Source organism: Typopeltis vanoorti, chromosome 19 (assembly GCF_054136105.1).
Source record: "Typopeltis vanoorti isolate ZY-2024b chromosome 19, IOZ_Tvanoo_1.0, whole genome shotgun sequence".
Classification (NCBI taxonomy): Eukaryota; Metazoa; Arthropoda; class Arachnida; order Uropygi; family Thelyphonidae; genus Typopeltis; species Typopeltis vanoorti.
This window is the reverse complement of record NC_143567.1, coordinates 33098862-34197309: the sequence shown is the minus strand read 5'-3', so window position 1 is coordinate 34197309 and position 1098448 is coordinate 33098862. Positions and strand designations below refer to the sequence as shown.

The 1098448-nt window shown below is 36.2% G+C and overlaps 5 protein-coding genes across 10 annotated transcripts; 3 read left to right on the top strand and 2 right to left on the bottom strand.

The window, feature by feature from the left end:
* Positions 1-1087: 1087 nt before the first annotated feature.
* noi (splicing factor 3a subunit 3 noi) lies at positions 1088-252764 on the top strand. The gene is made up of 17 exons (XM_090408813.1): positions 1088-1342; positions 16423-16470; positions 39336-39388; positions 65270-65375; positions 84988-85060; positions 103593-103684; positions 124098-124180; positions 134933-135005; positions 156428-156493; positions 196764-196832; positions 202633-202700; positions 219913-220090; positions 227761-227925; positions 241894-242004; positions 242551-242641; positions 249255-249310; positions 252626-252764. The coding sequence occupies exons 1-17, from the start codon at positions 1247-1249 to the stop codon at positions 252701-252703; spliced, it is 1506 nt and encodes a 501-aa protein (XP_090264939.1). The 5' UTR covers positions 1088-1246; the 3' UTR covers positions 252704-252764.
* An 80172-nt stretch (positions 252765-332936) lies between these two features.
* Positions 332937-673653, bottom strand: LOC150095987 (uncharacterized). Its single transcript, XM_090409460.1, has 11 exons — positions 673601-673653; positions 626647-626844; positions 588558-589295; positions 553764-553803; positions 527829-528058; positions 524940-525026; positions 495508-495662; positions 434042-434193; positions 399658-399785; positions 370100-370186; positions 332937-333058 (listed from the first exon to the last, which is right to left on the bottom strand). Exons 1-11 carry the CDS (start codon positions 673613-673615, stop codon positions 332996-332998), a joined length of 1893 nt encoding a protein of 630 aa, XP_090265586.1. The 5' UTR covers positions 673616-673653; the 3' UTR covers positions 332937-332995.
* Positions 673654-673934: 281 nt separating this feature from the next.
* On the top strand, positions 673935-829245 carry TrpRS-m (Tryptophanyl-tRNA synthetase, mitochondrial). Its single transcript, XM_090409148.1, has 7 exons — positions 673935-674069; positions 702728-702912; positions 732565-732646; positions 739160-739240; positions 766188-766270; positions 821493-821611; positions 827244-829245. Exons 1-7 carry the CDS (start codon positions 673935-673937, stop codon positions 827705-827707), a joined length of 1149 nt encoding a protein of 382 aa, XP_090265274.1. The 3' UTR covers positions 827708-829245.
* Positions 829246-890387: 61142 nt separating this feature from the next.
* LOC150095985 (dehydrodolichyl diphosphate synthase complex subunit Dhdds-like) lies at positions 890388-931781 on the bottom strand. The gene is made up of 6 exons (XM_090409581.1): positions 931607-931781; positions 911071-911252; positions 910035-910177; positions 902788-902889; positions 897164-897386; positions 890388-890573 (listed from the first exon to the last, which is right to left on the bottom strand). The coding sequence occupies exons 1-6, from the start codon at positions 931779-931781 to the stop codon at positions 890388-890390; spliced, it is 1011 nt and encodes a 336-aa protein (XP_090265707.1).
* Positions 931782-953674: 21893 nt separating this feature from the next.
* Atg5 (autophagy protein 5) lies at positions 953675-1065684 on the top strand. Of its 6 annotated transcripts, none has more exons than XM_090408775.1 (8): positions 953675-953758; positions 966622-966751; positions 968551-968681; positions 983307-983385; positions 988898-989057; positions 1026441-1026532; positions 1041437-1041545; positions 1065318-1065684. In XM_090408775.1, exons 2-8 carry the CDS (start codon positions 966641-966643, stop codon positions 1065440-1065442), a joined length of 807 nt encoding a protein of 268 aa, XP_090264901.1. In that variant the 5' UTR covers positions 953675-953758; positions 966622-966640; the 3' UTR covers positions 1065443-1065684. The 6 variants fall into 6 exon arrangements, with proteins under 6 accessions (XP_090264901.1, XP_090264899.1, XP_090264898.1 ...); XM_090408773.1 differs by lacking the exon at positions 953675-953758 and adding an exon at positions 953946-954132; XM_090408772.1 differs by lacking the exon at positions 953675-953758 and adding an exon at positions 953947-954196.
* The last annotated feature ends 32764 nt before the right edge of the window (positions 1065685-1098448 follow it).

The following is a 1098448-nucleotide window of genomic DNA, read 5'->3' as shown; positions in this document are numbered from 1 at the left end:
TATTGCAGTAAGCAGAAAATGGTTTGAAGCTCCATCAGCTTCAAACCATTCTTCAAATCTTCAACTTGTTCTCATAGGGTTCATTCCATAGACCTGCTATCATCGTGGTCACTCGCCTCTGGATCCTCTCCACCTCCTTCCCATCAAGAAGAAACCCTGGCGCCCAAATCTGGGCACACTAGTCGAAGATTCTTCAAATCTTCGACTAGTGTGCCCAGATTTGGGCGCCAGGGTTTCGACTAGTGGAGTCTTATCAAGACTCTATACAGATGACAATAACTTGCTTGTTTCTGCTCGTCAAAGTATTCTTTAGTAACCAAGTGATTTGATGAGCTGATTTAGCCACTTTTGCAATGTGCCTCCTAAACTTCAACTCCCTATCCACCAACACTCCCAAATCCCTGGCCTCGTCAATCTCCTGGAGTGCAGTTCTACCAATGTGGTATACTGCTGCTAATCTTTTCACCCCAAAATACATAACCTTACATTTTGCCACATTAAATTGACATCCATTCTCCTTAGCCCAGTAATAATAATCTATCGCTGAAAAGTATTATTTTTTCTGCAATTTGCGTGTGCTCTTCGGCCGATTTGCCTGTATGCGAGATATAAAACCTGAGATGAAATGCTTTATCGTAGGTGGAAAACAACCTTATTATTTTTAAGCGACACCTCCAGGGAGTCCAAAGACTCATCGAGGGAGGGCACCTACTTTACAACTCTCTGTCACCATCACTTATCCACCAAGTACGACTCTACACCAACGCCGTCTACCGCCCACCACTAGTATTTCCACATACAGCCATGCCAGCAGCGGGATTCGAACCCGCATCCTTTTGGCTGGAGAGCGGATACGCTAACTGCTCGGCCAACTAGGCCGCACCGCATGTGTTCTGCTAACTCATCTTCAAATGAAAAAGCCCAGATTTGTTTCGGCATGACGATATTCGAACTTTGATCTATTCCAATCGATGGATGCAATGTTTCGTCATTGTTACGACTGTGCTAAGGTAGCTCGCTATTTTATTTATTTATTGCTGTTTTCTGACACTAGTTGTATATTGCAAATACAGTGGCGTGCGTGACAACGGAATTACCCTCAAATTGCAGAATACGCACAGCGTTTATTTACGTGTGGTGGATAAAACCTACTAATGTTAAGTCGATGTACGAAGTTATCATTTATAATATAATTGTGAAATGTGTAGTCTCTGCAGGATTTTATAATTTGTGATTAGGAGGCAACATGGAAACTATTCTCGAACAGCAGCGTAGGTACCATGAGGAAAGAGAAAGACTTGTTGATGCCATGGTTAAGGAAATGCTCCATAGGAAGAATACGGTAATTATATATCATATAATTGTACAATCTGTAACGAATTATTAATCACTTTAATATAGTCTTATTTTAAAGAAAAATCTAGTATTTTAACTAAATGATGTGTAAAACAGTTTTTATTTAGATCATATAATTTCTCATTTGTTGATTTCTTTTTATAGTTCACGTTTATATTTGTAAATAAATAGTAATAAGTTTGCAACCACACAGAATTTCAGAATATCAGAGAATACCAGATGAATCTTATACTAGCACACTTTGTACATATGTGTTAATGAATGCCATAGAGGAAGACCATGCAAACAATTTTGGCAATACATCTGTGCAACCATCAATAGGCTGAACTGTAAAACTCCATCTGACATCTACCAGTTAGCTCAAAATAGAGAGCCTTGGAAGACCATAATTTGCAGTCTTTAATTTTTAATGTAAATCTCTTTTCCCTTTTCACGTTGTATCATATTGTGAATAAACTATGATGACATGTGTTACCACAATTAATTTCAATATTGCACTGATCTTATTTCTATTATATATACGAAACTGGCTTGTGAAATAAAACAATATTTCTGATCTACCCAAGTGTGTCAGATTGAACATTCAAGTTGAACTCCCTATTTGATCACAAAAGAAATGAAGAAATTATGAAAGAATTAAACCAAGAACCAGTGATATAAAAAATTACAAAATATAAACATAAATGGATGGAACACATTCAAAGAATGAAAACAGAAAGATTACCAAAACAAGCCCTAAAGTACAAGCCATTAGGAAAAAGAAAACCAGGACATCCTCTTAAACGATGACTTCTAAGGCTGGAACAGGCCATGCTAGGCCTAAATCCTTGATACGCATGATGATGATGATGATGGAGAACTGGAACAGCTGGATGCAGTCTTCAGATTTTGAGGTTATGCCATCAGGAAGAAGGAAGAGGCCTAGCATTTTGCAAGTTTGTGAGTGGCTCAAAGCTTCATGGGATGCTGTGAAAACTGAAACAGTGGTTAAATCATTTAAGAAGTGTGGCATTAGTAATGCACTAGATGGTATAGAGGACAATTTGTTGTATGAGGACTCAGATTCTGATTTAGAAGAGGTTTCATTTAGCTCTGGAGATGAATTTCTGGGTTTTGACGAAGAAGATTAAAAGGTGGGCACTCTTACCTAGTTAGATTAGGTATTTGTTGAAAGTAGACCTATTTGTTACTTTATATTTGAAATACTGTAAATTCATTATAATATTCAGCGATAAAGTTTTTTTCCTAAATAATGTGTACAAAAAAAAAGGGGGGGTGCGTCTTATATGCCGGCAAATACGATATTTACTTTCTACAGTATTTTTTTAAATAAGTACAAAATTGATTAACACACTGATGCATGTCATAGTTGCAGCAGTGACTTACTACTAACTCAGTTACAAAGTTGGCAAGACTAGAAAAGCATTTGGCAAATGATAGGCAGGGAGATGAAACATGTTTTTCAACATCCAAGTAATTAATAATGGATCTCAGGTACTCAAACTTGCTGACTTCCTCAATTCTTTCTCCATTAAGGCATACTTGTTTCTCAAGAGCTACTCTGTTTGTATTTCCTTTGAGACCCATCCTCTGTTATTACTGATCTTGTTAACTTTGTCAAGAATTAATCCTAGTTCTTCCATGTCATTACAAAGGAGTACTGTATCATCAGCATATCTCAGATGCCGGCAAAGGTTGGTCGATTGGTAGAGCCTCTGCTACTAATGGCTCAGTTAAGTAAGTTTGAGCGCGGTTAGTAGTTGGAAGGGGACAATCGTTCGATGCTGTTGGCACACTCTCCCTCGATGAGTCTTTGGACTCCCTGGAGGTGTCAAATAATAATAATAATAATAATATTAATTACTGATAAATCTACCTCCTGTCCTGAGCTCATCCAATGCTTCATGCATGATGTCTTCCACACATATATATTAAACAAGTGAGGAGAAAGTAAACATCCTTGCCTAACTCCTTTTCCAACTTGAAGCCAGTCAGTCAATCCAACACCTGTTCTTACCGTGGCTTCTTGCTCCTTATACAAGTTGGCTATCAACCTGATAGTGTGTTGAGGAAAACCCATTCTTTTCATTACTTCCCACAGTTTCACATGCTGAACACAGTCAAAAGCTTTAGTAGTCTAAGAAACACATTACCAGAGGGAGTCTGAATTCTTTATATTTTTCTATGATCTGTCTAAGGCAAAGGATCTGATCTCTGGTGCCCTTACCTTTCCTAAAACCTGCTTGCTCCTTGGGCATCTCTGTCTCAACTTTGGCCTCAATCCTATTTAGCATGATCTTCAATAAAATTTTGCTTGCATGAGATATCAAACTAATAGTTCTATAATTCTTGCACGCCTTCATATCACCTTTCTTATGAAGTGGTATGAAAACTGACTTCTTCCAGTCTCTAGGCCATGATCCCGTCTCCCATATTCTTGTAATCAATCTATGAAACACTCCTATCCCTCCGTCCCCTGTGGCCTTAATTAACTCTTCTGGGATTTCATCTGCACCTGGGGCCTTATTGCTGTTAAGCTATTTAGCTGCTCTTTCAACTTCATGCCTAAGTGGAGGAGGTTCCAAATCAAAATTTTCCTGGTGAGAGGGCTCCACATTTTCTTTATCTGCTCTGCTGTACAGTTCCTCACAGTATTCTTTCCATCTATAATAAATTTAATTTAATCCTTTATCCAAGTGTGAGCAAACAAAATTTGCGCCTGAAAATATCTTCAGGACTGGAGTAAGATAGTACAACACCAGGCATCTCGCTGCGAGTTGCCTGGTGTTGTACTACCTTACCCCAGTCCTGAAGACATTTTCAGGCACAAACTTTGTTTGCTCACACTTGGATAAAGGATTAAACTAAATTTATTATAGTCTAACCAAGTGAAAAATAATCTTTCAACATCTTTCCATCTGTTTTTGATTTCTATCTCTTCTGTTAGTAATGATTCATTTCTGTCTTTGATGACATTCAATTTAGGCTTAAACTTGTGCTTTAAGTCATGAACTAAATAAAACATCCTTTTATAATTGAGCCTCCTCATCTGGAACTCTATTTCTTCACATTTATTAGTATAGAACTTTTCCTTGTCTTGCTTGATGGCTCTTATGACTTCTCTATGTAATCTTTTGTATTCTTCAGTCCCTGTGTCTCTTTATTTTTCCAGCCACCTTCTTTTGATTAGTTCACATGTTGAATCTGATATCCATGGGTCTCTTAGTCTTCTTATTGGGCCGAGATACTTCTTCGCTGTATCCTATATTATTACCTTGACTCCTTCCCAAAGCATTTCTGGTGAGTTCACCTCATTTGGTCTCCAAAAAGTCATCTAACCGTGTTGGTGTTTCTTCTGTGAATCCACTAGGAATTACCATCCAATCTAGTGGAATGTGCCTGACCTGGAAGTTTTCAGAGTCTTAGTCTTACTTTGGCTCTTACTAGTTGATGGTCTGTACCACAATCTGCTCCAGGACAAGTATGCACATCAGAGATGCTTGTCTTTCACCCCCTGGAGAGCCAGGATGTAATCAACTTGGTGCCTTGACCTACCGATGTTAGATGTCCAAGTATTGGTCCGTCATGGATGTTTCTGGAAACAGGTATTGGTAATAACTAATCTGTTAGCATGGGCAAATTCCAACAGTCTTTCACTACGGGTGTTACGTTCATCCAGACCAAACATGCCACACTCTGGCCTGACTCTCATTCTCTTTCCCACTTTTGCATTTAAATCCCCTAAGATGTATAGTATTGCTCTCCTTGGTGGGCAGTCCAAAACAGTTTGTAAGTTTTCATAGAATTCTTCACTCTCTTCTTCAGGCCTATCCATGTGGAGTGCATAAACTACCACATTTGATACATTGGTAGGCTGAGCCTTAAGTCTAATAAAGAGCATCCTATCATTAATAGGGTTATAACCAAGAAGGCTTCTTGCCTGAGCTGTCTTCAGTATCACAGCTACCCCATGATGTTATCCTTTTCCCATAATGCCAATTTATTTAAATCATCCTGCTGGATATCTACATTGCCTTTATTAACTATTGCTCTGCTTTGTTTTTCTTCAGCAGCAAACATCTGGGTATCCCCTCTTAAAACTTTCCCTATATCATTGATATACAGATTAGATAGTGACTCTAGTACAGAACCCTGAGGCACTTTACTAGTCAGCCCATTCTCTTAAATTCCACCCCACCATATACTACTCTCTGATGTCTGTCTGTCTGTTAGCCCCTCCCCCATCTGTGCTACCAGTTTCCATTCCCATTTCCTCCAACTTTTGTAATTGTTTTTCATGTGGTATTCTGTCAGATGCCTTTGCAAAGTCCAGTAGTATCATGGTATAACCATTTCCCCTTATCTAATCCTGCTGTCACTCTTTTATAGAATGTAAGTAAATTACTAAGTTAGGACCTACATTTTACAAAGATATGTTGCTCACTATAGAGTATCATATTCCTATCCATCCAGTCCTGGAGTTTACCTTTAATCAACTTTTCACATACTTTGACCACCACTCCTGACGTAATAATTGGTCCATAATTTGCTACATCTGTCATGGAACCACCTTTATGTAATGGGTTATCTTACCCTCTTTCCACTACTGTGAACTCTTCCAGAGCTGATACTTGGATTGAATAATTTCATCAGAGGCACTGCAAATTCTCTTGCATATTCATGTAGTACACGGGCCGACATGCTGTCCAGTCCTACTCTGTATTCACATTGACATTTCTCAATATGCTGAGCACTTCCTGTTCATCTACCTCAATTTTGACAGGAGACTGTCACATTCTGCAACTGCAAAATGTTCACCTGGATGATACACCTTTGCAAAATGTGATCACTTAGCAACTCAGCTGTTTCTTTTGCTCCTGATATTTTCCTGCCATCAGCATTGATTAAAACTATCCTTCCATAGTCATTCTTCCTCTTACTTGCTATATAATGAAAATCCTCCATTTTTAATTCATTCTGGCTACTTAACTAATTTTCTCTCATAATCTGATATGGCCTTTCTTACCACTAGTCACCTTTGGTATTTGCACTTTATACTTTTCATGAGTATTCTGATTACATTCTTCTTTATATTCCCTCCACCCATGTTTTATTTTTTTGAAGTTCTTGCTTTATATATTTATTATTATTATCCTAAAGACCCCAGTGGAGTCAAAGACTGATCTAAGAGGTCCTTTTGTCATACACACAGCTCATCTTACTGCACCTTAAACACTCAAAATTCTCTGCAGACACCACCCTCTCAGGCACGGCATTCCAATCATTCACAACTCTGCATGCAAAAAACCTGCTTCTCATTCCCCTGCTCACACTTTCCTTATACAACTTCCAGGGCTGACTGCTGGTTTTTAACTGATCTCCAACCATTTTCTGTAAAACCTCTTCAACATAGATCCTGTAACAATCCCTTACTAACTATCGTATCACCACTCTTCCTGCTATCCATTGTAAATTGCATCTTCTCAACCTTTATTCATATTCGACATTCCAGAGGTCAAAAACTACCTTAGTTAGTTGCCTCTGGATCCTTTCCAACATCTCTTCGTCCTTTTGAAAACCAGGCGACCAAATCTGTGCATAGCAGTCTATGTGTGACTTAATACAATGGAACAAGAATTTCCCTACTTCCACAAGTCAGTGTCCTTCGCATCATTCCCAGAATTCGTTGTGTTGTCTTCACAATTTTGACAATGTATCCCCTAAATTTCAGATTCTTATCCACTATCACCCCGAGATCTCTTATTTCCTCCACCTCTGACAATATATCCTCACGAATCATAAATTCTACATCCCATCTTTGTTTCCCAAATTTTAAAACCTTACATTTTGCAACATTGAACTGGCATCCCCATTCCGTGCCATTCACTCAATCTATTTAAGTCTTCTTGTAAGGCCACAACATCTTTTCTACTCTTCATAGTTAGTCCCAACTTTGCATCATTTGAATAAACAACTGAATATCCCCATTCAAATCTAACCCAATATCATTAACATAAGGATTAAACAGCAATGGCCCTAAAACAGATGCCTGAGGCACACCACCAGTGACTTTTCTCTTCTGGGATATTGTTTCCCATACACAATTTGCTGATACCTATCAGATAGCCAGTCTCCGATCCAACGTACTAATCTAATATCCAATCCTATCTACTGTTGTTTGACTATCAACTTATCATGTGGTAATGTTTCAAAAACCTTTGCAAAATCTAAGTATACTACTGTGCATCCATTTCCTCTGCCCAATGAAGCTGTCACCTTATTGCAATAAGTAAGTAGATTACTAAAAGATGACCTCCCTTTAGAAATTTCATGCTGTCCATCAAAGATAATATCATTGTTGTCAACCCAATTCTGGATCCTGGTTCTCACCAGCTTCTCCAACACCTTAATCACAACATCTGACACACAAATAGGCCTATAATTTGATGCTTGAGTCTATCACTTCCCTTATGAAGCGACACGATCTTGCCCTCCTTTCACTCCTTTGGAACTCAACCCAGTGAAAGACTCGTATTAAAAATAATATGTCAAGGCAGATGCTAACTCTTTGGCACATTCCTTCAAATTACGTGGTGATATATTATCAAGTTGCACAGCCTTATTAACATCAGGTTTGCTCAATTCCCCATGTACCTCTTGCTCGCTTACAGTCCATCTCTCTTCCTCATCATTAACTGCTCTCAAACTCTCCATGATGATGATGATGATGATAATGAACTGCTCATTAAGTATCTCCATTATATTTTCCACAGCAGTTGTTCTTATACCATTTTCTCCAATCCTTCCATAATCTTTTTTCTTTTCTTTTCTTTTTTTTTTTTTTTTTTTTTTGCTGGCTATGTATAGAAAGAACTCCTAGGATTCTTTTTGGTTTCATTAGCTAACTGCTGCTCATACTTCACTTTTGCTACCCTTACTAACCAAGTCACCCTCCTTGCCTGTTCTTTGTAATCCTCATGGAATTGAGGATTCCATGAGGAATCCTGAATTCCATCACTCCATAATGCCTTTTTCCTCTGTATAGCATGCTTAATCTCTTCATTCATCCATTTCACACATACCTTATTTAACCGTCTGACCCTTGGAATACATTTAGACATTGCTTCTATTAGACAGTTCTTGAATATCCCCCAAGCTGCTTTCCAGATAACTCCTATTCCATGCTACACCTGCAAACTATCTCCTGAGCTCCTCATAATCACCTGCCTTGTAGTTCCACATATACCCTTTCATCACAGAGGTCCTCACACTGCTGTCATTTATAATTACATCCTCCGATGAGATGATGAAATCCGTGACCCTCAATCCTTGTGTGCCCTCTATTACATACTGTATGAGGTAGTTGTCCCTCAAAAAATTAATAAACTCATTTTCTTTACTTTCAGTTGCTATCTCATCATCTCAGTTATATTGCCATAATTAAGATCACCATTTCGTTATTTGCTTGGCTAATTTGATTATACATTTTATAGTCACTACCACCCACATTACCAGGTCTATAACAACATACAACTAAGTATTTCATTCTATTCACATCTATCTCACACCATTCTACCTCCAAGCCATCTTTTGCATCTCTGCCTTTTATGGACATAACTTTCTCTGTCATCAATGGCATCCCCCCCCCTTTTTTTTTTTACCCTTTTCTTCTTCGCGAAACACATCATACCCTTCCATCTCTATTCCTGTCCGGATGTCATCCTCATCCAACCATGTCTCACTTATTCCAACAATTCTTGAGCGAACAGACTTGCAACCATTTCATTTGTATACAAACATAGTTGCTCATTTCTGGATCTGTAGCTAGTTCCACTGATAGCACTTATTTGATATGACTTCTCCATGCTTAACTTGGGCTATTTCTTTTTCTCCTTATTCATCTTAGAGCCTTTTTCAAATCCAACTGTTTTCCCTTGATCCTAGGTCATTCCCTTCCCTGTTTGTCTGCACACACATTCACATCCTCTAGGAGCACCACCCTTTCTCATGCTTTGTTCCCCTGTCCACCCTGAGCTTCCCCATTTTCCTGTCTGTCTTGCACACCTGTTCTCTCATTCTCTATACTCATGCCACTCACTTCATTCATAACCACCTCTTCAATCTCTCCTGTTCTTTTGCATCGCTTCCCACTTGATCAGATTCATTCTCTGCACTCACTTCTTTACCTCCCAGCTGCAATCTCTCTTTCTCTCCAAGTGACACACACCAAAACCATTCATATGCAGTCCATCACTCTTATACAGTTCACTTTGTTCTTCAAATTCATTCCACACATTAACAAACAGCGCTCCTTTCTCCCCACACATTTCTGTTAACATATCATTATCATTCATAATCTTTGCTCTCTGCCTCATCTCACCACTGTCATACCTGGGCAACACAATTACTACCTTTCCTATCACACTATTATCTTTCATCCATCTCAACAACCTCCTGATATCCAGTTTGATGTGTTCTTTGTTGCCAGTCAAGTCATTTGTCCCTATTACAACTACCAACTCTTTTGCTCGCTTACTTCTCATATCCAATGTCTCAATCACTCTACTCATTCTACCTCCAGGAAAACAAACCTTGTGCATCCTCTTGTCCAGCACACCTCTAATAATTTAATCGCCATACAACTCCACTCACAGGGCTTTTGTTACTGCTTTTATACCATTATTATTCATTTTCATCATTTTCACTCTTCCATACATATCTCGAATTCTCTTAACTTCATTCCACATCCATTTCATCTCTTGCCTCATTCTAACCAACTCAACTTTCAAATCTTGTATCACATTTTTGCTCTTATTCACTCTCTCAATTTTGTTGCCAGAAATACATGCTTGTTCATAGTCAATGCCACTTGGCACCTTACCTTTAACTGCACTTGGTTTTTTAACTTCTGCTATAATTTGTATTGCTTTCGTCCTTCTTGTCATCGATTGTTAAGTTTATCAGATTGCTCGTTCTCTTTTTCAGAACTTTTTTACGATTTTTTTGGTGTTCTTTTACACTGTCCCTCTTTTCTATCAGATGAGAACTCATCCTCCTTTCAGCATTCTAGCTACTATCACTCAGTTATCAACACATTAACATTCATCAAGTCCTCGTTCAGCTCATACTTTGCACACACCATCCTTCCATCTGACTTAAATATCCATAATTTATCTATATAATTGAATGAATACATATAGCACACCTCACATTTCACAAAATGACTAAAATAAACATTAAATTCCTGCATAGACAAGCTGCCAGCATCTTTCCTTCACCGGTTACTGTACTAAGCTCTAATTTTAACAAATCCATAAACAAACTTTAACAAACAAGCCCACACACTAAAAACACTACAAGCGCACGACTTTTACAGCAACTCTTACTCATAAATACACACTTATTTACAATCAGTTATTCCAAAACACTTATCTGAAACAGGACCTTTATTTACATGCTGCCACTTCTCTTGCGACACTAGTGACCTCTCCTATTCATCCACTTGAACCCCACTTGGTTTAACCTCCTACTGTGGATATGCAGTGTAATACTGTCTCTGAAATACTCCCTGCCCTCTTTCTCATGTACTACTGACATTCTTCCCTTATGGCTTCTCAAGCCATGTCACTGTTCCAAAATGCGTCCTAAATCTGTCATAATTATCATCTTTATAGTTCAATACAAATACTTGGTTGACAGAGAATTCCACATTTTGCAACTTCCAAGAACAAGACTGCATGGTCACTTTCAAACCCTTGACCCCATGGTCTCATCCATAACATGCTCTTTCATGTACTTATCCCTTAGTAACTATATAATATCCACTTCCTTTCTTTGCTCACTTTTCTCCTTCAATACTTCAATACTCTTTACATTCTTTCCCTTTAGCTGTATCATTTTCTGTCTATGAGGTCTCACTGATGCCTATAATTTTTTGCCAAGTCTAGCTGACCAATGTCAACTCCTCTCCAATATTTATAATACTTCTGGCATTCATGTTCATTAATTTCAAGGACCCGCCTTGTCTTTCCCTAATACTTCATTTCCATGATTTTGAACTTCCAACTATCTAACTCTAACCATTTAAATACAGTCTATCAGGTATATACAGTTCCTTTCTTCCATCAAATTCTCTCCATATAGCTATAAATTGTACACCATCCACCTTCACAATCATTTCATTGACTCATTCACTATCATTGCCCTTCTCAATTCATTCCTGTCATATTATTATTATTATTATTATTACCCAAGACCCCATGGAGTCAGAGACACATCTAGGAGGTCCTTTTATCAAAATTGCCCTTCTCAATTCATTCCTGTCATTATTATTATTACCCAAGACCCCATGGAAACAAAGACACATCTAGGAGGTCCTTTTATCAAACACACAGCTCATCATACCATGCTTTAAACACGCTCAAATTCTCTGCAGGCACCACACTCTCAGGCAAGGCATTCCAATCATTCACAAATCTTCATGAAAAAACCTGCTTCTCACTCCCCTACTCACACCCTCCTTATACAGCTTCCAGGGATGACCTCTGGTTCTCCCCTGATCTCCCACTATTTTCTGCAGAACCTCTCCAGCATTGATCCTATAACAACCCCTTAATAAGTATCATATCTCCCCTCCTCCTCCTGTCCATCAGATTCTGCAAGTTGCATCTTCTCAATCTTTCCTCATACTTGGCATTCCAGAGGTTAGAAACTACCTTAGTCAGTTGTCTCTGGACCCTCTCCAACATCTCTTCTTCCTTCTGAAAGCCAGGTGACCAAATCTGTGCATAGTAGTCCATGTGTGGCTTAATCAAAGCCTTATACAATGGAACAAGAATCTCTCTACTTCTTCAAGCCAGTGTCCTCCACATCATTCCCAGAAGCCTTTGTGTTGTGTTCACAATTTTGGCTATGTGTCCCCTAAATTTCATATCCTTATCCACTATGACCCCAAGATCTCTTATTTCCTCCACCTCTGACAATATATCCTCACCAAGCATAAATTCTGCATCCCATTTTTGTTTTAAAAATTTTAAAACCTTACATTTTGCAACATTGAACTCATATCCCCATTCCCAATCATTCAATTTATTCAAGAGTCTTCTTGTAAGGCCACAACATCTTCTCTACTCTTCATGGTTCTTCCCAACTTTGCATCATCTGCAAACAACTAATATCCAACCCCCATCCACACCAGTGACTATCAACTTATCATGCAGTAATCTATCAAAAACCTTTATATCAAAGTAGTAGATTCATAATTCTTTACTTTCTCACTCTTCTTTTCACTTCTATCAGTAATTCTTTCATATTATATGTATATTTCAGATGAAATATGCATCTTATTGCATATTTCTCACCTTTCAAATCATTTGTCCCAGTCAAAACAGTTACTTCTTTCACTTCTCTCTACAAACTAATCTTTGTTTAATCTTTGCATCTGGGAGACATGCTTTCATCACTCTTTCATTAATTATGTCTTATATTATTGAATCTCCATTTAATTTCTTCAATCTATCTAGCTTACGTTTTGTCATCTGAAAATGCTGCATAAGCTTGCTATTCCATTCCTTACTGTCACCTCATCATCCATATTACTTTCAGCCACTTCTTACATGCTCATTCATATTTTGCTCATTATCTGTCTCTTCTTCCACAATCTCTGCAATACTTTTGCTCTCTTGCAGTATATCATTAATGTTAGTTACTTCATTCTTCCACTTTCCACATGATATAATAATAGGCATACTGGATGAACGAACAAAAAATGCTTGTTTCCCTGGATGAAGAAATCTCTGACATTACTAAAGCAATACATAGGGAAGTAGAATGAGTTAATGGTATGATATGATTGTGTTGGTCATAACAAACAATTTGAAAAGAAAAAAATGCATTATGAGTAAAGATATGAAAGAGTTGTTGAGTAAGATGAAAAAAGAATAGTAAACATTGTGAGTCTGTTGCCATAGCATGATAGGTGTAAGTTGAGGAAGGTGTGCTGAAATTTCAAATGAATCTGTAAGTAGATTGTGTAGGAGAAATAGCATGCAGTATGTAGATGTATGTGATGACTTTGATGGTCAAAAGGATTTATACTTGCAAGATGGATTGCAATTGATGGTTTTGGTGTCAAGTGCTCAAAGTAATTAAAGAATAAATGTGAATTGTCAGGGAAACTAGATGTGTCTAGGTGGTTGTATGGATGCATGCATTAGATTAAGTGGTAGAAATTATGAATGTAATGACAAGCAGAGAGAGAGAATAATAGCCTGTTTGGGATGATCCCAGAAAATACAAGACTAGTTTTGTCAAGAGATAAAAGTTAGGGGTATTTGGTTAATGAATGAACTCTGTCAGCCTGGTAGTTGGCTATCATGTATACATAAACAGGACTTGGAAAAATTTTGCATTCTGACAATCAGGTAAATCTCACTAGTTGGGCATCAGCCTGAGTGAAGTTGAGTGATTGATTCTGGAGCTGATCATTTGTAAGCTTTTTTTTAATGCTACGACTGATTTTTACTCTGTGTAACTTTAATAACTTTGTTACTTAATTTTTACCTTGTGTTAAAGCAAATATGTTAACAACTTACATGCTAGAGTATTTATAAGTCTCTAATGGAGGAAAAAAACTGATGCATGTTATCAGTGATACATGATTTAACCACATGGCTAGATCATATTATTGTTTTCAGGTATTTTAGAAAATTGAGAACCTGAATTTTAAAAACAAAATTTGACAAATGTTTGTTGTTATTATTTTATTTATTTACTGATAAATTTAATATGGAAAATCCAGAAATTTCCTTAGAATGAAGCAAATCGCTAATTGTACCAATATGCTACAAAATAAATTTTGTACTAGAAAATATCTTCATTTATTGAAGAAAAGAGAGTTAAATCAAGTAGGATCCTATTGACCAGATATTTATATTAAGACACATTTTTGTAAAAAAATGGGAATATATCAGCTTGTCTATAATCCATCCAGTAGATTTTAAAAAAGCATTTGATTTGATAGTATTTTTATGTGAAGTATTAAATGAACTTGGAATACTTAATACAACTTAATCTAATCAAATGAAAACTCTATTTACTCAATAAAAATATGCAACAAGCTGAACGTGATTGTCTAAATGGAATGAGGCCTGATACTCCTTCTTAAGGTTAGATTCACCCATCCTATTTAGTTTAACTTTAGAGAAATATTAAACTGTAAAAGATTGCATAGGTAGAACATTTATTAGGATATTTACTTAGATGAAGAAAATGCTGACACACAGGAATAACATTTGCAGAAATTAAAACTATGTGAAAAACTAGGATTACAAATCAACCAAGGTAAGATTGAATATTTAAAAAGCAGTTAGAAATAACAGCCAAATGGAAAAGTTACTTTACTTATTGTTAACGAAATTTATAACTGCTCATTCACTGCATCATTTATTATCTTCTAAAATTCTCTCAGACAGAACTAATGTAGAAATATACAAAACAATAATTAAACTTGCTGTTTTATTTGGATTGGAAACTAGAGCATAATAGACTGAGATGGGTACCTTACAAATCTTCAAAAGAAAAAATTCTTTTAGAAATTTTGGTGAGTGGAATGTATTTGCTTGAGAGTATGCTGATTGCAAAAAAACTGAATTTGTTTAAAGCATGGTTTGATGATTTTTTTTGCATGAGTGTAGACTTTCCATGATAGTCTTTTGTAGACTTTCCATGATGGACTCCTTGTAGGCCTGATGTTAATAGTAATCTGAGGATCCATAAGAGATAGCAGAATTGGAACAATGATGATAGATTGCACCCTTTTATTGGAAAGGACACGATTTCATTCTTGTCACGAAAGGAATCTTTATATGGGCTTTTACAGTTGAAGGTGAGTTAGCCACTCTCATAGGGAGGTAGCAGGATTTTTTTTCTCCCAGAAACTCAGGTTTTTCATCATGCTTACAGGCAAGTTGGCCAGGAGAACATATGCAATTTACAGACAAAAAATACTATTGTTGGTGGGTGGTAGATGGCAATATGTGTTTTTTGTGGATTAAGTAAGTAGTGGAGATGCATGGTGTGTGTGTATAGTAGAGTGGAATGCCCTCCCTCATTGAGTCCATGGGTTCCTGATGTGATGGAATGACAACAGAATGGAAAAGATGACATAATCAAGGGTTATATTTGTATTGATTATCACTACTGACTGATGAAATCAGAGCTTATTGACTAAAGTGGTTAAACATATTAATGAGATCTGATGGTGACCTCAAGGAAGACCACAGAGAAGCTTAGAATATAACATCTGAAAAAAATTGGCTGTGATAAGATTAGAGAGGAATAGTGCACGATGAGAAATTGAACTAAACATCATTCATTTGTTCAGTGAATTTTACTGAATAGAATGCTTTAAAAAAAAACACTTTGATCGAGATGTTAATTTAATGTCATTAGCAACTGGATTATCAATTCATAGATCATTAAATTGTCCACATTAAGATTTTGGAATCGTCTTTCTGCACATTAAAATTTTCTTTCTCTTTCAGATGAGATTTTAAGCAATGAAAAGCTCATGCATGTAACATTACTAATTTTTTTTTTTTAACTCCCTCCCTCACTGCCAGAAAAAGTGATAAATTAGAACTCTTACTTATGCACATAGTTCTTTATTCTTTTGAAATTGCTTTTTATTTTGCATTAAATCTCTGAAGCCATTAAGTACTATGAAAAGGTTAAAAAATGTGTACAGTTTCAATAGTCACTTTGTATTTTGGATAATAATACAATTTTAATATATAAAAAGTTATTTAATAATTCTTTATTGATAAGTATTATGATGTTTCAGCGACTCTTCCACAATTTATGAACTGAAAAGATGTTTTACCATAAGGTGGATCTTTCTCACTCAGCAGGACATATCAAAGAATAATCAATTAGAACTAGCTTCTACAAAAATCTGTTATATAAAACCACTATTTTATTATTTATTTATATAGTGCTGTAAATGCTCAGCATAATTAGAATTTGCTGGTGATGATCTATTTTTTTTCTTTCTCTCCCTTCTTTCAGCATAGAGAACAAATCAATTCTGACCATAGGCTTAAGATCTTGCTGGATGTAAGTAGATAAATTTTAATTTATTTTCATTTAATTATATAAGAGTTGGCTGCCATTTGCTGAATTATAATTCAATCAGTTAATCACTTGGAGTCAGCCATATATGGCTAACTCCAAGTGACTCCATTTTCAAAGCAATAACATATACAGAAGAAACATATGCACAGGATATGGCACTATCATTAGTGGCAACACCAAATTGTCATGTTGGAGATTTAATGAAATGTCTACAGGACTAGGAAAGGATTAAAATGCATCCAATATTTCGTCTCAGTCACTGAGAATCTTCATGGATTACAAATAACTTTTGTAACACACACTCAAATACAACACAATACTAAGTGAAACACGTGGGCGATTCTAAAGTCCTATCTAGGTGGCACGCCCTCTATGGGCTTTTGTAGGTGGCCTAGGATGTAAAGTGGGATCTCTGATAATTAATGTTTCCCAAATTTTGGGAAGTTTTATGCAGCCGTATTTATTTAAATTCAGTTGGTTTCTGAGTGCCACTGCAGATTCTAAAAAGTCTTTCTTTTTTGAATTTACTATGGCGGAGCATGGTGGTTTTTTTCCAGGAGATCCTGTGGGTTGTACCCAAAACATGGTCTGCAAGGGCAGATTGACCATAATCGTGATTGCAGATGTATGATTTGTGTTCTTCTAAATGGATGGTTGCTGATCTACCTGTTCTGTCCGAAGTAAGTCAGCTTGCAGGAACAGGGTACGTTATATATTCCAGGCACTGAGAGAGGAGGGAGCTGATCTTTAGTAGAACGGATAAGGGTAGCTAGTTTATGGTGGGGCTTAAAAGCTATGTGGAGATTGTACTTTTTTAAGGACCTGACTATTTTTTATGCTGTGTCACGGATGTAGGGTATGGTGATGGCATTTCTGAAATCCTTCTGACAGTTTTTATTTAAATAAAATGTTAAATAAATAAAAATAAAATAAATTTAAATAAATACAGTTTTTATTAAACCAACATTAATCATCCAACATGATGTCACAGCACTTAAGCCTCAACACACGAATACCAAATTGTATAACAGAACATATTATTATATTTTATTGTACGGGCACCTGCATGGAGCTGGAAGACTCGCAGGAGATCCAAACTACTCTCACAGTATCTATCATATCTCTCCATGAACACATTAACAGACAGTACTCACAACTGTTTCTGGCAACCCATTCATCACTCAAAGCAAAAAATCTAGTCTCACACCCCTAACTATACTCTAGCTCAACTTCTAGGAGTGACCTCTTGTTCTCTCCCCCGTAGCCAAGTGCCAAAACACTTCCCCTTCATCAATCCTTTAAGTAACTTAAATGTTTCTATAATATCTCCTCTTTTTCAGCTGTCAGCCAACTATTGCAACCCACAATACAGTTATAGTTGAAAAAAACTTTCAACAACTAGCTGTAATCCAGAGTATTTTAATAATAAGGTATGACACCTTTTGACTCCTTGTATATGAGAACTATATGACTTCTGCATTACTTCAACCTTCTTCTGGGTCTGGCTCCCACTGATGAGACTGCAATAAAGGTTGAAACCTGTCTGGGTAGTGGCCCTTTCCATGATGCATATCATTATTACATGTCTGTAAGGATATGTGCCTTGCATTATGTGATACGGCAATTGATGTGAAGTCATTAGCCTCTGTGTACAAGTAGCCCAGTTATGAAGTTATTTCACATGTAAATTTTGTTTGCTTACACTTGGATAAAGGATTAAACCAAGAACATAATGTAATACTTGAAGAAAACAGTTGTTTTTTTAAGGCATACCAAGAGAGAAGCTATTCAATATGCTACAGTTATATGATGTCAATAGGCAATATATCAAGCAATACTTAGTCTGTATTTGAGTTGTAGGTTGGCTGTTAGAATTGAAGGAAGTACAGGAAGATGTTTAATGTTAAATCTGGGGTGAGACAAGGTTGTACATTATCTATATGGATCACATTATGAAGGAAAGTGGTATTAAACATGATATCAAAATTGGAGATGTTAATGTCAGCTCTTTTCTTTATGCAGACGATGTTATACTTCTAAATAAATCTGCTACAAGTCTGCAAGATTCCTTGACTAAATTGAATAACTGTAGATATGGTATGAAGGTCAGCAATAAAAAGACAAAGGCAATGAAAATAGGCAAAATCATTGAAAATGTCAACTGCATTGTGAATGGAGAACCTGTGGAACAAATAAAACATTTCAGCTACTTAGGCACAATTTTTACTGAAGATGGTAAACTAAATATAGAAATAGACAACAGAATCAGCAAAGCTGGTATCGTGGGAAGTCAATTGGATAAATTCATATGGAATAAGAAAGAAATTAGTCGGAACACTAAATTAGCTGTATACAAGACTGTGTTCAAACCAATTTTAACTTATGGATCTGAGAGCTGGGTCAGAAGTAAAACACTTGACCAAAGACTAGAGACAGCAGATATGAGAGTCCTGAGAAAGATTAGAGCCGTGAACAGATGGCATCAATGGCAATATCATATTAAAAACGAGGATATTAGGAAAGAACTTGACATTGTCAGCATCCAGGAATGCGTTAGCAGAGCTAATGTCAGGTGGTATGGTCACTAAAACAGAATGGGCGAGGAAAGATTAGCAAAACAAGTGTTCTCTGCCAGGTTGGCAGTAAAACGGCTCAGAGGAAGACCAAGATATAGGTGCATTGATATGGTACGAAGTGCCTTAGACGATAGAAATATAGATCTGATAATGTTGGAGTCTTGACAAGTAACAGACTGATTTGGAGGAAAATTGTAGATAGGAAGCTAGTAATGATGTAAATTTTTCATGTAGTACTATCATATCCTGTACATCCCTTGAGGATACATGGCAGGAATTTGATTATGATGATAAGGCAGAACTGTGTTTTGCTAACATTGAAATGACAATGTTATCCAGATTCCCTGAAGATTCCATCCAGATTCCTATATTGGAAATCAGAATTAAGGGTAGGGAAGGTTGATGTTCTATAAGTTGTGGTGATTTGTGTAGTGAAAGGTATGTAAAGTGAGGAATAACATGTACTGTCATCAGTGAAACAACTTTGTATTGTAGTTGTTTCACTGATAAACACATCACTGTAGTAATCCTTTGAAGTGAAGCACATATTTCCCATTCCACGATAATTTCACATCCCTTGAGTAATCCTTGATTCTCCAAAAGATGCACCAAGGCTGTACAAATGAAGAACCGAGCATACTGTTGGCTATCATCAAGAACTCTACCTTCTCTCACTGATTACACCAAAGCTTGAAACAGCTGCAAGAAAATTGTCAATGCATCAAGAACCAATTCCAAAGATCCAAAAGCAGGAAACTTTTGTTGTGCCCAAATTGCAGCTGCACATTTTGGTTTCTGGCCAAAGCCGTTGGTACCACAGTTTTTGGCCAAGCACTGTCCCAGATAGGTCAATTGCATCGTCACCTAAAAACAAAGCCAATTACCTGGCATTGCAATTTTTCTCAAATGCCTACATAGATGACTTTGGTAAATGTTGACCAACTGTTCTAGACATCCAACACTCAATGCTTCCACTTTTACCAAAAAGGGATCAGAAAAATCCTTTTTAATATCTAAATTAGATATTAAAAAGTTCCCCTCTCCCTGATGGCATTCCTACAATTGTCCTGAAGATTTATGATCTAGAGTTGACTCATATTCTGCATCATCACCTCTTTATGTTCTCTTACTCCACCAGCATCTACCCTATATCCTGGAAATTAGCTCACGTCCAACCTATTCCCAAGAAGGGTGACCAATCCTTACCATCAAACTATCACCCAATCTTTTTTCACCTCAGTCCTTTTCAAAGTAATGGTGAGAACCATCAACACCCAACTCCTCTGCTACTTTGAAAGTACTCAACTAATAAACTGCCACCAGTATGGATTCAATTCTGCCAATGCTGTTGTTCAACAGAGAATCATTATTGAACACCTAAGCTTTATCTTATGCAGGTTAAAAATTTTCAGGATAGTGTATTGACAGAATCTGTCCAATGTGTTGTTCACAAACCATTTAATTAAATCAAAAAGGGATATTTGCAGAGTTTGATTCACATTAACATACATATACAATTGCATTACAATTCTTGGTTATGTTCTATTCTCCCTAATTCAAACTTAGTTCTAATTTTCTTCCTTTAAAGCTAAATCACAATCTAGAATAAGAATATTCTGCAAATCATATATACACAAACTGACAATGAAGCATACCTTGAGTGAGCTTAATTCAATATCAATTTACATTATCTTGTTGTACTCAAAAACGGGCCTACTTGATGTGCATTCTTGTTCGGAATTATCACATATATAAGTGCTTACAGTTCTCATTCAGCACTGCCTTTAAGATGAATCTTTTGTTTATACGAAAGTGCTCCCTTTTGTCCTTCTTTCCTTCTGCTGGCTGGCTTCTTAATTTCCCACCAAATTTCTTCATTATCCGAGTCATCAGTTACTTTATTCCCTTTTGGACCTTTAACATAGCAGCAATATGCAGCTCTTTCTATACTTTCCTATGCTATACTTTCCATAGTGGTGGACCCAGGTAAGTGAAGATTGAGAATCCTAAGACTTGCAATGCTCCTCCTTTCATTACCGACAATGGACCTCACGTGGCGGCAGACCCAGGTAGAAGATTCAGACTTTTCTTATTCCTAGCCTCTTCTCTCCATGTGAATTTGTGCACATTTTTATGTTGGAACATGGTGTTAGTAATAACCAGTCCATGTCCTGAGCAGAAATCCAACAGATATTTGCCATTATTATTAGCTTTGCTCTTTTCTCCAAATTTTCCCAAAATATTTTTGTATGTCTCACAATCATTTCCTACTCTACTATTTAGATCCCCAACAAGGACCAACTTTTCCTTTTTCATTGTGTCAGTTGCTTTTTCTAAAGCCTCAAAAAATTCCTCCACTTCTACCTTAGTAGAACCTTCTGTGGGACCATAGGCACAAATAAGTCTCATTGTCCAGTTCCCCATTCTCATATTTGCCCACATTACTCTACTTGAGACTGACTGCCATTCAAGAAGATTAGCCTCGTATTTTGTGTTGAATACTATGGCTACTCCTTCTTTTCCTTGATTGTTATTGCCTGAATATAACATTTTGTATTTATTGCTCAGAAAGATCTCACCAGTTTTGGTCTTTTTTGTTTCAGTCACCCCTATTATGTCGATCTGGTACTTATCTAATTCCTCAGCTAGCTCCATTTCTTTGCCATTCAGGCTTCTTACGTTGATAGTACCGATCTTTAACTCTGGTGATGTTGAGTTGGGGTTTGTTTTCAGATTTGTTCCAGTAGCTGACTTTTCGCTGTTCGCCCTGGTTCCCTGGCGAAAACAACGGGGGCCTTGTTTAACCGGGCGACGCCCCAGCCGGCATGAAATTTTGTCATGTTGTACCATCATTTTTATTTTGGTTTAACCAATAAGAATACAATTTGGTCGGCTAAATCCCAAATTGCCAGCCCATCCTCGTTCGTTCAGTATCAAAGTAGATACCCAACAGGGTGCACCACGAGAAGGTGAGGATTGGACATTAGGTCAGAAGCCCTGGTCGGTTCTCCACATTCCTTTAAAGGCTATGTGGAGGTCTCCTCTCAGTTATACAGCTTTGACCCTTAAACACCCCATGAAAACAAATTTAAAATGTTTTAAGACTAAGTAGATTTTATTTTAATCTTAAAAGAAATGTATTTAATTTTTATTATTTCTTTTTTGTTCTTTTTTATATTTTAATGGAAAAAATCACACATTGGTGTTGGTTCACAAATTTTGCTTGCGTATTTCGGCGATTAATGAATATTTAGTAAATATATGCTTATTCATAAGTTCTTATTCATTTCAAAGGTATTGATAAGAAACACAAAAAAGATTACAAATGCAAATTCTTGAATATAAATACAATAAATATTATAATAATATATGTCTATATTATGATTTTTTTTAGGTGGGGGATGTGAAATATTTTAATTTTTTCAAAGGGGGTCTTGGCATCCACAAGTTTGGAAGCACTGGTATAAGATAGCCCCCCAATTTCTTCTTTCTTGTGTTAATGCAAAGTTAGGTATTGTTGTTATATCCATTATTTTTATATCTATGCATATCTGTTATTTTTTTGCATAGCATAGGTTTAGTATTTATGTGAATTGTCCTAATTAAAAGTAGAGACTGTAATAAAATCATTTAAAAAGTGTGGTATCTCTAATCTTATGGATGGTACGGAAGACAATCTGTTGTGGGACACTGATGACGATGAAAACGAAATCAATTCACCAGATTCGAACTGGGATCCATATGACGATCATTTAAACAATGAATCTGAAGAACTATTTTTTCAACAGATGATGACGAAAATTAACGTGAAAATTGAGGTTAATAATTATTATTTGTGTTTTAAGACTTGCATATATTGTAATATTTTAAATAAATTTATGTCACAAAAATTAATCTGATTTGTTTATAAACACTGCCTATTTTTTTATATAACGATGTATTGTAACTACCTAAATGTTCATCCAAGAAATTAAGCTTCCCTTTTTATATTTGCTGTATAAGGCTACCCATGATTTTGAGGGGTTTTCTGTAGTATTTGAGAGTTGTCTTATATGCCGACATATACGGTAATTCACCACTGTTATAACTGTTGTTAACACAATGTTTAGACCAGGACTCATTTGCTTTGCAGCAGGAACTTCTCTATGAATTATGTAATGTGTCCAAATATATTTTTGGGATTTTTCCCTCACAAGGGCTTGTAAACTTTTAAACTTCCAGACAAAACTTGAGCACCATCAGAGCAAATTCCAACACAATTTTTCCACTGTATGTTTGCCTGGCATATAAAATTGTCCAATATTTTGAACAATTCAGGTGTTGTGGCTCTTCTTTCTATTGGTTTACAAAACAATAACTCTTCAACTGCTGATAATCCATTGCAAAATTGAACATAAACAATTAAATGACACTTGTTGCTGTCTGTTGCCTCGTCAAGCCTAATTGAGAATAACTGGTCACAAAGCTTTGACAAAAGTTGAAGCTGCATATCTTTACTTATATCACTAATTCACCGAGCAACAGTATCATTTGATAGAGGTATGCAGTTGTTGTTTAGTAAAACTTTCTCCAAGCAGAGTTTCCACAATATCAATTGCAGCTGGCAGAATTAGATCTTCTCCGATAATGTTGGGCTTTTTGCACCCAGCATATTTTATATGCAACTTTGTAAGAAGCTAGTAAAGCTTTTTCATTTACAGACAAAGCTTTTTTAATGCTAGATTTTTTGCTTTTCAAAACATTTCAGTTTGACAGCAAAGACCTCTCGAGGTTTGTTAACATACTCCTTATGAAGTGTTTCCAAATATCTTTTAAGTTTATTTGGTTTCATGCTATCAGCTGCCAAAATTTTCGATCATATAACACACAGTGGTCTTTCTTCATCATTTACTTCAGTCTTTATAAAACTAAAATCTAAATATTCTGCTTACCTTCTTGATTTTACTTTCAGAGTGATATTCTGTGAACCTGAATTTGTTGACATCGACTCTCCACAGTCATTAGATGCCTACTTGCATCCAGTTAAAAATTTATCCATTTTTCTACACTAGAAAAGATTGTTTTTATACCATATATCACAGTCGTTGCGAATAGGGGTAAAATAATGCTGATCATCGACTTCTCACTGTTGCAGTGTACTACTGCCATCTTGCCATTATAAGCATTATTTATACTCGCAGGAATTTCTAGAACATTCAAGACTTCCTGTGATGAAATTGCAAATGTTTCCAAAAGGCCAATACAATTCATTGGTCTGTGCAGTGATGCCAGATCTATACAATTTTCTAAAGATTTGTATGAATATTTAAAAATTTTAATTAATTCCTATTTTTTATTTTATTTTTTTAAAAATTTTTTATTTATTTATTTTTTTTGCTAACTTTTATGGGTTTTGTCAGTGTCTCAACACAAGAATTGCAAGGGGGAGGAAGGCACCACGAAAACTTCTTCTTCTTCTTCGCGTTATTCCCGCTTCCTATGCAGGGTCCGCGTGTTACTTTTAGATGCGACTTCTTGTTAGTACCACTCCCAACCGACCCGTCGCCTGGTCTGCCGCTGGAGGTGGGGGGGGATATATTTTTGACTCTAGAGGCGTATGTTCATGGGGCCGGTTTGCCTGTTTGCGGGATGAAAAACGCCAGATAAACTGGCGGAAAAAACCCTACTGACCGCACCCAAGACCGGCTAACTTGGCTATGCCTGAGGAAGATCCTCAAATTCCTCACGTCTACAATGGGAATCGAACCTGGGACACTCCTTCCCCAGGCATATGGTTGCGAAGCGCAAAGCCACTAGGCTAACCGCGCGGTAAGGCACCACGAAAACTAATATTAAAAAATGGGGCACACATGAAAGAAAGTTGAGAAACTGGTTTATACACACAAAAAAATCATACCTCCTTAAATTTCATTCACTGTTAGAGTAGTCACAACTAATTATGGCAATCCATACCACTTATTTACCACTCTCCATACAAAAGATCTAGTCTGCACATCCTTACTAACCACACTGTTACATTACCTCTAGTGCTCTGACTATTTGTCATATATTAAAAGAATTTCCTTTGCATCAGTTTTACAAAATCTCTTTAAAGTTTCTATCATGTTCTCTATTTTTTGCCTAGCAACTGAACTTTATAACTCACATGCCTTCAACCTATCCTCATAGAGAGCTTTCCACAGACTTCTCACCATCTTAGTAACCCATCTCAGAATCTTCTCCACCGCCTCCTGATCCCCAAGAAATCCAGGTGACCAAATTTGTGCACAGTAAAGATGCAGGCAAATCATAGACTTATAAAGGGGAATAATAACTTCCCTGTCTTTACTTGTTAGTGATCCAAGTAATCCTTTTAGCTATTTTATCAACTTTGAACTTCAACTCTCTCTGTCTGCCATCAACCCCAGATCCCTAGCCTCATAAATTTCCTGTAATCTAGTATCATCAATATGATACAGGGTGTGTAATCTTTCACCCCAAAGTGCATATATCTACATAACCTTATATTTTGCAACATTAAATTGACAATCATCCTTTGCCTTCAATGCTAATTTATTTAAATCATCCTGCAGGATATTTACATCGCCCTTATCAACTGCTGCCCTCTTTCATTTTTCATTATCAGCAAACAACTGAATATTCTTCCTCTTAAATCTTTCTGTATATCACTGATATATAAATTAAAGAGTAGTGGCCTTAGTACAGAATCCTGAGGTGCTCCACTAGTCACTGTAATTCTCCTCCATTCCACTTCACCATATACTACTCTGTGGTGTCTGTCTATCAGCCTCCCTTCCTATCCATGCTACTAGCCTCATATCCGTTCCCATTTGCTCCAACGTTTGCAATAGTTTTCCATGTGGTATTTTGTCAAATGCATTTGCAAAGTCCAGCAATATCATGGTGTAGCCATTTCCTTTATCTAGTTCCACTGTCACTTTATTATAAAATGTGAATAAATTACTAAGATGGGACCTACCCTTTACAAAGCTATAGAATATTGTATTCCTATTTACCCACTGTTGAATTTTACCATTAACCAACTTTTTCATTTGTCTTTTCCTCTGTACGCACACACACACACACTCATTTATCCCAGGGGGTGACTAGACACATGCTCAATTGCATCTCCCCCAATATCTCTAGTTTCCCTGTTTTTTTACTTCCAGCCTCTCACTAACCCATACGTCTTCCAACTATCTAACTCCAAAACTATTCGAATGTAATCCATCAGGGAAACATTTGAAAGTCCTTTTGATGTACAAAAGGACTTTCGAATATAAGTCCTTTTGTACATCAAATTCACTCTATACATTTATTAACTATACACCATTCCTTCTGCACAATCTTCTCATCGATTCATTAGCAATTATTGCCTTTCTCAATACTGAGGGAGCAGACTCACAATTTTTACTTCCTTACTCTTCATTTTCACTTCTATCAACAACTTTTTCATATCCTTTTTCATTGTATATTTCTCTCCTTTCAAATCATTTGTTCCTGCCAAAACAATCAAATCTTTCACTTCTCTCTTCTGCTAACTAACAGCTTCACTAACCTCCTTGATCTTCACACCTAGACAACATGCTTTTGTCACTTTCTCATTAAGTATACTTCTTATCATCGAATCTCCATACAATACCTTCTTATTTCCAGTTTCTCATACTTTCATACTTTCCTCATTCACTTTTTTCTTTCATTCTTCTGCATGTTGTACCACATGACAATGTTCTGTTGTGTGCAGATGATGTGAATCTTGGCAGGATTATTAGTAATAGTGCTGATATTTTGGCTCTTTAGGAGGATGCTAGAAAGGTTAACAATGTCAGTTTAATGCATCTAAATGTAAGGTTTTGAAATTTGGTGTCTTGGGGTAATTGTAGAATAGAAATTTGAAATTCAGAGGAAAGAGAAATACAAAGGTTGTGATGACATCTCATTGAATTGCTGCAGGATTATGGAGAAATTGACCATGAGAGATAAAAAGATGGTGGTCCCTTTCTATAAAGTTTTGATCAGACCACATCTGGATTTCAGTACTCAGATCTTGTCCCCAGAATAATTTGAAGGGGATTAAGTAAACTTGGAGGGGCTACAGAGACAGATAACAAAAGTGATATCAGAACTGCACAGTGTTGATTATGAGGATAGATTGAGGACATGCAGACTGCAGAGTCTGGTGGACAGAAGACTAAGAGGGGGGGCGGGGAAGGATATGATTGTGCATTTATGCTGTTGAGTGGTTATTATCGGATTAACTTGGTAAATTTTTTTTTTCGTATGGTAGAATGAGGAGAAGAAACAAGGACAAGGGCCATCCTTGGAAGTTTAAAAAGGAAGTAGTGAATAAAACAGTAAGAAGCAAGTTTTTTGCATGGAGAGTGGTAGAAGCATGGATGAATTGCCTGAGAGGGTGATGAAAGTGCAAATGATAGATGAGTTTAAGGAGTGGTACGATAGACTTTGTATTGACTAGCACCAACCTCCCATGATGAGTCTTGTAACCCCATGGATGCCAAGAAAATAATAATAATATCATCATCTATTCCTACTGCATATCCATTTTTTATTTCTATTTCTTTTTCTCAGATGAATTGGATTCTGGGATGAAATGCATTTAATTTGGACAGAAGCTGCTATAACTTAGAGGAAGAGCCATTCCAAATTGCAAAAATATCACCAACATATCTGTATCAATGTGGAGGAAGATCTAGGTGAAATGCTATCAAAGGTATGTTGTTGTGTGTTCCATGAAGAAGTTGAAGAGCCTTTTTAGATCTAATTCTTCATCAACCAGATGGAAGCGTACAGTTTTTCACTTTTTAGGAAGAAGACTCACACAGGCCATTACATCCATGCTGAATCTCACCACCATATATATAATTTGCTATGATAATTCACTATATATTCTCAAAATTCAATCTTGACTTCAACAATAATTAAATAAATTGAGTCTTTTCACTTCAATATACAAAAACAAAAAATAGTTTAATAATATTAAGATGCATTTTAAAAAAGTATATACAATATTCTGAACTTTATTTGGACAATAGAAACTTGTCTTAAATTCTAAAAAGACAAACAAATTATAACTTATCTGGTTTTGGACCCAAAAATAAACCAACTGAAAAGAACATATCTGTTAACTATGTCTGGACCTCTTTTGAAAGAAACAGTTCTCCTGAAAACCACTTTATCTTAGAAATAACTTGATTTCCTGTTCCTTGTCAGAGAGAGAGAGAGAGAGATACAAAAAATGTTCAGACTTTGACAGTAAAATCTTCAAATTCGAACGCTGTCTAGTGTTCCTCCTAAAATGGCCTCTAAAAAAAATTCCACATAAGTGTTGCTTCTTTTCACTTTATTCTTCAAGATTCACAATCTTTTCTCTCTTCCTGTACAAAGGATTCCCAAGGGAAAATGATTGAACATTGAAAAATCAATTCCCTGTATTCTCCAAAATAGCCTTCTGAATCATTTCTACACCTATATGAGAAATTTCATTTATCAAGTTCCAAAGTTCCTATAACTTTCTTCCACAACTATTATTCCAGTTACTTTTGTAACATAACAGCTAAATAACTTTTAAAACATATTTTTATCTGGAAGACCGCTACTGACGGAACTTTTTTCTCACTTGTTCCAAAAACTCTTTCATATCACTACCATCTGTATCTCCCTCTCTCTCTCCCACGCACACGCGCACACACACGCACACACACACACACACACACACACACACACACACACACACACACACACACACACACACACACACACACACACACACACACACACACACACACACACACACACAGAGAGAGAGCTTTATCCAGCTGTTTACTAGTTACTCTGTTCTTTACACTTGCACATCCTCCAGTGTGTACAATGCTTCCGGTTCTGCCTATCTTGAAGAGGGAAACTGCTGCCATTACACATTTTCTTCAGTGCTTTGCTTGGAAGGGGTAAACACTCATGTTTTTAGTCATCTAAGTAAATCTTTTTAACTTATGTATTTTAAACATAACTAAACAGTAAACTATAACACTAATTTGGGATACAGTAAACTACAAGGAAATCTTACTACGAAATAATGAATGGGCTGTAGGGTGGTTATGTGACAGAGTTTCCCAATGATTATAACGCAACTACTTATGAGTGGTGTGTGCAGAGTACCATTGTCATACACGAAAATCATGCCACTTGTCAGGAATTCTGGTCATTTGCATTGAATGTTGGCTTTTAGTTTGTCCAACATTGTACAGCATTGATTGTTCCTTCCTTCAGCAAGAAATCCACCAACAGAATTCTATGGCAATTCCAGAACACTGTGGTCATGACTTTTCAGACACTGGGAACAGTTTTGAATTTTTTTTTTTTTTTGGACCTGAAAACATCCACAGGAGATTGTGGATGTTTTCAGGTCATGGAGTATTGTTTGCTCTTCAGGGTAAAGGATGAACCCACATGTTTCCTCTCTTGTGAATAGGTGAGTTAGAAAATCGCCACCTTTATCGCTTTATTGCACCGAATTCTCCAGGCACATCCCTATGCATGCTACCTTGCACTCCTCTGGCAATTGTCAGGGCAGCCAGCAGGAGTACACCTTTCGAAAACCAAGGACATCCTGAACAATTTTGTAAACAGTGGACTTACTTCAGTTCACCACTTGTGCAATTTCATGCAGTTTCACTTGTTGGTCTTCAATAACAATGCCCTTGTTGGATCTTGAATGAAAAGATTTCCTTAAAGAAATTATTTATTCAGGATTCAACAAGTTTTAGCTAAACAACAATGAAAATGCTTGTACATAGGTAAAGATACAAATTTTTTAATGAATCATATACTAGTACTATTTTATGTAATATTACTTAAAGGTAAATGATGTCAATTTTTTGTAAGAATTTGTAATGGAAAAAGTATTCTTTGTAAGATATATGTTAAGGCATGTAACAGAAGTTCAAAGTCCACTAACGAAAACCTCGGGTGAATTGCGTAGCCTACGGCAAATTGTCTACGTGTGGAGCGGCACGTGCTCGGTGTTTTCCAGGAAGACGTGGCTTGTGCACGGAATAGAAAAAATGACGTGCACAGAAAGAGGATGCCGGGCAGAAAGGTATGGGAGTGAAGAGGGCGCCAAAGGTAGTGGATATAAACGGGGTTTGTTCCCTTTCAAGACGGCTTTTAGTCCTTTTGCCTTTTGTCTGTTTTGCTTTGGATTTTCTTGTCAAATCGGGGCGAGTTCGAGTTCGGGATCTTATCTATTGCGTGTGTTATTCATGGCCATCGTTTCGAGATGTCGTATGGAAGGAATCGATGAGGAGATTATTGGCAGCATTCCAAGCAAGCCTGAATAACTGACTGCCATATGCATCCACGTGGATCGGTCCGAGCCATGCTGTTACTAGTCAACGATGGGAAAGAAAGGCAGAACAAAGAAGTCCAAGCCTAGCCTGTGAGACAATTGTCTAGAAGAAGACTAGACATTCCGTGGGACGAAGTAAGGATAAGATGACAGAATGAATATACTTTCAGAAATATGGTAATGTTAAAGCCTTTTGTAATTCTTTGTTAAGAAAGAGAGGAATATTGTAATATAGAAGAAAAGAGATGTTATGTTTCAGAACTCTATACTTGTAGGAAAAGGACTAACGAATATTGGATAGCAGTGTTTTAAGTCTTAGTGCATATTTCTCAAGTAATTAATTGAATGAATTGTTGTGAATAATGATCTATAAAGTTATCGATGTGATTGAATTAATTTGAGAGAATGTGTAGACTAGTAAGGATATTTGGAGGATGCTAACAAATTTGTGCTATGGAATTGACCTATGCTTAAATTTTTGTATAAAATACATTTGCGATGCTTAACATTTTTCTTAGGATACCTATATTCCAATTGAGTTTATTCTTGTAAATGTGTAACCTGAGGAATTTAATAAATGTGTCTTGAATATCTTAACCTGGTTTGTGCCTTGAATTGAATCCAATGCACTGCTTGCTAATATCTGAATCTGAGCGGGATAGAATTATTTGACAGAGACCACGACTGCAAACTAAAGTAAATTAATTGACATAGATAAACTGAGATAAGAAGCAATTAGTAAATTGATTAGCTTAGTATATTTTCTGAGGGTTACTCCTTGGTTAAGAGGAATTTCTAACCTAGGGATCTGGCTGGCGCAGCTTGATCACATAAATATTGCCAGAACCTGATTTAGGAAGTGACTCCAGACCATTATTACTGAGGATAGGGCTCCTTTCAGAGGTCTACCCTTTGTTAATTATTTAATATACTTAATCATTCTAAGAATTGGCCAATTGTCTGGATAGATTTTACAGTGAATGCGAGAGTGCAGTGTTAGATTAGTTTCATGAGTATAGACCATAAAAGTACATAGTTAAAGTGATAACACTACACAGTGATAATTTAAGACTAATAAAATAGGAAGGAGAACACAATAAAATTATAAAATTAAGAAAATGTCACGACATAACACCCTTAATGAGCAGTATGTCTTCTGTCTTGCTCGATGAAGGCCTGACTGCCTGCCCAATGTCAATCTGCAATGTCACTCCTGCAGACTTTAAATTCATTTCACCAAAAAAACACACCTGCTTCTTTGAGATCACCTTTTCGCCATACACAGCAACCAGTTCATGGTGAACGTTCTTAGTGAAGCCCCTTTTTCTTGCAAAAAATGAATAACTCCACAGAACTGTTGTAATAGGTTTCACGGTATAAAAAGAACACAGATGGTTAAGAAAATAACTATTTATTAACTTAAAAGCTAATACAGCAGAATACAGTTCGTACAGCAGAATTCCTCGCAAATCTGCAGGAACAGGTGTTGAAGAACCCTGGCATTGGAATTCGGGCTTTGTTCATGGAGTTGCTAACTGTAGTCAAGCCCTGGATAACAAGGGTAGCCAATGGTAGGCCGTATGTATGGCAGCAGGATTCGGCCCCTTGCCACACCTCTGGGAAAAGTCAAAAATGGTTGTCTGAAAATTTCTACGACTTCACCAGTCCAAATGTTTGGCCTCCAAACTCCCCAGACCTTAACCCCATGGATTATTTTGTATGGGGCGCAGTTGAAAAAGACACCAATCGCACTTCCAGTAATACAAAAGCCCAGTTAATGGATAAAATTAAAACAGTTTTTGCGGCCCTTCCCAGGGAGACTGTAGCATCAGCTTGTTCGAGGTTCCGAAGCAGAATTGAAGCTGTGATCGATGCTAATGGTGGTTATTTTGAGTAAATCTTGTTGATAGTATTGTAATTAACTCTGCCTGTAATATTTTTTTGTCAATTCATTAAATTTAATAGATACAAAGAAGATTTTCTTTTTCCTTACGAAACTGTCAAATTTATCCCGAACACCCTGTATTTCGCTGGTATTATATCCAGCATCTTCAGAGTACACAACGCAAAGTTTGTTACAAAGGCAAGACAACCACAATCCAGTGTAACAGTGGGGACAGTATAAGTGATTGCAGCATGCAACACAAGACTAAAGTCCTAATATGGCGCCATCTAGGTTAAAAAAAAAAAAAATTCAAAGTTTTGAAATAGTAGTCCAAATGATAAAAAATAAAAGTAATAAATATTAATTTGGTCTTAGGATGACTGTCTCCCAAATCTTTGGTAGATTTATACAGCCATACTTGTTAAGGTTTGGAGTATGTTTCAAGGCTTCTGTTGATTCCAGGAACAACCTCTCTGACTTGTAGAAGCTTCTGTGCATTACTTTTGTTTCTTTCCAATTGATCCTGTGTGCAGGGGTATCCAAAGCATGGTCTGCCAGACCCGACTTACTATAGCGAAAGTGTCGGATATATTTTTTGTGTTCACTGAGGCGGATGTCCACATTTCACCTAAGGACAAATGCACTCCTTTATCACATCCAGGTGTCTATGAAGTGCCCTGTTCTTGCCATGAAGCCTACTACGGACAGACAGGAAGAAATGTGGACATCCGCCTCAGTGAACACAAAAAATATATCCGACACTTTCGCTATGGTAAGGCGGGTCTGGCAGACTATGCTTTGGATACCCCTGCACACAAGATCAGTTGGAAAGAAACAAAAGTAATGCACAGAAGCTTCTACAAGTCAGAGAGGTTGGAATCAACAGAAGCCTTGAAACATACTCCAAACCTTAACAAGTATGGTGTATAAATCTACCAAAGATTTGGGAGACAGTCATCCTAAGACCACATTAATATTTATTACTTTTATTTTTTATCATTTGGACTACTATTTCAAAACTTTGAATTTTTTTTTATTTTTTATTTTTTAACCTAGATGGCGCCATATTAGGACTTTAGTCTTGTGTTGCACGCTGCAATCACTTATACTGTCCCCATTGTTACACCGGATTGTGGTTGTCTTGCCTTTGAAACAAACTTTGTGTTGTGTGCTCTGAAGATGCTGGATATAATACCAGCGAAATATTAGCTTTTAAGTTAATAAATAGTTATTTTCTTAACCATCTGTGTTCTTTTTATACCGTGAAACCTATTACAACATGTCTGACGAACACATAAGCCTATCCACACGTATAAACTCCACAGAACACCGGTTTTGGCCCATACTCACATGGTAGCCACCATTTTGCAACTGGAATTAGCTGTGTGGCAACAGTAATGCCACACTGCAATAGAGGTCTTTTTGAATGTTATTATTGAATCTATCTGTCTTCTGTGCTTTATCTCATTACCTTTCACCATTATTAAGAAAAAAAATGTGTTACCTTACTTTTCGGAAACTCCTCCTCGTATAAACAATGAATCAGTTTTGTTTTTCTATACAATTAAAATGCACTAACAATGGAAGCTGGTAATGTGAAAACAGAATATTTAAATTTACACAAACAAAATTCTGTAGAATATCTGTATGTATATTTGTTCTTGTGGCTTATCTTATTTTGGGCCAACCAAAAGAGCTGTCTTTATTTGTCTAAAAGAACATAAGTCTTATATTAAATATCATGAGCCTGAACAGTCTGATTTGCTGAGCATGCTATCTGTACTAAACATAGAGTTCATTGGAACAAGACAAGTGTTTTCTTCATAAAAGTCATTCCCTAATAGAATTTTTTTATAAAGACATTCTATGAGGAAATTACTATGAAACTAACATTTATGAAACTTTACTCTATTGTCTTAACTTAAACAGATTCAATAGTCTGTGTTTATTCCCTTTATGGGAAATAGTACTTTTTAAATCTGCTAACGTTTCCTAACTTTTTTTTATTTTTATTTTTATTTATTTATTTTAAGTTAGGAAATTATTGCCCATTTTAGTTATCTTAGATTAGATTACTATAAGGGAGACCGGAAAGTAATCAATTATTTTAAATTAATTTTTAGGTCATTTTTAGCCGATTGTTTTTTTTAAATAACACATAAATTATTAAATTTGATTTATATTTAAATATTAGTATTACTTTTCTATTTAAAAAATCTTTTTTTTTTTTTTTAAATTTTAGATTATTTTTTTCATTGTATGCTGTTTTTGTTTCACCAAGGAAAGAATGCTACCAGGGCTACCAAAATCATTTGCTCAACTTATGGAGACGTATTGAAGGTTAACAAATGTCAGCGATGGTTTAGGAAATTTGCAGAAAAAAATTTTGATCTCTCTGATCGTCCTTGATCTGGAAGACCTCTTACTCTAGAATGATGATGCTCTTAAGACTCTCATTGAATCAGATCCAAAACAAACCATACAAGAATTAGCAGAGAAACTTAATTCATCATGGTCAACTATTTAAGAGCATTTACATAAGAGTGGCAAGGTTCTTAAACAGGATGTATGGGTACCACATGAACTGTCAGAAAACAATAAAGCACAGAGACGGGCGATTTGCAATTCATTGTTGACTAGACAACAAAATGATCCCTTTTTGGAGCGAGTCGTAACTGGTGATGAAAAATGGGTGCTGTATAAGAATAATAAACTCCAATTCCAACACCTAAAGATGGCCTGCATCCACAAAAGGTTCTGTTGTGCGTTTGGTGGGATATTCATGGAATTATTCATTACGAACTCATGGAACAAGGTAAGACTATCACAGCAGCCATCTACTGTGAACAATTAGAGCGACTACATCAAGCATTGTTAATCAAACGTCCTGTGCTTGTCAATCGCAAAGGGTTAATTTTGCAGCACGATAATGTAAAACCACATTCTGCAAGAATGACTCGAGAAAAAATTAGGCAGTTAGGATGGGAACTTCTACCACATCCTCCATAATCGCCGGATATTGCCCCTAGTGACTATCACTTATTCAGGTCCTTAGAACACAGCATAAGAAATAAAACCTTCCGCTCGCAAGATGATGTCCAAAGGAGTTTGATATCATTTTTTGCCTCCAAAGAAAAAACATTTTTCAAAAAAGGAATTCTAAACTTAGTAGATTGTTGGAATAAGGTTATAATAAACGATGTTGATTATAGAATTGAATAATGTTAATTTGTTCTTTAATAAAATTTATATTAAAAATGTAGTTCAAAAACTTTATTACTTTCCGGTCCCCCTTATACTAAAGTGGCGCATTTTAGAATTGTCTTTTTCCGAATAAGTAGAAAACATAAATAGTCATTTATGAATGTTGTTGTGATGCACCTTGCTAATTATTGTGAAATGTTATTGAATAAATTGCTTAATTGCTGTTCTACAATCCTGTACTGAAATTGCCTATGATGCTTAGGTGAAAATTCTACAATAAATGTTTTAACATGATTTTTCCTCCATTTTTATAGTTATATTATTAAGCCAACTGATAGTATTCCAATATTGAAACAAATTGCTTTTTCTTGGACTGCCCTGGCACACTTCTTGGAGAACTGTGGTTTAGGTATGGCAGGAGCTGGTGGCCTGGTTGGCCAAGGTTAGCGTATCCGCTCTCCAGCCAAAAGGCTGCGGGTTCCAATCCCGCCATAGCATGGATGTTTGTGATTGTCTATGAAAATACTAGTGGTGGTGGTGGTTGGTGCAGTTGCGGTTTGTTGTAGTTAGTGAATTGAGTGATGGAGACAGAGTTGTAGAGTAGGTGCCCTCCCTTGATAAATCTGTGGACTCCCTGTAGGTGTCACGTAATAAAAAGATATTGCCGGCATGGTTGGCTGAGCAGTTAGCATATCCACTCTCCAGTCAAAAGGTTGCTGGTTCGAATCCTGCAGTGGGCATGGATGGTTGTGATTGTCTGTGGAAATACTAGTGGTGGTGGTGGTGACTGGCTGTAGATGGCATCAGTGTAGTTGGTGTAGACAGAGCTGTAGAGTAGGTTCCCTCCTGTAGAGACAGCTCCACACGTAGACAATTTGCCGTAGGCTACGCAATTCACCCGAGGTTTTCGTTAGTGGACTTTGAACTTCTGTTACATGCCTTAACATATATCTTACAAAGAATACTTTTTCCATTACAAATTCTTACAAAAAATTGACATCATTTACCTTTAAGTAATATTACATAAAATAGTACTAGTATATGATTCATTAAACAATTTGTATCTTTACCTATGTACAAGCATTTTCATTGTTGTTTAGCTAAAACTTGTTGAATCCTGAATAAATAATTTCTTTAAGGAAATCTTTTCATTTAAGATCCAACAAGGGCATTGTTATTGAAGACCAACTTCCTTTAGGTGTCACATAATAATAATAATAATTTTTCTGGAAGATAGGATTGTAGGAAGTATCAAGTTATTAAGAGATAAGTAAAAAATATTATATGTAAGTATAAAAGAATGCTAGAGCAGAGTTTATTCTGAGATTAACCACTTGGAGTGTAATAGGTCAGCTCAGACATGCAAGGACATCAAATTGTAGATCACATCCAGTGATATTAGTGTCAGTGGCAGCCTGGATGAAACACTTTAAGGATCTTCTGACAGAGGATATGAAGGAATGCATGGTAGGTGGCACAGGTGTAATCTGAAAATACAGGAGCTGGTGAATCCTTTTTTTTTTATGGAAGAGGAGGTGTGAAATGTCTTGGCAGAGTCACAGAATGGGAAAGCAGCTAGCTCAGCAGGAGTAATACCCATGGAATTATGGAGGTGAACAATTGCTGAAGATGATAAGAATGTAAATCAAGTTCTAGAAGGAGGTGTGATTAGTATTTATCATATATAACTCTATCTATAAGAAGGTAATAAAAATGATCCTTCATATTACTGAAGTATTAGTGTGATGGCTTTCATGAGTAGATTATTAAGTAAAATTATGAGGTTAGAGTAGAGGAAAGTCTTCTGTGTGTCTGTTGGAAAGTCCTGTATTGACAACATTTTCATCTTATGATAGATAGTAGAAAAAAGAATTGTCAAAAGATAGAAAACATTTGACTTTTGCAGACCCTTGAAAAGACCTATAATTCATTGCCCATTATTATTATTATTATTATTATTATTTGACACCTCCAGGGAGTCCAAGGACTCATCGAGGAAGGGCACCTGCTCTGCAACTACACCAACTGCATCTCCTGCCGACCACCACTGGTATTTCCACAGACAATCACAAACATCCATGCCCACGTCAGGATTCGAACCCACAGCCTTTTGGCTGGACAGCAGATATGCTATCCACTCAGCCAACCAAGCTGGCAACCAGGCCATTAGCAGATGCTGAATATCATGGAGGATGAATGTAAGTGAGTTGATCCTCAATTTCATTAGGAAAATATGTAGAAGTTGCAGAGCAGTTGCGTAAGTGTGGGGCAACTAGTGTTGGTTGAGTTTACAACATCCAAAAACCTGAGACAGGGATTTGGGATGTCATCGACCCTATTTAACATCTACTTGATGCAGTACTAGCACATTCAGATACTTCATGTAGAGCTATGGGAGTTGAAATTTGGAAGAATGTCGTTCATTCACTACTCTTTTGCTGACGATAAGTGTTAATTGCTCAGAGTCAGGATTGAATTAGTGATTCATCTAGGCATTCCTTCTATCCCTAGATGAATCATATGATTAACATTATTACTTCATTAAATAAGTTCCTCCCTGTAGCTGTTAAATAAGCTACTTATGTATACAGCCACTAATATTATCGGTTAGTATTTATATTTTACAAACATGAATATCTAGATGTTATAGGATCACATGCAATTCATTCCATCCAAGAAACTTATTGGATATGCACAGGTAATACCAGATCTGTAAATTGTAATTCATTTGCCTCTAATGAATGTATTTTTATTTACACCTGTTTTTTTTCTCCTTTTTATTTGGTAATGGTTTTCATATGGCTCAGGTTTCGTTAATGTCAATTCACAATCTACACCTTTTAGTAATTTACATATACTAACCAGATATAGGAGTCTCTTTAATTATTAGTTTCTAATATGTCCTGAAACATACACATTCCCTTGCACATATTTGGTTATAATTGTTATAATCAAATAATTTCTCACAATATGTAATGCATATGCTGATACACAAACAGAAATTACAAAAAACTTGTCACAAGAACATTCTAAGAAGTTTCTTTGCACTTCTCATGAATGTGTTAAGCAACTGAATGGTGTGTTGCGGAGTCGACATTCAACAATAAACCAAGATAATTCTCCAATGTTAGTAGTGTTCTGACAAATGGGGGGAGGTGGGATGGACTTTGAATGTGAGCTGTCATATAAGAGGATACTGATGGTCATATAAGAGTGGATACTGATGCTCTGCAACTGAGTATATCTTGCCTTCAAAGAGTTTGGAATGAGGCCATCATGGAGACACTGCATTTGTGAAAAAATTTGGTGAATTGCTTGGCACATCAATCTTTATAGTAGTAGTATGGATATATTCATTAGATACTCCAACAGAAATAGCCTGAGAATTCATCACTACCAGGAAATAGGATGAAGGGATAACCTGAGCTATAGAGCAGTAGGAGTTGTAGAGGTGAAGACACATAAAAAAAAAAAGGTAAAGTAATGAAGATATTCTGCGTAAATGTTAGGTATATGATTATTAAGTGGGCTGATTATTTAGATGAATAATAGCTCTGTTCTAGCAATTGATTGATTTGAGTTAGAATCAAAATATTGTTATTTAATCTTTCAAACATATCACTGGGATTGGGAAGGGAGAATAACTACTTATTTGCATTATTTATGGCAGTTTAATTCAAAATCATGTAAAGGTGGGGAGATCCTTTGCTTAGGTAAATTAAGTTACATAAATTCTAATTTCATTTTTGTTAATGAACAACTGCATTTAGTAAGTTTTCACATTCTCGGAAGTCTTAATTATTTTTTTTTTCTCTAGAGACATATGGAATGTACTGGCAATTTGAAGGAACTGTATGAAGACAAAGATGGGTATGTTTATTTTTGTTGTTTATTTATATTTTACTTGCTATTTTAATGCGATTCCATCCAAAGTTCAACAGATTCCTAATTTTCTATCTTGTGGAGTGGTGCATCCTGTCTTGAAAAATGATATAAAGAATTCTGGGGAAATGACTGACCTCTATTTTGGGAGAAAGGATTTTCTCCCATAATAGAGGTCCCTAGAATGATGCTTTCCGGCAATATACAAGTGTGTTAAAGTGGCACGTTGTGTGTCAGATATGTGAATTTCATTATTACAATACTAATGTCCATGGTCACATCATGAATTTTATAAAAAAACATTCATTTATAATGTATATAGAAAATATAAATTATAATATATATACTAGTGGCCAAAATTGTGGAAACCTTTTGGAAAAAGTGTATTTTTGAGGTTTGATGGCGCATAACACTATAAAATTATATTTCAATGGAAAGATAATTTAATCAAGAATGTAATGTAATAAAGTTTGTTCAATTATCTGTATTCTATGAAAAGTTATAGCCAAATAACCAGAAAAAAGAAGCGCAACTTGCTTAGGTTGATATGAAGTAGCTTTCCCTCATTTGAATGTAGCCAATGAGCACGAGTGTTTAGAGAGGGAATCAGGTGTCATCTTGTTTTGGCAATGAGCCAATAAGGTCACAGTAGGATTCAGCTATTGATATCATGTATTGGAGCTGAGAGGAGGACATTTGTCAGTGTGTTATGTGATTGCTATCAAGTTTTTTTTTTTTTTTTTTTTTTTTTTTTTTTTTTTTTTTTTGTTCCTTCATTTAGTGAGCTTGTAAAAGGTAATAAAATTAAAGAAATGGCGAATTGACTGGTCACCTAGAAAGCGATGTAAAATAGTACTATTAAGTAAACAAGGCTACAGTTATGAAGAAATTAGAAGAAAAATTGGTGGAAACTTAACCAAAGGTGGCATTTCTAAATTTTTGAAGAGGTATAAGGAGAATTAGTCACTACTAAACCAGACTGGTAAAGGCAGGAAAAGGTGCACAACAGCAAGTGATGATAGAAGAATTGAGAGACTGTGCCTACGTGACAGAAGAAAATCATCTGGGTGTATACAAGATGAAATGCCACAATACAATGTGAAGTTGAGTGCAAGGACTTCATCTCTCAAACAAAGGTTGAAAAGATCAATTTTTTTGAAAGTTTATTTTTCACTTGGTTAGAGTATAATAAATTTAGTTTAATCCTTTATCCAAGTGTGAGCAAACAAAGTTTGTGCCTGAAAGTATCTTCAGGACTGGGGTAGGGTGGTACAACACCAGGACAACTCCTTGCAAAGGTGGAGCAAGCTACCAACATGTGTTGGTATGTGTTTTGCATTATAGGAGATACTGAGATAGGAGTGTTGATAGCTTGCTCCACCTTTGCAAGGAGTTGCCCTGGTGTTGTACCACCTTACCCCAGTCCTGAAGATACTTTCAGGTGCAAACTTTGTTTGCTCACACTTGGATAAAGGATTAAACTAAATTTATTATACTCTAACCAAGTGAAAAATAAACTTTCAACATCTTTCTCTAAATCCAGAGTAATTTATTAAACAAGGGTGGCACACCATTTGGCAACTCCTATAGGTAGAGATGACCTTCTAATGCTTCTGCCTGGTATCTCCACTTGGGCCTGGCTCCCACTGAAGAGACCTCAATAAAGGTCGAATCTAGTCTGGGTAGTGGCCCTTCCCGTATCTCCGCTTGGGCCTGGCTCCCACTGAAGAGACCTCAATAAAGGTCGAAACTAGTCTGGGTAGTGGCCCTTCCCTTAATGCATAACATTAGACATATCCGCAAGGAGATGTGTTTTGCATTATAGGAGTGTTGGTAGCTTTCTCCACCTTTGCAAGGAGTTGGCCTGGTGTTGTACCACCTTACCCCAGTCCTGAAGATACTTTCAGGTGCAAACTTTGTTTGCTCACACTTGGATAAAGGATTAAACTAAATTTATTATGAAAAGATTAAACTGGGCTACTGGACAGTGGAACAATGGGACAGTGTTATTTGGAGTGATGAGACCAAAATCTCCCTGTTTGGTAGTGATGGCATAAAATACGTAAGGAGAAGAATCGGAGAAGATTTGCATCCTAATTGCATTACACCTACCGTGAAACACCCACTTAGTGTTATGATCTGGATTGTATGACATCAAACGGTGTGAGCAGAATTTGCGTGATTAATGGGAATATAAATGCCCAAAAATACATAAATGAAATACTTGAGCCCAAACTGAAGCCTTCCGCACGTGATCTTTTCCAAGATAATGAAGCATTTATATTTCAACAGGATTCAGCTCCATGTCATGCTGTTGCTGTGTGAAAAAAGTGGTTTCAAGATGATCATATTTCACTGCTGGAATGGCCTGGGAATAGCCCAGACCTTAACCCAATCGAAAATCTGTGGAGCCGACTAAAGAAACTTTTTAGTCAGAAGCAACCCACCAATAAAACCCAATTAATACAAGCAATAATTCAATCTTGGTTTCACATTATAACAGCTGCAGAACTAAAAAACTTGGTTCACTCCATAAGAAGGCGCTATAAGGCTGTAATTAACGCTAAAGATTACCCAACTAAGTATTAACTTGCATTAACTCATATTTTTGTATATCTCATTTTTTCTGTTTCACTTTTCTTCTTTATAACTGCTGTTCTAATACAAAATCCTTAATAAAAGTTATTGCATTACATTCTTGATTAAATTATCTTTCCATTGATATATAATTTTATGGTATTACTCCAAAAACAAGTGGTGTTATAAGCCATCAAACCTCAAAAATACACTTTTTTCCAAAAGGTTTCCACAATTTTGGCCACTAATATAATAAATTTATTATAATAAATTATAATATATAAATTATAATGTATATGGGGTGCTTAAGGATCAAAGCTGTATAACTGAGAGGAGACCTCCACATAGCTTTAAAAGGAATGCAGAGAACCGACCAGGGCTTCTGACCTAATTTCCAATCCGCACCTTCTCGTGGAGCACCCTGTTGGGTATCTACCTGGATACTGAACGAACGAGGATGCGCTGGCAATTTGGAATTTAGCCGACCAAATTGTATTCTTATTGGCCTAAACCAATATTCAACATGATGGTACAACATGACAAAATTTCATGCCGGCTGGGGGGGGGGGGGGCGTCGTTCAGTTATCAAGCCCCCCCCCTGTTGTTTTTGTCAGGGAGCCAGGGTGAACAGCGAAAAGTCAGCTACAGGAACAAATCTGAAAACACACCCCAACTCAACATCAGAGTTAAAGATCGGTACTATCAACATAACAAGCCTGAATGGCAAAGAAATGGAGCTAGCTGAGGAATTAGATAAGTACCAGATCGACATAATAGGGGTGACTGAAATAAAAAAGACAAAAACTGGTGAGATCTTTCTAAGCAATAAATACAAAATGTTATATTCAGACAATGACAATCAAGGAAAAGAAGGAGTAGCCATAGTATTCAACACAAAATACGAGGCTAATCTTCTTGAATGGCAGGCAGTCTCAACTAGAGTGATGTGGGCAAATATCAGAATGGGGAATTGGACAATGAGACTTATTTGTGCCTGTGGTCCCACAGAAGGTTCTACTAAGGTAGAAGTGAAGGAATTTTTTGATGCTTTAGAGAAAGCATGTGATAGAATGAAAAAGGAAAAGTTGGTCCTTGTTGGGGATCTAAATAGCAGAGTAGGAAATGATTGTCAGACATAAAAATATTTCGGGAAAATTTGGAGAAAAGAGTAAAGCTAATAATAATGGCAAATGCCTGTTGGATTTCTGCTCAGGACATGACTGGTTATTACTAACTCCATGTTCCAACATAAAAATGTGCACAAATTCACATGGAGAGAAGAGGCAAGGAATAAGAAAAGTCTCATTGACTATGTTATTGTTGATAGTGACGTTTTCTCCCTGGTGCAGGACACCAGAGTGTACAGAGGATTTGAAATTGGAAGCGATCACTATTTAGTCTTGAGCAGGATAAAATTGAATTTCATATTGAAAAGAATGACATGTAAGAAAGTTTTAAAGCAAATAAAAATTAAGCAGCTCTCAAATGTGAACTATAGACTAAAATACTCAAAGATTATTGACGAAAAAATGAAAGAGGTTGAGAATAGGAACCAAACCTTGGAGATTCAGTGGCAAGCCTTGAATAAAACCCTGATTGACTAAGCCAGAGAGAGGCATTTGGTGAGGTTGTCTGCAAGGATAGAAAAATCAGAACTCCATGGTGGACACAGGAAGTTAAAGAGGCAGTGAAGGAAAAGAAGAAAGCATATCAAAAGTTCCTGGCAAATAAGTCCGCTTCTGCTCTTAGAGAATACAGAGACAAATATAAGAAAGATTGGGCAATGAAATGTTCTTTTTTTTGAAATGACTGAATAGTTGTATCCATTTTTCTTCGCAACTTGTATTTTTCAAAATGTCATACTTTGCCGACGAAAAAGCTTTTGCAATCACCACTTCATCAAACAGTTCATCCATGTTTGCATTATTTGCAAGTTTAATTAATTTTTTTTTCACCCTGAAGCTTTAATTTCCAACCAAGTTAATATCCTTATCTTCAGTTTTCATATCACCTTTTATGGTACTCTTTCCTTCAATAGCCTCCAAAACATTTCGCCACCTTCCTGATATTTATTTTCTATATTTTTATCAAAATCTTCCAATGACTTTTGTTTTTAGCTACTTTTATAGAGTTCTTATTTTTCTATCCTTGCAGTCAACTTTACAACATACCTTCCTAGCTGAATCAATCAATGTCTTTTTCAGAGTTTGCCACTGAGACTCCAGTATTCATAATAAAAAGAAAGCAGGTTGTGTTCATTTGTTTCACTAAAACCAAAAAGCGTTTAATAATCTCAGTTTACAAAACTTGCATTAACAAAATAACAACTTACAGAATATCAATACTTATAACTCTAAATTGATATTTCTCACCGGTTTTCTGATAATTTTATTACTTTGAAAGTTCGCAGAACTTAGTCGTGTTTCCTGGTCCTTCTTATTTCTCGCAAAAGAAGGGCCATTTTCTTTCACTCTTACTTTAGACAACGCCCAAATATCCGAGTAAGATGAGCATTATCTTCCTGGAAACAACTCTAACTTCCAGTCTTTCTTTTTGGCATAAATATATTACAAATACTGCCTTTTCAGCATCCATGAAATTAAATGTTCTCTTTCAAGCTGAACACTGTGTAAAACTAGCTAAACAAAAGTCATGGGAGGATTTTGGCAAGAACATAGAAAATAAATATCAAGAAGGTGGTACGATATTCTGGAGGTTGTTGAAGAAGCTTAGAAATGGAGAAAAGAGTGCTGTTAAAGTCAGACATACAAAAATATATAAAACTGAGTTAGAGATGATAAAGGTGACATGAAAACTGGAGAAAAAGATATCCTTGAAGTATGGAGTAATTACTTCGAAAAATTGCTAAAAGAAACAAGCAGTTATGATAGCACAGTGGTAAAAAACACTTACTATGCATGCAGTCAGGAATACATATCCATACTTGAAGTAGAAAAAGCCATCAAAGGCTTGAAACGTGGAAAGGCAGCAGGAGTAGATGATATTCGACCAGAAGCTGAAGTATGGTGGTATAAACATTTTACAGTGGCTGCACTGCATAGTTCAGAAAGCCTGGACAGAGGGATGAATTCCCGATGATTGGAGTAGAGGTCTCATAGTACCCATATATAAAAAGGGAAATAAAACTGAATTGAGAATTACAGAGGTATTTCCTTACTGAGTGTTTCTGGCAAGATTTATGCAAGCATACTTGAGAAACGGTTGAGAACAATTGTGGAAGAAAAGCTTGGTGAAGAACAAGCTGGATTCAGGCCAAATAGAGGCTGTCAGGATCAGATCTTCACTTTACAACATATAGTTGAGAAAGTATGGGAATATAACAAAGATCTGTATTTAAGTTTTGTCGATCTAGAAAAAGCATATGACAAGGTGCCATGACAGAAGCTATTCAATACACTACAGTTATATGGCATTAATGGGGCATTATATTAAGCAATACTTATTCTTTATTTGAGTTGTAAGTCAGCAGTTAGAATTGAAGGAAGTACAGGAAGATGGTTTAATTTTAAATCTGGTGTGCGACAAGGATATACATTATCTCCTCTGTTATTCATTATCTGTATGGATCACATTATGAAGGAAAGTGGTATTAAACATAATATCAGAATTGGAGACGTTAATGTTAGCTCTTTGCTTTATGCAGACGATGTTACACTTCTAAATAAATCTGCTACAAGTTTGCAAGATTCCCTGACTAAATTGAATAACTGTTGTAATAGATATGGAATGAAGGTCAGCAATAAAAAGACAAAGATAATGAAAATAGGTAGAATCATCGAAAATGTCAAATGCGTTGTGAACGTAGAACCTTCGGAACAAGTAAAACATTTTAGCTACTTAGGCACAAATTTTAGTGAAGATGGTAAATTAAATATGGAAATAGACATCAGAATCAACAAAGCTGGTATGGTAGGAAGGCAACTGAATAAATTTATATGGAATAAGAGAGAAATTAGTCAGAACACTAAATTAGCTGTATACAAGACATTGTTCAAACCCGTCTTGGATCTGAGAGCTGGGTCAGAAGTAAAACACTTGACCAAAGGATGGAGACCGCAGATATGAGAGTCCTGAGAAAGATTAGGGCATGAACAGATGGCATCAATGGCAATATCATATTAAAAACGAGGATATTAGGAAATTACTTGACATTGTCAGCATCCAGGAATGTGTCAGCAGAGCTAATCTCAGGTGGTATGGTCACTTAAACAGAATGGGCATGGAAAGATTAGTAAAACAAGTGTTCTGTGCCAGGTTTTCAGGAAAACGACCCAGAGAAATACCAAGATATAGGTGCATTGATATGGTACAAAGTGACTTAGACAATAGAAATATAAGATTTGATAATATTGGAGTCTTGACAAGTAACAGACTGATTTGGAGGAAAATTGTAGATAGGAAGTTAGTAATGATGTAAATTTTTCATATAGTACTATCATATCCTGTACCCCCCCCCCCCCTTGAGGGTACATACCAGGAATTTGATGATGATGATGATGTATAGAGAAAAAGAAAATTATTGATGGAAAAAAAGAAAAAATAGAAACCTGAATTGCATTTATGTGTGGAATATGAAATGTTAGTTTTTCAAAATTAATGCAGAATGCTTACACAAACATGCACATAAAATGGAATCTGAGATGCAAAAAACACATCACTTCTATCTTGCATTTGGTGAAGTAGCAGCAAACCAAAGTTTGTATTGTGAACTGGGAAGGTTAATAATTAGGCATTTTAAAGAAATGTATATTAAGCCTATTATTATATATTTATGGTGGTTAAGACATCGAAAAATAGAATTTATTGAAACTCCATATATTTCTTTCAGTGTTACATGGAGATCACCATAAAGAAAAGTTCCATTAACTACATTCAAAACATGAATGACAAGTTATGAGTCATGTAGCATTATGCATTCTCTTAACTCAGCTGTGACCACAAGTTAATAAGCACATGTTATGTGACTCATATCTTGTGATTCATGTTTTGAATATAGTTAACAGAACTTCTCTTGTCTTCATTACAGCATTCATATAATGTTGATGAAATATATTGGAGCTTTAATGTTTTATTTTATTTTTTCTGTATGTGTGTTAATCATTGTAATCGTATGTTACGCTTTCGCACAGGTCTACACATTTTACCGCGTAAGCTTTCGTAACCAATAATCCCGCGGAATAGGTTGGATGCTCCTTATTCCTGGTAGTATCCCATGTCTGTCGAAGTGTGTGTTCACGTGGCCAGTGTGCCTACTTTGCGGGAGGAGAAACCCCATCATAAGCGCGTGGAAAACCCCTGCTGTCCATGCCTTAGACCAGTTAACTTGGCTATGGCTGAGGAAGATCCTTAAGTTTCTCATGTCGGTGTTAACCATAAAAAAGATAATAATACAAGAGGGAAGTTTTACTGCACAGTCCGCAAATGACAATCATCACTGGCAATTTACTCTATTTGTCAACTTAATTTATTTTGATTAAATGCAATTTAAATTGTGCAAAAGTTTAAAAAAACAATAAGTATATTTCTTAACCAGATATGAGAGAACGAAGGAAAATAAAATTGAATTACAGAGAAATTTCCTTACTGAGTGTTCCTTGTAAGATATGTAAGTATACTTGAGAAAAGGCTAAGAAAAATTGTGGAATGGAAGTTGGAGAAAATCTGGATTCAGGCCAAATAGAAGTTGTTGTTGTTCTTCTTTGCTTTGTGTGTTAGGCATTTGTATGCTTGTAATATTTTCAAGGGTTTAAAAAGTCTTCTGCCCATCTCCTCCTGGGTCTTCCTCTTGATCGGTGTCCCTTTGGCTTATATTTCCCAGCAATATTTGGCCATCTGTCTTCATTCGTTCTTTCTAAGTTATTTTTCCAGTTCCTTCTGTGATGACTTCTGTTATGTTAATTATGGATAATTGTTTTCTTACTTCGTCATTTCTTATTTTGTCTATTCTTTTATAGCCTGCGAGCGGTCTTAGGAACTTCATTTCTGCAGCTTCCACTTGTCTTTTATATAGAAGTTGTTAGGATCAGATTTTCACTTTAAGACAAATAGCTGAAAATTTTTTGGAATATAACAAAGATCAGTATTTAATTTTAGTAGAAAAATTAAATACCGCTCTTAGTACCTTGTTATATGGCCTTTTATTAGATCGGTATTTAATTTTTCTACTAAAATTAAATACTGATCCTTGTTATATTCCAAAAAATTTTCAGCTATTATGTAGTTCAGACAAATAGTTTAGAAATTTGAGAAGTTAAAATTGAAGGAGGTACAGGAAGTTGGTTTCATGTTAAATCAGATGTGAGACAAGAGTACACATTATTTCCACCTTTATTCATCATCTATATGGATGGATCACATGATAAAGGAAGTTGTATTAAACCTGATATCCAAATTGAAGATATTAATGACAACTGTTTACTATATGCAGATAATGTTATTTTTCTAAATAAATCTAGTACAATTACTAAATCACTTAAGGAATTGACAACGTAGATAAGAATATAAATTAAATTACACTTTAATAAATATTTCCGATATTTCGGCAACGTCACATTGCCATCTTCAAAAGGAACTTACAAAAAAGGCAAGTGCATGTAGGCACTACAACACAGTAACTGAGAATAAAGTGATGAAGCTATTGTTCTCCTAAAAGTCCTGATGGTGCCTCCTAGCGGGCTAAGTAGGTGTTCTTGGCCGTTGGGCTGAAGGTCTGCTGATGTAAGCCTCCAAAATTTGGGGCAGTCTTATACAACCAAATTTGTTGAGGTTTGGAGAGTTTCTTGGGGCTGAGGCTGATTCTATGAATAGTCTTTCGAATTTGTATTTGCTACGGTGTATTACTGTAGCTTTCTTTCACCGTATTCTGTGGCTTGTATCCAGAGCATGGTCTGCAAGACCAGAGTGGCTGTACTTATGAAAACGGATGTATTCCTTGTGTTCCGAAATTCTGATATTCGCTGTCCTGCCTGTTTGGCCAAAGTAAGACAGTTTACAGCTGCAAGGGACCTGGTATACACCAGGTAGGTCTAGAGGAAGTGGTTGGTCACTAGTGGAGCGGATAAGGAATGCCAATTTTCTGTATGGTCTGTAACAGGAGGTCAAGTCATGTTTTTTTAAGATTTTGGTAATTTTTTTCAAGGTGCCTCGGATGTAGGGAAGGATTTAAAGTAATCCTTGTTGTGGTTTGTTGGTTTCAATATTTTTTGGATTTTTGGGGGGGTAGGGGATAGCCATTGGCTGAGAAAGTATTGAGGATGTGATTTAGTTCAGTGTTTAAGGCCTTGTCGTTAGAACAGATTAGTTTAGCCCTGTTGTATAGTGTTTTCACCACTCCATATTGTTGTGAAGGGGGTGGTGGGATTGTTGGTGAATGTACCTGCCTGCATGGGTGGGTTTTCTATAAACTGAGAAAACCAAGGTTCCATCAGGCTTGCGGGTGACTAGTGTGTCTAGGAAAGGGAGGCTGTTGTTTTCCTCTTTTTCCAGGGTGAACTTGATTCTGGGGTGTTGGTTGTTTAAGTGTGTTAAGAAGGAGAGGAGTGTATCAGAGCCATGTGGCCAAATAGCAAATACATCATCAACGTAGCGAAGCCATATGGTTGGTTTTTGTGAGGCTTTTTCTTCACAGGTCTCCATAAAGAAATTGGCCAAGGGTGGGGAGAGTGGTGAACTCATGGCTGTCACCTCTATTTGTTTGTAGAATTTTCCCTGCCAGACGAAATAGCCTGAGTTCATTGTGAACTGAAATAGGGCTGAGATATCGGGAGAAAATTTAGCTTGGATTAGCTCTAAAGTTTCCTTGAGTGGGACATTTGCGAATAAGGAGGAGACGTCAAAGCTGACCATTATGTCAGTATGTTGGAATGTAAGGTTTCTATGCTTGCTTTGAAGTGGGCTGAGTTTTTTTATGTGCGATGGCGTGTTGCTAGTATAGTATATGAGCACCTTGGCCAAATGTTTAGCTAATTTGTATGTGGGGGAATCAGTGCCATCCACTATGGGACGTAATGGCACATTTTCTTTATGTATTTTTGGGAGTCCATAAATACGGTGGGGGGGGGGGTATAGAGTTAAACGGCTTTAATCTGTTGGTAACTCTTCTACAGGCTAAGGAGTGACTTTCTTAAGTCACTCCTTGGCCTGTAGAAGGAGCCTGTTAAGTTTTCTGATTTGTGAGTTGGTGAGATTGTATTTGATAGGGAGGTAAGTAGCCCGATCTAATAGAAGAGCATTAAGCTTACCTGTGTAGTCCTTTTGGTTAAGTACTACAGTTGCATTTCCCTTATCCGCTTTGGTGATAACTATTTTTTTATTATTCCTCATTTCCTGCAGAGCTTTATATTCCTTGATATGTTGGTTTTTGTTGTCTTGCTTTGGAGAGGAGAGAGTGTAAGACTGGATGTAGTACACAGTTGGCGATTCGATTCGGAAGGTGGCGGATTCCGTATTCGATCTGGATCATAATATCCTAACTAGGTATTTTTCTGGGAGCAATGGCGAAGTTGTGGCCACGTGAAAGTGCGTTGAGTGCTTCAGGCTGACTGAAGAAAGTTTGATTACGGTGTTGGTAGGAAGTTTTGGATTGACGGTAGAGTTCTTTTTTAATTTTTTTAATTTTTTGATTTGTCGACTCGTTTTTTTTTTCAAATTTTTTTATACACGAGACGTCATGTATAATTGACCAAAGCTCGTGATTTAAAGTGCACGAAAGCTCTTCTTTAAAAAGCATGAATAGCTTTGTTAATGTCCGCTAAGAGAAACCGCCTGGCGGCAATTTGTTCCCGAAGTAAAGCGTAGCTGGTGTAGTTGTAGATACGGAGAGCTTTTTGTGAAACAAAACAGTGCTTGAATTTTATACAATTTGGGATTACCTCGTTATTCCGGCAGCATTTTAGGAAAGTTAGACGATTTAATTGTCTAGATAACTTTAACTTCATTTTACCATGTTGGCGGGCCTTCCGTGGATGATGTTAATTCTCGTAGACAGGCTTATACTTTGGTTATACATTACTAAATCACTTAAACCCTTAACATACAAAGACGTCCGTGCCATGTCTTTTGTTTATTGAACCAAAATTGATTTTGAATTTTGGTTTCACGTATAATTACAACCGAATATAGACGCTAGACAATCTTGTGCCTATTTCCTTTCAGCCGAGAAAAGTTGCCAACGGCGTGTATCGACTATTTCGTTTGTGTTTGCACAAATTCATTATTATTTTTCAAATAATGATGAATTTGATCCAGCAAATTACCCTCACCCAAAAAATTGGCTGAAAAACGACCGCTTTCTGATTTTTAATTGGTACGTTAAGGGGTTAAGGAATTGACAACGTAGATAAGATTATAAATTAAATTACAGTTTAATAAATATTTTTGATATTTCGCCAACGTTACGTTGCCATCTTCAAAAGGAACTTACATCCTTAGGCGCAAAGGAACTTTGCGCCTGAGTATGTTTCAGGCGCAAACTTTGTTTGCTTACACTTGAATAAAGGATTAAACAAAATTTATTATGGTCTAACCAAGTGGGGAAAAACTTCCCCACTGAGAATGAAGTGATGAAGCTATTGTTTCCCTAAAAGTCCTGATGATGCCCCCCTAGTGGGCTAAGTAGATGTTCTTGGCTGTTGGGCCTTTTTTTGTAAGTTCCTTTTGAAGATGGCAACGTTGAATATTTCTTTATATACATTTCTTTAAAATGTCTAATTATTAACCTTCCCAGTTCACAATACAAACTTTGGTTTGCTGTTACTTCACCAAATGCAAGATGGAAGTGATGTGTTTTTTGCACCTCAGTTTCCATTTTATGTGCATGTTTGTATAATGTTGTAAGCATTCTGTATTAATTTTGCAAAACTAACATTTCATATTCCACACATAAATGCAATTCAGGTTTCTATTTTTTCTTTTTTTCCATCAATAATTTTGTTTTTCTCTATACATCATCATCATCAAATTCCTGACATGTACCCTCAAGGGGGGGGGGGTGTACAGGATATGATAGTACTACATAAAAAATTTACATCATTACTAACTTCCTATCTACAATTTTCCTCCAAATCAGTCTGTTACTTGTCAAGACTCCAATATTATCAGATCTATATTTCTATCGTCTAAGGCACTTCGTACCATATCAATGCACCTATATCTTGGTCTTCCTCTTGGTCGTTTTGTGGTCAGTGGGACCCAGACCCAGAGTAATTTAATAATAAGGTGAGACACCTTTTGGCAACTTGTATAGGTAAATATGACTTCTCCATTGCTTCCACCTTGGTATTACCACCTCTGTGTGTGGCTCACACTGACGAGACCTCAATAAAGTTCGAAACCGCTCTGGGTAGTGACCCTTCCCTTAATCCATAGCATTATGCATGTCTGCAAGATGTGCTTTGCATTATGAGAGATACTAAGAAAAGGAGTGATGAGAGCTTAAACCACCTTTGCCATGAGTTGCCTCTGTCCTGAGGATGCTTCAGGCACAAACTTTGTTTGCTTACAGTTGTATAGAGGATTAAACTAAATTTATTATAGTCTAACCAAATGGAAAAAAACTTCCAACATCTTTGTATAACTTCTGTTAACTTTCCCAATACTGAATTATGGAGTAGTAGTGTAGTTACTATAAACTATGAAAAGTACTTCAGGATGATCCTTTATTTTGAAATACTTCATCTGCTAATGACCTAAGAATGCATGTAGTAGCATTAGTAAAAATTGCTACTACAGACCTAGCAAATCTTATCATTACAATTGCCTTTCTCATATTGCTTTGATGAATTATGACTATATTCCTAATCATTATAAGGAAAATAGTAAAAACTCATTTCACATTTGTTCAAAAAGCCATGTGTTGAGGCTTAAGTGCTGTGAAGACATCATGTTGGAGATTTAATGGAATGTTTTCAGCCCTAGGAAAGGATTAAAACTAATTTTAATCCTTCCAGTATTTTGCCTCAGTCACAGAGACATCTTCAGGGATTACAAATAACTTTTGTTACAACATACTCAAATACAATACAATACTAAGTGAAACATGTGAGTGACTCTAAAGTCCTATTTAGGTGATATGGCCTTTTGCAGGTGGCCTAGTATGTAACATGGGATCTCTGGTAATTAATGTTTCCCAAATTTTGGGAAGTTTTATGCAACCATATTTATTTAGATTCGGTTAATTTCTGTGTGCCACTGCAGATTCTAAAAACAGTCTTTCTTTTTTGAATTTACTATGTTGGAGCATGCTGGTTTTTCTCTAGGAGATCCTGTGGGTTGTATCCAAAACATGGTCTGCAGGGCCAGATTGACCATAGTCATGATTGCAGATGTATGATTTGTGTTCCTCTCTACAGATGGTTGCTGATCTGCCTGCCTGTCTGAAGTAAGCCAGCTTATAGGAACAGGGTATTCTACATACTCCAGGCACTGAGAGAGGAGGGAGCTGATCTTTGGTGGAATGGATAAGGGTAGTAAGTTTACAGTGTGGTTTAAAAGCTGTGTGTAGGTTGTTCTTTTTTTAAGGATCTGGCTATTTTTTCTAATGTGCTAGGGATGTAGAGTATGGTGATGGCATTTCTGAAGTTCTTCTGAAGAGATGACCAGGAAATGGGGGAAGGAACTGATTATTTTTTTAATTTTGTAATCGCTGTAGCATTGGAAAGGAAGGTGGTGTGTACGTGGTTGAGTTTGCTTGAAAGGGACAAAGCTTGTGGGCTCTATTGGTTAGAATTTTAATAATGCCATATTGTTGAGAAGGGTGGTGGTGGGTGAAGGAAAGGTTACCGTTAGGAAGGCATATTAATAAGGTGTCTAGGAAGGGTAAACTATTGTTATTTTCCTTTTCCATTGTAAACTGGATTCTTGAATGTAGGCTATTGAGGTGACTGAGGAAGGAGTCTCTATTTGACCTCATGGCCAAATAGAGAACAGATCATCTGTATATCTTAGCCAGATAGAAGGTTTGAGAGAGGGGGGGGGGAACGAGTCTATGGCTCGTTTTTCAAAATGAGTCTTGTCCATGTAAAAATGAACAAGGGAGTGAGCCATAGCGGTTCTTCTATCCGTTTGTACGTTTTGTTCTTCGAAGAAAAATAACCAGAATTGATGGCAAAGGAAAAGAGCTCTAAGATATCAGGAAGAAAAACATTTTTTAAGAGTGTTAAGGTGTCGTTTAGGAATATTGGTAAACAATGAGGCCATGTCAAAGCTTACCAACATTTCTGTATTATTTAAAATTAGATTTTCAATTAAAGTTTTAAAGTGGGATAGAGTTTTTTACGTAGGATGTGGTAAGACCGGTGACAGGGATCAGAGAGTTAGCCAGCTGCTTTGACAGTTGTAACAAGGTGCATCAGTGGCATCTGTCTTAGGGGGAATTAGGTTTGTGGATTTTTGGTAAACTGTATATCTGGGGGTGAGGGTGAGAACTGAAAGGTGTGAGTTTTTCTGTAATGTCCAGCGGTCAAGAGGATACTTTTTTAAGTACATGTAAGTTTTTTAATTTTTTTAACTTGATTTTTGTGTAATCGTGTTCTAGTGGGATGTAGATAGCACTATTTCGGAGAATAATCTCCATTTTTTTTATTATATTCTGTGACATTACCCTTATCTGCTCTGGTGTGACAATATTTTTTTCTTTCTGTAATATTCTGAGGGCAGTGAGTCTGGAAGATAAATTACTTTTTAGATGTGACGACGTCAAGTCTGATGTTATTGGCCATTTCCAGCCCTAAGTGACAGATTCTGTGTTTGATGTTGTACATTATATCTAGCACCTGCACTTCTTTCATTATGCTGGCAATGTTGTGGCCGAGGCTTAGGGCACTGGCGGCATCTTCGTTGCGTCTTTTTGATGATAGATTGACTACTGTTGGAGTAGTTGAACTTGCGATAGTAGTTCGATTTACACAGGTTGTTAAACTTTTTGATGTGCTTATTTTTTATTTTTTGGAATTCTTTCTGCAGGGAAGCCTCTGAGATATCCAAGAGAATGGACCAAGGCTGGCATGTTTATATATATATATATATATATATATATACGGACTTTAGAGTCACCCACGTGTTTCACTTAGTATTGTATTGTATTTGAGTGTGTTATAACAAAAGTTATTTGTAATCCCTGAAGATGTCTCTGTGACTGAGACGAAATATTGGAATCATTAAAATTAGTTTTAATCCTTTCCCAGTGCTGAAAATATTCCATTAAACCTCCAGCATGATGTTCTCACAGCACTTAAGCCTCAACACACGGATTCTAATCATTCTTGGTGAAGAAATGGTATGCAAATCAAGACAATACGGTAAGTTAAAACTACACTTATCTAGGCAATTAAATTGGCTAGCCTTTTTAAAAAGATGTTGGGTCACGAGTGATACCTAAAACTGTCTTAAACTAAAAATCAAATTTCATTAAAAAAAAACCCTCCATATATAAGGATGAAACCAAAGTCAAAAGATCAGAAGACTATAAAATTCTTACATTCTAAATTATATTAGAAATATTACTACAGTAGCTGGCGTTTATTGTGATCACTTTGGGACAGTCGCTTTTCGATGACAATAACTGGCTGATAACATTAAGCAAAGGATATAAAAAAATTGCCTCATTTATTTCATTTTATTGTTATGAACATAATTTAATTTATTGTTATAAACAACTTTTTAATAAGCAACAACAAAAAATTTATTTCAAAAACTTATGTAGTGTTGTCTGTCGTGTATTTGAATATAGTAGTTCATGGATAAATTGCTCATACTCATAATGCCTTTCAAAGTTTGTTGCTGTATGTTGCACATTGCGACAAAGCATTCGTAGAGCTTCTTGCATCTGGGCATTGGTTGGAGGAGCTTCTAAAATTTATTCTTCTCTACTTGTATTAGGTTCACTTTCTTCTACTAATTTAAAGTTCTCATGGGAAACAGCTTGACATATTTCTGACAGTGTCGTTGTAGCGACCACTTCAACGTTGTTATCAATATCCAAAACCAATTTTCAAATTCTTCTTTTGACATACCATCTGGGGTTTTATCAAAAATTTCATTTGATGGAGTTTCAGAGTTCATTTTAAAAAAAATTCATGTTTTTGGAAGCAGTTTTCAATAGTCTTCTCTGAGACTTGCTTCCATGACATTGCTACCAAATGCAATGCATCAAGAAGAAAAATCTTTTTTGCAATTACGCATCAGAGTGGTCTTTTATATCAAGTTCAGCAATAATTCTTGCATGAACTTCCCTTCGATAATAAGCTTTAAAAGCTCGTATGATGTCTTGGTTATATGAATTAATGATGTAGTATTTGAAGGCAAGAGGATTACTTGGATGTTCTTTAATGATAAATTGTTTGTGTGTGCAGTGCAGTTGTCTACTAACAAGACAATTTTTCACTTTAATTTAAGATCCCACTTAACTAATCAATTTTTGAAAATGGCATTATTCATCCAAACATTTGCACTAGAACAGTAGTCAACATGCAAACTTTTGACACCTTTAAAGCACCAAGGATTTTTACTTTTTCCAATTACTAGGAGCTCTCATTTCATATTAGCACAAGAAAGAACTGTTCACTCACTCTTTTGAAGATTTAATTCCTTTAGTACTTTTATTTTTAAATGAATAAGTATGCTTAGGCATTGCACAAAAATACAGTTCTGTTTCGTCTGCATTGTAAATATCCTCAGGAGAATATTCAGCAGTAATTTTTGGCCGCTTGATCTTAATCCATGCATCAGATGATAAAAAATCAGCAGTTTTTTCTTCACCATGAATACGCTTGTACACAATATTCTCTCACTTTTTCCACCTGTTAAACCATCCATTAGTTGCAGTGAAATTTTCTTTGCCCATTGTTTTTGCAAGTTCTGCTTTTTGATGCATCAAAGGCCCATTAATCAAAACATTCTTTTTATTAACATTACTAAACCAAATTTTAATTCTGATTCAACTTGAGTATCCTTACCCATCAGGCTCTCTTCTGATCCATGTTATCATTAGTAAGAGCTGAAGTTTCATTGTTTGATCTATTTTTTAAGATCTTACACAAGAGGTTGTGAAATTTTTAAATGTACAGCCACATTACTACGCCAACTCATTTTGGGCATCTTATCATAGCACTCCAAAAATTCTTTGCTTTTCTTGAAACGATAAATCTTTACCTTTTTTACTTGCTTCTGCCATAATGCTAAGTGCTGTTTTAACGAGCAGTCAGTCAAATTCACTTACTGAAGGAGAGCACGAAAATAAACTCGAAAAATCACAATTAGACTGCATTTATACCCACCTGCAAAATATTTGCCTGGAAGATCTTAAGATAAGAAGATAACCCACTTGCATTTGCCTAGAAGATAAAATATTAGAAGAAGGTTAATACAAAAGTCAGATTTCGAAAAATGTTCTTTGTCAAATTTTCTCCTGATTGACCCTTAAAGTTTTTAATTCTTAGATGCAAAAGGCTAAACATTCAAGGATTTTGATAACAATAACTGCAACTTTGATTATAATAGACGGAATTCATTTTAAATGGTGTGTTTTGGGACTGACTGATTTTGAGAACAATAGCTGATTAATAATATTATCCGCAATCACAATAAGTGAATTCTACTGTATTTTTTATTTTTAACCATCTAATATTATTAACAATTACATTTATAATATTGTTGTAATAACATTCTTCTTCTTCTACTGTTTGGTTCTCTCCACTGCTGGACGAAGGTCTCTCCCATGGTTTTCCAGACCACTTGGTTTTCTGCCTCTCCCATCCATCTCACTCCTGCAACTTGTTCCAGTTCATCCCTCCACCTTCTTCTCAGTCTTCCTCTTTGTCTTGCTTCATCCATTGGTCTCTACTCTGTTGTTTTTCTAGTGCATCTCCCATCATTACATCTGGCAATATGGCCAGCCCATCTCCACTTAGTCTGATATTGTATTTTGTATATGGATATTGTAAAATACAATATCTGTAACACTGTTTGAGAACTTATTCTTATCTCTTAATGTTATTTTTAGCATATTTCTCTCCATGCGATGTTGTGTTATTCTCAGTTTTTTGTTTAGGGCTTCTGTTAAAGTCCATGTTTCTCCCCCGTATGTTAGGACAGGAAGTATGCACTGGTTGAAAGCTTTCCTTTTTAGACTCATAGGGATGTCACTTCTGAATACATCTCTCATTTTCCATAAGCCATCCATCCAATGTGAATTCTTCATTCAATCTCTTTTCTTTGGCAATCCTCAAAGGATAACAATTGGCCAAAATATACATATGAGGTAACTTGTTCTATTTCATGGTTTTCAACTTTGACAGGTCTTTGGTTTATGTATTTATTCATAATTTTTTTGTTTTTTCTCTATTTATTTTTAATCCAGTTATTCTGGAGACTTCATTTAGCTGATTTAGCTGATTTGAGATCTTCCAGATCTTCAAGATTATCTGGTATTAGGACAACATTATCTGCAAATTTCAAATGATGCAGCCTTTCTCCATTTATGTTTATTCCTTTTATTTCCCAATCAAGGCTTCTTAAAGACTTCTTCTAATGCAGCTGTAAATAGTTTGGGAGATATAGTATCACCTTGCCAGATGCCTTTTTGTACTGGAAACTTTTCACTGTTTTTATATAATTTAATTACAGAAGTTGCATTATTGTAAATATGTTTTAGTATTTCAATATATGTTTTCTCCGTTCCCTGGGTTTCAAGAGCTTTTAGTGTTGCAGATGTTTTAACTGAATCAAATGCTTTTTCATAGTCCATATAGGCCAGACATAAGGGTTTATTGTATTCAATTGATTTTTCAATGAGCTGTCTTAATGTGTGAATAAGTATTGTAATTCTTCCTAAATCCAGCTTGTTCACAGGATTACATTCCCTCAAGTTTAGATTTTATTCTATTATTTATAATTTTTATAAATTATAAATGAAGACTTTATATATGGTGGGAGTAGGTTTATAGGTCTGTAGTTTTTAATTTCTTCCATATTGCCCTTTTTAAAAATTAATATTATGAATTATTCCAATTTTTTGGAATTTTTCTCTATTTTAGGCATTTATTAAAGAGTTTAGTCAGCTGTTTAATGACATGGCTTCCTCCCAGTTTTAAGAAGTCTACCATAATTCCATCTTCTCCTGGGGCCTTTCCATTCTTCATTTCCCAAAGTGCCATTTCCACTTCACCTTGTAAGATCTCAGGGGCGTTGTATTCTTCCTCACTCGAGTTATCCATAGTTGATTCTTGGATGTCTCGGTCCTTGTCTTCATAGAGTTCAGTATAAAATTCCTAAATTCCTTGGATTATTGCATCTCTATTTCTTATAAGTTCACCATTTTTTCCTCTTACAGCAGCTATTTCCTTTGTTTCAACTGATAATGTTTGTCTTAGGGCCTTCATATTACTATTGTTTTCTATTGTTTCTTTAATTTTCCTAGTATTATACGATCTAATCTAATTTCATTTTTCATCCTTTTGTGTATAGTTTTACAAATTTCCAAATATTCTATTTTATTGGTCTCATTCAAATCTCTTTTCATATCTCTTCTTTTCTTCATCAGATCTAAGGTTTCTTCTTAGTTTTTCCTCTATTTGGTGCATTTTTACACCTATTTCTAGTGCACAATTCAAGAGAGATTTTGTTAAGATTTCATTAGCATCATCTATGGTAGTAGCTGTGTTTAACTTTTTTTAGTTCATTTTTGAGTGATTCTGTATAACAGCTTTTATTGTGGTAGAAGTTTTGTAGATTCACTAAATTGGACTTTTTTCTTGAGCTTATTCTGTTCCCATTTTTTTTGTTAATCCATACTTTTGCCCTTACTAGTCTGTGATCACTTCCTGTATTGAAACTATTAAGCACTTCAGTATTATTTATTATATATCTTTTGTTGGAAAGGATGAAGTTTATTTCATTCCATTTGGTCTTCTCCGAGTCCATTTTTGGTTGATTTTCTTCTTGAAAAAGCTGTTCATAATAAAAAGGTTATTTTCTTCTGCGAATTCAATAAGTCTTTCTCCTCTTTCATTTCGCTGTCCAAATCCAAATTTGCCGATGGAGTTCAGACGGTCATCTCTGCTTCCAATCCTGGCATTAAAGTCGCCCATCATAATTATGTAGAATTATTTAATGTGGATTCTAATGTTTGATAGAAATCTTCTATCTCTTCATTTGGGTGGTCCATAGTTGGGGCATATATTTATATAATTTTCAGTTGGTATCTTTTATTTATGAAGAGACTTAGTTCAGCTATTCTTGGTGTTATTTTATAACACCAAGAATTTTATAACACTTAAGGACAAACAGGATATTGTCCTTAAGTGTTTTATTTATTAGGAATCCTACCCCACCAGTTGAGTTTCTTTCACATTCACAGTGGTAGAGTATATGTCCATCTTTTAATTGCGTGAGAGTTTCTTCTTTCCTTCTTATCTCTGATTGCCCACAACGTCCCATTTTATATGGTCCAATTCCTTCATCAGTTCTTCCAATTTATCATCATCCCGTTGAGGTGTGCAGTTATATGTTCCTGCTAATATCCTTATATAATAAGGATATAATATAATAATATCCTTATATTATAATAATAATATAATATAATAATATACTAATAATATTAGTATATTATTATAACAATATTAGAATTGTTGTGTCATGATACATCCAAAGATTTGTTTTCTAACCGTAAACAAAACTTAATTTAGAACAAACAGGAAAGTTTAAAAAAAATTCGACACATGCAATTAATGTCATCATCATCATCAAATTCCTGATAATGTACCCTTAGGAGGTGTACAGAATAATTATGGTAGACACTATGTCACAAAAAGAAACAGTACTGAACTTCGACATCCCCCTCAGTACATAGTATGAGATATGCTGTTCAACTTCATTCACATTAATAGCAGAGCACATGTAGAGTCTACACTGTTACATTTAGCTGCAGCAATAGTGTTGATTGAAAGAAAAGACACTTATTGTTGAGCATTATTTTCTTTCATGTGGAGCTGGTAGAGCAAATCATCCAAACCTACAACATGTTTGTGAGCAGTTTGTTCATCGTTTCGTAAGCGTGCCCCAAGCATCATTGCCTTAATTGAGAGGTTCCTACATACTGGGAGTGTTCTGCAACAATGCAAAGGGCATTCAGGGAGATCATGAACTGTTAACAAATGAGAATCATGGGCATGTGCTGGAGCAAGTGTTACAGTCTCCAAAACGCAGTCAATGCCGAACATCGGTAAAACTTGGGATACTCGGGCAGTCACTTAAGGAACTGGGTGCTTTTTCATACGTCATTCAGGTGGGTCAGTGTTTTAGCAGCAATGGATTGCACTACATAGCAGGAATACTGTGCATGCATGCATGCATGCATGCTGGCCAGTGTCTATGAAGATCCAACTTTCTTCCATAATGTCTTGTTCTCGGACGAAGTGCGTTTCCATCTAAGCGGTCGTGTAAATAGACAAACCTATAGATTTCTTGGTTTCTCGAGTCCTGAATTTGCCCACGAGAAACCTCTTCACATTGAAAAGGTCACAGGTGTGTAGTTTCATGATTACACCACTCTCTTCAACGAAGAGAGTGGTGTAATCATGACCCTGAATAGCGAATGCTACATCGAGAATATATTTAACAAAAAACATTTCATTTTGTGCACAGGTATTCCAGCAGGACAGAGCAACCTCCCACATATCACGTGATTCTGGAGCCTATTTATCAGAACACTTCCCCAGGAGGCTCATTTCGAAGTTCACATTCCCCTCACATTTTCTCATACCCTTGCATGCCATACCCTTCACATTTCCTGATCTCTTGCTTGATACCTTTGTTTGGGGTATGTTGAAGGAATGGGTATTCCACCATGACTCATCTTTATACCTTGATGAACTAAGGGATAAAATTATACGATATATCCAGCAGATGTCCCAACCCTTGTTCTCCAAGATGGCAGAGAACCTTCACATATGCTACGAAACCTGTCTTAAAAGACAAGGTATCTGTGCTTTGCAGATGACATTGTTTTACTTGAAGAAGACGAAATGAAACTTGAGCAAATGATACATAACATAAATAGAGAAAGTAAAAGATACTGATTGAGGATGAATATAGAAAAGACAAAAATAATGGTTTTTGGTGAAAGGGATATTGGAAAAAAGATCATTGTAGAGGGAAAGGAACTTGAGAATGTGGAACAGAAGAGTAGAGATATCAGCTTAAAAAAAACCAAACTAAACATTCTTTAGACGTATTGTACCTCTGTACCGAAGCCTTGATAAGACCTCATCTCGACTACTATGCCCAGGTTTGGTCACCTCGGTTCCTTCTTGATGGGGAGGAGGTGGAGAGGATCCAGAGGCGTGTGACTAAGATGATAGCAGGTCTATGGAATGAACCATATGAGAACAGGTTGAAGATTTGTGGGTTGCAGAAACTAGTTGATAGGCGGAAAAGGGGAGATATGATTGAGACATTCAAATTGCTAAAGGGATTCTATAGGATTAATTCAGAGGATATTTTTGATATCAGGACTGGTGGTGGGAGAACTAGGGGACACCTATGGAAGCTGGGCAAGAGTGTGGTTAGCAGTGGTGTTAGAGCTGGGTTCTTTACTTTTAGAGTGGTAAATGAATGGAATAAGCTGCCAGAGTCTGTTGTGGGCGCTATGACGGTGAGCGAGTTCAAGGCAAGGTATGATAGATACTGTGAGAATGTCGTATAGTTGTGTGGACATGATGTTTAGGGCCTCCCTCGATGAGTCTAAGGACACCGTGGAATCGCCCGAAATAATAATAATAGACATGCATCTTTAGCATATGTTATACACCCTTTGTCCAAAAAGAAACCAAACTTTTCAAAAATAGAAGAAACTAGTGGCACCACCTGTTGTATCTTTTTTGTTGTCGAAAGTGGCAACCTTCATTAGTGTTGTGTCAACTGTTTATGACATTTGTTTCATTAGAAGCTGAGTTATAGTGCCAAGAGTGACAGTGTGTTTTGATGAACAGTCAGAAAATGAGTTTCAAACAGAAAGGTGTGATTGACTTTTGTGTTAAACTTGGTAAAAGTTTTACCGAAATGCATCAAATGCTTCGAAAAGCATACAGTGATGAATGCTTATCTTGTGCTCAAGTTTATGATTGGTTTAAGCAATTTCAAAGTGGTCGTGAGATGCTTGAGGATGATGAAAATCCTGGCCGTCCAAAAACTGGACTGAGAGAAGTTAACATCCAAAAAGTGCATGATTTCATCAAAGAAAACCCGAAATCGGCCATGAGATTGATTGAAGATGAATTGGCCTAATGAGCAGAAGAAGTGTAAGTGGTTGTCCTCATCATGAATGGGCCGACAATTTTAAAGACTGGTGTGGCTGAACTCTTCAAGAATTAAGTCATTCTGCAATGACAAGATGCCACTGGGACAATATAGTCAACGTGGCATCAGACACCTACAGGCGCTGTACCAATGGTTCATGATGACGACGACGACTTATTTTTTAGTATGATCTCACCAGTTTTTGTCATTTTTGTCTCAGCAATGCCAATTATTTCCACATGGTGCCTTTCCAGTTCTTCTGTAAGTTCAATTTCCTTTCCATTAATACTCCTTATATTGATGATTCTTGTCTTCAATTCTGACTTTGGGATTCTTCTTCATTTAGAAGACTAAATGTATAGTGCATTATTGCTATGAGCATATTAAGGGTTCAATAATTCTGAAACTGTGCATGAGAAATAAATAAGGTCTGGTTTAGATGTCTACAAGTGGTGATGCCGATTGTTTGTGTTAAGGCTACGAATACTGGTGAAGTGAATATGGAAGTTTCATTTTTGTTGGTTGATATTTTTGTTCTTTATGATATGATGGGTTTTATTCTCTTCCCCTTCCCATTTGCTTGAGTTTATTTTATTTATTTATTTTTTTTTATCCTCAGTGTTACTCTACTTACTTTTGATATCTTTCAGTAGACAGTGAAAGATGTAAATTTCATTAAATAACTAAGCTTATTTATATACTAGGTAAATGTATAAGAAATTATTGAATAAATAATTAAATGTACCACGTCCATATGGCACATGTCACTGTTAATTGAGGTTCCAGTATGCCATACCATTGCATCCCATAAAAAAAAAAAAGTGCTACCTGTAACTATTTTAAGCTTTATCATAAAGAGAACAGACAGATGTAGAGTTCAGTGAAAGCCAAAAGGTGCTACCCAAAAGTTCGACTAATTTGACCAGAAAAAATATGTATTACTTAACCTAGCTTCTTGTTTCCCCTGTCTACTTTGAAGTAGTCTCTTGTGTATGTAGACAGTAATTCCATTTTTTTTTCTCCCATGATTCCATGCATCCCTGGCAGTCCTCAAGTGTGATGTTGAGCATTCTCCTGTGATTCTACTTGGATCTCCTCAATCATGTTAATGCTCTCTCAGCTGGAATTTTATCTTGGCAACAGGAAAAAGTTTCTGGTGAATAGGGAGGGATGGGGAATGACTGTTGTTGTGTTTAGAAACCATCAACTGTCAAACAATGAGTGATATGTATTCAGGTGTGTTGTCATGGTGGAAAACCCCTCATTGTTCTGTTTGTCCGAATGCCAGCACCAAATGTTCTCCTTCACTGCTTCAAAACCTTACAGTAAAACTTGCAGCTGACAGTTTGAACAGGGGAGGAAAATTCTAAACTAAGAATATAATTTCTTGGCAACTTTCATTTAAAATGCAGTGATGTAATTTAAGTGATAAAGCTTAATTATTTTTAGCAGTCCCAAATATGAAATCTCAGTAGTTGATGTATAGACTAATATGATTGGTATGTGTCGATGCCTAAAAATGCAGCTAAAATACCAGTATATAAAAAATTTATTGAAAATTATTCAGTCACTATTCAGAAAAGCATAACACTGCATTATTTGATGGAACTAAATTGCACTCAGCTGTGACTTTTATTTTTATGAAATGAAAGTATTTCTCTTTCTGACACAAGTTAAAAAAACTTTTTTTTTTTTTTTTCATGTTTTTTTTTTTTTTTTGGAAAAACCTGCTGAGGTAGTTTTCAAACATTGTTAGAAACATGGCTACAGAAAACATTAGGATATTTATTGAGTTTTATGTTAAAAGAAAGTAATTCTAGTTCATCTATTTTCCAAATAGTTACTCTTATTAGCATTTCAAACCTTGGATTCACATTACAGAGTGTTATTGAAAAAGTTATAAAATAGCATAAAGTGTCATTCTCCTCCAAGAATATGAAAATACACTGAATTTAATTAATGAATGTTTATGTTGTGCAGGTTAAGGAAACAAGAAATTGCAGCCTTGTCAGGACCCAATGAATTTGCGGAGTTCTATTCTAGATTAAGAGAGATTCGAGAATTTTATAGGAAACACCCACATGAGGTATGTTATGACATTCATTTTTTTTTTTTTTTTTTTGTCACTCCTACTCATGAAAGGTTGTAAAAGTACAGCATATATTTGTACCACAGGTATGCTGAATGTTAAATAATACAGAAACCATGATCTAGAGACCAAATATACATAACTGTGTCAATCAGTCTATAACTTGGTTTACTCTGTCTTTTCCAACTTTTTTTTTTTTTCTATTTAAATATAAAGATGAACTCTGTTTCAGAATATTAATTATGTCAATTATTATTTTTATGTCAATTTTACCTGCTTCTGTTAAGGAGTGCCCCTTTTTTAATGTCATTGGCTTTTTACTCAAGAATTCTTAGGACATTGCAGATGTATTTTTAGAGACAAATATATGTAGCATAATAGAAGAAAATTCGCACATACTTTTTTTTGGATGTTGTTGCCTGTTTTCTTTCTGCAGTGTGCATACTTCTGCTGTTATGGTGTTGAAAGGGGAGTGGGAGGTTGGCAATGTGGGAGAATTAATTTGAAAAAACCCATTTTTTTTATATATATAATATATACATGTATTATAAATTGAAAGCCAAACAGCTATTTTTCTGGCATCCTTAATAATAATTAAAGGAATACAAATCCCTTGTTGTTCAACTGCCAGTAAGCAAAACTCTGAGATCGAGAACTACGAATCTATGAGTCATATATACTGAAAAACTATTGGTGAATCCAAGTGTAAATGACCACTTGGTAGTACAACACCAAGGCAACTCGAAGCAAAGGTGGAGCAAGATCCCTCACTATCCTTGATATTTTCTCATAATGTAAAAACAGCCCCTAGGGGATGTAATACTGTAATTACATTATGAGGAGAGGTCACCACCCAGACTGGTTTCAACCTTTTTTGAGGTCTCATCAGTGAGTAGGTAGACCTGGAAGATAACAAGGCTTAAGTGAAAAGAACTTGCATACCTTTACTATACGACTGTCAATACGATGCCAGAAAAATATCCGTTTGGCTTTCAATTTATGTTATAATATACAAACACACCTTTATGGCATTCGTATAGTAAAGGTATGTAAGTTCTTTTCACTTAAACCTTGTTATCTTCCAGGTCTACCTACTCACTGATGAGACCTCAAAAATGGTTGAAACTGGTCTGGGTAGTGAGATCTCCTCATAATGTAATTACAGTATCACATCCCCTAGGGGCTGTGTTTTTACATTATGAGAAAATATCAAGGATAGTGAGGGAACTTGCTCCACCTTTGCTTCGAGTTGCCTTGTTGTTGTACTACCAAGTGGTCATTTACACTTGGATTCGCCGATAGTTTTTTGGTATATATGAAACTCATAGATTTGTAGTTCTTGATCTTAGAGTTTTGCTTACTGGCAGTTGAACAACAAGGGATTTGTATCCCCTTAATTATTATACATGTATTATATTTAAGGGTGGGAAAAGATGAAAAAGGGGACTGAAATTAGAAACTTTTTTAGAGGAAGGGGAAGGATTTATGGGAAAAGGGGGCCAGGGATAGGGTTGACAGGGTGTGAGCCATTTCGACATCGTGGGTCGTCATCTGAACTCATGGAGGAAGTGGAAAAGGGGATCAGGGATAGGGTTGACGGGGTGCGAGCCGTTTCAACTGCGTGGGTCATCATCTGAACTCATGGAGGAAGTATCCCTCCATGAGTTCAGACAACAACCCATGCTGTCGAAATGGCTCGCACCCCCATCAACCCTATCCCCGGTGTTGTGTTGTTATATATGCAAATTTACTTATGTCGCACCTTTCAAATGCACCAATCAGTTACTCTAAGTACAAACCTGGATTCTTGGCTCTATCTCCTTTTCAAGCATAAACACATTTAATTGATTTAAAGACTGCGCCAGTTTATGCTCTATAATAACAAATTATACTCTTCAGGGAGATACTTCCAATAACCAGAATATATAACTAACCGTCAACTCCCTCAGTCAGTCGTGGCCAAAATATTTCACTTTAACTTTACCCTCCCGCGACAAGTACGTATTTTTAGAGAGTGAGTTGACACTATTAATCAGGTAAGACTCAGTTTGGAAAAAGAATAAATATTTATTCTACAACCTCAATATACTCGTAGATAGGCTTATACGTTGGTTAAGCATTTCTAAATAACTTAGGGAATTGAAACAACGTAGATCCGAATATAAATTAAATAATACTTTAATAGATATCTCCGATATTTCGGCAATGTCTCATTGCCATTTTCTATAGGAACTTACAAAAGGCAGGAGCACAACAAGCTCTAACAATATAGTAACTGGAAATGAAGATATGAAGCTATCTTTCTCCTAGAAGTCCTGATGGTGCCCTCTGGTGGGCTAAGTAGGCATTCTTGGCCGTTGGGCTGAAGGTCTGCTGATGTATGCCTCCCAAATCTGGGGCAGTCGCATACAACCAAATTTGTTGAGGTTTGGAGAGTTTCTTAGGGCAGAGGCTGATTCCACAAATAATCTTTCGAATTTATATTTGCTCCGGTGTATTATTTTTGCTTTCTTCCACCGTATTCTGTGGCGAGTATCCAGAGCATGGTCTGCAAGACCAGAATGGCTATATTTGTAAAACCGGATGTAGTCCTTGTGTTCAAGGACTACATCCGGTTACAGTTTTACAGGCCTTACAGAAAATTGGCATCCCTTATCCGCTCTACCAAAGACCAACCACTTCCCCTAGACCTACCTGGTGTATACCAGGTCCCTTGCAGTTGTAAACTGTCGTACTTTGGCCAAACAGGCAGGACAGCGAATATCAGAATTTCTGAACACAAGGACTACATCCGGTTTTACAAATATAGCCATTCTGGTCTTGCAGACCATGCTCTGGATACTCGCCACAGAATACGGTGGAAGAAAGCAAAAATAATACACCGGAGCAAATATAAATTCGAAAGATTATTTGTGGAATCAGCCTCTGCCCTAAGAAACTCTCCAAACCTCAACAAATTTGGTTGTATGCGACTGCCCCAGATTTGGGAGGCATACATCAGCAGACCTTCAGCCCAACGGCCAAGAATGCCTACTTAGCCCACCAGAGGGCACCATCAGGACTTCTAGGAGAAAGATAGCTTCATATCTTCATTTCCAGTTACTATATTGTTAGAGCTTGTTGTGCTCCTGCCTTTTGTAAGTTCCTATAGAAAATGGCAATGAGACATTGCCGAAATATCGGAGATATCTATTAAAGTATTATTTAATTTATATTCGGATCTACGTTGTTTCAATTCCCTAAGTTATTTAGAAATGCTTAACCAACGTATAAGCCTATCTACGAGAATCAACATCATCCACGGAGATACTATCGCACGGAAGGCTCGCCAATATGGTAAAATGAAGATGAAGCTGTCAAGACAATTAAATCGTCTGACTTTCCTGAAACTCTGCCGGGATAACAAGGTAATCCCGAACTGTGTGAAATTGAAGCACCGTTTTGTTTCGCAAAAAGCGCTCCGTATATACAACCGCGCCAGCTACGCGTTACTACGCGAACAAATCACCGCCACGCGGTTAGGCTTAGCCAAAATTAACGAAGCTATTCGTACCCTCGGAGAGGAACTGTCGTGCACTTTGAATCAAGAATTGTGGACAATTTTACATGACGTCTCGTGTACCTCCGCAGACAAAGAGTTTGAAAAAATACGAAGCCGACAGATGAAGAAATTCGATAAATTAATAATAAAAAAGAATTCCACCGTCAATCCAGAACTTGCTACCAACACCGTAATCAACCTTTCTTCAGTCACCCTGAAGCCTGAAGCTCTCAACGTGCTTTCACCTGGCCACAACTTCGCCATTGCTCCCAAAAAAATACCAAGTGAGGATATAATGATCCAGATTGAAAGAGGAATCCGCCACCTTCCACATCAAATCGCCAACAGTGTAAGACTGGATGTAGCTTGTGTCCTTTCCATAGCAAAACCACCCAAAACCAATATATCCAACAAGGAATTTGAAGCCCTACAGGAATTGAGAAATAATAAAGAAATAGTTATCACCAAAGCGGATAAAGGAAATGCAACTGTAGTACTTAACCATAAGGACTACAAAGGTAAGCTGAATGCTCTCCTATTAGATCGGGCTACTTACCTCCCTATCAATTACAATCCCACCAACTCACAAATTAGAAAACTTCACAGCCTCCTTAAGAAAGTCACTTCTTGGCCTGTAGAAGTTACCAACAGATTAAAACCGTTTAACTCTATACCCCCCCGTATTTACGGACTCCCAAAAATACATAAAGAAAATGTGCCATTACGTCCCATAGTGGATGGCATTGATTCCCCCACATACAAACTAGCTAAATATTTAGCCAAAGAGTTCACACACTATACTGGCAACACACCATCACACATAAAAAACTCAGCCCACTTCAAAGCCAGCATAGAAAACCTTACACTCCAACATAATGACATAATGGTCAGCTTCGACGTCTCCTCCTTATTCACCAATGTCCCACTCAAGGAAACTTTAGAGCTAATCCAAGCTAAATTTTCTCCCGATATCTCAGCCCTATTTCAGTTCACAATGAACTCAGGCTATTTCGTTTGGCAGGGAAAATTCTACAAACAAATAGAGGGGACAGCCATGGGCTCACCACTCTCCCCACCCTTAGCCAATTTCTTTATGGAGACCTTTGAGGAAAAAGCCTTAGCCTCTGCCCCACAAAAACCAACCATATGGCTTCACTACGTTGATGATGTGTTCGCTATTTGGCCACATGGCTCTGAAACACTCCTCTCCTTCCTCACACACTTAAACAACCAACACGCCAGAATCAAGTTCACCCTGGAAAAAGAGGAAAACAACTGCCTCCCCTTCCTAGACACACTAGTCACCCACCAGCCTGATGGAACTTTGGTTTTCTCAGTTTACAGAAAACCCACCCATACAGGCAGATACATTCACCAACAATCACACCCCCCCCCCCCCTCACAACAATATGGAGTGGTAAAAACACTATACAACAGGGCTAAACTAATCTGTTCTAACGACATAGCCCTTAACACTGAACTAAATCACATCTTAAACACTTTCTCAGCCAATGGCTACCCCCCCCCCCCCAAAAAAAAAATCCAAAAAATATTAAAACCTACAAACCACAGCCCCCCCCCCTCCTCCCCCCCTCCACAAAAAAGATTACTCTAAATCCATCATCATTCCCTACATCCGAGGCACCTCTGAAAAAATTACCAAAATTCTAAAAAAACATGACCTCACCTCCTGTTACAGGCCTTACAGAAAATTGGCATCCCTTATCCGCTCTACCAAAGACCAACCACTTCCCCTAGACCTACCTGGTGTATACCAGGTCCCTTGCAGTTGTAAACTGTCGTACTTTGGCCAAACAGGCAGGACAGCGAATATCAGAATTTCTGAACACAAGGACTACATCCGGTTTTACAAATATAGCCATTCTGGTCTTGCAGACCATGCTCTGGATACTCGCCACAGAATACGGTGGAAGAAAGCAAAAATAATACACCGGAGCTAATATAAATTCGAAAGATTATTTGTGGAATCAGCCTCTGCCCTAAGAAACTCTCCAAACCTCAACAAATTTGGTTGTATGCGACTGCCCCAGATTTGGGAGGCATACATCAGCAGACCTTCAGCCCAATGGCCAAGAATGCCTACTTAGCCCACCAGAGGGCACCATCAGGACTTCTAGGAGAAAGATAGCTTCATATCTTCATTTCCAGTTACTATATTATTAGAGCTTGTTGTGCTCCTGCCTTTTGTAAGTTCCTATAGAAAATGGCAATGAGACATTGCCGAAATATCGGAGATATCTATTAAAGTATTATTTAATTTATATTCGGATCTACGTTGTTTCAATTCCCTAAGTTATTTAGAGAAAACCTCAATATACACTAAATAATTACATAAATTCACACTAGTTAAGATTGGAATCTTATACAAAATATTAAGTTAGGAAAGCTAGTTTCTTTCAGGGTTGTCCCAAAATCTTATTTCTGGCAAACTGCCTATACTTAATCGTCATTTAACACATTTCACTCATAACAATTCCTATCTCTGCAACTTTATCAAACTCCTCTTAACAATCTCGATGTCAGGCTCAAGCCTAATTGAACAATTACTTAAAAGTCACCAGTTGATATTGTTCGGTTTATCAAGTTTCTTGCATCTAAATTTCTTCACTTACTCACAGGCTTCCAAAACACAAATAATAAAATGTCTACATTACCTTTACATGGTTTCAGAATGGGTCTGCTGGCTGATACTGTCATGAAAGAACCTGAGACTCGGTTCTTTGTTTGGACAATGTGCGGCATTATATATCTGCTATGTGGCTATCCTCGATACGCACTACGGCCACCTTCGATATCTAAGGCCTACATGGGTACATCGACAACTCAGCGCCGCTTGTGATGAAACTGTTAGCTGCGTTGCGTTGGAACTCCGTCCGTAATTTCAGGGACTGCTCAATTCAAACTTCCCGCTGCCACACATCCTCGCCCGCCGTTCAGCCTGGAACCAGCTACCTCGACCTTCTCTTTATGACCACGAGATCCCGGGAAAGCCTTCTTCCTCCTCATGCAATTCCTTATATTACGCATCACATAGCGCCCCCCATCCTCTCCTGAAACACCTTGGGCGGCGCTATATTAGTCTCGAACTCCGGATGATGTCAGCACTTTTTTTTGCAGCAGGAAATCACATGACTGTTGTTATGCACACCTGCTCTTAGTATCACACAGCCTCAGGCGCTTACACTAACACGTACCATACCTTTGGACCCACTCTTACATTTAGCTCAGTAGAATATTTAAGTTAATTTTAGTTACACCGTACAATACTGAATCCTGATTTATAATTCATAAAAAAAACTTCTAAATAATATAATATAATTCCAAATCTGTTATGCATCTTTACAATTTTATAAGCTACAGTTTATTATCTTTATATTTCACACTTTAAACACAATATTATCTGAATTTTACCAAATGCAAGTATTTCCTACTATGAACAATTCAATATGCTAAGTTGTACTTGTTGGAATTTGAATGGTCTACTGAAACGAAGTCACAAGACCATTCAGAGTTCAACACCGGCCCCCTTTTCCCATAAATCCTTCCTCTAAAAAACAGTTTCTAATATCAGCCCCCCTTTTTCATCTTTTCCCACCCTACAAAAAAGTGCTCTGCCCACTCTTAAATATATGTATATATTATATATAAAAAAATCTGGGTTTTTCATATTAATTCTCTTTCATTGCCCCCACTCCCCTTTCAACACCATAACAGCAGAAGTATGCACAACTAGTTTCTAAGAAAGAAGACAGGCAACAACATCCAAGAAAAGGTATGTGCGAATTTTCTTCTATTATGCTACATATTTTTGTCTCTAAAAATACATCTACAATGCTCTAAGAATTCTTGAGTAAAAAGCCAATGACATTAAAAAAGGGACACTGCTTAACAGAAGCAGGCAAAATAGCCATAAAAATAATATTTTTTAAGAGGAGTAACATGGGAGTTTTCCTGAAAAAAAAACCTTAATTACACTAACTTCTTTTCTAATATCCTGATTTCTGGTATGCTTCTATCATTGATGCCATATGTTCACTTTCCTAATTTTCCTTAGAATTCTTATATCTGCAATCCATGTTCTGTTAATTTTTTAAGATCGTTTATTTTTAAAAAATTATTACTTTTAATACAGGTGAACTTTTAAAAGCAAAAAAAAATAATAATCCTAAACAAATAAATAAACAAATAAATAATCATAAAAATGTGCTATTCATAATTACACTGATTGGTTAGTCATAGTATTTATTATTAATATTCAGATCTAGGGCCATTTTTGGTTTATCTACTTTGGACATAATTTTGTTTTGGGCTAATTTTACCATTAAACTGGTTCTAAATTGAAACAAGTTCATAAATTTTTATAGTGATTCTAAAATAACCTGAATCAAGTCACGGAGAGAGAAATTATCATATTGAATCATTTTGCCAATTAAACAAAAAAAAGGAAAATAAAAAAACATTCTAACAACAGCAAAAAATTTCACCGCTGCTTGAGCTCGAATAGTTTAATAGTGGAGATTACTGCTGAAATATACTGAATAATCATAATTTAAAATATGTTTATGAAAGAAATGGCTATCTGTAAAAGGACTTTGGTTTTAATATCAATAATAACATATGCTACCATCATCATCATCATCAAATTCCTGCCGTGTACCCTCAAGGGGTGTACAGGATATGATAGTACTACATGAAAAAATATTACATCATTACTAACTTCCTATCTACAATTTTCCTCCAGATTGGTCTGTTACTTGTCAAACCTCCAACATTATCAGATCTTATATTTCTATCGTCTAAGGCACTTTGTACCGCATAAATCCACCTATATCTTGGTCTTCCTCTGGGAGACCTCTGGGTCGTTTTGCTGCCAACCTAGCAGCGAACACTTGTTTTGCTAATCTTTCCTCGCCCATTCTGTTTAAGTGACCATACCACCTGAGATTAGCTCTGCTAACGCATTCCTGGATGCTGACAATGTCAAGTTCTTTCCTAATATCCTCGTTTTTAATATGATATTGCCATTGATGCCATCTTTTCACGCCTATAATCTTTCTCAGGACTCTCATATCTGCGGTCTCTAGTCTTTGGTCAAGTGTTTTATTTCTGACCCAGCTCTCAGATCAATAAGTTAAAACTGGTTTGAACACTGTCTTGTATACAGCTAATTTAGTGTTCCGACTAATTTCCCTTATTCCATATGAGTTTATTCAATTGACTTCCCACCATACCAGCTTTGCTGATTCTGTTGTCTATTTCTATATTTAATTTACCATGTTCACTAAAAATCGTGCCTAAATAGCTGAAATGTTTTACTTGTTCCACAGGTTCTCCATTCATAACACAGTTGACATTTTCAATGATTCTTCCTATTTTCATTGTCTTTGTCTTTTTATTGCAGACCTTCATACCATATCTATTACAACAGCTATTCAATTTAGTCAGAGAATCTTGCAGACTTGTAGCAGATTTATTTAGAAGTATAACAACATCTGCATAAAGCAAAGAGCTGACATTAACATCTCCAATTTTGATATCATATTTAATACCACTTTCCTTCATAATGTGATCCATATAGATAATGAATAACAGAGGGGATAATGTCCATCCTTGTCTCACACCAGATTTAACATTAAACCATCTTCCTGTACTTCCTTCAATTCTAACTGCTGACTTACAACTCAAATAAAGACTAAGTATTGCTTGATATAATGCCCCATTGACACCATATAACTGCAGCGTATTGAATAACTTCTCTCTTGGCACCTTGTCATATGCCTTTTCCAAATTGACAAACCTTAAATACAGATCTTTGTTATATTCCCATGCTTTCTCAACTATTTGTCGTAAAGTGAAGATCTGATTCTGACAGCCTCTATTTGGCCTGAATCCAGCTTGTTCTTCGCCAAGCTTTTCTTCCACAATTCTTCTCAACCATTTCTAAAGTATAATTGCATAGAACTTGCCAGAAACACTCAATAGGGAAATACCTCTGTAATTCTCACATTCAGTTTTATTTCCCTTTTTATATATTGGTACTTTGAGAGCTCTACTCCAATCTTCGGGAATTCGTCCCTCTGTCCAGGCTTTCTGAACTATGCAGTGCAGCCACTGTAAGACTCTTATACCACCATACTTCAGCGTTTCTGGTCGAAATGGAAATGCTGAAATATGGTGATGCCTTTCCACCTTTCAAGCCTTTGATGGCTTTTTCTACTTCAAGTATGGATATGTATTCCTGACTGCATGCCTGGTCAGTATTTTTTACCACTGTGCTATCATCACTGCTTGTTTAATTTAGCAGTTTTTCAAAGTAATTACTCCATACTTCAAGGATATCTTTTTCTCCCGTTTTCATGTCACCTTTATCATCTCTAACTACTTTTACAGCACTCTTTCCTCCATTCCTAAGCTTCTTCAACAACCTCCAGAATATTTTGCCACCTTCTTGATATTTATTTTCTATATTCTTGCCAAAGTCCTCCCATGACTTTTGTTTAGCTAGTTTTACACAGTGTTTAGCATTCTTGCATTTGTCTCTGTATTCTGTAAATGCACAAGCTGACTTATTTGCCAGGAACTTTTGATATGCTTTCTTCTTTTCCTTCACTGCCTCTTTTACTTCCTGTGTCCATCAGGGAGTTCTGATTTTTTTTATCCTTGCACACAACCTCACCACATGCCTCTCTGGCTGAATCAATCAATGTTTTCTTCAGAGTTTGCCACTGAATCTCCAAGGTTTGATTCCTGTTCTCAAACTCTTTCATTTTTTCTTCAATAATCTTTGTGTATATTAGTCTACAGTTCACATCTGAGAGCTGCTCAACTTTTATTTGCTTTAAAACTTTCTTACATGTCATTCTTTTCAATATGAAATTCAATTTTATTCTGCTCAAGACTAAATAGTGATCGCTTCCAATTTCAAATCCTCTGTACACTCTGGTGTCCTGCACCAGGGACAAAACATCACTATCAACAATAACATAGTCTATGAGATTTTTCTTTCCTTTCCTCTTCTCTCCATGTGAATTTGTGCACATTTTTATGTTGGAACATGGTGTTAGTAATAACCAGTCTATGTCCTGAGGAGAAATCCAACAGATATTTGCCATTATTATTAGCTTTGCTCTTTTCTCCAAATTATCCCAAAATATTTTTGTATGTCTCACAATCATTTCCTACTCTGCTATTTAGATCCCCAACAAGGACCAACTTTTTCTTTTTCATTGTGTCAGTTGCTTTTTCTAAAGCGTAAAAAAAATTCCTCCACTTCTACCTTAGTAGAACTTTCTGTGGGATCATAGGCACAAATAAGTCTCATTGTCCAGTTCCCGATTCTCATATTTGCCCACATTACTCTACTTGAGACTGAGTGCCATTTAAGAAGATTAGCCTCATATTTTGGGTTGAGTACTATGGCTACTCCTTCTTTTCCTTGATTGTCATTGCCTGAATATAACATTTTGTATTTATTGCTCAGAAAGATCTCAAGTGTTTTGGTCTTTTTTGTTTCAGTCACCCCTATTATGTCGATCTGGTACTTATCTAATTCCTCAGCTAGCTCCATTTCTTTGCCATTTACGCTTCTTACGTTGATAGTACCAATCTTTAACTCTGGTGATGTTGAGTTGGGGTTTGTTTTCAGATTTGTTCCAGTAGCTGACTTTTCGCTGTTCGCCCTGGTTGCCTGGCAAAAACAACAGGGGCCTTGTTTAACCTGTTTAACCGGGCGATGCCCCAGCCGGCATGAAATTTTGTCATGTTGTACCATCATTTTTTTATTTTTTTTTATTTTGGTTTAACCAATAAGAATACAATTTGGTCGGCTAAATCCCAAATTGCCAGCCCATCCTCGTTCGTTCAGTATCAAAGTAGATACCCAATAGGGTGCACCACGAGAAGGTGAGGACTGGACATTAGGTCAGAAGCCCTGGTCGGTTCTCCGCATTCCTTTAAAGGCTATGTGGAGGTCTCCTCTCAGTTATACAGCTTTGACCCCTTAAGCACCCATTTAGACTATGTGAAGAAGCTAAATAAGCAAAAGCAATCAGGACTTGCAGAGCATGTTATCACCACCAGACACTGAGTTCTTTGGAAGAAAATTAAAATTTTCCTTAATTAAAAGGTTCCTCATGTCATGGATGGGAATCGAACCCAGGTCTTTCCGACCAAAGGGCTTCGTCTCTACTAGCTGAGCTATGGAGGCTCTAGAACATAAGACATAATAATTAAGATTTACCTTAGGTATATAATTTAATTAGAATAAAAGTTTTGCCCTGTTGTCAAGGACATCTTCAGTATGGCTTTCAAATTAAACAACAAGAACAGAAACCAGTGTATTCAACAATGCCACTGTAGATTGTATTGTTGATTGTTGAATATACATATGTGATGTAGAGTATCGTGGTCTAATTATGTTAAGGTTCTAGTAAAAATAACTAACAAGATTTAAATAAAAATAAAATATATAGATATACGAGGTGAGACAATTTAATTCCCAGAATGCACCTGTAAAAAAACCTACGTTAGGAACTATACATTAGTGGCTACTGTCACCTTTGAAGTAGTCCCCCTCATGTATTTATATACTGGTTTAGACGGTGTTCCCATTTTTGGAAACAGGCATGGAACTCTATTTTTTTTCCGGAATATGTTTGAGGTCTTTTATCACATTAATGCTGGATATCAGCGATTTCAAAAAATCTTCTTCCTTTTGGTGCAGTCTTTAATTTTGGAAACAGCCAGAATCACATGGAGCTAAGTCGGGTGAATAAGCAGGATGACCTAATTTGATAATCGATTTTTTGGTCAGAAACTCTTACGATGAGTGCACTATGGCTTGGTGCATTGTCGTGATGGATGATCCATTTGTCAGGCCACAATTCTGATCTTTTCTCTGAACAGAATCTTATAATCTTTTCAACACCCTCTAAATAGCATTGTTGGTTGATCGTTTGTTCCTGTTTAATGAATTCATAATGGACTATTCCCTTGTGATCAAAGAAACACGCCAGCAGGGTCTTGAACATGCATGTTTGTTTCTGATTTGGTGAACTTGGGGTTTTCCACAGTGTGTGCTGGTGTTTTGTTTCGAGATCATACTGGAAACACCAGGTTTCGTCACTTGTAATTACACTTGGAAACGTGTTTAATTGCAGAAAGATCAGTTGCAACTTGAACCCACCGCTGCTTCTGTTCGTCTATGAAGATCCGAGGCACAAACTTCGCAGAAATCTTTCGCATTCTCAATTCTTCAGTTCAAATTACCCTGACTGTTTCTCGATTCATTTGCAATTCATCAGCCATCAATCGCACACTTAATCATGTCAGACTGTACCAAATATCACACTCTGTTCACATTTGCTTCTGTCATTTTTTTTTTTTTTTTGCCCACTTCTGGGGTCGTCATTTACATTTTCTCATCCACCTTTGAATCTCTTATACTACTCAAAGACATATTTCTCTTTTTCAGAGCATCCACATCATATGCAACTTTCAACAGCTCCAGCGTTTCAGTAGCAGTTTATCTGATTTTCACATAAAATTTGATATTAACATGCTGCTCCAAATTTTGATCACACATTTTTATGCCAAAGTTTACATGCAGATCGCTATTGTTTTTGCAATAGCCAACTAGCAAATGGCTCTATCGGCTTGAGGTTTATGCACACATTAGTTAAAACAGTAATTTTAACTCCAACCAAATCACCACATGGGCGACACCATATGTGGCCATTCTGCGAATTAAGTTGTTACACCTTGTAGATAGATGTATAATTAAATTTAAGTTAATTCTGGAATTTATGAAGAAGTCCTTCCCATAACAGGGATAAGATAAGTCCATCATTTCTATTTAGATTTGGTTGACATAGCAAGGTCACACAATGCACTTTGTATAAACGTTCCAAGAGATTATTACTTTTATAGAGAATTTTAATTTTCTTCCAAAGAACTCAGTGTCTGGTGGTGATAACATGCTCTGCAAGTCCTGATTGCTTTTGCTTATTTAGCTTCTTCACATAGTCTAAATGGGTGCTTAAGGGGTCAAAGCTGTATAACTGAGAGGAGACCTCCACATAGCCTTTAAAGGAATGCGGAGAACCGACCAGGGCTTCTGACCTAATGTCCAGTCCTCACCTTCTCGTGGTGCACCCTATTGGGTATCTACTTTGATACTGAACGAACGAGGATGGGCTGGCAATTTGGGATTTAGCCGACCAAATTGTATTCTTATTGGTTAAACCAAAATAAAAAAAAATAAACAAATGATGGTACAACATGACAAAATTTCATGCCGGCTGGGGCATCGCCCGGTTAAACAGGTTAAACAAGGCCCCCGTTGTTTTCGCCAGGCAACCAGGGCGAACAGCGAAAAGTCAGCTACTGGAACAAATCTGAAAACAAACCCCAACTCAACATCACCAGAGTTAAAGATCGGTACTATCAATGTAAGAAGCCTGAATGGCAAAGAAATGGAGCTAGCTGAGGAATTAGATAAGTACCAGATCGACATAATAGGGGTAACTGAAACAAAAAAGACCCAAACTGGTGAGATCTTTCTGAGCAATAAATACAAAATGTTATATTCAGGCAATGACAATCAAGGAAAAGAAGGAGTAGCCATAGTATTCAACACAGAATACGAGGCTAATCTTCTTGAATGGCAGTCAGTCTCAAGTAGAGTAATGTGGGCAAATATGAGAATGGGGAACTGGACAATGAGACTTATTTGTGCCTATGATCCCACAGAAGGTTCTATTAAGGTAGAAGTGGAGGAATTTTTTGAGGCTTTAGAAAAATCAACTGACACAATGAAAACGGAAAAGTTGGTCCTTGTTGGGGATCTAAATAGCAGAGTAGGAAATGATTGTGAGACATACAAAAATATTTTGGGAAAATTTGGAGAAAAGAGCAAAGCTAATAATAATGGCAAATATCTGTTGGATTTCTGCTCAGGACATGGACTGGTTATTACTAACACCATGTTCCAGCATAAAAATGTGCACAAATTCACATGGAGAGAAGAGGAAAGGAAAGAAAAGTCTCATTGACTATGTTATTGTTGATTGTGATGTTTCTCCCTGGTGCAGGACACCAGAGTGTACAGAGGATTTGAAATTGGAAGTGATCACTATTTAGTCTTGAGCAGGATAAAATTGAATTTCATATTGAAAAGAATAACATGTAAGAAAGTTTTTAAAGCGAATAAAAGTTGAGCAGTTCTCAGATGTGAACTGTAGACTAAAATACAGAAAGATTATTGAAAAGAAAATGAAAGAGTTTGATACAGGAATCTAACCTTGGTGATTCAGTGGCAAACTCTGAAGAAAACATTGATTGATTCTGCCAGAGAGGCATGTGGTGAGGTTGTGTGCAAGGATAAAAAAAATCAGAACTCCCTGGTGGACACAGGAAGTTAAAGAGGCAGTGAAGGAAAAGAAGAAAGCATATCAAAAGTGCCTGGCAAATAAGTTCACATTTACTCTTACAGAATACAGAGACAAATGTAAGAAAGCTAAACAGTGTGTAAAACTAGCTAAACAAAAGTCATGGGAGGACTTTGGCAAGAATATAGAAAATAAATATCAAGAGGGTGGCAAAATATTCTGGAGGTTGTTGAAGAATCTTAGGAATGGAGGAAAGAGTGCCGTAAAAGGAGTTAGAGATGATAAAAGTGACATGAAAACAGGAGAAAAAGATATCCTTGAACTATGGAGTAATTACTTTGAAAAACTGCTAAATGAAACAAGCAGTGATGACAGCACAGTGATAAAAAAACACTGACCAGGCATGCAGTTCAGGAATACATATCCATACTTGAAGTAGAAAAAGCCATCAAAGGCTTGAAATGTGGACAGCAGGAGTAGATGATATTCGACCAGAAATGCTGAAGTATGGTGGTATAAAAGTCTTACAGTGGCTGCACTGCATAGTTCAGAAAGCCTGGATAGAGGGACAAATTCCCGATGATTGGAGTAGAGCTCTCATAGTACCCATATATAAAAAGGGAAATAAAACTGAATGTGAGAATTACAGAGGTATTTCCCTACTGAGTGTTCCTGGCAAGATCTATGCAAGTATACTTGAGAAACGGTTAAGAAGAATTGTGGAAGAAAAGCTTGGTTAAGAACAAGCTGGATTCATGCCAAATAGAGGCTGTCAGGATCAGATCTTCACTTTACAACAAATAGTCGAGAAAGCATGGGAATATAACAAAGATCTGTATTTAAGTTTTGTCGATTTGGAAAAGGCATATGACAAGGTCCCAAGAGAGAAGCTATTCAATACGCTGTAGTTATATGGTGTCAGTGGTTCATTATATCAAGCAATACTTAGTCTTTATTTGAGTTGTAAGTCAGCAGTTAGAATTGAAGGAAGTACAGGAAGATGGTTTAATGTTAAATGTGGTGTGAGACAAGGATGTACATTATCCCCTCTGTTATTCATTATCTATATGGATCACATTATGAAGGAAAGTGGTATTAAACCTGATATCAAAATTGGAGATGTTAATGTCAGCTCGTTGCTTTATGCGGATGATATTATACTTCTAAATAAATCCGCTACAAGTCTGCAAGATTCTCTGACTAAATTGAATAGATGTTGTAATAGATATGGTATGAAGGTCAGCAATAAAAAGACAAAGACAATGAAAATAGGAAGAATCATTGAAAATGTCAACTGTGTTGTGAATGGAGAACCTGTGGAACAAGTAAAACATTTTAGCTACTTAGGCACGATTTTTACTGAAGATGGTAAATTAAATATAGAAATAGACAATAGAATCAGCAAAGCTGGTATGGTGGGAAGTCAATTGAATAAATTCATGTGGAATAAGAGAGAAATTAGTCGGAACACTAAATTAGCTGTATACAAGACAGTGGTCAAACCAGTTTTAACTTATGGATCTGAGAGCTGGGTCAGAAGTAAAACACTTGACCAAAGACTAGAGACCGCAGATATGAGAGTCCTGAGAAAGATTAGAGCCGTGAACAGATGGCATCAATGGTAATATCATATTAAAAATGAGGATATTAGGAAAGAACTTGACATTGTCAGCATCCAGGAATGCGTTAGCAGAGCTAATATCAGGTGGTATGGTCACTTAAATAGAATGGGCGAGGAAAGATTAGCAAAACAAGTGTTCTCTGCCAGGTTGGCAGGAAAACGACCCAGAGGAAGACCAAGATATAGGTGGATTGATACGGTACAAAGTGCCTTAGACATAGAAATATAAGAATTGATAATGTTGGAGTCTTGACAAGTAACAGACTGATTTGGAGGAAAATTGTAGATAGGAAGTTAGTAACGATGTAATTTTTTCATGTAGTACTGTCATATCCTGTACACCCCTTGAGGGTACATGGCAGGAATTTGATGAAGATGATGACATAGTCTAAATGTTCATGTGCTGTAGATCTACCTGTTTGACCAAAATACTATAAGGAAAAATGCCTTCATGAATTGCTAATTTAATATCTCAACTATATCCTACACAGTTATCATTCTGCCATTTTTACCAGCTATTATCCTTCCCTAATCATTCTTCCTTTTGCTTGCCATGTATCAAAAAAGATATTCTGGAAAACCTTTTTTGCCTTTATTAGTTGACTGCTGTGCATTCTGTATTTTTGCTACCTTTATCAAGCAAAGCACTTTCCTTCCCTGCTCTTTCTACTTCTCATGCAGCTGATTATTACCACTCATCTTTCTGCTCTTCGTTCATCCATTTCACACCAACTTTATTTAACCTCTTGACCCTTGGAATATATTCAGACATTGTGTCTACTAAATAATACTTTACCAGGGCTCAAGCAGCCCTGTTATCCTTTTTATACAGTTTCTCATTCCATGATAGAGCTGCAAGCTGTCTCAGCTTTTCATAATTACCAGCCTTATTGTTCCACATGTATCCCTTTCTCGCAGAAGTCCTCATAGATTTCAAGAAAATCTATGAGGACTTCTGTGGCTTCTATGGCTGACAACCACCTAGGGGATAATTTTGTGGTCTCTCACCAACTGGAGGAATATCTGACAATTTTTTTTTTTTTTTATATAATCTCCTCTAATGAAGTGATCAAATCCAAATCACTTAAGCCTCATGTGCCCTCTCTTACATATCTGCCAAGGTAGTTGTTTCTTAAAATCTCAACACATTCATTCCATATGGCTTCAGATGCCATCTCTTCATTCCAGTTTACAATTATCATAATTAAGACTTTCCATAATGACCACTCTTGCTATTTGTTAGGCTAATTTTCATTTTCTTCTCACTGCCACCCATTACCAGGTCTATAGCAAAGGTAGCAACATACAACTAAACATTGTATCCATTTTATCCAGCCTGATGGATCCTTGGTTTTCTCTATTTACAGAAAACCCACCCATACAGGCCCCCTCACAACAGTATGGGGTTATAAAAACACTATATAATAGGGCAAAATTAATCTGTTCAGATGACAGTGGCCTAACCACTGAACTAAACCACATCCTTAACACTCTCTTAGCCAATGGCTACAACCTCCAAAAAATATGAAAACCAGTTACCCCCCCCCCCCCCCCCTTCATAACAAAGATTATACTAAACCATCACCATTCCCTATATCTGGGACACCTCTGAAAAGTTAACCAAAATCTTAAAAAAAAAAAAAAAATGATCTGACTTCTTGTTACAAACTATATAAAAAATTGGCATCCCTTTTCTGCTCCACCAAAGACCAGCCACTTCCCCTAGACCCTACCTGGGGAATACCAGGTCCCTTGCAGCTGTAAACTGTCCTACTTTGGCCAAACAGGCAGGACATCGAATGTAAGGATTTTGGAACACAAAGACTACATCCGGTTTCACCAGTACAGCCACTCTGGGCTTGCAGACCATGTTCTGGATATCCGCCACAGAATACGTTGGAAGAAAGCTACGATAATACACTGCAGCAAATTTAAATATGAAAGATTGTTCATCGAATCAGCCTCAGCTCTAAAAAACTTTCCAAACCTCAACAAATTTGGGTGCATGAGACTGCCCCAAATTTGGGAAGCTTGCATCTTGAGAACTTCAGCCCAACAGCCAAGACAACCCAGTATTGCCTGTTGGGTTGGGGGGGGAGCACCTTTAGGACTCTAGGAACAACAGTAATTTTCTCTCTTCTGCTTCATTTACTTTTTGTAGTGCCTGCGTGCACGTGTCATAGTTGTATGTTCCCATGAAGATGGCAATATGATTGCTGAAATATAGGAGGTATTTATTAAAGTTTCTTTTAATTAATATTCCAGGATACATTATAAATTCCTTAAATAATTTAACAAGTCCTACTAACAATGCTTCTCAGATATGATTCCTACCCCCCCCCCCCCAATCATTCCTCTATCATCACTGATCTTGCAATCCTCCCCCCATACTCATATATGTGCTTCTTCCCTCCCACATTCCAGACCATTTTATATCTACTCACATATTCACTTTTTATCCAGTCTGCTTGAACTCCCCCCCCCCCACTTCCCTATCTATTATGAGTTCCTACTCTCTTATTTCCTTCACTCATGCTATTCACCTCTCCATTCATTAGCTCTCTCCTTCATTTTTTCCTACCCTACTTTCCTGTTCTTCCACATCACCTTTTACTTCTTCAAATCTGTACACTGCATTCATTACTGTTTCCTTTCTAGCAACAGTCTCTACAGTTGACTTACACCAAAATGTAGCCAATCTCTCTCTCTCTCTCTCTTATACAGTTTCATTTATCCCTCAAATTCATTCAGTGTATTCACAAAATGCACTCCTTTCTCCTTATGCAGCTCTGCTAACATACCATTCATGATCTTTGCTCACTGTCATATCCAAGCAACACACTGGCTACTTTTCTTACTACACTATATTTTACTCTCAGCTACTTCTGATAGCTATTCTCATTCATACCGAAGGTGCCTTTAACAATCCACAGAGACAAAAATTTTATTCTAAATATTTATTCCTTCATATATAATTTAGCTGTTTTAAAAATGTCTGCTTGAGTATCTGTTCACAACAAATTAGTTGTTTCATTTTAGATAAGTATACCAATGTCTGTGGAATTTGAAGAACTTAATCAGTCAAGAGAAGCACCATCAGAAGAATTGCAGAGTAAGATTTTTCTAATGTATAAATTACTAATCAAGTGTACTTGAAATTAGTAGCCAATATGGATATATTAAAGGATTACTTTTCTTTCATTCAGAAAGATCCTGCTCAAATGAAAGAAAACAGATTCTACTATACTAGAATTCAGAACTGCTGTTTGCTACCACTGTATTAAATGTTCATTTTTAATTTGTATCGTGTGATGCATATTTTATTACCTAAAATTTTTACATTTTTTCTTACTGCATAATGATTTCTGGTATTTCAAAATTTCATTTAAAAATACACCCTCTGTCCAAAAAGAAACCGAACTTTTCGAAAATAGAAGAAACTACTGGCGCCACTTGTTGTATCTTTTTGTTGTCGAAAGCTGCAACCTTCATTAGTGTTGTGTCAACTGTTTATGACATTTGTTTCATTAGAAGCTGAGTTATAGTGCCAAGAGTGACAGTGTGTTTGACGAACGGTCGGAAAATGAGTTTTAAACTTGATAAACATTTTACTGAAATGCATCAAATTCTTCAAAAAGCATATGGTGATGAATGCTTATCCTGTACTCAAGTTTATGAGTGGTTTAAGTGATTTCAAAGTGGTTGTAAGAGGCTTGAGGACGACGAAAAGCAGGGCCATCCAAAACTGGACCGAGCGAAGTTAACATCCACAAAGTGCATGATTTCATCAAAGGAAGGCCGAAATCATCCGTGAGATTGATTGAAGATGAATTGGGGATTCCAAAATCAACTGTGCACAACATTTTGACTGAGAGTTTGGGACTTTGTAAATTGAATTCGCAATTTGTTCCCCACAAGTTGACTGACGACCAAAAAATGTATCGAATTGAATACTGCAAGGATCTCATTAAAACCGCTCGTAAGGACTCAAACTTCCTTGACATGATCATTACTGGTGACGAAACGTGGTGTTTTGAGTATGAGCCCGAAACAGAGTGCTGAGTGGAGACCACCAGAAGAGGGGCATCTGAAAAAAAGTCGCTTGGAGAAGTCAAAAGTAAAGACAATCCTGATTTGTTTCTACGATTCCAAAGGCATTATCCACAAAGAATTCGTTCTGCCTCGCCAAACAGTCAATGGTGAGTTTTCTTTTGAAGTGATTGATAGCGAGAATTCGTCGCATACGGCATGAATATCGTGATGCAAGCATCTGGTCACTTTTGCACGATAATGCACCATCTCATCGTTTTAACATTGTGAGACAGTTTATGAGCAAAAACCAAGTTTGTTTTTTTGGATCGCTCGCAGTATTCACCTCACTTCCCCTTCATTTGCCGATGAAAGGCAAGCGATATGACACCATTGAAAACGTTCAAGCGGCATTAACCACGACCTTCAACAGTATCCCAAAAACTGATATAAAAAACTCATGTAACAAATTAATTGACCGTGCCAAATGCTGTATCGAAGCTGAGGGAGAGTATATTGATTGAAATAAATGATTTGAATAATTATAATTGGCCTGTGTTTTATTTTCTATCAAAAGATCGGTTTCTTTTTGGTCAGAGGGTGTATAAGGTATTTTTTTGATGTGACTGTTGCCTTGTTGCACTTCAGGAGTTATGAATCATTTTTTGGATTAGTTTTATAACTAACTAACTATAAACAGATGCACAAAGCACATTCCTTTGTTTATCTCTCTCTCTCTCTCTCTCTCTCTGCATATACTAGTTTGTCTGAATACAGGTTTGAATCAGTCTAACTGTGTCAAGTTTGCAAATATTTTTAGGTGGTGGTAGTGATTTTTGTTACTTGGTGCAATACCAGGTTGCTATTTGTAGTCAATCCTAAATTAGCTTGAAAAAGTTGTGTTTTGTCTCTAGAGCAGATTCACAGATTATCTAACTCTCGGCATGCTGCCATTATACTAAAAATGTGCTATAGGTTTTGGATTTTTTGCGAGCAGGATTTGACCAAAAAAAAAAAAAAAAAAGATTACTGGTCAGCTAATCTTAATTTTATATTTATAACTAAAAATAAGGGTCTATTGCACATAAAATATTACACACATTTTTCATTCTTTTGGCATTTGGCTGAAGCACTGAATATTCAGCCGAAGCATACTAAATTAAATTTCAAACATTCTGAATTAAATTTTATGAAAAAAGGTTGTGAACAAAAACAAAAAACAAATACTCATTAAAATTTATGAATTTTTAATTAATATTTAAAAAAAAACATTTTTTTAAAAACTTATGTGTAATATGTAAAACGTGTAATAATACTTTACCTAGCCATTCATTCACATGAAAATGCAAAGATAAAAAGAATATTTCATAGCCAAATATGTACAGGATATATGTATGTATATATACAGGCTTCAGAAATCCACTCACCACTGGCAAGTTTTCAGAGACAAGTGGCGAGTGAATTTTTGGCCTCGTTTTAAATTATTTTTTTCCTTCGCATTATTTACATTTTTTTCCCTTTTCATTTTAAAACATTATCTTATTCACAGTCCAGTTATATGATCACGAGTAGCCACTAAATAATTTATTAAAGACGTTACTAATTATATGAAGAGCCAAAGGCTTCAATTCGGCGACATGAACTTATTTAAGTTAAGGAATATTACATCCCATATTGTTTCTTAGCCGAATAAGAAACTCAAAGAGTTTCATGCCGAATTGGCAATTCTCATATAAGGGACGCAAGTTCTGTTCACTGCAAACTTGGTATTAACTAGGTCTATCTACTCACTGATGAGACCTCAATAAAGGTTGAAACCGGTCTGGGTAGTGACCTTCTCTCATAATGTAGAACAGTAATACAGCTCCTAGGAGCCAAGTTCACATTATGGGTAAATACCAAGAATAGTGATCGGAGCTTGCTCCACCATTACTATGAGGTATGCATCAGTTTGCACTACCAAATGGGTCAGGTGCTGCACTATCCAGGTATTTGCTTACGCTTGGAATCGCCGAACTTTATATAGTTTCTATATTCGGCATGAAACTCTTTGAGTTTCTTATTCGGAATCACAACAGCACTTACAATTTTAGTGGCTGGTTTTCTCTAAAAGTCATAACATAAACCAATCATCTTCACTTTCTTCCATCTTTTTTAAGGTTCAGAACTGTATTTTTTCTTTCTATATGAAAGACTGCAAAAAATTTAACAATTATTAAAAACTCAATCTGTCATATCTTCTTTTTCCAACAGTTGTTCTGTCATCATCGTACGTAACAATTGATAACTTTAAAAAATTTTTCTTTCTATATGAAAGACTTCATAAATGTTCATTATCGAATTCCAAAAATCCCCCATTTTTTTCTCCCCAGCAGAATTCTAGCGTTCTTTTCACTCCATGCATGCTCACTACACATCACATGTCAGTTTTCATTTCAGTCATGACGTGAGAAAATGAGCCACCATTACATACTTTTTATTTCGTAATGGTGGCTCATTATGAAATAAATACTCTTTACTTTGAGTAAAGCACCTTACGTGCCTTACTCGAAAACAGTAATGCTTGTGCATTCATTTTAGAAATTATGGAAATTACAACCGTGTTATAAATAACTATTTTTAATTTCCCGACGTTTCGATCTTCATATTAAGATCATCATCTGGTGTATATACAAATATACAAGGAGACAAGCAGAGTAACATTACACACAATAAGCTAAAGAGACAATGATTTGATCACGGGTTATTCTACTGGCATGACCTCTAGTGAAAAAAATTTTTTTTTTTTTACAGTTTAATTAAAGCTAAATTCTATTTACCATAACATGAAAAAACATTCTTTTTTATATAGATAGTCTTCTTTCAGTAACAATGATGTCCTATTTTTATCATCATCAAATTCCTGACATGTACCCTCAAGGGGTGTACAGGATATGATAGTACTACATGAAAAATTTACATCATTACTAACTTCCTATCTACAATTTTCCTCCAAATCAGTCTGTTACTTGTCAAGACTTCAACATTATCAGATCTTATATTTCTATCATCTAAGGCACATTGTACTGTATCAATCCACCTATATCTTGGTCTTCCTCTGAATCATTTTCCTGCCAACCTGGCAGAGAACACTTGTTTTGCTAATCTTTCCTCGTCCATTCTTTAAGTGACCATACCACCAGAGATTAGCTCTGCTAATGCATTCCTGGATGCTGACAATATCAAATTCTTTCCTAATATCCTCGTTTTTAATATGATATTGCCATTGATGCGATCTGTTCACGCCTATAATCTTTCTCAGGACTCTCATATCTGCCGTCTCTAGTCTTTGGTCAAGTGTTTTACTTCTGACCCAGCTCTCAGATCTATAAGTTAAAACTGGTTTGAACACTGTCTTGTATACACAATTTAGTGTTCCGACTAATTTCTCTCTTATTCCATATGAATTTATTCAATTGACTTCCCACCATACCAGCTTTGTTGACTCTGTTGTCTATTTCCATATTTAATTTACCATCTTCACTAAAAATCGTGCCTAAGTAGCTGAAATGTTTTGCTTGTTCCACAGGTTCTCCGTTCAAAACACAGTTGACATTATCAACAACTCTATCTATTTTCATTGTCTTTGTCTTTTTAATGCTGACCGTCATGCCATATCTATTACAACAGTTATTCAATTTAGTCAGGGAATCTTGCAACCTTGTAGCAGATTTATTTAGAAGTATAACATCGTCTGCATAAAGCAGGCTGACATTAGCATCTCCAATTCTGATATCATGATTAATACCAATTTCCTTCATAATGTGATCCATGTAGATAACGAATAACAGAGGAGATAATGTACATCCTTGTACATTATCTATTTTTTTCACTAGAGGTCATCATCTATTCCAATCATCAGGAATTCGTCCAACTGTCCAGGCTTTCTGAACGATGCAGTGCAGCCACTGTAAGACTTTTATAGCACCATACTTTAGCATTTCTGGTCGAATATCATCTACTCCTGCTGCCTTTCCACATTTCAAGCCTTTGATGGCTTTTTCTACTTCAAGTATGGATATATATTCCTGACTGTATGCCTGTTGAATGTTTTTTACCACTGTGCTATCACTGCTTGTTTCATTTAGCAATTTTTCAAAGCAATTACTCCATACTTCAAGGATAACTTTTTCTCCTGTTTTCATGTCACCCTTAACATCTCCAACTCCTTTTACATTTTCTATTTATTATTTATTTTCTAGGTTCTTGCCAAAGTCCTCCCATGACTTTTGTTTAGCTAGTTTTACACCGTGTTTTGCTTTCTTACATTTGTCTCTGTATTCTCTAAGAGCACAAGCTAACTTATTTGCCAGGAACTTTTGATATGCTTTCTTCTTTTCCTTCACTGCCTCTTTAACTTCCTGTGTCCACCAGGGGGTTCTAATTTTTCTATCCTTGCAGACAACCTCACCACATGCCTCTCTGGCTGAATCAATCAGGGTTTTCTTCAAGGCTTGCCACTGAATCTCCAAGGTTTGCTTCCTGTTCTCAAACTCTTTCTTTTTTGTTCAATAATCTTTGTGTATTTAATCTACAGTTCACATCTGAGAGCTGCTTAACTTTTATTTGCTTTAAAACTTTCTTACATGTTATTCTTTTCAATATGAAATTCAATTTTATCCTGCTCAAGATGAAATAGTGATCACTTCCAATTTCAAATCCTTTGTAACTCTGGTGTCCTGCACCAGGGAGAAAACATCACTGTCAACAATAACATAGTCATTGAGACTTTTCTTTTTTCTTCTCTCTTCTCTCCATTTGAATTTGTGCATATTTTTATGTTGGAACATGGTGTTAGTAATAACCAATCCGTGTCCTGACCAGAAATACAACTGGTATTTGTCATTATTATTAGCTTTGCTCTTTTCTCCAAATTTTCCCAAAATATTTTTGTATGTCTGATAATCATTTCCTACTCTGCTGTTTAGATCCCCAACAAGGACCAACTTTTCCTTTTTCATTGTGTCAGTTGCTTTTTCTAAAGCATCAAAAAATTCCTCTACTTCAACCTTAGTAGAACCTTCTGTGGGACCACAAGTCTCATTGTCCAATTCCCCATTCTGATATTTGCCCACATCACTCTAGTTGAGACTGCCTGCCATTCAAGAAGATTAGCCTGGTATTTTGTGTTGAATACTATGGCTACTCCTTCTTTTCCTTGATTGTCATTTCTGAATGACATTTTGTATTTATTCCTCAAAAAGATCTCACCAGTTTTTGTCTTTTTCGTTTCAGTCACCCCTGTTATGTTGATCTGGTACTTATCTAATTCCTCAGCTAGCTCCATTTCTTTGCCATTCAGGCTTCTTACGTTGATAGTACCAATCTTTATCTCTGGTGATGTTGAGTTGGGGTGTGCTTTCAGATTTGTTTCAGTTGCTGAATTTTTGCTTTTCTCCCTGGCGAAAACAATGGGGGCTTTGTTTAACCGGGCTACGCCCTAGCTGGCATGAATTTTTGTCATTCTGTACCATAATTTTGTATATTGGTTTAAGCCAATAAGAATACAATTTGGTCGGCTAAATCCCAAATTGCCAGCCCGTCATCGCTCGTTCAGTTTCCAGGTACATACCCCAAAGGGTGCACCACGAGAAGGTGAGGAGTGGACATTAGGTCAGAAACCCGTCGGTTTTCCGCATTCCTTTAAAGGTTATTTGGAGGTCTCCTCTCATTTATACAGCTTTGACCATTAAGCAGCCCTATTTTTATCATTACAATAGTCCTATTTTTATCATTACAATAATACAGGAGTGACCAGGTTTTGGGAGTGAAGTCTTCTGCTAGAGTAAGTGATAGGGTCGCAGATGCCCTTTCCACACAGAATAAGTATAACAATCACAAAGATCCATGATCTTGGCAGGATTCGAGCCCGCAGCCTCTTGGCTGGAGAGGCAGATACACTAACCACTTGGCCAACCAGGCTGGCAATATAATAAATTTTTAATTTTAATCATTTAGTTCAGTATTAACCTTACAATATATACAGTACCCACAACATAATAGGCAATCTGTTATTTTCTAGGGGTGCTTAAGGGTCAAAGCTGTATAACTGAGAGGAGACCTCCACATAGCCTTTAAAGGAATGCGGAGAACCGACCAGGGCTTCTGACCTAATGTCCAATCCTCACCTTCTCGTGGTGCACCCTGTTGGGTATCTACTTGGATACTGAACGAACGAGGATGGGCTGGCAATTTTGGATTTAGCCGACCAAATTGTATTCTTATTGGTTAAACCAAAATAAAAAATGATGGTACAACATGACAAAATTTCATGCCGGCTGGGGCGTCGCCCGGTTAAACAAGGCCCCCGTTGTTTTTGCCAGGGAACCAGGGCGAACAGCGAAAAGTCAGCTACTGGAAGAAATCTGAAAACCAACCCCAACTCAACATCACCAGAGTTAAAGATCGGTATTATCAACGTAAGAAGCCTGAATGGCAAAGAAATGGAGCTAGCTGAGGAATTAGATAAGTACCAGATCGACATAATAGGGGTGACTGAAACAAAAAAGACCAAAACTGGTGAGATCTTTCTGAGCAATAAATACAAATTGTTATATTCAGGCAATGACAATCAAGGAAAAGAAGGAGTAGCCATAGTATTCAACACAAAATACGAGGCTAATCTTCTTGAATGGCAGTCAGTCTCAAGTAGAGTAATGTGGGCAAATATGAGAATGGGGAACTGGACAATGATACTTATTTGTGCCAATGGTCCCACAGAAGGTTCTACTAAGGTAGAAGTGGAGGAATTTTTTGACGCTTTAGAAAAAGCAACTGACACAATGAAAAACGAAAAGTTGGTCCTTGTTGGGGATCTAAATAGCAGAGTAGGAAATGATTATGAGACATACAAAAATATTTTGGGAAAATTTGGAGAAAAGAGCAAAGCTAATAATAACGGCAAATATCTGTTGGATTTCTGCTCAGGACATGGACTGGTTATTACTAACACCATGTTCCAACATAAAAATGTGCACAAATTCACATGGAGAGAAGAGGCTAGGAATAAGAAAAGTCTCATTGACTATGTTATTGTTGATAGTGATGTTTTCTCCCTGGTGCAGGACACCAGAGTGTACGGAGGATTGGAAATTGGAAGTGATCACTATTTAGTCTTGAGCAGGATAAAATTGAATTTCATATTCAAAAGAATAACATGTAAGAAAGTTTTAAAGCGAATAAAAGTTGAGCAGCTCTCAGATGTGAACTGTAGACTAAAATACACAAAGATTATTGAAGAAAAAATGAAAGAGTTTGAGAACAGGAATCAAACATTGGAGATTCAGTGGCAAACTCTGAAGAAAACATTGATTGATTCTACCAGAGAGGCATGTGGTGAGGTTGTGTGCAAGGATAAAAAAATCAGAACTCCCTGGTGGACACAGGAAATTAAAGAGGCAGTGAAGGAAAAGAAGAAAGCATATCAAAAGTTCCTGTCAAATAAGTCAGCTTGTGCTCTTAGAGAATATAGAGACAAATGCAAGAATGCTAAACACTGTGTAAAACTAGCTAAACAAAAGTCATGGGAGGACTTTGGCAAGAATATAGAAAATAAATATCAAGAAGGTGGCAAAATATTCTGGAGGTTGTTGAAGAATCTTAGGAATGGAGGAAAGAGTGCTGTAAAAGGAGTTAGAGATGATAAAGGTGACATGAAAACGGGAGAAAAAGATATCCTTGAAGTATGGAGTAATTACTTTGAAAAACTGCTAAATTAAACAAGCAGTGATGATAGCACAGTGGTAAAAAACACTAACCAGGCATGCAGTCAGGAATACATATCCATACTTGAAGTAGAAAAAGCCATCAAAGGCTTGAAATGTGGAAAGGCAGCTGGAGTAGATGCTGTTCGACCAGAAATGCTGAAGTATGGTGGTATAAGAGTCTTACAGTGGCTGCACTGCATAGTTCAGAAAGCCTGGACAGAGGGACGAATTCCTGATGATTGGAGTAAAGCTCTCATAGTACCCATATATAAAAAGGAAAATAAAACTGAATGAGAGAATTACAGAGGTATTTCCCTACTAAGTGTTCCTGCAAGATCTATGCAAGTATACTTGAGAAACGGTTGAGAAGAATTGTGGAAGAAAAACTTGGTGAAGAACATGCTGGATTCAGGCCCAACAGAGGCTGTCAGGATCAGATCTTCACTTTACGACGAATAGTCGAGAAAGCATGGGAATATAACAAAGATCTGTATTTAAGTTTTGTCGATTTGGAAAAGGCATATGATAAGGTGCCAAGAGAGAAGCTATTCAATACGTTGCAATTATATGGTGTTAATGGGGCATTATATCAAGCAATACTTAGTCTTTATTTGAGTTGTAAGTCAGCAGTTAGAATTGAAGAGGTATAGGAAGATGGTTTAATATTAAATCTGGTGTGAGACAAGGATGTACGTTATCCCCTCTGTTATTCATTATCTATATGGATCACATTATGAAGGAAAGTGGTATTAAACATGATATCAGTATTGGAGATGTTAATGTCAGCTCTTTGCTTTATGTGGATGATGTTATACTTCTAAATTTATCTGCTACAAGTCTGCAAGATTCTCTGACTAAATTGAATAGTTGTTGTAATAGATGTGGTATGAAGGTCAGCAATAAAAAGACAAAGACAATGAAAATAGGTAGATTCATTGAAAATGTCAACTGTGTTGTGAATGGAGAATCTGTGGAACAAGTAAAACATTTCAGCTACTTAGGCACGATTTTTACTGAAGATGGTAAATTAAATATAGAAATAGACAACAGAATCAGCAATGCTGGTATGGTGGGAAGTCAATTGAATAAATTCATATGGAATAAGAGAAAATTAGTCGGAACACTAAATTAGCTGTATACAAGACAGTGTTCAAACCAGTTTTAACTTATGGATCTGAGAGCTGGGTCAGAAGTAAAACACTTGACCAAAGACTAGAGACTGCAGATATGAGAGTCCTGAGAAAGATTGTAGGCGTGAACAGATGGCATCAGTGGCAATATCATATTAAAAACGAGGATATTAGGAAAGAACTTGATATTGTCAGCATCCAGGAATGTGTTAGCAGAGCTAATCTCAGGTGGTATGGTCACCTAAACAGAATGGGCGAGGAAAGATTAGCAAAACAAGTGTTCTCTGCCAGGTTGGCAGCAAAACGACCCAGAGGAAGACCAAGATATAGGTGGATTGATACGGTACAAAGTGCCTTAGACGATAGAAATATAAGATCTGATAATGTTGGAGTCTTGACAAGTAACAGACTGATTTGGAGGAAAATTGTAGATAGGAAGTTAGTAATGATATAATTTTTTCATGTAGTACTATCATATCCTGTACACCCCTTGTGGGTACGTGGCAGGAATTTGATGATGATGATGATGATGTTATTTTCTATTATTTGAAAAAAATTTTTTGTTTACTTTTTCACAATATAACTTTATTAACACAATAAACCAGTATTTATAAAAACTAAACGTGGCATAATCTAATTAAATACTGTAGTGCATCTATACATCTTATTCTTCCAGCACACCCTTACAGACAAAATCAGCTGTGAAAACACATGCAATTTATAGACACAAAATACTGTTGATGATGGTAGTGGGTGTTAGGTATTGATGGTAGTAGTGGCATTGTGGTAGTAGAAGTTGGAAAATTAAGTAGAGGGCTTGGTAAATTGTGTACTATGGATTAGAGTGCCCTCCAGCAATAAGTCCTTGGAGGTGTCACATAATGATAGTAATAAATGCTTGAAAATTTTACATAATGAAAATTGCAATGATAAGTCAAAGACTGGATCATTTGACTAAATGTGCTGTGAATAGTTAGTCTGGCTTTAACCCTTTATTATGAACAATAAATGAAAGAAAACACAAACTGAGTTGTGATGTTGCATCCATAGCACAATTTGAAGAATGAAGGTACCTTGCTCCCCTTAGGTTAGAAAAGATCTGAGTTCAATTCCATGATAACAAAAGAAATCTTTACATTGGCTTTTTCAATATTGGCTGGGATAACAGATGCAATTTACAGATTATATATCCTTTCTTTTAGTGTTATACAGTGATCAGCATTCATTTTTGAAATTATGGATTCTACAACCGTGGTTAAAATAACTCTTTTTATTATCCCGACGTTTCGATCTTCATATCAAGATCATCATCTGGAGCATACATAAATATACAAGACTAGCTGCATTACATTTCAAACCGTAAGCTAGAGAAACAATGATTTGATCACATGCCACTCACTTTTTTTTTTCATTAGAGGTCATGCCAGTGAGTAGCATGTGATCAAATCATTGTTTCTCTAGCTTACGGTTTGAAATGTAATGCAGCTTGTCTTGTATATTAATGTATGCTCCAGATGATGATCTTGATATGAAGATCAAAACGTCTGGATAACAAAAAGAGTTATTTTAACACGGTTGTAGAATCCATAATTTCAAAAATGAATACAGATTATATATATATATATATATATATATATATATTAGTGGCGGTGGGCAGTAGATGGCATTGTGTGCAAGTGATAGTAGAGATCTTCTGTCTAGTTGGTAGATTAACTGGGAGAGATGGCTCGAGTAGATTACCCTCCCTAATGAGTCCTTGGACTCCTTGCGGATGTCATATAATAATGATAACATTTTAGACCCACATTAAAGGAAATTTATTCCTGTATAATTATGTAATGTATAGTGAGAAGTAAAGAATGTATTACTTTGTCTTGTCATCTTAACATTTAGTTCTTTTAACCAGTAGCATGGGTGAGTAAAACATTTTGTGGCTAGTACATTAATGTTGTTTTTCTGGAGCCCTGTATATGTGTATGTATATATACGAGGTAGGCTCCAAAAGTTTCTGGCCTGACATACAAAATTTGCCAATTTTAAAACGCCATATGTGACAGATAGCACCATCAACCCTCTACTTTCATCATTCAGTTGGAGGCACTCGTTTGACTAACACATGGCATGCTAAGTGACTGTAATATTAAAAAAACTGAGTACTACTGCACTGTGATAAAGTTTTTCACCAAAGAAATGCTTTCTCCAAGTCCTATCAAACAGTGATTGGATGGTATTTATGGGAAATTCTGTCTTGGAAGAGAGAGAGAGAGAGCATCGAAGATGATCCTCATGAAGGTTGGCCTGTGAAAGTGACTATATATTTTCCTTCACTGAGGAAAATGTCTCTTTTGTTGAGGAGGAACTGCCCAGTGACATACAGCTGAAGCTCAAAGAAATCTCAGCAAGATTGGGGCTTTCTATAACAACCATCTTTCGCATCATTCACGAGAAGCTTCACATGACAAAAGTAAGTGCAAGGTGGGTGCCCCAACCTCTCTCTTCAATTCAGAAGGAACATCATGTGACCTGTTCCCACAAGTTTTTAGAACTTAGTGAAGGGAATTGGAGAGAAGTGCTGAATACATTGTTACCGGGGATGAAACCATTATGATCATCTTTTCAAAAGGAAACGTAAGGAGTGGTGTGAACCAAGTGAAGCACTACTGAGAAAAGCCAAGGTCACTCAGTCCACCAAGAAGATCGTAGCAACAATCTTTTGGAATTGCCAGGGAATTTTGTCGATTGACATCAAGGAAATGAATACCACCGTGAATGCATAATATTATGCTTCACTCCTGCACAAATTACATGAAGCCATAAAGGAGAAGAGATGAGCAATGCTGAGTCAAGTTGTTTGCCTGCTTCACGACAATGCTCCAGTCCATATGGCTATTGAAAGTTTATTTTTCACTTGGTTAGAGTATAATAAATTTAGTTTAATCCTTTATCCAAGTGTGAGCAAACAAAGTTTGCGCCTGAAAGTATCTTCAGGACTGAGGTAAGGTGGTACACACCAGGGCAACTCGTTGCAAAGGTGGAGCAAGCTACCAATACTCCTGTCTCAGTATCTCCTATAATGCAAAACACATCTCCTTGGGGATATGTCTAATGTTCTGCATTAAGGGAAGGGCCACTACCCAGACTAGTTTCGACCTTTATTGAGGTCTCTTCAGTGGGAGCCAGGCCCAAGCTGAGATACTAGGCAGAAGCATTCGCAGGTCATCTCTACCTATAGGAGTTGCCAAATGGTGTGCCACCCATTTTTAATAAATTACTCTGGATTTAGAGAAAGATGTTGAAAGTTTATTTTTCACTTGGTTAGAGTATAATAAATTTAGTTTAATCCTTTATCCAAGTGTGAGCAAACAAAGTTTGCGCCTGAAAGTATCTTCAGGACTGAGGTAAGGTGGTACACACCAGGGCAACTCGTTGCAAAGGTGGAGCAAGCTACCAATACTCCTGTCTCAGTATCTCCTATAATGCAAAACACATCTCCTTGCGGATATATCTAATGTTCTGCATTAAGGGAAGGGCCACTACCCACTGAAGAGACCTCAATAAAGGTCGAAACTAGTCTGGGTAGTGGCCCTTCCCTTAATGCAGAACATTAGACATATCCGCAAGGAGATGTGTTTTGCATTATAGGAGATACTGAGACAGGAGTATTGGTAGCTTGCTCCACCTTTGCAACGAGTTGCCCTGGTGTGTACCACCTTACCTCAGTCCTGAAGATACTTTCAGGCGCAAACTTTGTTTGCTCACACTTGGATAAAGGATTAAACTAAATTTATTATACTCTAACCAAGTGAAAAATAAACTTTCAACATCTTTCTCTAAATCCAGAGTAATTTATTAAAAATGGGTGGCACACCATTTGGCAACTCCTATAGGTAGAGATGACCTGCGAATGCTTCTGCCTAGTATCTCAGCTTGGGCCTGGCTCCCACTGAAGAGACCTCAATAAAGGTCGAAACTAGTCTGGGTAGTGGCCCTTCCCTTAATGCAGAACATTAGACATATCCGCAAGGAGATGTGTTTTGCATTATAGGAGATACTGAGACAGGAGTATTGGTAGCTTGCTCCACCTTTGCAACGAGTTGCCCTGGTGTGTACCACCTTACCTCAGTCCTGAAGATACTTTCAGGCGCAAACTTTGTTTGCTCACACTTGGATAAAGGATTAAACTAAATTTATTATACCATATGGCTATTGTTTCAAAGGCTGCAGTGAAGGGCTGTGGCTTTAATGAGATTGAACGTCCACCCTACAGCCCAGATCTAGTACCGCACCCAGTGACTACTACCGCTTCTTGAAACTGAAGAAAGACCTTCAAGGAAGAAAATTTGCAGATGACAGTGAAGTGAAAAATGCAGTTTTAAGTTATTTTGCAGACAAAAGTACAGACTATTTTTTCAAGGCATAGAAATATTTATTCAAAGATGTGAAAAGTGTGTTGAAGTAAAGGGAGATTATGTTGAGAAGTGACACAGTTGTTTTCTTTCTATCACCTCTAAAAGTTAGTCAGGCTGGAAACTTATGGAACCACCCTCATATATGCATATATAAAAGTTTAGAAAATTGACAGTAGAGCTTATGAGAATGCAATCATCAGCATTGCACTTGCCATAGCTTGTGCTACATAAAAGACATGAGTACTGCTCAGGCATCTGTTTGTTATATTTGCTTTTGATTAAGATTTCACTGCCTGACAGCCAGAGCCTTGTTGTCCAAATTGACTCCTGTGTTCCAACAACTAAAGATTCTTCAAAAGACTGCAGGATTCCAATCCCTTATGTTTCTGGTGTCTCTGAACCTATTGGTAGAATTTTGAAGTTTCTCCTTAATGTTGCATATTTTCCTATCAATAAAATTTCTCATCTGTAACCATGTACAAAAGACAAACTATCACCTCTGTCTTTCTTTAGCTAGAGTTTACCACATTCCCTGCGAATGTAATTTGACATACAGTACTTTGGACAGACAGGCCATTCTGGGTGAGGGGAAAAAAGAATTCATGAACATCAGTACTTCATTAAGTACCTAAACCTAAAAAGTCTGATCTGGCATAGTATGGTATGGACACTAATCATGGTATCCTGTGAAATGAAAGCTCATCTTCTCTACAGAAACAGTTTTTAAATATGAATGCCTTTTCAGAGAAATCTGTGAAGACCTTATACATTTGTTTAACCCGAGTTTGAATGATTGTTTTCCCCCCCCCCCATCCCAATTTGGAAAATTCTTATCTTATGTTCTGTCCTATTGTAATTTACGCTGACGTGTAGACCTATACCTTTTACCCTGCAGGCATTCGGAACCGAAATCCTACAGAATAGGTTGGTTACTTCTTATTACTGGAGGTGTCCTATGTCTGTAGAGGCATGTGTTCACAGGGCTGGTTTGCCTGTCCTGGGGAACAAAAAACCAGCGTTTCCAGATGAAAAAACCCACTACCTCCATATGAGACTGGCTAACTCACCTTTAATCGAAAGAGACCAGATAAAGTCTACCTCATGTCACTGACGAGAATCGAACCCAGCTCTTTCCGACCAAAGGACTTCGTCTATACTGACTGAGCAACGGAAGCTTATCTTCTGTAAATATCAAAAATAATTTTAATAGTACTTATTTTAATACTAATCTCTAGCATGCAGCAATTGTTTTTAATTGGTAAACCAATTTGTTGTATTTGTCTTGAATTCTGTTCTTTGATTTGCTTGTTGTTTTCACACTGATGTACTGTTATTTTCACTATGCAGTATTTGTACTTTCATTAAAGTTTATTATTGTGGTTGTCATGGATATTTGTTGTTTTTCAGTTATGCCACAGGTATACCTTTAAAGATTAGCAACAATTAAGTAATAGTGGGAAGTTTAAAATTGTAACGGACAGCACAAAGGACTAAAATCCTAATTGGTGCTATCTAATGTTGGATAAAAAGATAGTTAACACATATTAATTTGATCTTAAAAGACTATCTTCCAGATTTTTGGTAAATTGATACTTGTTGTGGTTCAGGAAATGTGTTTAAAGCTGCTGCTATTTCAAAAAACAGTTTCTCTCTCTCTCTCTCTGACTTATAATGGCTTCTATATAGCACTTTTTATCCATCTAATCCTTTATGATGTGATATCCAACTCATGATCCACTAGTCTCAACTTTCCAAATGTATTTTTTTATGTTCTCTGAGGCAAATGTCAACAGATCTTCCTTTCTGTCCATAATAAGCCACGCAACATCAACAGTTCACTTTGTATATTCCTGAATGTAATATAGTATCCAGTAGTATAGTTCTTTGTGAGATACCCTGTACTCCAAATTAGCAGGATGTTGGTTGCATGCAGGGCAAATGAAAATCATCTATCACCTAAAAACTCTCAAATATACATGAGCAATTATGAGGTATGGTGTGAAATTAATGCCTCCTATTTTTTGCTCAGAAACTTTAATTTAACAATGGCTTTTACATTGGATTAATCCTCCATCTTTCACAAGCATTCTGTCATTTTTCATTAAGGTCTCCATCATTCTCTATATACTTTAATCATCACAGAGCAATACTCTCTGCCAACCCTGTGAAACTCCTTTTTCTAATATCAGAGCTCTTCACAGACAACTTCATTCAAGTTCTTATGCTGCAAAATGACACCCTTGAAGTCCATTGTTCAGAGAGCCAAATGGGTGGTGGTGGTAGTCAGAGGATGCATCCAGGCTGTGGGTGGGATTGGAAAGATCAGTCCTGCATAAATTGGTGTGAAGTTGGATGTTGGCATGGAGGAGGAGGAGGGGGATCTGAGTATCTGTGCTTGCATCAACAGTATTGTCTCATATACATTTTTCAGACAGGTATGAATTGAATTTCCATTGGACTTAAATCTTCTGCAGCATGGAATTTCATCACCACTCTTTCATATATGTGCATCTATAACAGCCACCATTTTGAACTGCTTGTGTGTGTGTTGTGCTCATGTGACCAGTCACATCATCACTAACTGTCGTGGAACTAGACAGTTACTGTCAACTCAGTGACATGTAATGCTTTCTGTTGCATTTGAATTGAAAGGGGAAAAAAAAGTATGATGCATTTCTTTTGTATTGTCCCCATTTTTCATTAATTTCTGGTGTTTGATGATTTTGATAAATTGTTTCTTACTCTATTTCACAAAGAGAGACTGCTACCTTTTCATGCTTTCATAGATTACTATCCACCATTATTATTATTTTTTAATTCTAATGGTTACTGTAAATTTTAGTGATCATTTGAAATGTGAATCTACTATAATGCTACTTATTTGGAAATAACTGAAAGTAATTACTAATATAATGCTTTATTATACACCCTCTGTCCAAAAAGAAACCGAACTTTTCGAAAATAGAAGAAACTACTGGCGCCATTTGTTGTATCTTTTTGTTGTCGAAAGCTGCAACCTTCATTAGTGTTGTGTCAACTGTTTATGACATTTGTTTCATTAGAAGCTGAGTTATAGTGCCAAGAGTGACAGTGTGTTTTGATGAACGGTCAGAAAATGAGTTTCAAACAGAGAGCTGCGATTGACTTTTGTGTTAAACTGGTAAAAGTTTTATCGAAAAGCATACAGTGATGAATGCTTATCCTGTGCTCAAGTTTACAAATGGTTTAAGCGATTTCAAAGTGGTCGTGAGATGCTTGAGGATGACGAAAAGCCTGGCCGTCCAAAAACTGGACTGAGCGATGTTAACATCCAAAAAGCGTGATTTCATCAAAGGAAGGCCGAAATCGTCCATGAGATTGATTGAAGGTGAATTGAGGATTCCAAAATTAACTGTGCACAACATTTTGAGAGTTTGGGACTTTGTAAATTGAATTCGCAATTTGTTCCTCACAAGTTGACTGACGACCAAAAAATGTATGGAATTGAACACTGCAAGGACCTCATTAAAACTCATTAAGGACTCAGATTTCCTTGAAATGATCGTTACTGGCGACGAAACTTGGTGTTTTGAGTATGAGCCCGAAACAAAGTGCCAGAGTGCTGAGTGGAGACCACCAGAAGAGGGGCATCCGAAAAAAAAGTAGCTTGGAGAAGTCAAAAGTAAAGACAATGCTGATTTGTTTCTACAATTCCAAGGGCATTATCCACAAAGAATTTGTTCCACCTGGCCAAACAAACAGTCAATGGTGAGTTTTATTTTGAAGTTTTGAAGCGATTGATAGTGAGAATTCATCGCTTACAGCACGATAATGCACCATCTCATCGTTCGAACATTGTGAGACAGTTTTTGAGTAAAAACCAAGTTTGTGTGTAGGATCACTCACCGTATTCACCTGATTTAGCATCCTGTGACTTCTTTCTCTTCCCTCAACTTCATTTGCCGATGAAAGGAAAGCGATACGACACCATTGAAAACCTTCAAGTGGCAGTAACCACGATCCTCAACGGTATCCCAAAAACTGATATAAAAAAACTCATATAATGAATTAATTGACAAACAGTGTATCGAAGCTGAGGGAGGGTATATTGATTGAAATAAATGATTTGAATAATTATAATTGGACTGTGTTTTATTTTCTATCAAAAGTTTGGTTTCTTTTTAGACAGAAGGTGTATTTGTCTGCTCTTGTTTATTGTTTAAGACAAAATGTTGCTAACAGAATCTCATTTAGAATCTTGAAGTTAATAATGATTAAAATATGTAGTTTACTATATTTAAGGTCTTCATTTTAAAATCCATATAATTTTATACGTATGTATATATACACAGATATGGTTGAATTTACTGATGAAGAGGGATATGGAAAGTTTTTAGATATGAATGAATGCTATGAAAAGTATCTCAACTTAAGAGGAATAGAGGTAAGCCAAATTAAAAAAATTAAGTTATTTTATTTATTTTGATTTAAAAAAACAGTCTTAAGGTAGAAATTTTTAATAGTTCTTAAATTTGATTGATTAGAATTTATGGTTCACAGAAAATGAACAGTGAACAGTGCTTTAATTTCCTGTGAACAACTATAGAGGTTTATATTTATTTTATTTATGTATTTATTTTTTAATTCCTGAACAGTGATAATATCATCAGATTTAGTATAATCTTATTATTTTTTTTTTTTAATCTCGAATTTAAAACAACATAAGGAATTCCAAGCCAAACTCTTTACAGATTTGATCCAAATAAAAGTAGCTAAGGTTACCATATATAGTACATAGATTCCACTTAGTGTAGCTAGCTTAATCACATCATAAGGGTTGGTTAGTTGCTTTTCCTACACCCTGACTACCAAATTTGGCATTCAGCTTACTCTTATCATAATTCAAACAGAATGAAGGTTTATTGGGCAACCTACTCATAGGGATCTCTGAACTGTTCCAAATTATAACTTCAGCCTGAGAGGCATCTTAGGCTCTGGATAAAATTTGCCAGACTTATAACTTTTAGAACGTGAAATATCAAATTTTCATCTGGGATGCCCTTCCAATGTAGGGAAATGGATTATTTTATCTTCTTTTTTTTTTTTTTTTTTTTTATACATATATATTTCAATCCCACACACACAAGAGGTTATAAAACCTATTATAACAGCACTCTGTGTGTGTGTGGGGGGGGGGGGGGCAGTGATCAGGGAGAAAGAAGAAATCCATTAATGTGTTTCTTGAGTAGTTGGAGATTGTATTCATTGGGGGAAGGCTTTTCCAGAGAACAGAGTTAGAATAGATTGAATGAAAGAAGTGGATAAGTTAATGTGATAATCTTGGAGCTAAACTATATGTGAATGTTGACCAGTAGCTGCTCAACATTCATGATTAGTAGAAAGTGGAGGAATGGTGTTGAGCAGTTCAGTGGAGCAGCATCCATTAAAACACCATAAAAAAAAGATATAATTTAAAAGCAAAGCAGCTGTGAGAAAGCATTTGGAGAGAGTATGAGAAAGAGAGAGAGGCAGAGGATCTAAGCAGAATGCCCTCTTCTGGATAGCATCAACAATTCTTAGGAAGTTTTTTTTTTGTGTTCCATCTCAGATGTGAGAACAGTATTTTAAGTCAGGCAGATTAGGAATCTATAAATTGTTTAGAATATAGACATAAAATTGTACTTTGAAAAAAAGAGAATACCAAGTTTTTTGCAGGGGGTTTTGGATGTAATGTATTTGTGCCAGGATAAGATTTGAAGTTAGTGAGAGAAGATTTTTTAATGTATATGGAAGGAAGAGTGTGTGAAAGCACCCTGGGTAGCCGGGCAAAGATAGATAAATGTGATGAGAGAAAATCATCCATCATGACATGCAGTGAATAACCAGAAAGGAAACTGGAGACCCAGTCACAAAAAGCAGAAGAAAGCCCATAAGATGATAGCATGATTGTCCTGTATACCTTGGCTTGTATCGAAGGTTAAGTAAGGTTGGATAGGATATCTATTGTGGCATGAGTGATTGAATCCATATTGAATCATCTTCTCCATTACTTTTTAAATGTATTGAGGTGAAAGTAATGGTATGATAGATTATTCACTGTAATTGTGAATTAATACCATTAAATAAGCTGTCATTTACTGCCAACACATAAGCCTTTCTACTTGATGCAAGTTTTTAGCTCAGTTGGAGATATACCATCTGGAGCAGCAGACTTATAGTATCTAGATTATTGAGGATTTTTCTAATATCTTTATGGTGAAAGATAGACATTGAGTTGTTAGTTGTAAAGCAGTAAGTAATTTTCTTTACCATCTGGATGTGATAAAGGCAGAGGCATTGGACAACAGCTGCACCTGATAGCCTTGGTAAGGGACCAGAGGACTTGACTTCTATTTAAGCAGACTTGCATTTAGTTATTACAGTCTTTTTTTAATGAATGAGTTTTTGACTTCTTCCATATACATTATCTTGGCAATCATGGCTTGGATAGTAGTGGTCAGAAGTTTTGTGTAGAGTAGGAAATGAAGGCCTGGGGTAGCCTGACATTGACAGAGAAATGCGATGAGGGGAAATCATCCACTATGAGATGCATTGAATAACCAGAAAGGAAACTGGTGATCCAATCACACAAGGCAGAAGAGAGTTCATAAAATGTTAGCTTGATGGTCCTATATGCCATATTTGATCAAATTCTTGTATCCAAGGTGCCAGATTCCAAGTGTTTGTTTTTTATTTGTGCATGGTATTTTGGTTTTTAGGGTAAATTGAAGAAAGGAGATGTTTTTGTGACCTTTTTCTTTTACATGCATTGGAGTGAACGCCTTGTAGACATGTTTCTCCCACACATACACACACGAATGCCTAGACTCCAGTCCATATATGGCCTTGACATATCCTACTATACTCAGACTGCTTCCAGGTGTGATCTGGTAGAGTAGTAGCAGCTGCACTAGTCAGGAATCTTTTTGATGCATTACTGTCAGGTTCAGTTCCATGTACTATCCACAAGTCTGCCTGCAGAACTGCTTCACTGCTGTTACCTTTGAGATTCATTCTTCCTTACTTATATTCTTCATCAAAGCATTCATCTCTATTTTTCCTGTACCATCCTATTTCTTCTTCAGCTGCATTTATAATTGTTTATTGGATTAAGTCCCATTTTTCTTCTATATTCTTTCCTTTTTCTATTGCTTTAATATTATCTTTTATTTTTTTCTGATATTTATCAATTATTTCTCTATTTTGGAATGTTTTAGTGTTCCATTTCTTTATCTTTTCAGTTTCCTGTTGGCCTATATTTGATATTCTGTATATAAATTTAATTTTAACTAACATATGATCAGAGTCGCAATTTGCTCCTCTATATACTCATCTTTTAAAAATCAGGACATGATCTATTTGATTACGTTCTTTGATTGTTGGAATAATCCAGGTTCCCAAGTGTATCGTCTTATGTTGAAAACATGTACTCATTATTCTAAGTTTATTTGATATTGCTAATTGTATAAGTCTATTTCAGTTTTCACTGGTTTATTCATGTAAACTGTACTTTCCAATTACTTCATGAAATATGTCCTCTTTCCCTATTTTTGCATTAAAATCCCCTAATATTATCATGGCATCATTTTTATTTATTTTTTCACGTTTCTTGTAAATCCTTGTAAAATTGATCTATCACAATCTTGTCAGCATTCTCAGTCGGGGCATATACGTTAATAAAAGTGATATTATGGAATTTTCCTTTAATTCGTAACTTGCAAATTCTTTCATTTATTGGTGTGAATCCTAAAATTGATTTTATTATCTTCTTTCTAATAATAAATCCTACTCCATAATTTCCTTATTCTTAAGCACCACTATAATACATAATATAATGTTTTTTTTTTTTTTGTTTATTCTTTCTTTTCCTCTCCATCTTATCTCCTGTAATGCTGTAACATCCAATTCATATTTCTTTAACTCTTCTGCTATACTTTACATTTTCCCTACCTGTAACATTGTTCTAACATTCCATGTTCCAAAATTCATTAACCTTTTCCTTTTCATGTGTTGTTTCCTTGAAGTCAGTCCGGCTTTCAATTGTTTAGCTTTCTTAATAAGAGATTTTTTTTCAGGAATGTGTTGTTAGCCCATTGCCAAACCCCCAACCTGGAGGACCAGGCCTCCATATTTTTGTCCCCTGGAGGCATGGTGGCCCAGCTTTACCCCAGGCACTGGGTACCCATTTTAGTTGCCACTTATGACATGCATGGGCTATTCTTTAACTCCGGTCACCACACAGGGGGCTTGTCAGACTTGATCCTTAAAAAATGCTGACATCAGCAGTTTTGACAGCCTCCCTATTCACAAATGTACCCTTAAAAGAAATGTCAGAACTAATTAATGTCTGACTCTCTTTACTTCTGATAGTAGCCTTATTCAGTTTTATCATGAGCACAGGCTATTTTACATGGCGAGAAAAAACCTATAAGCAGTTTGAAAGCATAGCTATTTGCACCCCCTCCCCCTCTTGCCAATCGTTCCATGAAACATTTTGAATTCAGGCCCTAAATTTCATCCCTTTGAGATCTACAATATGACTATGCTATGTCGATGATGTGTTCTCCATTTGGCCACATGGCAGGAATAAGTTAGAAATGTTTTTAGCACACATCAACAGCCAACACCCAAGGATCCATTTCACCATTGAAAAGAAAAACAATAGTTGCCCATCCTTGATACTCTGGTCACCTGACTGTCCAGCAGATCCTTATCCTTTTCTGTCTACAGAAAACCTACCCATACGGGAAAGTACATACATCACTTGCCACATCACCATGACTTCCAGCAGTACTGGTGCTATCAAAACCTTAGCTAATTAAGCTAGAACCATTTGCTTGGATCACATTAGTCTATCCACAATCACATCTGTGACACTTTTTGCCTTCACAAAATCAGCAGAACACTATCCACCTCCCACCTCTCTTCCAAATCCAGAACAAAAAATCAATTCATTCCCTACATCTGGGACACCTCAGAAAAATTCTCACAAACCATACCAAAAATTAGCTACTCTTTTCTGCTCTTTGAATGATTGTTTCCATCATCTAGACCAGGGGGTGGGGAACCCTTGGCATACCTGCCAAAAGTGGCACACCAATGACTTTTTTACGTCATTGGTTTGCCAGAATCCTGAGGAGACTGTGGCCTAAAGGAACTTCAAGAAGTGATGCAAACAGCAACCAAGGTTGTTAATTCCATTTCTGCATGTGCTTTGAATAAAATATAATTTCAGAATCAGTTGAATGAGATGGATGCGGTGTACAAAGGACTAATAACGTACAACAATGTTCGTTGGCTTAGTTGGGATCTTGTTCTCAAATGATTTGTTGAATGCCTGGATGAGATAAATCTCTTTTTGACTAATAAACAAATGTCTTATAAAGAAATGTATGACATCGTGTGGGTACATAAACTGATGTTTTTTTACAGATTTTTGTGAACATTTAAATGACTTGAACCTTGAACTACAGGATTCTGGTAAGACTCTTGATGTTATGTTTGATGGCATAAAGGCATTTGAAATGAAACTTGGAGTTTTTAAGAGAGATGTAGACAGTGAGAGATTTAGATATTTTCCAAACCTAAAGAAATACATCAGTGATCTTTAAAAGGATGACAAAACAGATTGCCAGCGTAATGTCTTCAAAAGCTATTTTTAAATGTCACTGTGTCAACTGTTGAGTAGTTCTCTCTAAGATTTGTTAAGTTCAGAGAATTAGAAGAGACTGCAAAATTCATTAAGTTTCCAGACACTATAAAACTGGATAAGTTAAACTTTTAGATGTTTTCATGGATACATATGGATGAGTTTGAAATGCAGTGCAGTTGATTGATTTTCAAAGTAGCTCAATTTGGAGACAGAAATTTGTTGACATTAGAGTTAACTTGGAAAATATTGAAAAGGAGCGATTAAAGCGGGAGTTACAGAGAAAAGTGCGAAAAATGAGGTACTAAGGACTTGGAATTGGAATTCCTGAAACTTTTTAATGTTTAAAAACTCTTGCAACAGCATTACTATTCATTTTTGTATCTACATATTTTTGTGTGAATCATAGTTCTCACTGATGAACTTTGTTAATTCTCATTAATGAAACTAGTAGCACATGCATATCTCTAAAGGTTACAAAATATATACCTGATATAAATTTTCTGTTATCAGTGATGCAGCAGCAGAAGTCTCATTGATGCTAAATAAATAAAACGTCCACCATTTTTCTTTCTCTAGTTTTTATTTGATGTTTTCTATTAAAAAATGGTAAAGATTAACTTCTGTTTAATATATTATATGGGTAAAATAACATTTTATTTTATCTGCAATTTGATGTATTACTTATAAGGGATTAAGAATTAATAAAATAATATCTTTAATTTTATTTTCTTTTATTGTGCTTTAGTGAAGTAAAATGATTATGAGATTGTGCACTGTAACATATTGGAAAATTTGAAAAAAACTTATGTCTGATTGATCCTTATAAAGAAAAAGAAAAAAATTCAGAATTATTGTTTACTCTTTTGCTGATGTTAAAAATTGCATCTTTAAATTGTATGGCTTTATATAGCAGCTAGAATTCCACTTAAAGGCAAATAAAAAATATCCACACTATCAACAATCTAGAAGGACTTGTAAGTAAAAATTCTGTCACTATTTTTTACATTCTTTCAGTCTTACATGACTTACAATAATCACTCTTACGATATTCTTTGATTTTACCATTCTAGTGCGATTTTTGATTGTTTGAAAAAGTTCTCCTAATACTTAAAAGACACCAAATAATAACGTGTTCCCAAAAATTTTGGTTGGCACTTGAAAATTTTGCATCAAAGATTTGGCAATTTTGGCATGCACACTTAAAAAGGTTACCCACCCTATTTAGATGAAACTAGTAGTGCTAGACCAAGCTGGGAGGAGGGGGTCTACAACATCTCTTGCTCCTGTTTACTTTTTATTTTGGACAAACAAGAGCGATAAATATCAATCTGGAGAAAACATAGAACCTACGTTTGTTACCTGCACTACATCTGTTCTGAAATAGCAGACCATGCCATTAATGCAAATGAGAGAGAATATTTCTAGAATCTGTCACAGCATTACAACATTCACCAAATCTGCAAATTTGGCATCATTGCTTTACCTAAAATATGAGAGATCATTGTATTGAGATAGTCAGTGAGTGACCATCACTGCACTCATGTACGAAGATGCTTTGGTGACCAATGTAAAATATCGGCATAGTAATTTATTAGTTAAATAAATATAGTTAGTAATTTTATGTTTTATCCTACTTCTTTATTTCTGTGAAGTATTTTTTTTATAATTTGATAAGTGTCAGATTTAAAATAGTCAGAAATAGTTTTGTTTGAAGTTTGTTTGTAGCCTTATACAGGGTGGCAATAAAATAATTTTCCCTCTTTGGAGGCATCTCTATCTAAAACCAATAAATGGAATGAGACCAAATTTTGTATTGAGACTTTTGAAGGCATGGGGAGGTGATTTCTGCAAAAAAAATTTAGTACCAAAAGTCGACGATAGGGGAAATTTTGGCACTGGCGGAGCCAAAAACAAGCGTATAATTACATTAAAGGCAGATAAAATAGAATGATAACATTTCGACGGTGTAAACGACAGCTGCGTCACTCATTCCAGCTGGATATGTGGCACTTCCAATGATAATAAGAATAATAATAATAATAATTAAACTAAAACAACAACTTGCGAGAGACACAGAAATTAATGTGGTGATTGAACTCACAGGAAATAATGTTTTATTCATCAATCTCTTCTTGCACTGCTTTCCGTCCTCTGCCAGGTCTAACTCCTAGTGATCCAGTTTCTTCAAACTTCTTAATCATAGCTATCAGTGCTACAGCTGACATGGGACCTGTACACAGGTTATGAAGCCTTGTAAATTCCCGAAGGGCCGCTACGGCATCACACTGTTTAAGGTAAAACAACTTTACAAAGTGAAGCACGCTGAGGCAAGGTAGGACGCACATTAAGCACAATTTGTCAGTCATTTGAATAACTGCCTAAACATTCTCAATCCCTTTTTAAGTGGAATTGGTGGTGCTGCTGTCACGTATGCATAGTAAAATTTGCATAATCCTTTTTATCTACGTTCACTGTAAATATTTGACTGCTGACTGCCCTGCCAGCGCCAAAATTTCACCTATTGGCGACTTTTGGTATGAAATCTTTTTTTCGTGGAAATCATCTCCCCATGCTTTCAAAAGTCTCATTATAAAATTTGGTCTCATTCCGTTTATTGGTTTTAGCTACAGAGAGGGAAAGTTATTTTATGGCCACCCTGTATATTATATAAGGTTGTACATGCCATGTACATTATTTGAGTATTCAAAGAAATTTAAAATTTTCAAACTCTGTTTAAAAACATGACTATGGAAGTGCACCGTTGAATAAGCTGTTAAGACAAGCAATATTTCATTAATATATATACATCTAGCAAAAATTTTCAAACTTCTTTGAATACTCAAATAATGTACATGGCATGTATAGCCTTATATAATATAATTAGCAGCTTATTGATAAGATATAATAAAATACTGGTTGTTACTGTGTTCAACCTACAGGCTTGTTTCAAGACTCTACTCAGCATATGTCATCGTCATCAGTTTCCTGAATGTATCCCCCAAGGGGTGTTCAGGTAACAATGACAGCACTGAATTAAGCTTATATTATTATTTATCTCCTTTCAACAAATTTCCTCCAATATTGTCGTATCTAACATTTCATGCTTCTAAGGCATTTCTGACTAAATCAGTCCATCTAGACCTTGGTCTTCCTTTGGGTCTCTTTCCTGCCATCTTGGTATCAAACACCTGTTTTGCTGAAACCATATTCCTGTATTTCCTCCAATTCTAAGTGCTGACTGATAACTTAAATATAGACTATGTATTGCTCTGTATAATGTTCCATTAAACCCATATAATTGTAGTGTTTTGGAAAGCTTTTCTCTGGGTAACTTGGCATATGTCTTTTCCAGATCTAACTTAAGTTTTAACTATGTGTTAAAACAAAACTCAACTCAGCATATTCTGGTCTATTAATTTAAATTTATTACTTTAGAAATAAAGGGCTTGGTATTATCAGTTAACTATTTATATATAAATTGCACATTTACATGGACTTCACAGGACAAAACGTGAGCTTGAGTGACAGAAACGATTGGCATGTAGTATGGAAGGACGGAGAATGAAAGAAAGAAAGAAAGAGTGAATGGGAAAAGTATAAAAGTGCAAGAAACTGGGAGAACAGAGAAGTATTATATGGTGATTTGATGATAAGAGGTATACTTAATGGGAAAGTGAAGCAAGCATATTTTCCTGCTCCAGCTTGGAAAATAAAGGACGTTAGTGAAGTTATAAGTAGGCAGAAGAAAGAAGCAAACAAGTTACTTATTTTGGCTGGCACAAATGATTTGAAAGGTGAGAAATATGCAATAAGAGAAGATATGAAACAATTGTTAGTAGAAACAAAAATTAAGAGTAAGAAAGTTAAGATTATGAGTCTGATGCCTTAATATGATAGGACAGAACTGAGAAAAGAAGGACAATGATTGTCAATGAGAAGATTGTGCAAGAGAAATGGTGTGCAGTTTATTGAGGTATGGAGTGAATTTGATGGACAAAAGGACTTATATATGCTGAACATACTACATTTAAATGGTTTTGGAGTTAGATGTTTGGAGAAAGTGAATGTGGTAGTGCAAAACCAGGGAAACTAGGGAGGATGAAATCAAGCATGTGTCTGGCCACTCCTGTGATAAATGAGCATGTGTACAGTAATAATGATTATCTGATGCCAAATGGGATTTCACAGGTTTCCGATTTGAATGGGTTGGTAATGACATTACACAAGGGTAACTATGGGTACAAAGGGATGTTGAAATGCATGCTCACAAATGCAAGAAGTATCAGAAATAGGGATGAGGAGTTTTTGGTATTGGTTAGCTTGACTTGGCCAAAAATTATAGGCATCAGTGAGACCTGGTTGACTGAAAATGATATAGTTACATGGATAGAATGTAAAGAGTATTGTATTTTCAGGGAGGATAGAGGAAACAAGACAGGAGGTGAGGTATTACTGATGATAGCTGAAGAATTACAACCAACAAAATTAGAAGTTAAAAGAGGATTTTAGGCCTGAGGGAGATTGTTCATTTGATACTGTCTGGTGTGAGATAGAGACAAATAGGAAAAAATACGTTATTGGGTGCAGCTGTAGACCAGGGGTCCACAGAAAGATGTAGATGCTTATCACAATGAATGAAGGCTGAACAATTATTATGCAAGGCTTTAACTACGGGGACATCGATTGGAGGGAGGAAAGGGGACATGACAAGATGAAAATGAAAATCTCCAAGGTTTGATTCCTGTTCTCAAACTCTTTCATTTTTTCTTCAATAATCTTTGTGTATTTTAGTCTACAGTTCACATCTGAGAGCTGCTCAACTTTTATTCGCTTTAAAAATTTTCTTACGTTATTCTTTTCAATATGAAATTCAATTTTATCCTGCTCGAGACTAAATGATTGCTTCCAATTTCAAATTCTCTGTACACTCTGGTGTCCTGCACCAGTGAGAAAACATCACTATCAACAATAACATAGTCAATGAGACTTTTCTTATTCCTTGCCTCTTCTCTCCATGTGAATTTGTGCACATTTTTGTGTTGGAACATGGTGTTAGTAATAACCAGTCCATGTCCTGAGCAGAAATCCAACAGGTATTTGCCATTATTATTAGCTTTGCTCTTTTGTCCAAATTTTCCCAAAATATTTTTGTATGTCTGACAATCATTTCCTACTCTGCTATTTAGATCCGACAAGGACCAACTTTTTCTTTTTTATTCTATCACATGCTTTCTCTAAAGCATCAAAAAATTCATCCATTTCTACCTTAGTAGAACCTTCTGTTGGACCATAGGCACAAATAGTCTCATTGTCCAGTTCCCCATTCTCATATTTGCCCACATCAAGCAGTCTCAAGTAGAGTTTTGAGACTGCCTGCCATTCAAGAAGATTAGCCTCGTATTTTGTGTTGAATACTATGGCTACTCCTTCTTTTCCTTGATTGTCATTGCCTGAGTATAACATTTTGTATTTAATGCTTAGAAAGATCTCACCAGTTTTTGTCTTTTTTGTTTCAGTCACCCTTATTATGTCGATCTGGTACTTATCTGTACTTATCTAATTCCTCAGCTCGCTCCATTTCTTTGCCATTCAGGCTTCTTATGTTGATAGTACCGATCTTTAACTCTGATGATGTTCAGTTGTGGTGTGTTTTGAGATTTGTTCCAGTAGCTGACTTTTCGCTGTTCGCCCTGGTTCCCTGGCAAAAACAACAGGGGGCCTTGTTTAACCGGGCGATTCCCCAGCCCGGCATTAAATTTTGTCATGTTGTATCATCATTTTTTTTTCATTTTGGTTTAACCAATAAGAATACAATTTGGTCGGCTATATCCCAAATTGCCAGCCCATCCTTGTTTGTTCAGTATCCAGGTAGATACCCAACAGGGTGCACCACGAGAAGGTGAGGATTGGACAATAAGTCAGAAGCCCTGGTTGGCTCTCTGCATTCCTTTAAAGGCTATGTGGAGGTCTCCTCTCATTTATACAGCTTTGACTCTTAAGCACCATGGACTTGGCATTGCCTCTGACAAAATTGTTCAATCTAAGTCACAGCTCTGGCATTGTTCCAAGGAAGTGGAAAGAGGGTAAGATATAGTTGTAGATATAGTACCATTGCATAAAGATGGCTCTAAGACAGAGGCAGCAAACTACAGACCAATTAATATATCAGGAGTGGTTGTTAAAGTATTAGAAAATTGGTGAAAGGTAAAATACAACAGTGGGTGATGGATAGGGATTCAATACTCTATAGTGGGCAGCATGGCTTTGTAAAGGGTAGGTCCTGTCATAGTAAGTTGTTCATGTTTTATAATTGACAACCGAATTGGATAATGGTAATGGCCACACCATGATACTGCTTGACTTTGCTAAGGCATTTGTCAGACTACCACATGGAAAACTGTTACAAAAGCCGGAGCAAATGGGAATGGATATGACACTAGTAGCCTGGATAGGAGTGGCTGACAGTCAGATACCAGAGAGTAGTATATTGTGAAGTGGAATCTTGGAGAATGATGATGATTAATGGAGTACCTTAGGGTTTGGTACTAGGGCCACTACTCTTTAATTTGTATATCAATGAAATAGGGAAAGGTTTAAGAGGGGATATTCAGTTGTTTGCTGATGATGAAAAACTGGGGAGCGCAATAGTTGATAAAGGTGATGTAGATATCCTGCAGGATGATTTAAATAAATTGGCATTGTGGACAAAGGATAATGATTGTTAATTATGATGGTACTGGATTGCAAGAAATTGATCAGTCTAGGGACTTGGAGATAATGATGGACAAATAGTTGAAGTTCAGAGGGCATATTGCCAGCAAAGGTTGGTTGATTGGTAGAGCCTCTGCTACTAATGGCGCATGCAAAAAGTTAAGCAAGTTTGAGCATGGTTAGTAGTTGGAAGGGATTCAATCATTCGATGCTGTTGGCACACTCTCTCTCGATGAGTCCTTGGACTCCCTGGAGGTGTCACATAATAATAATAATATTGCAAAAGTTAAAATTGCTCAAAGGATTACTTTGATGTTGAAAAACATGCTAACAAGTAAATATAGGAAAGTTATTTTCCCTCTTTATAAGGCTATGATTCAGCCACATCTTGACTACTGTGCACATGTTTGATCACCTGGGTTTCCCCCAAAGAAACCAATGGAGGTGGTAGAGAGGATTCAGAGATGAGTGACCAAGATGTTGATAAGTCTGTGGAATACTCCCTACAAGGATAGGTTGAAGGTTTGTGGGTTGCAAAGTTTAGTTAATAGGTGGAAAAGAGGGGACATGATAGAAACTTATAAGATTTAAAGGGGTTTTATAAAATTAATGCAAGTGAAAATTTTTAGTATAGTTCAGATAGAGAACTACGGGCCATCTGTGGAAGTTGTGTAAGAGTGTGATTTGTAGGGAGTGTGTGGACTAGATTTTTTGCCTGGAGAGTGTGGAGTGAGTGTAATGGATTGCCAGAATTGGACATGAGTTCCCTAACAGTGAATCGATTCAAGGAGAGGTATGATAGGATTTGTGTGTATAATGGTTAATTTGGGTCTCCCACAATGAGTCTCTGGACTCCATGGAGATGCTGTAAAATAATAATAATATATCAGGTGTTTTTATTGTTTTCTAATGGAAAAGGGAAGGTTGAATTGTTGAAATAAACCACCAAAAAATACCAAAAAAAAAATTAATTGAAAATACTAATAGTGTTTTTATTTGGAATAGTTATTTTATAAAATTGCATGATTCATTTTCTTTGTTATGAATCTTTTTCATTGAAACAACCAAGACCTTAAGCTTAAGCTTGGTATTCAGAATTGTATACATATTTGTAAGCAAGATTTAAAAAAAATTTTTTGTGTATTTATTTATTGACATTGGATGATATTTTTGTTATTTTCTATCAGTGCACTTTTTTTTTTTTTTATGTAATACTTAGAACTACCTAGAAAGGTAGTTAGTCAGTTACATTGTGAAATAATTAACATAAATGGTTTTGTCTTCTTTTTTTTCAACAAAAGTAAGTCGAGTTTAATGGTTACTAAACTCAGTTTATTATTAGTTAATATTATTATTTGACACCCCAAGGACTCATTGCAGGAGAGCTCTTTATACCCTTCACACTAAAATCAACGCTACTCCATGCCATCTACTAATACACTATAAAATGTAACATCACAATGTACTACTTTTTTTTTTTTTTTAAATTGTATGTGTTCTCTGGAAATTTGCCTGTGTGCAGGATGAAAAGAATTTAGTTTTCAGGGTGAAAAACTATACTACTTCCATGTGCGATTGGCTAAACTTAAATTCAATTAAAAATAGTCCATAAGTTCATATAAAGATTCCTCTTGTCTCAATGAGAATCAGATCCAAGTCTTTTCGAGTTGAAGGGTGCATTATCCTATTGTTCCATTTGTGCTACAGAAGCCCACTTGGAAATACACTTGGAAAACCATGGCTTGGATATTAGCTGAAATTTTGAATAGTGTGTGGGAAACAGTAGTCTGACCACAAAAAGCAGAAGCCAAGTCTTCCCATTTGGTGGTGGTGGGTGTTGTAATGCCAAAGGACAAGGTGGAGGATGGCTTTGCTTAGGTTTCAAGTGGAAACCTAAAACTAGAGGTCATAGACAGGAGATTCAAGATTTGGCATCCTCTGGCAAGGAATGTTAGACCGCACAAAAGCACATGTGCCACACTGTGGGGAGGGAATCATCATACAGACAGTGATTTGGACAGTTTCGATGGACTGTTATAACTGTAATTTGTTGATTTGGTCAAAAACAGGTCAGCTTAGATTTTTTGTAGGTGGTGGTGGTGGTGCATGTTGTTTAAGTTGGTATTTATGTGCAAATGTTGGTAAAGTGGATTCAGAAGAGTTATTCTGTAAGTTTTTTGAATTTTTAAATTTTGGGAGGAGATTTTTTGAGAGAGATTTCATTCCCATTTTAATGCCAGTGATTATTTTATTTGAATTTACTCTCATGGTGGTGTTTCACCATGACATTTATAGACTCTTAGACATGTGGCCTTGATTCCACTGAATACTACCACACAGTTTACTAACATAATAATTAAAAGCAATCATAAGTGCAACAAAAATTCAAAGATCATAAAAAGACAAACATTGTAATAGAATAATATAATAAATTCTTTGTTCATAATTACATATTAAAAATTCCATTACATTTTCTATATCATTTACTTTACCAGTGTTGCCCTTCTATAATTATATTTCTCCTCTTCACTACATTACAGATTTTCCTTAGATTTTATTTGGACTAACTGGCCATTTTATGCTGATACTGAACTTTTTCCTTCCTTACTATGCTTATCCCTTTTTTTTAAACATACATCTTTGTGTGTGTGTGGCCATTGGTCACTCATTATCTTATTACACCTCAATTATATATTTGGTTTAATCCTTTATCCAAGTGTAAGCCAACAAAGTTTGTGCCTGAAGTATTTTCAGGACAGGGACAACTCGTGGTAAAGGTGGTATAAGTTCTGATCACTTGCCTTAGTATCCCATAATGCAAAGCACATATCCTTATGAGTATGTATAATGCTATGCATTATGGAAAGGGTCACTACCCAGACTGGTTTCGACCTTTATTGAGGTGCTGTTTAAGTAAAGAACTCTCTAAAAATCAGGCAGTCCCCCAGACCACTCCCTACGAGTGACCGAAGAACCTTCCAACTCAGCATTGTTCCACTCAGTGACAGGCTCACCCCATCACCGAGAAGAACTCAGCATTGGCTCTACCCACTGGCAGGCTCACTCCACCACCAGACAGAGCCATAATCTCAGTGGTGGCCCCACTCAGAGACAGGCAAAAACCTCCCCAAGCAGAGCCTCTCATACCTCAAGGAAAGGGAACCACTTCTGCACAAAAGCACATCAGTGGGAGCCAGACCCAGAGGTGGTGATACTAAGGTGGAAGTAATGCAGAAGTCATATCACAATATACCAGTTGCCAAAAGGTATCAACACCTTATTATTAAAAATTCTCTGGATTAGAGATAGTTGATGGAAGTTTTTTAACTTGGCTATGATACCAATTATATATTTGGTTTAATCCTTTATCCAAGTGTAAGCAAACAAAGTTTGCGCCTGAAGTATTTTCAGGACTGGGGCAACTCGTGGTAAAGGTGGTATAAGTTCTGATCACTTGCCTTAGTATCCCATAATGCAAAGCACATATCCTTATGGGTATGTATAAAGGAATGCATTATGGAAAGGAGCACTACCCAGAGCGGTTTCACTTTTATTGAGGTCTTGTCAGTGGGAGCCAAACCCAGAGGTGGTGATACTAAGGTGGAATTAATGCACAAGTCATATCACCATATACCAGTTGCCAAAAGGTGTCAACACCTTATTATTAAAATTCTCTGGATTAGAGATAGTTGATGGAACATTTTTCACTTGGCTTTGCTACCAATTATATATTTGGTTTAATCCTTTATCCAAGTATAAGCAATCAAGTGATCAGAACTTATACCACCTTTATCATGAGTTGATCCGGTCCTGAAAATACTTCAGGCACAAACTTTGTTTGCTTACACTTGGATAAAGGATTAAACCAAATATATAATTGGTAGTATAGCCAAGTGAAAAAACTTCCATCAACTTTTTCCACCTCCATAAGAACATTTTCTCTCACTGTTTGCCTAATTTCATTTCAATGTTCTGTTTCATTCCTGTCTGACTTTTTTATAATTGTATATTACTTGTATGAGATGTATTTTAACCATTTCCTGAAATTTATCACTCTTTCCTTCTCATCATTTCACATCTCACAATATAAGTGCAACCTTCCTGCCTTAATGAACACTCAACATCCACTGGTAGCATTGATGCTTACCTCATTCACAATTATATGGATATTTCATCTTTCAAAACAGGCCAACCAGTCAAAAGAGCACATGCAATTTATAGATGTTTACAGATGTAACACACTAGGCCCATAGCCTTAGTTGCTTTTGGCTGGAAATGAAACCAGTAACAAACAGTTGCTGGTTGTGAACAGTATATGAATTAGGTATCAATGTTGCTGCTACTAAATATTGAGTTTTCATGAAGTACTCCAGAACAGACAAACTGACCCTGTGAACATACGCAGATTACAGTCAGGAATATTTAAGAAACGGTCCCTCCCAGCCATAGGCCTGATTTGTCAGCTATGGTGGTCCGAGCCCAGATAAAATAGGGGGGGGGAATGAGATGTGCCATACCTCCCCATGAGGGCCTCACGGCCACTGTATCATCACACAAAATAATATAATAATAATAATGAAGTACTCATGTTTTTATGGTTTTCATAGGTTTGAGGCTGGCACCAAAACTGCCATCATCAAATTTTATATTGTTATGTACTCTTAAGGAATGTTCAGGATACTGTAATGCTTTTCAACAATTTTCTTCCAAATTAGTTGGTTATTTTTCAGGACTTCAGCATTATGAGATTTTATATTTCACTTTTCTTCTAGGTCTTTTTCTTACCATTCAAATACCTGTTTCTCTAATATCTTTTCTCTCATCCTACTCAAGTTGTCATACCACCTTCGATTAGCTCCACTCACACATTCCTGAACCCTAATAATGTGAGCACCTTTCTAATATCTTTTTTTAATATGTTCCTGCTTGATGTTATTTGATCACTCCCTTAATTTTTCTCATATTTGTGGTATGAGATCTATCATCAGCTAATTTTTTTCTAATCCATCTCTCAGATCCATAAGTTAAAATTGGTTTGAACACTTTCTTGTATAGCAAGTTTAGTGTTTTGACTAGTTTCTCTCTTATTGTAAATAGATTTATTCTACTGACTCCTCACCATTGCCACAGTGCTTATTGTATTGTCTGTTGTCTGTAGTGCTTATATATATATTGCACATATTTAATTAATTTACTATCTTTATAAAAATTGTGCCAAAATAGCTGAACTATTTTATAGTTTCTGTATTTGGCTTTGAAATGATGTTGGATTTAATATCCACTTAATTTATATAATTTTGCATCGCCAAAGTGAAGCATTTTGGCTCTTTATTTTAGTAAATACTTTACACACTGACCGAGCGTTTGCTTACAGAAAATACCTCTGTGACACTTCGAGTTCCTTAGTATTGAGAGTTTTTGCTCTCTTAGGTTTCTGCCTGGTCTCTGATGAAAACCATTGAGTTTGAAACAGCTGTCAGACCAGTGAAACCTTATAAAAATGGACCAATAGGAGGTGAATAAATGGGCGCTTTAAGCATCGCCTAAAAGGTTCGGCTAGGAAAACTCTTAGTATGGCAATGAGTGTATTCCCACAAGCTCTCTGGTCAATTTTCACATGCAACTTTTATAGTTTCTGTATTCGGCTTTGAAATGATGTTGGATTTAATATCCACTTAATCATTTTGCATTGCCGAAGTGAAGCCTTTTGGCTCTTTATTTTAGCAAATATTTCACTTGTTATTCTATTTAGGCAAAGAATCCTAGGGACTTGGATTTATTTAGAAGTATAACATCTATATCAAAAAAATTGAGGTGAATTATGAATATTTCCAATTTTTAATACCTTCATAATTTGATTCATATTGATGATGAATAAGAATGGAGATAGTACTGATTTTATATTAGAATATCTCCTTCAATTTAACTGCTGACTTACAACTTCAATATACACTGTATTAAATTCTATTTTCAGTGTAGCATTTGCCTCTTGAACCTTATTATATTCTCTTTCCTTTCCAAATCTATAAAATTTAAATACAGATCCTTTCTTGACAGATAGTCAAGAAATCCCGTGATTGCTCAGCTATTTGTCTTGAATTGAAAATCAGATCTTGATGCCTCCTGTTTGGTATGAATCCAGTTGGTGGTGCTCCTAGTTATTTATTCACAGTTTTTCTTATTCTCTACTCAAGTATGCTTGCATAAATCTTATTAGAACATTTGGTAGGGAAATTTCTCTGTAATTCTCCCATTGGATTTTTTTCCCTTTTTTTGTGAGAATTGCAGAGGGAAATTCTTCTGTAATTCACATATATTTTTCTTTCTTTCTTTCCTTTCTTTTTTTTTTTTCTTACTGTGATTGCTCTTTCCCCATTCAAAATTTTATTCTTCTGAACAGGACTTCTTAATTACGCAAAGTAGCCACTGTAGACCTTTTATCCTCTATTGAACATTCTTCATTATCATTCACTCCACTTGCCATTCCAAATTACAAGTTTTTGATGGCTTTTTCTCTCTCAAGTATTGATATCTACTCCTTTGCATTTATCATGAATATTTTCTGTCACTGTCCATTTCGTTTACTAATATTGCAAAGTAATTATTCCAGACAGTTACTTAATTCAGTTTTTATGTCATCTATATTATCTTTGATTCCTTTTACAGTACTCTTCTTCTATGAATTATTTGCATGTAAACACAAGGTAAAGGTAATAATTTATTATTATTATTTGACACCTCCAGGGAGTCCAAAGACTCATCGAGGGACGACACCTATTCCACAACTATCTCCACCAGTCAATCCGCCAACCAACCGCAATTACACAAAGCCATCTACCACCGACCACCACTAGTATTTCCACAGACAATCACAAGCATCCATGCCCACAGTGGGATTCGAACCCGCAGCCTTTTGGCTGGAGAGCAAATATGCTAACCACTCAGCCAACCAGGCTGGGTGGTTATTAATAATAATAACAATAATAATAATAATTATTATTATTATTATTATTATTATTATTATTATTATTATTACGTAACACCTCCAGGGAGTCCAAAGGCTCATCAAGGGAAGTCACCTATTCTACAACTGTCCATCTCCACCACTCATTTCACCAACTGCAATGATCTTCATCATCTACACCAACGCCATCTACTGCCGGCCACCACTACTAGTATTTTCAGAGACAATCACAAACATCCATGCCTACGGCGGGATTCAAACCTGCAGCCTTTTTGGTTGGAGAGTGGATACGCTAACCACTCTACATTATAAGGCCATATATTTCAGTCTGAAAATTACAGACCATCTTCAGTGGCAAAAAACAGTTAATACAAGGTAGAATACAAAGAATGGATTTATTTGAAATAGAGCTGCATGATGTTATGTATCCAGTAACGTCATGTTCTAACTGAGGAAAAGGTTAATCATAACAGTATTAAAAGGGGAAAAATAATTAATGATGCATTATTCTAATCAGACTTTCCCATATTTTTGATAACAATAGGCAGTCATTTCTATTCAAGTTCGGGTGGTAAGGCAAGGCTTCAGCGCTCTCCTTAAATAAATGTTCAAATTTGTATCATCAGCGATGTAATAGGTGTGTTTCAGACCAAAGAATGTTGTGGTCTGTGTCTACTGTGTGTTGAGTCAATCCAGATTTACTGGATTTCACGTGGAAAATGTATGATTGATGTTCTTGTTCCAGTTTGTCCAAAGTAGTATAGATGGCAATCACAAGGCTTTTTCAATAGCCTCATTTTGCCACATATGACTACCTTCATTGATATTTATCTTCAGTTTCTTTCTAGAATCTTCCTGTGACTTTTATTTAGCTACTTTTAAGTAAACTGTCTTACATTTTTATGTATTCTCTTTCTCTCAATATTTGCTATGAATTACTTGGTAGGAATATTTGTATGCACTTGTCTTTTTGGAACTGCCTCTTTAACTTCACTTCTTTAATTCACTATGGAGTTTGGATTTTCTATCATTTCAGATAACTTCAATACATTTTTTCTTGGCTGAATCATTGTTATATGCAAAGTTTGCCAAAAGCTTGCTTTTTCTGCAATAATAGTATATTTGAGTTTACAATTTACTTCTGAAAGCCTCTGAACTTTGATATAAAAACTTTTCTACGTATCTTTCTTTTCAGTATGATATTTATTTTGGTCTTGCATGCCCTTATGTGCAGGGAAAAAATTATTGTTTTGGAACTATGTTCATTATAATATATGCCCATTTTTCCCTGAATCAGGAGGAATGATAATTTCTTTATGAAGTAAAAACATTTTATCCAGTTTAAGAAAATAAATTTTATAATGTGCAGTTATGATCCTTCACATTTAGGAATTGGATTTCTCGACTGAATCATCTAATAATTAGAATAATTATTACTTCAATAATCCTAAGAATTGTACATAACTCTCATCTGAACATTGTGTTTTTCAGAAAATAGATTACTTGGCTTATTTATCAACATTTGATCAGCTATTCGATATACCTAAAGAAAGAAAAAATTCAGAATATAAAAAGTGAGTATGAGTCATAAACGTATCATAGTTCTATGTATATATATCCATGTACATAGAGTACATATATCTATGTATCATAGAAGTAGGTCCTAGCTGCATTACCTAAACTAGTTACAAGGTTATTTTATTTCTGCCATAAGTTATGTGTTTTGTTTGAAAGTTATGTGAATGAAAAGAATAATCATCTGTCACTATTGACTTTTCTTGTTCTTGAAGGAGGAGGGACCTGAGAGATAAAAGGTACAAAAAAAAAAAAAAAGAAGATAAAGTGCAATAGCTGGCATAGGAAAGAAAGAAAAAAAATATTATCAACAGTATTTTCTTTATTTTCAGTCTAAAGACATTGATGAAAAATATATCTACTCCAAATGAATTTCTTCATTACTACCCACCCCTTTCTTCTTTTTCCTGAACTTTTTGACTTCACATTATTTTTTTTTCTCCATTTCTCAATCCTTCAGGCTGACGTTCTACTAACAGTGACTTCTGAAAAGAGGTCCCTTCTTTTGCATCAAGAAAGACAACAGCAATAGGTAACTACTCTTCTATTCATATAATTTCAAACAAAATTTTGCGTGTTGTTTCAAGGATACTTGTGACATAAAACTGAAATGATATAATCACGTAATTACAAGAAAGATATTTATTTAACCAAATATTTCGGTCTGGAAATAGCAGACCATCGTCAGTGGTATTACAAGAACAGTTTAAAAAATACAAGCTAGAATACTAACAATAGATCGTTAAAATTAGAACACGGTGCGTGATGTTATATCACCAAGTATGAAACGGAATATTTTGAAGTAAAAACATGATTGAATTTGCTATTAAAAAAAAAAAAATTAATTAATGAGTAATCTTGATTAGACTTTCCCAGATTTTTGATATAGATATACAGTCATTATGATTCAGGTTGGAGCGATGGAGCAAGGCCTCCATGCTTTCCTTGAACAAACGTTCGAACCTTTAACGGGATCTACGTAAGAGGCGAGTCCTGGACCAAAGGATGCTGTGGTCAGTCTCAATCCCGTGTTGAGCCAATCCAGACTTTTCGGGTTTGTTGTGAAGAATGGATGATTGATGTTCTTGGATTCTTTTTTCAAGAGAACGTCCAGTTTGTCCAAAATAAGAGAGATCACAGTTGCACGGAATTTAATAAACTCCAGAAAGAGATAAAGTTGAGCGTTTGTCTTTAGGAGAAGGAAAATGAGAAGACAATTTGTTAATAGGTGAATACGTAGATGTTAAATCATATTTCTTTAAAATTCTTGCGATAGGTTCTGAAATACCGGAGATATAAGGAATAGGCACTTGACGTATTGAAACTTTGTTGTTTTGTGGAGGATTATAAGAATTGAGAAGACGTTGAGTACTTTTTTCAGAAAAGCCATTGAGTTTCATGTGTGATCTCTCTTATTTTGGACAAACTGGACGTTCTCTTGAAAAAAGAATCCATCAATCATCCATTCTTCACAACAAACCTGAAAAGTCTGGATTGGCTCAACACGGGATTGAGACTGACCACAGCATCCTTTGGTCCAGGACTCGCCTCTTACATAGATCCCGTTATAGGTTCGAATGTTTGTTCAAGGAAGGCGTGGAGGCCTTGCTCCATCGCCCCAACCTGAATCGTAATGACTGTATATCTATATCAAAAATCTGGGAAAGTCTAATCAAGATTACTCATTAATTAATTAATTATTATTTTTTTTTAATAGCAAATTCAATCATGTTTCTACTTCAAAATATTCCGTTTCATACTTAGTGATATAACATCACACAGCGTGTTCTAATTTTAAAGATCTATTGTTAGTATTCTAGCTTGTATTTTTTAAACTGTTCTTGTAATACCACTGACGATGGTCTGCTATTTCCAGACCGAAATATTTGGTTAAATAAATATCTTTCTTGTGATTACATGATTATATCATTCAAAATTTTGTGTTTTGGCAAATTCATCCAAAACAAAATAACCTTACTGCTCATATTATACGTGCATTTATAAATTATAACATACATTTTATGTTGCTACTGACCATAGCACAGTCAGTGGCAACAACATCTTTTGGTTGGAAAAATCTGGATTCAAATTCAATCAAGGATGTGATGAGTATTTGAAACTTCAACAGAGAATACATATATTGACAGACAACAGTCTATGAAAATAGGGTTAACTGATTTAATAGTACTTAATTGGATTTGTAAGAAACCAAGTTATTTGGGCTTCAACAAATCATACTGCAAATATATTTTGTAGCATTTTCCTTTTGTGTTTATTTTGTAGCATTTTCCTTTTGTAACCAGGAAAATGTGTTAGTTATATCTGAATCTACAGATATAACTAACATAGGTTATATTTCTGTATAATCAGGTTTACAGGAACTGGTACCAAAAAAAAAAATAAATAAATAAAATAAATTAAATTAAATTAAATTAACAAATGGCAACCAAGACTGATATAATTATCTTGGGATCTTTAGAACTTCTCCATGGAACCCAGATGATCATATCAGTGCACAGTAGTCATTTTCTTATCAAAACTGAGTAAAATGGGAGAACAACTTCCTTTTACTTGCAAGTTCGTGTTCTCTTCAACATTACAGTTATCCACTGTGATGCCTTTAACCAGATTAGTAATGTGGCTTCAACACTTCAATTTTTTTTTTTTTTTCCTAGGTTCAATTACTATTTTGAGAAAATTTTTATTAATATAATATTGTTCTTACAACATACTCAATCCAAAATACATAACCTTGCACTTAGAAATGCTAAACTCGCACTCATTACCATTTCTGCATAAAATTAGCCTGTTCAAGTCAGCCTACAGCATCATCATCATCAGATAACTTCATAACACCTGCTAGACCAGCATTTCCCAAAGTGCAGTCTTGTATTGATCGTCAAAAAAATAAATAAATAAAATTCCATTTGTGCATATATCTGGTCTGCAAAAAATATAAAAATTCAAATATGTACACTGTTGATAGAGAAAACCAAGCTTTATTAAAAGATTTTAAAAAAATGTAAAATTAAATGATAGAAATGTGTCATGATTGTTTATTCAAGTTTAATAACACATGCATGCACATACACAGAAAATACACTTAATCTAGGCTCATTGCTTTTTAGTTACCAGTAAAAAGGTTATATATTTTTACTTGTATTCTAAAGCTGATATTTCATAATATGTCTGGATTTTGCCTTAGCAAAATCCAGACATATCATGAAATATCCATTTCTATTGTCACTGAAGCTCTCAGCTATCACACATATTAAGATCCATTAAAAGAACTACTAATGATATAAACTATAGAAAATTCAGGTATTATGTCACAAAACATTGTGTGTTATTGACTTTTTCACATTGCTTATTAATGATTGTTAGAATAAATGAGGTCTGGAGTATTACATCTGATAAGTGACTGTATCAAGCAAAATAAAGCCAGATCTCTCTCTTTCTCTCTGATTCCATGTGAAAAAATAACTTCACTAGATTCTTTAAACAATGTAATAAGAAATTTTCTTCCAAACATGGCATAGTAGGTGTGTCCTGGTCTATGACATGGTTTACAGATGAGACATGATTAAACCCGACTTCTCTTATGTGTGTTATTGACTTTTTCACATTGCTTATTAATGATTGTTAGAATAAATGAGGTCTAGAGTATTACATCTGATAAGTGACTGTATCAAGCAAAATAAAGGCGGATCTCTCTCTCTCTCTCTTTCTCTCTGATTTCATGTGAAAAAATAACTTCACTAGATTCTTTAAACAATGTAATAAGAAATTTTCTTCCAAACATGGCATAGTAGGTGTGTCCTGGTCTATGACATGGTTTACAGATGAGACATGATTAAACCCGACTTCTCTTATGTTATGAGCTGTATTGCTATGATGTTTACTTCACCTAATCTCATAATTTCTCCAAGTCTGATTATTGTAAACTAGTGTTCTTCATGAATAGAAAATTTTATAGATACCTAGATATTCAAAAGGATTGCTGCCTTTAGGAAACCTCAAGAAGCTGCATAATTTTTGAATTAGCTCTTTATAAGCAACCATTTAAATGCTTTAAAAATAGCAGTGAGTTGAGAAATTCTATTAGGGTAGTGGAATTTCACCCTGTATCTGACATTTGTATTCCAAAGCTGATAATTAATTGTGTAATAATTTAGAAAGAGCAGTCTTGGAATAATAATCATGGATAACTCGATACATATTTCTTTCTTTTTATTATGGCATTTTGCATCTTAAAAGAGACACATCTTAAGATAATTGTGCTCTATTTTAAATAATATCAAATTTTTCTGTAAGATGGTACAGAGATTTAACATGAAGATAGCAACATATATATTGGTGGATTTGTGATAGACTTCTAGGAATATATCATCTGAATTTGTTGATCAAAACATCTAAAAATGCTAATTTCTTATTTCTTTCCACTTCCATTCTAAATTTTATTTTATTTTTATGTTTTAAGAAGTGAAAAAAAATTTTAATTCAAGTTCAGTATGTTTTTAAATAATAAATACATAATCAATATATTTTCTTCCACCTAGAAGGTTTTAAGTGGATTTGAGCAAGTTTCTTCTTCTGATCTTAATACAGTTCCATTATGCCTGAGATAAGTTTGTCAGCCTGGTTGGCTGAGTGAAATATAACTGCTCTCTAACAAGCAAGCTGTGGGTTTGAATCACACTGTGAGCAAAGGTTTGTGAGTGTCTTTAAGTGGTAGATGAATTTCATCACCCACAGTGAGATCACTACCCTGAAGTAATTTGAAAAAGTTCTAAATTTAATATAATGCTATGCATTATGGGAAAGGCCACTGCACAGACCACTTTTGGCCTTTATTGAAGTCTATTCAGTGGGAGCCAGACTCAGAAGTGATACCATGATTGAAGTAATGCAGAAGTCATATATATCCCATATACAAGTAGTGAAAACATGTAACACTTTATTATGAAAATACTCTGGATTAGAGCTAGTTGTATAAAATTTTTCACTTGGTTGTAAATTAAATTTAAAATACCAAGAAATTATATTCTTGTTTGAAGCAATTAATGTGAAGTCATTAGCTTCTACATATAAGTCACCGTTATGAAGAAACTTCACATGCAAACTTTCTTCTTTTTTATAGTTTCTTCATGCAGAACAGTGCTTCTTAACTCTAGAATTGATTGTCTCTAAAACAGAAAAATCATCTGAAATTTTGAAGGATTAAATGAGAATATAATTCTTGACATTTTTAAATTTAATTTATCGCCAAGTGAAAAACTTTCTACAACTAGTTCTAATCCAGAGTATTTTAATAATAATGTATAATATGTTTTCACTATTTGTATGTGGGGGATATATGACTTCTGCATTACTTCAACCTTAGTATCTCTTCTGGGTCTGGCTCCCACTGATGAGACCTCCATAAAGGCCAAAACCAGTCTGAGTTGTGGCCATTCCCATAATGCATAGCATTATACACACCCAAAAGGATGTGTGCTTTGCATTATAAGATACTAAGGCAATTAAAGTGAAGTCATTAGCCTTTGTATACAAGTTGCCTAGTCATGAAGAAATGTCACGTGAAACTTTATTTGCTTGCATTTGGATAATGAATTAAACAAGAATATAATTTCTTGACATTTTTAATTTAAACTGCTTGCATTTTCTTTTCATTTGAGTAAATTCTTTTGATAGGAAAAGAATTAGACTGTCAGTGAAATAGGCTTGTCATGTGTGCCCCTGATACTCTTATTATTATTAGTATTTATATGGGCACTCCATTGAGTTAAATGAATCATTGCAGGAGACCCCACTCTATCCATTAACATAATACCTATCATGCATCTCCTTAAAATTATTCACTGTTGGAGCACTCACAACCACCTATGGTAATGCATTCCACTCATTTACCACTCTCCAAGAAAAGAGCCTAGTCTGCACACCCTTACTAACCACACTCTTAGACTACTTCCTAGTGTGATCTCTTGTTTTTTCCTGCTCCTCATGTATTAAAAAATTTCCTCTGTATCAATCTTATAGAATCCCTTTAGTAACTTATAAGTTTCTATCATATCCCCCTCTCCTCTGTAGGGAAGTATGGCTCTGAGTAGTATTAAAGATACTGCTAGTCAAAATTTATTAGTGTGATCACTTGAGAAGGTGGTTAGGTTCCTCTCAATGTTATGCAGTAAATCAAGGTATGGAATTTTTTAGGCTTAAAATCATTCAGTTATTTATCTAACTTTTGTTAATTTTTGATGTCAAATCATTTTAATTGTAGCTTTAATTGCAATCTCATTTTATTTTGTAACCTCCCATATGGTGGCATGGCATTCCAGCACGTAGCTCAACACTGTAAATAGGATTAATGTGCTTTGTTCTAGCTTCTTGTGATTATGCTGATGCACTGATGGGCAGTTAGTTTCTGGTTGAAATATTTGTTATCACTCATAAAATAGTGCTTGCAGCATGTAGTCCATTTTTTTCAAACTTGATTTCTGGAAAATCCATGTATGCATCCTATTGCAGTTATGAAAGATATAGGATATGCATATTTAAAAGTGGTTGTAGAGCTATTCTTGTGAATGTGTGTGTCTAATAATCTTTATTATGTCACAAATGCCATTAAAAATTGTGATTGGACTTTGTCTGGAAACTATTCTTTGTTCTGATGAACTTGGGCCATAATCTGCATATTTTCTAAGCAGGCTTAAAATATGCAGAGATTGGTATTATACCTAAGCTGTTTAGAATAAAAAAAACATTTTCATACAAATCATTGCAATCTGATTTACAAACAAATATTGTTTACACAGCTATGGAAAAGAATGACTAATATTAGGCTAGAATTATCTGAGATAGACAAAAGTCTGTACTCTTATCATTTGTAATTTCCTAACAAACTAGTTTTTATTTATTTATTTTGTTATTTTTAATTCTTTGCATTATAGTACTCCAATGATAGATAGTTCACTCAAAGCACACAAAATTTGACTTAAACACATCTGCTCCTTGAAAAAGGGGTTCACAAATGCAATGGATGAAAAAAACCTCTCTCTCTTACTTAGCGTTTTCTCATTCATACCAGAAATAATAATACAAACACTACACACAATATTTTTGATGTAAATATCAAATATAAGAGTACGTTCAAATCTGTGGTATGCTAGCGCTGTGAATAACTAGTTTTTTCTTAATTTTTTGAAGAAATGCATGTTGACTATGGTAGTTCTGGGACAGTGATATAGGAAATGAATGAAGAAAAAGAAAAGTTTGTTCTGTGCTTTTAGTTCAACTGTGAATGAGTTGTAGTTAGCCTGCATTTGTCTTAACAGGTTTAGAAGAGCATGAGGAAATTATTAATTCCATTGTTGATTAAAGTAGCCATGGAAATAACTATAGAAAAATGAGCATCTGTATGAATATGAGTAGATTAAATTACGAGAGATGGATCATTTATAAACCTGATTGCTTTCTTCTGTATGGAGTTGCAAATCATTAGGGAGCTCATTGTTTCAAATATGAAACAGAATTCCATAATTGAGTGGATTATTGATTTCAATGATTAATAGTTGTTCATAGGTAAAGTAATGCTTAGAGCAGAATAAAGCTTGTTTTTATAGATGGTGAGGAGACTGTTTTTATGTCATGAAAGGCTGAATTAATATCTATTTTAAAAAAAATTGTCTTATATGGAGATGTGAAGGAAATAGTATGGGGAAATATATTAAAAAAAAAAGAAGAAAGAAAGAAATACGACCATTGAGTTTTTGTTTATTTTCATACCCCTCTTATAGAATACTTTAGAGATTGGTATTTAATATTGTAGAAATAGATGTTCTGTAATATGCTCATTTGTGTAATGCAAGATTTCTCAAATATAGTAGTATTTGAAAAACCATGACTGAAAATTGGTAGACTGAAAGTTACACTAATAAGTAGTAACAATGGGAAAAACTCTTATTTTAATAACTACAAAGGTTTGCAATGTGACTTTATGAGTAAAACGAAAATAAAAATTTAGAAAGTATGTTACAGTGATGCTAAGCCAAAAAAAAAAAAAATAGTGATGAGATGTATTTAATAAGACTACTTCCCAGAACTGACAAAGTTTTGAAACAGTTATTCTTATTTAAACTTGCCTGATGAATAAAAGCTTCATAATGCTCTTTAAACAATCTTTCTATCAAAAAGTGGGATTTCTTTAACACCTGTCTTTTTCCTGAGGACTCTGTACCTTGAATGTGCAGTGTGATTTGTAAGACCAAATTTTTCAAATTCAATGAAACAAATGTAATCTTGTGCTCTTCTAATCTTATCTTAGCTGATCTACCAGTCTGTTCATAATATGAAAGAACACATGAACATGAATTTGATATTCTCATGGATGGGACCAAAGAAAGAGTGCTCTTTAGCACAGAGCACAAACATCACCAACTTACAAACATCAAAAGTGCTTGCAGGTTAATGTGTGCAGAAAGTGGATTTAACATATGGCAGTTCAGGTGCTTCTGTAGCCTTATAGTAATTGTGTTTGCTTCTATTTTGCTAGACTGTTAAAAGAAAGACCATGATAGATTTGATTCTAGTCAGCAACCAGAGGAACTTTAGACCTCTCTTCAGCTAATTCTCAAGTTAGTCCATCTTTGCAAGGTAAGTCTTTTTTGCCTAGAAACTTGGGCTTTTAACTGTGCATCTCAAAAAATTGACCATAGAACTTGAATACGAGTGTTAGGGTTAAGGACCATGAGATGACGTCACTTATCTGGCATAATCTTAGCCTCCACAAAAAAAAAAAAAAAAAAAAAAAAAAAAAAAAAAAAAAAAAAATCCTTGATTCATTGATATCTTGAACTTTCTATATCAATCAAGGTATGAAGGATAGAGACAGGTTTCCTACCTGTATTCAAAAGTTAGAGATCAAAGAACTCTGGGTAATGAAAGGCATTTATTTATACTGATTTAGTTTATTTTTATTATCATTTTTTTTTTTATGTGGTAGTTCTGTTGTAAAAGAGCTTCCATGGTAAATAAACTAGGTGCATTATGAACCAAACTTTTCATATAGTGCCAGACTTCTGGAAGAATGATGATGATGATGATGATGATAAGAATGGCATAAGAAATATCTCTTCTTGTGTTAGTCTACAGACTGCAAACTGCAGACCTTCATTAGGCTTTCTTAGGATAGGGACATCCGGAATAAGAGGTCTGGCTACTGTTGTTATTGTTACCTGGCATTCCCTTGAATAGCTCCTATGTGAAAAAGAAGAAATAAGATGGGGTTGTGGGAGCTCAACAGGAAGAACAAGGGCCATCCATGGAAATTATTTACAGATGTGGTTCTTCTTCTCTTCTGTCTAAGATGGGTTGAGTCTTCTCTTGAGCAGGATCTTCCAGTCTTCTCTATTCCTTGCTGTTCGAAAAAGTTCCTTGTATGTTCTGCATCCCGAGATGTTCTTTATTAATTTCAGCCAGGTAATTCTTGGTCTTCCGGGTCTTCTTTTTTCAGTTGGAAAAGTATTGATTAGGATGTTAGGAAGTCTGTCTGTATCCATGCGTACAGTGTGTCCAAACCATCTCAGTTGTTGTTTTCTAATTTTTTCTATTATTGTCTTTTTATACAATAGTTCTTGTCTGACTGTGATGTTTGTTTTCTTTTCTATCCAACTTGTTCTATTTATTTTTCTTAAGCATTTCATTTCAAATGCCAGTAGTTTTTTCTCCTCTCTTTTTTTAACTGTCCACGCTTCTGCTCCATACATGACTGTTGGTATAATTATTGATTCATATAATTTGATTTTTGCTTGCTTAGATATCTTTTTTTTTTCCACAGATGTGGTTAGGGTTTACTATATATTTGCTTGGAGACTGGTAAATGAGCTGGTACCAGAGGCATTCATACATGCTTTGTTGTGAATGACTTTCTGAATCAGTATAAGAGACATTGTGTCAGTGCCTCCCTTAACGAGTTTTTGGACTCCATGGAGATACTTGTGTAGCAATAATGAATGAACACAGGTGATTACACTTTAAAATATCAGCCTAAATCAGTCTGATGTAGTATCTGAGGCATCATCAGAAACAAAAAAGGTAGATGAATGGATCTTCATGACTGCCATAGAATTTTTTTAAGAGGCTTGAGTTTTCTTGTATAGTTGTTCAAGTGAACATAATAGGGCTAGAATACTAGAAAATTTATTTTCAATAGATACTGCAGCTGCTTATAGTGGAGGCAGAGCTAGAAGATTGGGGAACTCAAGATTTTCCAAGATCCTCGAGATCTACAAAGCATTCATCCTTCTTCATTTAATCTTGGTATTGAGACTCGAATCTCTCATTATGAATCTCAAGTCTCTTTACAGGATAATTTTCGCATAATAAAAAAAAACCTTTTCAAGTTAGGTTGCAGACATCTTAGCAACCATTTTTTTATCATTATTATTATTTGTAATGAGACTCTTTACAAAACTAACTGTTGTGCGATTTATGCGAGCTTATTGGCATTTTGTTTACAGAAAAAAAATCCCATATTCATCCAATCTTTGAATATGGACCATGGTGTCTCTCCCAGACAAGTGAGGTGCAAATCAGTCAGCAATAGATACTTTGTGTTAATATTCTCAAAAAATTGTTCATATATGTATACTAACATTTATTTAACAGGATTTTTGTTAGATAAAACTTTGCATCATTTTGTAATGTAAATTTACAGAACATTATTCACATTTTTTTTTTATTATTATTATTAGATATTTGGAAACCTTGTTGGATTACTTGGAAGGATATGCCTGTAGAGTAAAACCTCTTCTTGATCTGAATGAGGTAAGTTTCATTTGAATGAAATCATTTTACTAATATGTTTTCAATAGAATAATTTACAAAGGATTACATTAACTGCTGTTTAAATGATCATCAGTTAGTTTTATTTAATTTTAATATAGTAAATATGTTCGCAAGTTCTGTAGTCATGCTTTTAGCTATTTGTCACATCTACTTGTGGATATTATTGGTTTTCATCATGACTTAAGTCCATCTAGGATGACATTGGCACAAACTCTGTGAATTAGCCATATTTGTATTTATACATGGACACCATGTGTTACAGCTCCCAAATCGATGCCAAGAAGCATGTTAAAGATGACATCAGGACTGTGGACAGATTGAGAATTTGTGGACTGCATATGCTAGCAGACAGGAGAAAGAGCATGAAGGTGGGTAGTGATCTTGGAGATTTAACAGATAAGAAGTTGAAAGTTAGGGACCATATTACAAAGAATGTGAATACATTACAGAGGATACTTGCAATGCTGAAATTGAACATTGACTTAAAAATAAGGAAGTCATTGTGCCTCTATACAGGGCTTTGATATGACGTCCTCTAGACTACTGTGTACAGATCTGCTTTCCAGGGTGTTGCAGTTACAGTGGAGAGTGTTAAAGATGCTATCAGGCCTGTAGAATTTAGATTATAAGGAGAGTTGAGCATTTGTGGTAGACAGGAGAACGATGCGTGATATGATAGCGACCTACAAACTTCTGAAAGAGTCATACAGGATACCAGTAGATGGAATTTTTCATTTATAGAGGGTGGGGAAAGGATGAGAGCACCACCATGGAAGTCAAGAATGAATGCAATCAAGAAAGGAGTGAGAGTGAGGTTTTTCTCTCATAGAGCAGTGTGTAACTGGAATGGTTTGCCTTTGGAGGTTGTGAGTACAAATAGTGTGAATGAATTCAAGAGAAAGAATGATGTGGTGTGAATGATACATGACCTCCCTCAATGGGTCCTTGACTCTGCAGTAGCAAACAAATTAATCCAAACAAGCTGAATTTTTGTTGACTTTTTTGGTTTTGGTTTGGTTTGGTTTTTGTTTCAGTTTACAATATTTTGATTTTGGTTTCATTTTGGATTTAGTTCACTATTTTGGTTGAGTGCTGCATGTTTTGACTGTCTCTAACAAGTTGACATTCATAGTGTTTTATTCATTTTGTGTAGTTATAAAATAGATACGTCTCCAAGAAAGCGTTCAAAAATATGTACTCTTTCTCAGCACACATCCATGACTGAAAAACAAATTGCCAACGAGTGTGGTGTTGGTTTGGGTACTGTTAATGTGATTTTAAAGAGGTTTAGGGAGACAGGATCCTTTCTCCTGACAGAAAAGGAAAATGTGGGTGATAAAAGGAAAACTGTACTTACTCAAGATCTTTTACTAGTTGGGAAAAGCAAAATGAATCCGAGATTGTCTGCTGCTCTAGACTTAAATAGAGACTTGGCATCAGGTGCAATTAATGTTTCTGACATGACAGTCCAACAAAGATTGTTGGAAGCAGGGAGGACTGCCCCACAGACCAAAAATATATATAACTGTTGACGAAGGCTATGCAGTAAAAGGGACTCTAGTGGGCAAAAGTGTACAAAGATTGGGCTGTTGAGAAGTGGAAGAAGGGCATATTCTCAGATGAGAGCCATTTCTATGTCCAAGGAGAGTGAGTACCCTATGTTCGCAAATCAACAGATGAGAAGACTTCTCCTGCCCACCCTTAACAAGCTCCTAAACAACTAGCTAAAAAGATGTTCTAGGATTATTTTACAAATGATGGTCCAGGATCGCTTGTGCCTATTGATGGTATGATGAAAAGTGACATTCATAAAAATATTGGATAAAAGAGTGGTCCCAGAGATCCAAAAAGACAAAGAACCCATCTTCAAACAGGATCTCGCTCCATGCTACACTTCAAAAAAAGTAAAGGAGTTCCACAAAAATTACAAAATCCAATTGCTTCAGTGGCCAGGTAACTCTCCTGACATTAACCCAATAGAAAATTTGTACTATAGAAAACTTTGGACTATAGTGAAAAAAAGACTGAAAATTAAATTGTGATATAAAGGATAACTTAATACAGTCCATTATAAAAGTATGATTTCGAGATGCAGAAATAAGAAAAATGTGTTCTGTGTTGGTAGGGTCCAAGCTTAAGCAAATTAATGAACTTATAAGGAACAGAGGAGCACATATAAATTATTAGGTAAAGTCAGAGTTTAATTTTTTTACTTATTTTCTTGCATATTTAAAATTTTTCTTTAAAATGTAAATGTTCGGATTAATTTGTTCACTGCTGTAACAGCACATGAAAGACAATGAATTAAGAGAAAGCATGACATGGTATGAATGCTGCGTGATTTTCCTCAGTGAGACCTTGACTCCCCGAAGGTCTCTTGTGATAATAATAATAAAATCATATCAAAACCCTGTATAGCTGTGAAACAAGCTATGACAAATGTTGCACAGTACATAGCAGCAATATGTAGTTTAAGCTCATTCGGTATAACACATTTGTTAATTTAGAAATCTCCCTGTTAATACAAGCTTTTTTATGATTTAATCTGAGGATGTGTGTGATAAGACATATGAAACTAATCATTAAACAGTTTCTTTCTGAATGTATTATTTGTGGTTTTTTTACTGGTTAAGGAATAATGGACAGTTCACACATAATTGAAACCTGAATTCATCATCATCAAATTCCTGACATGTACCCTCAAGGGATGTACACGTCAGGAAATTTCTACATGAAAAATTTACATCATTACTAACTTCCTATCTACAAATTTCCTCCAAATCAGTCTGTTACTTGTCAAGACTCCAACATTATCAGATCTTATATTTCTATCATCTAAGGCACTTTGTACCGTATCAATCCACCTATATCTTGGTCTTCCTCTGGTTCGTTTTCTTGCCAACCTGGCAGAGAACACTTGTTTTGCTAATCTTTCCTCGCCCATTCTGTTTAAATGACCACACCACCTGAGATTAGCTCTGTTAATGCATTCCTGGATGCTAACAATGTCAAGTTCTTTCCTAATATCCTTGTTTTTAATATGATATTGCCATTGATGCCATCTGTTCATGCCTCTAATCTTTCTCAGGACTCTCATATCTGCGGTGTCTAGTCTTTGGTCAAGTGTTTTACTTCTGACCCAGCTCTCAGATCCATAAGTTAAAACTGGTTTGAACACTGTCTTGTATACGGCTAATTTAGTGTTCCGACTAATTTCTCTCTTATTCCATATGAATTTATTCATTTGACTGCCTACCATACCAGCTTTGTTGATTCTGTTGTCTGTTTCCATATTTAATTGACCATCTTCAGTAAAAATCGTGCCTAAGTAGCTGAAATGTTTTACTTGTTCCACGGGTTCTCCATTCACAACACAGTTGACATTTTCAATGATTCTGCCTATTTTCATTGTCTTTGTCTTTTTATTGCTGACCTTCATACCATATCTATTACAACAGTTATTCAATTTAGTCAGGGAATCTTGCAGACTTGTAGCAGATTTATTTAGAGGTATAACATCGTCCACATAAAGCAAAGAGCTGACATTAACATCTCCAATTCTAATATCATGTTTAATACCACTTTCCTTCATAATGTGATCCATATAGATAATGAATAACAGAGGGGGATAATGTACATCCTTGTCTCACACCAGATTTAACATTAAACCATATTCCTGTACTTCCTTCAATTCTAACTGCTGACTTACAACTCAGATAAAGACTAAGTATTGCTTGATATAATGCCCCATTGACACCTTATAACTGTTGTGTATTGAATAGCTTCTCTCTTGGTACCTTGTCGTATGCCTTAAATACTTAAATACAGATCTTTGTTATACTCCCATGCTTTCTCAACTATTTGTCATAAACTGAAGATCTGATCCTGACAGCCTCTATTTGGCCTGAATCCAGCTTGTTCTTCACCAAGCTTTTCTTCCACAATTCTTCTCAATCGTTTCTCAAGTATACTTGCATAGATCTTGCCAGGAACACTCAGTAGGGAAATACCTCTGTAATTCTCACATTCAGTTTTATTTCCCTTTTTATATATGGGTACTATTAGAGCTCTACTCCAATCATTGGGAATTCGTCCCTCTGTCTAGGCTTTCTGTACTATTCAGTGTAGCCACTGTAAGACTTTTATACCATCATACTTCTGCATTTCTGGTCGAATATCATCTACTCCTGCTGCCTTTCCACATTTCAAGCCTTTGATGGCTTTTTCTACTTAAAGTATGGATATGTATTCCTGACTACATGCATTGTCAGTGTTTTTTTACCTCTGTGCTATCATCACTGTTTCTTTCTTTTAGCAGTTTTTCAAAGTAATTACTCCATACTTCAAGGATATCTTTTTCTCCTGTTTTCATGTCACCTTTATCATCTCTAACTCCTTTTACAGCACTCTTTCCTCCATTTCTAAGCTTCTTCAACAACCTCCAGAATATCTTACCACCTTCTTGATATTTATTTTCTGTGTTTTTGCCAAAGTCCTCCCATGACTTTTGTTTAGCTAGTTTTACACAGTGTTTTGCTTTCTTACATTTATCTCTGTATTCTCTAAGAGCAAAAGCTGACTTATTTGCCAGGAACTTTTGATATGCATTCTTCTTTTCCTTCACTGCCTCTTTAACTTCCTGTGTCCACCATGAAGTTCTGATTTTTCTATCCTTGCAGACAACCTCACCACATGCCTCTCTGGCTGAATCAATCAGGGTTTTCTTCAATGCTTGCCACTGAATCTCCAAGGTTTGGTTCCTGTTCTCAAACTCTTTCATTTTTTCTTCAATAATCTTTGTGTATTTTAGTCTACAGTTCACATCTGAGAGCTGCTCAACTTTTATTCGCTTTAAAAACTTTCTTACATGTTATTCTTTTCAATATGAAATTCAATTTCATCCTGCTCGAGACTAAATAGTGATTGCTTCCAATTTCAAATCCTCTGTACACTCTGGTGTCCTGCACCAGAGAGAAAACATCACTATCAGCAATAACATAGTCAATGAGACTTTTCTTATTCCTTGCCTCTTCTCTTCATGTGAATTTGTGCACAGTTTTATGTTGGAACATGGTGTTAGTAATAACCAGTCCATGTCCTGAGTAGAAATCCAACAGGTATTTGCCATTATTATTAGCTTTGCTCTTTTCTCCAAATTTTCCCAAAATATTTTTGTATGTCTGACAATCATTTTCTACTCTGCTATTTAGATCCCCAACTTTTCCTTTTTCATTGTATCAGTTGCTTTTTCTAAAGCCTCAAAAAATTCCTCCACTTCTACCTTAGTAGAACCTTCTGTGGGGCATAGGCACAAATAAGTCTCATTGTCCAATTCCCCACTCTGATATTTACCCACATCACTGTACTTGAGACTGCCTGCCATTCAAGAAGATTAGCCTCACATTTTGTGTTGAATACTATGGCTACTCCTTCTTTTCCTTGATTGTCATTTCCTGAATATAACATTTTGTATTTATTGCTCAGAAAGATCTCACCAGTTTTTGTCTTTTTTGTTTCAGTCCCCCCTATTATGTCGATCTGGTACTTATCTAATTCTTCAGCTAGCTCCATTTCTTTGCCATTCAGGCTTCTTATTTTGATAGTACTGATCACTCTGATGATGATGTTGAGTTGGGGTGTGCATTCAGATTTGTTCCAGTTGCTGACTTTTCGATGTTTGCCCTGGCGAAAACAACAGGGCCTTGTGTAACGGGGCGATGCCCCAGCCGGCATGAAATTTTGTTATGTTGTACCATCATTTTCTATATTGGTTTAAGCCAATAAGAATACAATTTGGCAGCTAAATCCCAAATTGCCAGCCCATGTCATTCGTTCAGTATCCAGGTAGATACCCAACAGGGTGCACCACGAGAAGGTTAGGATTTGACATTAGGTCAGAAGCCCTGGTTGGTTTTCCTCATTCCTTTAAAGGCTATGTGGAGGTCTCCTCTCAGTTATACAGCTTTGACCCTTAAGCACCCAACCTGATTTCAAAGAAATCATATTCTTATTTTAATCCTTTACCCAAGCATAAGCAAACAAAATTAGCCTGCATACTTGTATATTGAGGCTGTTGACTATAATATACTTTGTAACAAGTGAAAAAACTTCCTGAACTATCTCTGATCCAGAATATTTTAATAATATGGTGGCACACTATATTATTGGTCATATTGATTTAACTTTAGTATCTTCCTTGATGTTCCCACTGATCAGATCTCAATAATGCTTGAAACCACTGTGGATAGTGACCCTTCCCATAATGTTTTATGCATTATGGGATATTGAGGCAATTGATGCAAAGTTAACAGCTTCTATATACAAGCAGACTAGCAATGAAGATATTTCGTGTGTAAACTTTATGTATGCTCCAGTAATGAATTAAGGCAAAAATGGGATTTGTCAAGTATAATATACTTTGTCCAAGCAAAAAAAAAAAAAAAAAAAAAAAAAAACTTTCTACAATCGTTGCATCTTATACTCCAACCCCTTACTTCCTACTACATCATTTCATTCACCTCCTTACTTGTCTCACATTGCTCATGCAACCTCTCTCTATTCACGCTCCCACCTTCCACAATCTTCCCTTTATCTGCAATTCCTGTTTGACTCCCCATAATTCACCCCACTTAAAATCTCTTAAAATAAACTTTATTATGTATGATTGATTCATGTAATTTGCCATTTGTCAACAACTTTGCTACCTGCAGTTTTGATCACATTGTGCACTTAGACAGTTGGTAGTATTATGTTTTAGTTTGTTTACAGTTCTGACACCAGTGGTGGTCTCTTGTTGAACCAAGTCAGGTCTGCACCTGTGAATAAATGATAAATAAATGATATATTGCAGTTAGAACCTTATAACTTACAAAAGATACTTTCTTCGATGCAACAATGGAAAACGAGTATTCTCAATAACAAGTGAACATATCCGCATTTCTTTTTGCATACATGGTAGATATCTGGATCTAAGTAAATTAAGGCATATCCTGATTGGAAGCCTTTCTTGCAGCAGAACGGGAACTGATACTGTGACCACGCATTTAGCACCTGTCAACTTCCCTTTGATACCTCAAGTTCTTCAAAATTTTAGATTTTGGAGTGAAAATCAAATTACATATTCATTATCATCACAGCTATAGCTAATTAAAATAAGTTATATGGAATTTTACATCAATTCTAGTAATCAATAAATATTAACAGCTGAAACTGTTGAAATTATGAATTCAAAAGAGACTGTTTTTCATTTCATTCCATCTTGAATGGAATAAAATGAAACAAAGATGGCATGGAAGTGCTATCAATTCAGAATAAAACACCAAATACCATTAAAATAAATATAGCATTCAGCTAAAAGTGCTGTAGTTTTACTCAACTATATGGTAACTTCCTTTGCAGCATTTATTTCATTAGTCCTCTTTATCTTCCTTTATTTTATTTATTTATTTATTTTTGTATCTGCTCATTCTTTCTGTCTTATTTTTCAAATTTCTAAATCACAGTATAAGAAGTTAAGATCACACTTGATTATTATATTTGCATATATCTTTTTCTAGTAAACAAGATTCATTAACATTTTTCTTTCATTTTTTGCTGAAGTGGAATGAAGAATAATCGATCTGGGAATAAGAATCTGTTTAGTTGAGCAGTTCCAAAGGCACTTCCAAGAAGAAAAAAATCTTGACTGTAAATCCCATCTTGCTTCCTATTAAGTGCTTGATATTCTCACTAATATACAAAGGCTTGATACATTATACTGTCCTTCAGTATTAATTTCACAGTTCCTGATTAGAGAATAGATAAAGACACATATAAAAACATTTCTGGGATCACAGAATTTATCTCAATAGTTTATTCCTCCCTTTCTTCTCTCTTGCTTTACATGCTTGCTATCGAAGCTTCACTAGTCATATATGAACAGAAAATGCTGTGATTCCCTACTTGGAGCCTGTGACAATGCATTTTTAACAGCTGAAGGTGAGTAGCACATCAACTGGTGCATATGCAGTGACTGAAATTTGCAATGGAATTAAAGGTGTACAGGCTCTCAACCACACAAGCTGCTTAATTCTGCTCAGTAGATTATTTAAAGCCAATAAGGAAAGTGCAGTTAGTTTTTCCTTGTGGTTTTCTGTTAGATAACTGTGTATTTTTTTAAAAAAACTGACATTTATTTTTATCCTTTTCAACAGCTCAAAACAGTTGTGAATATATTTTGTGTATGCCTTTTTTAAACTGAGAATATGAGGTGAAGTTAAAAATAGATAAAGATGGCAAAAAAAAAAAAACATCTGCATTTTCCAAATTTATGTAATGTTTATAGCTTAGAAACAAAGTAAAGTGATTGAAGTGATGTGTAAGCTAATTAATGCTATGATAAGGCGGTTAAATCTATCTGCATAGTTTGCTGTATGCAAATTGCATGATGAAAGACTACACAAGACCAGCTAATCCTCCTTCCATTTAATCACCCTTGTGATCATCACTAACCTGATTGAGCTGCAAAAAGTCTGTCTGTGATGTGTGTATTAAAAGCTTTAAAATGATTGAAGGCCTGACAAATGGCAACATTTGTCAGGCCTTCAATTGCTGTCACTGATGACAGCAATTCCATTAGTGGAATTGCTGTCATCAGTGACGTCCAAGATTCTGCTTCTTTCAATAAGTTTTCTCGGTTTCAACAAGTCTCCTGACTTGGTGAAACTGAGTATTTTCTGATCTTCATTAAGTAAAGCACAAGGGATGGATCTAATTTAGTATTCATGTAATATTATTTTGCACCATTTGTAATATTATGATGATGTTATTAATTACGATTATTATTTCGAACTGCTGAACTGCACTGTTAGTTATATTCTAAGATTTTATTTATTTTATCTTGTTCTCTTTCCTATATCTACCTTACTTCTACTTGTTTAAATCTTTCTGTTAAGTTCCCTTTACCTTTTTCTAACTTAAACCGATTAACTTAGTACCCGCTTGTAATCCTTTATACTACCTACACGTGTTAGCACTGTTAGTAAAGGACCTCTAGAATAGGCAATTCACGGATACGGTGTTAACTATTTCCCACGCAATATAATTCAGGGAAAATTTATTTGTTTTTTCGACTATGCCACCCTGAATTAAAGTTATGGCACAGGAAGAATAGTTATAACACTTATAGAATACATCACTTTCAAAAATAATACCTTAAATAGTCAGTCATGGCAGTTTCTCTAATTTAAGCACACAGGTTCGGTTATTTTTGTGAGACAGTGCATTGGTCAAAAATCAGGTGATAGTTTTAAACAAACAAAACATGTTTATTTTACCTTAAGCACAATACATTAGACATACATAAGAGATACATTAAACGTTCTCTCTAATTCCTACTTTAAACTTAAAATCATAACCTTACAATTTAGACCTGTAATTCACAATACTAAGAAAAAGTTGCTTTACCAACTCTAGACAATTTCTGGTTGTTACAATCAATATTACTGGCTAACATTCTTCTCGATAAATATATGAGCTAACTTTCAGCCTCAATTACTTCCTATAGCGACTTGACAACTAATTTTAACAAAGCTACGTTCAGCAGACATACAATTCTTGATCACAATCTCAGCATTAACATATTAACATCTACTCACAAATTCGTAGAAACAAACACAGTCCTACCAGTCTGGATGACTTTTGGCTGTTCTGCTGACTGCTTTTCTCGGTCCTGTATCCTAGCCTTTGCTGAACAGCTTTTGGCGGTCATCCTGGGGTAGTCCTCATCCGAGATCTGTAGCATAGCCCACCGTCAGTTTTTGGATCTACTGTCGACGTTGCATATCTGGTCGCACTTTACACATTTTGCTACTGGAAATACATCTCTGTAGAATGAACTTCTTCTCCTGGGCTTTTTACTTCTGCAAGATGAACAAACTCCTCGATCTCTTAGAACAGCCTCCAACCTAAATTTCTGAACAGCCAGCATCTTCTCTAGGTTCTCAAGGCCTCTTTTATATTATTCAGAAGATCCTTGTTTTTAGTGTCGGAGATCCCCAAATCTTCTGTAAATAACTTACGTCACTGTTGTTTTGACCTTCAGAGTTGGCAGCAACAATCTACATCTGAATGACCTTCAATATTTTTGTTTACTTTTAAGTTGCCAACATAATCCAGTCTAATCTCCTTAACTTAAAGAATTACTTTTAACATTCTGTTACATCAAACCAACATATTGCACAATTTTGTGTATTCTGAAGGGCTGATTTGTCTATATGCGGGATGAAAAACTGAGTTTCCGGGAGAAAAAAAACCCTGCTACCTCTGTATAAGATCGGCTAACTCACCTTTGATTGAATTCGTCCAGATAAAGATTCCTCCCGTCACGATGAGAATCAAACTTAGGCCTATTCCAATCGAAGGGTGCAGTGTACCGTTGTTCTTCCAGTTGCGCTACGGAGGCGCTTTCACCCCATCGAATTTTATATTCACTACCTTGTGGGCAAATCAACCCATTCCAATGACCCAATTAATATGACCATAGAGGCAGTTGCTGTCCATGACACAATAGGGCTTCTTATATGTTCTAGCTATCAAATTTACTTCAAAGTAAAGATATGAAGTTAATCTACCAGTTAGGGCTGATATCTCCTTTATATAACTTTGATGGTCACATTCCACAATTGCTACTCTTATTCTCATTATGCTTCATTTAAATTGCCATGAAGTCAGAAAGTGCAGATCCTAACAGCATGATCAAAATTGTTGAATATTTACTTTACAAAAGTAACCTTTTCCTCTTAAACATTGGAAACAGCACTATCTCCATAGTTATGTAGATATGCTCTTAACAAAATCATATGCTATCTATTCTTCTTCACCATTTGAATGGGAAGTAGAGAAATAACCCATATAGGAGACATCATTTTCCCATGATATCCTCTCTTATATAGGAGGCTTTTTAATGGACATCACGAAGCACTGAGCAGTGAATGATATTATAGAGTGTATAATTCAAATAGTTGCATATGCATTTCCAAAACCATCTTAGAATTCCCAGCATACACCAGTAAGATGCCCAAAATAAAGCTGGTGTTACTTTCAAACACACTCATTCTCAAGAATGGTGCATCAGATGTCAGGACCAAAAAGAATCTTGGATTAAATTTATACCTTCCATAACTAGATTAATCAACATCAAAGTAGTGTGATAACTATATGGAAAATGAAGGAGGATACTTCTTATCCATTCTCAATATGCAAATTCACTTTGGGTGAGTTTTGCTAGAATATTAGCAACAACTTATTTTCACGTTTCTGGTCCTTAAAAGAAAGAAAGAAAGAAAGAAAGCAGTTTTCCTTTTGAGATGCTGGAACCCTACAACAGAGTACTTATTCCCAATGAACTTAAGCATTGCTGTGCCTTTGTCCAGGCAAGTGCTGTAGGAACAGATGATATCTGTTATGAGATAATAAAACATCTGGTGCCATCTTACATGGGAAAAGTGTTTTTGCAGTTTTCATGTTTATCATCATCATCATCAGTTTCCTGATATGTACCCCAAGGGGTGTTCAGGTTACTATGACAGCACTACATAATTAGGTTTACATTATTATTAATTTCCTATCAAGACACTGTTACTATCATATCTAATATTTCATTTTTCTAAGGCACGTCTGATTAAATCAGTCCACCTAGACCTCAGTCTTCCTCCAGGTCTCTTTCCTGCCATCTTGGCATTGAACCCTGTTTTGCTAACTTTTCTTTCTCCCATTCTATTTAAGTAGTGGCCATACCACCTTAGATTAGATCTGCTGACACATTCTTGAATGCTAATAATGTCAAGTTCCTTTCTAATATATTAATTTTTAATATGATTCTGTCATTGATTCCATCTGTGTCCCCCCCCCCCCCCAATTTTTCTCAGAACCTCATATCTGTAGTCTCTAGTAACATAAAACTGGTTTGAACAGAGTCTTGTATACTGCTACTTTGGTATTTTGGCTAATTTCTCTCTTATTCCTTATAAATTTATTCAGCTGACTATTCACTATACCATCTTTGCTTGTTGTGTTGTCTATATTTAGATTTAACCTGCCATCTTCACTAAAAATGTGTCTAAATAGCTGAAATACTTTATTTGTTCTATAGGATCTCCATCTAGAATGTAGCTGAAGTTTTCTATGCTCCTTCCTATTTTCACAGTTTTTGTCTTTTTATTGCTGATTTTTATTCCAAATTTGTTACCGCTGTCATTCAATTTAGTTAACACGTTCGCTGCCAACTACAAGTATACTCATAGTTGGTAAACCAGCCACACAAGCCAGCTACGAGTATACTCGTATGACGGTTACCGCCGGCAATGAGATTACTGTACTGACCTTGAAGAAGTGAAAATGCTTGGCTTGTGGAGCTAGCATCAAAACTGTGTATTCTCATAGATGGTATATGCTCTGCACAAGCCAACTACAAGTATACTCGTATGACGCTTACCGCCGGCAACGAGATTACCGTGCTGACCTTGAAGTGAAATTACTCGGCATACGGGAACAGAATATGCCGAAGTAGCGTGGCAGTGAACGTGTTAATGAATCCCAGAGACTTGCACTACATGTGCTTAGAAGTACAACATCATCTGCATAAAACAAAGGAGCTAATTCTAATATCAGGCCTGATGCAATTTTCTTTCATAATGTGATCCATATAGATGATGAATAAGAATAGAGATAATGTGCATCCTTGTCTTATCCTTGATTTTATATCAAACCATCTTCATGTATTTGCTTCAATTCTAACTTCTGACTGATGACTTAAATATAGACAATGTATTGCTCTGTATAATGTTCCATTCACCCCATATAATTGTAGTGTTTTGAAAAATGTTTCTGGGCACCTTGTCATATGTCTTTTCCATATCTGTAAAATTCAACTACAGATCCTTGTCATATTCCCATGATTTCTCAATTATATGTCTTAAAGAGATCATCTTGACAACCTCTATTTGGTCCTGAATCGAGCTTATTATTCTCCAAGTTTCTTTTCCACAATCTTTCTCAACCTCTTTTCAAGTATGCTTGCATAAATCTTACCTGGAACACTTAGTAGAGAAATTCCACTTTAATTATCACATTCAGTTTTATTCCCTTTTTTATAGACTATGGGTACTATGAGAGCTATCCTCCAATCTTTGGGAATTTGACCTTCTGACCAGGCCCTCGCAAAACTTTTATACTTCCATACTTAAGCATTTCTGGTTGAATATCATCTGTTCCAGCTGCCTTTCCACATTTCAACTTTTTTTGATAGCTTTTTCTACCTCAAATATTGATATATACTCCTCTTTGCATTCCTCTTCAAAATTTTCTAGTACGGTTCTATCACTGTTTGGTTCATTTAACAGTCTTTCAAAGTAATTACTCCAGACATCAAGGATATCCTTATTTTTATTTTCGTGTCACCTTTATCATCTTTTTTTACAGTATTCTTTTCTCCATTTATAGGCTTCTTCAATAGCCTGCAGAACATTTTGCCACCTTCCTGATATTTATTTTCCATACTGTTTAGCTACTTTTACACATAGCTCTCTTGCATTTTTCTCTGTATTCTTTTAGAGAATCTGACAACGTATTTGCTTGCAACTTTTGGTATACTTTCTTCTTTTCCAGGCCTTCTTCTTTAACTTCTTGTGTCCCCTATGGTGTTCTTATTTTTCTATCCTTGCAGACAACTTCACCACATACCTCCCTATCTGAATCAGGGAATCTCATCTTCAGAGATTGCCACTGAGATTCCAAGGTTTGGTTCTTGTTTTCAATTTATTTCATTTTTTCTTTAATAATGTTTGTATAGTCGAGAGTATACAGTTTACTTGTAAAAGCTGCTCAACTTTAATTCTTTATGAAACTTTCTTACCTACTGTTCTTTTCAATGTGATATCCATTTTTATCCTGCTTAATATTAAGTAATGGTCACTTCCAATTTCAAATCCTCTGTACACTCTTGTATCCTGAATGAGCATGATGATATCACTATCAACAATGATGTAGTCAATGAAGCTTTTCTTATTCCCCCCCCCCTTATTTTATTTCTTTCTCTTTCTCCTTCTTATTTTCTTATTTTTTCATATTTGTAGAGGAGAAAATTCTGGCATCCAGGAAAGGATGTAAAGATTCTAACAAAATATGATTTTTGTTGCTTCAACCACCTCTGTGTGTGTGTGTGTGTGTGTGTGTTAGAAAGCATTTTCTGTTTTGGTTTATTAAAGCTTTTATGTGCATTCATCCATCCTTTTTTTGGAACATTTGCAGTGGTTTAAGTTTTATACATCATTACATGCTTATGCTGCAAGAGTAATCTAATCTTGAGCCAGAACTAAGATAAACAGTCATACCTGTTGCAACAGAAGTAAAGATCTTCTTAAGTTATGTTTGATATTTAGCAATAGAGTATATTGGGTATTCTTCTCCTGTACTGTGGTAAGGTACCATTATTAAAAATCATTAAATTTGTATAAAAACTTACTTTATGAAGAAAAAAAAGCTGCTCTTTTTATATGCTACTATGATTACTTTGTTTCGAGATTTAAATGTTACATAAATTTGGAATCTGAAACAAATCTGAAAACAAACCCCAACTCAACATCACCAGAGTTAAAGATCGGTACTATCAACGTAAGAAGCCTGAATGGCAAAGAAATGGAGCTAGCTGAGGAATTAGATAAGTACCAGATCGACATAATAGGGGTGACTGAAACAAAAAAGACCAAAACACTTGAGATCTTTCTGAGCAATAAATACAAAATGTTATATTCAGGCAATAACAATCAAGGAAAAGAAGGAGTAGCCATAGTATTCAACACAAAATACGAGGCTAATCTTCTTGAATGGCAGTCAGTCTCAAGTAGAGTAATGTGGGCAAATATGAGAATGGGGAACTGGACAATGAGACTTATGTGTGCCTATGGTCCCACAGAAGGTTCTACTAAGGTAGAAGTGGAGGAATTTTTTGAGGCTTTAGAAAAAGCAACTGACACAATGAAAAAGGAAAAGTTGGTCCTTGTTGGGGATCTAAATAGTAGAGTAGGAAATGATTGTGAGACATACAAAAATATTTTGGGAAAATTTGGAGAAAAGAGCAAAGCTAATAATAATGGCAAATATCTGTTGGATTTCTGCTCAGGACATGGACTGGTTATTACTAACACCATGTTCCAACATAAAAATGTGCATAAATTCACATGGAGAGAAGAGGCTAGGAATAAGAAAAGTCTCATTGACTATGTTATTGTTGATAGTGATGTTTTCTCCCTGGTGCAGGACACCAGAGTGTACAAACGATTTGAAATTGGAAGTGATCACTATTTAGTCTTGAGCAGGATAAAATTGAATTTCATATTGAAAAGAATAACATGTAAGAAAGTTTTAAAGCGAATAAAAGTTGAGCAGCTCTCAGATGTAAACTGTAGACTAAAATACAGAAATATTATTGAAAAGAAAATGAAAGAGTTTGAAAACAGGAATCAAACCTTGGAGATTCAGTGGCAAACTCTGAAGGAAACATTGATTGATTCTGCCAGAGAGGCATGTGGTGAGGTTGTGTGCAAAGATAAAAAAATCAGAACTCCCTGGTGGACACAGGAAGTTAAAGAGGCAGTGAAGGAAAAGAAGAAAGCATATTAAAAGTTCTTGGCAAATAAGTCAGCTTTTACTCTTACAGAATACAGAGACAAATGTAAGAAAGCTAAACAGTGTGTAAAACTAGCTAAACAAAAGTCATGGGAGGACTTTGGCAAGAATATAGAAAATAAATATCAAGAAGGTGGCAAAATATTCTGGAGGTTGTTGAAGAAGCTTAGGAATGGAGGAAAGAGTGCTGTAAAAGGAATTAGAGATGATAAAGGTGAAATGAAAATAGGAGAAAAAGATATCCTTGAAGTATGGAGTAATTACTTTGAAAAACTGCTAAATGAAACAAGCAGTGATGACAGCACAGTGATAAAAAACACTGACCAGGCATGCAGTCAGGAATACATATCCATACTTGAAGTAGAAAAAGCCATCAAAGGCTTGAAATGTGGAAAGGCAGCAGGAGTAGATGATATTCGACCAGAAATGCTGAAGTATGGTGGTATAAAAGTCTTACAGTGGCTACACTGCATAGTTCAGAAAGCCTGGACAGAGGGACGAATTCCCGATGATTGGAACAGAGCTCTCATAGTACCCTTATATAAAAAGGGAAATAAAACTGAATGTGAGAATTACAGAGGTATTTCCCTACTGAGTGTTCCTGGCAAGATCTATGCAAGTATACTTGAGAAACGATTGAGAAGAATTGTGGAAGAAAAGCTTGGTGAAGAACAACCTGGATTCAGGCCAAATAGAGGCTGTCAGGATCAGATCTTCACTTTACGACAAATAGTCGAGAAAGCATGGGAATATAACAAAGATCTGTATTTAAGTTTTGTCGATTTGGAAAAGGCATATGACAAGGTGCCAAGAGAGAAGCTATTCAATACGCTGCAGTTATATGGTGTCAATGGGGCACTATATCAAGCAATACTTAGTCTTTATTTGAGTTGTGAGTCAGCAGTTAGAATTGAAGGAAGTACAGGAATATGGTTTAATGTTAAATCTGGTGTGAGACAAGGATGTAAATTATCCCCTCTGTTATTCATTATCTATATGGATCATATTATGAAGGAAAGTAATATTAAACATGATATCAAAATTGGAGATGTTAATGTCAGCTCTTTGCTTTATGCGGATGATGTTATACTTCTAAATAAATCCGCTACAAGTCTGCAAGATTCTCTGACTAAATTGAATAGCTGTTGTAATAGATATGGTATGTAGGTCAGCAATAAAAAGACAAAGACAATGAAAATAGGCAGAATCATTGAAAATGTCACTGTGTTGTGAATGGAGAACCTGTGGAACAAGTAAAACATTTCAGCTACTTAGGCACAATTTTTACTGAAGATGGTAAACTAAATATAGAAATAGACAACAGAATCAGCAAAGCTGGTATCGTGGGAAGTCAATTGAATAAATTCATATGGAATAAGAAAGAAATTAGTCGGAACACTAAATTAGCTGTATACAAGACTGTGTTCAAACCAATTTTAACTTATGGATCTGAGAGCTGGGTCAGAAGTAAAACACTTGACCAAAGACTAGAGACCGCAGATATGAGAGTCCTGAGAAAGATTAGAGGCGTGAACAGATGGCATCAATGGCAATATCATATTAAAAATGAGGATATTAGGAAAGAACTTGACATTGTCAGCATCCAGGAATGCGTTAGCAGAGCTAATCTCAGATGGTATGGTCACTTAAATAGAATGGGAGAGGAAAGATTAGCAAAACAAGTGTTCTCTGCCAAGTTGGCAGGAAAACGACCCAGAGGAAGACCAAGATATAGTTGGATTGATACGGTACAAAGTGCCTTAGACGATAGAAATATAAGATCTGATGATGTTGGAGTCTTGACAAGTAACAGACTGATTTGGAGGAAAATTGTACACAACACAGTGAAGTTAGTAATGATGTAATTTTTTCATGTAGTACTGTCATATCCTGTACACCCCTTGAGGGTACATGGCAGGAATTTGATGATGATGATAAATTTGGAAGACACAGATGTCTTTGTTCCATCTTTATCTATTTTTAACTTCACTTCATATTCTCAGTTTAAAAAAAAAACATACACAAAATATATTCACCACTGTTTTGAGTTGTCAAGAAGGATAAAAATGAATGTTAGTATTAAAAAAATGAGCTTCCGTAGCTCAGTTGGTATAGACATGAGGAACCTTTATCTGGTCTCTTTCGACTAAAGGGGAGTTAGCCGGTCTCATACAGAGGTAGAGGATTTTCGTCCCTCAGAACAGGCAAATTGGCCCTTAAACACACAGATTGCAGTTATGAATACTTAAGACAATATGTGGAAGAGGTAGGTTCTCACAACATGTTGTTACACCCGTAGTTAACCATGAGTCACATCATGGTAGTCAACCTCCTAGATAGGAGATGGCACATGAATGGAATGGGTTAAAAAAATACACAGTTATCTTACAGAAATCTCTTCTTGGCCTGAGGTAAATTTGTTGAGTAGAACTATTCTACCTCTGCTGTTGAGAGTCTGTATGTCCTTAATTGTAGCACAAATTTTAGTCAGTGCAAATGCACCAGCAAGCGTGCTGCTTAGTCTCTGCCACTGGTGGCTCGTAAGAATTTGTAGTGGTGGGGCTGCAATGCTACCAATCCAAACTGTGTGTAAATCACTCGTAACTCCCACTAGGTAGCTGTTTGGTGCAGTCTGCATTGAATGCAGCTCTAATGTTGAAAATTCTGTATCAGTAGGGCTAGTATCAGTACTAGCCAGTACTGATACTAGCCGTAACCTGCACAGCACATTGACTATTGCAAAATCCAAGTATTGCTAGAAAATGAATTATATAAAATACTATTGAGCAGTATGGTATTACAAACAAGAAAATAACAGTTTTTAGATAAATATATAAAAATTTAAGAATGGTGATACTAAAACAGGAACGATCGTTTTATACTGGAGGGACTGCAGCCCTTATGGATGAGCCAAAAAAGAAGTGAATATACCAGTGGCAAGTTGGTAGCAGTGAAGCGGGCCAGGTACCTGCCTAATCCTTGAAGAGAATATATCAACTAACACATTCTGAACATCATTACTAATGCATTTCAATTTTCACTTTGATGACTGCAGTTTGTCAACAGTGTATTTTGAAAATAAAATACATTGTCGACCTGCCAGACCATCCTATATGGACAATTCTATTCTCCCATCCATCTTCTCTCTGATGTGCTCACCAAGAAACTTAGTGCTCTAGATATTACTTTAAACAATGTGTCTTGCATGGCCAATCAATGCCCTTCACCTTAATATTAGTAAGTTCAGTAAATTATATTTTTTTTCTCAGTTTTGTTTATATCATGAAGCACTGTTTTGAATACCAAAATGTAATAATAATAATTAATCTGTATATGTTATCTGTTTATTAATTGTATTTGTCTTTCCCACAAATTTCTCTTAAGTCATTCATGATTGTGATATGTTTAGATTCATGCTTTGACTCCCCAGAGTGGTTTCTTGATAATACTGGAGCTGAGTATTGTGACTTGTTCTATACATTACTTGATGTTTTGGTCATTGTATGGAACATACGTCACACCATGGTTAATGTGCGTATTTCCTGGATATTCTAAATGTATATCCAGGAAATATGCACTGATTTGGTTAAATGTATAGGGAGGTGTACTAGTCCTGGGTGTTTGGGTTCATTGCCCTAGACATTTTAGACACTTTCCTATCTCACATTTCTATTTATAATCCTTAATTCAGGATCTACCAGGCAATCGCTAGCATCTAGATCTCCTTTTCCTTAGACTACTTCTAGCTAATGACCTGCATTCAAATCACTTGTTTCATAGCCTATTATACACCTGGATGTTTTTTTTTTCTGACTTCGTTGTATCTTCTCAAGTAAGTTTTATCTCTTTGTGGTAGGGAAACTCTTCTATTTCTGTTTGAGATTGGCTAAGATACTGTCAATTGGAAAAGTCCTTTTGTTCTGAAGAAGCAAGTTTCTCATGGCATTTCTCAGTGACAAGAATCAGATCTTTTCCAACTGAAGCACATGTCATGTCATCTATCTATCTATCTATCTAACGTTCCGCGCTCGATTTCTCATAAATGCCCTACAACAGGAAATATCACACAAGTGCACCACTGAGTATATTTTCACTTCTGCCACTAGAGGTCTCTCTCTCTCCACCACCTTAAGAATGACCACAGCTCAAGTGCCTGTAAATTTAACAAACTTCTACAAAGACGCCCTTCGACGATGGAAGAAGCTAAACCTCCAGCACACAGTGAAGACAGCATCCCTACCTGAAATCCTCATGGAACCCATCTTTCACAACACGATGGTAAGAAGCCCGATCACTCAGAAAGAATTTTTCTTTCCTCCATGGAGCTGGCGAAACGTGAGGATCTTGGGTGACATTCTTTCTCCAAGCCTCACCTGGCGCTTTCCAAATTCGCTCGAAAACCTGGAATATGGGAATGAGTCTGAGCAGATAGACACCGTAAAGGCCGCTTTTCAAGCCGCTATGCCTGATAGCATAACAGAAGTGGGGCTTATTCCTCCAAACTCAGAAGTTTTGGCGCCTATCTTTCTGATAAAAACCAATAACTCATGGGAGAAACTTACACCCAGCAACACCAACAAGATCTACAGCACCCTAACACAACAGTCAAACCAAAGCACTTTGATGGAAAATCCTGCATCATCTGATCAAACACTATTTCAATGGGATCTACCATATCGCACAAGAGCCATCAAACCTGACGCAGATATTCAGTGGAGAATGTGGCATAATATATTACCTACTCCTACTAAATTACGAAAATTTAACTCAAACGTCTCAGATAACTGCCTCTTCTGCTACCAATTAGGAATGGTCCGGCATGTCTACTTGGAATGCCCAGTCAACACTAAATTAATCAGTTTGACTCGGAAAACGGCAGCTCTTACCTGTGGTAATCTTCATACAGAAGAGGAATATTTCAATCTCGTCCATGTGGAGCCAAATAACCATTCATTCTGCAATTACCTTTTCATCACCGCAAAAGCGGTAATATACAACTTCTACCTCAGACATACAAGACCAGACAGCACAGCAACTTCACAGAGAGAGGCAACTCACCAACTCACTGCAGCCTTCCAACAAAAGGTGAGATGTCGGATCCTACACGAACATCACCACCATAGGCAAAACAACACATTAGATCTTTTCCACCAAGAATGGAATCCACGGAATCAACTCCTGGCTGAGCAGGGCGACTGCATTATAATCCACTTTCCAGCATAGAAGTGACACCTTTACCCCCCCCCCCCCCAAAAAAAAAAAGAAAGGGGGAAGAAAGAAGGATTGTTGTGCTTAACAGTGCGAAAATTAATCAGCTGGCACTCTCATGTTAATAGATAATATTGTGCAATAGTAACTTCTATGTTCTTCCACATTTATGTTCTTATGTTAAAACAAGATCTTATGTTATCATGTTAAAATAACTCTTAATGGCTTTAATTTATTTAAAAAAAAAAAAATGTAATTAGCCTTATAAGTGACTTCGATGTAACATACCTCAACAAGAGTATGAGCATGTAACCTCTCTGTCTGACTGCAGAGAAAACCAAAAACCGGTTAATCCTGTATATAAGATTGTTATGTTTACAATAAAAAAAAAAAAAAAAAAAAAAAAATATCTATCTATCTGTTCTGCAGAGGTAACTTGTTTATTGTCATTATTTTTTTAATATTACTTTCTAGCAATTTTTTTGGCATTTGAAATATTTTTATATTGACTATGCATATTGCAATTTTAGGAGATGGAAACCATTTTGTCAGAATTTGAGAAGATGTGGGAAGTAGGAAGCTTTCCAGGATGGCCAGTAAGTTTAATACTTTTTATTTATAGAGTACTTTTGCATTGTACTTAGTGCCTGTTAGCTCTGATTTGTATACTTATACATCTAATTTCTACATAAGTAAATGGCATTGCTTTAACTGAAAGTAATAGCAAAACATGAGTTTTTTCTTCAGCAAAAAAAGTTTGATAATTGAATTTTCTTTTTCCCTCCTATTCATGATGAAGGGAATAAAGATCTAAAGTAACATTTTAAAATGGTTTCATATGTAAATGAAATCAAAAATAACATTAATAATAAATTTAAATAAATAAAAATCTGATCATTCAAAATTCACAACGTTGTACATATAGTTCCATTTGTTTCTTGAATGGATTAGATAGGAATTAATTCTCACATAATGTGAATAAGAAACAAAGACACGTTGCAAGTTCAAACAGGAACACTAGAACCTAAGAAATTAAGGAAACAAACTTAACATGTTCACTTCGGGAAGTTTTTCACACATTTATCATACCGATAGGATTTCTTATTACTGTTATGTGCTGCTTTCTGCATCGTGCATGTGGGATGAAATGCCACAAAGTTTATATGGCATGTTAGTTGCAACTGTTTTGGTAAAATTTTATTGCCACTTGTTTGTGTGCTGCTTCTGCATCAGACTAATGGATGGCCTCACTGACACAGAGTTTATGCGGCACGTTAGTTGCAACTCTTTCGGTAGAATTTTATTTGAAGTTAGAATTTGTGATCTGTCTTAATGACATCGAAAATTTCAAATGCAATTGAACAAACCTTTATTTCATGTAATTGAAAATTTGAATAAATGTTAGGACAATTGTTTTTAGTTAGATGCTGTGTTTGACAGTAGAGCAAACAGTTTTGCTTGAGTCTATGCAGCATAGTTTCTGTGGGAGGAGACATGTTTCATTGGGTAGTACTGCTTTTATCCCAGTTGTCTCTAATTGTGCTATTTGTTGAAATATATTACAGACTGCAAATGTCTCTGTACCTTATTCGGTGATATAATAAAACTACTTGTTTTTCTTGCATCTGTAGTATAGTGGCTGTTAGTGATTTATATTTCACAAACAAATCCCTTTCCATCTATTCATGAGTTGTTGTTTTTTTTTAATTATGCCCATAATAAATGCAAATATGGAAGTCTAGAGTTTATAGGATCACGTATTCTTCACTCCACTCCCAGATACTTATAACACAAGTGCATATATAATATCATAGATGTAAATTATTCATAATCCATTTTACAGTACTGAAAGTATTTTTATGTATGCCTATTCTTTCTCTTCCTTATATTTGCTATTCTTTATATCTTTTAGTAAATCAATTGTAGTAACTAATTCATTCTCTTTAATTATTGTTTTTTAATATATTCTGAAAAGTACATTCCTTTTCACCTATCCTCCTCTCAATGCGAGATTAGTTGCAATCGAACAAACTGTTATGAAAAGTGGCACATCCAGTGACACGCAGTAATTTCATTACTGCGTGTCATTGGATGGTAATTTTACTCGCTCATGGCAAACGAACTACTATCGCTCCAATGTGAACATGTTAAGAAATAACAATCAAAAAACAGAAACCAAAGGACAACTAGGGTTTTATAGCATGTCTGTTTTCACAAGTGATTGGTTTGTGATAGACCTTTTGGTGTCCTCTTAATCATACCAATCTAAGAATCATGAGAACATATTGAAAGGTCTGTCATTACCTAACCAGTTGTAACAATCTAAACCATGGCCATACTTTGCTTCCTGGTTTCCTTTTGATTATTTTTTCTGTTCATAATTTCCTACTTGTAATTTCTTGTGTATATGTTTCAACTCATTTCTCCTTGTTTGTTGTTATCCCATGTAATGAGAGATCTGATTCCTGTCCCCCCCCTCCCATTCAGGAAACAAAGGAACTGGAGATAAGATGCATGTATTAGGAATTTTGAATTTATTTCTTAGTTTTATATTTATTTATTTTAATTTTCCTTTCTTTCTTTCTCCTTTCCTCCTGTTTTGATAAATTGTAACAAAATTATCAAGTGGATTCTTCAGTGAAAACATTCAAACATCAGTATTGTTCATTTCTTAAATTTTCATGTATATACATCAAAAGTATCTGAAAAAGCCATACAGTTAATTTAATGAAATTTGGCATTTTGGGTATTTACTAATGTGGTATTTAGTGTGCTTGCCTGGTTGGCCAAGTGGTTAGCATATCTGCTCTCCAGCCAAGAAGCTGCAAGTTGAAATCCTGCTTAGGGCATGGATGTTTGTGATTGCCTTTCGCTTTCATACATTCATTCAGACAAATATGTATACACTCTACCAAGATGGAGTAGGTCACCGTGGGAAAAGCAGATCCAACCCTCCTGCAATGGAAGGGCTATGAAAGATAATATGCAAAACTGCCATTTGTCTGTTGAGACTTTGAATGCAGAGATCTAGCATCGACTAGACACAAATCTGCACAAAAACATTTAGAGGCTCACAACGTGGGTTTCCATGGTAGGACTGCAAAATGCAAGCCCTACATTACCTAAACCAACATGCAGCATCATCTTCGTTGGTGCAAAGAGCATGTACAGTAGGACATGGAAGCTTGGAAAACTGTGTTATGAGTAATGAATCATGCTACACCCTCTACCAAGCAGATGGATGGGTGTGGTGGTTGCCTGGTGAACAGCTCTTGCCTGAGTGCATAACCCCAGTTATGAAATTTGGAGGTTTCAGTGTGATGGTATGGTCCTGTTTGGCCTCATACTCAGATCTGTTTGTGGTGCCACGAATATTGAACTTTGAGAGGTATTTGAATATTCTGGACAGTGCATTGCTTCCTACTTTGTGGTGTTTCTATGGAACTGACCGTTGTCTCTTTCAGCAAGACAATGCACCATACCATAAAGCTGCTACTATAACTGCCTGGTTTGTGGACATGAATATCACCATACTTGACGTCTCCACAGCGCCCTAATCTCAATCCTATTGAACATCTATGGGATGAATTGGAGGTGTCAGGTGAGGTCAAGTATCATCTGCCCCACAACAGTCCAGGACCTCATTATATGCCTGCAGGAAGAATGGTCCAAAATTCCCATTGAGCACTATTGTCACTTGTGGAAAGTATATCCTGTAGGATTGCTGCAGTCATTGCAGCACATGGAGGTCCTGCATCTTTAAGGTGGACACCATGGCTGTTTGTTCCTTACACTATAGTGGCTATTAACTTCTTTCCAGGTAGTCTGTTGTTCTGCTTTCTGCTGTAAGAACTTTTTCAGTTTACTGTGGAAGATTTTCTGCTAATTTGTCAGCATAGTAGTATTGTTCTCCTCTCCTACTCCAAAGCATATGTGCCTACATGGCACAGTTCACAATGTATCCTTGATTATAAAAGAGCTAATCAAGGGTACTAGGTAAAAGACCTAGTTGAATCAATTTTTATCATGATGAGAACAATCTTCATATGGACCATTTCACTTGAAGGTGAGTTAGCTCATCTTCCAGAAACTAGAGTTTTTGGGTGTAGTTTGAATCCCTTATGGATTCAAATCATCCAAAGAAAATTTAAAACAAAAATACTATTAGTGAGTTGGTAAATGGTGGAATCTGTACAAAGATAATCTTATGTAGCACTTAGATTGTGCACTTAGATTAAGTAACAGACATTTAGGTCATGTGGTAGAGTGCCTCTAGTGCCTTCCTTGGACTCCTGTCTCATAAATAATAATAATAATAAATGGGATGTAGTTGGAACTAATATTTGCTGTGAGTGGCTGTTGAAAGCCAGCTGCTCAGAATACTATTGTTTCCATGCTTTGAGTTCTGTTAAAAGAAAGAAAAGGAGAATGAGTTCTGTTACAATGATACCATCTGGTTGTGAAAGAGATAAATGTGGTAGAGTGCCCCTGGTGCCTTCCTTGGACTCCTTAGAAGTGTCTCATAAATAATAATAATAAATGAGATGTTGTTGGAACTAATATTTGCTGTGAGTGGCTGTTGAAAGCCAGCTGCTCAGAATACAATTGATTCCATGCTTTGAGTTCTGTTACAATGATACCATCTGGTTGTGAAAGAGATAAAAGTATGGTGGAGCACAAGATCTAAAAAAACTGTTGTTTTGTTTAGCAAGAAACAAATGGCACAACCGCTGTTGTTGAGTAGGAGGTGAATCAACTTGGTCCTTTTGGAGTTAGGTTTGCATTTCTTGGTAGTGTTTTTGCAGCTGCTGTGAGGTGCAATATAGGCTGAGTGTGTGTGTATGATGTCAGAGTTTTTATCTTAGAGAATGGACAGGTTTGAGTGGAATAGATGATCTCCATTCCAGCAGAAATTATTTCAGTTATTTGGTTGGTAGATGTTTGAGTCAGGAATGCAGAAACGGTAATCAGACCATAGAAAAGAACTTTGGTATAGCAGTTGCAAAGATCATGTTATTTGACATCACTAATACCGAAGGACATAAAACCACTTAGAGTGGCTGGAAACTTACATGAGGTTATGGTTATGGTCTTAGTTACCAAATTGAGTAGTTTCATCCATTGTATGTATTTGGAAGAACATGTTAGAAAAAAGATCACAGTTGTTACAGTATGGTGAAGATTATTTGGTATTCTGGTGGTTAGGTGAGCTAGTTACATTAGGTCATTCTAATAGCACATATCTCTGTGTGTTTCTTTTCCTGCTTGATTGGTGGAATTTGAAAAAGGAAGCCAGTTTGAATTGCACATATTAAAATTTTCACAGAATACCTTACTGTTTGAAAATTTATGTTACAGAAAATCAAGTTACAGAGACAAATATTCAGAGAAATTGGAGTGATCATCAAAATTGAGAGACTGATTGCAAATGACTGCAGTTGAGGTAAGGAGGTTTTGAGGCAGAAGAGATTGAAAAGAGGGAATTCCAGATTTATCATTCTCTCATATATTAAGTCATCATAACTGACATATTGAGTACTACCCTAGTAAACAATCATGTAAGGTGTAGTTAGACTAATTAAAGTGGACAGTGGTGGTTTTGCTGTCAGTTTAAGATCCCTTAGAAACATTATGTTGAGTGTACATTTCTGTAAACCAAAATATAAAATGATGGTACAATATGAGAGAATTCCATGCTGGCTGCGGCATCGCCCGGTTATACAAGGTCCCTGTTGCTTTCACCAGGGAACTAGAGCGAACAGCAAAATGTCACCTACTGGAACAAATCCTAAAACACACCTCAACTCAACATCACCACAGTTCAAGATCAGTACTATCAACATAAGAAGCCTGAATGGCAAAGAAATGGAGCTAGCTGAGGAATTGGATAAGTACCATATCGACATAATAGGGGTGACTGAAAAAAAACAAGACAAAAACTGGTGAGATCTTTCTGAGCAATAAATACAAAATGTTATATTCAGGCAATGACTATCATGGAAAAGGAGTAGCCATAGTATTCAACATTAAATACAAGGTTAATCTTCTTGAATGGCAGGCAGTCTCAAGTAGAGTAATGGAGCACAATGAGAATGGGGAACTGGACAATGAGACTTATTTGTGCCTATGGTCCCACAGAAGGTTCTACTAAGGTAGAAGTGGAGGAATTTTTTGAGGCTTTAGAAAAAGCAACTGACACAATGAAAAAGGAAAAGTTGGTCCTTGTTGGGGATCTAAATAGCAGAGTAGGAAATGATTCTCAGACATACAAAAATATTTTGGGAAAATTTGGAGAAAAGAACAAAGCTAATAATAATCGCAAATATCTGTTGGATTTCTGCTCAGGACGTGGACTGGTTATTACTAACACAATGTTCCAACATAAAAATGTGCACAAATTCACATGGAGAGAAGAGGCAAGGAATAAGAATAGTCTTATTGAATATGTTATTGTCAATAGTGATGTTTTCTCCCTAGTGCAGGACACCAGAGTGTACAGAGGATTTGAAATTGGAAGTGATCACCATTTAGTCTTGAGGAGAATAAAATTGAATTTCATGTTGAAAAGAAGAGCACGTAAGAAAGTTTTAAAGTGAATAAGAGTTGAGCAGCTCTCAGATGTGAAAATACACAAACATTATTCAAGAAGAAACAAAAGAGTTTGAGAACAGGAATCAAATCTTGGAGATTCATTTGCAAGCCCTGAAGAAAACACTGATTGATTCAGCCGAAGTGGCGTGTGGTGAGGTTGTGTGTAACGATAGCAAAATCAGAACTTGATGGCGGACACAGGAAGTTAAAGAGGCAGTGAAGGAAAAGAAGAAAGCATATCAAAAGTTCCTGGCAAATAAGTCAGCTTGTGCTCTTGGAGAATACAGAGATAAATGTAAGAAAGCTAAACACTGTGTAAAACTAGCTAAACAAAAGACATGGGTAAGAATATAGAACATAAATATGAAGAAGGTGGAAGATATTCTGCAGGTTATTGAAGAAGTTCAGAATGAGGAAAGAGTGCTCTAAAAGGAATTACAGATGATAAATGTGACATGAAAACTGGAGTAAAAGATATCCTTGAAGTATGGAGTAATTACTTTGAAAAATTGCTAAATGAAACAAGCAGTGATATCACAGTGGTAAAAAATTACTCGACAGGGATGCAGTCAGGAATACATATCCACATTGAAGCCATGAAAGTTAATGACGCCATCAAAGGCCTGAAATGTGGAAAGGTAGTAGGAGTAGATGATATTCGACCAGAAATGCTGAAGTATGGAGGTATAAAAGTCTTACAGTCATAATTCAGAAGGCCTGGACAGAGGGACGAATTCCTGATGATTGGAGTAGAGCTCTCATAGTACCCATATACAAAAAGGGAAATAAAACTGAATGCGAGAATTACATTACTCTACTGAGTATTCCTGATAACAAATACTTAGTAGAGTAATATCTTTCAACCATTTCTCAATTACACTTGAGAAACGGTTGAGAATGATTGTTGTAAAAAGCTTGGTGAATAACAAGCTGGATTCAGACGTAGTAGAGGCTGTCAGGATTAGATCTTCACTTTATGACAGATAGTTGAGAATCATGGGAATATAACAGAGATCTGTATTTAAGTTTTGTATCTGGAAAAGGCATATGACAAGGTGCCAAGAGAGAAGCTATTCAAAGCACTACAGTTATATGCAGTGGTGAGCTATGGAAATTTTAAAAAGGGCTTGCATCGTCAAACAAAAAAAAAAAAAAAAAAAGGCTAAACTTAGCCCTTATAATACTTATATTGTGACTTTGTAGAGCTTCTGACAGATATATAATTCCTGTAGGATATCAATCATTAATGCTAGATCTTTTAAAAATTCCAAATTGAGAAGTCGGTTTAAAAACACCCATATATTTATCGTTCGATTCAAAATGCTTGCATAAAGCTGGGTAATTTCTCCACAAAGCGAGAGCCGTTTGTAAACTGCAAGCTGCCCATTGTGGTCCAAATGCATGGCCGATCTTTAAAATTTCGATACCAAGGTCTTTCGCAATCATATTTAATTCTTGTTGATGATAAAAAGCATATAATTTATCCATAAATATTTCAAAACAATTTACTAAGGGGTGCTTAAGGGTCAAAGCTGTATAACTGAGAGGTGACCTCCACATAGCCTTTAAAGGAATGCCGAGAACCGACCAGGGCTTCTGACCCAATGTCCAATCCTCACCTTCTCGTGGTGCACCCTGTTGGGTATCTACCTGGATACTGAACGAACGAGGATGGGCTGGCAATTTGAGATTTAGCCGACCAAATTGTATTCTTATTGGCTTAAACCAATATAGAAAATGATGGTATAACATGACAAAATTTCATGCTGGCTGGGGCGTCGCCTGGTTAAACAAGGCCTCCATTGTTTTCGGCAGGGAACCAGGGCGAACAGCGAAAAGTCAGCTACAGGAACAAATCTGAAAACATACCCCAACTCAACATCACCAGAGTTAAAGATCGGTACTATCAACATAAGAAGCCTGAATGGCAAAGAAATGGAGCTAGCTGAAGAATTAGATAAGTACCAGATCGACATAATAGGGGGGACTGAAACAAAAAGACAAAAACTGGTGAGATCTTTCTGAGCAATAAATACAAAATGTTATACTCAGGAAATGACAATCATGGTAAAGAAGGAGTTGCCACAGTATTCAACACAAAATACGAGGCTAATCTTGAATGGCAGGCAGTCTCAAGCAGAGTGATGTGGGTAAATATCAGAATGGGGAATTGAACAATGAGACTTATTTGTGCCTATGGTCCCGCAGAAGGTTCTACTAAAGTAGAAGTGGAGGAATTTTTCGATGCTTTAGAAAAAGCAACTGACACAACGAAAAGGGAAAAGTTGGTCCTTGTTGGGGATCTAAATAGCAGAGAAGGAAATGTTGTCAGACATAGAGAAATATTTTGGGAAAATTTGGAAAAAAGAGCAACGCTAATAATAATGACAAATACCAGTTGGATTTCTGCTCAGGACATGGACTGGTTATTATTAACACCATGTTCCAACATAAAAATGTGCACAAATTCACATGGAGAGAAGAGGCAAGGAAAAAGAATAGTTTCATTGACTATGTTATTGTTGACAGTGATGTTTTCTTCCTGGTGCAGGACACAGAGTGTACAGAGGATTTGAAATTGGAAGTGATCACTATTTATTCTTGAGCAGGATAAAATTGAATTTCATATTGAAAAGAATAACATTTAAGAAAGTTTTAAAGCGAATGAAAGTTGAGCAGCTCTCAGATGTGAACTGTAGACTAACATACACAAGTATTATTGAAGAAAAAATTAAAGAGTTTGAGAACAGGAATCAAACCTTGGAGATTCATTGGCAAGCCTTGAAGAAAGCCCTGATTGATTCAGCTAGAGAGGCATCTGGTGAAGTTGTCTGCAAGGATAGAAAAATCAGAACTCCATGGTGGACACAGGAAGTTAAAGAGGCAGTGAAGGAAAAGAAGAAATCATATCAAAAGTTCCTTGCAAATAATTCAGCTTTTGCTCTTAGAGAATACAGAGATAAATGTAAGAAAGCGAAACACTGTGTAAAACTAGCTAAACAAAAGTCATGGGAGGACTTTGGCAAGAACCTAGAAAATAAATAATAAATAGAAAATGTAAAAGGAGTTAGAGATGATAAAGGTGACATGAAAACAGGAGAAAAAGATATCCTTGAAGCAATTACTTCTAAAAATTGCTAAATGAAAGAAGCAGTAATAGCACAGTGGTAAAAAAACATTCAACAGGCATACAGTCAGGAATACATATCCATACTCTGTATCGAGCCTTGATAAGACCCCATCTGGACTTCAGTGCCCAGTTATGGGCACCAGGGTTTCTTCGTGATGGGGAGGAAGTGGAGAGGGTCCAGAGACGAGTGACCAAGATGATAGCAGGTCTGTGGAATGAACCTTATGAGAATAGGTTGAAGATTTGTGGGTTGCAGAAATTGGACGATAGGCGAAGGAGGGGTGATATGATTGAGACATTCAAATTACTGAAGGGTTTTTATAAGATTGATCCAGAAGATATTTTTGAAAATATGACTGGTGGTGGGAGGACTAGAGGCCATGCATGGAAGCTGGGCAAGAGCGTGGTTGACAAGGGTGTTAGAGCTAGGTTCTTTACTTGGAGAGTGGTAAATGAGTGGAATAAGCTTCCAGAGTGTGTTGTGGGTGCCACGACCGTGAATGAGTTCAAGGCAAGGCAAGGTATGATACATACTGTGTGAAGGTTGAATAGTTGTTCTTGACATGATGTTAGGGCCTCCCTCGATGAGTCTGTCGACTCCTTGGAGTTTCCCGGAACAATAATAATAATAATAATAATAATAATAATAATAATATAATAATACTTGAAGTAGAAAAAGCCATCAAAGGCTTGAAAAAGTGGAAAGGCAGCAAGAGTAGATGATATTCGACCAGAAATGCTGAAGTATAGTGGTATAAAAGTCTTACAGTGGCTGCACTGCATCGTTCAGAAAGCCTGGACAAAGGGATGAATTCCCAACGATTGGAGTAGAGCTCTAATAGTGCCCATATATAAAAAGGGAAATAAAACTGAATGTGAGAATTACAGAGGAATTTCCCTAATGAGTGTTCTTGGCAAGATCTATAAAAGTATACTTGAGAAACGGTTGAGAAGAATTGTGGAAGAAAAGCTTGGTGAAGAAGAAGCTGAATTCAGGCCAAATAGAGGCTGTCAGGATCAGATCTTCACTTTATGACAAATAGTTGAGAAAGCATGGGGAGTATAACAAAGAACTGTATTTAAGTTTTGTCGATTTGGAAAATGCATATGACAAGGTGTCAACAGAAAAGTTCAATATATATGGTTTCAATGGGACATTATATCAAACAATACTTAGTCTTTATTTGAGTTGTAAGTCAGCAGTTAGAATTGAAGGAAGTACAGGAAGATGGTTTAATGTTAAATTTGGTGTGAGACAAGGATGGACATTATCCCCACTGTTATTCATTATCTATATGGATCACATTATGAAGGAGAGTGGTATTAAACATGATATCAGAATTGGAGATCTTATTGTCAGCTCTTTGCTTTATGCGGACATTGTTATACTTCTAAATAAATCCGCTACAAGTCTGCAAGATTCTCTGACTAAATTGAATAGCTGTTGTAATAGATATGGTATGAAGGTCAGCAATAAAAAGACAAAGACAATGAAAATAGGCAGGATCATTGAAAATGTCATCTGTGTTGTGAATGGAGAACCTGTGGAACAAGTAAAACATTTCAGCTACTTAGACACGATTTTTAGTGAAGATGGTAAATTAAATATGGAAATAGGCAACAGAATCAACAAAGCTGGTATGATAGGCAGTCAATTGAATAAATTCATATGTAATAAAAGAGAAATTAGTCGGAACACTAAATTAGCGGTATATAAGACAGTGTTCAAACCAGTTTTAACTTATGGATCTGAGAGCTGGGTCAGAAGTAAAACACTTGACCAAAAACTGGAGACAGCAGATATGAGAGTCCTGAGAAAGATTAGAGCCGTGAACAGATGGCATCAATGGCAATATCATATTAAAAACGAGGATATTAGGAAAGAACTTGACATTGTCAGCATCCAGGAATGCGTTAGCAGAGCTAATGTCAGGTGGTATGGTCACTAAAACAGAATGGGCGAGGAAAGATTAGCAAAACAAGTGTTCTCTGCCAGGTTGGCAGTAAAACGGCTCAGAGGAAGATCAAGATATAGGTGGATTGTTACAGTACAAAGTGCCTTAGATGATAGAAATATAAGATCAGATAATGTTGGAGTCTTGACAAGTATCAGAGTGATTTGGAGGAATATTGTAGATAGGAAGTCAGTAATGACGTAAATTTTTCATGTAGTACTATCAGATATGATATCATATCTGTACACCCTTTGAAGGTACATGTCAGGAATTTGATGATGATGATGAACGATTTATTTCTTTTATGTTTTTTATCGAATCGTCTAATGCTAAGTGTAAACGATGAGCACAATGCCAAATCACAACGTTGGGAAATTTTTGTAGGAGTTTGATTGCAACACCTGATTTGTTTCCTAACATTACACTAGCTCGATCAGAACAAAATGCAGTGAAATGATTTTTTATATAGTTATCAGAAAATCCACATGAATTTAAAGTAGCAATTATAGTAGCATGTATACATTCAATGGTGGTATTTATTTTCTAGTTCTACAAGATTATTAAACAAGAACAAGGGGGCTCGGAAATTTGAGAAACATTTAACAAAGGGCTCGTGCGAGCCCCTTATAGCTCACCACTGGTTATGTGGTGTCAGTGGGGCATTATAGCAAACAATACTTAGTTTTTATTTGAGTTATAAGTCAGCAGTTAGAATTAAATGAAGTACAGGAAGAAGGTTTAGTGTTAAATCTGGTGTCAGACAAGGATGTACATTATGCCCTTTGTTATTCTTTATCTATATGGATCACTTTATGAACAAAAGTAGTATTAAACCTGATATTAAAATTGGAGATGTTAATGTCAGCTCTTTGCTTTATGTGGACGATGTTATCATACTTCTACATAAATAAATTAGAAGTCTATAAGATTCCTGGATTAAATTGAATAACTTTTGTAATAGATAAGGTATGAAGGTCAGCAATAACAAGAAAAAGACAATGAAAATAGTCAGAATTGAAAATATCAACTGCATTGTGAATGGAGAATCTATAGAACAAGTAAAACATTTCGACTACTTAGGCACGATTTTTAGTGAAGATGGTAAATTAAATATGGAAATAGACAACAGAATCAATAATGCTGGTATGGTAGGAAGTCAACTGAATAAATTTATATGGAATAAGAGAGAAATTAGTCATAACACTAAATTAGCTGTATATAAGACAGTGTTCAAACCAATTTTAACTTATGGATCTTAGAGCTAGGTCAGAAGTAAATCACTTCAGCAAAGTCTAGAGACTGCAGATATGAGAGTCCTGAGAAAGATTAGGTGCATGAACAGATGGCATCAGTGGCAATATCATATTAAAAATGAGGATATTAGGAAAGAACTTGACAATGTTAGCAATCAGGAATGTATTAGCAGAGCTAATCTTGAAGTGGTATGGTTACTTAAACAGAATGGGAGAGGAAAGATTAGTAAAACAAGTGTTTTCTGTCAGGTTGGCAGGAAAAAGACCCAGAGGAAGACCAAGATATAGGTGGATTGATACAGCAAAAAGTGCCTTAGAAGATAGAAATATAAGATCTGATAATGTTGGAATCTTTACAGGGAACAGACTGATTTGGAGGAAAATTGTAGATAGGAAGTATACACCTCTTGAGGGTACATGGCAGGAATTTGATGATGATGATTTTTTTTTTTTTTTTTTTGTATAGATTTTATTTTTTAGGATTTTTTTGTTTGAGGTTTTTTTGGGAAGTTTTGTTGTTTTATATTTTTCTGTATTGTTTTTTTATGGACCATTTTATTTATGATTTACAGGATATTCTTTGTGATACTGTTCACGATGATGAATTGTTAAATGGTAGGTACATGCAGTGCAAGGACAAGAGACTCACCAGCATATCCTCCATATACAGGTATCCCTTGCTTAACACAGGATTTGATTAATGCGCAAAATTAATTGTGGCAATCCCTTGATATACTCGACAAGAGTTTTGATTAACGTGCCTTTAACCCTGTGGAGCTCGCAGCTGATTTGACAGATACATGCAAAATGTTTAATATAAATATTTTTACACAATTCAGTGTATAGTTTGGAGGTCATGAGTAGTGCATTCATATGTTACGAGTGATATTCCGCACTCTTTTTTTGCTGTCAGTTTGGTTTAACACATATTTTGTAAAGGTTTGTGATATTTGACAATAAATTGTATCTTCGAGATACCGCGACCTCTGATGTCAGTATGTGGTTTAGTTTTTTTTAATTTTTTTATTCTTTGTTCAATAATTTCTAGATTGAAACTGAAAATAAATAAACCATCATGTATTACTGAAATATAGAGTGAAGGCTTATTTATCATACATGTCCTCTAGGAGATGTGCTTTACATTATGGAAAATATTAAGGAAAGTGATCTGGAGCTTACTCCACCTTTACTACGAGTTGCCCATAAGGTTGCTTATGCTTGCATCCGCTGAAACTTTTAGTTTCTATATATTCGGCACGAAACTCTTGTAGTTTCTATATTTGGCTATGAAATAATGTTGGATTCAATATCCACTTAATCTGTACCATCATGTGTTATATTTGGAGTATTTTTCTTTATGTTTTATTGCATTTTAGCACATACTAGTAATGAATGTATCTCTCAGATATACCGTGACCTAGCTGCAATTTCTGCTGCCACGAGCTCTGCAGGGTTATGTTTACCACGCAAAAACATGCAAGCCGTGTGGCGTGAGCACGATGAGGCTGCGTAGGAGGAATGACATCATTCTTCCTACGCAACCTCCTATGAATTATTAATACAGTAATTGATCATGGATGAATTGTAATTTTTACTATTGATTATTAGATTTGATTAACCCGATTTTGATATACGCAGTAACATCGAGGGATTAATTAACCGCATTAATCGAGGATACCTGTATAGACAAACTCAGTTTCCATGCTATAGCATGACTTTGGCACTCCTCCCATTGCATACCACAAACTTGGACTCCTTCTAGACATAAACTTTCAAAGTGTCAGCAGAATGAATTAGTTTCGTCAGGAAGCTTATTTCTGCATTCTTGTCAGATTTGATGTACTGTCCATATACTATCTAGCAGCCAGCCTGCAGAAAACCACTTTACTGCTGTACTCTTAAATAAGGAAGTTCTGGTTCCACATTGTGTTTCGCATGCACCTTCTAAGGTGCACAACAAACACAATGGACTTTTGCCTGGAGCAAAAACCTGCCAACATCCACTCAGACTCCCAATAAGCAGGGCAGTGTTTTATTGTCTTTATTCATTCAGAGCTTTCGCTCATTGATCATCATCATATTCCTGATATACCAAATGGGATACCCCAGCTTGGTTGGCCGAGTGGTTAACATACTTGCTGCATCCAGCTAGCAGGCTGTAGGTTTGAATCCCATCATGGAACATGAATATCTGTGATTATCTTTAGGTGGTAAATGAATTTCATTGCCTCATGTGAGACCACTGTCCTGCTTATTTTGAGGCCTGGAGTGGCCTGAAAAGTTTGATGTTTGGTTTCTAGAGCAATGTTTCTGAACTGCATTAAAAAAAAAAAAAAGAAATACAAAAAAGTAAATAATAAAAAAAATATACAAAATCCTTAACAAGACTAAATATTCCAAAGGTTTATAACCTTTCTTGGGTAGATGGGTAAAATGTGTGTGTATTATTTAACACCTCCAGGGAGTCCAAAAATTCATCAAGGGAGGGCACCTACTCTGCAGCTCTCTGTCTCCACCACTCAATCTACCCACTACAACAAACCATTATCATCTACACCAATGCCATCTACCGCCTATCACTAGTATTTTTGCAATCACAAACGTCCATGCCCACGGCAGGATTCGAACCCACAGTCTTTTGGCTGGAGCGCAGATATGCTAACCACTCAGCCAAACAGTCCGGCTGTAGAAGAAGAAATTTAAGTTTTTTGATGTGTAGGATAAGTTTAATGGTAGAAAAATGTGTATAAGAGTGCTGGCCTGCACTTGAATAGATGTGGCTTCAGGAAACTAGAGATATTGCTTATTTAGGTGAGACCTAATGCAGTCATATGATGATCTAGTCAGGAAAACTAGATCATCATATGAAAAATTGTGTGTGTGTGTCTGATTTCAACTATGATATATATACAGATGTGATGATCATATGAATCATAAATATTAAGCTTCATTATGTATCTGGTGAAGGAGTGGAAACGTGCACTTTAAGTTCGAACTTTCTTGAGTTTATCTGAAGAGGGAAAAGAGAAAGTGGCCCAACTTTCCTATACTTACATTTACAAGCAAGTTGTAGATGTAAGTATAGGAAAAACCTGTGGTAATATGTTGTGTCTATACAGAAATGCCAGAGCTCAGGAACAAAGAGATTAAGTGAATATGTTGTGGCCATTAGTTAAAACTGGCTATCAGAGTCAGATGTTGTAACTGAGATCAAGTGTAAGCGGTAACATAATTTTAGGAAGGACAGAACAGACAAGAAGTGGGGAGTATTGCTAATGATATCTAATGATTTGTGTCAAATTGGATTAGAAATGCATGAAAGCAAAGCAATAATAGTAATAATATTCCATGTAACAGTAAGTTACATGGAATATTAAGCTATATGATGTGAGATAGAGGTTAACAGGATGAGATATATGGTTTGGTTTTGCTGGGAACGATGAAAGTCATCACGAAATTACTCTGATTGTACTAAGTGAGTAATCATTATGGGGATCTTAAATTATCTAACCACTAGTTGGGCAGCATAGAAAACTCGTGATATGAACGATATGAAGAATTTATTGAGGTGTTGTGAGACAACTTCCTCAAGCAACATGTGAAAGAAGGAAACCAAGGTCAAAGACTGTTAGATATGATCATAGTGTTCAGATAGGGTCTCAATTAAGAATGTGACTGTTTTGTCACCTGTAGGTGACAGTGATCATGCTGTACTGACCTGAGAAGTAGCCAGCTATATGGAGAATATTTTTACAGAGAATACTATCTTTCGTCTCATGATACTAAATGGGAAAGATATCCACAGTGCATGGAAAGTTTGAAAAGGTACTTATATGAGGCAATATCTGAATATCACCAGAGTTTAAAAAATGAATAGGGTGGAAGTGAAATGGATGTTCAACCTTATTAAGCAAGAGATCCATAATAAGAAGAATATAATCTGAGAGGAATATCAAAAGAATAAGAGTGAGAGCAGTTATGAAATATATAAAGCACAGGCCAGAAAAGTTCCGAGTATTGTATGGGAAAAAAATTTACTTGGAGTACGAAAAGAAATTCACTGTGCAGGCTAAAGTTAATCTAAAAGAATTTTATCGTTATGCCAAGAGTAAAAGGAAGAATAACTTTACTGAATGCAGATGGTACACTTATGTCAGAAGCTGGTAAGCTTATATAAATGATGAGAATGCTCATTTTGCTAAGATTTATCGACCAGGTGTATGTAACCTGGCACTTATAGTTACTGCTACATTGGATGAAGAACTAGAGATACACAGGAATGAGATCAAGATCTATTGCGTTACCTGGATAAGAATTCAGCAATTGGTGTAGATGGATGGGATCCTAAGTTAAAGAAATGTTCAGCCAAATTGGCTAGGCCCTTTATATGTTTGTATAACTTGAATCTTCTCAGTTCAGGAATGATACTATAGGAATGGAAAGAATGTTTTATAGTTCCATTGTACAAGGTGGTGAAAAAAATGATATATATAACTGCCAGCCTGCCACTATCTCTGGATTGGTGGCAAAGATTTTAGAGAAGTTAGTAAGAACTCATATACAGAAATTAGTTGACAAAAAATCTATACTCCATAAGGAGCAGCATGAGTTTACTAAAGGGAGATCATATCTTATAATGACATTATAACTGAGTTGGATAATGGGAATGGATATAAGATGATACCAGTGGGCTTTGTTAAGGGATTTGATAGCACTTAAGGATTTGAAGGACTATTGCATAAACTGGAGAATGTGGGATTGGAATATAAATTATTGACTTATGGGTAATCTGACAGATTTAAGATGATCAGTGGTGTACCACGGGGATCAGTCCCCGGACCATTGTTTGGTCTATACATTAATAATATTGGGAAGGATCTGATGAGGAATATTCAGTTGTTTGCTGATGATACAAAGATAGGCAGGACAATCAAGGATGCTGCTGGTATCTAGCACTTGCAGAATGATTTGAATAGGCTGGAAATGTGGACAAATGATTAAGGTCTTCACTTGTGTTGTTAAGTGTAAAGTTGTGCACTTTAGCATGATGAGATTTCCAGTGGCATATTTTATGGATGGAATCATGCTAGAAACTGATGTGGCTAGGGATCTTGGATTTATGGTGGATAGGAATTGGAAGCTCAAAAGTCACATTGCAAATGCAATCCAGAGAATGATTATGATATTGAAATGAACATTGACATGTAAGGATAAGGAAGTCATTTTGCTTCTTTACAAGGCTACATCTATGATATGACCACATCTGAACTACATATTTTGTCTCCTGGATTTGGAGGATATAAAGAAGTTGCGGAAAGTTTGCAAAGAAGAGTTACAAAGATGATATCAGGATTATTCAGTGTAAATTATTATCATTAGACTTCCAGGAGTCAAGGATTCATCGAGGTATGCCATGCATCACTTACACCAGCTGCCATACCTTGTCTTAAACTCATTCACAATAGATGCACTCACTACTTCAACAGGCAAATTGTTTTACTTTCTCACAGTCCTATGAGAGAAAAATCTAGCTTTTACCCCTTTCTTAACTGCACACAAACTTACCTTCCATAGATGCTTCTTTGTCTGCTCCCCCACCTTCCATATAATGAAACATTTTATCAACTAATATCCTATAATGCCCTCTCAAAGTTTATAGACCTCTATAATATCACATCACTCCTCTTTCTTCTGTCTGCCAATGTCTGCAGTCTACATACTCTCAATCTATCCTTGTAATATACATTCCATAATCCAGTATCATCTTTGTAACAAGGATCTCTTTAGTACGGAGGCAGAATGATTTCTGTATTAAGCCTTACGTGCCATTGTACTTTTCAATATCTGAATTGTAATGGGACCTTTGAACTTCATCTTTCTATCCAACATAACTCCAAGTTCTCTAGCCTCATCGTTTCTTCTTAGCATAATCCCTCCAATGTAATAAGCAGTTAGATATCGCATTACACCAAAGTGCATAACTTTATGCTTATTAACATTGAATTCATAGCCATTATCATTTGCCCACACTTCCAGCCTATTCAGATTGCCCTGTAAATGTTGTATATATCACAGTAGCATCTCTGATAGCCCTTCCAATTCCAACCTTTGCACCATTAGCAAACAGCTGAAGATTTCCTGTCATTCCCTTTCCATTATCATTAATGTATAGATTAAACTGCAATTGTACAAAGACTGATCCCTGGGGGACACACACACACACCACTGGTCACCTTAAATTTGGCAGATTTACATTCCCCATATACCACTTTATGATGCCATCAGCAACCAAATTATCCAAGCCAATAGTTTATATTCCAATCCCATATCCTGTAGTTTATTCAACAGCCTTTCATGCGGTATCCTATCAAATGCTTTAGCTTAGTCCAACAGTATCATAGTGTGTCCATTCCTTTTATCCAATTCAGCCGTAACATTATTATAGAATATGAGCAGATTGCTCAGACATGACTTCTAGTAAACCCATGCTGTTCTTTGTAAAATATAGCTTGTTTGTTGATTCATTTCTGTATGCAAGTTCTTACCAACTTCTCTAAAATCTTTGCACCACCTTTGTGCAATATGATTATCATGCAGTCTTTCTATTCCTATGGGAGCTTTCCTAAGCTAAGACTCCAATTATACAAACACAGCATGTGTCTGGTCAGTTTAGCTGAACATTCCTTTAGCACACGTGCTGATATTCCATCTGTCCAAAATGCCGAATTCATATCCAGGTTATGCAACACCTCTGTCTCGTCATCCAGTGTAGTAGTAGCACTGTATACTATACTTTATACACCAGGTTTTGATAGATCTTGGTGAAGTGCGCACTCATTATTTGAACTATATCATCTGCTTCTTATATTAGGATACTATCTGCATTCAGTAAAGTTATTCTTCCATAGACTTTCTTTCTTTTACTTGCAACATATTGATAAAATTCTTTTGGGTTGCTTTCAGCCTGCACAGCCAATTTCTTTTAATACTCCAACTTAGCTTTTACAATTGCTTACAGCTTTTCCATCTTGTGCTTTATATATATCATAACCCTTCTCACAATATTCTTTCCACATCATCTTCTTCTTATGGATCTCTTGTTTAATGAGATTGCACATCCATTTCACTCCCATTCTATATGTTCTTTGAACTCTAGGAATACATTCAGATACCACATCATTTATTTATTTATTTATTCTTATGGCAAAAGGAATACAAAGCAGCTACAGGTCAATGTCCAGTCCTGGAGGCCAACACCATGAAATTGGCACCTTGGGCAGTCACTCACAATATGAGTGATTGTCTGGGCCAGGGGAACAGTTACAATAAGGGTGGTATGTAGTACCATCCTTATTGTGCAGTACACCATTTATGTAGTTTGTAGCCACATCTGCCCTGGTTAGTTCTGAACCTGTTGATAGATGACCAAATCTTCCTAGGAAGAGCAAAACCAGGCTGCGGAGCACAGGAATTTTCAACCAGAAAGGCATTTGTTGGAAGATTGTTGGACCAGTGTTCTCTCCACACATCAGGTGTTGATTGTAAGGCAGCTGAAGAGAGTTTTTCCATGGACCAGAAATGGTTTCTTGATTTTAGGCAAAGACTAGATGGGTTTATGAGAATCTGTGTGTTGAGGCTTAAGTGCTGTGAAGAATTCATGTAGGAGGTTTAATGGAATATTATCAGCACCGAGAAAGGATTAAAAATAATTTTAATACTTCCAATATTACATCTCTGTCACAGTGACATCTTCAGGGATTACAAAAAAACCTTTTGTAACAACACACACAAATATAATACAATAGTAAGTGAAACTAAAGTCCTATCTAGGTGGTGTGCCCTCTATGGGCATTAGCAGGTGGTCTAGGATGTAAAGAGGGATCTCTGATAATAATTGTTTCCCAAATTTTGGGAAGTTTAATGCAACTGTATTTGTTTAAATTCGGTTGATTTCTGAGTGCAGATGCAGATTCAAAGAATAGTCTTTCTTTTTTGAATTACTATGGTGGAGCATGGTGGTTTTTTCCCAGGAGATCCTGTGGGTTGTATCCAAAACATGGTCTGCAAGGCCAGATTGACCATAATCATGATTGCAGATGTATGACTTGTATTCGTCTAACTGGATTACACCAAATTGCAGATCTGTCCATCTGTCCGAAGTAAGCCAGTTTACAGGCACAAGGTACTGTATATACTCCAGGCACTGAGAGAGGAGAGAGCTGGTCTTTGGTGGAATGGATAAGGGTAGCAAGTTTACGGTGGGGCTTAAAAGCTGTATGGAGGTTGTACTTTTTTAATGATCTGGCAATTTTTTCTGAAGTATCACAGATGTAAGGTATGGTGATGGCATTTCTGAAGTCCTTCTGAAGAGATGGTTGGGGAATGGGAAGGAATTGAATTATTTTTTTTAATTCTGTAGTCACTGTAGCCATTGGAAAGGAAGGTGTTGTGTATGTGTTTGAGTTCGGTTGAAAGGGCAGTTTTACTGGAACAAAGATTGTGGGCTCTATTGGTGAGAGTTTTAATAATGCCATATTGCTGAGAGGGGTGGTGGTGGGAGAGTTTATGAATGTATCTGCCTGTATGAGTAGGTTTTCTATATACAGAGAAAGAAAGGTTACCATTAGGAAGGCGTGTTACTAAGGTGTCTAGGAAGGGTAAACAATTGTTATTTTCCTTTTCTATCGTAAACTGGATTCTTGGATGCAGAGACTATTGAGGTGACCAAGGAAGGAATCTAATGTGTCCGGGCCATGAGGCCAAATAGAGAACACATCATCTACATATCTTAGCCAGATAGAAGGTTTTAGTGGGGGAAGAGTCTAAGGCTTGTTTTTCAAAATTCTCCATGTAAAAATTGGCAAGGGGGGGGACCCATGGCAATTCCCTCTATCTGTTTGTAGATTTTGTTCTTCCAAGAAAAATAACCAGAGTAGATTACAAAGAAAAAGATTTCTAAGATATCAGAAGGAAAAACGTTTTTTAAGAGTGTTAAGGTGTCAATTAGAGGAATATTTGTAAACAAAGAGATGATGTCAAAGCTGACCAATATGTCTGTATTATTTCAAGTCAGATTTTCAGTTAAGTTTTTAAAGTGGGTATAGTTTTTTACATGACATGTGGTAAGACCAGTGAGGGGGTTTAAAGAATTAGCTAGCTGCTTTGACAATTTGTAGCAAGGAGCATTGGTGGCATCTACTATAGGTCTTAGGGGAGAATTAAGATTTTTGGTAAACCATATATACGGGGGGGGGGGACACGAACCGAATGGTGTGAGTTTTTTTGTAATGTCAGGAGGCCAAGAGGACACTTTTTTTAAAGTAGGTTTTTTAATTTTTTAACTTGAGTTTTTGTGGGAATGTGTTCAAGTGGTATGTAGGTAGCGCGATCATGGAGAATAATATTCATTTTCCGATTATATTCTGAGGCGTTAAGAACGACTGTGGCCATTACCCTTATCAGCTCTGGTGATGACAATACTCTTTTTCTTTCCGTAATTTTCTGAGGGCAGAGAGTTGTCTGGAAGATAAATTAATTTTTGGAGGTGACGACCGGGAGAGGATGTTAGCTATGTCAAGTCTGATGTTATTGGCTGTTTCTGGAGCTAAGTGACAAATTCTGCGTTCGATGTTGTACATAATATCCAATACTAGAACTTCTTTAGGTTCGACGGAAAAATTGTTTCCAAGGCTTAGGGCACTAATGACATCTTCATTGAGTCTTTTTGATGATAGATTGACTACTGTCCGGAGTAGTTGAACTTGCGATAGTGGTTTCGATTTATACAGGTTGTTAAATTTTTTGATGTGCTTATTTTTTATTTTTCGGAATTCTTTCTGAGAGCAAGCTTCTGAGATGTCAAAGAGAATGGACCAAAGTTCAGGCTTGAGTATAGCAGAGAGCTCTGACTGTAACGAGCCAATGGCGGCATTTGTCGTAGCGAGGCTGGGACGAGTTGCAGTAATTTGCTCTTGTAGTAATGCCAAACTAGCACGTTTGTATATCCGGAGGGCTTTATTTGACTTAAATTTGGTTTTAAGCCTAACACAGTTAGGAATGACTTTTAAAAAGATGGCGGGACTCAAAAGTTATTCCTGACTGTGTTAGGCTTAAAACCAAATTTAAAGTCAAATAAAGCCCTCCGGATATACAAACGTGCTAGTTTGGTTACTACGAGAGCAAATTACTGCAACTCGCACCAGCCTTGCTACAACAAACGCCACCATTGGCTCGTTGACTCTCTGCATTAGTTCTCATTCCAATAAATAATTTCTCTTCTGCATTACTTCAACCTTGGTCTCTTCTGGATCTGACTCTCACTGATGAGACCTCAGACTGGTCTGGATAGTGGCCCCTCCCTTAATGCATAGTATTATACATGTCCATAAGGATATGTGTCTTGCATTATGGGATACTAAGGCAATTGATGTGAAGTCATTGGCCTCTGTATACAAGTAGCCCAGTCATGAAGTTATTTCATGTGCAAACTTTGTTTGCTTACACTTAAATAAAGAATGAAACCAATTTTTAATTTATTTTAAATTAATTTCTCTAGTCACCTGATGCCAAATCTGTTTAATGATAACAAATTTCAGAGAACAAGTGGCAGGGTATGTTGACTGCAGACAGGTGTAAATGCGGAAAGAAGGGGTGATATGATAGACCTATAAATTTCTGAAGGGGTAGCATAGGTTATTGATTGGTGAAATTTTTCATTAAATGGAAGGTGGGGAAAGGACAAGGTAGCATTTGTGGAAGTTTCATTTTTCTGTAGTTAAGTGAGAAATAAGAGCTAGATTTTTTTTTTTTCTCATAGAATAGTGAGTGAATCGAACAGTTGGCCTGGTGAAGTGATGAGTGTGAATATCTAATGTGAATAAGTTTAAGAGAAGATATGGTGTGGGTGATGCGTGGCCTCATTCTGTAAGTCCTTGACTACATGGAGATCATAGATTAACTTCACTTATTACTTGTTTCCCATCACATTAACTTTCACCTTTTCACATTCATAAATTGACACTGGAAAAATAAAATAAAATAAATGATGCTGCATCAATCCTCAGTTTACATTGCTAGGGCAATGGATCCTTCCAGACTTCAGCTAAGTCTCAGACCGTTTTGGTGCTCTAGTCTTCCAATGTCTTCTGGATTTATCAAGGATGTATAAATACTGAGATATTCTGATCCTGTCTATGATTTATTCTAACTCATCTCTGTCTTTATAAAGGCATATCATCAGCATATCTCAGACTGCTGACAATCTGCCACCTATCTTAATTTCTCTTTCCAGAATTCATCCAGTGCTGCATACTTAGCATAGATATTGCACAAATAAGCAGAGATTAGGCATTCCTGCTTATTCTAAACCAGTCATTCAGTTAGCCCTACACGTATTACTTAAAGTTGCTTCTTGCTCCCTTTATAAGTTATCAACTTCATAATGCATTCGGGCACCTGTTCCTTTCATCACTTCACATGTACATATTAAACACAACCACAGTCAAAGGCCAAAGGCCTTTTTTTTTTTTTTTTGTAAGGCGCATCTCCAAAGGAATCCCAAACTATCATTACTTCTTGATTTCCCTGAATGCAAGCGACCTGATCTTTGGTCTTTTTTGAACCCTCCTCTTCCTCGTGCATTTTACCCTTGACTTTGGTGCCTTTTCTTCAGTATTTAAATATTTCTGATAACAGTTGTTGAAATCCGCTCATGGCTTTACAATGATTGTTAATTCACCATTTAGTAATCCATGATTACACTAAAATGTTAATTACTATTCCTCTATCAGAAATATTTCTGGTAAAAAAAAAAACGAAAATAAAATCTATTTTCTCCCTTTTTAATCATACAGACTTAATCTTCAGTTGTTGTTGTTGGTGTTTCACTATACACATACTTATGCTTAGGCATTTAAATGAATAAGACAGAGATATGTCTTTAGTATTTTATTATCAAAGCATGTGTGTGTGATTATTTAGGGACCTATCAGTTGTCAAACAGAAGCACCAAAAAGTTTTAAATTAATTGTATTCTACTTGTTCATCATTAGGCAGTTAAAGTTTGTAATAATAGTCATTAATGATTTGATTCCTGCTTCAACCAAGACTTAAAGTACGATGCTTTTTTGTGCATGTTTGATTCATGGATTGAATATGCAATTTTTTTTGCTACAGACAATTTTGAAATAATATAAAATCTTGTAGAAAGGCTTATATGCTGGTTAAACATGATTATTAAATACTTAAGGAATGACAGCGTATACTAGAAATATAAATTAAATCAAACTTTAATATATACTTTCCAATATTTTGGCAACGTCACATTGCCATCTTCATGGGAACTTAAGATAAAGACACATGCATGCAATTACTACACAACAGCAAATGAGAAACGAAGCGAGGAAGCTACAGTTTTCCTAAAGTTGCCCCCTAGGGCTATATTAGGTGTTCTTGGCCTTTGGGCTGAAGTTCTCCTGATGTATGTTTCCAAATTTGGGACAGTCTCATGCATCCAAATTTGTTGAGGTTTGGCATGTTCCTAAGGGCTGAGGCTGATTTCATGAATAGTCTTTCACATTTGAACTTGCTGTGGTGTATTACTGTGGCTTTCTTCCACCTTATTCTATGGCGAGTATCCAGAGCATGGTCTGCAAGCCCAGAGCGGCTATACTGGTGAAATCGGATGTAGTCCTTGTGTTCTGAGATTCTGATATTTGCTGTCCTGCCTGTTTGGCCAAAATAGGACAATTTACAGCTGCAAGGGACCTGGTATACACCAGGTAGGTTTAGGGGAAGTGGTTGGTCTTTAGTGAAGCGGATAAGGGATGCCAATTTTCTATATGGTCTGTCACAAGAGGTCAAGTCATGTTTTTTTAGGATTTTGTTGATTTTTTCCGAGGTGCCTCGGATGTAGGGAATGATGATGGATTTAGAGTAATCTTTTTTTTGTGAAGGGGGAGGTGGGTTGTGGATAACTGGTTTTAGTATTTTTTTTGGGGGGGGGGGTGTAGCCATTGGCTGAGAAAGTGTTAAGGATGTGATTTAGTTTAGTGGTTAGGGCTTTGTCATTCGAACAGATTAGTTTAGCCCTATTGAATAGTGTCTTAATAACTCCATATTGTTGTGGGGGATTGTTGGTGAATGTATCTGCCTGTATGGGTGGGTTATCTCTAAACTGAGAAAACCAAGGTTCCATCAGGTTGGCAGGTGTGTCTAGGAAGGGGAGGCTATTTTTTTCCCTATTTTTTCAGGATGAACTTGATTCTGGTGTGTTGGTTGTTTAAGTGTGTTAAGAAGGAGAGGAGTGTATGCAAGCCATGTGGCCAAATAGCAAACACATCATCAACATAGCAAAGCCATATGGTAGGTTTTTGTGGGGCACTGTTTAAGGCTTTCTCTTCAAAAGTTTCCATAAAGAAGTTGACTAAGGGTGGGGAAAATGGTGAACCCATGGCTGTCCTCTCTATCTGTTTGTAGAATTTTTCTGCCAAACGAAATAGCCTGAGTTCATTGTAAACTGAAATAGGGCTGAGATATCGGGAGGAAATTTAACTTGGATTAGCTCTAAGGTTTCAATGAGTGGGACATTTGTGAATAAGGAGGAGATGTCAAAACTGACCATTATGTCATTATGTTGGAGTGTAAGGTTTTCTACACTGGCTTTGAAGTGGGCTGAGTTTTTTTTTTTTATGATGGTGTGTTTTGCAGTATAGTGTGAGAGCAATTTGGCTAAATATTTAGGTAGTTTGTACATGGGGGAATCAATGCCATCCACTATGGGATGTAATGGCACATTTTCTTTATGTATTTTTGGGGGCCCATATATATGGGGGGGGATCTAGAGTTATATGGTTTTTAGTTTGTTAGTAATCTCCATAGGCCAAGAAGTGACCTTCTTAAGAAGTCTATGGAGTTTTCTAATTTGTGGGTTGGTGGGATTGTATTCAATGCGGAGGTAAGTAGTCCAGTCTAATAGTAAAGCATTAAGCTTACCTGTGTAGTCAGTATGATTGAGTACCACAGTGGCATTCCCCTTATCCACTTTGGTGATAACTATTTCTTTGTTTTTCTTCATTTCCTGTAGACTTGTATTCACTATTGGATATGTTGGTTTTTGGTGGTCTTGCTTTTGTGAGAACACAGGTTGTATCCAATCTAATATCGTTGACAATGTGGTTTGGAAGATGGTAAATCCTGCGTTCAATCTGTATCGTTAATTTCTCGGCCGGTATTTTCCTAGGAGCAATGCCGAAGTTGTGACCACGTCACAGAGCGTTGAGTGCTTCAGGCTTCAAAATAACTGAAGAAAGGTTAACTGCAGTGTTGGTTTGTAGTTTTGGTTTGGACGTCGAGTTGTTTTTTAATTTATCAAACTTGTTGATATGGCAATTCCATTTTTTTCGAATTCTTTATTTGCCGCAGTGCAGGAGACCTCATGTAGAATTGATCAAAGTTCATGATTTAGCATATCAGAAAGCTCTTCCTCTAGCGCTAAAATAGCTCTGTTTGCCTCAGCTAGGGAACTGCGTGTAGCGTTAATTTGTTCCCGTAGCAAAGCATGGCTCGCTCGGTTATAGATTCGGAGAGCTTTCTGTGAAAAGAAACGGTGCTTAAATTTTACGCAATTTGGGATTACCTGATTATCCTGGCAGTGTTTTAGGAATGTAAGACGATTCAGTTGTCTCGATAACTTCAGCTTTATTTTGCTGTAATGGCGGGCCTTGCGTGCGATGGAATCTCCGTGGATGATAGTAATTCTTGTAGAAAGGCTTATACGCTGGTTATGCATTACTAAATTACTTAAGGAATTGACAGCATATACTAGAAATATAAATTAAATCAAACTTTAATATATACTTTCCAATATTTCGTTGCCATCTTCATGGGAATTTAAGATAAAGACACGTGCATGCAAGTACTGCACAGCAGCAAATGAGAAACGAAACGAGGAAGCTACAGTTTTCCTAAAGTCCTGATGGACTTTAGGACACAATCCAGAGCTTGCAGACCATGCTCTGGATACTCGCCACAGAATAAGGTGGAAGAAAGCCACAGTAATACACCACAGCAAGTTTAAATGTGAAAGACTATTCATGAAATCAACCTCAGCCCTTAGGAACATGCCAAACCTCAACAAATTTGGATGCATGAGACTGCCCCAAATTTGGAAACATACTTCAGGAGAACTTTAGCCCAAAGGCCAAGAACACCTAATATCGCCTGCTAAGGGGCACCATCAGGACTTTAGGAAAACTGTAGCTTCCTCGCTTCGTTTCTCATTTGCTGTTGTGTAGTAATTGCGTGCACGTGTCTTTATCTTAAGTTCCCATGAAGATGGCAACGTGACGTTGCCGAAATATTGGAAAGTATATATTAAAGTTTGATTTAATTTATTCTTCTAGTATACGCTGTCATTCCTTAAGTATTTAATAATCATGTTTAACCAGCGTATAAGCCTTTCTACAAGAATTTTTCTGATATTATTTCAAAATTGTCTGTAGCAACAAAAATTAGCATATTCAATCCATGAATGAAACATGCACAAAAAGCATCAGTACTTTAAGTCTTACGCTGTCAATTCCTTAAGTATTTAATAATAAATATCAGAAAAAGCTTGACCTGTGATTTTTAATGTATGTGTGTGTGTGCACGTGCATGTTTGAAATGCAGTAATCTACTGTTTATCTGGGAAATGCAGTAATCTGTTCTGATAATTGAAGGATTACATAGAATTACATGGTGCTATACTATAAGTCATTTGACATACACTAGTTGATTAATTGAAGAATCATTGTTTGTTGAAGGTTGGGTAAACAGATTACTGTGTGTGTGTGTGTGTGTGTGTGTTCAAAAAACTTTAATGACTCTTACCGAGAGATAAAAAGATGACATGGTATATTTAAAAAGATACTACTAGTTAAGGTTTCGTTGAATAGATCAACATCTTCAGGTATCACAATCAAAGAAATATATAAAGAATTACAGAGACTTAAAATTGTAATAACAGAACAAGTACAAAAAGAGCGTTGCGTGTTTGAAAACAAAATGCGAGCTTGAGTTCCAAACAAATGTATACTACGCGCTGTCGCGAGTTAGCCAATACTTAACAGAGGCAACGTGTGCATCAGAGAGATTGAAACTTATGCTGTTGTTGATGTGAGAAGAATCTAGAGAAATTTCTCTATAAAATAAATATACCATTTAATCTTTTTATCTCTCGGTAACAGTCATTAAAGTTTTTTGAATAATATTTCAACCGAGTAAAAATGAATTCTGAAAAAAAAAAAAAAAAAAAAATATATATATATATATATATATATAATTAAATATATTTAATGACTAGAATCTGAGAGATACCAAAATAGAAAAAATACTATTTATTATTTGAGCACTTTTTTTCTATTTTGTTATCGCTTGGCTTTTAGTTCATTAAATTTATTAATTATGCCATATAGTTCAGTAAATCCAGTGCATGATATTCTTATTATTATTCTTATTATTCCTTTTCTCCTCTTTTGCCTTGCAGTATCGAGGATTTTTCTACATTTCACCACTACCATATCGAGGATAAGGTGGTTAGCTATATGCCTCTAGCTACTGTTTGCCTGTTCTTGGGGATAAAAAAAAAAAAACTGAGTTTCCAGGTGAAAAATCTTCTACCTTTATATCGTAAAATCTCGATGTCGCTTAAAAATACCAAAGCGCTTTACATCGATTTTTTACATAGGTCAAGTCCCATGAGAACTGTAAATAACCTTGTTTGTTTCTATGCATATTTTTCAAAAATATTAATGTAGTTAACCCTGTGGGAGGCGAATGTATTTACTGTTTTAACGTCAAAAACAAAGGCAATGCTTTCCCATCGGAACTTTGTATATAGTATGTGTAAGAGCGCAGGAAAATTTGTTTACTAGTTTTGTATATAAGAGTTGCCTACAAGCCCTGTGCTAACACCTTTAAAGATAGTATCTAAGAGTGCCTCCAGATTTAGAGAAGTTTCCGGGCCCGAAAGAGAAGCAAAGGGTCCACTCAGCGCCTGGCAAAATACAATCAAAAGAATGCACGGAGGAGAACAAAGAGTGGGTCAAACTTAAAAGAAGATGAAAGAATCATGTCGAATTCTTTGGGGGGTTGGTGCAAGGCCCTGAGATCGCAAAATGAAAAGGGACTGAGCCAAGCACAAGGGGCTTCCTGGTTCCAGTCGTTGCCAGAAAGAGGAGCTTCTAGGTGAGAGAGAGAGAGGACTTCCAGACATTGCCGAAGAAGGAAAGGCTTCCAGATGCCAGAGAGAGGGATCCCGGTTGAGAGTTGGCGGCAGTTTCAGTTTTTTGGAGGTGGCAGTTTGAGCTTTTGGAGACGGCAGTCATCCAGGCATTTTCGGCAGACCAAAGCAGAGGAGAAAAGGCGATGTAAATTACCTGAGTCAGCTTCGCTCAGAAGTTTTTCTTTTCGCCATGGGAGAACAACCTTTTGCCAGAGCTGTATGAGTACTGCAGGTCGCAGTCTGCTATTTTTCTGATGAGATATTGCTGAAGCCAGACATTCCTGAGGATGCTCAAGATCTGAGATGAAAGAATTGCCTTAGAAATTTTTTTTGTGCAAGACTTTTGACTGAATGTGTGATACAGAGCCGTTGTAAGTTCCATACTTTTGTACAATTCCTCTTATAGTATGTTATAGAAAGACTTTTAAGAATTTGGTTAATAGCAGTAAGAAGTGTCATTAAGAGAATCGATTGGCATATTGGAAGTTGATATAAAAATTGTAATGATAACTTAACAGAGAGTTAGCTAACCTCTTTGCAAGTAAACTAGACGTTTAATAAGTTGAATTTGTAACTGTAAATATGTGAGAGTAAATAAGATTGTGAGTTAAAGACGTTAATTAGTGTTAAAGTAAAAAGATTCTAATTTATGCTAAAGATTTTATAAATGGATAGAGAAAGCAATCTCCCTATTGTTTAATTCATGTATAATTTGTAAATAAATGTGTTTTAATTATTGGTTAAAAGAGTGCTGCCTGATCTTTTATTTTACAACTGCACTGTTCTTAAATAAATCGGACTTGTAAGCGGGAAATAATTTAAGGCAATAAAAACGCAGTTCAATTATTTATGAACCACGACTGTTAAAGTAAACATTGATAAAAGAAACTTCGCTCGTGAGAGAGCAGGCAATCTATTGGAAGTTTTATTTAGTCTGATGCCAATTAAATGATATGTTGGTGGTGCAGTCTGACAAATAAATTTCCAGTATTCATGGGCATTCGACCTAGTAAATATGGAAGGTGGATAATCATAGTACTCAGCAGAGTAAATGAGAAAGTATAAGAGGGAAAAAGCACAATAGAGTAAAGCTATAAAGAATTAGGAATAGAATAAAGATAGAAGAGTAAATATAAAGATATTACATATAAGAAAGATAACATACGTTTACAATATGAGATCAGCTAACTCACCTTTAGTCGAAAGAGACCAGGGATTCGAATCCAGGTCTTTCTGACCAAAGAGCTTTGTCTATATTGACTGAGCTATGGAAGCTCATGATATATATATATATATATTCAGGGTGTCTGGTGCACATCCACAGAATAGCAATTTCAGAGATATCATATTTTTGCATTTATTCCTGTTAAAGACTTTATTTATTCCTGTTAAAGACTTTATATTCATTCCCGTAATTGTTTGCTCGCTTCTTGTGATTCCTAAAATTAAACATAATATGCTAATACTCATGAAGAGGAGATGTTTCTATGCATAAACATTATCACATTTGTGTTAATAGCCTAGGTGTGTGGTCACGAATATGGACACCTTTGAGCCCTTTAAACAGACATGCAGATGGCACAGCATGTCAAATTCTTACCATTCCAGTGGTTTTAAAAGGTCAGTAAGTGAGGCAGGGTGTGCTCTGAGACAGTAGCACTGAAGTCGTTAGTGGCTGTGATTGGTTATTGTTTGAAGCAATCCAATTGAACGTTGTCATTTGTCTTGAGCTGTTTTTGTTTTCTGAGTTTCATCTGTTTTGCTTGCGTGAAGTGTGAACTAACGTGTTTATGACACCGATACAGACAAATTTTTAATATATATTTATAATTTTCTATAAATAATTTATAACTTTTTTGCCTATATTTATAATGGGAGACAGTGTTGACGATGTACTGAATGTCCCTTTTTCTGCCAGACTTTTCATGGATTGTATGATTATAGTCGAAGGAGGTACTTAATGTGTATAAATAAGTAGATAGAGTTATTTAAATTATACATATTTGTTCATAAAATACTTAAAAATGAGATTTTTTGTGGTTACGAGGCCATCAGTACTTTATTAATTTAATCCTGCCTACTAGTTTCGCTAGCGACTGTCTAGCTTTGTCAAGGCTGAACGGTACACACAAAAAAATATGAGTGAATACAGAAACGTTGCTGACTGTTAGGCAGTTAAGTTTGAAACAATGCGTGACAATGCGTGCATGTATTGAGAAGCTTCAGTCAGTATCATGGATATGTGTTGTATGCACATGTGTTACATGATTTTTCGCATATTGTAGTTCCATTAAACTGAGTGAGTTGATTAAGTTTTTCCATATATCTTTCAGTATGGCACCCTGATTTCTGTTAAGGTTGTCACTGGTTCTTAATACCACTGCTGCTTCCTTGAAAATTCAAGGAAGCGGCAGTAATCATCATCCAAATACGGCATAGAGCTATTTTCCCAGTCAATTGCATGTTTGGAAGTTGCAAAGTGATGTGCTAAGCCTGAGGAGACTGTCCTGTTGTGATTGACATCCCCAACATGCTCCTTCTGTCTGATTTCCAAGCTTCTTGAAGTTTGCCCAATATATGAAAGGCCACACGTACATGGAATTCTATAAACACCTGTATATTTGAAAAATGGTACACTGTCTTTAAGAGATCTTAATACTTGTCTCATGGTAGTGGTAGGCTTAAATACCACTCTGATGTTATGAAATGTTAACATTCTCGCTAATCTTGAAGAGACTGAATCTACATAAGGGATGACTACTGTTGAAGCGTAGTGGGTGACTGTTCCTTGTTGTGGAGGTTGTCTTTATACAGGAACTTGTTGATGATGTTTGTAGGAAAACCATTCTGTGATAGTGTTATAGCAAGTTGAGAAAGTTCTGTCTGTACCTCTTCTTCGTCTGAAATAAACTTTTTTTTTTGGCTCTGTTACATAACATGTGAATGATGCTATGTTTTTGTGATCTATGATGGTTGGAAGAATAATGTCAATAACGTCCAGTATCTGTAGGTTTTCTGTATATAGAAAGTTTAAAATTATTCTCCTGCCTTTACACCAGTGTCTAGGAAGGGGAGTTGTCTGTTTTTTTCAACTTCTAGAGTAAATTTAATCTTGTTGTGAAGAGAGTTTATTATCTCTAAAAACACCTGTAGGTTTTCTATGTTTTCATTCCAAACGATGAAAATATCATCAACATATCTCCACCATATCGATGGTTTAGGTGTAATTTTGGTAAAAATTTCATTTTCCAACTTTTCCATGAATAGGTCTGCAAAAGGTGATGACAGTGGGCTACCCATTGCTAGGCTTTCCAATTGTTGGTAAACTGTGTTGTTTACTATGAAGAAATTTGATTTAAGACAGTGATTGAACAACTGTGTAATGTATGTACAGGGTGTTCAGGATAAATTTGACAGTTTCGTAAGGAAAAAGAAAATCTTCTTTGTATCTATTAAATTTAATGAATTGACAAAAAACATTACAGGCAGAGTTAATTACAATACTATCAACAAGATTTACTCAAAATAACCACCATTAGCATCGATCACAGCTTCAATCCTGCTTCGGAACCTCGAACAAGCTGATGCTACAGTCTCCCTGGGAAGAGCCGCAAAAACTGTTTTAATTTTATCCATTAACTGGGCTTTTGTATTACTGGAAGTGCGATTGGTGTCTTTTTCAACTGCGCCCCATACAAAATAATCCATGGGGTTAAGGTCTGGGGAGTTTGGAGGCCAAACATTTGGACTGGTGAAGTCGTAGAAATTTTCAGACAACCATTTTTGACTTTTCCCAGAGGTGTGGCAAGGGGCCGAATCCTGCTGCCATACATACGGCCTACCATTGGCTACCCTTGTTATCCAGGGCTTGACTACAGTGTTTAGCAACTCCACGTAGCCATCTGAAGTCAACCTGAGGCCCTCTTGGAAAAAATGCGGAGGCATCACATTGCCTTCAGAGGATACACATCCGAAAACCATCACAGTTTGGGGAAATTTAGTCTGCATTACACGAGGAATGTCCTTTGTACTGTATGCAAGCCATCTGTTATTCTGCGTGTTGTGTTTTTGATCCTGGCAAAAGTTTTTCTCATCGGAAAAGAACCAGATTGTTTGTGGTTCCGCAGGATGTTTCACTTTGCTTAGAAGTTTCTTCGCGTTTATCAAACGTTTTTCACGGGCCTTTTCTGTAAGCAGCTGACCTTTGCGGCGCTTGTATGAGTAGTAGCGGAGGTCTTCATTGAGTGCAAGCTTCATAGTAGAGGCTGCAACATTCATTTCACGTGACAAAGCCCGAATTCCAATGCCAGGGATCTTCAACACCTGTTCCTGCAGATTTGCGAGGAATTCTGCTGTACGAACGCAATCAGATCGTCTGCTAGGGATCTTTCTTCTTGCTACATCCTCGTAGTCACCATTGCAAGTCTCTAGTTCATGCCTGATTGTTTTTACTGTATTCAGGGAGCATTGGGCAGCAGTCGAAATATCCTTATTTTGATGGCCGGCACGAATCATCATGATACAAGTTATTCTCTTCCATGATTCAGGTGGGTTCCAGCTATCCATCCTTTCTGACATCTTGTATATGAATGAAGAAGGGTCCAACCTTTTAAATGAAGAGAAGTGTGTGTTAATACATGTAACTTACGGAAAAATATAATTAATTATAAATATGTCAAATTTATCCCGAACACCCTGTATGTAGGGAATAGATCTTTAATAATGTTAATGACCTCCTCCATTGGAACATTCGTAAATAAAGATACTACATCCAGGCTGGCCATTATGTCCATTTGTGATGTCTTGACTTACTTCAGTTTCTCTACAAATTGTTGAGAGTTCTTAATATAGGACTCTGTTTGTCTAATTTTTCCTTTCTCAAATTCAAATCCAGAACTTTCTCAAATTGCTATAACACTATCACAGAATGGTTTTCCTACAAACATCATCAACAAGTTCCTGTGTAAAGACAACCTCCAACAACAAGGAACAGTCACCCACTACGCTTCAACAGTAGTCATCCCTTTTGTAGATTCAGTCTCTTCAAGATTAGCGAGAATGTTAACATTTCATAACATCAGAGTGGTATTTAAGCCTACCACTACCATGAGACAAGTATTAAGATCTCTTAAAGACAGTGTACCATTTTTCAAATATACAGGTGTTTATAGAATTCCATGTACGTGTGGCCTTTCATATATTGGGCAAACTTCAAGAAGCTTGGAAATCAGACAGAAGGAGCATGTTGGGGATGTCAATCACAACAGGACAGTCTCCTCAGGCTTATCACATCACTTTGCAACTTCCAACCATGCAATTGGTTACAGAATTTTCAAGGAAGCGGCAGTGGTATTAAGAACCGGTAACAACCTCAACAGAAATCAGGATACCATACTGAAAGATATATGGAAAAACTTAATCAACTCACTCAGTTTAACGGAACTACAATACGCGAAAAATCATATAACACATGTGCATACAACATGTATCCATGATACTGACTTAAGCTTCTCAACACATGCACGTATTGTCATGCATAGTTTCAAACTTAACTGTCTAACAGTTAGCAACGTTTCTGTATTCACTCATATTTTTTTGTGTGTACCGTTCAGCCTTGACAAAGTTAGACAGTCGCTAGCGAAACTAGTAGGCAGGATTATATTAATAAAGTACCGATGATCTCATAACCACAAATAGTCTCCACAAACTCTATCTAAATTTTTAGATAGAGTTATTTCAGCCGTTCTTTGGTTCAGTCTGGAAAGATAATAATTTCCCAACTGATTACTATTTCCAATTTCTGTGCATATTATATGGCTGTATTTAAAATTGTATCAAAATTCAAATTATACGTCTCACTTTAGTATTTGCCAATGATAATGTAATCTCACTGCGAAGCGTAACCCTCTGTGTTTCTCACATAAACGCCATGTGTGAAGCATAGCTATTGTTCATTTGCCCTTCATGCTTTCGATATTTAAAATTATATTAATTGATAAATTAAAGTGCTCAAAGTTATCCTACAATTAATCGCATTGGACCAATTAAGATAAGCGCTGACGTGCTCTTAAAACTTTCAAACATCAGTAAAAACACAATCATACGGTCAAATTCATATGGAATTTGACTGTATGATTCAGTTTCATAGTGTGGGTTGCATAAGCCGCACGACAGCACACCCAACCTAAATGGGCACACGATGCCACTGATATATATATATATATTTATCAGGGGCATATGTTCCAGGTGTGCTAGGTGTTTACTAAATAACTTAAGTAAATTACAACATACAATAGAATATGCATTAAATCAAACTTTAATGTATTTCCAATATTTCGGCAACGTCATGTTGCCATCTTCAAAAGGAACTTACAATAAAGACACGTGCATGCAGGCACTAAACACAGTAAATGAGAATGAAGCGAGGTAGCTATGGTTTTCCTAAAAGTCTTGATGGTACCCCTAGTGGGTATGTAGGTATTCTTGGCCATTGGGCTGAAGGTCTCCTGATGTAAGCCTCCCAAAGTCCTTGTCCTTGTGTTCTGAAATTTTGCAAAATTTTAGCAAATTACCAAAATCTTAAAAATACATGACTTGACCTCTTGTTACAGACCATATAGAAAATTGGCATTCCTTATCCGCTCCACTAAAGATCAACCACTCCCCCTAGACCTACCTGGTGTATACCAGGTCCCTTGCAGCTGTAAGTTGTCCTACTTTGGCCAAACAGGCTGGACAGCGAATATCAGAATTTCAGAACACAAGGACTACATCCGGTTTCACCAGTACAGCCACTCTGGTCTTGCAGGCCATGCTCTGGATACACGCCACAGAATATGATGGAAGAAAGCCACAATAATGCGCCGTAGCAAGTTTAAATATGAAAGACTATTCATGGAATTAGCCTCAGCCCTTAGAAACATGCCAAACCTCAACAAGTTTGGTTGCATGAGACTGCCCCAAATTTGGGAGGCTTACATCAGGAGACCTTCAGCCCAATGGCCAAGAATACCTACATATCCCGCTAGGGGGCACCATCAGGACTTTTAGGAAAACTATAGCTAACTCGCTTCGTTCTCATTTACTGTGTTTAGTGCCTGCGTGCATATGTCTTTATTGTAAGTTCCTTTTGAAGATGGCAACGTGACGTTGCCAAAATATTGGAAATATATTAAAGTTTAATTTAATGTATATTCTATTGTACATTGTAATTTCTTTAAGTTATTTAGTAAGCATGTATAACCAATGTTGAAGCCTTTCTACGAGAATGTGCTAGGTGTGTGGTGCACCCTCACCGGATAGCAATATCACCGATATTATATTCTATTTTTGCCTTTATCCCTGCTAAAGACTCCCCTAATTGTTTCCTGGCTTTGCATGATTGATAAAATTAAACACAATATAGTACTGATTCATGAAGAGGACACTTTTGAACATGTAAACATTGATTTACATTCGCGTTAATAGCTCAGTATGCGGTCACAAATATGGACATTTTTGAGTGTTTTGAACAGACGTACAGATGGCACGGCAGGTCAAATTCTTATCAGTCCAATGGTTTTAAACCACCTAGAAGGTGAGGCAGGGTGTCACCAAGACAGTAGCACTCAGAAATCAGTGGCTGTGATTGGTTATTGTGTCAACCAATCCAATTGGACATTGTGATTTGTCATGAGTTGCTGTTTTTGTTTTCTGAGTGTCATCTATTTTGCATGTGTGAATTGTGAACTGACATGTTTAGGATATAATTTTTAGTATACAGTTTTTAATACTTAATTTTCTATAAATATTTTACAACTTTTTTGCCAATTTTTATAATGGGGAAACAGTGTTGACGATCTACTGAATGTCCTGTTTTCTGCCAGAGATTGCACGATTGTAGTTGAAGGAAGTAAGTCTTGTCCTCCTCTTCCAAATTTACTGTTATATTGATTAATTCAAATATACCATCTAAATATAGCATTCTCCTTCATTATTGTTTTCTAATATATCTTAAAACAAAACACATTGTCCCCCACTCTACGCAGATTTGGTCACAATTAATTGATAAAGTATTCAAAGTTATCCTACGATTAATTCCATTGGACCAATTAAGATGAGCACTGATGTGCTTAGCACTCTTGAAACTTTTATACGTCGATAAAAATGCAATCATATATATAATAAATTTAGTTTAATCCTTTATCCAAGTGTAAGCAAACAAAGTTTGGGCCTGAAAATATCTTCAGGATTGAGGTAAGGTGGTATATCCCCTGGCAACTCGTAGCAAAGGTCGACCAAGCTCTCATCACTTCTTGTCTCAGTATCTCCTATAATGCATAAACTTCCATAAACTTCCAACAACAGATGGAAGATGCAATGATATGGTTAAATTGACGTGAATTTTGTAGTGCTGGTTGCATAAGCCACATGACAGTACACCCAACCGAAATGGGCATGCATTGCCACTGATATTTATAGTTTTAATTTTCTTTTTTTATGCTGAATTTTTATATATGAGTTCTCATATACAGGTGAACACCAAGTTACAAACATAATGTGTTCTTGAAAATGTTTGACCATTCGAGGTCGTAAGTGAAATTTTTATTTTTTTTTCATAAGATGTATCGTTAAATTTCTTAATGCATTTCTGAAATAAATTACCTTAATACAAAGATATTAAAAATGAATAATTCAAAAATAACTAATTTATTCAATTAAATGAATTAATTAATCAGACAATTTCCTTGTTGGTTCCTTCATCTAAAGAAATATAGTATATAATAATAACTGTTAGTACATGGCCAGTATAAAGTTATTTTCATATTAATTAAGACAAAAGTTAATTATCTATTTTTACAATAAAAGTTTATTTTAAAAATTACATAAATTGAAAATAATTAAATTTTCAATTTATTTATTTATTTGTTAGCAGACCAACTCTTCCTCGATGCCTTAATGTAGAAAAAACAAGCATATTTAACGTTCCATCTTTTAATAATGGTCTTTCCTTTTTTATGTATAACCAAGGACTGCACGAGCTTGCACTGCAAGTATAATCAGTTTTATCTTATTATTATTTTATTTTAGTCTTTTAAAATTGCTTCATCTGCTAAAACAGCCAGCATTATATACACGACCAATTGCAGCAAGCAATTACCATTTTCAAATAGCTTAATTATGCCCAGTTTTAGTTTCATTTGAAATCAGTTGATTTCACCACTTTTAGCACTTTTGCAATTATTATGTTTCCATTTGTTTTCCATATTTCAAAGGTAATAAAAAAATAAAATTGTATATTTAAGTATTCTATTTTTTTATTACCTGCAACACATTATTAACAGATGAAATATGTTCAACAGTTGAAGAATATTCAATATGACAGAAAGGGAAGGGGGATTACTGGCTAAACACTTTCCATTGCACATTGTAAAATATCAATGAACTCCATGCATCATAAAGTGTTTGTGTGCATGGGGTTCTACGGTTGTTAAATGAATTTGGAGTCAATTTATTAGTCCATGTTCATAAATGTGAATTGTTCATATCTTGTAAGTTTAAGTAGATGTTCACCTGTATATGAATTCTCATGTGAGAATTTTATATAGGACCATATAAAATTAGCTCCTTTGAAGTATCTCTTCAACAGGAATTTGAAACTATCAAATAAATGGCCCTGTACAACGGTTATATCCAAAATCCACACGTAAAACATTGACAATTTCTCTTAGCATCCTTTAAGGGAAGAAGAGAGAGAGAGAAGCCTACATTACCTTTTTTTTCTTATATTAAAGACTTTTCTGGTAGCAAAGATTTTTGAAGAAATTTTAACTCATTTCACCTTCGAACTCATCAACCAAATTAAATCTCTTACCCTCTCCAAAAGACAAACTGTCACTTTTGTGTGCTACCTGGCTTACGAAATTTCATGTTCTTGCAACTGGGCTTGTTTTGGTCAAATGGGAAGATCATTCAATAAACATATTTCATAATGCCAGAACCATATTTAGCTTATCAAAGCTTATAAATTTGGCCTAGCTCAATATGGAAAGGACACTAGCTATGTAATCCAGGTGAGATAATACCTAACTTGTGCTGCAGAAGTCTTATTCCATTAGCCTTAAATTGTAATGACTACCTTTTTATTCCAAAAGTTTGGGAACTGTTTTATACAATATGTTGAAATGAAATATTTGTGATTAATAAAATATTTTTCTCTGGCATCCATATTTTATATTTCATGAATGTATGAATTTTGTGAAGTTTAAAAGGAATTTAAAATTTTATGAATTTTAAATTCTTTTTAACTTTAAATATTTATTTCTACAGTTAAGTGAATATTCATTGAAGTATAAGGATGCATGTTATAAAAGAGAAACACAGTTGCTTAAATTCCATGTTTAGTAAATAATCACATAAACATTATAGAAAAAGGTTATAGTGCATATTCTTTCTGTTTTGTATAATATTTGTCTTTGATTTAATGAAATTGAGTTTGCAGTGCGAAAAAAATTTTAAACATGAATAAATTGACTAGAGAATTATTGGTCAATTGATTCATATTTCTTGTTTGGGAAACTGATGACAAATCCAATGCTTAACATGCAGTTTTAGATTTAGCAATATCACTAAGGAATAATATGTCAAAATGTTTTATATTCTTCTCTAATAATATTTCATGTGTTTATTTACTAGAAAGAAACTGGTAGTGCTCTAACTCATGCTGGTGCCCATTTAGACCTTTCTGCCTTTTCATCGTGGGAGGTAAGTTTTTTTTTTGTTATTACCAATAAAGAGGATTACTGGTCTTTCCACAAGTAGAGATGTGTATGGAATGGACTCTGGAAATGTTTTAGAACATGTTCAAGAGGAATGCGATCCATAGTGCATATGAATAATTGAAGTAGAAAAAGTCTGCTCAAGGCCCAAAATGCTTAAGTACTGCAGTATAAAAATTTTACATTGGCTGCACTGTGTAATTCAGGGGATCAAATTCCTGTTGATCGCAGTAAAGTTCTCCTGGTACTTATCTTTAAAAAGGAGAAATAAAATTAAGTGGAAGAATTACAGATGTATTTACTACTGGGTATTCCAAATAAGATTTATGCAAACATACATGAAGGTAAGAAAAATTGTAGAAGAACAGCTGGGTTTGGGCCAAATAGTAGTTGTCAGAATCAGATTTTCACTTAGACAGTTAGTAGAGAAAGCATAGGAAACACAGTGCAGCCCATAAGTTTAAGGACTTGATTTGTGCATGTACAGTACTGGAGCGATCTATTGGAAAACATAAGTAATACTAATGTCTATCCCCCCCCCAAGAGTAGGGGTAGGGTTAGTTTACATTTAGTAGTGTGCGAGTTATGATGTGTAATGTAAAGTGCTTTTTCTTTGTACGTCATGAATATGAAAAGTGAACAGAAAATTGCAATTAATTTTTGTTTTGTGTTTAAAACGGATCTTTCTGTTATGTAAACCCTAGAAATGGTACAAAAGGCATATAGAAATGAGGCTATGAACCGATCTAATGTCTTCAGGTGGTATTTGCAATTTTGTGACAGAAGGGAGTCATAAGTTCATGAGAGAAGTGACTGTCCCAGATCAACTCAAACTGGAAAACATTGTTGCTGAGCTGGTGAAGAACAATTGTCGAATCACATTGTGGATAATAGCAGAGGCTTCAAACATCCCTGCAAGCATCATTGTTCATGTTTTAAGTAAAGATTTGGGAAGAGAAAGTTGTGTGTGTGTGCGCGCGCATTTTGTTCCACACGCTTTGTATGTTTGCATAAATCTTATTTGGAATACTCAGTAGTAAATACATTGTCAGGACATTATCACAATGCAGATGAAAATTTCTTTGATGATATCGTCACAGATGAGATTTGGTATTTCGCTTATGATCCTGAAACAAAGCAACAGAGTTGTGAATGGATTAGTGAGACATCTTCCACACCAAAAAAAAATTGAGATTCAAAAAGTCAAGCATCAAAACAATGTTGATAATTTTTTTTTACTCTCGATGCATGATGCTCAAAGAATTTGTACTGTAGGGGAGAACAGTGAATTCAGAATTTTAAAAAGAAGTTATGGATTGTCTCCTGAAAATGCATTCAATGTGTCTGTCCCACTGCATTCCAGTCAGGAAATTTTTTACTGTTGCATGATAATGTGCCTGCCCACAAAGATGCAAACGGGTGTTGCTTTTTGACACACAAAAGTATCCCCACCCTCCTTACTCACCATATTTATCCCATCCAAACTAATTCTTTCCCCAAGTTGAAAATGAAAGGACACCAATTTGCGGGTGTTCTGACAATCCAAAAATCTATAACCAATTAATTAAGACAGTTGAACAAGTGGCGTATTCTGCAGCTTTCCAAAAACTGTATGACCATGCTAAAGCTTGTATAGATAATAATGAATCATATTTCAAGTAACAAATATATTTTATCTTTCTCTCATCTATTTTCAATTTTTTATAATTTTGTACTAAAACTTATGGACTATGTATAACATGGATATACACGTATGATGAAAACTGGGCATTATATAGAACAGTCCATACTCCATAGTCTATGTTTAAGTGATAAGCTTAGAAGCCAGGATTGATAGTGGTACAGGGAGATGGTTTGATGCAAAATCAGGCATAAGATAAAGGAAGACACTATTTCCACTGTTATTCATCGTCTATATGGATCTGATCCTTAACAAAACTGAATGACTGCTGTGCCAAATCTTGCATGAAAATCAAAATAAAAAGAAAAAAACTAAAATAGGCAATAATCAGGAAAATATAAACAGCAATCCTGAATGGAGAACCTAAAGGACAAGAAATACTACAATTTTTAGTGAAGATCAGAACTCCATGGTGGACACAGGAAGTTAAAGAGGCAGTGAAGGGAAAGAAGAAAGCATATCAAAAGTTCCTGGCAAATAAGTCAGCTTGTGCTCTTAGAGAATACGGAGACAAATGTAAGAAAGCTAAACAGTGTGTAAAACTAGCTAAACAAAAGTCATGGGAGGACTTTGGCAAGAACATAGAAAATAAATATCAAGAAGTTGGCAAAATATTCTGGAGGTTGTTAAAGAAGCTTAGGAATGGGAAGAAAGAGTGCTGTAAAAGGAGTTAGAGATGATAAAGGTGACATGAAAACGGGAGAAAAAGATATCCTTGAAGTATGGAGTAATTACTTTGAAAAACTGCTAAATGAAACAAGCAGTGATGACAGCACAGTGATACAAAATACTGACCAGACATGCAGTCAGGAATACATATCCATACATGAAGTAGAAAAAGACTAGAGACTGTAGATATGAGAGTCCTGAGAAAGATTAGGGGCGTGAGCCTTGACAAGTAACAGGCTGATTTGGAGGAAAATTGTAGATAGGAAGTTAGTAATGATGCAAATTTTTCATGTAGTACTATCATATCCTGTACAACCCTTGAGAGTACATGTCAAGAATTTGATTATGATGATGATGATAAATTAAATGTAATAGATAATAGAATAAACTAGTAGAAATAGATTAGAATAGTAACTGGTCAAAGACTAGACTGGAGAGAGTTAAGAAAAAATTAGGAAGTGGATAGATGGAATCAGTAGCAGAATCTCACAAATGATGATATTAGGAAGGAATCGGACATTATTACCTTTCAAGAATGTGTGAATAGAGCTAATTTTGGTGATATGGCCACTTAAATAGAATGGAAGAGGAATGGAACAAAACAAATGGTGATGTCAGGAAGTTATGACAGAAAAAAAGACTTAAAGGAAGATCAAGGTCTGGGGATGGATTAATGTAATACCCTGCACGTGTGCACACACACACAACAACAATAACTTGATCTTCAGCCAAAAGACTGAGAAATGAGATCCCAAAGGTAGTGAGGTAGTATAATACCATTCAACTTGTAGTTAAGGTGGAACAATCTCCAAATACTTTGCCACCTTTCAAAAAAACTTTTTAATATCCAGGTTCCTAGTGCGCTATATCAGATATTAATATGAAATATATGATAAGAAAATCTGTTCTATCTTCTTGAAATCTGATATTGGCCAAAAATATTAAACTGATTTTATAAAGGTGCAAAGTGTTTGGATCTTGATCCACCTTTTCCACAACTTGCCCTGGTATTGCACTACCTCTCGAGTTCACTTCTTGGGGCAAAAAGAAACACACACACACACACACTAAACTGAAGCAAAAGTTTCACAAAACACTACATTATCTTATAACATGTAAAAAAAAAATAACAAAGTTAATATCAAACATGATTTTATTAACATTTAAACACAACATGTAGGGAAAAAACTAAAAATAAATAATACAAAAAGAGAAATTATGAAATATTTTATTTAATATGATGAGTGCTTCCATAAAACAAAGAAGGATTCATTTTTATTCACAGGAATAAAAAGATTTTGCTCACACCCTATTCTTTCCAAAGACTGGAATGAAATTATCCTTGTATAGTGTTAAACATCCCTTTCACAACTGCAAATACATGAAAAACAAATAGCTTTATTGTATCACTAAATACGGTGTGAAGACAATTAGAGTCTGTGTACTAACAGACTGGGTAGTGACAATTAGTGCAAATTGGAGACAGAAAATAAAAAACCCTGCTTAATGAAAAACATCTCCCCTTCCACATTACATTGCATACAGGCAATAAATTTTATATATAATATAAAACTTAAAATCAGAATCGTATGATTAAGACATTTCATCAATAAATAATAATTTGCAAATAAAATTTAATTGAAAATATTCAAACTAGAATGCTGTATATATTTAAAACTTTGTAAAAATTTGCTGGCTTGACACAGAAGGGACAGAATATACTGTCAAATGAGTTCCCTCTTGAAGGGGAAATGTGGGATGTGACACAATCTGACATGAACATGTTAAAACTACAAAATCTGCAAGATGCACTCTGATATTTTATGTTCAATTTCATTAAAAAAAAAAAAATCTGGTTGCAACTCACTAAACAGATTTCATGACCCACTAATGGTCATGAAATCACATCCCACGGCTTGAAAAATACTGCCTTTGAAGACCGAGAAATAAGACCTGACAATATTGGACTGGCATATAACAGACTACTTGAAAGGAATATTGTAAATAGGTAGCTAATAATAATACAAAGCTTTTCATGAAGCACTGTCATAATGTCCTGTTCACCCCTTAAGGATATAATATCAGGAATTTCATAAAGATGTTTTCCTATTTATTATCACATGAGCATTTTCTGTGAGGTACAAAATTTCATCATGCGAGATCCATACTTACTATTCACACAATGTCTATCAAATTTTTTACAATGATTCTTTGAAATGGAAATGCTTGTAAAACAATAATAAACATAATTTGGAATGCAGGGACTTTTAAAGTCTTTGATGCCAAAAGGAAATGTGTTTGGACAGTGTTCAGCAACTCTGGATATGAGACGAGTTCATTCATCAGTCAGTGATTCTTTCTTTCATTTCATATTTTAAACTAAAGTAGTAGTACTGTCAATTTATATTCATTTAATGGAAATGGAATGCTTACAGTGTCCATCTTTAAAGATATTAAAGTTGTTGTTTTTTAATTTAATTTATAAGCTCACCACCACAGTTCTATATCTGTTGCATGTCTTTTTCTTATTTGTTTGTTTTTTCCTTTATTCAGAAATTGATGCATTAAACTGAATGTCACCATATTGTTTTATATGTGAAAATGGCTATTAGTTCAATGCTAATAAATGTAAGGTCATTTATTAACATTAAATATTACATTTATTAACAATGTTACTAAATGTAATGTATAATCACTTCAGTCGGATTATATATCCAATGTCATATTGTATTGGTGGGATTATGCAAAAGAAACTGATGAGGCTAGTAATCTTGGAGTTTAGGGGTCATATCACAAAGATTGTAAATATTGCAGAGGATAATTGCAATGCTGAAATTAATCTTGACATGTAAAGATAAGGAAGTCATTTTGCCTCTTTACAAGGCCTTGACAAAACCTTGCTTGGACTATTATTTACAAGTCGGGTCTCCTGGTTTCCATGGTGATTCTGATACAGCAGAGAGAAAGTGTCAAAAATGATATCAGAATTCTGGAATACTGATTATGATTATGAAGATAGATTGAGAATTTGTAGTCTGTAGATACCAGCAATCAGGAGAAAGAGAGAGAGGTGATATGATTGAGAGTTATGAACTTCTGAAAGGGTTATATATTTCAGAATTTTCAGTGTAGGGAAAGGATATGAGGGCATCCTTGGAAGTTGTGAATGAATGCTGTCAAGAAGGAGGTGTGGGCTAGATTTTTCTCTCATAGAGTGGTGCGTGATTGGAATGGATTGCCATTTGATGTTGTGTGTGTAAGTAGAGTGAATGAATTCAAAAACAGGTATGATAGCTGGTGCAAATAGTATGGCCTCCCTCGATGAGTTTCTGACTCCCTGGAGGGTCTCTCTTAATAATATTAATAATATAGAATTTTGCTGAAAGTAATTGTTCTTATTTTATTTTATTCATTTTATTTATTTATTTATTTGTAGGAACTTGCATCTCTTGGATTAGATCGGCTCAAGTCTGCACTGATGGCTTTAGGACTCAAATGTGGAGGGTAATGAATTTAACTTGGTCATTGATTGTGTATTCAACAAATAGTACACCGTATTGATAAAACAGATTTTCTCCTGATATTAGGTGATTGGAATGCAAAAGTGGAAGAAAAAGAGGAATGAGGCATCACTGGAAAATTTGGTTTAGGACTGAGGCATGAATCAAAAAAGAATGTTGGAATTTTGTGTTGCTTTATTGTAAGCACCTGCTTTCAACAACATAAAAGAAGATTGCATACATGAACTTCACCAAATGGAGAATATAGAAATCAGATAGATTATGTTGTTGCCAGCAGAAGTTGGAGAAGTGCTATCCAATCAGCAGAAACACTACCTGGTGTTGGACAGATCATGAATTATTGATGGCTGATGTTAAATTGAAATTAATAGCTAAGAAGAAAGGAATGGACAGTTTAAATCATATTAATGAAGCATTTAAAGTAGAAGAGTCAGAAATAAATTAAAACATTTGGAGAAGACAGGAAGAGAATTAGAAGAACTGTGGGAAGAAACAAAATGTACAGTCTTGGAAGACTAAGTAAAGGAACAAGAAAGAAAGATTGTAAATGGTTGTCAGAAGAAACTATTTAAATAGCAGAGGAAAGAAGAAAAATGAAACTTGAAAGGGTTAGACAACTGAGTGCAGATTTCCAGAGACAAGCTAGGAAAGATGAGGGAAAAAAACATCTAAACAAAAGGTGCAAGGAAATCGACGAAAGCAATATTACAGGTAGAACAAGAGATCTGTTTAGAAAAATCAGTGATGTTACAGGGAAGTTTATCCCTACATTAGGAGTTGTAAGAAGTAATTTGGGAAAATGTATGATGGAAGAAGAAGAAGCAGTGAAAAGAAGATGGAAAGATTATGCACAAGAAAGATAATAATATTGAAGGAGAATTTGAAAGGAGAGAATTTGTTGAGGAACCCATGATAATGAAAAGTAAAGTGATATCTACAATGGAACAGCTGCCAAAAGGAAAAGCTCCTGGGGCTGACGGAGTGTCAGTGGAATTATTGAGAACAGTTGGGGATGAAGTAGTGAATATATTATCTGAAATTTGTCAACAGGTTTGGAAGAAAATATACTGGCTTAGAGTTTGGAAAATATCAGTATTTATCCCAATTCCAAAAAAATCAAATCCCAGGGATTGTGAAAATTATAGAAACATCACTTTAATTTCACATGCAAGTAAAGTGATGCTGAAAGTAATCCAAAAAAGGCTGGGGCCATATGTGAATAGAGAAATGCCACAAGAACAGGCAGGCTTTAGGAGAGATAGAGGAACTAGAGACCAAATAGCAAACATGAGATGGATTATGGAAAGAACAAGAGAATTTCAGAAGGAAGTATTCATCTGTTTTATTGATTATAAAAAAGCTTTTGATTGCATGGATCACAACAGACTGTGGATTGTAATGCAATCATTGGGAATACCTAAGCATCTGATCCTCTTGATAAGAGAGCTGTATGACCAAGAAGCTTCAGTAAAAACAGTTCTTTGGAGAAATAGACAGTGTTAAAGTGGAAAAAGGGGTGTGGCTGAGTTGTATATTGTTATAGTAAATATATTATGAGAATGGCTAACTTAGACAAAGATCCAGATGAAATTAAAATTGGTGACAGAAAAATAAATAATTTAAGATATTCAGATAATACTGGAGAGGTTGATTCTATTGGTTAAGAGGGAAAATAACAAAGCTGGACTTAATTTAAACATCAGAAAAACAAAAGTGATGGTGTCTGGCAATTTAAATGAATTTATAATAGAGGGAGATAAAATAGAAATTGTTGAAAGTTATGATCAATCATTCATGATCTGTCCCACAGTATGCACCAAATAGTGTTTTTGCTGATTGGATAGCATCTCCACTTTCTGCTGATAACAATATACTCTGTCTGATTTCTATATTCTCCATTTGGAAGGAAGTCCATGTGTACATGGACTTCCTTGTACACATGGACTGAAGTCCATGTGTACAATCTTCTTTTATGTTTTTGAAAACAAGTGTTTGCAATAAAACAACTGTTTTCAACACAAAACTCCAACATTCTTTATCCTGCTTTATTCCTCTCATAATACCCATCTATAAAAAAGGAAAATAAAGCTAAATGTGAGAATTACAGAGGTATTTCTTACTGAGTGTTTTTAGTAAGATTTATGCAAGTATACTTGAGAAATGGCTAAGACAAATTATGGAAGGAAAGCTTGGTGAAGAACAAGCTGGATTCATACCAAATAGAGGTTGTCAAGATCGGATTTTCACTATTAAAACAAATAGTTGAAAAATCTTGGGAATCTCTATTTAAGTTTCATAGATCTAGAAAGGGCATGTGACAAGGTGCCAAGGCGAAAGCTCTGCTAACTAAACAATACAGTGTAAATGGGACGTTATATCAAGCAATACATTGTCTCTATTTGAGCTGTAAGTCATCAGTTAGAAGTGAAGAAGTTACAGGAAAATTTTGAGGTTAAATCAGGTGTACAACAAGGCTGTATGTTATCTCCACTGTTAATCTTCATCTATATGGATCACATTAGGAAGGAAAGTGGTATAAATCTAGTACAAGTCTGCAAAATTCCCTAACTAAATTGAGTATCTATTATAATAAATTTCGTATGAAACTCAGCAGTAAAAAAGACAAAGACAGTGAAAATAGGTAGAAACATTGAAAACATCAACAGTGTCCTGAATGGAGAACTTATATTACAAGTAAAACATTTCAGCTGTTTAGGCACATTTTTTAGTGAAGATGCCAAATTAAATATGGGAATACACAATACACAACAGAATTTGTAAAACTAGTATGGTAGGAAGTTCAGCTGAATTCTATATAAATTTATTTAGCTGAATAAATTTATATAGAATAAGTGCAAAATTAGTCTAAAACAGTAACCTATCTGTGTACAAGACAGTATTCAAACCAATTTTAACTTATGGATATGAGAGCTGAGTTAAAAATAAAACACTTGATCAAAGACTGGAGACCACAGAAATTAGACTTCTGAGAAAAATTAGTGGAGCTAACAGATGGCATCAATAGCAGTATCATAGTAAAAATGAGGATATTAGGAAAGAACTTGCTATTGTTAGTATTTAGTAATTTGCTTACAGAACTAATCTCACACGGTATTGTTATTTAAAAAAGAATAAGAGAGGAAAGATTAGCAAAACAAGTATTCTTTGTCAAGTTGGCAGGAAAAAGATCCAGAGGAAGACTAAGATGTACGTTGATTGATACAGTATAAAGTGGCTTAAGAGACAGAAATATAAGATCCGATGACTTATGTTGGAGTTTTGACAGATAATAGATTAATTTGGAGAAAATTGTTGATTGGAAGTTAATAATGATGTAACTTTTTCATGAAGTACTATCATAATATCCTGTGCATTCCCTGAGAGTATATGTCAGTAATTTGGTTAACGTGTTAAAGAATGAATTTAATATGACAATGGGGAAGAATATTAATGTTACTTTATGGGGTTTTGAGTATCTGTTTAGAATAATAATAAAATTTGAGAATTGGCTGTCTTCAGAATATAGAAAGACCTAATATTGCCCTACATAATGTGCATCAGTGAGTCTCTACTTTTCTGATTAGCATATAAACTTACCATATGGGATCCCCTACCACTATACAGGTGGTATGGGATACTGGTTGATGATATTTTTCATTATATGGAAGGTGGAAAGGACAAAGGAACATATATTGAAGTTGCATTTTTCTACAGTTTAAGAAAGGGATAGGAGCTAGATATTTTGCTCAAGGAGTAGTGAGTGAATAGTACAGTTTGCCTATTGAAGTGGTGAATACATCTAGCATGAATGAGTTTCAGAGAAGGTGTGGCACCTATTGTGGGTGAAGTGATCACTATTTAGTCTTGACCAGGATAAAATTGAATTTCATATTGAAAAGAATAACATGTAAGAAAGTTTTAAAGCAAATAAAAGTTGAGCAGCTCTCAGATGTAAACTGTAGACTAAAATACAGAAATATTATTGAAAAGAAAATGAAAGAGTTTGAGAACAGGAATCAAACCTTGGAGATTCAGTGGCAAACTCTGAAGGAAACATTGATTGATTCTGCCAGAGAGGCATGTGGTGAGGTTGTGTGCAAAGATAAAAAAATCAGAACTCCCTGGTGGACACAGGAAGTTAAAGAGGCAGTGAAGGAAAAGAAGAAAGCATATCAAAAGTTCCTGGCAAATAAGTCAGCTTTTACTCTTACAGAATACAGAGACAAATGTAAGAAAGCTAAACAGTGTGTAAAACTAGCTAAACAAAAGTCATGGGAGGACTTTGGCAAGAATATAGAAAATAAATATCAAGAAGGTGGCAAAATATTCTGGAGGTTGTTGAAGAAGCTTAGGAATGGAGGAAAGAGTGCTGTAAAAGGAATTAGAGATGATAAAGGTGAAATGAAAACAGGAGAAAAAGATATCCTTGAAGTATGGAGTAATTACTTTGAAAAACTGTTAAATGAAACAAGCAGTGATGACAGCACAGTGATAAAAAACACTGACCAGGCATGCAGTCAGGAATACATATCTATACTTGAAGTAGAAAAAGCCATCAAAGGCTTGAATTGTGGAAAGGCAGCAGGAGTAGATGATATTCGACCAGAAATGCTGAAGTATGGTGGTATAAGAGTCTTACAGTGGTTGCACTGCATAGTTCAGAAAGCCTGGACAGAGGGACGAATTCCCGATGATTGGAGTAGAGCTCTCATAGTACCCATATATAAAAAGGGAAATAAAACTGAATGTGAGAATTACAGAGATATTTCCCTACTGAGTGTTCCTGGCAAGATCTATGCAAGTATACTTGAGAAACGGTTGAGAAGAATTGTGGAAGAAAAGCTTGGTGAAGAACAAGCTGGATTCAGGCCAAATAGAGGCTGTCAGGATCAGATCTTCACTTTACGACAAATAGTCGAGAAAGCATGGGAATATAACAAAGATCTGTATTTAAGTTTTGTCGATTTGGAAAAGGCATATGACAAGGTGCCAAGAGAGAATCTATTCAATACGCTGCAGTTATATGGTGTCAATGGGGCATTATATCAAGCAATACTTAGTCTTTATTTGAGTTGTAAGTCAGCAGTTAGAATTGAAGGAAGTACAGGAAGATGGTTTAATGTTAAATCTGGTGTGAGACAAGGATGTACATTATCCCCTCTGTTATTCATTATCTATATGGATCACATTATGAAGGAATGTGGTATTAAACCTGATATCAAAATTGGAGATGTTAATGTCAGCTCTTTGCTTTATGCGGATGATGTTATACTTCTAAATAAATCCGCTACAAGTCTGCAAGATTCTCTGACTAAATTGAATAGCTGTTGTAATAGATATGGTATGAAGGTCAGCAATAAAAAGACAAAGACAATGAAAATAGGCAGAATCATTGAAAATGTCAACTGTGTTGTGAATGGAGAACCTGTGGAACAAGTAAAACATTTCAGCTACTTAGGCACAATTTTTACTGAAGATGGTAAACTAAATATAGAAATAGACAACAGAATCAGCAAAGCTGGTATCGTGGGAAGTCAATTGAATAAATTCATATGGAATAAGAAAGAAATTAGTCGGAACACTAAATTAGCTGTATACAAGACTGTGTTCAAACCAATTTTAACTTATGGATCTGAGAGCTGGGTCAGAAGTAAAACACTTGACCAAAGACTAGAGACCGCAGATATGAGAGTCCTGAGAACGATTAGAGGCGTGAACAGATGGCATCAATGGCAATATCATATTAAAAATGAGGATATTAGGAAAGAACTTGACATTGTCAGCATCCAGGAATGCGTTAGCAGAGCTAATCTCAGATGGTATGGTCACTTAAATAGAATGGGAGAGGAAAGATTAGCAAAACAAGTGTTCTCTGCCAGGTTGGCAGGAAAACGACCCAGAGGAAGACCAAGATATAGGTGGATTGATACGGTACAAAGTGCCTTAGACGATAGAAATATAAGATCTGATAATGTTGGAGTCTTGACAAGTAACAGACTGATTTGGAGGAAAATTGTAGATAGGAAGTTAGTAATGATGTAATTTTTTCATGTAGTACTGTCATATCCTGTACACCCCTTGAGGGTACATGGCAGGAATTTGATGATGATGATGATGATGTGTTGGTCTCCTTTGACGAGTCATTGACTTCCCAGAGATTATCTGTTTATAATAATAATAAAATTTGAGAATTTCTGGTATAATATCATGTGCATCATCCTTCTTACCACATTTTAGGTTTCTCTTGACTTTTCTATCTGAAGTATTGATATTTACTCCTGATTGCATTGTTCTTGAGAATTTTTCACCCCTGTTGTATTTCTCACTGTTTGTTTTTCATTTAATATCCTTGCAAAGGTATTGCAGATATCTGGAATATCTTTATCCTCAGTTTTTATGTCACCTTTTTCATCTCTGATTCCTTTCTCCATTTTAAGCTTTTTCAATCTCCAGAACAAAAGCCACCTATGTGATATATATTTGCTATATTCTTTCTTTTCTTTCCATGATTGTCATTTAGGTACTTTTATACATTTCACTTTCTTACAATTTACTGAACTCTTATTTTTTCCTTGAGTAATATTTATATATTTCAGTCTACAGTTTATCTCTGAAAGTTGCTTGACTTTGATTTTTTTGAAAATTTTCTTAGTAGGATCATATTGAATTTCATATTTTCCTTTTCAGTATGAAATTTGATTCTGCTCAAAACTAAATAGTGGTCACTTCCTATTTCAAATGTCCTGTATCCTGAATAATAATGACAAAGATATCAAAACAATCATAACATAAAGACTTTTTGTTGTCTTTTCAGGCATAAGCTTGGAGGCCTGATTTTAATTGTTTTTAAAGTGTAACAAAGAGACATCAGAACTGGCATTATGTTTTTCCTTATGGTGAGAATTTCTGTATTAGATTTAAAGTGGGCCAAGTTTTTAATTGGCTGTAGGATGTTGCTGCTGATATGAGAATGTGCTTTGCTTTGGCACTCCTTCATATTTCAATCATCCACTGATGTTCACACTCCATTCAGGTCATTTCCTGTAGTTCTTTGTCTTTCCTACTTACAGTGCATGTTTATTTTATACCTGCCAGGAACTGAGATTTTGTCTGTTCATAGCACATGTTCATAAACTAATTTTATATGAAATATAAAATTAGTTTAATACTAATTACAAAGGCAGAAATTTTGGAATGAAGAATATGCAATTCTCAGTGTGAACTTATAGGTTTCATTTCCAGAAGATAATTCAGCAGATTATTAGACAATGCAGGAATTACATTACCCCAAGCAGCGTTTAAATGAACATACGGAGGATAAGAAAGTTAAGCAGCAAAATAGGAAATAACAAAGCAAATGGATCGGGTAAGTTAGTGTGTAATGAAAATTAGGTAAGTAACTTGGATAGTAAAAAGAAGGACATTATTTGGTATGGTAACTCTATCATAAAACATGCTATTGGTGAATGGGTTATAACTTCAATTTTTCCCACAGCAAAAATTAAAAATATAGCATGTGCTATTGAAAAACAGAAAAGCAATGCAAAAGATATTGTAATTCTAGCATTACCAATTACTTAGCTAGCAATAAGTTCAGTATGAGAGAGCATATGAAATGATTGTTGGAAACCATGAGAGTGAACAGTGAGAAAGTGAAATATTAAGTGTATTACCTAGATATGATAGAAATATTAAGAAGAAGGGCTTTGATGGCAAACTGATTAAATGCATAAGTTGTGTAGAAGGAATTGATACAGGTTTTTGGATATGTGGAGTTAGTTTGGGGGAAGAATGGATTTGTATATAAGGGACAGCCCACACTTGAATGTGTTTGTTATCAGAAATCTTAAAAATTGTTAATTGGTATGAGACCTAACACAGAGATTTGGGGAAAATAAATTATATTGAGAGAATCTGTGTGTAAGAGTGACAATGTTATGTAACTCTGTTAATGATGAGACTGGTCATTATCATGGAAATGATTATTAGTAAAGAACAATTTTGTGTTCGTCTAATTTTAGACCTATCAAGCATTTACAAAGATGTCTGCATAAATAAGACATTAATTAGAAGGAGATCTGCAAGTTGTCGAACTGTGCCATACAGACTACATACACAAGTATATAAAAATGCATGCAGGTAGGTTATGTCTGTACACAAATGCTAGGAGTATCAGAAACAAAGGGGAAAAATTTGTTGCCGTGGTCAATATATTGGGACCTCAGATTGTAGGCAATAGTGAGAACTGGTTTTCGGTTGTTGATTGGGAAGAATAGCAACAGTGCATGGAAATTTAAAAATATCTAAATGATGCATATCAGAATGTGTCTCTAGAGTACAAAGAATAAATAGGGTAGGAGTGAAATGGATGTGCAATCTTATTAAGTAAGAGATTCATAAGAAAAGGATGATGTGGAAGGAATGCCATGTGCATAAGGATGATGTCAGTTATGAAAATTATAAGGAGCAGGCTAGAAGAATCACAGCTGTTGTACAGAAATCTGAGTATGAAAAGAAACTGGCTCTGCAAGCTAAAGACAACTCCAAAGAATTATATCGATATACTGCATATCCACATGGTGTAAGGGTGACATATGTAGAAGAGGTTGTTCAACTAATGAGTGCCCATTATGCTAAAAGCTCTCAACCTGATGTATTCCACATTGAGTTCATTGCTACCCCTTCACTGCATGAAGAAACTCAGGTGTATGAGGAGGAGGTATTAGAGCTCTTACACAAACTGAATAAGAATTCAGTAATGGAGGCTGATGGGATATCAGCATGAGTGCTAAAAGAGTGTTCACCTGAACTGGCTATTCCTTTGACTAGGCTATATAATTTGAGTCTCAGAACAGAGAAGATTCCACAGGAGTGGAAAGAATGTAAGGTAATCACATTGCATAAGGGTGGTGCAATGACCGATGTCCCCAACTATCAACCAAACAGCATCTCAGATGTGGTGGTGAAGATTTTGGAAAAGTTGGTTAGGGCTCACATTCAGAAATGGGTTGATAGAGAATCTCTACTTTACAATGAATAGCATGGATTTAATAAGGGAAGGTCATGGTTCAGCAACTTGCTCACATTCCATAATAATGTTACCATTGAGTTAGACAAGGAGAATGGATAATTGATATTCTTGGATTTTGCTAAAGCTTTTGAATACAGTGAAAGGTTGTTACATAAATTGGAGCATATGGGATTGGATTATAAAATATTAGCATAGATAAGAGGATGGTTGACTGGCAGACATTAAAAAGTGGTATATGGGGGTGGGGGGGGGATGTGAGTCAGCAAGATTTAAGGTAACTAGTAGTGCACCACAAGGATCAGTCCTTAGTCCATTCTTATTCGGTCTGTACATTAATGACATTGGAAAGGATTTGATAGGCAACATGCAGTTATTTCCTGATGATGATGTAGAGATAGGCAGGATGATTATAATAGGCTTGAATTGCAGCCACGTGAAAATAACTGTCATTTCAATGTTAGCAAATGTAAAGTCATGCACTTCAGTGTGATTAGATATCCAATGGCATATTATATTGGTGGGATTATGTTAGAAGAAACTGATCAAGCTAGGAATCTTGTTTTAGCAGACAGGAAGTTGATGGGTCATATAGCAAAAATATTTCAGAGGATAATTGCAATGCTGATAACACATCTTGACGTGTAAAGATAAGGAAGTCATTTTCCTCTTTACAAGGCCTTGATAAGACCTCGCTTGGACTATTGTGCAAAGGTCTGGTCTCCTGGTTTCCTTGGTGGTTGTGAAACATTGGAGAAACTGAAAGGGTTATACAGGATTTCAGTAGATGGAATTTTTCATTTTGATGGGGAAAGGATGTGAGGGTATCCTTGAAAGTTGTGAATGAATGCTGTCAAGAAGGGGGTGAGGGCTTGATTTTTCTCTCATAGAGTGGTGTGTGTGATTGGAATGGATTGCCGTTTGATGTATGTGCAAGTATTGTGAATGAGTTCAAGATATGTATGACAGCTAGTGAGAGTAGTATGTGACCTTCCTTGATGAGTCCCTGAATCTCTCTTAATACTATATATTAAGAGAGATGTCTCCTTGGACATCTCTCTTAATAATAATAATAAGTTATTTGTCCACAATTAATTATCAAGTCCTGAGAAATTCGGAATTCCCAAAATAATGTGGTATCACATTATTAAATTATTATTAAAATAGGATTGAATTTTGTAATAATTGAAAATTACATCATCATCAATTTCCTGGTATGTACCCCTAAGGGATGTTGACATTATTATGGCAGCACTACATGATTAAGTTTACGTTATTCTTAATCTCCTATCAACAATTTTTCTCCAAATCCATCTGTTACTTGTGACAACTACAATATTGTCATATCTAACATTTCGTGCTTCTAAGACACTTCTGACTGAATCAATCCACCTATACCTTCACCTTCCTCTGGTTCTCTTTCCAACCATCTTGGCATGAAACACCTGTTTTGCTAACTTTTCCTCACCAATTCTATTTATGTGGTTGCACCACCTTAAATTAGCTCTGCTGACATTTTCTTAAATGCTAATAATGTCAAATTCCTCTCTAATATCTACATTTTTAATATGATTTTGCCATTGGTTTACTCCTCAAATTTTTTTCAGAATCCTCATATCTGTGACTAATTTCTCGCATATTCCATATAAATTTATTCAGCTGGCTACCCACCATACCAGTTTTGCTTATTCTGTTGTCTATTTCCAAATTTAAACTGCCATCTTCACTAAAAACCGTGCCTAAATAACTGTAATATATTACTTGTTCTATAGGATGATTTTCATGCCAAATTTGTTACATCTGTCATTCAATTTAGTTGACCAGTGTTTCTCAACATGGGGCAATTTGAATATTTTGGGGGGCAATTAGAAAATGTACATGCATATATTTATACATATTTATATTATACTTTTTCAGAACTTGGCTGACTATTATACTGGGGGGGGGGCATCAAAATCTTTGAGACGTTGAGGTGGGGCATGATCCAAAAAACATTGAGAAACACTGTTGTAACTGTTGTAGACTTTCACTAGATGAGAAAAGGAGTACATCATCTGTATAAAGTGAAGAGCTAAGTTTGGCATCTCCAATTTTAATATCAGGCTTGATGCCACTTTCTTTCATAATGTGATCCATATAGATGATGAAGAAGAGGGGAGATAATGTGCATGTTTGTCTTACCATCTTATTTTTCATCAAATCATCTTCTTTTGTTTCCTTCAATTCTAACTTCTGACTGTCAACTTAAATGTAGACTATGTATTGCTTTGTATAATGTTCCATTCACCCCATATAATTGTAGTGTTTGTTTTGGAAAGCTTTTCTCTGGGCACCTTGTCATATGTTTCCAGATCTGCAAAATCCAAGTACAGATCCTTGTCATATTCCCACAAATTCTCAACTATTTGTCTTAAAGTGAAAATCTCATTTTGACAACCTCAGTTTGGCTTGAATCCAGCTTGCTTTTTTCCAAGTTTCTTTTCCTCAATCTTTCTCAACCTCTTTTCAAGTATACTTGCATAAATCTAATTATCTAAAATAAAGCTCTACTCCAATCATTGGGAATTTGATCCTTCTCAGAAAAGGCCCTCTGAATTATGCAGTGCAGCTATTGCAAAACTTTTATATACCTCCATACTTAAGCATTTCTGGTCAAATATCATCTACTCCAGTTGCCTTTTCACATTTCAAGTTTTTGACACATTTCAAGCCTTCTCCACCCCAAATAATGATATGTAACACTTTTTGCATTCCTCTTGAAAATTTTGTAGTATGTTGTCACTGCTTAGTTTGTTCAACAGTCTTTGAAAGTAATTACTCCAGACATCTAGGATATCATTATCTTCAGTTTTCATGTCACCTTTATCGTCTTTGATTCCTTTTACAACACTTCAATAGCATTCAGATCATTTTGCCACCTTCCTGATATTTATTTTCTATACTCTTACCAAAGTCTTTTCATGAATTTTGTTTAGCTACTTTTACATATAGCTTAGCTGTCTTACAGTTTTCTGTATTCTTTTTGCATAAATCTGCCAACTTATTTGCTAGGAACTTTTGGTATGCTTTCTTCTTTTCCTGGAGACTGCTTCTTTAACTTCTTGTGTCCACCATGGGGGGGGGGAGGGGGTTCTTATTTTTCTACCCTTACAGCAACTTCACTACATACCTCCCTAACTGAATCAATCAGTGTTTGCTTCAGAGTTTGCTACTGATACTCCAAGGTTTGATTCTTGTTTTCAATTTGTCTAATTTTTTCTTCAATAATGTTTGTATAGTCGAATCTGTAATTTACTTTTAAAAGTTGCCCAACTTTAATTCATTTTAAAACTTTCTTACATACTATTCTTTTCAATGTGATATCCATTTTTATTCTGCTCCTGAACCAGCATGATGATATCACTGTTAATAATGACGTAATCAATGAGCCTTTTCTTATTTCTTGTGTATTCTCTCCATGTCAGCTTTATGTTCAATGCCTCAATGCTTATACTGAAGCCTGAAATAGATGAAGAAAACTATTGAAGCTTCCTAAACAGAATTTGAACATGCAAAAAGCAGAAAACGCGCAGGCTGCCGAAATGACAGCTGTGCCTTTTGGTCTCTTGCCAAACAATTGGTCTTAACTTTTGCCCTACACCATTTCCACTTCTATCATACCCAGATGGCTTTGTTGCATTATCACCCATAGAAAAAGCTAATCTCCTGGCTTCACACTTTACCATTGTCATTTATGCATGCATTTTAGGCAAAGGGTGAAGCCAGGAGATTAGCTTTTTCTGTGGTTGATGATGCAATAGAGCTATCTGGGTATGATAGAAGTGGAAATGGTGTAGGGCAAAAGTTATGACCAATTGCTTTGGCCCCCCCCCCCCCATATCCTTTTGCTAGAAAGAGATCAGAAACCTATTGTCTAAATTAGACACAAAAAAGTTTCCTTTTTTAACAGCTCTCTTATACTTTCTACATACTCTCGTAGTCCACTGGTATCTATCCCAAAGCCTGGGAATTGGCCTATATTCAACCCAGTCCTAAGAAGGGTGACAAATCACTGCCATCTAACTACCACCCTGTCTCACGCACCTCAGTTCTATCTTAAGTGATGGATTCTCAACTCTCAACTCCTACACGATCTTGAAGGCACTCACAGCTATTAAGCGACCACCAGTATGGATTCCATCACTGCCAATCAACAGGAGGTCTATTCTCATATATCACTCATCTCTGGACAAATGCCATGGAGAAATTTGGTGAATCTCAAGTGGTTGCACTTGATATCTCTAAAGCTTTTGATCCGATCTGGCACAAAGGCTTACTAAGCAAATTCCTATCATTTGGACTATCTCAAGACTTCTGCAGTTGGATTGCCAGCTTTCTGTCTGGATGCATGCTATGTGTGATGGTAGATGGTTCCTTATCCTCTCACAATCCAACTAATGCTGGGGTTCCACAAGGTTTTGTTCTTTCACTAATCCTCTTCCTTCTGTATATCAGTGACCTACTTCAGTTTTCCTCCAACCCAATACACAGTTTTGTAGACGACAGCATATTGTCCTCCACCCTTTCATTTGACAAACCTCACTTCAACCTACAGAACATCAACCACCACTGCCCTCAATTCTGACCTTCAGTGGGATACAGATAATCTCGTCAATTTCAATGCTAATAAAATACAGTTCTGTCTTATTTCTCACCCCCCCCCCCCCAGTATTATTTTTGATAACACTCAAATTTCCAGACAAGATGAGATTTCTCTTCTTGGAATTACCCTGACATCAGGCCTCTCCTGGTATAAACACATCACAACCATTGCATCCATGGCTTCCAAAAAAAACTAGAATTTCTCTTTTAATCAAGACGTTACGTCACCCCTGTATCGAATACTGCTCTCACATTTGGAGTGGAGTTCCTAAAAGCTCCCTCAAAATGCTTGAATCAATACAGAGGAGAGCAATTAGATTGATAAATAACCCATCTCTTATATAACTTACATAACTCACTCCCCTCACTTTCGCACAGACATTTGGTCTCTGCAGTTTGTAAATTCTACAAATATTTCCATGGCAAATTTTCATCTGAAATAGCATCAATAATGCTCATTGGAACACATACATCTGCTGCCCAACATCCCTTCACAATACACCTTGAAACCCACAGAACAAGTTTCTTTTCTTCCTCCTTCATCCCTGCTACTGCTGTACTGTGGAACAGTCTTCCCCCTGATGTATTTCCCAAGGAATATGATATACAGGCTTTTAAATCAAATGTAAACAAGTTTCTCCTTTCCCAACCCACTACCTATATAAGCTGCTGACGTACTATAGGTTGATTAACCGACCTCTCGTGTATGGGCCAAACATAAAAAAAAAAAAGTTGAAACATGGTGTTAGTAATGACTAGTCTGTGTGCTGAGCAACAATCCAGCAAATACTTACCATTATTATTAGCTTTGTCCTTTTCTCCAAATTTTCCCAAAACATTCCTATATGCCTGGTGGTATTAATTTCCTACTCTACTGTACAGATCTCTAACAAGAACCACTTTTTCCATTTATGTTAGCTAATGACACAAAAAATTCTTCCACTTCTTCTGTGGGACCATAGGACCATTTCTCCATAGGGGCACAAATAAGGTTCCTTGTCTGTTTCTCCATTTTGAAGTATGTCCACATCACCACTTGAAACTGCCTTCCAATCAAGAAGTTTATTTTCATGTTTGGTGTTGAATGCTATAGTTGCTCCTTCCTTTCCTTAATCATTATTGCCTGAATATAATATTGTGTACTTATTTTTTTAGTATGATCTCACCTGTTTTTGTGTTTTTTTTTGTCTCACTGATGCCAATTATGTCCACATGGTGCCTTTCCATTTCTTCTGTAAGTTCAATTTCTTTTTTATTAATACTCTTTATATTGAGTTCCCATCTTCAGTTTTTTAGCTGTCACATTTATTCTTCTTCTTCTAGATATTGAGTTGGAACTTGTTCCAGTAGCTGACTTTTCACTGTTTGCCGTGATTTATTGAGGAAAACAGCAGGGGGAGCCTTGTTTAATCTAGCAATCCCCCCAGCCAGCATGAAATCTCATCAAGCTGTACCATGATATGCATTTGTCAGCTAAGTCCCAAAGTGCCAGCCCATCCATGTGCATTCAGTATCCAGTAGATACCTAATAAAAGGGTGCACCATGTAAAGGTGAGGATTGAAATTAGGTCAGAAGCCTGAGTCGGTTCTCTGCATTCCTGAAAGGTGATGTTTAGGTCTTCAAAGCCAAATAACTCCCAGTTATTTGGCTTTGACCCTTAAGCAACCCCTAGGATATCCTTATCTTTAGTTCTCATATCACCTTTATCATTGATTCCTTTCTTTTACAGCACTCTTTTCTGCATTTCTAAGAGTCTTCAGTATTTTATTCTCAGATTCTTTAATTGAAAATTATTCCCATTGAAAAATGGTTTGGAGATTAGAATTTCTTGGTGAGTTATGTAACACAAAGAAGTTTGTCAAATGTACAACTGCTCTGAGAATGTCCAGTGGTTTTCATTGATTTCATTTCATGAGATCACCATCCTGTTTATTGGAAACCTGAAGTGGCTTAAAAAAAAGTTCCATGTTTGGTCTCTAGAGCAGAACTCTGGGTATTACTAACCTTGATTCCATTCACTAGGTTTATGACTTTTCATGAGTGGAATTTATATTAAAAAAAAAAAAAAACAGCTGGGTGTACTCTCCTCAGTTTAACTCTTCACTATTAAGTGAAAGAAAGTTGTCCTGCAATGCTCCAGCATTAGTTGCAAAGTTTGAGATAAAGATTTTGTGTTTATTATACATAATGTGTCTGTTGCAGAAGATAGACCATAAGAAAGGAGCATTTTTAAACTTTTGTGCCAAGCCTGATCAAATTCTTTAGAGGTATCTTGGAGAATTTTTAAAATTTTCCATGGCATTTCTTTCTATGGTGGGTATGCAATATAAGCAAGATCTCTATTGAATAATAATAGTTGTATCTATACCAGCAGCAGCAGTAATTTATTAGCTGAAGTTTCCAGGTATCGGGGGAAGTTAGCTGTTAATAGATTCCTGCATTATGTTAGAAGAAATCAAAAGAAGTTATTTGATGAGAATGACTTGTCATTCTTCTGAGATATAGGTTGAATATGGACTTATTTTTAAGCTGCCAGGACAAATAGTACCAATGGAATAGAAGAGTATAAAAAGGAGTCAATTCTGGAGCACACCTTCAGAACCATGGGTGAAATGTCATCAGGTCTGGAGACTTTTTGCTATGCTGTTTTTACAACCTTATTCTGATATCTTCCTATCAAAAAGAGATATTTGGATGTTGATAGATGAACTGGTATGAGGACATTTACTGAGATAATGAGAATATGGGATAGAGAATGTTATTTATTTACAAGAAGTAGGTGTGTGAGAGAGAGAGAGTGAGTGAGTGAAGGTAAAGATTACATTGGTGTGGAAATCTGTGGAGAGGAAAGCCTTCAACCATAATATGTAGCGAATGGGCAGAGAGAAACTGGTGACACAGTTGCAAAAGGCATCAGTGTACTGAACAGGTCTCTGTGCCAGATCCATTCAAATTCTCCATGCAAATGTCAGGAGACTGACCATGTGAGTTTCTCCAAATCTTTCCATGGCTTGACTTCAAAGGTGGGTAGTGATAGCTAGAAGAACATCTATATATAAAGAATGATAAATCCATGTTACTGGTCACTGATTGGCTGCTGATCTCTAGGGAGTGAAGGAATTTCTCTCTGCCCATTCGCTACATATCATGTTAGTGACATCTTATCATTAGTGAAATCTATTTAGTAAAGAAAAAAATTATTTCCCCTCCTTCAGCACTCTCTCTCTCTCTCCACCACAGATCTTTCAGGTAAGATTTCACTATGAGTGTGAAATTTTAATAAATTTTAATATATAGCTAATATGCTATAAACAAATTGGTCTGTTTTTTCCAGGTCATTATGGTGTCTAAATTAAATGTTGTTTATTTTATAATAAATTTTCTCTCTCTCTCTCTCTGATTTACCAGCAATAAAAAATTGTTCATTATTTTATATTTGTTGTTATACTGGTATTTTATATATTTTTATAAATTTTGTTATATTAAACTTATTCTGTTATATATGTATATTTTTTAAATGTGAAGAACCCTGGAAGAACGTTCACAGAGACTGTTTGCCACTAAAGGAAAAAAATTAAGTGAATTAGATCCTGCAATGTTCACAAAATCAAAACCAGGAAAAGCAGGTAAAAAGGATGTTGAGAAGCAAAAAGAAATTGCCATACTAGAGGCACAAGTTTATCGTTTAGTGGAAGTGCTTTCAGTAAGTTTTTCATTTCAGTAATGTTTTTAGCATAATCATTTTAGGTAAAGATATATTGCCTATCTCCTGTCTCTGAGTGTGGAAGAAAAAAACAAACAAACTTAAAATGAGAATGCGCTGAAACTGAAAACAAGTTTTAGTTGATGGTATAATTACTCAGAGCTGGCGATGTGCCACATAAACATCTTCCTGATCTTTCCCACAGTGTGGTTATTTCCACAAATAGGGCATGCCAAACACACTCTAGGGACAGAGAAACTAAACTTCTGTATTCAGAGTATTACAGTAAATTGATTCCACAGACCAGACATATAGAACAGAACCTGCCAGCAATGCATTAGCAGAGACATTTTGACCAGGTAGCATATAATCTTATTGACATTTACTCTGCGCCATATCATGCTCAGAGTGGACTCAAGTGCAACAGTATGTAGGATTGTGAGAGGAGCACCATTGACATTGCTCCTCAGATCAGAAACAATTCTCACAAAAAATGATGTGAAAATTATAAATAAAAGAAAAATCCATATGATTGTTTTGGATGTTTCTTGTTTTTTAAATAATTTTTTGCAGTTTTCCCCCTCCAACCAAGAAAACAACAAAAACCCATGTGAAACAATAAATGATATACGAGGTGTGACAATTTAATTCCTGGAATGGCTATGTAGTGTCACCCGTGTGGTGATTTGGTAGGAGTCATGTGAGTAGGAGTCGTTTTTGTTCATGTTTTGGCTAATGCATGCATAAACCTCAAGCAATAGAGCAATTTGCTAGTTGGCTATTACAAAAACAATAGAGAGATCTGCGTGTAAACTTTGCCGTAAAAATGCGTGATCGAAATTTAGAGCAGCATGTTAACATCAAATTTTGTGTGAAAATCAGCAAAACTGCTACTACTGAAATGATGGAGCTGTTGAAAGGGGCATATGATGTGGATGCTCTGAAAAAGAGAAATGTGTCTTTAAGTATCATAAGAGATTCAAAGGTGGATGAGAAGATATGAATGGCGACCCCCCCAGAAGTGGGCAGCCAAAAATAAAAATTACAGATGCAAATGTGAACAGAGTGCAAGATTTGGTATGGTCTGACATACAATTAGGTGTGTGATTAATGGCTGATGAATTGCAAATGAATTGAGAAACAATCAGGATAATTTTAACTGAAGAATTGAGAATGCAAAAGATTTCTGCGAAATTTGTGCCTCAGATCTTGACAGACGAATAGAAGGAGTGGCGGCTTCAAGTTGCGACTGATCTTTCTGCAAATTAGTACATGTTTCTGAGAGTAATTACGGGCGACGAAACCAGGTGCTTCCAGTACCCGAAACAAAACACCAGAGCATTCAGTGGAAAACCTCAAGTTTGGCATGTCTGAAAAAAGCACTCAAGACCATGCTGGTGTGTTTCTTTGATCACAAGGGGATAGTTCACTATGAATTCGTTGAACAGAGACAAATGGCCAACCAACAATTCTATTTAGAGGTGCTGAAAAGATTATGAGATTCTCTTGGGAGAAAAAGACCTGAATTGCGGTCTGACAAGTGGATTATCCATCATGACAATGCACCAAGCCATAGTGTGCTCATCATGAGAGAGTTTCTGGCCAAAAAATTGATTACCTAATTAGGTCATCCTGCTTATTCACCCGATTTAGCTCCCTGTGATTTCTGGCTGTTTCTAAAATTAAACTGACTTAGACTGCACTAAAAGGACGAAGATTTTCTGACATCATTGATATTCAGCATAATGTGATAAAAGACCTCAAGAGTATTCCGGAAAAAGAGTTCCAGGCCTGTTTTCAAAAATGGGAACACCGTCTAAACCAGTGTATAAATGCACGAGGGGACTACTTGAAAGGCGACAGTAGCCACTAATGTATAATTCTGAACGTAGGTTTTTTACAGGTACATTCTGGGAATTAAATTGTCACACCTTGCATACTGCCACTTTCAGGCTTTTGAAACACAACCTGTAATTTCTAACAGGATTTCACCACTTTGGTTATTTGAACTATTCTTCATGACTTCTATCATAGGGATATGATGCTTTTGCATTGTTAGATCTGACATCCTTTGTTAGAGAATGTCATTCCTAGAATCAACTATTCTTGATTTGTCATGGTTGAAAATGTATTATTATTATCTGAGACCTCCAGGGAGTCAAGGACTCATCAAGAGAGGCTATAAATCTCCCAAACCAGCTGTCATATCCTTCCTTAAATTCATTCACACTAGATGCACTCACTACCCCTGACGTCAGAATATTCCAAACTATTTCTCTTACTCACTGCTCTGTGAAAGAATAAACTCTAGCTCTTGCCCCTTTTAATTTAATTGACTGTGAACAGACTTAACTTCCATAGATGCCCCATGTTCTCTACCCACCTTCCATATAATAAAAAATTTCATCAGACAATATCCTGTAACATTTATTCAGAAGTTTATAGACTTCTATCATATCACTCCTTTTTCTCCTGTTCACCAGAATCCGTAATCCACATACTCGCAATCTGACCTCATAATCTAAATCCCATAATCCAGATATAATCTTTGTAACTCTTTTTTGCACAGCTTTTTATCCCCTTGGAGACAAAATCTGCGCACAATAATCCAGGTGCGGCCTTATAAAGAGACAAAATGACTTCCTATCCTTACATGTCAAGGTTTGCTTCAACATCACATTAACTTCTGAGTTGTATTTGCAACTTTTGCTCTGTGACCTTTGAACTTCCAATTTCTATTTACCATTATGCCAAGATCCCTAGCTCATCAGATTCTTGTAGCATAGCCTTACTAATATAATATGCCACTAGAAATCTCATTTCTCAGGTTCAGGCCCAAGGACTGAACTTGAGGCACACCACTGGTCACCTTAAATCTGATAGATTTAAATCCACTGCTTACCACTTTTTGATATCTGTCTGTTAACCATCCACTGATTCAAGTCAAGAGTTTATATTTCAATCCCATATTCTCCTGTTTATGCAACAGCCTTTTGTGTGGTATCCTATCAAATGCTTTAGCAAAATCCAACATTATCATAGTGTATCCATTCCTTTTATCCAAACTCAGCCCTAACATTGTTATAAAATATGAGCAAATTGCTAAAACATGACCTTCCTTTAGTAAACCCCTTGCAGAGTATAGCTTGTTTGTCTACCTATTTCTGTATGTGGAAGTTCTTACCAACTTCTCTAAAATCTTCACTACCACACCAGAGATACTGATAGGTCGGTAGTCAGACACAACAGTTTTTGCACCACTCTTGTACAATAGAACTATACATTTCTTCCATCCTGTGGTATCATTCTTGAGCTGAGACCATGTGAAAGGTATAGCCAATTCGGTTTAAACATTTCTCTATCAAATGTGCTGATATTCCATCTATCCCTCCCTATTTGACAAATTCTTATCCAGGATGCAACAGCACTTCAACTTCACTTTCGTACACCTCTAACTCTTCATCCAATGTATCAGTAACACTGTGCACCATGTTATATACACATGGTTGATATATCTTAGCAAAGTGAGTACTCATAATCTCAGTAGCTTCTGACACTAGAGTACCATCTGCATTCAGTAAAATTATTCTTACACATTCATTCTGTCTTTTGCTTGTTGTTTGTTTTTGTGTTCCATCAAGTCGTTTTCGACTCCTGGTGACTCCATGAACATGCATTCTCCATTCAGATCTGTTTCTGGCCCTATCTTTCAGAATTTTCAAGCGCATTCCAGTTGCTTCTTTAACTCCATCCACCCATCTAATTCTTGGACTTCCTCTTCTCCTGCTTCCATCAACTTTAGCAAGCATCATCATCTTCTCCAGACTGTCATTTCCTCATATATGTCCAAAGTATGACAATTTTTGCTTGATGATCATAGCTTCAAGGGAGCAATCTGGCTTTATTCTGTCTATCGCTGATTTATTGGTTTGCTTTGCAGTGCATGGTATTCTTAGTAAGCATCTCCAAACCTATAATTCAAATGCATCTATCTTCCTTCTTTCACTCTTTCTCAGAAGGATCCAACTTTCACATCCATACAGTACCACAGGGAATACCATTGCTTTCACGATTCTGATTTTTGTTGCAATTCTAATATCTTTATCTTTAAAGATCTTGCTTAAATTTGTCATTGCTTTCTTTCTGAGTAATAATCTTCTAACTTCTTCAGTACAATAACCATCATGTTCAATTCGAGATAAAATACATCCTTGTCCTCCAAGATCTGTTTGGACAGTAGCTGCTTGTTCATAATAAAGATTCCTCAGAAGGATAATGAAATGCTCTGGTACTCCCATTGTTCGTAACACGTTTCACATGATCTACAGAGTCAAAAGCCTTACTATAGTCAAGAAACAAAGGTAGACATTCTTTTGATATTCCTGTGCTCTTTCTATTATCCATCTCACATTGGGGATTTGATCTCTTGTTCCTCTGCCTTTTCGAAATCCTGCCTGTTTATCTGGCATTTCTCTCTTCATGAATGGTTCCAGTCTTTTCTGAATGACCTTAAGTATGACTCTACTTGCATGAGAAATCAGTGCTATAGTTCTGTAATTTTCGCACTCTCTTGCATCGCCTTTCTTCAATAAAGGTATATAAACAGATTTTTTCCATTCCCTAGGCCATTTAGTTGTGATCCAAATTCGCTGACATATGTTAAAATTTTAACTGCCTCTTCTCTCAGGGCTTTGAGCAGTTCAATAGTTATTCCATCTCCTCCTGGTGCCTTCTTACTGGATAGCTGTTGCAGTGCCCACCTCACTTCACTCTCCAGTGGTACTGGCTCCTGTGTATAATCCTGCTCTTCAAATTTCTCAGTAATTTTGGAGTCCTTTCTGTAAAGGGCTTCTGTATACCCTTTCCATCTTTCTTTGATGTCTGCAGCTTCTGTAAGATATCCTTTGTGTTTACTTTTCAATATTGTCACCTTGGCACTAAACTTCCCTGTTAGTTCTCTGATCTTTTTGAAAATATCTCTCGTTTTTCCTTTCTTGTTTTGGTCTTCTATTTGTTGGCATTCCTGGTTAATGTAATTTTCCTTGTCTCTTCTGGCTTATCGTTGAAACTCTGCATTCAAATGCCATACTTCCTGCAAATTTCCTGTGGCCTCCATTTTTCTCCTTTCCTGAGCAGTTTTGATGGCATCTTCTGACAGCCATTTAAACTTCTTACAAACTGTTGGAATATTCTTCTTTGCTTCTGTTTTAATTATATCTTTGATCTCTTCTCATAGCTCATCTGGTTCTCCTTCACACAAATTGAGTGTGTTGAATGTGTTCTGTATACTAATATTGTATTCAACTGGTATGTTTCCAATATCATATCTGATTGACATTTGTGTTGTTTTCAGTTTCCGTAATTTCACATGTATCGTAGCCACTAATAACTCATGGTCTGTTCTACAGTCTGCACCTGGAAAAGTCTTGACAGACTGAATTGCACTTCTCCATCTTCTTTGTCCAAGTATATAGTCAGTTTGATTTCTGTATTGTCCATCAGGTGATATCCATGTGTACAATCTTCTTTTGTACTGTTTAAAGCAGGTGTTAGCAACAAACAAAGAATTCTCTGCACAAAACTCAACTAGTCTCTTCCCTGCAGTGTTACGAATACCTAAACCAAAACGACCTGTTTATTCTTTGTACCTCAGTCTCTCTCACTTTTGCATTCCAATCTCCGATAAGTAGCCATAAATCGCCCTTTGGTGTTGCATCTATCATTTCTTATAACTTGTCATTAAATTCTTCAATGTCTTCTTCTGGTGCCTCTGTAGGGTGCATAAATCTGAATGATAGTCATATTCATTGGATCCACTGACTCTGAGAGAAATGATTCTGTCACTCACTGGATTATAACCTAATATATACTTAGCCATTTTTTTCCTGAGTAAGTAAGATACTCCATTTTTACAACTTGTCTCATGCCCTGAGTAATACACCATATAGTCCCCTGACTGAAAATGGCCCATTCCTGTCCATCTAAGTTCACTTATTCCCAATATATCCAGCTTCTTGTGCTCCATTTACATCTTTATTATTTCCAGCTTACCTCTGTTCATACTTCTAACATTCCAAGTTCCAATCCTGTGGTTTCTTGTGAAACAGGGAGCCTCCCTTTTCCAACCAGCAATATCCGTGACCCAAGCTTCTCTCCGGATTTGACCCGGACACATCATAAAAACTAGTTCTACTTGTGGAAGCTCTCTGTTCTTCCCCAGTTGCATGTTGGATGCCTTCAGGCCCAGGGGTCTTACCATCCAGCACCATATCGTACTTTCTCATTTTTGGCATGTTCATAGAATGTTCTTGGCAAGGTACAGAGGTGGTTTGCCATTGCCTTCCTCTGGAATATTTTTTGACTTTTCAGTCTAGATCCGCACTGTTCTGTGAAAACTGGGGCGCCTCTGCTCCCGTTTTCACTCTTCGCCATGCAGTACAGGCTTGGTAAAGAAGAGGCTAAGTCTCTGTATTAGAGATGTATTGCACATATCTTTATCCTGGATTAATTCCCAGCAAAGAAATTATCCCTTACCCCCAGCTAAGGATAAAATTCTATTTATATATATATTATCCCATGGTATTATTACACAGGATCATAGAGGTAAAATTCACATATTTTATAAAGCACCTTTTCTGGCTTGTTATAAAGTTCACATTTAGAAATGATCATACAGTTTAGTAAATGTAGTGGTGATGCTTCTTCAGTATTACAGATTTTGCAGATGGGGAAGACTTTTATGCTATTACTAAATTTGATTGGTCTTGTGTGTCTGGCCTTGAGGCGAGAGATTATGGTAGCGGCACAGCGATTAAACTTGGAGTTCATGGTAGCTCCTTGATTTTCTGCTGAATATACCAGTGATGAGTTATGTCCTGGAGAATCATTCTTTTTTACATTTTCTTTTTGAGTAGTTTTAAAAAGATCAAAATCTGTGATATCAGTTGATGTTACACCCATTTTTGCTTTTCATATACAGTTTCATTTCCCTTTAATCATCCACATGAAATGGAATCTATTGAAAAATTATTTTGGAATCCTTATTCCAAAATATAAATGTAGTTTGTTTATGTTTTTTAATGTCTCAAGGTATTTCTTGGTGGCTAGTGCAGCAGTTCTTAATAGCTTGAAGGGCTGCTAAGGAATCTATGAAAATTATAAATTCCTTTGGATTTTGTTTATCCAAATGCTGCAGTGCTGTGTTAATGGTTATTAACACAGCACTGCAGCATTTTGTAAATTGTAAAAAAAAACATCTTTTTTTACAGTTTAGTTGGTTTGGTTTTGTAATACCATGAAAATAAGGTATGAATAATGTTCAGCACCTAAATTTGTGTATTAGATATCTTAATAGGTTCAGATCATAATCCCTAAAATAAGCAGCATTGTTGTGTAGTAGCATACTTAACAAGGCTGTTTTCATACAATAATTTAATAATTAGTTATATTTATATTTACTAATTATTCTGCTGCATTCCTGCTATATTTTGTTAGTAGGATTTTTAGTTTGTATATTTTTAGCTACTTAGTATGGCCTGAATAGATAATTAAAATAACTTTTATTTATATAATATTTAGTGCTGAAAATGAAATTTGTTGTTTTAAGTATAATGATGCTTGTCGTTTTATTTAAATTATCTTCAGACTTTTATTTTTAATATGTGGAATAGGAACAGCGTCAATCCACCAAAGAAAATGTTCAAAGAAAACAAGCAAGAACTGTGGGTGAAAGAGAAGAATCAGATGATGAAGTTTCAGAATCGGAATCTGAAGATGAAGAAGATAATGATGTTATCTATAATCCTAAGAATCTTCCTTTAGGCTGGGATGGAAAGGTATGTTGTGTGTTATTAAAATTTTAGGAGCCTGATAAGGAATATCTTTAAGCTTTATAAGGGATTTTTTTCTACACTTCCTAGTGTTAATTTTATAGAGAACTTTGTACTTTTTAACTTTTTTTTTTAAATTTTTATCTTTAATAATAAGATAATTAAAAGATTTTTGTTTTGTTTTAATATCACCACAAGGAAAAAAAAATACAATAATCTATTGTTTATCAGGAAGGCGCACATCATTGTGTGCACACCAGCAGTCAGGTGATATGCAAGGGTTATTGTTTTGAAGGTTGGATAAGCAGTAAATTACTGCATGTATAAGTAGGTATATATAAGTATGGGGATCTGAGGGAATTGCAAAAAAAAAAAGTGCATTTTTTGTTTAATTATATTCCTCTTTTGTGTCACTTAAGAAGTATGTTGTGATCTACTAATCACTATCAACCAGTTTATTGTAGTTATGCAATTTGGGAGTAATCTGGAATCATCAATTTATTGGATAGAAATGTTGCGTCATGCCTTCAAATATAGGTCTTATCAGCGACTAATCTGTTTATAACTTATTACAGTTATGAAACTTGAGACTAATCTGGCATCAGCTAAATTGGATAAAAACGTTTCTCGTATCGTTGCACTGTGCATACATGCAAATTCAGGTCCTGCTAAATATTTAAAATCATGATACAAAAGCTGGGATGAGTAAATACCAACTTTGGTTTAAGATTTGCTATGAGATTAGATGGTAATCATTGATAACTCAAGTTTTCTGAGAAGGTGCTAGGAATTACCAATGCCTTTGACTGTGTTTTTTTAATTTAAGTCTCAGTTCTGGGTTGTTCCCGAGGAGTTAGAAAGAAGGTGGGAAATGGTTCTATTGCATAAAGAAGGCTCCAAGATTGAGATGGAAAATTACTGACCACTCATCATCTCGGGACTCATGGTCAAGGTACTGGAGAAGTTACTTTAGAGCAAAATACATGAAATGTTATATTATATGGGGGCAACATGGTGTTGTGAAGGGTAGGTCATGTCTCAGTAACTTGCTCACCTTTTCTAATACAGTGACAGTTGGTAATGGGTTTACGGTGATACTACAAGACTTTACAAAAGTTCTTGACAGGATACTGAAGAATTCTATTCAATAAACTGCAGCACATAGAGATGGATATAAAGTTGGTGAATTTGATAAGTGGATGATGGAGAGATACCTGACAGTAGTTTATTCAGGAGCAGAGTCCATTAAAAGGCCTGCGACTAGTGGCATGTTTCAGGGCTCTATTCTTGGGCCACTACTATTTAATTTGTATGTGAACAACCAGCGAGGAAGAGATAGAAGTCAGAGGGAGCCAAATCTGGGGAATAGGGTGCAGATCCCTTAATTTTCCCATTGCCAAAACACCTTTGTGGGAAGGTGCATTGTCCTGATGAAAGATGATTTCTTTTCTTCTGCAAACCGGGACTTCAAGTTTTTTTTTTTTTTTTAATTGATGTTTTCTTCAAGATTCAAGTTTCTGCACTGTACAGCAGCCCAGACCATACATAGCATTTAACCATGCATACTCTAAGCTCTAAATTGAACGAATGAGGATGGGCTGGCAATTTGGGATTTAGCCGACTGAATTGTATTCCTATTGGTTAAACAAAAATACAAAATGATGGTACAACATGACAAAATTTCATGCCGGCTGGGGCGTCGTCCGGTTAAACAAGGCCCCCGTTGTTTTTGTCAGGGAACGAGGGTGAACAACAACAAGTCAGCTACTGGAACAAATCTGAAAACATACCAAAACACAACATCACCAGAGTTAAAGATCGGTACTATCAAAGTAAGAAGCCTGAATGGCAAAGAAATGGAGCTAGCGGAGGAATTAGATAAGTACCAGGTTGACATAATAGGGGTGACTGAAACAAAAAAGACAAAAACTGGTGAGATCTTTCTGAGCAATAAATACAAAATGTTATATTCAGGCAATGACAATCAAGGAAAAGAATAAGTAGCCATAGTATTCAACACAAAATATGAGGCTCATCTTCTTGCATGGCAGGCAGTGTCAAGTAGAGTGATTTGGGCAAATATGAGAATGGGGAACTGGACAATGAGACTTATTTGTGCCTATGGTTCCACAGAAGGTTCTACTAAGGTAAAAGTGGAGGAATGTTTTGAGGCTCTAGAGAAAGCTACTGACACAATGAAAAAGGAAAAGTTGGTCCTTGTTGGGGATCTAAATAGCAGAGTAGGAAGTGATTGTCAGACATACAAAAATGTTTTCGGAAAATTTGGAGAAAAGAGCAAAGCTAATAATAATGGCAAATATCTGTTGGATTTCTGCTCAGGACATGGACTGGTTATTACTAACACCATGTTCCAACATAAAAATGTGCACAAATTCACATGGAGAGAAGAGGCAAGGAATAAGAAAAGTCTCATTGACTATGTTATTGTTGATATTGATGTTTTCTCCTTGGTGCTGGACAGCAGAGTGTACAGAGGATTTAAAATTGGAAGTGATCACTATTTAGTCTTGAGCAGGATAAAATTGAATTTCATATTGAAAAGAATAACATGTAAGAAAGTTTTAAAGCAAATAAAAGTTGAGCAGTTCTCAGATGTGAACTGTAGACTAAAATACACAAAGATTATTGAAGTAAAAATGAAAGAGTTTTAGAACAGGAATGAAACCTTGGAGATTCAGTGGCAAGCCTTGAAGAAAGCCCTGATTGATTCAGCTAGAGAGGCATCTGGTGAAGTTGTCTGCAAGGATAGAAAAATCAGAACTCCCTGGTGGACACAAGAAGTTAAAGAGGCAGTGAAGGAAATGAAGAAAGCATATCAAAAGTTCCTGGCAAATAAGTCAGCTTGTGCACTTAGAGAATACAGAGACAAATGCAAGAATGCTAAACACTGTGTAAAACTAGCTAAATAAAAGTCAAGGGAGGACTTTGGCAAGAACATAGAAAATAAATATCAAGAAGGTGGTACGATATTCTGGAGGTTGTTGAAGAAGCTTAGAAATGGAGGAAAGAGTGCTGTAAAAGGAGTTAGAGATGATAAAGGTGACATGAAAATGGGAGAAAAAGATATCCTTGAAGTATGGAGTAATTACTTTGAAAAACTGCTAAATGAAACAAGCAGTGATGACAGCACACTGGTAAAAAAACACTCAACAGGCATACAGTCAGGAATACATACTTGAAGTAGAAAAAGCCATCAAAGGCTTGAAATGTGGAAAGGCAGCAGGAGTAGATGATATTCGACCAGAAATGCTGAAGTATGGTGCTATAAAAGTCTTACAGTGGCTGCACTGCATAGTTCAGAAAGCCTGGACAGAGGGACGAATTCCCGATGATTGGAGTAGAGCTCTCATAGTACCCATATATAAAAAAGTGAAATAAAACTGAATGTGAGAATTACAGAGGTATTTCCCTACTGACTGTTCCTGGCAAGATCTATGTAAGTATACTTGAGAAACGGTTGAGAAGAGTTGTGGAAGAAAAGCTTGGTGAAGAACAAGCTGGATTCAAGCCAAATAGAGGCTGTCAGGATCAGATCTTCACTTTACGACAAATAGTCGAGAAAGCAATGGAATATAGCAAAGATCTGTATTTAAGTTTTGTCGATTTGGAAAAGACATATGACAAGGTGTCAAGAGAGAAGCTATTCAATACGCTACAGTTATATGGTGTCAATGGGGCATTATATCAAGCAATACTTAGTCTTTATTAGAATTGAAGGAAGTACAGGAAGATGGTTTAATGTTAAATCTGGTGTGATACAAGGATGTACATTATTCCCTCTGTTATTCATTATCTATATGGATCACATTATGAAGGAAAGTGGTATTAAACATGATATTAAAATTGGAGATGTTAATGTCAGCTCTTTGCTTTATGCGGATTATGTTATACTTCTAAATAAATCTGCTACAAGTCTGCAAGATTCTCTGACAAAATTGAATAACTGTTGTAATAGATATGGTATGAAGGTCAGCAATAAAAAGACAAAGACAATGAAAATAGGCAGAATCATTGAAAATGTCAACTGTGTTGTGAATGGAGAACCCGTGGAACAAGTAAAATATTTCAGCTACTTGGGCACGATTTTTAGTGAAGATTGTAAATTAAATATAGAAATAGGCAACAGAATCAGCAAAGCTGGTATGGTGGGAAGTCAATTGAATAAATTCATATGGAATAAGAGAGAAATTAGTCAGAACACTTAATTAGCTGTATACAGGACCGTGTTCAAACCAGTTTTAAGTTATGGATCAGAGAGCTGGGTCATATCTGTAGTCTCTAGTCTTTTCCAAAGACTAGAGACTACAGATATGAGAGTCCTGAGAAAGATTATAGGCGTGAACAAATGGCATCAATGGCAATATCACATTAAAAATGAGGATATTAGGAAAGAACTTGACATTGTCAGCATCCAGGAATGTGTTAGCAGAGCTAATCTCATGTGGTATGGTCACTTAAACAGAATGGGTGAAGAAAGATTAGCAGAACAAGTGTTCTCTGCCAGGTTGGCAGCAAAATGACCCAGAGGAAGACCAAGATGTAGGTGGATTGATACGGTACAAAGTGCCTTAGACGATAGAAATATAAGATCTGATAATGTTGGAGTCTTAACAAGTAACAGAGTGATTTGGAGGAAAATTGTAGATAGGAAGTTAATAATGATGTAATTTTTTCATGTAGTACTATCGTATCCTGTATACCACTTGAGGGTACATGGCAGGAATTTGATGATGATGATGTGAACAGTATAAGAAAAGATCTGAGAGGAACTAGTCAGTTATTTGCTGGTGATGCAAAATTGGGTAAAGCAATAATCAATAAAAATGATGTTAAAATTTTCCAGAATGATTTTAAATAGACTGGCAAAATGGGCAGAGGAAGATGTCATTTTAATGTGGCAAAGCATAAGGTTAATGCAATTTGGGGCAAAAAGATTACCAGTTGTGTACCATATTGATGAAGCAGAGATTTGGGGGTATTAGTGGATAGGAGTTAAAGCTTAGAGGGTATATTATAAAAGTGGCAAAAACAGCTTATCCGATTACTTGGTTACTGAATAGCAATGATAAGCAAGTTATTATACCTCTTTATGGGATCTTAGTAAGACTCCCCCATCTTAACAACTGGGCACAGATCTGGTCACCTGGGTTTCTTGAGAAAGAGAAGAACCAGAGGCAAGGATAATATGGTGGCATTTGTATGGAATGCACCTTATGAAAATAGGTTGAAGATTTGTAAGTTATAGAAATTGTTTGGGAAGCAGAAAAGGAGTTTATGTTGTATGGGGGGGGTTCTCCTCCCCCATCCATCTTTTGGGAAAAGTTTAGCCCTCCTAATGAGGAATTAAGTATGTTTTTTATGACTGTAGATTGTGTGTGTGTGTGTGTGTGTGTGTGTGTGTGTGTGTGTGTGTGTGTGTGTGTGTGTGTGTGTGTGTGTGTGTGTTCACAGGGCCAGTTTGCCTGTTCTGAGAAATAAAAAACCTGAGTTTCCTGGCAAAAAACCTCTCGACTTCCATATGAGACTGGCTAACTCACCTTAAGTCTAAAGAGGCCAGATAAAGGTTCCTCACATCATGAATGGGAATCAAACTCAGGTCTTTCCAACAAAAGGGCTTCGCCTATACTGACTGAACTATGTAGGCTCTAGAAAAGGAGTGATATGATTGAGACATAACAAATTAATCAAGGGTTTTTACCAGATTAATACATAAGAAATTCTTTCCAAACAGGTGTGGAGGGGTGGGAGAAGTAGAGGTCATTTTTAGAAATTGAGGAAGGGTGTGAGGACTAGATTTTTTGCTTTGAGAGTGGTGAATGAGTGGAATAGGTTGCTAGAGTGTTGTGGGTGTGTTGACTGTGAATGAGTTCAAAGCAAAGTATGATAGATATTGCACACATTTTGGACAGTGCTTGGCATAATGTTTGGACCTCCCTTGACAAAACAAACTGTTTTAACACAATTTCAGCAATGCCCTTTAATTGGACCCAGGTTTAAATCCTCTCTAAGATTTGAAGACCCTTTATCTGGACTTTTCGTCTGAAGGTAAGTTAGCCAGCTTCATACATTGCTGGAAGAGTTTTTTCTCCCTGAGACTCAGGTTTTCAATTCCTACAATACAGGCAAATCAGCCAGAAGAATACGCAAAGTGTATAGGCCATGGGAATAAGGATTCATCACTGTAATCTGTGTAGAAAGGTGTTGTAGGTCTGTGCATAAGCATAAAATGGAACAGATGTCATACACATTCTCAAAAACTTGCAAACACTTCCATAGTATCAGAAGAGCTATGCTACATGTGCTCTTAGAAATGGATTTTAATCCTGTTTCAGTCAAGAACTTTTAAAGCATTTCAGTATGAAGTATTAGTCTCATACGGAATAGCATGGTTTCTCTGCTCCTGAAAACTTCAGTTTTTTTTGGGGAATCCATTTCATGTTTGAGACTGTTGTTATAGTTTCTCATACATGAATTACTAATTGGTAAGTCATGCTAAAAGTATTCTTTTTATTAAAAAGAAGCACTGTACAAACCAAACTTAGAGTTTATTTGATATAAAAATGAAAGGATTTCTTTAGTAGTATTTACAGTAGTCCCCCCCCCCCCCCCTTATCTGCAGGTTTGCTTTCTGCAGCTTCAGTTACCCATAGTCAATCCCAGTCTGAAAATATTAAATGGAAAATTCTAGAAATAAACAATTAATAAGTTTTGAATTGCACGACGTTCTGAGTAGTGTGATGAAATCTCACGTCATCCTGCCTGGAACGTGAATCATCCCTTTGCCCAACGTATCTACACTGTACTGCATATGCTACCAGCACATTAGTCACTTAGTAGATGTCTCAGTTATCAGATCGACTGTCGTGGTATCGCAGTGCATGTGTTCGAGTAACCCTTATTTTACTTAAAATGGTCGCAAAGCATCAGAAGATGCTTTGCGGCCATTTTAAGTTGAAAGGTGAAAGTTCTCGACTTCATAAGGAAAGAAAGAAAAAAAACTATGCTGAGGTTTCTAAGATTCCATTCACATTCAGATAACTTTTATTACAGTAGACTGTTATAATTGTTCTATTTTATTATCAGTTCTTGTTTTAATCCTTACTGTGCCTAATGTATAAATTAATGTATAGGAAATACATATCGGAATTACACGTATAGAAAAAACATAGTACAGTCATACCCCTACTTACGTGAATCTGGAGTTACGTGGTTTCTTATATGTACTTATTCCCATCCCGCTTTATGCCTCACCACCAGTCGTATCTTTCAGGCGCCGGCTGCATTCGCCATTGTCGCACATACTGTGAACAAGCACTGATGTGTTTCGTGCAGTCTCCATTCATACATGACTTTTAGTCTACAAACCTTGTGACTGTTTAATGTTACGTTCTTGATAAAAATTTTATCACATAAAAAATAATAATGTCGTCCAAAAGAAGCAAGTCCGATTCTTCTACAGCTAGCGAAAAAAGAAAAACATTGACTTTGGAAACAAAACTCAACATCATTAAGGATTTTGAAGGCGGAATGAAAATTTGTGAGCTATCAAAGAAGTTCGATCTACAGGAATCCACAGTAAGAACAATCATGAAAGATAAAGAAAGAATTCTTGCTGCTGTGAAAAATGCCCAATCATTGAATTCAAGCATAATTCGTAAACATCATGGGATTATTGGTGAGATGGAAACGATGCTTAAATTATGGTGTGATAAACAAGTGAGAGTAAAATATTGTCCAGTTGATCAAACGAGCTGATTTTTGAGAGGCTAAAAGTAGAAGCTGGAGAAGCTTCCAAAGAAGAAAATTTCGTGGCCAGTAATGGTTGGTTCAACCAATTTAAAAATCGCTGTAACTGGCACAGCATCGCGGAGAGGTGGCAAGCACTGATAAAGAGTCTTCATCTGCTTTTCCTGAGACACTTAAGGCTATCATCGAGGAAGGTAGCTATAGCAGTCAAACCATATTTAATGTAGACGAGACCGGCGTGTTCTGGGAAAAGATGCCTTAAGAGAACTTTCATCGCACGTGAAGAAAAAACGTTTCCTGGCTTTAAGGCTTCCAAAGACCAGTTGACAGTAATGCTTGGTGGAAAGGCAGCTGGTGTTTGCAAGTTAAAACCTCTCTTAATTTATCGCTCTGAAAAAAAAAAATCTAAAGCTGGCTTGGCAGTGATTTGGAAGTCAAATTCTAAAGCTTCGGTGACAGCTTCTATTTTTGAAGACTGGTTTGGTCACCACTTCATACCTGAAGTTGAACGTTATTGCCAGTTTAAAAAAATTATGTTTAAAGTTATGTTCATTATTGATAATGCACCTGGTCACCCTTCTGCAACTTTAATTGATTTTGATCCACGTGTAAAAGTTGTTTTATTGTCCCCAAATACAACCAGCTTACCTCAACCGATGGACCAAGGAGTTATCAAAACATTCAAAGCGTACTACACACGACGTTCATTTGCAAGTCTGAATGAAGCTATGAGGCAAAATGAGCACCTGTCTGTTAAAGAGTTTTGGAAACAGTTTAATGTTTTAGATGCTGTAAGGATTATCAGAGATTCTTGGGGTGAAATTTCCCCAAAAAACCTTGAATGGTGTCTGGAAAAAACTTTGTCCATCCTTTTTTAAATGCAAAACGGAAATGTTGCCAGAAACTGATCAAGTTGCTGAGGCAATAGAAGTTGCCAACATTGCCAGGCAATTAGATTTAGAAGTCGACAGTGAAGATGTCAGCGAGCTGTTAGACTCACATAACAAGGAGCTTACAATCGACGAGCTCATAGAAATGCGTGAGCAAAGCACTACTGAAGAGACCGAAACCTCAGATCCAGTTCTACCAGAAAAGCACATGACAATTGCAAAATTAACAGGTCTCAGCTTAATTAATAAAGGTTTACAGATTTTGAAGGACATAGATTCTAACGAGGAACGAATTGTAGCCACAAGGCAAGGAATAAAAAAAATCATTGGCTTACTATGAAGAAATTTTGCGTGACAAGAAAAAGACATTATGCCGTAAGACGAATCTATTAGATTTTATGAAACCATTGACATCGAAATAACTTTTTTATGTATGAAAAACTACAATTATGTTTATATTTCTTAAAAAATATAGGTGTTTTTGTAAACCTTTGGTTCCAATTAACCAATATTTTGTATGTTTGTATATATAAATTACATGCAAAATTATACCCCGAGTTATGCGAATTCGACTTACGCGCTTTTTGTTTGTCCCACGTACCGCGTAACTTCGGGGTATCACTCTCTCTCTCTATATATATATAGGGTTCGGACAATCTGCACTTTCAGGTATCAACGAGGGGTTTTGGAACATATCCCCCGTGGATAAGGGGAGGGGACTACTGTATTTCATTTCCATGTTTATTTTTATTAAACATAAAAATAAACATGGCTGGTAGGCAATTTCAAGTATTGATATGAGCCAATTTCAAAAACAGCAATTGAACTATGAGACATTTTAACAGATTACTTTTTAAATTACCATAAAAATCATTTAAGTATAAAGAGCTAATAAGCTTCATTTCGGCAATGAAAACATTACTTAAATTAAGGGGATATTAAATCCCACATAGTTTTAAAACCGAATAAGAAACTCAAAGATCGGAATCAGAGAGTTTCTTGCCGAATGTAGTATAGTAAACTATAAAGTATTGGCGACACTAGCGTTAGCCAATGCAAGTGATCCTAGTATGTAGTACAATACCGGGCAACTCGTTGCAAAGGTGGGGGAAGTTCAGATCGCTATTCTTAGGTATTTTCCATAATGTAAAAACACATTTCTTAGGATTCTCGTAGACAGGCTTATACGTTGGTTATGCATTTCTAAATAACTTAGGGAATTGAAACAACGTAGATCCGAATATAAATTAAATTATACTTTAATAGATATTTCCGATATTTCGGCAATGTCATCCAACAAGGAATTTAAAGCCCTACAGGAATTGAGAAATAATAAAGAATTAGTTATCACCAAAGCGGATAAAGGAAATGCAACTGTAGTACTTAATCAAAAGGACTACAAAGGTAAGCTGAATGCTCTTCTATTAGATCGGGCTACTTACCTCCCTATCAATTACAATCCCACCAACTCACAAATTAGAAAACTTCACAGGCTCCTTAAGAAAGTCACTTCTTGGCCTGTAGAAGTTACCAACAGATTAAAACCGTTTAACTCTATACCCCCCCGTATTTACGGACTCCCAAAAATACATAAAGAAAATGTGCCATTACGTCCCATAGTGGATGGCATTGATTCCCCCACATACAAATTAGCTAAACATTTGGCCAAAGAGCTCACACAATATACTGGCAACACACCATCACACATAAAAAACTCAGCCCACTTCAAAGCCAGCATAGAAAACCTTACACTCCAACATACTGACATAATGGTCAGCTTCGACGTCTCCTCCTATTCGTATTCGTATTCAATGTCTCCTCTTATTCGTCCCACTCAAGGAAACTTTAGAGCTAATCCAAGCTAAATTTTCCCCCGATATCTCAGCCCTATTTCTGTTCACAATGAACTCAGGCTATTTCGTTTGGCAGGGAAAATTCTACAAACAAATAGAGGGGACAGCCATGGGCTCACCACTCTCCCCACCCTTGGCCAATTTCTTTATGGAGACCTTTGAGGAAAAAGCCTTAGCCTCTGCCCCACAAAAACCAACCATATGGCTTCGCTACGTTGATGATGTGTTCGCTATTTGGCCACATGGCTCTGAAACACTCCTCTCCTTCCTTACACACTTAAACAACCAACACACCAGAATCAAGTTCACCCTGGAAAAAGAAGAAAACAACTGCCTCCCTTTCCTAGACACACTAGTCACCCGCCAGCCTGATGGAACTTTGGTTTTCTCAGTTTAGAGAAAACCCACTCATACAGGCAGATACATCCACCAACAATCCCACCACCCCTCCTCACAACAATATGGAGTGGTAAAAACACTATACAACAGGGCTAAACAAATCTGTTCTAACGACATAGCCCTTAACACTGAACTAAATCACATCCTCAACACTTTCTCAGCCAATGGCTACCCCCCCCCCCCCCCCAAAAAAAATCCAAAAATATTAAAACATACAAACCACAGCCCCCCCCCCCCCCACACACACACACACAAAAAAGATTACTCTAAATCCATCACCATTCCCTACATCTGAGGCACATCATAAAAAATCACCAAAATTCTAAAAAAACATGACCTCACCTCCTGTTACAGGCCTTACAGAAAATTGGCATCCCTTATCCGCTCTACCAAAGACCAACCACTTCCCCTAGACCTACCTGGTGTATACCAGGTCCCTTGCAGTTGTAAACTGTTGCACTTTGGCCAAACAGGGTAGGACAGCGAATATCAGAATTTCTGAACACAAGGACTACATCTGGTTTTACAAGTATAGCCATTCTGGTCTTGCAGACCATGCTCTGGATACTCGCCACAGAATACGGTGGAAGAAAGCAACAATAATACACCGGAGCAAATATAAATTCGAAAGATTATTTATGGAATTAGCCTCTGCCATAAGAAACTCTCCAAACCTCAACAAATTTGGTTGTATGCGACTGCCCCAAATTTGGGAGGCATACATCAGCAGACCTTCAGCCCAACGGCCAAGAACGCCTACTTAGCCCGCCAGAGGGCACCATCAGGACTTCTAGGAGAACGATAGCTTCATATCTTCATTCTCAGTTACTGTATTGTTATTGCCTGTGTGCACCTGCCTTTTTGTAAGTTCCTTTAGAAAATGGCAATGTGACATTGCCGAAATATCGGAAATATCTATTAAAGTATAATTTAATTTATATTCGGATCTACGTTGTTTCAATTCCCTAAGTTATTTAGAAATACATTTCTTAGGAAAGGTATGCTGTTATTACATTATGGAGGGAGGTCACTACCCAGACCGGTTTCAGCCTTTTTTGAGGCTTCATCAGTGAGTAGCTAGACCTAATACCAAAGTGTATAGCGAAAAGAACTTATGTACTCTGCGAACGAGTTTTCCAAACAGGTGCAACCATTAAGTTAAGTATAAAGAGCTAATACTTAATGGTTGCACCTGTTTAAAGAGCTAATAAGCTTCATTTCGGCAATGAAAGCTACTCACTGATGAAGCCTCAAAAAAGGCTGAAACCTGTCTGGGTAGTGACCTCCCTCCATAATGTAATAACAGCATACATTTACTAGGAAATATGTTTTTACATTATGGAAAATACCTCAGAATAGCGTTCTGAACTTCCCCCACCTTTGCAACGAGTTGCCCGGTATTGTACTACGTACTAGGATCACTTGCATTGGCTAACGCTAGTGTCACCGATACTTTATAGTTTACTATACTATATTCGGCAAGAAACTCTCTGATTCCGATCTTTGAGTTTCTTATTCGGTTTTAAAACTATGTGGGATTTAATATCCCCTTAATTTAAGTAATAAAAATCATACTACTTATTAAATCTTATAGTAGACTGTCACTACAGCAAACTCTGCGGTTGAAAGAAACTTCCATTACTATCATGTTCAGTATTTATTTTCTACTCTGCTTCCCCTTATGTCAGCTGCCTTTGTTAATGACTCAAAACATTCCTCCTCTTTTTATTTAGTAGAATCTTCTCTGGGACTATAGGCACAATGTCTCATAGTTCAATTCCTGTTTTTGAAATTGGCTCATATCAATACTTGAAATTGCCTACCAGCCATGTTTATTTTTATGTTTAATATTAAATATATAATATCTACTAGTTTCTATAACCACTATTTCTCAAATATAGAATCTCTCCTGTTTTTATCTTGGTTGTTACCAGTTATGTCAAAATGGTATTTTTTGGTATTAATGGAAAAGAGGCAGATCTGCCTCTTACCCTGCAAAAGCATCATGCCTCTGCTCTGTTCCCTGCAGCATTTTTCCTTCAGAGCTGTTGAATAAACTGCTGCTGTAAGAGTTTATCTTTTTTGAGATACTTGGTAAGGATTACACCATCCATATTCCAAAAAGAATGGCAAGAATCTTTCCTGCTGACGTTTGGATTTAGAACTTCTTTGGCTGTGGAGAGAACCTTTGTGTTTCCACTCCACTGATTGTTGTTTGGTCTCTGCATCATTAGTGATGAAGCTGTGTTTCATTAATAGTCACAATATGGGCCAAAAAAATTTGCACCTGATCTCAAAATGACCCAAAATCCCTTGAGATGGCCACACGTTTTCTCTCTTTCTGTTGGTTCAAACATTTGGATCTACTTTGCTGAGAGCTTCTGCATGTTCAGATGTTGGTGGATAATGACCCCAACTCGTTCCCTGAATATCCCCAGAGTCTTTGCAATGTTTTTGGCTGGTATTTGTATATCATCAAGGATCATGGCATGCACTGCATCAATATTTTCAGGTGTGATCGCTGTGGAAGGTCTTCCTGACCTGGGGCATCTGTTGTCTCAGGATGCCCAGTTTTAAACTTGCCCACCCATCTGGCAACTGTTGTATATGCTGGGACAAAGTCCGTCAGAAGCTGGGACAAAGACATGTCAGAAGTTCAAAACTTCTGACATGTCTTTTTATATATCCTAAAAGATCTACTTTCTATTTTTATATATCCTAAAAGATATTCTAAAAAGAACAATTATTATAATTTGATGAAACATGGGGGTTAAAGGGTTTTAAGATATGTGCTTTCTTATGGTTGTTTCTTATCAGTTGCCTTAATATCATTTCTGCATATTCTTGAACATCAAACACATATCTAATATTGAAAAAAGCCATTATTTCAATATGCATTATTTGCAGTTTCATTTATTCATGCAAATATTTAATACCCCTAAACTGAGAGATTTGAAGTCATGGTATACCATAGTGAGATGCATTTTGGTGGCTACTATTTAAATAGATGTAGTTGATAAAATAGTATTATAACTTCACACTTAATATTATGTTCTTTTTTGCAGCCTATCCCATACTGGCTATATAAGTTACATGGCCTGAATATTACGTACAGTTGTGAAATCTGTGGAAATTTTACCTACAAGGGACCTAAAGCATTTCAGAGACATTTTGCTGTAAGTTATTTATTGCACTTTACAATATCCTAAATGCTGCAGGTGTGTTGATATTATTTTTCATGTATGCTGAAATAACACTTTAGTGATTTATTAAGCTATTGGAGATTAACACAAGAGCGCAGTTTGTTCGCCAAGATGGTCGCTGACCTTCGATAGAAGATAGCACAATAAGAAGAAGAAGCTATTGGAATAGATCACTAAGATATTTTTCAGTGTGCAACTTTGTTAATATTGTTGGGATTTATTCAAAAACTGAATAATGATAATAATAGATTTTGACTTAATTTACTACTGTTCCTTAATCTTTCCTTGATATTGCTCTTAAGAATAGCTGTGAACTTCTTAGGGTTTGATTTGTTTTATGCAGTATCATGCACAATGAGATATTTTATGCCTTTGTTGTTTGTTTCCTCCTTTCTCAAAGCTTTACTAATTTTAGGTTCTATCAGGATCGAATACTGAATTTCAGGACTAAGCTGTTCACTTACAATAAATTTTGTTACTTTTAAAAATAACTCATTGTATCTGAAACTTTTTTTTTAGGAGTGGCGTCACGCACATGGCATGAGATGCCTTGGAATTCCAAATACTGCACATTTTGCTAATGTTACCCAGATTGAGGATGCCTTAGCATGTAAGTGATCTAAATTATATCCACGTATATATATTGTAAATCTTTCATGAAATAGATTGCCTGTTTATATGACAAACTGTGCACACATAAATTATATAATATATTTAGGAGTCAGTCTTTTTCATAATGGATCCAGAAGTTTGTTATTCTATATGGCATAGTAGATGAGGGACAAAATCTGTAAATTTTATCATGTGGATCACACCGTGAAAAGTTAACTTGTGGTACATTAATCAGTGAGTGGAGTCGGTTGATTATCTGGAAACTCTGCTCTAGAGATGATACTTTTATCACTTCAGGCTTCCAGCAAGCAGATTGGTGGGCTCACCCTTCTTATCCATAATTTCATTAGACATCAGCCATGTGATCATATGATTAGTCATAACTTTGGTGATGTGTTCACATGAATTTTTACCAGGCGGCCCTATGCTAGGCTTTTCTAAATTGAAGCCTCAATTCTCTGGCAACAGTAATAATAGTAGAAGGAGAGTATCTACAATGGGAAGGTGGCAAACCCTCAGAGAAATGGTTGGTCAGCCATATCTCTTTCCCAGGTACTTTTTCCTCTTTTACTATTTTGAGAATTTCTATTCTTCTCCCCCCCCCCCCCCCCATAGAATTTCATCTGTATTTAACCTCTCTACTGGCCAAGGTAGATGAAATAGTGAGACCAACTTGCCTTCTTATCCATGTTATTCAATAGGTGTTACGGAATCGTATCCAGATTTATCTGGACGTATATATATGTCCTGGCTGTTTGGGGTGTTAATCTTTCTTTTGTTACTGCTATTAAGTCTTAAAAATCCTTTCTAGGATCCATGTGTTTATCTGCCTTTCAGTATATGAGATTTTACTCTCAGAAGTCTCCTGTAAACCCATCTCACAAACAGCTGTCATTTTCCTGTCAAACTTCTTTAGGTTCCATGTTTCACATTCATAAGTTTCAACTGAAAAAAAAAAAAAAAAAAACCAGCAGGATACAAAAATCATCAGTTTTGTTCCTTTAGTGATAATTATATCTTTCCTGACTAACTAGGTCTCTGACTGTTGTCCTAGTAATTCCTAATCTTATTCTGGTGTCTTCTGAATAGCATTTCTTTACATTGTGATGAATCTCAGATTTTCAGATTTGCTGACCACCTCAATTATTCCTTGATTAAGGTTTGCCTCCTGTCTTCAGCTCATCCAGTGCTAAAAGCATGTTGTCCTCATTGTAGATGCTGACTAGGTAAGAAGTAGGCATCTTTGCATAATTCCCATGTCCACTTGATCCATTCAGTTGAACCTACACCTATCCTTGCTGTGGCCTCTTGCTCACTGTACAAGTTAGCTGTCAATCTGATTATGTGTTGAAGAAAGCCCATTACTTTCATTTCCCTACAATTTTATTGTCTTACAATTTCACAAGTTGAACATGGTCAAAAGCTTTTGAGCAGACTAAATTCTATGCTTCTTGATGGTCTGATTTCTTGTACCCTTTATTTTCCTGAAACCTGTCTTTTCCTCAGGCATCCTATTCTTGATTTGGACTCAATCATCTTTAGAATCATTTTTAGTATAATCTTGCTTGCATGAAAGATTAAGCTAGTAGTTCTATAATTCTTGCAATCCTTCATATCTTCCTTGTGCAGTAGTATGATCTCTTTCAGTCTTTAGTCTCTTGCTCCCATATTCTTAAAATCAATCTATGAAACACTCTTATCTCCTGTGGCCTTAATTACCTCTGCCTGGATTCTATCTGCACTTGGTGGCTTGTTGTTATCATTCTTAACTGCTCCTTGAACTTAATAAATGGTTCCTTCTCAAAATCTACCTGAAGAAGTCTCTTTCAAATTTCCCTTACCATTTGTACAGTAATTTTTTCTTCCATTAGTACTTTCCCATTCTTGTCCTGATAATATTCAAATTGGACGTAAACTTGTGCTTAAGCTCACAAACTAGCCCAGACATTGTTTTGTAATTATGCCCCCTCATCTGGTACTCTATATCTTAATACTTCTTACAAATGCTAGAAGTAAGTATTAATAATAACCAACCTGTTAGTCTGGAAAAATTCCAACATCACACCTTTTTTCATAGGTGTGATGTTTCCCTAAAAACATCACACCTGTGACAAAACCTGCAACATCCAATTCTGTCATACTCTTTCTCACCTTTGTATTGAAGTCTCCTAGAATGAAGAGAATATCTCTCCTTGGCAGGCTATCTATGACAGTCTAGATTTTCATAGAACTCCTCACTTTCTCCATCAGATGCAGGGTGTATATAAACCACCACAATTAACATTGGTAGAATGAACCATGAATCTAATAAAAGTATCCTGTCATCATTTGTTGGCTTCTAATGTAGAAGGGGGTGACTTTTCCTCAATACCACAGCTATTCCATGGTGCCTTGAACCGCCCTCTCCCCCCATCCCAAATAAGCAACTAGCTTACCATCGTGCCTTTGAAAATGTCCTTCTCTGTTCCAGGGTTTCTAAAATTCCAAGATACCACCAGTTACTCTCTCTCTCTCCCCCCCTCCATATATAGACATACATGTAAAAGATTGATAAATGAAGAACATGATTGGAATAAATAAGTGAAAAATGTAAAAATATGTAAATCTTATAGTAAAAATGCATTAAGATGCAGAGACTCCTGTTCATTATATATATAAAACTAAGCTCCTGTATTCATGCATGCATGGAAGATGTCATTTGGGAGATTTTAAATCTCACCTTAGAAATAATTGAGAATGAAGAGCAAAGTGCATTTATGCAAATGAACACAAAACATAAGATGTAAATTGGTTATAACCTCTCCTTAAACCATCAAGATAGATTTACCAGGACATTTATACTGTGTTTCACAGACCATGACAACATCCTTCTTATTACTCAACACATTCCTACTGGATCTAAACTTGTGAACTAATCTGTTCATTGCAGGCCTACTGGGAGTGTGCTCATATTTCTCTTGAAATTCACACTAACTTATATATATCATTGATATCTACACATGAAAGGCTATAAGATCTAAAGCACATTGGTGCCTGTGTGGGCAAGAGGAATAGAAGAAAGAAGGAATCTGTTCACATTTTGCTTGAACAGCTGAAGGTTGTAATCTTTGGGGAAGGTAGAGTGGGAGAGACTGTTCCAAAGGACAGAAGTAGATGGAATGAAAGAGGAGGCAGTGAAGTTGGTTCGGTGAGTTTCAAGATGGACTGTAAAAGGGTGTTTGTTAGAAGTGGCTCTTGTTTTAATGATTTTGGAGGAGAGTGGAGGAATAATAGTGACCAATTCAGCAGAGCACCATCCATGAAAGTATCTCTAGAATAGGCACAAGGCAAAAACTGAATGTCTGTGAAGGAATTGAAGTGGGTATGTGTGAGAAAGAGGGATCATTAATTAGCTGGATTGCCCTCTTCTGGATAGAATCAAGCAATCTTGGAGAGGATTTTGGTGTGCACCACTCCAAACATGGGAGCAATATTCCATGGCTGGATGGATTTGGGATTTGTATAGAGTTAGCAGCTGCGAAGGTATGTGAAAAAGTACACCAATATTTTTGGCTGCTGCAGAAGCTATATTTGAGATGTGGTTGTGCCAAAAAAGATCGGAGGTACAGCTCAGTCCAGAAAGAGAAATCTGATCATGTTTGGATATCTCAGTATTAGTGAAGATGTGAGCTCTTTCTTGCAAGAGATCAGACTGGACTGAGTTTTTGTGGCATTGAAGTTTACAGTGTTGTCCCAGTGGGATATAGCCAGGAGATCTGAGTTCATGGTAGATCTTGAGGATTCTAATACTTAAGCACTACAAAGTTTGTTGAACAAAGAGAAGGAATGGAGTGTACTGCCATCGGCAAAACTATGAATAGGATTGGAAGTCTGTGGGAGGAGGAAGATATACAAGAGGAAGAGAGTGGATGAAAGAATAGAACCCTGGTGTATTCCTGCATTGGTGGGGAAATCTGAGGAGTGTAAACCTTCCACCATGACAGGTAGTGAGTGACAAGTGAGAAGGTTGCAATCCAGATTCAGATTGAGGAAGGTAGACCATAGAATGGCAGTTTGTTAAGTAGGCCTCTGTGCCAAATCTGATCAAGTGTTCGATTTGAATGGGTTTGTCATCAAATGTTGAGAGCAACCACGTGAGTTTCTCTAAATTTCTCCATGGCCTGAGTTTAGAGGGGGGGGGTGAAAGCATGATCACCTGTAAATTGCAAGTGGCGAAATCCATACTGCTGGTCACTAATTCTCCATAATTTTAGAGAGAACAGAAGTGAGAGCATTTGGATGGTAGTTTGTTGGTTGACTTTTATACCTTTCTTTTGGATGGGCTGGATGTGGACCTGTTTCCATGTTGTAGGGTAGATGCCAGTTGAATAGGATAGATTGAAGAGGCGATACAGGATATGTATTAATTCTGGGGCACAATTTTTTAACACAATAGTGGGATACATCAGGACCCGATGCCTTGTTTGTGTTCAGGTTATTGAGAATTCTTTGGATTTCTTTTTGTCAGAAGACTATGGGTGACATGAGGTGGGGGGGGGGGGGGAGAACTTTGCCAAGGACATCAATGCATGAATTTGAAGAGAAGACTGATTCCAGTAAGTTGGACTTGTCTTTGGGTGAGGTAACTACAGTATCATCCAGATGTGAGAGTGGTGTGAAACCTGGGTGGGTAGACGTTGCACTCAATGGCCTTGGAAAGGGACAAGAAGGAGTGACTGCCATTTGGGCAGGAGGTGAGTTTGCCTCATTTGGCTCTTTTCAAAGTCTGATATGGACTTGGTGATGATTCTTTTACAACGGCTGTGAGCTTTAGTATAGGCAGAGTAGGCAGCTGGAGTTTTGGTCTTGACCCATCTGTGGTAAGCAGAGATTTTTTTCTTTTACACCATTGGCACACTTTTTTGAGAACCAAGGCTTTGGATGGTGGCTGAGAATTTGGAGTGGAATAAGGGATGAAAGCCTTCATTCTGGTGAGGATGATTTCTATTATTCAGTCTGAGCAGGTGTTTTGATCAGAAGAACTGAAGCAGTAGTCAGACCATTGGAAGCAGGAATAGAAGTCGCAGAGGTCCTCCCATTGGCACCCTTGTAGTGCCAAATGACACAAGACTGTGAATTGGTGAATGAGAGTTGTTCTGTGGCAAAAGAGACTTGTATGAGGATCTGAGTTATCAAGAGGAGAACCAATAACTACAGTATACCTGCGAGGGGAGCTTGATGGAAGAGGTCAAGTGTGTGTTGGCTAATTGGAAGGGATTGTCAGGTATTCTGGTTGGAAGATTGATGATCTGAGATAGGTCATTGCTGATGGCAAACAGTTTGGCATCCATGCCTGCTTGATCAGTGAAAAGAAGGGGAGCTGGTATGAGTTGTGGACATTGAAGTCCCCAAGAAGGATGACCTCACTATTGGGGTATTTCGACTGCAGAAAGTCAAGCTTTAGTGAGAGGTAGTTATAGAGGTCAGAGTGGTTGACTTTGGAGAGCTATAGAGAGAGCATATGAAAAGGGCAAGTTGATTTTGTAGAGAAATTTTGAGTCAAAGCAGATATAACAGTCGGAATTCAAGGATTTGCAGTCTCTGGCATGGTATGTTGGTTCTGGTGAATGCACAATTACCACCTTTTTGCCAGAAAGAGCTGTGTAATGTATAGTTTGGGTAGTCAGTGAGGTGGACAGTCACTGTTGAGATTGCCAGTTGGGATTCTGATAAAGAATAGTATTTCTGGTTAGATGATTGTAGGTGGTGTGCACATTGTTTCTTGCTGTTTAGGCCACTGATGTTGGTGAAGTGCATGTGGAAACTTTTTTTTTTTGGTAAGAATTAATGTTGGTGAGTTGTTTGGTTGAGTTTCTGTTGTTTTTTTAAACTATTTTTTTGTTGGAGAATATTTGGTGAGGAAGAGATAAAGAGGAAGCGGGGTATGCAGTGATAGGTAAAAGACTTGCAAATATACCACACAGGAATAGAAGTCTGAATAGAAAATTTTTTCACTACTACAAATTCTTGATGTTCTGTTGATATTGATATGCCATTTGTTTAGTATTTATTTCATAAGCTGTTGTTTAAGGTAGCACATTCTTATATGGCATGTGCTAGATTTAATACATGTTGAACATAGTTTTATATTGTGCATTTGGTAAATAATTTTTTTTTATGTGGCTCTCACCCATGAAATATTTTAATAAACCTAAAGTACATTAGTGCCATGTGTGGACAAATGATTTCTTTTTCTATTTTATTAATTTCACCTTTTTTTATATGGTTTGGAAACTTCTCCAGAGACGAAACATGGAAAATTTTCAAGCCACTTCAGGTCTCCAATAAAATAAAAAGAATGGTCTCTCACTGGGTCATGAATTTCAGTATGAGTTTCCCACCTAAAGCAATCACAAACATCCATACCCACAACAGGATTCGAACTTGTGGCCTGTTGGTTGGAGAGCAGATATGCTGCTCAGTCAAGCAGGCTGGCAAGTTATAGCAGTATATAATATAAAATCAAGTAATTTTTTATATTAATATGAATAAAGGTGTAACTGCAAAGTTTGGAATTTAAACTTATAATTATGTTTGTAATGGATTTAATTTTCTCCCCTCCCCAATTTCAGTATGGCAAAAGCTCAAAGAACAGAAGCAGAAGGAGCGATTTCTTTCTAATAATGAAGTAAGTAATTTTAATAGATTTACTATAAATAAACTGAAAAATTCTAATAACATTAGAGTGGATTTTAATTACCAATAAAATATATATTATTAGCAATAACAGCATTCTCTTACTTGTCAAAATATTTATTCCTTTCTTGTATATACTTGCACAAAATTTATACAAGTGCAATTCATAATTTTTGGTATTGACTTTTTGGAGGGCTGCTACATCTTTTACATGGTGATATTATCTCAATGGTTGTGATTGGCAGAAAGGGGAGGGAGCTCACAGGATTCTACAGTCAGCAGTTAGTGTAAATTATTAAGTTTCTTTTTTGACAGGTTCACATTGAGTTATCATAGAACAGAGTTTGCATGAATTATTAATTATAAGCACAAACACATGATCCTGAAAAGAAATAGGAAATTATATATTGGAAGAGCAAATCTTGGCTACTGCTGGAGAGGAGGACCAATGGTCATCATACTCTTCCCTTACCCCTCCTCACCTTCACGTAGTGCAGCCCATTAGCAGGTATCTACTGAGTACTGAATGAACAAGGATGGGCTGGCAATTTGGGACTTGCCAACCAAATTATACTTTTTATGCATAAATTTTTATGTACTTTTTATGCACAAATGCATATGATGGTAATATGAGATTTCATGCTGGCTGGGGGCATCGCCTGGTTAAACAAGATCCCCCCACTGTTTGCATCAGGGAACCAGAGCGAACAGTGAAAAGTCAGGTACTGGAACAAACTCCAACTCAACATCTAGAAGAAGAATAAACTCAGCACTGGAAGAACTGAAGATGGGAACCATCAACACACAGGGTGTCCCAGAATTAGCTATCTATTTCAGTGAAACAGGACGAATTTTTTAAAAACTCATGTTTAATATGTGTTATAAATGTAAAAATTTCTAAATTATTTCATAATTTTATTTTCATCTCCTTTCAGAACCCTAATAACATATCGAAGACAACAGTTCATAGAATCTTGCATTCGACACTGATGAAAAAGGCTTATCACATTCAGGTACTGCAAGGTGTAAGGTGTGTGCAGAATTTCTGGATCAGACTGAAAACGGAGGTTTATTGGATAACATCTTATTCAGTGATAAGGTGATTTTCCACATGAGTGGTAAAGTCAATCGACACAATTGTCATATCTGGTCTAATGAAAAACCATCTGAAGTCATAGAATGGCAAAGAGACTCTCCAAAAGTTGTGGTTTGGAATGACTAAATCCAAAATTTATGGTCCATTCTTCTTTCGAGAAGCATCTATTACAGGTACTGTCTACTTTGAAATGCTTCAGCAGTTTCTTGAACCACAGCTTCTTGATAATATTGTGTTTCAACAATATGGAGCACCATGTCATTGTGCACTAATTGTCCGAGAATACCGCAACAGATGCTTTCCAAATCGGTGGATTGGACTTGTTGACCTTGGCCTCCGCATTCTCTGGATTTATCACCCCTAGATTTCTCTTTGTATGGGGCTTCATAAAAACAAAGGTTTATTGCCAAAAGATCAATAGCTTAGCTGAACTTAAAGAATGCATTCAGTTGGCAGTGCAGGACATAACTCCTGAAATGCTTCAAAATGTGTTTCACAATGGATAGATAGATTTGAAATTTTCTGGGATACAGACAGAGCATATGTTGAAATTTCTCAATAAAGCTTTGACTTAGATTTATAAATCATATCTGTTTTTGTATCATAATTAGGTAATAAATATAAAATTACGTCGGTTTTTAATAGATTTGTCTGATTTCATAGAAATAGATAGCTAATTCTGGGACACCCTGTATAAGGAGTATTAATGGAAAGGAAAATGGGGTGCTTAAAGGTCAAAGCTGTATAACTGAGAGGAGAACTCCACATAGCCTTTAAAGGAATGTGGAGAACCAGGGATTCTGACCTAATGTCCAATCCTCACCCTCTCGTGGTGTACCCTGTTAAGTGTCTACTTGTACGGATATCTGTATGGATCACATTATGAAGTAAAGTGGTATTAAACATGATATCAAAATTAGAGATGGTAATGTCAGCTCTTCTTTACAAACGAGGATGTGTTGGCAGTTTGGGATTTAGCCAACCAAATTGTATTCTTATTGGCTTAAACAACAATGTAAAATGATGGTACAACATGATAGAATTTCATGCTTGCTGGGTTGGCAGTTACTGGAACAAACCCTGAAACACATCCCAACTCAACATCACCAGAGTTCAAGATCGGTACTGTCGACTAAGAAGCCTGAATGGCAAAAAAAATGGAACTGGATAAGTATCAGCTCAACATAATAGAGGTAACTGAAACAAGAAACACAAAAACTTCTTTGATTCCTTTTACAGTACTTTTCTCTATTTCTAAGATTTTTCAGTAGCCTCCATAACATTTTGCCATGTTGATATTTATCTTCAATATTCTTGCTGAAGTCTTCCCATGACTTTTTAAGCTACTTTTTACACATAACTTAGCTCTCATACATTTTTCTCTGAATTCTTTTAGTGTATCTGCTGATGTATTTGTTAGGAACTTTTGGTTCCTAACAAATACGTGGATTTGTTAGGAATCAAATCTATCCTTGCAGATAACTTGCCAAATACCTCTTTAGCTGAATCAAAGAATGTCTTTTTCAGAGTTTGCCACTGAGACTTCAAGGTTTGGTTCTTGTACTGTTTCCTTTTTTCTTCAATAATATTTGTATAGTTTAGTCTGTGGTTTACCTTGAAAAGCTGCTCAGCTTGAATACTTTTTTCAAAAACTTTCTTTTACATACTGTCCTTTCCAATGTGATATCCTTTTTTATCCTGCTTAAAACTAAGTGATGGTCACTTCCAATTTCAAATCCTCTGTTGACTCTTGTATCCTGAACCAGCATGAAGATAAATTAGTTATAAAAAAAATAGTTAATGCTTCTAATCGAAAAATTAGTGCTCTATAAAACCAGGTTTAATGAGAAAGGGCTATTTAAGATGTCAACGGCTTTAAAAATTTGTTCCGTCCTAAATTGTCAGCCTGTATCAAAAGTTTGTAAATCTTTATTTCAGATTCATAAGCAAAAGCCAAATATGCTCATGTTCCAGAAATGACTGTATAACATAGTTCTGTATTTGTTTTTCTTGCCATCATTTTTATTATATAGTATTATATAGTCTGTTAATCCTTGAAGATGTACATTATGCTATGTACATCTTCATTGTTAAAAACTAGTTATCTATTTTTTTTTTACTAAAAAGTTTTAAGATGTATGATATATATCATATAAGTTGTCTGTTATTCTGGGTTATCTTCAAGGTTTATTTAGTTTCTGTTTATTTTAGGAAGAGTATGAAGATAGCCAGGGCAATGTGGTGAATAAAAAAACATTTGAGGATTTAAAAAGACAAGGATTGCTGTGAAGATTTTTTTGCACCATTTCTGTTTTGTGTAATCTGTAAAAAATAAAGTGTTTGTTTATTATGGGCTGCTTATTTTTATACATAACTGTAAAGAATTTGCAGTTTTGATTATATATAGTGCCACCTAAGGCAAATTTTTTTTTTTTTTTTCCGGGATGTGTGGGAGAAATGAGGCTTAAATGGGTGTTGTCAGAGCTCATGACTAATGCCAGTTACTAGATGATTTAGTCCTTTAGACTCTTAAATTTTTCAGTGTTGCCAGTATTTTGAAATTATTACATTGTGATACATTCTGCATAAATTGCTCAATCAAATTTGTATGCCATAAAATGTGCAGAACTCTTTATCGAACTGCTCTTCCCACCTGCTGACAGAAATGGAATGGACATAGATGAACATACTCTTCTAGTAGTGATCTAAAGTAACCATGAAAAGTTTGGTTGAATGCATTTAAAATTCCTACACTTAACATAAGAGAATACATACTGATGAATATAAGTACTGTTTCTGTGTATTAAAGTAGGATAATATTTTTCCTTGGGCAGGTTATGGTGAACATGAAAGACTAAGCATTGGTCTAAGTGAGAAATTGCTGATCTCTTGAAATTTTATATAGTCAGTCCTTAAGAGTTTATGTTGAGAGTTGACAATATATATAAAATTCCATGAGAATAGTTTGTTATTCGTCCTTTAGCATAATATGGATGCTAAGAAACTTGAGTCTAGGAGACTTTTCTGTTGTGTGTTAAAGTGGTTGAATTTACTATAGGTGTTTAGTATGGTAAGAGTTGACTGTATAAGATTTGTATCATATCACCACAGTCTAGTTAAAAAACCTACCCAAAGTATATCCCCATTTCATGCTGTATACTGTACTCTGTAAACCAGGGATTCTCAACCTATGGTACGCGTACCACTGGTGGTACGTGAGCCACTGCCGGGTGGTATGAAAACATATTTGCTTACTGGTACATCTAATTTCTTGAATTCAATATAGTGGTACACCACTGGAAAAGGTTGAGAATCCCTGCTCTAAACCATTCTTAGTTTTTTATGGTGCAAATGTATCATTATAGGCATGTACATGATCAGACAGAGCCACAGTTATGCTTGTGAGATTACATGACCAAGACATGCAGCACATGGCTCTTTACACAAAGGATTTCCCAGATTGTGAAACAAGTCTGCTGCCAGTTTGAACCACAGAGATAGAGACATTATCAATTAGCAAGAATTTTATCAGACCATATAACTTTCATAAGATCAGTGATCATCATACTCATTTTTACTAACATACTAAAAGTGCTATTGCTGCCTTCAGCAGTCCCACAAATGTTACTCTCTAGAAGTCACTAAAATCACTTATGATGTTTATGGCAGTACAGAGTACAAAAGAATTCATTTTCTCATGTTCCCCTTATGTGTTAGGTTGAACGGCTTGTTATAATCAAGTAATGTGGCTTCATGGAAACCACATTACCTGAATATGATACTGCCTCACTTGTAGTTGAAAAGCACTTCACATAATGAATGGAATTTTAATCCAAGTAAAAAAAAAAAAAAAAAACATTCATTATTGTAGACGTGGAGGCTGTGTAATACCCACATACTTCCACATATATATGGAGATATGTATTTCAAATGTAAAAATTTCTTTAAAAGCCTCCATAGCAAACAGTGCACTTTGGTTGGAAAAGACTCCAATCCCATTTGAGTCTTTTCTTCTTACAAAACAGAAAACAGATAGACATACTTGACTATTAGATAGGATTAATCCATATCAGACCATCAATTAGGTTTCTATAAAGCCAAGAGTTTCTTGACCAAGATAGGCCATTAAGCCTAATATGTAAAGGAAGAAAGTTTTAATTGCGATGGGGGGGGGGGCAAATATAGCAGCAAATGAATATTGTGAAAAACATCTTGGACTGGAAAGTTATTTTTATTTGGAAATGAGTGTAGCTCAACTTACATTCAGCCTGAAGCCACATTGGTTTTAATTCTAACTTTTCTAAGAAAGTCACTTTTAATGCAAGGGATAGACAGAAACTGACAGTTTTCTACCCAGCCACCTGTTCAGGAAATGAGTTTCTGAAGTTTATCATATAATGTTTCCAAAATGTGGGAAAGCCTCATCTAATTGAATAACAGTACAACATGACAAAATTTCATGCCAGCTGGGGCGTTTCCTGGTTAAACAAGGCCCCCGTTGTTTTCGTCAGGGAACCAGGGCGAACAACGAAAAGTCAGCTACTGGAACAAATCTGAAAACAAACCCCAACTCAACATCACCAGAGTTAAAGATCGGTACTATCAACGTAAGAAGCCTGAATGGCAAAGAAATGGAGCTAGCTGAGGAATTAGATAAGTACCAGATCGACATAATAGGGGTGACTGAAACAAAAAAGACCAAAACTGGTGAGATCTTTCTGAGCAATAAATACAAATTGTTATATTCAGGCAATGACAATCAAGGAAAAGAAGGAGTAGCCATAGTATTCAACACAAAATACGAGGCTAATCTTCTTGAATGGCAGTCAGTCTCAAGTAGAGTAATGTGGGCAAATATGAGAATGGGGAACTGGACAATGAGACTTATTTGTGCCTATAGTCCCACAGAAGGTTCTACTAAGGTAGAAGTGGAGGAATTTTTTGAGGCTTTAGAAAAAGCAACTGACACATTGAAAAACGAAAAGTTGGTCCTTGTTGGGGATCTAAATAGCAGAGTAGGAAATGATTGTGAGACATACAAAAATATTTTGGGAAAATTTGGAGAAAAGAGCAAAGCTAATAATAATGGCAAATATCTGTTGGATTTCTGCTCAGGACATGGACTGGTTATTACTAACACCATGTTTCAACATAAAACTGTGCACAAATTCACATGGAAAGAAGAGGCAAGGAATAAGAAAAGTCTCATTGACTATGTTATTGTTGATAATGATGTTTTCTTCCTGATGCAGGACAACAGAGTGTACAGAGGATTTGAAATTGGAAGTGATCACTATTTCGTCTTGAGCAGGATAAAATTGAATTCCATATTGAAAAGAATAACATGTAAAAAAGTTTTAAAATGAATAAAAGTTGAGCAGCTCTCAGATGTGAACTGTAGACTGAATGAAATACACAAAGATTATTGAAGAAAAAATGAAAGAGTTTGAGAATAGGAATCAAACCTTGGAGATTCAGTGGCAAGCCTTGAAGAAAGCTCTGATTGATTCAGCTAGAGAGGCATGTGGTGAAGTTGTCTGCAAGGATAGAAAAATTAGAGCTCCATGGTGGACACAGGAAGTTAAAGAGGCAGTGAAGGAAAAGAAGAAAGCATATCAAAAGTTCCTGGCAAATAGTCAGCTTGTGCTCTTAGAGAATACAGAGACAAATGCAAGAATGCTAAACACTGTGTAAAACTAGCTAAACAAAAGTCATGGGAGGACTTTGGCAAGAATATAGAAAATAAATATCAAGAAGGTGGCAAAATATTCTGGAGGTTGTTGAAGAAGTTTAGGAATGTAGGAAAGAGTGCTGTAAAAGGAGGTAGAGATGATAAAGGTGACATGAAAACATGAGAAAAAGATATCCTTGAAGTATGGAGTAATTACTTTGAAAAACTGCTAAATGAAACAAGCAGTGAATTCCCAATGATTGGAGTAGAGCTGTCATAGTACCCATATATAAAAAGGGAAATAAAACTGAATGTGAGAATTACAGCGGTATTTCCCTACTGACTGTTCCTGGCAAGGTCTATGCAAGTATACTTGAGAAACGGTTGAGAAGAGTTATGGAAGAAAAGCTTGGTGAAGAACAAGCTGGATTCAGGCCAAATAGAGGCTGTCAGGATCAGATCTTCACTTTATGACAAATAGTCAAGAAAGCAATGGAATATAACAAAGATCTGTATTTAAGTTTTCTCGATCTGGAAAAGGCATATGCCAAGGTGCCAAGAGAGAGCTATTCAATATGCTACAGTTATATGGTGTCAATGGGGCATTATATCAAGCAATACTTAGTCTTTATTTGAGTTGTGAGTCAGCAGTTAAAATTGAAGGAAGTACAGGAAGATGGTTTAATGTTAAATGTGGTGTGAGACAAGGATGTACATTATCCCCTCTGTTATTCATTATCTGTATGGATCACATTATGAAGTAAAGTGGTGTTAAACATGATATCAAAATTAGAGATGGTAATGTCAGCTCTTTGCTTTATGCGGACTATGTTATACTTCTAAATAAATCTGCTACAAGTCTGCTAGATTCCTTGACTAAATTGAATAACTGTTGTAATAGATATGGTATGAAGGTCAGCAATAAAAAGACAGACAATGAAAATAGGCAGAATAATTGAAAATGTCAACTGTGTTGTGAATGGAGAACCTGTGGAACAAGTAAAATATTTCAGCTACTTAGGCACGATTTTTAGTGAAGATGGTAAATTAAATATGGAAATAGAAAACAGAATCAACAAAGCTGGTATGTGATAGGCAGTCAATTGAATAAATTCATATGGAATAAGAGAGAAATTAGTTGGAATGCTAAATTAGCTTTCATATACAGGACAATGTTCAAACCAGTTTTAACTTATGGATCTGAGAGCTGGGTCAGAGGTAAAACACTTGACCAAAGACTAGAGACCGCAGATATGAGAGGTCCTGAGAAAGATTATATGATGAACAGATGGCATAAAATGGCAATATCATATTAAAAACGAAGATATTAGAAAAGAACTTGACATTGTTAGCATCCAGGAATGCGTTAGCAGAGCTAATCTCATGTGGTATAGTCACTTAAACAGAATGGGCGAAGAAAGATTAGCAAAACAAGTGTTCTCTGCCAGGTTGCAGGAAAACGACCCAGAGGAAGACCAAGATATAGGTGGATTGATACGGTAAAAAGTGGCTTAGACAATAGAAATATAAGATCTGATAATGTTGGAGTCTTGACAAGTAACAGACTGATTTGGAGGAAAATTGTAGATAGGAAGTTAGTAATGATGTAATTTTTTTCATGTAGTACTATCATATCCTGTATACCCCTCGAGGGTACATGGCAGGAATTTGATGATGATGATATAATTTTTGACATTAAATAAATAATAAAATCATCTCTCACTATTAGACTCATAGGGACCACAGAAATAATTTGTTATGATGGATTGCTTGCTATAATTATACCAAAATATTTCTAAAATGGGCCAGCACCCATCATGTATGTTGCTGGTTTATTATATATACCTAGACTAGCCATAAAAACTTTATAACTTGAATAGTGCATAAACCTTTAATCTATCAGTAAATCATTTACAGCTTTCAGCACATACCACCAAGATTAGGCAGTATGTGTATAATATGTACAGCAGCACTCAATGTTTGAAATGTCCTCTTGCCTTTACATGTGCTTGAAGTCTGTGAGGCAACATATCAATGATGGCATGCACAGCTTCCAAAGGAAAAGCTGCCACTGCTTGCTCCAAATCCACCTTCAGCCAGGCGATGCTAGGGGTGTCATTTCTTGCAGGTTACTTCTCTCAAGCTCTGACCACAATTTGAAGTCCAACAGTTTCAGATTGGGACTTCCAGCTGGTCAATCAGATGGTAATATGTGGTCAGGCACATTCGCCTCGAACCACTGTTGTGTGGTCCTCACCTTGTGTGCAAGGGCAGAGTCCTATTGGAAAGTCTCAACTCCCTACCACAAAACAAGGTGTTGTTCACGGGATGTACCACAAGTTACAGCACAGTGCCTTCATAAACTTTGGTGAAGGTTTTGACTGCCTTTCTCACAAAAATGCAACTTGGGTATCCCCTGATATGTCACCCCCACCAAACCACCACTGATGCAGGATGATGACCTCTTTGAATCTTGGGTGATATGCAACCATTCGGGGCATCTACCCGATTGTTTTGGCATTTAAATGGCTCTTCAGTGGTGAAAATCTTCTCATCTGCAAAGAGGGTATCTCTATGTCTGTTGTTCATATAAAAGTGCCTTTGATTTTATCACCCTCTCGCATAAGTTGCGGTGTTAGGAAGTGTCCAGTAGAACAACAATAGGCTCTCGCCTTAGGTTATCAGTTAGTATATGTGATTATCATACTTTGTGAAATGTTCATCTCTCACAACATCACTTTCTGTGTTCTCACCGGATTACAGCAGAGGCATACCTTCATAGTCTTCACAAGCTGTTGTGTCCTAACTAGCATAGTTGACCTGTTCTTTTTGGCAGTCAGATATGTCTTCTCTATTGTTATAACAGTTAATAGTCCAATATGCAAACATCCTTCTCATCCTGGGGGTTTTTGGTCTATAGTTGGCTGCATTCCAACCTCGTGAAGTGTTGTTACATCTACACGTATCTCATAATCTGTTAACTCATATAGCTAGACAACTCTCTCTACTGATAAACACTCAAATCTTGACTGCACACAGTGCCACGAATGAAACTGAACTCATGTAATTTTGTGGGCAGTGTGTCTTTGTAAATTTACTAATTTGCAGAAATTGTGACAGTAAATGTTGTGAATGTTGCTACATCTGAAAATATAACTGTGTTGAAGAAATTCTCTTTTGCCATCATTTTTTCAAGAGGATGTCCTCTTGACTTCCATTTCTAAACATTTCCAGCTTCTTTAAATTAATTACACTTGATGAATCTCTCTGGCTAATTTTTTCATTGCACAAGATAAAACTCACTGTTTTTCCCTATTAAATTGTCACCATGTACTGTAATCAGTACATGTGTATGAGCATGAATCTCTGAGTAAGGAACAACAAACTTATGTTGGGTAACTATCAACAATTGAGCTTTAAAAAATTGCATTTAAAATACTTTCCCTGGTTGAAAACCTGTATATTTCATTTATACATGTACTTTTATATGCAAGAGTAGCTTGCTTTGTAAATTTACTAAGAATCAAGACCAGCAGTAGATGAAATAAAAAAGAAAAAGAAGTAGATTTGAAGGTAGAATATGAATGAATCTTGATCAACAGCTGCTTATTAGTCATTTATGGCACACTGAGAGGATTGCAGTTCAACTATTTTTTGTTTAGATTATTTTCTCATTAACTCAGTACAAAAAGAATATGGAGGTCTTCCAGAGCCATAGAAGTAGAAGGAATAAAAGAGGACAAGAAGTTGGTTTAGTAGGTTTGAAGCAGGACTGTGAATGAATGTTAACTAACAGCTTCTTATAATTTTAAAGAAAAATTATGGAAGCTATTTCAGCAAAAAAGAAAAGCAGCATCAGTTAAATGTCTGTGAGAAAGATTGCCCTATTCTTAATAACACTAAACAATTTTTATAAAGTTGTTGATGCACTACCACAAATCAGTATTCTTAGGGTCAGGAAGATTTGGGATTTTTATAGGTTGTCATCTATGAAGGTGAGATATAATATCCTAATGGAGGAGGGGGGAGAAGAAAAAAAATCAGAGCAGAAGAAGCTACAGAAGATTATTATGATTATTACTATGTGACATCTCCAAGGAGTCCATGGACTCATTGCAGGACTTGCTAAGATTGCTTATTAAGAGAGAGATGTGATCTTGAAAGGAGGGCTAGGTATAATCAGATTTAAGAGGAGATGAAGTGAAATCTTGTAACAAGGAGAGAGGACTATTTTGTAGCATTGAATTCCAAGGTTATTCTTGCTTCAGTGGAAAATGGCAAAGATATCAGTGTTTACATTTGTTGTGAATGTCTTGAAGCTTGAACACTACAAGGTTTGTCAAATGGAGAGGTGTAATGAGCTGTCATCAGCAGAGCTATAAATAGAATTTGAGATAAGGTAATTTATGTGCAGGATAAGCATGGAAATATATGTATAAGAGGAAGAAAGTAGATTACTAGTTTCATCTCTTGTTCCCATAGTAAACAAGGGAAGAAACTAACAGTCCAACTGCAAATGGTGGAAGCAAATTATAAAATAATAATTTGGTAAGTAGTTTGATAACCCTGAAAATGAGTGACCATGCACAATGTGCCATTAAGTAATGATTTTTTACAGGACAGTCCTTTGAATAAAAGTAACAAACATGTTTATAGTTTTGTCCACTAGAGTGTGTTATAATTGCAGGTGCAACTTTCAAGTCGGCTGATGTAGCAGTTTTCGTGTGGCAACCATTTAAGTACTCAAGCAGTTCAAGCTTCAAGACCTTTCAAAACAAATGTCTTTAACTCTGATATCTTTGCCATTCTCCACTGAAGCAGAGTATGTCAGAAGTTGCATCATGGAGCAAAGGTGATAAAATTTTACTCTAAATTAGGAAAAATTACAACAGAAGTATACCAAGACCTAAAAAAAGTTTATGCCAGATGACTGTCTGAGCCACGCACAGATGTTCCACTGATTTTCAATGTTTAGAGAAGGAAGGGATTCCCTGGAGGATGAACCACACTGTGGAAGGCCAGTTTCTGCATGGACAAAAAAATGTGGTGAAAGCTAGGGAAATTGTTGCCTATGGCAGGCGAATAACCACTAGGCTACTCGCTGTGCAGCTGTGTTTTTTCCCCTCACCTTTTTTGTATATAGCCATGTTATTGCAAAAATCAGTGCAATAATACAGCATAGCAAGTGCACAGTCCATACTTTGAAAAAGCATTGCATCAATCAGCATAGTTACCTGGCAAGTTGGTTTAATGATATTATATTATATTATACTGTTTAGTGTTACTAACACATTTTGTGGTGAATCTGCAACCTTGCTAGTACAACTTTTTATTAAATCCTGACATTAATCCTTAAACATGAGTGGGAATAAGAGAAGAGAAATGTGCATTGAAAACTGCACGTTGTCAATTTTGATGATGGAGTTGAATGCATGCCTGTTTTTGACAGTGAAAAACCACTTTGTTTGATGTAACTGCAGATTGCCACAGTTTGTGAGTCTTCACACGCAAAATATATTTGGTTTAAAAAAATTTAAAGTGCCATTATCTTTCTATGCACAAAAACAAGGTTGTTTCTTTTTTTTTTTGTATACAGGGGAAACCAGGATTCCATTGATAATGATCTTGAAAAACTAAGTAGGTAAACTGCTTTATTTATTAGTATCAGTATTACAAAAAGCAGCCAAATCTGCTTCAGACTAATAGCATAAACAAAACAAACCAAAAAAAAAAAAACTTTTTTGCAAAGAACAAATAGCCAAACATTTTGAAACAGTTTTGCTCCTACATCAGATGGTAAGTCACCAAGCTGAGTTGAGTGAAATGTTTGAGTGAAATGATCAGTGAACATTTGAGTGAAAAATTATTAACCAAAAATCAAAAACTGTTATTTATAAAACTCTTATTTATATTGATGAAAGCATCAACATATCTAGTACTATCCAACTGCTTATCTTTACTAAAATAGTTAATAACTTCGGTTATTCTCAAGAACTTTTTAAAATCATCCTCACTAGGTATGGATATTTGTAAGGATAAAATAAGATATTTGCAGAGTATTAAAACATACACTATCATTTCACGTTTGTAATAAATATCGAGAAGGTGGCAATGTTCAGGAGGCTATTAAAAAACTTAGAAATGGAGGAAAGAGTACTGTAAAAAGGATTGAGATGATAAAAGTAACCTGAAAACTCAAGATAAAGATATTCTAGATGTAATTTGATAGATTGTTAAATAAAATAAGTATGACAGTGCAGTAGTAGAAAATATTCAAGAATAATGCAACCATAATTATATATATCAATGTTGAGGTAGAAGAAAAAAAAGATATGTGATATTTGAACAGAAATGCTCAAATATAGAAGTATAAAAGTTATTGTTTGGGGCTGAACTTCATATTTCAGATAGTCAATTTCCAGATGATTGGTGTAGAGCTCTGATACTGTTCTAATTTTCACTTTTAACATGAATAGTTGTATTTTGTATTGTATTAAAAGTGAAAATCATGAAATCTTGGGAATATAACAGGGATCTGTATCTGAGCTGTGGATCTGGAAAAAGCACATGACAAGGTGCCAGGAGAAAATCTGTTCAAAACTTACAATTTTGTGGTGTAAATGGTGCATTATATTGAGCAATGTAGTCTGTATTTGAGTAGAACATCATAAATTAGAATTGAAGGAGGAACAGGAAGATAATTCAGTATAAAATCAGGGTATGACAAGGATGCTCACTATCTCCACTGTTATTCATCTATGCCTGTGTTTATCACATTATGAAGTAAAGTGGCATAAGTCTTGTCAGAATTGGAGGTGTTAATCTTAGCTCTTTACTTTATGCAGAGGATGTTATGAAGGTTGTTTGAAAAGTTTGGTAAAAAATAAGTTAAACACATTTTTTTGGAAAAAATCACCTTTATTTCTCAAGTCTCCATCGAGGTCTACACATTTGGTCCAGTGAGTTAATTTTTCATCCCATCTAAAAAGTAGGATTTGTCAAATTGTGCAAAATAGTCATTGACAGCCTTGATGACATCCTCGTTCAAATAAAATTTTTTCCCACCGAGCCAAATTTTTAAGTTTGGGAACAAGAAGTCACACAGGGCCAAGTCCGGAGACTATGATGGATGTGAAACCAATTCAAACCTCAATTCGTGCAATTTTGCCATTGTGACAGCCGAGTGCGGGATGGTGCATTGTCTTGATGAAAGAGCACTTTTTTGTGTGCCAGTCTTGGCCGTTTTTTCTTCAGTTCTTCTTTTAAACGGTCCAATAATGATCCATAATAGACTCCTGTTATTGTCTTACCCTTTTCCAAATAGTCTATCATGATAATTCCTTGGGAATCCCAAGAAACAGTGGCCATCACCTTCTCAGCTGACAAAACAGTCTTTGCTTTTTTTGGTGCTCTTTCACCGGGTATTGTCCACTGGTTTGACTGCTGCTTGGACTCAGGTGTATAGTGGTGGATCCAAGTTTCGTCTGCAGTCATGAATCTATGCAAAAAATCCTGCGAATTGCGATTAAACATTGCCAAACACCGCATTGAAAGTCTTTTCGTGCGTGTTTTAGATCGATAGTCAACAATCACGGCACCCATCAAGCAGACAGCTTTTTTCGTGTGCAATTTTTCAGGTAAGGATATTATACACCTGTTCATTTGAGATGCCTACAATCACAGCAATCTCACGCACTGTCACTCAGTGGTCTTCCATAAAGATACTATGGATTTTGTCAATCATTTCCTCTGTAGTGACCTCAGTCAGGCATCTGGAGCACGTTTCATCTTTGATAGACTTATGACCACATTTACACTCATTTATCCAAAAATAAATGGTCTAATGCTGGTGCAGAGTCCTGATGAACTGCATCTACTCGTCTTTGATCTGTGCGGCTGGCCACTTCTTCAAATAAAAGTGTTTATTTATCCAGGTGTTTACAAACTTTCTTGTTTCTGCATCTTATCTATATTATGGTCAAACTGAGAGATCTTCTAAACATCCACCTAGAAGAACATAAAAAAATACGTCTGTTGCCATAACTATGGTCACTCAGGGCTTGCTGACCATGCCTCAGACACTTTACACAGAATCAAACAGAAAAAAATTACTATGCTTCAGCAGAAAAAACCGAACTAATCTTAATAAACATCGTTGTATTAAACTTATTCAGGAATTTAATTTTAAAAAAATGAAATACCTGGAAAAATTTAAAGTTTAATTTTTAAACTTTAATTCTTAGGCCTCCTGCTCACAACAGCTAAAATTAGCCGACAACACCCATAGAGGGCACCCCTCATAAAACTATAGGCTTTCAGTCTAATCTTTTTCACTTAATATTTGTGCAAATTTATTTAAGTATAAAGAGCTAATAAGCTTCATTTCAGCAATGAAAACATTACTTAAATTAAGGGGATATTAAATCCCACATAGTTTTAAAACCGAATAAGAAACTCAAAGATTGAAATCAGAGAGTTTCTTGCCGAATATAGTAAACTATAAAGTATCGGCGACACTAGCGTTAGCCAATGCAAGTGATCCTAGTACGTAGTACAATACCAGGGCAACTCCTAGGAAATGTAAAAACACATTTCCTAGGAAATGTGTTTTTACATTATGGAAAATACCTAAGAATAGCGATCTGAACTTTCCCCACCTTTGCAACGAGTTGCCCTGGTATTGTACTACGTACTAGGATCACTTGCATTGGCTATTGCAAATTTATGTTTTCGCAATTTTAATACTGATTCCCTAATGATGTCTCTCTCAGTGACAGATGAAATATAGGAGTGATTAAACATGTTTAATTACTTATGTGCTGTATTTTTTCCATTAAACCCCATAATGAGTTCAAACCAGCACATAACTCTAAATAATCAGATGGCTGACCATTGGTTACTATATGGGACTGAACCAGTTAACAATGAAACTGGAGGCTTTCCAATCAGCTAGCATTCATGGCAAGAAGACAGAGTTTCCTCTGTGTGGGTGGTATCTTTGCGAGTCTGTCGCCTCTCACTGCATACCCCACTTCCTTTTTATTTCTTCCTCACCAAATACAATGGACCACAACCCAAAGAAATGCAATTTTCCTGCAATTATAAAAATCCTCCCACAAAAAGTAGTTTTAAAAAAATCCAACTAAAAACATCCATACAAAAGATCAAAAATCCAACCAAAAAAATCATAAAAAACAAGACATCCAACCAAACAGCCCACCAACATTAATTCTTACCAAAAAAAAAAAAAAAGTTTCCAAATCCACTTCACCAACATCTGTGGCTTAAACAGCAATATAAACAATGTGCACCACTACGTACCTAAACCAAAATTCCTATTCCTATCAGAACCCCAACCCGGCAACAAAAACAATCACTGTCCACCTTAACTGCCCAAACTACACATTACACAGTTCTTTCCACCAAGAGGACAGTACTTTTGCATTCATCAGAACTGACATGCAATGGCAGAGATTGCAAATCTGGAATTGCCACTGTTTGATGTGCTTTGTCTCTAAATTTCCCTACCAAATCAATGTCCTTTTCATATGCTCTCCATCACTCTCCACACTCCATTAACCACACTGGCCTCTTCAACTATCTCTCTCTCTCTCTCTCTAAAGCTCAACTTTTTGCAGTCAAAATACCCCAACAGCAAAGTCATCCTTGTTGAGGACTTCAATGTCCACAACTCAGATTGGTTCCCTTCTCCAGTTTCACTGATCAAGTAGGGATGCTCAGGTGTTTGCCATCAGCATTAACCTATCACAGATCATCAGTCTGAATACCTGACAACCCCCCTCATATTTGCCAACACACCTGACCTCTTCCTAACAAGCTCCCCTTCAAAGTATACTGTGGTTGTCAGTTATCCTCCTGGTAATGCAGATCACAACCTAATACAAGTCCCTTCTGCCATAGGATAACCTTCACCCACCAGTATACATTCTCATGTCCTTTGGCACTAAAGGATGCCAAATGGGATGACCTCTGCGACTCCAATTTCTGCTTCCAATAGTCTGACTACTGCATCAGTTCTTTTGATCCAAACAGCTGCTCAGAACGAATAATAGAAATTATTCTCACAGGAATGAAGGCTTTCATCCATTATTCCACTCCAAATTCAAAGCCACCATCCTTTTCTCAAAATAGTATGCCAACACAGTAAAAGAAAAAATCTCTGCATACTACAAATGGCTCAAGACCAAAATGCCAGCTGCCCACTCTGCTCACAACAGTTGTAAAAGAATCGTCACCAAATCCATGTCAGACTTTGAAAAAACCAAATGCTGCAAACTCGTCTCCTGCCCAAATGGCTATCACTCCTGGTCCCTTGCCAAGGCCATTGGGCACAACTTCCCACCTAGGCTTCCACCACTCTCACATCTGGATGATACTGTAGTTACCTCGCCTAAAGACAAGTCAGACTTGCTGGCACCACTCTTCCAATTCCTGCATGGATGACTGGGCAAAGTTCCCTCCACTTTGCCAAGAATGGCTTATTCCATGTTACTCATAGTCTTCTGCCAAAAAGAAATCTGAAGAATCCTTAATAACCTGGACACACAACAGAGCATCTGGTCCTGATGGTGTCCCACCTATTGTGTTAAAAAAATTGTGCTCCAGAACTACACCTATCCTGTATTGACTCTTCAATCTATCCTATTCAACTAGCATCTACCCTATAACATGGAAACAGGTCCACATTCAGCCATCCCAAAGAAAAGTAATAAAAGTCAACCAATGAACTACCGTCCAATTGCTCTCACTCTTGTTCTCTCTAAAATTATACAGAATGTCATCAACAGGCAACTCTTTAACCATCTAGCGACGTACCAACTAACCAGTGATTCTGGCATTTTCAATCTACAGCTGATTTTCCTGCTTTCACCACCCACTTCAGGAATCAAGCGATGGAAACATTTGGAGAAAGTCACATGCATGCCCTTGACATTTCAAAGGTATGACAGAGGCCTACTTAACAAACTTTCCATCCTATGGTCTGCCTTCTGCACTCTGCAATTGGATTACCAACTTTCTCACTATATGGCATAGTGAACAGTTTCCTCTCCTCAGATTTCTCTGCCAATGCAAGACCCCAGAGTTCTGTTCTTTCACCCACTCTCTTCCTCATGTATATTAATGATCTGCTCTCACAAGATTCCAATATTATCTCTAGATTTGCCAACGACAGTTCCATTCTTCCCTTTCATTTGAAAAACCTTGTAATGTTCAAGTATTAGAATCTTCAAGATCCACAACAACCAGTACCTGCACTCTTGATCTCCTAGCCATATACTAATGGGACAAGGACAACCTTATAAACTTTAATACTACCAAAACTCAGTCTCCTGTCTAATCTCTTGCAAGAAAGAGCTCTTATCCCTTTCTCTTACCTTCAGTAATACTGAGATATTCAAATATGATCAAATTTCTTTTCATGGACTGACCTGCATCTCATTCTTTCCTCACACAACCACATTTCAACTATAACTTCTGAAGCCCACAAAAAACTTCTCCTTTTTCACACAAGCCACTACTTCACAGCTAACTTTATACAAATCCAAATCTACCCAGCCATGGAATATTGCTCCCATATTTGGGGTTGTGCACCAAATTCTTAATACTGCTTGATTCTGTTCAGAAGAGGACAATCTGGCTAATTAATGATCCCTCTCTAACAAACATTCAGTTTCTACCTTGTGCCTCTTCTACAGATATTTTCGTGGGCAGTGCTCTGTTGAACTGGCTACAATTATTCCTCCACTCTACTTCGAAATGATTAGAACAAGAGCCATTTCTAACACTCTTTTACATCTTGAACTAACATCACTGAACCAACTTTAGTGCCTCCTCTTTCATTCCATCTACTTCTGTCCTTTGGAACAGTCTCCCCACTCTGCCTTCCCCAAAGATTACAACCTTCAGCTGTTCAAGCAGTATGAATAGATTCCACCTTTCTTATATTCATCTTGCCCCCCCACACACACACAGCACTAATGTGCTATAGGTCTATAAATTAAAGATACCAAGAAATTATATTCTTGGTTTATAGTATAACCAAGTTTTTCTACTTGGTTATACTATATTTCAATGTGCTATGAGTCTTCTGGCTTTTCATGTGGATCATATTATTATTATTATTATTATTATTACAGGCAACTCCAGGGAGTCATTAGACTCATCGAGGGAGGTCCCAAATCATATTCATCACAACTATTCGACATTCATACAGTATCTATCATACCTCGCCTTAAACTCATTCACTGTCACAGCATCCACCACAGACTCTGGGAGCGCATTCCACTCATTCACCACTCTAAAAGTAAAGAACCCAGCTCTAACACCTTTACTAACCACACTTTTGCCCAGTTTCCATGGATGTCCCCTAGTCCTCCCACAACCAGCCCTGTTCTCAAAAATATCTTCTGAATTAATTTTATAGAAACCCTTCAGTAATTTGAATGTCTCAATCATATCTCCCCTCCTCTGCCTATCAACCAATTTTTGCAACCCACAAATCCTCAACCTGTTCTCATAAGGTTCATTCCACAGACCTGCTATCATCTTGGTCACTCGCCTCTGGATCCTCTCCACCTCCTGCTTGTCTCTACTTGTCAACGTATTCTTCAGCAACCAAGTGATTTGATGAGCTGATTTGGCCACTTTTGCAATGTGCCCCCTAAACTTCAACTCCTTATCCACCAACACTCCTAAATCTCGTGCCTCATCAATTTCCTGGAGTACAGTTCCACCAATGTAGTAAACTGCTGCTAATCTTTTCATCCCAAAATGTATAACCTTACATTTTGTCACATTAAATTGACATCCATTCTCCTTAGCCCAGACCTCCAATTTATCCAAATCATCTTGCAAAATTTTAACGTCATCTGCATTCACTATTGCCCTACCCAACTTTGCATCATCTGCAAACAAATGAACTGTTCTTCTCAGATCCTTTCCCATATCATTAATGAACAAATTAAACAGCAGTGGTCCAAGAACAAATCCTTGTGGCACACCACTAGTCACAGGCCGTCTTGTGGACTCTACTCCTGAATAAACCACTCTCTGATATCTCTCTGTCAACCACCCTCCTATCCATCTCACCAACCCTATATCAATCCCCATATGCTGCAATTTACTGATTAGAATTCCATGTGGTATCCTGTCAAAGGCCTTAGCAAGGTCCAGTAGAATCACTGTAAACCCATTACCCTTATCCAGTTCAGCGTCACTGTGTTATAATACGTGAGCAAGTTATCAATATACAGGGTGGCCATAAATTAACTTTCTCTCTTTGGAAGTATCTAGCTAAAACTAATACATGGAATAAGACATTTTATATTGAGACTTTTGAAGGCATGGGAAGATGAATTCCACAAAAAAAAATTTAGTACCAAAAGTCGCCGACAGGAAAATTTTGGTGCTGGTGGAGCCGAAAGCAGTCAAATATTTGTAGTCAACGCAGGTAAAAAGGTTTATGCAAATTTTACTGTGCGTACATGACAGTAGCGCCACCAATTCCACTTAAAAAGGGATTGGGAACGTTTTTAGAATAACTGACAAATTGTGCTCAATATGCGTCTTACCTTGCCTCAGCATGCTTTATTTGTTAAGCTGTTTTACCTTAAGCAGTGCAATGCTAGCAGCCCTTCAGGAATTTAGAAAGCTTCATAATCTGTGTACAGGTTCTATGTCAGCTGTAGCACTGAGACTTATGATTAAGAAGTTTGAAGAAACTGGATTGCTAGGAGTTAGACCTGGCAGAGGACGGAAAGCAGTGCAAGACAAGACAATAACAGACATTGCTACTGCAGTGTTCGACGACACAGGGACCAGTACTGGTCCAAGTGCTTGTGCCATAGCTCGCAAACTTGATATGGCTTATGGTACAGTCTGGAAAATGTGCCACTTCTATCTGTATAAGTTCAGTTGTGTGCAAGCACTAACTACTGCAGATTATGATAAGCACATGACCTTTGCACTAATGTTTCTTGCCTGAATGGAGGTTGACAACAACTGGCCTTGGAGAATATTGTGGGGTGGTGAGGCTCATTTTTATCTGAATGGGTCGTCAACACTCACAACTGCAGAATTTGGGCTTCTGAACATCCCCAAGCGATCCAGCAAGTACCACTGCATTCTCCAAAAGTAACAATGTAGTGTGGCTTCACAGCCGATTTCATAATAGGACCATACTTTTTTGAGTGTATTATTCCTACAGGTCCTGTAACCTGCTCCATTACTGGAGAGCTTTATCGACTAATGCTGGAAAATTTTGTCATTCCTGCATTGCAGCAAAGACAATGTTTGGACTCCATAATTTTTATGCAGGATGGAGCATGGCCACACATTGAACATTCAGTACAGCACCTTTTACGCCAGCATTTCAGTAATGAGAGGGTCATCAGTCAGTTTTTACTGACAGCATGTCTGCCTCGATCCCTGGACATCACTCCATGTGACTTTTGGCTGTGGTGATATTTGAAATCCATTGTGTATGTTGGTGGCATTCCCAACTTGCATGTCTTGAAAGAGAACATAAAACGGCTGTTATGAACATTCATCCAATGTTCATAACAGCTCATAAGTTCATAACAATGTTCATCCAATGTCGGATTGGATGAACATTGCCAGCACATTGAAAATCGTGTATGTCGTCCAGGGGATCCTGTTTCTGATGTGATGAATAAAACATTATTCCCTGTGAATTCAATCACTACATTAATTTCTGTGTCACTCGCAAGTTGTTTTAGTTTAATTATTATTACTCTTATCATTGTAATGCACCACATATCCAGCCGGAATGAGTGATGTGACTGTTGCTTACACTATCAAAATGTTATTCCATTTTATCTGCCTTTAATGTAATTATCCGCTTGTTTTCTGCTCCACCAGCGCCAAAATTTCCCCTACCAGCGAATTTTGGTACTAAATCTTTTTTTCGCAAAAATAATCTCCCCATGCCTTCAAAAGTCGCAATATAAAATTTGGTCTCGTTCCATTTATTGGTTTTAGCTACAAATGCCTCCAAAGTGGAAAAGTTATTTTATGGCCACCCTGTATATATAAATAGTCGATTGATCATGAAATGATCATCTGGTTTGAAAATATTGAAAAAAAAAAAAGAAGATATATATATATATATATATATGGAACTACAAGGGTGGTGATTATGACGAAAAGTTTAGGACACAACTAGGAGCTTAAGTGTTGTAAGGGGGAGTTGAGTGGGGACATGCTCTGCATGGGCATTGGTCAAGAGATGATTAACAGCAGCAATGTCCAAGTGTACTCCAAAGGTTAAAAAGACAAAACAAGTAGGAATAAAATGAATGAATGAAGAGAACATGAAATCTGGTAGAAGGCACTGGGGATGCTTTTCCTGAAAGGAAGGGACGCTGCTAGTGCATGAAGACAGATGCAATGAATGATGTGAGATGTTAAAAAAAAGATACGTATTAGTACTAAGAAAAGATATTTTGTTTATTTCATGACGACATTAGTATTTAAGTTTGTGCTATTCAAATCGAGGATTTTGTTTTTGTATAATTGTGTGGTATTTAGTTAGGATTTTATGATTTCAGTATTGTCTCCACATGCAGCAAATATATTCAATATGGCAGCACCAGCCCCCCACCCCCCATTTAAAGACTTCTTTGTAACCTAGTTGAAGATTTTGATGCCTGCTACACATGCAATATGCAAGTGTCCCATTTGAGAATGACAGGTACAAGATGGGAGCATGTATGTGTGCATGAAATGCAGGCTTCAATAATCAGTTTATTGATGTGTTTCATCCTCGTGAAGGTAGCATTATGAGAAGTTGGAGTATAGAGGATATGGTGGAGAGTGACTGATGCTGAATGGGCAGGAAGTATATGAGAAAATAAATAAACTTGATGTGAATAAGGCAATAGGATTTAGCAGTATATTCCCACGTGTCTTGAAGTAATGCTATACGGAAATAATGGCACACTTGTTTAACATGAGATGTGCAACAGGATGAATCCCAAAGGAATGGAAAGTGGGAAAAATTGTTCCACCTCACAAAGAGGAAGGGGATAGCAATGAGACTATGAATTATAGGCCACTCTGTGTGTGTGTGAGAGTGCATGGATTGTTAAGGTGTTATAGAAGTTGGAGATGACTAGGATTCAGAAGTGGGTTGATAGTAGTATTCTTTGATATTCAGCATGGTATTTGTTGGGGAAAAGGGAGGGGGTCATGCTTTAGCAATCTTCTTACGTTACAAGGTGAAAAATTCACTCAATAAAGGAGATGAATATATTATTATTATTACGTGATGACATCTCCAAGGACTAATCTATGACTGTCTCCACCACTCAATCCACCAACCGCAACTAAACCAATGGCATCTACTGCACATCACCACCACCACTAGTATTTCCAAAGACAATCACAAACATCCATGCCCACAGCATGGATGTTTGTGATTGATCAACCAGGCCAGCAAAAAGAGGGCTGTACTTGGATTTTTCAGAGTTCTTTGAAATGTGGTGGTATGCCATCTACTGCACACCACCACCACTAGTATTTCCAAAGAGAATCACAAACATCCATGCCCACAGCGGGATTCAAACCCGCAGAGCGGATATGCTAACCACTCGGCCAACCAGGCCGGCAAAAAGAGGACTGTACTTGGATTTTTCAGAGTTCTTTGGCAGACTGCCACATCACAAGCTAGTAGCTAAACAAACAGATGGGATAAGATAACAGACAAGTGAAGATAGCTGGCTGGCTCTCAGAGGTAGTATCTCAAACGAGGAAAGTCACTATTGGAATAAGGGATCTGTTTTGGGACCATTATTGTTTAACTTGTACATTAAAGACAATCAGACTGGCATAAACTGAAGATGTGCAACTGTTTGCACATCTTCAGTTATGCCAATGATACAAAGTTGGGAAGAACTATGAGAAGTAGAGCAGTTGTTTTGATGGCATTGAAGGAGGATCTGAATTGACTACATGAGTGGGTAAATGAATGGGACTTTCAGTTTAATGTTGCAAAGTCTTGAAATTTAGGAGGTGAGAGAGAGAGACGAGAGATCTAGTGGACAAAGACTAAGTTTAGGGTCACATTGTTAAAATTGCAACATACCAATAGATTATGGTAATAATGAGGAGACAATGACATGCAGAAGCAAAGAAGTTGGTTCCCTTGTATAAGGCTTTGATCAGGTCACATGTGGACTATTGTGCACAGATTTGGTTACCTGGTTTCCAGGGAGGGAGGGAGATGATGTATTGAAGAAGATCCAGAGGTTTACTAAATTAGTGTCAGATATGAGGAAAGATTGAGGGAATACAACTTACAGTGCCATGTGAATAGAAGAGAGGATATGACTAAAACTTATAAGTTGGTGAGGTTGTACCAGTTGAATGTGGAGGATATTTTTCATAGAGTAGAGGGAGACAAGGATAAAACTAGAGGCCATCCCTGGAAGCTGTATAAGGAGAGTATGAGCAGGGAAGTGAGAAGCAGGTTCTTTGCATGGAGAGTGATTAGAGAGTGGAATGTAACGCTTACGTCTCTGGACTCTCTCAGAAACTGTGCATGGATTTAAAGCATGGTTCAATAATTTTTTTGCATGAGAGAAAATAAACTTCAGGTGATGAGTCCTATTACTTTGTGGAGGTCAGATTTTAATAATAACATGTGGACAGCTTAAAAGCAAAATGCATTGTGATCAACAATGAATACCGCAGATGTATTCATTCTTTGCATGGATGTTGGTTACATGCTAACTAGTTGAAAAGGAAGTGTAACAGGTATACTGTTTTTTCTCTTTCCAGTGGTAACTTAGATTTTTATAATTATTATTATTATACCCTTCAAGGAATCAGCAGACTCATAGGAGGGTCATTCAACTTACAATATATTTATATTGAATCTTAAAGTCCATATCACTCCCTGCATTAACATTCTGGTAATGCATTCCACTCATTGACAATTCTCCATGTACAAAATCTACTATTCACATCCATCTTCACCACACTCTTTCAGGGATGGACTCTGGTTCTTTCCCTCTCCTGCTTTTTTTTTTTTTTTATAATCCTCTCTGGATTAATCAGATAAAATCATCTCACTAACTTATGTCTCTCTAACATATCACCTCTTTTCCTCCTATCTACCAAACTCTGCAGCCCACTTTATTGCCTTAGTCACTCATCTTTGGACCCTCTCCAATGTTTTCACATCACATTGAAAACCAGGTGACCAAATCTGAGCACAATAGTCTAAGTGCTTTATACAGTGGCACTTCCACATCCCTATATGTTAGTGTACTTCTTATCACAGCAGCACCATGATGTGTAGTCTCTGTAACACTTGCAATATGTCCTCTAAACTTCAGTCTACTATCAACCATCACTCCTAAATCTTGAATCTCATCCACTTTCTACTGCACCATCAATATATGACATGGCACAAAAAACAGTACTGAACTTTGACACGTCAGTAGTAGTTTTTTTTTCTTTTCTGCACTATATACTATAGTACATAACCTTACATTTCTGCATTCCAAAATGCAATGCTTTGCACTTATTAATATTAAAACTACAATCCCATTGTTTTGTCCAATTCAAATGTCTATTCACATCTTCCTGAAGGGAATTAACATCAGCAGTGCTATTTATAATTCTCCCCAACTTTGAATCATCAGCAAACAACTGAAGATCCCCAGTCAGTCCACATGATATATCATTTACAAACAAAATAAAACCTTAGGGTATGCCACTGGTTACCTTCCTTTTTTGAGACACTGCTCCATCATACACGTGTTGCTATCATTCAGAGAGGCAATCACCAATCCATCTAACCAATATACTATCTATTCCATCCTCTGCAGTTTGTATACCAACTTATCATGTGGTAATCTATCAAATGCTTTGAAAGTCCAAGAATTCACTGTATATGATTCTCTCTTATCTAATTTATCATCACCTTGTCATAATATGCAAGTAAATTGCTAAAACAAGACCTACCCTTTTACAAATCCATGCTAACCATCATAAAGAATGTTATGTCCATCAACCCAATCCTGTATTCTATTCCTAACCAATCTCTCAACATCATGACTACAACTGCAGTTATACCAACTAGTCTATAATTGGAAACTTCTGTGCTAGAACCATGCTTGTGGAGTGGTACTATTTTGCCTTCTTTCCACTCAGGTACCCTACCCACTGCAAGACTTTCATTCAATAACCAGTGCATAGCTAACTGTTGTGCACATTCCTTAAGAATCTGTGGTGACCATTCCCATCATCTACCCAACTTCTGGTACACCTCAAATTCTTTCATTTCCAATTCTCCTCATACTTACCTCCCTTCTATATATTGCACTGCATTGTTTACACCAGTATGATATAAACTGATAATGTGCTTGTTCAGCAATTCCACTATATCCTATGCAACTATTATTCTGCTGCCATTACTATCTAGCAGTGTCAACCCACCATAATTATGGCTACACTTAACTTTAATATACCATATTTCTGGAGAAATGGAACCAGCAGACTAGTTTTAAATTCACATAAATACATACCATTTCTCTTATAACCTCAATTCAATATAATTTTCTACTGATTGGGAAGTAAGGCAAATATGATTTTATGAATAATATGAATCTAATACGATTCTTCTACTTTTATGTGTTTAAGAATTCTCAATGGAATACCTCTCCCCACTTTTAATTTCATTAAAAAAATTATATATGTGATCATTAGTTACATTGACTCAGTACATTAATGGTGTGCTCCATTAAATTAACTTATCTATTTTCTCGGTTTCAGTCAGTCGAAAAAAGATGAATATATATATATTACTCTTGCAAATTTACAGTGAAATGGTTAATTTAATTTAATTTATTCAAGAGGTGACTCAAAGCATCATAGGGATAGCTGTGATACTGGACAGTTCAGGCAAGAACCCTTCTTGGTTATAACCCCATTAATTATGCACATGGTAGAGTCAATGGGGTTATAACCCCATTAACTCTACCATGTGCATAATTAATGGGACACTGAGAAGCACCCCTCTCCCCTGGCTGCCTGTCCTATCTAACATTGTTCCACCAAATATACAGAGAAGACAGCCTCGATTAAAGAATTTAATAAAGTAATGAGCAATCCGCTCCTGCCCCTGCACCAGACTCTCGTAAATCTACCTAGTCTTCGCCTAAAATCAAGAAGCTCTTTCTGGTCCATGGACAAACTCTCTTCAGCTGCCTTACCATCAACACCTGGCATGGGAAGAGAACAATGGTCCAACAATCTTCCAACAAATGGCTTCTTGGTTGAAGATCCCTGTGCTCTGCAGCCTGGTTTTGCTCTTCCTAGGAAGATTTGTTTGTCTATCAACAGGATCAGAACTAACCAGGGCAGATGTGGCTACCTACTACATAAATGGAGACTGTCAGGCCAGCATTATTGTGATTGTTCTCCTATGGCCCAGACAATCACTCATGTTGTGAATGACTGCCCAAGGTGCCAATTTCATGGTGTTGGCCTCCAGGACATCCATGAGGTGATGAATGAGGCCCTGGATTGGCTTTCTGGACTGGACATTGACCTGTAGCTGCTTTGCCATACGAATAGATAAATAAATGACAGATTACTTTGTTAGACTTAAGACTCATCCTACCAATGTGTCAATTGTGGTAGTTTATGCATGCCAACACAGACAGAATTCCTCAGGGAATTTGTGTTATTATAAAAATTGAACAGCAATGGTCCCAGGACTGAACCCCATGGAACTCCACTTGTAACCTCCCTGCTACTGCTCCCCAATATACAACTCTGATATCTATCAGACAGCCAATCACCACTCCAAACCACTAACATAGTATCCAAAACCCATATCATGCAACTTAAAAATCAACTTGTCATGTGGCATCCTGTCAAATGCCTTGGGAAAAAAAAGATACCATATGCCTTACTTTCATCCAATGCTCTTATTACTCTATTGTAAGAGGTAACCAGATTACTAAAACAAGGGTGCCCTTTAAAAATCCATTCTGGCCTGCATCTTCTTTCTCGGTTATTTTCGATCCACTGCTGAATGAAGGCCTCCTCCATGATCTTCCCATTTTCTCAGTTTTCTGCTTCTGTCATCCATTTCTTTCCAGCTAGTTTTTCTATTTTGATCTGCCCATCTTGTTTTTGAATGTCTCTGTCTTCTCTTTCCAGTTGGCATTGATTCTGCTACTTTCCTGTTCCATCTACTGTCCGTTCCTCGAGCCAGATGTTCTGCCCATCTCCATTTGAATGCTTTTACAATTTGTATTCCATCCAAGAGTTTTGTCTGTGATCTGATCCATTCCTTCCTCTTTTTATCCGTTAGTGTTATTCCTAGGATGATTCTCTTCATTTGTCTTTCTGTCACCAGTATTTGTTTTTCCATTTGTTTAGTTAGCGTCCAGATTTCTGAGCCATAAGTGAGTACTGGTAATATGCATTGGTCGAATATTTTACTTTTCATGTAGATGGTATAGTTCAATTTCCCAAATGAATTAATTTAATTTGCTCTGTAATCCATTTGCAATGTCAAAAAGTTTCCCAAAGTACATATAAGATTTGACTATTTCTATTGGCTCATCAAGTTTTGATTTTGCTTCTAAGTACCTATTGAACATAAAATGAATAGAGAAAAAACAAAAGTTAAAAGACCTATCCTCTTGCTGTGTTCAGTATATCATTTCCTGTAGGTTTTGTAGTGATTCTGAAATTAATACAACACCATCTGCATATCTCAAATTGGTTATTTTTTCACTTTTTATTGTCATGCTATTGGAACTCCAGTTAATTTTTTGAATCATCTCCTGAAATGCTGCTATAAAAATTTTAGGAGATATAGAATCTCCCTGTCTTAGCCCCTTTTGTATAGGGATCTTGTTGCTTTCTGTTTGTTGTCTTATAGTTATTCCTTTTTTGTATATTTCTTTTAACAGTTCCACATTGCATAAACATCATCCTCATCTGCCCAATTCTGTATATGAGTTCCAAAATCATAACTACAGAAGAAATACAAACAGGATATAGTTTGATATCTCCATTCTACTACTTATGCAATGGTACTATCTTACCCTCCTTCCACTCTCCAGGAACCATTAAACAGCCAAGTTAATGGCACAGTCAGTTCCTTAGCACATTCCCTTAAAACATATAGTGGAATTCCATCTCGTAGTCACCCCCCCCCTTTCCTTATTGACATTCAGTGTACTCAGTATTCAGAATACATCCTCTTTGTTCATGTCTAATTCTATACCACTCATTATCTTTCTAGGAATAAAGTCTGTAATACAACGATGGAATACTCTAATAAAGTGATCATTAAACAGATTAAACAACGGATTCTCCTTGGATTGCAGTGCCAGTCTCCTCTCATGTTCTAATATTTTTCTCTCCATACAATATTAGTCACTTTCCAAGCCTGAGTCTTATATTTCTCATGCAATGGTTCTCCACCTCTCTTTATATGCCTTCCATTATCTCTTCTTCTTCTGCAATTCCCCTTTTATTCCTTTTGTCACCCATTAGACGACAAATTGCTTTATCTTCTTCTCTCAAGATACACAATTTGTCATTGCTGTCAACAATTTTTTCTTAAGTATCTCCCATGCACTACCGACCCCCTCTTCCTTTAAATTCTTTCATCCATTGCATTGCTGCAAGCTGATTTCTAAGTCTATGATAGTCACCTGCCTTATAATTCCACATAACTTCCTTCTGTTTTGATAGCTCCCCATGCTTATTCATCCTGCAAGTCAGGACTACAATGGGGGGCAAGTATGCCATCTCGGTCACAATCAGATCCTCTGATGCTGTAACCAAATCCAGAACTATTGATCCTTGTGTTAACTCCACTATGTGGTGCCTAAGATAGTTGTCCCTCAAGAAATCCAAAAATTCAGTTCCCTTATTACTGCATGATGTCTTCTTTGCCCAGTTTATATCACATTATAGTCAAAGTCCCCTATAATGATTGCCTGCTTTGCAATTGCCAAACTAATTTGCTTAAACATTAACTACTCATCACCATCTATATTCCCTAGCCTGTAGCAACATTCCACAAAAAATCTTGTCCATAAACATCCATCTCACACCATATACTCTCAAAGCCATTAGTGGCTTTGAGAGTATATGGTGTGACAGGCCCGTTTCTACATTTTGTGGGACCCTGTGCGAAATGGAAAAGCGAGGCCCATGAAAGTTAGTAACATTTATGGAAATTTTAAATGGAAGAATATCTTGTTAATTAATTAATTAAATCAAATATGAAAAATATTTATGTGCATAAATAAACAGGTATGCTCTTTAGCATCAATTTAAGTAAAGGGAAAAAATTAGTTAAAAAATAAATGTGTTTGTATGTACATGATATATTATTTTATTATGTTAGTGCACATTATCATATAAATATGCCAGAACAATGATTTATTTAATAATATAAAAATATGAAAAAAATATCAATTTTTACTATTAAAGAATGAAATATATGTATAACAATTTATAAGATTTAAAAGAAATCTTAATATATTAAATTTTATTTAACCTAATGCGTTTATTAATAAAATCATTTATAACGCTATCAAAATTCAAATTTTTTGCAATTTCATGCTCTATAAACATTATTGCCAGGGATGACAAATGTTCTTGAGACATAGAAGATCGCAAATAGGTTTTTATTAATTTTAATTTTGAAAATGACCTTTGTGCTGATGCAACTGTAACTGGACTGGGCAATATTTTAAATGTCGTAGTACTATTTGGATAAATATCCGACAAATTATTTGCAATTATGAATTTTAAAATATTAATGGGTGCATATTAATGGCTGCTATAGACCAGGTGATGGAATAGATGGTGGAGATAGTATGCATAAACAAATTGATGAAATGAGTAGAAGGAGGGTAATTATTATGAGGGATTCCAACTATGGTAACATTGATTGGAAGGAGGAGAGGACACATGTGAGGAACTGGATTTTATTCAATTATTAAGGGATAACTATCTGAGACAGCATGTAATAGAAAATACTAGGGGTTTGAGAGTGCTTGTCCTGGTAATAGCATCTGAGAATTTGACTGTAATGAATATGAAGATGTTGCCACTATTGGTGAGAGTGATCATAAGGTGGCTAAAGGTGTTGAATTTTTGATTAAGACAGGGTATATGTGGAATTACCCTGCTGGCAAGTATGACAAGCTTAGGAGATTGCTTGGTTCAGTGCCATGGCATGTAAAACTGCAGGGGCTGGATGTCGATAGTGCATGGGAGGTGGTTCAGGAGGTAATGGCTGACTGTATATACCTAGAATCTGAATAGTAAATCAAGTAGGGGTTAAATGGATGAATAACACTATTAAGCTTGAGCTGCAAAAAAAAAAAGAAACAACTGTGGAGGGAATTTAAGGAGAAAGGTGACCTGCAGGCACACGAACAGTATAAAGCACAGGCCAGAAGGGTAACTAGTGTGGTAAGAAAAGCAAAAGCGGAATATGAAAGGGAATTAGTCATGCAAGGTAAAGAGAATCCCAAACAGTTCTTTAAATATGCTGCAAGCAAAAAAAAAAAAAAAAAACTGTACATGGCAGAATGATTTTAAGGAATGCCGATGGTAAGGAGGTCACTGAATCAGTCGATATAGTGGAATTACTGAGCGAGCACTTTGCAAGAGTATATCATCCAGGTGGTGACATTGAAAGAATGAAGGAACCATTAGTTTATACAGGAATTGTGATGAATGAAGTGGAGGTGAATAGTCTATTACAGAACCTTAATGTGAATACATCTATGGGATTGGATGGTATACCGGCACGGGTCTTACGTGAAGTGGCTAAAGAATTATCAGTGCCCTTGACCATGTTGTTTAATCTGAGTCTCGGGTCTGGTTTAGTCCTGAAGGTGTGGAAAGAGGGGAAAATAGTTCCACTGCATAAAGGAGGATCCAAGACTACTGTTGCAAATTACCAACCGATCAGCATATCAGGAGTCGTTGTCAAGGTCTTGGAGGAAGTAGTCAAGGGAAAAATACAGGAATGGATTGATGAAAATGAGACACTGTACGGGTGGGGGGGACAGCATGGCTTTGTGAAGGGTAGATCATGCCTCAGTAACTTGCTCAAGTTTTATAACACAGTGACAGCTGAACTGGATAAGGGAAATGGGTTTACAGTAATACTGCTGGACCTGGCTAAGGCCTTTGACAGGATACCACATGGAATTCTAATCCGTAAACTGCAACACATGGGAATGGATATAGGGTTGGTGAGATGGATAGGTAGGTGGTTGATGGAGAGATATCAGAGAATAGTTTATTCAGGAGTAGAATCCAAAAGACGACCTGTGACTAGTGGTGTACCGCAGGGTTCTGTTCTTGGACCACTACTGTTTAATTTGTTCATTAAAGATACAAGGAAGGATCTAAGAGGAACGGTTCATTTGTTCGCTGATGATGCAAAGTTGGATAGGGCAATAGTGAATGCAGAAGATGTCAAAATCTTGCAGGATGATTTGGATAGATTGGAGTTCTGGGCTAAGGAGAATGGATGTCAATTTAATGTGACAAATGTAAGGTTATGCATTTTGGGGTGAAAAGATTAGCAGCAGTATATCACATTGGTGGAACTGTACTCCAGGAGATTGATGAGGCCATGGACTTGGGAGTGTTGGTGGATAGGGAGATGAAGTTTAGGGGACACATTGCAAAAGTGGCTAAATCAGCTCATCAAATCACTTGGTTGCTGAAAAATACTTTGATGAGCAGAGACAAGCAAGTTATTGTTCCACTGTACCAAGCCTTGAAGACCCCATCTTGACTACTGTGCCCAGATTTGGTTCCCTGGGTTTCTTCTTGATGGGGAGGAGGTGGAGAGGATCCAGAGGCGAGTGACCAAGATGATAGCAGATCTATGGAATGAATCTTATGAGAACAGGTTGAAGATTTGTGGGTTGCAGAAATTGGTTGATAGGCAGAAAAGGGGAGATGTGATCGAGACATTCAAATTGCTAAAGGGTTTGTATAGGATTAATTCAGATGATATTTTTGAGATTAGGACTGGTGGTGGGAGAACTAGGGGACATCTATGGAAGCTGGGAAAGAGTGTGGTTAGCAAGGGTGTTAGAGCTGGGTTCTTTACTTTTAGAGTGGTAAATGAGTGGAATAAGCTACCAGAGGCTGTTGTGGGTGCTATGACAGTGAAAGAGTTCAAGGCAAGGTATGATATACTGTGAGAATGTAGAATAGTTGTGTGGACATGATGTTTAGGGCCTCCTTCGATGAGTCTAAGGACTCCCTGGAGTCGCCCATAATAATAATAATTTTCTGGAACAATATTTCTAAAAATAATTAATTCATTGTAAAATTCAGATTCATCACTATCTCTATTTAATTTTTGATACAGCTGTTTGCAGCAAAATTTTAATTCATTTTCTGGCATTTTTCTTATTAATTTCATATCATAAAGAAATCCAAATGATTTTTCGTGAATTTCATACAATTCAAATCTTTTTTTGACAGATTGTAGAGCAGTATCTAAAATTACAAAAAAGAAATTTATCCAAAAATTATCTTTGTTATCACCTATGTGTGATTCATCAGGTGTTTCATAATCAAAAAATACTTTTCTTCAACGTACTAGACTTTCTTTAAATTTAATTTCTATTTCTAATAGATTTGACAGTTCTTTGGCAATCTCAAAACAGCTATCAAATCCTGCTCTTCAAAGTACTGAACTAACTCTGTAATATGCTTAGTTGCTATGTCTATGGGAATTTTTGCATTTTGAATACTTTACTTACTAAATTAACTTTGGACAAAAGCTCATTCCAAATTACAAGGTTTAGTATAAACTCAAATGAATCCATTTGTTCATAAATATGAAACCACTTCTACTTTGATAGTATTATCTGATGCAGTTTTAAATAATTCTTTTAATGCATTTAAAAATTCTGGAATATGAAAATGTACAGCTCTGACTGATTCTATTCTACATTCCCATCTTGTATCACATAACGGTTTTGGAGTTAATTGAGGCAGCAAATAATGTATATATTTTTTGTATAACATTAAAAAAATTTATTGCTATAATTGATAATTTTGCGACATCCCCTAAAATCAAATTTAAATTATGACAGACACAAGGAGTATAAAATGCTTTTTCATTTTCATTTAAAATGTAAGCACAGACTCCCTTATATACTCCTTTCATATTCGCTCCATTATCATGCCCTTGCCCTCCACAATCTGACAATTTAAGATTTAATTTATTCAAAAGTAATTTTATATTTTCATATATACCTTTACCAGTAGTGTCATAATTTAATTTGTTAAAAACGTCAAAAAGTGTTCACAAATTTCAATATCTGCTTCAAATATATGTAAAAATCTAAAAATTACTGAAATTTGCTCCTGATGACTAACATCAGGAATACAATAGAGAATTATTGAATAGTACTTTGCCTGTCGTATCATATTTAGAATATTTTTTTGAATTTTGGTTCCCATATCAACAATTAATTCATTTTGTACAATGGGTGATAGATACGAATTTTGTTTCTTACCTATAATTTTTTTTTCCAAACATCGCATTAAATGATCTTTTAAAAGTGGATCAAATTCTGCAATTAATTCTATGATTCCAAAAAAAATTACCATTTTTTTTGGGCTGTGTACAAAGTATCAAAATTACCTCTAAAAGCTAAATTATGTTCAGATAAATAAAGAATTGCTGCTGTCTTAAAACATATCTTAACCGTTCTGCTTCAAATTTTATGACCTTTTGATTTGCCTGATCAATTGTATTGTGATTTTTTAAATTACATTCCATTTGTGTCCATAAATACATGTATTTCATGTGCACTGGATTTCGTTCGTGCAACTTGAATCTTTCACTTACATGTCACCAGTCAGAAAAGCCATTATTAGATAAAAAAATTATCATCAGAAGAAAATAATTTGCAACAAAAACAAAAAATAGAGTTGGAAGAGTTTGAATATACAAGCCATCTTCTGTTTTGCTTCTCTCCATTTGCAATTGTCCTAACATAGTGAGCTGTGGAAAAACGCCTCTTGTTGTCATCTTTTGGAAAATCATTTTCAGTTGGAGGAGATGGTGGACTACGTTGTACAATTTGTGTTAGTGTTGTGTTGTTCAAAATTTTGGGCCATGTTTTCTGGATCATCAATAGTAAACAGTTCACTGTGTCTGAGTGTCTTTCTGGTTCTCTGCTTCCTTTGAGTATTTCAGAACTCTCATTATTAATTAATGTTGAAGCTGAAGAACTGTTTGTAGTTATTTCAGAACTCCCGTTATCAACTTATATATCTGAACAAATATATGAGTTCAACCTCGTAAATTTAAACAGTGAATTTCTTTGATGTTCCTCAGCCGCTTCTTTTTCTTGTTTTCGCTTTTGTTTTTCATGCCCAGTTGGGTATTTTCTTCCATAATAATCTCTCTCAGACTAGTCATACTCTAGAATTAAATACGATAGATTTAATTATAAAACAAGTTAATAAATTAAAACAAAATGACTTACCTGATAAATAAAATATATCTAAAATAGATAATATTAGAAAATAAATAAATTTAATATAGATTGAAAACTGCTATTGAAGAAAAATTCTGATGTCGGATAACCTAAAGCCAGTTTACAAAATATATTTTTTTAAGATGTTTTGCAAGTAATGTCACATAAAATAATTGCTATGACAGTACGTGTATATACTTACTTGTTCATAAAATCATAAACTAAAATAAAAAAAAAACTCCTTAAAATTATTAAAAACACCTTTAAAATGCACTTTTCCCTATTTAACACTATGTTGTAAGATATTGTTATATATCTTAGAGTAGTTTCAAATACTACCGCTACGATCTTATGTCGCTTACTATAACAACAATAGTTGGTATTTTTTAATATAACATATATAACAATAATGATATTTTTTTTATATAATAATTACAATATTAATTTACATAATTAAAAAAATTGATTTTCTTTTTTTTGCGCTTTGCGTGGCCCTGTGCCACCTCACAGTTCACACACCCATGAATATGGCATTGGTTATTTCCACTGAGATCCTCCACCCTGAAAATGCATGATTCATCTCTTATCATGAGTTAAATTCCACCACGTTTACTTTCCCTATCCTACTGAAATATGCTATACCCTTTAATTTTTATGCCTGTTAAAACATCCTCCCCAGTTAAGCAAGGTTCACTGATACCAACAACCTCTGGAGTGCCACAAACTCATTCCCTTTATTCATAATGCTCCTAGCATTTGTATACAGAAAAAGGCCAGTGTATTGCCAGCCTTCTTATAGTCATTATTACTATAAGAAGTTAAGAAGTCATTATTACTATAATATTATTACATTCATAACACTACACCTGGCTCTATAATATAGTATACAAAAACCCTTATTTCTCAAGTCACTATTCCCACGAGGCCATCCTGCAACATCCCACCTGTACAATTCTAGTTTCCCTGATGACACACTCACTTGCCCAGAAAACAGCACTCTCCAAATGCCTGCACCCTTCTGCATTCAAATGCAATCTGTCTCTTGCATAGAGCTCTCTTCTAACCTCAAACATACTCCATGCATCAACATATTCTAGACCCCCTTTCCTGCACATTCTCGCTACATCTCATTCGTCAACACTGCTTTTCTCCTCCACTCCACATTATCATACAGGAACAACATGCTCACTATCTTTCCTTGGACAGATTTCTACTGCACTATGTCTAACATCAACCTCAAATCTCGTGCTATACAATTCATGCTATTTCTCATGTCATTCGTCCCCACAATTACTATTATTATTTCTCAAGTCACTATTCCCACGAGACCTTCATCCTCTTCACTGGCATTGCCACACTATCATTCTACCAGGTAAGCACTCCTCTGGCACTTTACTCTGCACACCCCGAATCATTGAATCTGCATATATGACACTGAATAGATTCATCTTTCTCTCACTGTCACTCCTGACTATTATGGCTTTCAATCTCTCTCTCTAACCTTTCTCTCTCACTGTTCCCCTCACCTCTCTATCCCTTGTTTCCACACTCTCTCCTATTTTCTCACCTTCCTCTCTTCCTTGCTGTTCTCTTACATCTACTCTCATTCCTCTCACACTAGCTAATCTCTCTATCCTCCCAAGATCTTCATTCATCCTCCTTAACTCAGTCTTCATTCCTCCCATCTCCTTTCTCAGCAAGTTCTATTTCTCTCTCCACACATTCTGCTTTCAACTGTCATTCACACACACAAACATGGCCATCAGAGAAATCATCTCCATCTGCTAAACTATCCAAGGCTAAATCTGCATGTAGGTCTTTAACATTGTCCATCCTCTAACACACTACTGTCATCCACAAACTGAAAATCAACCGTTTCTTAAGCACTATCTCCACTGCCGCTAAATCCCCAGATTGAGACACTCATATCTCTCAGTGCTTCCCACTGCTTGCACACGCATACATTCCCTTCTTGCACCTGTCACATTCCTAAACAATGGGACATACATTGCGCATGCATAGCAAGCTATAAAATCTTCAAGTAGGTTATGAATAATGTAGTCTGTAAATGGGGGGAGAGCTAGGGCTGGTACTGAAACTGGTGGTTGCCATGCTTAATAATCCTAAAAATCCTAACTAAATACACTACTGTCATCCACAAACTGAAAATCAACCGTTTCTTAAGCACTATCTCCACTGCCGCTAAATCCCCAGAAACAACTACCATGCAATTATACAAAAAAAAAAAAAATTATCAATTTGAATAGCGCAAACTTAAATACCAGTATTGTCATGAAATAAACACAAGTATCCTTCCTTACTACTAATACTTCTCTTTACTAGCTCACATCACTCATTGCATCAGTTTTCATGCATTAACAGCACCGTTTCCTTTCAGGAAAAGCATACTTCCTTTTGGACATGTATATTGCAATGCATTAAGGGAAGGATCACTACCCAGTCCAGTTTTTAAACCTTCATTGAGATCTCATCAAGATAGACTCCGGGGAAGATACTGATCTTAAATTAATACAGAAGTAATATTTCTCACATATAGAAATAGTAACTTTATTTTCTTACAACTGGATAAAGGGTTAAAAATAATATAATTTTTTGGCAAATTTAATTTAGTTTGTAACCAAGTGAAAAAAAAAAAAACTTTCTATAAGGAGACATCTTTACTGCTTTTCATTGTGTTGATGAATAATATTCTAGATACAGTTAACAAGCAGAAAATGAGAAACAACTGTTTCTCATTTTAGTTAGGGCAATTCAGAAGAAGAGCTATAGAAGAAACTGGGCAAATGGAACAGTGTGATAAAGAACTATAGGTTACATATTAATAGCAAGAAGAGATCATGGTTTTAAATCTTAGAGAAAATGAAACAATGGCATCAGGCTCAATGAACAAGTCTTGAAGAGTAGTAAAAACTTCAATATTTGGGAAGTGTTCTTTCTAGTGATGGAAATTCAAGGAGATGCTGAGGATGATTTCACTGAGCTAAACCTTTTTAAGTCTTAAGAAGTCTAAGGGACAAAGTTGGCAAAAACAAGAAAAGACAGAATAAGAAATGTGGACATTAGGTTTTAGGGCTGGAAAGTGATGAAATGTTTGTCAACTCTCACTTGAAGCAGTTTGGACATGAGAATGAATTTAGGAAGAATATCAAGAAGAATGATGTAAGAAATGAAGATTGAAAGGAAGAGAAACTGTTCTCAGTCCCCCCCCCCCCTAAATATTCTTTCATCTGGTTTCTCTATGAAAATGAAGAGACCAGAAAACAGAAACCTGAGTAGGAACAGTATTTGCACAAAGAAAGAATTTGTGAGGAGAGAAATCAAGAGCTTTGGTAACATATATTAGACAGAAGAAATAACATATGGTAAAGCAGATGAGTGAGAAGCAGTTTTTCTACATGGAGGGTAGTGAATGATTAGAATGCAATGCCTGAGAGTGTGGTATTTAAGGCACAGTAAGATGAGTTGTATGACAGAAAGACCTTCCACAATGAGTGCCTCTGTGGAGGTCTGAGGACAATAATAAGACAACTCATCTCTGGAGTTTTTGATCGAGAGAATTATCTTTGCTAGCATGAAGATTTAGTGTTTTGAATTTGGTCCCAGTGTGATAGGATTTAAATACAAGTGAAATCTACTTCTCATTTTACATTAGCAAGTGTTCACATGGTCTGAGTGGGATGGATATGTGTATGTGCAGGGAGTTAGGCATGCTGCAATCTTGAGGAGAAAGCAATTTATGTGAATTACAAGACAGCTGATAAGACTTAGCAACCAGCTTGAAATATGGATTTTAAAAAAATCTTAGAGATCAGTAATATGCATGGGATCTAATTAAGAAATATGTCAACAGCAATTTTATATTGTATACTCTGAATGAGAGATATAGATGTGGGGTCAGACAGATTGTGAAATGAGAAAAGTTGTAAGGGTGCTGATATGGTTTTTCAGAAGTTGAATAAGTTTGCAGGTGGGCAATGAGTGAAGGATGAAATTTAATGCAGTTAGCAAGATTTTTGAATTTTGGGATCCATAGATGAAAAAACTGAGTTAGATGAAAGGCTTGTAATGGAATAGCTGTTGTATTTACTGGATTGACAAAGTATCATCCCTAACAATTAATGGGTGGGGGGAATGACTACTTTAATCAACAAGAGGTGTGAGAGAGAATGAAAGCAGTGGTAGTTTTTTTTTTTTTTTCTTAACATGGAATATAGGATAGCATTGTCTGGAAAGACAGCAAGTGTGGACAATGAATGAGTAAGCAGTGGTATGATACTGGGGAGCCAAAAACAGAATTCCCACAGCGAATCTCATAAATCCATAGAGGTTCTAATAAACAAACAAGTACTAATAAATAATACAAATAAAAATGAAATAAATAAATCCACTAATGATTTTTTGTGTGAAAGGACAGAACTCCCCTATCCCAAATTAATTTTATTTAGAAACTGGGTGGCAGCTAGTCTCTGTCCTTAGTCAATGATAGCAATGATTTGCTGTCCTTGAAACAGTACTGCAAAGAAACAGTACAGTAAACAAGTACCACCATCATGACTAAACCCTAACGTTTGTATTGTCTGAAACAGTGCAAGTTGATTTCTTGAGGTAAAAGATTAAAATTTTTTAACACTGTTTTTTTTTAAAACCAGTGTTAAAAAAAAAACTACATGCCTACAAAGATAAACTAATTCATGAATATGTAGACAGACTTATGTGTTCGTCGAACATGTTGTTTATTATTTTAACGGTATAATAGAACACAGAAACTAAGTAAATAATTAATTTATTAACTTGATGCTGATATTTCGCTGGTATTATAACCAGCATCTTCAGAGCACAAAAACACTGTTTGTCACAATATGCGAGACTAAAACAACATGGTGTACTTAAACAAAATTGTAGCAGCAACACAAAGACTGAAGTCCTGATTTTGGCACCCTCTATCTGAAAAAACTATATTACTAGAGTCCTAGAAAAGTGCTAGTTTTTTCTTAATATGACTGTCTCCCAGATCTTTGGCAAGTTAATACAGCCATATTTGTTGAGATTTGGAGTGTGTTTTGGGCTTCTGTCGCCTCTAAGAACAATCTCTCTGATTTATACGGGTTTCTGTGTAGTACTTTTGTGTTTTTCCAGTTGATCCTGTGTGCAGGGGTATCCAGAGCATGGTCTGCTAGGCCCGACTTCCCATAATGATAATTCCGGACGTATCGTTTACGTTCGCTGATGCGGATATTCACAGTTCTTCCTGTTTGACCGTAGTAGGCTTGATTGCATGAGCAGGGTACTTGGTAGACTCCTGGATGTGATAAAGGAGGAATGCTGTCCTTGGGTGAGCGGATGAGGGTGGCTAATTTGCTACATGGTCTGAATGTAGTGCGTAGTTTATGTTTATTGAGAATTCTTGAGATCCTTTCAGATGTGCCTTTAATGTAAGGGATGGTGACTGTTTTGTTGTAGTTCTCTGTGGTGGATGGTGGGAGGGGTTTCTTAGGAGTGTTTAGTATTTTGTTTATTTTATGTGGATTGTAGCCATTGGCCAAGAAGGTGTGGCGTAAGTGAGTCAGTTCAGCAGTAAGAGCCTTGTCATTGGAACAGATTGCTCTCGCTCTATAGGTTAGCATTTTTAATATGCCATATTGTTGAGAAGGATGATGGTGTGATTGTTTGTGTAAGTATCTGCCTGTATGTGTGGGTTTTCTAAAAACTGAAAATGATAAGGAACCATCTGGGAGACGTGTGATGAGTGTATCCAGGAAGGGCAGACAGTTGTTGGCTTCCAGTTCCATAGTAAAGTGGATTTTTGGATGTTGGCTATTTAAATGTGCTAAGAATGTTTTTAATGTCTCAGGGCCATGTGGCCAAATAGGAAGCACATCATCAACATAGCGTAGCCAAAGTGTTGGTTTGAGAGTGGCTGTATTGATTGCTTGTTTTTCCAGGTGTTCTATGTAAAAGTTGGCTGGGGGGGGGAGCCCATGGCTGTCCCATCAATTTGTTTGTATATTTTCCCTTTCCATGTGAAATATCCTGCATGTATTGTGAATTTGAATAGTTAAAATATATCAGGGGGGAAGTGTGACTTCAGTAGATTGAGGGTTTCTGTTAGTGGTACATTTGTGAATAGTGAAGTGATGTCAAAGCTTACTATTAAGTCTGAGCTTTTTAGGGTAAGGTGTTGTAAGATGCTTTTTAGGTGTGATGAATTTTTGACAAAGGAGGGAGAATTGTTAGTGAGAGTGGCTAGTAGCTTCGCTAAATGTCTAGCCAGTTTGTATGTGGGACTATTTATACTGTCCACAATTGGGCGTAGGGGTGTGCCTGGTTTGTGAATTTTTGGTGATCCATAGATCCTCAGTGTTTTAACATGGAAGGGTTTGAGTTTGTTAATTCCTGGCCCAAAGACACAGTTAACAAACTCAAACCCTTCCATGTTAAAACACCGAGGATCTATGGATCACCAAAAATTCACAAACCAGGCACACCCGTACGCCCAATTGTGGACAGTATAAATAGTCCCACATACAAACTGGCTAGACATTTAGCGAAGCTACTAGCCACTCTCACTAACAATTCTCCCTCCTTTGTCAAAAATTCATCACACCTAAAAAGCATCTTACAACACCTTACCCTAAAAAGCTCAGACTTAATAGTAAGCTTTGACATCACTTCACTATTCACAAATGTACCACTAACAGAAACCCTCAATCTACTGAAGTCACACTTCCCCCCTGATATATTTTAACTATTCAAATTCACAATACATGCAGGATATTTCACATGGAAAGGGAAAATATACAAACAAATTGATGGGACAGCCATGGGCTCCCCCCCCCCAGCCAACTTTTACATAGAACACCTGGAAAAACAAGCAATCAATACAGCCACTCTCAAACCAACACTTTGGCTACGCTATGTTGATGATGTGCTTCCTATTTGGCCACATGGCCCTGAGACATTAAAAACATTCTTAGCACATTTAAATAGCCAACATCCAAAAATCCACTTTACTATGGAACTGGAAGCCAACAACTGTCTGCCCTTCCTGGATACACTCATCACACGTCTCCCAGATGGTTCCTTATCATTTTCAGTTTTTAGAAAACCCACACATACAGGCAGATACTTACACAAACAATCACACCATCATCCTTCTCAACAATATGGCATATTAAAAACGCTATCCCATAGAGTGGGAGCAATCTGTTCCAATGACAAGGCTCTTACTGCTGAACTGACTCACTTACGCCACACCTTCTTGGCCAACGGCTACAATCCACATAAAATAAACAAAATACTAAACACTCCTAAGATACCCCTCCCACCATCCACCACAGAGAACTACAACAAAACAGTCACCATCCCTTACATTAAAGGCACATCCGAAAGGATCTCAAGAATTCTCAATAAATATAAACTACGCACTACATTCAGACCATGTAGCAAATTAGCCACCCTCATCTGTTCACCCAAGGACAGCATTCCTCCTTTAACACATCCAGGAGTCTACCAAGTACCCTGCTCATGCAATCAAGCCTACTACGGTCAAACAGGAAGAACTGTGAATATCCGCATCAGCGAACGTAAACGATACGTCCGGAATTATCATTATGGGAAGTCGGGCCTAGCAGACCATGCTCTGGATACCCCTGCACACAGGATCAACTGGAAAAACACAAAAGTACTACACAGAAACCCGTATAAATCAGAGAGATTGTTCTTAGAGGCGACAGAAGCCCAAAACACACTCCAAATCTCAACAAATATGGCTGTATTAACTTGCCGAAGATCTGAGAGACAGTCATATTAAGAAAAAACTAGCACTTTTCTAGGACTCTAGTAATATATGATAGTTTTTTTTTTTTTTTTTCAGATAGAGGGCACCAAAATCATGACTTTAGTCTTTGTGTTGCTGCTACAATTTTGTTTAAGTACACCATGTTGTTTTAGTCTCGCATATTGTGACAAACAGTGTTTTTGTGCTCTGAAGATGCTGGTTATAATACCAGCGAAATATCAGCACAAGTTAATAAATTAATTATTTACTTAGTTTCTGTGTTCTATTATACCGTTAATTCATGAATGGCTGAAGAAAAATGACTTAGTGAAAGTTCCTCTAGTCAATGACTAGAACTGACCCCATAGCATTTTTTTTGCAGAGTTTAGTATTATGGAACAAGCAACGTTTCTACAAGGATACAAAGACCTCCTATAATAAAACTAAGAAATTAAGCACCTCTATAGTGCAATTGGAAAAGAATGGTATGTTGCACCATTTGATTGGAAAAGGCTTAAGTTTGATTCTTGTCATGATGGGAGGAATCTTTATATGTTTTTTTTTTTTTTTTTCAATTGAAGGTGAGTTAGCAAATCTCATATAGAGGTAGCAGGGCTTTTTTTTTTCTCCTGGAAACTTGGGTTTTTCAACCTGCATATAGACAAATTGGCCTTCAGAACACATGCAATTTATAGACAAAAAATAATAGTAGTGTAGTTGATGATGGTAATAGCAGTTGGTGTAGTTGGTGGAGATGGAGATTTGTAGAGTAGGTGCCCCTCCCTTGATGAGTCTTTGTACTCCTTGGAGGTGTTACGAAATAATAATCAACTCCAATTAAAATAGGACCTCCAAGCCTGCTAAAAAATAATTAAATACTGAATATATTCTTGTTAAAGCACTATGATAAATGGCATGGTATATGTCTGCATTTCATTTAATAAAGTAGACTACAACTCAAATTAACAATTTATTACAAACAAATAATATACCATAAAGACAGGTAAACTCTAAAATCACCACAGATTAAAGATGAAGAATACACTGTTTCACACACCTACTGTACAGTTTTATCTCACCGGGATTACTGTAGGTGGAATGAATTCATTTATTAAGAATGAAAATCAACCATGATTTTTTACAGGTGATAAGGCTGCAGAAAAATGTCTTAATTATATTAACAATGATAATGAAACAAAAAAACTTGGCTGCTTTATAATACATACAAAGTTGCAGAATAAAGGTAACTTATCAAAGCTGCTAATGTAAAAAGCAAAATCAAATGGAAAGTATTTCTGAAATTCTATCTAGATCAACAATAAAAGAAAACAGTCATATATTCACTTCATATCTTTCAAGTACATGAATCTCAATCTCTTCAAACAGGACTTTAAACTTTAAAATTTATATTCAACATTTTAGGGGGTATAAATTACAGGAATAAGTTACTTCAATCGCAGTTAATATTTCACTTGTTCAAAAGAAAAGCAAGCACACTATTACTAGTTCATATTAAAAATATATATTATCTAAACTCAATTCATGTTATCCATTTTTGCTTAATTACAAAGTGCTGAAATTCTAATTTATCATCTACAAGAATCAAAGTGTTATTTTGTTTTAGATTAGTAAAAAACTGATGCCATAAGATTATCAAGCAAGAGAAAAAAAAATAATCCATCAAAGCAATTCTGACAAAGCATAACTTCAAAAATTTTATCTCACTGCGACATGGGATTTTTCATGTTGGTTAAGATTAACCATGTTATAGAAAGACTTCTCTCTATATAACATGGTTTTTAGGTGACAAAAACTACATTCAAAGAAGTAAGATCATAGCAAGATATTTTCACAGAGTTAAAAACAGTATCTGTAACAAAAGTCTAAGATCACTCACAGAATAATTAAATAATGAAGGAACCTATGATAAAATTACACTAAAGTCAACTATGAAGAAAAGTTTAAATCTAAGACAAAGACAATATAACATACATAATCATATATACAGACCGAGTTCATAAATATTACTTGCAAACGAAGAACACAGGAACTGCCAAATTTGATTTATTTTAATGATGCATATGAAGCTTAGAATATTAATTACAGCACAAAGAGTGGTTAAAGTGCAAAACTGTTCAACAACATCAGAGTGATTTGATTACATAATATCAATTTTTCAACTTTAAAAATTAATGCAAAATTTCTGTGTATTAACATCAATATTTTTATTAGCACTTTTTTTTTTTTCAATTTTAAAACCGCAACTAGAATTAACTGCTTTGTGATAGCATTAACTAATTTCATCACAAATTTATAAACAGTAAATATTTGATTATTTTGTAATTGTGGCATTGATAACACATTAGTTACTTCTTTACCCTCAAAAGTATGGTTATGAAAATAACCTTATAAAACAACGTGCAAAAATTTAAGACAATGAACTCACAACAGAGATCTGCAGTTAGCTAACAGCTAGAGTTGAAGCAAATTATTCTCTACAGGAAAAAATCTACATAAATCAACAGGAAGTTGGGTAACTATACATGAATAAAATTCTCAAAGTTTCACAATATCCTAATGACAACATCAACAACATGGTTTTATCGTGCCAAAAGCAGACTGACCTAAGTGCAACAGGTTTCAAGGGACAGCTATTTATAAACTCTGCAAATTAACAGCAGAGCCACATTCTTATGCTAGCCACTACTTACTTAACACAGAGGAAAGTAGATTTACTTCACTTATAAACTCTTATGTTAAGTTTGCCAGTGACATTGAACAGTCTTTTTCTCTCTCTCCTATTAAAAGTGTATATACAAGAAAGCTAGATAACATATTTCTAACATACTGCACTGAAAGAACAAACTTCTGCTGTTATTCTACAATACATATATATATATATATAGATATATATATATATATATATATATAAATCAAGTACATTAAATAAAAACAAAATCTTTGTTATATATTGGATTTCAGAAAAATATGGACTTCAGTATGTCTATAAAGTTACTAATTTCCCACCCCATTTTTCTTTTCTTTGTAATCTGGAAGACATTTTAACAAAATACATTAAACTGAACAGCAACACCATAACCATATAGCTAATTAATTTCTTACTAATGTGGGAGGAAAAACTGTCAGGCTGAATGACTTAGATCCCAGTGTAGCTAACAATAATTAAATGATTCTGTTTCACTTTTCATATACTACAAGAAAAAATGCTTCGCTATAATTTATATAGTATAATGCAAAATTACAAAAATTCAGTTATGCATACATTCACCATCATTTCAAAATGACAACACACTTAGTAAAAATATGGAAATATGTAACTTTACACTACATTAAACTTATATACATCTGAAAGTAATTTTCAAGCCATCAACAAATAATTCATACAATTGTATTATAAAATAATACTTAACCTTGAAATTACTATATGAAATTCCCTCACTTTTCAAAGGACCAAAGTTCTTGTATTTTACAATATAGTGGGAATATCTTTCCTTATGATTAAGTACCACAAACCAAGGCTCAAAGGACTAAATGTGAATAATTCTTCAGTTCTGTATGGTTTAATTACATTTAGATTAGAATACTTTGTGAATTTTACACAAAAACTCAATCACAAGAGGAATAAATTTTAATTACTTATGAGTTCGAATAAAAAACAATTTGGCCCTGATGTAGATAAATTTATCCTAAAATTAAATTTATAATGACAATCATAATAAAATAAAGGGTGGAAGGGAAGCATGAAAATGTTACCAAATGAAATGGAATCAATAGCTACCCAAATTAAATACTTTCTCTATTTACATTTTTTATATTTTTTTATTGGTCTTGTTACATACACATACTACCAGCCACTGAATTAGAAACCTTTATGCAGATGTAGGTAAACATCACCTTACACAGCATATATGCAAATTACTTGGTCACATGTATCACCACAAGTTCTAGGCAACTATTTAAGACTGCTACTGATCAATAATTATCAACAGTATTGATCAAAATGGGAAAAACAAAGGATCTCTCAGAGTTCAAATAAGGGCTGATGGGTCTGGCTGGAGCCATGATTTTGAAAACAGCAGAGCTGACTGGTTTCTCAAAAGGTGAGATATCCCAGGTATTTAGTCAGTGGAAAAACAACCACATTGCTTGTCTAAGAGGCATTACTGTGTAGGATCACAGTAATGCCTCTTAGAGAAGCAATGTGGTTGTTTTTCCACTGATTGTCCAAGGAATATTTGAAAATCCTAAGAGAGTATCAGGAATGAGATTGCTGTTGTCTGAGATGGCTTGTATGAACAAACAGAACTTCCTGTGTGTGCAGCAATTGACCAAAGAATTTAATGAATGCAGTTCCCAACCCATATCTCACTGAACTATGTGCAGGGAATGGAAGAGGATCGGTACTGGAAGTTGCATGCCTACCAGTGATTTTTGCAAAGAACCAGAAAGTTCGTCTACAGTGGTGTTAGGTACACCATGACTGGACACTGGAAAAAGTCATGTAGTCCAATGAATCACAGTAAACCTTGTTCTGTACCAATAGTAGGCAAAGAGTTTGGCAGGAGCCCCATGAAACAATTAACTGAGATTGCCTTGTAAACAACTCAGGGTTCTGGAGGTGGTGTCATGGTGTGGAGCATGTTCTGTAGGTATGGAACAGGTACCCTTATATTGTTGAAAGGTTGGGTATTGTCCAAGGAATATTTGAACATTGTTATCGATCAATGTTGACTTTTTTTTATTCAGCAGTGGTTCAACCAAGCATGACAGCGACTTCCTCCATCTTCCTTGGCCACTGCAAAGCCCAGATCTGAAGCCCATTGACAATATATGGGACATGTTAGAAAAACAGATCCAGGAGCAAAGTTCTCTTCTGTCAAATCTGAGCCAGTTAAATGACTATCTAGTGAACACCTGGTAAGTTATAAACAAATGCAATCCAACACCTTGTGGAATTTATGCTAAAATGCTTATGTGTTGTAATTCAGGCTAAAGGAGGTCCAATTAAATAAAAGCTTTTATTTTAATTCAGTGGTTAGCGTGTGTGTGTGTGTGTGTGTGTGTGTGTGTTATTTTCAACAGACATTCCTTAATAGTTTAAAAATGTAAGCTATTATTGAATTTCAAGCTACTGAATACCACATTAGATTAATTATCCTTGTCTGACATAACAGTCATACTAATAAAGTGATTAAAGGCTGTTTATAGGTATCTCTCATTCTCTCTTAATCAACAGTCAACTCAACCAACTTAGCCAATAATAGCCATAAATACAAACTGTATGTGTTCTGCCACAATGTCAATATTTCTCAGAATATGTAATAACTGTAGTTCAAGTAACCATTGCACATATGCTTTCATTTATGTAATGCAAAACTAATGCTAGAATTTACTCAAGATGTTAAGGATATTAAACAGAAAGAAAATGCACAAGGAAAAGTGAAAAAGGAGGTTTGGAAAGGCATAATTATTACATTATGATTTTGAAATTAATGATTAGGGAAAGGTAGAAGGAATAAAAACCTATCAATAAGATTGACTAACCAACAATAGTTGTCTGGAAAATCTATTTAATATTCATGTATGGGACACGATTACTAATTCTTACTGCAAGTTTCAAATTTATTCATTATTTATGCCAGATTCTGCCAAAAAAGCTATAACTATTTTCCTAAAGGATCAGTTCAGGTCAAGATGTAAACAAATAGATTTTAAAAAAAAAAAAAAAAGAAAAAAAAAGAGGGATGCTATCAATGTGTTTATGTTTATAATATCTTAACATATTACAGTTTGACTTTGGTTAAAGATTATCAGTGTAAAGTGCTACCATAAACTCCAGAGCCAATCTCAAGAACACACACACTGTAGCTCAGTCAGCATAGACAAAACCCTTTGGTAAGACCTGGGTTTGATTCCTGTCAGTGACGTGAGGAACCTTTATCTGGTCTCTTTCGATGAAAGGTAGGCTAGCCAGTCTCATACAGAGGTAGGGTTTTTTTCCCCACCCAGAAACTCAAGTTTTTCATCCCCCAGAACAGGCAAACCAGCCCTGTGAACACATGGTTTATAGTCATGAATATGTCCCAGCCATATGCTACTCCCGAGCCCGAATAAAATGAGGGGGGGGGGAAACGGTGAACTACCCTATAAAAATCTCACCAAGAACACATTGTGGGCAATGCCTACAAGTCACCTAGGGTCAGAAACGACTGAAGGGAAACACCACCACTATCCACACACACACATGCATGGTCAAATTTATAAAGTAGATGAATTACGCTGCCATATGCAAGTCTGCTACCTTGCTTAATGTTAGTAAAGTGGCCTAGAGAAGAAAAAAAAACATGTACAGAAGAGTTCCTTGATTACCTGTCTCCTAATCCATCCACCAGTAATAAATGTGCTATAGGTTTCTAGTGTTTTGTGGGTGGGATTGGTTATCAATAACTTTAAAAAAAAATGAAATTAAAAAATAGCAGAAATCTAATTCCTGATTAGAGCTACTACACAACTATCAGACCATTAGTTCATGGATTTAAAACATCAGATGCTTCAGGATTAAATCACAGAAAGAGAAAGATTTCAAAATTCAAAGAATTATATGGAGATGTAAATAAACAAAATAAGCTAATTGTACAAATGAATTTTTGTATATATTCATCATCAAATTCCTGCCATGTACCCTCAAGGGGTGTACAGGATATGATAGTACTACATGAAAAAAATTACATCATTACTAACTTCCTATCTACAATTTTCCTCCAAATCAGTCTGTTACTTGTCAAGACTCCAATCTTATCAGATCTTATATTTCTATTGTCTAAGGCACTTTGTACCATATCAATCCACCTATATCTTAGTCTTCCTCTGGGTCGTGGCTGCCAATCTGGCAGAGAACACTTGTTTTGCTTAATCTTTCTTCGCCCATTCTGTTTAAGTGACCATACCACCTGAGATTAGCTCTGCTAATGCATTCCTGGATGGAATGATAGCAAATAAAAAATGATGGTACAACAATTTATATATATTCAATTTTATATAATTGTATATATACATATATGATAATTATATTTTTAGAGTTAAATGAACTTCCCGTGATGAGTCTGCCGACTCCACGGAGAGTGTAATAATAATAACTCATAATTGCTAGTGGAAGAATGAGAGGTCATCCCTGAAAGCCAAGTTTCATGAATAGGAGAAAGAGCAGAATGCATTGCTGAGGTAAAGTTGAGTGCACTACTGACACTGGGTTAAAATTTTTTTTCAGTGAGTTGGAAATTTAATTTTCTTTGAGAAGAAATAATCTTATTTCATCCTATTTTTCTTGTCAAGTATAATATACTTTGCAGCATAGAAAAAAAAAAAAAACTTTCTAAAACCATATAAAATTGAGAGTACATTAATAATATGCAATATACTATTTTGCTTTGTATGTTAGAAACATAATTCCACCACTGAGACTTTTTGTTATCGCTATGGGATTAGCTTAAGACTTGAATTCTAAGTGGTGACTTGCATAAACACAAATGGCACTATTTATGCTTTGAAAATGCAGTATGCTGTGTGTTACATTTCCTTAAGTGGCTTAGGAATAATAAAAGAAAACCAGAATTCACTGATTAGAATAATTTATAATAGTAATGGAAGAACGAAAGGGTTATCTTAGTCCTAAGATACTTCATGCAAATTTTTGTTTGCTTATGCTTGGGTAAAATATGGATGAAAACTAATATAATTTCTTTTTAAGTATAATAAGAATATATTCATGATACAATAAATATTTCAGTCTATAAAGCATTCTTTAGAGTTTACAATGACCTTTGTGCCCAAAGAAACCTGGAACAATACTGATTGTGCAGTACTATTAAATGGAGAAAACTTATTCTAATCAGCAATTATTATTCCCTCATAAGCATCAATTTTGGAATTTGTGATCAATAGATCATTTTTTTTTATACAAGCCTAAACAATTATATTTATGTATTCCAAATCTTAATAAGGATATATAGCAATGGGAAGTAATGAACATTAACTTGAGTATTATCATCTCCATGGAGTCAAAAAGACTCATTGTGGGAGGTCTAACCATCTCGCAAACATGTACAGCTCATTATAACATGCCTTCAATGCATTCTCCACACAGAAAACATACTCCTCACCCCCCCCCTCCACTCCCACTCCTTATGCAGCTTCAGGGATAGTCTCTTGTTCTTTTTACCTATCTCTTCCCCCCCCCCCCAATTCTATGAAAAATTTCATATACATTAACCTAGCAATAACTCCTTACCAACTTATGTCTCAAACCTATCCTGTCCCTCCTATCCATTAGACTCCACAAATTGCATTTCCTCATCAGGCTTCATACTTAACATTCAAGAGACCAGAAACTTCCTTAGTCAATCGTTGCAGGACTCTTTCTAATATCTATTCAGCCTTCAGAAAACCAAGTGTCCAAATCTGTACACAGTAATCCATATATGGCCTGCTCAAAGCCTTATACAGTGCAACCATAACATTCTTATTTCTGCACGTCAGTGTCCTCCGCATCATTACCATAGTCTGCTGTGCTGTTCTCAACTTGAACAACATGTCCCCTGAAATCAGGTTCATGCTCTACATCCCATCTTTGCTTCCTCAATTTTAAAATCTTATGCTTGCAATGATGAATTGGTAACTCCACTCACTTGCCAATTGACCTAGTCTATTCAAGTCCTGCACAAAGCTAGAAGTCTATGGGAGGTCTAACCATCTCTCTCTCTCTCTCTCACACACACACACCATATCATGCCTTCATGTAGAGCAGATGTTCTACTCTTCACACTATGAAGAGTAGAACATCTCCTCTATTCTTCACAGTTCTTCTAAACTTTGCATTATTTGTGCACAACTACATATCACCACTCAAAACCTATTCCCAATATCACTAACATACAAGTTAAACAGCAACTGCTCCAAAAAAGATGCTTGTGGCACGCTACTAATCACTTTCCTTTTCTGGGATATCACTGCCCAAACACAACTTATTGATAATACCTATCAACACTTGCCAATTGACCCAGTCTATTCAAGTCCTGCACAAAGCTAGAAGTCTGTGGGAGGTCTAACCATCTCTCTCTCTCTCTCTCTCTCTCTCACACACACACACACCATATCATGCCTTCATGTAGAGCAGATGTTCTACTCTTCACACTATGAAGAGTAGAACATCTCCTCTATTCTTCACAGTTCTTCCAAATTGCATTATTTGTGCACAACTACATATCACCACTCAAAACCTATTCCCAATATCACACTAACATACAAGTTAAACAGCAACTGCTCCAAAAAAGATGCTTGTGGCACACTACTAATCACTTTCCTATTCTGGGATATCACTGCCCAAACACAACTTGTTGATAATACCTATCAGACAACTAATCTCCACTCCAAAGCAATAATGTACCATTCAACCACATCTATTCCAATTTAATTACCAGCTTGTCATGTGGCAATCTACTTAAGGCCTTTGCAAAATCTAAATATATCAGTATACATGCATTTCCCCTGTCCAATGCATTTGTCATCTTGTTATAAGTAAGCATATTGCTAAAACACAATCTTCCTTTTTTAGCAAACATGCTGTCCATCAAAGAGTATGCTGCTGTAAACAACTCAATTCTGAATCTTGATCCTCACTAACCTCTCTAACATTTTAACCACAACTCCAGACACACAGATTGGCCTATAATTCAAAGCCTTAGCCTTATTATCTCCGTTATGAAGTGGAACAATTTTACTTTCTTTCCGCTTGTAACCTGTACCAATCTAAGTTTAAAAGGTGAGTCAAAGCTGTTAACTTCCTGGAACATTCTCTCAAAACTCATCGTGATATCAAGCCCTACAGCCTTATTAACATCAAGTTTATCCAACTCCACATATACTTCTGGCTCACTCACCATCAGCACCTCCCTTCCCACTGCAATCAGGTTCTGAAGTTCTACATGCTGCATTTGCAGGTATGATATACCTTTATGAATTGCTCATTTAATATATCAACTATATTGTCTGCAGTGGTTGTCATTCTACCATTTTTATCTGAACCTACACACCTCACCATATCCAAACACTTGCATAACCAGCATCCTAGGTCATCTCAATCTTTTGTCTATTCACACACTGACTTTTGCATCTACCCTTCTCATGCAGTGTCTTCCTATCCACCCTGACTTTCCTTCTCCCCACGTGAAACATTTACTAGATATGTAAACATGATAAGCTGTAATACTTTCCATACCTTTTTGTCCTTTCAGTATGTGATTATAAACTCATTTTATACTAAAGTTATAAAGTAGGGATTATTAAAATAAGAAATTAGCACATGTAGATAATTTTTTATATTTATTACATGTTAATATTTCTTACAATGTTTTCACCATTTCTTTGTAAAAATATTCTGCTTATGTTATAAATAAAAAAAAAAAATTTTTTTTAAATTTATTTACTGAAATAGCTATCTTCCACAAAACATATCTGAAATGCAATTAAATGTAAGCTTAAGCTGAAAAAAACTTTATAGACTTATTAAATTCTAGCATATCCAAAAAGAAATTGGGTATAGACATTTTGTTGCTTAAAATTGTTAAATGTTAATTCTGAACATTTCATACCTTCTAGCTTCCATTTTTATGATTCTATATATTGTGCTTAATTGCTTTGGCCACAGTATGTAGAAGCTGACACTATCTATATCAAAACCACCATTCCACTATTTAAGCATCAAAATCTAGGTGTCCTGTATAGTCACCCCCCCCTTCCACACAACCCTGAAATATTAATCACTTTCTCCAATTTTAGAAGGCTATTCTATAAATTAAAACAAATGGTCATATAAAGTCTTTATTTCATAGCAACTCAGCCATTTCTGGAGACTTAATGGCAGTACATGAATGGAATGGATTGCCAAAGATGGTTGTGAGTGCTATGACAGTGAATGAGTTGGGGAGATTTTTTTTTTTTTTTTTTGCCTAGTTTTCTTTAAATCACTTAAAATGTCATGATACTGTATACAAATGCAAGCCACCTTTGCTGGCCATGAATCAGATTTTCTACTGATCCAAGAGCACCCACAATGCAATTGCGAAATTGTGCAACATTTTCCCTTTGTTGGAATGACTAGGTTCAAATTCTATATAGGATGCAAGGAACCTCTATTAAGAGCCTTTTAAATGAAGGTGTGGTAGCTAGTCTCAGAGAAGTGGAAGGGTTTTACCTTTCAGAAGTTCAGGATTTTCATTCCCTAAAATAGGCAACCTACTGAGTGGCTACAAGCACTTAACAAAATACACTGGCCACAACTGGTTACTTTGGCCCAACTGCTCTTCTCGATTAATTTTTCAAATGTTTTTGTGTCCTGCACAATGTTTATTACAAAATGCATAAGTTTGTGGCACATTTCTGGTATTAGTCCAGTCAGTTCTGGATATACGATTTCTATATCTCTTCTTTAATGAACCACACAGCAAGCAGAATTTCACATCTGGATTAGCATACCATAAAACAAATAAATTATAAACATAATCAATGTTTTGTCATCAAAAGAGCATCATCAATTACAATTATCCATGATGAGTCTTGACACCATGGAGGTCTCATGTTAATAAAAATTGACTGCTGAATTACTTGAAATGCTGGCAAAATCTGGCCCTAGAACAAATACTTAAAATTTCAAAAATAGTTATATTAGCCACTATGTTTAAAAGGTAAAGCATCATAAAAGGAAAAACAGAGACAGTGAAATATTTTCCCATATATTAGAAAATGTTCATGATCAATACTAAAAAATTAGCAGACATTGAAATTTAACAAGCTAAAGGCATATGTTATAAAATTATATACATTGTATATAACATACAAAACTTACAAAAATACAAATACTAAATAAAAGATGACAACATAATTCAAAAAATTAAAAAACTCATGCATTCTTTTATCATTAAACCACTGAATTTTTCCCTCCAATTATCTCAATTCTAAAAAAGCAGTAAGGATACCAGAAATATTCACATTTTAATAATTTAATTAAGATTAATTAAGATTTTATTAAGATTCAGAGCAGAGCAAATTTACATACATGACACATTAACACATTTGTCATGATGCAGTTCACTGTTTTTATTATTATTGCAGTTCTATGGAGTTCAAAGACTCATCATGGGAGACCCACACTATCCAAACATTCATCTTATTTTTCCACGAATGCACTGACTAACAAAGCATGTGACTCTGATCACCCATCATGCTCATTCACATTCCAAGTGAAGAACCTAGTCCTCACACCCTTGCTAAATGCACTCTTATGCTATTTCTAATAGTGAACCCTTGTTCTACCTTCCTCCCTCTGTCCTATAAAATCCTTTTAGTAATGTAACTTCCATCATATCCCCTCTTTTCCATCAATCAACCAACTTCTGTAACAAACCCTCAATCTATTGTTATAGGGAACATTCCCCAGAACATTCACTAATTCACCTCTGGATCTTCTGTATGCCACTTCTTCATTCTCAAGAAACCCAAGTGACTAGACCTAAGCATGGTAATCCAAATATAGCTATATCAAAGCCTTGGAGAGGAGTGATAACTTAGTTATCTCTGCTTGTTAGCATGTTCTTCAATAACCAAATAATCTTATTAACTACCTTGGCTACCTTTGTAGTATGCCTTCTGAATTTCAACTTCCTATCCACCAAACACCTCCAAATCTCTAGCATCAATTTCCTGGAGTACCTCTTCATCAATGCAGTACACAGTGCTAGTATGTTTTTCATCGCAAAATGCGCAACTTTACAATTTTCCACATGAAACTGGTGTGTGTTATCTTTCGGCCATACTATCAGCAAACAAGTGATTCCGTTCTTTAAAATTTCTTTATATCATTTATGTATAGTTAAAAAGCAGTGGTCTAAGCATAGAGTCTTGAAGCACACCACTAATCACCTGCTTTCTCCTGAATTCTGCTCCTCCATATTTGACTTGGTATCTGTCGATTAGCACCTCCATATCCTCAAGTTCATATCGATCCATTATGTTCCAATTTGTATAAGTGTTTCACGTAGTATCTTATTAAAGACCTTCACAACATCCAGAAGTACTATCATGTACTCGTTATCCCACTCAGTCATCACTATTATAAAGGGGTAGTAAATTACTAAGGCACGACCTTAAAGCTATGCTTCTTATCTGCCTATTCCTGAATTCTTTCTTTAACCAACTTCTCCAGTACCTTTACCACCACTCCAAAGATACTGATTGGTCTATAATTTGCTATTGCAGTCTTGGAGCCTTCTTTATGCAATAGAACTATTCTTTCACTTCCTTGGGACTTTATTTGAGAGACTTAAGATAAACAGCATTTGCAAATTCTCATAATGTAATAAGTGGTATTCCATCTAATTCCATGGCTGTATCTGCATTAAGATTCTGCAATATAGTAAGTACTTCCATTAATCAACCTTTATTCTCACATCAATTTCTGTCACTGCAGTATCCTCACTTGAATAACAGTCCATTACAAAGTGGTCACTCAGTGACTTAACTATTTTGTCTTTTTTTTTTTTTATCACCTTGCTACCATCAGCATTTATTAAAGTTAAACTCCCATTGTCACTTTTTTTTTTATCTAACACATAGCGAAACAGCTCTTTGGGATGGACTGTTTGGCTAATTTCTTCTCATAATAGGATTTTGGCTTCCTTAACCATGCATCTTAATAGCAGTGCAGTCAGTCGGTTCTTTTTGTTGGGTCTCTATTGGGTTTATTAATGGAATATCACATGAAAATTGGACAATTCAGTGGAATTCCCAAGGACTCGAATTATGGTATTTTGCAAACATCTCGAGACATTGTTTTATCTGGCAACAATGATAAGCCCAAGCGTTGTGCTTTAAATGATGGAGCAACAAACTTAATGGTTTCAACCATTAAGTTAATGGAAGAAGTTCACACTGCAAGTATGAGGGTGAAATTCCTAAGAGACCAGGAAGCTCTTACTGGTAATTGTGTGAGTCATGCTATAACTGGTGTTCTCAGAGGGCATTTATTTTCTGACTTTTTTTTTACCGTCGCATAGAACTTTTAGAGACCGAGCCATCTGCAAAAAAGTCTCCAAGGTCGAGCTTTATGTTCATCCTGAGGGAATAAAGAATATCCTTTTGGCCAATAAAGTTTCTGAGATCTTATCTAAGGACTACCTGCTATATTTATCCACTGTTACTGATGTTGTAATACATGAAATACTCTTATGACTTTTGAGATTAAGAGTGCCATTAACATTGTTGAAGTTAGCGCAGTACTTAGATCTTAGATGATGATGATTCTGATGAAGATTCTGATTAAGGTGATTATAACGATGAAGATTATATAGCATTTTTCCCCTTATTCAGTTTCTGCAAACCAGCAGAATGGCAGTCTTTAGTTGTAATTTCAGTAGACTTTTTATTTTCATATTTTTGTAATTAGTATGAGAGCTCCATGTCAATCATTTTGATATCAGTCTTCTGACTAAACCCTCTGAATTATGCAATGTTGTATCCAGTGTATTTAAGCAATTAGGTGTAATAGCATCTGCTGTAACTGCCTTTTTCACATAAGGATTTTAATGCCTTTTAGTTTCAGTGTTGAAATATGCTTACGACTCCATTTCTTTTGTATTTTCTACGATTGTTCTTTACAAGTTACCTCATAATAATTCTTCAAAGTTGTTTTATCGTATACCCAGAATGGTTCACTATGATCATTTTGATTTCATTTTGTGCTGCTCCTTCCTCCATTATTAAATTTTTTAGTGACTTCCAGTCATGATATTCATTTTCTATGTTCTTAAGAGCCTGTTTATCCTCTGTAGTTGTTGGTTTGTGTCAGACATTATGAACACAGTAACTGGAAACTATTTTGCAGTCCCAAGGAATTGTAATTCTGCTGTTTTCATTTCTCTTTTCTTGAGGAACAAATGTCTTAGGCAACATGTAACAGAGGGAACAAGAGGTTCAAGAGTTTTGGATTTGGTTATAGCATCGGAAGAGTTGATAATAACTGAGATGACATCTCTCCCACTAGCTGGAGAGAGTGACCATATGGTTTTGACTTGGAAAATGAATAGACATGCAGGAGATCAAAGAGACGGGAACTTATGTGGAATTATAAAGCAGGTGATTATAATAGTCTTAAACGTCAACTTAGGGAAGTTTCATGGAGGGAGGAATTGGAAGGCCGGGATATCATTAGTGCATGGGAAATTGTGAAAGAATATTCGTTAGCAGCAGTGGTAAGTTGTATACCACGAGTGAAGAAGAGGACACAATTTGAAGTAAAGTGGATGACAAACAATATTAAACAGGAATTGCATGCGAAAAAGAGGCTATGGAAGAGATATAAGGAGACAGGTGAAGAGAAGATGCATGAAGAATATAAGACACAGGCCCGAAGAGTGACTAGTGTGGTAAGGAAAGTGAAACTGGAATATGAGAGGAGATTGGCCCTAAGATCCAAAGAAAATCCTAGGGAATTTTTTAGCTATGTGGCCAGTAAGAGGAGAAATGACTCTAGAAGAATGATATTGTGGGATAAAAATGGGAATAGAGTGACTGATGCAGAGGACATAGTGGAATTGTTCAATGAACACTTTATTGGAATATTTCATCCTAGAGGAGTCAGTTTTAATGCTAGAGGGATAGGGCAGGTTCGAGGTTTAGAGGTACAGGAGGAGAGTGTGTTTCAGATATTGAGTACTCTGGATGTCAGTAAAGCTGTGGGACTGGATGGTATTTCACCACGCGTTTCGAGAGAATGTGCTAGGGAATTGACAGTGCCTTTAACGTGGCTTTTCAATGAAAGTCTGGCTTTGGCAAAGGTGCCCAGGGAATGGAAGGAAGGTAAGATAGTGCCATTGCAAAAGGGTGGTAACAGACTAGAAGTGTCTAATTATAGGCCAGTCTGTGTGTCATCAGTAGTTGTTAAGATCTTGGAGAAAGTAGTGAGAGACCGTATACAGCATTGGGCAGATGAGGGTAATGTTATCTGTGAGAATCAACATGAATCCAAACAACAGTGAAATGTGCAGAAGAATCTTCAGAGGAGCAGACCTCTATAAACAACCCGGGCTCAGCTGGCTCCGGCTGTCAGTACCCGGTTAGGGCCCCTACCTAGGGTTACAAGGAAAAATAAAGGATTCAATCCTCTGGCAAAGGGAAGCAGCTTTGTCAGTACTGACACAAGGTTGAAGTCTCATGATGATGGTAAAGCTTGCGATTAGAAAATTGCAGATGGGAATATAGTTTATTGTGTATGTCTGTAATACTGAGGAGCAGAAAGCAAATGGAGAAACTACTGCTCTATTCTCTCTCTCTCTCTCTCTCTCCAGACTAACCACCATGGTGAGCAAATCGACACAAATGGCCCTGAGTTCCTGGCATCCCTTAAATGGAACAGGGGTGAGAGAATCATCATCATCATCATCAAATTCCTGCCATGTACCTACAAGGGGTGTACAGGATGTGATAGTATTACATGAAAAAATTATATCATTACTAACTTCCTATCTACAATTTTCCTCCAAATCAGTCTGTTACTTGTCAAGACTCCAACATTATCAGATCTTATATTTCTATCGTCTAAGGCACTTTGTACCATATCAATCCACCTATATCTTGGTCTTCCTCTGGGTCGTTTTCCTGCCAACCTGGCAGAGAACACCTGTTTTGCTAATCTTTCCTCGCCCATTCTGTTTAAATGACCATACCACCTGAGATTAGCTCTGCTAACGCATTCCTGGATGCAGACAATGTCAAGTTCTTTCCTAATATCCTCATTTTTAATGTGATATTGCCATTGATGCCATCTGTTCACGCCTATAATCTTTCTCAGGACTCTCATATCTGCGGTCTCTAGTCTTTGGTCAAGTGTTTTACTTCTGACCCAGCTCTCAGATCCATAAGTTAAAACTGGTTTGAACACTGTCTTGTATACAGCTAATTTAGTGTTCCGACTAATTTCTCTCTTATTCCATATGAATCTCTGGGCTAAAAATGGTGTGTTCATTAAAACCAGGAACCTGGAATGTCAGAACCCTGTATGAAGCAGGTAAGCTAAGAAATGCTATCCAAGAAATGAAAAGACTTGAAATTGGGATTTTAGGAATAAGTGAAGTTAGGTGGTTAGGATCAGGCAAAACTCAAGTTAATGGCAAGACAATGTATCACTCTAGAAGTAGTGAAAACAACCATCAAAGCGGAGTTGGAATAATATTAAAGAAAGATGTCAATAAGTCACTGTTGAGCTTTATCCCCTACTCAGATAGGATGATGTTATTAAAACTGAAAGGTCAACCACTAGATGTTAATCTTATAGGTCTGTGTCCTTACTGCTGACAAGAGTGATACTGAGATCGAAGTATTTTATAATCAATTAAAAAACTAATGAAAAACACAAAAAAGCATGATATTAACATCGTCATGGGTGATTTCAATGCTACAGTTGGGAAAGGTAGAAGTGGAGATGTAGTCGGCAAACATGGACTGGGAACAAGAAATGAGAGAGAGGCAACAGTCTTATTCAATTCTGCCATGAAGAGGAGCTAATAATCACAAACACATGGTTTAAGCTACCATCCCGAAGGCTGTATACTTGGCGATCACCACAGGATAATAATGGGAAAATAGTCAGAAACCAAATTGATTACTTGCTAATTAATCAACGATTTCGAAGTTCTATAAAGAGTACAACTCTGCCATGGAATCCTTAGTGGTCTCATGCCAGTCCCAAGCCTGGATAAAGGAGTAGGGTCAGTCAGATGAGTGTCGATGCTCTGACTGTAAAGAAAAAACACGATTGTTATCTGATGCCTATAGGATCAACAAGTAAAACGTGCCAGCTAGGATGTCGCCTGGATTAACAAGGCCTGCAATACAAATCAAGCAATCGGGGTTGGATCGAAAAGTGGACCGAAAGGAAACAGAAACTAACAGAACTGTTATCAGTAGTAATGTAAAATGTGCAGACACTCTGGATGTCAAGAAAATTAGAATTACTTCATGAGGAAATGAAGAGATATCGGTGTGATATACTGAGGATTGAGGGAGATGCGATGAACATCATCTGGAGAGATCAATGGATGTGAAGTAATATGGTCAGGACATGGCACGAAGCAGGAGTTGGCTTTCTTCTTAACAAAAGAGCTCGAGAGGCACTGTTAAGCTACAAACCAATCAATGAATGAATCGCAGTAGCAAGATTTCAGGCAAAACCATTTAGCATATCAATAGTCCAGATATATGCACCCACATCTGAGCACAGATGAGGATACTGACTTATTTTACAAAGATCTGACAGAGACAATAGAAACAATACCAAAGCAAGATGCGCTAATTATTGAAGAAGATTGGAATGCCAGAGTTGGAATAGATAATGGGGGTTGGGAAAGAGTCGTGGGAAAATATGGTTTCGGAGAAAAATGAATGAGGTGAAAAATTGTTAGAATTTGCTGTGGACCACAAGACAATGATCTGTAACACAAGATTCCAACAAAAGGAGTGTAGAAAATGGACTTGGCAATCAAATGATGGGAAAACCAAGAACGTGATTGATATGATTACGATTAAAAGAAGATGAATAACATCAGTGTCAAACTTTTCAAGGAGTGGATATAGACTCGTACCATAGTTTAGCGATTGCAAACATCAAGTTGAAATTAAAAAAGAAATATAAACCCCAACATCAGAATAGAAGAGATACATTAAGAATAAGTGAAGCAGAAATAGGAAGAAGGTACAGAACTATGTTAGAAGAGAAACTTAAAAGTGTGGAGAAAGAAAAAAACTCTTAATCTAAGAGTGAAAAGAGTAATAAAGGCGATAGAAGATGCAGTTGAAGAAACAGTACCAGAAGAAGAGAAGATCAAGAAGAAATGGATTAGACAAAAAACACTGAAGTTAGTACAGGAGAAAAGAATGTTGAAGATAAGAAGGGATACATCAGAACAAATAGAGGAGAAATATAGAAGAAAGTGCAATGAGGTGAAAAAAGCAGTCAGAATGGATAAGATGAAATGGGTAGAAGCCCAATGTAACAATATAGAATAGTATTATGGAGAGCATAAAACAAGGGAGGTATACAAAATGATCAGAACTATTAATAGAAAGTGGCAACCAAAACAGACCACAATTAAAGATGAAAAAGGCAAAGTATTGATGAATAAAGAAAAAATTGTACAGTGGTAGACAAGATACTGTAGTGAGTTATATGAAGAAAAACGAGATTTAGATAATGTTGGGAAACTGACTGAAGAATTGAAGCAGATATCACCACCAGGTAATGAGCATGATATGGACATTTTAAGAGAAGAGATAGAAAAAGCAATAGGACGGCTAAAACACAACAAGAGTCCTGGTAACGATAACATCACTGGAGAAATGATTAAATATGGTGGTGAAAGTATGGTTACAGAAATGCACCAACTATGTAATATGGTATGGAAAGAAGGGAAAATGCCAGAGGAGTGGGTGAAATCAATATTATTGACATTATACAAGAAAGGAAATAAGCTAGAATGTAAAAATTATAGAACAATTGCTTTGACAAGTCACCTTGGTAAAGTGATGATGATGATATTGACAGAAAGATGGAGAACACAATTGGAAGCACACCAAACAGATGAGCAAGCAGGATTTAGGAAGGATAGAACTACAATTCAACAGATTTTGACAATAAGGTTAATAGCAGAGAAAGCTAGGAGAAAAAACAAAAACATATATACTTGCTTTGTTGATTTTCAGAAAGCATTTGACAGTATTGACCAGAAAGTGACATTAGCAGTTCTGGAATCCTATGGAATTGATAAAAAAACTAATAGCTATATTAAAAGATGTTTATCAAAATGCAGTTGCAGCAGTTAGAATAGGTGATGATTTGGGGAAATGGTTTAGAACAAGCAGAGGTACTAGACAGGGGAGATCCAATATCACCAAGCATTTTCATCGCACATTTAGAAAGAGCAATGGACAAACTGAAGGAAGATGTAACAGGAATATCTGTACACAGAATGAGAATTAACAATCTGAGATTTGCAGATGAAAGAGAACTACAAAAAATACTGAAACTGTTAAATGACGAAGGGAAGAGATTGGACTTGTTATGAACTTGGAAAAAACAAAGACCATGGTATTTGGTGAGAAGAACATGAAACAAAAGATACAAGTGGATGGAACTGATATAAAAAATGCAGAACAATTCACATATTTGGGAAGTAAAATGACATATGATTTGGACTGTAAAAAAAGAAATAAAGATCAGGATTGCAAAGGGAAGAACAAATCTGAAGGCCATGGATAACATCTGGCAAAGTAAAGTGATCAGCCTGCAAACAAAACTAAAAGTACTGGAAACATGAATCTTTAGCAGTGTATTGTAAGGATCTGAAACATGGGTAATAAATAAGGAATCAAGAAAAAGAATTCTGGTATTTGAAAGAACTTGTTACAGAAAGATTCTAAGAATAGGATAGGTACAGAAAATCACAAATGAAGAGCTCTATTGGAAGATACAACCAAAAGAGAATCTAATGCAGAAGATTATAAGATGGAGGCTGCAATTATTTGGACACATCTGTAGAATGAGTGAGGACCGGAAGATAAAGACATTTATGTTTGGTATTTTAGATGATTTAAACAGAAGAGGTAGACCATACAGAGAATGGATAGACGATATAAAGGACAGGTGTGGAATGGGTGTACAGAAACTGCAACACTGTGCACTGGACAAAGAAAGGTGGAAGAAGATAGTGAATGAGGCATCGGACACCAATGGATAGTGAGCCCATGGTTTGTGATGATGATGATAAAGAGTACAAAAACCTATCCTATTGCAGATATTACTTCTGATCATAACCTTCTGGTGGCAGAGTTAAAACTTAGACTGAAAGCTATACTTAAGAAGAACATCAACAAAAAAGGTTTGATTTGGGAAAATTAAAAACACAGAGATAAGAAACAAATTGAGTCAAGATCTGAATCAAGAGCTAGCACTTATCAAGAATGATGGCATCATGGGACAAATTAAAATCTGTCTTCATACAGAAATGTACCAATACCTTGTGTCCTAATAGAGCAGTAAAAAAGAAAGATTGAATAACTGATGAAATTCTTTCTCTCATGGATCAACGCAGATCATATAAAAATCATAGCCCAACAAAATATAAGGAGGTTCAGAAAATTATTAAATGCAAGATCAAAGAAGCAAAAAAAATTTGGATGAATGAAAAACGTAAAGAAATAGAATTCTACAGGAAAAGCATGAAAATTTTAATCTACACAAAAAGTTGAAAGAGACCTCAGGTATATTTAAGAAAAAATAATTCTGTATCCTTCGAAAAAAAAGGGAGAAATAATATCCGAAAAGGATGGCAAAATGCAAGAATGGGTAAAATATATAGATCTCTTTACTGATAGCACACAGAACCCAGAAAATACTTATGAACATATGGAAGGTCCATGCATTGTAATATCAGAGGTAGAATGTGCACTAAACTCATTGTTAAAAATTGTAACGCCTTAGGACCGGATAGAATACCAGCAGAAATAGTTTAGTTTATATTTGGTCATTCAAACATATAATTAAAATGAAATATACATTGATCTTTAATTGACCATGATTATAAACATCTAATACAACAAGTTTCGCTGACAGGGCTGTCTGGCTTCTTTAAGGCTTATAACAGTAAGAGAAAAAAACTCAAAGTGGCTAGTACAGAGAAAATGGAGTAACACTATCGTATAAATTAAACATTAAAACAGAACGTGTAACATTACATGCATGGAGCGTGTTGTGTTAGTCACTGTTATGAGAGTGCGTTCTGTAGTTTTGAGCGAAATTAAATTCTGGCAGACTGAGTGATCTTATTAAGGTTTTCCATGTCAGCTATTATTATTCCCTGGTTTCTGTTAAGAACGTGCTCTCATAACAGTGACTAACACAACACACTCCATACATGTTGTGTTAGTCACTGCTTGTGGTCTAAACTATTTCAGACAGACATCGAGAAGCCTCGAAATCTGAAAAAAAATAACATATAGGAGATGTTAATAACGACAGAACAGACAACTCAGGTCTAGCCCATCATTTTGCAATTACTAACCATACCATTGATTGGGATAGCAGCTCCATGCCTTACCTAGAAGAAGATTTCTGTTACAGAAATTTCAAAGAAGTTTCATTACAAGTTTTCACATTTGCTTTTTTAGGTAGCATGATGAAGGTCAACTGTAACCAAATAGAGTGGCAAAGTTTAAATATCTCAGATTCATGCTGGTTAAATGAAGATCGCAATCCAGAAATGGAAATAAAAGTTAGAATTGAAATGGAAGAAAAAATTTTCTCTTGATGAAATCAACACTGTGTAACTGCAGTTTAAATTTAGAGCGTAGAGTATGCATGGTTAAATGCTATGCATGGTCTGTACTGCTGTATGGTGCAGAAACTTGAACCTTGAAGACAACATCAATAAAAAGACTTGAAGCCTTTGAGTGGTTATACAGACAAATGTTAAAAATCCCACGGACAGCAAAAACATCCAATCAGGAAGTACTGGAACAAATGGGGAAATCATGTGAACTTTTAGATACCATAAAAAGAAGGAAAACTGCATATCTCGGTCACCTACTTCGTAAAGAAAAAAAAAAGATAAATGGAAGAGGAGGACAAGGAAGATGCAGAAAATCTTGGCTGGCAGACAGACATTGGACTGGCATGAACTCTGAGAGACCACTCAGCGTGGCTGAGAATCACTCAAAATTTGCCAAGGTGGTCACCGACCTCTGATAGGAGATGGCACTCGAAGAAGATCTATAGTATTTCTATAGCATGGTTTACACAATTCAGAGCGGAAAAGATATAAAATGCAGGATTCTTTACAAAATTCTTTTTCAGGGACTTGATGTGCTGGTTTCATACAAGATGTTTCATTGAATGAAACATCTTGTAAGATGTTTCACTGAATGAAACCTGCACATCTGTGCAGGTTTCATTCAGTGTCACATTTAAACCAGTTCAGATGCTTCAAAGTCTTCTATAGTATAATGTTCTAGAAATATCCTGTAGTCAATAAAATTTACTGTTTCTGGGTAATGCTTACTTATGTCTGACTGGGGTAATCCACAAAGGAAAAAGTCAGGCCTTGCTGCTCATGTCTTAATGGAAGATCATGAAATGGTCAGATCTGCTTTGATGTGTTAAGTCAAAAAATAACCTCCTGTGGCATCTTTTTAAAGGAGTATAGTGAGGCTTTGTACTCACATGACAATCTGAATATTGAAGCAAGATCCCATTCTGCATGATGTTTAGAAATTACTGATCTAATCTCACAATGCATCACATCTTAACTATGCCAAATACGAGTTACGTGTACTTGCACAAATAACAGATGTGGTTAGACACATTACATGTATGACTTTGCTTCCTGGCTCTGAAATGTGTTGTAAAACTATTTTCAGTTTTTAAAGTTTTTCAGTTTTACAAGATTTTTTACTTGTATTATATAGTTATTCATCCTAATGATGTTGAAAAATAACTAACAAAACATATCAATGTGTTTTTAATCTAAGTAAAAATATTTTAACAAATATTCTGGGTATTTTACTGTTTTATGATTATCCTTATAATTTGTTTCAGAATTAGTTGCCCTTTTATTAAGTGGCTCACATGGAAGGCTTATTAAATTAAGGTTCAATACATATTTATGGCAGCACAAAATCACAGACTTGTATGATTAATGAAGCTAAAATTTTTGATGGCAGAAGTAAGAGCTTATGTTACTAGATACAGTTTAGTTAGATATTACTAATAATAATGATTTTAAAAAAAAACTTCATAAAATTGATTAATCAATTTTATAAAGTTTATGCTACTGATTATTATTACAGTAATCTGTACATGTAAGAAAAAATTATATAAGAACAAGCTTAACAGTATTAAAGAAATCAATAATAAACAAGATGAATGCTTATTAATGCAAAAAAATAAAAAAATAATAAAAATGCATACCAAGCATTTGGGAAATTAAAAAAAAAAAAAATAGTGACTTGGAATTAATGTTTCAATAATGAAAATCCCAATCTTTTGATCAGTAAATAAACAATTTTCATAACACATTAACAGAACCATAAGTGAACAGTCGGTTGTTTCCAAAAACTGCTTTGAATAAAAATATATTGTTCACTATATTTAAATATACATTCTAGTTTATCTTAAAGAAAGTCTGTTTCTAGTTCTAAAAGGGTGAGAATTGAAATTTGTAAGTCTGTTGCCTAGCTATGATAGAGGCAACCGAGATGGAGAGGAATGATAGCTAATGAATCAATATGCACATTGCGCAGAAGGCATGATGTAGAGTTTGTGGACCTATGGCCTGAGTTTGACGGACGTAAAGATTTGTTCAATGCTGATGAACTGCATTTAAATGGAAGCTCAAAGTCAAGAAAGCTAAAGAAATTAGGGCAGATGCAGATAACGGTGTCTGAAGGCACCCATGAAGCAAATGAGTGCATGAATGAACAAGTGCAGAATCTAGTCTCTCAAGCAAAAATACTGAATTGGGTAGTCAAATTAATGAAGTAAAGGTTGGGGCAGGGCTACAGTTTCTATATACTAATGCCAGAAATATCAGAAACAAGAGGGAGGAGTTTTGGCATTGGTCAGTGCAACCTTGCCAAACATTATAGGTATTAGTGAGGCATGGCTAACAGCAGATGTAGTTACAGGAATAGAATGTGATGGATTTAGTACTTTCAGGGAGGTTGGAGTAGGGTACTACTGATGATAGCACATGAATTATGACCAACAAGAATAGGGGTCTGTCATGCAGATGGCAGTTCTTTTGACTCAATGGTGTGAGACTGAGGCCAACAGGACAAATTAGTTGCTGCTATAGGCCAGGTGGTGCCAGGGATGAGTGGAAGACATGCATCAGCAGATCACTACAACAATGAGTGCAAGTCAAATAATTATTATGGGGTACTTCAAGTTTGGAGACATAGATTGGAAGGAGGAAAGATCACATGGTGGGAAGGATATGGAATTTATTCACTTACTAAGAGATAATTACTTGAAGCAGAATGTGACAGAGGGAACTGGGGATATGAGTGTTGGATCTTGTTATAGGATCAGATGACCTGTCCATAACTAAGGTAGCTATTTTTCTTCTGATTGGGGAAAGTGATCATGTGGTTTTGACTTGGAAGGTAGCAAAACATGTGGAATTATAGTTAAGAAAATGTATATATGGGACTACATGGCAGATGATTATGATGCACTTAGGAGGCAGCTTGAAGCAGTACCATGGCATAAAGACCTGAAAGGGAAGGATATTCACAGTGCATGGGGAATAGTCAAAGTGTATCGGAAGGAAGTAATATCACACTGTATACCCATGATCAAGGGGAGAATTTTGGTGGGAGTTAGATTAGATGGATGAGCAGTATCTTTAAGCAGGAGCTGCAAACAAAGAAAATGTTGTAGAGGCAGACGCACGCAGCTACTTAACAATAGAACTTCAACACGGACTGTAGCTACAGTTCAAAGCTGATTTTATAATAGTCATTTTATAGTGATGCGATGCTTCTTATAGTGTTTATTTGCTTTCTATGTTCCCATGCCTGAAGAAGTCGGACAATCCGATGAAACATGTTGTGTTTTGAATAAATTTAATTGTTATTCTAGTCTCGGTTATAGTCAGTATATATAAATGACCTGTCCCAGTACCGAGTTAATAATACAAATGGTGACAAGAAAAGTAAAGAAAGAATGACTATGGAAGGATAACTTTAATGGCAGATGATGGAGAGGCAGATGAAATTGTTGAGCTATGAGTGATCAGTAGCTCAACAATTTCATCTTTTTGCAAGGGTATATTATCCAAGTGAAAATATTGTTATGACAAAGGTGACAGGAACTGATGTGAGAACAGAAGTACTTAGTATATTGCAGAATCTGAATTCAAATACAGTACTGGAAAAGTTGGTCAAAAAGAGAATTCAGAAATGGATGGATAAGAATATGATACTCAAGAGGGACAAGCATGGCTTTGTGAAGGGTTCTTAATATCTTAATAATCTACTAACTTTTTATAATAGAGTGACAACTGAGTTGGATAGAGGAAGATGATACTGCTGGATTTGGCAAAGGTGTTTGACAGGATACCACATGTAACTCTGTTATGCAAACTGCAACAAATAGGAATGGATATGAAACTAGTGATATGGATAAAAGAGTGGCTGATGGACAAAAAAAAGTAGTATATGAAGGAGCAGAATCCAGGAGAAGGAAGGTGACTAGTGGTATACCACAGCTGTATAATTTGTACATAAATAATCAGGAAATAATTTGAAGGGAGATATTCAGTTGTTTGCTGATGATGCAAAGCTGAGTACAGTAATAGTTAATCAAGGTGACAGAGCTTGCAGGATAATTTAAATAGGTTGACAATATGGGCAAAACATAATGGATGTCAATTTAATGTGGAAAATTATGCATTTTGGGATACAAAGATTACCCAGCTATGTATCACATTGAGGGAAATATACTCCAGAAAATTGATGAAGCCAGGGATTGGAGGTAGTAGTAGATAGAGAGCTGACGGTAAGAGGGCATGCTGATAAAGTGTTACTTTAGCAGCATGATTTACAGAATATCTTGACTATTGAAGACTAACAAGCAGAGATAAGGGAGTTATCATTACTCTTTAAAAAGCTTTGATATGGCCACATCTGGATTATTATGCTCAGGTCTGGTCACCTGGGTTTCTTGGGGATGAGGAAGTGGTGGAGAGGATCCAGAAGCAAGTGACCAAGATGGTGAGTTGTCTGTGGAATGCTCCCTATGAGGATAGACTGAGGGTTTGTGGATTGCCAAGGTTGTTTGGTAGGCAAAAAAAAAAAAAAAAGAGGGGATATGACAGAAACATTTAAGTTACCTAAAGGCTTTTATAAGACCAATACAGGGGAAATATTTCAGCACTTGTCTAGATGGCACAGAACAAGAGGTCATTCCTGAAAATTAGGTAAGAGTGTGGTTAAACAAAGGCATGAGGACTAGATTTTTTTTTTTTTTTTGCTTGGAGAGTGGGGAATTGAATGGAATGGGTTGCCTGAGTCAGAGTTAGCTGTGAGTGCTTTGTCTCACAGCTAATGGCTTCAAGGAGAGGTATGATAGATATTGCATTGATAGTTTAGATCTCCCATGATGAGTATTAGGACTCCATGGAAGTGTCCATGTGATGGTAGTAGTAATAATGCAAACAAGAAGGTACATATTAATAATTAAAATTTCATCAGTATTCCAAGTTAAATACTGAGCTATGAATAGCTTCAGTATTTAATGTATCTTAAAATCTATAAAGCTCTAAACAAAACAAACAGAACAAAACAGAAAGCTGCCATATAATTTAATAAGATCAATATCAATAAATAAGTAAATACCCTTTGAGTATTCTAATTTTCTGAAATAAGATAATTAAAATTGTAGATATTATTCAGAATTGCTTAAAATGAAAGTAATAATTAGCTGCATGTGTGTGAATGTCATACATTACATATATAGTATATGAAGATTAAAGAGATGATGTATTGTGTGCACATGCTTGCATACATTAACAAGTTATAGTGGCTGCAAGTGTTCTTCCGAAAGTCTGCAGTTTAAAATTTCTGTTAACAAGATTTCTGTAGTCATGCAAGGATATTTTAATGCAAAAAATTTAAAACAAACAAAAAAAACTTTAAACATAATAATCATGAAGTACATATTGATTATATAGGAAAACAAGTAGAGTGCCTGTAAAAAATTTATATATTATATGGTCCCTAATGCTTTTATCATTATAATGTTGAATGCTCTAATGCAGGAGAAACAATGAAGGGTCCAAAACTACCCAAATGACAAAATAATATCTGCCTTTTCTTAACACTTTAAAGCTTTCATCAAATGTAAAATTAGACTTTGCAGTAAAATAATTCTTATTTAAAATAAAATAATGGAGTCATATGAAAGTATTTTTATAGTACGTTTATGCAAAAATGTTTCGTAATTTAAACCATATACATTTTGACTATTTAAATATTTTTTGTATATTTTATGGGTATATTTCATCTAGTGTATTTTATCTAATTATATTTTAATATAAAATTTTACATAAAATTTCCTTTAGTTTTCAAAGAATTATTCAAAAAACGAATTATGATATATCTCTATTTTCCTCCACCTTATTAGTAAAAACAAACAAAAACAATTGCATATCATCAACTTGTCCTATACAATTATTCTCCTCGCTCTCTCTCTTTTTTTTTAAAGAGAGAGAGTTTGGAGGGGGGGGGAGAACAAATCTTCAAAATTGAAGTTCATTTATGTGAAAAGAAAATGATGCAAGCTAAAATAAAAGTATACAGAATTATAAAAACATGTTAAATGAGAGTCACATTAAGTAGTTTTATCTTTATTTAATGTAATTATTTAATTACATTAAATAATTTTTATTATGAGTGTTAATTTAATTGATTAAAATGTCACCCTGCTTAACATTATTATATAAGTTAAGAAAGGAAGAAAAAAAATACAATTTTTATGGTTTAAAAATACCAAACGTGCAATGTTTAATCTTTAGGATTCTAAGTAGATATGTTAAATATATAATGCAACCTTGATATAGTGAATATTTATAACATTAGAAAAATTTGTTCATTATAACAGTATTTATTTTAAAAATAAAATACCAAACAAAACAAAACTAATAATGCCTTTGTTTTCTCTTCCTATATATAAGGTTTGATAGACCATAGTTATAACATGTTTTTCACTGTATATTATTCATATAAAAAACTCCACATTTTCCAACCAGAACCAAATACATGTATAAAGTGCTATACTTAGACAGTATAGCATATATATATATATATATATATATATATATATATATATATATATATATATATATATCTATTAAGAACTTGTAGTTGTAGTTTTCTGTTGTGGAGAATTAATGAGAAATATTTTAAAGCTTATTGACCTTTCACTGAAGGAACCAGAAAATGATGCAAAACTGTATACTGAAATCAAAAACTGTGATATTTTATGAGCACAACAGGAGGCAGAATTTTTTCATTGCTTCTTTTGCAAACTTCTTGAGAAAGTGCATTGTCTTTGGGTTGTTACCTATAAGATTTCCTATACAGATTCTCAGTTTTCTGACACTAAATGATATAATGGATAAAAAGTCAAATATACAAAGATGAAAGTCACTGACAACAAATAACACATGCCAAAAGAAGACAAACAACTGTAAAACATTAAAGATGAGCAATTCTTCCATTATCAAGACAGTCAAAATACACTTGTCTACCTGTCTTAGCAAATGATAAAATTTAGTGCTTTATATTTATAGTAAACAAAGTATATTCTTATTAGAAATATTTTACCTTAAAAAGTATAATAAAATCTCAAATAAAACAAAATGTTCAAATTTTTCACATACATCAAAACACACAAAAATATTTACAACAGAATGTATATTACTTTACAAAAGAATGTCTTATAAAACAATGTTATACAAGATCTGAAAAGCACCATACTCCTAAAAATTCTGAGAGGACTGATGGCAGTGATTGAATCAACATGGAATATACAATGACTAGATCCATTTGATGATGGCACATGCTAGTTTGAATAAAAATTGCAAGGATAAATTCAAAGGTTCACATTTCTTGGCATCAAAATTTATAATGGAAAAATTAAATTGTAATCAACAACTATATAAAATTATTTCAACTCAATAAGAGCATTTATAAAAAAAACAAGATTTGTATACAGATGTAGAATAAGGAATATGATCCATCACAGAGACTATGACAAATGTAGTTAACATATTTAAGTATAGTTACAGATTACATATTAGACATACAAAAATTAACTTCATTTAATTATTCAAGAAACAAGTGAATAATTTTGATAATATAGCACATAAATTATTTTAAAAAACGATAAAAATACATTTTCAAAATATGTACCGAGGTAGTAAACTTGGTATAAAAAATTCCATGTGGCTAATGGACAGAAATGCGATCGAAACTAAAGCATTCTTAGTTGATAATACACACATCAACCATGAGAAAATGTACATTTCTATTACTCATTCATTAACTTGTCACAGAATATGCAAAAAATCCATAATTTATTATTTTTTATATCATCATTACTTTCAAGTTAAAATTCATTTAACAAATAAACTTTCATTTGTTAAATAAAACTATTCTAAACTTCTCTCACCCTCTAGATTTATGAATTATTGTCTAAAGTTACTATATGCATTATGCATAACATAACTGCAGCCAAGATGCACATTTTATTTTCAAACATGAATGGTAAAATCTCCTTTCAGAAATATAAAACAAAACTTTGCATTGTGTTTCAAAGATATTTTTCAGCTCCCCACCCCCACCCCAGATTAAAAAAAAAAAAAAAGAATGCTCATAGGTAAACTACCCATAACCTAACCAAAGAAATAAATAAATGTAATAATAATTAAACAGATACCTTGAATAACACATATTCTAAGTGCTTATGCAGAAATATAGATTTATGAATGAAAATAATCAAATAAAATGTGTTTAAGATAAAAATTATTTTAATCAATATGTTGAGTTATATAGATACTACAGTAGCACACAAATTAATCCAAACAAAGTGAATTTTCATCAAATTCTTGATTTTGGTTTTAGTTAACTATTTTCGGTTTTGGTTTTAGTCCACTATTTTGGTTGGGCATTGTGTGTTTTAACTGCCTTTATGATGTTTATTAATAATGCGTATTTTTAATAGTGTAAACAAGTTGACATTTGTAGTGTTTTATTCATTTTGTGTGGCTAAAAAATGAATTAATCTCTATGAAAGCATTCAAACATATGTACTCTTTCTCAGCATATATCCATGATTCAAAGGCAAATTACCAATGCATGTGGTGTTGGTTTGGGTACTGTTAATGAGATTTTAAAGAGATTTAGAGAGACAGATACCTTTTCTCCTGACAGAAAAGGAAAATGTGGCCAAAAAAGGAAAACTACACTTATTCAAGACTGTTTACTAGTTAGGAAAAGCAAAATGAATCCAAGGTTGTATGCTGTAGACTTAAATAGAGACCTGGCAGATAGTGGGATTAATGTTTCTAACATTAATTTCTAACAGTCTGCTGAAGATTGTTGGAAGTAGGGAGGACTGCCCACAGACCAAAAAAAAAAGAAACAAGATGAAGGCTGTACAGAAAAAGAGGCTCAAGTGGGCAAAGATTGAACTGCTGAGAAGTGGTAGAAGATAATATTCTCAGATGACCATTTTTTTTCTGTCCAAGGAGAGTGAGTATCCTATGTTTGCAAATCAGCAGCCGAGAAGACTTCTCCTGCCCACCTTCAAACATGCTCTTAAACACCTAGCTAAAATGATGGATCATTTGTTCCTGTTCATGATATGATGAAAAGCGACCAATACATAAAAATATTGGAGAAAAGAGTGGTCCCACAGATCCAGAAAGACAGAGAACTCATCTACCAACAGGATCTCGCTCCATGCCACATTTCAAGAAAAGTGAAGGAGTCCTCAAAGATCACTACATCCAATTGCTTCAGTGGCCAGATAACTCTCCTGATTTTAACTCAATATAAAATTTTGGGGTCATAGTGAAAAGGAGAGTTGAAAAATTAAATTATGAAATTAAAATTTTTCTTTAAAAATATGAGTGTTCAGATTAATTTGTTTGCTACAATGATTCCAAACAATGATTACTAATTATAACTGTTTACAAATTCTGAGTTTCAAAAAAAGTTCTAATTAAGACTTCAGATTGCAAGACACTTGAAATCTGAATTTGCTATCATCTCCTCAACATTATTTTTTGCCATGATTATTCATAGCTTCAAATATTTTTTTGCCAATAATGACTATCAGTTTAATGTTAGTAAGCATAGAGCAATGCACTTTGGTGTAATGTGATAAATGCATATTACAATGGGATTATGCTTGGAGTAACTGACAAGGCTAGAGATATTGGCATTATAGTGTATAGAAAGTTGAAGTTTAAAGATCACATAACAAACATTGTAAATACAACTAAGACGATAATTGTGATGTAGAAATGAACACTGACATGCAAGGATATGGAGGCCATTTTGCCTCTTTACAAGGCTTTCATACAATAGCACCTGGAATACTGTATGCAGATTTGGACTACTTGATTCCAAAGGGATAAAGAAGCTGGGGAGAGGCTGCAAAGAAGGGTTACAAAGATATCTGGATTATGGAATGTAGATTATGAGGATAGATTGAGAATACGTGGACTGCAGACACTGGTAGATAGAAGAAAGAGGGATGATATGATAGAGGTCTATAAACTTTTGAGGGGGTTACAGAATATCAGCTGATAAAATTTTACATGGAAGGTGGGGTGGGCATCCACAGACGTTAGGTTTGTTTACAGTTAAGAAAGGGGTAAGAGCTACATTTTTCTCTCACAGAACTATGAGTGGGTTAAACAGTTTGCCTGTTGAAGTACTGTGTGCTAGTGCAAATAAGTTCAAGAGAAGATATGACAGATGGTGTTGGTGATATATGTCCTCCCTTGATAAGTCCTTGACTTCCTGGAGGTCTAATAATAATAATAATGAGCTATTTTCTGCTATATCTATGATCATCTCTTTATTCCTGTCTGAAAGAGACAGGAATGAGGTTGGATCTTTAATATTTCATATTTCCATTTTTCCAGTGTTGGATTCTAAATGAAGAGAAATGAAAATTGTTAATACTTCTTTCAGAATCCAACATAATCCTCCATGTCAAAGGCAAGACTTGTAAATATTATTTATTGTTTGTCTCTTGCTTATAGTGTATTATTCATATAATTGCCTTGAATTTTGTTTATTTTTATTTAATAATATAATCTTAAGTAATGCAATAGTAATAAAAAGGCTCTGTATAAAAATATTATTCTTTTAATTTACTTTATTATATAATAATATTTTAAGAAGCTGTGCATGTATGTTATAGAATTTGTGTTTATTATGATTGAATGTGATTTATATGAACTATGGATTATTTCTTTATTTGTATTTCTGAAAGAGAATGTATATATGTAAGTTTAATGTACCCTATGTGAACTATGATATTTTTTTATTTATCATTACTGAAAGAGAAAGTAATTTTATGTAATTCTTCTGATCGGATTTGATTGGCTGTTGACAAGGAAACAGAGTTAATTTTGGATAGCGTGTGTGTGGAGCGTGAGCTACAGTATTCGAAGGGAGAAGAAGTTGATATAAGCTGAACTAGCTAGAACTAGATTTTGGCGGGAAGAATGAACATATTTAATTGGAGAATGAAGGTAAACAAAAGAGAAAGCTTATGGACAGCAAGGAGTGAAGTAAGGGGTGGCAGTAATGGGGATTTGGAAATGCCGTAAATAGATTATGAAAGGATCGGTAAATTAATAGGCAATTCGGAATATTTCTACGGAATTCTAAAATTACGATGAATTCCAGTTGTTTTGAAGAAGAACAGTGCAAGGCTGAATTTAATGCATAGTAATAAATAAGGAATAAGCAGATTACCTAATACGAGTGTGTCATGACTAATGAAGCTCTATGTTTAACATTGCAGTTATTATAGTGAAGATTTCTTTTGAATAGTGTTGCTTCAGAGTGATAGTTAACTACAGTTTTAAGTGTGCCTATAGTGAATCCAATGTGTAAAAGATGTAACCCGGCAAGAGCAGTCCATTTTTTTTTTTTATATTTCAGTGTGAAGATATAAGAGTTAGTCTGCCTGATATATCTTGACATTAACTGTGGCGTTCTACTAAAAATAGCCCAAGTATGGAGCTTTAAAGTGTTCCCCCTTGAAGTGATAACTGCCTCATAATTAAATTAAGTGTTAGTTGACTAAGAGAGAATTAGAGAATTCTACTTTAAGAATAATTACTGTGAGATTCCATAACATTGAACTGTGTGAACCATCTTCAATTATTTGGATGAATATAGTATTGACAGCTGAATGTGCGATGCCTAAAGTTTTATGTTTGTTATGAGTATTTGGACTAAGCTGATTTGCATTATCTTGTTTTTAAAGTTTTACTTAAATGTACATGTTCTATAACCCTGTATTAAATGTTTATTTTATTGGATTCAATTTGTTGTTTACCTGATTTTTCTTCATTGTACTGCTCATAAAGTTTATTGGACCTTGTGGAAGCCTTAAATATTAATTTTAAACTCAGTCTGTAGAAAAGTGAGATTGCTGAAGTTAGTTGATGATTGATTCCACTACATTATACAGACTAATCTGAATATAGAGTGGCGCAGGATAATATAAATTTCTCTATATTTGGATTAGTAATCAACCAACAATTAATTAAGATAATAAAAAACAGATAATTTAAATAAGAACTACGTTCTAACAAGATGGCGGATTCAGAGCCAGGATGTACAATCCAACACCAGTTATTTAATAAAACCAAAAAACAATTCAGAATGTTTCACGTCCAAAGTTGAATATGTAACGTCTAACACATTGGCTACATGCAGTCTACTGTTTTATATGGCTCTTAGGGGGGGGGGATGTTAGTGATTAATAAAAGTTTTTAGAAAATGCACAACTAGTGAGAGACTTCCACATGTCATGTAAAATGAGGCGCCTTGGCAGGAATGTGCCGGCAATATGTGTGATGCACACAGGCACCAGGATAGTAAAGGCACAAAAGATTTCAGGTGAGGAGGAAATACTTAAAAAAATATTATTCATTAGTTATATCAAAATAAATTACATTATTTTAAAATTTAAATTACATTTTATAGATTTGTCTTAAACAAATTATTTATAATCACTTATTTGTTATTATTCCTTAAGATCTTATTTTATTCTGATCCTACTTCTAACAGGTAATTTAGCATAAAAACAAGTAAAAACTTGAACTAGTGTGAGTTTACTGTTTCCAGGATGACACGCATTTGAATTTGCTTAATCTTGTTCAAACTTGCAAAAAAAAAAAAAGGAGTAGTAGAAATCTGATTCCACCACCTAAATGTTTAGAGTGAAAAATTTTTCTTTAAGGAAAAATTTTTCAAAGGAAGAGTAAGCCTTTGTTGGATTCTAATTATGTAGAAAATAGAATAAACGTTGTTTGATTCAGAATCCAACATGACTTTCCGTCACAAGAACTATATTTGTAAATATTATTTGATGTAAATAACATAAATTGTAATTGATATCATATAACTACCTTAATTATGTCAAATATTTAATTGCTTAATCAAAGAAATGTTTTAATGGTAAATAGATTCTGTATTAAATATTATTAAGCTGTTTTATTTATTATTATGTCAATATTATAAGAACTTGTATTTGTAATTTAACTATGCACTTATTGAAATGCAAATATTCTATTTATTCTTTTTTGTGAAAGTTAACGTTATGTAATAACTGAATGTAGTTATATAACCTAATGTAACATTCGCGAGAATGTTTACGTCTATCGGTTGTCATAGAGACGCGTGGAAATAAACGAGCGCGTGTGAAGGGAGCGTTTGTAGAGGAGAAGAGAAAATATATACGTAGTAGGGGAGTCGGAACGGAACTTTGGAACTATAAGGTAGCAAGGAAGTAAACTAAAGAAGTAGAAGTAATTAAAAGATTCCTAAGGATAGGAGTTGAGTAGATATTTTTTTTATAAGTGAATCTTATAGTTGGCTGAAAGCAAAATCAGCCGTAGTAATAAAAGGAAATTATTGCTGTAATTGGATAATTAGAGAACTGGACATTCAACGAAGAATTCTGAATAAATCCAGTCGGTCTACAATTATGACTTATTTCTATACTACGAAAAAAGGAATTGTACGGAGTTAAACTAGTTGATGAATGAAAAATAAGAATAATTAATGTACCTTATAGTTGTTATCTGGAGTTTTTAAAGCGCGATTAGTAATGTTTTAGTTATTTAGTGTTTCGCAAGTGTGATAAATACAATTTGAAAGTGTGCTCACAAAATATTGGAAGTACTGAAGATTATTTCTGGTAAGGACAGTCATATTAGTTTATTTCAGTGTATGAAGATTTAAGTATTAGTTCCGTTGCGCTGTTTCTAACATTAACTGTAGCATACCATCGAGGCTGAGAGTTGAAAATATAGACATTGAAATGATATCTGCCATGGTTAGTGCCTGTTATGAGTCAATCGTAGAGTGTAGTTGAGAGATACAAGGAAACTGATTAATTAAGAATTTCTATTGTAATAAGTTGGGTATAGGAACTTTGTGATTCTGAAACTGTGAATTTATATGTGAAAGTTTGGAAGATTGGATTAATATGAATGACTTGACTTGATATGCTAACTTGACTGGTTTGTCATATTTAGAAGTGGAATTTATGTAATTGTTATATAACCATATATTAAATGTTTTGTTTGTTAATTTAAATATTGTGTTTGCCTGAATTTCTTTTTACTGCACCGTTCACAAAAATTCGGATCTAGCGGGAATCCCAGAAGGAAAGAAAATAAATACCATCGGCCTGAATGAGTGAAAAGACTACTAACTAATTTTGAATTAATCCTACTAATTCATATAGACTTATCTAAGGATAGAGTGGCGCAGTATAATAGAAATTTCTCTACCCTTAGATCAGTGATTAATTTGCAATTAGTTTTCCTTATTTGATGAAAGTGACTTTTAGCAAGATGGCAGATTCGAACGTCAAGAGAACACGTCACGACAGTAGCTAATGATCCTGACTTTAAAAATATGCCCTCCTATTTAGGAGATAAAATTCAAAATGAAATACTCACTTTATTGGCATCAAATATTAAAAATAACGTTTTTATAAAGTTTTTTTTTATTGGGGGGGGGAGGGATATAGGGGCGCCAACTAAAGTTTTGCACACAGGCATCGGACACTATTGGCGTGCGCCCTGGGTCTTGGTTTTGTTTAGACTGAGATGGAAGCGTATTACATCACTAGATTCACTGTAGATATGGGTCAGTTCTTTGAAATAAAGCAGCAAAGCCAATACTAATGCATTTCATGGTGTTCCACAAAGAAAGCAATCCTTGAACTTGTGGTCATCATTCCTGGATTTTTTTTTAATGTAAATTGTTTAGATAATTCTTACATTAACTCTGCAGTGTTTTTATGCAGATAATGCTTAGGCAATCTGACAGCAAAACATGCAGATGGAATTCTTTATAGATCTTAAAGATATTTTGAAGGGTGTATTCTCAATATCTTACTCTACAGGGAAGAGTGATTATAGTAACAATTACTAACACCAGACCTTCACAAAGTCAAAACACTCACCACAGGAGCCACTCCATGCAAAGAAGCTCCTTCTCACTCCTTATATAGTTTACAAGGATAGCTATTGTTATCTTCAATTAAATATATTTCAATATCATTAATATACAATTTAAACAATAACTTTCCCAAAACAGATCTCAGTGTCACCTTAGTAATTCTAGCAGTTAAAGTAACAGCTGAAGGAAATGATACATGATATTATTCCTAAAATATGTCAAAATACTGGAAAGTTAATTTCAAGTGGACCATTTTCTTTTTAATACTTCTAAACAAATATTCTGCTTTCTGTTTTTTATTGGTTACTTAAATAAAGCTATGCTAACCTGGTTCTGGAAATTTTGTGGCTGATCCTTTCCATTATTTTCTGACATCCCTCTATTGGGAGGGAAGAGGAATTTGATTTACATTCTAATTTATGAAACTGTTACAAAAGTGCTTAACATTAATATAAGTGAATTTAAATATTCACTGTGTTTATGTGCTTTTCATTCCATTATTTATAAACGATTATACACTGTGTGTTAAAATGACCTAATTTCTTATTTAGGATGTCATGATGAATGGTTGAATTCTCCAGGAGTAACTTAGGCTCTGTCCTGTATATCTTTCTTTCTCTTACACATAAATGACTTTTTTTTGCATTGCCGAGTAATTCTATACACAATTTTGCTTACCGAACACTACACTATTTTTTCCACTCATCTGACAAATCCTGCAATGTTCAGACATCCCAAGCTTGAAAGTACCGGGGATGTAGAAAATGATGAAAACTGATTTCCATACCAATCTTCAATGAAGAGGGGGAGGGGGAGTTGAGAATAACCTAGTAACTAGGTTACCTTCAATGATACCAAAATGATACTAAAATGAGCTTATTTTTTCTCTCTTCTTGAAAAAAAAAAAAAGATCTCAGTTCACCTTTCCTTAACTTCAATAATACACAAATCCTCAAAAGGATCAAATTTGACTTATACTTCTACATCTTTATGTTTTTAATTTTTTTTTCATTTTTTTAATTTTAATTCAGTCTAAAAAAACAAAACAAAACAAAACTAGACATCCTCTTCTGATTAAAGTACTATTTTTTACCCATCTAGCTACTAACTCTGTACATATCAGCCCATACTCTTCACATTCAATTCTTGACACTGTCCAGAGGAGAGAAGAGCCGAAAGATGATCTCTCTTACTGATTCTGTCTCACTTCACCCTATCTTAATGTGTTTCAGCTATCTTTTCTATAGGAACTTTCATGGATACACTGCTCTGCTGAATGGAGTCATTCCTCCATCTTTTACTGAGACTGCTAAAACAAGAGCAGAAGCTGGTCACACATCCTTTTACAGTCTGACTGGATCAAACTTGCTTCTCTTCTTTCACTTTCCATCTCATGACTTATTTTTCACGGTATTAACAACATCACACAATTTTATCAAAGAGATGTTTTATTAACTTATATTTTGCTGATTTTCAACTCAGCATCATCAGAACACAACACACTGGTACACACGACAGTGAGTGAGCGAAACAATATAATTGCAAAGGACAAAAGATCTAAAGTCCCATTTTTGGCACCCTCTAACAGGGAAAAAAAAAAAAAACTATGCAGGACCCTTACAATCTCTCAAATTTCCCAAGGCTACTATTACTATGACAAGTCAGGACTGGTAGACCATGCTTTCGACACTCCTTCACACAGGATTACATGGAGGAAAACGAATGCGCTGCACTATTTAGAAGTTGTTATAGATCTGAAAGATTATTTTTTTTTTGAGTCAGCAATGGCTTTGAAGAATTCTCCCAACCTTAACAAATATGGTTGCATTAATTTGCCAAAAATTTGGGAGACTGTTATCCTAAGAGAAACTCTTGCATAGCTGTTTTTTTTTTTTTTTTTTTTTTTTTTACGTTAGAGGACGCCAAAAATAGGACTTTAGATCTTTTGTCCTTTGCAATTATATTGTTTCACTCACTCACTGTCATGTGTACCAGTGTGTTGTGTTCTGATGATGCTGAGTTGAAAATCAGCAAAATATAAGTTAATAAAACATCTCTTTGATAAAATTGTGTGATGTTGTTAATACCGTGAAAAATAAGTCATGAATAATCGTCAACACCTCAGCTTATCTGTTAGATTTCATTCCATCTGTTCTGTTTTATGGAACAGTGCGCCGATGACTATAATCTGCAGCATCTTTTTCAAGAAAAATGTTAACAGGTCCTTCTTTCCCAACTCTCACCTACACTTGACTCATGTGTAGTGCAATTGATATTAAAAAAAAAATTAAAAAACAAAAAAGACAACTTATTTATAATAGAAGTAAATCTTAGAGTAAGCAGATCTTTACAGTATTTGAAAAATACAATAAAATCACTACTTTTACAAAGATAGCTATAAAAGCAAAGGTTAAAACTACTTGCTTTGTTCTAAAAGATTTTGAGTTGGTAGAATATCAATTCCAAAATTTATTACCTGAAATGTGAACCTTTGTTTATCTAAACTTATACAACAAATTAAATAAAATGAGCTACTGAAGCAATGAGTATAATTTAAATGCAACCAATTGGTAAATGTAATGTAAAAAATCAAATGGGATTTAAAAGCACAAAACCACACTTTAGTCTCTGCATGTCAGAATAAAACAAATCACAGAGTAATTAAATAGAAAAGCAAACTTTCAATCTCGTGCTTCAATAACACAATCTTCATTCTGAGCCTACCAAATCTAAAATTATAAAATATCATGTAATTCTAATACTAAAACATGCAGATGAGTTCACTGAAACTTACAACAGCTATAAAACTTCTAGTTGTAGAGCAAGTAAATGAATAGCAATAATGGTTATGACAATAGTTTAAGAATTCATTGACACAATTTAACAACATGAAATTTGTGTATCACAGTTAGGAAGTCAAGTGGTGATGATGGAATCAATTTTTTTTTTTTTTTCTTTTTCTTTTCATGCTCTTAGAGAACATGACAATATGGCAGTGAGTTAAAATGCACAGAGAAGTATGATTCCAATTTTTTTTTTTTTTTTTTTACCAAAAATAATGAGAATGTCATGCAACCAGTACTACAGATCTAAGATGAAACCATTGATGGACAACAAAGTCATCAGAACAAATATTTGGTATATCATCCATTAAACGGTGGGTTGGCAGCAAGTTGAGCTTTATATGCACAGACTACAAGCTTGGCCTGTAAGAAAAATAGTTTTATTAGCACCTTATGAATTTTTGCTGAACTAATATTAGCATTTATTATCATTAAATAAGCATCTTCATGAAATGTGAAGATTCACTGAGAAGGCCTACACCAACCATGATTCACATAGTGATTTATTATACCGTTCCTTAAACTCATTTGGCAGCGATACATTTATCAATAACCACTGGCAACCCATTCTACTTATTACTCATTTATTACTATCAAAGCAACAAAAAAAAGGTCTATGCACATTCTTGCTAATTACACTTTTATACAGAATGGTCTATAAGTCATGGAACATTCCACAGAAAGTGTCTATCTTCATGAAGCCAGAAATGGAAGGCATTTATTGATATTATTATCACAATTATTATCCCAAGACTTCATGGAGTCGGACTTATCTAGGAGGTCCTTTTTGTCACACAGCTCATCATACCACTCCCTAAACAGATCTAAATTCCCTGCAGACACCATGATCTCAGGCAATGCATTCCAATCATTCACAACTCTCCATGCAAAAAACCTGATTCTAACACCCACCTAACATAGCTTACAGGGATGGCCTCTTGTTCTTGTGAAGTCTCCCACCATTTTATGAAAACTGTATTCAACATTAATCCTATAACAACCACTTACTAATTTGTAAGTCTCTATCATATTACTCCTCATCCTCCTATCCACTAGCCTCTGCAAATTGCATTGTCTCAACCTTTCTCCATATTCAAACATTCCAGAGATCCAAAATTATTTTGATCAATTGCCTCTGGACCCTCTGCAACATCTCTTCATCCTTTTGAAAACCAGGTGACCAAATCTGTGCACAGTAGTCCATATGTAGCCTAATCAGCTGTGTACAATGGAACCAGAATCTCCTTATTTCAACAAATCAGTGTTCTCTGCATTATTCCCAGAATTCATTCTATTGTCCTCACAATTTTGGGAACATGTCCTCTAAATTTCACCATCACCCTACTATTTCTTATTTCCTCCACCTCCAACAATATATACCCACCAAGAGTAAATTCTACTTCCCATCTTTGTTTTCCAAATTTTAAAATCTTACATTTTGCAACATTGAACTAGCATCCTCACTCCCGTGCCAATTCACTCAGTCTATTCAAGTCTTCTTGTAAGGCCACAACATCTGACCTACTCCTCATAGTTTGTCCCAACTTTGCATCATTTACAAACAACTGCATATCTGAATTCAAATCTTATCCAATATCATTAACATACAGGATAAATAGCAATGGGCCTAAAACAGACCCCTGAGGCACACCACTAGTGACTTTCCTCTTCTGGGATATACTGCTCAACCATACACAATTTGCTAACATCTATCAGATAGCCAACCTCCAATCCAATGAACTAGTGTAATATCCAACACCATCCACTCTAGTTTAACTATCAACTTGTTATATGGTAATCTATCAAAAGCCTTTACAAAGCCTTAAAGTATACTGCTGTGTGTCCATCTTCTGCATCCAATGCTGCTGATGCTGCCACATTACTGTAATAAGCAAAGTAAATCCATGCTGTCCATCAAACATAATACCATTGTTGTCTGCCCAATTTTGGATCCTGATTCTCACCAGTTGTTTCAACACTTTCAACTGCAACACCTGCCAAACAGACTGACCTATAATTTGACACTTGAATTCTGTAACGTCCTTTATGAAGCAATACAATCGTGCCTTACTTCCACTCCTTTGGAACTTGACTCAATGTAAGACTCACATTAAACAAATATATCAAGGTAGATGTCAACTCCCTTGCACATTCCTTTGAAATACATGGTGATATATCATCAAGTCTAACATTGATATCAAGTTTGCTTAATTTCCCATATACTTCTTCCTCATTCACAGTCAGTCTTTCCTCCTCATTATCCACTGCTCTGAAACTCTCCATGATGTCAATTCACAAGGATGAAAGATCTTTATGACCTGCCCATTAAATATCTCAATTACATCCTCCACAGCAGTTGTCCTTAAATCATTTTCTCAAATCAATGCCATCCTACCATAATCATTCTTATTTTTGTTGGATACATATCAAAAGAACTCCCTAGGATTTTTTTTTTTTTTTTTGGATTCATTAGCTAACTGCTACTCATATTGAACTTTTGTTAACTTTACCAGCTGAGTCACCCTCCTTGCCTCTTCTTTGTATTCTGCATGGAATTGATTATTACCATTCCTCTTATGTTGCCTCCATGATGCCTTTTTTCTCTGTATTACATGTTTGATCTCTTCATTCAAGGAGATCGATGCTATCACCCAAGCAGCAGTGATCTCTTTTCCACTCAGTTCCAAACTGTCTCCTCAGCTTCTCATAATTCGATGGATTATGAGAAGCTGAGGAGACATTTCCTCACAGAGGTCCTCAAATGGTTGGCAACCACCCAGGTAATCACTTCATGGTCAACTCTCCCCAACTGGAGGAAGATTTCACACCTCATTTATACTAGCATCTTCTGATGAAATGATCAAGACCCTAAATTGTCATGTGCCCTCTTACATGCTTCCTCAGGTAGTTGTCCCTCAAAAATTCAGGAAACTCATTTTCTTTACCTCCAGTTGCTATCTCATCATCTTAATCTATATTGCTGTAATTAAAATCACCCATAATGATCACCCTTTTCCCATCTGCTTGGCTAATTTGCTTATACATTTCCTGGTCAATATCCTCCACATTACCAGGTCTATAGCAACATTCGACAAAATATTTTATTCTATTCATCAATATCTCACACCATACTGCCTCAAAACCATTACCACTATTTCCTCTTTGCCTTTCATTGATATAACTTTTTTCTATCATCAACAGCACTCCACCTCTTCATGAAATACATCATACACTTCTATTTCTATTCTTGTCAGGATGTCATCCTCATCCAACCATGTTTCACTTATGCCAACAATTTTTAGGTGAACATACTCAATCAATACCATTATTTCATTTTTTCTGATACTTCTGGAATTCATATACAAATATAACAGATCACTCCTGGATCTATAGCAAATTTCACTGATACCACTTATTAGATGTGACATCTCCATACTTTCCTTGAACCATTTTGTTTTCTCCTCACTCCTCCACAAATCCAACTATTTTCCCTATATTCCAGGTCATCCCTGTCCCTTTTTGTCTAAACACACATTCTCATCCTCTTGGAGCATCAACCTTTCTCATGCTGTGTTCCCATTTCCCTGTTGTTCTTGCATTCTCTGCACTCATGCTATCAACTTCTTCATTCATAAGCACCACTTCAATCTCTCCTTCCTTACTCTCCTGCTCTTTCACATTGCTTCTTACTTGCTCAGATTCATTCTTGGCATTCATTACTCTCTCTTCCAGCAGCAGTCTCTCCAAATGACTCGCATCAAAAACCATACAATAAAACCAATCACCATAAATTGCCACTCGCAGGTCTTTCAAAACCATTTTCATACAGACAATTTGTTTTTGCCTTCTTCACTCTTCCATACATATTTACAATTTTCTTCATTTCATTCTACATTTGCCTTATCACCAATTCAGATTCCAAATCTTGCCTACTTTTTACACTATTATTCACTCTTGCTATTTTATCGCTAGTCACACAGACTTGTTCACCATCTATCCCTGCCTGTCACCTTACCATTAACTGCACTTTATTTTTTGATATCATTACTTCCCACTTTATTATTAACTTCACTCTGTTTTTTAATGCCATATGAATTATCACCTGCTTTATCATCAATTGAATTTTTTGTGCTATTATTTCCACACACACACACACACACACTGAACATTCGCACAACCTTCAACTGCCAATGTCAGTTACGACGGCATGTTCCCTACTCATCTTCAAACTCCTATTTAAGCAAGCCTCATGGCCCATCAGAATATATCACACTTCCTACATACTGACACTTGTCTTTTCTCTTATTCAGCCTTTTCACATAAATATCCACAACATCTCATGCATACATACCACATTTACAATACCGCACTATTTTTGAGAAATCTACGCTGTCTACCTTATTTGCCTTTTGCAGAGACCTATGAAATGACTTCCCCTTTATTGCCATGTATTAGTGTGCTAAGTTTAATGATTTTGTATATAAACAAGCTCACACATTATAAGCACTGCAAGCACACAACTTTTACTGCAACTCTTACACATAAACACACATTTATTAGAATTAACATTTACACAAACCTTCCAGCCACGTGATGTGGCTTTTCATAACTAATAAAAAAAAAAACCTGCCAATATTAAAAAACTCATACAGTTCTTTCACAAAGATGAGCCCTTTCTACAGCTTGTTCCATGACTTATGGGTCACCTTGTATAACATCTAGAGGTGACATCCCCCCCACTTGTTCTCATCTGTGCAGTCATGTATTGAAATATTTATTAGCATTTCACATTCTCAAGAAAGCTAGACATACGACTGTGTACAGTACTCCATATGCTGACATATTAGAGCCTTATAGAGAGGGATAATAGTTTGCTAATTCTTGCTTGACAGTGTGTTTCTCAATTCGAAGTAATCCTTTGAGCTATTTTCTACTTTTGCTATAAGTCCATCATTATCCTTGAATTCTTAGTCTCAAATTTCTTGAAGTTCCATTCCAGATGTATAATTAATACAGACAATAGTTTTTTTTCATCCTACAGTGCATAACTTTTACACTTTGATATATTGAATTTGCATATCCTTTTCCCACTATAGGGGGGTCCTCGAACTGCGTCGTCCTCGACATGCATCATTTCAACTTTACGGCAGTAATCCCATAAATAATTTAAAAAATAAATTTCGACTTGAAGCAGCACGACATAAAATTCAAACATCGTGGGTGAGAGCATGGCAGAAGAATACGCCGTTATGCGGCATTTGTTTGGGAGAGGTGGCATCGCTCGAGTCCCAGCATACACTCTTTGGGTACCACGTGCTTTGTTTACATCCGCTCTCTCACTTTTGTGTTTTTTTGTGACTTTTTATCTTTTGATATGGCTCCCAAACGTAATGCAGACTGGCAGTGTGTCGAAGAAAAGGAAAGCCATTACATTAGAAGTGAAATTAGACATTATTAAAAGGGCAAAAAAAAAGGGAGAAATGCCAACGAACATCGGCCGCGTGTTGAACTTAAGTCGTACTACAGTCGGGACTAATATCAAGGATAAAGTTCACATCCTTGAACACATGAAAGGCTTGGTGCCCGTGAAATTGACTGTGATTACGAAAAAACGTAGTAGGCTCATGATTGAGATGGAAAGGCTTCTTGTTCTTTGGCTGGAAGACCAGCATCAATGCCGTATCCCAATTAGCCTGATGTTAATTCAAGAAAAGGCGAAAAGATTGTTTGAGGCATTAAAAAGTGAAAGGGGGGAAACGAGTGCAGGTGAAGAGTTTAATGCTGGTAAAGGTTGGTTTATGCGGTTTAAGGCTCGGGGCAATTTACATAACCTTAAGGTGCATGGTGATGATAAAGCAGCTTTAAGGTGAGGTTTCTGAGGGGTTGGCTGAGATAATAAGGGAGGGAGGGGCTACAGTGCTCAACAAGTGTTTAATGTGGATGAGACAGGCCTATTTTGGAAACGTATGCCTAATCGTACCTATATTGCCAATGAGGAGAAGGCAGCACCAGGCCATAAAGCTGGTAAGGAGAGACTGACTTTGCTTCTTGGGGCTGATTCTGCTGGCAACTTAAATCTGAAGTCCTTGTTGGTCTATTATTATTATTTATTATTAAACAAGACCTCATGGAGTCAAAGACTCATCTAGGAGGTCCTTTTATCTCACACACATCTCATCATACCGGGTCTTAAACACATTCAAACTCCTTGCAGACACCACACTCTCAGGTAAGGCATTCCAATCATTCACAACTCTGCACGAAAAAAACCTGCCTCTCACTCCCCTACTCACACCCTCTTTATACAGTTTCCAGGTATGACCTCTGGTTCTCCCCTGATCTCCCACTATTCTCTGTAGAACTTCTCCACCACTGATCCTATAACAACCCCTTACCAACTTGTAGGTCTCTATCATATCTCCCCTCTTCCTTCTCTCCACTAGACTCTGCGAATTACATCTTTTCAATCTTTCCTCATACTTGACATTCTAGAGGTCAGAAACTACCTTAGTCAGTCGCCTTTGGACCCTTTCCAACATCTCTTCATCCTTCTGAAAACCAGGTGACCAAATCTGGGCACAATAGTCCATGTGTGGCCTAATCAAAGCCTTATACAATGGAACAAGAATCTCCCTACTTCTACACGTCAGTGTCCTCCTCATCATTCCCAGAAGTCTTTGTGTTGTCTTCACGATTTTGGCGATGTGTCCCCTAAATTTTAGATCCTTATCCACTATCACTCCCAGATCTCTTATTTCCTCTACTTCCAACAATATATTCTCACCAAGCATAAATTCTGCATCCCATCTTTGTTTTCCAAATTTTAAAACCTTACATTTTGCAACATTGAACTCGCATCCCCATTTGCTTGCCCAATCACTCAATTTATTCAAGTCTTCTTGCAAGGCCACAACATCTTCACTATCAAGCTGAAAATCCAAGGGCACTAAAGGGCATTTGGAAGGGTCAACTGTCTGTCATCTGGAGGTCCAATAAGAAGGCATGGGTGACACCACAAATCCTCGAGGAATGGTTTACCAACCATTTTGTGCCAGAAGTTCAGAGGTACTGTACAGCCAAGGGTCTGCCCTTTAAGGTATTGTTAGTGCTAGACAATGCTCCTGGTCACCCTGCCCACTTGGATGACTTTCACCCTAATGTTAAGGTGGTTTACCTTCCACCAAACACCACAGCCCTTTTGCAGCCTATGGACCAGGGTGTTATTGCTTCCTTTAAGGCCAACTACCTCTGCAGGACATTTGCTATGGCTTTCAGGGCAACTGAAAAGCCAGGAACTTAACCCTCAAAGACTTTTGGAAATTGCACAGAATTTATAATGCCATACAAAACATTGAGCACGCTTGGAATGAAGTGAAGCAAACAAATTTGAATGGTGTGTGGAAAAACCATGTCCCCAGTTTGTGAATGATTTTTATGGCTATGAGGAGACAGTTTAGGCTGTCACAGAGAGGTTGTTGCCCTGGGGAAGCAGATGAATTTGGAAGTGGAGGCTGAAGATGTCACAGAGCTTCTGGCATCTCATGGGGGGGGGGGAGTTGTTAGCAGAAGACCTCATTCAGTTAGAGAAGCAGCTGATTGAGGAAGAGGAAACAGTTCCAACCCCTGAACCCAGGAGATTCACCACCAAGAAGTTGGCAGAAGGTTTTGCCCTCACTGAGGATGGACTGGACAAATTTGAGGCTGAGGATCCCAACACTGCTAGGTACACAAAGGTCTTCCGAGGGGTTATGGAGTGCCTGCAGTGTTATTGGGAGATATACGAGGAGAAGAGGATGGTATCATTCCAGACTAGCCTGGAACGTTTTTTCACAAAGATAGAGAGGCCTGAAGCAGGTGCTGGTACCTCAACTGTCTCTTCAGTTCCTCTTCCAGCCTCCTCCTTCCATTAAGTCAGTCTCTCCCTCCTTGCAATGCCCCTTCCAGTGTGCAAGCCAACCACAGGATAAAAGGTAAAGAATTGTTTTTATTATTATTATTTTTTTTAATCACCTGTACAGTTTTCATTTGTCATTTTGGGGACTGTTCTCATTTTTATGTTTGTTTTTTTATTACAGTTTCATTTTTGTCATTTTTCTGTACCATACAGTAATTATGTTCTCCCTTTCATTTTCCTATGGCCTAGTTCTGTTTCTTGATATATATGTATGACTTTAGGGTATTTTAGGTTAGGTTAGGTAAGTAACTTAGGTGATGGTAATTCCAACTTGCATCGAAAATCGCCTTACATTGGTAAGTAGGAATGGATCTCCGACGTAACTCAAGGACCCCGCTGTATATTTAAAACATCCAGCAGGATCTCTACATCTTTGTTAACTACTGCTCTCCCCAGTTTCTCATCAAACCACTAGATCTCACTGATGTGTACATTAAACTGCTACAGATTAAGTATACTGGTGACACATCACTGGTCACTTGCCTTCCCTTTAATACAACTCCACCATAAACTACCTCCTGATTCTGCCCATCACAGCTCCTCTCTTATGTCACCATCTCCATTCACTCCAACTTATAGAATAGGGTTCTATATGGGTATCCAGCCAAATGATTGCAAAATAGTCCCATGGTGCAACTATTTCTCTTATTTGGCTCAAATGCCACTTCAGTGAATCATAATGACAAGACTTCCCCTTCATAAAGCCATGTGACCTCTATATTCCTATCTACTCATTCCTGAATTGTACTTTTCACACTTTCTCAATATCTCATTCACCATGTTGATTGGTCTAGGGCAGGGGTGTTCAACCTGTCGATGGCAGAGCAATTTTTGGTCAATCTCTTGTGTATTCCTCCTTACTTACAAATTTAATTAAAACTGAAAACATAATATTTTATTTATCATTATTATTATTATTATTTTTAATTCGCTTTAAGTGTATTGCTATTGTTTATTTATTTTTCGTTACAATTGTCAAATCAGTAATTTTCTTACAAGTCCGGGTAAATGAATTAATTTGGATCAGTGGAAGTCAAACAGTGAGCCGAAGTGAATACGATTATAAGCAAAGTGTAAAAACTCGATTGTAGCTTAAATATTAAATATTCCAAAGCACATTACATCGATTTTTTACTTAGGTTAAGTCCCATGTGAATATTGTAAAAAAATAAACTTTGTTTGTCTCGGTATAGTTTGTATTAGATGTTTTTGTAAATAACTCTTTTGAAGCTAACTGTATATACTGCTTTAATAAGAATATGTTAGAGTGTTAAAAATAAAGGCAATGTTTTTGTCGCCGAAGCTGTACATGGTGGCATTAGAAAGATTGTTATTGAAACTTGTATGTATGAGAAAGGCTTGCAGGTTCTAAGTGTAAACATCTCCAAAGTCAGTCAGAAAGAGTTCAAGCAACTTTTCGATGGTCAGCAACTAACAATCAAAAGAAAGCGGAGGAGAACAAAAGGCGTGCCGTACTCGAAACTTAAGATGAAGGACTCATACCGATTCTTTGGGGGGGGGGGGGGGGGGGGGGGTTGCCAAACTTTCTCAGAGGAGGCCTAATAAAAAGGGACTGAAGCAAGTAGAAGGGGTCCCGGTTCCAGAATTGCTGTCAGAGAGGAGGCTGCCCAGTCCAGAGTGGTCGTCAGAGAGACTGCCCTGATCCACGTTGCTTGAGAGAGGAGTTTCCCGCTTCCAGAAAGGAGCTTCTCGTTTCGAGATGTCACTAGAGAGGGACTACTTCTAGGCCGCAGACAAGGTTTCAAATTGCTGAAAGGAAGAGTTCCAATTGCCGGAGAAAAGTTTCCAGGCCACGTTAATGTCAGACATTCACCAATGTGTTGCGTTTTCATTACAATTTGATGAATCAAACGACTTCACTGATATTGCTCAGTTAATGGTATTTATTCACATGGTATTTCAAGATTATTCAAAGAAGAACTTTTGAAAATTATACCATTATTGGAATAATTTTCAAAATTATTTCGGCATTTGATGAATTTGTGAAACAACACAAACTTCTGCTTTTTAAACGTGTCTATTACTACTCATGGTGCTCCTGCAATGATAGGTAATAAATCAGGCTTCATTTCATTATGTAAAAACGATGACAAATATCCAGATTTTTTAACGTACCACTGTATTATTCACCAACAAGTACTGTGTAGTAAAAGATTAAACACAGAAGATGTTTTGGATATTACATTTAGAATTGTAAATTTGGTTCGAGGAAAAGCCCTGCAATGGCGGTTATTTAAATTACAGGCAGATGATGATAGGGAACGTCTGTTGTACAATAATGTTCGCTGGCTCAGCAGAAATCAATTTTTAGAAAGATTTCTTGTATTAATTAACAATATAAAAATTTTTCTTGATGAAAAAGGAGATATTTATCCACAATTGAGTGATAAAAGATGGTGTTACACTTATCATTTTTAGTAGATTTCTGTACGAAATTAAGCAATTTAAATTTAGAGTTACGAGGTAGAGATTTAAATTTAAATTTAAATTTAAAGAAAAAAAATTAAAATTTTTTGAACAAAATCAAGAAATGCTTCGCTATGATTTAAAAGAATTTATTTGTGAAATAGAATTAGTTGAGGAAGAAATAAATTCAAGATTTAAAGATTTTAATAAAACTTAAATGATTGTATCTTTTATCAATAATCCATTTCAAGAAAACTTGAACATCACAGAAATTTCAAATAAAATTAGTGGGCTGTTTGATATAAACCAGGCTGAAGTAGAACTTGAGATAATAAACATTCAGAATAGTTTACATTTAAAATCAATAAACAATGAAGTCGTTTGGAAGTATGCACATGAAAAATTCCCAATATTAATGATATTGTGGGAAAAATTCTGTCGTGTTTCGGATCGAATCCGCTTTTTCAGAATCCGCTTTTTCAAATATGACCGTCATAAAAAATCAATTAAGAAACCAAATCACAAAAGATCATTTGGATGATTGTCTGTGATTGGCCACTTCTTCATATCAACTTGACTATGAAAATATTGCAAGGTCCAAACAATGCCAAATTTCACATTAACTTTTTTTTTTTTTTTAAATCAACCAGCATTTCCTGTAACTTGTGAGTTTGTAATCAATCTGTTGTTTTTTCTAACTTTGTTTTTCCAAAATAGAGAAATAAATATTTTATTCCAATATATTTGTTTTGTTTTTTTATTGTATTAAAATAATTAAAAGTGATAAATAAATTTTTAAATACACAAATAAAATTTTTAGTTGTGTATTTTTTTTAGTTGTTTATTTATGCGTAATCAGATATCAGGTTGGGGGAACGTGATCTATATAAGAGAGTAGATCGCCGAATAATTTATATATAAGAGAGTAGATCGCTGAATAACGTTTAATAGAAAAGTAGCTCACGTAGTAAAAAAGGTTGAACACCACTGGTCTAGGGGCTTCCTTTAAGTAATGGGATACCTTGCAATCTTTAAATTCCCTCAGGAATCTCTCAATGCTGAGACTAAAATAAACAGTCTAGTTAGAGGCATTGCCAATTCTCTTGCACTTTTCCATAACATAAGCTGATCTCTCATCCAATCCCATTTCACACAGATTTAACATTCTTAAGACTTCCATAGTACATCTATTTCTATTCTCTTATCAATTGCTTTGTCAGTCACTGCATTATCTCCACCTCAATCACTCACTCACACACACAGTGGGGGGGGGGGGTGGGGGGGGGGGGGGGTGGGGGGGGGGGGGGGTGGGGGGGGGGGGGGGTGGGGGGGGGGGGGGGTGGGGGGGGGGGGGGGTGGGGGGGGGGGGGGGTGGGGGGGGGGGGGGGTGGGGGGGGGGGGGGGTGGGGGGGGGGGGGGGTGGGGGGGGGGGGGGGTGGGGGGGGGGGGGGGTGGGGGGGGGGGGGGGTGGGGGGGGGGGGGGGTGGGGGGGGGGGGGGGTGGGGGGGGGGGGGGGTGGGGGGGGGGGGGGGTGGGGGGGGGGGGGGGTGGGGGGGGGGGGGGGTGGGGGGGGGGGGGGGTGGGGGGGGGGGGGGGTGGGGGGGGGGGGGGGTGGGGGGGGGGGGGGGTGGGGGGGGGGGGGGGTGGGGGGGGGGGGGGGTGGGGGGGGGGGGGGGTGGGGGGGGGGGGGGGTGGGGGGGGGGGGGGGTGGGGGGGGGGGGGGGTGGGGGGGGGGGGGGGTGGGGGGGGGGGGGGGTGGGGGGGTATTACTTCTTTTTCTTTTAGATGCAGTTCCTGTTTTTAATTTTTTTTTTCCTCATCAGTGGGAGACAGACTCAGAAGTGATACCAAGGTTGAAGTAATGCAGAAGTCATATTTCCATATACAAGTAGTCAAAAAAAGATGTCACACCTTATTACTAAAATACTCTGGATTAGAGATAGATGTTGCAAGTTTTTTCAGTAGGTTATACTATAAATTAAATATGCCAAGAAATTATATTGTTTCATCCTTTATCCAAGTGCAAGCAAACAAAATTTGCACACGAAGTAACTTTGTAAAATCTCGATGTAGCTTAAAAATACCAAAGCACTTTACATCGATTTTTACAGAGGTCAAGTCCCATGAGAATGTTATAAAAATAACCGTGTTTGTCTCTGTATATTTTGTGCTAGATATTATTGTAAATAACTCTTTGGAAATTAACTGTATTTACTCCTTTGACAAGAATATTTTAGAATGTCAAAAACAAAGGCAATGTTTTGCCACTGGAACGTTGTGTAATAGCTCTTTATAAGGGCATAAGAAAGGTTGTTTACGAATTTTGTGTGTAAGAGAAAGTACTTACAAGCTCTGTGCATAAACACCTCCAAAGTAAGTCTGAAAGGTTCAAACGACTTTCCGCTGACCGGCAACTTACGATTAAAAGAGTGCACGGAAGAGAACAAAGAGTGGGCTGAACTTAAAAGAAGACAAAAGAGTCATGTCGAATTCTTAAAGGATTACAACCCTTCATGCGAGGTCTCAGAGAAAGCGTAATAAAAAGGGACAAAGCCGAGCAATAGGGGCTTCCAGTCGCTGCCAGAGAGGGCTTCCAGTCGCTGCCAGAGAGAGCTTCCAGGTCACCAGAGGGAAGGCTTCCAGTCACCGAGAAGAGAGAGGGCACCCATTTGGCAGTCAAAAGAGAGCGTTGACGGTAGTTTGAGCTATTGGAGATGGCAAGATTGAGGAGCCAGTCGTCCAGGCATTACCGCGAGCCCAAGCCAAAGGAAATAAACCGATGTAAATGTAAATACCCGAAGCAGCTTCACTCGGCAGTTTTTCTTTTGGCCATGGGAGAACAACCTTTTGCAGGAGCTGTACGAGTACCGCAGGTAGCAGTCCACAGCCCGCTATTTTCCGAACAAGATACTGCCGATAAGGTTACAAGAGAGAAAGCGCACACTGCTAATTAGAATAACGGTATATAAATAGAAACAAACACCATTTTTTTTACAACTTCATGACTGAGATACTTGTATATAGATTTCTATATACAAGTAGCCCAGTAATTTCTTGGCATCTTTAATTTATAGTATAACCAAGTGAAAAAACTTTAGTCAAGTAACATTCTTGTTAGAGAAGACAATTTAAATAAATTGTCTTCTTCAGCTCCATCTGAACTAGGCTCTGCAACAGGGCATGATAAAAAAAAATATCAAGGGCTTTTTCAGAACTATTCGTGTAGAATGGGCAAGGAATGGCAAGAACTCATAGCAGTACTGCTCTTTCATAGCCTCGTTTAAACTTTCTTGCTGGTTAAAACATACTGATGATTTTCAATTTGGCTACATGATACAAGCATGTTAGATAAATCCCTCCTTCGCCTTTACATTCAAGGATCCAATTCATATTATAGAAGTAGTTTGGCATTTCTAGACACTCAAATAACATCTTTCTAATGACAATTTTTAATTTCTAATTTTCTTCAGTTTACAGAAAGCCTACACACAGGCAGATACATTCACAAACTTATCACCCCCCCCCCCCCAGCAATGATAACAGCTCCATCAATCTGTTAACCAAACATGCCTCACAGCATAATCACATATGCCACACATTATTTCAATAATTTATTAAAATATTTAATCTTATACTCCCATCTGTGATCCTCTACACACACAGATTACATTACTGCCATTACTATTAATCATATCCAAGTACATCTAGAGAAGAATCAAAAAACCAGAACTTCAGAAAAATCTTTGTATTGTTTTCAAATAAACTTGAAACTGGCTTCCCATATCAGCTCCCTTGAAGACCAATTATTTTCACTCTATCTGATGTATAAAAGTTCCTTGTCTCCATAATAGATTAACTGGAAGTTAACATATTATGATTCTGACTGAAATGACAAGAAATATAGAGCCTGGTGGATATATATTATCTACAGAATCAAAGAGATTAAAAAAAAACAAAAAAAAACAGGCTGTGCTTGATTGCAACAGGTTTATTGTTACTACGTGACACCTCTAGAGAGTCTAAAGGCTCATTGAGACGCTCTTTTTTTTTATTATTCTGCAGCTGCTCTTAACAACCAATCTGTAACTTAATGGCTATATAAAAAGCTCCCAAGATATAAAAAAACAAAAAAAAACTCCTAGATATAGAAAACTAACTAATTCTTAGAGACATGCTGCATAATAACCAAAGTATCCTACTACTGTACTCAGAGAGTACACTTTTTTAGCTAGGACTAGACTAAGCCAATTTCTCATTCTAATTTATTTTCAGTTGCTTGTGTGTGTGCATGGTCGTGCATTACAGTTTATATTGTACACTTCAAGATGTGGTTGCGACAGAGGTAGTGCATTAGATAAATTAAACATAATTCATTCATTTGTTGTTTTGTTTTCTTTAAACGATTAACATGAACCAAACTGTTTTCTGCACTGAATTGAGAATTTTTTGGGAGAATAGTATTAATGTTTGGCTAAATCGTAATTTTTGTAGATTTTTTTCCTTTCTTTCTCTTTCTCTGTCTCCTTCTCTAAAGGAATGAGATAGGATCAATTTTACTAATACTGATGTTTATAAGATTATCAGATGCCCAATAAGCATGGTTTAGAGAACAGCATTTCATTTCTACAGTCATATAGATAGACACATTTTGCTCAACATTTTGTTCTTTTGTTTTGTGCAACAAGGATTGATAAGTAAGAAACAGGGGCAATGTGCCATCATCAGAAAACTGACCAACAATTTTCAATGAATTGGAGAAAGGTGATACATATAGAAGGCAGAAAGTAGGTCAGCTCCAGACCCGATGAACCAACTTCTCATCCTCTCCCTTTATTCCACATACCTATGGAACAGTCTTCTCCACACTGTTTTTCCTTCCAATATATACAACCTCTAAATCTTAAAGAAACACATTAGTAGTTTCCTTTCTTCTCTCTAATTGCTTGCCCATATATGGCAATGTTGTATTATAGGTCTTCACACTTCTCAAGTGTGCGAGATTAATATATACCTAGTCTAACCATAAATACTGTTACAACTTGAACAGCATATAAACCGCTAATCTATCAGCAAATCATTTACAACTTTTAGCACATGCAAACCACATGTACAACGTGAATATAGCAGCACTCAATTTTTGAAATGTCCCCTTTTTGCCTTCATGCATGTCTGAAGTCTGCGAGGCCGTATATTGATGGCAGCATGCACAACATCTAGTTCTAAATCCACCTTCAGACTGTCAATGCTGGAGTGCTGTTTCTTACAGGCTACTCTCAAGCTTTGATCACAATCTGAAGTTAATGGATTCAGATTGGGACTTCCAGACGGTCAATCAGATGGTGATATGTGGTCAGGCACATTTACCTCCAAACCAATGTTGTGTGATCTTCATCTTGTGTACAGAGACTGAGTCCTGTTGGAAGGTCCACTGCCTACCATGAAACAAGGTGTTGTTCAGAGGTCATACCACAGGTTCCATCCCGGAATCATTTTGGTCCGGGTTTTGATCCCTTACCCCCTGATATGTCACTCTTCCTCACCAAACCATCAATGTTCATCCTTCATCATCCTCTCTGAATCCTGGGTGTTATGGCATGTGCTGTATGACCATCTGAGACATATCTCGATCATTTTGGTGGTTAAACAACTATTCAATGGTGAAAATCTTATCTGTGAAAGGATATCTCTGTATCTGTTTGTTCTCATAACCCCAGAGAAGTGCTTTTGATTTCATCACCCTCTGCCACATAAGTCGTGGTGTTAGGAAGTGTCCAGTAGAACGATGATAGGCTCTATAATCATGATATCACATGTATAACTGACCCCTAGGTCAGTTATATATATAACTGACCCCTAGGTCAGTTATACGTGACATCATTCTCTGCAAAACATTCATCTCTTGTAACATCATTTAATATCCTAATGCAGTGTCATTGACATGTTCTTTAGTGGTCAGATATGTCTTCTGTATCGTTATACCTGTTAATAGTCCTATACGTAAACATCCTACTTTTCCTGAGTGTTTTTAGCGTGATGAAAATAACAGGTGGCTGAATTCCAACATTGTGAAGTGCTATTACAACTACATGATTCTCATAATCTTCCCACTGCATGTTAACCTGTAAAGCTAGACAACTCTCTCTCTCTCTCTACTGATGAATGTGTGAATGTTAGCTGTGCTCAGCACCTCTAACAGAACTGAGCTCACGCAATTCTGTGGGCAGCCAGTGGACATGTCAAAGTTGTAACAGTATTTATGGCAAAAGTTCATTCAATTAATTGAAGAATTTCCTTCAAGGAATTGAAGGAAATTCTTCTTCAATTCAATTTCCTTCAATTCAAGGAATTGAAGGAAATTCTTCAGCTATATGGCAAGCAAGTTGAAGATTAATTATGGCAGGGTTACATTGGTGGATAGTTATGGTAGCAAAGGAGGTACTTGAGTTATTATTATATGAACATTTTATCAGTGTATATCACACTGGTGTAAATAATGCTATGCAAACATGTAGAAGAAGGTAAATATGAGAATATTATGAGAAGCAGAGGTAAAAAAAAAAAAATTCAGAAGTGTGTTACTGTGATTGCTTATGTCAGATGATAATAAATTTAGGAAGTGATATATCACCTCATATTAAGGAATGAGGCAAAAGAGTTAGTCATATCCTTGACCTATGCTCTATTCCACTTTTAGATTGCAGCCCACTCGCCGCAAGGTGCATATTCTTCCATGCTCAAAGGTATTGAGATTGGCAAGGCAATTACATCCTCTCATTCTATGAAGACCTGATAACTAAATACTTAAGAAATTGACAACGTACACTAGAAATATAAATTAAATTAACTTTAATATATACTTTCTTATATTTCGGCAATGTCACGTTGCCATCTTCATGGGAACTTAAGATAAAGACACGTGCACGCAAGTACTACATAACAGCAAATGAGAAATCAAGTGAGGAAGTTACCGTTTTCCTAAAGTCCTGATGGTGCCCCCTGGCGGGCTATATTAGGTGTTATTGAACGTGGGATTCGCCACCTTCCAAACCACATCGCCAACGATATTAGATTGGATGTAGCCTGTGTTCTCACAAAAGCAAAACCAACATATCCATTAGTGAATACAAGTCTCTACAGGAATTGAAGAAAAACAAAGAAATATCACCAAAGCGGATAAGGGGAACACCACTGTGGTACTCAATCATAATGACTACACAGGTAAGCTTAAGGCTTTACTATTAGATTGAGCTACTTACCTCCCCATTGAATACAATCCCACTAACTCACAAATTAGAAAACTCCATAGGCTCCTTAAGAAGGTCACTTCTTGGCCTGTGGAGATTACTAACAGACTAAAACCATATAACTGTAGATCTCCCCCCCCCCCCGTATATATGGGCTTCCAAAAATACATAAAGAAATTGTGCCACTACTTCCCATAGTGGATGGCATTGATTCCCCCACTTACAAACTAGCTAAATATTTAGCCAAAGCACTCTCACACTATACTGGCAACACACCATCACACATAAAAAACTCAGCCCACTTCAAAGCCAGAATAGAAAACCTTACACTCCAACATAATGACATAATGGTCAGTTTTGACATCTCCTCCATATTCACAAATGTCTCCCTCAAAGAAACATTAGAGCTAATCAAGCTAAATTTCCTCCTGATATCTCAGCCCTATTTCAGTCCACAATGAACTCAGGCTATTTCGTTTGGCAGGAAAAATTCTACAAACAGATAGAGGGGACAGCCATGGGTTCACCACTTTCCCCACCCTTGGTCAACTTCTTTATGGAGACTTTTGAAGAGAAAGCCGTAAACTCTGCCCCACAAAAACCTACCACACGGCTTCGCTACGTTGATGATGTGTTCGCTATTTGGCCACATGGCTCGGATACACTCCTCTCCTTCTTAACACACTTAAACAACCGACACCGCAGAATCAAGTTCACCCTGGAAAAAGAGAAAAACAATAGCCTCCCCTTCCTAGACACACTAGTCACCTGCCAACCTGATGGAACCTTGGTTTTCTCAGTTTATAGAAAACTCACCCATACAGGCAGATACATTCACCAACAATCCCCCCCCCCTTCACAACAATATGGAGTTATTAAGACACTATTCAACCGGGCAAAACTAATCTGTTCAAATGACTAAGCCCTAACTACTGAACTAAATCACATCATTAACACTTTCTCAGCCAATGGCTATCCCCCCAAAAAATACTAAAACCAGTTATCCCTCCCCCCTCACAAAAACGATTACTCTAAATCCATTACCATTCCCTACATCCGAGGCACTTCAGAAAAAATCAACAAAATCCTAAAAAACATGACTTGACCTCTTGTTACAGACCATATAGAAAATTGGCATCCCTTATCTGCTCCACTAAAGCCCAACCACTTCCCCTAGACCTACCTGGTGTATACCAGGTCCCTTGCAGCTGTAAATTGTCCTACTTTCCTACTTTGGCCAAACAGACAGGACAGCAAATATCAGAATCTCAGAACACAAGGACTACATCCGATTTCACCAGTACAACCACTCTGGGCTTGCAGACCATGCTCTGGATACTCGCCACAGAATAAGGTGGAAGAAAGCCACAGTGATTCACTGCAGCAAGTTTGAATATGAAAGACTATTCATGGAATCAGCCCCAGCCCTTAGGAACATGCCAAACCTCAACAAATTTGGATGAATGAGACTGCCCCAAATTTGGGAAACATATATCAGAAAAATTTCAGCCAAAAGGCCAAGAACACCTAATATAGGCACTATCAGGACTTAAGGAAAATGGTAACTTCCTCGCTTCTCATTTGCTGTTATGTAGTACTTGCATGCACGTGTCTTTATCTTAAGTTCCCATGAAGATGGCAACGTGACGTTGCTGAAATATCGGAAAGCATATATTAAAGTTGATTTAATTTATATTTCTAGTGTATGGTGTCAATTCCTTAAGTATTTAGTTATCATGTTTAACCAGCGTATAAGTCTTTCTACAAGAAATTCTATGAAGACCAATGCACATTGCTGTTTTATGTACCTGAAACTGAAATCTTTCAAATATCTGATAGAGCATCATTCTTGATATTTGTGGCAGCAGGATCACTGTTGACTTCAATAATCAGCTTGTTCACTGTGGGCTGCTCATTCCTGAAGAAAAATGCATGAATATTTTGGCAAATGCACACCAAACAAAGTCGTCAAATCTTGGTGTTGAGTGCTTTGCAATGGATTGGCCGAGTCCAATCCTCATCGTGCCCACTTTTTGGGTGTTTTCTTCGGCAAATGTGACCCCCCCCCCTTTTTTTTTAAGATAGCTCTCTCCAAATCAATGGTCAGCTCACTCACCATCATCACACTCTTCCTTGGTCTTGCCATAGTTTGAACATGTTATTTGTTCTGATTTTGAAATTGTGGCCTAACCACAGAACAATGTGATTGGTCAATATAATTAACCAGTTTATTAGTTGTTTTTTTTTTTGGTTTTTAAACAAGTACTAATGTTTTAAATGTTTTGTCTAATTTAAAAAAGGCTAAACGTGCTCATAATTCTATGTCAATATTTCACTGATATTTTAATGGCATCCTAAGAAGGAAGTATTTTCTGTTGGTGGAACTGATCGTTTTCTGTGAGGAAGTGATTTTCTGCAAAGATAAAGTGGAATACAGTAGTTATTTAATCGAGAGTCTTGCAATGGGAGAAGGTTCCTAAGAAGTAGAAGTAAGTGATAGTGTAGCACTCCACATACATAGTTCCAGGAGAGAAGTTTACACTTATATCTGCAATTGTGTCAAGGTATTGGAGAGGTTGGTTAGGAATAGAATAAAGGAGTGGGTTCATGGGGAAAGGATTCTTTATGATGGCCAACATGGGTTTGTAAAGAGTAAGTTTTATTATAGCAATCTACTTGCATTTTATAAGGTGACAAACCTGCTGAATAAAGGAGATTTATATAAAGTGATATACCTGTACTTTGCAAAAGCATTTGAAAGATTATCTCATGACAGGTCAGTGTTCAAACTGCAGAGAATAAGAATGGATGATAGATTGGCTAGGTGGATTGAAGATCAACTCAACAATACCAGCAAGTTAGGCCTCAACTTGGAGCAGTGTCTCAAAAAATAAAAAATAAATAAATAAAAATAAAGGAAGGAAACCAGTGGTGTGCCCTGCTATTTAACTTACGAGGGTGGTCTGAAAAGTTCTTGGCCTAACAATGAAAAGGTGAATTTATAATTTCTAAATTATTTTTCAACATAATCTCCCTTAAGACTAATACATTTATTCCAGCAATGCTCCAGAACCATTATCCCGTCCCTGTAGTGGTTCTCAATAAGATCTGCAAAATACCCCTCTACAGCTGCAATCACCTCTTGATTCAAAGAAAATGCTGACCAGCGAGGAATAGTTTTAGTTTTGGGAAGAGATAGACAAATCTGGGGAATAGGGTGGATGTTCCAACAATTCATAGTGCAGATCCCTTAATTTTCCCGTTACCAAAACACTTTTGTGGGCAAGTGCATTGTCCTGATGAAAGATGATTTTTTCCTTCTGCAAACCGGGTCTTTTCTCACAAATTTTTCCGTCTAGTCTGGTTAAAAGATCAGAATAATATTCCCAGATTATTTCTTTACCCTTATCAAGATAATTAATAAACAAAATGCCTTTAGTCCCAAAACACTGATGTCATGAACTTTCCTGCTGATGGAACCAAATATGTCTTCTTTGGCGCTGAACAACCGCTTCTGTCCACTGTTTGACTGCTGTTTGGATTCTGATGTTTAATGGTGAATCCAGGTCTCATCCACAGTAATAAATTGATGCACAAAATCAGTTTAATTCTTGTTAAAATGCTCCAAGCACTGTTCAGAGATTTTTATGCGAGTGTGTTTTTGATCTGCTGTGAGCAAGTGCGGCACCCATCTTGCGAAAGCTTTTTCATATGCAATTCTTCATGCAAAATATATCCTGCACGTTCTTTTGATATGCCTATAGTCTCAGCAATTTCACACACTTTGACTCGGCAGTCATCCAATACCACATCGTGCACTTGATCAATGATTTCTGGTGTTGTTACACTTTTTGGATGTCCTTCATGTGGATCATCTTCAAGGCTGGTACGGCCATGTTTAATCTCGGCAACCCATTTCTTAATTGGCGAAAACGAAGGAGAAGAGTGCCCATAAACTTTTATGAACTTTGAATGAATTTCTTTTGGTGATAAACCTTCTTGTACAAAGAATTTTATAACCACATGATACTCAATTTTATCCATTTCAAGGGACACAGACAGCACTTTTGCTTCAGACAGCTGTATAAAAAAAACTACTCAATAGAATGACTTGCAATTTCACATGGATGCTTATGGCAGATGTACCAACTTAGAAAAAAAAAAAAAAAATCTTTCCGATAGTGTTGCCATCTATGGTTGAGGCCGAGAACTTTTAAGACCATCCTCATATATATATATATATATATGGCATAATGGATTTACTTGGATGAGAGACATTTTTTTTTTTTTTAAAAAAAAAAAAAGATGAAATGACTGAAAGCCAAGAGATAAAAGTAAAAAATACTATTTAATTAGGTAGATTGCATGACTAGTCTCATCTTCATAGAAGACTTCTTCGGGTGCATAAGAGGGAACAACCAACAAAAAATTGCTAAATAACAAAAAATCTATACATTAATGCGTTAAGGAGAAGAGTGCCCATAAACTTTTATGAACTCAGAATGAATTTCTTTTGGAGTTAATTAAACCTTCTTTTACAAAGAATTTTATAACTGCATGATACTCAATTTTATCCATTTCAAGGGATACAGACAACACTTTTGCTTCAGACGCTCTTCAGAGTACAATCTAGAGCAGCAAATATTATCATAGGTGCAGTCTCATCCACAAATAATTTAAAAGCTGAACAAGAGCGTGGGCTTCATATACTAGAAGACAGAAGAAAACTTCCCACAGTTAAATTCACTAACAGAATCAAGAGCCACCAACAGGATCCCATCTCACCCAGGACTTTCGATGCCTGGACAAGAAAATCTAAAGACTAAAGAGATCATTTACATTACAATATGATCATGAAAAAAGATTGACTTAGAGCACCTATTCATTGAAGTATGCAAAGAGCCATTCTTTTCCACTATTCTACCAAAAAACACAATGATAAACTTAAATATCCTCGAAGCTTGTTCAAAAAAGGATTCTCAGCAAGAAAATAAAAGAAAAGGACTTGACACTATACATCACTTAAACAATCCAAACCATGCCATTGCCTACACTGATGGATCATCTGATGAAGCACTCACTCAACCAAAGAGGTTCAGGGTTTTTCTAACTCTGCCTGGAGGAGGAAATGTGAATAAAAACCACAGCTGGCAAAAAGCTTCAAACTTCACTTGTGAATTAACAGCCATACAAACAGCTCTCAACTGAAGCATCAAAAACTACACTTGAAGCATTAAAAAATGGAAAAATAAATCTCACACAGGAAATTCATGAACTACTAACAACCTTAAATTTGAAAAATAAGAATTGTACACTGCAATGGATACCATTCCATGTAAATATTGAAGGCAATGAAAGAGCAGACAGACTAGCCAAAGAAGCGAGACACTTACCTCCAAAATTACACCCACTATCTGATGCTAACGCTGTCGCCAAAATAAGACTGGTAAAACAAACTATCAAGGAGAATATTTAAATCAGTGAAAAATTAATGAAAATAGAGAAATAACCACAGTCATCACCAGCCTAAGGCGGAACATTTTAAAGGCATGAAAATTCAGCTAGACGGTAGTAGGAGCTATGAAACATGCAAAAACTGTCCAAGAGTTGAACTAACACCTGTCCATATTTATTCTTGTCCAGCAATTGCTGCTGCTCTACAGAAAATTGACAATAATCCTAGAGAAAAGCTCTACTCCATCAGAGTTCAATAGATTGCTAAAGCAGTTCTACAGAACCATGGTTATATCTAGAAGCTCTTCAATGGACTCGACAACAACAACTGTATAAAATAAACTACCTGATAGAATGACTTGCAATTTCACATGGAGGCTCATGACAGATATACGAACTTAGAAAAAAAAATCATGCCAATAGTGTTGCCATCTATGGCCGAGGCCGAGAACTTTTCATACCACCCTCGTATTTGTTAATATTTCATGAGGATAGACGGAGGATCTTCAGTTTTTTGCTGATGATGCAAAGAAGTAGAGAATTATAAGGAGCACTGCTGATGTAATTTCTCTTCAGAAAGATTTGCATAGACTTTTAGCATGGACAAATGAGTGGAGTTGAAGTTTTACTATTAGTAAGTACAAGGCGTGAGCCTCCGTAACTCAGTCGGTATAGACGAAGAAGCCCTTTGGTCAGAAAGACCTGGGTTTGATTCCCATCAGTGACATGAGGAACCTTTATCTGTTCTCTTTCAACAAAAGGTGAGTTAGCTGGTCTCATACAGAGGTAGGAGGTTTTTTCACCCAGAAACTCATGTTTCCCATCCCTCAGAAGAGGAAAATTGGCCCCTTGAAGACACGCATCTACAAACATAGGACACACCAGGAGGCATATGTCATAGGGCTAACCACCTCATCCTTGAGTATGACTGCGGTTACAAGAATACATACCTCAACGCCATAATAGGGGTAGAGGAGGAGAAGATTAAGAAAGAAAGAAAGTATGAACTGTTGCATTTTGGAGTGCAGAGATATAAGGCCATGTACTGTATTGATGGAACTGTGCTTCAGGAAGTGGATAAGATTTGAGATATGGGGTAATGGTTGACAGTGGACTGAAGTTTAGAGGCCGTATTGCAAGTGTTACAAAGATTGCACAATATATTGCTGCTATGATAAGTAGTATTTTTAGAGCTACTGATATGTAGGGATAAGGATGTGGTTGTTCCACTGTATCAAGCACTGGTTGGAGCATATTTGGACTACTATGCTTAGATTTATTCACCTGGTTCTCACTGTGATGTGGAAATATTGGAGAAAGTTCAAAGACAAGTGACTAAGACAATATCGGGACACTGGAATATTGGTTATGTAGAGAGAGAGAAAGAGAGAGAGAGAGGTTAAAGGAATATAAAGTTTGGTGCATAAGAGAAAAAGAAGTGATATGTTAAAGATGTCTAAGTTAGCGAGAGAATTTTATCAGGTTAATACAGAGGGGATTATAAAAAGAGAAGGTGAGCAGAGAACAAGAGGTCACTCCCCTGTAAATTGTGTGAGGACATTGTGAAGAAGAATGTCAGGAGTAGATTTTTTATATGGGGAACCATAAATGAATGGAACACATTACCAGAATGCATTGTGAATGCAGGGAGTGTTGAGGATTTTAAGATTCAACATGATAATTATGTTGTTTGTTGAGTGAACCTCCCACAATAAGACACTGCTGACTCCATGGAGGTTGATGTGATAAGACTTGACAATATTGTAGTCCTGACAAACAGATTAATATAGGAGAAAACTGTCATAATATTCTTAGCATACCAGGAGTTGGATGATGGTAAATGCTCCAGGTTAGAAGCTCTGAACCTCAGAAAGCTTTCATTTTCACATTTAATGTTGAGTTCATACATGAGAGGCTGGTTGGTCAATGTTATAGTACATTAGTATCATGCATGGGAAGAGATTTGGGAAAGGAGGAACTCATTCACATATATTCCTTGGGAGACACATAGGAGGGGAGGCAGTTTAAGAGTACAGCAGTAGGAATGAAGGAAGAGAAAATTGTTCTATGGGTAAAGAGATGAACTGAAGGAATGTTTGGTGGTAGCTGCATGTTTCAATGGATTTACCATGGAAACATTTATAGTAGATGTGCAGTAGTTACTAAACTGCCTGTGAGAGAGTGGTTGGAGTGAGTTGTTAATCAGTATGACTGCACTATTCTATAGTGTCGAGTACGGTGGGTAAGAGGACAGACCCTAGTAGGACCTCAGCATTAGCTGCATAGTTAGGCATATCCATTATTACATGTAATGTGCATCTAGTAAGATGCACATTATGATAGGAGATAACTTAATAGGCCTGTGCACTAGACCGAAACCTTGGAAACAACTAGTGCAACCAGTTGGGATTTGCCAAACTTTTCCATGATACTTATCCACAAGTGGGTGACATAGGTTAGCAGATCCCTGTTGAATAGCATTGGTGGAATTCATACTGGTGGTCATTTATTATTCTAGTACTTTCAAGATACAGTAAGAGTTGGGTGTGACGGTTCTCTCTTCATTACTCTGGAGAGGGACTGAGGTGAGAGATTAGGTGATAGTCTGATGGTAAGTATCTGTCACCCATTATGGGAATAGGTTGGACAGGCTAATTTCCAGGATGTAGGGCAGATGACAGTGATGTGTATGAGCATAAAGAGGCAACACAGAATAGGAGTCAACTGTGATGTGCAAATCTTCAGGACAACTAGAGGAATACTATCAGGGTTAGGAGACTTTTTGGTATCTAACCTGGACAGGAATTTTCTGATCACTTCCTGGTGAAAGGTCAGCAGAAGCATTGAATGTTGGATGCTTGGAATGGTTGGGTATATTTACCAAAATCATGGCCTTTTCTGTGGGTGACGATGTAGTACACCCTTCGGTGTGCAGTAGCGGTGGGAGCAGTGTTGGACAGAAGTTGCAGCCAATTGATTTTCCAAGAGACCAAAATGTGTGCAGTTACCATTTGGGCACGATGCAAGTTTCCTGCTTTTGCGCCTTTGGAAATCAGTTTTGATGCATTGAGGATTTTCTTGCAGCTATTTTGGACTGTGAGTAAAGGCAGAGTTCTTGATGTAGCCAGTTGCAGTATGCTTGGTTCATTTGTACCAAGCATACCACAAAACATATTTTGGAGAACCAAGGCTTACTTAAGGAATGGGAATTCAGCTTGAATGAGGAACATATGCTTCCATTCTGGAGAGGATTGCTTCAATGATGCATTCTGTACATATGCTTTGGTTGGAAGGTCAAAAGCAATAATCCAAACATTTCTCTGCCTCATTGGTGGTGTTATTATATTGTCAGATTACTCATGGTTGAGAATGGCTGCATGGGTATTCCTCAGCGGGGAAAAGAGATAAGTACAAGGCTGTGCTTATATCTGAATTACCTAAAGGAGTACAGTACAACCTTCACAGTATATTTGGAGTGATCACTAGTGAGGAAAAATTCCAGAGTGTTTGGGATTATCTGATACTCTGGTGGGCATGTAAACAATTTGCATAAGGTCACTTGTGAGGGCAAATGCTCTAAGCATCTACTTACCTTTTCTGTGCAGTTAGATAAGGAAAGCCAATTGATATTGTGAACATTAAAATTGCTGAGGAAGATAACTTCACTGCTAAGAAAGTTGAGCTGAAGGACATCGAATTTCAAGGAGAAGAAGTCAATGAGTTCGGAGTGGTTGGTGGCATTTGGAGTATACAGAGTATACGAATTTGACAGAGTGGGACAGAGATTTTTGAAAATAGATCAAGATTAGGAATTTTAAGTTGAATGCTCTTTGGCATGGTATGTCAGAGCAAACATATGCACAAACGCCATCCTTGAACTAAAAGGAATCAAAGAGTGCGTATTTGGGGAAGTTGAAATGAGTAGTGCTTGGAGAAGCTGAAGTTTGGATTTCTGTCAGAAAAAAAAGGTGTGGTTTTGCAGAATAGAGGTGGAAGAGTGTACTGTTGAGGTTGGAGTTGAGACCACATATATTTGTAAAGTGGATCTGGAAGTCTGTGGGATTTGTTGTTGACTGAATTGGTCATACACATTCCCCATGCGACACTTGATAAAAACTTGGTTTTCAAGTTGGCCATTAACAGTGCTCAATTTCTATATCTATTCCTCTTTTGTAGTCTATATGTCATGTTTCATTGTCATTTTGTTGTTTATCTTCCAACTATTAGCAAAGTCATTGTCCTTGTTCATGCTGCCTGCAGGCAAGGAAGGTCAGGCTGGGCTTGTATATGCTAATGAGGAGAACTGGCTTGAAGATTGTTCACAGCCACCATTAGTTCCGATACACTTACCAGTGTGTTACAGGTTACTTTCACTAGTCGTGGGGAGGTCATCCCATCCGTTTTCTTTGTAGGACTGAAGTGGTGGCATCTGGTGATATTTCTGCAATAGAAACCAGATTTTTCGATTGGTTTGGTAATGTCTTCAGCATGCTGTTACTTTTGGTGTGGAAGTTGAGGATAAAATAAAGCCATTATATTTTTTGTTTTCTGCCTTGATCAAGTTGTGCACTATTGACACACACTGAGGCTACAGAGCTAGTTGGTATTGGTAGTGGGTGATTTTTTGTGGAAGTGCTGATCATGAATCGGTTCTAGCTTGGCTTCAATGAATTTGATTTTGCAGAAGAATGTTTTATCAATAGCAGCAAGGTGCTACACCAAGCTTTCTTTGCATTTTTCTATGTCCAGAACCTTTTCACCAAAGGGAGGCACAACTCGAGCAGAAAGCTGGTTCAAATTCATGAGAAGTTTATATGCTGAGTTGTCGATTTTTATGCACTGAGTATGCGACTTGGCAACATAGAATTGTATAGAATACTTTTTTTGTGTGTCTGTAACATGTAGTCTACAACTTCGACACTTGACAGCATAGTTGGATTTGTGGGTACTGGTGGGTTGCACTGTCTTGGCTATGCTCCAATCACTATTGTTGTTGGGGTTTGTTCCCACCGTCTTTGCTTTTTTGGAATAGACATTAGTGAGTACTTGCACATGGCTGACATTATATGAGAGAATAAGAGTTATAGGATGATTGAATACTTACGGATTTCTCCATAATATTGATCCTTTTGAGAATCGCTACTGCAGTTTCACTTGGTGAAATTTATGTAGGAAATCACTTTTAAAATGACATAAACAAGGGAGCACACATAGGTCGAATGATTCCCAAGTGCAATTCCTCAAGACCTTTCAATGTCACAAGAGATCTTGAAGCTAAGAAAACTATTAGTTCCTTTACAATCTCACACAATTTTATTGCTATTTTAACATCAAGGTATTATATATAACATGCTGAACACCAAATCTCAAATATTCACATCCACTTCTACTTAATTCTAGTTCATTTTCACTAATAAACACTTGACAAAATATCCACAGAGCACTTTATTTCTCCTATTAATCCTACCTTATATATTCTCTAAACTGTTCTCTGTTTTGGATGATTTGTTTTCTGTTTTCTAAACGAAAGTAGGCTATATTAACCATTAAAATAATAGAGACAGAAAACAACATCCAAAAAAAGGTATGTCTGAAATTTCCTCCTATATTATTCTTCATATATTAGTTTCATAACACTTCAGTAATGCCCTAAGATTTGAGTAAAGAGCCAATGACAAAAAAAGGGGCACGCCTAAACAAAAGTAGGCTATATTAGCCATTAAAATAATAGTTTATTTTAGAGGAGTAACATGGGAATTTTCCCAGAAATAACACCTAAAAAATATTGTTTTTATAACGTATTACTATTAACTTACATGCAAGTAATGCTCATCAAGTCATGTAGAATGAAGAACTGCTAAATCACAAAAACGTAACAATGGTAAATATAATAACTAATAATTAAGGAATTGACAGCGTACACCAGAAATATAAATTAAATAAACTTTAATCTATACTTTCCGATATTTCGGCAAATGTCACGTTGCCATCTTCTTGGGAACTTAATACAAAGACAAGTGCACGAGCTAATCCAAGCTAAATTTCCTCCCGATATCTCAGCCTTATTTCAGTTTACAATGAACTCAGGCTATTTCGTTTGGCAGGAAAAATTCTATAAACAGATAGAAGGGACAGCCATGGGTTCACCACTTTCCCCACCCTTGGCCAACTTCTTTATGGAGACTTTTGAATAGAAAGCCTTAAACTCAGCCCCACAAAAACCTACCATATGGCTTCGCTATTTGGCCACATGGCTTGGATACACTCCTCTCCTTCTTAACACACTTAAACAACCAACACTGCAGAATCAAGTTCACCCTGGAAAAAGAGAAAAACAATAGCCTCCCCTTCCTAGACACACTAGTCACCTGCCAGCCTGATGGAACCTTGGTTTTCTCAGTTTATAGAAAACTCACCCATACAGGCAGATACATTCACCAATAATTCCCCCCCCCCCCCCTTCACAACAATATGGATTTATTAAGACACTATTCAACAGGGCAAAAATAATCTGTTCAAATGATCAAGCCCTAACCACTGAACTAAATCACATCCGTGACACTTTCTCAGCCAATGGCTACCCCCCCACGCCAAAAGAATCCAAAAAATACTTAAACCAGTTATCCACAACCCCCCCCCCCCCTTTCACAAAAAAGATTACTCTAAATCCATCACCATTCCCTACGTCCGAGGCACCTCAGAAAAAATCAACAAAATCTTAAAAAAACATGAATTGATCACTTGTTACAGACCACACAGAAAATTGGCATCCCTTATCCGCTCCACTAAAGACCAACCACTTCCCCTAGACCTACCTGGTGTATACCAGGTCCCTTGCAGCTGTAAATTGTCCTACTTTGGCCAAACAGGCAGGACAGCAAATATCAGAATCTCAGAACACAAGGATTACATCCGATTTCATCAGTACAGCCACTCTAGGCTTGCAGACCATGCTCTGGATACTCGCCACAGAATAAGATGGAAGAAAGCCACAGTAATACACCGCAGCAAGTTCAAATATAAAAGACTATTCATGGAATTAGCCTCAGCCCTTAGGAACATGCCAAACCTCAACAAATTTGGATGCATGAGACTGCCCCAAATTTGGGAAACATTTATCAGAAGAACTTCAGCCCAAAGGCCAAGAACTACCAATATAGCCCGCCAGGGGACACCATCAGGACTTTAGGAAAACGTTAGCTTCCTAGCTTCGGTTCTCATTTGCTGTTATGTAGTACTTGTGTGCACTGTCTTTGTATTAAGTTCCCAAGAAGATGGCAACGTGACGTTTGCCGAAATATCGGAAAGTATATATTAAAGTTTATTTAATTTATATTTCTAGTGTATGCTGTCAATTCCTTAATTATTAGTTATCATGTTTAACCAGCGTATAAGCCTCTGTACAAGAATTATGGTAAATATAATTTTTTAGGTTTGAGAACACGTGCCACATCACATTGAAAAATTACATTTACATTTAATTTACATTTTCACTGTTAAAATGTAAACCTACTGTTTAAAACGAAACTTTTCTTGCTTTCTTATTCGCAAAATCACAAATAAGGCCAGTGTAGTCAAATAATGTAGCCATTGTAGAACATAAATAAGTTTTAATAAACTTTAGTTTTGAAAGACTACGCTTGCCAATTGCAACTGTTACCAGTAATGACAGTAATATTCTTAAGGCTACTGCAACATTAGGAGCAAAGTTATTTTCAACTATATGATGTAGCACTTCAATTGGAGTCGTATTTTCTGGAACTAAGTGAGAAACTACTCTCGATTCATCAAATAGCTAAATGGCATCAATGTCTCTATTTTCTTGATGTGTTAGAATACTTTCTAGATTTTCATATTTGTTTAAAAGCTCATTTGTCACCTCAGATTTCAATTTAGGGATATTATATACATACATACATACATACATCTTCAAGGCCCACTCTTCCTAATTGGGTTGTGGGGGCAAAAGCTGCAAGAGGAACTTCCAATGGTCACAATCCTCTGCCACCAAGCTCAGGTGTTCTGGTGGGATTCCCAAACGTGTCCACCCAAGGTTTTGGATATAATCTATCCAGCGAGTCCTTGGCCTTCCATGTGGACTCCCACCCTCTGGCTTGGCAAAGAGGGCCTGCTGAGGGAGCCTCTCTTGTGGCATTCTGATCAGGTGCCCGTACCAGCGTAACTGTGATCTCTCAACACGGAGAAGCAGCGGTTGAGTATTGAGGGTTTCCTGAATTGCAGAGCTTCTGACTCTGTCGAGTTTTGTCAGCCCCTGCAACCCCTCGAAGGAACCTCATTTCAGTCGCTTGGATTCGTGTCCGCATTCTTTCGGTCATTACCCAACTCTCATGACCAGAGGTGAGGATGGGGACATAGACTGTATTGAAGACAGCCAGCTTTGCCTTCTGGCTTAACTCCCGCTTCAATACCACCGAACGGCCAAGCTCCCGCACCCGCAATATTGAGCTTGCTAAGCTAATTCGAGTAATTGCCAATTGCTAAGCCTCTACGTCCCATTTTCCATCATTCGTGAATATGGACCCAAGGTATTTAAACTTCTCCACCTGTCTCATTGGGACTCCACTTACATTTAGAGTGCACTGGGATGGTTGTCTTGAGATCACAAATGTTTCAGTTTTGGCCACACTGATCTTCATTCCGGCATCTGCACAAACAGCTACAAACCTATCCAGGGTCCACTGGAGGTCATCTGTGGAAGAGCTAAGCAGAACTAGGTCATCTGCAAAAAGCAGACGTCCAATGCTACATTTTCCAATTCTGACACACTCACTGCCTCGGCTGTGCCTATCAATCCAGTCCATAAATATTATGAAAAGGAGGGGTGACAGAACACACCCTTGGCGGAGGCCAACGGAGACTGTGAAAGGTTCAGACTTTGTGCTGTTTACCCTGACACAAAACTCTGGGCATTCATACAGGGACTTGATGGTAGCTAATAGTTGACCATCCACTCCATACTCCTGTACTACTTGCCAAAGCTTATCCCAAGGAACCTGGTCATACGCCTTCTCCAAGTCCACAAAACATGTGTAGACATTCTTGGCATATTCCCAGGATTTCTCAAAGACCTGCCTTAAAGTGAAGTTTTGGTCAGTTGTGCTTCTACCAGGACGAAAGCCACATTGTTCTTCCTGGAACTTTGACTCAACTATGCTCCTGCACTGTCTTTCCAAGCACTTAGCATACACTTTCCCAGGCAGGCTGAGCAGAGAGATGCCACGATAGTTACTGCAATCCTTCTTAAATGCCTGTCTGCCATTGCTTTGGTGCTCGCCCAGATATCCAAGCAGCCTGACACACTCGAGTCAGCCAGAGAACACCGTCTCGATTTAAAGCTTTTAGCATTTCGGGCCGAATTTCATTATCGCCAGCAGCCTTGCCCGATTTTAGCGATTTTATTGCTAAATGGACCTCTTCTGCTGTGAGACTAGTCATTGCCCCGATCTGCACCTCTTGGATGTCCACAACTGCTGGGCTACCCGGGTTAAGAAGGCTCTCAAAGTATTCCCGCCATCTGTGGAGGATATCCTTCTCGGTTGTTAAAAGTGCACCATCAGAGGCTTTAATTATCCTTGCTGTGCACGATTTCCTCCCTCGAAGGCGGCAGATGGTCTGCCAGAATACTTTGTTTGCATTTGCATAGGATGAATCTAATCTTTCTCCAAAGGATTCCCAAGCCTTCTGCTTTGCTGTCTTTACTGCCTTAGCAGCAGCTTTTCGTGCCTCAGCATACCGCAAATGCATCTCAGGTGACCCGACTCTAAGCCATGTTAGGTAGGAGTCCTTTTTTGCCCGGACAGTTTTTTGGACTTCTTGGTTCCACCAAGGTGTCCTTTTCTCACTGCCCGTTGCCACACCGAGCCGCTTTCTGCCACACCATGAGAGTGCAGAGGCAGTGACAGCTGTTCTGAACAGCTTCCATTCCTCCTTAACATCTGCAGTATGCTTGGGAATCTCTTTGAACCTGGAGGAAATGTCATCTGCAAAATTCTTCCTCACGGCCTCATTTTCCAATGCCTCCCATTTCACGCGGTATAGCTGCTTAGGCCTACCAGCGTTGATGGTAGGCCTAAGATATTATATAAAAATGAAAAATGTAAACTGTGGTATTCCAATTGCCCAAATATTTCATTGATAGAACTCGTTGCTATATCAATAATAACAAAGAAAAACTCAATTTTAAATTTAGTTTTTGGATCAGAAATAGGCTCATCGTTTGCTTCATAATCATGTTTTTCTGCCTCCACACTCTAGTACTTACAAAAGTTGGCTTCAAATTAGGATCAGTTTCAACTTTTTCAGTTAATGTTGTAGTATCTACAAGAAACTTTTGAAATGATTCATCATTTCTGATATTCTCAAAGCCAGTGTAGTCCAATTGCCCAAATTTTTCATGGATAGAACTCGTTGCTATATCAATAATAAGAAAGAAAAACGTAATTTTAAATTTAGTTTAAATTCAGTTTGTAATATGAACATTTCTTAAAGTAGATATGGTAGTAGACAATCCCATTTTTATGCTTTGCAATAATTTACTAGCAACATTAATTTCATTTAAAACATAGTGCCATATATAATATAATAAATTTAGTTTAATCCTTTATCCAAGTGTGAGCAAACAAAGTTTGCGCCTGAAAGTATCTTCAGGACTGGGGTAAGGTGGTACAACACCAGGGCAACTCGTTGTAAAGGTGGAGCAAGCTACCAACACTCCTATCTCAGTATCTCCTATAATGCAAAACACATCTCCTTGCAGATATGTCTCATGTTATGCATTAAGGGAAGGGCCACTACCCAGACTAGTTTCGACCTTTATTAAGGTCTCTTCTGAAGATACTTTCAGGCGCAAACTTTGTTTGCTCACACTTGGATAAAGGATTAAACTAAATTTATTATACTCTAACCAAGTGAAAAATAAACTTTCAACATCTTTCTCTAAATCCAGAGTAATTTATTAAAAAAAAGGGTGGCACACCATTTGGCAACTCCTATAGGTAGAGATGACCTGCTAATGCTTCTGCCTGGTATCTCAACTTGGGCCTGGCTCCCACTGAAGAGACCTCAATAAAGGTCGAAACTAGTCTGGGTAGTGGCCCTTCCCTTAATGCATAACATGAGACATATCTGCAAGGAGATGTGTTTTGCATTATAGGAGATACTGAGATAGGAGTGTTGGTAGCTTGCTCCACCTTTGCAACGAGTTGCCCTAGTGTTGTACCACCTTACCCCAGTCCTGAAGATACTTTCAGGTGCAAACTTTGTTTGCTCACACTTGGATAAAGGATTAAACTAAATTTATTATACTCTAACCAAGTGAAAAATAAACTTTCAACATAGTGCCATATAACCAAACAACATAAAAATTTAAAATCTCCAAGCTTAAAGGCAAGAGTTTCAGCTTTGTGTCTCACCATTTTGTCCACTGACTTGTGATTAGCAATTTCTATCAAAGCATCATAAAATTCATCGATATAATATCTTAGAGGAGGAACAGCTTCAATTCTAGATTCTCAACAGGTGGCACTTATGGTTTGGAAGTTAGAGTTGTAATATGTTTTTTAAGGATTCCCCAACGCAATGTTGATGCCGAGAAAAACATATACAATTACGTAACTGTTTCAAAGAATGAAATCCTTTCACTAGATTACATAGAAGCATCATTGACAACTAAGTTCAGAGAATGAGAAGAGCAAGGTATAAAAAAAGCTCTCGAGTTGAAATCCCTAATGCATTGTTGAACTTCTGAATGTTTTCCTTTCATGCATGATCCATTGTCATAACTCTGGTAGGAATATTCATATCTGAAAATTTTTTAAGAATACATTCACAGTTAAAACTGAGCCTGTAGTGGCTTCTACAGGAATGAAACAAATAAAGTGTTCACGGATACTGATATCACGTGGATAAATATGATCAAATCTTATTAGTGTTAATTGTTCAATATGACTTATATCAGGAGTACAGTCTGCAACTATGCTGTAATATTTAGCATTCTGTAACATAGAAATTATTTTCCTTTTTATGGCCCCAGAGAGGAGAGAAATCAATTCATTTTGATGTTTTTCCCAAGATAATGTTTGGCCGATCCATGAGATACTCTAATGTAAATGTTCAGACATAGCATTATCGAATCTGGAAATTAATTCAACAAGCTTCAAAAAATTTATCAGGATGTTCCCCAAAAGGGCAAACATTGTTAAGCTAAAAATTGAACAATGGCAATTAGGTATTCTATTATGCTCCTCCAGTGCCAAGCCTCTGCATTTAACAAAGTTTTGTTGCATTGAGTCAATCATCTGTCCTAATTTAAGCCTAGACGACAACTCAATCCACTTCTTATGGGACTCACACGTGTTCATTAAGATACAGATATAAATGCCCCAATTGTTATATCCGTCAGCAGTGAGTGAAATTTTATTATTGGAAAACAACTTGCAACAGAAACAAATACAGAATCTTTTTCTTTAGACTATACTAACCATGACCGATTAATATGTTCTCCATTGCTTAGTTCCCTAGTGTAATGATTTAATGAAAATTTCCGACCATTAGAGTTGAGCAGAAAAATGAAATCGCTTTTTGGTCTCGCCAGCGGACATTTCATTACGATTTCCAGTCTTTCTGATTTAATTTTTTTGAGGAGGAAGATGTTAAATCAGTTATGTTTTTGCCCTCATTGTTACTAATATTGACATTACTGGTATCACAATTTTTGGTTTCGGTCCTTTTGCTTATTTTCTCTTGTACTACATTAGCTGTTTCAGTTTTTAGATATTTATGCAAAGCCTCGCTTGGTTTCTGAATATCACGTACTTTTTTCGATTTTCATTTGCGATATTCTGTGTACCCCTTTCCACATCGCGTAGCGGGCGGGCTGAACTCACACAAAGTTTCAACCATGTGGTTTCATTTTATTGCTGGTTGTTTGCATGCCGCTTCTGCTTTTGTCATCTGTCTTAATGACATCAAAAATTTCAAATGCAATCAAACAAACACTTATTTCACTTAACTGAAAAATTGGACAATAGTACACTGTGCTTGCCAGTGCAACATATGGTTTTACTTAAGTCTATACAGCATAGTTTCTGTGGGAGGGGACATACAATTCATTTGTTAGTGCTGTTTTATCCCGGTTGTCTCTAATTGCACTATTTGTTGAAAAATATATTACACAGACTGCAAGTGTTTCTGTACCTTATTCAGTAATACAATAAAATTACTTGTTTTTCTTGTGTCTGCAGTACAGTGGCTGTTGGGAAGGGAGTGTTGTTTATGGGGAGCGACTTACTATTGCCCCAACATGAATGTGTTTAAACTATTTTTCATGTGCGAGGTATATGTGAAACTTTTTAATTTCTTTTTTCAGAAAGTAAAATCAGGAGTGCGAGTTATATTCGAGTAAATATGGCATTGGAATGTTAAAATTATTCGAAAAGCCAAATCCGAATAACTGTATCAAAAAAGTATTATTAACAATCAACTGTATTTAGGTATTTTGATTCTATTTCTTAATTGGTTTACTCTTAACCAATTATCTCAATGATCGTTTGGTCTTATTGGTTAAATGCGATTTAACCTCAGGTAAAGGTCAACTCACGGCCAACAATGGAATCAGAAATAAATGCAAGATAGGAGGTGTTTTTCTATTGTCACATCATCTAATATTAACACTGACAGTGCGATATTAAACGCAACATAATACTACATTATTTTAAATGATTATGATTTTTAAAAAATATACAGTACACTGAAGTTTTATTATGTAAAAATTTAACTCACAACATCCTGAAGCATGGTTTCAACAGAAGGAATAAATGACTTTTTATGATTTATTTTTCGTATAGCTTAAGTCAATTTTGTCATCTATTTATGACATACAGTGACTAATCAGAGAGAGAGAGAAAAAAAACTGGTTGTGGAACTAGAGGGTGGAAGGCAGGCAGTTTGCTAAGCAGACATTGATACCAAACACAATCAAAGCTCTGGATCTTATCTGTACCAAAGCTGGCTATATTACAAAAAAAAAAAAAAAAAAAAAAAAAAACTCAAAGAAATTTCATCCATTATGGTGATTTTTGTCATTTAAATAAAAAATATATTCATTTCATTAAATTAGAGATGATCTTAAATTAGAAATTTAAGATCATCTCTAATTTAATTAAATCAACGACAAAATTAAACTGGAACTTGGTAAAGTTTCAGCTTTTTCTATTGAAAATATCAAATACCAGATATCTTCAATACAAATAATTCTACTGCATATTTCAATTTTAACAATCAAAACTCAAATCAATAGCAGCTTACATTTGCAGAAGGGGCACGTACAGTCTGGATAGTTACTTCATTTTTGCCATCTTGTAACGGCCAAAACGGAAACACAAAATTTGCACCCTAAGGAAAAGAAGAGATATCATTATATACACTGAAAGCATTCCAAAATGAGGGGAGGGAGGTGTTTCTTTAGATTATTTATTGGGTTACTAATGCACTTTCTCATAGATTGTTTCTTGAATGGATAGGTTGCTACTGACATGAACAAATTTTGAATTTATTGACAATACTTGCATTTATCACCTCCAATCCATTTCGGTCATCATCCACTACGCAATGATAGAAAAATCTAGCACTCATCCTGTTCTCGAATGCATTCATTCTCAACTTACACGAATGCCTTCTCATGCCCTACCCACTGTTCACAAATTAAAAATTTCATCCACGGGTATACTATATGGCCCTTTCAGAAGTTTGTAGGTCTAACATATCACCCTACTTTCTTCTGTTTGCTAGTGTCTGCAGTCCACCAATTCTCGATCTGCCCTCATTATCTACATTCCACAGTCCTGATATTATCTTTAACACTCTCCTTTGCACTCTCTCTACACTGTATCCGCATCACATTGGAAACCAGCAGATCTGCAACCAGTCAAGATAAAATCATATCTTCTTCTTCAAGTGTCATAATCTAGAAGGAGGTTGGCAACCATGTCATGGAACTTTTTTCTTTCTTATGCTGTTCTGGAACATTTATGGCAATTCAAGCCAGTCCAGTCCTTAATGTCTTCAAATCACGTTCTCCTGGGTCTACCTCTCCCTCTTTTTCCATCCAGTTTCTCTTCTAATATTAATTTCTGAATGCCTTCTTGTCTAGTTTGATGTCCAAAATATTTAAGTTTTCGTTCTTTAATTATTTTCATTAATATTCTTTCCATTTTTGCTTTCTTTAAAACATCTTCATTTTTCATTTTCTATGTCCATGGTATTTTCAACATTCTTCTGATGTCCACATTTCGATTCCTCTGATTCCACATCTTCTGATGTCCACATAATTTTTTCTCTGCTTCTTTATTTAGAGTTCAAGTTTCACTGCTGTAGAGAAGGCTTGACCAGATATAACATTTTATTAATATTTTTCTTGTGTCTATATTAATGTCTCTGGATGTTAGAACAGTTTTTGTATCAATAAAGCCTTTTCTTGCTATCTCTATTCTTCTTTTTCTTTCTTTAAAGGAATTTCTTCTGTCTGTAAACATTTGTCACAAATATATAAAAGACTGAACCTGTTCAATTTTCTTTTTGTTAACAGTTATGTTTAGTTTCTTATTTATTGGTTCCTTTGATATAATCACGCACTTTGTTTTCTTTAGTTATGCCATCATTCCATGTCTAAGCTTCTGTTGTAAATTTTTGTGACTAAGATTTGAAGATCATCTTCAGATTCAGCTATAAGGCTATGTCATCTGCATACCTGAACTTGTTTTAGTTCCTACCGCTGACTTTTACACCCTTCAGTTCTGAAATATTTTTAAAAACTTGCTCACTATATATATTGTACAGTAAGGTTTCCGGACAGGAAGGAATTCCTGCCCGTTCTCAGGAAATTTTTTTTGTTTTCTCATTCCCGAATCCCAAGAAAATTTGGTCGGGAAATTGGGAAAATTTTTACTAAATTATTTTTTATTAAATCATAAATCATATTTTAATATTTTTTTTATAGATTGCCGTGGCAATGAGTAAAGAGTATAAAGAATGTTGGGAATAGTTTAGAAAAGATAAAGATGACAAATCAGTTCGTTGCCAGATATGCTCTATGCTCCAAAACTTTGCAATGCAAAGCATCATCAACCAGCGGTCTACACAGACACCTAGTATACATTCATGGAATGAAAAAGAAAAAAACAGTCAGAATTGAATAATGATGAGCCAATGCCATCATCTTCTAAGAGACAAACGACAATTTTACATTATGTCAAGGGACTAGATTTAGAAGAAACTGTACACAAATTAGCAGCCTTGGATGGGATATCGGTCAACACCATCACAAAAAGTGAGTTTATTATGGAAAGTTTCACAAGCAAAGGAATGCAGTTGCCAAGAAGTCCATCTTCAGCTATGACACTAATACATCCAGAAATTGGAAGTATTCAAATGTGATAATAAAAAACTGAGTATTTCAATAGACGAGTGGACCAGTTGTAAGAATCACAGATACATGAATGTTCATGTATACTGCAATGAGACCTCTATGAACCTTGGTTTAATAAGAATACGTGGGAACTGTCCTGCAGAAAAAGTGTTATCTTGCTTCAGGAAAGATTAGAAAACTTTCAGTTAAAACTTGAAAGTGATGTGGTTGCAATTACAAGTGACGGTGCAACTGTTATGGAAAAATTCGGAAAATTATCACCAACTATTCCATGACTACATCTAGCTGTACCAAAAGTATTTTATGTTAAAAAGTTGAAAGATGAAGCATCAGTGACTTGTAGCAGCGATAGTGAATTCAATACAAATTCTGAATATGATAAAGATGATAACAGTGATTCTGAGTTAGATGGTGTGGCCCGAGCTGATCAGTATGATTTCTAGATGATCTATCTTCGGCAATTAGCAGCGTACGAAGAATTATGAAAATATTTAAATATTCTCCAGTAAAAAATTATCTTTTGCAGCAAGAAATAACCAAGAGTGAAAAGAGGGAACTAGAAGTCATTTTGCACTGCAAAACATGCTGGAAGACATTGGAGAGAATTTTTAAAGATCGTAAATCCGATTAAGAATGTTTTACGAGAGCTGAAACTCGATTACTTATGGAAAGAAGAGTATTATGAAATATTGAGAGATATGTTGAATTGCTTACAACCTGTAGGATTAGAAGTTGAAGAATTAAGCAATAGAGAAGCTAATATTCTCACAAGTGAAGGAATTTTTAAGTTCCTGTTCAGTAATTTAGAAAAACCAAATTCTTCAATGAGCCAAATGCTTTTAAAGGAAATAAAATTTGAATTGGTTAAACGTAGATATAGATATTTTGTCTCTCTCACAAAGTACTTGAGTAGGGATCCCATTTTTTGAAAACAAAAAACCGGGACACAATAAATTTTGTAGAATTAAGGGTTAAGAGAAATAAATTTTATTCGTTAACATTATGTATTTTAAAATAAAAAAATTAAATATTTATTTGAATTTGGTTTATTAATGTAGATAACATAAATGTTTATACATATGTCAAATAAATAGAATTCTAATAACAACACTTAAACGCAGATGACAATACTAAAACACGTAACACTTAAATCAAACATTAATAAGTATATGAAATATAAAGACATAGAATAAAGATCTAAAATGTTAATATGTCAATAAAATGGGAACTACAATGTAAATACAATAAAATATAAATAACACAAGCTTTATGCATAGTGTAAATGCATAATATCTGAAATTATATGAAAAATAAATTAATTTAATTAATTTAAAAGTTTAAAAAAATAAAACATTTATAATTAATTTTTAATATATACCTCCTCTCTTCCTTATTCTGCCTCTTCTGGTACATTACAGCTGGTCATTGCCTGTCCCATTATTATAGAATAATTATTATATTTGGTTGAAAAATGGATTTTGTGCAAGAGTTGTTGATTCTTAGATACTATATCGAAAAACTCTGAACATGACATGTTTCTGTAATGGGTTTTAACAAGCATGATAGATTTAACTGTGTCCAGTTGCAAGTGATTCCTTTCATTTGCCCATAACAAATTCATCAATGAAAAAATTTGTTCAATAGAACGAATTTTTTCATTGATGAATTTCATTTGATCCTGGTAAGGTCAAACAAAAACTTATAATTGAAGCTATTTCACTGTAAGTAATTTGTTCCTTTTTAAAATGACCAAAGATTTCTTTCCACCTATCCTCAAGTTTACAACTGGCATTATTCCATTCATTAATTTTATACTCAGTTGCATACATTTTAACATGGCTGTACTTATCAAATAAGTTCTCTTCATTTAAGTTGAAATTTGGTAAGATGGTCTTAATTTCTTTGACACATTCCATTAAATTTTCTCAAGAAATGTGTTCAAGCAAGCCCATTCCATTTTAGTAAATACACTAAACTGATTTTGAGTCCATTCTTGAATATATTGAATTGCAGTGAAGTAGAAATGGGAGATGTCGTCTCTAAATGAAGATTCAGTCATTAAACCTTCTTCACAAAGATTTTTCATTTCGATTTTCACTTCACTGGGTAAATACTTCACATTTTCACGCAATAAAATTTTTATAATAAGAATGTCTATCTCTTTTCTTTACCTCACAACCCGTAGCATATTCTCTTTCGATTCGCTGGATTGCCTCAGAAAACATTTTCATCTGATTTTTTAAAAATAGAAGATAACTGAAAGACACTGAAAAACGTATTCAAAATAGTTGGACATTTATCTTGAGACAAGAAATAGGATTTAAGCCCATTGTACATTTCAATAAAACAATTTAAACATGGCTGCAGTGAAAGCCATTGTGTTTTTCTATGACCTAAAATAGTCTTGTATTCAGTTTCGACAAAATCACAAAAAGATTTCAGACTTTCGACTCTGACAGTGAAATGGTGAAAATGCTGGAAAACTTGACCCAAAATTGTTTGAATATCTATTGGTAAGATATCAGTAGCAGTTTGTACAGCATTATGTATAATGTGAGCTGCACAACCTACACCTATTAATTTTCTGTTTAATTTGTTTTGCTTTAGTAAAAACATTAATTTTACCTTTCCTTTTTAATCCACCAAAATTTGTGTTGGTATTATCTGCTGAAATGCCTATTATTTTATCAGTAATGTTATATTTTTTGGGCAGCATTTAAAATGTGATCACAAATTAGATCAGAAGTTTCTCCAGGAAGGCAAGAAAATTCTAATATTTCTGTTGAAATCCCTTTATCAACAGAGAAATACCTCACATTGCTAGGTGCAATCTTAAGATCAATATGATTAGATGCATCTATGGATATGCAACAATATTTTACATTCCTCAGATCTTCCAATATTTCACTTTTTACATGTAGTGATAACACATTGGTAATAATAGCCTTGCACTTTGTTTGTGCACATGAAAATTTCTTATTCAAGAATTTTTTTTAAAATAGAGGACATACAATCCGTAGATTGGAAACTGTGATTGTGTTTAACTGCATGAAAACTTGTTCATGCAACCAACTCCATTTCTTGGCTACCTAACTTTTGATACCCAAAAAATGTCAATGATTGACTTGAACTTTTTGCAGACACAGCAGACTTGTGCTTTTTTGTATTGACATGGTCAGTTATATCTGCCTTACCTCCGTGGCCAATGTTAAATTCTGCATGGTACACGCTACATTTCACTCTTGAGCTATCATCACAATCACTGCTTTTTGTTATGAAAATGAAAGGAAAAAGATGCTTCCATTTTTTATTGAAATTACACTTTCTTTTGGGCATTTTGTAACAAATGGCATAACTTTATTAATTTAAAAAATACAATTTTAACAATTAATATGAGAATGCAAGAATACGAAATGAACGGTTCAAAACTAGGTTATATCACATACCCTGTAGCGATATAAAAACAATTTAGCACCTGACACGAGTAGTATCGGATGCACTAGTGACTAAATCAAGATAAGATAAGAAATCGTGACATGATTGGTTGTTCATTTGATGATGTCATGAGTTTGTAATGTTTAGAATTTCCCTGGGGGCATATGTGTCAGTAACGTCAGTTCTTGTGATTTGGTTCGTGTATGGAATTATGGGTGATGGTAGAGATAAGGATTCGTGTTGTGATTGGTGTGGCACTTCTGACCAGATCAAGATTAAGATAAGATAAGGAATCGTGTCGTGGGTGTGTGTTGTTATCAGATGTAGATAAGTGACGTCATTTGTTATTTGTAAATAAGTGACGTCATTTGTTAGTTGTCAATAAGTGACGTTATTGTTTTGAATGGAAAGGAAGATATATTAGTGGATAAGGAATTGTGTCGTGATGCGCTACCTGAGTCTGTGGTGGATGTGTGACAGTGAATGAGTTTAAGGCGAGGTATGATAGATACTGTATGAATGTCAAATAGTTGTGATGAATATGATTTGGGGCATCCCTCGATGAGTCTAATGACTCCCTGGAGTTGCCCGTAGTAATAGTAATAGTGATTGGTGGGACACTTTTAACCAGATCAAGATCAAGATAAGATAAGGAATCGTGTCATGGGTGTGTGTATTGTTATCAGATGTAGATAAGTGATGTCATTTGTTATTTGTAAATAAGTGATGTCATTTGTTGGTTGTCAATAAGTGACGTTATTGTTTTGAATGGAAAGGAAGATATATTAGTGGATAAGGAATCGTGTTGTGATTGGTGGGACACTTCTGACCAGATCAAGATCAAGATAAGATAAGGAATTGTGACGTGAATGTTTGTTGTTATCAGATGTAGATAAGTGACGTCATTTGTTAGTTGTAAATAAGTGACGTCATTTATTAGTTGTAAATAACTGACTTTATTGTTTTGAATGGAAAGGAAGATATGTTAGTGGATAAGGAATCGTGTCGTAATTGGTGGGACACTTTTAACCAGATCAAGATCAAGATGAGATAAGGAATTGTGACATGGATGTGTGTTATTATAGTATGGAATTTCGCTGGGATCCTCATCTGTCAGGGACATCACGTGGTGTGCGTTTGGTTCGCTTATTGCATTGTGGTTAACATTTAGAGATAAGAATCGTGACGTTATGTGTTTGGAAATTTCATGGGAACATATGTGTCTCTGTGATATCACATAATGTTTTGGTTTGCCTATGGAATTGTGGGCGATGTTTTTGAGATAAGATATCTTGGAATTTTCCCAGGGTGACACACATCCACCATTGTCATGATGTTTTATGTTTGGTTGTCTATAGATGGCTGTACTAATTTTCCAATACATTTTGGGGTATTTCTTTCCTGTTAAAGGTTGGGAATTCTTAGAGTAGAGTCTTGATGGCAGCAGTGATTAGGCTTTTCTGGATAATTTAATTATATGATGGTGTCCCTCAAACACACACACGCATTAGACATGAAAAATCGCTAATGTATCCATGTTGATACTCTAATATGTATACTATGATTATTCTTATGAAAAAAAAAACTATTCAGTATTAGAATTACGCTTACCAAAACATATGATCAGTGATTATTGAAATTACAATTATCATGTTTAAGTCTAAAAAAAAAATTAACTTACATTTCTTTCCAGAATGGGAACATCTTGGTACTATCTAGGTTTTCTGAATATTCCAAATTGTTGATTTTTAACATATGTTCACAGCACAGAACACAAACACAATTCTGAAAGTGCAGTTGACTTTTTCATTATGGGGCTAACATATATTCACAGCACCTGTATTTTACTGACTAATATATCCAGCGAAGGTTATTGTTGTGTCTACTTATGAACTTTTCTGACTGGGGGGGGGATTGGAATTCTCCTGGTCTTACTTGAGGGTTTCATAATACTTCCCACACAACAATCCGAACGTCATCTTTTTCATGACTCGTATTCTCCCTTTGATGTTTTGCATGGTATTATCAGTTCGGGGAAGTACGACTGTTTTTCTAGTGTAAAATTCTTATGACACATATCCTAAAATTATTCATTCCTGATTAAGGATTTTATAAACTTATTGTTTTCAAGTAGATGGCTTGTTTGTTTGATTACATTTTGTGTAGCTAGGAAACTGGAATTTATTTCAAATGAATATTAGCTCTGTAATATATATACTTTGTTAATTTCTATGTTACCTTTTATTTGACCGCAATATTATTAACAATTTGTATTTACTGAATCTAACATACAGAAATTAAATAAAGTGAAAAAGGCAGTATTTTTTTTTTCTTATTCTTCTGATTTCACATTTGCGCTGATGTTCATAGTGTATGATTTCCCACTGGTGCTTATGTATAATTCACGTGATTTTACTCCATGTGACATTTCAAAAACAAGTTGAACTATGGTTTTTACATAGTTCAATTATGTAAAACTCACATTTGTTAGTTCGTATTGACTGTTGTCCTCTCAGCCTGTATTTAGTTCACAGTAGGGATATTTATATATATATTTTAACACAATTATTATATTAGATATTCTTTCCAATACAAATGACTGTTCCTTCCAAAATGAAACTTTCGTGTAGATGATTCACAGACATGTTTCTACATGCTGTTAGATATGATGCTGATGTAAGGTTATCTTACTTTGAGACATCATAGGGCAAATCTTATCTCTGTGGCTTGAAGGGTATTCTATATTATTTGTCCTTATTAAGTTAAGTATTTTATCCTCAAAAAGTGTTTTTGATGTTAGACCATGTGACTATTTCTCTCACTCATATGTATTGGTTTCAAAAAAATAAATATGCAACCCTTAATTTAACTACAGTAATAAATTCCCAACGATCACCAAATGAAAATTAACTTTCAGATGAGAGTCACATTGTCAAAAACCACATGATGGCAATTCCACAATCATAGGAAGAACCTTTGAAGAGCAGCGCAAATTTAACAATAAGATTAAGGAACAAAAAAAAAAATATATATATATATATTGTATTTTTCACTTTATTTATTTTCTTATGTTAGATTCAGTAAATACAATTTGTAAATAATATTTCATTCAAATAAAATGTGTAAATTTAAATGAACAAATTGGGTGTCGTTGATGTGTTATACAAATTTAAGTAAGACCATAAAATTTTTTTTTTCTCATAAAATTTCATGCCACAAACTAACCAGACTTTTTTTTTTAAATCCACTCAATGAAACTGTGTCAACTCTTGGAAGTGAAAGGAAATGGGTATTAAATTAATAGGCAGAATTTTAGTGGATAATATTTCACCTGAAAAGTGACAATTTATTTATTATATACAGTATGCAGACACCTCTAAAAGACTAGAAAAAACAAAAAACTTAAAGTACGACTGTTAGAATTTGGTTATTTACAAAGGGACATTAGATATTTTAACCCATCAAGTTACTAAACTCTTAAAAAGTTTGTTGTATAAATAAAAAGGTATCGTAGCATGCAGATAACTAGTGAATCAACATGCATATATCAAAAAATACTCGCCAATGGAAAAGAAAAATCAAAAAACATTAATGAACTTAATACCCGTTCTTCATTTAAATGATACCAAATGATGAAAACAGTATATGCGTGAATTTCAAAACTTTGAAAGGGTGATGAATTTCTTGTTTGTTGTGATCATAAATATTTGTATTGGAAAGAATATCTAATATAATAATTGTGTTAAAATATATATATAAATATTCCTACTGTGAAATAAATGTCGGGCTGAGAGGACAACAGTCAATAGGAATATGAGTTTTACATAATTGAACTATGTAATAACCATAGTTCAACTTATTTTGAAATGTCACATGGAGAAAAATCACGTGAATTATTGAATTATACGTAAGCACCAGTGGGAAATCATACATTATGAACATCAGCGCAAATATGAAATCAGAAGAATAAGAAAAAAAAAATACTGTCTTTTTCACTTTGTTTAATTTCTGTATGTTAGATTCAGTAAATACAATTTGTTAATAATATTGCAGTCAAATAAAAGATAACATAGAAATTAACAAAGTATATACATTACAGAGCTAATATTCATTTGAAATAAATTCCAGTTTCCTAGCTACACAAAATGTAATCAAACAAACAAGCCATCTACTTGAAAACAACAAGTTTATAAAATCCTTAATCAGGAATGAATAATTTTAGGATATGTGTTATAAGAATTTTACACTAGAAAAACAGTCGTACCTCCCCGCACTGATAATACCACGCAAAACATCAAAGGGAGAATACGAGTCATGAAAAAGATGACGTTCGGATTGTTGTGTGGAAAGTATTATCAAACCCTCAAGTAAGACCAGGAGAATTCCAATCACTCCAGTAGACACAACAATAACCGTTCGCTGGTGGATATATTAGTCAGCAAAATACAGGTGCTGTAAATATATGTTAGCCCCAGTAACCTATAATGAAAAAGTCAACTGCACTTTCAGAATTGTGTTTGTGTTCTGTGCTATGCTGTGAATATATGTTAAAAATCAACAATTTGGAATATTCAGAAAACCTAGATAGTACCAAGATGTTCCCATTCTGGAAAGAAATGTACGTTAATTTTTTTTTTTTTTAAACTTAAATATAACAATTGATAATTGTAATTTCAATAATCACTGATCGTATGTTTTGGTAAGTGTAATTCTAATACTGAATAGTTATTTTTTTTTTTCATAAGAATACACACATTTAACCATCTCCCAAACTACTTAATCCCAAACTAATAATTCCACTAACATATCTTCCTTTCCATTCAAAACAATAAAGTCACTTATTTACAACTAATAAATGACATCACTTATTTATAACTCACAAATGACGTCACTTATTTACAACTAACATCACTTATCTACATCTGATAACAACAAACATTCACGTCACGATTCCTTATCTTATCTTGATCTGGTCAGAAGTGTCCCACCAATTACAACACCAATCCTTATCCACTAATATATCTCCCTTTTCCATTCAAAATAATAATGTCACTTATTTGAAACTAACAAATGACGTCACTTATCTACATCTGATAATAACACACCCACGACACGATTTCTTATCTTATCTTAATCTTGATCTGGTCAGAAGTGCTACACCAATCACAACAGGAATCCTTATCTCTACCATCACCCATAATTCCATATGAAAACCAAAACACAAGAACTGACGTCACTGACAAATATGACCCCAGGGAAATTCCAAACATTACAAACTCATGACATCATCAAATGAACAACCAATCACATCGTGATTCCTTATCTTATCTTGATCTGGTCACTAGTGCATCCCATACTACTGACGCGTGAAGATTAGTTCACATAGCGTACGATATCAGATGGTCTGAAATGTTTTTCATTGGTTGAAAGAAAATGAACTATCATGGCACATTAATATTCAAAAACATGTCAACCAATGAGAAACATTTCGGACCATCTGATATTGTACGCTATGCGAACTAAGCTTGAGACAAAAGATTGCTAAAATTTTACGGATGACCAGACGAACGAAATAGATACCGTGGTTGTGATTAGTTAAACATATAGTTGGGCAATTGTCTCTCTCATTCTGACATTCTTTTTTCCAGCTGAATGAAGTGTATGGAATTAAATCGTTTTCCCAAAATTCTAACATTCTGGTAATTCACCAAACTACAAAATAAACATGTCTCTGCTTTTTATTTTGTAAACATACATTTTTAAAAGTACCCAAAAATATTACAACTTGTACTTATTCTTATTAGAAATGTTAATATTTTTATATTCTAAAAAATCTGGGACATTTAGCATCCCGAACTAAACATATTGGGACGCTGGGAGAGAAGTAATAAAACCGGGACTGTCCAGGCAAACCGGGATGTATGGGATCCCTATACTTGAGCCGTGAGATGGAAGAGAATGAATTTTTTGCCCTGTCAAGTAAGAATGAAATTGCATGATTGGCGAAGTCATTAAAGACTTTTTAAAGGAACATTTACAGCAGAAGTTTCAATAAAAGAAATAAATAATGTCCTTACAGAGAGTTCTGACATTAAATCAGAATCTGATCTGAAGAGTGAATTGACTAAAGAAATATCAATTTCGACATCAAAACCTAGTCCTATGCATGCAGACAAAATATTTGCTTCTCTAAGGAAGGAATTGAGCTTATATGAAGGCATTCTCTCACTCCCAACTTGAAAATGTTTTTAGGTGCACTTTTAACAATTCGACCAACATCTACAGAAAATGAAAGAAATTTTTCCATATCAAGTATATTTATTACAAAGAGAAGATCACGACTGTCTGATCGGGCAAGTAATGCTCTATGTTTCTTCAAGTTTCATTTTAAAATGACAAATAAAAACTATTTGAAGTATTTTTTAATTTTCAAACGAATAATATTTGCATTTGTTTTCTATTAATGTTTAATTTAATAAATAAAATATTTAAATGAGATTGGGAATGTTAATACATTTTGTGATATATGTAAAAACTCACTGTATACTATAAGGTATGGTTAAATAAAGTTTGCATTAATTACATTGTTTATATTTTGAGAAAACCTGAAATATAACAGAAACCTAGCCAAAATGATACCGTAGTGACCCCTGTTTAGCGCTCAGGGCAAGAGATGCACTACACATGAAATTCCGGTCGACCTCCATTTAGGAAATTTTATCTACTCATTTTTTGCTTCGACCTTTTACATATAGGAGTGTCTCTCGAAATCTCTGAAAGATTGCACCAGGGCCACGAACCTCGGTTGCCCCACCTTCTCTACATCTTTTCTGTTTATTAACATTTACTGTTATAGCCATTATTACAGATGATCAACGAAATTTAAAAAAAAAAAAGATTATTTCGGGAATTCTTGGGAAATACGATTTCCTGTTCTCGATTCCCGAAGGTTCCAAAATGTCGGGAATTTGGAAACACTATTGTACAGTAAGGGTGATAAGACACATCCTTGTTTTACTCCTTTTTTGATTTCAAAGTTGCCAGAATATGCATTTTTATATCTTATAGAGGCCATTTGATTCCAGTATATATTTGTAATTATACGTAGATCTTTTCCTTTTAACCTGTTATTCTGTAGGATATGTATTAATTTCTTATGATCTATTGGTGTAATCAATAAAACAAAGATATATGCTTTTCTGGTTATTATTATTATTGGACACCTCCAGGGAGTCTAAAGACTCATTGAGGGAGGGCACCTGCTCTACAACTCTATCTCCATCACTCAATCCACCAACTGACAACTACACCAACATCATCTACTGCAAACCACCAGCACTAATATTTCCACAGATAATCACAAACGTCCATGCCCATGGTGGGATTCGAACCCGCAGCCATATGGCTGGAGAGCGGATATGCTAACCACTTGGCCAGCCAGGCTGGCAAGGCTTCTTTCACATGTTTTCAAATTGAAAATTCCTTCTCTTGTACCTTTGTCTTTTTTGAAAACCTGATTGAGTGTCTTCTATTTCTACTGCCAGTGTGCCTTTTATTCTTTCTAGGATTATTCTCAGTAGTAATTTTGTAACATGGCTTGTTAAACTTATTAGTCTATATTCTGAACATTCAAAAGTTCTTGGAATTTAGGGAAAAGTGACAAAGATGGATTTCCTTAGATCATCAAGGATATATCCTGTATCATAGATGTTATTAAAAACCTTTAGGTCATTAAGTGCTTTTCATTTACTTTCTTTAACAATTCGATAGGGATCTGATAAGGGCCTTGTGTTTTACCTGTTTTCATTTGACTCAGAGCGTATTCTATTTCTTCATATGTAATTTGTTCACCATCAATATTTTGTATATCTGGTGCATCTGTGCGATCAGAGTCAAACAGTTCTTTTCCATATTCTTTCCATCTTTTTATATCTTGTGTCTCTAGTAACATTTTTCCATTTTGATCTTTTATACAAGGATTATGGTTGAAATTTTTCTCTTTTTATTTGCCAGAGCTTGGATTGACTTATGCATTTCTTTACTATTGGGTTTCTTGTCCAATTCAGTGGCATATCTAGAGCTTTTGCCGCCCGAGGCAGTCCCTGAGTTGCCACCCTTCTCAATACAAAAACACCTAAATACTACAAAAAAAAAAGTCAAAAAGACATAGGGAAATATATTAAAACATTATAATATAAGCACTCTATAATACTATATATCTAAAATACTTCAGGCACAAACTTTGTTTGCTTACACTTGGATAAAGGATTAAACCAAATATATAATTGGTAGCATAGCCACGTGAAAAAAACTTCCATTAAAACACTATGTTTATTTTTGAAGTAAAACTTTAATTCCAACATTCTACAATGTTATTTTTCTTGCTTTTCTGTTAGCAAAATTCTTCGACATTGTCGAAGTCTATTTCATCACTCAGTTGCTGTTCTATAGACAGTACGGCAAGATTTCTTAAATGCAAAGTACTCATCGTAGATCTTAGGTAATTCTTAATCAGTTTTAATTTAGAAAAGCTCCTCTCACAACCAGCAACACTTACAGCAATTGTGAGGAAAATTTGCAGTAGAATTACAATATTTGGAACTGAGTTCTCGAGACTGTATTTTAGAATAAAACTGCAAAAGTTCAAGGGGGACCATCCTTCCACATCTCTGTTTCGTCTTGTGTAGCAGCAACAGAAATAAAACTCTAAAGTCTTTTTCACTTAATGAGGAACTCATCTTTATTAATGTCATTGTGACCATGATTTAGTTGACATTCATATTTATCGTTCAAAAGATTCAATGGAGTAAGGAAGGCCTATTTTTCAGCAAGAACATGAAGCTGTTGAAATCTCGTGGTGATTTTTTGTATCACTATGTCTAGCAAAAAAAAATTTCTCTCCTCAACTCAGTTTCGTATGACAATTCAGCATCTCGTGATTCTTCACCTGCCATCAGTTTCTTCTTTCTACACCGATGATCCATGACTATTCCCAGATCATCACAAATTTCTTTGGCATAAGTTACTGAATGGTTAACTAATTCGTCTTTATTAATTTAAAAATGCTTTTAAAGCCCAAAGTTTTATGTTCATATTAGGATGGATTCCCACAGGCCAAGAAAGCACAGAAAGGAGAACGACTGTAATGCAACAAGCAGCATGTCAGCATCTGACCTGGTAACTCTATTTTCTTCTTCACCAGTTAGATGTTCGATGGCACTTAAGATTTTCGAGTAATTTTTTTTTTACAACACTCACAGCATCTCCCCATGCGCTCCACCGAGTTTCTACTACATGCTTGACACTTTGACCAGTGACTGAAGTCAGAATATCGCAGTGATGGGTTGAGGAAGAAAAAAACGTGAACAAACGCGCCAAGTTCCAAAACAGGTAACAGAATTCACAGCAACAGAAGCCACATGTACACCTGCCAAATTCAGCGAGTGATTTGTACATGCAACAAATTCTGTTTTTCTATTAATTTCCTTGATGCATTTCTGAACGCAAGTATGTTGACTAGCCATCACGTCAGCATTATCATATGCTTGTCCTCTACAATTTTGAATATCAATGTTGTCATTTTCTAATTTTTGCAAAATCATAGTGGAAATATTCTCTGCAGTTTTACCTTTTGTTTCAATGAAATCAACAAATGATTACACAACCTTCACTTTATTTCCATTGATCATAACATAGTGTAAAACTTGGCTTGTTTGATCCTAATGAGAAATATCAGGAGTGCTGTCGAATATCATTGCTTCTTTTACTTGCTCGATAACTTTTCTTCTTACTTTTTCTCCCAAAATTTCTATAAACTCATTCTGAATAGTAGGCGACATATAGGATATCACAAACGTTTTTCCTAGCTTGATTCTTTGAATATGTTCACGTAGCACAGGATCGTATTTCACCAACAAATGAACTAATTCCAAAAAATTTCCTCTATTTCCCATTGATTCAGGTTTGTCATCAGCCTTGTAATGAATTTCTTCTTAGTGACCTGGTAAAGCCAAATTTTGTTTAGCTAGGAATTTAATGATATCCAACAATCTTGAAAGTATCTTCCTCTACTTCGTTTTCAACTTGTTCTTGTTCCTTTTTATCAATTGTTACACTACGTCAGATTCTAGTTTCCAAACTCCTTCCATTGTGTGAAAGATCAAACATGGGCCACACTAGATTCATGTTCGAATATTTTGGGATTAAGTTTCCACCACATGTTGAATCCATCCACAGAATCAAAATCTGAATGACTTCTGTCTGCAAATAGTCTGCAACAAAAGCAGTAAAGAGCTTTCTTGGAAGGAGAGTACACCAACCACGACCTCAATATTTTTTCATTATTTGGCAGAGTTCGAAAAAATCACTCACGTGTAAGTTTTCTGTTTCGTTCTTTGATTGACGCACCTTCAAGAATCACTTCACCAAAATCACAATCTAGATGTTCACAGACACACCTTGATGTACCAGTAAGATCCTTGTGTGAATCTTACTTGGCCAAAGAACAACATCTTTTAAGTCAACAGCTGAAATTTTTTGTTCGGTACACTCCTTATCGCTTGTTGAAGTTGAAGAATCACTTGACTTTGACGATGGTTTGAATTCGGAAATTACTTCAGCAAGAGTAGTAGTAGTGGTTTTGCGACCAAGGTATTTCAGTAGTGCACCTTGATTCTTTTTTAATTCTTCCTCCCTAGCCTTTTTTTCCTAAAGTCTACACCACTTTCTTTTATTCGCTTCATTTTCAGTAAGACTGAAAGAATAATAAGAAAAAAGCAATATATTCATAATAACTAATAAATAAGGAATAAATTAAATTAAATAAATAAGGAATAACAGGGATAAATAAATCCCTTTTAAAATGTTAATTTGTGTAGTCTGCATGCCTAAAAAACTGTGATTCTCTAACTCACCTCAGAAAAACAAAGAAAGATGTAAAATTACAAAGATATTACATGCACTTAACGAGATCAAATTATAACAATCTGAGCTTTAGTCAGCATCACCACTGGTCAGACTGGTGGGAGTTTTCACCGCAGCTCCCTGATCGCTGTAATTGGGAGTTTGGGAGTATGCGCAGCAGTATGATAGATTTGTTTAAGTCTAGACTCTAGACCAGGGATAGGCAACTTTTTTTAAGTGTGCGTGCCAAAATCAGCAAATCTTTGAAGCAAAAATTTCTCACGTGCCAACCGAAATTTTGGGGAACATATTATTATTTGGTATCTTTTAAGTATTGGGAAGACCTTTTCAAATAATCAAAAATCACACTAGAATGGTAAAATCAAAAAATATTGTAAGAGCGATTACTTTAAGTCATGTAAGATTGAATGAATGTAAAAATTAGTGATGAAATTTTTACTTAAAAGTCCTTCTACCCTGTTGATGCATTTAAGTGTAATTCTAGCTGCCATATAAAGCCACACAATTTAAAGATGCAATTTTTAACATCAGCAAAAGAGTAAACAATAATTCTGATTTTTTTTAAAATAAAAATCAATCAGACAAGTTTTTTCAAGTTTTTCAAATATATTGCAATGCACAATCTCATAATTGTTTTACTTGACTAAAGTACAATAAAAGAAAATAAAGTTAAAGATATAATGTTATTAATTCTTAATCTCTTATAAGTAATACATAAAAATTACAGATAAAATAAATTATTTTACTAAATAATATATTAAACAGAAGTTAATCTTTACCATTTTTAGCAGAAAACATCAAATCAAAACTAGAAAAAGAAAAATACTGGACATTTTATTTATTTAGCATCCATGAGACTTCTGCTGCTGCATCACTAATGACAGATAATTTATATCACGTTTATATTTTGTAACCTTTAGAGATGTGCATGCACTACTAGTTTCATCAGTAAGGCTACTACTGTTATTACACTAAACAAAGTTCATCACTGAGAACAATGATTCACAAGAATATGTAGATGCAAAAATGGATAAAAATGCTGTTGCAAGGGTTTTTAAACATACAAAAGTTTTGGAAACAGCATTCCAAGTTCTTACTACCTCTTTTTCAGCACTTCTCTCTGTTACTCCCGTCTCTAATAGCTCCTTTTCAATATTTTCCAAGTCAACTCTGAGGGCAATAAATTTCTGCCTCCAAATTGAGCTACTTTGAAAAATCAATCAACTGCATTTCAAAATCATCCATATTTATCCACAAAAACATCTGTAAGTTTATTTGCAGATGTTTTCATGCCCTGTAGTTTGAGGTTCAAGTCATTGAACCACGCTACCAGCCAGAACGTATATATACGTCCAAGTTGCCATGGATGCGAAGTGCATATTAAAATTGTAATACCATTGATATTACATTGAAATATATGATGGATACGAAGCTTTTGAGGATGCGTATTTGATCCATAATGGCCGATAAGGTGGTTAAATGTTCGCAAAAATCTGCAAAAACATCGCTTTACAAATCCACACGATGTCATACATTTTTTTTATAAGACATTTGTTGATTAGTCAAAAAGAGATTTATCTCATCCAGGCATTCAACAAATCGTTTCTGAACAAGACCTCGACTAAGCCAATGAACATTGTTGTACATTATTAGTCCTTTGTACACCAAATCCACCTCATTCAATAGATTCCGAAATTGTCTTTTATTCAAAGCATGTGCAGAAATGTAATTAACAACCTTGGTTACTGTTTGCATCACTTCTTGAAGTTCCTTTAGGCCAACTTTTGCACATAAATTCTCCTCATGTATGATGCAATGAAAACCTACTATGCCCAACATATTTTGCAAACAAATTTACAAATCCTGCTTCCTTACCAATCAAACTGGGCACACCATCTGTTGCGACGGATACTACTTTTGAAATATCAATTTGCCGAATAGATAATTCGTTCATAACTGCTTTACATATTTCAACCCCACTGGTATGCTCAGGTAGTGTTACAAGGTTAATCATCTCTTCGCATACTTCGTCATCCCTACAAAAAGCTGACGATATAATGTCTGTGCTCTCTCATCAACACAAATAGAAAAAAACTTGCATGAAGCCAACTATTTTGTTAATTGTTCTGCTTTATTCCTTTCCAGCTTAAGTATTCTATCCTTAATTGTTTTTCTACTCACAGACAAATCTTAAATGCACTGAATCATTTTTATCTCTTCTGAAAGATTGTCAAAAAGGAAAAGGAGCATATTCTAGTCACACTCCTTTAATATATTCCCCATTACTGAGTGGTTTTCCATGTTAGGCAATAACTTTTGAACCCTCAAAACTAACTACAACTAAGTTGGAACTAGGCCTACCTGAAATAATTGCATCAAAATATCGGACTTTTTTTTTGTCTCATTCAGTTCACGAGAAACTAATTCTCTTTGTTCTTGCTCACTTTTATTACTTAATTTCTTATGAACAGTTTCAAAATGTCTCTTTACAGAAGTCCTACAAACAACTGATTTTAAATATAAAATGCATAATGCTTTATTATCTTTCTTAATCATGCCAAATTTTTCAGTCCATTATTCTTTAAATTCTCTAATATCCTTTTCATTTGAATGTCTATGTTTCTTTGCTGGTGGTTGTGACATTCTGTTCAATCTGTATGATGAAAGCAACTAAATAATTGCTTTCATCATACAGCTTTTAACTTTAATGAAAATGAGATTATGAGGTGTAAAAATTGGACATACAGACACTGAAAAATTTATAATTTGGACTCGGAAAATGTCATCATAATCACTCTCTGCATAACCTACCAAGTTTAAGCACAGGAAAAATTACTACAATTATAAGCCGACCTACACACATGCAAATGAAAGAGAAGGGTATGAATGCAATCTAATCACGTGCAGATAACACTTCATAATCCTGAATATTAATAATACATTTCACTTAGCTTTAAAAATAACATCGTATTTACTCGAATATAACTCGCACCCCTGAATTTTACTTTACGAATAAAGAAACTGAAAAGTTTCAGGTATACCTCACATAGGGGAAAAAAAGTTTAAACACGTTCACATCAGGGTGATGTAAACCACACATCTTTCCCAGTAGCCAATAGTGACTGCAGATGAAAGTAAAACAAGTCATTTTATTGTGTAATTTCTCACCAAATAGCAATTAGAGACAACTGGGATATAAATGGCACTAACTAATGAATCACATGTCCCTTTCCCACAGAAACTATGCTATTTAGACTCGAGCAAAACCGTATACTGTACCGGCAAACACAGAATCTAACTAAAAACTAGATGTGTGGGAGTCTTTCCCCCCAGCTAAAACACAAAGCAGTAATAAAATTCAACCATGTTAAAATTCGTAGACATGTTAAAACTAAAAAATATATAGTGAATGTTGTTATGGCAATTTCAGATATTGAATTCGGTTGAAGAGAATTAGCATTTCAATTCAAAAATTTTCAGCTTGCTTCTATCTTTGAGTGGCGCAATCTTTTGTTAATACAGCACCAATCATATGCACGTCTTCATAGCTGCTCTATCTTTACTGGCCTAGTACCATAGCTGTCTGTTTCACGTTCTGTTTTCAATGACTAATGAGACGTGGTGTTATTAGTCATTTGTGACTGCTGTTAATTTTTGCTTGAAATAATGGGAAAGAAGATGGTGCTATTTGGGTAGGATGCAAATAAGGAAACTGCTCTCTAGGCAGGAAATAGTAACAGCAATTGTGGTGCGAGATATATACAAGGATTTTATAAAAAAAAACCGAAGACGTTAGTTTCCGAAAACCCCCACATATATCTTGCACCATGACTTTTAGCTTTAATTTTTGGGAAAAAAGTGCGAGTTATATTTGAGTAAATAGGGTATGTTTATGGCAATGTTAAAGGAAATTTGCTTTTATATCTAATAAGTTAAACATTAATTGGCAATAAATACTCCCAATCCAAAAATTCAAATCCACATATATACACACTTTAGAAAATGAATACGTTCTTTACAAAACATGAAAAGATGTATAAAATGATGGCAAAGGAGTCATGCAATGTCTGGCTGCCTGGAGAATGATATAACAACTGAACTGGACAAAACTTGTTCATCAGTATATCGTGGAGATAGATGGCTTGGAAATAGGATGTTTGTTTCTTATTTTCTTATTACTTATTATTATTATTATTACATAGCACCTCCAGGGAGTCCAAGGACTCATTGAGGGAGGGCACCATTACTATTACTAATTACACCATTATCATTACATCACTATTACTAAAACAGTTGGTAGCGTTTGCTTCTTTACTGCATTTTTATTTGGTATTGCTGTACTTAATAAAATTGTATTATATTAAGTTAAAATACACAAGGCAGTGAAGATGTTAGATACGTATTTATTTAATTATTTTTTAAGGTGAGCCCTGGGTTGCATGCCAGAAAAAAGTCGGCATGAAACATTTGGCATGCATGTCAAGGGTCGCCCACCCTGGCTCTAGACTAACCATACATAAACAATACAATAAATATTTTTTGAACAGTTTCAATAATGACCCAAATGTGCAACAGATTAAAACAGCTAATGATGAATCAGGCATTTTATCATTTTTAGAGTAAAAACAGAATCATGCTTGTTAATTTTTATATACTGCATAAACGCATCAAAAGGATTAAGCAAAAACTCTAATATAATAGGGAACCACAGAAATATTATTATTACTGGGGACCTAAAATCATGTCGATGGTCTTAGTTATAAGCAAAATTAGAAGGAAAAAAAAACGTTTTTGCAAATGCGTACTGACTGTGCAGTGCCGGCTGCTGAGAAGCAGCTGCCATGGTATCAGCAATAACCAATAAAGCAATCACCGTGCTATGTGTTTTATTGTTAAGAATGTGAATTATTGTATGATAAGGAAATGTAATGGTTTTGTTATATTTTATTTATTTTAGTTGTAAGAATAGTTAATGATGTAAATTTTTCATGCAGTACTATCATATCCTGTACACCCCTTAAGGATACATGTCAGGAATTTGATGATGATGTATAGTTGTTAAAAACTAATTATTAATCAAGTAATAAAATTGTTAAGTTAACATAAATAAAAGAATCGTCGACAAATAAAATTATGTCTCATGTGAAAACTCCCAAAAAAAAGTGCCACCTGGGGCAAACCCCCACCCACCTATGCCACTGATCCAATTCCTATATTTCTTTCCATTTTTCATTTAGCCACTTGTCTTTAGCCGTCCTGCATTCATTTTTTATAATTTTACTGAGTACTCTATACTTTGTGTACTTTTCTTTTTTTTTTGTCTTTCATTCATAAGTTCTAGTATTGATTCAGTCATCCAGATTTTTTCTTATTGTATTTAATTTTTGGAATAACCTCATTTTATATATTCCACTTCTAAAATTTGACCACTTGTTTTCAATTTCTTCTGTGTTACAAAGTATACTGTTTTCTGTTTTATATCCTACATGATCTTTTCCTAATTTCTAAGTCAAACACCATTAGGTTGTCAGGTATATGCAGAGCTGTCAAGCCAAATCTTTCAGTATGACTGTTTTTAGAAATGTTTTTTAGTTTAATTTTTAAAGTAGACACAACAGGGTTATGGTCTGAACCTATATCAGCACCTGGGTATGTTTTTATGTTGGTTATATTATTTTTGTATCTATTATTTATCATTATGAAATCTATTTGGTTTTATATAGTTATCTGGGTTTGTCCAAGTATACAGTCTGTGCTTTGGATGTTGAAAGAAAGTATTCATTATTCCTAACTTGTTTTGAATGCAGAATTGTATCAACCTCTCATCTCTTTCATTTCTTTCGCATAATCCAAATTTTCCATCAACTAGATTTTCTTCCCCTTCCCTGACCTTTGCATACAAGTCACCCATCACTATGAGTATCTCATTTGATTTTACATATTCTATAGATTTTTGTAAGTAGTTATAAAAATCTATAGAATATGCAATGCCTCTTTTTCTAGTTTTCTCGTGTTAGGCCATCTTGTTTCATTAATTCCCATCACATCAACTTTAAGTCTTTTCATTTCCTGTAAAACATCAAAATTCTCTAGTTTATATAATGTTCTCACATTCCAAGTTCCAATTTTCAAGACTCTGTTTCTTGTTTTCAAACAAGGAATATCAGATATGACCTTCCTTTCAGATTTAAGTTGGCATCATCATGGAATGCAGTTGCAGTGCTCATTTTACTCACAGTTTCAGTGTCTTCTTCCCTGGGCATTGCAGAGGTTCCAACTTCCAAAGCATAGCTTGTAAAACATTTCCATTTCTCCATAGTCGACTATAGGATAGAAATAGTAATGAAGTGAGGCCCCATCTCTTCCACGTCTGCAATAATCAGGTAATTTGGCTCACTCTGCCAGCCGTTGATCTGTATTCAGATTCTTCCAACTGCCAGCTGTTTGCCTTGTAAAGAGGCAAAATGACTTTCTTATTCTTACATGTCAATTTATTTCATGGCATTAATTCACAACAGAGAATAATAAGAAAATAATTAATATTTATTTAACGTATTTGCTGATATTTTGCTGGTATTATATCTAGCATCACCAGAGCACAAAAACTATTTATCACGGTACACAAACAACAATTTGGTTAACAGTGGGATCAGTTTAAAAGATTGTAAACAGACAACACAAGGAACTAAAATCCTAATTGGTGCCATCATCATTGGATAAAGAGAGAAAAACAAGTATTAATTTATTAATACTTTAATATTATAAATTTATTATTAATTAATAATAAATTACTTACAACAACAAATGATGCCAATTAGGACTTCAGTTCCTTGCATTGCCTGTTACAATTTTCTTAAACTGATCCCACTGTTAACCAAATTGTTGCTGTTCATGTACTGTGACAAACAACTTTTGTGCCCTGAATGCTGGACATAATATTAGCAAATAATATATATATAAAAAAAAGTAATTATTTTCTTATTATTCTGTGATGTGAATTAATACAATTAAATAAATTGACATGAACTGCTGACACATAAGCCTTTCTACTCGTTTAATGTTTGTTTCAGCATTGCAACTTCCTATCTAATGAAACTCTGCAAAATCGGTAGCCTGATCAGTTTTTATGGCGTAATTTAATGGGACCCAAGTGTAAGGTGATACACTTTGGGAAGAGATCACAAGCTATTACTATTATTACTATTATTATTACTATTACTATTATTATGGGCAACTCCAGGGAGTCATTAGACTCATCGAGGGAGGCCCCAAATCATATTCATCACAACTATTTGACATTCATACAGTATCTAACATACCTCGCCTTAAACTCATTCACTGTCACAGCATCCACTACAGACTCAGGGAGCGCATTCCACTCATTCACTACTCTAAAAGTAAAGAACCCAGCTCTAACACCTTTACTAACCACACTTTTGCCCAGTTTCCATGGATGTCCCCTAGTCCTCCCACAACCAGCCCTGTTCTCAAAAATATCTTCTGAATTAATTTTATAGAAACCCTTCAGTAATTTGAATGTCTCAATCATATCTTCCCTCCTCCGCCTATCAACCAATTTTTGCAACCCACAAATCCTCAACCTGTTCTCATACGGTTCATTCCACAGACCTGCTATCATCTTGGTCACTCGCCTCTGGATCCTCTCCACCTCCTCCCCATCAAGAAGAAACCTAGGTGACCAAATATGAGCACAGTAGTCTAGATGTTCCTCTGTATCGAGCCTTATCAAGGCTCGATACAGAGGAACAATAACCTGCTTTTCTCTGCTTGTCAACGTATTCTTCAGCAACCAAGTGATTTGATGAGCTGTTTTGGTCACTTTTGCAATGTGTCCCCTAAATTTCAATTCCTTATCTACCAACACTCCTAAATCTCGTGCCTCATCAATTTCCTGGAGCACGGTTCCACCAATGCAGTAAACTGCCGCCAATCTTTTCACCCCAAAATGCATAACCTTACATTTTGCCACATTAAACTGACATCCATTCTCCTTAGCCCAGACCTCCAATCTATCCAAATCATCCTGCAAAATTTTGACGTCATCTGCATTCACTATTGCCCTACCCAACTTCGCATCATCCGCAAACAAATGAACTGTTCCTCTCAGATCATTTCCTATATCATTTATGAACAAATTAAACAGCAGTGGTCCAAGAACAGATCCTTGTGGCACACCACTAGTCACAGGCCGTCTTGTGGACTCTACTCCCGAGTAAACCACTCTCTGATATCTCTCCGTCAACCATCCTCCTACCCATCTCACCAACCCTATGTCCATTCCCATATGCTGCAATTTACTGATTAGAATTCCATGTGGAATCCTGTCAAAAGCTGAGTAATATATTAATGGAACTCAACTTCAGGAAACTGGTGAGGCCAGGGACTTTGGGGTGATTTTGGTAAGGGAGTTGAAATTTAGAGAGTATATTGCAAAGGCAGCCAAAACAGCAATTGGGTTACATGATTGTTGAACAACACACTAACAAGCAGGAGGTAGAGAAGTTATTGTTCCCCTTTATAAGACAATATCTGGACTACTGTATGTAGCTCTGGTCACCCAAATTCCATGGGGATGAAGAAGAGGAGGGGATCAAGAGGTGAGTGACAAGATTGTGGCAGGGCTATGGAATTCTCCTATAAGAACAGACTGAAGATCTGTGAGCGTCAAAAACTAGCTTAGAGGCAAAAAAAGAGGACAAATGACAGAAGCATACATGTTATTAAAGAGGTTTTACAGGATCATTGGATAAGGAGAGACCAATAACTTTTTCAGTACATGGAAATTGTGGAAGAATGTGGTTTGCGAAGGTGTAAGGACTAGATTTTTTGCTTGAAGAGTGGTACGTGAGTGGAATGGGTTGCCAGAGGTGTTTCTGAGCAATTCCTTGCCTCAGGATAAGAGATGTACTGTTCAATTTTAATTTTCTGGATCTCTTTTTCATCCTACCCCTTTTGGTATGCTCTGGAATATGTTGGTTGATCTCCCTCACAATTAGGACATTTTGGTGTTTTTCTCTTATAGTCTTTATTCTCATCATATTTAACACCACAATGGTCACAAATGGCACAGCACGACAATGTGAGAATTGCCATACTTTTGATATTTGAAGCAGCATAAAGGGTTCATAATGTAAAGCCTCAACTGGACAGTTTGGATATTAGTGGGAGGTACCAATCACCACAAAAAGGTGCCTCACATGGAGGGGTTCCATGTGTTAAGGCTTAAGTGCTGGGATGACATCATGTTGGAGATTTAATGGAGCATTAACGGCATTAAGAAAGGATTAAAAACAATTTTGTTCTTCCAATATTTCATCATCTTGGTTACTGAGACATCTTCAAGGAACACAAAAGCATGCATGCATGCATGCGCACACACACACACACACACACACACACACACACACACACACACACACACACACACACACACACACACACAGAGTAATGAATGAAAGAAATGAATCTGACCCTACTAGGTGGGGTACCCACTTTTGGTGTTTGTAGGCAGCATGGATTGTAAATTGGGTTCTCTGAAGATTAATGTTTCCTAAATTTTGACAAGTTTCTTGCATCTGTACTATTTAAAATCAGTTGATTTATGAGTGCTGCTGCAGATTCCAAAAACAGTCTTTCTTTTTAAAATTTATTATCATGGAACATGGTGGTATTTTTCCCCAGACGATCCTGTGAGTGGTATCTAATACATGGTCCTCAAGGCCAGATCGACCATAGTCGTGATTGCAGAGGTATGTTTTGTGTTTAGCAATGCAGTGGCTGATCTACTTGTCTGTCCAAAGAATGCCAACTTGCAGGAACAGGGCACTTTATGTACTCCAGGCACAGTGAGGTGAGGAGAGAGAGAGAGAGTGGAAGGATAGCAAGTTTTCAGTGGAGCTTAATAGTGCAAACATTGTATGTTTTTTAATGACCTGGCTGTAAAGGATGGTGATGGCATTCCTGAAATCCTTCCAAAGAGAAGGTCTTGTGCTCCACTGGAATAAAAATTATAGGCTTTATTGGTTAGTTTTAATAATGCCATATTGTTAAGAGGGATGGTAGTGAGAAAGTCTGTGAATGATACATCTGCATGTGTGGCTGGGTTTTCTGTATACACTAAAGGAGAGGTTACCATTTGGACAGTGTGTCACTAAGGTGTCTAAGGAAAGGTAAACTATTGTTAGTTTCCTTTTCCACCATAAACTGGACGATTGAGGTGACAGATGGAGTCTAATGTGTCTAGACCATGAGCCAAATAGAGAACACATCATCCACATATTTTAGCAAAATAGAAGGTTTGAGGGGAGGGAGAAGCTGATTTTATGACTTGTTTTGGAAAGTGGAGGTGAGATGGGGGAAACCCGTAGCTGTTCCCTTTAGCTGTTTATAAATTGTGTTCTTCCAAGAAAAATATTCAGCACTGATAGCAAGGAAAAGAGATCTAAGATATCAGAAGGAAAAATGTTTTTCAAGTGTTAAGGTATCAACAAAGCTTATCAATATATCTATTATTTAAAGTTAGATTTTCAATGGAGGTTTTAAAATGGATAGCTTTTTTTTAAAATATATACAGGGTGTTCGGGATAAATTTGACAGTTTCGTAAGGAAAAAGAAAATCTTCTTTGTATCTATTAAATTTAATGAATTGACAAAAAAACATTACAGGCAGAGTTAATTACAATACTATCAACAAGATTTACTCAAAATAACCACCATTAGCATCGATCACAGCTTCAATTCTGCTTCGGAACCTCGAACAAGCTGATGCTACAGTCTCCCTGGGAAGGGCCGCAAAAACTGTTTTAATTTTATCCATTAACTGGGCTTTTGTATTACTGGAAGTGCGATTGGTGTCTTTTTCAACTGCGCCCCATACAAAATAATCCATGGGGTTAAGGTCTGGGGAGTTTGGAGGCCAAACATTTGGACTGGTGAAGTCGTAGAAATTTTCAGACAACCATTTTTGACTTTTCCCAGAGGTGTGGCAAGGGGCCGAATCCTGCTGCCATACATACGGCCTACCATTGGCTACCCTTGTTATCCAGGGCTTGACTACAGTTAGCAACTCCACGAACAAAGCCCGAATTCCAATGCCAGGGTTCTTCAACACCTGTTCCTGCAGATTTGCGAGGAATTCTGCTGTACGAACGCAATCAGATCGTCTGCTAGGGATCTTTCTTCTTGCTACATCCTCGTAGTCACCATTGCAAGTCTCTAGTTCATGCCTGATTGTTTTTACTGTATTCAGGGAGCATTGGGCAGCAGTCGTAATATCCTTATTTTGATGGCGGGCACGAATCATCATGATACAAGTTATTCTCTTCCATGATTCAGGTGGGTTCCAGCTATCCATCCTTTCTGACATCTTGTATATGAATGAAGAAGAGTCCAAACTTTTAAATGAAGAGAAGTGTGTGTTAATACATGTAACTTACGGAAAAATATAATTAATTATAAATATGTCAAATTTATCCCGAACACCCTGTATACATAGAATGTGGTGTGACTAATGAGGGAGGGGGGAGGGGAGTTTGCGAGCTGTTTTGATAATTTGTAATTGGGAATCAGTGGCATCTAGTATAAGTCTTAGGAGGAAATTGGGATTATGGATTTTTGATAAACCATATAGCCAGGGGAGGGGAAAGGATGAGATTCAAAGGGTTTGAGCTTTTTTTTTTGTGTGATGTCAGGAGAACAAGAATATATTCATGACTTATTTCTAACAGTATTAACAACACCAAATGAACTATTATAAAAAGATGTTTTATTAACTTCCTTATATTTCATTGAATTTCAAATCAGCATCATCAGAGCACAACACAGCATATATATGTGACAGTGAGTAAGTGAAACAATACAATTTTAATGGACAAAAGATCTGACTTCCTATTTTGGTGCCCTCTAATGTTGTAAAAAAAAATACAGCTATGTGTGAGTTGCTCTTAAAATAACAGTGGCCCAAATTTTTGGCAAATTAATGCAACCATATTTGTTCAGGTTAGAAGAATTCTTCATAGCCATGACTAACTCAAATGGTTATAAAGAATTCTCCTAACCTGAACAAATATGGTCGCATTAATTTGCCAAAATTTTGGGAGACTTAACTTTAAGAGCAACTCCCACATAGGTGTAATTTTTTTATTTCTTTACAACATTAAAGAGCATCAAAATAGGACTTTAGATCTTTTGTCCATTACAATTGTATTGTTTCATTTACTCTCTGTTGTACATACAAGCAGTGTTGTGCTTTGATGATGCTCATTTAAAATTCAATGAAATATAAGCAAGTTAATAAAATATTTTCATAAAGTAGTTTGTTTGGTGTTGTTAATATCATTAAAAATAAATCATGAATAATCAACACCTAAGCCTATCTGTTAGATTTAACAAGAAGATTATTATTATTATTTGACACCTCCAGGGAGTCCAAAGACTCATCGAGGGATGGCACCTACTCTACAACTCTGTCTCCACCATTCAATCCACCAACTACAACGAGCCGCAACTACACCAACACCATCTACCACTAGTATTTTCACAGATAATCACAAACATCCATGCCCATGGTGGGATTCAAACCCACAGCCTTTTGGCTGGAGAGCGAATATGCTAACCGCTCAGCCAACCAGGCCTATTTTTAAAGTATCTGGTGTGACATAAGTAATGCAGTCTCAGAGAATCGTCCATTTCACAATTATATTCGTTAAGGACTGTGGCATTACCCTTATCCGCTCTGGTGATGACAATACTATCATCTTTTCATAGCTCTCTGAGAACAGCAAGTTGGCCAGAATATAGATTACTTTTTACAGACAAAGATTGGGAAAGAATATTAGCAGCATCAAGTCTGATGCTGTTGACTATTTCAGGAGCATCGTTACAGATTCTACATTCTAGAAAATGCCAGAAACAGGAAAAGGAAGATTTTTGAAAATTGCAAACATTTTTATTTTTTTGTTTGTATGAACAAATGTTAAGAAAAAATATAATCTTTATAAACAGATTAACACTTGGATACAAATTTTCATATGCTAATAGTTGTATTTGCTCACATACTAACCTCTGTTAGTGACAGCTGTCTAACTCCATTAACTGTCATTGAAAGAACAGCACAAGGGCCATGCAGACGACATTTTATTTCACTTGGATTAATCATAGCATGAGCAATAAACAGTAAACAACCTTTACCTAGAGGGAGAGAAAAAAGTTAGGTGGCACAACATACACAATTAAAATTGCATTACTAAGATAAGAAAAGAGCTTAAAATTCATCAATATAGATTTTCTCAACACTTACCTCATATTTATGAATTAAAAAAAGTTCATTGCTGATTTGAAGACAAACTTTAAAACAGGGGTACATAAGTGTCAGTTCAATACACTTATAATGCTATTGTTTCCACATGGACATGATATATTATAAGTTTAATTAGCACACTTATTAAACAGGAAAAAAGAAAACCAGGACGTCCTCTTAAAAGATTCAATGATGACTTCTAAGACTAGAACAGGCCATTCTAGGCCTAAATCTTTGATAGGCATGATGATGATGACTTATTAAACATATCAATAAGATTGGTGGGGAAAGTCACAACAATGGGGATATGAAGACACAAATAGGCATCGTGTTATCAATTTGGATACAAAAACTTGAGTCCAGTTTTAAGATTGTTGATATCGCATGTGAATTTAAGTTAAGCGAGTCGACAATAAAAATAATCTTTAAAGACAAAGTTAAAATTAAAGAAGCAAGTGACTCCCTTCTCAGCAAAGAAACTTTCCCATTTTCAGGGCAAAACTATTCGGGCAATGAAAAAATTGTTAATTGTTTGCATCAAAGATTTAAATAAAAAATTGACACGTCAAAATACAAATAATAATGAAAAAGACTCTCAATCTGTAAAAAATAGTGAAAAAATCGATTAATAAACTATACCAAGAATGTAATATTAGTTAATAAAAAATTAAAAAATGAGTTCCTTTCACAGAGACTTGTTCAAATTGCTATCTAATATTCTGCTTCTGTCTTTTCTATAGGTATCTTCATGGGCACTGTTTTGCTGAAAAAATATTATTATTCCTTGACTTTAAGCATCTAAAAAATAGCAGAAATCATACATCTCAAATTCAGTTGCTGATAACACACTTATTAATAAATATTTAGGATGAGTGATAGTTAAAGATTAATTATCATTAGATTTAATCAATAAAAACATGAGCAGTAACCAGGGGAAAATGCTGGTCTTGAAATTCATGCTTGCTCTTGTTATCATTCATGGAGTGAGAGGTGTGATTGAAATCTGATTATCGGAATAATGAATTACAGGTAACCCTCGTATAATGCAGATGTTAGGTTCCATAGAAATACCATGTTATATAAATCGCATTATGCGAGACTCAGATCACATACAAAAAGTAGGGTTATATTCCGAAATTGGTTTAAAAAAAAATTATATAAACAACAATGACATATCCAACAAAAATATGTTTTTATTTAATTCAGTTAATTCATAAGTTAAGAAAACATAAACTATGACACAAATATATAGTATAAAAGTATAAAAATTACAAATTGTAATTAAGCTTAATTGCACATAATGCATAAATGTTTTAGGCAAAATAAAAATAAGTGCATATTTTAATCTTTCATAGCACGATGATTTGAGGATCAGTTAATAAACATTAGTTTTGTCATTTAATTCTGTTTTTGGAAACTTTGAATCCAGGAGCTGATCTTTCATTTTTTGAAATATAGATGCGTTTGACATTTTTTCCCAATATAACCCAGATTCATCAGCATTGAACACCTGGTCTGCATTATAAATGTTTATAAATGTTGAGTTTTTTGTTTAATAAGATTTCCATCCAAAGGAATTTTCTTTTGAGTGCATCTTCTTTCCAAATCATTAGAGATTTCATTTTTCTCTCAGAAAATTGTGTACACGAGCAACGAGCTTTGCACTTACTGTTGACCCAGCAATAAACACTTTCTCAGATTTTATGTTCATTGTGTTTGATTGTTTGAATTGTTGATTCATTTAAATTCAGAGTCCTTACAACAACTGGTTTTTCTCCATTTTTCAACCGATCCATGATTTTAATTTTTTTTCTTCGAGAGAAATTTTCTTTTCAATATTCATTTTTTCCCCTTTCAATGCAATTTGTGGCTATTACTATAAAAATAATTTTTTTACATAAAAAAGCATTACATATTAATTATGTATGTAACTCACCAGAAAATAAAGTGCTCAGCTTGAGATAACACACTTATGATTTTTAATGTACTTTCCTGGCAGAAAACAAAGACAATTTTCATCAAAGCTGTATAACTGAGAGGAGACCTCCACATAACCTTTAAAGGAATGCGGAGAACTGACCAGGGCTTCTGACCTAATGTCCAATCCTCACCTTCTCGTGGTGCACCCTGTTGGGTATCTACTTGGATACTGAACGAACGAGGACATGCTGGCAATTTGGGATTTAGCCAACCAAATTGTATTCTTATTGGTTAAACCAAAATAAAAAATGATGGTACGACATGACAAAATTTCATGCCGGCTGGGGCGTCGCCCGGTTAAACAAGGCCCCCGTTGTTTTCGCCAGGGAACCAGAGCGAACAGCGAAAAGTCAGCTACTGGAACAAATCTGAAAACAAACCCCAACTCAACATCACCAGAGTTAAAGATCGGTACTATCAACATAAGAAGCCTGAATGGCAAAGAAATGGAGCTAGCTGAGGGATTAGATAAGTACCAGATCGACATAATGGGGGGGGGGGCTGAAACAAAAAGACAAAAACTGGTGAGACCTTTCTGAGCAATAAATACAAAATGTTATACTCAGGAAATGACAATCATGGTAAAGAAGGAGTTGCCACAGTATTCAACACAAAATACGAGGCTAAACTTGAATGGCAGGCAGTCTCAAGCAGAGTGATGTGGGCAAATATGAGAATGGGGAACTGGACGATGAGACTTATTTGTGCCTATGGTCCCACAGAAGGGTCTCCTAAGGTAGAAGTTGAGGAATTTTTTGAAGCTTCAGAAAAAGCAACTGACACAATGAAAAAGGAAAAGTTGGTCCTTGTTGGGGATCTAAATAGCAGAGCAGGAAATGATTGTGAGACGTACAAAAATATTTTGGGAAAATTTGGAGAAAAGAGCAAAGCTAATAATAATGACAAATATCTGTTGGATTTCTGCTCAAGATATGGACTGGTTATTACTAACACCATGTTCCAACATAAAAATGTGCACAAATTCACATGGAGAGAAGAGGCAAGGAATAAGAAAAGTCTTATTGACTATGTTACTGTTGATAGTGATGTTTTCTCCCTGGTGCAGGACACCAGTGTACAGAGGATTTGAAATTGGAAGTGATCACTATTTAGTCTTGAGCAGGATAAAATTGAATTTCATATTGAAAAGAATAACATGTAAGAAAGTTTAAAAGTAAATAAAAGTTGAGCAGCTCTCAGATGTGAACTGTAGACTAAAATACACAAAGATTATTGAAGAAAAAATGAAAGAGTTTGAGAATAGGAATCAAACCTTGGAGATTCAGTGGCAAACTCTGCAGAAAACATTAATTGATTCTGCCAGAGAGGCACGTGGTGAGGTTGTCTGCAAGGATAAAAAAATCAGAACTCCCTGGTTGACACAGGAAGTTAAAAAGGCAGTGAAAGAAAAAGAAGAAAGCATATCAAAAGTTCCTGGCAAATAAGTCAGCTATGCTCTTAGAGAATACAGAGACAAATGCAAGAATGCTAAACACTGTGTAAAACTAGCTAAACAAAAGTCATGGGAGGACTTTGGCAAGAATATAGAAAATAAATATCAAGAAGGTGGCAAAATATTCTGGAGGTTGTTGAAGAAGCTTAGGAATGGAGGAAAGATTGCTGTAAAAGGAGTTAGAGATGATAAAGGTGACATGAAGACGGGAGAAAAAGATATCCTTGAGGTATGGAGTAATTACTTTGAAAAACTTCTAAATGAAACAAGCAGTGATGACAGCACAGTGGTAAAAAACACTGACCAGGCATGCGGTCAGGAATACATATCCATACTTGAAGTTGAAAAAACCATCAAAGGCTTGAAATGTGGAAAGGCAGCAGGAGTAGATGATATTCGACCAGAAATTGTGATGTATGGTAGTATAAGAGTCTTACAGTGGGTGCACTGCATAGTTCAGAAAGCCTGGACAGAGGGACGAATTCCCAATGATTAGAGTAGAGCTCTCATAGTACACATATATAAAAAGGGAAATAAAACTGAATGTGAGAATTACAGAGGTATTTCATTACTGAGTGTTCCTGGCAAGATCTATGCAAGTATACTTGAGAAACAGTTGAGAAGAATTGTGCAAGAAAAGCTTGGTGAAGAACAAGCTGGATTCAGGCCAAATAGAGGCTGTCAGGATCAGATCTTCACTTTACGACAAATAGTCGAGAAAGCCAGGGAATATAACAAAGATCTGTATTTAGGTTTTGTCGATTTGTAAAACGGATATGACAAGGTGCCAAGAGGAAGCTATTCAATATATATGGTTTCAATGGGGCATTATATCAAACAATACTTAGTCTTTATTTGAGTTGTAAGTCAGCAGTTAGAATTGAAGGAAGTACAGGAAGATGGTTTAATGTTAAATCTGGTGTGAGACAAGGATGTACATTATCCCCTCTGTTATTCATTATGTATATGGATCACATTATGAAGGGAAGTGGTATTAAACACGATATCAAATTTGGAGATGTTAATGTCAGCTCTTCGCTTTATGCAGATGATGTTATACTTCTAAATAAATCTGCTACAAGTCTGTAAGATTCTCTGACTAAATTGAATAGCTGTTGTAATAGATATGGTATGAAGGTCAGCAATAAAAAGACAAAGACAATGAAAATAGGCAGAATCATTGAAAATGTCAACTGTGTTGTGAATGGAGAACCTGTGGATCAAGTGAAACATTTCAGCTACTTAGGCACGATTTTTACTGAAGATGGTAAATTAAATATAGAAATAGACAACAGAATCAGCAAAGCTGGTATGTTAGGAAGTCAATTGAATAAATTCATATGGAATAAGAGAGAAATTAGTCGGAACACTAAATTAGCTGTATACAAGACAGTGTTCAAACCAGTTTTAACTTATGGATCTGAGAGCTGGGTCAGAAATAAAACACTTGAGAGTCCTGAGAAAGATTATAGGCGTGAACAGATGGCATCAATGGCAATATCATATTAAAAACGAGGCTATTAGGAAAGAACCTGACATTGTCAACATCCAGGAATGCATTAGCAGAGCTAATCTCAGGTGGTATGATCACCTAAACAGAATGGGCGAGGAAAGATTAGCAAAACAAGTGTTCTCTGCCAGGTTGGCAGCAAAACGACCCAGGGGAAGACCAAGATATAGGTGGATTGATGCAGTACAAAGTGCCTTAGACGACAGAAATATAAGATCTGATAATGTTGGAGTCTTGACAAGTAACAGACTGATTTGGAGGAAAATTGTAGATAGGAAGTTAGTAATGATGTAGTTTTTTTCATGTAGTACTATCATATCCTGTACACCCCTTGAGGGTACATGGCAGGAATTTGATGATGATGATGAACACTTTATACAGTATCCAATTGACATACATACATGCATCTCCTAATATAAATTTGCTACTTATAACTACCTGCGCAATACGGGCAGACACAAATTTAACGAAGATAAAATTTGATTTTTAAGTCGCGCGGTGAAAAATATATGAAAAGATAAAGGGTTACTACAATTTCTAGACTGTGTTTTTGTCAAAACTGCATTGTATAAGTACCACGTTGAACAAGGGTTACTACAATTTGTAGACTGCGTTATATTGAAACTGCATTATATGAGGGTTACCTGTACTGACCATTTAAAACTATACATTTAGAAATTTATGTATGTTTAATCATACAAATACAACATTTATTTTACAAATGATAGTCTATATTTTTCAATTTAGCTACTTGAATACAAATTTACTATTTCTAGATATATACAATATACTATTTCTAGATATACACAAAGCTTAGGACTCTGTATCACATGAAATTTTAATAAAAAAATTAGAAGTGATAGGAATACGAGGTAACGGCCCTAAACTGGTTAAGAAATTACTTAAATGCCAGATAACAAATTGAAAATAAGCAACAGCTATAGCAGCTCCAAAACAGTAGACTGTGGTGTGTCACAAGGATCTGTCTTGGAACCAATTTTATTTAATATTTATATCAATGAATTCTGCAATCTTAAACTAAACAGTAAAAGAAATACTTTTGCAGATGATACAGTACTAATTTTCTCTACAGACAACCGAACAAATAAAAACTATCGTGAATGCTGATCTTTTGAAAGTAACAAATTGGTTCCAGTCAAACAAACTCAGTATGAATGTCTCAAAAACTAAATACGTAAATTTTAACTTGCAAAATACAACTGGTAAAACGAACTTCACTGCACAATTAATTTTGTATGATTGGAATTTGAGGACAAATTCAAATTGCAACTGCGAGAAAATAGAAAAAGTCAGTGTAATAACTTACTTGGGATTAAAAATTGAGAGTAGTTTAAGCTGGAAACCACATATTACCGACGTCGTAAATAAAGTAAGGATTATGTTAAACAGACTTTACTACCTAAACATATTCTTAAATTGAAATACGCTAAAAATATTATATTCTGCCTGGATTCAAAGCACAATACAATATGGTACATTAAGTTGGGGAGGAATCTATTGCACTACGCTGAAACCTTTAGTCTCGACTCAGCATAAAGTAATTAAAATTTTAACTAGAAACAAATATAAGGATATTTGTTTATATATCATATATGATACTGCAATGTGTAATAAATACACCATACTAAACATACTATCCCTTAGATATTTATACTTCTATAGGGTACTATTATTCATAAAAAACGACAACGAATATGTAAACATCAAACAAGATGCTTTCCTTAGTAGACATAACGACCTAAAATACATAGTTCCAAAAGCAATTAAAGAAGCAATGCACAAACATTATGCATATTTAGTGCCAAAAGTATTCAACACACTGTCTTTAACAATAAGAAATGAAACTAACCCAAACAAATACAACTCTAATCAAAGAGTATTTATTTTCCTACAGAAATGAGGAATCTCTGTTCAAAATAATTGTATAAATTATTACTTTTTTAGCATATTTGTATTCAAAGATCATAAAAATTTTAATGCTATTTAACTGCTTTATTTTGTTCCTAATTAATTGTTATCAACTTTCTCTGTACATATTAGCATGTCTCCTGCAATTTTATTATGTAATTATAATAATATGTAATATGTATATTATATGACTGTACATATACGTATATAATGAAAATGAATTACATAAATTTTTGTAACTTTATGCATATTGTAACCTGGATGAGCTGTTGCTCTTAGGTTACACATATGATTGTTCAACATTTTGTACTATTATAGGAAGTTTACAAATAAATTTTACTAGTTTAAAAAAAAAAAAAAAAATTCTACCCTAAGGTTCTTCTTTATGAGCTGGTCAATAACATCGTCATAAAAAGTTGGTTGTAACTTAATTTTCCCAAGCAACACGCACACTTGTAAAGGCTGCTGAAGCTCACTGGCTAGAGCTACGTTGACTGCGTATGGCCTGTGATTTAAGTAACAGAGTGAGACGACATGAAATGGCTATGCATGTGCATGAAATTGCAGTGCCGCTGCGAGGACCTGTAAGCGCCTACAACCGAGCAAGCCAAGGTAGCTTTGACTAGACGAGCAAGCATCGGCTTCGATACACAATGCAAAGCTCAATTATTGCCACGCAAGCTTAAGACGTCTTCTGTCTACAAAAATAAAAGCCTAAATGGAATGCTTATAAATGCATGCATTTATTAACAAATAAATAATACTTCTTTCTCAATTAATGAGTTTGCACAGCAAGCATGGAGAATTTGCCACTGACAGTAATTCAGAATGACCAGCATGCTCCCCAGATCTCAACCCTATAGAGCACATTGGAACACAATAGGAAGACACATTACTGCTCGAAATTCCTCTCCAGAAAACAAAGATCTTATCCTTGCCTTGAAGTAGGAGGGGGCCAATTTGCCTCAAAAACTCCTGAATCACTTGGTGCTATGCATGGTACGACGTTGTGAGAGCTGCATTGCAGTTTGGGGTGGACATATTCCATACTGAAATGTCTCTCAGCATAGTTTTCTGTAAGCACTGATTAATTCCTTAATTACATATTTAGGAAATTTTAACTTTTGACAAAAATGTATTGCAATGTAATTAGTATGAAATTTATAACTTTTTTGTGTAATATAATTTCTTAATATACTAGCGATACATTTATTTCCACATTTGGCTGTAGTCATGAAAATGTTTTCATAAACAAGTAAAAATGTAGTTTATCCTTGGCTTTTGGACACTAGTATATGGAATACACAGATGCCCAGGAGGAATCCATGTATTATGCTTGTTCAACTATGTATGAGTAGGAGCAAAGGCAGAGGCATAACTAGGGAGGGGCAGAGAGAGCGGCACCCCCCCCCCCAGGCAGCACTTTGAATCTTTTTGAACTTTTGCAATTAATTCTAAAATACAGTCTCGAGAATTCCTCGAAATTCTCGAGGAATTCATTCCCAAATATTGTAATACTACTGCAAATTTTCCTCACAATTGCTGTAAGTGTTGCTAGTTGTGAGAAAAGTTTTTCTAAATAAAAGTGATTAAGAATTATCTACATTACTATGAAATAGAATTTGCCAATGTAATCGACAATTTTGTTAGCAGAAAAGAAAGAAAAATAATATTTTAGAATGTTGAAATTAAAGTTTTACTTCAAAAATAAACATAGTGTTTTAATTTATTTCCCTATACGTCGTTTTGACTTTTTGTAGTATTTTTGGTGTGTACTGAGAGGGGGCGGTAAACTCAGGGACTGCCCCGGGCGGCAAAAGCTCTAGCTACACCACTGGGTAAAGGTCACAATCTTCCATCAGTTCACAGAAAGAAAGAAGTTTGCCATCTACATATGAAATTGGTTGATTCATTTTCAGAGGAAAATTCCTATCAGAGATACTATCTCATTAGTTGTGATTATCCCTAATTTTGTGCTCTAATCATTATATTAGGGATAAAGAATATCATGTCAAGCATAACCAATTAGCAATGTTTGTTATTTGTGATCTAGTTTAATTACAAGAGTTTATTATAGAAAAATGTGCATATGGACTATTTTTTCCCTCATCCTATTAAAAATCTAATGTGGTAAGTATATGTTGCATCTGGAATCTATTACAATAATTACCTGATGTGATTTCCTCAAATTTTAACTCTTACAGCATCTTTGTTGAAAAGTATTACATCACACAATTCTAAATTTTACATGAAAAGATTTGGTGGAATTATAATATTTATTATTATTATTATTCGTGACACCTCCAAGGAGTCCGAAGACTCATTGTGGGAGGACACCTACAACTGTCTCAACCACTACACCGAACCTCTACTACGAATCATCTCCATCAACAGCCCACCTCCACCACTACCACAACTAGTATTTTTTGTCTGTAAATTGTGTGTGTTCTGTAGGGCCGATTTGTCTGTATGCAGGATGAAAAACCCAAGTTTCCGGGAGAAAAAACCCTGCTATTTTTTTTGAGAACTTAAATTTACAGTTCAACAATACAATGCTCTTGATTGGCTACCCATACTCATAGTAGAAATCATACCCCTCAAATTCATTTGCTGATAACCCACCTATTAATAAATATTTAGAATGAGTGATGGTTAAGCATCAATCATCATTAGATTTAATTGAATGAAAACCCACATAAAACTAGTGAATGACTTTTGGAATCAAATTTACATAACCAATCAATTTAAAATTTGGTTGGTTGTATAAATCTGCTGATTACAAAAGTCATTCATTGTATTTGCTGTGAAGAAGCATATAGAAACTTTTTTTTGCTTCGTAATCAACTAAATTATAGCAACAAGGAATAATATTCTTATTTTAATCCTATACCCAAGCACTTATAAGAAAAAGTTTGCAAGTGAAGTCCCAAATCTTAAGAAAAAAAAGTTTACAAGCATCTTTATGATTAGGCTATTGTATATAAAGGGTTGCTGACTTCGCATCAATTGCTTTACTATCCCATAATGCAAAGCACACTTCCTTTGGGGTGTGTATACCGCGAAGCATTAATGGCAAGGTCAACCAAGAACACTTTTGAAACCTCTGAGGTCTCCTCAGTGAGAGCTAGACCCAGCATCTGCCAGGCAGCACCTGTGAATAACCTATGCTAAACTTCTGCTCTCTGATTATACAATGTAAGTGTTTTTCATTCAATTTAATTATTAAACGGAATCTTAATAGTGGGTACTAGGAGCCGATTACATCTGCACAACCTGTAAGTACTTATACTGCATTAAATCAGTTATCTTTCCAGTTAAAAATCAGCCACGCGTAAGTGCCTGCTGTGCCTACCATACGAAACAAAGATGGTGGCAACAACAGTCAACGGCAAATGAGCACCCCGTGTCTCGTCAGAGTGCAGTGCCGTCAATCACCAACAAACCCACAAAAGTGTGCCGCAGCTGTAAAATTGATATCACTGACAAAAAAAAAAAGGTATACTGTGCGAGTTCTATTGCCACTGACTACATCCCTCCTGCACAAAAATAAATGATTCAGCACACAAGCTATTTATCAACCTCAACCAGCCCTTTTTCTGTTCGCTGGGCCTCCTTTCTCTAAAACAGCTCCTGAACTTAGGAGTAAATGAAAACCTTGAACAGCACATCAATACTATGAACGTAACTTTTTCCTCCAAAATATGAGCACCAGTGCTGTAATGCAAGTTCACCCTTGCCCACAAATAAACTCTGTAACCTCATCGCATGAACAGTACATGACTCAATGGGGGAAAAAACAAAAAAATTCAACACTGTGAACTTTCCGATGGGAAAACGGAAAATCACTAAAAGAAGAAAATCAAATCAGCAGAATACAACATCGATTCTAAAAAATATCATCAGGTCCCATCATTTTGGACCCATAAATAAAAGTAAGGATGGAACAAACTTTCCATGCCTCGTAAAAGTAACATGCCGACAAGCATATCTAAATTAATAACAGCAATCAACAACAAGTTCAAAGACACTTGATCCCAATCATGAATATGTGTTGGACCAGACCTAACATTTGCCCAGAGGGAATAAGAATGGCATCTTCAAGGACAACTTGAAGAAAAATGCCAAAATGAAGACAACAGTTGGATCATCAACTACAAAAGCTAAATTAGTGCAAAAATCAAGTGACAACACTAGTAGTCACCATGGAGACCAGTGTGCAGGCACTGCATAGGAAATGTGCACCTTGCAGTCAGATATATACCTCACAGAACCCTGCATATCCACTTCAACATCAGTGGCCTAAACTTCAACCTTAATAGTGTCCACTACCATCTTCAGTCTACCTAACCTCACCAACTCTTTCTGGCAGAAACTCAAATCTCACCTACCCCCACTACTATTCATCTCAACCTTCCAAACTAGGTGCATATGTTTGAGGTGGAAGGTCAGAAGCAATAGTCTAACCATGGGAATGAGGTAGAGGTTGAAGTTGTGGAGGCTGTTCCACTGGGCACTATTATAATGCCAAACTACTCTTGTAGAGGAGTGACTGTCTAAGCATTTTGCATACACTTTAACTCCTTTTAACCTAATGGTAGCGTTTGTGCATACATTTGCTCTGACAGAGAGCATTGCCCAACATTGACCTTCTTTGGTTGAAAATATCCCTTTCCCCACTCAGTCAAATTCATTTGTTGTCCCTATTACTCCCCTAATGCAACCAACCACTCTGAGTCCTTTAATTTCCTATCCTTAAAAATTAATTTTCTCCAGTCCCACTTTCCCAACAGCAAAATCCTCCTCCTAAGAGATTTTAATATCCACAACACCAACTGGATTTCTTCCTCCAGTTGTACAGATCTTGCAGGCAGAGATGCTGAAATATTTCCTGTCACTAACAACCCTACACAACTTGTTCAGATGCCAACCAGAATACCAAATAACCCGAACCGCTCCCCAAATACACAGTAAATGTAGTGGGTTCCCTAGGTAATTCTGACTACAATCTAGTGCTCATCGCCTCCCACCATGCAACAATGCTTAGACAGCCACTCCTATGCAAGAGTAGTTTGGCATTATAATAGTGCCCAGTGGAACAGCCTCCACAACTTCTATGCCTCATTCCCATGGTTAGACTATTGCTTCCGACCTTCCAACCCAAACATATGCACCGAACTTATCAACAAAGTAATCCTCATGAAAACAAACATTCCCTACACTACTCTGAACTGCCATTCCCTAACTAAACATTGCTTCTCTAAAAGATGTCCTAAGGCTGTACAAATGAAAAACCAAATAAACCATAACTCACTCAAATTAAGGACTCCATCCTTCTTTAGAGCTAATATTCAAGCCCAAAATAGATGCAAAAAAAAAATAATCAATGCTTCCACAACAGAGTATGAAAGAGCAAAAAGCAGGGAAACTAGCAGCCCATCCAAATGGCGCCAACCTTTTGGTTTCTCACCAAAGCATTTAGTTGTAACTTATGTCCAACACCCCCCCCCCCCCCGTCATACCCAGTTGGCTCTATTGCATTATCACCCACAAAAAAAGCCAATCTCCTGACCTCATATTTTGCTTCCAATGCATGCAATGGTAAATACCTCCAACCATTCCAGATGCCCAACATACAATGCCCCTATATCCTTTCACCAGAAAGAGATCAGTAAAATACTGTCCAAATTAGACACAAAAAAAGTCTCCTTGCCTTGATGGCATTCCTCCAATTGTCCTGAAAGTTTGTGGGCCAGAACTGACTCCTATCCTATGTAGTCTACATATACTCTCTTATATGGTATCTATTCTACATCCCGGAAATTGGCCTATATTCAATCCATTCCCAAGAAGGGTGACAAGTCACTGCCGTCCAACTACTGCCCTATCTCGCACACCTCAATCCTATCTAAAGTAATGGATAAAATCATCAATTCTCAACTAAAATTAGGCACCCACCTAATAAACAACTGCCCGTATGGATTCCATCAATGCCGATCAACAGGAGATCTGCTCACATATGTCACCCATCTCTAGCCAAATGCCATGAAGTTTGGCAAATCTCAAATGGTTGCACTTGATATCTCAAAAGCTTTTGACCAGGTCTGGCACAAAAGCTTAGCAAACTACCATCGTTTGGTCTGTCTCAGGACTTCTGCAGTTAGATTGGCAGCTTGACCTTCAACCCAATATACAGTTTTGCAGATGACAGCACATAGCACTCCTCCCTTACAATTGATAAACCTTACTCTACACAACTCACTTCAACCTACAGAACATCAACTACTACCACCCTCAATACTGATCTCCAAGCCATACTCCAATGGGATCAGATAACCTCATCAATTTCATTGCTAATAAAACCCAGTTCTGTCTTATTTCTCATAAAAAATAACCATTTTCTTTCAGTATTATTTTTGGCAACATGCAAATTTTCAGACATGAGATTCTTGGAATTATCCTGACATCAAGCCTCTCTTGGCATAAACACATCACAGCCATCACATCCTCAGCTTCTAAAAAACTAGGATTTCTCTTTCACTTAAGATGTTACTCCCCCCCCCCACACACACACACTGAGCAGCTGTTAACTTTATGCAAATCACAAATCTGTCCAGCTATAGAATACTGCTCTCACATATGGGGTGAGACAACCATTACATCCTCAGCTTCCAAAAAACTAGGATTTCTCTTTCACTTAAGACATTACTTCTCCCCCCCCCCCCCAACCAAACAGCTGTTAACTTTATGCAAATCACAAATCTGTCAAGCTATAGAATACTGCTCTCACATATGGGGTGCCTCCCCCCTAAAAGATCTATCAAATGCTTTTTGATAGATAATGACTCATCTCTTACTAACTCACCCCCTCCCACTTTTGCACAGACATTTGGTTTCTGCAATATGCTTATTTTACAAATATTTCCAAGGGAAGGTTCATCTGAAATAGAATCAATAATTCCCCACTTAGTACTAAGCTCGTTGGAACACATGCAGCTGCTGCTCAACATCCCTTCACAGTGCATCTCGAAACCCATAAATCAAGTTTCTTTTCCTCCTTCATTACTGCAACTGGTGTATTGTGGAACTGTCTTTCCCTGTTGTGTTTCCCAAGGAATACAATATACAGTCTTTTAAATCAAATATAAACAAGTTCCTCCTTTCCTACTATCCATATACGGTACTAATGTACTGTAAGTTGATCAGCCAACCTTTCGTGTATGGGGCTCAACAAAAAGGAATACACTGAGGTTAAATTCATGCAGAAGTCACATATTTTCCACATGCAAGGAACAATTGGTGTATCACCTTATTTTTAAAATACTCTAGTTCAGAGACAGTTGTAGAAAGTGTTTTCGCTTGGTAATCAAGTAAAGAAATATGGTTGTGAAATGTCCCAAGATTAGGTAAATTAATTCTTAGACCTTCTGCCCAAAACCAAGACTAGTTAGTTACTCACACCCATAGAGAATGTCCCTCTTAGAACGTTAGGCTTCCAGTCAAACATCTTCCACTAATTGTGTGTGGTGGTGTGAATACAATTTTCATATCATATCCCAGATGAATGAGACAAAATACTGATACTATTAAACTCAGATTTAATTATCTGTTTTCATTCCATTAAACCAAAAGACGATCCCATTGAAAACCTATAGCAATCAGTAATTTCCTGGTGTGAAGATTCAAGCCATCAGAATTCAAAAAGGGAAGACAGAAGTTAATTTTCACTAGCATGATTGATTTAAAAGATGAAAGTATGAGATGCAAGAAGATACAAGAACTACTGGAAGAACCAAAAAATTATAGCAGAGGAGTAATGTTTGAAAGTTTCTTGCTATGAAGAAGAAGAGCTATTATCTTAAATGAGCATGCATAAGTTGTGTAGTGGGTGATGCTGTAAAGATTTTATATGTTTGGGGATAAATTTGATGGACAAAAGGACTTTTATATGCCTGAGGGATTGGACTCTAAGAGATTTTGAGCTAAGCGTACAGAGAAAGTTTGGTTCAGTGAGAGAATGGATGTGCAAAATTGGGAAATTGAAGCCATCAAGGAGGATGTAGGTACTCATGTATGCAAGGGCTCCTTAGGCAAGCTGAAGAATGAGCATGATGAATGCAATTTCACAAGTCAAAATATGAAATAAACAAATATTGCAATGCATGCATATTAATTTTTCCCAAGACATTTCTATATACCTAGCGAGATTCACTTCCTATTCTGCTGCTTAGATTTCCAACAAGTACCACTTTCTTCCATTTTCTTTGTCTTAGCTGCCTGATCTACTGATTTGAAAAACAATGTAATATTCGAGCAATAATGATCAAGGAAAGGAAGATGTAGTGACAACATTCAACACCAAACATGAAGATAAACTACTTGAATGGAAGGCAGTTTCAAATAGTTATGTAGGTAATTTTAAACAGACAATGAAACAGACAATGAAACTTATTTGTACCTATGGTCTCATAGACACACACACACACACACACACACACACACACATGAAAGAATGATCATTAACTCGGTTAACATACATATTTTTATAAAGAACTGAATGACTAGAACCGAGATTTAAGTAAAAAGGTTTTAATATAAAAACACGACTAGTTTCGGCTTAACAGCCTTCATCAGGTGAGAGTATAAAAGAAAGAAAAAAGAAAAAACACCAAAACACTGATGCTTAAATAAACTATGAACATCATTAATATATAGAGACTCTCTATGATGTTCATAGTTTATTTAAGCTTCAGTGTTTTAGTGTTTTTTCTTTTTTTCAATTCTTTATAAATATATATATATATATATATATATATATGTGGGAATGAAAGCTAAACATGAGAATTACAGAGGAATTTCTCTACTAAGTATCTATGTAAGATATAAGCAAGCATGCTTGAAAAGATGTTGGAAGTTTTCCCCCACTTGGTTAGACTATAATAAATTTAGTTTAATCCTTTATCCAAGTGTAAGCAAACAAAGTTTGCACCTGAAGTATCTTCAGGACTGAGGCAACTGATGATAAACGTGGTACACCTTTTGGCCACTCGTATAAGTAAATATGACTTCTCCATTGCTTCTGCCTTAGTATCACCACTTCTGGGTCTGGCTCCCACTGACAAGACCTCAATAAAGGTCGAAATTGGTTGGAAGCTTGGGTGATGAATGGCAATGCTGTAGCCCATGAAGATTTAACTGAGGCTTGGCTGTTGCTGTCACCCAGGTCCTGGGTGAGAGGGTAATGAATGGCAATGCTGTAGCCCATGAAGTAAACTGAGGTACGGCTGTTGCTGTTATCCCTCAGATGACATATAAGCAAATGAGCGGCTCTGTTCGGTGGTGGGTGAGCCTGCCACAGTGTAGAGCAACCCATTCTGAGAGTTTTCTCAGTGGCAGGGTGAGCCTGTTACTGAGGGGAACAACACTGAGTTTTTAGAGTTTGACCTGTACTTGAACATTCAATAAAGGTCGAAACCGGTCTGGGTAGTGGCCCTTCCCTTAAGGCATGTCTGCAAGGAGATGTGCTTTGCATTATGGGAGATACTGAAACAAGGAGTGATGAGAGCTTTGTCCACCTTTACCACGAGTTGCCTCAGTCCTGAAGATACTTCAGGTGCAAACTTTGTTTGCTTACACTTGGATAAAGGATTAAACTAACTTTATTATACTTGAAAAGAGGCTGAGAAAATTTATGGAAGAGAAACTGGAAAAAGAACAAGCTGGATTCAGGCCAAACAGAAGATGTTATGAGCAGATTTTCACATTATGACAAATAGTTCAGAAATCATGGAAATATGACAAGGATCTGTACTTAAGTTTTGTATATCTGGAAAGGGCATATGGCAAGATGCCCAGAGAAAAGCTTTTCAACACACTACAATTATATAGGATAAATTAAACATTATACAGGGCAATACATTGTCTATATTTAAGTTGTAAGTCAGTAGTTAGAACTGTAGGAAATGATGTGAAATCAGATGCAAGACAAGGACATTATGAAAGAAATTTATATTAAACCTGATATTAGAATTGGAGATATCAAACTTAGCTCTTTGCCTTAAACAAAGAAAATGCAGAAACAATGAAACTTCAGTTCTCAGCCTCTTCAGTTCTCACTACCCAGAAGGTTGAAACCGGTCTGGGTAGTGACCTCTCCTCATAATGTAAAACAGTACTACATCTCCTAAGAGTTGTATGTTTTTACATTATGAGAAAATATCAAGAACAGTGAGGGATCTTGCTCCACCTTTGCAACGAGTTGCGGTGGTGTGGCACTACCAAGTGGTCACTTACGCTTGGATACGCCGACAGTTCGTCGGCATGAAACGTTCAGATCGTAGTTTTCGATCTTAGTTTCGCTTACTGGCTGAAAAACAATAGGGATTTTTATCCCCTTAACTTATCAACCTCGCCAGAAAAAAATAGCCGTTTGGCTTTTCATCTTAACATTTAGGCAAGTTCGTAGATTCATCGGCATGTTAAATTTCTATAGGAAAATTTATTCCTAATTGTTCACAGCTATTGAGACTCATAGCATACTTGACAAGGAAAGATGTTAGATTCAATTGGAGTAAAGCTCAACAAGAAGCATTTGACAAACTAAAACTTGCATTATCTAGTTGATTTGGTGAAAATGTTTATCTTTCTGCTGATGTTTCAAATGATTGCATTGCTGCTGTATTAAAACAAAAAGAAGGAGAAGAATTTAAGCCAGTAGCTTTTATTAGTAGGAAATTATCAGGTCCAGAATTGAACTATTCGACCTTAGAAAAAGAAGCATTAGCAATAATTTTTCCTTCGAGAAAATTTAGAGATATTTGTTGTTAGGACAACCTATTAAAATAAGATCTGATCACTAACCACTGTCATTCCTAAGTACAATGGAGGATAAAAATCAAAGTATAATTAGGTGGGCACTAGAACTGCAGGAATATAATATTAATGTGGCTTATATTCCAGGAAAAAGAAACATAGTAGCAGATTACTTATCTAGACCTCTAGGATCTGATGATGAAAAATCACCAAGGATAACCATTTGAATCAAGATGAAGAGAAGTCCAAAGTTCATGTTATTCGTAAGATGAATAAAGAACCAAGTTCACAGAAAACCAGACAGTACATTAATCATTTCAGAAAGTATATATAAGTCATTTGCACCGGGAGATTTAGTATTGTTAAATGATAAATCTAGTATAAAAAGGGTTAATCAGGAAATTAGGAAGGAAAGTTTCAGGTCCATATAGAATTCTAGACAAATTTTTATATAATTTAGATAATGTACAACATAAGAGTGATATTAAAAAAAAAAGAATCTAACATGGATGAAATAGTGGCAGAGTACCATAGGTTAGTTAGTTAGCTTAGAATCAAATAAAACAGAGGAATGTAAAAATTCCTCTAATTTTGTTAGTGAAGATAAAGAATCTCAGCCGGTAGAATTTGAGTCAGATAGTGATGATTCTGTAAATTTATAATATAATTCATATTTAAATGAAATATTTGAAAAGTACAGAAATGAAATTCATAAATATAATTAATTGGGAGATGTATATTCACAATTATCTCTAGCATCAGATGATTCTGAAACTAGTACCCATTCAGAGATTGTAAATAATGATCAGCAAGAATCACGTCAGTTTTGTTAGATACAAGTTAAACATTTCGAAATTAAAAAAAAAAAAAAAATTAAGAAAAAGATGAAACTGATGTAAAAATAATCATAATTTAAAATTATGAATATTTTTACAAATTACAAATTGTTTATGTTAATATATAATATTAGTTTTGCTTTCATAACACATATATTGGCACTTGCAATGTGCCTGTTACTGATATTATTATTGTTAAAATGAAATGTAAACTATTTGAAATTTTGATGTACTTTCTGATGTAGATTCTGATAATTGTGTTACTTGCAATTCTGTTATTGTAATTTAAAATTATCAAATGCCATGTTTTGAAAAGACATTCTTGTTACAAAAATGGAGTAATAAAAACAGTCATTATAGAGACTAATAACATTACAAATGGCATGGTCAACTTACAGGATTGGTTGTGACTTAACTTTATTTTAGACTCCAGAAAGTAAATCTTGACTCAAGTAAAATGGCTTGAGAAAGATGAAGCTGATGTAAAAATAATCATAATTTAAAATTATGAATATTTTTATAATTGTTTATGTTAATATATTATTAGTTTTGGTTTCATAACATGTATGTCGACACTTGCAATGTACCCTTTATTGATATTATTCTTGTCAAAATGAAATGTAAACCATTTGAAATTGATGTGCTTACTAGAATCTGATAATTTGTAATTTTTTATTTTTTATTTTTATTTCTAATTTAAAATTGTGAAATGTTGAGATATTTGTTGTGGTTTGTGAAGACATCCTGTTTACGCTAATGGAGACAATGTGTCACCATTATATGGCTGACACGTTGTCTCCATTAGCGTAATCTCCATTGTCTCCATCTCCAACTTCTTTCTTGATATTTACAGGGAGTGCATGCTTGCCAAGGAGATTGATGAGTGATTGACAGCTGACAGAGCATTCAATATCAGGTTAATGACAAAAAACAGGAAAGAGCTAATGGAAGTTTAAGAACGCAGACTGGAGAAATTTTGTTCTTAGGAAGTTTAAGTTTTACATGACAGTCGGAAGAATATTAATAGAGGATTCCAAAAGGAATCATAGAACTCTTGAGTCTTTAAACTGGAGGAGTTGAGATTGTTAACAAGTATTTAGTAAATAAAAGAAGATATTGCAGTCAATGTTCTAATTGAATGTTGATGGAAACACTGATTGGAAAGTTTCATCTGTCTTAAGGATACCGGATCTATTTGTTATTTCTACTGGAAAAGGTGACAGAATTAGCTCAACTTAGATATCTTGTTTATGAAGTAGTAGAAGAAACTTTTTTTCTCTGAATTTTATCTCCCATAAGGGAGATTAAAAGAAAAGGATCCCACGGAAAAGAAGGAAATTTTTATATTTTCGGAAAGGCTCTAACAAAAAAAACTGACTCTAATGAATGTTGAAAGTTTATTTTTCACTTGGTTAGACTATAATAAATTTAGTTTACTCCTTTATCCAAGTATGAGCAAACAAAGTTTGCACCTGAAAGTATCTTCAGGACTGGGGTAAGGTGGTACAACACCAGGCAACTCGTTGCAAACTCGACGTTAGCTTGCTTGCTGCACCTTTGCAACGAGTTGCCCAGTGTTGTACCACCTTACCCAAGTCCTACAGATACTTTCAGGCACAAACTTTGTTTGCTCACACTTGGATAAAGGATTAAACTAAATTTATGCCTCTAATGAACATTTTTTTGTTATTGTGAAAACAAGGTGTTTTAGTCTGGCAGACGTAATTAAGTATATGTTTAACAATCCAATAATTGAATGAGCCAGAGATTGGGTGATTTAATATTTTTGGATAAGAAAATCTCTTAAGGTAGATTTATTTTAGAAGGCCTTGGATCCAGTTAATTTTGTAATTATGTAATTTTATTTGAAGTGTATATATATTGTTTTAGTTTCATTAAATGTATATATTTTTGCATTTGGTCTTCAGTCAGTGATTTTCCGGATTCTAAAAGAAACAGTCAAAGGTCATTGCAGCAATCGTCATTGAACCCTTGTGTAAACACTAAACACTCGGAATAAAAAAAATTCTTTATAGAGACAATCTCAAAACAAATGTTGCAGCCAACAGGATTTGACTGCAAGAAACTAATGTAGCTCAGGATTTAGGAATAATGACAAACAGAGATGAAGATCACAAATACAAAAATGTATACATTTAATGAAACTAAAAAATATATACACTTTAAATAAAATTACATAACTACAAAATTAACTGGATTAAAGGACATATCAAAGTGAGAAAAATTTCAAAATATTGATCAGATGTTAAGAAACCACAATAAGTCACCAGGATAAGGAAGTTATTAGTCCTCTTTGTAAGGCTTGGATATGACACCTCTAAACTACTAAGCACAGATTTAGTAATGTGAATTTCTTGGAGTGTGGAAGTGCAGGGAATTTGGAGGTGAATAACTGGTTTCTTAAGTGCTTTCTAACAGTACAGACTAAAGGTTTTGGAATTACAAAGTTTAGCTAACAGAGAAGATGAGATTTGTTAGAAACATACAAGTTACTAAAGGAGTTTTATGGAGTAAATAATGAAGAAATATTTCTATACATGACTGGACAGGAAAGAACAAAGAATTCTGGATATTGTATAAATGTAGTTATCAAATTCATGGAGACTATTTTTTTTTTCTCTCTCTTGGAGTGGTAAATGAGTGGAATAGGCTGCCAGAGGTAGCTGTGAGCAAAGAATGATTAGACACTGCCAATAATTGTTAGTATGGAGCTACCATGCAGTCATTGGATTCCATGATAATGCCGGTGTTTAACTATAGATCCTTAGTATCCAAAAAATTAAATCTTTTTTGTTCAAAGCATTATCTCTAAACAGATTAACTTTCCACAAATCAGAAATATATTGAACTACTGAATGCCATTTGCACACTCAGAATGATGTCAATTAGAGCATGCTGAGGCAACCTGATGAAGTGGCTAAAGATTCTGATGTGCAAGCATATTGGTGCAGATTAACACACATATACACACTGCTTGGAAAGAAGTCAATGGACAGCCTCATGGGCAAGGTACACTGTGCCATAACAAGTCACATGTTTCTAGTGAGTATAAATTTGAGGATTATGATGCTCCCAAGTCAGTGTAACTGTGTCTGGGTGAAACGACTGTGAGAAGGGGACTGACAGCGTTTGAAAGAGGTGTGTTGTGGATGCCATGTTACAGGTGATTATGTTTGGCAAATTGTTGACAAATTGGGCCATCCCAGGTGAACAAGCAATAAAATATTGAGATGAAGGTGCAGGGACTTAAGTGCAAGTGCTACCTGTGGTGGATGCCTCAACACACTAACCGAATGTGACTGTAGGGTGTTACGAAGCATAATATGTAAAAACCACCATTCATCAGCTGACATGTGGAATGGAGTTTTGAGCATTGAATGGAACATGAATCTGCACAAAAACATTCAGAACTGAAGCCCACAACATGGGATGCCATGGTTGGACTGCAATATGCAAGCCTCACATTACCCAAACCAACATGCAGTGTCATCTTCAGTGGTGTGCAAAGTACATGTACAGTGGGACATGGAAGCTTGGAAAGCTGTGTTATGGAGCAACAAATCATGCTACACCCTCTACCAACAATATGGATTGGTGTAGGTGTGGCAGATGTCCAGTGAACATCTCTTGCCAGAGTGAATAATCCCAACTATGAAATTCGGATGTGACAGTGCGATGGTATGGGCCTGTTTTTTCTACTTTGTTCTCAGACCTCTGTCTGTGGTGTCACGAACACTGAATTCCGAGAAATATCCGAACATTTTAGAACAATGTAATGCTTTCCACTTTGTGGTGTTTCTACAGAATTAACCATTGTTTCATTCAGCAAGACAAAGCACCATGTCATAAGGCTACTGATGTAACTGTGTGGTTTGTGGACATGGACGTCACCACACTTTACCGACCTCCACAGAGCCCTGACCTCAAACCTATTGAACATCTATTGGATGAACTGGAGCATCGAGTGAGGTCAAGAGAAGTTCATCCCATCACAGTCTAGGACCTCATTACATGCCTACATGAAGAATGGTCCGCAATTCCCACTGATTGCTATCACACACCTATAGCAAGTATGCACCACAGGAGTGCTTCAATCAGAGCAGCGAAAGAAAATCTTAAGATGGGCACTAAGGCTGTTTCTCACACTATGGTGTCTATTGACTTCTTTCTATGTATATGTATATTTCTATGTATATGATCATCAGCCACCATATATGTATATATATGGTGGATATGGTGGCTGATGATCAGAGACAGCATCAATAGTTTCGTTATATAATCACATTCTTTTATTAATAGTAGAAGAAAAACTATTATAATGAAAAGTGAAATACTTTGCTCAGATTTTGCTGTTTTGGAATTACTGCTGAAACAACTAAGATCAAGGCCAGCATATTTTTCTTGGTTTTATTCGTTGGTCAGATATTAATAAATGATATACACAAATTGTCAACAAGTTTCACCAGCTATTCTGTCTGGTTTCTTCAGGACAAGTATAATGGTACACACTAACAAATGCTAGTAAAAAGAAGAATGGAGTAACCATTACAGTTGTGTAGGAGTTGATCTTAGGAAAAACAGTTTCCCAAATTTTTAGCTAATTAATCCTGACATTAACAGAAATTATTATTATAATAGGAAACTTCATGGAATCTGAAGACTCATTGCAGGATATCCAATCTACCATACCTCTCCTTGAACCCATTAATAGACAAAGCACTCACAACTGATTCTGGAAACCTATTCCACTTATTCACAACTCTCCAAGCATAAAAATCTAGTTCTGACCTCCAATTCATCCACCTCTGTTCCCACACCAGTGTCTGTCGCATATGTTAAAGCAGTAACCTCACTAGGATGATATACCCTTGCAAAGTGGTCACTCAGTAACTTGACTATTTTATCTGCTTCTGTCAGCTTGTAACTATCATCACTCATTAAGGTTAATCTTCCATAGTCATTCTTCCTCTTACTTGCCACATAATAAATAACTCTTTGGGATTTCCTTTGGTGTACTGAACTAGATTCTTCTCATAATCTGATTTTGCCTTCCTTGCCATGTTGGTCACTTTTCTTGCCTAAGCTTTGTACTGTTCACGAGTTTTCTGGTCACCTTTTTCTTATATACCCTCCACAGCATTTTCCTCTTCTGCAGCTCGTGCTTAGTGATATTACTCATCCATCTGACTCCTACCTGATTAATCCTCCTTACCTTAGGTATACAATTTAATATTGCTTCCTCTGGATAACCATTCGCTATCTCCGATGCACATTAACACCTTTACCCTGCAGTGCTTTATGCCATGATACAGATTTAAGCTTCCTAAGCTTGTCATAATCACCTGCCTTGTAGTTCCACAAATATTCCTTCTTGACAGAATATTCCTCTTGTTTCACAATCTCCCAAGTCAAGACTGCATGACAATTTTTTAACCAATCTGAGGCAATGTGATCACCTTGATTATAGATAGCTCTTCTGATCCTATGACCAGGTCCAATATTGTTCCACTGCTAGTCCCCCCTTCATTACATTCTGCCTTAAGTAATTATCTCTCAGCAGGTGTATAAATTCCATTTCCTTCCTGCCATGTGATCTTTCCATATTGAAAGAATATTGAAAATTATACTTACTTAACATAATATTTATAATTTTATCTTTTCATTAAAAGCATGGGACATTAGGCTGTCCCTACAAGTACAATACGGGACAGCAAAATTCGATGTAAAATACGAGATGTCTAACAAGCCTATATTTGGTTGCACTTCATCGGCTATTATCAGCATTGTCCCTCCCCATCCTATTTTCTCTATCTTCCCTGAAAATACTAAACCCTTCACATTCTATCCCTATATCTACATCATCTGCTATTAGCCAAGTCTAACTAATGCCTATAACCTTTAGTGAGGTTGCACTAACCAATGCCAAAAACTCCTCCCTCTTGTTCCTGATATTTCTGGCCTTAATATACAGAAAATGCAGCATCCCTTTAAGCCTCCACCCACCTTTACTTTCTGAAATGACTATTCAATATTTTTGCTAGAGAGACTAGATTCAGGTCATTCTCACACTCACTTGCTTTATGAGTGCCTTCAAACTAACTCACTTGCTTCCATGCTAATTGCTTAAGTTTCTCTGAATTTGCACTTCAGCATGATCGGTGAGCATAGCTCTCTCTAGACACCTAGCACCAAAACCATTTAGATGCAGTCCATTAGTATTGTACAAATCCTTCTTTCCATCAAACAGTGACCACAAATCCAAAAATTCTATATCATTCCTTTTGTATAATCTACATACTCATTGGCTATATATGCCCTCTTCCTCAGTTCGCCTCTATCATAGCATGGTAGGAGACTTACAATCTTAATTTTCTAGCTCTTCAGTTTTGTCTCTTCTAACAACAACTTCCCTCATAGAATACTTTTCGCCTCTCAAATCATTTGTACCAATGAAGACAATCCTTTCCTTAGACATACCTTTTTTGCATCTGGATGGCGTGGCTAATATGAATTTTTGTACCCGGAAAATGAGATTTTGTCACACTTTCAGTGAGTATGCATCTGATCATTGAGTCTTCGTACATAATTTTCTCCTTAGCTTGTTTTCTTGTTTGTTCGGATGGTCTTTATTATTCCTTCGGACCATCTGCTTGTTTCTCTTTTCAACCCTGCTAATCTCTTGCTGCTTCTGGCATTTTTCAATTTCCCTGTTTTGTCTTATGAAGGATAACATTCATGCATGCAATTTCTTTATGAATGTCCATTTCATTCTCCTTTATTTTCATGGCCACATGTTCAACATTAATAACATCATTTTTTATCTTACTGTTGGTACTGTCCACTGTACTAATATTTGCTGTGTTCTTGTCACCTAATAGATACTCATTTTTGAAACACTTAATACAAACTCTCTCTCCAGTTTCAATTTCCTTCCAGCTATACTTTAACTTTCTCGTCGAATATATTTCACACACACTGAATAAAATCCCGAAAATTCAAACCGCCCAACAATGTGGTCTTTGCCACGATTGTTTGTCCACGCATTGATGCGATGCTGAAAATATCGTGTGAGAGTGACCATGGAGTGATTACCTGGGTGGTTGCCAATCATACAAGGACTTCTGTGAGGAATGGATATATGAAGAACTGCAAAGGCTATTGATTACGAGAAAATGAGGACACAGCTTGCAGCTGTAGCATGGCATGAAAAGCTGGGTGGAAAGGAGAACAATGCTGTTTGGATGATATTCAAGCACTATCCAGTAGAAGCAATATCTAAATGTCAAAATGGAAGGATAAAAAGGGAGGTGGAGTGCTACTGATGATAGAAAAAAAAAAGTTATATCCATACATCGTAGAGATGCAGAAATAATTAGTTGGATGATACCATAGACCTGGTATTGTAGAGGCTAGCGATCATGAAATATATAAGCAAATTAGCCAAGCAAAGAAGAAAATGGTAGCTATTATAGGTGACTTGAATTATGGCAATATAGATCAAGATGAGATAGCAACCAGAAGTAAAGAAAATCAATTTCTCAAATTTTTGAGGCACAACTACCTTAGGTAGTATGTAACACAGGGCATGCAAGGATTGAGGATCTGTGATATGATAAATGAGGTGTTAAATCTCCTTCCAGTTGATGAGAGTGACCAAGAAGTGATAACCTGGGTAGTTGCCAGTCATGCAAGGACTTCCGTAAGGAACAGAAGTATGTGGAGCAACCAGGCTCGTGATTATGAGATGAGGACACAGCTTGCAGCTGTAGCATGGGATGAGGAGCTGAGTGGAGATCAATGCTGTTTGGGTGATATTCACGAACTATCTAGTAAAAGCAATATCTAATATTCCAAGAGTCATAAGGTTAAATAAGGTAGGTGTGCAATGGATGAATCAAGAGATTAAGCATGCAATACAGAGAAAGAAGGCATTATGGAAGCAACATAAGATGAGTGGAAATAAAGAACTCCATGAGGAGTACAAAGAATAGTAAAGAAGGTGAGTCGGTTGGTAAGAATAGCAAAAGTGCAGAATGAGCAGCAGTTAGGTAACAAAACCAAAAAATCTTAGGGAGTTATTTCGATATGTAGCCATCAAAAAAGAATAATGATTATGGTAGGATGACAATGATTAAAGAAAATGGTCTAAGGGCAACTGTTGCAGAGGATACACTTGAGAAATTTAATGAGCAGTTAATAAAGGTATTTCATCATTGTGAACATCACATCATGTAGAGTTTGAGAGCAATATTTCATTGAAATCGGTGAATTTCAATGTGGTAGTAAAGCTTCAAAGGCACTTGAGTGCTTAACCATGTACAGATGCTACCATATGCACCTCGATATTCTCCATACAAAAACCGGTTTTTGTAAGCATCTGCGTTAGTATTTTTCCATAGCTTGTTTTGTATTTACATTCCTGTCGCCTGAAATATATATTTTTTTGCTTTGCTACCATATTCGCTTTGAAACTATGTATGATTCTTGTATGAGCATGTATATTTTTCTTTGTTTTTAGTCATTTTTTGTTCAACTTACTGGTGTACACTGTAGCATAAATTATTTCTAAAATGATTTGATGCAGTTTCAGTTCAGTCTTTGCTTGTGTTTCAAAGAAGTAAGATATGTTTTTTTTTATTGAATTAGTGGTAAGTGTTTGGTAAATTCTAGTGTTTTTTTTTTTTATTGTAAAGATGATACTAATTATTACGATAACATATGTTCAGAATGTGATTTTATTTATTTTCTTTCGTTTTTAGCTTATAATTTTATGGTTTTCATATTTGATATTGTCTTACGAATTACAAACTATTATCTGCTGTGTTTATTGCTGTTTTTCTTCATTACTGCTTATTTTACTAGATTATTTTAGATAATTATGACAGGAAGAAAAAAGATGTTGTACCAGTTCCGAGTTGAGAGATCTTTTAGAGGAAGTGTCGTCAGTTGCTTCATCAGATATGCCAAGGGATGATGATGATGATTCAGATGTGGAATTAGAAAACAATATTTTTATGGCGATTTCTCAGCTTTTGACAATGTTGCTGAAGAATATATGCTACAATTAGATGAAAAACTAAGAGAAGAAGCAAATGCAGAATCTATAGCTACTGTTGACGCTTCAGCTGAGAAAATCCCAGAAATGTTGTTGTGTATCTGAATAGAAACTCAAAAATGAACAGAAGATGGACCAATGTTCCTCCTGATGTACATAAAGTTCCTGATTTTATGCAGGTATTTTGAGAAAGAGAAGGAATTGCCGGAGCAATACTAACTCAAAATCTATACTCTGCAATGGACTCTTTCAAACAAATAATTCCTGAAACAATTATAAATGTGATTGTGTGTGTGAAACTAACAGAAAAGCCAGAGATTTACAGCAATACAAATTACCTTGTATTTGATATGATACTGATGAAATCTATACTATGATTGGCATTCTGATGTATGCTGGAATGCGGAAGAATTGGGATGAACGGCTGGACGAGCTCTGGGAGAAAGATAACTCTATTCTACAATTGTCACTTGAAAGAATACAGCAGCTTGTGCGATTTCTGCAAATTTGACAATCGTGATACTAGAAAAGAGCAGTTGAAAGATGATAAATTGGCAGCCTTCAGAGACATTTGGAATATGTTTCTAGAATGTCTAAAAAGTACTATAAACCATTGGGAGATTTGACTATTGATGAGCAATTAGTATCAAATATAGGTCGCTTCAATTTCCAGTAATATATTCCTTCAAAGCCAGGAAAATATGGAATTAAAATTTTCTGGGTATGCAATTCAAAAAACTCGTTTCCACTGAAAGGGGAAATATATGTAGGAAGACACCCCAACGAACCAGTAGCAACTAACTACACTCTGTCCTTGGTGCATCGCTTGGCTCAGCCTTATATCAAAAGTAGAACTATTACAATGGACAATTACTTTACGAGTTGCACCCTGGCTGATCAGCTATTGACAAAAAAAGACCACAATTCTTGGAACAATGTTTCAGTAAGGAAATATCATGAGTAGACATATTATTTAAAATTAATCACGTAAAATATTATTTATTAGTAGAATTTTTGCCCGAGTATCACAGGCATCTTCAGTACATGTAAAATGCTAATTAAACAATAACTGACAATTCCAAAAGGCACCACCTAATAAGCTAATGTAAGATAACTAAAAAAGTCATTAAATTACCTAACTTATTTAAAAAAAATAGATAAATAAATTATATATACAATTAAAAAAGTTAGGAAAGATTAGCTGATTTAAAAAGTACTATACAAAGGGGATAGATGTAGACCATCGGATTTGTTTAAGTTACGTGAGTGAAGTAAAGTTTCACATGTTTCTTTATAAAGCCGTTCCACGAGGAACCGACTTTTGTGAAGGACTCTTGTCATGTTCCAATAAACTCTATGTCTAGTGTTGATGACGTGGTCTTCAAGTCCAGACTGTTCAGGCTCAAGATATTGAATATAAGACTTGTGTTCTACTAGCTGGAATAAAAGCAGATCTTCCTGTTTGTCCAAAATAAGATAACCCACAAGAGCAAGGAATCTGGAAGACACCTGGATAACTGAGATGTGGAAGCTTGTCCTTTGGAGACGCGGAGATTTTTCTGATTGGTCGAAAGGCAACAAAAAAAATTTAGTGGTTTTAAAACTTTTGCTATGCGTTCACTAATGCTTTGCACATAAGGGATAGGAATACGTTATTTCTTCTGTATTTGAAGAGGAAGATATATCAAAACTACTCAAAGCTCTTTTGATGAAAGAATTCTTATATCCATTAGATAAAAAAGAGGAAATAACATATTGCAATTCATTCTGTAATAGTTCATCTGAAGAACAAAAGGAGTGGGCCTGATGAACCAGTGTTTTAATAGTTCCCGCCTTTTGAATGGGATGGCGATGAGATTCAGCATGGATATAATGGCCTGTATGAGTCTTCTTCCTATAGAAGACTAGTTATCTAACAATAGCTACTTAGGTGGTGCCTTTTGGAATTGTCAGTTATTGTTTAATTAGCTTTTTACATGTACTGAAGATGCCTGTGATACTCAGGCAAAAATTCTACTAATAAATAATATTTTACATGAGTTAATTCCGTTATTATAATTTTAATTAATCTTGGAACAATCAAGAACAATAAACTAGATTTGTCAGCTGAATTCACCATGAAAAGCGAAATAGCAAAAAGAGAGGTGGATTCCACAAGATTCTGTTTCAACAATTTTCTTACACTTCAAAAGGAACAAAAATGTATTGCTGTTGTCTACATTACATGACACTGGTATTGATCAAGAAACATCGAAGCCGAATATAATCTCAGATCATAATGCTAGAAAAGGTGGTTATCAAATCCACAAGCATGTGGATTTGATAACCACCTCTGGACTGGACTCAGGACTGGATGGTATTTCACCACGGGTTTTGAGAGAATGTGCTAAAGAACTAAAAGCTCCGTTGACCTGGCTCTTCAATAAGTCTGGCTGCGGGAAAGGTACCCAAGGAATGGAAGATAGGTAAGATAGTGCCGTTGCATAAGGCAGTAGCAGCCTGGAAGTGTCTAATTATAGGCCAGTTTGCGTGTCATCAGTAGTTGTTAAGGTCTTGGAGAAATTAGTGAGGGATTATATACAGTGTTGGACAGATGAGGGTAATGTTTTCAGTGAGAATCAACATGGATTTGTTAAGGGGCACTCTTGCTTTAGTAATATGACTGCCTTTTATAATAAAGTGACAATAGCAGTTGATGAGGGAATGGCATATACTGCCATTTTTTTGGATTTTGCAAAGGCATTTGACAGGGTGCCACATGATAAGCTGATATTTAAGTTGCAGCACATGGGTTTAAATGTCAAGTTAGTCAACTGGATTTAGGATTGGCTGTCTGATAGGTATCAGAGAGTTGTGTATGGTGGGGCAATATCAAGAAAGCAGAAGATTACAAGTGGGGTTTCACAGGGCTCAGTACTGGGACTTATATCATTCAACCTTTATATTAATGACATTGTCAATGGATTGCAAGGGGGTATTCAGTTGTTTGCAGAAGATGTGAAGCTGGGAAGGGATATCAGTAATAGTGCAGATGTGGCAGCCTTGCAAGAAGATTTGAATAAACTAGACAGATGGGCAAATGAAAGGGGGGGGGGGAATATCAGTTTAATGCAGCAAAATGAAAAGTCTTGAAGTTTGGGATACATCAATGGGAGGCTGCATACTCGATTGGAGGAGCTGTACCAGAGGAAGTAGGGGAGACAAGAGATCTGGGGGTGATGATTGATAGAATACTGAAATTCCAGGAGCATGTTGCAAAGGTGATGAAGGTAACCCAGAGGATTGCTGCAATACTGAGAAGGACGCTCACCTGCAGAGATAAAAGAGGTATTATTCCGCTGTAAAAGACCCTAATCAGACCACACGTGGACTACTGTTCTCAAATTTGATCCTCAGGATTTGAGGGGGATAAATTAAGTGGATATTGATAATAATATTCACTTAATTTATATAATTTTGCATCGCCGAAGTGAAGCCTTTTGGCTCTTTATATTAGTAAATACTTTACGCACCGACCGAGAGTTCGCTTACGGAAAATATACCTCTCCGACACTTCGAGTTCCTTAGTACTGAGAGTTTTGCTCTGAGGTTTCTGCCTGATCTCTGACGAAAACCAATGAGTTTGAAACAGCTGTCAGATCAGTGAAACCTTATCAAAATGGACAAATTGAATGCGAATATATGGGTGCTTTCAGCTTGTGTGTTTCCTATTAGGTTCGGCTAGAGCAACTCTTAGTATGGCGGCGAGTGCATTCCCTCAAGCTCTCTGGTCATTATTTGCATGAAAAAACTTTTACAGTTTCTATATCCAGCTTTGAAATGATGTTGGATTTAATATCCACTTGATTTATATAACTTATCTAATTTACTCAATTCTTCAACTAGAATTGCTACTTACATAAAAAAATACTTTGGATTTTTTTATGTAAGTAAAAATATTCAAATATTTTTACTTACAAAAATATTTGGATGCTTTGGATATTACGATTAGTTTAGATGTTGTTTCATTATTTAGTAATGTTCCTTTATCTGACTGCATTAAATTACTACAACAAGAATTTCCTTCAGACATTGTTTACATTTTTGATTTTGTAATACATTCTTGTTATTCTTCCTTTAAAAACAATTTATGTCAACAAATCGAAGAAACGGAAATGGGCAATCCTATTTCTCTTACTATTGCCAACTTCTTTATGGAGCACTTTGAACAACATTTCACCTAGACCTACTCACTGGTTCAGATATGTAGATAACATTTTTCTATCTGGAATGGCTCTTCTTATGAATTATAACAGTTTCTCTCTAAATTAAATGCACTTCATCCAAGGATCCAATTCACCCTAGAAGAAGAAGAAGCAAATAAGCAGTTAGCCTTTTTAGATCTTTTAATTCTTCGTCAACCAGATGGTAACTACATTTCTCAGCTTTTCAGAAAAAGACTCATACAGGCCATTATATCCATGCTGAATCTCATCACCATTCCAGTCAAAAGGCTGGAACTATTAAAACACTGTTTCATTGGGCCCACTCCTTATGTTCTTCAGATGAACTATTATAGAAAGAAATATAACATATTATTTCTACTTTTTTATCTAATGGTTATAAGAATTCTTACATCAACAGAACTTTGAACAGTTTTGGTATCTCTACCTCTTCAAATACAGAACAAATAACTCTTATTCCTATCTTTTATGTGCAAGGCATTAGTGAACATATAGGGAAAGTTTTAAAACTACTAAATATTTTTTGTTGCTTTTCATCTCTTTTACTTGGTGAGCAGTCGGGAGGAGCGATGACAAGGGGTCATCCCTAGAAGTTATGAAAGGAAGCTGTGAGCAAGAGGGTGAGGAGTGGTTCTTTGCATGGAGGGTGGTGGAACCATGGAATGCATTGCTGATAGAGTGGTGAGAGCAAGAACAGTTAATGAGATCAAGGAGTGGTATGATAGACTGTGTTTCCTAGGAAGGACCTCCCACGAAGAGTCTTGACTCCATGGAGGCCTGAATAATAATAATAATAATTTCATCAGAAAAATCTTCACCTTTCTCGCTTCTCCAAAGGACAAGCTTCCACATCTCAATTATCCAGGTGTCTACCAAATTCCTTGCTCTTGTGAGTTATCTTATTTTGGACAAAACAGCAGGAAGATCTGCTTTTAGTCTGCTAGAAGAACACAAGTCTTACATTGAATACCTTGAGCCTGAACAGTCTGGACTTGCAGAGCATGCTATCAACACTAGACAGAGTTAATTGTAAAAAAATACAAGAGTGCTTCACAAAAGTCAGTTCCTTGTGGAATGGCTTTATAAAGAAACATGTGAAACTTTACTTCACTCTCCTAACTTATACAGATCCAATGGTCTATGCCTATCCCCTTTACGGGAGACAGAAAAGATTAGCAGATTTAAAAAGTACTAAATTTATTTTATTTTATGTAACTTATACTTTAATAAGTTAGAAAATTTCATGACTTTTTTAGTTATCTTACATTAGCTACTTAAGTTTTGCTCTTTGGAATGGTCAGTTATTGTTTGATTTGCTTTTCACCTGTACTGAAGACACCTTTGATACTTAGGCAAAAATTATGCTAATAAAATAATATTTTACATGAGTTAATTCTGGTATAATAATTTATTTAAATTATTACTTATTTTTAAATACCAAGACTATACCTCTATCATACAAGAATCTTATTAACAATTAATCATTGACTTTTTTTTTTTTCATTTACTTTTTTCTTTACTAAACATCAAACTGGTAATACGGTTAATTCAACAAAATATTCCACTGAACTTTGAATTTTATTGAATCAGCAGCTGCTAAACTGCACTGTAGTTGAGAGACTGTTCCTGAAGATAACTACAATATAGTGGTTGAAATGTTAACTTTAACTTCAGTTTAATTAAATTACTTTTTTTTTTCTGAAATAATAAATGCCGAAATATTTTAATATACATTTACTGTTTTTGCTGAGACAAATATTCTAAGTTTTGTATTATTGATGATTACCACAGGCTGTTTTTCCACTAAACATCTGAGCATTGCATTTTTGCTAAGGCTTGTGTTATTATTCATTTTTTTTGAAATATTACATTTTTTTATTCATTCTTCCAATTTGTATACTGTCTAACAGATTATGTTAAGTCTGAACTGAACTGATAATGAATTGTGCATTTGACTAGGTGTAGAATTCTCTCCAATTCCATTATGTCATAATTCTGTCCATCCTTGCTTCCAGTAGAATTTACTTTCTCTGTCGAATGTAATATAGTCAGAGTTGCAATTCTTATTTTAATTCTAGGAATAAAAATTGAATATCAGCTATCTCTAGCAGCTTTCCCACTTTACATGCTTCTTTATTCAAATGATACAAGATTACTACCTTTTACTATTTCACAAAAATTAACATGGCAGTTATTCCTATTTGATTTTTTATGGAGTTTCCCTGATGGCACAAAGCACAATGTAAATTTCAATGTAAGCTTAAAAAAGCATGTTTACATGGCTGTCTTGTACTTGTCAAAGAACAAATCAGTATATAAGCAAATACCAACCTGGAGAATTTGGCTGAAGATGATACGTAAATGAAATACAAAAATTTGTCCCTTCACTCAATGAAAAACAATGGATAGGAAAGAGTGCATGCAGAATTTGGGCTGTATCTTTAACTGTTTCTGCCACTTGCTTCTCAAATTCTGCTTTAATTCTGCAAGAAAGAAAAAAAAGATAATGCAATTTCAATTTCTGGAGAACAGTGTCAATCTTAAACAAGCAAAATGTACAGATTGTATAATGATTGAGTATAGCTACACCATATGAAATTTAGAAAAATTACAGATTCTGAAAAATGGTTGATATAACAGGTATTCAGGAAGAAATAGATCTTACAGAAAATAAAATAAAACTAAGAACAGATTGCCATAATCATCCAATTTTTTAAACATTAATTAAGTTAATTATGAGTAAGTTTCTGGAGTAATTTAATACAATTACTCCAGAAACACTGATAGGCTGATAGTTAGATACATCAATCTTTGCATCATCCTTGTACAATGGGATTATCACACGTTCTTTCTGTTCTTGTGAGATCTTTCCTGGGCTAAGACTCATTATACAAGCACATCAAGGGCCCTAGCCAGTTCAACTGAACATTCCTTTAACACATGTGCTGATGTCCCAACTGCGGAATCATATCTAGGTTACACAACAGCTCTGGAACCTCCTCCTGCACCTTTATCTCTTCATCCAATGGAGTGGTAGTAATGTGCACTATATTATATATATATATATATGTTAATAGATTTGAAGTGAGCATTCATTATTTAAATAATCTCTCCAGCTTCTGACACAAGCGTACATCTGCAATCAGTAAAGTTATTCTTCCATATTCGTTCTTCCTTTTACTCGTGGCATAACGGTAAAAATTCTTTCGGGACTTTTAACTTTTAGCCTGTGCAGCCAATTTCTTTCTATACTCCAACTTAGCTTTCCATACAATACCCCTAACTTTTCTGGCTTAAGCTTTATAGATTTCCTAACTCTGCTCATTTTTATCCTCACAATATTCCTTCCATATCTTCTTATGGATCTCTTGTTTCATGAAATTTCACATTCAATTTGTTCTTTGAACTCTCTGGACAGAATCAGATACCACATCATTTAAGCATTTTTACAAATGCTTCCCCAGCACTGCTGATATCCTTTCCATTCAACAATTGATACAACAGAAGCAAAGATAGCATTGTGTGAGTGTTATAATTTCCAGATTTGTAGTTCAGCATATAACTTAATGTTTGTTAATCAAATTTACTCTCCAGCCACTTTCGATTGCAGGGTTATTAAAAAGGTTCCCAGAAAAACATCTTCACATCCATATGAAAGTGGCTAACTCACCTTCAGTTGGGGCAAGATGAGCAAGTCCAAAATGACAAACATGATTATCATAATTTTCAGAAGCTGTTGGTCCACTGAGAATTTATACCTCCTGGAGAGGCTATCAATCTAATTTACTACAAAGAAATCCTGGAACCTTCTCATTCTGCACTGTCAATTTGAGAGTATATAAAAAAGGCATTCCAATGTTGGAATAGCTATTGTACTCGCTCTACTTGTATCCATATGACTCACCCCCCCTACTAATGGAGTCAAAGACTCATCTAGGTGGTCTGTTTGTCATACACTCAGCTCATCATTCTGCACCTTAAACACACTGAAATTCTCTACTGACACTACACTCTCAGGCAATGCATTCCAATCATTCACAACTCTGCATGCAAAAAAACTTGCTTCTCACACCTTCCTTATACAGCTTCCAGGGATGACCTCTGGAAGCTGTATAAGGTTTTACCTTATACAGCTTCTTTATAAGGTTGCTGAGGTTTTACAGCAAGAGGCTGTAAAACCTCTCCAACACTGATCCTATAGTGACCACTTACTAACTTGTAGGTCTCTATCACATCACCCCTCTTCCCCATATCCATTAGACTCTAAATTGCATCTTCTAAACCTTTCTTCATTTCCAGAAATCAGAAACTACCTTACTCAGTTGCCTCTGGACCCTTTCCAACATCTCTTTGTCTTTTTAAAAAACCAGGTGACCAAATCTGTGCACAGTTAGTCCATGTGTGGCCTAATCAGAGCCTTATACAATGGAACAAGAATCTCCTTACTTCTACAAGTCAGTATCCTCCACATCATTCCCAGAATTCTTTGTGTTGTCCTCACAATTTTGGCAATGTGTCCCCTAAATTTCAGATCCTTATCCACTATCACCCCAAGATCTCTTATCTCTTCTACCTCTAACAATATATCCACACCAAGCGTACAAAATTTCAAAATCTTACATTTTGCAGCACTAAACTTGCATCCCCATTCCCGAGCCCATTCACTCAATCTATTCAAGTCTTCTCGAAAGGCACCAATATCTTCTCTACTTTTCATAGTTCGTCCCAACTTTGTATCATCTGTAAACAACTAAATATCCTCATCCAAATCTTCACCAATATCATTAACTTGCAGGTTAAACAGTAATGGGCCAAAAACAGACCCTGATGCAAACCACTAGTGACTTTTCTCTTCCGGGATATTGTTCTGCCATACACAACTTCCTGATAATTATCAGAGAGCCAGTCTCCGATCCTATGCACTAATCTTATATCCAACCCCATCCACTCTAGTCTGCCTATCAACTTATCATGTGGTAATCTATCAAAAGTCTGCAAAATCTAAATATATTACTATGTATTCCTCTCCTCTATCCAAGGAAGCTGTCACCTTATTGTAATCCTCCTGTCAGGAGCCTTCTCCCTCCAGGAGATTGACTACTATGTGTCTCCACCATGTCCTATTCTGCACCTCTCTGCTGCATTCTTCATATGAGAGATAGGTTTCTATATTTTTCATCCACTCCAGTCTTTGTCTTCCTCTTTCCCTCAACAGTTCCTTCGAGAAGTGTCCTTTGTAGGCAGTTATGTCTCAGAATATGTCCAAAATATCTAACTTTTCTCTTTTTTAATTTCTTTCATCAGGCTTCTGTTGACACCTGCCATCTCTAGTACCTCTTCATTTATCTTTTTTTCTTTCTATGATATTCTTATAATTCTTTGCAGCATCCACATTTCAAAGGCCTCCAGTTTTTTCACACTCAGATTGGAGTGTCCATGTCTCTACTCAAATATAATAACGTAGACCATATGTAGCATTTGGAGATTTTTAGTCTTGTTTTCAGATTTCATTCTGTAGATGTTAGTAGATTTTTCATACTGTTGAAAGTTAACCTTGTGATTTCAATCCTTTTTCTAATTTCATCTTCTGTCCTGCCATTCTCTGTGATCAAGTGTCCGAGATATATGTATTTTTGCAGCTGTTCTAATTTATTTCCTTTTATATCGATGCATATTTTTTGGTATTTTCTTTTCTCTTGAAATTATCATGATTTTTGTCTTTTTAAAGTTGAAACTGAGGCCATACTGTTCGCTATACTTGAGGTTTTCATCTATAAAGAGTTTTGAGGTCATATTTGTTTTCAGCTAGAAGAACCATGTCATCTGCATATCTTAGGTTATTAATATTTCTGCCTCCTACAGTGATTCCTTTGAGGTTACTAATTTTATTAAATATTTCTTCTGTGTATAGGTTAAAGAGAATCAGAGAAAAGACACAGTTTTGTCTCACACCTTTCTGAACTGGGAATTCTTCTTATTGTAATAAGTAGATTACTAAAGCATGACTTCACTTTAGCTAGTCCATGCTGTCCATCAAAGATAATACCATTGTTGTCAACCCACTTCTGCATCCTAGTTCTCACCAGCTTCAACAACTTCACCACAACACCTGACACAAAGATAGGCTTAAAATTTGATGCTTGAGTTCCATCACCTCCCTTGTGAAGCAGCACAATTTTGTCCTCCTTCCACTCATTTGAAACTCATCAAGTGCAAGACTCATATTAAAAAAAAAATATGTCAAGGCAGATGCCAACTCCATGGCACATTCCTTCAGAATATGTGGTAATGACTCATGTAAAATGTTAAGCAAGTTTGAGCATGGTTAGTAGTTGGAAGGGAATCAATCGTTCGATGCTGTTGGCACACTCTCCCTCGATGAGTCTTTTGACTCCCTGGAGGTGTCACATAATAATATTATCAAGTCAGACCTTATTAACATCAAGTTTGCTGAATTCTCAATATACCTCTTGCTCACTTACAGTCAGTCTCTTCTCCCAATCATCAACTGCTCTCAAACTCTCCATCATGTAATGTTCACAATGATAAAAGACCTTTATGAATTACTCATTAAATTTCTCAAGTATATTCTCTGTAGCGTTGTCCTTATACCATTTTCTGTAATCAATATCATCCTTCCATAATCTTTTTTTTTTTTTTTTTTTTTTTTTTTTTTTTTACTGGCTACATATCAAAAGAACTCTCTAGGATTCTTTTTGGCTTAATTAACTAACTGCAGCTAATACTTCTCTTTTGCTACCCTTACCAACCACCAAGTCACCCTTCTTGTCTGGTCTTTGTAATCATCATGGAATTGGTTATTACCACTTATGCTGCCCCCATAATGCCTTTTTCCTCTGTACTGCATGCTTAATCTCTTCATTCATCCATTTCACACATACTTTATTTAACCTTCTGACCCTTGGAATACATTTGGACATTGATTACACTAGATATTTCTTGAATTTGACTTGAATACTACCATTTTCTCACAGAGGTACTCACACAGCTATCAGCCACCCGCCATCAACTGGAGGGTGGATTTGACATGTCATTTATAATTACATCTTCTGATGATATGATCAAATCCAAGACCCTCAATCCTCATGTGACATCTGTTACATACTGTATGAGGTAGTTGTTCCTCAAGAACTCAAGAAACTCATTTTCTTTACTTCCAGTTGCTCTCTCATCATCCCAGTCTATATTGTCATAATTAAAATCGCCCATAATGATCACCCTTTTTTTTATTTGCTTGGCTAATTTGATTATACACATTACCAGGTCTACAGTATTTCATTCTATTCACCTATATCTCACACCATACTGCCTCGAAACCACTGGCACTATTTCTCTCTTGCATCTCTACTTTGCATGGACATAACTCTTTCTCTATCATCAATAGCACTCCCCCCTCCCATTTTATCCTTCTATCCTCACGAAACACATCATACACTTCCATCTCTATTCCTGTCAGGATGTCGTCCTCATCCAACAATGTCTCACTTATTCCAACAATTTTTGGGCTAACAGACTCAATTAATGCAACCATTTCATTTGTCTTATTTCTTACACTTCTAGCATTTGTATATAAACAGCAGCTTTCCCCGGATCTATAGCTAGTTCCACTGACACCACTTAATATGCGACTTCTCCATGCTTAAACTTGAACCATTTCTTTTTCTCCTTATTCATCTTAGAACCTTCTTCAAATCCAACTATTTTCCCTTGATCCCAGATCATTACCCTCCCTTTCTGTCTACACATGCATTCATATCCTCTTTGAGCATTCACCTTTCTCATGCTGTGTTCCTCTGTCCACCCCGAGCCACCCCATTTCCCTGTCTGTTATGTACACCTGTTCTCTCATTCTCTATATTGATGCTGCTCACTTCTTCATTCATAACCACCTCCTGTCTTACTCTCCTGTTCTTCCACACTGCTTCCCACTTTATAAGATTCATTCTCTGCACTCACTTCTCCACCTTCCAGAAGCAATCTCTCCAAGTGACTCACATACAACAACACCACTCATACAGTTCGCTTCATCCTTCATACTCATTCCGCACATTAACAAACTGTACTCTTTATCATATCATATATCATTAATAATCCTTGCTCTCTCTTCATCTCACCATTGTCATACCTGGGCAACATGCTTACTAACTTTTCTATCACACTATTGTCTTTTATCCATTTCACCAACCTCCTGATATCCAATCCAGACAAGTCATTTGTACCTATTACAGCTAAACTCTTTTGCTCGCTTACTTCTCATATCCAATGCCTCAATCACTGACCATTCTACCTCCAGCAAAGCAAACTTTGTGCATCCTCTCATCCAGCACACCTTTAATAATTGAATCACTATACAACGCCACCCACGGGTATTTCGTTACCTCTTTTTATACCAACATTAATCATTCTCATCATTTTCACTCTTCCATACATATCTTGAATTCTCTTAACTTCATTCTGCATCTATTTCATCTCTTGCCTCATCTTAATCAACTGAACTTTTGAATTTTGCATCCCATTTTCACATTCATTCTCTCAATTTTGTTGCCAGCCATATACAATTGTTTGAAGTCGATGCTGCTCACTATTTTATCTTTAACTGTACTTTGTTTTTTAACTTCCACCACATTCACATCACTTTCGTCTTTTTCACCATTGACTGTTAAGTTTCTCAAATCACTAGTTTCTCAAAAAAGTTTCTCAAAAAAACCTTTTACACCATCCTTTTCTATCAGATGAGCACTCATCCTGTTTGTGACATTCTTGCTAATAACACTTTCAGTCATCAATATATTAGCACTTATCAAGTCCTCATTCGGCTCACACATCCCCCTTCCATCTGCCTTAAATATTCACAATTTATCTATATAATCAAATGAGTACATATAGCACACCTCACATTTCATGAAACAACTGAAAGCGAAATTGAATTCTTGAATGGACAAAGCAGCCACCAGCTTTCCTTTGCCAGTTACTATACTAAGCTCTAATTTCAATGAATTCACAAATAAACTTAAACAAAAAATCCCACATACTAATAACACTGTAAGTGCATAACCTTTACAGCAACTCTTACTCATGAACACAGGAAGGGGATGTCATTGGTAATGACAGCAAAAGTGCAATATGAGAAGAAATTAACCAAATAAAATAAGAAAAATCCTAGTGAGTTCTTTCGATGCATGGCAATTACAATTAAAAATGACTATGCGAGATGACACTGGTAGATAGGTAACAAAATGCAGAGGATATAGTTGAAATATTCAATGTTCAGTTTATCCTTGTGAAAGTGACATCTTGAGAAGCTAGAGTGTAGAGGGTATGGTGGTGAAGGAACCGATGGTGAACGAACAAGAAGTATATGAGGAATTATGATGCTAAAAGGCAGTTCTCTACAAAAATTAATAGCACTTTTGGCAAACATGTTTAGCATTAGTTTTGAACAACATGGCAAGTCCCAAAGGAATGATAGGTTGGAAAAATTGTTCCCCTTCACAAGGCAGAGGGGTTTAGACTGAGGTTCCAAATTGTAGCCAATCTCTTTTCCTTTAGTGTTACATGGTGATCAGCATTCATTTTAGATAAATTATGGACTCTACAACCGTGTTATAAATAACTATTTTCATTTCCAGATGTTTCGACCTTTATATTAAGGTCATCTGGAGTATATACATACCGTATTTTCCAGCGTATATGACGCACTTTATTTCTTTGAAAATAGGTCTGAAAAACAGGGTGCATCTTATGCACCGATAGTCAGTTTTTTATTACTTTCATTTTTGGAAATTTTCTCTGTTCTGAGTTACGTGATTTCTTTCTTGCTTCCTTGCGGTGTGTGTGAGAGCATTCCGGTTACATAGAGTTCAGTGAATGTGCATGAGCTGCCATCGACGATCACAGCTGTCTTCCTATTCATTTAAACTTTCCAATTGTTGTCACGTTTGTTGTGAATGGTAATAAATTTCTGCCGTTAAATTTTCTCTAAATTTCTTAGCAAATTATGGCTGAAAAACGTCGGCATTGCTACAATATTGCATACAAGCTACGTGTGATTGTGTATGCTAAAGAACATGGAAACAGGGCTGCAGAGAAGCATTTCGCGCCAACCCCAACTGAGAAAATGATAAGAACTTGGCGAAATCAGAAAGAGGATCTAAAAAAAGCAACTCACAGTAAACATAAACCTACGAAGTGGAACTACAAAATGGCCAGAACTTGAGGCAAAACTGGATACTTGGATTATTACTTATTATTTTATATTTGAAATACTATAAATTCATTATAACATTCAGTGATAAAGTTTTTTGCCTAAAATATATGTACAAAAAAGGGGGTGCAGTGGTCTTATACACTGGCAAATATACAGAGACAAGCTGAATTACATTTCACACAGTATGCTAAAGAGAAAATGAATGTATAGCCAATCTCTATGTCTGGAGTTGTTCTTAGGGTGTCAGAAAGGTTACTTAACACTAGGATTCAGAATTGGTTAATAATAGCAGTATTCTTTATGATTAGCAGGGGTGTTGGGGCAGGTGATGCTTTAGCAATATACTTAGATATTACAACAAGGTGACAGATTCACTAGATAAGGGAGGGAGATACATATTACAATGGTATTCTTGGATTTTTCCACATGCTCTTAACAGACTGCCATATGACAAGCTGGCACCTAAATTGAAACAGTCAGCAATGAATAATAGACTAATCAGTTGAATAGCTGATTGGCCATCAGATAGGTATCAGCAGGTTGCATATGGAGGATTCGTATCCCAAAAGAGGAAGGTCACTATGTAGTGCCACAGGGATTTGTTTTGGGACTATTACTGTTTAACTTATATGACATTGGAACTGACTTAACTGAATATATGCTACTTTGTGGATTATTATTATTATTATTATTACAAGCTACTCCACAGAGTCCTTAGACTCATTGAGGAGGGTCCTAAACATCGTGCCAAGCACTATCCAACATTTGTCCAATATCTATGATACTTTTCTTTGTACTCATTCACAACAGAATGTGGCAACCTATTCCACTCATTCACTACTCTCCAAGCAAAAAATCTAGTTCTAACACCATTCCTAACTACACTCTTGCTCAGTTTCCAAGGGTGGCCCATTGTTCTGTCACCACCGACCTGTTATGAAAAATTTCCTCTGTATTAATTTTTTGTATGTCTAAATCATATCAACCCCCTTTCCACTCACAAATGTGACTGTAACTCACAAATGTTCAAACTGTTCTCATAAGGTTCATTCCACAGACCTGTTACCATCTTGGTCACATCGCTCGGGATCTCTCCACCTCTTCTTCATCACCAAGAAACCTAGGTGACCATATCTGTGCACACTAGTCAAGATGGGGTCTTAACAAGACTCAATAAAGAGGAATAATAACCTTCTTGTTTCTGCTCATCAAAGGATTCTTCGGTAACCAAGTAATCTGATGAGCTGCTTTAGCCACTTTTGCGATGTGTCATCTAAACTTCAACTCCATATCCACCAACACTCGCAAATCTCTGGCTTCATCAATTTCCTGGAGTACAGTTCCATCGATGTGGTATACAGCTAGTAATCTTTTCACACCAAAATGTATAACCTTACACTTTGTCACAATAAACTGACATCTAATCTCTTTTGCCCAGACTGCCAATCTATCCAAATCATCTTGCAAAATTTTAACATCTATATTAACTATTGCTCTACCCAATTGTGCATCATCAGCAAAAAACTGAACAATTCCTCTCAAATCTTTTCCTATATCATAAATGAACAAATTAAATACTAGCAGCCTAAGAACAGAGCTCTGTGGCAGACCTTCTAGACTCTACTCCCAAGTAAACTACTCTCTGATCTCTCTCCATTAACCACTCTTAGCCACTTCACCAACCCTATATCCATCTCCATGTGCTGCAGCTTATTGTTTAGAATTCCATGTGGTATCCTGACAAAGTCCAGCAGTATCACTGTAAACCCATTATCTTTATCCAACTCAGCTGTCACTGTATTAATAAAACATAAGCAAGTTACTGAGGCATAACCTACCCTTCACAAAACCCTGTTGCCCCCCCCCCACACCATACAGTATCTCATTTCCATCTATCCATTCCTGTATTTTGCTCTAGACTAATTTCTCTAGTACCTTGAAAACAACAACAACTCCTAATATGCTGATTAGACGGTAATTTGTTACATCAGTCTTGGAGCTTCCTTTATGCAATGGAACTATTTTCCCCTCTTTCCACATTGGAACTAACCCAGAACCAAGACTTAGATTAAACAATGCAGTAAAAGGCACTAACAATTCTCTTAACACCGTTGTGTAAAACTCCAGTTGGTATACCATCTAATCTCATAGCTATATTCACATCAGGGTTCTATAATATGCTATGCACCTCCATTTTATTTACCTCAGTTCCCACATAAGCCTTTGTGTCTCTTGTTACTGCAATATCTCCACCTGGATGATATACTCTCGCAAAGTGTTCACTCAGTAATTCTACTATTTTTAGTGATTCAGTTACCTCCCTACCATTGGCATTCATTAAAATCATTCTGCTATAAACTTTTTTTCCTTTTACTTGCAACATATCAAAAGAACTGTTTATGATTATCTCTGGCTTACACTACTAATTTCCTTCCATACTCTGCTTTTCTTATGACACGACACTGGTTACCCTTCTGGCCTGTGAGATGTACTGCTCATGTGCCTTCTGATCACTTTTTTCTCCTTGAATTCAATTTACAAATTTTTCTTTTTTTGTAGAACCAGCTTAATGAAGATATTGATCCATTTAACTCTCACTTGATTTACTTTCCTGACTCTAGGTATGCAAGTCTGCCATTATTCCTTTCAAACATTTCTTTACCACTTCCTTGCACTATCAACATCTAGCCCTTGCAGTTTCACATGCCATGGTACTGATCCAAGCATTCTCCCAAGCTCCCAATTACCAGTCATGTAATTCCACATATACCACCCTCTTAACTGAATATTCCACACATTTAGCCACCTCCCAGGTCAAGATCATATGATCACTCTCACCAATTGGCAACATGGTCCTATTGGTTATAGACAAATTCTCATATACAATTACTAGATATAGCACTCATAAATGCCTAGTACATTCCATTACATGCCATCTCAAATAATTATTCCTCAGTAACTGCATAAATTCCATTTCCTTCCTCCCGTGTGTTCTCTCCTCCTTTCCAACGTATGCTCCTGTAGTTGAAATCCTCTTTAATAATTATCACCCTTCACTCTTGAGCTTATTTGCTGATGCATACTATCCCCATCCTCTTTTCCATCCCTTGATCTACAGAAGCATCCAACACATATATTTTGTTCTGCTGGCCTCTGTCTCACACCAGATAGCCTGAAATATGCTATTTTCACTTACCTGCAGGTGAATGAACTCCTACTCTCTTTGGTGCAATTCACCAACTATTATCAATAACACATCCCCCCCCCCCCACACACAATTCTTTTCATTCTATTCTCCCTGAACACACTATACCCTTCACATTCTATTCCACTAATTATATCATCTTCTGTCAGCCATATCTCACTAATGCCAATAACCGCTGGCCAGGATGAGCTAACAGATGCTAAAAACACCTCCCCTTGTTCCGAATGCTCCTGGCATTAATGTACATAAAGTGTAAAAGTCATTAGGCCCACTGCTATCCTGAAGCTTTAAACCAACTATCTCATTCTGATTTGTTACCAGTGGTACTAACTTAGGCATTTTATGCACATTCTTACACTCAACTGACTCATTGATATTTGCATATCCACTCAACAGCTACCCCCCACCCCCCAAAAAAAGCTCTAGTTTCACTGATTTTGCACATCCACTTTCACTTCATTCAACAGCACTAAAAAAATCAACTACCTCTGCCAGGAATCGAACCTGAGCCAAGTGTGGTAGGCGGATAGTCTACCACTGAACCGCCAATGCAAAAATGCTCCATCAGATCATCCAATCAATGAGTGATCCAAAAGATCATTTAATTCATTCTAACCAGTTACAGGCTTACCCAAAGACAGCAGATCTACTGATCTCCCAGGAAAGGGCATCCACCAAGTTGGTTGGATGCCCCTTCCTGGGAGATGAGTAGTTCTACTCTGTCATCATCTGTCTACATCCACCCACCCAACAACTAGACATTATTATGACTATGAACAGAAATTATGCAAAGTTAGGGAGGACTATGAGAAGCAGACTTTTCTTTCAGATCTTTTTGCAAGGCCAGAAGTGGCCTTGCAAAAGGATCTGAATAGACTATGTAAATGAACAAAGTGGAGCAGTCAGTTCAGTGTTGCAAAGTTCAATACCTTGAAATTTGGTAGGCACAGTTGGGATGAAAAGTATACAGTTAATGGAGATATTTTGAAGGAGGTGGAAGAGATGAGAGATATGGCAGTGATGGTGGATTGCTAAAATTGTAAAAACATCACAATGGATTATGGCAATAATCAGGACATTGACATGCAAAGAAGTCATAGTTCTCTTATATAAGGTTTTGATTAGGCCACATATGAATCACTGTGCACAGATTTAATCACCTAGTTTTCAAGGTACACTAGTTAGCATTAGGTCTATGGAATGTCATATATGAAGAGAGATTAAGTGAATGCAACTTGCAGAGCCTTGTGAATAGAATAAGGAGAGGGAATATGATTGGTACATATAAGTTAGTGAGGTGTTATCACCAGACTAACAAGGAGATTTTTCAGAGTAGAGGTAGATAAGGGTAGAACAAGAGGCCATCCCTGGAAGCTATATTAGAAGGATGTGGGAAAGTGATTGAGAAACAGATTCTTTGCATGAAGAGTGATTAGTGAGTGGAATACATTGCCTGAAAGTGTGGTGAGTGCAGAAACTGACTAGTTTAAGGTGCAGTTCATTGATGTTTTTGTATGCATGTGGACATCTAATGATGAGTCCTCTGACTCCATGGAGGTTAGATGTTAATAACAAAAATGTCACCTGTTAAATTCTTCCCAATATTATTAATGTAAAGATTAAATAACAATGGATCATGGACTGATCCCTGGGGTACACTACTGGTCACCTTAAATCTTGTAGCCTCACATTCCCTATACACCACTTCTTGATATTTCTCAGTTAAACATCCTCTTATCCAAGCAAAGAGTTTATAATCTAATCCTATAGTCTCCAATTTATGTAACAGCCTTCCATACTGTATCCTGTCAAAGGCATTAGCAAAGTCCAAAAGTATCTTAGCACCATTCTCCTCATCTAACTCACCTTTGCCATTATTATAAAATGTGAGCAGGTTACTCAAACATTGCCTTCCTTTAGTAAATCCATGCTGTTCACTGAAAATTATATATTCTCTGTCAACCCATTTCTGTATGTGATCTGTTACCAACTTTTAAAAAGCTTCACCGCCACTTCAGAGATATTGATAGGTTGATAATTACACACATCAATCTTTGCACCACACTTCTACAATGACTTATCCTACATTCTTTTCACTTCTGTGGCATCTTCCCTGATCCAAGACTCAAATTATGAAGTCAAGTCAGAGGATGAACTAGTTCAGCTGAACATTTTTAACATCTGTATGGATATCCCACCGGTCCCTATTGTAGAATTAATATTCAGTTTATGCAACAACTCTAGTACTTCCTCCTCATAAACTTGAGTTTCTTCCTTCACTATAGAGTCTCTGAGCTCAATGTTACATACACTAGGTTGATATGTTTTAGCAAAATGCAATCATTAGTTGAACATTCCTCGTGCATTGCCACCCACATATCATTTGCATTGATGACATGTGGATCCATTCATTCATTCTTTCTTTTGCTTGCATCATAAATACAGAATTATTTTGGATTGTCTTTAGTTTGTAATGCTTCTAGCCTAAGCATTTTATAATTTTCATAACCCACATATGGAGAACATAGCTTCTTCAGGAGGACAAAAACATGAGACAGTAAATAAATGATAAATAAATTGTATATTCTCATAGTGGGAATCCAAGACAATTGCATCAACAATGGCTCAGATCATCTGGGTGAAGATGTAGTGAATTTACTTTTCCTTTGATTCATCATGTAGATTTATGGAAACAAATTACCCTCTTAAAGCACTTACTTTATTCAAACTAAAAAACACTTTTGACTTTTATATCAAGGTCATCAGAATTACATACATAAGATGCACTGGAACATAAGTTGCAGCATTCTGGTCCAGTCAATCACTAACCCTTGCCTGACCTGTGGCAAGAGAAAAAAAAAATATAGAAAATAAAAGTAATAATTAAATACATAAATAAGTGGAACTATATTGACTGCTACTGGTTAGAGTTTAATTATCTACAGTCCTATTATTTTTAAGTTCATTTATTGTCTGTCAAGCAATGGTTACATACTGATCTGCATTTCTATTCTTCCTGGTTTTTGGAGTTTAAAGATTTTTGGAATTCTGCATTGCTATTCTTTGTTGTATTACTAGATGCTATGTGGATTGCAGGTGGGACCAAACCCTTCAGACTGTGAAACCATCAAAATTGCGATAATGGATTTGCAATCTCACAGGCTTCTCTGAATTTTTTTTCCATTCTTCACTGTAGTTTTTGATGTAAGGTTTAATGCCTTACCAATCAATTCTGGGACATGTTTGGAGTGATGCATGATCAGAAATGCCTAATTTTCAAAAATTAAGGAATTTAATGTGTTGTGTTCTTATTGGAACATCCTGTTTCCCATATGCAGGCAAATTACAGGTGCAACAGATTTGGTATACCCTTGGTAAACACTAATGAATACCCTAACGTAAGGAACAGCTTTGGCCTTATAATAATCTGTCTTTTGGTTGCATTCTTGTAAAGAATTCTGTTGACTGTTTTCTTGTTCTATCCATTCTTTATAAACGTTTTGCTTATTATCTGAAAATTATTTTCCACAGCAAATCAGAGCCAATTTTTAGAGTTAGATTTTCATGGATTATGATCATACTGCGTTGGATGTTGGTAGGAGTCTATACATAATGGAGAGAGTGCGTGTGTCAGTTTATGGTAGACCGTGAAGGAAAGACACAGCCTGATGAAAAATACATGACATGTATCCAGAACAAGAAATATGTTATTGTTTTCAATTTTGGTGTATTTGATTCATCTGTGTTGTTCGTTCAGGATGCTTCAGTTTAATGTTTGATGGCTGGAGCCAAATAGTGAATATATCATGAACACTTCACAGCCAAACACCGGGTTTTAGACCTGCTGAATCTAACCTCAAACACTTTCATATAAAAGATATGGTGAAAGGAGTAATGAGTCCATGGACATATCTTATTTTTGTAGGTAGTAATTATTTTGCCATAAGAAATAACCAGGGTGAAGTACATGGACAAAGAGGCCAAAGTATTTCCCCAAGAGGGGAAAACTTTGCTCTATAGAAGAACCATGTCACTGATTAGGACATTCATAAAAAAGGTCAGTTATGTCCAGACTGACCAATAAATCTTCATTGAGCATGGCAACTTTTGTTTAAGAAGTATTATGATTTAACCATTGGTTCCAGACTTAAAAATAACAGGTCTCTAGAAAAGTAGATCCAAACCAGTAGCAAAGGACGTAGTCCCGCTTATTTAATAATTTATTATCCTCTTTTTCCCTTGCTAAAAGGGTTACACTTGGTTAATGGTTGGCCAGAGCAGTAATTCTGTAGCTTCCTATTAAGTATCATGATGTAGCTTGTGTTCCAGTGTGCATATGTATGTATTTGTGATCTGACCTTGATATAAAGGTTGAAATGTTTTTCTTTATCGTAATTTAAAGTAAGTTCTCTAACTTGGGAGTTTGTCTTAATATTCTACACAAGGAATGCTGATCACTTGTAATGATGAAAACAAAAGAACCGTCATAATGTTACCATGGAGATTTAAAGCAGTAGCAGTTAATATAGTAAGTTAAAGATATGTGTTTCTATGTCAATCGGCAATCGGCTAGCCTTTTTTAAAATGATTGAGGCAGCAACTTGATGTTTAAGCACATGGTCTGGAAGAGACTTCATTTTTAGAGCATAGTTTAGGGAAAAACGTTTATCTTGCCAGAACAAGTTCACTTGCCTCAACAGAGACTTTGAATGAGCAATATGCAAAAAGCATCTGAAGCTATCTGTAATCCCTGATGATGGATAGGATGCAACCATTGCAGAATACTTTACCTTACAAAATTGTGTAGACTTCTGATCTACAATCAAGCTTTGAATTGTACAAGTGCACAATAAAGGTGAAGCAATGAAGATCAATTCGCACTCCCATTCAGAAGAGGAGAGTGTGAAGCAGATTCAATGCTCTCTTGCATTTTTCCCTTAGTTGTCAAATGTGTACAAGAAATGTGAGCTTTCTGTCAAAGATGGGCTCAAGAACTCTGCTTCCAATGCTGCTGCAATAAAACTTCATCCAATTCTCAACACAGAATCTGGGTAAAGAGTGCGTTTAAGAAGACACTTTTCTGCTGAAAAGAGTGCGTACACTTACTGCAGGTAAGTGATTGTTGAAGTTGTCTTTCAATTGCCTTCATGTTACAAGAATAACAGTAAGTAGTGAAATCATCAACATAGAGAGCATCACCTACAGTGAGAAGCTGTTCAATAAGTGACAGCAAAGAATGTCACACTTAAGGCAGACCAAAACACCCTCTTCATGATGATGATATAGTTGAGATAGCATATTTCCCACTTGGACATGAAAGACTCAGAGTTTTTAATAAATACAGGACTTAAGTTGTCTCCTGAGACATAGGCTATAGAGATCTTTTAATATGTCATGTCTCCAGGCTGTATAATAAGCTTTTTTTCATGTCAAAGAACATTGAAACCAGATTTTCTCATTTCAAGAATGCATCACTAAAACTTGTTTCTGAATGGACCAAATAGTTCAATGTTGATTGATGTCTATGAAAGCCCATTGTGTGCTGGAGAGAAGACCACAGCATTCTAAATACCAGAGAATTCTGTCATTAACCATTTTCTCCAATTCTTTTTAGATCGCACTTAATGATAGGTTGATTGTACAACACTAGCACACTGGTAGAAAAGTTTAGCTGCTGGTTTCCTTATTGCTCTTTCAATATTAAAAATTCAGGAAAATATGAAGCTGTTGCCAAGATTCTACAAAAGATTTCCCCCTAAAGTGTCTGCAATAACTTTAAGATTAGCAACAACATGTCAATTATGTTCCAAGGTATACAAATGGTGTTTTATTTCTGCCTTTCATTTTCTGTATTTTATTACACATAATTTTTGCACTGGTTTTTTGATTAATAAATGATGTATTTTGGATATAGACTGTTTTTGATTCTGACATCTCACATAACTTGCTCTGGCCTGAGCAGGTTTAAAAACTATTAGATTTGATATGGTAAGGGGAAATTGCGAAGGAATATTTGTTAGCAGCAATAGTAAGCTGTATTCCACAAGTGAAGAAGAGGACACAATTTGGTGTAAAGTGGATGACAAACAATATTAAACAGAAGCCGCATGTGAAAAAGAGGCTATGGAAGAGATATAAGGAGACAGGTGAAGAGCAGATGCATGAAGAATATAAGACACAAGTCAGGAGAGTGACTAGTATGGTAAGGTACACAAAACTGGAATATGAGAAGAGATTGGCCCTAAGATCCAAAGAAAATCCTAGGGAATTTTTTTAGCTATGTGGCCAGTAGGAGGAGAAATGATTGTGGAAGAATGACACTGTGGGATAAAAATAGGAATAGAGTGACTGATGCAGAGGACATAGTGGAATTGTTCAATGAACACTTTATTGGTGTATTTCATCCTGGATGAGTAAATTTTAATACTAGAGGGATAGGACGGGTTTGAGGTTTAGAGGTGCAGGAGGAGAACGTGTTCCAAATACTGAGTACTCTGGATGTCAGTAAAGCTGTGGGACTGGATGGTATTTCACCACAAGTTTTGAGAGAATGTGCTAAAGAACTGACAGCTCCTTTGACCTGGCTTTTCAATGAAAGTCCGGCTACAGGAAAGGTGCCCTGGAAATGGAAGGAAGGTAAGATAGTACCATTGCATAAGGGCAGTAGCAGACTGGAAGTGTCTAATTATAGGCTAGTTTGTGTGTCATCAGTAGTTGTTAAGATCTTGGAGAAATTAGTTAGGGACCGTATACAACATTAGGCAGATGAAGGTAATGTTATCTGTGAGAGTCAACATGGATTTGTGAGGGGGCGCTCTTGTTTTAGTAATATGCTAGCCTTTTATAATAAAGTTACAAGAGTGGTAGATGAGAGAAAGGTATATATTGCCATTTTCTTGGATTTAGCGAAGGCATTTGACAGGATGCCACATGATAAGCAATTTAATTTGCAGCACATGGGTTTGGATGTCAGGTTGGTCAACTGGATTCAGGATTGGCTGTCCAATAGGTATCAGAGAGTTGTGTATATGGTGTGGCAGTTTCAAGGAGGCAGAGGGTTACAAGTGGAGTTCCACAGTACTTGGACCTATATTGTTTAACCTTTATATCAATGATACTGTCAGTGGATTGAAGGGAAGGATGTTAAGTTGTTTGCAGATGATGTGAAGCTGGGAAGAGTTATTATTTATAGTGCAGATGTGGTAGTCATGCAAGAGGATTTGAATAGGCTACACAGATGGGCAAATGAATAAGAGTGTCAGTTCAATGCAGCAAAATGTAAGGTCTTGAGGTTTGGGAAACATCGATGGGATATTGCATACTCTATGGGAGGAGTTATACTGGAGGAAGTAGGGGAGACAAGAGATCTGGGGTTGATGATTGATAGACATCTGAAATTTAGGAGACATATTGCAAAGGTGGTGAAGGTAACACAGAGGATTGCTGCAATAATGAGAAGGACGCTGACCTGCAGAGATAAAAGAGTTATCATATTGTTGTATAAGACACTGATCAGACCACACTTAGACTACTGTTCTCAGATTTGGTCCCCAGGATTTGAAGGGCATAAATTAACTGTTGAAAGGGTACAGAGGCGGATAACAAAAGACAGTTTCAGGACTGTACAATGTTAGTTATGAGGATCGGCTGAGGGAATGGGGACTGCAGAGTTTGGTGGATAGAAGAAGGAGAGGTGATATGATTAAGACTTTTAAGCTGTTGAGAGGTGGTTAAAAGGTTGACACTGAGGAGTTCTTTCGCTTGGTTGAATGGCAGGAAGGAATGATGACAAGGGGCCATCCCTGGAAGTTATGAAAGGAAACTGTGAGCAAGAGGGTGAGGAGTGGTTTGTTTACATGGAGGGTGGTTAAACTGTGGAATGCATTGCCTGATAGAGTGGTGAGAATGAGATCGGTCAATGAGTTTAAGGAATGGAATGATAGACTTTGTGTTTCCTAGGAAGGACCTCCCGCGATGAGTCTTTTGACTCCTTGGAGGCCTAAATAATAATAATATGAAATATACCCCATGCCTTGATGTTTTTTTATGGCTGTTTAGTATTCTGGATTCCACCACAGCTTCCAGAGTATCAAGTAGCCAAAAAATATCTGCACAGAGCATGGGATATATTTGGTAGTTACCCAAACTTCCTTGTTAGCCAAGTATCTAGTAAACCTGCTAAGCCCTTAAATTGATAAAACACACTCTTATGAGAAACACAGTACACTTAACTAAATGTACAAAAAGATCTTACAGTAGAATCAACTGACTTACAAGTCTTGACATCACTAATTTGTTCACCAGTGTGTGCATAGAATAAAACTATACATTTATCCAAGATCTATTTCCATTGGATACAGTGAAGCTTTTCAAACACTGTATCGACACTACCATCTGTAAATTCCATGAAGAAATTTCTGAACAGAAAGAAAGACTAGCAATGGGCTCCTCTGTCTCCACTGGTAGAAAATGTGTTCACTGAGTGGTTTGAGAAATGGCAAAATCAGAAGGAATCCTTGGTTAACTACAAAATAACATGTATGCCACAGTAAATAACTTTTTTATTATGAAAATGTAAATATTTCGTAACCATCTAGAGCAGTGTTCCTCAACCTCTCTAAACTCAAGGACCAGTAAAATGCCTAAAACAATTCTATGGACACTAAGTTTTTTTTTCCCAATAATTTTTACTTAGTTATTCAATTTGTTTTGTTTGGATAAGTAAAAAAAAAAAAAAAAAAAAAAAAATATATATTTATTTAATTAATTTAAGTCAGTCTGCAGACCACATCATCGCAGACCATAGGTTGAGAAACACTGATCTAGAAGAAGAAATAGAAAATTTCTACAGCAGGAAATAGATAGCTCAAAAAACAGAGAACTCTTGATAATGGTGGAAGATTTTAACGCTAAAATAGGGCAGTTTGTAGTAGACAAAAAAATATGTGATAGGACAATTTGGATACGGAGAGCTTAACGAGAGGGAACAATTACTACACTTCTGTAAAGCAATCATTAGGACATCACCAGATGGTAATATAAAGAACTGCATAGATTATATCATCATAAACAAACAATGGAAAAGATCAGTAAATAATGATCAAACATTAAAAAGTTTCAATTTTGACACTGACCATGAAATATTAATTGCCAAAGTGAAAATAAAATTTAACAGGAAAAAAAAAAAAAAATATATATATATATATATACTGTATATATATCTGTAAAGAAGAAAGATTCAATCAATCAAAACTAAAAGACAGTTCAATCAGAAGTCAATTTTTAGAACAGATGCGCCTGAGAGATTAAAATCCTCCATCTCAAAATAGTGGAAAATACTGGAAAATATTTTCCAGTATTTTCCACCATTTTAGTAAATATTGGAAAATATTTACTAAAATAAAGAGCCAAAAGTCTTTAGTTCGGCGATGCCAAATTTATAAAAATTAAGTGGATTTCAAAGCCGAATACAGAAACTATAGGTTTCATGTGAAATTTGACCAGAGACCTTATGGGAATACATGCACCGACGTTTACGAGTTGCCCTACTCGGACCTAATAGGTGACACAACCACTATCAAGAGTCAGTATATTTGCCTCCTATTGGTCCAATTTTCACCTATTAGGTCCAGGATAGGGTAACTTGTAAATGCAGGCAAATATACTCCCTTAATGATTATTAAATATATACACGTTTACGCAAGAAAACTATTTAATTTGTCAAATATTTCGGACTGAATATTATAGACCATCTTCAGTGGCTACATAGGAATAGTTTTAAAAAAAAAAACAGGTGGAATACGAACAATTGATCATTCATATAATAAATTTAGTTTAATCCTTTATCCCAGTGAGAGAAAACAAAGTTTGCACCTGAAAATATCTTCAGGACTGAATATAGTGTTGTACTATCTTACCTTGGTAAGTAGTACAACACCAGGCAACTCATGGCAAAGGTGGAGCAAGCTACCAACACTCCTATCCCAGTATCTCCCATAATGCAAAACACATCTCCTTCTGGATATGTATACTGTTATGCATTAAGGGATTGGCCTAACAGTATACATATCCACAAGGAGATGAGTTTTGCATTATGGGTGATACTGGGATAGGAGTGTTGGTAGCTTGCTCCACCTTTGCCACGAGTTGCCTGGTGTTGTACTACTTACCAAGGTAAGATAGTATAACACTATATTCAGTCCTGAAGATATTTTCAGGCGCAAACTTTGTTTGCTTTCACTGGGATAAAGGATTAAACTAAATTTATTATATTCTAACCTAGTGAAAAATAAACTTTCAATTGATCATTCACACATAGAACGAGCCACATGATGTCATATCACTAAGTATTAGAAGAGTAAACATTTTTAAAGTCATAATTAAAGATATTAATTCAGAAATTCATATAATAATCTTAAATATCATTAGACTAATATAGGAAATTTACAAAAAAAAAAAAAAAAAATCAATGTGTTATCCGATTAAACTTTCCCAAATTTTTGATACAGATATACAGTCATTACGATGCAAGTTAGGACATTGAAGTAAGGCCTCCATACTTTCTTTAAATACACGTTCAAATTTGTAGCGACATCTGTGTAGGAGAAGAGTCTTGGACCAAAGGATGTTGTGGCTTGTTTCTAATCCATGCTGAGCTAATCCAGATTTCTCGGGTTTGTTGTGTAGAATTGATGATTGATACTCTTGAATTCTTTTTTCTATAGAACGTCCAGTTTGTCCAAAGTAGGAAAGATTACAGTTGCAAGGAACTTGATACACACACCAGGTAGAGATAAAGTTGAGTGTTTATCTTTAGATGAAGGAAAATGGGTGAATAATTTGTTAATAGGTGTATAAGTGGCTGTTAAATCATATTTCTTTAGAATTCTTGAAATTAGTTCTGAAATCCAAGATGGTCTGTAATATTCAGACCGAAATATTTGACAAATTAAATATTATTCTTGGGTAAACGTGTATATATTTAATAATCATTATGTCACGAGTATCATTAAAGAATAAAATATTCCCTTAAGCTCTCTGGTCAAATTTCGTATGAAACTTTTATAGTTTCTGTATTCGGCTTTGAAATAATGCTGGATTTAATATCCACTTAATTTTTTATGTGATTAATTGTGTTTTAATTCACATCCACTTAATAAATTTACAATTTATAAAATTGCAAATTTATAAAATTTGCAATTTCATAAATTGCAAAAGATATTATTATTATTATATGACACCTCTAGGGAGTCCAAAGACTCATCAAGGAAGGGCACCTACTCCACAACTCTCTATCTCCACCACTCAATCCACCAACTACAATGAATTGCAACTACCTTCATCGTCTACATCAATGCCATCTACTGCCATCAATGCCCCCACCGCTAGTATTTTCAGAGATAATCACAAACATCCATGCCCATGGCAGGATTCGAACCCGCAGCCTTTTGGCTGGAGAGCAGATACACTAACCACTCGGCGAACCATATCATAGGTATTGGAAATTTTTTTCAAATTGGTTAGACTATAATAAATTTAGTTTAATCCTTTATCCAAGCATAAGCAAACAAAGTTTTGCACCTTAAGTATCTTCAGGACTGAGGCAACTCATGGTAAAGGTGGACCAAGCTCTCATCACTATTTGTCTTAGTATCTTCCATAATGTAAAGAATATTTCCTTGCAGACATGTATAATGCTATGCATTAAGGGAAGGGCCACTACCCAGACCAGTTTTGACCTTTATTGAGGTTTGGTCAGTGGGAGCCAGACCCAGAGGCAGTGATACTAAGGTGGAAGTAATGGAGAAGTCACATTTACCTATACGAGTTGCCAAAAGGTGTCTCACCTTATTATTAAATTACTCTGGATTTCCACCTTTACCGCGAGCTGCCTCAGTCCTAAAGATACTACAGGTGCAAACTTTGTTTGCTTACACTTGGATAAAGGATTAAAATAAATTTATTATAGTCTAACCAAGCGGGAAAAACTTCCAACATCTTTCTCTAAATCCAGAGTAATTTAATAATATGGTGAGACGCCTTTTGGCAACTCGTACAGGTAAATATAACTTCTCCATTATTTGCACCTTAGTATCACCACCTCTGGGTCTGGCTCCCACTGATGAGACCCTCCATAAAGGTCGAAACCAGTCTGGATAGTGGCCCTCCCTTAATGCATAGCATTATACATGTCCACAAGGAGATGTGCTTTACGTTATGGGAGATACTAAAACAAGTAGTGATGATAGCTTGGTCCACCTTTACCACGAGTTGCCTCAGTCCTGAAGATACTTCAGGTGCAAACTTTGCTTATACTTGGATAAAGGATTAAACTAAATTTATCATATCCTAGGTAACAAACCCAAAATAAACAATCAGTAGATAACTCAAGAAATCCTAACCGCAATAGAAGAAAAAAGAGAGGCCAAGATACTTGTAAACCAACAAAATGATGAAGAGAATAGAGGTAAATACAGAGAACTAAAATATAAAGTTGATAATCTGTGCAAAAAAAGCCAAAGAAAAAATGACTAGAAGACAAAGCTAAAAAATGCCATGAAGAAGAATACAAACAAAACAGACTAAAAGTTTTCCATGACACTACAAGAGAAATCATAAAGGAATTCTCAGCAAAAGCAGTAACAATGCTAAACAACAAGATGACTGAAACCGGGGCTATTGAAGAGATAAGGAAAATCTGGTCGAATCATTTTAAGATTATCTGTCATCAAGGAAATAAAACTACAATGCCCACAACAAAAGAAAATAATGATCATCCAAAAATTTTAAAAGAAGAAGTTAGATATGCAATAAAACAATGAAAAACAATAAAGCACCAGTATTGATACTATCACTACTGAACTGTGGTCATATGGTGACAGCATATCAATAGAATATTTAACAATCTTATTCAACAAAATACTAGAAAAAGGAGGATACCAAATGACTGGAGAACTGGAAAGATCATCCCAATATACAAGAAAGAGAAAGGAAACAAAAGAGATTGCAGAAACTACAGACCAATCAATGTACTCTTCCACACCTATAAAATATTCTTAAGACTTATACAAAATAGATTACAAAGCACCTATGAAGAACTGATAGGCACCAAATAAGCTGGTTTTCAAGGAAACTATTCAACAATAGACAAGATCATCACATTGCACCAACTAGCAGAACTCAGCTGGGAAGACCATAAAGAACTATATTGTTGTTTTGTGGACTTTAAACAAGCTTTCGATAGCATCAATAGAGAAATTCTTCTTCTTAAAGTTCTACTAGAAAAGGCAAGAGATAAATATATAATATTTCTGATAAAATATTACTCTAAAGCAAATGCAATAATTAAAAAGGACACACTCACAACAGAAACCATAGCGATCCATAAAGGAGTAATGCAAGGATGTCCACTATCCCCATGCCTATTCAACATATATCTAGAAGAAGTTGTAAAGAATGCAATAGATGAGCCTGGAATCAATATCAAAGGTTTAATATAAATAATATCAAATATGCAGTTGATCTTGTTCTCATTGCAAGAACCCCAAATGAACTACAAAGATTGATAAATTAAATGAAACATGTAAAATATATGACATGATAATAAATATACAAAAGACAAAAGTGATGAAATTACGGAGGGACAAAACTAACATCTCAGTGACCCTAAACGGAGAACAAATAGAACAAGTAGATAACTACATATATCTTGGGTCAAAACTAACAGAAACAATAGATTGACTTGAAATAATCAAACACAGAATAGCAATAGGATGGACCACCATGGGAAAATTAGGAAAATCTGGAAAGCAAACCAGATATTTAAACAAGCCAAAATCAAATTATATGAATCAATAATTATACCAACAGTTATCTAAGGAACAAAAGTATGGGCAATTAAGAAAAGAGAGGAGAAAAAAACTGCTGGCATTTGAAATGAAATGCTTAAGAAATGTAAATAAAACAAGTTGGATAGAAAAGAAAACAAATTGTACAGTTAGACAAGAATTATTGTATAAGACAATATTAGAAAAATATTAGAAAACAACAACTGAGATGGTTCAGCCACGCTGCACGCATGGATGCAGACGGACTACCTAACAACCTAATAAATACTTTTACAACCAAAAAAAAATTGGGAGAACAAAAATCACCTGGATGAAATAAATAAAGAACATTTCAGGATGTAGAAGTTAGAATGAATTCTTTCAAAAAGTGGAATAGAGAAGATTGGCAGATCCGGCTAGATGGAAGACTCAACCCGTCTAATTATTCTAAGAAATATTTCGTCTTATGTATGATAAGACATGTACAACTAATGAACAACAACAATAGGAATTGAATTCAAAAAATAGTAGTGTGTATGCTTAAATTGGAATCCCTCTACGTATACAGCTGTGTTCATGTTCTCTCTTTATTTATTATTGATTCTCAGTAATTGTTCTTCACTGTTTCTAAGATTTGATCATCCAGTACCATGTCTTCTTTTAATTATTATTCTTACAGGGAGCTCCAAGGAGTCCTTAGACTCATCGAGGGTTGCCCAATATCATATCATGAACAACTATTCAACATTCACACAGTATCTATCATACTTCACCTTGAACTCATTTACAGTCATGGCACCCACAACAGACTCTGGCAGTTTATTCCACTCATTTACCATTCTCCAAGTAAAAAACCTAGCACTAATACCCTTGCTAACCACACTCTTACCAAGCTTCCATGGATGGCCCCTAGTCCTCCCACTACCAGTCCTATTCTCAAAAATATCTTCTGAATTAATCTTACAGAAATCCTTCAGTAATTTGAATGTCTAAATCATATCATCCCTTTTTCGCCTATCAACCAATTTCTGCAGCCCACAAATCTTCAACCTGTTCTCGTAAGGTTCATTCCATAGTCCTGCTATTATCTTGGTCACTTGTCTCTGGATCCTCTCCACCTCCTCCCCATCGAGAAGAAACCCTAGCGCCCATAACTGGGCACAGCAGTCTAGACGGGGTCTTCTCAAGGCTCAATACAGAGGAACAATAACCTGTTTGTCTCTGCTTGTTAAAGTATTTTTCAGCAACCAAGTGATTTGATGAACTGATTTAGCCACTTTTGCAATGTGTCCCCCTCAACTTCAACTCCCTATCCACCAACACTCCCAAATCCCTGGCCTCATCAATCTCCTGGAGTACGGTTCCACCAATGCGATATACTGCTGCTATTCTTTTCACCCCAAAGTGCATAACCTTACACTTTGCCACATTAAACTGACATCCATTTTTCCTAGCCCAGTCCTCCAAACTATCCAAATCATCCTGCAAAATTTTTACATCCTGTGCACTCACTATTGCTCTAACCAACTTTGCATCATCAGCAAACAAGTGAACACTTCCTCTCAGATCCTTTCCTATATCGTTAATGAACAAACTGAAAATTAGTGGTCCAAGAACAGAACCCTGCGGCACACCACTAGTCACAGGCAGTCTTTTGGACTCTACTCCTGAATAAACCATTCTCTTATATCTCTCCATCAACCACCCTCATATCCATCTTACCAACCCTATATCCATCCCAATATGCTGCAGTTTACTGATTAGAATTCCATGTGGTATCCTGTCAAAGGCCTTAGTAAGGTCCGGTAGAATCACTGTAAACCCATTACCCTTATCCAGTTCAGCGGTCACTGTGTTATAACACGTGAGCAAGTTACTCGGGCATGATCTACCCTTCATAAAACCATGTTGTACCCCCCCATACAGTATCCCATTTTCATCTATCCAATCCTGTATTTTTTTCTTGACTATTTTCTCCAAGACTTTGACAACAATTCCTGATATACTGATCGCCCGGTAATTTTCAACAGCAGTCTTGGAACCTCCTTTATGCAGTGGAACTATTTTCCCTTCTTTCCACCCCCTTGGGACCAACCCAGACCCGAGACTCAAATTAAACAAAATGGTCAAAGGCACTGACAATTCTTTAGCCGCTTATCGTACGATACGAGCTGTTCGAGGTTCATAGTCTGTAGTGTTCGTGCAAGCTCCTGATAAGATAAGTATGATTTTCAGTTATCGTTGATAAAATTACTTAATATTGCGTAGTTTTGTTTGCCTTCCGTATTTTAGTGCGTCTGTTTATGTGTTTTTGGTGTGTTATAACTTATAATTTGATAAAACACGTTGCAAATAAGTATGGCACCTGTAGGAAGGAAAATGGTGGCCAGTAATGATGGTTCGCCATCTTTATCAAAGAACGGTAGTATAAAAGAAATGAGTCAGTGTACTAGCTGTGAAATGTACGCTTTGCGGAGTGCGGTGGGAGTGTGGATAGATGATAATAAAGGATTGAACGTGTGTAGAAAATGTAGGGAGAATGAGGAATTGAAGTGTATTTCGGATCGTGAGTGTGATATTTTTGACAAACTTCAGAATGAAGAAAACAGGGATATGACGAGAAACGGCAAGGTTGTACATGAGAATTGTGAGAGTGTGAATGTAGAAAGTGTGAATGATAGTATTAATGGTTTTACAGAGAACAAAAAATATGAGATAGATGCAATGAGTGAGATCGCATTGTTAAATGGTGCGATAGAAAGGGCAAAACAGCAGCTAGAGTGCATGAACAAAAGTCGACTGAATGAACCAACCAATAATAAAAGGTATGACAGGAAAAACAGACGTATGAATGTGAACATGAACAAAATGAAGGATAGAGTGCTGTATGGAGACTTGTTAGTACGAGGTGTGTTAGTAGAGGATTTGACAAAATCGTACCAACCTGGTGCGACCATAAAGGATGTAACTGAGTCTATTAGAGAGCAAAAAGAAAGGGTGAAAGAAATGATTGCTGTGGCAGGTACGAATGATTTGAAAGGAGATAAAATGGAAATGATAGAAGACCTGACTGAATTTTTTGAGGTAGCAAAAGAAAAGAGTGAGAGAGTTAGAATGATTAGTCTTCTGCCACGGTATGACAGTGAAATGTTTAAAAGGAGGGCCATAATTGCGAATGACTTGATGCGTGGGTTATGTATGATGAGTGGTGTGGAATTTGTGGACGTGTGGAGTGTTTGATGGGCGAAAGGATCTACATAAGATGGATGGCTTGCATTTGAATGGTTACAGTGTAAGAAGACTTGAGAAAGTGTTGCTGAATGAAGTGGATGTGCAAATTCAGGGAAACTAGATTTGTTAAGGGGAGGGAGTAGATATACAGTCCTTAGGGAGGCAGTTGAATGTAAGAATGAATATAATATGCCAGAGCAAATAAGGACAACAAATCAGAGTGGGATAGTTAATATAAGGCATCAAGGTAGGGTTGGGGCTAATGGGGGTCTTAAATTCATGTACACTAATACTAGGAGTATTAGGAACAAGAAGGAAGAGTTTTTGGCCATGGTTGGCACTTCCAGACCACAGGTTATTGGTATTAGTGAAACATGGCTGACTGTAGATGATATAGCTAGTGGGATTGAATGTGATGGGTACAGTGTATTCAGGAATGACAGAGAGAATAAAATGGGGGGAGGAGTATGGTTGATGATAGCTGATGAGCTACAGCCAAGGAGAATAGAAGTTGAATTGCAGGATAGAGAAAAGAGCATATTTGAGGCCATTTGGTGTGAGATTGTGGCTAGCAGAACTAAATATACAATTGGGTGCTGCTATAGACCAGGTGATGGAAAAGATGGTGGTGACAATATGCACAAGCAAATAGAAGAAATGAGTAGAAGGAGGGTGATTATTATGGGAGATTTCAACTATGGTCGCATTGATTGGAGTGAGGAGAGGACACATGGGAGGAAGGAATTGGATTTTATGCGGTTATTAAGGGATAACTATCTGCGACAGCATGTAATGGAAAATACTAGGGGTCAGAGGGTGCTTGACCTAGTAATTACATCTGAGAATTTGGCTGTAACAAATATGACCACATTGCCACCAATTGGTGAGAGTGATCATAGAGTCTTGACTTGGGAGGTGGCTAAAGGTGTAGAATTTTCAATTAAGACAGGGTACATGTGGAATTATCGGGCTGGAAAGTATGACAAGCTTAGGAGTTTGATTGGTTCAGTGCCATGGCATGTACAACTGCAAGGACTAGAAGTTGATAGTACATGGGAGGTTGTTAAGAAGTGCTTGCATGAAGCAATGGCTGACTGTATACCTAGAGTCCGAATAATAAATCAAGTAGAGGTTAAATGGATGAATAACACCATTAAGCTTGAGCTGCAAAAAAAGAAACAACTATGGAGGGAATTTAAGGAGAAAGGTGACCGGTAGGCACATGAACGGTATAAAGCACAGGCCAGAAGGGTGACGAGTGTGGTAAGAAAAGCAAAAAAGGATTACGAAAGAACATTGGCCATGCAGGCTAAAGAGAATCCTAAACAGTTTTTTAGATATGTAGCAAGTAAAAGGAAAAATGTACATGGCAGAATGATTTTAAAGAATGCTGATGGTAGGGAGGTAACTGAATCAGTTGAGATAGTTGAGTTACTGAGTGGGCACTTTGCAAGAATATATCAGGTGGTGACATTGCAGAAATGAATAAACCAGTAGATTATACGGGAATTGTGGTGAATGAAGTGGAGGTGAGTAGTCTATTGCATAACCTCAATGTCAATACATCTGTGGGATTGGATGGTATACCAGCTCGTGTTGTACGAGAAGCAGCTAAAGAATTGTCAGTACCCTTGACCATTTTGTTTAATTTGAGTCTCAGGTCTGGGTTAGTCCCGAGCGGGTGGAAAGAGGGGAAAATAGCTCCACTGCATAAAGGTGGTTCCAAGACTGCTGTTGTAAATTACCAACCGATTAGCATATCAGGAATCATTGTCAAGGTCTTAGAGAAATTAGTCAAGAAAAGAATACAGGATTGGATAGATGAAAATGGGATATTGTATGGGGGACAACATGGTTTTCTGAAGGGTAGATCATGCCTCAGTAACTTGCTCACGTTTTATAACACAGTGACGGCTGAACTGGATAAGGGTAATGGGTTTACAATGATACTACTGGATCTTGCCAAGGCCTTTGATAGGATACCACATGGAACCCTAATCAGTAAACTGGAGCAGATGGGGATAGATATAGGGTTGGTGAGATGGATAGGAGGGTGGTTGAAGGAGAGATACCAGAGAGTGGTTTATTCAGGAGTGGAGTCTAAAAGACGTCCTGTGACTAGTGGAGTGGCGCAGGGCTCTGTTCTTGGACCACTGCTTTTCGATTTGTTCATCAATGATATTGGAAAGGATTTGAGAGGAAGTGTTCACTTGTTTGCTGATGATGCAAAGTTGGGTAGAGCAATTGTGAGCGCAAAGGATGTCAAAATTTTACAGGATGATTTGGATAGTTTGGAGGACTGGGCTAGGAATAATGGATGTCAATTTAATGTGGCAAAGTGTAAGGTTATGCACTTTGGGGTGAAAAGAATAGCAGCAGTATATCGCATTGGTGGAACCGTACTCCAGGAGATTGATGAGGCCAGGGATTTGGGAGTGTTGGTGGATAGGGAGTTGAAGTTTAGGGGGCACATTGCAAAAGTGACTAAAACAGCTCACCAAATCACTTGGCTTCTGAAAAATACTTTAACATGCAGAGACAAACAAGTTGTTGTTCCTCTGTATCGAGCCTTGATAAGACCTCATCTGGACTTCTGTGCCCAGTTATGGGCACCAGGGTTTCTTCGTGATGGTGAGGAAGTAGAGAGGGCCCAGAGACGAGTGACCAAGATGATAGCAGGTCTGTGGAATGAACCCTATGAGAATAGGTTGAAGATTTGTGGGTTGCAGAAATTGGACGATAGGCAAAGGAGGGGTGATATGATCGAGACATTCAAATTACTGAAGGGTTTTTATAAGATTGATCCAGAGGATATTTTTGAAAATATGACTGGTGGTGGGAGGGCTAGGGGCCATGAATGGAAGCTGGGCAAGAGCGTGGTTGACAAGGATGTTAGAGCTAGGTTTTTTACTTGGAGAGTGGTGAATGAGTGGAATATGCTTCCAGAGTCTGTTGTGGGTGCTACGACTGTGAATGAGTTCAAGGCAAGGTATGATAGATACTGTGTGAATGTTGAATAGTTGTTCTTGACATGATGTTAGGGCCTCCCTCGATGAGTCTGTCGACTCCTTGGAGTTTCCCGGAACAATAATAATAATAATAATAAATAATAATAATCCCGCAGATGAATTGACATTGAGGTTTTGTAATAGACTATTCACCTCCACTTCATTCACCACAATTCCCATATAAGCTGTTGGTTCTTCCATTTCTGCAATGTCACCACCAGGATGATATACTCTTGCAAAGTGCTCACTCACTTTGCAAGAGTATATCTACTATATCAACTGATTCGGTTACCTCCCTACCATCGGCATTCTTTAAAATCATTCTGCCATATACATTTTTTCTTTTACTTGAAACATATCGAAAAAACTGTTTGGGATTCTCTTTAGCCTCATGACTAATGTTCTTTCATAATCCGCTTTTGCTTTTCTTACCACACTTGTTACCCTTCTGGCCTGGGCTTTATACTGTTTATGTGCCTGCAGGTCACCTTTCTCCTTAAATTCTCTCCACAGTTGTTTCTTTTTTTGCAGCTCAAGCTTAATGGTGTTATTCATCCATTTAATCCCTACTTGATTTATTATTCGGACTCTAGGTATATAGTCTGCCATTGCCTCTTGCAAACACTTCTTAACCGCCTCCCATGCACTATCAACATTTTTGTTTATTTTCATTTTATTTATTCTTAATCTGATAGTCAAGGCTTAGTTTTTTTCCCCCCTTCACATGTTGTTGCATATGTGCCAGTAAACATATATCATCTGTAAAATCCAAGTGAGTCATGTAGTGTTATATTAAATTCCACTGTATTCTTTTTGCATTTTTCATGGCATTTCTCATAACCCAGTCTGCAGCAATAAGAAATACTGTTGGAGAGAGAATGCAGACCTATCTGATTCCATCTTAATTTCAAAATATTCTGAAAGTCTTCATAGTGTTTGATTTAAACTTTTATATTTTTCACACTAGGGGGCTACGGTGCCCAATCCCCCCCCGTGTTTCAGACTGGTAGGCCGGTTCTCCTTGAATTCTGATGACTCGAATTTTGAAAACTCGACACTCAGGGTAGCCCCAGAGTTTCAAAAAATGTGACATAAAAAGGCTTATCATTTTATATATATTTTTTTCTTTAACTATCTTGATAGTTTTACTTGATAGCCATAATATGACATTAATATCCATATTGCTTCTTTGCCAATGCAGTCAAAAGCTTTTTCGAAATCAACAAAGTTTATATAAAAATTTGACTACTGTTTTATTGACTGTTATTTTATTATTCTGAGTATTGCTATTTGATCTATACATAACCTGTTGGCTCTAAATTCTGCTTATGTTTCTCTCAGCTTTTGATCTCTCTTTTTTTTTTTTTATTCTATTATTCTTGTTAGTACTGTATTTTAATTGGGTTTAATAATGATATTCTTTATCAATTATTACAATTATTATTATTACATGACACCTCCAGGGAGTAAAAGGACTCATCGTGGGAGGGCACACTACTCTACTTCGCTAAATACATCTCATCCTCTCCACTATTACTTAACTCTCCAACTATGACACTACTACCATCAACACCATCTATTGCCCATCATCACCAACAGCTTTTTTTTTTTTTTTGTCTATAAATTGCATGTGTTCTGAAGGCAGATTTTTCTGTACGAGGGATGAAAAACCTGAATTTCCGGGAGAAAAAACTCTGCTACCACCGTATGAGATTGGCTAACTCACCTTCAACTGTAAAAGCCCATATAAGGATTCCCCTCATCACGACGAGAATCGAACTCAGGTGTTTTCCAATCGAATGGTGCAATGTTCCGCTATTCTTTCAGTTGTGCTATGGCAGCTTAACAATCAGTTAAATCTTTTGGTATTTTGATCAATAATACAATATACCATTCCTCTCAATTCTTCCTGCATCAATATTTGGTTAACAAATGGGTGGAGTACATTCACCATGAAATCTATATCTGTTTTTAATAGTTTTCATTTGCTATACCATCTATATCAGATGCTTTTCTGTTTTCTTTTAATTCTTTTTGTATATTTTTTAAATATTTTTCTTTTCTTTCATGTATTTGAGGGTTTTTTAGATTTTTATCTAAACGTTATCTGTTTGATAATGTTTAGATTTGAAGTATTATACCTATCTTTCTGTTTTCATTTTATAATTGTTTATTTTATTTCCTTGTTTGTCTTGAACAGTATCTCTTCTTCTTTTCTTGCTTGTCATTGTTCTCATAATATTATATAATGTTTTTGTATTACCACTATCAATTTCTGTCTCATTTAGTAGGTTTTTTATAAACTTTTATCTTTTCTTGCATTTTTCTTAATCTCTGTGTTTCTTAATGTAAGCTGATGTTATTCATATCTTATATTATTATTATTTGTCACCTCCAAGGAGTCCAAAGACTTATCAAGGGAGGGCATCTACTCTATAGCTCTGCTTCCACCACTCACAATTCACCAATTGACCGCAACTACACCAACCGCATCTACTGCTGACTGCCACCACTAGTATTTCCACAGACAATCACAAACATCCATGCCCATGGCGGGATTAGAATCCGCAGCCTCTTGACTGGAGAGCAGACATGCTAACCACTCAACCAGCCAGGTTGGGTAATTATTATTATTATATAATTATATATTATTATTTTTTCTTTATGTCCCTTCAATTATTATTATTATTTGTCACCTCCAAAGACTCATCAAGGGAGGGCATCATGCCTACTCTACAGCTCTGCTTCCACCACTCACAATTCACCAATTGACCGCAACTACACCAACGGCATCTACCGCCGACCACCACCACTAGTATTTCCACAGACAATCACAAACATCCATGCTCATGGCGGGATTCGGATCTGCAGCCTCTTGACTGGAGAGCAGACATGCTAACCACTCAGCCAGCCAGGCTGGACAATTATTATTATTTTTTCTTTATTTCTTTTTTCCCCCTTCAATTTTAAGTTTTTGTTTATGAAGATATCCATTCTTTTCTTCTATGTACTCTTTTTTTTTTTTTTTGTTTTACTTTCTTGCATCTTAATGGTATATGTTCTTAATATCTGTCCATATTTTTTCAATGCTTCTGAATTCTTCATGTTCATCCCGTCTGGTCTGAGTAAGAACTTCATATCTATTTTTAATCTCTACTGCATATTTTCTTTTAGTTTCCATATACTGTACATTATACTTTTGCCCATTACTTTCTTTAGTGATTAATCTTATTTTAATTTCTCCAATTACTAATAAATGGTCTATATAAGCATCTCTCCTCTCATTGATCTCATAAGATATCATCTCCATTTTCTTGGTATCATTATATGATCAATTTGGTTATAAGTTTTTCCATCTGGTGCTGCCCATGTTACTTTATGTATAGTTTTATGCTTAAAGATGGATTCTCCTCCTACTAATTCATTTGCCATGCAGAAATCCAGCAACATCTCTCCATTCTCATTTATATTTCCTGTACCTTTTTTTCCATTATCATTTCTCTACCTCTATGATCATTTCCTATTTTAGCCTTCAGATCATCCCATTATGCCTAAATAACTGGAATGTGTTATAGGTTCTGCACTGAAAATGCAACTGATGTTTTTCATGTTCTTGCCTATTTTTTTGTTTTCTTTATATTGCTGAATTTTATACCATATTCATTACTGCAATTATTCATTTTAGTCTTGAAGACTTGCACTGGATTTATTTAAGAGCAACATCATTTGCATAAAGTGAAAATTTGAGGTTTTTGATATCATATTTGATACTTTCTTCAAAATGTGATCAGTCCACTGGGCAAGGCCTTCCCCAGCTTTCTCTATTCCATTCCTTTTTTTTTTTTTTTCAACCTCCCTCATTCATTGACCTCCAGCAGTCCAAAGTGGAAGACCAAATTTTTTTGGTCTTTCCCTTTGCTTGCTGCCATCCATAGATCCCTATTCTGGCCATCTCGTTTTGTTATCTTATGCATCCAACCATTTCTATTTATTATTATTATTATTGCGCCCTCCATTGAGTCGAGAGACTCATCATGGGAGGTTCATTCAACTGACAGCATATTTATCGTATAGAATCTTAAAGTCCTTAACACCCCTTGCATTAACAACATGTTCTGGTAATGCATTCCATTCGCTGACAATTCTCCATGTAAAAAATTTGCTCCTCACACCCTTCTTCACCACACTTTTACATAACTTTCAGGAATGATTTCTGGTTCTTTCTCCTCTCACCTTCTACTCTTTTTATAATCCCCCTCTGGATTAATCTGATAAAATCCTCTCACTAACTTAAACATCTCTATCATACAATCTCTCTTCCTCCTATCCACTAAACTCTGCAATCCACATCTCTTCAACCTCTCTCCATAGCCAGCATTCCAAAGTCCCAATATTGTCTTAGTCACTCACCTCTGGACCCTCTCCAGTGTCTCCATATCACATTGAAAACCAGGTGACCAGATCTGAGCACAACAGTCCAAGTGTGGTCTGCCAGTGCATTATACAGTGGCACTGGCAGACCACACACCATACAACCACTTCCTTATCTTTGCATGATAAGGAGTACTTCTTATCATAGCAGCACTACGATGTGCAACCTTTGTAACCCTAGCAATATGCCCTCTAAACTTCAGTCTACTGTCAACCATCACTCCAAAATCTCTAATCTCATCCACTTTCTGTAGCATGGCACCATCGATATAGTACACAGCCTTATATTTCTGCACTCGAATATGCAATACCTTGCACTTAATTGATATTAAAACTACAACCCCACTCTTTTGTCCAGGTAAAAAGTCTATTTATATCTTCCTGAAGGGATTCAGCATCAGCAGGGCTACTTATAATTCTTCCCAACTTTGCATCAGCAGCAAATAACTGAAGATACCTAGTCAGTTCACATGATATATCGTTTACAAACAAGTTAAATAGCAGGAGCCCAAGAACAGAACCCTGGGCATGCCACTGGTTAACCTTCTTTTTTGAGACACTGCTCCATCATACACAACCTGCTGGTAATGTTCAGAGAGCCAATCTCTGATCCATCTAAACCAATATACTCTCTATTCCCACCCTTTGCAGCTTGTACACTAACTTATCATGTGATAATCTATCAAATGCATTTGCAAAATCTAAGAATATAACTGGATATGATTCTCCCTTATCTAACACACTCGTTACCTTATCATAAAATGCAAGTAAATTACTGAAACAGGACCTACCCTTTACAAATCCATGCTGACCTTCATAAAGCGTACCATGTCAATCCAATTCCGTATTCTATTCCTTACCAATTTCTTCAACACCTGGACCATAACCACAGTTATACTGGCCTATAGTTGGAGACTTCTGTCTTAGAACCATGCTTGTGGAGTGGTACTATTTTGCCCTCTTTCCACTCCTTAGCCATTGCAAGACTTTCATTAAATAACCAGGTCAAGGGCATAACCAACTGTGGTGCACATCCCTTAAGCATACATGGTGATATGTCATCCATTCCAAAAGCCTTATTCACATCTAACCCAACCCACATCTGATACACCTCCATTTCTTTCACTTCCAATTCTCCCAATACTTGCTTCTGTTCTATATATTGTATCGGATCATTTATACCAGTATGACACATTGCTAAGGTGTCCAAGATTGTACATAGGATTACTTGGGTGTTGAGGAACACACTGACATCCAAAAATAAAGAGGTTATTATTCTCCTTTATAAAGCGTTGATACTTTCACATTTGGATTACTGTGCTCAGGTCTGGTCACCTGGATTCCTTGGAGATGAGGAGGCTGTGGAGAGGGTTCAGAGAAGAGTGACTAAGTTGGTAAGTGATGTAAAAAATGCTCCCTACATTGATAAATTGAGAGCTTGTGGATTGCAGAGGTTGGTTGATAGGCAGAGAAGAGGGGATATGATAGAAACATTTAAGTTAATGAAAGATTTTTATAGGATTGATGCAGGGGAAATGTTTCAGCTGTGTGATAGTGATGGAAGAACAAGAGGTCATTCCTGGAAATTAAAGAAGAGTGTGGTTAACAAGGGTGTCAGAACAAGATTTTTTGCCTGGAGGGTGGTGAATGAGTGGAATTCATTGCCTGACTTAGTTGTGAGCTCTTCATCTGTAAATGAATTCAAGAAGAGATATGACAGATATTGTTTTGCTAGTTTGGGTCTCCCGCGATGAGTCTACTGACTCCATGGAGATACCCGTAATAATAATAATAATAATGACATACACTGATAAACTGCTCATTCAATAATTCCACTATATCCTTTGCAGCTGTTAGTCTGCCGCCATGACTATCTGTCAATATTATTCTTCCTCTGCTTGCCAAGTAACAGAAAAATTCCCTTGAATTAACCTTGGCCTGATCAGCCAATCTCCTCTCATACTGCACCTTTTCTTTCTTTACCATGCTCATCATCTTTCTAGCCTGCACCTTATACTCTTCATGGATCTGATCACCACCAACTGTCTTGTACCTCCTCCATAACATTTTCTTTTCCAGCAGAGCTTGCTGCTTGATTTCACTGTTCATCCATTTCACTCCCACTCTATTTACTCACTTAACCCTTGGTATGCAGTCATACATTGCTTTTGTCAGATACTGCCTAGTGAGTTTCCCTGCATTATGAACATCTTTTCCACTCAGCTTATCTATCCAAAGCACTAATGCTAATTGGCTACAGAGCTTCCTATAATTACCTGCTTTATACTTCCACATGTATCCTTTTTTGACAGTGACCTTTTCTTGTTTCATCACTTCCCAAACAAGTACCTCATGATCAATCTCATCAACTGGTGGCAGTGTCAACACCTCATTAACAACTACATCTTGTGAAATTATCACCAAATCCAAAATATTAAAGCCTCTAGTTGCTTCAATCACGTGCTGCTTAAGATCCTTATCTCTCAGAAATTCCACAAACTCGCTCTCCTTGTTCCCATACACTATCTCTTCCTTCCAGTCTGTATTTCTGTAATTAAAGTCTCCCATTAGGATCCTTCTTTTTACATGCCCAACTAATTTGCCTAAACATTTCACAATCAGTATTCCCTGCATTCCCTGGCCTATAACAGCATCCTATCAGATATACTAACCTGTTTATTTCAACTTCGCACCACACACATATTCAAAATCTGTGCATGTACCATCAACTTCCATTCTTTGCAGACTCAATTCCTCTGCAATCATTAACAGCACTCCCCCTCCTCTTTTCACATCTCTATCCTTCTGGAAAATTATATACCCCCCTAATTCTATTCGCGACATCACATCCTCCTCAGACAATCAAGTTTCATTTATTCCAATTACTTTTGGACATACTGTCTCAATTAATGCCACAAACTCTGCTCTTTTGTTTCGAATACTCCTTACATTTGTGTATAAACATAACAATTGCTGTGTTTGAGGCCATCCTACCAGCACCAACATTCTCTATTCTGGGTGCTATACTACACAACTTCAGTCAACCTTCAGTTTGAGTCCCATTTCCCTGTTCCTGACTGTGATTTCCATTCTTACCTGTCCCATCCTCACCTTTATATTCCATCACCTTGTGCTGATGCAACCACATCTTCAACCTCATATCCATCTTCCTCCTGCTGTACAATCTGTTGATTTGTGCTATCCTGTTTCACAGGTACACTGATTATTTGCTACATCAACTTCTTGACTCTGTGCCTTCTCAGAAAACAATAGCCTTTCTAAATACCCACTACCAAACCCATTCAAATGTAATCCATCAGCTTTATACCATTTGAACCTCCCTTCAAATTCACTGCACAGATTTATAAATTGAACCCCTTTTGCCTCACACTATTCAGTCATCTTACTATTCCTACCATATGGCTTCGCCACATTGATGATGTGTTCGCTATTTGGCCACATGGCTCTGATACACTCCTCTCCTTAACACACTTAAACAACCAACACCCCAAAATTCAGTTCACCCTGGAAAAAGAGGAAAACAACAGCCTCCCTTTCCTAGACACACTAGTCACCTGCCAGCCTGATGGAACCTTGGTTTTCTCAGTTTATAGAAAACCCACCCATACAGGCAGATACATTCACCAACAATCCTACCATTCCCCCCCCCCATACAACAATACGGAGTTGTTAAGCCACTATACAACAGGACTAAACTAATCTGTTCAAATGACAATGCCCTAACCAATGAACTAAATCACATCCTCAACACTTTCTCGGCCAATGGCTACCCTCCCCAAAAAAATATTGAATCAGTAAACGACAATCCCCCCCCCTCACAACAAGGATTACTCTAAATCCATCACCATTCCCTACATCTGAGGCACCTTGGACAAAATTACCAAAATCTTAAAAAAACATGACTTGACATCTTTTTACAGACCTTATAGAAAATTTGCATCCCTTATCCGCTCCACTAAAGACCAACCACTCACCCACAGACCTACCTGGTATATACCAGGTACCTTGCAGCTGCAAGTTGCCCTACTTTGGCCAAATAGGCAGGACAGCAAATATCAGAATTTCAGAACACAAGAACTACATCCGGTTTCACCAGTACAGCCACTCTGGTCTTGTAGACCATGCTCTGGATACACACCACAGAATAAGGTGGAAGAAAGCCACAATAATACACCATGGCAAGTTCAAATTTGAAAGACTATTCATGGAATCAGCCTCAGCCCTAAGAAACATGCCAAACCTCAACAAATTTTGGATTCTAAATGAAGAGAAATGAAAATTGTTAATACTTCTTTCAGAATCCAACATAATCCTCCATGTCAAAGGCAAGACTTGTAAATATTGTTTATTGTTTGTCTCTTGCTTATAGTGTGTTATTCATATAATTGCCTTGAATTTTGTTTATTATTATTTAATAATATAATCTTAAGTAATGTAATAGTAATAAAAAGGCTCTGTATAAAAATATTATTCTTTTAATTTACTTTATTATATAATAATATTATAAGAAGCTGTGCATGTATGTTATAGAATTTGTGTTTATTATGATTGAATGTGATTTATATGAACTATGGATTATTTCTTTATTTGTATTTCTGAAAGAGAATGTATATATGTAAGTTTAATGTACCCTATGTGAACTATGATATTTTTTTTTATTTATCATTACTGAAAGAGAAGATAATTTTATGTGATTCTTCTGATTGGATTTGATTGGCTGTTGTCAAGGAAACAGAGTTAATTTTAGATAGCGCATGCATGGAGTGTGAGCTAAGATATTCAAAGGGAGAAGAAGTTGATATAAGCTGAACTAGCTAGAACCAGATTTTGGCAGAAAGAATGAATGTATTTAATTGGAGAACGAAGGTAAATAAACAGGGGAGAAAGCTTAAGGACAGCAAGGAGTGAAGTAAGGGGTAGCAGTAATGGGGATTTAGGAATGCTGTGAATAGATTATGAAAGGACCAGGAAATTAATAGGCAATTCGGAATATTTCTATAGAATTCTAAAATTATGACGAATTCCAGTTGTTTTGAAGAAGAACAGTGCAAGGCTGAATTTAATGCATAGTAATAATTAAGGAATAAGTAGATTACCCAATATGAGTGCATCATGACTTATGAAGCTCTATGTTTAACATTTCAGTTATTATGGTGAAGATTTCTTTTGAATAGTGTTGCTTCAGAGTGATAGTTAACTACAGTTTTAAGTGTGCCTATAGTGAATCCAATGTGTAAAAGATGTAACCCGGTAAGAACAGCCCATTAAAAATGGACTGCTCTTACTGGGTTTTAAATCTTATCAGATTTTTAAGCGTGAAGATATAAGAGTTAGCTCCATCTGTTATATCTTAACATTAACTGTGGTGTTCTACTAAAAATAGCCCAAGTATGGAGCTTTAAAGTGTTCCCCCTTGAAGTGATAACTGCCTCATAATTAAATTAAGTGTTAGTTGACTAAGAGAGAATTAGAGAATTCTACTTTAAGAATAATTACTGTGAGATTCTGTAACATTGAACTGTGTGGACCATCTTCAATTATTCAGATGAATATAGTATTGAATGTGCTGAATGTGCGATGCCTAATGTTTTATGTTTGTTATGAGTATTTGGACTAAGCTGATTTGCATTATCTTGTTTTTAAAGTTTTACTTAAATGTACATGTTCTATAACCCTGTATTAAATGTTTATTTTATTGGATTCAATTTGTTGTTTGCCTGATTTTTTTTCGTTGCACTGCTCATAAAGTTTATCGAACCTTGCGGAAGCCTTAAATATAATTTTAAACTCGGCCTGTAGAAAAGTGAGATTGCTAAAGTTAGTTGATGATTGATTCCACTATATTATATAGACTAATCTGAATATAGTATGGCACAGGAAAATATAAATTTCTCTATATTTGGATTAGTAATCAACCAACAATTAATTAAGATAATAAAAAACAGATAATTTAAATAAGAACTACATTCTAACAAGATGGCGGATTCAGAGCCAGGATGTACGATCCAACAAAATGGCGCAGCAGTCGACAGGATGTGAATTTACTAGTGTGAATTGAGTAATTAAATTTTTTTCTGCTATTGTGGAAGAAGAAGTAATTATTAAAACCTTAATAGTAAAAAAAAAAATTAAGTGAATCACAGTGAGCAGGTTGTGAACCAAAATCAGGCAAAGAAAGAAGTTATTTTTGGATTCAGATTTTTAAATTTAAGTTTGTATCTGATATATTAATATAGCAGTTTCATCTAGTTCGAGAATGGAAGTTAGTGAATTTTTTCATACAGTGAACCCACAACAGGTCTTTCCTTAGTTTTCGGGTGAGGAATCAGATGATGTGCTGTCTTTCTTTACTTTTGTTGAAAAACTTAGGGAAATAGCAAATTGGACTGATTTCCAATTATTAATATTACTATGAAGTAAGTTGACTGGTAAAGCAAGGACATTTTTATATTCATCTCAAGGAAACATTAGATTATCAGAAATTTAAGGATGTTTTAATTTTGCAGTATTCCAAATTAAGAAGTATTGGCCCCAATTTATGGAAACTACAGAGAGTCTCACAAAAAGATAGAGAAACTGTCACAGATTTTTACAATCGTTTGTTGACACTATCCAATAGTTTAAATGTGACTAATGAAGATAAACCTCACTTAGATTGGGCTATGTTCCAACAATTCCGCCAAGGTGTTAGACAAGAATTAAGGGAAACAGCCTACAAGAAGAGAATTACCACATTAGAAGAGTGTTTTAAAGCTGTGAAGGAAAAAGAGCAAATGATAGGAGACTTTTCTCCCTCATCCAATCTAAGCCATGTAAGTGTCTTAGAAAGAACTGATTGTTCCTCTAACATAATTGAAACTAAAAGGGAGAATAAAAAGGAGAAAGGAAAGAAGAAAGGTATTGAGAAAAATTCTATAAATCTTAATCAAGTGTCGGGCAGTGAAGATCAATCTAACAAAGGGAAATTAATGGAGGAAGTGAAAACTCTGGTTCACCATGAAGTGGAGAGATTGCAACAACCAATAATAAATCATCTTGATCAAGTGGTGACACAACTAGCAAATATTACCTTAAAATCTCATGAGAATCACAACCTCTCAACAGATAAAATCAATGAGATGATAGATAGTCTGGATAAGGTGATGCAAAAATTAAAGGGTATTAATCAACAAGTGCCAATTGTCTCTCAATCTCAGGAAAGGAAGGAATATCTCTCAACCCTTAGAGATCCTCCTAAATGTTTCAGGTGCTACAAAACTGGACACATTGGCAGAAATTGCTCTTATATTAGAGGAAAATACTCCAACAACATATGGAATTCTAATTTTGGATATATCCCTCACAGAAAATACAGTAGTTATCAAAATTACCTCAAATCAGATGAGTCAATGATGAAGATTAAAGGAAATATCCAAGGGTTCCAGTGTAATATTTTATTAGACACAGGCTGTAATGCTTCAACTATTAGTAGAGACTGTTTCCTACAAATAAAGCATAGATTAAGGAAACATATAGCTCAATTAAGGAGACCTGTGAGAATTATCACTCAGTCTGACTCCAAATTTATAGCTTATGAGAAGGTTCGTGCAAGAATTTATCTACCAAGTTTTGGACTAAGTGTCTGGCAGAATTTACTGGTTATTCCTTCAACATCTAACCCAGATTCTCATATCATCTTGGGAACTAACTTCATGGAAAAGTATCACTTTTCATGTGATTTTTCAAGGGGATAAATATCCCTGATGAACAGAAAAAGAAGTATTAGACACAATAATAAGCTTTTATACATTGGAAAGAAGATACTAACAGAAAGGTTTAATAAGTCAACTAATGCACAACTCCCAAGCAAAATACAATCACATACTGATAAATTAATTAAGCATAATAGTAGTGCTGACTTAGATAAACTGGATAAGCTTGAAACTCAATTCAGCACAGACATAGCATTAAAAGAACAGATACCCACATCTGAAATAAAAGTTGACACTACAGATCAACTAGCAATTAAAGTTCACTTTGCCAAGGCAACTACTCTTTATATTAGATCTAATGAAACAGGAAGAGAAAGAAAAGAAAGAAGCAGGCCTAACCGAGTAGTTTTCCTAGGAGATTCACCAGAGACTGTGAGAAGAAAGGGAAAGAATTATCCTCGAATGAGTGATTACAGAGAGGACACAAATAGAACAAAACATCCAAGACACAATACTAGCAGTAGAGAACAAATTTTATTCTGAAGAGACTTTCCCTAACTGCAGGTATGATAGACATGCTGATCTCAGTAATAAGGGTGATAGTAATTTTAATGAAATGGCAGATAAGAATGCATGCACAAGTCATAATAGAGGAAAAAAAAAAAAAAAGAAAGAAATTAGGTGGTCTAGATCCCCAGCAAGAATGACCTGTGTGAAAAATTTTTCTTCATAAAAAAATTTTTCAAAGGAAGAGTAAGCCTTTATTGAATTTTAAATGAAGAAAAATGAAAATTGTTAATGTTTCTTTCAGAATCCAACATAATCCTCCATGTCAAAGGCAAGACTTGTAAATATTGTTTATTGTTTGTCTCTTGCTTATAGTGTGTTATTCATATAATTGCCTTGAATTTTGTTTATTATTATTTAATACACCATCAGGACTTTTAGGAAACCCATAGCTTCCTTGCTTCGTTCTCATTTACTGTGTTTAGTGCCTGCGTGCACGTGTCTTTATTGTAAGTTCCTTTGAAGATGGCAACGTGATGTTGCCGAAATATTGGAAATATATTAAAGTTTAATTTAATGTATATTCTATTGTAAGTTGTAAATTCCTTAAGTTATTTATTACATTAACTTCCTCCTTCTCCTTATCATCAGCCAATCTCTCCTTCAGCTGTTTCATTTCACTTTTCAATTCATTAACTCCTGCCAAAGCTCTTCTACTATGGTCCCGATGTTTGCTCCCATTTCTAATTGCTCTAATCTATCCAGACACTTTTCACATACATTAAAGCTTTCCTTCTTCTTGTTTAATCAAACATTCCACAGATCTTTCACATTTTTTGGTGCATACATATAGCAGTTTTCGCAACGTATCCACTGTGAAAAATCCAAGGCAAAGCAAGACTTTCGTACAGAAGCCTTCCGTGCAGCTGCCATAAGTTTCTTTATGGATGCTATATTTAGAAGCTGAAGTAGTACAACAAATAAGTAGCAAAACACAATATAAACAAAAAAAAAAAAAAATTTCAACACCACCACCGAAGGACATTGTATCCAAACTGAAAAAAATGCAGCACAATTTGCGACAAAAAAGCCACACTGTATACTAATTAAAACACTTTTGTTATGACAACTCAAAATTATCGCTATGCTCACTTGAGACACTAGCGCCACTTTTGAATGATGTATTTGATAAAGACCTGTTCTTGATGATGATCAAATGAGAGAGAGTATCCTGTCTGTAAGCATCATATCAGGCACAATCATTTTCATCTAGCTAACCTTCAATTTCTAAATCATATGTAATGGTTGAATGCTTTCCTCTTCAAATTAATTGGAATATTGCCTTTTGAGGTTGTTTCATTCTTCCAGAAGCTATCCAACTTATATCCTTTTTACTTCTAGACATCTATTTTTGATTTATCACAGATAAACATATGAATCTACTTTCTCTGCATCTTCATCTTCCAGTGTAGTTGTTTTGCATCTTAAATTTTCATTAAGTTAATTCTCTTAATTGTATTTCTAAATTGTTATCTTTCGAAGAGAACTACATGATCAGTAAGACACAGATGAGTCAGAATATTTCTAGCAATATTAACTTCCCCATTCATAAATCAGTTTGTGTAAACCTCACTTTAAGGCACATATCCAAAGAATTTAGGAGATGTTGTATCACCTTGCCTATACCCTATATATATATCAGAAAATTTTCACTTTTCCTATGCAATTTAACCCCTTAACGCACTCAACTGAGTTAACTCGGGTCCAAGAAGTCCAAGTTCCGTACATACCCCTTCTTTTAAAGTCAGTGCCTTCCTTGCTATGGCTGTCAATCTCCTAGCCTACTTTTCATACTGTTCCTGGGCTTGGAGCAATACCTTTCTTTGGAACTACATCTTTTTATGCATCTTGCTTTCAAAGGCTTTTTCATCCATTTAATTCCAAAGTGATTTATTATCCTAATATCATAGATACAGTCAGATATAGCTTCTTTCAAACACCCAGTGTATGAGGTGGCGCTAGTGTCCTTGGTAAATGTGGCGGTCGAGTTTAGCTAGTCTAGAAAACGTGTTTTTAAAGTTAAATATAGTGTGGCTTTTTGTCACAAATTATGCTGCAATTGTGCATCGGTTAGAAACAAGTGTCCTTCAGTGGTATTATTGTTTAGAACTGTGTTGTATATATTGTGTTTTCACTGCCGTTTGTTTCACTATAACAACGTGTAAAGATGGCGTCCAACAAGAAACGTGCGTCAGCGGCGCGCAGGACTTCTACTACTACACGAAAGGCTGGCTCAGCGTTAGATTTTTCGCAATGGATGCGGTGCGGAAACTGCTACATGTATGCACCGAAAAATGTGAAGGATCTGTGGTCGGTCTGGCAAAATGAGAAGAAAGAAAATGTCGACGTATGTGAGAAGTGTCGGGATAGGCTGGAGCGTTTAGGAATGGAAGCAGACATCGGGACCGTAGCGGAAGAACTTCGGCGGGAGTTTATGAAAATGAAAAATGACCTTCATCTTCTTCATGAGGAAGTGGAAGTGATCGGTAAGGAGATTCTGGAAGTTAAAGCTGAGTTTAATGTGTTAAACAGAGAAATTAGGACTATAGAGATTACTTTAGCTGAAGTAACTAGAACAGGATTACATATGGGTGAGTCTTTGAATGATTCAGTAATAAATAGTATGGGAGTGATTGGGAGTCAACATAATAAAACCACAAGTGGCCTAGAAGAAATGAGATGTAGTGAGAGTGGGGGGGGGTAAGTAATAGAGAGTTGAGTAATGAAGCTGGGAGAGTCATGCTGAATAGTGTAGAGAATGAGTCCATGAGTGTGGACTTGAATGAAGTTAAGAGTGGTAAAATATATGGTGATTCTATGATTAAGGGTATGGAGAGTGGTATGCATGAGGAGTGCTGGGCTGATGGGACAATAGAAAGAGTGGCTTTAGCGATAAAGAGAGGGCATGAAACAGACAAGATGATAGTTATGGTGGGTACGAATGACCTGAGAGGTAGTATAAATCGGGTAGGAAAAGATTTAAGAACATTATTAGATATTGTGAAGAGGAAAAGTGTCAATGGGAGAATAGTGTGCGTGCTGCCTCGTTTTGACAATTACAAGTTAAGTAGACGAGCAATGATAATGAATGATATGATTGCAAGAATGTGCAGAAAAAGAGGTCTGGAGTTTGTTGATGTTTGGAGTGTGTTTGAAGGAAAAAGGCAGTTGTATGCTAGAGATGGACTGCATCTTAACATGGAAGGACATAAGCGATTGAAGGAGTTATTGTTTTCTGAACAGGTTGAAGTTATTGGGCAGGGAAACTAATATTGAAAAGGTTGAGTGTAAGAGAGAGAAACTTTAGCACTGATTGTGTATTTATTGATCCTTATAGGCAGAATAAATTGCAGAAGAGAGGGGATAAAAATCGGCATAGGACTACGGTAGTTAGTGACTTATATATCAGTTCTAAAGCCGGTACAAGATCTAGAGGGAATCTGCAATTTTTGTATACCAATGCTAGAAGCATTCGAAATAAGAGAGAAGAATTTTTGGCATTAGTCAGTGAAATCTCACCAAAAGTTGTAGGCATTAGTGAAACTTGGCTGTCAGCAGAAGATGTGGTCACTGGAATTGAATGTGAAGGGTACAGTATTTTCAGGGAGGATAGAGAAGATAGAACAGGAGGAGGAGTACTGTTGATGATAGCCGATGTGTTGCAGCCAAAGAAAGTAGTATATCATGATGATAGACATGTGAATGAGAGTTCATTTGAGGCAGTCTGGTGCGAAATAGTGACCAACGCAACCAAATATAGAGTTGGATGCTGCTATAGGCCAGGGAGTACGGGGGAAGATATTGAATTCATGCATCAGCAACTTAGTGCAATGAGTGAAGGCTTAGTGATTATTATGGGGGATTTTAATTATGGTGATATCAATTGGAAGAAGGAAATATCACGTAGCAAAAAGGAAATGGAGTTCATACATCTTCTACGAGATAATTACTTGAAACAGCACGTAACTGAAGGGACACGTGGTGTGAGAGTGTTGGACCTGGTTATTGGTTCAGAGGTTATATGCATAAGTAAGGTGTCCTCGTTACCTCCAGTTGGTGAAAGCGATCATGTGGTATTGACTTGGGAGGTTGCAAAATCTGTGGATTTTTCTATTAAGAAGGGGTATGTACGGAACTACAGGTTAGGCAATTATAACAAGCTTCAGAGTGAGCTTGCAGCCATCCCATGGCAAAACATATTGCAAGGGAAAGATGTTAGCAGTGCTTGGGATAAAATCAGCGGGTATCTGAGGAAAGCAATATCAGATTGTGTCCCTATGGTCAGGAGGTCAAACAAGGCAGGCATTAGATGGATGAGCAGTAGTATCAAGCTTGAACTGCAAAAAAAGAAAATGTTATGGAGAATTTACAAGGAGAAGGGCGATCAGGACACGCATGAGCAGTACAAGGCTCAAGCTAGGAAGGTTACCAGCATAGTAAGAAAAGCTAAATCATATTATGAGAAGACCTTAGCCAAAGAGATCAAGGGTAATCCCAAAGAGTTCTTCCGCTATGTGGCAAGTAAGAGGAAGAATGACTTCGGAAGGATAACCTTAGTGGGTGCTGATGGTATTGAGGTGACAAAATCAGATGTAATAGTCGAGTTACTGAGTGATCACTTCTCAAAAGTCTATCACCCAAGTGAGGATATCTCTATACCTATAGCAATACCTAATGTGAGAATTGAAGCTAAAGAATCAGAGGTATTAAATATATTGCAAAACTTAAATGCAAACACTGCGGTAGGCTTAGATGGAATATCAGCTCGGGTGTTGCGTGAATGTGCAAATGAATTGTCAACCCCTCTTACCTGGATATTTAATTTAAGTTTGAACTCTGGTATGGTCCCTAGGGAGTGGAAGTTAGGCAAAGTGGTTCCTTTGCATAAGGGTGGCTCTAAAACTGCGGTATTGAATTACAGACCAATCACCATCTCAGGAGTAGTGGTAAAAGTATTGGAAAAGTTGGTTAAAGACAAAATTCAAGAATGGGTGGATCAGGATATGATACTCTATAGAGGCCAACATGGTTTTGTTAAAGGTAGATCCTGCCTTAGCAATCTATTAACTATTCATAATAGAATAACATCCAAGTTGGACAAAGGAACTGGCTACACAGTGGTACTTCTGGATTTTGCTAAGGCTTTTGACAGGATACCCCATAGAACACTGTTACGCAAATTGGAGCAGATGGGAATGGATATTAAATTGGTGATATGGATAGGAGAATGGCTCAGGGAGAGATACCATAAGGTAGTGTATGGAGGAGCCGAGTCCAGAATGAGGCAGGTGACCAGTGGTGTACCTCAGGGCTCTGTGCTTGGGCCAATGTTGTTTAATTTGTATATAAATGATATAGGAAACGGCTTAAAGGGAGATATTCAGTTGTTTGCTGATGATGCAAAGTTGTGTAGTGCAATAAAAAATCATGCTGATGTTGAAAGTTTGCAGGAGGATTTAAATAAGCTGGTAAAATGGGCAAAAGAAAATGGATGTCAGTTCAATGTGGAAAAGTGTAAAGTCATGCATTTTGGGATTAAAAGATTACCAGCTGTGTACTACATCGATGGAAAGGTACTCCAAGAGATTGATGAGGCTAGGGACTTAGGGGTATTGGTAGATAGGGAGATGAAGTTCAGAGGACACATTGCTAAGGTGTCCAAGATTGCACATAGGATTACTTGGTTGTTGAGGAACACACTGACATCCAGAGATAAAGAGGTTATTATTCCCCTTTATAAAGCATTGATACTTCCACATTTGGATTACTGTGCTCAGGTCTGGTCACCTGGATTCCTTGGAGATCAGGAGGCTGTGGAGAGGGTTCAGAGAAGAGTGACCAAGTTGGTGAGTGATATAAAAAATACTCCCTACATTGATAGATTGAGAGCTTGTGGATTGCAGAGATTGGTTGATAGGCGAAGAAGAGGTGATATGATAGAAACATTCAAATTACTAAAAGGTTTTTATAGGATTGATGCAGGGGAAATGTTTCAGCTGTGTGATAGTGATGGAAGAACAAGAGGTCATCTCTGGAAATTAAAGAAGAGTGTGGTTAACAAAGGTGTCAGAACAAGGTTTTTTGCCTGGAGGGTGGTGAATGAGTGGAATTCATTGCCTGACTTAGTTGTGAGCTCTTCGTCTGTAAATGAATTCAAGAAGAGATATGACAGATATTGTTTTGCTAGTTTGGGTCTCCCGCGATGAGTCTACTGACTCCATGGAGATACCCGTAATAATAATAAAAGAAACTGAATTTTTTCTCCGTACCCGAGTTAATACGTGTGACCATGAATTTTGGTTTCACATATAAATACAAGCGAATATACACGCTAGACAATTTTGTGCCTATTTCCTATCAGCTGAGAAAAGTTGCCAACGGCATGTATCAGCTATTTCATTTGTGTTTGCACATTTTTTGTCCATGATTATAACTGCCTAAATTTCTTCGAGCTTTTTTTTTGATGATCAACTGATTCAACGTGTTGTGGATGAAACAAATAGATATGCGAGGAGTCACACCCGTGGTAAAGAAAAGACGTCTTGGTATGACACAAATCCAACTGAAATCAGAGTATTTTTGGTTATAGTTTTTGGCTAAAGTTTTCTTACTATACTTTTGAAAAGTATAGTAAGAAAACCAGAATACTGTCATTATTGGACAAAAAATCCATTATTATATACACCATTTTTTCCAGATTGTATGAGCAGGAAATGCTTCAAGGCAAAACAATTTCTACAATTTCCGCGCGGTTAGCCTAGTGGCTATGCGCTTCGCAACCATATGCCTGGGGCAAGGTAAAAGAGGGTATAAGGAAGATGATGATGATGATGATGAATTTGATCCAGCAAATCACCCTCGCCCAAAACTCAACAAAATCTGGCCAATTTATGAAGATTTGAATATAAAATTTGGCAATTCAATTACACCAGAGAAATTGGTGACTACTGACAAAAGTTTATTGCTTTATAAAGGTCATCTGTGGTGGGTGTTTATAATCTATACTGGCAAGAATACCATTCTGGACAGAGATTTTAGCAATCTTTCAATGTCTTCGCAAGCAGTGATGACTTAGATGAAACCTTTATTGAATAAAGGTTATTGTTTGACTATGGACAATTTAGATAATTCACCTGGATTAGCGGATCTATTGATAATAAATAAGACTGATGTTTGTGGAACATTATGTGTATCACGAAAAGAAGTACCCAGCGAATTGAAGAATAAAAAAATTGAAAACTGGAGAAGTAATTGGTTTTCAGAGAGGGAAAGTGTGTGTATGAAATGGAAGGACAAGAAGGATATCTCCCTTATCTCTACCATTCACACTACATCAATGGTAGATATAGAGACACGCAAAGGAAGAATAAAAAAACCACAACTTGTGTTGGATTACAACCATACCATGGGTGGTGTTGATCGCGTTGATCAACACCTGTCTTCGTATGTTGTACCCAGAAAGAGAGGCAAGAAGTATTATAAAAAGATTTTCTTTCATCTCTTAGACCTGGTACTGTGGAACACTTCGCTTTCGTGCTTTACCAAAAATCTAGCGGTAAGATGGATTCACTTGATTTTCGCCTCAAAGTAATCAAACTCTCCATTGAAAAATATAAAACTACGAGCATTTCAAGAAGTGGACATCCATCAAATATCCCAACACCACTGAGATTATCTGCACAACATTTTCCATCTTTCATACCACCAACAGAAAAGAAAGAAAATCCAACTCACCAGTGTTTCCTCTGCTCAAGAAAAAGGAATGAACACAATAAAAAGGTTCGCAAAGAAACAAGATATATGTGTACTGACTGTTTACTAACTTGGTTTAGCGAAGTAGATGCAGTTTATTTAATCTTTTTTTGCAAAAAGAGACATTTTTCGTGTTTTTTTCCAAGATTTGTTAATGTTCTTTTGTGTATAAAGAAAATAAAGAATAAAAAAATTGGCGGAAAAACGACCGCTTTCTGATTTTTAATTGGTGCATTAAGGAGTTAATGATAGAGGAGACATGATTGTATACCTTGTGATGTTTCTTCTCTTCCCTGTTTTATCATCATTTCTAGGATAGCTGAAATTTCAATGGAATCTAAAAGCTTTTCAAAGTCCACAGAAGCAAACAATTTGTGTTTTTTCCCTATAATTTGCTAAGAGTATGGATATGATCACAGGTACTCTAATTGCATCTGAATCTTACCTGCTCCTATGATTATCTGTACTCAAGCTGATTTTGTGTTTGCTACCCACAAAATGTTGCAAACCTATAGCACATCAGTACAAAGGATGATCCCAGGATATTATTTTACTTTATTTTGTGTGTGTGTGTGTGTGTGTGTGTGCATATGCACTCTTTTCTCTATTTTAACCAAATCCAGAAACCTTGCTCTTGAGACCAAACTTGGAACTTTTTCAAGTCACTTCAGGCCTCCAGTAAGTGGAGTTGGTGTTATCACACCAGATGATAACATTCATCTTCCACCTTTGGAAGTCTTCCTTTGGATTGTCTTCCTTTGACAATCACAAACATCTCTCTGGAATTTGAACCTGCAGCTTTGGAGAGTAGGTACATTTAACCACTTAGCCAGCCAAACAATATTGATGTGTGTACTGTCCTTTTTAATCATATAATTGTAGTTTTAAAATGGCTTTTCTCCACCTCACCATATGCCTTGTGCAGATCTACAGAACTACAGAATTCATGTTACATTCCCATGATTTTTCAACTATTAAAATAAAAACCTGATCCTAACATTCTATATTTGGCCTGAACCCAGCTTCCTCAGTTACTCTACTACATTTTTTTTTTCTCGAGTATGTGTGCATAAATCTTAGCAAGAGCATTCAGAGTAAATTTTTCTGTAATTGTGATCATTTTATTTCCCTTTTTTGTGCATAGGTACCATGAGAGCTTTGCTCCCCAGTTCATACAGAATTCAATCTTTTTACTAGTTTCTGAATTATGCAGTATAACCACTGTATAACTCCTATACCTCTTTATTTGATTGAACATTTTGAATATCATCTACCTCAGCTGCCTTTCCACATTTCTATTTTCAAGAGCTTTTTCTGCTCAACTTGATACATACTCCTAACTGAATATTCTTCAATATTTTCTGCTGATGATTACCTCTGACATCCGGAATGTCTGTTATCAATTTTTAGGTCCCCTTCTCATTATTTTTACAGTAGTCTTTCCTCTACTCAGGCCAATTTTTCTGAGGCCAAATTTCTGAGCTTTAATAGCCTCCAGAATGTTTTGTCACCATCATGATATTTATCTTCTATATTCTACCACAGTGGTCGGCAACCATTTTAATATGAAGGGTGCAATACTGCGGCCCCCATGACGGTCGCGGGCACTGCATTGCCGACTCCTCCTGATTTAAATAATCAAACTTAAAATTACAATTGGCATGAATGGTTTTGAAATGTCTTTCTATATTACTTTTTTAGAAATATCCACTATTATTGCATAATAAACAAATACATTTGCCATTATGATTGATAAAGCAAAGGCGCTCGCATCTGATCTGATAGATACATGCTAATTGTTAACATGAATATTCTTTTTGTATTCATTTTTTATTTTTTATGGTATTTTATATTCATTCATATATGACAAAAATATGTTGTAAAAGTGAGGTAAATAAAATAATGTTAAAATTTGAAATCTCATTTTTCTTAAACACAACTAATCATAGAATTTCTAAGCCTGAAACGAGAGAAAAAATGACTGTATTATGAGCCCTCCGTAATTTTCAAATTTTATATTGCGCTCTTCATATTAAAAAGATTGCCGACCTCTGCAAGATGTGCTTTACATTTATAGAAAATACTAATGAAAGAGGTCTGGAGCTTGCTCCACCTTTACTACGAGTTGCCCATAAGGCACTACTTATCCTTGCATCCGACGAAACTTTTAGTTTCTATATATTCGACATGAAACTCTTGTAGTTTCTATATTCGGCTAATGTTGGATTCAATATTCACTTAATTTGTACCATTATGTATTATATTTGCAGCGTTTTTTTCATTATGTTTTCTTGCATTTTAGCACATACTAGTAATAATGTATCTCTCAGATATACCACGTCGTATGCTGAAAATTTACAGCTGCGAGCTCCAAAGCAGTTTACAATAATTTCTCTGAGGGTGCAGTAAAAATTCACTGTGGGCACTGCGTTGCCGACCTCCGTTCTACCAGGTTTTCCACAACTTGCTACTTTTAAATATAGCTTAACTCTCTTACATGTTTCTCTATATTCTCTCAACACATCTGCTTTTTCTTTTCCACCATGAAGTTCCAGCTTTTCTATCTTTACAAACTATCAACACAGGCCTTTCTAGCTGAATCAACCAAGGATTCTTTTTTTACATAGTGAAACCTGTGGTGTATCCATAACTACAAAATAGCACGTATGCCACAGTAAATAACTATTATGTAAATATTTTGTCTTATGTATCATAAGACATCATTAGTACAACTAACAAACAACAATAGAAACTGAATTCAAAAAAACAGTAGTGCACATGCTTAATTGGAATCCCTCTACACATACAGTCGCGTGTTCGTGGATTAAAAACTACTGGGCTGAAATTAAACAGCCAAAGTTGAGTTTTGGATTTTTTTTTTTTTTTTTTTTATGTGCAATTGTTACACCCTCTATAAAGATGACACGAAGTGGAGAAAATGATATCCTTGATGTATGGAGTAATTACTTCGAAAAATTGCTAAATGAAACAATCAGTGAGAGCACGGTGGTAAAAAACACTCAACAGGGATGCAGTCAGGAATACATATCCATAGTTGAAGTATAAAAAGCCTGAAATGTGGAAGGGTGGCAGGAGTAGATGATATTCGACCAGAAATGCTCAAGTATGGAGGTATAAGTCTTAGAGGGGCTGCACTCCATAGTTCAGGATGCCTGGACAGAGGGCCGAATTCCAGATGATTAAAGTAGACTTCTCATAGTACCCATATATAAAAAGGTGAAATAAAACTGAACGAGAATTACAGAGGTATTTCTCTACAGAGTATTCCTGGTAAGATTTATGTAAGTATACTTAAGAAACGGTTGAGAATGATTGTTGTAGAAAAGCTTGGTGAATAACAAGCTGGATTCAGACCAAATAGAGGTTGTCAGGATCAGATTTTCACTTTACAACAAATAGTTGAGAAATCATGGGAATATAAGAATGATCTGTATTTAAGTTTTGTAGATCTGGACAAGGCATATGACAAGGTGACAAGAGAGAAGCTATTCTCTCTTGGGGCATTATATCTTGTCAATGGGGCATTATATCAAGCAATACTTAGTCTTTATTTGAGTTGTAAGTCAGCAGTTAAAATAAGATCGTTTGATGTTAAATCTGGTGTCAGAAGATATATATTATCCCCTCTGTTATTCATTATCTGTATGGATCAACATTACGAAGGAAAGAGGTATTAAACCTGATATCAAAATTGGAGATGTTAATCTCAGCTCTTTACTTTATACAGAGCATGTTATACTTCTAAATAAATCCAGTAGAAGTCTGCAAGACTTCCTGACTAAATTGAATAACTGTTGTAATAAATTTGGTAAGGTCAGCAATAACAAGACAAAGACAATGAAAATAGGCAGAAACAATGAAAATATCAACTACATTGTGAATGGAGAACTTATAGAAAAAGTAAAACACTTCATCTACTTAGGCACGATTTTTAGTGAAGATGGTAAATTAAATATGGAAATAGACAACAGAATCAACAAAGCTGGTATAGTAGAAAGTCAACTGAATAAACTTATATGGAATAAGGGCGAAATTAGTCAAAACTAAATTAGCTGTATACAAGACAGCATTCAAGCCAGTTTTGATTTATGGATCTGAGAGCTGGGTTAGAAATAAAACACTTGACCAAAGACTAGAGACCGCAGATATGAGAGTCCTGAGAAAGATTATGGGCGTGAACAGATGGCATCAATGGCAATATCATATTAAAAATAAGGATATTAGGAAAGAACTTGACATTTAGCATCCAGAAATGTGTTAGTAGAGCTGATCTCAGATGGCATACACAGTTGTACTAATGATGTCTTATAATACATAACACAAAATATTTACATAATAGTTATTTACTGTGGCATATGTGCTATTTTGTACTTTATGGATATACCGCAGGTTTCACTATATAAGAAAAGATGACCTGGCAGAGAACACTTGTTTTGCTAATCTTTCCTCTCCCATTCTGTTTAAGAATGGGAGAGGAAAGATAAAGTATATTTATGCAAGTTTTTATGTTTAGAGAGAGAATTCATTATTTTAAGATTATTGTAAAGTAAAGTAAATCAATTTTTTAACATTCTCATTTAGAATATATTCTCCATGCATTCCTATATTATTATTAATTTTTGATTTTTCAATTCTTGCATTTAAGTCTCCTGCTAATATTACATAATAATTTTATGTGTTTTGTAATTGATTATAAAATTCAATATTATCAACTTCCAGGGCATATAAACCAATTATTGTTAACCTCTGTATTTTTATTCAACGTTCTATTATTCATTCATTCCATAGTTTATAATATATTAACTTTGTGAAAGGGAATTATAAATCCAAATCATAATGTGCTCTTTGGTCTCTGTTTACTCCACTATATATTACATTAAAATTTTCAGTTCTGATGGTTCATTTTAATTTCTTTTTTCTTTCAGTGATTATTGCTATATGAAAATTTCTTTTGTTTAATATTAAATCTAATTATATTTCTTTATATGCTATTCCTCTTATGTTTCAGTTTGCTATGTGTATTATATTTTGTTGTTTCCATTTTCGTTTTAACTTTTTCATTCCAGGGTTGTTTTCCATAGATTCATTTTGAATACCTATCTCTGTGGGCTTAAAAGTAATTTAGTGTTCTCCATGTCAGATTAGTAGCCTGGCAATGGATAGTCCAGTAGTAGGGCTGCTATCTTAAGGCATCTAAACTTGCATTCTTCCAAATTTAAACCTAGGAGGAATAGGGAGTATTGAAGAGAACAGAGGAGATTTCAGAAGGAACATAAATATAGACCAGAAATGAAAAGACCCCATAGCCCTCAAGTACTCTAAGCATAAGGGTTATAAAATAAGAAGTATGTCTGACAAGGCTTTATAGCTATACTGCGGTATTTAGAATTGTAAGATGCATTCCAGAATTGCAAGGAATGCTGTGCATTTGATACTTTACATAAAATCCTATAAAAATAAAGAAACTCAGCTTTAAGAGCATAGGTATAATAAATTTAGTTTAATCCTTTATCCAAGTGTAAGCAAACAAAGTTTGCGCCTGAAGTATCTTCAGGACTGAGGCAACTCGTGGTAAAGGTAGACCAAGTTCTCATCACTCCTTGTCTCAGTATCTCCCATACTGCAAAGCACATCTCCTTGTAGACATGTATAATGCTATGCATTAAGGGAAGGGCCACTATTAAGACTGGTTTCGACATTCTCTTAATGCATAGCATTATACATGTCTGCAAGGAGATGTGCTTTGCATTATGAGAGATACTGAAACAAGGAGTGATGAGAGTTTGGTCCATCTTTACCATGAGTTGCCTCAGTTCTGAAGATACTTCAGGCACAAACTTTGTTTGCTTAAACTTGGATAAAGGATTAAACTAAATTTATTATAGTCTAACCAAGTAGAAAAAAACTTCCATCTTTCTCTAAATCCAGAGTAATTTAATAATAAGGTGGTACACCTTTTGCCAACTCGTATAGGTAAATATGACTTCTCCATTGCTTCTGCCTTAGTAATACGACTTCTGGGTCTGGCTCCCACTGACGATACCTTAATAAAGATCGAAACCAGTCTGGATGGTGGCCCTTCCCTTAATGCATAGCATTATACATGTCCACAAGGAGATGTGCTTTGCATTATGGGAGATAGTGAGACAAGGAGTGATGAGAGTTTGGTACACCTTTACCATGAGTTGCCTCAGTCCTGAAGTTTGCTTACACTTGGATAAAGGATTTAACTAAATTTATTATAGTCTAACCAAGTGGGAAAAAACTTCCAACATCCAAGTGCGTGGGTAGGAGTCGGGTTCATGATAAGTAAATACAATCAATACTTGTAAAAAGATAATTTAATGAAGAAAAACATTCATTTTTTCCAATGTCAATGGGAAACTTGGCAATGCTTTTCCTTGACCAGCATGTCGATGTTGGCATCAATGTTGAAGTCACTATGCGCAGAGTATTCTTGAGATGTTGGTCCGTAATCTGAGTTCTTGTCTTGGACTTCACATGCTTCACTCTGGAGAAGAACTGCTCACATAAGTATATGCGTCATAACAAAGTGCACATCTTCAAAGCATGCCAGTGAAAATTAGGGAATGCATCCTCAGAAATGTAGTCTTTGTAAAATGTAAGCAAGGGCACATTGAAAATAAATCTAAAGAAGACTGTTGGTTACAAAAATCAAATCTCTCTTCGAACTCACTTCGCAACACAGCTAATTTTGTAGCGTATTCATCAAGAGACGAACAGTTAGACTCAGCAAGAAGCTAAAAATGATGTTAAGTCTTTTTTTGCAAGTTGTGCCTCCCAAAGTTTGAGCTTGACCACAAAAGCTTTGATGTCATCAAACAGAGTGTGCACCAGTTCATCTTTGGATTGTAGCCGCGTATTTAGGTCATTCATATGCAACAAGATGTCGATCACAAAGGCAAAGTCTGTCATCCACTTTGGAGCGTTAAATTCTACAATCCGATTCCCCTTGGTTTGCATGAAGTGCCGTATTTCGCTCCTTAAGTCAAAAACAACCATGCAACACACATCACTATAAAAAACCACATTGCCGTGATCCACTTCGCACTCTTGGGTCGAAAACTCTTGGAATTGACGATGATTCAATCCTCTTGCCCTAATAATGTTGATGACAGTCACAATAACTTTTATGACATTCTCAAATCCAATAGTTTTCACGCACGAATTCTCCTGGTGGATTAAACAGTGGTAATGGACGAAACCTTTTCCTTCTAGTTCCGGCTCTTTCCGTAGCAGTGCAACATCCCCTTTGTTCTTTCCCACCATAGCAGGGACACCATCAGTTACCACACCCTTGAGGTTGGTTAAGCTGAGGTCGAAACGCTGTAGCGTTTTCTTGGCAGCTTCAAGAATATGTGCCTTTCATCGTTTCCTTCATAGGTACGAGTGCTACCAGTTCTTCTGTCACAGTGAATTGTTACTCAATGCCACGGATAAAGATAGCCAGTTGTGCTGTATTCTTCGCATCTGTGCTCTCATCGTGCTACAGTTACTCCCAAACTCGATTTTTTAAACACTTCCTTATTATTTGGGCACAGAATTTCTCTAGCAGCGATGAGACACTCTTTCACAAACTCGCTGTCCAAGAAGGCTTTTGATTTTTTAGCTATTACATAACTTACTTTGACGCACGCTTTGCTCTCTTCCCTCTGCCTTTTAAACATACCCTGCTGGCATTTTAAATCAATTTGGAGATGGTTCACTTTGTCCACACAAAGCTGCCCTTGAAGGTGATCGAAATTGGATGAATGCTTTGTCTCATAGTGTTGATTTATATTGTATTCTTTTGACACTGATTCACGACAAATTAAACACACTGGCTTATCGTCAATCGGCACAAAAAAGTATAAATTGGTCCACTTTTCATTAAAAACCTGACAAGAATCACTTGATTTTCGTTTTTAACTCGTAGACACCATAGTGATGGAATGTGAATGTGAACTCAAAAAATTATCCAAAATGGCTGTATAATGGTTATTATCCACTGAATATGTCTTACACTAATGAAAAAAGTCTGGCAACATAAAACCACAATAGGCTATGGCTAACACGACGAACCTGCGTGTGCTTATATGCAAATATCACACTGTTCACGACTGATTGTGGATGAGATCCTGTTGTATTTATGTGAAAATAACGAAGTATCGAGAACCTTCGAGATGCATCTGGAAGGCACTCGAATGAAGTACTGCTTCAGCCATCTACCTGCGACGTTAGTACTAGTTCTTAAGTACTGCTTGGTGCTGGTAGATGGCTGAAGAAGCATGTCTATTTATATTTATTTTTTATAGGATTTTATGTAAAGTATCAAATGCACAGCATTACTTGTGGATCTGAAAAGCATCTTACAATTCTAAATACTGCAGTATAGCTTAGCGGCCAGCGGGCTTCATTGGAATTATTTTTTTTTTAATTGCGTTTTAATGTTAAGTAGTTATTTTTTCAAAATGGCCAACAGGCCACGGCAAAGAGCCATGGCCCGTAGCCCACGGGCCATGCATTGAAGACCCCCTGCTTTATAGGAAAGGTTAAAGTGAGTGAATCTTCCTCAAAATAGTAGAAGAGGATAGATCCTGCTAGGAAACCATGGGAGTGCCACTTCCCCCACAATCAAAATGATTACCCCCTTATGGTCCTGTTGGTTCATGAATTCTTATTCAATATATTCGGACCATCCCACCATATCTGGTGGGCTCCTCTATCCACTCTCTGGAGGTTAAACGTCCCCTGAGAGAGAGAAAAATATGAGATCTGATAACGTTGGAATTTTAAGAGATAATAGATTAATGTGGAGGAAAATTGTTGATCAGAAATTAGAAATGGTGTAACTTTGTCATAATTATCCTGAATACACCATCCCTTTTCCCGATGGAACATATCAGGAATTTGATGATGAAAGGATGTACAAGAAGATGTATAAGGATAAAATATGAAATAAGGATGGAATTGCAGATACATGGCGATAGATGATATATCAAAAGAACATGCACAATGAATGGAAGAAAGAAAGAAAGTTACAAGGGAGGTAATAAAATATAAACCTAAAGGGAAAGGGGAAAAGCCAGGAAAGGTATGAAAGTATATTTCTTTAGATACAGAAACAGGCTTTTATCCTATATCTTGGAAAGAAGATCTGACTATATTGGCAAAATCAGGCAATAAAAAAAAAAAAAACTGTCTAAAGTACATATGCAAAAAATGGACTCGCACATAAATGCACTACAACTTTTGATACATTATAAAGTACTGCTAATCAATAATTATTGCAAAAGCAATGGAAATATTGACAATCAGATTTCAGCTCTGAACATTTTGAACTGCTGAATTGTAATTTTTATTGTTAAATGGGCCTTAAGTTTAAGACTGCATGATGAAATTGTTACATTTTTATCATTTGCATTTATTAGCAAATAATTAATACTTCTTCCTGCTGAAATCTGACTGCTTGAGCTGGTAAAATGATAGCAATAATCCCTTCCAAGATTGATGGCATTTAAAGCAATTTGGTAGTCCAGATCACCATTAAAATGTAAGTAATTTTCAACCACTTTAAAAACAAACAATCAGGCAAAACAATTGTCTGCAGTACAAACTGCTGCAAATAGATCTGGTTCAATTGTTGTGTTAATTAAGTACAAGAAATGCTATTATGATATAAATGCTTTTGCAAATGAATGACCCCTCACTGAACATGCTAATAAAAATGAAAAGAATTGATGTTCTAGTGAATAAATATTTAAGCAAGCAAAGGAATTAAGAACTTATTCTTCTGTTATACTACACTTTACTTACTCAGAAATATGAGCATTGAGCATGTCTTGAATTGTAGTATTATTTGCTATCTTAGCCAGACGTAAAGCATTCATTCCCTGTTGATTAGTTAGAGCAAAATTAGCACCACTCTTCAACAGCATATGCACTACATCATGATGTCCATTTTTACATGCCTGAAATAGATGTATATTTTAAAGTTACACATGAATCTACTGAACTAATGGGAACAACAAATATCCATAATTATAAAATAAATTTCTTTAGCAGAAATTTGTCTAATAACTCCATTTGTATATGTGGCCGAAACTAAATGCTTATACTAAGATAAAGGAGTTTTTGACAAAATTTACACATTAACAGAATTAAAATTATATTGGAATTCTCTGGAGATAATTTAAATATTAAAAACAGAATAATCAATAAATATTAATATGTGCATTAAACAGAATACTATAATTATAATAATAATTATTACTTATAATTATAATTGGCCTGGTCTGGTTGGCCGAGTGGCCCATTGACCAGACCTCAATAAAGGTCGAAATCGGTCTGGGTAGTGGCCCTTTCCTTAATGCATAGTATTATACATGTCCGCAAGGAGATGCTCTTTACATTATGGAAGATACTAAGACAAGTAGTGATGAGAGCTTGGTCCACCTTTACCACGAGTTGCCTCAGTCCTGAAGATACTTTAGGTGCAAAACTTTGTTTGCTTACACTTGGATAAAGGATTAAACTAAATTTATTACAATCTAACCAATTTGAAAAAAACTTCCAATACCTAGGGTATGGTTGGCTGGCTGGCCTGGTTGGCCGAGTGGTTAGAATATCCACTCTCCAGCCAAAAGGCTGCAGGTTCAAATCCTGCCGTGGGCATGGATGTTTGTGATTGTCTGTGAAAATACTAGTGGTGGTGGCCAGCAGTAGATGGCATTGGTGTAGATGATGAAGGTAGTTGCAGTTCATTGTAGTTGGTGGATTGAGTGGTGGAGATGGAGAATTGTGGAGTAGGTGCCCTCCCTCGATGAGTCTTTGGACTCCCTAGAAGTGTCACAATTATAATACAATTATAATTATAATTGTATTATAATTATAATGATTCAGGCCTCCATGGAGTCACAAGGCTCATCATGTGAGGCCCATCCTAGAAAACAAAGTCTATCATGCCACTCCTTGAACTCACTGACTGTTCATGCTTTCACCACTATCAGGCAATGCATTCCACGGTTCAACCACCCTCCATGCAAAGAAACCACTCCTCACCCTCTTGCTCTCACCTTCCTTTTGTAACTTCCAGGGATGGAAGTTACAAAAGGAATGAGGACAGGAGTGAGGACCCCTTGTCCTCACTCCTGTCCCACCAAATTCCCACGAAAGTAACTACCTCTCAACAGTTTAAAAGTCTAAATTATATCACCTCTCCTTTTAACTACAAAACTCTGCAATCCACATTTCCTCAGCCTATCTTCATAACATTGTACAGTCCTGACATCTTTGTTATCTGCCTCTGCACTCTTTTCACGGTTAGCTTATCCCATTCAAATCCTGGGGACAAATTTGAGCACAATAGTCCATGGACTGATCAGGGCTTTATACAATGGAATGACAATTTATCTCTGCAGGTCAGCATCTTTCTCAGTCTTGCAGCAGTACCTCTGGGGTACTTTCACTACCTTTGCAATATGTTTTCTGAATTTCAGGTTTCTATCAATCATCACCCCCAAGATCTCTTGCTCCCACTTCCTCCAGTACAGTTCCCCCAACAGAGTATGCACTCTTCCATCGCTGTATACCAAACTTCAAGACTTTACATTTAGCTGCATTAAACTGACACCCCCATTCATTTATTCATTTGTCCTTCTGTTCAGTTCATTCAAATTTTTTTGCAGGGCTAAAACATCCGTACCATTACTAATAACCCTTCCCAGCTTCATATCATCTGAAAACAATTGAATATCCCCCTGCAATCCATTGACAATGTTATTGATATATTAAACAATGCATGTCCCAATACTGAGCCCTGTGGGACCCACTTGTAACCTTTTGCCTCCTTGATGCTGCTCCCCCATACATAACTGTCTAATACCTATCAGATAGCCAATCCCAAATCCAGTTCATTAATCTGACATCTAAACCAATGTGCAGCAACTTAAATATCAGCTCATCATGTGGTACCCTGTCACATGCCTTTGTAAAATTAAAAAAAAATGGCAGAATATACTTTTCTATCAACAACTGCTTTTGTCACTTTATTGGAAAAGGCAATCGTATTACTAAAACAAGAGCCCTTAACAAATCCATGTTAACTAAATCTGACAGATAACACTACCCTCATCTGCCCAAAGCTGTAAATGTTCCCTCACTAATTTCTCCAAGATTTAACAACTACTGATGAAATACAAACTGGTGTATTGTTTGACACTTCCAATCTGCTATCATCCTTATGCAATAGCATTATTTTACCTTCCTTCCACTTCTTGGGTACCTTTCCCATTGCCAGACTCTCACTGAAAAGTCATAATTAACAAATTGTATCAATCCATATTATTATTACAACTAAACCCCAATGGAATTAAAGACTCACTGAAAATGGCTCATGATTATCATACATCTTAAATTTATTTCCTGTGTGTACCCACACTTGTCTCTGGCAATACATTCCACTCACTTATCATTCTCTCTGAAAAGAACCTACCCCTTTGTTTCTCACTACATCTGCAAACTCCCAAGATAGCTTCTGGATCTTATTCTAGCCCTTTTAGTCTACTGGTAGATCTCAGCAACATCTGTTCAGTGAATTGATAACATATACTCAACCATGGATGTCATTGTTACTCAACTCTAGGGTTTTCTAATCCTCCCAAAATCAAGGGTATGAGGAATAAGTCATAAATTATGTTGCAACAAAACTATTGTCATGGAGGTGATGCACCAACACCAAAATTTTCAAAAGCTTGGTTTGCCATGTCTAGACGTCAGAGCAAACTATCCAGTTGAACCTCCCTCCTATACATGAAGTGGTAGACAACCCTTAAGGCCTGCCAAACACACTGTAAAGACACTAAATCTTCCTGTTCAAGGGCTACTGAATAGTACATGGGAGCAAACCCAATGGTCATGCATCAGAAGGAAAGCCAGCAAAATAATTCAGTTGCTACTTGCTTTTAACAATTGCATCTGGATGTGTCTGAATATAATATGGGCACTATTGAGGCTATATAATGGGCAGAAAACTAGGAGCTCTGTAAGTGATGTGCGAAAAATTTTTATTCCCCCCCCCCAACACTTAATCATGCAATAACACTGCAGATCAAGAATTACCCAAGAAACTACCAAAAACTATTTCTCACAAAAAGAAAAAATCATTTGCATATCCACTTTACCAACATTTATGGTCATAACCCTAAAAAAAAAAAAAAAAAAAAACTATGTGCCCCACTCATTTACAGTAGAAACCTAACCTAACAGAATCTTTCAGCCTTGGTAACTACTGTCCACCTCAACTTTCCAAACTACAATCTGCAATATTCGTGTTCTTTCCGCTGTGAAACTGAAATCCATGTGTTGTCTAATCTGCCATCCAGTGTCAGAGAAAGCTAAACCCTGAATGCTCTTTTCATTCTGTTCTGGCTCAATTTCCTTTTCTAAGCTATATCCATGTTAACATTGTCTTTTAGCTTGATTTTCTGCAGTCTACTTCACTCAAAAACCACAAACACTATTCAAACCTTGGGTTCCCAACAAGATAGTTTAAAGAAAACATCTAGCATATCATAAATGGCTAGATACGAACTCCAGTATCACTTCATGCTCAGACTGCATCTCTTACATCTCCTGCACAGAAAACTAAAGCAAAGTATTACCTCCATTTCAAAAACACAAAACCAGCTTACTGTATGCTTCCTTTGATCTTCTGTCAGTAAGAAAGAATAATCTTGAACAGCTTGGATACAATACGTTTTCTGGTCATTCAGACAAGTCGCCCAATTATTTTTAAAATTTTGATCCAAATTTAACACTCATCTGCAACTACCTAGGGCATGGAAACAAGCTTTATATTCGAATGCATTACACATTACAAAGAAAGGAGATAACAGCCAGCCATCAAGCTCTCATTTCAATGCTCTTGCCTTAATTTTCACAAAAAAAAGATCGAATCACATTCTACAACATGGGGAACTTCTTTTTAATAAACAGTGAGGTGACTGGTCTCATACAAATGGGAGAAGTGAGTTATTTCCTTCCAGAAACTCGTTTTCCTCTACACCACCCAATCTTCCCAGAAAGAAGACAATTAAGCCAGAAAAGTAAGCCATTTAATAGATATATAATATATGGCATCATGATTTTGAACTGCTTTGACGATAGTGGTCTCAGTTATTGCCACTTAATTAATTAGCTATAAGAGCAAAAGTGTGACACAAGGTTTGAAAGTACGAATGTGAGCAAAAGTGTGACACAAGGTTTCGAAAATTCGAAAGAATGAATGACAGAAAAATGTGACACAAGATTTGAAAGATCATTTGATTAAGATGAGGCAAGAGATGAAATGGATGCAGAATAAAGTTAAGAGAATTCGAGATATATATGGAAGAGTGAAAATGATGAGAATGAATAATGTTGGTACAAAAGAGGTAACGAAAGACCTGTTAGTGGCATTGTATGGTGATTCAATTATTAAAGGTGTGTTGGATGAGAGGATGAACAAAGTTTGTTTTGCTGGAGGTAGAATGGTCAGAGTGATTGAGGCACTGGATATGAGAAGTAAGCGAGCAAAAGAGTTGGTAGTTGTAATAGGTACAAATGACTTGACTGTGAACAAAGAACACATCAGATTGGATATCAGGAGGTTGTTGAGATGGATAAAAAAGAATAGTGTGATAGAAAAGGTACTAAGAATTATTCATAATACTAAGGTATTATGAATAAATGTGTGAGGAGAAAAGAGTGCAGTTTGTTAATGTGGGGAATGAGTTTAAAGGGTGAAGTGAGCTGTATAGGAGTGATGGACTGCATTTGAGTGGTTCTGGTGTCAGTTGCTTGGAGAGACTGAGATAGAAAGGGTAAAAAGGGAGAGAGAGTGTTATTGATGATAGAGAAAGAGTTATGTCCATACAAAGTAGAGATGCAAGAGGGAAATAGTGCCAGTGGTTTTGAGGCAGTATGGATTGAGATATAGGTGAATAGAATGAAATACTTAGTTGGATATTGTTATAGAACCTGGTAATGTGGATGATAGTGACTATCAAATTAGCCAAGAAAATAACAAAAAGGGTGATTATTATGGGTGATTTTAACTATGGCAATCTAGACTGGGATGATGAGATAGCAACTGGAAGTAAAGAAAATGAGTTTCTTGAGTTTTTAATGGACAACTACCTCAGACAGTATGTAAAAGAGGGCACATGAGGATTGATAGTCTTAGATTTGATCATATCATCAGAGGATGCAATTATAAATGACATGTCAAATCACCCTCCAGTTTGTAAGAGTGACCATGCTGGAAACCTCCTGGGTGGTTGCCAGGAGGTTTCCAGCATGGTCACTGAGAAAAGGGTATATGTGGACCTACAAGGCTGGTGATTAAAAAGAACTCAGGCAACAGCTTGCAGGTGTAGCATGGAATGAGGAGTTAGTTGGAAAAGAGAGATCAAAGCAGCTTGGGGAATATTCAAGAACTATAGTAGAAGCAATGTCTAAATGTATTCCAAGGGTCAGAAGGTTAAATAAGGTAGGTGTGAAATCGATGAATGAAGAGATTAAGCATGCAATACAGAGAAAAAAGGCATTAAGGAGGCAGCATAAGAGAAGTGGTAATAACCTATTCCATGAAGATTACAAAGACCAGGGAAGGAGGGCAACTTGGTTGATAAGGGTAGTAAAAGTGAAGTATTAGCAGTAGTTAACTAATGAAGACAAAATGAATCCTGGGGAGTTCTTTCGATATGTAGCCAGAAAAAAAAAAAAAAAAAAAAAAAAAAAAAAAAAAAAAAGAATGTTTATGGAAAGATGACAGTGATCGGAGAAAATGGTATATAGACAACTACCATGGAAGATATAGTGGAGATATTTAATGAGCAGCGCGTAAAGGTCTTTCATTCTTGTGAATGTGACATCACGGAGAAATTGACAGCAGTTGATGATAGGGAGGAGAAACTGACTGTAAGTGAGCAAGAGGTGTATGGAGAATAGAGCAAACTTAATGTTAATAAGGCTGTGGGACTTGATAATATATCACCATGTATTCTGAAGAAATGTGCCAGGGAGTTGACATCTGCCTTGCCATATTTTTTTAATATGAGTCTTGCAAGATACCAAGAAATTATATACTTAGTTTAATCCTTTATCCAAGTGTAAGCAAACAAAGTTTATGCCTGAAGTATTTTCAGGACTGGGGCAACTCGAATAAGGAAAGTAAAACTTATACCCCACATTCCAAAGACCAGTTACTATCTTTGTGAATCTTCTACAGATCCTTTATGACATATCCTCATCACCATGAAAATTTCATGTTTGTCTAAGGTGGAATGCAAGTACCAGTGGTATGCCATAGACTCTGTACTTAAACTATAGATGTTTATTTGTACATTAATGATATGGAAATGACTGGTGGGAGGGAGAGAGAGAGAGAGAGAGAAGAATATTTTGACGTCTCTGATGATGCTAAACTGGGGAGGGAAATAGCTGATAAAGGTGATGAAGAGATCCTGCAAGATGATTTAAATGGACTAAAAACATATGGAAAGATGATGCTTATAAGATCAACATGGCAAAGCATAAGGTTTGGGATGAAAAGACTACAAGCTGTATTTGTTACACTCATGAAGCCACATATAGATGATGGAAATTCACCTACTGTTAAAAGATAATTACAAACATTAGTCCATCTCCTCCAACCAGTGGTGCGGCAGTAGTGTCCGGCACCTGTGTGCAAAACTTTAGTTGGCACCCCTATGTCCCTATAAAAACATAGCAGTGAGTAAAAATGAAACACGAAATATATTATTTGGGGCCTTTATTATCCTGGCGCCTGTGTGCATTGCACACATTGCACACTAGGTCGGCATGTCCCTGCCTCCAACTGCATGTTCCCCTGCACTTTTTCTCTTCACCTCTTACTTAAATATAATACATCAAGACAAACTCAGAAAGAGTGCCAATGTGATTAAAATAAAATAAGCTGCTCTAAAAAAAAAAAAAATTAAAAAAACCTCTTCTACATTCACTTCAGTGTTCATGGCATAAACACCAACTTTAATTATATGCACCGTCACCTACAGACATCTAAATCTGATCTGTTTTTAAACAAATCCCAAATTACTGCTACAAAAACCAGTGAATCTTAAATGTCCAAATAATTACTTCTATCATCAAGGTGTACCTTATTGTATAATATCTGATATTACACAAAAAAAGGTGGGATATCACAGGATTCTGTTCTGGAATCATTGTTTAATTTATATATCAAACACATAGTTCAAGGCTTGAAAGGAGATATACATTTGTTTGGTGATGCTAAATTAGCAAAAGCAATGTCAGGAAGCTCTAATATGATCCAAATCAATAGGATTTGAATAGGATGGCACTTTGGGCTGAATAATGGAGATGTTCAATGTTGCATCATCAGCAAACAACTAATTATTTCCTGTCAAATTACTGCTTGACCAAGATGAACAGCAGTAGCCCAAGAACAGAATCCTGCTACCACCTATTTTCCTTTTATTGGAATGGAAAGTAACTAGGAATATGGACTGGAAAGTCTACTCTTTCCAATCCACATTCCAATAATTAAAACTGTTCATTAGGATCAAAATATTTTTGCCAATCAACTTATCTAATCAATGTAGTTACTGCTTTCCAAGTTCACAGAACAAAGTAATTTATTAGGTATCCATTTGTTAATCTCATATCAAACAATCTCAAGCCAACATATAGAAAGTTTTTTTTTTGCTTGTCACTTGGTTATGAAATTAATTATAACAGACAAAATCATATTCCTGTTTTAATCCTTCACCTAAGTGTAAGCAAACAGTATGCATGTGAAGTATGTTTGCAACTAAGCTACTTGTAAACAGAAGCTGTTGACCTCAAATCAATTGACTTAGTATCCCATAATGCAAAACACACTTCCTTTTGGATATGGATATCGCTATTCATTATGGGAAGGGTCACTACCCAGACTGGTTTCAAACTCTAAGGTTAAAAAGTAAATGGGAGCAAGAGCAAGAGTATTAGAAAAAAGAAAAGACACATGGACAGCAGAAGACAGAAAAGGACTCAGCTATTTATATCATCATGAAGACAAAGGTCCCTTTTTTTTCACCAGTCACATACAGCTGAACAACTGAGAAACCAAATAGAACCAAAATACAGAGACAACTAGTGCTCAGATGATAAACTAATGACTTGAATTAGCTTTCACTGCATGAGATTGCACACTTTCTCTCCAATCATTCCTGCAGTTGTCCATAAGAGAGTAAGCTAAGAGGATGGAACAGTGTGAAATTCTTCTCATAAGAATGGACACCATATTATTTTTCCCTGATGAATAACTGCATACAATTGTTGGACTTCACCACTTCACACTTACTGAGTGTCTAATCAGTAGAAGTTAGACTCAGGAAGATACTGAGATTATATCCATGTAGAAGTTATATTTTCATATGTACAAGTAGTAAAATGGTGTATCACCATATTATTAAAATACTTTGGATCAGAGATAAGTTGTTTGCTGAATATATTTTTTTACATGATTACAAAGTAAACTATAAGAGACGACTTATTTAAAAAATTTTTTTTTTTAAATGGAACTTGTGCAATTGTAACATTTATTACACACACACATATTCATAATAATATAGTAATTTTAATTACTGCAAATATTTCAACCAGAGATTAACTGGTCATCATCAGTGCATCAGCATAATCACAAGGTGAAGCTACAACAAAAAATCCTGTTAATCCTATTTATAGAGCTGAGCCACATACTGGATGCCATCTAATGGATGGTTACAATAAAATAAGATCACAATTAAGGCCAAATTTAAAATGAAATTATTGTATTTTTCACTTTATAAGATGCACTGTGGTACTGGACGCATCACATTTTTCATGTCGAATTTTGGGAAAAAAATATTCTTTGCAGTATAAGATGCAAAAATTGTGCATCAAATTTTTCATGTAAATATTCATTTTTTTTATTTTAAATTTTAATGCATGTATTATCCGTTTATTACATAAAAACAATTATTCTTAAAATATCATCAAATCATTAAAAATCTAACATATAATAATGCATGCATGCATAAATCATCTCTCTTCATAAATCTAAAGCATCATGATGGTGACCCTGTAAAATCGATGATATTTCTTTTTGTTGCCACTAATTTTGTTTCATCGGATAATCATTTTTGTAGATATGCAGCAACCTGATCTTCTTTGATACATTATCCAAGTTTTTACTTTATTTTTAATTTTTGGCTATTTTGCCAGTTTTCTGCAGAGATTATGTTTTTTAGAATTTACTTCTATTAATTGCTGCTTTTGTTTCCTTCAAGTTCGTACTATTTTTTTCAGCAAAGTGCCGCTATGCTGCCCTATTGCCATTCCGATTTTTGTGTAATCACACTACGCTTAAATGCAATCATATAGCTATGTCTGTGCTTCATAGAAAATCCATGGGTTATAAAATAAAGTTAAATATAATAATGTATTGAATATTAGTTTAAATAAGGACTGTTAACCATGCAACCATTCCAACTGATCATGCATCACCGACAAGCGATGATGCACCGTTTTATGCTTATACATATAAAACACAATGGTTTTATATGTATAAAAGGCTCCGTGTAGAAGTGCTTCAAGCACTCTTTTTAAATAACCACTCACCTAAACCTGCTCTGATGTAAAAGGCAAGTATTGGACCATAGGATATCGTGGTCAGTGTCCACTCCATGTTGAGCATGGCCAGATTTTTCAGGTTTATTGTTGTTAATATAATAGATTGGTGTTCTTGTAGTCAGTTTTCAACAGAACATCTTGTTTGTCCAAAGTAGGAGTGGAGACACTCACATTGAACTTGGTAAATATCAGGGAGAAAGAGTGACTGTTTATCTCCTCTTGGATGGTAACCAAGAGAAGATGCTGTTGATTTAATTTAACATAATGCTGTATTATTTCATTATCTAATTAAATTTAATTTTATTTCAAACCATTTAATTTTAAATTTGGGCCTTAATTGTAATCTTATTTTATTGTAACCACCCGTTAGGTGGCATCTGGGACGTGGCTCAGCTCTGTAAATAGGATTAACATTCCTTGTTGTAGCTTCACATTGTGATTATGCTGATGCACTGATGATGATGACCAGTTAGTTTCTGGTTGAAATATTTGCAATAATAAAATTAGTACATTCTTGTGAATACATGTATAGAATAAATAGAGAACTTTTTAAAGTTTTAATCCTTTACCTAAGGGTAAGCAAAAAAAAAAAGTCTGCCCATGAAGTATCTTCACAACCAAGCTACTTCTTTTGTGTGTGTGTGTGTGTGTGTGTGTGTGTGTGTGTGTGTGTGTGTGTGTGTGTGTGTGTGTGCAGAGAGAGAGATTGCTGACTTATCAATTACGTATACTAAGTTTGTAAATGGAGAAAAAATATGCTTTTTACACTGATTTTCACTATGCTCTTGGGTATAGCTCCCCACTCATTAAACCTCAATGATCAAACTGGTCTAAGTAGTGGTAGTTATTACCTTTCCATAATGCAGAGCAGTATACACATCTGAAAAGGAAACATGTTATGCAATGGGATATATAGGCAATTGAAATGAAACCTCTATATGCAAGCAGCCTAGCCTTACATGCAAACTTTGTTTATGCCTGTGTAAAGAGTTAAAACAAGAATATAATTTGTCTATTATAATTAGTAAACATGGAAGTGGCAAACCCAAGGTAACTGATGCTGGACTATGCTTTATTTCATGTAATATACATCTGTTATATAATCTGTAGACTTGTCCCTACACTTCTTCCTCCCCCTCCCCCACACTATTAGAGTATTTGAGAACTAGGGATGAATCTTTCCTATTTTACTATTTCTTTTCATCTTATGCAGTGGGAGATCTGCCTTCTCTCCTAGGTATTTGGCTCACCTAGCAGGCTAAAAATCAAACCCAACTTGTGATGAAATGAAATCCCCCCACCCCAAAATGCAGAAAAAGCCCCTGCAACCCTACTACTTTTTTCTTGGAGTGACTTTACTCCAAAATCCTAATATGTTTGTACCTTATAATACAATCTCATGCTGCATCAGTTGTCACACCAAATAATTAGAATGGTGTTCAGGGCTTAGGCAGAGAGTCCTGTTCTGTTTTTGAAGTATATTAGTCTCAACACATGTCACGGTTACTGTGAATGAAGAATACATAATATGGGATTAACCTCAAAGGTAAACTTCATATCAGCACGTGGAATGTATGGGGGTCTATAGATGAGTACTCTTGATAATGTCTGTAAAGAGATGAAAATGTATAAAACTGACATCCTGGAAATTACAGAGACCAGATGGAATGGAGATGGTAACTTCAAAAGACAAGATGGTAAACAAGTTATTCAGAAGGTGACTCAACATAGAGTAGCTATAGTACTGAGGAAGGTTCAGGTAAGAGCTCTTCTTGGTTATAATCCTGTTAATGACAGGATACTTTGGTAGGATGAGCCTTAAGTCTAATACAATGTCTCAATCATCGTAATTTATGCACCAACACCCCACACAGATGGGCCCGATGAAGAGAGTGAGGAGTCTACAAAAACCTACAGAGTGTACTGGACTGCCTGCGAAGAAGGGATGTAATTTTCATAATAGGGGACTTTAATGCAAAAACAGGAAAGAGTATGAGAGTTTCTGGAAGCAGAAACATCGTGGATGTTTCTGCTTCCAGAAACATCCACAATGGACCTATACTTGGACATCTAACAATGATAGGTCAAGGCACAAGATTGATTACATCCTGACTCTCCAATGGTGGAAGACAAGTATTTCAAATTGCATATTTGTCCAGGAGCAGACTGTGGTACTGACCATCAGCTAGTAAGAGCCAAAGTAAGACACAGACTCGGAAACCTTCCAAGTCATGCCCATCCAACAAGAAGAGATGTCAGAGCAATCCCTAATGGGTTCACAGAAGAAACTTCAACACGGTTGGAGGAGAACTAGTGAGAATGACTAGTGAGGAGAACTCACCTGAAATACTGTGGAACACAGTCAAGGTTATAATAGAGGATACAGCCAAGTATCTAAGCTTATTTAGAAGATAATGACCCATGGATATCAGATTCAACATGAGATCTGATCAAAACAAGGCAGGTGGAGAAACAAAAAGACACAAGGAGTGAAGAATATAAAAGATTACATAGAGAATAAGAGATTGCATTTTCGACCTTTATTGAGGTCTCTTCAGTGGGAGCCAGGCCCAAGAGACCTCAATAAAGGTTGAGACTAGTCTGGGTAGTGGCCCTTCCCTTAATGCATAACATTATACATATCCGCAAGGAGATGTGTTTTGCATTATGGGAGATACTGCGATAGGAGTGATGTTATCTTGCTCCACCTTTGCAACGAGTTGCCCGGTGTCGTACTACCTTACCCTAGTCCTGAAGATACTTTCAGGTGCAAACTTTGTTTGCTCACACTTGGATAAAGGATTAAACTAAATTTATTATAGTCTAACCAAGTGAAAAATAAACTTTCAACATCTTTCGCTAAATCCAGAGTAATTTAATAAAAAGGTGGCACACCGTTTGGCAACTCCTATAGGTAGAGATGACCTTGCTAATGCTTCTGCCTGGTATCTCCATCTCCACTTGGGCCTGGCTCCCACTGAAGAGACCTCAATAAAGGTAGAAACTAGTCTGGGTAGTGGCCCTTCCCTTAATGCATAACATTATACATATCCGTAAGGAGATGAGGAGATGTGTTTTACATTATGGGAGATATACTGAGATAGGAGTGATGTTGGCTTGCTCCACCTTTGCAACGAGTTGCCCGGTGTTGTATTACCTTACCCCAGTCCTGAAGATACTTTCAGGTGCAAACTTTGTTTGCTCACACTTGGATAAAGGATTAAACTAAATTTATTATAGTCTAACCAAGTGAAAAATAAACTTTCAACATCTTTCGCTAAATCCAGAGTAATTTAATAAAAAGGTGGCACACCGTTTGGCAACTCCTATAGGTAGAGATGACCTTGCTAATGCTTCTGCCTGGTATCTCCATCTCCACTTGGGCCTGGCTCCCACTGAAGAGACCTCAATAAAGGTAGAAACTAGTCTGGGTAGTGGCCCTTCCCTTAATGCATAACATTATACATATCCGTAAGGAGATGTGTTTTACATTATGGGAGATATACTGAGATAGGAGTGATGTTGGCTTGCTCCACCTTTGCAACGAGTTGCCCGGTGTTGTATTACCTTACCCCAGTCCTGAAGTACTTTCAGGTGCAAACTTTGTTTGCTCACACTTGGATAAAGGATTAAACTAAATTTATTATAGTCTAACCAAGTGAAAAATAAACTTGATTCAGCATGTCATACACCCACAACACACTCAGGCAATGCATTCCACTCACCAACCTCATTTCTCTGCTCACACCCTCCTTATACAGTTTTTAGCAATGACCTCTTGTCCTGCTCCCCTCGCTCATTCTATGAAAATTCTCCATGTTGACATGATAACAAATCCTGACTAACTTATACGTCTCCATCATATCCCCCCCCCCCTTCCTCCTAATCACAAGGCTCTGCAACTTACATTCTCTCAATCTGTCATATTCCTCATTTCAAACACCACTGACCACCTTTGTGAATCTTCTCTGGACCTTTCCAACATATCCTCGTCACTATGAAAACCAGGCAACCAAATATGTGCACAATAATCCATATGAAAGTTTATTTTCCACTTGGTTAGAGTATAATAAATTTAGTTTAATCCTTTATCCAAGTGTGAGCAAACAAAGTTTGCGCCTGAAAGTATCTTCAGGACTGGGTTAAGGTGGTACACACCAGGGCAACTCGTTGCAAAGGTGGAGCAAGCTACCAACACTCCTATCCTAGTATCTCCTATAATGCAAAACACATCTCCTTGCGGATATGTCTATTGTTATGCATTAAGGGAAGGGCCACTACCCAGACCGGTTTCGACCTTTATTGAGGTCTCTTCAGTGGGAGCCAGGCCCAAGTCGAGATATCAGGCAGAAGCATTTGCAGGTCATCTCCACCTATAGGAATTGCCAATTGGTGTGCCACCCTTTTTTAATAAATTACTCTGGATTTAGAGAAAGATGTTGAAAGTTTATTTTCCACTTGGTTAGAGTATAATAAATTTCCTATCCTAGTATCTCCTATAATGCAAAACACATCTCCTTGCGGATATGTCTATTGTTATGCATTAAGGGAAGGGCCACTACCCAGACCGGTTTCGACCTTTATTGAGGTCTCTTCAGTGGGAGCCAGGCCCAAGTCGAGATATCAGGCAGAAGCATTTGCAGGTCATCTCCACCTATAGGAATTGCCAATTGGTGTGCCACCCTTTTTTAATAAATTACTCTGGATTTAGAGAAAGATGTTGAAAGTTTATTTTCCACTTGGTTAGAGTATAATAAATTTAGTTTAATCCTTTATCCAAGTGTGAGCAAACAAAGTTTGCGCCTGAAAGTATCTTCAGGACTGGGTTAAGGTGGTACACACCAGGGCAACTCGTTGCAAAGGTGGAGCAAGCTACCAACACTCCTATCCTAGTATCTCCTATAATGCAAAACACATCTCCTTGCGGATATGTCTATTGTTATGCATTAAGGGAAGGGCCACTACCCAGACCGGTTTCGACCTTTATTGAGGTCTCTTCAGTGGGAGCCAGGCCCAAGTCGAGATATCAGGCAGAAGCATTTGCAGGTCATCTCCACCTATAGGAATTGCCAATTGGTGTGCCACCCTTTTTTAATAAATTACTCTGGATTTAGAGAAAGATGTTGAAAGTTTATTTTCCACTTGGTTAGAGTATAATAAATTTAGTTTAATCCTTTATCCAAGTGTGAGCAAACAAAGTTTGCGCCTGAAAGTATCTTCAGGACTGGGTTAAGGTGGTACACACCAGGGCAACTCGTTGCAAAGGTGGAGCAAGCTACCAACACTCCTATCCTAGTATCTCCTATAATGCAAAACATCTCCTTGCGGATATGTCTATTGTTATGCATTAAGGGAAGGGCCACTACCCAGACCGGTTTCGACCTTTATTGAGGTCTCTTTGCAACGAGTTGCCCTGGTGTGTACCACCTTAACCCAGTCCTGAAGATACTTTCAGGCGCAAACTTTGTTTGCTCACACTTGGATAAAGGATTAAACTAAATTTATTATACTCTAACCAAGTGGAAAATAAACTTTCAACATCTTTCTCTAAATCCAGAGTAATTTATTAAAAAGGGTGGCACACCAATTGGCAATTCCTATAGGTGGAGATGACCTGCAAATGCTTCTGCCTGATATCTCGACTTGGGCCTGGCTCCCACTGAAGAGACCTCAATAAAGGTCGAAACCGGTCTGGGTAGTGGCCCTTCCCTTAATGCATAACAATAGACATATCCGCAAGGAGATGTGTTTTGCATTATAGGAGATACTAGGATAGGAGTGTTGGTAGCTTGCTCCACCTTTGCAACGAGTTGCCCTGGTGTGTACCACCTTAACCCAGTCCTGAAGATACTTTCAGGCGCAAACTTTGTTTGCTCACACTTGGATAAAGGATTAAACTAAATTTATTATACTCTAACCAAGTGGAAAATAAACTTTCAACATCTTTCTCTAAATCCAGAGTAATTTATTAAAAAAGGGTGGCACACCAATTGGCAATTCCTATAGGTGGAGATGACCTGCAAATGCTTCTGCCTGATATCTCGACTTGGGCCTGGCTCCCACTGAAGAGACCTCAATAAAGGTCGAAACCGGTCTGGGTAGTGGCCCTTCCCTTAATGCATAACAATAGACATATCCGCAAGGAGATGTGTTTTGCATTATAGGAGATACTAGGATAGGAGTGTTGGTAGCTTGCTCCACCTTTGCAATGAGTTGCCCTGGTGTGTACCACCTTAACCCAGTCCTGAAGATACTTTCAGGCGCAAACTTTGTTTGCTCACACTTGGATAAAGGATTAAACTAAATTTATTATACTCTAACCAAGTGGAAAATAAACTTTCAACATCTTTCTCTAAATCCAGAGTAATTTATTAAAAAAGGGTGGCACACCAATTGGCAATTCCTATAGGTGGAGATGACCTGCAAATGCTTCTGCCTGATATCTCGACTTGGGCCTGGCTCCCACTGAAGAGACCTCAATAAAGGTCGAAACCGGTCTGGGTAGTGGCCCTTCCCTTAATGCATAACAATAGACATATCCGCAAGGAGATGTGTTTTGCATTATAGGAGATACTAGGATAGGAGTGTTGGTAGCTTGCTCCACCTTTGCAACGAGTTGCCCTGGTGTGTACCACCTTAACCCAGTCCAGAAGATACTTTCAGGCGCAAACTTTGTTTGCTCACACTTGGATAAAGGATTAAACTAAATTTATTATAATCCATATGAAGCTTGATCAAGGCCTTATACAGTGGTATCATAACCTCTCTATTTCTGCATGTCAAGGTCCTCCACATCATCGCCATAATCCGAAGTGACATCTTCACAACTTTTGCAATGTGGCCCCTGAATTTCAGGTCTTTTTCACTGTTACTCCTAGATCTCTCATCTCCTTTACTTCTGTTAAAGTTTTGCCATCAAGTGCATACTTTGCATCCCATCTTTGCTTACCAAATCTCAAACCTTACACTTTACAACATTGAACTGACAGTTTCACTTACCTGTCAATTCATGCAATCTATTCAAGTTCTCTTGTAAGGTCATAAACATCTGCTCGACTCTGCATTGCTCTACCCAATTTTGCATCATCTGCAAACAGCTGCATATCACTAGTTAAACCCATCCCAATATCATTAACATACATGAATAACAATGGCCCCAAATTTGATCCCCGCAGCACATCACTAGTGACCTTTCTCTTTTGGGATACCGAACCCCCCCACATACAACTGATAATTACCGATACTTATCCAACAGCTAGTCACTGATCCAACTCAGAAGTCTGTTAACCAATCCCATCTGTTTCAATTTATATAAGAGCTTGTCATGTGGCAGTCTAAAAACCTTTGCAAAATCTAAGTACACCACTATATATGCATCTTCTCTTTCCAAGGTATTTCTCACTTTGTTATAGTACATAAATTAGTGAAACATGATCTCCACTTAACAAACCCATGGTCATAACCACAGAGAATACTGCTGCTATCAACCCATTTCTATATCCTACTTCTCACCAATCACTCCAGTACCTTCACTACAACTCAGATATACAGATCGGCCTATAATTTGCGGAATAATTTTACCCTCCTTCCACTCCCTTGGAACCCGTGCTGCTGTAAGACTTTTATTAAACAGGCATGCTAATACTACTACAAATTCGCTGGAACATTCCCTTAAAATGTGTGGTGATATGTCATCAAATCATATTGCCTTATTGATATCAATTTTATTTATTTTCTCAAATACCTCCTGCTAACTCACAATTAAGCCATACCCTCATAAGTCCTCTACACTTAAGTTCCTCATGATTATACCCTGATCAGGATGAAACACCCTTATAAACTGATCACTGAATACCTCAACAATGTCTTCTGCTGTAGTTGTCAGTCTACCACTTTCGTCCATTAACTTCATCTTACCATGATCATTCTTCCTTCTACTTGCCACGTATCTAAAAACTCTCTAGGGTTTTTCTTTGCTCATACTCTACTTTTGTTTTCCTTACTGAGTCAGTCACTCTCCTGGCTTGTTCTTTATACTTTTCATGTGAATGATTATTATTATTAATCATCTTGTACTTCCTACAAAGTACTTTCTTTTTCTATATTTCATGCTTAAGCTCCACATTCATCCATTTTACACTTACCTTCTTCAGCCTTTTGGCCTTCAGAATACATTCACAGATTGATGCTGTTGTTTATTTCTGTCAGTTCCCAAGCAGCATTTATTTCCTTACTGCTCAACTCCTCATTCCATATTATAGCTGCAAACTGTCCCCTAAGCTTGTCATAATCACCAACCTTATAATTCTACATCCTTTCCTCACAAAAGTCTGCATATGACTAGCCACAACATAGGTGATTACTTTATGATCACTTTCACCAACTGGAGGAAAGTGTGAAACACCTCTCACAATCACATCCTCTGATGAAATGATTAGATTGGAACTCTCAATCCTAGCATGCCCTCCTTTATGTGCTGCCTGAGATAATTATCTCTCAAGAACACTCGAGAAATTCATTTTCCTTATTCTCACATGCTATCTTTTCATTCCAATCTATACTGCCTTAATTAAAATCACCCATAATAACTACCCTTCCTTTGTTCACTAATTCAAGTTGTTTATACATTTCTTCATCACCACCCTCCACATTTCCATGCCTATAGCAACATCCAACTAAATATATCTTCCTCTCAAATTACTGCCTAGAGATTGGAAGAAGTCAGTCTTCATACCACTGCACAAGAAGGGAAATATGAATAATTGCAAGAACTATGGAACTATTAGTTTAAACTCTCATGCAAGCAAGATTTTTAAAGATTATCTTAAAAATAGGATTGAGTCCAAACTTGAGGCAGAGATATCTGAGGAACAAGCAAGTTTTAAGAAAGGAAAGGGTACCAGAATCGGATCCTTTGCCTTGGACAGATCATTGAAATGTATAAAGAATTTAGACACCCTGATATTGTGTTTCGTAACTCCAAAGCTTTCATTCAGACTGCATTCAGCATATGAAATTGTGAGAAATAGTGAAATTAATGGGATATCCTCAACACATTATCAGGTTGTTAGCTAACTTGTACAGTGAGCAGGTAGTCACAGTAAGAACATATGTTGGATTAATATATTGGCTTAAGGTTGACAAGGGAGTTGAGAAAGGATGCCTACTTTCTACTCACTTGTTTAGTATCTATGCTGAGGATATCAGGCATGAAGTATTGGATGAGCTTAAAATGGGAATTAGGATCGGTGGCACACTGATCAGTAATCTGATGTATGCTGATGACATAGCACTCCTTTGTAATGAACTAGTTCAAATCCTTAACAAAGTTAATAAGATTGGTAGGAACAGAGGAGTTCAACTCAATCTTAGCAAGACAAAGATTACGGTTCTCAAAGGAAATATAAACATCTCTATCTTAATAGAGAAATAATTCAGGAAGTCAATGAGTTTGAATACCTGGGATCCTGTGGAGATAGAGCTATCTCCACAGGAACAAAGTTGAGAATTTTGGATGCAGTTGTTTTTCCAACAGTGACTTAAGGATGTGAGACCTGGAATCTAAAGAAGTCTGATAGGAAAAGGATAGCTGCTTTTGAAATGTGGTTTTACAGAAGGCTGTTAAGAATATGATATACTGAAAGGCAGACAAATGGATCAATGCTAGAAAGGATCAGTAGAACTTTGAGGTTTCTTAAGAATACTGACAGAAGACAGTTGAAATACATTGGACACATTGAAAGGATGGAAGGAGAACTTCTCGAAACAGTAACAGAAGGTAAAGTTCCTGAGAAAAAGAGGAAGGGGTAGACCATCAACGAGATGGATGGATCGAGCATCTGGAATTACTAATCTTCAGAGAGTTGACATCTCCAGAAAGGCATATGACAGGACCACCTGGCAAGGACTGGTGTGAAATATTACCAAGGATAGGAGTGACCATATGGCATCTGATAATGTCCAATGAGGATGGATGGATAATTTACTTCACTTATATATTCCACATATCTGAAGTGGATGTGGAAGTTTTCATAAAGTTTGCTTTTGTTCTATTCCAATTTTTTCATGCGTTAGGCATAATGGCCTGTCATGACCAACTAACTTGGTTACTTTGAAACCTGATTAATGTTCTGATAGGACAGATAATCCTATCTGCACTGTGTTATAGCATAAGGTACATAAATTCTTCTGGCTCATTTGAATTATAAAAAACCCTATATTTCTGAAAGAATAAACCTTGTCACCTCTTTAAAAAACTGTCGAACTCGCTGGAAAGGCTTCATAACATTCTCTGTTTCTCGGATGTGATTTGAACCAAGTGTTTCCAACCAAAGGGTATCACTAAAACAGAGTGACTTCAGATGAATTCATGGATAAGCTACAAACATTGGATGAAATTCATTCACCTCCTCTTCAAATCATGGCCTAATGACCGCTACTACAGTTGAGTGGTACAACTATCATCTGCCTCCTCCCTAGTTTACAAACTGTGATAATAGAAATGAATATTAATGTCTCTCAAACATCAATTTACCTTTTTTTTTTTTTTCCCTTGAACATTCAATAGCAACCTGTACAAATCCAGAAGATAATCGTAATATAACTGTATAATTCCAGAAGAATCCTAGTACATGAGGACTTTAGCAGAGTTTATTGTAGTTTTTATTTGATTTTTGTTTATTTATTTATTTATTTTTTTCACTACAGGGCAGGCTAAGAAAAAAGATTAGTTAACAACGTAGATGTAATTTACTTGTATAGAGTGCAACAGCATGTAGTAGCTTGTTCTTATACTTCTGAATGTATCCTTCTGAAGATGACCTCAATACAAGGGTCAAAATGTAAAGTTATTATTTTATTATTAATCAGTAAAATAATCTTTTTAACACGTGCATTTTGTTTCCCTAATTTAATAAATATGAATGCTGATCACTGTGTAACCTTAAAAGAAAGAATCAATTTACCTAACTCATTACCTTCTGAATTGCTCATAAATCTGAAGAATGTAAAACCTATAAACACAAAATATAATGATGATGATTCATCTGTTGAGAAGATCTCCACACACACAAAAATCAGTAACATCTTTAAAAAAAAAAAAATTTGATATTAGCTCTACAAATGCCTGCAATATAATATTAGTGGACTTTATCGATCACTTGCAAATTATAATAATTCATACTAAGGCCACCTCAAATCCATAACTGATAGGGACGACCTGAATAAACCCTGAGTTCTATTACCATTGTAAAAAACTTTCTTGTATATATCTGTACAAACCATTAACTTCTGATATGGCAAAATCAAGTTCCATTTGGGTGATAGAGGACATGTTGATAGTAGGACTACATTTGAAGAACTCCGAAAGATAAGTTGTTTAGTTCTAAAAAATAGCGTTATTGGTTTAAAAATTGTGCTAGAATTGTAGTATATTGAGGAGCTAATCTGTTTAGAATAACAAGTTTGTTTTAATTAGTGTTAAATTAGTATTTTGATAAGAACATAGCATAGCACATGGCACCAATGCGAAGAAAGGCAATGGCGTCCAAATAGCCGTCTGTGTTTAAAAAATTTAACCAAAGGGAGTTCATCCAGTGCAAAGTCTAAGGGATGTATGCTTTTCTGAGAGCGGCTGGACTTTGGTTTGAGAGCGATAGTGGTGGGAAAGTGTGGCGAAAGTGTCATGAAAGCGAGGATTTGAAGTGTCTCAAGTCGTGAGATTGATGTGGTAGATGAAAGTCATAATGAGATAGAAAATGCTGATGTGACAGAAAATTGTGATGTAGCACCAGATAGAATTGAGAGTGCAGTTGAAAATGAAAGTAAAAGTACAGAGCGAGAGAATGGTTTGACTGATAAAAAAAATGAAGCGTTAGCTGCAATGAGGAAGATCGCACGGTTGCACAGAGTGATACATGGGGCAAAGCGGCAGCTGGAGCGATTACAAAAATATCTACCGAGTGGATCAGCTAGCAGAAAGAAGCAAATGCATCATAAGAAAAATGAGAGCATGATCGGGAGTGAAAGAAAAATTAAGGAGTGAGTGTTGTATGGTGATTCAGCAGTAAAAGGTGTAATAGATGAGAGTTTGACAAAATCGTGTTTTCTGGGTGCCAAAATTAATGATGTAAGCAAGGTTATTAGAGCACAAAAGCTTAGGGTGAAAGAAATGATAGTAGTGTCAGGAACGAATGATTTAAAAGGTGAAAAATTTGCTTTGAGAGAGGACTTGAAGGAATTACTAGAGGTAGCAAAAGAAAAGAGTGAGAGAGTTAAGATAGTGAGTCTATTGCCGTGGTATGACAGAGTACAGTTGAGAAGGAGGGGCCATAATTGCGAATAACTCAATACGCAGGTTATGCAGGAGGAGTGGTGTGGAGTTTGTGGATGTGGTGAGCGAGTTTGATGGGCGAAACGACTTATACAGGGATGGTTTGCATCTGAATAATTTGGTGTGCGAAGACTGGAAAACATGTTGCTGAATGAAGGGAAAGTGGATGTGCAGAATCAGGGAAACTAGAGCTATTAGTGTGTGTGGGGGGGGTTGAGAGTTGTTGAGCGGATATGCAGACATCAGTAAGGCAGTTGAGTGTAAGAATGTGTATAATACTCCTGAGCTAATACAAAGGACAACAAACCAAAATGGGATAGTTAGTATAAGGCGTCAAGATAGGAGTGGGATTAACGAGCTTCTCCACTTTATGCATACTAATAGTAATATTAGGAACAAGAAGGAAGAATTTTTGGCCTTGGCTGACTCTTCCTGACCACAGGTTATTGGCATTAGTGAGACATGGCTGACAGAAGATGATATAGTTAGTGGGATAGAATGTGAAGGGTACAGTGTGCTCAGGAGGGATAGAGAGAAAAGAATGGGGAGAGGAGTGTTATTGATAATAGTTGATGAACTGCAGCCAAAGAGAATAGAAGTTCAACTGCAGGATAGTGAAAATAGCACATTTGAGGCTATTTGATGTGAGATTGAGGCCAGCAGAACAAAATATACAGTTGGGTGCCGTTATAAACGAGGCAATGGAATAAATGATGGAGATAGTATGCATAGGCAAATAGACTCAATGAGTGGAGGACATGTAATTATTATTGGGGATTTCAACTATAGTAACACTGATTTGGAAGGAGGAGAGGACACATGGGAGGAAGGAAATGGATTGTGTGCAGTTACTAAGGGATAACTACCTGAGACAGCATGTAATGGAGTATACTAGGGGTTCGAGAGTGCTTGACCCAGTAACTGCATCTGAGAATTTGACTGTAATGAATGTGACCACATTGCCAACAACTGTTGAGAGTGATCATAAGGTCTTGACCTGGGAGGAGGCTAAATGTGTGGATTTTTCAATTAAGACAGGGTACATGTGGATTTACTAGGCTGGTAAGTATGACAAGCTTAGTAGATTGCTTGGTTCAGTGCCATGGCATGTAAAACTTCAAGGGCTGGATGTTGATAGTGCATGAAAGTGGTAAAGGAGTGTTTAAAAGACGTAATGGCTGACTGCATCCCTAGAGTCCGGATAGTAAATCAAGTGGGAATTAAATGGATAAATAACACCATTAAGCTTGAGCTGCAAAAAAAAGAAACTGTGCAGGGAATTTAAGGAAAAAGGTCACCTGCAGGCACACAAACAGCATAAAGCACAGGCCAGAAGGGTAACTAGTGTGGTAAGAAAAGGAAACGCAGATTAGTAACGCAAGCAAAAGATGATCCCAAACAGTTATTTCGATATGCTTCAAGCAAAAGAAAAAATGTATACAATAGAATGATTTTAAGGAATGCCGATGGTAGGAGGTAACTGAATCAGTTGAAATAGTAGAATCATTAAGTGAGCACGTTGCAAAATATATCATCCAGGTGGTGATATTGCAGGGATCAGGTAGATCATGCCACAGTAACCAATAGCTTATACAGGAACTGAGGTGAATGAAATGTAGTTGAATAGTATATTACAAAACCATGATGTGAATACATCTCTGGGATTGGATGGTATACTAGCTCGGGTATTATGTGAAGCGGCAAAAGAATGGTTGACCTGGGTTAGTCCCAGGGGGAAAAGAGTTCCATTGTATAAAGGAGGCTCCAAGACTGCTGTTGCAAATTACCGACCGATCAGCATATCAGGAGTCACTGTCAAGGTTTTAGAGAAAGTAGTCAAGAGCAAAATACAGGAATGGATAGATGATAATACGATACTGTATGGGGGAAGCATGGTTTTGTGAAGGGTAGATCATGCCACAGTAACTTGCTCATGTTTTATAACACAGTGATGGCTGAACTGGATAAGGGTTTACAGTGATACTGCTGGACCTTGCTAAGGCCTTTGACAGGATACCACATGGAATTCTAATCAGTAAACTGCAGCATATGGGGATGGATATAGGGTTGGTGAGATGGATAGGAGGATGGTTGATGGAGAGATATCAGAGAGTAGTTTATTCAGAAGTAGAGTCCAAAAGAAGGTCTGTGACTAGTGGTGTGCCGCAGGATTCTGTTCTTGCAACATTGCTATTTAATTTGTTCATTAACGATATAGGAAAGGATCTAAGAGGAACTGTTCATTTGTTTGCTGATGATGCAAAGTTGGGTAGAGCAATAGTGAATGCACAGGATGTCAAAATTTTGCAGGATGATTTGGATAGATTGGGAGACTGGGCTAAGGAGAATGGATGCAAGTTTAATGTGGCAAAGTGTAAGGTTATGCATTTTGGGGTGAAAACATTAGCAGCAGTATACCACGTTGGTGGAACTGTACTCCAGGAGATTGATGAGGCCAGGGATTTGGGAGTGTTGGTGGATAAGGAGTTGAAGTTTAGGGGAAACATCACAAAAGTGGCTAAATCAGCTCATCAACTCACTTGGTTGTTGAAAAATACTTTGACGAGCAGAGACAAGCAAGTTATTGTTCCTCTGTTTCGAGCCTTGATAAGACCCCATCTCGACTACTGTGCCCAGATTTGGTCACCTAGGTTTCTTCTTGATTGGGAGGAGGTAGAGATGATCCAGAGGCGAGTGATCAAGATGATAGCTGTCTATGGAATGAACCTTAAGAGAACAGGTTGAAGATCTGTGGGTTACAGAAATTGGTTGATAGGTGGAAAAGGGGTGATATGATTGAGACATTCAAATTACTGAAGGGTTTTTACAAGATTAATTCATAGGAAATTTTTCAGAATCTGGTAGTGGGAGAACTAGGGACTATCCATGGAAACTGAGCAAGGGTGTTAGAACTAGGTTTTTTTACTTGGAGAGTGGAATAAGCTGCCTGAGTTTGCTGTGGGTGCCATAACTGTAAATGAATTCAAAGCAAAGTATGATAGATATTGTGCAGATGCTGAATAGTTGTTCTTGACATGATGTTTAGGGCTTCCCTCAATGAGTCTAAGGACTCCTTGGAGATGCCCGTAATAATAATAATAATTTTATTTTTCACCAATTTGATTTTGGGATTATGCTGAAAGATTATGTTGAGTATTTGGTTTGATTGTGAAATCTGTTTTCTTTAACTTATTTTGCAAAACAGAACTATCCTAATCCCATGACTATAAAAAATCATAATGCTCGATGAAGACACCAATAAATTAGAACTTATTTTGCTAGAATCCCTAGTTTATCTTTGTGTATCTATAATTTACCCAAGATACACAAGAAAGATATTCCTCTTTGCCCAATTGTCACCTGCATAGATACACCTACTTACTGAACAGCTAAATTTTTAGCATTCTTATTGAAGCTCAGACTGACAACTCTTGTTCATTTATATATATATATATATATAAAAAAAAAATCCTCTGTTTTTTTTATAAATGAGCAGGATATACATCCTCAGGTTTCATTTTGGGTACATTATATACCCAGTGTTTTGGCTATCTGGCCCAATAATGAAGACATATTACCTAGTTGTTTTTTTTTGTTTGTTTTGTTTTTTTTAATTTAATATAAACAATCTACATCCACAAATAAACTTACTATGGAAATGGAAAAAGATAAATTGTCTTTTTTAGATATTTTACTCCTTTGTTTGCCATCAGGAAATTAATTACATCCATTTATTGAAAACCACTTTCACTGGCCACTACATTCAACAGCAGTCAGCTCACCATCCATCACAAAAGACTGGAATTATAAAAACTTTATTGCAACATGCACATACTGTTTGTTCTATACCTCAACTATTACAGCAGGAACTCTTAAACATTAAACAATTATATGAAACTCAGTGGCTTCTCAGAAAAGACCATGCAACAGCGTTTTAATTATTATAATCCTGGCTCAAATGACAAGGAAATAGTATGTTGAGTTCCAATTCCTTACATTTCTGGCATCTCAGAATCCATTCCCAAAATTCTTAAGAAATACAATTTAGTAGCTACTTTTCTTCCTATCAACAAAATATCAGCATGGTTTCCGGCTTCCAAAGATAAACAGTCTCCTCTGGCTCTCTCTGGTGTCTATCAAGTTCCTTCTAACTGTCATAATTCTTACTTCGGACAAACTTGCCCTATAGAAAAGAGAATACAGGAACACCAATCTTACATTAACAGTAGTAAATCTGAAAAATCTGGCTTGGCAGAGCATGGAATAAATACAGACCCACAACATTCTATGGTCTGAAACACACTTCATCAATGTTGGTATAAATGTGAATGCGTGTTTAAAAAAAGCGGCGAGGCCTTACTTCACCGTCTCAACTTAAATCGGAATGAATGCTCCTCTCTCTCTCTGATATGGGAAAGTTATTTTAATCACACATCAATAATTTCTTTTAAACAGCTAATGAATTATCAATATTGCAATACTGATCAGTTCTACCAATATGTTGTTTAATTCTCATCACTGACAATGGCGTGTAATATTCAGGTTGAAATATATGGCCTTATATAAATAGTATTAGTTATCCCTTGTGTTTTTTCATGTTAACAGAAGAAACCATTCAAGATCATCTCACCAAGCTTTAATCTCTGATACAATAATATAAAGGGATACTGCAAGGAATAACCAACTGTAGAGATGTTTAATATTGATAAACATCTAGTTTAGAACAAAATGTTTTTCATACTTTTCTCATAAATTAAATCAAATGTATGATTTTATTATACATATCTCAGATAATAATAATAATAATAATAATATCATTATTATGACATCTCCAAAAGATGTCACAACACAAGGACTCAAAGGATCTTCACTCTAAATAACCGAATGTCTATGCTACTTAATCCTTCATCTAGACACACACACAACACTACCACTCACTAACATTATTTTTGTCTGTAAACTGTATTCTACTGGCCAATTTGACTGAATGCAAGATGAAAAATACTTAATTTCTGGGAAGGGAAACCTTGCTACCTCTGTATGAGATTAGCACTTACATTCAACTGAAAAAAGCCTATGTAAAAATTTCTCTTGTCATGATGGAGAATCTCAAATCTTTTCCAACCAAAGGCCTCGATGTCCTATCATTCTTCCCATTGTGCTGCAGAGTTACCAGATTATATATTTGAATCTGTTTTATTCAAATTGAAGATTTAATGTCAACATAATATGTTATATTATGAAGATATTATATTATAATATATTATATATATAATATTATAATATAAAATCACTGACCAGGCATACATACCCATACTTGAAGTAGAAAAAGCTCAAAGGCTTGAAATGTGGAAAGGCAGCAGGAGTAGATGATATTCGACCAGAAATGCTGAAGTATGGTGGTATAAAAGTCTTACAGTGGCTGCACTGCATAGTTCAGAAAGCCTGGACAGAGGGACGAATTCCGATGATTGGAGTAGAGCTCTCATGTTACCCATATATAAAAAGGGAAATAAAACAATGTGAGAATTACAGAGGTATTTCCCTACTGAGTATTCCTGGCAAGATCTATGCAAGTATATTTGAGAAACGGTTGAGAAGAATTGTGGAAGAAAAGCTGGGTGAAGAACAAGCTGGATTCAGGCCAAATAGAGGCTGTCAGGATCAGATCTTCACGACAAATAATCGAGAAAGCATGGGAATATAACAAAGATCTGTATTTAAGTTTTGTTGATTTGTAAAAGGCATATGACAAGGTGCCAAGAGAGAAGCTATTCAATACGCTGCAGTTATATGGTGTCAATGGGGCATTATATCAAGCAATACTTAGTCTTTATTTGAGTTGCAAGTCAGCAGTTAGAATTGAAGGAAGTAGAGGCAGACGGTTTAATGTTAAATCTGGTGTGAGACAAGGATGTACATTATCCCCTCTGTTATTCATTATCTATATGGATCACATTAGGAAGGAAAGTGGTATTAAACATGATATCAAAATTGGAGATGTTAATGTCAGCTCTTTGCTATATGCGGATGATGTTGTACTTCTAAATAAATCCGCTACAAGTCTGCAAGATTCTCTGACCAAATTGAATAACTGTTGTAATAGATATGGTATGAAGGTCAGCAATAAAAAGACAAAGACAATGAAAATAGGCAGAATCATTGAAAATGTCAACTGTGTTGTGAATGGAGAACCTGTGGAAGAAGTAAAACATTTCAGCTACTTAGGCACCATTTTTACTGAAGATGGTAAATTAAATATGATGTAATTTTTGATGTGATAAATATGATGTGATAGATGATGTAATTTTTTCAATGATGTAATTTTTTCATGTAGTACTGTCATATCCTGTACACCCCTTGAGGGTACATGGCAGGAATTTGATGATGATGATGATGATGATGATGGTAAATTAAATATAGAAATAGACAACAGAATCAGCAAAGCTGGTATGGTGGGAAGTCAATTGAATAAATTCATATGGAATAAGAGAGAAATTAGTTGGAACATTAAATTAGCCGTATACAAGACAGTGTTCAAACCAGTTTTAACTTATGGATCTGAGAGCTGGATCAGAAGTAAAACACTTGACCAAAGACTAGAGACTGCAGATATGAGAGTCCTGAGAAAGATTAGAGGCATGAACAGATGGCATCAATGGCAATATCATATTAAAAATGAGGATATTAGGAAAGAACTTGGCATTGTCAGCATCCAGGAATGCATTAGCAGACCTAATCTCAGGTGGTATGGTCACTTAAATAGAATGGGAGAGAAAAGATTAGCAAAACAAGTGTTCTCTGCCAGGTTGGCAGCAAAACGACCCAGAGGAAGACCAAGATATAGGTGGATTGATACGGTACAAAGTGCCTTAGACGATAGAAATATAAGATCTGATAATGTTGGAGTCTTGACAAGTAACAGACTGATTTGGTGGAAAATTGTAGGTAGGAAGTTAGTAATGATGTAATTTTTTCATGTAGTACTAACATATCCTGTACACCCCTTGAGGGTACATAGCAGGAATTTGATGATGATGATATTATAATATAATACAATAAAGAATATATTATATTCTTTATTTCATTAGCAGTTCAAATGTTTCAAAACTATTTCACGGAAATAGTTTAAAAAATGCTTTCATTTTGCATTGCAAAACAAAATTTCTACATTTTACACAAATACTCAACTAGAAATATATTGCAAAGAATTACTTACCAGCATGAGAGCTGTTTCACCATGATCATCCTGAACATCTTTGTGTGCTCCAGCATTTAAGAGCATTTCCACAATCCGAGTATAACCCTATGTGAATGTATACAGATAATTTTAATATTTTATGATATCACCTACCATCATTACCTTAAGTTAACTATTAACATCATTAAGCAAACAAAGTTTGTGCCTGAAGTATCTTTCAGGACTGGGGCAACTCGTGGCAAAGGTAGTATAACCTCTCATCACTTGCCTTAGTATCCCATAATGCAAAGCACATCTCCTTGCGGACATGTATAATGCTATGCATTAAGGGAAGGGTCACTACCCAGACCGGTTTTGACCTTTATTGAGGTCTCATCAGTGGGAGCCAGACCCAGAGGTCATGATACTAAGGTGGAAGTAATGGAGAAGTCATATTTTTCCATATGAGTTACCAAAAGGTGTCACACCTTATTATTAAAATACTCTGGATTAGAGATAGATAGTTGTTGAAAGTTTTTCACTTGGTTATATTATAAATTAAAGATACCAAGAAATTATATACTTGGTTTAATCCACTGTCCTGAAAGATACTTCAGGTGCAAACTTTGTTTGCTTACACTTGGATAATGGGTTAAACCAATATATAATTTCTTGGTATCTTTAATTTATAATATAACCAAGTGAAAAACTTACTAACATCATTGTTGTTCAGATGAAGTTAAATTCAGTATATATTACACCATGTATTTACTTATACTGTAATGCATTTATTTTGTAATGTGAACCCCCCCCCCCCAACAGTGTAAGGTCATAAACCTATACATTAGTATGAGGACAAAAGGCTGGATTACCCAGACACTCTACTAGCAACCAAGAATGAAATTTTTTTCATCTACCTCAGGATCTCTAATAAGCAAGGCAACAGGTCTCAATGGGTAATTCATCTTTTACTTACTCTTATAAGTAATTCTCGTAGAAAGGCTTCGATGTTGGTTAAACATGCTTATTAAATAATTTAAGGAATTTACAACGTACACAGGATATAAATTAAATTAAACTTTAATCTATATTTCTAATATTTTGGCAACGTTACGTTGCCATCTTCACAAGAACTTAAAATAAAGACACGTGCATGTAGGCACTACACATAGTAAATGAGGAGAAAGCAGGAAGCTATTGTTTCTCCTAAAAGTCCTGATGGTGCCGCTAGTGGGCTATGTAGGTATTCTTGGCCTGAAGGTCTTCTGATGTAAGTCTCCCAAATTTAGGGCAGTGTCTTTATTTTAAGTTCCTGTGAAGATGGCAACGTGACGTTGCCGAAATATTGGAAATATAGATTAAAGTTTAATTTAATTTATATTCTGTGTACGTTGTAAATTCCTTAAATTATTTAATAAGCACTCTTACAAGTAGTATTAAATTTTTCTAATAAAAATACCATTTACTGAAATGACAGTGATTTACTTATATTGAAATTAAAATCTACTTTAAAAAGGAAAATTAAATTAAGCCATACCTGTTCAACTGCCAAGTGGACTTCATTAGCTAATTCATAAAAAAATTCAGATATTTATGAGAAAAACATCCTATAATAACTAATTATTCTGCTTTTCATCCATAATAAACTCAGTTTAACTTATGAAAACTTCATTACACATTAACCTGTAGATGTACTACTGCAGTTCTGATTATGGTGTTTGATGATGGCCAAGGGCTAAACTCCATAAATGAACTGATAACAGTAGGATTAATGGGAAGTCACAACAGCAATCTACTTACACATTACATTAAGCAACAGATTGTTTTGGACCAAGGAGATGCATATACATTTGCATATATTTTGTAAAAACAGTAAGAGTGATACAAGTTGACATTTAAACTAGAATGGGATTGGAAAGCAGATTAGGTAAGTAGAATAGGAGATTGGCTCTGATAGGTACCAAAATGTTGTGTATTGGGGAGAATTATCCCAGAAGGAAGGAAGGTGCATCATAGAGATTCATTTTATGGATATTATTGTTTAACTCATTCCGGTTAATACTAGATGCTTCAATGGGGATATATTTTTTTTTTTTTTTTTAGATGATGAAAAGTTGGAGAGAAGTGAAGCAGATGTGGTGCTGCAGAAGGATAATGGCTGATGGCACATGAACAGGCAATGTTGAAAGTAGAAAGTTGTGAAATCTGGAAGGCAAGAGTGGGATGTTCATCCATTATATACAACTGATGCGGGGTATCTTCAAGGAAGCAAAGGAAATAAGGGCCCTGAGTATGATGGCGAACAAGGATTCGAAATTTGCAGCCATAATGCCTGAACTGTAAGCGTGAAAATGGATTATAGCAATGATAAACAGGACACACATGTCTAAGTAAAGAGGTTAACAGTTATCTACAAAGTGTTAATCATTTCAGGCTACATATGTATTACTATGGCAGCTGGTTTTCAAGCAGATGAAAATATTCGGAAAGGATCCAGAGAAAGACTAAGGTAGCATTGCATCTCTAAAATATTAGGTATGAAGATAAATTGAGGGAATGCCACTTGCACAGTCAAGCAGATAAGAAGAAGGCAATATGACTGACATAAATTGACAAAAAAAATATGAACTAGATTAGAGGGAGAAAGGGGGGTAGAATAAGGAGCCAACTATGTTGTATACGAAGAGTGTAAGCATGGAATTGAAAGGCAGAATTTTTGGTATAGTAACTGGTGAATGAAATGTATTGTCTGAGAATGTGGCAATTCCATAAATTTTCATTTATGGAACTTTTGTTTCTTCATGAATATTTTTCTTCAATAATTCAGTTTTTCTTGTTCTATTGTCTATTTAACTTCTTCTTTAGTAAAAAAAAAAAAAAGTTTTTTTTATGTTAATATAAGATATATTAAAAGTTCATCATTCTTACCTGACTGCATGCCATCATTAGAGTTGTAAAACCAGTTTTACACTGGGCATTAATATTTGCCCCGCTATTTAGAAGATATTCAACTATTTTTTCAGATCCTGAGGCTGTTGCTGTCATTAACAGAGTTATTCTATCTGGATCAGATTGCTCCATATCAGAATGATCACTTTTTTGCAGAACCTCTTCCAGCATACTACAATCTCCATTCTTCACGGCTTGGTGTAAATCACCTAAAAATTTCAAGATATTATCTTCAAACTTAATGAAATAAATTTAAACCATGAGAATACAAACTTAATAAATTTAAACTAGCAAGTATTTACTTGCACACTATCCTTTCCAAATTGGGAAGCACCATTAATAATGACTTTTCTTCTTCTATACAATATCTGAAAACTCACAATTATAACTAGCCGATAATTAAACCATATCTATGACTATGAATCAATGAGATTATGAAACATATTTGTTGGTACATTCTAAGTGACTGTTTATTTCTAAACAGTCATTTCCAGAAAACTGTGAGGAATAATAGTTAACTTTTCTTCTGTAAATGTTATTCTTTCTGAATGGTCTTAATGTTGTAAACCATATTATCAAGAAGCCTTTCAATTTTAAATGAGCTAAACATCATTCAGCGCAAAATCTAGAGAAAGATTTTACATGTAATGGATTTGTGACAACCAAAACTGAAAAAAAAAAAAGATTTTTGGTTGTTGAACAACAACAGTCAAGCTCACTGTTGTAGAAATGCAAATCTGAGCATAATGCAATAAATCACATTCTAAGGCAGCCCATAATCGTTATATTCTAATTTTATATCCAAATAAATACCTGCTTAATGTTATATTTTGATGCTTAAAATTAGCAAATAACAGCAGCTTCAAAGCAACATTACAATAAAATGTGGCTAAAGAATTTTGAGTGAGTCATTATGCGAGTCTCTACAAGTCAATCTCTACTCGGACTAACCTGCACCTCTGATCTTTCCTGGCACAACCACATTTCAACTATAACTTCCACAGCTGCCAAAAAACTTGGTGTACCCTTTTCACCCAAGACTCTACTTCCCACATTCACAGCTGCTAACTCTATATAAAGCCCAAATCTTCCCAGCCATGGAATATTGCTCCCATATTTGGGATGGAGCACCGATATCCATCCTCTCAAAGATTACTACTCATTTCCATCCAGAAGAGCGCAATCTGGCTGATCCCTCTCTCTCTCTCACATACCAACCAACTTCAATCCCTCTCACAGACGTTCAGTGTCTGCCTTATGCCTCTTCTACAGATACTTTCATGGACAGTGACTGTCAATAAGAATTCCATTAAATATTTTAAAGCTGAATCCACTGTTGTTCAATTTATGTTTTTAGCTTTTTTTTTTCCAATTATTCCAATGTAACATGTTAATAAGATGGTCTCTGTGGTTTGAAAAATTTGAGTGTGTTCTAAGAAATTATTATTATTCCTGATACCTCCAAGGAGTCCGAAGACTCATCACGGGAGGACACCTACAACTGTCTCAACCATTACACCGAATCTTTACCACGAATCATCTCCATAAATGCCATCTATCACCCACCACCACCACAACTAGTATTTTTTGTCTGTAAATTGCGTGTGTTCTGAAGGCCCGATTTGTCTGTATCCGGGATGAAAAACCTGAGTTTCCGGGAGAAAAAAACCCTGCTACCTCCGTATGATATCGGCTACCTCACCTTCGATTGAAATCGTCTAGATAAAGATTCCTCCCATCGCGACGAGAATTGAAGGGCGCAATGTACCGTTGTTCTTCCAATTGTGCTATGGAGGTGCAAAAGACTGCAGGAGCACTTGCAGTCTATTTCTTTTTGTGTATGATGCATTAAGATAAAACAGTTATAAAACTAATTACAGTCCTCTGTCAGCCTGGTTGGACAAGTGGTTAGCATATCCACTCTCCAACCAACAGGTTGCAGATTCGAATACCACTGTAAGCCTGTTTATGTTTGTCTTCAGGTGGCAGATGAATTTTATCATCTGCGTGAGACCACAACCTGCCTTATTGGAGGCCTGAAGTACCTTGAAAAAGTTCCATGTTTGGTCTCTAGAGCAAGGTTTCTGGGGTTATGTAAAAAATAAGTAAAAATAGAATCAATCAATAAAAATAGAAAAAAATCTTCAGTCCATCAGTCCATGGTATAAACATACTAGCGATTTACAAATAAACCTTTTGTGGGTGGGAGCCACATAAAAAAAAAACTTCCTTAGTAAATGACAAAAGAAACACTGTAAGATGAATTTACCCTCAGGGTAATGTTCAAAATGAACTCTACTGCCAGCCACACAGCCACTGAGACATCTCTCTGTTGATGGCTTCACACACACTCAAGTTTCTGGCTGTGTGTGTGGGGGGGGGGGGGGGGGTAGTGCATGTATGTTCAACATGTTCTTACAGTTCGTCATTCCCTACTACAGCAGAGTACACCAATGATTTCAAATAGCTCAACAAATAAACAGCACAGGATTAATCAAGCGACTGAGGAAATCATGTAACTGGCCTAGCCGAACCACTCTCTCTTTCAGGAAATCTCTGATCAAGATATCCTCAGGCCTCAAGATCGAAGTGTGTAATGAAGCTCCATCATTCATGAACCCCCCATGTTTCTCCTCCATGACAAGGGACTATCATCAAGCACAATCATGGAAGATGTTTTCTACCAGAGTAGAAATTGAAAGATTGAATATGTAAGATTCTGGTGGATAATGGTGAATTCGTCTCATCCATAGTAATAAATCGATGCACAAAATCACTTTTATTCTTGTTAAAATGCTCCAAGCACTGTTCAGAGATTTTCATGCGAGTGCATTTTTGATCTGCTGTGAGCAAGCGTGGCACCCATCTTACGCAAAGCTTTTTCATATGCAATTCTTCGTGCAAAATATATCCTCAAAGTTCTTTTGAAATGCCTAATCTCAACAATTTCACGCACTTTGACTCACCAGTCATTCAATACCATATCATGCACTTGATCAATGATTTCTAGTGTTGTTACACTTTTTTTACGTCCTTCACGTGGATCATCTTCAAGGCTAGTACGGACATGTTTAAACTCGGAAATCCATTTCTTAATTGTCGAAAACAAAGGAAAACAGTGCCCATAAACATTTATGAACTTCAAATGAACTTCTTTTGGCGTTATACCTTCTTTTACAAAGAATTTTATAACTGCACGATACTCAATTTTATCCATTTCAAGGGATACAGACAACACTTTTGCTTCAGACAGCTGTATAAAACAAACTACCAGATAGAATGACTTGCAATTTCACATGCATGCTTATGACAGATCTTCCAACTTAGAAAAAAATAAATAAATCTTGCCGATAGTGTTGTCATCTATGATCGAGGTTGAGAACTTTTCAGACCACCCTCGTACTAGGGACATATGACACAAGGTGGTTTCCCGTTGCCTTTCTTGCCATTAGTATTTACCACTGTAGCCATGTGTGTTCACGTGACCTGTTTGTCAGTTTTGTGGGATGAAAAACTCTCCACCACAGTATGAGACCGGTTAACTCACCTTTAGTCAAAAGAGACCAAATAAAGGTTTCTCACATAATGGACGGGAATCGAACCCAGGTCTTTCTAACCAAAGGGTGTCGCCTATACTGACTGAGCTATGGAGGCTCTAAGCCAACTATTTCACACAGAGAAAGAAAAAGAAAACAGTTTTGGCAATACATAAGCAAACTTCTTTTTGAAGATGAGGCTCATGAACCATCTGAGATTTACCACTTGCCATAACTTGGCTCATCTAATTGACAAACATCTTTATTTCTTATTCCATCAATGAAATACAGTAATATTTCGGTTAGCTCTCAGGATACGTTTCTAGAACATAGAATACTAACCAGGATATTTCCACGTTTCAGCAAAACAGTGTTAAATGGGGTCAGTATAACATTTTATTAGATGGGTGAAAATACAAATGCAGTAGAACAATAACGAACTTTTATTTTGCTGGATTTCCAACCAGCACCTTTAGAGTACTAATTACAAATGTGGTAAACACATAGCACTTCATTAGATAGTTGTAGAAACCATTCAAGCTGTAACTAAAAAGGAATAAAAGTCCTAACAAGGTCCCTTTAGGGACTGGATAAAAATGAAGTTAATTCAGAAAAGGCATGTTAATGTGATCTTAGAATGCTGTCTCCCAGATCTTAGGTAAATTAATGCAGTCACATTAGCTGAGGTTATGGAGGATGCTTCATAGATGTTGCCAAATCTAAAATAGTCTTTCAGATCTATAGTGACTGCTATGCAGCAAAGCTGTCTTCTGTTTAAACTGTGTGAAGGAACATAATGAACCTATTCTGACGGTTCTCACTTGCCACACAGATAACTGTCGTCATCATCATCATTAAATTCCTGACATGTACCCTCAAGGGGTGAAGAGGATATGATAGTACTACATGAAAAAAATTACATCGTTACTAACTTCCTATCTACAATTTTCCTCCAAATCAGTCTGTTACTTATCAAGACTCCATCATTATCAGATCTTATATTTCTATCATCTAAGGCACGTTGTACTGTATCAATCCACCTATATCTTGGTCTTCCTCTGGGTCGTTTTCCTGCCAACCTGGCAGAGAACCCTTATTTTGCTAATCTTTCCTCACCCATTCTGTTCAGGTGACCATACCACCTGAGATTAGCTGTGCTAATGCATTCCTGGATACTGAAAATGCCAAGTTCTTTCCTAATATCCTCGTTTTTAATATGATATTGCAATTGATGCCATCTGCTCACGCCTCTACTCTTTCTCAGGACTCTCATATCTGCAGTCTCTAGTCTTTGGTCAAGTGTTTTACTTCTGACCCAGCTCTCAGATCCATAAGTTAAAACTAGTCTGAACACTGTCTTGTATACAGCTAATTTAGTGTTCCAACTAATTTCGCTCATATTCCATATGAATTTATTCAATTGACTTCCTACCATATCAGCTTTGTTGATTCTGTTGTCTCTTTCCATATTTAATTTACCAACTTCACTAAAAATCATGCCTAAGTAGCTGAAATGTTTTACTTGTTCCACAGATTCCCCATTCAAAACACAGTTGATATTTTCAGCGATTCTACCTATTTTCATCGTCTTTGTCTTTTTATTGCTGACCTTCATACCATATCTATTACAACAGTTATTCAATTTTGCAAACTTGTAGCGGATTTATTTAGAAGTATAACATCATCTGCATAAAGCAAAGACTGACATTAGCATCTCCAATTCTGATATCATGTTTAATACCACTTTCCTTCATAATGTGATGTATATAGATAATGAATAACAGAGGGGATAATGTCCATCCTTGTCTCACACCAGATTTAACATTAAACCATCTTCCTGTACTTCCTTCAATTCTAACTGCTGACTTGCAACTCAAATAAAGACTAAGTATTGCTTGATATAATGCCCCATTGACACCATATCACTGTAGTGTATTGAATAGTCTCTCTCTTGGCACCTTGTTCGTATGCCTTTTCCAGATCGACAAAGCTTAAATACAGATCTTTGTTATATTCCCATGCTTTCTCAACTAATTGTCATAAAGTGAAGATCTGATCCTGACAGCCTCTATTTGGCCTGAATCCAGCTTGTTCTTCACCAAGCTTTTCTTCCACAATTCTTCTCAACCGTTTCTCAAGTATACTTGCATATATCTTGCCTGGAACACTCAGTAGGGAAATACCTCTGTAATTCTCACATTCAGTTTTATTTCCCTTTTTATATATGGGTACTATTAGAGCTCTACTCCAATCATCAAGAATTCGTCCCGCTGTCCAGGCCTTCTGAACTATGCAGTGCAGCCACTGTAAGACTTCTTTCCACGATACTTCAGCATTTTTGGTCGAATATCATCTAACTCCTGCTGCCTTTCCACATTTCAAGCCTTTAATGGCTTTTCTACTTCAAGTGTGAATATGTATTCCTCAGTGAATGCCTGTTGAGTGTTTTTTTACCACTCTGCTATCACTGCTTGTTTCATTTAGCAATTTTTCAAAGTAATTGCTCCATACTTCAATGATATCTTTTTTTCTCCCATTTTCATGTCACCTTTATCATCTCTAACTCCTTGTACAGCACTCTTTCCTCCATTTCTAAACTTCTTCAACAACCTCCAGAATATCTTACCGCCTTCTTGATATTTATTTTCTATGTTCTTGCCAAAGTCCTCCCATGACTTTTGTTTAGCCAGTTTTACACAGTGTTTAGCTTGCTTACATTTGTCTGTGTATTCTCTAAGAGCACAAGCTGACTTATTTGCCAGGAACTTTTGATATGCTTTCTTCTTTTCCTTCACTGCCTCTTTAACTTCCTGTTTCCACCATGGGGTTCTGATTTTTCTATCCTTGCAGACAACCTCACCACATGTCTCTCTGGCTGAATCAATCGGTTTTCTTCAAGGTTTGCCACTGAATCTTTAAAGTTTGATTCCTGTTCTCAAACTTTTTCATGTTTTCTTCAATAATCTTTGTGTATTTTAGTCTACAGTTCACATCTGAGAGCTGCTCAACTTTTATTCGCTTTAAAACTTTCTTACATGTTATTCTTTTCAATATGAAATTGAATTTTATCCTGCTCAAGACTAAATAGTGATCACTTCCAATTTCAAATCCTCTGTACATTCTGGTGTCCTACACCAGGGAGAAAACATCACTATCAACAATAACAGAGTCAATGAGACTTTTCTTATTCCTTGCCTCATCTCTCCATGTGAATTTGTGCACATTTTTATGCTGGAACATGGTGTTAGTAATAACCAGTCCATGTCCTGAGCGGAAATCCAACAGGTATTTGCCATTATTATTAGTTTTGCTCTTTTCTCCAAATTTTCCCAAAACATTTTTGCATGTCTGACAATCATTTCCTACTCTGCTATTTAGATCCCCAATAAGGACCAACTCTTCCTTTTTCATTGTGTCAGTAACTTTGTCTAGAGCAGTTGTCGTCAAAGTGGTCGATAAGAACCCCCAGGGGTCGATATAACATTGTTAGGGGTCAATTCGAGCTCAGGGGTCGATTGGGGGGGGGGGTCGATAGAAAAATATGAGACATCATTGTACAGGTAATATTTAATTCGGTTAACTTGGATTACCTCCATCCTGAATGACAACGCAACTAAGAGTGAATCGTGGTAACAGTGACATGAATAGGACCTGTAAGATGGAGCAAGGTCATGAAAATAGTTACGGAGGACAATCAAGTAGGCCAAAATAATGTAATTACCAATAAACGGATGTCGGTGGTTCCCGTCTGCAGGCAGCAAGATTGCAACACGTGCGTGGTTGCTTATTTACTTATACTTACATGTATTCGATCCCAGTATCATTTTTGCACATCGACATACAAGTGAGCATCATTAACGTTTTAAAATTCATCAACATACATATTTTAATTCAATCGTTATTCATTCACGAACTAAACTTCTCTATGTTGAAGAATTGAGCAGGGCTGGTAGTTTTGTACATCCTATAGAAATATGTGAGTAGGTATATTATTTAGACTTATTACTTTTGCTTACTGACTTCAATTTTAATTATTTTGTTACAACCCCAGTAAACACAATGGCAGCTTCAGATTCCAAAAAGAAATGCAGACAATATTCGTTAGAATATTTGAAACTTGGGTTTATTGCTTTATTAAGAAACGAAACGAGGCCTACGTGTCTTCTTTGTGAAAAAAAGTTTCAGTAATGATGCAATGAAACCAGCAAAAATGAAAGATCATCTTCAAAGTCTCCATCCTGATAAGAAAGATAAAGATCTTGACTTTTTTAAAGAGCTGAAAGAGAAATACACACATCGACCAACTATAAAATCATTTATGAAAGCACCCGCCGAAGCTGACAATAAACAAGGATTAACAGCCTCTTACAATATTTCTTTTAATATAGCAAAAAAAGGAAAACCATATACAATTGCAGAGGACATTGTTATACCCGCAATCAAAGAAGTAATTGAAACCATAATGAAAAAAGATTCTAGTCCTGTATTAAAATGCTTACCAATGAGTGTGAAAAGGCGTATTGTTGAAATGGCTGAAGATGTAGAAAAAACTGTAGTATCAGAACTCAAAAATAGTAAGTTCTCAATCCAATTTGATGAATCTACATTCGATAGTGCTATTCTTATGGCTTATGTAAGATATTATAGTAAAACCAAACATCAAATTATTGACGAATTTTTATTTGCAAAATATCTTGAAAGTGATGGAATGGTGTTGACAATTTTTCAGTGATTGGAGGAATATTTAAATAAGTATGACATTCCATTTACTAATATAACAGCAGTAGTCACAGATGGCGCACCTGCAATGGTGGGCCGTTATCGAGGTTTCGCTGCCTTTCTGAAAGAAAAAGTTCAAAGTGTACATACTATTCACTGTGTGTTGCACCGAAACCATTTGGTGGCAAAAAAACTCTCAGTGACGAACTGCATCATACTTTAAGAGTGTGTATTAAATCTATTAATCAAATTAGAGCTCATCCTCTTAAATCTTGATTGTTTGCCAAACTTTGTGAAAAAAATGATGAAGTATCAAACCAATTACTCTTGCATACTGAAGTAAGAGGTTGTCTAGAGGTGCAAGTCTACAAAGATTTGTTGAGTTGTTCGACTCAACCCTAGAGTTTCTTTGAATTGAAGAGAAATAAGAATCATATTTTCTACTTGGCGGACTTATTTTCAAAATTTAATGACATACAGACCCTTCTACAAGGTAAAGATGTCATCACGATTATTCAAGCTCGGACGATTCTTTTAGGCTTCCAAGCTAAATTAGCCTTACTTAAATCATCATTGTTACGAAAAGATTTTCAGTACTTTTCGAATCTACGGCAATTGGAAGTAAACGATGAAGACTTGGAAATATACACAAAACATCTTCAAAATTTGAGCAACGATTTTAAATTGCGCTTTGCAGATTTTGAAAACATGCACATTACAGATTGGATTATCACGCCATTTTCTGCAGATATTGAAAATATCGAATGTAATTTACAAGATAAACTTATTGAATTGTCAGTGATCTTGAAGCTAAGATGCTTTTTAAAAATAGGAATTTAAGTTATTTTTGGACAAATATAAATGTTCTAAAAAAATATCCAAAACTTTCTGAAGTGGTACTCCCCTTTTTGCTTGCATTTCCAAGCTCGTGCATGGTTGATGCTGGTTTCAGCCATGTTAATTCCATTTTAACAAAACAAAGAAATAAGCTAGATACAGAATTCCGTGGCGATTTAAGGCTGAAACTTACTAATTTTGAACCCAACATTGCTAATCTTGTCAAGAGTCATGAGGCATACCCTTCACATTGACAACATTAGTAAATTGTATACTAAGTTAATAAAAGTCTTATTTTCATAGATATAAGGAAGATTGTATTATTGTTATTTTGTTATCTAAATGAAATTTTATATATTATTTATCCCTCCTATCAAATATGTAATGTTAAGAAGAACGTCAAAAACAATAACGTATCCCTTTGACGTTAAGCCAATATAATAATATATACTACATTATATATACAATAAACACTGTAACTACAAAATAAACAATCTAACTCACATAAGTGTCTTTTTTGCTTGTCCTATTATAATTACGTAATAGTAAAATAGAGGGGGTCGATAAAAAGTCAAGAAACTGTTGAAGGGGTCGACGGTAAAAGAAGTTTGGCGACCCCTGCTCTAGAGCCTCAAAAAATTCCTCCACTTCTACCTTAGTAGAGCCTCCTGTGGGACCATAGGCACAAATAAGTCTCATTCTGATATTTGCCCACATCACTCTACTTGAGACTGCCTGCCATTCAAGAAGATTAGCCTCGTATTTAGCGTTGAATACTATTCGATTGTCATTGCCTGAATATAACATTTTGTATTTATTGCTCAGAAAGATCTCTCCAGTTTTTGTCTTTTTTGTTTCAGTCACACCTATTATGTCAATCTGGTACTTATCTAATTCCTCAGCTAGCTCCATTTCTTTGCCATTCAGGCTTCTTATGTTGATAGTACCTATCTTGAACTCTGGTGATGTTGAGTTGGGGTGTGTTTCCAGATTTGTTCCAGTAGTTGACTTTTCACTGTTTGCCCTGATTCCCTGGCGATAACAACGGGGACCTTGTTTAACCGGGCAACGCCTCTGACATGAAATTTTGTCATGTTGTACCATAATTTTGTATTTTGGTTTAAGCTAAATACAACAAATACATTAAAATTCTCTGCAGACACCACACTCTCAAGCAATGCATTCCAATCATTCACAGACTTTCCATGCAAAAAATCTGCTTCTCATTCTCTTATACACATTTGCTCATACTCTCTTTATACAGCTTCGAGGGAAGACCTCTTGTTCTTTCCCATCTCCTACTATTTTATGAAAAACTTATTCGACGTTAATCCTATAACAACTATTTACCAACTTGTATGGTTCTATCATATTACCCTTCTTCCTCCTATGCAACAGACTCTGCAAATTGCATCTTCTCAACATTTCTTCATAGTCGACATTCCAGAGACTACCTTACTCAATTGCCACTGGACCCTTTCCAATATAGCTTCATCCTTTTGAAACAGAGGTGATAAATCTGTGCACAGTAGTTCATATGTTGCCTAATCAAGGCCTCATACAATGACACCAGAATCACCTTGATTATATAAATCAGTGTCCTCTGCATCTTACCAGAGTTTGTTGTGTTGTCCTCAGAATATTGTAATGTGTCTTCTAAATTTCAAATCCATATCCACCACAATCACTCCAAGAGCGCTTATTTCCTCCACCTCCAACAATATATTCCCACCAAGAGCAATACATCTCATTTTTGTTTTTCAAATTTTAAACACTTTACATTTTGCAACACTGAAGTGGCTTCCCCACTCCCATGCCCATTCACTCAGTCTATTCAAGTCTTCTTGTATGGTCACATCTGCTCTGCTTCTCATATTTTTTCCCAACTTTAAATCATCTGCAAACAAGTAAATATTCCTATTCAAATCTTCCCCAACATCACTGACACAGGTTAAACAGCAATGGCTATAAAATAGAACCCTGAGGCACACCATCAGTGACTTTTCTATTCTAGAACTTGGCTCCCCTATAAATAACTTGCTGTTCCCTATCAGATAGCCAATCTCCAATCCAATGCACGAGTCTAATATCCATTCCCATCCGCTCTAGTTTGACTGTCAACTTATCATGGTAATTATCAACAGCCTTTGCAAAATCTAAGTATACCACTGTGTAACCATCTTCCTCATGCAGTGCAGTGCAGCTATCACCTTATTGTAATAAGTAAGTAGATTACTAAAAGATGACCTCTCTCTTTAGCAAATCTGTGCTGTCCATCAGCAGATAATACCACTGCTGTCAATCCAATTTGGATTCTGTTTTTCACTAGCCTCTGCAACACTTTAACTACAACTGACACACAGATTGTCCTATAATTTGATGCTTGAGTTCTGTCACTTCCCTTACGAAGCAGTACAATCTTCCCTTCCTTCCACTCCTTTGAAACTTGACTCAATGTAAGACTCATTAATCAAATATGCCAAAGCATATGTCAACTCCCTGGCATATTCCTTCAAAATTCATGGTGATATATCATCAAGTCCCATAGCCTTATTAACATCCATTTTTTCTTTCTTTTTTTGGTCGTCATGCCGACGACCATATGTATATAAAACAAATGAAGAATAGAAAAAATGTGGAGTCAGATTTTTTTTTTTTAATAAATGAGGATAGAAATCTTGTGACTACTGAGAGATTAGGATGATGTGGCAAAGTTATTTTAGAGATCTGTTAAATAAAGACAAAAGCCATAGTGAAATACATTGAAATGAATACAGTGATAAGAGAGAGATAATAAGGAAATAAGTGGGGCAGAGACTGAAGCATTAAATATGATGATGAATGGAAAATCCCCTGATGGCATCAAGTATAAGAAACAACATAGAGGAAGGTCTAAGAGAAGAGCAGTTTGGTCATAACCAACTAGAATTACACCCAAGTTATAATATATCACTAATAATTAATACTGAAACTTATCTTTTTTTCTCAGACTGTATGTGGCAAGGTATTGAATTGTTTGCCCTGTATCAGCAAATTGGAAGTCTATTTTTAAATTTTACTATAAAAACAAATTATATGATAAATCATACTTGTCACTTTACTTAGCAGCTGCAGAGACACAATGCTTTAGTGCTTACTGTATGCAAAAGTCATGCAAATGGTGATGGATTTTTGTAGCTACACACATTTAAGCAAATTAATTTAGTGCTTGCAATCTTATTCATTATAGCTAGATGAAAAAAGTGCAACATTAACCCCCCAACTGGCCATGATCTATAGACATCTAGCTAAATCTGGATACGATTCTGTAACACCTATTGAATAAAGTGGATAAGAAGTGCAATTTGGTCTCACTATTTCATCCACCTTGGCTGGTAGGTAGGTTAAATGAGAAATAGGGTTTTAGTACATTAATCCCTCAAAATGTCACTACTGATGTATGCTACAAAGCACCTTGACTGAAGTGTTTCTTCTATGAAAAACTGCCTTGATCAATATTCCCTCTAATTTCTGGCAGGCCATGTGTGTGCATGAAAAACATTTTGCACAAATTTCCAGTCTCAGTATATGTGCAAGACCACAGTCTCACACATACTCCACAGGCAATCCATTCCAATCGTGCACCACTCAGAGTAAAACCTTGCCCTCATTCCCTTCACTGCATTCATTCTCAACTTCTATCTTGTCTACTCACCACTCTCTGCAAGATGAAAAAGTCCATCTACTGGTATTCTGCATGACCCTTTCAGAAGTTTGTAAGTCTCAATTATGTCACCCATCTTTGTCCTGTTTGCAGCCCAGAAATTATTATCAGCTGGTCTTCATAATCTGTATTCGACAATCATGATATCATCTTTAACATTCTCCTTTGCATCACTACAGAAACCAGAGACCAGACCTGAACACAATAATCTAAGTGAGGTCATATCAAGGCCCTGTAAAGTGGCCAAATGACTTCTTTTATCCTTACTTGTTAAGGTTTGTTTCTGCATTGCAATTATCCTCTGAGCTGTATTTACAATCTCTGATATATGGTCCTTGAAACTTCAACAGCCTATCTACTAAAACTCCAAGATCCCTAGCCTGATTAGTCTTCTAGTATAATCCCACCAAAATGATATTATACTGGATATCTCGTTACACCAAAGTGCATTACTTTACTAATATTAAACTTGCAGCCATTTTCACATCCCATAATTCTAGCCTATTAAAATCCAAGTACTATATATCAGTATTCCTGATTACCCTGCCTATCTTTACATCATCATCTAACATGTATGCTATTTTTCAAATCCTTCCAATATCATTAATGTAAAGATCGAATAACAATGGACTAAGGATTGATCTATGTGGTATATCTTAAATCTAGGGGTGCTTAAGGGTCAAAGCTGTATAACTGAGAGGAGACCTCCACATAGCCTTTAAAGGAATGCGGAGAACCGACCAGGGCTTCTGACCTAATGTCCAATCCTCACCTTCTCGTGGTGCACCCTGTTGGGTATCTACTTTGATACTGAACGAACGAGGATGGGCTGGCAATTTGGGATTTAGCCGACCAAATTGTATTCTTATTGGTTAAACGAAAATAAAAAATGATGGTACAACATGACAAAATTTCATGCCGGCTGGGGCGTCGCCCGGTTAAACAAGGCCCCCGTTGTTTTCGCCAGGGAACCAGGGCAAACAGCGAAAAGTCAGCTACTGGAACAAATCTGAAAACAAACCCCAACTCAACATCACCAGAGTTAAAGATCGGTACTATCAACGTAAGAAGCCTGAATGGCAAAGAAATGGAGCTAGCTGAGGAATTAGATAAGTACCAGATCGACATAATAGGGGTGACTGAAACAAAAAAGACCAAAACTGGTGAGATCTTTCTGAGCAATAAATACAAAATGTTATATTCAGGCAATGACAATCAAGGAAAAGAAGGAGTAGCCATAGTATTCAACACAAAATACGAGGCTAATCTTCTTGAATGGCAGTCAGTCTCAAGTAGAGTAATGTGGGCAAATATGAGAATGGGGAACTGGACAATGAGACTTATTTGTGCCTATGGTCCCACAGAAGGTTCTACTAAGGTAGAAGTGGAGGAATTTTTTGAGGCTTTAGAAAAAGCAACTGACACAATGAAAAAGGAAAAGTTGGTCCTTGTTGGGGATCTAAATAGTAGAGTAGGAAATGATTGTGAGACATACAAAAATATTTTGGGAAAATTTGGAGAAAAGAGCAAAGCTAATAATAATGGCAAATATCTGTTGGATTTCTGCTCAGGACATGGACTGGTTATTACTAACACCATGTTCCAACATAAAAATGTGCACAAATTCACATGGAGAGAAGAGGCTAGGAATAAGAAAAGTCTCATTGACTATGTTATTGTTGATAGTGATGTTTTCTCCCTGGTGCAGGACACCAGAGTGTACAGAGGATTTGAAATTGGAAGTGATCACTATTTAGTCTTGAGCAGGATAAAATTGAATTTCATATTGAAAAGAATAACATGTAAGAAAGTTTTAAAGCGAATAAAAGTTGAGCAGCTCTCAGATGTGAACTGTAGACTAAAATACAGAAATATTATTGAAAAGAAAATGAAAGAGTTTGAGAACAGGAATCAAACCTTGGAGATTCAGTGGCAAACTCTGAAGGAAACATTGATTGATTCTGCCAGAGAGGCATGTGGTGAGGTTGTGTGCAAGGATAAAAAAATCAGAACTCCCTGGTGGACACAGGAAGTTAAAGAGGCAGTGAAGGAAAAGAAGAAAGCATATCAAAAGTTCCTAGCAAATAAGTCAGCTTTTACTCTTACAGAATACAGAGACAAATGTAAGAAAGCTAAACAGTGTGTAAAACTAGCTAAACAAAAGTCATGGGAGGACTTTGGCAAGAATATAGAAAATAAATATCAAGAATGTGGCAAAATATTCTGGAGGTTGTTGAAGAAGCTTAGGAATGGAGGAAAGAGTGCTGTAAAAGGAATTAGAGATGATAAAGGTGAAATGAAAACAGGAGAAAAAGATATCCTTGAAGTATGGAGTAATTACTTTGAAAAACTGCTAAATGAAACAAGCAGGGATGACAGCACAGTAATAAAAAACACTGACCAGGCGTGCAGTCAGGAATACATATCCATACTTGAAGTAGAAAAAGCCATCAAAGACTTGAAATGTGGAAAGGCAGCAGGAGTAGATGATATTCGACCAGAAATGCTGAAGTATGGTGGTATAAGAGTCTTACAGTGGCTGCACTGCATAGTTCAGAAAGCCTGGACAGAGGGAAGAATTCCCGATGATTGGAGTAGAGCTCTCATAGTACCCATATATAAAAAGGGAAATAAAACTGAATGTGAGAATTACAGAGGTATTTCTCTACTGAGTGTTCCTGGCAAGATCTATGCAAGTATACTTGAGAAACGGTTGAGAAGAATTGTGGAAGAAAAGCTTGGTGAAGAACAAGCTGGATTCAGGCCAAATAGAGGCTGTCAGGATCAGATCTTCACTTTACGACAAATAGTCGAGAAAGCATGGGAATATAACAAAGATCTGTATTTAAGTTTTGTCGATTTGGAAAAGGCATATGACAAGGTGCCAAGAGAGAAGCTATTCAATACGCTGCAGTTATATGGTGTCAATGGGGCATTATATCAAGCAATACTTAGTCTTTATTTGAGTTGTGAGTCAGCAGTTAGAATTGAAGGAAGTACAGGAAGATGGTTTAATGTTAAATCTGGTGTGAGACAAGGATGTACATTATCCCCTCTGTTATTCATTATCTATATGGATCACATTATGAAGGAATGTGGTATTAAACCTGATATCAAAATTGGAGATGTTAATGTCAGCTCTTTGCTTTATGCGGATGATGTTATACTTCTAAATAAATCCGCTACAAGTCTGCAAGATTCTCTGACTAAATTGAATAGCTGTTGTAATAGATATGGTATGAAGGTCAGCAATAAAAAGACAAAGACAATGAAAATAGGCAGAATCATTGAAAATGTCAACTGTGTTGTGAATGGAGAACCTGTGGAACAAGTAAAACATTTCAGCTACTTAGGCACAATTTTTACTGAAGATGGTAAACTAAATATAGAAATAGACAACAGAATCAGCAAAGCTGGTATCGTGGGAAGTCAATTGAATAAATTCATATGGAATAAGAAAGAAATTAGTCGGAACACTAAATTAGCTGTATACAAGACTGTGTTCAAACCAATTTTAACTTATGGATCTGAGAGCTGGGTCAGAAGTAAAACACTTGACCAAAGACTAGAGACCGCCGATATGAGAGTCCTGAGAAAGATTAGAGGCGTGAACAGATGGCATCAATGGCAATATCATATTAAAAATGAGGATATTAGGAAAGAACTTGACATTGTCAGCATCCAGGAATGCGTTAGCAGAGCTAATCTCAGATGGTATGGTCACTTAAATAGAATGGGAGAGGAAAGATTAGCAAAACAAGTGTTCTCTGCCAGGTTGGCAGGAAAACGACCCAGAGGAAGACCGAGATATAGGTGGATTGATACGGTACAAAGTGCCTTAGACGATAGAAATATAAGATCTGATAATGATGGAGTCTTGACAAGTAACAGACTGATTTGGAGGAAAATTGTAGATAGGAAGTTAGTAATGATGTAATTTTTTCATGTAGTACTGTCATATCCTGTACACCCCTTGAGGGTACATGGCAGGAATTTGATGATGATGATGATGATGATCTTAAATCTAGACACCTACCTTCCCATATACTACTTTTTTGATATCTGTCAACCATCTTCTTATCCATGCTAATATTTTATAATCTAATCCTATATTCTCAAATTTATACAACTTCTATGCCAGTGATGGCAAACCTTTTTACCCAGGTGTGTCAAACATCTTTTTTTAAATATTGACGTTGTTGATGTGCCACTTGCATACATGAATTATAAATTTAACTACTTAATCATAGATGGCGACTTATACATATCATATTAGGCTATTTATTTAATAGGACATTGATATACAATCTATGAATTCATATTATACAATTAATTTAATAAACTGAAATTACTGAAATTAGTTTTTTCATCAGAATACCAATATTTTTCAACATCCAAGGTGTGTCACCTGAAACCCTCAAGTGTGTCAGTGCTGACACGCGTGTCATAGGTTTGCCATCACTGTTCTATGCTGCATCCATTCTTATCTAACTCAACTCAATGGTAATATTATAAAATGTGAGCAAGTTGCTGAAATATGACTTCCCCTAGTAAACCCATACTGTTCATTGCAAAGTACACATTCTCTGTCAAGTCACTTCTATATACAAGCTCTCACCAACTTTTTTCAAAATCTTCACACCCACTCCACAAATACTGAGAAGTTGATAGTTGGACAAATCAGTTTTGCACTGCCCTTGTGCAATGGGATAATCATACATTCTTTCCATTCCTGAGGAATCATCCCTATTCTGAGGCCTGATCAAAGGAACAGCATCTTAGCTGATATCCCATCTGCACATAATGCTGAATTCTTATTCAGTTTGTCAACAGCTCTAACGCCTCCTACTCATACATCTGTATTTCTTCATCCAATGAAGAGGCAACAATGAGCTCAATGTTGCATATACCAAATTGGTAGCTTTTAGCAAAATGGGCACTCATTAGTTGAACAGTCTCTTCTGCATCTGTCATCTACATCCAGTAGTTATTTTTTCATATTCATTCTTTCTTTTACTTTCAGCAATAATGGCAGAATTTGCTTTTGTTGTCAATAGCTTGCAGAGCCAGTTTCTTTCATACAAAGACTCTGCTTTCCATACAACAGTTTCAACTCTTCTAGCTTGCTCCTTATAATTTTTATTATAACATACTGACATTATCTTTATGTACATGATCTTCCTTCCACATCATCTTTCTCATATGAATCTGGTGATACACACTCATTTCATTGCTATTCTATTCTTTGGACTCTTGGGATGCTTTCTGATATTGTGTCATTTAAGTATTTTTTAAATGTTTCCTATGCAATGCTGACATTCTTCCCATCTAGCAAATGATACCATTGGACAGAACCTAGTATACTTCTCAATTAGCAATAATTCCCTGCTTTACTCTGTAGTTCAACATATAACCTTTTCTGAATGTCCAAAAACATCCAAAAAAGTAGCCATTTCCCAAATACAGCATGATCTCTGTCACTAACCAGATGAAGAACAATAACATCTTTATCTAAAGCCTCCAACTCCCACCTACACACAATATAATCAGATTAACATTCTTTGACCTCAAGTTTCTTCTGTCACATTTTGCTTGAGCAAGTTGTCTTGCAACAGCTCAATATATTATTCAAATTAAGTGGATATTGAATCCAACATCATTTCAAAGCTGAATAGAGAAACTACAAAAGTTTCGTGCCATCATACAAGTCCACTAGGAGATGTGTTTTACATTATGAGAAATACTAAGGATAGTGATCAGAGCTTACTTCACCTTTATTATGAGTTGCCCCTGTCATGAAAGGTTTGCTTACACTTGGATCTGCCGAAACTTTTATCGTTTCTATATTCGGCATGAAACTCTTGTAGTTTCTCTATTCAGCTTTGAAATTATGTTGGATTCAATATCCACTTAATTTGAATAATTTTGCATCACCGAAGTGAAGTCTTCTGGCTCTTTTTTCAATAATTCTTAGTGCCTTTTGTGATGTGACAACTTTTTTGGCAACTCATATGGTAAAGTATAAGTTCTGCATCACTTCAACCTGAGTATTTACATCTGGGTCTGGCTCCCATTGACGAGACCTCAACAAAGGTTGGAACCAGTCTTGGTAGTGATCCCCCCACACATACACACAATGTATAACATCATACATGTCTGCTAGGAGATATGTTTTACATTATGGGAAATACAAAGGATAGTGATCAGGGCTTACTCCACCTTTACTATGAGTTTCCCCTGTCATGAAAGGTTTGCTTATGCTTGGATCCACCAAAACTTTTATAGTTTCTATATTCAGCTTTGAAATCATGTTGGATTCAATATCCATTTAATTTGAATAATTTTGCATTGCCGAAGTGAAGCCTTCTAGCTCTCTTTTTTCAGTAGCTCAATATATTGTTTCATTCTTCTTGTGAGATTTCACTGCTATCCAATCAATGTTCAGATAATTAAAGTCATCCATGATACTCTTTTCATACCCATCATGTTTATTTTGTAGTGTAGTTCCTTCTCGCTAGCAACCTACCATGTGGTAGGTTGTAACAACACCTCAATGTCTGATCTTGTTACACTTCACACCAGATTGCTTCAAACTTATTGAAACATGGAAAATGGTTGCTAGTATTGTAATTGTAGCTTTCTGGCCTAACTCAAATCACCCATTATCATTAACAGCTCTCACCCTCCATTTCCTCTTCAATCCTGTTTATGCTTCCTAAAAACAATGTCTTCTTTTAACTCAATAACAGTTAGAATATCTGCATCTGATAGCCAGGTCTTGCTAATGCCTACAATGCCCTGTGTTCACAAGAACACAGGGCATTGTAGGCATACTTTCTGAGACATCTCAGAAAGTATGCATACATTGTAGGCATACTTTCTGAGACATGTTTCCTAAATGCTTTTTAATATACTCACTTCTGTAATCTACATGATCAGTTTTACAACTTCAAAATCTCTATACTTATCTAATGCCTTATGCTAATATTCTTGCACATGCTTAGTAAGTCCAAACTGGATGTACACAATCATTGTTTTATCATAATTTGGTCGCTTGGTGTCGCACGGATTAGATCGTCAGCTTGTCGAGAGCTCCTGAAAAGATCAGTATTATTTTGTGTTAACATTAGATATTTTACCAGAATTTTAAGTAGTATTGTTTGCTTTTTGTTTCTTGGTGTGTCTGTGCAATTTTTGCGTGTTTTCTGTTATTTTAATTATTATTTTTAAGAAAAGATAGCGTACACATGGCACCGATAAAGAAAAAAATGGCGGCCAGGTCGCCATGCTTGCTTAAGAGTTTTGATGTAAAAGAATTTATGCAATGTGCTGTCTGTGAGATGTATGCCTTGCGAAGAGCGGTAGGAGTCTGGTTAGAAAGTGATAGTGGAGTTAATATGTGTAGAAAGTGTAAAGAGAATGAGGACTTCAAGCGTGTTTCGTGTATCGAGACTGATATCGTTAACAGTAGTCAGAATGTAGAAAATGGCGGTGTACTAGAGAATTGCGTGGTAGTGCAAGATATGTGTGAGAGCGTCGCTGAAAGTGTAAATGAAGGTAGAAACACCGAAGGAATGGATGATTTGATCGATAATGAAAATGGTGAGATAAATGCGAGTAGCGAAATTGCCCGTTTAAATGGCACGATACACAGAGCCAAACGACAACTGGAGCGTATGCAAAAATGTGTGTTGAACGTACCGACAAATAACCGGCAGAAGTCTGTGACGGCAAATAATAGAATGTACGTAAACGTCAATAAAATGAAGGAGCGAGTGCTGTATTGGGATTCGCTATTAAGAGGCGTAATAATTGAGAGTTTAACGAAGTCGTACCAGCCGGGTGCGAACATAAAGGACGTCAGCGAATCTATTCGACTGCAAAAACAGAGGGTGAAAGAGATGATAATAGTGGCAGGAACGAATGATTTGAAAGAGGACAAAATGGAAATGATAGAGGATGTGAGGGAGTTGTTTGAGGTAGCAAAAGAGAAGAGTGAGAGAGTTAGGATGGTGAGTATCTTACCACGGTATGACAGCGAAGTGTTTAGAAGGAGGGCCATAATTGCCAATGACTTTATGTGTGGGTTATGCATGGAGAGTGGTGTGGAATTTGTGGATGTGTGGAATGAGTTCGATGGGCGAAAGGACTTATATAAGATGGATGGGTTACATTTGAATGGAGTTGGTGTACGGAGACTTGAAAGAGTGTTGATGAATGATGTGGAAGTGGATGTACAGACTCAGGGAAACTAGATTTATTAAGAGGGGGGGAGTAGATATGCAGACTTTAGGGGGGGCAGTTAAGTGTATGAATGAGTATATTATGCCCGGGCAAGTACGACGGACAACAAATCAGAATGGGATAATTAGTATAAGGAATCAAAGTAGGGATGGGACAAATGGGCTTCTGCGATTCATGTACACTAATGCCAGGAGTATTAGGAACAAGAAGGAAGAGTTTTTGGCCATGGTTGGCACTTCCAGGCCACAGGTTGTCGGTATTAGTGAAACATGGCTGACAGAAGATGATAAAGCTAGTGGGATTGAATGCGATGGGTATAGCATGTTCAGGAGTGACAGGGTGAATAAAAAGGGGGGAGGAGTGTTACTGATGATAGCTGATGAGCTTCAGCCAAGGAGTATAGAAGTTGAACTGCAGGATGGGGAAAAAAGCACATTTGAGGCTGTTTGGTGTGAGATACAATCTAGCAGAACAAAAGATACAATTGGGTGCTGCTATAGACCGGGTGATGGAGTGGATGGTGGGAATAGTATGCATAAGCAAATAGAAGAAATGAATGGAAGGAGGGTAATTATTATGGGTGATTTCAATTATGGTAACATTGACTGGAAAGAGGAGAGGGCACATGGGAGGAAGGAATTGGATTTTATGCAGTTATTAAGAGACAACTATCTACGGCAACATGTATTGGAAAATACCAGGGGGCAGAGAGTGCTGGACCTAGTAACTGCAACTAAGAATGTAGCTGTAACGAACATGACCATGTTGCCACCAATTGGTGAGAGTGACCATAAGGTCATGACTTGGGAGGTGGCTAAAGGAGTCGAATTTACAATTAAGACAGGGTATATGTGGAATTACCGGGCTGGTAAGTATGACAAGCTTAGGTGTGTGCTTGGCTCAATGCCATGGCATGTAAAACTGCAAGGGCTGGATGTTGATGGTGCATGGGAGGTGGTTAAGAACTGTTTGCAGGAGGCAATGGTTGACTGTATACCAAGAGTCCGAATAATAAATCAGGTAGGGGTTAAATGGATGAATAACACTATTAAGCTTGAGCTGCAAAAAAAGAAACAATTGTGGAGGGAATTTAAGGAGAAGGGTGACCATCAGGTGCATGAACAGTATAAAGCTCAGGCCAGGATGGTAACAAGGGTGGTAAGAAAAGCAAAAGCAGATTACGAAAGGAAATTGGCCATGCAGGCTAAAGAGAATCCCAAACAGTTTTTTCAATATGTTGCAAGTAAAAGGAAAAATGCTCATGGTAGAATGATCTTAAAAAATGCTGAGGGTAGGGAGGTAACTGAATCAGTCGATGTTGTGGAATTACTGAGCGAGCACTTTGCAAGAGTATATCATCCAGGTGGTGGCTTTGCGGAAATGGAGGAACCAACAGCTTATACTGGAATTGTGATGAATGAGGTAGAGGTAACTAGTCTATTACAGAACCTGAATGTCAATACATCTGTGGGATTGGATGGTATACCAGCTCGTGTCGTACGTGAAGCGGCCAAAGAATTGTCAGTGCCCTTGACCATTATGTTTAATTTGAGCCTCAGGACTGTGTCAGTCCCAAGGGGGTGGAAAGAAGGGAAAATAGTTCCACTGCACAAAGGTGGTTCCAAGGCTGCTGTTGAAAATTACCGGCCAATCAGCATAACAGGAATCATTATCAAGGTCTTAGAGAAAATAGTCAAGAGGAAAATACAAGATTGGATAGAAGAAAATGGGATACTGTATCGGGGACAGCATGGTTTTGTGAAGGGTAGGTCATGCCTCAGTAACTTGCTCACGTATTATAACACAGTGACGGCTGAACTGGATAAGGGTAATGGGTTTACAGTGATTCTGCTGGACCTTGCTAAGGCCTTTGACAGGATACCACATGGAATTCTAATCAGTAAATTGCAGCATATGGGAATGGACATAGGGTTGGTGAGATGGATAGGAGGGTGGTTGACGGAGAGATATCAGAGAGTGGTTTACTCAGGAGTAGAGTCCACCAGACAGCCTGTGACTAGTGGTGTACCACAAGGATCTGTTCTTGGACCACTGCTGTTTAATTTGTTCATAAATGATATAGGAAAGGATCTGAGAGGAACAGTTCATTTGTTTGCGGATGATGTGAAGTTGGGTAGGGCAATAGTGAATGCAGATGACATCAAAATTTTGCAGGATGATTTGGATAGATTGGAGGTCTGGGCTAGGGAGAATGGATGTCAATTTAATGTGGCAAAATGTAAGGTTATGCATTTTGGGGTGAAAAGATGGGAGGCAGTTTACTGCATTGGTGGAACTGTGCTCCAGGAAATTGATGAGGCACGAGATTTAGGAGTGTTGGTGGATAAGGAATTGAAATTTAGGGGACACATTGCAAAAGTGGCCAAATCAGCTCATCAAATCACTTGGTTGCTGAAGAATACGTTGACAAGCAGAGACAAGCAGGTTATTGTTCCTCTGTATCGAGCCTTGATAAGACCTCATCTCGACTACTGTGCTCAGATTTGGTCACCTAGGTTTCTTCTTGATGGGGAGGAGGTGGAGAGGATCCAGAGGCGAGTGACCAAGATGATAGCAGGTCTGTGGAATGAACCGTATGAGAACAGGTTGAGGATTTGTGGGTTGCAAAAATTGGTTGATAGGCGGAGAAGGGGAGATATGATTGAGACATTCAAATTACTGAAGGGTTTCTATAAAATTAATTCAGAAGATATTTTTGAGAACAGGGCTGGTTGTGGGAGGACTAGGGGACATCCATGGAAACTGGGCAAAAGTGTGGTTAGTAAAGGTGTTAGAGCTGGGTTCTTTACTTTTAGAGTAGTGAATGAGTGGAATGCGCTCCCTGAGTCTGTGGTGGATGCTGTGACAGTGAATGAGTTTAAGGCGAGGTATGATAGATACTGTATGAATGTCGAATAGTTGTGATGAAAATGATTTGGGGCCTCCCTCGATGAGTCTAATGACTCCCTGGAGTTGCCCGTAATAATAATAATAATAATAATAATAATCATTTCCATTAACACACATTCCTATCATTAACAAAGTTACATAACATGGTTGTTCTTTTGCAAAGATTCTCACCATTCCTCCCATCTTAATATTGTTTCCCTGACTCTGTGTTACATCTCATGCCAATTAATCTTTCCAGGCTCCTGATAACAAATACATTCAAAGTGTAGGCCATCCCTCTTATAGAAATCTTCTTCCCTCACACTCACTCTACCAGAGGTGTAACTAGGGAGGGGCAGCACTTTGAACCCTTTTTGAACTTTTGCAATTAATTCTAAAATACAGTCTTGAGAACTCATTTCCAAATATTGTAATACTACTGCGAATTTTCCTCAAAATTGTTATAAGTGTTGCTAGTTGTGAGAAGAGTTTTTCTATATTAAAATTGATTATGAATTACCTACATTACCATGAAATAGAAAATGCATCAATGATTTTGCTAACAGAAAAGCAAGAAAAATAAGATTTTAGATTGTTGAAATTAAGGTTTTACTTCAAAAATAAACATGGTGTTTTCATTTATTTCCCTATACATGGTTTGACTTTTTGTAGTATTTTTGGTGTGTATTGAGAGGGGCGGCAAGCTCAGGGACTGCCCCAGGCGGTAAAAGCTCTAGCTACACCATTGCACTCCACACGTCCATAAAATCAATAATTTTTTCTACACTGTCTATGCATCATTTGCTATCATAGTCTTTCTTAATTCATTTCTATCCTATCTAGTTTATATATTAACTACTTTCATTTTCTCACTTTTGCTTCTTCCAACAGTCCTTTCATATCCTCTTTTATACTGTATTTATCACCAGAGAAATCTTTTATTCCTACCAAAACTACCATCTTTTATTATTTTTCTTTTCTGCTTTTTAATTACATTTATTAATTTTCATTTTACCTCTTGGAAAATGAAGTAATCACATGGTTATCAACTGCATGTTTTATGATTGAATCTCCATACCATACACTATCCTTTTATATAATTGATTCTATCTACCTGATTATCTTTACTTGAAATCTTACCTGATAATATGCTTTTTTGTTTCTCATTTTGAGAGAAATTGGAAAAAAGTACAAAAATCATTAGAGAGGCATCAGAAGGACAAGAAGCCTCTTTAACGACTTTTGTACTTTTTCCAATTTCCCTCATTATCTGTCTTATAATTTCTTTAGTCTAGATATTTCCAAAGTTAATTGACACTCAATAGCTTTCTGAAATAGCATCATTCTGTTTACTGGGAAGCCAATCTGTCAGTAATTACTATTATTACATCAACTCTCCTGGAGTCAAAGACTCAAGAATTTCAATAGTATTTCTCTTTTTTTACTGCTCTATTGTTCTTGCAAGTTTTTAGGACCAATTTATGGCAATATTTTTATATTCATGATATTCCAACAAAATTTATCCAGGCCTCGCTGGCCGATTGGTTGGCATATCTGCTCTCCAGCCAAAAAGCTGCAGGTTCGAATCTTGCTGTGGGCATGGATGTTTGTGATTGTCTGTGGAAATACTAGTGGTGGTCGTCAGCGGTAGATGCAGTTGGTGTAGTTGCATTCAGTTGATGGATGAGTGGTGGAGGTAGTTGTAGAGCAGGTGCCCTCCCTCAATGAGTCTTTGGACTCTCTGGAGGTGTCGTGTAATAATAATAATAATAAATTTCAGGAATACATTAAAAACAGTATATTATTACTATAAAAACTAACTATTGTAAGAAAATATTCCAATAAAAACAGGTAAAAAATCACTAATTTCAGAGGAACTTGCACACACACACACGGACCTTCCGCTACATAGACCGTATGCAAATCAACCATATATAAAAATGTAGCTGATAGTTTAAGATGATATAAAAATGAAAATTAGCTTACCATTTTTAAGCTCAAACAGATCAAGAACAGACCTCTGATTCTATAAAAAAAAATAAAAATGATTTAGCATAATAAAAGGTGAATTAGTAACACTTCAAATACATAATGCACATTTAAATGTTTGAGGGGCACTCCAAACTTCAAATGATATTTTCATTAAGAAATATGTAGAAAAACTATATTGAAATGAAGGATAATTAATATCCATTAACTTGTGTTTTGACATAAGTTTTAAAGTGAACCAAGGTACCAGTATCTGATGTGAATTTCAACTGCATGTGGAATCTAATTCATTTCCAATGTGAATTTAACTTCACAACTGTAGCCTCAAGTGGCTGAGTAGAATAGCAACTCTTCTTTACAACCAACAAGTGAATATGAATCCCTTTATGGCATGGATATTTGCTATTTTTAAGTGGACAATGATTTTTGTTGCTCATGGGAGAGAGATCATTTATTGGAAATATGAAACAGCTAAAAACAAAAAAAACACACCCTATATAATCTTGATTAATCCTTTACATCCCACTGCAATCAGAGTTTGCACAAGAAATACTGTCATGACCAAGCTGTTTGTACATGGAGGCTGATGAATTCATATCAACTGCCTTAGTAACCCATAACATAACCCATAATTAAGTGCGACAACTTAATTCATGAAACAGCAGTGTAGTGTCACCCGTGTGATGATTTGGTTGGAGTTACGTAATTGTCTTCGTATGTTTTAACTAATGTGTGTGTAAACCTCAAGCTGACAGAGCCATTTGCTAGCTGGCTATTAGAAAAACAATAGAGATCTGCATGTAAACTTTGGTATAAAAATGTGTGATCGAAATTTGGAGCAGCATATTAACATCAAATTTTTGTGTGAAAATTGGCAAAACTGCTACTGAAATGTTGGAGCTGTTGAAGGTGGCATATGGCATGGATGCTCTGAAAAGTCAAGTGTCTTTAAGTGGCATAAGAGATTCAAGGGTAGGCAAGAAGATGTGGACAATGACCCCAGAAGTGGGCAGCCAAAAACAAAAATGACGGACGCAAATGTGAACAGAGTGCGAGATATGGTAAGGTCTGACAGACGATTAAGTATGCGATTAATGGCTGATGAATTGCAAATGAATCAAGAAACAGTCAGGGTAATTTTAACTGAAGAATTGGGTATGCGAAAGATTTCTGCGAAGATTGTGCCTCATATCTTGAAGGCTGAACACAAGCAGCGATGGCTTCAAATTGCAACTGATCTTTCTGCAAATAACCACGTTTCTGAGAGTAATTATTGGCGATGAAACCTGGTGCTTCCAGTAATCCTAAACAAAATGCCAAGGCATGCAGTGGAAACCCCCTGAGTTCGCTACATCTGGAAAAAAGCATGCATGTCACATTCAAGACCATGCTGGTACACTTCTTTGATCACAAGGGGATAGTCTATGAATTTCCTGGTCACTATGAATTCATTGAACAGGGACAAACTGTCAACCAACAATGCTATTTAGAGGTGCTGAAAAGATTGCAAGATTCTGTTTGGAGAAAAAGACTTGAATTGTGGCTTGACAAGTGGAACGTCCATTACGACAATGTGCCAAGCCATAGTGTGCTCATTGTCAGAGGTTTTTTGGCCAAAAAGTCGATTACCAAATTAGTTCATCCTGCTTATTCACCAGATTAGCTCCCTATGATTTCTGGCTGTTTCCGAAATTAAAGACTGCACTAAGATGATGATGTGATAAAGGAACTCAAGAGTATTCTGGAAAAAGAGTTCCAGGCCTGTTTCCAAAAATGGGAACACCGTCTAAACCAGTGTATAAATGCACAAGGAGACTACTTCGAAGGTGACAGTAGCCACTAATGTATAGTTCTGAACACAGATTTTTTACAGGTGCATTCAGGAAATTAAATTGTAACACCTCGTATACCGCATTATGATCTTCACTTCACACACAAACTTCATCAGCATACAACTGGACCTTACACTGTGGAAACAAGAAAATGTAACCAAGTAAATTCCACATTCCAGAATTATCTCTGATCCAAGATGGGAAAGTGGAACTATCAATTCCATGTTGCAAAGTATACGGTTTTGAAATTTGGTAAGCAACGATGGGATGTAAAGTATACCCTTAGTGGGGAAACTTCACAGGGGGGGGGGTAGAGGAGATTAAAGATCTGTGTGGTGGTGGTGGTGATAGACAAGGACCTGAAATTCAGGGGCCACATTCAAGGTGTGAAGACATCACATCGGATAATGACAATGATGGAGAGAACACCGACAATAAAGGTTGTGATGCCATTTTGTATAAGGCCTTGATCAGGGCCTCATATGGATAGTACAAAGATTTGGTCACAGAGTTTTCATGGTGATATGTTAGAAAGAGTCGAGCGAAGTGTCACAAAGGTGGTCAGTGGTTTTTTGAATGTAGAGTACAAGGATAGATTGAGAGAATGTAAATTGCAAAGCCTCGTGAATAGGAGAAGGGATATGATTGAGACATACAAGCTAGTCATGGGTTATTCAGTTGACATGGAAGAACATGTCAACCGGATTTTTCATAGAATGGGAGAGTGAGGGAGAACAAGCAGCCATCACTGGAAACTGTATAAGAATGGTGTGAACAGAGGAGTGAGAAGATTCTTTGCATGGAGAGTTGTTAGTGAGTTGAATATATTGCCTGAGTGTGTTGTGAAAGTAGGCACACTGAGTCAGTTTAAGGCACGGTTGGATATTGTGTGGGATAGTGTGTGCGCCTTCCACGATGAGTCTCTGACAATATCGAGGTCAGATGTTAATAATAATAAAATATTTTAATAAGTATTTTAATAAGGAGCCTGTGTAGCTCAGTGGATGTGGCGTTTGCACATCACGGCACTTGGCCGCACGAAGGAAGACTTGGTTTCAAGTCTAGTCGGCGATTAGAGGAAATTTTTCTAAGCCTTTTTTCGACCGGTTCCCGAGTTAGTCGATCTCTGGCACAGGCAAGCGGGTTTTTCGTCCCGTAAACTCGGGTTTTTTGTCCCGTAAACTCAAGAAAATCGCCCGTAGAACCCACATTATTTCAGACATTAAATATATTGTGTTAGGGACCACGAGATGGCGGCACATTTGAGCTGTCTCTCTTCACTGTGTACCGCTTAATTAGTGATAGCCTTGGGCCATCTATCTCTGATTGGTACCAGTGGAGATTGAACTGCCCACTCAGTCTCCAAACAGTTAGATAGGGCTAAATGGCCTCACCTGCTCTCGTATACGGGAATAAAAAGGTGTTAGCTGATTTTTTTTTTTTTTTTAATAAGGCAATACTTTTTTTTTTGTCACTTGTATATAGAAAATTTATGCCTTCTGTTAATTCAAACACAGTATCTTTCTAGATCTGGCTCCTGCTAATGAGACTTCAATAAAGGCTGAAACTAGTCTGGGTAGTGATCCTGCCCATAATACACAGCAATATAGATGTCCGAAAGGAAGTATGCTTTGCATTATCAGGCAATTGATGCAAGTCAATTACCTTAGTGTCTGACATACAAGTAGCTTAGTAGTGAAGCTTCTTCACACACAAACTGTTTACTTACATTATAGTAAAGGATTAAACAAGAATTTCTCAGCAGGTATAATTTACTTTTCCCAACACTGCACAGCCACGTGGCATAGCTGCTTTGTCAATCTTCTGTATATACATAATGAAACCATTCAGATTACATATTTTGATGGACTTTGTATTCAGGATTTTTTCTAAACTGTAAATACATTATTATATAATATCTAAATATGAGCCTCCATAGCTCAGTCAGCATAGAGGAAGCCCTCTAGTCAGAAAGACCTGGGTTCGATTCCCATCCATGACGTGAGGGAACCTTTATCTGGTCTCTTTCAACTAAAGGTGAGTTAGCCAGACTCATAAAGAGACCACAACTGGGTTGACAACAACAGCATTTGTTGTCCCTGCAAATCCATGCTGTCCATCTTTGGTGGACAGCATGGATTTGCATGTAATATATTTACTTATTACAATTTTATTTATTTCATATCCAAACACAAGTGTTACAGTAATAAATGATGGATCCAACATTATTTACAACTAATTAGGATATATTAGGAGACAGCTTGCAGGTATAGTGTGGAATGAGAAGTTAGCTGGAAAAGAGATCAATGCAGCTTGGGGGATTTTCAAAAACTATTTAGTAGATATAATGTCTAAATGTATTCCAAGGGTGAGAAGGTTAAATAAGGTGGGTGTGAAATGAATGAATAAAGAGATTAAGCATGCGATACAGAGAAAAAGGGCATTGTGGAGGCAGCATAAGAGAAGTAGAAATAACCAATTACATGAGGTCTACAAAGACCAAGCAAGGAGGACGACTTGGTTGGTGAGGGCAGCTAAAGAGAGGTATGAACAGCAGTTCGCTAATGAAACCAAAAAGAATCCTAAGGAGTTCTTTCGATATGCAGCCAGCAAAAGAAAGAATTATTATGGAAGGATGACATTGATTGGAGAAAATAGTATAACAGCTGATGCAGAATGTGTGGTGGAGATACTTAATGAGCAGTTAATAAAAATCTTTCAATCTGTGAATGTGACTTCATGGAGGGATTGAGAGCAGTTGATGATGGAGAGGAGAGACTGACTGTAGCTGAGCAAGAGGTGTATGGAGAGTTGAGTAAACTAGATGTTAATAAGGCTGTGAGACTTGATAATATATCACCACGTATTCTGAAAGAATGTGCCAGGGAGATGACATCTGCCTTGACATATTTTTTTAATATGAGTCTTGCACTCTGTCAAGTTCCTAAGGAGTGGAAGGAGGGCAAGATTGTGCCACTTCATAAAGGAGGTGATCAAACTATAGGCCTATCTGTGTGTCAGGCGTTGTGGTTAAGTTGTTGGAGAAGCTTGTAAGAACTAGGATCCAGAGTTGGGTTCATAACAATGATATTATCTTTGATGGACAGCATGAATTTGCTAAAGGGAGGTCATGTTTTAGTAATCTACTTACTACAATAAAGTGACTGCTTCCTTGGACAGAGGAAAAGGATACACAGTAATATACTTGGATTTCGCAAAGACTTTTGATAGAGTATCTCATGATAGGTTGACAGTCAAACTAGAGCAGATGGGGTTGGATATTAGATTGGTGCATTGGATTGGAGACTGGCTATCTGATAGGTATCAACAAGTTGTGTATGGGGGAGCGATATCCAGGAAAATCAAAGTCACTAGTGGAGTGCCTTAGGGGTCTGTTTTAGGTCCCTTGCTGTTTAACTTGTATATTAATGATATAGGTGAAGATTTGGATGGAGATATTCAGTTGTTTGCAGATGATGCAAAGTTGAGACAAACCATGAAGTGTAGTGAAGATGTTGTGGCCTTACAGGAAGACTTGAATAGATCGAGTGATTGGGCACGGAAATGGGGATGCAAGTTCAATTGCAAAATGTAAGGTTTTGGAATTTGGAAAACAAAGATGGGATGCAGAATTTATGCTTGGTGAGAATATATTGTTGGAGGTAGAGGAAATAAGAGATCTGGGGGTGATAGTGGATAAGGATCTAAAATTTAGGAGACACATCGCCAAAATTATGAAGACAACACAAAGGCTTCTTGGAATGATGCGGAGGACACTGACGTGTAGAAGTAGGGAGATTCTTGTTCCGTTGTATAAGGCTTTGATTAGGCCACACATGGATTATTGTTCCCAGATTTGGTCACTGGGTTTTCAGAAGGATGAAGAGATGTTAGAAAGGGTCCAAAGGAGACTGACTAAGGTAGTTTCTGACCTCTGGAATGTCGAGTATGAGGAAGGATTGAGAAGATGTAATTTGCAGAGTCTGATGGACAGGAGGAAGATATGATAGAGACCTAGAAGTTGGTAAGGGATTGTTATGGGATCAATGCTGGAAAAGTTTTACAGAGAATAGTGGGAGATCAGGGGAGAACCAGAGGTCATCCCTGGAAACTGTATAAAGAGGGTGTGAGTAGGGAAGTGAGAGGCAGGTTTTTTTCGTGCAGAGTTGTAAATGATTGGAATGCCTTGCCTGAGAATGTGGTGTCTGCAAAAAGTTTGAATGTGTTTAAAACACGGTATGATGAGCTGTGTGTGTAATAAAAGGACCTCCCAGATGAGTCTGACTCCATGAGGTCTTGGGGTGGCAATGATAATAATATTACAAATGAAAACAGCTTAAATTTAATAAGTAAATTAGAGAGGGAATAATAGGTAAAATATAAATAAAGGGAATGGAAAACTATATACAATAAATATAGTCGAATGTTCCACCAGTATCTTTGCACAATCAACTACTCTTTCTGTGTAACATTCTCTTTGGTGCAAGGTGACTGAAGAGGGAGCATGAAAGAAGGGTTCCGTGGATTGGGTTGTCCCACACTCAGAGTTATCAAGTCTGGTGAGGAAGCCCCATTTGATGATATTTTGTTTACAATGTCCTATCATTCATAGTTTGCTGAGGCTTTTGCAGCCAGCTATTAGAATACCAATATTACTCTCAGAGTACAGAGTATACCATTGTTGAAGCCTTGTCTCTGGATGGATTTTTGGGTGGTTCAAAAGTTGCTAGAAAGCTATGTCAAGATCTTAGTCTTTGGGACACTGGAGTCTGGACAAATAGTGGATGGCACTCATCATTTGTCTGCTTCTTTCGTCAACTAAGAATGCATATCTTAGGGTTGAAGGGGTGGGGAACAATACCAGCCAAATTATACAGATCTCTTAAAGTTGTTGGTTTCAGGTATCCTGCTATTAAGCAGCAACTCTCAAAAAAACTGGACCCAGCATTGAATCCAGTTTTTCAGCATGGCAGGATCTGGCCCATGCAGGGCAGGCATATTCAGCAGGTGAACATAAAAGGGCCAAGACAGAAGATCTCAGTGTATCAGTTCTTACATTAACTTTTGCCTTCATTTTTTCTGGGTGTGTTTCATATGAAAGGCTATGATCAAGAGTCATACAAGGTAGACTGGATTCCAGGAATGTTCTATATGGGATCCTTCTCAAGAAACCTATAGCTTCATATTGGCTTCCTTGTTAAGGTGAAAAAGGCCAGTCTGGGTTTTCAAGGGGTTTAGTTTTGATTATTGCTATAATATGTGGTTAGACTATTTAAGACAAGTGATAGGGTAATTTCAGTGGACTTGAAATTTGATCGAGTGGTTATGGCAAGGTCATCAGCATAGCTAAAGTTTCTAGTTCCTGGAAAAATGGGAAGATCATTGACATAGAGGATGAAAAGTAATGGTGATAACACACATGCCTGGAGGATGCCAACAACTCTCCCTATCCCACAGGTCCACAAAAAAGCTTGTTTTCCAAGAGTGAATCAGGAGGTCAAAGCTATAGTCTCTAGTTATTCCATATATTTTATTTCTGAGTGCGAGATGGTTTATGGTACCATATGATGCAGTTAGGTCTACAAAAACTGCTCCTGTGGCTAGTTTTTGCTCAACCATTTTCTACCTATATATATATATATATTGAGTGAGATTGAGAATTTGTGATCTACTGGATTTGCCTGGTCTAAACCCAGCTTACTCAGCAATATGATGGAATTTGATTACGGATTGAAGCCTATTCAAAATTAATAGTTTCTGGAGTTGAAAGATACAGAGAAAAAGGACATAAGTGCAAATAACCAATTCCATGAGGATTACAAAGACCAGGCGAGGTGGGTGACTTGGTTGGTAAGGTTAGCAAAAGTGAGGTATGAATAGCAGTAAGCTAATGAAGCCAAAAAGAGTCCTAAGGAGTTCTTTCGATATGCAGCCAGCAAAAGAAAGAATGATTATGGAAGGATGACACTGATTGAAGAAAATGGTATAAAGACAGCTGTTGTGGAGAATGTGGTAGAGATACTTAATGAGCAGTTCATAAAGGGCTTTCATTCTTGTGAATGTAACTTCATGGAGATACTGAAAGCAATAGATGATGGGGAGGAGAGACTGACTGTAAGTGAGCAAGAGGTGTATGGGAGTTGAGTAAACCAGATGTTAATAAGGCTGTGGGACTTGATAATATATCATCACATATCTGCGGAAGGAAGGAATGTGCCAAGGAGTTGACACCTGCCTTGATATACTTTTTTAATATGAGTCTTGCACCCAGTCAAGTTCCTAAGGAGTGGAAGGAGGGTAAGATTGTGCCACTTCATAATGAAGCTGATAGAACTCAAGCATCAAACTATAGGCCTATCTGTGTGTCAGGTGTTGGGGAAGCTTGTAAGAATTAGAATCCAGAATTGGGTTGACAACAATGGTATTATCTTTGATGGACAGCATGGATTTGCTAAAGGGAGGTCATGTTTTAGTAATCTACTTACTTGTTACAATAAGGTAACTGCTTCCTTGGACAGAAGAGAAGGATACACAGTATTATACTTAGATTTTGCAAAGGCTTTTGATAGATTACTGCATGATAAGTTGATAGTCAAAGTAGAGCGGATGGGGCTGGATATTAGATTAGTGCATTGGATTGGAGACTAGCTATCTGATAAGCATCAAGTTTTGTATGGGGGAGTGGTATCCAGGAAAAGGAAAGTCACTAGTGGTGTGCCTCAGAGATCTGTTTTAGGGCCATTACTGTTTAATTTGTATATTAATGATATTGGTGAAGATTTGGATGGAGATATTCGGTTATTTGCAGATGATGCAAAGTTGGGACGAATCATGAAGATTAGAGAAGATGTTGTGGCCTTACAAGAAGACTTGAATAAATTGAGTGATTTGGCACAGGAATGGGGATATGAGTTCAATGTCACAAAATGTAAGGTTTTAAAATTTGGGAAAGAAAAATGGGATGCAGAATTTATGCTTGGTGAGGATATATTTTCAGAGGTGGAGGAAATAGGAGCTCTGGGGGTTATATAGTGTATAGTGTTTTGAATGGTTATGGTGTAAGAAGACTTGAGAAAGTGTTGCTGAATGTAGTGGATGTGCAAATTCAGGGAAACCAGATTTGTTAAGGGGGGGGGAGTAGATATACAGTCCTTAGGGAGGTAGTTGAATGTAAGAATGAATATAATATACCCGAGCAAATAAGGACAACAGACCAGAGTGGGATAGTTAATATAAGGCATCAAGGTAGGGTTGGGGCTAATGGGGGTTTTAAATTCATGTAAACTAATACTAGGAGTATTAGGAACAAGAAGGAAGAGTTTTTGGCCATGGTTGGCACTTCCAGACCACAGGTTATTGGTATTAGTGAAACATGGCTGACTGTAGATGATATAGCTAGTGGGATTGAATGTGATGGGTATAGTGTGTTCAGGAATGACAGAGAGAATAAAATTGGGGAAGGAGTATTGTTGATGATAGCTGATGAGCTACAGCCAAGGAGAATAGAAGTTGAATTGCAGGATAGAGAAAAGAGCATATTTGAGGCCATTTAGTGTGAGATTGTGGCTAGCAGAACTAAATATACAATTGGGTGCTGCTATAGACCAGGTGATGGAAAAGATGGTGGTGACAGTATGCACAAGCAAATAGAAGAAAGGAGTGGAAGGAGGGCGATTATTATGGAAGATTTCAACTATGGTCGCATTGATTGGAGTGAGGAGAGGACACACGGGAGGAAGGAATTGGATTTTATGCGGTTATTAAGGGATAACTATCTGCGACAGCATGTAATGGAAAATACTAAGGGTCAGAGAGTGCTTGACCTAGTAATTACATCTGAGGATTTGGCTGTAACAAATATGACCACATTGCCACCAATCAGTGAGAGTGATCATAGGGTCTTGACTTGGGAGGTGGCTAAAGGTGTAGAATTTTCAATTAAGACAGGGTACATGTGGAATTATCGCGCTGGAAAGTATGACAAGCTTAGGAGTTTGATTGGCTCAGTGCCATGGCATGTACAACTGCAAGGACTAGAAGTTGATAGTGCATGGGAGGTAGTTAAGAAGTGCTTGCATGAAGCAATGGCTGACTGTATACCTAGAGTCCGAATAATAAATCAAGTAGGGGTTAAATGGATGAATAACACCATTAAGCTTGAGCTGCAAAAAAAGAAACAACTATGGAGGGAATTTAAGGAAAAAGGTGACCGGCAGGCACATGAACAGTATAAAGCGCAGGCCAGAAGGGTGACGAGTGTGGTAAGAAAAGCAAAAAAGGATTACGAAAGAACATTGGTGGCCATGCAGGCTAAAGAGAATCCTAAACAGTTTTTTTGATATATAGCAAGTAAAAGGAAAAATGTACATGGCAGAATGATTTTAAAGAATGCTGATGGAAGGGAGGTAACTGAATCAGTTGAGATAGCTGAGTTACTGAGTGAGCACTTTGCAAGAATATATCATCCAGGTGGTGACATTGCAGAAACGAATAAACCAGTAGATTATACAGGAATTGTGGTGAATGAAGTGGAGGTGAGAAGTCTATTGCATAACCTCAATGTCAATACATCTGTGGGATTGGATGGTATACCAGCTCGTGTAGTACGAGAAGCAGCTAAAGAATTGTCAGTACCCTTGACCATTTTGTTTAATTTGAGTCTCAGGTCTGGGTTAGTCCCGAGCGGGTGGAAAGAGGGGAAAATAGCTCCACTGCATAAAGGTGGTTCCAAGACTGCTGTTGTAAATTACCGACCGATTAGCATATCAGGAATCATTGTCAAGGTCTTAGAGAAATTAGTCAAGAAAAGAATACAGGATTGGATAGATGAAAATGGGATATTGTATGGGGGACAACATGGTTTTGTGAAGGGTAGATCATGCCTCAGCAACTTGCTCACGTTTTATAACACAGTGACGGCTGAACTGGATAGGGGTAATGGGTTTACAGTGATACTACTGGACCTTGCCAAGGCCTTTGACAGGATACCACATGGAACCCTAATCAGTAAACTGGAGCAGATGGGGATAGATATAGGGTTGGTAAGATGGATAGGAGGGTGGTTGAAAGAGAGATACCAGAGAGTGGTTTATTCAGGAGTGGAGTCAAAAAGACGTCTTGTGACTAGTGGAGTGCCGCAGGGCTCTGTTCTTGGACCACTGCTTTTCAATTTGTTCATCAATGATATTGGAAAGGATTTGAGAGGAAGTGTTCACTTGTTTGCTGATGATGCAAAGTTGGGTAGAGCAATTGTGAGTGCACAGGATGTAAAAATTTTACAGGATGATTTGGATAGTTTGGAGGACTGGGCTAGGAAAAATGGATGTCAGTTTAATGTGGCAAAGTGTAAGGTTATGCACTTTGAGGTGAAAAGAATAACAGCAGTATATCGGATTGGTGGAACCATACTCCAGGAGATTGATGAGGCCAGGGATTTGGGAGTACTGGTGGATAGGGAGTTGAAGTTTAGGCGGCACATTGCAAAAGTGACTAAAACAGCTCACCAAATCACTTGGCTTATGAAAAATACTTTAACATGCAGAGACAAACAAGTTGTTGTTCCTCTGTATCGAGCCTTGATAAGACCTCATCTGGACTTCTGTGCCCAGTTATGGGCACCAGGGTTTCTTCGTGATGGGGAGGAAGTGGAGAGGGTCCAGATACGAGTGACCAAGATGATAGCAGGTCTGTGGAATGAACCTTATGAGAATAGGTTGAGGATTTGTGGGTTACAGAAATTGGACGATAGGCGAAGGAGGGGTGATATGATTGAGATATTCAAATTACTGAAGGGTTTTTATAGGATAGATCCAGAAGATATTTTTGAAAATATGACTGGTGGTGGGAGGACTAGGGCCATGCATGGAAGCTGGGCAAGAACGTGGTTGACAAGGGTGTTAGAGCTAGGTTTTTTACTTGGAGAGTGGTGAATGAGTGGAATAAGCTTCCAGAGTATGTTGTGGGTGCTACGACCGTGAATGAGTTCAAGGCAAGATATGATAGATACTGTGTGAATGTTGAATAGTTGTTCCAGACATGATGTTAGGGCCTCCCTCGATGAGTCTGTCGACTCCTTGGAGTTTCCCAGAACAATAATAATAATAGTGGATAAAGATCTGAAATTTAGGGGACACATAGCCAAAACTGTGAAGACAACACAAAGGCTTCTGGGAATGATGCAGACGACACTGACTTGTAGAAGTAGGGAGATTCTTGTTCCATTATATAAGGCTTTGATTAGGTCATACATGGACTATTGTGCCCAAATTTGGTCACCTGGTTTTTCAGAAGGAAAAGAGATGTTGGAAAGGGTCCAGAGGTGACTAAGGAAGTGTCTGACCTCTGGAATGTCTAATATGATGAAAAATTGAGAAAATGCAATTTGCAGAGTCTGGCGGACAGGAGGAATAGGGGAGATATGATAGAAACCTATAAGTTAGTAAGGGGTTGTTATAAGATCCCTGTTGGAGAGGTTCTACAGAAAACAGTGGGTGTTCAGGGGAGAACCAGAGGTCATCCATGGAAACCATATAAAGAGGGTGTGAAAAGCAGGTTTTTTTTCATGCAGAATTGTGAATGATTGGAATGCCTTGCCTGAGAGTGTGGTGTCTGCAGAGAATTTGAGTGTGTTTAAAGCACAGTATGATGAGCTGTGTGTATGATAAAAGGACCTCACAGATGAGTTTTTGACTCCATGGCATCTTGGGTAATGATAATAATAATAATGCTGAGTAGAGATATAGGCCTGTAATTTTTTTTTGCTTCAGTTGGTGTTTTCCCTGGTATCAGAAAGACCAAAATGTTTAATTTGTTCATTACAGACATAGAGGCCTGTGGATTTTCTAGTTTTTAATATACTTCTCAAAATAATTAGGAGATATTCTTGTTAAAATTATTTCATGCTAAAATGTATAATTTGTTAAATTTGTAATAAATATCAATATCTCATCAATTATACCCTATCCACAAGTACAAAATATTTATTCATGTATAAAGTACCCAATAGTTATAATTATTTGCAGAAATTTATAATCATCCGACAGAAACTAAAATATCCTCTAATTGTTTTGAGCAGTGTAGGCTTATTGCACATCGAGTTCCGTAATCTTGTACTCTGAGATAATCAAATTTTGTTCCTCACTTAGGGGTCTTAATATCTTATTTTTGGGATGCTTTTTAGAGAATTTTCTATTCAGCAACTAATGAGCAATTTGATTACTGTTACCTGTGGATGATCTATTGACTTAGTGAAATCCTTCCTAATTCTGTTGATAAAGTTCCATGCCTTCCTACTAATGCGAGTCATGTCAAGGGCTTCTATTTCTTTGTTCCATGAGGAACGCCATTTCTCTGTCATCTCGAAGCATAATTTTTCTTCTGCATGGATAGTCGCCTTTGAGAAGGGATTGGTGTTATAAAGTTGTAAGTGGCATACTGGGCTTGCATATCATTAGAGGACTGGAATGTGTAGCATTTGTACTGTATATGGGTTGGGAGTGCTTTGTTTGAGATTTTCCTCAGTATTTTGATGAATTGGAGATACTCCTGCAGTTTTGGAGGCATTGACCCAATGGAGCAGTCAAGTTCTTCCATGAAATTCTCCCAATTAGCTTTTTTGAAGTTAGATCATCATCTGTAAGGGACTGTGTTAGTAATGGCTGGGTTGAATTGAAGCATTATACGTCTACGTTGGGTGTGGGGGAATGGGATCTAAAACTTTGTAACACAAGTGTTGGATATTTTTGAACTAACAAATATGTTAGTTCAAAAATATCCAACACTTGTGTTACAAGTCAAGGTTATAGCCTGGCTTCTATATGACATTGTTAAAAGATGCAGGGAGTTTCAGATAATGTATCAGGTTTAGTGAGAAGTTTTTGGCCCATTTTTCAACAAATTCTCCATCTGTCCTTCTCCTCTGGACTTTGTTTAACCTCAGTTAGTGCTGTGACTGTTAAAGTCACCTAACACTACATTAGTCATGTAATCATTATTGAAGAGGATGTTGGGAAAGGAGAAAAATTCTGGCAGTTTATAAATTGAGGTGATTGAGATATTATTAAATCTGATTGTAATAATCTTGATGTTTCTTTTATTCATTGCATCAGTGGACAATGGAATTAAGTTTTCTTTAATAAATATTGCACTACCATTCTAATCTTTAAAAGGTACCTTTTGGCATGCCTATAAACAACAAATTGCACGATAACCACAGTAATTAACTTTAATGAAATGAAAGTACAGATATTTCATACTGAAGTTCAGTATGAAATATCTGTACTTTCATTTCATTAAAATTAATTACTGTAGTTACTGTGTAATTTGTTGTTTATTGCACTATCATATTTATCATGGGGTATCTCTTTGGGTTTTATGCCACTGATTACAATAAGGTGATGACTTCACTGGACAAAGGAGATGGATACACAGTAGTGTGTTATTATACTTACATTTTGCAAAGGCTTTTGATAGATTAGTGAATGATAAGTTGATAGTCAAACTAGAGTGGATGAGGCTGGATATTAGCCTAGTGCATTGGATTGGTAGGTATCAGCAAGTTGAGTATGGGGGAGGGCAATATCCTGGAAGAGGAAAGTCACTAGTGTTGTACCTCAGGGGTCTGTTTTGGAACCATTGTTGTTTACTGTATATTAGTGATACTGGGAAAGATTTGGATGGAAGATATTCAGTTGTTTGCAAATGATGCAAAGTTGGGATGAACTATGAGGAGTAGAGTAGATGCTGTGGCCTTACAAGAAGACTTGAATAGATTGAGTGAATGGACACAGGAGTGGGGATGCCAGTTCAATGTTGCTAAATGTAAGGTTTTAAAATTCATTAAAGAAAGATGGAATGTGGAATTTATACTTGGTGGGGAGATATTGTTGGAGGTGAAGGAAATAAGATCTTTGGGTGATGGTGGATAAGGATCTAAAATTTAGAGGGCACTGCTAAAATTGTAAGAACACAACGAATTCTGGGAATTATGAAAAGGACACAGACTTGTAGAAATAAGGAGAGTCTTGTTTCCATTGTATAAAGCTCTGATTAGGCCACACATGGACTACTGAGCACAGATTTTTGTCACTTGGTTTTCAAAAGGATGGAAAAATGCTGGCAAGGGTCTAGAGGTGACTGACTAAGGTAGTTTTTGATCTCTGGAATACTGAATATGAGGAAAGGTTGAGAAGATGCAATTTACAGTCTAGTGAACAGGAGGAAGAGGAGGTGATATGATAGAGATGTACAAGTTGGTAAGGAGTTTATAGGATCGATGTTGAAGGTTTTTCATAAAATGGTGGAAGATCAGGGGAGAACACGAGGTCATCTTTGGAAGCTGTATAAGGAGGGTGTGAACAAGGAAGTGAGAAGCAGGTTTTCTGCATGCAGAGTTGTGAATGATGAGTGTGGTGTTAGCAGAGAATTTGAATGCACTGTGTGTATAACAAAGGGACCTCCTAGATGAGTCTTTGAATTCACAGGGTCTTAGGATAATTGTAAGAACACAACTAATTCAGGGAATTATTACAAGTCGGTGTGACTAGTAGAAATAAGGAGATATTCTTGTTTCCATTGTATAAGGCTCTGATTAAGCAACACATGGACTACTGAGCACAGATTTTTGTGCTTAGTAGTCTCAGTCCCAATATTATGCAAGGTACTGCACTGAGTCAACTGTGATAGCAATAATATACTATCTAATCTTCAAGAGATTTTTTTTAATGATAATCCCATCTGCAAAAGGCTTGCAAACCTTTTGTGACTGTATTTTGATCATTTTAGCAAATTTATCATTAATGATAACAAGATTCTGTTGAAACAGCTAGTCCAAAGAAATGCTAGAGCTTGACAAGATCATTCAAAGTATTATGACGGGGTTCCTCACGTATTTCTTATGATTAGACTGTATGCACCATAAAGGATAACTTGCCATCTGGTTTTACATGAAACAAGATGGTCAGGTAATCTGGTATGGATGCTTATGCTTAGATATCACTCAAGTTGATGTTTAGTAGAGGAAAATACACATCTACATTTAATTAACTACCTATGTTTATTTAGCTAATTAGATTATCAAGCCAAGGCATCTTCATGGGGCCAAAGAACTATACTAAGCATGTTACATGCAGACAGTGGGAAAAGATCCAACAGTCTTAACAGGAAACCTCTAAGTGCAGTGATGGAATATTGCTGAAGGTCTAGCAAGATTCCGAAAATTTAAGATTTGGAGAATGTTATAGTGCTGTGGAAGATTCTGAAAATAGTCTCTCTGATTTATATATCTACTTCTACATAAAAGGAAGGTTCCCCATTTCTCTGGATCCAGTGATCTGCTATTCCAGTTGTAGTAAAAATAATGGACCTAGTTCCAGTATTACTCCAGACAAATATTTGCTATTCTGTTTGTCCAAAGTAGGTTCAGGAGCAAGGGATGCCAGACCCCAGGATCGTCTTAGATGTTGGAGAGTATTTTTCTGAGGAGGAAAATTGTTGGTATGATCTGAAGGAGGTCTGAATGTCATATCTTTTTAAAACATGAAGTTTTTTGTTTTTGTTTTTTTCTCCTTTTTTTGGGGGTGGGGTCTGGGGATGGATTGAGGTCTGCTGATTCTGTGAAAGCAAAGCCAATGGCTAGTATCCCGGATTGACTGATTTCATTGGAGAGACTAATGTGGTCATTGCAGATGGTTCTGGCTCTACTCGCTAAAGTTTTGATAACACAATATTGCTGGGAGAGGTGGTGATGTATGCTCCAGCATGGGTAGGCTGCAGACTGAAAAGGATTCACTGAATAGTTGGGTGATGAGTGTCAGGAAGGGCAGATGGTGTTTCCTTTTCAGTGATGAAACATATCCTCTGGCTATTCAGGTGTGCTAAGAAGCCATGTGATCAAATATGGCTGCAAAGAACACTGCAAAGCCATTTCACAATTAGACAGATGTATCTACTACCTAAGAACATTCACAAACATGCTGACCAGAAACACTAATCATTTGGCCAATATGTGCAGTATGATGAAAATTGTATCAAATAGTGTTTATCTCTTATGAGTTCTGAAAGTACTTAATAAGTCTGATGATGATAGTAACCAGTGTTATTTATTTTATTTACTTATTTGTCAAACAAAGTGTGCCAGTATGCAGGAAAAGTTGAAATTTAAAACAATACTACATCCATATGTCATGTGTCAATGTTAATAAAGGTGTCAGTATGCTGTATTGTTGCATACCTTCCCCCAAAAAAGAAAAAAAAAAAAAAAGCACTGATAGCAACAATAATAAGCTGAAGGTCGAAAAACAAAAACTGAGATAATGGTAAAATTTGAAGAGAATGAGACTGTAAAGGATGCATTATTATTGCACAGACAATCTCCATGTAGTCCAAAGTTCACAGGAGACACACACCATTCCATAGCAAAAAAAAGCAGTCAGATGCTGGCAACCCATTCTACTTATCCATCATTCTCCAAGAGAAAATTCTAGTCTCAATGCATATAATAACCTAATTCTTACTCAATTTCCAGGGATGATCACTGGTTCTATCCCACCTAACCAAGTAATAAAAAAATTTCTTCAGCATCAAATCCTATAAACTTTCAATAATCTAAATGCTCTCCAATAACTTGTTCTTCAATAAGTAATGTGATGTGCCATGTTGGCAACTTCTGCAGCATATCCTCTGAACTTCAATTTCCTATCCACCAGCACCCCCAAATCTCTAGACTTCAATTTTATGGAGGGTAGTTCTGTCAATGTAGCATAAAGTTTTAATATTTCTATCACAAAAATAAATAAATTTCTTTTTCCACACTGGGCTGGTACCTAATCATCTTTCCTCATATTGTCAGGCTTATTAAATCATTCTATATTGCCTTGATTAACTATTACAGGTATGGTAACTGATCCATACCACAGTGAAAACTAAATCCTTAATAAACATATGGATGAAAGTCAACTTTAGTACAGTTGCCCTGTAGGAATGCACCAAATATTCAGTTTTCTTCAGTATTTTAGGATTTGGAATTTTTCAAATACAGGTAGCCCTCATGCTACGTTCTATAGAAATGCTGTGTTATTATTATTACCCAAGACCTCATGGAGTCAAAGACTCATCTAGGAGGTCCTTTTATCATACACACAGCTCATCATACCATGCTTTAAACACACTCAAATTCTCTGCAGACACCACACTCTCAGGCAAGGCATTCCAATCATTCATAACTCTGTATGAAAAAAACCTGCTTCTTGCCCCTACTCACACATTCTTTATACAGTTTCCAGGGGTGACCTCTGGTTCTCCCTTGAACTCCAACTATTTTCTGTAGAACCTCTCCAGCATTGATCCTATAACAACCTCTTACATTGCGAGACTCATATCACATAGAAAAAGTAGGGTTATGTTCTGAAATCATTTTTTTTTTTTAATTACATAAACAACAATGACATATCCAAAAAAAAATATTTTTATTTCATTCAGGTAATTCATGTAAGTTAAGAAAACAAACCATGAAACAAATACATAGTATGAACTTATAAAAATTGCAAATTGTATGCAAACTTCATTGCACATAATGCATAAATGTTTTAGGCAAAATAAAATAAAGTGCATATTTTAATTGTCAACACTGTCTTTAAAACTAACATTTCGTAAATGTTCTTTATTTACAAGTGGCCAGATGTAGTCATCACTTGAAATCTCTTGGACATCATTTGTAAAATTCTCATTGCATACACCGGCTGCTTTAGTTATCAAGAATTCAGCAATAAGACCTTGCTTACCACTATGCTGCAATTTTTTTATTAAGTTCATAATATGGAGCCAAACAAATATCCAATTGTCTCATGAATTTTCCAGAGCACTCCATTGAGGGTTCATTATCTGTAAAATACCTTCCTAACTTTCTTGCCAAGTTGAATCCTTCTGCTAATATCTTTAAACTGAATTCTTTAACGGATTCATCACAATCAGAATTTTCAGCAGAACTTCCCACACCGTTTGGTTTGACATCTATTAATTGTACCAGTTCCTCCTCATTTAAATCTGTTTCCCCATCAATTAATTCACTAATTTCATTTTCAATAATATTGCAAAAGTCCTCAAAGTGGTCAATACTATAAAAATAAATTTTTACATAAAGAAAACATTACATATTGTATGTAACTCGCCAGAAAATAAAGTGCTCAGCTTGAGATTAACGCACTTATGATTTTTAATGCCCTTTACTGGGAGAAACGAAGACAATTTTCAACAATAAACACTTTATACAATAAACAATTGACGTACATGCATGCTAAAGGGTATTGCCCCTAATATAAATTTGCTACTTATAGCTACATGCAGATATGGGAAAACGCAAATTTAACAAAGATAAAACGAAGATAAAAGGGGTTACTACAATTTGTAGACATTGTTATATCGAAACCGCATCTTCAATATTCCATAGCAAAAAAAATAAGTACCACGTTAAACAACGTTACTACAATTTTTAGACTGCTGCAATGTAACAAAAATTTCTCTACTTTGGCTCAGAAATCTTTCTGCTAATTTGTCTGAAGCTGAATACAGGTAACCCTTGTGTAATGCGGTACTTATACAACGGTTTCAACATAACGCAGTGTATATTTCAACATATACAGTTTACTGTATATACTGTATATTTCAACATATACAGTTAACAAATGCAGTGCATTGTGAACTGTATACAAAGGCTTGTTGTGTTTGCTATAGGTACTTTCTTTGGTGTGTTTATTTTAGTTTATATTATGCAGTCTTAAAAGTTGTTTATAAAATTTTGTCTTAAAATACTGAGAAAGCAGCTTTGGCCATGAATAATAATAAAGCAATATTCGGAAGTTTTATAATTTATGTAAAGTTCCAAAATTTGCAAAATGTGAAACACGCAAACAAAATATCTGATTAATCTGATATTTTGATTATTCATAAAAATCGCAAACATAGGGATGAATTCAAGGATTTCAGCAACTCAAATCCATCACTAAGTGTTACAAAAAGATTCTTACAGCAAACCCAATCCATATTATCTGCATTCTCTGATGCATAGGAAAAAAATCACCCCAGATTCTCTTAGGATTATTGCTTGGAATGCCAACGTTATCAAAAATAAACTGTTAGAAATCCAGGAATTCAATAATAGATACAACCGAGATATATTTCTAATCAATGAAACTCACCTGAGGCCTAAAAATCAGAGGGTATCGGATTTATAGAAACGACAGACTTGGGTATAGAGGTGGAGGTACAGCCACCCTTATCAAAAACTATATCAACCATCATTCAATAACCAACCCTACAACCACCAACCTCGAAATCACAGAAATTAATATCCTCAAAAACTCAATTGGAAACCTTAAAATTTTTTCTGCCTACAACCCTCTTAAAGACATTATTGACCTCAGATCTGGATGCCATCCTTGGAGTAAAAAGACCGGTCTCATTGCTGGAGACTTCAATGCAAAACATCCTGCTTGGAACAGTAAATCTACCAATAAAAATGGTCGCATCCATTCCAGCTACACAGGATCAAACTATGCTGTTGTGGCTGGACCTACCGAACGAACTCATCTCAGTACGTCTGGCACTGCTGACATCCTGGATATAGCTATCCTGCAAGACATTAAACTACAGTACAGCCTTAAATCACTAAACAAGCTGTCGTCGGATCACAACCCAATTCTACTGCAATTGGGAGAACAAGAATGCCTGTCTCCTCCCTCTCATTCAGGCATATCGTGGGAGAGATTGTCTAAAGCACTTAGGGATCAAATTAGACCCATCCATCACATATGTACACCAGAAGATATGGAATCTGCAGTGACTAGCCTCACCCAACAGATTAAGTCCGCTATAACGGTTGCAACATTCCACAAACCTGGTCATTTGCCTGAGGATATAATGGACCTGATCAGAGAGAAGAACAGAGCTAGGAAGAGATTTCATAACACTCGCGCTCCTCGGGACAAGACAGCAGTAAGAGATGTACTTAAAACTCAAAGAAACTAAGTTTGGGATAAAAAGTTAGCCTCTATCTCACCTATTGATCACTCTATCTGGGGGTTACTGAGAAACATCAAAAATAAAAACAGATCCCCCCCCCCCATAATCTCAAACCAGGGCCTAGTCCACACAGATGCAGATAAGGCAGAAGCCATACTAAAGAATCTTGAGGAGCAGTGCAAACCTTCTTATAACAACTTAGATTTCAATCACTTGTACAAAATCTACAGACAGGTCAGGCAAGCATTAAATCTCCCAAATACCAGTGCTGACCATATTGCACCCGCATCACCTGTTGAATTATATGATATTATTAAAAAACTTAAGAACAATAAAGCTCCTGGACCAGATGGCATTTCGAACAGGGTGATCAAGCTGCTGCCTCGAAAAGCTGTAGTGCACCTGACCAGTATAATAAATGCAATCTTAAGATTTCACTATTTTCCTTCCACCTGGAAACTGGCTGATGTAATTCCTATACATAAGCCAGGCAAAGACCCACACCTACCGCAAAATTATCATCCAAACAGTCTCGTCTCCAATCTGGGCAAGGTTGCGGAGAAGGTCATCCTCTCATGACTCCAAACCTCAGTAAATGACCTAAACATCCTCCCTAAAGAACAGTTTGGTTTTCGGCAACACCATAGTACTACCCAGCAAATCCACAGAATTGTCGAATACATCACCACTAGTTACAACTGGTGGCAGTACACAGGAGCTGTTTTCCTAGACCTATCCGAAGCATTTGACAAAATCTGGCATTTTGGACTCCTGCACAAACTTATCTTAGCTGGTACTTCACTAAAAATGGTTTATCTAATCCATTCATATCTTCAGAATAGATCAATGCAAGTTAAAATCAATGGTTCTACATTGTCCTAGCGCCATATCTTTGCTGGAGTGCCGCAGGGATCTCTACTGGCTCCATTGCTATTTTCTGTATACATGTCAGACATCCCACACAATCCGATGACTTCCATTTTGGCCCTGTATGCAGACGATATGGCAATACTAACCAGATCTCTCAGACCCCATTTCATTAACAGAAAGCTTCAAGAAAACCTTCTAAAGCTGGAGGGTTGGTTCTCCAAGTGGAGATTGGAAGTCAATCCCCTGAAAAGCTCAGCCGTTCTTTTCTCAAAAAGGCCAATGTCTCCTGCAGGAGATGCGTTATTATTCAATACTAAAATTCCCTGGCAGACAGAAACAAATTACCTGGGTGTAATTCTTGACAAAAAGCTATCTTTCAACCAACACATCAAGTCTACGAGTGCAAAGGCATCTAAAGCCATAGCTCAGATCTATCCGCTAATTAATAGAAATAGCAAGCTCAGCAACAAAATTAAATTGCAACTATACCAGATGACGATTCATCATATAATCACCTATGCCTGTCCAGCCTAGAGCTACACCTCTAATACTAACATTATCAAGATACAACGAGTGCAGAAAAAGTGCTTGAGAATGATTCTGGACACCCCATGGTATGTTAGAAACAATCAACTTCATAGAGATGCAAATATTCCCTATATTTTCTCTTTTCTACAATCCTTAGCATCCAAGTTTTCCCTAAAGGCATCCACACATCCCAATGATTTGGTTCAAGCTGCAGCATACGAGGCAACGGACATATTCAAATATAGAAGACCAAAAGCTATATTAGCCTTCTATAGCGATGCATGTTCTCCATGCCCATTCAGGGGTGAGCAAACTGCTCATAAATTTTACCCTCACTGTAACCACAACAGATAGCAGGGAATATGAAAAGCATCTTGCTTCACCCCTAAAGATATAAATGTCAATTGTCTTTCACAAATCATTTCTACCAGCACATCTATATATTCCATGTATCTACAAACCAGCAGTTTCTTTGAAAGAAGCAATAAAATTTCCTCCCTTAGCTCAATCACTTTTATGAAACTTTCCAAGTCCTTACTAATAATACTGCCTTTCACAGTTGATCATGATTAACCGCTACTTTCATTCTAAGTGCAACTTCTTGACAGGTACAACTTGTGACCACAGAATGTTTTGCTGCACTTTTTTTTTTTTTTTTTTTTTTTTGTGGTCTAACACAATATATATTGTTACACGAAATCAGACCACATGAAAAACTAAAGACTGTTCTTTCTAACTGGAAACAAAATGGATCTCAAATATATAAGTGCACAAAAAGTGTCTGAGGAAGTTCAAGTTTTATATATTAGTGAAATTTATATATTATTGCACTAATTTCAAACAAGTTACAAAAAATTCCATGCCTCAGAAAATCGACCTGTTTTAGAGTATTATAAAAGAAAATTCATGGTAATGTGGATGTCAATGTAAGCACCTATCACATTAAGCAGGCACTTGCAGTAGATTAACAAGATTCTAACTCAATGCATGACTACTTGAACAAATTTGTCAATGTTAGTCTTAGCTCTTTAATTTATGCAGATATTATACTTCTGAATAAATCCAGTACAAATCTGAAAGATTCTGTGACTAAATTGAATAACTGGTGGTATGAAAATAAATAAATTTGGTATGAAAATCAGCAATAAAAAGGCAGACAATGAAAATAGGTAGAAACATTGAAATCACCTGTATCTTAAATGATGAATCTATAGAACAAGTAAAACATGTCAATTATTTAGGTCCAATTTTTAGTGAAGATTGCAAATTAAATGTGGAAATTATTATTTAGGCCTCCAAGGAGTCAAAAGACTCTTCGTGGGAGGTCCTTCCTAGGAAACACAAGTCTATCGTTTAAACTCGCTGACCATTCTCGCTCTCACACCACTATCAGGCAATGCATTCCACGGTTCAACCCCTACCCCCTCCATGTAAAGAAACTGAACCTCACGCTCTTGCTCACAGTTTCCTTTCGCAACTTCCAGGGATGGCCCCTTGTCATCACTCCTTCCCATTATTCAACCAAGTGAAAGAACTCCCCCAGTGTCAACCCTGTAACCATCTCTCAACAGTTTAAAAGTCTCAATCATATCACCTCTCCTCCTTCTATCCACCAAACTCTGCAGTCCACATTCCTTTAGCTGAGCCTCATAACTAACATTGTACAGTCCTGAAACTGTACTTGTTATCTGCCTTTGTACCCTTTCCACAGTTAATTTATCTCCTTCAAATCCTGGGGACCAAATCTGAGAACAATAGTCTAAGTGTGGTATAATCAGGGTCTTATACAATAGAATGATAACTCTTACCTCTGCAGGTCAGTGACCTTCTCATTAATGCAGCAATCCTCTGTGTTGCCTTCACCACCTTTGCAATATGTCCCTTGAATTTCAGGTTTCTATCAATCATCAAACCCAGATCATTTGTCTCCTCTACTTCCTCCAGTATAGCTCTTCCAATAGAGTATGCAGCGTCCTATCGATGTGTCCCAAACCTCAAGACCCTGCATTAAACCGACACCCCCATTCATTTGTCTATCTATCTAGCTTATTCAAATCCTCTTGCATGCCCACATCTGCACTATTACTAATAACCCTTCCCAGCTTCACATCATCTGCGAACAACTGAATATCCCCCTGCAATTCAACTGACAATATCATAGATATAAAGGTCAAACAATATGTCTCAGTACTGAATCCTGTGGGACCGCTTGCAACTCTCTGCCTCCTTGAAACTGTCCCATCATACACAACTCTCTGATACCTATCGGACAGCCAATCCTGAATCCAGTTGACCAACCTGACATCCAAACCCATGTGCTGCAACTTAAATATCAGCTTATCATGTGGCATCCTGTCAAATGCCTTCACTAAATCCAAGAAAATGGCAGTATATGCCTTTCCCTCATCTACTGCTCTTGTAACTTTATTATAAAAGGCTAGCATATTACTAAAACAAGAGTGCTCCTTCACAAATCCATGTTGACTCTCACAAATAACATTACCCTCATCTGCCCAATGTTGTATATGGTCCCTAACTAATTTCTCCAAGATCTTAACTACTGATGACACACCAACTGGCCTATAATTAGACACTTCCAGTCTGTTACAACCCTTATGCAATGGCACTATCTTACTTCCTTCCATTCCCTGGGCACCTTTCCTGCAGCCAGACTTTCATTGAAAAGCCAGGTTAAAGGTACTGTCAGTTCCCTGGCACATTCTCTCAAAACTCATGGTGAAATACCATCCATTCCGAAAGCTTTACTGACATCCAGAGTACTCAATATCTGAAACACACTCTCCTCCTGTACCTCTAAACCTCGAACCTGCCCTATCCCTCTAGCATTAAAACTGACTCCTCTAGGATGAAATATTCCAAGAAAGTGTTCATTGAACAATTCCACTATGTCCTCTGCATCAGTCACTCTATTCCCATTTTTATCCCATCTTCTAGAGTCATTTCTCCTCTTACTGGCCACATAGCTAAAAAATTTCCTAGGATTTTCTTTGGATCTTAGGGCCAATCTCTTCTCATATTCCAGTTTTGCCTTCCTTACCATACTAGTTACTCTCCTGGCCTGTGTCTTATCAACAGAATTAATAAAACTGGTATGGTAGGAAGTCAATTGAATAAATTTATATGGAATAAGAAAGAAATGAGTCAAAACACTAAATTAGCTATATACAAAAAGTGTTCAAACCAATTTTATCTTATCGACCTGAGAGGGCTTGGTTAAAAATAAAACACTTGATCAAAGACTGGAGACCACAGATATGACAATTCTGAGAAAGATTAGTGGAGTAATAGGAAGAATATTGTAATTAATTTGGAAGAATATTGTTGATCAGAAGTTAGTAATGATGCAACTTTTTCATGTAGTACTATCATAATATCCTATAAACTGCCCCCCCCCCCCCCCCCCGAGGGTACATAGCAGGAATCTGATGATGACAAATTCTATGGTCTATCATCAGATAGACCACAGAAAATATGCACTGCATTCTCAATGGAGAATCTGTAAAACAAGTAAAACATTTCAGATATTCAGGCATGAATTTTAGTTGAAATGAACAATTATATATGGAAAGGGCTAACATAATATGAAAAACTATTATAGTGGGAAGTAAAATGAATTACTTTGTATGAAATAAGAGAGAATTACTCAAATCATTAAATTATCTGTAGAAAGGTATCCAAACCAATTTTAACTTATGGATCTGAGAGTTTGGTTAAAAATAAACAAAGACTAGAGGCACGAGTTGTTTGGAGAAAAATTAGTCACGTGATCATCAATGGCAGAATCGTTTAAAAAAAAATATGTATATATATATTGTTGGCAGTCAAGATGTGTGAACAGAGCTAAATCTCTATACATATCAACAATCCGATTATTTAGAATAAAGATGAACCACTCACTTATGTTTCATTAAAGAGCTCAAAAAAAATTTTTTTTTCTGTCAATATTCAGTGACAGGAACAACAATATTTCCTTTGTGAAATTAATAAACCATATCAATGCAAGTATTGTTAGAAAATTTTCTACAACTAACTATAATCAACAGTATTTTAATAATATGGAGATACGTAATTTTCCTACTTGAATATGAAAAATACTTTCTTCGTCGATTTAGCTCTTGGTAACTTCACAGGTCTAGCTCTCAGTGATGAGATCTCAAAGAATAAAACCAGTCTGAATAGCAAACCCTTCCATAATGCATACCAATATACATGCCATTATGGGATACTATGGCATATGGATATGAAATCCAATGTCTTAATATACACAACTTAGTCATTAAGGTAACATGTGCAAATATTTGCTCACAACTGGGTAAAGAATTAAAGCAAGATCATAATTTCTTATATAGCAGAATTAGAAAGGAAGGGTTACTAAAACAAGTTTGTTGAAGGTTACTAAAACAGGTATTTATTTGAAGATATAACACAAAGTCCAAAATGAAGACTGAGATTTAGTGGTCTGATTCAGTCAAAGTATCTTAGGAGACCAAAATATAAGATGACAATACAGGAAGTTCTTGCAAACAGACTAATTTGAAACTTGCCAAAGGAAAGTCAGTAATAATGTAAACTTATTACTGTACAGACTGGAGTATATGTTCTTAGTATGTTCTCTCAAGGGGTGCACAAAATACCATGATTGTATTAATGTTATCTCTTCAAGTAGTACTAACTTCTTATCAACAATTTTCCTCTGAATTCGCCTGTTATATGTTAGGACTCCAATATTGTCAGACCTCATATCTATTGTGAAAAGCACTTTAACTGCCTCAATCCACCTACATCTTGGTTAGCAAAACAGTTCAAAACTATCCATTTCAGGTTCTTTCTTAACATCTTAATTTTTAATATTCTTCCACTGGTGCCATTATTTGCTTCCCTAATTTTTCTCAGCACTTTTCTGTTCTTCATTCTTTCATAAATAATTTTATTTCTAACCTGGGTCTCAGATCCATCATAAATTGAAACTGGTTTGAAATCAGTGTTGTATATATCTAGTTTAACTAGCTTCCATTGTTTATTTCCATAATTAATTTGCTATGTTCACTAAAAATCATGTCTAAATGGCCAAAATGTTTTACTTGTTTGCAGCTGATATTTTTAATGTTCCTGCCTACTTTTAAAGGATTTATATTTTTTATTGCTGATTTTCATAACAAATTTGTTAGAGAAATTGTTCAATTTAATTAAAGAATATCGAAGGTCGTAATAGATTTATTTGGAAATATAACATCTGCATAAAGTAAAGAGCTGAGATAAATATTCAATTTTGATATAAGGCCTATACGTAATCTATATAGAAGATTATATTAATGGAGATCATGTACACCCTTGTCACACACCAGATTTTACATCGACCCATCTTTCTGTACTACCTTCAATTCTAACTGCTGGCTCAACTGAAATATAGGCTGTGCATAGCTTGACATATTGCCCCCTTCATGAAATAAAATTGTAGTGTTTTGAAAAGCTTTTCTCTTGGTGTCTTGTCATATGTTTTTTTCCAGATAAACACAACTCATATACTGATTCTTGTTTATTCTTCATGCAATTTGCCTGTATGCAGATGAAAACCCTGCCACGTCCATATGAAATTGGCTAACTCGCATTCGACTGAAAAAAAGCCATATCGAAATACCTAAGGTCAATTCTTCTCATGAAGAGAATTTAACTCAGGTGTTGCATCCGAAGGGAGCATTATTCCATTGTTCTTCGAACTAAACTAAGGAAGTGCTTAGTCTTAATTTTTTCTTGCTTTTGCAAGTTAAAAAGAGACTATTTTGGTGGCAACGAAGGTGACTAGGCTATCCTAGTTCCAATAACATAAGCATTTAAGGCTCTGGTTACAGATCGTGAAGTTTAAAATGTGAGTACTGTATGATTCATCAAATGAGATGAATGAATGGATAGGATTGTCAACAAAGCTGTGGATAAGCTTAGTGGTGACAATAGATTACTTATATCTAGGGGAGAGAGAACTCTTATGTTGGTGGCAAAGCTCAGTCATTCACTATGACACGCAGTAAATAACCAGACAGAAAGCTGGCAACCCAATTATAGAAGATGGCAGGTAGACCACAAGAGGGAAATTTGATCAAAAAATCTGGAAATATCAACAATAACAGTACATGTTTTGCCAAACCTTTCCATTGCACATATCCAGTGGTATGGTAATGTAATCTAGATTGGCAGAATCCATAGTGGTAGTCTGTTTAACTGCTAGGCCACAAGTAGTGGAAGAGTTGTTTGTTAATGACTATTATTTTGGAGAGGACAGAAGTGATGGCGATCATTCTGTAGTTTTACCTCCATTTTTTCTGCTGACATGGTAAAGATTTTTGACCTAGTGATTTATTCAGATTATTTCAATTGGAAAAATATCATCTACAAGCAGATTAGGGCAATACCATAAGAAGCATCCACACTTCTGGAGCCAAGCACTATCACATCAGAAAGACATACAGAAACACCGTATCTCTATTCATCCTGAACACCATCTGGATCTGTAATGTGGATAATATTTTCATGATTTGGTTTAATCCAGAAAATGTCAATATCCTTTCTTTCATAGTTACATAGTGATCAGCAATCATTATTAATAAAATTATGGAAACAACTACCATATTATAATAAAACTTCAGTTTAATATAAACCAAATATTTCATTTAATATAATCAAAATAATGAATTATTTTGACATAAAAAGGAGAATGTAGTGACTAGACATCATGTTTATCCATACTACTTTGAACACTTCAGATAGCTCTGTTTACCATAAACCTACCTTCATCAGTAGATATATACATGATTATACTAATCTGTACTCCCAAAATGAACATCAAGACATAATTCCACACTATGTATTATTCAATTAAAATGGATTTAATCCCTGAAAAATCCAATGTATCAACATTCTTACATGCAATTGTCACTAGAATCCTGAAGATGCAACTATGTATACCTATGATTTCCTATCAAACTGTCAAATTTCCTGCCCACCACTAAGGATAAGCTTCCCTTTATTTCTATCATGTTTAAACTCCTGCACCCACACATATGCAATTCTTCATATTTTGCAATAACAGGCCATTCTCAAGAAGAAATAGTAAACACCAGTACTATATCCACTACTAGCCATAAGTCAGGTTATGTACAGAAAGAAGTCAAGATCAAACACAGGGACCTCTAGAAAGATATGATTCATAGAAGCTATTCTAAATATGAACACTTGTTTAAAGGGATCCAAGGTAGAAAATACATCAAGATTTACCTGAAATGTGAAAATGCAGCTGGAGTAAATGATAATCAACCACATGAGTTTTTCAATGATTACATGCATAATTCAGAAGACCTGGTTAGACAGAATTCCAGATAACTGGAGTACAGAGCTCATAGTATTCATCTAAAAGTACGGAAATAAAACTGAATACAACTTTCCCCGATAAGATTTATGCAAGCATACTTGACAAAAGGCTAACAAATATTGTGAAAGGGAAAACTTGAAGAACAACCTGGGTTTAGACAAATTAGAGATTGTCAGGATCAGATTTAAGACAAATAGTTAAGATATCATAGGAATATAACAAGGGCTAGATCTACAAAATTTACATTTTGTAGATCTAGCCCTAGAAAAGGCATAACAGGGTGCCAAAAAATGCTATCGTTATATTGTGTAAATGATACATTATATCAAGTAATACATGGTCCATGTTTCAGTTGCAAGTCAGCAATTAGAATTAAATGAGGTACAAAAGATGGTTAATAATGTGACATCAGGTGTAAGACAGTGGTGTACAATTATCTACATTGTTATTTATCTACATCAGTGGTTCTTAACCTTTTTTTGCCTGGCACCCTTTCAACTATTTGTATGGCCTAGTGCCCCTTCTCAATATTACACTAGGTTAATGACTCAATAAGATAATTATAATATATTATTAGGTAAACCTAAATTGCCATCAACATATTTGAACTGATAGTTAATTAAAAATTAATGACTGATACATTAATTTTTACTCAAAAAAGATGTAAACTTAATGTATTTAATAAGCCAATCATTAATGGCTACCCTAAGCTTGATGAGATCCTGCTAATTTTTCGATCTTAGGTTCAATGTTTGACGAACAGTCTCGAGTCTCCTCTTTCACTTATTTCCAATCTATTTCGCTGCTTAGCTAACAACTGCAACACGATGTTGAATCCTTTCTCAACCAAGTATGAAGAAGAAGGAAACTTAATGAGCAGTAATTTTATTTCTTGCCAAAGCTGAGAATACTTGCATTACATGTTTGGCAAGAATCTTACATACTCACATTGATGAATCGAACTTGAGCTTCAAAATCATTTTTTATGTCAATAAATTCTTGACACAAATTTGGATGAACAGAAGTGGCATTAGAAAGAAATAGATTTATGATCCAATTCGATATTTTAAGCTCATCAAAGTCTTTGAATCTGATCATCGTCTTCTTTCAGTGTCAGAAGATGTGAACAATAACAATCAAAATCTGTATCTAATATTAAATCATCTATTATTTCTAGATTTAGGAAATGCAGAAAATCTCATTTTGCAATACTCTGCTTGGAGAATGTTAATTTGCTGATAAAAGCATTTATAATTCCCTTTGCTTTAATAAGATTCATGTTGCTTCCCTGCAATTTGGTGTTAACCTCATTTAATTTGTGAAAATATCGGAAAGATATGCAACATCAACCTTTACCTTTTTTTAGAACATTACACATATTCTCATCATGTGAATTAAGAAATTCCAAAACAGTATCGTAGAGATCATTAAAGCGTCACAGGCAGTTTCCATTTGAGAGCCATCTAATTTCAGCATGAGGCAAAAGATGCTCAAATTCTTCATTTTCATGGCAAAGTTCCCGAAAAATATGGGTATCCAATGACTGGGCTTTTATTTTATTCACTGATTTAATAACATCATCCAAAGTCTTATGTAGTCTCCCGCTAACAAAGTGCTGTCTATGAAGAATTGCAAAGAAAATTCTATGGTTTTTAAATCATCAAAGTTATTTTTTTTCAATGTCATTTGCCATTTCGTCAATTCTTGTTGATACTGAACTATTACTGAAAGGAACTGACAAAGGGATATTACTTTTACCTGGGCCAATCATCGTATCTAAAACTTCATTTATAGCTGGTAAGATGAGTTTTGCCAACCAATAGTATATGGCTTTCCACATTTCGCAATTCATTTTGAAAGTTTGTAAGACAAGTCTCTTCTCTTGTTGGTTACTTTGTTTTGCAATCAACTCTTTAAAGTCCAAGATGATTTATAAATTTAGTCTTTAATTCGCTAAAGTACTCCACATCTTTTTTTGCTTTATTTGGATGCTTTGCTCTTAAATGCTCAATCATTCTTGAAGGCTTCATTCCTTTGTTTGAGAAAGTTTTTTTTCCCCATATTAAACATATTAGTAACTGCTCATTATTTATACACATAATAACCTCATATTTTAAATATTCACTTGAATATTGATGATACTTTCTTTTTTCACTCATTTTAATGGGCTACGGTGCTACACAATATAAACGAAGTGCCCACATGATACCATGGGCCAGATATAAACTACAAACCAGGGTTGTCATATAGGTGTTATGAAAAGTAGCAAATAAAGCTTATAAAAGTAGTGGATTCAGCTAATAGTCCAAATTAATTATTTTCAATGTTGAAAATTCTGACCAAAAAGTTGTCCAATTACTTAACTTTCAATGTACAATAAAAATTCTAAATTAGTATTTTTAGTAATATTATAACACTTACTACCCTCTTCAGCGCTCCCAGTGCACCTGGGGGGGAGGTACTACCGCCCAGGTAGTACCTCACCCCCCAGGTGCACTGGGAGGGGGCGGTAGAACCGCTGATCTACATGGATTACAATGTAAAAGAAAGTAGCATTAAACCTGATATCAAAATTGGAGATGATGATCTTAGCTCTTTACTTTATGCAGATGTTTATACTCATAAATAAATCCAATACACGTCTACAGTATTCCCTAACCAAACTTAATAACCTGTTGTAATAAATTTGGTATGCAAATTAGCAATAAAAAGCAGACAAAATAGGCAGAAACACCAGAAATATAAAATACATCATGAATAGAGAAACTATAAAACAAAATAAAAAATTTTATTGAAGATGCTATTAAATATGGAAATAGACAACACAACTAGCAAAGTTAGTATGGTAGAGGTCAGTTGAATAATTTTATATGGAATAAGAGAGAAATTAGTCAAAACATGAAACTAGCTGTATACAAGACAGTGTTCGAACCAATTTAACAACTAACTTATGGTTTAACACTTAAAAATTAATTTATGGATCCAAGAGCTGGGTTAGAAAACACCTGATCAAAGACTGGGGGGCCACAGATAAAGTTCTGAGAAAGATTAGCAGAGCTAATCTCAGGTAGCAAAAATCACAAATCAAATATGAGAGAAAATATTAGCAAAAAAAGTGTATTTGCCAGGATAGCAAGAAAAAATCCCAGAGGAAGACAAAGATCTAGGCAGACTGATACAGTAAAAAGTGCCTTAGAAGACCAAAATATAAGGTCTGATAATACTGGAGTCCTGACTGATAAATTAAGTGGAGGAAAATTGTTGATAGGAAGTTAGTAATGACATAAACTCTACACACACGAACCACTGAATTAGAAACTTTCATGCAGAGGTATGTAAATATCATACAATATACACGAAAACTACTTGTTCACGTGCATCATCATGTATTCTAGGCAACTATATAAGAAAGCTGCTGGTCAATAATAATAAATAGCATTCATTACAATGGGAAAAAACAAAGGATCTTTTGGAGTTCAATAAAGGGCTTATTGTGGGTGCCTGTCTGGCTGGAGCCATGATTTTGAAAATAGCAGAGCTGACTGGTTTCTCAGAAAGCGAGATTCCTGGGCGTTTAATCAGTAGAAAAATAGCCTGCATTGCTTGTCTAAGAAGCATAACTGTGGTCCTAAGACTGTCTGTCAGGAACAAGATCACTGTCATCTGAAAAAGCTTGTAAGCTTGTAGGGACAAACAAAACTTCTGTGTACTAGCAATTAACCAAAGCATTTAATGAAGACTGTTGCCAAACCATATCTCACTGAACTATGTGCAGGGAATTGAAAAGGATCGGTATTGGTAGTCATATGCCTATACAGAAACCATTAATTTCTCCGAAGAACCAGAAAGTCATCTACCATGGTGTCAGGAACACGGTGACTTGGCACTGGGGGGGGTCATGGTCCAATGAGTCACAGTACACCTTGTTCTGTACCAATGATAGGCAGAGAGTTCGATGGGAGCCTCATGAAGCAATGAACCAAGCTTGCGTTGTAAACAACTCACAATTCTTGAGGTGGTGTCATGATGTCAAACATGTTCTGTTGCTATGGGACAAGTCCTCTGATACTGCTGGAAGATCAGGTGTCCATGGGATATCTGAAAATTGTTGCCAATCAAGCAATGTTGATTTTTATTATTTTTTTTTTAAATCTAGCAAGTGACAGTTTCATGGACAACAATGCTACTGTTTATCACGGAAGAATGGTTCAACGATTTCCACCATCTTCCATTGTCACCACAATGGCCTGGATCTGAACTCCCATTGAGAACATATGGGACATGTTAGAAAAACAGATCCAGGAGCAAAGTCCTCTTCTGTCAAATATGAGCCAGTTAACCACCTTACCGGTCATTATGGATCAAATACGCATCCTCATACACTTCGTATCCATCATATATTTCAATGTAATATCAATGGTATTACAATTTTAATATGCACTTCGCATCCATGATAACCTTGACGTCTATAGATGTCTTGGCCAGTAGCATGATTAAAGAACTGTCTGCTATGTTGTAGATATAGATGCAATCCATCTGTCAGTGGAAGATTCACCACATATATACCAATCTCCATAAAAAAAGTTTCTAATTCAGTGGCCAGTATGTGTAGGACTATTATAATATCCTGTACACCCCCCCCTTCGTCTTCCCAAGGGCACATATTGGGAATCTGAGGAAGTTTAATATCATCCTTCTACCATGTGGCTCTGGTCATGAACAGTTAATAGAAAATATAGTAATGAGCTTTGTTTTGAATTTGCATAATATCATTGAAGTTGGTTATTCAGTATCCAAAACATGATTCATATTATCATGCACTGCCTTAAGTATTACGTGATATCAATTATGCCACAAATGCCTCTGAAATTATTCTTTAGAAAGCTGACAGTTTGTTAACTAACCCACTGTAAAATATTGCTATCAGTTTTCATGATATTTTCTGGATGATAAAAATGAGACTTTCCTTTTATGGAATTCTTTCTTTTAAACTAAATGTGACATCAACATGAAAAAACTTCTAATAATACATCTGACCAGATCATGCTCTACATTTCACTTTTGTATAATTTATATTAACCAAGTATTTTGGACATTAAAAAAAATCATAGCTAAAAGACTATACATGTTATTCTTATTTCTAATGTTAGTGTAACATCTCACCATTACATCATCCACTGATCCAGTATGGTTACAATTAGCTTCTGCACTGTCCAATGATTCAATCTGTTGAGGTATACTGTCACTGGAAGATTCACCACAGATTGATTTACCAATCTCCAGAATTTCACTCAACGTTGCTATTATGGAAGAGTCACTGAAATTTGAGGTATCTTTGATGTTATCTTTTGATTCTTCTTCTAGTTTCTGAAAGTCAGAAAAAATTTCATCTGGTATAACCTCAGATATTTCTTGATCTATAGAATGTTTATCTTCTGTAATAAGAGAATTATTGAGAATGTCATTACCGCACAATTCCATACAATGATTGCCAGTTAAGGTTAATTTTTCTTGCTCACACGTACTATCCAGCATTTGATTTGAGAATGAATGTTTTTTATCTTTTTTTGATCTTCTACATGATTTTCTTCTTGCTTTGGACTTTTCACCTTGTCTTTTTGATTTTGATCCTGTAGAAACTTTCTTTGCATAATGACTTGAAGATCGTGTTTTTAAAGCTTGACCATGTTCTACATTTTCAGATTTCTGCTGGGGTATAGCACGAGCAGCTCTTCCCTTAACTTTACTGTACATATCTTGTTCAAATACATTAATTCTTCCTTCCTCAAGATCTTTCCAAAATGTATCTTTAGGAAGAGGTGAAATACCTGAATCTAAGGTTTGTAGCTGTCCTTTAGAATTCAGTTCTTTTTCATTTTCTTTAACTCTATTTATAATGTGCTGAAAAACAAAAGGAGACAAAGTTTGTTAAATATATTTTTCAGTTAGAGAAATTATTTCAACTTGAAATAAACTTAAATAAAAGTTAATTATTCTGTTTAGCCACTAGTAATATTGACACTGTAGATTCTCACTTCCAAGTTAGTTGTTCTTATTCATAATTACTGTGAAAATTTCCAAGTTAGTTGTTCTTTTCATAATTACTGTGAAAATTTCAGATCTCACAGTTATACTCTGAATGTTAATAAAAGGAGTGTGTTTCGAAACAGACAACAAATCTGAATCATCCACAAATATTTGTAGGAAAGTATAGGTTTTGCTGACTTGAGCAAAGAAAAATGCAGAACATGAAATGTACACCTATTACTACTTGACACACAAAGTCCACCATCTTATCGAATAATTTTCATTTTGCTCTTCTTAATTCTTATATTTTTTCCATCTCATGCTTCATATATATATATATATATATATATATATATATGAAGACAAGCATGGTTAAAAAGAAAAAATAGAATATGAGAGGAAATTGGCCAGTGAGGTTAAATCTAACCCAAGGGAATTTTTCTGCTAATGTGGCAAGCAAGAGAAAAAATAATAATGGCAAGTTAACACTGATGGATAAATATGGTAGAAGAGTAACCATAACAAATGATATAGTGAAATTATTTAATAAACACTTCAATATATATATTTTAGTGGTGTGAATGATGCTGTGCAACATATAGAAGGGAGGCAAGGATTAGGAGAATTAAAGGTGTATCAAGTATTGCATAGGTTAGATGTTAATAAAGCTGTAGGAATGAATGACATATCACCATGTATTTTTAAAGAATGTGCAAAAGAGTTAGCCATGCCCTTCACCTGATTATTTAGTCTTGCAGTGGGGAAGGTTCTTAAGGAGTGGAAAAAAGGCAAAATTAATACCTCTCCATAAGCATTATGTTGGAGGCTTAATGGATTGTATACAGCACTCAGAAAGGATTAAAACAGAATTTAATACTTCCTATATTTCATCTCAGTCATTGAGACATCTTCAGGAATTACAAAAAAAAAAAAAAAAAAGCTAATGTAACATCTACACAAATACCACATAATACTAAGCCAACAAGGGGGTTTTTTCCCCATGAGATCCTGTGGGTTGTATCCAAGACATGGTCAGCCAGGCCTGACTGACCATAGTCGTGGTTGCAGATGTTATGACTTATGTTCCTCTAGGCAAATAGTTGCTGATCTGCCTGTCTGTCCAAAGTACGCTAGCTTACAGGAACAGGGTACTTTATAAACTCCAGGCACAGAAAGGACGAAGCTGATCTTTTGTAGAGCAGATAAGGGTAGTAAGTTTGCGGTGGAGCTTAAATACTGTGTGTAGGTATTACTTTTTTAAAATCTTAGAAAACGGCTTTCCTTCTGACATCTTAGATCTCTTTTCCTTTGCCACCAATTCTGGTTATTTTTCTTGGAAGAAAAAATCTACAAGCAGATAGAGGGAACCACCATGGGTTCCCCTCCCCATCTCCTCCTCTTGCCAATTTTTATATGGAAAATTTAGAAAAATGAGCCATAGACTCAGCCCCTCTCAAACCTATCTGGTAATATATGTAGATGTGTTTTCTATTTGGCCTCATGGCCCAGACACATTAGACTCCTTCCTCAGTCACCTCAACAGCCTACATCCAAGAATCCAGTATACTATGGAAAAGGAAAAGAACAATAGTTTACCCTTCCTAGACACGTTAGTTACACGCCTTCCTAATGGTACACTTTCCTTCATTGTATATAGAAAACCTACGCACACAGGCAGATACATTCACAACCTCTCCCACCACTACCACCCTGCTAAATAATATGGTATTATTAAAACTCTAACCACGAGAGCCCACAATCTTTGTCCCAGTGGAACCGCCCTTGCAACTGAGCTCGACCACATGCACAACACCTTCCTCTCCAATGGCTACAGCGATCACAGTATTAAAAAAATAATCAGTTCCCTCCCCCCACCTTCTTTTCAGAAAGAGTTTAGAAATGTCGTCACCATACCCTACATCTGTGACAACAGAAAAAATAGCTAAGATTTTAATAAAGTACAACCTACACACAGCATTTAAGCCCAACCACAAACTTACTACCCTTATCCATTCTACAAAAGATCAGCTCCCTCCTCTCCTGTTCCTGTAAGCTAGCATACTTTGGACAGACAGGCAGTTCAGCAACCATCTGCCTAGAGGAACACAAGTCATACATTTGCAACCACGACTATGGTCAGTCATGCCTGGTTGACCAAGTCTTGAATACAACCCACAGGATCTCATGGAAAAAAACCATCATGCTCCATCACAGCAAATTCAAAAAAGAGAGACTATTTTTAGAATCTGCAGCAGCTCTCAAAAATCAACCAAATCTAAATAAATATGGTTGCATTAAGCTTCCTAAGAATTGGGAAATACTTCAGAGATCCCACCTTACATTCCAGGCCACTTACAACTGCCCATAGAGGGCACTCCATCTTGATAGGACTTGAGTCACCCAAGTGGTTGGCATAGTATTGTGTGGTATTTGTGTAAATGTTATTACATTAGTATTTTTTTGTAATCCCTGAAGATGTCTCAGTGATGGAAACGAAATATAGGGAGTATTAAATTCTCTTTAATCCTTTCTGAGTGCTGTATACAATCCATTAAGCCTCCAACATGATGTCCTCACAGCACTAAGCATGTTGAGAAAAGAAGGTTTCAGTTATAGACCAGTCTGCATATCTAAGTCAAAGTGTGATCAAAGTGTTGGAAAAATTGGTTAGGAATCAAATGCAAGATTGGGTTGATGGACATAGGATTTTCTATGAGGGTCTGTATGGGTTTGTGAAGGACAGGTCTTGTTTTAGCAATCTGGTTATGTTTAATGATAAGGTGTCGAATGTGTTGGATAAGGGAGATTCATATACAATGATTTCTTTGGACTTTGTAAAGGCATCTGATAGAGTGCCACATGACAGATTGATGTATAAGCTGTAGAAGATGGAATTAGATTGGTTAGGTGGAGTGAAGATTAGTTTTCTGAAAGATACCAGCAAGTTGTATATGATGGAGCAGTGTCTCAGAAAAGGAAGGTTACCCTTGGCATGTCTCAGGGTTCTGTTCTTGGGCCTCTACTGGTTAACTTATTTGTTAATAATATTTCATGCATATTGACTGGGTATCTTCAAATGTTTGCCAATGATGCAAAGTTAGAATTATCAGTAATAGAGAATTAACATTAGTGCTTATGTTAATTCTCTACAGGAAGATTTTAATAGATTTCTGGTGTGGACAGATTAGTGGGGTGCAGTTTAATGTTAATAAATGCAGCAAAGTGTTACATTTATAGAGATTATAAGGCTCTGTACTGTATTGGTGAAGCTGTACTTCAGGAAGTAGATGAGATTTGGGATCTTGGAGTGATGGAAGACAGTGGACTGAAGAAGTTCCCAGGGCACATTACAAGTGTTGCAAAGATTGCTGCTATGATAAAAATTACACTGACATGTAGGGACAAGGAGGTAGTGGTGCCTCTATGGAAAGCAATGTTAGACCACATATGGATTACTCTGCTCAGAATTGGTCACATAATTTTCATTGTGATGTGGAAACACTAGAGAGAGTCCAAAGATGAATAACCAAAGTGATTTCAGGACTCTGGAATGTTAGTTAAAGAGCATTTGAATGTGAATTACCAAGATTGGTGGATAGGATATATGATAGAGACCTTCAAATTAGTTAAGGGATTCTATCAGATTAATAAAGTAGAAATTATAAAAAGAATGGATATTAAGAACGAGAGGCATTCCTGAATGTTGTATAAAGATATGGTGAAGAAGGGTGTGAGGAGTAGATTTTTTATATGGAGAGTTGTTAGTGAGTGGAATGTACTGCTGGTGCACATTGTGAATGCAGGTAGCATAACTTCGAAGCTCATTATGACAGGCATGTTACTGGTCGAGTAGGTCATCCATGATGAGTCTACTGACTCCATGAAAGGTAACAAATTAATAATAACAACAACACACACATGCTTTTTGTTTGTTTTAATTATGCAATCTTCTATTCTCCTGTCAGTTCATCTCTTTCCCAATTCCAGATTCTTCTGACATTTTAGTCTCAAAATAGTATATTTTGAAACAATATCCACTTAGTTAAGGTTCATGTTTCACACTGATAATGTGCTCTAACAGTACAGAAGTGTTATTTAAAATATAGTACACTTTCCATTATCTGGGTGTAGGTTATTTGATTTGCAAATTATCAGAGCATGATTATTTAAGTTAGTAAGTATTTGAATCATAAAATTATGCACTAGAAAAAAAAAAAATATATATACAGAATATTTGGTTCATAAAAGCAGGAAGAAGTAAGAGAACATTTAAGCATAAAAAACTTATTGTTTAATACTGACCATATACAAATATTTTAACATTCTTTGCCTACCAGTTTCGCTAGCAAACTGTCTAGCTTTTTCAAGGCGTTGACAGAAAAGTATAAAAAATACTAGTAAATGCAAATTGAAAGGAACATAAAAACGTTGTAAACACGGTAGTAGCTAAGGTTGCACATTCACGTGACAGAGTGGACTTATTGTTCTTAATCACTATCACGCATGCGTGTTTGTTGTAAACGCATAATGTGATTACCAGCTAGCTGTAGTTCAGATGGATTTAGAGAGAGGATGAGGTTTTTCCATGAACTGTTAATAGTACCCTGATTTCTGTTGAGGTTTCCACCAGTTTTTAACACTACTGCGGCTTCCTTGAATAAACTATGTCTATAATCGTCGTCTAAATATGGCATGGAGCTATTTTGCCACTATCATGTGGTTAGACGTACAGAAATGATGTGCTAAGCCGGAAGAAATACTTCTGTTGTGGTTTACATCACCAACGTGCTCTCTCTGTCTGATCTCCAAACTCCGTGAAGTTTGTCCGATGTAGGCGAGACCACAGGAGCAAGGAATGTAATATACTCCTGGATATTTGTAGAATGACACCTTGTCTTTTGGTGATCCTAAAAAAATGTTTGATGCTGGTGGTTGGTTTGAAGATCACTCTGATGTTGTGGGCTTTTAGTATTCTGGCTATTTGATAAAAATTGACTTGAAGGGAATCACTACAGTAGAAATGTGCTGGGAGTTTGGTTCTTCTTGTCTGGGATTGTCACCGTACAGATATTTTTTGATGATGTTTTGGCTATTATTGAGATTTCAGTCTGTGTATCCCCCTCTTCTGATATAAACTTACATGCTCTATTTTTCAGCATATGGATAATGCTTAGTTTGTGTGTCTTGTGATGGTTAGAAGTATAATGAAGGTATCTTCCAGTGTCTGTCGGCTTTCTGTAAATAGATAAATTGACACTATTTGATTGTCTTTTTATCAAGATGTCTAGAAAATGCAGATGGTTGTTGTTTTCAACTTCCAGAGTGAATTTTATCTTGTTATTTATCTTATTTTATATATGATCAGTATTAAACTATAAGTTTTTTATGCTTAACTTTCAAACGACCAAATATGTTTAATTTGAACAGTTTCAGAGAACATTTCTTGCTTTATGCCCAGATATGGTCTGGTCTTAGTGTGCCAATTTAGCAACTTTTCTTGTTATCTGTAATCTTTCAAGGTAATTTGTAATATGTGATCTTGAAGACCAGCAAACATTACAGATTATCTGATTCAATAATCTGTACAAATATTAGAGGTGGCCAGGAAAACATGATGGATTCTAAAAGTGGTTATGTGGATGGTCAGCATAGGAATGGACTGGGCAGTAATACAAGGGGGCGTTTAGTCTAGGAGGCTATGTGAGGAAGAAGATGAGCAGACGGTAGCAGGTGAGGAGAAGTTGCAGATGGGAGGGGTGGGCAGCATTAATAGGACTGGTTATAGACCAAGAAATGAATTATTTATTTATGAATGACAGAAGTGTCAGAAATAAGCAAGATGAAATTGTTGCATTGAGTGAGTTTATGTGCCAGAAAATAGTTGGAATAAGTGAAACATGGTTAGATGAGGATGACATCTTGATGGGAATCGAAATGGAGGGATATGATGTTTTTTGTGAAGATAGTCAAGGCAAGAAGAGAGAGAGAGAGGGGGAGTGTTATTGATAGCAGATGAATCATGTCCAAGCAAGGTTGAGATTCAAGGAGAAAAAATTGGCAATGGTTTTGAATCAGTATGGTGTGAAGTGGAGGTAGATAGAATGAGATATCTGTTAGGGTGTTGCTACAGGCCAAGGAATGTGAAATATATAACCTGGCTTAATGAGCAAGCAAAGGCTGATCATTATGAGTTATTTCAACTATGAAAATATGAAATGAAGAGATAGCAACAGGGAATAAGGAGAATGAATTTTGAGTTCCTAAGGGATAACAATCTTAGACAGCATTAACAGAGGACACACAAGGGTTAAGTTTTAGATCTGGTTATATCATCCGAGTAGGTGATTGTGAATGAAGTGTCTAATCTTCTTCTGGTTGTAAAGATTAACCATAAAGTGATCAAAAGGTGGCAGCCAATCATATGAGAACTTTTATAAAGAAGGGATATATGTTGGATGGTAAAGGAAGCAAACGTGCAGTATGAGGAGTTAGATATGTGACAAGTAGAAGGCAAAATCACTATCAGAGGATGATGATGCTAGTTGATGACAATGGCAGACTGGTAACCAATGCAGAGGATATAATTGAATTATTCAATGATCAGTTTATTAGTGTATTTCATCTTCCCACTGCTGGAGTGTAGACAGTATGACAGAGGAGGGACTGATTGTGAATGAGCAGGAAGTATGAGGAATTAAGTAAACTTCATGATAATAAGGCAACAGCATTTGGTGGTATATCACCACATATCTTGAGGGAATGCCTATGGAATTAATGGTACCTTTGAAAACTATTTAACATGAGTCTTGCAACAGGGCAAGTCCCAAAGGAATGGAAAATGGGGGTAATTGTTGTACTTCGTAATAGATGTGGAGGGGGGTTAAGACTAAGGCTACAAATTATAGGCAATGTGTGTGTTTGAGATTGTTGTCAAGATATTAGAGAAGTTGATAAGGACTAGGATTCAAAAATGGGTTGATAGTTTTTCAGCAATCCGCTTATGTATTACAACACGGTGACAAATTCACTTGATAAAACTGATGCATATGTAGTGGTGTACTTCGATTTTTTAAAAGCCTTTGATAGACTGCTACATTACAAGCTAGTAGCTAAACTGAAACAGATGGGATTAGATAACAAAGTAGTAAGTCAGATAACTCATTGGCTGTCAGATAGGTATCAGCAGGTTGTATATATGGAGCAGTGGAATCCCAAAAGAGGAAGATCGCTAGCAAAATACCACAGGAATCCGATTTGGGACTGGAGATGTAAAACTGTTTGCTGATGCAAGTGGCAATGAGTGGAGTTTTCAGTTTAATGTTGCAGTGTTCAAGTCTTGAAATACGGTAAACAAGGTTGAGATGCAGAGTATGCAATTAATGAAGAAATTCTGAAGGAGATGAGAGATCTGGGAGTGATGATGGACAAAGACTTTAGGGGCTACATTGATAAAATTGTAACAACATCCCAACAGATTATGATAATAATGAGGTCATTGACAAGTAAAGAGATTACGGTTCCCCTGTATAAGGCTTTGATTAGGCCACATATATACTAAATCTGTACATACTACTATGTACAGATTTAGTCTCCTAGTTTTCAGGAGAATGAGGATGTATTTGAGGAAGTCTAGAGAAAGTTACTGTCAAATATGGGGAGAGATTGGGGGAATGAACTTATACAGAACCTTCTGAATAGAAGAAGAGAGGATATGATTGAGACATGAGTTGGTGAGGAGTTGTTACCAGATTAATGCAGAGAAGATATTCATTAACTAGAAGGAAGCAAGGGAGAACCAGAAGCCATCCATGGAAGCTGTATAAGGAGGGCGTGAGCAAGGGAGTGAGAAGCAGGTTCTTTGCATAGTGATTGGTGAGTGGAATGCATTGTCCTGAAAGTGTGGTGAGTGCAGAAACTGAATGGGTTCAAGGCAGAGCTCGATCTTTTGGCATGAAAGAATATAGACCTCTGTGTAGTCCTTTGACTACATGGAGAACAGATATTAATAATAATATAGAAAGAGCAACTGTAGAGTAAATTATATTTAAAAACTGCAATAAAATATGAAGTTTAAGATTATTTATGTTTTACAGTTATCCATATCTCCTACATTAGCCACAACTCTAGTGAAAAACTGAATCAGTAAGAATGCAAACAATCGTGAGCTAAAGGTCAATTGGTAGAGCCTCTGCTACTAATGGCTCAGCAAAAAGTTAAGCAAGTTTGAGCACGGTTAGTAGTTGGAAGGAGACAATCGTTCGAAGCTGTTGGCACACTCTTCCTCGACGAGTCTTTGGACTCCATGGAGGTGTCACATAATAATCGAGATTGAGTGTGCCAACGATTGATTTCCTTCAAACTACTAACCATGCTCAAACTTGCTTAACTTTTGGGAAAGTAGTGTTCCATATATTTGTATTTTTAGGTTTCTGATTGAGAAGCAGAAATAGTAAAATGGTAAAATACCTTGAATTTAAATAGCATTCACATACATGAATTGCAACTAAAGGAAACTCCTGTTAAGGATGATTTGATGGTTCTCGGAAAAGTTACATTAAATTAGCACTTTATTTAACCTAGGTAGTACCTTTATGTCTTAAATTTATTATTATATCTTAAAACAAACTTAAATAGCTTCAAGTCTGCTGTTTTCTAGAGCAGACTTGAATTAAGATAAAATATTGGGTAGAATAAAAACATTTGAAGATATTTGGAATGTGACAATTTATGGTAATGCCATTTAAACTGGAGGCAGATCATGAAGAAACGATACTTTAAATGTTTGGGATTTGCAGTCTGCATATGCAATTCATTAATCAGAAAAATAAACAGGGTGTCTACTTCTAATGGAAAGTATACTGAAATATATATAATGATATATATAAAAATTAATAAATATACTGTTACTGAATGAGTCATTAACAGTATATTTATTAATTTTTTATAAATCATTATATATATTTCAGTATACTTTCCATTAGAAGTATACACGCTGTTTATTTTTCTACTTAATGAATTGCATATATAGTTAGTTGCTGTCGCGATATAATATATTTTGGTTACCGTCGGAATCGAATGCATAACGGTGGAAGACAAAACGAAGGTAAGTTTTCATGACTGTATTTAGTTATATTTCATTTTATTTAGTGTACTTAAATGTTTTGTTTTGCTTGTAATTGTTTGTACTTTTTTCTTATTTATTTAACGGAATTTATTAATTGAATAATTAACGATTACGCTACTCGGCAGTAAGGAATGATGGCGGATTCAGCTGCAGTCGCAAGTGGCGTATCACCAAGTCCTCCGCCATTTAAGAACTCTATGATAAGCAATATCATAAGGGACTTTGTGGCATGCAGTACTTGCGGCATGTATGCATCTTGGGAATTGGAATTGGATATGTGGCTTGTGAAAGAGAGCGGAGAGTGTATGTACGCAAAATGCAGGCAGTGGGAGGAAATAAGTGCATTCAAAATATCAATATCGGACTTTGTTGTTCCAGGAATGGGGAATGAATGTAGGAAGACAAGTAGTGCGATAGGAGAGAATGAAAAATATATATACATGAATGAGAAAATAATAGTTGATAGTGTGGAAGGCGTGAGTGACTGTGAAAGTTTAGGAGATGGTTTTGTTTGGGAGAGTGAATTTAGATAGAGTGACTGACCTGCAGAGGGAGATAGATGAGCTGAAAGAGAAGGTGGAATGTCTTGTGAATGAGAGCAGAAGTATGAAAGATAAGATTAGGAGAATGGAAGAGATAAATGCAAGCCAAATCAGATCTTCATGTTGGAGGCTTAATGGATTTTTTATAACACTCAAAAAGAATTAAAATATAATTTAATACTTCCTATATTTCGTCCTAGTCACTAGGACATCTACGGGGATTACAAAAACAATTAATGTAACATATACACAAATAACAAACAATACTAAGCCCAACCACGTGGGTGACACTAAAGTTCTATCTAGGTAGAGCACCCTCTAAGGGCAGTAGTAGGTGGCCTGGAATGTAAGGTGGGAACTCTGGTGATGAGTGTTTCCCAAATCTTCGGAAGCTTAATGCAACTGTATTTATAGATTTGGTTGGTTTTTGAGAGCTGCTGCTGCTTCTAAGAAAAGTCTCTCTTTCTTGAATTTGCTGTGGTGGAGCATGGTGGTTTTCTTCCATGATACCCTGTGGGTGGTGTCTAAAACATGGTCAGCCAAGCCTGAATGGCCATAGTTGTGTTTGAAGATGTAAGACTTGTGTTCCTCTAGACGGATGGATGCTGATCTGCCTGTCTGTCCAAAGTACGCCAGCTTACAGGAACAGGGTACTTTGTAAACTCCAGGCAGAGAGAGAGGAGGGAGCTGATCTTTCGTAGAATGGATAAGGGTAGCAAGTTTGCAGTGGGGCTTATATGCTGTGTGTAGGTTGTACTGTTTTAGTATCTTGGCTATTTTTTCGGATGTGCCATGGATGTAGGGTATGGTGATGGCATTTTTAAAATCTTGTTGACGAGAAGGACGGGGAATGGGGAGGAGTTGATTATTTTTTTGAAACTGTGATCGCTGTAGCCATTGGAGAGAAAAGTGCTGTGTATGTGGTTAAGCTCAGTAGTGAGGGCGGTTCCACTGGAACAAAGATTGTGGGCTCTCTTGGTAAGAGTTTTAATAATGCCATATTGTTGAGAGGGGTGGTGGTGGGAGAGTTTGTGAATGTATCTGCCTGTGTGTGTAGGTTTTCTGTATACGGTGAAGGTAAGTGTATCATTAGGCAGGCGTGTGACTAAGGTGTCTTGGAAGGGTAAACAATTGTTCTTTTCCTTTTCCATAGTGAACTGGATTCTTGGATGTAGACTATTGAGATGACTGAGGAAGGAGTCTAACGTGTCTGGGCCATGAGGCCAAATAGAGAACACATCATCTACATATCTTAGCCAGATAGAAGGTTTGAGTGGGGCTGAGTCTATGGCTCGTTTTTCGAAATCTTCCATATAGAAATTGGCAAGGGGGGGGTGAGAGGGGGGAACCCATGGCAGTTCCCTCTATCTGCTTGTAGATTTTGTTGTTCCAAGAGAAATACTCAGAGTTAATGGCAAAGGAAAAGAGATCTAAGATGTCAGAGGGAAAAACGTTTTCTAAGAGAGATAAGGTGTCAATTAAGGGAATATTGGTAAACAAAGAGGAGATATCAAAGCTTACCAATATGTCTGTCTTATTCAAGGTTAAATTTTCTGTGAGGGCTTTAAAGTGGGTCGAGTTTTTTATATAGGAAGGGGACCCTCCAATGATGGGGATCAGAGAGTTGGCCAGCTGTTTAGATAGTCTATAGCAAGGTGCATTGGTGGCATCTACTATAGGACTAAGTGGGGAATTGGGTTCGTGGATTTTTGGTAAACCGTATATTCGGGGGGGATGGGAGCAGAAAGGTTTAAGTTTTTTCGTGACGTCAGGGGCCAGGAAGATACTTTTTTGAGTAAGATTTTTAGTTTCTTAACTTGTGTTTTTGTGGGGTCGTGTTCTAGCGGAATGTAGGTAACGTGATCGCAGAGGATAATGTTCATTTTACGATTGTATTCACTGGTATTAAGAACAACTGTGGCATTACCCTTATCCGCTCTGGTGATGACGATACTTTTTTCTTTACGTAGTTTCAGGAGAGCCGTGCGTTGGGCATATGATAAATTACTTTTTGGCGGCGAAGAATGCGCGAGGATGTTGGCTACGTCAAGTCTGATGTTGTTAGCTATCTCCGACGGTAAGCAACCGATTCCCCGTTCGAGACCATGTTTTGGACACCACCCACAGGGTATCATGGAAGAAAACCACCATGCTCCACCACAGCAAATTCAAGAAAGAGAGACTTTTCTTAGATGCAGCAGCAGCTCTCAAAAACCAACCAAATCTCAATAAATACGGTTGCATTAAGCTTCCGAAGATTTGGGAAACACTCATCACCAGAGTTCCCACCTTGCATTCCAGGCCACCTACTACTGCCCTTAGAGGGCACTCTACCTAGATAGGACTTTAGTGTCACCCACGTGGTTGGGCTTAGTATTGTTTGTTATTTGTGTATATGTTACATTAATTGTTTTTGTAATCCTCGTAGATGTCCTAGTGACTAGGACGAAATATAGGAAGTATTAAATTCTATTTTAATTCTTTTTGAGTGTTGTAAAAAATCCATTAAGCCTCCAACATGATGTCCTCACAGCACTTAAGCCTCTACACACGTAAGCCAAATCAGAGTAGGGGAGAGAGAGAATTTTGAGAGTGTTAGAAGAAGAGAGAAAGGAAACAGTAGAAGAGAGGGAATGAGTGAGAGTTATGGGGATGCTAGAAGAGGAGAGGAGAAAATGGAAACAGAAGAGAGGGAATGAGAGAGAGGTATGGGAATGCTAGCAGACGAGAGGATGGAAACAGTAGGAGAGATGGAATGAGAGAGGGATATGGAAGTGCTAGAAGTGGAGAAAATGAAAACAGTAGGAGAGAGGGAATGAGAGAGATGTATGGGAGTGCTAGAAGAGGAGAGAATGGAAACAGTAGGAGAGAGGGGTATGGGAATGCTAGAAGAGAGAATAGCAGTAGAGGAGAAGGAATGAGAGAGACCTATGGGAATGAAAGAAGAGGAGAGAATGGAAACAACAGGAGAGAGGGAATGGTAAGAGGTATAATGTATGGCGACTCAATGATCCGTGGTGTTCAAGATAGGATGCGTGAGGAGTGTTTGCCAGGAGGAACAATAGAAAGGGTGGCTATGGCAATTAAGAGAGGTGAAAGGGTGTACGAGATGATTATGATGGTAGGAATAAATGACTTGAGTGGTAATGTAAGTCAGGCAGCGAGAGATATGAGATTTTGCTTGAGGCTGTATGAAAGAAGATAGAGGAAAAATAGTGTGCATGTTGCCTAGGTATGATAATGATGAGCTGAGCAGAAGAGCGGTAATATTGAATAGCATAATAGCAAGAATGTGTGACAAGAGAGGAATTGTATGCGAGAGACCACTACATTTGAATGAGGAAGGACGTAAGGCATCTGGAGAGATTGCTGTTCTGAACGAGTCTGTGTCCCAGGGAGGATGATAGCAGGGGTGGCCTCTTGTGGGAATGGATACTTGGGAGAACGGAGACGACATCAGGTAACACTGAGCCCAGTGGAGTCTAGAAGGGATAATGCTGGGTATAGAAACAATGGCATTTATATGCTTTATACTAATGCCAGGAGTATCTGGAATAAGGGAGAGGAATTGGTGGCACAGATAACCTCAGCCTGTCCAATAGTTATTGGGATCACTGAGACGTGGTTGACAGAAGGGGATATAATAACAAGAATAGAAGTCGCTGGGTACAGCATTTTTTGTCAGGATAGGAGGAGAAAGCGTGGTGGTGGTGGTGGGGTACTGCTTATGATAAGTGATGACCTATGTCCTCTAAGAGTGGAGGCTTTGGAAGGAAGTGAGAAATGATTTTGAGAGCATATGGTGTGAGGTAGGCAAGACAGGATATTTAGTGGGATGTTGCTACAGATCCAGGAGCACAGAGGATGGGGACCAGGAGATGTTTAGACAGTTAAGCTTGGCAAGTGCAAGAAGAATGACTGTTATGAGAGATTTTAACTACAGTAGTGTTAATAATTGGTAGATTTTTATATTGAGGATATTCATATTTATCTTAACATTTAATCCTACCATAGAGATGATCTCTGTTTCTAACAATTATTTTTTTATTCCGAGTGTACCTATATTTTATTATGTGCACAAGGGTTCACTCCAATTGGTGCAATGATCTTAACTCTTTCTTTCAGAATCCAATTAATCACTGACTCAAGACCAAAAGAAAATAAACACATTTAATAAAACTAAAACAATATATATACACTTCAAACAACTTTACATATCTAACTACAAATTAATTGGATCCAAGGCCTTTTAAAAATAAACTTACACTTAAGACTAGACTAAACACTTTATTTGCACAATCACAAAAAGTTCATAGCCAGTTTCTTTCTCTGTCAAGGCCCTTTTCAGAAGATATATGACTCTATTCTTCATTTTAGAGGATCCTTTTTTATCACTCATGTAGCACAAATAAAAATCTTCCTGACTTAATTCTGTCTCTTTTTAGTAGAAATAATAGTCAGATCAGGCGTCCTTAATACTGATGAAACTTCTTAATCAAAATTTTCTCAAACATTCCTTTAGAACGTAAATAGCAAATTCTTCTTTTATTCACTATACTTCATGACAGTTAACTTTTCCACTTTAAAAAAACTTACAGTTCTACGATTTCCTTTTGGAATCTACTATAAATCTTCCAATTAGCGTTTCCTCCAATAATCCTTTTAAAACGCATATAGCAATATTTTCTTTTATTTATCCACATACTTATTCCACATTAAAACTTAATAGTTCCACAATTCCTTTTTCGGAATATACTATTAATTTTCTTCCGACTGTCACAATAAAACTTAAGTTCCTCCTAACCTAAAAAATTCGCCAGCCTGTATTCTAAATTCCTTCCGAACGCTATCTTGTTTACAACCGTTACCCAGATACCGAACGCTCTCTTGTCAGCTGTCAATCACTCATCAAACCTCTCGGCGAGCATGCGTATTCCGTGACAAGCGAGAAACTGTCTGTGTTCACTGGGCATCTTACAGATGCCGTATGGTCACTCCGATGCTCGATTTTCCACACTAGGCCACGCCATGTAGTCCTGTTGTTTGCCCTTCTGGCAGCCTCAACTCTCTGAAGATCAGTCACTCCACACATGCCATCCATCCATCCATCTCACTGATGATCTGCCCCTGCCTCTTTTTCCAGGAACTTTGCCTTCTATTACTGTTCTTAGAAGTCCTCCTTCCATCCTTTCTATGCGTCCAAAATATTTTAATTTTCTTCTCTCAATATCCTTAAAGAGCCTTAAAGTTCTACTAATCTTTTCTAACACCCATTCATTTGTACGCCTTTCAGTATATGATATCCTCAACAGCCTTCTGTAACACCACATCTCAAAAGCAGATATCCGTTTCTTATCTGACTTCTTTATGTTCCAAGTCTCGCATCCATAAGTTACTGTTGGAAAAACAACTGCATCCAAAATCCTCAGCTTTGTTCCCAGCGAGAAACTAAGTACTGTATAATGGCTGACATGTTGTCTCCGTTAGCAACAAGAGAATGTCCTCATAAAACACAACTTTTGATAATTTTAAATTACAATTTAAAATTATCAAAATCAAAAATTATCAAAATTAACATAAATTTTTAACTGCTTTACATATCACTTTTAACAAAACAATTTCCATAATGGGCACATCGCAAGTGCCGACAATGCGTGTTACGAAATTAAAACTAATAAACATTCTAACATAACCAATATGTAAAAAATATTCAGAATTTTAAATTATGATTTTTTTTTACAGTAGCATAAATCGGAGAGAGGAAGATGCATGTAGCAATAGGGGAATGGAATTTCTAGAATTCTTGAGGGACAAATGTCTTAGGCAACATGTAACAGAGGGAACAAGAGGTTCAAGAGTTTTGGATTTGGTTATAGCATCAGAAGAGTAGATAATAACTGAGATGACATCTCTCCCACCAGTTGGAGAGAGTGACCACATGGTTTTGACTTGGAAAATGAATAGACATGCAGGAGTATCAAAGAGATGGGAACTTATGTGGAATTATAAAGCAGGTGATTATAATAGTCTTAGACGTCAACTTCGGGAAGTTTCAAGGAGGGAGGAACTGGAAGGCCGGGATGTCATAAGTGTGTGGAAAATTGTGAAAGAATATTTGTTAGCAGCAATGGTAAGTTGTATACCACGAGTGAAGAAGAGAACACAATTTGGAGTAAAGTGGATGACAAACAATATTAAACAGGAATTGTATGCGAAAAAGAGGCTATGGAAGAGATATAAGGAGACAGGTGAAGATAAGATGCATGAAGAATATAAGACACAGGCCAGAAGAGTGACTAGTGTGGTAAGGAAAGCGAAACTGGAATATGAGATGAGATTGGCCCTAAGATCCAAAGAAAATCCTAGGGAATTTTTTAGCTATGAATCTTTTCTAACCAGTAAGAGGAGAAATGACTGTAGAAGAATGATATTGTGGGATAAAAATGGGCATAGAGTGACTGATGCAGAGGACATAGTGGAATTGTTCAATGAACACTTTATTGGAATATTTCATCCTAGAGGAGTCAGTTTTAATGCTAAAGGGATAGGGCAGGTTCGAGGTTTAGAGGTACAGGAGGAGAGTGTGTTTCAGATATTGAGTACTCTGGATGTCAGTAAAGCTTTCAGAATGGATGGTATTTCACCATGAGTTTTGAGAGAATGTGCCAGGGAACTGACAGTACCTTTAACATGGCTTTTCAATGAAAGTCTGGCTGCAGGAAAGGTGCCCAGGGAATGGAAGGAAGTAAGATAGTGACATTGCATAAGGGTTGTAACAGACTGGAAGTGTCTAATTATAGGCCAGTTGGTGTGTCATCAGTAGTTAAGATCTTGGAGAAATTAGTTAGGGACCATATACAACATTGGGCAGATGAGGGTAATGTTATTTGTGAGAGTCAACATGGATTTGTGAAGGAGCACTCTTGTTTTAGTAATATGCTAGCCTTTTATAATAAAGTTACAAGAGCAGTAGATGAGGGAAAGGCATACACTGCCATTTTCTTGGATTTAGTGAAGGCATTTGACAAGATACCACATGATAAGCTGATATTTAAGTTGCAGCATATGGGTCTAGATGTCAGATTGGTCAACTGGATTCAGGATTGGCTGTCTGATAGGTATCAGAGAGTTGTGTATGGTGCAGCAGTTTCAAGGAGGTAGAGGGTTACAAGTGGGGTCCCACAGGGCTCAGTACTAGGACCTATATTGTTTAACCTTTATATCAATGACATTGCCAGTGGATTGCAAGGGGATATTCAGTTGTTTGCAGATGATGTGAAGCTGGGAAGGATTATTAGTAATAGTGCAGACATGGTAGCCCTGCAAGAGGATTTGAATAAGCTAGATAGATGGGCAAATGAATGGGGATGTCAGTTTAATGCAGCAAAATGTAAGGTCTTGAGGTTTGGGAAACATCGATGGGATGCTGCATTCTCTATGGGAGGAGTTATACTGGAGGAAGTAGGGGAGACAAGAGATCTGGGTTGATGATTGATAGAAACCTGAAATTTAGGAGACATATTGCAAAGGTGGTGAAGGTAACAGAGGATTGCTACAATTATGAGAAGGACATTGACCTACAGAGATAAAAGGGTTATCATTCTGTTGTATAAGTCTCTGATCAGACCACACTTAGACTATTGTTCTCAGATTTCGTTCCCCAGGATTTGAAGGGAATAAATTAACTGTGGAAAGGATACAAAGACGGATGACAAAGATGGTTTCAGGACTGTACAAGGATAGTTATGAGGATCGGCTGAGGGAATGTGGACTGCAGAGTTTGGTGGGTAGAAGGAGAGGTGATATGATTAAGACTTTTAAACTGTTGAGAGGTGGTTACAGGATTGACATTGGGGAGTTCTTTCGGTTGGTTGAACAGCGGGAAGGAGTGATGACAAGAGGCCATCCCAGGAAGTTAAGAAAGGAAACTGTGAGCAAGAGGGTGAGGAGTGGTTTCTTTGCATGGAGGGTGGTTGAACCGTGGAATGCATTGCCTGATGGAGTGGTGAGAGAGAGAACGGTCAATGAGTTTAAAGAGTGGTATGATAGACTTTGTGTTTCTTAGGGGGGACCTCCCCTCAATGAATCTTGACAGACTATGTTCTTAGGAAAGACCGCCCACGATGAGTCTTTTGACTCCATGGAGGCCTGAATAATAAGAATATGCAGACTGCAAATCCCAAACATTTAAAGTATCGTTTCTTCATGATCTGCCTCCAGTTTAAATGGTATTACCATAAATTGTCACATTCCAAAATATCTTCAAATGTGTTTATTCTATCCAATATTTTATCTTAATTCAAGTCTGCTCCAGCAAAGAGCAGACTTGAAGCTATTTAAGTTTGTTTTAAGATATAATAATAAATTTAAGACATAAAGGTACTATCTAGGTTAAATAAAGTGCTAATTTAATGTAACTTTTCCGAGAACCATCAAATCATCCTTAACAGGAGTTTCCTTTAGTTGCAATTCATGTATGTGAATGCTATTTAACAAAGTTTTTGACCTCTACCATTCTTCCTTCTACTTGCCTCATATTTAAAAAACTCCGAGATTTTACTTTGCCCGTTTTTTCAATTTCTGCTCATACTACACTTTTGTTTTCCTTACTGAGTCACTCTCTTGGCTTGTTCTTTATACTCTTCATGTAACTGGTTATTACTATTATTCATCTTGTACTGCCTCTAAAGTACCATCTTTCAGATTACAATTTACGCTCCTCATTCATCCGTTTTACACCTACCTTATTCAGCCTTTTGGCCTTCGGAATGCATTCAACATATTGATGCTGTTGTATTTCTTTGTCAGTTCCCAAGCAGCATTTATTTCCTTACCGCTCAACTCCTCATTTCATGCTATCGCTCCAAGCTGTCTCCTAAGCTTGTCATAATCACCAGCATTATAAAAATTCACACATATCCTTTTCTCACAAAAGTATGCATACGGCTAGCCACACAATGCAATGATCAATCTCACCAACTAGAGTGATCATTGCATTGTGCTAAACCCAAACACAAAGTGCTAAACCCAACTCACAATTACATCCTCTGTTGAAATGATCAGATCTACAACTCTCTATCCTTACATGCCCTCCTTTACATGCTGCTGAGATAGTTTTCTTTCAAGAACTTGAGAAATTCATTTCCCATATTCCCAAATGCTATCTCTTTATTCCAATCTATACAGCCATAATTAAAATCATCCATAATAATTAACCTCACTTTGTTCACTAAGCCAAGTTGTTTATACATTTCTTCATCACCATCCTCTGCATTATCAAGCCTATAGTAAACATCCAACAAAATATGTCTTCCTGTAGACCTCCATGTTACACCACACTGCCTCATAACCATTCCACTTTGTCTACCTTATGTGGACATAATTCCATTGCTATCATCAGCACTCCTCCTACTCCCTTCCTGACCTTTCTATCCTCGCAAAAAATACTGTTGTTGTGTCTCAATTTATGATTATTAGGCTTTCAACTATCCTTACATGTGAAACTACTTGTCTTTGTCCAAATCTTATTTATATATGAGATTTCACCCAAATACAAATATTCAAGCTTCTTCTCCCCTTAGTGTCCCTAAATATTTATTTTATACTGCACCTTTCAGAAACTAAATTTTCTGAAAGGTGCAGAAACTAAATGAATAAAATTCAAAAACAAGGAGCAATTACCAAAATATGTCTGAGTGTGAAACTAATATGCAGTCATTACCTTTATCTCGTAACTTAACAAATCCCCCCCCCCACGTGATTAGGTTTGTACGTTGTTACAAGTGGTGCATCGAGCAGCAATCTCAGACAACTGTTGTTGTCTGAGATTGCTGCTCCATGTTTAAGAGTTCAATAAACAAAAGTTTATTGAACCTCTTAAACATGGTACAATTCATTCTTTATCAAATAAAACTCAATTCAATACTAAGAATATATAATACAAATTTTCACTAGCTAAACACAATTATTAGGTTAAGATCCTACACGAGAATTGTGATCATATCGCCATAACAGGTTCTATACATATAAACATGTATAATTCTAGAACTAGTTGATCTTTTGTCTAACCCTTTACTGGTTTGATAACGCTATAATTCTGTATTTTCTAGGACATATATAATCAGTTACTCTAATTTTCTCACTAAGATAATATGGATTAAATTTATCCTTTTGCTGTTAAAACTCTCTTAATTAAAATACAATGTACATGCATAAATCTCTAAGCACATGAATTACGTATTAATTAAAAATAACAAGCTCATTTTTATTCTAGTTTGGCATGTACTAAAGTCCTAGTACAATTCTCATTAATCTTTTCAACTGTTCAGTAATTGAACAATGACTACAGTTACATATGATTTGAATTGACACGAGATTTTACAGTACCTTTTGACTTGGGTCTTCTACACTGGTCTCTACCCTTTTCTGATATTTTACCTTCCTAGGACGAACTCTTCTATAACTTATCACTCCTACGTTCTTTTGGCACTAAGATGGGCTTTCACAATCTTTACCTTACATTCTTCAATCAAGGACATACATAGGATCATCTATTTTATGGCTGTGAAATTCTCCACGTGGGCACTGACTCCTTTATAGAATTTTCTTTCTCTCCTTACGATCACGGCACGATGAAACACACTGACATTATCTTCTCTCTTTTTAACTAAACGGCGTCCCTCATTTCTTACAATAAGAACACTGAATCGAAATCCCACACACTTTGTTTCCTTATTGTGTTGGACGGAGAAAACTCCTAACCCATCACTCAGGAAAACCGCGTGAGACCTATACGAAGACTCGTGAAGAAAACTCTGAGGAAAAAAGCCTCGTGGGGGGGTTCCTAACCCTTTTATACGATGACCCCTCCCGGCACCTTCTTCAATTTCTTTTCTCCCCCCTTACTGAAGTCGAATTCACTGACCAATTAGAGTGACGTTTTTCTGCCAAAACATCATGCGGTCCGTGCGCATGCGACTGACACGTGACAAAGTCTCAATTCGGGAATTATGACCTTGAGCTTTGGCTTTTGTTTAAGCTAACCTCTATGTCATCTATACTAAATTAATCCCCTTTCCAAAATTTTCTAAGAATTAACTCAAATCTTTAATCTCTTATTTCAAGTGTAAAAACTAGCCTCTCACATACAAAATCCTATGACTAATCTTCTTTGCTTTACTTAACCTTATTTTATCATATTACAACTTTAATAAAATTCCCTTCTTTTTTTTCTTTTTTTTATTTAGTTCAACAAACAATTTCAGCTATTTTTTCACTTGGATGCAAGCATGTTTTTCTTTCCTTTTATTTTTTGTATTCGTTACTTTCAAAGGCTCTTAACGATATCTGCTTAGGAACAAGCTTGCTCTTAGTTATCTATACAGGTTTTTATTTCTTCTCTTGCTACATCATGATAACCGAAATTTTCACATTCTTAAGTTATTAGGGTGTAACACTGTATCCTTCCATATCCGTTAGAATATCATCTTCATTCAACCATGTTTCGCTTATTCCAATGAATTGGGACAAATAAACTCAATCAGTGAAACCATTTCATCTCTCTTATTTCTGATACTTGTGGCATTTGTAAACAAACAATAATTCATTTCTAGGTCTATAACTATTTCTTTCCAAGCCACTTGTTGATTTCTCCATCACACCTGTCCAATCACCTTTATCACCACTTAACACATATCTGCTCAGTCTCAACTTCCCCTATGCCATTGTCTCCCTGTCTAATAATATTTTTTAATAATGTTACAGTTGAGATGGATAAAGGGAATGGATTATGCTATGATAATGCTGGAGTTTGCTAAGACATTTGACAGGATACCATATAAAAAAACAACAGCATAAATCGGAGAATATAGGATTGGAATATAACTTATTGACTTACATAAGTGCATGGCTAGACTATCAGGAAGTTGTATAAGGTGAATCTCCCAGATTTAAGGTGACTAGTTTATAGAAAATTTTAGTTTATATATGTAAAAATATATAAAATTTTATTCAAAAAAATTATATATTTCATCCAGCGTAACACGGACATCATCAAGGAAACAGACCAGTAACTTTTTTTTTATGTTGAGCCCTTATACGAGAGGTTGGTTAATCAACCTATAGTACCTTAGTACAGTGTATGAGTGGTGGGTTGGGAGAGAAGGTACTTGTTCACATTTAATTTGAACAGATGTATATTGTATTCCCTGGGGAACACAACAAGGAGAAGACTGTTCCACAGCATAGCAATTGCAGAGATGCAGGAGGAGGGATCCAACTATATATTTGGTTTAATCCTTATCCAAGTGTAAGCAAACAAAGTTTGTGCCTGAAGTATTTTCAGGACTGCATTATGCATTCATTACACTTGCATTATGGAATAGTAAGGCACGTGATGAGAAGTTATACCACCTTTCCCATGAGTTGCCCCAGTCCTGAAAATACTTCAGGCACAAACTTTGTTTGCTTACACTTGGATAAAGGATTTAACCAAATATATAATTGGTAGCATAACCAAGTGAAAAAACTTCCATCAACTGTGAAGGGATGTTGAGCAGCAGCTGCACGTGTTCCAACGAACTTAGTACTAAGTGGGGGGGGGGGGAGAGGATTATTGATGCTATTTCAGATGAACATTTTCCATGGAAATATTTGTAAAATACACATATTGTAAAAACCAAATGTCTGTGCATGACAGTGGGAGTATGTGAGTTAGTAAGAGATGGGTCAATATTAATTTTTTTAGACGCTGCAGATGCAATGGTTGTTATGTGTTTATGCCAGGAGAGAGGCTTGATGTCAGGGTAATTGCAAGAAGGGAAATTGTCTGGAAATTTGGGTGTTGTCAAAAATAATGCTGGGCGAAAATGGTTCTTTTTTTTTTTTTTTTTTTTATTTTTTATTTATTTTTTTTTTTTTTTATGAGAAATAAGACAGTACTGGGTCTTATTAGCATTGATATTGACTAGGTTATCGGAACCCTATTGGAGGATGGCTTGAGATCAGAACTACATTCAAAACAGGAATCATAGTCTACAAGCTCTTGTTTCAATCACAGCTGAAGTGATATGGTTACACTATTAGATTTCAAGGGAAGGAACAATTGAAAAAGTTGCATAGATAAAAAAATAAATACTTAAAAACATTTTGAACAATTAATAGTAATTACTTCCCAAAACTTAGATTGGCATACAGTCTGAACAGATAAGGTTCAAACGATTTAGTAGTGGTTCATTTTTTTTTTAAGGAAAAAGACAATTAAATTTGAACCTGCTGAAATAAAGAATCTTTGTCTGGGTTAAAAAAAAAAAAAAAAAAAAAAACTATACCAATAGCATGAGAACAAGCCAGACTGATCAGATTCCAAAAATGTAATCAGTCTTGATGTTTCTGGATTCTAATTAAAGTAGAATGGCCAACTTGTCCAAAATAGCAAAACATTATATGAGCACCTGATAGACATCTCGCAATGATACATGTGGCAATATATTCTTTGTAGATGGTAAGAAGGAAGACAGTTTGAGCTGGTTTGAAGGAAGTGTACATATTGAATTTGCAAAGAAACTAACAAAGATTCTTTATTCTAATAGGTTCAGATTTGATTCTCTTTTTCTTGAAACATGTGAAATGGCAAAAAATCACCTGAACCTTAACTGCTCAGACTGTATGTCAATTTCTAAGTTTTGGGAAGTGATTACTATTACTTCTTCATAAATTAAAATAATTAAGAAAAATTATCTATAACTTTTACAACTGTTCTTTTGAGCTAATTATATAATCATATCACCTCAGCTATTACTGAGATGCAAGCTAGCTGGCACATGCTTCATGACTCATTGTTATGATTCATGTTTTGGATATATACCTGTCTTACTGATGAATAATTTTTTTTTTTTTTACATTCATAAGCCATGAAAGTTTGTATAAATATGTCATTTAGAATACATGTTATGTTAAAATTTAAGGCAACTAGTGTAGCTCAGGGATCAGTTCTCAGCCCATTGCTGTTCAATATTAGGAAGAAACCGACAGGAATCTCATTCAAGTATCTGATGATGATGCAAAGACAGGCAAGGTAATGTAAAATAATGCAGTACTTGAGAGCCTTATCGGGTGAGGACAAGGGAAGGGAACTATTGATGGTGACTGAGCAGGATTATACGAGGAATTTAGTAAACTTGATGTCAATAACGCCACAGGACCTGATGATATGTCATCATGTATCTTGAGGGATTGTTCCAAGAAATTAAGAACAACTTTAACTTACCTTTTTAGCATCTTAGACTGGCCCAAATTCCAACAGAGTGGATAGAAGGCAAATTTGTTCCGCTTCATAAAGGGGTGGGTAGGAGGAATTAAACACTATGCATTTGAATTATAGATCGATCTGCTTGTCTTGATTGATTTGTGGTTTTATGGCACAAAGACAGCAAAGGTCATACTGCACTAGGACACAGGTTACAGCCATAAATAAATATTTATAGAGAGATAAATTAGTGAAGTAGATGAAATGTAATTACAATGTGTGAAATATCTACATATTAGTTATCTATATTAGGTATTAATAAATAGTTATAAGATGAGAGCCTCCATAGATCAGTCAGTGTAGACTAAGCCCTTTAGCAGGAAAGACCTGGGTTCGATTCATGTCCACGACATGAGGTACCTTTATGTGGTATTTTCAACTAAAGGTGAGTTAGCGGATCTCATATGAAGGTAGGGGGTTTATAAAATGTGAATAAGTTACTAAGACAGGACAAAGCCCTTTACAAAGCCATGCTGCCAATATAGAATATTGCATCCCCATCCACGCACTGTTGTATTTTACCTTTCATCATCTTTTCCAATACTTTAACAACCACTCTTGATATATTATTCGTCTGTAGTTTGCTACCTCTGTCTTGGAGCCACCTTTATGCAATGGTACTATCTTACCCTGTTTCCACTCCTTGGAAGCCTGCCAGAGCTGAGACTTAGATTGAACAACTTCATCAGAGGCAATGCCAATTCTCTTGCACATTCACATAGTATAGAGGCTGATATGCCATCCAGTCCCACTGCTGTGTTCACATTCATAATTTTTTATATGCCAAACACTTTCTGTTTATCTACCTCAATGTTGATATGCATCTCTAACATCAGCAACAGTAAAATCGCCACCTGGATGATGATGTTATGTGCCATCCAGTCGTTTTCAACTCTTGGTGATCTTGTAAACAAAGGCTCTCCATCCCACAAGGCCTCTTTGTCTTTTCTTTCAGTAATTGTAAGTTCAAGTTGGTAAGTTTTTTATATTGTCCATCCAACTCTTTTGTCTTCCTCTTCTTCTCATTCCCTCAATCTTCCCCAACATAACTGCCTTTTCCAACGACAGATCACCTCGCATTATAATATGTCCAAAGTACATCAACTTCTGTTTAGCAATCATTGGCTCCAAGGAGCATTCTGTCTTTATATTCTCTAAAACCTTCTTATTGGTCATTCTTGCAGTCAATAAGATTCTTCATAGTCTCCTCCACACCCATAATTCAAATGAATCAATTTGCCTTCTATCTTTCTCCTTAATAATCCAGCTTTCACATCTACACATCACTACTGGAAATACCACTGCTTTGACAATTCTAACTTTCATGGCCTTACTCACACTATCTTTCATAATTTTTTCCAGGTTTAACATAGCTTTCTTTCCCATTTTCCATTTACTATGGTCCTGAATCAGAAATTATGGTAAATGTGAAGACAAATTAAAAGAAGGATAGTAAATCATAACTTCCAACAATTTCTATTTTATCTCCCTCTATTATAAATTGCTAGAAGCCATCACTTTTGTTTTGTAGTTGTTTAAATTAAGCCCAGCTTTGTTACCTTCCATCTTAACCAATAGAATTGACAGCTCCAGATCTTCCTTATTTTCTGCTATAAGGGTTGTATCATCTGCATATCCTATCTTAAATTATTTATTTTTCTTCCACCAATCTTTATTCCAGCTGAATCTTTGTTGAAATCAACCTGGATGACACACCTTTGCAAAATGATCACTCAACAACTCAACTATTTTTTTTGATTCAGTCATCTTCCTACCATGAGTATTGTTTTAAAGTCAATCTACCAGTCATTTTCTGTCTTACTTGCTACATAATGAAAAAACACTTTTGGGTTTACTTTTGCCTGTTTGGTCTTCCATACCATACTAGTCACCCTTCTTGCCTATACTTTGTACTGCTCATTAGTATGCTGGTCACTTATTATTATTATAAACATTTGACCTCCATGGAGTCAGAGGCTCATCATGGGAGGTACACAATGCTCATCCAACTGTGCTTTAAACTGATTCAACATGTCTACACCCACAACACACTAAGGCAATGCATTCCGCTCACCAACACTCTCCATGCAAAGTATCTACTCCTCTGCTCACAACCTCCTTATATAGTTTCTAGCAATGACCTCTTGTCCTACTCCCCTCTCCCATTCCATGAAAAATCTCCTTCATGTCGACGTGATAACAACCCCTGACTAGCTTATATGTCTCAATCATATCTCCCACTCCCCTCTTCTTCCTATTTACAAGGCTCTGCAACTTATATTCTCTCAATCTGTCCTCGTAATCCACATTCCAAAAAACGCTGACTACCTATGTGAATCTTCTCTGGACTCTTTCCAACATAATCCTCATCACCATGAAAACTAAGCGACCAAATCTGTGCACAATAATCCATACGAGGCCTGATCAAGGCCTCGTATGGATTATTGTCACCTTATACAATGGTATCACAACCTCTCTATTTCTGCATGTCAGGGTCCTCCGCATCATTGCCATTATCCGATGTGAGTCTTCAAACTTGTGCAATGTGGCCCCTGAATTTCAGGTCCTTGTCCACTATTACTCTTAGATCTCTCATCTCCTCTACTTCTATTAAAGTTTTGCCACCAAGTGTATACTTTACATCCCATTGCTGCTTGCCAAATCTCAAAACCTTATGCTTTGCAACATTGAACTGACAGTTCCACTTACCTGTCCATTCATGCAATCTATTAAAGTCCTCTTGTAAGCCATAACATCCACTTGACTCTGCAGTGCTCTCTCCAGTTTTGCATCATCTGCATATCACTAGTTAAACCCATCCCAATATCATTAATATACAAATTGAACAATGGCCCCAAAACTGTCCCCAGCAGCACATTACTAGTGACCTTTCTCTTTCGGGATACCGCACCCCGCCATATACAACTGCCTGACACTTATCCAACAGCCAGTCACTGATCCAACTCAGAAGTCTGTTATCCAATCCCATCTGTTTTAATTTATATAAGAGCTTGTCGTGTGGCAGTCTACTAAAAGCCTTTGCAAAATCTAAGTACACCACTGTATATGCATCTCCTCTTTCCAATGTATTTCTCACTTTGTTATGTTACATAAGTTAGTGAAACATGATCTCCACTTAACAAACTAATGCTGATAACTACAGAGAATACTGCTGTTAACCTATTTCTATGTCTTACTTCTCACCAATCTCTCGAATACTTTCAATACAACTCCATACATACAGAGGGACCTATAATTTGAAGCTGCAGCCTTATCACCACTTTTATGGAGTGGAACAATTTTACCCTCCTTCCACTCCCCTGGAACCTGTGCTGTAGTGAGACTTTTATTAAACAGGCATGCCAATGCTGCTGCCAATTCCCTTAAGATGTGTGGTGATATGTCATCAAATCCTATTGCCTTATTGACAATCTTATTTGTTTTCTCAAATATTCATGATTCCTCCGTGATCAGGATGAAACACTTATAAATTGATCCCTAAATACCTCAACGATGTCTTCTGCAGCAGTTACCATTCTACCACTTTCATCCATTAGCTTCATCTTACCATGATCATTCTTCCTTCTGCTTGCCACACATCTAAAAAACTCTACGGTTTTCCTTTGCTCATACTCTACTTTTGTTTTCCTTACTGGGTCACTCTCCTAGCTTGTTCTTTATACTCTTCATGTGACTGATTATTACTATTATTCATCTTGTATTTCCTCCAAAGCACTTTCTTTTTCCAGATTTCATGCTTAAGCTCCACATTCATCCATTTTACACCTACCTTATTCAGCCTTTTGGCCTTCGGAATACATTCGCACATTGATGCCGTTACATATTTCTTTGTCAGTTCCCATGCAGTTGTGTCCTTGCCACTCAACTCCCTGTTCCATGTTATAGCTCCAAGCTATCTCCTAAGTTTGTCATAATCACCAGCCTTATAATTCCACACATATCCTTTCCCCAAAAAAGTCTGCATATGACTAGCCACAACACAGGTGATAACCTCATGATCACTTTCACCAACTGGAGGAAAGTATGAAAACCTCCTCTCACAATCATTCTCTGATGAAATGATTAGATCTAGAACTTTTTTTCCTCGTCTACCCTCCTTTATGTGATGCCTGAGATAGCTATCTCTCAAGAACTTGAGAAATTCATTTTCCTTATTCCCAAATGTTCACTCTTCATTCCAATATATACCGCCATAATTAAAATCACCCATACTAATTACCCTAGAAGTAGAGCACATGTGATGATCTTGCAAAAGGATCTGAATAGACTATGTAAGTGGGCAAATGAGTGGAGTTTCAGTTTAATGTTGCAAAGTTAAAGGTCTTGAAATTTGGTAGGCTAGGTTAAGATGTAGAGTATTCAATTAACGGGGAAATGCTGAAGGAGGAAGAAGAGATGATAGATTCTGGGAGTGATGGTGGACAAAGACTAAGTTTAGGGGTCACAATGCCAAAATTTTAATAACATCACAATGGTTTATGGCAATAATCATGAGGATATCGATTTGAAGAAGCAAAAAGGTTATGGTTCCTAGTATAAGGCTTTGATCAAGTCACATTGACTACTGTGCACAGATTTGGTTTCCTGGTTTTCAAGTTGATGTACTGGAGAGGGTGCAGAGAAGGTTTATTAAGTTCGTATCAGGTTTATGAAATGTCAGACATGAGGAGAGATTGAAGGAATGCAGCTTACAGAGCCTTGTGACTAGAGTTTCGGTTTGATTTGATTTTTATGGTGCACAGACATCAAAGGTCATATTGCATAAGGACACAGGTTACAGACTGGTTTCAACCTTTATTGAGGTCTCATCAGTGTGAGCTAGATCCATAAAGGTCAAAACCAGTTTGAGTGGTGACCCCTCCCATAATGCATAGGATTATATATGTCCATAAGGATATGTGTTTTGCATTATGGAATACTAAGGCAAGTGATGTGAAGTCATTAGCCTCTATATACAAATTGCCCAGTCCTGAAGTTACTTCACATGCAATACTTGGATGAAGGATTAAACCAAGAATATAATTTCTTGGCATCTTTAATTTATGATTGAAACATAAGTTAGTGAGGAGTGAATCTCCTGCAGACTGATTCTTTCTTTTAGTGTTACACGGTGATCGGCATTCATTTCAGCAAAATTATGGAGAATATAACATTGTCAGGAATAATTATTTTAATTTCCAATGTTTCAATATTGAAACATTGGGAAACTATATTAATTTTCACCAAGTATGCCAAAGTGAAAATGATTTGATCAACTATTATTCTACTGTCCTGACTTTAGTGAAAAATACTAGATCAAAGCTATATTCTATTTATATCATCATCAGAGAGCAACTTAATATAGATAATTTTAATACAGCAAAAGTGGTGGCCTAATCCATAATTTAACATGAGTGTTGTTATATTAGAGTTAAGATTCTAGATTACTTACAATTCTAATCATAATTAACCCTTAGACCAAAAGGTTATGTGGGCAGAATGTGCGCTTCCATATGCTTGGGATTTTTAGACCACCATTATTAAAATTAGGGTGGTTGATAAGAATTTCACAGGTCTCCTTAATACGTTCATACCACAGCACATTAAATTTAACAGCTATGGTAAATCTGGCCTTTCTGATCATGTCCTGAATATTTTACATATAATTGACTGGAAAGGCACTGGTTGTTTACATCACACTAAAATGCAGTATGAGCACAAATTTAAGGAGGCCTGTGAAATTCTTATCAACCACCCTAATCTTAATAATAATGGCAGTGTAAAAATTTCAAGAATATGGATGGCACATATTCTACTCGCATAACTTTTTGGTATAAGAGTTAATTATAATTAGGACTAATTAATCTAGTATCTTAACTCTAGCATAACACTCATTAAATTATGAGTTAGGAAACCACTTTTGCTGTATTAAAATTTTCTTTCTTAATTCTCCTCTTCTACCTTTTACAGTGTCGAGGATTTCTTATTCTTGCATCTGTAACTGTCTTGAGGAGAAGGTGGTGTTGGTGCTATGCCTCCTGGTGTGTCCTATGTCTGTAGATGCATGTGTTCATGAGGCCAGTTTGCCTGTTCTGGGGAAAGAAAAACCCAAGTTTCCAGGTGAAAAGAAAAAAAAAAAAACCTACCTCAGTATGAGACCAGCTAACTCACCTTTCATTGAAAGAGACCAGATAAAGATTCCTCACATCACTAACGGGAATCAAACCCAGGCCTTTGTCTATAATGACTGAGCTACAGAGGCTCCTGTATTAAAACTATCTATATCAATTTGTTATCTGATGTTATAAACAGAATATAGCTTTGATGTAGTTTTTTTTTTTTTTTTTCCCCACTAGCAGTCAGGCCAGTAGAATAATGGCAGATCAAATCACTGTCACTATAGTATACTGTTTGAAGTGTAATATAGCTTGTCTTTGTATATGTATACTCCAGATGATGACCTTAATATGAAGGTCGAAATGTCAGGAAATTAAAGTAATTATTCCTAACCAAGTTGTAGTCTCCATAATGTTACTGATATTAATCCTGCAGACGGATGTGAAGGAAAGTTTTCATAGCATAGAGGAAGACTAGGACCATCTCTAGAAGATGTATAAGCATGAGAGCAGGTTCTTTTCATGGAGAGTGACTATTGATTGGAACACATTGCTGGAAACTGAATGGGTTTAAAGAATGGTTCAGTGATCTTTTTTTACATGAGAGTATAGAGCATCTGACCTCCATACAGTCAATTAACTCCTGAGAGAAGTTCATTGACTGTATGGAGGTCAGATGTGAATAATAACTAAACGGCAGCCAGTGTATTAAGAATAATATACTTACCATAGCAGCTAACAATCACTTATTGCAGGATTTTATTGACCACCAATATGAGCAAGTACTGCTGATATCAGCTTATATCTTCTCTACCAGCTAGTAGAACACATTGACAAGGAATTCTGACTTCATGTGATGCTCTTTTTAATGTTGCTTTTTTTTTTGTGCTATGAATAGGCCTAGTGGTATTAAACTTGCTGTAGTATTGCTGAGTGAGTGAGAGAGAGAGAGAGAGAGAGAGAGAGATGGCAATTCTTTTGTCTTACAGGCTTGCAGTAGAAATTGCACTTTGCTTTTGTCACATTAATTGCTCAAATTACATATGTAAACTAAAAATTTGAACTGGAATCAGAAGAGATCATTATTCAGTGCTGAGAATGATAAAATTGAATATCAGATTGAAAAGTTTTTTCCACTTGGTTATACTATAAATTAGAAATGACAAGAAATTATATTCTTGGTTGAATTCTGTATCCAAGTGTAAGCAAACAAAGTTTGCATGTCGTGAAGTTACTTCACACATAAACTTTGTTTGCTTACACTTGGATAAAGAATTAAGCCAAGAATATAATTTTTTGTCATCTTTAATAACTCTAATTCAGAGTATTTTAGTAATAACGTGCGACACCTTTTGGCTACTTGTATATGGAAATATGACTTCTGCATTACTTCAACCTTGGCATCACTCTGGGTCTGGCTCCCATTGATGAGATCTCAAAGGTTGAAACCAGTCTGTGTAGTGTTCCTTCCATGTGCTTTGCATTATGGGATACCAAGGCAAAGGATGTGAAGTGATTAGCCTCTATGTACGAGTTTCCCAGTTGTGAAGTTACTTCACACGCAAGCTTTGTTTGCTTAGACTTGGATAAAAAGATTAAAATCAAGCATTTCATTTCTTGGCTTCTTTAATTTACAGATTGAAAAGATAAATGTAAAAAAAATTTGAGATAGTTGAGCGGTTTTCAGAGGTGAACTAAAGACTCAAATACAAAGAAGAAAAATTGAACATCCAAAAACAAGATTTTTTTATCCTTGACAAGGATGATAGTAAAATCTGCACTCCCTGGTGGATTCCAAGTTAACAAGCAGTCAAGGAGAGGAAAGGAAGAAAAAGAATCACAAAGTTCCTGGCAAGTAAGCCACTTGTACTCTGAGAAAATACAGAGAAAAATGTAAGAAAGCTGTGTAAAACTAGCTACACAAAAATCACAGGAAGAACACCCACCCATCTCCATCTATTCACTGTACATCATCAGGTACTGTATGGTCACTCAGTTTCTTGGTAATCCTCACCAGGCAATCCTGTTATATACTTTTCTGGAGGCTTCAATTCTAAAGATCAGTAACTATAGACAAATCATCCATCCATCTCATTGAGAGTCTACTCATTCCTCTTTTGCTAGGAACTTTACTTTCTATTACTGTTTTGAGAAGTCCTCCTTCCATCCTTTCAACTTTCCAAAATACTTCAGCTTTCTTCTGTCAATATATTTAAAGTGCCTTAAAGTTCTACTGATCCTTTCTTGCACCCATCAATCTGACCACCTTTCAGTATATGATATCCCCCAATAGCCTTCTGCAACACCACATCTCAATAGTGGCTATTCTCTTTCCATCAAGCTTCTTTAGGTTCCAAGTCTAACATTAAAATCACTGTTGAAAAAACAGCAGTACTCAGAATCCTAAACTTTGTTCTTCTGGAGATAGATCCATTCTTCCAGATTTTAGAGAAATCTGACCATTGTTTCAGCCATTCCTAATCTTCTTCTGAAAAGCAAGTTTTCATATCAATGACAGATCCCAAGTATACAAATATGTGGATTTTATCAACTCTTTCTCCATTAAGAACAGCTGTTTCTCAGGAGGCTCCCTGTGTATATTTCTTTGATAACCATAATCTTTGTCTTGCTAGGACTGAGTTGAAGTCCTTTATTCTGACTGATCTCATTAACTTTGTCAAGGACTTCAAATTACTGATCAATCTGCCACCGATCCTGATTCTGTGTTAAGCTCATCTAGTGCTACATACATGATGCTCTCAGCATAGATACTAAACATAGAAAAGAACTAGAAAATATTCTTTACGTTGCTTACTCATGAAAGGTGATATGCAAACCTATAGTATATTTTGTACCATGGGTGGGCTTAGGATTTTTTTTTCCTAATTTCATCAATGTTATATATACATATTTTTTGTATTATATTTAAATTCATTTTTACATGGTCCAGAAACCTTGCTCTTGAAACTAAACATGGAACTCTTTCCAGCCACTTCAAGCCTCCAAATTCATCTCCTACCTAAACATCACAAACATCATTGCTCATGGTGGGATTCAAACCCACAGCCTCTTAGCTGGGCAGCAGGTACACTAACCACTCGACTAAATTCTGGGAGCCTATTTTTTTTCAATAGGCTTAAAAATGGATGTAAAGAATCTGATAAAGATAACATGAAAACACAAGACAAAGATATTCTATATGTACAGAGTAACTATTTTGAAAGACTGCTGAATGAAAACAAGCTTGCATGTTTCTTTGGTGTTTTATGGCGCAAGAACAGCTGTGGTCATACTGCACGAGTAAATGATCACAGCAGTAAACAATTTAAAAATATTAAAAATGGATATATATAAAAGAATGTCCCTATAAATGTGGTCAAAAGAAAGATGCACAAAAACAAGTATAAAAAATATGGATAAAAAACAGGTGTAAAATGACTATGGGGAAAAAAAAAAAAAAGAAAAAAGAAACTGGTACTTTGTGAACAAGTTTAATAAGGAGTGCTATGACAGGTATTGTGTGAATAATGATTAGTATGGACCTCTTGCAATGATCTTTGGACTAGGAATTTTGCATGAATAGAGTAGTGATAGTTTTTTTTTTTCCCGTATTAAGGAGGAGAAAGGACAAATATGTGAAAAGATTGTAAGCCTCAATGACCTGGAGAGCTATGCGTACAAATAACATAGCTACTAGTAGGGCGTTGGCCTTCCATTACAGACTGGTCAAAGGGTGGGAACCAGATTAAGAGAGACTCTGGTCCTCCAGGTTGGGGATTGTTATAACAGGCTGACTAGCTGTCTAATGTAAAAAACCCACAAATTACAAAATCAGGCATAGGTTTAGAAACCTGACTGTTCACAATGGCAACCAACTGAAACTGGCTAATAGATTTTGAGCTGGAAATGGAATATAAAAAATTTTGTTTAAACCAGGTTCTCTTCAATGTGTTATTGATGCAATGGAAAATTGCAGTATTCAGATCTTAGCTGTACAAGAAACCAAATGTCCTGGTCGTGGAACCCTACAGATAAATAATAGAACAATATTCTACAGTGGACCATATGACAGAACATGAAAATGGTGCATGTTTTATGCACAGCATCCACAATAACAGTTGGATGCCATGCTTGTACAATAACATCTTGCTATGTGTAAAAACTTTCACACCAGTAGATACTCTTTATATCTGTATTCCTGTTCATTTGATGTAATTATCAATGTTTATGAACCAACAGAAGATAAGGATGATTATCTTAAAGTTTTATGACATGCTAAAAAGGGCAAATGAGTATCTAGTTATTATATAAAATTAGTTATGGGTGACTAATGCTAAAATAGCAAAGGAAACAAATAGACCAACAACCGTCTTAGATGGTCTGCATGACATTTATAATGACAATGGGATTAGAGCTATTAATTTCTAGTTATGAGGTTCAAAATGCTACAAGTCCCATCACTAGCAAATACTAAAAATTTAGCTAGTAAAATAATGTGTTAAGGGAAAAAAAAAAAAAAAAAAAAACTAGCAAAGAAAAACTTAATCGAAGAAATTGAAAATACTAAAAATCCAGAGGTTCTTCAGATGCAGTAGGATATTTAAAGAGCATATCAACCACAAATCAGAATACTGACTAACACCCAAGGAGATTCAATTACTCAAGAAAAAGAAACTGTCAAATTCAGACAATATTTTGAGAACCTACTAAAAAGCCATCACCACCAGATGGAAACCTTCTACTACAGTTAAAATGCTTAGAAGAAAATGAAGAACCCACAATTGAGGAGCCAATCTTAATTGAAACTGAGAATGTTATTACAGCAGAACTTCTAAAAATTGGGAGAATACCTTTAACAACCAAGCTTTAAGAACTCATCAAGCTGATATGAAAAACAAGGAGACCCTGTGATAATCAGTATCTCTCTCTCTCAGACACTTGCTACTACAAAATAATGTCTACAGTGATCATGAGGGTTAAGGAGTTCAGTTGAATATTTGGTTTTTTAACCAACTTTTTTGATGTTCATAATACCAACAAATGAACTTGTTTTTTCGTAATTTCTTATAGTTTGTGCTATAAACTGTTAGTTCTCTTTACCCCTGAAGATGTTAGTCTGACGACTAGCGAAACTTGTCGGGTTTGTTTTTAGTACTTGTTTAGTTTTAAAAAATAGTATTTTTAATAAACATGTGGTCACAAAACTGGAATTATTCGATTGAATATCTACAGTGATCTGGAAATGAATTAATGAATATGCTTCAAACATCATAAGAGAGGATCAGTGCAACTTCTGAAAGGGAAAGTCAACAAACGATCATATTTTAATTCTCCAACAACTGTTAGAAAAAAATTTATGAATTTAATAAAGAATTACATCTAGTATTTGTGGATTATAAACTAGCCTATGACAGTATACATGGAAACACATGGGATGCATTAAGACTTCACAGTATCACAAAAGTATATATATGTGATGCAACTTTGTAATGACCATACCCTCTGCAAGATACATTTCCTCCAGAAACATTAAAGTGTTGAAATATAATCTAGACTCTGCCAAAGAGATGCTCTCACTAACCCTGTTCAATCTAGCATTGGAAAGTCATTACAAACTAAATGAACAAAGTAGGATGGAAATTAATGAGAATATTCTGTTGGTTTATGCTAATGACATTGTTATCCTTGGAGACTTAAGATGTTATACAAACTACATCTAATTTAACCTAAGCAAGTAAGCCATGGATCTTGTCATAAACAGAAAAGACTAAATATAAGTGCATTTCAAGGACCCACCAAGGCAAATCCAACTTGGTTCATGATAATTAAATCTTTAAGCAAGTGGGCAATTTTAACTCTCTAGGAGTCAACATTAACACAATAATATAAATCAAGGGATAGAGGAGAGAATTACTAAAAGTAATCATGGATGTTTTGTGATTTTACAACTCCCGAAGCTTAGATTATCATCAAGAAAATCCAGAGAAACTATTTAAGCTATCTCCGACTGATATTAACATCTGATTGTGAAACATGGCCAATATGAAAGGAAGATAATAGGAAATTTATCACATTTAAAAGAAAAGTATTGAGAAAAAATTTGGACCATCTTACAATCAAAATACTGGATCATACGAACAAAGACATAATGAAGAACAACAGAATAAATTTCAAAGCTCCAATATCCTTTCTTTTATAAAAAAAAAAAAATAAGAGAACTAAATGGGTTGGTCATTTTTAGAGAGCAGATGACCAATTAATCAAATAAGTACTTACAAATAAAACGGACAAGAAAAGATCCCCACAGGAAGACTGCTCCCAAAAAAGAGAAGAAAAAAAAGAAGAAGAATGTGGTAATGAAAATCTCAAGACAGCTGACTGAACACTTTACTTAAGCTACAGCATATGACAGAGATAGAATGAAAATTCTAGGAAAGGTAGTCAGTATGTCAACCAGGTATGACAGAGAACAAGGATTAGGAATGATATATTAATAGAAATGCATGAAGAGAATGGGCATGCAGTTTGTTAATGTGAAGTTTGAAGAATGAACTGTATAAGAGTGATGGACTGCTGAATGGTTTTGTTGCGAGTCATTTGGAGAGACTGCTGCTGCTGCTACCGGAAAGGAAAGTAATAAATGCAGAGAAAGAATCTGAGCAAGTAAAAAGTGATGTGAAAGAGTGGGAGAATGTCAAAACAAAAAAAATACTGTATATATTCAATCAAATATAACATGCCAATGCTCCTTACAAGTTTTATAAAGAGAAAGGTCGACTGTATATCATTCTTTACAACAGACTGCTGCTCCATACTGTATGTTTTTGTTTCATCAGTATGATAGTCCTAATGAAGACCATCATAAAAAAAACATGGTGAAACACAGCATAACTAGAGTCCAAATTTTCTTAACGTAAGGAATAGGCAATTGTTAAGTTACCCGTAAGACCAGCAAAATCTCTTAAACATCACTAATTTTAATGTTCTCAAAATAACAGCCCTATATAATAAGCTATTAGGATATTGCCAAGATTCAAGACTCAGATTTTGGGACCCATATCATTTGACATTCAAGCAACAGGACTGCCATTTAGGATGTGTTGGAAAGTTATAATATTTTAAATAACAGAAAACTTACTTCTTTTCTCTTTTTTTCTATGTTAATCTTTCTGTTTTTCTTAATATTTGCTTTTAGCTTCTGCTTTTCCATTTTCCAAGCCATTGTGGTTCTGTATTCTTCCATCATATCTTTACATGTCAGCAGATTTTCCTCTGGTTCCCAAGTATCACTCTGAGAATTATATCCTTTCCATCTTACTCTGTATAACCAGCGACCCTGTAACAAAGATAAATAAATTTTAAAAAAATTAACAACTATACAAAAACAAACATTTTGCAAGTGTTTTTTTAACAATATTTTTTATTATGGTAAATAACAAATATTTGTTAAGCAGAATTAAAACCCTTTATTAAGGAACAATGTTCAGTGCTAAATAGATTAAGTCAGTGATCAATACAGAAATCCTATATGAGTTTGTTATAACTTAAACAGATTTCATGTTAGAGACTAACATCATGTATTATTTTAAACCAAATGCAACCATTCAAGTTATTTCTCATGGAATCATTTTCACTTCTGTGAAAACTATTAAATAAGTTCTTTCCTTTTCATAGTTAGAGAGAGAGAGGGGACTGATATACCATACATATTTCATTGATTTTTAGCCACCCAGCTGAATTCAATCCAGAGTATTCTGACAATATAAAACATTGAAGAGTTTTCAGAATGGATACTATTACCAAAGCAACACAGATACAAAAGGGTGCATCTGTGTTACTTCAACACATATGATTTCATTTGTATTGAAACAAGAGATGTTAGCATTTCACATGTTCGTAAGTGCAATAACTGAGCATGCTCTAGATGGAAAAAGTATGATCAGTGTATAAAAGTTAGAAAAATGACTTACACTGGTTAATCTAAAAGGCAAGGAACTAGTACATTGTATGTTTATTTCTTTGAAATTAATGAAACACTTATCAATACTGTTCTTTTATTATAGAATACTTATTACAACTTCCTAAGAAAACTCAAATGCAACAAAAAATGAGAACTTCATACTATGATATATATTATTTTATACTATTTTTTTCATATTTTTATTAGAAAAATGAGCAGGCCTGGGTGGAGAACCACAGTCACCTAATATTATTATTACCCCAAGACCTCATGGAGTCAAAGACTCATCTGGGAGGTTCTTTTATCACACACACATCTCATCGTACCGTGTCGTAAACACACTCAAACTCCTTCCAGACACCAGACTCTCAGGCAAGGCATTCCAATCATTCACAACTCTGCACGGAAAAAACCTACCTCTCACACCTTTATACAGTTTCCAGGGATGACCTCTGGTTCTCCCACTATTCTCTGTAGAACTTCTCCACCACTGATCCTACAACAACCCCTTACCAACTTGGGTCTCTATCATATCTCCCCTCTTCCTCCTGTCCACCAGACTCTGCAAATTACATCTTCTCAATCTTTCCTCATACTCGACATTCCAGAGGTCAGAAACTACCTTAGTCAGTCACCTTTGGACCCTTTCCAACATCTCTTCATCCTTCTGAAAACCAGGTGACCAAATCTGGGCACAATAATCCATGTGTGGCCTAATCAAAGCCTTATACAACGGAACAAGAATCTCCCTACTTCTACACGTCAGTGTCCTCTGCATCATTCCCAGAAGCCTTTATGTTGTCTTCACAATTTTGGCAATGTGTCCCCTAAATTTTAGATCCTTATCCACTATCACCCCCAGATCTCTTATTTTCTCTATATTACTATCAGATAATTGTGGACTCACTGTTGGAAGTCGCTATACACACCATAATCCACTCTTTGTAACACTTAATCCAGCATCCATACTATGCCACCTACCACTCACTTTTGTCTGTTAATTGCATATGTGCTCTTGGCTGATTTGCCTTTTTACATATATCACAGTCACATGTTCCTGAACACAGTCATTTTATAAGCTTTTGTTAATGGAATGACTAATTTTACCATTTGTATCAATGTAGAAGTTAAAATGTTAACTATATATTTAATGTGTATCAGTCTATAAAGCATGAAAATCTTATGCATTTTATCACTCATAAAATCCTTGACTGTAGCAATAAACAACTGAGAACACATAAAATATGTTTAAGATCTCCACTGGTCCTCAGAATCACAGCAATTCACTGGGTTGTCATTACCACCTTTGCAACATGCCTTCTAAACTTCACATTTCACCAAGATATTACACAGTCCATCTGTGAATTCTAAAGGTCACACCTTATGCGTATAGTCACATCTTACTAATAACCTTCTGCAGCTTTGTATCATCTGAAAATAAAATAATATTTCTGTGCAGTCCAGCAACAATATCGTTGAGAAAGGCCAAAAAGCAACGTTCACAGCAGTTGGCCCCATAGGACACCCCCCCCCCCACATACACACAAAAAAAACATGTAATCTTCCTTCTTGATATTACTGACCCTCAATACACAACTTTTTGATATCTGTCAGTTTTGGGTACATCACCCCAAATTTGAAACAATATTCTGATGGATTTAGGATTTATGAAGTATTAGTTGTGCAGAAGAAAAGCTGCTTAGAACAAATTTTTCACCCAATTAATTTGTGTAAACACTGTCTATATATTTCAACTTCATATCAAATAGCCTTAAGGAAAACACTGTACTGTCAATTTCCACTTCCACTCTGAACAATTCCTTTATTACTATTAAGTTACTTATTCCTCCACACATACACATCTTTTTTCTCTTTCCTATCTTCCATGATGATATCCCTCCCATTTCGACTCCTGCCTACATGCCTCAATTAACTTAATTTTGCTTATGTTGATTATCTTTGAGGCACAATGACTATGTCAAACTCAGAATTTCTGAATTAACATACATAACCCATGTTTATGTCATTGTTCCCTTGCACAGCCTCACTAATCTGTTCTCTTTCCATCACTACACTTCCATACCCTCCAAGATATGACTAATCTCATCCCACTGCGAGGCCATTGTGCCCATTTCTCCTCATAACTACTCCTTTCCATGTACCTTCTGGTCACCATTCACTCGATCATTATTTCACACTGTCTTTCCATCTCCCTTTCCTTTTATCCACTTTGTTGTCCTCCAATCTCTCTCTCTCTCTCTGATCCTTATTGAAACATTATTCTTTTGTTCACACACCAAAAAAAAATAAAATAAAATAAATAAAGCAGTTACTTCAAATGCAAAACACTAACCAACCTGCAGCCTGTCTCTTAAAACTATTCCAATTTCACATTTGCTTCATACAATCACAAACTATACATCTTTCGCCTCATAAAATCAGCCATCATATACTCCACTTGCCATAACTTTCAAATTTGTTCTCACCAACTCTCATTGAAGTTCTATCTGTATCCACAACTACTTCAGCTTACTACTAAAGCTTTAGGCATCTATGGGATCCCAGAACACAAAATGGGAAGCCACCGTACACTACACAATCCACCCCACAAACTGGTATGTCTTCTGTGGATGGTTTGGTGCTTTGAGGGAGGAAAACCTTGGGAGACTCCATAAGAAACTTAGAAACTCACTTTCTAACCAAAAAGAAGTCTTTGTGCAACTCCTCATGTCATGATGCAAATTAAACTGGTCTTTTGCAACTGCAGGGTGCATGTCATATTCAAGCTATCCTAATCGGCAATGTAACATTAAAAACTTATTCCTGGAGAGCAGAGTTCAAACACCTATTTTTAAAGATAAAGATCTAATCAACTGTACCACTGAAAGCATTTTTGTTAAGAAGTTAATTTAATCTATAATAAAAAAACAAAAGGTTTTTGTTAACATTTAGAGAGGAACAATTGGAAGATTAAAGGCTATAGAGGGAATAGAAAGTGCAGAAGAACTGACTGTATTAGCTGGAACAAATGATTTACAAATAGTGAATGAAATTTGAGTACTGTTAGAGACAGTGAAATGGAAGAAGGCAAGAAGGATTTAAGTGTGTTGCTGAGATATTATAGCAGAGCTAAGGAGAGGAATGATGAATTTCATGATAGCTAGTATATGTAAAAAGAGGCCTTATTAAATATGTGGATAAATGTCAATGAAAGTAAGAAGGTTGCATACTAGAGATGGTCTGTACTTGAATGGAAGTATGAGGTTGGATTGATTGTGAGGGAAAAGTTTGTTCAAATAGGAAAATGACATAGTAGGACTGTGAATATAAGCCATCAGGATAGGTACAAAATGAATGATTCATATGAAAGTATGAGTGATAGAACTTTGGGGATAAAACTTAGGACAACACGTTTGACTGCTGCTTCCTCACGGGAAGCAGTAATCAAATGTGTTGTTCTAGAATGATGAGGAACTGTAGTAAAGACATGAGATCAAGAAGAAGCTATTAGGTTAATACACCAATGCAAGTAGTATTAGAAATTGTTATGTACCATCTGGTCATTTCCCACTCTTGGTGATCTTGTGTAAAAAGGCTCTCTCCATCTCATTCAGTCTCTTTTCTTTCAGCAGTTGCAAATTCAAGTTGGTAAGTTCCTTTATGTTGTCCTTCCAACTCTTTTGTAGTCTTCTTCACCTCGTGCCCTCAAACTTCCCCAACATAACTGTATTTTCAGAGGGACAGAATTAGTTGTCTGCGATCATCGGTATAAGTGAGACACAACTGATAGGATGATATACTGACAGGAACAGAACAATTCATATAGCTGTTTTTTGAGAAGTTAAGGAATAAAAGAAGTGGAGTATTACGATGATCTTAGAAGAGTTCCCTCCATATGGAAATTCAAGGAAGCAATAGTGATAAACCTGACAGAATTTGCCTTACACTTGAGTGACAAGAAGGTAGCAGTTCATATGACAGGAGTATTCCCTTCAATGATGTCTCATATAGTAATAAACAAAAGTCACAATACCAAGAAATGATGAAGTGGTCACATGATTTTGACATGAGGCAGCTAGGTAGATCGCAAGCTATAGTGAACAAAGTTACTATACAAAGAAGGAGACTATGATAAACTAAAGAAAGAGACTGGAAACGTGATCAAATGAAAATAATGCAATTCAGTAGTGCTTGATTCGAGATCACTTACTGATGACAATATCAGTGTATTTTTACAGTAAGTGTAAAATGGGTGAATCGTGAAATTATGCAAGAACTGCTGAAGAGGATACTCCTCAGCACTATAAGGAATGGCTTAGGAAGGAAATGTGTACTGGAAATGATATACGAGAAGAGATTAGATGAAGCAGCAAAGCAAAATCCTGAAGAATCCAACAGTCATGCAAAATTTTTAGGATCTAGTTATTGGTACACGGCTCATATCCACTGAAGACAGTAGAAAAGTATTTTTTGGTATTTCATGCATTGGGAGTAGCACTGAATAGAAGCGAGAAGGAAAAGATACTGGCAGTTTAAGAATATGAAAATGTTTGGAATGTTAAGGCAGCTTAACATTAAGGCTGTGGAACCGATGAGATATATTAATGGGATATACTAAGGTGCTGACAGTACCCAGAATTTAGTTGTTCAACAGGAATTACAACAGAAATAATTCTTAAGGAGGTTAAAAGAGTACCATTCCATAAGAAAAAAATCCAAGTCAGCAGTGGACAAGCTATAGGCAGTTGGCATATCAGATCTACAGGTAGATTTTCTCCAGCCCAACTTTCTTAATAGTGAGGTCACCTTCCTTAGAAATTTTAAAGTTCACAACTTCAATTACCTTTTCTTCTTGAACTGCACAGATAAAGCAAGTAGAAATGCCAAGACATTTTCTATCACCAATGATCGGACACAAATTGTTTACTTGTACATCAGATAACACAAACTACTATCAAAACACTCCAGATCTTTTCAATGACTTCAAAGTATATGTGGATGTTGGTCTTGTGGACATATCAACCACCATCTAGTGTTGATTCCCCTCCCCATGGAGTAGCACCCACAACCACTCATTATGTGTCATTTGGTATTATACAAATGCTAAATGAGGTGATCTTTGCGATATCTATGCCCCATTATCTTGGTTTGATTACTGTTTTCAGTTTTCTGAAAACAATCAAAACCCAAGCATTCACATTGAACGTATCATTGAAGTGATTCTCATTGGTATGAGATCATTTATTTCCCCATTCCACTTTAAATTCACATCTCTTATTTAAGTCTTAGTTTTCCAAGAAGGGTGCAAAGACAATATAAGAGAAGAAATAGTATAAGAAAAGAACCTGCATCAGAACCTCCATTTTTCTTTTCTGCTAAGGATCAAAATATCAGCACACACACACATCCAAAACTGACTATGAAAGGGCTAAATCCAGGAAATTTGCATCATGTCCAAATAGCATGATGGTGATTTCTGGTCACCTGTCAAAGCTAATACACATAACTTTTGTACAACTTTTTTTTAAATCTAATCCTGCCTCTACCTTTTCTGCACTCTGATTGTTCTATTGTATTCTCACCCACAGAAAAAATCCAAATCTCCAAGCCTCTTACTGTTCCTCATATTCTTGCATTAACAACCTTGGTCAAATATCCTACTATACAAACATGCACCTTTGACAGTGCCAGAAAGATTCCCCTCCCCAATTTTTTTTTTTTTTTTTTAAATCAATTTTATATAATTTTTTTTCCTTATTTTTACATAGTCCAGAAACCTTGCTCTAGAGACCAAACATTTAACTCTTTCAAGCCACTTCAGTCCTCCGATAAGTGGGGCACTGGTCTCACATTGAGCGATGAAATTCATCTCCCACCTGAAGACTATAATAAACATCCATGCCCACAGTACGATTCGAACCTGCAACCTGTTGGTTGGAGAGCAAGTATGCTAACTACTCAGCCAACCAGGCCAGTGATTAGAGGGATTAAGCACAATAGACCATATGTGGTCTGACCAGTGCCTTAATACAGTAGTATCAACACTACATCCTTATCTTCATGTGTCAATGTACTCCCTTGAAGTAATACAATGTGCAGTCTTCACAACACTTGCAATGTGCCCTTGAAATAATCCACAATCAATCATCACCTCCTCCTCCCCAGATCCCAAATCTCATCCACTTTCTGAAGCAGAGTTCTGTCAGCATATGGCTTTATATCACTACATTCCAAAGTGCCGCACCTTACATTTACTAAAACTACACCCTCACTTATTTCTCTTCAAATTTTCTGAAAGGAATTAACATCAACACTCCTTATAATTCTTCCCAAATTTGCATCATCAGGATATCTTTGGATTATTTCAAAAATTAATCTGTTATCTGTCAGGACTCCAATATTGTTAAATCAAATATTTTAGTCCTATAAAGTACAACTAACTGCAACAATTCACCTAGGTCTTCATTTTTTCTAACATCAAACACCTATTTTGCTAAACTTTCTACTTTCATTCAGTTAAAGTGAACAGACTACCTTAAATTAGCTCTGCTCACACATTCTTGAAAAATAATAATATCAAGTTCCTCTCTAATATCTTCATTTTAACACTATTCTGCCAATGATGACATTTGTTCACTCCTAATTTTCTTCAAAACTCTTATCTATGGTCATCAACTATTATATTTCCAGCCCAACTATATACTGTTAAAACTGGTTTGAACTATCTTATATTAATTTTAGTTTAGTGTTTTGGCTAATTTCTCACTCTTTTTCACACACACACACACACACACACATCCAACAAGCTCCTCATATTTAAATTTAATTTGCTATTTTCAGTGAAAATAGCCAAAAGGTTTAAAAGTGAAACAATACTGGAAGAAATTTTCCTGTATATTCTAGGTAAAATTTAAGAAAAAAAGAGACCAGAGAAGCAGCTAGGAAAAAGAAACACTCCTAACTTCAAGTTGACTTCATGCCAAATAGGGATTGTCGAGACCAGATAATTTAAAACAAATAGTTGAGGAAATCATGCATATATAATAATAACATGTAATTTAAATTCTGTGGATTTGGTCAAGTTGCCGTTGAGAAAAGCTGTTCAACAACAATTACATGATATGATATACAGCCCAATGTAAAGCTACTTAAGCTGTATATTAGATGGACTAAGTTATTTGGAATTACAGCCCAACAACTAAGGCAGTGTCTAATAATTGTATGTTCTTCTGACCAGCTGATCAATTTTGCAAGATGAAAAATGTCCACTACTTCCATGAGGCCAGCTAATTCATATTCAAACAAAAAAAAAATCTTTGAAGATTCCGCATGTTCTAGATGGTATTAGAGCCATGCTAGATCAGCAGTTAAAATTGAAGAATGTGCAAGCAAATGGCAAAGTACACCCAGTCTCTGCAGTTGCTCATCTTCTTGGAGACGAAATTATATAGAAGATCAACGCAAGCAACCAAAATGGTAATAATCTGAAGTGGTTCATAAGTATAATAAACTGAAGGTCTGTGGGTTACAAAGTTTTTGCTAACAGGCAGCAAAGACAATATAAAACATTTTAAAAGGGTTTTATACATGCTGAAATATTAATACATAACAGGACAAGAGGGATCAAGGAATTACTCATGAAGTTGTGCAAGAGTGTGGTTAATAAGGGTGCAATTACTTGAAGAGTGAAAAATAAGTGGCTTCAAATTTCCTTTCTTACCTAATTTCTTTTTCCACTCATCCTGCTTTCAACTGATTACACAATCAAGGCCAGCTTTTACCATTCCCTCTGCTGCACTCCCTGAATGTAATAATATCAATTAATATTCCTTTTTAGTTCTCTTCATCCTCAAACTATTACTCATCTGTATTTTAACATTACCATTTCCAACTTACTACTTTCACTGCTACTAAAGCTAGAGAGACAATTAAAACAAGCACTTCCTACTGCCTCAATTCATATGCACATACTTTCCCATTCCTCAGCTAACACATATAATTTAAGAGATGCATGCATGTCACATGTAGCATGCTACAAAATCCTCTCTGCAAGTATAATGCAGTCTTTGAATGGTGGCAGGCTGGACAACTATATGTTACTGAACTGAGCTTTGACAGCGATATAATGGATACAGTGTGCAAAATGAAATACAAGACAATAAACAAAAAACTCAACACAGTTGCATAAATTGCACTAACCTAAAACTAGATATTATATAAAGGAAAAAAAACTTCCTCATAATACTAAAAACTAACCCCCCCCCCTTCTCCCATCTACTTTCCACTATCTGCTTCTAGTAGTGTTAAAGTTCCTCCCTTCCTCCTGGATGAAAGAAATGTGTAGAGCTTTGTTATATGACAAGAAGGATTATGTAGGCCATTAGAGAAAATAATTTCAAATTGGAAATGTTCAACATGCAGATAAGAACAACAATAAATAACTGATTCTGGAAAGAAGGGGAAATTCTTAATTAAGGTTTAATTCCAGAATTAATCCCATCTTCACTTTGTGTTCCATGGCTGTATCATATCCACTTAACTTTGCATCTTAGAATTCTGACTACTGCTTATGATATATTAAAAGCTATCTGTGTTTGCTATGTCTAAATTGTGTGCGACTTTAACTGGTTTACCCATTTTGCAAGATGAAAAACAAGTTTTCAGGAGGAAAAAAATCCTTGCAACCCCCATATGAGACCAGTTAACTCACCATCACTTGAAAAGCCCTTATAAAGGTTCTTGTATTCCAGATGGGATTCAAACCATGATCTTTCTAATCAAAGGGCACTGTTGATACCAAATCAGCTACGAAATTCTTCTACTCCATATGCAAGAAATGTATGAAGTATTTATTGTGCATTGGCAACATTCAGTAAATTTAATAATTACAGATACATAAGTGTCAGTACCAAAAAAAAAAAAAATAATAACAAATAATAAAATAATAATAAATAAAATAAATTTGCCTGCCTTGTGAAATGATAATTTCCAACAACCTCCAATAATTTTCTCTATCATTACTGCAGTGGATGGGAACTGGATGGATCAAATCCAGTTCCCATCCTTCTTGGAAAAAAGTAAGCCCATCTAAGAAACTTGCTATATACAGTATATCTAGAAGAGTAAAAAAAAAAAAAAATAATAATAAAAATAAAAAATAACTATAAATACAGAATAAAATACACAAATCTAAAGAAATGTTGCCATTAAATTTAGCCATATTCTACGAATATTTTAACTATTATTAATTCTCTAGCCTTCAGAGCCAAACATTATAAAATATATACAGTAATCTAATGCAGCATAGCCTTTTGCTTATTATAAAAGAAACAATATTTTCTCATATGTGAAGTAATTTTTCTCAGAATTATGTTCAAAGCAACAGGTATCATTTAGTATATGCTGCTTCATAAAGAAGGTGATAAAACTCAAGCATAAAACTATAGGCCTATCTATGTACCAGGTGTTGTAGTTCAGTTGTTGGAGAAGCTTGTGAGAACTAGGATCCAGAATTCGGTTGACAACAATGGTATTATCTTTGATGGACAGCATGGATTTGCTAAAGGGAGGTCATGTTTTAGTAATCTACTTACTTATTACAATAAGGTGACTGCTTCCATGGACAGAGAAGGAGGATACACAATAATATACTTTGCAAAAAGCTTTTGATAGATTACTGCATGATAAATTGATAGTCAAACTGGAGTGGATGGGGTTGGATATTAGATTGGTGCATTGGATTGGAGACTAGCTATCTGATAGGTATCGACAAGTTTTGTATGGGTGAGCGATATCCAGGAAAAGGAAAATTACTATTGGCATGCCTCAGGGGTCTGTTTCAAGGCCATTGCTGTTTAACTTGTATATTCATTATATTGGTGAAGATATTCAGTTGTTTGCAGATGATGCAAAGTTGGGATGAACCATGAAGAGTAGAGAAGATGTTGTGGCCTTACAAGAAGACTTGAATAAATTGGGCACGGGAATGAGAGTTCAATGTTGCAAATTTTGGTTTTAAAATTTGGAAAACAAAAATGGGATGCAGAATTTATGCTTGGAGAGGATATATTGTCGGAGGTGGAGGAAATAAGAGATCTGGGGTTGGTAGTGGATAAGGATCTAAAATTTAGGGGACATACTGCCAAAATTGTGAAGACAACACAAAGGGATTGATGCAGAGGACACTGACTTGTAGAAGTAGGGAGATTCTTGTTCCATTGTATAAGGCTGTGATTAGGCAACACATGGACTATTGTGCCCAGATTTGGTCACCTGGTTTTCAGAAGGATGAAGAGATGTTGGAGAGGATCCAGAGGCAACTGACTAAGGTAGTTTCTAACCTCTGGAATGTCAAGAAGTATGAAGAAAGATTGAGAAGATGCAACTCGAGAGTCTGGTGGACAGGAGGAGGAGGGGAGATATGATAGAGACCTACAAGTTATTAAGGGGTTGTTATATGATCAATGTTGGAGCGGTTCTATAGAAAACAGTGGGAGATCAGGGGAGAACCAGAGGTCATCCCTGGAAGCTGTATAAGGAGAGTGTGAGTAGGGGAGTGAGAAGCAGGTTTTTTTCATGCAGTGTTGTGAATGATTGGAATGCCTTACCTGAGAGTGTGGTGTCTGCAGAGAATTTGAGTGTGTTTAAAGCATGGTATGATGAGCTGTGTGTTTGATAAAAGGACTTCCTAGATGAGTCTTTGACTCCATGGGATCTTGGGTAATAATAATAATAAATCAGATATAATTCTAAAGACAAGAACATGATTTTTGTTTTCTCTCACTAAACTAATATTCAGTAGCAGGGGAAAAGTAAAAGTCTGAGATGCCAGGAGAAAATGTCCTGCACCATCAGCCTAAGAAGGACAGAGAGAAGTCCGAGAAGTCTAGAAAATTCCTCTCATCACAGATTGGATTTCAATCTAGGTCCCTTTCCCATGCAAATGATGCTTGACAAAATACTCAGCTATACACATGAACATATATAAAATTTAGATGTGTATGCTGATAATTGTAGGCAGGTTCAATCATGGAAATAATTTAAGAATGAATAATGATATGACACAATGAGACTGTATTTGTTCTTTTTGTGAGGTGAATATAGTTCAGACATTAAATAAGCAATTCAGGAAGATATTTGATCTTCTTTATTAGAAATGCATTCACAAGAATAATGAATAAAAAAAAAAATATTATTCTTAATTCTTGTAAATACATATTACATTCTTGTAAATACATATCTGAATGATTTTACATTTCAAGAGATGAAATTAGTTCTTAAGGGCACATATGACATAGTAATAGTTATTAGAAATATGTATTTTCTAATAACTATTACTATGTCATATGTGCCCTTAAGAACTAATTTCATCTCTTGAAATGTAAAATCATTCAGAACTTGAGAGCAATGGAAAGAGAGAAAGAGCAAGCCAATGATAGCAAGTGGGTAGGAGGTATCTAGGGAATTGAATAAACTTGGTGTTAATGAGGATGTAAAACTTTATATATATTATCATGTTGAATATTCAAGGAAGTTAACAGGTTTTTTTTAACATGAATCTCAAACTGAATCAAATTCCAAAGGAGTGGAAAGAGCACAAAATTGTATCACTTCATAAGGGCAGTGATATAACTAAGGCTTTGAATTATAGACCAACCTGTTTGTCTGGAGATATGGTTAGAGAAGTTAGTAATGACCAAGATTCAGAAGAGTGTTCGCCAATAGCAGCATTCTCTTTGATGGACACACAGGTTTTCTAAAGGAAGATTGTGTTTTTAGCAATCTAATTAATTATAACAAGGTAACAAATACATTGGACAAGGGAGATCCATGTATCTTGTACATGTACTACAATAAGGTCTTTAATAGATTGCTGCATGCCAAATGAATTTTGCTGGCCTTTCAGGCTGGCAATAAAATTTAGCATGAATGAGAGCAAAAATGTGATGCAAGATTTGAAAGCTGACTTGGTTAAGATGAGGCAAGAGATGAAACAGATGTAGGGTGAAATTAAGAGAATTTGAGATATATATATGGAAGAGTGAAAATGATGAAAAAGAATGATATCGGCATGAAAGACCCACGAGTGGAGTTTTATGGAGATTTGATTATTAGAGATGTGGTAAAATGATGTGAGAAGATACACAAAGTTTGTTTTCATGGAGGTAAAATGAATAGTAATTGAGGTTGGATATGAGGAGAAAGTGAGAAACAGAGTTGGCAGTGGTAATAGGGACAAATGAATTGACTGGAAACAAAGAACACGTAAGACTGGATATCAGGTGGTTGTTAAGAAATAGTGTGATATGAAAGGTAGTCAGTGTGCTGCCCATGTATGACAGTGATGAAATGAGATAGAGGGCAAAGATTGTCAATGATCTGTTAGCAGAAGTGTGCAAGGAGAAAGGAGTGCAGTTTGTTAATGTGTGGAATGAGTTTGAAGGACAAATTGAACTGTATAAGTTGAAAATTTCCAGCTCTGGGCCTGGCTCCCACTGAAGAGACCTCAATAAAGGTCGAAACTAGTCTGGGTAGATGGCCAATCCCTTTAATGCATAACAGTATACATATCCACATAGGAAATGTGTTTTGCATTATGGGAGATACTGGGTTAGAAGTGCCTGGTAGCTTGCCCCACCTTTGCCACGAGTTGCCTTGGTGTTGCAATACTTACTGGATAAGATAGTACAACACTATATTTAGTCCTGAAGATATTTTCAGGTGCAAACTTTGTTTGCTCTCACTGGGATAAAGGATTAAACTAAATCTATTATAGTCTAACCTAGTGATAAATAAATTTTCAACATCTTTCTCTAAATCCAGAGTAATTTTTAAAAAAGGTGATAAACCTTCTGGCAACTCCCATAGGCACAGATGACTTGCTACTGCTTCTGCCTGGTATCTCCAGCTCTGGGCCTGGCTCCCACTGAAGAGACCTCAATAAAGGTCGAAACTAGTCTGGGTAGATGGCCAATCCCTTTAATGCATAACAGTATACATATCCACATAGGAAATGTGTTTTGCATTATGGGAGATACTGGGTTAGAAGTGCCTGGTAGCTTGCCCCACCTTTGCCACGAGTTGCCTTGGTGTTGCAATACTTACTGGATAAGATAGTACAACACTATATTTAGTCCTGAAGATATTTTCAGGTGCAAACTTTGTTTGCTCTCACTGGGATAAAGGATTAAACTAAATCTATTATAGTCTAACCTAGTGATAAATAAATTTTCAACATCTTTCTCTAAATCCAGAGTAATTTTTAAAAAAGGTGATAAACCTTCTGGCAACTCCCATAGGCACAGATGACTTGCTACTGCTTCTGCCTGGTATCTCCAGCTCTGGGCCTGGCTCCCACTGAAGAGACCTCAATAAAGGTCGAAACTAGTCTGGGTAGATGGCCAATCCCTTTAATGCATAACAGTATACATATCCACATAGGAAATGTGTTTTGCATTATGGGAGATACTGGGTTAGAAGTGCCTGGTAGCTTGCCCCACCTTTGCCACGAGTTGCCTTGGTGTTGCAATACTTACTGGATAAGATAGTACAACACTATATTTAGTCCTGAAGATATTTTCAGGTGCAAACTTTGTTTGCTCTCACTGGGATAAAGGATTAAACTAAATCTATTATAAATCTATTATGAACTGTATAAGAGTGATGGACTGCATTTGAATGGTTTTGGTGGGAGTCACTTGGAGAGACTGCTGCTGGAAAGTAAAGAAATGAGTGCAGAGAATGAATCTAAGTAAGAAGAAATGTGAAAGAGTGGGAGAGTAAGAAAGGAGAGATTGAGGTGGTAGTTATGAATGAAGAAGTAGCATAAGTATAGAGAATGAGATAACAAGTGTGCAAAACAAGCAGGGGAAATGGAGAGGCTCAGGGTGGACAGGTGAACACAGCATGAGGAATAATGATGCTCCAAGAAGATGTGAATGCATGTATAGACAAAAAGGGAAAGGAGCGACTTGGGATCAAGGTCAAACAGTTGGATTTGAGAAGGTGCTAAGATGAATAAGGAGAAAGAAATGGCTCGAGTTAAGCATGGAGAATAGTTCTAACATCTAATATGTGGTATCAGTGAAACTTGCTATAAATCCAGGAATGAGCTGTTATGTTTGTACACAAATTCTAGAAGTGTAAGAAACAAGGCAAATGAAATGGCTGCATTAATTGAGTCTGTTCACCCAAGAGTTGTTGGATAACCAAGTGAGACATGGTTGGATGAGATCCTGACAGGAATAGAGATGGAAATGGTATGATGTGTTTCATGAAGATAGAAAGGATGAAAAGGGGAGGAGGAGGAGTGCTACTGATGATAGAGGAAGAGTTATATCCACAGAAGGTAGAGATGCTAGAGGGAAATAGCACCAGTAACTTTGAGGCAGTATGGTGTGTGATAGAGGTGAATAAAATGAAATACTTAGATATTGTTATAGACACCTTTTTCTTATGGCTAAGTATAATCAAATTAGCCACAAGAAAATAAGAAAAAGGTGATCATTATGGGTGATTTGAATTATGGCAATATAAATTGAGATGATGAGATAGCAACTGGAAGTAAAGAAAATTAGTTTCAGAAAACAAGATAACCAAATCTGTGCACAGTAGTCAAAGTGTGACCTGACCATAGCCTTATACAAGGGAACAATAACCTCTTTGCTTCTGCATGTCAAAGTCCTCCTCATTAATGCCATAATCTGTTGTAATGTTGTACTTGAAATTTAGCAATGTGACCACTAAACTTTAAATCTCTCTGTCCACTATCATTCCCAGATCTCTCATCTTTCACCTCTTTCAAAACTCCTCCATTAATTGTATACTCTGCATCCCAACCTTGCCTAATAAATTTCAAGATCTTGCACTTTGCAATATTAAACTGATAGTTCTACTCATTTGTCCACTCACATGGTCTATTCAGATCCTTGTATAAGACCACACACCATCTGCTCTATTTCTTATAGCTATTTCCAACTTTGCATCATCAGCAAACAGCTGCGAATCTCCATATAAGATAAACCTAATGTCATTAACATACAATGTAAACAATAAGGTTCCAAAACAGATTGCTGTGGCACTCCACGAATGACCTTCCTCTTTTTGAGGTATAACTCTACACACAACCTGCTCATACCTGTCAGACAGCCAATCAGCTATCCAACTTCATAATCTGTTATCTAATCCCATTGTTCAATTTAGCTTGTCAAATGGCAATCTATCAAAGGCCTTTGAAAAATCAAAGTATGCCACCGTATGCGATTATCTTTTATTGAGTGAATTTGTCACCTTGTTGTAATACGTAAGGCAGATTGCTGAACCATGATCTCCCACTAATAAACCCATGCTAACCATCAAAGAATATTGCTATTATCAATCCACTTTTGAATCTTAGTCTTCACCAATTTCTCTAACACCTTAACAACCCTGCCAATTATAGACACATACTGGCCTTTAATTTGTGGCCTCACACAAGGAAGGCAAAATTGGATTATCAAAAGAATCTAGCCAAGCAGGCCAAAGCATTCTTTTGTATGTGGCAAGTAAGGGGAAGAATGACTATGGAAGATTAACCTTAATGAGTGACGATCATGAGGAGACAGAAGCAGATAAAATAGTTGAGTTACAATGTTGTAAAAGTCAATATTTTTTAAATATATAAATACACCAGGTTTGTCTAAAAATTTTAGGTAACTGTTCTATTTCTATAACATCCATACAATAATGTTTTGAAATGACAGCATTGTGAAGTGGAACAATTTTTCCCATCTTTCATTTTTGGGATTCTGTTGCAAGACATGTTACACAGATGTGCCAAAAGCACCATTTAGCTATATACTGCCAAATCCAAATGCCTTATTAATATCAAGTTTACTTAATTCCTCATATACGAGGAATTAAGTACTTCCTGCTCCTACACCATAAATCCCTCCTCCACCATTTCCTGATGTTGCTTTCACAAGAATGAAATACACTGATCATTGAATATTTTGACTACATTCTCCACATTTGTTGCTATTAAAAATCTGCTGTTTCATCAATTAGCATCAATCTCCCATAGTCATTTTTTTCTTCTACTTGCCACATATTGAAAGAACTCACTAGGATTTTTCTTAGCCTGAATAGCTAATTTCTCATACTGCACTTTTGCTGTCTTACCCAGTTGGTAAACAACAAAAGTGCTCTTTGTACTCTTAATGCAACTGAACATCAACATTCATCTTATGTTGCCTCCATAGTGCCTTCTTCCAGAATTCATGTTTAATCTCTTCATTCATCCATTTTATCCATTCTTTGTTTAACCTTTTCACCTTTGGAATGCACTCAGGCAATGATGCTGTCAAATAGCACTTGATCAATGCCCATGCAACATCTGTCTCCTTCCCATTCTATAGTTCCCAGTTGTCTCCTCATCTTTTCATAATCACTAGCCTTGCAGTTCCACACCCACCCACCCTCCACATACATATCCCTTCTTTATAAAAGTTCTCATATGACTGGCTGCAACCCAGGTGATCACTTCATGGTCATTCTCAACAACTGGAGGAAGATTAGACACTCCATTCACAATCACATCCTCCAACAATATAATTAAATCTAAGACTCTTAACCTTAGTGTGTCCTCCATTACATATTGCCTAAGATTGTTGTCCCTTAAGAAATTTGTTCCCCTTATTCCCTAATGTTATGGCTTCATTCGAATCAATATTGCAGTAACTGAAATCACCTATAACGATCAACCTTTGTTTGCTCACAAAGCCAAGTTGCCTATACATTTCATCTCTCCTTCCATATTCCCTGTCCTGTAGCATTCACCCCAATAAATCTCTTTCTATGAACTTCCACTTCATACATACTGCTTTAAAACCACAGCCACTTGTTCCCCCTTGCACCTCAACCTTGAGCAGAGCATTTTACTATCATCACAACAGCAACCCCCCCCCCTCCCTTCTTACCTTTTCTGTATTTATGAAAAACATCATATATCCCTTTTCTATTCACATCCAACCATGTGTCACTTACTCCAACTATTTTTGGACACACACACTCAATCCATGCAACAATTTCATCTCTTATTTCTGATACCCCTTGCATTCATAAATAAGCATAATTCTTTTCTTGGTCTATTAACCAGTCATACTGATGCTGCCCCAATCTGTGAGTTCTCATCTGCATGTCCAGACTCAAAACCCCCCTACACCCAATCCATTTCCCTGTCCAACTTGCATTTTTGTCCACACATTCTCCTCTCCATTCACAACCACATTAGTCTCATCTATTGATTATGAAAAGAATCTAGCCAAACAGGCCAAAAGAAATCCTAAAGAGTTCGTTCGTTATGTGGCAAGCAGTAACTTTTCCAAATGACTTGCTCCAAAACCATTCAAATTCAGCCAATTACTCTTATACAGTCCCATTTGTCCCTCAAACTCAATCCCACACATTCACAAACTGCACTCCTTTCTCTTTACACATTTCCACTAACATTCCATTCAAGATCTCTGCTCTCCACCACAACTTCATTGTCATACCTGGGCAACACACACTACCCTTCCTACACTGTCTTTAAATCTCAATAATTAGCTGATATCCATCCTCACATTCTCCAAATCATCACTACCAAATCTCCACTAACTCCCTTGCATATTTACTTTTCTTATATCCAGCTTCTCAATCACCCTGTCCATTCTCTCTCCTAGAAACATATGTGCACCCTCTCATCTGCCACACCTTCTATGATAGAAAGTCTCCACAGTGCCCTTCCTAGTAATTTGCTACTTCTTCCTCTCCACTATCTTTCATTTTATCCTTTCATACTCTTCTGTTTGTATCCACCATATGTCTAATTTCATTCTGTACATGCCTCATCTCAATCATTTCATTCTTCAATTCTTATATTCCAGAAATTGTTCTGCTATTGCTTCGTCAGTCAGACTTCTTTCATTATTGCAGTCATTGGTGCGCCCAGGGAGGGGGCCAAAGGGCCCTTCCCCCCCCCAAAAAAAAAGGGAAAAAAGACTAGAAAAATTTCCAAAAATCTTTTCCTAATCAAAATTCTTTTTTTTTTTATATTTATGTTGTGTCTTCTATTTCTATGCTACTTATGAATTAGTGGTTATATAAGGTGGGAATACCCTCTGGCTCTTGGGAATCACGGCCGTTGTGAACGCAAGGTGAATGAGGTAGTGCTCAGGTGATACTTTGTTTGCCCGAGCCGGGCCAGAGATCACGGGTATCATGTATTGGCGATCACTGCAGATGCTCACTCATAGGTTGTATGCAATGCATTGTGTGTGTATTCTCAAATTGTCTACTCAACTCCCCCCCCCCCCCAAGATTAAATCTTGAGTACTCGGTCCCCTCCAAGATTAAATCCTGGGTGCGCCACTGACTGCAGTCACATCAGCTCTTGCTTCATCTGTTAGGCACACTTCCACTTCCATAATTACACCTAGTTTTCCTTTTTTTAATAATCATCTCTGTATTCACAATCACATTCTCCACATATTTTCATAACCATTCACTATTCTTTTGCATTTCGTCTGGTATATTCTTCACTTCAACTTTCATTCAAATCACTACAATCCATTAACATCACACTTTCTACAGACTAGCTTTCAATTCTTTCGTTTCATCTCTCGACAAAAATTTGTCAGATTTATTCAAATATACATATTACACTCCCAATAATGAATCATCTTAACTAAATTCACACCCTTCAACACACTATTTTTCATGCAATGCATCTGGTTTACCACCATTTTTGCCTCCTTTAATTGTTATATACAAAATTTGCTACAAACAAACCTCAATAATTAATACATGTTCATTCTCAATATCACTAATTAAATATTTTGTGAAATGAATAAAAATATTCCACAAAATATACTGTATTTTTTGCCTTCTAAGATGCACATTGTATTGGATGCATCATACTTTTCATGTCGAATTTTTGGGGGAAAAAATATTCTTCACAGCATAGACATGAATTATGCATCAGATTTTTCATGAAAATATTAATTTTTATACATGTATTATCTGTTTATTAGATAATAAAATTATTCTTAAAAATTCATCAAAAAACCATGTTAAAAATCTAACATATAATATATATATATATATATATATATATATATATATATATATATATATATATATATAAAAACCAAATAATTTTTATAAATTTCATTAATCTTCTTTTCAAATCTTTATTGATCTTCACTCTCAAAATTTCTGAACTTCATTGGAAACGGTCATCGCTGTCTTGAAATAAGTTATTCTTCATACCACCAAGAGAATTACTAATGCCACACTTTAGAAAAGATTTTATAATAATTCAGGGTTTCACTTCATTCTATGAACTTTTACCCATTTGCACACTGGCAAAATTGTGGCCTTCTTTCTCTTACCTGTAGATATTTCCTCAAAATTTGGAGACTGCATCAGTTGACCTATTTTTTCCCTCATAAATCCCTTAAATGGTTTGTTTATTCATACATCAACGCTGAAGCATGAAGGTGAATCCTCCTTGGATTACAACTATTTTTGTGTTCATTTTGCAAAGTTCATTCTGAACAGCTTTGGTTTTATGTCATCTAAACTGATCCCATAAAGGATTCATACTCTAGAGGATTATTTTGGTTTGGCACAAGATATTTGGCATCATATAACAACCCCACATCTGATCCTTTCAACATATCTTGACTTATTATTATTACCCCAAGACCTCATGGAGTCAAAGACTCATCTAGGAGGTCCTTTTATCACATACACACACATCTCATCATACCATGTCTTATACACACTCAAACTCCTTCCAGACACCACACTCTCAGGCAAGGCATTCCAATCATTCACAATTCTGCACGAGAAAAACCTGCCTCTCACTGCCCTACTCACACCCTCTTTATACAGTTTCCAGGGATGACCTCTGGTTCTTCCCTAATCTTCCACTATTCTCTGTAGAACTTCTCCACCATTGATCATATAACAACCCCTTACCAACTTGTAGGTCTCTGTCATATCTAATATTATTATTACGGGCAACTCCAGGGAGTCATTAGACTCATCGAGGGAGGCCCCAAATCATATTCATCACAACTATTCGACATTCATACAGCATCTATCATACCTCGCCTTAAACTCATTCACTGTCACAGCATCCACCACAGACTGGCAGTCTGTGGTGGATGCTGTGACACTCATTCACCACTCTAAAAGTAAAGAACCCAGCTCTAACACCTTTACTAACCACACTTTTGCCTTCTTTCTCTTACCTGTAAATTACTAGTCCTCCCACAACCAGCCCTGTTCTCAAAAATATCTTCTGAATTAATTTTATAGAAATCCTTCAGTAATTTGAATGTCTCAATCATATCTCCCCTCCTCTGCCAATCAACCAATTTTTGCAACCCACAAATCCTCAACCTGTTCTCATAAGGTTCATTCCACAGACCTGCTATCATCTTGGTCACTCGCCTCTGAATCCTCTCGAACCTCCTCACCATCAAGAAGAAACCTAGGTGACCAAATCTGGGCACAGTAGTCGAGATTGGGTCTTATGAAGTTCGATACAGAGGAACAATAACCTGCTTGTCAACGTATTCTTCAGCAACCAAGTGATTTGATGAGCTGATTTGGCAACTTTTGCAATGTGCCCACTAAACTTCAATTCCTTATCTACCAACACTCCTAAATCTTGTGCCTCATCAATTTCCTGGAGTACAGTTCCACCAATGTAGTAAACTGCTGCTAATCTTTTCACCCCAAAATGTATAACCTTATATTTTACCACATTAAATTGACATCCATTCTCCTTAGCCCAGACCTCCAATCTATCCAAATCATCCTGCAAAATTCTTACATCCTGTGCATTCACTATTACTCTACCCAACTTTGCATCATCAGCAAACAAATGAACAGTTCCTCTCAGATCCTTTTCTATATCGTTAACGAACAAATTAAACAGTAGTGGTCGAAGAATAGAACCCTGCGGCACACCACTGGTCACAGGCTGTTTTTTTGGACTCTACTACTGAATAAACCACTCTGATATCTCTCCATCAACCACCCTCCTATCCATCTCACAAACCCTATATCCATCCCCATATGCTGCAGTTTACTGATTAGAATTCCATGTGGTATCCTGTCAAAGGCCTTAGCAAGGTCCAGTAGGATCACTGTAAACCCATTACCCTTATCCAGTTCAGCCATCACTGTGTTATAAAACGTGAGCAAGTTACTGAGGCATGATCTGCCCTTCACAAAACCATGCTGTCCCCTATACAGTATCCCATTATAATCTATTCATTCCTGTATTCTCCTCTTGACTAATTTCTCCAAGACCTTGACAATGATTCCTGATATGCTGATCGGTTGGTAATTTACAACAGCAGTTTTGGAACCTCCTTCACGCAGTGAAACTATTTTCCCCTCTTTCCACCCCTTGGGACTAACCCAGACCTGAGACTCAAATTAAACGAAACAGTCAAGGGCACTGACAATTCTTTAGCCACTTCACGTATGACATGAGCTGGTATACCATCCAATCCCAGACATGTATTGACATTGAGGTTTTGTAATAGACTATTCACCTCCACTTCATTCACCACCATTCCCGTATAAGCTGTTGGTTCTTCCATTCCTGCAATGTCACCACCTGGATGATATACTCTTGCAAAGTGCTCGCTCAGTAATTCCACTATATGGACTGATTCGGTTACCTCCCTACCCTAAGCATTTTTAAGATCATTCTGCTATGAACATTTTTCCTTTTACTTGCAACATATTGAAAAAACTGTTTATGATTCTCTTTAGCCTGCATGGCCAATTTTCTTTCGTAATCCGCTTTTGCTTTTCCTACCACCCTTGTTACCCAAGTTAACTCAGATCTAAGGATTACAATACTGGTAAAGAGCAAAAAAATCATTTAAAAATGTATCAGTCAAGTCAGTATTTTGTACTAGTATTTCAGTAAATTTAAATGTCAAAAACATTTAATATTTGTAATAATTGTATTGTTGACTAATTTTGTAAAAGATATTTCATTGTTTGAATAACTGCTTGGACCTTAATGTCTCTCTTTGCTGGATAACAACAAACTAGTCTAACAGTTGATTGCTTGTAATATATAGGTGATAGGATGCAATCCTGAGGTACTCCTGCACTGGTAGTGCTGAAGCTCAAAGAGAGGAAGCCATCTACCATGACATGCAATGAATGACCAGAGAGAATGCTGGCTATGCAATTAGTTGTTAATACTTTCATCTACTTTGGCAAGTGTAGGTTTAAATATTTCTAAGTGACATGTACAATGCATTTACTTTTCAAAAAAAGTCTCAACAGGTTTGGCAATTAATTTAACTAGACAGTAATAGTTAACTTGGAAAGTCGACATATCCATGCAAGTCTGTGTGCTACACAAGATGAATGTTAGACTGGAACTCTCGACTGTGGTGACATGGCCCTTCAGCATCTACAAGGCACATTTTTACAAACTGTTAAGTATATGCCAGCCTGGTTGGCTGAGTGGTTAGCATATCTGCTCTCCAGCCAAAAGGCTGCAGGTTCAAATCCTGCTGTGGGCATGGATGTTTGTGAAAATACCAGTGGTGGTGATGATGGGCAGTAGATGCCGTTGGTGTAGATGATGATGGTAGTTGTGGTTTGCTGTATGTCGGACTCCTTGGAGGTGTCACGTAATAATAACACGGGTGGCATCCTAGTTTCAATTTGGTAAACTTATTTCTAAAAATAATATATCTTAATGGTATAGAAAATCCAAATGAAACTTTTTTTTTTTAATGACTTGAAATAAGATAATGTATATACGTTTGAAAACTTGCATTACATAACATAAGCAAAGTGGATATTAGATCCTGCATTATTTCAAATGCTGAAAAAACTACGGAAGTTTCATAAGTTAACCAGAGAGCTTCTGGGAATACATTCCTTGGCATTCCTGAGTTGCTTTAGTGTGGACTATTTAAAAGACATAGGTGCTGCTCAAGCATCTATATATTTGCCTTTTATTAGTCCATTTCTGATAAGGTTTCACTGGCCTGACAGCTGTTTCGAACTGGTTGGTTCTGTTCAGAGACCAGGCAGAAAACTTAAGAGAGCAAAATCTCTTGTTAAGTACTAAGGAACTTGAAATGTCAGAGAAATGTATTTTTCATTAGCAAACCCTCGGTCAGTGAGTAAAAGTAATTATTAAAATAAAGGGCCAAAAGGCTTTAGTTCAGTGATGTAAAATTACATAAGCCAGTTTGCTTATATAATTTACATCACCGAAATGAAACCTTTTGGCTCTTTATTTTAATAATTGCATTATATAAATCTATATCAATGAATAAATTTCCCTTATTCAGTTACTTTGAAATAGATTGGTAAGATACCATACTTAATTTAATGTTACAATAAAACTTCTTTTTGTCTTGCTTCTGTGCAGTGTAATTATGCTACGAGGAAAGGTTTTTTCCTATCAAGGGTCATAGGTAGTATACATATAGAACTTATAAGGAATATAGGTGAAAAAGGTATGGAAGTGTTATGGCAAATTATTAACAGAATTTATGTCCGCACAGTTAACTTAGTGGCTTTGCGCTCTGCAACCATATGCCTGGGGAAGGAGCGTCCTGGGTTCGATTCCCATCGGCGACGGGAATCGAACTTAAGGATCTTCCTCAGCCATAGCCAAGTTAGCCGGTCTTGGGCATGGACAGCAGGGTTCCACCCCCCCCAGTTTATCTGGGGTTTTTCATCCCACAAGCAGGCAAACCAGTCCAGAGAACACACGGATCTACAGCCATAAATACTTAACCCCCCCCTTGAGGGTGCTCAACTCGCCCCAATAGGGACGGGGGAGAAAAGGGAGGAAATCCCATATGAATAAATAAATAAACGGAATTTATGAGGGACAACAATTACCAGAGGAGTTTAGAAGATCAATTTTTATTCCCATTCCAAAAACAAAGGGAGTTTTAGACCGTAACAATTTTAGAACGATAAGTCTTATAACTCGCACAGCAAAAATTTTGGTAGAAATAATTTTAGAGAGAATTAAGAATAAAATAGAAAAAGAAATGAATGAGGAACAATTTGGATTCCGAACCAACAGAGGAACTAGAGAGGCTATAACTTGACTAGGAATTATTGGGGAGAAAACACTAAACCATGGTGGAAAGTTATTTTTGAGATTTCTAGATTTTGAAAAGGCATTTGATACAATGAAACATAAAAGGCTTTTTGACATTCTAGAAACTATTGATATCGACTCTTATGACTTGGAAAATTTAAAGAGATTATATTGGTCACAAACAGCATCAGTATGTGTAAATGGAGAGGAAACAGGAGAATTCCAGGTGGAGAGAGGAGTTAGACAAGGATGCAAGTTATCACCATTATTGTTTAACCTTTATAGTGAACAGATGCTTAGAGAGGCATTTGAGGATGTAGAAGAAGGAATTAAAATAAAAGGAAGAATCATTAATAACTTAAGATATGTGGATGATGTAGTGGTGTTGGCAGAAAGTGAAAATGGATTAGAACAAATTGTTCAAAGAATTGAAAACTCTAGTAAAGAGTATGGACTAAGGATTAACACAAAGAAGACCATGATAATGATATTGGGCAGAAAAATAGGAGATAATGTAAAAGATAAGATGTGGAGGAAAGATTTTAGAAGAAGTGGAAAGATTTCAATATTTAGGTAGCTGCATCTCAGAGAAAGGAACTTCAGAGTTGGATATTAGAAACAGAATAGGCAAAGCTAAATCAGCATTTATGGAAATGAAGAGAATTTCAATAAACAATAATATTAAAATAGGTGTTAGAATTGGAATAGTTAAAGCAACAGTTTGGAGTATTGCAAATGCACTGACAATCAAGGAAAAGAAGGAGTAGCCATAGTATTCAACAAAATACGAGGCTAATCATCTTGAATGGCATTGAGTCTCAAGTAGAGTAATGTGTGCAAATATGAGAATGGGGAACTGGACGATGAGACTTATTTATGCCGATGGTCCCACAGAAGGTTCTACTAAGGTAGAAGTGGAGGAATTTTTTGAGGCTTCAGAAAAAGCAACTGACACAATGAAAAAGGAAAAGTTGATCATTGTTGGGGATCTAAATAGCAGAGTAGGAAATGATTGTCAGACATACAAAAATATTTTGGGAAAATTTGAAGAAAAGAGCAAAGCTAATAATAATGGCAAATATTTGTTGGATTTCTGCTCAGGACATTTTTATTATTATTATTATTCAGGCCTCCATGGAGTCAAAAGACTCATCGTGAGAGGTCCTTCCTAAGAACATAAAGTCTGTCAAGATTCATTGAGAGGAGGTCCCCACTAAGAAACACAAAGTCTATCATACCACTCCTTAAACTCATTGACCATTCTCGCTCTCACCACTTCATCAGGCAAGGCATTCCACGGTTCAACTACCCTCCACGCAAAGAAACCACTCCTCACCCTCTTGCTCACAGTTTCCTTTTGTAACTTCCACGGATGGCCTCTTGTCATCACTCCTTCACGCTGTTCAACAAAGTGAAAGAACTCCCCAGTGTCAACCCTGTAACCACCTCTCAACAGTTTAAAAGTCTCAATCATATCACCTCTACTTCTTCTACCCACCATACTCTGCAGTTCCACATTCCCTCAGCCGATCCTCATAACTATCCTTGTACAGTCCTGAAACCATCTTTGTCATTCATGGACTGGTTATTACTAACACCATGTTCCAACATAAAAATGTGCACAAATTCACATGGAGAGAAGAGGCAAGGAATAAGAAAAGTCTCATTCACTATGTTAGTTATTGTTGATAGTGATGTTTTCTCCCTGATGCAGGACACCAGAGTGTACAGAGGATTTGAAATTGGAAGTGATCACTATTTAGTCTTGAGCAAGATAAAATTGAATTTCATATTGAAAAGAATAACATGTAAGAAAGTTTTAAAGAGAATAAAAGTTGAGCAGCTCTCAGATGTGAACTGTAGACTAAAATACACAAAGTTTATTGAAAAAAAAAATGAAAGAGTTTGAGAACAGGAATCAAACCTTGGAGATTCAGTAGCAAGCCTTGAAGAAAGCCCTGATTGATTCAGCTACAGAGGCATGTGGTGAAGTTGTCTGCAAGGACAGAAAAATTAGAACTCCATGGTGGACACAAGAAGTTAAAGAGGCAGTGAAGGAAAAGAAGAAATCATATCAAAAGTTCCTGGCAAATAACTCAGCTTTTGCTCTTAGAGAATAAAGAGACAAATGCAAGAATGCTAAACACTGTAAAACCAGCTAAATAAAAGTCATGGGAGGACTTTGGCAAAAATATAGAAAATAAATATCAAGAAGGTGGCAAAATATTCTGGAGGTTGTTGAAGAAGCTTAGGAATGGAGGAAAGAGTGCTGTAAAAGGAGTTGGAGATGATAAAGGTGACATGAAAACGGAAGAAAAAGATATCCTTGAAGTATGGGGTAATTACTTTGAAAAACTGCAAAATGAAACAAGCAGTGATGACAGCACAGTGGTAAAAAACACTGCCCATGCATGTAGTCAGGAATACATATCCATACTTGAAGTAGAAAAAGCCATCCAATGCTTAAAATGTGGAAAAGCAGCAGGACTAGATGATATTCGACCAGAAATGCTGAAGTATGGTAGTATAAAAGTCTTACAGGAGCTGCACTGTACAGTTCAGAAGGCCTGGACAAAAGGACGAATTCCTGATGATTGGAGTAGAGCTCTCATAGTACCCATATATAAAAAAGGGAAATAAAACTGAATGTGAGAATTACAGAGATATTTCCCTACTGAGTGTTCCTGGCAAGATCTATGCAAGTATACTTGAGAAACGATTGAGAAGAATTGTGGAAGAAAAGCTGGGTGAAGAACAAGCTGGATTCAGGCCAAATAGAGGCTGTCAGTATCAGATCTTCACTTTACGACAAATAGTGGAGACATCATGGGAATATAACAAAGATCTGTATTTAAGTTTTGTTGATTTGGAAAAGGCATATGACAAGGTGCCAAGAGAGAAGCTATTCAATACGCTGCAGTTATATGGTGTCAATGGGGCGTTATAGAAAGGTGGAAAAGATTGGCTATACAGAGAGAATATCAAATCAAGAAGTTTTAAGAAGAGTTGGGATGGAAAGAACACTGCTCAAGAATATTATGCAAAGAAAGATCAGATTTGCAGGACATCTTCTGAGAGGTTCTTCGGGACACCTGACAAGAACTATATTACAAGGGAAAGTTGAGGGGAAGAGAAGACGTGGAAGACCAACTAGAGAGTGGTTCAATGACATCGTGGAATGGACTGGTTTAAGAATGATGGAGGTGCAGACAGAGAGAGAGAGAGAAACGGAGAAGAGCTGCTCATCTGCTGCAACCATCTTGCTAGAGGATGCTACCAGACAACGATGACTCTCTCACCAAATACAGTGCACTGGCTTTATATATTGCATTTAATGCTACAATAAAACTTTTGCTTGGCCTTGCTTCAATGCAATGTGGTTATGCTGTAAGGAAAGGTTTTCACTATCAATGGTCATAACTTTCAGTTGTCTCTAATTACACTAATATTGTAACTACTCTATCACTAAATACAGTGCACTAGCTTTATGTTGTATTTAATGCTACAATAAAATTGTTTTGCATGTAGCTATGCAACATGTCTATTGGGGATGATGTTTTCATTATTCCGAGTCATTTTCATTCCAATACTAAGCTACTGATATACAATATATATATATATATATATAGGTGCTTTTTTATAATTGGCAAATTTAAATATACCAACCAAATATACAATTTCCCTTAATTTTGGTTTCTAATATATCCTGAAACATCCCCAACACACACACACATCTTTCGTTTTGATGGAAGTATTATCCTACCTACTGCGAAAACTTGTTCAAGTATTTTGATACTGTATATTAACGATAAAAGTATATTCCATAATTTTATGTTCTGAAAAGTCAGAAATAAGAATTTGAATATTTCATGACTTAATAAAACGAGGTATTAAAAAGGTTTTTTTTTTTTTTTTTTTTTTTTGTAAGCTTGGATAAAAAATCATAGTGGTATTATTTTAAAATGTGCTTAAGCAAGTATGGATAAGCAGAAACAAAGCCAATCAGTTAATGTACAGCTTAAACAACGGCGGGATTCGAACCCGCAGCCTTTTGGCTGGAGAGTGGATACGCTGACCACTCGGCCAACCAGGCTGGCATACGCTGCCCTTCTTTGAATCTTGCAAACGCATGACAGGATGCCACGTGACATTGGTTTTTCAAGTTGCAAAATGTAGGTTTGAATATCAGATTAGTGAACAGGCATTCTGATAGATATCAGCGAGTTGTATATGGAAGAGCAGTATCAGGAAATAGGAAGGTTACAAGTAGAGTTCAACAGGGTTCAGTACTTGGGCATTACTGTTCAATCTTTGTCAATTAAATTGTCACAGGACTATGGGCAGATATTTAGTTGTTTGCATATGATGTGAATATTTGGAGAGTTATTATTAATAGTACTGATGTTTTGGCTCTTCAAGAAGATTTAAGTAAGCCGGAAAGGTGGGTAAATGAGTGGGGATATCAGTTTAATAACACATAAATATAAAGTTCTCAAATTTGGGATTTGCAGATGAGATGTTTCATACTCACTTGATGGCATCATACCAGAAGAAGTGGAAGAAACAAGGGATCATGGGGCAATTATGGATAGAAATTTGAAGTTCAGAGGACAAAGGTTGTGAAGACATCTCCCAAATGAGTCTTTGACTCCATGGAGTCTTGGCTGATCTGATAGATACAAATAAAACAGCTTAATATAGATTTTCTTAGCCCTCGCAGTTAGCCTAGTGGCTGTGCGCTTTGCAACCACATGCCTGAGGAAGGAGTGTCCTAGGTTTGATTCCCGTCGGAAAGGTGAGGAGCTGAAGGATCTTCCTCGGCCATAGCCAAGTTAGCCAGTCTTGGGCATGGACAGTAGGGTTTTTCTCCCCCAAGCAAACAGGCTTTGAAAACTCAACACCACTCCAGACATAGAATACACCGGGATCTAGGGCTGACCACCTTATCCTGTGAACAGTTTAGGTCCGATGATTAGTAAATCTTCGACACCACAAGGTAAAAGAGGGGAGAAAGGGAAATAGGATGAGATCAATATTCTTACACATATCCAGTGTATAGCTTGGAGCTGATGACTAGCTGCGCATGCATATATTACGAGTGAGATTCCACACTGTTTATGCAGTCAGTTTTGGTTTAACACGTGTTATGTGGAGGTGTGTGATATTTGATAGTAAATTGTATCTGAGAGATACCGCGAATGCCGATGTCAGTATAGTATTGGTTTAATTTTTTTTTTTTTTTAATTTACTGTTGAAAATGGCTGGAAAAATATATCAATTAGATAATCAATCAGATGTTGAAGAGCTTCAGCGAATGTTACTCGAGTCCGATGATGAAAGTGACTTAGAAGATGATGATTATGTGAAAGTTCATTCAGAAGATTCGGATGCTGAACAAGATATTTCTAGTGAAGAAAGTGAAGATGAATTAGACATGAAGATTATTTTCTTGGAAAGGATAAAGAATCAAAATGGAGGAAAAATCCAATAAGAAGACATATGCAGAATATTTTGTGTAAAATTCAGCCAAACACAAAAAATACCAAAACAGAACTTGAAATTGCTTTATCACAGATGATATTTTAGATCTAATCTTATTATATACAAATAAATACATCGATTCTATTTTGAACCAGTATTCAAGAGAAAGAGATGTTAAATGAATTAAAAGCATTTTTAAGCCTCATATATCTAGCTGGTTTACATTGCAATAATCGGCTAAATTTTTATTCTTTATATTTCTTTGTTCAATAATTTCTAGATTGTAACTGAAAATAATAAACCATCACTTATTATATTTGCAGTGTTTTTTTTTTTTTTTTTTTTTAAGTTTTATCTCATTTTAGCACATAGTAGTAATGAATGTATCTCTCAGATACATGCGACCTATGCCAATTTTTTCTACCATGACCTGCGCAGGGTTAAAGCTTTGATCAGACCACATCTCTAAGTCTGTGGTCTGATTGGGTGATCAGGATTTAAAGGGAATGAAGTAACCTTGGAGAGGGTATAGATACAAAACACAGGACTATACAATGTTAATTATGAGGATAGACTGAAGCATTCAGACTGCTGAGTTTGATGGATAAGAAAATAGAGATGGGATATGATTGACACATTTAAGCTGTTGAAGGGTTATTGGATTAACACTGGGGAGATTTTTCATATGGTAGAACAAGAGGGAAAGAACAAGAAAAAGAGACATTCCCTGGAAGCTGCAAACGGAAGTAGTGAGTAAAAGGATAAAAAGTCAGCTTTTTGTTCATGGAGAGCCATATGATCATAGAATGCACTGCCAGAAAGGGTGGTGAAAAGTGCAAACAGTGGAAAGTTTAAAGAGTGGTACAACAGACTTTGTAATGACTAGTGTTGATCTCCCATGATGACTTTTGTGACTCCAAGGAGGTCAAGAAAATAATAATATGCAGACAAAATTAGCAAACAAGTAATCATTGAGAAATATCACGGTGTACTTTGTGGCGAAAGATTGTTTAACAACTGATGACTGGACATCTTTTAAGAACTGCCAATATATGAACATACATGTCTAAGCAAGTGATAAATTTGGGAGGTTCAGCTTATTATTACAACTTGATACCTCCAAGGATTCATCGGAGGATACTCTACTACATACATCTCACCGTCTTACTTTTTTAATTCTCCAATTAAAACAACACTACTACCATCAACGCCATCTATCATCCACCACCAACAATATCTTTTGTCAGAAATTGCATGTGTTCTCATGGCTGATTTGCTTGTACACACACACGATGAAAAACCCAAGCTTATGGGAGAAAAAAATGCTGCTACCTTTGTATTAGATTGGCTAACTCACCTTCAATTGAAAAAAACCATATAAAAGTTCCTCTTATCACAACAAAAATCAAACTTAGACCTTTCTCCAACTAAGGGCACAATGTTCCATTATTCTTCCAAATGCAATACGAAGATGCATATGTTGTATTTATAGGTCTATGCTCACTGACAGATGTTTAACCCTTCTTTAAAATAAAATGAAAGAATTTTGTATTTCTTTTAAGTATCTATTATAGCAGATGAAGCTTAAGTAATGAAAAAAATAGTAAAAACAAAATTGATTTGATCAATGCAAATCATCAATTATGTTTAACACATAGCTATAATCAAAATTCTTTATAGCAAAATGAATGTAGAAGGAAGTGAACAGGAAAATACAGCAGTTGACTTATTTGATACAGATTGTAACTGACGATGATGAAATTCATAATCTTCAAAGTGTACAATGAATTCTCTGATAACAAGTCGATGTTCTGCAGATGGCCAACAAAAAATGATGTTATACTCCAAGAACATGCAAAGGAAGAATATGATAAACTTAATGAGAGAAATAATGAGGGATTTATTATCCCCTTAACTTTCATTAATATTGGACCAATATTTGTCGGAATACTTTGGTGGCTATGTTGGAATGCTTCTCAATGGTTAAAACCTTCAAAAAAGTCTCTAATTTGAAATCAGATATCAGCTTCAGTGATAATGAACTCAAATTGCTCTTTTGTACAATATTAGCATTGTGAGCTAATATTGTACAAAACAAGTTGCTGAAGAAGCATTATGTTGCAAAAATGTGAATTTTGCACATATGCTAAAGTAAGTTAAAATTTATGCTCGATGAACTAACAAATCACCTTTTAAGCAATGAATTTAAAGATGCACTGATAGCCCATATAAAAGAACAACAAACATCGTATTCTGATGTTCTGCATTATCTTCAATTAAGATGAGTTAGCTGATTTCATATGGAGGTAGAAAGGGTTTTTTCTCAAAAAAAAAAAAAATTTAATCCTGCTTAAGGCAAATTGCCATGAGAACAAAGAATTTAGAGACAAAAAATACTGTTAGTGATGGCAAGGTTAGGGAAGGTGGCGTTGATGGTAGTAGCATCAATGTGTTGTAATTGGAGAATTAAGTAGTAAGGGAGACAATGAGATGTAAGTAGTGGAGTGCAGTAGAATATTACCTCCTCAACACACACGATTAGTCTTTGGAGATGCCACACTGTAACAATCTTCATGATTCCAAGAATCATATGAATATTACAGAATTTTTAATAAAACCAGCAAATATATATAATAACAAATTAATTCATGAATTTAATAGAAAGCCTTTAAAATAATTTGAGTATATAATTAAGTGAAGTCGATGCGATCCGGTGTCTGCTGATGCTGCAACATCCAATTCTGTTCTTTCGACATTAGCAGAATTACCAATGAAGGAGAAATTTCAATTGGCAACAAAGAAAACAAACTGAAGTAGCCTGCGATAATCAAACTTAAAAGGAAAAAAGCACTAAAGACCTAACTCAATAAGGGAACTAACATTTTCAAGATGAAAAAACAAGAGGAAAATATTTAAAAAGAGCTTTTTATTGCCTAATGACCAGTCAAACAACAGTGTCAAATCTCATACCTTTTTTTTTCCACTGCTCACTTTTACAAAAATTAGGTCACATTTAGGGGATTATGTCCTCAATGAATTATCTTTTGTGATCAATTAATAAAAAAAGAGACAAAAATAAAAAAAAAAAACCTAGTTTATGGTGAGTCCAGTGCATTTTCTTCATATTTAAAGTAGGCACTTATATTTTGAAATAAAAATTTTGTTTACTTATAATTTAAATTAATGGTATTAATATTATATTTTTTCTTTAGAATGAAAAAAATGTCATGTTTTAATCAAATTTTTGTTTATTAGTATTTATTGGCTGTTTTTCAATATAACTGTTTGCAATCATAGGAAATTACAAGTAAACCAGTGTTTGTGAAAACTTTTATGAATTATCAATAACTTAAACCAGTGGTTCTTAACCAGTGTTCCACGAACTGGTTGCAAGCGTTCTGCCAGTGAAGGATGTCATATGACACAGTTCTGAGTGCAATTGGCTACTCTGATCCTAACAACTGAAGACTGCTAGCTATTGCAGGATATATTATATCTAATGATTGTTTTTTGCACAGAGAATCCCTAGTTTCAAAAACATTACCAGCAATATTAAAACCTGTACTGACCAAGGTGTAAATGTGGTAAATTACATCAAGTCAAGACCTTAAAAAGCACGCCTTTTTAAAAAACTTTGCATATCTATGGAAGCCAAGTACAAATCTTTGCTTTTTCACACTGAAATATGATGGTTATCCAGGGATAAAGTGCTATTCCGAATATTAGAACTTAAGAATGAATAATTGCCGTTTTTTTCAAAATGAAGGTACAGATGCTTTTTAAAATGTCTTCAAAATGATATTTGGTGTGCTAAAATGCCATATTTAGCCGATATTTTTAATTACTTAAATAGCGTTAATACAAGTATCCAAGGGAAAAATGAAAATATTTTGACATCACTGGCAAATTGTCAGCTTTTCAGAAAAAAGTATCTCTTTGGAAAACCACATATCAGAAAAAAATACAATAGATATATTTCCGTTGTTCAATAATATAAATGCCGAGGGAATTATCTGATATTTAAGGTATTAGAGCTTCCTTAAATGTACACAATTATGACTGAATAAAAATGAAATTCTCTGAAATAACTCTTGAAGAATTTTGGATTTTTGTCCAAGCTCTCTCCACAAGGGCACTGAAAATTATGTTAGTTTTCAACATCATATTTGTGTAAGCTCAGTTTCTCAATATTAACCAACATAAAAACAAAAAAGCATGAAGGAGTTACTAATATAGACAATGAGATGAGGGTAGCTATATCACGTATCAGACTTCATATTGCCGAATTCTGCAAAAGCCGACAAGCTCAAGTATCGCATTAAAATAAGTTCCATTTTTATAAAAGGCAAGTCCATGCATATTTTTATTGTTAGTTTTATGACCCTAATGCTTTTGGTGTTCCCAAAATTTTTCTTATAATCAAAAGTGTTCCGTGACTTCGAAATGGTTAAGAACCACAGACTTAAACAGTAAATTTGCAATCCCTACTCAGATCTTTCTAGTATAACCCCATGTTGCAACTGTCACATCCCATAGTTCTTTTAGGTAACTTTAACAGACTCATCTGAGAGGTCCTTTTATCATACACACACACACACAGCTCATCTCATACCATGCTCTTAACACACTCAAATTCTCTGCAGACACCACACTGTCAGGCAAAGAATTCCAATAATTCAGAACTCTGCATAAAAAAAAAACCTGCTTCTCACTCCCCTACTCACACCCTCTTCATACAGTTTCCAAGGATCACCTGTGGTTCTCCCCTGATCTCCTATTTTCTGTAGAACTGCTCCAACAATGATCCTATAACAACCCCTTACTAACTTGTAGGTGTCTATCATATTTCCCCTCTTCCTCCTGTCCCCAGACTCCGTAAATTGCATTCTCTCAATCTTTCATCATATTTGAAATTTCAGGTTAGAAACTACCTTAGTCGGTTGCCTATGGACCCTTTCCAACATCTCTTCATCCTTCTGAAAACTAGGTGACCAAATCTGGGCACAATAGTCTATGTGTGGCCTAATCAAATGGAATAAGAATCTCTCCACTTCTACAAGTCAGTGTCCTCCGCATCATTCCCAGAAGCCTTTGCTTCTGGGAATGATGTCTTCACAATTTTGGCTATGTGTCTTGTATTTCCTCCACCTCTGACAATATATCCTCACCTAGCATAAATTCTGCATCCCATCTTTGTTTCCTAAATTTTAAAACCTTATATTTTGCAACACTGAACTCTCATCCCCATTCTGGTGCCCTATCACTCAATTTATTCAAGCCTTCATTAAAGACCATATCATCTTCTCTACTCTTCATGATTCGTCCCAACTTTGCATTATCTGCAAACAACTGAATATCTCGATCCAAATCTTCACCAATATCATTAATATACAAGTTTAAACAGTAATAGCCCTAAAACAGACCAATGAGGCACGCCACTAGTGACTTTCCTTTTCCTGGATACAACTCCCCCATACACAACTTGTTGATACCTATCAAATAGCCAGTCTCCAATCCGCACTAATCTGATATCCAACCCCATCCACTCGACTTTGACTATCAACTTATCATGCGATAATCTATCAAAAGCCTTTTCTAAGTATATTACTGTGTATCTTTAAACAGTAATGGCCTCTGTCCAAGGAAGCAGTCACCTTATTTTAATAAGTAAGTAGATTACTAAAGCATGAACTCTTTTAGCAAATCCATGCTGTCCATCAAAGATAATACCATTGTTGTCAACCCAATTCTGGATCCTAGTTCTCACAAGCTTCTCCAACAACTTAACACAACACCGGACACACAGATAGGCCTATAGTTCGACTTGAGTTCTATCAGCTTCTTTATGAAGTGGCACAATCTTGCCCTCCTTCCACTCCTTAGAAACTTGGCCCAGTTCAAGACTTGTATTAAAAAAATATGTCAAGGCTGGCACATTCTTTCATAATATGTGGTGATATATTATCAAGTCCCACAGACTTATTAACATCTAGTTTGCTCAACTCCCATTGTGAGTGATAAAACAAGTTACTGAAGAAGCATTATGTTGCAAAAATGTGAATTTTGCACATATGCTAAAGTACGTTCAAATTTATGCTTGATGAACTAACAAATCAAAATACCTTTTAAGCAATGAACTTAAAGATGAACTGATAGCCATATAAAAGAACAACAAACATCTTATTCTGATGTTCTGCATTATCTTCAATTGAGATGAGTTAGCTGATCTTATATCAAAAAAGCAATTTCTTCATTTACTGATTCACCAAATAGCCATCTTCTTTCAGGAATGACTATTGATTTCAATGGCTAATTTACATCCTTTTTGTAATGGTAACACTAAATGCTAACTCAAAATAAAAGTAACATATTTCTACAAAAGAGATTAACATTGTCTGTAGCATATTTAATTATCTATGCACTGATAATATTAGCAAAAATTACTACCATGTTCTATTCAAATAGATCTGATACCTAGTTGAATATGTAATGCATAGTTTTCTGTCGGACATGGAGAAGGTTCTGATATATTGCAAATATCAAAACAAAGAAACGATATTATCATCATTAATATTACAAGTAAGGAAATCTACTCACTTGGTAAGGGTAGTAAAAGTGCAGCATGAGCAGCAGTTACCAAATAGAAATCTTATAGTTTTATATATATATATTGCCAGTAGAAAGAAGAATGATTATGGGAGGATGATGTTGGTCAGTGATAATGGTAGAATAATAACTACTGAGGAGGCTATAATAGTAGAGGTGTTAAATGAGCAAATTATAGACCAATCAGTATCTTAGGTATGGTGGTAAAAGTGCTAGAAAAATTGGTAAAAAAAGAGAATTCAAATTCAAAAATGGGTACATAAAAATATGATACTGTATGAGGGTCAACATGGATTTGTGAAGGATTGGTCATGTCTTAGTAATTTGCTAACTTTTTATAATAGAGTAACAGCTGAATTGGATAAAGGAAATGGGTACATGATGATTTTGCTGGAATTTGCAAAGGCATTTGACAGAATACCACACGGAACACTGTCATACAAATTAGAACAAATGGAGATGAATATGACACTGGTTAAGTGGCTGCTGGACAGATATCAAAAAGTAATTTATATCAGTAATTAATAGTTGGTCACCCAACTACTGAATTAATAAAGGTCATCCATCTAGTCATTAACTGATTGCACTGCTAGTCTCCTCATTCTAATTTTTCTTTTTTTACTATACTAATGGGAATGGGGATGCGAGTTCAATGCTGCAAAATGCAAGGTTTTAAAATTTGGGAAACAAAGATGGGATGCAGAATTTATGCATGATGAGAATATACTGTTGGAGGAAATAAGAGATCTTGGGGTGATAGTGGATAAGGATCTCAAATTTAGGGGACACATTGCCAAAATTGTGAAGACAACACAAAGACTTCTGGGAATGATGCAGAGGACACTAACTTATAGAAGTAGAGAGATTCTTGTTCCATTGTATAAGGCTTTGATTAGGCCACACATGGACTACTGTGCCCAGATTTGGTCACCTGGTTTTCAGAAGGACGAAGAGATGTTGAAAAGGATCCAGAGGCAACTGATTAAGATAGTTTCTGACCTCTGGAATGTCAAGTATGAGGAAAGATTGAGAAGGTGCAATTTTCAGGGTCTGGTGGATAGGAAGAAGAAGGGAGATATGATAGAGACTTACAAGTTAGTAAGGGGGTTGTTATAGGATCAGTGTTGAAGAAGTTCTACAGAAAACAGTGGGAGAACCAGAGGTCATCCCTGGAAACCATATAAAGAGGGTGTGAGCAGGTGAGTGAGAAGCAGGTTTTTTGCATGCAGAGTGTGAATGATTGGAATGCCTTGCCTGAGAGTGGTGTCTGCAGAGAACTTGAGTGTGTTTAAAGGGCATTATGATGAGCTGTGTGTATGATAAAAGGACCTACTGGATGAGTCTTTGACTCCATCGGGTCTTGGGTGGTAATAATAATCATGTTTTCACTTAAGCCTTATATTTCTCATGCCATTTTCTTCTCTCTCTCTACTCGCCTTCCATAACCTCTTTTTCATCTGCAATTCCTATTTGATTCCCTAGTCATCCAATTTTACTCCAAATAGCTTTATCTTTTTCAGATGAGGTATGATGCTTGTAAAGAGCAATGGAAAATAAGTCTTAACTAGCTTGCATGCACTCCTGACTCTCCTCCCTCAAATTCTATCAATTGATTGTACTGACTCCAAGGTGTTTTTTGAGTGTATTCATTGTCACCTACCTTATAATTCCATATAAATTCTCTTCTCCTTGATACTTCTACAAGTCAGGATTATGTGGTCACTCACAAACTGGTGACAGTCACAATCATATCCTCTGATGCTATGACCAAGTCCAAAACTCTTGACACTCATGTTTCTTCAATCACAAGAATTCCAATTGGTGTCTTTATTACTGTATGATCTTTTCTCTACCCAGTTTATATTGCTATAATTAAAGTCCCCTTATTAATGATTGCTCCTTTTGGCCACTCTAGTTTGTCTAAATATTTCCTATTTATCACCATCCATATTTCAAGGTATATAGCAACATACCACTGAATATCCAGTACTATCCACTTCTACCTCAGATAATATACTCTCAAAACCACTGTTGCTATTTCACCTCTGGTTCTCTACACTGATAGAAGACAATTCTTCCAATGTTATACACTATTCCATTTACCTTCTCTACCCTGCTGAAATATATGTAGGCTGTTCAATAAGTTATAAGGCTATATTTATACAGAAAACAGATTACCTTTAATCATCATCATCTACATGGTCTTTTTCGAAGTAACTACCGTGAGACGCGATGCATTTGTCCCAACATTGCGTCCACTTCTGAAAGTCCTTTTTTTGAGAGTTCTTTCAAAACTGCCTCCGCAGCTTTTACACATGCTTTGTTGCTTTCGAAATGGCAGCCTCTTAGTGGTTTCTTGAGCTGAGGAAACAGCCAGAAATCGCACGGTGCGAGATCAGGGCTGTATGGAGGGTGTGGTAAGATATCTATGTTGTTCTTCTGCAAAATGTCCACTACACAACCAGCAATATGTGGCCTTGCATTATCGTGGTGCAATAAGAAGCCATTCTTCAGCAATGGACGCTTCCTTTTGACGTGCTGTACCATTGTCCGTAAAACATCCGCATAGTACGAGCCGTTTACAGTATTCCCGGGTTCTACAGCATGTTGGTAAACAATGCCTTCATAGTCAAAAAACATTATGGTCATAACTTTATCAGCCGATTTTACAGTTTTTGCTTTCTTGGGGGTAGGCGAAGACGGATGCTTCCATTCACTGCTTTGTAGGGTCATAGTGATACAACCAAGCTTCATCTGCTGTAATGATGCGTTTTAAGAAGTTGTCGCCTTCTTGTTCCAGTCTTTCTTTCCATTCTGTGCACACATCCACTCGATGCTGCATTTGCTCCGGTGTCAAGAGTTTGGGAATCCGTCGGGCGCAAACACGTTTCAGTCCCAAATGTTCAGCCATGATTGAGTGAACACATCCCACAGAAATATTCAGGGCAACATGCAGCTGACATACTGTAATTCTGCGATCCTCCTTGATGATAATCGCTGCTATGTTGATCATTGTCTCTGTGATGGACGTTGAAGGTCTTCCCTCACGTTCAAGATCTTCCACATTTTGCCAACGAAAAACACTTACCCTCGACATTGCTTCTTCATGGAAAGCTTTGCGTATCACGTTAAAAGTGTCCAATGCTGATTTTTGCAAACACACACAAAATTTAATCGCATAACGCTGTTCCAAGGATGCTTCCATTTTGACGACTGGTCACGGCTCGTAGGCGCGCTGAAACAAGCTTGTGTTTAGTCGCGTGACACTCTGGCACATCAGCCCGTATACGCCATCTATCAACCTCTTGTTTATACAGACAGCGACATTTCTTCATTCCACAGAAATTAATATTGTGATGAGTGGTTTCGCGATGGTAAAATTAGTCTTATTACTTATTGAACAGCCCTCTTATTATACCTTCAAATTTCTATCACTGTCAGGATCACTTTCTCTGTTAAACAAGTTTTGCTGATACCAACAATCTTTGCACAGAGAGACAATCAATGACAAAATCATTGCCTTCATTCCTAATGCTCCTAACACTATCAGATTCCCATAACTATTATTACTCTCCACTGATGTCACTCTCTGCAACATAAACACTCATCTTCCAAGTCAACATCTCCACATAAGGCCATTCCTGCTTCCTTCCATCCTGTTACTCTAGTTTTTCCTGTCCTAAGACACAAATCTCTCCAATTGCCTGCATTCTTCTGTGCTAAAATGCAATCCATCCTTTGCATACAGTTCCAGTCTCTCATCAAATGCACTGAGCATAAGCATATTCCTGCCCGATCTTCCAACATGTTATCACTATCATCTTGTTTGTTCTCACTCCATTTCTCCTCCACTATGCATTACTATACTGAAACACACTATCTTCTCTCTCACACTTTTCTGCTGCACAACCCCAAACATCAGTTGCAAATCTCTTGCTGCATGATTCACAACTCAGGTCATCTGTACTATCATCTCATCCATTTTAACCTTGTTTCACTGTCATTGACACTACTGTAACTCCAGGCAAGCACTCCTCTTCTAACACTACTCTGCATACTGAATAATTGAATCTCCAAACACTGCTCTTCACAGTTTCATTCATTCTTCTCTCACTGGCACCTCAAACCTCTCTGCTTTTGCTCATTTGCTTTCCTTCCTCTCTTTCCTTATCTCTCATGTTTTCTCACCTTCTCTTTTTTCATGCCGTTCTCTCAGGCTTACTCTTGTTCTCCTAGCACTACCTAACTTCTCAGATCTCTTAATCTCTCCATTCACCTTACACAGGTCTTCCTGCCTTCCATTCTCATCAACTCTATTTCACTCTCCACACATCCAGCTTTCACCCAGCATTCACTTACACAAATCAGAGCCATCCATAAAAACATCACCCTCACCCTTGTCACACTTTTTTTTTCCCCATGTTGCTCCCACCCACAAAAGGTTATTTGTAAAGCTATAGTACATTTTGTACTATGGGTGGGATATGTATATATTTTTTTTTTATATCAATTTTATATATGCCCTGATTTATGCCCGTGAATAGACCTACACTTCACCATGCAGGCATTCTAAACTGAAATCCCATGGAATAGGATGGTTAAACCTTATTCCAGGGGTATCTTATGTCTGTAGGTGTGTTCACAGGAACAATTTGCCTGTTCTGAGGGCCGAAAAACATGTGTTTCTGGATAAAAACCTTCTACCTCTGTATGAGACCAGCTAACTCACCTTTAATTGAAAGAGACCAGATAAAGGTTCCTCACATCATGGACAGGAATCAAACCCAGTATAGATGAAGCTGTTTGGTCTTTCCGACCAAACGGCTTTATCTATACTGACTGAGCTATGGAGGTTCATGTGTGTGTATTCCTCCTCTCCCCCACAGTCTAGAAACCCTATTCTCGAGACCAAACAGAATTTTTTCAAGCCACTTCAGGCCTCCAATAAGTAAGGTGGTGATCTTACCCCAAGCAATGATACATTCATTTCACACCCAAAATCAATCATAAACATCCATGCCTGTGGCAGGATTCAGACCCACAGCCTGATGGTTGGAGAGTGAGAACGCTAACCACTTGGCCAACCTGGCTGGTGTTTAATGGCAAATCCATCAATACCTCTTTCACATCCTCCTTGTCCTTTTAAACAGGTGAATGCCACATGTTGGCATTCACCTGTTTGAAATTTATAAGTATGAGAAAACTGTATTGCTTGAATAAGAAAAAAAAAAAAAAAACATTTGCTTTCCAGAACTGATACTATAAACCTTGAATTCTGTCAGAGAATATGGAACATTTAAAATTGATATGTCATACAAATGACCAGATTACTTGTGAAAAAAAATGTTGGAAAATTCCTTTCTGTAGAAGAATGTAAAATGCACTAAGAATATCTCCAGTACACTGTTTAGTTACTTCCCACACATGGTACTGATTTGCTATAGACTTTGCACCATGTATAGGAGTGATATAAGTAAAGTTATTTCGAAAATACTTTTTACACTATAATTTCAAAGAATATTAGTCCTCTACAAATCACTCTCTTAGGTTATTACATACAACTAGAATATTCAATACGAAAACTGTGGTTTGATTTCACATGTGGCTTTGATTTGAAGAAAGTCTACAAACCGAGATAGTGCTACTGCGTATGGGACAGCCGACGCGCCTACTCGAAGACCACATAGAGTAGGTGAGAAATCAGCAATGTGGTCAGCCAAGGATGTGAAACATGTAGCCACCCTCAACATAAGATCATTATACCGACCTGGAAAATTGCAATTAGTCCGGGAAATTTAAAAAGACTGAAATGGAGTATTTTAGGTTTATCAGAGGCACATTGGTGCACAGATGGATTCATGGATTTACCAGAAGGAAGACTATACTTCTCAGGAAGAAAAGATAACATACACAGAGAAAGAGTTGCATTATTAATTGAGAAGAAACTTACACAGTCAGTAATTGAAATAAAACTAGTATCTCCTAGAATAATCACAGCCAAACTTCGAGCAAAAGAAAAAAGGTCAAACGATTAAAATAATCTAAATATATGCACCAGACAGTACCCATTCAGAGGAAGAAATGGAAAATTTCAATGAAGAACTACAACATTCCAAAAATAGAGAACTCATGATAGTGATGGGAGATTTTAATGCTAAAATAGGACAGTTCACAGCAAACAAAAAAGATGTGATGGGGAAATTTGGATACGGAGAGCTTAACAATAGAGGAGAACAATTACTCCACTTCTGTAAAGCAAACGATCTAATGATTACAAACACATTATGCTATCAATGCCCTAATAATAAATATACATGGACATTCCCAGATGGTAATATAAAGAACTGCATAAACTATACCATCATAAACAAACGATGGAAAAGATCAGTAAATAATGTACGAACGTTAAGAGGCTTTGATTTCGACACTGACCATGAAATATTAACTGCCAAAGTGAAGATAAAATTAAACAGGAAAAACAATATCAGAAAAGAAAACATCAACCTATCAAAACTAAAAGATAGCTCAAGTAGAAGTCGATTTTTAGAACAGATGTGCTTGAAATTAAAAACCTCCATCTTCCAGAACAGCGGAAAATGCTGGAAAGAAGGAAAAGAAACAGTGTTATCAACTGCAAAAGACGCTCAGTACCAAACCCGAAATAAACAAACTGTGGATAACCCAAGAAATCGTAACTACAATAGAAGAGAAAAGAGAGGCTAAGATACTTGTAAACTAACAAAACAATGAAGAGAATAGAGAAAAATACAAAGCACTAAAAAATGAAGTTGATAATCTATGCAAAAGAGCCAAAAAAAAAAAAAAAAAATGGTTAGAAGAAAAAGCTAAGAAATGTCAAGAAGCATAGCAACAAAACAACCTAAAAGTCTTCCATCTTCCATGACACTATAAGAAAAATTACAAAGGAATTCTCAACAAAAGCAGTAACAATGATAAACAACAAGATGACTGAAACCAGGAATATTGAAGATATAAGAAAAATCTGGTCAAACCATTTTAAGACCATCTTTCACCAAGGAAACAACTACAATGCCAACAATAGAAGAAAATAATGACCATCCAAAAATTTTACAAGTAGTTAGATATGCAATAAAACGGATTGATACTATCCCTACTGAACTGTGCTCATATGGAGGCAGTACATCAATAGAATATTTAACAACCCTATTCAATAAAATACTACAAACAAGAGAGATCCAGATGACTGGAGAACTGGAAAGATCATCCCAATATACAAGAAAGGAGACAAAAGAGACTGCAGAAATTACAGACCAATCAATTTACTCTCCCACACCTATAAAATATTCATAAGAATTATACAAAATAGATTAAAAAAAACACCTAAGAAGAACTGATAGGCACAGAACAAGCTGATTTCCGAGGAAACTATTCAACAATAGACCAGATTTTCATATTGCACCAACTAGCAGAGCTCAGCTAGGAAGACCATAAAGAACTATATTGTTTTGTGGACTTCAAACAAGCATTCGATAGCATCAACAGAGAAATCCTTCTTAAAATTCTACTAGAAAAGGCAATAGACAAATATATAATACAGTTTCAGATAAAATATTACTCTAAGACAAATGCAATAATTAAAAAGGACACACTCACAACAGAACCCATAGAGATCCAAAAAGGAGTAATGAAAAGATGCCCATTATCCCCATGCAACATATATCTAGATGAAGTTGTAAAGAAGGCAATAGACAACGAGCTTGGAATCAATGTCAATGATTTAAACATAAATAATATGTATGCGGATGATCTCGTCCTTATTGCAAGAACCCCAAGTGAACTACAAAAGGTTAATAAACAAGCTAAACGAAACCTGTAAAACATATGACATGACAATAGATATACAAAAGACAAAAGTGATGAAAATAGGGAGGAACAGAACTACCATCTCAGCCACCCTAAATGGAGAACAAATAGACAACTTCATATATCTTGGATCAAAACTAACAGAAACAATAGATGAACTCAAAACAATCAAACACAGAATAGCGATAGGATGGACCACCATGGGAAAATTACAGAAAATCTGGAAAACAAACAAGATATCTAAACAAGCCAAAATCAAATTATATGAAGCAATAATTATACCAACAGTCATCTATGGAGCAGAAGCATGGACAGTTAAGAAAAGAGAGGAGTAAAAACTGCTGGCATTTGAAATGAAATGCTTAAGAAAAATAAATAGAACAAGTTGGATAGAAAAGAAAAACAGCGCAGTCAGACAAGAATTATTGTATAAAAAGACAATAGAAAAAATTAGAAAACAACAACTGAGATGGTTTGGCCACACTGTATGCATGGATGCAGACAGGCTTCCTAACGACCTAATCAATACTTTTCCAACTGAAAAAAGAAGACCAAGAATTACCTGGCTGAAATTAATAAAGAACATTTCAGGATGCAGAACATATAAGGAACTTTTTAGAACAGCAAGGAATAGAGAAGACTGGAAGATCCAGCTCAAGAGGAGACTCAACCCGTCTTAGACAGAAGAGAAGAAGATGCTTTCTTAAAAATAAAAACTCGGTAAATCAGAGAACAAACCATACATTCAGCCTGACTAATGCAATGGAAGCTTCTGAACAGAATATGGCTATCATTCCAAACACTTCAATAATGCAATCCACATAGACCCCCCCCCCCTCTTAAAAGGTAAGGTCAACAACATGGTAGTGATGTTGCTCTTGCAGCAACTGAGATCTGAGAAATGTTCATCCTATCCTATCCTATTCCCTCAGCCATATGGCTGGTGGGGGTAGCTATATGCTACCATACTAGGGAGATGATTATGAGCAACGTGGTTTCCCATTGTCTTCCTTGCTGTATTTTATGACAGATGAAAAAAAATCTTCACCTCCGTATGAGACCAGTTAACTCACCTTTAGTCGAAAGAAACCAGATAAAGGTTCCTCACGTCACAGATGGGAACGAACCCAGGTCTTTCCAACCAAAGGGCTTCCTATACTGACCGAGCTATGGAGGCTCCCAAATGTTCATAAGAAAAATATATTGGCACATATTTTAATATATGTTCCACCCACTACTAAGACAATATAACAATCATTACACAAGACATTATATAATGTCTTGTGAGGAATTTGAACTAATTTAGAAAAAGGAGATTATTTAAAGTTGGCAATAAAATAACAAAATGATGAAAACATTTAAAAATGTGACATGAGGGCAATAACAACGATTAAGAAAATTTCGGTGTTTTCCTAGACTGGATAAATTAGTTATACTGAAAAAACGGTATATCATGAAATGCATGAATATGGTTGCTCGTCAATAGTAATTATTAAATTACTGTTTGAGCTCAAAGAAGAATCATACATCACTTAATGTTTCAAATAATTCAAAAGTATATAAAAAAATGGATCCTCGATTTAAATATGTATAACAAACTATTAACTTATCTATAACGATTAGCGAAATAATCGTTGTTACTCTTATTACTTTATTGTAACAACGATTATTTCTCTAATAACGTAACCTCAGTTAAGTGTTAAAGATTTCCAATATTTGTAAATCAAAAAGTGTTGCACACTGTAATTGCATGACAACCCCAGTTCTATGACATCGCTTCATAAAAACAGAAAATATGGCTGTCAACCGTATGCTGATGGTTAGTTACTGTTAATAACCTAACAACCAAGACAGCAAACAAAGTTTCCTTAAACAATTTATTTCAGATGCCAATACTATCTGCACAAAAACCGATAACCAAACTTTTCTTCCCTTTCATATTAGTGCTATTTGTTTGCATCATTATTTGCTGAAAGCAACTAGCTAAAGTGGTGCCAGATATCAGACTTTAAAAATTGCTATTTATAAATATTGCACTAGATCTTTTCGGAAATTTTGACTTACTTCAGACTGTTTCATGCCAACTATTTTCTCAACCTCATATATGTCATCCCCTTGCAATAAAGGTTGATCCATAACAATGTCCACATCCACTTTGGTCTGCAGCACGTACAAACCTAAGCCTGACTTTACAGCTGGGTCTTCTCCAGCCGAAGGTAGCGATATCTACCTTGCTCCAGCCGTTCAGCTTAGCTGTCACTCCTCCGGGGACTTAGCTCCTCCTATTAAATCGTATGGTATCACTTGTAATATACGAAGCTTGTAGATATGTCAGCAGTTTGACACTCTTGGACCCAAAGTTATCCGACAAAAGAGGGCAGTTCGTTGGTTGCTGAACATGGCAGCTTACATAGAGAACTTTGTGGTTTGTTTGTATAAATATAAATTGTACCTTGATATTAGATTATTTAGGAGTCACACAAGAAATGTGCGTTATATATATACTCACCCCCTAGCCTTAAACAAAAGTGATGTAAGTATCTATAAAGAACACACATTGCTTAAACTTGTGGACGTGATAATATTATATTTACTACACACAACTTTCGACAATGCGCACAACTTTGAATTCATTGGTAAGGTTTGCATTTATAACACTTATAAATTCACATTCATTAGTCATCAGCACATGGGGATATATTGGAGTTCGTAGAGGTGTCACGTAATATTTTGAGATTGTTTAATAATCAGCATTGCTAGCTGGCGGTACAGAGCCCCGCATCTTTTGTTGGCAGAAACTTTTCCAGAACACTAATAGCCAAGAATGAGCATACTACAAATACATTTTGTGATTAAACGTGTGGAGAGGCTTATGTGTTCACAGTACATGTTATTTATTTTTCGCGGCATTGATGACAACATGATAAGAAAATAATATTTATTAACTTATTTGCTGATATTTCGCTGGTATTATATCCAGTGGAAAAAACTCAAGAAAGATAAAACACCAGGGTTCAATCAAATACCAAGTGAACTACTCACAACCCTGGGGCCTAATGGAACTGAAATATCTTTAGACTATGCAACAGAATTTAGGAAACGGCTATCTGGCCAGAAGATTGGGTAAGATCTATATTCATACTATTACACAAGAAAGGAAATAATGATTGCAACAACTATAGGACCATTGCACTGATTTCACATGCAAGCAAAATTCTGCTATATGTGATTAAACAAAGACTGAAAAACTATATTGAACTACAAATACCAAATGAACAGGTCTGGTGGAGGTATGCAAACGTAAGGCAGCTAATAGAAAAAACCTACGAGTTTAATATCTCCATGTATCTCTGTTTTGTGGACTATACCCAGGCATTTGATTGTGTCAAATGGGAGATACTCCCAATTGACACAGCAAATGTCTGAACAAAATGGGAATTCCAAAATACCTAATCAGCTTAATAAAACAATTATATGACAGGAACTCAGCAGTGAAGATAGGCTAAAATATCTCATAATGGTTTAAGATAGACGAAGGGATTAGGCAGGGATATATCCTATCTCCCAACCTGTTCAACTTCTATAGTGAATTCATAAGAAAAGCTCTTGATGGATGGAATGGTGATATCTCAATTGCAGGTAAGAAGATAAACTCAGGTACACAGATGATACTATGCCTATAGCCAGTAATGAAAGAGAACTGATGTCACTTATTGGGAGAGCATTAAATATGGACTTAAAATTAACAGAAATAAGACCAAGTATATGACGATAGGAAAAGAAGAAACATTTACTCAGAACATCAACATAGAAAAAGTTGAACAGTTCATATATCTTGGAGCCCTGATAGATAATAAAGGCAGTTATCATTCAGAAATAAAAAGAAGAATTGCAATGGGAAAGAATGCTGTGACACAACTAAAGAAGATACGGAAAGATAGAAATATCTCTAACACTACTAAATATAAACTAGTGAATACCCTTGTTTTCTCAATCATTCTCTATGGTGCAGAATCACGGACACTTGATAAGAGAAACAAAGACACTTGACAGCTTTGAAATATGGTGCTGGAGAAGGATGTTGAATGTCTCATGAATGGATAAAAGAACCAATGTCAGTATTCTCAAGTTAAACATCAAAAAGAGACTGAGTGAGACAGTCAGAAAGAATATATTTCAGTATTTTGGTCATATATCATGACGAGATGGTGATAACATCGAGAAGAAAATAATATGAGGGAAATGCAGGAATGGAAGAGCAAGATGGATAGATCAAATCCAAAGGATCTGAAGACTTTCCTTGGAAGAAGCAACTGCCATGATCAAGAGATAGAAGTAGATGGAGAAACTTTGCCAAGGTCATGAGTCAAGTCCTCATGCCTGAGGACTCGACTCATGAGGAGATCGATGAAGAAGCATCTTCAGAGCACAAAAACATTTTGCCACAGTACACGAAACAACAATTTGGTATAATAGTGGGACTAGTTTTAAAAAAATTGTAATGGACAACAAGTCATTTTAAGATCTAATTTTAATTAGATCTTAAAATGACTGTCTCCCAGATTTTTGGTAAATTTATACAGCCATACTTGATGAGGTTTGGAATATTTTTTAAAGCTTCTGTTGATTCCAAAAACAATCTCTCTGACTTTTGACTTCTGTGTAGCACTTTTGTTTTTTTTCCAATTGATCCTGTGTGAAGTGGTATCCAAGGCATGGTCTGCTAGACCCGACTTGCCGTAACGAAAGTGACAGATGTATTTTTGATGTCCATAGTAAGCCCAGTCAAAAGAACAGGGCACTTCATAAACTTGATGCGATACAGAAGATAGTTTGGCCTTACATGAACAAATGAGAGTTGCCAATTTGACATAAGGTTTAAATACAGTGCATAGCAGATATTTATTGAGCACTCTAGATATCTTTTCAGATGTGCCTGAATGTGTGGGATGGTATGTTTTGCTGTGGGTGTGGTAGGCATTGAAGAGGATTTCTGGGGAGGATTTAGTCCTATGGAGATTATAGCCATTTGCTAAGAAGGTGTAATGTGAATGAGTTCAGCAGTAAAAGCATTGTCATTGTACAAATAGCTCTAGCTCTGTGAGTTAGTGATTTTAGGATACCACTGTTTTTGTGCTCTGAAGATGCTGGATATAATAATAGCGAAATATCAGCAAATAAGTTAATAAATAATATTTTCTTATTCTGTGTTGTCATCAATACCGTGAAAAATAAATAACATTTTGCGATTAAAAGAGGAATATCAGTTAGCCCACAAAGTGTGACTATGCAAATGAACAAATTCAATGAAGAAGGTTGTAGTTATGAGTAAACATGGATAATTGTGTAGAATAGAATATTCCAGGAAAATTGACTTTTCATGCCTTCATAATTTCCTTTTGTCCTGTATGTTGCATAGTCCTGTACCAGTTGCATATAGCTTATCTATTTAATTCCAATTAATGACCCAGCTGTGCTGTTTTGTTAGTATACCAATGATTTAAAAAAAAAAAAAAATTCATAACTAAATCATTGCTGAATACTGTAGCTACTCTTTTCTTTTCATGATCACTGTTGCCTGAATATAACATTTTATAGCTATGATTTAGTGCTATTTCATCTGTATTAAAATCAACTTTGTCTGGGCAGCACCAATTTTGTTGACATAGTATTCTGTGATTCTACTACTAGTTCCGTTACTTTTCATTTGATACTACTCCTGTTGATAGCGACTCTTTTCAGTTCCGCTGAGAATGAGCATTCTGGCAGTTGTCTTTTTACTGTTCACCGTGGTTCCTCTGATAAATACAGCAGTGGACCTCGTTTAACTGGGAAACACTTCAGCCGCCATGAAATTTTATCATATTGGACCATCGTATTGTTTCTAGTTTAAGCAGATACAGAATACAATTCTTTTTGGCTGAAAGAATGAGAAGCTGATGAGTCAGGTCTGGAGCTTTGGTTGGTTCTCTACCTTCTATAGACTATTTGCAGGGCTTCTTTCAGTTTTAAAGTTTAACCTTTAAGTGATTCTTGATATATCAACAGATGAAAGGTCTGAACTTTATAACTGGAAGGAGGCCCTCCACATGGCCTGTAAGGAAAGCATTCTCCTCTTCTGGCAAAAGATATATATATTATTAACAGCTGTCTCCATGGAGTCCAAAAGCTCATCTCAGAAGGTCCATAAACATCATTCACATATATGGTATGGCACAAAAAAAAAAAAACAGTTCGATACCCATTTACTCCATAACATGCATCATTGTAGTCATTCAGTACTGTTTTTTTTTGTGCCATACTGTACTTATCATACCTCCCACAATGCAACCAAACTTTCACCATTGGAGTAAGAAACTAACCGTTATTAACACAGTGCCTATCATATCTCTATTTAAACTGATTTTCTGCAAAGAACTGACACCTACCTCAAGCAACCCATTCCACTCATTCACCACCCTTGTAGAAAAAAAAATCTAGATCTCACATTCTTGCTAACTGAAACTTTACTCAAATTCCAATGATGTCCTCTTGTTCTATCACCACCTACCATATACTAAAAAAGTACCTCTATTCTATGAAACCCTTTTATTATTATTACGTGACACCTCCTGGGAGTCCAAAGACTCATCAAGGGAGGGCCCACCACTCAGTTCACCAACATCATCATCTACACCAGCGCTATCCACTGCAGATTGCCACCACTAGCATTTTCATAGACAATAACAAACATCCATGCTAATGGTGGGATTCAAACCTGCAGCCTTTTGGCTGGAGAGCAGATATGCTAACCACTCAGCCAACCAGGCTGACAAGTCTTTTAGACTATAAAAGAGTGTATCCTTTGTCAAGGAAGAAGTCAATAATTTTCTAAATAGTGAAAGAATCATTACTTAGAAAATTATTGACTTCTTCCTGCACCAGGTTTCACCATGCTGTGATATGCATCGTAAACCCACTTATGCACACACACACGCACAAAAGGCCACAAAACCAATAGTACACACAAATGCCATATTCATGAAAAAGAAAACAGCTTTGCAGCCATGTATTAATATGGTTTTGAACAGTTATGTGATCATTTCCTGGTTTTGAACTGTCTAGGTATATATTGGATTGGCAAATAAGTTCGTTCGGTTTATGCGTTAGTACAAGTTTATGCCGCTTCGCCTGTCGCTATTGTTGCGCTACCGTGCAATGCTATAGCACAGTTTATATGACCTTTCAGTGAATTTTCGTTCAGCTTACTTCAGTTGCATGTGTGTAACATATTTTTAGAAATGGAAGGAAAAATGTACATTACTGGCATATTTTGCTTTTTTATTTCAAAAAAGGCAAACGAGCTGTGGAGGCCCATAAAAAAATATGCAGTGTATATGGGGATGGTGTCTTAACAGAACGCGTATGCCAAAAGTGGTTTGCTGAATTCCGTTCTGGAGATTTTGATGTCAGTGATGCGCGTTGCACCAGTTGCCCGCCCGAGGTTGATTCGAGTGTTGTGAAGGATATCGTTGACAAACATCCGTCACAAACAGTGCAGGAGATTGCTGCAGTACTGAACATATCCCATACAAGCATTGAAAACCATTTTCACAAGCTGGGATATGTTTCAAAACTCGATGTTTGGGTGCCTCATGAATTGATTGAGTTCAATATGACTGCTTGCATATCCATCTGTGATTCGCTGTGACGTCGCCAAGAAAATGACCCATTTTTGAAGCGGATGATTACGGGAGATGAAAAATGGGTCGTATACGATAACGTGGTACATAAAAGATCATGGGGGGGGCACAAGAGCGAACCGCTGCAAACAACCTCGAAAGCGGGATCGCACCCAAAGAAGTTCATGCTCTCTGTGTGGTGGGATTATAAAGGTGTTGTCCACTACGAGGTGTTACCGTCAGGCAGAACGATTGATTCAACCATCTATTGCTCACAGTTAATGCAACTGGCCCGTGCAATTAGCACAAAACGTTCGGAATTGGCAAATCGGAAAGGAGTTGTCTTTCACTACGACAAAGGCAGACCCCCACACATCATTAACAACCCGGAGTAAATTGTTACATCTTGGCTGGGATGTTTTGCCACATCCTCCATATTCGCCGGACCTGGCATCTTCCGATTATCACTTATTCCAATCGTCAGGATTCTCTGAACGGGAAAACCTCCGCTATCAAAAGACAGCGGAGGTTTCCCCGTTCAAAATGAGGAGGCTGTCTAAAGACACCTGGATCAGTTTTTTGCCAGTAAACCTCAGGAGTTTTATGAACACGGCATAATGAAGTTGGTGGACAGATGGCAAGAGGTCATTGATAAAGAGGGTCAATATTTAACTGACTAGTATGTATTATATATATATTAAATAAAATGTGTCTCATTCCACTCTGAAAAACCGAACGAACTTATTTGCCAACCCAATAATTGTTATGTTGTGCAAAATATTATGCAAAAAATAAATAAATAAATAATAATAATAATAATATTCATTTCATTATCATGTAGCCATTGACATCTTTATACATTAATTGTTTTCTGAAATTTCATAACATGATTAAAATTTATTTTAAGAATTTTCATTAAATCAGTGATATTTGTGGACACTGATGACTTGGACGATGAAAAAAAAAAAATGTTGATAGGGTTTTAGGAAGTTGTTCGTGGGCAAGAAATATTTGCCTCTTATGACAAAATATTGAGTTGAGAAGAGCAGGGATTATTATCATCATCAACAGACCTCCATGGAGTCAAGAGGCTCATCATGGGAAGTCCCACTCTCACATGCACAGCTCATCATACCTGGAATTAAATGCATTCACTGTCCCTGCACTCACCACACACTCAGGCAATGCATTGCAGTCACCTACCACTCTCCATGCAAAAAATCTGCTCCTCACTCCCTTGCTCACACCCACCTTATACAGTTTCCAGGGATACCCTCTCATTCTCCCCTGTCTCCAGATATTCTATGAAAACTCTCATCCTTGCTAATCTGGTAATTACCCCTTACTAACTTATACATCTTGATCATGTTTCCTCTCTTCCTTCTATTCACTAGGCTCTTTGATTTGCATTCTCTTAATCTATTCTCATATTCCACATTCCACAAACCAGCAGTCATTGTCTTTGTACCCTCTCCAACATCTCATCGTCCTTTCAAAAACCTGGTGACCAAATCTGTGCACAGCAATCCATATGCAGCCTGATCAAAGTCCTGTATACAAATGGAATTAAAAAATACTTCTACACATCAGTGTTCTCATAATCTGCATCATTCCCATAATCTACTGTGTCGTCCTCACAATTTTAGCAAAATGTCCACTAAATTTCAAGTCCCTATCCATGATCATCCCAAAGCTCTTTTATCTCCTCCACCTCCTCTAAAATATATCCACCAATCCTGTACTCTGCATTCCATCTTTGCTTCCCAAAATTTAAATCCTTACACTTTGCAACATTAAACTGACTTGCCCATTCATACAGGTCTATTTAGGTCCTCTTGCAAAGCTACAACATCTGCTCTGATTCTCATAACTCTCCCCAACTTTACATCATCTGAAAACAACTGTATATATATCACCATTTAAGCCCTTTCCAATGTTCATTTACATACAAATTAAACAACAATGGGTCCAAAACAGATCCCTGGAACATGCCACTAGCGACTTTCCTCATCTGGGCTATCACTCTCCCACATGCAATCTGTCGATACCTATCAGACAGCCAATCTCCAATCCAACATACTAATCTACTATCCGACCCCATCTGTTCCAATTTAACTACTAATTTTTTTTCATATGACAATCTATCAGAAGCCTTTGCAAAATCTAAATATACTACTGTATGTGCATCCCCCTTGTCTAATGTATTCATCACCTTCTTTTAATAAGTAAGCAGATTGCTAAAATACAATTTTCCTTTAGCAGACGTATGCTGTTCACCCAGTTCTGAATCCTTGTCCTCACTAGCTTCTCCAACACCTTGACCACAACTCCAGACAAGCAGATTGGCCTATAATTTGAAGCCTTAGTCTTATTGATTCCTTTATGAAGCCAAACAATTTTGCCATCTTTCCACTCTTTTGGAATTTGGGCTAATAATGCATGGCTGAGTTGTTCTATACCAATGTAAGGCATATCAGTAATAAGAGAGCTGAGTTTGTTCCATTCATTTCACCAGCATACCCAGATATAATTGGGCATACTGTTGAGAATCAAAAAGGATATGAAATTTGACAGAAAGAAAAGATGAGATTGGGAGAAGGGGGGGGGGGGTGCTGTCAATGATAGATAGAATTGTCAAAGTTGAAAATGGTAGCATGTGAAGATTTTAAATCTGTTGGATGTAAAGTTGAAATTAACTGAATAGTATATCTAACAGAATATTGCTGTATGCCATAAAATGTAGAGAGCACTAATTCTGTTCTAAATATTTAAGTAAATCGGTTGTGCATGCAAAAATAAGGTAATCCTGAGGGGAAATCTTAATTATGGGAGAGACTGACTTCAATTTAGGTTTATACAGGTCAAATTTATTTGAAACTAAGTAAGAAAATACCGACAAGTTTCGCCAACTTAGCCATTTGGCTTCTTCAGGATAAAAATAGATGTAAAACAACTTAAATGCTAAAACTATTAATGAAGGAAGAACCGAATGCAATTGTATTTTACATCAATTTTAACCTGAAGAAGCCAAACAGCTAAGTTGGCAAAACTTGTCGGTATTTTCTTACTTAGTTTCAAATAAATTTGACCTATATAAACCCAAATTGAAGTCAATCTCTCCCATTGTTCTTTTGGTCAAAAATAACTTTTTATCACTATGAATAACCTCCATGGGGAAATAAAACACTGGGTACATCGTTTTGAGCTACTTAAATGCAAAAAAGGCAAACTGTTAAATCACCTTACTTTTTTGAAAAGATGCAGGAACTATAATATCATTCCTAAGTTTCTCATTATGAAAGAACAGTTCCATTCATGAAGAGCTAAGCATATATTTTTTAAAACATCCTTGGCACTTTTACGTGAGCAGATAGAACATATTAGATTTGAATTAAGCAAAGTAGATATGCAATGCTATCAGATTTATGAAGATATTTCCAACAATTTAGACCAAAACCTATGGTCACTTTTAGACAGGATGATAAATAATAGTTTTCACAAGGCCTTTTCAATCAGCAAATAAAGCCAAATTAAAAAATGTAATGTTCTTTATGAAAAAAGTCTTCAGTCAAAACCTAATCTGCCGGATAACACAGTAATCTTCAATTTCTCCAATCACATTTTAACAAAACCAGAAGTTAGTTTACTTAAGAAAGGGTTCAACTTTGCAATTACCCTTGACCAAAGTTGATATCATATGCAACATAGAAAAGACAGTTTTGTCATTACCAGAACCCATAGCTAATGATCTCAGACTAAAAAGCACTATCATTCTCTCTTCTTCAAGAGCTCCAAAGAAAAATATCACTCCTCTAGAGAAAGGAGCTATGTTTAGGTTGAAGAAAAATAAAGAAATCATCTTAAAAGCCAATAAAGGGAACTCTACAGTGGTCTTAAACACCAGAGATTACAAAGAAAAGATCACAGACTTACTCTCTGATACATGTACCTACTGTGTTTTAGATTCAGATCCCACAATAAAGAATCGCAATGATACTAACAACTTGTTACGCAATATGGTCAGCTGGCCAACAGACTTAAAAACAAGGATTAAAGTCAATGCATCCACTAACACCGAGACTATATGGCTCTCCCAAAATTCACAAAAATGGAATATCTCTATGCCCTATAGTTGATGGAATTAATTCTCCCACTTATTTATTATCGAAACACCTCGCAGGTCTCCTTAAGGCACACATCCGTAATTTGATACCTACATAAGAAATTCACAACATTTCGTTGAAAAATTAAGTAACATCTCGATCTCCAATACAGACCTTCTTGCAAGCCTGGATGTTACATCATTATTTACAAATATTCCAGTAGATGAAGTAATCAGCATTTTGAGAAACCTCTTCCCTCAAGACATTACTTCTCTTTTCCATCATTGCTTGAAATTTAATTTCTTCTTATGGAATAAAACGATTTACCAACAATTAACAGGCCTTGCAATGGGCAGCCCTCTTTCACCCCCTTGTGCGGATCTGTTTATGGAGAAACTTGAAAGTGAAATTTTATCTCAACTAGACCCTAAACCCACAGTGTGGTGGAGATATGTGGATGACATTTTCATTGTATGGAAAAACACAGAAAAGGATCTGTTTGATTTTCTTACCAAGATCAAGTAAGATCCATCACAAAATTAAATTCACATTAGAACTTGAGAAAGAAAAACAATTACCATTTCTGGACACTTTAATTAAGAAACAAATGGATGGATGCATCAGCCTTACAGTGTATCGTGAACCAACCAACACAGGCTGGTTTCCTACATAACAACAAGTGAGATCATGCACTTGCACTTCACTTCTTCACACTGCATTTCTCAGAAACTAAGCATCATATACATGCTAAAATATAGACCCTCTCTCATCACTACAGAAGATAATGACCTCAAAGATGAACTATCGCTGATATCAAAAACCTTATAAACAATGGTTACCCAAGAAAATTGATCCACAAGATACTTTTCTGTGACCCCCCCCCCACAACGACATCCTGAAGAAATACATTATAATTCTACTATCGCAATTCCGTATATGGGCACAGTTTCCAATAAGATTGCTACACTCCTCAAGCCACATGGAATACCAGTGGCTTTTAAACTTTCAAAGACCATACACCAATTCTTAAGATCTCCGAAAGACAGTCATCCTTTCTTCAAATATGCCGGAGTCTACAATATCCCCTGTTCGTGCGGATTAAACTATATTGGTCAGACCTCTAGAAGTTTTGAAATCAGAAAAAAGGAAGACATAAAGAATAACAGAGAAAACAACTCGGGGTTAGATCACTGTTATGGCTTCTTAAAAGAAGCCATACAGTGATCCGTTCTAAACATAACTTAAATAGAAACCAAGGATTAATTCTGTCTGATATTTGGAAGACCCCCATAAGATCTTTAAGCATGCCAGAATTAAATCTTGCTGCTAATTACAGCAAGATTTAATTTCCTACATAACAACAAGTGAGATCATACACGCTGCATGTGCGTGATGTACGCGTTCTTCTGTTTTTTGTAAAAAATACAATTGTATTCGGTTCTCCCTTCATTAATAGTTTTAGTGTTTAAGTTGTTTTACATCTATTTTTACCCTGAAGAAGCCAAACAACTAAGTTGGCAAAACTTGTCAGTATTTTCTTACTTAGTTTCATATAAATTTGACCTATATAAACCCAAATTGAAGTCAATCTCTCCCATAGTTCTTTTGGTCAAAAATAACTTTTTATCATTAAGATCTTAATTATATCAATGTAGACCTGAAGGAGTAGTAGTGTTTGGGAACAAGGAGAGTGAATTTGTTGAATTGCTGAGAGATAACTGTCTTAACCCTGTGGAGATCACAGTTGTAAAAATTGCAGCTTAGGTCGTGTGTATCCAAGAGATACATCATTACTAGTACGTGCTAAAATGTGATATAAAAAAAAAAACACTGCTAATATAATAATACATGATGGTTTATTTATTTTCAGTTGCAATCTAGAAATTATTGAACAAAGAAACAGAAAAAAATACAACTAAACAAATACTATACTGACATTGGAGTTTGCAGTATCTCTCAGATACAATTTACTATCAAATATCACTTGCACTTTCGACTCTATCATTCTTATCATCGGACTCGAGTAACATTTGCTGAATCCCTTCAACATCTGATGGTTTATCCAATCGATATATTTTTCCAGTCATTTTCAACAGTAAATAAAAATAAAAATAACTAAACCAATACTATACTATACTGACATCGGAGTTTGCGGTATCTCTCAGATACAATTTACTATTAAATATCACACACTTACCTTTACATAACACATGTTAAACCAAAACTGACTGCATAAACTGTGAGGAATATCACTCGTAATATATGCATGCATAGCTAGTCATGACCTCCAAGCTATACACTGGATATATGTAAGAATATTTATATTAAACAATTTGTTGGTATCTGTCAGATCAGCGACAACCTCTGCATGGTTAAGCAATGATGGAAGCAACTGATATTCTCACAGGATGCAGTTGTTAATGCAGTATCAACACTGCTGCCAGTTGATGAGAGAGTGATCATGAGGTATAGTTTGGGAACTCATCTAACAAGGAAAGGTTACTGTTGAAAAGGGATATATGTAGAATTATAAGCTGGGTGATTATGAGAAGCACTGTAGTCAACTAGCATCAATACTTTGGATTGATGAGCTATGGAGAAATCTACAGAACATGAGAAATGATTAGGCAGTGCAACAACTGTATACAAAGAGTTAAGCAAATAAATAGATCGGCACCAAATTCCTGATATGTACCCTCAAGGGGTAAAATGATATTATTATTATTATCCTAAGACCCCATGGAGTCACGGACTCATCTAAGAAATCCGTTTCATCACAGACACAGCCAGTAGCGCACTCAGGATTTAATCTTGGGGGAGGGCCGAGTTGAGTAGACGATTTGAGAATACACACCTATGCATTGCATACGACCTATGACTGAGCATCTGCAATGATTGCTAATTTGTCAGTAGTATAGAAATAGAAGACAACACAACATAAATAAAAAAATAAAATGAATTTTAATTAGGAAAAGATTTTTGGAAAATTTTCTAGTATTTGTTTTCCTTTTTCTTTGGGGGGGATAGGGCCCCCCCCTCTGGGTGCACCACTGGACACAGCTCATCATACTGCACCTTAAACACATTCAAATTCTCTGCAGACATCACGCTCGCAAGCAATACATTCCAATCATTCACAACTCTCCATTCAAAAAGCCTACTTCACACTCACTTGCTCGCATCCTGCTTACATAGCTTCCAGGGATGACCTCTCTTCCCCCTGCATGTCCCCACCATTTTATGAAAAACCTTCAGTGTTAATCGTATAACAATCCTTTTCTAACTTTTACGTCTCTATCATATCAAACCTCTTCCGTCCATCCACTAGACAGTAAATTGCATAATTTCAACCTTTCTTCATATTCAACATTCCAGAGATCAGAAATTTTTTTGGTCAATTGCCTCTAGATCCTCCATCCACTAGACTGTAAATTGCATAATTTCAACCTTTCTTCATATTCAACATTCCAGAGATCAGAAATTTTTTTGGTCAATTGCCTCTAGATCCTCTCCAACTTTATCAGTAGTCCACATGTGATCTAATCAATACAATGAAATCGGAATCTCCTTCTACAAGTCAGTGTCTTCCTAATTATTCCCAGAATTCGTTGAGTTGTCCTCACAATTTTGTCAATATATCCTCTAAATGTCAGATCCTTTATCTACCATCATCCCAATCTCTTTTATCCTCCACCTCCAACAATATATTCCCACCAAGAGTAAATTCTACATCCCATCTTTGTTTTTCAAATTTTAAAACTTATATCTTGCAACATTGAACTGGCATCCCCAATCTTGTACCCATTCACTGGGCCTATTTAAGTCTTCTTGTAAGGCACATCTGCTATACTTCTCATAATTTGTCCTAACTTTGCATCATATGCAAACAACTGAATATCTCCATCCAAATCTTCACCAATATCATTAATATACAAGTTAAACAGTAATGGCCCTAAAACAGACCCCTGAGGCACACCATTAGTGACTTTCCTTTTCCTGGATATCACTCCCCCATACACAACTTGTTGATACCTATCAAATAGCCAGTCTCCAATCCAGTGCACTAATCTAATGTCAAACCCCATTCGCTCTACTTTGACTTTCAACTTATCATGCAGTAATCTATCAAAAGCCTTTGCAAAGTATAAGTATACTATTGTGTATCCATCTACCACATCGAGCGCTGCTGTCACCTTATTGTAATAAGTAAGTATATTACAAAAACATGACCTCTCTTTAGCAAATCCATGCTGTCCATCAAAGAATACCATTGTTATGAACCAAATGCTGGATGCTGATTCTCACTAGTCTTTCCACCACTTTAACCACAATACCTGACACACAGATTGACCTATAATTTTGATGATTGACATCTCTCAACCTTTATGAAGTAGTACTTGCCTTCCTTCCACTCCTTTTGAACTTAACCCAATGTACACCCTCTGTCCAAAAAGAAACCGAACTTTTGATAGAAAATAAAACACATGTCAATTATAATTATAATTGAGATGGGGTACATGTGGAATTACCATGCTGGCAAGTATGACAAGCTTAGGAGATTGCTTGGTTCAGTGCCATGGCATGTAAAACTGCAAGGGCTGGATGTTGATAGGGCATGGGAAGTGGTCAAGGAGCATTTGCAGGCTGTATACCTAGAGTCCGAATAGTAAATCAAGTAAAATGGATGAATAACACCATTAAGCTTGAGCTGCAAAAAAAAGAAACAACTACGGAGGGAATTTAAGGAGAATGGTGACCTGCAAGCACATGAACGGTATAAAGCACAGGCCAGAAGGGTAACGAGTGTGGTAAGAAAAGCAAAAGCAGATTATGAAAGGAAATTAGCCATGCAAGCTAAAGAGAATCCCAAACAGTTCTTTCGATATGCTGTTTCTTCTATTTTTGAAAAGTTCAGTTTCTTTTTGGACAGAGGGTGTCAGGCTCATATCAAACAAATATGTCAAGGCAGATGTCAACTCCCTAGCATGTTCCATCACAGGACACTGATATTTCATCGTGTCACACAGCCTTATTAATATTAATTCCACATATACTTCTTCCTCGCTCGCAGTCAGTCTCTCCTCCTCATCATCCACTGTACTCAAACTCTCACATTCATAAGGATAAGACTTTATGGACTTCTCATTAAATATCTCAACTGCAGTAGTTGTCATTATACCATTTTCTCCAATCAATGCCATCCTACCATAATCATTTTTAATTTTGCTGACAACATATAAAAAGAACTCCCTAGGATTTTTTTATTTTTTTTTGCTTTATTCGCTAACTGCTGTTCATACGAGGGTGGTCTGAAAAGTTCTCAGCCTCGACCATACATGGCAACACTATCGGCAAGACTTTTTTTTTAAAGTTGGTACATCTGTCATAAGTATCCATGTGAAATTGAAAGTCATTCTATCAAGTAGTTTGTTTTATACAGCTGACTGAAGCAAATGTGTTGTCTGTATCCCTTGAAATGGATAAAATTGAGTATTGCGCAGTTATAAAATTCTTTGTAAAAGAAGTTTTAATGCCAAAAGAAATTCATTTGAAGTTCATAAAAGTTTATGGGCACTCTTCGACAATTAAGAAATGGGCTGCCGAGTTTAAACATGGCCTTACCAGCCTTGAAGATGATCCATGTGACGTTTATAAAGTGTAACAACACCAGAAATCATTGATCAAGTGCCCAATATGGTATTGGATGACCGGCGAGTCAGAGTGCATGAAATTGCTGAGACTATAGGCATTTCAAAAGAACGTGTAGGATATATTTTGCATGAAGAATTGGAAATGAACAAGCTTTGTGCAAGATGAATATTGTATTGTGGAGATGATGAAAAACGAGTTGCGGTGATTGTAAGCAAGAAAACAAGAAAAAAGTCTAATGGATTGGAACCTAGTGAATAAACGAGTGAATTAAAGCTAGATTTTTCTCAAGGTTTATGAAATTGATCATCGTACAAGCATATGCACCCACAAATGATGCTGAAGAAATGGAGAAAGCCCTAGTCTATGATCAACTTCATGACAAAGTTCCTAAACATGACCTACTAATTTTGATGGGAGACATGAACACTAAAGTAGGAAAAAGAAAGATGGATAATGAAGCGAGTGGTGAATAGAATGAAAATGGAGAACTTTTTACATTCTTCTGTGAATTAAATAACCTCATCATAGGATGTAGTATCTTTAAACATAAGGGAATTCACAAAATAACATGGAATAAAAAACAAAAAATCAGATCGATCACATTGCTTGTGATCGATCATATATGTAACACTTTCAAGAGGACACTACAAGTAAGGATCAAAAGAGGAGCTGATGTAGCTTCAGACCATTTTCTGCTAATTGCGGTAGTCAAACTAAAGTTAGCAAGAAATTCAAAACTAAGAAAGAATAAGAAAATTAAATATAACATAGATAAACTGAAGGAAAAGAAAACAAAAGAGAAATTTACCAATTAACTGAAAAATGGATTCTCAGTTTTGGAAAAATCAGATGGTAACGACGAGGAAAAGAAGATTGAAGCCAACTGGGAAAAGTGGAAAGAAGCCTTTAACTTCTTTCCATAAGATATTTTAGGAGTGGCAAGTTTGTTTCCTTAATCCAAAGAATGGATTAAGGAAATACATTAAAACTAATTGAAGAAAGGAAGACAATAAAAGAGAAAATAAATAATTCCAAGTCAGAAAGATTGTGCAGAGAATATCAGAAGCAATACCAAGAAGTACATAAAATGGTGAAGCACTCTGCTGGAAATGACAGGAGAAACTACTATCAGCTGTTCATTGAAGATGAGAATGATATCGGAAATCTTGGAGAAGTTTATAAAATTATAAGACAACTTGGAGGAACCTACCAGAAGAATGAATGTGGAGTTAAAAACGGTCAACTAACTCAAGAGCAAGAAGTCCAACAAAGATTGAAAGAATACTTTGAAGAACTATTAAATGTTAAACATGATCTATAAATCCAAATATTGAGTCCCCTTTTGAGGAGATACTAAATGATTTCGAACTTGATGTAAACATGGGAGAAATCATGGAAGCAATCAAGATTCAAGAGAAAAGCAAGTGGAAGTGATAACATTAGTACTGAATTGCTCAAAGCTGACCTAAAAGGGGACTCAATAATTGAAGATGAGAATGATTTATGATTTTGTATAAACTGTTTAATTTCATCTGGGCATCTTAGAAAGTTCCAAGTACTTGGAAAGAATCACAAATAGTCAAAATTCCAAGAAAAGGTGATCTTACATTCTACACCAACTGGAGAGGAATCAGCCTATTGTCAGTACCATCAAAGATCTTCACTAGAATTACAATAAATAGAATAAAAGATAGCACTGAGAAAATACTGAGGATAGAACAAGCAGGTTTTAGAAATGGAAGAATCACATTGAATCAAATTTTTATTCTTAGAAACATAATGGAACAGAGTGTGGAACTAAATTCAACTATATATCTTAACTTCATCGATTTTACTAAAGCATTTGACAGCATAGATAGAGAATGTCTATGGAAAATCTTTAAAATTTATGGATTCCCTGACAAAATAATAAATATCATAACAGATTTGTATGATGAAAGTAAAGGACAAATTAAATGGAACAACTTCCAAAAGTTTTGACATCAAAGCTGGTGTTAAGCAAGGCTGTGTCATGTCCGGAACGCTTTTCATCATTGTCATTGACTGGATAATGCGCACACCCTGAAAAAACCTGAAAACTGGAATAAGATGAACATTGATACCACATTAGAAGATTTGGACTATGTTGACAACATTGTACTACTATCATTTAGATTTAAAAACATTAAAATTAAGACAAAAAAGCTAGAGAAAACTGCTAAACAAATAAGTTTATATATCACTGAGAAGAAAACCAAAATATTAAAAATTAATAGTAAAAAGAATGACCCAATCTTTATAAATGGAAATCAAGTAGAAGTGACAAACACTTTTAATTACCTTTGGAGCAACTGTCAACATGGAAGGTGGTATCAACAAAGACATTACAACAAGAATAAAAAATTTTGCTACTCATTTAAAACTTTACAGAAAAATTGGAGCTCATCACATATAAAAATAAACTTAAAGGTGCAAATTTTTAATTCAGCTGTTAAATCTGTACTACTTTATGGAAGCAAATCATGGAAATTAACCAAACAATAAGAAAATAAAATTGATGCCTTCCAAACAAAATGTCTTCACAGAATTCTCAAAATTTACTGGCCAAATAAAATTTCAAATATTGAAATAGACAACAAAACAAAAACCAAACCTATCACAATAGAGTTAAAGAAACGCAGATGAACATGGATAGGCAATGTGTGTCGAGAATGCCAACATCAGAACACACAAGAACAGCATTGACATGGGCATCTGATGGTAAAAGGAAGACCCGAAATGACATGGTGCCAGATGGTAATCGAAGAACGAAACAAATTAGGATGGTCAGTCTGGGGGAGAGCAAGAGAAGCAGCATTGGACCAAAGAGGATGGCATGCTAAACTCGTGGCCCCATGCACCACATAAGTGTAAAGAGGCAGAAAGCAAACATAAGTGGATAACAGGGTGGATGCTGGACCGATATCAAAAAGTGGTATATGAAGGGGCAGAATCGAGGCAAAAATAGATGACTAGTAGTGTTCCTCAAGGTTTAGTGCTGGGACCATTGCTGTTTAATTTGTACATAAACGATATAGGATATAACGGTGATGTGGAGAGCTTGCAGTATGATTTAAGTAGCTATCAGTATGGGTAATAATGGGTGTCAGTTTAATGTTGAGAAATGTAAAGTTATGCATTTTGAGATAAATAGATTACAAGCCATGTATCACATTGATGGCACTGTATACTCCAGAAAATAGATGAAGCTAGAGATTTAGGAGTACTGGTGGTAGATAGAGAGATAAAGTTTAGAGGACATATTGCTAAGGTTGCTAAGATTACTTGGCTATTGAAGAACACATTAACAAGTAGAGATAAGGAAGTTGTTATTTCTCATTATAATGCATTATGATACACCCACATCTAGATTACTGTGCTCAAGTCTGTTCCCCTGGGTTTCTTGGGAATGAGTAAGGCAGTGGAGAGGATTCAGAGGCGAGTGACCAAGATGGTGAGTGGCCTGTGGAATGTTCTTTATGAGGATAGATTGAAGGTGTGTGGATTGCAGAAGATGGTTGATAGGAGAAAATGAGGGGATATGATAGAGACATTTAAGTTGCTAAAAGGGTTTTATAGGATAGATGCAGGGGAAATGTTTCTGTACTGGGCTAGAGGGATGAGAACAAGGTGTCATCAATGGAAGTTGAATAAAGGTGTGGTTAGTAGTGGTGTGAGACTAGATTTTTGCTTGGAGAGTTGTGAATGAGTGGAATGGGTTTCCAGAATCAGCTATGATTGATTTGTCTGTTAAGGGGATTCAAGGAGAGATATGATAGATTGGGTCTCCTGTGATGAGTCTTCAGACTCCATGGAGGTGTCTGTATAATAATAATCTCTGTCAATAATAACATAGGCAGTGAGACTTTTTTATTTTTTGCATCTTCCCTCCATGTGAATTTGTGCACATTTTTATCAATGATATATTTGGTTTAATCCTTTATCCAAGTGTAAGCAAACAGAGTTTGCACCTGAAGTATTTTCAGGACTGGGGCAACTCGTGGCAAATGTGGTATAACTTCTCATCACTTGCCTTAGTATCCCATAATGCAAAGCACATCTTCTTGCGGGCATGCATAGCATTGTACATTTACCAGTGTAATTCACAAACATGCATAGCATTACTTTCACCAATCTCACGATTGGTGAAAGTAACCTGTCACATGGCCACCATATCAGAATTAATGGTGGCTGTAAATAACCTCAAAGTTATTTCTCCCCAGTCTTGTATACAAGCCTGGCCCTACATTACCTTTAGCCATTGTGAACATTGTTGTCAACTTCACCAACAACTAGAAGAAAAACAACAAAACAGAATGAAATGAGGTACCAGTGGAATTTAGGGAACATGTATGACCCACATGGCCAACAACAACAAACTTCACAGAGCATTCCAGATCCACTTCACAATACACGGTCTCGGTTCCAGCCCAACCATGTCCACATTCGTCTCCAGTCTGCAAACCTCACCTGCTTTTCCTGACAGAACCCAAATTTCAGCCTCTCCAAGCACTGCCATTCTCAACTTTCCCATGTACGCTCATCTACTCCTTTCAGCTCAAGAATGGCATTTGTGTATAAAATTACTCTGACATACCATGCCAAAGAACATTCGACTTAGAATCTCCCAACTATGATCTAGTTTTGCTGAAAATCTTTCTGCCTCACTCTGTCAAATTCATATGGTGTCTCTATCACTCTCCCACTGCCACACCACTCTGAACTTTTTGGCTTCCTCTCCTTAAACACTGATATCCTTCAGTTGAATTTTCCTAACAGTGAGGTTATCTTCCTCAAAGATTTTAATATTCACAATATCAATTGGCTTTCCTTATAATAAATGTAGTTTAATCCTTTATCCAAGTGTAAGCAAACAAAGTTTGCGCCCGACGTATCTTCAGGACTGAGGCAACTCGTGGTAAAGGTGGCCCAAGCTCTCATCACTCCTTGTCTTAGTATCTCCAATAATGCAAAGTACATCTCCTTGCAGACATGTATAATGCTACGCATTAAGGGAAGGGCTACTACCCAGACCGGTTTCGACCTTTATTGAGGTCTCGTCAGTGGGAGCCAGACCCAGAGGTAGTGATACCAAGGTGGAAGCAATGGAAAAGTCATATTTACCTATACGAGTTGCCAAAAGGTGTCCCACCTTATTATTAAATTACTCTGGATTTAGAGAAAGATGTTTTTTTTCCACTTGGTTAGACTACAATAAATTTAGTTTAATCCTTTATCCAAGTGTAAGCAAACAAAGTTTGCGCCTGACTTATCTTCAGGACTGAGGCAACTCATGGTAAAGGTGTTGCTTATCTAAGTGCACAGACGTACAATTGACCATACACAAATTGTTCACATTCCCACCAGATATCTCCAAACACTCTGACCTCTTCTTCATGAGTGATCTCTCTAAGTATACTGTGAAAGTTGTATCTTCTTTGGGTGATTCAGATCACAATCTTGTGCTTATATCTTCTCCCACTGAGTCAAGGTTGCCAGGTAAACACAACAGCTTATGGCCAAAATTTAAAGAAAATATGGTCAAAAATGGCCTCTTTGGAAAAGTATTAGGCCAAAGATATAAAATGATTGAATTGTGTGAATTAACATACCAACAATTAAGTGTGCATAAATTATGCCTATATGTTCAATTACATATCATCAAAAATACTTTTAATTAAACTTAAAATACTTACAGTGAAACTTAGCTGTTAATTTGACAGCACTTCCTCAAGATATTGAATATCTTGTTCTTCTTTTTATACATTTGAGTCATAAAGAGTTTTGCTGTTGTGCATTTGTAGCATTTTGGTTGTACATTTAAAGTTTTGGCAGCACATATTGTTATCACTTAAGAATGAATGGATTCTTACAATTGAATCCAGCAGTTTAATTTGCATCCTGTTTCTGGATTTAGTTTTGATAGATGTTACATAAGAAAAAATTCGTTCAACTTGCTGGCACGATAAGACATGTTAGGGCATAATTCGACAGTTCTTTAAAATTATTGTGTTTGGATACTGCTTGCCAAAATTCTAAAGCTTCCTTAGGGATTTCATCTTGTTTGAAGTTTTCTTCTTCATTCCACGCAACAAGGATAATTTTTCTGTATTGGTCTTCGACTACATCAACATCGTGTATTAGTTGCAGAAATGGCAGATCAGAAAATTTTCCCTTTTCTGTTTGGCTTAGAATAACAGTAGGATTTAAAAGTGACAGACCTTTAAATATATCAGCTGACTCAAGGAGCCACTAGTTCACTTGATTCAACGATTCTTGAAGCATGGCTTGGCACCTAAATTTCACAGACTTTATTTTATTATTTTCTTATTCCGTATTAGGAGAAGTGCTAAAGCTGATCAAGTACGTCCTAATTTCTTGATCAAATTTAATTCTAAAGTCTACATTTTCTACTATTTTGCATGTTCCATCTTCATTGTACAGCCTTTGATAAAGACTATCTCTTCATCAAAGATTGTACAACATAATATTGCTGGAACAAAACATTAAGCCTTTCGAACTCTTTAACAATGGGAGTAGCAAATACAAAGTAAAAATAATTCATCCTATCTTGTAACATCCCTTTTATCAACCATGCCTTATACCTTGTATCCTGACCTCCAGATTGTTCACAGCAGGTGAAGTAATTCTTCCCAATTTAGCAGTATATTATTGAAGACTTTACCTCTCACTAACCACTTTGTCTTGGATAATTTCATAAATGGAAGGGGTGCATCTCATTCCTGGTCATCTTCGACTGCTGAATTCATCACTTTAAAAAGAGCCTTAAAATCTTCTCTTCTCATATTGCTGTTTGCAAACCACGAAGGAATTTCAGTCAAAATGAATCCAACATTGGATGGCAGCTTTGAAAATACATGCTGTATACAAATTGTCAGAGAGTGGCAAATGCACTTCATTTGAATACAGTTTGGATTTTCATTTCTAATCGTAGTCCACAGGGAATTGTTACTTCCAGCCATAGCAGCAGCACCATCACTAGCAAATCCAATACAGTTCTTAAAAGTTTGATTATATGAAGCTAACACTTCTGAAATTTTATTAAATGAAACCTCCACTGTTGTCTCTACAACAGGTATAAGACCCAAGAAAGCTGAGTGAATTTTATTTGTTTCATTGCAAAAAAAAATCTAAGAACTATGCACACATGCTCTTGTATTGCAGTATCTGTAGATTCATCTACTAGTAATACATACTTTCAATGAAGCAGCAATTACATTTTCTATAATTGCAATATATTTGGTTCTGTGCAGTTTAATGCCACCAAAAACACTATTTTGGCAATGTTTCTTAACTACTTCACCTATGTGATCTACAGCACGAATTGAGGAATGACATGCTATTGCAAGGCTAAGTTCTATTTCTGCTTGTTTTTCCTGGTCATTCATGGATGATTTGATAACTTTATCTACAGTTGTTTGTGATGTACTGGGAGATTTATATTGGTGTTTCTTTGATTTTTCGTGAACAGATATGTTATAAAGTTTTGGCAGCACATTAGTTTTGCAATACGTGCAATATGCATGTTGTCCATCATCAGAAGATTTCAGCCACAAATATTTTACTTCCCACTCTTTTTTATATTTTCTTCCACCTCTATTATCACTTTTGTACTTAGGCATTTTAAAGGGCTTGAAAAAAAACAATATATCTCAATTCAGAAAATGAAGAAACAAAAAATAAATTATAGATAATAGTACTACAAAATTTGTAGTACAAATACCAATCTGGCACAGCAAACACCAATCTGGTAAAGGAAAAATAATAAAAATATAAGCAAGATAAAGATCGAGTTTATAAACGATATTAAAAAATTATTCATTAATTATACTAAAATCACTTAATTACCATTCTTACAAAATTGAACATATTACTTGCATATTGTCACAATGCAGGTAAAGTTTATGCAAAATATTCCAGTATGAAAGCTTATGATATAGAACTATCATAGCTCCAAATGTCTGATATCACGCAACAGAACAACACTTGCAACACAAAGTCTACACCTTAACTAACTAGAGATGATCAAAATGGACATGGACCCAAGCTGGTATGGCTGTTGTGTACATGTTTTATACGAGTACAAAACGAAGCTGCATTGTGTTTGGTGGTATTTATCAACAGAACTCAATCAAGTTTATAGCAACAATAGCGAGCGGGAGCTTTGTGTACTTGTTTTATACAAGTTCTGAATGAAGCTCAAGCATGCTTGGTGTTATTGAGGGAGTCATAGTAAGAAACTATAAGCCAGCTACCAAAGGCTCATTATGACGTCATCGAACAAACATTTTCAGTAACAGTCAATTTGCATCAAGCGCGTCACCGCCAACCAAATGCCGTGTAAAGGGGTACCAACAGCTAACCTTACAATGCGACAACAATATTAAACTAAGTAAATAATGCATATGATTTGAAATCTTTGTAAAAATGGCCAAATTAGTGGCCACATTTGCATAAATGGCCAAACTGATTTTTTCATGGCCCAGAGTTCAAAAAAGTGCCAAATTTTTGAAATTTGGCCATGAAATGGCCAATCTGGCAACCCTGCACTGAGTAACAACCACATAGCCATTTCCAACCAAGAATCATCTGGCATTATAAGAACACCAGTTGGTTTGACCTCTATTCCCTGCTGGATTTTTGTCTTTGGCCTTCCAACCAAGCATATGCACTGAATGCATCACTGAAGTAATCCTCAGTTGTATGGACACACATATTCCCTATTCCATGATAAATTTCTATCCTGTAAGTAAGCCTTGGTTCTCCAAAAGTTGTACAGGCTGTACAAATAAAAAATGAAGCATACTGCAACTGGCTATTATCAAGAACACCACCTTCCCTTTCTGTTACCAGTGCTTGAAGCAGCTGCAGAAAATTATCAATGTATTGAGAATTGATTTCCAGATTGCAGAAAACAGGGAACCTGCATTGTGCCCAAATGTTTGTCATGCTTTTGTTCTCTTACCAAAGCATTTGGACATAACTTTTGTCCAGCACTGCTCCCACCACTACTGCCCAGATGGATCTATTACATCATCACTCACAGAAAAAGCCAATTTCTTGGCATCATACATTTTCCTCAGATGCATGAATAAATGATTTTAGTAAATGTTACCCATCCATTCCAAGCACTCAACACTCAGTGTCTGAAAGTGATCAGAAAAATCCTGTCCAAATTAGATACCAAAATGTTCCCTGGTCCTAACAGCATTCCTCCAATTGTCCTGAACATATGTGCTTCAGAGTTGACTCCTATTCTATGTCACCTTTTTTATGCTCTCTCATTCCATTCATATCTATCGTACACCCTCTTAGCCAATGAACAACCCATTCCTAAGAAGGGTGATAAATTTTTACCATCAAAGACTTACAGTGCAACCTCTGCAGCCCTGAATTTTGATCTCTAATTTTTGATCTACTTCTTCCTTTTTATAGCACTTTTATCTCACTTTGGTATAAATTGGTATAAATCTAACTGGCTTGTCACTTAGTTTGGGTTGGGGCCAGACAATTTTTATGACTGTAGATGTGTGTGCATGGGGCTGGTTTGTCTGTTCTGGAAGATGAAAAACTCACAGAGTAAGTTTCTCTTCCTTCTCTTTCATTGGTGCTGCTGTATTCTGAAATAGCCTCCTTCCTGTTTGTTTCCCCAAGGAATACAATGCACAGGCCTTCAAATCCAATGTGAACAAGTTCTTCCTTTTCTCAAATCTCTTTCCTTATATAGTACTTTGTACTATAGGTGAACCAACTAACCTTTTGTGTAGGCTTGACATAAAAAAATTTAAAAAAAAGTTAACCAGATTGTCTTCCTATGGAAAGCAACGAGGGTTTTAGGGTGATTTTTGGTGTAAAATCCAGATACGACAATGATATTCTAAGTTTGGAAAATCTTGAACAGGCAAAATTCGCAGCTGTACAGATGAGAAGTAACATCTTCAGAAGAAGATGAAGAAAAGTGTTTTGGTGACTGAGGAAGCTATAGATGTCATGGATGTCTGTTACAGATGCCAAGAAGTAAATGTCAGTTCAAAAAAATAAATGCAGTCTTTTCCAATCCAAATGTAAAAAGGGATGAATGAGATCTTATTTTTCTATTATTATTATTATTATTATTATTATTCAGGCCTCCATGGAGTCAAAAGACTCATCGTGGGAGGTCCTTCCTAAGAACATAAAGTCTGTCAAGACTCATCAAGGGGAGGTCCCCCCTTAAGAAACACAAAGTCTATCATACCACTCTTTAAACTCATTGACCGTTCTCGCTCCCACCACTCCATCAGGCAATGCATTCCACGGTTCAACCACCCTCCACGCAAAGAAACCACTCCTTACCCTCTTGCTCACAGTTTCCTTTCGTAACTTCCAGGGATGGCCTCTTGTCATCACTCCTTCCCACTGTTCAACCAAGCGAAAGAACTCCCCAGTGTCAACCCTGTAACCACCTCTGAACAGTTTAAAAGTCTCAATCATATCACCTCTCCTTCTATCCACCAAACTCTGCAGTCCATATTCCCTCAGCCGATCCTCATAACTATCCTTGTACAGTCCTGAAACCATCTTTGTCATCCGTCTTTGTATCCTTTCCACAGTTAATTTATTCCCTTCAAATCCTGGGGACCAAATCTGAGAACAATAGTCCACGTGTGGTCTGATCAGAGACTTATACAACAGAATGATAACCCTCTTATCTCTGCAGGTCAGTGTCCTTCTCATAATTGCAGCAATCCTCTGTGTTACCTTTACCACCTTTGCAATATGTCCCCTAAACTTCAGGTTTCTATTAATCATCAACCCTAGATCTCTTGTCTCCCCTACTTCCTCCAGTATAACTCCTCCCATAAAGTATGCAGCATCCCATCGATGTTTCCCAAACCTCAAGACCTTACATTTTGCTGCATTAAACTGACATCCCCATTCATTTGCCCATCTATCTAGCTTATTTAAATCCTCTTGCAGGGCTACCACATCTGCACTATTACTAATAATCCTTCCCAGCTTCGCATCATCCGCAAACAACTGAATATCCCCTTGCAATCCACTGGCAATGTCATTGATATAAAGGTTAAACAATATAGGTCCTAGTACTGAGCCCTGTTCGACCCCACTTGTAACCCTCTGCCTCCTTGAAACTGCTCCGCCATATACAACTCTCTGATACCTATCAGACAGCCAATCCTGAATCCAGTTGACCAATCTGACATCCAGACCCATGTGCTGCAACTTAAATATCAGCTTATCATGTGGCACCCTGTCAAATGCCTTTGCTAAGGCTAAGAAAATCGCATACAATTCCTCTCTTTCCTCAAACGCACTCCAAGCATCCACATATACCAGTCCTCTCTTGTTACACATTCTTACTATTATGCCATTCAATATTATTTATTTATTTTAAATTTGTTTTTTATTTTTATTTTTATTTTTTTAATTTGTTTTTATTTTGTTTTTATTATTATTTATTTATTTTATTTTATTTTATTTTTTGCAAGAAAGAAGGCTGTGTTTTGGTTGCATTGAATTGACTAGTGTGTCCTACTTTCTTTGAGATCAGAATTTAAGGGTCAGTTGTGAATTGTCTTGAGATGTTTGAGTCCTGCAGGGTTTAGCAAATGAGAAGAAATGGTAAACTGTTATTAAAATTGATAACAGTTTGCTATTTCAGGATTTGAAGTCAGTGAGAAAGAGCCATGAGTGAATAAGAGGAAGATAGTAGGCAAAAGAACAGATACTGTGATATTCCTACTTTAGTATGAAAGTCAGAAAAGAAGATCCCGGCCTATGACACACAGTGAATGGCCAGAGAGGAAACTTACTAACCAGTCATAAAAGGGTGGAGACAGACTACAAATAGTAGTAGCTGAGAAAGTATTTGTGAACAAATCCGATCAGTAGATGATTTTCATTGCATGATGTGAGAACTTTGCGGTGCATTTTGAAGGCCTTGGAGTAGCTATTGGGGTTATATGATTATATATCAGAAAAACTATTCTGATATATAATCATATAACCCTTAGCCTAACCACAGTAACAATGTGCTATTTATATTATTATTATTATTATTATTATTATTACATGACACCTCCAGGGAGTACAAAGACTCATTGAGGGGAAGGCACCAACTCCACAACTCTCCGCTCCACCACTCTATCCACCAACTACAACGAACTGCAACTACCATATCCTTCTGCATTATTTTATAGAACTGAACTAATAACAGTAGATTAGTACTTTTATAACAGACATTAAATGCTCTTTTGAAATAGACCAGATATGCATAATGTTGTAGATGTTAGTTGCATATATGAGAGTGCAGAGATGGCATAAGATGGGTTTGTTCCAGAGTGCAAACTGCTAGTATAATGAGGAGGCATGGAAATATCATCAGGATCATTAGACTTTTCTGTTATTTTAATGGTCTTTCTAGCAAAATATTAAAAGACCAATTCATCATTCTTATGAGGAACTGATTTGTTTAGCTCATCAGTATTGAACATAGATGCATTGAATTGGCTCCACTTGTAGAAGATGGGTAATAAGAATCATGCCAAGCGATCAGCTTTTTCTTTATATGGCATTATGTGATGACATCTATGTGTATGTGTGTGTGTGACAGAGAGAGAGAGAGATTCAAAACAAGATTTCTGGATTATCAAAGTTACCCACAATACTAATGTATGCTAGATTATCAATTGATCGTGCATGGGAATGATGTAAAAAATAAAACGATAATAATAACCATGCACAACGAACTGATAATCGAGCAGCATTCTTCAACCTTTTTACACCTGCGGACCGGGGAAAATAGGTGAAATATTTTGCAGACTGGCTGACGGCTAAGACAGAAACATGAACCAATGTAGATAGTATTTTATTTATTAAATCCAATATTATAAAATTACAATTTTTAGCTAGTGTAGCATCTGCTGCTGCTTAGAGGTTAGAAAATTTGATATACGTGGCTGGAGCATTGTTTTTGAGAGACAAAGAAATTTTTGGCAGACCACCAGGAAATTTCCGAGGACCACAGTTTGAAGAACAAGAATCTAGAGTACATTAGTACTGTGCAAAATCAAAGTGGCTGGAGTGATTTGGAATTTGGTGTGACAGAATGGAACAAAAGAACATGCTTTCATCCCTTCTCATTAAGTACACCTCTTATCATGGAATTTCCATACAATATACGTTCTCCTCATTCCAAGTTTCTCGCACTTTCATACTTTTCACTTTTTTTCTTTTGTTCTTACTCCTGCTGTAACATATGCCAGCCATTTCTGCAGTCAATCTAGCTCACATTTTTTCCTGTGAATAAGTGTGCTGCTCTGTCACCTTATCATTTACATTACCTTCAGCTACTTCTTTCATACATTCATTCATATGTTATCCAATATAGTTTACTCTTTCCACATTCTCTATAGCACTTTCTTTATCCTGCCTTATCATTAATATTGGATAATTCATTCTTCCACTTTCCATGGCTCATATTTCTTGCACTTGCACATAAAACATTTTTAACACTCTCTCTCTCTTTCTCAAACCATAAACCTTTCTCTCTTGGCAATGAGTACCTTGCCATAATGCCATAATTATTTGCTCAATTTTACTTATAATAGTTTGTTTCCATTTATATTAAAATTGTATACCCGATATTTTTTTTAGATTTGATTTGTAAAAGATAAGAAAATTTATAAAAAATATTTCAATTGTTATTAAGTTGTAGCTCTTGTGTATTTCTGCAGATAGCAAATGAAAATTGTTCAAAGAGAGTATTTTCAGGAATTAGGCCTACTGGCATTCCTCATCTTGGAAATTATTTTGGAGTGCTTAAAAAATGGGTGCTGTTTCAACATCAGGATAATGAATGTATCTATAGTATTGCAGACCTTCATTCTATAACCCTTCCTCAGAATCCAGTTACCCTAAGGTAGAATCAAATTCCTTTTTATGTATTACCATTTTTTTCTAAAATGAATACTTTTAATCTTTAATAATTTCTGAGCATCCCCTGTGAAGAATTTCATAAAAGCTATGATTATAAAAATAAATCATAATTTTCTTGCTAGAAAAGCATGTGTAGTACTGTTATATTTAAAAGATATTTTTTATGGAAAAAAAATGCAGATTAGGCACTAATTAAGAAAATTCATCAGAATAAGTATTCACAGGCTTTGCATATTCGATTCATATGGCCATGGATCAGATCTAGTATCCTGCTAATCACTGTTTGGCTAACAAAAATATATGGAGAAATAGGTTGAAAACATCAAAGATGTGAGTGCACATGTACACACTTTTTAGCAGTCACACATGAATGCTAAAAAGGAGCATCTGTTACAACTCTCAATTAGAAAGTTATTGTAGTTACTTTCTAATTGACAAGTTTAGGTGTTGGACATTATTCATAACTTATCTTAACAGTATTACAACACCAAATAAAACTAAATTATGAAAAGATGTTTATTACCTGACTTATATTGTTCAACAAGAGTATTGCAACAGTATAAGTCCCAAGGGAGTGAAAGGAAGGTAAAATTTTTCCACTTCACCTTTGTGGTGATAAGGCTAAGACTACAAATTATAGCCGATCTGTATATCTGGAGTTGTAGTTAAGGTATTGGAAAGGTTGGTGAAAGATAGGATACAAAAGTGCATGCATAGCATGGTATTCTATGTGCTTATCAGCATGGCTTTATTAAAAGGAGCACATGTTTTACAACTTGCTTATCTACTATAACAAAGTGACGAATGTATTGGACAAGGGAGATGCGTATACAGTGGTATACTTCGAATTTGCAAAGGCTTTTGATAGATTGCCACACCACAAGTTGGTAACTAAACTGAAGCAGATGGGATTGAATGATAGATTAGTGAGTTGAATAGGCAACTGGCTCTCAGATAGGTATTAGTAAGTTGTGTATGGAGGTGTAGTATCCCAGAAGAAGAAAGTTGCTAGCACACACTACATATTCTGATTTTTGCAGGGCCGGATTAAGACCCATAGAGGCCCTAAGCACCTAAAAGATTTTGGTGCCCCATATATATGTAATTCAAAATATAAACCATAATAAACCATAAAATAATTTTTGATTTTTCAAAATGAAACAAAACTTATAGTAAGATGGAAAATAATGTTTATTTTTGTATACTTCAACTTTATTTAGATTTGAAAAGTTTTCTCCTACTTTTCTTAATTGCAAAGTCTTTGATCAGATCCTCAAAATTAATCTTACGTAACACATCTGATTCGATACTTAGTAGAGATAAGGCTTTCAACCTGCCTTGTTGGATAGTTGTTCTGATGGGATTTTTAATATATTCAACTGAGAAAATGAACGCTCAGCTGAGCAATTTATGACCATCAATGTTAAAAATACACGAAAGGCAATGTCTATATTTGGAAAGGCACACTCAATATTGTCTTCTACAATTATTTTATAAAGTTCAGCATGACTGAATCTTGTTTTTACATTTTTTGTTACACTGAACTTATGGTGCACATATGAGTGAAACTGCTGAAGCCCAGCTGAGAAAATAGTGTTCAAGTCCTCTGGGTAAGCATCAGTCAGCTTTTGACAACACTGAGAATACCTTTCAATTTCAGTAGATGATGAAGTCACTGAAGTAGCATTATGTGGCACATCATCTTACTGGTTTGCCACTACTGAAATGTCGGTAAGACTTGTCAAATGGCCCATTGTGATGTTGACAGTCACTGGGTCCACAAGCAGTCCAATAAGCCACGTCATCAGCAGAGAAATCAAGCCACAACCCTGGATCTTTTGCTATATTTACTTCATCTTTTGCAGACTGAATCATTTCACCACCATCACCATGGCCCACTAAACTTTCATTTTCAGCAATTATTTCAACCTCAGAATGTTTTGTAAAGCAACTTGCATCAACATTTGCAGTAGGGATATCAAGAGAATTTACAGACAAAGGTGAGGTCAGTATGTCAGGGGTGCTTAAGGGTCAGAGCTGTATAACTGAGAGGAGATCTCGACATAGCCTTTAAAGGAATGCAGAGAGCCAACCAGGGCTTCTGACCTAATGTCCAATCCTTACCTTCTTGTGGTGCACCCTATTGGGTATCTACCTGGATACTGAATGAACGAGGATGGTCTGGCAATTTGGGATTTGGTTAAACCAAAATACAAAATGATGGTACAACATGACAAAATTTCATGCCAGCTGGGGCGTCACCCAGTACAAGGCCCCCCGTTCTTTTCGCCAGCTAACCAGGGAGAACAGCGAAAAGTCAGCTACTGGAACAAATCTGAAAACACACCCCAACTCAATATTACCAGAGTTAAAGATCGGTACTATCAACATAAGAAGACTGAATAGCAAAGAAATGAAGCTAACTGAGGAATTAGATAAGTACCAGATCGACATAATAGGGATGACTGAAACAAAAAAGACAAAAACTGGTGAGATCTTTCTGAGCAATAAATACAAAATGTTATATTCAGGCAATGACAATCAAGGAAAAGAAGGAGTAGCCATAGTATTCAACACAAAATACGAAGCTAATCTTCTTGAATGGCAGGCAGTCTCAAGTAGACTGATGTGGGCAAATATCAGAATGGGGGAACTGGACAATGAGACTTATTTGTGCCTATGGTCCCACAGAAGGTTCTACTAAGGTAGACGTGGAGGAATTTTTTGAGGCTCCAGAGAAAGCAACTGACACAATGAAAAAGGAAAAGTTGGTCCTTGTTGGGGATCTAAATAGCAGAGTAAGAAGTGATTGTCAGATATACAAAAATGTTTTGGGAAAATTTGGAGAAAAGAGCAAAGCTAATAATAATGGCAAATACCTGTTGGATTTCTGCTCAGGACATGGAGACTGGTTATTACTAACACCATGTTCCAACATAAAAATGTGCACAAATTCACATGGAGAGAAGAGGCAAGGAATAAAAAAAGTCTCATTGACTATGTTATTGTTGATAGTGATGTTTTCTCCATGCAGGACACCAGAGTGTACAGAGGATTTGAAATTGGAAGTGATCACTATTTAGTCTTGAGCAGGATAAAATTCAATTTCATATTGAAAAGAATGACATGTAAGAAAGTTTTAAAGCGAATAAAAGTTGAGCAGCTCTCAGATTTGAACTGTAGACTAAAATACACAAAAATTATTGAAGGAAAAATGAAAGAGTTTGAGAACAGGAACCAAACCTTGGAGATTCAGTGGCAAGCCTTGAAGAAAACCCTGATTGATTCAGCTAGAAAGGCATCTGGTGAAGTTGTCCGCAAGGATAGAAAAATCAGAACTCCATGGTGGACACAAGAAGTTAAAGAGGCAGTGAAGGAAAAGAAGAAAGCATATCAAAAGTTCCTGGCAAATAAGTCAGCTTGTGCTCTTAGATAATACAGAGACAAATGTAAGAAAGCTAAACAGTGTGTAAAACTAGCTAAACAAAAGTCATGGGAGGACTTTGGCAAGAACATACAAAATAAATATCAAGAAGGTGGCAAAATATTCTGGAGGTTGTTAAAGAAGCTTAGGAATGGAGGAAAGAGTGCTGTAAAAGGAGTTAGAGATGATAAAAGTGACATGAAAACGGGAGAAAAAGATATCCTTGAAGTATGGAGTAATTACTTTGAAAATTTGCTAAATGAAACAAGCAGTGATGAGAGCACAGTGATCAAAAACACTGACCAGGCATGCAGTCAGGAATACATATCCATACTTGAAGTAGAAAAAGCCATCAAAAGCTTGAAATGTGGAAATGCAGCAGGAGTAGATGATATTCGACCAGAAATGCTGAAGTATGGTGGTCTAAAAGTCTTACAGTCACTGCATAGTTCAGAATGCCTGGACAGAGGGACAAATTCCAGACGATTGGAGTAGAGCTCTCATAGTACCCATATATAAAAAGGGAAATAAAACTGAATGTGAGAATCACAGAGGTATATCCCTACTGAGTGTTCCTGGTAAGATATATGCAAGTATACTTGAGAAATGGTTGAGAAGAATTGTGGAAGAAAATCTTGGTGAAGAACAAGCTGGATTCAGGTCAAATAGAGGCTGTCAGGATCAGATCTTCACTTTACGACAAATAGTGGAGAAATCATGGGAATATAACAGAGATCTGTATTTAAGTTTTATCGATTTGGAAAAGGCATATGGCAAAGTGCCAAGAGAGAAGCTATTCAATACGCTACAGTTATATGGTGTCAATGGGGCATTATATCAAGAAATACATAGTGTTTATTTGAGTTGTAAGTCAGCAGTCAGAATTGAAGGAAGTACAAGAAGATGGTTTAATGTTAAATCTTGTGTCAGACAAGTATGTACATTATTCCCTCTGTTATTCATTATCTATATGGGTCACATTATGAAGGAATGTGGTGTTAAACCTGATATCAAAATTGGAGATGCTAATCTCAATTGTTTGCTTTATGCGGACAATATCATACTTCTAAATAAATCCGCTACGAGTCTGCAAGATTCCCTGAGGAAATTGAATAACTGTTGTAATAGATATGGTGTGAAGGGCAGCAATAACAAGACAAAGACAATAAAAATAGGTAGAAGCATTGAAAATATCAACTGCATTGGGAATGAAGGTAAAACATTTCAGCTACTTATGAGGCATGATTTTTAATGAAGATGGTAAATTGAATATGGAAATAGACAACAGAATGAACAAAGCTGGTATGGTAGGAAGTCAATTGAATAAATTCATATGGAATAAGAGAGAAATTAGTTGGAACACTAAATTAGCTGTATACAGGACAGTGTTCAAACCAGTTTTAACTTATGGATCTGAGAGCTGAGTCAGAAGTAAAGCACTTGACCAAAGACTAGAGACCGCAGATATGAGAGTCCTGAGAAAGGTTAGAGGCATGAACAGATGGCATCAATGGCAATATCATATTAAAAACGAGAATATTAGGAAAGAACTTGACATTGTCATCATCCAGGAATGCGTTAGCAGAGCTAATCTCAGGTGGTATAGTCACTTAAACAGAATGGGCGAGGAAAGATTAGCAAAACAAGTGTCAATCCAAAACAGGTGGATTGAAACAGTACAAAGTGCCTTAGACAATAGAAATATAAGATCTGGTAATGTTGGAGTCTTGATAAGTAACAGACTGATTTGGAGGAAAATTGTAGATAGGAAGTTAGTAATGATGTAAATTTTTCATGTAGTACTATCATATCCTGTACACCCCTTGAGGGTGCATGTCAAGAATTTGATGATGATGGTGAGGTCAGTAGTGAGACGTGCTAAATGAACCTGCTTTTGATACCTTGATGATTCCAACATCATCATTTTTGATTTTGAAGTGATCAAAGTGGTATTTGTGTTTACTTCTGATGACGGAGATTGTCTCTGATCAGGAATTGGTATATAATGTTGTGGAACTTGTGTGAAGAAATCAGTCAGCTTTTCAGTCTTGGAATCTAATTCCAAAGTCTCCTCTTGTTTCTTTTTTGATAGTTTTCGCTTTTGTGCACCACTTAACTGAACACGTTTCATCTTGGTTCTTGGGATCTGTTAAATACAGAAATAAAAAGATTATTTTGTTGAATATTAGGTGGCAATAAACACGGTTACACATATCACAGGCAAAATCGTACAAACAATTTAATTTTCGGCTTACATCTGAATCTTGTGATTTCGTCCTTTAATTAACTCTTATTTTACCGGAGTCACACTTCTGCAACAGTTGGTCCTTTTACTGGAGGCGCATTTCTGAGACAACCACGTGATTTGTTTTATATTTGCTTCTGGAGCCTTTTATAAGACATAATTTATTAAAACAAGACCTAAAACAGACAGGAAAATAAAATGGTTACGTTAATTATAAAAAATTACCTCATTTGATGCAATGATAGTGCCAGAAAGCGTCGTGAGTAAATATACGGTGTAAACGAATTGTCATGCATGTGGTTAGAGTTTTATTAAGCCTTCTACACATCATTATTTATTGAAACAAAGTAGGTAACAGTAAGAAAAGATAAAAACAATGAAAAACTAATTAAAAGTTAATTTTAATTAAATTCATCATCTAACTAAAGCAGAAATTCTGTGGTGCCCCCCCCCCCCCCCCCTTTCCATGATGCCCTAAGCATGTGCTTATTTTGTTTAATGGTTTATCCAGCCCTGGATTTTTGCATATGCCTTTTTCCATCCTTTTATCTGTAGTAAAAATATTAGGCAAGACAAAGTAATTTTTAGGTCTTATCAGCTCTTATCCATGTTTTATTGTGCTACAAACTAATGATAACACAAAAACATTATTATTATTATTATTATGTGACACCTCCAGGGAGTCCAAAGACTCATTGAGGGAGAGCACCTGATCTACCAACCACTCAATCTCCACTCAATCCACCAACTACAATGAACTGCAACTACACTAATACCATCTACCTCCCACCACCACTACTAGTATTTTCATAGACAATCATAAACATCCATGCCCATGGCAGGATTGGAAACTGCAGTTTTTTTGGCTGGAGAGCAGATATGCTAACCACTCGCCAACCAGGCCGGTAAACATTACAACATAATTTTTAGTTGTATTCTCTCCCAAGAAATATAATAACCTCCAGATGCATCATTGTTATTTAATTTGTATTTTAATGATATTTGGATTGGTTTAACTGGTGATATACAACTGTTTACAGATGATGCAAAACTGGGGAGAGTGATGAGGAATCGTGCAGATGTTGTGGCCTTACAGGACGACTTGAATAGATTGTATGAGTAGGCAAAAGGATGGAACTATCAGTTCAGTGTTGCAAAGTGTAAGGTCATCAAATTTGGTAGGTAACAATGGGATATAAAGTATACACTTGGTGGGAAAATTTTGGAGGAAGTTGAGACAAGAGACCTTGGAGTGGAGGTTGATAAGGATTCAAAGTTCAGAGGTCACATTGCACAAGTTGTGAAGTCATCACATCAGATTATGGCAGTGATGTGGAGGACCTTAACTTGTAGAAATAAAGAAGTTCTAGTTCCATTGTATAAGGCAGAGGTGGGCAAGTTCTTTGGTAATAAGAGCCACATATAATACTTTGGTATTGAAGCAACATCCATGGTAAAAGGTGCAACAACAGGACATCCATCGTTGATGACATCAATGACAAAAGGATTCACAAAAATTTTCATCGATTTTTGAATGTTCAAGAGCCGCAGAAAATATTATTTTAAAATTGTATTTATAAATAATAAAAAATACAACTATATAGTAGTCCTACTCACTAAAGAAGAATATGTTTAATCTCTACTCATTGAAGTCTTTGATTGAGTCTTCATTTGTGCAGTTAATAGTCTAAAATCTGGCTGGTAGGATGTCAAAGCTGTTCTAAGAAGCTCAGTGAGGTGGCTGTTAGTGAGGATAGCACAATGTTTTGACTCGACAGATTTCATTGCAGAGAGGAGAGATTCACAGCAGTAAGTTGTCCCAAAAACAGAGAGTATTTCGGAAACCAGTTTTCTGAAGATAGGGATACTTTGCTTCTGGGATTTGTTTACAAAAGTCAGTTACAGATGAGCTTTTATGTACTAGCATAAAACCCACATCTTCCTGCAGTTCAATAAACTCTGTCTCTATTGAAGCAACATCCATGGTAAAAGGTGCAACAACAGGACATCCATCGTTGATGACATCAATGACAAAAGGATTCACAAGAAATTCAAAACATATCTTTAACTTTTTTAGTTTCTGAAACCTATTCTCAAAATCATTATAAAGTCTTTCTAAGTTTCTTTCGTATTGTTTCAGTTTACTGTGTTTAATTTCAACATCAGGAAAAACAGTTATTCTTAATTTAAGGTTGGGAAAGTGCTCACATTTCTTTGTTGCCAAATCATCTCTTTGAAAAAGCTTTATTTTATTCTGAAAACTGATTGGGCAAGTTCTGTAATAATTTTGTTCCTTCCTTGAAGTACCAGATTTAAATATTGGAGGTGCCGCATTACATCTGTAAAGAACATCAGATCCTGTACCCATCCCTGATCTTCTAGTTGTGGGTATTTCTTTTTCTTTTCTTTCATGAAAGTTATGATTGGTTCAAAAAGAGCTACAAATTTATTCACAGGATTGGTGGTTGATAGCCATCTTACAATACAGTAGAATGAAAGGTCACTTCTTCAAGCTCCAGCTCCTCAATAAAATTTCTAAATTCACAATGTGTTTTTGCACTTGTCCGAATTAAATTCATAATTTCTCAAACGCAATTTTTGATATTGTTGAACTGGAAGTGTTTGCTTACTAAATGCAAATGCTCAAGGTGAATGACACAATGAATAAAGAGACATTCAGGATAGTTGATATCATGTGTCAATTGTCCAACTAGGCCAGTATTTATTATTACCTCAAGACCTCATGGAGTCAAAGACTCATCTGGGAGGGCCCTTTATCACAAACACACACACACACACACACACACACACACACACACACACACACACACACACACACACATACACACACACAGCTCATCATACCATGCCTTGAACACATTCGAACTCCTTGCATACACCACGCTCTCAGGCAAGGCATTCCAATCATTTACAACTCTGCATGAAAAAAACCTGCCTCTCACTCCCCTACTCACACCCTCTTTATACAGTTTCCAAGGATGACCTCTGGTTCTCCCCCGATCTCCCACTATTTTCTGTAGAACTTCTGCAGCATTGATCCTATAACAATCCCTTACCAACTTGTAGGTCTCTATCATATCTCCCCTCTTCTTCCTGTCCACCAGACTCTGCAAATTACATCTTCTCAATCTTTCCTCACTCGACCCTCCAGAGGTCAGAAACTGTTTTAGTCAGTTGCCTCTGGATCCTTTCCAACATCTCTTCATCCTTCTGAAAACCAGGTGATGAAATCTGGGTACAGTAGTCCATGTGTGGCCTAATCAAAGCCTTATACAACGGAACAAGAATCTCCCTACTTCTACACATCAGTGTCCTCTGCATCATTCCCAGAAGCCTTTGTGTTGTCTTCACAATTTTGGCTATATGTCCCCTAAATTCCAGATTCTTATCCACTATCACCTCCAGATCTCTTATTTCTTCCACCTCCAGCAATATATCCTCACCAACCATAAATTCTGCATCCCATCTTTGTTTTCCAAAGTTTAAAACCTTACATTTTGCAACATTGAACTCGCATCCCCATTTCCATGCCCAATCACTCAATTTATTCAAGTCTTCTTGTATGACCACAACATCTTCACTACCTTTCATGGTTCGTCCCAACTTTGCATCATCTGCAAACAGCTGAATATCTCCATCCAAATCGTCACCTATATCATTAATATACAAGTTAAACAGTAATGGCCCCAAAACAGACCCCCGAGACACTCCACTAGTGACTTTCCTTTTCTGGATATCGCACCCCCATACACAACTTGTTGATACCTATCAGATAGCCAATCTCCAATCCAATGCACTAATCTAATATCCAACTCCATCTGCTCTAGTTTGATTATCAATTTATCATGAGGTACTCTATCAAAAGCCTTTGTGAAATCTAAGTATATTACCGTGTATCCTTCTCCTCTGTCCAAGGAAGCAGTCACCTTATTGTAATAAGTAAGTAGATTACTAAAACATGACCTCCCTTGAGCAAATCCATGCTATTGATCAAAGATAATACCATTGTTGTCAACCCAACTCTGGATCCTAGTTCTCACAAGTTTCTCCAACAACTTAACCACAACACGTGACACACAGATAGGCTTATAGTTTGATGCTTGAGTTCGATCACCTCCTTTATGAAGTGGCACAATTTTGCCCTCCTTAGGGACTTGACCGAGTACAAGACTCGTATTAAAAAAATATGTCAAGATACATTCTGAAGGAATGTGCCAACTCCCTGGCACATTCCTTCAGAATATGTGGTGATATATTATCAAGTCCCACAGCCTTATTAACATCTAGTTTACTCAACTCTCCATACACCTCTTGCTCACTTACAGTCAGTCTCTCCTCGCCATCATCTACTGCTCTCAATGTCTCCATGTAGTCACTTTCATAAGATTGAAAGACTTTTATGAATTGCTCATTAAGTATCTCCACCACACATTCTGTAACAGCTGTCTTTATACCATTTTCTCCTATCAATGTCATCCTTCCGTAATCATTCTTTCTTTTGCTGGCTACATATCGAAAGAACTTCTTAAGATTCTTTTTGACCTACCATAGCTGGTGCTCTGTCTGTTGCAATGCTAACAAGTTTATGCAATGAGCATTAACTTGTTGATGAGCATTTAAAGCTTTGTTAAGTGCATTTTTGATGTCAGTACCTGTTGTGGTTTCCTTTAAGCTTATCAAGTCTAAGAATTCTTCTTTTACATTTCCATCGTTTGTAACATAGCCAACAAATATAGCTAGCTGAGGGATATCTTGAATATCTGTAGATTCATCCAGTGCTAAGCTGAAAGCAATGCAGCTTTTCAGATCACTCTGTAGTGAACATATGATTGTAGAACTAATTTCAAAAATACATCTCTCAGCAGTGCGGAGGGACATAGGAATTTGTTCTATTGCCTGTTTAAGTTTTGAGTTCTCTGGAGCGAGAATTGCAATCACATCACTAATATTCCTTTTTACAAATTCTCCATGACTGTAAGGTAGTTTACTTCGAGCAGTATTCCAAGCTATAACAAAACTAGCTTCAGTAGCCAAATCACTTTGCTTACAGAGGGGAAAAAAGGATATTTTGTTGAGTGACTAAATTATATTTTGAACATTTTATCTTGTTTTTTCACAGTTCTGATTCAGGAGGAAATTCAGATGCAAAAGTTATAAACCCTTGTTTTATAACTTTCACTAAAATCAATCTTAAGTATATATTAATCAGAAAAGTACTTATCTACACTACACTAGTTATGTTCCACTACCACCACAAGCGCGTAACATGTGTACAGCATGAAGAGTGATGATGTAGAGTCCAGGCAATGGAGGGACAATTTTGGCAGGACCGACAAAGGCCATCAAATGTCGAAACACTTTTTACCAACCAAATATGATAATAAAATCCACGTTAACAATCCTTTTGACTGGTACCATTTAAAAGCTAAAAATTTAAAGTTTCAAAATATCTGTTTTTTACTTATCTTTAAAGCATTTACAAAATAAAATATTCTAATATTGGTACATACTGTACTACTATAGATTATTAATATAAAAGTTTAAGAAAAATGGAAATGAAAACCAATATTGTCTCTGGAGCCACATGTGGCTCGTAAGTTGCAGTTTGCCCACCTTGGGTATAAGGATTTGATCAGGTCTCATATGGATTATTACACACAGATTCCTCCAATTTTCATGATGATGGATAGGGTCCAGAGAAGACTGATTAAAGTCGTAACTAGTCTTTGGGATATGAAATATGAAGGCAGATGTTTGCAAAGTCTTGTGAATAGAAAAAAGAGAGAAGATATGATTGAGTTATTTAAATTAGCAAAGGAATGTTACCAGGTTAATGTGGAAGGAAGTTTTCATACAAGGGGACATCCCTGGAAGTTACATAAGGAGGGTGTGAGTAGAGGCATAAGGAGCAGGTTCTTTGCATGGAGAGTAGTTGGTGAATGAATTCTCTGTCTGACATAGTGGTGGCAGATACATTGAATGAGTTTAAAGCTCAGTTTTGTGCTTTGTGTGTAACAGTATTTGTCTCCTGTGATGAGTCTTTAATTCCATGGAGGTCTGGTGTTAATAATAATATTTTGCTGGATTCAAACCAGCATCATCAGAGCAACAATGAGTAAGTGAAACAATCCAAATTGTAACAGACAAAAGATCTAAAGTCCTAATTTAGCATCTTCTGATGTATAAAAGAAGTATTAGTTGTGTAGATGATAGTCTCCCAAATTTTTGGCAGATTAATGTAGTCATACTTGTTACAGTTAGGAGAATGCTTCATAATGATTACCTTTGTTACTTTCTGTATATCACAGCACATGATGACAAAATTTCTATCATGTTCTATTATCAGTTTCCATATTTTTTTATCACTCTCACACACTAGAGTCCACATGGCTTATGAGCAAATAAATACTGTATATGGACTAATATTTAATTGCTATTATCACTGAAAATTATGGTTTGTTGAAATGTATAGTCTTTTCTTTTCTTGTTCATAAAATGCAGTTGATATTTTCAAGTCTGTTTTGTAGTTTGGTTTTTATCGCTGATTTTTTATAAAAAATCCTAACAGTAATTATGTAATTTAGCTAAAGGCTCTAAAAGTCTGTTAGATTTATTTTAACAGGATAAAATCATCTTTATAAAATAAAGAACTTTTCAGTGTGATTGAATTGCAAACAGCACTCATATATTAGATTTGGGAACTGAACTATTTGCGATAAAAAACTTTAAAATTCATAGGGGGGCTATCTTGATAGCATGGGAAGTGGCTTTCCCATGGTCCCCTAGCTGGGTCTACTCTCTTCTTCTTCTTTGAGGTAGACCCCCCCCCCTTGCTCTTTAATCTTTCCTAAATGGCATTTCTTGGCCAACTCTTGTTAACTCATGATCCTAATGCTATTAGAGTATTCGAGGGCTATGAGTCTTTCTATTTCTAATCTATCTCTATGTCTTCTCTTTAAAATTTCCCTCTTCTACTAATTAAGGCAAGCTTGAAAGCCTCAAGATGACAGTCCCATCATCAAGCTAGACTGCAGATGGCCAGTAACCTTCTCATTTGAAATTTTAACTCACTAAAAAGACTCATGAAGATAGTAAATGGACAGACTCTTATGGTAAAGAACTAGCTCGGAATAAGGATTCAAGAAGAAAACTCGAAAACAAAAGAAAAGCAGAAATACACCTTTTGTAATATAGCTACCTGGAATATGAGAAGCATCCACCACAAAATCATAGAACTAGACCAAGCATTAGAAGAAAGAAATGTAAAAATAACAATAATTGCAGAATCTAAAAAAAAGCAAAAAGGAACAGACAAAACTGAAAACTACATATATATATATATATATATATATATATACAATGGTGTAAAAGCAGAAGAGAGAGAGAGAGAGAGAGCTAAATGTTGTGTAATGATCTTTTTACATAAATCTCTTAGAAACAACATTATCCATTACAATTTTTGGAGTGATAGAATCGAAATGAGAATTAAAATATACAGAGACTATATGATAGTAATTGGAACTTAAGCACCTGAAGAAGAAAAAGAGGAGGACTCAGAAAACTTTTACACACAAATGTAGAACATTTTAAATAAGACCAATCCTAGAGATCGTATTTTGGTAATAGGCGATCTTAATGCAAGAATTGGTTATGTACCATATAAACCAAACTATAGGAGAATTTAACTGTAATAGGAATGGAAATAGATTAAGATATTTTATTATAAGCAATAACCTTAAAATAATGAATACCTTTTTCAAACATAAACACATCCACAGATACACCTGGGAAGCAAGAGACACAAGAAGCATTATTGATTACATAATCAGCAATATCAAAATGTCAGAAATGATAATAGATACAAGAGTATACAGAGGATCTGAAATAGAATCAGATTATTACCTTTTAATTGAAAAAATAAAATGGGAACCAAAATGGAAAACAACAAAAAAGCACAAGGAAAATAGAAATTTTGAATCCTTCAAAGTTAGATTTTTGGACAACAATAGTATTAAAGACTTGTACTAAAAAAGAATAAAGAACTGGATGATAAGTATAAAAGAAAATCAGAACATAGAAGAATGGTCAAACCTAAAAACCATAATGACAAAAGCTGCAAAACAAAGAAAAAGAGAAATTAGGGACTGGGATGACAAAATTAAATGCATCATTGAAGAAAAGAAAAAAGCATATGAAAACTGGCTCAACCTGAAGACAATAAAATCGAATACAATAGAAAAAGAGCAATAGCAAAACCAGCATGCAGGAAAATACACAGAAATAGATGGGACAATTTTGTAACAAAAGACCTAACACATAGAATCCTTAAAGATTTAAATAAGGAAATTAGAGAAAAGGCAGATATTAATACCATTAAAATAGAAACATGGCAAAATGGATTCAGAAAAGGCAGGTCTTGCATAGACATTGCATTTACATTAAAATTACTAATTGAAAAACATAGAGAAATGATATAGAAACACATATAGCTATTATAGACTACATTAAAGCATTTGATAAAATTATCAGAGAAAAACTATGGGAAATCCTGGAAGAATATGAAGTATCAAACCAACTCTCTAGATCCTTATTTAACATATATCAAGATAATAAAATATCTGACAATAATTTAACATCAAGTTGGAAACCTATAAATAGAAGAGTACATCAGGATTGCCCTCTCTCACCGGTTTTATTTAATATATACACAGATAAAATCATAAAAGAATGGAAGATAACTAATGAAGGAGGATTCAAAATAAACCATAACAATATATTAGCCACTGTGCTTTTTGCTGATGATCAAATAATCTCTGGAAACAATCAAGATGAACTACAAAAATCATTATGCAGTTTAAATAATATGATAAAAACATATGGCATGGAAATTTTAACAGATAAAAATCGTGGCCTTCAAAGGTGCTAATCCAATAAGTAAAATAATAATGAACAACAAAATAATAGAGCAAGTAAATGCATTCAAATATTTAGGATTCACAATATCACATGAAAATTAATATGATATAGAACCGAAGATATCAAACTCTTAAAAGTGACGGGCATTATAAATAAAATTTTCAAACCCAACTGTGTACAAAAACACATATGAATAAGAATCTATAATACAGTAGCTAAACCTACCTTAATTTATGGCAGTGGACAATAAAAAAAAGCAGATGAAAGAAGAATTGAATCATCCGGATTGAAATTTCTGCACAGAACTGAAGGAGTCACAATAATGAATAAAATGAAAAGTAGCAAAATCAGAAATAAACTTGGAATCACAAACTTCCTAAATGAAACAGTTATTTGCTGTAGAGAAAAATGGAAATTTTTCTCTATAGCAAATATAAAAAAGGGAAACTTGAGAATGAACAGAAGCAGAATATCTAAACAAATTCTAAATTATCACCAAAAGGTACTCAGTGCAGAGGAAAACAACTCTTAACTCAGCAATAGTAAGGTGGGGTGTCACAGACCTCAAAGATTTTCAATTGATTATAACTTTTTAACTACGCGTGGCAGTGAGTCATGCCTCAGTATAGCTTCCCCCTCCCATAACCTGCTACTCGACGCCATAGACGACAGGCTCTTGCGCGCAAGCAAGTTTAGTGTGCAGAGGTGTAAAGTGTGCTGGGGTCCACCAGACCCTGCCTTACCAAAAGTGTGACTATGTTTGCTTCCGAAATGTAAATTGTTTTCGTGTATATTCTACTAAACTATTATCGTTACTGCTGTGTCTTCTGTATTTTGACATACCAACTATAAGCAAATACGTTTTTGTAAATATTTAGAGGTTATTTTGAGAATAATATCTTTTTTTTTTTTACCAGATGAGTGATGAGCAGGAAGAACAGAGGTTACATCAACTTATAGATAATGCTAAAATTAAAAATAAAGATGTTTAATTATTTATTTTTGGGTAATAAAAATTTAATTTTGTGGATCTGCGTTTTTATTCTGTAAAATTACAGGACACTTAAATTAATTTACTTACATAATCTAATATTGATTAAAAAGATATGGATTTCTATAATACACTACATTATTTGGGTGGGTCTGTGGGAGCCCACCTGACCACTTTTTTTACATTTTCCCACCTCACCAGCACTGGGTTAAAAAGATGGAATTGAGTCCAGAACAGGCCACTTGGCCTATAAGCCTGGAAAGGAATATAGTAATATATATATAGTAATATATATTACCATATATTACTATACTGTTGTAATGTCTAAAAGTAATTAACCTACCTAGCTTGACCTCTTGTGGTTAAAGAAAAAAAGTTAAACTAAGTGTTTTAAATTAAATTAAATATTAGTCCATACACTTATTAGAAAAAAAGCTTTTTTTTATTACTTTTAAAAGTTTTAAAATTTGCAAGCACTATTACAAAAATCAAAGACTTATGGGTTAGAAGTAAAACACTTGACCAAAGACTAGAGACCGCAGATATAGAGTCCTGAGAAGGATTAGGGACATGAACAGATGGCATCAATGGTAATATCATATTGAAAACGAGAATATTAGGAAAGAACTTGACATTGTTAGCATCCAGGAATGTTAACAAAGCTAATCTCAGGTGGTATGGTCACTTAAACAGAATGGGAAATGAAAGCTTAGCAAAACAAGTGTTCTCTGCCAGGTTGGTAGGACTCATAGGAAAAAGTGCCTTAGAAAATAGAAATATAACATCTGACGATGTTGAAGCCTTGACAGGTAATAGATTGATTTAGAGGAAAATTGTAGATAGGAAGTTAGTAATGATATGAATTTTACACGTAGTACTATCATATCCTGTACACCCGTTGAGGGTAAATGTCAGGAATTTGATGATGATGATGACTATGTTAAACAACCAAGATCTCTTAGCTTTAACAATTACACCCCCTTTTTTATGAACATTCCTGTATAAACACAGTTCTTCTGTTACAGAACTAATTCATTATCATATATCATAATCAAATTCTGATTTGTGCCCTCAAAGAGTGTACAGGATATTATGATGTACTACAAGAAAAAGTCACATCATTACTAACTTCCAATTGACAATCTTCCTCCAAATTACTCTGTTATCTGTCAAGACTTCAACATTATCAGATCTTATATTTCTCTCTTCTAAGGTGCTTTTTACTGCATCAGTCCACCTATATCTTGGTCTTTTTCTCTTCCATTCCATTTAAGTGACCATATACCATCTGAAATTACCGTATATTTTTGCATATAATGCGAACTGGAAATTTTGTTTGAAAACTAGCCCTAAAATGCCATGTCCACGTATAATGCAATCTGTTAATCTTGTTCCATAACATTATAAATAATACAATACGAATTAACAAAAGAAATATTTATTTTAAAACAGAATGTCAAACAATATGAATTAACGAAAGAAATATTTATTTTAAAACAAAATGCTAAAATCCTTTAAATTCTTCTTCATCTTTTGAGTCATCAAACATTTCATTTATAAATTCATCTGTAGGCATTGCGTCATCAGTGTAGCAGTTGTCGTCGTCGTCCTCTCCATTTTGTTGTGCATCATCCTCGCTTTCGTATATGACGTCATCTTCGGATCCATCCATTGAATTACTTATTCCACATTTAAGAAATGAGCGTTGATTCATTTCAGATGGTATTGAATCCCATGCTTTAACCCAGCTGGGGACTAGGGTGGTCTAAGGCTTCTGAAAATTCCCACCCTTTGTCATCTTCACCAAACCAGATGACATCCATTCTCTCCATTTTTCATGTAGGTGATCTTTAAACAGCTTATTCAAGCTGACATCAAGTGGCTGCAAAACAGAAGTTAGACCACACGGTATGATTGCTAGGTCTGTACGTAGCTCACGTGCTTTCTCTTTGCTTGTCTCCGTTTAATGCGCCCGGAACATATCCCAGACTAACATGCTTTGAACATGCTTTGTTGACATAAAAGCTACCTGGACGTATGTTCCATACTTGATCCAGCCACAATTGTACACCCTCTTCATCCATCCAACCTTTCTGATTGGTGCGAACAATGACACCTGGTGGAAATTTCATATGCTTCGGAATTTTCTTCCTTTTAAATATCACTGTCGGCTTTAATTTGTTTTTATGTTTATATGTTTTTATGAGGACACCCTTTTCAGCAACTGAGTTTACTGTTCGATTCCCAGGCATATCAAAGTACATGGGTGTCTCATCCATATTGCCAATTTGGGAAAGTTCATATCCGTGACACTTCTGTAATTTTATGATAAATTTATGGAAGGACTCCACTTTTTCTTCAAGCTGCTTTGGTAACTTCTGCGCAATTTTTGTTCACTGTTGTAATCTTAATGCTTTGCGTTCCATAAATCTGTTGCACCACCCAGGCAAAGCAAGAAAAGATGAAATACCTGGTGTGTCCTTGAATTTACCATTCTTGAGTTGTAGAGCTCGAAAATGAATTGCATTTCTTGTTACTATAGTGCTATCTTGTCGTTGCGTCAAAATCCATTCATTTAGCTCTTCTTCGAGTTCTGGAAAGGATGCTACATCTCCACAATGGGCACATTTCGTTTTGGGGATTTTTTCAAGACTGTCTTTTTGCTTATGCCATAGTCTAATATTACTCTCTGCTGCACCAAATTCTCTCATAGCAACACTGTTATTATGTTCTTCTGCAAACTGCACGACACGCAATTTAAATCCTGCTTCAAAAGATGAACGTTTACGTTTCTTTTGGCTCATTTTCAGGCTAGTTTTGTTTAATGAATAATATTTAAAATGAACTGTGGTTAAACTGATATACCTAACTGTGCTAATATCCCGCCAAGGAGGCGGGATATTAGCACTACTTACATTACTGGCTTTATGTGCAGATATGATGCGCGCTCGGTCGCCGAATGCGAGTGGGTCAAGTAGATTTGATTGCATAGGCATTAGGTACTATAGTATATATTGTGTGTGCAAGTCTAATAAGATGTTATATTTTTTAAGATCAGCATATAATGCAAACCCCTAACTTTAAGTAGTATATTTTACCATAAATTTTTCGCATTATACGTGATAATATACGGTAACTCTACTAACACATTCCTGAATGCTAACAATGTCAAGTTATTTCCTAATATCCTCATTTTTAATATGATACTTCCATTGATGCCATCTGTTCACTCCTCTAATTTTTCTCAGAACTGTCATTTCTATCCCATTTCTCAGATCCATGAGTTAAAACTGGTTTGAACATTGTCCTGTTTACACCTAATTTAGTGTTTTAACTAATTTCTCTTTTATTCCATATAAATTTATTCAGTTGATTTCCTATCACACAGCTTTGCTAATTCTGCTATTTCCATATTTAATTTGTCATCTTCACTAAAAATTGTACCTAAATAACTGAAACTCATTATTTAACATCATTTTGCTTGTTCTATACTTCCCTCATTCAGGATGCAGTTCATGTTTTCAATGTTTCTATCTATTTTCATTGTCTTGATTTTTCTTATTGCTGATTTTCATACCAAGTTTATTACAACAGTTATTTAATTTAATCAGGGAATCCTGCAGCCTTGTATTGGATTTATTTAGAGGTATAATATCATCTGCATAAAGTAAAGAGTTCTAGATTAATATTTCCAATTTCGATATTAGGTTTAATACCACTTTCCTTCTTTCCTTCATAATGCAATCCATATAAATTATGAATAATAATGGAGATAATGTACACCCTTGTTTCACACCTGATTTAACGTCATCTTTCTGTACATATTTCAATTCTGACTGCTGATATATACTAAGTATTGCTTTATATTAAGTCTCATTGACAACTGTAGTGTTTCAGACATTTATAGGTAATTCACATGAGTAAATTTGAATAATAAATAACCAAGTTTAATCTCGCGAATGCTTTTTATAAGATTAGATGTATTTCCTCGACATGTTTTTCTGTCTATATGACTGATAGCATCTTCATGAGATTGTTTAAACATAGTAAAAAACTAACAAAAAAACTAAACGTTTCCCAACAGCTGCTATTTCTATAAATTGTAAAGACCGGAATGATGACTTAATCATGTGTATCATTTATCATTAGGCATGTTATGTGCAATCTCTATATTGTGCAAACTCTGTATGTGATTGCAGGCATAGAAGATATCTTGAATGTTACACATATTAATTAATGATTTCCAAATGTCATGAAGGAGCATTCCTTGGTTTCTAGTTAGTCTGCCTTTTGAGAGAATGATTATTATTATTATTACAGGTAACTCAATGGAGTCAGTAGATTCATCGCAGGATACCCAAACCGTCAAAACAATAACTATCATACCTCTTCTTGAATTCATTTATAGATGAAGAACTCACAAATGAGTCAGGCAATGCATTCCACTCATTCACCACCCTCCAAGCAAAAAATCTAGTTCTCACACCCTTGTTAAACACATTTTTCCTTAATTTCCAGGGATGACCTCTTGTTCTTCCATCACTATCACACAGCTGAAATATTTCCCTTGTATCCATCTTATAAAAACCTTTTAGTAACTTAAATGATTCTATCATATCCCTCTCTCTCTGCCTATCAGCCTACCTTCGCAATCCACAATCTATCAATGTAGTGAGCATTTTTTACATCACTCACCAACTTAGTCACTCTCCTCTGAACCCTCTCCACAACCCCCTCATCTCCAAGGAATCCAGGTGACCAGACTTGAGCACAGTAATCCAAATGTGGAAGTATCAATGCCTTATAAAGGGGAATAATAACCTCTTTATCTCTGGATGTTAGTGTGGTCTTCAATAACCAAGTAATCCTATGTGCAATCTTGGACACCTTAGCAGTGTGCCTCCCCCCCCCTCTGAATTTCATCATCTTTCCACTGATGGAATGATACCTGGAATATCATTCCATCAATGTAGTACACAGCTGATAATCTTTTAATCCCAAAATGCATAACTTTACACTTTTCCACATTGAACTGACATCCATTACTGTTTGCCTATTTTGCCAGCTTATTTAAATTATCCTGCAAACTCTCAACATCAGCTTGATTTTTTATTGCACTACCCAACTTTGCATCATCAGCAAACAACTCAATATTTCCCTTCAAGCCCTTTCCTATATCATTTATGTACAAATTAAAAATTAAATGATCTTAGAAGACTGTTTGAACAGTCTGTTGAAGTAATTCTTTTCTAAGTAAGGCATGGCAGATGTTTGATAATTTACCGTGGGATATTCTTTGAGGATGTATGCTGCAAATACACTTTTTTCTTCTCTTTATTTTCAACATTTTGATATATTCTTTTATCTAGATTCCCGGGTGCTTAAGGGTCAAAGCTGTATAACTGAGAGGAAACCTCCACATAGCTTTTAAAGGAATGTAGAGAACCGACCAGCACTTCTGACATAATGTCCAGTCCTCACCTTCTTGTGGTGCACCCTGTTGGGTATCTACCTGGATACTGAATGAACGAGGATGGGCTGGCAGCTTGGGATTTAGCCAACCCAATTGTATTCTTATTGGGTTAAACCAAAATACAAAATGATGGTACAACATGACAGAATTTCATGCTGCCTGGGGCATCGCCCGGTTAAACAAGGTCCCTGTTGTTTTCACAAGAGAACCAGAGTGAACAGCGAAAAGACAGTTACTGGAACAAATCCTAAAACACATCCCAACTCAACATCACCAGAGTTCAAGATTGGTACCATCAACATAAGAAGCCTGAATGGCAAAGAAATGAACTAGCTATGGAATTAGATAAGTACAATACCGACATAAAGGGGATGACTGAAACCAAAAAGACAAAATCTGGTGAGATTTTTTTGAGCAATAAATACAAAATGTTATATTCAGGGAATGACAATCAGGAGTAAAAAAGGTGTAGCTATAGTATTGAACACAAAATATGGGGCTAATCTTCTTGAATGGCAATCAATATCAAGTAGAGTGATGTGGGCAAATATCAGAATGGAGAACTGGACAATGAGACCTATTTGTGCTTATGGTCCCACAGAAAGATCTACTAAGGTAGAATGTAGAAGTGGAAGAATTTTGAGAAAGCAACTGACACAATGTAAAAGGAAAAGTTGGTCCTTGTTGTGGATCTAAATAGCAGAGTAGGAAATGATTGTCAGACAAACAAAAATATTTTGGGAAAATTTGGAGAAAAGAGCAAAGCTAATAATAATGGCAAATACCTGTTGGATTTCTGCTCAGGACATGGACTGGTTATTACTAACACCATGTTCCAACATAAAAATGTGCACAAATTCACATGGAGAGAAGAGGCAAGGAATGAGAAAAGTCTCATTGACTGTGTCATTGTTGATAGTGATGTTTTCTCGCTGGTGCAGGACACTGGAATGTACAGAGGATTTGAAATTGGAACCAATCACCATTGTCTTGAGCAGGATAAAATTGAATTTCATATTGAAAAGAAGAACATGTAAGAAAGTTTTAAAGCTAATAAAAGTTGCAGCTCTCAGATGTGAACTGTAGACTAAAATACACAAACATTATTCAAGAAAAAATAAAAGAGTTTGAGAACAGGAAACAAACCTTGGAGATTCAGTGGCAAGCCCTGAAGAAACCACTGATTGATTCAGCCAGAGAAGCATGTGGTGAGGTTGTCTGCAAGGATAGAAAAATGAGAACTCCATGTTGGACAGAAAGTTAAAGAGGCAGCGAAGGAAAAGAAAAATGCATATCAAAAAGTTCTTGGCAAATAAGTCAGCTTGTGCTCTTAGAGAATACAGACACAAATGTAAGAAAGCAAAACACTGTGTAAATCTAGCTAAACAAAAGTCATGGGAAGACATTGGAGGAAAGAGTGCTGTAAAAGGAAATAGAGATGATAAAGATGACATGAAAACTGGTGGAAAAGATATCCTTGATGTATGGAGTAATTACTTCAAAAAAAATTGCTAAATGAAACAATCAGTGACAGCACAGTCGTAAAAAAAACACTCAACAGGCATGCAATCAGGAATACATATCCATACTTAAAGTACAAAAAGCCATCAAAAGCCTGAAATGTGGAAAGACAGCTGGAGTAGATGATATTTGACCAAAAATGCTGAAGTATGGAGGTATAAAAGTCTTACAGTGGCTGCACTGCATAGTTCAGAAGGCCTGGACAAGAGGGACATATTCCAGATGATTGGAGTAGAGCTCTCATGTTACCCATATATAAAAAGGGAAATAAAACAATGTGAGAATTACAGAGGTATTTCTCTAATGAGTGTTCCTGGTAAGATTTACGCAAAGTATACTTGAGAAACGATTCAGAAAGATTGTGGAAGAAAAGCTTGGTGAAGAACAAGCTGGATTCAGGCCAAATAGAGGCTGTCAGGATCAGATTTTCACTTTATGACAAATAGTTAAGAAATCATGGGAATATAACATAGATCTGTATTTAAGTTTTGTAAACCTGCAAAAGGCATATGACAAAGTGTCAAGAGAAAAACTATTCAAAATGCTACAGTTGAATGTGGAGTCAATGGAGCATTATATCAAGCAATACTTAGTCTTTATTTGAGTTGTAAGTCAGCAGTTAGAATTGAAGGAAGCACAGGAAGATGGTTTAATGTTAAATCTTGTGTCAGACAAGTATGTACATTATTCCCTCTGTTATTCATTATCTATATGGGTCACATTATGAAGGAATGTGGTGTTAAACCTGATATCAAAATTGGAGATGCTAATCTCAATTGTTTGCTTTATGCGGACAATATCATACTTCTAAATAAATCCGCTACGAGTCTGCAAGATTCCCTGAGGAAATTGAATAACTGTTGTAATAGATATGGTGTGAAGGGCAGCAATAACAAGACAAAGACAATAAAAATAGGTAGAAGCATTGAAAATATCAACTGCATTGGGAATGAAGAACCTATAGAACAAGTAAAACATTTCAGCTACTTATGAGGCATGATTTTTAATGAAGATGGTAAATTGAATATGGAAATAGACAACAGAATCAACAAAGCTGGTATGGTAGGAAGTAAAATGAATAAATTCATATGGAATAAGAGAGAAATTAGTCGGAACACTAAATTAGCTTTATACAATACAGTGTTCAAACCCATTTTAACTTATAGATCTGAGAGCTGGGTTAGAAATAAAATACTTGACCAAATATTAGAGACCGCAGATATGAGAGTCCTGAGAAAGATAAATGGCGCGAACAGATGGCATCAATGGCAACATCATATTAAAAACAAGGATATTAGGAAATAACTTGATATTGTTAGCATTTAGGAATGTGTTATTAGAGCTAATCTCAGGTGGTATTGTCACTTAAACAGAATGGGAGAGGAAAGATTAGCAAAACAGGTCTTCTCTTCCAGGTTGGCAAGAAATAGATCCAGAGGAAGACAAACCAAATGATTGATATAATAAAATGTGCCTTAGAAGATAGAAATATAAGATCTGATAATTTTGGAGTCTTGACAGGTAGATTGATTTGGAGGAAAATTGTAGATAGGAAGTTAGTAATGATGTAAGTTTTTCATGTAGTACTATCATATTCTGTACACCCATTGAGGATACATGTCAGGAATTTGATGATGATATCTATCATACTTCTTAAACTCATCAAACCAAAATCTAGTCTTAATACTCTTGCTTACCATGCTTTTACACAATTTCTGGATGATCTCTCGTTCTCTTCTTTCCTGCTATGAACTGAAAAAAATTCTTTATTTTCAATCATATAAATCCCCTTTAACAACTTATATGCTTCTATCATGTCTCTTCATTTTCCTCTATCAGCTTGTTTTTGATGTCTACAGGCTGACAGTATATTCTCATAGGGGTGCATTCCATAGACCTGCCACAATCTTTGTCACTCGCCTCTGGATCCTTTCCACCCCTCCTTCATTTCCATGGAATCCGGGAGTCCAGATCTGTGCACAGTAATCCAGATATGGGCTTATTATATAGGGAAATAATAACCTCTCTACCTCTGTTTGTTAGCGTGTTCAACAACCACATAATATGATGTGCTGTTTTGGTTTAGGTTCGCAATATACACTCTAAATTCAACTCCCTGTCCACAATCACCTACAAATCCCTTTCCTTATCAGTTGACTGCAGCTCAGTTTCATCCATATTAGTATACAGCTTGTGTTCTCTTTCCATATTGCATCACCTTACACTTGGTCCAGTAAACTGGCAGCCATTTACCTTTGCCATACTGCTAGTCTTCCTGTAGGATCTCTGCATCACCTTAATTTACCATTGCACTTCCCAGTTTAGCATCATCAGCAAACAACTAAATGTTTCCTGTCAAATCATTTCTATATCATTGATGTATAAATTAAACAGAGGACTAAGTACTAAGCTTTGTAGTATACCACTGGTCACTTGCCTTCCCTGGATACATTGTCTCTATAAATCACTCTTTGATAGCTGCCCATCAGTCATCTTCTAATTCAAATTACCAGATTCATATCCATCCCCAATTTATAGATGGACGATATGGATCAAAACAGCATTCGTGTAACTCAATCAGTAAGTGTGGACAAGGCACAGACCTTGTTTAATGAAATAAATAAAGAAGTTGGAGAAAAGGGGTCATTTGTAGAGGTCATTTGTATTCATACTGAAGGAATAAATCACTTTATGAACAGTGGGCTGAGAACATAATCCTTTTGTAAAATGAGACCTTCCTGTATTTATTTTCTGTGTTCTTACTGGTCTTCTCGTGATTTTGTTTAGCTAGTTATAAACAGTGATTTGCTTTTTTATGATGTATAAATTATGTGATGTATAAATTAAACAGAGGACTAAGTACTGAGCTTTGTAGTACACCACTGGTCACTTGCCTTCTCCTGGATACATTTTCTCTATAAACCACTCTTTGATTGCTGCCCATCAGTCATCATCTAATTCAAATTACCAAATTCATATCCATCCCCAATTTATGGATGGATGATATGGATCAAAACAGCATTCCTGTCAATCTCAAGTGTGGACAAGGCACAGACCTTGTTTAATGAAATAGATAAAGAAGCTGGAGAAAAGGAGTCATTTGTAGAAGTCATTTGTATTCATACTGAAGGAACAAATCACTTTATGAACAGTGGGCTGAGAACATAATCCTTTTGTAAAATGAGAGCTTCCCATATTTATTTTCTGTGTTCTTACTGGTCTTCTCGTGATTTTGTTTAGCTAGTTATAAACAGTGATTTGCTTTTTTACATTTTTCTCTGTATTCTCTAAGAGCACCTGCTGACTTACTTGCCAGGAACTTTCAGTATGCTTTTTTCTTTTCCTTGACTGTAACTTCCTGAGTCCACCATGGAGTTCTGATTTTTCTATCCTTACAGATAACCACATGCCTTCCTGAAATGAATGTTTTCTCCAGGGTTTGCCAACGAATCTCCAAGGTTTGGTTCTTGTTTTCACTCGCATTCATTTTTTCTTGAATGATGTTTGTGTATTTGAGTCTGCAGTTCACCTCTGAAAGCTGGAAAAGCACACAACTGTTACATCTCACATGCCTCTTTAAAAAACAATTTAAAGAGATTTAAATTTAAAACAACCAAATTTAAACAAGAATGAGATGGTCTCAAAATTTCCAAGTTTTGGTCTATACATATTCAACCATGACAGCAGTGCTCTTCCTCAGCTTGCCTAGAGCAGTGCTTCCCAAACTTCTGGATGTCAGGGCCCTCTTTGGAAAAATTAAAATATTTCACGGTCCCCCTCGAAAAAAAATCGTAATATAGACATATATTATTAGAATATTTTTTGTATTTATATTCAATGTAAAACATACACAGCGAATATTGCAAAAATCAAATGCAAATATTACATATTTAGCATCTTACATACACATTTGACATGACACATTATCTCATATTTTTATATAGATAGATATATTGTTATTGTACATTTGCAGTACAAGCACATGAAACATAAACGATTAGTAATAAAGAAAAACTAAAAACATAAAATAATTTTAATAACAATTTAATGTGATAGATGTGTTTCAATTCTGCCACCAATATCTGGCAAAATATTTGAAACTGCAATTCTTAGATTTCTACTTTGAAATGAAACTTATATGAATAAGCATATATTTACTAATATTCATTAAGCGCCGAAATATGCAGGAAGCAAAATATGTGAACCCGCACCAATGTGTGATATTTTTCCATTAAAATATAAAAAAATAACAAAAAAGAAATAATAAAAATTAAATACGTTTCTTTTAAGATAAAAAAAATCTACTTAGTCTTAAAAGATTTTAAATTTGTTTTCATCATTTCACAGCCCCCCCCTCCCTCAACAAAACCTATGGCCCCCCCAAGGGGCCGCGGCCCACAGTTTGGGAAGCACTGGCCTAGAGTATTAAGCTACAGTACCACTAATCTCTACAAACAGAAATAATGAAGATCACGTCTGCTATTGGCCACTTGAAAGTAAAAAAAGGTAACTTCAATAAAGAAAGTTTGATAAAAAGGGCTTTTTTTTTTTTTTTTTTTTTTTTTTTTTTTTCCAAGATATAGGCTAAAAGCCTGTTTTGGCATCCTAAGGACTATATTTTCATTCTCTTTCTAGGTCTTTCTGCATCTCTTTTTCCTTTTGGTCTACACTTTATTTCTTTGGGTAGCCTTTCTTCCTTCCTCCATTCTTTGTATATGTTCTCTTCAATTCATTTGTTCTTTTATTTTATCATTCCTAATTTCATCATTTCATATTCTATCCATTCTTGTACATCTAAGAAAAGCTGCTTGTATTCTACTTTCCTCTTTTTTTTCTCTCTATCTAACTTTCTGACCTATATAGTATTGTTGGTCTGCCATGTTTCCTTCCTTGTTTTGCCATTTGTTGTTCATCTTATAGTACTGCAAATTGCTTGAAAATGGTGTAACTTCTTTTCTGTACCATTATCTATATCAAATGTTACTCTCACATCCTAAATATCGAAAATGTGTTACTTGTTCTAGAGTTTGGTTTTTGATTGTTGATTTGTTCGTATGAGATATTTACTTCCAGAATGCCATAGTTTTAGTTTTCTTTAATGAGATTTTTAAATTATATTCACTAATTAATTGCTGTAGATAGTCTTCTAATTTTTGTGGAATTACTTGATCATCTGCAAAAAAAGTATTGGATTTATTGTTGTTGTTGATTGATGTTTATTCCTATTTTATTACAGATTTCCACTTCCTTATTAGATCATCTATGTGTGTATGTATATATATTAAATAAGGCAGGAGAAAGGCTACATCCTTGTCTTACTCCCTGATTAATTTTTATTTTTTCTGCTATGTATTCATTGATATTTATAGTTGCAGTTGTTATTCATATATAGGCTCTTAATTGCATTTAATAACTGTTTTGAATAGCCTCGGTCTTCTATTATATTCCATACTTTTTTCTGTTAATTCAGTCAGAGGCTTTTTCATAATCTATGAATGATAGGCGAGTCTGTAAATTAAATTCTCGTCTTTTTTTTTTCTGTGAATAGTTTTAGTATGAATACAACATCAATACGACATCTACCCTTCCTAAATCCAGCCTGTTCCTCTAATAACAACCTATCAGTAATAGTGGCAACTACTGGTCTTACTTCAGACCAATGGAATGTGTTCCATTCATTTGCTAAGAGGTCATCCTTGCTCTGCCACAGAGCATGAAAACATATTTTTGATATAACAGCAAAATGTAATCTATGTACCACTGCAGGTCAGCTGGCAAGATGTCTGCAAAAGACCTATACATATGAAGGCTTGTAGTCTGTGTCCCTTTATCCACAGCGCATCATAGAGCATGTTTTCAGTGGTGTTGTATCCATAAACATTGGACAAGATGCCATTGCGTTAATGTACTCTTTACAGACGAGAGTCGTTTTAGTCTTTCCTTCGATTCTAGACGACACTTCATCTGGCATGAAAGTGGTACTGCTTACCATCATGAGAATGTTTTTTGAAAGGGATAGATATGGCAGTGCTGGTTATAGTGTGGGGAGACATTTTTCTTAATGGATGCACAAGTGCTGGAAAAAAGGATTATCACTGAATGTTGCAACGAAGTTCTTCAATGTCATGTTCGATTGTTCCATGACTGTAGGCAAGGAATTCATTTTTATGGATGACTTTGCCACACCACATCGGTATACACGAACAGTAGAGATACTTCTGGGGACCGAGGATATTAATCGAATCGAGTGGCCAGCATGCTTCCCAGATCTCGGCTCCATAGAACACATTTGGGAAACAATAGGGAAACACATTGATGCTCAAAATTCCCTACCAGAAAACAATCAAGGCATTATTATTATTATTATTAATACGTAACACCTCCAGGGAGTCCAAAGACTCATCGAGGGAGGGCACTACTCTACAACTCTCCATCTTCACCAATCCGCCACCAGTAACTAACTTCATCATCTACACCAATGCTATCTACCGCCGACCACCACCACTAGTATTTTCGCAGACAATCACAAACATCCATGCCCATGGCAGGATTCGAACTCGCAACCTTTTGGCTGGAGAGCAGTTACGCTAACCACTCGGCCAACCAAAAATAACGGGTTCAGAAGGAGGAGTGGGTCAGTTTGCCCTAAGAACTCCTGAATCACTTGGTGCTAAACATGGTGCAACGTTGTGAGAGCTACATCGCAGTTTGGGATGGACATATTCCATACTGATTATGTCCATCACTGTACATATTCAGCACTTTACATTAATTCCTTCACTACGTCCTTAGGAAATTTGTAACTTTTGCCAAAAATGCATTGTAATTTAATTTGTATGAAATTTATAACACATTTGTTGTGTAATATAATTTATTAGTATGCTGGCAATAAATTTATGTCCACATTTGGCTGTAGTCATGAAATTTTTTTCATTTACAAGTAAAAATGTAGTTTGTCCTTAGCTTTTGGACACCAGCGTAACATGCTTACTATGTTATTTAACTTTTCATCAGTTTAAAAAAAAAGTTTTTCTTATCTTACAGAACAAACATATATTTGATGGCATCATGTCTTTTAGCCTGTGGCATTAATCCAGAAAGAAGTATTTTATTTTTACAATCACAGGTGAGCTTAAAGTGTGTTGCATTATGAAGCTTTAATTTAGAGGTCTTATTATCTACATCATTTTAAAAACTTAATACTGAGTGTTTTGGTATTAAAATGTATGTGATTATCATTTATTTCAGTAAATTGCACTTCACTCTTGCTGGTGAATATAATAGTATTTTTTATTATTATTACTACAAAATGCCTACTCTTAGTAATTTCCATGATGCCAGATTTTTGTTACACTGATTTGTCAAGTGGTTAGTGTATCTGCTGTCTCCAACCAACAGACTGCAAGTTTGAATCACACCATTGACATAGATGTTTGTGATTCTTTAGGTAGGAGTTGAATATCATTGCCTAAGGTATAACCTACTATCCCACTTATTTGGAATTTTTTGTCTTGAAAAAGTTTAATGTTTGTTCTCTAGAATAGGTTTTCTGGATTATTAAAAAAAAAAGAATAAACATAGAAAAAATAAAATTAATAAAATGGAGGGGGGGGGAATAGGTGGAATCGTATGATTGGCAGAGGAAATAATACCATTTTAAGGTTTGGTTCTGGTCACCAACTAGAGGAGCTTTCTTAAGCTTTTTTTTTTTTAAATAATACCGGTTGCTGTTAAGAACGTACAATAGCAGTATTTATCTACTACATAAACAGTTAGGTTTCTAAGAGTCCATCTTCTGCCTTTGGAGAATTAAAAGACATTCAAAGGATTTATTTATAGTATGTGATTGTAAAAAAAAAATGCATCGAATTAAAGTATATAAACTATAATTTTTGTAATATCTTTTAAATCTAATCTAAGGTTTGAATTTGGTTTCTTTTTTTGACTGTGTTGCAACAATTCTCTCAACATCAGGCAGGCATGGAAATGATACAAACTAATCAAAAGTTGAGAAAATTTTAAAAATCAAAGAACAAAGTAGTAGGAACAAATCAGCATTCTTGACATTAGGTTTTCTTTTCTCCACTTAGTAGTATTGATGATCATGATATTTCTGTCAAGACAATCAGACACTTTCTAAAAAATTAGGTCCTGTATATAGGTTCTTCCTTCTATAGAGGAACAATCTAATCCACTTGACTAGTAATCCAATGCATACTTTGCTGATAACAGCACACTACACTCTTCCTAATTTGACAAACCTTGAACTGCACAAATCACCAGTCTCCAGAACATCAACCTCTTAATCTCAATAACATTGTTCAGTGAGATTCAGATAATGTTGTTGCCAATTTCCATGCTAGCAAAACACGATTCTCTTATACCAAGTTTTTGCTGTTATTAATGGAAAGAATGTCAATATCAAAATGCTGTAGCAGTCTTAGATTTAAGCCTACAGAATGTTGTAGTATTCAGGAACAATCTCAGCTCATGAATCATTGTAATAATTTATTCCAAATGGCTGGAAATGAAAATCCAGGTAGTACCAGAAAAGGTCTGTACATTTGTGATTGGGTTGCAATATTTGACAGATTTTTGAAGCTGTATTGCTTAAAATAGTAGGATTTTAACACTGGAAGTCTTAAAAAATTAAAGAACTATTAAAGAAGCCTGCATGCCTTCTTTAATAGTTGAAGAAATTCCTGTGTAACTTCTTGGTAATTTCAGCTAGATCAATAAATTGCACAGATTTACTATATAATTGTTTTACTTCAACTTTTGTAATCTGTAATATTTGTTATGTATAGCTGAGAAGGGAAAGGGAAAATTATGGTTTTAAGTATTATGGCTTTAGAAGAAAAGGAAAGCAGCCCAAATTTTCAGTCTTCTAAGTTTTCAATCTTTGTGTATAGAAGTTCTTAAACTGGTAATAGTGGATGGTGATGAAGGGAATTCCAAGTATAATGAGAGGTTCTCTCTTAGGAGTTAATCCAGAGAGAATGACTTTGAGATCCCACTTTCCAAAAACTTTTCATTTTGTCTTGTCAGCATTGGCAGCAAAATTCACTGATTTTGCTGAATTTTTCCAAAATACCAAAAAAAAAACAAAATTTGTATATGGAATCATTATCCCTCATAGTGCTTATTATATCATCAACATATGCTAATACATGATTTTCCTTCAGAGCTGAGGGAATTGTTTTCCCTCACACAGCACGCAAATTACCAGCTTCCTGCAAATCAGGTTCAAGAATCAATGCAAAGAGCAACAGACTGGAGACAGGTAGTTGTATTGGCATAGGCTCCTTTAATGAGCAGTCATTTTCCCACACACCAATTTGGTGGAGGACGTGGAACAGAAAGGGATGCTGGACATTATCAAAAGCTTGAACAATATCCACCAAGAGTACTGCCATTAGCTGCTTTTCACATTAACGAGCCAGTGTAGATCGTAGTAGAAACAGTGTATCTCATTCTTACTCTGTGTATTCTCATTCCCACAATTGTGTATCTCATTCCTGCTCTGAGCCTGTCATTGATAATGCAGAAAAATATCTTGTAGTCAGTATTAGATAGAGAAATAGGCCTCCAGCTGTTGATTAAGATATGATTTCTATTTGGTTTTGGAATGAGGACAGTATTTATGGCTTGCTACAAATTCACTTGGTATGTGACCTGTAGAGAGAAAAGAATTAAACATTATAACTAGAATGGGAAGAATAAAATCTCAGACCTTGCAGTAAAGTTCTATCCCTAGACTATCAGGTCCTTGTCTGGTATTCTTTATAGGCTGTGATAACTTCAGCTATTGTATTGGGTCTGTTGAATCCATCTTGGATGTGAGCAGAAAAGGCATTAATGTTCCAACAGTTATAGTTTCCCACAGTACTACTGTCTTCGAGCAGATTTTTATAGGATTTTAAAAATTATTCAAGGATATCTTTTGTGGTAGACATATCTTCACTATCCATGCAGAGGTGGGTGATAGTCCTTTCTTCGTAGAATTCGGTAAACTGTTTATTGAAGAATGCAGCTGAAGGTTATCTGCTAAATTCTACTGCATATAGGACCTGTATGAAGTTCTTCCTTCTATAGAGGAACAATGTAATCCACTTGACTGCTAATCCACTTGACATACTTTGCTGATAACAGCACACTACACTCTTCCTCATTTGACACACCTTGAACTGCACAAATCACCAGTCTCCAGAACATCAACCTCTTAATCTCCATAACATTGTTCAGTGAGATTCAGATAATGTTGTTGCCAATTTCCATGCTAGCAAAACACAATTCTCTTATACCAAGTTTTTGCTGTTATTAATGGAAAGAATGTCAATTTTAAAATAAGAATATTCTTATTTTAAAATTTCTTTCTTCCACTTTTTTCTGCCTTTCCAGGTCTATCTCTATGTTGATTTTTCTAATTCTGTTGCTTCATTCTATATCAGTGTGTTGGTTTGCTGTGAACCAGCTTTTCTCTTTATTCAGGTTTTTTAACTTTTTTCTTTCGAGGAAACCCTGTTCCTTTTTTCCATTCAGCAATATTTTGTTTTACTACTTGTTTGAATTTTGACCATGTATCCAGTTACAGGTAGCATTACTTTGAACAGTGTTTCTGGAGTTTGGTTGAAAAGATCATTGGGAAATTTGGTGGAAGTCTCCATGGTCTGGAATGATCTGAAATATCAATGTCAAGATATTTTATCTGAATTACTCTGTTTATAAGGGAAGAAGAGAGATAAATTTGATCAAGATGGGAACCAATACCTTGATTCATGTGAGTGTGAGCCTGAAGGTTATGAATCCTCCGTATGTCTGCTAGTTGAGCATGGTCAAGACATATTTATAACTGTGCATATCCTACTTTTCCATTTATTGGAGGTGTCCTATTTTGTCTAATGTAATGTTTTCAGTACAATTCCAATCTCCAGCTGCTGTGATGTAGTGGGCACCTTATGAATATGGTTGCAATTCCTAGAAGAATTTTCATCTAACTGTTCCATTGGATGGAGCATAAACATTTATAAACCTTCTCACACATCGACAGTATTTGGGGGGGGGGGGAGAATAAGAACACCTACTCCAGCCCTGTTAAACCTTTCAAAGCTCCAATAAGAAAGAAGTGGGGTAGCCATCGGTTAAATTTTATATTTACAGAAGTATGTTTCTTTTAGAAACAAAAACCTGATATTATGGCATAAATTTTCATACAGCTTCTTGTTTAACTGGCCTGTGGAATCCTTGTACATTTAATGAGGCAGTGCAGAAGTGAGATGATGTAATTAATGAAGTGTAACTGAGGATGGTCTGAAGGTTCTCGATCTAACAATGAAAAAAACGAATTTATGATTTCAAAATTATTTTTATTTTTCATCATAATCTCCTTAAGACTAATACATTTATTCCATCGATGCCACAGCACCATTATCCTGGTAGTGGTTATCAGTAAGATAACCACTGCAAAATACCCCTCTACAGCTGAAATCACCTCTTGATTCGAAAAAAAACGCTGACCAGCGAGGAAGAGTTTAGTTTTTGGAAGAGATAGAAGTCAGAGGGAGCCAAATCTGGGGCATAGGGCAGATGTTCCAACAATTCATAGTGCAGATCCCTTAATTTTCCCATTGCCAAAACACCTTTGTGGTCCTGATGAAAGATGATTTTTTTCTTCTGCAAACCGGGGCTTTTCTCAGGAATTTTTTCGTCTAGTCTGGTTAAAAGATCAGAATAATATTCCCTGGTTATTGTTTTACCCTTTTCAAGATAATTAATAAACAAGATGCCTTTAGCATCCCAAAACACTGATGCCATAACCTTTCCTGCTGATGGAACCGACTTTGTCTTCTTTGGCACTGAACAACTGGCTTCTGTCTGCTGTTTCACTGCTGTTTGGATTCTGGTGTGTAATGGTGAATCCCAGTCTCATCCATAGTAATAAATCAACACACAAAATCAGTTTTATTCTTGTTAAAATGCTCCAAGCACTGTTCAGAGATTTTCATGCAAGTGCGTTTTTGATCTGCTCTGAGCAAGTGCGGCACCCATCTTGTGCAAAACTTTTTCATTTGCAATTCTTCATGCAAAAAATATCCTACACGTTCTTTTGAAATGCCTATAGTCTCAGCAATTTCACACACTTTTTTTTAACTCACTGGCCATCCAATACCGCATCGTGCACTTGATCAATGATTTCTACGTGTTGTTACACTTTTTGGAAATCCTTCACGTGGATCATCTTCAAGGCTGTTATGGTTACATTTAAACTCGGCAGTCCATTTCTTAATTGTCAAAAATGAAGGACTAGAGTGTCCATAAACTTGCATGAACTTCGAAGGAATCTCTTTTGGCGTTAAACCTTCTTTTACAAAGAATTTTATAACCTCACAATACTCAATTTTATCCATTTCAAGGGACACTGACAACACTTATGCTTCAGACAGCTGTATAAAACAAACTACTCGATAGAGTGACTTGCAATTTCACATGATGCTTATGACAGATGTACCAACTTAGGAAAAAAACATCTTGCCGATAGTGTTGCCATCTATGGTAACACTATCGGTTTGAGTCAAGGCCAAGAACTTTTCAGATCACCCTCATAGATTTTGAATGAACCTGATGAGGTCTTCATTCTGTGAAAGAGCAGTTGTGTAGCCTTGACAAATGCTACAAATTCTTTTCCAGTGTTTTTTTACTACTGCTTGTCATTAGTTCAATTTCATGGCACTGTTCTTGATTTGGAAGCTAGTTATTTTCTTTTTCATGTAGATGGTAATCATACTGACAAACTTTACATACTAGTAGATGGTAATCATACTGACAAACAAACGTTCTTGGCCTTGACTTGTTATATTAACACAATATAACTCCAAGTTATATTGTGTTAAATAATTTCTTATTTAATAAAATGGAGTTCAACTAAAATTCCTTGTTTATTTGTTAAAATTAACAAGGAGTGAATTATGTGTATTTGTTTATTGCCTAGTTTCTTTTTTTTTTTTTTTTTTTTTTTCAAGTTCGCTTTGGATTAAAAGACTTGGAAAATGTTTATCGAAGTGTCAATATCATGAGTAACATGATAATGATCATGAAGTTTGTGATATCCTTGTCATTACATGTGTGGTAGACTTGGGGTGACTTTTGATATATTATAGCCAGCAAAGGTTGGGACAATTGGTATAGAGCCTCTGCTACTAATGGCTCAGCAAAACGTTAAGCAAGTTTGAGTGTCCCAATCGTTCGATGCTGTTGGCACACTTTCCCTTGATGGGTCATTGGACTCCCTAGAGGTGTCACATAATAATAATAATAGCAATCTTCTGAACTACATTAAATTAAAAATCACATTTTAATAATTATAATTGCATAAAATTTTTAATACAATCCAACATTTAATTTGAGGACTTTTATAACTTGTTTTCACAATTCAACTTAAATGCAAAACAAAGTTTGCAGGGTTTTTTTTTTTTTTTTTTCAGATTTAAATGATGTAGCATATTATCATTTATATTAAAATTTTACAGTTGTTTGGGTCAAGTGTTAATTGCAAGGTAAAAGAGAGTAAAAGGAAGATGAGAGATGGTTAATTTACAACATACTAATATAAGTAATATTAATAACTTTTTTTGTATGGCAGGTACCTGAACATACAGAATTGTCTTGGATATTAGGAACTATGCTGACTATGGCTAGATTAAGTCATTTGCCATATTATAAGGTAATGTTTCTTTAAATTTATATTTTATGTTCCTTAACAATTTTTTGTACCCAGTATAATCAAAATATACAATTGAGCCTTACTGTAACAGATGGGAGAGAGGGAGAAAATTAGAAATGCACCGAAGCAGGGTTTTGGACAAAGCACCGAATACCAAATATTTGGTTGGAAATTTAGCCAAAGCATTGAATTAAGTTTTATAAACAGATGTTTTTTAAAAAAAACACACACACACACACATACACATTAAAAATTAAAAAGTTTTAATGAGTGCAAATTTTCTTTATCCACTGTGTTATACAGTTCCTCACAGTATTCTTTTCATCTGTTTTTGGTTTCCAATTCTTATGTTAGTAATGCTTCATTCCTGTCTTTGACGATGTTCAATTTGGACTTAAACTTGTGCTTTAGGTCATGAACTAAATAAAACATCCTTTTATAATTTTGTCTCCTCATCTGGAACTCAATCTCTTCACATTTATTAGTATAGAACTTTTCCTTGTCCTGATTGATGACTCTTCTGACTTCTCTATTTAATCTCTTATATTTTTCAGTCCCTGCATCTCTTTGTTTTCCCAACTGCCTTCTTGTGATTAGTTCTCAAGTTGAATCTGATATCCATGGGTCTCTTGGTTCTTCTTATTGGACCGAGATACTTCTTGGTTGTATCCTGTATTATCACCTTGACTCCTTACCAAAGCATTTCTGGTGAGTTCTCCTCATTGGTCTCCAAAAAATCATCCATCTGAGTTGATGTTTCTTCTGTGAATCCACTAAGAATTTCTCTAACATCCAATCCAGTGGGATGTGCCTGACTTGGAGGTTTTTGGAGTCTTGGTCTTACACTGTCTCTTACTAGCTGATGATCTGTATCACAATCTTCTTCAGGACAAGTATGCACATCAGAGAGTCTTATCTTCCACTGTTGGAGAGCCTGGATGTAATTAATCTGATGCCTTGATTTGTCAATGTTAGATATCCAAGTATAAATCTGCTGTGGGTGTTTCTGAAAGCAGGTATTGGTAATAACTAATCTGGTAGCATGGGCAAATTCCAACAGTCTTTCTCCTTGAGTGCTACATTCACTCAGACCAAACATGTCACACTGTGCCCTGACTCTCATACTCTTTCCCACTATCGCATTTAAGTCCCCTAAGATGTAAAGTATGTGTCTCCTTAGTAGACAGTCAAAAAACAGTGTGTAAGTTTTCATAGAATTCTTCACTCTCTTTTTCAGGCCTGTCCAAGTGGAGTGCATAAACTATCATGATTAATACATTGGTAGACTGAGCCTTAAATCTAATAGAAAGTATCCTATCATCAACAGGGTTATAACCAGTGATGAGCTATGGAAATTTTAACAAAGGGCTCGCATCGTCGAGCAAAAAAAATACTGTGGAAGAAAGCTACAGTAATACACCGTAGCAAATACAAATTCGAAAGACTATTTATGGAATCAGCCTCAGCCCTAAGAAACTCTCCAAACCTTAACAAATTTGGTTGTATGCGACTGCCCCAAATTTGGAAGGCATACATCAGCAGACCTTCAGCCCAACGGCCAAGAACACCTACTTAGCCTGCTAGAGGGCACCACCAGGACTTCTAGGAGAACGATAGCTTCATATCTTTATTCTCATTTACTGTGGTGTAGTGCCTGCGTGCACGTGCCTTTTTGTAAGTTCCTTTTGAAAGTGGCAATGTGACATTGCCGAAATATTGGAAATATTTATTAAAGTATAATTTAATTTATATTCGGATCTACGTTGTTCAATTCCCTAAGTGATTTAGAAAAGCTATCATTGTTAAACAAATATTTCATGATCTAAACATGAAATATTTGCACACAATCAACTGTGTTAATTTATCTTGCATAAGAAAAACATTTTTTAATTATCAAAATATAATAAGAATGAAATCTTTTATAAAGCATTTGATTGGCTACTCATTTTACCATACGATTGGCTACCAGAATGGAGAAGGGTAAAGAAAATAAAATAAGCACATGCGCAATTTTATTTTCAAATGTGGATGCATTTGTCATAGAGGAGTTGAAACAATAATTCCAAATAATCTTACACTGCCGAATAGACTAATTTTTGTTAGGTTACCGTATGAGTTTGTCGCTTAATATGTTTAAAAAAAAAATTTTTTTTTTTTTTGAAAAAATAAAAAAAGTAAACAAGAAGAATAAGGGGCTCGCAAATTTGAGAAAAATTTAATAAAGGGCTTGCGCGAGCCCCTTATAGCTCGCCACTGGTTATAACCAAGAAGGCTTCTTGCCTGAGCGCAGTATCACAGCTACCCCATGATGCTTTGAGTTACCACCTTAGTAAACAACTAGCTTACCATTCTGTCTTTTGAAGTGACCTTCTCCATTCCATCTGGTCTCTGTAATTCCCAGGATGTCAATTATATACTTATCCATCTCTTTACAGACAATCTCAAGAGTACCCATCTGTAGACCCCGAACTTTTCATGTGCCTATGTAAAATTCCCTTCTAAGATTAATCCTATACCTTCTGTATTGCTCATTCACAATATCACCGACTTCTGTTGGAGACTGTAATATACTTCTCGAACAGGGTCCTCTGCCTAAGCTCTGAACGCAGCTGTGATTATTCTGCGTGACAACCGATGCAGCATGAGATGTATTATAAGGCACAACCATATTAGCATTTTGGAGTGAAGTCACTGCAAGAAGAAAGTGGAAGGGTTGCAGAGACCCTTTCTGCATAAGATGAGATGAAATAACAAAATAGGAAAGATTCACCCACCCCTTAGCCCTTGAATAGTCTAATAGCATTGGGGGAAAGGAGCAAAAAGAAAAGAAAGAAGGAAAGAAAAAAAAGGGGAGGAACCAGTTTACAGATAATATAACAGATGCATATTACATGAAGTAAGGCATGGTACCTCGGATTTGCCACACCGGTACTCACTAAAGTGAGCCCTTGAATCCTTCCAAACTTGAGCTACTGTTTATTCTTTAAATCAGGAACAGCAGTAGAGTCTTCTCAGTTTTTATCTTCTAGTGGTTATACACCATTTGAAAGAATCGATACTTTCAGGTAAATCTATAGGTCTCTGAAATAGATTCCTATAACTCTTTCTATTCTTTAAACAGAACTCTTATTTTCACTTGTCTCCAAAATAATGTAAACAAACATTATTTTGTTTACATTATTTTGGAGACAAGTGAAAATAATACCTTAGCTGTGCTAATACCTCATTATCTGCACATGCATCTGCCAGCTTCAGACTGCCAGTTTATGAAACTAAAATGAAAACAAATAATTTATAAAATGAATTACATAATTTTTATATTTCTGGTAGAGACAAAGACATGTGAATTTCATTTTAATGCTAAAAATTTTCATGACAGAGTATTAATAAGGAAACTATCACATTATGGTAAATGGAGAAGGGGATATACATTTAATTATCCCAATTTCTTCCAGTTTTTCCTTATAAGATTGTTTAATTCTTAAGTCACCGAATTAAAAAAAAATAAAATAAAATGTGGTGTATCTGAATGAAGTCTCTTTCATGGCTACACTTTAGTTTCTTGGTATATCCCTTATACTCTTTATGCTGCTGAAGGGTATTCTGTTCTTTATATGTCCTCCATAACAACCTCTTTCTCAGAAGTTCATGCAAAATTCCATGCTGCATGAACATGCAAAATGCATCCCTATTTTATTTATCCTCCTAATCTTAGAAATACAGTCTGACATTGCCACAAGTAACTGATTTCTGACCAAATTCTAGGCACTACTGATTTCTCTCTCCTTCAGTTGATCAAACCATGACATGTTGCCAGTCTGTTTCCTTAATTTTTCATAATTCTTTGAACTGTAATTCCACACAATTCTTTTGTTCTGTAAAGCTCATACCCAGCTACTTACCACATCATAACCACTTGATTGCTTCTCCTCAACATCTTCTTTTATCACTTTACAAGATGATATGATTAAATCTGACACTCATGTCCTCACATGTTGCTTCAACTACATGCTGTGTAAAATAGTTACCTTTAAATAGCTTAATTCAGTTTCTTTACTTACGCGTTATTTCCAGCTTTGGGTCATTGCATCCATAGTTAAAGTTGTTGTTGTGTCACCTTTTCTTAATAACTTTGATATCTATGCTCTCTACGTTTATTCGCCCCTTAGTGTCACGTGATACTATCTAAGTACAAAGGGAATTGCCCTGGGGTAGAGCCACAATCCAAATGCAACAAAACTTCTTAGGTTCTTCTTCTCATAAAATCCTAAGACATTTATTTGTTATCGCTGCACCACTTAGGACAATTAGTTTAAAGGAGAAAATCTTAAACAAGAAGTGAATACCCAACTGTACCTCAGTGACTAACAACCGTGCAATCGTGACCGTAGACACACTACTCAAATCTCCCGCTTAGGTCCGCATGTTTAGCAAGTGGTGCATCGGATAGTACTAACAAACAACGGAATCAGAGTAAGCAAAAGATTTATTTAACATACTAACATATATACAGTTCATGGAAGTCTGGGAAAGATCATTTCTAAACTATAAATTTATGTGCTATCATAATTATCAAATATGAACAATAAATTCTCATAACTCACATAAGATTAACAATAGAGCTGTTTTATATTACTTCACACATAAGATCCTCATAACTGTCTTAATTAAAACCTAGTAAACATACATTATCACCTTGTATTCACACATCCTAAGGTTATCACTCTTTAAATTACACTTGTCTACTTTCGCAACTTATAATTTGCTACAGTCCTAAATTTTATCTTTGTTAAGTCCTTAGATCTTGATTCACATATCATTCATTTACACTATTTAACAATAAAATTTCGTGATACCGTATTATAGTTATCTCCTGTGCTTGTTCCTCTCTTTACTCGTCCTTGGACCCTCAAATTGATTTCTTCGTGCTGGGGTTAGTATCTGGGATTCCTCGATCATATGCAGGCCCATTCGTTTCAGTCGGTCATGCCTTCTTTTCAATAGGATTCTTGGGGCAAAGTCACTCTTTCGCATGTGTTGCCCTTTTACCTAGATTCTGAGGCCTCTTCACAGACTATCCTTTTCTTCCGGAGTAATGTGATTCACCTCTGACCTTGCAACGCATAACCTTTCCCGTGGATACGCAACGTCTTCCGTTTCCTTCTGCTGGGCATCAGGGCAGAGATTTCCCCTCGCGCTCTGGAACCGTCCCTCCACTCATGAAGTCCACACACCAAAACAAAAACCACCAGGAAAAAGCCACGTGGGGGGTTCCTAACTCTTTTATATCTCTACACCCTATCAGCACCTTCCATAATCTTCCTCCCCCCCCCCGACTCATCGGCAGCTCAACGCAATATCTCTCAGTAGAGAATTTCTTCTTTTCTTCCTACTCATCATGTGCCATGTGCACACGATATGCTTGCAGCAACTTCCTTTAATCCTGTGCTCCTGGCCTTGGATTATGCTATAATTATCGTTAAAAATTGTGAGTCATTCATCTAAGCTTTTCTATCTAATTCCTAGGAATGGTATACTGCTTTAATCATACATCAACATTCTTTTTCTCTAGAATTTCACCGCCAATATTTAACTAGCTTAAGTAATCTTTCTACATAATGGAATGGCACTCTTTTCTTATGCATTTTCACAATTATTATCTTTTTGTTTAATATATCCTATATTTGTTCACATATATATAATTTACACTCTTAGATGCAAGCAAATTTTCTATTATAGGGTCTTTGTTTGTTAAACTGTGATTGAATAAATTCTCTTAGGAATTTTATCAATCACCATTTAACAAAGTCACTTATTATTATCACTTTCCTGTTACCAGTCTCATCCACATAAACATTTCAGAATCATCTCCCTCTACATTTCCTGGCCTGTAGCAACACCCCACTAAATATCTAAAATTCATGCTCACCTCAGCCTTACACCAAATGACCTCAAAGCCAGTATCTCTACAGCTTTCTTCAAGTTCCACTTGGGGAGACAACTCTTTTGATATCATCAATAATATCAGATCAGTAAATGTCTTATCTCCTCTCTAAAAATTCTGCGCTCATGATATTCTTTTCCAGTGAGTGCATCATTGTGTGTTAACCAAGTTTAACTTATCCCACTGATTTACAGACTGACTAATTGTATCAATGCCATAAACTCTACACCCAGTGGTGTGTTGGGACTGGCTCGTGCAAGCCGGTTGTTAAAATTTTTCAAATTTAGCGAGCCGGTTATTAATGTTTTTAAGTAGGGCGAGCCGGTTATTAAAATTCTTTATGAAAGGATAGATGATGAATGGTGGTATATACTTTTTCTCGTAAATATTTTGAAATTGTATAATAAACACTTACAAATATTATTATTATTATTATTATCAAAAATAAATGCATAAAGGAGAATTCATAAAACATAAACTCAATTTACAAACGGGAATTTGGAAACGATTTTATTTACTAAACAATGTCTGTATTCATTAAAGCACAAACACGTTATCAAAACCCCCGAACTGGGTATTTGAATAAACAATAATGCCTTATTTTTCGGTGAATTTCCAAGAACTTGCAACATTAAGTTCTTGGAAATGCAACATTGCTGCACTATCGATAAATACAAAAATTCGTCGCAACGGCTATAGTCTCTGGTCATTTGATTGACTACGAGTGGTAATATTAGTGTTGCATTTTTTTTGTTCAGGATTTCATTTGATAATAGGTAAGTTGTAGGTAATATAGGAAAATTTTCTTTAATATATGTTTTTATTTCGGTTTTTTCTTTTTTTTTTAATAATTAAAATAATTTTAATCAGGGTTAGAGTTTTGTGGTCGAAAAAGCTGATAGCCGTTAGTTGAAAAAATGAAATAGAACGAAACTTCTTAAACATTAAAAGGACAAAATTTGAAGAAGCAGAAACAAAGACATTTGAAGATACAATAGAACTTTGTGAAGAATCAAATTTTTCATAAAATCAAGCCGGTTGTTAAAAATTTACCAACTCACCACTGTCTACACCCTTATTCCTATTACTCCTTGCATTGTTGTAGCTTACCCATGGTATATGTCTTTTCTTCCCACAATTCCTCACCCCCTAATTTCAAGTCCTTTGACTTTGATATTTTTTGAATTCCTTCATCATTTATCTCATACCGATCCTGGCAGTCTACACTCGCAGTTCCACTACTTAGTTTTTATTTCTCTGACTGGCCAGACACCTTCTCCTCTGATCAACAATCTACTTAACTTCACTCTGCCACTCTCACACAAACATAAACCATTTGCAACAAACAGCTCTCTCCTCCCTCCTAATGTATTCCATACACCTACATACTCAAGTCCTTCCTGCACGTCCTAGCTATCGTGCCATTCATAAACTTTGTTCTTTTCTTTCAGATTTCTACTATCATACCTTGGCAGTACACTCTTCTGTGCTTCCTCTTCTCTCTCTCTGTAGGCTCAGTCACTCTTCCTATTGTTACTCCTCCCAAACATACTTTCAACACCTGTTTCATTTTTATCTTTCACCATAGAGTCTCCATACAGCATTACACTAATTTCCACCATTCCAATATAGCCATTCATCTTTGATTCCTGTACCACTGACACCTTCTTACACCTCTAACCACCAGCCTCTTCTCTAAATGTCTTATTTCACTCAACATATGTTTCAGTTCATTCCCCAACCTTACCAGTTGTTTTTTAATATCCTCACTCATGTTTATATTTTTCATAGTAGCTTCTTTTCTGTTCTGCCTTAATTTTTGTTCATTTTCACTATCTTTCACTTGTTCTGTCTTTCTACCCTCTGCTTTATCATTCACTACTATTATACCATATTCACTTTGGCCCCATTTAAACTATACCTGTCACTTACATCATTTGTGCTAATATCGATGACTTATTTCATCAAACTACTCAGTCATTGTTTCATAACTTTCTTACTGCTTACTCACTGCTCTTTCATATTAATTTTCTTTACTAGCAGGCAAGCATTTATTCCTCTGGTTCCATTCTCGCTACTCTTACCCTCACTCACTGATACACCACTGCCCATCCTTCTATCTGCCTTTAAATTCCACTACTTATCTACATAATTCAAAGAATACGTGTAACACACCTCACATTTCACAAAATGACTAAAATCAAAATTTAATTCACTGATAGACAAAGCAGCCACCACTTGCTTTTGAGACATCAGCAAAGAATTTGGTGATAGACATCAAAAGAAATCTGAAACAAACAGGCTTATAAACACACACACACACACACACACACACACACACACACACACACACACACACACACACACACACAATAGGCACACAACTTCTACAACAGCTCTTACATATAAATACATCATACCCTACAGTTAATTAACCAAAAATTGCAGTGTTCTCGATCTCAACTTCTTCAGAAGCACCCTCTTCTGAAGTTCCGTACACTCTTAAATTAATTAAATGCAAATCTTCAGGATTTCTTAATTAAATTGACTGTAACAAATTTGGTATGAAAATCCATAATAAAAAGGCAAAAACTATGAAAATAGACAGAAATATGGAAAACACCAGCTGTATCTGAATTCAGAACCTAAAGTAAACATTTCAGCTATGTAGCCATAATTTTAATGAAGGTACCAAATTAAATATGGAAATATACAATAGAATAAGTAAAACTGATATGATAGGACATCTCCTAAATAAATTTATATGATATAACAAACTTAGTCAAAAATCCCCTGGAGCGTTATACACAATTGTTTCAAACTAATTTAATGTTATGGATCTATGAGCTGGGTGAGAAATAAAATAGTTGATCAAATAATAGAGACCACAGATATGTAAGTTCTGAGTAAAATTAAGGATGTGAGTAGATAGTATCAGTGTCATCTTCTTCTTCTTCATATCAGTGCTACTTTGACACTCTAAAGATGATGACAGACTTGAACTCGCATAATCTATATATTTCTTGTCACACTTTTGCACAAACTCTCCTTCCATCTGCCTTTAAATTCCACTATAGTTCTCAGCTATATTTATGTTCTATTTATGTTTTATGTTTTTTTTTTTTTTAAGATTTTGGCTTTTTTATATATATTTAATAATAATAATATCATTATTATTATTATTGTGTTTGCACCTCCATGGAGTCTGAAGACTCTTTGTGGGAGTCCCAAACTATCCACACTGTGTTATCTCATAGAGAGGTAACACAGTTACCTCTCTATGAATCCCATTAACAGATAAAGTGCTCAAAACTGGCTCTGGCAACCCATTCTATTCATACACAACTCTCCACAGTTGTGTATGAATTGAATGGGAAAAATCTAGTCCTCACACCCATACTAACCATACTTTTACTAAAACTTCCAGGGATGACCTCTTGTTCTGTCCCCTCTAGCTAAGTGCTGAAACATTTCCCCTGCACCAATCCTATAAAATCCTTTAAATAGTTTAAATGTTTCTATCATATCTCCTCTTTTTCGCCCATCAACCAACTTCTGCCACAGTCCATTCACCATCTTGGTGTTACTTGCCTCAGAATCCTCTCCACCACTTCTTCATCCACAAGAAACCCAGGAGGCCAGACCTGAGCATAGTAATCCAGATGTAGATGTATTAAGGCCTTATAAGGAGAAATTACAATTCCCTTATCTATTTATTAGTGTGTTCTTCAATAGCCAAATACACCTTACCTTGGCAACCTTAGCAATATGCCCTTGAGACTTCCAACTCTCTATCTATCATCACCACAGTGGTAATTATGCAACTAACCTTTTCAGCTTTATATTTTTATGAGACTCACTCCCCACAAAAGTTCTAGTTTTTATTTTTAGAGACCAAATGGAACTTTTTTTTTCTAACTACTTTAGATAAGCAGGATGGGTTTTTTTTACATTGAGTGATAAAAGGCTATGTCAGGATTCAGACCAACAGCCTGTGGATTGGAGAGCAGGGATGCTAACCAATCATTTGAAAAATGAAGATATCAGGAAAGAACTTGACATTATTATCATTCAAGAATGTGAGAGCAGAATCATTATTTTAAGATGATATGATCACTTAAATAGAATGGAAGAGGAGAAGTTTTCAAAACAAATGTTTGATGGCCAGGATTGCAGAAACACAATCTAATGGAGGATCAAGATCTTATTGGGTGATGTAGTTTCAAAGTGACTTAGAAAACTGAAATATAATATTCAACAATATTGAAGTCCGGACCATTAACAGAATGATTTGGAGGAAATTGTTGATGGGAAGTTAGTTATGATGTACATATCAGGAATTTGCTGATAATGATGATGTTGTGTTAGTGAACTTTTGTGGATTATTTCAAAGGATAATTGTATGTATATGGTGTCTGTGCGTGCATAGCTCTGTAGTTATGAGTAAATGCTAGCTTACTTAAAAATTATAATAATGGAATTAACTCACGTAAAATATTATTTATTAGTAGAATTTTTGCCTCAGTATCACAGGCATCTTCAGTACATGTAAAAAGGCTGATTAAACAATAACTGACAAATTCCAAAGGGTGCCACCTAAGTAGCTCATGTAAAAAATTAAAAAAAGTCATTAAGTTTCCTATCTTATTTAAAAAATAATAATAATGACATATATATATATATATATACAGTCAGGTCTCCTTTTATGCGGTAGATACGTTCCACAGAAAACCGCATATAAAACATCGCACAAAAAAGGGGCCTAACTTACGTTGAAAAATTAGGGATACTTTCCATAATTTTCTAAAACTGCATAAAACCCGAAGCAATGAATTAAAATAAACCTAAAATCGCATAAAAAAAAAAGTTTATGAAAATTCAGGAAAATAAGAATCCCTAAGTTTATTTTAAAGCTTTATTCATTTTAATTTTATTGAAAAGTAACATTTTTTTTTTCATCAGAATTATCATCGCTATTAGACAATATTCGGTAACGTTTGCGAACTGGTACAAAATCACTTTCATCACCAGAAGAGATGGTCAGCGCAAACAGAAATAGCTTCACCCTCGTTCTGTGCTGATTTTTTTCTTCTGACAATGTAATCAGTGATTAAACTTTGCGATGATGATTTCACTAATTTTTTATACAGCTCGCAATATCCTGACATACAGTTCTTCAGCTCACATTGGAATGGCTCATTCAGAATTTGTGTCATTAACAAGAAAATGATTTTCCAATTTATAACACGGTTCAAGACCTTCTCGAATTATATTTGCAGTGAAGGGGAGAGGTTTTTCTTCTGCTTCACTATCGTTTTCTGGATCCTCGACAATATCTAAAGTTAATTGATATCCAATAATATCATCGTCACTTAAGTCATTATCTACATGCTTGTTTTGAAACTGTAGTGCCGTGATTTTTTAAAAGTAATAGGCCAACAGATTTAAATTTTAATATGAATAAGAGACAAGGGACTTTGTTTAATTTTGGTGTTAAGAAATCTCTTATTGAAGGTGTTTGTGACACAACAGATAGTGATTCATCCATCTCCAGCCTACAAAGCTGTTGAAAGTTTATTTTTCACTTGGTTAGAGTATAATAAAATTAGTTTAATCCTTTATCCAAGTGTGAGCAAACAAAGTGTGCGCCTGAAAGTATCTTCAGGACTGGGTTAAGGTGGTACAACATCAGGGCAACTCGTTGCAAAGGTGGAGCAAGCTACCAACAATCTCCTATAATGCAAAACATCTCCTTGCAGATATATCTAACGTTATGCATTAAGGGAAGGGCCACTACCCAGACTAGTTTTGACCTTTATTGAGGTCTCTTCAGTGGGAGCCAGGCCCAAGTAGAGACACCAGGCAGAAGTATTAGCAGGTCATCTCTACCTATAGGAGTTGCCAAATGGTGTGCCACCCTTTTTTTAATATACTCCCTTAATGCATTACGTTAGACATATCTGCAAGGATATGTGTTTTGCATTATAGGAGATTGTTGGTAGCTTGCTCCACCTTTGCAACGAGTTGCCCTGATGTTGTACCACCATAACCCAGTCCTGAAGATACTTTCAGGCGCAAACTTTGTTTGCTCACACTTGGATAAAGGATTAAACTAATTTTATTATACTCTAACCAAGTGAAAAATAAACTTTCAACATCTTTCTCTAAATCCAGAGTAATTTATTAAAAAAAGGGTGGCACACCATTTGGCAACTCCTATAGGTAGAGATGATCTGCTAATACTTCTGCCTGGTGTCTCTACTTGGGCCTGGCTCCCACTGAAGAGACCTTATTCGCCAAGACGTGAAAGAGCTCCAGTTCGAAGAAGAAAGAACCTGTGCCTACCAGTCCAAAAGAGGATCCAGTTCCCGCGGCCCGAAGAGAGAGCTCCATGCTCACTTTCTACAGAAGTACCTCGGTGTTGGTAAGACCTTTTTTTCTTATTATTGGCTCTTTTACCCATTCCTTCTGGTATTTCTTCGCTTGTTGTGAGGGACACCGGGCGTTCCCCGACTTCGCCCTCCTTTACCCCCCCCTTCTACAGCCAGTAGTTAGGTCTTCCCCCAACAATGCCGCTATTCTTACCCAGAACTAGAACGCTTGGCATCGAAGTCAAGCGGCTCCCAGATGAGCGGACGTTAGTGAAAGCTCTGATTGATACAGTAGGGGCAGAAAACATACGGTTTCACACCATACTCAAAAGAAAGATTCCAAATTGTAGTCAAAAATGACCAAACAAGAAGCAAATTATTAGAGGGTTTCCCCCTGTGCAGGACAAACGATCAAACCTTATTTAATAGGGAGTTTACGGAAAATGTTAAGAATAACTAGATTTCCCTTGGAATACCTGGAGAATGAAGACAACGTCAAGAAATTTTTTAGCCAATGGGGCGATATTATTAGTATCAATTTGAACATGCTGATTACAAAGGCTGGAAAACAGGCGACATTGAAATACAGATGGATATGAAAAAGGAAGTTCCCAACTTCATTTTAGTGGGCCAAACAAGGGTCATGGTTAACTACCCAGGTGTTAAAAGATTGTGTTTCCGATGTGACTCTGAGGGTCACCTAGGGGCAGAATGCCCAAAACTACAGCGCAGAAATTGCAAATCAACAGAGCACAAAATAGTAAACTGCACAGAAGCTTGTCTTAAATGTGGGGACTTGACCCATAAAGTGGACACATGCTCGCACAGAACACTCTCAGAAGCAGCTGGAGGGACCATAATACCGATCAGGGCTATACCCCTCGGTAAACCTGGGGTATCATCAGGGAGCGATTTTCCAGAGCTCCGGCAACAGACCGAAGAAGAAACACTAGCAGAAAACACAACCTCCATGAAACCCGTAACGGGTAAGACACCCAGGGCAACCCGCCACATCAAGGAAATAACAGCCAACTTCGAAACCCGCAGCAAAGAGGAAGAAGTTGTAACAACCAGCGCCCCAATAAAGCGCACAAGAGAGGCAGAAACAGAAGAGGCAAAAAAGGCTAAACAAAGCAGCCTCAGCCTACTCTCGTCAGAAGATGAAATGGACAACATCCAAACTACAAGCCAACGCGAAGGCACCCAGCCCCTTGAGGAGGCGCTAACAAAGACAGGAAACCTATCCCCAGTAGCGGACCAACCTGCAGAACCCCATTCACATATCTGCAGCACGGACATTTATAGCGTCACAGAAATGGAATTTCAAAACGACCTCGTTGTGGATATTCCAAACAGCTCCGATAGTGAATCACAGGTGGAACATGTAGAGCAACAAACAGACAACAACCCCCCTTCCTCCAAATACCAACATGGATTTTAAAATTGCCACTTTAAACACCAACGGTTTACGCATCCTCTTCGCACAAAGCACTGTCTGGAAGCTGATGTTAAGGTACAAAATTAATATCCTCCTGATTCAAGAAACCCATTTTGATAAGCATTGGGACGTGGAGAACTTCTCGAGAAGCTACCCAGTCACCAGCTACTGGTGCTTTGGGGATGCTCACTCGCGAGAGGTGGGGATACTAATTCGCCCCCCAATCGCGGGGGGGGTTCTTCAACGTCCAGAAGAACGCCATGGGACGTCTAATAACGGTGGACTGGAAGTACGGTGGCCGTACCATCCGGCTTGTTGCAGTATACGCCCCGAACAGCCCATACCACAGAAGCGGTTTCTTCTCTGCCCTTGAAAACTACCTCTTGGGAGCAGAATACCTAATAGTAGCCGGGGACTGGAATTGTGTGGAAGACGCACGTTTGGACAAAGTAGGCGGGAGCGCAAACTCCGGAACCGGTGGAACCGCCGCTCTAAAAAGATGCTGTGTAAATTTTGATCTCGTCGATGTCTGGAGGAGGAATAACCCATCGAACGTAGAAACAACGTGGTGCCGTGGCCAGATATCGACGAGACTAGATAGGGTGTACGTGTCCCAAAACTTGGAACAGTATGTTCAAAGGACACGTCACACCACAGCACACAACATGTCAACAGACCACAAATTGGTCATTTTAAAAATTACACTCCCAGAGGTTATGGAAACAGCCAGAGGTCCTTGGAGGTTTCCTCCTACCTTTCCCAGTCTTTTTAGCGACCAGCTACAGAAACTCTGTGATGAATGGACAAACATCAACTGGGACTGGGAAAACTGGCTGCACTTTAAGTGGCAGGCTAAGGAACTGTTTCAAAAATGTGGGCGCGAAAGGGTCTACCAACAACGTAAACGGCTGAGGGATCTCTACAGGGAACTCGGCTGGTACCGGTCAAGCGAATGGAGCGGAGTTCCCTGCGGACATCTTATCAGACAGGTAGAAATAGAGCTGCAGCAAGAGCGGCAGAGTAGAGTCGATGACCTCGACTTTCGCACGAGACTCTATCTCAGAAATTTGGAAACACCCTCCGCCGCATTCTACAATCAACAACGGGTGGCAGCAAACGATGAAAGAACGATTTACCAGATCGAGGAGAAAAGCTAGATTCTAAATTGAACCCATGAAATACTCCGTCACTTTCACCAGCAGTATCTCAGCATCTTCGCTGACCAGCAGGGCACGGATGACTTCAGTCAGTGGGACGTCAAACATTTTCCCGAGCGTCTTAGCGCCTTGCATGACAGGCCGATAACTGCAGCTGAAATAAAAGCCACGTGCAAAACGATGAAGGCAAAAAAGACCCCAGGGCCAGATGGACTGGGTATAGAATTCTATAGATCTATCTGGGACCTAGTACTGCCAGCACTAGTAAAGATCTTTAACGAATTCCTCACTTCGGGAAACATCCCCGAGGAATTCGCTAAGAGCTATACAATCTTTATCTCCAAAAAAGACCGAGATCGGACCTTGTCAAATAACTGGCGTCCCATCTCCTTAACTAACCTAGACTATAAACTTTTCACAAAAATTATCTGTACACGCATTAAGGGCGGAATAGAAAACATAATAACAAGTTCACAGGTCTATGGAATCCCAGGTAGATCTATGGAATTTAATCTCTTCCTGCTAAGAGACCTAATCAGACTGGCCAAGGAAAAAAAAATACCCCCTGGCACTTCTCTCCACCGACCTGGAAAAAGCGTTCGACAGCGTCAGCCACACGTACTTACAGGACACCCTAAAAAAAGTAGGCATAGGCCCGAGACTTCGGCGTACAATTAAACATATGTATGCGGAGGCCTCGACACAACTGTCTATTAATGGGTTTCTGACAGAACCAATCCGTATAAAGAGAGGGGTTAGGTAAGGCTGCCCACTAAGCCCCCTTCTCTTTTCCCTAGCATTAGAACCCCTCATCCAAAGAATAGAGAACACCCCTGCAATTAATGGTATTCCACTGCCCCAAGTCTCCAAACAGTGCAAAATAGTAGCATATGCAGATGATGTAGTGGCCACACTCAGAGACTCTGAGTCTATCTGCATCTATCTTGACATACTGCAAAACTTCAGCATAGTCAGTGGTCTCCGAGTTAATGCACAAAAAACCAAAATCAAAAATGTTGGAAATTTCCATAACACCGGACTTCCCTACGGTTTAACGCTGCATACGCAGCCGCTAACAATACTAGGAGTTCCCTTTTCTGAGTCGCTAGCTTTACCAGTTAAAAATTTACAGGAAATAAGTACGGAAAAGATAAGTCAATTCAAACCGACCTTTTTCTCCTTTTATGGCAGAGCCACAGTGATAAAAACAATCATTACCCCAATGCTGATGCACACAGTCAATATCGCAGGCATCACACTGCTACAAGAAAACCAATTATCCAAAAAACTCATAGATTTCTTCTGGAATGAAAAAAAACATGAGGTTAAAAAACAATACCTGTAACTAAAACATGAAGGGGGGGGGGGTACGCTCTGCCTGATCTCAAAAGCTTGCTTCATGCAAATACATTCAAAACCATACGGAAGGCCTTAAACTCAAACCATATTTCAGGCCTTCTAATTAGATATTTTATAGGACTTTTCCTCCCCCTCTTTGGAACCACGGACTATGCTGGACCCCATGCAAGGGTTGTGCCCAAGTGGTACCGCACACTAGTAAAATCACTCACAGTACTTAGAGACAAAGGAACAGAAATCCTCACTCACAAACCCAAAGCAGTATACTGGGATTTCTTCCAACTCTCCAAGTGTGATACACCAAACCTCGGGACAAACAATGAAATTCTCTTTAAAAACATCAAGAATAGCTGGATCTGGCCTGGCGAATAGCTTATGGGCGGCTCCCGGTGAAACAGGTTAAATCTAGGTACGTACCCAGTCTGTATGATCCCTTTTGTGATGTCTGCCGGGGCGTGGAAACGGTGGAGCATTTCTTTTATTTTATTTTTGCCCACCAGCCCAACGCGTCTGGCAAAGACTGAGCACAGCACTGGGAATCCCGATGCTATCACTAGAAGAGGTCATACACCTGCAATTCCCGCCACCAGTCAACAAGACCCAAAAATTCGCCATTTTTTTAATTAACGTCTTAAAGTATCACATCTGGAAGGTACGGAAAAAATCCCAGGTATGGGACGCAAATTTAATGTACGCAGGAATAAGGAAAGATTCCTTTTTTTATCTTCCTAAATTTCTTGCGCAAGAGAGACATCTACTAGGCGACTTTAAATTTGTGAACAAATACTGCAAACCACCGAAAATATGCTTTCTTATACAGGGACGCATCAAGCCCTGTATATTTCTTTAGTATCTCCAAAACTCCACCTAACTCTCCCTAGGAAAAGTAACAACCACTCTGTTCTTCCTCGCCACAAAGCTTTCGCTGGCACGATTTCCTTTACTCCAAATAAGGGGGGTAGATCTGAGAACCCGGGCTGCGAAGGCTTACTGCGAGGCGGTGCTGCTCCTTGTGAGCGGCATCTCCCAGGCCAGTCTTCTACCCCATTCTAAGTCCCAGTGGTACCAGGTCTGTAAGTTCCTTATTTTGTTCCCTTTCAGTTCAACTGACCGGACCTTAAGTCCTTTAATTTTTATGTAATTTAAAAAAAATAAAATAAAATAAAAAAAAAATGTTCTAACTGAAAATACTGTTTTCAAAACAGGTCAATGGATCTCCTTCATAGATAACTGACAAAATTATTAAGGATAAATTTATAAGTGAACTTTAGTCAAAATTTTTATGGTTAAATTTTCTTTTTTTTTTTGAACAGATAAATTGAGAATATGTGTCACAGACCAATTAGCCATATAAGGCTAAACAGGTTGACTGAGGCCTCTTTTACCTCCTACTATCCTACTCTATCTTTCATTTTTCTCCTCTCTTACTGTTTGCTGACCCTCAGCATGCTTTATTCTCCAAAGGCCTATGATGAGAGACATGAACTCCCATTCGACCTCAGTAAAGGTCGAAACTAGTCTGGGTAGTGGCCCTTCCCTTAATGCATAACGTTAGACATATCTGCAAGGAGATGTGTTTTGCATTATAGGAGATTGTTGGTAGCTTGCTCCACCTTTGCAACGAGTTGCCCTGATGTTGTACCACCTTAACCCAGTCCTGAAGATACTTTCAGGTGCAAACTTTGTTTGCTCACACTTGGATAAAGGATTAAACTAATTTTATTATAGCCTACAAAGCAATCTCCAGAATGTACAAAGGTAAGGGGAAACTATCAGCACACAGGAGAAAAAGTCTGCATTCACTCGTAAATACTTATAATATTATAAATTTTTGGTGATCAGAATGGGATATGTCAATGAAAATCAGCACAAATTAATTTAATGTTTATGTTTAAATAATTATTAATTAATGATCAATTAATAATAATAAATCAGCTAAATTAACAATTTATTATTAATTAATATATTAAAAAATAACCAAGGTGTTCCATGAAAATTTCAGCATTTGTGAAGTGTTTCATCATAGGAAAAGTTTGGGAAATGCTGGATTACCCTATTATCAGAATGGATTCTCCTTCTTTTGACATGCACAGAAGTGTCGAAAGGTCTCGTATCTGTGGGCGTACTATACCGCATAACTTTTAATCTGCATAAAAAGAGACCCAAGTGTGTGTGTGTGTGTGTGTATATATATATATATATATATATATATATACTGGGGGGACTCATGAAGGCAAACACATTGTTCGACGTTTCAAAACAATAAAGAGACAAAAAACGTGACATAAAAACGTTTCAAATTTCGACTTTTCTTTTTATATATATAGAATAGATATATATATATATATCCTGGTGTTTACCAGATTTGGTGCAGCTGCGATATACCATACTTTGGCCAAACAGAGAAATCGATCGAGGAGAACACGAGCCAGTGCTTTGTCTAGTCATGTTCTGTTCTCAGCCAATTTTAATGAAGAAAACTTTAGCCATACAGTCTTATGGGACAAGTCTGATAACATTTTCCGTTGTCAGGATGAATTAGAAAGAAAGATAATAGAATCAAAAGAAATCATTCTCAATCCCCTAGATCTCAATAACAACCTGAGTTACACCCTTTCAGACTGTCATTGTGTTACGATCAAATACTGGCATTCGCGAGATGCTATATGCATGCATACGCCCAACAATGAAGCCAACGAGAGAACAGTGTTGAATGTGCAGACTTCAACATTTCGATGTTGAATATATATACACTAACTTTCCATGTTGTGTACAGTTATTTCCTTTGTTTTATTGGTTATTTCTGTTGTAATGTGCACCTGAAGAAAGCTGATACAAGCTGAAACTAGTTGTGCTATTAAACTTTGTTTTCATTTTTCTCGGTTTCTAGTCATTCAATATTTTTTTTAAAAAAATATATGTTCAATAATTTTAATGACTTATTTGTTTTAAGTCATTAAAATTATTGAACATATTCAAAAACCGAGTCAATCTGCATACAAATAAATATATATATATATATATATATATATATATATATATATGTTAAGGTAAAATACTTTCTACATATATGTTAAATATACCAAGCTATTTTAAACCTGGTTTTAATCCAATTCCCAAGTAAGCAAGCAGACAAGTTAGTCAAGTTTGCACCTGCAAGTAGTTCAAGTCTGGGTGATCCTCAAAGTAGTGCAAGTCTTAGGCAACTCGTGGTAAAGGTGGAATAAGCACTGATCACTATTCTTAATATTTACCCTTAATGCAAAGCACATCTTCTTGAGGAGATGTATGATGCTCTGCATTAAAGGCAAGGAGCCACTACCCAGATCGGTTTCGACCTTTATTGAGGTCTCATCGGTGGGAGCCATGCTTAGAAATACCAAGGTTAAGTAATACAGAGCTTATAAATATTTTACCAGAACAAGTTACCATAAGGTGCTTTGACCTTATTAAATAAAAATAAAAATCTCAGGATGAGAGAGAGATGTAGAAAATTTTTTACCTTGGGTATAAAATATGTTAAAGATACCAAGTTATTTTAAACCTGGTTTTAATCCATTTCCCAAGTAAGCAAACAGACAAGTAAGTCAAATTTGCGCCTGCAAGTAGTGCAAGTCTTAGGCTACTCATGGTAAAGGTAAATAAAATAGTTTGGTATCTTTGACATATTTTATACCCAATGTAAAAAACTTTCTACATATATGTATATATATGTAGAAAGTATTTTACCTTGGGTATGATAAATGTTAAAAATACCAAGCAATTTTAAACCTGGTTTTTCTCCATTTCCCAAGTAAGCAAACAAGTCAAGTTTGCGCCTGCAAGTGATGCAAGTCTAGTTGATCCTACAGGTAGTGCAAGACCAAGGCAACTCGTTGTAAAGGTGGCATAAGCTCTGATCACTAATCTTAATATTTACCCTTAATGCCAAAACACATCTCCAAGAAGGGGATGCATGATGTTTTGTATTAAAGGCAAGAGGCCATTACCCAGACCAGTTTTGACCTTTATTGAGGTCTCATCAGTGGGAGCTAGGCTAGAAATACCAAGATTTAGTAATACAGAGCTTATACCTTTACCATGAGTTGCCTTGGTCTTGCACTACCTGTAGGATCAGCTAGACTTGCATCACTTGCAGGCGCAAACTTGACTTGTTTGTCTGTTTGCTTACTTGGGAAATGGAGTAAAACCAGGTTTAAAATTGCTTGGTATTTTCAACATTTATTATACCCAAGGTAAAATACTTTCTACATTTACAGGGTGTTCGGGATAAATTTGACAGTTTCGTAAGGAAAAAGAAAATCTTCTTTGTATCTATTAAATTTAATGAATTGACAAAAAAACATTACAGGCAGAGTTAATTACAATACTATCAACAAGATTTACTCAAAATAACCACCATTAGCATCGATCACAGCTTCAATTCTGCTTCGGAACCTCGAACAAGCTGATGCTACAGTCTCCCTGGGAAGGGCCGCAAAAACTGTTTTAATTTTATCCATTAACTGGGCTTTTGTATTACTGGAAGTGCGATTGGTGTCTTTTTCAACTGCGCCCCATACAAAATAATCCATGGGGTTAAGGTCTGGGGAGTTTGGAGGCCAAACATTTGGACTGGTGAAGTCGTAGAAATTTTCAGACAACCATTTTTGACTTTTCCCAGAGGTGTGGCAAGGGGCCGAATCCTGCTGCCATACATACGGCCTACCATTGGCTACCCTTGTTATCCAGGGCTTGACTACAGTTAGCAACTCCACGAACAAAGCCCGAATTCCAATGCCAGGGTTCTTCAACACCTGTTCCTGCAGATTTGCGAGGAATTCTGCTGTACGAACGCAATCAGATCGTCTGCTAGGGATCTTTCTTCTTGCTACATCCTCGTAGTCACCATTGCAAGTCTCTAGTTCATGCCTGATTGTTTTTACTGTATTCAGGGAGCATTGGGCAGCAGTCGTAATATCCTTATTTTGATGGCGGGCACGAATCATCATGATACAAGTTATTCTCTTCCATGATTCAGGTGGGTTCCAGCTATCCATCCTTTCTGACATCTTGTATATGAATGAAGAAGGGTCCAAACTTTTAAATGAAGAGAAGTGTGTGTTAATACATGTAACTTACGGAAAAATATAATTAATTATAAATATGTCAAATTTATCCCGAACACCCTGTATATCTCCTCCAGAGATTTATATTAATCTCCTTTTTAACCTTATTAATCTCCTCCAGAGATTAATAAGGTTAAAACACCTTATGGCAACTTGTTCTGGTAAAATACTTATAAGCTCTGTATTACTAAATCTTGGTATTTCTAGCCTAGCTCCCACTGATGAGACCTCAATAAAGGTAGAAACTGGTCTGGGTAGTGGCCTCTTGCCTTTAATACAAAACATCATTCATCCCCTTCTTGGAGATGTGTTTTGGCATTAAGGATAAATATTAAGATTAGTGATCAGAGCTTATGCCACCTTTACCACGAGTTGCCTTGGTCTTGCACTACCTGTAGGATCAGCTCGACTTGCATCACTTGCAGGTGCAAACTTGACTTGTTTGTCTGTTTGCTTACTTGGGAAATGGAGTAAAATCAAGTTTAAAATTGCTTGGTATTTTTAACATATATATATATATATATAGAACTATTTAAATACATCTCTGCAATGGTTCATTCATAAACCGAGTCAATTTGCATACAAATAAATAAATATATAATGTTCATTATTTACTTGGTAGAACTGTATATAAAAAAAGAAATTAAATGGCTCTATACCGAGAATGACAAGTTTAATGTTAAGATACAACTAGTTTCGTTGAATACATCAACTTCTTCAGGTATCGCAGGCAAAGAATTAAATAAAAAATAACAGAGACATGATAAAATACATTAACAGATCTAGTATAATATATCTAGTATCTTACCATTTTATACTAGATCTGTTAATGTATTTTATCATGTCTCTGTTATTTTTTATTTAATTCTTTGCCTGCGATACCTGAAGAAGTTGATGTATTCAACGAAACTAGTTGTATCTTAACATTAAACTTATCATTCTCGGTATAGAGTCATTTAATTTCCTTTTATATATATATATATATATTGAGCTATTTGAATACATCTTTGCAGTAGTTCCCTCTACAAAGCAAAAAGAATTTTTGAAAAATATTCTACAAATGAATATCAGTTAAGGGCTGCTGTCAGACTATGCTTCCTTTTGCATGACCACATAACCAAAGAAAATTATTCTTACCATTTTATTTTTCACAACTGCCTCAGAATATGCTCTTATATCTCCTCAGAGGAGACAATTTGCTGTGAGAGAATAACAGTTTACTCAGATGAAGGCTATATATTTGTAGGATTTCCATTATCCAATATGACATTTACAGTATAGAAGCATTTATAACTAACACATCAGAAATATTGGTGAAGAAATATAAACAAATTTCTGAAGAAAAAACAAAAAACGTAAAATATTCACTGCACACAACAACAAGTGGTCAATTTGCATAATTCATACCAGCATGGTAACCAAATTTTCAGCTATGTTCTATAATTATACAAACACTTGAAGAATATAATTAATAAAACATGTATATACATATAGCTATTTGATAAAGGGATCTACAAAAAATAATTCAGTATTATGCCCTTCCTATCTTTGTCTGTCCTTCCTGAATACACTGAAACCATCACATTCTATTCCTGTAACATACCTTTCTCTATCAGCCAGGTCTCACTAATGGCAATAATTTTTTGGTCCCACTTCATATACTAGCTTCCCTTTATTCCAGGTGCTTTTTTAGCATTAGTGTATTATATACATGATATCAAAACTGCCAGGATGATGAGTATTCTAATAACTTTTAAAGCACGACCAGTTTAAATAGGGAGCTGATTCCTCAAGTAAATCCTCCCACTATATTTCTGCAGTTTTACTTTCCTTTCTAGACTAAACTAATCCTGCAATTTATGGTCATTCCTAACTTACTCATTTTCTCTTTTACTTTCTTGGTCATCATGCATGTGACCTCTTAATCTAATGCATGATCCTTGCTTTCATCCGACCCCCTCAGATATCTACTTTTCTTGATTATTCACATTTCCTCTTTCATTGAACAATCATTTTTTTAAGTATCTTACATCAAACCCCTTACAAATCCATATGAGCATCAAAATCACCCTATACGTCAATTTATTATACACCATTTCATCTATGCAGTCTATTTGCTGAATCGTTTGTAATCATAGCTCTCTGCTGCATTTCACTCCTGTAATCTGTGATAACAGACTTATAATCTTGAATCTTTTACTCTTCTTTTTACCCCAATCATCAACCCTATCTTCTCACATAACTTCTCCCTTCATGTCATTCTCTCCAAGTGAGACAGTCATGTCATCCACTTGTTCTGTTTGCTTACATATAGTGCCAGTTACATTACAGATCTTCTCTCCTAGAAAACATGCCTTTGTTGTGCATTCATTCAACATTCCCATAATCATTTAATCATTATAGACTATCATATCATTTATCACCCTTTTCTGTCTTCTTGTATGTTCTTTTAATTCTTCACATGTTTCATTTCCTTTCTTACCTACTATTTGCAGTGCTTTTCTAATCGCTCTCTCTCTAGCTCCCTATGGTGTTGTGTAATACTTTTTAAAGCCTCAAAATTTCCAACTTTGAAAGTAATAGAAAATGAAGAAGAATTTGGTGCATATATTTTTTCTCTCTCTCTCTCTCTCACACACATACACCTTTACTGTCTTTCACACTGGTTTCATCCTCTTACAGGCTCGCATTCCTCCTAGGCTCTATTTCTCTTAGTCAATCTCCCCCAGGGCTGAGGACTTGTGACCTGATGTATTAGTCTTCTCTCTCTCGTCATTTTTAGCATCCATCCACCATAGTCCAGTAAGAGCAGGAATTTGATCTAACCATCTTCCATGGGGCCTTCTTCTTCTTCTACTTCTTCCAGCTTTTGGAATATTGTCCTGCATAAAGAGTTTTTCAATGTTCTCTTGAGATGTGTACAGAATATCTGAGGATTCTTCTTTCCACCATGTTTCAGAGACTCATTCCATGATTTCAAGCCTCATTCCTCCTAGTATGCATCACTAAATGCTATGCGATCTCATTTCCTTCCTTATTCAAAATTTCACTAACATTCAACTCACAATCCTCAATCTGCATGATTAATGCAGACGTTTCATGCACCTTAAATTGAATGAGATTTTTCCATATCAAATTCAAACAAAGGACTCACAGCCTCTAATGTTATACCACATATAAGCACTCAACTATTCATAATTGATAACTGGAATTACAAAAAAAGAAAAAATTGTGGAGGGAATTCAAGGAGAAAGGTGAGCAGTACAAAGCACAGGATAGAAGGGTAACCAATGTAGTAAGAAAGGCAAAAGCAGAGTATGAAAGGATAGTAGTGCAGGCCAAAGATAATCCCAAACAGTTCTTTCGATATGTTGTAAGTAAAAAGAAGAGTGTTTATGGCAGAAGAGTGATTTTAATGAATGCTGATGGTAGGGAGGTAATCAGTTGAAATAATAGGCTTACTAAGTGTACACTTTGCAATAATATATCATTCACTTGGAGATATTGCAGTAACTAGAGAGACAAAGACTTATATGGGAATTGAGGCGAATGAAATGGAGGTGCATAGCATATTATAGAACCTAGTTGTGAATACATCTGAGGGATACCAGCTCGAGTTTTACATGACGGTGCTAGGTTATTGTTGGTGCCCTTGACCGCGTTGTTTAATCTAAGTCTCAGCTCTGGGTTCATCCTTAGGGGGCGGAAAGAAAGGAAAATAGTTCCATTGCATAAAGGAGGCTCCAAGACTGATGTAGCAAATTACCAACCAAATTAGCATCAGGAGTTGTTTTCAAAGTGTTGTAGAAATTGATCAAGAGCAAAATACAAGCATGGATGGACAAAAATGGGATATTGTATGGGGGGGGGGACATGGTTTTGTGAAGGGAGTATTGTTCGTATTTTATAATATAGCGACAGCTGAGCTGGATAAAGGTAATGGATTTACAGTAATACTGATGGACTTTGCAAAAGCCTTTGACAGGATGCCACATGGAATTCTAATCAGACTATTGTAGCACATGGGAGATGGATGAAGTTGGTGAGGTGGATAAGAGGGTGGTTGATGGAGAGTTATCAAAGAGTAGTTTATTCAGGAGTAGAGTTCAGAAGAATGCTGTGACTAGTGGTGTGCCACAGAACCCTGTTCTTGGGGTGCTACTGTTTAATTTATACATTAATGATATAAGAAAAGGTCTGAGAACTGTTCATTTGTTTGCTGATGATACAAAATTGGGTAGAGCAATAGTTAATACAGATGATGTCAAAATTTTGCAGGCTGATTTGGATAGACTGGCAGTCTGGACAAAGGAGAATGGATGTCATTTTAATGTGGCAAAGTGTAAGGTTATGCATTTTGGGGTGAAAAGATTACCAGCTGTATACCACATTGATGGAACTCTATTCCAAGAAATTGACGAAGCCAGAGATTTTTAGAGTGTTGGTGGATAGGGATTTGAAGTTTAGGGGCACATAGCAAAAGTTGCTAAAGCAGCTCATCAGATTTCTTAGCCACTGAAGAATACTTTGATAACCAGAGACAAGCATGTTGTTATTCCTCTTTATTGAGCCTTGATAAGACCTCAACTTGACTACTGTGTGCAGATCTGGTCACCTGGGTTTGTTGGTGATGAGGAAGAGATGGAGAGGATCCAGAGGTGAGTGACCAAGCTGGTAGCAGGTCTATCAAATGAACCTTATGAGAACGGGTTGAAGATTTGTGACAGGTGGAAAAGGGGTGATATGATTGAAACATACAAATTATTGTAGGGTTTTTACAAGAATAATTCAGAGGAGATTTTTCAGAACAGATGTTGGGAGAACTAGGGACCATCCTTGAAAACTGAGCAAGAGCATAATTATCAATGGTGTTAGAACTAGATTTTTTGCTTGGAGAGTGGTGAATAAATGGAATAGGTTGCCTTAGTCTGTTGTAGGTGCCATGACTATGAATTGAGTTCAAAGCAAGGTATGACAGATACTGCGCAAATGTTGAATAGTGCTTGGCATGATGTTTAGGGAGACCCTAAACATCATGTCAAGACTTCATGGAGTAGCCCATAATAATAATAATTTCTCACATTAGAATGAGATGAGATTCCTAGCTAGCTTTTCATACCAAAGTATGCATGCTTCATTGGTCTGTTGTTCTTCCAAGTGCATACTGAGGCACTATTTGTTCCTTATTACTCTGAAAAAGTGTTTTGTAAACACCAAAACTGAGTAAAATGATTGGTATTAGAGAAATTGTTATAAGACATTTTTAAAATGGGTGAGAGAAAGAGGCAAACATTGACACCTTATATTAATACTGCCTTTGCATTAACTGATATATTAATTTAATGACATTTACTGTAGTTGCACCTATGCCTTGTCTATTCATTGCTTTTAAAGTGTTATTGACTTTGATTCATTTTCAAAGTTATGAAATAAAACACTTCTGCAGTACTATATATAGTGAGAAATGAATGACTTCTTTCATTTCTTATATGAGAAAGCAGAAGAAATATTGAATTTTAATTAATAACAAACAATTTTAGTTTTTATTTTGTTTGTTTTCATCCCATCAGGAAAAGTCAGCAGAATTAAAAGACGTTCCTTTAAGCCTGTTTATTTATCCAGTACTTCAGTGTGCAGATATACTACTATATAAGTAAGCTTCAGTTAGTTTTATCATTTGATGGTAATTAACTTCTGTCTGTTCATTCACATAACTCTTCTCACTTGATGATGTTGGACAATTAGGATCAAGAACCTTTGAACCATTATTACATATACACACATTCAAAATGAAGTACAATTATTGAGGCTTGCCATGTGCAGAGCTCAACTGTCTAACATAGTGGTCTTCATAATGTGTTGTCTCCTCCAGTGCTAATCCTGAACAAAATTTTGACTGGTCTGAAAGTAGCATTCCACTTTGTGAAAATCATCTTTTATTTAATCAGATGGCATCTAAAATTTATATTAAATCACCTTCCCCCCCCCCTCTCCCCCATGGCACTGGTGAAATCATTACAGTGATAACATTTGCCAGCCTGGCTGGCTGATGGATACTGTCTTCCACTTCCTAACCAAAAGACTGTAGATTGAAATCCCACTGTGGCATGTATGTTTGAAAAAGTTTTTAGGTTGTTGATAATTTTTCTTCTTCAATTGAGACCCATCCCTCTGCCTTTATTTTGGAGGCATGATGTGACTTGAAGGGAAGAATAAAGTACTGTGTTTGGTCTCTAGAGCAAGGCTGTCTAGATTATCTAACCTGTAGCATTCCTAGAGTACTTAAAATGCAGTAAGCTTACAATTGTTTTGTTGACGAGAGTCATATGTTGTGTTTAATTTTACTTTTGTATTCAAGAATGGGTTTGCATCGTGGTTGGCTGAGTGAGTAATGTACCTCCTCTTCCCATTAACAGGCTCTGGATTAGAATCTTGGTAAGTGCTGGATAAATTTTGTTAACTAGTGAAAGACCACAAATGTCCATGCTCTTAGTAAAATTCAGACTCATACATTGTTGGTTGGAGAGGAGGTACATTATTCCACTCAGCTAACTAGGCTAATCCACTACTTTTCTTAGCACCCAGCTTTGAGTCTCATCAATCCCTACTCAACTCCACTTTTCAATTGCACTCTCTTTATTTCCTTTGGTTGGAAAGACCTAGGTTCAAATTCTATCATGCAAAGAACCTTTATAACAGCTTTTCAACTTAACATGATTAGCCAACTTAACCAGCTAACTCACTCTCAGTTAAACTCAGCTGTCACTTTTCAAGAATACATTCAGTTAACAGACACACAGCTGACTGTGCCGATAATTATTATCAGATGCCTCTGATAATAATTATCAAATATATCTGATAATTAATAATAATTATTATTGTCACGTGTCTGATAATTATCATTGTCAGAGTCCTCTAAGGAGCCAAGGACTCATCAAGGTAAGTTATATATTATCTGCACCAGCTGTCATGCCTTTTCTTAAACTCATTTATACTAAAGGCACTAATCACTTCAATAGGAAAACTGTTCCTCTCAATCAGTGAGAGAAAAATCTAGCTCTGACCTTTTTCTCAACTACATACAAACTGAACTTCCACAGATGGCCCTTGTCCTCTCTCTCTCTCTATCTCTCTCCACCTTCCCTATAATGAAATATTCCATTAATTGGTATCCTGTAACTATCAGAAGTTTATAGGCCTTTTATGTATCATCCCTCTTTCTCCTATTTACTGTTGTCTGCAATCCACGTATACTCTGAATCTGTCTACATAATCTACATTCCTTAATGCTGATATTATCTTTGTAACTCATTTTTGAGCTTAATGAGCTCCTTCATTCCCTCAGAACTAGACTACCTTATCCTTACGTAGTGTTCATTTTAGCATTGCAATTATCCTCTGAGTTTTGCAATTTTTGCTATGTAATCCCTGAATTTCAACTACCTATCCACCATGACTCCAAGATTCCTAGTCTCATTAGTTTCTCCAAGCATAATTCCACAAATATAACATGTTGTTGGAAATCTCATCTCACCAAAGTCATAACTTTACACTAACATCCTCGATTGTCCTGCAACCTTTGCATCAGCCAGCAATTTAACAACAACAACAACAACGATTCAATGACTGATCCTTGGAGCACACTGCTGATCACCATAAATCTAGCAGATTCATGATCCCCATATACCACTTTCTGATATCCATTAGTCACCAGTTTATGCCACAGCCTTTCATTGGGTATCCTTTCAGATGCCTTGGTAAAGTCCAATGCTATCAAACTTTGAATGCAGCTGTACAAATGGTGTATCATCTTTTATAAAATCTCTGTGAATTTGTATCATGACTTATGCAGCAAAATACGAGCCACGTCTAGAAAGTAAGGTCCATTCAAATTTACACCAAATAAGATATGGGAGAGGGGTCGCACATGTGTGGTAGCATAAAGTGACTCATTAGCTAGCTGTTGACCATTTTACTTTCATTGCGTTATCGTTTGTTGTCTTCTACAAATTTTATAATGAGTGCTGTGATTAAAAAATCCCACCAGTTGCAAGGTTCATGATGTGATACAGTTTTTATTGGCAGAAAGCAATAGTGCTGCAAAAATTTGCTGACAACTGTGTAAAGGTTATGATGGCCTAACATAGTGAGTGACCATAAGGTTAGGCAATAGTGTCATTTGTTTAAAGAAGGGCACAGCAGTGACCAGCCAAGTGGTGTCAGACAGTTTGGTGGAAAGAGTGAACATGAAAATTCGTGAGAATCGTCATTTCACAATTATGGAACTTTCTTTTTAATTCCCAAAAGTTTCACACTCATTCATGAAATTGTGATAGAAAAGCTGGGGTTTAAGAAATTGTGTGCCAGATGGTCCCAAAAATGCTGACTGATGTACATAAACAGTACTGAGTGGAATCAGCTCCAATTTTGGAGCATTATGAAAATGGAGGAGATAAACTTTTTTTCTTGTATCATGACTAATGATGAGACATGAATTTCGCACACAAACGTTGAGTCAAAATAACAGTCAATGCAGTGGTGCCATTCATCATCTTTGAAAACAAAAAAAATTCAAACAGGCACAATCAGTCAAACAAATGATGCCCACTGTCTTTGGACCAAAAACGGATCTTGCTCATTGATTTTCTTCTGTGATGAACCACAATTAATGCTGGTGTATGTTGTGAAATGCTGAAGAAGCTCAGATGAGCAATTCAGAACAGAAGACAAGAAATGCTGTCATCAGGAATTGTGCATTTTCATGACAATGCACAGGTTCACACTGCAGCTTGAACTCTCCAGCAAATTTAGAAGTTTGGGTAGGAACTTTTTGACTATGGATACTGTGGACCTGATTCTTATTTGCATATTCAAGCATACACATTTTTTTCAAGATAACAGCCTGCTCTAAAAGTTCTGAGTGCTCTTTAATTCAAAGATTAATTAAAGTTATGTTTAACATCTTAAAACATATGTTATATCTTAAACAACAACAGGCCATTCCATGTGAAGTCTTCAAACTAAAAATTAAATTGAAGCTGCATAATTTTGTATTTTGATGAAAGTAAGTTATCTGGTTACCCTATCTTTAGATGGAAGATTTTTTTTCTTTTTTTTCCCTGACATTCTGTTAATTGTGGTGGCCATTTTTATTCAGTGAATTAACAGAATTTTTACAATTTCAAAGGATTTTAAAATTCTTCTTCTTTCCCACCCATCAGATGACAGGTTGAGTTCCCTATCTGAAAATCTTTGCCATCTGGTTCTATCTCTGGCCATTTCTATCATCTCTCTGAATCTTGATAATTGTGACCTTTCCTTCAAAGACTGTAATTACGTTCTTTTTGGTCTACCTCTTGATCATCTTCCTCCAGTGATTCCATTCAAGACATTTTAAAATTAATTACAGCTTATTTCCATATTGTGTGTTTCTTTGATGCCATTTTAATGCTGAAGGTGTGTACTTTTCAATTCTTATTTAATTCTTATTTGCATGTTCAGACAAACTAATTTTTTTTTCAAGATTTCAAGAACACTTAAAGCCTGCTTTAGATGTTTTGAGTGCTCTTGGTTGAATTCATAAGTCAGATTTTGTGTGTGTGTCATTTAGACATGTAATAGAATATGTATGCTCAGAATCACCTCAATTAAGCCATTTCTTGCCTGTGTAGCTCAGTGGAAGTGCCGTTTGCACTCCTCAGCACTAGGCTGCCCGAAGAAACAGCGCTCTAAGTTTGATTCTATTTGCTGACTGGAGGAACTTTTTTCTAAGCTCTTCTTTGACGGATGCCAGAGCTAGTCGATCTCTGGCATGGGTAAGCAAGTTTTTGATGAAAAAGCCAGAAATTTGGCTTTTTCATCCCATAAACCAAGAAAACAGATGTTAAAAATATTCTGCTAGGGTTAAGGACCACGAGGAGGCAGCACTTGTTAGCCATCTCTTCGCTGCATGCTGCTTAAAATTAGTGATAGTCTTGGGCCAGCTATCTCTGATTGGCTACCAGTGGAGATTGAACCTCATTCAGTCTCCAAAATTTAGAGCTAAAACAGCCTTGCCTAGTCTCCTATAAGGGAATAAAAAGTGTCAGCTGATTATTTTTTTTATTTTAATCATTTGTTTTATTAAAAAAAAATTGCCTTAAAGTTTGCAAAAATTAAAAAATGACTGACTTTGAAGCCCAAGAAAGTTATGGGCAGGGGACCAAATAATAATTTGAAATTTTTATGAGATATACTTTTCATAGATGGCTGTAAAGCAAAATTGGTCCTGTTCTGTTATTTTCATCCTTTTAACCCTCTCATAATATATAAAACCACATTATCCCCCCTTTTGCATCTTTCAGCTTTTTTTCAGGACTTCTTGGTGTAAAGTAAGAAAATTACATGTTGAGAGTTTTTACATGTCACCAACATCAATGTGAAAGTAGAATAAAACATTAAAAAATAAAATTTTTTCTTTTATACCTGTAACTTAGCTATGCAGACAATGTAATTATTATTATTGTATGAGCACCTCCATGGAATCCAGAAACTCATCGTGGGAGACTTAACTATCAACACAATATCTATTGTACCTCTCCTGGAAATCATATTAACAGACAAAGCACTTACAACTGAACTCAGGCAATCCATTCCATTCATTCATTCACCGCTCTCCAACTGAAAAATCTACTCCTCACACCCTTGCTAATTACACATTTTAACAACTTCCAGGGATGACCTTGTATTCTGCTCCTTCAAGCCAAGTGCTGAAACATTTCCCGTGCATCAATCCTATAAAATCCTTTAACTTAAATGTTTCTATCATATCCTCCCTTTTTTTTTTTTTTTTTTTTGCCTATCAACCAACCTTTGCAACTTTCCACAAAGTTGGAAACCCTCAATCTATCCTCATAGGGAGCATTCCACAGACCATTCTCTATCTTGGTCACTCACCTCTGGATCTCTCCACCATTTCCTCATTCTCAAGAAACTCAGGTGACCAGACCTGAGCACCGTGATCCAGATGTAGTCATATTAAGGCTTTATAAAGAGGAATGATAACTCCATTATCTCTGCTTGTTAATGTGTTCTTCAATCCAACTGATAACCAAGTAAGTCTGTGAGCTACCCTGGTTACTTCAGCTCTCTATCCACACCCAAATAAAATGTGACACACGGCTTGTAATCTTTGTATCTCAAAATGCATAACTTGACACTTTCCCACATTATATTGGCATTAATTCTGTTTTTCCCATACTGTCAGCCTGTTTAAATCATCCTGGAAACTTTCTACATCACCTAGATTAACCATTACTCTACCCAACTTTGCATCATCAAGAAACAACTGAATATCTCCTTTCAAATTATTTCTTATATCATTTATGTGCAAATTAAACAGCAGTGGCCCAACCACAGAGCCCTGCAGCACACCACTTGTCACTTGCCTCCTGATTTTATCCATATCCCCAGTTTCCAACCCATCCTTGTTTGTTGCAGTTTGTGTAACAGAGTTCCATGTGGTTATCCTGTTAAACCCTTTGCAAAATCCAGCAGTATCATCATGTAGCCATTCCCTTTATCCAACTCAGCTGTCAGTCTATTATAAAATATTAGTAGATTACTAAGGCATGAGCAACCCTTCACAAAGCCATGCTGTCCCTCATAGAGTATCATATTCTTATCCATTTCCTGGATTCTCTTTTTTGACCAACTTTTCCAGTACTTTAACCACCATTCCAGAGATTGGTCTATAATATGCTAATACAGACTTAGATTCTCCTTTATGCAATGGAATTATTTTGCCCTTCTTCCATTCTTTTGGGACTTTGCCAGAGCTGAGGCTTAAATTAAACAGCCTAGTCAAGGACATCACCAGCCCCCCTCCCCTGCACATCCTCATAAAATGTGAGCCGATATCTCATCCAATCCTACAGCTGTATTTGCATTTAGATTCTGCACTATACTAAGTATTCCAATTCTTCAGCATCTGTCCCTGAAGAAAAATTGTAAGAAAATTGTAAGAACTAGAAAAGAACAAAAAGAAAATTATAAGAACTAGGGGGGGGGGCAAGCCCCCCTAGTTCTTACAATTTTCTTTTTGACTTTGTATTCTTGTTTTTTTCTGTTCTCAGTTCTTGCTATTTCTGTAGCTTTTCAATCTCATTCTTTATCCTGTGAAGGACTACATGCAAGCAATTTCTTTATTCAAGTCTTCTATATTCGCCTGAACCTCTGCCACTATATCTTTTACTTATGATATCTTTCTGCTGTTTTCGATCACCTCATTTATACTCTCTTTCATCATTGTTTAAACCTGGAACTCCATTCACTCCAATACTTTTTTCATGGCTTTCACTACTAACTTCTGCTACTTCATTCTCCCACTTCTGACAAGTTTTGCATTTCTGGCTCATAAAACATGTACGACATTCTCTCTCTCTCTCTCTCTCTCTCTCTCTCCCTCCCCCTCCCCTCCCTCCACTACCACTGTCATTCCACAATCCATTTCCCCCCTACACAGCGTCATGGCCACCAGTATTCTCATTCGCATCACCGCCATCAATAACACAGTTTATCTATCATACATGGTATAAATATATCAAAAATAAATAAACACTTAGCCACACTGTCATACACAAGAATACTATCATTGTTACTTATCTAAATATCATTAAATCAATATTAAAACAATGACTTAGCTGCAAGCTCATGATCACGCAGTCAGTCCGGTACGTGCCACCTGGCATAAAAAATAAATCAAAAATTTTAACTTTGATTTTTTTTTTTTTAAATTTTGTATTGTTAGAGTTTGCAAAGAACATGTGCACAGTTTAAAACAGTTTATTTGTGTACAGCAAATAGGTCATAGCAAAATGGGAAAAAAAAAAAAAAGATTTTCCACATACTTCTTCTAGAGATATGTTCAGATATTCACAATACTACACCTACATCTGACCTAATTTTTAGTAATGTTTTAGCGAGCCTGGTTGGACAAGTGGTTAGCGTATCTGCTCTCCAGCCAAGAGGCTGCAGGTTCGAATCCCATCAAGGGCATGGATATTTGTGATTATCCTACTAACCAATTACTATGTACTGCTATGACTTATGTCCTGATACAGTATGACCCTTGATGTCTTTGTGCCATAACAAAAAAAAAAAAAAGAAAAAACATCATATCAAACTAATGTTTTGACATTTTCACTTAGTTCACTCTCATCTGTTAACTGAGATGATCTAGAAGAAACAAGTTTATGGCACATCTTTAAGAGGGAGACCAACAGCACACCTCATTATTTCATTTAGTTAACTTTGTGTACAAAAAGAAATTCACACCAAGATAACTAATATGTGACTGAATAGAACGGGGAAAGAGAATGAAGTAGATGGTCAACATGTGTTTCAATCTGTATCAACATGCCATTTGATGAGTCATGTTCAAACTTGACTGTGTTGCCACAAGTTCTATAGCTTCCACAATTCTTACTTGTATGGATGTGTGAATTGTGAATTGTAGTGTTTTATAAAATTCCTGTTCATATGCCATGCTTTCCTTGACAAATTATGACTATATTATTTTACCACTTTTGTTATCAAGATGCTATTTTCTCTTGAAAATGAAATGGAGTGAAATTGGAAAAAAAAATAATAAATAATAAATTACAGATTAGAGTTTCTCCAGTTAGAAGTAGTTTGACACTTTATGTACCTGTGCATAAATGTTATTATTTTTTTCTCTTTAAGCATTCATTCATTTTTGTACTCATCCATTTGCTGTTGTCAACATGGTGCACCAGTCATGATTTTAAAATTGTGTTTTTTTTTTTTTTTTCATTTTCTAAAGGCCGAAGGAATGAAAATAAGAATGGGACCAATTTTTCTATATAGCCACCTATCTACTTGTCTCTCATAAAAAATAAATAAAAATTTTACCTGGTCCCCCACATAACTTTCTTGGGCTTGAAATTCAACCATTTTTATTTATTTATATTTTTAACTTTAAGACAGTATAAAGGAAACACATAGAAAATCAGGCTTGTATATTCAACCTAGGGCTCGCAGGGTAAAATACAAAATAGGAAAAAGAGAGCACTTAGAGCATCTAAAGCAGGTGGCTGCCATTTGGAAAAAAAAAAAAAAAAGTTTGTCTGAAAATGCAAATAAGAAATTAAAAATACATACCTTGAATATTAAAATGGCATCAAATATCAGAAATTGGAGGACAGTCTAGGAATATGCTGTGATTAATTTTTAAACCATCCAAAATTGTAAAAATTGTGGATCTGCTCAATAAAATGCTTTCATAATTAATAGGATGCCAAGAAAATTCTTTAGAAAATATTTTCTTTCATCTAAAGGATAAGGTAATCAGTAACTTTCATGAAAATATGAAATTATGCAGTTCTTGCATATTTAATTTTTAATATGATTTCACATGGAATGATCCATGCCTTTGTTTTCAAACTTTTCCAGAACTCCTGTAAGTGTGATTAATTTCCTTCCCTGCTTGGTAGACGACCTCCAGTGGGAGCCAGCATTTAGGTGTTTGCTGAATGCACAGACACCTGTCAAATTTTTTTTTTGTCTGCCTATCCATACACAAGACATGCAATCACTCTAACTAAATAGATTTTATTTAGATTCAGTACTTGAATCTTTGCATTTGTCACGTCATCACAATATGTTGCAATAACCGTGTTCTGAATAGATGGAATATACTATATATGCTGGCACACAGGGCAACTAGGTGTATAAGATGAGCCTCAAAATATTTTTTTTAAGATGACCCTCAAAAATTTCAGAATAATTTTTTGTGTTATACTTGCCATATAAGATGACCATAATTTTTACACACTGCTGACAGCTTCTCACACATTACTTTAACTTGAATATACTGCAGGCATAGCAATTAACTCAGGTATTTTCTTTACTGAAATTTATGGATGATGTCTTCCCATATCAGATGATTAGTGAAATTTTTGTTATGCTTTACTAGTTTTTGATTTCATATATTGTAACTCCTGTGATCACATGTAAGGTTTGTTTCATTAAGATTTAAATAAAATTTTCTAATAAATATATTCAGTACATGCTTGCTGTACTGAATATATTTATTAAATACAAATATTTATATTTGTTGGTCTTGATGGCTGAGTGGTTAGCATACCCACTCTCTAACCAGCAGGTTGCAGATTCTGCCATGGACATAGATGTTTGTGATTGTCTTTATGTGATAGATGAATTTATCATCCAGTGTGAGACCACCACCCCACTTATTGGAGATCTGAAAAAGTTCCACATTTGGTCTCTAGAGCAGGGTAAAAAATACAAATAATAAAAAATAATAATAAAATATCCTAGCTCACGCATGGTACAAATGTACTATGGGTGTATAGAAACCTTTATTGGGTAGAAAGGGTTGTAAATAAAATAGTGGCAACACTGTCAGGAGATGTAGTTGGTAACTCAAATGTTACTCTTGACAGATACAGGCACTAGTTGTATGTACTGTACATATGCACAAGACGACACAGCACAGCCTATTCTAACAAGAGTCCTTTTGTGGAGAAGTGGTTAAAGTCGACATCACAGTGTGCAATGCTCTAAGGTATGTTCACAAGATTAGAACAATATCCTGGATCAGGTTCCAGGTTGCGTGAGGTAAAACTGCAGCTGACTGTTATCGTGGCCTTAGGAAAGCCTGTGGCAACAGTGCCCTACCATACCAGACTTCGCAAGATGGGTCAATGCATTTCGTGCAAGGCAAGATCACCCAGATGATAATCAGATGAACATGTTGAGCTTTTTCAGAGACTCCTTGCAGTTGATCAGTGATGGATTGTATGCCAGTTGGCCCAGAAAACTGGCATACAGTCCATCGCTGTTTGGCACGTCCTAAAAGAGAGGCTCGGTATGCACAAAATTTCAGCTCATTGGGTTCCACATTATTTGACTGAGATGCAAAAATGACATAGGTACGTGGTTGCTGGCCTCCATCTGGAATAATGTGAAAATGAAGGGGGATCATTCCTGAATCATATTATAGCTGCTGATGAAACTTGGGCAAGGGCTTATGAGCCAACAAATGGCACCATGCAGGATCATCCCATCCGAAAAAAATTTGCCAGAACCTAGCAAAGTTAAAGTCATGCTGATAGTTGCTTACAGTGCGATTCTTCATCATGCTGTCCCAAGAGCAAACTATTAACACACAGTACTATCGACGATTTCTGGAGCACCATTTGCATCTGACTTTAAGGAAAAAGTGACCACATTTTCTCATGGGTTCTCCACTGTGTTTGTTGTACAACAATGCATGATGTCTTGTGTCACAGTTGGTGATAGAGATGTTGGACAGGTGGCAGTGGAAAGTATTGGAATATCCTCCGTATTCACCAGATGTGAGTCCTTATGACTTTCAACTTGCTCCCCAAAATGAAAGAACTCTTCAGAGGTCTGTGGTTTCGTGATGTGCAAGAGGTTCGTCGAGAAATAGGTCGCACTATCACTGATATCAACAGGAAACACTCTGCTGATTGTATCCAGCAGCTCCCACAAATTTGGAAACAGGTACAGAACAGAACATAGCATGAGATTATACTGAAGGAATATAATTGTGTAGACTTGATAAATAAACTATTTTACGTTTTGTACACATGTTGCCACTACTTATTTACAACTGTCTTACAATATATATATATTATCTATCCATCTATCATGCTTTTGGCATAGCATATTTATTATATATTAATGTAGTGCACACACACACACACACACACGTGTGTGTGTGTGTGTGATAGATGGATAGATAATATATTATTAGCACACACATTGTGAGCCTCTGTAGCTCAGTTGGTAGAGATGAGCCCTTTGGTTGGAAAGACCTGGGTTTGAATCCCGTCTATGATGTGAGGAACCTTTTTCAGGTCTTTTTTAGCAAATTAGCATGTTAGCAGGTCTCATATGGAGTTAGAGGATTTTTTTCTCCTGGAAATTCAGTTTTTTATACCTTGGAACAGGCAAACTGACCCCATGAACGCACAGAACTACAGGCAAAAAATACTTGCATTACAGAATGCAGCAGAGGAGTGATATGCTAGCTGCATTAATTCACCATGACTCCTAATCAGGGAACTCATTCAAAAGGGATAGATGGGTGTAGAATATATATATATATATAATATACAATATACACTAATAGTATATTATCTCTCTCCCTGCTTTCATGGCTAGCATAACACCACTACACAGTACATTACTGCAGGAGGTAAATAATTGCTTGATGATGTTTTATATCACTGAATTCAGAGATTCAGATTTTATATCCAGGATATAAAATGACATTCTCCCTCCCTACTTTCAGACCCTTTTTTTTTTTTTTTAACTTCAGATATTGTCTTATTTATATGCTCACATATGTGCTAATTTGAAATTTAGCCTGATTCTAGAATATTCAATTTTGTACCGTGCAGTGTGTGTGAAATGTGTTTGTTGTGAAAATTAAAAGATTGATGGGAAGAGAGTGAAACAGGTGAATGAGTTTGTATTAAATGTTTTGACAGCAAGTGCCAGTTAGGTGGCAAGAACAATCAAATGTTAGTATTGATGATAGTATCAGTGGTAAAGTGGAAAACAATGTCAGAATTTATATGGAACATGCAGCAGTGGTAATAATACAGGATAACAAAATGGATGTAAAAGGAAATAGTGCACTTGAATTTTATCCTTCACAGGACAAAGCACAAAATCGAAAAAGTTGCAGAAGCAGCAGAACATTAGTAGGGCTTAGAAAAGAAAGACACAAATGGTCCAAGGTAAAAATCGAGATCATGTTAACAATTGAGAAAAACATAGTAAGGAGAAAATTATGTATGGGAACTCAATGATCAGAGGAGTACTTAAAGAAAGTATAACAAAATCATGTTTCCCTGGTACAAAAATTAATGAAGTTGCTTATTATGATAGACATGTTGCTAATTGAGTAGGCCTCCAACAATGAGTCTGTTGACGCCATTGTTACCAAAAAATAATAATAACATAATAATCATACCATCCAGATGCAAAAAGGTAAGGTGAAAGAACTAACTGTCTTGGTTGGCACTAATGATCTGAGAGGTAAGAGGCATTCTATGAGGGAGGATGTGAAAAAGTTGTTGGACGTAGCAAAAATGAAGAGCGAGAAGGTAAAATTGTAAGTTTCCTGCCACACTATGATAGGGGCAAATTGAGGAGGAGGGCATTGATATCAGACGGATTGATACACAAGTTGTCCAGAAGGAATGATCTAGAGTTTGTGGACCTATGGCCTATATTTGACAGAAAGAAGAATTCCATAAAGCTGATGGACTGCATCTAACTGTTTTTGATGTTAGGCATCTAGAGAGAGCTTTGTTCACAAAGCATGCTGAAGCACAAATTCAGGAAAACTTAAGCAATTAGGGTAGATGCAGGTGAATGTGTGTATAAGACACCCATGAGGTGAATAAGGATGAGAATGACTAATAGGTGCTGAATTTAGTCTCTTATCAAAATATTGAATAGGGTAGTCAATTCAGGAAATAAAGGTGTTTGGGCCTAAAGGGATGATAATTTCTATATACTAATGCCAGAGGTATCAGGAACAAGATGGGAGAGTTTTTGGCATTGGTTAGTTTAACCTTGCCAAAACTTATGGCATTCGTGAGACTTTGCTAACAGCAGATGATGTAGTTACAAGGATAGAATGTGAAAGGTTTAGTATTTTCAGAGAAGATAGGATGGGGGGGGTGCAGATTCTGCTGATGAAAGCAGATGAATTGCATCCAAAAAGAATAGGAGATAGGCAGGAGGGTGGCTGCATTTGAAGTTAAAAGTTTATTTTCCACTTGGTTAGAGTATAATAAATTTAGTTTAATCCTTTATCCAAGTGTGAGCAAACAAAGTTTGCGCCTGAAAGTATCTTCAGGACTGGGTTAAGATGGTACAACACCAGGGCAACTCGTTGCAAAGGTGGAGCAAGCTACCAACATTCCTATCTCAGTATCTCCTATAATGCAAAACACATCTCCTTGCGGATATGTCTAATGTTATGCATTAAGGGAAGGGCCACTACCCAGACTAGTTTCGACCTTTATTGAGGTCTCTTCAGTGGGAGCCAGGCCCAAGTGGAGATATCAGGCAGAAGCATTAGTAGGTCATCTCCACCTATAGGAATTGCCAATTGGTGTGCCACCCTTTTTTAATAATTTACTCTGGATTTAGAGAAAGATGTTAAAAGTTTATTTTCCAATTAACTTTTAACATCTTTCTCTAAATCCAGAGTAAATTATTAAAGAAGGGTGGCACACCAATTGGCAATTCCTATAGGTGGAGATGACCTACTAATGCTTCTGCCTGATATCTCCACTTGGGCCTGGCTCCCACTGAAGAGACCTCAATAAAGGTCGAAACTAGTCTGGGTAGTGGCCCTTCCCTTAATGCATAACATTAGACATATCCGCAAGGAGATGTGTTTTGCATTATAGGAGATACTGAGATAGGAATGTTGGTAGCTTGCTCCACCTTTGCAACGAGTTGCCCTGGTGTTGTACCATCTTAACCCAGTCCTGAAGATACTTTCAGGCGCAAACTTTGTTTGCTCACACTTGGATAAAGGATTAAACTAAATTTATTATATGCATTTGAAGTAGTCTGGTTTATGAGATAAAGGCCAATAAGACCAAATATACAGTTAGTTGCTGCTATAGGCCAGGAGGTTCCAAGGATAATCTGGAACATTCATCAACAAATTAGTACAATGAGTGCAGGTCGGGTTGATTCTTATGTGGGACTTCAACTATAGAGATATAGGTTGGAAGGAAGAGAGATCACATGACAGGAAGGAAATGGAATTTACACACCTGCTGAGAGATAATTACTTGAGGCAGCATGTGATGGAGGGGACTCAAGGTTGAACTGGTCATAGGATCAGGAGAGCTAGCTATCCATATCAACGATAGCCACATTGCCTCTGATTGGGAAAGTGACCTTGACATGGAAGATTGTTAAAAATGAGGAATATTCTGTCAAGAAGAGGGGGATATAGTGGAATTAAAAGGCAGGTAATTATGACAAGTTTAGGAAGAAACTCAAAGCTGTGCTATGGCATAAAACCTTGCAAGGGGAAGGATATCAGTAGTGCATGGGAGATAGTTAAGGGGCATCTAGAGCAAGCCTGTACAACTTGATTGTCTTTGAGGGCCAAACCCAACTTGGACCACCTGACCAAGGGCCAGATCACTTCAGACCTTGAATCTTAGACTAGTCCACTGCAGCTAAACTTAAGTAAATTTGTTATTAGGTCTACAGTAAATACTAATTAATATACATATTTAAATATTTTAGAGAGTTAGAATTAAAATTATGATCAAAATTATTTACAAACAGATATAGCTGCAAAATTTCTCAATAAAAATCACTTAAACATAAACACAAAGTTTACTAATAATTTCACTGAGAATATCACACTTATTCTCAATGAAATATCAGTGACTGAATGTCACAATGTGACACATTGCATTTCTTTGTTGCCACTATTTTATCAAAGTTTGGTGTCATGTTTGAAATGGCTGTTCTTAATATGGCTTCTAAATTGATATCACTTAAAGATGAATGCTGTTTGGTTTTGTTCAAGTTCATGACCGAAAATGTTTGTTCACAAGTATATATGTGCTCTCAAACATACAAAATACCTAGTAGGCAGTATCCAACAAACTTTTAAATTTATCCTGATCCAGAATAGAATAAAACTCTTGTAAAGTACTCTCCCTATGCTTGACCCGATAGTTTTCAGAACACTGGAGATCAATAACTTCCATCTGGAGTTTGACAGGTAGATTTCAGGTAGACTTCGTCTTCATTGCTCAATGGCATTCTTTTCTGAAACTCCTCACTTAGAAGTGATATTTACTTCTTATATTTTCCACCCACCATTGAATGATATTCTGATGGAATATTCTGTCGACAAGTTAAGAAATGTGAGATATCCTCCTTAGCAGGTTGATTTTCAAACAAACTTAATTTCATTTTGAATGCCTTTATAAGAGTCAACTGAAAGACGAAGTTATTTTTTCCTTGAAGCTGTAAGTTAAGGTCATTCAAGTGACCCAAAATGTCACACAAGAAAAATAAATCTTGATTCCATTCTTCATCCATTATTTCTGGGAATTTTTCCATATCTTCTTGAGATTCCAAAAATTCAACTAGTTCATTTTTTAGAGCGACAAAGCGTGACAAAACTTTACCTCAGCTCAACCAATGTACATCAGTGTAGTATGGCAGATCCCCGTACTCGGCATCATTTTCTTCTAGAAACGCCTGAAACAGTCTATGTTTCAAACCCCGAGCTCGAATATAGTTGACCAGAGCAAATACTACTTTAATCACATGATCAAACTGCAAAACCTTCAAACATAATACCTGCTGATGAATTAGGCAGTGAAATTTTGTCAATGGTTTACCTGCATACTGTTCAATAAATGTTACAGCATCAACATTTTTTCCACACATAGATGGGGCACCATCAGTGCAAACTGCTGCTAAATTCTTGAAATTTAAGGATAGTTTTTCGGTTACACACATCTTTACATTTTCTGTGATCTCCTTTCCTGTTGTTCTTCCTTTCATTGAACACAAACCAGCAAGCTCCTCTGTCACCTCAAAATTCTTATTAACGCCTCTTACATATATTAAAAGCTGTGCAGTATCTTTCACGTCAGTACTGTTCAGCGCAGGGTGGCAATATCAGCCACCCTGTGCTGAACAGTCATACGAGACAAACTGATATTTTCAAGATTATTTTTCTCATTAGGACACAATTCAGAAATGGCAATCATCAGACACTTTTTTATTAATTCTCCCTCAGTAAATGATTAGCCAGCACAAACTATTTCTTGTGATATTTTTAAGCTTACCTTTGTGGCAACTTCATTTGCAGATGCCACTTTTTTAAAGGCTTGTTGCTCACCACTAAGGACTTTCAGTAACTTTAAGGACTTTCAGTAACTTTGCTGCTTTTATTTGCTTTTCACTTGCATCCAACTTGCCAAGGTTAGGATGTTTCAATTCAAAATGATGTCTCAGATTGTACAAATGCTCGATGTTCCGAATCTATTTATGCTTTTTACTTGAGCTCATTGTGTCGAGATTGACAATATTAATTACAAAAAACTAATGATGAAAAACTTGCAATAATGCAGGTTATGATAACAGTTATGTAATGTATTGCTCCAGCTACAACCAACCAATACACTGCCAAAGCCAGTCAAGGCAGCGCCAACTTTGTGTAATATGATTCGTTCTCATTCGTAGACATCAAGTCGTTATTATAAAGATGTAACTTTGAATTTCCCCGCAGCGACACTAGTGCTAACAAAACCTCAAAGTGATTGTAATAATTTGTTATTAAATACGACAGTGGGAATAACTCCAAATGCAATTTATTGTCGAGTTGAAAGAAACATGATTGTGACATTAATAGCATGAACGTAAACATGCAGAGTCTTAGTAAAAATTTAATTCAATGCTAGGAAATCATCTAATTTCATATTCCCCTGTATGATTAAATAATTTCAATCAGGCAGACGGGCCAAAATAAATAGCATTGTGGACTGCTTGTTGTGCAGGCCTGATCTAGAGGAAGTATGTTAAATTGTATACCTAAGGCCAGGAGGGTTAATCAGATAGGAGTTTGATGGATGAATAATATCATTAAGCATTAACTTCAGAAAAAGAAAATGTTGTGGAGGGTAATGGAGAAAGGTGAAAAGCAAACTCGTGACAGTACAAGTGTCAGACAAGAAGGATGACTAGTATGGTAAGGAAGGCAAAATCACATTATGAGAAGAAACTAGCCAATCAAGCCGAGGGAAATCCCAGAGTTCTTTTGGCAAGTAAGAGAACTAACAACCTTAATGAGTGCTGATGGTCACGAAATGACAGAAGCAGATAAAATAGTTGACTTACTGAATGACCACTTTACACTCATAGAAGTAAAGTTAGTGCTGTGACATATGCAACAGAGACTTATATGGCAACAGAGGTGGATGAATTGGAGATTCTTGGGATATTCAGAATCTCAGTGTGAATACAGTTGTCGGATTAGATGGGATATCAGTTCACATTTTGTGAGGATGTGCAAGGAAACTAGCAATGCCTCTGATCAGGCTCTTTAATTTGAGTCTGAGCTCTGGTAGAGTTCCAAGGGAATAGAAAGATGGCAAAATAATTCCCTTGCATAAAGGAGGTTCTAAAACTGCAGTGTTGAGCTATAGACCAATCAGTATCTCAGGATTGGTGGCAAAAGTACTGGAATAATTAGTCAAAAAGGAATTCAGAAATGGGTGGATAGGAATATGATACTGTATAAGAGGCAACATGGTGTTGTGAAGGGTCGGTTATGCCTTAGTAATATTTTATAATGGAGTGACAGCTTAGTTGGATAAGGGAAATGGCTAGACAATGATTCTGCTGGATTTTGCAAAGGCATTTGTCCAAATACCATATAAAACTGTTAACAAATTAGAACAGATGGGGATGGATAAGAGACTGACTACTGGATAGATATCAAAAAGTGGTGTATATATATATATATATATATATACAGAGAAGCAAAATCCAAGCAAAAGCTGTTGACTAGTGATGTGCCACAAGGTTCAGTGCAAGGGCAACTACTGTTTAATTTGTACATAAATGGTATGTCATTATTAATTTATTAATAATGATATATTAATGATTTATTAATAAATATATCATTTATTATATATCATCAGCTCACCAAAAAAAAAAAAAAAATCAGCTAATGCCTTTTATTCCTGTTTTGTGGGGATGTGGGGAGTAGACGAGGCTATTTTAGCCCTATCTAACTTTTGGAGACTGAGTGAGCAATTCAATCTCCACTTGTACCCAATCAGAGATAGCTGGTCCAAGGCCATCACTAATTAAGTGGCACACAGTGAAGAGAGACGGCTCAACAAGTGCCGCCATCTCATGGTCCCTAACACAATATATTTAATGTCTGAAATAATGTGGGTTCTACGGTCGATTTTCTTGAGTTTACGGGATGAAAAACCCAAGTTCCTTGGAGAAAAAACCCGCTTGCCCATGCCAGAGATAGACTAACTCGGAAACTGGTCGAAAAAAGGCTTACAAAAATTTCCTCTAGTCACCTATTAGATTTGAAAGCAAGTCTTCCTTTGTGTGGTCAAGCGCTGTGGTGTGCAAACGCCACATCCACTGAGCTGCACAGGCTCATGTATTCATATATTAATTATATATCATTAGGTAGAGTAATAGTGAATCAGGGTGATGTTGGAGAGCATGCAGGATGATTTAAATAGACTTTCAATGTGGGCAAAAGATAATGGGTGTCAGTTTAATGGAGAAATGTAAAATTATGCATTTGGGGATAAATAGATTATATGCCGTGTAACACATAGTTGGAACTGTACTCTAGGAAATAGATTAAGCTATGGATTTAGGGGTAGTGGTAGAGAGACAGAGAGTTGAAGTTTAGAAGATATATTGCTAAGGTAGTTCATAAGATTACTTGGCTATTGAAGAACACACAAGTAGAGATAAAGAAGTTGTTATTCTTCTTTATAAGGCCACATCTGGATTACTGTACTCAGGTCTAGTCCCCTGGGTTTCTGGGAGATGAAGAAGTGGTAGAGAGGATTCTGAGGAGCGCAACTAAGATAGTGAGTGGTCTCTGGAACATTCCCTGTGAGGATAGATTGAGAGTTCGTGGACTGCAGAAGTTGGTTGATAGGCAAAAAAAAAAGAGGGTATATGATAGAAACATTTTAGTTACTTAAAGTGTTTAATAGGATTGATGCAATGGTAATGTTTCAGCACTTGGCTAGAGGGGCAAAACAAGAGGTCATTTTGGAAGTTGAGTAAAAGTGTGGTTAGCAGAGGCACGAGGACTAGATTTTTCACTTGTAGATTTATGAATGAATGGAATGGGTGCCCAGAGTCAATTGTTAGTACTTCTCTGTTAATGGGTTCAAGGAGAGGTATGGTAGTTTGTGTGGATAATTTGGATCTCCTGCAATAACTCTTCAGACTTTATGGAGGTCCTGTACAATAATAATAGTAATAACAATTTCCACATAATTAACTGTTGATTTCAGTCAAATCATTGTTATAATCAGAAGTGAATTATTAATACAATTCATATACTGATAATGATAGTTCTTCACTGTTAGGTATGATGGAATAAAATTTTATATTTTGGCTCTTTATTAAAATTTACTTCATCATTTCAATTTTAGGTTTCAATCAAACCATTGAAGGAAACCAAAATGGTATATATGTCTACAATAAATAATCCAAAAACAGGAAAGATCCTGTTTTTGGATTATTTTCTGTAATATTTACTGAATATTTACTGTAGAGTGCAGTTTCAGAAACTGCACTCTAACTTTTCACTTGCTGTTTTTATTTATTTCTTTATTTACCCAAACATAACAGCATTTGTAGTCTTCAATCTCTGGCATTTTTATCATATTGACAACTTTGTTTATTATCGAATTTGTTTATATGGTAAACAGCATAACAGCCAGAATAATAGGTCAGATTGTAGTGCAATGTGGTTGTAGCCCATGGCCTTTCTTCACTGTATCGTTAATTGGAGTCTGCAAACTGTGGAATGATGCCTTGCAACCATATCCAAGAATTCTGCTATCACGAAATGTCTTGTTCTCGCTCCAGACATGAAATGGGAAACCACTCCAAAACACTCGCTTTTATGCTGTGGCTCATTTGCATATACTGCTGACATCACTATTTACATAATATACCTTACTTTCAGCTGTTTTTTTTTTAGTTGTTGTGATTTTTCTCTATGTTCCTTAATTTATGGAAACCAGTGTAGCATTTTGTTTAGGACTGATTGATATTGATTCATTTTGTCAACATTATGGAAACTACTATGTTGGAATTCTTCTGCTTTTTAAGTTTAAGCTTGCATCTGCAATACTTCAGTGTGTCTGTCTGTCATTATTTTGGTCTCCCACTGTTCATTTTATATTTGGTTTCCAGTCTCCTGCAAGTTTAATATGTTTATTCCATTCTGATCTTCTCTTTTTTTATTTATTCATTTATGGATTGTTTATGTTATGGAAATGTTTTTATTTCACATGTATTTATCTGTTGTATTTTTGATGCTTCTATTCTTGTTTCACGTACATAAGTCATTGCTGGTCTGACTACTGATTTATATATTCTTACATTTGTTCATTAAATATGGAACTATACTCAACATGCAGAAAAATAAAGATCATTAGATCTTTATTTTTTGATATAGTTGAATTTAGACAGCCTGATATTTTATTAGCCTTCAGGGATTGTTCTTTTGCTTCATTATTTTCTCTGTTCACAGTTATTTCTAGGTATTTAAATTTCATTACCTGTTCCAGTATTTTTCATTTAGTTCTGATTTACATCTTACTGGTTATTTTGCAATTACCATTGTTTATGATTTCTCTGTTGATATTATTATTATAAGGGCACCTCCATGGAGTCTGAAGACTCATTGCAGGAGACCCAATCTATCCACTCATACTTCTCCTAGAATCCATTAACAGACAAAGCACTCACAACTAACTCTAGCAACCAATTCCACACATTCACAACTCTCCAAGCAAAAAATCTAATCCTCACACCCCTACTAATCACACCCTCCCCTACTAACTTTTAACATTTTCATGTTAAAACTGCTGCATATCCATTGGAATTTTAATATCATTGCTTTTGGAGATCATCTTTACTTCCAGCAAGTAATACTATTTGAAATTTCCTTTTTTTTTTATTTTGATTCCATTTATGGTTCTTAAATTATGTTATTATTTCATCCATAATTATATTAAAATAAATATGGACTTTTAAGTCAATGATTCTTTAGAATCACTTTGCCTGATTTCTTTCCTTATAGGATTTTGTTTGTGTATTTTTGTTGTGATATTTTATTACATGTTCATTCATGTGTGTGTGTGATTGTTTTGATAACTTGCAGCAGTATATTTCTTGATGTTAATACTTTCAAGACATCCTGCAATATGATTTTCTCAAAATCCTTTTATAAATCAATGAAACACATATTGGATTTTTACATTCTATTGCTTTTTCTGTTATTTGCTTCATAATAAATATGGTATCAGTACATGAGCTTTCCTTATTATTATTATTATTACCCAAGACCCCATGGAGTCAAAGACTCATCTAGGAGGTCCTTTGATCAAACACAGCTCATTATACTGTGCTTTAAACACACTCAAATTCTCTGCAGACACCACACTCTCAGGCAAGGCATTCCAATTTCACAACTCTGCATGAAAAAAACCTGCTTCTCACTCTCCTACTCACACCCTCCTTATACAGCTTCCAGGGATGACCTCTGGTTCTCCCCTGATCTCCCACTATTTTCTGTAGAACCTCTCCAGCATTGATCCTATAACAACTCCTTAATAACTTGTAGGTCTCTATCATATCTCCCCTTCTCCTCCTCCTGTCCACCAAACACTGCAAGTTGCATCTTCTCAATCTTTCCTCATACTCGACATTCCAGAGGTCAGAAACTACCTTAGTCAGTCGCCTCTGGACCCTCTCCAACATCTCTTCATTCTTCTGAAACCAGATGACCAAATCTGGGCACAATAGACCATGTGTGGCCTAATCAAAACCTTATACAATGGAACAAGAATCTCCATACTTCTACAAGTCAGTGTCCTCTGCATCATTCCCAGAAACCTTTGTGTTGTCTTCACAATTTTGGCTATGTGTCCCCTAAATTTCAGATCCTTATCCACTATCACTCCCAGATCTCTTAATAAAAAGGAAACGTTTTCCTGCAAATAATTGTTAGAGGTAGGATAATATGAGTATTCACTACTTATACAGCATACTTTTTCTCCAGTAGGTTCAATGAGATAATTGCTACTATGTATATACATGCTAAAATAAGCAAAAGAACTTTGACATCCAAGAATATGGAGAGAATGAAAGAAGACTTTCGCACATTTAGTGTGTGTAACATCTCTTCATTTTTCTGAAAACCAGGTGACCAAATTTGGGCACTATTGTGCCCAGATTTGGTCACCTGGTTCATGTGTAGCCTAATCAAAGTCTTATACAATGGAACAAGAATCTCCCTACAAGTCAGTGTCCTCTGCATCATTTCCAGAAGCCTTGGTGTTGTCTTCACAATTTTGACTATGTGTCCCCTAAATTTCAGATCCTTATCCATTATCACCCCCAGATGTCTTATTTCCTCCACCTCCAACAATATATCCTCACCAACCATAAATTCTGCATCCCATCTTTGTTTTCCAAATTTTAAAACCTTACATTTTGCAACACTGACCTCCCATTCCCGTGCCCAATCACTCAATTTATTCAAGTCTTCTTGTAAGGCCACAATATCCTCTCTACTCTTCATGGTTCGTCCCAACTTTACATCATCTGCAAATAACTGAATATCTCCATCCAAATCTTCACCAATATCATTAATATACAAGTTAAACAGCAATTGCCCTAAAACAGATCCCTGAAGCACACCACTAGTAACTTTCCTTTTCCTGGATATCTCTCCCCTATACACAACTTGTTGATACCTATCAGATAGCAAGTCTCCAATCTAATATCCAACCTCATCCACTCCAGTTTGACTATCAACTTATCATGCGGTAATCTATCAAAAGCCTTTGCAAAATCTAAGTATATTACTGCGTATCTTTCTCCTCTGTTCATGGAAGCAGTCACCTTATTGTAATAAGTAAGTAGATTACTAAAACATGACCTCCCTTTAGCAAATCCATGTTGTCCATCAAAGATAATACCATTGTTGTCAACCCAATTCTGGATCCTAGTTCTCACAAGCTTCTCCAATAACTTAACTACATATTTAAGGTCCACCTGACACACACGGGCCTATAGTTTGATGCTTGAGTTCTATCACCTCCTTTGTGAAGTGGCACAATCTTGCCCTCCTTCCACTCCTTGGGAGCTTGACCAAGTGCAAGACTCGTATTAAAAAAATATGTCAAGGCCAGCATCAACTCCCTGGCACATTCCTTCAGAATACGTAGTGATATATTATCAAGTCCTACAGCCTTATTTACATTTAGTTTGCTCAACTCCCCATACATCTCTTGCTCACTTATAGTCAGTCTCTCTTCCCCATCATCAACTGCTCTCAATCTCTCCATGAAGTCACATTCACAAGATTGAATGACCTTTATGAACTGCTCATTAAGTATCTCCACCACACCTTCTGCAACTTCATACCATTTTCTCCAATCATTGTCATCCTTCCATAATCATTCTTTCTTTTGCTGGCTACATATTGAAAGAACTCCTTAGGATTCTTTTTAGCTTCATTAGCTAACTGCTGTTCATACCTCTCTTTAGTTACTCTCACCAACTAAGTCACCCACCTTGCCTGGTCTTTGTAGTCCTCATGGAATTTGTTATTTCCACTTCTCTTATGCTGCCTCCATAATGCCCTTTTTCTCTGTATCGCATGCTTAATCTCTTTATTCATCCATTTCACTCCTACCTTATTTAACCTTCTTACCTTGGAATACATTTAGACATTGCATCTACTAGATAGTTTTTGAAAATCCCCCAAGCTGCATTGATCTCTTTTCCAGCTAACTTTTCATTCCATGCTACACCTGCAAGCTGTCTCCTGAGCTCTTTATAATCACCCCCCCCCCCCTTGTAGTTCCACATATACCCTTTTCTTACAGAGGTGCTCACACTGCTGGCAACCACTGAGGTAATCACCTCATAGTCACTCTCACAAATTGGTGGGTGATTTGACACTTCATTTATTATTATTATTATTATTATTACTACGGGCTACTCCAGGAGTCCTTAGACTCATCGAGGGAGGCCCTAAGCATCATGTTCACACAACTGTTCAACATTCTTACAGTATCTATCATACCTTGCCTTGAACTCGCTCACTGTCATAGCACCCACAACAGACTCTGGCAGCTTATTCCACTCATTTACCACTCTAAAAGTAAAGAACCCAGCTCTAACACCCCTGCTAACCACGCTCTTGCCCAGCTTCCATGGGTGTCCCCTAGTTCTCCCACCACCAGTCCTGATCTCAAAAATATCATCTGAATTAATCCTATAGAATCCTTTTAGCAATTTGAATGTCTCAATCATATCTCCCCTTTTCCGCCTATCAACTAGTTTCTGCAACCCACAAATCTTCAACCTGTTCTCATATGGCTCATTCCATAGACCTGCTATCATCTTAGTCACTCGCCTCTGGATCCTTTCCACCTCCTCCCCATCAAGAAGGAACCGAGGTGACCAAATCTGGGCACAGTAGTCGAGATGAGGTCTTATCAGGGCTCGGTACAGAGGTACAATAACTTGCTTTTCTCTGCTCGTCAAGGTATTTTTCAACAACCAAGTGAGTTGATGAGCTGATTTAGCTACTTTCGCAATGTGCCCCCTAAATTTCATCTCCCTATCCACCAACACTCCCAAGCCCTGGCCTCATCAATCTCTTGGAGTACAGTTCCACCAATGTGGTATACTGCTGCTAATCTTTTCACTCCGAAATGCATAACCTTACATTTTGTCACATTAAATTGACATCCATTCTCCTTAGTCCAGAACTCCAATCTATCTAAGTCATCTTGCAAGACTTTGACATCTTCTGCGTTCATTATCGCCCTACCCAACTTTGCATCATCAGCGAACAAATGAACTGTCCCACTTAGACCCTTCCCTATATCATTAATGAACAGATTAAACAGCAGTGGTCCAAGAACAGAACCCTGTGGCACACCACTAGTCACAGGCCGTCTTTTGGACTCTACTCCTGAATAAACTACTCTTTGATATCTCTCCATCAACCACCCAGCTATCCATCTCACCAACCCTATATCCATTCCCATATGTTGTAGTTTATGGATTAGAATTCCATGTGGTATCCTGTCAAACACCTTTGCCAGGTCCAGCAGTATCACTGTAAACCCATTTCCCTTATCCAGTTCAGCCGTCACCTTGTTATAAAACTTGAGCAAGTTACTGAGGCATGATCTACCCTTCACAAAGCCATGCTGTCCTCTGTACAGTATCTCATTTTCATCAATCCATTCCTGTATTTTTCCCTTGACTACTTTCTCCAAGACCTTGACAACGACTCCTGATATGCTGATCGGTCGGTAATTTGCAACCATAGTCTTGGATCCTCCTTTATGCAGTGAAACTATTTTCCCCTCTTTCCACGCCTTCGGGACTAAGCCAGACCCGAGACTCAGATTAAACAACATGGTCAAGGGCACTGATAATTCATTAGCCGCTTCACGCAAGACCCGTGCCGGTATACCATCCAATCCCACAGATGTATTCACATTAATGTTCTGTAATAGACTATTCACCTCCACTTCATTCATCACAATTCCCGTATAAACTAATGGTTCCTTCATTTTTTCAACGTCACCACCTGGATGATATACTTTTGCAAAGTGCGTGCTCAGTAACTCCACTATATCGACTGGTTCAGTGAACTCTTTACCATTGCCATTCCTTAAAATCATTTTGCCATGTACAGTTTTTTTCTTGCTTGCAGCATATTGAAAGAACTGTTTGGGATTCTCTTTTGCTTGCATAGCTAGTTTCCTTTCATAATCGGCTTTTGCTGTTTTTACCACACTCGTTACCCTTCTGGCCTGTACTTTATACCGTTCGTGTGCCTGCAGGTCACCCCTTTCTTTAAATTCCCTCCATAGTTGTTTCTTTTTTTGCAGCTCAAGCTTAATGGTGTTATTCATCCATTTAACCCCTCCTTGTTTCACTATTCGGACCTTAGGTATACAATCAGCCATAACCTCCTGTAAATGCTCTTTGACCACTTCCCATGCTCTATCGACATCCAGCCCTTGCAGTTGTACATGCCATGGCACTGATCCAAGCAATCTGTTAAGCTTGTCATACTTGCCAGCACGGTAATTCCACATATACCCTGTCTTAATCACAAATTGCACACCTTTAGCCACCTCCCAGGTGAAGACCTCATGATCACTCTCACCAATAGGTGGCAACATGGTCATATTCATTACAGTCAAATTCTCAGATACTATTACCAGGTCAAGCACTCTCACACCCCTAGTATTTTCAATTACATGCTGTTTCAGATAGTTATCCCTTAATAATTGAATAAAATCCATTTCCTTCCTCACATGTGTCCTCTCCTCCTTCCAATCAATGTTACCATAGTTGAAATCCCCCATAATAATTACCCTCCTTCCACTCATTTCATCAATTTGTTTATGCATACCATCTCCACCATCTATTCCATCACCTGGTCTATAGCAGCACCCAACTGTATATTTTATTCTGCCAGTGTCAATCTCACACCAAATAGCCTCAAATGAGCTCCTTTCACTATCCTGCAATACTTCAATTCTCCTTGGCTGCAGTTCATCAGCTATCATCAATAACACCCCTCCCCCAATTTTATTCTCTCTGTCCCTCCTAAACATACTATAACCTACACATTCTATCCCAGTAACTATATCATCTTCCGTCAGCCATGTTTCACTAATGCCAATAACCTGTGGCCAGGAAGAGCTAATCAAGGCCAAAAATTCTTCCTTCTTGTTCCTAATACTCCTGGCATTAGTATACATGAATTGCAGTGATCCCTTGTCCCACCCCTATCTTGATGCGTTATTCTAAATATCCCATTCCCATTTTTTGTCCTTATTGCTGGCTCAGGTACATTATATACATTTTTACACTCAACTGTCTCACTGATGTCTGGATATCCACTTCCCCCCCTCCTTGGTAGTTCTAGTTTCCCTGGTTCTGCACATCCATTTTCACTTCATTCAGCAACACTTTTTCCAGTCTCCGCACACCAAGTCCATTCAAATGCAGTCCATCCATCTTGTATAAGTCCTTTCGCCCATCAAACTCATTCCACACGTCCACGAATTCCACACCACACCGTCCGCATAACCTGCACATAATGTCATTATTGTCAGATTATATAATTACATATAATTTATAATTACATCCTCTGATGAGATGACCAAATCCAAGACCCTCAATCCTCGTGTGCCCTCTGTTACATACTGTCTGAGGTAGTTGTCCCTCAAAAAACTCATTTTCTTTACTTCCAGTTGCTATCTCATCATTCCAGTCTATATTGTCATAATTAAAAGCGCCATAATGATCACTCTTTTCTTATTTGATTGGCTAATTTGATTATACATTTCATAGTCACTACCATCCACATTTCCTGATCTATAACAACATCCAACCAAGTATTTCATTCCATTCACCTCTATCTCACACCATATTGCCTCAACACCACTGGCACTATTTCCCTCTTGCATCTCTACTTTGTATGGACATAACTCTCTCTATCATCAGTAGCACTTCCCCTACCTTTTTATTCCTTCTATCCTCACGAAACATATCATATCCTTCCATCTCTATTCCAGTCAGGATATCGTCCTCATCTAACCATGTCTCACTTATTCCAACAATTTTGGGGTGAACAGACTCAATCAGTACAACCATTTCATCTGCCTTGTTTCTTACACTTCTAGCGTTTGTATATAAACACAACAACTAGTTCCACTGATAACACTCATTCAATATGATCTCTCCATGCTCGACTGGGGCCATTTCCCTTTCTGCTTATTCATTTTAGAACCCTTTTCAATTCCAACTGTTTCCTCTTGATCCCAGGTCATCCCATTCCTTTCCTGTCCACCTTTCTCACACTGTGTACCCCTGTCCATCCTGAGCCTCCCTGTTTCACTGTTCATCTTGCACACCCATTCTCTCGTTTTCCAATCTCATGCCACTTACTTCCTCATTTATAACCACCTCTTCAATCTCTCCTGTCGTACTTTCCTGCTCTTCCACATCACTTCCCACCTTATCTGATCCATTCTCTATACTCACTTCTCTACCTTTCAGCAACAGTCTCTCTAAATGACTCACACCATAACCACTCAAATGAGTCCATCGCTCCCATACAGTTTACTTCGTCCTTCAAACTCATTCGACACATTAACAAATTGTACTCCCCTCTCCTCACACATTTCAGCCAACATACCATTCATAATCCTTGCTCTCCACCTCATCTCACCACAGTCATACCTAGGCAATATGCTTACAACCCTTCCTGTCACACTATTCTCTTTTATCCATATGGAATCCTTGTTGTTCATGATTATAATTTAGTCTCGGTTCTAATTCTTCTTTCATAATTTTTGTACATATTTTTAGGGTGGTGCACAATAAGTTTATTCCTCGATAGTTTGGGTGTTCAGATGTAAAATAACGTCTTTATTTCTACCTATACTCTATCTCAATGGTCTTGTATAAGGCATATACAAAACCATTTTACTTTCGCTACTCCTAGAAATGAGGTATAGGTTAAGTTTGCTTAACCTATACCTCACACTGTTAATCTTCACTGTGACCAATTTCTGTCCCCCCCCCCCCTTCTCTGCCATTAGATAGACTTCGAGTAGTAAGCCTATCTAATATAAGCAGTTCCTAAACATGCGCACAATATCAATTAGAAAATTGATATTTTTTTTATTGACTGCACTATCTAATTGACTTCCTAATGCTTGAAAGCTAGAAAACAGGAATTAATCAATACGTTTACACAATTTCTTTACATGTAAGTCATGGTTAATCATATCTTACTATGCCCGCAGGTTCGCTAATTTTTTTCGATATAGTGCATTGGCTAAGGAATAAAATCAGGTAATTACAAAACAAAACATTTATTTTTAATCTAGTGCAATAGGTACAGAGCACACAATAATTACTGAGAGATTATTTCACTCAAAAGTTTTAACACACTGAAAAATGCAATTCTAGCAACAGAAAGTACTGTGCGTTCACTACCAAAAGAAACTCATTATACATTAACATAAAGATGTCTCCTATGACACAACTATGCACATATATGCTTACAAGCTAACATAACTCTTCCTATCACATAAGCTTAAAGTTAACATTATTCTTCCTATAAGGATTGTAACAAAATATTCTTCCAGCCACATACAATACTTATTTAGCCCTATTCCCGATGTTATCACATACACTCTCTTAAACTAAACATACTTAACAACACATAAGCTTCCCTCAACTTATAACCAAGTTACCACCTGTTTACAAATAATATCTCGCAATCACACATGATTCTGAGATACATTCTCTTAGCAAAATACAATTAAATTATTGCTTACTTGCAACTACAACGAGTGGAAAGTCCGATTAGCTCAAGCAAACTACATCGAGACTGGAGCGTCTTCCGTCTGGTCAGTCTTTGTGCTTCTTGGACTGCATTGGCAGTTTCCCATAGAATTTTCCTCCATCGAACTTGCTGGGATTCTGCCATAGTTACTCGGAACCTAGAGAGAGGGCTGGCAGCAGAAAAACATGAGGCATCCTCAGTGGGAAAAACAAGCCTCCTGGACGAAAGAAAGGGGCCCTGAGGAAGTCGAAAGTAAATAACCTAAAAAGTCCCGAGCCAAGCGCCGCTTTTGCCTTTTATGCATATTTTCAGCCCTTTGTTCTCAATGATGAACTTACCAAGATTAGCCAGTAGTGAAAATGACATCGATGCTGGCCGTTCGACCATATGATCTTTGGATGGTACTTATCGCTGCTAATCTGGCTTAATCCCTACTAAGCTTTACTAACTGGTCAAATGTATGTGAATTCTTATAGCAAATTTTTTAACATCTTATTTAGTACATTTTTCTTTCATACTTTCAAATAAAAAAAAAACTGGAAAATCTATAGCGAAAAATTTATGAAGTTTAATTTCTCTCAAGAGATTTTACACAGATTTTGTTCTTTTTTTAGTATTGGTATTATAATGTTTATTCCCAATTCATTGTGAATCTGCCCTTAAAGATATTTAAGAAATTCAACTTCTCATGTCAGTTATTTGAATACTAAATACTAAATATATGACAAAATACTAAAATTTCTTTACCTCCATATTTTAGTATTTTGTCATAAATATAAAATTCCAGTTGATTTTTCAATTTCGAGATGATTGATTCTATTAGACTATTGTTTATTTTAATTTCACCTGTTTTCTAGCTGTGGTATTTCAGGTATTTTTATTTCTTCTTTGTTTTCATACAATTTGATAAAATAGTTTTTCCATTATTCTCTGTCTATGAATAGTATATTTATATCAGGAGCAAATATTCTTGGTGTGCAGTGCACATCCACAGAATAGCAATATTACCAATATTATGTTTTTGCATTTATTCCCATTAAAGACTCCCTTAATTGTTTCCTGGCTTCCCTTGATTCCTAAAATTAAACACGGCACACTAATGCTTCATGAAAAGGACACTTTTCGACATGTAAACATTGCATCACATTCGTGTTAATGGCCCCGTGTGTACAGTCACAAATACAAACACCTTTGAGCCCTTTGAACAGACATACAGATGGTACAGCAGGTCAAATTCTCAGCATTCCAGTGGTTTAAAACTACCCAGAAGGCAAATCAGGGTGAGTGTTGAGATAATAGCACCTAGTGACTGTGATTGGTTATTGTGTCTGATGCATGCATGCATGCATGCATGCATGCAGCATAGTCTGCAGGAGAGGAGTGTTTTCCATTCATTCGAGTGATAAACAAAGCTACTTGTTTTTCTTGCTTGCGGTATAGCATATGTTGAGGTTGGAAAGTTTTTTAAATGGGGACATTTTTATTCTAGTTTTTGGACATAGCAAAAATTTATCTATTCCTGAATAAAATGAATACTTCTGTGCATTAAAAGAAGTTGTTGATCTGTAACAGTATACTAGCACATGTGAGATATCTATTATTGATAAGACAAAACAGCTGCTGATACTTAAAGAAGAAAAAAAAATTACGAATATAGGATTCCCAAAAGTGTGAGAATTCCAATAATGATTGGATATTATGTATCCTATTATTGCCTAAAATGTATTCTGAGTCTCAGTAAACAAAAGAAAATTCTTAGAAAATGAAGTGAAATACACATAAACCAAAGAAATACACATAACACGCACAACAGATTTTACAAGATGATTTGCCGCTCCATCAAACCACATGTATTCCTGCCATACCTAAATAAACTACCTGATCAATATTATTAGTTCATTGAATTAGCCTCTCCCTATAGTGGCTGTTATTATTGGTTAATTATTTATACCTTGCAAAAAAAAATCTCTTTCCCTCTTCTTATAAGTTTTTTTTTTAATTATGTCATCATAAATTCACTTATTCGTGTCTAGACTTAATAGAATCACATGCTATTCACCCTATCCAGCAACCTATAGAACACACATATCTCAAGTGTCGATTATTAATAATTCATTTGCCGTTTGCAAAAAGGAAAACATTTTTAAAATGGCAACCTGGAACGTACAAGGAATTGGACACAAGGATAGTCAATTGGACCAAATACTATCAAAAAAAAAGGTAAAAATTGCAGCTATAACAGAAACTAAGAGGAAGCAAAAAAGGAACCAAACTTACATCAAACTGCATTCAAATCTACTCCGGTGTTCCTAGAGAAGAAAGAGCCCACTGGAATAATGCTTATGCTCCATAATTCCTTGAAAAATAGTATAGAAAACTATATATATCACAATGAAAGAATATTATTGGCTCGAATATGGTTAAATCAAAAACATCTAACAATAATAGCAGTTTATGCCCCTATTGAAGGCAGTGAGAAAGAAAGTAATGAATTCTACAATATACCACAAGAATGTCTTAAACAAAGTAGATAAAAACGATTACATATCCTTCTTGGAGACCTTAATGCCAGAATTGGAACAGAGTTAACTGCAATAAACTTCTTGAGATATTAATAAATGATAAATAATAAATTAATAAGTGATAGAGTTCCTCATCACCTAATTACAACGATCCATGATACATATACAGACAACATGATTGCAATAAAAGTTAAGGGAAGAATCTCTGACTAGGAACCTATAAACAGGGGAGTAAGGCAAGGCTCTAGCCTGTCACCTATTCCCTTCACAATCTATATGAATTCTATAGTAAGACATTGGAGACTCACAGTACATGATTTATCCCAATTAACAAATGCACTAGTATAGACACAATACTGTTTGCAAATGATCAGGTTATACTTGCAACCTCTGAAACTGACCTGCAATACTCTAGCCATCATCTTAATCTAATACTAAAGAAATTTAATATGGAAATTTCAAAAGTGAAGGCGAAGGTACTTGCCTTTAAGGGAAGAGAACCAATAAGAAGTAAAATCCATTTAGATAATACAATTATTGAACAAGTCAACTCTTTCAAATACCTTGGATATCACCTAACCTACAGACAAAAAAAAAACAAAAAAACATAGAAATGAAAATTACAAATTTCAGTAGAGCTTTAAATATTATAAATATCAAGTTTTTAAACCCTCGAAGGTATAAAAACATACTCGGATTAGAGCTTATAAAACATTGGCAAGACCTGTGCTGACTTATGGAAGTGAGGCATGGACTATCAGAAAAGAAGATGAGAGAAAATAACTGCAGCAGAAATGAGATTTATGAGGAGAACTACAGAATGCACTTGTTAGAGATCATAAAAGAAATGAAATCATGGAAGAAATGAATGAACAGCCAATAATAGAATATATCCCCAATTATAGATGGAAATATAAATAGCACATTGTAAGAATGGACAATAGTAGAATGACCAAACAAATTCTTGAATACACACCCGTGGGAAAGAGATCACTTGGAAGATAATATAAAAGATGGAATGAGACCGTAACAGGCCCCAAGGCCTAATACAAGATAGGAAGATGATGCTAGTGATCATTTGCCATTAAGGAAAGTATTTCTACTCACACTTATTCTTTCCTTTACATTTTCCATTCTCACATGACTTATTAATTAGCATTCTCCTTCATTATTGTTTTTTATAATATATTAAAAACAAACATGTTCTCCTACAGTATGCAGATTTTGCTACAATTAATTGCATTGGACCAATTAAGATGAGCGCTGATGCACTATGCACTCTTCAAACTTTTATATATATATACTATCTATATATATATATACATATATATATATGTATATATATACTATATATATATATATATATATACATATATATATATGTAAATGCTATCATACAGTCAAATTGATGTGAATTTTGTAGCTCAGGATGTATAAGTCACATAACAGCACACCAACCGAAATGAGCACACGATGCCACATATATATATATATATATATCTGGTCACACATTACCTATAGCACATTAGTGCTCTGTGTGTGTGGGCAAGAGGAATAGAAGAAGAAGAAAGGAGGAATCTGTTCATGTTTTGCTTGATCAGCTGAGGGTTTTCTTTTCTTTGATTTCAGATCATTTTCTGTGCCTTATTTCTGTGCTCAATGGAAATCATATTATGATACTCTAGAGCAGGCATTCCCAACCCTATGCCCGTGGGCACCATGGCGCCCGTCGACCGATTTGTGTGTACCTGCCGCTGTTCAACCGTGTGCCGTATAGTTTGAAATAATCACATGCACATCATGCAACAATTCATGGCATGCTATATGACGCATGCGTTAATGACACATGATGAGTATTAAACGCATACAATGTAAAGTAGACACACATTAGAAGTTGTTCATTATCTGTTGCTAGTTATATGCGCATAATTTTAACGGTGTCTTGTACTTAAATTTTTGAAATATTTTGATTTTTAATCTAAAATGAGTGAATCAAGTAAAAGACATCAAAGTTATAATTTTAACACTGACTGGGAGGAAACATATTGTTTTGTTAATTTTAAAGATGATTGCGTTTGTTTGTTGTGCAACAGTAGCATTGCAATTCCGAAAAAACATAATGTTGAACATCACTTCCAGACAATGCATGCCACTTTTAATACAAATTATCCACTTAAATCTGAAATAAGAATGAAAAAAACAGATCATCTAAAATCGAACCTGTCTGCCCAACAGTTGGTTTTCACTAGACACGTGGTAACATCTAAAAATGCCACCATTGCTTCTTTAAAAATTTCTCACATGCTCGCAAAGAATAAAAAACCGTTCCAAGATGGCGAGTTGTTAAAAGAAGCATTTTTGACTGGTGCCGATTGTTTATTTAAGGGATTTTCTAACAAACATGAGATTCTGTCAGCAATACAAGATTTACAATTGTCAAATAACACTGTCACAAGAAGAATACATGTAATTTCAATGGACATACAAACTCAGTTAAAAAGTGACTTGGAAATATGTAACTGGTTCTCTTTACAATTTGATGAGTCAACAGATGTATCAGACACAGCACAGTTAGCAGTTATGGTGAGAATGGTATTTAGTAACTTCATTGTAAAAGAAGATCTACTTAAAATATTACCAATGAAAGGACGAACAATGGGTGAATATATTTATAATACATTCAGAATATACGCCAAGTCGATAGATATGCCTTTGCACAAGCTGTCTGCGATAACTACTGATGGGGCACCAGCAATGGTTGGCAATATCAATGGATTTATTGCACTCTGCAAGAAAGATCATTCATATGCAAACTTTATGTCCTACCACTGTATTATCCACCAGGAAGCTTTGTACAGTAAAATATTGCCCTTTGGACATGTTATGGAAGTTGTTACAAAAATAATCAACTTCCATTCGAGCAGCCCCCTTTGCAGCATCCACTTTTCAAGGCTCTATTGCAAGACATTGAAGATAAAGAACCTGATCTCATCCTGCATACTGAATTACGTTGGCTCAGTAAAGGTAAAATAATTACAAGATTTTTAAGCTTAATTGAAGAAATAAAAAAATATCTTCACGTCAAAAATAAAATTTTGATGAACTAAATGACTTTTGCTGGCTGTTGGATTTATGTTTTCTTACAGACATCATGGAAAAATTGAATTCTTTAAATTTGGAGTTGCAAGGAAAACATAGACATGTCGCTAAAATGATAGGCTCTGTAAACTCATTTAAAGCAAAACTGGATTTGTGGATATCACATCTGCAGATGGGATCTCCCGTTCATTTCCCAAATATGAAAAAAATGGTAGGCGATAGTGAATTTAACTTGTCACCATTTGTTAAACATCTTCAAGTGCTTAAAGAATAGTTTGAAAAGAGATTTCAGGAATTTACTGTCATCGAGCCAATGATCTCCTTTTTTATCAATCCTTTTACTTGCCAAGTAAATATAATGGAAATAGATGCATGCATTGCAAAGCTTGTTCAAGTAAATGCTGAAGAACTGGAGCTAGAAATTTTGGATCTTCAGAATGACATTATGCTAAAATCCCATATAACAGATGAAAACTTCTGGAATCTAGTGGATAGAAAAAAGTTTCCATTCCTAAAAAGAGCAGCGTACAAGATAAAATTGTTTTTCGGTTCTACATACCTTTACAAATCATTGTTTTCAACCATAAATATCATAAAATCAAAATATAGATCACGACTCACTGATGAGCAACTTGATGATTGTTTAAGAACTGGAATATCATCATGTTCTCCTAATTATGAAGCACTGGCAAATGAAATGCAATGCCAAAGATCACGCTAACTTACATATATATATATTTAAATTTTTATATAATGTGAACTTTAAAGTAATAAAACATTTGATTATAATGTAAACTTTGTATATATTCATTTAACAAAAGAATTCAAAAAATTTGCTTGAAAAAATAGATGGTGCCCGTTGCCCTACCGGTTTTTTAGAATGTGCTCTAGGAAACAAAAAGGTTGGGAACCCCTGCTCTAGAGCAATCGCCCCGATATTTTTGCTTTATGAGTTTTATTTTGTTTATTTATTCCTTATTCTTTTTTTACTCTTCATGTTGGCGTCTATTAATCTTATTTTGAAAATGTTTGTAAATGCAGTTTTTTGGTAGTGCTTTTATTTCTTCAGTATGCCAGGGAGTCTATTTTGGTTTGGATTTTCCAGTTTGTTTCTATCCTAATGCTTCATATGCTGCTTGTTTAATGTTCATTTTGAATTTTTTCTAATGAGAGTCTTTCCCATTACTGATAACATTTTCTTGAAATTGTCCTTTTAGTCTATTTTGGTAATGTATTGTTTATACTGTGTTTAATAATTCCACCTTAAATTTATTTTCTTGTATTTCTTTATTTTAATTTTTCACTTTTTTTTTTAATATATTTTGCTGGAATTGTAATGTTCTCATCGTCCATGATCACTTCCAATGTCTGAACACTAATATCTTATGTTTCACTGGTTTTGCTGTTCTTTTTTGTTATTATATAATCTATGGTAGACATTTATTATCTGTTACTTCACCATGTTATTTTGTGCTGATTCTTGTGATTAAAGAAATTGTTATTTATTCTCAGTTTTTATTATCTGCACAACATTAAAGTAGTTTATTCCATTTGAGTTTTCACTTATTTCATTGAATTTTTGACATGTTCCTGGTATTATACTGTTTTCATTCCTTGCATTTAAATCTCCCTCCTGCTGGTATTATTAATTCATCGGATGTTTGTTTGTTTTCACAGTTTTCTGCAGTAGTGCGTAAAAATAAAATTCTTTAAGCTTTAAAAGAGGTATACCGTGAGTAGACATATCGATACAAAATTAATAACAGAAAACTCACATACAAAGATTATTTAATATCTAAAATCTAAAAATAAAGAATATAAAAATTCTTTATTTTTAGATTTTCTAGGTTTTTATTCTAGACTTTTATTTTGCAGTTTTATCTTTATTTTCAATATTCTTTCAGATACATATTCCTATTCTGTTATTTCATTTTGAAAATTCTCATGTATTATTATTTCTACACCTGCTTTAGCTCTCTCTCTCTCTCTCTATCGTTTTCTTCTACTCCACTAAAAATATTTGAAAATTAATTTATATATTCCTTTACCTTTTATTTTGTTGTTTCTGATATGCAAGCTATTTTTATATTTTGCTTATTCAGTTCTGCAATTAAGTCTTCTTGTTTTTGATTTAAGGAGCAAATGCTCCAAGTTCCAGTCCTCAGTATGTTCCATTACCAGTGTCTTCACAGTTCTTTCCTGGTCAAATCCATCTGGACAGTCTGGGTACAATCCTTAATGTGTTCCATTTTCATTGCTTTTTCTGTCCCCCTTTCCTGGTCAGATCCATCTTGACAATATGGTTACTTTTTGTACTCTTTCTATGAGCTGCAGTTTCTAGTAACTTTTACATCATACAAGTGGGTTGCTGTCCTTAGTTGCTGATGCACCACCCCTGCTTTAACCGGGGTGGCTCTTATTCTTAAGGTAGTTTACATGACTCGCATATATCACCCATTCACCCCCTCTCTCTTAACATTGAGGTAGTACATAGGGTTCAGTTAGAAACTGTGTTAACTTTGTTGAGTTAGAAACTGTGTTAGAAAATAACTTTAATTTAAAGTAAACCAAATTAATGTTCATCATCATCATCATCAAATTCCTGCCATGTACCCTCAAGGGGTGTACAGGATATGATAGTACTACATGAAAAAAATTACATCATTATTAATTTCCTATCTACAATTCTCCTCCAAATCAGTCTGTTACATGTCAAGACTCCAACATTATCAGATCTTATATTTCTATCGTCTAAAGCACTTTGTACCGTATCAATCCACCTATATCTTGATCTTCCTCTGGGTCGTTTTGCTGCCAACCTGGCAGAGAACACTTGTTTTGCTAATCTTTCCTTGCCCATTCTGTTTAAGTGACCAGGCCACCTGAGATTAGCTCTGCTAACGCATTCCTGGATGCTGACAATGTCAAGTTCTTTCCTAATATCTCGTTTTTAATACGATATTGCCATTGATGCCATCTGTTCATGCCTCTAATCTTTCTCAGGACTCTCATATCTGTGGTCTCTAGTCTTTGGTCAAGTGTTTTACTTCTGACCCAGCTCTCAGATCCATAAGTTAAAACTGGTTTGAACACTGTCTTGTATACAGCTAATTTAGTGTTCCGACTAATTTCTCTCTTATTCCACATGAATTTATTCAATTGACTTCCCACCATACCAGCTTTGCTGATTCTGTTGTCTATTTCTATATTTAATTTACCATCTTCAGTAAAAATCGTGCCTAAATAGCTGAAATGTTTTACTTGTTCCACAGGTTCTCCATTCACAACACAGTTGACATTTTCAATGATTCTGCATATTTTCATTGTCTTTGTCTTTTTATTGCTGACCTTCATACCATATCTATTACAACAGCTATTCAATTTAGTCAGAGAATCTTGCAGACTTGTAGCGGATTTATTTAGAAGTATAACATCATCCACATAAAGCAAAGAGCTGACATTAACATCTCCAATTTTAATATCATGTTTAATACCACTTTCCTTCATAATGTGATCCATATAGATAATGAATAACAGAGGGGATAATGTACATCCTTGTCTCACACCAGATTTAACATTAAACCATCTTCCTGTACTTCCTTCAATTTTAACTGCTGACTTACAACTCAAATAAAGACTAAGTATTGCTTGATATAATGCCCCATTGACACCATATAACTGCAGCGTATTGAATAGCTTCTCTCTTGGCACCTTGTCATATGCCTTTTCCAAATCGACAAAACTTAAATACAGATCTTTGTTATATTCCCATGCTTTCTCGACTATTTGTCGTAAAGTGAAGATCTGATCCTGACGGCCTCTATTTGGCCTAAATCCAGCTTGTTCTTCACCAAGCTTTTCTTCCACAATTCTTCTCACCCGTTTCTCAAGTATACTTGCATAGATCTTGCCAGGAACTATGCAGTGCAGCCACTGTAAGACTCTTATACCACCATACTTCAGCATTTCTGGTCGAATATCATCTACTCCTGCTGCCTTTCCACATTTCAAGCCTTTGATGGCTTTTTCTACTTCAAGTATGGATATGCATGCCTGGTCAGTGTTTTTTACCACTGTGCTGTCATCACTGCTTGTTTCATTTAGCAGTTTTTCAAAGTAATTACTCCATACTTCAAGGATATCTTTTTCTCCCATTTTCATGTCACCTTTATCATCTCTAATTCCTTTTACAGCACTCTTTCCTCCATTCTTAAGTTTCTTTAACAACCTCCAGAATATTTTGCCACCTTCTTGATATTTATTTTCTATATTCTTGCCAAAGTCCTCCCAGGACTTTTGTTTAGCTAGTTTTACACAGTGTTTATCATTCCTGCATTTGTCTCTCTATTCTCTAAGAGCACAAGCTGACTTATTTGACAGGAACTTTTGGTATGCTTTCTTCTTTTCCTTCACTGCCTCTTTAACTTAATGTGTCCACCAGGGAGTTCTGATTTTTTTATCCTTACAGACAACCTCACCACATGCCTCTCTGGCAGAATCAATCAATGTTTTCTTCAGCGTTTGCCACTGAATCTCCAAGGTTTGATTCCTGTTCTCAAACTCTTTCATTTTTTCTTCAATAATCTTTGTGTATTTTAGTCTACAGTTCACATCTGAGAGCTGCTCAACTTTTATTCGCTTTAAAACTTTCTTACGTGTTATTCTTTTCAATATGAAATTAAATTTTATCCTGCTCAAGACTAAATAGTGATCACTTCCAATTTCAAATCCTCTGTATGCTCTGGTGTCCTGCACCAGGGAGAAAACATCACTGTCAACAATAACATAGTCAATGAGACTTCTTTTATTTCTTGCCTCTTCTCTTCATGTGAATTTGTGCACATTTTTATGTTGGAACATGGTGTTAGTAATAACCAGTCCATGTCCTGAGCAGAAATCCAACAGATATTTGCCATTATTATTAGCTTTGCTCTTTTCTACAAATTTTCCCAAAATATTTTTGTATGTCTCACAATCATTTCCTACTCTGCTATTTAGATCCCCAACAAGGACCAACTTTTCATTTTTCATTGTGTCAGTTGCTTTTTCTTAAGCCTCAAAAAATTCCTCCACTTCTACCTTAGTAGAACCTTCTGTGGGACCATAGGCACAAATAAGTCTCATTGTCCAGTTCCCCATTCTCATATTTACCCACATTACTCTACTTGAGACTGACTGCCATTCAAGAAGATTAGCCTCGTATTTTGTGTTGAATACTATGGCTACTCCTTCTTTTCCTTGATTGTCATTGCCTGAATATAACATTTTGTATTTATTGCTCAGAAAGATCTCACCAGCTTTGGTCTTTTTTGTTTCAGTCACCCCTATTATGTCAATCTGGTACTTATCTAATTCCTCAGCTAGCTCCATTTCTTTGCCATTCAGGCTTCTTACGTTGATAGTACCGATCTTTAACTCTGGTGATGTTGAGTTGGGCTTTGTTTTCAAATTTGTTCCAGTAGCTGACTTTTCGCTGTTCGCCCTGGTTCCCTGGCGAAAACAACGGGGGCCTTGTTTAACTAGACGATACCCCAGCCGGCATGAAATTTTGTCATGTTGTACCATCATTTTTTTATTTTGGTTAATGTTGTTTCAATATTCATATTAAAACATCATCTGGAATGCACATGCACACAAAGATATTGTTATTATTATTATTGACACCAGATCTCTATGAAGTCAAAAAAATTGTCACAGTATGCTGTCACACACAAAAAATTTATCAAGCTTTGCTTTAAAATGTTTTGACATGTCTGCATTTACCACTCTCATGCAATGCATTCTACTCATCAACCACTTTCCTTGCAAAGCACCTGCTCCTTTCTCCTTTGCTCACATCCTCCTTATATCCCTGTCTTCCATTCTATGAAAAATTTCTTCCACATTATCCTTTTAACAACTTTTTCCCAACCTTATGTCTCAGTCATGTCCTCCTTCCCTCCTCCTATTCGTAAGACTGTGCACATGACTCCACATTCCAAAGACCAGATACCACCTTAATCAATCTTCTCAGGACCCTTTTTAATATATCCTCATCCCCCCATGAAACTAATTGACCAAATCTGCATACAAGTAATCCATGTGAGGCCTGAGCATGGCTTATACAATAGAATATATCCATAACCTCTTTATTTCTACATGTCAAAGTCCTCTGCATCATTGCCATAATATAATGCAATGTCTTCACAATTTATGCAGTGTGACCCCCCCCCCCTAAACATCAAGTCTCTGTCCTCCACCACTGCACTCAGATCTCTCATCTCTTTCATAAATTCTGCATCAAGTGCATACCTGGCATCCGACCCTTGTCTACTAAATTTTAGAACCTTACACTATGCAATATTGAACTGGCATTCCACTCACATGCCCACTCTTACAGTCTATCCACATTGTAACACCACAACATCTACTTCACTCCTCATTGTTCTCTCCAGTTTTGCATCATCTGCAAACAAACAGCCACATATCTCTTAAACCATCCCAATATCATTAATATATAAGTTAAATAATCATTTCTCAAAACAGCCACACTACACGCCACCACCACTACTAGTGACTTTCCTCTTTCAGGATACTGCACACTTATGTACAACTTGCTGATACCTATCTAGCAGCAAATCACCTATCCAGCTCTCTTATCTAGTATCCAATCTCATCCATTCTAATACTGTTACCAAAGTTTTTGCAGCAATCTCTCAAAAGCCTTTGCATGATCCATGCATACCACTGTATTATGCATCATCCTTGTTCAGTGCATTTGCCACCTTGATACCAGCATTATTCTCAACCCATTTCTGTATCTCCTCGCAGTTACCAATACTTTAATCATAACTCCAGATTCATATATTATAATATATATTTGTCAGAGAGTTATTGTAATATATAATTTCAACATATTTTCCCTTTGTAATCCCCTGAATATAGTTAACTGAAAACTGGAACGATTTGACAAATTTTTGTAAAAATTTCAAATGCCAAATCCGACAAAAATTCATCCCATATAACTGGTGTGTGTGTGTGCGCGCGTGCGTGCGTGTGTGCGTGCGTGCAGAAGTCACATCCTAATACTGCTACTAATAATAGTAACAATAACGGAGCCTCCATAGTTCAGTCGATATAAACGAAGCCCTTTAGTTGAAAGAGTTGAGTTCAAATCCCATCAATGACACGAATAATTATTATCAGTCCTCTTCAACTGAAGGCGAGTTAGGCAAACCAAGCCCATGAACACACATATTTACAGACAAGAAACATTTATTGGACAAGAAAGATAATAGGAAACCATGTTGTTCTATAATTATTCCCTAGTAATGTAGCATTCCTAATCCACCAACTATTAGGTTGATAAGAGAGGATGATGGGGGGGAAATAATAATAACCATTATTACTACTACTACTAATAATAATAATGGACCTACTACTAATAATAATAATTAGTAGTAAATGTAAGGATTCTATGTGATAACATAACCATGTCAATCTAAAGATTTTTTATTATCTTTTCCAGATTGTGTTAAACACATATAATACACAAAACGCATATATTGACTGAAAGTTATCCCTCCAGAAATAAAAAAGAAAAAGAAAAATTACAACACACACACACACACATCTAATATATATATACAAAGGGGATATCATGCTAAGCATCAATTGCATCACAAGTTAATCCAATAAAAACTGCAGTTCCTTTTAATAATACACTTCATTTCATGTCTTATAATTAATTTTTCGATTAATTGTTTTCATTCAATAAATTGCTTTTTTCATGATTTGCTTTTTTGAGGAGCTGCCTTTCGATTAGCTGTTGTTCAATGACTGTCTTTTGATTTATGGTTTATTCGATTAATTGTTTTTTTCAATAAATTGCCTTTCAGTAAATTGTTGTTCGATAAATTGTTTTTCTGGATACCCTTGCCTACTCCCTTTAAGGGACAAAAAGGTGTTAGCTGATTTGATATAAAACTAGATCATAGCTAGAGTCTTGTATTTTTAAGTAACTAAAGAACAGTTTCAGACATATTATCCACTGCTTTTACAAGATACTAGTTTAAGGTGCTAGCAAACAGCATAGTGGACTAAGACCTATTATTATTAGATACTTGTATCCGAAATAAGGGCTGAGGCTATTACTATTTAGAGCCTCTCTAAAGAGCTCTTTAGAGCCCCCCTGGTGGGATGGCTTTAATCAGTGCTGACAGTAAGCAGGTGACAGAGGCAAAAGAAATTGTTGAGATGCTGATTGATCATTTTGCAGAGGCATATCATCCAGGTGGAGATTTTGCAGTTGCTGATGTGACAGAGATGCATGTCAAATTGAGATAAATGAACAGGAGGTATTCATCATATTGAAAAATATCAGTGTGAATACAGCAGTGGGACTGGATGGCATGACAGCCCATGTACTATGTGAACATGCAAGAAAATTGTGACATTGCCTCTGATGAAGTTGTTCAATCTTAATCTCAGCTCTGGCAAGGTTCTAACAGAGTAGGAAGAAGGGTAAGAGAATTACATTACATAAAGGTGACTCCAAGACAAAAGTATCAAACTGCAGACCAATTAATATGATATATCAGGAGTGGTTGTTAAAGTATTTGAAAAGTTGGTTAAAGGTAAAATCCAACAGTGGGTAGATAGGGATACAATACTCTGTAGTGGGCAACACTGCTTTGTAAAGAGTAGGTCCTGTCTTATTAATTTATTCTTGTCTTGTCTTAAGCTTTCACAAACCATTAAGGTCTTTAGCTGTGGACTTCACAACCATGACCATCTCGAGGATAAGGTGGTTGGCCCAATGCCTCCTAGTGTGTCCTATGTCTGTAGATGCATTTGTTCATAGAGCCAGTTTGCCTGTTCTGGGGGACAAAAAACTCAAGTTTCTGGGTGAATAAACACTCTACCTCCATATGAGATCGCGCACTCACATTTAGTTGAAAGAGACCAGATAAAGGATTCTTATGTCACAGATGGGATCGAACCCAAGTCTTTTCAACCAAATGGCTTCGTCTATACTGATTGATCTACAGAGGCTCAGTAATTTATTCACATTTTATAATAAAGTGATAGTGGAATTGGATAAACGAAATGGCTACACCATGATACTACTGGACTCTTTGCAAAGGCATTCGATAGAACACCACGTAACTATGTGGTAAACATAAGAAAGAAAGAAAAAATAATAAGAAAGAATACCACATGGAAAACTGTTACAGAAGTTTAAGCAAATTGGAATGAATATGAAGCTAGTAACATGGATGGGGGGGGGGGGCGATAACATGGCTGAGAGACAGATACCAGACATTTGTATATGGTGGAGTGGAATCTAGGCGAATGATAGTGACTAGTGGAGTACCTCAGAGTTCTGAACTAAGGCCACTATTTAATTTGTGCATCAGTGATATAGGGAAAGATTTAAGTTGGGATTTAAATTGAATTGAATTAAATTAAATTGAAAGATTTAAATTGAATAAATTCATATTTCATATGAATTTATTCAATTGACTTCCTACCATACCAGCATTGTTGATTCTGTTGTCTATTTCCATATTTAATTTGCCATCTTCACTAAAAATCGTGCCTAAGTAGCTGAATTGTTTTATTTGTTCCACAGGTTCCCTGTTCACAACACAGTTGACATTTTCAACAATTCTACCTATTTTCATTATCTTTCTCTTTTTAATGCTCACCTTCATACCATATCTATTACAACAGTTATTCAATTTAGTCAGGGACTCTTGCAAATTTGTAGCAGATTTATTTCATTGCCCACATCAAGCAAAGAGCTGACATTAAGATCTCCAATTCTGATATCATGTTTAATACCACTTTCCTTCATAATGTGATCCGCATAGATAATGAATAACAGAGGGGATAATGTACATCCTTGTCTCGCACCAGAATTAACATTAAACCACCTTCCTGTACGTCCGTCAATTCTAACTGCCTTCTTACAACTTAAATACAGACTAAGTATTGCTTGATATGATGCCCCATTGACACCATATAACTGTAGCATATTGAATAGCTTCTCTCTTGGCACCTTGTCATATGCCTTTTGCAGGTTTACAAAACTTAAATGCAGATCTTTGTTATATTCCCATGCTTTCTTGACTATTTGTCATAAAGTGAAGATCTGATCCTGACAGCCTCTATTTCACCTGAATCCAGCTTGTTCTTCACCAAGCTTTTCTTCCACAATTCTTCTCAACCGTTTCTCAAGTATGCTTGCATAGATCTTGCCAGGAACACTCAGTAGGGAAATACCTCTGTAATTCTCACAGTCAGTTTTGTTTCCCTTTTTTATATATGGGTACTATTAGAGCTCTACTCCAATCATCGGGAATTCGTCCCTCTGTCCGGGCTTTCTGAACTATGCAGTGCAGCCACTGTAAGATTTTTATACCACCATATTTCAGCATTTCTGGTCGAATAACATCTACTCCTGCTGCCTTTCAACATTTCAAGCCTTTGATGGCTTTTTCTGCTTCAAGTATGGATATGTATTCCTGACTGTATGCCTGTTGAGTGTTTTTTACCACTGTGCTATCACTGCTTGTTTCATTTAGCAATTTTTCAAAGTAATTACTCCATACTTCATGGATATCTTTTTCTCCTGTTTTCATGTAGCCTTTATCATCTCTAACTCCTTTTACAGCACTGCACTCTTTCCTGCATTCCTAAGCTTCTTCAACAACCTCCAGAATATTTTGCCACCTTCTTGATATTTATTTTCTATATTCTTGCCAAAGTCCTCCCATGACTTTTGTTTAGCTAGTTTTACACAGTGTTTAGCTTTCTTACATTTGTCTCTGTATTCTCTAAGAGCACAAGCTGACTTATTTGCCAGGAACTTTTGATTTGCTTTCTTCTTTTCCTTCACTGCCTCTTTAACTTCCTGTGTCCACCATGGAGTTTTGATTTTTCTATCCTTGCAGACAACCTCACCACATGCCTCTCTGTCTGAATCAATCAAGGTTTTCTTCAAGGCTTCCCAATGAATCTCTAAAATTTGGTTCCTGTTCTCAAACTCTTTCATTTTTTCTTCAATAATCTTTGTGTATTTTAATCTACAGTTCACATCTGAGAACTGCTCAACTTTTATTCGCTTTAAAACTTTCTTACATGTTATTCTTTTCAATATGAAATTCAATTTCATCCTGCTCAAGACTAAATAGTGATCACTTCCAATTTCAAATCGTCTGTACATTCTGGTGTCCTGCACAAGGGAGAAAACATCACTATCAACAATAACATAGTCAATGAGACTTCTTTTATTTCTTGCCTCTTCTCTTCATGTGAATTTGTGCACATTTTTATGTTGGAACATGGTGTTAGTAATAACCAGTCCATGTCTTGAGCAGAAATCCCACAGATATTTGCCATTATTATTAGCTTTGCTCTTTTCTATAAATTTTCCCAATATATTTTTGTATGTGAGATAATCATTTCCTACTCTGCTATTTAGATCCCCAACAAGGACCAACTTTTCCTTTTTCATTGTGTCAGTTGCTTTCTCTAAAGCCTCAAAATTCTTCCACTTCTACCTTAGTAGAACCTTCTGTGGGATAGGCATAAATAAGTCTCATTGTCCAGTTACCCCATTCTGATAATTGCCCACATCAGTCTACTTGAGACTGCCTGCCATTCAAGAAGATTAGCCTTGTATTTTGTGTTGAATACTATGGCTACTCCTTCTTTTCCTTGATTGTCATTTCCTGAATATAACATTTTGTATTTATTGTTCAGATAGATCTCACCAGTTTTTGTCTTTTTTGTTTCAGTCACCCCTATTATGTCGATCTGGTACTTATCTAATTCCTCAGCTAGCTCAGTTCTTTGCCATTCAGGCTTCTTATGTTGATAGTACCGATCTTTAACTCTGGTGATATTGAGTTGCGGTGTGCTTTCAGATTGACTTATTGCTGATATTTCGCTGGTTGTTATAAACAGCATCTTCAGAACACAAAAACACAGTTTGTCATAGTATGTGTGACTATAACAACATGGTGTAACAAAGGGACTAGTTTAACAAAATTGTAGCAACACTACAAAGACTGAAGTCCTAATTGGCACCCTCTATCTATTAAAAAAATATATATATATTGTAGTAATGACACAAAGACTAAAGTCCTAAAAAAAAAAACAGAGAGAGAAAGCAGGTACTTATTATGTCTTAAGATGACTTTCTCCGAAATCTTAGGCAAATTTATACAGCCATATTTGTTGAGATTCAGAGTATTTTTTAAGGTTTCCGTGCAGTACTTTTGTTTTCTTCCAATTGATCCTGTGTGCAGGGGTATACGAAGCATGCTAGGCCTGACTTGCCATAGTGATAGTGCCAGATGTATCTTTTATGTTCACTGATGCGAATGTCCACAGTTCTTCCTGTTTGACCATAGTAGGCTTGATCACATGAGCAGGGTACTTCATAGCCTCCTGGATATGATAAAGGAGGGATGCTGTCCTTGGATGAACGGATGAGAGTTGCTAATTTGACACACAGTCTGAATACAGTGTGTAGTTGATGTTTATTGAGAATTCTAGATATCTTTTCCAATGTGCCTTTAATGTATGGGATGGTGACTGTTTTGTTGTAGTTCTCTGTGGTGGATAGTAGGAGGATGTTTCTTAGGAGTATTTAGTATTTTGTTTATCTTATGGGGATTATAGTCATTGGCCAAGAAGGTGTGGTGTAAGTGAGCCAGTTCAGCAGCAAGAGCATTGTCATTGGAACAGATTGCTCTCACTCTGTGAGTTAGCATTTTTAAAATATCATACTGTTGAGAAGGGTGATGGTGCAATTGTTTGCTGAAATATCTACCTGTACGTGTGGGTTTTCTAAAAACTGAGAATGATAAGGAACCATCTGGAAGATGTGTGATTAGTGTATCCAGGAAGGACAGACAGTTAATAGCTTTCAGTTCCATTGTAAAGTGCATTTTTGGTTGTTGGCTATTTAAATGCACTAAGAATGTATCCAACGTGCCTGGGCCATGTGGCCAAATAGCAAGCAAATCAAGAACATAGCTTAGCCAAAGTGTTGATTTGAGAGTGGCAGTATTGACAGTAAGTTTTTCCAGGTGTTCTATGTAGAAGTTGGCTAAGGGGAAAGAAAGGCGGGAGTCCATAGCTTAGAACACCGTACCTTAAAAAACCCAGACTTAATGGTGAGCTTCGATATCATCTCACTTTTCACAAATCTACCACTAATTGAAACCCTTAATCTGCTAAAGTCGCACTTTCCCCCTGATATATTTGAACTATTTCAATTCCCAATACATGCAGATTATTTTACATGGAAAGAGAAAATATACAAACAATTAGATGGGACAGCTATGCCCCCCCCTTTCTACCCCCTTAGCCAACTTCTACATAGAACACTTGGAAAAACTAGCTATCAATACAGCCACTCTCAAACCAACACTTTGGCCACATGGCCCAGGCACATTGGATACATTCTTAACTCATTTAAACAGCCAGCACCCAAAAATCACATAGAATTATAAGTAAATAAATAATTATTTACTTATAATTCTGTGTTCTGATATATACCATCAAAATTAAACAACATGTACGATGAACACATAAGCCTTTCTAGATGTTTGATGATTCTTCACGGAGACGATATTGTACGCAAGACACACTACAATATGGTAAGTGGAAGTTAAAATTGGCACAGCAAACTGAACAAGTTAGCCTTCTTAAAGAGGTGCCAAGACACCAATTTAATACCTGTGTGAAAATTAAAAACAAGTTCCACTCGGCCAAAGCCCAACGTATTTATAAACGAGCGAGTGTAGCGCTCTTACGAGAACAGATTAACACCACTTGCCTTGAGTTATCAAAATTAAATTCAACCATCAACACGCTACATGAACTACTATGTAATATTTTAAAACGGAACTTGGAGGTCCTGGACAACATCACCGACGCAACGGCTAGAAAAGAATTCATCATAGTCAAAAACCAGCACCAAAAAATGTGTGACAATCTCCAACAACACAGTGCTACACAATGACCGCAATTACAACAAGATCGTGTCGTTGTGAATTTATCATCGCTCACCTTAACCAAAGAAGCCATTAGTGCTTTAAGTCGGGGGCACAAATTTGCCGTTACTCCCAAACATGTTCCAAAAGTCAAAATAATGGTGTCCGTCGAACGGGGAATATACGACCTGCCTCCAGCAATAGCCAATAACATACGTTTAGATGTGGCCATCATACTAATCAAGTCTAAGCTTCCCAGAAATAATATCCCTCATAAGGAAATCATTGCTCTAAAAGAGTTACATAATAATAACCAGATTATCATAAGAAAATCAGACAAAGGGAACGCAACCGTGGTGATGGACACAACAGAATATGAAAACAAAATGCACACACTTTTACAAGATCACTCAACATACAAAATTATAGATCACAATTCCACCAACACACAAAAGAATAAAGTGCATAAATTATTGAAAAAAGTCACTTCATGGCCCAAAGAAACAGTAAATAAACTCAAGCCCTTTCCACGTTAAAACACCCAGGATATATGGAGCACCAAAAATTCACAAACAAGGTACACCCTTACGCCCTATTGTAGATAGTATAAATAGTCCCACATACAAACTAGCTAGAGATTTAGCCAAGCTACTAGCCACTCTCACAAACAATTCTCATTCCTTTGTCAAAAATTCTGCCCACCTAAAAAGTATTTTAGAGCACATACCTTAAAAAAAAAAGCTCAGACTTAATGGTGAGCTTTGATATCACCTCACTATTCACAAATGTACCACTAATTGAAACCCTTAATTTGCTAAAGTCACACTTTCCCCCCATGATATATTTGAACTATTTAAATTCACAATACATGCAGGATATTTCAATAGAAAGGGAAAATGTACAAAGAATTAGATGGGACGATTCAAACACGGTAGTTGTCTCCATAATTTTCAAAAATGCAATTAGATGGGACAGCTATGGACTCTCACCTCCCCCCCCCCTTAGCCAACTTCTACATAGGACATATGGAAAAACTAGCTATCAATACAGCCACTCTCAAACCAACACTTTGGCTAAGCTATGTTCATGATTTTCTTGCTATTTGGCCACATGGCCCAGGCAAATTGGATGAATTCTTAGTGCATTTAAATAGCCAACATCCAAAAATCCACTTTATAATGGAACTGGAAGCTAATGACTGTCTGCCCTTCCTTGATACAGTAATCACACATCTTCCATATGGTTCCTTAATTTTCAATTTTTAGAAAACCCACACATACAGGAGATATTTATGCAAACAATTGCACCATCACCCTTCCCAACAGTATGGTATTTTAAAAATGCTAACTCACAGAGTGAGAGCAATCTGTTCCAATGACAATGCTCTTGCTGCTGAACTGGCTCACTTATGCCACACCTTCTTGGCCAATGACTATAATTCCCATAAGATAAACAAAATACTAAATGCTCCTAAGAAACCCCTCCTACTATCCACCACGGAGAACTACAACAAAACAGTCGCCATCCCATACATTAAAGGCACATTGGAAAAGATATCTAGAATTCTCAATGAACATCAACTACACACTGTATTCAGACTGTGTGTCAAATTAGCAACTCTCATCCGTTCATCCAAGGACAGCATCCCTCCTTTATCATATCCAGGAGGCTATGAAGTACCCTGCTCATGTGATCAAGCCTACTACGGTCAAACAGGAAGAACTGAGGACATCCGCATCAGTGAACATAAAAGATACATCTCTCACTATCACTATGGCAAGTCGGGCCTAGCATGCTTTGGATACCCCTGCATACAGGATCAACTGGAAGAAAACAAAAGTACTGCACAGAAGCTTTTACAAGTCAGAGAGATTGTTCTTAGAAGCAACAGAAGCCTTAAAACATACTCTGAATCTCAACAAATATGGCTGTATAAATTTGCCTAAGATTTGGGAGACAGTCATCTTAAGACATAACTAGTACCTGCTTTCTTTCTCTGGTTTTTTTTTTTTTTTAGGACTTATGTCTTTGTGTCGTTACTACAATATTTTTTTTTAATAGATAGAGGGTGCCTAATTAGGACTTTAGTCTTTGTGGTGTTACTACAGTTTTGTTAAAGTCTTGTGTACTGTGACAAACTCTGCTTTTGTGCTCTGAAGATGCTGATTATAACACCAGCAAAATATCAGCAATAAGTCAATAAATAATTATTTACATATAATTCTGTGTTCTGATATATATTGTCAAAATTAAACAAGACTACCCAAGGCTTTTTATTATTATTCCCTTCGGCTTCATATTATTATTGCTTAAAAATAGGTATATAAGCTTTTATGTTTGTAGAAATTAAAGAACGGAAAACTCAAACTTACATGGAAGTGAATTTAAAAGAGGTAAAATTTTTGCTTAAATATCAAAGGTGTCTAGACTTTAATACATAAACAATGGAACACAAAATGAAATGCGATAAAGGAATTAATTTTAAAATCACCCCTACACACCTAGACAACAGATGATAACTAATTTCCTAATATAAAAAATAAAATAAAATTAATATAATAAGATAATAATCAGGAATTTACATAAGATTGATGCTATAATATTTTCCATAAAGGAAATAACCAAAGACCATCAGATATAATAATAAATAAAATAATAAATCAGCTAATGCCTTTTATTCCCTTATAGTTAGTAGGCAAAGCCTTTATACCTTATCAAACTTTCGGAGACTGAGTGGGCAGTTTAATCTCCACTGGTAGCCAATTAGAGATTAGCTAGTCCATGTCTATCACTAATTATAGCAGCCACCGATGAAGAGGCTAGCAAATAAGTGCTGCCATTTCTTGGTACCTAACCATAACAAGATATGTCACTGGCTGAAAATAATGTGGGTCTGTGGTTTATTTTCTTGAGTTTACGGGATGAAAAACCCGCTTGCCCTTGCCAGAGATCGACTAACTCGGGAACCGGTCAAAGAAAGGATTAGAAAAAGTTCCTCCAGTCAGTGACTAGACTTGAACTTAAGTCCAACTTCGAGCAACCAAGCGAATTCTAAGATGATGTCTTAAAATGCACCATTACTTTCAGTATCACTAACAAAGAACAAAAATTATTACAACAAAATATGATAGTCTGATCTTCTGAATCACTTTTCAACCAGTCATTGATGTCCATATTTATCCACAAATTGCTATCCTATATGTCACTTAATGCATTGCTGATGCAGCATTTCTTAAACAAGTACACCAGTAAGTTTTGTTATAGATGCTCTCTGTATCTTACTAGAAGGTGTCAAAGAAAAGCTTTCTAACAACAACCAGGACTCATATTTGCTGGTCTGGTTGGCCAAGTGGTTAGCATACCCACTCTCCACTCAACAGGTCGCGGGTTCAAATCCCACCATGGGTATGAATGTTTGTGACTGTAGGAAAGATGAATTTCGTTGCGTGGTTTGAGACCACTTCCTGGTTTATTGAAGGCCTGAAGTGGCTGAAGTGGGCAGTGACCACATAAAAAAAAAAAAAAATTAATAAATAAATAAATATCCTTTCCTCAAATGATCCTTAAATGTTTGTTAAGTGAAACATCACTAGTTGACCTAGTCATGCCACCAGGAAAAGCAACCACATCAGAATACTTTGATGTGAGCTTATTCTTTTAACTACTCAGATAAATACTGCCCTTTTCTTGAATTTAGTGAAGGCATTTGACAGGGTGCCACATGATAAGCTGATATTTAAGTTGCAGCACATGGGTTTGGATGTCAGATTGATCAACTGGATTCAGGATTATCTGTCCGATAGGTATCAGAGAGTTGTGTATGGTGGGACAGTTTCAAGGAGGCAGAGGGTTACAAGTGGGGTCCCACAGCACTTGGACCTATATTGTTTAACCTTTATATCAATGACATTGTCAGTGGATTGCAGGGGGATGTTCAGCTGTTTGCGGATGATGTGAAGCTGGGAAGGGTTATTAGTAATAGTGCAGATGTGGGAGTCATGCAAGAGAATTTGAATAAGCTAGAAAGATGGGCAAACGAATGGGGGTGTCGGTTTAATGCAGCCAAATGTAAGGTCTTGATGTTTGGGACACATCAATGGGACGCTGCATACTCTATTGGAGGAGATATACTGGAGGAAGTAGGGGAGACAAGAGATCTGGGGTTGATGATTGATAGAAACCTGAAATTTAAGGGACATATTGCAAAGGTGGTGATGGTAACACAAAGGATTGCTGCAATAATGAGAAGGACGCTGACCTGCAGAGATAAAAGAGTTATCATTCCATTGTATAAGACCCTGATCAGACCACACTTAGTCTATTGTTTTCAGATTTGGTCCCCAGGATTTGAAAGAGATAAATTAACTTTGGAAAAGGTACAGAGGCAGATAACAAAGACAGTTTCAGGACTATAAAATGTTAGTTATGAGGATAGGCTGAGGGAATGTGGACTGCAGAGTTTGGTGGATAGAAGAAGGAGAGGTGATATGATTGAGACTTTTAAACTGTTGAGAGGTGGTTACAGGGTTGACACTGGGAGTTCTTTCGCTTGGTTGAACAGCGGGAAGGAGTGATGACAAGGGGGGGGGTCATCCCCGGAAGTTACGAAAGGAAACTGTGAGCAGGAGGGTGAGGAGTGGTTTCTTTGCATGGAGGGTGGTTGAACTATCGAATGCATTGCCTGATAGAGTGGTGAGAGCGAGAATGGTCAATGAGTTTAAGGAGTGGTATGATAGACTTTGTATTCCTGGGAGGGACCTCCAACGTTGGGTCTTGACAGACTTGTGTTTCCTAGGAAGGACCTCCCGCAATGAGTCTTTTGACTCCTGGGAGGCCTAAATAATAATAATAATAATAATAATAAATATCCATGAAATGCATTAAGAACTAGCATTCTAGGTGGTTACATAGAGATCCTTGATGTCTATTTCAGATGACCTTATCTAATCTTCCATTTGCTTAGTTGTCATCCATCGATATTTTGTACATGTATGACACCATGGTAGAATATCTCATTTCTAAGGATCATTTTGTGGTTTAAAATTAAATATAGGATAGTTTTTTGCCCATTGGCAGTTATACACTACATCATAATGATATGCTGCATTTCATAACCCATGCTCTTGATCTCTCTCTAGCATTGACAGTATCATTTCAAGACATCATTCACAATGCATGAATTGGCCATGCCAACCTCTCATTGTTTTGAAATTTCTTTAATCTATTCCAAAGAATTTGGCAATTTCTCTTGCCTTTAGTTGCATCGCTCGGCATATGATAGACAATCATTTTGCTTATTTGTCAGTAACAAAATGTAATATAGCTTCATCTACATGTGAGTATTCATTAATTAGGTCCCTTTGAAACAAAATATGGAATTGTGCCCATTTCTTCAATGATGGATATTCGCTTCATTAATATAGTCTGCAGGACTGTTTCCTTGCTTTTCTGTGCTAAATTGGTACATTTACAAACCAGTTCAGACCTCCAGTAAGTAGGTTAACAATTTCATGCTGGGCAGTGAAAATCATCTACTTCCTAATGACATTAAATATTCATGTTAGCAGTAGGATTCAAACTCTGTTGGTTAGAAAGTATAGACATCCCCTCTGCCAATCACAGAGATATATAAGTAACTTAAAGGATTTATTTAGTTTTGATCTTGATCAAGAGTAAAATTAAATAAATATCTAAACTAGTTTGGTCAGCTGTTTATACATCCCTTGGTAAGTGCATGCAGTGATATAATATTATATAGGAGTGCATGCATATGCACAAATTGCAGATGATGAAAGTTGTTTGATATGTAGAGTAGTGAAAGATGGTGGAAGTGTTCTAGATTCACATTTGTTTATTATTAAAATAAATTTCCAAAACTTAAATATTGATATAATGGAATTTTCAAAGGCAGAGCTTTGTATATTTATATATTTCTTTATATAATTGTATAAATAATACTTGTTATTTATTATCATATTTTTGTCATTCTAAAATATTCTAATTCACTAGAGCCACAGATGTACCAGTTGGAGATGATCAATTGCAAAACTTACAACTTTGTCATCAGCTGTCAGGAATCTTTAATAAAAGATATAAAGCCATATTTCCCTATCCAAAACCAATTACTGGTATGTTGTTTTCATGTTTAAAATTATAGTATTCTTCTTCCAATTACTATTAATAGCAAATTTTAGATCTTAGTATCCCTGCATTATGGGATACTAAGACACTCGATATGAAGTTAACAGCTTCTGTTATACAAGTGAACTTCTTGTGAAGATACTTCACATGCAAACGTTGTTTACTTATACTTGAGTAAGTATAATTTATTATTATTATTGTTAAGCAAAACCTCCAGGGAGTCAGGGACTCATCTAGGGAGGCCACATATCATCTACACTAGTTGTCATACCTTTTCTTGAATTCATTCACACTGTTAGTGCCACTATATGCGAGAAAAATCTAGCCCCTTCTTAATGGCATTCATTCTTAATTTTGTGAATGCCCTCTTATCTCCACCGTCCATAAAACAAAAAATTATGTGTACTGGTATCCTGTGTGACTCTTTCAAAAGTTTATAATTCTTAGTCATATCACCCCTCTTTTTTCATGTTTGCTAGTGTATGCAGCTCAGAAATGCTTAATTGGTCTTCATATTCTGTATTCTACAATCCTGAGATCATCTTTAATACTCTACTTTTTACTTCTCCACTGTATGGAGAGGGTTTCTGTGATACTAATACCAGGTAGACCAAACCTGTGCACAATAGTCTCCAATTGAGGTGATATCAAAACTATGTAAAGAGGCAACATGATTTTCTTATTCTTACATGTTAAGGTTTGTTTCAGCATTGCAATTATCCTCTGAGTTGTATTTCCAATTTTTGCTATATGCCCCTTGAATTTCAACTTTGTGTCTACTAAAACTCCAAGATCCCTGGCCTGATCAGTCACTTTCTTATAGCATAATCCCATCAATATAATATGACACTGGATAGCTCATTACACCAGTGTTTCCCAAAGCGTACTACATGTACTGCCAGAGGTACACGAAAGATTTTTAGGGGTACAAGGTACTTTTTTTTTTAGTTTAATATTTTTGTAACCGTGTTGTCACAGATAAGTGCAGGTCTATTCTTTAATTAATTTTTCAATAACTAAAAATCTAAAGGAGTTTTCAACAAAACGTGTCTCTTGGATGTATTGTTTAATCTCAACTAGGGCCTATCTGATTGACAGCATGATCATCTTCCAACTATTAGAAAACTGGTTTGCGATTCCATTTTTAAAATTAAATATGTACACTGATGTCATTTTGGTTACATATTAATAATGAATATGCAGAAAAGTCTTGTCAGAAAAAAACTTAAGTATCTTTTACCCTTCCCTAGTCTTTGCAAAGTTGGGTTTTCTGCTCTTGTGAACCTTAAAATAACAATAATAATAATATTGCAAAATAAGGGCAAAATCCAAAAGTATCATGATATATCCATTCCCCTTTTCTAACTCAGTGGTAACATTATTATAAAATGTGAACAAGTTGCTGAAACATGATATTTAATTCATGCCATTTATTGTAAAGTATAGATTCTGTCTCAATCCATTTCTGTATTTGAGGCTCTTACTAATTTTTCCAAAATCATCACCACTATTCCAGATATACTGATAGTTCGATAGCTGGATGTATCAGTTGTTGCCCCACCCTTGTGTGATGGGATTATCATGCATTATTTCCACCCCTATGGAATCTTGCAGAACATCAATGACAATGCAGAAGCTGCTGTGAGAAACTGTGGGAAAACAGGAGGATGGTTCTGGACAACAAGGGACTCAAACAAGGAAACCCAACATCATTGTTGTTGTTGTTGTTCCGGGCAACTCCAAGGAGTCGACACACTCATCGAGGGAGGCCCTAACATCATGTCAAGAACAACTATTCGACATTCACACAGTATCTATCATACCTTGCCTTGAACTCATTCATGGTCGTAGCACCCACAACAGACTCTGGAAGCTTATTCCACTCATTTACTACTCTCCAAGTAAAAAACCTACCTCTAACACCCTTGTCAACCACGCGCTTGCCCAGCTTCCATTCATGGCCCCTAGTCCTCCCACCACCAGTCATATTTTCAAAAATATCTTCTGGATCAATCTTATAGAAACCCTTCAGTAATTTGAATGTCTCAATCATATCACCCCTCCTTCGCCTATCGACCAATTTCTGCAACCCACAAATCTTCAACCTATTCTCATAAGGTTCATTCCACAGACCTGCTATCATCTTGGTCACTCGTCTCTGGACCCTCTCCACTTCCTCCCCATCACGAAGAAACCCTGGTGCCCATAACTGGGCACAGTAGTCCAGATGGGGTCTTATCAAGGCTTGATACAGAGGATCAACAACTTGTTTGTCTCTGCATATTAAAGTATTTTTCAGAAGCCAAGTGATTTGGTGAGCTGTTTTAGTCACTTTTGCAATGTGCCCCCTAAACTTCAATTCCCTATCCACCAACACTCCCAAATCTGTGGCCTCATCAATCTCCTGGAGTACGGTTCCACCAATGCGATATACTGCTGCTATTCTTTTCACCCCAAAGTGCATAACCTTATACTTTGCCACATTAAATTGACATCCATTTTTCCTAGCCCAGTCCTCCAAACTATCCAAATCATCCTGTAAAATTTTGACATCCTGTGCACTCATAATTGCTCTACCCAACTTTGCATCATCAGCAAACAAGTGAACACTTCCTCTCAAATCCTTTCCTATATCATTGATGAACAAATTGAAAAGCAGTGGTCCAAGAACAGAGCCCTGTGGCACTCCACTAGTCACAAGCAGTCTTTTAGACTCCACTCCTGAATAAACCACTCTCTGGTATCTCTCCTTCAACCACCCTCCTATTCATCTCACCAACCCTATATCTATCCCCATCTGCTCCAGTTTACTGATTAGGGTTGTATGTGGTATCCTATCAAAAGCCTTGGCAAGGTCCAGTAGTATTACTGTAAACCCATTACCCCTATCCAGTTCAGCCGTCACTGTGTTATAAAACGTGAGCAAGTTACTGAGGCATGATCTACCCTTCACAAAACCATGTTGTCCCCCATACAATATTCCATTTTCATCTATCCAATTCTGTATTCTTTTCTTGACTAATTTCTCTAAGAGACCTTGACAATGATTCCTGATATGCTAATCGGTCGGTAATTTACAACAACAGTTTCCACCCCCTCGGGACTAACCCAGACCCAAGACTCAAATTAAGCAAAATGGTCAAGGTTACTGACAATTCTTTAGCTGCTTCTCGTACAACACGAGCTGGTATACCATCCAATCCCACAGATGTATTGACATTGAGGTTATGCAATAGACTACTCACCTCCACTTCATTCACCACAATTCCCGTATAATCTAGTGGTACATTCGTTTCTGCAATGTCACCACCTGGATGATATATTCTTGCAAAGTGCTCACTCAGTAACTCAACTATATCAACTGATTCAGTTACCTCCCTACCATCGGCATTCTTTAAAATCATTCTGCCATGTACATTTTTCCTTTTACTTGCTACATATCTAAAAAACTGTTTAGGATTCTCTTTAGCCTGCATGGCCAATGTTCTTTCGTAATCCTTTTTTGCTTTTCTTACCACACTCGTTACCCTTCTGGCCTGCACTTTATACCGTTCGTGTGCCTGCCGGTCACCTTTCTCCTTAAATTCCCTCCATAGTTGTTTCTTTTTTTGCAGGTCAAGCTTAATGGTGTTTATTCATCCATTTAACCCCTAGTTGATTTATTATTTGGACTCTAGGTATACAGTCAGCCATTGCTTCATGCTTCTGCCATGGCACTGAACCAATCAAACTCCTAAGCTTGTCATACTTTCCAGCCCGATAATTCCACATGTACCCTGTCTTAATTGAAAATTCTACACCTTTAGCCACCTCCCAAGTCAAGACCCTATGAACACTCTCACCGATTGGTGACAGTGTGGTCATATTTGTTACAGCCAAATCCTCAGATGTAATTACTAGGTCAAGCACTCTCTGACCCCTAGTATTTTCCATTACATGCTGTCGCAGATAGTTATCCCTTAATAACCGCATAAAATCCAATTCCTTCCTCCCGTGTGTCCTCTCCTCACTCCAATCAATGCAACCATAGTTGAAATCTCCCATAATAATCACCCTCCTTCCACTCATTTCTTCTATTTGCTTGTGCATACTGTCACCATCCAAGTGTAAGCAAACAAAGTTTGCTTACACTTGGATAAAGGATTAAACTAAATTCATGCTACTTGGAATGTTCAGCATTGCTGAACTGATGTGGCCTATCTCTTATTGATGGTGGGTATAATGTGTAGCATGTTCTTAGTTCTTCCATCAGGTGACTGCCATGTCCACTTCCTGCAGTCTTTTTGTTGGAATTGTATGTTGCAAATTACCATGTCATGCTTCAAGGCAAATTCAAGTATTCGTGCTCCATATTCATATTTGCTCATTATTCTTTCCTATCTTTCATTGTCCTTTTCAATCTTTGCATTCCAATCTCCTCAAATAATTAGTATATCTTTCTTTGGTACTGATTTCAAGATTATTTTCATGTTGTTATAGAATAGCTCTACTTCTTCTTCAGACCTGAACCACTTTGATGTTAAATGATCTTGCTATTTTGCCATTGTTATTATTCTTTCATTTACTGGTTTGTATTATTATAATGCTTCTCTTCCTCTTTTACTGAGAAGAAATCCAACTCCTGCCTCATGTTATACTGTTGCCAGACCAGATGATTCTTCAACCTTCATCTCCTCTGACTTTGTCCAGCACATCTCTGCTAATCCAAGGATATCACATCAGTATCACTCCATATCCTTGCACAATACTTTGCAAGGAAATGGAGTGATACATTCCTCCTGGAAAACTAGAAATACATAAAGTACAGACATTCCATGTTCTCACTGATAGCCCGTCTCTTGCTGGTTTTAATTTTATTGCACTTCTTTTGGTAACTAACTTGTTGATCCATTCTGTTAGTGCCATACTGAAACTCCACTTTGCACTCTCAATTCACTGGTAGATATTTTAGTGCTACTGTATTACAGAAACTTCTATTATTATTGATTTCTTTTCATTAAAATTCTTTAAATTTTTGTATAATTACTAATAAAAAATTTTATGTTATATTTAAATACAAATTTTTAGTTTCTGTGTTTCTATATAATAAAAATATTTTATGTGTTTTCAGTTTTCACAAGTGGGATACCATACTTCTATTTATCCTTAATGTCAGTAAATTCTAGGTGCAGTCAGAATATGTTTCTTCTATATCAAGAAGAATAAGCAATAAGCACACAAAAAAGAAGAAAAAAAGTCATAGACAAGCAATATTACATATTAATGCACTATTGTATATTAAAGGATTATAGTGTGTATTTTATTAAAGAATGATTTAACATTTTACAGAAAATGATTTTCTGTAAAATGTTAAATCATGTTAAACAGAGAGCATTTCATTAATTAATGAAGTGAAGCTAGAAAGGCAGTGATACATAGTAATGTTTTGTTTTGTTTTTTATTTATATTTTTTTCAGAAAAAACTACTTTATTAAACCGTATGATTTTACAAAATCAGTGATATATTTATAAAATTTTTATAAAAATATTCCTCACATTTGAAACTGCTAGAGTCTTTTAATTCTAGCAGTTTCTGAAATATATTTTCCATATTTTAAATTACAAAATCATTTATTGCAGATCCTGCTGCCTCTCGTTTAAAAAGTCTCAGAATTCCCACCAAGAAAATGAGCAAATCTGAGCAGGATCCAAAAAGTCGCATTGAACTGACAGATTCCTCAGACATTATTAGAGAAAAGATTAAAAAGGCAGTAACAGATTGTACATCTGCTGTCACTTATGATCCAGAAAATCGTCCAGGTGTTAGCAACTTAATTACTATTCATAGTTTGTTCAGTAATCTTTCTGTAGAAGAAATATGCAAACAGAGTATAGGATTGGAAACAGCAGAATACAAAATGATAGTGACAGATGTTGTAATTGAACATCTTCAACCAATACAGAAAAGAATGCAAGAACTATTTAGTGACAAAAACTATATCGATGGCATTCTAAAGAAAGGTTATTTAAGAGCAAGTGAAATTGCAGCTACAACATTGGATGAAATAAAAGATGCTATGGGAATCATAAAATTAATTTTGTAAATAATCTAAGCAGTGTGTAAAACTGTGCTCATTAGTAACCATGGATTGCAGCATCTCATGAAATGAAATTAGCAGTTCTTTCAATCTGCTTAAGAATGGAAATGTAAGTAAACTTATATGAACTAATAATAATACATATACCTGACATAAAAAATTAACTATTTATTAATATAAAAATTAAATTTCCCTAATTTCAATAGATCCAGTAGTCTACATTTATTCCCTTTGTGGAATAAATGATAAAAAAATAAAGATATCTTTAGTTTACCCATCTTACTAGTACTATAGGTTTACAAGCTTTCATGGGTAGGAGTAAAAAAAATAAATATTAAAAAAAAAAAAAAAAAAGAGCAGAGCCAATTGAGCACTATTTCCCAAAAATGGAAATAGTGCCCCTCAGTGCTGTTGCTCATTACTATTTTTTTTTTTTTTTTGACTCTAGTAATAATTGACCATTTTTGTTGTACTAAAACATTCATGTTCCATTGTTGAATTTTTCTCCTATGTGTACAAGCGATTCTGTTCTATTACTTTCATACTAAAAATTACTAAATAAAGAGCCATAAGGTTTCATTTCGGCAATGTAAAATTACATAGGCAAAGTGATTATTAAATCCCACATTATTTCAATGTAATTTTACATCGCAGAAATGAAGCCTTTTGGCTCTTTATTTAGTCGTTACTTTTATGTACCAACCGAGAGTTCACTTATGAAAAATACATTTCTCTGACATTTCAGTTTCCATAGTACTGAATGAGAGTTTGCACCTGAAGTATCTTCAGGACTGAGGCAACTCGTGGTAAAAGTGGACTAAGCTCTCATTGCTTGTCTTAGTATCTCCCATAATGCAAAGCACATCTCCTTACGGACATGTATAATGCTGTGCATTAAGGGAAAGGCCACTACTCAGACCAGTTTCAACCTTTATTGAGATCTCGTCAGAGGGATCCAGACCCAGAGTGGTGATACTAAGTTGGAAGTAATGGAGAAGTCATATTTACCTTTACCTGTGCCTCAATCCTGAAGATACTTCAGGTGCAAACTTTGTTTGCTTACACTTGGATAAAGGATTAAACTAAATTTATTATAGTCTAACCAAGCTGGAAAAAACTTCCAACATCTTTCTCTAATCCAGAGTAATTTAATAATAAGGTGAGACACCTTTTGGAAACTCGTTTAGGTAAATATGACTTCTCCATTACTTCCACCTTAGTATCACCAGCTCTGGGTCTGGGTAGTGGCCCTTCCCTTAATGCATAGCATTATACATGTCTGCAAGGAGACGTGTATTTTTTTTTAGCCTATTTTTTTAGTAATTATTTAAGAGCAGTTAATATGCAGTCCAGCTAAACCAATGTTACTAATCTATTGTCTTGATCAGGATTCATTGCCACATATGATTTCTTAAAAATATAACTTTTGTTAGATTTTCAGCAAAAAATATTATTTCAAACACAAAGATATTTCAAAAATGTCTTTATCAATTAAATGATTTCTACATGGAATCTGTAGAAGAGTGCAAATGTTCCAAGGTGAAACAATGTGCAATAAAAATTCTTTTTTTCAACATATATTGAAGAACAGTAATAAATGCATCTTGCAACCTAGTCATTATTCATATACTTGCATTTTTGATATCAGTTGTTGTTGCTCTGTTTAAGACAAATTAATGCAATGCTTTAATATCAAAATATGAATTTGAGGATAGCTAACTTTATACTGTGAAAAGAAATGTGCAAAAATATTGACCACATCTTTATGAAATATCTCTTCATTACATGAAAACATTTGAAAACCATTAAAGAAAGCAAAAACAATGGTTCATTTATTCAGTGCTACAGGTGGATACAAACTGAAAGCAAAAATAAATGATGAAACGAGTTCTGACTGAAAAAGTTAATACCAATATTTTGGACAGGTTCATTAAGTATATAATATTGTCTCTAGATTTTTAAACCCCCTTCTTTTCCCTTTTCATGAATTATCATCATAATAATTTTCTTAAAATTACTTAACAAATAGGTAACATCTCAGTATTATTATTTTATACTTTATCATCATCATCATCAAATTCCTGCCATGTACCCTCAAGGGGTGTACAGGATATGACAGTACTACATGAAAAATTTACATCATTACTAACTTCCTATCTACAATTTTCCTCCAAATCAGTCTGTTACTTGTCAAGACTCCAACATTATCAGGTCTTATATTTCTATCATCTAAGGCACTTTGTACCGTATCAATCCACCTATATCTTGGTCTTCCTCTGGGTCGTTTTCCTGCCAATCTGGCAGAGAACACTTGTTTTGCTAATCTTTCCTCTCCCATTCTATTTAAGTGACCGTACCACCTGAGATTAGCTCTGCTAATGCATTCCTGGATGCTGACAATTTCAAGTTTCTTTCCTAATATCCTCATTTTTAATACGATATTGCCATTGATGCCATCTGTTCACGCCTCTAATCTTTCTCAGGACTCTCATATCTGCGGTCTCTAGTCTTTGGTCAAGTGTTTTACTTCTGACCCAGCTCTCAGATCCATAAGTTAAAACTGGTTTGAACACTGTCTTGTATACAGCTAATTTAGTGTTTTGACTAATTTCTCTCTTATTCCATATGAATTTATTCAATTGACTTCCTACCATACCAGCTTTGCTGATTCTGTTGTCTATTTCTATATTTAATTTACCATCTTCAGTAAAAATCGTGCCTAAGTAGCTGAAATGTTTTACTTGTTCCACAGGTTCTCCATTCACAACACAGTTGACATTTTCAATGATTCTGCCTATTTTCATTGTCTTTTGTCTTTTTATTGCTGACCTTCATACCATATCTATTACAACAGCTATTCAATTTAGCCAAAGAATCTTGCAGATTTGTAGCAGATTTATTTAGAAGTATAACATCATCCGCATAAAGCAAAGAGCTGACAACATTAACATCTCCAATTTTAATATCAGGTTTAATACCACTTTCCTTCATAATGTGATCCATATAGATAATGAATAACAGAGGTGTTAATGTACATCCTTGTCTCACACCAGATTTAACATTAAACCATCTTCCTGTACTTCCTTCAATTCTAACTGCTGACTTACAACTCAAATAAAGACTAAGTATTGCTTGATATAATGTCCCATTGACTCCATATAACTGCAGCGTATTGAATAGCTTCTCTCTTGGCACCTTGTCATATGCCTTTTCCAGATCGACAAAACTTAAATACAGATCTTTGTTATATTCCCATGCTTTCTCGACTATTTGTCGTAAAGTGAAGATCGGATCCTGACAGCCTCTATTTGGCCTGAATCCAGCTTGTTCTTCACCAAGCTTTTCTTCCACAATTCTTCTCAACCGTTTCTCAAGTATACTTGCATAGATCTTGCCAGGAACACTCAGTAGGGAATTACCTCTGTAATTCTCACATTCAGTTTTATTTCCCTTTTTATATGGGTACTATGAGAGCTCTACTCCAATCATCAGGAATTCGTCCCTCTGTCCAGGCTTTCTGAACTATGCAGTGCAGCAACTGTAAGACTTTTATACCACCATACTTCAGCATTTCTGGTCGAATATCGTCTACTCCTGCTGCCTTTCCACATTTCAAGCCTTTGATGGCTTTTTCTGCTTCAAGTATGGATATGTATTCCTGACTGCATGCCTGGTCAGTGTTTTTTATCACTTTGCTGTCATCACTGCTTATTTCATTTAGCAGTTTTTCAAAGTAATTACTCCATACTTCAAGGATATCTTTTTCTCCTGTTTTCATGTCACCTTTATCATCTCTAACCTTTATTTCTAACCTTTTACAACACTCTTTCCTTTATTCCTAATCCTCTTCAACAACCTCCAGAATATTTTGCCACCTTCTTGATATTTATTTTCTATATTCTTGCCAAAGTCCTCCCATGGCTTTTGTTTAGCTAGTTTTACACAGTGTTTAGCTTTCTTACATTTGTCTCTATATTCTGTAAGAGTAAAAGCTGACTTATTTGCCAGGAACTTTTGATATGCTTTCTTCTTTTCCTTCACTGCCTCTTTAACTTCCTGTGTCCACCAGGGAGTTCTGATTTTTTTATCCTTGCACACAACCTCACCACATGCCTCTCTGGCAGAATCAATCAATGTTTTCTTCAGAGTTTGCCACTGAATCTCCAAGGTTTGGTTCCTGTTCTCAAACTCTTTCATTTTCTTTTCAAGAATCTTTGTGTATTTTAGTCTACAGTTCACATCTGAGAGCTGCTCAACTTTTATTCGCTTTAAAACTTTCTTACGTGTTATTCTTTTCAATATGAAATTCAATTTTATCCTTCTCAAGACTAAATAGTGATCACTTCCAATTTCAAATCCTCTGTACACTCTGGTGTCCTGCACCAGGGAGAAAACATCACTATCAACAATAACATAGTCAATGAGACTTTTCTTATTCCTAGCCTCTTCTCTCCATGGGAATTTGTGCACATTTTTATGTTGGAACATGGTGTTAGTAATAACCAGTCCATGTCCTGAGCAGAAATCCAACAGATATTTGCCATTATTATTAGCTTTGCTCTTTTCTCCAAATTTTCCCAAAATATTTTTGTATGTCTCATAATCATTTCCTACTCTGCTATTTAGATCCCCAACAAGGACCAACTTTTCCTTTTTCATTGTGTCAGTTGCTTTTTCTAAAGCGTCAAAGAATTCCTCCACTTCTACCTTAGTAGAACCTTCTGTGGGACCATAGGCACAAATAAGTCTCATTGTCCAGTTCCCCATTCTCATATTTGCCCACATTACTCTACTTGAGACTGACTGCCATTCAAGATTAGCCTCGTATTTTGTGTTGAATACTATGGCTACTCCTTCTTTTCCTTGATTGTCATTGCCTGAATATAACATTTTGTATTTATTGCTCAAAAAGATCTCACCAGTTTTGGTCTTTTTTGTTTCAGTCACCCCTATTATGTTGATCTGGTACTTATCTAATTCCTCAGCTAGCTCCATTTCTTTGCCATTCAGGCTTCTTACGTTGATAGTACCGATCTTTAACTCTCATGATGTTGAGTTGGGGTTTGTTTTCAGATTTGTTCCAGTAGCTGACTTTTCGCTGTTCGCCCTGGTTCCCTGGCGAAAACAACTGGGGCCTTGTTTAACCGGGCGACGCCCCAGCCGGCATGAAATTTTGTCATGTTGTACCATCATTTTTTATTTTGGTTTAACCAATAAGAATACAATTTGGTCGGCTAAATCCCAATTTGCCAGCCCATCCTCGTTCGTTCAGTATCAAAGTAGATACCCAACAGGGTGCACCACAAGGTGAGGATTGGACATTAGGTCAGAAGCCCTGGTCGGTTCTCCGCATTCCCTTAAAGGCTATGTGGAGGTCTCCTCTCAGTTATGCAGCTTTGACCCTTAAGCACCCCGTATTTTATACTTATAATATATTATAAGTATATTATATAATATATTATAATATATATAATATATTATATTTATTTTATACTTATAATATATTATTAAAATGATACACTTTTTATATTTATATAATATATATAATACAGGCAATCCCTTGCATAAGTATAACATGATACTTATGCAATACAGTTTTGCTCTAATACTATTAGAGAATTGTGAGAAGCTTTGCATATAATGGTATTTTTGAGCTTTTGTGTGGAGCCCTATTATCATGCTGAATGTACTTTTTCAACATTTCCAGTCTTTTTCATGAATCACCATTGTTGACTTGATAGTATTTATGCAAAAAAAAATGATTAGAAAATCCTCGTGTTAGGTTCTGTAACACTTGAATTTGTGCCTTCTTTGAGACTATTTAAAATTGCGACTTTTAAGGTTGTGTAATGTTGTTTTAGTTTTTATTTGATCATTTATAATTTTTTCTGGATATGTATTACTAAACTTCATATTTCAAAAAATTATGGAAGAGCACTGATGCAGAATTTATCAAGTTTTCATTACCAATGAGATAGGTCTTTAGTGGGGGAAAAAATGCCCAATGGAACATTTATTTCAAAAAAAAAAAGAGAAAAGAGATCCTTACAAGCAAGGTTTGCAAAAAGAGACAAATGTAGACAGTTCTCTGGGAGGAGCTCTCTTACACATTCAAGTGCAACATCATCGAAACGACCGTGACTGAAAGCTGCAGTACAATAGGAGTTGGTGGTCGGGAAAAAAAAGAGGGGAGTAGAGGGAACTTGAAGCAGGAAGGAGGAAAAATTAAAGGGGATGTGATTGACGCACAGAGGGCAGGAAATGTCGGCCGTAGAACAAAGGGGTGCCAGTGCGGACGGTCGGATGAAGTCCAACGAAAACCTCTAAGTGCAGACTGATGAGGAAGCTCGGGACCAAGTGGAACCTCAACCGCGATGTCCCTCTAGAAGGGTTCATAAGTCCTGGAGATGTGTGGCAAAAAATTTCCACCAACAGCAAAGTCCCAGTGTGCATTGATCCAAAAGGGAGAGTGCTCCACAAAGTGAGTCAAGTCCAACCAGGGTTTGCACATGGTGTGACTATATGCTGCATCAAAATGGTAATGTAAAGCTTTACTATATCTAAAATATGTTGAAGGGGGAAACAGCTAGGACCTTTCAATAGCAAAGGAAGCTGAGACTATTTGTTGGTACTGGAGCTTATAGAGACCTTGGACTGGTAGTCTGAAGATCCATGCCATGTGATCTTCACATCGTGCATGTGTGTCACTTTAGTTCTGGAGTTCTTTAGTTCATAAGTCCTGGAGTTGCGTGGCAAAAAATTTCCACCGACAGCAAAGTCCCAGTGTGCATTGATCCAAAAGGGAGAGTGCTCCACAAAGTGAGACAAGTCCAACCAGGGTTTGCACATGGTGTGACTATATGCTTCATCAAAATGGTAATGTAAAGCTTTACTATATCTAAAATATGTTAAATGTTGAAGGGGGAAACAGCTAGGACCTTTCAATAGCAAAGGAAGCTGAGACTATTTGTTGGTATTGGAGCTTATAGAGACCTTGGACTGGTAGTCCGAAGACCCATGTCATGTGATCTTCACATCGTGCATGTGTGTGTCACTTTAGTGATCTCTCCAGAGATCCATGTTCAGATATTTAATAGTATATGCTTATATCTATAACATTCTTAGAAAATAGCAATCTTGTCCTATTTGAAATTGTCATGTATCACCATGTAGAGCGTTTAAAGTTTGAAATAACAATTAACTGATTGAATGATTTATGTTCTATGTGTGTCCTAATCTTGTTAAAATTAAACTTTGTGTTTCTTGTTAAATCCTGGTCACTGAATTGTGTTTGAGAACAACATTGCCACTCACCAACACATGAACTGTGATAAAAGGAGAAGAGTTCTACATAAATTTAGTAAGGCTAGGAGAGGGCACGACTGCAAAATCCCTAAATCCGTACACCGTTCTACCTAACTTGGGTCAAGTTAGATAAACGTCGGATTCAGGAAGGACCTGCGACATTCAAGGGGTGACTCTAACTGGTGCAGAACAAAGAAATTTGTTAGAGTCCGTGATCCGAGAGAGCTTTAGATCCCAGGTCACCAGAAGGCATGCTAACAGGCCATATACAAGGCTCAGAACAAATACTCCGCGAAGTGGCGACATAACACAATAGTTTAAGTAACCTATAATTAATAGAAGATGGCCAAGGCAAGAATGGGTAGATGACATGAAAGAGTGGTGTGGAAAGAGTTTGCATTATTTGAGTCATCTGCCGGTGGGCAGAGAAAAGTGGCTAAGGATGGTGAAACAGGCATTCGACCCATGGGTAATGATGATGATGATAATTAAGAGAATTTTTATAATTAGTTGATATGCTTAAATTTCTAAAGAAGTATAGGTAATTTATTTCAACCTGCATTAATCAGATATGAAACCATTTGTGTGCATCTAAGGAAAAGAATAGGATGTATAATAGAAGATAAATGAATATCCAGTTGGTAGTTATAGTATTATTGGGGGGGGGGGGGAGAAATTACTCTCATGAAGAATGAATTACATGTCATATTGTAAATAGTCATATGTTAATGTATGAAGAGTTTCATTTCAAAGGGCAGGAGAGGATTTGTGAATAAATCACCCCACCACACACGCAAAACAAAGTAAAAGTTTTATTGTAAGTCTGGTAGTAAGGCTTGTATGTTGATTATTCATAACTGTATTTTTTAAGGTAATCACAACATAGACTAATATATTAACTAAAATAAATTTAATTAATACTTTCATATTTCAGCAAAGTCAAATTGCCATTTTCATGAAACACAATACAATATGTGCATGTAGGCACTACACTAAGTAATGAGGCTGAAGCATGTCAACTGAGAGTACATATAAAGTCCTAAATAGCACAGACGTCCAATTTGGCCCTAGCAGAAATGAATGTCCTTGCCTATTGGCCTGAAGTGCAGAGGATGAAAGCTTCCCAAATTTTGTTTGGCAAGGAAAATTCTACAAACAAATAGAGGGGACAGCCATGGTCTCTCTGCTTTCTTCCTCCCTCCCAGCTAATTACTTCATGGAAACTTTTGAAGAGAAAGCTTTAGACTTTGCCCCACTTAGATCCACCATTTGTGCTCTCTGTTTGGCCACTTTGCTTGTATGCTCAACTTATTTTTAACACATCTAAACAATCAATCCCAGGATCCAGTTCACATTAGAAAAAGAAAACAACAGTCTCTCTTTCCTAGAACTTTAATTACATGCCAGCTTGATGGAACACTGGCATTCTTTTTTCAGAAAACTCTCGCACACACTGGTAGATACATTCATAAACACACTCCTTCCAACATTATGGGATTGTTAAAACTTTACATAACAATGCTAAATTAGTTTAGATAACAGTGCCCTCTACACAGAACTTGACCACATTCACAAACCTTCTTAGCCAATGGCTACAATTCCCACCATATTCAAAAAAAATTAAAACTGCAAAACCACACACTCCTCCCTCCTCTCCAGAACAGAGACTACACCAAATCTCTCACCATAAGAAGGCACATCTGAAAAACTAACTACAATCCTAAAAAAAATACAACCTTCCAACCACTTACAGATGATGATAAAAAAAATTACATCCCTTATCTGCTCCACCAAAGACCAGCTGCAGTTCCTAAACCTACCAGGTCCCTTGTAGTTGTAAACTATCCTACCAGGGTAGGGATCCCTGTTTTTGAAAACAAAAAATCGGGACACAATAAATTTTGTAGAATTAAGTGTTAAGAGAAATAAATTTTATTCGTTAACATTATGAATAAAATAAAATAAAAATAAAATTTTTTATTTTTATTTTTATTTTATTTATTATATTAATGTAGATAACATAAATGTTTATACATATGTCAAATAAATAGAATTCTAATAACAACACTTAAACACAGATGACAATACTTAGACACGTAACACTTAAATCAAACATTAATAAGTATATGAAATATAAAGACATAGAATAAAGATATAAAATGTTAATATGTCAATAAAACGGGAACTACAGTGTAAATACAATAAAATATAAACAACACGAGTGATATAAAAACAATTTAGCGCCTGACGTGTGAAGCTTAGTTCGCATAGCGTACGATATCCGATCCGAAATGTTTCTCATTAGTTGAAAGAAAATGAACTGTTGTGGCGCATTAATATTCAAAAACATGTCGACCAATGAGAAACATTTCGGACCATCAGATATTGTACGCTATGCAAACTAAGCTTGAGACAAAAGATTGCTAAAAATTTACAGCTGACCAGATGAACGAAATAGATGCCGTGGTTGCGATTAGTTAAACATACAGTTGGACGACTGTCTCCCTCATGCTGACATTCTTTTCTTCGGCTGAATGAAATGTATGGAACTAAATCGTTTTCCCAAAATTCTAACATTCTGGTAATTCACCGAACTACAAAATAAATATGTCCCTGCTTTTAAAAATGTATGTTTTGTAAACATACATTTTTAAAAGCACCCAAAAATATTACGACTTGTACTTATTCTTATTAGAAATGTTAATATTTTTATATTCTAAAAAATCTGGGACATTTAGCATCCCAAACTAAACATATCGGGACACCGGGACAGAAGTAATAAAACCGGGATGTATTTCAGGATTTGTGAAATGTTCCGTCATAGGAAAAATTTGGGAAACGCTGCATTATATAAATGTTCATATTCAACACCAGGATATAAAATAATTGCATGTTCAGGAAATTCAATTAATAATTTGAATACACATTCTCAAAACAATGTTCTATTAAATTTTTTAAAAAAATTAGTTAATCAAAATATAGCTTACCTTCGCCTCTCACCAGATGACCTTAAAGCCATCAACTTTACTGCTTTCTACAAGTTCCATATTGAGAGGACACAACTCTTCTGATATCATCAGAGGAGGTGATTAATAATATACTCCCTACACTACCTCACCTCCTTATTATCTTTTTGAAAAATACTATAACCACATTCTATTCCTGTGATTAAGAGGTAAGGGATAATTTCCTTACTGGAAATTATTCCAGAATAAAGATATGCACAATACATCTCTAATACAGAGACTTAGCCTCTCCTTTACCAAGACCGTATTGCGTGGCAAAGCGTCACATCCTTCCAGAGGTGTCCCCCTTTTCACAGAACAGTACAGATCTAGACTGGAAAGCCGAAAAATATTCCAGAGGAAGACAATGGCAAACCACCTCTGTACCTTGCCAAGAACATTCAATGAACATACCAAAAATTAGAAAATATGATATGGTGCTGGATAGTAATACCCCCAGGCCTGAAGGCATCCAGCATGCAACTTGGAGAAGAACAGAGGGCTTCCACAAGTAGAACCAGTTATGTGTCTAGGTCAAACCTGGAAGGAAGCTTGGCCGTGAATGTTGCTGGTTGGAAAAGAGAGGCTCCCTGTTTCACAAGAATCCACAACATTGGAACTGGGAATGTTAGAAGTATGAACCAAGATAAGCTGGAAATAATATCCAGCTTACCTTGGTAGCACAAGAAGCTGGATATATTGAGAATAAGTGAACTTAGATGGACAGGAATGAGCCATTTTCAGTATGGGGACTATATGGTGTATTACTCAGGACATGAGACGAGTCATAAATATGGAGTATCTTTCTTACTCAGGAAAAAGATGGCCAGGTATGTATTAAGCTATAATCCAGTGAGTGACAGAATCATTTCTCTCAGAGTCAGTGGATATCCAACGAATATGACCATCTCACACAGGTTTATGCACCCTACAAAGACACCAGAATAAGACATAGAAGAATTTTATGGCAAGTTACAAGAAGTGATAGATACAACACCAAAGCGAGATTTATGGCTACTTACCAGAGATTGGAATACAAAAGTGGGAGAAACTGAGGAACAAGGAATAACAGATAATTTTGGTTAAGGTATTCATAACACTGCAGGGAAGAGATTATTTGAGTTTTGTGCAGAGAATACTTTGTTGCTAACATCTGCTTTAAACAACACAAACGGAGATTGTACCAATGGATATAACCTGATGGACAATACAGAAATCAAATTGACTATATACTTGGACAAAGAAGATGGAGAAGTGCATTTCAGTCTGTCAAGACTTTTCCAGGTGCAGACTGTGGAACAGACAATAAATTATTAGTGGCTATGATACATGTGAAATTACAGAAATTGAAAAACAACACAAATGTCAATCAGATATGATCTTGGAAACATACCATCCGAATACAATATTAGTATACAGAACAGATTCAACATGCTCAATTTAGGTGAAAGAGAACCAGATGAACTATGGGAAGAGATTAAAAATATAATTAAAACAGAAGCAAAGAAGAATATTCCAACAGTTTGGTTTCCAGCAGCTGTCAGAAAACGCCATCAAAACTGTAAAACTGTTCAGGAAAGGAGGAAAAGGAAGGACACAGAAAATTTGCAGGAAGTACGGCATTTGAATTCAGAGTTTCAACAACAAGCCAGAAGAGACAAGGGAATATACTTTAACTAGGAATGTCAACAAATAGAAGACCAAACAATCAAGGGAAAACAAAGAGATCTTTTAAAAAGATCAGGAAACTGACAGGGAAGTTCAGTGCCAAGGTGACAATATTGAAAAGTAATCACAAGGATATCTTACAGAAGCTGCAGCTATCAAAGAAAGATGGAAAGAGTATACAGAAGCCCTTTACAGAAAGGACTCCAAAATTACAGAGAAATTTGAAGAGCAGGATTATGCATAGGAGCAATACCACTGGAGAGTGAGGTGATTTGAGGTGGGCACTGCAACAGCTATCCAGTAAAAAAGCACCAGGAGAGGATGGAATACCTATTGAGCTGCTCAAAGTCCTCGGAGAAAAGGCAGTTAAAATTTTAACAGCTCTATGTCAACAAATTTGGATCACAACTGCATGGCCTAGGGAATGGAAAAAATCAGTTTATATACCTTTATTGAAGAAAGGCAATGAAAGAGTGTGCAAAAATTACAGAACTATAGCACTGATTTCTCATGCAAGTAACGTCTTACTTAAGACTATTCAGAAAAGATTGGAACCATTCATGAAGAGAGAAATGCCAGACGAGCAGGCAAAATTTCGAAAAAGCAGATGAACAAGAGATCAGATCACCAATGTGATATGGATAATAGAAAGAGCACAGGAATATCAAAAGAATGTCTACCTTTGTTTCCTTGACTATAGTAAGGCTTTTGATCTGTAGATCATGTGAAACGTGTTAAGAACAATTGGAGTACTAGAGCATTTCATTATCCTTCTGAGGAATCTTTATTATGAACAAGCAGTTACTGTCCAAACAGATCTTGGAGTATTTCACAATAGGTAAAGAGGTGTGACAAGAATGTATTTTATCTCTGTACCTGTTTAACTTGTACAGCAAATACATTTTAAAAATGGCAAGGCTGGAGGAGTCTTCATTTGGAATTAAAATTGGTGGAAGAAATATTAATAATTTGAGGTATGCAGATGATACCACCTTGCTAGGAGAATGCAAAGAAGATTTGGAGGAACTTATTATGAAAAAAATGCTAAATATGGCCTTAAACTTAACCTCAAAAAGGCAAAAGTTATAGTAACATGTGAACTTAATGATTTTGAAGTAGATGGGGAGAAAATGAAGGTATTTAACAATTTTGTGCTCCTACGATCCTAAATTGATAAAGATGGGTATTGTACTGAAGACGTTAGAAGAAGATTATTACTCAAAAGGAAAGCAATGACAAATTTAGGCAAGATCTTTAAAGATAAAGATATTAGCCTCGCAACAAAAATCAGAATTGTGAAAGCAATGGTATTCCCTGTGGTACTGTATGGATGTGAAAGTTGGACCCTGAGAAAGGGTGAAAGAAGGAAGATAGATGCATTTGAGTTATGGGTTTGGAAATACTTACTAAGAATACCATGGATTGCAAAGCAAACCAGTAAATCAGTGATAGACAGAATAAAGCCAGATTGCTCTTTCAAAGCCATGATCATTAAGCAAAAATTGTGATACTTTGTACACATTATGTGAGCAAATAACAGTCTGGAGAAGATGATGATGCTTGCTAAAGTTGATGGAAGCAGGAGAAGAGGAAGACCAAGAATTAGATGGGTGGATGGTGAAAATTTATTTATCACTAGGTTAGACTATAATAGATTTAGTTTAATCCTTTATCCCAGTGAGAGCAAACAAAGTTTGCGCCTGAAAATATCTTCAGGACTAAATATAGTGTTGTACTATACTTACTGGATAAGATAGTACAACACTATATTTAGTCCTGAAGATATTTTCAGGCGCAAACTTTGTTTGCTCTCACTGGGATAAAGGATTAAACTAAATGTATTATGGGTGGATGGAGTTTAAGAAGCAGCCGGAAATTCTGAAAGATGGCCAGGGACAGATCTGAATGGAGAGCTTATGTTCATAGAATCACCAGGAGTCGAAAATAACTCTATGAAACATAACAACAAAAACATTCCTGTGATTACATAATCATCCATTAACCATCACTCACTGACACCAATGATTTGTAGACTGCTTTAATGTATCAAGGCCACAAACTCTGCACCCTTATTTCTAATACTCCTTGCATTGATGTATAAGCACAGTAACTTTTCCCTGGTTCCCCTTTCCTTTCCAAAATTTCTTATCCCATCATTTAAATAATTTAATTCTGTTGCTCTTATTTGAGGCCATTCCTATCTTGTCTTCCTTCATCCTTTATCCCAGACCAATTCTTGTATTTTACACTCACATTATCACTGTTTAATTGTCATTTCCCTGACTGGTTACACATACACTCATCAAGAGTCTCAGCTTCACATAACTGCTCTCACTCAAATGCATACCATCTGCAGCAAACAGCTCTATCTCCCCTGCCTTTAAATTTATTCCCTACATCTGCCCAAACTCATGTCCTCTTTTCCTGCACATTTTAGTTATCATGCCATTTATAATCATTGCTCTTCTTCCGAGTTGTCTGCATCACACCTTGGCAACATACAATTCATCCTCTCACACTCTTCCATTTCACTGGCTTGAACAGTATGCACTACCTCATTCAGATGTCTTCACAAATCATTTGTTCCTATCAACAGAATCAACCTGCATTTCCTGTCCTCTTCACCACCTCAGTCACACTTCCTGTGGTTGTTCCTCTCAGACATACCTTTGACATATACTTCATTTTTGTATCTTCCACTGGAGTCTCCATACATATAGCACTACACCACTTTCCACCATTCCATTTCATTCATCATTAACTCATCTACTACTGGTACCTTTCTCTCTTTTCATACACCTCTAACTACCAGTCTCTTCTCTAAATGTCTTATCTCACTCTGCACATACTCATCATCATGCTCTCTCTCTGCTGTGTCATTCACCACATTTGCTATTCTTGACTTTCACTATGCTTGTATCAATTGTGTCATTCATGGCACCATCAATTGCTTATTTAACCAGATCACTCACATACTTTTTCATTACTATTCGCTCATTCATTGCTCTTTCACATTATCTCTTCACTATCAGTGAACATTAATTCTTATTCTGTTCTCACTACTATCACTCTGTTACTGATACATCACTGTCTAACAATTCCCTATTCAAGTTGTGCTTCGCACACTCCTTCCATCTGACTTAAAAATTTATAGCATATCCACATAATTCCAAAGAATACATGTAGCACACTTTGCCATTTCACAAAACAACTAAAATCAAAATTTAACTAATGCAAAGAACAAGCAACTGCCATCTTGCTTAGGATGCCCATCAGTAAGTATACCTCACTCTAAGTTAAAAAAAAAAAACATTATAAGCAAATTGAAACAAGCACACACATGTACTCTACAAACACTGATTTCAAGTGCACAGCTTCTAACAAAAATCCATAATTAATTAGCCAAGAAAACATTTTAACCTGCAGCATTGGTGACTAAGACTTCCATGTTTTTTTTTTTTTTAATATTCTTGTATATAATACCAAGGTATTGTCATAAAACAGATATCATTAGATATTCATGTATATATACTTCATATAGAAACTAACCCATTAATGTAATGCATAGTTTTAAAAGGAAATATTTTGTGTGTGTGTGTGTGTGTGTGTGATTTAACTCCTAATCCCAAGTATGCAAACAATTAAGTTTGTGCCTGAAACATAGTTCAAGTCTAAAGATGGTACAACACCAGGGCAACTCATTGTAAAGGTGGGTAAAGCTCTGATCACTATTCTTAGTATTTTCCCATAATGAAAAGCACATCTCACTACTCACTAAAAGATGTATACTGGGGTCACTACCCAGACTGGTTTCAACCTTTTTTGAGGTCTCCTCAGTGAATAGCTACCCACCCACCTTTACAACGAGTTGCCCTGGTTGTACCATCTTTAGACTTGAACTATGTTTCAGGCGCAAACTTAATTGTTTGCATACTTGGGATTAGGAGTTAAATAACCAAGCTTAAAAAATTACTCGGTAACCCTAATATACAGTATCCCCAAGTTAAAAAATTAATTACATCTATATCTCCTCCAGAGATTCTTATTAAAAATAAAAACACCTTGTAGCAACTTCTATAGGTAAAGTTGATAAGGCTCTGTATTACTAAACCTTGGTATTTAGGGTCTAGTTATTCACTGAGGAGACCTCAAAAAAGGTCGAAACTAGTCTGGGTAGTGACCCCACCCATAATGTATTGCAGTATACATCTTTTAGTGAGATGTGCTTTTTATTATGGGAAAATACTAAGAATAGGGATCAGAGCTTTACCCACCTTTACAATGAGTTGCCCTGGTGTTGTACCATCTTTAGACTTTAACTATGTTTCAGGTGCAAACCTAATTATTTGCATACTTGGGATTAGGAGTTAAATAACCAAGCTTATAAAATTACTTGGTAACCCTAATATATATATATGTTGTTATTATTATTATTATTATTATTATTCAGGCTTCCATGGAGTCAAAAGACTCATCACGGGAGGTCCTTCCTAAGAAGCACAATGTCTATTGAGACTTGTCGTGGGAGGGACCTCCCACGACAAGTCTCAAACCTGTAACCACCTCCTAGGAAACACAAAATCTATCATACCACTCCTTAAACTCATTGACTGTTCTCACTCTCACCACTCTATCAGACAACGCATTCCATGGTTCAAGTACCCTCCATGCAAGAAACTACTCCTCACCCTCTTGCTCACAGTTTCCTTTCGTAACTTCCAGGGATGGCCCCTTGTCATCACTCCTTACCGCCATTCAACGAAGTGAAAGAACTCCCCAGTGTCAACCCTGTAACCACTTCTCAACAGTTTAAAAGTCTCAATCATATCATCTTTCTTTCTTCTATCCACCAAACTCTGCAGTCCACATTCCCTCAGCTAATCCTCATAACTAACATTGTACAGTCCTGAAACTGTCTTTGTTATCTGCCTTTGTACTCTTTCCACGGTTAATTTATCCCCTTCAAATCCTGGGGACCAAATCTGAGAACAATAGTCTATATGAAACTCGGTTTTTTCTTATCCTGAAAACTCAGGAAAATCAATATAGCCCAGCTGCCTTTCCCCATTAGAAATTCTGTTTTTGATGACTTTTTCTACCTCTGGAATTGATATATATATCACTTGACGTGTGTCTGTTAAGAAGAACTGAAGAAACCTAATCATCAGTGTTTGAGGATGTTATTAATTTTTTTTTTTTTTAATGTTGTTCCCACCCATGAAAGATTAAATGCAGTACGTTTTATACTGTGGGTGGGCTAAGGATTTTTTTTCTATGTTTTCATCAGTTTTTATTTATATATATATATATATATATATATATATATTTTTTTTTTTTTTTTTTTTTTTTTTTTTTTGCATAGTCCCTATATCCTGCTCTAGAGAATAAACATGGAACTTTTCAAGCCCCTTCAGGACTCCAGTAAGCTGATAACTTTCATCACAATAACTTTCATCATCTTTGATGATGCATCCAGAACACATACAAATACATTTTCAAACACTGACTATAAACTGGTATTCACCACAAACCAAAAATTGGCAACACTTCTAAAATCTACAAAATCTCACACATGCAATGAAATAGTAGAACACTACAATGTCGTTTACAAATTTCCTTGCCAAAAAAAAAAGACTGCGATGTCACCTACACAGGTTCTGCTATCAGGTCTTTATGGGCAAGACTACAAGAACACTTCTGCAACTGTAAAAACGCAACAATCAAAAGAAAAATAGAATACAAAGTACAGGGTAAACAGAAATAGCAGTCCACACCCTTGAACAGAAACATATCTTGCAAATTGACAAGGCCATAATAATAGATATACAAGATAATGAAACAATGCTTAGAATATCGGAAACAATAGCCATAATATGTGACGAAAACTCAATAAACGTCCACCAGTCCTACATAATCTTGAGTGTTGGAAGCTCCATAACATAAAAATTAGGTCATGACTCCAACCAATAGGAAATAACACACTTACACTAAAGACAGAAACATTAAGTCAACATGACATAGCCTCCACTTCTCCCACAAGCTCCGAAGACGATACATTGTCGAAACAGCTCACACCCTGTTACTCCCACCCCTGAACCTATCCCATCATATCCTTCACCTTCTCCAAAAAATTTTTTCTATTTTCATCCCCCCCCCCAAAGTATTCTCTGCCCACCCTTAATAACAATATATATAAAAAACCCTGGTTTTTCAAAAAGATTCACAATACCCCTTGCCTCACCAATAATTCTCCCACATTGCTCTACCTCCACCTTTTCTAAACCCCTTCCTTTCAATCATACTCCCATGTACTCACCACACGCCAGGATGCCACTGAATAAGAAGACAGCCAGCATCATCCTAAAGGTATGTCCGATTTTTCCCTCTTATATTCTTCATATATTTATCTATGCCCTAGAACTGAGTAAAAAGCCAATGACATTGTAAAAAGGTGCACTCCTAAACAAAAATAGGATAAATAGCCATAAAATTAATATTTTCTTAGAGGAGTAACATGGGAATTTTCCCAGAAATAAAACTTATAATATACAGTTATTTGCTGATGATGCAAAGATAGGTAGGATAATCAAGAATGCTGCTGATATGCAATACTTGCAGAATGATTTGAAATAGGCTGGAATTGTGGGCATGGGAAAATTGATGTCTGTAAATGTAAAGTCATTCAGTTTGGCATGATTAGTGGGATTAGGCTAGAAACCGATGAGACTAGGGATCTTGGAGTATTAATAGATAGGAAGTTGAAGTTCAGGGACCCATGTGGCAAAGATTGCAAATACTAAAGATAATTGGAATGCTGAAACAAATGTTCACATGTAAAGATAAGGATGTTATTTTGCCTCTTTACAAGGCCTTGATAAAATCTCACTTGGACTATTGTGTACAGTTTCTGTTTTTCTGTTGTTAAAAATGATATCAGGATTGTGGAATACTGATTAAAGACAGGTTGAGAATTTGTAGGCTGCAGACATTAGCAAACAGGAGAAAGAGTGGAGATATGATTGAGATTTACAAACTTCTGAAAGGGTTGTACAGGATTTCAGTTGATGGAATTTTTCAATTTATGGCAGGTGGGGAAATGGTGAGAGGGCATCCTTGGAAGCTGAGAATGAAAGCCACTAAGAAGGGGGTGAGGGCTAGATTTTTCTCTCAGATGGTGGTGCGTGATTGGAATGGATTGCCATAGGATGTTGTGAGTGCAAGCAGTGTGAATGAATTCAAAAATAAGTATGATAGCTGGTGTGTGTAATATGTGACTTCCCTCGATGAGTCTCTGACTCCCTGGAGGTCTCTCTTAATAATAATAATAGTATTCCTTTTTTCCATTGTTATAAGTTTCCAATAATACCTATTTTAACATTTTTTTTTTAATACAAACAGTCTTTCAGTTTTATTTCATGACCATTTCAAGTTGCTATTCACACTACTCAGCTCAAAAAATTCATCATAAAAATAAAAACTTGAGAACGTAAAATAAGCCAATTCTAAGCCCACTTACGGTACTTACATGCTTTCATATTGTGTGAAACTTACTTATCCTCTTTTTGCCTCATGAAAATAAGGTTGAGATCTGTTTCTTCCAGATATCTCTGTCCTGAGCCACCAGTTTAGCTTACCTTCCGGCTAGCCAGTCAGTCTTCTTTTCTTTTTTGCCATGTTAATTTAGGCTTTTTCATTTTCCTTCTGAGATCCATGTCAAATCCACTTTAGGAATCTCTCTCTCTGCTGTTCATTCTCAGTGTGTGTCTAATCCATTTCTGTTTTCTTGTTGTTTTTCTTTTTTTTATTTCATCGGTGATGTTTTTTGCACAGTCAGCTTATATAAGTCAAGATATTGCAATACATCTTGCTCGCGACACAAATTTAACTTGCAACTTTTCAAATGCCGCATTATTAACATAACTTTAAATTGATTTTTAAAAAAAAATATATATATATATATATATATATTTTTTTTTTTTTTTTCAAAATGTGGGATATTTGAATTTTAATACAGATATACTACAAGGCTCTTCAACAATTAAAATTTGATATTTGTGCTTGTGGGATCCTCGGAAGGTAGCTGACACAAAGAAAAAGATTATAGGAAATTAACACCAGAATACAAAAATGTTTTGGAAAAATTTGGAGGAAGGTGCAAAGATAAAAATAGTAAGTACTGGCTGGATTTCTGTTCAAGACATGGACTACCCAATACTATCTTTCATGCAGATGTGCATAAATTCAAATGGAGAGAGAGAGAGAACGCAAGAAATAAGAAATCTCGGTAATTATGTAATTGCTAATAGCAAATCTTCAATCTAGTTCGGGACAGAAAAGTATGCAGCTTGGTGTTACTTTCATATAGAAAGTGAAGTTACAGAAATGCCTTGGATTTAGAGAATGTTTTTTTTTTCTTTTCTTTTTCATTGTAGGATTTTAGGATGCAAAAAAGAATTTGATTTATATTGCTACATATAGAGAGCAGTTTTTGTGTTAGTCTTTCTCTAGTGTGAGTTCTGCAAGAGAGAACAGACTGATTTTCCAGAAGTTGTACATATTAAGGTGTTTTTTTTTGTTGTTGTAATCTTACGAATACATTGGTGCTTGCATTGATAAGCTGTGTTGATTTGATGTAGTATATATTCGTTTGGAAATACTACTGCATGAATTAGACAACTACCGATGGGAAGTTATTGGACTCTGCAAAACCAGATGGACTGGAAAAGAATTCCACCATGGATAGTACAAAATCTTAACTTCAGGCAGGGAGGACAACAAACACCAAGAAGGAGTAGCACTTATATTAAAACCAAAGGCTCAAAACTCTCTATTGTCCTACAATCTCACCTAGGATAATTAAAGCAAGATTTAAAACATAAATCGGATCACTAACTATTATTCAAGTATACTCACCAACTTCGGCATCATCAGAAGAAGACTGAGGAGTTTATATAGATTTCCAAAGAGCAGTACAGCAGACATTAAGTCAAGATTTCCTAATTGTAATGTGGGACTTAAACGCAAAAGTAGGCAAAAACTGGGATACCTGGCCAAGAGTAATTGGAAAGTTTGGGTATGGAGAAAGCAATTAATGTGGCGAAAGACTGCTAAAGTTTTGTTAAATAATAGACTAACAATAACCAGCACTCTCTTTAAACATCCAAAACCCGAAAGAAAATAGACATGGATATCACCAGACAGACAAACCAAGAATATGATAGACTATATTATTGTAAACCAAAGATGGAAATCAAGTATCCTAAACTGCAGATTGTGGATCAGACCATAAGCTAGTATTAGCAAACCTAAGAATAAAGTTAAAATCTGGAAGTACCTTTAGAGTCAAATGAAGACTGAATGTAAAAAAAAACTACAAGACAACAATATTCTAAGAAAATATCAACTAAAACTAGATAAAAACCTGAAGGAACTACCAAAACAATATAAACATCGAAGAACATTTGTGCAAATTAAAGGAAATAATCTAGAGCACGTAGAAAACTTCACCTACCTTGGAGGAGTTATTAGTACAATGTGAAATTATAAAAGATATAAACAGAAGAATCAGTCAAGCATCCCAAACTTTTGGACGACTTAATAAAATATGTGTCAAGAGACATCAAACAAGTAACAAAAGTAAGAATCTATGAAACAATGGTCCTCCCAATACTCCTCTATGGAAGTGAATGCTGGAATCTCAAAAAGGCCGAAGAGAAAAAATTATTAGTTACTGAAATGGGTTGGCTAAGAAGATTACTTTGAGTATCTCTGCTGGATCGACTGAAACAAGAAATAACAATAGACAAAATCCAAGAAAGAAGACTGCGATGGTTTAGCCATGTGACCATGGGAACAGAAAGCTACCATCTAAACCTCTGAATACAACGATGGAAGGTAAAAGATCCAAAGGACGGCTGAGAATTAGATGGATAGACAGAATAAAAGAGGACCTGAAAACCAAATCACAACAAGCGACACCAAACTGGACAGAATTGTTCGGACTCTCCCGGGACAGACAGAAGTGGAAAGAGTTCATTCGGCCTCATCATCATCCACATAGATAATGGAAGAGAGAAGAAGAATATATTTGTTCTTTTTGTAAATTAAAGAATTTCATTTGGTTGAAGGTGTTTGAAGACTCAATATCTTAATGGGTTGGGGAAGTTAAATAGGTGAATTTAAGAGATTTAATTACATATAATATCCTGTGATATGGATCTGTGTGCAAAAGTTAGATATGAAATTTAGTTATAGTGATTTATTTTGAATTTAAGAGTTTTAGCCACTCGATATGTATATGCTGGAAGTTGAAAATATATACACCCTTCTCCCGCGCACGCACGCAATACACATACAAGAGCCTTCTGTGTGTCCATATTTTAATTGTTGAAGTGCCTAAAACCCTTCGTATCGGCGATTATAACTTAATAGAAATAGGGGATGTTTTATATCCTTCCTTATGACAACCACTGTTAATATTAATTTATCACGATTTCCTTTGCCAGTTTTATATATATATATTAAAGTAGTAGTACCAGTATCCCAACAACGGTATCAAAAGTTTAAAACAAAATATATCAAATAAAAATATAGTAAATGCGTTTATCACACTGGAGGTCATAGGGTATTCAGCTCAGTTCAACTGTAATTTCTTTTATTATTCGGAAAAGAAGAATACATACATACATACATATTGTTTGTTTTTTAAATAACGAAATTTGTGGTGCGATCATAATTAAAAGAAACACACGTATTAACCACAGTGAAAATTATTTAATTGTAATTATTTCATCCTAAGTATCTTAGAACATCATCAGTACAGTAGTTAAAAACAATAATAGGAATAACATACAGGCAGGGCGCATGTTAAGTTCATTTCTGAACAGTTAAGTCTGTTCAGAAACGCATCTCGGAACATCAATACCACATTCGTCTTTTTAAACCGCAGAAATCTGGCCTCTCTCATCACAGAATTGAAAATCCAAACCATAGGATCCATTGGGAAAAGTCTAAACTTTTACATAGATCTTTATATAAACATGAACGTTTATACAAAGAAAGTTCTGAAGTCCTACTACACAGACCAAACTTAAACCGTAACGACGTTCTTACTATTAATAAAGTATGGGAAATTGTCATACAAAATTGTGTTAAATAATTATTTATTTATTTTATTATTATTATTTTTTTTTTACTTCTGTAACACGTTACGCACGTTCAATGAGATTCTATTGTAATCATGCGCCCTAACTGTATGTTATTCCTATTATTGTTTTAAACTACTGTACTGATGATGTCCTAAGATACTTAGGATGATATATTTACAATTAAATAATTTTCACTGTGGTTAATACGTGTGTTTCTTTTAATTATATTGTTTGTGTGGGTTCGCGCCACCTAAGTGCAAAATTTTTGCACTCAAGTAGCGCCCTAAAAAATAGGGAATTATTTATTCCCTCTTTTTTATGAACCTGTTCGATTATGCCGCCGGGGTTCATTGCACCCTTTGCACCGCCTTCACTGACGACCCCCCCCTCCCCGCGCAATGGGGCCGCAGCCCACAGTTTGGGAAACGCTGTATTAGATTACATTACAGGGTGAAAGTAGCATGTAATCTAATGCAGCGTTTCACAAACTGTGGGCCGTCAGTTTTGTTAAGGGGACCGCGAAATAATGAAAACAAATTTAAAATGTTTTAAGACGAAGTGTGCCATGTCAAATGTGTATGTAAGATGCTAAAAATGTAAAATTTGCATTTGATTTTTGCAATATTCGCTGTGTATGTTTTGTATTGAATATAAATACAATAAATATTATATATATTACGTCTATATTACAAATATTATAAATATTATGTCTATATTACGATTTTTTTTTCGATGGGGGCCGTGAAATATTTAAATTTTTCATAAGGGACCTTTACATCCATAAGTTTGGGAAGCACTGATCTAATGCGTACTTATTATTATTACATGACCCCTCCAAACACTCATCGAGGGAGGCTACCTACTCTACAGCTCTCAGTCTCCACCACTTATTGCATATAACTGTTAATGGTATAAATCTCTCGGTCGATGTTTTTTTTTTTTTAATTATTTTTACAACCTCTTATTTGACCTGATTGATCATTTAAACCATAATATGACGATGCAACACCGTATTAGAAAAATACGTTTAGGCTTAATAGTTTAAATTGATTTCTGATTTGTTCATTATAGATTTAATGTTGCGTTGTTATAAACTAAACATATTTGGTAGGTTTATAATTAAAATACAAACTTATTTAATACTGATCATTTAAGTTTGTAAGTTTATCTGTAAATGGTCAGTATTAAATAAGTTTGTATTTTAGTTGCATTGTTATTTTTCAAAAGTTTATTTTAAACTGTGTTATTGTTCCTGAAAAGAAAATGCTAATACTACCTAAGGTCATAATTAAAATAATAATACTAATAAACCGTATATGTTACTCCAGTTCTGCTGGCGGACGAAGTGAGTCTCGCACATCTGCTGAAGATTTCAAGTCACTAGGTGTTTTATTTCTGTCTAAAATCCCATTTCGGTGAAAGATTTCACTAAAGATTTCAAATGCTTATATTGTTCTTCTATAGACTTCAAAAATATTTATATTCTTTCTTCCTTATTTGCATAACAGCTCGTCAACGTCGCTTTTATGTCTCCAGGTATTTTGATCTTGCAATCCTAAACTATCATTTGCTTTTTGTAGATTCCATTCACAGATCATTTTCTGCAATTTAAAAACATGATATTGTAATTCTTGATTTCCCAGTGCTTGTGTAGCTCAGTGGATGTGGCGTTTGCCAACCACGGCGAAAAATTAATAGAAAATTAATCCAACTTAATTTATTTATTTATAATATTTTATAAAAATTGTAATTTTATAAATAATTATAATACAGTATTTATTTATATATAAATTTATAATATTATTCAGTGTAAAATTGATTACTGTATTATTAAATTGATTTTAATGATGTTGGTTTGAAAAAATATTTATGCATTGTAACTCACCATTGAAGATAGCTGAGCAGGGGAAGCAGCAGATGGATGTCAACTTGTTGGCGAAATTCTTACCATATTTACTCGAAAATAACTCGCACCCCTGATTTTACTTTACGAAAAAAGACATTAAAAAGTTTTACATATACCTCGCACATGAAAATGTTTAAACATGTGTTCACGCAAAACGATAGTAACTCGCTCCCTGCAGTTAACAACATACCCTCCCCAACAGCCATTATACTGCAGATGCAATAAAAAGTAGTTTTATGGTATCTCTGAATAAGGTACAGAGCCATTTCAACAAATAGTGCAATTACAGACAGCTGGAATAAAAACGACGATAACTAATGAATCACATGTCCCTTCTCACAGAAACTATGCTGTATTAAGCAAAACCATATGTTGCATCGGAAACACGGTATCTAACTAAAAACTTTTGTTCAATTACGTGAAATAAATATTTGTTTTATTGCATTTGAAATTCTCGATGTCATTATGACAGATCACAAAGGCTAACTTCAAATAAAATTCTACCACAAATTAAAATATCCCATATATAATGCATGTGTGAGTTCCCATGCCATCTCAAACACAAACAAGCATCAATAAAATTGAACCAAGGGTAGAAACTTTGTGTGAGTTGAACCTACCGGTAATGAGAAGTTCCGTCAGAATAATAAACGACACCCCACCGTGAATGTGTTAAAACTAAGAAATATATAGTGAATGTTGTTATGACAGTTTCAAATGTTATGGAATTCGGTTGAAGAGAATTAGCATTTCAACTCAACAATGTTTACATTTGTCTTTGGGTCCGCGATCATTTGTTAATACTGCACCAATCATATGCACTTTTTCATAGCTGCTCTCTGGTGTAAAACAAAATTTAACTTGTATGTATTGTAACAATTTAAAAAAAAAACGATTCAAGCGTATAAAAGGATATCACCTGTAAATCGTTGGCGTGCGAGCAAAATTCTCGGACGTGCCACCTCTGGCACATGTGCCATAGGTTCATCTATGACCTATGACTTCTAGCTTTGAGGATTTATCAGGTTCAACCTGATCACTTCCCAGAACTGAAAGACCACATAACGCAACTTGTGCACAACATCACTACCGACCAACTGTGTTCTGCCCTTTAGCAAGCACACTGTGCAAAGGATGCAGTTTGTGGCATACTGGGAAGTGCAGTACATCGAACTGTACAGCCCATGAAGACATAATGGAAGGGAATAAAAATGTGTTGTTTATGCTTGTGTTGCTTTTCTCCTTACACGAAAAAAATAGTACATCTTCATTCGATATACATTAACAGCTATCATGGAGGTGAATTTTGGAACTACTTTCTCTCTCTCTCTCTCAGATATCGCTTCCGCGTGACATAATCCACACTGTATTCCTACAAAGTTTTGCAGCATTTGAATCATTGGGCCACTCCACAAGGCCTCAAACACTGACTTCTTTAATTTTGATTACCCTGTTCTTCAAGTCAAACACCAAAAATTAATCTTATTCTCACTTGAAAGTTTGAATTTCTTTCGAAAGCTTGTCAACTTATGTGTAATACTTTATTCTTGCTACTGTGCCATTAAGCTGAAAAATAAATTTGAATTCCATCCCGGTTACAAGGGCTTTGCAATGAAGGTGGTGAGTAAGTCAGCCTCATAGGAAGATTACAGGATTTTTTTTTTTAAACTTATTGGAAAAAAAAGCTGGAATATAACAAGCAACTAATATATATATATATATATATATATATATATATATATATATATAATATTTTGATCTCTTCCCTTGGTTACTGCGACCATTGTTAAAATCGGGTGACAGCTTAGGTATTTCAAGCAGTGCAGAAATTAATGGTACTTCCACTCAACTCAGAATTATTTTTCAAATGCTTTATACCAAGTACAGCTGATGTACATTTTAAAGTATTTTCTCTACTTTTGAGTTGTATATTAGTGCACTGTATCCATTGAAGCCGTTAAATCGGAATTTCGTGTTAGCAGATGAAGTGCAAGTGTTTTATTAAAACTTGTCCGACTGCATATATGCACTGCTTGAAAAGGAGCTAATTGACACCACACGGGCAAGAAGCATCGTGCCATGTAACGAGTCGTGTTTGTAGTCGGTATAAATCGGAGGAATATGGTGCTCCCTAATCAGTGCAAATGTGTACAAAATGGCTGCGAGAAAGGAACTGACGGAATTTGAAAGAGGGTTCGCGATAAGATGTCATGTTGTAGGCCGATCTGTTGACAAATTGGACCGACCGAAATCAACAATCAGTCATACCATTACTAAGATGGAAGTGCAAGGATTCAGCTGCAAGTGCTACCGCAGTGAACGACCCATCACACTTACTGAACGTGACCGTTGGGTGCTACGAAGAGCAGTATGTAAGAACTGCTATTCGTCGGCCGATATATTCAATGCGGAGTTCCGGGCATCGATTGGAACACGAATCTGCACAAAAACATTCAAAACCGCGGCTCACAACATGGGTTTCCATGGTAAGATCGCAATATGCAAGTCCGGCATATATATATATATATATAGTGGGACATGGAAGTTTGGAAAGCCGTATTATGGAGCGACGAATCACGCAGCTACAATTTCTACTGAGCAGATGAATGCGTGTGGGTGTGGCAGATGCCCAGTGATCGTCTCTTATCAGAGTGTGAAACCCCAGTTATATAATTCGGAGGTGGCGGTGTGATGGTATGGTCCTGGTTTGGCTTCGGACTTCTGTTTGTGAACGGCTTTCTTCGTGCGGTCAACCGCTAAGGATGCAAAGATGTAATGCAGGGATATTCAACCTTTCAGACAGTGCGGACCGTATTCAAAATTTCAATGAAGCCCTCGGGCCACTAAGCTATACTGCAATATTTAGAATTGTAAGATGCTTTCCAGATTCACAAGGAACGCTGTGCGTTTGATACTTTACATAAAATCCTATAAAAATAAACTCAGCTTTAAGAGAGTAGGTAGGAGTCCGGTTCATGATAAGTAAATACATTCAATACTTGCAAAAAGATAATTTAATGAAGAAAACATTCATTTTTTACAATGTCAATGGGCAACTTGACAATATTTGTTCTTTACCAGCACATTGAATAATTTTTCTCTCAAATAAGAGTTGTTTTGGAGTTCAAGCAGCTCCATTTGTAACAGCATAGCATTTCGGCAACATTGACACTGAATGGCATTGAAAATAAATATAAAGAAGACTGTTGGTTAAGAAAATCACTAAATCTCTCTTCGAACTCGCTTCGCAACACAGCTAATTTTGTAGCGTATTCATCAGGAAACGAACAGTTGAACTCAGTGAGAAGCTTAAAACGAGTTAAGTCTATTTTTGCGAGTTGTGCCTCCCAAAGTTTGAGCCTTGGCCACAAAAGCGTTGATATGATCAAACAGAGTGTGCACCATTTGATCTTTGGATTGTAGCCGCATATTTAGGTCATTCATATGCAACGAGATGTTGGTCAAAAAGGCAAAGTCTGTCATCCACTTCGGATCGTTAAATACCTAAATCGGAATCCTCTAGGTTTGCATGAACTGCTGTCTTTCGCTCCTTAAGTCAAAGATTCTTTTAAGAACCTTCCCTCTGCTCAACCAGTGCATATCACTAAAAAAACCACATCGCCGTGATCTGCTTCGCACTCTTGGGTCAAAAACTATTGCAATTGACGGTGATTCAATCCTCTTGCCCTAATAATGTTGATGACAGTCACAATTACTTTCATGACATTCTCAAATCGAATAGTTTTCGTGGACAAATTCTCCTGGTGGATTAAACTGTGGTAATGGACGAAATCTTTTCCGTCTAGTTCCGGTTCATTCCGTAGCAGCGCAACAAACCCTTCGTTCTTTCGCACCATAGAAGGGACACCATCAGCTGAGGTCTAAACTCTGAAGCATTTTCTTGGCGGCTTCAAGAATATCAGTGCCCTTTGTCGTTCCCTTCATAAGTACGAGCGGTAGCAGTTCTTCTGTCACATTGAATTGATCAATGCCACGGACGAAGATAGCCAGTTGTGCTGTATCCTTCACATCTGTACTCTCATCTAAAGCAAGTAAACATGACGTAAATTCGGACAAACGTTTTTTAAGTTCCTTCAGTGGGATTGGAGGAACTTTAAAAAAACTCGGTTTTTTAAACACTTGCTTATTATTTGGGCACAGAATATCCCCAGCAGTGATGAGACACTCTTTCACAAACTCATCGTCCAAAAAAGGCTTGATTTTTTTAGCAATTTTTCAGCTATTACATAACTTTGACACACGCTTCGCTCTCTCCCGTCTGCCTTTTACACGTACCCAGATGGCATTTTAAATCAGTTTGGAGATGGTACACTTTGTCCACATGAAGCCTTCCTTGAAGCTGATCGAAATTGGATGCATGCTTTGTCTCAGTCTCGTTTTGCATTGTATTCTTTTGATACTGACACTTATTCACGACAAATTAAACACACTTGCTTATCGTCGACCGGCACAAAAAAGTACAAATTCGTTCCACTTTTCATTACAAACCCGACAACAATCACTTGATTTACGCTGTTTACTATTAATGCCATAGTGATGGAAGATGAACCCATTAAATGATCCAAAATGGGCCGTGTAATGGATATTATCCACTGAATATGTCTCACACTAATGAAAAAAGTCTGGCAATATAAAACCACAATAGGCTATGGTTGACACGACGAACCTACGTGTTCTTATACACGAATATCACACTGTTCACGATTGACTGACTATGGATTAGATCCCCTTATATTTATAAGAAAATTAAGTATTGAGAACCTTCAAGACGTATCTGGAAGTCACTAGACAGTGCACTGGAACAAAATACTGCTTCAGTCACCTGCGATATTAGTACTAGTACTTAAGAACTGTTTGGCCCTGGTAGATGGCTGAAGAAGCATGTCTATTTAATATTTATTTTTATAGGATTTTATCTAAAGTATCAAATGCACAGCATTCCTTGTGAATCTGGAAAGCATCTTACAGTTCGAAATATCACAGTATAGCTTAGCGGCCGTCTAGCTTCATTGAAAGTATTTAATCACACTTTAATGTAAAGTAGCCATTTTTTCAAAATGGCTGGCAAGCAACGTCAAAGAGCTCCGTGGACCATACGTTGAAGACTCCTGATGTAATGTATCAAAGATATCAAGATGATTTTACACAGGGAGGAATTATTGGAAAGCTTGAAGAAGGCTGCAGAATTAATGGAATTGCCAGAGATCTAGCCTAGCATTGTGTTTAGGATCTAGTCAGCTTTTGAAACCAATTAAATGTGTTCTTGACGTTCACGATGACGTCTCACACACAAGGGACACCATATAGCCCTAACCTTTGAAGAATAGACAGCTGGCCTCACCTTAGCCAATCACAGAATAGGCCTAAGTCCATCAGCTAATTTAATTGACATCCAAGAACATTACAGCAGACACTACTCCAATCTAGTTTCTCCTAAAATATATTATAGTCTGAAATAGTGTCAGTTCTACGGTCCATTTTCTTAAGTATATGGGATGAAAAACCAACTTTCTGGGAGAAACAATTTTCTTGCTCGAGCAAGAGATCAACTAAGTATGGAACCGGTTGAAGAAACATAAAAAATTCGTTCAGTTGATGAATATAGCATAACACTGTAGATGAACACAGCTACATAAACCTGTCAGTTGTGTATATGAAATCATTTTGAAAAGGTATCACTGGGAAAGGGATCAGAAACTGGAGAGATGGACAAAAATAAATTGTGATATCATTAAATGAGAATCCTTTATAGCTATCTTTAGTGAAAGCGAATATACACCCACATCCTGACAGCTAATATAATACTATCTAGTGATACCCATCGGAACAATATCATTATAGCAAAGTAATGTATATGGAAACACTACATTAATAATGAAATGTGTATTAAAAAATACTTACTTTTATAGCAGGAAATTTATGCTGGAAATATAAATTTCCTGCAACCAAATTTAGAAAGGAAAATTCTGGCCAGAAAGCTTTCATAAATAGCAACATGGAATAGCTATTTTGCCAAACAAGAAAATCACTAAGTCGTATTACACCAGAAGTTCTTATTGTCAAATCGACTTTGGGAGAGCGTGAAGTATAAAGACATTGATCCATCAAATCTTCGGAGAGATCACTGTCGAAAAAGGGGAAAAAGAACACAGGAGGGGAAATAGTGTTATTATATTACATAACAAAATACATCAAAACATAAATTATACCAAAGAGATTTATTTTGCTGATATCATTCCAAAAGTCATTATTCATTGTGTTGGAGTGCACCTTTACAAAAAATTTTTTTCTATGTACGAGTGAGAAAAGCCTAACAGGATTATTTAGGACTTAATGCAGTTTATATATTAATTATGCACAAGAATGAATATAAAAGAACAAAATGGATAAAATAATGATTAGAAGAAACCTACGTCAATGATATAGGATTATTTTTACAAAAAATGTTGTTCCGGCCAAAGCAATTAAAGCTCTGAGACGAGCGTATTACATTATGTCCGTTAATTTCGGCCATTCTCTTGTTTTCTGGTATGAGAAATGAAGTTCCGGGTTAATATCCTGCTCGAGATTCGTTTCATTAACATAAAGCAATACGAAACATGTTGCGTGATCCTTACTGGTGTTCTAATTAGGCGCTAGGGGCCAAACAGTCATTTTCATTTTACTTCAAGCCTCCAATAAACAGACGGTTGTCTCACATCAAGTAAGGAAGTTCATGTGCTACATAAAATCTGCCTATTTACCAGTCCGAAGACTATTACTTTTATAAATAAAATTGAAACAGAAGATAGACGAAAAAACGGGCTTTAAAATAATATTTTGTAAATAAACTTAGGTACCACACTTGTGTGTGCAGAAGTTTGGAAGATTCTGTAATCACACCTAAAGTATGGTTCATATTGAGAGTTTATTTAAAGAGAGAGAGAGGGAACAATAACCAAAACAGCTGTAAACCACTAATAGTTTACAGCTGTTTTGTTTACATATTTTTTAACCCCATTTTTCAACTGAGTGGTTTAACATGAGTGTTTACTACTCATGGTAAACTACTCAATTTTTACGAAATTGAAGTTGTCAAGTATTGCAGCAAATAAAGCTGACAATTGCGAAGATGCGTTTCGAGACTTCGTGAGTTACATCCGTTTCACTCGCATTTACGTTTTCATTGATTAAAAGAAAATTATCAAATATTCAAGTGAAATTTCGTGATTTGAAGAAACGAAAAGTATGGAACACATTGGCAACATATAACAACAAATATGATGTTTGAACAAATATGATGATACAGCTAATAACTAATATGTGGGAACACCAAATAAATTTTATCAATACATCATAAATGTCTGTATGATTCAGAGTGTTGATTACAGAATCTTCCAAACTTCCCCCACAGAGGTGTGGTACCTTACTTTATTTACAAAATATTTTGTTTCAGCTAAAGACGCCATTATTCAAAATAGATGAATGCTCTTCAATATTTCTGTTCTTCACGGTGATAACTTGTGCCATGAAGTTTCTTTAATTTACAGATAAACAATGAAATAAGTGATTAATATTTATTTAAAGCCATATTTTTCAGCCTGAATATTCGAGACCATCATCACTGGCGACATAAGTTAATTACAACGTAGATACGAACAGTAGATTGATATGAAACGGTGCGAGCAGTGTGATGTTATAAGCAAATCAATGCAAATATATAGCTAAGGAAACCATGTATTATTATTATGTTTTTAACTGTATTAAAAGAAAACGTTAGTGATGTGCGATTAGAATGAGACTCTTCCATATTTAGATGGTGAGAGGCAGCTGTTTCGATTTAAGTTCCGATGATGTAGTAAGGCCTCAGCGCTTTCTTTAAACAAACGTTCAAATTTATTGCGACACAGATGAAGTAGGCTTGTTTCATGCAACAAGTCATGTTGTGCATATGTATCCCATGATGTGCCAAGCCAGATTTCCTCTTGCTAATACAAGATTGGTGTTCTTGTAATTTCTCTCTATTGAGCATTCAGTTTGTCTTAAATGAGAACAACTGGTGTATCCCAAGTTCCTTGTGACAGTCACAAGGAACTTGGGAGACACCATGAAGAGCCACAGGAGAGTGTTTATCTTCAGAAGATGGATGCTATGTGAATATTGTTTACTTATTTCCTTGAGTTTTCGTGACTTAAAGAAACATGAGTGGTTCTTTTACTTGCTTCTGAAGATACTCCGGGATTGTCTCATAGCGTTAGATGATTTGACTGTAATTTCCCCCAAAGGCGAAAAGTTAAAACCAATGAACGGTATGAGACCAAATTTTATATTGAAATTTTTAAGGCAGGAGGAGATGATTTCTGCGAAAAAAAAGATTTAGTACCAAAAGTCACCGGTAGGCGAAATTTTGGCGCTGGCAGGGTCGAAAACAAGCGGATAATTACATTAAATGCCGATAAAATGGAATAATAACATTTCAATAGTGTAAGCAACAGCTGCATCACTCATTCAAGCTGGATATGTGGTGCATTACAATGATAATAATAATAATAATAATAATTAAACTAAAACAACCACTTGCGAGTGACACAGAAATTAACATAGAGATTGAACTCACAGGAAATGTTTTATTCATCAGAATCAGGGTTTCCTGCACGACATACACGATTTTCAATGTGCTGACCTTTCTTGTATACAGCAAATTGCATCTGGTGTGCGACATGCACTACAGCTGTGTAAGGAGTTCGATTGGATGTTCATAACAGCCCGTTTTATGTTCTCTTTCAAGACATGCAAGTTGGGAATGCTACCAACATACCCATGCCTTCAAAAGTCTCAATATAAAATTTGGTCTCATTCTGTTTATTGGTTTTAGCTACAGATGCCTCCAAAGAGGGAAAGTTATTTTATCGCCATCCTGTAAAATAACATTTGTGTAACTCTATAGAAGTGGTGTTTGCACTCTACGACGCTTGCCATACGAAGAAAGACTTGGGGTTCAAATCAAGTCGCTGACTAGAGGAACATTTTCTAATCTTTTTTCGACCGGTTCCCGAGTTAGTCGATTTCTGGAATGGGCAAGTGGGTTTTTTCACCTGGAAACTCGGGTTTTTCATCCTGTAAACTCAAGAAAATCAGCCATCGAACCCACACTATTTTCAGACATTAAAAATATTGTGTTAGGGTCAGGAACCATGAGATGACAAAACTTGGTAGTTATCTTTTTCACTGCTTACCGATTAATTAGTGATAGTCTTGGGCCAGATATCTCTGATTGGCTACCAGTGGTGATTGAACTACCCACTCAGTTTCCAAAAGTTAGATAGGGCAAAATGGCCTCGCCTACTCCCTATACGGGAACAAAATGGCATTAGCTAGATTTTTTGTTGGTTTGTTTATGCTATCTTTGATTGTAGAATTTTATCAGAAAATTCAATTAATTTAAAATTTTGGATAATAAAGTATGCTATATTTCTTTATCTATCTTGTATAGTTCAATGGAATTGTTGCTTTCATCCATTGCACTAAGTCGCCCAAAGGTAGGTTAAGTTCAAGTCTAGTTGCCAACTGGAGGAACTTTAATAAACTTATCTTCGACCAGTTCCCGAGTTTGTCGATCTCTGTCACACGCAAGCGGATTTTTTCCCCTGGAAACTCGGGTTTTTCATCTGCTGTAAACTCAAGAGAATCGACCGTACAACTCACATTATTTCTGTTAGGGTAAGGTACCAAGAGATGGCAGCACTTCCTTGCCCATCTCTTCATCAATGCTGCCTATAAATAGTAATAGGCATGGGCAAGCTATCTCTGATTGGTTACTGCTGGACATTGAACTTCCCACTCATTCTCCAAAAGCTAGGTAGGGTTTAAAGTCCTCGCGTACCCCCCCCCCCCAAAAAAAGAGAATAAAAGACGTTAGCTTATTTATTTATTTATTTTATTTTTTTTTATTTCTTTTTCTCATTAATTATCAGTACATTAGAAATTATATTTAAGCATCTAACCTAACAAAAATTTCTTACTCTCTCTGCATTTGTACTGGTATGATTTGCTCTTGTAAAATCGTTTATGTATGCTTCTTTGGTGGTTCTTTACTGGTACTAATCTTGCTCGTTACAATCTAAATCCGATCAACTTCTGTTAACGTTTCACTTATAGATTACCCAATATTATTACATGTATAAAATATAACGCTAATCATTTCTGACTCAAGAAAACATCCCCACGTTTCACTATAGCTATCAGTAGCAGAGACCAATCCAGTTAATACCAGTTTGTTTCTGACATTTCTTCTCTATTGGAAGAGTGACAACTATGGAAAATCCTTGCTATGGTTATTAGTGTTTTCATTGCTAAGTTCTTTCTCTAGACACACATAACAATCCTGCTTAATATAAGACACTCGATAATAAGAAAGTTTAGAGCAGAACATGAAATGATATACCTGGAATGTAAATGTCCACTTTGAACACCTTTTGCCATGATCTTCACTGCCCAGAAAATTTCCTCTTTACCTGTATAAGGAGCACAGATATTTACGCATATCCTAAAATAAACATTATGCAAATTGAAATTGCATTTTAGACAAGAAGAATTTTTCCATTAGATTTTGCTGACATCACGTTCACTTAATTGTAAGAATTCTTTCAAAATATGGCACAGTAATTAATAATTTAGAAATATAAACTAGTACTTCAGCTCCAAATTCTTGCCTATTTCGTTCTCTGTTCGGTCTGTAATTCAAAATTGAAATTTTACAAGGATTCCATATGTTTTCAGTTAATATTTCTGATTCGCATAAGCCAGACTAGACCATGGAACTTTTCGAAGTAGTATGGAGATATTACCACAAAACTGCAACTTCTGATGTCTGAATCAAGCGGAACTTATAGATTCAATGTAAAGATGACAAAGTTCCATTATATTTGACTTATGTAAGTCGATCAAGCGAAGAAAGCTTTTATTATACGATAATTATTTATTATTATTATTACTGGCAACTCCAAGGAGTCCTTAGACTCATCGAGGGAGGGCCTAAACATCATATCAAGAACAATTATTCGACATTCGCACAGTGTCTATCATGCTTTGCTTTGAACTCATTTACAGTCACGTCACCCACAACAAACTCTGGCAGCTTATTCCACTCATTCACCACTCTCTCCAAGTAAAAAATCTAGTTCTAACACCCGTGCGAACTACACTCTTGCTCAGTTTCCATGGATAGCCCTAGTTCTGACATCATGACCTCTTCTGAAAAATTTCCTCTGAATTTATCTTGTAAAAACCCTTCAGTAATTTGAATTTCTTAATCATATAACCCCTTTTCTGCCAATCAACCAATTTCAGTAACCCACAGATCTTCAACCTGTTCTCGTAAGGTTCATTCCATAGACCAGCTATCTATCATCTTGGTCACCCGCCTCTGGATCCTTTCTACCTCCTCCCCATCAAGAAGAAACTCAGGGGCCAAATCTGGACACGGTAGACAAGATGGGGTCTTATTAAGGCTCGATAAAGAGGAACAATAACTTGCTTATTTCTGCTCCTCAAATAATTCAATAACGAAGTGATCTGATGAGCTGATTTAGCCACTTTTGCTATGTGCCCAATAAATTTCTACTCCCTATTTCCCAACACACCCAATTCCCTGGACTCGTCAATCTCCTAGCGTTCACTTTCACCAACATGCTATACTGCTGCTAATTGTTTCATTCAATAATGCATAACCTTACACTTTGCTACATTAAACTGACATCCATTCTCATTAGCTCAGACTGCCAATCTATCCAAATCATCCTGCAAAATTTTGACACCATGTACATTCACTATTGCCTACCCAACTTTGCATCGTACAGCAAATACATGAACAATTCATCTCAGATCCTTTCCTATATCATTAATGAACAAATTAAATAGCAGAGTAAAAGAACACAACCCTGCAGCACATCACTAGTAACAGGCCTTTTCAGGAGTAGAGTCCAAAAGAAGGCCTGTTACTAGTAGTGTGCTTTCACCTATCCTATCATCAACCACCCTTTTATTCATCTCACAAACCCTATATCCATCCCAGTGTGCTGCAGTTTACTGATTAGAATTCCATGTGGTATCCTGTCAAAGGCCTTAGCCAAGTCCAGCAGTATCACTAAATCCATTACCCTTATCCTGTTCAGCCATCACTATTATAAAACGTGAGCGAGTTACTGAGGCATGATCTACCCTTCACAAAACTATGCTGTCCTCCATACAGTATCCATACAATTTCATCTATCCATTCCTGTGTTTTGCTCTTGACTAATATCGCCAAAACCTTGATAACGATTCGTGATATGCTGTTCGGTCGGTAATTTGCAACAACAGTCTTGTAACCTCCTTTATGCAATGAAATTATTTCCACCTCTTTCCACACCTTCGAGACTATCCCGGAGCTGAGACTTAAAATAAACATTATGGTCAAGGGAACTGACTTTGGGCTTCACGTAAGACTCTAGCTGGTATACCATCGAATCCCACAGATGTATTTATATTAAGGTTTCGTAATATACTATTCACCTCGATATCATTCACTTCAATTCCTGTATCAGACATTCGTTCTCTCATTCCTGCAATATCACAGCCTGGATGATATACTCTTGCAAAGTGTTCGCTTAGTAATTCTACTATTTCACCTGATTCAGTTTGCTCCCTGCCATCGCCTTTCCTTATATTTTGCCATATACATTTTTTCATTTACTTGTTGCATGTCGAATGAACTGTTTGGGATTCACTTTAGCTCGCATTGCTAATTTCCTTTCATAATCTGCTTTCGCTTTTCTTACCATACTAGTTACCCTTCTGGCCTGTGCTTTGTACCGTTCGTGTGCCTGCAGGTCACTTTATTCTTAAATTTCATCCACAATTGTTTCTATTTTTGCAGCTCAAGCTTAATGGTGTTACTCATCCATTTAATTCCCACTTGATTTACTCTCCAGACTGTAGGTATGCAGTCAGCCATTTCCTCCATCAATCGCTCCTTTACCACTTCTCATGCACTATTATCATCCAGCCCTTACAGTTTAACATGAAATGGCACTGATCCAAGCAATCTCCTAAGCTTGTCATATTTACCAGCCTGGTAATTCCACATGTATCCTGTCTTAATTGAAAATACCACATATTTAGCCACTTCCCAGGTCAAGACCTTATTATCACTCTCACCAATTGGTGGCAATATGGTCAAATTCGTAATAGTCAATTTCTCAGATGCAATTACTAGGTCAAGCACTCTCGAACCCCTAGTATATCCCATTATATTCTTTCTCAGGTAGTGATTCCTTAGTAACTGCATAAAATTCATTTCCTTCTTCCCATTCATCCTCTTCTCCCTCCAATCAATGTTACCATAGTTGAAATCCCCCATAATACTTACCTGTCCTCCACTCATTGAGTCTCTTTGCCAATGCATAATATCTTCATCTCTTCCATAGCTTGGTCTATAGCAGCACCCAAATGTAAGTTTGGTTCTACTGACCTCAATCTCACACCACAGAGTTTCAAATATGCTATTTTCACTATCCTGAAGTTTAATTTCTATTCTCTTTGGCTGCAGTTCATCAGCTATCATCAATAACGCTTTCCCCCCATTCTTTTATCGCTATCTTTCCTGAACACACTATACCCCTCAGATTCTATCCCACTAACTGTATGATCTTCTGTTAGCCGTGTCTCACTAATGCCAATAACCTGTGGCCAGGAAGAACTAAGGCCAATAATTTCTCCTTCTTATTCCGAACACTCCTGACATTAGTGTACATAAAGTGCAGAGGTCCCATAACCCCACCCCTATTTGACGCCTTATACTTAACTATCCTATTTTGGTTTGTTATCCTTCCTCCTAACCCAAGCATATTATACACATTCTTACACTCAAGTGCCTCACTGATAACTGCATGTCCACTCAACAGCATTCCCACCCTCTCTAAAAGCTTTGGTTTCCCTGATTCTGCTCATCCACTTTCACTTCATTCAGCAACAACTTTTCCAGTCTCCGAACACGAAATCCATTCAGATGCAAACCATCCCTCTTGTATAAGTCCTTTCGCTCGTCAAACTCACGCCACACACCCACTAACTCTACACCACTCCTCCTGCATAACCTATGCAGAATCATTCGCAATTATGGCGCTTCTTCTCAACTCAATCATACTGTGGCAACAAACTAACTATCTTAAGTCTCTCACTCTTTCCTTTTGCTACCACCAGTAATTCTTTCAAGTCCTCTCTTATAGCCAATTTTTCACCTTTTAAATCATTCGTTCTGGACATTACTATAATTATTATCACCTTATGATACTGTGGTCTAATAGCCTCACTTACATTATTAATTTTCGTACCCGGAAAGCACGATTTTGTCAAATTCATCTATTACACTTTTTATTACTGAATTACCATTTAACAATCGCTCCTTAATCTTTCCTTCACTCCCGATCATGTTTTCATTTATCTTATCACTGATTTTATAATAAAATAGGTTTGATTCTTGTAGTCGGCGACCAGAAAAACTTATTCTAACCCCTTCTCTGACCAGTTTCAAACAGAGGATTCGACCTGAATGTCTGGGAGAAAAACTCGCTTGTTTCTTAATTTAAATTCAAGAAAATCGACTGTAGAACCCACCCCCACTATTTCAGACATTAATATATTGCTTTTCAGTTAGGGACCACAAGTTGGCACCTGTCTACCTCCCTTAACTGAGTGGCGTTTAAATTATGGCTAAGGTCGCCATTGATACTCCTATGGGAATAAAAAGCAGTTTATCTCATGTCCACATACTGTTTGCACACTTGACTGACAGTATATGGAAATCAGATAAAACTGGTAAGGTAAGAGGAGACAGATAACATTCGTATCACAATCTTAAAAGAAAAACTTAATGTAATACTGTAGAATATAACTACTCACCACTTTAGATAATTGAGGTGCTTAAAACAAAACTTTAAATCAAAATTGAATGGACGTGAATGATTGCTAAGTATCAAATTTCATTGAAAAACCTTCCATCCGACGATTCTATACTATGTATTCGAATTGAATAAGCGGAGCTATGATCGTAGGATGTTTTCATGCTGTTGGAAATTGCAACTAATATAATAATAGATATGAGCAAACAGTGTTATGTTAATTTTTTATTTTGTTAATGATTGTTTCTTTGTTTTTTTCTTTATATACGATTCCTGTCATATTAGAAAAGTTCTGATTGGATAGAGATCTCTCAATATTCATCTATATCAAATATCCTTAAAAAATGTTGGTTTTGTGAAAGCAAGTCAATAGACTAGTTGATGAAATGATTGCGGATTTTAAGATTTAGCATAATAGTGAAGTCCTCTAGAAAGAGGGAACACAATAGCTGGCTGCTTTCTCTGAGCTACAAAGAGACATCCTTCATGAATAATTCGATCTTTGCAACGTACAAATGTTATTTTTCAACATATTATTATTATTATTATTACATCAACTCTCTTGGAGTCAAAGACTCATCGAGGGAGACGGAGAGAGAGATGTTTATACCATTAAACATTTACATAAATTATATAAGAAATATACATTATATTACATTACAATGTGAAATAAGTATACATGTACTTTACGATAAAAGTCCACAGACTTACGGGAAACTCCCCTGCCTATTAGCTATCATACTGTACATTAAACGCATTCACACTCGTAGCATTCATAACATACTCAGGCAATGCATTCCGCTCACCCACCACTCTCTTCAAGGAAGGAGAAGAAGAAAAAAAAAAACTTTTCACCCTCTTATTTACCATTTTCTTGCGTAATTTCCAGGAATGACCTTTAGTTCTCACCCCTTCCTGATTTTCCACTATCTGAAAATTCTCTCTCTCGTATCGATCCGCTAAATACCTCTGAAGAGCTTCAACGTCTGAATCATATCACCCTCTTCACCTTCTGTCAGTTAAACTCTGCAGATTAGATTACTTCAGTCTATCCTTATAGCTAACATTTCACAGCTTTAAAATCTATTTTGTCAACCGCATCTGCACCCTCTCCAAAGTATTTATCTTCCTCCCCTCTAAAATCCCTTTAACCAGATTTGGGCACAAATAGCCTAGATATGGCTGATCAGGGCAGAGATAAAATTCTCTGATTAATGTCCGTCTTAATATTGAGCAATCCTCTGAGTTATGTTAATCACCGTTTGCAACATGACCTTTATTCTAATTTCGATCCATCATAACCCCAAGATTACGTACTATATCAACAGCATAACATTTAAATCCCGTCATATATCAATAGTATAACACTTAAAAAAATAAAAAGACATAATAGAAACAAATAGAAAAAGTCGGTTTACAGTGGTCAGTTATTGCAACATATTAATATAATATACAAAAATTGAATTTACTGGTTTTTACTCCTAGTGTACAACATTAATTCAGCAGCAACTTTTTGAACATCAAATGGAAAAAGAGATAGATCGCCCAAAATCTTAATATTCGTTCCATATTTATGACTAAATTCTCTGTATAAAACAAAGTTAATGTACATTGATTAGATAAATCATTGCTATCTTCACTGATATATATTGTCACTGAATTTTAATGAACTTTATTATTATTTGTACAAGATACCTCAAGGAGTCGTGATCTCACCATGGAAGGCCACATATTACTCACTTTACATGTCATCCTTTTCTTGAATTCCTTCAGATTGTCTGTACTCACAACCTCCAAAGCCAAGCTATTCCAGTCATCACGCAAGTTCTACGAGGAAAATCTAGCTCTCACTCCTTGCTTGACAGCATTCATTCTCGCCTTCCATGGATGACCTCTCGTCTTCTCCTCTCCCCTCCATAAATGAATATTTCCATTTATTAAGCTCCTGTATGACCTTTCAAAAGTTTGTAGGGTTCTATCATATCATCCCCCTCTTTTACCTCTTTGCTAGCGTCTGCAGTTCAATAAATCTAAATCTCCTCTAATAATATACATTTCTAAGTCCCAGTATTATTATCACTCTGCTTTTCGCCTTCTCTGCTGTATCTGCATCACCTGGAAAATCCGGAGACCACACTTGCGCATAATATACCAAGCGAGTTGGAATCGAATGCCCGTCAATAGACAAAATGGACTTCGTTATTCTTGCATGTCAATTGTTCTTTTAGCATTGCAATGCAATACTAAAATGATGAATAAAATAATGATGAATTTAAATATTTTTGAGGGGTGACAAATTATTCAGATTGCATTAACCAAGAATGTTTGCGAACTGATACGATGGACGCAAAACTTAGCAAAGTTTTATTTAAATATCAATTCTGCAGAAACTTCAGCTACCACGCAGCATTAGTTGACATATGAACTATAGAAGTTCATTGGTATGCTAGAATGAATGAAAAAAATATTTCTCTCTTGCATTTATCCTAAAAATGCATTTTTACGCAGTTAAAACTGTTGCCGTATGTTTTTTGTGTGTGAAATTCTGATAAACATTCTTAATCGAAACCATAATGGTGGCATAATATCCCAAGATTATTGATGCCATACATTTAGCCCACATAACCTCTTATTTTTATTTATGTTCTCCATTACGCCCAGTTTAGGATAAAATTATTTTAGATATAATTATTTCTCTTATTTCTTTTTTCTTATTTCAAATGCTGGTTGGTAGTATCAAACTGTTTTTATTCTAATTTATCTGGAAATAATATGTTGCCAGTAGTGTTAGCAGTTGCTGAAATTAGTATGACATTTGAATATTGTGTGGATTGTAATGTAGCTTGTCTCCTTGTATATATGCATTCCCCTGATAAGTACCTCGACATGCAGATCGAAAAGCAGAGTAGTTATTTATAGAATAAGTATATTTTGAGTTCTCTTTGTGATCTTTGCCACATGATCCCTGAACTTCAACTTCTTATATGCTAACACTTCAAGATCCCAAGGCAGATCAGTTTCTTCTAGCATAATCCCCCAATATATTACGACATTTAATAACTTTTCACTCCCAGTGCATGACTTTATATTTACTGACATTGACATGTCGTGTGTTTTCCCATCCCCTCAATTTCCCACCTATTCAAATCATTCTGCAAGTACTGCTTATCATTCATATTCCTGATTACCCTACCTATCTTCCTTCATCAGTAAATTGCTATATTTCGCCTGTCTAATTCTTCCCAATATCATTAATGTATGCATTGAATAACATTAGACTAAGGACTTTTCTTTCTGGTGTACCACTGATTATCTTAAATCTTGCAGACTCATCCAGCATATACACTTTTTAATTCAATCATCAGATTATTATAATATATGAGCAAATTACTCAAAAATGACCATCTCTTACTAAATTCGTGTTGTTCAGTGTTCAGACTGTAAATTCCCTGTCAATCCATTTCTATATGCCATCTCTTTCTAACTTGTCCAAGTTAGAAATTGAAGTCATCTACATGCCACAGGATGGTCTTGACACCTTTGGTCTAGAGATGAATTGGCCCAATACATGTTAAGGAGTTTTATAGGTTCTTAAAAGGAAACAAATATTCAAACATGATTTTATTCTAATTGTTTATTTAAAAATCCGTTAACGCGTTTTTCCTCCGAACGGAGTAGAAATAGTCCAGACCATTTTAGCTCTATCTAAGTTTTGGAGACTGAGGGAGCAGTCAGTCTTCAACTTTAACCAATCGGAGCTGACCCAAACTATGAATCATATTAAACGGCATCCGGAGAAAAGAGTATGGCAGACATCTATTTAATTAATAAATAAGATAAAATATTTTATTGACAATTAACTTAAAATTTAAGCTTATCATTTTGAAGTCCTTACTATTTTTATTAATCCAAATCCTAGTTTGTGTCCTTCCTTTCTCTCAAAGCCATTTGTGTTCGCATATTTTTTGTTTCCGTCCATTATAAAACCTATATGCTGAGGAACTGGTCCGCATTTTAAAATCTTAATCATTAATAGTTGGAACCATGTCACATCTGGTGTCGGGAAGAAACCCGTTGCTGAAGTAAAATATAATCAACAATCAAAAATGGATCGAATATGTACGAGGGTGTTTCTAAAATAAAGTAAGGCCGCATCACACTTGAAATAACATAGTACAGTCGCATTCAACAAGATAGTAGGATAACTGAAAACATTGTCAAGAATAAGGGTGTACAGTGTGATCTTCCTTGGTGTGACAGAGTGACCTTTGTCAATTTCACATATCCAGGACATGGGCAAGAATTACAACCGAAGGCCCACATACCGTATATCGAAATATCTAAAAGTTATAAACCAATCCAATCATCTTTTAAATAAAATAAGTTCTATCCACCTATCGTGATGAATATGTCTTTATAACGATAAAAATAAAAAAAAATATGTGTCGAAAATCAAGAACATATCAAATTAAGAACAAACTGGTATGACTTTATTTTTCTTAAAAGTCCCTCACAAAGTAAGCGATCTGTATTGCTTTTTCTGCTGTCTTTTTTTGCTTCCAGAAAGTGATGGACGAGGGCTTCAAAGTCTTGCCACAAGGCAGAAACAGGGCGAAAGCTAGATGTAACCGAGCGACTGCTTAAAATTCTGCTAATTTTAAGAAGTTGAAGTTCTAGTGTCGCTGCACATTCATGTAGTTTCCTAGCATTCTTATGTGAAGCATGATAAGCCGCATAATCTTTGTCTACTAAACTCGTAAAGCGATTCACTCCTGCCACATTGTTCACTGTGTCACTAACAGACAATTCAAGGAGATGGCTAGCACAATGTACCATCAATACAATAAATACAATAAGAATACCACCAATACAATAAGTACAGATAATAAATACTCCTTTAGTTAATCTTCAGATAATCCTAAACACTCAAGATGACTAATTAAAGAGTTTAGAATTCCTCTGGCAGTTACATATGATAATTCATCAAATCTAGGAAAACACTCACAGGAGCCGAAAACTCAGGATGATCTACACGAACAATAACAATCAATGTTGTTGTGTTACTCATAGTTGTCGATTCATCAAAAAGTAACGATATTTTGTCCTTGGGGTTCACTTTATTGAATATAAATGTTTTTCTCATTTCATTTGCGATATGGCTCACAATGTTAATGCAGGCATTTTCAGAATGAAGAATATATCCCGTGTCTAGGACATTAAGTTCCTGTAAATTTATTTCGTCCTCAAAGTTGTTAAATGATTGATTTCTCCTCGCAACTTTGTAAGCGGTTCGAAACACTTTTCCTGTTACGTCTTTATTACGAGACTATATTTAGAAAACTTCCTCTAATATTTCGTTTTTTTTGCTTCAGATTTTATTTTTTGGTACGCTTTGTGCACTGCACTCATCTTATGATCGTCAATCTTTTTTTCTGAATGACATTAACTGTTGTTTGTGAGTTTGTTCAAAATGACTGAATTTAGCATTTGCCCAATCCGCTGAAATTTTCGTTCCCATCGGTCGACGGCAAAATCTCCGACATCACGACACACTTTACAGCACAACATTTTATTCTTGACATACAGCCACTCGTTTCTCTCATAAGTCATTTTTCTGTAAACGTGTCCAACATTCGGGCCAATTATTATCATAATCTGCTTCCTTTTGACAACATGGATCTTCAGTGTTGGTTTTGTGATCCTCTTCACCTAGTGTATTTTTGGTGCTAGTTTTCTGTTTCACAGGATCATAAGAAGATTCAACAATTTCTGTTTCTTCAGCCTTCCTTTTTTTACTCATTGACATAAAGTTACTTATTTTACTCATTTTGAACAAATGAACACTCGCCTGTTGCAAAGTGAATATAGAACTGATAAACTGATAATGGAAGAAATCAGAAGTGAACACAACTTCCTGTTTCCGGTTGCTTGCCAACCTATGAAACAGGAAAGCAGGGTACCAACTTATGAGTAATCAAAACTGAAAATTCAATTCGTTAACACAGTACCATCTACCGGAATATTTAAATTATATTTTGCTGTCAATAAATCGCAAAAATTTAAAAACTTCTGAAAAGCGGTGCCGGTACTGCGCACCACCAGAAAAAAAAAGCACTGGATTTAATCAATATCGCCCATGTTCTGTTGATGGACCAACGATGCATCGATGAGTAAAAAAAAAAAAATCAGCTAACGCCTTTTTATTCCCGTATACGGGGAGTAGGCGAGGCCATTCAGCCCTATCTAACTTTTGGAGACTGAGTGGGCAGTTCAATCTCCACTGGTACTAAGCTATCACTAGTTAAGCGGTACTCAGTGAAGAGAGACGGCTCAAATGTGCCGCCATCTCGTGGTTCCTAACCCTAACACAATATATTTAATGTCTGAAATAATGTGGGTTCTACGGTCGATTTTCTTGAGTTTACAGGACGAAAAACCCGAGTTTCCGGGAGGAAAAACCTGCTTGCCCGTGCCAGAGATCGACTAACTCGGGAACCGGTCGAAAAAAGGCTGAGAAAAATTTCCTCTAGTCGCCGACTAGACTCGAAACCAAGTCTTCCTTCGTGCGGCCAAGCGCCGTAGTTGGCAAACGCCACATCCACTGAGCTACACAGGCTCTGCATCGATGGGTAATAAAATAAAAATATACATAATTCATAAATTACTGTATTTTTATTCCGTAAAATTTATTTTTACACAAGAATTATTCTGAATATTTCATTTTTAACCTCTCATTTAATAAATGAATTTTTTGTTTCTGATTACGGGTCATATAAAGCGCTGAGACCAGGTTATGATCCCAGGTCTAAAGGCGGTACAATTCTCACTGAGTAACAGTCAGATGTTATGCACAGTAACATCTCTCAATGTTCCTAGCCATCTTTGCTAAAGAAACGTGCTGGCTAGGTCCAAAAGCATCTCGTGCGTGCTCACGAAACTGTGCAAATGGGTCATTCCTATGCAGTCCTAATCTTTCACCCAGTTAACACCGTCTCTTTGTACTACTGCAGAAGCACCTGCTTCGTAAACGACGGCCATGTGTAGCATGCGATATAAATGAAATGCGTTTCCTGATTAATGACACTCGACACTGATCTCTTCTATGTCACCATCAATGTCTCCATGCAACATATTTTTATATAACCATCTTTAGTGGTTGTATGAAAAAGTGATGTGTATTGAAGTAGAATTATACATGCATCATATCAAAACGAAATGTCTTTTACCTAAGGATTCTTTGCTACTTTATTTTTGAAGCACCGTGGTATTTCTTTCAGAATAATCATGTTGTCTTGTTGAATCACATAATATTCTGAAAGAAACATTTCAAGTGCTGCCGAGAATTCGAAAGCTAGTTTTTTAGTTAACAATGTCATTTTGACACCGTATGGCCATTCCCGTACGTTATTAGAAAAAAATCCTTCTGCTAGAAGAAGTGTTATGTAACACGCAGATGCCCTTTCCGCAAAGAGTAACATAACGACAAACCTCATCCGGGATTCGAACCCGCAGCCACTTGGCTGGAGTGCGGATATACTATATACTCGGCTAACCAAGCCGCCAGTTCTTTAAAAATTAATCAAAATAGTAGGAAACAAATTTCTTATGAGATGTAACAAGATCAAGCACTGTCAAACCTTCTGTCACCTTAATTACATGGGGTCTCAGGTAATTATCTTTCAACAGTTAATTAAAATTTATTTTCTTCCAACTCGCCTTGTAGCATTTTACTCCCTTTCCAATCTATGTGCCCTTAGTTGAAATTATGTAGGAAAATAAGGCAAAACAGATTTCTAATAGAAAAGTAATACAAAATAAAATGAAATTACTAAAAGAAAAAAAAAAGGAAAAAGCCTGAAACGTTGAGACGCCAATATTATACTTGATATACTTTTATATACAAATATGTCTTTGAATGCTGCAATCTGATATATATATATATATTACTGCATATGTGTACAATATAGAAATAACCATCTAATGCCACTAATACCATTAGTGGTAAGAGTTGGTGTTGGGTGTATCTGTTGGATTGCAAAGTGTTGTAGACAGTGTGTTGTGTGGAATGTAGTATCCTCCCACGATGAGGCCTTGCACTCCTTAGTGATGTTAAGGCGCGATAAGATTAAGGATAAGTAGTACAGGAATCCATCAACCGTGCAGAGTTTCGAATTAACACAATTATTAAATTTTTACTAAGGTTTTTTTAACACGAGCTAAAAATTCACTTAACATGTTCCATTCACACTGTCCAAAACTTCTCTGATTGTCTTTGACCTTGAAGCGAGACCCAGCTTTATGCTATCATTAAGTACAGGACAGACACAATTCGAAGCTATGTGCTATATTCGGTGACAATTAGTGTAATTGTGGATAACTAGAATGAAACTGTCCCTCCACAAGGAGAAGCACGTGCCCTTCCAATTATATTATACTACATAGATGCTACCAAGAATTTTCATAGTAGCACTGAACACAGTATCTCAGTAAACCCATTGTCATAATATCCACTAATGCCTTTTATTCCTCACTGGGATCAGGCTGGGTCGTTTTACCCCTATCCAACGTTTAGAGCCTGAAGGGATGCCCATCTCAACTGTAGCCAATTGGAGAGAGCTGGCCCAAGACTATCATCAATTTTAAATGGCATCCGGTGAAGAGAGGAAGACAAATTTCGACATCTATTGGGACAAAATCCTAAAGCAATATATTATTGTCTGAAACAATGTGGGTTCTGGGGTATAAAATTTCAAATGCAATTCTATATGTATGTACGTATAAAAGCACATAAAACATGTATAACTTTTACAATCAGAATTGCATTTCAGATTTTCTACATCATTAAGATAGGGCACAGAAATAATCTTCCAAGTAGAATTTAAAGAAAACATTCAAACTAGAATGCCGTATTCTGCATATTGAATTCAGAAAAATCTGTCCGCCCTGAATAAATAAAGGATCTAAATAATACCGCCAGGGAATCTCGTTTGAAGTGTAACAAATGGAGGCACTTCCCCTTCGTAAAATAATTCACCACGAACTTTGTGGTTTTAAAATAAAAGATATTATCGTTCAAGGATATTTATAGCCAAATATCAAAAGAAACTTAATAAAGGGTTTGACAATTCACCAGAGTGATAATGGGAAATAATCTTCGATATTGGAGATAACTTGGTTTGCATAAAATACACAAATTAGTGAGTTTGTATCTTTTATGCTAGTATATCCTCCCTTTATTAGTGCCTAAATTATGTAAATCTATCCCGAGCTTGTGCCTTTTATGCAAACCAAGTCAACTCCTATGCCGAAGGTTACTTCACATTAGTACTCCGGTGAATTTTCGAAACGTTTCTTGAGTTTATTTTTTTTATATTTAGCGACAAAATATTGCTGGATCCATAATATCCTTCATTTTAATATCTTAGCTTAGCTCGCAGCATATCGGCTCTATAGTTTTCAACTTTGCTGTGTTTTTGCCGAGTTCAAATGGCACATGCGACATCGTAAGTCTAAAGTGATCCTTTTTGTCCAAGCTGACAATTAAATAAATGTGTTGACTAATTATCTGATGCTTCCCGTAAACATTTTATAATAAATTATTCTTCAACATTGACTGTGGATAAAAGGAAGAATAAAAAAGACGATTGGCAATGATCAAAAGAGACAAATAATTTTTATCTTTAGAGTAACAATTCAATTACGAGATATGAGTGTGATGATGAAAAAGCAAAAATTGCAAAAATTAACTATCCTAAGGAGAGTAAACAATAATATTATTAACATTGTAATCTACAGGACAGAATGAAATTTCTTTAATTTAAAATAGGTTTGTTTACTTACACTAAATTAGATTTACTCTCTACTGCCTAGGATTACTGAAACATAAAAAGCGCTTAATTTATTGTCATACGCATGTTAAAAACATTGAACGTAGGGCTTACATACTACAGTTTCTAGTTCTTGTGGGCATACTACACGTTTAACAGTTAGTATAAAACGGGAAAACATTTTATAATAAATCTTTAAGGAAAAAGACTGTTCTTTCTCTCTCTCTCGTTTTATTTCTCTTTTTACTGTCTATCCTAGACAATAAATAACGTCCTTATAAAGGATTAAGACTTTATTATTGGAGACATAAATAACCCGGAAACATTGCTCACCTTTACCTAAATAAAACACTTCAAAGTAGTTTTTTTGCTAATACTTAATGTAAAAAAAATATTCCTAATGTAATATATTTACCGATAAGATGTACTTGCATTCATTTCAGATTAAAAAAAGTAAGTATACATTTATAACCAGTGTAAAATTACCATTGAAAACATCGCAGCCTCAGTTATATAATTTATATTATGGTATCTAATATTTTCATGGTATGTTTATATCAGATCATTAAAATTCCACCTTTTCTCCTATCTGAATCCACCATTCGTACACTTGCATCCCTGGTTTATAATAATTATGAAATAATTATTATAAACCAGGGATAATTAATTATTATTTCATAAGCAAAAAAAACTTAAAAGTTTTTTTGCTTATGAAATAATATTATGCTGATGCAAATATCGTTTTCTTATTTATTTACATTAGCTACTTCACACTTCAGTACAGGGATCGATTTCATTCCGGTTGTGATATATATATATATATATATTAAGGATATCAAGTAATTTTATAAACTTGGTTGTTTTACTCCTTCTCCCAAGTAAGCAAAACATTTAAGTTTGCACCTGAACGTAGTTCAAGTCTAAAATGTAGAGCAACACCAGGGCAACTCATTGGAAAGGTGGGTAAAGCTCTGATCACTATTCTTAGTATTTCCCATAATGTAAAACACATCTCACTAGAAGATGTTTACTGTTATACATTATATATTTTTGGTGGGTAGTGACCCCTCCCACCCATAATGTATAACAGTATACATCTTCTAGTGAGATGTGTTTTACATTATGGGAAATACTAAGAATAGTGATCAGATCTTTACCCACCTTTCCAATGAGTTGCCCTAGTGTTGCTCTACATTTTAGACTTGAACTACGTTCAGGTGCAAACTTAAATGTTTTGCTTACTTGGGAGAAGGAGTAAAACAACCAAGTTTATAAAATTACTTGGTATCCTTAATATATATTATCCCCAAAGTAAAAAATTTTCACACACAATGTGTGTGTGTGTGTGTGTGTGTGTGTGTGTGTGTGTGTGTGTGTGTGTGTGTGTGTGTGTGTGTGTGTGTGTGTGTGTGTGTGTGTGTGTGTGTGTGTGTGTGTGTGTGTGTGTGTGTGTGTGTGTGTGTGTGTGTGTGTGTGTGTGTGTGTGTGTGTGTGTGTGTGTGTGTGTGTGTGTGTGTGTGTGTGTGTGTGTGTGTGTGTGTGTGTGTGTGTGTGTGTGTGTGTGTGTGTGTGTGTGTGTGTGTGTGTGTGTGTGTGTGTGTGTGTGTGTGTGTGTGTGTGTGTGTGTGTGTGTGTGTGTGTGTGTGTGTGTGTGTGTGTGTGTGTGTGTGTGTGTGTGTGTGTGTGTGTGTGTGTGTGTGTGTGTGTGTGTGTGTGTGTGTGTGTGTGTGTGTGTGTGTGTGTGTGTGTGTGTGTGTGTGTGTGTGTGTGTGTGTGTGTGTGTGTGTGTGTGTGTGTGTGTGTGTGTGTGTGTGTGTGTGTGTGTGTGTGTGTGTGTGTGTGTGTGTGTGTGTGTGTGTGTGTGTGTGTGTGTGTGTGTGTGTGTGTGTGTGTGTGTGTGTGTGTGTGTGTGTGTGTGTGTGTGTGTGTGTGTGTGTGTGTGTGTGTGTGTGTGTGTGTGTGTGTGTGTGTGTGTGTGTGTGTGTGTGTGTGTGTGTGTGTGTGTGTGTGTGTGTGTGTGTGTGTGTGTGTGTGTGTGTGTGTGTGTGTGTGTGTGTGTGTGTGTGTGTGTGTGTGTGTGTGTGTGTGTGTGTGTGTGTGTGTGTGTGTGTGTGTGTGTGTGTGTGTGTGTGTGTGTGTGTGTGTGTGTGTGTGTGTGTGTGTGTGTGTGTGTGTGTGTGTGTGTGTGTGTGTGTGTGTGTGTGTGTGTGTGTGTGTGTGTGTGTGTGTGTGTGTGTGTGTGTGTGTGTGTGTGTGTGTGTGTGTGTGTGTGTGTGTGTGTGTGTGTGTGTGTGTGTGTGTGTGTGTGTGTGTGTGTGTGTGTGTGTGTGTGTGTGTGTGTGTGTGTGTGTGTGTGTGTGTGTGTGTGTGTGTGTGTGTGTGTGTGTGTGTGTGTGTGTGTGTGTGTGTGTGTGTGTGTGTGTGTGTGTGTGTGTGTGTGTGTGTGTGTGTGTGTGTGTGTGTGTGTGTGTGTGTGTGTGTGTGTGTGTGTGTGTGTGTGTGTGTGTGTGTGTGTGTGTGTGTGTGTGTGTGTGTGTGTGTGTGTGTGTGTGTGTGTGTGTGTGTGTGTGTGTGTGTGTGTGTGTGTGTGTGTGTGTGTGTGTGTGTGTGTGTGTGTGTGTGTGTGTGTGTGTGTGTGTGTGTGTGTGTGTGTGTGTGTGTGTGTGTGTGTGTGTGTGTGTGTGTGTGTGTGTGTGTGTGTGTGTGTGTGTGTGTGTGTGTGTGTGTGTGTGTGTGTGTGTGTGTGTGTGTGTGTGTGTGTGTGTGTGTGTGTGTGTGTGTGTGTGTGTGTGTGTGTGTGTGTGTGTGTGTGTGTGTGTGTGTGTGTGTGTGTGTGTGTGTGTGTGTGTGTGTGTGTGTGTGTGTGTTTATATTATATCAAAAAAAATCAGCTAATGCCTTTTTATTCCCGTATACGGGAGTAGGCGAGGCCGTTTAGCCTTATCTAACTTTTGGAGACTGGGTGGGCAGTTCAATCTCCACTGGCACCAATCAGAGATAGATGGCCCATGGCTATCACTAATTAAGCGGTACACAGTGAAGTGAGACGACTCAAATGTGCCGCCATCTCGTGGTCTCTAACCCTAACGTAATATATTTAATGTCTGAAATAATGTGGGTTCTACGGTCGATTTTCATGAGTTTACGGGACGAAGAACACGAGTTTCCGGTAGGAAAAATCTGCTTGCCCGTGCCAGAGATCGACTAGCTCGGGAAACGGTCGAAAAAAGGATTAGAAAAATTTCCTCTAGTCGCCGACTAGACTTGAAACCAAGTCTTCCTTCGTGCGGCTAAGCGCCATGGTATGAAAACGCCACATCCACTGAGTTACACGTTAAAGATACCAAGCAATTTGAAAAGAGAAAAGAAAAAGAATATTGAGAAAATGCTTCTGATACAGAAAGATAAGTTCGAAAGTAAATCACGAAATTAAATATATTTAGCATTTATTATTATTATTATTATTATTCCGGGCGACTCCATGGAGTCCTTATGCTCATCGAGAGAGGCCCTGAACGTCATGGCCGTCACAACTATTCGACATTCACATAGTGTCTATCATACTTTGCTTTGAACTCATTCACTGTCACAGCACCCACAACAGACTCTGGCAGCTTATTCCACTCATTCACCACTCTCAAAGTAAAAAACCCAGCTCTAACACTCTTACTAACCACACTCTTGCCAGGCTTCCATGCATGGCCTCTAGTTCTTCCAACACCAGTCCTGTTCTCTAAAATATCCTCTGAATTAATGCTGCAGAAACCCTTCAGCAATTTGCTTGCCTTAATTATATCTCCGCTTTTCCGCCTATCAACCAATTTCTGCAACCCACAAATCTTCAACCTGTTTTCATAAGGTTCATTCCATAGATCTGCTATCATCTAGGTCAGTCGTCTCTGGATTTTCTCACCCTCCTCCCCATCAAGAAGAAACCTAGGTGACTAAATCTGAACACAGTAGTCAAGATGTGGTCTTAACAAGGCTCGAAAAAGAGGAACAATATCTTGCTTATCTCTGCTGGTCAAAGTATTCTTCAGCATCCAAGTGATTTGATGAGCTGATTTAGCCACTTTTACAATGTGTCCCCTAAACTTCAACTACCTATCCACCAACAATCCAAAGTTCCTGGCCTCATCAATCTCCTGGAGTAGAGTTCCACCAATCTGATACTACTGCTGCTAATCTTTTCATCCCAAAATGCATAACCTTACATTTTGCCACATTAAATTGACATCCATCTCCTTAGCCCAAAACCTCCAATCTATCTAAATCATCCTGCAAAATTTTGACATCTTCTGCATTCACTATTGCCCTACCCAACTTAGCATCATCAGCGAACAAATGAACCGTTCATCTCAGATCCTTCCCTATATCGTTAATGAAAAAATTAAACAGCAGTGGTTCAAGAACGGAACTCTGTGGCACACCACTAGTCAGCGGCTGTCTTTTAGACTCTACTCCTGAATAAACTACTCTCTGGTATCTCTGCATCAATCACCTTCCTATCCATCTCACCAATCCTGTATCCATTTCCATATGTTGCAGTTTACCGATTACACTTCCATGTGGTATCCTGTCAAAGGCCTTAGACAGCTCCAGCAGTATCACTGTAAACCCATTACCCTTATCCAGTTCAGCCGTCACTGTGTTATGAAACCTGAGCAAATTACTGAGGCATGATCTACCCTTCACAAAACCATGCTGTTCCCCATTCAGTATTTCATTTTCATCAATCCATTCTGGATTTTTCCCTTGACCACTTTCTCCAAGACCTTGACAACGACTCCTGATATGCTGATTGGTCGGTAATTTGCAACAGTAGTCTTGGATCCTCCTTTATGCAGTGGAACTATTTTCCCCTCTTTCCACACCTTCGGGACTAAACCAACCCGAGACTCAGATTAAACAACATGGTCAAGGGCACTGACAATTCTTTAGCCGCTTCACGTAAGACCCGTGCTGGTATACCATCCAGTCCCACAGATGTATTCACATTAAGGTTCTGTAATAGACTATTCACTTCCACTTCATTCACCACAATTCCCCTATAAACTACTGGTTCCTTCATTCCTTCAATGCCACCACCTGGATGATAAACTCTTCCAAATTGCTCACTGAATAATTCCACTATATCGACTGATTCAGTGACCTCCCTACCATCAGCATTCCTGAAAATCATTCTGCCATGTACAGTTTTTCTTTTACTTGCAGCATATTGAAAGAACTGTTTGGGATTCTCTTTAGCTTGCATGGCTAATTTCCGTTAATAATCCGCTTTTGCTTTTCTTACCACACTAGTTACCCTTCTGGCCTGCGCTCTATACCGTTCATGTGCCTGCAGGTCACTATTCTCCTTAAATTCCCTCCACAGTTGTTTCTTTTTTTTGCAACTCAAGTTTAATGGTGTTATTCATCCATTTAACCCCTGCTTGATTTATTATATGGACTATAGGTATACAGTCAGCCATAACCTCCTGCAAATGCTCGTTGACCATTCGCATGCTCTATCAACATCCAGCCCTTGCAGTTTTACATGCTATGCCCCTGAACCATGCTATCTCCTAAGCTTGTCATACTTGCCAGCACGGTAATTCCGCATGTACCCTGTCTTAATCGAAATTTTCACACATTTAGCAACCTCCCAGGTCCAGACCCTATGATCACTCTCACCAGTAGGTGGCAACATGGTCATATTCATTACAGTCAAATTCTCAGATGTTATTACTAGGTCAAGCGCTCTTGAACCCCTTGTATTTTCCATCACATGCTGTCTCAGTTAGTTATCCCTTAGTAACTGAATGAAATCCAGTTTTATCCTCACTTGTCTACTCCTCCTACCGATCGATGTTACCAATGTTGAAATCCCCCATAATAATTACCCTCATTCCATTCATTTCATCAATTTGTCTATGCATATATATATATATATATATTTATATATATATCAAAACAAATCAGCTAATGTCTTTTTGTTTCAATATAGGGTGTAGGCGAGGTCGTTTTTAAACCCTATCTAACCTTTGGAGACTGAGTGGGCAGTTCAATCTCCACTGGTAGCCAATCAGAGATAGCTGGCCCAAGGCTGTCACTAATTAATCGGCACGCAGTGAAGAAGGTGGCTGGTAAGTGCCACCATCTGGTGGTCCCTAACACAATATATTTAATGTCTGAAAATAGTGTGGGTTCGATGGCCAATTTTCTTGAGTTTATGGGACGAAAAACCCGAGTTTCCGGGAGGAAAAACTCGCTCGCCCGATCGACTAACTCTGGAACCGGTCGAGAAAAGGCTTAGAAAAAGATCCTCTAGTCGGATACTAGATGCGAACGCCTTTTGTCATTCCTTTATGGAGATGTATGATGCTATGCATTAAAGGCATGGGCCACTACCCAGACCGGTTTCGACATTTATTGAGGTTTCGTCAGTGGGAGCCATACCAAAAAATGCCACGGTTGAAGTAAGGCAGAGCTTATAAATTTTACCTAAACATGTTGCCACAAGATGCTTTGACCTTATTAAATAAAAATCTCAGGATGAGAGATAGATGTAGAAAGTTTTTTAACTTGGGTATATACTATGGTAATGATACCAAGTATATATATATATACACTTGGTATCTTTAGTCTGTAGTCTATTAAATTAGTTGTATTTCTTATTTATTACTATGAGAATCGACTGTATAAGATTTGTATCATGCTAGCACAGTCTACTTAGAAACGCAATGTATATTCCCATTTCATACTGTTCATACTCTCTCCGAACCATTTTTAGCTTTCTGTTGTGCAAATGATCATTATTGTTGTTATCATAGGCTGGACGTGACCAGCGAGATCTAGAGTTGTGATATTACATGAGAAAGAGAAGCTGCATCACGTGGCTCTTTACACAAAAGATCTCACAGATTGTGACACAAGTTGCTGAACCACTAAAATAAAGAGACATTGTCAATTACAAAGAAATTTATCAGACCATAAAACCTTTTGACATTGGCCGGCAGTCCAAAAAATCTGTTCATTCCAGTTGGTGTTTACATAAAGAACATTTTGAATATTTAGTGTTCAATACATTGACATGGACACTAACTAACCTCTGCTCAAACTCATCTGTTTACAGACACAGTTCACGTAAGACGTCAGTGGTCATCACGGACTCGTTTTCGAGTAATGAGCAATTTAGATGTGTTTACTAACATTCTAAAAGTTGGTATTGCTGCCTTCAACAGTCCCACAAATGTTACACTCTGGAAGTGACCAAAATCACCTGTGATGTTCATGGCGATACTGAAGAATGCAAAAAAAATGTACGTTCTCATCTTCCCCTTATTTGTTAGTCAAGTAATGTGATTTCATGTTTATTTTATTTATTCATATGGCAGAGTACAGGCTATACTTCAATGTTCAATGTTGGAAGTCAGTCTAGAGCCTCCTTCGTCACTTGATCTATCTCCTAAAGGTCACCGTGGAAACGGCGAAGGAGGCAGTCACTGATGATATGTTTGATAGTCTGTAGAGTATGGTTGCATTCACAGTAAGGACTGTTTGACATATTCCAGCATTTAGACTAATAAATGATCCATCTCTTACCAACTCACTCCCCCACTTTCACATAGACGTTTAGTCTTTGCTATTTGTATATTCTACAAATATGTTCATGGAAAATGCTCATCTGAAACAGCATCAATAATTCCTCCACTCTGTACTAAACCCATGGAACACGTTCAGCCACCTTCCAACATCCATTCACAGTACACCTTGAAACCCAAAGAACAAGTTTCTTTTCCTCCTCTTTCATTCCTGCTACTGCTGTACTGTGGAACAGTCTTCCCCTTATGTATTCCCCAAGGAATACAATATGCAAGCTTTTAAATCGAATGTCAGCATCCCACTATTCATATACGGTACTAAAGTACTTTAGGTTGACCAGCCAATCTCTCGTATATGGTCCCAACATAAAAAAAAAAAAAACCACAGCCGCATATGTCCTGGTTCACCCTAATTATATTGTCCGTGAATTTCTAAGAAAAATGAAGCCAGCCTGGCGACTGCAGGGGTCTTTCACAAGAGGCCCATTTAATGGCAAGTTCATAGCCCATTCTTGGTTCCACATGTCATAAGTAGAAGGGCTAGGCAAAGGAAAGGCTCTGGTTATGTCTCAAAATGGGTATCTTGACTTCAGCCGAATTCTTGGGGCAGGGTTATAAGTGTTGAGTGGAGAGGCAGTACGGAGTTATTTGTGATTTTCTACAATACTTTTAATGAAGTCTGTCTTTTTCGTATATTTCGTGGTTGGTTGATGGAGGGCTCCACTAAACGTGCGCATCTTATGTTCAGTTGTGAGTCAAACATGTTGTGTGAAGGCTTTTTTCCAGACTGCTGCGCAGTAACCTGGCGTCCAAACGGTATCATATCATTTAAATTTTTTTAACTTACTTATGTGACTCTATACGAACCACATTACCTGAATATGATACTGTCTAACTCACCAATAGTTCAAAAGAACTTCGCACAGAGGAAAGAATTTTAATCCAAGCAAAAAAAAAAGCTGTCATTACTGGATATGTGAAGATTTTGTATTTTAACGGCGTCGAATTTTTCATGTAATATTTGTATTTTAAATACCCATATTATATGGAGGTATTTCAAATGCAAGCATTTCTTTAAAAGCCATGAAAGCAACAATATTCTCCTTTGGTTGAAAACAATCAAATCCCATTTGATATGTGAAGAACTTCTATAAGGGGCTTTGTTCTTGCAAGATAGACATAGTTGACTATTAAACAGGATGATTCCACATCAGATCATCAATCTGGTTTCTATAAGCCAAGGGTTTCTTGACCAAGATAAGCCATTACGCGTAGGACGTAAGGGAAATATGTCTTACTTGATGAGGAGGATTAAAATATAGCAGCAAATGGATATAGAAAATGGATTCTAGGAATGGAAAGTTATTTTTATTTGTAAATGGGCGAGATTTCTTCGTGTAGCCCAGCTTACATTCAGCCTGAAGCAACATTCGTTTAATTGTAACTTTTTTTTAGGAAAGTCACTTTGATGTGTACTCTCCATAACACAACCCTATGGTTGGGAAAGGGATCTTAGCTTATGAGATAGAAACTGGCCATTTTCTACTCATCCACCTGTTCAGGAAATTGGTCTCTGAAGTTTACTTATAAGGGTTCCAAAACGTATTAAAGTCTCATCCAGTTAGGTAACAGTATCATGTTATGCAAGAGTGTAATTTTTATCATTAAAATATATTTAATAATATACTAAATCAACTCTATCTATAGTAGACTCATAGGAACTACAGACATAATTGGTTATAATGAATTGTTTGCTATATTGACACAGAAATATCTACAAACGGCAGCACCCATCATATATATTGCTAGCTTTTCATTCACACTTAGTGTAGCCATAAACACTGTTACAACTAGAACAGCGGACAAACCTTTAATCAGTAAATCGTTTACAGCTTTCAGTACATACAACTTACACATATAGCAATACTCAATGTTCGAAATATTCTTCTTTCGCCTTCTGGCAAGCACGAAGTCTGTGAGGCGAGATATCTATGGCGGCACACAGAACATCTAAATGAAACGCCTCCACTGCTTGCTCCAAATCCAAAAATCCAAAGTGGTGATGCTGGGATGTGGATTCTTGCGAAATACTCATTGAAGTGGAGAAACGATTTTTGGCAATAAAACAATAGTTTCAAAAATAATCAACAGGGGGAATTATGGCACTGTGAGCGAGAAAAGATTTTGAATATTGCATACACCATCAGCCGTAAAGTGATACAAAGGAAGGACCTCGACTGACTTGTGCTATGGGTTTCACTTTGCCTGAACGCGCGTTGCTTTGCATTTCCAGAGCGCAAATCCATAGAGAGTTTGCGAAAATACCCGATGACATCAAATTCAGTGTGATCCATGTTTCGCTGATTTAAAGAAACACGCAGTTTGACAGTTGAAACACGAAGAGGGCATAAATCTGAAATTCTGCAAATGGCTGAGCTCGTCTATATATATATATATATATATATATATATATATATATATATATATATATATATATATATATATATATATATAACTTGGGTATATACTATGTTAAAGATACCAAACAATTTTATAAGCTAGATTTCAATCCTTTTTCCCAAGTAAGGAAACAGACAAGTAAGTCAAATTTACTGAACTCAACTTTCATAACATTGGTGTCATGTTAAAGGAAATTCCCAATAACACACTATTCTTTTGTTCCTTAAACGTAATATATAAAATTTCAAGAGGTCAGCAACTTCTCACTTATACCAGTGCTTAGTCAGTCTTTCATATTCAGCATAACCTGGCCAAGGAAAAATATTACACTAATTCAATACACAGAAACAGTAACTCTTTTCATCACATATCTTCTGATTAAGTGGTTTAAGTGGTTCTTCTTTTCTCGATTTGAGGACTTTGGTTTTACTGCTGTTGACTTCAAATCCAATCAATGCTACATTTTCTTTTATTTTTTTAAATTAATAATCCGAGTAGTTTGGGTCAACCTGAATGTTGACCCCCCCCCCCCCAAAAAAATCCAACATTATCTGCAAAGCAGAGATTACTTATGTGGTTAGCCTTGTCTTGTCTAATCTTATTGTACTGTTAGAGCATCCAGGTGCTTCTTTTCTTATTCTTTTGGGCTTTCATGGCCCGTCTCAAGATGATCTGATCTGAACTGATATTTCTGCAAATCATCTGTAATGAAGTTCACATGCGGGCGTTTGGCCAAGTGGTTAGCGTATCAGCTCTCCAGCCGAGAAGCGGCGAGTTGGAATACGTTCAAGTGCGTAGATGTTTTTGATTGTCCTTCCAATTCTCTGTAGAGAAAGCATATCCTACTACTTTCTCTAGCAACTGCAGTTGGTTCCCTTCCGAGAGCCCGTAAAACTAGCCAAGAAACCAATGGACAAGTAGTTCGGTATCACCTAAAGCAGTGTACTGGTTAATGGGGGAGAACAGCCCCATCCAGGCACCAACTAAGGGATAATTATTAAAAAAAAAAAAAAATGAAGATCAATGATGAATTATTGATTAATTTTTTTTTCTTATGAGAGAAGTATTTTCAAAATACTCAACCATATGAAGATTTTCTACATTCTTGTGTTTACGTATCTTGTCGTTTTTCCTTTGAATCTCAACTTTCAGATTTCCTTTCTTTGGTGTATTGGAAATTAGCCATTTTCTATATTTCTCGGGGTTTATGCACTTTGTGTAGTTTAATTTCTTTTAGATAGTTCTGGGTTTGATTTTCCTTCACATTTTGAAAGTTTTGTTTGTCATATTGCATAATTCAGTTAGATGATGTTTATTTTCATTTGAATGATTGTAACATGCGAATGGTCCTCCATTCTTTTGTAACTTCTGGAACATTTGATTCTATTTTTACATCGAAAGCTCTGTTTGTAACTGGGAGAACGCACATTGAGGCGGCGTAGAGGTAGCCTGAAAAATATTGAAGAAAGCATTCTTGGAGATTTCATCTCAAGTCTCAATGGGTGCGTAGATGTAGTTGTTTTTGGATTTGAGTTAAAAGTTATAGCCATTATTCTGTAGGAGACTGGAGATAAATGGGGTGTAACTATAGATTATTGTGTTGACAATAGCTCCTATTGTCCCTCCTTGCCACTAAAAAGATTTGTTTGCAGACGTACCTGAAGAAAGTCCATTCCTTTGCATCTTTCTGTCACTTAATTCCATTCAAAATCAATTTTCTACATGTGTTCTTGGGGCAGACAGACTGCTTGCTGATTCTGCTGTGATGCAGAGTTCACAAAATGTTTCGCATTTCACGAGGCATCGAAAGTGGATAAATGCGGGAGTTTCTCCAAAACTGATGCTTTGAGTGCTTACCTGTTTCTGCTGAACTTTAAATTTCAAAATATTTCACTATAAGAGAATAACGCAATTTGATATCCTAGTATTCATTTAATCCAGGTACTAGTAATTTAGTAGCACTAGTATCCCAACTGACACTATCAAAATTTAAAAACAAAATACAGTATACCAAATAGAAATAATTTATCGCCATTATTGATGCCAGCGTTTGTAAGGTTCGTATCAATAATGGTGATAGCGTATTCAGTATTCAGGTCAGTTCAATTGTAATTTCTTTTATTATTGCGAAAAACAATACATACATGCATACAAATTCTAACATATATATGCTTCTTTCACACTGTAATGTACTCTAATGCGTACTTATTATTAGTATTATGATTATTGTTACATGACATCTTAAAGGAGTTCAAAGACGCATTGAGGGAGTCTTTGGACTCCCTCGATGAGTCTTTGGATTCCGTAAAAGACTCATCGAGTGAGAGGAACCTACTCTGCGGCTCTAAGTCTCCACCACCTATTGCATATAACTCTTAATTGTATAAATCTCTCTGTTGTTGAGTCTTTAACTCCGAGAGAATTGAAGTAACAAAAATGTACTCTATATGTATTTATTTTTTTTCAGCCTCTTGTTTGACTGGATTGATCAGTTAAACTAAAATATGACGATTCAAACTTTGCATTTAAAAAATACGTTTACGTTTAAAATTATTTCTGATTTTTTCATTGTAGATTTAGTGTTGCGTGGTTTTTTTCGAAACTTTATTTTAAACTGTGTTATTGTTCCTGAAAAGAAAACGCTAAAACTATCTAAGTTCATAATTAAAAATAAACAATAACAACAACAACAAAAAAAAAAAAAAAAGGAAAAGGAAAAGAAAAAGAAAAAGAAAAAAATCGTAGATGTCAGTCGAGTTCTACTGGCAGACGAAGTGAGTCTCGCCCTTCTAAAGATTTAAAATTACCAAGTGCTTTATTTCTGTCTAAAACTCCATTTCAGTGAACTATTTCACTAATGATTTAAGATACTTATATTGTTTTTCTTCTACTGACTTCAAAAACATTTCTATTCTTTCTTCTTTATTTGCGTAACTGAGCTCGGCGACGTTGCTTTTATGCCCACTGTTAATTTGATCTGGCAATCCTAAATTATCATTTGCTTTTTGTAGGTTCCATTCAGATCTCATTTCCTGTATAAAAAATATATATATATATATATATATTGAAATTCTTTATTTCCAATAATAAAATAATTCAATGAAAAACAAAGCGGGGAAAATATTAAAAAAATACTATCTAATAGAGATGGAATATACGGGATGAATAAAATTAAAGTATCTTTGTTTACGGTCTTGTGGAACGTCATCAGTGATCCAAATGCTGCGAAACTTTGCACAAATATATTAGAATGTAATCTTTATTATGCAAAGCTTTGTTGCTTTTATACGGAACTGATCAATTGTCGCTTTCAGCAAGACAGTGCACCGTGGCATAAGGCTGCTGCTAACTGAAACCTATCGGATGAACTGGAGCGTCGAGTGAGGTTAAGGGATGACCGTCTGACAACGGTCCAAGACCTCATTTCATGTCTACAGGAAGAATGGTCCGAAACTCCCATTGATGGCTATCGTATGCTTGTGGAAAGTATACCCTGTAGAACTGTTGTAGTCATCGCAACGAAAGGAGGCCGTATATGTTTTTTTAAGCAACAGAACTAACAATCAGAGTTTCAGAAAAAAAAAAAAGCCTAATTTACCAATGCCAGAAATCAACTAAATCGGCAACTGAGGTAAGAAAAAAAAAAAGAATAGTTCCCTTACGACTGGAATCGTATTTCTTTGTGATGACTCGTGTTATAGAATAAGCCGCCATTTCAACAGAACATGCAGGGACTCACCTATAATTAATAAAATAACTGTCACTATTACTTTCGTTGGTGGGGTAGCAATGTTACTCAACCAAGAAATTATCTACAAGGTGGTTTCTTGTTGTCTTCCATGTCGAATACTATTTTATGTCTTTAGATGTACTGTATGTATTCGTGTATGAGACTGGCCAATTCGCACTTAATTCAAAATCCTGATTCATAAACCTTGAATCCTGATTCAAGGTTCTTCGTGTCTCCGCCACGAAATATTGGAGTTTCCATGGGGAAAATCCTCCACTCCCATATGAGATTAGCTAACTCATCTTTGATTCAAAAGCTTCATAAAGGTTCTTCACGTCATGACGGTATCCGAACCAAGGTTTTTCCATCAAGTGGGGTCTGTCTAACTGAGGCTCTTAGAGATGTATAAACAATACTAATCAACTGCGAGTTGTTATAAAAAAAAGTTTAAAGAAATACTTAATGAAAATTTTAAAGATTTTGTTGTTTCTAAATTGCTAAATAAACCACCCTCCCAAAATCAGCTAATGCTTTTTATTGCCTTATAGGGATGAGGAAAGGCCTTTTTTTAAAAATCTATCTAGCTTTTAGAGACTGAGTGCAAAGTTCACTCTCCACTGGCAGCCAATCAGAGATAGCTGTCTCAAGTTTATCACTAATTGTAAGCAGCAACCGACGAAGAGACTGGCACACAAGTGCTGTTATCTGTTGGTAGCTAACCCTAACAGGATATGATCTTGTCTGAAATAGTTTGAGTTCAGCAGTCGACATTCTTGACTTTATGTGATGAAAAACCAGAAGACGAAAAGAAAAAATCCTCTTGCCCATAGGAGAGATTGACTAACTCGGTAGCTGGTCGAAGAAAGGCTTACAAAAAAAGTTCCTCCATTCGGCGACTAGATCGGAGGAACATTTTCTAAGTGTTTCCACGAGGGGATTCCCATTTGCTTGAAATATGTGAATAAACTTAAAAAAAATGTTTGTAACACAAATCGTGTATATATATATATGACAGAATGATCATTGACTCGGTTAACATACATAGTTTTATGAAGAATTAAATGACTAGAACCGAGATTTAAGTAAAAAGGTTTTAATATAAAAACACGACTAGTTTCGGCTTGTAACAGCCTTCATCAGATGACATTATAAAAGAAAGAAAAAATAAAAAACACTAAACATTGAGGGTTAAAAGACTATGAACAACACAAACGGTCTTTATACATAAAATCATTGACAAATTCTTTCTTAATCCTCCTAGACATCACTCAGAAGAAACAAATAGATTCAAAGGCAATATATCTATTCCTTACATAAGTACTGTTTCACACAAATTAGCAAACGTTCTAAGAAAATACAATATCAGAACCTTGTTCACTCCACTTCCAAAGATCCGTTCCTTAATTAGCCACCCAAAACCTTGTCATCATCAACTCAAATACCCTGGTGTATATAAAATATTATGTGACTGCGATATTCCTTATTTCGGGCAGACAGACAAATCTATCGAAAAGCGTATGAAAGAACACAGGAGAGACATTACTTACAAGAGACAGCGAGCGAGTGCATTATCAAGTCATATCCTTTTCTTGGCTAATCCTAATGATGATAACCAAAGTCACAAAGTCTGCTGGGAAAAATCTACTAACATCTTCCGTTGCAGTGACCAAATAGAGAGAAAAATTGTGGAATCTAGAGAAATCATCTTCAATCCTATTCATCTAAATAACAACTTAAGCTACAACCTCCCAGATAGTCATTCAGCTGTAATCATGTACTGGCGTTCACGTGATGTAGCAATCACGCACTCTCCCAACAATGCAACAAACGAAAGAACAGCTTCAAATACAACTACAACGTTTTCATGCTAATTATGTATAAAGACTGTCTGTGTTGTTCATAGTCTTTTAACCCTCAATGTTTAGTGTTTTTTCTTTTATAATGTCACCTGAAGAAGGCTGCTACAGGCCGAAACTAGTAGTGTGTTTATATTAAAACCTTTTTACTTAAATCTCGGTTCTAGTCATTTAATTCTTCATAAATATATATATATATATATATATATATATATATATATATATATATATATATATATATATATATATATATATATATATATATATATATATATATATATATATATATATATATATATATAAAGAGAATTTAATGACTGAAACTGAGAATAATTGTAAAGTTTGTAATGGTATAACACACTACTAGTTTCGGCTTTTGACAGTCTTCTTCAGGTGTCTTTTAAAAATAGGAAAGAGCAATAAAAACACTGAAGTTTAAAAAAACTGAGAGACACAGGAAAAAATTGCATTACATAATTAACATGAAAAAATGTTCAGTTACATTTAAGTTGTTCTTTCAATTGTGGCATTGTTTGATGAGTGCGTGCTTGCAGTTTCTCGTGAATGCCAGTACTGAACAACAGCCGAATGACTATTTGGGAGGTTGTAGCTCAAATTGTTATTTAAATGTTCATGATTAAGGATGATTTCTCTGGACTCCACACAATTTTTCTTTCAAGTTCATCATGGCTACGAAAGATGTTTTTGGATCTATCCCAGCAGACTGAATGACCCTAATGTTCATCATCAGGATTGTTCGAGAAACGAACATGACTAGACAAGGCACTGGCGCGTGTTCTTTTGTAAGAGATGTCTCTCTTATGCTCCTCTATACGGAATTCAATAGATTTATCTGTTTGACCAAAGTAAGGGATATTACAGTCACACCATATCTTGTACACGCCAGGATATTTCAGATCATGATGATGAGGCTTCGGATGGCATACTGGAGAGCGGATTAAGGAGAGGAGACGGTTTGAAATTCTGTACCGCAACTCCTGCATTTGCGCACATGCTTGGACGAAACTGTAGTTACATTTAGCTGTCAACATGGGCTTCCTCAAGCATTCGTAGTGAGATGGTTAATCGTGAGATCAATAAAGGTGTGGGATTTAGATGCATTTGACAGAGGACAGATGGTGCCCGACGGATTGCTCACTTCATTTCCGAAATGTTAACAAAGTTGGATTTTCTCGTACAACATTTTCAAGAATGTTCTGGGAATATAAAAATTCCACCAAAATAAAAAGCACCCAGACAAATTGCAAGGGGCAACCAGTCTTAAATGATGGTGGGCTTCACCGTCTGACTCGCATCATATGGAACGATAGGGCGAGACGTTATCTTAAACCACCTCCCATCTGAACGAGGATTCCAGCCAGAAAATCAGTGCAAGGATCGTGAACGTTCAGTTCACCTTTTCAGATTCGTGACCCGCTGTCCTACGAGAATCCCACTTCTAACAACACGGCACCTGGCTGAACGCCTTTTTCTGGGCTAAAGAACATCGGAACTAGACGACTGAGGATCGGCGATGTGTAACCTGGAGTAGTGACTCGCTATTTAAAACTTCCTAGTGCCGATGGGGATATGGAGATATAGCAGCATCCTGAAGCAATGGATCCCGAATGTCAAATCAGAACTGTACAAGTTAGTAGTGGTTCCGTGATGGCCTGCAGTGTTTCAGTTTGATGCCTTTGGGACTTTTGGTGAAATCGAATCTCAATGCTTCCTGGTACATGGAACTCAAGGAAAATCATTTTCACCAATTTATGTCCATCATGCATCCCAATGGAGGTGGGATGCATGATGGACATCAATGGATGTAACCAGCAACTGTTTATATCACAGCACCAACAAGAATGCTGCTTGCTTCCAGGAGCATTCTGTTAACTTCAAAATACTGAAGTCGCCAATTAGAAGCCCCGATTTAAATCCCATCGAAAAACGTTGGGATACTGTAGAGAATAGTGTTTGGGCTAGTGTCCCATCACTGCTAAACGAGCGAATTGTGGACAGCTATGGAGGATGCATGGGTCCCCATACCTGTGAAACATTTTCGCAAGCTTGTGGAATCCTCGCATCGTCATATGGTGACTGTTATCAGGGTTAGTGAGTTCCAGCACGTTACTAGGTAACTATTCCTAATTTAATGACAATTCAATATATGACAGTGATCGGACAGGTTCTTGGCCTAAAAAATGAAAACATACCAAATTTATAATTTCTAAATTACTTTAATTTTTCAACATAATCTCCCGTAAGACTAATACATTTATGCGAGCAATGCTCCGTCGCATTATCCCGTCCCTGTAGTGGTTCTCAGTAAGGTCTGCAATTTTTTAGCAATTGTTTCAGCTATCACATAACTTTGACACACGCTTCGCTCTCTTCCTTTTAAACGTGCCCTGCTGGCATTTTAAATCAATTTAAAGACGGTTCACTTTGTCCACATGAAGTCTCCCTTGAAGGTGATCAAAATTGAATGCATGCTTTCTCTCTTAGTGTCGTTTTATATTGGATTCTTTTGATACTGACACTTACGACAAATTAAACACATTGGCTTATCGTCGATCTGCACAAAATAGTACAAATTGGTACACTTTTCATTAAAAACCCGACAAGAATCACTTGGTTTACGCTGTTTACTCGTTGACGCCATAGTGATGGAAGAGGAACCCAAAAAATGATCCAAAGTGGCCTTGTAACGATTATTATCCACTGAATATGTCTCACACTAATGAAACAAGTCTGGCAATATGAAACCACAATAGGCTATGGTTGACACGACGAACCTGCGTGTTCTTATACACGAATATCACACTGTTCACGATTGACTGACTATGAATTAGATCCCCTTACTTGCATTTATATGAAAAGGAAGTATCGAGAACCTTCGAGATGTGTATTGGAAGTCGCTAGACAGCGCACTCGAACGAACTACTGCTTCAGCCATCTACCTGTGATATTAGTACTAGTACTTAAGTACTGCTTGGCGCTGGTAGACGGCTGAAGGAGCATGTCTATTTAATATTTATTTTTATAGGATTTTATGAAAATATCAAATGCACAGCATTCCTTGTGAATCCGGAAAGCATCTTACAAATCTAAATACCGCAGTACAGCTTAGTAGCCCGCGGGCTTCATTGAAACTATTTAATCACATTTTAATGTAAAGTAGTCATTTTTTCAAAATGGCCGGCTAGCAACGTCAAAGAGCTCCGCGGACCATACGTTCAAGAACCTTGATGTAATGTATCAAAGACATCAAGATGATTTTACACAGGGAAGAATTATTGGAAAGCTTGAAGAAGGCTGCAGAATTAATGGTATTGCCAGAGATCTAGCATAGCATTGTGTTCAGGATCTGGTCAGCTTTTGAAACCAATGAAATGTCTTCTCTACGTTCACTACGACGTTTCCCACACAGGGGGGAGACCATACCTTTAAAGAATAGGGGACAGCTGGCCTCACCTTAGCCAATCACAGAATAGGCCTAAGTCCATCAGCGAATTTAATTGACATCCAAGAACAGTACAGCAGACACTACTGCAATCTAGTTACCCCTAAATTATATTATTGCCTGAAATAGTGTCAGTTGTATGGTCCATTTTCTTAAGTATACGCGATGAAAAACAAACTTTCTGGGAGAAAACATTTTCTTGCTCGTGCAAGAGATCAACTAAGTAAGGAACCGGTTGAAGAAACACATAAAAAATTCGTTCAGTTGATGAATATAGCATAACACTGTAGATGAACACAGCTACATAAACCTGTCAGTTGTGTATATGAAATCATTTTGAAAAGGTATCACTAGGAAAGGGATCAGAAACTGGAAAGATGGACAAAAATAAATTGTGATATTATTAAATGAGAATCCTTTATAGCTATCTTTAGTCAAAGCGAATATACGCCCACATCCTGACAGCTAATATAATACTATCTAGTGATACCCATCGGAACAATATCATTATAGCAATGTACTGTATACGGAAACACTGCATTAATAATGAAATCTGTATTAAAAAATACTTACTTTTATAGCAGGAAATTTATGCTGGAAATATACAATAGCTGCAACCAATTTTAGAAAGGAAAATTCTGGCCAGAAAGCTTTCATAAATAGCAACATGGAATAGCTATTTTGCCAAACAAGAAAATCACTAAGTCGTATTACACCAGAAGTTCTTATTGTCAAATCGACTTTGGGAGAGTGTGAAGTATAAAGACATTGATCCATCAAATCTTCGGAGAGATCACTGTCATAAAAAGGGGAAAAAGAACACAGGAGGGAAAATAGTGTTATTATATTACATAACAAAATACATCAAAACATAAATTATACCAAAGAGATTTATTCTGCTGATATCATTCGAAAAGTCATTTATTATTCATTGTGTTGGAGTGCACCTTTACGAAAAATTTTTTTCTATGTACGAGTGAGGAAAGCCTAACAGGATTATTAAGGCCTTAATGCAGTTTATATATTAATTATGCACAAGAATGAATATAAAAGAACAAAATGGATAAAATAATGATTAGAAGAAACCTACGTCAATGATATAGGATTATTTTTACAAAGAATGTTGTTGCGGCCAAAGCAATTAATGCTATGAGACGAGCTTATTACATTATGTCCGTTAATTTCGGTCATTATCTTGTTTTCTGGTATGAGAAATGAATTTCCGGGTTAATATTCTGCTCGAGATTCGTTTCATTAACATAAAGGAATACGAAACATGTTGCGTGATCCTTACTGGTGTACTAATTAGGCGCTAGGGGCCGAACAGTCATTTTCATTTTACTTCAAGCCTCCAATAAACAGACGGCAGTCTCACATCAAGTAAGGAAGATCATGTGCTACATAAAATCTGCCCATTTACCAGTTCGAAGACTATTACTTTTATAAATAAAATTGAAACAGAAGATAGATGAAAAAACGAGCTTTAAAATAATATTTTGTAAATAAACTTAGGTACCACACCTGTGTGTGGAGAAGTTTGGAAGATTCTAATCACACCTAAAGTATGGTTCAGATTAAGAGTTTATTTAAAGAGATAGAGGGAACAATAGCCAAAACAGCTGTAAACCTCTAATTGTTCAACTGAGCGGTTTACCATGAGTGTTTACTACTCATGATAAAGCACTCAATTTTTACGTATCAACGTAAAAATCAAGTATTGCAGCAAATTAAGCAGACAATTGTGAAGATGCTTTTCGAGACTTCTTGAGTTACATCCGTTTCACTCGCATTTACAACGTAAGTTTTCATTGATTAAAAGAAAATTATCAAATATTCAGGTGAAACTTCGTAATTTGAAGAAACGAAAAGTATGTAACAAATTGCCGACATATAACAACGTGTTTGAACAAATATGATGATACAGCTAATAACTAATCTGTGGGAACACGAAATAAATTTTATCGATACATCATAAATGTCTTTCTGATTCAGAGTGTTGATTACAGAATCTTCCAAACTTCTCCCCACACAAGTCTGGTACCTTACTTTATTTACAAAATATTTTGTTTCAGCTAAAGACGCCATTATTCAAAATAGTGGGTGAATGCTCTTCAATATTTCTGTTCTTCACGGTGATAACTTGTGCCATGATGTTTCTTTAATTTACAGATAAACAAAGAAATAAGTGATTAATATTTATTTAAAGCCATATTTTGTAGCCAGAATATTCCAGACCATCATCACTGGCAACATAAGTTAATTACAACGTTGATACGAACAGTAGATTGATATGAAACGGGGTAGCAGTGTGATGTTATATGCAAATCAATGCAAAGGTATAGCTGAAGAAACCTTGTATTATTATTATTTTTTAACTGTATTAAAAGAAAACGTTAGTGATGTGCGATCAGAATGAGACTCTTCCATATCTAGATGGTGAGAAGCAGTTGTTTCGATTTAAGTTGAGATGATGAAGTAAGGCCTCAGCGCTTTCTTTAAACAAATGTTCTAATTTATTGCGACACAGATGAAGTAGGCTTGTTTTAGGCAATAAGACATGTGGTCCGTATGTATCCCATGCTGTGCCAAGCCAGATTTCCTCTTGCTAATACAAGATTGGTGTTCTTGTAATTTCTCTCTATTGAGCATCCAGTTTGTCTTAAATGAGAACAATGACACATGGAACTTGGAAGACACCAGGAAGAGCCACAGGAGAGTGTTTATCTTCGGAAGATGGACGCTATGTGAATATTGTTTACTTATTTCCTTGAGTTTTCGTGTGACTTAAAGAAACTTCAACGGTTTTTTACTTGCGTCTCAAAATTTTCAGATACTGTCTCATAGCGTTAAATGCTTTGACTAATCTCAAAGAAAACAATAAAAAACGTTAACAGTCTTTGAGTTGTGGAAAGAACAAGAAGTCATTCCACAGCTAAGTCGAGAGATTAAGACAGTCTTATTTTATGGCCACCCTGTATTTTATAATGCGGATAATTACTTTAATGTAATTATCCGCTTGTTTTCGGCCTCGCCAGCGCAGAAATATCCCCTATCGGTAATTTTTGGTACTAAATCTTTTTTCTCGGAAATCATCTCCCCATGCCTTCAAAAATTTCATATAAAATTTGATCTCATTCCGTTTATTGGTTTTAGCTATAGATGCCTCCAAAGAGGGAAATTTATTTTATGGCCATCCTGTAAAATGACATTTGTGTAGCTCAGTAGAAGTTGTGTTTGCGCTCTACGACGCTTGCCGTACGAAGAAAGACTTGTGTTTCAAATCTTGTCGCCAGCTAGAGGAACATTTTCTAATCCTTTTTTCGACTCGTTTCCGAGTTAGTCGATCTGTGGAATGGGCAAGCGGGTTTTTTCACCTGGAAACTCGGGTTTTTCGTCCTGTAAACTCATGAAAATCAGCCATCGAACCCACACTATTTTCAAACATTAAAAATATTGTATTAGGGTTAGGTGACCACAAGATTTTGGCACTTGCTAGTCGCCTTCTTCACTGTGTACTGATTAATTAGTGATATCCTTGGGCTAAATATCTCTGATTGCGACCAGTGGTGATTGAACTGCACACTCAGTTTCCAAAAGTTAGATAGGGCTAAAATGGCCTCGCCTTCTCCCTATACGGGAACAAAGAGGCGTTTGCTGGATTTTTTTGTTTGTTGGTTTATGCTATCTTTGATTGTGGAACTATTTTCAGAAAATTCAATTCATTTTAAATAATAGATAATAAAGTATGCTATATTTCTTTATCTATCCTGTATAGTTCAGTAGAATTGTTGCTTTCATCCATTACACCAGGTCGCCTGAAGGTAGATTAAGTTCAAGTCTAGTCGCTGACTGGGGGAACTTTACTAAGCTTATCTTCCACCAGTTCCCGAATTAGTGGATCTTTGTCACAGGCAAGCCGAATTTTTTCCCGGAAAATCGAGTTTTCCCTCTCCTATAAACTCAACAGAATCGACCGTAGAACTCACATTATGTCTGTTAGGGTAAGGTACCAAGAGAGGGCAGCACTTCCTTGCCCGTCTCTTCATCAGTCATCATCATCATCATCACGAACCATAGGCTCGCTGCCTGTTGATGTCTGATGCCTGTTTCACTATCTTCTTCCACTTTTCTTTGTCCAGTGCACAGTGTCGCAGTTTTTATTCACCCATTCTACACCAGTCTTTTGTATCGTCTCTCCATTCTCTGTATGGTCTACCTCTTCTGTTTAAACCATCCAAAATACCAAACATAAATGTCTTTATCTTCCGGTCCTCACTCATTCTACAGATGTGTGTCCAAATAATTGCAGCTTCCGTTTTATAATATTCTGCATTATATTCTCTTTTGGTTGTATCTTCTGATAGAGCTCTTCACTGATGATTTTCTGTACCCATCCTATTCTTAGAATCTTCCTGTAACAAGTTCTTTCAAATACTAAAATTCTTTTTCTTGATTCTTTATTTATTGCCCACGTTTCAGATCCGTACAGTACACCACTGAATATGCATGTTTCCAGTACTCTTAGTTTTGTTTGCAGACTGATCATTTTAATTTTCCAGATGTTATTCATGGCCTTCAGATTTGTTCTTCCCTTTGCAAATCCTGATCGTTATATCTTTTTTACAGTCCAATTCATATGTCAGCTTACTTCCCAAATATGTGAATTGTTCTACATTTTCTTTATCAGTTCCATTCACTTGTATCTTTTGTTTCATGTTCTTCTGACCAAATACCATTGTCTTTGTTTTTTCCAAATTCATAACAAGTCCAAATCTCTTCCCTTTCTCATTTAACAGTTCCAGTGTTTTTTGTAGTCTTCTTCAATAATAACAATGTCATCTGCAAATCTCAGATTGTTAATTCTCATTCCATGTACAGATATTCCTTTGGCATCTTCCTTCAATTTGTCCATTGCTCTTTCTAAATGTGCATTGAAAATGCTTGGTGATATTGGGTCTCCCTGTCTAGTTCCTCTGCTTGTTTTAAATCATTTCCCCAAATCATCACCTATTCTAACTGCTGCAACTGCATTCTGATAAACATTTTTTAATATAGCTATTAATTTTTTTATCAAATCCATAGGATTCCGGAATCGCTAATGTCACTTTGTGGTCAATACTGTCAAATGCTTTCTGAAAATCAACAAAGCAAGTATATATATTTTTGTTTTTTCCCCTAGCTTTTTCTGCTATTACCCTCATTGTCAAAATCTATTGAATTGTAGTTTTATCCTTCCTAAATTCTGCTTTCTCGTCTGCAAGGTATGCTTTCAATTGCGTTCTCAATCTTTCTGTCAATATCATCATCATCATCACTTTACCAAGATGACTTATCAAGGCAATTGTTCTATAATTTTTACATTCTAGCTTATTTCCTTTCTTGTATAGGGAGTGAAATCACTACTATTGATTTCATCCACTCCCCTGGCATTTTCGCTTCTTTCCATACCATATTACCTAGTTGGTGCATTTCTGTAACCATACTTTCACCACGATATTTAATCATTTCTCCATTAACGTTATCGTTACCTTCATCAGTGCTGCCTATAAATAGTCATAGACATGGGCCAGCTATCTCTGATTGGTTACCGGTGAAGACTGAACTGCCCACTCATTCCTCCAAAAGCTAGTAAGGTTTTAAAGGCCTCGCAACCCCCCCCCCCCCAAAAAAAAAAGAGAATAAAAGGCGTTAGCTGATTTATTTATTTTATTTTTTTATTTCTTTATGTAATTAATTATCTGTACATTAGTAATTATATTTAAGCATCTAACCTATCAAAAATTTCTTACTCTCTCTACTTTTTTACTGGTATGATTGGCTCTTGTAAAATCATTTATGTGTGCTTCTTAGGTGGTTCTTTACTGCTCCTAATCTTGCTTGTTCTAATCTGGATCCGACCTGCTTCTGTTAACGTTTCACTTATAGATTACCCAATATTACACGTATAAAATATAATGCTAATTATTTCTGATTCAAGAAAATCCCCACGTTTCACGTCAATAGCAGAGACCAATCCAGTTAATAGCAGTTTGTTTCTGATATTACTTCTCTATTGGAAGAGTGAAAACTATGGAAAATCCTTGCTATGGTTATTGGTGCTTTCATTGCTAAGTTCTTTCTCTAGACACACAACAATCTTGCTTACTATAAGCCACTCGATAATAAGAAAGTTTAGAAAGGAACATGAAATGATATACCTGGAATGTAAATGTCCACTTTGAACACCTTCTGCCATGATCTTCACTGCCGAGCAAATTTCCTCTCTTCCTGTATAAGACGCACAGATATTTACGCATATCCTAAAATAAAATTAAGCAAATTGAAATCATTGCATTTTAAATAAGAACAAATTTTCCATTAGATTTTACTGACATCACGTACACTTAATTGTAAGAATTCTTTCAAAATTTTCCACAGTAATTAATAATTTAGAAATATAAACTAGCACTTCAGCTTCAAATTCTTTCCTATTTCGTCTTCTGTTCGGTCTGTAATTCAAAAGTCAAAATTTTACAAGGATTCCGTATGTTTTCAATTAATATTTCTGGTTCGTATAAGCCAAACTAGACCAGAGAACCTTTGGAAGTAGTATCGAGATATTAGCACAAAGCTTCAACTTCTGATGTCTGAATCAAGCGAAACTAATTGTTTCAGTGTAAACATGACACATTTGCGTTATATTTGTCTTATATAAGTCGATCAATCGAAAAACGTTTTTATAATACGAGAATTATTTATTATTATTATTACAGGCAACTCCAAATAGTCCTTAGACTCATCGAGGGAGGACCTAAACATCATATCAACAAACAACTATTTAACATTCGCACAGTGTCTATCATGCATTGCTTTGAACTCATTTACAATCATGGCACCCACAACAAACTCTGGCAGCTTATTCCACTCATTCACCACTCTCCAAGTAAAAAACCTAGTTCTAACACGCTTGCTAACTACACTCTTGCTCAGTTTCCATGGATAGCCCTAGTTCTGACATCATGACCTCTTCTGAAAAATTTCCTCTGAATTCATCTTGTAAAAACCCTTCAGTAATTTGAATGTCGCAATCATATCACCCGTTTTCTGCCTATCAACCAATTTGAGTAACCTACAGATCTTCAACCTGTTCTCGTAAGGTTCATTCCATAGACCAGCTATCTATCGTCTTGGTTCACCAGCCTCTGGATCCACTCTACCTCCTCCCCATCAAGAAGAAACTCAGGGGCCCAGATCTGGGCACGGTAGTCAAGATGGGGTCTTATTAAGGCTCGATTAAGAGGAACAATAACTTGCTTATCTCTTCTCGTCAAATAGTTCAATAACGAAGTGAACTGATGAGCTCATTTAGCCACTTTTGATATGTGCCCAATAAATTTCTACTTCCTACTTCCTATCCACCAATACTCCCAAATCCCTGGCCTCGTCAATTTCCTAGCATACAGTTCCACCAACGTGATATACTGCTGCTAATTATTTCACTCAATAATTCATAACCTTATACTTTGCTGCATTAAACTGACATCCATTGTCATTAGCTCAGACTACCAATCTGTCCAAATTATTCTGCAAAAGTTTGACATCCTGTGCATTCACTATTGCTCTACCCAACTTTGCATCGTTCAGCAAATAGAAATGCATCGTTCAGCAAATAGAAATACATCGTTCAAGCTTAATGGTGTTATTCATCCATTTAATTCCCACTTGATTTACTCTCCATGCAGTCAGTCATTGCCTCCCTCAATCGCTCCTTTACCACTTCCCATCCACTATCAACCCTTGCAGTTTATCATGAAATGGCACTGATCCAAGCAATCGTATAGGCTTGTCGTACTTAGCATCCTGGTAATTCCACATGTTCCCTGTCTTAATTGAAAATTCCACATAATTAGCCACTTCACTGGTCAAGACGTTATTATCCTCACCAATTGGTGGCAATATGGTCATATCCATAATAGTCAATTTCTCAGATGTAATTACTAGGTCAAGCACTCTCGCACCCCTAGTATATTCCATTACATTCTTTCTCAGGTAGTTATCCCTTACTAACTGCATGAATTTTTATGCAGTTAGTAACTGCATAAAATTCATTTCCTTCTACCCATTGATCTTCTCCCTCCTATCAACGTTTTCATAGTGGAAATCCCCCATAATACTTACCTGTCCTCCACTCATTGAGTCTATTTTCCTATGCATACTATCCCCCACCATCTATTCCATCAACTGGTCTATAGCAGCACCCAACTGTAAGTTTTGTTCTGCTGACCTTAACTCACACCAGATAGCCTCAAATATGCTATTTTCACTAACCTGAAGTTGAATTTCTATTCTCCTTGGCTGCAGTTCATCAGCTGTCATCAATAACGCTCCTCCCCACCCCATTCTTTTCACTTTATCTTTCCTGAACACACTATACACCTCACATTCTATCCCACTAACTATATCATCTTCTGTTAGCCATGTCTCACTAATGTCAATAACCTGTGCCCAGAAAAAACTAACCAAGGCCAAAACTCCACCTTCTTATTCTGAACACTAATGTACATAAAGTGCAGAGGTCCCGTAACGCCACCCCTATTCTGACGCCTTATACCAACTATCCTATTTTGGTATGTTATCCTTCGTCCTAACTCAGGCATATTATACACATTCTTACACTCAACTGCCTTACTGATGTCTGCATGTCCACTCAGCAGCATCTCCACCCTCTCTAAAATCTCTGGTTTTCATGATTCTGCTCATCCACTTTCACTTCATTCAGCGACAATTTATCAGGTCTCTGAACACCAAATCCATTCAGACGCAAACCATCCCTCTTGTGTAAGTCCTTTCGCCCGTCAAACTCACGCCGCCCATCAACAAACTCTACTCCACTCCTCCTGCATAAGCTGCGCATAGTCATTCGCAATTATGGCGCTTCTTCTGAACTCTACTCTATCATACGCAGCAACAAACTAACTATCTTTAGTCTCTCACTCTTTTCTTTTGCTGCCTCCAGTAATTCTTTCAAGTCCTCTCTTATAGCAAATTTTTCACCTTTTAAATCATTGGTTCTGGCCACTACTATCATTACTTTCACCTTATGTTTCTGTGATCTAATAGCCTCACTTACATTATAAATTTTGGCACCCGGAAAGCGCGAATTTGTCAAACTCTCATCTATTACACTTTTTACTAGTGAATTACCTTTTAACAATCGCTCCTTAATCTTTCTTTCACTCCCGATTATGTTCTCATTTATCTTATCACGTCGTTGCTTCTTTTTGTTAGCTGATCTGCTGATGTTAGCTGATTTTATAATAAAATAGTTTAGATTCTTTTATTCGCTGACTAGAAAAACTTATTCTAACCCTTTCTCTGATCAGTTTCAAACAGAGGATTCGACACGAATGTCTGGGAGAAAAACTCGCTTGTTTCCCCACTTACAATCAAGAAAATTAACCGTAGAACTCACCCCCACTATTTCAGACAATAATGTACTGATTTTCAGTTAAGGACCACAAGTTGTCACCTGTCTACCTCACTTAACTGAGTGGCATTTAAATTATGGCTAAGGTCGCCATTGATACTCCTATGGGAATAAAAAGCTGTTTATCACATGTCCACATACAGTTTGCACACTTTGCTGATTGTATATGGAAATCAGATAAAACTAGTAGGTAAGGGGGGACAGATAACATTTGTATCACAATCTTAAAAGAAAAACTTAACGTAATAATGTAGAATATAATTACTCGCTACTTTAGATAATTGAGGTGCTTAAAACAAAACTTTAAATCAAAATTGAGTGGACGTGAATGATTACAAAGTATCAAACTTCATTGACAAACCTTCCATCCGACGATTGTATACGTATGCATGCGAATTGACAAAGCAGATTTATGATCGTAGGATGTTTACATGCTGTTGGAAATTGCATCTAATATAATAATAGATTTGAGCAAACAGCATTATATTAATTTTTTATTTTGTTAAAAAGTTTTTCTTTGTTTTTTTTCTTTATATGCGATTGCTGTCATATTAGAAAAGGTCTGATTGGATAGAGATGTCTCAATGTTCATCTATATCAAATATCAGTAAAAACTGTTGGTTTAGTGAAATAAAGTCCATAGACTAGTTGATGAAATGATTGCGGATTTTAAGATTTAGCGTAATAGTGTAGTCCTCTAGGAAGAGGGAACACAATAGCTGGCTGCTTTCTCTGAGCTACAAAGAGACATCCTTCATGAAGCATTCGATCTTTGCAACGTAAGAATGTTGTTATTTTTCAACATATTATTATTATTATTACATCAACTCTCTTGGAAGCAAAGACTCATCGAGGGAGACGGAGAGAGAGGTTTATACCATTAAACATTTACATAAATTATACAAGAAAAATACATTATATTTCATTACAGTGTGAAATACGTATACCTGTACTGTAAATGATAAAAGTCCACAGACTTACGGGAAACTCCCATGCCTATTATCTATTATACTGTAGATTAAACTCATTCACACTCGTAGCATTCACAACATACTCAGGCAATGCATTCCGCACACCCACCACTCTCTTCAAGGAAGAAGAAGAAAAAAAAATTCCACTCTCCAACGATTTTCTTCCGCAATTTCCAGGAATAGGCTTTAGTTCTCGCCCTTTCCTTATTTTCCTCTGTCTGAAAATTCTCTCTCTCTCTCTCGTATCCATCCGCCAAATACCTCTGAAGAGCTTCAACGTCTGATTCTTATCGCCCTCTTCGCCTTCTGTCAGTTAACCTCTGCAGATTAGATTACTTCAGTCTATCCTTATAGCTAACATTCCACAGCTTTAAAATCATTTTTGTCAACCGCATCTGCACCCTCTCCAAAGTATCTTCCTCCCCTCTAAAACACCTTTGAGCAGATTTGGGCACAAATAGCCCAGATATGGCTAATCAAGACAGAGATAAAATGGTAGGAATCACTACCATTTTATCTCTGCTGATTAACGTTAGTCTCAATATTGAGCAATCCTCTGAGTTGTGATAATCACCGTTTGCAACATGACCCTTTTTCAAATTTCGATCCGTCATAACCCCAAGATTACATACTATATCAACAGCATAGCATTTAAATTCCGTCATATATCAACAGTATAACACTTAGAAAACTAAAAATAAATAATAGAAAACCAATAGAAGGAGTCGGTTTATAGTGGTCATTTATTGCAACATATTAATATAATATACATAAATTGAACTTACTGGTTTTTACTCCTAGTGTACAACATTAATTCAGCAGCAACTTTTTGAGCATCAAATGGAAAAAGGGATAGATCGCCCAAAATCTTAATATTCGTTCCATATTTATGTATAAATTCTCTGAATAAAAGAAAGTTAATGTACATTGGTGAGATAAATCATTGCTATCTTCACTGATATATATTGTCACTGAATTTTAATCAACTACTTTTTATTATTATTATTATTATTATTATTATTATTATTATTATTATTATTATTATTATTATTATTATTATTATTATTATTATTATTATTATTATTATTATTACAAGAGACCTCAAGGAGACTTGATCTCACCGTGGAAGGCCACATATTACTCACATTACGTCTCATGCTTCTCTTGAATTCATTCACATTGTCAGCACTCACAACCTCCAAAGCCAAGCCATTCCAGTCATCACGCAAGTTCTACGAGAAAAATCTAGCTCTCACTCCTTTCTTGACAGCATTCATTCTCACCTTCCATGGATGACCTCTCCTCTTCTCCTCTCCCTTCCATAAATGAATATTCCCATGTATTGATATCCTGTATGAACTTTCAGAGGTTTGTAGGGTTCTATCATATCATCCCCCTCTTTCACCTCTTTGCTAGCGTCTGCAGTTCAATAAATCTAAATCTCTTCTAATGTACATTCCAAAGTCGCAAAATTATTATCACTCTCCTTTTCGCCTTCTCTGCTGTATCTGCATCACCTCGAAAACCAGGAGACCATACTTGCACATAATATTCCAGCGAGGTGGAATCAAATGCCCGTCAAGAGACAAAATGGACTTCGTTATTCTTGCATGTCAATTGTTCTTTCAGCATTGCATTTCAATGCGAAAATGATGAATAAAATAATGATGAATTTAAATATTTTTGAGGGGTGACAAATTATTCAGATTGCATTAACCAAGAATGTTTGTGAACTGATACGATGGACGCAAAACTTAGCAAAGTTTTATTTAAATATCAAGTCTGCAGAAACTTCAGCTACCACGCAGCATTAGTTGACATATGAACTATAGAAGTTGAATGGTATGCTAGAATGAATGAAAAAAAAAATCTTCTCGCTTGCATTTATCCTAAAAATGCATTTTTACGCAGTTATTTCTAACCTGTTCTGTATGAAACAGTTGCGGCATTTTTTTGTGTGAAATTCTGATTAACATTCTTCATCGAAACAACAATGGTGGTATAATATTCATGTTTATATAAAGATCTATGTAAAAGCTTAGACTTTTCCCAATGGATCCTATGGCTTGGATTTTCAATTCCGTGTTAAGAGAGGCCAGATTTCTGGGGTTTAAAAAGACAAATGTGGTCTTGATGTTCCAAGACGCGTTTCTGAAGAGACCTACCTGTGTGTCCAAAGTAAGACAATTTGCGTGGGTATGAAATCTCATAAACGCCAGGCTACATCAAAGGTGAGGGTTTGTCCTTAGGAGAATGCAACAAGTTGTAAATTTGGTTGATAGGTTTGTAAGTAGTGTCAAAATTGTATTTCTTCATAATTTTAAAAACACGATCGAAGATGCCTTTGACGTAAGGTATGGGAATCCTATGGATTTTGCGATTATTTTTGCCATAATTAGTCATTATTTACTAAAACACATTGGCTCTGTAAGTTTTACAATAACTTAGCTATTATGCATCCAGTTCGTATAGTATAATGTAATGACAGAATTATCCTCTTCACTTGCTATACTATTGTCAGTATTGTACGAGTATTAATCCAGTAACGTTTGTTTAAGACTTTTAGTATTAGATCTAAGAAACTGAAATTCTTCTCACTCGTTACTATACCGCTCGCTTCTTCCACTTTCTGAGGTGCATCTGCATCAGCACTCTGTATAATGCTGCTGTGTCAGCAAACGAATGTGTGATCTTACTTCATGAAATTGAAACATTCATACTAAAATATCTCTGTGGGTAGACAAGGCACTGAATGCAGTGGTTTAAGTATATAGATATGTTAAAATTTATCTCAGTATGGTCTCAATATGAGACAAACAAAATTTATTATAATTGGTGTTGAGCGGTTTTCATGCTACAGCAGATGATCGAGTTATTAGCCTTTGTTGTCGGCCACAGATTTTGCGATTGTGTGAATGAAGCTTACTCTCCTTAACCATAACTATAATTTAATAAAGTTATAGAAATAATAAGGTGAAAAATATACAAGTTGAAATTTCATACTTACTTATCATCTAACAGGTCCTGAAAAATAATCTTTAATACATCCATTAGGTCAGAAACTTCTTCCGGGGATCGATCGAGGTTTGCAATGCTTAATGCAAAGAACGTTATGGCTTTAATCCCGAAGAGGTGACACCAATATATTATCTGAAATAAAAAGGTATGCTAGTACGTGAACAGTTCGTATTAACAAGATTGCGTTGAAATTTGTTTTCGTCGTTTATTCACTAACATTCTTTATACATTCCATACAATCTTAGTTTCATAGAAACATGTGTCAGTTTCCCTTAATTTTTTTTTATTCCTGAGACATTAATCACACTAAGCTGTTTGGTCTCGTATCAGGGTTGTTATACCGATGCAGTTGTTGTATATCGATGTAGTGGTGAGTAAAATTTGTTGAGTAATTCAGCGAAGCTCTCCTATTTTCTGAAATTTGGCTTGGAATATATCACTTCTATAAACGGTTCATGTTCTCCTTACTGTTGTTCTTTTGATGAAACGCCTTTTCTTTCTAAGACATCCCTTTGGAATTCTCTTCTGTTTTCATTTTCGATCCACCATTGAAAGACAATTTGTGTATTCCTCTTAACTCATGAATTCATCTACACGCCACAGGATGGTCTTGACACCTTTGGTCTGGAGATGAAATGTCCCAATACATGTTAAAAGGAGAAACATGGGTGTTTTCCCAGAAAAAATATCCATTAACGTTAAGGAGTTTTACAGGTTCTTAAAAGGAAACAAATATTCAAACATGATTTTATTCTAATTGTTTATTTAAAAATCCGTTAACGCGTTTTTCCTCCGAACGGAGTAGAAATAGTCCAGGCCATTTTAGCTCTATCTAACTTTTGGAGACTGAAGGAGCAGTCAGTCTTCAACTTTAACCAATCGGAGCTGATCCAAACTATGAATCATATTAAACGGCATCCGGAGAAAAGTGTATGGCAGACATCTAATTTATTAATAAATAAGATAAAATATTATTTTATTGACAATTAACTTAAAATTTAAGCTGATCAATTTGAAGTCCTTACTATCTTTATTAATCCAAATCCTAGTTTGTGTCCTTCCTTTATCTCAAGGCCAATTTTTTTCGCATATCTTCTGTTTCCGTCCATTATAAAACCTATATGTTGAGGAACCGGTCCGCATTTTAAAATCTTAATCATAAAGAGTTGGAACCATGTCACATCTGGTGTCGGGAAGAAACCCATTGCTGAAATAAAATATAATCAAAAATCAAAATAGAACGAATATGTACGAGGGTGTTTCTAAAATAAAGTAAGGCCACATCAGACTTGAAATAACATAGTACAGTCGCATTCAACAAGATAGTAAGATAACTGAAAACATTGTCAAGAATAAGGGTGTACAGTGTGATCTTCCTTGGTGTGACAGAGTGACCTTTGTCAATTTCACATATGCAGGACATGGGCAAGAATTACAACCGAAGGCCCACATACCGTATACCGAATTATTTAAAAGTTATAAACCAATCCAATAAACTTTTAAATAAAATAAGTTCTATCCACCTGTCGTGATAAATATGTCTTTATAAAGATAAAAATAGAAAAATATGTGTCAAAAGTCAAGAACATATCAAATATGAATGGATTTAATCAGTGCTTTTTTTTTTGGAAAAAAAGGCGCCAGTACTCACCATGAGGATGTTATTACAGCAACTTCCACAGTTTTAACATATCCTCCGATATACCCTCATCATTTCTAGATCGCTTCTTGCTTTTGGTATCAACTGCAGAATGACGACCTCGAAGCAGCCATGAGTCCACATATTTGCTAGGGTTGAACTGAGTGAGAGGAGGTCCTATTATCCCGATGAACATCAGTACCGAAGTTGTCCGTACAAGAAGCGTTGACCTAGATGACGTTGCTATAAGTTCATCTGAGAGAAAACCCCTTTCACCTTCACTGGAAGATATTGCAATTGTCCTCAAAGTGTGCTTTAGAGGAAGTAGAATGGCCGGGACTTTATTTTCTTGAAGATATTCACGGAAATTACGAACTACTTCTCTTTCATTTAAGCGAAATTTACATGGTAACTTTTTTTTTAATTTCAGCTTCACCAATTGTCAGATGCTTCCCAGGATTTTCTGACCAATACTTGGAAGCTAAAATTTTAGCACCTTCAATCAAATCAGCATCATCTCCTTCAAGCAGAAGCTTTCCACCAGCTTCTTTCAGACTTTTATAGAAAGTAGTTGAACATATTGCATAACTGTCTTTAATTCCTGTGGAGGTCAATCCCTTTGAACTTCATGTTCTTCTGTCTTTGAAGAGAAATACTGTAGTATGGACTGGACCACGATTTTCAATTCTTTCTTAAAAAAGTTGAACTGTAATCTTTATCTTCCTGTCTGCTTTGTACAAGTCAATATTTTTCGCTTGTAAATCTAGATTTAGTGAACTAAGTTCTTGGAGATAATCGGATATAAGTCCCAAATTAAGAATAAACTCGTATGACGTTATTTTTCTTAAAAGTCCCTCACAAAGTAAGCGATCTGTATTGCTTCTTCTGCTGTCTTCTTTTGCTTCCAGAAAGTGATGGACGAGAACTTTAAAGTCTTGCCACAAGGCAGAAAGAGGGCGAAATCTTGATGCGACCTAGCGAGTGCTTAAAATTCTGCCAATTTTAAGAAGTTGAAGTTCTAGAGTCGCTGTACATTCCTGTAGTTTCCCAGCATTCTTATGTAAAGCATGATAAATCGCATAATGTTTGTCCATGAAACTCGTAAAGCGATTCACTCCTGCCACATTGTTCACTGTGTCATTAACAGACAATTCAAGGAGATGGCTAGCACAATGCCAGAAAATAACACTAGGAAATTTCTCTTTCATTACACCATTATGCAAACCAAACAACAAGGCTGTATCCTCACAACTTACAGACAATAAATGCTCCTTTAAGTAATCTTCAGATAATCCTAAACACACAAGATGACTAATTAAAGAGTTTAAAATTCCTCTGGCAGTTACATATGATTATTCATCAAATCTAGGAAAACACACACAGGAGCCGAAAACTCAGGATGATCTACACGAACAATAACAATCAATGTTGTTGTGTTGCTCATAGTTGTCGATTCATCAAAAAGTAACGATATTTTGTCCTTGGGGTTCACTTTATTGAATATTAATGTTTTTCTCATTTCATTTGCGATATGGCAAATTAAATGCCTGCATTAACTCATAATGTTAATGCAGGCATTTTCAGAGTGAAGAATATATCCCGTGTTTAGGACATTAAGTTCCTGTAAATTTATTTCGTCCTCAAAGTTGTTAAATGATTGATTTCTCCTCGCAACTTTGTAAGCGGTTCGAAACACTTTTCCTGTTACGTCTTTATTACGAGACTATATTTAGAAAACTTCCTCTAATATTTCGTTTTTTTTGCTTCAGATTTTATTTTTTGGTACGCTTTGTGCACTGCACTCATCTTATGATCGTCAATCTTTTTTTCTGAATGACATTAACTGTTGTTTGTGAGTTTGTTCAAAATGACTGAATTTAGCATTTGCCCAATCCGCTGAAATTTTCGTTCCCATGTGTCTATCTACGGCAAAACCTCTGACATCACGACACACTTTTACAGCCCAACATTTTGTTCTTGAGATACAGCCACTCGTTTCTCTCGCAGAAGTCATTTTTCTGCAAACGTGTCCAACGTCCGAGCCGATCATTATCATAATCTGCTTCCTTTTGACAACGTGGATCTTCAGTGTTGGGTTTCGTGATCCTCTTCACCAAGTGTGTTTTCGGTGCTAGTTTTCTGTTTCACAGCATCACAAGAAGATTCAACAATTTCTGTTTCTTCAGCCTTCCTTTTTTTACTCATTGACATAAAGGGTATTTATTTTACTCATTATTAAACAATGATTGCACTGATTTAACTTCGATTAATTCAAAACTCACATGAATACTTGCTTGTTGCAGAGTGAATATAGAACTGATAAACTGATATTGGAAGAAATCGGAAGTGAACACAACTTCCTGTTTCGGTTGCTTGTCAACCTATGAAACAGGAAAGCAGGTAATCAAAACTGAAAATTCACTTCGTTAACACGGTACCATCTACCGGAATATTTATAATACATTTTGCTCTCAATAAATCACAAACTTTTAAAAACTTAAGAAAAAAGGTGCCGATACTGCGTACCACCAGGAAAAAAAGCACTGGATTTAATCAATTTCGCCCATGTTCTGTTGATGGACCAACGATGCATCGATGAGTAATAAAATAAAATATACATAATTCATAAATTATTATATTTTTATTCCATAAAATTTATTTTTACACAAGAATTATTCTGAATATTCCATTTTTAACCTCTCATTTAATAAATGAATTTTTTGTTTCTGATTACGGGTCATATAAAGCGCTGAGACCGGGTTATGAACCCAGGTCTAAATGCGGTACAATTCTCAGTGAGTAACAGTCTGATGTTATGCGCAGTAACATCTCTCAATGTTCCTAATTTGTCTGAAACAACGTGGGTTCTGTGGTATAAAATTTCAAATGCAATTCTATATGTATGTACGTATAAAAGCACATAAAATATGAATAACTTTTACAATCAGAATTGCATTTCAGATTTTCTACATCATTAAGACAGGTCACAAAAATAATCTTCCAAGTAGAATTTAACAGAAAACATTCAAACTAGAATGCCGTATTCTGCATATTGAAATCAGAAAAATGTGAATAAATAAAGGATCTAAGTAATACCGCCAGGGAATCTCGTTCGAAGTGCAACAAATGGAGGCACTTTGGCTTCGTAAAATAATTCACCAAGAACTTTGTGGTGTTATAATAAAGGATATTATGGCTGAAAGATATTTATAGCCAAATATCAAAAGAAACTTAATAAAGGGTTTGACAATTCACCAGAGTGATAATGGGAATAACCTTCGATATTGGAGATGACTTGGTTTGCATAAAATACACAAATTGTGATGAGTTTGTGTCTTTTATGCTAGTATATCCTCCCTTTATTAGTGCCTAAATTATGTAAATCTATCCCGAGATTTTGCCTTTTATGCAAACCAAGTCAACTCCTATGCCGAAGGTTACTTCACATTAGCACTCCGGTGAATTTTCGAAACGTTTCTTAAATTTATTTTTATATTTGGCTACAAAATATTGCTGGATCCATAATATCCTTCATTTTAATATCTTTGCTTAGCTTCAAAGCATATTGGCTCTATAGATTTCAGCTTTGCGGTGTTTTTGCCGAGTTCAAATGCCACATGCAGCTTCGTAAGTTTAAAGTGCGCCTTTTGGTCCAAGCTGACAATTAAATAAATGTGTTGACTAATTATCTGGTGCTTTCCGTAAACATTTTATAATAAATTATTCTTCAACATTGACTGTGGATAAAAGGAAGAATAAAAAAGACGAGTGGCAATGATCAAAAGAGACAAATAATATTTATCTTTAGAGTAACAATTCAATTACGAGATATGAGTGTAATGACGAAAAAGCAAAAATTGCAAAAATTAACTATCCTATGGAGAATAAACAATAATATTATTAACTTTGCAATCTACAGGACAGAATGAAATTTCTTTAATTTAAAATAGGTTTGTTTACTTACACTAAGATTAGATTTACTCTCTACTGCCTAGGATTAATGAAACATAAAAATCGCTTAATTTATTGTCATACGCACAAAAACATTGAAAGTATGGCTTACCTACTACAGTTTCTAGTTCTTGTGGGCATACTACACGTTTAACAGTTAGGAACTTACGGAAAACATTTTATAATAAATTCTTAAGGAAAAAGACTGTCTTTCTCTCACTCTCTCTCGTTTTATTTCTCTTTTTACTGTCTATCTTAGACAATAAATAACGTCCTTATAAAGGATTAAGACTTTATTATTGAAGACATCAAAAACCCGGAAACATTGCTCACCTTTACCTAAATAAAACACTTCAAAGTGGTTTTTTTGCTAATACTTAACGTAAAAAAAAAAAAATATTCCAAATTTAATATATTTACTGATATCGAAATCAAATCCATGGTTATATCTGTTGTTAACAAATAAAATAAACAAACAAACAAACAAAAAAATAAATGAATAAGAGAAAAGAAAAAGAATATTAAAAAAATACTTCTGATACAGAAAGTTAAGTTCGAAATTAAATCACGTGGTCTCAACGTGGCAACTCCTTTATAGTTACCAGCAGTAGTTTAAAAAGTTTAAAAAAGTAATTATACAATTATAACCACTGTAAAATTAAAAACATTGCAGCCTCAGTTATATAATTTATATTATGGTATCTAATATTTTCACGGTATGTTGATGTCAGATCATTAAAATTCAGCTTTTTCTCCTGTCTGAATCCACCATTCGTACACTTGCATCCATGGTTTATAACTTAAAAGTTTTCTATGCTTATGAAATAATATTATGCTGATGGAAATACTGTTTTTTCTTATTTATTAACTTTAGCTACTTCACAGATGGGGGTCTTATCAAGGCTCGATACAGAAGAACAATAACTTGCTTATCTCTGCTCGTTAAAGTATTCTTCAGCATCTAAGTAATTTGATGAGCTGATTTAGCCACTTTTACAATGTGCTCCCTAAATTTCAACTCCCTAACCTTACATTTTGCCACATTAAATTGACATCTATCTCCTTAGCCCAGACGTCCAATCTATTCAAATCATCCTGCAAAATTTTGACATCTTCTGTATTCACTATTGGCCTAACCTCAGCGAACAAATGAATCGTTCTTCTCAGATCCTTCTCTATATCGTTAATGAACAAATTAAACAGCAGTGGTCCAAGAACAGAACCCTGTGGCACACCACCATTCACAGGCCGTCTTTTGGACTTTACTCCTGAGTAAACTACTCTCTGGTATAGTTTGCCCACCGATTAGAGATCCTTCGACTAGTCTGCGCATGTCAGAAAAAGGAAAATCCATTCCGATAATAGAGTAATCAGTCCGTATTGTGGGATGAGTTGTTTATTATTACAGGTCGGAAACTTCCCTTTCATGATTATTGTAGTTAACTATGTTACTTGTATAACAGTTGGAAAATTTTACCTATAAAGCACGTATTTTCGCTTGTTGGCGAACAATTCGTACGTCCTTCATTTCTTTTTCCCCTTCAGCATGAATTGACTATTCTTGGCAAGACGCCAAGTTGAGACCTACAAACGGTGGGCGAACTATATCCCTGCATCAATCACCCTCCTATCCATCTCACCAAACTTGTATCCATTTCCATATGTTGCAGTTTACAGATTACACTTCCATGTTGTATCCTGTCAAAGGCCTTAGCCAGGTCAAGCAGTATCACTGTAAACCCTTATCCAGTTCATTACCCTTATCCAGTTCAGCCATTACTGTGTTATGAAACCTGAGCAAATTACTGAGGCATGATCTACCCTTCACAAAACCATGCTGTCCCCCATACAGTATATCATTTTCATCAATCCATTCTTGATTTTTCCCTTGACCACTTTCTCCAAGGCCTTGACAACGACTCCTGATATGCTGATCGGTCGGTAATTTGGAACAGTAGTCTTGGATCCTCCTTTATGCAATGGAACTATTTTCCCCTTTTTCCACACCTTCGGGACTAAACGAGACCCGAGACTCAGATTAAACAATATAGTCAAAGGCACTGACAATTCTTTATCTGCTTCACGTAAGACTCGTGCTGGTATACCGTCCAATCCCACAGATGTATTCACATTAAGGTTCTGTAATAGACTATTCACCTCCACTTCATTCATCACAATTCCCGTATAAACTAATCGTTCCTTTATTTTTTCAATGTCACCAATTGGATGATATACTCTTCCAAAGTGCTCACTTAGCAATTCCACTATATCGACTGATTCAGTGACCTCCCTACCATCAAGATTCTCTTTAGCTAATGGGATTCTCATGGCTAATTTCCTTTCATAATTCGCTTTTGCTTTTCTTACCACACTCGTTACCCTTCTGGCCTGTGCTTTATACCGTTCATGTGCCTGCAGGTCACCATTCTCCTTAAATTACCTCCACAGTTGTTTCTTTTTTTGCAACTCAAGTTTAATGGTGTTATTCATCCATTTAACCACTGTTTGATTAATTATTCGGACTCTAGGTATTCAGTCAGCCATAACCTCCTGCAAATGCTCCTTGACCACTTCTCATGCCCTATCAACATCCAGCCCTTGCAGTTTTACATGCCATGGCACTGAACCGAGCCATCGCCTAAGCTTGTCATACTTGGCAGCACGGTAATTCCACATGTTCCCTGTCTTAATCGAAAATTTCACACATTTAGCCACCTCCCAGGTCATGATCACTCTCACCAATAGGTGGCAACATGGTCATATTCATTACAGTCAAATTCTCAGATGCTCTTACTAGATCAAGCACTCTCGAACCCCAAGTATTTTCCATTACATGCTGTCTCAGAAAGTTATCCCTTGGTAACTGAATGAAATCCAGTTCCTTCCTCACTTGTCCTCTGCTCCTTCCGATCGATGTTACCGTTGTTGAAATCTCCCATAATAATTACCCTCGTTCCCCTCATTTTATTAAATTGTCTATGAATATATATATATATATATATATATATATGTATGTATAAAAAAAATCAGTTAACGCCTTTTTGTTCCCATATAGGGAGTAGGCGAGGTCGTTTTTGAACTCTATCTAACCTTTGGAGACTGAGTGGGCAGTTCAAACTCCACTGGTGGCCAATCAGAGATAGCTGGCCCAAGGCTATCACTAATTAATCGGCACGCAGTGAAGAAGGCGGCTGGTAAGTGCCGCCATCTGGTGATCCCAGGCTATCTGAAAATAGTGTGGGTTCGAGAGCTGATTTTCTTGATTTTCCTTGAGGAAAAACCAGCTAGCCCGTGCCAGAGATCGACTATCTCTGGAACCGGTCGAGAAAAGCTTAGAAAAAGTTCCTCTATCCGGCGACTAGATTCGAACTTGTTTTGTTATTCATTTATGGAGATGTATGATGCTATATATATATATATACACACACCAAGTATACCAAAGATACTAATTAGCTTTGGTATACTTGGTATCTTTAGTCTGTAGTCTGTTAAAGTAGTTGCATTTCTTATAGGTGTTTAGTATGATAAGAATCGACTGTATAAGATTTGTATCATGCCAGCACAGTCTAGTTAGCAACGCAATGTATATTCCCATTTCATACTGTTCATACTCTCTCTCTGAACCATTTTTAGCTTTCTGTTGTGCAAATGATCATTATTGTTGTCATCATAGGCTGGACGAAACCAGTGAGATCTATGGTTATGTTGTGAGATTACATGAGAAAGAGAAGCTGCAGAACGTGGCTCTTTATACAAAAGATCTCCCAGATTGTGAAACAAGTTGCTGAGCAACTAAAATAATGAGACATTGTCAATTACAAAGAAATTTATCAGACCATAAAACCTTTTGACATTGGGCAGCAGCCCAAAAAATCTGTTCACTCCAGGTGGTGTTTACAAAAAGAACATTTTGAATATTTAGTGTTCAATACATTGACATGGACACTAACTAACCTCTGCTCAAACTCATCTGTTTACAGACACAGTTCACGTAAGACGTCAGTGGTCATCACGGACTCGTTTTCGAGTAATGAGCAATTTAGATGTGTTTACTAACATTCTAAAAGTTGGTATTGCTGCCTTCAACAGTCCCACAAATGTTACACTCTGGAAGTGACCAAAATCACCTGTGATGTTCATGGCGATACTGAAGAATGCAAAAAAATATATATTTTCTCATCTTCCCCTTATTTGTTAGTCAAGTAATGTGATTTCATGTTTATTTTATTTATTCATATGGCAGAGTACAGGCTATACTTCAATGTTCAATGTTGGAAGTCAGTCTAGACCCTCCTTCGACACTTGATCTATCTCCTAAAGGTCACCGTGGAAACGGCGAAGGAGGCAGTCACTGATGATATGTTTGATAGTCTGGAGAGTATGGTTTCATTCACGGTAAAGGCTGTTTGACATATTCCAGCAATTAGACTGATAAATGATCCATCTCTTACCAACTCACTCCCCCACTTTAACATAGACGTTTAATCTTTGCGATTTGTATATTGTACATATATTTTCATGAAAAATGCTCATCTGAAACAGCATCAATAAATCCTCCACTCTGTACTAAACCCATGGAACAGGTTTAGCCACCTCCCAACTTCCATTCACAGTACACCTTGAAACCCAAAGGACAAGTTTCTTTCCCTTCTCTTTTATTCATGCTACTGCTGTACTGTGGAACAGTCTTCCCCTGACGTATTTCCCAAGGAATACAATATGCCAGCTTTTAAATCGAACGTCAACAGGTTTCTCCTTTCCCATCCCACTACTCATATACGGTACTAAAGTACTATAGGTTGACCAGCCAACCTCTTGTATATGGGCCAAACATAAAAAAAAAAGACAGCCGCATATCTCCTGGTTCACCCTAATTGTATTGTCCAGGACCTTCTACGAAAAATGAAGCCTGGTTGGCGACTATAGGGTCTTTCACAAGAGGACCATTTAATGGCAAGTAGATAGCCCATTCTTGTTTCGACAGGTCGTAAGTAGAAGGGCTGGGCAAAGGAAAGGTTCTGGTTATATCCCAAAATGGATATCATGACTTCACCCGAGTTCTAGGGGTGGGGTTATAAGTGTTGAGTGGGGAGGCAGTAGGGAGTTATTTGTTATTTTCTACAATACTTTTATTGAAGACTGTCATTTTTCATATATTTGGTGGGGATATGTTGGTAAATACTGGTAACCATGGAATTAAGGATGGATTTCAGGGGTACACTAAACGTGCGCATATTATGTTCCGTTCTGAGTCAAAGATGTTGTGTGAAGGCATTTTTCCAGACTGGTGCACAGTAACCTGGCGTCCAAACGGTTACATGTCATCACAATTTTTTTAACTTACTTATGTTACTTCATAGAAACCACATTACCTGAATATGATACTGTCTAACTCACCAGTAGTTCAAAACCACTTCACACAGAGGAAAGAATTTTAATCCAAGCAAAAAATAAAAGTTGTCATTGCTGGATATTTGGAGATTTTGTATTTTTACTGTGTCATATTTTTGATGTAATATTTGTATTTTAAATACCCATATTATATGGAGGTATTTCAAATGCAAGCATTTCTTTAAAAGCCATGAAAGCAACAATATTCTGCTTTGGTTGAAAACAATCATATCCCATTTGATATGTGAAGAACTTCTATAAGAGTCTTTGTTCTTGCAAGATAGACATAGTTGACTATTAGACAGTATGAATCCACATCAGATCATCAATCTGGTTTCTATAAGATAAGAGTTTCTTGACCAAGATAAGCCATTACGCGTAGCATGTAAGGGAAATATGTTTTACTGGATGAGGAGGATTAAAATATAGCAGCAACCGGATATAGCAAATGGAATCTAGGAATGGAAAGTTATTTATATTTGTAAATGAGCGAGATTTCTTCGTGTAGCCCAGCTTACATTCAGCCTGAAGCAACATTCGTTTAAATGTAACTTTTTTTAGGAAAGTCACTTTGATGTGTACTCTCCATAACACAACCCTATGGTTGGGAGAAGGGATCTTAGCTTATGAGATAGAAACTGGTCATTTTCTACTTATCCACCTGTTCAGGAAATTGGTTTCTGAAGTTTACATATAAGAGTTCCAAAACGTATGAAAGTCTCATCCAGTTAGGTAACAGTATCATGTTATGCAAGAGTGTAATTATTAACATTAAAATATACTTAATAATATATTAAATCAACTCTATCTATAGGTGAATCATAGGAACAACAGAAATAATTTGTTATAATGAATTGTTTGCTATAATGACACTGAGAAATGTCTACAAACGGCAGCACCGATCATGTATATTGCTGGCTTTTCATATATACCTAGTGTAGCCCGAAACACTGTTAACAACTAGAACAGCGGACAAACCTTTAATCAGTAAATCGTTTACAGCTTTCAGTACATACAATTGAAACATATAGCAACACTCAATGTTCGAAGTATTCTTCTTTCGCCTTCTGGCAAGCACGAAGTCTGTACGGCGAGATATCTATAGCGGCACACAGAACATCTAAATTAAACGCCGCCACAGCTTGCTCCAAATCCAAAAATCCAAAGTGGTGATGCTGGGATGTGGATTCTTGCGAAATACTCATTGAAGTGGAGAAACGATTTTTGGCAATAAAACAATAGTTTAAAAAATAATCAACAGGGGGAATTATGGCACTGTGAGCGAGAAAAGATTTTGAATATTGCATACACCATCAGCCGTAAGCTGGTACAAAGGAAGGACTTCGACTGACTTGTGCTATGGGTTTCACTTTGCCTGAACGTGCGTTGCTTTCCACTTCCAGAGTGCAGATCCATAGAGAGTTTGCGAAAATACCCGATGATATCATATTCAGTGTGATCCATGTTTCGCTGATTTAAAGAGACAGGAAGTTTGACATTTGAAACACGAAGAGGGCATAAATCTGAAATTCTGCACAAAGATGAGCTCACAAAGACACCCATCTTTGTGAGCTCATCTTGAACCTATTCCTCGACCTCTCCCCAAAAACCTGCCTTCGATTGTGCTGTATATAATCATAACAAATCAAAACTGCAATTTTTTACAGTTATTATAAAAATAGGCAGTTCATAATAAACAAGCAGGCTACGTATATTTAACAGATTACAGAAAGCTAAATGGTGGGAAAATCTTAATAGCAATTCTTGTCCTTTTAAGTGATCAAATGTTTTTTTTTTTATTCACCAGATTGTCCTGGCTATCTTCGTACTCTTCCTAAAATAAACAGAAAATTGAATAAACCTTATAAGGCTGGTGTGACTAAGTAAACCATGTAAGGCTTTGTGTAAGTCCTGTGTAGCTCAGTGGAAGTGATGTTTGCTTCCTCCGTGCTAGGCCACTTGAAGATAGACTTAGGTTTAAGTCTAGTTGCCCATTGGAGGAACTTTTTCTGAACCTTTTACCAACCAGTTCCAGAGATAGTTGATCTCTGGCATGGTTAATTGAAATCTGCCTATATGATGTGCTGTACATTATTATTTTATTAAGGGGTTATATTTTCAAGTACAGTGATACCTCAAAAAACACTCCGGATGTATTTCTAGAAGCAAAGCGGTAAACGAAACACCGTTAAAACGAGATCATTTTAAGACATAGTAAATAGGGATAGGGGAACACGCGACCAAGAATAAATAAGTTTTACTTTAATTTTAAGTTATTTTATATTAACTTTCCTTTCATGGCTCTTGGTGTTTTGGAATGATACGCAAACAACGGTTTTATTTTGAAATCATCATTGAAGTTATCGCCCAGAAGAAGGGTTAAACGGTCTTTTGCAGCTTTGAATCCTGGTGCTCGCTTTTGTTCGCGGGATATAAATGTGCGCTTTGGCATTCTCTTCCCAAACTAGTTCGGGAGGATAATTTCCTCATTCGATTATGGCTCTTAATGTTAATGGAAAGACTGAAGCAGCCTCAGTATCTGCACTCCCCGCTTCTCCCGTGATTCGAATGTTGTAGAGGTTGCTTCTTTTTTAAATCTATCGAAGCAACCTCTGCTAGCTGCAAAGTTTTCGCTCGCATCCTCTCTTTGTTTTTGAATATGATTGAAATACTTTTGGCATTTTCCATGATTATTGCATGACTTAATGGCATGTTGCTTTCGGTTTCATCATTAATCCAAATGGAAAGACACTTCTCCATTTTTCCTGAAACATTACTTCTGGATCGGGTTACCTTTGTTGCAGAAGACGTTGTGGTTGTGGTTCCTGAACTTAATTTTGTCCTTGATATTTAAAATCATTCGTATAGCAGAAGTCGACAAATTCAAAGCGATTCCAATGTCAACGTGACGTTCATATTATTCTAATCCCCTTAGCACCTTCATTTTAATGTCGAGACAAATTCTTTTTTCTATCGATTTTGTTTTGTTTTAACCCTTCGCCGATTGGTTCTGGTTCTGAAATAATCGTATTTTATACGAATCAAAGGAAATACAAGGATAAATTGAATCAGCTTAAATTTGGTGCTTTTCTTTAGGCTTCGAGTAACCGCGTTATATTGAATCATGTGATATTTAGCGCTTTTTTAGCATTCGGAAAAAATCGCGTTATAGTGAAGCAGCGTTAATCGGGGTCTGACTAATGTAATACCTTGTATTCTCAAAATCTCTATAATGAAGTTCAAAACATTTAAGATTCAAAATATATGGCTATGAAAAATAAAGGATTTTAACAACTTTTCATCCCGTTTCTTGTGTTATAAATGTTTATTCAAGTATGCGGAGAGAAGTTTAAACAAAAATATGCAAGTTATAACAACGATGAGCGAAGTTGCTCTGTGGTGCTAACTAGCAAATGTTAAACGGTTCATAATGTCATCTTCAAAAAGGTGATATTATACTCGTACTTATGTGTTACGAAAACTGTTTCTTGGCCTTTTTCTTCCTCTGTGTCTATTACTTGGTGTGCGGTGAGCAAGAATACTGAATATAAGTGAGGGTAGAAGTCTTAGTCGGTGTCCCAGCCACCTCAGTTAACTGTCCTCAGTTGTAGCTACTAGAAGTATTTGCTGCTTTTTCTTCGACAATGATGGTATTAGAAATGCGATATTGCCATGCATGTTCAAATATTGGTCAAAAGCATGTTGTCACAACGATATTGATGATATTAATCGCACTTTGAATGGTGATGTTCCATATCTCGGAACCAAATTTAGCTTTATAGAGAAGAATTTTAGTGTTTTTGATGACAAGTTTGGATATCGAGAAAGTAGTTAGGCATTTATGGAAAAGAAAGGCTTCGTGCATGTAATAGTATGGATGTAATTATGAAGGTATTGATAATCGTTTATTTCTTAGAAATGTGATTATTTAGGTGAATGGTTCGTCTTTTCTCGATTTAAGGACTTTGGTTTTACTGCTGTTGACTTCAAATCCAATCAATGCTAACATTTTCTTTTTTTTTAAATAAATTTTCCGGGAAGTTTGGGTCAACCTGAATGTTAAAGTCGATTAGCGCAACATTATCTGCAAAGCAGAGATTACTTATGTGCTTAGTCTACTACTTTCTCTAGCAACTGCAGTTGGTTCCCTTCCGAGAGGAGAGGCCGTAAAACTAGCCAAGAAACGAATGGACAAGTAGTCCGGTATCACCTAAAGCAGTGTACTGGTTAATGGAGGAGAACAGCCTCATCCAGGCACCAACTAAAGGATACTTATTTTAAAAAAAAATGAAGAGTAATGATGAATTATTGATTTTTTTTCTTATGAGAGGAGTATTTTCAAAATACTTCAACCATATGAAGATTTTCTACATTTTTGTGTTTACGTATCTTGTCGTTTTTCCTTTGAATCTCAACTTTCGGATTTCCTTTCTTTGGTGTACTGGAAATTAGCCATTTTCTATATTTCTCTGGTTTTATGCACTTTGTGTAGTTTAATTTCTTTTAGATAGTTCTGGGTTTGATTTTCTTTCACATTTTGAAAATTGTGCTTGTCATATTGCATAATTCAGTTAGGTGATGTTTATTTTCATTTGAATTATTGTAACATGTGAATGGTCCTCCATTCTTTTGTAATTTCTGGAACATTTGATCCAATTTTTACATCGAAAGCTCTCTTCGTAACTGGGAGAACGTGCGTTGAGGAGAGGTAGAGGTAGCCTGAAAAATATTGAAGAAAGCATTCTTGGAGATTTCATCTGAAGTCTCAATGGGTGCGTAGGTATAGTTGTTTTTGGATTTGAGTTAAAAGTTATAGCCATTATTCTGTAGGAGACTGGAGATAAATGGGATGTAACTGTAGATCATTGTGTTTACAAGACCTCCTATTCTCCCTACTTTCCCCTAAAAAGATTTGTTTGCAGATGTACTGATGAAAGTCCATTCCTTTGCATCTTTCTGTCACTTAATTCCATTCAGAATCAATTTTCTTCATCTGTTCTTGGGGCATAGACTGCTTGCTGAATCTGCTTTGATGCAGAGTTCACAAAATCTTCCGCATTTCACGAGACATCGAAAGTGGTTAATGAGGGAGGTTCTCCAAAACTGATGTTTTGAGTGCTTACCTGTTCCTGCTAAACTTTAAATTTCAAAATGTTTCACTATAAAAGAATAACGCATTTTGATATCCTAATATTCATTTCATTCAGGTACTACTAATTTAGTAGCACTAGTATCCCAACTGACACTATCAAAATTTAAAAACAAAATACAGTATATCAAATAGAAATAACGTATCGCCATTACTGATGCCAGCGTATATAAGGTTCGTATCAATAATAGTGATAGGGTATCCAGTAGTCAGGTCAGTTCAATTGTAATTTCTTTTATTATTGCGAAAAACAATACATACATGCATACAAATTGTAATATATGTATGCTTCTTTGTAATATATGTATGTATTTTTATCAGCCTCTTATTTGACTGGATTAATCAGTTAAACTAAAATATGGTGATTCAAACTTTGCATTTGAAAAATACTTTTACGTTCAAAATTATGTCTGATTTTTTCATTGTAGGTTTAGTGTGGCGTTGTTAATTTTTCGAAACTTTATTTTAAACTGTGTTATTGTTCCTGAAAAGAAAATGCTAATACTACCTAAGTACATAATTAAAAATAAACAACAAAAAAAGGAAAAGGGAAAAAAATCGCAGATGTCAGTCCAGTTCTGCTGGCAGACGAAGTGGTTCGCGCATTTCTGAATATTTAAAGTTACCAAGTGCTTTTTTCTGTCTAAAACTCCATTTCAGCGAACTATTTCACTAATGATTTCAAATACTTATATCGTTTTTGTTCTACAGACTTCAAAAACATTTCTATTCTTTCTTCCTTATTTGCATAACTGAGCTCGGCGACGTTGCTTTCATGCCCACTGTTATTTTGATCTTGCATTCCTAAATTATCATTTGCATTTTGTAGGTTCCATTCACAGATCATTTCCTATATAAAAAAATTTATTTATATATATATATATTGAAATTCTTTATTTCCAATAATATAATAAGTAAATGAAAAACAAAGCGGGGAAAATATAAAAAAAATACTATCTAATAGAGATTGAATATACGGGATGAATAAAATTAAAGTATCTTTGTTTACGGTCTTGTGGAACATCATCAGTGATCCAAATACTCTGAAACTTTGCACAAATACATTAGAATACAATCTAGACAATGCAAAGCTTTTTGGCTTTTATACCGAACTGATCAATTGTCGCTTTCAGCAAGACAATGCACCGTGGCATAAGGCTGCTGCTGTAATTGCGTTGTTTGTGGACATGAACGCCACAGCACTGGTTTCCACAGAACACTGATCACAACTGAACCCAGCTGAAACCTATCGGATGAACTGGAGCGTCGAGTGAGGTTAAGGGATGTCCGTCTGACAACGGTCCAGGACCTCATTTCATGTCTACAGGAAGAATGGTCCAAAACTCCCATCGATTGCTGTCGTACGCTTGTGGAAAGTATACCCTGTAGAAATGCTGGAGTCATCGCAACGAAAGGAGGCCATATATCTTTTTTTAAGCAACAGAACTAACAATCAGAGTTTCAGAAAAAAAAGCCTATTTTCCAATGCCAGAGATCTACTAAATTGGCAACTGAGTGAAGAAAAAAAAGAATAGTTCCCTTAGGACTGGAATCGAACCTGTAATCGTATTTCTTTTTGAGGACTCGTGTTATAGAATAACCCGCCATTTCAACAGAACATGCAGGCACTCATCTATAATTAATAAAATTACTGTCACTATTACTTTCGTTGGTGGGGTAGCAATGTTACTCAACCAAGAAATTATCTACAAAGTGGTTTCCTGTTGTCTTCCATGTCGAATACTATTTTATGTCTTTAGATGTATGTATTCGTGTATGAGACTGGCGAATTCGCATTTAATTCAAAAGTCCTGATTCGAGGTTCTTCGCGTCTCCGGCACGAAATATTGGAGTTTCCATGGGGAAAATCCTCCACTCCCATATGAGACTAGCTAACTCATCTTTGATTCAAAAGCTTCATAAAGGTTCTTCACGTCATGACGGTATACGAACCAAGGTTTTTCCATGAAGTGGGGTCTGTCTAACTGATGTTCTTTGAGGAGTATAAACAATATTAATCAACTGCGAGTTGTTATAAAAAAGTTTAAAGAAATGCTTAATGAAAATTTTAAAGATTTTGTTGTTTCTAAATTGCTAAATAACTGCCCCCAAAAAAATCAGCTAATGCCTTTTATTTCCTTATAGGGAAGAAGTAAGGCCTTTTTTAAAAAATCTATCTAGCTTTTAGAGACTGAGTGCAAAGTTCAATCTCCACTGGCAGCCAATCAGAGATAGCTGTCTCAAGTTTATCACTAATTGTAAGCAGCAACCAACGAAGAGACTGGCACACAAGTGCTGCCATGTTTATGCCTTTAGCATCCCAAAACACCGATGACACGACTTCGTCTTCTTTGGCGCTGAACAACCGACTTCTGCCCACTATTTTGACAACTGTTTGGATTCTGTTGTGTAAAAGTAAATCCAAGTCTCATTGATAGTAATAAATTGACGCAAAAAATCAGTTTTATTCTTGCTAAAACGCTCCAAGCACTCTTCAGAGATTTTCATGCGAGTGCGGCACCCATCTTGCACAAAGCTTTTTCATTTGCAATTCTTCATTGGGGGGGTGGGGGGGGGGGGGGGTGGGGGGGGGGGGGGGTGGGGGGGGGGGGGGGTGGGGGGGGGGGGGGGTGGGGGGGGGGGGGGGTGGGGGGGGGGGGGGGTGGGGGGGGGGGGGGGTGGGGGGGGGGGGGGGTGGGGGGGGGGGGGGGTGGGGGGGGGGGGGGGTGGGGGGGGGGGGGGGTGGGGGGGGGGGGGGGTGGGGGGGGGGGGGGGTGGGGGGGGGGGGGGGTGGGGGGGGGGGGGGGTGGGGGGGGGGGGGGGTGGGGGGGGGGGGGGGTGGGGGGGGGGGGGGGTGGGGGGGGGGGGGGGTGGGGGGGGGGGGGGGTGGGGGGGGGGGGGGGTGGGGGGGGGGGGGGGTGGGGGGGGGGGGGGGTGGGGGGGGGGGGGGGTGGGGGGGGGGGGGGGTGGGGGGGGGGGGGGGTGGGGGGGGGGGGGGGTGGGGGGGGGGGGGGGTGGGGGGGGGGGGGGGTGGGGGGGGGGGGGGGTGGGGGGGGGGGAAAGATATGGTGTGAATGCGACATTCCTTACTTTGGCCAGACGGATAAGTCTATTGAATTATTTATGGAAGAGCACAGGAAGGACATCGCTTACAAGAGAACACGTGCCAGTGCTTTATCCAGTCATATCCTTTTTTCGGTCGATTCTGATGATGAAAACCATAGTCATACAATCCTTTAGGATAGATCTAACAATATTTTCCGTTGCCATGACGAATTGGAAAGACAAATTGTACATTCTAGAGAAATTATCCTCAACCCTGTACATTTAAATAATAATTTAAGCTACAACCTTCCAGACTGTCATTCTGCTGTGATCAAATACTGACGCTCACGAGATGCTATACGCACGCACTCACCCAACAATGTGGCCTACGAAGGAACAGCTTTGAATACGTTAACCAACGTTTTCACGTTAAATATGTATATGACTTTCCTGTGCTGTTCACAGTTTTCGTCTTCAATGTTTAATGTTTTTTCTTCCCTTTTATAAAAATACCTGAAGAAGGATGTAAAATGACGAAACTAGTAGTGTGATACTACTAAATCTTTTTCCTTTGCTCTCGGTTAAGGTCATTCAATTTTTTTAAAAAAAATATGTTTAACAACCGAGTAAATCAACCTCCATGCATATATATACATACACACACACACACACACACACACACACACACACACTGACGCACATACACACATTAATTGGAACGAAGTTAACGGACATCACAGTGTGAGGAATAAACAGCCAAGTCGCTCACCTTAATAAGATGTAGGAACTCATTGTGCTGCGATGACTGTAGCAATGCTACGGGGTACATTGCAATCAATTGGAATTTTGGACCACTTCCTATAGGCATGTAATTAAATCTGAGACTTAATTATATGCCTACAGGAAGGTATAATAGGACAATCAGAAATATCCGGACAATCACAAGCACTGTGCCCATGGCGTGATTTGAACCAGCCTGTGGCCTGGAGAACGGATACGCTGTCCATTCGGCCAACTAGGCCGACACCATCACACCGCCACCTCAGAATTTCATGGTTGGGGATTACGATAGCAGCCTTAACACATGGTGCATTGTCATACTGAAAGACACAATGGTCAGTTCTGTAGAAATGTCATAAAGATGAATGATCTGCATTGTCCAGAATGTTCAGATACCTCTCGAAGATGTTCATGTTAATGTGATCCTTCAGCTTGATGTCTGCTGCAAACAGTTTTTATTTGAGCTACTAATTTAGTCGATTTCAATCTCAAATCCACGCGGTTTGTGATATCCAGACAATTTATTGTTTTCGGTAACAAGTCCTTTACAGCACTAAAGCCACATTCAACTAAATATGACGACGGAAGGGCAACCGTAATTTTCTTGTAAAACTAGTTGAATTTGGGTATTTCGTGTCTGTCTCGTCACAAAGATATGCCATTGTTCATTTTATGTTGAATAACGTTTTAATAGATTCATCATTTTCATTCTGAGAGTTCTTCTTGATACTTCGTAGCCACAATAGTTACGTCCACTAGCATTGGCTGAGTTATCCACGATGGGAAATCAATTTATTTTAAATCAGAAAATCATTTAATCATTAAGTCATTTAAATAACAGGCCATTTTGTTCAGGAGATCCACAAGAACACGTACAGCCAGTAAAATTGGTGAAATTATTTGGCTGAAACATTCTTTTCACATAATTGTAGAAATGCAACGAAGCCAAATAGCCTTTGCATCAACAAAGGTCTTATTTGCTTCTTGCAGTCAGTTGCTTATTTAACATATTCCGCTTCTCAAAGATATCTGTCAAATAACTTACAAATGCTTGACCATGAAGAAAAGAAACTCCTGCATGTTTGTAGGAGTTTCTTTTCTCTTCATTAACCAACTCACTAAGAATATCAAATAGTTCCATGAATGTCCGCAGACAATTCCTCTCTGACAGTCATCTCACCTCGATGTGAAGCAATAGCCTTACACGATCAGCAGTTTTATCTCATAAAATTGTGAAGATTTTGGCATTAGCTTTGATCGTGTTGATACATTTTATAACTGAATTCAACATCTCATTTAGAACTGGTGAAAGTTCTTGGAAAGTAAATTTTCTCTCTGAATAACGTCATGCACAAGCATAATTTCAGGATTGTCATCCTTCATTAATTTTAAAAAGCCACGTTTTTTGTCCATCATAACAGGATCACCATCTGTATCACATGTAATATTTTTCATTGATATTTGAGCTTCATCTAAATCATTTTGGAGTTTATTGTATATATATCAAGGGCAGTAGTAATAGTTTTCAATGCTTCACAGAACAACATCTCTTCAGTAAATTCGCCATTTTCAATATATCTTACATAGGCCATCAATACAGACTCACAGTCTCTTACAGTTGATTCATCCATCTGTATTGAGAATTTCCTTGATCTCAACTTTTCAACACGTTGTGTTTCCACATCTTTAGCCATCTCATCTATTCTTTTGCAAACAGTATTATTGCTCAGTGGCATTCCTTTGACATCTTTCTCCAGAACTGTTTTCGGAACCGTTGACATTGTTGGCTTAATTATTAAATCCTTCCCAATTGTATGATTTTTTCCTGATTTAGCTATGAACAGAGAAATTTCATAACTAGCTTCAAGAGTACGATTTTGTGTAGCAATAGTTCACAAAAGCGCTGACAATGTTGATTTTTTTACTATATCGGTGATGAGGTGACGAATGCAACATCATTTTCTAATTTCCCCCAAATATTCATCTCCCCCTGTAGGGCGTACGCCCCACGTTTTGAAACACCGGTGTAGAATGATTCATCGTTCCGTAACACAGCATTCCAAGCTTCCATGTCCCACTGTACACGCTCTTTGCACCACTGAAGACGACGTAGCTTGTTGGTTCAGGTACTGTGGGGCTTGCATTTTGCAGTCCTATGATGGAAAACCCGTGTTGTGAATCTCAATTGTGAAGGTTTTTGTGCAGATTCGTGTTCCAGTAGATCCCCAGAACTGTGCATGCAACTTGTCGGCAGAAGAGTGGCAGATTTTACATGTTATCGTTCGTAGCACTGCTATAGTCACGTTTGGTGAGTATGGTAGTTCGTTCACTGTGGGTAGCAGACAATGAGATGCAAATCCATCTCAGTGCGGTACACTGATTGCTGACCTGGAATAACTCAATTTGCCAAATTGAGTTTGCCGAACAGATAGGCCTGCAACATGATAACCTATCATAATGCCTCTAGTGATAGGGAACTCCGTCGCTTCCCTTATTGCTGCCGTTTCACCTGAACACACTTGCCTTGACATGGGAGCTTCATATTCCTCCAATTTACATCGGCTACAAACGAGTCAACGAATACCTAGGTGCGTCGTGTCATGTAATGAGTCTCCTGTTTGTAGCCGATGTAAGTTGGAGGGATATGAAGCTCCCAAGTCAGGACAACTGTGTCCAAGTTAAACGGCAGCGATAAGGGAAGCGACGGAGTTCCCTATCACTACAGGCATTGTGATAGGTTATGAATATACCCTGCTTGGAAAGCAGGGTATATTCATTTGTGAAGGTTGCTGTTGGAAGGAAGTGTAATGAGTGATGCAAAGTAAGTGGAAGGCAAAAGTGATGTGAATGAGCAGAGTGGACTGTGTGAGATTGATGTGGTTGTGAATGGAATAGAGAATGTCATAACAGGAAAGCAAGTTGGACAGGGCACCGCGGTGGTCAGTGGTTCATCATCATCGTGTGAGACATCACTCGAAGGGAGCTTTGTTTGCGACGCACATTCCCCTCCCCTACCCCAGCAGAGGTACGGGAACGAGACCCCCGGAGAAATACCAGGTGGAAATTTTAAAATATGCTTGCCTTAAAGAAGATATCTTTACACCCAATGTGAATTTGTTATCATCGATTTTTGGGCTGTGGGACTTCCTTGTACATTTTAAAAAAGTAATAAAAATAACAAAACTGGCAATTACAATTAAAGCAGTGATTATATAAAGTAGAGTTGTACGGATTTCTGTTAAAAGTAGAACCTCACTTCATATATGGTTCGTATATATATATGGAGCAGAAGTATTATGTATTACAACATCGCTGATGCAATCTAAATTATACATTTTAAATTGATAAATGTAAATATTACCAATATTCGCAATAATAAACATAACCAAGATAAATTTAAAAATGTAATGTATAATAAACTAGACGGGAGACATCCCCAAAGGGACTTTTAACTTTGCATCAACTAAATGTTACCTGTAAACAGAAAACGCATATTCTCTTATATTGATGTTTGTGATATGTGACGCATGCAATATAATACGTACTTGGAGTTTAATTCGTGTATGATGGTGCTGTTAGCGGTTTAACTATAAAGGAGTTGCGACCTGAGGCCACGTGATTTAATTTCGAGCTTAATTTCCTGTATCAGAAATATTTTCCCAATATTCTTTCTTCTTCCTTTTCCATTTTTTGTTCATTTTATTTGTTAACAAGAAATATAACCATGGATTTCATTTCGAAAGCGTGAGTGAATACATCGTAAATTATACCCACTTCAAATACAGCACGTGACATCAGAAAGGATCTGAATAAAATATATTGTTCCATTTATGAAAACCATTTCAACAATTTGAAATATAAGCTCGCAATCTTTCCTGTAATAAATATATCTCTTTCACGGACTGATTTTAGCTACAGATACCTCCATAGAGGGAAACGTTTTTATTAGACCACTCCAGGAATAGGCAAAACAAGACTCACAGACCTTATAACACACTTTGAACAAATAAATCCAATACTTTTGAGACTCGTGAACATAATATTCGACACAGGCATTATTCCACAACAATTAAACACTGCAATAATTGCGACAATATACAAACACAGTAAAAGAAACGATACTCAGTACTACAGACCAATAGCCTCCCTACTAGTCATCTCAAAAATTCTAGAAAAAATAACACTCACCAGACTACAGAACTATTTACAGAAGTGCAACATCATCTCACAAAACCAATACGGCTTTCAGAAAACAAAAAGCACCATCACTTTATTAGACGACATCGCTGACACAATAAACAATCGATTTTATTGGAAAACTATTTCAAAAACATACCATACAGATTACGAAAAATTCGACCAATTTGAGAAATTTATTAAATTTAATAATAACTCAGTAGCAGATGTATTACAGACCGTTAGAGAAATTAAAGACTGCGTAAAAGAGCTAACAGAAAGACAGCATAATCTAATAAAAGAGACAACGGAACTACGACAAGAACTAAACTCTTTAATGCAACAGTACGAACTCTTAAACCAACTGCAGTACAAAAATGATCTCATCATAGATGGTCACCCAGAAATTGCTACAGAACATCTTAAAGACACCGTAATACAACCAAGCCAAAAAATGTGTGCTCCCATTCAATCAAAAGATATCCAGTCAGTACATCGGTTACCACAAAAACGGAAAAGTGAAAATAATTACCGTCCTCCTCCCGTCATGGTGCGACTCACCAACAGCCCTACAAAAACTACACTTATAAAAGCTAGCAGGATTAAAAAACCAATATAGTCAAGGATCTGAAAGGAGACCACGACAAACCCCAATATACTTTTCCAAATACTTAACCCCATATTATTAGAAACTATTCTACTAAACAAGAAAAGTAAAAACAGAAACAAATTACCAGTTTATATGGATAAGAGACGGCAAAATATTCCTTAAAAAGGCACAAGACGCAAAACCAATCGAAATAAAATCCGTAGAAGACCTCAACAGCCATATTGCTCCTCTGGAACTGCGACCACAGGAAGCCTTGCTTCGTGAATATAAAAGAATTTTAATTAACCAAATCCTCCCAACACGTGAATTTATTCCAGATGCTTTATCTAATAGACTAAAATCCAGAAGATCTGTTATAAAAACCGCCCATACTCTTCTTAGCCAGAATGACAGTACAGTGAGTAGATAGAATGTACTGTGGTCCCAAGCAGTATCACCTGAAGTTCGTAATTGCATAAACATCTTCCAAAAACCACCTGAACTTGACCTGCCCAGGAATACTGCCCAGGAATACGAATCCTGTTAGCCGTTGTATATGGACAACGGCTAACAGGATTCGTACAGGCCATGGTGTATGTGGAGACTTACTTTCAAAGTGTGGTAAGATACCAAATCCTCACTGTCCCTGTGGAACCGAGACCCAAACCATTTGCCATATAGTACAGGAATGTGAGCTGACGGCATATCTAGGAGACTTTAAGGATAACTTTGATCCCCAGAGGCGATCAACTGGATTAAAAACCTAAATGTTAAAATATGATTAATCTTCTGTCTGATGCTTGTCATAAATTTCATATTTGTATTTGCCTGAATGTAGATGTTTTACTTTCTTTTATTCATATTATCATATATGTATATCTTATCTATATTCATGTGTATTTTATCTTATTGTCTTTTAACCATGTGTACAAGCCATACGATAAATAAATAAATAACTGATTGCTCAGTCCCCTAAACTTATGACTTTTGACTAGGACTACAATGGCGTTGTAGTCCTAGTCAAGGTAGATAGGAATAAAAAGCATTAGCCGATTTTTTTTTCTGATTTGCAATAATTAATAAATAAAGAAAATCTGTTAAGGTCTTTTATTTCTCTATAGGGAGTAATCATACTTCCTTCCACCTTAGTCAATCTAAGGCACAGGCAAGTGTTCTTTCTACCCAAAACCTCAATGTTTTCATACTGTAACTGAAGAAAATCCACTGTAAAACTTATACTATGTTCAGACAATAATATATTATGATAGGTTATAGATCTTGAGATGGCAGCACTTCTCTGCCATGTCTTCAGCAGCTACCATTTACAATTTGTCATAGTATTAGATCAGATATTATTAATTGACTGATGAAGTTTTACTTCCCCTTAGTCTTCAGAAGTCAGATATGGTTAAGTGGCCTTCCTTTTGGGGGACTTAAAGGCTTCAGCAGATTTAACATTAACACCATTTAAACTCCAAAGGGGGTAGGCGAGACCATATAGTCCTAACTTTTAAAGACAATCCAACTACACAGCAACTGACCCAACACTATTTGCTGGGTTATTTATTTATTTATTTATTTATTTATTTATTTATTGTAAAATAATAAGTGCCAATACCATTTTTTGCATGCTGGAAAAACCAAAAACTACAAAGATATCAAAATACTTCAAATTTCTAATCAATATTTTTACTTCATTGTGTGATAATGTTTTCCGAATAAGGACAACAAATTGTAAGTATATAACCCACAATTTTAAGTATAAATTTCTTCTGCAAACTTTTTTAAAAAAAAAAAGAGTAAATAAAATGTATACGAAATTTTTAATAAAACATTTACATAATATTAGTACATATTATTGGCACAATTACAAAAATTTTATGATTCACACAAAAAAGGTACCTCCTTTTATTCCCTTATAGGGGGTAGGTGAGGCCTTACAACCCTATCTAGCTTTTCAGACTGAGTGGACAGTACAAACTCCACCAGTAGCCAATTCATCTTGTTAATTTTCAAATAAAAATAACTTTCCATTCCAAGATGCCATTCATAATATTCGTTTGCTTCTATATTTTAACCTCATCCATCCCCAGTGAAATATTCTTCTCTAACGTATTACACTTAGTGGCCTATCTTGGTCAAGAAACTCTTGACTTTATAGAAACCTAATTGAAGATCCGATATGGATTAATGCTGTCCAATAGTCAACTATGTCTATCTTGCAAGAACAAAGACCTTTATAGAAGTTGTTCATATATCAAATGGAATTTGAGTCTTTTCAACTATAGGACAGTGTTGTTGCTATGGTGGCATTTAAAGATATTGTTGCATTCAAAATACCCACATACCTCCACATATATATGGAGGTATATGGGTATGTTAAATATAAATAATATTAAAAATACACAATTAAAATACAAAGCCTTCGTATATCTCTAGTGATGACTGCTTTTTCTTTGGATTAAAATTCCATCCATTATGTGAAGTTGTTGTCACAGCATCATATTCTGGTAACGTGATTTCTATGCAGTCACATTATTTGATTATAACTCTCTTCAGCTGCCTAACCATCAATAGCTGACATGTGGAGAGAACACTGGTCCAACAATCTTCTAACAAATAATTTCTGATTGAAGATCCCTGTGCTCTGCAGCCTTGTTTTGCCCTTCCTAGGAAGATTTGATCATCTATCAAAGGACCAGAACTAACCAGGGCAGATTTGGCTACCTATTGCATAAATGGAGACTACCAGACAACCGCTATTGTGACTGTTTCCCTGTGGCCCAGACGATCGCTCATATTGTGAATGACTGCCCAAAACCCCAATTTCTTGGTGGTGGTGGCGGTGGCTTCCAGGACATCCACAAGGTGACAGATGAGGCACTGGAATGGCTTTCTGGTGTGAACATTGATCTTGTGCTGCTTTTGCCATAAGAATAAATAAATAACACTTGATTATAACAAGCCATTGACCCTAACACATAAGGGGAAGATGAGAAATAGGTTCTTTTTGTACATTCTTCACATAAACATCATAGGTCATTTTAGAGAATTCTGGAGAGTAACATTTCTGGGACTGCTGGAAGCAGCAATGGTAACGTTTCATGTGTTAGTAAAGACATTGTCTAAATTGCTCATTACTCGAAAATTAGTCTATGATCATTGATATCTTAATTAAAAGGCCTCTGTAAACAGGTGAGTGTGAGTGTGTCCACTTCAATGTACTGAACATCAAATATTCAAAATGTTCGTTTTGTAAACACCAACTGGATTGAACAGAGATATTTGGACTGCTGACCAATGTCAGAAAGTTGAGTGGTCTGACAAATTTCTTTTGTAATTGACAATGTCTCTTTAACTCACTGGTTGAAACTGGTAGCAGACTTATTTCACGATATGGGAAATCTTTTTAATAAAGAGTCATGTGCCACAGTTCTCTTGGTAATGTAATCTCACAAGCATAACTGTGGATCTGTCTGACTATGTCTGGCGTTTGATAACAAAAATAATGATACATTTACACAATATACAGCTAGTACTGATTTATAGCATGAAATTTGATATACTTTGGGTCGCTTTCTAAATAGACTGTGGTGACATGATTCAAATATTCTTACACAGGAGGTTCTTACTCGAGCACTTTAACGAACAACAGAAAGGTCTTCTGGACTCGAGTTTCATAGCATCAGTGTTATGCTAAAGGAAATTCCCAATAACAAACTATTCTTTTGGTCCGTAAGAGTTTATGTTGAGAGTTGACTATATAAAATTTCAAGAGGTCTGCCGCTTCTTACTCAGACAGATGCTTAGTCAGTCTTTCATAAGCAGCATAACTTGCACAAGGAAAAATATTACACTAATTTAATACACAGAAACAGTACCTCTTTCCATCAGATATATTCCCATTAATTCCTTCATTCTTCCAAATCAGTATGAATTCCTTTATGTTATTGTAGGAATTTAAAATGCATCCAGACTAAACTTTTCATGGTTATTTTAGATTGCTAGATCACTACTAAAATAATAGGTATGTTCATCCCTGTTTCGTCCATAGCTGGGAAGCAATTTAATAAAAAAAAGCTGCGCACATTTTATGATATACAATTTGGATTCAGTGATGTGTGCATAATGAGAAATGCATCAGAATGTCATCAATTTCAGCATAATGGCAGCATTCAAAATTTTTTAATTCTAGAAGACTAAATCATCTGTTGATGCAAGCGGATTTTTTTCAGCAGGAAACTCGGGTTTTTCCATAAACTCAAGAAAATCAACCGTCGAAGTCACACTATATCAGAACATAATATATCCTGTAAGGGTTAGGTATCAATAGATGGCAGCACTTGGTAGCCGTCCCTTCATTGGTTGCCACCTAAAATTAGTGATAGTCTTGGGCCATCTATTTCTAATTGGCTATCTCTAATGGGCAGTAGAGTTTGAACTGCCCACTTAGTCTCCAAAAGCTAGATACGGTTAAAAGTCTTCATCTACTCCCATAAGAGAAAAAAACGTGTTAGCTGATTTTTTTATGTTTTGTATAGCAAATATCTTAACAATAAATGTAATGCTAGAATATATTTTGATAATTAATAACTATGCTGATTTGCATAGTTATTAATGTGTAAAAGTTATCGAATTCTTTAAAAATTAAAAAAAAATAAAAAATAAAAATAAAAAAATCAGCGAACGCCTATTTGTTCCCGTATTGGAAGTAGGCGGGACCGTTTACCATATCTAATTTATGGAGACTGAGTGGGCAGTTCAATCTCCACTGGTAGCCAATCAGAGAGATAGCTGGCCCAAGGCTATCGCTGATTCATCGGTACACAGTGAAGAAGGCGGCAAGCTAGTGCCGCCATCTCGTGATCCCTAACCCTAACACAATATTTTTAATGTCTGAAAATAGTGTGGGTTCGACGGTCGATTTTCTTGAGTTTACGGGACGAAAAACCCCAGTTTCCGGAAGAAAAAACCCGCTAGCCCGTGCTAGAGATCGACTAACTCGGGAACCGGTCGAAAAAAGGCTTAAAAAATTTCCTCTAGTTGGCGACTAGATTTGAACCACCAAATCCTTTCTTCGTGCGGTCAAGCGCCATAGAGTGCAAACTCCACTTCTACTGAGCTACAAAAATTATAATTTAAAAATTATAATTTGTTATGTGTAGCCCATCCGCATTCTTCATGTCACTTTTGATAAAGGTTTCTGCACGCTATTTCGTTGTGTACTGTTTCAAAAAAAAAATAAATAAATAAACATTAACTATTAGTACTTTTAAACGGCATCCGGGAAGAAGAAGAGAACAGCAGTGAACTGCCGCCATTTTGCATCCCTGATTATATCACTTGGCAGCATTATTGTCTGAAAATAACATGGATTCTACAGACGATTTTCTTGAGTTCCTTGAGAAGAAAATCTCGATTTTAATGAAGAAAAAACATCTTTCCTCTCCGAGAGATCCACTATCTCTGGAACGGGTCGAAGGAAAGCTAACAATTCCAATCTGATTCTATGATGTACTGTACATCAATGGCTTATGTTTTATTAAGAAATCATGTTTTGAAGTCGGGCATTACCAACGCAGTTCCTACGTTGAAGGTTGTATTCTCAAAATAACTCTGATCTCTCTGCTTAAAAATCTTTTAAGGTTCAAAATATGTGGCGATGAAAAGTAAAGGATTTTGACTACTTTTCATCCCTTATCTTTTGTTATTATCACTGTTTATTCATACAAGAGGGTGGTCTTAAAAGGTCTCGGCCTCGACCATAGATGACAACACTATCGGCAATATTTTTTTTACTAAGTTGGAACATCTGTCATAAGAATCCATGTGAAATAGCAAGTCGTTCTATCAAGTAGTTTGTTTTACACAGCTGTCTGAAGCAAAAGTGTTGTCTGTATCCCTTGAAATGGATAAAATTGAGTATCGTGCGGTTATAAAATTCTTTGTAAAATAAGGTTTAAAGCCAAAGAAATTCATTCGAAGTTCATTGAAGTGTATGGGCACTCTTCTCCTTCGCTTTCGACAATTAAGAAGTGGGCTGCCGAGATTAAACGGATCCGTACCAGCTGTGAAGATGATCCACGTATAGGACGTCCAAAGAGTGTAACAACACCAGAAATCATTGATCAAGTGCACGATATGGTATTGGATGACCAGTGAGTCAAAACGTGAAATTGCTGAGACTATATGCATTTCAAAAGAACGTGTAGGATATATTTTGCGTGAAGAATTGCATATAAAAAGCTTTCGCAAGATAGGTGCCGAGCTTGCTCACAGCAGATAACAAACACACTCTCATGAAAATATATCTGAACAGTGCTTAGAGCATTTTAACGAGAATAAAACTGATTTTGTGCGTAGATTTATTATTTTGGATGAGATTTTGATTCACCAACAGCAGAGCCTGTGTAGCTCAGTGGATGTGGCGTTTGCCAACCACTGCGCTTGGCCGCACGAAGGAAGACTTGGTTTCGAGTCTAGTCGGCGACTAGAGGAAATTTTTCTAAGTCTTTTTTCGACCAGTTCCCGAGTTAGTCGATCTCTGGCACGGGCAAGCAGGTTTTTCCTCCCGGAAGCTCGGGTTTTTCGTCCTGTAAACTCAAGAAAATCGACTGTAGAACCCACATTATTTCAGACATTAAATATATTGTGTTAGGGTTAGGAACCACGAGATGGCGGCACATTTGAGCCGTCTCTCTTCACTGAGTACCGCTTAATTAGTGATAGCCTTGGGCCATCTATCTCTGATTGGTACCAGTGGAGATTGAACTGCCCACTGAGTCTCCAAAAGTTAGATAGGGCTGAATGACCTCGCCTACTCCCCGTATACGGGAATAAAAAGGCGTTAGCTGATTTTTTTTTTTTTTTTTTAACAGCAGTCAGAACAGTGAACAGAAGCCATTGTTCACCGCCAAAGAAGACATAGTCGATTCCGTCATCAGGAAAGTTCATGCCATCGGTATTTTGGGATGCTAAAGGCATTTTGTTTATTAATTATCTTGAAAAGATATTATCATCGGGGAATATTATTCCGATCTTTTAACCAGACTAGACGAAAAAATACGTGAGAAAAGACCCGGTTTGCACAAGAAAAAATCATCTTTCATCAGGACAATGCACCACCTCACAAAGGTGTTTGGTAATGGAAAAATTAAGGGATCTGCACTATGAATTGTTGGAACAACCACCCTATTCCCCAGATTTTACTCCCTCTGACTTCTATCTTTTCCCAAAACTAAAATTCTTGCTCACTGGTCAGCGTTTTTTATTCAAATCAAGAGGTTATTGCAGCTGTAGAGGGGTATTTTTCAGATCTTACTGAGAACCACTACGGTGACGGGATAATGGCGCTGGAGCATCGCTGGAATAAATGTATTAGTCTTAAGGGAAAATATGTTGAAAAATAAAAATAATTTTGAAATTATAAATTCGTTTTTTCATTGTTGGGCTGAGAAATTTTCAGACCACAATTGTATGCAGTGAGAAATATGAAAAGAAATATGCATATGATAACAAAGGCGAGCCAAGTTGTTCTGTTACGTGCCAACTAGTAAATGTTAAATGGTTCGTAGTATCATCTTCTAAAAGAATTTTACTTATGTGTTGCGAAAACTGTTTCTTGGCTCTTCCTCTGTGTCTATTGGATGGTGTGTAGTAAGAGTATTGAATGTACGAGTGGGTAGATCTTTGAGTGGTGTCCTAACTGCCTCAGCTAACTTTTCTGAATTGTAACTGTTGGAGGTTTTTGCTGGCTTTCTTCAAGAATGACGGTACTGGAAATGTGAAATTGCCATGCATGTATAAATATTGGTTGAAGGCATGTTCTCCCAAATCTATTGATGATATTAAATGCACTTTGAATGGCGATATATTTTCCCCTATTTTTATATGGTTCAATATTTCGGAACCATATAAAAATAGGACTTGATTGGATATTTTGTATAGACGAATTAACCACTTTATATAATTCTCTGGTTTAACGTGTTCATTGACAATCAAGCGATATCGCGTGATGCGAGTTCTCACCAAACGGCCGATCATGCGTTATCGCGTGGACGTCGCTAATTAAATAAAAAAATATAAAAAATTTGGCCACCACACGAAATTCCAATTTTCAGCTTGGCAATGAAAGTGTTAAAGCACATTCTGATATAGTTTTACTCTCTTTTAGATAGGAGAGAATTGCTTTTGGATTTGAGTTAAAAGTCGTAGCCATTTTTCTGTAGGAAACTGGAGATAGAGGCGAGGTATTTATAGATCATTGTGTTGACAAGTGCTCCTAGTTCTCTCCCCCCAAAGAAGATTTGTTTGCAGATGTACTAATGGAAGTCCATTTTTTCCTTGAAGTTTTATATGACTTAATTCCATTCAATATCAGTTTTCTACATATCTTCTTGGGCGCAGACAGACTGCTTGCTGATTCTGTTCCAATGCAAACCACAAAATTTTCCGCATTTCATGAGGTATCGTATAAATGAGGTTCTCCTCAGCTGATGTTTTGAATGCGTACCTGTTCCTGGTTTTTCTTTTTGGCCTCTTCGAGGCTTTCACCAGAGAGCTTCAGGAATATTCCTTTAGTAAAAAATTAACGTTGCGCTACAGGATTTTTCTGTATTTCTTTTTCCTTTCGTCATTAGTAAAAACATAAACAAAAACAAAAAAAAAGAAAACACACCACATATTCAGTGATTAGCCCTTACATGCTTTTCCAGCCACGCTAGCCTATTGGACGTACACTCAGCATTTTCCAGGAGCCAGAGGTGGAGATGTAGCTTGATATTTTCTCCCCTTCCTCACTGACTAGCTTTTCCTTACCAAATGCATGCACTGACTTAGATAAAATATTTCCGATATGGGATTGCTACAGTATTAAAAACAGTGTTTTAGTTCTTGTAAATTTTGACTTTTTTGTCTGATGAGAACTAACGGTTCAGAACGTCTCTAAATCCTATGAAACTTTTATCAAAAGAAGCATTAATAAAAGGGAAACATACCGACTGTTGTGAGAGTTCGTATCTTTTAGTTATGCAATACTACCACATCTTGGGTGATGAAAATTCTATTCGCATAAGCTCTCTAGTCACTTATGGAACTTTAAATTTCAAAACATTTTAATGCGAAAGAATAATATCCCATCATTCAAATTTTTAATTTATTAATTGGTGTTATATCTGATATTCACTTCTTAAAATAATAGAATATTTTTGTACGTAATGTTAATAAGTTGTAATCTATAAGGTGTAGTAACCATTTGTATCTCCTCAAATAATTTTTCACCTTGGTAATTTATTTTTCTCAATCCACAACATTTCGTATATAATATAAACCAGTCAATATTTAAGCAGAAGATGTCTGTTTTACTCTTTCGTTTGCAAGTCTTAATTCACTGGAAGTACTGAGCTCAGCTGCTAGTGAAGACTTGGTCCAATCCATTTTCAAAACATAAAAAAAAAGAATTGGAAAAGGCCAAAGTTTCTTTTAAGGCTAAAAGAAACTTTGCTTATTTCCCTACGAGGAATAAAAGAAGTAAGAATGTAATTTTTTTTATTCATGGTATTTTTTCATACAGTTGCTATAACTTCATAGTTGTTAAAACTTTTTTTTTCTTTTTTTTACATTTTTCCCCCTTAAAATCACTGTAGGAATCGATCGTGTAAAGGTTTTATATCTGTTTATGTATATGAGACGGCTCAGATTGTGTCGGAGGCATGGTGCGAAGTCTATGGATCTGTCGAGTGAGTTTTATGAAAAGAATTTATATAGCGCAGATGGTTTATGATGCATATGAATGAATTTTGAGTCAAGTGTCTTCAGAAAGCATTTTTGAGTGAGAGTTTGGAAGCGCATAACCAGGAGGAGGAGGATTAGGCTGACCATACGCAGGGGCGCGCCAGTAGTGTCCAGCGCCTGTTGGCGCCCCTATACCCCTCCCCCAATAAAAAAAACACTTTATAAAAACGTTGTTTTTTTAATATTTGATGCCGATGAAAGAGCTGTGTAGCTTAGTGGATGTGACGTTTGCACACCACGGCGCTTGGCCGCACGAAAGAAGACTTGGTTTCGAGTCTAGTCGGAAACTAGAGGAAACTTTTTAAGCGTTTTTTCGACCGGTTCCCGAGTTAGTCGATCTCTGACATGGGCAAGCGGGTTTTTTCTTCCCGGAAACTCGGGTTTTTCGTCCCGTAAACTCAAAAATATCGACCGTAGAACCCAAATTATCTCAGACATTAAATACGAGTGTTAGGGTTAGGGACCACGAGATGGTGGCACCTGTAGAGCCGTCTCTCTTCACTATGCCACTTAATTAGTGATAGCATTGGGCCAGCTATCTCTGATTGGGTACCAGTGGAGATTGAACTGCCCACTCAGTCTCCAAAAGTTAGATAGGGCTAAAAACGGTCTCGCCTACTCCGTGTATATACGGGAATAAAAAGGCGTTAGCTGATTTTTTTTTTTTTTTTTTTGATGCAAATAAAGTGAGAATTTTCATTTTGAATTTTATCTCCTAAATAGGAGGGCATATTTTTAAAGTCAGGATCATTGGCTACACGTCGCGAATGTTCCGATATAAAAGGATCAAACTTTTCTAATATCTCAATGCATTTTAAAAAATTGCCATTGTTGAGATCGTAAAGTTTATTACTTTTACCACAAAGAGCTGGATTTTAGTTAAGATAAAAAGCCAAATGGCTAGTTTTCTGACACCTTAATATAGAAAATAAGGGGATAAACATCCTTTGATGTTTTATAGCCAGTAAGGGAAACTAAAGATCGATAACTACGATCTATAAGTTTCATACCGAAAAACTATCGGTGAAGGCAATTCGAAGTAAAGGTGGAGCAAGATCCCTCACTGTTCTTGATATTTTCTCATAATGTAAAACACAGCTCCTAGGAGATGTAATACTGTCATTACATTATGAGGAGAGGTCACTACCCAGACCGGTTTCAACCTTTTTTGAGGTCTCATCAGTGAGTAGGCAGACCTGGAAGATATCAAAGCTTAGTGAAAAGAACTTACATACCTTCACTATACGAATGCCGATCTTCAGTTTCGCTTACTGGCTATAAAACAACAAAGGATGTTTATCCCCTTATTTTCTGAGCTGGATTTTGTTTGCCTAAAAACTGTACTACAAAAATTATTCTTTTTATAACTTCATACCAACGTTTCCTTTCATTATCTAAAAATGTTTGTTGCAAATGATCAATACAAGTTTTATTTTTTTAAGGATGTAATTAATTCTGTCCATTTCTTGTAATTGTTCAAATGATTTAAATTTTTCTCATGACGATTCAGGTACATTGCAAGATGTTGCCTATATTCTGCTGATAACAGCAGAATATAGAATAAAGTTAAAAACTGCAGCAGATTTTCTTATACTGTATATGTTTAGAGCAAATGCGAGTGTGAACAAGATTAAACAAATTCAAACGCGCGTCATCCTGTAAACAGTAAACTCGTGCAAGTTCAAGATTTTATTTGTTTACGCTAAATTACTTGTTAGAACTAGGATCAGAATAAATAAGATCTTAAGGAATAATAACAAATAAGTGATTATAAATAATTTGTTTAAACAAATCTATAAAATATAATTAAAATTTAAACAAAAATGTAATTTATTTTGATATAATTAATGATACTCTGGCACGGGCAAGCGGGTTTTTCCTCCCGGAAACTCGAGTTTTTCGTCTAAACGCAAGAAAATCCACCGTAGAACCCACATTATTTCAGACATTAAATATATTGTGTTAGGGCTAGGGACCACGAGATGGCGGCACATTTGAGCCGTCTCTCTTCACTTCGTACCGCTTAATTAGTGATGGCCTTGGGCCATCTGTCTCTGATTGGTACCAGTGGAGATTGAACTGCCCACTCAGTCTCCAAAAGTTAGATAGGGCTAAATGGCCTCGCCTACTCCCGTATATACGGGAATAAAAAGGCGTTAGCTGATTTTTTTTTTTTTTTTTTTTTTTAATGATTTAAGTATAATAAATTTTAAAGATGCCAAGCTATTTTAAACCTGGTTTTACTCCAAGTAAGCAAACAGACAATTAAGTCGAGTTTGCGCCTGCATGTATTGCAAGTCTAGGTGACCCGTAAAGTAGTACAAGTCTAGGCAACTCGTGGTAAAGGCGGAATAAGCTCTGATCACTATTCTTAATATTTACCCTTAATGCAAAGCCCAGTTATTATGAACTTGAGCTATAGTCCGTGTTAAATTTCTATTGTTGTACACCTGTGCCTTTGTGGTTCCGCGAGATCTCCAGTATCTGATAGTAGAGCTGAAAGAGTGAGGCAAATTATAGCTGAGATTATTGTTCTTGTGAAGAGGGTCCAAGGTAATTTCTTTTGACTCGACAATGCAGCGTTCTATCTTATCGTGGCAAATATGTAGATTTGAAGTTGTTGTCCAATTTACTTCATATGGCCGGCTTTCGTTATTTGTGTTTATTGAAACACACACACACACACACATATATATATATATACATATATATATATATATATATATATATATATATATATATATATATATGTATATATATACAGGGTGTTCGGGATAAATTTGACAGTTTCGTAAGGAAAAAGAAAATCTTCTTTGTATCTATTAAATTTAATGAATTGACAAAAAAACATTACAGGCAGAGTTAATTACAATACTATCAACAAGATTTACTCAAAATAACCACCATTAGCATCGATCACATCTTCAATTCTGCTTCGGAACTTCGAACAAGCTGATGCTACAGTCTCCCTGGGAAGGGCCGCAAAAACTGTTTTAATTTTATCCATTAACTGGGCTTTTGTATTACTGGAAGTGCGATTGGTGTCTTTTTCAACTGCGCCCCATACAAAATAATCCATGGGGTTAAGGTCTGGGGAGTTTGGAGGCCAAACATTTAGACTGGTGAAGTCGTAGAAATTTTCAGACAACCATTTTTGACTTTTCCCAGAGGTGTGGCAAGGGGCCGAATCCTGCTGCCATACATACGGCCTACCATTGGCTACCCTTGTTATCCAGGGCTTGACTACAGTTAGCAACTCCACGAACAAAGCCCGAATTCCAATGCCAGGGTTCTTCAACACCTGTTCCTGCAGATTTGCGAGGAATTCTGCTGTACGAACGCAATCAGATCGTCTGCTAGGGATCTTTCTTCTTGCTACATCCTCGTAGTCACCATTGCAAGTCTCTAGTTCATGCCTGATTGTTTTTACTGTATTCAGGGAGCATTGGGCAGCAGTCGTAATATCCTTATTTTGATGGCGGGCACGAATCATCATGATACAAGTTATTCTCTTCCATGATTCAGGTGGGTTCCAGCTATCCATCCTTTCTGACATCTTGTATATGAATGAAGAAGGGTCCAAACTTTTAAATGAAGAGAAGTGTGTGTTAATACATGTAACTTACGGAAAAATATAATTAATTATAAATATGTCAAATTTATCCCGAACACCCTGTATATATATATATATATATATATTTTTTTTTTTTTTTTTTTAAAGCTTTAAGTGCAATGCCAGAGAGGTGAAACTGCAGTTTTAATGACGATCTCCAGAAAGAATTCAAATTCATTACACTGGACAAGTTGTGTAGTGATGGAACAAAAGTGGTATGCCAACAAAGGTGACATATTTGACACATCATTGTTGGCTGATGTCGCAGAAGCGACATCAGCCAACATCTACATGGTCAGATACATGAAGATGCTGAAAAGACTCTGGCTTCAGTTCTACCAGCCTGGTTGGCCGAGTGGTTAGTGTATCCGCTCTCCAGCCAAAAGGCTGCGGGTTGGAATCCCGTCGTGGACATGGATGTTTTTGATTGTCTGCGAGAATACTAGTAGTGGTGGTCGGCGATAGATTGCGTTGGTGTAAATGATGAAGGTAGTTGCGGTTGGTGACTTGGTGGAAATGAAGACTTGTAAAGTAGATGCCCTCCCTCGATGAGTACTTGAACTCCCTGGAGGTATTACATAATAATAATAATTTTCTTTAAGCGCCTCCGTAGCGCAATTGGAAGAACGACGATGCGTTGTGCCCATTGATTGAAAAAGGCATAAGTTCGATTCGCATCATGGCCGGAGGAATCTTTATATGGACTTGTTCAATTGAAGGTAAGTTAGCCGATCTCATACGGAGGTAGCAGGGTTTTTCTCCTGGAATCTCAGGTTTTTCATCCCGCATACAGATAAATCGGCCCTTCAAAACGCATACAATTTACAGACAAAAAATACTAGCTGTGGTGGTGATGAGTAGTAGATGGTGTTGATGTATGTGATTGGTAGAAGTTCGTTCTAATAGTGGAGACGGAGAGTTGTACAATTGGTGTTCTCCCGCGATAAGCCTTCAGACTCCTTGGAGGTATCACCAATAATAATAAAACATTAACTCGTTTATGGAGAGACTTGATGGTGAAAGCGATAAAACTGCAGCAAGTGAAGCTCTTGTTGCTTATCATACTGTGCGTCACGACCAAAGTTTCTCGCAGAAGACTGCTTGTCGACAGTGATAAATAAAATTTATCAACCAGATTTTTTTTTAGTACATACCAAATCAGAAGCAATAATTAACAACGTTTTATCACCATATATATTGGGCAAAGTAAAACTTTTTTAACGCTTTAGTTTTTCATGAATACAGAATATTACGTAACCCCCGTCCCGTTTTTGCCATCCCAATGTCGCTTTTTTGTCTCAAGAAAATATAGTCAGCCTAAGAAGGATGCAAGTAGGTGTGAGTCCAAGAAACCTCGAGCGGGAGAGTGATCACTGAATGTAGTCCTCAGGTTTTTAATTTTAGTAAGCTAAGCAATACAAGATGTAAGTGAGGTTGTAGGATGCAGGTGAATTGCAACTTCTATATGCTAATGCCAGAGCTATTCGGATTGAGGGTGAGAGTGTTAGATATTGATCTCATCTTGGCCAAAATCATAGGCATTAATGACTTCGTTGACTGAGGGTATTATGGTCAATAGTGATATCATGTAAAGTATATTCAGAGTATAGTATATTAAGAGGATTGATAGAACAGGAGGGGTTAGTGTGTTGCTAATGAGAGCAAAAGAACTGAAGCCAAAACGAATACAAATACATCAAGAAGGTAAGGATGCAAGAATGGTTTCTCTATCTCAAGATAGAGACAGGGGCCTCTATCTCAAGCAGTCTGGCTTGAGATAGAGGCCAACAGAATGAAATATATAATTGGGTCGTGCTATATTCCAGTGAGAATAAGGGAGAATGTAGATGACATGCAGCAGAAAATTAGCATTCAGGTCGAGTAATCATTAACAGAGATTTCAATTATACGGACACAGAGTGGGAGATGGAATAGCTAAAAGGAGGGAAGGAAATGGAGTTTATGCAGCTGCTAATTACCCGAGACAGCATGTAATGGAGGGGAGAAGACGTTCGAAAGTACTGAATATCTGCTCATAGCATCCAATCTAAATCTAACTATACTACCTCTGCTTTTGGACGATCATGAAGATCGATTGCCTTACAAACAGAATTTTCTGATAAGAAGGGAGTGTGAAATTACAAAGCAAGTGATTATGACAAGCTGATGAAGCAGCTCTTAACAGTACCATGCATGATAATTAGGAAGGGAGAGATGTCGGTAGTGCACAGTAAGTGTCAAGGGATATTTGAAGGGAAAAAAGGATAAATCAAGTAGGAGTTAGATGGTGGAATAGTATCATTAAGCAGAAAAAGTTGTGGAGAGAGAGTATAAAGGAAAGATAATCAACATGGTCATGCGTAGTAAAGGGCAGAGGCAAGAAGGGTAAATTGCATGGTAAGCAAGCAGTGGCGAATTCTCCATGCTTGTTGCGCAAGCTCATTAATTGAGAAAGAAGTAATATTTATTTGTTAATAAATTCATCCAATTTAGGCTTTAATTTTTGTAGACAGAAGACGTCTTAAGCTTGCGCAGCAATAATTGAGCCTTGCGATGTATATCGAAGGCCGATGCTTGCTCGTCTAGTCAAAGCTACCTTGGCTTGTTCGGTTGCAGGAGCTTCCAAGTCCTCGTGGCAGCACTGTGATTCCATGCGCGCGCATAGTAGCCATATCCGCTCCCTTCACGCCGTCTTAAACATAAGGCCATACGCAGTCAAAGTATCTCTAGCCAGTGAGCTTCAGCCCGCCTTTACAAGTGTGCGTGTTGCTTGGGAAAATTAAGTTACAACTAACTTTTTATGACGATGTTATTAACCAGTTCATAAAGAAGAACCGTATAGTAGAATTTGTATTCAAGTAGCTAAACTGAAAAAGATAGAATATTATTTGTAAAATAAATGTATTTGTATGATTAAATGTACATAAATTTCTAAATATATAGTTTTAAATGGTCAGTAATTCATTATTCCGATAATCAGACTTTAATCACACTTCTCACTCCTTGAATGATAACAAGAGCAATCGTGAATTTCAAAACCAGCATTCGCCTCTGTAAGGAAACCAAAACCTAATTATATGAAGAATCTAGCTAATGAGGACAAAAGAAATCACAAAGAGTTCTTTCGCTATGTAGCAAGTAAAAGGATTAAAATGAGATGGTAAAGGGATAAGAGAAGCAAACCAAATAGCCGAGTTAGGGAGTGATCATTTTGAGCGGTAATTTTCATCATCTAAGTGGTGATATTCGCTTCAGTAGGAATATGCCAGTGAAGTAGAAAGAGATGAAAACAGTTCGACTACCTATGGAGCTCAAGCAAAAAGTAGCAAATGGTAGACCAGTCAGTATCTCAGAAGTGTTGATTAAGGTATTGAAGAAATTGATAAAAGACAGAACTCAGGACTCGGAGGGATAGGAATGTGATTATTTATTAAGGATGACATTATTTTGTGAAGGGTAGCTCCTGCTTTAGTAATGTGCTTACTTTATTTACAGCGACAATGGAGTTGGATAAAGGAAACTATAGCTCAGTGATACTGTTGGACTTGTCAATGGCATATTCCAAGATTCCACATGGAACTGCATGAATTGGAGTGAATAGAAATGGATATGAAACTGGTGATTTGAATTAGAGGATAACTAATGAATCAAAGAGTGGTTTATGGAGGAGTTGAGTCCAAGAGATGGTAGATGACTGGTGGTGTAATGCAGGGCTCAGTATGATCCATTGTTGTTTTATTTGTACATCAATGATATACGAAATGATTTGATGGATAAATATCCAGTTGTTTGCTGATAATCATGACTTAGAAGAACGATAGTAAATGAAGTTGATGTACCTATCCTGCAGGATGATTTAATTAGGCTGGCAGGATGGGCAGAGTTAAATGGCTAATAAGGTGGTGCACTTTGTGAAGAAGACATCAGAAACTGTGTAATGGATCTAAAGAACTGATGAGGTTAGGAATTTAGGGGTTATTGTAAAGAGGGAGTTGAAGTTTAGAGAATATATTGCAAATGTTGCCAATATAGAACATCAGAGTGAAGTGATATAAAGCGAGATCTTTAAGAATAGTATTGTTGTTGTAGAACACACACTGACAAGAAGAGATTATTATTATTATTATTATTACGGGCGACTCCAAGGAGTCCTTAGACTCATCGAGGGAGGCCCTAAACATCATATCCATCACAACTGTTCGACATTCACATGATACCTATCATATTTTGACATGAACTCATTCACTGTCACAGCCCCCACAACAGACTCTGGCAGCTTATTCCACTCATTCACCACTCTAAAAGTAAAAAAACCTAGCTCTAACACCCTTACTAACCACACTCTTGTGCAGCTTCCATGGATGTCCCCTAGTCCTCCCACCACCAGTCCTGTTCTCAAAAATATCCTCTGAATTAATCCTATAGAAATCCTTCAGCAATTTGAATGTCTCAATCATATCTCCCCTTTCCTCCTATCAACCAATTTCTGCAACCCACAAATCTTCAACCTGTTCTCATAAGGTTCGTTCCATAGCCCTGCTATCATCTTGGTCACTTGCCTCTGGATTTTTTCAACCTCCTCCGCATCAAGAAGAAACCTAGGCGACCAAATCTGGGCACAGTAGTCGAGATGGGTTCTTATCAAGGCTCGATACAGAGGAGCAATATCTTGCTTGTCTCTGCTCGTCAAAGTATTCTTCAGCAACCAAGTGATTCGATGAGCTGATTTAGCCACTTTTGCAATGTACCCCTAAACTTCAACTTTCTATCCACCAACACTCCCAAGTCTCTGTCCTCATCAATCTCCTGGAGTACAGTTCCTCCAATGTGGTATACTGCTGGTAATCTTTTCACTACAAAATGCATAACCTTACATTTTCTCACATTAAATTGACATCCATTCTCCTTAGTCCAGACCTCCAATCTATCCAAATCATTCTGCAAAATTTTGACATCTTCTGTATTCACTATTGCCCTATCCAACTTTGCATCATCAGCGAACAAATGAACCGTTCCTCTCAGATCCTTCCCTATATTAATGAACAAATTAAACAGCAGTGGTCCAAGAACAGAACCCTGTGGTACACCACTAGTCACAGGCCGTCTTTTGGACTCTAGATGGTAGGTTATTGCTCAGAGGAGCAATATCCTCCATATCCCTGCTGACTGAGTACATATCTGGCCACCTGGATTCCGTGGCGATAAAGAAGTGGTGGAGGGGATCCAGAGACAAGTGATGAAGTTAGTTTGTGGTAGATGTATGTAATGCTCCCTATGATAATATATTTAAGGTCTGTGGGCTTCAAGAACTAGCTGATAGAACGAAAAACAGGAGATATAATAGAAGCATATAATTTATTAAAGAAGCTTCATAGAACTGACATTGAATACTTTTTCAGTATATGGTAGGAAGGTGTAGCACTGTAGGACGAGGGATCACCCCTGAAAATTAAAGGGTGTTGTTAGGACTTCTTGCTTGGAAAGGGAATGAGTGGAATGGTTGCCAGAGGGACTTGTGAATGTTTCATCAGTGAATGAGTTTAAGTTGAAGATGTATAATTGGTATTCTGTGAATACCTATCCTCCCGGTAAGAGTCATCTGATTCCAAAGAGAATCCGTATGATAATAATAATAATATATTAATTTTTCTTTTCGATACTTTTTTTAATTATTAATTTCTTTTATTAATTATTATTTATTTTGAAAGAAAATTTAATGTTGCCTTCTAAACTAATAGTGAGTGTTTGCATTCTTTGCAGTAATATGCATTTAGATTCGAGTAAAGTAACAAAGTGTAATTTTTACTGTTATATTCAATTCGGAGGTGATGCTTTTTTGCCTGCTATGCGAAGCGAAAAGCAAAATGTTGGATAATCTTCTATTGATCCCCATTTCTCGTGGAGCGAATTGTGAATGTTCATACAAACCATTAAAATTATATGGATCGAAATTGAAAATAGTGTTAGTTTGACTCTCCTTAGAATAATATATTTGGGAATTTTTTTTATTTTATAAAAAAAAAAAGGTAATATCATTTATGAATACTATGCAGTCCCTTATATTTTGACCATTAAGTATGACCAAGAAGTATCATATGTTTTGATAATGAACACACTCCCCCTTCCCACACGCAATATGGTAATATTCATTTGCAGTATTTATTCTTTGATTGGGTAGAACGATAATTTACGTTAATCTATCAATGAATTTCAGTGTATATTAATGTATTAAAATGTTACTAAGTGTTATGCTACGCGCTGTTGCAAATAAATTCCCACCAAGCAGCATAATCATCCTTAATGAAAAGCATGGTAAAGTAGTGGAAAAATTGCCTTGCAATGAACGTTGTGTAGCATTTATATATATTATTATAACCGATATACTTATAACCTTCCCATCGTTTAATGAATTGTTTCAGTTATGGGACAAGGAATGTACTGTGTGCAGCCATTGTGATATCTGACAAATATAATATAAGCTTCATGCTTGGAAAGTGCAGTGAATACTTACACAGAATACTAAAATAGCATTTTCTATGGTTAAAATATGCTGACATTTCTGTGGCTCACTCTCTTTCTGATGAAGCCCTTTGATTGGGAGACCTGGATTTTGAATCTGTTTAATATGGTTAAAATATATAGAAGTGTCTATATTTTAACCATAGAAATATTATTGCAGATTGCATTCCACAGTTAAAAGGATGAATAATGAATGAATTGTTGAATTATTCAGAAGTTTATGGAAAAAGATAGTGTTATGGAGGAATATAAAGAACAAGGTACGCCATAGCAGCATGACAAGTATAAAGCACAGCCTAAGAAAGTGATAAATGTAATAAGGAAAAGAAATTGGTATATGAAAGGAGATTGGCTTAATTATTATTGTTACACTCTCCATGGGAGGTTCATTCAACTGATAACATGTTTATCATACCAAATCTTAAAATCCTTAACACTCCTTGCATTAACAACATATTCTAGTAGTGTGTTCCATTCACTCACATTCCGTAAAAAATCTACTCTCACCTCTCTTCACCACACTATTACATATCTTCCAGGGATGGCCTCTGATTCTTTCTCTCATTTACTCTTTTTATAATCCCCTCAGTATTAACCAATAAAATCCCCTCACTAACATAAATGTCTCTTTCATATCTAAAGTTGATATGCAAAATCATATGCAAAGTTGAAACTTTGCAATCCACATTTCTTCAGCCCCTCTCCATAGCCAGCATTCCAAAGTCCTGATATTGTGTTAGTCGCTTATCTCTGAACCCTCTCCAATGTTTCCACATCACATTGAAAACCAGGTGACCAAATCTGAGCACAATAGTCCAAGTGTGGTCTGATCATTGCTTTATACAGTGACACAACCACTTCCTTATCCTTACATGTTAGAGTACTTTGATGTGCAGTCTTCACAACACTTGCAAACGGCCCTCTAAGCAAAAGAAAATTCTGCAGAATTCTACAGTTATGTTGCTAAGAGAAGAAAGGATGAATATGGAAGACTCACTTTAATTGCTGAATATGAAACGTTGCTCACATCTATTAAGATATAATGGAAAATATTCAGTAAGTATTTTGTTAGGGTTTTTCATGTCAGGTGATGGGCATTAGGAGTAATGTTGAATAAAAACAGGAAGCAGAACAAAAGACTGAGAATGGGAAGTGTTTAGGATTTCCCATTCTTAGTCTTTTGTTCTGCTTCCTAACATAAACATTGCTTATGTTAGAAATGCTAACATAAGCAATGTTTATGTTAGCAAGGCTGTGGGACTGGATGGGATAACACCACATATATTAAGGAAATGGGCAAAAGAACTGGAAGTGCCTTTGACTTGTTCAATAGTAGTCTAGCAAACCCTTCTTTTCATTTCTTTCCATTGTCCTGTTCTATGAGCACTGTTTTAATTTATATGACAGTTTATATGAATAACACATAACAATAATATAGTTCCACATTTGCTGGAACTAGATTATTGTTATGTGTTATTCAGTTTTGTACTGATGTTATATTACATTAGTAAAAGCAATGTCTGGAAATTCTAACATAATGTTGCAAGAGGATTTGAATAGGTTGGTGCTTTGGGTTGAAGAATGGGGGATGTCAGTTCATTATTGCTGAGTGTTAATAAAGTCATGCATCTTGCTCACAGAAAATGGAATGAGGTTTATCATACTGGAGCAACTTTGAATCAGGAGGTAGAGGGAGTGAGTGATCTTTTTGGATAAGAAATGAAGTCCAGGAGACACATTGCAAAAGTTGTAAAGGTTACTCATAAAATTGCCATTATAATGTGAATAATATTGACAAGTACATATAAGGATATGATTGTTCCCCCTCTGTGAATCACTAATCAGTTCACATGTGGTTTTTTTGGTCATAGATCTGGTCACCTGGTTATATGGGTAATAAGGAAACATTAGAGTGTAGTGGCAAATAATTAAGACTATATTAGGACTCTAGAAATGCTTAATATGAGGATAGATTAAAGGTATGTGGTCTTGGTAGATAGTAGGAGGAGAAGTGATATGACTGAGACATAAGTTGATGAGAGAAGGGAAAGAGATTTTTTGCATGGTGAGTAGCAAGTAAAATGTGTTGCTGGAGTTGGTGTAAATGCTCCAACACTGAATGGAATGTTTTCAAGGCAAGGTACAATAGTTATCTTGATCAGTGAGTGTTTGACCTATTGTAATGAGTCTTCAGACTCTTTGGAGGCTTGAAGTAATATTAATACTAATTATTATTTAAAATATATGGATTTTTATTTCAAATAAATTTTATGCTCTGATACCACACTACTACTGCTCTTTTGAGTACACTAGAGTATGTCCTGGGTATTTCACTGGTACAGAATTGATAGGGTAATTACCATATCAATTCTGTACCAGTTATTTCACCATGTGGCAAGTAAAAGGAAAAATTACTATGGAAGAAAAATGACTACCTCCCCACTCAGTACTTTAAAAAGTGCTCAATGGGGAGATAATAGAACCAAACCAAATAGTTGAATTACTGAGTGAACATTTTGCAGGAGTGTATCATCTAGATGGTGACATTGACTGATAGAGGTCTAGAGGTTTGAGAAATGTAAGTGCTCAAAATATTGCAGAACCTCAATATGAAGACAACCATGAGATTAGATGGCATATTGATCTGTGTATTACAAGAATGTGCAAGGAAATTATCAACTTCTCTGACCAAGCTGTTTAATTTAGTAGAATGGAGTGGAATGAGATTAAAATAGTCAGCAAATTATAGGCCATTCAGCATCTCAAGAGTGGTGGTTAAGGTATTGGAGAAAGACAACATTCAGGACTGGAGAGATAGGAATATGATACTCCTTAAGAGACAACATGGTTTTGCAAAAGTAGGTCTTGCCTTAATAATTTGCATCCTTTTTATAATAAAGTAACAGAGTGGATAAGGGAAATGGCTACTCATTGATATTGCCAGACTTTGCAAAAAGCATTTGATAAAATTCCACATAGAACTCTATTGCATAAATTGGAGTAAATGGGGTTGGATATGAATCTGGTGATTTGGATTAGATGGAGGCTGATGGACAGATATCAAAGAGTGGTTTATGGAGGAGTTGACACCAGGAGAAGGCATCTAACCAGTGGTGTACCATAGGACTCAGTACTTGACCCTCTGTTGTCTAATTTGTACATCAGTGATACAGGCAATTTTTGTTGATGTGCTAAACTGGGAAGAGCAGTGGTAAATGAAGGTGAGGCAGACATCTTGCAGGAAGACTTAGACTAGCAGTATGGGCAAAGGTTTATGTTTCCAGTTTGATATGGCCAAGTGTAAGGTGAGTCACTTTGGGAAGAGACTACAAACTCTAGATCTTCTTCCTCACTTTTGTATTGTACTGTATTGATGAAACTGAAGGCCAGGGACTTGGGAGGGAGGTGATTGTGGACAGGGAGTTGAAGTTTATAGGGCATTTTGTGAAGGTAACCAAAACACCAGATTATGTTGCTATTGAAGAACACACTAACAAGCACGGATAAAGAGGTTATTCAGCCAGGAAAGGAATATATGGAACTATAATGAGGGCAATTGTTAACAGTACCAGAAGCTGATGTCCTGTAAGGAAAAGAGATGACAGAACATGGGAATTGGCTAGGATAAATCTGACACAGATGGTGTACAGCTATATACTGAATCAGGCAAATAAATAATGTAGGACTGAAATGAACATCAAAAATTATGCAATATATAAAAGGAAGTTGTAAAATAGCAGTGACCAGATGCATGAAGAGGTATGCAAGCCAAAAAAAAAGTGGCAAATATGGTAAGGAAAGAAAATCTTCCTCATAAGAGATGAGGGAGGTTTGTCAATCAGACTAAAGAAATCCAAGGTAATTCTTGTGCTGCATGGCAATCAGTTGAGTAATTACAGAAAGGTAACAGCTGCATGAGGATGTAGTGGATTTTTTTAACATATCAGCCTCCCATATGTGGTCACAGAATCTAACGTAGGAATACTGTGTCTTGGGGGATGAGTAATTTTATAATGGCAATGATGCAGAGGAACTTGATGTGCAGAAATAATGAGGTTATGGTCCCATTGTATGAGACTTGATCAGACCTCATATGGATTAGTGTGCACAGATTTGGTCACCTCTTCCTCATGGTAATGAGGATGTGTTAAAAAAAGTCCAGAGAAAATTCACAAGGTAGTTATTGGTCTTTGGAATATGGGATATGAAAACAGATTGAGCAAAGGTAATTTTTGAAGCCTTGTGAATAGGAGTTGAGGCAATATGGAGACATTTAAGTTGGTCAGGGGTTGTTACCAAGTTAACATTGATCAATTGATCATAATAATTGATCAATTGGAAATCAATTGATTTCCAATTGATCAATTGGAAAGAAACAAAAGTAATGCACAGAAGCTTCTACAAGTCAGAGAGGTTGTTCCTGGAATCAACAGAAGCCTTGAAACATACCCCAAACCTTAACAAGTATGGCTGCATAAATCTACCAAAGGTTTGGAAGACAGTCATCCTAAGACCAAATTAATATTTATTACGTTTATTTTTTATCATTTGGACTACTATTTCAAAACTTTGATTTTTTTTTTTTTTAACCTAGATGGTGCCATATTAGGACTTTAGTCTTGTGTTGCACGCTGCAATCACTTATACTGTCCCCACTGTTACACCGGATTGTGGTTGTCTTGCCTTTGTAACAAACTTTGTGTTATGTGCTCTGAAGATGCTGGATATATTACCAGCGAAATATTAGCTTTTAAGTTAATAAATAGTTATTTGCTTAACCATCTGTGTTTCTTTTTATACCGTGAAACCTATCATAACATGTCTGACGAACACATAAGCCTATCCACGCGTATAGTGCATCAGTATTGTGGAGCTAAGGAATTTTTAATATAGTCTAGAAACCTTACTCTAGAGACCAAACATGGAACTCTTTTCAGGCCTCCTATGAGTGGGGCAGTGGTCTCGTAATAGACAATGAAATTCATCTCCAACCTAAAGACAGTCACAATCATCTGTGCCCACTGTGAAGATTTAAGCCCAACTTATTGGTTGGAGAGTGGATACGTTAACCACTCAGCCAACCAGAATGAGTGGTTGATGTGCATTATTTTTAATAATTAGTGTATTTATTGTAGCAATTATCCTACTGTTTGAATTTCAGAAGGGAATTTTCATTCTCAACAGTGAAAAATAATGTTGGCCATGTAGTCACTTCTGAACTTTAGCCAACCTCTTGCTCCTTCAGTAGTTGACTCACTTTTTTATTATGTTATATCACTTAAAGTGAGTAAAACATGAAAAAATAATAAATTGCTAAAATCAGTTAAATGAAAATGTATACGATGTCTGCTGCATTTTACTTTCTTCTTCTTGCTTTACTCTATTGCTTATTACTTTTATTTTGGTCCAAATGAGTGTGAAAATTGTCTGGAATAACAGTAAGAAATAACTATATAAATATTCCATTGTCAGAAATAGGTGAACAGTGCACAACCTAATTGATGGAAATTTTTTCACTTGGCTATGCTACCAATTATATATATGGTTTAATCCTTTATCCAAGTGTAAGTAAACAAAGTTTGCAAAGTTCCCTTAATGCATAGCATTATACATGTCTGCAAGGAGATGTGCTTTGCATTATGGGATACTAAGGCAGGTGATGAGAACTTATACCACCTTTACCACAAGTTGCCCCAGTCCTGAAAATACTTCAGGTGCAAACTTGGTTTGCTTACACTTGGATAAAGGATTAAACCAGATATATAATTGGTAGCATAGCCAAGTGAAAAAACTTCCATCGACTTATCTCTAATCCAGAGAATTTTAATAATTAGATGTGACATCTTTTGGCAACTGGTATATGGAAATGTGACTTCTCCATTACTTCCACCTTAGTATCACCACCTCTGGATCTGGCTCCCACTGTTGAGACCTCAATAAAGGTCGAAACCGGTCTGAGTAGTGATCCTTCTCTTAATACATAGCATTATACATGTCTGTAAGATGTGCTTTGCATTATGGGATACTAAGACAAGTAATGAGAACTTATACCACCTTTGCCACGAATTGTCCCAGTCCTGAAAATACTTCAGGTGCAAACTTTGTTTGCTTACACTTGGATAAAGGATTAAACCAAATATATAATTGGTAGTGTACAACCTATAAAGGTACCTACAGAGAAAGAATCCCCCCCCCCCATTGTATCCTATCATTTTTAACCAATTCAGATTACTTTCTCAAAAGATCTTCAGCATTATAAGAAACAACTATATTCCAAATTTGGTTTAAATCAGTTAGAGAGTGAGACTTATAGAGGTGCTTGTGGAGGAAGCATTTCCTCTCTCCACCAGTCCCTCCTCATTTTAGCTTGATTATGCTGAAATTGGGAAAAATGGATTGAACAATGTAATCTGTGGAGGAAAACACCTTTTGAGTAATTTTTGATATTTCAATTTTTATTTATTAATTTGTTTTGATGGATGGTTGACAGAAATGTCAGCAAGTTGTGTACAAGAACTAATGTTTTGAAGGAAAAGGATGATAAGTGGTATACCACAGGTTCTGTTCTGGAGATGGTGTTAATTTATATACTGACAATGTAGTTCATGATTTGCAGAAAGATATTCAGGTTTTTTTTTTTTAATTTTTTTTTTTTTTATAGATAATGCTAAGTTGGGGTAGAGCAGTAAAGACAATGCTGATGTGATATTGCTACAAGAGGATTTGAATAGGCTAGTGCTACAAGCATAGAAGTGCAGAGATCAATCTAAAGGCCATTGCACTTTTGCTAGAGATGGCATGAGGTGTAGTATATTGGTTGGACTTTGTCCCTTTATGTCTCAAGGAGCAATAGTGAATAGATAACTGAATTTCAGGGATACATACATTGCAAAAATTACTCGAGAATTACTAGCATAACGAGGAGGAAGACATTACCAAGTAAGGATATTGTGAATCTAAAGTGGTATATGGTGGTTGTGACTCTACCAGATTTAAAGTGGCCAGTCCCAGGAATCAGTCCTTAGACGATTGTTGTTCATTGATGATATTGTGAAGGACCTGACAAATGTTCAATTGTTTGCTTATGATGCAAACAATTGAACATCAAAGATATGCAGGACAAACAGGGATGCTACTCAAAGATACACAGCACTTATAGAATTATTTCAATAACCTGGAATGGTGGGCTGTCAATTCAATGTAAGTAAGTATAAAGTTTTGCACTTTGGAATCATGAAATTTCTCACAGCATATTGTATTGGTGGGATTATGTTACAAGAAATTGATGAGGTTAGGGATCTTGGAATTATGGTGGATAGGAAACGGCAGTTTAAGGGTCACATTGCAAAAATTGCAGATACAACTCTGAGATTAATTGCAATGTTGAAATGAATCTTGACATTTAATAATAAGGAAGTCATTTTGCCTGTTTACAGGGCCTTGATACAGCTGCAACTAGATTATTGTACACAGACTCATAATACAGTTTTATGGAATAACTATAGCACAAAGAGAAATAATTAAATAGCATGTTTAATTTGTTCAATATTTTGTCTCTGTCACAGAGACATATTTAGGAATGCAATGTTAAAATTGTAATAATATAAAAACACCCAAGAAACAATGTGGAAGAAATGAAGAAGAAAGGACTTCAGTCTTCATATAGTGTAATATCATTACGGTTATTACAATTTTAACATTGTATTCCTGATGATGTCTGTGATAGAAATGAAATATTGAAATGATTAAACCTGCTGTTTAATTATTTCTTTTTGTGCTGTAGTTATTCCATTAAATTGTATTATGAGTATAAACTAGCACCTAAGTCTAAATACTCATTTACTGTGCACAGAGATAAAGAAAGTTTTGAGAGATAAAGAAGTGGAAAGGGTGCAAAGAAGAGTAATAAAGATAATATCAGGATTATGGAATGTAGATTTATCTACATTCCATACATTATTTAGAGTATCTGGACTACAGACTCTGGTTAACAGGAGAAAGAGGGGGATAACATGATAGGGGTCTATAAACTTCTGAAAAGGTGTTATAGGTTATCCACTGATGAAATTTTTCATTATATAAAATGTGGAGAGGACAAGGGGGCATATTTGTAAGTTAACTATCTTTATGGTTAAGAAATTGTTAATGACTAGATTTTTCTCTCAGAGATCAGTGAGTGAGTGGAATTATTTGCCTTTTGAAGTAGGGAATGCATCCAGTGTGAATGAGATTAAGAGAAGGCATGACATCTGGTGTAGGTAATCTGTCTTCCTTGATGAGTCCTGACTCCTTGGAGGTCTCTAATAATAATAATATCAACTCTGTCTTTCTGCATTTCAGCTTTCTGATATCTTTTCTTCCTCAAGGATTGAACAATGCACTCCCGATTGCATTATTCTTGAATATTTCTTACCACAGTTCTTTTGCTGCTTATCTCATATAATTATCTTTTAAAGTAATTATTCCAGACATCCAACATCTTTTTCTTTAGTTTTCATGTCACTTATCATTTCTGATTTCATTTCTTTCACAATACTCTTTCCTCCATTTCAAAGATTTTTTCAGTAAACTCCAGTGCATTTTTCACCTTCATGATATTTATCTTTTTATTCTTACCAAAGTCTTCTCACCACTTTTATTTAGCTACTTTTTACACATAACTTGGCTCTCTTACATTTTTCTCTGTACGTTTTTCTACAGGGAACCCGTAGAAAATATACCTTTCGTCTTTTCCAGGATAGAAAAATCCAAATTTCACGAGTCTACCATGAAATTTGGATTTTTCTATCCTTGTAGATAACTTCATCACATGCCTTCTTGTTTCTTCAAGTTTGCAGCTGAGATGCCACGGTTTGATTCTTGTTTTCAAAGGCTTTTTTTTTTTTTTTTTTCTCAAATAATATTTGCACAGTTCAGTAAAAGCTGCTCAAAAGTTTTTTTTTTTTTTTTAACTTTCTTACCCATTTTCCTTTTCAATGCAGTATTCATTTTTTTCCTGCTTAAAGCTAAATGAAGATTATTACTTCTATTTCAAACCCCTGTATACTATTATTTCTTGAATCAGCATGAAAATATGACTGTCGATAACACAGTCATATCTTCATGCTGGTTTTGTCTACTTGTTTTCAAAGGCTTTCCCCTCCCCCCCTTAATAAAATTCCTTCACTTCTTCCTTAGTAGAACCTTCTTATAGGTACAAATAAGTTTCATTTTCCAGTTCCCCAATTTGCCATTTGTCTACATAACTCTACTTGAAATTGGCTGCCAATCAAGAAGCTTATTTTTGTGTTTACTATTGAATGCCATAAGTACTCCTCCTTTCTGATCAGTATTGCCTGAAAATAACATATATTTATTTGAATATAGAATGTTAGTGATGACTCATAAGATATCACCCTAGTCTTCTTTATCCTGGTATAGTTTGCCCACTGATTAGAGGTCCCTCAACATGTCAAAAAAATGAGAATCCATTCCGATAATAGGGTAATCAATCTGTCTTCTGGGATGTGTTTGTTTATTATTACAGGTCGGAAAATTTAGCTTTTCTTTTACAAACATTGTAGTTTTTAAAGTGTAACTATTTTGCTTGTATAACAGTTGGAAAAATGTACGTAGAGTATTAACAAAATTAAAAAAGGTATAGCATAAAACAAAAATTTAACTAAGTTTATTTTTAAGATAGTTTTCTATAAAATAAAAATAATTATACAGAAAAACAGAAATTTTTTCAAATGAACTTAGATATTCTAAACTTACAGTTGAGAGAGCTGAGACACTTTAATGTCCTAAACCGATTAATTATTTATGACTTGTTGTGACGCTTTTAACAAACCCATGCAAAAAAAGGTTGGAAAAAAATACCATTATCAAATCCTTTTAATCTTCATAGTCATCTGAATCAGTGTCCGAATCACCATCACTTTCACTTAAACTGATCACCAAAGGTTTGCATAATTCTTCGATAATTCCATCTCTGTCCCAATACATATTTTCCAATGAAGTGACATGAAAGCAATATTTTCCCCAGTTTTGTACTGTAATACTTTCAATCGCCTGTTCTGAAAGCTTAAAAAGTTTTGACATGTCAATATCTCCAGTTACGTTGCGATGGTGAATGAAACTTTTCACTTCTGCCCAAACATTCTCAATAGCATTAATATCGCAATGATATGGTGGTAGCCTCAAAGCTAGAAATCCATGCTCTTTGAGCATCGTGTCGAATTTAAATAGTTTAGTTGTGGGCGAGTTTCTTTTGACCAAATTAAGCAGTTCTATTTTTTGCATATCTGGGGAATGAGAAATGCTATTTGAAGAGAGCCAATCCTTAAGAACTGGCTTCTTATTAGACCAATTTCGAACTTTGTTTAATCGAATAGAGTGATATGAAGTGTTATCAATTATAACCACAGCATTTTTAGGAGGGTTTGGAATCAGTTTTTCTTCTGCCCACTTTTCGAGAATTCATTTGCCTATGGTAATTGGCTTTGTGTAGTAAGTTTGAATTTGGTAAAAAACCCATTTCTCCACCCGCTCACAAAATTATTATGCGCCGTGAGGCATTTCCAGTTTGTAGCACTCCACATTCTTCTTTAGACTGCCAACATTTTCCATAAGTTAAATTACTATCAATCCAAGTTTCATCTAGATACACAATCGGTCTTTTCTCCTCCCTGAAACATCTTATTGCTCTCAAATACTGCGTTCTAGATAAAACAATGTCACTTTGCTCCATGATAAGTTTCCTTTTATTCTGGGACTTTTTAAAACAAAATCCGATTTCATGAAGTATTTTCAAATTCTTCATTTCTTTCTCCCCTTCAGCATGAATCGACTATTCTTGGCAAAATGCCAAGGAGAGATATACAAACGGTGGGCGAACTATAATACCAATTATATTGGCAATCTACAGTTATATTAACAGAAGTATATTATTATTTCTGCCAACATAATTGGTGCCTGTCAACTTTTCTGTTGGTTTTGCTGACATTGAGTTTTAGTTTGTTCCAGTATTTGAGTTTTCACTGCTCACCCTGATTCTCTAGCCAAAACAGCTGGGATCGGGTCTTATTTAACCAGGCAGTGCCTTAGTAAGTGCTGCATTTCATCATATTACACTGTCATGTTTGTTCTGGTTTAAGCCAAGACAGAATACAGTGCGGCCAGCTAATTTCCATTTGCCAGATCATCTTTCATTCAGTATCCAGGTGGATACCTACTAACAGGGTGCACTATATAAAAATGTAGCATGTGATTACCCTTATTATTTCTTTACATTCCTTTTAAAGGATGCTATTTCTTTCTGCTATGGAATTCTATTCATTAGTTTCGTGTTCTTTACATTTAGAATTTAAATATAAGTGCTGTAAGTGTTGACATTTTAGTCATAAAAATATCCAGATTGTAACAGCACTGCTTGCTTGTTTCTGAACTTCTAAGCAACTCTCTTTAGAGGAGATATGGTAGCAAATCAATGCACAATGTATGTCATTAGCTAAATCCCAAACTTTTCAGTTCACTAACATTATAATCTGCAATCCAGAGTTTCTCTGTTTCTTTAAAATCCAAAGGTTACAAATTCGTCTTTTCAGTTTTAGCTTTTTCGTCATTGGTTTAAAATTCTTGTTTCATCTTCATGGTTTTCTTACACTCATTTCTTGCTATTTGGTATCCACTACTGTAAATTGCACTGTCTCAGCTCTAATGACGTCTTAGTCAAGTTTTCAGCATTTATGTCTTCAAGACATAGGTATGTTAATCAATATTCTTCTTCTTAAAGCTCAGTAAATTCAACTCTTAAGCCTTGCTGTTTAAAAAAAAAAAAGGTCTGGCTCTATTGCAAAACTTGCTTAGCATTTTCTTTTATATTGTAAACATTTCAGAAGCATCATGAATTTTAGTAATCTAAAGTATTAACACATTTATTTAATTGCAGGTTTTATTAGTTACTCATTATGGCTGAAGACAGGGAAATATTGAGGGAGATTTGGGATGGTCGCATTCCTGTATGTTTTCGGTTGGCAGTAGATGAAGTATATACAATGCAGTTACCAGATCCATATTATGTAAGTATCTCTCTCTCTCTCTCTCTCACACACAAATTTATCTTTGAATCCTGCTGTGGCGTGGATGTTTGTGTCTTTAGGTGATAGATATTTATTCATTGTCTGGTGTAAGACTACTACTACTATTATATTGCTTAATGAGCATGTTTGGTCTCTAGAATGGGGTTTTCTAGATTAGCTAATCCTCAGCCCTACCATGGTACTCAAATACTAATATACTTTTGGTTTACAGCCTTTTGTGGGTTGGGATTCACATTTAAAAGAAAAAAAAAAGCATATCTTACATGAAGAGCATAACATTGAAATGAGTAGCGTAGACTTTACTGAATCTTTAGAACATAGTGAATTAGAATTAGGGTACAGTCACTCACAATGACTCTGTTAGTGCAACTGATAAATGCTTTACAGGACTGCAGCACATTACCCCAACTTTCTACCAGAAATTGGTAGAAAAGTTCTGCAGTGCATCAAAGTAGTTATTACAAAAATGGAGAAACAGAAACAGTAAAGCCATTTTGTTTATTTCTGTGTATCTCTTTGACTTTTTTTTTGTAGGATTGTGCGTGTGTGTGATATATACAATACATAGTTGATGTATAAATGTATTTCAGGAATAGATGAAATTGTTTGTGGACATAGGGTTTGAGTATATAAAAACTATAATATAGGCACTCTCCAATTAACAATCCCACTTATGAAATTCTTCCCATGCATTCAAATTAATTTTTAATAGAAGAATTTGATGTTATGCTATCACACTTGACCTGCCATCTATTAGCACTTGCACAAACTAATAGTTAATCAGTTGGCAATATTGTAGTTCTAACTTGATCTTATGAATTGAATGAAGACCTTATTAGGTTAGAGACTACTTGTATATACAGGCTAATGACATCACATTAATTGTCTTAATATACAAGTAGCCCAGTCATGAAGTTACTTCACATGCAAACTTTGTTGCTTACACTTGGATAAGGATGAAACCAAGTATATATAATTTCTTGGCATCTTTAATTTATAAGCTAGAGACAGTGAAGTTTGTAGAGGTCACCTAGACTGAGGGCTCTCAAGTCTAGGTGACCAGAAGAAGAGTCATGATGTTTTTTTTTTTTTTTACAAAGGTGGTGACACTTCAGTTCCATGAGACTGCATCAGAAAAGGTAAAATTTGAGAAGAGGAATTCCAGTGTTATATGGGATTCCTCTTCTCAAAGATGACTGCATCAGAAAAGGTAAAATTTGAGAAGAGGAATCCCAGTGTTATATGGGATTCCTCTTCTCAAAGATGACTACATCTTTGAGAAGTCATCACTTGATAAATTTGTCAGCTGGATCAAACCATCCATAGCAAACAGTCTTCTACATTGCAAAAGCCTTCCACCACCTCAGCTGTTAGCATTGCCTTACATGTTGGATGACTAACAAATAGCTAATTAATTTTTTTTTTTCATTTTATAGTAAATATAAATTATGATTTTCAATATTTCTGATTTTTTCCCTAATTGTTCTTAATACCAAAGAACTAACAATTATTTCATTATCAAGACTTGCATTCCAACCCATGAAAGGGTTTGAAAAATGTAAGGATTTTGTAAGTCTGTGAATGTCTATATAATCAGCAAAAATCAGTAATTGTGGAACTGAATGTTCTTATTATTTAATATATATGTATATATGGGAAAGTAAATATTTGCACATAAGTAACATGCATCTTAATTTTTTTTTTTTTTAGTTGATTGTAAGGACTCTGGTTTAACCTTAATACTGATAAGTAATTTTATAAACGTATTTTTCCTTTAGTTGATGGTGCCACGAGTGAGTTATTTTCCCTTAGTTACAGACAAGGTTCAAAAGCACTTCATGCACCACATAGAAGAAAAATATCAGGGTGCAGAAATGTGGCTGGAATATAATAAACAATTTCTTAAATGGTTAGTGTTGAATTTATGTAAATTTTATATCTCCTATTTATTGAGAAAATTTGAGATTTCTAAAATAATATTGTGCTGTGCTGTGCTGTGCTGTATATGAATAAAATGTAATATGAGGAAAATGACTTATTTCAGTGGATTAAAAAAAAATTACCAAAATTGGAGCAAGCTTTGTATGTTGATAAGTAATGCTACTATCGGCAAAATGCCTCTTGGTGCAATTATTCATTTGCTTAGTTAAAAATCAAATATTTATCCACCTTTAGTAAACATAAGTTTATAAATTGGATTGGAGATTAAATTATAATTTGAAACTTTTATTACTTTTAGGACTAACTTTTAGTCTGCACATGATATGGATTCCTGAATTTGTATCTCACATAAGGGTTCCAGTTGGATCTGAAACATATTTTCTGTTTGGCAAAACTTTCAAATGTACTATAATGAAAGAAAATATTGTCTTTAGCAGGATCATATCTTATTATTATTATGATCCTAAGACAGTGGAGTCAAAGACTCACCTAGGAGGTCCCTTTGATACACAGTTCATTATATTGTGACTTAAACACATTCAACTTCTCTGCAGTCACCATGCTCTCAGCAGCACATCTCAGTCATATCGTCCCTCTTCCTACTATCCATTAGACTCTGTAAATTGCATCTTCTCAACCTTTCTTCATATTCAACATTATAGAATCTCCTTCCTTCTACAAGTCAATGTGTTCTTCACATCACTGCCAAAATTCAAAATGGTGATCAATTGTATTGTTTCATTATTATTATCTCAAGATTCCCATGAGTCAAAGACTCATCGCAGTAGTTCCCTTTGTCATACACACAACTCATCATACAATGCCTTAAATGCATTCAAAATCTCTGCACACACACACCACACTCTTGGGCAATCCATTCCAACCATTTACAGCTCTCCATGCAAAAAACATGCTTTTCACTCCCTTGCTCACACCCTCCTTATACAGCTTCCAGGAATGACCGCTTGTTCTCCCACTGTTTTATGTAAACCTCTTCAACATTAATCATATAACAACCCTTTACCAACTTGTACATATCTATCACATTGTCCCTCTTCCTACTATCCACTTCACTCTGTAAATTGCATCTTCTCAACCTTTCTTCATATTCAATCTTCATATTAAGAGATCAGAAATGACCTTCAGTCACCTCTGGACCCTTTCCAACATCTCTTCATCTTCAAAGAAGAATCTTCATCTTTTTGAAAACCAGCTGACCAAATCTGTGCACAATAGTCCATATGTGGCTTAATTGAGGCCTTATACAGTGGAACCAGGATCTTACCTTTACAAGTCAGTCCTCCACATCATTGCCAGAATTCATTATGTTGTCCTCACAGTTTTGCATTGTGTCCTAAATTTTAGATCCTTATCCACCATCACCCCGATCTATTATTTCCTCTGACAGTATATCCCCACCAAGAGTAAATTCTACATCCCACCTTTGTTTACCAAATTTTAAAACCTTACAGTTAGCAACATTGGACTGGTATCCCCCACTGATCTCCCCATTTACTCAGTCTATTCAAGTCTTCTTGTATGGCCATAACATCGCTCTACTCTTCATAGTTAATCCCAACTTTGCATCATCTGCAAACAGCTGAATATTCTCATTCAAGAGTCTTCACCACTATCATTAACATATTGATTAAAAAGCAATGACCCTAAAACAAACCCTTGAAGCACACTACTGGTGACTTTCTCTTCCTGGATATATATATATATCCCCAATTCAGTGCACTAGTCCGATATCCAACCTATCCACTCTAGTCTGACTATCAACTTATCACGCAGTAATATATAAAAAGCCTTTGCAAAATCTAAGTATACTACTCTATCCATCTCCCTTATCCAATGCAGCTGTCACCTTATTTCTATAAGTAAACAATATTACTAAAACACAACCTTCCTTCAGCAAATCCATGCTGTCGATCAAAAATAATACCATTGTTGTCAACCCAATTCTGGATCCCAGTTCTCATTATCCTTTCCAGCACTTTAACCACAACACCTGACACACAGATTGACCTATAATTTGATTCTCAGTTTCTGTCATCTCCCTTATGAAGCATTAAAATCTTTCTTTCCTTTCACTCCTTTGGAATTTGACCTGATCTAAGACTCATATTAAGCAAATATGGAAAGGCAGATATCAACTCCCTTGCACATTCCTTCAAAATACGTGATGATATATCATAAAGTCCACAGTCCTATTCACATGAAGTTTGCTCAATTCCCCATATACCTCTCGCTCACTCACAGTCAGTCTCTCTTTTCCTCCTCATCCACTGCTCTCAACCCCTCCATGATTTCATTTTCACAATGCTGAAAGACCTTTATAAAATACTCATTGAACATCTCAACTATATCCTCTGCAGAAGTTGTCCTTATACCATTTTCTCCAGTCAGTGCTATCCTGTCATTATATATATATATATATATATATATATATTTTTGTCAGCTATATATCAAAAGAACTCCCTAGAGAATTTTGGACTTCATTAGCTAATTGCTTCTCATACTGCACTCTTGCTCATTACCAACTGAGTCGCCCTCTTGTCTGTTCTTCGTACTCCTCATGGAATTGAATATTACTACTCATCTTATGTTACTTCTATAATTCTTTCTTTGTATTGAATGATAATCTTCATTCATCCATTTCACCTCTACCCTGTTTAACCTTCTGATCCTTGGAATACGTTTAGACAGTGCTAAGTAGTTCTTAAATCGCACCCAAGCAGCATTGATCTCCTTTCCATCCAACCTCTTATTCTATGCTCTAGCTGGAAGCTATTCCTGAGCTTGTCATAATCACCACCAGCCTTGTTGTTGTTGAGTCCATTGAAGAGCTTCTAGTTATGACCATGGATCTGTAGAACTGCTTTGGCAATCTGTTGAACTTTGGTGGAGTAGAGCTTTTCTCTAAGGTTATTGTCAATTTTCTGTAGAGCAGCAGCAATTGCTGGACAAGAATAAATATGGACAGGTTCAACTCCTGGAACAGTTTTTGCATGTTTCATAGCTCCTACTACTGTCTGGCTGAATTTTCATGCCTTTAAAATGTTCCGTCCTTAGTCTGGTGATGATGTGGTTATTCCTCTATTTTCATTAATTTCACTTATTTCATTCTTCTTCTTGATAGTTTGTTTTACCAATCTTATTTTAGCATCAGTTAGTGATAGTGGGTGTAATTTTTGAGGTAAGTATCTTGCTTCTTTGGCTAGTCTGTCTGCTCTTTCATTGCCTTCAATATTTACATGGGCTGGTATCCATTGCAGTGTGCAGTTCTTATTTTTCAAATTTAAAGTTGTTAGTAGTTCATGAATTTCCTGTGTAAGTTATGTTTTTTCCATTTTTTAATGCCTCAAGTGCAGATTTTGAGTTGCTGTAGATGGTTATTCCTTCTGTAATGTTTATTACTGGATTTGAGAGATAGAATTTGAGAACTGTTTGTATGGTTGTTAATTCGCAAGTGAAGTTTGAAGCTATTTTGCCAGCTGTGGCTTTGATTTGCATTTCCTCGCCTTCAGGTAGAGTTAGAAAAACCTCTGAACCTCCTTGGTTGAGTGCTTCATCAGATGATCCATCAGTGTAGGCAATGACATGGTTTGGATTATTTAAGTGATATATAGTGTCAAGTACTTTTCTTTTATTTTCTTGCTGTAAATCCTTTTTTGAATAAGGTTCGAGGAGATTTAAGTTTATCGTTATATTTTTTAGTAGAATAGTGGAAAAGAAAGCTCTTTGCTTATTTCAATGGATAGGTGCTCTAAGTCAATCTGTTTTTCTAATTTCTTGATCATGTTGTAACGTAGATGATCTCTTTAGTCTAGATTTTCTTGTCCAGGCATCGAATCATGAGATGTGATTCTGTTAGTGAATTTAACTGTGGAGAGTCTTCTTCTGCCTTCTAGTATGTGAAGCCCACACTCTTATTGAGCTTTTAAATTATTTGTGGATGAGACTGTGCCTATGATAATTTTCGCTGCTCTTGATTGTACTCTGTCAAGTTTTTCTTTTGAGCTAGTAGAAGCTGGATCCCAGATTGATGAGGCATATTCCATAGTGGGTTGTATGAGTGCTGTATATGTAGTTTTTAGTGTCTTACCAGCCTTTTGTACTGCCATGAACAAGACAATATGGCGGGTTATAAGGCTGCTGCTGTAATTGCATAGTTGGTGGATGTGAATGTCACCACACTCGAATGGTCTTCATAAGAGCCCTGATCTCAACCCTGTTGAACATCTATGGGATGAACTGGAGCATTAGGCAACTTCAAGGGACGTCTGTCCCACAACAGGCCAGGACTTCATTAAATGCCCATGGGAAGAATGGTCCAAAATTCCCCTTAATCACTATCGTGCACGTGGAAATATGTCCCGGTCCCATAGGATTACGGCAGTCATTGCAGTGAAAGGAAGTCCTATATCTTATTAAGATGGGTACCATGGTGTTTGTTCCTCACACTGTGGTGGCCGTTGACTTCTTTCCAAGCTGTGTTGTGTGTGTGTGTGTGTGTGTGTGTGTGTGTGTGTGTGTGTGTGTGTGTGTGTGTGTGTGTGTGTGAGAGAGAGAGCAGAATAAATATTCTTATGAATGCTAGAATACCCTTTCCTCAACAAAGTCCACACATCGCTGGCAACCACCCAGGTAATCACTTCATGGTCACTCTTACCAATTCTTGTGTGCCCTCTGTTACATTCTGCCTGAGGTAGTTGTTCCTCAAAGCTCAAATAACTCATTTTCTTTATTTCTGGTTGCTGTCTCGTTATCCCAGTCTATATTGCCATGATTAAAATCACCCATAAAGATTACTCTTTTCCTATTTGCTTCACTAATTGCTTATGCATTTCATGGTCTCTATCCTCCACATTACCATTTCTATTTCATTCTGTGTTCACTTCTATCTTGCATCATACTGCCTCAAAACCACTGCCACCCACTATTTCCCCCTTGCATCTCTACCTTGTATGGACATAACTCCTTTTCTGTCATCAGTAGCACTTCACCTTCCCTTTTACCTGTACTATCTTCACAAAAAACATCATACCCTTCCATCTCTATTCCTGTCAGGATGTCATCCTCATCCAATCATGTCTTACTTATTCTAACAATTTTTGGGTGAAAAAACTCAATCAATGCAACCATTTTATTTACTCTGTTTCTGATACTTCTAGCATTCATATATAAACATAACATTTCATTCCTGGATCTATAACAAGTTTCACTGATACCACTTATTTGATATGATTCTTCCATACCTTCCTTGAGCCATGACGTTTTCTCCTTACCTATCCCAGAGCCTTCTACAAATCCAACTGTTCTTCCTACATGCCAGGCCAACCTGTTTCTTTCTCATCTACACACACATTCACTTCCTCTTTGAGCATCAGCCTTTCTCATGCTATCTATGTTCTCCTGTCCACCCTGAGAGTCCCCATTTCCCTGTTTGTCTTGCACACCTTTTTTCTCATTCTCTATACCAGGGTTTCTCAAACTGTGTTCCGCGGAAGGTGAATAGGTGTTCCGCGAGAAGTTCTGAAATTTGTCATTTTAGTTTTCTAAGCATTTTTCATGAATAAATATTTTATAGTAAAAATATTCTGAGGAGGATAATATTCGTGAATATGTCGAAAAGCTCAGACCCAGAACACCTAATGACATCTGTGTATCGTTAATTTTCACACATCGAAAAGTTTCAACATTTGGGAAAGGGAATAGCGCTGTTTATGATGGGTCATAAAAATTGCCTGCAAGCCCATTACAACAATTGGTGTCATACTTCTGTTCTCAAAACTGAAGGAAATGACATCTGTGTAGCAAATGTCAGTGACCAAGCAGCATATTTTTAAACATGGAAGTATTCATGAATTATTGTTAATTTTCACACATTGAAATCTTTCAACAACCGGGAAAGAGAAAATACCGCCGTTTATGACCGATCATAAAAATTGCCTGCAAGCCGATTACAACAATGGGCGGCGTGTTCTCAAAACTGAATGAAATAACATCTGCGTTACAAATATCAGTGACCAATCAGCAAGGAAGTAAAAAGAAAATTTTTCCACTGAAATTGAAGATCAAGGTAATCGGTATCCGGTTCTCAAATCTATTAATACTGAATACTTTCTTCGCAAGTTCGTATTGCAGTGTGTAAGCGCTTGTTCTGAAACCGGAGTGCCATGATTTTTTTAAAAGTAATAGGAATACAGAGTTAAAATTAATATGAATAAGAGACAAGGCACTTTGTTTAATTTTGGTATTAAGAAATCTCTTATTGAGGGTGTTTGTGACGAAACAGATAGTGAGTCATCCACCTCAAGCCTACAAAGATCTCCAGGATGTACAATAGGAGGGGAAACTACCAGCACACAGGAGAAAAAGTCTGCATTCACTTGTAAGTACTTATAATAATAAGTACTTACAAGTGAGTACTTATAATAATATTATAAATATATTTGGTGATCAGAATGGGATATGTCAATGAAAATCAGCACAAATTAATTTAATGATGTTTGCCTGAAGAAACTACGACATGCTACAACATTTCATTAGTCCAGTAATTGATAACTAGATTGATAGTCAACATGCCACACTGTATACATAAGTATACTAATACTCTTTATGATTATGCCATAATTAATTATTAATACTTATGTTAACGTATGAACTTTAAAAAAATTTGGAAAGGTATTTACGAGTAAATTTCTTGGGACTGGGCCCTCGGGAAAAAAAAAAAAATCAGCTAACGCCTTTTTATTCCTGTATGTAGGGAGGCGAGGCGACTTTTAAAAAAAAGAATTCTTCTTACTCTTTTAACTACTTTTGTAATTAATATCTGATTTATTTCGAACTGTTTAATATTTGTTACTGAACATTTTATCAAATCATTCTTATTACAATTGCTTTTACATTGTTTGATACGGTTTAGTACTTTTCTTACAAGTATTGTTACAATTCTTATTTACTTTTGTGTGTTGCAGTCTTTTTTTACTATTTTGCATTATTCATTTACTTTTATATTATTCGACATTTCTTATTTATAATCTTATTGTTTTTCATACTAAAGTTACCTTTACAACACAATTCTATTTGTTTTTATTATAGCTCTGATAAATATTGGAATTTGAATATTATTGAAAAAATACCGATGGATTCTTGTTTAAAGACAGAAACTTTAACACAAGGAGGAGCAAGTACTTCTGCTGACACATCTACTCATATGATTAGAAAAGATATGGAATTGCAAACTGTGGTTTCTTCAAACGCTAATATTAAAGAACAAGAGTCATCTTGTTCTTTAATGCAGTACAATTATCAAATGATACTGTTTCACACCGCATCAAAGATCTTTCTGCTGACATAGAAAAAGAGCTAATTCATCGACTTAGACTGCAGTGAATATTCATTGCAAATGGATGAATCTACAGATGTCGCAGGACTCGCTGTATTACTAGTGTTTGTTCGTTACATATTTGATAAAAGTATTGAAGAAGATTTAATCGTGCAAATATCTACAAGAAAAAATTACCGGAGAAGATATATTCAACTATATTAATAATTATATTACAAAACAGGAAATCAGTTGGGAGAAGTGTATTGATATTTGTACAGATGGTGCTCAAGCAATGGTAGGAAAGATGAAGGGAGTTGTAACACATATCCTGCAAATAGCTACAAGAGCCACCAAAAGTCATTGTGTTTTGCATAGACAAGCACTAGTAACAAAAAGAATTCCTACATATTTAAAAACTATTTTGGATGAAGCCGTAAAAATGATCGACTATGTAAAATCTCGACCACTTCAATCCAGATTATTTAAAATTTTGTGTGATGAAATGGGTAGTGCACATAATGCACTTTTATTACATACTGAAGTGAGATGGCTATCCAGAGGAAAAGGAAAATTGAGCCTTTTTGAACTTCGTAGTGAGTTAATGGTCTTCTTGATGTCACATAATTTAGGACAAAATTTTATTGAATTATTAAGAAATTCTTCGTGGTTGATGAGTCTTGCGTATCTGACAGATATTTTTACAAAGTGCAATGAATTAACTTATCGTTACAAGGAAAGAATATTACAATTTTTAATACAAGAGATAAAATTGCATCTTTTGATAGGAAGTTGCAATTCTGGATTTCTACAGGTGAACAGATTAATTTTGATTGTTTTCGCACCTTGCATGAATTTTTGACCGAAATAAATTCTAAAGTAAATGAAGTATCTAACATAATTTTAGAACACATGCATGACTTACAATCAACCCTTTTGCAATATTTTCCAAAATCCAGTGAGGACAATTCCTGGGTTCTGAATCCATTTACAGTGACAGCTAAGCCAGCAGGCTTCAGCGCAAGTGATTATGAAAATCTAATTGACTTAATTAGTGACTCTGATTTAAAACAAAAATACAAGGAACTGCCAATAAATGATTTCTGGACAAGCATGTCAAAACTAGCTGTTCTTGTTTTACTTCCTTTTACAACGACATATTTATGCGAGGCTGGATTTTCATATTATGCTGCAACCAAATCCAAGTCCAGGAACAGATTTGACGCTACACCAAATATGAGAATTCAACTTTCTAATATTGTGTCTGATATCAAAAGAATTTGTAATTCAAAGATCCAAAAACTTCGGAGTCATTAAGAACTTAATTTGCAATATACGTTTTACTATTTTTATGTGTTTTGTTTTTACTAATTAACATTTGACAATAAATGATTATTTTTTCTTAACGCATAGATTTACTCATTTCTTTTATTTATATTTAACCTAAAAAACCAGCGCATTCACTCGTAAGTACTTATAATAATAATATAAATTTTTGGTGATCAGAATGGGATATGTCAATGAAAATCAGCACAAATTAATTTAATAATGGTTTAATCGATGTTTAATTAATTATTAATTAATAATTAACTTCCAATCGTTAATAATTAATTAACAATTATTAATTAACAATAAAATAAGCTAAATTACCAATTAATACATTATAAAATAACCAAGGTGTTCTGTGAACATTTCAGGATTTGTGAAGTGTTCCGTCGTAGAAAAAGATTGACAAACCCTGCTCTATACTAATGCTACCACTTTTTGATTCATGAGCACCCTCATACCTTCTTTCTTACTCCTGCTCTTTCACATCACTTCTTACTTCCTTAGATTCATTCTCTGCACTCATTACTCTCCTTTCTGGCAGCAGTCTCACCAAATGACTGACATGTGGAGAGATTGCTGCCAGAACTATTCAAATAAAGTCCATCACTCTTAAACAGTTCGATTCGTCCTTCAAACTCATTCCACACACATTAACAAACTGTACTCCTTTCTCTTCATACATTTACACTAACATATCATTCATAATCCTTGCTCTCCACCTTATCACATCACTGTCATACCTGGACAAAACACACTACCTTTCCTCTCACATTATTATCTTTTTATCTTACTCAACAACGTCTTGATATCCAGTCATCATCATCAAATTCCTGCCATGTACCCTCAAGGGGTGTACAGGATATGACAGTACTACATGAAAAAATTACATCATTACTAACTTCCTATCTACAATTTTCCTCCAAATCAGTCTGTTACTTGTCAAGACTCCAACAGTCTTACATTCTTATTCCCAGTCAAGTCATTTGTTCTTACTACTACTACCATCAGCAACTCTTTGGTCACTTACTCTTCCTATCTAATGCCTCTTATTAATTGCCTTTCATATATCTGAGTCCTGTTATCATCTATAAAATCCCCCAAATCATTCAAATCAGTTTCATATTTTAAAATTTCACTTAAGTAGTACAGGCTTTTTTAAAATGTTTTTATCACTTGATAAAAGGCATAAATTCATGTGTTGAATTATATTTTCTAGTAATATATTCCTAGGAATAGCATTGAATTTGTTATTTTTATTAAAAGGATTAACTTTAAATTTATCTGATTTAATCAAATCTTCGTCCGTGCGGTTAGCCTAGTGGCTGTGCACTTCGCAACCATATGCCTGGGGAAGGAGTGTCCTAGGTTCGATTCCTGTCGGAGACGTGAGGAGCTGAAGGATCTTCCTCAGCCATAGCAAAGTTAGCCGGTTTTGGGTGTGGACAGTAGGGTTCCCCCCCCCCCCCAGTTTATCTGAGGATTTTCATCTCGCAAAGCAGGCAAACCAGCCTTGAGAACTCAACCACTCCGGACATAAGATACACCGGGGTGCAGGGCTTGACCACCTTATCCAGTGAACGGTTGAGGTCCGATGATTAATAAACCCTCAACACCAAGGTAAAAGAGGTGGAAAGGAAAATGAGATGCGATGATCAAATCTTCAACTTGAGATTCATTACTAACCTTTAAATTTTCCAAAGCTCATCATCATCAAATTCCTGACATTTACTCTCAAGGGATGTACAGGATATGATAGTACTACATGAAAAATTTACATCATTACTAACTTCCTACCTACAATTTTCTGCCAAATCAATCTGTTACCTGTCAAAGCTACAACATTGTCAGATCTTATATTTATATATCTATCTTCTAAGGCACTTTTTACCGTATCAATCCACCTATATCTTGGTCTTCCTCTGGGTCTTTTTCCTGCCAACCTGGCAGAGAACACTTGTTTGGCTAATCTTTCCTCGCCCATTCTGTTTAAGTGACCATACCACCTGAGATTAGCTCTGCTAACGCATTCCTGGATACTGATAATGTCAAGTTCTTTCCTAATATCCTCATTTTTAATATGATATTGCCATTGATGCCATCTGTTCATGCCCCTAATCTTTCTCAAGACTCGTATCTACTGTTTCTAGTCTTTGGTCAAGTGTTTTACTTCTGACCCAGCTCTCAGATCCATAAGTTAAAATTGGTTTGAACACTGTCTTGTATACAGCTAATTTAGTGTTTTGACTAATTTCTTTTTATTCCATATAAATTTATTCAGTTGACTTCCTACCATACCAGCTTTGTTGATTCTGTTGTCTATTTCCATATTTAATTTACCATCTTCACTAAAAACATGCCTAAGTAGCTGAAATGTTTTACTTGTTCTATAGATTCTCCATTAACAATGCAGCTGATATTTTCAATGCTTCTGCCTATTTTCATTATCTTTGTCTTGTTATTGCTGACCTTCATACCATATCAATCACAACAGTTATTCAATTTAGTCAGGGAATCTTGCAGACTTGTAGAGGATTTATTTAGAAGTATAACTTCATCTGCATAAAGCAAGGAGCTGACATTAACATCTCCAATTTTGATATCAGGTTTAATACCACTTTCCTTCATAATGTAATCCATATAAATAATGAATAACAGAGGTGGTAATATACATCCTTGTCTGACACCAGATTTAGCATTAAACCATCTCCCTGTACTTCCTTCAATTCTAAAAAGCTCTTCTTGTACATTTAATTTTTACTCTTTCTGAATGTTATGTGTTCTTGACTGACCTGCAGTTAAAAGTAATGAAAATTTTTCAAGAATGCCTATCATTAAGCAATGTCTTGCAAAAAATTGTTAGCTAACCTTTTTGCCAGATTAATGCTGCTCTACCGTTTATAGCCATTGTCAGTTTAACAACCATCTCATGTGAGACTGCTCCAGCACACCATTGAATATGAGCATGATCATTTGGAACAAGGCTGGCTTTGAAATTAGTCTCGAACTTAATTGCATCATCATCATTGCTCTCAAAGCTTAAATGGCCATTTGAAACCTTGTTTCAAATGGCCACTTAAATTGTTTGTCAAACTAAATAATCTAAGGGAAACTGTAAATCATCTTCATCAGAGTGTAATGGTTAGTAGAAAATGTCAAAAAATGTTCTGCAGGAATTTACACTAGAACAAGCTCCATATCATGCTGATGTCTATAGAAAACTTCATCATTCCTTAGAAATGAATGCCCCATTGTACAGTTCGTCATTTGAAATTAATAAGACTTCATCAGTGTATACACACACACACACACAAAATATATCACTCAAGATGAAGCACCATTTCTGATTGTGATAACAGATAGTTTGGAGAATAGAGTGAGATTATGTTATATTAGACTAATTCATTTGCCATGCAGAAATCCAGTTACATCTCTCCATTCTCGTTTATATTTCTTGTACCTTCTTTTCCAATTATCATTTCTGTACCTCTATGATCATTTCCTATTTTAGCATTTAGATTCTGCATTACTATAATTATATCTCTAGGATTTGTGTCGTCTATTGCTTTTGTAATATATCATGAAATTCATATTTTTCTTTTTCATCCATTATTTCATCTGCAATGTGATGCATCAATTCTGGATCCAGAGTTTCATTAAATTTACTGATATAGTGCCAATATTTTTAAGCTACTTATTGCAGGAATTTGTTCAATTGTTAAGTAAAGGAACTGTTGATAACTCTTACTATTATTGGTGATTGGAACAGAAGACTCTAATATGTATTTCCAGTATGGTATGCAAGAACTTGTATTCATTTTGGATTGGAAGCAGTGTTTGGTGAATATTTTCTCAACTACTGAAAGGTAAGATTGTTTTGTTTCTTTAGTTAAATTCTTCTCTCATGGATGGTTACTGATATCTTGAGCTCTGAATGCAGAAGAGGCAGTTGATATAATTTATCTGCTCTGTTTAGTTCACTCAGAATTGTTGGAGTTGTTTAATGTGTAGTTTAATGAATTATGATGTTAATCTTGGCCTGCATATTTGTCATTATGAGAATCAGTGCACGTTTATCTCTAATTATTTGTACAATTTGAATTGAAAGTGAGAGAGCCTATGTAGCTCAGTAGAAGAGGTGTTTGCACTCTACTGCATGAAGAAAGACTTAGGGGTTCAAATCTAGTCAATGACTAGAGGAACATTTTCCAAGCCTTTTTTTTAATCCTGTACACCCCTTGAGGGTACATGTCAGGAATTTGATGATGAATTGAAAGTGCACAAGAACAACTTAATAGTTTAATTCATGATTATATGTCATGTATATATAATAACTATAAATAATATTTGATTCGCTAAATTATTAAAAGTTTATATACTCGGAGTAATCACTCACTTCGGCTATAATAGACAATGATTAAGTTTTCTTTCATTTGAGTTAATACTTGAGTATGAGATCAGTAATAGTAATGGCCATAGGAGACAAACTTGGTTTGGCTTTTGGCAATTATGATAAATGATTGAATATTATAAGAAAAACATTCATATCATCATATAAGAAACCTATACAACTGCCTTCTTAAATTACTCAAAAAATTCCTGCTTCTTCTTTAGAAGAACCTTCTGCAGGGCTATACACACAAATAAGTTTTATTGTCCAGTTTCTTCATTTTGAAATTTTCCTACATGATTCTACTTGAAGTTTCCTGCCAATCAAGAAATTTATTTTCATGTTCAGTGGTTGAATGCTATCACTGCTCCTTTCTCTAATCACTGTTGCTCAAATAAAACATCCTCTGTTTATTATTTAGTAGGATCTGATCTGATCTTTTTTTGTGTCCCATCTCAATAACATCAATTGTCTATATGATACTTCTGGTTCTTCTGCCAGTTTACCTTTTTTCCATTGATGGCTGCTTATGTTGATGGTTCCTATCTTGAATTCTATTGACATTGAATTTAAAGCTGAAAATTGTAAAGAGCTGGTTGAACAACTTATAACAGACTACTACAAGAAGGAGCTAGTGTGTCATTTGAACCACCTTCATTCTTACATGGACTTCCTGAAATCCTTAACCCAAGTTGAGCAAGGTGATCAGTTCTACAAGGGCATCGTATTAATGGAGCAAAGATAGCAGTGAAAAATGGAGTGCCATGTATAAAGTTGCATACAAGAAAAGTATTTATATGCACTTTTAAATTTGTATATATTTGTAATTTTTATTTGCTTATCCTTGGTAAATATAGATATGCAAATACTTAAATTTATGTTCATTGGTTTTATTCAGACATGTACAAAACAGTTTTTCCCTAACTGGCAATTAATTTTTGGAATGATTTCCTTTCATCCTTATGGATGGTAGGGGCAGCTATGCTACCATACTAGGGAAGTGACTATGGACAAAGTGGTTTTCTGTTGCCTTCCTTTCTGTTCTATGTCCGATGACTGTATCCTGTGTGTTTACGGGTCCGGTTTGCCTGTTTGCGGGATGAAAAACCCCAGAATAAACTGGGAGGAAACCCAACTGTCCACACCCAAGACCGACTAACTTGGCTATGGCTGAGGAAGATCCTTAAGCTCCTCGCATCTCCGACAGGAATCGAACCTCGGACACTCCTTCCCCAGGCATATGATTGCAAAGCACTCAGCCACTAGGCTAACCGCACAGACAATTAATTTTTATATTGATTAATACTTAGCCAAGATTGTTTTGGCATAATCTTGGGTAAGCAATTCTGTGCCCTAAATCCTATTGACGAGTGTCATTTTTTGTTGAAATATAATACATTTTATATTTCATTAAATATAATTTAAAATTTTATATAGTTTGCTGCTTGTTTTTTCAAAGTATAAAAAATTAAATTTTGTCTTTGATTAATTGCAAAGGGTTTTATTTTCTCATTGAATATAAATTTTTAAAAAATCGTTCATAGGCATTATCCTATCGGACTCTTGTTTGACTTATATGGAACAGATGCTTCTTTACCTTGGAATCTTACCGTACATTTTCAGGTGAGTCTTTATATTCGTTTCAGATTATGTTTAATGTTGTTTAAAGCTATAGCTTTGTGTTGTTCCTCTACAAAAAATGGGCTTAGTCTATATCCATGTGAATTTCTCATACCATTTTTTTATTACAGCATGTATACTATAGGTGTGACATATAGGATCATTGCCTCATGCAGTGGATCCTATATATCTGAATCTCAAACCATGTCTGAGCAAAAGATGATGAATTTTGATTCATCTGATGACAGTAAATTCCTTTGTCAAATATCTTAAACATCCAATCATGTCACTGCTGATCTCATTTTGTTTCCAACTTCCAAAACATTTCTGTATACATTTACAACAACAGACTTTTTGGTTGAAAGTGAGTTATGTGGTCTTTATATGGAAGTGGTAGAGTTTTTCATTCAGCAAAACAGACAGACTAGCCAGAGAAATGTAGCTAGAATGTGATAAGAGTTCTAGCAGAAAAGTAATGAGATTTTTTTTGTTGCGACAATTGGCAGCACTGTCGAACTGACAGTGAATGCTACAGTGGTTCCCAATCTTTCTGTCAGTACCAGTTTCTTGTGTAGGATAAACACCTGTTGAGTTATTGTGTTTTTAGTAAGTTTATGTCTGGTGTGTTTGTGCATCACGAAAATGGAGAAGTGAAATGTTGAAAATGTTGTGTGATTAAATTTTGTGTTAAACTGAATGACAGTGCTACCAAAACATTCTATAAAATTAAATGGCACAAGATGTTTTTGGATGGGAGAGAAAGTATGGAAGATGAGCAATGTGCAGAGTGGCCTGTCACAACAAGAACAAACAACGACATCAAGTAAGAACAGTGAAGCATCTGCAAAGACTGATGTTTAATACTCCAAATATATATTATAATTTAATTATAATCTCAGAAGAATTGCATACTAACTGTTCCAGTTCACAAGATTTTGACTTAAGATTTGTAAATATGAGAGATCTGTGCAAAGATGGTTCCAGAAAATCTCAGTAATAATCAAAAAGATCGGTGCTGCAATGTTTCTGTGGAAATGCTGGGCCAACTTCAAACTGAACCCAATTTTTTCGATTGTGTTATTACTCGGGATGAGAGCAGGTTTTTTGAGTACAATCCAAAAATGAAATACCAAAGTTCATAGTGATGATGATTTTAACCCTTCAGTCATGTGTGACTCTTGGTACAGCTGAAGTTCCAGTGAAATTCACTTTCCACCTCAAATAATTTGACCATGGTAATAACTGCCAAACTTCACAGGTTTTGCATTTCTCAATCTGAAATTAGCTTTTAGGCCACATCCCAAATGTTTGTAGTCCTTACCTGTACCTGGATCTATTTCACAACACTTGGCCCACCCAAATGTAGTATATCAAGAACTTGTTATATCCTTATATATTACATCTTGGTTGGCTAAGTGTCTCTTTTTCCTCTAATATACAAGTTGTGGGCTTGAATCCCACTCTAACATTGTGAATGTCTCTAAGATGATTTTCGTATCCTGGCTGAAAAAAAAAATCTTAATACCATTTAGAGTGCTCTGAACTTTTCATTGTAACTTTTGTAAATCCATAGGCGGCTGGTCTCTGACCTTCATCATCAGTAATTGATTTCTACTGATGAATTGTAGAATTACAGTATTTATAGATGACAGGAATACAGTAGACATTTGCTGTCATCTTATGCATATGTACATCATATGATCACAACCATATGATGTACAGTTTTTTAAAAAAACTTGTCTTCAGAATTTAGTTAAATGTAGTTGTTTTGAATGTACTATAGTACATTGCTTATGCTGAACATACTCCACCCCAACATTGAAAATTATGTTGCAAAAATCAGATGCATAATATATGACAGTTTTACTTTTCTGTAATGGTAAATTCAGTATTTGATATATATATATATATATATATATATTTATAAAAATAAATTTAACTGACTAAAACCGGAGAAAGTATAACAAAAACCTTTAATACATCACAACTAGTTTCATCGGTGCTCTGACTTCTTCAGGTGAGAAATAAAAAACATAAGATATAAAAATAACAAGGTAAAAAACATGGACTTTCCAGCTTAATAAAAAGCAGAATAGTAACAGTCATATTTGAATAGGTGACCACGTGCTACCGTTGGCATGAGTTGAATGTGTGCAACAGCTGATTTTAGAGTGCCAGTACTGGATTACTGCGCTATGGGAATCAGGCAAACTGTAGAGAAAGCTATTTCTGGGGAAATAGCTTTCTCTTCAAAATCTTCTAGAAAAATGTTAGCTAAGACTGGGGATAGAGGGCTGCCCATAGCTAAACCGCTAGTTTGTTTGTATATTTTATCTTCATAGCAGAAATAGCCGGAATTGATGCAGTGAGTTAGAAGAGCAAACGTTTTTTTTAGAAACCTTGGCCTTAAGAAGAGTCAGAACTTCATCTGTAGGTACATTCGTAAACAGAGATACAATGTCAAAACTCACCATTCTGTCAGAGTCTAAAAGATTCAAATTTTTTATTTTTGAGATGAAATCTTCAGAGTTTTTGATGAAGGAGGAGGAATTGCCAACTAAATGTTTTAAAGAAGCTGCAAGATATTTAGACAGATTGTACGTAGGTGAGTCAATCCCTTCCACAATAGGTCTTAAAGGAGTGTCAGCCTTATGGATCTTAGGCAAGCCGTACAACCGAGGAATGAGGGAATGGAGAGAGCGGAGAGATAGTCTTGTGTGTCTAGGAAGTTCAGAAGTTGATTTCAGAAGATTGTTTGTACGGTTATGAAGTTCTCTTGAGGGATCACTTTCTAGCATAGAATACGTATTAGAAGTTAATCAGTTGTTAATCTTTGAATGGTAGTCAGCTTTGTCTAAGATTACAGTTGCATTCCCTTTATCAGCAGGTAAGATAATAATGTCATTGTTGTTACGAAGTTGGTGTATTGCTTTCCTTTCTGTCGGCGATAGATTATCTGTAGGACGACGACTGTTGTTTATGGTAAACATGGCATCGATCCTAAGTAGATTTGCAGTTTGTTTTGGTAATTGTGCAGCTCCCTTTTCAACTTTCGTAAGAAAGAGTTCTTTAGGAATGAAGGTTGGAGAAGGAACGAAGTTAAGGCCCTTTGAGAGCACACTAAGTTCTGCAGGAGAAAGTGTGTGTGAGAGGATTTGTTAATCACAACATTTTTTAAATTTTGTGAGTTGATATGGGATTGGCGAGTTTGTTCCTGTTTAAGTTGGTTGAATTTTCTGATAAGAATTAATTTGTTGGAGAGTTGTGATCTAGAAGCACGGAGAGAGCTCATGTTTTTAATATCAATCTAGGATCTGTTATCTAAAGATGAACTTAAGTTATTTTCTAAAGAATCTCTTTTGCAGAACAAAGAAGCTAATGTGGACTTGGTATCCGCGATTCTTTCATATAATAAATCAAGTTTAGCCTTGTGATAGATATTATGAGCACGTTTAGTGTGAATCGATTCTTTGAAATCTAAAAACTTTGGGATGACAGAGTGAAATTTGCATCTTTTTAGAAAAACTAACCTATTAATAAAAAGTCCAATTTTTAATAGAGTTTTTTCATAATCCTTGATAAGATGTACATTAACCTCATCAGAAGGTAGATAAATATTATTGAAATTAGGATTTACTCGGGATGTATACATTTATAAAAATAAATTTAACTGACTAAAACCCAAGAAAGTATAACAAAAATCTTTAATACATCACGACTAGTTTCATCGGTGCTCCGACTTCCTCAGGTGAGAAATAAAAAACATAAGATATAAAAATAACAAGGTAAAAAAAACATGGACTTTCCAGCTTAATAAAAAGCAGAATAGTAACAGTCATATTTGAATAGGTGACCGTGTGCTACCGTTGGCATGAGTTGAATGTGTGCGACAGCTAATTTTAGAGTGCCAGTACTAGATTACTGCGCTATGGGAATCAGGCAAACTGTAACTTAGATTGTTGTTCAAATGTGAAGGGTCCAGAACTATTTCTTTTGATTCGATAATTCTTCTTTTGAATTCATCCTTGCATATATATAAATTAGTAGTGCATTCCCAGTCAACTTGATGTGGCTGTTCTTCAAGGTTAGAGTTTGCCGAGAAGAGGACATGACTGGAAAGGGCGCTTGCTCATGTTCTACTGTAAGAGATGTCACGTCTATGTTCCTCAAGACGAAGTGAAACAGATTTATCTGTCTGACCAAAATAATGCTGCACAATTACCAAAACAAACTGCGAATCTACTTAGGATCGATGCCATCTTTACCATAAACAACAGTCGTCGTCCTATAGATAATCTATCGCTGACAGAAAGGAAAGCAATACACCAACTTCGTAACAACAATGACATTATTATCTTACCTGCTGATAAAGGGAATGCAACTGTAATCTTAGACAAAGCTGACTACCATTCAAAGATTAACAACTGATTAAGTTCTAATACGTATTCTATGCTAGAAAGTGATCCCTCAAGAGAACTTCATAACCGTACAAACAATCTTCTGAAATCAACTTTTGAACTTCCTAGACACACAAGACTATCTCTCCGCTCTCTCCATCCCCTCATTCCTCGGTTGTATGGCTTGCCTAAGATCCATAAGGCTGACACTCCTTTAAGACCTATTGTGGAAGGGATTGACTCACCTACGTACAATCTGTCTCAATATCTTGCAGCTTTTTTAAACAGCAAGTGCCCTTTCCAGTCATGTCCTCTTCTCGGCAAACTCTAACCTTAAAGAACAGCCACATCAAGTTGACTGGGAACGCACTACTAATTTATATATATGCAAGGATGAATTCGAAAGAAGAATTATCGAATCAAAAGAAATAGTTCTGGACCCTTCACATTTGAACAACAATCTAAGCTACAGTTTGCCTGATTCCCATAGCGCAGTAGTCCAGTACTGGCGCTCTAAAATTAGCTGTTGTACACATTCAACTCATGCCAACGGTAGCACGCGGTCACCTATTCAAATATGACTGTTACTATTCTGCTTTTCATTAAGCTGGAAAGTCCATGTTTTTTACCTTGTTATTTTTATATCTTATGTTTTTTATTTCTCACCTGAAGAAGTCGGAGCACCGATGAAACTAGTCGTGATGTATTAAAGGTTTTTGTTATACTTTCTCCGGTTTTAGTCAGTTAAATTTATTTTTATAAATGTATACATCCCGAGTAAATCCTAATTTCAATAATATATATATATATATATATATATATATATGTTGAATTAAGGTTTTTCTTGTAGCTAATTCCCTAACTTTTTGATCCAGATAAAAAGGATCAAAAATAGTTTAGGTCATTTAAATATGTTTATATTTTCTTGGTGATTGAGTTTTGCAAAAGGGATTATAATGTGTACTGTAACATGCAAACATACAAAATGTAGGAAATTAATTTAATTCTTTATCAGTATCTGTTTTTTAAATTCAATTAAACAGATACGATTATTAGGACTAGCATTTAATCATTGATGCACTTATAATTATTTATTTATTTTTATATTTATGACTTAGAACTTTCCACAAGAATTTATGCACTGTCAGGGAAGAGCAGCTGTGGAATCTCACTTTATGTCAACAATTAAGGAGGCTGATGCCCTTAAACATAGGGGTCAAGTGATTAGTCCTATGCAAAAGAAAGACCATAATCAATTATGGCTCGGTTTACAAAATGGTAAAAACTTTTATTTATCTTTATGCATAATTAGCTTTGTTTATTGTTATCTGTTTATGGTAAATTTTGAAAAAAATCTGCTATCTAAGGAGATATAACAACTTTTATTGTCTGAAAGCATGACATTTCTGACTTATTTCATCCTGAAATCCAGTTCACCTTGGAATTGGAGAACGAAGGCAAATTACCATTCCTTGATATTGTGATCTCAAAAACATTAGAGAATGGATTTGCATTAGGAGTTTATCAAAACCCACTTACATTGGATGTTATCTTCATTCCTCATCTCTTCACATTCCATCACACAAAAAATGGGCATCATTCGTGCCTTGAAAAACATGTGGTTTCCATCTTAAAAGATGAGGATAGAGACAAAAAACAAACTCCAGTTTCTACCCAGCTAGTTCATCCTTTAATGGGTATTCAAGGAGAACTGTCCAAAAAATACTATTTGCTAATCCTCACCATGGCCAAATCCTGATATTCATCATAGAGACTCCATTTTAATCCCTTAATTTTTCCATTTGTCATCTAACCACTCCCGTATGTGGGGAGGGGGGGGGGAGAATCTACTCTCACTTCCTTATTCCTCACAAGAATGTACGGTCTGTTCTTTCCTTCTCTCTGTTTACTGTGTATAAGCCTTTCCGGATTAAAGTGGTAAAATCCTCTCAGCAACTGTCTTTATCCTCTGCCAATCCAGAAAAGCTCTAATTTACATTTCTTCAATCTGTTCCATAATCAACATTTGCAGGTCCGATGTTGGCTTAGTCACTTGTCTCTAGAACATTTCCATAGTTTTCTTATTACATCAGAAAGCAAACAAAATTTATACACAGTTGTTTAGGAATATTTCAAAAAAGTCTTGTACAGCATTACACCTGCAGTATGGACCTCACAACTCTTGCAGGGCATTCTTTTGAACTTTGGATTTGTCAACTCCAGATCTCAAATTTCACTACTTGAAGCATAGTTTAGTATACAGCTTTACACCTCTGCTCTTATCATCATAAAATGGCATCCCCACTGATGTGTCAAAGTTAATAGCTTTTATTATTATGCAGTCTTCTCCAGGGAGTCCAGGACTCACCAGGGAGGATGTCTTCCAAATCATACAATGCTTAAACACCTACCCTATTCTCTCTAAAAACAAAAAAAAAAAAAAGCACTCAGTGTCCACTGGCATTCCATTTACACACTTCCCATTAGAAGAAACTGGACTTCACATATCCCAATCATGTACACACACACACACACACACACACACACACACACACACACACACACACACACACACACACACACACACACACACACACACACACACACACAATGTTGGGTTCAGGGCTTCATCCTTTTTTTAAATCTTTCTGAAGGACTTGACATGAGCGTCATTCCTTATAACTTTGCATCATCAAAAAAACATTGAATATCCTCTGTCAGTCCTTTTCTGTGGTCTCCCTGGCTCTATACAAAACTTTCTGGTATCTTTCAAACAGCCACTCTTTTACAACTTGTACACTAACTGATTGTGTGCTATATCAAATGCCTTGCATAATTCCAAAAATATTACTTTTTATGAGTTTCCCTCATCTATGACATTTGTCATTCCTTCCCACTCTTACCTCCATAAAAAGAAAGTAAGTTACTTACTAAAGCAAGAATTTCCTTCTAAAAACCAATGTTGTCCATCATAGAGAATCTTATGCTATCAAACCTAATAATGCTGCATTCCATCACTCTTACTAATGCATTAAGTACAACTGCATATATACAGGCTGTTTTATGATCAGAGCCTCTATCTTAGCACCACTCTTGTTCAGTGGCATTATTTTTCTTCCTTCCAATCCCATGGGATATTTCTTCCCTATTGCAAATCAGCAGGTTAAGTGCAGTCATCTCCTTTTCACATCCTTAACAACACATGGCATATATCATCTAATCCTATAGGCTTATTTACATATAACCTACTCAACACTTTATACGCTTTGGCTAATTCACTTTTTAGTCCATCCAAAAGACAAGTTATTTTGTATGGTACATTTCATAGCATGCTACTGATATGAAGTAGAACAGTGGTGCCCAAAACACTTTATTCAAAGAATTCAACCTGAGGGACTTCACATGGTGTCGTGTCTGCAAAATGTATTCCTTACCAAAAGTGAATGGACTTTGGTTTGAAGATGAGTGGTGTGAGCATACTGAAAATGCTATGAAAGTGAGTGCCAGAAGTGCAGGTCAGGTGAAGAGGTGGTAGTAAATGTAACAGAATAGGTAAAAATGGGAGTAACGGAAGATGGATTGAGGGAGCGAGTAAAAGTTATGATCATAAGAATAGTAGTATGAAAGACGTGAAGAATGAAGAGTTGGCTATAATGAGAAAGTTAGTACAGGTGCTTACACAAAGTCCTTTGCAGAATGAAGTGTGAGCTTGAGTGAATGCAGAAATTAGTAAGTGGTACAACTGAGAACAGAGAGAGAGAGAGAGAGGTACAAAAAAGAGAAAGGAATGCTTGACTAATCAAGGAAGGGAAGGTAAGGACAGAGTTTTGTATAATGTTTGCATGATAAGAGAAGTGCTTGACAGAAGCATGATCAAATCATATTTTCCTGGATGCAAAAAATAATGATGTTTGCAAGGCTATTAGGATGTAGAAGGGCAAAGAGAAAAAGTTGATTGTCTTGGCAGGAACAAATGATTTGAAGGTGAGATAGGTATAGTATGAGGGAGGATATGAAAGAGTTATTGAAAATAGCAAAAGAGAAGAGTGAGAGTTAAAATAGTGAGTCTATTGCTATGGTATCTTAAAGGTGAATTGAGAAAGATTATCATGATTGCAAATAAGGTTATGCAGGAGGGAAGTTTGTGGTGGTGAGTGAGTTCTGTGAATGAAAAGACTTATGTAAGGTGGTTTGCATTTGAACAGATTTAGCGATCGTAATCTGGAAAAAGTGTTGTTAAATGGAGTGAGATGTTGGAGGTGAAAAATCAGAGAAACTAGAGCTTTTAAGGGTGGAGGGGAAAACAGTTGAGTGAGTGTGAGAATGTACAAAAACTTTCTAAGATCTTACTACTGGCAACAAACCACAGTGGAATAGTTGTGGGTCTAAGTGGCTGTGCTTTATTATACACCTGGCATTAGTGTGCACACTTAATGCCAGGAGTATTCAGAACAAGGGGTCGGAGATTTTGGCATTGGTTAGTTCTTCTTGGCTAAAAGTTATTGGCATTGGTGCAAAATGATATTAATTAGTGGAATAGAATGTGAAAGGTATAGTATTTTCAAGACAGAGTGAAATGGGAGGGGAGGAATATTGTTGATGATAGCTGATGAACTGCAGCCAAAAAGAACAGGATGGAAAATTGATCAATCGGACTGGAATACCTTTTTTTTTGCATCTTGCAGAATTTAATGTTGAGACAGTTAACCAAATATCTATGAATGATGCATGTACCAGACTGTATTTTCAAAACATCATCTTGATTTCTACTCCATCTTAAACCATGATGGAATCTTGCCAAGCAGCCAAAAAAAAAAGAAAAAAAGATCAAGACAGAGTATATTTCAGTGATACCATGCCACATCAAATCTTGGAACTTTTAAACATGCTTAGTCCAAAGTCTGTTATTTTAGACATCAGTCTAAAATCTTCTTGGATCCAGTTTACAATCATCTGCCAATCATGAAATCACTTTGAAAATGGTAGTAGGGAATCAAATCAGAAAAATGAAAGGTAGCATTTGCCTACCTTGGAACATAATGGATGTGCAGTTACTAAATCCAAAGCAAAGTTGTAGACAGTTTAGGAGAAAGCTTTTGCTAGAATCTCAGCAACAGCTTCATAGCCTCCTGAAGTTTTGATATTCAAAGAACAAAAAAGGTGCCTTAATTTCTCAATAAATGGGCTGGAGCAATACAATGAGCCATTTGTTTAGAAGAAACTGAAAAGAGCCCTCTTACTTCTCTAGTTCTGTAGGGGCTGATGACATCTATTTAAGATCATAAAACATCTTCCAACATTTTCTATGGATTTCTTCTTAGTGTGTAACAGAATACTTACTGAGGAGCAGTTTCTGGATTTATGGTATAAGGTAGTTGTCATTTCCTTCCAAAGCAGGGGAAAAATTGCAAAATACACAATTAACATCCTATTGCTCTGATTAGCCATCTTGGTCAGATCTTCGAGAAAATGATTAATGCTTGACCTGTGGTATCTAGAAAGTAGTGATCTTTTTTAAAAAAAAAAACACAGTGTGGCTTTTGTAAACACTGATCAATGTTGGATCACTTGGCCCATTTAGAAACATATGTCAAAGATGAATTCTTGAAATGTGAATATCTAGTTTGAGTTGTCTTTGACACTGTAAACTTATGATAGCCTGGAGATATGGTATGTTAAAAGTCCTTTATCATCTAAGTATCGGGGTGTATTTCCCTCTTTTCATTAAATTTTACTCTAGCCAAATCTTCCAAGTGGGAAGCACATTATCACAGTCATACTGTCAAGAGAAAGGTGTTCCCCATGACTGTCTTAAGCATAACTTTTTGCAGAAGTAAACAGTAGGCAGTAGTCTGTATGTTAACTTTTCATTTTTGTCATTCTTATAACATAAGGATCATTAAAAGGAAACTTCAGCAAGCAATTGATCATATATGTTCATAAACCAAAATAATCACTTATTGCTTCAACCTTCATATCAAGGTCATCATCTAAAGTATATACATATATATGAGGTGTGACAATTTAGTTCCCAGAACAGCTGTGTACTGTCACCCGTGTGGTGATTTGGTTGGATTCACATGAGTAATTGTCTTTGTACATGTATTAACTAATGTGTGCGTAAATCTCAAGACGATAGGGCCATTTGCTAGTTGGCTATTGCAAAAACACTAGAGATCTGTGTGTAAACTTTAGTGTAAAAATGTGTGATCAAAATTTGGAGCAGCTTGTTAACATCAAATTTTGTGTGAAAATCAGCAAAACTGCTACTGAAACATTGGAACTGTTGAAAGTGGCATATGGTATGGATGCTCTGAAAAAGTCAAGTGCTTTTGAGTGGCATGAGAGATTCAAAGGTAGGCGAGAAGATGTGAACAATGACCCCAGAAGTGGCCAGCCAAAAACAAAAATGGATGCAAATGTGAACAGAGTGTGGGATTTGACACAGTCTGAGAGACGATTAACCATGCGATTAATGACTGATGAATTGCAAATGAATCGAGAAACAGTCGTAATTTTAACTGAAGAATTAGGTATGCAAAAGATTTCTGCAAAGTTTGTGCCTTGGATCTTGATGGACAAATAGAAGCAGTGGTGGCTTCAAGTTGCAACTGATCTCTCTGCAAATAAGCACATGTTTCTGAGAGTAATTACAGGCAACGAAACCTGGTGCTTCCAGTATGATCCTGAAACAAAATGCCAGAACATGCAGTGGAAAACCCCCGAGTTCACCACATCTGAAAAAAGCACGCTAGTCACGTTTGCAGTTCAAGACCATGCTGGTGTGTTTCTTTGACCACAAGGGGATAGTCCACTATGAATTCATTGAAGAGAGACAAACGGTCAACCAACAATGCTATTTAGAGGTGCTGAAAAGATTACAACAGCGCTTCCCAAACTGGGGGCCGTGAAATAATGAAAACAAATTTAAAATGTTTTAAGACTAAGTAGATTTTTATTATTTTAAAAGAAACGTATTTTAACTTTTATTATTTATTTATTTTTTTTTTGTTATTTTTTATATTTTAATGGAAAAAATCACACATTGGTGCTGCTTATTTCGGCGCTTAATGAATATTAGTAAATATTCTTTATTCATATGTTTCATTTCAAAGCAGTGGTTAATTGTATTTACTTCGAAAGCTCTCCAGGGAAGCTCCAAATCTTCCTGTCCCTTTCATCAATCAGGGACCGTTGATATTGACTTTATATACATATCAAAACTCATTTTATATTATCACTGTCATCCGAGCTAGTTTTCTGTTACCAATAAAAGTTTCGCATATACTTCACACATGAAAAAAAGCTTAAACAAGTTCATGTGGGTACATAGTTACTCGCTTGCAGTGGTAAACAACCTCCTCTCCCTAAAAGCCACTATACTGCAGAGGCAATAAAAACAAGTACTTTTATTATGCTAGTGAATAAGGTATGAGCAGTCTGTGTAATATATTTCTCAACAAATAGTGCAATTAGAGACAACTGGGATAAAAACACACTAATTAATGAATCACATGTCCCCTCATACAGAAACTATGCCGTATAGACTGAAACAAAACCATATGTTGCATGGGCAAACACAGTATCTTAACTAAAAATTATTGTTATTAATTAGATGTGTGTGAGTTCGATTTCCCAAGACAGCAATAAAATTCAACCGAACGTGTTAAAACTAAGTAATATATATATAATGAATGTTATGGCAGTTTCACATATGGAATTCGGTTGAAGAGAGTTAGCATTTCAACTCAATTGTCAGCTATGCTTTTATCTTTCGGCTGTGCGATCTTTTGTTAATACCACACCAATCATATGCGCGTTTTAAAAACCTGCCTTTGCTGTCTGTTTCGCGTTAGGCTTAATTACCGTAAAGGGAGAAAAGTCACAAAAGAGAAAAATGTTCTTGGTCTGGGGATTTTCCCTTATTCAGGTAATATTCACTAATTTCATGTTATCAGTCTGCGGTGTGCCAGTATCGGTAAGTGGTGATATTATTTGATCTATTCTACATTAAAAAATTTAACCCTGAGATGGATAATTGGCTGATAAAAAATTTAAAAAAAATCCCACGAACAATCAGAAGAAGCAGAAACAGACTCAAAAAAAAAAGGACAGTATTTCATATTTTACCAGAACAGCTCGCATCGTCTTCAGAACCAAACGGTAAGAGGCAAAAAATGTAATATATGCATTTGATTTTTGCAATATTCGCTGTGTATGTTTTGTATTGAATATAAATACAATAAATATTATAATAATATATCTCTCTATTACGATTTTTTTTCGAGGGAGGCCGTGAAATATTTTAATTTTTGCAAAGGGGGCCCTGACATCCAGAAGTTTGGGAAGCACTGGATTACAAGATTCTGTTTGAAGAAAAAGACCTAAATTGTGGCTTTACAGTGGATCATCCATCATAACAATGTGCCAAGCCATAGTGCGCTCATGGTGAGAGAGTTTCTGGCAAAAAAATCATTTACTGAATTAGGTCATCCTGCTAATTCACCCAACTTAGCTCCCTGTGATTTCTGGCTGTTTCCAAAATTAAAGACTGTGTTAAAAGGACGAAGATTTTCTGACATCGCTGATATCCAACATAATGTGATAAAGGAACTCATGAGTATTCTGGAAAAAGAGTTCCAGGCCTGTTTCCAAAAATGGAAACACCGTCTAAACCATGTATAAATGCACAAGGGGGGGGGGAGACTACTTTGAAGGTATCAGTAGCCACTAATGTATAGTTCTGAACATAGATTTTTTACAGGGGGTGCATTTCGGGAGTTAAATTATCACGCCTTGTACAAAGAAACAATCTACATTGTTTGCTAAAATCACAGTAGTTTGGTCAACCATTAAAACTACTGGCCTGACCTCTGGTGATTAAAAAAAAAAAAAACTTACTGTCAAAGCTAGAGTCCTATTATTTATTATTGTCTATTTGGTTACAAATCATTAAGAGATATATTAATCTAGAGAGCAACATGCACTCACATAATATACTCATAAATTAGAACACGACAGTAGAGATTGTGGTCAATAATAGCTGAAATAATTGCTAAGAATCTTAAAGTAAGGGTTTGCTGGAAAACTTGAAGAACTTATGTGGGCTGAATGTGTGCCATCCAACTTCTTAGGATTCTTATGCCACCATTATTGTTAAGATTAGTATGGTTGATCAAAATTTCAAATTTTACAGAGTGATTATTTTGATTTATATTAAACTGAAGCTTTAACATGGTAGTTTTTTTCCACAATTTTAATAATAAATGGTGATCATCATATAACTGAAGGAAAGGATATATGTTCATGTACTCTTAGTAAACAGTCCAGGTTTTCAGCAGCAAAAAGTCTATGTACACTTTTGCTGCAAACACAATCTTCACTTTGATGATGATAGGACATTCTCATTATCCCAGCAATTACTGAAGTCAAGTTCTTATGTTTCATTTTTTTGTTTTTGGAAGTAAGCATACATTCCTTGCACATTCTTCAACTGAGAGAAAAGTATAGGAGAATATTGGATATCCTCCCCCTCTGGGTGGATATCCAACGGGATCCTGATTGATGTTCCTTGCTTCACCTGTATTGTGTTACTGCTTTACTCAAAGTTTGCTTATGGATCATAAATTTATGTTTCTGCAAGAGAGTATCCATGGATGGTTGGATCCTATTCATCATCAATATATACACCCTCTGTCCAAAAAGAAACCAAACTTTTTGAAAATAGAAGAAACTAGTGGTGCCACCTGTTGTATCTTTTTGTTGTCGAAAGCGGCAACCTTCATTTGTGTTGCGTCAACTGTTTATGACATTTGTTTCATTAGAAGCCGAGTTATAGTGCCAAGAGTGACAGTGTGTTTTGGTGAATGGTCGGAAAATGAGTTTCAAGCAGAGAGCTGCAATTGACTTTTTTTTGTTAAACTTGGTAAAAGTTTTACCGAAATGCATAAAATTCTTCAAAAAGCATACGGTGATGAATGCTTATCCTGTATTCAAGTTTATGAGTGGTTTAATTGATTTCAAAGTGGTCGTGAGATGCTTGAGGAAGACGAAAAGTTGAGCTGTCCAAAAACTGGATTGAGCAAAGTTAACATCCAAAAAGTGCATGATTTCATCAAAGAAAACCCGAAATCATCCATGAGATTAATTGAAGATGAATCGGGGATTCCAAAATAACTGTGCACAACATTTTGACTGAGAATTTGGGCCTTCATAAATTGAATTCGCAATTTGTTCCCCACAAGTTGACCGACGACCAAAAAAAGTATCGAATTGAAACACTGCAAGGACCTCATTAAAACCGCTCATAAGGACTCAAACGTCCTTGAAACAATCATTACTGGTGACAAAACATGGTGTTTTGAGTATGAGCCCAAAACAAAGTGCTAAGTGGAGACCACCAGAAGAGGGGCATCCAAAAAAAAAAGTCGCTTAGAGAAGTCAAAAGTAAAGACAATGTTGATTTGTTTCTACTATTCCAAGGGCAATATCCACAAAGAATTCGTTCCGCCTGGCCAAACAGTCAGTGGCGAGTTATATCTCGAAGTTTTGAAGCAATTGATAGTGGGAATTCGTCGTGTATGGCATGAATATTGTGATGCAGGCAGCTGGTCACTTTTGCACAACAATGCACCATCTCATCGTTCGAACATTGTGAGACAGTTTTTGAGCAAAAACCAAGTTTGTATGTTGGATCACTCGTCGTATTCACCTGTGACTTCTTTCTCTTCCCCTGACTTCATTTGCCAATGAAAGGAAAGCAATACGACACCATTGAAAATGTTCAAGTAGCAGTAACCACGACCCCCTCAACTGTATCCCAAAAACTGATGTAAAAAAACAATTATCTTTAAAAGTAACGAAATAATATGTTTCCTCCCAGTCAGTGTTAAAATTATAGGTTCATTGTCTTTTACTTGATTCACTCATTTTAGGATTAAAAATCAAAATATATCAAAAATTTAAGTACAAGACATCGGTAAAATTATGCGCATATAACTAGCAACAGATAATGAACAACATCGAATGCGTGTCTACTTTACATTGTATGCATTTAATACTCATCATGTGTCATTAATGCATGCATCATATAGCATGCCATGAATTGTTGCGTGATGTGCACATGATTATTTCAAACTATACGCCACACGGTTGAACAGCGGCGGGTACACACAAATTGGTCGCCGGGCCCCATGGTGCCCACGGGCATAGGGTTGGGAACGCCTGATGTATATTATCCCCTCTGTTATTCATTATCTATATGGATCACATTATGAAGGAAAGTGGTATTAAACATGATATCAAAATTGGAGATGTTAATGTCAGCTCTTTGCTTTATGCGGATGATGTTATACTTCTAAATAAATCCACTACAAGTCTACAAGATTCCCTGACTAAATTGAATAACTGTTGTAATAGATATGGTATGAAGGTCAGCAATAAAAAGACAAAGACATTGAAAATAGGCAGAATTGTTGAAAATGTTAACTGTGTTGTGAACAGAGAACCTGTGGAACAAGTAAAACATTTCAGCTACTTAGGCACGATTTTTGAAGATGGTAAATTAAACATGGAAATAGACAACATAATCAATAAAGCCGGTATGGTAGGAAGTCAGTTGAATAAATTCATATGGAATAAGAGAGAAATTAGTCGGAACACTAAATTAGCTGTATATACAAGACAGTGTTTAAACCAGTTTTAACTTATGGATCTGAGAGCTGGGTCAGAAGTAAAACACTTGACCAAAGACTAAAGACCACAGATATGAGAGTCCTGAGAAAGATTATAGGTGTGAACAGATGGCATCAATGGCATTATCATATTAAAAACGAGGATATTAGGAAAGAACTTGACATTGTCAGCATCCAGGAATGCGCTAGCAGAGCTAATCTCTGGTGGTATGGTCACTTAAACAGAATGGGCGAGGAAAGATTAACAAAACAAGTGTTCTCTGCCAGGTTGGCAGCAAAATGACCCAGAGGAAGACCAAGATATAGGTGGATTGATACAGTTCAAAGTGCCTTAGACAATAGAAATATAAGATCTGATAATGTTGGAGTCTTGACAAGTAACAGACTGATTTGGAGGAAAATTGTAGATAGGAAGTTAGTGATGATGTAAATTTTTCATGTAGTACTATCATATCCTGTACACCCCTTGAGGGTACATGGCAGGAATTTAATGATGATGATTGAAATGCTTGCTTTAGACTCAATCCAATACCCCCAAAAAAAGTAATAAGAATATTTTTAGTAAAATAAGACAGTTTTGGAAACCCATAAAAGTATGATGCATCAGTTTGCAATTATATAAAATATGCAGATCTCAAAGATAAAAAAAAAAATAATAAATAAAAGAATATAAAAAAAGGCATATATCACCAATTTGTACATCCAGAGAAAGCATAACAAATTTTCCAGTATATGTATCCTCATATACACCCCTTGAGGGTACATGGCAGGAATTTGATGATGATGATGTATCCTCATATACTGGATAATACTCTGATAGTATCACATCAAAATTCAGATTCCAGTCCAGCCAGCCAGCCTGGCTGGCCGAGTGGTTAGCGTATCTGCTCTCCAGCCAAAAGGCTGCAGGTTTGAATCCCACCATGGGCATGGATGTTTGTGATTGTCTGTGGCAAAAGTAGTGGTGGTAGTCAGCAATAGATGGCATTGGTGTAGTTGTGGTCAGTTGGTGGACTGTGTGATGGAGACAGAGTTGTAGAGCATTTGAAATGAATTGAATTTTTCATGTACAACAATGTACATTAAATATCTTGTGTGTTATGTTAATGTCTGTGCTAAATATTTATTAAGGATGTATTCATTTTAAGTATACAGGTAACCCTCGTATAACGCGGATGTTAGGTTCCATAGAAATGCCCAATTATATAAATTGCGTTATGTGAGACTCAGATCACATAGAAAACGTAGAGTTAGATTCCGAAATCGTTTTTTTTTTAAGATTATATAAACATTGACATATCCAACAAAAAAAATATTTTTATTTAATTCAGGTAATTCATGTAAGTTAAGAAAACATAAAACTATGAAACAAATACATAGTATAAAATTATAAAATATTATGAATTGTACGTAAACCTCATTATGTATAATACATAAATGTTTTAGGCAAAATAAAATAAAGTGTATGTTTTAATCGTCATCACTCTCTTCAAAACTAACATTTCGTAGATGTTCTTTATTTACGAGTGGCCGGACATCATTTGTATAATTCTCAGTGCATACTTAAGCTGATTTAGATATCAAGAAGTCAGTAATAAGACCTTGCTTATCACTATGCTACAATTTTTTATTAAGTTCATAATACGGAGCTAAACAAATACAGTCCGAAGTTTATTTTTCACTTGGTTAGACTATAATAAATTTAGTTTAATCCTTTATCCAAGTGTGAGCAAACAAAGTTTGCGCCTGAAAGTATCTTCAGGACTGGGGTAAGGTTGTTAGCTTGCTCCACCTTTGCAATGAGTTGGCCGGTATTGTACCACCTTACCCCAGTCCTGAAGATACTTTCAGGCGCGAACTTTGTTTGCTCACACTTGGATAAAGGATTAAACTAAATTTATTATTGCAGATACAGTCATACCTCGACTTATGCGAATCCAGAACGGTTTCATATATGTATGTATTCCCGTCCCGCTTCACGCCTCACCACTAGTCGTATCTTTCTGCGCCGGCCGCATTCGCCAGTGTCGCATATGCTGTGAACAAGCACTGATGTGTTTCGCACGGTTTCCATTCATACACGATTTTTATAGTCTACAAACCTTGCGATTGTTTAATGTTATGTTCTTGATAAAAATTTTATGACATAAAAAATAATAATGTCGTCCAAAGGAAGCAAGTCTGATTCTTCTACAGCTAGCAAGAAAAGAAATTGAAACTCAACATTATTAAGGATTTTGATGGCGGAATGAAAATTTGTGAGCTAGCAAAGAAGTTTGATCTACACGAATCCACAGTAAGAACAATCAAAAGAAAGGTTTACAGATTTTGGAGAACATAGATTCTAACGAGGAATGGAATGAATTGTAGCCACAAGGTAAGGAATAAAAAATAATTAGCTTGCTATGAAGAAATTTTGTGTGACAAGAAAAAGACATTATGCCATAAGACAAATGTATGAGATTTTATGAAACCATTGACATCGGAATAACTTTCTTTTTTTTATGTACGAAAAACTATAATTATGATTATATTTCTTAAAAAATATAGGTGTTTTTAATAAATTTAGTTTAATCCTTTATCCAAGTGTGAGCAAACAAGGTTTGCACCTGAAAGTATCTTCAGGACTGGGGTAAGGTGGTACAACACCGGGCAACTCGTTGCAAAGGTGGAGCAAGCTAACATCACTCCTATCTCAGCATCTCCCATAATGCAAAACACATCTCCTTGCAGATATGTATAATGTTATGCATTAAGGAAAGGGCCACTATCCAGACTAGTTTCGACCTTTATTGAGATCTCTTCAGTGGGAGCCAGGCCCAAGTGGAGAGAGATACCAGGCGGAAGCATTAGCAATCATCTCTACCTATAGGAGTTGCCAAACAGTGTGCCACCTTTTTATTAAATTACTCTGGATTTAGAGAAAGATGTTGAAAGTATATTTTTCACTTGGTTAGACTATAATAAATTTAGTTTAATCCTTTATCCAAGTGTGAGCAAACAAAGTTTACACCTGAAAGTATCTTCAGGACTGGGGTAAGGTAGTACAACACCAGGCAACTCATTGCAAAGGTGGAGCAAGCTAACATCACTCCTATCTCAGTATCTCCCAGAGATGTGTTTTGTATTATGGGAAATACTGATATAGGAGTGACATTAGCTTGCTCCACCTTTGCAACGAGTTGCCCAGTCCTGAAGATACTTTCAGGCGCAAACTTTGTTTGCTCACGCTTGGATAAAGGATTAAACTAAATTTATTATAGTCTAACCAAGTGAAAAATATACTTTCAATAGGTGTTTTTGTAAACCTTTGGTCCCAATTAACTAATATTTTCTATGTTTGTATGCAAAATTATTTATCCGAGTTATGCGAATTCGACTTACGTGCTTTTTGTTGGTCCCACCTGCCACGTAATTTCTGGGTATGACTGTATCCAGTTGTCTCGTGAATTTTCAGGAGTGCTCCATTGAGAGATCATTATCTATAAAATAACTTTCTTGCTGAGTTCAATCCTTTTGCTAATTTCTTTAAACTGAATTCTTTAACGGATTCATTGCAATCAGAATCTTCGGCAGAACTTTCCCCACCATTTGGTTCGATTTGTTTGTCATCTATTAACTGTACGAGTTCCAACTCATTTAAATCTATTTCCCTATCAATTATTTCATTAATTTTGTTTTCAATCATATCGCAAAAGTGCTCTAAGTGGCCATTACTATAAAAATAATTTTTTTACATAAAAAAAGCATTACATATTGTATGTAACTCACCAAAAAATAAAGTGCTCATCTTGAGATTAACACACTTATGATTTTTAATGCGCTTTACTGGCAGAAAACGAAGACAATTTTCAACAATAAATACTTTATATGTATTTATTGTTGAAACAATAATTGACATATATGCGTGCTAAAGGGTATTTATTTCCCCTAATTTCCACTACTTATAACTACATGTGCGATATGGGCAGACGCAAATTTTGACAAAGATAAAATTTGATTTTTAAGTCACGCGTTGAAAAAATATGAAATATATATAAATATATTATGAAATATATATATTTCATAATCTAATGTATCTAATCTAAGATAAAATCTAAATAAATATTAAATAGAATATTTAGATAAAAATTAAATAGAATCTGTGAAGAAAGGTTAGCAGAACAGGTGTTTGATGCCAAGAGGGCAGGAAAGAGATCCAGAGGAAGACCAAAGTCTAAGTGGATTGATTCAGTCAGAAGTGCTTTAGAAGCATATTAGAAATGACAATATTAGTGCTCACAAGTAACAGACTGATTTGAAGGAAAAAAATTGTTGATAGGACATTAATAATAATGTAAACCTGAACACCCCTTATGGGTACATATCAGAAAGTTGATGATGATTTTATATATATATATAGATAGATAGACACATACGAGGGTGGTGTGAAAAGTTCTCAGCCTAACAATGAAAAAAACATTTACAATTTCAATATTACTTTTATTTTTCAACATAATCTCCATTAAGACTAATACATTTATTCCATATGCTCCAGTGCTATTATCTCGTCCCTGTAGTGGTTCGCAGTATAATCTGCAAAATATCTCTCTACAGCTGTAATCATCTTGATTTGAACAAAAACGCTGGCCAGCAAGGAGGAATTTTAGTTTTGGGAAGAGATAGAAGTCAGAGGGAGCCAAGTTTTTTGTTGATTTATTGGTGTTTTGGATTCAATTTAATGGATTTAAGTGTTTAATTTTGGTATATTATAGGAGCTTTATTAGCGTGGTTAGTGTACTAAAGTGTTTTATAACATAATCTATGTCGGGAAGTCGCCGCTAGATGAATTCGTAACGTGTAGTGTTCGTGCAAGCTCCAGATAAGATAAGTATCATTTTCAGTTATCGATACAAATTACTTAATATTGTGTAGTTTTGTTTTGTTTGCCTTGCGTATTTTAGTGCGACTATTTTTGGTGTGTTATAACGTATAATTTGACAAAACACGTTACAGATAAGTATGGCACCTGTGCGAAGGAAAATGGCGGCCAGTAATGAAGGTTCGCCATCGTTATCAAAGAACGGTAGCATAAAAGAAATGAGTCAGTGTACTAACTGTGAAATGTACGCTTTGCGGAGTGCGGTCGGAGTGTGGTTAGATGATGATAAAGGATTGAATGTGTGTAGAAAATGTAGGGAGAATGCGGAATTGAAGTGTATTTCGGATCGTGAGTGTAATATTTTTGTCAACCTTCAGAATGAAGGAAATAGGGATATGACAAGAAACGGCAAGGTTGTACATGAAAATTGTGAGAGTGTGAATGTAGAAAGTGTGAATGATAGTATAAATGGTTTCTCAGAGAACAAAAAAGATGAGATAGATGCATTGAGTGAGATCGCGTTGTTGAATAGTGCGATAAAAAGAGCAAAACAGCAGCTAGAGTGCATGAACAAAAGTAGACTGAATGAACCAACCAATAATAAAATGTATGACAGGAAAAATAGACGTATGAATGTGAACATGAACAAAATGAAGGATAGAGTGCTGTATGGAGACTCGTTAGTACGAGGTGTGTTAGTAGAGGATATGACAAAATCGTACCAACCTGGTGCAACCATAAAGGACGTAACTGCGTCTATTAGAGAGCAAAAGGAAAGGGTGAAAGAAATGATTGTTGTGGCAGGTACGAATGATTTGAAAGGAGATAAAATGGAAATGATAGAAGACCTGAATGAATTGTTTGAGGTAGCAAAAGAAAAGAGTGAGAGAGTTAGAATGATTAGTCTTTTGCCACGGTATGACAGTGAAATGTTTAAAAGGAGGGCTATAATTGCAAATGACTTTATGCGTGGGTTATGTATGACGAGTGGTGTGGAATTTGTGGATGTGTGGAGTGAGTTTGATGGGCGAAAGGATCTATATAAGATGGATGGCTTGCATTTGAATGGCTATGGTGTAAGAAGACTTGAGAAAGTGTTGCTGAATGTAGTGGATGTGCAAATTCAGGGAAACTAGATTTGTTAGGGGGGGGGGGAGTAGAGATACAGTCCTTATGGCGGCAGTTGAATGTAAGAATGAATATAATATGCCAGAGCAAATAAGGACAACAAATCTGAGTGGGATAGTTAATATAAGGCATCAAGGTAGGGTTGGGGCTAATGGGGGTCTTAAATTCATGTACACTAATACTAGGAGTATTAGGAACAAGAAGGAAAAGTTTTTGGCCATGGTTGGCACTTCCAGACCACAGGTTATAGGTATTAGTGAGACATGGCTGACTGTAGATGATATAACTAGTGGGATTGAATGTGATGGGTATAGTGTGTTCAGGAATGACAGAGAGAATAAAATGGGGGGAGGAGTATTGTTGATGATAGCTGATGAACTCCAGCCAAGGAGAATAGAAGTTGAATTGCAGGATAGAGAAAAGAGCACATTTGAGGCCATTTGGTGTGAGATTGTGGCTAGCAGAACTAAATATACAATTGGGTGCTGCTATAGACCAGGTGATGGAAAAGATGGTGGTGACAGTATGCACAAGCAAATAGAAGAAATGAGTGGAAGGAGGGTGATTATTATGGGAGATTTCAACTATGGTCGCATTGATTGGAGTGAGGAGAGGACACACGGGAGGAAGGAACTGGATTTTATGTGGTTATTAAGGGACAACTATCTGCGACAGCATGCAATGGAAAATACTAGGGGTCAGAGAGTGCTTGACCTAGTAATTACATCTGAGGATTTGGCTGTAACAAATATGACCACATTGCCACCAATCGGTGAGAGTGATCATAGGGTCTTGACTTGGGAGCTGGCTAAAGGTGTAGAATTTTCAATTAAGACAGGGTACATGTGGAATTATCGGGCTGGAAAGTATGACAAGCTTAGGAGTTTGATTGGTTCAGTGCCATGGCATGGTAGTTAAGAAGTGCTTGCATGAAGCAATGGCTGACTGTATACCTAGAGTCCGAATAATAAATCAAGTAGGGGTTAAATGGATGAATAACACCATTAAGCTTGAGTTGCAAAAAAAGAAACAACTATGGAGGGAATTTAAGGAGAAGGGTGACCGGCAGGCACATGAAAGGTATAAAGCGCAGGCCAGAAGGGTGATGAGTGTGGTAAGAAAAGCAAAAAAGGATTACGAAAGAACATTGGCCATGCAGGCTAAAGAGAATCCTAAACAGTTTTTTAGATATGTAGCAAGTAAAAGGAAAAATGTACATGGCAGATTGATTTTAAAGAATGCCGATGGTAGGGAGGTAACTGAATCAGTTGAGATAGTTGAGTTACTGAGTGAGCACTTTGCAAAAGTATATCATCCAGGTGGTGACATTGCAGAAACGAATAAACCAGTAGATTATACAGGAATTGTGGTTAATGAAGTGGAGGTGAGTAGTCTATTGCATAACCTCAATGTCAATACATCTGTGGGATTGGATGGTATACCAGCTCGTGTTGTACGAGAAGCAGCTAAAGAATTGTCAGTACCCTTGACCATTTTGTTTAATTTGAGTCTCGGGTCTGGGTTAGTCCCGAGCGGGTGGAAAGAGGGGAAAATAGTTCCACTGCATAAAGGTGGTTCCAGGACTGCTGTTGTGAATTACCGACCGATTAGCATATCAGGAATCATTATCAAGGTCTTAGAGAAAATAGTCAAGAAGAAAATACAAGATTGGATAGAAGAAAATGGGATACTGTATCGGGGACAGCATAGTTTTGTGAAGGGTAGGTCATGCCTCAGTAACTTGCTCACGTATTATAACACAGTAACGGCTGAACTGGATAAGGGTAATGGGTTTACGGTGATGCTACTGGGCCTTTGACAGGATTCCACATGGAATTCTAATCAGTAAATCGCAGCATATGGGAATGGACATAGAGATGGATAGGAGGGTGGTTGACGGAGAGATATCAGAGAGTGGTTTACTCGGGAGTAGAGTCCACAAGACGACCTGTGACTAGTGGTGTGCCACAAGGATCTGTTCTTGGACCACTGCTGTTTAATTTGTTCATAAATGATATAGGAAATGATCTGAGAGGAACAGTTCATTTGTTTGCGGATGATGCGAAGTTGGGTAGGGCAATAGTGAATGCAGATGACGTCAAAATTTTGCAGGATGATTTGGATAGATTGGAGGTCTGGGCTAAGGAGAATGGATGTCAGTTTAATGTGGCAAAATGTAAGGTTATGCATTTTGGGGTGAAAAGATTGGCGGCAGTTTACTGCATTGGTGGAACCGTGCTCCAGGAAATTGATGAGGCACGAGATTTAGGAGTGTTGGTAGATAAGGAATTGAAATTTAGGGGACACATTGCAAAAGTGACCAAAACAGCTCATCAAATCACTTGGTTGCTGAAGAATACGTTGACAAGCAGGTTATTTTTCCTCTGTATCGAGCCTTGATAAGACCCCATCTAGACTACTGTGCTCAGATTTGGTCACCTAGGTTTCTTCTTGATGGGGAGGAGGTGGAGAGGATCCAGAGGCGAGTGACCAAGATGATAGCAGGTCTGTGGAATGAACCGTATGAGAACAGGTTGAGGATTTGTGGGTTGCAAAAATTGGTTGATAGGCGGAGGAGGGGAGATATGATTGAGACATTCAAATTACTGAAGGGTTTCTATAAAATTAATTCAGAAGATATTTTTGAGAACAGGGCTGGTTGTGGGAGGACTAGGGGACATCCATGGAAACTGGGCAAAAGTGTGGTTAGTAAAGGTGTTAGAGCTGGGTTCTTTACTTTTAGAGTAGTGAATGAGTGGAATGCGCTCCCTGAGTCTGTGGTGGATGCTGTGATAGTGAATGAGTTTAAGGCGAGGTATGATAGATACTGTATGAATGTCAAATAGTTGTGATGAATATGATTTGGGCCTCCCTCAATGAGTCTAATGACTCCCTGGAGTTGCCCGTAATAATAGTAATAGTAATAAAAAATAGGGTGGATATTCCAACAATTCATAGTGCAGATCCCTTAATTTTCCTATTGCCAAAACACCTTTGTGTGCAGGTGCATTGTCCTGAAGAAAGATGATTTTTTTTCTTCTGCAAACCGGGTCTTTTCTCACGTATTTTTCATCTAGTCTGGTTAAAAGATCAGAATAATATTCCCTGGTTATTGTTTTACCCTTTTCAAGATAATTAATAAACAAAATGCCTTTAAGCATCCTAAAACACCGATGGCATGAATTTTTGTCTGATAGAACCGACTTTGTCTTCTTTGGCAACTGGCTTCTGTCCACTGTTCTGATTTCTGTCTGGATTCTGGTGTGTAATGATGAATCCAAGTCTCATCCATAGTAATAAATCAACGCACAAAATCAGTTTTATTCTTGTTAAAATGCTCCAAGCACTGTTCAGAGATTTTCATGCAAGTGTATTTTTGCGCAAAGCTTTTTCATTTGCGATTCTTCATGCAAAATATATCCCGCACATTCTTTTGAAATGCCTATAGTCTCTGCAATTTCACACACTTTGACTCGCTGATCATCCAATACCATATTGTGCACTTGATCAATGATTTCTGGTGGTGTTACACTTTTTGGATGTCCTTCATGTGGATCATCTTCAAGGCTGGTATGACCACGTTTAAACTCGGCAGCCCATTTCTTAATTGTCAAAAACAAAGGAGAAGAGTGCCCATAAACTTTTATGAACTTCGAATGAATTTCTTTCGGCATTAAACCTTCTTTTACAAAGAATTTTATAACCTCACGATACTCAATTTTATCCATTTCAAGGGATACAGACAACACTTTTGCTTCAGACAGCTGTATAAAACAAACTACTTGATTGAATGACTTGCAAGTTCACATGGATGCTTATGACAGCTGTACTAACACTCAGAAAAAAAAAATCTTGCTAATAGTGTTGCCATGTATGGTCGAGGCCGAGAACTTTTCAGACCAGTACAAAGACACACACACACACACCACACCATCAGGTAACATTAAACCTTGCAAAAAATAAATATATAAAAAATACAAATAATGGAATTCATGTACACACTCTTAGTAGATTGATATATTATAGATGACCATATCTACTGTTAAATACTATCGAAGTTAAATACTTGATTTTCTTTAGATATATATTACAAAAAAAAAAAAAAATTGATCCTCTAGGGCAGTGTTTCTCAAAGTGTGGTATGTGTACCCCCGGGGATATGCGAAAGGTCGTTAGGGGGTATGTGGCAATTTTCGGCTATGCATAATTAAAGTGGTCATTATATTTTTCAACAAACAGTGCAATTAGAGAGAACCAGGATAAAATGGCACTAACTAATGAATCACATACCCTCTCCAACAAAAACTGCTGTATAGACCAAGCAAAACCATATGTTGCCAGTGGAACATATCGTTTTGTTTGACACCACTCCCATCGTTAACGTGTTAAAACTAAGAAATATATAATGAACGTGTTTCAGATATTATGGAATTCACTTGAAGGAAATTAGCATTTCAACTCAATTGTTGAAATGCTAATTTGTCTTTGGTTCGCGCAATCTTTTGTTAATACCTCACCAATCATATGCAGTTCTTCGCTGCTCTACGTATCTCAAGTCTTGTAAATTACTGGTAATTTTTGCTTGAAATAATGGGAAAGAAGATGACACTATTTGGGTAGATGACTTTGATGATGCACACAAAAAACTGTACTCGATACCAAAAGTAGTGATAGCGAGTAGGAGCTTCTTGGTAAGTCGCATCATTTTCAGTTTTTTTCTGAAAACTAGTTTCCGAAAATTCCCGCACGTATCTCGCAACACGATTTTTTAGCTTTAATTTTGGGAAAAAAGTTAGAGTTGTATTCGAGTAAATATGGTATTTTTTTTTTTTTTTTTAGCTTTCAAATTCTTATGCATAGATCATTGGTTAAAGATTGGATTTATAAAACCCCCAAAAGAGAGCAATATAGCAAATACAAGTAGCTGTAAGCAACAAGAAAACGTTGATATTGCATCTGGATCAAATGAAATTGATGAGTGCATCGTCTGACATCTCTAGAGAACCAAAATCTAAAACTAAATCGTATTTTTTGTTTACATGAACATATAAATTCAAATAAAACTAGATATTTAATTTTAATTAATATTTTTAATTAATTTATTTTTTTAATTATTAGTGGTACTTGGTAATAATGAAAATTTAAGAAGGGATACGCAGATATCTGAAGTTTGAGAAACACTGCTCTAGGGATATAGATTCTTCCATTACTGACATATCCTTACTCCTACTGGTATGACACATGATGATATCTGCAAAAACACAAGGTTCTGTGTCAACCAGTTACTCATCAATTCTGTTTTAATTTTGCATGAGTTAGTAAGTTTAAGTTAATGTGTCATGCTTGGTTGATTTACAAAAAAAAATCTTAGTTTTTTTACATTAAATATTCTAATTTCTTTGGCTTTCTTAGATATTTGAGTAAGTCTAAATGAAAGTTTATGTTCTATTGTTCTTATAATTCTGTGTCATAATATCAGATACATTCTGCCATCCAAGTAGAGTTCAAACAATAGTTTGTTTTAGTTATGGGAGAAGAAAAGTTGCATTTCATGCTTAACAAAAAAAATCAGTTTTGTTAACTCTTGATGCTCCCTGATAGCACCTACATCTGGTGTCAGATGCAGGTGCTATCAGGGAGCATCAGTATTTCACAATAACATTTAGTTATTGTGAAATATACTGACTCTTGGAAAGGTAATGGAATTTTTAAATTGTATAATTTTATATTATCCAGGTTTTATTTCATCTTAGATGTTAATAAACGTAAATGTTAGACAACTACGTTTTTTTTTTATTTGAGAGTGGCTCTTAGGAAGAAGGAGGAGAAAGCATATTGGATAAAAAGGAAGGGAATTTATAGTTTTGAGGAAGGAGTACCTCATTACATATAACAACTGAGGGTTTATGAATTTTGGACCTAGTTACAGCATCAGAGGCTGTGCTCCTAACTGTTTGGCCTCTGATTGGGGAAGGGCAACCATGCTGTCTTGACTTGTCTGTGCATATGGAGTTTTGATTAAAAATGATTGTGGAATTATACCCATTCTTAATTAGACCAAATAATTATGACAGATTTAGGCAATATTGTGGCATTCAGAACTACAAAGGGAAGAAGTTAGGACTGTGTAGAAAATAAATCGCGTATTTCACGGAGTACATTTTCAGTGTTAGGAAGATAAACCAAGTGTAAGTTATAAATGGATAAACAGAAATATCTATTTAAATATTATGGAAGGGGATACAAGGAGAACTGTGAGAGCAACTCATGAGCAATATATAACAGAATCTGGAACATATTTTGTTATATACTGCAAAAAAGTAAAATCTGATTATAAAAGGGAAATTAGCCAAACTGGTGGAATCCTACAGGATTCTTTGGCTATGTGGCAATGAAAGGAAAGGAAGCATGATTATGGAAAGACTACTTTAATTAATGCCAGCGGTAAAAATAACCAGGAGAAATATCAATACTTAGTTGAAAAGCTATCAGAAACCTGAAATGTAGAAAAGACAGCTCGAGTAGTGGATATTTGGCCTGGATTTGGTATAAAAGTTTCACAGTGATTATAATTCAAACAGTTGAATCTCAGATGATTGTAGTGATGCTCTTGTCATACTAACTTATGAAAAAGAAAATAAAAGTGAATATAACAACTACAGAGGAATTTTCTTAGTAAGTTTTCTAGAAAATCTTTATGCATTTGTAATTGAGAGAAGGCTGAGAAAAATTGCTGAAGAAAAATATGTTGAAGTTAGATTTAAGCCAAATAGGGATTTTTGGCCTAAGTATAAATAAATATATTCCTTAAATTGTTCATATTTGGTCTAATGTATTAAAACTAAGAACTTTTATTGTTAAAAGACCATAAGATTTAATGATTACAAATACAAAGAGCCAACAGGTTTCACTAGCCACTGTCTAGCATTTTCAAGGCTGTACTGGTGTGAAAACAAATGCATCAAGTTACATGAAAACATACACTTTAGTAACTGCTAGGCCATTACATTTGATAATTCGTGTTTGATGGTGTGCATGTGTTCGAATGCTTCAGTCAGAATCCAGTGTTAGATCCTGAATGCAGAGCTTTACAAGTAAATTCTTTATTCAGGATTTAACATGACAAACTGCTACTTATTAAGGAGATATTTGCACATCAGCTAATAATTATAAAGTATTATTTTATGTTTTGTAATAATTGTAGTCCATGTGTGCCATATAGTGAGAGTTATTGCTAGGTTATTTGTAATTCCCAAGTAAGCTGTCTAGTACTTTGCGAAATTCCGAGAAAAGTTTATAATAGTAATCCGGAATAATCACGTATAATCGGTACGAGTCGAGTGTAGCGCTGTAGGCTATACCTACGCAGAAATATGACGTCAGAGCACCTACTTAGAATAATGTAACCGGACAGGTTAGCGAGAGTGTAGGATCACCCAAGGGGCATGAACGATGGGGTTCGTGGGTGAAAACCGCATTGAATAGAGGGCGCCCGAATAGGGCGAATAAAAGACGAAGCATGCCGTTTTAAGGGTCTTTTAATCTTGGAGTGCCGGATTAGAGTTTCAAGGGGAGTTTGTCAGAGGATTTGTGAGAGAGCGGCGGGTTGACTACAGGAATGATTGACGGCAGGTTCTTTTCTTGAGAATGCTTGAAGATTTTCAAGCAGAGCTGATCGCGATATGACGGCCCATGTGGAATCGAGCCTTAGCAGAATGTCCCATTGGAGAAAGTTTCCTGCGGAGCGGTAGACAGCACGCAGCAGTCGGAAGCAATTAGAAGAAAAAGCGTAGTACATCGCCAGGCGCAAAGACAGCTGAAGGATATGCAGTATGGTAATCCAGACCTACATGAGATGGCGGCATGAAATCTGAAAAGATCCGGTAATGTAAGAGTTTTCGTTCTATGTTAAAATTTGTTTAGAAGAACAAGAAATTTGAGTGTGTTGTAGAGAACTTTTAGCGAGAATTTGACTGAATTAATTGAGCCCTTGTGGAACAAAGAAGAGTTGTTAAATAGGCAGTGATTTGTGAATGGCTAGACTTGCTTAGATGAAATTTAGAATTAAGGTAATCATTGATAGAGTATTAATGAAAGTGTTCAATAAGTATTCTGTGAGTAACCTGTGAATGGAATTATATAATAGTAGTATTATATTTAAACCTAATCCTTTCATAATTGAAGGATTTAATTTGCTCTGATTCATTGTGATTTAGTATAACCCTTAACTTAGAGTGAATTTTGATCCATTGAGTATTTAAACTTAAATAACTGTAAAATGTTTTATGTTTTCCAATAAACATGCTTTGTACCTTATACCTGAGTTATGCCTGATTACGAATTCAAACCACCACTTATGAAATTGAACCTTTTGGCGGGAAGGAATTTAGATATAATTGTTTAAGTGAGATTCGGTCTACGACTGCTAACTGAATCTTCACGGCGCTAGCGTGAGATAAATTATTGTGTGTATCCTTTTAAGTTTTGAATTATTTCCCTGAACAAGAGTCTCTTCTGTTATAGGATATTGGCTGGCGCAGCGAAATATAAATTTTGCCAATATCCAAAGAGGAAATAAATCTGAATTAGCATTTTAGGAGCACGACAATAGATTAGAAGGAGAGTTATCATAGAGGTAGAATAAGATATAATATAGAGAGATAGCGACATAACAATAGAGTAGCCAGTAGGACTTTGATTGTACAAAGTTTTGAGTAAGCAAAAGGATAGATTCTAGAGACAGTAAGTTAATGTATAATAGGATTGAATTTACTATATAACATTATATGAAAGTAAGGATATAACAATAACACAGCCGACGAATTACAGATATAACACCAGTACATGACCACATGTTGTGTAGTTTTACGCATATTGTAGTTCTGTTGAGCTGAGAGAATTGATGAGATATTTCCATATGTCTTTAAGAATAGCACCTTGATTTCTATTTAAATTATTGCCTGTGCCTAGCACGACTGCTGCTTCTTTGAAAGTTCTGTGTCTGTAGTCATTCTCGATGTAAGGCATAGAACTGTTTTTCCGATTTATAACGTGATTCCATGTTGAGAAACGATGAGCTAAACCAGATGTGATGATTCTATTGTGATTGACATCCCCCACATGTTCTGTCTTATTTCAAAATTTCTAGAGGTCTGTCCAATGTAAGAAAGGCCACACGTGCATGGAATTTCGTATACTCCAGGAAATTTGAAGAAAGGTACCTCATCTTTGGGTGATCTTAAGACTTGTCTGATCATGGTAGTTGGTTTAAAAACTACTCTGATGTTATGAGCTTTTAACATTCTCGCCAATTTTTTGGATACTGAATTAATATATGGAATGACAGAATATGTGGGATAGAAAAAAGTCTTTATCATCTTCCAGAGGCTACAGCAAATACTATCAGATTCAATAGTACCATTATTCTTGCCTCAGCAAAACCACCAATACCTAATACTACTCCATATGATAAGAAAGCAATTCGCAATTTACGTAACAACAAAGACATTATAATAACCAAAGCGGACAAAGGAAATTCAACAGTCATTCTCAACTCGAAAGATTACTTTAATAAGATTAACTTGTTACTAGCAGACAGTTCCACTTACCAAGTCTTAAATAAAAATCCCATCATGAGTAATCATCTGGAGACTAACGCTCTTATCCGCAATATGACCAGTTGGTCAGGTGAACTAAAAAAACAACTTAAGTCCTTACACCCTATTACTCCACACCTTTATGGGGCACCAAAGATTCATAAAGAAAACGTACCATTTCATCCAATAGTTGATGGAAGATCCTCACCTATGTACTTACTAGCAAAGCATCTGGCAAATTTAATGAAAGGAAAAATTAGACAAACAGAGACCCATTAAAAACTCGCAACAATTTGTGGAAAAAATCGAGAGTATCAAAATATCACAAACGGACATTATGGCTAGTCTAGATGTACTGTCCTTATTCACTAATGTACCGGTCATAGAGGTGGTCAACATTCTGAAAGATCTCTTCCTGAGGGAAGAGATCTTTTAGAATGTTGTTTCATCATTGCCTGAAATCAAATTTCTTCAAAGTAAATAACATAGTATACAAACAATCGGACGGTCTAGCCATGAGTATCCCCCTGTCACCACCATGCGCACAACTATTTATGGAAAAACTTGAAAAGAATATTTTTTCCACCATTTCACCTAAACCGTTGATTTGGTGGAGATATGTCAATGACGTGTTCATCATTTGGAAGGATACCATGGAAAACCTTCTCGTGTTCCTTAATAAAATCAACTCACTACATAAGATCAAATTCACTCACTATTGAACTGGAGAAGAACAAAGAACTACCCTTTCTTGACATACTGGTGATGAGAGAAGATAACAATGTCCAACTGTCCATATACAAGAAACCCACAGATACAGGTAGATATCTACATTATTTATCTAACCATCATAGATCACAAAAACACAGCATCATTCGTATGCTCCGTAATAGAGCCTTAAGGTCTATTTCAAAAGAAGTAGATGTACAGAGAGAACTGTCACAAATAGCTAACTCTATCTCTGAATGGATACCCTTCTAACATTTTAAACAAATTGCTTTTTAAAGACAACCTCCAACAACGTGGAATGGAGTCCCAATATGTGTTTACAGCTGTCATTCAGTATCCACAAAATTGGCGAGAATGTTAAAAGCTCGTAACATCAGAGTAGTTTTTAAACCAACTACCACGATCAGACAAGTCTTAGATCACCCAAAGATGAGGTACCTTTCTTCAAATTCCTGGAGTATACGAAATTCCATGCACGTGTGGCCTTTTTTACATTGGACAGACCTCTAGAAGTTTTGAAATAAGACAGAAGGAACATGTGGGGGATGTCAATCACAATAGAATCATCACATCTGGTTTAGTTCATCATTTCTCAACATCAAATCACGTTATAGATTGGAAAAACAGTTCTATGCCTTATATCGAGAATGACTACAGACACCGAACTTTCAAAGAAGCAGCAGTGGTTCTTTAAATAGAAATAAATAGAAATCAAGGTGCTATTCTTAAAGACACATGGAAATATCTCATCAATTCTCTCAGCTCAACATAACTACAATATGTGAAAAACTACACAACATGTAGTCATGTACCGGATTCTGACTGAAGCATTCGAACACATGCACACCATCAAACACGAATTATCCAATGTAATGGCCTAGCAGTTACTAAAATGTATGTTTTCATGTAACTTGATGCATTTGTTTTCACACCAGTACAGCCTTGAAAATGCTAGACAGTGGTTAGTGTTAGTGAAACTTGTTGGCTCTTTGTATTCGTAATCATTATATCTTATGATCTTTTAACAATAAAAGTTCTTAGTTTTAAGTATATTCCTTATTATATAAGGAATATATGTGTTATAAAAGGATAGCAAAAACATCCATTTAAATATTATGGAAGGGGGTACAAGAAACTTTGATGATCTAGGGGGAAAAAAATGATATCTTACGAAGGGGTAAACTGTTCAAAACAGTAAGTCTTGTGTCTAAATTTTTTTTTCACATGGTTATACTATAAATTAAAGATTCCAAGAAATTATATTCTTGGTTTTTTATACTTGGATAATGAATGAAACCAAGAATATAAATTTCTTGGTCTGTAAAGTAATCCAAGAATTCTTTTAAATCTATTTCACAATTTATATTTGCAGTTTCTTTTATATCTGCATTCATGCACTTTGGTATTTTAAGGGCAGTTTTTTATTTTCAATTATTGTTTTTATATCATTGTCCCATATATTGTAATTTTTTATTTTTATGATATTTTTTGTGATAATTTATAGTAAGCCTTATGGCTTAACTTCAACCTTACACTGTAGCAATGCATAGCTTAAAGTTTCAAATTGACAGTTGGAATTGAAACATGGAAGAAAGAAAGAGTTTGATGTTAAACTATTTTTTATAACCTGTATGGGCTACATTGTTAGAGAAACCTGCTATTCAAATAGGATATGCTAAGCTCAGTTCTTTACTCTATGCAGGTGGTATTATTCTCTTAAATAAATTGCCACAAATCTTCAAGTCCTTAGCCAAGTTAAATAACAGGTATGACAATTCGATGTGAAAATTAGCAATAAAAAAGAAACTGAAAATATTAGAAAAACAGAAAACATCACCTTACTCTCCATAGTGGATATATATATAAAATAAGTGATATATATATATATTAATTACTTAGACACAACTTTTGATGAAAATAGCAAATTAAATGTAGAAATAGGTTCCAGAATGAGTAAGGCTGATATGGTGGGAAACAAGCTGAATAAATTTGTATGGAAAGTCTTTTCACTTGGTTATAATTTATATTAAACTTGCCAAGAAATTAAATTCTTGTTTAATCCTTTATCCAAGTGTGAGCAAACAAAGTCTGTGTATGAATTATCTTCACAACTAGGCTACATGTATATAGAAATTAATGACTTCACATCAGTCGCCTACTATAGAACTTGCTGTAGCTAGTCCTTAACTTCTATAATATTATAAAATTCTATAATATTATTGTGTCTCTTTTTTCTACCTTCATTTTTGTGTAGAGTCTGTGTATAGTCCTGGAAACATATGCCAGCTGGCTTAAAGCTTGTATAAAAAAAACTAAAAAAAACTTATAAACTCAACTCAAAGAGCTATACAAACTCATCCAGAGCAGACTTTTAAAACATGCACATGTCTCCAACTCACTGGTCATGAGCATGAATCCAGGATTCATGCTCATGACCAGTGAGTTGGAGAATAGGTATGCTCTCCACTTGGCCAACCTGGCCAACAATACAAACTTTAATGAACAAAATTATATAAAGACGGAGAGTTCATTTAACCAATTGATGGCACTAACTAGGAGTAATTGCATCATCATCATAATCATTAAATATTAAAGTGTTGGAGACAGAAGACATCTTTGTCTTACTCCTTGATTTATAGATTGCTTTTCAGACACTTTTTCATTTATTTTTATTTCATTATCTTTGTATATAATCAATATTGCATCCAGTAAATTATTAGATATATTTATTTTTTGTAATATATCAAACAGTATATATTGTTTTACTTTGTCAAATGCTTTTTCATAATCTATAAACAAAAGATGAGTTTCTAAATTAAATTCTCTTCTTTTCTCTATAAGTAGTTTCAAACAAAAAACTGAAGTGTCCTTTTCTAAATCCATTTTGGCATTCTAATAATATTTTTTCACTGTATATTTTCAATTTTTCATTAAGTATTGTAGCATGTATTCAATAAATTAATACCTCTGTAATTATCAGGTTTTGTTTTGTCTCCCTTTTTAAATATAGGTATTACTATACTTATTTGTATTCCATTCTATTGGTATTTGTCCATTTGTATATATTTTATTTCAAATCTGATGAAATTTTTTTCCAGCAAATTTATACAGTTCAGAGTTTATCCCATCTTCTCCTGCTGATTTACCATTTTTTTATTTTACTTAGGTTGTCCTTTAATTCTTTTATTGTTATTTTATCATTTAAAGCATTTTGTAAGTTTTTGGTGTAATTTTTTTTGTTAGTATTAACTGTCCAAAGATCTGTAAAGTAATTCAAGAATTCTTTTAAATCTATTTCACAATTTATATTTACAGTTTCTTTTATATCTTCATTCATGTACTTCAGTATTTCAAGGCCAGTTTTTTATTTTCAATTATTGTTTTTATTTCATTGTCCCATATATGAAATTTTTTATTTTTATGTTTTTTGTGTCCCCCTAAACTTTCATATGCTGCTGATGTAATAATTTTTTTTTTTAATATTATTCTGTTCTTTCTCAATGTCTTCATTTTCTTGTATTTTTTCTAAATAGTTATTAATCCTCTGTTGGTATAAATTTCTTATATTTAAATTTTTTAGTAGTTGGGAGTAATTGCAAATTCCTGAAACCTCCAGGGAAGGAGTGTCCCCACACACTCCTTCATAATTTGATTTGACACATAATTTGATGCACAGTCTGCACATGCAAATGGTTGACTGAAATTCTCCATAGATTTAATAAGTGGACACAGCAGCCTTATCTAGTCCTAAATCTGTTTAAGCTGGCTCTAGAGATTTTGAGGTAGATTGAATCCAGAGGTTTGATAGTTGGATCTGTAATCAAGTACTTGTTTGTAGTTCATTCCAGAGTCTTCTCCACCAGTCCTCAGGAAAATCACCTGATCCACAAGCCAGATGGAAGATCTGAAGGTAAGACAGTGAACTGGAGGTGAAGATATCTGATGTTTAAGAAAGTGCATGTTATTTCTGATTTTATTCATTTCTTTGATGATAGCTTCTCTTCTGAATTCAGTTTGTATACAAATAGGAGCTTTCTCAAAATTAAAGGGAAAAAGACCTGTAAAAAGCGAAAAAACCTCTTGCTCCTTAAAATCTTTAAATTGCCTTCAAATTCTTCTTTAATCTTTTCTAGTTTGGGACAGTATTGAGAAAAGGTAAAACTTTGTTTCTTATTGTTCAGCTGCTCACACATAGGAAAGTAATTTAGAATATTCTCTTTTAAATGATTTTGAAACAAAACCAATTTACATCTAAAACTTGCCAGTGCATCATACATGTGTGTTATTAACTAACCTTTCCCCTGAAGTTTGATATTTAAATGATTCAAATATCCTGTAATATCAACTAAGAATGCTAAATGTTGTACCCATGTCTGATCATTAAGAAATGCAACATCATGATTTTTCATTCCTAGGAACAATTTTATCTCCTCTAAAAGTAGAAAAAAGCTTTTTAGAACCTTATGACAAAATAACCAACGAATCTATGTGCAATAAGGTAGTCCTTCAAATTCACTCCGAAGTCTTTAAGAAATTGCACGAACAGCTTGAGTACGCTGTTCATTTCCAATACTTTGGAGCACAGGACCTGCTGATGAATAATGCAGTGGAATCATTGCAGTTTCGGAACGTCTGGATACATTTCCTTTAACTTTGCTGCAAGTCTTGCTACAAAACCTTCACTTTTGCCTGTCATTGCTGGAGCACTCTGTTCAGAGGAAGTTGGTGTTTTTCCAAAATGCTCCACACGGCATCATAAATGTCTTCCCCTGTAGTAGTTTCATGGATGGGAATCATTTCCAAGAACTCTTCAGTAATATTCATATTGTTGTCGCAAGCCTGAAGAAATAGAGCAACTTCAGCCACATCATGAATATCGAAACTGTCATCAAGTGCAATTGAAAAGCACTGTACGTTTGCGTATATTCCTTGCAACTGGTCACGCAGATTATCTGCAATTTTGGTTATTTTTCTGATCACAGTATTTCATGACAAAGATATATCGCGAAATACTTGCACATTTTTGGGACAGACGTTTTTGGTTGCTTTTATCATACACCTTAACCAAGGAACTGTCACTAAAAGGTTTGGAAAGTTTTGCCAATAAACAGCTGATTTCATAACTGGCTCTCACTGCTGATTTATTGTCTTTCATAATTTTTGAAAATACTTGTTGACTTTGAAGTGAATTCTTCATACTTTTAATTTTTCTTCTCTCAGTTTACCCTCGAAGCATGAATATTGTTCTTTGTGAATTTTATCAGAGTGCTTAAGGGTCAAAGCTGTATAACTGAGAGGAGACCTCCAAATAGCCTTTAAAAGAATGCGGAGAACAGACCATTGCTTCTGACCTAATGTCCAATCCTCACTTTCTCATGGTGCACCCTGTTGGGAATCTACCTGGATACTGAACAAACGAGGATGGGCTGGCAAATTTTTCCAAAATTTTATGCCGGCTGGGGTGTCACCTAGTTAAACAAGGCCCCCCCCCCCCCCCCCCCATTGTTTTCGACAGAAGCAGGGCGAACGATGAAAAGTCAGCTACTGGAACAAATCTGAAAACACACCCCAACTTAACATGACCAGAGTTAAAGATCAGTACTATCAACATAAGAATTCTGAATTGTAAAGAAATGGAGCTAGCTGAGGAATTTGATAAGTACCAGATCGACATAATAGGGGTGACTGAAACAAAAAAGACAAAAACTACTGAGATCTCTCTGAGCAATAAATACAAAATGTTATATTCAGGCAATGACAATCAAGGGAAAAGAAGGAGTAGCCATAGTATTCAACACTAAATACGAGGCTAATCTTTTTGAATGGCAGACAATCTCAACTAGAGTGATGTGGGCAAATATCAGAATGGGGAACTGGACAATGAGACTTATTTGTGCCTATGGTCCCACAGAAGGTTCTACTAAGGTAGAACCTTCTGTAGTGATATTTGACCAGAAATGCTGAAGTATGGTAGTATAAAAGTCTTACAGTGACTGCACTGCATAGTTCAGAAGGCCTGGACAGAGGGACGAATTCCCGATGATTGGAGTAGAGCTCTCATAGTACCCAGATATAAAAAGGGAAATAAAACTGAATGTGAAAATTACAGAGGTATTTCCCTACTGAGTGTTCCTGGTAAGGTTTATGCAAGTATACTTGAGAAACGGTTAAGAAGAATTGTGGAAGAAATGCTTGGTGAAGAACAAGCTGGATTCAGGCCAAATAGAGGCTGTCAGGATCAGATCTTCACTTTATGACAAATGGTCGAGAAACCGTGGGAATATAACAAAGATCTGTATTTAAGTTTTATTGATCTGGAAAATGCATATGATAAGGTGCCAAGAGAGAAGCTGTTCAATATGCTACAGTTATATGGTGTTAATGGGGCATTATATCAAGCAATACTTAGTCTCTATTTAAGTTGTAAGTCAGCAGTTAGAATTGAAGGAAGTTTAGGAAGATGGTTTAATGTTAAATCTGATGTGAGACAAGGATGTACATTATCCCCTCTGTTATTCATTATCTATATGGATCACATTATGAAGGAAAGTGGTATTAAACATGATATCAAAATTGGAGATGTTAATGTCAGCTCTTTGCTTTATGCGGATGATGTTATACTTCTAAATAAATCCACTACAAGTCTGCAAGATTCCCTGACTAAATTGAATAACTGTTGTAATAGATATGGTATGAAGGTCAGCAATAAAAAGACAAAGACAATGAAAATAGGCAGAATTTTTTAAAATGTCAACTGTGTTGTGAACAGAGAACCTGTGGAACAAGTAAAACATTTCAGCTACTTAGGCACGATTTTTAGTGAAGATAGTAAATTAAATATAGAAATAGACAACAGAATCAGCAAAGCTGATATGGTGGGAAGTCAATTGAATAATTCATATGGAATAAGAGAGAAATTAGTTGGAACACTAAATTAGCTGTATAGAAGACAGTGTTCAAACCAGTTTTAACTTATGGATCTGAGAGCTGGGTCAGAAGTAAAACACTTGACCAAAGACTAGAGATTGCAGATATGAGAGTCCTGAGAAAGATTATAGGCATGAACAGATGGCATCAATGGCAATATCATATTAAAAATGAGGATATTAGGAAAGAACTTGACATTGTCAGCATCCAGGAATGCGTTAGCAGAGCTAATCTCTGGTGGTATGGTCACTTAAACAGAATGGGCGAGGAAAGATTAGCAAAACAAGTGTTCTCTGCTAAGTTGGCAGGAAAACGACCCAGAGGAAGACCAAGATATAGGTGGATTGATGCTGTACAAAGTGCCTTAGATGATAGAAATATAAGATCTGATAATGTTGGAGTCTTGACAAGTAACAGACTGATTTGGAGGAAAATTGTAGATAGGAAGTTAGTAATAATGTTAATTTTTCATGTAGTACTATCATATCCCGTACATACCTTGAGGGTACATGGCAGGAATTTGATGATGATGATGTATATTGTATTCCTTGGGAAACACATCAGGGAGAAGACTGTTCCACAATACAGCAGTAGCAGAGATGAGGAGGAAAAGAAACTTGTTCTGTGAATTTCAAGGTGTACTGTGAAGGGATGTTGGGTAGCAGCCACACGTGTTCCAACAGACTTAGTACTGAGTTGGGGGAATTATGGATACTATTTTATATGAACATTTGCCATGGAAATATTTATAGAATACACGTATTGCAGAAAGCAAATGCCTGTGCAAAAGTGGGAGAAGTGAGTTGGTAACAGATAGGTTATTAATCAATGTAATTGCTGTCTTCTGTATTAAGGCAAGCATTTTGTGGGAGCTCTTAGGTGCCTCACTCCAAATGTGAGAACAGTATTCAATAGCCGTGGGGGGCGGATTGTGATTTGTATAAGGTTAACAGCTGTTCATAAGTGAAGTAACATCTTGAGCAAAAGAGAAATCCTATTTTTTTTGAAGCTGGGGAGGCAGTGGGTGTGATGTGTTTATGTCAGGGAGATTCCAATAAGAGAAATCTCATCTTGTCTGGAAATTTGAGTGTTGTCAAAGGTAATACTGAAAAAAAGCGTTTTTTTTTTTTTGTGAGAAATAAGCCAGAAATGGGTTTTGCTAGCATTGAAATTGATGAGGTTATCTGAACCCAATTGGAGGATAGCTTGGAAATCAGAATTGAGGGCAGTGGGGATTGATGCTCTGTAGGTTTGATGATTTGTGTACAGTAAGGTTTATCAAATGAAAGGGGGTGGGCAATATGCTATCATCTGCAAAACTGTATTGAATTGGAGATCAACTGAAGTAGGTCATTGATATATGGAAGGAGGGTTGGTGAGAGAACAGAACCTTGTAGAACCCCGGCGTTAGTTGAATGGTGAGAGGATAAGGAACCATCCACCATCACACAGTGTGCATCCAGACAGAAAGCTGGCAATCCAACTGCAGAAGTTGGCACAGAACAGATCAAACAATGGAAGTTTGTTTAGTAAGCCAGAAATGGGTGATATATGTGAGTAGATCTCCTGTTGATTGACAGCAACATAATCCATACTGGTGGTTGTTTATTAGCTTTGGATGCTTTCGAGGTAGGAGTAGTAGTTGGAGTTGATGGTTTTCTCCATTACTTTAGACAGGACTGAGGTGAGTGAGATAGAGTGATAGTTTGATGGCAGTGATTTGTCACCCTTCTTGGAAATGGGTTGAACATAGGCTTTTTTCCAAGCTGTGGGATAGATACCAGTGGAGGATAAAAGTCAGTTCTGGTGCACAAACCTTCAGGATAATTGGAGGAATGCCATCAGGACCAGAAGACTCCTGTGTCTAATTTGGATGATATTTTTTTTTATCTCTTTCTGGTGAAAAGGTATAGGGGCATTGTATTGGGCATCTGGAATGGTTGGGGGACATTTACCATGATCAGTTATGCATACATTGGAAGCAAAGTGTAAAGCCAGGAGATTAGTTTTTTTCTGTGGGTGACAATGCTGTAGAGTCATCTGGGTATGATATATGCCGGAATAGATTACCTTCCTTGCTTCATCACCATATTGCCTCATGAAAGGTCTCCTCTGAAATAAAGACTACATCCTACTCTTCATTACTGCTGAATGTGTAATAACCATCACTCTGCAAAGTACAATGGACATACAAGTTGCCATTTTGCTTTACTAGAAAACATATCAGCATGAAAAGTGGAAGCTATCAAACATTTAAACTGGCTGAAAATGGTTCATTCTGCCCAACTTTCAGATTGTGGTGTCTTCATTATGCATATTCAACTCATTCTTTTGTACTTAATAATTGTTGAGGCAGCTGCAGTTATGATCCTTAACAAACATGAATTTCATAATTAGACTAAAATTTCAGACTTATTCAAAGTCAACAATAAATCCTTTTTCAGTATAAATCCAGTTAATAAGTGAAATAACATCTTGAGCAAAAGATAAATCCTATTTTTTTTAGAAGCTGGGAAGGCAGTGGTTGTGATGTGTTTATACCAGGATTGGCTTGATGTCCGTATCACACCAATGTATCACAATACTAGTTTTAATTGGTAGGTAAAAGCTGAATTTATGATTAAAATATCAAAATAAGTCCTTTATCAGTGGTACCCCCCCCCCCCTCACACAGCACACTCGTTTTTCATTTCACCTAATAGTATAGGAAATCTCACCCAATATTTTTAAATGTTTTTATTTAGCTAATTGTTTTATTTGATTACATATTGCTTTAGTCACATCATGAATCTTCGTGCCTGGGAAACATGCTTTTGTTGCTGCCTCTAATAGAATCAGCATGTCCTTTTTTTTTTCTTTTTTTTTTGTCTGTTTGTATTTTCACTATCCTTCCTTTACTTTTTTTTTCAGGTGTTTTGGTATCTTTACCTGCTACTTTCCAAGTGATTTTCTAGTCTCTTCAACTCTTGCATTGTGCAGCACTTGTTGAATCCTTAATTTCCAATATTGTGAACTCCTCTATTTTTCCTCTTTCTTTCATATCTCCTTTTTCATACATATGCACATGCACTAGCATACACCACTAGCACCATCCTGCATTTATTATTATTATTTAGAAACCTCCAGGAAACAAGGACTCATTGAGGGAGAGCCACATACTACATGCACAAGCTATCATACTTATTCTTGAATTCATTCATGCTGCTTGCACACAACATCCAATGGCAATCCATTCCATTCATGCACCACTCTATGCAAGAAAAATCTAGCCCTCATCCCCTATTCCTTTCAGCATTCATTCTCAGCTTCAAGGATGCCTTCTTGTCCTTTTCCCACCCTGCATCAACTGAAATCCTGTATGACGCTTTCAGAAGTTTGTAAGTCTCAATCATGTCACCCCTCTTTCTCCTGTTTGCTAGTGTCTGCAGTCTATCAATACAAATTCTCAATCTGTCTTCATAATCAGTATTCCACAATCCTAATATCATTTTTAGCATTCCACAAAATATATGTATAATTTATAATTTCCATACATTCTTATACTATGTGCTTGCATAATGTTTTAATTTTAGCAGATTTTTTTCCCACCTTTGTAATATAGTTTAGTTTATTTCAGTGAAAACACGATGAGTCTTTTGACTCTATGGAGGCCTGAATAATAATAATAAAAACTATTAATTTGTTGCATGCACAATACATGATATAAATTATAATTTTTCTTTTATAGATAAATTTGATCAGTTCTGGGCAGTCAACAAAAGACTCATGGAACATACCAATGAAGAATTGTTTAAATTAATACCCTTCAGAATTTATCAGGTAAACAAAATTGCAAAACATTTGTGAAGTATAATGATTATAAATCTTTTCATTAAATCTAGGATGGCCAAAAAAGTTGTCTGCCGACTTTTAAACAACTGCTGAATGGAGAGCAACAGTAAGGATATTGTGGTTTGTTTGGTTCTTGAAGTCTGCAACTCTGTTCCTGTTATGTGCTACCAAAACAAATTTTTCTGTTTCAGTTTTTGTTGCTACTGTCCATCTCAAAAATTTAAAGGGGAAGGAAATGCTTCCAAAACTTTAATTCAGCTCTTCACTTAAGGGAATTTTTTTATTCCTATTGCATAAGTATAACATGCTGCTCTTTCAACTATGCTAATACAAAATGTTTTTTATCCATGTATCAAGGGAGACTGGTATGTTGTTGTATTCAGAGATAATGGCATTTTATGGTCACGTGTACTTTTCAAACCTTAATTATTGACTGTTGTAGATATGCCAACCAGTAAACCCTCTTTGACTTGAAGGAAGCAGGCAAACATTATATTAAAGATTTATTATGTTAAAGAACAGAAAACATTTACAGCCATCTATATACAGTGTTAGATATTTGGTATGTTGTGGAGGCATTTGTCTCCTGTAGTATTAGTATGTAATCCAGTGCAAGGAAGCAAACGTGATTCATCATTAAAAATCATTGAAATCAGAACATAGAAGCTGCACAAACAATGAAAAATGTTCTTGTGAAATCATCTGAATATGTGTAGAATCATAATGTAGCCATCATGCTTTCCCTGTAAATTACAGATAGTCTGTATTATAATATAGACATAGTTCTGAATATCAAAATACAGTAGAATCTCTCTTAAGCAGCAACAACGGGACTTCACCGATTCCAGATATGAGATTTTGCCAGATAATTGAATATATATTTCGAGAACTCACCTGTTCACTGTAATGCCATCTGTAGAAATTGCAGCATGTGAAGTTTGTTGGTCATGTTTTTCGATCTGCCAGCCATAATTAAATGAATAACATCAAAAATCGTGTGGATTTTTTAAATTTTAAAACACATAACATCATCAAATTCCTGATATATACCCTTGAGGGTATATATCAGGAATTTGCTGATGATAATTTTATATTTCACAAAATCAAATTTAAACAGCATTTAAAAATTACAGTATGCATTATCACATGAAAATTGTAGTAAATTTCTTAGTGCGACGACATAACATAACTTCGAATGTCTGCCTGCTTACAAGATTGTCACCGGAGCTTTAAAAATTCACTGTGTATACAATGAAGTTTCATAACTTCATGTGCTGACATAGATGAACACTGCTCAGCAAATCTTGCCAGAATACAAGCCCACTGGATATTTTTCTTATCCCATAGGCTTAAATTTCGGATTTAAATTTAGATCTTTGAAAGTGCCGTTGTATTGGTATTGCCGATTAATTGAGTGCTGGTTGTGAGAGATTTTACTATATCATTCTTTGTTAAGATACATCATTTCACGCAGAAGTTTTGAATATGATATTCAAAAGAGTAGGAATTTATAAATAAAATGCTTGTTTTTAGACCTGAAATTGGGTACTTCCACTTGTCCTAAATTTGCAATTAACAACATCAAGTATATAATAAACAGGAATCCCAGCTTTTTATTATTTATTTTTTTAAAAATTTAAATCAGAAAGATGTTTTTGGAAATGGCTTTCCTCTCAGAAAGGCTTAAATCAGAAAGATGTTTTTGGAAATGGAAAATTTACAAAAACTTTTTAAAGTTTTTGTAAGAGAATTAACTAAATAATCACCTTATTTGCAGTACAATGCAGCATTATCTGTGATGGCAAGATGCAAACAGTTTGTGAAGGAAATCCTTTTCGATTCTTTGGAAACATGCAAAAAAAACTAGGGGTTGGTGTATATAGTCTGTTGTGTATGTTTAACATTCAGTACAACAGACTCCCACCATTGGCATTGCTAACCGGAGATTATGATGCATTCTGTGGACACTAGTTATACACGTGACAGTGACTCATACATGTCACAGAGACCTCCCAAATGAGTCAGAGAAGACTCATTTGGGAGGTACACACTATCACACACAAAGCTCATCTAACTGTGCATTAAACTGATTTAATGTGTCTACATTCACAACACGTGCAATGCATTCCACTCATCAACCACTCCATGTAAGGAATCTTCTCCTCGCACCTCTGCTCACACCCTCCTCATACAATTTCCAGGAATGGCCTCTTGTTCTACTCTCCCATTCTATAAAAAATCTCTTCCATGTCAACTGGTAACAACCCCTGACTAACTTATATTTCTCAGTCATAGCCCCCCTCCTCTTATTCACCAAGCTTTGCAATTTACATTCTCTCAATCTGTCCTCATACTCCACATTCCAAAGACTATGACCACCTTTGCAAATCATCTTTGGATCCTTTCTAACATATCTTCGTCATCAATGAAAACTCGTGGACCAAATCTGTTCAATAATCCATATGAGGCCTGACAAGGCCTTATACAGTGGCATCATTATCTCTTTATTTCTGCATGTTAGGATTCTCCGCATCATTGCCATTATCCAACGTCTTCATGACTTGTGCAATATGACCCCTGAATTTCAGGTCTTTATTCACCAACACTTTCAGGTTTCTCGTATCTTCTACCTCCTTTAAAGTTTCTCCACCAAGTATATACTTTGCATCCCATCATTGCTTACCAAATTTCAAAACCTTATATTTTGCAACATTGAACTGACAGTTCTGCTTACCTGCAAGCTATTCAAGTCCTCTTGAAAGGCCATAACATCTGCGTGACAATTCATTGCTTATCCCAATTTTGCATTATCTGTAAACAGCTGCATATCACTAGTTAAACTCATCCCCATATCATTAATATACAAATTGAACAACAATGGTCTCTAAACTGACCCCTGCAGCACACCAATAGCGACCTTCTACTTTCATGATACTGCACCCCCCCCCTTGTACTACTTTTTTATACCTATTTGACAGTCAGTCACTGATCCAACTCAGAAGTCTGTTATCCAATCCTATCTGTTTCAATTTATTTAACAGTTTGTCATGTGGCAGTCTATCAAAAGCTTTTGTATATACATCTCCCTTGTTCAAGGCATTTGTCACCTCATTATAGTACATAGGCAAGTTAGTAAAACATGATCTCCCTTTAACAAACCCATTCTAACAACCACAGAGAATACTGCTGCTATCAACCCATTTCTGTATCCTACTTTTCATATCTCTTGTACCTTCACCACAATTCCAGATGTGGCCTATAATTTTTAGCAACAGCCTTATCACCACCTTTATGCAGTAGAACAATATTACCTTCTTCCCACTTCATCCACTTTCTTGGAACCTGTGCTGTTGTAAGACTCTTGTGATTGAACTCAAGCATCAAACTATAGGCTATCTGCGTGTGTCAGGTGTTGTGGTTAAGTTGTTGGAGAAGTTTGTGAGAACTAGGATCCAGAGTTGGGTTGACAACAACGGTATTATCTTTGATGGACAGCATGGATTGCTAAAGGGAGGTCATGTTTTAGTAATCTACTTACTTATTACAATAAAGTGACTGCTTCCTTGGACAGAGGAGAAGGATACACAGTAATATACTTAGATTTCACAAAGGCTTTTGATAGAGTACCTCATGATAAATTGATAGTCAAACTAGAGCAGATGGGGTTGGATATTAGATTAGTGCATTGGATTGGAGACTGGCTATCTGATAGGTAACAAGTTATGAATGGGGGAGCGATATCCAGGAAGAGGAAAGTCACTAGTGGAGTGCCTCAGGGGTCTTTGGGGCCATTACTGTTTAACTTGTATATTAACAATATAGGTGAAAATTTGGATGGAGATATTCAGTTGTTTGCAGATGATGCAAACAACTGAATATCTCCATCCAAATCTTTTGTTGGGACAAAAGATTTGGATGGAGTTGGGACAAACCATGAAGCGTAGTGAAGATGTTGTGGCCTTACAAGAAGACTTGAATAAATTGAGTGATTGGGCATGGAAATGGGGATGTGAGTTAAATGTTGCAAAATGTAAGGTTTTAAAATTTGGAAAACAAAGATGGGGTGCAGAATTTATGTTTGTAAATTATGTTGAAATTCCTTAAATAATGTAATAGTCGTGTTGCCAACGTATAAGCTTTTCTACAAGAAGAAGATCTGATTATAATTGAGATGGCATCTCTGCCCTGGTTGGAGAGATCGACCATATAGTCACTTTCTACAACCATATGGTTTAGACTTGGAAGATGAATAGACATGCAGGAATATCAAAGAGAAAGGATTGTATGTGGAATTATAAGGCAGGTGATTATAATTGTCTTAGAAAATCAGCTTGAGGCAGTTCCATGGATGGAGGAATTGGAAGAGCGAGATGTCATCAGTGTTTGGGAACTTGTGAAGGAATATTTATTAGCAGTAAAGTAGAAGAAAAATATTATCAGATGGGAACTGCAGGTAAAATAGAGGTTATGGAAAAAATATAAGGAGAGGGGTGGAATACAGATGCATGATGAGTATAAGATGCAGGCAAGGAAAGTGACTAGTATGGTGAGGAAGGCAAAACTGGAATATGAGAAGAGATTGGCATGAGATCCAAAAAAAAAAAAATTGTTCACTGAACACTTTATTGAGATATTTCAACCTGGATAAGTAGATTTTAATACTAGAGGGATTGGGGGGGGGGGAGACAGGTTCGAGTTTAGAAGTGCAAGAAAAGAATGCGTTCCAGATACTGAGTATTCTGGATGTCAGGAAAAGCAATGGAACTGGATGGGATTTCACCATGGGTTTTTGAGAGAATGTGCTAAAGAACTGACAGCTACTATAGACCAATTTGTATTTCATTAGTAGTTAAGATTTTGGAGAAATTAGTGAGGGATCATTTACAGCATTGGACAGATGAGGGTAATGTTATCAGCATGGATTTGTTAAGGGGTGCTCGTTTCAGTAATATTATTGCCTTTTATATAAAAAAAAAAAGTGACAAGTATTTGATGAGAGAAAGGCATATTCTGCCAATTTTTTGGATTTTAAAAAAAGCATTTGACGGGATGCCACATAATAAGCTGATATACAAGTTTCAACACATGGGTTTAGATGTCATGTTAATGAACTGGTTTGGGGATTAGCTTTCTGATAGGTATCAGAGAGTTGTATATGAGGGAATGGTATCAAGGAAGCAGAAGATTACGTGGGGGTAGGCTCAGCACTGCTTAACCTTTATATCAGTGACATTGTCAATGGATTATAGAGGAATATTCAGTTGTTTGCAGATCTGGGCCCTTCAAGAGGAAGTAGAGGAGACAAGGGATCTGGGGTGGTGACTGACAGAAACCTGAAATTCGGGAAACATAGTAAAAGTGGTAAAGGTAACCCGGGGGATTGCTGCAATACTGAGAAGGATGCTGAAATAAGAATTGTCATTTCATTATGTAAGGTTCTGATCAGACGACACCTGGATTATTGTGCTCATATTTGGTCCCCAGTACTTGTAGGGGATAAATTAACCATGAAAAGATTGCAGAGGCAGACAACAAAAATGATATTAGGGCTGCACAATGTTAGGTATGAGGATAGACTGAGGGAAAATGGACTGTAGAGTTTGGTAGATAGAAAGAGGAGAGGTGATGTGATTGAGACTTTAAACTGTTGAGAGTTAGTTATAGGATTGACACTGGGGAGTTCTTTTGTTTGGTGGAACAGGGGGGAAGGAACAAGAACAAGGCCCCCCTGGAAATTGTGAAAGAAAGTCATGAGCAATAGAGTAAGGAGTGGTTTCTTTACATGGAGGGTGGTTGAACTGTGGAATGCATTGCCTGATAGAGTGGTGAGAGCACGAAGAGTCAGTGGATTCAAGGAGAGTTTTGATAGACTGTGTTTTCTAGGGTGGGCCTCCCATGATGAGTTTTGTGACTCCATGGAGGCCTGAATCATAATCATAATAAATATTTTATTGTAATGTATACATGTATTGTGAAATGCTGATAATATGAAAGTGGCCAAGAATTAATGTAAATTATTTACATATACTTAAGTGGGAGATAAATGTCATTGCCTGGTGTGAGGCTACTTATTGGAGGCCTGAAGTAGCTTTAAAAAGTTCCAATGTTGGTCTCTAGAGCAGAGTTTCCAGACCATGTAAAAAAAAAAATTAAAAATACAAAAAAATATATAATTGATAAAATATAATTGATAAAAAAAAATCCTTAGTCCACCCATGGTACAAAATTTACTACAGATTTACAAAGCAACATAAAAATAAATAAATAAAAACAATTTTAGAGTATGTCACTGATGTTAGTCCTTATAATTATGACATTGCAACAGAGTAATTCCGAAATCAATACTGATTTCTTTAGTGTGGTGGATTTTAGATGCATGATGCGAGAAAATACTGGGGGGGGGGGGGTCAATAATAAAAATGTATTTTAGTGAAGTTGTTTATCTCCAGACAAAACTGCATATTAACAGCAATATTGACAAGCATAGGAGTGAAGAATCTATATGTGACCAACACAACCCATATGATTATGCTTTGCAATGTCTATGATTACAGTGTGTCTTATTTCCTTTCACTGTGATGACTGCAGCAATCCTATGGAGCATACTTTCCACAAGCATATGATAGCGGTCAATGGGAATTTTAGACCTTTCTTCTTACAGGTATATGTAATGAGGTCCTGAACTGTTGTGGGGTTGACATCCCTTGACCTCACCTGATACTCCAGTTCATCTAACAGATGTTCACTATGGTTGAGATCAATGCTCTGTGGAGATCAGTCCAGTGTGGTGACGTTCATGTTTACAAACCACACAGTGACAGCTGCAGCCTTATGACATAGTGCATTGTCTTGATGAAAGAGACAATGTTCATTTCCATAGAAACACCACAAAGCAGGAAGCATTTCATTGCCCAGAATGTTCAGATATCTCTCAGAGTTCAGTGCTCGTGGCACCTCAAACAGAGGTCCAAAGCCAAACCAGGAAAAACAGGACCATACCATCACGCTTCCACCTCCGAATTCCATAGTTGAGATTACGCACTCTTGTAAGAGATGTTCACCGGGCATACACAACACAATGCACCCATCCATCTGCTTGGTAGAAGGTATAGCACAATTCATTACTCCATAACAGAGTAATGAATTGTGCCGAATTTGCACCACCGAAGACGATGCTGCATATTGGTCAGGTAATATTGGACTTGCACGTTTTGGTCCTACCATGGAAACCCATATTGTGAGCCTTGGTTCTGAATGTTTTTTTTTTCAGATTTGTGTTCCATTTGGTGCCTGGAACTCTACATTCAACGTGTTGGCTGAACAAATGGTAGTTTTTGCATATTAACCTTTGTAGCACCTTGCAGTTATGTTCAGTGAGTGTGGTGAGTTGTTCAATGCAGGTAGCACTTGCAGTTGACTCCATGCACTTCCATCTTGGTATGGTGTCACTGATTTATTGACCCAAATTTGTCCAATTTGTCAACAATTTGCCAAAGAAATAGACCTACAGCCTGGCATCCTATCACAATGCCTCTTTCAAACTTTATCAGTTCTCTTCTTACAGCAATTTCACCTGGACATAGTTGCTCTGGCTTGGGAGCATCATATTCCTCCAATTTATACTACAAACACATAACTCATTACATGGTACAATGCACCTTGCCCATGGGGTTGTCCTTTCACTTCTTTCCAAGTAGTGTATTTAATTCTGTAAATAATATTTAATCAACTAAATCATTGATTTGAATATGCTTGGAGTGATTTCTGACTTCATTCAGAATAATTCAAGCCCATGTTTCTTTGTGTTGAGCTGAAAACTTAAGTGTGAGATTGGTAATAGCATTTTCTAAGGATGAACCTGATTAGCATTTTGGCATTCAAAATAAATGCATTTTTACACCACACATTCACATCTGAAGCAGGGTAGCAAATTACTCTCCATAGTGACATGAGGATTCGTTATAACATATGAATTATTATTAAACCAGACCTCTATGGAGTCAAAAGACTCATCACAGGCGACAAACACTGTTTTACACAAAGCCCATCAAACTACGGTTTAAACTCATTCATCACAATGTCATGCAGTGCATTCCACTCAACAACCACTCCATGCAAAGAGCCTGCTCCCTTATGTCCTTGCTTACATTCTCCTTATACAAAGCTTCAAAGTATGTCCCCATGTTCTACCCCTTTCTCTGAAAAATTTCTTCCACATTAGCCCACTAACACCTCTTTACCAACTTAAATGTCTCAATCATATGCTCTGTTTTCCTCCTATTCACAAGACTTTGCGCGTGCACACACACACTGCATTTCCCTCAATCTGTCCTCATATTCCACATCCCAAAAGACAAGTTATGACCTTAGTCAGTTGTCTCTGGACCTTTTCCAATATATCCTCATCATATGAAAACCAGAGAGCCAAATCTGCACACATTTATTCATACTAGGCCTGATCAAAGGCTTACACAATGGAACTAGAATCTCTTTATTTCTGCAAGTTAAGGTCCTTGCATCATTATTACAATCTGATGTGATGACTTCACAATTTGTGCAGTGTGACCTCTGAACTTCAGACCTTTGTCCACCATCACCACTCCAACATCCCATCTCCTCAACTCACTCCAAAATTTCCCTTCCAATTGTATACTTTGCATTCCATTGTTGCCTGCCAAATTTCAGAACCTGACTCTTTGCAACATTGAATTGCCAATTCCATACTATTGTCCACTCATATAATCTATTCAGTCCTGTGAGACCACAACATCTCCTTGATTCACAAGGTTTTGTGAACTGCATTCCCTCAATATGTCCTCATATCCTACATCCCAAAAAACAGTTATGTATATCCCAATCACATTTACCAGAGAACCAAATTTGCACACAATAATCCCTATCCCTGAAACAACTAATTCAAAATCGTGTGAAGTGGAAAAAATGTCAACGTATTCGTGTACCAATATGATTTTGAAGTAAGAACAACTTCTGAATTTGAAGATGAACAGGAAATTGGTTCTCTACTCAGCTACTTATTCAGGATTTTATATAAATATATATATATTTTTTTAAAAAATTGAATAACTAGAAACCAAGAAAAATGAAAACAAAGTTTAATAGCACAACTAGTATCAGCCTTCTTCAGATGCACATTAAAAAAGAAATAACCAGTAAAACATAGAGGAAATAATTGTAAACATTACGGAAAGTTAGTGTATATATATATTTATCGTCGAAACGTTGAAGTCTGTGCATTCAAAACTGTTCTCTCGTTGGCTTCAATGTTGGGCATATGCATGCATATAGCATCTCGCGAATGCCAGTATTTGATCGTAACGCAATGACAGTCTGAAAGGTTGTAACTCAGGTTTTTGTTGAGATGTAGGGGGTTGAGAATGATTTCTTTTGATTCTATTATCTTTCTAATTCATCATGGCAATGGAAATATCCCATAGGACTCTATGGCTAAGGTTTTCTTCATTAGAATCGGCCAAGAACAGAACATGACTAGACAGAGCACTGGCTCGCGTTCTCTTGTAACTGATGTCTCTCATATGTTCTTCAATGCGTAACTTGATCGCTTTCTCTGTTTGACCAAAGTATGGTATATCACAGTTGCACTAAATCTGGTAAACACTGGGATATTTAAGGCTGTGATGTCTAGGTTTTGGACGGCTCACTAAGAAGTGGATTTTTGGAAGAGGAGTAAATAAAGTTCTTATGTTGTATTTCCTAAGAACCTTGGCCCATTTGGGCGAGACAGAGCTTATGTATGGTATAGAAAGATTACCTTTCACCCTATTGGTCTCTTCATTACTGCAAGCAGGTGGATTTAATAGGAATTTGTCAATTGTTTTTTTATTAATAACCATTTAGTTGAAAAGTAGACCTGAGAAAATTGAGTTCTTTATTAAGTTCTTCTCACCAAGAGGATATTTGATACTAAATGCACTCTGGCTTTTTTATTTAGTAAAAACACCACGTTATCTCAAAAAATTGAACAATCTCTAGATAGTGACAGTTGGAATCTTCTTAAAGTGAGAAGTGAATCTCAAGCCACCAGAATTCAAAATGACAATAAACTGAAACTTATTAGAAAATTCGATGTTCTTAACAAATACCATATTTTTCGATAGATAACGTGCACCTAATGTGTAACGTGCACTCCCAACATTTTCATCACTCCTTTTGATGTATAGATAATGTGCATGTGCCATCCTGTTTTTTAAAATATTTCATAAAGTAAATCATTATCTGTTTGTATTTTGTTATTAGATTACCCATGGAAGACAGAAGTACTTCTTGGAGAAAATCCTACATAGCACAGTTCAAGCTTGAAGTGGTAGAAGTAGCAAAGGAAAAAAGGGAATCGTGATGCTGGTAGATTGTTCAGTGTTGGAGAAAGTAGTGTTCGTTTTGACATGTCTAGTTCTAGGGCTGTAGATTGTAGAAAGTTAGGCTGCTGTAAGTGAAAACTGTGTTAGAAATGGTTTCATTAAAGCACAAGGGAATGCAGTGTTGTCCGGTGACAATGATTATGAAGCTGAAGAAATACAAACGAAATTTTTAATGCAATTGATTCTTTCAATATTGAGTCTGATGAAGAATTTTTTGGATTTGAATAGTGTAATGTTCAATAAATATTAAGTAATACTTCTACCTTAGTTTTGTTATTACATTTGATTTACCTCTCGTGCCTTTCTAATGTATACCGCACATGTTCATTTTTAACAAATTTAGACTTTTTTGTATAGATAATGCTCGCATTATCTATCAAAAAATATGGTACAAAGAAATTCAACTTCTTCAAAACCACACCCCCATCCCGACAAAGTTGTTATTAACAAATCAAGTTATAATCTTTCTGATGCAGAGAAAAGTGTCCTCAGCAAAGATTTTGGATTTTATTTTATCTCCCAGATCTATTCCTAAAGAATTATTACAAAGATCAAAAAACCTACCTCCTTTCTTCCTACCCAAGAAGCAAACCTACTTTGCATTGAATCCATTTTCATCAACAATAACGCCAAACCCCCTACAGACAATATCTCTTCATCGGAACAACAGGCTATTAAGAAGTTACAAAACAAGAAAAATATAATTATTCTTCCCATGGATAAAGGCAACGCCCCAGTTGTTCTTAACATTGATGAATATCATAACAAGATGATGGAATTGCTACGGAGTAACACTTACTCGATCCTCAAGAAAGAGAGAGAGAGATCCTACGTGAACTCCACAACTACTAACAATCTACTGAGAACTACCTAGAAACATACGCATTTCTCTTCGTTCTCTCCATCCGCTTATTCCACGATTATATGGACTACCTAAAATTCATAAGAAAAATACCCCACTTCGACCTATCATAGAAGGAATTGATTCTCCAACATAGAACCTTTCTAAATATCTGGCTAAATCTCTCAAATGTTTTCCTGGTAAATCATTGCTTTTATTAAAAACTCTGCAGATTTTGTTTCATGCATAAAAGATATTATTAAGGAAGATGAAATCATGGCTAGTTTTGATATAGTCTCCTTATTTACCAATATTCCTACAGACAAAGTTCTTGTACTACTCAAAGATAAATTATCTAAAAAGATCATGGCCTTACTTGCTCATTGCATCCACTCAGGATAATTTAAGTTTCAGGACACCATCTACAAACAAAATTTTATGACCTTGCAATGGGTAATCCGTTGTTACCTATACTTGCATACATCTATTTAGAAGATCCAGAAGTTAAAGCCATCTCTTCTTATCCTTTAAAACCAAGAATTTGGAAAAGATATATTAATGAATTTTCCTGATTTGGAGCCATGGCCGTGAATCTCTCCTGAACTTCCTAGAACAACTATATAATCAACATCCGAACATATTACGGCTGAGTTTGAAGCTAATAGTTCTCTTTCTTTTTTGGACATTCAAACTGACCCATTCCTCAGAGAAATTAAAAATCTCGATTTACAGAAAAGCTACTCGCACCAACAGATATCTCCATGGTCAATCTCATCATTATCCTCCTCAAAACTTTGGAATCATTTGTACACTAGGACATCGTGCTCGCTCTCTTCTTGATGATGAGATAGAACGTAATAAAGCACTCGATTTTCTCAGGTCTACTTTTCACTAAATGGTTATTCACAAAAAAACAATTGACAAATTCCTATTAAATCCACCCACTCGCAATAATGAAGAGACCAATAGGGTGAAAGGTAATATTTCTATACCATACGTAAGCTCTGTCTCATTGGCCAAGGTTCTTAGGAAATACAACATAAGAACTTTATTTACTCCTCTTCCGAAAATTCGCTCCTTAGTGAGCCGTCCGAAACCTAGACATCACAACCTTAAATATCCAAGTGTTTACCAGATTTGGTGCAACTTATATACCACACCTTGGCCAAACAGAGAAATCGATCGAGTTATGCATTGAAGAACATAGAGAGACGTCAGTTACAGGAGAACGTGAGCCAGTGCTTTGTCTAGTCATGTTCTGTTCTTGGCCGATTCTGATGAAGAAAACCTTAGCCATACTATGGGACAAGTCTAATGACATTTTCCGTTGCCACGATGAATTAGAAATAAAGATAATAGAATCAAAAGAAATCATTCTCAACCCCCTACATCTCAACAACAACCTGAATTACAACCTGTCAGACTGTCATTGTGCTACAATCAAATACTGGCATTCGCGAGATGCTATATGCATGCATATGCCCAACAATGAAGCCAATGAGAAAACAGTTTTGAATGCGCAGATTTAACGTTCCGAAGTTGAATATATATACACTAACTTTCCATGATGTTTACAATTATTTCCTCTATGTTTTACTGGTTATTTCTTTTTTAATGTGCATCTGAAGAAGGCTGATACAAGCTGAAACTAGTTGTGCTATTAAACTTTGTTTTCATTTTTCTCAGTTTCCTGTCATTCAATTTTTTTAAAAATTGTATATCAACCAAGTAAATCAATCAATCTTCCTACACACACACACACACACACACACACACATATATATCACATTTACTTGAATATAACTTGCACTTTTTTCATGAAAATGAAAGTTAAAAAATCATGGTGCGAGATATATGCAGGGATTTTCGGAAACTAAAGTTTTTCAGGAAAAAAACTAAATTTACATTTATAATTAAATTCTCAGTATTCATTATAATTTATAATTGCTCGCATTATTTATAAAATGAATACATTTAAATCTTAATTATCAATGTTATTTACGTGATCATCCGGTCACCTTCATCACTCAGTATATTTGAATCTTTAGTGACAATGCTTCTGTAATTAAATTAAAACAAACAGTTTCATTATTGCTTGTGCTTTTATTATTTCAGAATCATAAGATCACCATGATTTAAAAAACTGCAGATGGATATGACTTACCAAGAATCTCCTATTCGCTATTGCTACTTCCAGTCTCGAGAATGCTTTCCTACTGGCTCGACTGGTTGCTTCCATCTCTATGCACATGATTGGTGTGGTATTGACAAAAGATTCCATGAATCAATGACAAACGCAAACCGACAATTGTTGAGTTAAAATGCTGATTCTCTTCAACCGAATTCCAAAGTATTTGAAACTGCAATAACAACATTCGCTATCTATTTCTTAAAGTTTTAAATATGCAAAACCTTTTAATTTCTTTTTTCATAAAGTAAAATCAGAAGTCTGAGATATACATGAGGGAGAGTTATATTCGAGTAAATACAGTATATCTAGTCCGCACACAAAAGGCCACAAGACCTATAGCACACTAGTGCTGTGTGTGTGGACAAGAGGAATAGAAGAAAGGAAGAGTCTATTCACATTTTGCTTGAATAGCTGTGGTTGTAATCTTTGGGGAAGGCAGAGTGGGGGAGACTATTCCAGAGGACAGAAGTAGATGGAATAAAAGTGGAAGACAGTGAAGTTGGAATTTGGGCATTCAGAGTTTGTTGTAGGATGTTACTCAAGCTGTGGAAAAGTGCAAGCTTATGTTTAAAAAAAAAAATTTACTTTGTATTATAATGTTTGTACAGAATTTTGCAAGAAACAGAGTTTTGTGATAGCTTTTGAAAATTTTTAATATCCCCAATGACATTTAAATCACAGTCTGAAAGATGATCAAGTATAAGAAATATGCAATATCTATTAAAAAAAAAAAAGAAGAAGAAGAATCTGTTTGGTGACAAGAATGATTTTATAGTTCTTTGTCTACAAATACACAATGTATATTGCATTCATTGTTATTAAGTTTAACATAAGTTTCTCATAGCAGTGAGAAATTATTATTAGGATATCCTTTTTACACGTGGATAGGCTTATGTGTTCATCGGACATGTTTGTAATAGATTTCAGGATTTGATATCAACACAGATGATGAAGAAAATAACTATATATTAACTTAAAAGCTAATATTTCGCTGGTATTATATTCAGCATCTTCAGAGCACACAACACAAAGTTTGTTACAAATGCAAAACAACCACAATCCAGTGTAACAGTGGGGCTAGTAAAAGTAATTGCAGCATGCATTTTTAAGTTAATAAATAGTTATTTTCTTAATCATCGGATATCCTTTTTGTTTGTTTTGTAAATAAGGTCCTTTAGTGGCTGGTAGAAAGTATCTAATCCCATTTACTATGGTGGAATTTGACTACTACTGCCTACTCAGTGATGTATAAAACCTCCTTCCTGCCCCACTTAAATTGAAAAATGTATATATATTATATTCTTGCTGTTTGTTGAAAAATTAAGTGTCAGCCCTTGATTCTTGATTTATTGTGTCAGAATACATACTATATTGATCACTTCTTTGAATCTTCTATGAATTTGTATTAACAATTATAATTATATGTTTAATTATGTTATATTGTTTTTTTATTATCTCTACAGCCAGATACAAATTTCATTCAAAGGTTAATGAAGCCTCAGACAGAATCGGGTAAAGCAACATCTTTAAGGGACCTTATTGCCTCTTACATTCCACAAGTTTTAGAAGATGGTATGTGTGTGTGTGTGTGTGTATATATATGTATATATATATTGTTGTAAATAGGATTGACTTGGGATGTATACATTTATAAAATTAAAATTTAACTAACTAGAACCCGAGAAAGTATAACAAAAACCTTTAATAAATCACAACTAGTTTCATCGGTGTTCCGACTTCTTCAGGTGAGAAAAACTTTCTCGGGTTCTAGTCAGTTAAATTTTAATTTTATAGATTTTTTATTCTTTTTAAATCCAGTGTAAGATTCCCTTTATACTAAAAATATTCAGAAATTGAGAACAAAACTACTATTAATTTCTTGTGTTTTCTATTATTATATTCTTCTAAACCTGAAATTGTTCTAGGGTTTTGAGATAATAATGTTGTATTCAACAATCCTAGTTGTTTTTTTTCTCACTTCTTTACATATTTGTTGGTTAAAATTATACAGTTAAGTGCATGGAAGCTTTATATATTATGTTCCCAAAATATTCAGACTTATAAAAACTGTGATTGTTGTGAGCTAGACATGTGTAGTCAAAATAGTTGATATACATGCTAACATCAGAGTTGGCATGCATATCATAGAGTAATAATGATGGCATTTCGTTTGAGACCTTGACCACGTGACTGACTTCAAGAAAGGTTCCCAAATTCTTTTATACATGCTAAAACAAGTCATGATCAGAGTCAAAATCTGCTTTCTTTAGTGTTCTTTCATTTTGGATTGAGGATTTTCAGTTATTTTTTGAACAGAATGTAATCCATACAATTTTTAATCATACCTTCTGGAGATGTCCATGTGTATTTATGTAATGGTCTATGGAAAAAATGGTATTTGAGATGAATAGATTATGTTTACAGAATTCCAGCAGTCTTTCACTTCTTTCATTTCTCTTGTCCACCCCAAATATGCCTATCACATCTTTCATGTCTGGTGTAAATCTACCTACGAAGTTTCCCATTATTATTAGGATATCCTTTTTGTTTGTTTTGTAAATAAGGTCCTTTAGTGGCTGGTAGAAAGTATCTAATTCATCATCTTCATGTGATTGATGTGAAACATAAAAATTAACAAAAAAAACTTTTCCTTTTAATCTAATTGTTATAATTCTTGGACCATGTGGTTCTAAGGTTCAGATGGAGTTCTGCAAGTGATTACTTACTAATATTGCAACACCCTCTCTGTGCATGTTATCTTCTCTTCCTGAATAAAACAATCTTCCATTCTTCAAATTTACCACACCTTCTCCTGGCCAGAGAGATATAATAGGAATTAAGTGAATATAATAGGTATTTGGCAATACCTATACTTAATTCTCTTTAGCTCTTTCTCCATCAGTTTAGTCTTTCCTGGTTTAAAAAGAGTCCTTTATTCAATATTAGAAGGTTAATTATTCTTTGAGCTTTTTGAGCAGTAGCATTATCTTAGTTCTGTAATGATTCTCTATTCATAAGGGGTTTGGGCAATTTTAATTCAGCCAGTTTGACACTCCTCTGCTGGGCATGCTGAGAGAGAAAGAGACTCTTACTGCATGAGAATAACAAAGTAAGATACAAAAGGTTCACCCCTAGACCACAAATAGAATTGGGGAGGAAGGAGTAAGATAAAAAGAAAGCAAGAAGAGTAGGAACCAGTCTACAGATAATATAACAGATGTATATTACATGAAGTAAGCCAGCGTACAGAATCAGGAATCCTGGGTTTGCCACTCCTGTACTCATTAAAGCGAGCCCTTGAGGGTTAAATTACAAGAAGTGGAAATCAAGTAAGACATGCATATTCAGAATTGTGTATTCTCATAGACAGGCTTATACGTTGGTTATGCATTATTAAATCACTTAAGGAATTGAACAACGTAGATACGATTATAAATTACACTTTAATAAATATTTCCGATATTTCGGCAACGTCACATTGCCATCTTCAAAAGGAACTTACAAAAAAAGGCATGTGCACGTAGGCACTACAACACAGTAACTGAGAATGAAGAGATGAAGCTATTGTTTTCCTAAAAGTCCTGATGGTGCCCCCTAGCAGACTAAGTTAGTGTTCTTGACCGTTGGGCAGAAGGTCTGCTGATATAAGCCTCCCAAATTCGGGGCATTCGCATACAACCAAATTTGTTGAGGTTTGGAGAGTTTCTTAGGGCCGAGGCCGATTCCATAAGTAGTCTTTCGAATTTGTATTTGTTACGGTGTATTACTGTATTTTTCTTCCACCGTATTCTGTGGCGTGCATCCAGAGCATGGTCTACAAGACCAGAATGGCTGTACTTGTGAAAACGGATGTAGTCCTTGTGTTCAGAAATTCTGATATTCGCTGTCCTGTCTGTTTGGCCAAAGTAAGACAGTTTACAGCTGCAAGGGACCTGGTATACACCAGGTAGGTATAGGGAAAGTTGTTGGTCTTTAGTGGAGCGGATAAAGGATGCCAATTTTCTGTATGGCCTGTAACAGGAGGTCAGGTCATGTTTTTTTAAGATTTTGGTAATTTTTTCCGAAGTGCCTCGGATGTAGGGAATGGTGATGAATTTAAAGTAATCCTTGTTGAGGAGGGGAGGGGGGACTGTGGTTTGTAGGTTTTAATATTTTCGGGGGGGGGGGGGGGGTAACCATTGGATGAGAAAGTGTTGAGGATGTGATTTAGTTCAGTGTTTAGGGCCATGTCATTAGAACAGATTAGTTTAGCCCTGTTGTATAGTGTTTACACCACTCCATATTGTTGTGGGGGGGGATTGTTGGTGAATGTATCTGCCTGTATGAGTGGGTTTTCTATAAACTGAGAAAACCAAGGTTCCATCAGGCTGGTGGATGACTAGTGTGTCTAGGAAAGGGAGGCTGTTGTTTTTCCTCAGGGTGAACTTGATTCTGGGGTGTTGGTTGTTTAAGTGCATTAAGGAGGAGAGGAGTGTTTCAGAGCCAGGTGGCCAAATTGCGAACACATCATCAATGTAGCGAAGCCATATGGTTGGTTTTTGTGGGGCAGAGGCTAAGGCTTTTTCTTCGAAGGTCTCCATAAAGAAATTGGCCAAGAGTGGGGAAGTGGTGAACCCATGGCTGTCCCATCTATTTGTTTGTAGAATTTTCCCTGCCAAACAAAGTAGCCTGAGTTCATTGTGAACTGAAATAGGGCTGAGATATCAGGAGAAAATTTAGCCTGGATTAGCTCTAAAGTTTCCTTGAGTGGGACATTTGTGAATAAGAAGGAGACGTCAAAGCTGACCATCATGTCAGTATGTTGGAGTGTAAGATTTTCTATGCTGGCTTTGAAGTGGGCTGAGTTTTTTGTGTGTGATGGTGTGTTACCAGTATAGTGTGTGAGCTCTTTGGCCAAATGTTTAGCTAATTTGTATGTGGGGGAATCAGTGCAATCCACTATGGAAAGTAATGGCACATTTTCTTTATGTATTTTTGGGAGTCCGGAAATACGGGGGGTATAGAGTTAAACTGCTTTAATCTGTTGGCAACTTCTACAGGCCAAGAAGTGACTTTCTTAAGGAGCCTGTGAAGTTTTCTAATTTGTGAGTTGGTGGGATTGTATTCGATAGGGAGGTAAGTAGCCCAATCTAATAGAAGAGCATTAAGCTTACCTGTGTAGTCCTTTTGATTAAGTACTACAGTTGCATTTCCCTTATCTGCTTTGGTGATAACTAATTCTTTGTTATTCCTCATTTCCTGCAGAGCTTTATATTCCTTGTTGGATATGTTGGTTTTTGGTGGTGTTGCTTTGGAGAGGACACAAGCTACATTCAGTCTTACACTGTTGATTTGATGTGGAAGGTGGCGGATTCAGCGTTCGATCTGGATCATTAATATCCTCACTAGGTATTTTTCTGGGAGCAATGGCAAAGTTGTGGCCACGTGCAAGCGTGTTCAGTGCTTCAGGGTGACTGATGAAAGGTTGATTACGGTGTTGGTATGAAGTTTTGGATTGACAGTAGAGTTCTTTTTTAATTTTGCGAATTTTTTCATCTGTCGGCCTCATATTTTTTTAAATTCTTTGTCTGCAGCGGTACATGTGACGTCATGTAAAATTGACCAAAGCTCGTGATTTAAAGTGCATGAAAGCTCTTCTTTGAAGGCAAAAATAGCTTCATTAATATCCGCTAAGAGAAACTGCGTGGCAATGATTTGTTCGTGAAGCAACGCGTAGCTGGTGCGGTTATATATAGGGAGATCTTTTTTGTGAAACAAAATGGTGCTTGAATTTTACACAGTTCGGGATTACCTGATTGTCCTGGCAGCATTTTAGGAAAGTTAGACGATTTAATTGTCTAGACAAGTGCTTCCCAAACTTCTGGATGCCAGGGCCCCCTTTGGAAAAATTAAAATATTTCACAGTCCCCCTCGAAAAAAAATCGTAATATAGACATATATTATTATAATATTTATTGTATTTATATTCAATACAAAACATAGACAGCGAATAGTGCAAAAATCAAATGCGAATATTACATTTTTATCATCTTGCGTACACATTTGAAATGGCACATTATCTCATATTTTTATATAGATAGATATATTGTTATTGTACCTTTGCAGTACAAGCAAAAGAATTAAAAACATAAAAGAAGTTTAATAACAATTTAATGTGATGGATGTGTTTCAATACTGCTACACCAATATCAAGTTAAATATTTGAAACTGCAATTCTTAGATTTCTGTTTTGAAATGAAACTTATATGAATAAGCATATATTTACTAATATTCATTAAGTGCCAAAATAGGCAGGAAGTAAAATTTGTGAACCTGCACCAATGTGTGATTTTTTTTTCCATTAAAATATAAAAAATAACAAAAAAGAAATAATAAATAATAAAAATTTAATACGTTTCTTTTAAGATAAAAAAATCTACTTAGTCTTAAAAGATTTTAAATTTGGTTTCATTATTTCACGGCCCCCTCAACAAAACCTATGGCCTCCAAGGGGGCCGCTGCCCATAGTTTGGGAAGTGCTGGTCTAGACAATTTCAACTTCATTTTACCGTATTGGTGAGCCATCCGTGCGATAGCATCTCCATGGATGATGTTAATTCTTGTAGACAGGCTTATCTCAGCTCTAAGAAACTCTCCAAACCTCAACAAATTTGGTTGTATGCGAATATCAGAATTTCTGAACACAAGGACTACATCCGTTTTCACAAGTACAGCCATTCTGGTCTTGCAGACCATGCTCTGGATACACGCCACAGAATACGGTGGATGAAAGCTACAGTAATACACCGTAACAAACACAAATTCGAAAGACTATTTATGGAATCAGCCTCAACCCTAAGAAACTCTCCAAACCTCAACAAATTTGTTTGTATGCGAATGCCCCAAATTTGGGGGCTTACATCAGCAGACCTTCAGCCCAATGGTCAAGAACACCTACTTAGTCTGCTAGAGGGCACCATCTGGACTTTTAGGAGAACAATAGTTCATCTCTTCATTCTCAGTTACTGTGTTGTAGTGCCTACATGCACGTGCCTTTTTTTTTTAAGTTCCTTTTGAAGATGGAAATGAAGTTGCTGAAATATCGGAAATATTTATTAAAGTATAATTTAATTTATATTCGTATCTATGTTGTTCAATTCCTTGAGTGATTTAATAATGCATAACCAACGTATAAGCTTGTCTACGAGAATTAACATCATCCACGGAGATGCTATCGCACGGAAGGCTCACCAATACGGTAAAATGAAGTTGAAGTGGTCTAGACAATTAAATCGTCTAACTTTCCTAAAACGATGCCCAGATAATCAGGTAGTCCTGAACTGTGTAAAATTCAAGCACCATTTTGTTTCACAAAAAGCTCTCCGTATATATAACAGCGGCAGCTACGCGTTGCTTCGCGAACAAATCACTGCCATGCGGTTTCTCTTAGCGGACGTTATCAAAGCTATTTGTGCCTTCGAAGAATAGATTTCTTGCACTTTAAATCACGAGCTTTGGTCAATTTTACATGATGTCTCGTATACCGCTGCAGACAAAGAATTTGATTAAATACAAGGCCGACAGATGAAAAAAATTAAAAAAAAAAAGAAATCTACCGTCAATCCAAAACTTCCTATTAACACCGTAATCAACCTTTCTTCAGTCACCCTGAAGCCTGAAGCACTCAACGCGCTTCCACGTGGCCACAACTTCGCCATTCCTCCCAGAAAAATACCTAGTGAGGATATTATGATCCAGATCGAACGCTGAATCCGCCACCTTCCACATCAAATCGCCAACACTGTAAGACTGGATGTAGCTTGTGTCCTCTCCAAAGCAAGACCACCAAAAACCAACATATCCAATAAGGAATATAAAGCTTTGCAGGAAATGAGGATTAATAAAGAATTAGTTATCACCAAAGCGGATAAGGGAAATGTAACTGTAGTACTTAACCAAAAGGACTACGCAGGTAAGCTTAATGCTCTTCTGTTAGATCGGGCTACTTACCTCCCTATGGAATAAAATCCCACCAACTCACAAATTAGAAAACTTCACAGGCTCCTTAAGAAAGTCACTTCTTGGCCTGTAGAAGTTACCAACAGATTAAAGCTGTTTAACTTTATACCCCCCACCCGTATTTCCGGACTCCCAAAAATACTTAAAGAAATTGTGCCATTACTTTCCATCGTGGATGACATTGATTTCCCCCCCACATACAAATTAGCTAAACATTTGGCCAAAGAGCTCACACACTATACTGGCAACACACCATCACACATAAAAAACTCAGCCCGCTTCACAGCCAGCATAGAAAATCTTACACTCCAACATACTGACATGATGGTCAGCTTTGACGTCTCCTTCTTATTCACAAATGCCCTACTCAAGGAAACTTTAGAGCTAATCCAGGCTAAATTTTCTCCTGATATCTCAGCCCTATTTCAGTTCACAATGAACTCAGGCTATTTCATTTGGCAGGGAAAATTCTACAAACAAATAGATGGGACAGCCATGGGTTCACCACTTACCCTACCCTTGGCCAATTTCTGTATGGAGACCTTTAAAGAAAAAGCCTTAGTCTCTGCCCCACAAAAATCAACCATATGGCTTCGCTACGTTGATGATGTGTTCACTATTTGGCCATATGGCTCTGAAACACTCCTCTCCTTCTTAACGCACTTAAACAACCAACACCCCAGAATCAAGTTCACTCTTGAAAAAGAGGAAAACAACAGCCTTCCATTTCCTAGACACACTAGTCACCCACCAGCCTGATGGAACCTTGGTTTTCTCGGTTTATAGAAAACCCACCCATACAGGCAGATACATTCACCAACAATCCCCCCCCCCCTCACAACAATGTGGAGTGGTGAAAACACTATACAACAGGGCTAAACTAATCTGTTCTAATGACATGGCCCTAAACACTGAACTAAATCACATCCTCAACACTTTCTCAGCCAATGGGTACCCCCCCCCCCAAAAAAAAATATTAAAACCTACAAACCACAGCCCCCCCTCCACAACAAGGATCACTTTAAATTCATCACCATTCCCTACATCCGAGGCACCTCAGAAAAGATTACCAGAATCTTAAAAAAACATGACCCGACCTCCTGTTACAGGCCATACAGAAAATTGACATCCCTTATCCGCCCCAATAAAGACCAACCACTTAAGGGTCAAAGCTGTATAACTGAGAGGAGACCTCCACATAGCCTTTAAAGGAATGCGGAGAACCGACCAGGGCTTCTGACCTAATGTCCAATCCTCACCTTCTCGTGGTGCACTCTGTTGGGTATCTACTTTGATACTGAACGAACGAGGATGGGCTGGCAATTTGGGATTTAGCCAACCAAATTGTATTCTTATTGGTTAAACCAAAATAAAAAATGATGGTACAACATGACAAAATTTCATGCCGGCTGGGGCGTCGCCCGGTTAAACAAGGCCCCCGTTGTTTTCGCCAGGGAACCAGGGCGAACAGCGAAAAGTCAGCTACTGGAACAAATCTGAAAACAAACCGCAACTCAACATCACCAGAGTTAAAGATCGGTACTATCAACGTAAGAAGCCTGAATGGCAAAGAAATGGAGCTAGCTGAGGAATTAGATAAGTACCAGATCGACATAATAGGGGTGACTGAAACAAAAAAGACCAAAACTGGTGAGATCTTTCTGAGCAATAAATACAAAATGTTATATTCAGGCAATAACAATCAAGGAAAAGAAGGAGTAGCCATAGTATTCAACACAAAATACGAGGCTAATCTTCTTGAATGGCAGTCAGTCTCAAGTAGAGTAATGTGGGCAAATATGAGAATGGGGAACTGGACAATGAGACTTATTTGTGCCTATGGTCCCACAGAAGGTTCTACTAAGGTAGAAGTGGAGGAATTTTTTGAGGCTTTAGAAAAAGCAACTGACACAATGAAAAAGGAAAAGTTGTTCCTTGTTGGGGATCTAAATAGTAGAGTAGGAAATGATTGTGAGACATACAAAAATATTTTGGGAAAATTTGGAGAAAAGAGCAAAGTTAATAATAATGGCAAATATCTGTTGGATTTCTGCTCAGGACATGGACTGGTTATTACTAACACCATGTTCCAACATAAAAACGTGCACAAATTCACATGGAGAGAAGAGGCTAGGAATAAGAAAAGTCTCATTGACTATGTTATTGTTGATAGTGATGTTTTCTCCCTGGTGCAGGACACCAGAGTGTACAGAGGATTTGAAATTGGAAGTGATCACTATTTAGTCTTGAGCAGGATAAAATTGAATTTCATATTGAAAAGAATAACACGTAAGAAAGTTTTAAAGCGAATAAAAGTTGAGCAGCTCTCAGATGTAAACTGTAGACTAAAATACAGAAATATTATTGAATAGAAAATGAAAGAATTTGAGAACAGGAATCAAACCTTGGAGATTCAGTGGCAAACTCTGAAGGAAACATTGATTGATTCTGCCAGAGAGGCATGTGGTGAGGTTGTGTGCAAAGATAAAAAAATCAGAACTCCCTGGTGGACACAGGAAGTTAAAGAGGCAGTGAAGGAAAAGAAGAAAGCATATCAAAAGTTCCTGGCAAATAAGTCAGCTTTTACTCTTACAGAATACAGAGACAAATGTAAGAAAGCTAAACAGTGTGTAAAACTAGCTAAACAAAAGTCATGGGAGGACTTTGGCAAGAATATAGAAAATAAATATCAAGAAGGTGGCAAAATATTCTGGAGGTTGTTGAAGAAGCTTAGGAATGGAGGAAAGAGTGCTGTAAAAGGAATTAAAGATGATAAAGGTGAAATGAAAACAGGAGAAAAAGATATCCTTGAAGTATGGAGTAATTACTTTGAAAAACTGCTAAATGAAACAAGCAGTGATGACGGCACAGTGATAAAAAAACACTGACCAGGCATGCAGTCAGGAATACATATCCATACTTGAAGTAGAAAAAGCCATCAAAGGCTTGAAATGTGGAAAGGCAGCAGGAGTAGATGATATTCGACCAGAAATGCTGAAGTATGGTGGTATAAGAGTCTTACAGTGGCTGCACTGCATAGTTCAGAAAGCCTGGACAGAGGGACGAATTCCCGATGATTGGAGTAGAGCTCTCATAGTACCCATATATAAAAAGGGAAATAAAACTGAATGTGAGAATTACAGAGGTATTTCCCTACTGAGTGTTCCTGGCAAGATCTATGCAAGTATACTTGAGAAACGGTTGAGAAGAATTGTGGAAGAAAAGCTTGGTGAAGAACAAGCTGGATTCAGGCCAAATAGAGGCTGTCAGGATCAGATCTTCACTTTACGACAAATAGTCGAGAAAGCATGGGAATATAACAAAGATCTGTATTTAAGTTTTGTCGATTTGGAAAAGGTATATGACAAGGTGCCAAGAGAGAAGCTATTCAATACGCTGCAGTTATATGGTGTCAATGGGGCATTATATCAAGCAATACTTAGTCTTTATTTGAGTTGTGAGTCAGCAGTTAGAATTGAAGGAAGTACAGGAAGATGGTTTAATGTTAAATCTGGTGTGAGACAAGGATGTACATTATCCCCTCTGTTATTCATTATCTATATGGATCACATTATGAAGGAATGTGGTATTAAACCTGATATCAAAATTGGAGATGTTAATGTCAGCTCTTTGCTTTATGCGGATGATGTTATACTTCTAAATAAATCCGCTACAAGTCTGTAAGATTCTCTGACTAAATTGAATAGCTGTTGTAATAGATATGGTATGAAGGTCAGCAATAAAAAGACAAAGACAATGAAAATAGGCACAATCATTGAAAATGTCAACTGTGTTGTGAATGGAGAACCTGTGGAACAAGTAAAACATTTCTGCTACTTAGGCACAATTTTTACTGAAGATGGTAAACTAAATATAGAAATAGACAACAGAATCAGCAAAGCTGGTATCGTGGGAAGTCAATTGAATAAATTCATATGGAATAAGAAAGAAATTAGTCGGAACACTAAATTAGCTGTATACAAGACTGTGTTCAAACCAATTTTAACTTATGGATCTGAGAGCTGGGTCAGAAGTAAAACACTTGACCAAAGACTAAAGATCGCAGATATGAGAGTCCTGAGAAAGATTAGAGGCGTGAACAGATGGCATCAATGGCAATATCATATTAAAAATGAGGATATTAGGAAAGAACTTGACATTGTCAGCATCCAGGAATGCGTTAGCAGAGCTAATCTCAGATGGTATGGTCACTTAAATAGAATGGGAGAGGAAAGATTAGCAAAACAAGTGTTCCTGCCAGGTTGGCAGGAAAACGACCCAGAGGAAGACCAAGATATAGGTGGATTGATACGGTACAAAGTGCCTTAGACGATAGAAATATAAGATCTGATAATGTTGGAGTCTTGACAAGTAACAGACTGATTTGGAGGAAAATTGTAGATAGGAAGTTAGTAATGATGTAATTTTTTCATGTAGTACTGTCATATCCTGTACACCCCTTGAGGGTACATGGCAGGAATTTGATGATGATGATGATGATGATGACTTTTCCTATACCTACCTGGTGTATACCAGGTCCCTTGCAGCTGTAAACTGTCTTACTTTGGCCAAACAGACAGGACAGCGAATATCAGAATTTCTGAACACAAGGACTACATCCGTTTTCACAAGTACAGCCATTCTGATCTTGCAGACCATGCTCTGGATACACGCACAGAATACGGTGGAAGAAAGCTACAGTAATACACCGTAACAAAAACAAATTCGAAAGACTATTTATGGAATCAGCCTCAGCTCTAAGAAACTCTCCAAACCTCAACAAATTTGGTTGTATGCGAATGCCCCAAATTTGGGAGGCTTACATCAGCAGACCTTCACCCCAATGGCCAAGAACACCTACTTAGCCTGCTACAGGGTGCCATCAGGACTTTTAGGAGAATAGCTTCATCTCAGATGGCAATGTGACATTGCCGAAATATCAGAAATATTTATTAAAGTGTAATTTAATTTATATTCGTATCTATGTTGTTCAATTCCTTAAGTGATTTAAGAATTGTGTGTGTTTTACATTAGCAAGACAGAATGCCATAACTGATATTTACTATTCCATGACTAACCCTCTTTCACCAAACATTCGGGTAAAATTCAGGAATGGGTGGATAAAAATATGATGCTCTATGGTGGGCCACATGGGTTTATAATAAAGTGACAGCAGAATTGAATAAAAGAATTGGTTACACCATGATACTGCTGGACTTTGCAAAGGCATGGTAAGAGTTCTAACATCAACAGATATAGGAAGTAACCATAGGTTAGTTCTTGGAAAAATAAAACTATCAAAGAACAAAACATGACATACAGAAAAGAACAAACTACAAGATAGAATTACTCCAGGATGAAAGTATAAAATTCCTATACTGGAAAGGGCTGTTAGATAAAACTAGAAACATTAAAAAGCAAAAACAAACATTAGATGGAAAATGGACAGCCTTTAAAGACATTGTATATGAAGCAGTAAAATAAGCATTAGAAAGATTTAGTTAGTACAAAAATGGATCAAAGATGGACACTATGGTTTAGTGAAAGAAAAGAAAACCACATTTCACAGGTATCTACAAAACAAATCAAATACCGCAGTTTATGAAGAAATAATAAAACTATATGAAATAAAGTAAATAGTAAGATAAAGAAAATAAAATAGGAATAATGGAATAACTACTTCGAAGAATTAGAACCAGATTCTTTGAGAATCTGGAGATTTTCAATGAAGAATTTGGAGAATACATACTTAAAAGAAAGAACTAAATTAAAGTAGGAAGCAAATATTGGATTGGGGAAAGATTATTTTCAAAATCTGTATACAGAAAAGAACAAAGAGGATAACATTACTTTTGAAATAACAGAAAGAGATGTTGAAGAAATTCTTAAAGAATTTAATAATAGAAAATCAGCTAAATTAGATAAGATAAAGAATGAAAAATTAAAATATCGTGGGAAACAATTAGCAAAAAGAACTATGCCATATTCTGAATACAGTATTTATAGAAAGAAAATGTGATATGGTATATGAAACAGTGTTAAACATTGTGTGGGCTGCAGCAAGATGAGTTAAATTTTATATTTAAATATGTGCCGATATTGTCTAAATTGTAGATTAATTATTACTGTGAGATATTTGAGTGTGGAATGCGGTGTTTATTTAAATATCTTAAGTGATGTTATCAGAAATACATTGCTTTTGTTAGCACATTGATACAACATGGCAGTGAAAGGCAAATCATTGTGTAGGTCTGCCACGGACAGATAAAGTAAACTTTTTTTTTTAAGGTCAGCATTCATAGTGAAGAATTTATAGAGACAAAAACATGCGTGTTGGAGTAATTACTTTACTTATAATTAAGAAAATAATACTCTGTATTGAGGTCATCATCAAGAAAACATGTATAAGACAAGCTTCGTGACCCTACACAAAAGTAAGATAAATCTAAATGCTTTGTTAATCATTTACCCTAGCTTGACCTCTGGTGAAAAAAAAAAAAAATTATTAAATAAAATATATACAGATGATATATGTGTGTGTGTGTGTGTGTGTGTGTGTGTGTGTGTGTGTGTGTGTGTGTGTGTGTGTGTGTGTGTGTGTGTGTGTGTGTGTAGAAAGTATTTTACCTTGGGTGTAATAAATGTTAAAGATACCAAGCTATTTTAAACCTGGTTTTACTCCATTTCCCAAGTAAGCAAACAGACAAACAAATCAAGTTTGCGCCTGCAAGTGTTGCAAGTCTAGCTGACCCTGCACGTAGTGCAAGACCAAGGCAAATCATGGTAAAATTAGAATAAGCTCTGATCACTAATCTTAATATTTACCCTTAATGCAAAGCACATCTCTCTTTGAACTTTAATGTATGATACTTTGTATTAAAGGCAAGGGGCCACTACCCAGACCGGTTTCGACCTTTATTGAGGTCTCATCAGTGGGAGCCAGGCTAGAAATACCAAGATTTTAGTAATACAGAGCTTATAAGTATTTTACCAGAACAAGTTGCCATAAGGTGTTTTAACCTTATTAAATAAACATCTCAGGAGGAGATGTAAATGTAGAAAGTATTTTACCTTGGGTATAATAAATGTTAAAGATACCAAGCTATTTTAAACCTGGTTTTACTCCATTTCCCAAGTAAACAAACAGACAAACAAGTGAAGTTTGCGCCTAGGAAATGGAGTAAAACCAGGTTTAAAATAGACCAAGGCAAGTCATGGTAAAAATAGAATAAGTTCTGATCACTAATCTTAATATTTACCCTTAATACAAAAGCACATCTCCTGGAGGAGATATATTTAACAGTTTTATAGTGGAACTACATTAAACAGTTTCTATAATCCTCTCATATTAAGGCTTTCTTCTGTCTGTTCTGGATACTATATAGGTTGAAGATGGGTCCTTCAGATGCTTGGAATTATTAATCCATTCATTCTTGTTTAGATTTAGATGATGTTTCAGCATCTCACAGGCTTCTTGGAATTATTAATCCATCATTCTTGTTTAGATTTAGATTATGTTTCAGCATCTCATAGGCTTCTTTGAACTTTTTTCAAACCAGGTTTTAGTCCAGTGTAGGGACTTGGTGCCTTTCCAGTTCATTCTGTGACATGTGTGAAGTGCATGGTTTGACTGGCCTGTTTTACCATACTGGACGAATTTAATGTGGCATTTATGTTTGTCTTTTCTTATAGGGATGGTGTGTCCTATTTCACCTATGTAGGATAAGTTGCAGGTGTACTGAATTTTGTAAACTCCTGGGTGGGCAAGGTATTGAAAAGAGGATCTTTGAATGAGCTGAGTAAAGTTCTTAATTTTGCAGAAGGTTGCCTTAATATTGTATTTTTGTAGTGTTCTATCTGTGGCTATGGTATGGCATTCTTGTAATCGTTTTTGCTTTTAATGGTATTTTTGTGGAAGATGTTGTGAATTGTTTTTTTATTGTAGCCATTTTTTATAAACATTTGGATAATAATTTCGTATTTTTTGTTCAGTGCCTGCTCATTGGAGAGATTATTAAGACTCTGTTTGAGGGTGCTGATGACACCTAGTTTTTGTGTTGGATGGTGGTATGTTTGTGTGTGTGTGTGTGTGTGTGTGTGTGTGAAAAAGTTGAAAAATTAGCAAAGTAAAGTATTTGTGACAGAAATAGAAGGAAAAGAGCCAAATAAGACCAAGATTATATAGGTGGGGTTGATGCAGCTATGAGTGCTTCAGAAGATTTAGATTAAAATCAGAGGAATCAAATTTGATTTCTAAGCCAAATGTGGAAACTAAGAAAGTTTCATAAGTTGACCAGAGAGTTTGTAGGAAATACATTTCTCAGCATCCCCGAGTTGCCTTAGCTTGCACTACTTAAAAGACGTGCACTGCCCAAGCATACATATATTCAGCTTTTATTAGTGCGTTTGGTAAAGATTTTACTAGCCTTTCACTTATTTCACTGAAATAATGCTTGATCTAATATCCACCTTGCTTATATAATTTTACATTGTCGAACTGAAGCCTTTTTTTTATTTTAGTAATTACTTTTATGCACCGATCGAGAGTTTGCTCACGAAAAATACATTTCTCTGGCATTTCAAGTTCCTTAGTACTGAGAGTTTTTGCTCTCTTAAGGTTTCTGCCTGGTCTCTGAAGAGAACCAGCCAGTTCGAAACAGCTGTTAGGCTGGTGAAACTTTTATCAAATGCACTAATAAAAGGCAAATATATGTATGCTCGGACAGTGCGCATGCCTTTTAAGTAGTGTGAGCTAAGGCAACTCAGGGATGCTGAGAAATGTATTTCGTAAGTACCAGAGGTTAACATATTTTACTCCAACAGACGTAACAGAGAAAGAACTTGGCATATCTTTCTCTGTAAAGTTTTCTGCACCAATTCTTAAGTTCTCTAAGGGGAAACAACAGCAGATTTCCTTGCACACAGTAACAAGAAAAGCCAACTCAACTACTTCACTGAAAGCATATTGAGTTTCTGTTTAAAGCAAACGTTAAAAATATGAATAGTTTATATCATAAGCATCAACTGCTCAGCACTGAAATAGCTAAAAAGAACTATTTTGGAATGTCGTCAGTCTTTTTAAAGATATTTAAATATCGTTACATTAATTTTATTTATGAAAGATATTATCATCATCATCAAATTCCTGCCATGTACCCTGAAGGGGTGTACAGGATATGATAGTACTACATGAAAAAATTACATCATTAATAACTTCCTATCTACAATTTTCCACCAAATCAGTCTGTTACTTGTCAAGACTCCAACATTATCAGATCTTATATTTCTATTGTCTAAGGCCCTTTGTACCGTATCAATCCGCCTATATCTTGGTCTTCCTCTGGGTCGTTTTACTGCCAACCTGGCAGAGAATACTTGTTTTGCTAATCTTTCTTTGCCCATTCTGTTTAAGTGACCATACCACCTGAGATTAGCTCTGCTAACACATTCCTGGATGCTGACAATGTCAAGTTCTTTCCTCGTATCCTCGTTTTTTAATATGATATTGCCATTGATGCCATCTGTTCACGCCTATAATCTTTCTCAGGACTCTCATATCTGCAATCTCTAGTCTTTGGTCAAGTGTTTTACTTCTGACCCAGCTCTCAGATCCATAAGTTAAAACTGGTTTGAACACTGTCTTCTATACAGCTAATTTAGTGTTCCAACTAATTTCTCTCTTATTCCATATGAATTATTCAATTGACTTCCCACCATACCAGCTTTGCTGATTCTGTTGTCTATTTCTATATTTAATTTACTATCTTCACTAAAAATCGTGCCTAAGTAGCTGAAATGTTTTACTTGTTCCACAGGTTCTCCATTCACAACACAGTTGACATTTTCAATGATTCTGCCTATTTTCATTGTCTTTGTCTTTTTATTGCTGACCTTCATACCATATCTATTACAACAGTTATTCAATTTAGTCAGAGAATCTTCCAGACTTGTAGCGGATTTATTTAGAAGTATAACATCATCTGCATAAAGCAAAGAGCTGACATTAACATCTCCAATTTTGATATCATGTTTAATACCACTTTCCTTTATAATGTGATCCATATAGATAATGAATAACAGAGGGGATAATGTACATCCTTGTCTCACACCAGATTTAACATTAAACCATCTTCCTGTACTTCCTTCAATTCTAACTGCTGACTTACAACTCAAATAAAGACTAAGTATTGCTTGATATAATGCCCCATTGACACCATATAACTGGAGCGTATTGGATAGCTTCTCCCTTGGCACCTTGTCATATGCCTTTTCCAAATCGACAAAACTTAAATACAGATCTTTGTTATATTCCCATGCTTTCTCGACTATTTGTCGTAAAGTGAAGATCTGATCCTGACAGCCTCTATTTGGCCTGAATCCAGCTTGTTCTTCACCAAGCTTTACTTCCACAAGTCTTCTCAACCGTTTCTCAAGTATACTTGCATAGATCTTGCCAAGAACACTCAGTAGGGAAATACCTCTGTAATTCTCACATGCAATTTTATATCCCTTTTTATATATGGGCACTATGAGAGCTCTACTCCAATCATCGCGAATTAGTCCCTCTGTGAAGGCTTTCTGAACTATGCAGTGCAGCCACTGTAAGACTCTTATACCACCATACTTCAGCATTTTTGGTCGAATATCATCTACTCCTGGTGCCTTTCCACATTTCAAGCCTTTGATGGCTTTTTCTACTTCAAGTATGGATATGTATTCCTGACTGCATGCCTGGTCAGTGTTTTTACCACTGTGCTGTCATCACTGCTTGTTTCGTTTAGCAGTTTTTCAAAATAATTACTCCATACTTCAAGGATATCTTTTTCTCCCGTTTTCATGTCACCTTTATCATCTCTAACTCCTTTTACAGCACTCTCCTCCATTCCTAAGCTTCAACAACCTCCAGAATATTTTGCCACTTTCTTGATATTTATTTTCTATGTTCTTGCCAAAGTCCTCCCATGACTTTTGTTTAGCATTCTTGCATTTGTCTCTGTATTCTCTAAGAGCACAAGCTGACTTATTTGACAGGAACTTTTGATATGCTTTCTTCTTTTCCTTCACTGCTTCTTTAACTTCCTGTGTCCACCATGGAGTTCTAATTTTTCTATCCTTGCAGACAACTTCACCACATGACTCTCTAGCTGAATCAATCAGGGTTTTCTTTAAGGCTTGCCACTGAATCTCCAAGGTTTGATTCCTGTTCTCAAACTCTTTCATTTTTTCTTCAGTAATCTTTTTGTATTTTAGTCTACAGTTCACATCTGAGAGCTGCTCAACTTTTATTCGCTTTAAAACTTTCTTACATGTTATTCTCAAGACTAAATAGTGATCACTTCCAATTTCAAATCCTCTGTACACTCTGGTGTCTTGCACCAGGGAGAAAACATCACTATCAACAATAACATAGTCATGAGACTTTTCTTATTCCTTACCTCTTCTCTCTGTGTAAATTTGTGCATATTTTTATGTTGGAACATGGTGTGTTAGTCCATGTCCTGAGCAGAAATCCAACAAATATTTGCCATTATTATTAGCTTTGCTCTTTTCTCCAAATTTTCCCAAAATATTTTTTTATGTCTCACAGTCATTTCCTACTCTGCTATTTAGATCCCCAACAAGGACCAACTTTTCCTTTTTCATTGTGCCAGTAGCTTTCTCTAGAGCCTCAAAAAATTCCTCCACTTCTACCTTAGTAGAACCTTCTGTGGGACCATAGGCACAAATAAGTCTCATTGTCCAGTTCCCCATTCTCATATTTGCCCACATTACTCTACTTGAGACTGACTGCCATTCAAGAAGATTAGCCTCGTATTTTGTGTTGAATACTATGGCTACTCCTTTTCCTTGATTGTCATTGCCTAAATATAACATTTTGTATTTATTGTTCAAAAAGATCTCACCAGTTTTTGTCTTTTTTGTTTCAGTCACCCCTATTATGTCGATCTGGTACTTATCTAATTCCTCAGCTAGCTCCATTTCTTTGCCATTCAGGCTTCTTATGTTGATAGTACCGATCTTTAACTCTGGTGATGTTGAGTTGGGGTTTGTTTTCAGATTTGTTCCAGTAGCTGACTTTTCGCTGTTCGCCTGGTTCCCTGGCGAAAACAACGGGGGCCTTGTTTAACCGGGCGACGCCCCAGCCGGCATGAAATTTTGTCATGTTGTACCATCATTTTTTATTTTGGTTTAACCAATAAGAATACAATTTGGTTGGGTAAATCCCAAATTGCCAGTCCATCCTTGTTCGTTCAGTATCCAAGTAGATACCCAACAGGGTGCACCACGAGAAGGTGAGGATTGGACATTAGGTCAGAAGCCCTGGTCGGTTCTCCGCATTCCTTTAAAGGCTATGTGGAGGTCTCCTCTCAGTTATACAGCTTTGACCCTTGTCAAAACAAATTTTACAACCAAGTGGAAGGAACAGCAATGGGAAGTCCACTTTCTCCTGCTCTTGCCAACTTTTATTTACAACATCTAGAAGAAGTGCTGTTCTCATCTATATTCCCTCACCCATCCTTTTGGGTTAGATATATGGACGATATCTTTGCTGTATGGCATCACAACAGAGACTCCTTACCTTCCTTTTTATCATCATAAAAGTTAAATAAAGATGTATAAAAATATTATGTTGGTAAAACAATATTCGTTGGTAGACAAATATGGTCGCAGTACTTGTAGTTTTGCTATTAGTAATTGACTAGTAAGGCTATTGAGCCTGATTGCTGGAATTATTTCCTAATTTAGTACTAAAAGTTGGCTCCACTGCTCTTCAATTGTATATTAGTGAGTTGCTCTTGACTGTCTCCAGGAAGTTTGCTAATGCAACCAACCTGACAATAGCAACTGAAAATCGATGACTAAAAGTGACAGAGAATATATTAGCCAGAGATCTAGCTACACCAAGTATTTATTTTAGTAACTGGTCATTGCAGTGAAACCTAAATTAAACAGAGGTGTCTAGTTTTCACCTCTGTCAGAAACAGGTCCACGAGAAATCAAAATTTGAAATGAATGGTCAAATGCTGTATAACCCAAAACCTTAAATATATGGGGATCACACTGGACAGGACCCTCACATTCGTTCCACATCTCACACCACTTACTGCTAAACTGGAATCCTGCAACGTCATCATTCTGAAGCTTGCCAGCACATTGTAGGAAGTCCCTATGGGGGTGCTCTGGACCGCAGCTATCAGCTTGGTCTGTGCCCCTGCCCAACTGTATGCCTATGGCTGAACAGCACACACAAATACATACCTCTAAGATCGATACCCAACTCATCACCAGCATGAAAATTGTGGCAGGAAAAATCAAATTGACCCCACTACACTGGCTCCTAGTTTTCAGCAATATTGCACTACCACACCTACACAGGAAATACTGTACTTCCTTCCAAGAAAATATACAAAAATTAAGAACAACTCCCAATCCATACTGATATGGAAGCTGCAAGATGTGGCAAGCTTAGATCTCGATATCCCTCCTTGGAAACTGCAGAACAGTATGTCGACCCTGTTTGACAAGGAAGTTATAAAGGATCCAACTAGTCAACCATAGTTTTGATATCCCTCATTGCTTCTGATGAACACTTAACCAGCTTTGAACTGGACAAGACAGGATCATGGCATGCTTATACTCCTAGAGCATCAATTGGACTCCAGCTTGCAACTGTGGAGCATCAGTTCAGACAGTGACTCACATTATGTATGAATGTAGCTTACATTCATACATAATGTAAGCCTATTGGACCTTGTGAGCAGATCAACGAAGGTAGGTGAGTAGCTGAATTGGACATAAATTTATGATATAAATGATGACTTGCTTTATGTGATGATTAATTCTTATATTTTATATATTCTGTTCTGTTCTTTATGATTGTTCTTAATTTTAATTAAGAACAATCTTAAAGAACCAATGTGACAAATAAATAACCAGCGGAATTATTTTCTAATTTAGTAACAACAAAAAGAATCAGTAAGATGTACATGCCTTCCTATATCATTGGAATTAAAATACCTGTAATTTTATATTGAGTGCATGAAATAGTCAAGTGGAAAAGAAACCTCGCTGCACTGTCAACAAACAAATCCAATCTGCCATTGCTGAAACACTTATCTCTTCTATCTGTGGTACCCAGCTCTTGTGATGTCATTCACGCAATTGCACATAAGAAAATGCAATATGTGCTCTGCTGTGATATGAAATATTTTTATTTCTTAAAGGGAATCATTTATAACTCTTATCTTCTTCTTCTATTCAGTGCATTTTTTACAGTCTCTCTCTCTCTCTTTCTCTTGTGTCCATCAGCTGTTAATTTCATAACACAGTAGAGTCTGCACATACGCACACACTGTATATTTTTATGTGCAATGCCTTATCTCTTCTATCTATGGTACCCAGCTCTTGTGATGTCATTCACGCAATTGCACATAAGAGAATGCAATATGTGCTCTGCTGTGATATGAAATATTTTTATTTCTTAAAGGGAATAGGGAATCATTTATAACTCTTATCTTCTTCTATCCAATGCATTTTTTACAATGTCTCTCTCTCTTGTGTCCATCAGCTGTTAATTTCATATCACAGTAGAGTCTGCACGTACACACACACTGTATGTTTTTATGTGCAATGCCGTGAATGACATCATGACAGTCAGGTATCACAGATAGCAGAGAGAGAAGTTTTTCAGTAATAGTGGACTGGGTTCATTTGTTAACAGTGCAATGAGGTTTCTTTTCCACTTGATGATTATTACTTCATGCACTCAGTAAAAAGGGAAAAAAAATATCCTACAGATATTTTCATTTCAAAGATGTAAGAAAGTATGTACATCTTACTGATTCTTTTTATTACTGTTTTACTAAATTGGAAAATAATTCCACTGGCAACAAACCATGAGGCATGATTAGGCTTAGCAGTCTGATATATTTTTGTTAGTCAAATATCTTGTTAACAAATATAATTTTACCAACATAATATTTTTATTCATCTGTTATTTCACTTTTAATTAACTAAATTAACATCTTTCATGATGCATCTTAAGCAGAAATATTTTGTAATATTTTTATGGTGAGCCACTGAGGTTTGTATGTCAGGGTTTTTTTTTTGTTTTGTTTTTTTCCTCTCCTACATCATCAAAGTGTTTTGACACTAAAAAATTTTCTCATCTAGACACCACCTGGTTTCAAGGAGCTCCAAAAATACATAAACAATGCATACCAGTACAACCCATAGTAGATGCCAGATAGTTTCCCATTATGTTTCCTAGATATCATGCACAGTTGATATAGGCAAGTTGGACTCCTTCATAAGAAACACAGCACATACTTTATTGAACAGACAAAGCATTTAACAATATATCCGACAGACCCACTTGCAATTTTAGACATCAACTACCAAATGTTCACTAATGTACCCCATGTAGAGACCATAGATACAATTACTTCAAAAACTATTTTCTCCATACACTATGATGCTTTCTAAACACTGCATCAACAACACGGTCTTCAAATTTGAAGACAAATTTTACAAACAGAAAGAAGGCCTAGCAATGGGCATGTGGGCAGCCTGGCTCTACAAACCAACTACAGGAATTCGTTACTCACCTAAACAACATTCACTCCCCCTCCCCCAATCAAATTCAGTGTTGAATTAGAAACTAATAGTTCTCCACTGTTTTTAGAAGTGTTGGATCAAAACAAACTCAGATATTCAGTTTACAGGAAACGATGCATATCAGAAGATACCTGTGCACAAAATTCCACTACCATCTGGCCAAAAAATTGGCATTATAAGAATCTTATGAGATAGCATACAAGAGTTCAGGGGGGGGGGGGGGGACAAATCATAGGTGGGAGTCACATAAAGAACAACTGACTCTTGCCACACAAGTGTTTCGCCATCTGGCAGACTGGCACATCTCTTCAAGGATGGCCATTCTGTTTAGCATTTCGACTTTATCAAGCAGGATCTCAGCCTGTCTTTATACAACGGTCATCTATGAAAACTTGCATAGCTGCTGCACATGGATGGACACCAGATATATTAAATAATTTGGAAACCTTGCAATGGTTACTTACATCCTTTCACTGTTCAACTCCAAAACTCATTGTACAAGCATTTCTTTCTTTCTTTCTTTCTGTTGCTCTCCTTTTATACAGCAACCTACTCCCTTATGTTTCCTAGATTATAATTTGCAAGTTTTCGGATCACTGTTAAGTTTTTTCCCCTTTCTGCTTATCCATAATATTGATGCTCTATAGGTTGAACAACCTCTCCTGTGTTGGTATCACCATTAAAAAAAAAAAAAAAAAAAAATTAACATGTATGTTGACAGTTTGGATTAGGTCATTGCTTCAGAGATAAAATATTCAGTGATGTGGAAGTAATTATAAGAATTTGGAGAGTGATAAAGATGGTAAATAAATGCAACAAAATAAGAAATTTTGAAAAGAGAGGATTCCAATTTGGTATTCTCTTGCAAGACATGTCAGATAGTGGTGGGAGACACTTTTTTTTCCCCACAGTGATGCTGTTCATCATTAAATAACACTCTTGCTGTGATTATTTCACCTTCACAACTGTAATATAGTGAGACTTGTGGCCACATCTCTCCGACCATTTTACATGGCCTTGACAGCATGCCTCTCATCTCCCTAAGAGGCTGAGTTGTCTACCCTGAATAACAGTTTTGCAGTCCTTCTTTCTACAGCCATGTTATTTGCATCTCTCCCCCTGCCCAACACACACCATTACACTTGATTTTCTTCTACACATGAAGTGGAAGAGTAAGAAGCAGCAAGATTATTTAAGTGGTTGGAAAGCTTCCTGATGCTTTGCCATCAAGTTTGGTTCATTGTACAATCTAGCATTTGGCCTATGGAGCCATGAATGTTTTCTTTAAACAGCGGAGGTAGGTTCTGTGTCAGAAGAAATGCCTACCAATCAAGCTACCTTTACCATGGCTTTGCCTCTCTCCCTCAGGTTTTTTAATTGCTTCTAATTTAAATTCATACCTATTGTTCTTATATCTTTTTTTTTTTGCACTGCTCTTTTTACTTGTTTCACTTTCTTTTTTAATGCCATAGTATCCATAAAAAAGTTAACATAGCACCTTTCAATTATTACAGTCAGTTAGGGAAAGCATTTTGTCCACAGAAACTAGTGTATTCTAGACTCTTTACGTTTGTATGTTCAGCCATAGTCTCATAGCCAAATAGAGCATCAGCTTCTCAAATCTTGAAGTTCATCTTATTCTGTTTTAACTACTAAGACTAAACTGCATATTATTTTTAAAGAAATGTTTAAATATTTGGTTATAAGTTCTGGTTGATCTTTTTTTAGAAACAAAGTTTAAAATTGTGACACATGGTATCAGACCTCCTCTTGAAACACCTCTGCAGTGGATGAGTGAACATTTAAGTTACCCTGATAATTTTTTACATATATGTATTCTTCCTGCATCATGATTTGTATTAATGTGAATCAAATTTTCCAGAAAATTTAAAAAATTATTCAAAACTGCTAATTTTTTCTTCCTAAGAATATTGTGAAAAAGAAATGACATTTACTGTATATATATATTTTTACTCTCTGTTCATTCTTTTATTGTATATAAACTTTCAGTTTGTGTTGTCCCAGGACAGGCATGTTTGATCTTTGTCCATTGGACCTAAAAATAGTGGAAATAAACATATTTTTGTTGACAGAAGTTTGGAGTGTGTACTTTAAATATCTATATAACATATATTCCATTATTAAGGTTCACCTTTTTAACAAAAATGTTTTGTTAGATTGCTGAGACATTATTTTACTGTTTGAAAAAGTGAAAACAATGTAATATTTGGCCAAACTAGAGCTGATGTTATTATACAGTTGCATTTTGCTATAGCAAATGTCACTATAACAAATTATTGAATGAGCAGCGGAAGCTAAGCTCGAACTAATTGACGATCAGTGCCACAACACAAGTTCACCGTTGCCTGTGAATGAACTCCACAACCTAATCGCATCAATGGTACATGACTCGATGGAGGCCAAAAACAACAAATTCAACACTGTTATTCTGAACTTTCAGACGGAAAATTATTAAAAGAAGACATCAACAAATTAGCAGAAGAATGCAACATCGATTCTAAAAATATCACATGACATCATTTCAGATCCATAAATAAAAGAAAGGACAGGACAAACTTACCACACCTCATAAAAGTGACTCGCCGACAAGCACATCTAAATTAATAATAGTGATTGATAACAAGTTCAAAGACTCTTGCCTCCAATCACACATATGTGCTCAACCAGACCTAACATTTTCCTAGAGAGAACAAGGATGCCATCTTCGAAGAGAACTTGAAGAAAAATGCCAAAATGGAGACACCAGTTTAACTACATTAAATTAGTGCAAAAATCAAGTGATTCCACTAGTAGCCACCATGGAGACCAGTATGCAGGCACTGCATAGGAAATATGCAAGGCCCTTGCAGTCAAATATATGCCTCACAGAACCCTGCATATCCACTTCACCAACATCTGTGGCCTAAACTCAAAACCTCCAAGCCCCACTTACTCTTTTGCAGAAACTCAAATCCCCCCCCCCCCAGTACTGTTCATCTCAACTTTCCAAACTACATACTCCTTAATTCCTTTCAACCCAAGGGTTGAAATGGCATCTATGTATACATCCACTCTGACACACCTTGCCAGAGAGCACCAAACCTAGAATTGCCCAACTTTGACCTTCTTTGGTTGAAAAGATTCTTCTCCACTCAGTCAAATTCATTTGCTGTCTCTATTGCTCCCCTAATGAAACCAACCAGTTGCATTAGGGGAGCCAGTTCTGAGCTCTTTAATTTCCTCTCCTTAAAAATTGATATTCTCCAGTCCCACTTTCCCAACAACAAAATCATCTGCCCGGGAGATTTTACACCACCAACTGGCTTTCCTCCTCCTGTTATATAGATCTTGCAGGCAGAAATACTGAAACATTTGCTGTCACTAACAACCTTACACAACTTGTTCAGATGCCAAGCAGAATACCAGATAACCCGAACCACTCCTAACACCCTAGATCTCTTGCTCACCAGTGACCCTTCCAAATACACAATGAATGTAGTGGGACCACTCCTAGGTAATTCTGATTACAATCTAGTGCTCATCTCCTCCCCATGTAACAATGCTTACACAACCACTCCCATACAAGAGTAGCTTGGTATTATAACAGTGCCTAGTAGGACAGCCTCTGCAACTTCCATGCCTCATTCCCATGGTTGGACTTTTGCTTCCGGCCTTCCAACCCAAACATATGTACTGAACGTTTTGGGTGATAAGTTCACCAAAAGATCACTGCCATGGAAACATGCATTTCCAACACTACTCTGAGCTGCCATTCCCTAACTAAACCCTCGTTCTCCAAAAGATGTGCCAAGGCAGTACAAATGAAAAGCCAAACATACATTAACTTGTTCAAATCACGAGCTCCATCATCCTTTAGAGATTATAATGAAGCCCAAAATAGATGCAAAAAAAAAACAATCAAAGCAAAACAGAGTTAGAAAGAGCAGGAAACTGGCAGCCGAGATTTTGGTCTCTCACTAAAGCAATTGGCCATAACTTCTGCCCAACACTCTTCCCACCCATATCATGCCCAGATGACTCTATTGCATCACCCACAGAAAAAGCCAATATTCTGGCTTCACACTTGGCTTCCAATGCATGCATAACTGACAATGATAAATGCTCCCCAACCATTCTAGATGCCCAACATACAGTCTCCCTATATCCTTCAGAAAGAGATCAGAAAAATACTGTCCAAATTAGGCACAAACAAGTCTCCTGGCCCTGATGGCATTCCTGCAATTATCCTGAAGCTTTGTGCACCAGAACTGACTCCTATGTTGCCTGTATATACTCTCTTACTTCACTGATATCTATCCCACAGCCTGGGAATTGGCCCATTTCAAGAAGAGTGACAAGTCACTGCCGTCCAACTACTGCCCTATCTGGCTCACCCCAGTCCTGTCTAAAGTAATGGAAAATATCATCCATTCCCAACTCCTACACAGTCGTTTATTAGGTGGTCCAACCTAATAAATGACTACCAGTATGGATTCCATCGCTGCTGATCAACAGGAGATCTGCTCACATGTCACCCATCTCTGGATAAATGCCATGGAGCAGTTTTGCAAATCTAAAGTGGTTGCACTTGATGTCTCCAAAGCTTTTAACTGGGTCTGGCACAAAGGTTACTAAGCAAACTACCATCGTTTGGTCTGTCTCAGGACTTCTATAGTTAGATTGCCAGCTGTTTGGACACACGGTGTGTGTGTGTGTGTGTGCGCGCGTTTGTAGATAAGGAACCATCACACACACACTGTGTGTGATGGTTCCTTGTCCTCTCACCATTCAACTAATGCAGGATTTCCACAAGGTTCTATCCTCTCACCAACCCCTCTTCCTGCTATATATCAGTGACCTACTTCAGTTGACCTCCAGTCCAATCCACAGTTTTGCAGATGACAGCACATTGCACTCCTTCCTTTCATTTCATAAACCTTACTCTACACAACTCACCTGAACCACCACTGCCCTCAATTCTGGTCTCCAAGCCATCTGGGGTCAGATAACCTCATCAATTTCAATGCTAATAAAACCCAGTTCTGTCCTATTTCTCATAAAAAAGAACCATTTTTTCCCAGTATTATTTTTGACAATACCCAAATTTCCACACAATTTGAGATTTCTCTTCTAGGAATTACCCTGACATCAAGCCTCTCCTGCCATAAACACATCACAACCATTGCATTCTCAACTTCAAAAAAACTAGGATTTCTCTTGCACTCAAGACGTTACTTCACTCCTGAACAGCTGTTAACCTTATACAAATCACAAATCTGCCCAGCTATTGAATACTGCTCTCACATATGGGGTGGGACCACTAAAAGCTCCCTCAAAATGCTTGACTCAATACAGAGGAGAGCAATTACTTATTAATGACCCATCTCTTACCAACTCACTACTCCCATTTTCACACAGACGTTTGGTTTCTGCAACATGTATATTCTACAAATATTTCCATGGGAAATGTTCATATGAAATAGCATCAGTTCCCCCACTTGAGTAGTAAGCTTGAAACACGTGCAGTTGCTGCTTAACATCCCTTCATCCTGCAACTGCTGTGTTGTGGAACAGTCTTATCCCTGTTGTGTTTCGCAGTGAATGCAACATAGTCTTTTAAATCAAATGTAAAACAAGTTCCTCCTTTCCCAACCAAAAATACGGCAATAGTGTACTATAGGTTGATCAACCAACCTCTCATGTATGGGCTGAACATATAAAAATAATAAAAATTAAAGTTTATTGTCCCAAGGACAGCAGTACACAAGGTATTAATAAATAGTACGTACAAAAAAAAATAAGCAATGTGGTATCTGCATATAAATACAGTTTGTAAAAAGTTAAAAATGCCATGCAACTTGTTTGAGTTTGATAACATCTGTTGTAGTGTATATTACTCAGCTAGATAAGTAAAAATTTCATTCCTCTCATGTGAAGTGCTGGTCATCAGCCCTCAGTAAATAAGACTGTAAGATGACTGCGACCTGTATGAAGTCTAACTTCCTCTCTGCTATTTCTTTGTTAGCTAGTTTGCCAATGCTTAATATCATGCAGTAAGTTTGTCAGTGCCTCATGCCATGCTGCCTGCCACTGGAAAATCAGCTATGATCTTATAAAATGTATGTAGTCTGTATAGGGAACTGTCAAACGTACATGGAAAAAGTATGAGCTGATCTAGTAGCTGTATCTGCAGTCTCATTTCCCTTAATTCCAATGTGGCTGGAAATCTAGCATCTGAAACTGAACATCAAAATTAAAGGCTTTCATTTTAATACAACAGTTGAAACACCTCACACAGCACTGGATGCAGATTATACATGGGTGGTCTGAAATGTTCTCAGCCTAACAATGAAAATATGAATTTATAATTTCAAAATTATTTTTATTTTTTAACATAATCTCCCTTAAGATTAATACATTTATTGCAGCAATGCTCCAGCACCATTATCCCTTCCCTGTAGTCATTCTCAGTGAGATCTGCAAAATACCCCTCTACAGCTGCAATCACTTCTAGATTCGAAGAAAAATGCCAACCAATGAGGAAGCTTTTTAGTTTTGGGAAGAGACAGAAGTCAGAGGGAGCCAAATTTGGGGAATAGGGTGGATATTCCAACAATTCATAGTGCAGATCCCTTAATTTTCCCCATTTCCAAAACACCTTTTTATGGGCAGGTGCATTGCCCTGATGAAAGATGATTTTTTTTTTTCTTCTGCAAACCGGGTCTTTTCTCGCAAATTTTTTCGTCTAGTCTGGTTAAAAGATCGGAAGAATATTCCCTGGTTATTGTTTTACCCTTTTCAAGATAATAAACAAAATGCCTTTAGCATCCCCAAACACCAATGCCATGATCTTGTCTTCTTTGATGCTGAACATCCAGCTTCTGTTCACTGTTTTGACTGCTGTTTGAATGCTGGTGTGTAATGGTAAATCCAAGTCTCATCCATAGTAATAAATCAATGCACAAAATCAGTTTTATTCTTGTTAAAATGCTCCAAGCAGTGTTCAGAGATTTTCATGTGAGTGCATTTTTGATCTGCTGTGAGCAAGAACAGCACCCATCTTGCACAAAGCTTTTTCATTTGCAATTCTTCATACAAAATATATCCTACAGGTTCTTTTGAAATACTAAGTCTCAGCAATTTCATGCACTTTGACTTACCGGTCATCCAATACCATATCGTGTACTTGATCAATGATTTCTGGTGTTGTTACACTTTTTGGATGTCCTTCATCTGGATCATCTTCAAGGTTGGTACGGTCACGCTTAAACTCAGCAGCCCATTTCTTAATTGTCGAAAATGAAGGAGAAGAGTGCCCATACACCGATGGGCACTCTTCTCCTTCATTTTCGACAATTTTGGCATTAAATCTTCTTTTACAAAGAATTTTATAGCTGCACGTTACTCAATTTTATCCATTTCAAGGGATACAGACAACACTTTGGCTTCCAACAGCTGTATAAAAAAAACTACTTGATAGAATGACTTGCAATTTCACATAGATGCTTATGACAGATGGTACCAACTTAGAAAAAAAAATCTTGCCGATAGTGTTGCCATTTATGGTCGAGGCCGAGAACTTTTCAAACCACCCATGTACACCAAAGAAAAGATAGACTGTAAAAAATTCAGAATCTGCATAAATTAACACACTTTTGGTAGTGTTTTTTTTTTTATATGCACAAGTGCAAGCCGAATGGCATGCAACTCTGCTCTATAATAATTACTGCAATCAGTGGGATCTGGTTGGAGATAGTAAAATCGGGAAACACAGTATAGATGGGCAAGAAATCAGAGTGGGCTGCTCTTTATGCATTAAACAATTGAAGGTAACAAATGATGGTTTATGTGACTTTTGTAGTTGACAAAGTGAGAGGTTGCAGGATGGAGTGCAAACCTGCCATGGAGGAATGTTATGTTTGCTGCAGGTAATGTTGTCAACATTCATGCCAGTAGCTTCCATAATCTCTTAACATGCATACCAAAAGAACATATGGCAGTCTGACATGTGCGATATTGAGCCTCCCAGTGTAGAAAAAAGTAAGTAGGGATGCTCTGGTAGAGACTTGATTTTTAATGCATAGTTACAAGATAACTGTTTCTGTCTAGGTGATAGAGCTGGTTCATCAAGTATTTTAGTTGGCAATGTGCAAAAACACCAGTAACTATCTGTATTTCTGTCTAGGTGATAGAGCTGGTTCATCAAGTATTTTAGTTGGCAATGTGCAAAAGCACCAGTAACTATCTGTATATCCTAATGATGGATGGAATCCATCGTAGGTTGCTCTGCCTTGCCAAACTAGATCCATAATCCAGCTTTGAACATATAAGCACATGATAAAGACCAAAGCTATGAAAATTGATGAGCACCCCATTCAGTAAATGATAGAGTGCAAAGGAGATTCAACACTTACTTGTGCTTTTCTCTTAGTTGGCGAATGTGTGCAAGAATGTAAGGTTTTCAAGGACGAGTCCCAAGAACTTGGCTTCTGTTGCTACTGGAATAAGTTTGTCTCGTTCTTAATAACTCAGACAGGATCTCGGTGAAAATTGTATTTTCGGCAGAAGTGTGCAGTTTTTTTCTGCTGAAAATGTGAACCCATGAAGACATGATCAATTACTTGTTGAAGTTGTCTTTTGATTGCCTTCATGTTATAAGAGTGACAGTAAAGTGTGAAATCATCAACATAGAACATTAATTTGAAAGTCATACTGAAGATGCACTTGATACCAGGGTGAAAATTTTAAATATATACATAACATAAATCTGTTTTTTTTTTTATTATTATCATCATCATCATCATCAAATTCCTGCCATGTACCCTCAAGGGGTGTACAGGATATGACAGTACTACATGAAAAATTACATCATTACTAACTTCCTATCTACAATTTTCCTCCAAATCAGTCTGTTACTTGTCAAAACTCCAACATTATCAGATCTTATATTTCTATCGTCTAAGGCACTTTGTACCGTATCAATCCACCTATTTCTTGGTCTTCCTCTGGGTCGTTTTCCTGCTAACCTGGCAGAGAACACTTGTTTTGCTAATCTTTCCTCTCCCATTCTATTTACGTGACCATACCATCTGAGATTAGCTCTGCTAACGCATTCCTGGATGCTGACAATGTCAAGTTCTTTCCTAATATCCTCATTTTTAATATGATATTGCCATTGATGCCATCTGTTCACGCCTCTAATCTTTCTCAGGACTCTCATATCTGCGGTCTCTAGTCTTTGGTCAAGTGTTTTACTTCTGACCCAGCTCTCAGATCCATAAGTTAAAATTGGTTTGAACACTGTCTTGTATACAGCTAATTTAGTGTTCCGACTAATTTCTTTCTTATTCCATATGAATTTATTCAATTGACTTCCCGCCATACCAGCTTTGCTGATTCTGTTGTCTATTTCTATATTTAGATTACCATTTTCAGTAAAAATTGTGCCTAAGTAGCTGAAATGTTTTACTTGTTCCACAGGTTCTCCATTCACAACACAGTTGACATTTTCAATGATTCTGCCTATTTTCATTGTCTTTGTCTTTTTATTGCTGACCTTCATACCATATCTATTACAACAGCTATTCAATTTAGTCAGAGAATCTTGCAGACTTGTAGCGGATTTATTTAGAAGTATAACATCATCTGCATAAAGCAAAGAGCTGACATAAAAAATGATGGTACAACATTTTTTTTTATTATTATTTATTAATAGAGAAACAATTGGAGGTAGCAGGTTAGTGATTGGTTTAACTTTGATAGCAAAAAAAGTGTGTGTCACACTTCAGAGCCTTGTGGAACACTCTGTTCTTGATGACATGCCCAAGATACATACTTCTCACTCTGACTTGGAAAGTTGGCTAGACAGTTTTTAATAAATACAGGAAGGTATCTTCTGAGACCTAGGTTATAGAGGTCTTTTAATATGCCACATCTCAAGGTTGTGTCATAAGCTTTTTCCATGTCAAAATATACTGAAACCAGATGTTCTTGTTTCAGGAAAGTATCTAAACAGACCAAATGGTCCAAAGTCATGATGTCTGTGGAAGCCAATTAGGTATTGGAGAGAAGATTGTTACTTTCTAAATATAAAGAAGTCTGGCATTAACCATTTTCTCTAATATCTTACAAAGGTAGGGTCAGAGCAATAGGTCGATAATTGTTTGCTTGTGTTGAATCCTTTCCTGCTTTTGGAATAGCGATGACAACTGCAAAGAATCCAAAAACTCTTCCTCTGTAAGTATTCTGTTATATATTAAGAGAAAGCAATTCATGTTAGATGTTTTATCATTTTATAATTGATGTCATCAGGACCTACTGCACTGTGGTGAGACAAAAAAAAAAAAAAGCTCTTTAGTTCCTCATTAACAAAAGGCTAATTCTATGGCTCAAGTAGGAAAAAAGTTAACTTCTGTTTCTCTTGTTGCTCTTTTAATATTAAAAAACTCAGGAGGATATGAAGCTTTTTCTGAGATTCTGGCAAAATTTTCTCCCAAAGTGTGCAATAGCTTTGGGATCAGCAACACATTCATTATGGTCTAAGGTAGACAGTGTGTTCTATATCTACTGTTAATTTTCTGGATTTTATTCCATACAATTTTTGCACTGGTCATTTGATTAATTGATGAGGTAAATTGGATCCATGATTGTTTTTGACTCTGACATCTCACATAACGTGCTTTGGCCCGAACATGGTTAAAAGCTATTAAGTTTGATATGGTGGGGTATCTACGAAGTATACCTTTATGCTCTTTTTGATTTTCGCAAAGGCTTTAGATAGAGTGGGAATCGAGATGTTTTTGGATTTGAAACTGTTGCTGTTTGGACAATAATGTCATATATTTTACTGCTTCATTGATAGGTGTTTGACTGACTGTATCATCATTAAATTTGGCAAGATTGTAAAAGGCATTCCAGTCAGCCTGGTCCATTTTTCACATGGGGATCCTTCCTGTGAAGACATTGCACAAAGAACATGAAAATTATTGCTTCCATGTATGATCTTTTCGATATTCCATGTGAGCACTGGAAAAATGGCAGGGAGTGGATTGTAAGATCTGTTGCAGAATATGAGTTTGTAAGCATATGGAAGAAGGTATTAAGTCCTCAAAAGGGAGAAGTCATTATTGTCAAGGACTTGTTTGATGATACAACCACGTCCATTTGTGTTGGCACTGTCCCAGAGAGTGTTGTATACATTAGTTACCTGTAAGAAATACAGGCTCAGGCAGTGGCAATATAAGATTATCAAATTCCTTCTCATTTATCTCATAACCTGGTGGTAAATACAGTAAATTGAACATACTGTAATAAGAAATCCCCACAGATAAGCAAACTGCTACTACTTCTAGAGCAGTATTAAGCTGGATATGATGGAAAGGTGTATGATTGACCACTATGACAACTACTCTACTATGAATAGGACCCTTGCATACAACAGTAAAATTCCTTAAGGTAGGGTCCTGACTAGTTTTAAATGTTTCCTGCAGACAGAAATTTCTGCAGAAAAATCTTAATATCATCAATATTCTGGTGAAATCCAAGACAGCTCCATTGTAAAAATTTTCATATTGTTTTGGCTTCATGTGGAAATACTGTCACTTAATTCGAGCCAGATTCTCAACTAACTTTAAAAATCGAAACTACTTGTCTGGTGTTATTTTGCTCTACTGCTGTTGTCCCAATACCTCCTCCATCTTTTTTGCACATGTGCTACAGTCAGTTTTACAGGTGCTCTGTTATGGCTTCTGATTGCTTACCATTATTGATTTTTGAATTTAAAAAAAAAAAAAATTGGGATATGATCTCACAACTCAGAGGTTCTTCTGACTGGTTGCATATTGAAGACACTACCCCTATGCAAAATTTCAACTTCCTATTCCAGTGGGAAGCTGGTACACGGTTTGATCTGTCACTCACCTAGCAGCATACATACTGTATAAAAATACACATCGTGAACTTATTTTTATGGACTGCATGATATTACAAAATTTTAATCAATACATTACTCTGAATGCTTGCAGCTAAGAGCAAGAAGATAACACTGGAATGTGTTGTGAGAATCTCTCTTTCTCCAATCAAATAATAAAAACTTAACACTTTAGAAGCACAATGCACAACAGTCAAGACAATCATGCAATTTTCAAGATATTTATTCCTTAGTTCAGCAAATTTAGTTAAAAGCACAAGGTAAATTTGTATAGTAAGTAGTGTAGATATTTACTGAAACTTGTTTCATGTTGCACCTAATTTAAGCAGCATTCAAAAATAGCAAAACTTATTGGATGGTGGAGCTCCCTTCTCACCAACCAAAGGCTATTTTAGATCTAATATAAAATTTTAACTCATATTAGAAAGACACACTCGTTGTGTATTTTTAGATCTTAGAGATGGCAAGATATTTGGAGCCAAACTTGATTGAGCCTAAACATAAGAGTTGTTGAGAATGAAACTCAATTATGTGAATTTAAATTCAATATGTATATATTCAATAGCTGAAAATGAAACATGATTAAAACTGATAAACAAAGGAGATAACAGATCGAATGAACTATAGATTTTGAAGGATTGAGAATTAAAGTTGTGAAAAACAAATTTCCATTACATCTAATTTAGCCTTTGGTCGGTGTGGGGGGGGTACCTCCCCCCCCCCAAACAACTGCTAATTTTGAATACTGAAAATATAGACTATTATCCATTTCTGTGTGACAACACATAAATATTTTGCATTAGAATTCTAATTCTCAAGTGTCTCTTCCCAAGTACATCCCATTATTTTTTAACTTGAATATTTTCATGAATTCAAGCTGATTCATTTCCAAACAAAATTCGATAAAGTCTGTGACAAAGATAATTCTCTTTGTCACAGGAGAGTAGGGTTTTTTCCCCACAGAAAGAAGATTAACCATGGAACTTACAAAATTTCAGATAACAATACAAAGCATTATGGTTCACAAGATGGTGACAATTTGTCTGCCATACTCTCATCCCCAGATGCCTATGAAAATCATTGACAGCCTCAGGCTACCTATCTGAGATGGCTAAGGGTGGAGATAGGTTAGTTAAGGCTAAATGGCCTCACATTGTGGTGGCGCTAGGTCGCTAAATCATGTGGCGAGTGATTTGAGCTATGGTAAAAAAAAGTTTTTTTTTAAACAGTGTATAGTGTGAATTGTGCTACATTTTTTCCTCAGTAACACAAGTGTTCTTTAGTGGTTCTGCTTTCGGAGTTTTGTTGTTATGTTATACAGTGTGTTATTTTTGGGTTACCGAGAAAGTGAGGTCACAGTTGGCAGCATTTGCGGTGGAAGAGAAGATAAGTTTTCGCTATCTAGTATAGTTGAATATAGCGTTTATATTTATATATATATATATATATATATATATGATACAGTGCATATATATATTTTTAGTGACTAGTTTAATAGTTACTTGGTAGTAAGGAATGATGGTGGACGCAGCTGCAATCACACAAATGCTGTCACCAAGTCCTCTGCCATTTAAGAACTCTATTATACATAATATAATAAAGGACTTTGTGGCATGCAGTGTTTGCAGTATGTATGCTTCCCGAGAGTTGGTATGTGGCAGGTGAGAGAAGGGGGAGTGCGTATATGTGCAAAATGCAGGCAGTGGGAGGAAATCAATGAATTGGATATTTCAATAATTGACCTAGTTACTTCAGGGATAAGAAATGAATGACGAGCAAAATATGAATGCGAAAATAGGAGTCGGGAGTGTAGAAGGCTTGAATGACTGAAGTTTTTGGAGATGGTTTTGATTGGGTAAATGAATGGTGAGTAAGAGTGACTAACTTGCAGAGAGGGATAGATGAGCTGAAAGAGGAGGTGGAATGTCTTGTGAGCGAGATGAGAAGTATGAAAGATGAGATTAGGAGAATGGAAGAGATGAATGCAAGGCGAATCAGAGTAGGAGTGAGAGAAAGTTTTGGGAATGATAGGATAGAAGAGGAGAGTATAGAAACAGTGGGAGAGAGGGAATGAGAGAGAGGTATGGGAATGCTAGAAGAGGAGAGAATAGAAACAGTAGAAGAGAGAGTGAAAGAGAGTTATGGGAATGATAGAGGAGGGGAGAATGGAAACAGTCAGAGAGAGGAAATGCGAAGGAATGCGAATCAGGGATAGAGTGATGCCAGGACAGCAGGTAAGTAGGGGAACACAGAGAGAAAGGGTTAGAGGAGAGAGAGTAAGGGATTGCAGGTGAGCAATCAAGGAACAGAATGGTTAGAGGTGTGATGTATGGAGACTCGATGATCTCAGGTGTACAAGATAGGATGCCGGAGGGATGATAGAAAATGTGGCTATAGCAACTAAGAGGAGTGAAAGGATGGATGAAATGATTGTGATGGCAGGCACGAATGACTTGAGTGGCAATGTAAATTGGGCAGTGAGAGTTCTGAGATTCTTGCTTGAGGTTGTGGAAAAGAAAACACAGAGAGGAAAGATTGTGTGTGTTGTCCAGGTATGATAGTGATGAGTTGAGCAGAAGAGCAGTAATACTGATATGTGATAATAAGAGATATGTGGACGATTGGAGGGTGTTTGAGGACAGAGGGGAACTGTATGCGAGAGACTGCTTGCATTTGAATGAGGAAGGACGAAGGCATCTGGAGAGATTGCTGTTTTCTGAACGAGTCAGTGTGTCAGTGCAGGGAAACTAGAATTCCCAGGGTGGATGGTAGCAGGGGTGGCCTCTTGTGGAAATGGGCAACGACATCAGGTAACACTGAGTCCAGTGGGGTTGAGAGGGCACAATGATAGGTATAGAAGCAGTGACATTTTTATGCTCTATACTAGTGCCAGGAGTATCCGAAATAAAGGAGATGAATTGGTAGCGCCAATAGCATCAGTCTAGCCAAAAATTATTGGGATCTCTGAAACGTGGTTGACGGAGGATGATATAACAGGAATTGAAGTGGCAGGGTACAGCATTTTTTGGCAGGATAGGAAAGGAAAACGTGGTGGTGGAGTATTGCTTATGATAAGTGATGACATGTCTTCTAAGAGTGGAGGATGGTGTGAGGTAGAGTTGACCAAGACAGGATATTTAGTGGAGTGTTGCTATAAACCAGGGAGCACAGAGGGTTGGGAGCAGGAAATGTTTAGGTAGTTGAGCTTGGCAAGTGCAAGAAGAATGACTGTTATGGGAGATTTTAACTACAACAGTATAAGCTGGGAAGAGGAAAATGCATGTAGTAATAAGGGGATTGAATTTCTAGAATTCCTGAGGGACAAATATCTTAGGCAACATGTAATAGAGGGAACAAGAGGCTCAAGAGTTTTGGATTTGGTCATAGCATCAGAAGAGCTGATATTATTATTATTACGGGCAACTCCAGGGAGTCCTTAGACTCATCGAGGGAGACTCCAAATCATATACATCACAACTATTCGACATTCATACAGCATCTATCATACCTCGCCTTAAACTCATTCACTGTCACAGCATCCACCACGGACTCTGCCAGCCCATTCCACTCTAAAAGTAAAGAACCCAGCTCTAACACCCTTACTAACCACACTTTTGCCCAGTTTCCATGGATGTCCCCTAGTCCTCCCACAACCAGCCCTGTTCTCAAAAATATCTTCTGAATTAATTTTATAGAAACCCTTCAGTAATTTGAATGTCTCAATCATATCTCCCCTCCTCTGCCTATCAACCAATTTTTGCAACCCACAAATCCTCAATCTGTTCTCATAAGGTTCATTCCACAGACCTGCTATCATCTTGGTCACTCGCCTTTGGATCCTCTCAACCTCCTCCCCATCAAGAAGAAACCTAGGTGACCAAATCTGGGCACAGTAGTCGAGATGGGGTCTTATCAAGGCTCAATACAGAAGAACAATAACCTGCTTGTCAATGTATTCTTCAGCAACCAAGTGATTTGATGAGCTGATTTAGCCACTTTTGCAATGTGCCCCCTAAACTTCAGCTCCTTATCCACCAACACTCCTAAATCTCATGCCTCATCGATTTCCTGAAGTACAATTCCACCAATGTAGTAAACTGCTGCTAATCTTTTCACCCCAAAATGCATAACCTTACATTTTGCCACATTAAATTGACATCCATTCTCCTTAGCCCAGACCTCCAATCTATCCAAATCATCTTGCAAAATTTTGACATCATCTGCATTCACTATTGCCCTACCCAACTTTGCATCATCTGCAAACAAATGAACTGTTCCTCTCAGATCCTTTCCTATATCATTAATGAACAAATTAAACAGCAGTGGTCCAAGAACAGATCCTTATGGCACACCACTAGTCACAGGCCGTCTTGTGGACTCTACTCCTGAATAAACCACTCTCTGATATCTCACCAGCCATATATCCATCCCCATATGCTGCAATTTACTGATTAGAATTCCATGTGGTATCTTGTCAAAGGCCTTAGCAAGGTCCACTAGAATCACTGTAAACCCATTACCCTTATCCAGTTCAGCCGTCACTGTGTTATAATACATGAGCAAGTTACTGAGGCACGACCTACCTTTCACAAAACCATGCTGTTCCCGATACAGTATCCCATTTTCATCTATCCAATCTTGTATTTTCCTCTTGACTATTTTCTCCAAGACCTTGATAATGATTCCTGTTATGCTGATTGGCCGGTAATTTTCAACAGCAGCCTTGGAACCACCTTTATGCAGTGGAACTATTTTCCCCTCTTTCCACCCCCGAGGCTCAAATTAAACAAAATGGTCAAAGGCACTGACAATTCTTTAGCCGCTTCACGTACGATACAAGCTGGTATACCATCCAATCCCACAGATGTATTGACATTGAGGTTCTGTAATAGACTAGTTACCTATACTTCATTCATCACAATTCCAGTATAAGCTGTTGGTTCTTCCATTCCTGCAATGTCACCACCTGGGTGATATACTCTTGCAAAGTGCTCGCTCAGTAATTCCACTATATCGACTGATTCAGTTACCTACCTACCCTCAGCATTTTTTAAAATCATTCTGCCATGAGCATTTTTCCTTTTACTTGCAACATATCGAAAAAACTGTTTGGGATTCTCTTTAGCCTGCATGGCCAATTTTCTTTTGTAATCTGCTTTTGCATTTCTTACCACCCTTGTTACCATCCTGGCCTGAGCTTTATACTGTTCCTGCGCCTGCTGGTCACCTTTCTCCTTAAATTCCCTCCACAATTGTTTCTTTTTTTGCAGCTCAAACTTAATAGTGTTATTCATCCATTTAACCCCTACTTGATTTATTATTCGGACTCTTGGTATACAGTCAACCATTACCTCCTGCAAACACTTCTTAACCACCTCCCATGCACTATCAACATCCAACCCTTGCAGTTTTACATGCCATGGCACTGAGCCAAGCACACTCCTAAGCTTGTCATACTTACCAGCCCAGTAATTCCACATGTACCCTGTCTTAATTGTAAATTCCACTCCTTTAGCCACCTCCCAAGTCATGACCTTAGTCACTCTCACCAATTGGTGGCAATATGGTCATGTTCGTTACAGCCACATTCTCAGTTGCAATTACTAGGTCAAGCACTCTCTGCCCCCTGGTATTTTCCACTACATGCTGTCGCAGATAGTTGTCCCTTAATAACCAAATAAAATCCAATTCCTCTCGTGTGCCCTCTCCTCTTTCCAGTCAATGTTACCATAATTGAAATCACCCATAATAATTACCCTCCTTCCACTCATTTCTTCTATTTGCCTATGCATACTATCCCCACCATCTATTCTATCACCTGGTCTATAGCAGCACCCAATTGTATATTTTGTTCTGCTAGATTCTATCTCACACCAAACAGCCTCAAATGTGCTCTTTTCTCTATCCTGCAGTTCAACTTCTATACTCCTTGGCTGCTACTCATCAGCTATCATCAATAACACTCCTCCCCACTTTTTATTCTCCCTGTCACTCCTGAACACGCTATACCCATCACATTCAATCCCACTAGCTTTATCATCTTCTGTCAGCCATGTTTCACTAATACCAACAACCTGTGGCCTAGAAGTGCCAACCAAGGCGAAAAATTCTTCCTTCTTGTTCCTAATACTCCTGGCATTAGTGTACATGAATTGCAGAAGCCCATTAGTCCCATCCCTACTTTGATGCCTTATACTAACTATCCCATTCTGATTTGTTGTCCTTCATACTCGCTCGGGCATATTATGCTCATTCATACACTCAACTGTCTCCCTATAGTCTGCATATCTAATAAGTGAGATGACATCTCTCCCATCAGTTGGAGAGAGTGACCATGTGGTTTTGACATGGAAGATGAATAGACATGCAAGTGTGTCAAAGAAAAGGGAACGTATGTGGAATTATAAGGCAGGTGATTATGGATAGTCTTAGGTATCAACTAAGGGCAGTTTCATGGAGGGCAGAATTTGAAGGCCAGGATAAGGGCAGTTTCATGGAGGGCAGAATTTGAAGGCCAGGATATCATTAATGCTTGGGAAATTGTGAAAGGATATTTGTTAGCAGCAATAGTAAGCTGTATTCCACGAGTGAAGAAGCAGACAAAATTTGGTGTAAAGTGGATAACAAACAATATCAAACAGGAACTGCAGTTGAAAAAGAGATATAAGGAGAGAGAGGTGGAGGGCAGATATACGAATATAAGACGCAGGTCCAGAGAGTGACCAGTATGGTAAGGAAGGCAAAACTGGAATATGAGAAGAGATTAGCACTAAGATCTAAAGAAAATCCTAGGGAATTTTTTAGCTATATGGCCAGTAGGAGGAGAAATGATTGTGGAAGAATGACATTGCAGGATAAAAATGGGAATAGAGTGATGTAGAGGACAGTGAAGTTGTTCAATGAGCACTTTATCGGAGTATTTCATCCTGGAGAAGAAGGTTTTAATACTAGCGATAGGGCAGGTTTAGAGGTGCAAGAGGAGAGTGTGTTCCAAATACTGAGTACCCTGGATACCAGTAAAGCTGTGGGACTGGATAGATGGTATTTCACCACGGTTTTGAGAGAATGTGCTAAAGAACTGACAGCTCCGTTGACCTGGCTCTTCAATAAAAGTCTGGTTGTGGGAAAGGTACCCAAGGAAGGTAAGATAGTGTCGCTGCAAAGGGTGGTAGCAGACTGGAAGTGTCTAATTAAAGGCCAGTTTGTGTGTCATCAGTAGTTAAGGTCTTGTATATAGTCCCTCACTAATTTCTTAAGAAATTAGTGAGGGACTATATACGTTGGGCAGATGAGGGTAATGTTATTTATGAGAATCAACATGGATTTGTTAAGGGGGTGCTCTTGCTTTAGTAATATGATTGCCTTTTATAATAAAGTGATGAGCAGTTCATGAGGGAAAGGCATATACTGCCATTTTCTGAGACTTAGCAAAAGCATTTGACAGGGTGCCACATGATAAGCTGATATTTAAGTTGCAGCACATGGGTTAAGATGTCAGGTTAGTCAACTGGATTCAGGATTGGCTGTCTGTTAGGTATCAGAGAGTTGTGTATGGTGGGGCAATATCAAGGAGGCAGAAGGTTACAAGTGGTGTTCCATGGGGCTCAGTACTGGGACCTGTATTGTTCAACCTTTATATCAATGGATTGCAAGGGGATTGCAGATGATGTGAAGCTAGGAATGGTTATTAGTAATAGTGCAGATGTGGCAGCCCTGCAAGAGGATTTGAATAAACTAGACAGGTGGGCAAATGAATCGGCTTAATGCAGCAAAATGTAAAATCTTGAAGTTTGGGAACCATCGATGGGAGGATGCATACTCGATTGGGAAAAGTAGGGGGAAGACGAGATCTGGGGGTGATAATTGATAAAAAAACTGAAATTCAGGGAGCATATTCCAAAGGTGGTGAAGGTAACCCAGAGGAGTGCTGCAATATTGAGAAGGACGCTGACCTGCAGAGATAAAAGAGTTATCATTCCATTGTATAAGACCCTGATCAGACCACACTTTAACTATTGTTCTCAGGTTTGGTCCCCAGGATTTGAAGGAGATAAATTAACTGTGGAAAGGGTACAGAGATAGATAACAAAGATGGTTTCAGGACTGTACAATGTCAGTTATGAGGATCGACTTGGGGAATGTGGACAGAGCTTGGTGGATAGAAGGAGAGGTGATATGATCGAGACTTTTAAACTGTTGAGAGGCAGTTACAGGGTAGACATTGGGGAGTTCTTTTGCTTGGTTGAACAGTGGGAAGGAGTGATGACAAGGGGCCATCCCTGGAAGTTACGAAAGGAGGCTGTGAGCAAGAGGGTGAGGAGTGGCTTCTTTGCATGGAGGGTGGTTGAACCGTGGAATGCATTGCTTGAGAGAGTGGTTAGAGTAGGAATTGTCAATGGGTTCAAGGAGTGGTATGATAAACTTTGTATTTCCTAAAAACAACCTCCCACAATGAGTCTTGACTCCATGGAGGCCTGGATAATAATAATAATTTTGGGTAATAAAAGGCATTAATGGATTATTTTATATATGAATTAAATAATTCAAAGTGGATGATGTATAATAAATTGTTTGACTCCAATAAATGCACATATTTAAGAAAGCACTGCTCCCCTGAAAAGCTATATATTTCCAAATATAAGCTGTGTTCCCTCACCACAAAGTAAATAAGTATACCAGTGGCTTGTCTGAGCAATATTCCTGAAGTCTGGATGACTCAAGTAGAATTATAATTCCAATCAGGTCTGGCTGGGTTCAGATTAAAAAAAATAACTTGACTTGTGCAACCTCTAATATACACACACTATCATTCTCATTTAAAAATTAACAAAATGTCTTTTTGATAAGTTTAAATAGCATAATTTTTAAAATGTTCTGCGTATTATGTAGTAACTCATGTGAACATGTTGGAATGTATTTTATACTACTGGGCTAAAAGAAAAGATTTTTTGTTTTCTGTGTAATCTTTTTTCCTTGATTCAAAATGAACTTTTGGATAAAAATAACAAACATAGCCAAACTATTAAAAAAATTATTTATTTTGAAATACATTAGTCCATCTAACAGCCATAAGATTTTGGCTATTAAAATGGTGCAATTGCTAATTTTCTGTTAGAGCATAATTTTTCTTATTTGCTATTTATTCCAGGACTCCATTTTCTCACCAGAAAACATCATGATCACTATTCTGGTCTCAATTTTTTTAATTTGTTTCACTGTTAAAAATGGTTATTTTTTTGTTGTTTCTTAATTACCACAGTAATGGTTTTCATGCACTGCATAGCAGAAAAAATTTTTCAATTTGCTTCAAAAATGATAAAAATGGTAGTTTAACATAATTTCGTTTGTTTAGTGCACACATATCAGAAACAAGCTATAACATCAAGTAGGTAAGAGTAGTCTAACCTACTTATGATTTTAAGTGCCAAATAGAAGCAAAATTTTTTTTTTCTTCTTCTAGGTTTTATCTCCTGCTTTTGTATTGTTTTTCTATTTTAAAATAAAAGAAAACAGAAAATTTGTATTTCATGAAAATAAAAACTTTTCCTACTAATGAAGCCATTTTTATTTTAATATAACAGATGAGCATCAAAAGTATGGAAAATTTCTTTATTGGGATGAAACCTAATTCCGTGTCAGGAAAGTGGTTATGAATCATTAAATGATTCATGACCATTTAACGAGCATGTTATGAATCTGGTGACGGGCCCTGGACTTTTACACTTTGGGTTCGGATTTTTTGAGTATGTAGTGGAATTAGAAAAAGAAAATTACCCAACTGGGCAAAGTGTGCTGCAAAAAGTATACGTACGAAAAACACCAGGAGAGAACTTATGCCTATACATAAATGCTTGGAGTATCAAAAACAAAGGGAGTTGAGTTTGCTGTTTTGGTGAATACAGTATATAGTCTAAGATTGTTGGTATTAGTAAAACCTCACACTCAGTGTCAGATGTAATAACTAGAATTCATTGTCTTTTTAGAAAGAGAAGGAGGGATACTGCTGATGGTATCAGATATTTTGAGTTCAATCAGGGTAGAAATAGAAACTCATGAAAGTAGTAAGTGTTCCATTACTTGTAAGCAAGCAGTGAGTTTCAGGCTAACTGGTGTGAAGTGGAGGCTAAGTCAGAGTATGAAATATATGGTGGTCTTGCTATAGACCAGGTGTTGCACTTTATAGCCCCCCCCCCAGGCTGACCTGAGGACTATGAAATGCAACACTAAATTATCCACTATAATTTGGTCTTGAACTGTTGCTGTATGCAACAGTTCAAGAGCAGATCCCTGCATCACCACTAGTCACCATCCTAATCTTGGATGTTACTCCACTTAATATTCTTTGATGTCTGTCTGCCAACCATTCTCTTGCCAATCCCATATCCATCCCCATTTGTTCCAGTTTACTTAACAGTATCCTGTCAAATGCCTTATCAAAATTAAATAACATCAAAGTGTAGGCATTACCTTTAACTCTAACTTCACTATAGAAACAGAATAAGTTGCTTAAGGCAAGATTTCCACTAACAAAGTCATGCTGCTCTTCATAAAGTAGCATATTCTTATCCATCCATTCCTGAATTTTGGCTTTAACCAACTTTTCCAAAACCTTAAGCACCACACCTGAGATAATAACAGGTTTGTAATTTTCAACCTCCACCTTGGATCTGTACCCTCATCCTATACATACAAACCAACAGATGGCAATCACCGTAGAGGAAGACCATGCAAGCAATATTGGCAATACATCTGTGAAACCATCAACAGACTGAACTGTAAAACTCCATCTGACATCTATCAGTTAGCTCAAGATAGAGAGATTTGGAAGACCATAATTTGTAATCTTTAATTTTTGATGTAAATCTCTGAAATAAAGAGCCAAGAGGCTTCACTTCGGCAATGCAAAATTACACAAATTAAGTGGATATTGAATCCAACATTATTTCAAAGCCGAATAGGAACTACAAGAGTTTCGTGCCAAATATAGAAACTATAAAAGCTTCGGCAGATCCAAGCATAAGCAACCTTTCAGGACAGGGGCGACTCATGGCAAAGGTGGAGTAAGTTCTGATCACTTTCCTTAGTATTCTCCATAATGCAAAGCACATCTCCTTGCAGACATGTATGATGCTATGCATTATGGGAAGGGTTCACTACCAAGACCGGTTTCAACCTTTGTCGAGGTTTCGTCAGTGGGAGCCAGACTTAGATGTAAAATACCCAGGTTGAAGTGATGCAGAAGTCATTCTTTCCCATACGAGTTGCCAAAAGGTGTCACATTTTAAAAGGTACCAAGAATTACTGAAATAAAGAGCCAAGAGGCTTCACTTCGGCAATGCAAAATTATACAAATTAAGTGAATATTGAATCCAACATTATTTCAAAGCCAAATGTATAGAAACTACAAGAGTTACATGTATATAGAAACTATAAAAGTTTTATAGTTTCGAATATAGAAACTATAAAAGTTTTGGCAGATCCAAGTGTAAGCAACCTCTCATGGCAAAGGTGAAGTAAGTTCTGATCACTTTCCTTATACTCTCCATAATGCGACACCTTTTGGCAACTCGTATGAGAAAGAATGACTTCTGCATCACTTCAACCTGGGTATTTTACATCTGGGTCTGGTTCCCTCTGACAAGACTTCAACAAAGGTCGAAATCGGTCTTGCTAGTGAACTCTTCCCATAATGCATAACATCATACATGTCTGCAAGGAGATGTGCTTTGCATTATGGAGAATACTAAGGAAAGTGATCAGTACTTACTCCACCTTTGCCACAAGTTGCCCCTGTCCTGAAAGGTTGCTTACGCTTGGATCTGCCAAAACTTTTATAGTTTTGTATATTCGGCATGAAACTCTTGTAGTTTCTATATATTTGGCTTTGAAATAATGTTGGATTCAATATCCACTTAATTTGTATAATGTAAATCTCTTTTCCCTTTACACATTATATATTTCCACTCTCTTGGGACTAGGCAAGATCTGAAACTTAAACAGCCTGGTGAAAGATAAGGCACATTCACACAAGGCATGCACCAATATTCCATAAAATCCCATGGAAGAATTTACATTGAGATTTTGCTTCCAGTCTATCTATGTGAAAACCTGTCAAGTCAGCATTGATATGCCATCATCCTGATGATAAACCTTCAACCAAAATAATCACTCAGTAATTCAACAATTTCTTCAGGTTCTTTTACCACTGCAGTCTTACAGTATTTTCTATTTAATTGAATTAGTGCAAACATGAGTTTTCCATTTCAAATTATCAATTTCTGTTGTTAATGCATTTATATTAGCCGATCTCATACGGAAGAAGGGTTTTTTCTTCCGGAAACTCGGGTTTTTCATCCTCCCGCATACAGACAAATCAGCCCTTCAGAACACACGCAATTTACAGACATAGGATACTAGTTGTAGTGTGGTGGTGGTGGGCAGTTGATGGAGATGATTCGTAGTAGAGGTTCGGTGTAGTGGTTGAGACAGTTGTAGGTGTCCTCCCGCGATGAGTCTTCGGACTCCTTGGAGATGTCAGGAATAATAATAATAATATTGTGTAGAAAAGAACAAATGATTGTTTATATATAATATGGTTGTACATTGTAAATATATTGTGTTGTACAGCAATACATTTTAAAATGAATGTATTGCTGATTTGTTTGTTTTAAGTTAGTGTATTTATTTGTTTTTATGTTGTAATTTAGTGTATCCAAAATAATGGTTGCAATTTAGTGTTTGTGTATGCTTAAAATATGTATTTTAAGCATAACATCAAGAAAAACATCATGAAGATAACACATAATAGCACTGTCTCGCTTTGTCTGAAGTGGAACTGGAAATATTATGCATGCTGGAATGTGTGCAAGATTTAAAAAAAAAAAACACGGTAACTAGTAAACAGCTGAAGACAGAGTTGTGAGAGAATTACAGATTATGTAGAGATTTTCATGTAGGATTTTTGGAACTAACAAGTCAGAGGAAAGTTCCACTAATATTGCTAGCTTTTCATAAACAAAGACATTTAAAAGATTTTAGCAGTTATGTTACAAGGTAACTGGAATAACAGTTGTGGAAGGAAATTCTGGAACTCAACAAATGAAGTTTCTCATATAGAAGGAGAAATGTTTATTGGAGATTAAAAATTCCATTAGAAGACTAATGATTTAAGGACTGTTTTGGAAAATAGATATAACAACTTGATTTTTAAGTATTCAATGAATTTTCCTTAGAAATTCTTCATACAAGAAGAGGATTTTGAATCTTCAAGGAAGAAGAAATGTTTTTATGTGATTTTTCCAGAAGGGATTAAAGGAGTAATCCTATACAGTGTTCAAAATTGAGGATCTTATTGTACAAGTCTGAACTTTCCATATCTATTACTATGAATAGGAAATCTACACTTATTTTCAAGACTTTCATAAGAGAAAAGTAATTTTCAACATCAGTAACTGTTTCCTCTGAAGAGATATAGAAAATGTTTCTTTCATGAGAAGTCCAGATCTAGTTAAGAAACAATGTTCTTTTTAGCTGGCATATATATTTGGGACCAGATACAATGTAATTTATTTATATATTTCTTTTTAGATTTTAAGATGAGTTATTATTGTGGTTAAAGGAATATTTCTTTTAATGTATCTTAGTATTAAGCTAACCGTTTTTGTATATAGAAGTGTGTAGATTCAATTTACTTAATTAGGAAGCTATGATTGATTTCTGAACGTGAGAGAATTATCATAGCAAAATATGTATATTTATATATTTTGCTATGATAATTCTAGGATCTTACTTGTATGCTTAGATTTGAGTATAGAAATCTGATACCACTAGCAGCCTATTTTTACAATTGCTGTAATCGATAATTAGAATTTAATAAATAAACAGTAGTTAAAAATTTCTATACCATCACACCAATACAATTTCTTAGAGATATCTTTCCATAATAATTTTCCCTTTTAATAGGTACACAGCAAAATAACTTCTTGGAATTCTCTTTGGTCTGCTCAGTTAATTTCATCTTATAATTTGCTTTCTGCCTTACCTATCATGTTGGTTAGTCTTCTTGCTTGTACTACTACCTTCTGCTGTTCATGAGCTTGCTGATTGCATTTTACATTATATCCCTTCCACAACATTTTCTTCTTTTCAGGCTCGAACTTAATGCTACTACTTATCCATTTGAGATGTTTCATCTTGCCTGTTTCATTCTCCTTAACTTGGGAATGCAAGTCTAATACTGATTCCTTCAAATGCCCTTTGATTATTTCTCATGCACTGCTGCTAACATCCTTTCTTTGCAGATTCTCATGCCATGGAACTACTCCAAGCTAAGTTTGACAAAATCTCTAGATCAGTACTTCCACAATAAATTTCTGAACAGGCCAAAGATTCAGCATGCTTGAACACCTCCCAGGACAACAATGGTCTCTCTCTCTCTCTAACAAAACGGATGCAAAATGGCTACCTTGGATATAGAAAAATACAAATATAGACAAATGAAGTTATCGCAAAATTCAACAATCATGAACCATGAGTTCCTTCTATCATATTGTCTCAAGTAACTGTTTCTTAATAGCTGCATAAATCCTTTCCCCCCCCCCTCCCACACACTTCCTTTCCTCCTTCCAGTTTATATATTGCCAGCCTGGTTGGCCAAGTGGTTAGCATATCCGCCCTCCAGACGAAAGGCTCTGGGTTCGAATCCCATCGTGGGCATGGATGTTTGTGATTGTCTGTGGAAATACTAATGATGGTGGTGGACAGTAGATGCCGTTGGTGTAGTTGCCGTTAGTTGCAGCTGGTGGATTGAGTGTGGAGATGGAGAGCTTTAGAGCAGATGCCCTCCCCTCGATGAGTCTTTGAACTCCCTGGAGGTGTTACGTAATAATAATAATATCCCAATAATTAAAATCTTCCATAATAGCCGCCTTGTCCCCCTCACAGAACTAATCTGCTTATGCTATCTACTCTTGCACCACAGGCATATAGCAGCAACAGACAACATATTTTGTCTTCTTGGCTCTTATACTAAACAGATTCAAATATGCTACCACTCAGCACATTTGAATTTTGTGGAAAGGCAGTCATATCGCTGCCTTTCCACAAACCTTTAACTTTGTTGGTTACAACTCTTTCCACTATCAACAATGCTCTACCCCCCATTCTCTTCTCTGAAAATACAATAACCCTTGCATTCTATTCCAGTGACTTTGTTTGACAACCAAAGGGTGGATGGTATGTGATCATTAGTGTACAAACATAGTGTATAAGCAGATGCTCAAGAAAATGGGTTATGCTGGCCAAAAAATATAGACAAAGGATACATTCCAAATATTAGGTCAAAATACTTTTATATTTTATGTCATTTGAATAACTGGCTTTCTTTATTGCCTATTTAGCTAAGAATATTCAAGAATTGGCTAGAATTGAAAATTAAAACAAAGTGAAGGGCTAATAATTTAATCTTCTCAGTTAAAGCAGGTTAAGGAACCACTCAGAAATAGTTTTTTTGTCACCAGAGACTTTAAAAGTGAGCATTATAAGGCTTCTTTCTACAGAAAAGTGCACCAAAATGACAATGAAATCCAATTTCAGAGATGGTGCTATACTAAGAGTATAGCATTACCTATCATCACCTCAATGAATTATAATTTGCTTTGATGAGCTATAATTTTCTTAATGCACATGATTAATTAATTAATAATAGGTGATGGCAGAATTAATTAATTCTCCAATCACCTATTATTCTAATCAATAATCCCCCTATATCTATCTCATGAGCTTCTATCAACTTATATATCTCAATCATATCACTTATTATCCTCCTATCTACCAAGCTCTACAAACCACATTTCCTTAATCTATCCTCATTACCCAACAGAGTCCTATGACAGTTACTTGCTTCTGCATTCTTTCTCCAATGTTTCATTTAATGCCCATATAATCAGGTGACCAGATCTGTGTACAGAAATCTAAATGCAGCTTGATTATTATGATTATCATCTTCATAAAATGAAGCCATCATTTAGCATCATCAGCAAACAACTGAATATCTCCTCTCACATCCTGAACTATATCACTGATATACAAATTAAACAACAGTGGTTCTGCAAAAGAATCTTGTGATAGTCGCTTGTTACCTTCCTTTTTTAGGACACTATGCCCCCATACACACAATTCACTGGCTGCTATCAGTCTACCCCCCCCCCCCCTTTAAACCAAGGTAACTGACTATTCATCCCCATCCTGCTTAATTACAAGAGTAGCTACTCACATGGTATTATATCAAATGCTTTAGCAAAATCCAGAAAAATCACTGTATAAGCATCTCCTCTGTTCAATATGCTAGTCTCTCTATTTATAAAATGTAAACAAGTTACTGAAGCAAGATCTTCCTTTAACAAATCCATGTTGCTCTCTCAGAAGATTTACATTTTCCTCAATCAAGGTTTGTATTTTGTCTCTAATCAGCCTCTCTAACACCACCTGGCCTGACACACGCACACACAATGGCCTAAAGATGGACACCACTGACCTGAAGTCTCCCTTTGCAGTTGCACTATTTTTCCTTCTTTGCACTGGGAACAACCAAGTCTAGGGCACTGCCGGTTCTTTGGTATATTTCTTTAATAAACATAATATCCCATCTAGTCCCACAGCCTTATTAATATCAAGGTTATTCAAAATTCTAAACACTTCCCATAAACTTCATTCCTCCTTCCTTTTGTTATTTAACACCACTCCTACAACACCTACATGAAATACACTAACAAGCTGGCCTGGTTGGCTGAGTGGTATCATATCTGCTCTCCAGCCAAAAGGCTGTGGGTTCGAATCCCACCACGGATATGGATGTTTGTGAATTGTCTGTGAAAATACTAATGGTAGTGGTCAACAGTAGATGGCGTTGGTACAGATGATGAAGGTAGTTGCGATTCATTGTAGTTGGTGGAAATGGAGAGTTGTAGAGTAGGTGCCCTCCCTTGATGTTATGTAAGAATAATAATATTAATTATAAAGATACTCACTGAACATATCCATTGCATATTTAAAGGATGTAAACTGTGTTCTATCTCCAGCAACTAAAGTCAGTCTTCCATATTCACCCTTACTTTTACTAGCAACATAACTACAGAATTAGAATTCTCCAAGGTTGTTTTGTTACTTCAGCCAATCTCCTTTCATATGCCAATTTCTCCTTCTTCACTACACTAGTCACCTTCCTAGCCTGTGCCTTATACTTCTCACGCTGCTAAGCAGTACCATGTTCTTTATGCCTCCTCCATTCAAACTACTATTGTTTCATAGTATTAACAACACCAACAGACAAAAAAAAAATTAATTTATTAAACCTTACTAATGTTCCACTGGTTTTCTCATATTCAGAGCAAAAATAATAACTGTAACAAGCACAAGGCATGCACACTCTCTGGGCCAGATAATTATAAAGTTAATTTGGAGAAGTTCGATTACCTGATCTGAGAATGACTCTCTCAGATCTTTTGTAAATTAATGCAATCATATTTTTTGAGGTTGGGCGAGACGTGCTTCATGGCTGATGCTGATTCCAAAAATAGTCTCTCAGGCCTATCGTGACTTCTATGTAATAGTGATGTCTTATTCCATTTATGGGGGTATCCAGAGCATGGTCTGCCAGTGTTCAGCTTGTCATGCTGATGATGGATGTAATTTTTGTGTTCTTCAAGGCAGATTTTAACTTTTTCGTCTGTTTGTGGTGTTAACACCATGAAGTGCTAGTATGAATAATCAACATCACCTAAGCCTTTCAATATGTGTACCTCCTCCATAATATCCTGTTTCTCTGAAGTCCCTGCACTTCACAGTTTTCATGACCATGGTTGTATGTTACTTTTCAACTTTAAACAAAAAAAGCAATAAGGCCAATGATCATACTAACTTCAATCTTTCAAGGTCCCTTCTTCTATTATCCATTGATACATATCAATGATAATAGAAGAAGTTATATTATCATTGATAATATAACTTCTTCTATGATAATATCAAGCTATAACATTTGTCTTAATAATATATCTCTTTCAAATTGACCTTAAGGAAGATAACCTAGGTGTACTTCATAAAAAATTATGTTTGCTATCTCGCTGTATAGAACTAAATACAAAAAACACGAATTGAACATATCTCCCATTTTCTCCTTGCGTGTTAGGCTCAGTGGCCTGTCTCAGCCAAGTAACTGGCTGTAACAGGCCATTTGGCTTCTTTGGAACCTAATTAATGTACTGACAGGCTGGAAAAAATCCTATCTGCATATTGTATTATGGCTGTCAATTGTGTGTGTGTGTTCTTCTGGCCAGTTTGCCTGTTTTGAAGAATGAAAAAACCCAAGTTTCTGGGAGAAAAAGCACTGCCACCTCCATATACGACTGGCTCTGAAAATGTTTCTTTACCTCCTAGACAAAAGTCACCATTTTTGTTTTCTTCTTTATCAAATTTTGTATATTTTGGTTATCAACTAAACAGTTTGGAGCACATCACTTGTATTTAAAAGAATAAAGATATATCCATCAGTTTACAAATTTGAATTTCAAATATTAAATATTTGAAATTTTACACAACATTTTTAACAACATTACTTTAAAAATAATCTTGAGCCTTTAAACTGTTTTTTTTTTCATATTAACAGGTTGTTTCTTTTAAAAGATTAAAAGGGTACTTAACTGTTGAAATAAGTGTATCCTTGTGAATCATGAAACAAGGATTGCTGATGTACTTTTAAGAAATAAACCATATTATTTAAAACTATAAGCAAAAATTCCACTTTTTTTAACACAGAATTCTGTGAGAATGGATATGCTCAATTTTATAGCATGTTGTAAAACGAATAAAGAGCATATATGAATGTCAAATGTTAATATGATTTTCTGCTTAAAACCTAAGTGTTCTATTTATTTTGCATATAAAGATGTGTAATAAATTTATTTATTTCAGTTCATCTGACATCTGAATGTATTAATAATAAGTTAAAAATAGTCAATATTTTAATTAAATAATCATTCAGCTATATTTTTACATACTTTACATTGCGTCAGGTAACTTGAAACAAAGACACTAAAATAGTTGAACTAGCCAACTATGTAAAGAAGAGGCAGGAGTTTTATTTGAAATTAGTATAAAAAATAGAAAGCTTAAACAGGAACTTGAAGTTACTCTATACTGACAATTAATACACTTCAGTGTACTTCTAACACTGAACAGAAACAAATGCATACAAAAATAGCCTTGATACCTATCATCTGAAACTTTAAGATGAACTAAATCATCTAAAAATACATATTGGCAACTTTGGCATTTTAAAAGACTTATCATGTTTCAAAACTCTAAAAATTTACAAAGTGGGCTTTAAGATGATAGCTAGATATGGGTGAAATGAGATTTTTTGAATATAAATTAAACTTAAAATGGTGCTCTGATTTGAGATTGTTGTTCTCTTATTATAATCCTGAAAAGAAAAAAAAAAAAAAAAAAGCCAAATATCCCAACTTCAACTTGAATTTCAAACATCAAATGGTAATAATGACTGTAACAAAAGGCTAACTAACTCATAACAGATACTTTAAAAACAAAAAGTAATGAATTCTAGCATTTACTGACAATCAATAACTTGCAAAAGTGGTAGCTTATATACATGCAAAAGCTGCAATTTATGATTAAGTTATATATTGCAATATACAGGAATAACACGTAGCAACAACAACAAATACACAAAAAAGAGGTAACAGAAGACAAATTTCTATGATAACACTATATAAACTGAACGAAGTCTTTAGAAAAATTTGGCAAATGAATAAACAAAATATATTAAACAATCAATAAGAAACTACAGAACAAAATAAAAGATTAACAAAAATATCTGCCAATGCTTCAACACATTCAGTTATATTTGGTTCAGTTATCTAGTATATTCAGTTATCTAGTATAATAGTTAATTTATGAAAAATGATTCAATCATGGATTTCTTTAAATAGGTTAAAATGTTCTTATTTGATATTATTATTATTATTAACACCAGACCTCTATGGAATCAAAAGAGTTACACACAAAGTCCATCAAACCGTGCTTTAAACTCATTCAATGTATTTGCATTCACCACAATATCAGGCAATGCATTCCACTCACCAATCACTCCATGCAAAGAACCTGCTCTTTATGCCACAGCTCACACCCTCCTTATACAACTTCCAGGTATGTCCCCTTTGTTCTACCCCCTTCTCCAATTCTATGAAAAATTTCTTCCACGATTAACTTGGCAACAGCCCTTCACCAACTTAAATGTCTCAATCATTTCCCCATTTCTTTCTCATATTCACAAGGCTTTGCAAACTGCATTCCTGAAATCTGTCCTCATATCCCACATTCCAAAGACCAGTTATGACCTCGGTCTTCTCTGGACCCTTTCATATATCCTCATCATCACGAAAACCAGGGGATGAAATCTGTGCACAATAATTCATATGATGCCTGATCAAGGGCTTATACACTGGAACCAGAACTTCTTTATTTCTACAAGTTAAGGTTCTCTGCATCACTGCCATAATCTGATGTGATGTCTTTACATTACTGTGCAATGTGACCTCTGAACTTCAGATCCTTGTCCACCACTACTCCAAAATCTCTCAACTTCCTCCAAAATGTTCCTTCCAAGTGTATACTTAACACTGTTGCTTGCCAAATTTCAGAACCTTACACTTTGAAACACTGAATTGACAGTTCCAATCTATTCAAGTCCTCCTGTAAGGTCACAACATTCTGCCTGATTCCTCATGCATGAAACAACTATTTCAAAATCAAGCAAAGTAATGAAAAAAAAAGTCACAAAATATTCAGTACCGATTACAATTATGAAGTGAGAATTTGTCAGAGATGTCGTGAGGAATTTTGGCACCTATGGCCAGGAAAGAAAATTGCGCTGTTCTAAAAAAAAAAAAAAAAACTTTAAAAATCTCAATTTTTGTGCCTATGCCGTAAAATTAGCACCTATGGCCGGGGCCACATTGGCCATAGCCTCACTACGCCTCTGGAATTTGTACTATTTGTTAATATTAAATAACAACTGACATGGTAAGAAAAGGAGGGGGCTTTGTATTTTATGATATGAGCAGGTTCAGTCTCAGATAAAATCTAACTTAAACCAAATGTTGGAAATACTGTATATTCTGAGATATTCTGATAAAAAGACAAAGAACAAGCAAATCACAAAAAATAAAATGTATGAGTTGTAACCACAAGGTTTTAAAAATTCTGGATTAATTTCTTTTATATTTTCACCCATATTCTAGTTTACATATTAAAGCAACTTATTTTATATGTTGTAAAATAAAAATTTAATGCACAAATATAAAAACTATAGTATAACAATATTTTCAGAACAATAAGCACTTAACAGTGGTAATATTGGTACCATTATCCCACACCCGGTGACTGACTAGTGTAGTCTCCACCTGCTTGCAGGAAGCATCTTCTCCCTGTTTAAATTCCACAAAACTTGAAGTTGAATAAGCTGCAGCTTCAATTAGCATCACAGTTGTATTTTCTGCAACGTACTATAACATTCACTTCTTTTAAAAATAAGTCTTTAAAAAATTACAAAATAACTTCTCATTACAACTAGAATTCTTAACATAAATTTACTGTTTTAATTATCTTTTTTTAATACATATTTTGCTTTCCACTTTCTCTCTCTCTCTAAATCTATCAATGTATTTCCACATTAATATATAAATTTAATTGTACTTGGAAACATTACAAAGCACTTTTCAATAAATTTTAAATTTGTATATCTCAGTAATTATATATGTATAAAAAAGAAAACAGATTTTTATCTGAAACTTTTGCTTGGCACTTTCAATTGCTTCAAAAAGTACTATTTCATAACAAAATTGAATAAAATGGATTTCTCTCAGAAAGGGAGGTGGGAGAGGAGATGAAATATTTAATGTTTCTGGTAAATCAAAGTCGTTTTTTTTTTCTCCAAAAAGAAACCCAGGTGCAAAGAGAAGTGTGGTCACTTTCAGTGGTGCACCCAGGGAGGGGGTGCACCACTGTGGGGCCCTGGCCCCCCAAAAAGAAAAAGGAAAAAACACTAGAAAATTTTCCAAAAATCTTTTCCTAATTAAAATTAATTTTTTTTTATTTATGTTGGTCTTCTATTTCTATACAACTTATGAATTAGCGGCCACATAAGGTGGGAATACCCTATAGCTCTCGGGAATCCCGGCTGCTGTGAACGCAAGGCGAACAAAGGAGTGCTCTTGCGGACCAAGTGCTACTTCATTTGCCCAAGCCGGGCCAGAGGAGATCATGGGTATCATATAGTGACAATCACTACAGATGCTCAGTCATAGGTCGTATGCAATGTAGTGTGCATTCTCAAATCGTTTACTCCCCCCCCCCAAGATTAAATAATTAATGAGTGCTCGGCCCCCTCCAAGATTAAATCCTGAGTGTGCTACTGGTCATTTTAGTATGAAATATTTTGTACTGAAATGTGAAAATTCGCTTGGTGAAATAATGTTTACTGTTACTAGTACTGCTGCTTTATGTTAAGGTAATATAAGAACTCAAATTTTAAAATAGTTGAAACTAAGTATCACCAATAAAGAAAAATATTACAGAATTATAATTAATACATGACATTCCAAAAGTCATAACATAGCAAAAGAAGAATATGTTCATTACAGTAATGAGATGCCAGTTAACAGAAAGTAGTTTAAAAAAGATGTGATTTTAACATGATTATTTCTTTCACTGTTCCTTGTGCAAAATATTCTTCTCATATGAATTAACCTGATAAGCTGTTTTTCTCCCATTTTCTAGATAGAGCTTTTTAAAATTAAAAAAAAATTTTTTTTAATTCTTTTGCGAAAGATACATTTAGGATTAATACTTTCTGAGC

What these genes read in the sequence shown, in the direction of transcription:
- noi (XM_090408813.1), top strand. Translation starts at nt 1,247, where the DNA reads ATGGAAACTATTCTCGAACAGCAGCGTAGGTACCATGAGGAAAGAGAA. An exon ending in TTAGGACTCAAATGTGGAGG is followed by an intron (nt 202,701 to 219,912) that starts GTAATGAATTTA and finishes TTAAATGTGAAG; the next exon opens with AACCCTGGAAGAACGTTCAC. An exon ending in GATTGAGGATGCCTTAGCAT is followed by an intron (nt 242,642 to 249,254) that starts GTAAGTGATCTA and finishes CCCCAATTTCAG; the next exon opens with TATGGCAAAAGCTCAAAGAA.
- LOC150095985 (XM_090409581.1), bottom strand. Translation starts at nt 931,781, where the DNA reads ATGTCAACGGTTCCGAAAACAGTTCTGGAGAAAGATGTCAAAGGAATG. An exon ending in AGTGGACATTTACATTCCAG is followed by an intron (nt 897,387 to 902,787) that starts GTATATCATTTC and finishes TTTTTATGACAG; the next exon opens with TGATCTCTCCGAAGATTTGA. An exon ending in ATAAATTTCCTGCTATAAAA is followed by an intron (nt 890,574 to 897,163) that starts GTAAGTATTTTT and finishes TTTTTTATACAG; the next exon opens with GAAATGAGATCTGAATGGAA.
- TrpRS-m (XM_090409148.1), top strand. Translation starts at nt 673,935, where the DNA reads ATGGCAGCTTACATAGAGAACTTTGTGGTTTGTTTGTATAAATATAAA. An exon ending in CAGAATCCAGTTACCCTAAG is followed by an intron (nt 702,913 to 732,564) that starts GTAGAATCAAAT and finishes CTTATCTTACAG; the next exon opens with AACAAACATATATTTGATGG. An exon ending in CTATCCAAAACCAATTACTG is followed by an intron (nt 821,612 to 827,243) that starts GTATGTTGTTTT and finishes CATTTATTGCAG; the next exon opens with ATCCTGCTGCCTCTCGTTTA.
- LOC150095987 (XM_090409460.1), bottom strand. An exon ending in GTGAAACAGCTCTCATGCTG is followed by an intron (nt 495,663 to 524,939) that starts GTAAGTAATTCT and finishes CATCTATTTCAG; the next exon opens with GCATGTAAAAATGGACATCA. An exon ending in TCTTCAGCCAAATTCTCCAG is followed by an intron (nt 399,786 to 434,041) that starts GTTGGTATTTGC and finishes CTCTCCCTCTAG; the next exon opens with GTAAAGGTTGTTTACTGTTT.
- Atg5 (XM_090408775.1), top strand. Translation starts at nt 966,641, where the DNA reads ATGGCTGAAGACAGGGAAATATTGAGGGAGATTTGGGATGGTCGCATT. An exon ending in ATGGCTCGGTTTACAAAATG is followed by an intron (nt 989,058 to 1,026,440) that starts GTAAAAACTTTT and finishes TTTCTTTTATAG; the next exon opens with ATAAATTTGATCAGTTCTGG. An exon ending in TCCACAAGTTTTAGAAGATG is followed by an intron (nt 1,041,546 to 1,065,317) that starts GTATGTGTGTGT and finishes ATCTTTTTTTAG; the next exon opens with AAACAAAGTTTAAAATTGTG.